The following is an 832,500-nucleotide window of genomic DNA, read 5'->3' as shown; positions in this document are numbered from 1 at the left end:
CTCCCAGAGTTTCTCACTTTTGGGACAGTGGGATGAAGCTCGATGTTGATGAGATGCACGAGGAAGGTGGGACTTCTGTGGCTGGTGGAAATCACAAAAGAGGTTTGGCGATTGGCCAGATAAATCTGCCTCAACGTCTGCCCCCTCCTTCCCTCCCTTTTTTGCTCTCCTGAATTCATCCCCTTCAGTGTCAAGAAAAGGCCCTTGAGACCACATTACTATCCCCTCCGAGCTAACACACATTTCCACGTGCACGCACACACCTCTCTAACGGGCCCTCAGAGCACCAGACCATTAGAGCAGTTTGAAGCGGGGCATATTGTGAGGTTTCAGGGGAGGAGTTTTCAAACAGAAAAATCTCAATGGAGCATCTCTCATCCCCTGAATGGGCGGATGGGTGTGAGTGAAACAGTTGATGAATATTAAGTATGACGTAATGGTCGATGCCCCTCACCCCCCCCCGTCCTCCCGCTCCCCCAGGGGACGGCAGGGATCGCTCTGACGTGCGTGTGTGTCCGTTGAAGTCAGCCGACTGCTTGTAATGTGTGGATAATAGGGGAAACGCCACAGACCTCGGCTCAAACGTGGATTGCAAGCAATCAGAACTTTTTGGACAGTTATCCACCTGACACAAATGTTTTTTGGTGGGCTTTCATATATCACATTTTTCTGCCTGTTTGCTTTTTCTCTCCACTTACAACCACGTACTCCACATAGCTTCTCACATGCACCGTCCTTGGTTGCTTTAACCACCAGATTCTATAATTCATCCTTTTGCTATCCATCGACCACCTGCCTTTTCTTCCACCGCGCACGTGGACTCTGTGGGCTGCAGTTGCGTTTGCATTCATGCTTGAATGTGTCCACCATGCGTCCCTGACCACCTTCTCAAGTGGTCGAATCACAACGCACCCTGATGCTTTGCGTGCATTTACACCTGCACTTTCATGCTATCAAGCGCTATCTGATCACACTCAGACGGAGGAAAACACCCACATATTCTAATGTGTGAAGAGGGACTAAAGACCTATGTGTAGACGGTCGTCCAGACCCTTTTGTCACATGCAGTTCCTGGGCAACCAAATAATACGTTTAAGATAAATCACAGGGGGCAGAACATCATCATCATGCAGAAAAGGCGTTCACACGTGGAACATGTGGCCAGTAATGTACCCACGACATACACGATGCCAGCATCAACGGCGTATGACCTTTGACCCCGTGCCCATTTTTTGGATGCAAACTCCGTCTGAACTTGAGTTGCACACTGAGATTGAGGAATCTTAGAAAGAAAGCATGAGAACGCTGGCATTGACGGGCCCACATGTATGAGATTACACTTCTGGCTGGCTTTGTGGCTCAGCGCAGCACTTCCTTCATTATCCTGAACTTCGGTGCATTACAAATCCCCTCAGATAGCAACGTGTTGCAGGCCTCAATCATCATTACGCAGTACAGTAGCAGCATTTCATTACGCTGTCAGCCGTGGTAATCCTCCGACCAGGGTGGCCCTCACGGAGCATCAAACGCCGGCGCCACTCTGAAACGGAGGCGAGCCAGGAGGCGGCGTAATGATGCGAGCTTGTAAATAATCGCTCTGTCAGTGCGGTAAATAGGAGTTTATTTAACAAGCATCACATCAGAGACGTGCCTCAACCCTCTTCTTCTTCTTCCTCCTTCTATTTGTCCCTCTCTCCTCCGCACTCGTCTCAGGCGCTGCGTTTACAGCCGAGCATTAATAATAATAACAATGATAAACAGAGGAGAGGGAACCACGCTAGTGTGTGTAAAAGGCCCTCACGCTCAGCCAGCTTACAGCGTTTAGCCCCCATTAAAGACGGGATGTGGAGGAGCGGGTGGGGGGGGGGCGGCGGGAAAATAAGAAGCTGTTATTTTGCATGATATTAACCACATGAAAGCGTGCGGCTGCCGGGGACAGTAAAAGTCACTGAAGAAGACAGTGGGAGGGTGGCAGAGAGGGAGGAATAATGTAAATAGCGGCTGGCTGAGTTATCAGGCACAGCACTGTCAGACTCGCATGCGTGTGTGTGCGTGTGTGTGTGTGTTATCATACGTAACGCTGTCAGACGGCCCATTGTTTGGGAAGCGATAAAAGGCAATTTCCCTGAGTCCCTTGTAGAACCACACGCTCGGCTTAATTTGAGGGCCATTTTCTGTGACAGTGTTGACAGTTTATACATCTTTCTCCCCCTTTTCCTGTGTATGTGTGTGTCTCTCTCTCCTGTTTCCTTGCTTCCGCTGCTCATCCTTTCTGAAAGTGCGTGTGTGTGTGTGTGTGTGTGTGTGTGTTTCTGTGTGTGTGTTTCTGTGTGTGCGCTCGCTTTGTTACAAAGAGGCTTGCATTCAATCCATGTTTATTAGTATCTCAGCCCTGTTTGGCATGTTTCCTTTGAGGAAGCGACAATACCTGATAGTGTAATACCTGTCACACACACACACACACACATGCACGCACACACACGTCTGATGGGGAATGTTTTTCCCTCTGCCCTGTCTTAATCTTGCCCTGACACAGAGCATTGTGAGCTGTGCTGGGCTGCCATCAGAGGCGAGCATGTCCTCTCATCATCCTGAGAGAGGGCCTATTAGAGGAGCAGAGGATGATGGGAGGCAGGGAGGAGAGACGAGAGGAGATCGCAGGTTCAGGGCAGGATAATTGACACGGAGGCTCCCGTCGCCTGCGGAGGAGGGTTTTTTTCCCCCTCCACGGCGCCTTTAGGGAGATAGCAAACAAAATATTGTGCACAAACACACACAGATGCAGATGTACATGTGTTTGTGTGTCTGTGCTGTAATTTAATAGATTCACTCTGGATTTTTGGTTTATGGTGATGCCAGCTTTTATTCGAATAGTTTCTTTTTTAGTTTTAAACATCAACCCTTTCCTGTGTGTGTTGGGGATAAAAGAAAATCTATTAAATGCATTCAATCTGGTGGACATTGTGCAGTAAATATCAGACGGATGCTGCAGGTGGACTGATTGTGGTGATGATGCATAGATGGAACCACTTCTTCATTTAAGCTGAAGTTGCCTCACACAAAGATAAAGACTATCTGCTTACCGTAATCTTTAACCTATAAAAAGAGAAGAAAGGAGTCCTGTCCATTCTATTCCTTAACTCCTTTATCAGTTTTCAAAGATGGGCTCTCCTGCTTCCTTTATTCCTCCAAGGCTGTTTTATTGTATCGGGCAGCAGAAGTATTCTTATTGCACATTTTTTTTATTATATCTTATTGTCTGTGGAGGATTTGCACAGTGGTGATCTGGTGAACAATGAGCATGGCTTGAGAAAGAAAACTGCTGTTTGAATTTGATGCCTTCTTGCATTCTCCTGTGCGATAAGACTTCCAATAAAAAGGTGGATTAAGAAACTTGGCGATCTTTTCAGTTGTCATGAAGGCGCAGACGGGTAAGTAAAGCCCAAATGCCGACGTATTTAACAAAGAAGTGCGGTTCAGGCGGCCCGGCGCTCCTCTCCTCGCTGTCTTCCCTCTCCTCTCTAACAATTGGTCCCATGTAGGAAATGAGTGGATTGTTATTTCAAACTCAATAATGTTACATGACTCCATCAAGACAAGGCTGCTCTATCAAACTCCCGGAATCTCCAGAGATAATTTAATCACCAAATGCCAAACTGCCATGGCACATTTAGGTGTAATTTTCATCCGTGCAAAGGTAATTTGTTTCAGTATTATGAATTAATTAAAGCCTAACAAAGATGAAGAAGGCTGTGGAATATCTAATCAACAGACCCTTGAAGACTGATTGATTCTCTCTCCGCAGCGCTCCGGCCCATCATGCTTTGTCCTCCTCCTTGTTATTTACTGTTGCGTTTTTTTCTGTCCATTCCACAAAGAGTTTGAGGATATTAAACAAAAACACGCTCAGGCCGAGCCGATCTGTGGCTGTTCTATTCAACGGTTGTGTTTCCAGCATCGCAGCCTGTTTTTGGTGCCTTTTAGAAGTGGCCTGGTGCTCTGCAGAGAACATCCATTAAGTCTATTTTTTTAATCCAAAAGCCGCATCAGTCTGCACCAAACAGATCGAACCAGGCAGGAACCCACGAGGACGTACCTTTGTGTTCCATTACAGTGGCTACAATTAAAGGATTAAACTCTTTTTACAGATAAAAACCCTAGTAAAGCATGTTTGATACAGACTATTAACCCATTAAGTAGGAATGAAAATCGAGGAAGAATAAACCAGTTCAGCCAGTTATCAAGTAGAAGCTCCCTTGAAAGTTTTTCAAGCACTGCAAATGGGCCCTTTTAGATCAATGCCTAGTCCTCAATGGTGGCCATCACCAGGGCGTGCTCCCATCAGTCTTACGCTCGTGTTCAACTGGGACGACGTCACTCGTTTGTGGGGTGACACGTCCAGCGGTCCTTCCTGCCGGCCTATGGAGCTCGGCTTCTGGCCATGCTCACATTCAGTGCGTCGCATTCTTCCCTAAATCTTGTCTTGCCAGTAAAGTGTCCCACCTCCTCCTGTGTCGTTCCCTCTCACTTACTGCAGCTTTGTAGAAAAGTCAGTTCTCGCTGTGAAAAACACACAACAACCTAAAATACACCTGCTGATGTCAACGGTAGAAAACTCCATCTCCCCAGCTGCTCGGTCTGAGCTGTCCGTGCATGTGCAGTCTCGGCCTAGAGAGTGACGCCCCTGCACGTTGTTACAGTTTATTATTTTCATCTTCCCGGCAGCTTTTCTGGTCAAATGGTTTACGGTTTCTGTTGACATTTAAATAGACGTTGATGCATTCCTTTTTCCAATGCAAGCATCGGGGTGGAGTCATGTGTCCTTCAATCATTCACGCAGCTGCTCATCTCAGGGGCCCAGGACTTTGTTTTCACACATTAAATAAGCCTCAGGGTACCTGAACGCGTCCTTTTCACCCCTAAACATTCACTCGCAGGCTTGCAGCACAGCAAAAACCACTCTGCACCATAAATCAAGGTTAGAACATGCCAAAGTCATATACTGTACAGACGAGTCCTTCTCACGCACACAGTGCACATGTCAGCTGGTATCTGCCTTTCAGATCTGCAGGCTTGTCCACTGCGTGTCGTTCCTCTGCACTACAAACACAGACTTTGACGCAGAAGGCTCACACCCAGGCCCATAACAGTAAATACAACAAATGCCTTTTCATCTAGCAATAACAACATACCTCACATCCAGCTCTGCAGCATGGGTAAATATTTGCCCCGCAAGACTGAGATATGAGGGGCATGTTACGTGGCTGAGACAAAAGCTGGTAAATCTAGGTGAACGGTGAAGGAACCGACCACGCAAGCCTGCCTTTGTTGCTCTTGCAAACATTATAAAAGATTGTTTTGTACAAAGATGCTGAAAAGACAGCGAGGGGCTCTTATCCAGCCCGTAGAGGTTAACGATAGCTGCAGGTGCATTCTTTTACTTAGTCTTAACGAGAGTCAGAGCAGGAGGTGCAGAGTTCCGCTGAAGCAAGTCAACCAATTAATGACTGTTTAGTGAATCATCAGGGTGTGTTTGGGTATGTTTGTGTGTTTACTGAGGCATCATGGGAAATGCAACAGAGACTTTCAGCAAACAAACACATGCTGATTATGTTCCCTGACAGGTACAGGTGTCGCCCACTTCACTTCTCTTTCCGGTCTAACTGCAGATCTGTTCAAAAACGTGGTCTGATTTCATCCAGCAGAAGTCTTACATCACACTAGGCAAAAAAAAAAGATTTCTCATAATTGCAGAGAGGAAAGGTGTCATCCGAACCTGTGGACATACGCATGTTTGCAACTCCTGAGTGCATTTAATGACCCCCGGACTTCCTGCTGTTAATCGCAGTGTGGCGACACCAAGCAGATGACCAATTAAAAACCCTCGTTCGTACATCCAAGAAGAGCGACGCTACCAGGCTCCACGCCACGGTGGGCCGCGGCTCTCCCACAGCCCGCTCCTGCCTCCAGCCCCTCCATCCCGCTGAGCGACAGGCGTCTCTTTTACATGCATACACACGAACACGTGAGAAAAACACACACACATGCACACAGAAATGCAGAGCGCCTTATTACTCTCTTAACAATCTGCAGGGCGTTAATTGAAACCCCCCCGAGTCCCAGCTCTACCTGCATTCCTTCCCTCATTATCAATGAAGGTGCCTTTGGGGAAGGAAGAGACGGGGGAGGTGGTGGAAGGGGAGCACTCCCGAGCCTCCTGCGCTGACCCAGTTGTGCGTCCACAGATCTGATTGAAATCAACTTTGCAGCAATTTGTTGTCTGACGACCTGACACACGTTCTGGTTTTTCCAGAAGTCTGCTGCCGACTTTCCAAAGGGACAATATTTAACTACTAAAATGAGATAAAGATACTCCTTAACAGCTGGAGCTCACCTAGTAAAAATCACCTGCACTGTCTGGTTATTCCAGCCAGCCCAAATCCAGACGTATTTCTCTTCAGTTTCCATCTAAAATATAACATTTTCTTCTTATTTCTGCTGGAATAACCCCTGGACTCATTTTATAGAGTCTTGGTTGGTCCTGTCAGACTCTAAAATGATTTCATTGTTCAATTTAGACATTGTGCAGTGTGGAAGTGTGAGCCAGTGAATGGTGTTCTGTGTGTAGGTACTTGTGTGTGCACCAGGAGAGCCGAGGATCCGATTAGTACTACTCTGAAAGTAATTACCTTAATTAAAGCAGTAATGTGTGAAGACAGACGGGGTGAGGGGGGGAGGAGGGGGGAGAGAGCGTGCCATCTTTTATGGGGCAGCGTAGGGAGTGTGTGATTTAAGGGACAGGCTCAGCAGCGTTCGTGGGGAGGAAGAGACGGGAGAGACAGGTGGGGTTAAGAGAAACCCGGGGTGAGTCAGGATGGAAGTGAGGTTCTCTTATGGGAGGAGAGAGGAAGGTGAGACAGTCTGTGAGAGAGATAAATGGTGGAACAATAAAACAAAACTCTGTCTCACAGACAATAAGCCTGATTAATTTTACTCCATATATCATTTCTGTTTGGCTGCATGCAGGGCTCTGAACCATTGCACCTCCGGAGAGGAGAGGAGAGGAGAGGAGAGGAGAGGAGAGGAGAGGAGAGGAGAGGAGAGGAGAGGAGAGGAGAGGAGAGGAGAGGAGAGGAGAGGAGAGGGGAGGAGGAGAGGAGAGGAGAGGAGAGGAGAGGAGAGAAGAGGAGGGGAGGGAGGAGGAGAGGAGAGGAGAGGAGAGGAGAGGAGAGGAGAGGAGAGGGAGGGGAGGGGAGGGGAGGGGAGGGGAGGGGAGGGGAGGGGAGAGGAGAGGAGAGGAGAGGAGAGGAGAGGAGAGGAGAGGAGAGGAGAGGAGAGGAGAGGAGAGGAGGGTAAGGAGAGGAGAGGAGAGGAGAGGAGAGGAGAGGAGAGGAGAGGAGAGGAGAGGAGGGGAGAGGAGAGGAGAGGAGAGGAGAGGAGAGGAGAGGAGGGGAGGGCTCTATGTTGATGCACATCTCCACAGAAATGTTGGACTGAGGCGTCTTTTGAGAATTTGAGAATTGACTTATTTAAATGTTCCAGGTAGCAGATCTGAAAATGTCAGATAAAAAGGTTAATATTCAACTCATTTGGTTGGTTGCACTAGTGAACCATTAACCATCGGCCCAACATTCACACCACTCATTCCATTGGTAGAAAGAACACTTCTACAGGCAGCAGACACAGTTGAGCTAATTGTTGAGAACCTGATCTGGGCTGAGTCTGGCCCAGTCCAACAATCACCAGAAACAGACACATTTGGAGGATCGGAGACTCTCAAACTGGCTGATTGAATGTGTCCTGTGATGGACATAAATGGATAGAAAAGTATCTACACCCCCCCCCCCCCCCCCCCCCCTCCATTTTTCTGTTCTCAAGTGAGTTTTTATAAGCTGCTGATGTTATAATCAACATATTAAAATGTACCTTATATTTAATATGCTCTAATGTAGCAGACATTTCAAACACACACACACACACACACACACACACACACACGTTACACACACACACACACACACGTCACACAGACAGTTTGGGGGTTAACGTGAGCTCTGGAGACCCCCTGCAGCTCTTTTATTCACCGTCTCAGGAGACTAAATGTGCACAAGCTTCATGTCACCACTTGTCACAAATATCTAAGGCCCAGCCGGATGTGTGCGCACACGTTGCTTCATAATTTGAGTGGGTTTTTTTTCTTTGGTTTTCTTGTGTTTGTTTTCTCAAATATTTGATGTTCTTTCCTTCAGTCAGTTGCTCCTGGGCATCCCAGCTCCTCTCGCATTACCTCTGATTGAAATATTTTCTCATATTTTGTAGGACGGAAGTCTTAATTGTTGTGCATGTTTTCCTCCGGTCTCCCCAAGGCCTCCGCTCTGGCCTTGCATGCACGTGCGCCGCGTATTAGCGATGTTTGCTTGTGTTTGTGCTGCAAAGTGCGTCGTGTCGAGACATTAAAAGAGAAAAGCAACGGTTTATTTGCATTAGCTGGAGGTCTCATCAAAGTGGTCAGATAATGGAAATGTGTAACCTCTGGAATTCACTCAGCGCAGCACGTGCGTGTGCGTGCACGTGTGCGAGTAACTCAGCATTGAAGTCTCTGGTAATATACCATTTTTCTGATAGAGTGGTTATTATGAAAATAATAACACGCCTGACAACAATATTCATAAAGGTAATGATGAATGCCACAATTCTCAGGGAGATACATCTTGGTTAAAAGAAAACAGCGGCCCAGCGTCTCCCACACCCTCAAATTATCTGCTGCTTTCACATTTCACTGATAGCAAAGATGAGAGCTGAGGAAAATGGACACACAATTATGCTCACTTGTCGTATATTAATACTGCTTCTTGACATGTTCCATGGACCCTGAGCTGTCATCTCTTTGTCTACTTTAATTGAAAATTAATGGTTAGTTGGTTGCCAAGGCAACACAGTGCTGCAGCGGTGGGTAGCCACGTTCAGACTGACACCAGTGGCATTGTTTGTCCTGTCTGACCTTGGAAGTCAGGAGAGAACGAAAGAAGAAAGGTGCAGAAGGACAAAAAGACATTAAAAAGAGAATGGAGAGGTAAAGGTTGAATGTTGTGCATTGAAGCGGAGGAGCAAAATAAAATAAAGTTATTATGGCCGTGTTTTGGCCGGGTAAAGAGAAAGAAAACGGTGGCAGGGGTGACTGAGGGAGACCGAAAAAATGATGTCAAGATGCCAAATGGGGAGAATTATATTTGAGTAAGAAAGCAGAAGAAGTGCCGGGATTACCTTTGTGCTGATGGAGTCAGAGGTCGCCCTGTGGCCCCATAATCAACTGGACACTGGGCGCGCGTGTGTGTTTGTGTGACACAGTGCTCCTTGTATTTACAAATCCATCAGTGTAGACATAAAGGACCAAATAGACGGTGACTTCGGGGCCATCTGTCTGGAGATTGAGGGAGAAGCTGATGGACGTGGTCCTCCGCTGAGGAGACTCCAGGGCCGGAATGAGGCCCCAGAGGTTAGAGTGGGCCGGGTGCGAGAGCATTCCTAAATCTGATCATCAGTCCACATCGTTTCAGGGGATGTCGCAGGATGCTGATTTACCTCATCACGCGCCCCCCGTTTCTCTAGCAGAATAATGGTGATTGGTGGAACCTTCCAGAATTTAGAAGGAGCTGCAGCATATTTACCACCTGAGCTGCTTTTCATTTGCAAACCGCTCCTCGTTCTAGTGGAACTCTCGCCAGGTCTGTTTCAGGTTGATTTAAATGAAGGTGTGTGTATATTAAAATGCAGAATATCTGAAACGCGTTGCAGCGCGAGGCCCCGGCAGCAGGCGTCCCCTGGGGTAGCGCTCAAACCTGAACTGAGAGAACTCTTTTAAAAGTGTTGCCACCAGCCTGGCTGCACAAGATAATGATGATACAACTCCTTTAAAGCTTTTAGCTGCTAATAAATCTGTACATGGGACGCACAAAAGCCGTTTTCTGAATGGACACAAAGGCGCCGTGTCCACACCTGCGTGTCGGCCGTTGCTTTGGCCGAGATTGAAAAACTTTCTAAAGGCTGGAAGGTCGTGGCTCGTGCAAATTTCTTATACAGACATTCTGCGAAGGCTGAATGCCTTCATTTTGTGTATTTTTGTTAGCAAAGTGACAATAGAAAGCCAACTTCTGCCGAATGACTTCCTTCCACGTTGAAAGATGTTTCTTCTTTCATAAAAGTGAACATATTCCTGCATCTCCACAAGCTTCACGTTGTTCTGATGCTTTCATTCTTCACCTCTGTTGCTGAAAAAGGCGCTAAAAATACCGTGCACATATACAAATGGTGAGGAACGCGCACAAGATGGTCCACCAGGAAGAAACGCTTTTGTATGGGACGTCTGTGTAAATTCTCAGTCATCCAGGTCATTGTATCCAAGGTAGTTTTCTCTGTCAACTGGACTGGGTTTCTTCTCTTGAAGACGTTTCGCCTTCTATCCAGAAGGCTTCTTCAGTTCTGTATGGGACCACACAGAACTAACTTTTCCCTGAGTTCCAGGGTCTCCAGGTCTCCTAATCCTTTTTATACAGCGGTAATGAAGCTTCTCTATGGATATTAGCGGTAATCACATGACAGTTTTGCAGTCGAAGTGCTTTTTCACATGCAAACATTTGGGAAAAGTCAGACGCGTGTGAGCGGCAAGTGTGCTGGTTGGATTTGTTCCTCTGGGACAAAGTTGCTGCGGCAACAATCAAAGTAGCTGGAGGAATCTGGAAAGCAGGAAGGATGAATTTATGAGAGCAAGAGGTGAGGGTTGGGGAGGCGGGCGGGGGTGTGCTGATGAGACGGAGGGCTGAGGTAAGGGACGTGGAAGGAGGGAGAAGATAAAAGAAGGATGGATCGCTTCCCCATATAGCATGAGTGGCAGAATCCATCATCTTGGGGAGCCAGATGTGCGTCACTCACATCAAACTTTCCAAATTAAAGGGCTACCTCAGCCCTCCACTCCCCCCTAATCCTCTCTCCATTTACCCTCTCAACATTGAGTCCCTGTGCGCCCTCTCACACACACACACACACACGTACACACACACACACATGCATGTGTACACAGGACATACATACGCATGAACTTGCTCCTTTTTTCCATGCGAACATGCTGAGATGGCTCATTTACGATGTTTTGCCAAAGCCACGTAGCCTCGGGACGCCAAACACTCCCCTGCGCTGCCAGGCGAGGCATTGTGGGTTATCTTATCTGATGCGAAAAGGGGTGGTGAATGTTATTTGCATGCTGCGTTGATGTTCAAACGGCAGTCTGAACGCTTCCTCGGCAGCGGAGGACTGCGATTGCACGGCCGAGGAGCAAACAAGTGGATCAGATGGTATCTGCCTTGGCCCAGTTTGCTGTCCTGGGTGAGCCGCTCCATTCTGTACCATAAAAACTTTACTCTGTTCACACGTGTGCAGGCGTGTTTCCCTGCAACTCCTCCGAGTGCGTCGGGCTTTATGGCAGCGATATGTTAAGTCCCTTATATTCCAGTCGTAAACTAAAGGTCTATAAGATGCTTAATGCAGTATGAAGCTGCAGAGGTGAAGCCGCAAATCTCCTGCTGCTCTTTAACCTGACACGCGGGAGGACGGACGCCACTCCAACCCGTCTGAGGACCCGCCCGCCTTTCACCTGTACAGAAGGAGACGGGGGACAGGTACACGGAGACGGATGGTGAGGAGGTGAGGAAAGGGCGGTAATAAGCAGGAGAAGGTGCCGACTTGCAGATGAGTAAATGTCACTGCGACGGTGGAGGTGCTGGGCTTGACGGAGCTTCCCTCCCTGTCTGTGTCATGCCCCCCCCCAAATTACCAAGGCGTCTGAGATTGAAGTCCAATTTCTCGGGCGCAAGATAAGTAAAATAAGGGAAACACCCCAACCTCAGAATCGCCCTTTCACACCCACACAGACACAACTTTCCTCCTCAGCCCTGCTGCCAGATGAAGTTTGATACCTGCGATTCCGCAGTTAATCCCAGTTGGGATTTAAATGATTGTCTTTCTCTTTCCTTTTTCCTTGCTACCATTTCCAGTCTCCCTCTCCCAATCTCGCTCCCTCTCCTTCCTCCGGCGCCGGGCGCAGGGAAAGCCTGACCTCCGCGTTTTCCTCCGTCCTCAAGATTGGTTTTAAATACTGAGCAGATTAAAGCACAGGCATGAAAGCTCACATTAGCCATATATTTAAAAATCCCCCCCCCCCAGCCGATAATCCATGTATTTGTCAGAATCAAACACAGGGGAATAGAAAAGGGACCAATGACATGATGAGGAGCCTGAGTCAGACGCTTTGTGAAGGGGAATTAGAAGGAGAGAGATACATTTAGCAGAATGTGGCCAAAGAAGAAAAGTCCTTCAGGATGATTATTGAAATTCGCTCAAGTCTCGCTCACGTGAGTGTTTGGCGGGACAAAAAAGCCGCATGGCGGTTCGCCGACCTCCGATGCCCTTCTTTCTTCTCTCCCCTTTTGTCTGCATACAAAGTGACCTGCGGCGATGGAAGTCTGGCGGAATCCATGGCGGAGGATGTGCGACATTAATGGAATTCACAAACACAAACGACATCCTGTTTAGGCCTCGCCAGCGAATCCTCCAAACTTTTCATGAATATAGCAAACAAAAACCTATTACATTCAGGGCGAAGCCTCCAAGGTTGTGAGGCTTTGCACATGTATGTGCATGTAAATCTGCACGTACGCACCTGTCCACAATAATGAGCTGGAATGAGGGAAGTTGCGTTTGTTAAAGAGATCTTTTGATAACAGGAGAACAAAAGCCCTGAAAAAGTCTTGAGCAAGTTTAGGGTGAAAGGTGACCTCCTCCACGCGCAGAAATAATATAAATAAATGCTCAGAAATCTATAGATGTTCAATGTCACCGTCTTTGCAAAGCGTTGATTAAACACTCCTGTGTTGCAGCACATTGTGTCAAAGGACAAGGAGAGGAGACGCGTGCGTCCTCTTTATCTGATCTGATATCTGTCTTTATGGGTTTACCTATTTAACGGTCTTTTGGATCCAACATTACGCACGTTCCACACAATCCCGACCTCACTTCCTGTTTCAGAGGCGAGCAGGTTCCAGCGGGGGTGCTGCTGGTCACGGGGACGTCCAGCTGACATCTTTCCATCTGTGTCGTATCTCTCTGTCTTACCTTCAGCCTGCAGCAGACAATGCAGAGGTAGAAATGTGGCTTTTCAAAGCAATGGTGTGTGTGTGTGTGTGTGTGTGTGTGTGTGTGTGTGCGTGTGTGTGTGTGTGCGTGTGTGATGCTTTTGGAGACAAAGACCCCCGCTGTAGGGAGTCCTGTGGGAAAGACGTGCGGCCGGAAGATGTGAGCGCACCGGCGAGTGATAATGTCAGCCTGAGAGATACGGCGTGTCATTTTACACAACCACGCATCAAAAAAGACAGTGGGGGGGGGGGGGGGGGGGTGGGGGGGACTACGGTGGGGGAGACAGCATGTCATTTGTTTGCTTTGATACGAGATCGCACTGAAGGGGAAGACTGGAAGCCGTGTGTGTGTGTGTGTGTGTGTGTGTGTGTGTGTGTGTGTGTGTGTGTGTGTGTGTGTGTTTGTGTTTGTGTGTGTTTGTGTGTCCTGCATGGACTCAGTTGAAGCATATTTCCTAAATATCACGTCTTCATTTACCCATAAGCAGCCTCACTCGGCCCCACACGCTCTTATTTTAACTGCTGACTTCACCGTTTGTGTTCACACTCCAAAACTGGCAATAACGAGTATCCGATTTTAATTCGTCAACAGCAGGAAAGACATTTTTTAATGTTGGATCCGTGTTTGAGCTCAGGTTTATTTGCCCCCACCCTCGCCTCCGGCGGCGTTCCAGCAAATCTCCTTCCAACAAAAATGACACTTCCAGAACCTGCGTGTGCTTCTACATTCATAAAACTGCTGAAGGCACCCGCAGCTGTTAGCATGTTGGCTAACAGGAAGAGTTTAATGGCTTTGATCTAGATTTTAATATGCGGATTAGTGTCATTTATTTTCAACGCCGGCTGATATTTCTGGACATTTCCAAGTGTTGTTTCCAGTGTTCCCTACCAAATATGTCTCCGTAGACCTGATAAAGTTTATCTAAAGCTAAATCCAAACACTTCTTATCTTAACCCTGCATTTCAGCAAGTTTTACCTTTAAACTTTCTCTAATGATCCATTTGTAGATGATACCATCAGATAAAAACGTTGGAAGAAAGTTTAATATTAAGAAGACGTCTGCGCTGAGATGGATCACCCTCCTTATGAGGAACGATTATCATCGATGTGCTGGCGCTGGCGTGTTAATAAAAAAATACAGCACTTCCAGGAGATTTTCAGGGTGATTTTACGTCCCACTGTTGCGTCTTCAGGGCCAGAGTTTATCACGAGAATCAGGGAACTCTGGCTGGAAAAGAACAACGTGGGATCCATCAACTGTTTATAACGTCGTTGCTCAAAGAAGAACATGACGTTCAAGGAGAACATTTTGAAAATTGGACGCACAACAGCGCAGCACGCAGAGCTAAGTGACCTGCGGATGTTCTGACATGGACGCTGACAGAGTCCACACTTTCACTTTGACATTGAAGGACTCTTGAGATTGTATTTTTCATCATAACAACAGTCATGTGGACGTTTCACAGTTTAAAATGCACCTGTGGAAGAAGCAGGAAGTTAAATTGCACATTTTATGTCCCTGTATCCTGACACAGAGGCAGGTTTTATGTGACACTGTGAGTTACGGCGCAGTTGCGAAACCTAAATGCTGGCATGAAATCTCCATTTCCTTGTGACTAGAAGCCTAACGAAGACATCTGGAGTCCCGGTGTCTTAAAATGATCTTTATTTTTAGTGAAAGTCTAATCTTCGACTCTTTGATGAACAGCCCTACACGTTGAGTTATTCCTCTGCCTAAAATGCTAATAATTAGCATTAGCGCCATCGCTCTGGAGTTTATCTACTATAGTTAATGACTTATTTCATAAATTGGCATTCATACTATAGATATAGTCCATAGAAAAAGTATTTCTTTTTTAAACTTAATACACAAGATTCAGGCTATTTAGCTTGATTTTGAAGTCAAACTGGCAACTTGCAGGATTAATGTTGCAGAAGTGAAAATGAAAGCTCCCATTTTGATGAATCACCTTGTACAATTATCACTCTTTTTTTGGCGGGGGGGGGGGGGATTCGTGCCTGCCTCAGACCTCAGTGGCTGAATTACTCCACCCTGCAGTGTAATATCCCAGTTCAACTCCCAAAGACTGTGACTTAATTACAGTAGCGTTTTCCTACATCTCGATGAGAAGGTGCAGAATTACATCTAAACCATTTTCAGGCCACATGGGGTTTTTTCCTCATATAATCAAAAAAAATTGAAATATGTGATGTTAATTTTTTTAAGGGGGGATTTTCAAATGAAGTGCGTACTTGAGACATAGTGGGCCTGCGGTCGTCTCGGGCGCTCCCTACATGTGGGGAGCAGCGCGAGTGTGTGTTAACACAGCTTGTTAACACTTGCGCCACCGCTTTGGTCGGGGCTCCTTAATTATCCCCTTCCCAACTGAAGGCCGCGGCGAGGAGAAAGTAGCCCTAAACCCGTTTCACAAGCGCGTCTTTGTCGCTTTGCTCTAACGTGCGTGAGCTTCTCTGCCTGGCTGTGGGACGAGGAGCCATAAACATGTTTATGAAACATGCGCTAATGGGAAGCAGGTGTTGATTGTTGCTTGAAGATGTTTGCTAATGCACGTGCAGGTTAGCCTTTACAGTTAGCACGAGGGCAAAGGTCGGTGTTTATCGGTGTGTCTGCAGCTTCTGCATCAGACCTGGGAGGGTGTGGCGAGCCACACGGGCGGGGGTGCACGTGGCGTATCTGTTTGTTTGAGCGCCTATTAGCGGCCCTCCCACTTTGTCTTTGTTTGTAAACACGCTCGCTGGTATGAGCGAGAACCACGTACGCACGTTTGTGACTGTTTGGATGATTTCGTTTGTGGGTTAGTTTCCCGCTCTGGGTCTATTTATTTACCCGTGTGTGTGTGAGTGTGTGAGGCCTCCTCGGGTTTGATTCTCAGCGGCGTGGGGATTTGGCGGGGGGCTGTTTGTGTGTAAACATCGACGGCAGTAAGTTTTATTTCATTGTAGATTTATTTTACAACGCGCCTCTCAGACGGCTGCTAAAACGCTCCCTCGCCTCGCTCCCGCCGCCGCGTCAGCCCCCCTACAAACAAACAAGGCGCTTGTTTGTGCTGCGACTGATGTAGCAGCGGGGACGAATCCCCTCCATCACATAGAAACACAGGCAGGAACCGCTTCTTTCCGCCTGCGTTTAAAGGATCACATTGACTTATTGAAGTTAGTGGCGGGAGCTTTTTTTTCCTCATTTTTACCAGCACGGTGACACTGCGGGTGAGCACTCCCATATTTCTCTTTAATTAAGCCAGAGAAAAGCTTGTAGAACAGCCAACCCGGCTCATGTAGCCACTTATGTTTTAATTTAATTACCTGTCCACTTTCATAATTATTCCCCCTGATTAACAGGGGGAGAAGGGTTCCTAAACGCAACGGGGAGACGGGGGAGATTTTCTCCTTCCTCCCATAACAGGATGGAAGGTGCTGACTTCAGACGTCCAGGCCGGCTTCAGCCTGACCCGCTTCCATTCTTTCACCTATAGAATCCGTCCTGCTGCCAGCATCTGTCCGCCGGGGCGGCCGCGACGGTAAAGACGTCAACGGATGCGATATTTAAACGTTTGCTCCCTCATGAAAGAGGAAAAACCTCAGAACCAACCGTAAATCGATGACCGTTGATATCAGAAAACATGGAAAGACATTAATACTGATTAATAGATTAGAACATTAATAAGCCTCTGGTGGCCGGAGGAGATTTCTATATGTTTATGTCAGATAGATAGATAGATAGATAGATAGATAGATAGATAGATAGATAGATAGATAGATAGATAGATAGATAGATAGATAGATAGATAGATAGATAGATAGATAGATAGATAGATAGATAGATAGATAGATAGATAGATAGATAGATAGATAGATCATGACTGTGCTGTGATTTACTGCAGTCGTGATCTATGGACGGGGCTCTGATGGACCACCATCAATTCCCGGAGGTAACAGCTCAGATAGAGAAGAGAGGGGAGGCTGAATCCAAATTTAGTACCCAAGTCAATGACTTCTGGTCCCCCCCTTTATTTATTTATTTCATTATTTTATCATATATATATATTTTACGCTGACAGGTTTGACGTAAGCTCTGGATTTCATCACCGACAGCCGTCTCCATGGTGACGACGCTGTCAATTACTAAATGAATGTGGCGAATATCTGCTAATAAATCTCCAAAAGTGTCTGTCGGGATTCCAAAACACATAAAGGACGAGGGTGGCGTAAATTTTCCAATCAGGAGATCGATTCCACATTTCTGTTTTATTTACCAGATATCAGATAAATCTTTATTATGTGGACAGATCCAGAGTTTTCCTTCTCTTCCCATTATCAATATGAATTACATGAGGTGTTTTTTTTTTCAAGTTTGGGATCAATTTTAAATGTGTAACAGGCCACAAGTTAAGTCTGAGTGATCAGGGGTTTGTTTCTGACACCCAAACTCTGAGCAGGCCGACATCTGTTCCTCTCTGCCCCAACAATGGCACAACAGAGCCTGGATGCAAAAGAGGTCAAAAGATCAGTGCCTTCCCCATACAAAAGAGGGGGGGGGGGTGAGAGAGGGGGAGAGAGGGAGAGAGAGAGGGAGAGAGAGAACGAACGAGAGAGAGAGAAAGAGAGAGAGAGAGAGACGCTGCTCCCTCAAAACGCGCACCTGTTTTAGAGGCATTACGGTAGCGCAACAAACTGTCCCCCCGCAGCGCACACACACATACACACTCCACGCTCGTGTACACGCACACGCTCACACACAGTTACACGCCGCGCTGGTGATCCAAGCCTGCTCCACAGCGAACCAGCGAGCAACAGACGGGATGCCAAAAAGTAAGGATCGGAGGAGAGCTCGGTCGCGCTGAAGAAGCCTGTTTGAAGAGGCGGCGGAGGACGCGGACGCGGACGCGGACGCGAGCAAACAAGACGAGAAGCTGCGCCGGCTCTTCGCGGCAACTTGCGCACAGTGCCAGAGTTTTTAGCGGCAGTATTGTTCTGACTTCACTCCAGAGGGGCCACTCCGAGAGGAGAGGACGCACACAAAAGGGAAAAGGAAAGGACTAACGACCACGCTTTTGTCGTTTCCAGTAATGTTCCTGCGGTCTTAGCTCCAAGGTTTCTCTGTCTCTCTCTCCCCTCTGTGTTTCTTCACTTTTTTTTTTTTTTGAAATTTTTCCTGCTGCCGGGTTGTGCCCCCCTTTGTCGCCGTGAGACGCGCCGGGGGCTTGAGGAGCAGAAGCGGGCTGTCCACATGGTCCAACCACTGGCGTGAAAGTTGACTTCTTCAGAAAGCAAGAGAACAGGTTGATGCACACTTTCATTCCCCTCCTTTTTCAACTCTTCCCGTCTCTTTCTCGCCTCTCTGCTTCCACTCAAACTCTCCGAAATCGCACTTTCGCCGAAAAGCTCGAAGTTGCAGCAACGTGCGGGGAAACAAATCCGAGTGTGGCTGATAAGAGAGCGGAGAATTCCACCCTCGGAGTTTCCCTGTCAGCCTTCCCTCCGTCCGGGCTCCGCGCTCCCTTATCAACTTTGTAATTCCTCTTCTAAACACTTTCCAAAGCAAAAACGCGACTCTCTTTGGAGCGACCCGCAACTTTACGCGTGTAAATTAGACTCAGCCCTTCCCGGCCCAGTTGATTTGTTTACTTATTTATTTGTTTATTTTAAAAATATGAGATTTGTGCATTTATTCCGAGCTTGGCAACCCTCTGATGACAGTGGGTTGCCGTCTAAAGACGCGCTTGTCTTCGCTGCCGTGTCAACTCAGTTTTTCTCCCCTCGCAGGTTCGGATTATTCTCGGGGGCGCCCAAGTTGACTCCTGCGCGCCCGTTAATAACCCTTATTGAGGGATTTGATAGTAAACACCAGCGTGGCTTATGTGGTGATAATTTTACACGCGTCTGCTTTGTCGTCGCCGTGCAGCGAAATTAAAAATCACCAGCGCGGAAACGTTTTCGTGTGAGGTTGTTTTAAACCGACACGAGGCCTCAAACTCAACTCAGGAGCCTTTTTTTTTAGGTCAGAGGATCGTTTCTGCCTTTTTCTTTACTCCTTTGTGGAATCAGCGCTGATTTGATGTGATTCGACGCGTAAACTTTGTAGATTAATCAGCGGGGAAAATGTTCGTTTTTCGTTTTTAAAAAAAAAAAAAATTTACGCAGAGACGATCTGTGGCTGAAATTCTGAAGCCTCGCTGCGTTTTTGAACTGTGGAGTGTGTTGTCGGGAAACAGGCGCACCCTGACATGTCAGACTTTTAGGAAAAAATTAGAATTAATAAGAAATAAAAACGAGCTCGGGTTTAGACCCGTAATCCGCGAAAGGGCAAAAATTGTGGCTGCGTCAAGATGCAGGTTTTTATATCTTTCTATGAACATAAAAACTGCACAATTTAATAGTGTCGGGCCACACTTTCCCCTCACGTTTGCTCCCTCCCGGAGAGCCCGTTTCAGGGACAGATCCTTTAAAAGTTGCTGCTTTTATTTGCGACCGTCGACCATTTTCACACAGCCGCTGAAAGCGAAGTTGCTCTTTTTCTTTCCTTCCTCCGCCCTGGAAGTCAAACTGCTTCCATCAAAGCTCCCAGGCGTCGTTCACAACATCCTCGCCTGTCAGATGGACTCCGGATCACATCTGACCAAAAAAAAAAAGAGAGAGAGAAATAGGGAGAGATGAACTGACAATTAATTGCTGTTCGTTGTCTGTCAGCCAGAGAAAAGCGCACAGGCCGTGTGGCGCGCACCCTGACACGGGCATTATTGCCCCGTGATTGATGGGCGCCGGGGCATTTGGAATAATTAATTTTATTTACTGTCCCCCCCCCCCTCCTGTTGTGTCCCCCCCACCCACACACACACCCCCTCCCGCCCTCTGTGCTGGCATTTTGGCGACGCGATGACACACTTTTAATTGCTCTTTAATAGAAGATCCAGCTGGGATGAAGCAGATCTTCATCACGTTTTATGACCTTGTCACGTTTCTGCTCTCAGCCACGAAATCAGCTGTTTCCAGTCAAATCTTCCCAAAATAATTCTTTATAAAAGACGCTTATGTGATGAACCTGAATTATAAATGAAGGGTGATAAAAGGCCGCGCTTTAACACTCACTATTTCCACCTCCTCTTGTAAATGCAGGCAAATATTTATTTTGAATTAAAATAGAAGGTGGATGTATTTAATTTATTAATGAATTTCATGTTGACATAATTCGGAGGCGCTGACAGCAGCTGTCAGCCCTGATCCCAACATTTTGTCGACAGAATACTCGTCGCCGCTGGATTATTGGGGCCGGAATCTCGACAAACTAACGATCCGCGCAGGCTTCGCCCGCGCCTTTATTCATTTTTCTCTGTTGTTGAATCTCTCTTCGGTAACGGCGGCGTCTCGGGAGCTCCGAATGGGTCGTTTCCAATAAAACGCAGCGCTGTAATTTTCTTTTCAAGGTTTTGTAAATGGAACCAGGACGGCGCACGAAAGAGACGGCCGCGTTTATGGACTCGCAGCAGCCGGCGCGGCGCTGTCCTTTGCGTCTCATTCACGAGCCATCACATCAGTGACAAGCTTTTCACGCACGTAGAATAGAAGCGGCGGCGGCGGAGCGCGTGAGAGGCAGGAGCAGAGATTTGGGATAAGGGAGCGAGCGCGGGACGCCGAGGGTGCAGAGGCAGGTTGTCTGTCGGCTCCTGCGTCTGTTGACACTTAAAAAAAAAAGGCTTTCTTCTTCTTCTCCTCCTTCCCTCCCCCACACTTTTAATTGTTTGATTCTCATGTGCTGCTGGTGTGTTCTTAGATGTTCTGGAATACTGCTCCTCCGGTCCATCCCTGCGTTCTGTCTGACTCGTGTCAGGTGTGAGATGAGACGGGCAATAATGGCTGGGAATCTAAAACCCCTTCAGCAGGATTAAAAGCCAGCGATATGATTGTGTTGCTCCATAAACTCACTCAGAGAGTCCTTATACCTCCAGCATGAGCGCACGTGAGCATACGTGTCTATGCTGTGTGTGTGTGTGTGTGTGTGAGTGCTTTTCCCTCCATTCACCTGTCCTGCCAGAGTGAAATGGACAGTGTTTGAAGTTTAAAACGTCCCGAGTGTCGGCGGCGTTGATGGCTCGTCCGTGCGTCTCTCTTCATTAAAGCCCTCCTGCTATCCCAAACCCACAAGTCTGAGTGGGCTTCTGCCTCCAAAGTGATGTTGAAGAGCAGCGGCGTGCGACTGTGCCGCGCGTGTGTTGGTTTGACCTGCGGTCCGCACTCGCCGCTTTACTTGGAGATCGGCACTCAGCGCGTTAGCTGTTTAAAAGCTGAAACGGTTAAATCGTCGATATCCTTTCGATTGGTTCGGAGAAAATGCAAAAATGTTCCCCTTAAAGGAGCCAAAGTGCATTTTTAGATGGAGTTATTTTTAAACCTGGCCGTCCTGGAGCGCTCGCTCTCGTGCACTTTATTGTGTGCTGGGCTTGTTGAAATGGGAAAACATGCTGGATGAGAAAATAATGTTGTCGTAATGATACGATTCCAGTGAAACGGGCCACGTTTACATTTATATGCTGTTAGAATTAAAGAAGCGCGGCCATCGGGCGGTCGGGGGAGCGACTGGAGGGGTCGCCGGTGGTGCGAGGGAACGCCGTGACGGGAACTTTCTGCTGTGATTGAGTGAGCGGTGAAACTGTGGCGGCGTTTCGGACCGAGGCCTGATTGTGTTAGTTTTTCTAAATTAGCTTGTTACGCGGGCCGGCCTGCAGCTAACCGGGCCGTGTTTGGTTGAGGGTCGTGGGCGGTACGTTGCAGAGAACATCTGGAGGAGCTCCGGTCTGTGTTCCACCTGTGTGAGGGGAGCCGCTCTTGTCTTGTGTCACCCTCTGAGCACTGTTGCCCGAGCGGCTGCTGCTGCCGCTCGCTGCTCAGCCCTCCGTCTCTAGAAACCTACGTGCCCGTCCTGCGCGGTGATTAAATCCAGCTCGCCGGCGCTCGCGTCTCCGTGTGTCAGCTGAGCGTTTCCTGTCGGTTCCTGCGTGTTCCGCTGGGCTTTTTGAGATGTTCCTCTGGCCCCATTAACAGCTGATGGATGTGAGAAGGAGTGACCTAACTGCTCGAGGCGGAAGAGGCTGTTTCCTATAGGCGGGGAGGGGAAAAGGGAAGCCGGAGAGATATAACAGAGGCTGGTGGAAATGAGCGAGCGAGGCTTTGTGGGCGTCGGTCTTTATAGCTGAGGAAGCATTAGATCAGTGTCTCCAGAGCGCGCCCGGCACCTGAGGCCGTGGCGGGCGCCGGAGGAGGGCCGCGGCCACGGAGGCTCTGCTGCAGGGGGAGCAGATCTGAAGCTGAGTCTGAGCCGGCCCGAACACACAGGACGGCCCACAGACGCCGCCGAGAACCCTCCGGAACGCCCGTGGCGTGCACTGACAGTGCATCCTCGCCGCTCCTCCTGTCCCCCGCTAACTCCGCGTCGCCTCTGACAGCTGTATTTGTGTTATGGATTTTCCTTCACTCCGCTCCGTCTCCCGTTCCTTCACCCCCCCCCCCCCCCCCGCCTCCCTCCTTCTCGGTAGTCGGCTCCCTTCCCCTCCGTCGCCTCCACCCTGTGACCTTTTGTAAGCACTTCATCAGAGAGCGGTTGGTGTTTTCTAAAACGCCGCGACAAACTGACAGGGCAGCCGTCAATCGAAGCCGGGAGGGAAGCGAGGGAGCACATCAGTGGAAGGGCCGGCCCGCAACAACAATGTGGCCAAAGTTTCTGCGGCGTGGCTTTAATGTGTATTGAATGGGACGTGAAGGGTGGGTGACAGCTGGGAGGCGCGAGAGCGCTAGCAACGTGCGCAGGCACACCGATGCGCGCGCGCTTTTTTGTGGTGCACATTTCGCAAACGGACCGTAGAGGAGCCGCTCCAAGGCCGGCTCGTCCTGTCGCCGCAGGAAAATGTGGAGTGGAGGAACGAGAGGGGCGGGGGTGCACGAGGTCCACGCCGGTCCGACATCTTTTCACAACTCATGTATCGTCATTTTTTTGCTGGATTTTCCTCAGAATATATGAATTCTTTCAAGCAGCTGGCGTTAAAACGTCATGCCAGGAAATTAGCAATGCAGGCCTGCTGCCCCAGACTGGGAAGCTAATCACCATTTAAATGCATCTCATTATGCTTTTTAATCCGTAAAGTATCTGGGATGTTGGCTAACACGGACGCCAGAGCGTCGGTGTGTGCTGCTCTTTTATGGTATTAGTATTTATGGTATTAGTTCCGGGGGACATGGGATGCCTGCTTAACTATTAGCATGTGAAGCGCCGCGAGATGATCCACCCAGCGCCAGGACGAGCTGTTAACCACTGTTAAACCAAATCACAATAGGCAGCCTGCGCCAGAGCGGATTGAAGGAGTTTATAAATCACTCGCTCGTGCCTTCGATGCAAAATTTTTTTGAGTAAAAACATGGAAACTTTGTAGAAGAAAAAGCTCATTTTTATATGGTTGTAATGAATAAGATGTTAGCATAAAGCTGCCGGTTTTCTCCACAGCGTGGCTTCCATAGAGGCCCTTAGTGGGAGGGGGGACAGGCAGGTTGCTGTTCTACTTGTACTCTAATTCAGTGTGTATGTGTGTGTGTGTGTGTGTGTGTGTGCGTGACGAGCCACAATTAACTGTCAATCAGCCGGTGACCCTCCACCTCTCTCCTCCGACAGAATTCCTCAGGTTTTAGGTTTTGTTTTTCAGACAGCTGTCGGAGCAGAAGAAAAGCAAACAGGTCGTCGCGCTCTCGCTGGCGAGTTTGTGTGTGTGTGTGTGTGTGTGTGAGAGAGAGAGAGAGTGTTTTTTTAAATTTTTGTTACATATTTCACCCTTCTGGAGGAAAACAAGCTCTGCCTCCTTATTTTCACACATAGACTCCAAACAACAAAAACCTTTCCCAGAGTAATGTTGCTTCGTTTTTTTGTGCTTTGTTCCGTCTCAGCTCTGTGGCTGCTCGCCGGGCGTTGAAACTCTCTCTCACACACACACACACACACACACACACACACACATACACATACACGGCTGTGTGTGGTGGGCATTGTTGACCAAAAGACATCTGCCACTAGATTATACCCAGCTGTTATCTGAATAATTGTGTAATCCCCCACCCCTGCCTCCCCCCCCCCCCCATCCTTCCCTGGCTCACCCATCTTGTCACCCCGACACCCCGTCTTCCTCCGGCCCAGGAGAGGTGAGCGATGGGTCTCTTTTCTGGGCTGTTTATGAGGGTGTACGTGGTCACTGGTCATTGTCTGACATTTGTAGAAGGATTTGAGCGGCCTTCCAACCCCCCCCCACCGCCCCCGCCCCCCCCCCCCCCCACCGCCCCCCCTCCCTCTGCCTCTCCTCCCCGTGGCTCTCGGGGAAATAAAAGTAGCCTAATCCTGCCAGATCAAGATTGCTGTCCACCACAGCTTTACCAGCCTGTGAATTAAAGCCAGCTCTCATGTTCCTGAGGAGAGATGTATGTGTGTGTTTGTGTGTGTGTGTGTGTGTGTGTGTTTGCCTTTGAAGAAGTGTGTAAGCCTGTTTTTCAAGCAAAATGTTGATCGCGAAGGGAGCGAAAGCTGAAAAAGGCCAGTAAAAGAGAGCAGCAACAGGCTGCGTGTGATCCTGTTCTAATACGTTTATTACCAGATTTCATGTTAATTGAAAAAAGAAAACACACTTTTGCTGCTTTTTCATTTTACACAAACGGCTTCGCTGACTGACGTCGGTGCATCGATTCAAGTTTTGAAAATTAACAAAAGTCGTTGTTTTTCCTTTAACAATTAATTGAAATGTTTTTCCAGATTAACAGACTGGAGGAAACTGTCACACACTCGCCGTCACACACTCGCCGTCACACACTCGCCATCACACACTCGCCATCACACACTCGCCAACACACACTCGCCACGTGATGTTTAAACATTTTATAATAAGACATGTATGCAAACCTTTTTGTAGTTTTTGTCTTTTTAAATTTGGATTTCCTTTTTTGCGGCTCAGCACACACACACACACACACACACACACACACACACACGCACACAGAGGCAAGTACGTCAGTGGTTGGTTGGAAAATGTTCTTCTCCCTGTTGGATCTTCCAGAGTCGCTCTGTGAAGGCATCCCCCCCCCCCCATCACACACACACACACACACACTCCTCTTCCTCTCTCCTTGTCATGCTGTTGTCTCTAATTATTACAGCTCTGTGTTCCATCAGGCTCTTCATTACATCCAAACTGCCATCACAGTTTACCTCCAATATTTGCAGCCTCTCCTCGGGCCTCGTTTCAGTGGGAATTATTTATTCAGCGCGCCTGAAATGACACGAGCCATCCTGAGGTTTATTAACACTTCCCTCGTCGCTACAGAGACTAAACTACATTTTCGGTGAATCATCGGGAGTGAAAATAAGACAAATATATAAGGCGGAAGTTAAAACGCTGTCGTTGTGCAGACAATTGAATTATTCCCCTGAATGTTGTTTATTCTTTTCTCTTTTTTTGCCGCTCAAAAAGGTTGGACAGCTAAAACTGTCCCTGGGTCAGTCACACACAGCAGCTGGGCCATGAGACACTGCAGCTCAACCTGTTACTGCCTCTTTTCCCTTTAAGTATTGAGGATCCTTGCGTGATATAGAAAGCAGATTTTTCTTTTTATATTAGTTTGAACTGTTGCCCTTTGGGGTTCTTCTATTTGCCGGCAGGAAAACGCCCGTTTGGCCACAGAAGGTCATTATTGTCGCGCGCAACCTGTGGCTCTAATCAGCAACTTCTCCTGCTGCAGGTTTTCCAATTGTCTAAAGGTCAGCTGGGACCGGTGCGTTAGCCTTGGCTAGCGGTTGACATAGATGAGGGAGGGGACTCAGAAGTAGAGAAGTAGAGAAGAAAGGGGGGCCGGAGGGAGGGTGGGTGGGTGGCGGCGAAGCCTTGGCATGCTCCGTGGTGTCAGGCAGCCATTCAGCTTCTGGGGCCTTTGTGCGAAACTTTGCTGAGGGCCGGGTTTGGGTTGGAGCAGCTTCCCTCGGGGGAGGTTCGCTCTCACAGAGTGGGTGGAGGGCTTTTTGGGGGGGGGGGGGGGGGGGGAGAAGGCAGAGAAAATGAGGATGAGGGAGCGAGCTGGCCTGCCGGGCCTTCAGGCGCTGATCTAAGAAACACGAGTCGCGGCTCACGCCCCCTCCTTTAGCCCTCCATTTTTCCCCTCTCACTCCCTCCATTCTCTTCCTGTCTGTGGTTATTAACATAAGTCTGCATTAGCGGAACAGCGGCCGGGTCCATTTTCCGCTAATGAGGGAAGGTGCTGGATGGTGACCTCCAGTCATGAGGTCAAGTTCACCCTGAGCAGGTGTAATTCTCTTCGCCCTCAGCCCAAACTCATGACTGCACCCTTGGGACGCGGGGTGGGGGGTGGGGGTGTGGGGCGGGCATTCATCCTTAATTTCAGTCTCTCATCCCCGCTCTCTCGTCCCTCTCCCTCGTCCCCCTTCCTCCCACAGGGTTAATGGAAAGGGAAATTGATAGTTCTGTGCGGTAAATTGTGGCTTTGAGAATTCTCTGTCTCTGGCGGAGAGAGAGATGAGACGGAGAGATGGAGAAAAGACCCCCGACACGTCTGATTGGCTGATGAGGCCGGTGTTGATTGGCTTATGACGGGTCTGACGTTGCCAGAGGGGCCCTTCTAATCATCCAAATCATTATCCAATCAGAGACACTCAACATAGCAATCCCTAACCTCGCCTGTCCTTCCTTCCTTCCTTCCTTCCCTTCCTTTCCTTCCTCCTTTCCCTTCCCTTGCTCACCAATCCTCCCGCGCCTCCCCGAGGACTCGGAGATGGACAGATGAGCCGAGTCCGCCGTATCTGTTCGGTTCTGCTCGGCTGCTCGCTGGAGTAGAGAGAGACAAAGTTACATTCCACCGATGGCGGCGCTGAATGGACTCTCCGCCTCCTTCTCTCCTTCAAGAGGGGCTTTTCTCTCCCAGGGGCAGCGCTTTATAATTAGTCTCCTTCCAGAAATAGAAAACTAGTTTTCTGAGGTGAAGTCGCTCCGATGTGTCGAGTTTAGAGCCACAAATCGAACAGACGGAAGCCAAACGTCACATAGGTGTTTAGTAAAAGGACTATTTTTAAAGATCGGATTTGAAACGTTGGTTTTTCCCTCATCTTTTGTTTTCGCCACTCTGCGTTTCCACCCCTCCCCCCCCCCCCCCCCCCCCCCCGTCCGTTAATGAGAACGTGTTAACGAGAAAGGAAGATCTATTGGGTACGGCACGATTTATCAGAAAGGCAGAGGTTTGCAGAAAAGGGGGAAAAAGAAGACGGGGGCCCTTCAAAGAAGTCCTATTCTTGTGGTTGTGAATGTTTGATGAGACAGTGAAAAGTTCCTCCTCTAACGTCATGGTGTCTGAACAGAACCGTTCTAATCACGCCGCGCCCAGAAAAAAAATGACTTCCAACCCGATTTAATTAACTGATAAGAAACGGCTTCAAATTAATTTTTCAAGGATGTAAGATTTTGATTAAGAAACTCCTAAAAGAAATAGACGAATAATCAATTTTTTAATCAACTTACTCAAATGGCGACTGGTTAATATGATAATTCTGGCAATTAGGGCAAATATTGTCAAGCAGCAGTTTCTATGCATCATGTTGAAGGAATTAAAATATCTCCACATCTAATTATCACGCTGATTTCATTTTTTTGTGTGGCCACCTCTCAATTTTATCATTTGTTCCTTCTTGAAATGAGAACTGGAAAAGTATAATAGGATGAAACTTTTGTAACCTGAATGGAGCTTTTCACACCCGCCCTGATTGGATGGATTTTTAGGAAAGGCTAAAAGGAGTCGCGGCGAATAATTCCGCCGGTTTTACACGCGGAGGAGATGGAACTTTAATTTAGAACATCTCTTTGATTTGGTCAGCCGATTAAAGCGGCTTATCGCTGGCGGCTTCCCTCTTATTCATTAGCAGGTAGCCCTGAAATGGGCGCCAATGTGCCAAGTTTCAAATCATCATTTCAGCTGGGGGGGGATTGTGCTTTGATTGAAGGGGGGGAGGATTTAAGGCTGCTCCGATGTGTGTGCGTGCATTTATACGAGGGTCTGTGTGTTTCGCTAATTGGACAGGTATTGTAGTGGAGGTGAAGAGGGGCCAGTTAAAGAGGGAGAAGGGAGTGCAGAGAGAGTGGAGGTGGTTGGGGTTGGGGTGGGGTGGGGGGGGCTGGGGATTTATGAGAGCAGCAGTTCCTTACTTCAAAAGAAGGCTTACGGATTGGACAAATACTAAATCCGCTCACATACCACTGCAAAACCACACACTCCACATTCACATACAGTGGCTCTTTAGCCTCTCATGAGATGAATATCCATCCCCTGTCCCACTGCTCCCTCTCTCCCTCTCTCCCTCTCTCCCTCTCTGTGTCTCCTCTTCATCCTTCATTTCCCGCCTGCCCAATATCAGTCAGGTTGTGCATTCAGAGGGAAATATTGACAAAGCGTTTTGGAGAGATTTAATTATATGCTGCTCTTATGATACATGATGTTTCTGTCTGGCTGCTGCCACTCTCTCTCTCTCTCTCTCTCTCACACACACACACACACACTCTCACATACGCATGCACGCACACACTGATCAGCTGAATAGGTATTCTTGGCACAAACCCCTGTATTGAGCATACATTTTCAATTAGCAAAACGCATTAGCAAAACTTGGCATTTGTTGTTGTTTTGCCCCCCTCCCTCCTTGCTCAGAATTAATGGTTTTGAAATGCTAATTAGCGGGTAATTTAATTTCAAAAGGCCTCAATTAACAGCAGCGTTGTGGACACGAGGAAGTTAAGCAGCGTAATCTAATTTGCATTAGTAACAAGCAGGGAGTAATTAGTCTCTAATTAGCCACTTCAGACCGCACTTGTGTTTACTTTCCTAATGAAGTGGAGGGGCTTTTTTTACAGGGAAGCCTTTATGAACGTATGTGCTCGTGCGTGTGTGTGTTTGGCACCAGAGGGAGAATGGCATAAGGCTTACAGTTCAGCTTCTCGTGCACACACGCGCACCCCCGCTGCACACACACACACACATACACACGCACACACACACACACACACACACAGGCAGACCTCTTCGGTTGATGCGAACAAGCCCGCACTTCCAGTCCTCAGTCCCCTGAAACATGTTTTACGAGCTCACTTACGTGCACCACAAGGGACAGATCGAGTGTTTGAAGGGGCTAATCTCGATGTTTCTCATGGTATTTGATTTTTTTTTTTCCCTTTTTGAGTGTTGCAATAGCGTGCAATATTTCCATATTTCCCATTTTTGTACATGCGAGCTCCTGCCGCCGTCCTTCCAGATTAGATTTCTTTGCACTGGGAGCTGAGGCTGTTTTGTTTGAATGATGACGTTACGGCCGTGGTTGCTGGCCGACCCGACGCCGGGTTTATTTCTGGGATACGGTTGCTTGTGTTGACAACGTAGCAAAACAGACGGGAGGAGGAGAAATCTGAATAGATGAATGGAGAGATGGATCAACAGCCTCATAGCCCACTGCCACCCCCCCAACACACACACACACACACATTTTATTGCTTTTAAACAGTCGGATTTGACTCGTTTTGGATGAATATGTCCTAAAATACTGAACTGTAACTTTGGAATGTTTTTCATTCACTAGTGGAAAACAAAAGGCTTCCTCTTGGAGTTTTGGAGAAGGGCGAGCGGCGGAGTGAGGTTTTTGGGGAGGGGGGGGGGGGGCAAGCAGCTGCCCTATTAGCCCAAATCTGTTGTTAGGGAGAGGTGGAGGGGCAGTTGGAGCAACACAGCCACTGAATTTCCACAAAGGAAACACACTGTTTTCACGACTTTGTGTTTTGGGAACGTTGTATCCTCAGATCACGTCAAAATGAATGTTCAGTTTAACCCCTAACATATTTTTGTTGGAGCATTTTACCCACAATCTAGTGCAAAGGACTACAGGGACCGTGGGGACCCTATTAGCTGACAGCCGCTCTGATGTGAAGGCGTTTCTTTTAAGGCTTTTCCTCAGCTGTCCCAGGGAATAATAAGAGAGGTCAGAAAGTTGGGCGACTTCCTGCTGCAGAGGCAGGGTCAGAGTGTTGGTTGGCAGAAGTCGACAGCGCTCTGAAGCCTTAGCTACACACACACACACACACACACACACAATGGTAGAACACGTGAGATTTATAGACGTTAAGAGCAGAAGCTGGACAGAATTCAATAAATACAATGAATGCAGTAATTATGAGCCTGTTTAGACGATGACCTCTACCTCATATGCAGCTTTAGCGGCGCGAGCGTCTACCTGTACGCGCGCACAAACAGTTAAACGCATCTAAAAATAGCCAGCCGGTTTACAAATGAGCTGACCTGCATGTTGGCCTTGCTCTCAGATAGGTTCACACCCCCACCGGGATGCATAAATCACAATGGACGTGCATATTCATGAGCATCTGAGGAGCTGGGATAAGTGTGCGTCCGTGTGTGTGTGTGTGTGTGTGTGTTTGTATCGGTCACTGATGCTCAGTTAAGTGCTTTTTATTTAGCTGAGTTAAAGTTAGGGATGGTGGACGGGACTCTGGCTTTTTTCAATGCAGAGAGAGCAAGAAGGCAGAAAAAGGAAGATCCCTTAACTGTTCTCAGCCCCTTTTATAGTGGCATCCAGGGATTTCACATCACATTAATGGGACCTAGACGACCCCACATGTCTGGTGTCCCTCTGGATAGGAGTTGTTTTCGGTCTTGGATCTCTGCCTGATGTGTGTGTATGTGCGCATTAACCTCCTCTTGTTTTATGGACTCATGCATTGCTGTGGATCTCGCTGCTGTTAAATTAATTTACACACTGCTCACACATGCTTGCCAAAGCGCCCCCCCCCCCCCCCCACTTCTCCTCTCTCTCTGTCCTTCTTCCTCGGGTCTGAAGACAGAGCAGAAATTGCCCATTGAGGTAAATAAATTACTTCCATCGATCGCTGTAGTTGAAGAGTGACTTTATCACAGTTTGACTCATCCAGATACACCTCAGCCTGTGACACAAGGTTTTTATAACCCCGTGTGCATGTTGGCGTTCAGTATCAAATCTATCTGATAAGTATCTGGACATTAAACACTTGGTGCTCGTATACGCTTGCCGAAGAGTGTGTGTACGCGCGTGTGTGTGTGCTTCTATTCGACTTTATCTCTGTCATGTTAGCCACCAGCCCAGGTCACTGATCGCTGCACCCACCTCAGTGATGTGTCGGCTTGAATGTGTGTTATCTAATGCGCCCCCCTCTCCCGAAAAAACCCAGGCACCTCTTGACCCTCGTGCCCTACATGTCACTTTGGGGAACGAGGGTAAAAGTTCAGCAAAAGCCGGGAGGGCATTCGCAGCATTCATGCTGTTTTAATAGCTGCCGCGCCGCCGCCGCTGCGGAGGCCAAGGAGCCGCCGTTAAAAAGGAAGGATTTGGAAAAAGAAAAGGCCTCATCTGTTTGTGTTAAACAGTGGAAGAAGTGACCACTGAGGCAAATGAGCAAATGGGTGGCAGACGAACAGAGTCTGCCTCTCGGGCCATGTGGCTCGCTTCAGCCTCTCTCTCCTGCTTCCTTTCATTTGGTCCAGCCTAGATCGCCTTCGCCTCTTCTTTGAGCTCTTCTCTACTTCTGTTACAGCACATCTGCTGCGTTGTTTTTCCCTCTGAAGAGACCCGAGTCCACCTTTCTTTGTCCAAGACCTCAGCTCCATTTTCATTGTTAAACAGGATTTGTCAAATTTCTGAAATTGCCGAATTCCAGTTTTCTCTGTTTCTAGTTGTGAGGAGGGAAGGATGAAGGGGGGCAGCTGTAGACACATTTACCAGCGCTCACACCTGAACACAAGCTTAGCTTAGAGATGCTGCACCACCGTTAGAGGAAGAACTTCATTTTGTGAGTGCGGCGTGTGCTCAGAGGTCGTGACCTGCGGGGATGGACTTCATCAGTTACTTTCTCCACCTGTGACCTTCAACGGAGGTGAAGGTCACAGAGAGGTAGCTCTTAGTGACAGAACAGAGAAATAAATAAGGACTGATGAGAAATTGTTCTCAGAATGGCCTTGGTGACGTGTATTCACCACATTAAAAGGAAGAGCCCCCCCCCACCTAAACTTTCTTAAAGGCTTCCTCCAGTTGTGCTGATAATGAACAAAAGTGGCCCAACCTGCATTCTGACTTACACTCTCTCCCTCCTGGGGCGGTGAAATGCTAATTCAGCTGCGCATAAATAAGGGATAAAAACACAAAAAAGTGATTTCAATTTGAAAGAATGTTTGAAATAAAACAATGAATGCGTTTGGATGTTGTCCTAATTGGGGAAGAGTGGCTGACTAGATAAACAGACTCGGCTCGCCGGCGTAGGAGTGCACACTTGGGGGTCTTTTCACAGCGGCGCTCTGTTTAAAAATTAAACTCCTCGCCAGCGTGCAGCAGGCGGGAAGCGGCATTAAAATGCAGTGAGGAGGACTAATCACAGATCTGTTGTTTGGTTGTGATTTCTGCGTTGACTTGAAGGCAGAGTCCCCAAAACTGAAGATTCACCGTCAGCGAGAACCTCAGACCAGGAAGGAGCAGGGGTGGCGGAACAAAAGCTAAACGCCTTAGCTTCCTCCTCCCTGATGGCGTGGCGGCGGCGTGAATTTTAAATATGATATAAACTATCCCTCCTGCTCAGAGAGGCTCGACTCGCAGAGACCTTACGCTGTTTTAATCTCGCCGCTTACATATTCTAATCCTGACACCACTTGAAATATAATTTCCCCCGTTTTAAATCATGGATGTGAAATTACATTAAGGCAAGTGTGTGTGGGCATGAAAGCCGAGGTGTTAAACGGACACATGAATGCAGGGTTGGATCCGAACCTATTAAGTACTTTCCTTATTATTTCTGAAAGTGGAGCGTGATAATTAGTTTGGTAGAAATCCTATAGCGGGGTGGAGGTATGGCTCTCGATAGTTGAGCCAAATTAATTTCTTCTGTCACCTTGAGCATATGTTCTCCGTAATAGGTTTAATTTATTTCACGGTGATTATCTTCTTTCCCTTCTTTAACCACTTCACTGCGATGCACGTAATTGCATCAAAACCCACTCCAACACTCCGCATACATGAGCGCAATATTTGTAACTGATGGAGCTGCCCGCCGTCGTTATTACCGGGCTCCCGAGTCCGTGGGATCTGAGATATGGCGCGGTGCCGCTTTCCCAGGGGTCCATGCTGCCGCCGCCCAGTTGTCATGTGATCCGTGCGTCTGGCTTAGAGCTCAGTTTTTCTCAGGAGTCATTCCAAGTCTTTTTAGTCCTAAAAGTTAACAATCATTCCTGATGTTAAATCCATTAGGAACCTCCATGTGCCATGAGGTTGCTTTAATAATCTCCTGTGTGTGTGTGTGCGTGTGTGTGAGTGTGTGTGTGTGTGTGTGTGTGTGTGTGTGTGTGAGTGTGTGTGTGTGTGTGCTGAGGTTAGATTGGACCATGGGAAAGTGGAATACCTGAAAGGATTAGAGCGATCCCATGGACGCTCTGTCTGGGACAATAGTTTCAAACCCGCTCCTTCTAACGTCAGCCGTGTTGCCACCTCGGGCCGACCGGAGCTCGCCGTTGCCGCGGCGGCGCTGAGGTGTGTGTTTTTCAACATCTCCCGCACTAATGGCCTCGCGTGGTTTCATCTTACGCTCGTAAATTAGCCCCAATCACTTAAATTACATCCTATAGGCCGTGTGTGTCTCTGCGTGCGTTTCCCCGGCGTTGACGTCATCTCACAGATGGATCCATTGTCAGTTTTGATTAGACTTAAGCGAAGCCAACATTTTTTGTGTGTTTTTGTCATTTAGGGGAAGGAAAATGAAAATGCAGCTGTTTCAGTGTGTGTGTGTGTGTGTACTGTATGTCAGAGAAAATTACTGAGCTTCTCGTGTGGCAGTAAGTGCGTAAGAGTGGTTGTCAGCTGGTGAGCAGCAAAGATGTGGTAGAAACGCCGTTTAAACATCTCCGTTTCCGTGGAGGCCGTTTTCAGGCGGGGACAGAAACTCAGACGGCTGAACGTCAGTCTGCCAATTAGCAGCGACTGTCAGTGATGGTCGGGGCTGGATTATGGCGGCGACGCTAATTGGTCGATGTTTAGCAACGCGTTTAAATGAAGATCTTAAACTTTTTCGGGGGGACGGGGGGCCTGAACTTCTTTTTTTTTATTACCCATCTGGCACCTGCAGTGTTTTTCAGAATTTTGTCTCTCTCTTATTTTCTTTCTGTGCAGTTTTTCGACATTTTGGAAACGTAAACACTTCTAAAATACATCCAGATGTTACCAGCCGTGCTCCACCACCACAGTCTCTGGGCAGGGATCGAGAGTGTGTGCCTCAAAGATTCCCTTCCTAACATTTTAGTCCTAGAAAAATAGGATTGCCTGATATTTTTCTATATATGTATATCTCTTCTGTGTTTGTGTATGTGTTTGTGCATGTGTGTGTGTGCGCGCGCGCGTGTGTGTGTGTGTGTGTGTGTGAGGGGGACCCTGCCCTCTCAATAAGACTATTGTAAATTGGTCAAAGCTGTGGAAGGAACCTGGCTGAATCAAAGAGGCTGTTAAAAAGTCAGAAGTCGTGTGTGTGTGAGAGAGAGAGAGAGAGAGAGAGAGAGAGAGAGAGACTGGGACAAAGGCTGAGATTTCATAAAAACACTGACTTCATGTTTGCCTCATTATGTGTCTGTCACTGACTCACACACACACACACACACACACACACACTAGTTCTCCCCTCATGAAGACACACGAGCCACATTTACTCCAAACATTCCATTTAGATTTGTCCCTGGGTGGATCGATGACAGAGTTTGAGCGCCGAGGAGAGTTGGGAGCTTTAATGGTGATAATGGTTTAATCCATCCCAACACAATCACATCGACGCGTCTCTCTTGTTCTTTCACCATTTCAAATAAGAAATTCCTACCTTTGAAGAGGTGAAGGAAGCAAGTCTTTGACTTTTTCGAGGAATTAAGATGGGAATGGTTCCTAATTCATTCTAATAGAAGATAACGGATTTCCTCTCCATCACCTAATTGCTAAATTGCTTTATTTGCTAACCTGGAGCAGCTGCCGCTGCCTCAGTGCTCTAGTCTACTTTTGTTGCGCTCACACACACATACAGATGTCTCAAATCAGCAGATCTCCTCGCTCTCCATGATGAGATGATGTTATTGCCAGGGCCCTCCTCCTCCTCACTTTATCACTCCCTCCAGTGCCCAACAGGTGAACACATTAAAACCTGAGCCTCTTGCACATGTGTGTGTGTTTGGCGTGCGAGTGTGTGTGTTTGCTTTAGTGCCGCGGTGGTGCTGAACGTAGCTGCTCCTCGGGGAGTAATTACAGAAGAGGTTGTCTGGCCATCATTAGCGTTCATTTGGAGAGAATTGGTGCATCTTCACTCATATAAAACTTCCTCTGAGTCTGTAGGCGAGGCGGCGGCCCAGCCCCAGACGCCGCAGATCTATTTCAGCCGGCGCTTCTCTGCGTGCGTTGTGCGTGTGCCTTTCCTGCCCTCCGACGGCATCTGGCTGCAGCCTCGCTCGGTCCTACCGTCCAAACTGCAGGTTGTTTGTTTGGGTTCGCCCTTACAAACACACCATTAGACCTGCCCTTTTGCACTGAGGACTATTCCTGGCGCCGGCCGCAGTTTAGCTCAGGCCTGCTGCCTGACTCACTGGAGGTCCCTGCAGGCAAACCTCAGGCCTACCAGAACCCAGTCAGATCCGGACCACAGCACACTGCCCAGTCACCACAGCGAAATTCAAGCCTGCTTCAATCAGCTTCGCCCCACAGTGAGCCCTAAATGTCAGCTGTGTGTGTGTGCGCGTGTGTGTGTCATAGCTCTAGATCATCTCTGTTTCATTTCCAACCCATCATGATGTAACAAATCCGAAAACAGGCATGGACAAGTAAAAGGCTGCCGTCTTTGCTGCTCACACTCTCAGCCAGTTTAAGGATTTGAGAATAAGGCCTGAAAGGAGAAAACAAAGAAAAGAAAACAGAAAAGAATGAGGTCGAGGGGCAGGCAAGGAGAGAACGAAAGCAACAAAGGTGCTTAAGACAAAGGCGCTATTGTATCATCGGAATGACTTGCGAGTTGAAAGGCTTAAAAGTCCTCCCCAGAGTCGGGCCGTAAAGCGCGGCGACGGGCTTGGCAGCGGAGGCCAGAGCCAGACGGGCCTGGCCGTCCAGCCCGGAGAGCTTCCAGTAACAGGAGATGTAAAAATCAATTTGCTGTGACAAAGGTAAACAATCGGAAATGACAAATATGCAGGTTCTTTCCACTTGCTCTTTTTTTTCTTCTCTGGCTATTTTTCACTGTTATTAAAGCGGACAAAGGCGGCGGCGTGGAGAATGACTGGCCGGGAGTGGTGTGGCGAGGGGTCCCGGCCGGGTGGAAGAGCGAGAGAGAGAGAGGGGGAGTTCGCTTTCCTCCCTTTTCCACGTTGGGTCCTTGTGAAGCTGCACGTTTACCGTCGGAACTCCGCGTATGTCGGGGTCACATGTAAACACGCGGGGACGAGCTAGCGCGCCTGATTGAAGACGCAGAGGTCGATACGACCGTGTGGAGGGACAAACGATTGAAGGATGGAGGGTCTGACAGCTTCGGGGATTGAGGAGGGTTGGGGATTGAATCCTCGGTGGCCTGTTTGGTAGTAAGAGGCCCTCAGGGGCCTCTGTGGACTCCTCCATTAGGCGAACGATCCAGAGCCGGGGGAGCCGGTGCTGCGGAGGGCCTTTTAGAGGCAGGGGCTCGTCTGTTTAGCAGCGGTTTGCCTGCATTGCTCACAGCATTGATCCAGTGTTGAGCAGCAGCCATGGGAAAGCTCTTTGCTGCTGAATAGGCCCAGCAGCAGCGTATCGACGGGGCATGGGTGGAGCGGCGGTGGGCCGTGCACCCTGATGGTCATTTGGTTAAGACAGACAGACCTTGTTCAATACACACACCCCACAGCTGCCTTAAATGCAGCCCCGCTCGGGTCCGCGTGAGTTCCCCATCCCTACAGTACGCTCACGTGATGTGTGTGTGTGTGTGTGTGCACGGCGATTTGTGCTCTGCCGAGAATCTAATCCTCTTTGCTTTCTCCGCTTGTCCTTCTCGGGTGAACAGATCCGCGGTGACTGGCTGGGAAAAAAAAAGGGATCGAGACGGGGAGAGGAGAGAACAGGCGAGAAAACAAACATGTTTCCCAGGCCCCAATTAGCCCACCGTTAGTGCCTGTCGTTATGCCCCCTCACTCTCTGATCTCAGCTTTCACGTCATCGAGGGTGCTTCAGCCCGGCTAAAGAATGAAGAGAGGTGGCAGTGGTGGGGGGGGGCAGAAAGGTGCGAGAGAAGACACTTTTATTCCATGTCCTTTGGATGGTTCTTGGATTCCTGCCCGCTGACAAGAGTCGTGCTAAACATGTAGCGAAGAAGCATCTTTAGCTTGTGTGTGTGTGTGTGTGTGCTTCTCTGTAGGATGTGTGTTTTGTGGTTGTTGTGTTTGCTCAGCAGCTGCCTGCAAACACTCACAAACAAAACAGTTTCAAACCTCTGCCATCAATTCTTAATGAGATAATGACACGCTAACGTTCTCTCGGCAGCGGCGGCTCTGTTTACAGACGGAGACAAAACCACAAACAAGACACAGACGCTCTTTAGCTTCTCTGCCCGTTGCTCCCCCCCCCCTCCCTCCTCCGTAGCTTTGGCGGGAATAACAGGTGGGGACCGGCGGCGTGGTGCGTGTGTCGCGGCGTGACGGACACACGCAGTCAGGAGTCAGGCGCTGCATTGTGGCTGCGGAGCAGATTGGTTCACGAGAGAAGAATGTCGTCTGCGGCATCCAGAGTTTTCCACTGAAATCACACATTCATCCAGGCCGTTTCCTGCCCCCGGGTCTTCCTCTCTGCCCCAACGGAGAGAAGGGAACCCTCTGTTTCCCTCCGTCACCGCGCGCCCCCTTCGCTCGGGGTCACTAAAAGCAGGCCGTCGCCCCCCTTTCTTTGCCGGGTCGCTCTGTTCTGATTGTGGAGCGGCGGAGACACGAATCACTGCGTGAGTCAGAGCCGAAGGATGAGGACGAGGATGAGAAGTGTCTTTCCTGGGCCGGCGCGGAACACACACGCGTACAGCTGAGTGAGACAAAACAACACACACACGTGCGCGGGTCGCCTAAATTCCAAACGAAAGTCTCTCGTCGCCCGGCTGCGGAGCAACTTTAAACAAACCGAGACAGAAGTTAAAAAATTCACATTCGAATTCTTTAACCTTGAAATCTCCCCTCGCCGAGGCACCAGCTCCCTCTTTTTTTTTTTTTTCATCTGTTAAATGTTTGAGTGTTTGATAGTTTGAGGTCTATAGCAGAACCCGCCCGGGAATTAATGTCATTCATATGCCCTGCGGAAATTACTTTTGAAATGCATATAATCTAAAACATGCAAATGAGGCTGACTTTGTGCACCCTGTTTAATATGAATTATCATTTTCTGAATACCTATTATTACTGCGTACATTTCTCCAATTATATTGTTCTTTTTTTGTCACTTTTGCATGAGGACGCACAAGCGCACGTCGGGAACAGTGGTGGCGTGCACGTGCAGCGCGGCGGTGCACGCACGCACACACACAAACGCCTCTGTGATGGCGCGTTTTAATGAGGAGTAATAAGGATGGTAATGACCCAGTCCTCTTTTCCTCTCTTTTTCTGTCTTTGTTACTCTCTCTCTTTTTTCCATGCCTTCCCTTCCTCTCTCGCCCGTGTCTGGCACACAGCTGTGGGTTTATGTGGAGCCAGTATGAAGAGTAAGATCCCCTTACTGTTTTGGCCTTTCATGGATTTTTTTCATCCAGTCAGAAAGTCCTGTAGCATCAAATGGAAACAACAAGGCAGGAAATATGTTGCTCATCTAATTTTCATTAGCTGACTGAAATATTGATGCACTTAAAAAGTGAACAGTGCATGTTTAGTTTATCTCCTCCTCCTCTCTTCTGCTGATAGAACACTGTTATTAATGTCCTTGTCCAAGAGGCAGACATCCCCCCCCCCATTCTTTTCTCCTAAATTGAATTGAAGGCATCCCTTTTTCAAACGAAATACTCTATTAATTTATTTATGCCGGGCCATAAATTATTCTATTAATATTAGCACGTTCCAAATTAGTATGACTTCTCTCAATGTTTCTTCTACTTCTATTAATTAGCATACTTGTCACTATAACAAAGATTTTTCTTTCTGTGATAAATTATAAAGGAGACATTTTTTAATACAATGAGAACTGCCTTAGAAATGATTAATATTTTATTTGTGGCCTGTGAGACAAAAGTGAGGAGAAAGGAGCAGGAAGAAGAGAAAACTAACAATTAGTGTATATGGAATGCATTAGAGAGTGGGATTGGCGTGCAAGTGTTGACTTTTATCGGGTTCTTTTGGAAGAAAAAATGTGTGAGTGTGTGTGTGTGTGTGTTGTGTTGCTCAGGGATATCATCTTTGCACCACTTTTGGGTAGAATGTGAATTAATTACCTCGGTAACGGCTTGGACCAAGTTCAAAAGTAGTAAAATTCATTTAATTTGAAAGTGGACATGCTATCATTTTCTCTGCATGTCCCTTTAAAGTCGCTCCTGTTTTTACTGTGGACTTATTCAATTATATTTGATTAAACTCACTCTGATCCAATCTATTAATTAACTAGAAAATGCAAAGTGCCCGACTTGAAAGCTGATGTATAAAATTATATCATGTCCACTTTGATATATATTTATTTATATTTCTTCACGCCACCATTTTTGAAATCCATTGTAGGCCCTTATTATTGAAGGCCTGTTTCTCATTTCTCAACAACACATCCAGATATTATTAAATCAGCTCTTTTTTTTATCTTCCTCATAATGCAAATTTTGATTGTAAATGAAATTATGCCTCACCTGAAGGCAACACCACAAATTTGCTGCTTCAGAAATTACACTCTGCCCCCCCCCCCCCCCCCCCCCCAACACCTTTCATGCACTCTGATTCTGTGGTAAAACTTAAATTGCACCTTATAATTAAAGGTTAAAAAAAAAAATATTGAATGCAATTTATTTGAAAGTCCCACGTTTTAGTGACCAGAAATACAGCCATTTCTTTTCGAATACTTTTAATACAAAATGGAGTAGTTGTCGATTCCACTCTCTCTCCCTCTCTCTCTTTCTCAGACTCAAACATATACTCTCTCTCTCTCTCCCTCTCTCTTTCTCAGACTCAAACATATACTCTCCCTCTCTCTCTCTTTCTCAGACTCAAACATATACTCTCTCTCTCCCTCTCTCTCTTTCTCAAACATATACTCTCTCTCTCTTCCTCTCTCTCTTTTTCCCGTCATTTGTCCATTTCTTCACCGATGCTTCTTCGAGTGTCTCTGGCAAAATTTTTCTCCATCTATCATTAGTGCTGTCCTCTGCCCCCCCACCCCCACCCCGCCTCCCCCTCACACTGAAGGTCACTCTAATCAAGAGCTCTCTCAGGACAGAGCTGCTAATTGCTCCGTGGCGCTCTTGCTGCTTTTAGATCCAAATAAAGGCACGTTGCCCCCCCCCCCCCCGCCCTCACCTCTGTTCCACCATGTTAAATACAATCTGAGTCTGAGCTGCGTGGGCTGTCATAATCTGACCTTAGCCCCGATCGCCTCTCGGGAGGGGACAGCGAAGGGGAAAGTGGGGATGGTTCCATCCCAATGGCAGAGATGGGCACACACACTGGAGCTTTGCCTCTGGAGGAATGCACAACCCACCATTTTAGGCCCAGATAAATGAGGTGTGCATGAAGTCCGCTCCTTCTCCAAATATTTGTGTGTCTTTGTGTCTGTCTCTGGTGTTTCCAGCAGACAGAAGTCTGCAAGCTGGTAAATCACTTACTGCACTCTAAAGGAAGGGTCGAGGTGAAGGCAGGAGTGTATGTTTGCCCCGGTCATATACACATAGAGAACGATCTCATCGGTGCGGAATGTGCTGTGTGTTTACCTATGGCTCCAGAACCCACCTGACCGAGGGAGGCTAATCTTTATGGGCTCTGTAAACAGGGACTTTGTCTTCACACAGCTACAGGACGGCGAGCAGACACACAATTCACACATGGACACGCACGCCGACGTACACGCGGCGGGGAGGGGGGGCAGGTTACGTACTGTAATGGATAGAGTAGATAGAAAGCATGCACGCACGTGCAGATGTTTCATGTAAGCACTCACTTAGACTCTCAGAAAAACTGGATGCCATATGGCCAGTTAAAAGGAAGGAGAAGAAGAAGAAGAAGAATTCCCCCTGTTTATATAACTGAAGGTTTTCTTCTGCACCAAGACACTTATTTCAACCCCACAACAACGGTGCTGTCGTCTTTATTAAGCAGCTGCACGCCACACTGGGGTTCAAACAGTAGGCCAGCGTCGCTAGCGTCGCGCCTTTGGACTAATGATGCTCTTTGAAAGCGGTCAACTAAGCCAGCCAGTAGTAGACACCCGCCAACATGTGACTGACTATCTGTCTGTAGGATAATGGAGTTCACCTGTTAGCACTGGAGCAGGGCCAGGGCAGCTGCAGACATCTAGCATTAGCCCTTTTGCTGTTAGCCAAGCTGTTAGCGCTGGCTGGCAGCCAGCTCCGCCTGGAGCGGCGCTGCTAGCTGCTAGCTTTGGCTCGGTGTGATAGACTACCTGGTCGCTCTCGTCTGGTATCCTGCCACAAATCTGGCTGGGATGTAGCGACAGCCAGCTGCTGGGGAAACAACCAAACTTGGAAGGGAACGCAAAGGAAGAATTTGTGTAGCGCTTTGCTCTTTTATGAGCACTCGCTGGAGTGAGATGATGTGTGTGTGTCTCTTTTTTTCTGAGGCAAATACACGTCAGCTCAGAAATGCCACGCAGATATCCCTCTGATCCTCCCCCAACTCATTCGCTCTTCTGTCATTCTGGAGTCAGAAGACTAAATCCTATGTATCTAAAACAAATAGATATACAGTGTTTAGTGTCACTTTATAACTTTATGTCAGAAAAAAGCACCGGAATTGTATTAAATTAAATGAAACAGGACATTTTCAGACACAGAAAAAAAACTACAAAACTCTGAAGACGTTGCCTAAACTGAGTAAGGCCACCGTACATACTTACTAGCCAGGTATTCATTTAACTGACAGGACACCGACGTGTCCTGTCACACACGAGGAAACGTTAAATATTTGAGTTACTTAACATAGTTAAATATTAAAGTGTATGAGGAAATATAGAAAGTGGCAGAAACTCTGACTTTAGAAGAGCAGCTCAGCGCAGCGGCAGCATTACTTCAGGGACATTACCAGTCCAACCCATGTTTACTTTACTCTTTTTTCCTTCCTGCCTGCAAGGCCGCTAATGCAGCCGTTTTATTTGGCTCGGTGTCTCCGACTGCATCTGTCGCATTAACCTACAGTGTCTGGTGACGGCTGAATGATAACACAGTTGGCTCTCAGGTTGAGGGTTGAAGCGTTCCCCTGAGCCAGCCTGGAGACGTGTTTGGCCTTGATTTTTTGCCCAACAAACGCGAAGACGTGTAAGTCGTAGTTTGCCAGTATGGGTGTGTGTGTGTGTGTGTGTGTGAGAGAGAGAGAGAGAAAGGATTGAAAATAAACATCTCAGTTCCTTTCTGATGCTTTCATGCAACTGGGGCTGCTCCAGTTAGGGTTCTGTGGACACACTGACAGTTACTAAAGGTTCTATTATTTTCTGTTTTTTGGGTTGTTTTTTTTGTAGTGCGTGACTTTCAATTATAATGAAATAAAGCCCCTTTGGGTGTAGCAGCTAAAGCAAATAATTTACGAATCTACTCATTGCTAACAGGGACTCTTGTTTCCTGATTACAAAACAGGTTTCAGCTCCAATTCTTCAGGTTTCTGTCTCCAGGAAGAGCGCCTCACGCTCACAAATATTGATTGAACTATCAAAGATCGCAGTAAAATAAAATAAAAAAACCCCCCAAAAACTATGTGGGTTCTATTTCAGGGTGAAAACTTTTATGTTTTCCAGGACTGAAGCTGCCACTAGTTACCAGACATAACCAGAGGGAGAAATACAGCATGTAGGGAGTCGGGGAAAGAGGGATAATTCAAGAGTCAGATGAAAGTAGATGGATGATTGAGCGTAGATACACAGACATTTTTCCCTCACCCCCTCCCTCTTCCACCCTCCTCTTCCTCCCACCCTTATTCCCTCAGTGCCTTGCCTAATAAGCAGCGTTCCTACGAGCTGATGCAAGGCGGAGGAAACAGAACAGGCGTTCTGGGACCGCTGGAAATATTCCCACATGAGGCATAACATGATAAAGTCTTATTATCTCGCTAAGCTGCTGTAAACACGGACGCACACGTTAATACACAAGTACACAACGCTGTCTGGTACGTGCACGCACGTGCTCTCAGAGAGGGGAAACCTGCCGGGCTCTGTGGGTTCTGATGAGCTGTGACCAAGAGGAATCTGACAGAGCCAATCCCCTCCGACAAAGCCCGCCAGTCAGCAGTTGCGCGCCAGCTCGCCGGGCACCGGGCCCGTCCCGTTTGAACTCCGCACGCCTCGGAGCTGTGGGAAGGGAACGCAGGGAGAGTTCTGATGGTTATTAAGTGTAAAATTTTGCGGGGACATTTGAAGAAGCGACGTGTCGAAACAGGACCCGTCCCAGGTCTTCTCCACCTCATCAATCATGGCAGACGTGCACATAAACACATGCTCTCAGTGTTTGCTGTGAGCTAATCCATTACAGTAAAGCGGTACGTGTCAGCTCCTTATGCAAACACACAGGTATACAGCGGAGTCATCAGGAAACATGTCCAGTCCCATTTCGCTTCTTTTCTTTTCCATCCCAATTAAAAGGCAGAAGAGGCCTTTTATTTAGCCCTCCCCTAAACACATTCTTTATCTCTGTGATCTGCGCTCCTCCTTCCCCTGCTCGGTCCCCTCGGGGTAGCGAGAATCACTCCCACCATGTGCTCCCAGGTCAGGGGTTCAGGTGTGTGTGGGGGGGGGGAGGCTCACGTGGAAAGAGAGCGCAGCAGGTCGAGGCAGGCCTCTGCACAGGCAGGCTCCTTTACTGCGAGAAACACTTAAAATTAAAACATTGTGTGCGTGTGTGTGTGTGTGTGTGTGTGTGTGTGTGTGTGTGTGTGTGTGTGTGTGTATCATCGCCCTAATCAGAGACTTCAGGGTAGATTTATGCCCCTGCCTTTTTCCCGACCTCCATTACACCAGCTTATATACACCCATTACAGGATATGACAGAGCACACACCCTTCAGACGAGCACAGCACACTGCCTATGAGTGTGTGTGTGTGTGTGTTTGTGTATGTGTGGGATAGGGCAAGCTTCCATCTTAACACACTTCCCACCTTCCCATTAGGTCCTTGTCCACCTGCGAGTTCTATCTCTCTGTCTTTATCCGTCTTCTGCTCGCTGCTAATAAGGTCAATGAGGAAGAGTAAGAAGCAGATGAGTGGAGAGTACATTACGGCGCCGTGCCGGCCGGTGTGGGCCGGGCCGGGCCGGTGATTCATGCTCAGCCAGATGATGGAAGGAGTTTCTACTGCGCCGCAAAGTCGTTGGACTGTGTGGCAGGATCTGTTGGTCGCTCCGCGGCGCGATGCTCTGCTTCGTAATATCCCCTCGGGGAGCAGTTGGGCCTCGCAGGGGTCTGGAAGAGGCCAGGAGGAGATGGAGGGATAGAGAGTGGAGAGGGGGAGGAAAGTGTGTGGAAGAGGAATGAGGTTGGAGATTTAGTGACTATCTTTAAATGTCACAATAATGCTCAGCTTCACAGGATTTCTGCAGGGGAGGGGGAGGAGGGAGGAGGGGCAGAGGAAAGCACCTCCGTGGGCTTTAGAGCGGAGAAGAGGCTCACTCCTCTGGAGGCCATAGAGCAGCTCCTATGTGCACCTGTGAGCTCCAAATGTCTGGTAATTTACAGCGAAAAGAGGAGGAAAACCAACTTGCTGATCCTACATCAGCCGGAGAAGACCGCAGTCCTTTAACATTTTATTTATTTATTGACTTAAATCCATTTTTTAAATGAATAGAGGGAGGCGGAGCTTCTTCTGTTGCTGCAGCCAACCACTAGAGAGCCTGAGATGCTTTTGAACTCACTTTTTGGTGGCTTCATGCCTGCAGCAGTCTATATTTGATTTTATTTCTCTCTCTTTCACACACACACACACACACACACACTAACAAACACACATGCACACACGCAGATATGCTCAGGTCCTTGTCCTCCAGCGGCCATCTGGTAACATTCCATTAACAGGGCCACCAGCGCTTTCACACTCTCATCTGCTGTCAGTCCAGACACACACACACACACGTGCACACCCACCCACACACACACACGTGCACACCCACCCACACACACACACACACACACACACACAGAGGCTGCTTCACCTGCTCTTGCCTCAGAGGAAAAGAAAAGTTAGATTCTCACATAAACCTTTTATTGTATTCCCAGCAGGCATGGCTTATATGTCTCTGAAAAACAAGCACGCACACACACTGGCAGACAATTCCTCAGCGTCGATTTGTGTACCGAGTCTGTGTAGCTGGAATAAAAAGCATTAGAACTTTTCCCTTAAAAACTACATGCGCCCCTGTGTGTTAATTTCTAAAACTGGATGAGGCAGAAAGACAGGATTGAGCTTGTCATTAGACTTCACAGCCCGCCTGATTGTATGAAGATTTCTGTCTCATGCTCACTGCCTTTTGTGTGTTTTGCGCACGTGTGTGTATCTCTCTGTCTACTCTCTCCCACGCTCGCGCTCCTAACGATGGCAAATGTGCCCGTGTGTTTGCAAGGCATTGTTTCTCAAAAACAACAACACATCCAGGAACGTCTCGTTTTGTCGGGTTTTGTGGAGGGAACACGCTCTAATTAGAGAAGCCCTATGAAGGTGCATCAAACGGAACGTTGTCAAAGCTGAACCTGCTCGTGGCTCTCACACCGTGCACACACGCCAGCTCTGATTATCGGAGAAACGTCTGTGTTTTTAACTACGTTGCCGAGTATTAACAGCCTTGTCAGTTTAGATTTGCTGCAGATCTGATCTTAATCCACGTGTGTGCTCCCAGGCGCACTTTCATATCCAGACAAAAATGTGTCTGTTTCAGGTGTTGCATTTGTGGCCACATGGGCATGTTTGGTTGTGTGTGTGGGCGGTTCATGACCAAAAGACCTTTTCCTACAAGTAAAGATAAACCATTTACTTTACTGTCCTCACACGTGTTTATTTTATTTTAGTCGCCCTGATGGGAGCAGCTTGTTCTGCCCGGGTCACTCGTGCTCAATCTGTGCATTGTGTGCCCCCTCCCTCTCCTCTAGGTGCCAGTGATGATGGTGGAATCAGCTTCTGAGACCATTCGAACGACGCCGTCCAACCAGAACGGAATCAGCAGCCTCAGCAGCCAATCAGACGGCGGGGGAGGAAGAGAGGGTGGCTCCAAGGGAGACACCAATGGAGAAATCAGTCCGGTTGACTTACTGCACCTGCAACAGCAACAGGTGTGTGTGTGTGTGTGTGTGTGTGTGTGTGTGTGTGTGTGCGTGTGTGTGTGTGTGTGTGTGTGTATGTGTGTGTGTGTGCGCATTGAGGCTTATGATTGACACAATGTTTGCAGATCGACCCATTTATGTACTTATGAAACTGGCTGGGCAACACCTCCCTTTTTGTGACCCGTGTGGCTAGGGGCCGTGCACACACGCTGTGCACACACACACACACACACACCATGCACCGTGTGCAGCATGTCCGCGGCCATCGCTTACATAATGCGCAGATGTAATGACAAACACCCAGCCATTCTCTGGTAATAGTCAACATTGCATTTCAGAAAAGTCTGACAAGGCAGACTCGTCGGCGCTTTAATTACCCAGCAGTCACAGCGTGTCAGCTTATTCCACCAGGACACGTCTGCTGATGCACAACGAGGACGCGGCTGTAAACTAACTGATACCAAACTTAACAAGCGTCGAAGATGCAGCTGACAGCACAAACATCACGGGTTTCATCTGTCGTTTGCCCAAAACTTGCTCTTTTCAGAGTAAAAGACTTCCCCTCAGCATCACTGCAGGTCCTCGGCTGCCCAAAAGTTTTGCCTCTGGAGGAAATCTAGCAGGAAAATGAAATTCCGGGTCTCCTCCCCGATGCTGAAGCGACTGCCCTCCCTTTCCCTCGCCCCTCCCGTAGGTAGTGAAGGAGGTTTTGGTGAATGAAGAACAGTCCGGGCTCTTGGGGCCGGTCTGCTCCCCCTCCTCCCTCCTCCCTCCCCTTGACTGCATCCTCACCCTGCTTCCTCAGCAACCCTCAGCTGAAGACACACACGTGCACGCAGAGACACACAGTCATGCACAAGCGCACATACATAAACACCCGACCTGAAGTTATACAAAGCAGGCCTTTATTCCGTCAGACGCGTCTCTGCTCTTAATGTTTTTGCACCTGTGTGTGCGAGTGTGCGTGCTGGTATTTCCTCTCTTGAGCGGGTTAAAAACCACAGAGCTACACCTCCCTTTCCCTCCATCTTTTTCTCTTCCTCCCTCACTGAGCTTCAATTTCCCTCTGTCCGCTGTGGTCCGTGAAAGACAAGCACAACCTTTCCTCCAGATCCCCGGCCCACACCTCACCCAAACCGCCTGCAGACGCAGCACACCCGAGCTCGTGCCGTGTTCGGAACTTTTAAATGAGATATTAGACGTTGTGTAAACCTGAACCTGCCTCCGATACACCTCCCCCTCCCCTCGTTCCTTTTTCTCCTCCGCGCTTCCGTCTCACCTGAAGGTGCAGTGCAGGCCGGCGTCGGGGCTTAAACGCCGCTGCCTGTGTGCACTGGAGCAGAAAAGACACACACTCAGAAGTCCTGACAGCACGCTGTTGTCAGAACACAAAGCCATATTTTCCTCCAGCCCCTTGGGAACCCGAGAGGCATCGCAGCCATCTCCTGCTGTCGGACCCCCTCCACCGGCCTCTCTCTGGCTTCTGTGCACTGCTCCATCTTTCGATTCTGTCCTCTTTCTCCCTCTGTCTTCTGAATGAGGGATGGGAGGTACATTATTAGAGAAAGCTAAGGTAGAGGAGAGCTTTACATTGTGGAGGGGGTGTGTGTCTTGGGGTGGGGGGCATTGGAGGTGGAAAGGAGCTCTAGAGCTGTGAGGGAGGGGTGTAACGCTGAGACGTGTCAGAAAAGGGCGCCTGGGCCTCCCTTTGGAATGTGGCCTGTCTGCCTCCCCAGAAAGTACAGAGCAGTAGAGAGGGAGGAAAAAGGGAAGAAAAGAAAGGGAAGAGGGGGCAAAGGCAGATTCAGCCTCATCACTGAGGGGAGGGGGCGGACAAAGAGGGCAGTTGTTGAAGTAAAAGGAAGGTAGAGGCGGAGTGTGGTGGAAGGTGTTGGTGAAGGTGGTGGCCATGGTTGCAGAAGGGAAATGATGCATGGCGGAGCAGAAATCTAAGCAGGATGGATCTGAACAGACCTGAGAGTGTGTGTGTGTGTGTGTGTGTGTGTGTGTGTGTGTGTGTGTGTGTGTGTGTGGCTGGGTGGAGGCTGCTCTGACGAGAACCAGGTGTCTTCACGTTCCTCCTTTATGTATCTCGCCCGCCCATTTTTTGTTTGTTTTGTCTCTTTTTTTGCAGATGTGAGTCATTTGCTCAGCACCCCCCCGTCCCCCGTCCCCCGTCCCCCCGTCCCCATTAGCCCCCGTCTCCCTTTTCCCCCTTCGCCCTCAGTTAACGGCCTTCCAGCCATCACGATAGTTGGTGAAAGTTAGGAAGGAAGAGATAGAGAAGGATGGTGGCAGGAAGGTTCTTTTCCCCGGCTCCCTCGTGACTCCAACCCTGTCCTGTGTGAAAAAAGAAGGTGGGGGGGTGGCGAAGGGGGGGCTGAAGCCGTCTTCCTTCCCCACAGATCTAAAGGGGACGTTGTTTGAGAAAATGGCAGTCTCAGAAATTGGTTTGGAGCTTCATTCCCCCGCTCCCATTTGTCATAATCTATATTTACCCGGATGCGTCCCTTTTCTGGAGCGCACACTGAGGCTTTGTTTCTCTCCCCCGCTCACGCGCGCACGCACGTGCACAGGCGGTTAAACACATGCAAAGAGCTGATGTGAGTTAATGAAGGGTGTAATTAAGGAGCCACAGTGATGACTGCAGATCAGGGGAAACTGATACAGATCTCAGATATACAAACACGGATGAAAGATAGCCATTTTGCGTGCATGTGCAAGTTGCTGGGGGGGGTGTTTGCGGACAGATGTCCAAGATTGGTGGGTGCGCTAACGAACGATGAGAGATCCTGGATAATTCAGATAACGTATTGCTTCCTGTTAGCTATCTAGCCCCCGTCTGGAGTAATCAAGGCCTGCGTGGAGGGAGGTGGGGTGTGTTCAGCACACGTGACTCTTCCAGTCCACGATCCCAGGCTAAATTATGGGAGGTGAATGTTGGTCACTGGGGCAGTTATGTCTCTTTTGACCTCCAGCTCTCCAATGGGGTTCACTCTCAGGTCAGGGGTGCAGAGGCAACGTTGCCGCAGCCTGAGAAAAGAGATATTTTGTCATTAGCTAGCACAGTCGGATTTAATTTAATTACATTAAGCTCTCGCTTGCATCCACACAGAAGGTGTGTGGGTGTCATTTGCCGCCTGTCTTGTCAGCATCCGTAACCTGTGTGTGTGTCAGGCCGTCGTGTGCGAGGGCCAGTAAATCAGTCCCAGGCCTCTCTCTGAGGACTGTCACCTCCTAAAAGCTTTCCCTCGCTCTGGGCCAGGGCTTCGTCTTTATGGTCGAGGTCAGGAGGGTTCGAGGGTCATCAAAGGTCAGGTTGAGACAGAGGAGGAGCAAGTCCTGTTGCCTAGCATCAGAGAACACCCACCGCTGTTAGCACAATATTACAAAGAGTCCTATAGAAGCTAACTTCCTACAGGAGTCTTAAAAGCGCTAATAGCTCTCCTTTATCTGGCTTCTTTCACTTTTGCCATTTGGCTGTTGCACTCTTGAATCCACTGCATATGTATTTGCTTTTTTATTGATGTGTAAAGGTTTTAATGTATATATTACTTTTGTTATCACACACTAAAAAGAGAACTCGCAGTAATTCAGTTCAGTGAGACACATACATGCACACCTTCCTCCATTTTCTTTTTTTTGGCAGATTCTAAGAAGCTGGGGTGTATTCATGAACAGCCTCGTAATAAAGCTTCTGCTTGACCTTCCTCATTTTTCCTCCGTCCTTTGTCTTGCTTGAATTTTGGGATTTTTCTTTTTTTTGTGTTTAGAAAATCATGCAGTGAACACCTTTTTTTAAAAAAAAAAATCTCTGCAATCCTTTGGGCATTGAGCAAAGATGGATTTTGCTACAACACATCGATGGAAACGCGCTACGAGTACCTGGACGGTGGACATGGTCCAGCAGGCCAGCAGGAGACAGTCACACTTGGTTGACCCAAACAGTAACGAGGCTCAGAGACAAGAATAGACAAAATACCAAGGAAGGTGTGTGTGTGTGTGTGTGTGTGTGTGTGTGTGTGTGTGTGTGTCCTGTCTCTGTTGTGGAGACTGAGATATACACACATCCCCAGCCTCCTGAAGGGGCTAGATTGGGTTTGGTTGCCATGGGAGTGTTTGGAAGCACTTACACCCATCAAATAACACACACACATGTAGATACACACACTGACTTCATACATCTTCTTCACAGAAAGACTCCTTTTTTGCTGGATTTTGTAAGCGGGCTATTGTCGCCCCTCACCCTTCAGATTTGACTGAAGGCTTTTTAAGAGGTCAAGGGTCAGTGGGTAGAGCCGCACGACCTCATTACAGTACTGGGCAGCGATGCTGGGTCGTGACTGTGTGCTGTTCCTCTGCTTTTAATCGATGCGTGCCCTCCAACGCTGCGTTTCAGAGTTCTTCAGGGACAAAGATCAAAAGGGAAATCAAAGGGAGAAAGTTTCGAGTGCAACCGAGCCAGCGCACGGGTCAGAACATCTGTTTACCGTGGCCGCGGTTGTCCTTCCTTCCTCTGGTCATTCAGACGATGGACGGAGAGAGAAAGAGAGAGGGAGAGAAAGAGTACAGACAGAATGCTGACAAGGCTGCCGGGTGAATAGTTTCCCTGGAAACAGTCAAGAGTCTGAGGTGCGCGCAGCGAACACGCACACAGCGCACACACAATGGCTGCAGAGGCCTAAGTGTTGCTAATTAGCTAGTCTGAGCTGGTTCTTTGTGCGAGCCATTTTAAAGAAGAGATAAGAGTCAACAGGGAGGTGAGGAGGAATGCAGCGCTCCTTTCTTCCTGGGCTCTCTGCATCGGCGCTGGGACAGGATGTCGTGTACAGTTTTCCAAAACAATGTGACACATAAAATGTTGATTTGTAGTCTTTTACTAAACGATTCCAACATCAGAACCATGTATGTATGAAAAAAGAGTATCATGAATTCAAAATGATTCACACTGCAACATTAAGACATCACTTTTGTCTCTATTTATTTATTTGCTTTTATTAATGAGGCTGTAAATGTCTTTTGGATTACAGGCTATATGTGAGATAATGTTTTTAATGAGCGATTCAAAATGGGTCTGATAAAAAGAATCTTTCATTTAGTGCCGTGAGACTAGAAAGTTAAATGAGAAAAGGCGTATTATTACATTTACAGCAGTAGGTGAAGCCCAGAATCTCATTGTTTCCCCTTTTTGAACCACTCCTGTTTCTCATTTGGGGAAGTTAAAAATTTTCGTACTTGTTTAGAAGTTGAACTCTACATACAGCCAACCCCTGTGTGTCTATCCACTTCCGGTGTGTGTGTGTGTGTGTGTGTGTGTGTGTGTGTGGTAAGGCTTGGTGGGCGGGTGTGTCACTCTGCACAGCCGCAACCAGGTGTAAAAACCTTCTGAACCAAAGACATAAAAGAGTTTTATTTCCACCCAGGCAGGCTGTCTGGCCAGTACTTTTACAGGCCAGTGACTTGAAACTTGTTTTCCTGTTTAACCAACAGGCGTGTGTGTGTGTGTGTGTGCATTTATTTTCACGTGCGTATACAGTATGTGTGTAGATGCACATGGTTGACAGCCTCTGTTTGCGTCTGTGTTTCTCCTCTGTTTCCAGGGTCCTGGCAGCATCTCGCGTGTGTTATTGGTTACATTTGGTTATTAATAAAACCAGTTAAACAGTTTCCATATGCGGGGCCTGGTTGCCATGCTAGTGCTATCCTCATTACGGACAGGCCTTGCACAGCATCTCCTCCTCCGTAATTACTCGTGTTGGGAAGCGGACGCAGCTCAAACTCCACCAAAGTCGTTTGAATAAATAACACCTAAGTAGCCTTGTCTTCATACTGACCAAATTACTCATCTATCCTACCTTATAGGAGCTGACAGCTCAGTACTGTGTGTGTGCGTGTGTGTGTGTGTGTGTGTGTGTGTGTGTGTGTGTGTGTGTGTGTGTGTGTGTTTTCCGCTGTGGGCTGGGTCTGTCTGGAGCAAGACTGTCCTCTCTTGCCAAAAAAGCTATGATGAAAACCACAAGGAAACTGCATATGTGAATATAATGCATGATGCCTGTGTGTGTGTGTGTGTGTGTGTGTGTGTCTGTGTATGTAGTTGTGTGTGTGTTTGAGTGAATGCGTGAAGGAAATTTGCTGTTGAGCGATTTGCCATCAATTAGCAGTCTGGATGAGATGAGGGCAACAATGCAGCGGGAGCCGCTTTTATATCCTGGAAGTGAGTTTCTCTCTCTTTTCTGTCCCAGGTCACCTCATCATTATCCCAAATTGTCTCTTGATGTCCTTTCCCCTTCTGCTGAAAGAAAAAAGCCGACATTCCCTTGGGAAGATTTAGATTTCTTTATTTTTTATTTTATTTTTGCATGTGTGTGTTCGTAGCGTGTGTGTGTGTGTGTGTGTGTGCGTGTGTGTGTGTGTGTGTGTGTAATGATGTGATTGTGTCATGACATAAAGCAGCTCTGGGTATTTAGTCAGCCCGGTTTTACGGCCCTGCCTGTACCCCTGTGAATCAATAGAAGAAATATTAAATGGGTTTAGGGACATTTTTGAAGGGGAGAGGTTTTCTCATTTCTCCAAACGGTTCTGAACCGAGAGCACCATCTGGAAAACGCCGGACTTCAGAAAAAAGGTCCCTTTTATGAAAAGTAGGATGTGAAAAAAAACCCCGTCTAAAATCAGCGTGGTTTTCAAACACTGTGGCATATTTTGAAGTTCTCCCCGAGTATGTGAGTTTTATTGCGTTGGCTCTTGGACGTGGTCTTTCCTCTCTTTAATGGTCAGTCTGGGCCCACTGAAGCTCGCTTCAGCCATTTTAAAACCTCAGCTCTCCATCGTTGCCCTTTATATTACGGAAACATCGCATTAAAAAGTTGAACGGGATCGCATCTGGCTGGAGTCGCCGAAGGTGTCCCGCACATTTCCAGCGAGGCCTTTAGTGGACAACTGTTTCAGAGCCCACACGGCTATAAGCAAGAAAACATAAAAGCTGGCCAGAAAGGACCGGAAAGACCCGGTTAATACCAGTAAAGGAGCATGTGAGGAGGAGCCAGGGGGAAAGGGGTGAAGATTCGGCACACCGTATTTATTTGTAACCCACCGTGAAACTGAGTAGATTTAACCGGGATTTGGCTCAGGCAGCTTTTTACCCCTATATGTTTACTCTGGATGTATGGCTAACAACTGCAGCGGGCTAGCATGCTATCAATCATCCAAGCCAAAAGGCGCAGACTCATTTAGGGTGTTCGACAGCCAAAAGCCACTTGTAACACTAGCTTGAATATTGATGTGGTAATCCTGCGTCTCTACCTTTAACCACTTACCCCGGGCTGGCAGCTGCCCCGATGGTAATAGGTTTGACAGTCAAGCTAGGGCAGCAGTCCCCTCATAAGGCCGACAGCTGCATTCAGATTTGTTTTCCATTGGCCTGAGTAATCTATCTAAAGTTTCTCATATCTGCTCTCATAATTTATCACACATATAAGAAACAACAATGTGGACAACAGATTTGTGGGGAAAAGAGAGACGGAGCACTTGGAGACGCAGCAGCTAAACGCTTGGGAGGTTTATTACCCGGAGGAGCGAGTGAAGGCGAGATGATCGGGCGACTTAGACAGAAACGAGACTGTTCTTCCTGCAGAGTGACGGTGATGCGTTTGAGTTCCGAGGGTCTGCCGCAGCTGTAACGAGGCCTTCGCAGCAAAGGAGACGTAGGAAGGCTCCGGGTTTGGGGTCGAGTTACTCCCACTTTGTGTTGCCGAGCGGTCTTTTTCTGAGCACGGCTCCATCCTTCGGGACAAACCCCCGAGAATTCAAACGTTTGGTCAGGAAAGCGTGAGAAGCGACGAGCCAATGGCAAATGTTTCCACAGTTGAACTTCAAAATAGACGTCCAAGGAAACAGCGTGGACTGCGCGGTTCTAAAACCAGCCTCATGTGAAAGGCCGGATGGGCAAATGTGGGCAGGGCGGATTATTTGTTCTACGTGGAGCCGTGACTTGTTTAGGTTTCACCCAGAATCTCCTCCATAAACACTGTCTTTGGTTTTTGTCACCCCTTTTTTCTTCCCCTCCCGGATTCTGATCAGTTGCGCTCGCAGGTCTGGAGCCGTCGTCCACGTCCTGCTCAGAATAGTTCCTGCGGTTTGAGCTGCTTGTAGGAACGGACCAGCGCCGATGCCGTGATGGACCCAACACATGTCGCGGAGCTGGAAACCAAATTCAGCGCCACAGATTAGCGGCTGCGCAAGGCCGTAAAGAGGGGATTTCAAGTCGGAGCTGAGTTTATCCGGGGGTTCCTGGTGAGAAGGACGGGAGCATCAGCTCCTCAGCTCCACCGGTGGATCCGAGAGATCCGCTGCCTCCACCTGTGGCTGATCCCTCTCGCTGAGACAAAATCAGGAAGTGTGCAGACAAGAGAGGCAGCCAAGTGTGACTTTGTCCTCAACCTGCGTCTGTCTACGCCTCCTCTTTCCTGTTAGAGAAAAGGTTTTTTTTTACAAACTGGGGGGGGGGGGGGGTCCTGGGTTAGCTTAGTCCCGGACAGAAGAAACAACGAGCTTCTCACCCTCACGCCTGTTTCTCTCTCAGCTTTTTTTTTTGCTTCTTTCGGGTCTAAGAGCAGGGAAATCTGATACCACCTGCCTTCCCCTTGCCCTTTCTAGCCCCCCTCCTCCTCCCCCTCCTACCTCAAGGACAGCCCACTGTCTGCCCCGGGGGCTGTTTATCTATGGGGGGGGGGGGGGGGGGGGGGGGGGGGAGCAGGACCGGTTTGTTTCGTTTTGGCCGTCAACAATGGACCTCAGTCTGTGCTGATGGACTACTCCAACATATGGTACCCACCTGTCTCGCTGTCTCCCTTTACCCCCCCCCCACCCCCCCACCCCCCCTTCCATTTTTCTAATGTGTCTCTGTTTATATTTCTTTGCTTATTCCTGCGTTCCGTCTCCCTGTCTCACCCAAACATGCTGGGAGGATTAGAGGCCAGATTCATCACACACAGACCTGTTTGCTTTAGCAACCTGAGCCCGGCGTGTGCGCGCGCACACACACACACACACACACACACACACACACACGCACACACACACAAAAGCACCCACACACATATCTCTGTGAACAGTTGCAACACGGTGGAGTCTTTTACATAAATGAATAGAACGAATGAATAAGCATCAATAAACGGGAACAACAAACAAACAAACACTGAGATCTTGTCACACATTTTGCTGCTGTGGGATCCCTGATCCTTTTGAAAGGTTTGGAGTTTTTGACCATATTTTCAGAATGTGCTGCGGACAAAAACTAAAAGCTCATTTGTCTGTGTGTGTGTGTGTGTGTGTGAGAGAGAGAGAGAGAGTAACCCTGATGAATTTAAAAATGCTCTGTTATTAAAGACTGTCAGAGGCGATGATTTACAAAGGGGAGCGATGACAAGTTAGAAGAACTCACACGTACACACACACACACACATACACACACACACACACACACACACCGGCCTCCAAGCTGAGCAATGACCTCCTCACCCTTCCTTCCCCTTCCTCCTCCCCCTTCTCCCTCTCTCACTCTAATAAAACCTGTCTGACACCACTGATGTGTACATGTATGCATGTTTGTGTGCGTGTGCATGTGTGTACGTCTGTGTGTGTGTGATGTGCTCGGCAGCAGCACAAAGACTCTGTTGTTGGGCCTCCCTCTTAGGCCTCCCTCATATTTTCTTTAAAGGTGCAGTGCTCCCTAAGAATGCCACAGGGGGAGAGCAGAGTTGAGTTTGGAGGCTTCTAGGAGGAGCTGACGTGCTGGTGGGTGGGAGGGCGGGTGAGCGGTTGGTGGGGGGGGGGCAGGAGAGCGGGGCAATCTGAACAATTCCCTTGCTCGCCCAGGTCACCTAGAGAAGAAGTCGTGGAGGGTACATGCAACGGATTGAAGGAGAAAGGTCAAGAAGAGAAGCACTTTTGGACAATGGAGCGAATAGGTGTGTGTGTGTGTGTGTGTGTGTGTGTGTGTGTGTTGGGGGTGTGTGTGTGTGTGTGTTGGGGGTGTGTGTATGCCCACATGCGCGTGTGTTTTGGTACAATTACAGTGCTTCCATTTCATTCCACTAATGGTTATTACAGAATGGAAGTTAATACATAAATAAATGAACTGTTGAATTATTTATTCATGAAGCCGAGCTTCAGCTTTTGGGACAGTGAACGCTGCTTCATTATCAGTCAGTGTGGAACGATTCTCCAAATACAAAATACTTATGAGACAAATGGAACAGAGCCTCGGTGTTTAGGTATTACACAAATTTGATTAGCCTTATAGGGAGGAGGATTCCGTCCATTCTTCTCCACTTTAAAACACACTTTACTGCGTTTCTTATCGGGGATGAAGGACAGATGGTGTTGTGTGTTCTGCGAATTTAGGAGCCCCCCGAGGCGGACGGTGATTTATGATTTTGCATTCAATAAATGAAATTTGACTTGTGCTGACATGCTCCTCACCAGAGAAAACAAGGAGGATTTGTTTTAACAGCTCTCCACTTTAGAGGTCTGTTTGCAGTCCGTCTAAGTTATTTTCACCTCTGACTTGAACTTTTCCTCTAAAGTAAATCAGACGTGATCCGCGGGAACGGCTGCACGGCCACTTTCACCGGATTCCCGCGATTCCACATATAGGAAGGATTTCTGTTACTGTCTTTTATTGCGTAAAAGAAAAACCAGACATAACTGGAAAGTTCGGTGTGAAGTAACAGTTGCTGTTAACACACAGGACAACTTTTGGGATGTTTATTGCCACGTGCACGTCCGCTGGCTGTCTGGTTGCAACACCTGCGTCCACGAACGAGGCCTAGCAGAGGAGACAGGCATCACCTCTGCTTGGTCGTAGGGTTTATGAAAGCCATAAATGGCTCTTTAATATAGTGGTAATCAGGGTGGTAATTTGGGTGGAATTGTCCCTTATTGTTGCCAGACATGCCTCTCCAACGCCTGCCAACACACATGCATTCAAACACACACACAAGCACACACACACAGGCTCACACACACACAGGCTCTTAGGCAGACAGGGTGTTCAAGGAATAATTCACACCACATGCCAACAAACTGGGCGGTTATGTTTTTTTTGTGTGTGAGCCTTCACGGTGTGTGTGTCTGTACGTGTACATGTGTGTGTCTGTCTGCTTTAAGGCTGTGGTCAAGCAGTAAAATGGAAGGGGGTTGCTAAGTTTTCTGTTGAAGTGTTAAAACGCGCGCGCATGTGTGTGTGTGTGTGTTTGTGTGTGTGCTGTAATTTAAAAGCCATGTCCATGTGAGTGTGTGTTTTAATTGCGGTCTCGACAAAGTAGCAAGTGTGCCTGATACAGATGGTTTTCATCACCGCACAGAAACTTCTCTCCGCTCTCCGTCTCCCTCTAATCGTGCCAGACTGCGTTTGAAATTAAACATTATTCGACGCAGCAGAGATCCTAATATGACAGTGTATTCAACCCGTGACGATACGCAGTGTGTGTTGTATCACGGCCTCACAGTTTCACGCCGTTGTGAAACAATGCGGGAGTTCCGATTTTCTGGAGCTGCAGGGTTGAGAAAGAACATCCTTTATTCTGGCCGTTAATTTGTGGTGGCAAAAACATGTGCAAGCGCGCGCGCGTGCGCACACACACACACACACACACACTTTCATAAATCAATATTTACTAAAGAACCTTTCCCCTTTGAGTCAGAGGAAGCAAATGTGCATCCCGCTCTCTAACCCTGTCGTGTGTGTGTGAGTTTGTGTGTGAGTTTGTGTGTGTGTGAGTTTGTGTGTGTGTGTGTGTGTGTGTGTGTGTGTGTGTGTGTGTGTGTGTGTGTGTGCATGCGCGCAAGGCAACCTTGTGTTTTGACATGGGTGTTTTCTTGTTTTGTTTAAGAACCAGTTCAGACATTCCAGAGCAAATGTCTCATCCTCAGGAACTTCAAATTTGTTTATGCAGTTTTATTACGATCACTGACGATGGGGGGGGGGGGGGGGGGGGTTGTCTGGGGTTGCTGCATCCGAAAGTGGAATTGGCAATCATCAAGGGCATCACAGAGGAGTGGAGACAGAGATCTGGGAGAGTAATGGTATCACTGGTTTGAATGGACAGCACTGGAGGGAAGAAAGGGGAGACATGGAAAGAGTAGGAGGAATGAAGAGGTGGGTGGTGGTTATTCAGAACTCTCCAGGGCACATCAGAGCAAACGGTTTCTTACATCCCTCTGACACACACACACAAACACATGACACACATGAAGATTTGCTGACACACTTCTGCCTCAGAGGATGTGGAAAACCCGCTTTGCTTGGAAAAGAGGGAGGGAGGAAAAGGGGGAGGAAGCAGAGGGAGGCAGGGCAGGGAAACAAAGACTGGAAAGAGGAGATGGTCAGAGATTGGAAAGTGAAAGTTTTTGGGATACCAGAACCGATTACCAGAGATACCAGTGTGTGTGTGTGTGTGTGTGTGTCTCTCTGTGTGTGTGTGTGTGTGTGAGAGAGAGAGAGAGAGAGAGAGAGCATCTATTCAACCTAATCTGTCCTTCTTGCAGGCACTCCAGGCAGCCAGACAGTTCCTCCTCCAGCAGGCCTCCGGACTCAACTCCCCAGGCAATGAGCTCAAACAGAGCCCAGTGCAGGTCAGAGCACACAAAACTGCCCGTGCACTCTCATGCAAGCACCGAGCTTCGCCATCTCTGATATAATCATGATTTCTGAACGTTGCTTTTTTTTCATTACCAGTTTTTTCTGCCTGCGCGTGTTTGTGTTGTAATGTTTTTGGTAATTGGCGTGTCGGGCTGGGTCCGTCGTGCACCGGCAGTGGGCGTAAACAGATGGCAGGATGACCTCTGAAAGACCACAAATACACAGACAGCACTTATTCTAATCAGCGTCTGTGAATTAACAAACACGAAAAGGCGTCTTCGCAATTACGGAACGTGCTGGAAAGAGGCAGACGTGGGGTCTGCCGTTGTTGTTTCGTCAGGAAGTTGGGCCATGAAGGTAGAACCACGTACCGGGGCCGCCACGTTTGGTAGCAACATGTGCTACAGACAGCTGATTTGAAGCAGATGCGAGCGGTTAGCAGCTAACTGAAGAATCCAAACTTTCGCTAACTGGTGAGATAATTGATGTTTCCTGGAGCTCAACTATGGAGCAGCATCTGCAGCAGAAGCCTCAGAGTGTATTCTGTGTGTATCTTTGCTGGAAGGTACACACACATTCAAGTCTCCAAATGTGGGAACGGTCCAAAGTGGGATTATTCCGATGTAACACAACACAAGCCTCCTTTAATTACTACTGATTTGTAGGAACCTGGGATTTTAATATGATCTAAATGTCTGAGAGTAGAAACCTAAGTGCAGAGGAGCGTGAAAACGTGTTGTGCGTTTGTCATTGGACAGAATCTACATCTGTGAATACCAACAACGGGAATTCTGACACTATTCTCTGCTGAATGGGGTCAAACACAGGTCAGCTGACTTTACTGATTTACAGTTTTACATCAGGGAAGTTTCCTTGCTTACCCTCGCTGTCACGGACACAGGCGCACACAAACACACACACACAAACACACACACTCACTCCCTCGCCTCCGTTCCCTCCCTCCTCGTCTTGTTTGTTGGTGTGTGCCCCAGCTAGCCTCTCTGTACTCTCCAGGGCATCAGCGCTACATCTCTGTTGACTGAGCTGTCAACTCACATGGAAACACACACCCGGATAACTCGCATAGTCACTTTGATGCGTTTGTGTGCTTTCGTTCAGAAACACAGATAAAACACAAATGGTTACCTGTGTGGAGCAGCAACATTCGAGTTGTGCATCAGAGCCTGCAGGTCACATGGCACAGAGAACCCACTCAATTATTGCAATTTAGAGCTTTATGGTCATTTTAAAAATTGGAGCGAGGGCACCGAAGCAATCATGAGCAGGATGAGTAAAAGCAGACCTTCAGCTGGAACACTTCCACAGACGGGGACCGCCTGACTGACACCAGGAGCAAAATGGCTGTCCTCAGGTTGGCTCCTGCTGGGCTGCTCTCACACATGCAAATGAAGCTCCGCCAATAATGAGATCTTTAGGAGCTCGATAATTAGATTTTTCCCTTCCTTCTGAGGGAGAATGACAGAGGCATACAGAAAGAGCCAGAGGAAGACCTCGATCTGTGCTTTGACTTCTCCAGACAAGCCTTGCCCCCCCCTGCTCCCCACTGTCTCACCCCTTCCCATCATATTTCTGTTCTTTTCTTTATTTATAATGGAGGCGAGTATCTGAGCAGAGAGCAAAAGAAACTCAGATTATATCTGCTTTTTGATTGGTTGTTCAGAGACGTCTCTGTGTGTGACTGACTGCATGAGATTGTATCAATCTGGGTGTGTGCGTGTGTGTGTGTGTGTGTGTGTGTGCAAGGGCCTCAACAAAAGCTCAAATCTCTGACAGGCTATTGCTGGGAGAAAAAAAAAGATTATACTCAATGAATTTGCAGCTGTTGGTGAAAACGTCCAAATATCAGAACAGAACGATCGTCCATAATCCGCCCAGAGTCGTCGGCGTTCACCGTTATTGGGCCACTTGAGCATCTAAATGAGCTGGTTGGCACAGAGTGGCGGTAATTTGCCGGATTACCCACCACGGTAGGTAGCCTTTGAGGCCTTGGCTACAATAGACACACTTGCCACATTCTCAGACCCTGGGTGGGCACATGCACCCCCACTTGGCAGCCGCGCGGCTGGCACACTTAACACGGTGCCATTTGGCGTGCACACATACAGACGGAGGCACGTGCTTGGCCGCGGCCCACACGTATGTAACTGAATAGCGGCGTGTCCTGTTTTCATGTATTATTGAGGAGCTCGTTTAATTAGAAAAAAAATTGAAAAGACTCATTATAGATATGTTAATTAGCTTGGCTCTGTGCTCCCCAGAGAGGGCTGCCATATTGGGATGGAGAGGGAGAGCTGGGAGACGCGGAACACAAACACAGGGAAGAAACCGAGTCGCATCGGCCTTAAAACGGAGATTGGGTTTCAGTGGACTTTTCATCAGTGTTTCCTGCTCAGCTCAGCAGTTTTTGTTAAAGCTCTGCTGCCGTCGTTGGACCAGCGACGCCTCTGAGCCCAGTTCTGAGGCAGGGGTCAGGACCTTCAGCTCATCAACAAAAATATGTCCGTGGAATTGAAGGCGTTCCCGTTCTCTTCTTTCTCTTTTTAACACTCGTTCCCCCAAAGCTCTCCTTTTGTCCACTCACTGAAAGTGCTTAGTTGGCACTTTATTTGATGTAGAGGGAATTGGGGCACGCGCACACACACACACACACACACACACACACACACATGCGTGGCTACAGTGGTATGGGGTCCTGACAGTTTGTCAGAGCTGCAGGAGGAGGTTGGGAAGCCCAGCGGAATGGCGTTGCTCTGGGCTGAGGTCTGGACAGACGGAGGAGAGGTTTGGGTCTGATCACTGAAGCACGAAACTCTTATTTTGTGATTTGAAACATGAGTGAAATCAGTAATGAAATATGGTCGATAACGGCCGCTCACACTTCCCAATGAAATGCGCCGTGTGTGTGTGTGTGTGTGTATGTGTGTGTTTCTGGGAAAGTGTTGTCATTTTTATTCTGGAGCACTCAGGCGTTAGATGGAGGGAGGAGGGGAGAGGAAAGGAAAGAGTATGCATGTGTGTGTGTGTGTGTGTGTGTGTGTGTGTGTGTGTGTGTGTTGGGGGGATTTTCCACTTGAACTTACTGGTCTTTTACTGTCCTATCTGAAGTTTTTTTCAGTTTTCATTTGTCTGGCCCCTGTCAGGAAGAGCTGACTGTTCTGCGGGGACATGAGGGGACACGTTCTCTCTATTCCCTCTGCTGTCCTCTCACCTCCTCCACTCATCTGTGCGCGCATCCCCGTGTTTGTGGAGAAGCCGGCTAGCAACACCAAATCTGTTTAAAGTTTCAATCTTAAACCATTTAAACCCCCCACTTAAACCCGTCAAACTAGAAGAGACAGAGTCAAACATCCAGTTGCCTAAAACGTTGTCCATTTGTGGCCATATGATACTCTGCAGCTGCGCTCATGGTTTGTGCAAAATCCCGATAGCTCCGTGCATTATGGAGCCACGTTGGTTTAAATAGGCTGCAGATGCCAAAGAGCGGTCTTCTGCTCGCACACGGGCTGTAGACAGAAACAACAATCAGCAGAAACATTGAGGCTAAACTAAATTTTACCCATCAGTTCTCCCCTGAGTAATATGGCCCCCAGCCCTGCTTCAGATTAGCTGGAGGAGGGGTACTCACCACATACAATGGGGCCCTTTTTACTTCCAGTGGAGGCCTGGCCCTGAGCTCCAAACAACGCTCTCAGCACAGTGGGCGCTCCTTATATTTCTCTTTTTTCTTTCAAATGCTTTTCTCCTCCGGTCCTTCTCAGAGTGCCCCCCTCCCCAACACACACACACTGTCCCCACACCCTCATGATACACAGGAGCAGTGGATGATAGCCACCGTAGCTGCCGAATAAACAGAGAAACGGGCGTTTTACCGCAGCCTTTAAAGCGCCGCGCCGTCTGTTGTCGGTCAGAGGCTCATGGGTAACTGCAGGTGGGCAGGTGGGTGTCAGACAGGTGTCCACGTGCACGGAAAGAGCCCAGATTCCACTCTTTTTCCCACTGAAATGAAGAAAAAAGGATTTGTCTTTAAAGGGATTAAAACATTAGATGCATTTTTGTGGTAAATTAAAAGATTAAATGTTAAAGCCCAGGTGTGTGTGCACGTTTGTGTGTGTGTGTATGTGTGTGTGTGTGTGTGTGTCTGAGGGACATCTCATCTACAGTGGGGTTGTAATGCTCACTGACAGGGATAAACAGCGCTGGGGTTTGCTCCTGCCAGGCGAGGGGGAGGAGGTCCCCCTCCCTCCTCTCTCCCGTCTTTCCTGCCTTGTCCACTGTCATTTTTTCAATTATCCCTCTCTCCTGTGTGTCCCCGTAGACCCAGAGGCAGGGTCGGCATCATTTAGAGAGAGCCTGTTTAGATTCTGATTATAGCCTCTCTCTCTCTCTCTCTCTCTCTCTCTCTCTCTCTCTCTCTCTCTCTCTCTCTCTCTCTCTCTCTCTCTCACACACACACACACACACACACAAATAGTTACACTCACTTTAAGCGACAGTCTGTTTGCAGTGTGTTTGCTTTATCAAAGCAGGACAGGAAAAAAAAAACCCACCAAAGTAGTCCTCATATTCTTTGGATGTTTGAGTTTGGAGACGGGTTTATTTGCGGTTTAAATAATAATTTTCATTTTAGAAAAAAGGAGCTGTGCCGGGGGGGTGAATCCAAAGTTCACACCTAAATGAGAGTGGGTGCGGACATTTACGCATCCTCTCAGAGCTGCAGCCGGCCGATTCCCCCGGCTGCAGCCTGGTTTAATATCACGCTCCTTCCTTCCTCTGTTTCCGAGGTCTCATCTGAGATGGAAAACGGGGCTTTCCTTCTCGTTAGAATGAAAAGTCATCAAGGGAGGAGAGGAGAGAGGGATCCAGCCTCATTGAAATGCAAGTTCTCTCCCCCCTTCCTCCTCTGCCGGTGCTCCTCTGGGAGCCCATGCCTTTCTCCTCCTCTCTCCTTCCCATCTTCAGGGCGCTCCCTCTCTTCCTTTGTTAATCAGTTAAACTCCCTCTTCAAACAAGCCCTCTAATTACTCCTCCACTCTCTGTAAACGACAAGGCTGTGTCTCGCTTCTCTTCGCCTCCCTCAGCTCCCTCTCTTCAAGACAGGAGTTGACCTCTGTCAGCCACCGACCCTCAGCAGTGTGTGTGTGTGTGTGTGTGTGTGTGTGTGTGTGTGAGCTCACATGTGACTGTTTCTTGCATGTTAATGACAGAAGTGACCGTTCAGGCCTTTTTATTAGTTGCACAACTTTACATGTATCACACACCTGCTAACGTGTGTTTGTTGCCGCTCACGCTCACGTCGCCACTAACAACACGTGACTAAGTACATTTTATTGAGGTCTTTTTTCTTTTCATACTTCTGCCAATATTCTTCTTAATCCAATTGACAATGATTCTCGAACTTCACTTTTCCATTGCATTTATTGGCAGATTATATAAAAGACCACAGGAAAATGTTTTCCTGCTAATCCAGATTTTAAACGTCTCCACCACAAAGTGTGAACTATGACCCTTTATTCCCAATTATTATGCTTCTGTGGGTCTCTTTATTTGGAAAATGGACAAAGAAAGCGTTCCCTGACAGAAAAGTGGAAGTATTGTACGTAGCAATACAGGTGACTTTCACTTTTACTCCATCGCTTTAAGCTCTCGTTAGACAAAAACCAATGCGGCCCCATTCTCCTCCTGACACTGTCCCCTTATATTTCTATTCAGCAGCCATTGTTTCCTTTTATCTCTCATCCTTCCTTCACTTCTTTTCTGTCTTCCTGTGAGTGGATCCTTCCTTCTCCGCTCTTTCTGCTCTCTCGCCAGCTTTACCTCAACCGCTAATCTACCACGCATCTCTCTCTTTTAAATTAACATGCAATATGGAGGGTAAAAAAGGGTCGACAGCAGGGGGAAAAATTAAATGGATTTAATAAATGGCTGACTTCAAATCGCCCGGCTTTTCAGCCTCTCCCTATTCACAGTCCAATGAAAGGGGAGAAATCATTCACCAGGAGAGACAAAGCCGAATGAAAATATAATTCTGCATTGTGAGGCGCCTTTGTCCTGGCCCGTCAAATCGCTAATGGTGAGGCTTTTGTTTTGCGGCGGCGCTCTCAGACTGGCGGTGTCGTATGGCGGTGGCAACGCATGCCCCATAATCACCACGCTTTGTGATATTAGATTATAGGGGCAATTAATGGCGTCAAATCTTAACTACTCAGCATTCAGCCTGCCACAGACGCACATTCAGCCTTAAACACATGCGTACATGCACGCCTGTGCGCGCACACACCGGCATCAAAGCGTCAGCCAACACGCCGAAAGGTGCTATAACTCCAGTAATTATTACGCCTGCGACTGGAAAATGTCAATGGCGGTGTGTATAAAATAGAATGTATGAGTTGTCAGAGGGGGAGAATGGGATGCACAAGAGCAATTAATTACAGCTTTTCATTTGGCAGCTTAGACTGACAAGGCCCGGCGGTGGGGGCACGCTGGCACGGCGCCAGGCGGCAGCCAACGCCGCCCCCACCTCGCGCGCCATGGCCCACCAACCCCAACCCCTCCGCCACGGTCATCCCCTCAGGTCTCGGTGCAGAAGAGCTGCTGAGACATCACACACACACACACACACACACACACACACACACAGTTTGAGCTTTGAATAGGGGTAAATGACCAGTTTGAGGGGTGATAATGTGCCTTTTATGACGGCCAAGATGGTGTTTGTAGGATTGCCAGTGGAAAGAATCTCCTCCTCAGTCTTATTTATAGATGTCTCCCCGTCACCAGTGCTGCTTCCTCTTTCGCTGCCCCTGTTTTCTTCCACTTTCTTTAATTAATTAATAAACAGCAGAGCGCCTTATCAGCAGGATCTTCTTATATGCCTTTATGCACACGGAGTCCCAGCTTCAGGTTTTTGTGGTTAACTCGTTGCCGTTTTTCTGTGTTTTGCCGTCAGATTAGCATCTCTGCACATCTCCGTGGTCAGTGCGTGTTTAGGAGTGCTTGCACGCCACATTCAGCAAGGAATCACTTCTTTCCTCCGTGTGTGTCTCTCTCTGCGTTCGCCCGCCAGCAGCTCTGTGTGATGAGATCTTTATCTCATCAGATAGCCACATTGTTGTGCCTTTCTTGTTAGCCAGGATTGTCTGCGTGGAAAGAGATTCGGAGAAAGTCCTAATCGTGTGTTTATGAAAGCAGATAAGATATATTATCATATAAGGAGATTACATATCGCTCTTTTTTCTGCGCGGTGTCACTGAAATTGCCATTAATTTTACAATTTCTGCCTTTGTTCTGTAAATAAGTTTTTTTGTTGCTGTTGGGTTTTTTTTTTTTTTTTTTACATTTTTCTTGAAATGAGTCACAGCAGAGAATATGAAATGTTACCTTTGCCAGTCTAAACTGGTTTTAACTGGTCAGTTTGTCAGTGTAACTATAAATGGCGTGTGCCCCCTCCAGGTCCCCGTGTCCATGGCTATGATGAGCCCACAGATGATCACTCCTCAGCAGATGCAACAGATTCTGTCTCCCCCTCAACTCCAAGCCCTGCTACAGCAGCAGCAAGCTCTAATGCTACAGCAGGTAACACACACACACACACACTCTCACACACACACAAGCTGGTCCCAGTCCCACTGCAGCATGTCTGGGTGTGTTTTAGTGCTGTAGGTGCTGACACACATAGGGTGTGATATTCCTATTCAGAGATCTTTCAAGATAAACACACACTCCTCACACATTCACTCATGCACACGTTTGCATTGTTGGTAGGATGAGGCTCGCGTGTACATGCGCACGCCCTCACACACTCACACAGGCGCACTTGCAGCCACTCCACGGTGAATTACAGCCATTCAGAGGTGTGTGTGCTGATGCTGGTCAGGTGATGTAGAGGTTTCCATGTCAACACAAACCAATAAACACTCTTTATCTCCAACGGATCAGTCGAGTGCTCAGTCACACCAACTTATGCGCCCCCCCACACACACCTACACACAGCAAATATACAAGCTGCCTTGTAAAGGCTGTTAAGAGGATTATTAAGAGAGTGGAAGATGGCGAGTCAGTCAGGCAAGGCCTGACAAGGAGGAGTATATGAGGAACAGTAGCTTCAGGAAGGAAGACCTGACAACACCTATCTAATGGAAATATTCCGTATTTCTGGAAACAGATGTGCGGATGGTTAAGAACCTCTTCCGCAGCCCCTTTTTTAACAGTGAACCTGCAGATGGGGGATGAAGGTTGATAATGCACGCTCGCACACACGCGCACCACCGTGCCTCCATTAAAACCACTGAGTTTAACACTGTTCTCCCACTTAATTAAGCACACTATGGCCTGAGTCTCAGTGTATATCTGCAATTCAGGCACTTTTACACATGCACACACTGACACACACACAGAACAATCTAGCAACGCATCAGTCGCTGAAGCATTAAATTTCATATTCCCATGGCGATACAGTACAGCGTATGGGTGTGTGAGAAAGGGGTTCACGGGCCAGTGCTACACAGCAGTTGTGTGTTTGTAGACGCACCCCTGTGAATTTGCATGTAGGCGTTTTAACCTTTAAGGTCCCAGTAACCTTTACTTTTGCTCAAGCTGCTGCGCCTCTCTTTCTTAGCGTGTTCACTAAAGTCAAGGTCACAGTAATAGGCTGGAGAGGTGAGTGCCTCACTTATACATAGTCTTAATGCACGGAGCCACTGAATCAAATCATTAAAAAGACCTTAATTATCACTTAATTATTCCCTCAACTCACCACTCTCCAGCCATGTATGGGTGCGCGCGTGTGCGCTCGCGTACGCATTTGTCTGCGTGATGAGGAGGCGATCAGCGCTAGTGACGCGGAAAAAAGAGATTAACTCCGCCTAAGGAGTGATAAAAGGGAGGAAAGACAGATGGAAAAAAAGAGCTGTGAGGAAAGAATGAGTCCCGTATTTAAAATAAATTAAGGACAAGGAGGGACGTCATAGTACAAAAGAACAGTGAATTATGCAAAATGTAAGTTATGGCTGTGATAAGATTGATATTGGAAATGTAAAACAGCTTTCCGCACAAAGAGTGGGAGCAGTGGGGCGTGTGGCGAGGATGGGCAGTGGCGTGTATTCTGCTCAGTGTGGTGTCAGACGGATGAGAGAGTGAAACAACTGCTGCTTTGTGAAGTCACTCTCTGCTGAAAAGCCTCTTTGAACGTTTGACGCACCATGAAACAAAGACAAACTGCAGACGGACACATGTACAGGCTGTTCTCCAGAGGATAACCCTCCCTCACACACACACACACACACACACACACACGTGCGCGTGCCTGTGCGCTCTGAGACTCTGGTCAGTGTGTTTTCCGCCTTGCTCTCAGCTTGGCAAGATTAAAATCTTAATGGAGCTTCCTGAGTAAATTAGTGATTAGTAACTCAAACAAACAGACAAGCTGTGGCCAGTCAAAGGAGGCTCTGTGTGCAAGTCCATATAAATCAGAAATTAATGTGTGTGTGTTTCCATAAATTAAGGTGCCGTGCTAAATCCAGTAGTTTAAAATGATTGCATATGGCATTAGTCTAATTCACTTCAAATCAAATATGCATAATTACGGCAAGGAGTGGGCTACTCGTAAAGGTGAGCGTGCTCAGACCGAGGCACAAGCTGAAGAATCGGGCCCGAAATAGGGGCAGCTGTCTTGTCTGCACACACTCACAAGGACTGCGACTGTTATGGCTGCGACGTGGCTCTGGTATCTGCCAGTTCTATGCAAATGATACCATTTGGGCACATAACAGCACAGGTGTAAAATCACTTCACGACGCATCCATCAACCCGCCATGTGGGTGGTCGGGGGGGCCCAAGGGGTGTCCCATCCGTCTGCAACAGTCTCTGTGATCTGGTCCAGTAACGTCTGAGAGCCTGATAGCTTCCCCGTGTCTGTGCCCCCCAGTTGCAGGAATACTACAAAAAGCAGCAGGAGCAGCTGCATCTGCAGCTTCTGACTCAGCAGCAGCAGCAGCAGCAGCAGCAGCAGCAGCAGCAGCAGGCTGGGAAGCAGGCGGCAAAAGAGGTGAGCTCCACCACGTACACACTCACTCAGCTCAAGTACCCCCTGAAGCACACTCGTGCATTGAAATGCAGGTAAAGTGGTTGATGGGGGGGGGAGGAAAAAGGTGTGACCCAGACCTATAGGATGTAATATAGATTGGTGCATTCTCCCGCTCTGCCTACATTGTGTGTTTATGAGCGAGCGTGGACCGAAACAAGGACGAGTGGCTGCGGGGCTCATTTTCTCAGAGCGCTGTGCCAGATTATCCATTTGCATGCTTTCAGCTGCAGGCCTGAGGTGAAATCTCTGTGTAGGAGGGGTCTGCCACTCTTTTAATTGTCAATTAACCTCACCAGCCAAGGAGGCTCCCTCGCTCTTTCTCTCTCTCTCTCTCTCTCGCTCTCTCTCTCTCACACACACACAGATATATGCATGAGCTCACACACTGTAACAGGTTTAACCACAGCTGTGGTACAGTCGGATAACAGCGGATCAACTGGGATCACATCGTGGCACAACAAAGAGGATCTCAATCGATCAGACAAGATTACTGTCATAACCTGTGTGCAAGTGAGGCTGGGGGGGTGTGTCAGGGCTGCGCGTGTGTAATAGAGATGTTACTTGGCTACGCGGGCGCTCACTCCCCAAAATTACCAAACACACGGAGGATCAGGAGACGAGAAGGCCCTCATGAGAATTTCCTGATGAATGCATGAGAAGACACGTCCTCCATTCCTCCCCTTCCTCCTCTAACCCATTCCCCCTCCCAGTGGGCAGACCACCACCACCACCCCACCCACCTCTGCTCCTCGCTCCTCGCCGACAGCGGTCAGCCAACTCGACCGTGACCAAAGCAAACCAGTTGTGGTTGACTCGCATGTTGAGGGGGTGTCTGACTCGCTTTCCCCTTCTCTGCCTTTCTCTCTGCTGCCGTCCCAGTTTCCAGGTCTGTTGTCCGGGAACAACGAGACAAGTGCAAACACTGGTCACACGTGCACGCGTAGAGAGCGAGAGGTTTGACGTGTGACGGTTCAGCGCCCAAACACGCCTGGACTTCAGGGAATATGGCGCCCCGCAGGGCTGCACGCTAAAGCTTCATCTGTGGCTGCTGCTGCTACTTAAGGATAGATTCTTTATGCTAACGTTCCTGATCGAGCCATGTTGGGGAAGTACAAGTGTTTGGAAACAAGAGAGGGGGGGGAGTTGAGGGGAATGAAACCGTGACTTTTGCCCTCTCCTCTCTTTTGTGCAATTCCTCTTCGTTTTCCCGTCCGCCCAAATGTGACACGTTGAAGGGAAGTGGATGTGTGCGTGAGCCAAGACTGTGTTTTTGTGTGGCGCGAGTGCATTTGGGACCGGTCAGGAGTCGGCTTAATGAAGTGACTCTGACCATCGCAGGAGATGTGTGCACGCGTATGTGCCTTCGTCTTGGAGTGTCCATCTGCGGCGTGTGTGTGAGTGAGTGCGTGTCCGTGTGACTGGCAGGCTCAGACAGTGTGTGATGTGCTCATAAATCACATTGACAGCCTGTTACTGCGCTAGCTTTGGCCACTCAGCCACAGCTAATGTAAACAGAACACACACACACAAAATATGTGTGTCTTAAAGAACCGTGGAGATGTCTCAGGAGGGAATGATAGATGGAGAAGTGGCTTCGAAGGAAATAGAATAGAACTCCAAAACTAAAGGGCCGGTGACAAATTCTTTAATACAGCCGATGTGTAGAAGGCAGCGTACTTCACCAGAGCTGATGTAAGCGATTTATACCTTTCAAAAGTAAATTTCATTTCATATAAATGTCCCAGCTACAGTAGTGGGCCATAGCTGCAACATGGAAACTGTGATTGATCATATTAATACACTCATTTCCTCTTTAGAAAATGCCCGACAGTTGTAGCACATGTGCATGTGACCAAAAACTCAGGAAACCAACCCATCGGATATTAATGCTAAATCCTTCAGCTATAATAATTTAGATGTTTTATAGCCCAAACACGTCAGTGGAACCTTCCAACACACACACAGACACACACGGGCACACGCACAGTCACTGCTCTCCCTAGGCACCAAGTCTAAGAGGAAGTGACCTTTCTGCCCTTCCTGTGAGATCCTCTCTGTTCAAAGAGTTTCACGCTGTCAGACGTACGCGCGGAGACACACAACGAGCAGCTCCTCCGGTTGTATTTATTTATTTCTTCCCCTCTTATCTGCGCGAGATAAAGTCCATTTTCTCTGTGGGGGTCGCTGTTGTGGGGGGGACTTCAAACAGCGCAGCACAGTCCAGGTTTGCCCCACACTGACAGAGCAGGAAGGGGCCATTTATCAGGACAACACACACCAACATTATCGCCACGTGCCATGTAGTCTCTCCCATATTCCCTTCCCTCCTGGATTTCCCCCAGGGCTCCTCACAGATTGTCTTCAGTGGCTCAGATCTTCTGCGCACATGTTGCACAGTTCCCTCTCTCGGCTGCAGATCATCAACGTGTTATTTATTTAATACCGTCCGTTGTTATGAAATTGCCAAAAGCTAACACCCGCCTCTGCCTCCTGTCTCTCTGTCCTCATGCTAACAGCAGCTAGGCACAAAGCAGTTGGCCTTCCAGCAGCAGCTCATCCAGATGCAACAACTTCAGCAGCAGCATATCCTCAACCTCCAGAGACAAGGCCTGGTCCCACTGCAGCCCACTGCCACCATGCAGTCTCTGCAACAAGGTACACACACACACACACGCACAGCCATGACCCTGCAGACATGTCTTGCACACGTGGTCCTCACTGAGCACACATGCCCAGGTCTGCACCCACTGCTGCGTGTGATGGCTGTTAAGTTAATCAGCCTTTAAAACATAAAAGGAAGCCTGATTGGTGGGTTTGTGGAAGGTACTCATTTGGATAATAGGTAAAATATGCCACTGCTTGATGGTGTGTGCACGTGCTTGAGTGAGTGTGTGCACGCGCGCGCGCGTGTGTGTGATAAAAGCCAGACACCAGAACATCAGCGTTGTGTTTTTGATTTGCCCGCCGGTTTTCTTTTCTTCCGACATGGAACTTCTTACCTGGGTCCTTTGTTTTGTCAGCGCGGTTTTGTGGGGATAAAGGTTGACTCTTTGACTGGCCCGCCCTTCCGCGCATGTGCACATATCCACTTTTGTCTGCGCCAGGTCTATCACGCACATGCTCACACAAGAAATTGCTTTAGGAGCTTTAAAGTGGACGTAGCATTGCTAAAGCACTTTTTGAGTCGCCTAAACTGGCCAGTTTCCTTCCTTCTGTCTGCTCAATCTTTGTTGCAGTCGCGCGCGCGCGTGTGTGTGTGTGTGTGTGTGTGTGTGTGTGTGTGTGTGTGTGTGCAGTACAGCGACTGCGTGTAGGACTGTTATTTTAATAACAATTTTACAGGAAGAGCGAGAATCTAAATGAAAAGCAGGATTTAGGAGTTAGCTAACGCTGGGGTTTGGTTTCTCAGACTCTCTGGACTCCCTCTGTCTCCGCATCAGGGTGGAATTTCCCTGCAGTGTGAAAGAGCCGGCCCATTGTGACGGCTCAGCCAGGCGTGAGCCCGAGCATTCCTCTGACCAGCCATGCCACACAAACACACAAACACACAGGCATAAATACTCGCGCGCGCATACGCAACTGCACACGCCGTTGCCCCGCATCAAAGGGCTCCTGGGTGGTTGGTGGGGGCGTTTTGTGGCACGAAGGGTGCGACTCCCAGTAAGATGCAAAACCTTTGTACGTATCTGGAGCGCTGAACTAATTCAGATGATAATATTTTGCGCTCAGGCGGATCGCCGAGGCTGCGCACGGGACCCAACTTCCCGGGGTTGTTTTTATTTTTCTCTCTGTGAAATGTGACCTCATCCTGGACGACCACACCTTCCAAAGTAACGTCCCATTTGTCCGCAGACGTTAGCGTGAAATAAAGTGTGACCGCAGCAGCCAGATGTGGGCGTCACGTTTAACAGGCGCAGGGCGCAATCACGCTTCATAAGCTTTTGTTCAATAGCTGCGGGATATTGTGAGGCGGGAACTCAAACTGCAGATGGTTTTTTTAGTGTAGAGAGCCGATGTGGCATTATTTACCCTCCGCACATCTGTAAACAGCATTTTGGAGAGTTTGTGACGCGAGCTTGTCTTCCCCCGGAGGCCTGTTAACAGATTGGTTAGGTTTCAGGTTAATACGCACTAATCCGCGCTCGCAGTGCGTCACTCCTCCAGAGTGAGAACTTTTGTTTTGGCGGGGCTACAGAAGAATGCAGACAAAGCAGACATAATAGCTGGATCGCTTTCCAGCTCCGTTCATGTGTGCATGCGTGCGTGGCTGCGCACGCGTGGTCAGGATCCACTGGCCGAGGACGGGCAAAGCCGAGACTGAAAGTACGCTCGCGTTTGACTCGATTATTATGAAAAGAGAGATTAATTATTTAATCTCAGCGTCCAGGCTCTGACCTCATCCGTCCCTGGAGACGTAGCAGCTTAGACGTCTTGGACAGGGATGAAGAATTCCGTCTGTGGATGTTCTGGTGTTGGTGCGTCCTAAAGTTCATGAAGCAATGCTCACATTTTGGCACTGGTTTACTCTCTCTGGTTCTCAGGGGAGCTGCGCTTTACATCCACACGCGTTTGTGAGTGAAAGCTGCCTTAAATGGCTGGAATTTAGCCATTCTGCCTAAATGACTTCACCTCTGAAACGGTTTCTCACCGAGCTGTTGCTCCGTTGCAGCGATGTGTCCATCAGACCTCCAGCAGCTGTGGAAGGAGGTGTCGGGGGTGCAGAGCAGCGAGGAGGCCCTGAAACAGGCCGAGGGCCTGGACTTGAGCACCAACAGCTCCAATTCTACCTCAGTCTTCCCCAAAGCAGCCAGCACTCACATCGCACTGCACAGCCTGGCCAACGGACAGAGCCACACCCCAAAGAGAGACAGGTACGTCAGGAGTCTTTAAAATATCCCCACGGTGATGATGTGTTTGTCCTCTGCGTGACTCGGACTCACACGCTCCCGCCAGGTCGTTTTCGAGCTTTCAACTGCGCGCGTGCACGCAGAAACACGGTGACGCTGCATGTCACACGTCACCAGGGTGCAAGCGGCTCCCGGTCCATTTGAGCGAGGCGTGTCGGGTGCGGTACGCTCTGTCAGGATGCTCGGCTGCTTTCGGTAGAGAGAACGGCGGAAGCAGGCCTCCTCGTACAAAAAGTGGCCGTTAGCACAGAGAAACTGGTGCATGTGTGGCGAGCAGCGCGCGTGTTGTACGACCCATGGCTGTGTTGGCTGCTCATGGGCTTATCTCCGTCTTTAAGTGCCAGGCTGTTTGAGTGGATATCCTCCTTCACCAAGGCAGACAGCGGAGATGACCATGTTCCCCTTTACCCTAAAGGCAGCCAGGCCCCCAGCAGCCAGTGAGTAGCACATACACACTCATACACACACTGTTGGACCAAGGTCGACGGCTCAGTTCAAGGATTCAAGGACCTTTAGTGTCATACCAGCACACATTTACGCGAGATGCTACGAAACGTCGTCTCAAGTTATAATCCAATATAAGGGCTTATAAGAACCCTAAATGTCTTTTGGTGCTGCTGACCCTTGACCCCACTTGAAAATGTCAACATGAGTGTGCATGAATAATAACAGTGCCATAGTTTATCCTATCAGTTGCACCCTGTCATGCTACCAGCATAGAACAAAGTGGGGAGCAGTATCAGTAGCTTAGCCCGCTAAGCTATTGCAGGCTGATGTGGAGGAGAATGCGGTTGCCAGCAGTTTGTCTTGTCTGCTGTCTGAGCTGCTTCTGAGTTGACTCAACCACAGCCAGCACACACACACACACACACACACATATACACAAGCAGCCGCGCGCACAAACTTCCACCCTCAGCCAACACATGTGATCAGGAAGAGGAGAAAAAGTGAAGGGGGAGAAAGAGAGAGACATGTTTCCATCTGTTGGACAAATGTTTTTTGTTACACACCCCTCTGATGTTGATTTTTGAATCCGTCCACGCACACATACACAGTCATGTAAATATAAGTGGAGACAGCGATCGACGGTGATGCGCCGGCTTTCGACCGCATCTGCTACTGGACCTGCCACACACACTCATACCGCTGTCACAAACACACACGCACGAGCACACGTGCAATAGCAGAGTTGGCCCAAACCAAACCAGGCATGGAACCGCACACACACATACACACACGCCGAATTTTTCAGAGAAACACACGCAAAAAAACACAAGTGCACAAACTCACCGCAAAAGGGCAACAAGCACAACTGCAGCCGCCACCAATCAGTCACTGCTGCTTGGTGCCGTGCCGACCCGTCAGCTTCTGAAACTCAAGACACACGCAGCAACACATGCGCAGCACACATGCGCTGCACACAAAGACAGGTCACGGAATTAAAGAATGTGCCTCTGAGGTTGCTGGACCAATTCCCTCATTTGCCTGGCTTCTGTAACTGACCCGGTTCTGCTCCATCGTCCCCTCTCCGCTCTTGGCTTTGTGAACTCTGGAAGCTAATGAGCGCTAACCAGACTCAGATGGTCGCGACGGTTCTGCCGCTGTCGCGGTTTTGCACGTGTGCATCATTAAGCGAGAGAGAGGCCCGATAAAACTGTGTTCTCTACATTTCTGACCGCTCCGTTTCTCTTCTTCTGTGTCTTTCGCTGCAGTCACGAAGAGCACGCTAGCTCACACCCTCTCTATGGACATGGAGAGTGCAAGTGGCCCGGCTGTGAAGCCCTGTGTGAGGACATGGGACAATTCATCAAGTAAGTTATCGGACCCAAACTTGGAGCCTGAACTCTAACATCCTAGCATCTCTGGGAGGAGGCACACGTGGGGGACCACACCGGCGTGTTAGGGCCGCTTCACGTTTCCTCACTAATTCACCAGTTGCCGTCTGTTACATCACATTTGCTCTGAGGTGAACACGTGTATCATAAACACAAGGAGAGGGGAACTGTGTGTTTGTTTCTCGCTTTCTTTTGAGGAATTCTCGGCACTATTTATTTTTTTTACATGAGTAGCAAATGATTCCTGCTCAGGAAGCAGAGCTGTGACGCAGAACATTTTAAACTGCCCTAAATCCAGTAACAAGGGAGGAGCGGCTTAAAACCCACTTCTCACTCCATCACGGTAATTTACCAGTATGTAGGAGTCACTGGACTATGCTAATGCAGCTACAGGCCTTGACATTCAGCTTCCCCCTTCATTGTCACACACACACACACACACACACACACACACACACACACACACACAACGCAGCCGACTTCCCCTTCTGGCTGCTAACGAAGCCTCCAAAAGCCCTTTAATGAATCCCTAAACAAACTCATCCTCTCATTAGCTATGTGGCTCTCTTAGCTATTTGAGCTACGGCGGTATTAATAAGCCGGGTGACGAAGTACACACACAATCGCAGACGTGTCCGCGGTGAGCGTGATGGCATCGGACGGCGGGATCAAAGCGCGCAGGCAGGCTGGGAAAGTTTGGACAGGAAAGCTGTTGTTTGGTGTCTCATTTCACATGGCCTCGGGGCAGATGGAAGGAGAATGAGAGATAGAGGAAAAGTGTGTGTGTGTGTGTGTGTGTGTAAGAAAGGGGGGGTTAGGCAAGAAAATGAAGGCAGTGACAGATAATGCCGTCAGGCCAACGGTGCGTTCCCTTCCAGCCAGCTTTAGTCATCGCCCCAGGAGAGAAAAGGGTAGAAGCGTAGGAGACACTCCTCTATCCCAGCCCTCTCTTCTCCTCTCTCTGCCCCCCCTCCCCCCTCCCGGTCCTCTGGTATAATACTTTGGCTGTGGTCGGTGGAGCTGGGTGTAATGTGGGTTAAAGTCTTGTCTGCCAGCACTCAGAGGAGTAAACAGAGCCTCATTGTCGGGACACGCTGAAAAAAAGGAAACCGGCTACTGTTTATGGCCCGACTAAAGAGGGACTCAGAGGTTGGGGGGGGGGGGGGGGGGTAATCAGGCAGATTCAGTTGGAATGAGGGTGAATCACTGGCATTTTGTGGGGGAAGACAAGTGTGGAGAGTGGACAGGAGTGCATGTGAAAGATAGAGCTTAATAGAGAGTCCAAAAGAGGGGTGAGCTCATGTTTTTGTTGTTATTATCGTGCACTTGTGTTGAGCTGTCTATCTGCCTGGATTAGCTTCACCATGACATCATTGTTTTCCTTTCATTTCCAGTCTGGACAGATATTGCCCAACTTTCTGCCTTCTTAAAGACACAAACACACACACATGCACGCACACTGAAGATATACTGTACAGTTTCTGCCTAATCGAGTAGGACACTGACTTTTTGAAGTGCACTCAATTTACAGGCTGTCTTGTAGGACATGGGAAATCTCACACTGATTTAGCAGCACACACACACACACACACACACTGAACAAAATTTAAAGATGCATATATGGTCCTCACTACATAGGATGTGCAAGGACACACACACACACACACACACAAGTGAACAAGTGTTAAAAGTTGGAGTTTAACAAACAGACGATAAGGCTTTTTGCGATAACACATGAGCTCATGTCCAGGTGGTTGTCTTGGGTCACGTCTCTCTGAGGACCATTGAAGAACACAAACACACACAACACAGCTGTTGCGTCCTGCACTAGACAAAATAAACTCCCTAGATTGGGATTTATTTTTGCTAACTCAAAGTCCAACTCCTGCCAGTAATTAAACCCTTAAAAACAAATTTGGCCTCTCGCACGTGGAAAGGATGTAGTTCCACGTTGATGTGGCCTGCGCAGGCTGTATTTTAGCTCCGCCCCCCCCGTTCGGCCATGTTTTTGCAACTGGAGTGTTATATTTCTTTGCCAGTTTCATCGACCTTTGGCGTTTTCTCTACATTTGAAACAGATTTGGAAGCAGAAGAGGAGGAGCTAATGTTTTAGCCTCAGAACTTTCACTTCCACATCCAAGCACTTTCACGTTTCCTCAAGCGTGACACCAGATTGTTGTCATCGCTTTCTCTCATGTTGGCCTCACATTCACAACCTATCAGTGAGCACCATTCACGCCACGTGAAAACACGTTCTAGATGCATTAATCAGGAGAAATCGGGTACTTCCTGTTCCATAAGTTGTTTTGATTTGATTGAATTTTTCAGCCAATCAAGCCCGAACTGATTGGCGACTTCCTCTCGTTTCCCCTCTCACCTTCAGGCACTTGAACAACGAGCACGCCCTCGACGACCGCAGCACCGCTCAGTGCCGAGTCCAGATGCAAGTGGTTCAGCAGCTGGAGATACAGGTGAGTCACGCCGCCGTGCGCACAAACACGCGCGCGCCTTTAAACAAAGCCACAGAAGAGCGTGTTTGCCGGTCGGTGGCGGCGACGCGTCTGAAGCAGGGCAGAGTTTATGGAGAGCAGCGGAGCTTGTAATTTAAAAGAAGTCGGCAGTGAAGCTGCCATCGCCGCTCCAATTATAAAGCTGCTCTGGTCACCAGTGAGAGAAGAGGGGGGAGGACGGGGGAGGGGGGGGGGGAGTGGATGACCGGGCTGCCGCTCTTGTTCTTAAAGTGGCTGGTGCACGCTGAGCTCTCCAGGCATCTCAACAGATGAGCCAAAGCACAAACACCAACAGAACAGAGGAATGCGCAGAAAAGTTCCACAAGGAGCCGAAACACAAAGGGAGCCTCTTCACGCTCATCTCGACATAGTTTTTGAAACCGCGCACGTGCGCGGGCGCGCGCGTTAGTGTTGTGTTCAGTGATGGTAAACAGCGTTTATCAGGGGGCCCTGAAGCCACCACCAGCGAACGCAAAGTGACAGAGAGGCAGAGGTGTCACATCAGATCAGGGAGGCCGTCAGACTGGTGGAGCCCTCCAACGGCGCGCGCACAAACTCACTCACGTGCACACACACACACACACCCTGTTTAAGAATCTCATATCTGTGCATGGTTGTGCTGTATGAGTATGTAAATGGTGCTATCGCTCTCCAGTGGACCTGTTCTTTCTGGGGAGGACACACACACACACACACACACACACTGGATGCAAGATGGGCTGCAGCAGCACCGGTTAGAACCCGCTCACCGATGTCAAACAGTAGAGAGCGCGTCTCCAGGCTGGTGTAAGTGTGCGAGGCAGCTCCGGGGGAAAGACGTGGCTGCTTTTCATATTTTTCTTCCCGCCTGAGGCAGAATTCTGAGTCTGTGTCAATATCGCCTCATCTCGGGCCGAGCGTGGGCTCCGGTCCCGAAACGTTGTTGTTTCTGGTGGTCATGTCTGCCCTTGTTGTCCTTCACAGTTGGCGAAGGAGAGCGAGCGACTCCAAGCCATGATGGCCCACCTGCACATGCGCCCGTCGGAGCCAAAGCCTTTTAACCAACCAGTGAGTTCACGCTGCAGATACACGACACCGTCTGACCCCAAACTCTCTGACCTACTGCTGCTTCTCATCATTGAGCATTTTCTTCGTCTCCATTCCCACTCATCCCTCGCGCCTTGTCGTCCTTATTGTTGGTATCTACTCCCCCTATTGACCAGTCAGTGTAACTGCGCTGGTTTTAAATCAGATGGACTTTTTGACTGCATCTTTTTTCCCCTTCTTTTTTCCCCTTTAACAAAAATCTCCTTGTTAAATTTCTCCTGTCGCAGAACCCAAAAAAGTCTGCTTTTATAATGTTCCCCCAGAAAGCAGTAAATTCCAAATATTCAAACTATGTCACTGTTAAACTTCCAATTTGTTTGAAACTGATGATTCCTCAGACGGAGGGAGCAGCTGGAGCCAGATTTCCAGCGTGCGCTGACAAAAGCAGGAAAGATTTGACGTGTGCAAATGTGCCCGCGTGTGTTGCCGAGTTGTTATTAGGAATCTAATGAATATTTCATTATTTCAGATTGACGAGGAGTCTTATTAAAATATGAAGATGTTGAAATTAATTGTCAATTAGAAGCAGAGTGTCTTAATACGGGGGAATATAAATGGGTGCAGCATGTGAGTGTGTGCCTGGATGCGTCGATTGCGGTGGGGGGGGGGGGATCAGCTGTTATTAACATCTAATGGGAAATCAGGAAGAGGCGTGTTCTGTCGCCGCTGGAGACGAGCCTCGGGGTCAGGGATTGGAGGAGGAGGGGGAGGGGCGGAGCGTCAGGGATGGAAACAAAGCTTGGCCTCAATTAACAGGGTTGGACTGTTACCGTGGTGATGCAGCGTGGTCACAGCGTTAATGAAGTACCTGTTAAACAGCCCCGCCTCTCTCGGTCAGCTTAAACGGTACCGAGAGGGGCACGTTTTATACACGCATAAACACACACACGTGCACAGTGGTTTTAATTAGTCTTAAGCTAGCAGCCCAAAACGTCCATCCCAGTGAGCCCGGGAAAACTGGCTGTGCGTGTGCGTGTGTGCGCGGCTCTGCCTAATTGGGCCAGATTGGTCCGTGAAGCCTGTGCCACCGCAGGGTGCACGTGTGCGTTCCCTCCCTACAAGCACGCTGCGGTTTCGGATTTGGAAGGCCGGGGTTAATTGCAGCCCGTTTCTAAAACCTCTATTTTGTTCTTGTGAGCGCGGCTCGGCCCGAATATATATATACAAAGATATCGATCTTCTTATGCAACGGACGGACTGGGGATGGTTATCGGCCGCCCTCGACCCGGTCTCCGTGTGCAGAGAAGGCTTCTAGAGCAGATGGTGGAGGGTAAACACGGAGAAAGCGCCAGTCGTGTAGAAAATCCATTTTATGTCTCTGCACACAGACGGGTCTCCGGCGCCCCTGCAGACTCCGTTCTTTCTGTCACCTGTTCACGCCGCTCGCCACAACGCTAAACGCCGGCCCAGCTGACAGTCAGGGTCAGAGTTCATAGTTCAATGAACTGATGGTGTGATCGTGCGTCTCTCTTCAGTTGAACCTGGCGTCCAGCGGCTCTTTAATAAAGAGGGACAGCGAGGCCTACCCGGAGGGCCTCCCTCATCCACCCACCTCGGCTGCCACCCCCATCACCCCGCTGCGCCAGGGACCCTCGGTCATCAGCTCCTCCAGCCTGCACACACACTCCCACTCCCACACGCACGGCGTCGGGCCCATACGTAGGCGCAACTCCGACAAGTATTGCACCCCGATCGCCTCAGGTAAGCTCCAGACCTGCCTTCTCGTGACGCCACCGGCGTGTGTTCTCTCTCAGGGGTTCGCCAGCGAGCCCATATGGTGCGAGCGCTGTAGGCTTCCAACGTCTGTCGGGTTTTATGGTTGCCAGGTTTGTTCCTGCATTACCTGTAGCCTCTCGTGAAGCGAAATAAGGATCACAAAAGTTTCTTTTTCAGCTGTCAGTCAAGCTTCCACAGATGTTTCGATGTCCAACGACCTCATCGAGACTGACGCATGTTTATTGTTTTGCAGAGCTCGCTCAGAACTGTGAGTTCTACAAGAACGCCGATGTCAGGCCTCCCTTTACTTATGCCTCTCTCATACGTCACGTAAGTCCCTCCGGACGCCCGGTTCTTCCGCCTCATCCCTCCGTCTGCGCTTTCTCTAAGTTTTGTTGTCTCTCTCGACACCTTCAGGCCATTCTGGAGTCCCCAGACAGACAGTTGACTCTCAATGAGATCTACAACTGGTTTACACGGAAGTTTGCCTATTTCAGGAGAAATACAGCCACATGGAAGGTGAAAGTCTCCCTCTTTTACACAAATTTTGCAGTTGTTTTAATCTGACCTTTATGTCCAAATAAAACCCAGAAGATCATGTGTTGGCAGCAAACTGCAGTCATCATTTTAGGCTTTTTGTTTCATGGTTCCCAACATATGAGGCGGTAGAAAAAAACTCTTGGGAAGAAGTGGAAAACAGATTATTGCTAATTTTATGACATATTATGAGCAGCCATCGTTTCCAGTGCAGTGAAAACATTTGAAATGAGTGGTTTCCACTGCTCAAGAAGATCCGGGCTTATTCAATCATCTCTGGCGAGCTTGGGATTGTTTAAAGGGTAAAAAGGCTGAGGATTTCCAGAGGAAAACTTCGTTTTGGCGCTTCACAGGTCAAAGCTTGTTTCTGTGCACTGTACTTTTAATTGAACCTAAAATGTCATCTGCTGCTGCGCCAGGAGCAAAGCTGCAGCCTAACTGTGGTTTGCGCCCGCTGCTAAAGCCCAAACACGCGCCCGCGGAGACGGTCGGACCACAGGCACAGCAACAATGCGTGCAGCAGATTTTGCAGTCTTGTTTGCAACATTTGGATTCGATTTGATGGCTTCGTTTCAACGTCTGTGCAGGGATTGGTCATTCATTCCTAACCTAAACAGCTCTCTCACGCCCAGCATAGCACACACACAGACGCACACACACACACTGCTCATCATCACACACATTAAATTCATTCTGTCACACACAGCCACCTGGCCTGATCCCGCTATTGTAGGTGCTGACCCATTTCTGCAGAAACCTCACACTAATTTAAGTTCCTCCGGAGAGAGAGAGCAAGTGCAAGGACAGAACAAAGGAGTAGAAGTGATGGGGGGGGGGGTGGAGGGACGGCGTCCTTTCTCTAATAGCCCAAAACCAAGGAAAGTGGTGGCGAGGTTGCAGGGAAGGATGATGAAGATGATGATGGAGCGGTAGAGGGAAGGTTAAGCGATGGGCCAGTTAAGAATATCTTTACCTCCTCATCTGACTTTTATGAATTTTAACTATTCATGTCCGGTGTCTGCTTCCTGTGCCTCGCAGACCTTCAGATATAGCCCTAACGTATTTATATAGCGCCGCACAAAGTCAAATAGGCCCGTGGAGATGTATGTCCTTTAATAGGCTGTTATATTTCATGAGGACAGCAGCGGTGTCGGAGTGGAAGCCATTGATCATTAAAATAAAGGGAGGGAGGATGAGGTAGGGACCGGATTAACTTCTGAATGTTGTATCCATGCCAGCGATAACTTCTGAAACAGATGAGCTCAGCGTGCAGATGCATCATTCAGGAATAGTCACATGATTTAACCAAAAGAACCAGCTGGCGTCTCAAACCCAGTCAAATATCTGAAAATGTTTCCTTGGTGGTCCACACTCTCCACACAGAGAGGGAAATGGGCTACTTCAGATCCAAATGATCACTTTAGAATCTCAAGTGAGCCCCTTGTGTTCATAGTGTGAATAAATCAAAGGGAAATATCAGTGTAGAATTTAAGCATGTTGATCAGCTGCAATCCTATAGAGGCTAATTTGGGGACGTGGCAGCAGCTGTGGATTAATAACAACGGCCAGATGTTTGCACCTGCGGTGTGAACCTGCAACACACCTTTGCTCTTTGTTTTGTCAGAAACAATTCAGTCCTTCCTCCCAAAAATCCTGCCCCCTCTTGTGACCCCCCCTCCCCCGAGATGAGTGGCACATGCGCTGTGACCCACTGTAAATGACTGCTAATGTTTTAACAGGGAGAATTAGGCTTTCATCACGGAGATGAATGCAAATAATGCCGCCACAGCACCGGCGTGCGCGAGTGTGTGTTTGTGTGTACGTGTGTTTGCACTGCCAGGGTGGCGGGCACAGATTGGGGTCAGACTCATTTACAAAACTTAGCATCACAGCTCGGGGGGTTGAGGGGATGTGGGGGAGAAAAGGTTCCTCCGCTGATTATGGCTTGTGTAATTATGTGTGTGTGCACTTGTGTGCTTGTATGCGTGTGTGTGTGTGTGTCTGAGTGTGTAATTATTGCGAGGAGTGATGCATGCCTGGCCTGTCCCTCCCTCTCAGCTTAGAACAGCGTGTCAGAGAGAATATGCAGGATTTAATTATAGACGAATTAAAATTGGTAATGAAATTGGGCATGAACAAACTACAAATAGCAGATGAAAAGGGAGGCCTGTCCCTGGGGGGGTGAGACAAAGATAGCAGCGTGCTCGCCTGTGGATGTGAGCGTCTGTCGTGTGCGTGTGTGTGTGTGTGTGTGTGTGTGTGCTGATAACTGATGAGAAAAATTTGAAGATAAAATAATGTTTCCGGAGAAGTTACCTAGCGTTGGCGCCGCACGCGCAGCAGCACTGTGGATGTGCGATGGGTGTGAATCGGATTATCCTCAGGTCGCTCTTTTTAAAAGGGAATTTAACACCAGTCTGGAAAGCTTTGTTTGTCCCAAACACATCCTGAGTGAGCTTTCCAGGAATCTAAGCTTCCCTAAAGATCGCTGCTCACCGTTTTAACCGGATGGAATTTGAGTTATTTTGCATCATACACTTAAAATTCTAATAAAACAAATCCATGTAAAATGTAAACTAATCTTGTTGACTGACCGTCATATTTGTCCTTTTTTTCCCAGAATGCTGTGCGCCACAACCTGAGTCTGCACAAGTGCTTCGTTCGCGTGGAGAACGTGAAGGGGGCCGTGTGGACTGTGGATGAAGTTGAATACCAAAAGAGGAGACCACCAAAGATGACCGGGTGAGTGCGCGTGCACGCACACCGTGCACGTGTGAGGATGATCCGAGTGTGAGCAGATGCGTTCTGTCACGCTGATTTGCGAAAAGGACGTCTTTTTTTTTTTTTAGCCAAGAGGCTAGCTCGATTTAAAAAAGCCTGTGGCTTAACATGTTGCAGTGTGTGTGTGTGTGTGTGTGTGTGTGTGTGTGTGTGTGTGCTGCCCTGTTTGTCGACACCATTAGTAAACAGCTGTGTAAGATGCAGAAGAGGAAAATCCTTGTTAGCGTAAACAGATGTTCTCTCCAACCACCAGAGAAACCCAGAATAATTACACATGCACACAAACACGCACACTCCTGTAAACTCCTGATATTAGACACTCTAGTGTGTGTGTTTTAGCATCTGTTTACAGTCTGTGTGTGTTTCCACTTGTTTGATAAGTATGCAAAAATGATTTGTGATGTGTCTTTCACATGTGGCCTTCATTTGTGATTGTCTCTGCAAACAGAAGTCCCACTCTGGTGAAAAACATGATTTCAGGACTGGGCTTTGGTTCCCTAAATGCCAGCTATCAGGTAAGGAATGCACACACACACACACACACACAGACACACGCACACACACACAGACAGACACACGCGCACACACACAGCCAATCACAATCAAGGTCATTAATATCAATTCCCTTTTATAATTAGCAGATTCCCTAACGACGTTCACACCAGCTCCCTTTCCACCAGAACACATATCCTCACCTCCCACCTCACATTAACACGCATGCCCCACCCCACCTCTGCACACACACACACACACACACACACACATACACGCTAGCTCCTGACTCTTGTACACATCAGGCCCACAGACCTGCAATTTTCTGAATAAAATGATTTATTGCTTCAAGTATTTGTCAACTAAGGTCACTAAGATCAGGATTTTATTATATTGGCATTCTTTATTTACTTTATTTATTTATTTTCTATGGGATGACATACAGAGACACACACAGTAGAGTGTATCTATAAACAGCAGGATGGGTCACTGTTTTTTTAGTGTATGTTGTGTGTGATTCATCTTCATCTCAAGATTTTGCTCTGTCACTCACACCCACACCCACACCCACACACACACACACACACACAGTAACCGTAACTGCAGGGAGAAGTACAAGTATTGTATATAAGTGCCCCCTAGTGGTTGCAAGTGCACCAGCAACTAACTTGTTCATATGGAGGAACTAAAATGCTGTTCTTAAAAAGTCTTTATAAAATCTTTTGCCTTATTTCTGTTTTTAACACAACCCCCCCCCAACTTTTGCAGGCGGCTTTGGCAGAGAGCAGCCTGTCGCTGCTGAACAGCCCCTCCCTGCTGACCTCTCCGGCCAGCCTCAACATGCTGCACGTGGGCCACGATGACGTCAGCTCCACTGTGGAGCAGGTCAACAGCAACGGCAGCTGCAGCCCCACCCTCAGCCCCCAGCAGTACAGGTACATCTGCAAATGCCCCCCCACCCCCCACCCCCACTGCTCACCGCTCTAACGCATGTTTTATTAAAATCACAACCGACTTTAACACCCTCCTCCCCTCGCTCTCCTGCAGCCACCAGGTTCACGTGAAGGAGGAGCCCACTGAGTTGGAGGAGGACAGCCGGCCGGTGTCTCTCCTGGCCGGGGTCACACACAGCCTCCCACTGCCGAGCGACGAGCGCGACCTGGAGGAGGATCTTCCCACCGAGGAGCTGGAGTAGGACCGAACGCAAGAGGGAGAAAATTGGGGGACCCCCCCCCCCCCCCCCCCCCCCAGTGCGGAGAGGAGAAGATACACACTACATTTAAAGAGAAAAGAGAGGAAAAAAAGATTATTTTTTGTTGTTTTTACGAAAATGCAAAGACCTCCCCCCCAGGACCGCGCTGGGGGGGGGGGGGGAGAACAGGGTTTAGTCGACCTTCGTTACTTTCAGACGCAAAAACGAGACTGTGGAGCTCCGCTTCACCCCCGTGTGTGACACCACTCAACGCATACACACTCATGCAGCCACCCACACACACACATTCCCTCGTCCCATCATCCTCTCTGGTCAGTCGGCGCTCGCTGTTGTCCCCGTCTACCATCCCTGTTTCTACACAGACACACAGGTGTGTGTGAGTGAGAAGGACACACACAGGATCACTTGTATATAGATGTGGAGCAGCGGGGGCTGGGAGGTCCCCCCCCCACCCCCCCCAACAATGCCGATCACTTTTCATTTTCTTTGATTTGAATAAAACTGCCGGCCTGAGATCAGAGAGGAGCGCTTTCAAAGATTACCTCCGGCTCGTCTGCCGAGCTGTCTCCACCCTGCGCCCGCGGCGAGGCTGCCCCCCCCGCCCGACCCCACCCCCGCCCCCACTCCGGGTAGGTGGCACGTGGTGCCGGTCCATGCCCGCACCTCTCCCCCTCCCGCCTTTCACAAAGACACTTAGTGACAGACAGCTTTTAAAAATCTTTGATTCAAAGTGAGAGAAAAGAGAAACAACAAAAACTTTTTTTTTCCACCCCTAAAGACTGCAGGACCTGGACCCTTTGGTGCTGTCCTCCACCTCCTCCACCTCCTCCTCTTCCTCCTCCTCCTCCTCTCCTCCGTCCGCCGGATGGAGGGATGAGCTTGGAATACTCTGAAAGAAAAGAGAAGCGAAAAGACACGTCTCCAGAAATATCGTGATTAAAAAGAGAACTGTCGACGATTATGGAATATAACGAGAAAAAAAATGTGTGGTAGCTTTTTTCATTTCCTCTTTTTTTTTTTAAAAAAAAATTGATGTTATTACTGTTTATGTTTGAGGATCAATATTTCCACAGCTGTGTTCCGTTTCATCGTACCTTTTTTTTCCCGCTTTTGTTATCTGTCGGATTTCCTCTGGCTGTTCACACCATTCCAGATAGTTTCTGCAAAACGAGTGTTTTAACCCCCAGAACGCCCCCAAACATCTGTGACCCACCCCCAAACTGCCCCAGAGTAGCAGGCGACAACATTCGGAAACAGCACTTAAAGTTGCCATTAACCAAACAGATGATTTAAATATCCATTCTTTTCCTTCCTTTTTGGTTTTGTATTTAGTTGTAGAAATCTCAGCAATGCTTTAATGATAATAAAAAAAAGTATATATATACATATATATTATTACTGCAGTCAGAGAATACCTCATCCCACAAAGGTTCTGCCCAGAACTGTGTCCAAATTGATAAACAAATAAGGGGGAGTTCTTTTTGTGGGACACCAAATGTGGCAACTCTGCTCAGCTTGGGTTCCTGCTCTCTGCTTGTGCTGGTTTACTGTGCAGCAGCTGTCTGCCATTCACTGTGTGAGTTTGTGTTCAAGGAAGCGCACGTGAGGTCCGCCATGTTTGTTTTCCGCGAGCGTACGCGCGTCACCTTCCCCGCGGCGCCGTGCCGAATTTATTCCAGTCTTATCCCCGTTTTTATTTTCGTTACAGGTAACCAAAGAAATGTGTAGAAAACCAAAAACCCTGTAGTCTGTTTTGCCATTTTTTTGAGTTGTTTATTTGATGTTTTGTTTTCCAAAATTGGCCAAAAAGACAACGAATCAGGAGTTTGAATCCTTTCGCTTTGTGTTCCTTTACCTTTTCTTTTAAAATGACGCAACAGTGCTGACCATTCCCGAAAAAACCAAAGTGTGCTAGAATTCGGACACGTTTGAGCTGGAATGTGGCTGCGAGTGACTCGCGTCAGGTTTGAGGCCAAAAATTAGATTAAACAGAGCGAATATTAAGAAAAAAGAAGCACTTAGAGGTGATGCGCTCAGGCTAAACTGTGTTCCAAACACGGTTCCAGGACTGGCCCAACTACTGCATGAGCATTCCTTAAAACCAGGCGTTTACGGACACGTGTGTCACAGAGAGGCGAAATCAGCGATTTCTGGTGCTGTGGTTATAAATGTTAGGTTCTTTTTCTCTTTATTTCTTCAGTCATTTGTAGGAAGAGGAAGTAATGTGGTCACCGAAGTCACATCTTTGGACAAAACGTTCATGTCACAACCAAGAGGGAACCGTTTAAAAAGGAAATATACCAATGTTTGCAGCAAACAACCAAGGGACAGTGTGTGATTCAAAGTTGGGTTCCTGTTTCATACTTTTCTCTTGCACTTCATGAGGTTTTCCTTCAGAGAAAATCCTCCTTTGTGTTCCGGCGGGACTGTTTTCCTGCAACCTTAGAGACTGATTTCTAATGAAGTACAAAGCGGCAGACAGGCATCTCCAAACCAGACGAAAACCAAAAATACCACTACCTCCTTTACAAAAGCCGTTCAACACGCAGCCAACGGGAGCCTGAGCTTGTTTCTCCATTTTTAATGGTGACGATACAGAATGCCAAAATTGCTGTTGCATTTACTGTATGACTGACGGGAAAAAAAAAACAACTTTTTTTTTATTATTCATGGTGATCCGGACTCCCCGACGCATCTGCTTGAGCCCAAAAACATAGAAATGTTTCACTATTTGTGGAATTTAAAATGACTACCTCTCCTTAAACCACATGAAAAGCACTCTCCACATCTCGTGCCGACTGTATCTGAAGGTTTCGCTGTGAACCGTCTGACCTTGTTCTGCGCCCGGTTAGCAGCTGCGTGGACGTGTTTTTAGCTGTAGGACCGGGGAAATACATCAGCGCCGCCACACACACACACACACACACACATGCAGGTAGGCGTAGACCAGAAGCAGGGCTACGGGTTAGTGCAACAGAGGTTCTGACCATCCAGCTGTCCAAATATCCAAAGACCCAGAAACACAGCAGCAGCCACTTGACCAGAACACTGGCAGGAAAAGGCTGAGACGCATACAGAAACCCATCGGTAGGACTCGAACCGCTCCTCTGACTCGTGCTTTAAGGTACACCTGTAAACAACGCTGTTTTACAAAGATGTAGATTGTTGACAGGTCGCCATGTAACACGTCTGTGTTGTTTTTATTTTTCCTTCAGCTTGGCTTAACATGATGTATTCTTGTATATTAACGCTTGACTTCTCTCCAGGGCATTGTTTCCCCTCATTTTGATTTCCTCCTAATTTCTGCACCTGTTTAGCGATTGTAAAACTTTCAGCTCTTGATTCTTATACTGTACTGCTAATGCTAAAGTATATGTATTTATCATATTAAGTGCTGCAGGTATCTTGGTTTTATTAGGTTTTGTTTTTGTTTGTTTCCGCTTTTTATTTTATTTTCCGTTCTTCATAAGACGTCTGGGACGCTGATTTTTTTTTTTAAAGTGTATTATCTCTAAAAAAAAAATTAAAAGAATAAAAGTTAGATCAGTGGTTTAGGTAACACCTGTTTGTATATTTATCTTAGCTAGGTCTATTTTGATACCTTTTTTTTGTCTCTGTACTGCATTTATGCATTTTTAAGGAAAGAAAAAAAAATGGAAAACTAAAGTTTCTTCAATGTATTGATACCTCAGAAGGACTTTTTTTTTTCAAAGACAGGACCAAAACCTCCAAACAAAGTGAGAGGAAAAGAAAAAAGAGAAAAGAAAGGAAGTGTAAGATATGTAGCCCCTCGCTCGCTTTTGAAAGACGCGGAGCTCCGTTCAAGTATTTCTGTTGGTCCTCTCAGGTGCCAATATGTGTCCAGCTCCCTGTGACCCCTGACCCCCGGCCACACCTGTGTTACACTCTGTCCCACAGAGCTGTCAATCATCTGCAGGCGCGGTGGAGGCGTCACTGGTGACCAGTACGACCCCCTCCTCCACTCCCAGGTCGGAAGGCCGCCCCCGTCACAGTTTTTTAACCCCCTCCTGCTTCGTCTCAGTTCTAAAACCAGGTCTGGGGCTCTGAAGGATGCAGTCCCTCCTCTGACTACCAAAGGCATTGCAAACTTAGCCCAAACCCCCCCGAAGCGTAACCAAACCGTACCAAACCAATGCCGCAACTTTGACCAAACGAAAACCGAGCTACTTCCAAAACGCTGCATCCGCTTCGCCGATCACCTTTGCCGAGGTCCGATATCTCGTCCGCTGACGTCACCGGGACCAGCCTGGTAGGGGACGCGGGACGCCCATCCTGACGTGTGATTGGACAGTTCTGAGGTGTCTCACGAGTGGGGGGAAGGGGAGGAGGGGGGGATTTTACCAAGTCGACAGCCAGAATCCAAAAATGGAACTACCACTTCAGCCCTCCTCTGGTCAAACCTTAGGAACGTGTGTACATTTTCAGCAGTGACTCTGACTTGTTTCTTAGTTTCAGTTGTTTATTCCTCTTTATCCTTTGTTGTTGGGTTTTTTGTTTTTTTTTTGGTTCTGTTTCTTCTTATTTGAAAAGTGTGACCCAAGGAAGAGGTGGGGACAGGGACTGGGTGGTGGCCCAGGCCTCTGCCCCTCCACCCCGGGTAGCCATGTAACGCCAGTCACTGCCCTTTCCTTCATGCTGTATAAAACACACACACACGTATATCTGTGTATTTGTAACCTGAATCTTCTTGTGTCTGTCCATGCAGACAATAAAAAACTGTACAGTAGGTCTAGTTGCATGTAATCTGTACTAATTATTGACAATGGCATTATAAAATGCAATAAAATACTTATTACACTGTCTGGTCGGTGTCCTCTGCTTTTGTTTTCCTATTTAGCTGCATATTAGTGGAAACCAAGATCATTTTTTGGTTTTAGACCCAGTTTTGACCTTTGGTTTGGCCCGTCAGAGGTGTCTGTTTCTTTTAGATGCCCATTAATTAGGCACGAAAGCTCCTCAAAGTCAGACGCAAGCTATAAATATAATGGAAAAACCTTCCAGGAGTGTTTGTGAACACAAATATACTGGAGATAGAATTTTAACCGCAGTCATTTGTGCACTGGGCTTTATTAACGACTATTTGAGTAGAAATCATGTTTCTCTGACTTACTTTAAAAATAACTTGCGTGAAGTTATTATTTATCCTGTTCTGACATTATAAGAATGGAGAAGTAAAGTATAAAATAAAAACTTTCCATCCAAATTCCAAAGACAATATCACAATTTTTTGTTCAGTCCGTTCAAAAGTGCGTGAAAACCATGAAGTGTCACGTGATCTGACTGGACCTGGACTCGGGGTCCTGCAGGCAGCCGGAGGTCACCTCTGCTGTGATACAGAAAACGGCCACCAGGAGGAGTAAACAAACAAGGCAACAGGAGCAGCATAAACACAAACATGGCTCCACTGACGGGGTCCCACCAACAGGGTGGGTCAGAGAGTGCAGAACGGAGCTGGAGGCGGCAGGTGGGGCATTTCTGGAGATGCTGCCCACGTTACAAACTACTTATTCACCCCCAGGGTGTGTTTTAACCTTTATTTCTACCGTTCCCACCTGCAGGAGCCACACATGCCCTACAGCCCCAAAGATCTTGGGATCTTTCTGTCTTTAAAGCTCCGCGCTGCGTCGTGCACGTGTTGCCACGGGGAGGGGGAAAAAAGAAACTGGCTGGAGGTTTCGGGAAAGTTGAAACTTTGTTTAATCTGTTTTAATCTTGCTTTTAGTGAACTTCTCTGTGAGTCTGGAGGGAAACTCACTCTTGAAGTTTAAATCCCCGTGACATTTGGTTTTGGGAGAGACCCCATCTTAAGCCGACACACACACACACACACGCACACACGCACACACACACACACACGGCAACGCATGTGCACATCATGAATACAAAGCAGAAAGTGAGGATCATACACTCACAAGGTGAGTCAGGGTGCACGGCAACACACACACGGGTTGTTCCTGGCGTCACATGCTGGCGTAAAAACTGGGTCTGTGTGTGTGTGTGTGTGTGTGTGTGTGTGTGTGTGTGTGTGTGTGTGTGTGTGTGTGTGTGCGTGTGTGTGTGTGTGTGTGTGCGTGTGTGTGTGCGCAGGGCTGTTAGTCCCAGCAGCTTCCAGCACACTGAGGTCCAGGCAGACCCTGTGAGTCACTACATAAATGCAGGACGCCATGCTCACCCCCCCTCTCACCCCCCCTCACCCGGGTCAGTGGTCGGACTGGACCAGAATATTGACTCAAATCTACCCGACAGCGTGTATGTTCTCCTGTGTTTGGCCCGGTTGGTTTTCTAATGGGTTTAAAGTATTCTTTTTTTCTAATAAATTCAGTTTTTTAAACATTGCAACATTAAATGACTATTAGTGCCGACGGCTGGTGGCTGTTAAAGAGTCGCACACTTGATGAAGGTGATAAAATACAGAAATTAAAATGAATAATCAGTCTTTGACTAATGTTTTTGTCGGATGTCTGTTGAGGTTTCCAGTCTTTATCAACCAGGTTTGCACATTTAACTCGATGAATCTTTTAAATAACAAACTTTTGACGGTTGACATTGCTTAAAAGGTGGTTAAAACGGCCCAGGGAGGGGAGAGAGACAGAGAAAGAGAGAGGGGGGGGAGATGGGGGAGAGAGAGGGGGAGAGACAGACAGAGAGAGAGAGAAGGAGAGAGGGGAGAGAGAGGGAGATGGGGGAGAGAGAGGGGGAGAGACAGACAGAGAGAGAGAGAAGGAGAGAGGGGAGAGAGAGGGAGATGGGGGAGAGAGAGGGGGAGAGACAGACAGAGAGAGAGAGAAGGAGAGAGGGGAGAGAGAGGGAGATGGGGGAGAGAGGGGAGAGAGACAGAGAAAGAGAGAGGGGGAGGGAGATGGGGGAGAGAGAGGGGGAGAGACAGACAGAGAGAGAAGGAGAGAGGGGAGAGAGACAGAGAAAGAGAGAGAGGGGGAGGGAGATGGGGGAGAGAGAGGGGGAGAGACAGACAGAGAGAGAGAGACAGAGAAGGAGAGAGGGGAGAGAGAGGGAGATGGGGGAGAGAGGGGAGAGAGACAGACAGAGAGAGAGAGAAGGAGAGAGGGGAGAGAGAGGGAGATGGGGGAGAGAGGGGAGAGAGACAGAGAAAGAGAGAGAGCGGGAGGGAGATGGGGGAGAGAGGGGACAGAGATAGAGAGGGAGAGAGGGGACAGAGAGAGGGGGGAGAGAGAGAGGGAGGCAGAGTGGGGGAGAGAGGGGAGAGAGACAGACAGAGAGAGAGGGGTGAGAGAGGGGACAGAGACAGAGAAAGAGAGAGGGAGAGAGAGGGGGAGAGAGAGGAGGGAGAGAGGGGGCGAGAGGGAGGGAGAGAGAGAGAGAGGGGGAGAGAGAGGAGGCAGCAGCAGCAGCAGCAGAACAAAAGCATGATTGTGAGTGATTAGAACCACATTTTCTCTCTCTCCCTCTCTCACTCACCCTTCCCACTCTGCCCGTTCCCTGCTGATCAGATGCTGGTCGGGATCTCGGGATCTCGAACAGATCAGCTCGGAGGCTCGATGGTGGAGGTCAGTGGACCGTCAGGCCTCTAAAGTCTGAAACAACTAACCACGTAGCGACGGAGAGAGCAAAAGTGTAAAATATTAGCATTTTAGAAGGCGAGTGCTCCAAAACCACCCAATCAGAGCCTCTGAATCGTTTCAGGAATTATAAATATGAATAGAAATGAGAGGCGTCGTGCTGCTGGGGAGCTCTCAGGGCGTGGAGAACGGGGTGTGAGTCACGGGCAGAACTTTTTTAGAGAGTTTTTCAGGAAACTGACACCGAGACAGTTTCTTGACGCTCATTGTTCGCCGCAGGAATAGGTGGAGTGAATCGCATTATCCGCGTATGCAGAAGGTACGGTGCAGCCAGAGTGTCATGCAAACACGCGCCAGAGCCGTTGGAAGCTCGCACTTGCTTTATTTCTGCTCAGTGTGTGAGGATTTCTGATGTCTGATGTGTTGATGAGGCTTGACAGGGTTCTAATCCCGCCCTGTGAAAAACCCCCTTAGCTGTGCCTGTATGAGTGGCTGTTGTGGGGCTAAAGGACAGGCTACGCTAGGCTCCTGCAACCAGAGCAACGGGTCCACGTCTGTGCACGTGGACCACCTGAGAGAATGGGCTTTTGCTGGTGTTTTTGATGCTTGAATTCCGTTATCTTTCCGTTTGTGCTCGCTGGGCGTGCACACCCGCCTTATTTAAGGAATTATTGGATTCCAGCGTTTGCTTTCTGCAAGTCCACGGCAACCTCATAATGTTCATGCGATCGACTTTCTGGTCGTCACCTCTGAATGTTTATTTCACTGGAGCGTAGTTTACAGGTTCTGCAGGCCAAAACGGGCCCACGCAGAGCAGATTTGGGCTGCGAACAGCAATTAAAACGGGGACTGTTTTGGATCTCGCGTCCAGGTCGTCTATGAATGATGCATTTGTAGATCGGACCAAAGCTTTTCTTTGTCATGACCCAGGAGACATTGACATCATTTCAATTAATCATTCTGGTTTTACGTTTAATAATATCTCCCTAAGAGCACCAGCAACACAGATGATGTTAAAACACTGACTCAAAGCCTGTAGCTCACCGCTAACCGCTAACTGCCATTCCAGAGAGAGAACGCCACTTGATACATAAACTCCCGCATTAATATAATGTAAACACATTAGATTTGCATGAGAAATGGCATAAATGACTATGAGAAGAGCACAAAACCAGTGTTTGTACTGAGGCAGCAGACGTGTATAAACTTGTTTTGGCCCTTCCACACTGGCTTCGTTTGTCAGCCTCAGAGTTCGCTGCAACACTGTTATTAGCCCTCACGGCTCCAGCCGCTGGTACATTTTGGGAAATCTTGGGGACAATCTCTCTAAATAAATGGTCTAAAGTGCACAAATGTTGTGTTGCACACTTTAATGGATGATAAAAGTGGGTCATGTCTGCTGAACTGTAGGTTAGCAGCTGTCTAAAGTAAAATGCAATATGCCTGGAACCCTTCCACAAGCCAAAACAAACCAAAGAAATGCACCAGAAATCCTCCTGGAATTAGATTTATTTAATTCTACCGTTACCCACACTGGCTCTAACCATCATGCCCAGATAGACGGCGAGCCGCTCCTAAATCCTTCAAATGCTGAAGTGTCACAATCTGTTAGTGAGATTGTTCCAAAATGGAACAGGAGGTCATCAAGTTATTAGCAAAAATCAGGCCTGTCAAGAGATTTGCTGCCATGTGCTAACTTGTGCCCGCAGCACGACCGCGAACCGTCAGTCATCAACAGTCTCCTCGGCCTCAGTCAGCGGGTGTCAACACGCCACCAGCCGGCGCTGCATGTGTGCCAGTCACACAACCAAAAACCTCACGTCTTGGCTAGTTTTGCCCAATTCCAGCGGCTCTGATTGCATGAAATGACCCCCTTATCTGCCCTCCTAATCACCGCTGATACCTCAACACCTCGGTGCAGCCGTCCCATTTATCCTTCTCTTCATCCAGAATTTCAAAAAACGTGTCATGACATATTTGAGCGCCCCCTGGTGGCCTGCTGCAGTAAATCATGTTGATCAGACTCCAACTAAGCAGTAAAATCATAAATTATATGATGACACTTTAAACTTTAGCGCTTGAAGACCTGGGAGAAAAAAAGCTCATTTACACTGATATCGTGCTTTTACACAATTGTGACTGAATTTAAAGAAATTGAATTAAAGTTTGCGCGTGAACCGGTTTCTAGTTATGACTGTTGCTGTATCGTCCTTTTGTTGCCAAGTGGAATCTCCGAGGCAACTGTGAGCCGATGTGCTACAAAGACTCATGTTGGTGTCCAAATCAACCAGAATTAAGCAGCCAGCGTTGCGTCTGCGCGCGCGTGTGCGCGGGATTATTTTGAGCAGGACAGAATCGTGAGTCATCGCTGACAAAATGACCTAGTTTAGTTCTGCGCTGGGGCATCTCAAGCGGCCCCGCGCGGTCCAGAGGGAATAAAGGAAATTCCCACAGTGAGTCACGACACCAGGAAGATCAGATCCGAGAGCAACACGTCGGGGATGTCATTGTAACATTCTTAAAACAGCTTTTTCTGAATGTAAAATTTTAAAAAATCCCAAATGAGCCCGGACCTTTGGCCCGGTCCGGCTGCTTCTGGCTGAATATTCTTACGTGCATTAGAGTTCTCGTGCGTAAAAAGTTACGCGTATGAGTTCGTGGGCTCATAAATCCCGATGAAAGCTACCCTGTGTTAGAGCCGTGTCTGGTTCGGGTTAAGGGGTAATTATATGACAGTATAGTTCAGCCCAACTACTTTCTTGCCTCAAGGAAGCACAATCACTGCTGACTGCAGTTTCCTGTCCAATAGGCTGGTTGCAGCACACAAGCATTGCGGAGGCGCAGGAGCGGGACTGATACTCCTGATTTTCACCTGGAATAAGCCTGGAACCACCCTGAAGTTTGTGCGCAGAACCCCCCCACCCAAAAAAAAAAAAAAAAAGAACACACAAAGAGAATTCAGCAAGCTGCCTGCAAAGTTAAACTTCCCAACATCTGGTGTGCTGGAGGACGGGGCGAGCCGGAGACACAAACTTTGGAGTCGGAAAGAAAACTATCTCCGCCGGAGGGAAAAAAAATGCGTTAAAGTGGGAGTCTGGGACGCCTCCAAGAGCTGAAAAGTGATTTGGTGACAGGAGAGGAGGAAAAGAGGACGGGAAAGGGCAAGACGTCCACCTGGTGCGGCCAGAGAATGAATTAGCCCGGGTTCGGCTGCGCTGCGTCCCGACCAGAGACGAGGTAAGGGCTGGTTTGACCGGTGGAAGTTACTGTGCAGCAGCTTTACAGAGAGAAACGGATCCGGAGTCTGCAGCTAAACTCAGCCAAAGCGTGCAGAGACTCGTTTTAGGGGAGCAGGCGGTCGAGCAGAATAGGTGAACCGAACACGAACACCCGCTTCTGGCGTGCGTGCACCTTCTGATTTTAGACGCAAAGTTTCGTTTGTCTGAGCTGCGCCGCAAACTTCTCTCAGAAAGTTGGAAAACGGAAGCAGCCGTGACTCGTTGAAGGTGATAATCGTGCGTGAGGCGAACACGCGGCCCCTAAACGCACCAAACGCATCTCCATCGGGTGATTACGCCGAAAACGAAAGGTTGCTTGTCAAAAGTTTTGGGGGGCCACCGAGAAAAAAGACGGGAGCGCGCAAACAGCTGCCCAGCTGTTGCAGCGTGGGCGCGCGACAAACACATTTTGGCACGTGAGGCGGACGACTAACTCGGGTTTAGAACGTGATCGGGAACGCCGGAACCGCCTGGAGCTGTCAGGGGGGTTCTGCGGCCAAAAGCGCGTCAGGCTGCTGTTTTTCTTTACGTCAAAGGTTCTGAAGTGGAGCCACCTCTGGAGGTTCTGCATTACTGGCTGCAGAACCACGGTAATCGCTGCTGAACGCAAGACAAAACAATCTGGGCTCCTCTGTTTCTGTCTGTCCTCATCAGAGTCAAACACTCGCAGATAAAATCATCCGGAATGACGCGTTTTTAACGCTGTTGCTGCGCTTTAAAGAGATAAAAGCCGAACTTTTGCAAGCCTGACTCATCTGGGTTGACTGTAATTAAGCACCTTTTCCTCATGCAAGAGAAAGAGCACACTTATAGCTGGTATTTGTTTAGAAAGGCGACTCCGGGAGCCAGTCGGGCCTTCCCAGAAACACCCTGATCACTGCCGGGCCTGAAAGCAGGCCCAGTATAACCAGTGTGTGATCTGCCGGCCGCTGGGGTCAGTGGGGGCTGCTCCGGACCTCAGTGGTGGTCATGAGGGATGGTGGGTAAACACCGTTGATGCACGTTCCTGAGAATGATTAATTCGATGTTTTCCCAGGAGTCCACAGCTTTGGTCCTGCGCCACGCGCCCAAACGTCTGCACGTTAAAGTGTTGTGAGGTAGGTCATGTGACCTGTCTGTCTGTCTCCTCCAGGCTCACTCTCAGACCCCTCCACCTCCTTTCCTGAGCAGCATGGATGAGGAGAGGGGTCCGCCTACCATCTCCCCAGAGCCGCCCGATGTCAGGAACCCCGGTCCGCTAACGCCGAGCACAGCGGCAGCAAACGGTCGCCCCCAAACAGACCCTCGTCCCGGATCAGGTAAGAGCAAGAGAAGAACAACACACAGCTGGTGGAGACTCAGAGTCACCCTCACCTCTCTCCAGCTTAATGAAACCTTCTTCATTCCTATCATATCTGATCTTCTGCAGAGGTTCTGACAGTTCAAGCAGAGGTGGATCAGGCTAAGATGAAGGTTGTTTATCCCGAATGATCCTAATTTGTGATCTATCAGATGTCAAAAAGCCCAACTATCACATTCTATCGTGGATAACTTTCTTGTGTTTTTGTTTGACTCATTTCTAATTCTTTTATCCTGGAAGATCACGTAGGGGACAGATTTGATGCTTACCTTGCCTTTCCTGTGACCTTTATCGCGTGTGACACGTCAGCTCGATAGATTTTTGTTCATTTGCTTTCTCAGCTGCTGGTGCCACCCTTAAAGCCTGGCGTGGTGAAACTGAGCCAGCACTGAAAGGTCAGATCTTTGATGGTTTATGGGCGCATTCTTTACCAAGTCAAACGCTTTTGCAGTAGGCAGGGATGTTCTCCGCTGCTGATGGAAACCTGATGCCCAGCTGGATGGCTGATATTGATCTGGTTTGGTGACGGAATGCAGTGAAATTATAGGTATTACAAAGTAAACGATATGATTTCTTCTGGTTTTTCTATTTCGTGAGGACGGAAATGAAGGCAAACTACTGGAAGGGCGACTGAGTCAGAAGTTTACTTGTGTGGCGCAGAGAGAATTAGGTCAGGGGCCTTCAGCCTGATAGAGAAAACAGTTGCGTGGAGCGTTGATCAGAGTTTGATCTGGGGGGGCTGCGGGTGATCTGAGGCGTAGGCACCGATTCAGCACCGCTGGAATGCCGAAAGGCCGCAGTGGGACCGGGAAGCTGGGAATGATCCGTGACCGCCCTCCCTTTGTGCGATTGGTCATGGTAAAGGTTGACTGACGCGGGGGGGGGCGGGAACAAGAGGTCGCGGACGAAAGAGGGCAGCGCCGTGGTCCGGTGACTCCGCCCACAACCCTTGGAGCTGCTGCGTGACGGCGGCACGACTGACCAAAGGCCAGACAGGTGTGCTAAAGGGCTAAGGGATGGGCAAAGATTTAAGGAGGGTGTTGCCACGGCAACCCGCCACCTACTGGATTCTTGCGAGTTTAGGTTTGAAAAGGCAGATTCGTATTCCTTTTGTTTTTAACCTTGAATTATGAGCACTTAAAGCTGCCAACAAAATGAGCTCTTTTGATCTAAGATATGCACACTCGGCGACGCCCGTGTGTGTCACGCTGCATTAAATCAGCGTCCGTGGCAGAAATGGCCTCGTACGCATCTGAAATCCAAACTTGTTGTTGTGGTTGTGCTGACGGTGCTTGTGCTTGCACGTCTGGAAGCAAACACAAAACTCTGGCGTCTAGCACAGACGTTAGCTTGTCTGGTCTAGTGTGTGTGTGTGTGTGTGTGTGTGTGTGTGTGTGTGTGGACTGTAGGTGAAGGAGCCTATCACCTGACCAGGGCAACAAGGCTGCCAGCCATTTTTAAAACTTCAGGTCTGGGTGAGCGGCACAAAAGACGATAAAACGGACGTAAGCCAGCGTGAAGACCCTGCTGCACAGTGGTATGTGTGTGTGTGTGTGTGTGTGTGTGTGTGTGTGTGTGTGTGTGCTGACTGATGCCTTGACTGTAGCGAGTGTTGCACTCCCTCAGCCATGACGACGCGATGTGGCTGTTTATATAGGCGCCTTTTACAACCGCATGCCAGATTTTCACATTCTTTATCCCTTCTCGTTCTCTCTCTGTCCCTGAACATAAGGGCTGAACAAAAACGCAGCATAATGACCAAGATGCCACTGTAGCATTTATAGAAATAAATATATAGGTGTGCGTTTGTATCTCCAGTCTTGCTTGAACTTTAACCGGAACCTCATGCAACCGTTATCATTTCAGGGTTTTTAAGATCAGAGGTGTGTGACTGCCAAGCGCTCGGTTCCTGACAATTATGGCTCTTATTTTTCCTCGTGCGAGCCTGCTGTGTTTTGATAATAGGACAGGACAAAACGTGCAGCTTGCAGGAACACCTGCCTCAACACTGCCGATGATGAGCTGAGCTCTTTTCAGCGTCTGTTAAAAGCTTAATCACGTTGTCGTGAGTCGATCCCGAAGGCCCCGGAGGAAAATTAAGACTTGGCTTCAGCAACGTGCGCATCTCTTAGCTCGTATCCGCTTCATTTGTGCTGATTTTGGTGTTTGGATAGATTGATTTATTCGGATGCTAAAGTAAGTGGCTTTTTTTTCCTTTTCCTTATGCCATCGATCATTCTGAGAAATCAAGCTCATTTAAAATTTAAACTCGTTGAATAACTACACACATATAAAGCTTATTAAACATTTAACTGCACCTTTTGCCCCCGAGCAGTTTGAAAAGGCAGGAAGGCCGAACAGACTGACGCAGCAGTCAGAATCAGCAGATAATGTAGCGTAGCTAGCCTCGGCATGTCGGCAGCTGCTCCTGCCAGTTCGCTCTTTCAGACACATGATTTGACACTTAAGTCGAATTTAAGAGTGCACGTCTCATTTCGTGCACCTTCAGATCACTATTTCTTACTGATGTGCTGAGCTGCAGAGAGACTGTGCACTGAACTCTGTGCAATGACGTCCTTTTCACCCCTGAGCAGAGCATCAAGTGCGTCAAACACTGCAACTGTGTTGGACCAAATCCTCCCGTCTGGAGTTTAGGACAGAAAGGCTCCACAGTCCAACAGTCAAAACATGTCAAAACAAACCGGCGTCATTAAACCCTTCTTTCCTCCTGCCGTTAGCATCAATCCCACTATCAGGGTTAGGGTATAGATATTAACAGGGAGTTATTCTGCTGCTGTGTCTCGCTTTGCTCTGTGGAGAATAGGTGTGTGTGTGTGTGTGTGTGTGTGTGTGTCTCATTTGGATGTAAAAGTGTCTGAAATAAACTAGGAGGAATTTGGAGCTTCCTTCGCTACATATTTGAACTGAGCCCGTGTTTTTCCCCCTCATTCACCTCTCGACAAATATTTGAGAAATGACTACAGGTATGCTCTCTCTATCACTCTCTCTCTGACTCTCATCCTGTCATCAGATTGTCCAAATCCTCGTTAATCCAAGTCGTAAACTGCTGACAGATAGTTTCAGCCTGAGCATCACAAATGGCCCCTCCTGTGAAGACACATGAGGCCTGTTGAAGAACAGTCGCCTCTGACAGATCTGACAAATTAACCCCACCACTTCCAGTGCTCGTCCGGAGATCCAGTAGGTTTGCGGCGCTTCTCGCCGTCTGCCTCCACGCCTGAGGAATTCTCTGTTTGTTCTCTTGTTCGGCGCTTTAGCGAGGACCTCTGTGGGGAAGGCAGCTGCCCAGCGTGTTCCCAGAACCCAGCAGAATCTGTGACAGAGTCAAATCCCCCTGCGACTGTCTGACAGCCGACACTTTTGTCTTTAATGAGCTTGCACTCTTTCATTCTCTCAGCATCTGTAATCTCTGATTTTGGACCCGCTCCAGCCGTGCACTCCCATCGTCCCCGTGCGCCTGCGAGCATCAGCTTTTGGCTGGTTCGCAGCGGACCAGCTGCCTCCTCTTTCCCCGCCTCTGCGCTCCTTTTTGTGTTTGTTGGGGGATATAAATACAAAACATGCTTTTTTGGTGTGTAGTTGTTTCCATCATCGCGTCATCCTCAACCAGAACCCCCAGCGTGGACTCCCTTCCACTCATTCCCGCCGGACTTCCCGCTGCTACTGCAACATCTCCATGAACTCCGTCCAACGGCAGCGCCCAGGTTCTCATCTCGTCAAAAGGAACTTTCCAGGATTGTTTCCAGCGTTTGGCCTCTTATCTCTGCCGTTATGCTGTCAACCTCCGGGCGGGTCGGTGGGAATGAGCGCTAGGAATCCCCGGAAGATCGGATAGCACAACGCTCCTCGCAATTAAGGCACCTCAGTGGAAAATCAGGCTCACGCAACATTAAAAACGTGTCAACTTGAAACCAGCATTTGTGATTTCAGCGTTTTGGATTTGAAAGACCTCCAAGAAAAAGTCCTTTAAGGTGTTTTTTTTTTTTTAAAGTAAAAAGATGGATTCTCTTTTATTGTGTGAACCCGGCTCAGATGTGTAGCGACATCATATAGAATAGAAGTTGTTGGTATAGAATAAAGCCCGTGTTGAAGGTCAGCCAGGACGCGTCACCTCATCTCACATGACCTTTGCTGCCCTTTTGAGTCCAGATCCATATGTTTCTGTTTGTTTACAAGAAACTGCATCCTCCCCTCGGGGCCGCTGACATGTAAATAGCAAACACAAATGAAACACACATGCACACCTATGTGAGCAGCAGGCACACACACGGCACGAATGGACACATGTAAACACAGAGCCACGCACGTCTCCTCGGTGGCTCAGATGGCTCCGGTCTGATTTGAATTAAAGGCTCATCGTGCTCAGATCTCTGAAGCGGCTCTGAGGTCACGCGGTTTGGTGGTTTGATGCCGATGCCAGCTCACAATTGGTTGGAGGCCTGCTTGGATGGTACTCTGGGGTTCTGTCGGGGAGCCATTTAGCTCCAACAATTGTGGTTTTGAAAGCCCTGATGTAGTCACAATACACACAGATTTAACCCATGATGCACCTCTGCAAGTTAAGGCGCTGGTCCTTAGGCTGATGTATGATGGGTAATGAGTAAATACGGATTGAAATATTATACGTTTGAGGTCCAGAACAGAGGAATGACTCTTGCTTCAGGATTTTCTCTCTGCGTAGATGTTCAGTGTATCTGTGGGTCCCAGTGGTAAGAGTCGGTACTGCAGCGCATTAAGATTTACAACTGTATGTTTTTGTACAGGTATGTAGTTTGGGCAGCGCAGATTCATAGAGCGGAAGAGCAGGAAGCGCTTCTCATTCCTCCAGGTCCTGTTTACGCCTTTAGCATCGCATGCATGGAAAAACCACTGCATGCGAAAGACAGACATAAGCGAAGCTGAAGGTCAGCGCTGCAGACACGGTTCCTGTTCATCAAGGTCGCAAACCTTTACTCAACTGTGCGATCCGGACGTCAGCTTTGATAGGTTTGGTTTTCTGAGAAAATGTAAATAGTGCGCCTTACCCTAACCCTAACTGGTCCCTTCATTGTGAAAGTGGATCTTTGAAAGTGGATCTTTGATGCATCTAATGGTGCAGCATTTTAAAAACCTGCATTAATTTGGTTTTTTTTTTACAGTGTTTGATCCATTGTACTGGAAAAATGATAAATGAATGAGATCTTCTGCAAAAGATTTCCAAACCGCAGCTGCAAAATTCCTAATTTTCACATTTTTATTTATGTTTGCATCATATATCTATTGTTTAATTAGTTCAATTTTCTCTTAAAATCTTTTTGTTTTTTCCTATGTCCACCTTTTGGATGAATGAGCCCCGTTTTCAGGCCTCTGCCAGGTGACCCACTCACTCCCATTAGTCACCAGTTCAGACACCTTTGATATAAACATCACCTTAATACCGTTAAGAGTTGGGGGGGGGTGCTCTTTGAGTTATGTCAAATATGTGCAGGAATTTATTTGTAAGACCGGGGAGGGAATGTGATCTGGAGGCGAGGAGACAGAGGACAGGATAGAGAGGACAGATAGACAAGTCAGTGAGTGCGGACTGAGTAAATAAACATAGCCGGGAAGTGTTGAGTCCAAGCACAGGACGTGGTTTGGTTTGTCTGCATGTGTGTGTGTGTGTGTGTGTTTATCAAGCCCAGCTGGCTCCCATTTGCCCAGGAATGAGTCTGCACCTCTCTGAGGCCCAAACTTGCCCCGCTTTGAAGGCCTCTGTGTAACATGTATGTATGCATGAACGTGTGTATAAAACCGGCTTCATTAGAGCTCCGCGTGATACCAGTGAGCACATAAAACACCCAGACGTGTATTTACCGTGTTCCACGTATGAGGTGGGCACACGCTCGCATGTTCATTTTAACGCGCACATGCAGACCTACTTTCAAACAACAACAGCCATCCCAGCATGACCATAGAACCGCACAGATTTTTTGGTTTCACAAGCGTGCATATAGAGCCCTAAACAGTCCCAAGGGGGTTGATTTAACTGCTTCCAGATGCAGGTCCAGGACAAACGCACACCGACTCATGCAGGCAAAATCTTCTGCTGTGTCCAAGTCAGCAGAACTGCTCACTTACATTAAGTGCTGGAGGATGGGAAATGACCCGGGAGTTGACAAGTTGGCCACACGTGGGAAAGCAGCTCGACGGTGACGCCGATATCTGATAACGTCCACACCGGACGACATCTGTCCAATCAGGAAAGAGGAGCCGATATTTTCCGCTCCGGACCCGGGAATTCGGGCTGTGACAACAAATATATCTCTGTTGATTCAGTGTGCTTTTGTGCTCTTCAGATGTGGCCCACACCTACACCGAGCCCCTCATATTGAGGATAAACGGCACCCCAGAAAGGTTACGGAACGGCCACGGAGAGAAGTGGAACAACATCCTCTCGCACACGGAGCTCACGACTCCCGGCAAGAGTATCACATGTGAGTAAATAGCGCATTCACACGCAGAGCAACGCTCAGAGGGCCTGGCGGGAAGTTTTATTTCCATGACCGATCATTTGTCTGATGAGTCAGTTTGTCCTGACCTTCAACACACCCTGGAGAAATGGGTCAGGTAATCCTATACACAAATATCTACATTGTCAGCTAAATAAGTTACATTTATTATTTCTGATCACGGGCAGGTCTGCACCCAGACCTCCACACGTGAAATGATTTTCGTCTGTCCAGCTGCTGCTCATTCCAGCCGCTCAGACCGGGGCCGGCGAGCTGTCACCGCTGCAGAAAACAAGACAGAATTTGTTTGGCTTTCTTGGAATTTTCTCCAGTTTTAAAGGAACTTTTAAATGGTGTGCATTCATTAAGGCCAGAATTATCTCAGCCAGGCCTGGGGGGGGGGTCACACATTGTTCACAGACGTATTAGCCACATCTTGTCATAATTTAATCTGAGTTAGTTTACGTTCCACTGCTACTGCAGCAGTTCCAGTTTTAAAATCTGTATTTTCTGGTTTAGGCCTCCCATGAGTGCATGAAGGGCAGAGATTTGGCTGTCTTTCATAGTTTCTACCTGTCAATTTTCCTAACAATGAGCTTTGTTATTGTACCCTTGTTGGTGATTGGATGGTTAAAGAGCTATTTAAGTGGATGGGGTGAAAAAAAAAACTTCCTGAACCCTGAGAGGAATAAAACTAGTCACCTTGTTGCCGGGAACCTCAATGTGATCTTTGATTATCTCCTGGAAAATAGCTGAAGCAAGGTGAGCTCTTTTCGGTGGAGACATTTGAATAGGTCGAAGGCTGACCTCCCTTTTTTTGACAGATCAAATTAGGCCTTCATTACGGCTCGTTAAGACCATTGTTACCCCTGTCAAGCTTTCACTCCATCACCTGCAGATTGTACAAAGAGCAGCGGCTAATTTTCTGACAGGGTGGTAGTCTGGTGGCCTCTTTACTCCGACTTCCTGTCCACTTCTGGATCTCATTTCTGATTTCAGTTTTCAAGTCTATCAATGGCGAACTGGACTGATCTCAGCCCCAGCAGCCTCCCACACAGTTGGCTGCTGCTGGACATTCCCAGATTAAGGTTCAGAAGCAGGAGCGGTGGGGCTGTTTCAGAGGTGGCCTCCAAACAGCTGGACAAGCAGCAGTAACAATGAAACAGGATATCTCCACATTGTGCACAACTATAGTTGTTTTATTGTTTATTTACTGCTGATATTCTATGTTTATAGGAGCACCTTTAACTGTTATTTCCAACTTTATTGCTTTAAGTATGTGTAGCAGAGCTGATTGTGTCTCTGAAGGTGCTGCAGCAGTAAAATGTTCCCAGTTTAGCTTGATAAAAACCTTGTAGACTCACTAGTTGCAGGTAATTTGCGGGTGAAGCAATAAAGGTATAGCCTGATTTACACGTCATTTGATGGTAGTCAGGAGTGTCGCAACACCATCAGCCTCTCCTTCCATGGGACAAAACACCATCAACCACCACCCGGTCCCTCCTCATATCTGTCTGAGCCGCAGACACGTTGTTTCTGTGTTCAGTGGCGAAACTCTTATGATGCTACTAGTTTCAAGGTGTTGCAGCTAAAGTATGTGGCCTTTTTTCCTTTAACCTTTCAGCAATAATAACACCCGCAATAAATGCTGTTTTAATGGCGGGCCAGTTAGTTACATGCACCGTCACACTCTGTAAATACCCCCGAAGGTCTAAATCCGTGCTTCCTGCCATCCAGAGCAAATTAGAGACGTCATAGGTGCACAATGGCTGGATGAAAGGAAAGAAGTGACGGGTCAGTAGATGACTGAGAAAGCCGACATCTGAGTATGTGTTTGAAAGCTACATGCGCGTTTCCTGGAATCCAGGGCCAGGCAGCACAGCAGCCTGGCCCCTCATAATAGCTAGTTTGTGGCGACTGAATATCCAGCAGTCAGTCCTGGGCAGGAAACGAAGCAGTGCGTAACTTCATTGTATTTTGAGTTTGGCAGGTGTGTGAAAGTCTCTGGTTTCAGCCGCTACCTGTCTGGTCTGCTGCTATTTAAAGCACCGCCTGGAAAGGTTCGATTTGCTTTCCACCGACCCCTCTTCCCTTGTTTTACTTTCAATCCTAATAAACGCTATAAAACCCACCAGCTCCATATGCTGGGCAGAGTGAGTTATGCAACTACTGTAAGCTGGACAAAACGTACCGCCATGTGTGCCACTCTCTGCTGAGCTTGCATTTGCTGTAATGGGTTGTTTCCCATCATGCACTGCTCCCTGAATCTACAAAAATATCAGACATTTTGTTTAGTTGAAGCTCAAAATAGTCCAGCTTGACTGTCGTCTTGTCCCAGGAAGAGACAGATGCCTGCTCAGGCACATCAGTTCTGTTTCTGCTGATTAAAAAGGGCCTAAATCAATCGCTCATCACATGTTCGGTCGATTTCGTGACAAGAATTAAGACGCTCCTAAGCCGACCCGGTGAGGTCATGGCTCTGCGGGTGCATGTGAGCGAGAAGGTGAGAAAACAGAAGCCAATTCAGACAATTCCGTCATTTCTCTGCGATGACATCAGAGCTGGAGAACGCGTCTGGGCAAATGACAAGCTGTCTGAGAACAATGTGCAGAGCGCGCTGTCAGCAGGGGGGAGCGGGTGTTTCAGCCAGACGCCCCGCCTGTCACCGGCTAACGAACACACGGCTGCCTCTAACGTCACGGCCGCAGCGGGATACACATGTTTACAGATGTTTCACTGCTGGGACGGACGAAGACGCTGAGACGCACGTAATTTATCAATGACAGCATTGGAGTAGCATTTATGACACTTCCAGTTTGCTTTTATTGGTCTGAACAAACATGTTTCCTTTAACAGGCTGGAAATTTTATTCACCACAACCACAAAACGCTGCATATGCTGCAGGAGGGCAGAGCTTTGTTTGACATAATGCCCTCAGTTTAAGGATAAAGTGGCATTGTGGGTATATTCACTGGTGTTTTGATTCTGGAACATATTATCCAGATTCGGAGGACAAGTTTGTCGGTCTGACCTCGAGTCCTATACACAGCAAAACGCTGTCTTTGAATTTGAAATGGAAGAGCTGTGTGGCTGCTTTGTTCCTCCATTATGTTAACACAAAGTGTTTTATTGAACTGGGATCATGAATTTCAGAGCGTAAATCTGTGAATATTTTTTTCTCCCCCAATGTTAATTATTGTATCTTCATTAATACCCACGGCGGTGCTTGCGATACCAGATTAATAGATGTTTAAATACATATTTCCCATCTCCGCTGCCCTTAAACAATGTCCTCTCTTCTCCACTTCCCTCACTCTGACAATAAACCCGCTTGTCAGGCTGATTTCCCAGCCTGTCCATACCACTGAAAATATACAAGCGCTTCCTCCGTTTACCTTCTACACACTCCTTTTAAAGGGATTTCAGAAGTAATACAATTAAAGCCATAGCCACAAGTAAATAAAACCATCTGTGGAAGGTGAATAACTGTCTTTGTGCTAAACATACGCAGCGGTTTAAATGGCGTCTCGGCCGCTCGGATATAAACCCTGCGGATCGAAATGATCCGAGCATGACCGCTTCATTTATGCAGTCTCTCCCACTCTGACCAGGTCATCAGCTTCAACTCTAGTTTCAAAGTTTTGTTTCAACATTTTGAACAGATTCTCAGCTGAATGTCCTCAGGGCCCCCCCCCCCCCCCCCCCCCCCCCCCCCCTTTTTTTGTGATTAAATTGTGTGATTTAAAGCAAAGAAAACACATCTGAGTGAAATATTTTCTCTTGTGGTGTCTCATAATAATGAACATGGAAAACATAGCAGCAGTAAATCCTTTTTGGATTTATAGTTGCAACAATTATGTGACAGAAAATAAAAAGAAAAAGAAGAAAACTGCACTTTAATGATATTACAGACTTAACGATCTAAAATGACTGTCAAATGAATTAGATTAAATAAATCAAGTAATTAAGTTATTAGATGAAAATAGAGGCGGTGATGTGGGACAACGGTATTTCTGAACTGCTAACTAAGAGATTTTACTGCTGTCGGTCCCGACTTTCCTTGACGTTCTTCCAAAGCAGCTGTATGAAATTACAAAGAGCTTCTGAAACATCATTTAACACATATGTAATGACACATGAAGACAGATTTAACTCACAGCACAGCTAACTGTGCACTTCTGCGACTCGCTAAAGGGATGTGCAGCGGCAGCGTAATACAGATTAATACTGCATCATCACTGGAGCCGTGCACAGCAGCAGCCAGAAATGTGGTAACACTGAAACCTGCTTCGAATAATATCATAGAGACCCTATAATTTTTCCACCCCTGCACTCTGGAGCCGATTCTCAGGCTTTGGCTTTAAAAACAATGCGACGTTCAGAGTCAAGGGGCAACGTTTATCCTCGAGAATGTGTCAATAGTTTCTCAGAGAGGCTCCGTACTGGTGCTGCAGAATAAAGTTCTGCATTGATCTTGCACTCTGTATTAATTGAGAGGTGAGTCCAGTCCGGCTGCCACTGGTGATGGGCTACGCCAAAGCACTGAGCCACACTCCCCTCCATTATGTGAGTCGGGACAACGGCCAAAGTGCCAAACTTGAATGACTCCTCAAAGTGTGCCGCCGGATTTCAACACATATGAAGTCACCCGCCGCTCCATCTGTTCTCCCAGCCAGTCCGCTCTCATGTCTGAATGTTGTAAATTAGCACCATAAAGCTGCGCAGACGAACTGCGGCAGCGCAGACACGCAGACAGACGGACACTCCTCATCACTCTGGTGACTCATCGCCACAGAGGGAGAGATGAAGGGCAGTGTTCTAGTCTGGGAGTGAGGTGTGGAAGTGGAGGGTGGCTGAGAGGCGCCAGAGGGCAGGAGGAAGAGGAGGGTTTAAGAATAGGGGGGTGCGGTCGTGGTGTTAGCGCGTTTCATCTGATGGTGGCTCACTCCCGCTCCCTCAGTGGCCCAGCATATCTGCACAAACCTCCAAGAAACACCGCGTCCTGGGGTTTTCAGAAACACTCTTTTGTGTGCGACGCACATAAACGCTCCCACCGCTCGCCGCCTTTATTTGCTGCTATTCTGAAACAACTCCCCCCGCTGAATTTTCGGGTTTATGAGTCACATGTCCTCCTGGTCTGAATGCTCTGCACAAGCAGAAACCCTTTTCTCTTGCCATCCTTTTCCCTTCTCCCCGTCAGACAAAGGCACCTTCTGTTTGTGTGTGCCCGCACGTGTACTCGCATGCATATATTTGTGTGACTGAGTGGGCCGAACCTCAGCCACGACTTGGAGACGGTCCTCGATCCCACTGTCTGAGTCTGCCAGATCTTCCTATGTGCTCCGCTCACACATATACACTAAACTCCCGAGACGCAGGAATTTTTGAGTAACTTGCAAATCCGTGAGCGGATAATGCGGAGTTATAAATACTACAGAATAGTGCACGCTTCCGTGCAACGCGTGGGGTTAAATTAATGACAGGAGGAGGAAGACTTTACACGCTGGAGAAAGGAGAAAACGCGTCTGCGTCTTCGGTGCCCTGCACATGCATGCGTGCACGCCCCGGCCCCCGCGGCCTGCCAAACATCTGGAGCAAAGTTAGAAAAACGCTGAATGAAAGAATCTTTAATAACAGCGAGCTGGTTATGTGACCGGAGCCGCCGGCCAATCAAAACAGTTGTGGATGGATTATCTGTCTCCGAGTGGTTATCAAACGGCAGCTTTTATTAGTACCTGCGTGTCGCGGGCGCGCATGTGTGTGTGGTGTGTGTGTGTGTATGTGGTTTTTTGAGGTTTATTCTGCCACTTTTGTTGTTTCACATCCTGCCACATTAATACTCACCACACCTCTTGCTGCCATATGCTTTCAGGTCAAGAAAATATTTAGGGCCTCAATAGGATGGTATTAAATACAAGCAAAATAATATAAAGAGCAGACCCGCGCTTCATTCTTCTGCTGAGGGTGTGTTTGTTTTGGCAGCGAAGGTGTGCTCGCCTCTGACGCTCTCTCCCTGAGCCGGAGGTAAAACATACCAAGTGTTATATTCAGCCAAGGGTAAAAATACACACGCGATGTGTGCGCAGACCCACTTCCAAGAACCCCTGGTACAGAAAAGATGGGTTTTCCAGACACAAACAGCCCCCTTCCTCTCCTCTCACTCGTCTTTCATTTATCTCGTTTTCCTTCTTTGTCGTTGTATAAGAGTCTAGACGTGTGGGGTCAAGGGTCAGTGGCAGCTCCAATGAGCCGTTGCCTTTGGGCTGGGCTTTGCCATTACACTCCAGGATAAAGTTTTGGCACAAGCCTGCGTACGTATATGAAGAAAGTGGTGCTGCAGACTCCAGTGTAATTGGATGTATATGTGGGGGTTGTTTTCAGATGTGCTAACCAGAAACTACCATGTCACAACAACCACCGATTCCTGTTACACATGAGCTCAATCTTTACTGGAACCATAACAGGAAAGGTCTCCAGCTGAGCTGTGAAAAACAGCTGGCGTTGAGCTTTCATTTCGCTCTTAGTCACCAACAGCTTTATTTTTCACCCGCTGAATAAATGTGTGCATCCTTTCCTCTCTGGAAAAGAATTTGTGGAATTGTTGTGCGCTGTTGCCCAGCCCGGACGGGACCGGATGCTTTCCCGTGATTACCCACGCTTTTGATTCAAAAGTCGAGTCCATTTCTTTGATCGTGTCTTTTCATCCTTCTTCAGCCCAACCCACAGCCAGATCAACACCCATCCATTACACCCAGCCGTGTCGGACACAACCCAGCAGCCAACTGCGCAACGGAGCCAAGCACCACGGACACACTCGGACCCCACACGCACACTGTCCTCATCACACGCACACGCCTCACACGCACGCCCTCCAGTCCAACGGGGTCAGGAATGGGGGCCTTCATGAGCACCCTAAGCTGGGCTCCCTGCCGAGAGGTAGCTCGTCCACCTCGTCTTCGTCCTCTACAGGACCCAGGCACACAAAGAAACTGCAGTCCAACCCGTCCATCACCTCCCAGAGCAGCAAGAGGAGCAAGAGCAGCTCCAAGAGCAACAGCTCCCAGATCCCCACAGAGGCACAGGATGGTGAGATTTAATAGAATTCTTCAATATAAATATTTCATTGTAAAACCAAGTCACCAAGACCGCGTCCGCTTCCCTCCAGACTGCTGCGTTCACTGTATCCTGGCCTGCCTGTTCTGCGAGTTTCTGACTCTGTGCAACATCGTGCTGGACTGTGCCACCTGCGGCTCCTGCGCCGGGGACGACTCGTGCTTCTGCTGCTGCTGCGCCTCAGAGGAGTGCGGCGACTGCGACCTGCCGTGTGACATGGACTGTGGCATCCTCGATGCCTGCTGCGAGTCTGCAGACTGCCTGGAGATCTGCATGGAGTGCTGCAGTCTGTGCTTCTCCTCCTGAGGGCCCCAGCCACCGCGTGGAGGCGGGGTTTAGGGGTAGGTCAAGTCCATGTCTGCCCTTCACACGCTGCCATAAGCCCAGGAACAACTCTGACCAGTATCCGTACAGAGCTGAGAGGCCCCACAGCCGGTCCTTGTTGCCTGGGATTGTGGTCTAGACTATACTGGCTGACTGAATGGATCCACAATACGGCCAATGTTTCTTACAGAGTTTGGCAAGCAAAAGATGTGACCTAAAGCTGAGCGCAGTCACTGGTGAACTCTTCCTTCCTTTTTTTGATGAAACCATGGAACACTGGCCTCACCTCGTCTTTGCTGTTGGTCAGTCGCTGCACAGCTGGATACAGGCTGCAGAGTGAATTCCAGCTGTGAATTCCAGCCGCAGCCCCTGAGAGTCCCCCAGGCTGCGCGCACGGGGGCCCCTGGAGCGTCACAGAACAGACCATTAGTCCAGCGGGAACCTCTGGTGACATCTGAACGACTGGAGTTGTTCAAGTATGAAAAATGACCTCAAAGGCAAATGAGAAAATGGGTCCGTTTAACTGGATTTGAGCGTTTCTGTAGATAAGAGCCGCAGCATAATGGAAAACGCATGCTTAGATCTCAGAAGAAATGTAGTCTGCCCTCCCGTCCTTGCCAAGGTTAAAGTCATCCAATTTGATGGCAAACAGTGGCCTTCGAGTCGCACGTATCCAAAGTGAGGAAACATTCATTAATGAACATTAATAGTGGCTTGTGGCAATATTAAAGAGCGTTTCTTTAGTTAATATGCATCTCACTTTACAGACGTGCTCAGAGAGGGTGCCGGCCAAACGCTTGAGCGCAGGTCCCATTAACAGAGTACTGTAAAGGCTCAACGGCACAGGGTGAACGGACACAGCGTCTGCTAACATGTGAAGGGAGAGGGGTCCAAATGAAATGTTTCTCCTCGTTCAAAGTTTCATATCGTGTTTACTTTTCTTTTTTTCTGTTAGTATTTTGAGGGGCTTCAGCTGCATTCACTGAATTCTTCTTTCCCTGAGTGGTCAGAAGTGCAAACAACTCTCATCTCTTGTCTTTTAATTGAATTTCCTGTCCCTGTTGTCCTAGCTATGTGAACCAATGGCCTTGGCTTAGCTCAAGGCCTGGATTTTCAAGTAGCTTCCTTGCCTTTTAACAAATCTCTATTAATCCTTGTTTTTGTAGATATTTGTTAAGATATTTGCATTTTTCCTCCAATGTGAAAATCACATTTTCTGCGTTATCAGGTTTTACCCAGCGCCCTGTAAAGCAGACGTTGCTTAACATCTCATTTAATTCCTTGATTGAAAATCTCTCGACATGACGCTAAGTTAGATCCATATGCTCATAGTGTGAACGGTACGCTTGGACAGCAGGCCGACGCTCGTGCGCTCGAACAGATTACCTCTTGATGTGTCACCCAGATCTCTTGTGCATTCGAAAGAAAAATAAGACTTGATGCAATCTCCTCTTCTCTCTGACCAAATACTGTTTTTCCCCAGAAATACCGTTTTTATCGCCTCTTTACACTACAATTAGTGTTATATCGCTTGGCTGTTGTCGTGGTTGAACCGCACTGTTGAACAGGTGACAGAACCAAAGCAGAGGATCAAACTGTTTTTAGTCTTTGAATGCAAATTAAGGAGATCCTGCAGGTTCTTCCTGTGTGTTTGCAACAGTCACGACAAGTTCCTGGAGTCCCTGGAAGACGTAGCACTTATTTACAGTATAGAGAGGTTTATGAAGGGAGAACTGCATCATATAAAGTTGTTTATAGTAGTGCGGTTATCGTATTTCATTGTGGGATTCTCTGTTACGAGAATAATGTAATCACAGAAAGTACCGATTCAAATTAGCCGAACCACCGAGAGGATATTAAAGTTTCCCTGCATCTGCAAAAGTCCGCCTCAATGATAACAGACTCAACAAAGTCCAATCATTTTTAATTAGTCATCACTGTTACTGAGAGAATTGTTGCTCAGTCATCTCATTTTAGGTTAGAACCAACCCCGTTTGTGACCAATTATATCAAACTTATAACACAACACTTATCTGACATCTCAAAGCTTCTGTTATACTGGACGGTTTTGAATTTTGTGGAGAAAACTGGAGAAAAGTCAACAAAAGCAAAGCCGACAACTCGGTTTCTTTTGTGGGTTTATTACGGCTTTAAAATGGCAGAACTGTTCTCCTGCTGGACTGTAACCTTTGTTAGTCATTAAAGCTGGAGTTTAACGTCTGATGGACATTCTCCTGCCAGCTCATGCACTTCTCCAGGTGCAATCTGTCTTCCAGTCTTTATTTTTCTGTAAATCCCTTTAGGAGGCATCAGACTGATTCTGTTAGATGAGTGATTGGTTGAGAATTTTAAATTTAGAACTATCCTGATTGGCAGAATCAAACGCGATAGCGAGATTAAAAGTGAAAATTCGTGAGGAACCAAGGCAGTTTAGAGCCATAAAAAGAACAAATGTATTGGTCTGGATCAAGACAGTTCCCGCGTTCTCTGGATTTTGGTTTGAAGATTTTAAATGTGCTGTTGCGTCTGAGCTTTCACTTCATCATCTCATGTGCAAACCATCTCTTTGGTCTGTTCAGTTATCTCCACAATACTGGGAAAAAAGACCAAATAATGTTTACTTTCAATGTTCTCACATTGTTTTCAAAAGTTCTTCGACCACAGAAATGTCTGGTGACGTTCGTGGTTATTTTATTTTAGGTTTTTTTTGTACTGATAGACTTTGAATTTTGCCACCGTTGCTAGTCTGAAAGTTATCTTACTGAAATGTTACTAGATTATTAGTCCACTATAGTGTCATTTGTTTACATTAGCCCCAGTTAATGTCAATTTGAATTGCTGTTCTGGAACTCACATTTAAAATCTCTTTGTTTAATACTGAATAAACAATGTGAACTCCAGGCTACATGTATCCTTCCTCCTTTATTTTCATATGGGCTCCCAGCTTATTGCGTTATGGGCTTATTAAATTATGGTTATGTAAATATTCCATTTGGGTCGCAGTTCAGCTCGTTAAAAACATGGCAATGATCTGAAATGTATCTTAAACTAACAAAGAAAACATTAATCCATCGCAGAGCTGAATTTCAAAAACGAAACCAAACATTTAACCTGGCCCGCTTTAAAATTCCTTTAAAGAAACAAAGACGGTTTCTTCATACGCTCATCTACATTAGATCTTCCTCCACTCAACATCAACATGGGGTTTTATTGGTTCTTCCGTTAATACAACGGAATTCGGAGTTTGTCCCAGACGGGAACTATTTCAGGGGTTTTCTTGTCAAATATATCAAAAATCTGATCTAATATTCTTCATTAATAATGTGCAGATGATGATGATGCTCCTGTTTGATTCCCGTACAGCTCTGGTGTGTTTGGACAAATCACTGGCGATCTTTAAACGTCCTCTTTGTCCGCCATAATTATTTGCACGTTGGTATGTTCCATCCTTCAGTTTTTCTCGTGTGTGTCTGAGGTTCAACAAACCAGAGAGAGAACTGGAGAAAAGGCTAGAAACACAGCAACAACTGGGATCGTGTAGAACAGAGGCCTTTAATGTGCTTTTTGACAGGCTTGCCAAAGTCATTCGGTAGGAATGTGGTTTCCAGCCAATACATCAATCTGCGGAGAAGCGCAGCGTCCTTCTGCTGCTCCAGCTTTCTTCTTCGGCTGGAGTCTTTCTTCCTTTTTTTCAGTTCTGCGTTTATTTCATGGTGGACAGCAATTATGAACACGTCCAGTCTTCACGGCACTGAATGTGTGTGGAGAAGACTGCAGGGTCCAAATTTGGACATCAAGTGCCTGTCAAAAGGTCAGTATGTGTGTATGTCTGTTCTCACAGCCTTAGGGTGTGTGTGTGTGTGTGTGTGTGAGAGAGAGAGAGAGAGAGAGTATGAAGGAGGCATTTCAAATGACTCAGGTCAGACAGAGAAGCAATTCAAGTTCCATGATGGGAGGAGAAATCAGGACGTCTTTGCCACTGTTGCCATGCTGCTCGGTCCTCCATCACCTCTCTTTTCATGCACGTGCACATGCGTGCAAAATCCAAAACGATGCACCTCCATTGCACAAATTTTGCATACACAAATGGGTGCACCGGGGACAAGTGGCCATTGAATATTAACTAAGAAATTACAAAGGCTGCATTTTAATGGAGGTGATGGGGTCAGAAGCTGGGATGGAAATCATAAATTAATACCGCTGACATGACAAGCCGCTCACCCTGGGCTCCCAAACACAGCTCTCTCTCCACTGAAGTCAGAAAACACACCTAGAGAAGAAAACACTCAATTTATTATTAATTTTGGGTCAATGGAAGGCCACAACAGACACAGGACTCATTCAATCCGCCTGATACTGTTCTGATGTCACTATTGTGCGAGACAGCCACCGTGTAACCTTCACGTGGGCGATTGTCAACGTGTTCCCGAGGGACCTTCGTCACAATGACGTCTGTTTAGAACCCTTTGTAATCCAGTTCCAGTGCTGGTGCTATGGCGACATATTTCTGCGCTGATGCTGAAAGAAGCGGAGAGATCGTCCAGAAGCTGGTGGCGATGACAAGTCTGACACCGGAACATCCATTGCAGTCTTAAATCAACCATAATCTCGAATAAATAATCCTAAAATATCCTTCAATGATCCTCTATGGAATGTTATTGAAAGGAGAACACGGTTTATCTTCAGCTTCCGTCAGGAGGAGCTGGGACTTTTTGTTTTTAACTCCTCTCAGAGGCTTATCGAGGTCACCGTTGGAGCAGGTCAGGCTGGCGTTCTACACACCTCAGGCAGACTGGATTCACCTCTGGAGTCATTTCAGCTGTTTAAGAGATGCACCACATCCTCGCTTCCACACTGGAATAACACCTATTCACGTCGGTGCACCGGAGCTTATGTGCCGAGACGTAACCGCAGTTATTTTAATAGGACTGATTTAGAAATTGGGCTGTAACTTAAATAGCTATTTAAAAATACATATATAAAAGCTGCGAGCTGCCAGCCAGGGCCCCTGCTAGGTGTCGAAGACCCACGGTGAGTCGACTCTTTCAGGGGAGGATTCAGATTTCACAAAGTTGCATCCTGGCCTGAATGCCGACCCTGTTCCTCAACATGTAAGAATCTTTGTGCAAGCTGCAAATATATGCGCCGATGAGTTGAAATGTACACGTGGAGAAAAAGATCATGAAATAAGCTCCTTTTAAAAAATCTGATCATTTCATTTCAGCTGAAAGCAAAACAATAGCTGCTTTAAAAGTGATTTAGAGACATTTTAACCCGAGGAAGACGAAGGCAAAATGCTGACACTGAACCATATATAACAGTTATATATATATATACTGTATATATCGTGAGCACACTGTGTTCATTAGCTGCCGATTACACGCTCTCCTCTCTAATGGTGCAGCGTTTTACAACAAGTTAAACGGCACCAAAATCATGGCATGCAGACAAGTTTGGATCAGTAACAAAAATGTGTGTGTACTGTATCATGTTACTGCTGCTGCAGGACTACTGAGGGAACCGCAGCCCAGGCCTTCATGAAACACACACTCTCTCTCACACACACACCCACAGTTGGCAGAAATGAGAGGTTTGGTTCGGCTCTGGTCTCACGGAAGCGGCAGGCGTTGGGCCAGAGCAGCGAGAGTGGGCGGAGACTCCGATGACCATCTGTGTGAGGCCTGACAAGCGTGCCAGACGCTGACCAGACGTGATGAGGAGAAGCTTCCTGCAGCAGCCGGAGATTTGCCAGAATAGTCCTGCTCCTAAAGCGCAATTTGGCACCAAACGTCTGCACGGAGCACATCAGCGCCTAAACTCCTCCCAGTATGAGCTTGGAGTCATGTTCTTATTACAGTGTATGTCCGGCGGTGATACAAACCCGCTCCCTTAATTCATCTCTGCCGAGCAATGACCATAAATCTTCCTTATACGACAATGACAGTTAGATTAATCTAGTGCGCTATGGATCCCTCCGCCATGGACGCATCCGTCAGATAATGAATCACTGATGAATCACCCGAAAGATCTCACTCTGAGACAGTGTAAAGTCATTTGGTTTAATGGCCATGCATACCTGTGTGTGCAGCAGGCTGGTGTTATTGTCAAAGGGCTGATCCAGAGTCAGATCCCGCTTACTTTGGGTTTATGTCCTTCGGTAAAAGTTTGGCTCGCAGCGTTCGAGTGATCCAGTTTATACACAAGCTGGAAAAGAAGAAGCCTCATTGTTCAGGAGACAGTTATTGACTTTTGGATGGGAATATTTGGGATAATGATGATTAGTTCCACAACCACACGCGCAGCTCCAAGCACACTTCCTCAACTCCAGCAAGAGTTCAAGAGGAAGAGCAGAAATCTGTTACAGATCATTAAAACATTCTCATCCCTTCTGTTGCTGAAATCTGCACAGCGAGGGAGCAAACAGTAAAAGATGTGTGTAGAAAATGAAAAATGGGGAGACAGCATTTATTCCATAACAAATGCCATGTTAACAAACACAGGTAATCGGCTGCGCTGCGGCGTCGCTGCCCTCTTTCCTGTTTGAGTGCGGCTCTTTTGTCAGACAGGGGAGGTGCACGCAGGGCAGACACCACCACTTAGCAGTCAGCTTTCATCTGTGTGGGTGGGAGATGCCAGATACAAGTGCTGGCAACATGACAAACAGCACTGAGGGAGCGCTGGCTCTGCTCGCCGGCCTATGCGGCGGCCTCACCAAGGTCGTGGGATGACTGTAAAACGCAGGTGAAAACATTTAAATTCTTGTAATAAGAGATTATGAATGAGTGCTAAAACTCTCAGCTTGTTTTCCCATTTATCTAAGTAGCCTTCTGATGCAATTCAGAATAAAACCACTCTGAGAGACTATATTGAAAAGGTTTTTTTTTCCTTTTTGACCCCCGACTTCGTGCCCATCGCACCCAAAAAGCCTGCAGCGCATCCCTCGTGCCGCGCTCGGCCAATGCGGCGATAAATGAAGATGTTTATGTAGACATGGTGTAGGAAACGTGCTCGTAGCCACGTGGGAGCTATTTTTGGATTTAGTGCAAGGTTTGATTGGCAGACTAACGCAGCGGCTGCAGCACAAATAGATTGTGGTGCGTGTGAAGCTGAATGCCTGTGTTTGACAGAGCTCCAGGTCCACTGACCACCATCCTTCACAGACTGTACATACAGAAGAACCCAGAACTTATAGCCAACCGGAGGCATCTTGATCACCTCTGACCGGATTCAGCCAAGTAAAAAACCCCAATGCCAGATGTAAAGTATTAATTTCACTGATGATCGCAATGAAAATTCATTTCTTGTGGTGGCGGGTGGACTTTCAGTCTCCACAAAACACTCCTGGGCCTTTTCAAAGGTAAACGGGCAAATGTTTTTGGCCAAGTCACCTAATTTGCTTGAAAGTAGCCCGTCTTGGTGTGCATGTGCCATAGGAAAAAGGAACAATTGTAATTACACCTTTGGCAGGCTGATTCAAGGTCACACGAACCCGTACAGGAACAGCTGCAAGTGTAAAAGTAAGCAGCGTCCTCTACGCAGTTTTTCACTGCTGATCTTAATCAACACGGATGGTATGTTGTTTTTTCGGCAAAAATCCTTGAAAAATAGGCGGTTCATTGAAAATTCACCATAAAATATGCTCCTTTTTTATCTAATTTTTATCTCACTGAATGGAGGAGTGAATGTGCCCACTTAAAGGGAGAAGCCATTCCAAGTGCAACAGATCAAAAGCTGAAGTGATAAAACCCAACAGGACAGAATTGGGAGGAGAGGAATGGCATCCCACTGGTTTAGGGGGAGTTTATGCAACTTCTGGATTTCAGCCAAACCCCTGAGGCTGCTCATAACCACAGCAACGTGGCTGGAAGGGACAGGGTGAAGGAGGAGACCGAGAGTCTGCCAAGCCCAACACATCCTCCCTTCCATAATCTCTGACCCCCACAAGAGCCACCAAGTGTGCAGCCTCACACCTTTTACTTTGGTCCAGCTTTAGCATACGTCAGTTACAGAGAAAATGCATTTACTGTCTGTACATAAGGTCAGAAAATGACCAAACTGAAACTTTAAATGCTGAACTGATGTTGAGAGAGAGAGAGAGAGAGAGAGAGGCAGCGTTTGCAGGCCACACAAAAACAGGCTCCTGTTTTTGAGTCAAGCTGACTCATGCCGCCTTAAGCAAACAGGGAGTACAGACCAGTGCCTTGTCCATCTGTGCGCACGCAGGCACGCACACTTGCACACACAGAATGAAATGGAGTCAACATCTCCCAACAAGCTCTCCAGTTTCTGCTACATCTCTTTTTGGTGTTGCTCCACGGGCTTGTGTCTACTTCACCAGTGACCTACTGCAGAACTGCAGCTTTGTGCCACCAGTTGAAAAACCTGATGCGGACACATTTATTGGGTTCAGAGAGAGAGAGAGAGAAACAAATGTGAAACTGCTCATAATGGCAAAATCCACCAACAAAACTCCATTGTTTCAAACAGCCAGTAAAAACAGAGCTGGGGGGCGGGGGGGGGGGCAAAGAAAAAGGGAAATCAAGAGTGAGAAAGAGAGCACTTTAACCCAGAAACATCCAGAGTTTCTGCACTTGGAGGAAGGTGAAATCCAGGAACATAAAAGGCTGGATTAGGGGGCTGGTTCCTCGGGGAGCGCACAGGAAGGGGCGCCTCATCTACGTAAACACTTATATCCTGTCCTGCGTCACAGATCGCCTCGGACAATGGTCTGCGTGTGTCTGCGCAAATAAATGTGAAACGGACACGATAGGTGTGATGGCGGAGATTCAAAACAGATCTGGCTCATCTGACCCCAAAACAAAGTCATACATTGGCACACACGCGTCTGTGTGTGTGTGTGTGTGTGTGTGTTGTGAGTATGTGGGGGAGTGCAGAAGGGGGTCAGGAGACAGCGTGGGTTGGGGTAATAACCCAGAGACTGTTTGGGTCATAATGTTTAGATCACCATGACAACCTCAAAGTCCATTTCCTTTTAGCCCCTGTTGCTCTTGTGTAGCTGCCCACCTGCTGTCTCGTGTCCACCCCACAAAAAAACACTTTTCGGGGAGACAACAGCAAAATCCCCACTTTAATAATAAACACAATAATAATCTGCTATACAATATATTATCTAGGTCCATTGTCAGGTCGTAGTTGTGCCATGTTTACCCTTACCGACCCACAGTAGGATAAGATGCTGGTATCTACGGACCTGGTCATGGTTTTCTCCCAGGACAGGCAGCTGGTTGGACTGGCCTGGCCGATAAACCCAGGTTAACATCTGCTGAGTGGCTTCTGATGTATTCTGATCATTTTTGGAGCTTCTGTGTGAAATGTAGAATAAACTTCTCAAATGAAAAAGGCTGTGGAGCATCTGAAATTGTGACCCGATGAGTCCATTATCGAGGTTCCTGAGCCGCCAGCAAGCGCCGTGTATCTTGGTGTCCTATCTTGCTCCTGTGGCAGGTGGGAATGAGGCTGCTCCCAGTCGCCGGCCTCTCTGTGGTTCTACTCAGACAGATGGAACGGCTGCAGGAGCAGGAGGCAGCTCCGCAGACAGCCGGTAATGATGTCCTCTCACATCTTTCGCCCCGTGGATAATAGCTGCGGCGAGGCCTGTGGAAGATGAAGCAGAAGAAGGGGTGTAACGGAGTCCAGGGTGCAATCATCTGAGCCGCCTTGTCTACTCATCTCTGACTCCACCACAGTACGTCAGCGTAGCCAGTAGCTCATTTCACACCGTGATTCTCTCTGCTATCTCGACCTGCTAGCTGCCAGATTGAGCGTCGGCGGACACAATTATGTCTCCACGAGAACTGACGAGATTGGGTAACTTTTTTCATTCGTTTGGAGGCCTGACATCCCAGCATCCATGACACCTGTGTACAGGCCAAAGATGTATCTTCACAGTGGCTGCAAGTATCTTCAGTTGTCTTTTTAAATAAATGTGCAGTTTCCTACAGTTTAGGTTAAACTAAACAAGCCCGTGACATTGTCAATAATACTAAATACGTACAAAACGTGTCCAAAGCATCACTAATAAATTTAAAATATAGTAACATAAGGTTAAGGATAATAAGTAAGAAATTAAACATTTAAAGGCTTCTGTTTATAAAAGATGAGTATTTCTTTAAACATAATATCCTAAAAATGCAATATGTGTCACATAAGTGTGTGTGAATGATCTATTATCTGTTATCCAGAAATGTGAAAGAGAAACACTCCAGGGGATTAAAATGTCTAAATAATGGTGACTGGCTGTCTGTCTGTGCAGATATGTGACTATTGCATCATAAATCTTAGAATGATCACAACACTGGTCCAGATTCAGGTTGGAATAAAATATGCAATAACTCAAATGTTAGCGAGTTTCAGAGATGATTGGAATGGACCAAACTGCAGCTCCCCAATACATGCAATACTGAAGTCAAGTCATTGCTTGCGCGTGTACGTTTTCTTCAAGACCACTATGGCGAAGCTCCGCCCATGGCTAACGCTGACGCTATGGTTGCTCCGCCCAGCGTTTCTACCTGTGCCCCGGCCCTGCTTTAACTGCTAATTGCTCCACAGCTGCCGTGTCCACTCTTTGTAACGGCGAGGAGCACAGCGGCGGTGTCAGCCGCTTCATGGATGAGGACATCAGACAGACCTGAGAGCCAGATAGCTCAATTACACAGCTCCTACTGCTGATAGAGTGACTGGTGGGATGGAGATATTCAACACCCTCACACACACACACACCTACACACACGCGCGCGCCTCGTCCGCTGGTTTTAGTTTTTAGTTCAGCCTGAGCACACCTATGTCTTTTCTTTCTTTGTGTGTTTTTCTGCTGTTGGGTCCTGCGGTGACCTGATAGGGAAAGGAGCGAAGAAGAAGGGGAGTGGAAAAGCCAATTAACTGAAAGATCACTTGTGTGTCTGCTAGAGTGTCTCTGAGAGCCTCTCACGGTTAACCTTTCCAGCTCAAGAGTGAGGAAACGAGAGAGGAACAAGGGAAAGGATGGAGAGTAAAAACTGGCCAGGGAGATCAGGCGTTTCGACTCTAATGGTCCCTCAGTGTTGGAGTGAAGCTGGTTAATTTGCCTCTTCTTCTGCGGGTGATGCAGGGTTTAGCTTCTGTCAGAGTGCCGCTCCGCGAGGAACTTGTGCAGGAATAATAGGGCCACATGAACGTGAGGATTCTTGTGTGTTGCTGAGGAAAATGTGTGCCAGCAAGATTAACACCGTTTGAGATGTTTTTGGCTTTATTTTCAGGGGGTAATTAGTTGTGCATTTTGCACACAGTATTGACATTAAAGACCATGACAACCCCTGTGTGTGCCGTACTGTTTTCTAATATGCTGCATGCTGAGGCTCCCATTTGTTTGCAAGCCTGTACGTTGCTGACCTTCACTGATCAGTCCTCCTGAACATTGTGTGAAGGAATGTGCACGAAAGAGAAAGCGTGTAAGTTGTAATTGTGAATCCATAAGTGTGTGTCATGCCTCACGGCAGGCGAAGACAACATAAATTGGCCCTAAATTAATGGTTATGCGCAAATGTGTGCGCCTCTGTGTGTGATTGTGGAACGAGGCTGCAACTGACAATGTGTGGTGGCATAAATTGGGGTGAGATTAATGCGATGCAGATCTGCTTCTGTGCTCTGACCCCCATCAGGGCAGTGATGAGCTATGTATCTCAATTAACCTCAGCGGTGCACAGAAAGAGTATACAGTACACAAAGAATCAAGACGCCCCTGACAGTGCGCAGCCCTGATAGACAATATACAAAGATGCAATCAGTGAGGTCTAAAAGCACCATTTGATAGGAAACACAATCAGTATTTGAAGATACTGTCTGGTTTTAACTCTGTGTGTGTGTGTGTGTGTGTGTGTGTGTGTGTGTGTGTGTGTGTGTGTGTGTGTGTGTGTGTGTGTGTGGCATCACTATAATGGAAGAGAGGCAGACCAGTAGCATCCTCTCCTCCTCTACTCTCTAATTGTATGCATGGCATGTAGATCCCTGCAGTGCTGCCAGAATGATTGCAATTAGAGGGAATCCCTTTTCCTACCCTCCTCCACTCCTCTCTGCACATACATTTACATATACTATCACACACATGCACACACATACACACACGTGCTGTGATGTCCAGTGCCCTGGAAGGCTACGTCTAGTATGAAGTACGACCATCCAGATTGAAGTGGTCTTAATCAGAGCCACAACTATTCCTCTCCTCCTCTGTCCCTCCTCCATTGTCAGCAGCAGACAACCCCCCCCCCCCCCCCCCCCCCCACTCCCCCCCACCCCTCAAACACATACAAAATTTAATTACAGAAAGAAAAGGCAGCAGAGAACCCCTGCAAGACCTTCACTTTTGCTTTTCATATGAGGTCCTATGATGGAAACATAAGGAATATGCAGCTTAATATGTTCGGCAGATTCAGTTAAAATTACACAGAAGCTCTGGGACAATAGAAGATGAGACGCATGCGCGCGTTTGGAGTTATGATGGGGTGTTGATGCTGTAATCTCAAATAAGCAAGAGTCACACTGTACACACCGTTGTGCCACCTCTCATTAAGTCTGGGGGGAAGCATTGCTCCCCCTAACGGCAGGAAGTTGAAATGCATGTTGAATAGAATAGAAATTCACCATTGTTGATATATGAATTTTATTTTTAGATTTTATTCATGGATATCTTTGATCACAGGGACTCAGCAGCACGTTTCAATAGACGCATCAGTGAGGGGGGAATAATGTTATAACTTTATTTCATGTCTGACTGTGCGTTGATATTCGGCTCAGTATCTCCGTGCGTGGCCCTCAGACTGGCCCAGATGTTAGCTAATTAACACCGGTGTTAAAGACACTCTTCATCAGGGTGATTAAATAATCAAATAATTAATTCATTAGGCAGGGGCTTGCACAGCCTCTTATGATCTCTGGGAAACAGCCTGCCATGGTGGGGCGGCAAAGGAGCTCGAGAGGGTGGGATACGCTGACTGCTGGGACACGAGGAAGGACGAGGGAGGGAAAGTTGGCACAGGTGCCAAAAAGGTATATTTTAAGGACAGCTTTCTCTCCCTGACACACACACACACACACACACACCCATACACACTCATTTATCTGAATTAGACCAAAGAGTAGGTGTGGTAGCAGAGGAAGGGCTGTTATTCCCACAATGCTAAAGCCTGAAAGCCTTAATCAAACAGATTAGACTCCACTGAAAGTGCCAAGCAGCTCCTGTATAAAATGGTCGTAACTCCAGAAAAGAAACCCAAATGCACACATGGTCTGATCTGTATTTATACGTTTCATTATCTCACGAGGCAAATGTAATTAAAGAAAAGCCAAATGCAGTGAAGGTCCTCCCTCAGCGAGCGGAGCGTGTGTCTCCACGTGAGGGTGCGTCGGAAACGGATCGTCTCTCATTACTTGGAGGGAACGTTGGCCGGGGGTTAACACAGCCGGACCAGACAGATGGATGGAGCCCAGATACGAGCCGATGTGGGCCAGCACGGAGGAGAGATGCACGATGGATGAGGAGAGTGACAAAGATGGTTCATCACGCTCACTTCCACTGGTGTACAGCGACGGCGTCGGCTAACCACCTTCAAACAGAGCTGCACCTCTTTCACACTCACACACACACCCTCACACACACACATACACGCACCACAGCTCTCATTTTAAACACTCCTTTAGCTATAATCATTTTCATATAATTCACTTTCATACAATTCCTTCTCCTAATCATTATCAGGCCCACTAACGTCTTAATGACTTCATAAATTTAAGCTATAAAAAGTAATGGAGAAAGACAAATGAGATAATTAGGAATAAATCTTAGTGGAAAGCCATTTATCAAAACACGGAGAGGCCCTGAATATTCCCCACCATTAGGCTCTGCTGTAATTAACACGCGCTCTCAGTTATGAAGGAAACCTGGTAGTAGAGATATTAAGATCCAAAAGCCTCACTGTTATTAAATTGACCGATGAATCTGCGACGTATAATATGATGTGGATTATTAGGATCCTTTTTAATTAAAAAAATAGCGTTGAGGTTTTTTTTATATATATATATTTAAATTTTTAACGCTTAAATGGTGGCTTGAACTCATCTCTCTGTGGTTATGGGGCAATGAGATGGAGAGAGTGGAGGAGAGAAAGAGAATAAAATAGATGGAGAAAGAAAGAATGAGTAATTGTGTGGGGGGGCGGCGGCGGCGGAGGGAAAAAACAATCTCTCACACTTTCATTCTGTCCTTTGGTGGAGACAATGTGACTAGATCAGAGAAAACGGTATTGTAATTTAACAAACCGACATATATAAGGATTCATGTATATACAGCAGCCAGGATGCTGTTAATTCTTGTTATCTTTAAAAGTGGATGTAATGGTTTGCTGTGATTAGTGACAGAAGGAACCATATTCACTTAATCTCTATCCTACACACATACGCAATCTTCTCTATTATCTTCTTAAAGCAGCTCACACACACACTCACACGAATCACCACCGAAAAAGTGGGTGATTTCTTCTTTTGTGTCCTGTGACCTTCTCGGGGTTTCTGTTCTGAAGCAATTGGCCTCCTCAAGATTTAGATCATCGTCTCCAAACTTTAATTTCCGACAAAACAAATGACCTTTTTTTTTCCTGTCTTTGACTCTGTTCGAAACAAGAAGACGTCACATCTGTAAGAACATTGACACCTATTCAGAATCATTTTGTCCAGAGCAACATTGAACAAATCATAAAGCTTCTTCTAAAATAAAAATGTTCCAACTAGGATCAAAGCAAATCATTTTAAGATTTTGTCAAAACGTGTCTTAATCTTGTGTTTTGCAGGGTTCACGCTCGAGCGACTCCCTCACCGATTTCCGGCAGAAGAAGCCTTAACAAGGTTGGCTTCAACGTATAGAATCTTTAAAATGCTTTTGAGGGGGAAGGAGCTCTGCTGCTTTATGCAAATGATCTCCATATAAATGACATGACAACCTCCAATCACTGACCAATTAATGACCTTCAGGGGCATCTTGTGACACATCAACGGCACTAATTTATACTTGACAGGTCCCCTGGTGTTTGCTGCCAGAGTTCACGCACGTGGGTGTGTGTGAGAGTGTGTGTGCGCACGTGCGTGCGCGCGTGCGTGCGGCACCAGTTGAACTCATTACCATTGAAAGCCAGTATGCACTTGTGTGGTTTTCTGTCACCAAAGTGACAACAAGCTGTGTGTATGTTTACTTTCATGTTTTAATTTATTAATCATCCATTCATCATTAATGTGCTGTTCCACCTGTTTGCATGTTTAAAGCCAGGATGTTGAGATGAGTGAGGGGCCATCTCGGTCTGATGGGTCCTGTCAGCTTCTGTTACGTCCTGTCGATCATTTCCGTGTGCGCCCGTGCTCGTGTGTGTATGTGTGTGTATGTGTGTGCTCGCCTATAGCCTCATTGGCGCCCTAACTACCTTATCAGACTTCTGCACCAGCAGCTCTCATTAGAACATTAATTGAAAATGTGTAATTAATCCTGAGAGGTGGTTAGACTGGACTCTGGCTAGAGACAAGAAAAGAAAGAGAGAGGGGGAGAAAGAGGAAGAGAGACAGAAGGAGAAAAGGGCCAGACAGTGGTGTTCATTATGACTCAACACTGCCCCCTTATGTTGCATAACGGTACCTGCTCAAGTGCTGCTGTTTCCCAAGCTCACCTACAATTGTCCTTTTTAAAATGTAATATATAAATCACACATTCAAAATCATTTTATTCATCTAACTCTCTGGGTTTTTTAAATTTTGCTCTGAATACTGTGCGATAACAGCCTTTTACTGTGTATTTTGACTTAATCTATAATGTGTTGGTTTGTGTTTTATAGTAACAGCAGGCAGAGAACAAAAAGTCTGCAGATGCAAATCAAATCCTCATCAAGTGAGCAGGCAATTGTGACAATTATAAAAAGTCAGGACGCGATTATTTTAAGATTCATATACTGGCCCCGTGGTGAGGCGAACACCGTTGGGTTTGAGCTTCGGTGCAGAGGTGTATTTTCTGTGAGGAGGAGAAACGTCTCAAGCTGAAGGAGAAGTGCGCTCTATTATTTTAATCCTTAGTTGGGTCTGCGTGACCTTTGAAGGGATGATTGTTTCTCATTTAGGAGCATGAGGTGTGATCTTCCCACCCATTTGATCCTGCTGGCCTGACCTTTGTAAATTGGCTGTTAAGCATATCACAACTAGACCCCCAAACCTCACACATCACCTGTAAATACACGGCTATTTTCAACTGACAAACGCACAGATATCCGACCTGCAATCAGATGATTATTCTCAGTCGTGTCGGTGCATCTATTGTTGTTGCAGAAAAATGTGCACGACAAAAAAAAAATTGCATTCCCGTAAAAGCCGAGAGAGAGGGCAGGCGTAGTATTAAAACTCTATTGTGCCGACCACCTTTTCTTGGCTTGTTTAATGAGAGGCAGAGCTGAATGGCAGTGAGGTGATTTTTCCATCACACTGATGAGAGGAAAATTAAAGCCCACAGCTTGGGGTCTGCAGCACCATTACAGAGGGAAGAAGGTCTGAATTCATTTGGCCGGGCCACAATTCTAATTAACAACTCAATCCTGCACAGCCAGCCAGGCAGGCAGGCAGGCAGGCAGGCAGGCAGGCAGACAGACAGGCAGGCAGGCAGGCAGGCAGGCAGACAGGCAGGCAGACAGACAGACGGACGAGGGAGGGAAGCAGGGGAGGGGAACTGTGCTCAGGAGAATTTTTCCAAGATTGTTTTCTGTAGCCCCTCATGTGCTGCCTGATGATTTTACACCCTCAAGTCTCCATCTTTTCCTTTCCTTATCGGAGCATCAGCAGCATTAAAGGAGCTCCTGGTCGCCGCCTTCAGTCCTCCACCTCTGCCCAAACACGGCCTGCGCTGTGGAGCCGGCGGTTCCCTAAAGCTGCCGGCTTACGGACGACATTTCCCTGGATTAAAAAGGATGATTTCATTAGCATCCACGGGTGTCAGGTTTCGATCGAGGGATTAAATCCTACATCTTAGAGGCCAAGGCTATTCTCCAGCATCTCATTAATATCTAATGGCACAGAAAATATGATTTCAAAAGCTTGTCTTTCTGATTACTAAGAACGCTGACGCTCTGTTCTTTAAGACCGCAAATTGAGCTGTGCGCTGCTTCTTCTTCTGTGGTTTAGCCTCCATCCCCAAGGCTGCATCACTGGCAAAATCACGCTCAGAGACGGAGCGCAGCAATTCCTACGTTGCTGCGAGCAATGCAAGCAACTAAAAGCTCAGATCCCGCCATGACAAAGTCACGGCACATCTCGGTCCCCAGCGGGAGAGCCGGTGCTGCGGTGGCGAGGACAGCGAACATTAGAGCGCCGTCCCGTCTGCGCACGCCGGCCCAGGCCAGTCCCCACAGAGGCCGAGTGCCTTCTGTCAGTCAGAATGCCCCTCAGCATCCTCCCTCTCTGATGAGGTACGGACAATGGAGAACTAGGTGGGCGCGGGGGGAGACAGCCGACTTAATGAGCCAATTTCTCAGATAATAAGATTGGTGGATATGCTAATATTTCTACCTTAAGGAGATAATTATGATGTAGAAGATAGAATATTTTATCTTAAAGCGACAGTGCACTGGTCCCAAACAGATCTGGTGAAGGGTGTGCGGTGGTGATGGGGGGAGCGTGATGCTCAGTTTCCAGTGTTTGAGCTGTGGGACAGCAGAAAAACAATGCCAACAGAGCCTTGATGCGTTCAGCGTGCGCTGTGTTTTTTGGGCTGAGCCTTTGATCATCGTTGAGCATTTGACACAAGGAGGCGAGACAGGGGACTTCCAGCCTTCATAAATATTTATCTCATCACTGCAGGCAAAAGAAAAAATCACAGAAGAAAGGATAAGGAGATATCAATTGATCTTTATTGTTAATTGACCCAAAAGTATACTCTTAAACTGAACAACAAAAACATTGTTCGCCGCCTCTCTCTGCTCCCTCTCGCGTCTCAACTTCTGATCCAAACTTCCTCAACTTATATTTTCCTGTCCTCGGGCCCTTGCAATAGCTGGCTGGTAATTTTATTTTGGTGTTTAACTTTGTTATCGAACCCCCCACACACACACACACACACACACACACCACTCCTTTTCAATTCCCCAAATGGAACACGCTCTGCCACCTTGATGTGTATAACTAGAGGTTAAATGATAAAATGTGTTATTGAAATGTAGGCCTGCTGATTATGGCTGTAGTTCACGGCCCATTCCAAATAGCCGAGGGCATACAGAGAGAGAGAGACGGGGGCTTTGTGGGTTAACAGTTTAATAAAGCGGATGGAGGGGGGGGGATTGAATGCTGCTAGCCTAACTCTCTCCATGTCCTCGCTCTCCATGTCTCTGTCTCCCCTCTCTCTGTTTTACTGCTTTAATTAGGCCATAGCGAGCTCAATCATGTAATTAAGAACAAGTTAGCCATTAGCCCTGACCAGCCCAGATTACTCCCAGCAGCTGTTAAACTGCCGATGATTTAAAAAGGAAATATCACGAATCTGAGCAAAGATTTGAACAGTTTGTGATGATTCTGCAGATTTTTTCTTAATATCACCGATGTTTTGGGGTTTTACGACCAAGGTTGCTTAGCGTAGGAATAGAAATTTGAGTCTCCTGCATGTGCGTGTGAGACGCTACTATTCCTACTGTTGCAGCCTGCACATCTCATCAGGCACACGTGCACGCACCGCGGAGAGAGGCTCCTCGCTGACAGGTATCCCCTGGGTGTTTTGTTTGACAGAAACACTTTAATTTCTTTGTTGCTAAAAAAGTGCAAAGTCAGAGTGACAGCACACAAGCTTTGAATGGAACACACACACACACACACACACACACACAAATCTATCAGGCTGATGGATGCGAGCAGCTGCCTCATCTCCTCACTCAGAGCTGCTGTCTTGTGCCTCCCTTCTGCCGCCTAATAGAATTCATGGATATGTAAAGATTCTTGCATCCTATTATGTACAATAAACTGCTTGCTTTATCCATGGCAGCACCTGGTGAGTAGCTCTATCTGCCACACACGCTCCCTGCACATCAAATTTATTTAGTTATACCCCCATTGAAACCCACTCATGTAAGCTATCATGTCATACTCTGATATGAATAACTGCAGGCGGAAATGTAATTCATTCCGTATTCACGGCGCCGGCGTTCTTACCGGCCGGTATCAGTAAATTGTCAATTGTCGATGCTCTGCCGCGCAACATTACAATGCAAACAAGGCTAGTTTTCAAACACCTGATTTGAATAAGCTCAACAAGGAAACAGATCAGGCGGCGCCGCTTCAGTGCTCTTTGTATTGCTTGCAGGAGAGGTGGGGAAGGTGTGTGTGGGGGGGTACAGAGGGAGCAGACGGAGGAGGAGCAGGGTGATGCGGGGACGATAGCACCGGAGGAATGGCAGTTAATTTGAATATGGCACCTCAAGTCACAATGATCATTATCGTCACCAATTCAAGGAAATAAATGAGAAGAGGGGCTCCAAAAATAGTGTTCGGAGCCTTTTGTGTGAGGCAGGTAGAGCCCAGTGGGTGGGGGGGGGGCTTCGCTACCTCATTATCCAGGGCCAGGATGAGGGAATGGAAGGATCGGAAGAGAGGAATTGCATTAATGTGACCACAGAACACTCTTTTCATAAATCCCCCCCCCACATACACACACACACACGTACAAAACACACACTCTCTCCCCATCAGTCACTCTCTTCCTGTTTCTCGCTCACTTTGCGCCCTCTTTGATTCAAGTGCCAGCGGGAGATAATTTAGCCGTGCTGCTGTCCCCTGCCATGGAACCCCGATAGAGGGGGGGGGGGGGTGGCGTCCCCTCATTCTTCTCATCAACACCTCTTTCTCCACCTCAGCCGTCCCCCTGCTCTCCCTCCCCGCCGCCCCCACGCCCTGACCCATCTCTCCCCGTGTCCACTCTCTCCTGCAGCCTCCTGGTGCTCATCTCAGCGTGTCGGTGGGTTTTAGGAGACGTGCTGGTGAGTCATCCTGGCGCTGCTTTGATTCATGCCGCTCCAGGCTCTCATCGCCCCCCCCCCAGAGAAATTACCAGTCATTTTAATCGGACGCACGCTTCTAATTCATTACACAACCCCATCCTTACGTGCGCACACATCCACGCACTCAAAAAAACTCTCACTCAGACAGCTACCTCCAGTCACCTCAGCCTGCGGTGTCAAACGGCACTTAACATCCCTGTCAGTCACCCACCGTCAGAGGAGAACTGAAGGAGACAGCGAGGTGTGTGAGCGCATGCACGTGCACCCTGTCTAGATACTTCTAGATACTTTCCAACTTCTCTACCTTCCAGGGTTTCGTCCCCTCTCGGCACGATAAAGTGACACGACCATTTCCAGAGTTGATACTGCAACAACTTTGCTCGAGAATTTATGGACCGGCAGGGAGCTGGTGTGTGTCCATTTCTGGCTTTTACCATTCGGACATGATGATAACATTTCATATCCGTTTTGGGTTCAAGATTTGTGGCGATGGGAGCAACAGCTGCTGCAAAGATTCACCCTCGATACTGACTTTGATTTCTGATCATGTCAGTATCCCACTGTAGCAACAGGCTACAAGAGATAAAAACACTCTTTGATGCTGCTTTCCTGATTGCAGGTGCTAAACACACACACACACACACACACACATACATTGGTGTGTTGCTGTTACTGGGGGCCTGTAGGACCTCAGGACAGCATGAAGGCCAGACGGAGTGTTTGCCACAGGAAGGGGACTGACCGGGAGGGCTACAGGAGGGGGCCATGGTGCCAGACCTGAGCTGCTGGACAGGCTTCCCCAGGCTTTAATAGGCTCTTTACATGGAGGAGTTCACAGCGAGTCAGTCGTCTCTCCTCACTCTCTTTAGTTCTGTCCTCTCAGGAAGGTCCCATGATGGTCTGATGCTCAGGAATAATGGATATTTCATTTGGGCATTTTAACAACTTCTTTCCAGCCGTGAAGACGATTTGGGTTCCCGTACGTCGGAGGTGATCGCTGATATCGTTTCGTTTTGACGGGAGATGCAGCACTTAAGATAAAAAGGGAAACAAACATCTCTTCAAAGTTCCCTCCTGTCCACAAACCCTCCCTCCCTTCCTCAGCCGCCCCCTCCTCAACTTCATCCTCCTTTCCGAAAGACTCCTGAAAGCGAGTTAAGGTGTCGGGCTGACGGCGGGCTCTAGCGATTAAGCCTTTTCATTGGCTAATTAGCCCCTACAGCAGTCGCACGCAGGCGAGGCAAACAAGGACCATCTCAGCCAGCGATCAAAGACGCAGCCTGTCAGGAGGCTCAAACAGTCTGCGTACCTGTGGGACAGTCACACAGAGGTGCACGCACACTCACGCGCACGGCGGGACCTGTGGGACGTTCCCAGTCTCTCACACTTGTGCATCATACCTGTGGGAGAATCTCGTATTCCTGAGCTCAATTACACACACACACACACACACACACACAAACATTTCACACTTCATAGAGAATCTGACACAGACACACTGTCTAAACACTTAATCAGAAGGCTGTTTGTCATCCCACAGTGTCTCCTCGTGAGATTGTTTTCAAATGTGTATTCACACTTTGGGGCAGATTCAGCTTTAAAGGTAGATTTTTAGATCTGGTCTGATCACACACACACACACACACACACACACCAAAGGACTTCAAATTAAAAGAATATCAACTGCTCCACGTTGATGATGTGAGCAGAGAGAAAGTGCCGACAAAATAAGGGATGAAAGTGGCCTTCAAAGAGGACAAAATGTTGGACACAGAAGGAAATTAACCTTCAGACCAAAGGAAAAACTGTGTGTGTGTGTGTGTGTGTGTGTGCGCGTATGTGTGTGTGTGTGTGTGTGTGTGTGTGTGTGTGTGTGTGTGTGTGGGAGAGGGGGGGGGTCACCAGGAAATGGCTCAGTTAAACAAACAAAAGCCGGAATGGACAAACACACACAAAAAGCACAAATGTGGCACCATCAAACAGTCATGAAAAAGAGTCACTGAGGAATGAAGCCGTGAGCTGGCGACGCATGAAAGAGCAACGGATGACGATCAGGAAGCGTAAAGAGAAACAAGCAGCATTTCTCCGTTAAAAAGGGATCAACAACAGCAGATGGTCAACGCTGGCACCTTCTTTTCATTAAAATCGGAACGCTGCCTCTTGTTTAACCTTTGAGATTTGGCCTCTTATAGAACGGTTTAAAAATCCGTGCGTCCTTGAAAATAATACAAAATCATTTCAAAATCTGTTGACCTCGTTGTCAGTTGTCACTCAACGCTGAGGAGGGGCTTTCCTTCTGCCCGCAACCCACCACTAGAGGGCAGGTAAAAATGATCTCAAGACCATGTTTCAAATGTCTATTTAACATCACAAAATTAGGTGTTTTTTCATCAACGAATAATTATAAAAAATAAATAAATATCACATCCATTTCAGCAATATTTCCATTTTCTACTGTGCTACTAAAATAAAACGCTTCATCCAGAAAGTGCTAATAGCACAGTGCTGTTCCCAACAGCTGGGAAGTTCCTTAATTGCACCCTGCTTTTAAAATCATTTCAAATCATTTAACCCATTTTATTCTAACGAGGCTGTGTCAGGTGCTTGTCAGCTGATGGACACCATAAAGGAGCGCGCACGCCGGGCGCAGAAACCCCTGCACCGGTTCAGTACCTGGCCCACAGCGCTGCAGAGCAGTAATGGTCCTCGTTCCAAGAAAGAGAAAACCCAAGGTCACACTGTGCACTTCTTCCCCATCCGAAGACCACAGAGACTGACTGGGCGAGTGCATAATATCCTCACAGCTATTTTTACCCTCAAATTAAAATCTATGACATGTTGAAATGACTGCAGCGTGCAAGAGGGGTATTCAAAGCAGACACTAATGACGCTTATTAATGGCGTGAATGAAGCCTTGACAGGTCGTGTGTCATTCTGCAGGCAATGCTCCACTGGCATAATGGCTAATGTAAGTGGGGATAATTATATATATTATACCCTGTCTTATGGTATTTTGGCAGGAGTATGAGGAGCCGGGCCGTTAGGAGGGAGACTGAAAGCGCTTGCTCTTTTTGAGATGGAGACAGGAGGGCTGGGGTTTATGTGTGTGCACGCATGCATGAGAGAGCGCCGCGATGAACGGCGAGACAATAGCACCCAGCAGCGGCCGAACGAGAGGCCTGCACAAAGGAAAAGCATCGCTCACGGAATCTGGGTTCCACCGCCACGGTCGGAGCTTGGAGCGTCTCCGGGTGAGTCGATGTGCAGAATCTCAGAGAATAAACACCCACAACACGATGACGGATGTTGGGATTAGCTTGTCTGACGGTCAGTGGATATTTTGAAACCCCAGCAGTTAATACATGAAACCAAAAAGGGCCAAAACATAAGAAACTAACACGAACGCGTCCGTTTTTAGAGGTGATTTCATTTGGATCCAAGATGGCAGCTGTGGATGGATCACAAAGACGAGAGAAGATCTGATCCTGCTTCAGTTTAGTTTAGCTCAAATGAACGCAATCCCTGATAGCGTCTTTATTCCAGCTGTGGTCTGACCCACGAGGTGTGGGCGAGGCCGCGAACAGCTGCAAGGGACCCAGCGGGAGGTGAGGACGCAGTTGTCGTGGCGATGGGCGGGGGAGTCGCATGAGCAGCCCTCAGTAGATCCCTCCTCGCTGTGATGTTGGCGGGAGAGCGGCGGCTAATTGGAGGCCCGGCGGTAAAAAAAAAAGTGTTCATTAATGCTTGTGTCTCCGGGCCCCTCTGCTCAAACACCTTACCTCATTTATGTCGGTGTTTACCCACTTCCCCCAACATCTCCAAACCCGGAGCAGGACCTCGGAACCCAGCAAAGGTTCCACGGCGGAACGAACGACGGGGGGAACAGAGAAAAGCAGAGGAGGGGGAGAGAAAGAGAAAGGGTAACTTATGCTCAGTGGGAATTAACAAAGCACTTAGTAATTAAATCTAAATTGACATTCTGGTAATTAGCCTCTTGATTAGGAGCAATAACACAATTAGCCATCCAGTCTATGCTAATTGTTAATTAGTATAAGCAAAGTTATTGTGTGTGTGTGGCAGAGGGAGGCATGTAAAAGAACAAATGTTAATCTGTCTCTCTTTCAACAGCCGTGTCCCCCTTTCTTTCCTCTCGCCGCCTCTCTATTGAGCTAGCAGGCAGGTTCATTGCCTTTCGCTGCACTGAAACTGCATTCGCGGGCAGCCGGCGCTAATTAGCTAAAAGTCTTATCGAAGATATCATCAGAGAAGGGGTTGAGCCGCGCTGGCACGTCTCCGCGTCTTTCTACACCTTCGCCAAAATATTCCCGCTGCCGCCACAGTGTCACGCGGAGGTATTTGTTCTGAATAAAGATGTGATGTGGATTAAATACAATCATAAAAGGGGTAGAAGAAGCCACAGCGCTGGAGATGAATCTTAAGGAGATGTAATTCATCTAAAAGGTTTTAGTTTATGAGGTGGCGGAATAGAAGAGCTCATTAAAGGCATGAGAGGAGAGAGGACGCAGGAAAAACAGATGAATGGACAGTAAAGATGTTCCGTGAGGGGGAATTTACACTAGTTTCAGTTGTGGTAGATGGAGCAGAGCGCTAACGCTGAGGAAAGTCCTCCGCTTCGTCTGTTCACCTGTGATAAACCTGCGCGCCGCTAAGCTTCCATGACCTGGACCAATGACACAGGAGACCATGAGCACGTGTGTGTGGAGCACAGCTTCCAGGTCAGATGGCCGCTCCCATCCCAAATATTTGGCTGTTTTGGGAGCGGGAGCGGGAGAGGTGTCGGCGCGAGCGTGGCCGAGGCCGTCCTGTTGAGAGGAGACACTGCTCAAGGAGACGGAGGTGAAACACCACAGCTCGCATATCTGCTGCACGTTCACACCACAGATTCAGGTTCTCCCTGATTAAATGTGTCTGATTTTAATGCTTTTTTACTATTTTTTTAAGATGAAAAAAAAAAACTAGGCATCAAATGTAAAAAATAATTAGAATCCTAATTTCAGAAATATAATATGCCATAAGTCAGGGGCTGAGAATCCCCTCGGTGCTCTGTAAATTTATGATTTAAAAAGGAAATAAAACAACCTGAAGTGAAGGTCTGAATAGCAAAAAGCAGGAGGCGTTTTAAAAGAAAATTAATTTGCTCAGCATATTGAGTATTTTATTTTCTTCTCTCTTTTTTTTTGCTTTCTACAAGCAAGAATTTAAGGCATTTTGACACGATCTTCCACATTGTTTAAATATTTTGGTAACCTCTGACAAGGAAAATAAATTCATTAGAAATGTGCTTCCCCCGCTGGGCCGAAGCAACAGCTGCGAGTGAGCTGGAGGCAAAGCTTCAAAATAAGTGTCGTTGGGTAAAAATGCCGCTCAAAGTCTTCAAACTCCCCCGGGGGTATTGGTAACCTTGCCCCGCGACCTCTGGTGTCGCACCCCCCCCCCCATCCCACCCCTCTCCTCCTGATTGCTACTTAAAAGAAAACGGACCTGAATCTCAAAATTAGGCTTAAATGTAACACATGAGTAAATGTACTCAGTTACTCAGTTGGATATTTTAAACGCCCCCCCCCCCTCCCAAAAAAAGGTGTGTGTCATGAGCGCGCGTGTGCATGCACGTGTCATAAGGTCTGTTGCTGTGACTCCCACCGCGTCCCACCCACTGTGCCTCTAATTGGATTCTTATTACCAGTCCAGCCTTCCGTCTAAGGAATGATGGATTCATACCAAGCACAATTCCATTAATCATTCCTTATTCACAGTCCAGTCTGAGGAGAGGGCAGATTCATTTCTCGGCGCTCCACGCGGCCCCCGTCATGAATATTCATAAGAGGAAATTTGGGGTCAGGCCTAATAAGGGAGGTAATTTGTAATTTGCACCGTTCCTGTTTGGGTCTTGTTCAGCAGGTTAACCTATAGAACAGGCAGACACAGGTGAAACACACGTAAATGTATGAGGCAGAACCCGCCCGTGCGCATATTGTCTGTATATTTCAGAAGTTCTATAGGAGCCCGTTCAAATCAAAGGCAGAGTCAACGCTTAGATTTTCAACGCAAGTCTAAAAAAAAAAAAAAAGAGTGTATTCCACCGAGGACGGCTTCCAGGACCGCGAGCGGAGGAGCCCCCGCAGCAGTGGCAAAACAAAGAAAGGAAAATGGCCTTAATTTTTGCAAAATGGAGACTTCTTTATTTTCTGACCAAACAAGCCCTGAGACTGTTGGAACTCTTTGTGAGGAGCCTTTAAAAAAAATAAAATAAACCAGCTGCTTCAGGAGGAGAATAACACGCCGCTTTCACATCCCAGCATTTTAGCCCCCAAAAGCGTTTCGCTCCTGCTGAAATTATGCCCACCTGGCATCACTTAAAGTCACTTAATTAATAATTTATCAATACATTTTGAAGTGATTAAAATTCATGACCTGAAAGTGTTTTTAAAATAGCGGCCCGGCGCCCCGAGGGTGTCCAATCAGTGCTCTGTGTTCGTTAGATCAGGAAGGAATAATTAATTGTACCTGAATGTTTAGTGGGGTCATACAGTGGGGCAAGATGCCTACAGTTGTGTGTGTGTGTGTGTGTGTGTGTGTGTGTGAGAGAGAGAGAGAGAGAGAGAGAGAGGGAGAGCGAGCACCAGGCGTTTAGCCACCAGGTGTAACTCAGGTGTTTATCGGTTCTGTTTATACCCCACACGTGCACACGTGCACACGCCCACGCCTGCTCTCGCCGACCCCTTTCACAGCGTCACATGTTCCTCTGTCATCACCTTCTTGTCATGGGTGCCCTTCCTCTTTCGTCTCCATCATCACCCGCTACTGGAAAGGCTAACAGTCGATCAGTAGCAATGATTCAAATGAGCTGTAACACACACACACACACACACACACACACACACACACACACACACACACACACACAGGTTCACGGGGGAGGGAGGGTGATTGACAGCCAGGAGTCACTTGGGTCAGCTCAGAGCCATTCGCACATGTAAATGTTGGTATTGAGGTGAATTTTTATTTGCTACAGGCAGTTTTTCTACCTGCTGTATGTCAACATTTAGACAGTTGTTTTCCATTTTTCTTAAACCTGTTTACACTCACCTGCTGTAAACCCCCTGCTGGTAGGCTGCAGTAAAGAACAAAGGCCCAGCACCAGGCTTTGGTTTTAAATGTCAGTTATTTTAAGAGCAGCCTGTGATACAGTTGAGATAGTTTATGTCAGTTTACGTCAGTCTTGTCCAGATGTGACTGAAACATCCGGAGCTCCTATTGAGCAGGGGCTTATCGAGCAGACAGACGGGGGCATTTGTTTCCCTCAGTTGCTCGGTTCCAGGCTTGGATCAGTCTGACTGGCACAAACAACCCCGTGTGTCGTGATCTTTGCATGAATCTAAAGGTTATTATGATTCCAGCATCATTACCTTTTTCCACCCACCCAGCAGCATGTTCCTCTTTCTTACCTTTTCACATTTACGCAGCCAAACTGCTCCTAAAGCCTTTAAACCCCCAGTCCGGAGCTCTGAAGGGAGCAGTTTGGGGCAGAGGGGCAGCAGAGAAGCGCCTGAGCACAGGGAGACAAGTGCTACTGAAGGTCTAAATACAGAAAATGGTGTGTCTAACCGTGGAGGTGAGCAGACGGGTCTGTGTTCCTCCGTCCTCTCATGTTTAATACATCTCTCTCCGTTTCACCCCAAGGTTCAGAAGCCCAGGGCCCCAGAGACCAACATAGTCTTTTAAAGATATGTGCTCACTTAATCACTGAAGAAAAGGGCCCCCAGAGCTAGCCTAATATTATAATTAATTAATTCAACCAAAAAGGGGTATTAAATTTCCTCTCTCTCAGGGCATCAGCTGAATACATTGACCTTTGTGGAAATCGCCCTCTAATGCGAGTCAGGTTTTCATGCCGCTTGCGGACTAAACTTGTTTCTCTTTCTCTCCTCCCTTCTTTTGTTGCTCTTTGTTCCTGCAAGTTTGTGCAAAAAAAAAAAAAAGAAAGAAAGAAATAAAGAAAGAAAGCCTGAGAACGAATCACGGTTGGAGAGCACCGGGCTTTTTTTGTGTGTGCCTCCATTTTATGTCTGAATCTTTGCCGCGTGCCATTCCACAATCATGTGTGTGCGTGTGTGTGTGTGTGTGTGTGTGTGTGTGTGTGTGTGTGTGTGTGTGTGTGTGTGTGTGTGCGTGATCCCCAGTTTTATCTCCCTGCTGTAACACAGAAAAGAACAGAAACTTTTCTTATTACCGTAGAGAGCGGTGGAATAGCATGCAGCTAAGTCTCCGTCTATCTCTGGCTGTCTCTCAGCGGTGCAGCCGACTCCCCGGTGTACTCCGGGTCTTCAGTAACTCTGACTGAAGTTCAGAGGGGTTAGGCAGTATACTCAGGAGGAAGGGGGGGGAGACAAGAGGGAGAGAGGGAGGGGGGGTTAAGTAGGATTGGAACAGTGGCAGTTTTAAAACAGAACTTTAAATCTCCACCTACGAGCTGCAGGAGAGAGACGGAGGAGGACAATGGCGTCATGTGGTGTGCCGTTATCTTCAGGTCTCTGAAAGAAACGAGAGAACGGGAATAAAAAGGAGCTTGAAGAAGGGCATAAATGTGATAACAGCTGTAGGCTGTATAATCTACGCTGCTTTTCAGGGAGGTACGGAGGGGGGGTAAAAGTCAAATCTGTGTAACCTTCAGAGTTGGAGTTCAGGGAAACAGCTTCTCACTCCGCATCAGCAGCGAGTGGAAGAGGATTTGCAAGTTGGATGGATGAGCGGATGAGTGGATGAGTGGCTGGATTGACAGATAGAGGAACACAGAGTGCGAACAAACAGATCTCAGGAGCTTATAGGTGCGGATGAATCGTGCACCCGCAGACCATTAGTTTGCCAGTTATCTTCCTGGGTTTTTGGTTGCCAAGGGCGACGATACGTTCATCATCCGTGCTGCTGTTGGAGACAAATTTCAAATTCAGGAGGACGAAGAGTGAAACGAGGAGGTGATGCTGGATTCATTACTGTCACGGCTGCTCCGTCATCCTGCGGGAGGAAATGAGGGAGTGTTTAACCTTCAGAATGTGACAAATGTTGTGTCGGATATATTATTCATCCTGATAATGAAAGATGGGGCCCAGCCCACTAAACTGAGAGCGTACACACTCCATCTTTTATACAGCAGCCCAACAACAGTTTGCCCATCACCTCCCGGACGGTGATGGTGGCGTTTAGAGACAACACCGTGCTGGTTGTTCCGGCTGTTAAGTCTGTCGGCGACTGACACTCGTGTGAGTCCAAACAACAGATTCATTTTCCCAGTGAGCAAATGTCAGCGGGGCCCTGTCTTCTTCCTCAGCTCTGATGGCTGCCTGTGGACCACTATCTCCCCCTATCGGCCACCCACGGGAATACACTCCATGGCAGCCTCTGAATGGCTGTGAAAGGGCTTCAATTAAGAGCAAAATTGAATTTTATCAGCTAAAAAGGCAAGCTTAAATTAATTTGAATTCATCTCTCATGATAGTGAAAGAAAGTCTAAATTATAGTTTCCGCTAAATGTACTTTCATACACCTCTTTCAGAGGAAGTAAAAAGTCAAAGGCTCAAATATTTTATGACTTAAGCTAATCGCCGCAGGCCGTGGAGGGAAATCTCCATGCGGAAATCATTTCTCCTTTTCTGCAATCTGTGCAAAAGTTGGAAGGGAGCATAAAGAGCAGGACCGGAGTCCACTCCACCGCCGCCGCCGCCGCCGCCGCCGCTTCGCCTCCTTCGAGTCGTCCCTTCACCCCCACACACATGAAAAGACTGATACATCCATGCCTCCATTAATGGCAGTGACATTATTCATCTCTCCAGCCAATTTGAGCTCCTTTTCTTTCAGGAATAGAGGCATGAGGGGTTGAAGGGAGTCAGCGAAGAGTATTAAATATGTAGCGGAAGATGGACAATGGTGCAGGAGAATAAAGAGAGGCAGGGGAGAAGAAGGACAGGAGGCGGAATGCAAGTGAAGGCCGCGCCTGCATGAAGGCAGGTATATGAACCATGTGTACGTAAAATAAAGTTCTGGCTCTTAACAACAAGATGGTATCGTCATTAGAGGCGTTTGGCCTTTAAATCAGACCCGACATGAGTATGAATCCCTGCAAACGCTGTCAAAGGTGTCTCCGAGCGCCGCTCCCAGTATTTCTCTACATGGCGGTACGTGAGGTGAGTGACCGGGGCGGACCGGATCATAGAGCGGAGGGTGATTGATGGGATCTTAATGGAGAAGGATGGATCAATAAGTAATATCAGCAGGTTTTAATCTGAGGCAACACATTTAAACCTGGAGCAACTTCACAATGTCACCCATCGTCCATAAAAGTTTTCCGCACACCCCCTTGGACAAAAAAGACGTAAATCTATCAAAAAGTCGTCACTGTTTTATAGCTCCCACCTCCTCGAGCTCTTCTTTCCCTTCTTTCATCCCTCCTCCCTCACTCATCTCCATTTTGATGTCTGTCTATTAGCAGAAGGTGAGGCCTTTCTTGCTCTCACATCCAGGGGCTAAATTAGCTCAATCAGCCCCCTTTCACCTCTCTTCCATGGGCTTCAAGCTGAGTGACACACTGCCCCCCTGGGAGGGAGCCAGGGAAGCGGGGAGGGGTGGAGAGACTGATGAGGGGGGAGAAGAGGGAGGATAAAAAGAACGGTGAGTGGTTGGAGGACAGGTTGTGGTGTTTCTTCAGCCCATCTGTGGCAGAATTGGATTTTGTTGATTACACACTCCTCCATGGTTTGTCTACACTCAACAGGCCCATCAATCAGATCAGGTCAGGATAAACCCACCGCCTTAGAAAACACCCGCCACCATCACAACTAGTGCAAAAAGAAGGTCAATTAGATGAATGTATAGGTTGAGGGGCTGTCCTGAAACCTTCAGAGGCACAAATGTGAGGGGAAAAAAGGGGCCGTGATGATTGTTTCTCTGTTCCGGGGCTGAAATCTACATTCCTGCGCCAGCGTCTCTTAAACTGCCCCTTCCTGTTTGATTTGTCACAACCTTTTCCCCCCCTCACTCCCACTAAACAGCCACCCAAGTATCTGGGGAAGTGCAAGGCAGGCACTTCTGCGGCTCTAATAGCACCGGGTGCACGTCTGCTGTGGGGGAGATGGACGAAAAGGTGGCGATCGGAGTGAGCCATAAGATCTCCTCCTTGCAGCTCTACAGGGATTTATTAGACTGGGGAGTACATTAGCATCATAAAGACCCAGGAGAATGGGCCTGCGGATGGGCTGCAGACACCACCGCTACACTTTAACATGCTCTGTGGCATCAGTTAGTGTGTGCGTGCGCATGTGTGCGTCTTCTGGGCGCGGATGAGGAATAAGATTACTGCAATTTAACTTTAGAAAGGCTGTTAAATGGTTTATGGATCATCCTGCTGCAGCCATGGACTAATACATCAGGAGATGATGATGAAATGAGTTGCAGAGGAGATGATGGGAAAAAAGAGGAAAGTAGGTGAAAATTGAAGCCCATCAGCTCCGAATATATTCACTCTGCACCCGGAACACTGCATTTGTCAAACACTTGGTTCTTTTTTTGGTTCGATTTTTAAACACGTGCACAGGGTAGCTGTTTGCTGGGGCTGCGAGGATGTTTCACAAACACAAGAGACCAACGTGACCAAAACAACATATTAAGCATCACTCCCTAGTATCTATAAACGGGAAACTGATTTATTAAATTATTTTAAAGACGCTTCGTCCTTTCTGTCAGCTTTCACCTACAATATGGATCTCTGGTTCCCCCTATTGGTCACAGGCCACAACAGCACCTTAAATAATTATCTGCACATAAAGAACCAAAACACACTAAAATTCATTATGATTATGGGTTTTATATTCCCATCTGTTCGCTGTAGAGCATTTTCATAAAATTGCCATTTAGATCGGGCTGATTTCTCATGTTCAGTTTATTTCTCACATTGTGAAGGAACATCCCTTATTTTATCGTTTATCTCACATTAATATTAAAGCAACAAAATGTCAAATTTCCCCAGAATTCAGGGCCGTATCTTGTTTGACCTCAGAAATGTCTGGTGGCCTCTAACAATACATGCTGACAAAACAGTCACACATGTACACAAAAGAACACACACGAGGCTGGTTGGATTCTGGTAAAACATTTTATATTCTTAATAAAATCAAAACCACTTTTCCCTGTGTTTTGCTCATCGGAGCGCCCTCTAGTGGAAAGTCAGAGAGGCCCGTGTAGCTCTTTGGAGTGTCGGTTTGGGTGACAGTAAAATTCAAACTGTTCTCGATCGGAGAAAAAGGCACAACCGGCATGTGAAACCATGGAAACCAAATCTGTAAAGGAAGGATGCTAACTGTATCAGTCTGACCGGAACCACGGGTCAGTCAAAAGAAAGAAAATTTGGGATCACCTTTCGTCTACGTCCGGCTCGAAGGCTACAGAGAATTAAAAGAAAAATATAGTTTCAATCATATCAAAATGGCAGTAATAATATACATAATCCTCAAGTCTCTGGAACTTTATGGACAGCTCCCCACTCCAATCAGGCAGCCTTCATAGTGTGCTCAGTGAAAATAGCAAAGGGTCATTTCGGAATAAAACAGAATTTACAACAAAATGATACAAATAAAATACAGTTAAGTGGCTTAGTGGCATCTAACATTTTTTTCAAATATATCTAATTCCATCATTCTTTAATGTACAAAGTCAACACAATGATACAGTGTCCAGTGCTTTGGGAGAAATAAACAACTTTAATGCAAAAAAAAATAATAAAGAAATCATTGTTCTTTTACCTAACCTTTACTGATCATACGCTTTATCAAATCAAAGCCAAGCCACGTTCACTACAGCAGAAACACAACTGAGATCCACCTCAAAATGCCCAACCGTCACCATGACAACTCCCTTTATTTCGGGTGGCAGTTCGGCCGGTTTCTGCCGAGAAGTGGGAGAACAGCGTGGTTAGCGTGCTGATGCGAGGCTGTGCGTGCATTACGGAACTCTTCAGCATTCTGGGTGGCTGCCTGGTTCAAGTGTGAGTTTATTTCTGATTACAGCACTTCTGTTGTCCAACGGGAATAAATATCATCAGGAGGAAACCCTGTCAATACAGCTTCTCCCTCACTTCTCAAAGGCAACTGGTCAGAGCCAAATGACCAAGGAGAGAGAATCTATGTGCATAGAAGCAAAAACTATGTCTAAAACACACGTTTGATGGCCAGGAGTGAGCAAATGCATATAAACATTAGCAGCGCTAGTTAGCATTGACTGTTGCTTGGCTGGAGGATACTGCTAGTGTGTTGTGGGACAGTACCTGAGTATTTGGGACTAGACCCTACTTTCGGAGACTGTAAACCTGTTTCCTGGACTCTCTTCACCAGAATCTGTAATGGTGGAAATAAATAAGGTGACAGCAGAGCGTGTTTATGAGAAGACGGCAGTGACATTATTCAGTCTTCAGTGGTTAAATACCCACCCGGTGAGGTGTTTTTTTCTTACATTTGCACCTCCATCCAGCAAGCTAACATCGTCAGCAATCAAACTAGCTAAAGCTAAAGGCCAAAGCAAAGTGTGGAAAAGCAGGTATAGACACATCCCTGTTTGCAAAAATATACAAATGCATGCAGAACCATTTTGGTTTATCATTTACTGATTTTTTTTTTTTTTAAAAGAAAAAAAAACATCTCTCTAAAATGCAATCAGTTGTACTCAGACAAGTGATTTCAGTTAGCTGCTGCAGTAGTTTTGTCCCTTGTTCTGTCAGGGCTCAGAGCCATCTTTATGGAAACTAGGCTGAACGTTCCATAGGACTCATGACCCGGTAATCTCGGTTCACCCCCCATAAATGTCTGTTGAGCCAAGTTTTACAACGCTCACTTTATCTGGCTGATTTGTGTGCACAAACACCTTTTTGTTATTCTTCAGGGGGAGTTATTGTCTATATGTATATGACTGTTTAAAATGTGAGATCTGGTGTTTGCGGGGCCGATTCCTTTCTGAGGTATGTGCTGATGCGCACCCCCGCTGTCCCGAAGGCTGCCTGTACGTTTGTTTAACTGCTGGATCCCGTCTGCATGTGCCTGTGAGCCGTCTTCCTACAGTATGTCTCCGTCCTCTATGCTGAAGCTGGATCTGCGGCTGGAGTCGACGGAGGCTTCGGGGGACATCGCAGAGAGCAGCGGATCTCCCCCTATGGGGGACAGGGCCTCCATCATCAGGAAGCCCAGCTCGCCTCTCCTCGCTTGGACATCTAGTCCACCCAGGTCTCCTAGCCCGGTCATGCCATCGGAGAAGGCGGGTATTCCGTCAGAAAAGTCCAGCGCTGGGGCAAAGTCAAAGGGCTGGGAGCTGCCCACTGATGGGTACTGGATGGGTGCATGAGGCTGCATGTGTGAGGGGAGCAGAGACAGCTGCCTGGCCTGAGGCTGGGGGTGGCCCTCGTGGTGGAGGTGGTGCTGGAGGAAATGGTGCTGCTGGACCTGGGGGTGAGGCTGGTTCTGGGGTAAGTGCTGGGCCTGGTGGACCTGGGCCTGATGGTGAGCGAGATTCTCCTCCTCTTGCTTTATATAAGCAGGCATCAAGTCAGCCGCGCTGAGGACAGTGGGGGAGTTGCCAGGCAGGCCGTGCAGCCGAGCCTGCATCTCCAACTCCTGGGAAGAGGAGGAAACACCGGTCAGCACGTTGGCACAGGTTTCATTCTCCTCCAGGTGCGTCAGTGGTTACCTGAATACGTAGCATGAGCTGCTTGTTGGCCATCTCCATCTTTTTGAAGTTGTTCTCCACTTCTCTGGACCTCTGAATATCCTTCTGCATTTGTTTGATGTACTCCACAGACGCGCGCAGGATGGTGCCTTTGTTCCAGCGCACATCACTGAGGACACGGGGCAGGTTCCAGATCTGAACAGCTCTTTTTGATTCCAATCAGAATTAGAGCAATATATACTCACAGGTCATTGGTTTTGGGAATTATGGTGCCCAGTTCCTTTATACGATCGTTGATGTTAAACCTCCTCCTCCTTTCAACTATAAGACAAAGAAAACAATGAGGTTAAAGAAAGACTAAAGCTCAACCCCAGTGGGTTTAGGATTACACAAAAAAAGCATCAGACATGAGGCGCAGAGCCCCTTCAGAGCAGCAGGAGACAGCGTCCAAACAGAATACAATACCGGGTTGTAAAAGCGTCTAATTTTATAGGTTTTTCAGTTTTTTATGCACACACACAATGTCACAGCCAATTAAACGTATGTGCCAGAGCAGCAGAAATGACCAAGTTAACCATCCACCAACCAGCTGCACTGTGTCAGCTAAATCAGCACAAGGCTGCAAAGATTACGGTCCACTGTCCACTGTCTGAAAGTGCCTGTGCAGCATTGAGACGAAGCAGCAGCAGAGACGCACAAACGTAAAAACCTACTCAGGTTGTGGTTGTCTTTCTTCTGTCTCTCCTTGGCCAGAGCTCGGGCTTCTGCATCTTTGTAAAAACAAACGGCGATTAACTAAAGGCTGAACTGTCGCGATTTACAGGACAAGACGCCGTCGGGACGCTTCCACGGTTGCACCCAAACTGGTGGCGACGGGCACAAGTTCCGCACCTGAGATTTCCCGTTTGATGGTCAGGTTGGCAGGACAGGAGTTACTGGTCATGGCGATGGCTGGACCCTTCATCCCAGGGCCCGTGTACACATCCAAGTGACTGCTGGACAGGGGAAGCTGAGGGAAAAACACATTCTTCGATTAAATGTATCAGATATAATGACCTTAATGTGTCAGTTCAGGCTAAACCCAGGTCGACTTCAACCCAGATTAATTCAATCGACGCTCTCCTTAACATCCTCACGGACTTTCGTGAATCCAGTGTTCACATTTACAGCCCCGTAAAGAGCCGATAGCAGCAGACAATGCAATAACATCACACCTGAGAGCGGCCTGCCAAACACACAGCAATGATTAACTGCCATCGCATCTATCTTATCTCTCTTTATGGCTCCTCTCCTCCATTCTCCAGCTCCTGAACTCACACTTTGTGAAATACTCTCCTAAATCTTGCACTTTAGACGTTGCACAACAGCCGTGATTTAGGTCCGCACGGGCCCCTAAAGACATGATTTGCTTTTAATTGTACTGTAGTTTAAGTGCAATGGACTCATTACCGAGCGTGTCACACTTCCTGCAGTGAGGTCGAATGTGGCACTGTTAATGAGCCCTGAAAGATAAAGGAAGAGATACCTTATCTGCAGGCTACTGCATAAGCTGTGCAATCACACATTCACGCATATATAAACAGCAAAAAAACTGACCTCTGTGACCTCGTTCATTTTTTTAAAAAAAAATGTTTAAGGTGCAAATCTAAAATCTTCCAATTTTTCAGCAACAAATCTGTGGCTGCACTTGTTGAATGCTGTTGGAACCATTTGATGAAAGGCATAAAAAAAGGCCCAAAATCTCAGATTTGCACTCAATCTCCGTCACTACGAGGGACCGAATTCCAATTAAAGGCAGATTATAACGGCCCGCCAAGCTTTGGGGGTGCTGTGTTTCCACCAGTGACACAGAATTTCAACGTTCCAATCACATCCGAGTCCAGCAAGAATATACCGAACACAACTGAAGGGAGATTTAGAGTGGCTCAGCGTGTGCGTGCACGCGCACACACACACTCTCTCTGCAGAGCCGACCTGTTCATTTGTGCCTGGTATTCAATGGTTCTCCACCTAACTTTGAGATTCCATGAATTCCGTGGAATTTGCTACTTTAATCCACATCAGCATTATCAGGTGAGTTTAACTCCCTAATCCGCCGACTGGGAGAACCAGCCTTTACAATCCCTTTCAGTATTTTTTTTTGCCATAAACGCTCCTCAACGCGCAGCACAATCACGATATTGATCAGCACTTTGAATTTCTCCCAGTGTTCCAAACAGCGGCTAGTCTCAGGTTTGATCATCTAGCTGATCTAATCAATTACTGGGATGAAGTACACACAGTGATACACACAAAGACACACATTCGTGCAGACACACACACACACACACACACAATGATTAAACTAATCAACCACAGACGACATACAATCGCATGTGAACTGGTCGGTCAGGCACAGGAGGAGTGGAGCGAAACCTGCTCATACTCTTGATCATTATCTGTAGCATCCAGTTTAAGATCACTCACCACGCTTGGACGTCCAAAAACCTTTTAAACGTGCTCAGATAATAAACTGCAAGAACAACAACACCTTCAGCATCTTACCAACTGAATCTGGTCTCCTTCAACAACTTCCACAATTGCAAAAGTTTTGCTCATCTCCTTCATATCTAAAGTCTGGCTGGGCAGTGCTGCTGCTTCTTCTTCTTCTTGTTCTTCTTCTTCTCCTCTGTCAGCAGCACATGCGGTCTGCACACCCCGTCCACAGACTGACCTCAGGAGCACCAGCTCTGTCTTTCTTCTACCTCCGCTCCTCACCAAACAAGAGTGAACTTTCCCCTAACTGGACTTTCAGCCTGTTTTCCCCTTACACAAATTACACTCATCCCCCTCTCCCTCCTCCCCTCTTTTCCACCCCTCTCTCTTTCTCTCTCTCTCTCTCTCCAAAAGCCTTGTAAACAAGTTGAACTCTAACTACCAGTGGTTTAATAGTTAATTTCTGAGTTCTTCTGAATGATGAGTCTGTTTTAACTGACAGTTTCAAAATGCCCAGCCTTTTCTTGTGTGTGTGTGTGTGTGTGTGTGTGTGTGTTTTGTGTCTACATGGATAAAAAGCCAAACCGATGCACCAATCCCATTTTTCTAATGTGTTTGTATTTTAATGGGATGAGCAAATGCACATACATTTTACGTCCATAAAGAAAAAGCTGCTGACTCAGCAGCTCAGACACTGACAAGATATCAGCTGTTATAACTAATGGTGGATAATGTGTTTGTAAGATTGTTACTTACTATGTAAAAATACTAGTTGCTGCAGGTTAATCATCTATGCTTGCAACTATACCAACTGTAGGAGCTACTGAGTCTCCTGATGGAAGTGTGCTTAGATCCCTGCCAGGCAGAGTAGATGTGAGTAGACGCTGCTGCCAGAGCATCACTGGGGAAGGACGGCAACAAGCAACTTCAGCAGCAACCGAACCGAAGAGAGGTGAAAATATCACATTCTGCCCAGCGAACGTTTCGCTTTGATGAGATGGGAAGATTTAGTTCAACAGTTTAAAAATGGAATTTGCTCATCTTGATTGAGTAAAAGAGTGAAACCTGGAGGCGCACGGTTGCGTCAGTCAGGTTTTAGTTGAAACTTCTGCTAAATGGGGGAAATTCAGACGAAGAATCTGTCCGGGAAAACAAGCTCACGGGTGCATTAGATTCACTTACTGTGTTTGGCATCTGAACGGCATCAATGAATTCCTGAATGTCATAATTGGACTGCATGCTGATGATGTCATCAATGACCTCATCCATCTAAAACAAGAGAAGACAGGCATGTTTGAACGCACTGGACGTTTGACTTTAACATGCAACCCTCAATTAACCTATTTTGGCTGCAGTCGCACGTTTTTCCATGTAATTAAAGCACCTGAAAGGTGACGGTAGCGAGCCTCCCGACGAGCCTGCAAGTGCAGCTCTGAGAAAAATGAAAGGGCTTCTGTATCAGAGAGGGGGCGAGTTGTCGAATGGAGAGCCTGGTCAAAGTCTGCATGGTTCAAAGGGCACTACGCACTTTTCTTGCCACCGTTATTACTTTTGCAAGGTCGTAATGGATCATTTAAAATCCAATGAAAAACACTCAGTAACTGAATTTAACCACCCACTTACTGTGCACACAACACATGTACTTTTACAGCACTGATGAGTTTACAAATGCTTCCGAAGGGCAATTAAAACATTATGAGTCTTTCATAAAATGCAGTTATATTGTCATTTTGGGGGCAATATTAAGCCATAATTGTATGTAGGAATGTAATTAAGTCAGTGTTTTGTGGTTATTTGGTAAATTTTGTTTCTTTACATTGTAATTTGTTGGTCTATGTCCTTGCCTAAAAGTACCCTCACACACAGACCTCATTTTCATGGCTGGAGTTGATGTTGAGCATGGCCATTGGGCTGTTGGGGGCGCTGTTACCAGACATGAGCTGCTCAGTGCGCACGTGTGGGGAGTGTAGAGGCTGGGGGGCAGACGCCGAGCCCCCTGTAGTACCCATGTTGGCGGGAGGAGAGGGTGGCGCCAGCCCTGCAACTGCGTGGACGGCCTACGGAGACAAAGACAAGAGCCACAGAGAGAGGAGAGATAAACAGAAAGATGAGAAATGTATTGATTTAGGATCTGATAGATGGCTGCAGAGCACTAGAATGGTACCTGTTTGGTAGCGTGGGTGGTCGACAGGTATTCTTTCACCTGCTGCTTCATAGACTGGCGGATGTGGTAGTCTGTAGGATTCTCCAGGTGCGTCTGTACCTGTGTTAGGGACAGATTTACAATCCCAGTGCAAGAGACCCTTGAATGTCAAACTTTTCCCAAGAACACCTTATATATGTGCTTTAATTTACAATTTCTAGGATAAACAGGGTTAAAATTCTCCCAACTTTATTGTAATTCCTGCAAGAGAGAAAAGCCCACTAAATGCTGAGCGTTGCTTCCAGTGAAACACCCCAGTCCTGTTTGTCTTAGACTGCAGGATAACATCAGAACAAAGATAAACCTTTTCATGGGGATGCGTCATCAATGGTTGTCCTAATGGAGCAAATATTCAGCCAGAACCATGGGCTCCCCTCCTGTGAGGACTAATGAGGCTGAAATATCACAGTGCAGGCAGACACCGGTGAACCCTGAACACCTCAGCTGGAAAAGCCACTGACAGCTCTGAAACGCCAGCGGTCATGAGCACCGAGCAAGAGGTTCGGACACGTGGTAAACAGTCTACGCGGGTTGTTGAGATTTACCATTCGCCAGGAGGATATGAGCAAGCTAGAGGAGTGTTGCACAAACCCTGTCACACAAACACACCGGTTTAAAGATAAGGACAGGAATCTTAGGAATCAGGCAAAATGTCACTTATCAGCTCCTGTCTGACACACTACATTTGCATCATCCTGGGCTGTGCTATCACAGCAGGTCCGTCTCTCAACCTTCAGGCTGCTCAACCACATTTTTCTCCCCCGGGCTTTGCAAAGAACCGGAACCTTGAATTTCCTCCATTTGACAGCGCTGACATGACGCATTTTATTTGTTAAAAAGAGGTTTTTTATTTATTTCTCAGCGTTAAGTTGTCACTGACCTTTAGAACCTCGATGGGAACCTGCATATTTTGGTAATGCTGTGGTGCGGTGATGGCAGGGGTGGGGGCGGGGGGCCCAGCCATGCGCTGGTGCATGTACTGCAGCGCCGCATTTTGCTGCTGCTGCCGCTCACGCTGCTCCTCTTGCTGCAGCTTGTCACGCATCAGCTGGGGAAAACACAGTGGCGAGAGGTTTAACGCTTCATCCGCTCTCTTCCAGTGGGAAGGTGGCCAGTGCTGCGCTATACCTGCATACGCAGACCAATGCGTGAGGCCATGGCTGGGGGGCGAGGGGGCAGAGGAGGGCGAGCCGATGTCAATGCACCACAGTCCAGCCCGAGAGGTAGATGAAGCTGTGGGGGAAAAGAAGAAGAAATGAGAAAGAAATGAATCAATCAATGGGATTTACTGTCTTTGTATAGTTAAGAGAAATGAAATGTGGGATCTCCAGAACAATTCTCTTCCATTTCCATTCCATGTGAGTCACATGAGGGAAAAGGAAAGAGCAACACACGTTACCAGGAAGCCTGGGTAGAATCCAAAGGGAACCGCTGCACACATGCAAGAGTTGGTAGTTTCACTGACCTTTCTGAGGTCAGGTCATGTGTGGTCAACGTTTGCTCTGACCGGGAAGAGCACATGCACACGGTTACTAAAACCACATGACCAGGCCGTCGCGCTCCGTGTAAGTCCTCTACAATATATGTTATCTTTCACTTTCTTCATGTTTTCATAGCTCATGAAGTTAACAAGTATCGCAGGTCTCCTACCAAAGAAAGACGCAGGACCCGAATAAAACCCTTCTTTTTTAATGCTGACCTTTGCGAGGGTGGTTAAAGCAACCAGTAACTTCACAGCTTCCTCTCAAATTCTATGACATCCAGTAATGTGATGGACAATACTGTAAAAAAGCCGAGTTAGGCTGAGACTTCTCCAAGACAGCTTGTATGTATTGTTGTGAGCTGTTGCCACAGAAACGGTGACTTGTACTTCCCCCTATTTGTGTATAGCAAGGAGGTCTTGTGGGAGTCATATGGTTCTGTTGTTTTTGGGTGATCATGTGAGCACGAGAAGTATGGGGAACACCCAAAAACCCAGCAGTTTGTGGGGAGTCCCAGGCTGATAGTTCCCCTTCTGCAATGACTTGCGTTCATCCCCTGATGTTAAGCCTGAGCACGGCCGGGTCCGCTAAGGTGTAGCGAAATCCTACAAAGACCCGACTTTAACGTGCTGGAGGAGCGAAGCTGTGGCGGGTCGTCAACAGGCAGTTTCCCTGGTTCCTGATCAGAGACACTGTGTGTGATTATAAAGTGGGAACGAAACGGAGAGAAAAGAGAGAAAGAAAGAGAGAAAAGCTCATTGTACGTGAGGTACAATAAGAAAGGCAGCTCCAATTGAGGATTGAAACCGCCTGTTGTACGAAGTGTACATTTCAGCAACCGAGGGAGCACACACTGCTTGCTTTGTGCCCAAAGGATGGCCCACACGAAAAATACACACCAATGCGGCGACAAGCCGAAGCGCACACATTTCAACACAAAAATGCAGCATTGCTTCATTGTGGACAAACTGTGGACGCCAAAACAGCGGCTCCAACTGCCACAACTACCTACAGCTCTCTCACCTTCACAAAAACCACAAAAAACACCTCACATAGCTCCAAAATGGATGATGCTGGGGGCAAACTGTAAACGCAGACTGGTCTGGTGGAAAACGACAGCTGTGCAGTTCCAGCTGCTCCATCACTCACTGACAAACTCTGAATGCTGAAAAAGATGAAGGTGAAAAGCTGCACAGTGTATTTAGTCACCTGGGGGGGGGATGCTCTATGCACAGAGGGGGTCTGAAGAAAACCTTACGCCGACAGAGTATAATGCTGGCTGAATAAAATCCCTCAATAAAGATATTTCTCCGAAACATGAAGAAAAAAAATGGTGATTCTCTTTGCAGATTCATCATTTTGGAGGATTATTGTTGCGTAAGAGGGAAAATAACAACCAGTGTTTTGATGCCATTTCCTACAAACGCTTGGCAGATGTGTTAAAACTTGGTAGTCATCACTTTACTTTCATCAGAATCTTCTCTGTCCTCCTCGATAGACAGAACAGATGTCAACACAAACTGGTGAAAACACCAGTGACACCAGTACGGTTACAGTTAACCCAACAGATAAACAACCAAGATTCCAATTGCTTTTAAAAATCCATTTCGCTTTTGAAATCTGTAAGATAAAATCGCTTCAGAGTTTCCATAACATAATCCTACATCCCAGCACATGTAAAGACCTCCTTTAGTGCGCACGCGATCTGTCCCACACCACGTGCACGCATACTGTATCACTTCCTGCTCATATAGTGACACACCGCTGCCAGGCAGCATGATCCCCCATACGGACCTTCCCAATGCCTGGCATCCACTGAGCCACGCAGCCATCTGTGACGTGGCGCACGCACACAGCCACCATTGTGTGCGTCTGACGCTGTGATGTCACCGCTCCTTCGCTTCAAACACTGACAGCCAGTGGGAGGACGCAGGGGTTGGGGGTCAGCTCTCGATTTTACCACCGATTAGTCCCACACACACACGCCAACTTCACTCATATAACATGCACAGCTAAAATAGGTAAAATAATTCCTATTTACACTGTGCATGTGATGTTTGCAGGTATACGGTACATTAACTCATATATGAGGGGAGTGTGGGGACATGCTGTGTGTCCTCAGAGACATTTGTGGAGCGACCAGAAAGACAATTTACCGACAATTTTAACAACAGGTCCAGGTGGTAAAATAAAGAAATGAAAGGGATCCATCAATGTCATTAAATCGTGTTTTACGTCTGATAAAAAGGCACGAGAAGAGCACATAAACATACACAGCCTTTCTGCAGTGTGTAATCTGTCCGCCTGCTCTGATGTCTAAAATAAAACCCCTTTGCTTTCTGTTCTCCTTTTCAGAAACACCCGCTTCCTCCGAGTGATTAAGTGTTTCTTAGTTTTATGTGCGTGCCACTGGAGGCACGTGGAAATATGAGGGACCCACATACACGAAAGTCTGCGTGTCTTGCAGCTCTACGGCGTCAGCTGGCTGCCCAGGATATTTGACAACAGGCAAACAGATTATACGTGTTTGGTGTTGATTTACACTGTCATCTTCAAAATGTCATGCATTAATTTAATAGACATGCTCGCAGGCAGATACGATCTTTAACCTTTTGTACGTTGCTGTGGCAAATTCTCCAGATTACGCAGCCCAAAATAGAGATGGAGAGTTTCTCTACCAGGTTTGTAATATAATGAATTCTGTGAGCCTTTGATATTGTGTTAACTTTAAAGCAGTATTCCTAAAACTCATCGAGTGCAGACACTCGCCCAATACTGGTGGCAGCGTTATGTGACAGGGCTGGTATGGCAAGTATGGGGTCCTTACCCTTTTCCTCTTTGGTCCCTCTCACACACACACAAACAGCCGTATCCCTTGGTGACAAAACAGACCAGGAAAGGCGGACAGACAGCCTGACGGCTCACGTTCCAACACTCTGGCCTGCTTTTGCAATTTTAGATATTAAAAACTATAATAACACTCGCACTTGCATTAATTACTGAAGGTGTCAGGGCTTATGACACTGAATACAGGGTCGAGTAGCACCTCAGTCACTATTTATATCAACGCCGGCTGCTGTGTTTGGTAGATTCCACAGAAGACACACACACACACACACACACACACACAGACACACACACAAACACAAACATTGGCTGTTACCTGTTTGAGAGGGAAAAGGAGTTTGCGGTGGGTTTTGCTCTGTTTTTGACGGTGACTACATGTCTGGGTGATGGAGGATGCGCTGCAGATGGTAGACCAATGGGCACAGACGGAGGGGTGGAAAGGAACCAAGGAGAGAAAGACAGCAAAGAAAAGATGAGGTTACAACATGCACATAAATGACAGGTGGAGCGATTCGACGCCAGATTAAAACATGGGAATATGACATGGCAGGTAAAGCGGAGGCGGCGGGGCAGCTGAGAGGGGAAGCAGCAGGTGTGCAAAACACACTTTCCAGAGTGGAAAGAGGAGAGGACCGGGAAGTTACGAGGGACAGTTGCTTTTCCTGGAGAAAAGCCTTGCAGTTCCTGCTGTTTAAAGCAGTTTTTTGTTGTTTAAGCAGTATTTTGAAGAGAAAACTCCCGAATGATGACAATTATGCAACGTGCACTCGAGTGAAACATTCAAAAACATTTTGGCATGGCTGACAGCGCTTAAACATAATTACCATGGACAGACTCAAATTAAACCAGAATCATTTGCATTGATTCCAGTAATGCTTCTCAAAGTAAATAATACAACAAGAATTACTTTCAATGGGCAAAATGACAACCAAAGTGAGTGAATCACGACAGCTCATCAACATTGTGTGTAAATCACAACCGCTGTCACCAAACAGTCCATAAATAGCCTGATCAAGACCTTTCTCTCGAGGGAATCAGTCCTGCAGCTGCCTGTCTGTCCCACAGACAGATGAAACAGGAATAAGCTGCTATCAGAACAAACAGACTCCGTAATATCTAATCAACCACAGTGAGGCAAAGCAAGGACCAAAGAGCAACGTCATCGGTGTATTACTTCTTCTTTACTTCAATCAGTTTTTGCAACATAAACTCACAACTTCCTCTGTAGAAAAAACAAAACAAGGAGTTGTTTCTCATGTCGAAGCCTTTAAACAGTCTCATAACCTCGATTAATTAACTGACAATGCAAACAAAGTAGACCCTCATGCTCAAACATCATACTGTCCCTTATAATAGTTTAATTTACTCACACTTTAACAAAATACTGTATTGTTTTTATTTCTTGAACCTGCACAGAAGTCAGGAAAAGACTTTAAACCGCACTGTACAATCACTAACATGAAGCCGCTCTGGTATTTTGGTCACGCATCCTAAAACAACATCACACCATTGCTACACAAGCCTGTAATTAATGCAGTCATTTCTGTTTCTGAAAGGTCGCAACACAAACGGCACACATTTTGATTCCCATCCACGCTTCTTCTGCCACTGTAAATCTTCAGGAAACTCCTCCAGAAAGTGCTCCGCCACCTTTAACTACGTAGAGCTGGGCGCTGTGTTTGGACATGACCTGAATATGCAGTCTTACCAGCAGTTATTCCACAGACATTTTGCTCCCACAGCCAACAACGCTGCTCCTCCACGCTCCAGTAAGCTCCTGGCAGAGACTGGCTGGCTGGGCCTGATCAACTAGTGTGTTGATTTATCACTTCACTGGCCGGGATGCCACTCCTCCTTCAACCATAAGAGTGGGCTGAGTGACAGTCAGTGTTAGTCACCTTCCTCCCACTCTCCGAGTGGCGACTCAGCTTCCTATGTCTTGTACTCCTCCTCCGCCCACTCTCCCTCTCTTCCCTATTTATTTTCTTGAAAGCGGTAGTCGGGAGTAATAACACCAGCTTTATGTCCAGTGATCTCGTCTGTGTCACCGTCGTTTCCCCTCTATTACTCGGTCTGGGACTCCTCCTCTGGTCCGACACCCTCCTTAAATCACGGTGCAGCACATACGTGCAGCGTTTCACACAGATGACTAAGACACGGAAAATCGGGTTCCTTATTTGGGACTTTCTAAGATGTAGCTCAGTGATTCAGCATATTCATTTGTCTCATTTTCACCCTGCCATGCAACAAAGATGATTAAATGCCCACAATAATAGTAAAAATAATAGTAAAAATAACAACAACAATAACATCCTGGAGAATTCTATCACAATTTCTGATGATTTACGTGTCATTTTTTAAGTATTCTTAATACTTTTTGTGCATTTCAGATTTCCTTGTTTAATCTGAACAGCAGCAAATGGTTAAAATCAACTTAGAAATCACAAAGTTTGCACATACAACAAGGAGCAAGGAGCAACTCACAGAGCCTCCTAGCGGTGGGATGGTGCACAACACAACTATTTACATTTGGGAACATGCAGGTAAAAAAAAAAAAATACAGGTCCTAAATTATGTTAGATTTGATAACAACTAAAAAAATTTAATCCAACAGATTTTTTTGTGTGATTTTACTGTTCTTGAAGCAGAGACTCCTGCTAAGCTTATTTGTCCAACACAGCGTGAACAGATTTCTACGCCAGTGTCACATCCACATCTCCAACCTGTGCCCTTGATGAGACAGGTGGTCTCAAAGTGAGTCACAATTTCAATATTTGCATCTCTCATAACGGAGAATGCACTAAAGACCGACATGGTTCAGCAGAGCAGGACCAACCGCCATCCCTTGTTTGTATAGAAAGCTGTGACCAGAGTACAATCTCAAGTTCTCATAGTGCCTGCAGTGTATTTACTGGGGCTATTTTTGTCCAGGGTCAGGATCACTAGAGGCCCTCAGCGTATTGGCTGAGAAAGCCGCGTTCCTGTAAACTCTGGCCAATCGCGAAGCATATTTGTAGGAGGAGACACCACCTACCAGGAAAGCCTTGTATTTGTGACAATGGGCTACAGAGGAGGCGGTGGACACCAATGCATATGCATGCATGCGCATAAACACACCACCCAGAGGCCCCCAAGGCGAGACTCCTGAGTTTACGGCCTTGGTCACCATGGATACAAAGATGGTGCCAATAACCTGCAGCACAAGGTCACTACAGTAGTTCTTCCAAGGGCTTAAATGGACCCAACTATGCAAACCTGAGCCTATCTCTCTAATAAGTAGGACAAACAGATCTATCAGTGCACGAGCACACACACGCAGGTGGTGGTCGCAGCCTCCTGTTCTGGTTCACTGGTTTAATTTCTGGAACTGAGAAGGTCGGCGACTTTACATCAAGCGTGAACTAGAAGCAATCTCAATGAAACATAAATGCAGAATGTGGAAGGGATCTGTTGTTCAAAGTGCAAAACAGAGATTATTCCGCCGGTCGTGCTGAATTCGAACGTGGGTGAGAGTTTTACTGCACAGCTTTTCGCACAACGACCCAATAAATGATTGACATTTTCAGCCCGACAGGCAGGCTTGTTTTGCTTGAATAGGCAGGGTTGTTTCTAAAATAAAATCTGCCCTTTTTCAGTAGAAAAAGGAACAACAAAAAAAAAAAAGGTGTTAACTTAAATACACAACTGATTAACCTTTAGGCTGCAGCGTATCAAACATGCCTTGAACATAAATGTCTTAAAATACATTTGCAAGATGGGGGGAATCCTGCCCATCGCTCTCATTACAATGCAGTTGGGTGACTCTGAAGTAACAAATACAATCCAAGGGACAGGATTTGACCCTCCAAACCTCCACGATCCCTATCTAGACAGGCATCCGCGACACGCCAAGGGAGCGTACACAGAACAGATGCAGCTGTCTGTGAGCAGGTACCATGGGACACTCTACGAGTTCTGCGGTCCATGTTCTGACAGGTCTGGGATGTTTTACGAGAGAGAAACACACTTTCTTCTCGTCATTAGATGTATTTTCGTTTACCCGTGCAGGCAACTTAAAGGTTTCGACCACAGAGGATTCTCCACAGGTAAGAAACGGTTCATATCTGTCTTTCCAGCAACATTTTTAAAAAAGTTCCCTGAACTTTCTTGGTGCCAAACAAAAAAATAGAGCCGTGTGACATTTAAAGGTACGCTCAGCTGTGGCTTTTAATGGCGCAAAGGAGTGCAACAACTGATGCGCCGGCCAAACGTTGCTTTCAAAGACACTAAAAACATTAAAGAAAAAACATTAACTTTAGCTAATAAAGAGCTTTGGCTGTAGATGGCTAACAACGGAGCCGCCGCAGCATCACACTCCGTCTGCACGCCATGCTTACGGCCGAAGATCATTACTACTGTCTGTTAGACAAAAGAGGACATGAAACAGAGGAATGGAGAAATGATGAGGAAGTGGAGTCACACATTCAGCACATGCTCTAAAGCGTCCCGCCCGCACTCACCTCTGACAGATCATGGGTCGTGTTGTCACCGTGTACATCCCTAGATGTCATTCCTGTGGTCTTAAAAACCCCAGCAAACACATATAAGATCGACTCCTTTTGTGTCTCGTTCTATTGTTCGGGGAAATTCGGTCAGCTGAGAAAGACACGGCCTCTTGAGAGGAAATCCGTCCTTCTCGTGGAGGCACTGTCCATATGGCAAAGGGATGAAGATGTGTTTACACACAGCCGATGCTCTTTCACACTAGAGTACATCCATCCAGCCGCGTCAGTCTGATTGTGTGTCCACCGCTGCCTCTGTTTACCAGAAGAAAATTAACCTCATAGCCAACACTTACAAGCGGACACGAGTCCAATGAGGCTGAAATATGACACACACTTTTCCACACACACGGCAGCAGGCTGAATGTGGTAGGTGGATTAATATGTGTACTTTTGTGACAGGGTAGCATTTATGTGGAAAGAAGGGGGGGAAAAAAACAGCATTTTGAGAATGAAGATCTTCCTTCTCTTGTTGAGAGTCCGACCAGGCGCCGCCGCTGCCCCACATATGGGCTGCTTCTGACCTCTGACCTCTAGCAGCGACCTCACAGCTCAGTGTGTCAGCTAACCTCCAACCCTTCATATAGCATGTACTCCATAACCTCGCTGTCCACCCTGTGCGCGCACACACACATATGCACATTAGTACTTCTATCTTTGTGAGGACCTTGACATGCATTTCCCAAGCCCGTTACGTGACCTTAGCCGCCGCAGCTAAATGTCTGAGCCCGACCCGAACATTAACCTAAAACCAATTCTAGCTTTAACCTTCAAACTTACTCTTGACCTTTAAACAAGCCTTGTGCAAACCAGCTAAACTATCCCCACATCCCAAAACTGTCCTCACTGTGATAGTAAAACACAGATTCTGGTTTCAGACACAAACAAATGGGGTGAAGTGAAATGTTGCGTTGAAACGCTCGTCAGCACCACAACAACAGTGTTCGCTGTGCGTTTTGTGTCTTCACACACGTGAACGCAGGTTGATCTTCTTTAGAGCCTGTGTTTCTCCATCCCAGCTGACAAAGTGCTTTTACAGGGAGCCAATGAGGACATCAAATCAAACATACGGTAAAAAAAAGCTGATTAGTTGTTATTGTTTTCCTTCTATTGGGGGCTGCGTGCAGCTCCGTCCACTCTCTATGTCATAATCACACTGGAAAAACTGAGTGCCCCAATTTCTATTCCTGGCAACACATTTTATGAGCTGTCATCGGTTTTTCTTATGACACAACAAATTCAGCAGATGATGATTAATGCTGGGGTCTAAAAGGAGGGTTCCGAGTTCTGCATCAGGAATGGAAGCAGACCCGCCGAGACTTGGAGTTTCTCGGTGCTTCTGCTCCAAAGTTTGTCACCTTCTCTGGTGAATTAACCGCCAGAGCTCTGAGGCCTGTTGGGGAGGTAAGTGAACAGGATGTAATGGCAAACACTCCCTGATGTGATCTGTCCCGACACACACACTGCTAGGACCAACGTCAGCAAAGAGATTCCTGACTAGTTATGACGGGGATAAAGTAGATCCGATCTGGAACAACAGCACGGCGCCACTTACACCCAAATTAAGTTAGGAATCTTCGACTCTGGAGAAACACCCAGGCGTGGCTAAATAGTAAAATACGGCTAGTGGCAAGAAAACAACGTCGCCCATCAAATATGTAATTATTCTAATAATAAACGCACATCAGGTAAGCAAAGCTGGAACTTCAGCGGGGACAAAAGCAGTTCCTGTTGCAATACTTGTGTGTTTGCACCATGCAGGTCTTCAAGCAAAGCACTCGAATAAGCAACAGCTTATACATAGAATCATACCCCGAGGCTGAGGTGGTGTTACTGATATGGGCCGGGCTGCTGCTTATAAAGGGCATGAGGGGTAACTCTTACACACACTGATTAGTGTCCTCGTTTAACAGCTTTATGACTTCATGCAACTATATATTAGCTCCTCACAACTCTGAAATGAAACCAGCCTAATTATCATACTACGGTAAAATCTGTACTCATATGACACAAGTTGGGTTTTTTTGTCCGCCCCGATTTTCATTCTCAACTAATTTAAAAGGTAATGTCATTCTCAACTAATTTAAAAGGTTGTTCCTAAACGTTTTAGTTTGTGCGTAAAACGTTTAGAGATAAACGCGTGTGCCGTATTCTCCACGCAGATGACACATACTCGACTAAATGCGCCAACACAGGGCAGTGATTTAACAGTTGCGTTCCCAAATTATCCAATCAAAGAGGATAACTTGAACAAAGACAAAGTAAGACTTTTTCTGCGCAGAGTACGCAGATAAAATAAACTGCCGGTAGTTCTGGGTGGGGGGGCAGTGGCTGCTGCAGAAGCTCAGTGGCGGTGGTGAAATATCACTTACCCTGTCTGAAGGTCAGTCCGAACGGGGTGGTCAAGTTCGGGCGAAAGTGCGCGCCCGCTTGGCGTGAGCGCTCAGCCCACCCGCAGCCACACGCAAGGGGGAAAAAAAGGGCGTTTAAAAGTTTGTCTTTAAAAACTAGAAAGGCTGTTCGGCTAATGGATCTTTCCACATGCAGCTGTCTCACTCTGGGGGTGAGTTTGTTTTCGTTTTGACCGTCGAGATGTTGACAACACTCGAAAGCGTCTGCAGTCACCTGTGCCACCACCAATCGCACGGCGGCGAAGGGGGTTGTGGGAAATGGAGTTTTTGATCAAACAACTGTTGACGTTTTTTTTAAGGCGATGACGCGAGGGTTTTTGACTGCGAATGAAGTATTTCTGAGGCTCTAACTTTAGCCAGGACGCGTTCCGGCCAACGCTGCGGTCATGGACCGCGGTCTGTGCGCGTTCGGTGCACGGTTACAGCGATCATTTGCGACAATTTTGCTCGTTTTTCACAGCAATCGTGTTTTACGCTCTGCTGACCAAAGTAAAACGTGTGTCTCTTGAAACTGTGCTTCAATTACTGCGCATTTAACCACCAGAGTTGCGTATTAGTTCGGTCTAATCGATCGGACTTTATATGGAGATGTTAATTCTACTTTTTAAAACTTCCTGTTGCTACATATCCGGTCGTGGCCTAATTTTAAAACACCTTTCTAATAACAAAGGACTACTTGTTCATTATTACAGCTTATCCGGAGTATGGAAAGCACTCGGACATTTACAGAGCTATGAAGGAGAGCCTAGAATAATCTAGTGAGTGAGCCAAGACATTTTAGATTTCAGTCTCGTCAGGCATGTTGTTTGCGACCACAAGGGGGCGACACAGCGCACATAGAATATACTGCAGATAAAGACTCGGATAAATATAAACTATATTAAATTTGCCTCAATATAAAACCGAGACGACCAACTAAGACACCACAACTTCATGTTTTCTGCAAATTTGCGCCATCTATGCGGTTGTCATTTTGCATGTATACATAATTTAAAAGAAAAGCATAAAACAATGCACCGATTTTGACTGTCTGATTAATGAGTCAATGGTGAACTTCCACCCCTCAATTATAATGAAACATGATAGGTTGATTCTATTCTCATTACACACTGGTGCAGCAGAATGGCAGAAAGAATAACACTCCCAATACTGGAATTCTCCACATGGAGGCAGGACATTTGAGGCGAAAACAGCAACAAAATGAGAAAGGGAAACATGTCCAATTCAGCAGATGACATTTGAGGTAAATTCTTATCTCTTTGGCTCCTTCCTACGTTTGTATTAATACTAACAGTGAAAAAAAGAAAACAATCGGTTGATTACAACAATGATTAACTAGTGAAATCAACAGCTACATGAGACGGTTGAGTCAGATTCCAAACGAACATGTATGCTGTCAAACAAAGACCTCTTTGAGAAACACTTCCACCATTGACAACTCTGATGAAGTAATATTTGTTTCAGTGTTCAGCCCTTCCAAATATTCCCACAAAGGCTGATGAAACAGAAGCGTGTGGATCCACTTGGCTGATGCGACTCTCCTGGTGATAACATGTCTGCTGAGTGATCCAGTCACACGTGCTAACGTTAACACTCTGCCATTGCTGTGCTTTTGAGGGCATGCTCACATTATTACATGCCAAGTCAAACCAGATGGAACCCCTTTTGATTCAAAATTTTATAAATTTCCCAGGAACCGACGGTCATGTGACTGGATCAGTTGAGAGAGATGAGCAAAAGTCCAAAGTGGAAGCGTTTTACACACGTGTAGCAGATTGATTTATATGGATCAACGATCAAACCAAAGTGAGGTCGTCCATCGTGGAAGATTCTGATCTACATGGAGCATCAGTCTTGTAAACGTATAGCTCAGTGCGATGGAATGGTTAGTTAAAGTTGGAGCTTACATCAAATGTCTACATCCCACATTGAATCCTATCCTGTCACCAAACAAAATCCAGAGTTTAGCAGAACACATTCACATTTCGGGCTGCTGACTGGGCTCTGAGGTTCTGTTTAATGGGAGCTGTGACCAGAGCTCCTATGCATAGGGCGAGTAGGGATACTGTGGATGCCACCATTCCATGATCCTCACACTCTGCACCGGATCCAGCAACACTTGGGTTCCGCCATGATCGGTTCTCTTCTTCCCTCGCTGGAGCGGCGAGTCCTGGAAGAGCAGACGAACCCGGTGGTGGCGCATGTCTGTGCTGACATTAATTGTGAACTAGAGGAAAACACAATAAAAGAGGCTGGATCAGACACACCTGCCACGGACAGGCCTCCCCTTTGGCTCTGGAGCAACAGCCCAGTGGCACCTTTCCAGACATATGATCAGACCAGCAAATGCTGCTCCTGTTTCAGGGTGGGCCTTCAACAGCCACGGTAGGAAGCACCAATGATATAACTGCAAAGTGGGCATGAAATGCATGAATAAAGCGACAGCAGCTGCTGCTCTTAAAGCTGGAAACATGGACAGCAATAGCGACAGGGTCAGGTGGACGTATGGGAAAGTGTAAACGCGTGAGAATGAGGTAGCTTTCTCTTGGGTGGTGTATTCTAAATAATCAGCTGCTGAAGAACTGAAACAAAACACTGATGTATGTTACGGTTGCACGTGTAGAAAATCAACTCCCCCCCCCAAACGGCCTTCTAATCCTGCGTTGAGCAGAAAGACTCACCAGGGTCAGTGTCATTCCCATGACGACCGGGGTGAAGATGAAATTGAGGGTGGTGACCTGAAGCACGTAGCAGTCAGTGTCTGGGTTTGCGTGGACGTCCTTATACTGTCGCGGCATGTGCAAAGATTTGGGACAACCATTCTTGTGTCCATCCTGGAGGACAAAAGGGGCAAAAATAAGCACAGCAGCAGTGAGACATCCGTCCTCCTCGGTGTCCTTTGCTTCGGGACAGCAGACATTTACCTGCTTTAGAAGCTTGAAGTTAAACTCCCAGAGTGCTTCTGGCCGAGTCCCCGACATCTTCCTGACCCAGAAGAGTAAACACTGCAACAGGAAGCAATGATGGGTTTTGTTTTTACAGCATTTAAGGCCTCACGTTCATCCCCAAAAGACTGTCCATGTTCATGGGCTCAGGAATAACCAGACCTCCTCCGAGCTACCTTTGAGTTGAGCAACGTCGTAGGGGTGGACTCTGGCAGCGCCGGGATTTTTGATACCCGCAGATTGAAGGGTTTATACAAATGGAACAGCGAGCGGATCACGCAGGCCCTCAGACAGCGCATCCGGGCGATGGGCCGGAGGTGACTCGGCAGCTCAACATCAACACTGTAGTGTCTGAGCGGAGGGGAGGGAAGCATTAATGTCTCATAGCAACAAAGCAAACACGCTCAGCCAGCACATGTCCTGTAGAATTCCCGGGGTTCCATGTCACAAACCCGATCAGCAAACAGCCTCGGGCCTGTGCCTCCACCAACAGTTCTCGTCCAGCAAGACGGTTTATGTTTGGATGAAGTTACAGAGTGAGGTAAAAGCAGCACGCGTCCATTCAGGATACAATAATGATCATTCCCTAACGGCTAATTAGAGGTCCTGTAATGATTAGCCGACCTTCTGTAAAGCCTGGTCCAAAAAACCGCTGTGCAGGTCGCTATCCAGGCATTCCTGCAGATTAGGGCAAACCGGCACACATCTTCAGGACGAATGTAGGAGGACAGCACCAACCAAATGTCCACGGGGTACTCCCTCCCATCACTGCTCTCGCTCTCTGTGGATACAGCGTTCGTAATTACAAGTAGTATAAGGAGGTGGTTCAGTTCTTGAACAGGGGGGGCAGAATACCTTTTCTTCTCTTGTTTTTCTTCTTGCGGCCGAGTCTGCTGTCGGTTTCGCAGTCTTCTTCATGATCCAGGTCATCGCTGCTGTCCAAAGCGTCTGCATTCACACTGGCTGCAGAGGACACCACCTCCTCCACCGCCCCCTGAGACGCTTCCAGGCCGCAGAGCAACTTTACTGTGGGAGGGGGACAAGTCGTTAATAAATGAGTCTGCAGAGGAAACGTTCCTTACCACGATGCACATTCACCTTCTTTTTCAACTGCGTTTGCAACGGCTTTTTTCATCCTCCCCGACTTGACAACGGCAGGGTCAGCATCAGCATAATCAGCAACTGTTACTGGGGAAGGGGAGGTAACATTAAAACTACTTCTACCGCGTCTGTAATGTTGCATTTATCCAAAAGTGGCTGTTATTGCTTCTTAAGGGGCCCAGCTGGGAGGACTGTTATCTGTCGTTACCTGATTCAGAACAAACGTCTCCGGGCCTAAATTTCAGCCGTTTTCGGTGTCCTTTCTTGGGCATGTTGTTATCAGCGATCTGGGAACGTCTAACACACTTGGGAATCCTGCCATGTCGCTATGGCAAGCGGTGGTAGTGCAAAAAAAAGAAAAAACAGAGAGAAATTGGAAATTGTTCCGCCAGGATCTTCAGCCATCATGGAATGACGTAATGGTGTCAACTCACGCGAGAGTATCGCGGGCTCGCCTTTTTTCTTGGTGTTTTGTCGCCACCTGCCGGTGAACTTTAAAATGTTTAATAAATAATAATTTTCATTAAATACATTATTAATCTATTTTAGCGATAACAGGTGGTACGCAGGGGTGTCCTGTGTTATACTTAATATATAGAAATATATAGTATGTTTCCATAGATGTTTAATCATCCTGAGTAAATTCAATCGAGTATTTGGTTGATTTGATCTGCTTGTTTTATGGTTGGGGCATATAATTAACCCCGAGGTTAAACGGTTCTGGAAAGAAACAAAGAAAGGGTTGGATTAAACTAAACAAACAATGCCACTGATGTCACGTTTCACCACTTTTCTCTCATTAAGAGATAACAGTGCACAAACCTCATATTCTCATAAAGTGACACTGTGGGAAGATAAGGGACCAGATTATACTATAATACAGCGTTACTAGTGGTAAATCTACAAGTAAATACCTGCTGTTGGAAGGAAAAATGAACAATATCAGTAACTACAGGCTATTCTGTTTCACTGTAATTTTAATCCACCTTAAGTGGGTGGAGGAAGGAGGGGAACTGTTTCCCTGGGGTCCCCTTCTTTATCTGTGCTTAGATGATGACGACACCTCTCGAGGGCACATCAATTACATCTGACCTACCAGACGCTTCGTCCCCCCCAGAGAGGTGTTTGTTTTGCAGCCCAGGTGGAGGTCCTCTCACTTGATCCACAGCCAGTTGTTGCTTCGCTCAGCAGTCTCTGACAGTGACTTGATTGCTTGCCGCAGTGTTTGTCCTCAGACTCCCACGTGTTTCAGTCGCCTGGTGGTTGAAGTGCCTGCAAAGCCTCTGCAGCCAAGTCCCACTGCGAAAACTTATGTTCTCCCGCCCTGTTGTGCTGCTTCTGCTGCACTGTCTGCTTATTCCATTTACATTTCATCCTTGGTCCAGGTCATTTTGGATTTTCCAGCCCTCAGACATGGACAGCTGGTCTCTTTTTACACTTGGGTTTACTGGGTTCCAGCCTGGGTGGATTGGGGCGACCAGACGCTGCATTTTCTCCTGAATTTTACAACTTTTAGTGGCAGGAGCTACAGGAGTTGTTGTCCAGGTGTTGAGACCAGGTGACAGGCTGGGTTTGCGAGCAGTGCAGATGTATAAGACCAAGACCTTTCGGACTGATACATCCTTTGCCTTTGGAAAGGGATTTCATTGTGTGCTCATAAAGTGACTTTTAGGCGAAATTTTTGCAGCATTACAAAACATTTACTTCAAAATTGATCAAATTAGCACACAAACTGCCCAGAGCAGAGACAGTGACTTGTAATAATGCAGAATATGTTGCTAAACTCTTAATTTAACCAGTAATAATAGAGAGGTACCTGACCCGTCCTGCAGGGCGCGCTGTGCGCTTTTTGGCTGGTGGCTCCAGGGCGCGCATCGCGTCTCCGGAGCGTTCCGATCATGAACGTGTTCGGTGGTGCTGATGTGAAAAGTTAATTACGTCTAACCAATCGCGGGTCAAATGCCTGTTAACTGTGAGAACAAGGTGTCGGTGCTGAAAGAGCTGCACAGACGAGCCTCCACCGAATTCCCATCCTTGTTTCTGAACCACGGAGCGGAAATTGATCCTTTTCCAGTCACAACTGCAGCTGAGGAGAGAGAGAGAGAGTGTGTGTGAGAGAGAGAGCGAGAGAGAGAGAGAGGGAGGCAGGGAGGGAGAGAGATGTGAGCCTTGTGGAGAGATGGAAGCGGAGAAGGCGGATGCAGATATGACTTATTCTCGCTGTTTCCCTCGCGAAAGCCGCAGATAAATCATCCCCCCCCCCCGCCCCCCGGACTTCCCCCTGTGTTGCCTTCCTCTCGTCAATGATTTCCGTCGTGCTCGCCGGCACCACCCCTGTGAACGTCGCTCGTCTCTGACCTGTCAATCATATCTCGCCGGGATTTTCTACATGTGCGTGCATGGCGCACCGGGCAGGGCTGATCGGCTCACGGAGTGACAAAAAAGCGCCGGTTAGTATGGACGGAAGGTCATCGATCAGCTCGGCATTGATTAAACTGTGATTAGGTAAGGATTTAAGCTGAAGGATGCACGAGAAATTGAATGCAAAGGGAATGATGCGCATATGACTGCATAGGCTGGCCGTTGCTACGGGGCGTTAATAGGCCATCTTCATGCATGTCTGATCAGCAGGCTTCTAAACCCCGCGTTCCCTCTCTGAATTAGCAGCGAAACTGTCCTATAGCGTTGCCCAGGCTGAGCTGGGAAGATGATGTGCGAGGTGATGCCGACCATCAGCGAGGGAGACTCGGCCGGTCCTCCCAGAGGCGCCGGCGGAGTCCCGAACGGCTCGGACCAGGAGGCCAACTTCGAGCAGCTGATGGTCAACATGTTGGACGAGAGGGACAAGCTGCTGGAGTCCCTCAGGGAGACACAGGAGACCCTGATTCAGTCTCAGACCAAGCTGCAGGGGGCGCTCCACGAGAGGGACGTGCTCCAGCGGCAGATCAACGCTGCGCTGCCTCAGGTGAGGGGCGTCCATCCTCTGGAGGGGCTGTTACTGGGGTTAATGGCTCCTGGAGCTGGAGACCATGATTAGAGGGCCTAACTGGTAGGAAACTGTTGCTTATCATCTGGTGTGTGATAAATTCTTATGGAGAATCTTTAAATGGTAGGGGGGCACGTGTGAATATAGCTCTTCTATTCGTAATTGTTCTTTTCTTGCTATTATAGAGCCAACAGACAAGTTTAATGTTGACTGATAGAGTCACCCGTGTCCTCACGCAAGAATGTTGACTCCCATTGAGGAGAACAGGGCCCGTCTGTCATTATCTGGCCTCAGCACACCTCTGTGTGCAGGAGGCGCTAAGGCTACACTTAAGATGTGTCCGTGAGCGTTGGCTTGTTTGTTTGGAGACTGGAGAGCCGAACAAGGGCAGCTGCAGCCAGGCCATGACGACGATGAAGCCTCAGCAGGGGCTGTGTTACCCTCTGAACCTCTGGTGCAAATGTGTGACATGATGTCACAGCATGGCGTGCGCGTGTGGGTGTGTGACATAGGGAGGGGGGGGGGGGAGAGAGAGAGGGAAGCAAGCTGATGACATTCCCAGAGCAGACAGAGAGAAACATGGCTGCCGAGTGTACTTGGCCCTGGGCTGCTTGCTCCCACACATGCATGCGTGTCTCTCTGTTTGTAGGGTTTTATTTCTAGCCATTAAACAGGTATTAATTCCAGACCCTGCGTGGGCATCGTGGCACTGTGCACCTCATCTAATGGATACCTTGTGTTCTCTCCTAAAATGCACACAGTAGCCGTTTCCACTCCGGCCACAGAGCGGAGCGATGACGCAATCAACAGCACAGAAGTGGAGCAATAATGAGAATTTAGGGGGTAAAAAATCCATCAGAAGTGATTCGCTAATTTGTTCTGGGCCCGGTGGAAACACTGGGAGGTTTGGGGGAAACGGCATTATGTGGATTCTCTCAGGTTCCGGTGTGATGAATACACTGGAGCAGTGTCGACAGTGCCCCCGACCCGAACATCCTATATCTGTCAGCGCTAATTAGCCAGATTAGCAGCTGCACTCAACACGACTGTGGTGCGGCGCGTAAATGCCCTCAACAACATCTTCATATCACAGTTTCCCATTTGCAGCCTTTTTCTGTGCAGGGCGTCTGCTCTGCATATGTGCCGTGTGCTCCCGAGGCCAGAGTGTTCCGAAGGTGTAGGCTGATGAGGGAGCGTCAGTACATTAGAGGAGGCCTTTCCATGCCAAAAAAAAGCCCATCACTCTTCCCTTTCCATCTGTCTCTTAAGCATTCGTCCTCGCCTGCTTGTGTGTGTGTGTGTGTGCGTGCGTGTGTGTGTGTGTGTGTGTGTCTGTATTTTGTTGTCTTCTATAGGTTTCATTACACCATGGGACTGGTCTGACCCAGAACTGTCACATCCGTCTCTGCTCTACATCTTCACACACACACACACAGGCACACACACACACACACACACACACTCTAACAGAGAGATGGAGACTTGGATGGATATGTTCATTAACTACAGAGAATAGAGTTTCAGATTAACATGTCAGCCCATTACAGTGCAAAACGCTGCTATTCAACCCTCACAACTGTGGACAAATTAGCTTCTAAACACAGAGACCCATAAACACATGCTTGCTTACTCTCTCTCATGCACACACAAGCACATGATGTCAGTTCATCTTCTGCTGTGCAAAACTGTTCCGACACCGTCAAAGATAATGTGCATGAGGCAAGCATGTGTATATATAAGACCAGCCGTCATACGCTGGACCTGTGTAATCTATTACATTGTTCTGTTGTGACTCACTGGGCCACACTTAAAAGGTGTGTGTGTGTGTGTGTGTGTGTGTGTGTGTGTGTGTGTGTGCGTGCGTGCGTGTGTGTGTGTGTGTGTGTGTGAGTTGTTTGTGTTGTAATGTTTGGACACCTGTTTCAGTTGGACACAACACTGGCTATTTTTGCCAGCATGCACATGCATGCATCCACACGCACACACACACACACACACACCAATTCTCTCTTGTACCCACAATCACGTTCACCTGATTCATTCTTTCTGGATATTTACTTCTGTATCTTCATGTTTCTTGTTCCCTCTTTTCCTCATTCCTCCCCTGATTCCTCCTCCATTTTCATCACTATCACCGTTCTCCCTTTTTGTCTTTTGCTGTGTGTATAAAACTCATCAATAAACCAGTGGCCTGCTATTGTCCCTGGTCTGGCCCTGCAGCTGCCCAGACAACAGTCAAGCGGGAGGGAGGACACGTCTCTGCTTGACAGCGGTTATTTGGCAGCAGCATTTGGGGCTGGTTGTTATCCAAAGGTGACAGACTGAGTCGGAAGTTTATAGAAAAGGGATGCAAATATTAAAATATGTTGCCAGTATGGCAGAGCATTTAATAAACTGTACATTAGCGATACAGGTACAGGTCAAGTTAGCTCCGGTAACTGTTATGTGTGAGGTTTTTTAGCTGAATTTACATCAGTTAAACCACAACATGGTGTTGAGACCTTTGTTAAAAGCATCATATGGGCTTGATATCTGCATATATAATAATGCTTTTCATGATAATCAGATTGCAAGGATTTCATTTAGCCTCAACTTGTTGCTTCCAGAACCAGCAGCTGTTGTAAAAGCTAATATTTTTCAAAGATTATCGAAGAGGCAAGAAAGGAGAGCCGAGTAAAAATGAGGGCTGAAAAAGTGGTTTAATGGTGCATCTTGCTGCACATGGCTGATATTAATTATGTAAATGCATAACTACTAAGAGAATTACTGCTTATAAAGAGGCCTCCAATGATCACCTATCATAATTTAGGATGAATGCACAAAACAGACGTGTTTGATAGAGAGGGTGGGTCAGCTTGTCGACCTCACACTACTTGAAGTGAGGCCAGCATTAAGCCTCACATCCTCAGCCAGCTACTGCAGGTGTGTATTTGTGGCTACAGTACGAGCGAGAAGGAGTAAAATCCAGAGGGCCTCTGGCTGCAGCTACAGAAAGAACAACTTCAAGGACATCACTGCGCTGAGTTCAAAGGTGACCCGAGCGCATCATGATGCACACACATTCACAAAACAACACACACACACCAGAACACCCACGCACATGGCCCATGTTTTCTAAAATACAGGTGTTGTGTCCATGACACGGCCTTGTACGTTCACATGCCTGCATGCTGGCATGAGAGCAAACAGGACTGTAGATAGCTCGTGCACGGATGGCTGGAGCAGCTCTGTGCACAGTGATGGCAGAATGTTGAGCAGGGTGGGTAAAGCCAGGCGGATGATTAGCATATCTCATTGGTCTGCTGCTAATGTCCACATTCCTCTGCTGCCTGTTACGTAAGACCCCAAACAGTGGAATTTGGGTTGATGTGGTGCACGTGGAGCCTGAATGAGTGGCTGAATGTCACCGAGACCCCCTGCAAGAGGAGGGAGGGGCTGACAGAGACAGGCCGCCTTTATGGGGGGTTCATGCCTGAACAACGCTGGTGTTAAAGGGCGGTTTTGCTGCCTTGGTCTTGGATCTCAGACATCAGGACCATCAACGAGAACCCGAGACTGCGTTCTTTTTATATCCACTGCTCTGGTTCTCATGTGCAGCTGGAACTTACCTGCTTTGTCTGATGATGTCTGCTGATATCCAGTCATCCAGTCACATTCTTCGCTGCACTCGGGCCCTCGGTTCTATACCTGCTGGGTTCTTTCTTCGCTATTTTCCTCCCTCCTCTTGGTTCTGTTCTAACTCTGTTCACACCAATTATTACCTGGTACCTATTCTTAGACCCGCCACCTAGCAGCAAGCATAAAAGGACTTCCTGTTAGGGGATTCATTAAGACGTATGTGAGCTTCCCACTCGGCTCAAGATGTCACCCAGGCAGAGAGAATAACTCAGAGAACCCCAGCAGATGTGGGTCTGTTCCAGGCAGCTGACTGACATCACACCTTTGCTGCTGCTGCTGCTGCTGCTGCTGCTTCGTGACAGCTTTACGTCATCCGCCATCCTCCCGTCGTCCTCTCTGCAAACGGCACCTCCTCTTCCTCGATGTGTCTTACAGGCTCGACTCTAGCAGGGCCCGACGGCCCTGTGGTCGGAGTTTGTGGCAGTGTCAAAGCCCACGAGCTCCAACAGATTATTAGCGTGCGACGCTAGCTCCCCCGTGTTGCCGTGTCACACTGCAGCTTCATCGCTCCTTGTCTCAGTGGCGTCTATACCTCGCTCCCTCCTTCCCTCTGCCAGGGCCATCTGGCTCTCAGCAATAGGCGCATTTAGCTCAGCCAGGCGCCGATTTGTCCCCCTGGCTGCCGCAGAGACGAACAGAGAGCAAGCGGAGGAAGAGGAAGAGCGGAAAAAGGGGACAGATAAAGACAGTGAGACTTAGCAAACGGAGACGATGGAAAGAGTGAGTCAGAAAAAAAAGGCTGAATCAAGCATACCTGACAGGCCCCAGCAGCAAAGAGCATACTCTGCTAATGCCTTGCCTTTGGTTGGTAATAAGAACAGATAGATTGGAATTGCAAGAGCACCACAGGGAAGGAAGGAGTGATGGGAGGGAGGAAGGGGAGGACAGAAGGAGTAAGGAGGAGCATGAAGCTTGTTAGATGAAGATTCCCCAGCCAGCGGTGGAGCCCACACGCAGCCCTTCCATGTGTAGCTAGAATCTCATGCTTTCTCACGACGTTCCTTCAGCCAAGATAAGTCAACGATCCCAACCAGGAACACACAACCCTCTATTAAAGTCGCGCTCCTCTGTCTCCCGAGTGCCTGCACACACCTCCCACTCACAACAGCAGGGGTGAGATCTTCCTGACCCCAGTTTTTCCCAGCGAGAGACTTAATCAGCAGAAGCAGCGGCATGAGGCGCTAAGTCTCTGCCTGGGCCCATAAAGGGATTTAAGGAACTTCAAAATGCTTCATCTCTTCCATGAAATGCAGCCTGTCAGTGTCCCCGCTGCTGACTGTCAATAGCGTGCACAGAGAGAGAGGGAGAGAGGGATCTTTGTAGAAATGCACATCCTGGGAGGGCAGACACAAGTATTAATGTAATATCTAACAGGCTGCTGAACACCATTGTGTGTCTATCTGTTTGTTTGTTAGTTTTTTCAAATTTTGGACACTTATGTGTGCATCTGCGCAAATATTATGGTTTTTTTTTTTATACCTCTGCCCTTCCCTCTGACTAAGAAGGAAACATTTTTTTTAAAAGTCAAATGAATCAAAAACGACTAATCCTGCCATAAAGAAATATCAATTCCTTTTACTCACCAGTCATTGACAGAGGGAGCCATCCGATACTTACACGACTTCATTCATGGAACACTCAGTTCCATGAGGAAGGCTTGTTTTGTAGTGCCAATAATTGCATCACCTGTAGGAATATTGTGGCGTTGCACCAGGGTTGCATAATCAGGGCTGGTGTATTAGATTAAAGGACTGATGGAACCATTGAAAGTTGTGCTGTGACTGTAAGGGACACTTGGAATGACTGTAAGGCTGCATATTCCTGCTCGGTCTCTGGCTGCGGCGTTCCGCACCACCTACAACACAGCTCGCTTCTCATCTGCAGCCTGTTACTCGTTTTAAAGCCACTTCCATTCACAGATACGTGGGCTGGTGCAGACGCTCCGGCGTGTGTGTGTGTGTGTGTGTGTGTGCAGTTTCCAGCAGGGATTCGCAAAAGCTTTGGCGAAATTGTTCCTCTTGCTAACAGCGCCGGTTGAATTCTGTGTCAACATTTTCCTCTCCCTCCTCTTCTGCGCTGACATGTCAGACGGATGGATGCCGGCTTTAAGCCGCGCACTCTTTTATTTAGCTCTTGTTCTCTCTGATACATCTCTAATCTCTGCAACTTGACTCCCAGCATCTCTCTGGGAGCCCAATATGGAAGCACACATCGGCTTTTTTTTTTTTTGGGTGGGGGGGGGGGATTTCTGGTCCCTGGGCTTGTTCGACGGCGGCAAAAAATGTTCTTTGAGTGTGGGGGTTGTTATCAGATGACACCAAGTGGAAGAATATGTGTGTTTCTGTCCTTGAGCGACTGCATGTGTGCATTCAATTGACCTAAATCCGCTCATTAAACATGGAGGTCTGGTGAGTCTTCACATTCTAGCTGCCGAACGCTCGCCACACGTCTCATTATGGCACTGATTCAATAAAAACCTTTGTGATTGCGTAATTAATAGCCTGAGCTGCTCTGTATATTGTAATTATATGAATAACTGGCATGCGCTCTCGCTCATTGTCATCTCAGCACGCTGTGGCGTCCGTTGATGATAAAGGTCAGTAAGCATTGTTGCGTCCAAGTAGAATAATGGGCGGGGCTGTGACATCCAGGCGAGGGCCAGTATGAGAGGAGCATCTTTCATACTTAGCTGTCTCCCTCCTTCTTGCCGCCAGTTGTCATTTATTAACGCTGCTGCCAGCTCTCAGGAGCCCAAAAATGATCCGATGGAACCGCAGACGCACGGAAACACGGGCTTGATGTCACAAATCCGTCCTTAAATGCTGTTCAGGCGTGTGTAAATACATTTTAGATACATGGGCAAATATTTGTTTGGCATTTGTATGCAAACCAGGCCACAGAGGGCGCACGGGTCAATGCAGCTGTCCTGCAGTCGTGAGAAGAGACAAATGAAATCGCCACGAGGTTGCCATGTCGACCTTGTTTCTATTGTCATTCCCCTCGAGAGAAGTTTCCTCTCATTTGACACTTTTCAACATTTTCTCTGGGGAAAGTTACCTGAGCTCAGGGTGTTTTTTCCTTCAGCGATGGGCCTGACCACCCCCCCACACACACACAGGCCAGACCCTGTGAGGGGTGGGGGGGGGGGGGGGGGTCTCCTGTTGGCCAATCAGAACGGTAGTTCACCTCCTCCAGGACATTCTAGTCGAAAATACGGATGACTGGAGCTGAAACGGGCAACAGGTTCCGTCTCTTATCAAAAAAGGCGGCGACAGAAGGTCTGGAGCTCCGATAATCTGCAGCAGCCAATTATGTTCAGCATTATTAGGTGTGCGACTGGGAATTCAGAGACACGCTCCCAGTTTACCACTGGGAGTGATTGTTGTGCTTCTCCTGAAAGGACGGAGGACCTCCCAGGCAGGGAAGGCTCTGATTTTCCTGAATTTTCCTCGGCTTTATTGTCAGGTCACTGAATGAAAACATTAGAAGGACAGATTTCTGCGTTCCAGTGAGCGTCGCTGGCGAGTGAACTGAATATTTATCGATGTTTGGAGCCGCGGAGGAACTGATAACACGTTTTTTTATTGTCCACAAGGGAGCTAAATCCCAGCATTGAACTGCTGGTGTTTACTTGCTCTGGTAGCTGCTGCAGCGCTGGAGCCCTCAGTATGAGCACGATGGATTCACTTAATAATCCCAGAATGGGATGAATTGACCAACAACTCCTCAGTGATGCACTTTGTGTCTTTCTTTCAGTTTTCCTGGTGAGGAAGGAAAGTGCAAATACTAGTTTAAATGAGATTGCGAGTGGGGGACAAGCCAAGAGGAGGGTCTGGGCCTGGCTTACATAAAGGTCATGAAGCTCCTCACCTTGCATCACAGAGGGCTATCGCTCTTCCTCCCATCCCCCCTCACTTCCACTGTCATCCTCAAATATTCCTCTCATCCTGTGCCTCTCCAGTTACAGTCACAACCCTTCGACATTGCCTTTCCTCTCCCAGCGTCTCACCGTCCCAGTGCTCCCATCACTACTGGCATGTCAGCATCTTATGTCAGCAACATCCTCTCCTCTCCTCTCCTCTCCTCTCCTCTCCTCTCCTCTCCTCTCCTCTCCTCTCCTCCTCTCCTCTCTTCCCCTCTCCTCCTCTCCTCTCCTCTCCTCTCCTCTCCTCTCCTCTCCTCTCCTCCTCTCCTCTCTTCCCTCTCCTCCTCTCCTCTCTTCCCCTCTCCTCTCCTCTCCTCTCCTCTCCTCCTCCTCTCCTCTCCTCTCCTCTCCTCTCCTCTCCTCTCCTCTCCTCTCCTCTCCTCTCCTCTCCTCTCCCCTCCTCTCCTCTCCTCTCCTCTCCTCTCCTCTCCTCTCCTCTCCTCTCCTCTCCGATGTGGCCTCAAAGCTCTGTGAAATCTTTTGGTTTGTTTTATTTTTTCCTATGGTTACAAATGACGTTCAGTTCCAGCAGTGTGTAGCTTTAGTCACCCACAAACACACACACGCATGTTGAAACACACACTGAAACATACCCCAGTGGAAAGAAATCCAGTTGGAGCATGACTAATGCTGACCCCATGGAATATTGGTCCATTCTTCCGGTGTTCCCTTCTCACCCCGAGGACTCGATGCATCCCGACCCACAGTCACCTGCACCCACAACGTCACTACACACTCAATGTAGAACACATCCTGCACACTCATATCTGGAGCCTCAGTGGCTGCACCCTGTTGTCGCTCATCCTGCGTGCACGTGTGCGTGTGTGCAGACTCAGGGTTTTCTGTCCCCCTTAGAGCCCTCAACTTCAGTCTCCATGGAAACAGGGGGAGGAAGAGGGAGGGAAAGATGTTGACTTTGTGACACCTTCTGTCCCACAGGACACCAAATGTCAGCAACTCCGCACATTTGTGCGCCTGTGCGACGTGTGCGTGCCTGTCACATGGACGGGGCTTTTGCGCGTGCGTGCGTGTGGGTGTGTGTGTGTGTGCGCGCCTGTGTGTTGGCTTGTGTCTTCATGGCTGCTTCTTATCGCCTGCCAATGCTGAGCGGCTCAGTGTGTTAGTGGGTCTGGCTCAAGGGTGATGCAGAGGAATCCCCCGTTCATCTGGACACAAGCATGAAAGCTGATGGAACGATTGTTCTTTTCTTTGTTGCCTCGTTTCTTTTTGTGCCAAACTGACTGATTGGACAACACGTAGAATCTAAATCTGCTGACCTCACTTGTACTCAGAAAGCCTTGATACTGAGCCTCAGTTTGTCTAAATTACCTTTATTTTCTGTAGTACTGTATTTAGTACAATTCCTAAACGAGTGTGTGTGTGTGTGTGTGTGTGTGTGTGTGCGTGTGTGTGTGTGTGTGAGTGACAGCTGAGCCTCCAGCTTAGGTTTGCAGTTGTGATCATCATCTGCAGGCTGGTGATGAAAAATGTGACACCAGAGCTCCCATTTAGCCCAACTTGCTGCATTTGTTGTGGAAAACCAAAATAAAAATATGCAATTACAGAGAACGAGGAATAAAAAAATGATCTGAAGTTAGCTAATGAGCAAGGAGTCTATCACAAATAACAGTAATTTGACTGACCAGGTGACACACGGCTGATGCGAAAAGTCAAAAAACAAAACAACAGAGACGTAGTTGAATTATTTTATTTTATATGGCGACCAAAGTGTATTTACCTGACAGAAGCAGCATTAAGAAGCAACATAGGAGCAAATAGTCAGCTATATAATATATTTTTATGGTTGCAAAAATAAGAAACACCTTCAGACTTGAACACAGGCAGAAATAGTGAAGTTTGAAGGTGCTGAATTCATTCAAACAGCAGTGAGCTCTGCTTCTCTACCACACCCCAGCGTTGCCATGGTTATCTGGCCTTAGCATTACAGCTCTCTATCCTCGTGTGTGTGTGTGTGTGTGTGTGTGTGTGTTGGTTTTAGGTGTGCTAGAATGACATCATACAGTAGCTGCTGTGAAGATCTACTGCAGGCACATGGCATCTACAATATTTATATACCCTCAGAACAGATGAGCTCACTCCCTCAATGTGACTGGCTTCACTTAACTCACTCACACACACGCACACACACACACACACACTTCGAAAGCAAAGAAGTGGCAGAAAAGTTACTCACGCAATCTGCACCACGCCCACTTGCATAAATATTTCCTCATCTCTCTTGTTTGGCTCAGTGGCCTCATTGGGTAGAAAGGCAGGAATGATTCTAACTGTGGCCCCGAAAAGCTTCGGGCTTTCTGTTATTTGTTAGATTATAGGGGAAAACTCATAAAGCCTGACACGTAAACCTATATTCTCCATGAGAATGAGGCTGAGGCAATAGCTTTCTGTCAGGGATTAGAGCGATGCGGAGCTAACGGGCCGCTGCTGGAATCACACACACATACGCACAACGTATGCACAAACAGTCACACACTAAACAACGCCGGACTTCAACCCCCCACCCCCCACCCTCCCATGGGATTTAAATCCTCATGTCCCAAAATATCAACAAATCATTTCTTGCTCAAGCAAAAACTGTGCATCATGTAACAGGAAAGTATGATTGATAGCTGCACGTGCCTGTGTGTGTGCGTGTGTGTGTGTGTGCGTGTGCGTGTGTGTGTGTGTGAGGGAAAGAGAGAGAGGAAGACTTCCTGCTGCAGGCTGATGACAGATGTGTATTATATTATACTGACCATTTTCATTGTGATCAACTTCTGTTCACTGTTAAATATCAGCACTGCATCATATCTGTCCGACTCACACACACACTCCTTTTGCACCGTCACACATCCAAAGGCTGTTCTAATGAATCTACACCAGCTGTAAAGGACTTGAGGCGTGGAGGAATGCATTGTGCACAACTGCTCTTAGCTCATTCGCAGGTTAAATAAATCACCTTAAAAGTAATTTACCAGGGTTCTTTATATGGGCCGGGCTTGCACCAGCAGCCTGGCAAGGACCGCTCCGCAATAATAAAGCACCATGACATCACAGATTTAAAGGTGGTGCATTGGAGTTGAGGAAACAAAAGAGTTTGGGATGTTTGAGGGGGCGTCCGGGACAACGTACAGTCAGATTGGGATATATTCTGTGGCTGCTGTGACCTTTATAGTCATGAATATATATATGTCAAATCTGGGCTTTAATCGATCACAACTGTATTAGAATTGAGCGCTGCGGCTGGCGGCGTGAACGCAGGCTGGCCCTCTCTTTCAGCTCGCACCTACAATTTATGTATATTTACAGATATCCTGCTCGTACCCAACATCCGCCCATGCCTCCGGATCAAATTCCAGGGTATCAAAAGGCCAGAAGACTGTGCTAGTAGATATCATCAAATATGTGGAGAGAGGAATATATATAAGATGGATTTATAAAAGATGATAAAAGGTATTCCCACTGATGTGAAGTCAGTTTTCTCTCAAGTTCTGCAAGTTTCTGAAGGAGGACAAAGGCCGCTAGAGGACAGAGCAGCGTGACGCCTCCCTCTCAGGCCCCATTAGAGGTGCCTGTTGTGCCTCTCAGTACAGTTCTAACAGTGGACCTACTATAGACACACACATGCACGCACACATGCACACAGACGCACCAGTGGGTGTACAGTTACATCCTGTCACTGTAGTTTGCACTCTGTGAAGGGCAAAATCAGCATTCCCGACCTCCATGAACACACACACACACACACACACACACACACACACCTTTGTGACTCATTACTCGGATGTTTTGGGCTGCAGGAGGGTTTGGGAAGAGCTGGAGGATTATGCTAGATACACCCTTGGAGCAGTTTATTTACCCAGAATATGAAGATTAATATTAATACGGCCCCGTTTGATGCATCTCTATGCTATACTTTCATCTGCAAAACAGAGCAGCTGGGATGGACTGAGAGTGTGTGTTTGTGGGGTCTCTGGAGAGGGTGTGTGTTCACATGTGTACTTTTCAGTGTGTGTGTGTCTGCGTGTATAATAGGGGTGCATATATTAATAGAGTCTGCCAGACATATTTTCCAAAGATGTCCTGGTTGCTTCATTTTAAAAATTCGATCATGCTAACGATACACCCTGTCCTTCGCTACGCAGATGAAATAATTTGGTCATGCTTCCTGGTTGCCCGGTCTCATTAGTAGATTTGAATGTTAAATCAGAACCTGTTGTTAAAGAGCAGTGACGCAAGCAGAAAACACACTGACGCCGCGGCTCTGAGGAGAGTTTGAGAGAAGAAACCAATGCAGCATGTCTCAAAATGAAAAATCAGCCAATATCGAGCTGGAGTTGAGGTAAAAATAAAAAAACAAACCCGTGCTTTTAGGACCTCCCTGATTGTATTTTAAAATCTGACAAGGAAGGATTGTTTTGGATTAGATTAGCCACATTTCATTGTAATGAAATTCTAAAATGATATGTTGACTCTTCTGTAAATGGGGACAGCAGAGAAAGCATCAGACACCAGTGACCTCAGCCTCAGCTCAGCTCCATGACGACATCATCAAACATGCTCCCCCCCCCCCGTCCTGGAGTTGAGCCAGAAAACTACCGGTACAGACAGCAGAGCCGAGCATGCAGCTCTGGAGTGTGAACAGAATTTGTGCTCCCTGCGTTTGTGGATTTGCATTTGGTGGAGGTGCCCCTTGTGTTATGCGATGTAAAATGGCTGCTCTCTGTCAAGAGAAGGTTAGGCAGAGATTAGTAACGCTTGGGAAAATTAGGCAAAAGAAGAGTGAAAATATGCTGCCTGCATCTGCTTGGTTTTGTCTCCATGAACAACAAAGCTCAGGTTTTCCACATCTGCTCCTCAGTCATATCAGATATCAAGATTTACTACCAGTAACTGAATTCTCAGCCAATTCTGTTCCTCCCTGTCTTTTGTGGGGACCTAAACATAAACAGTTAATTTTTATTGGAGAAGATCCTTTCTGTTTAGGCCAAATAATCAAAAACTTTGTGGGCAGTGTATTTACAAAGACACTGTATATATATTTGAGTTAGTACCTCAATCCACCAACAGGGGTCTCTGTCGCACCATTAACCAGCAATAATTTAATGGAAAAACTGTGGGCTTGTTTATGGGTCTAAGCAAGTAAATGTTTTTAGTGTAATGACTGCTGTGTCAAACTTCATAAAGTTGTAATTAACTGTTACTTTTTGGCCCCATTTGCCTCCTAACACATATATGTGCTTGATTGTGTATTTCTCGAGTCAATACTGCTTTAATATCAGCAGATAACAGTGTCAGGAAATGGGCAGCTAAAATTAAAACACACTCCAGCCATCGCAGGCTGTGTTTAGGAGTCCAAGTAAGTGCTGCTGTAGTATATTTAAGCTTTCGAACCATAAAACCAAATTATAATGAAAGCAGCATTGCCAATGTGATGATGAAATGAGACATATTGATCTTTTTACTGTTAAGTGTGTGCTGCAAGACCCATCTGAGATGGGAGGGAAGAGACAGGCCGCCGTTTAAAAATAGCAAGAATCAGCAGGCAAAGTGACAGGCTGGAGGAAAGTGGGTGAGCAGCAAGTTTTTATCGGGAGGAAATAGAGCGTTTAATTTCATGCTAATTCTTGGCATTAGTTCTAAATGTGGGTTAAAAAAAAATCTCAGCGAGCCTTAACTTTTACACGCCTCAGCATGCGTGTGCGTGTGTTCCTGTGTGTGCGAGCGATAAAGAGCAGGTGGCCTGAGCAGTCGGGTGTCTGAACATTGCCTTTGCCCTCCTGCATCAGCTGATTCTCCTCCTCCCTCCATCCTTTCATCTGCGTATCTTAGTCTGATCATAATCGCCAGTGTTTACCTCCCAAAAGCCGGCTCGCTCCCTCTTTTTTCCCTCTCCTCCCCTGTCCCTGCCCTCTCCCGTCCCAGCCGCAGAGGACAGAACGAGTGGCACAGAAATCTCATCCAGTCCTGCCGCCGCCGCCGCTCATAGGAATAGCCCTCTTCATCCCCCTCCTGTCTCTTGCTCTTTCTATGGGGGGATTGTTTGAGAGATTTGCTATGTTCAGCCTTCATCATGAACCAAACAGTGAAGATCCACCTTCAGAATGGGACCCACTTTAACACCTACATGTATCAGGTAGGGGCACTTTGTGACATGCAGCTCACTCACATAGTCTCTCTCTCTCTCGCTCTCTCTCTCTCTCGGTGGCCTATATTGATTTCAGAGCTGTCGACTTCCCACAAATGAGATGTGGCCTCATTTCCGTCTCACCTACCATCGCTCTCACCTGCATGACTAAATCACAATCTAAAGATTTGTTTATGCTTTGCAGAGATGCAGAACGCATTATTTGTTTGAAGGAGACACTTAGGAAGGCAGCGTATTTTGGAGCAGGAAGTAACATATAAGTCCATCATACAAGGGAGGTCCCCCCCCCCCGTCTATTTCTGTGGCTGTTCTTCATGCTTGGTTGGCCTTATGTTTATTTCTCCATCAGAGGCCGACGCTACTGATGCACGACAAAAAACTCTTTGTGTTTGTCCTTTCATCTGCAGAGGAAGTGCCTCCCCGCTTCCGTCTTATCCGCTGCGTGTTTCTCTCTGTGTTCTTTAAATGAAGAAAATGGCGGAGAAATGAACGGCCCCTGTTCCGTCAGCGGACCCTCGCATGAGGGCACAATGACAGCATTACGGGTGGAGCTGTTGCTCTGACAGTTGGAAGATAAATTGGTATGTCAGTGTTTGAGTTACTTTGGGAAGCGCAGTTGGTAAAGTGAGTTTTAAAGATTAAAGTCACAAACTTTTGAAGGAAATAAAAAGTCACTGCAGCCTGAGAGGTTGATGTATTGATATTGAACAGTTAAAGCCTTCAGCAGGTTCCAATTTCCATAACAGAACCCCCCTTTAAGTGTCTTTATGTGGAGAAGATATTTAGTATTCCTTTTAGACGTGTTTCCCCAGATTCCGCTGAAATCCCTTCAGGAGTTGTCAGAACAATCAGAGCTCCCCTGGCTGCTGGGTTCAGAATGAGTTTGAAGCTGGCAGAGCTTCACTCAGTCCTGGCGTCGCTCCTAATGTGCTTCATTTAGTCTGATCAGCTCATGACTCACGACGATTACGCCGGAGTCTATATTTGTACGTCTGTGATGAGACGTTCGCGCCTGTTTACTTTTTCTGGAGGAAAAGTTTTTTTCTGGGGTGTGTGCATGTGTGTGTGTGTGTGTGTGTGTGTGTGGGTGTGGAGAGCTGCAATCAACTGATGTGCCGTTGCGTAAAAGGGGGATAGATGCGCATCCGCCATGGAACGCGTATGCAAAGTTTGTGCGCTGCTCCTACATTTCAGTTTTTCTAATGAGTTGTTGCCATGGCAAAGGCTGCAGTGTGGAGGTGGGGGTGTCATGGCGACAGATTACTTAGTGAGGCAGACACCCAGGGAAGTGTTGTGCCGGTGTGTGTCACAGCTCCTCTCTCAGATGTTTGCCGCCTCCTCCTGGGTTACGCAGCATCTGAGTCCTCCTCTGGTTCCCTCAGCCTCCGTGTGACCACTCAAACATCTAGCCGCTTTTTTAAGGCCTCCAGACTTTTTTTAAACACTTAAACGTTTGCTGGCACCAGCTCAGTGTTCCCGTTCTCCAGGATGCAACACTCGGTCTGACTGTCTGCTGATGTGCAGCTGGGCTGCGTGCATCCACAGATTAGCATAAACGGTTTTGCATATCACACCCTGCGCTGCCAACAATGTGATGTAAAATAATTAAGCCGCTTGACCTTGTTGTTGAATCAAATTTGTTCTTCCCTTCATTCTGTATTTTACAGAGAGATTTAGGGTTGTGCGTTTGTCTTTACGGGATAATGAATTAATTGATGGTGAGTAAATTTTTATTGGGCTAATCTGAGTTTTTTTCCTTAGATCATCTGAGGGTCTGAGGGTGTAACTTGTTTTAGACCTACAAATGAAGTCATGTGATCACATATTTCACACAAAGAAAGCATAGTTTGTGATTGAGACATGGGAAACATCAGGTTATCGGGTGAGTAGAGTCTATTCAGAAGGTGGAGACAACATTCTCTTCTTGTGGAAAGGAATGCCTCTCCAGTCCTGGTGAATTCCGCCACACTGGGAATTTGAAAAGCAGCTTTTTGAGATGAAATTAGCTTTAGGTGAGTGTTGGAGCTTTGTTTCAGGACATAAACCTCAACCTTTTAATCTCCAAAAACTCTTTGTTTTATTCCGTGTGAGCTTCTGCAGTCCTGTTCTGGACCCGTACCTGAGAGAGTCTCCTTGACGACATTATGATCACACAATTTATTTTAGCAGCAAACCTGGAGAGCGGTTGTGATATATTCACATATTAAAATATGTAGCCAGGATGTCGGCACAGAGCGAATAAGGACAGAAATAAAACAGTCGGCAGCAACACACGAACACCAAACATAACCTGCTGAGTGACTCGGAAAGGGGGGCTACATATATAAGGAAGCCGTGTCTAGTTTCAGGGTGTTTTGTTGGTTTTTAAGTTCATCTTCGGCAGTTGAGACCCCTGAACGCACCACAGAAGCACGGCAGGATAAACACACTCTATTAATCTGACATATACTCTAATCTCATGTGCACGACAGTGTTCTTTTTGCTCTCCAATCTCTCACTCTTGCACATTCAACATCTCCCATTTTCCCTCCCCATCCTTTAATCCCAAACTGCTTAAGGAAACGAAGGGGAGAAATCCTTTTTTTGTCTGGGCTCAGCACACTTTGGTAACTCAGTCTGCGGTTGCAGGCGGACCCTCAGAACCTTCTCTCCCCTCCGTCTGATACCCTCCCTGGCACATGTCAAGGCTGTGCCCGCTCTGTATGGCTGAACAGACCTTTTTTTTTTGCTTTTGCATTGTTCCAGGAGGCCGGGCACAGACAGAGCATACGCGCGAGCAGCAGGAGCTGCCTCAGAGCATTATGGGAAATAAAACTGAAAAGTTTTCTTGTCTAGACAGTGATGTGTTATATTTTTATTCATGGATCTCCTCCGTTATATAATGCTCCCAGCATCATACCTTTATCTATTCTTAGCTACTCGGGAGTGCATGTTCTTGCATGTGTTGCATCCTCATCTGGAGTGTTAAAGCATTTTTTCCGGGGAGCAGCAAGGAACTGCTATAAGACGGCGGGATGAAGGGATGAGGGTCTGAAGTAGAGAGCCTGAGCGGTGGCCTGTTGAGCCTTATTTTTTGCCACGATTGAAAGAGGCAGTGAGCTCTAACATCTGTTGGCGGATTTTGGGCTGAGCTTCTGTCTGTCGGTGCGCCTCTGTGGAATAAAGGAGAGCAAAAATGAACAGGCTGACCCATTTTCCACCTTTTCCTCCCTGCCTCCTTCCCTCTCTCCATTCCTCTCCCTCCTCGCTCTGCTCTTTTGCTTGCAGCGCGACATGCATTGTTAATAGAAATCAAGATCAGTCGGAGGCGGTTTGTGTTGGTCTCTCAGGTGTGAGGCTGAATGTCTGAGGCCTGAATTCATGATGAAGTTGACCCATATTTCACTCGGTTTTTATCTGAGGGAACCTTATCAATCATCTATGCCCCCCCCCCCCATCCATCATCAGTAATACAGCTATTTACTTTACAATTTCCTAATGTACATCATAATAAACTCTGCCTCCACTGTTTCAGCTCTCCAGGGAACACTGACATCAGCATTTGCAACATGTTGTTTCACGTTCAGCTGTTTGCTTTACCTTAAAACCCTTCAGCCGAACCCCCACGGAGGGATGAAGCCCTGAATGATGGCCGGATGTTCTGGCTTCATCAGAAAACCACTGTGGTCTTCAGGCCACCGGCGACCGCACCGCTGCAAACGACTGCAAACGACCGTAAAGCGCCGCGAGTGCTTTTAAAAGCTCGGGGCCAAGTGCTTAGGAGCTGTCGACACCGAGGAGCGTAAAGAAGGAGCTGCAGTAAATCAAGCGGCTCGCTTGTCCCACAGATACGTTTTCAATTGAAGCGATCAATAATCAGTTCTCAGTGAAATAAAGACTCCCTCTTCTGTCGGTTGATTTGTGCGTACGCAGGAACAAATACGTCACCTGTACGTGCTGTTTATGTCCGTCTCTCTTCATTGATCAGGGATGTTTGCTCCGCTGTCCCGGCGAGACACTGACTGGTGTTTTTGGGTGTGCGCGGCACAACATGTTGTGTTGCCCCAGTGGTTCAGCATTAACTTGTGTGCTGTGTGTGTGTGTGTTTGCGTTCAGGAGTTTGCCACTCTGACCAAGGAGCTGAACATATGTCGGGAGCAGCTGCTGGAGAAGGAGGAGGAAATATCTGAGCTGAAAGCTGAGAGGAACAACACCAGGGTGTGTGTGTGTGTGTGTGTGTGTGTGTGTGTGTGTGTGTGTGCGTGCCCGGGAGTGTGGTGGGGGTGCCTCTAATGAAACAACTATTTCTTTAATGCTTGAAATCTTATTTAGTGAAGGATGTATTCATAGATGATTATTGCTATATGTGTGTGCGTGTGCCTGTGTGTGTGTGTCTGTGTGTGTGTTTGTGTGTGTCCCAGCTGCTGTTGGAGCATCTGGAGTGCCTGGTGTCCCGTCACGAGCGCAGTTTGAGGATGACGGTGGTGAAACGACAGGCGCCCCCACCATCTGGGGTCTCCAGCGAGGTGGAGGTCCTCAAAGCGCTGAAGTCATTGTTCGAACATCACAAAGCTCTGGATGAAAAGGTGAATACGCACGTGCACGCATGCACAGACGCACACGAGTGCACACGCTTGCATCAGTGCAGCCTGTCGCACACGACACTCGTTGGTCCGAGTCGCCCGTTGTGGCAGATAAATTCAGGTTTGTGAATTGTTTCATCACTCGGTTCGCTTTCATTTAACATGACGAAGCAGCAGCGGAAAACTAGACACAGTTTTAACATGTGTGTGTGTGTGTGTGTGTGTGTGTGCGTGCATGTGCGTGTGTGCGTGCGTGTGTGTGCGTGTGTGTGTGTGTTCCTCTATGACAGGTCCGTGAAAGACTTCGTGTGGCTCTGGAGAGGGTGGCCACCCTGGAGGAGCAACTCGCCTCTACTACACAGGAGGTGTGTGTGTGTGTGTGTGACAGAGAGAGAGAGAAAAGGAGAGAGAGCGCACGTAGGAGAGAAAGAGAGATTAGAGAGGACAATATTGTTCACCCAGCGGAACACTCGAAGCATGTTATCTGATCAGACTGGAGGCTTAAACAGCTGTGGACCAACCAACCAGATGTTTCTGCCTCTCTGTTACTGCACACACACACACACACACACACGGTCATTGTAATTCAATCAAAAGAATTCCCCCAAAATAGAACTAAATTTAAAGCTTAATGACAGCTAATGTGTATTGTAGGGTTATGATCAGTTTAATGGGAGCAGCAGAGTCCCTCTCCTCTCCTCTGATCATGTTACTTAATTATTTTCAGTTATATAAATGTGTCTGAGCCACGATGGCTGTCTGAGAGCCAGACTTGTCATTCGGGAGTCTGTTTTTTGTTCGTGCTTCATTGAAGCAATGAAAAGAAAATGACAACTGTGCGAACGTGGCCATTGTTCCTTTCTGGTATCTTCCCTTATCTACATTTCAGCTGAACATGGTGAGACAAAGGAAAGACGGAGACTCGCTGGAGCGACTGGATGGATCCAAACCTACATGGAAGGTCTGTCTGGATGTGTGGCTGATTCTGTCTGCATGGCCCGTGTGTGTCGGTGTTTTTGACGGCACAAACGCCATCATTCTCATCGCCTAACAGTCATTCATTTGGCCAGATAACAGACCCAAAGATGCGACTATAAATGTGTATCTGTTGCACAGGTTTGGCTGGAACGTTTTTGACGCATCAAATGGGTCCGTGAATGCTCAGAAACTGTTTAATGCTGCATCATACATACAATCTCTCTCTTCGAGCCCTCCGTGATGGAGGCTGACCTGAAACAAACGCACGTTACGTAACCGCATCAGCGCCTCTCCACGAGGAGTAACAAACCCCCTCGTGATTAAACGGAAGCGTCAGCCTCCGACTGAAGGACTGACAGCAGCGCCGCTTTAGTTTAACGCGTTAAATCGATCACGTTTACAGCAGGAAACCAAACCAGGTGTACCTTAATAACCCCGCTGCACCGTCTCTGCACACAGAACCTCCTGGTGAGTTCAAGGAGTCGGTACGCTGGAACCCGTGAAGCATTTAGGCCCGGTTTCCCTCCCGAAGTTCATGGCATGTTTATGTTTTTGTGAGATATTCATGAGCTGGCATATTCAGAGGATGAGGAAGTGAGGGTGTGTGTGTGTGTGGGGGGGGGGGGGGGGGGTCCTGCTAACTTTGGTTGCCCACTGTGTTGCCTGTCTTTGTGTTTCCCAGAAGGTTCGTTTAATTAAGGTGCTGGAATTAAATGCACTTTGAGCTGAACACAAAAACATCAACATGGCGGCGCTCTTGTGCATAACGCTCAAAGTTTTTATCTGGGTCATCCAGCTTTATTAGCTCCGCAACACAGCATGCTGATTTCTGGGTGTCTCAATAAGTACGTATGGAAAAAAAACCCACGTGCATACGTTAGTAATTATGTGTTTAATTGGCAGAGATTGCCCAACGGCTCCATAGATGCCCACGACGACAGTGGCAGGGTGTCTGAGCTTCAGGAGATCCTGGATCGCACCAATAAGGAACTAAGCCAGAGCCGCGAGGCCTCGGCCACGCTGGGCGTCCGTATCGCCGAGCTAGAAGCCGAACTCACCAACGCACGCCGGGAGCTGAGCCGCAGTGAGGAGCTGTCAATCAAACAGCAGAGGGAACAGAGAGAGGTGAGGGGGACAGAGTCCCGTGACCTCCGCACCCATGATGTTACCCACATCCTGCCTCAGCATTAACACAACAGCTGAGCATGAAAATCCAGATGAACACAAGTTCATTAATGCTGATTTCTGAACATATGACAGCAGCAAACCTCTGAAGTTGGGAAACAGGGAGCCATTTTCCCTCATCATTCACCATAGGCCCCCCCTTTACATGCGAAAAGCTGTTCTCCTTCAAAACTGGACCTTTAAAGAGCTCTTGGAAACTGTCGGACCTACATAGAGGATAGAATTTGTGCCTCTGACTGATGTTATTTCTGTCTCTCTCTCAGAGGGAGGATCTGGAGGAGAGGATAACAACACTAGAGAAACGCTACCTGGCTGCTCAGCGGGAGACCACGCACATTCATGACCTCAACGACAAACTGGAGAACGAACTGGCCACCAAGGACTCGCTGCACCGGCAGGTAACATCCCACACTGATCACACAGGGCGGAGAAGGTCCCAGCATTCATAAATGATAAGATTTCAGCTTAAATTGTCATTTGGACATCAGGGACAACACAAAATGAACAATAGCTTGAATGTTTATCTCCATTAAACTGAGCTAATTCCAGTCATTAGGATTGTTGTGCAAAAAAGAAACCTAATCCAATGGCACAATGACCTACTCCACCACAAATTGGTTAATGAAGTCTAGTTAATAGTCAGTAAATAAAGACTTAATGAGCTAATCACTGTTTATAACCGTTCCCGGTGATTATTCTGCTGAGCTTGGGGTACGTTTTCATTCAAATGTGTTGTTAAGGGAGAAAAAAACTGCCACATCTGTCTTCATGCAAGGTGACTCTAGTCATTTTATGTTTCTTGCCCCAACATCCCTGGTCAAGCACATTAGTAAAAATTTGAATAATTAATGGGGATATTCAGAAGTACTTTGTGTCTATGCCTGTGCTCGCGCCCATGTGTGTGTGCGTGTGTGTGTGTGTGTGTGTGTTTGTGTGCGTGTGTGTGAGTCAGAGCGAGGAGAAGGTGCGTCAGCTGCAGGAGATGCTGGAGATGGCAGAGCAGAGGTTGGCACAGACCATGAGGAAGGCTGAGACGCTGCCAGAGGTGGAAGCTGAGTTGGCACAGAGGGTGGCTGCACTATCCAAGGCAACACACACACATCAACACACAAATTTAATCACAAATTAAATGTAACAAAGTTGTGAGCACTTATAAGTACGTGTCGCCTCCTGCAGGCTGAGGAGCGCCATGGCAACGTGGAAGAGCGGCTCAGACAGCTGGAGTCTCAACTGGAGGAGAAGAACCAGGAGCTGGGAAGGGTGGGTGCCTGTGTGTTTGTGCATGTGCACAGTCCCTGCTCTCTAGAGCCTCTTGACGTGTGTGTACGCGTGCAGCGATGTTTACCTCAGCTGAACACCTTCACTCTTGGCTCGGTGCTCCCTCGTACACACACTTACCGGTACATACACAAACATACAGGACAGATACAATAAACACACACACTGACGAGAAGAGCTCTTGATTTTCCTGGTGCATTGTTGCATGAATTTGAACCAGATTCACAGATCACGCTGCACCACAATCCCCTGCTCCCCCCGAACAACTGATTGGCTGCTATCTTTAGACTCTGAATAATTCACACAAGGGTAAATTCTCTCTATCTGTCTGCAATCTAGGGACTATATTTAGTCAGAGGAACACTTAGTGCAGATTTGTATTTCATATGTTAATTTCCCTTGCTGTTAAATGCATGTCAATGCATCTTACTGTGTAAAAAGAGAGTTAATCCTTTTTCATCAGCATGATAATGATGGTGGAATGATTAAGATTAAGTGCATGGGTTGATATTAAATGGGCTTGGGATATGTTATCTGTCCATGTTCTATATTAGATCTGAAGAAATGACACATGACCCCAAAGAAAACTTTAAATGCCAAAAACCTCTTCATCACCGGATCTTATAGAACCCCAATTAAATGACGCCGCATTATCTAAAAGCCAACTATTAGCTAAACGGCAACTATAGGACAGAGCACATAGGACAATCATTCGTACAGAAGACACTAGAAATGGTCTAAACCCGCAGCTGACGTCCTGTTAGCATCATAAGTATGTGACCAAAGCTTCCCCCTCTTTGCTCGTCAGGCTCGTCAGAGAGAGAAGATGAACGAAGAGCACAACAAGCGCTTGTCGGACACCGTCGATCGTCTGCTCACCGAATCCAACGAGAGGCTGCAGCTCCATCTGAAGGAGCGCATGGCTGCTCTGGAGGACAAGGTGAAACCGGCGCACGCATTTATCCAGCAGCAGCTCATGTTGCTGCTGCCTGTTTTGCATCACTGCATCACCTTTTGACACGTCTTCCTGGTTTTCATCTCTAGAACTGCCTTATCCAAGACCTGGAGAACTGTCAGAAACAGCTGGAAGAATTCCACCACACCCGGGTCAGTGAGACGTCAGTCAAATACACCCGCATCAGCTGTTTCTCAGGACACCTTATTGTGGATCTAAGGCTCAGTGAGAAGTGGGAAGCTGAGTATTATTGAAACACATCAACCTTTGTTCCCATTTGTCCTCCAGGAACGTCTGATCGGAGAAATTGATAAGTTGAGAAATGAGATTGACCATTTGAAGCGCCGCAGTGGAGTGTTTGGAGACGGAACCCACCCCCGGTACACCCTTCCTCATATCTCTGACTGGTGTCCACAGGCACGTATGAAGCAGCATGATGATTATTGATGAGGCACTGTTCTGCGTGTGTGACCTCAGGTCTCACCTGGGTAGCTCCAGCGACCTTCGCTTCTCTATGGTGGAGGGTCAAGACGGTCACTATAGCACCACGGTGATCAGGCGGGCGCAGAAAGGCAGACTGTCGGCGCTACGAGACGACCCGAACAAGGTGCCTCAGACTCTTCCGACAGGAAACAGCCTCTCAGACTCCCACAGGCGCACTCATACAGATAAAAAAAGCGGAGGTCAAATGTTGTCGCGATCACATACAGCTCACTACATGTGCTTGGTTAAGGTCACATCTGTTTTGCTGTTGGCTGATGGTCTCATACCTAACTTTCCATTCTTTACTAACCTCTCTGTCTCTTTCTCACCTGCCGCCATGGACATGCTGTTTAATGTAAGTTTCTTGTTCAGCCATGTCGTCTCATGACTGCCCACACGGCTGCCATGTTTGCCTTCTAAATGTCCGAGAGTAACCACGATAAATGAGCCTCACGGGCCTCAAGAACATTAATCTGTCATCAGAAATGAACTAACCCATGTTGTGGTGAACTCGTAGGTCGAGTAGATGAAGCCGTTAAAGCCTGTGTGATGTTAAAGCGCGCCTGTGTCTGTCACGCCCAGGTGTGCGCCGTGTTTGAGCAGGACTACCCGTCCCTGCGCGGGAGCGTGAGCCACCTCCTCGGCAGTGACATCGAGGCCGAGTCAGACATGGAGGACGACGTGAGCTCCACCCTCCTCTCACCCAGCGGTCAATCGGACGCTCAAACCCTGGCTCTGATGCTGCAGGAGCAGCTTGACGCCATCAACGAGGAGATAAGGTGCAGCTCCATGTTCCCTGCAGGCAAAATGGAGTTTGCACAAAAACAAGAAAGAAGAAGAATGATGAAATATTAGACAACAGTGCTGTTGTTTGTTGAGCAGAGGAGCCAGAAGCCCAGAAGTAAAACAAATAACATCTGCGCAATAAAGACAAAAAACAATTTAAGTACAGTATAAATAATTTCCACTGTTTATATTTTCCAAAATGATTCCTGAATGCCTTAGGGAAGTATTTTTACTGCTTTCTATAGTGTAAGATTGTAAATTTTGATTGTATTATAAATATGGGCGAGGCACAGACTGGGAGTTTCAGAATATTCACGTGTCAGGACTGTCCACCAGGTGGCGCTATATCAATGTTATCAATTGTGTTTTGAAGTGACTGAAGAAGCATCAGACGTAACCTGAGCTGTCTTGTGTGCAGGATGATCCAGGTGGAGAGAGAGTCAGCGGACCTCCGCTCAGATGAGATTGAGTCTCGCGTGAACAGCGGCAGCATGGACGGACTCAACGTGACCCTTCGACCCCGGGCCCTGCCCACCTCCGCAACTGCCCAGTCCCTGGCGTCATCCTGCTCACCACCCAACAGCGGCCACTCCACTCCGAAGCACCACTCTCGTAACGCCGGCCACCATCTGGGAATCATGACCCTGGTAGTACCCAAACACCGGCAGATACCGTTTCCTCAAAACTTTGGCGTGTAACTGCGATTTGCTTTGTTCGACAGCCGAGCGACTTGAGGAAGCATCGCAGGAAAGTGGCAGTGAGTTAGCAAGCAAAGTTGTTGTCTAATGTCGGCTTTTGCGAGCGATCTCACCAGTTTTTAATGTCTTATTGTCAGTCTCCTGTGGAAATGGACAAAGCTACCATCAAGTGTGAGACGTCGCCTCCATCGTCTCCCCGCAGTTTACACCTAGAAACCAACTTTGCCCAGTTCACAGGCAGCCTGGAGGATGGACGAGGGTACACACAATCAAACACACATGCACCTTCCATACTTGTTGTAGAGTTTGCATCGTTCCATGTTCTCACTCTTTCCAGGAAGCAGAAGAAAGGCATCAAGTCATCTATTGGCCGGTTGTTTGGGAAGAAAGAAAAGGGAGGTCGAATGGAGCCGACTATAGGAAGAGAACCTCTGCCTGCATTAACAGGTCCGCTGAAGACGAAAATCTATCACACCAGGTGTTACACACGCGTATATGTACACGGAGATGTGAAGGAATGCTCCGTTTCTGTGCCTCAGACTTTGAGATGGGCATTGGTGACACGATGACTCTGGGAAAACTGGGCACGCAGGCCGAGAGGGACCGCCGGATGAAGAAGAAGTAACGTTTGGATCTCTAAACTTGCTGTCTCTGGTCTGCGCTCGCAAAAACGTTTGTTGTTTCTATTCGACTCTAGACACGAACTCCTCGAAGAGGCCAGAAAACGAGGCCTGGCGTTCGCCCAGTGGGACGGACCCACCGTTGTCTCCTGGCTAGAGGTACTTCTCTAAATATTTTAATAATTCTGTACTATGTTTTTACACGTCTGAAGGCTGTTTGGCTGTCTTCATGTTGCCACACCTGCTGCAGTTTGGCAATATATTGATTTGAACTGTGAGCCAGACTCTTGCTGCTTCACAACAACCTTTTGTCTGAACCGGAGCAAATGCTAGCGATGCTTCATTAAATGTCTTGACGACCGTCGGCAGCTGTGGGTGGGTATGCCAGCGTGGTATGTGGCGGCCTGCCGTGCCAACGTGAAGAGCGGAGCCATCATGTCGGCGCTATCGGACACGGAGATCCAGCGAGAGATCGGCATCAGCAACCCTCTGCACCGGCTCAAACTCCGCCTGGCCATCCAGGAAATGGTGTCGCTCACCAGCCCGTCCGCGCCGCTAACCTCCAGAACGGTAAAGGAATAGAATTTCACACATGGTCGCACAGGCAAAAGCATTGTGCACACATGTAAATGCAAACACAAATGAAAAGCTTAAAATAATTCCAGGAGAAGCAATATAAAGATGCTGTGCCTCACAAACCCTCTGCACTTAGATGATGTCTCACTTTTAACCTTCCTTCTTCTGTTTTTTGACAAAAACAGAAGCTTTAATTTGTCATAAATCACATTCTGTTTGAACACAACACACAAATAGTGCCAGCCATGGCAACACGCTAGCCGCCTGAAATACACTCCCTCCCTCAGCGCCACTCAACACAATATATTTGTGTGTGTTCGTGCGCGTATGTTGAAATAAACGCGTGTATTGTTGGCTGCTGTGTACGTGTGTGTTTTGTGCGTGCGGGTGTGTTTTCATCCCCTGAGCAGTCGTCCGGAAATGTGTGGGTGACTCATGAAGAGATGGAGAACCTGGCTTCCTCCACCAAAGCGGTCAGTACCATCTGGGTGCTCCCCCACCATCACTACCACCAGACACTGCCCCACACCCCGTCACCCCCACTGTGATGCATGCGTATCCCCTCCTGGAAGGTCCCTTTCATGAAACACTGCTGCACACGTTAATATAAATTATATATAATATTTTTTTAATATTGTGTTTGTCAGTACTAATGATTTACCTGGAATATGATGACTGAAGTGGAAGGATGTGTGTGTGTTCTTGTATGTGCTACATAGTGAGGACCAGATTATGTTTATCATGTGAGAACATGGTGGCTGGTCCTCGTAACTTCAAAGTTCTTTCTTTTAAAGTTCAGAAAAGTTTAGGTGGAAATCAGGATAAACAAAGACAGAAGTAGAAGGTGTGCCTGAGTGTGTTTGAAAGTGTTGCGCTTGACTTTGGTTTCCTGTCTCTCTAACCTTATATGTTCTCTCCACCGTGCTGCCACTCAGGATAATGAGGAGGGCAGCTGGGCACAGGTGAGGTCACTAATCTGCTAACATCTGTTAGCACGTCCCCTGAAGCCCTCTTTGTGCAAACACCTACTGCTATGACAGCAAAACCGCTTTTCGGTTTGGTCAAAATCCCTTCCCCAACATGTCCCCTCGATCAGCGCCCGCCTTTCTTCTCCCTGCAGACTTTGGCGTATGGCGACATGAATCACGAGTGGATCGGGAACGAGTGGCTCCCCAGCCTGGGTCTCCCCCAGTACCGCTCCTACTTTATGGAGTGTCTGGTGGACGCGCGAATGCTGGATCACCTAACCAAGAAGGACCTGAGGAGCCACCTGAAGATGGTGGACAGCTTCCATCGGTGTGTATCTTAGTGGCTGGGTGATGCTAACTGGACACGTTGGCGCCAGAGATGAGAAGGTGTTGAGTATCTGAGCGTTTGCTTCCACACGTGCATCAGGGCCAGTCTGCAGTACGGGATCATGTGCTTGAAGAGACTCAATTACGACCGGAAAGAACTGGAGCGCCGGAGAGAGGACAGCCAACACGACATGAAAGGCAAGGCTGGAGTGGATACAGCTCCACCTAGTGGCTGCTGCTGGTCCTGGGCGTTCGGGCCTAATCTAGGAGAACAGCTGCACCACAGTCTGTCAAAAAGCCAACCGAAGCAGGCCTTCAATCCAACCATCCAAATCTCCACATACCAAGAACACACACATATGCAGGGGCACCCCCCGCCTCCACACACACACACACACGCACACACTTACTTAGATCCATCCAACCCGATCGCCCTTTTGACCTTGAGCTCCGAACATGAACTTGACTCAGCTGTCATGTCAAATCACAAAGCCCTGTTTACACACTCACTCGCACACACAGACACACACACACACACACACACACACACACACACACATTGCCTGTTCCAACTTTTAAAGCTGGCTGACAGCTGTGCTTTAAATGAACAAAGGGAGCGTGCCAGTGAGTTGACACTTTGTGGACGTGCACATTATCTCCTTTGCTCCGCTCCCTTTTTTCCTCCTCGCTCTCGCTGTCTTACATGAAATTGAGTTGCCTGTGTTTGCTGGCAGCGGTATTGGCTACGTTTTGTTTGATAATGACTCTGACGCCGAGCCCGTCTCTTTCGCTTCAGACGTGCTGGTGTGGACCAATGAGCAGGTGATCCACTGGGTCATATCCATTGGTTTGAGGGAGTACAGCAGCAACCTGTTGGAAAGCGGAGTCCACGGGGCGCTGGTTGCTCTGGATGAGACCTTCGACTACAGCAGTCTGGCTCTCATCCTGCAGATCCCTATGCAGAACACACAGGTACTCACGCAGCAGAGGAAGACTTGAGCGTTCAACACTTTCCTAAAGCGACGTGATTTTTAGAGGCAGTTCGGTGCCAGTCTGACTCGAGCATCGTCCATCTTCTGAAGTCACGGTGTGGCTTTTATGAGATTGGGTGCTTTTTGCCGGTTTGTGTGGAGTCAGCGTTTCTTTTTGATGATGGCAACATGATGCCAACATTTTTTTTCCCTGCGTCAGATTGAGCTGTTCTCTTATTAAAAGGACTCTCTCGGAAACCTTTTGAGAATATTTCCTAGCCACAGACTTTAGCGCAGCTTAATTGCCCGCAGCTTTATTTCCCCTGCTGAACAAAAGGCTCCTGTTCATCAGAGGAATTATATTTAGAGCGTTAATTGACATGTTGCTGTCAGTGCTTGTTCGTTTTTGACGCCAGATTTTTAACGCAAAGGCTTCGCCACGTACCCCGCTGAGTGCTTGTGTGTCCTGTTTTTTGCAGGCGCGGCAGGTTCTGGAGAGGGAATTCAACAACCTGTTAGCCTTGGGGACCGACCGTCGACTGGAGGAGGTGACAGCCCGAACTGCAGCTTTGATCTGACACAGCATTGCAGAAAAGAGACCAATTGTCTGGCCTCGCTTTTCGCCTTGTCCCTGTAGAGTGGCGATGACAAGTCCTTTCGACGCTCGCCGTCGTGGCGCAAGAGGTTCAGGGCTCGTGAGGGAGGGGTCGGGCTGGGGATGATGGCAGGGTCGATGGAAACACTGCCTGCTGGATTCCGCATGCCGTCCATGTCCATGCCACCCTCGGTAAATCTGATCAACAAGAAGCAGCTCCAGCCTGAAGGTGTGTTTCAATACTAAGTGACGCCGCAGCATGAAATATTGGTGTGTGTGTGTGTGTTTCTGTGAGCTTCTTGACTAACAGCATGCGCTGTTCTCTCTGACCTATGCGTCACATTAAGCTCCTCCCACAGCTCCTCCAAGACTTGACCCCTCGGCTGTGCGGACCTATTCTTGCTAACTGCTATCTGCTTATTAACAAGAGTGCTAATGCTAACAGGTGAGCAAAAAAAAACCAAAACACATCATTGTAACTGGTTTTCCACCTTCACAGCATTTGGGAGAAAACTATTTTACGATCCAACACACTCACTCTTCGCGCTGAACGGTCCCCACAAGTGTCACACTTTCATCCTGGTTTCTCTCTCTTCCAGTGCATTCTCATTATCTATACGGACACGTGCTTGCGGCCTTTTGAGAGTGATATGCCAAATCTGGAGAGGAGAAGTCCTGGGCCCTCGTTGCCCACCCTCACCTTCCACCTTTCACCTCTCACCTTTCTTTCGGACATGTGCAATACAGAGGCCGTCTCTGACCTTTGAACTCTGAGAGCGCCGATCGGGTTGCTCTCGCTGCTGTAAAGGAGACTCATCCGTGTCTCACCCAGTTTACCCCAGTGACCCCAGTAGCCTTGTTGTTGTGGTGTTGTGCTCCTGCTCTCCTGGTCTCAGATGTGGGGTTCTCGTCCTGGTTCTGATCCGTCAACACAACCAGGTCCGGGCCACTGTTCCTGTGTCACTATGTGAAGGTGTGCTGATTCGGATTTAGGAATGATGAAAACTTGTATAAATGGAAAAATCCCCAATGCACATTGTCCCTCTACCGGTTATGCAAGGTATTACTCATTTATTGTCTTTGTAAATAAAATGGATAACATATGTTTTTTATAGAAATATTATATATATATATATATAGAAACAGTATATAGATATATATGGGTAATACTATCATTGCTGTATGAAACCCAATGCCCTGTATTCAATAGTGACTGTTCTCTCTCTCTCTCTCTCTCTTCCTTTCTCTCTGTGTCAGACCTCCATATGTCTTACTGTATGCTGTAAGTGTGTGATTCATTAGTGGGAGGGGCTCAATGACTGGGTTCCGTTCCCTGAAGGACTCGTCAAAGGTTCTTGGGTCCAATTTCTAACTCCTCTCTCTCCATCTTCTTCCTCTTTTGACACTGTAGCTGTTGCCTCTCCTCTTTTTGCCTTTCTCGCCTTCAGTATGACACTATGTAGCCTAGAATAGAGGGAATCCTTTAATATGAAGTGTGTGTGCGCGCGCGCTCATGCGTGTGTGTTTGTGAGGCCAGCTCTGGTCGTGCGACCACGGCGTTTCCCTGTGGATGATGGGTAGTGTGAACACCGTAGCTCTTCTCTGTTGATTTCTCGCTTTCTCTCAAATCAAATTGCTGCTCGACATCGGCCAACGATAATCCTCCAAAGTGACAGAACTGCCTGATCACCTTGTGTTTAATCGCCATGGAGACGTGCCGGTGAGCCGTCTCGGCCGACCAACTCTTTATCCGATGAACACAGCTTATGAACAGTGACGTGGTGGATGGGTGTATAGTATTTTCCTTTTATTTTACAGGTTTTCAAGGTGTCTAAAAGGTGTAATGTGCTATGTGGCAGCTATGAGTACTGTGTCTTTATTCCAGGTTTGAAACAATGCTGACAAATCAAGATTTTATTATTTGGCGGTTTAAAAAAGTGAACTGTATTTATGACAGTATATAAACATAAGTAAAGCTGTTTTTTAAAGATTTGATGCTGCGTTTCCTTTGAGTTTATTTCACCCAAAGCGTTGCCAAAGGACGCGACGGCATATTGAAAATGGTCTTTATTGCAAGAAACAGAGCAAAACATCATCATCTACAAAATACACAACAATCTTAGTTATAAAAGTCCAAAATAAGTTAGCAAAAAAATAGAAAATAAAATGGCAAATCCACTCTGTAGAAAAAGGGAACGTATTTACATCACTAGCATTCATTATCAGTTTAAATTAAGCAGATCTTGGTCAAAACTGCCATGGTACATATTGGCCCCACAAATAAACTCATGTTTTTTTTAAGCATGAAAACACACACACACAAAAAGAATGAAAGAAAGTCAGGGAAAGCTTTGGAAGAGAAGAAACCTTAAATTAAGTCAAGAGAAAATTCATCTGCGGCTCTACCAGACTAACAGATCCATGCTAGGTAACTAGGTGTTGGGTTCATGCAGCAAAGTCCTTCAACGTCATGTTAGAATTAACTCGTGGCTTCGACAGGGCTGGACCGCAGGATCAGTAGGGAATAACGGGAATAACCCCCAAGCCAAGCAGACCCACTGATTAGCGTAAGACACTACCATTAACAAAACTGAAAAATACTTTTAATTGGAATTTAGGACATTTCAGACGACGTCTTCTTGTTATTCCTGCGTGTTGTGGCACTTTTGTGGGTCTGCGGCTTGGAGGTTCTACTTGGGAATGTCCATAGAAAAGGCCACGGCGGCGTCCGCTGCAGAGATGCTGTCCACGATGGCGGTCAGGGTGCGCATGCTCCCTTGGTCCGGAGAGTCGGCAGCGCTCAGAAGATCTGCAAAAGACACACATCTTTAATACGAACTGCAGGTGTCTGCTTGGCGTGGGTGCGTGAGGCGCGCGCTCACCCTCGCTGCTGTAGCTCTGCGTGCACTGGTCGGGGGTGCTGCTCCACTCTGGGCTGCTGCAGCACGTGCTGCCTGAGCTGGGCTCGCTGGATGACGACACCTGTGACCATGGCGATGCGCACACAGGCGTTACTGTCATTCATTCACTCTTATGACATGGCACACCCCACCCGGAGCCAGACAGCACACACTGTGGGGCCGTTTAAAAACCACACATGCGCTCTCAGCCCTTCCCGTGACCCCCCCCACCCCGTCACTAATGTCTATCTTGAATGCTTATTCAATGGATGCTTATTGGGACTCTAAAAGAAGGGTTTTTGCTCTGTGTTGGCTCTAGATTCACAAGTCTGCTAATCATTCACTTCCCTCTGGTGTGACTACAGGGACAGGTACACAAACTTCCCTCAATCCCCATCAGAATCATCTGCGACGTTTAAACTATTGTTTAAGGTGAAAGTTTGTGACATTCAAGTGTTTCTCTTATTCATGCTTATCCTGTTCTATCTGACCTTCTACTTCCGGCCTACTCACCCTGGGTTGGACCGCGCTGGTCCGGAAGTGCAGTCCCTGCTGTCCCGTCTCAGTGTCCTGCTGGTTGAGGGAGGACACCAAGGCCTGTAGCTTTTCGATGTACTGGATGGCGCTCCTGAGGATCTCCACCTTGGGCAGCCTCTGGTTTGGGTTCATCAACGTGCTCCTCTTCAAAGCGTCGAAGGCCTCGTTCACCTTCTTCAGGCGCCTCTTCTCTCTCAGCGTGGCCGCTCTCCGGCGGTCCATGGTGACCGTCTTCCTCTTGCATAACTTGCAGGCCCAGGGAAGGCACTGGCCCGGGCAGTGTGGCTCAGAGTGAGGTGACAGGCTGGATGGAGAGGCTTTGTCCTCTGTCCCTGTCACTCCAACATCCACACCTCCGGACAGACTCCCACACAAGCCCATCATGGTGTTCCTATCCTGGTAGGTGCCTTGGTCGTAGGACCCAGGTAAACGAGAGGGGAAGTAGGTATCTCCTCCCTCGTAGAAGCGCTGGTCGGGAAAGAAGTAAGGGTTGGTCTCAAAAAGCTCCATATTGTACGACCTTCTTCAAGACAGCGACGGATCCCCTTCTCGATCACTGTCTCCTGAGCGTGTGTTGAAGCGTACGGTAGGTGCGTGTGACTGCCTCGCCTTTGGTTTGTGTTGAGTGGAAGATGTGTGGCGAACAACTGGTGTGGAGCAACTGTAGGCTGGCATTTAAACCCCTCTGCCTGCTGCAGGATCATAGGGTTAAATTTAGCACGAGCCCCTAGAAACCCGACACGACGTTTAGCTGTTGCTGCACATCTACACTTCACATCTCTGTTGGGCCCGGCTCTCTGGGGCTTTAAGGCCCCTTAATGTGCGTGTGCGTGTGTCCTTGTGTGGGGCTGCGCTCGCCAGCGCGTCTTAAGAGCCCCGGGTCCGATCGAGTTGCCGTGGAAATGAAAGAGATAACCTGGGATCAAAGATGTCCGTCTTAATGAGCTAATCCCAGTCTCACGTCTCTCTCCGTGAGGCGGTACTCCAAGCCCTCGCCATCGGGCCGCGGGTTGGCGACGGGCGTCAGAAAGAGTCCGGTAACAGCTGTCACCTTGGAGCCGATGATCTGCAATGACAAGGAGCTGGTTGACTGTAGATGAGCAGGAAATGAGGCCAGAGATTGTTGTCCACTTGAAACTGGGTCAGACATAAACACTTACAGTGATTGAGGATCCAGAGTAATAATCTGGCTCCAAACCACACAGGTGACACGAAAGCGCAAGTCGATGTATTTTTGGATTCGTGCGACCGCGATAATATCTGCTGAATTTCCTTTTAAGATGATTGCACCGAGTGATGCAAGTGACCTTGAGTGGTCGCTTCAGGCATGTGTGGGCATGAACGGGCGTATCGAGAAGCGAGTCCTCGTCGGCTCCTCTTACCGGGAATGCCGGGGGACAATAATCAGGCCTTTCTGTGTCCCGACCTCTCCCAGTCAATCTCAGTGGCCGATGAGCCGTCAGGTGCTAATCTGTACAGGACGTGTTTTAGCTCAGAGCTCAGAGGCTAATTCAGACAATCTCGCTACGCGGAAAACAGACGCCACTAGTTGGACGGTATTATAAGTCACATGTCCAGTTTATAGAGACTGCTTCATATTCATCTTTGGTAGGATCCAGAATTCCTTAAATGAGATGAAAAACAGTTGAGACATAAAATTACGCGACTGCATGACCGATCGGCGTGGAAGCCAATGGAAATGGGAAAGCTGGGAACATCACAGGCCGTTTGGCCTGGCCAGACTTAAACAATCTGATGAGAAGGTTTTTTTTTAAAGCGGTTTAACCCTTAAAATGTGCTGATTCATGAAGCTGTAAAACAAGTGATGCGATGCCTTTTATTCTTATTCAGTGATCACCTTTAACCAGATAACAGCAAAAACGAGAGAGAACTGAAACATGTTTTTTTTATGTATTTTCTTTAATATTTATCAATGAAGTCTTCCGTGAGGACCTTCCACACACCTTAAAGAATGGAAAACACTTAATCCAGAGATAACAGTTACTGACACTGTACTACAGGAACATTAAAATGGTGTTAGCCTTGTTTTTGAATTATAATAGTTTACCTAAAATCTTTTACAGTGCAGCTGTTGGAGAAACCATCCCTGCACGCTGACATGTTCAAACTGTGGAGTATATGTGGGACCAGGTGTCTGGCAGGGCTCTGGGAGGACTGGGAGGTGGACCAGTCTTCAGCTTTTGGCCAGGGTTCGGGGTCGAGGCAGAGCGGAGGCTTGGCGCGGGGCTGCGGCGGCCTGTCAGGTTAGTCTGTGATGGATGGTCACTGATGGTGGAGCCAGTACAAAGACGCCTGTGTTGCTCTCGGGGGTAAAGGCCTGAAGGGGGGGGTCTGCAGCGTGTCAGAGTCACTCATAACGCTCTGTCATCTTAACCCATTGTCAGCAGAACTGCTGCCTGGGTCGGGTTCGCTTGGAGGCTCATGTGGCCTCACGAGATGAACATGTAAAACTTTAATGTCATAACCGCAGCTACTGTAAATGATTTTATCATCAAGTTATTTTATCACTAGCTTATGTGCCGGAAAGAAGGAGAAATGGGTATTTTGACCCGGGGGGGTACGATCACATGATGCATTTAAGTTGTTGGGAATTTTTGCTTTGATTTAGGAGGTTCATACATAACAAGTGCAAAAGAAAAAGAGCCAAATAAAAGGCAAAAATCACATCACAATCCGAAAAAAAGAAACGTACAGAGATTATTACGACAGTTACAAACATACTTCAGGATTTTTTTGGTGTAAAAACAAATCTTCTGGATTAGGGCGACCTCCAAGGTGTGAGGTTTCTATCTGCTATAAACAACAGCTTCACCGTCTCCCTTGTTGGGGAGCACATGCAGGGTCCTACAGCCATTCTTTGATTTAAGAGTCCTCTCAAAGGAATTGAGGAAGCAGCAGGTCATCTGCCCTGGTTGATGCTTTGTCATGTTCCAACCCCTGATTTCACAAAGAAAAAGTGTTAAAGTCTTCAGGAAACCAGCGTCACATGACAACAGCAGCAACCTTCAGTATAAAACCCCACCTATGACTAAAGATATGGTGTCGTTTAAAAGGGGTTTATTCTTTTTAGAAGGGATTTTACAGAATAAAAGCACATATAATGCACATGGTGTTGATGTGTGTGTGTGTGTGTGTGTGTGTGTGTGTGCGTGCGTGCGTGTGTGTGTGTGTGTGTGTGTGTGTGTGTGTGCGTGCGTGCGTGCATGTGTGTGTGTGTGTGTGTGTGTGTGTCAGAGGGATTGCCCCATCACTGGATACACTGTTCAACTTTTCCTCAGTGACAAGCAGCAGCACATTGCGAGACAGCTGAGCCGGGGGCAGGGGGGTGTTGGTTGCTGGGGGCGATTGGGTGGTGCTGGTGGGTTGGGGGATTGTTAACCCCCCACCTCACCCTAGGTTAGCCTCCAGATCATCACTGACCCGCAGGTCTGTCATCCGAGCACAACGGGGAAACCTCAGACCCGTAAGAAGAGAATAACATAACAACATCGATTATACGGATAAACAAGGACGGCACCATACCGTCATACTGACCTCTTAATGCGACCTTCATCCATAACCATAGCCATAGCCATAGCCATAACCATAACCATTGCCATAGCCATAACCATAGCCATAGCCATAACCATAACCATAGCCATAGCAATAACCATAGCCATAGCCATAGCCGTAACCATAACCATAGCCATAGCCATAGCCATAGCTATAGCCATAACCATAACCATAGCCATAGCCATAGCCATAGCCATAGCTATAGCCATAACCATAACCATAGCCATAGCCATAGCCATAGCCATAGCCATAGCCATAGCCGTAACCATAACCATAACCATAGCCATAGCCATAGCCATAGCTATAGCCATAACCATAGCCATAGCAATAACCATAGCCATAACCATAGCCATAGACATAGCCATAGCTATAGCCATAACCATAGCCATAGCCATAGCCATAGCCATAGCCATAGCCATAGCCATAGCATAACCATAACAACATACCAGAACATGTCTGAAATCAGCATAAGAGGGGAGGAAAATCAATAAACGACAGACAGACAGACAGACAGACAGACAGACAGACAGACAGACAGACAGACAGACAGATAGATAGATAGATAGATAGATAGATAGATAGATAGATAGATAGATAGATAGATAGATAGATAGATAGATAGATAGATAGATAGACAGACAGACAGACAGACATGAATGAGTGCAATTGGAGCCTGGCACTATTTCTGTTGAGTAATGAAGCTTACATAAGCTCCGTTTGACTGATGTCTGAAGGTGATGTGACGCTACTACAGCCCCCCCACCCCCCCAATCACACAGAGAATACCCCCATTCATTTCTTTTCAGAATGAAGTGCCCCCACCTGTGTTTTCACAGGGCCCCGGAGGCCTGGAGAAAGCTTTCCAAGCCAGGGAGGGGAACAGTAGTTCTGTAGCCCAGCCGCGCTCCTGCACTCTGGGGTTTTTATCGGGGAGTAATCCCCTACAACAAACAGAATGGCCGGCATGTGCATGTGCAGCTGTCGCAGTCTTAGTGCAAGTGGTGTCATGTTAAATCACAGGAATGGGCTGAAACCCCGAACCATCCGCTGCCCTTCCCCTCGCTGGCACGCCGCTCGCTGCCAGGCTACAGCGGACAAACAACCCCGCTCATGCCGACGCACATAACCCACTTCCCACTAACACACTTTGGCGCGCATGGCAGCCGCAGGAGTTGTTTACTGTAAATATCTTTTGCTCCTCTGCAACACAGCCTGGATTGCTGTCATGCAAGCGATCCACCATCAGCAGGGATCCACCACCAGCAGAACTGATCCAAGAGGTTCTCCTGTCTGGATCCTGTGACCAATGTTGTGAGACCCGAGTGGACGTCCACGTGGAAACTATGTTCCAGCTCCGGACATCAATAACTTTTCAAAGTCACCTTCCGTATCTGGAAGGATGAATTTAAAGCTCCGACTTTGTCGCGGCCTGTTTCACCCTCTTTGTTCCACTTGGAAAGCCGTTCATTCCTTTTTCTTTTCTTTTTTTTTTAACCACATTCAGATCTTTGTTTTTGTCCGGCTCCTCTGACCTTCTCGCATTTCATCGGGGCGGACAAATTTAGCAGCCTTGTTTCTGGAGTGACCAAATATTCAGACACAACAGAGAGAAAGGGGTGTGTGTGTGTGTGTGTGTGTGTGTGTGTGTGAATGTGGAAAAAATGAGATTCCTGACAGAGATACAGGTGACGTTCATTCATCAGTTCCAGCCGGCCAGAGGAATAACGCTGATAAACGGGCTGAGGCCTGACGTCCCGGGTGTGTCACAGAAATATCACACAAGTATTTGTTGACTCGCTGAAACACAGGATGAGGCGAACGGCTGAATCAGCAATAAAATTAGAAATTCCGACCAAAATAAAGGAGCAAAAGTTCACCGCCGAGCTTCCGCCCTAACTATTTTCCCTCCAGGAAGTGTTACATACGCCACAGGGGATAGAGAGAGAATGTGTTAAGTTATTCCGGGGCTTTGGGATGGAGGCATTGTCGCCATGGAAACATGTAGATCCCCTACCACTCCCTGACTGTGCCATTCTAGAGCTGCCAGGCTTCCAGGGCCGTGTCGCCGGGGGTGTCGAGCATTGCTTTGACTTTACGCCGCGATGATGCAGACAGAGAAGTATGCCGTTTGTGATTTAGGGGCGAACTCTTTTAGCGTTTGTTACAAACGGGGAGAAAACCGAGCAGTCCAACAGGCCGAGGCGAGGAACTGGGTCCAGGCTCGAGGATCTGCTCTGATCCATAGTTGGAACATCCATAAATGCCAGAAAACAGAGAAAATATGAACAGAAACCATCCCGGGGAGCAGCTATGTGCCGGGTTTGCCCTCTTGACCTTGAGGTCGTCACAGCCAACGTTAGCATTTTGTAGCAGTCGGGCCCAAATGGTTTGATTTACCGCCACTGAAACTAAAACCCATTAAAAGTATTATATAGGTAATATGTACCAGCACGTTGTGGCCTCGTGTTTCTAATGCGGTGCGTTTTCATTAGTCGGCTCTAAACGCCCGCGCGGCTGCTAAAGTGCTCCTATTAAATGGAGGCATCTGCGGGCTGTGATGGGGGTAAGCTTTAAGAGGAAACTCATTAGGGAATATTCCCCACTGAGTCGTTTTGACTGAAACGACACCCGGGGGTACCGCGGCTGCACTGGCCCCGCATCTGCAGCGTACTGGGAAGTCTGGGCGGCCGCTACAAACAAGCAGAGTAATGAGTAAGCAGAAGAGCTGCCGCCCAGCCAAGAAGAGGGCGCACGACAGCTGGCCTGTCACACAATGACTTATTCTTCAGTGCACACACACACACACACACACACACGGAGTCAAATCATACAACCGACTCGTGTCGTTTAACTTTTATTCAAACAAATAAAAACACAGATCTGTAATAGCTGTACTGTGGTTGAGTACACCTCACCTCCTGTCACCAATAGCAACAGATAAATTCAACCTTTAATGATATTAACAGCATAATAGAGTCATTTTGATGAGGTCTGGCTTTAGAGGGGGGGGGGGTTGGGGGTCACAATGATTACTGATGAATACCACAGGCTACATTGATCTTGTATATTATTGATATATCACAGCGGCCCTATGACAGGAAGCATGCCCCTACATATGCTATATGTTACTGCTGCAGCTTCTGTGGACTCCAGACAGTATAGATTTCCCCCCACCTGCTGGCAGAAAGGCTGAGTACAGTAAAGAGTCAGGAGGGTCAGGATTTAAATGCTCATTTCAATGTGTGCACAATTTACAACCGGTGGACCGTCTAAATAATATCTATAATAAATTTAAATATTAACATATATGGCAGCGTATTCAACAAGGTCAGCTCTATTTAAGTACTCTAGCATTGCCCACCGCTCAAGTAACATCCTGTTTATGGAGAACTTGGAGTAAAAATCATTTTACCCATGGACACAAAAAGAGGTTTCTTAAATAAATTAATTTCAAGATATACACATTTGTAATGTTGGTGAATTCTGAACACAAATTAAACTAGAAAGCAAAAGCTACTGTGCAGTGAATCACCACGTATGCAACAGTAATCATATTTACCACAAGAAAACGTTTAGTCTATAAAAACTATGATTATTAAGAGAAACAACTTAAGTAGCCGCATCTGTACTTCCCATTGCATTCACATTTTTGGAGGTTTAGCTTTTGTTTTTCCTTCTAGCTCATCTTCATAAATCAATCATCATTCTCTGAAAAACACCAATGAAGGAGGAAAAAAGGGGTGAAGACAGAACAAAGCAGGCTGGACATTTATTGGATGTTTGTTTCTGTAGGTACATACCTGAACTGGGGCTTCCAAACCTTAGTAGCGAGGCCTAAAGTGAATCTACCAGTCAAAACCAACTCCAAACTGGGCTAAGGCGAGGTCTCTTAAATGGCACGTTGAGGAAAAGCAAAGCCTTGGGTGTGTGTGTGGGGGGGTCTTCATCAAATCTCGTAATTTACGTAACCTGCAACCACCAGTTCTTCAAATAAATAAATAAATATCAATGCGACTGTATCCCTTTTTGGAAACCTAACTTCCGAGGCAGTGTGATGCAAAATAAGTCATGCAGCAAAGAGCGAGCTCCACCGAGTGTCTGCGCACGTTTAAGGTGCACGTTGTCTGTGTACACAAGGGCATGTGTACCAAAGTGCATGCAACTGTAAGGTCGAAACATGTGATCGCTGAAGTTCTAAAGACTGACTGACTGAGTGAGTGTGTGCGTGTGCACTTTTTAAAGAATGAATATCTTAATAACATTCTGAATGATCTTCCCGCATCCTGGACAAGGAGCGTGGAACTTGTGCAGCCTCCTCGCGCAAGGAAAGCAGGTGAGCAGGTGAGCCGTACGTCCGTGGATGATGTTCCCATTCCTTGGTCGCACACGGCAGAGCTTGCAGGGCTCCAGCAGGGCCTCGGGCCTGACCTCTTCCACTTCCATGCCCAGACTTTCCTGACTATCCCCTTCGGAGAGCGGCTCATCCTTGTGGAAGCTGGAAGACCAGGGAGCTTTGCCCTTTCCTGACAGCGCGGGGGGCAACGGTCGATCGGCTGTGGAGTGAGAGGGCAAGATGACGGGGTCAGACACGGTCCTGGTGCAGTCTGGGACGTCGATGCCGGCATCGCTGTCGTCCTCGTCATCCTGGGCGGTGAGAGAACTGCACGCCGGGATGTCGGGAACAGAGAGGGAATGGGCGAGCCGAGGGACGTCTTTGTACCAGTTTTTCCGAAGAGCCCAGCAGCGAACGCAGTACCTCTGGAGAGGTGTGTTGTACTTCCTGCACTCCGTACACTGCCATGCATCCTTGGAGGTGGGAAGCGGCGCAAAGTCAAGTGCAGAAGCGGAATCGGACAAATAGAGAGAGAAATAAAGGGACACAAACCTGTGTGGAGATCTCTATGTCGGTGTCATCGCTCAGACACTGCGAGTCCTCATCAGGCTCCTCCTGCATCTTAAATAATATGTAAAACAATCAAGACGGGCAGCTCGAGGCTCCGTAACCACATTACTCCAGGCCTGAAGGTCTCTGGTTTATCTGCACACACCTCTCGATCCCCTTTCTCTTCCTTCCCTGCTCTGTCGTCCTCCTCAGAACAAGCCTCTCCTTCGCCTCCACGCCCTTCTTCCAGGGCAGCTTCTTTCATCTCCACGCTTACCTGTTCACTCTCGCCCTCGGTCAGGAACCACAGGTCATCGGTGGTGTCCGACACGATGGCCGTGTCCTCCTCCTGGGCAGGAGACAGCTGACACATCAGTCAGACCACCATTGTTGTGCTTCTGTTTTATGCCACATATAAATGACCCGATGTGCTAACATGAAAAGAACCCTGAACCGTCTGACTGCTCATGAACAGCTTCTAGCATGTGATAGTTCTTACTTGGTTTGTGTGAATGTCAGTGGAACCGTTGCTCTTGCAGCTGTAATTACTCCGGAGATTACCCAGAAACCACCAGGGCAGGCCTGACAGGTCCCACTCATCCAGAGAAACGTCCAGTTTAGGTCGTTTGCAGGCTGATCGTGGCAGGCCTTCAAGAGAGTCTGGAGAGACGTTGAAGAGTTAAAACCAGCCATCAGGCATTTTACTTGAAATGTGGAGTTTAAAACCGAACGTTTACCTTCATCTGGCTCCCGCGGTCGTCTCTGAGAGGGGGTCTGCAGGAGAGACCCGTCAATGATAGTCTGTCCTGCTTTGACCACACCTCTACACATCTAGAGAAGGGGAAAGGGCAGAAATTAGACTACACATCGATGACCGAGCACTTGGAGGACCCACAGCTCCTCTTCAAATTGACCTCTAGGCACTGGGAGGTGGTACAGGGAACAGGGGGCTGGGCAAATTGGGTAAGGACCAGTGGGAAGGAGACAATCTGACAACATAAGCATGTGAAGATGATGACAATAAAACAGACAGAAAAACTACTGAACCAGAGAGCCAGTGTCCAAATTAAACAGACAGGAAGAATGGGAGCACGTAGCACGAGTCACGCAGTGAGTGATGACTTATTCTGAGGTGACTTGTGGATTTAAATAGACAGTTATACATGTTAAATAGGTAGACGAAGAAGGACTACATAGAGCTAATGAAATCAGTCCTTAATTATATTCTCCGCACACAAAAAGAAAAACAGAGCAGAGAGAAAGATTAAACCTCCCACTGTTTAGGAATTCTGGTAGAATTCTTCAAGAACGGTGACCTCCAAATTTAGGCTTGTGCCTCAACAAATTTGTCCACATGAGCAGCCTGCAGTGGTGGGAAGGAGCGGAAAGGAGGGGTGATGGAAGACAGGGATGGGTGGAACAGGTCGGGGTAACTGAGGGCTGTGTTTGAACAGGAGCTGGGTTCCTTCAGGGCGAAGCAGAGAAGAGACCTCTGACAGACAGAGAAAAAGACTCTGCCTCCCCATCCACTGGATGGCGCTGGTGGATCGAAACGCCACCAGACCAAACCACGGATGGAGCTGTACAGAGACGGTGCCACTCTGTACAAATGCACACCAACGGAGACAGCGGACCTTTCCTCCCCTCCTCACTACACACAAGCAGAGAGGCGCTGAATCTGAATCACGTCCCCTCCAAACTCAACTGTTTTGGATCGTTTGGTAACAATTTTGACTAAGATCAAGTCCAGACCGAACCAAAGAGCTCTTTAATCAGCCTTCGCCAGCTCCTCCTAATTCTTTTGGGTTGTGTGTAGTGAAGCAAGCAAGGCTGGGGTCTCTGTTTCTCCTGAGCACCATGCCAAGTTTTACCTGACCACGATCCTCCACTCCGCTCTCTACACATTCACGGCCCACAGAAAGATTCTCTGCAGCGTCTGCATTTCAGATAAGACACAGTAACAGAAAAAACAAACCCTGACCTTTTGCATTTTAGCATTATTTAGTCTCTCAGGGGCTTCTATATGTCATAAAAAATGGTTCCTGCTTCCCAAAAAGATGCATAAACTACAAAAACAAAGAATAAAGCGAAGAGGCCACGTATTCCCGAGGAGCTCCTCCTGAAACTTAATTTAAAGGGGCAAATAAAATATCAGTGTCAATGGAAAAAGGTAAGAGAAAACAAATTGACAATTGAATTTTCAGTCGTATTTTGAAAAAAAAACAAAAAAAAAAAACAGTTTCAAATAAGCAACAAAGACATCATTGCAACAGTGACACTTACCAGCACAGCCGAGCACAACTAAGTACTTCTTCAGCATTTCATACACCGGGCTGGAAAGCAGAATAGACCACTTAAAACGGGATCATTTATAAAGCCAGAAAATCTTAGTCCAGCATGAGTTGCAGAGACCATTTGGGTTGAAGGTTACCTTGGGTTTTTGACAGAAAAGCTCTCCACCTCCAGCAGCTCTCCTAAGGGATCATCCTGGCAGTGAACTATGTGTTGCCTCTGTTTATCATACAGTTGCTTTCCCATGATGTACTGACCCAAGTAGTGCATAACCTAAACAGGAGACATCACAAGACCCATGAGGTGGGTTTCTGAACAGGTTTAACAGCCTGTATCCTCACATTCTTGACATTTTGCCTGTCAACTTACCTCTTTCAATGTGAAGACTTCTTCCTGGGCTCCTGCAACACGCAGAATCTGCAGGAGAGGGGCTTTTGGCTGAACCTGTCACAGGAGACACAGCCAGAACCTTACAATAATGTATATATTAATCGTTGGATATTGCCTGAATTGTTTTTAAAAATCTAATAGAGGTGTATAGAAAAAATTGTACCTGGCTTCCTTCTCCTGGAAGTGTCCTGCATGAAGAGCTTGATGATGGAGGCTCGGCTGATAGAGAGCTCATAGTAAAAGTCCTCAAACTGGAAGCCAGAATTGTAACACGACAAGGAAATAATGAAATCATCGCATTACATAAAGCTCGCTCGTATTAAACAGTCGAGTGTATTTGGCCTAAACAGGAGAGTGCGCCTGAATAAGATCACATCCGACAGCTAACAACAGTTGCTATTGTTGCTAACCCGCGCAGGGAAGCATATATGCATGTTTCACTTTGAAGATGCTGAACCAAAATGGAAACCTTACCAAAACACTGGCGTGTGAAATGTAACACCTGGGAAACGTTGACTCAGGATGATATTGCCATCGTAGCGACCCCGTGTTAGCTAACACGAAAGCCACGCTAACATTGGCTAACTTAGCTATTTCCAGAGGAATACCTTCGTTAATACCTCATGGGGCCGAATTAACATCACGCAAACGCCGCGGCATCGCTTGTCGTGGACTGTCGCATTATAACTCGACCACTGCAATGTAAATATATTTCAGTAGCTGCTCAACTTTTAAACTATGTGGCTCTGACAGGTAGACAGCGAAGCTAACTGAACTACAGATTCAAACCAACGATCGCGATCGACGTATTCCGGAAACGCAGATACGAAGCGCGCCCCTACTGGTAGAGGGGTGGTACTGCGCTTGCGTGACGCGTATTCATCTTTTGAATTCATAAAAAATGTGTTATTAATCTCTTTAACTTCATGGCTTTTAAAAACCTTTATTATCAATACATCATCAGAAATATCCAATGAACAAATCCAAATAAAGATTATATAAATGGAGTGTTATTCTAGTCAAAATATGCAAAATGGTGATGGTATAGTTATTTAATCCAGATGTACTGTAATCATCTCTGATATTCTAGCAAACAGTAATGAAAACACAATTGAATGAGGCACACAAGCAATTTCTTCTTTCACAGATCTGTAGATACAGTGCAAGGTATATTTTCATTGAGTAGTAAATATGTGGGTTTGTTTGTACAGTTGTGTAAATACAGATGCATCAAGCAAGTTGCTTTCAGATGTCACAAAGTCCACCCATCAGTCCTTGAGAATATGCCTCTATATTAGGCCATCTTATGACAATAGCTTATTTGCTGGGATGTTCCTATTAATTCTGCAGTAATAATGTTCAATACGAAGCCTGCAAACACCAGATTCTTTAGCATCGCATCGCAAATAATATAAATGTATCCAGCCATCATTTATTTTCTACACATCAAATGATGTTAATTAATTGCTTTATGGTACTTAGAATAAAGATCATTTTATATTAGCGTTAACAGGATTTTATTTAATCTACAAATTCAGCTTTATCTCTTAGACATTAGATTAACTGGATGATTATGTCTGCATCTAAATTAAGATAATTAAAAAAGGCATATTATTATGCACCCTTCTCTCCCCTGTGTAACACACACACACACACACACACGCAAAAACACACACAGACACACACACACAAAACCATCTGTCTGCATGTCTATTCGGATGTAAAGACAGCGGGAATTTCAAGTAAAGATTTTGGGCTAGGATTGTTTTCATACACGCACGACTGGACTAAGCTTGATTACATCACCTCTAAAGTTATGAAAAGTGCTTTGGCAATAATTCAAGTCTTTCACTTCCACCACACACACACACACAGGGAGGACAAACAGGATGTGGGATGCTGCAACACGTAAAAAGGTACCTTGTATTTTAAATCATGACACTGCTTAATGACCTGTTTAACATTTATTCCAAGAATTCCCAAAGCACTAAAAAGGCTAATATGGACTTTACAAGGTCCCATTTCTTTGCTTGATATGTGGCAAGTTGTTAACATGTAATTCTGACTCATTTTGAAGTGAATTTACAAATAAAACCTCAGCATTAATTATTCTTAAAAAAATGTTACCATATGACCTTTTATTCTAACACTTGTAAAATATATACTTCTTATTTTTGGAAGAGGAAGATGGTTGAAGTTATATTTTTACCTAGCCTAAAATTTAACCTTAAAACCATTTTCTATAGTTTTGAATTACAAAGTGGTGCAAAGTGCCTGATTTTAGTAACTGAAATAAAGAGAATAAATGTTAAAATGGCTGCTGTGCAGAACAGGACTGTATCAAATTACTAGCAAAGAAAGTTGCTGGCGGCAGATATTTCTGAACTCAAAAAACAGATTATCCTTTCCTGTTGGCTGCACATCATATTACAAGGTCACAGCTTGTTTGGGGCTTCCATATCGCTTCAGAATGTCATCAGCCACCAATTGTTCAGGGCAGCATGGAAGAAAACAAGACAAGACAGCACATACTCAGACTTCACAAAACTGTGTTTGACAGAATCAAAAAAAGCTCTCCAGACCCCCCCCCCCCCCCACCACCACCAGCTTTCTTCTGCTCCAGGCTGAGTTTATGCCCCCCTCCCCAAATCAGAGCTTTGACTTCCTACAGGCAACTCAACTGAAAGAAGGAAGTGGCGTGAGCTGCTGATGAGTCCTCCGGCCACTAGAGGGAGCGAGAGAAGTACGAAGGCAACGCTAATCACTCTGTGTGCAACATGTGGCAGACAGAGGCTGAATGTTACTAGAATATTATTCTAAAAGGTCCTGTTGGGAGACAAACACCACAAATTAGTTCTGTGATGATCAAACTGTTTCAATAAAAAGAAAGGAGGAGATACCTGATCTGAGTCTTCATTGTAGTGCGCTTTTTCTGTCTCTGTGCTGTGACTGTCAACGTCATCGACCCCTTCTATTTTGTTCGCCTCCACGTGTTCCCTCATAACAGAGTATCTGTGCACGAGGAACCTGGTGAAAACATCAAAAAATATAAGTCAGGAACAAAAAGCAGCATACATGTGTACTTAAATGTGGAATAAACTTTGACTCACCGTCCTCCACACACATATTTCTTCACCAGCCAAACGCCCATGACAGCGCTCATTAGCAGGATTGCTATAACAACCGTCACTATGACAGCGGTATTTGGTGAGGACTGGTGGTGAGGTGTCTGGGGGGGGAGAGGAAATTGAGTCCACTGCTGTTTAGAAGGTACTGAATTTTCAGGACATGCGGTTTAACAGGGTTGAAGGTCAAATTTTCTGTGTGTGAAGAACTGACCAGAGAATCTGTACGAAGGAAGTCACTGATGCAGATCCTGCTCAGGGCCGTCTCCTTCCTCTCTGGCTGGAAACCTCCCTCACACTGGTCGCCAGGAATCTTTCGGTAGCTTTGTCACAAACAGAGGAGGACAGACAGGGTCTGTGCAGTTCAGCAGTGCCTGGTTGTGTTTGGTAAAAATCCTTTTCAGGGCCGAATGAGGGAGCCTCACCCACTGGTCCGTAGCTGCTCCACGGTGCCGTTTAAACAGAACTCCAGAGGACGGCGCTTCATCTCCTCCTGCTCCACACATTCGGAGCTGTTCTCTGGCCGGTAATATCCAAAATCACTGTAGGACAGAGCGCAGCCCGAATCAACATGCTGTGAGGTTCACATTTCCCAGTGCTCACAGAGGTGGACCAAGTCTGCCCCACACTCACACCGCGGGCCAGCAGAATGTGGATACAGACACGAGAGAACCATACAAACTCCACAAAGAAAGGCCGGAGTGGAACCTAGAACCTTCTTACTAAGATGCCAAATCCATGATCGCCGCACCACCGCGCCAAAATTCATACCAGTGATAATCATCCAACGTGCAGGGACAGGGAGACAGTATCTTGGTGACAGAATAATCCCTCCCATTCCAGCAGACGGATCCTTTCCTCAGCCTTAAGAAGGTCTCTTTGTAGCCTAGCACACATCCATCACCGGGTCCAGTAGATTCCGTTGAATGAGCCAGCCACTGCACGTAGTCCGCATCAGTACCTGCGCGTAAACACGTGCGCGCTCATCATCTCAGACGACGCTGAGCGGTCAGCAGCTCTACGCACCCGAATACTCACAGTCCTGGGTGAAAAGCTTCCTGAAGTCCACGGTGATCACCACCCATTTGGTGAAGCCGGTCCTGTAGCCCCACAGGCTGACGTTCATGGAGCGGGAGCCGGGCTCGCTGTCCATGCTGACAAAGTGGAACGGGTCGCTGGTGAAGTTATACGCGTGCCAACACTGACCCTCGTCTGTGGAAAATCTTCAAGGAGAGAGCGATAAGACAATTTGAGCCCGATGGCGCTCTGAAAACAAACCAACAACTGTCCCCCATTCCCAGTTTAGCTGACTTGATCTGATTGACAGGGACGTTGGTGTGCTCCACAGCCACCAGCAGCCCTCCAGAATCCAGTATAGCGTAATGATGGGGGCCTTTGAGGGCCAACAGCCACGAGTAGCCGCCATCATCAGACACATACACGTCAGGGGAGAGAACCGATTCTGAGTCTCCAACACTTCCTGTAGACACGGACAAGAGTGGTGATAAATGACACCATGTCACCTGAGTGGTTGTTTGGTGTTTCTTTTACCATGAGCCAGAACCAGACCCACGGCGTTGGGCTGCGACAGAGGCAACATGGGAACATTCATCTTCATGGTGGTGCTGTAGGAGGCGTGGATGTGAAGTCTGCACTGTAGAGACGCAACAATTAAGCTGAAACAGCGTCACCGATTCTACAAAACCCAGCCAACCCTAACTACCTAACTAACCCTAACCCTGGTACATCTGCACCGGCAACATGACTGTAATGTCTCAAGGTGTGTGTTTCTCACTCTCTTGGGCCTGTTGGTGGAGGTCTCAGAGTCACACTGGCTGCTCTGTGGAGAGCGCAGCACCTGCCATTTAGCGCCCTGGTCGAACGTGACCACGGTCTCTACGACACCATCTGCAAAGCCGATAAAAATACAAACTGTAAACTTTCCCCTTTAGAAGACAATGAGACAGTGTCGCTGGGGACATTTTGCCTCGTTTTTACATATGCTCTAGCGTAACTTCCTGTTTTCTGCTGCCCCACTGTGTGAGTGTGGAATCAGTGTGTTAACTCACCCTCCGTGAGCACGCTGGTCATGTAGACGCCCCGGAGCGACGTGATGGCGGTGAAGTCCGTTTCGCTCCCTGTTGTGGTGTAAAGGTGCCGTTCCAAAGACTTGGAGAAGACGGCTCCCCTGTCGTCTGACACGTAAATAGTTCCGACCCCTGAGTCTGCTCACATAAGCACCAGACAAAAAGATCGTCAAGCGTCAGTATCACTAGCTACCAACACCCTCAGTCATTCCCACCTCCGGGGTCGTCCACGTGCATGAAAATCATGTCCCGGGTGGCTGCCAGGATGGAGTAGAACTGTTCGTGGTTGACTGAAGGAAGCTGAGCGATGTTCCACACCTGCCCTCCATCCACAGATACATGGATCATACGCTCAGTACCCTAACACACACACACACACACACATGAAAAAAAGCAACGCAAAGCTGCAACACCAACACATTTTACACACGTACCGTCCCAGTCATGATGGAAGCAAACACAAAGCGTCCCCCCAGAACAAAAGAGTAAACTCTTGTTGCGATGGTCTGGAAACTTCGCCCGTAGTCTGCCGTCTTCCTCAATTCCAACGAGCCTCTGTCGTCTGACAGAAACATGTGTGACTGGATTCGGCCCGTTTTCACATGTGCGACTGACAATCGCGCGGCTGCACTTACTGCATGATCTGTTGTGGTTTGTAGTAAAGTAGATGCTGTTTTTTTGGCCCCTGCATGGGAGAAAATAGGGGAGAGAATAGAAATCACCAATTAGGGTTGTGGTTTCCAGATGTGTGTGAGTGAGTTGCACATCAATGCCCCCCCCCCCCCCCCCCCCCCCTTGTGGTTTTCTTTATTGTGAAAGAAGATGCCTTTTTTCCACGGTGCAGATATTAGGCTTTTCCTGGACCGTGGCCTGAATAAGAATGACTTTGCTGACTCATGATTCGCTCTGCAGTCCATCTCGGCCGGAGCCTGAGCGACAGCTGCGGCCACGCAGCGCCGCAACGGCGTTCCCACAATGCAGCGCTGATGACCACACGCTGACACCACAACCCCATGTGAACTTTGGTGACCACACTAAAGTAGGCCCACGACAACGATCCAGCTGAGAGGGAGACAGCTGGGATAACAAAAAAATGGGCAAAACCGCACACAGGAACTCCAAACACACACGGCTTCAGGCTACTTTGTGAGCAAACACAAATGACCCGTGTCCATCGACAACACCGCTTAATAATCTGCTATCTGAAAATGAAACGAGATCATCTACTCACATATAAATACAAGCCAGCACCGTGACCTGGACTGTATAAGCCACATTCCACCCTATCATTCACTACAAAAAGCTTTGGTAGGTTTCACTCGTTTAAGTGTATCTGGCTCCAGATTTATAAAGTGTAACTCTTCCATGAGAAATTAGGATTTATTTGTCTGTAGGCTTGAGACCGAACTGTGGTTAGATGAAATTGGCCTCTGGTAAAGGGGAAAACAGTCTGGAATGCACCCTTATTGTCCAGAAAGTGTGAAACAGAACACTTTGAATAATAACAGATTTTTGGAAATGGGATTGGATCAGCAAAATATCATTTGCAGAAAGAATATGAACCAGAAATGCCCAAATACCGTGGTTAAAAAGAAATAATCAATCACCACTCATATTCAGAAGAAGTAAGATATTAATACTCATCCAAAAAAATAATCGTTTTACTGTAAATAATTCGTTTTTCGGCTCGAATTTAATTATAGAAAAAAAGTTTCTCACCATCTGACCAGACAGACACTGTCATGAATTTTCCGCCAGGTGGCGCCAAAGTCTTCAGATAACCAGAGGTCCAACTGGAGGGAAAAGAAACAGTCGAAATGATTCAGTTAATTGATGGAGCTGCAGTAAATCAGGTCTGGACTAAAGCAGAAGAGCAGGTACCATGACGCTGAGCGTCAAAATGATGTTGCAGTCTCCCGGGTTGTACAGCATCTGAATGAGCGGCTCAAACGGAAGGTCAACCGGGTCAAAGGTCAAGCCGAAGTCGCGCGACCGAAACAGCCGAAACCCACTGGTTTCTGAAACATCACCTGTGAGCATCACCTGAATTCAGCACAGAGTAGAGCTTTGAATGGAATCCTCTCCGAGGCCGCCACAACAAAGATGCTTTCCGTCTCCCCCCCCGCCCTCGCCTCACCTTTCCCGAGTGGTCAGGACTGATGGCGATGCCGAAATCCGTGTGGATGAAGGTGTGGTTGATCAGGTGAGTCACATCCTGGAAGGTCTTCCCGTGGTCTTTGCTGGAACGGTGAGAGAGCAGCAGTTACAGCCCCAAACTCCAGCAGTTCTACACCCTTAAAATGGAACGCGCGGCGTCACGGTTCAGGTATTTCTCACCTCCTATAGAGGTTGGACTGGGCAAAATGCACCATGAACAGCGGCACCTGAAACGTTGTCAACACCAGCAGCACCTGGGAGATGAGACATTAAAAACAGTCCCGTTCCCTCTTTTTCTTTCATTTACATGAAATGTACATTTCTTCCATTTACAGGTCACAAACTCACCCCCGAGGCGTCGCCCACCCAGGCCAGAGACAGCGAACTCATGGTCTTCACTTTGAACATAAACTGAAAGAAAAGGCAGAAACAGAACTGCTCAGAAATACATTGCTATGTTTCACGTGCTTCCCATACACAGGGATGGGGGCAACATTCCTCCGGACTCATCCAGACACCTGGTTACAACCCTTTGCAGTAAAACACAATATTTTAGTCTTGCTGCCTATTTTAGTCTTGCTTGATACTTGCTGATGTTAGCGTCTGTGCAGACACGCTCCTATCATAACCAGGCTGGTGTTACTATTCAGCCTTTACAAACCTGTTATTTATACCACCTGCTTTATAACTTCTTTTTTCCATAATTCAATGAATAATGCTTTGGGTGTCGTTCGGCAGCCTGAGATCAGATTCCAAAGGGGATGTGAGCTTGTTGCTCGCCGGACGGCCGAGAGGACAGCAGCAATTGTCCCAACTGTCCAGTGTGTGTGACCTACATTCCTGTCTACATGACAAAGCCGCGGTCGGCGAAGAGGACAATTAGAGGCGGCCAGACAACACAGAGAAATCCACATTCATTAAACATGCGCGCAATTCTGCTCATAAACTACAGATAAGCAGAAAAACCACTGGAGGTGAGAGGGAAAGTTGAGCTTCACACTTCGGCTTCAGTTGTGCTCTGCATCCAAACAGCGTTCCAGCCTTTTGATCCAGAGTGAGGCTCAAGTGCTCATTTCAGCAATGCTCACAGTCTGGCACAGGAACAAGGTCCCTCTCCTCCTCCCCCTCCTTTTACATGCAGAACAGGGATGTTTACAAGGTGGGTCCTGCCTGGTGCAGTCTACATACGGCTCTATAAAGCCACAGGAGAGGGCCTGCTGGACGCTCGTAAACAGCTCCAGTGGAAACTGGCCATCCAAGAGCATGAACGAACATTTCCATCCCCCTGTCTACGTAGTCACATCTAAAAAAGAACATTTTCAAAGACTTTTTATACCCTAACCTTTACACATAACTATAAAAAATGACACAGGTGAAAGGCATGTTGGGTACTGCTACTGTACCAATCTTCACGACCAGACTCGTGACAGCTGCATATTAGTTTCCCAGCACTACAAGGCTGTATTTACATCAGGCTTTTCTAAAGGTGCTGATGTTAAATAATCTCCATCCCTCGTATGGAGCACAGGTCACTGAAGGATGTGGAGAGGTGAGGAACCTGAGCCTAATCACAGAGGGGCGCGTTGAGCCTGTTTGGCGTGTCCTCATAAACCTGACGTGACCTTCACACGTGGGAGAAAAAGGCCCCGTTTCATGTCCACACGGACAACGTCAATCTTGAGAGTACAGTGGGAAGTCCTCTCTAAGCCTCCAGAAACCACCACAATCGCCTCTTTCTGGCCGTTTTGTTTATAAAAATTCAAAAGCGAGGACAGACGGAATGAAAACTCTACCATAAACTGGTTCATATATTATTTAATGCCCCGGCCTTCAGGACAACCACAAGAGGGCGGCTGCAGGTAAAAAAAAGAACCTTTGGTAATATTAAAAAACAGATTTTTTAGAATTCAAGCATCTGTGTGTGTTTGTGTTTGTGTGTGTGTGTGTGTGTGGGGGGGGGGGGGGTTCTGGCGGCAGAAGGTGATAAAGATGGTGAGGAACAGCTGTTTCAGTGGTCAGCCTTTTTGTGTATCCAGATGTGTTTAAGGATCTTTGTCTCCTCCTTGACTTTTCTTTGGCCTGGGCAACAACGGCTCTTGTCACCTCTTTGCAGTTTTGGGCCGTGTGCTCGGTCCAAAGTTAACAAAGCTGCCTTTTCTGCTGGAACACTAATTGTGTAACTGCTTTAACCTCATCCAAGGGTCCAAATACAGGCCCAAAACGTGGTTTACGGCCGTCTGGCATGTGAAGAGCTTCTACCAAAGTGATGAATATTTATGAGTATTTGACTTGTTGTTCTCTTAGTGCGTCCGCCGTGCAACGTACAACCCTTCACCCTCTCCCTCCCCTCTCGACATCAACTTAAATGCTTTCCTTGGTGCTGCTACAGCTGGCTGGGACCCAGTTACACTCTGAAAAAGAACAAGCCTCCATGTTTATTTGGTCAGTGGGGACGGACCGAAAGGATGTCGAGGAGGAAAAGAAGAATCAGCAGGCCTGTCTGAGTCGGCTAAATGAACCGCCTGTGAAACAAGCAGGAAAAACTGACAAAAACATACAACCGCCTTATTGGGCCTTAAATTGGAAAAATAAACCCTTCCACTGAAGAATCGAATCTGCTGATGTGCTCTGAACTCAGGCCAAGTTCTAATGACAGACAGGTGAGACTCACATCCAGATCGGTGCTCAGATCAAGTCAAAAATGTGGGGAATGTCTGCGAGGGAGAGGAGGAGTCTGTCCTCCTTCAGAGTCACGTCTAGGCTCCGGAGTTTGTGGAGGTGTGATGTAATTTCTCCACACAAAGGCTGTCCTGTGGCGTGCTGTACTTTTAAAACAAGTTGTTTTTCCTCAACATTCCTCTGGACAGCTGGGTCCTTCTTGCTCATGTAAACTCTTATTACCACATGCTCAGTGCCATAACACTGAGAGGTGTCGTCTGAGGTGTCCTTGGTGTATAAGATGAGTTGGACTGTTCCAAGAGTGTGACTAAATGTTTACAGGCGTGTGTCTGCCATAATTATTGGTGTATGAGTATTTTAACCCACAAACCGCTGCCTGCTGTCAGTAAAAGGAGCTTCCTGCATCATAAAAACTCCCTCAGAACAACAGATTATTGATCGTCCATCTTTCTACATAAACTGTCTCAGAGGAATTATTAATTAAAGAATACATTCCCATTCGGGAAACCTCTGGATCTATTTGTTTCACATGAGGCCACCGTAGGTGAGGCCAGGTTTGGTGACAGGTATTTAATTCCTGCACCCATGAATGCTGCTAAAATCTTGCATACGTAAATGGTCAATATGGAATAATTCATTTCTGTTTTCAAATGCTGCAGTTGCAACAATCTTATTCTTCTGTCCTTGTAATTGAAAAACCCCAGTAAATGACATGATGCTGCGTGACACAAGAGAGGGAAGTTTAAAGGTTTGACATGTTGTGTGTCATGCAAAGAGAACAATTGTTTCTTGGATTGTGTAGTTGATGGTGGCGCGTTTGTTGTTTACAGCAGCTCCATGTGCTGCCAGTGGAAGCACTTCAGGAAAGCAAACGCTTCCCGGATCCTTACACTTTATTGCTTTAATGGCGGGGAAAGAAACCCGAATGGTCCACTTACTGAATGGGTGTCTTCTCGCAGGGTCGCTTCGAGCCCGGGCGGAGCTGTGCACGTCTTTTCATTCAGTCCTGGGCTGCCTTTCGAGAGCAGCGACCCCTCCGAAGTACGTGGCCCCTCATCATTCCCAAACTCCGTCTGCAGCCTCCTCGCATCCTTTTCCTCCCGCTGGAGTGCGGAGCCAAGCGCGGACGACAACAAACCAAGCGAGAGAATCATACGAGACGCAAGGGTCATGTTTAACAGACGACCGTGCAACTTTAAAGACGGCCACAAACTCTTCTTGTCCCAGCATACCCCCCCTCATCACCAAAAGCATCCTCACTGACGGCCCATTCACCGCGGCAGCTGATTGGTCAGCGCCAGAATGATCAGCACGCTGATTGGACGAGAGGAATCTTCCTTTTCCGGGATGTCAGTTATTTTCTGGGGTCACACTGACCCCTGGTGGAAAGATTGCGCAAAAGCCTGGAGAAACGATTTCCTGTTGGATCTCGGAGATTTGGTTTTCCTCGAACTTTTTAATGATTCCGAGAGAAAGAGGGGAGGGGGAACACAAACAGAACACCGAGGATGAGGGTTAAGCCTTTCCCACAGCAATAAACGTTTTGCTTCACCAAATACTGTGGTGTCAACAGATCAGCGGCGGCGTCCCCAAATGTCCAGTGATTTATATGCAAGCTGACGCTAAAAGGCTGCTTTCACATTTATGGCACTGGTATTTGCACATTCATATGTTTTACAGCATGAAAAGGAGGGAGGTATTTTATACCCCCCCCCCCCTTCAAAACTACCCCTCACGTCTAATATATAATTCTGTTTACATTTTACATGACATGAACACGAAACCAGCCCGTTTGATAAAAGTTTTGATAGTGTACATTTCAGTGGACATTGAATTGAATTAGATGTGACCAAGGTTCAGACTTTAAGATTTAATTGAAACTTTTGAAGCCCACAATGACGAGAGCCATAGGAGATGAAGCCCCATCCCCCCCACCGCCCTCCCGCCTGTTTAGTGAAGCTCTGTAAAAGGCAGCAGGGCCCAAAATGTAGAGAATGTAAATACAGATGTTTGCATCAGGGTGCAGGTCTGAATCCTGCTGTTACATGATCCGAGTGTGAAGGGAAAAATATCATTTCTAATCATCCAAATCATACACAATGTGTCAAACATGGTGGATGGGGTATATAACAAACCCCCCTTCCCCCCCAAAAAACTACAAAAGGTAAATTAAGTAAAAGAATTTAATAGTCATCTAAATATTAGCTACATTTAAGCTATTCTGTTGTTCTACTGTCGTAAAATGAAGATTCCAAAAACCATTTGAATACAAGTTTAATTGTTGAACTGATTGGTAACAAAAATACCCCCCCCCCCACTGTTTTCCTGCCACTCAGACGTAAGCGCTGCTCAGAGTTGTGCAGATGCTGAGAGACAAGAAGTACTAATTAGCACATGACAAAAGAGGCTCCTCTTCTGCTTGTGGATCATTGATGTGCTGCGGTGACGTTCAGCCCAGGCGTACGATCACATCCCCCCCTGCCCAGAACCCCGAGTCTTTTTCATCTTCAGATATCCTTGATAACATCCTCCAGCTCCTCTTTGGAGAACATGTGGAAGGTCTTCCCGGGCTCTACCGTTGCGAGCTAGAGGGGAGAGATGAACAGCGCCGGCGTGAGTCTCAGCAACAGACGGGCCACCGGAGAGTGTCGTCGTAACGACGAGCAAGTGTTTGAACTGGGAGCTAACCTCGATGTTGGTGGCGTTCAGCTTCTCCTCCATCACCTGCTTCAGAATAGTCAGGGATGATTTGATGGCATCCTTCAGTGTCATGGACTTGTTAAAAAACAAGAAGCCGGAATTAACGGGATCGTTTGATCCTGATGGTCTCCATGACGTTCAACCTGCTGAACCATTGTCCTCATTATCATGTGACTACTCAGCTGATACCTTGTGGTAGACCTCCTGTAGAGAGCTCTGAGCTCCCTCGGATGCAGAGCCGATGGCACGAGCGTCACACTGCACGAACGTTCCTGATGGGTCCATGTGGTACCTGCGCTCACAAACCCAACAAAAAGAACTCTCAGGTCTCACCGGTGCGTGTTTGTGTTTGTAATTCCAAATTTTTACTCACAGCTGAGGCCCTTTCTCATCCACGCCACCGAACAGAAGCGCTACGCCGAATGGTCGACTCTGTACGGGTCACAAATCAGAAAAGAATAAGAGATTATGACATTTTCTTGGCTAAATATAGGATATGAGGAAAATGACTGGCCATGGCTCCGGGGTCAGCATCCTCCTCTCCAAACTGCAGGGCCAAATTGGACACAGCCTGCGTTACGCTCTCCACCGTCATCGTCTCATTGTACGTGAACCAGTGGTTCTGAAGAAGAACGCAGAGATTCATAGATAAGAGTAATTAAACAGTCAAAATTACAACATGCCGAGTATTTGTACCTGTGTTTCCACTCTGGCTTTGTCAATTAGAGTCTTGGCATCGGCTATCAAACCACTCATAGCACAACCTTGGAAACAGAGAGAACATGAAGTAAGACGCTGTGGACCTGCACGTTCTGCAGCATAAAGACTTGACTTGTGTGGTCAAACTGGGAGAAATTAACTTTAATTCAAGACTCATACTGTTATAATCAGAGGTTTGCATGCAAATTTGAGTTGCATACCAAGGAGCTGATGTTGAGTTTGTTTTTTTTCACCTACCAATGTGACTGTCAATCTCCACAATCTTTTCAATGCTGTTGGGCTCCATCAGAGGAGAAGTAATCCTTTTCTCCACTGCCAGACAGACCCCCTCCGATGTCTGGATGCCAATAGCTGTGGACCCCAACTAAGAAAAAGGTCCAAACAACAAGTGTCTTCAGTCGCTGCATAAAACATAACGAAGGACACGTATTGATTGAACATTTATTACATATAATACTCACCTTTATAGCCTCTATGGCATATTCAACCTGAAACAATCTTCCTTCAGGAGAGAATGTGTTTACACCCCTGTACAAGATTTGTATGTTAGATTGTCGTTAAGTTAACAATGACAAAATGCACAGCTGAGATGTGAGAAATATCGAAACGTTTTAAAGTTTAACTAAAGATTTCGCAAAGGAAGAAAAAGAACGACATCGAAAGTGAAAGCATAATGACTAGGTAAGGAAACGCACTGATGAAAACTGCAAAAGTAGCAGAATTTTTTTTTAATTAAAAACAATGTTGAAAATGTAAGTAAAAATCTTAAAATGCACGTGTTAAAGATGGATTAGCAGTAGCGACAGTGTGGCTGCAGAAAAGCCCACAATAAATGACAAAGCAGTTTGCGAGGAACCAACCTGTCATATTCCGATCTTGTCAAAAACATCTTTAAAAGTTCGACTCGGGACCTGTGGAAACAAAAGAGTCGACAGTGTAACAGTGCTATGGAATACCAGCAACTCTGAAAAGTAACCGGTGTTTTCTGGGACACCGCTTATTAGCTAGCCAGTTAGCTGCAGTGAACACCAAGCATGCTAGCCAAATGACACGACCATTCACCGAAAGCAACCGAAAGTAAAATAGTGAAGTACATCTCAAATCAGTACGCGGACAATACAATAATATACAGAAGACAGTATAGCGTCAACTATGCCTAATTTTTTTAAATAAAATGCCTTAATAGACTGTTCTACCTTTAGCCACAAAACCTTGAATGAGTTCGCTTGTTTCAGGGGAAGCGTTTCAGGTGTTACAGCTAAAAGCGCCGGTCGTGAACAAATTGAGAAGAAGGATTCCGGGTGCAGATAGATATTAGTAGTATATATTGTATGGATAAATATATTACATAAGTCTATTCTTTATTTGTGTACTGTACATTGTTACCCAACCAAGCCACTTAAAATGCATATACCTACCAACGTAGGTATATGCATTTTAATCAGCTAAAATTATTTTAAAACAAAGAAACAAGGTGGTATTTTAATAAGGTTGACATGTGGGAAATAATATGAATATACATAATGGTGTGTCTGTATGTGTATATTTATTCATAATACTGTATATTGAACATAGCATAATTTATTGAATTTATTGAGGAACTAAAGTGAGTAGTTGGGTTGCTCGCAGTCCCATATGGTCTAGCGGTTAGGATTCCTGGTTTTCACCCAGGCGGCCCGGGTTCGACTCCCGGTATGGGAACTCACTTTTGAGCAATAAAATGACATTATAAATTATTTCTTATACATAAAAATTAAAAACACTAATTTTGCTAACTCATCAAATATTCTCCTCTTGCTCGTCTATAATACATTACAAAGGTAAATCCCACTTCTGTTCACTTTTGAAAGCATATTATTATATTATCTTTGGAAATTTTGTAAAATATTGACAATTCAAGATGTCATAAAAAGGCCACTGAGCGTCGTCTTTGAGCAGAGTCGCACTGGACTAATTACGCCAGATGGGAGACGCGTTCGTCCAGTTCTTGTGAAGTCGCGTTCGCCCAGTTCGCAAGTATTTAATCTAAATTTCTATCTAACATCCGACTTAATCTTAGTTATTCCAAACTTTAGAATTTTGTGCGATGCTTGTTAACCAAATGCAATGGAGCATTTAAAGCAGTGACAAAATGAGTGCAAAAGAAGAATGTTTATTCCGATAGTACATGCAAAGTAACTGAAGCGTAACAAGTAAATGCGAAAGAGATGTCTGTTTTGAAAGTCCTCTAAAACGTTTAATAAAAAATAAAGCAGACGATTTTCCCATAAGATGGGACGTGCACAGGCCAGTGGTGTCGAGTTTCATTTCCCGGGTGGGATCAGTTCTGTTTGGATCCTGTGCAGAAGTGTCGATGCTCTTCTTCAAACTGACCAAATCCAGTCCCACAGCGGCTGCTAGCCCAGGAAATCTAAGGTGGGAACCCTCGAAAAGTCAAATTTTGTCACCATGAAGACAACGAGCATCGTTCTCCAGGCTCTCCGCTTCACCTACAGTAAGTTTGCAAGATTGTTTCCAACAGCTCAGGTGTTTTCCAGGCAACACATCCTTGGAAAACCATCAGGGTGACGCTTCGTAATATTTAAGACATTTTCAAGACCAGCTAATGTGTGAGGGAAATAGACGATTGGTGTCATTTGTGTCATATCATCACCAAAAACCTTGCTTTGTAAGAATGAGAGTATTTATGATGTTAAATCTTTTTTTACAGTCTTTGCAACCTGTCTCCTCACTACAGGTATGTTTGTGCGTGTGTGCGTGTGTTCAAAGTAAAGTAACCAATATCATCCTTATGTTTGTGGATTTTATATTGCTGGTATAAAATACAATTAAAGATTATTATTAATCATCCACCCTCAAGATGCTCTGAGACCTCCAACATGCAGAAACTGGAGACTAAATAATCAGTTATCTTTAATATTTGTGTCAAGGGAGTTCATTTAAAAAAAAAAAAAGTCCCCAAACTGTGAATGTCTGTTTCTTTCCACCCTTCCTGCCCTCCAGCATCAGGCCAGTCAGACAGCAGCAGTATGGTGGTGGCTGGGTACAACGTGAGTGCCCCTGCTGGATCAAAGGTGGTGCTGCAGTGTGTAAGCGGCCGTATGGTGTGGACCAGGGACATGGCGAGGGACAGGCAAAGGGTGGTCCACTGGGACCTGTTCCGGGACCACCCAGACTATGCCATGGAGAGGGTGTTGGATATGTTCTCTGCAGGAGACCAGAGAATCTACAACTCCTACAACAGGGGCCGGGTCGGCCTGAGTCCAACCGCCTTCACGGATGGGAACTTCTCACTGGTCATCAAAGGTCCGTAGATGATGCTTAGATGATGGTTGATGTTTCCACAAAAGGAAAGCTCTCGTCCACATAAATTAAGTGAACATAGAACCAGCAAACCTTTAAATAACGCCCGTCCTGGCCTGTTTGGTTTCTGCCCGCGACCGCAGGCGTGACGATGAACGACAGAGGCCTGTACTCCTGCAACCTTCACCACCTCTACTGCCAGCTGCACGAGATGATCAAGATTCAACTCAACGTCACAAAATCGCGTGAGTCCGACACGTCCGTCGTCAGCACGTGCCCCCCGCGGCGCCGCGCCGTTAGCTCACCTGTCTGTCTTTGGGCGTCGCCAAGGCCGCAAAGAACAGAGCTTCTGGGACGGACAGAAGCCGGTGTACGTGGTGCTGCTCGGCAGCACCGTCGTCCTGCCGTGCATCAACCGGCGGAAGGTGTGGACGGACTGGAGCGAGGAGGAGGACGACCAGCAGGTGTGAGCGCTTCACCCTTGCGGCCATTTTAGAGGGACAGTCTGGAAATGACACCTGTGTTCTCTTCTGTGACGGCCCCCAGGTGGTTCACTGGGACCGCCAGGCCCCCGGAGTCGGCCACGACCGGGCCGACCGGTTGGTCGACCTCTACTCCTCTGGGGAGCAGCGCAACTACGGGTCACAGTTCCTCCAGAGGAAGATGAACATCAGCAGCCGAGCCTTCACGGACGGAGATTTTTCGCTGACCGTCTCTGACCTGCAGGTTTGTGACTCAGCAGAATCCAGGAATTCCTGATCTCATATGTTATATTATTATTATTATTATATATAGTAATATATTATTATATTACTATAAAAGCAACACACTAATGGACATTTGACAAAAAAGATTGAGGAGCAAAGACAATAGCTCATTTTAAAAAAAAATAAGCTGCTAAGTGTTTCGGCCCATTTTTCATATAACGGGCGTTTGACAGGTTTATTTACTTGGTTTATGAGGAAAATAACATGCAAATAATTGGAAAGAAAAGCTCCGTCACGTCAGCGATTATTGCTCTGTTGGGAAAATGAGGTTGACAGTAATATGAGAGATGATATTAGCATCACCAAACGCGACCAGGATCAAACCATCTGTGCCATTTGTGGTGCGAGAGGGAGAAAATATCTAAGGGCGTTTGGACCCTCGGGAGTCCCGACTCTCAATAGGACTCGTAAATCAAGGCATTTAGGTCAAACTGTGGTTCAGAAGGCCTCTGGGATTCAGGTGGAATGAGGTCCAGATTTCCACTTCGATACAGCCAACGCTCAGCTGACTTTTCGTCATGTTTTCTTCTTAGATTCCAGCCATTGAATCAGTTCTTGAATCAGTCAAAACATCTTGAAGGTGTTTACGCCTTTTTTTGTTCTTCTCTAAAATCACGTGCGGAGTCCCGGATTCTTAACCTTTTGCTGGGAGACGTTCCTCCGAGTCCTTGCCTGACCCGTCGTGACTCACGGGGGTCACATGGTGCGAGGTGTGAGCCATCACGCGGGAAGGCCGAGCACTATTATCCACGTTGCATCCACCCGGGAGAAGTTATAACTTGTTGTGTTGTTCGAGCTTGCAGCCTGAAAAAAAGACAAAGTAATGAATATTTTTGTAATAAGTGCTGACTCTTGGTGAAATTCCCCTTTTGAGAGTGAGAGTCACACACATTGAACCCTTTAGAGAAGTAGATAAATGCCAATAATTACAATGGTTTTGGGTGGTTCAGACTCCACAATGTAACAAAAATACAGGGAAAATTCTTGTTTTAAAGTAAGGATACAGAGGAAATAGGGTAGAATTCAATAATCTCCCTCCATCATCTTGTAATCTCTGTTTTGCATCTTCTGCCAGGCTACTAAAATAAAAAATATAGATTTATTACAGAGGTATTAAATAGAAACAGCATTTAAAGTGCCCTTAAAATGTCTAGACTACGCCGATTTGGATCAGAAAAAAATAAAACCAGAATATTCTTTTGATGTTGAACTGTTTAAGGTTTGTATACATTGAAATGAAAAGGTGTTATTTTTGTCTATAACGTGCTGCCTGTGTTGAACACACAGTTGATGGACCAGGGCAAGTATTCCTGCCACCTCCACCATTATTACTGCGGCCTCCACGAGAGGAGGGAGTTTCAGGTGACGGTGGAACCACCAGTGGTTCAGACCACTGTTCCCAGTGAGGAAAAAGGTAACACACACATGCACAGAGAGAGAGAGAGAGTGTGTTCACATCTGTTCTTTCCTTCACTTTCTCTCATTTCCTCTGAGTCTTTGACTCTCCAAAGAGCAAAGAAACAGCTGAGATAGAAGAAATGTAGGTGGAGGGGGCGGCTGGACGCTCTGAAGGCTTCTCTTAGAGTCACCAGAGGGGTTTTTTTTCTTGCAAGGTCAGCTTTTGAGGTGCCAGAGGCTCAAAAAACACACACACACTTTTCTCACAGCCTCCCCTTGTCACCTTTTGACGCTCTGTTTTCACCGTTAGAGGCGATTCTAGCACACGCGTAAGAGCGTCGTGTGTTCTTGGTTTCGTCAGGCGTCTCGTTCAAGCAGCATATGAGAAACAGAGAGAGGGGAGAGATGGAGAATGGAAATGTCGGGGAAGAGAAGTGGCACCGGGCTGCCAACCTCAAATTCTTGAAGAATGAGCTTCTCCAATAGGTCCTCCAATAATGTGGCAAAATCATTGAGAGGGATTTAGAAATGAGACATGCCTGTGGCTGTGTGTGTGTGTGTGTGTGGGTGTGTGTGTGTGTGCGCGTGTGTGTGTTCGTGGAATCTCTCAGCTGTGGTGTTTTAAATGAGGTCCACCTCTGGTCCCACAATTCGTCGTGCGTTTGCAGTGCACCATGGGAATTCTAAACAAATTTGGCCACAGATTTATTGTCAACAGGACGTTTACGGCCTCGAGCCTGTTTCAGTTTTTATCTACTGGCTGTCTGCTGCCCTGTTGGAACCCCCCCCCCCCCCCCCCCCCCCCCGCATTCTTTGCCCTTCTTCTCTTTGTTCTGCTTCTCCTTTTTTTCCTCTTGTTGGATCCCAGGTGTTTTATTCAGACTTTTTGTTTCTCATTGCTTCATTTTTCTTCAATAGAGGTCATAAAAATGTTGCACATAAAGATTTTGGCTCGTCATGACTTTTCCAATTATACAAACTGAAGCCTGGAAAAAGTGGGACTTGACTTTGGAATTCTGGCTAACCAGCATTGTTTTCATCATTTACCTTATCCAGTATACAAATATGATTTAAACTATGACTTGTATTTTGGGATCTACTTTGTTTAAATTGTGGGGGGGGTGGGTTTGCATCTAACTTGGGACTTTATTTACCTCTGACTCACATTTTAACTGGTATCTATCTGTGAAACCATTAGTTTTAAACAGAAAGCTTTTATGTAAACACAAATACTCCCCCTGGTTTCCAGAGAAGGGCTTAAACATAAATTAGTTTAAAAAAAAATGAAGGTTTGCTTGCAAAGTCTTTCAGATGTGTCATTTTGTGAGCACTGTCCCCTTCCTCACCCTTGGCTGCTTTCGTCCGTTCCACCCAATTCTGTCCTTTTTTTCACTCCGCTTCCTCTCCTCATTTCTCTGTGTTTTACTGCCAGGAAAAGTAAATCACCATATGACTTTGCGTCTGACTCTCATTTTGGCTCCAATGTCTCAAGTGTGAGGTCCACAGCTGCTGATTTCCCGTCGTTAATGAATCTCCGACCACTTATACGGTATCGCGTAACGCTGACTGGACAACAGCTTCTGCTGAAATGTTTGAAAAGGGACCATGTAGCAAAAAGGGCATTTCCGCGTGGAGTTTGCACGTTCTTCCTGCGCCTGCCTGGGTGTCCTCCCACCGTTCAAACACTTGGACACGGTTGACTGGGGACACAAGATGGGAGTCCAAGGATAGGATGAGTAAATTGAGCAGGAAGGAGCAGAAAGTTAACAGAAAGCAGATAAAAGGATGAAATACAAACACCCCAAAAAAGGTAGTGGAGCTTACGTGGCAACAGACACACACACACACGCACACACACACACACACTTGCAAAAGCAAGCACACATGCAGCCACAACCTAGACTGAAAATGAGCTTCATGTGGTTTTAGGAGTCTGCCAACGGAGGCTCATGTGAGCGTTAGATAAAGTCTGACGCTGCAAACACATTTTAAACTCAACCCACTCAATTATCCGATAACCTTTATGTTGCGTCTGACTGCCCACCGCTCCAAGGAATGGATGGATCACTCTTTTTTAAATACTCGAGTCCTTCACGGAACCGGAACACTTCACCGATGCACGCTGCCTTTCTGTGTGCGGCTGTGTTTAAGTGAATCAAGCTAACTTCGGTGGCGGTGTGCAGCGGTGCATGTTGCCCCCAGCATGTTGATATATGGAAAAATAGGAAGCAGCCTTGAATAATCCCAAAGCTGCTCGAAGAATCCGCTGCAGCGTTATGGATTCCATAGCATCCCTCAGTTGATCCATTTAACAGACCCCTATTTTATTTATTCGCTTTACCACCATAAATTACAGGAAGGTTTCACCTTTCGTAAAGTTTAATCTGTCATAACCCAGCGGCGTTAAGGGGAGTGAATAATGGACCTGTTTAGCCCAGCTCAAAATGCTTTGGTTCGCATTATTCAAGATTAAAGTGGATCCAGACAATTGAAAGTGTTTTCTTTTTGTGTTACTCACGAGATGTTTTCGCTCTGCTGTGACAGATGTTTGCTGATGACTCGCTGGCTCGTGTGCATGTGTGAGGATGAGGAGCGGGGCCCTTTATCGCTGACTGCTGCACTTTGTGTGTTACTCAGCCTCCTCCAAAGACGACTCACCCCAAGTCATCAATGTTATTCTGCCAAACCAAAGACACCACTTTCTCCTGCCATTGGGCTACATCCTCACTTCCTTCCTGCTGCTGGTCTTCATCATCCTCATCGTCGTCCTCATCACCCGTAGACACAAGTCCAACGGTCTGGAAAAAGTTTTGTATGAAAGTGTTTAACTGGTGTGTAAATATATGTTAATACCTCATGTTATTTTGTCCTTTTAGCGTTTTATCCACAGCCATCCATGAGGTGAGTGCCACACACACACACACACACACACACACAGTCTTCCCCTTAAACACACTCTCAGGTGTGTTTTTATCGCTGAGTCAGGTCTGAGAGAAGCCGCTGCAGCTCGGAGGAGTTTGAGATGGACTCTGCCGAAGTGACCGTGCGCAGCGTGGAGGACAGAAACCTCGGTGAGGTGCAAGTCCACCATGGGTGGAAGGTCAGGCTCGTCCCCACTGGGGTTGGAAGTGACCGTCTGGTCTTTGTTTTCAGACTACAAGAACAACCTGCTGAAAGCGAAGGCTCGCTGCAGCTCTCCACCAAAGGTCATAGATCTGGACAAAGGTAATTCACATTGAACTTGCTAGCATCTTCAGCCTCATGGAGCACCCGCTAATGCCGTTAAAGCAGTTTAAGTGCAGTTTGTTATTTCCCCCCTCTGCCTCCATTTTACAGAGATGCAGAAATTTTCAAAGTGAACAATCCAAGTTCCAGAGCGCAGATGGAGTCACTGGCTGGTCCAGAGGCTGTGCTCCAAACACAACACAGTCGAACCTCCCCCTTCCAACAGGAGAGATGAGGCATGAGGAAAACAGCTGATGTTTTCTTTTGCTCAGTCATGATCGAACTGGATTAGCTGACACGGTGCATGATGCTCCAGCGCCACCTACAGGAGAGCCCCAGCTGTGACTGGATTCCATAGGTCAATTTCTAATGTTTTGAGATTTCTCAGAGATAAAAAAAAAATATATATTTGCTGGTCAATGGTGCCACTTGTGCAAAAACGCTTTTGCTCGATTGTTTTTCGTAGAATGTATCTTTTTTTAATAACCTGCTTTAAACTTTGATAGCTGCATGGAATGAACCTGCCATGAATATCTGCCAACAATTTGAGTCATCAAATGCAAACCCTGATACAATCAGCCAGTTTTGAAGATTTTCATGAGCCTGAACCTACCACTATGACAACTTTTGGGTGTTTTGCTCAATAAATAATAAAAAAAAAAGACATAATGGAGGCTCACCCATACACATTAGGTATAGACCATTTATTCATTCCTTTGTGTCACAAACAAACAATCCCTGAATTCAAGACAAATGACTTTCAGAAACATTGACGTTGTGTACCGTTTCTGCAAAATATGGAGAACAGTAACATACTCTGAATCTAAAAACTGTAGAAAACCTGTCCTGTGTTGGGCAACTGCATTTCACACACACATTTACACTCTCTCCATCTGTCTCAGAACATGGACACACACCCACACACATTCCATTCTTTAATCAAATTACATTTGGGGCCGTGTCTGTTTACAGTTAGAGGTAAGTTATGTGTCGTGTACACTCATGACAGGGCAGGATACTCGGTGGCGCTACAGCTGGAGGGCTGCCACCTTTCTGATAAGGGACAGGGGGCACTGGGTCAGCCTTATGATAGCTCTAAATAAAACAATTGAGGTTCTTTTTAAAAAAAAAAACAATAACAACATTGCTGTTAGAGTAAGAACTTGGACTTGTATAGTAGCCTACAATCAGTTTGTGAGTGGGGAGCAGCGAACTACATGAGTTAACGTAGCTATGCTTTCAGAATTTTCCTGGCCTGCGCATCCATCAACCAGATTTGAGTTCAATAAAAATCAATATGATTATTAATATATGCTGTTTCAGCCTCTGGAGATAACTGGCAGACAAAGAGTGCAAGAACCTCAGTAACTAATGGAGACCCCAACTAATGGAGACCTTTCGTTGGGAGATGTATGAATCCTCTCGTTTTCCTGCCATTCCTGTTTATTTCCCTGTTCTTTTCTCCACTTCTTTTTTGCCTTCGCACTTGTCTGTGTGGCGTCGTTCGTCAGACATGTCTCTGAAAGTAGATTCGCTGGCGTATCTTAGCAACAATTCTATTGATGTGTGCATGTGACACACGACTACTGGACAATTATGGAAATACGGAATGGTTAAAGGACAATTCCATAGTTTATGGAAAGGGTGGCAACCCCAGATATGGGACAATTTCTGGTGGACTAGTGCTGTAGGGCTGAACTCTGTAATACATTTGCTGTCGTGAGCCAAAGGAACATACAAATGGACCTTCTGATGATAGGAAACCAGCCTGTGGCGTACGACAAAACAACAATCAACTTACAAATGTGGAATCTCATTATAAACAGAGAGCAGCAAATGTGTTTTTGTCTCAGGAGTCCACGGACACGGTCTACCAGGTGTCAACTGTAGTCACGTTCGTAGATGGTGGTGTACGGGCTGTACGACCACATGTCTCTGGGGAAGGGCCTGGTGTCATATTCTCACAAACCTATCCCACTGACTGGTGTGCGTTAATAGTGTTCAGGTTCAGGGCAGCAACCAGCACCCTCCTCTTGATCCAAGCGTCAAGTGGTTTAGGGGGTTAAAACACTAACACAGAGACATTTATGGTCCAATAAAGGCAAAGGCTCCCTTACAGGACCTGTGCAACTGTAAAATGCCCATAGCTCTTGCTTCCGGGATGTGGCCTCGTCATACAATACTGAAAAATACGATCGACTTCCACCTAAACCGGGGGGAGGTTTGTAAGACGGGTGGTCACTTCTGGTGGAATCAGCGTCAATCAAATTTCAACGTCGGGTCCAACAGCTTCCTGCTCGGGGATCTCCTGAGAAGATGAGCTGTCTGGAGCAGGAGGAGGAGGGTGGGAGGCTCCTGCAGCTGTCCTACAGCTGTCACAACCCTAAGAGGCAGAAAATTAAGCTTATTATATCACAACCAGTGCTCACGCGAGTCAAATGATAAATGTGTACGCATATGCCATCGTGCACCTGTGTGTTGATCTCCTCGGGGATAGTGTTCTGTTGGATCCAGGAATGAACCTCAGCCAGCTCCTCTCTCTGTTCCTGGCTGAACCAAGGCTGGAGGGGCTGGAGCACCCGGAGTTTCTCTCTATCTTCTGCCAACACCTCATTCTGGTCCCTGGATGCACAGCAAGGCAATAATATTAAATAGCAGCAAATAAAAACAAAACCACCAGGATATAAATGTAGATGTCAAACAATGATGAGGTCCATTAAAATGCCAATTATCAAACAAATCTGGTGCAAATTTGGAATGACAAGTGGTCTCTGCGGAATACTGAGAAATCATAAAGGAAAGCTTTGGGAAGTAACTCTGTAGCCATGTCAGTGTTATCTGTTTAAAAAGAATGTTGCTCGTGTCCAACGAAAAGGAAAAAGTTTAACTATTAATCCTTCTGTGACCCTAAAATGATGATGGAGTACATGAAAGTTATGACCTCATCTGAGCAAAAACCGACTTACAAAGTCAAAAATGATCTATAATATATTCTGTGTTGAAGATTTAATTACATTTTGGTCGAAACGTTAATTGCTGGAAGGATTGACATTCAAAATGTTTCCACTGTGGAACAAAAGCAGGAAGAGTGTTGTTGCGTCTACCTGGCGTGCATCTGGTACGTCATCATGACATGTTTGGGTGTGTGCTGGATTATGCTCCACAGCGAGTTCTCCACCTGACTCTCAAAGTCATGTTGGCGCTCTGTTGCTGCCTCTTGGCTCTTACGGGCTTTGCGTGATGTATCTGACGAGTCATTGCTGGCAAAGTATTTGCTGCTGTTGCTGCTGCCTGTAAGCCAAAGATCAGCACATCAGTCACTTCAGTGTACTTTTTGAAGCCTAAAAGAAGAAAATATTTACTTGATTTCAACATGCTGCAAAAGAGATGCCGGGGTGTGCTTTTTCTTTTACCAGTGTGTGATGTGGAGGTTCCATTGGAGCCAGATCCAGATCCCAGGGAGCCCGACCCAGATGCATTGGAGCCTGTCCCTGACCTGGCGTCCTCTTGCAGCAGCAAGTCAAGCAGCTCGCTGGACGTAGACTGTGCATCGTGATTACCAGAATCACTGGGGTTGTCACCCTGGAGAAGGCAATAGATGAGTAGTCAGACCTGCGTGGCTCTACCTGTGTCTACTAAATGCATCACTCATGTGAGAAGTTTGACTGTGTTTAAGGTGAAGCGTTACATCAACCCTTCTCACCTCATTGGCATGGTGTTCGTGGAGGCTCTCAGTGTGGTTGTGCCCCGTGCTGCCGGGTCCTTCATTCGCCTTTGGCAGCTCTTCCTGCAGCAGGTTCAGTTGTAGCGGAGAACTTGAGCGAGAGCTGGAGAATAAAGCTCGAGGCCCAGCAGCTTCCTCCTCCTCACCAACAGAGGAGCTGGCCCGTGGGGAACACAGGAGAGGCCCAAGCGTGCTCTGGGGTGGAGGGGTGGCTTGGGCTTGGAACAGTGGCTGTGGAAAGTGTGTTGTGCCTGGAACAAACGCTGCCATATTGATCGGTGCCTGTGGCAGCAAGGAAGAAGCAGAGGGAGGATAAACGGATGGAAATCCAGGAGTTAAAGTTGGGTACTGGGGCAGAATGACAGCCATGACCGGAGTCATATAAGGGTGGATGATTTGAGCTGAAGACATGGGCTGCAGATTCTGAAAATTCTGAATGGACTCCATCTGGACAGGTTGCATGCCTGCTGACTCTGTGACACCAAAGTTGTAGGTGTACTGGGTTTGGACAGGAGGCATAAAGGGGGTTGGTCCAGGGAGCTGCTGTGGCCGGTGGTGTTGCTCTGTACCAGGCTGGGTTGCCATCATGGTGTAGTATGGAGCTGGGAGTGGGGATGTTTGGGGATGGGCACTGTAAGGCACCCCAATCTGGGGATGTGAAGACTCTGAGGAAGGCCAAGATGATTTGGGACCAGGAGGAGAAGCATAACTGTCTGAAGAGCCTTGGGGTTTGGGTCGCTTATACCGGAGCTTTCCTCTCCTCGAACGGTTCCATTCACCGGCGCTCACTGGACGCGTGTAGTCACCTGTTTCAAGATGAATGCAGATTGAGCTTGATGAAAGGAAATGCATTTTCAGCAGCCACTAAATCTAATAACAACATACCAGGGTGGTGGGAGTGAGCCATTGAGCTGTTGTCTAGCTGCAGATAGGAGCTGTAGGGGCTCTGAAGGATACGATGTCGGAACCGATCCACGTACTCTTGCTCCTCCTTCTGTGTGTGAGCAGATAGCACCTCCTTTGTGAGGCCAACAAACCTTCGTTCCTCTGTGGGGAGGCTCGGTGCAGGACGGACGGGGGGCTGCGGGGTCTCAGCGGGCTCACTGCCCATTGGAGCATCCTCCAGTGCTGTAGCTTCTGTAAAAGACAGACCAACAGTTATCGGCGGTTATCTAGTGATGGTCATCCACTTTTAATTAATCTGCAACTGATGACGGGTTAATTAAGAGTTTTTACCTGATTCAGGCTGTGGCACATGGACAATGGTGCTGCTGTAAGAACACTGGCTGGTGAGAGAGACCACACTCATGGCCTTGGTGGACATGGTGATGTCCGTCAGAGGTGTTCCAACAACTGCAGCAGCTGTAGGGGCCACTGACACCCCACTGTCCAGCACCACTGGAAAACAAGGTAAGTATAATCTTATCCTGCAACAAGTGCACATGATATCCTTCAGACTAATCCTATTGGACATGCTTCTACCATCTGAGCTGGCCTGAGCTGTGTCAGTTGCTCCAGCAGGCTTGTCATCTTCTGAGGTAGAGGATGAGGAAGAGGAAGTGACCAGGGAATGAGAATCACTCTTTCTCTTCAGGGCTGAACCTGTGCAACTCTCCAAATATCTACAAAATGCAAAGAATTAGGTAACTAAGTGTAAGAATCCAGGATTTAGCTCTGGTGTGGTGGCACTTCCACTACAGACCGGATGATGTTGTCCACACAGTTGATCTGCTGATAGGAAGGAATGTGGGTTTGCTTCCTGTTTTCGTCATGATCTCTGACCTCAGGGCTAGAGTTGGCAGGTGGCAGACATTCTTGGGAAATACAAAATGAAAGCACAGTCAATATTAAAACGTCTTAACAATGTAATAATACACCTTCAGATTTCTAATCCAATGTCTGAATGTGAAGGGTTGCATCACCTTTCGCAGGTTTTCCCAGAAAAGGGATTTTGTGACTTGACCCCAGATGAACCTGCTGGCCCCAGGTCTTTACTCTGTTCACGTCAGCACAAATCTGCTGTAGGGTCATCTGCAATAACACACGAACAATGCACCAGTGTAATTAATCTCGCCATCCAAGATGAAAACGGCTCGATTGATGGTGATGGAACTGCGCTGTCTCACCGGTTCCCGGTGCGAGTCCTCCCACAGATTACCATTGCTGTCGCTCGAAGAGGCGACGCTGATGTAATGCTCGTGAGAACCGTTACTTCCCAGACTACCATAACCGCTGGAACCATTGTTATGGACCGGCTGTAAAAGCGAGACCCACGGTGAATTTACAAAGAAGTGTAGCTTCCTCTGATGGGTTTCATAAACCTTCTTTATTATAAGGGAAGATGTGCAAGCTGCTGCTGTTTACAAATAGTTTGCTACAACCAAGAAGACTCCACCAAAGACATATTTAAATATGAAGTTTTACCTGTAGGAAAAGCTTGTAAATCTTTGCTTGTAGATCTTTTACTTCTTCATAAAAGACAGTGATATCATCTTTACTTGAAGCAGCAAACACATCCTCATTTAATGGACTCCTGCTCAATAATAAGACATTTAACCCTATTATTAACTTTTATTAAAAGACTGACACAGGTGATGTGAATAATACACCTAAACCGATACTTAGCACTGATGCAGCTACTTACATCCTGACTTTATGCCGGCCGATGATGAAAGCCACTTTGCGGCTCCAAGGGTTGATGAAGCTGGACCAGCTGGTGTCCAAGGTGATATGGTCTCCGTTCTGACAGCGCAGGCGCACTGGAGAGTGCTCAAATGGAGACTGGCCTGCGTACTTCAGAACTGCACAGGGGAAGAGAAGCAAGTGAGTGAGATGCACAACATTAGAGGACATTAAAACACTGATTTGTCAATAAACAATTTAACACATTTTTTAGGTGTTAATCATGTATTTGGTCTCTTGAAAACATACTTTTCCGATGCATAGAGAGCATGAGGGGACGGTCATCTGGATGGATGAACGTTAACAACGATGAGCCAATCAGATCTTGAGGAAGGTATCCGAGCAATGGCACAGCTCTGTAACATGTCACATAAAAATAAAAATAATAACTTTTTTGAGCACAACTCTGCTTCAAAAGGACCATTATAAAATCTAATTGTGAACACGTTTATTGACCTGTCATCCACTTCCAGAAACACACAGCCTGGGGAGTGTGTGGTGGTGAAGATGCGCTTGTCCAAGGGGATCCGAGGCGCTGCACAAGGATATTATATTAAAATAAAAAGCTAAATTCCAAGCTATGTCTTTTAAGGTCCAGCATTTATGATCAAATTTGTACCTTCATATCCAGAGATGATGCGTTCAGCCAGTGCCAGACAGCACGGCACCTCTTCCTCCCCACTTCTCCCTTTTCCCTCCACCTTCAGCAGATATGGAGTTATCCGAAAAGGGTTGTAGCGCATCTCACCTTCGCGGTCCTTCCCTCCCCTAAAAAAAAAAAAAATCAACAAAATGGTAGTATTTGGTAAAATTCCACAAAGGTCCAGAAAAGCGCACAAACAGTCTGAATACTGACCTGATTCTGCAGAAAAAAGACTTAACCTGGGCACAGTCAAAGAGGACTCCAGCTGCAGAGACAAACAACAGGGAAGTGCCATTTATTCACCAGCACAACTTGTTGCAGTACTTTACCCAGGTCCCACATAAATATGCTATAATCTTGATGCAAATTGTAATATAATAAACAATAATGCAGCAATCATAACATTTTACATATATTGATGAGTATTAAAACTGACTAAAATACCCAAAAGATGCTTTTTAATAACATTTATTTGTGGTTATTGCTTATTTCTGTTGAGAATATAACAGTAGAGATACAACAAACCTGGGGTACTTAAGTTAAAGCTACAGTCAGTCAGCTGATATAAGTTCCGAATTAAACCCCATAATAAATAACTGTGGTTCCAGCACACCTGTGTGAGAGTTGCTCCAGGGTGGCAGATGCAGCTGCGCCGTGTGTGAGTAGAACACATTCACATCCTGGTGGAAGAGCAGCTCCACAAACTTGGCCGACTCCAGAAATTTCCTCTTGCAGCACAGGATACTGGGAGCCTGCTCCGAGGCGCACATCACGCGGCCGCTCGATAGCGAGAAAACCACCACAAAGGAGTCCTACATCCACAGATGTGCACAAAAACACGGGCACACAAGCGAGCCGAGTCACAGACACACGCAAAAGCAGTAAACACACATACACTCACGCACACACCAAGGCACGAGGCATAAATAAACACCCGTTTTTTTTTTTTAGAATGCACTTAAAATATATTTATGGACCCCTACAAATATGAGGCAGACATGTATTCCACATATGAATGTGCAGTTGATGTGAACTTCTTTTCTCTGCACGTGTGCTTACCGTGTTTTTGAGCGTGTGCTCAGAAGTGACTCGCTCCAACTCTTCCAGGGTGAAAACGGTGGCGTCCCTCCTCTCGTCCTGGCCATTTTGCATCAGCAGATTGTAATACTCACTGTTAGCTGCAGAGGATTGCATAAACACAAATGCTGCGCTGAGGCCAGATAATGTCACGATAAGCAGCCATCAAAGAAAGAACACGCTGCATACGTGAGTAGCGTGTAGTTTGGGTACCTTGGACTTGTTTAACGCAGTTGAGGGCATAATGCAAGGCCTCAACAGTGCTGGCTTTGCTGCGGCTGCGTTTCTCTGACGGAATCCTCTTCTTCATCTCAGCCACCGTGATCATCACCTCTTTGTGAGCCTGCCTCCTGCTGCCATCTGCGTTCTCGCTGCTACACACACACAAATAATTACTGAATGCAACAGAAAACACTGAGCAAAGAGTGTGACCATAAATGTATATTAAAGCGTTGCAACGTGTGTAGCTGTTAGCAGTGGAACTAACGGTCTGTATCTTGGGTGATGGTCAGTCAAAGGCAACTGGGCTTGTTTTGTTGCCTTGAAGACCTGCCCAAATCTACACAGTCAGTCTTGCGATCCCCTCCAAGGTGATAATCTCTCTATAAATTTAAAACATGTAAACCCTCCAACAGTTTCAGGGACCTAAAGGCCTCGGCAATTCAGACCGTCTGTGTGAAGACGTTTTTGTTTGATTTAACCTTTTTTTTTTTTAAGAGATCAACGGCCGAATCACGGTTTGAATTACTAAAATAAAACTAAACTACCGCTTACCTCTTAGCAGACGATGATGTGGATCCCAGGGCACTGCTGGGGCTGTGATCGGCTGAGGAAGACAGGTCATGTGATCCACTGGTCATCTCCTCGTCTTCCTGCCCTGCTTCTCCACCTGAAGATCTGCTCTCCTCCACCCTGAGGTGCTCCGAATCCACGCCTCCATCTGGCTGGCATGACGACATGCTTCCCTCTCTTGTATCACCTGTGGTTGATGATAAGACAGGATCTTCCTCCCCCTCTGGCCCACTGTCACCTCCAGGCATCTCAGTGCTGTGGTCACACATCAATAGTAATTTCTCCAGTTACAATAGTCAGCTGTGGTCCTCATAACAATAGCTTCCATCTGGAGAGGATGGTCACTCAGATAATGTTGGATGCATCAATCCACATCTGAAGACTGGAAGAGCAAATTGAAAAAATGTATATAATTCTTAATGCACGGGCACGTGATATTAGTGTAACTGTGGAAGTTGCTGAGTACTCTGGCCCACCTGTAGCTTAATAGCACACAGGTCAACACAAGATCAAACTGACTCCACTGTAAGATCATTAAAATAAACTTTTATTATACAATCGCCACAGTTATATAAACCTTAATAAAACCTCCACACGATTACCATAATAGCCCTTTTTTTCCAAGATACCTTACACAGTTTATAAATTGGGTGTTACTACAATAATAGGCTAGAATTTGGGATTTTTTCATGATTTTTACTTCCACCAAAGGGAGTATGGCAGCTGGAGTTTGGAGTAATATGACTAAAAGTTTATGGCTGGATTTTAATGAAATCTTGAGGAAATATTGATAGTGGGCCAAGGAACAGATGATTATATCTTAGGTGATGTTCTAGATTGCAGAAGGACTTTAAGATTTGGTCTACCAACGATCCAAACCAAGGGGCTTTGAGCATAAAGCAACCTACTGTTACATAACCTTGTAATACCACTTAAACAGTATATATAAAAAATGACCTGCTTTGTGCTGTCTGTGCTCTCCAAGTGATTTTTCTTCTAGTTTCCCTCTTTAATAAATAAGGAGTTACCTTTGCCACTGAACAAACGCGTGTTTACATGCAAGGAGGAACTAAAACCAATGCTTATCAGAATGTGAATGGACAAAAGTTCTATTTTTGTAGCAAGTTTAACCAACTCAACCATCAGTTCTTTGGGCTAAATAAACACAAGGACACCTGATAGGAGAGATTATCTTTGGCTTTTTTCCAGACTCTTGGAGGAAAAAGGAAGATACAGACTTCAACATCCCAGAGACCACAGCCCAACCCTGCCAAGACAAAGCTAACATGGGTCACTACCCCTCCCCACACGAACACAATAACCTGCCAAAGCATCAAACGGTCCAGAAAGACGTCAAAAGCTGGAGCCATCATTCCAAGAGGGACATGTATTTGAAACAAAGCCTGACCAGCACAAAACGAGCTTACTGTGATGCACCATGTGGGCGGTAATAGAGAAGCAATCAATCATATACTGTATAAGACAGAATCAAACAAAACTTGCGTTTTTTAATATACATGATTACAGCTAGCCTTTTCTTTTTGTTCCCCACTGACGCGTAAAATGAACTGGGAGTTGTCACTTCAGAAAACAACTGTCTAAATAACCATTGGAACAGTAAATACAGAAAGGATCCTTAATGTTGACAGGTTGAAAAACGCATTGCACTCCCGGCTAACCGCAGACATGTAACACAGCTAGCCTACCAGCGGGGGAACGATTGTATGCATTTCTCAACAATTCACTCGTGAAACATTAAGGAGCGTGCGTGGCATTTAAACCAACGTCCACGACAAAAAAGTAAATAAATGTGCACAGTCTGCTGGTTGTCATGGGTGACTTGGTTAGCTAGCTTAGCCCACACACTAACTATACAATACATCTTTATTAACGTGTAATTGTTACCTTTTCGATTCGTCCGCGTGATTCAGCGTCGGAACAGGACACGTTTGTAATTGTCAAACAGCTATCCAGGTCATACTAAAGAGATATATATAGTTGGTTTTTTAAATAAGTCCCAGTCGAATAGAGAAATAGTCACCCACTCCGGAGGGTTTGACACATTTGTGCAACGTGAGGCCTGCGCGGTTAAACCTCGCCCACTCGTTGGTGATTGGACGAGGCGTTTATATACCGACCATTTGATTGGTCATCGTCTCTGGCCGTGGGCGTGTCTAAACGCAGCCAACGATCAGTGGCTTGCTGTCCCTTCACGTGGACCTCCATGTTACACAACAAACACGAAGTAGGAACTCAGGAGGCCAGAGAATCGTCTGCGTAGGTTCGCTCCATTCTTCACACGCGGATGCGCGGTGTAGATATGACGAGGGCGGTGGACGTGGCTGTAGTATTCATAGTTATACTTTGAAATAAGAGATGGCAAAATTACGAAACAAGTAAAACTATTGTGGTTATTTTATTAGAACGCAAGATAAACTCAAACACTATTATCTTAATAACTTTATCCAAGCGATAATTCGTATTACCTCAATGCTCTCCCGCTGTTTTATGGTTACATAATCCTGGAAAACACCGTGCAGACTCCAGGGAACCGCTACGGTGTACGCGGGTATGAAAAGATGCGAGCCTCCCCACGAATACACCGTATCCACCCTTCAACCTCAATAAAAATGAGTGGACAGGTGTGTAAATGTCTTCAGTTTTACAGCTTTATATTTCTAATCAGTCGTTTTAGCTAGTGTTTTTTATGGCGAGACTAAACTAACGCCCTTTAAGTCAAATGGGTGTTTTAGCTTAACAGAATAGTCAAGAGTTACTATTTTCAGTTTAGTTTTATTGAGACACTTAGGAAGAGAGATCAGAATTGTACTTGCCATATTGTAAGAATGGTTTCACACTTTCATACCTACAGATAACTGAGTGCAATCATTACATATGCTGATTAAACCCCTGCCCAAATTTTTAAGACTGCAGAGTAATGGCAAATCATTTGTTTCAATAAAACACATTTATTTTAATATAACAGAAGAAACAGCCAGGAAGATGCTCATTTTCTTTTGGTATATTATAGCAACTTGTGTTTTCTAAATGTTAATTCTATATCAACCAAAGCCAACAGAAGAAAAAACTGAACTAAAATAGGGAACTCAAAAAGCACTTTGCATCAATCAGGCGGGCTATATGGCCAAAGGAATCAAACAAATACGTCATTAAAGGTTAATAATGCTTAGGTGATTAAACAGGCAACAACATTCATCTGACATTTAGAAGGCATTTGAAAGGCGTGGCAATATTTCAGCTGCTCTTCATTGGAGAAACATTAAAAGTTTGTCTGCTACTAAATTACGTTGTCATTTCAAATAGGCAGGTTTACTGACACGTCCTTGAGATCAGATTCACTACTGTTAACTCTTCCATAAACCAGCTCAGCTATAGGGCCTGAATCTGGAGATACTAAAATCTAAACCAAATCTAAATGTGATTTATTTGAACATACAACCAAATTCAATCTTGTAGATGAAATGATACAGGAATCAGTATAACCAGCAGAAAGCTGTGCTCACGTTAGTTTTGTCGGTTCTCGGTTAAACAACCAAAGTAACAGACTCGGACTGTCAAAATTCAACCTGTTGCAGATGGAGAGAGCAGCCTATTACAACTAATGGAGGAAAACACAGGCAGCAATAGGTAAAGATGGGTTTCTTTAGTCATTTCTGTGGAGTTGGGAGACAAAGTACGAGTGACAGTTGAAAAAGAAACCACCCTGAGTGTCGATCACTCGTCCAGTTTTCCTGCCATCCTGCTTTTCACCCCCCTCTTGTGATTTTTCAAATAAATTGAATTAAGCCGCCGAGCTGCTCGTCTGAAACGTCACCTGTAGCCAAAAGTAGCTGCACTTTTACTCAAAATGCCTGTGATTTCCTGAGTGTTGAGGGCAGAATCTGGAAGGATGGTCAGTAGGAGGAGGAGGAAATTCAATTCAAATATAGGGAAAGGCTGCCATTTGTGCACAGGCCCCAATTTCAGAATTTCTAATCCAAACTAACACCAACAAAGGCACTTTTTCAAGCTGGCACAATTGGATAATAATGAACACAACAACAATAATAATAATAATAATAATAAAAAAGCTGAGTAGAGTGAACGTTCTTCATGTCTCATCCTGAGTCTGTAGACCGTGTGTGTATGTTAGAGCTTCGTTAAACATTTGAGGAGGTTCCATTTAGTTTCTTAGAGGCTTAAATTACATCATCTTTTATTCTTTGGCATGTGTTATAGCACGCTAATTGATACACCTTTAATATGGTTGGATACGTTGTTGCATCATTCAGTGTAAAATTCAGTGTAAAGAATTATTACCAAGCATTGACTCTCTCTCTCTCTCTCTCACGCACACACACACACGCACACACACACACACGCACTGTGAGCAACAGGATAGGAATGAAGCCCCCTGTGAGAAGGGAAAACGTTGTGAAGCTCAGTAGCCATTGACCAAGCAGCATCTCCGAGACATCAACTGTGCACGTCTCTCCATCGTTTCCCTCACTCCTCATCTCTGCTGGTTTATTGTGAAGTACTCCAAACTGTGAATGAAGTGGACACAATTGTTTTTGAGGGCAACCAGGAGAGGTGAATGGAAGTAGGCAGTAGGAGCTCGATACCTACCGATGATGATGATGATGATGATCAGTACTACAGCTATCAGGATGCCCCACATCTGCCGGAGGTGAACAAACCACAAATACACCCATGAGAAGATGGACATACGACATTTCAGGTACCATTTCAGGACTGTTCAGGTACCTTCATGTTTTTCCACCAGTACTTCCTCTTTAGTTTAGCAGCGCTGGTTTCAAACTGGGAGGCTCCGGCCTGCAGCGCATCTGCCCGGTCGTCGAGTTCAGACAACTTCTGGTCACGCTCCAACACTTTGTCTACATTGACGCGCATAATATCCACCACCTGCACACAGATGCACTTTTAGTTTATCATCACATTTTATTTGACAGTGAGAAAAGAGATCACGCTAACTTGGGAAGACCTATCTGAGCCTTCCTGAGTTGCTTGTGCACACCAACTCTTTGTTCCACTGATCTACAAACCTGGTGTTGCCCATCTTCTACAGACAGAGTGGCAGGGTGGGGAGGGTTGTGGGGAGGGTTGTGGGGAGGGTTGTGCAGGGCCATGCAGGCATTACATAACAGTCATAATTACATAATCCACCAACAACCAATCAGAGCCTCTGTGTGCTGCAACGGAGGTAAAGTTGTGTGTGGGAGGGACTGACATCACTCACACAGTCTGGAAACGAGGACGACAGGAGCCACGTTCAGAACGAAAGAACCGCACGTTGGTTCTGCGGTGCTTCAATCGCAACGTTTGAAGCGTGATTTAAATAAACAAAATTATTTTTTTTAAAAATGACATCATTGGACGCCTCGACAGGCCACATGGCGTGGAAGAGCTCGTGAATCGGCGGTGTGGTGATTCAGGACGCGGCTGCCAACGGTTACGCAAGACCGCTGAAGTCATACGTCAGGGAAGAAGGTTGTCATGTAGGGTGAGAGAGTGAGGAAGAGAGGGGAGAGGGAAGGAGTTGAGTCAGTTGCTATCAGGGTTATAAAAACCACAACCCTTCTCTCCAACATTTCACTGCACTCACACGGTGGAAACCTTCCCATTTACGTCTCAAAACAAAGCCTTCGTGCTTAAAAGATATCCACTCACCTGCTTTCAATAAGTCATTTGTGTTATTGTTATTTTCTGTGACAGCTCATCTGGTATGCTTCTCAAATGTGACTGATCAGAAAATAAATATAGTAAGGCAGTGGTTTTCAAACCTGGCGCGATGAGAGGGGGCGGGGCTACTGAGAACGTCAGCAGATGGTGCTAATTTTACTACTCACTCCCTTAAAGACCCCAGCGAGGAGGCTGTTTAGAAATGTAAACAGCACGCAAGCAATGTTTTCACCGCTAGCAAAAAACACGTGTTGAGAATAATTCTTTGATCAGCCTTTGTTTTGGCTAAACGACAGGCTGCTCACTTTAAGGCTCTTCACGGTGAGCAAACAGGTTAGCTGGCAGAGCTGCACCATTCCAGAGCCTCTCCGGGGACTGTTGCAAGTCCATCCAGGAAAGCTGCGCTTTCTCCATTCTTCTACACTTCCACATTTATTCCTCAGTGCGACTTATTATGCCTCCATAAGAATGAAGAAGTGTACACCCGAAGTCTGCAGCAACAATGTGTATTATGTACTGCACCCCAGGGATTTTGGTTTGTGTCTTTGTGTTACATTATAAGCAATGTTTGGAGGTTAATAGTGGACAGTTCTGCAGAGCACCAGCACAGCTGCATATAAAATAAGACATTGGGACAGAGATGCACCGTACCTCATCCACCTGAGCCTGGGTCTGCTGGAGGCGCTTGTTGCTCGACATTGCACCAGAACTATCAGGACCGGCAGCTGACCTGGTGAAATTCATTTAAAAAATAAAACGTCACGCAAAATTCACTCAGATGTAGGTTTCCATCATGTAAACCGGTCTACATCCAACATTTATTCTTTTATTCCTATCTAAGGAGACTTTAGACACGTGTTTAAAGCAAGGGTTACTGACGCCACCCGCTGTCTGAGGGCAGAAATGCTTTAATATTTCACTTGGGTCTCAAACAACAGACCTAAATGCAAACATGCACTGTTTTAATTGCACAAAAAGGTATTACTGTATATCTGACTGAAACATTTTCACTGATATATTAACAATAATAAGAAAATCCCACAGAAAAGTGATCACTCATGGCACAGCACAATTAATAAGCATACATTATAACACATCTGCCCTTCCTCCCTGCATTATTTTAGATGTGACACAGTACAGAATGCCATGATTTGTTGGTTTTCAACATCATCCCTTGTATTTTATATTTTTCTATAGTTTCCTGATTGTGGTTGAAGTGATTCTTATGGATTCAGTAAAATAGACTTCAGTCAACTGGGTGAGGGCAAAAACCAAACAGGTGGAAATATAATTTCAGGAAATGACCCAATATGCTTGAATTTTAGAATTCAAACCACGTAAGGCACTTAAAAAAGTGTGTATGCACGAATAATGGTTTGGCTTCCTGAAGGACAAACTTTCAGTTGCGTTATTGATGGATATATCTGTGATAAAGTTCAATTTGTGCTTTCAAGGCAAAAAATAAGGCCAACCAGAAGTGAATGGAAGTGATTCATAGATGGATGGTTCCTGTTTTTTAGACAAGTCAGATTCAATCCGTTTACGGAAGAAATGAACGATTTGTGCAAGTGTGCAATCGGTTAATAGCATCATGCAGCAATAACAATACAGCAACGATACTTTAGCTTCCAAACATTTCCGATTAGGCCCTCAGGTTCACCCAGACGTGCTTCTTGATAAACTTACACTTTATTCAAATAAGAGTTGCAAAACACATTTATGATGGATTTTGTTGCCAGTTTTATTTATGTTGGATAAGTAGCGAAAGGTTGTACCCAGTTTACAATCAAAGGGAAAGGGGCTAGCATCAGACACGCAGTACTAAACAAAACTACATACAACCAATTATACAATATTAATCTACACGCAGATGAATGTTATTTCCCCAAAAGCGCCGAAATACTTGTTACGCTTGACTCTCAACTTATTCCTCTTTGATATAAACTACGTGTAAACGCTAGCTACGTGTTAGCACTTGTTGCATGCTAATGGCAAAGTTTTGGGCGTTGCTTTTGCTGCCAATCTGGTTTGCAAAATCACCCGGAAGAAGGTTCTTAAGGTTGGCAAAGAGACCTTTAACCTGCAAGAAAGACCTTTGGCGATAAAAAAGAGTAGACTTACATTGTGAATGTAGATTTTCTTGAAACGATACGGTCGCTGTTTCTTGTGCCAAGCCGTAACAGTTACCACTGTCAGTTGTTATGCGGCATTCACGGACTGTCGGAAACAGGACACGGCTAATCGTTCGGCATTAAAGGCCAGTAAAATCAGTATTTTGATTTTTCTTTTCTATTTATTCCATCATTGTAAAAAAAAATAAAAAATCAACAAAATATTTTATGGAAAATAGGTAATAAGTTTTATTAAATACTTTGAGATAGCTTGCGAATATCGTGATTTATTGCTTCTGTGGTCGTTTTAGACCCCATTCCATCATTTGAACCAGATGATAACTGAGGCAAAGCAGATCAGAGAGCGCATGACCAGCATGTGACACATGATGGAATCCCACCACGTACTGGAGACTTCACACGAAGAGGTTTTGGTTAGTTAATATTATTACTTAACAAAAGTTTAAGGTGTCTGTAGATTCTCAATCATCCCGGTCATAGTTATTCACTTTAAGGTGTCAAACACATGTACCTGCCCGTGTAGCTAAACTTCTTTTGAAATATACATACAATTTTTATGGACATAAATAGATTAAAAACCCAAAGGTTAAATAGAGAAAAAAAGCGAGCCAGCCAGGAGTCGAACCTAGAATCTTCTGATCCGTAGTCAGACGCGTTATCCATTGCGCCACTGGCCCACGAGATGGTGCTCTTGTAAATACCTATTATGTTTACTACAAAGGCAAACACATTACATGGTGAAAGACTGCTTGTTGGAGGCTAAGGAACATATAATATGGCTGCCTGGGTGTGGTAGTTGGATGATCAGACTGCAACCGTTCTTGACAAGTTTGCATGTTCCAAACTGCTGCCTCAGTTGGTCCCTTTTATTGTCCAGGGATCTTACATTGGCAAGAAAAATTGTTTGTTTAGATTCTCGTGCAGCCTCATCAGCATGCAGGCACTACCTCCTTCTGACTCCTCTAAAGTCTCTGCCTCCTCCGTGCAGGTGCATTAGCAGAGAACCTGGTCCTGGCTCAATCCTCCACACCACAATCCTGTATCAACGCAAACAAACAAACAAAAAAATCAAACACAAAACACCAGAGTAAAGGAACGAAAGGGAAAGCATCAAACCACAGCATACATATATGCAGCCAACATCCTGAGAATGACGCTAATGTAGCCATTTTCTTTCACTGTATGAGTCATTTTCTTTTCCACTAGAACTCTACAAGTCAGAAAAGTCTTTTTTGTCATTGTAATATAAAGTATATATGCGTTGAACTCTTCGCTATGTTTGGCCCATCAGTCTAATAAAAAGCAGCAGTTGATCTTGGGCTCTTTTACATGAAAACCCAGGATTCACAGAATCATTGTGCAGGAAGGAATAATTTTCAGGTTACAAAATACTACAGGTTTAACCTCTTTGAAGCGATAAACATAATTTGCATTGTTTTGTTATCACGGACACGGTAGGAGATGGAAATCAGAAAAAGCGAGCCAGCCAGGAGTCGAACCTAGAATCTTCTGATCCGTAGTCAGACGCGTTATCCATTGCGCCACTGGCCCACGTGTCTGTGACGACGATAAATCAATAAAGACTTTTGCGTGAATAGTTAAAACTAAAACTAAAAATTAATAGGTTGAACTACTGCTGTATGTGTCTGCCCCACCATTGAAAGCCAACTGCTGCTCTTACTTGGATCTTTCACAGAGGAAAGCTCAGGGTTCAAAAAGTGAACATCTTGGTGACATTGTCAGATGCTTATTTTGAGACGTCAAAAACATAAAACGTTTGAGAAAAAAAAAAAAAAAATCGAGCCAGCCAGGAGTCGAACCTAGAATGTACCTGCCCGTGTAGTTAAACTTCTTTTGAAATATACATACAATTTCTATGGACATAAATAGATTAAAAACCCAAAGGTTAAATAGAGAAAAGAGCGAGCCAGCCAGGAGTCGAACCTAGAATCTTCTGATCCGTAGTCAGACGCGTTATCCATTGCGCCACTGGCCCACGTGACAGGGCACAGGTCTATATGTCTGACATACCTGGATACATTTAATCTATGTTCTCCCTGTGAGTTGCTGTCTTAGACATTTTTGGCTCCTTTGCCCAGAAATGAAATGGGGACGTTTTACGTTTACTACAATGGTGAGCAGCGTCTGTTAAAGCATAAGAAATAGCATTTAAACACACACACACGTCCTTAATTTAAGTACATGTGCAAAATGTTCAAATTGGACAAAAAAGTTCGAGCCAGCCAGAAGCCGAAGCCAAATCGTTTAAGTCACTGTTGGACGCGTTACTCAGGCGAGTGCTGATTGGCTGTAGATAATTCTTGGTGACATTTGGGAAGGCGATTGGCTAACGTTACCAAGATTGACCAAGATCTAACTCAAAAAATTAATTTACGAAATCTGTGTAAAATAATTCCAAAGTAAGTATTAAATTATGCTAAATATATGTATTGCTAACCATACACCGCCTGTCAGTTACCGCCTGTTTCAATAAATCACTAAAACAAAAGGAAAAGTTTCACCAGTTTTTATTTATTCTTACATCTCGTCACTAGAGGGCGCCAACGTTTCCCCCCAAATTTAATTTTATCATCAGTCTTTTTATTGTTTACTGGTGAGACGTGGTGCCTTTGTTGGTGAGCTTTCCACCTAATGTTTTGGAAGACTCACACGCAGGCCCGAATGCGCGCGGGAATTGCACCTCTTCTAATTTCAAGTAAAGGAAGAAGTTGGTTTTTTTTGCAGGAGACGGCTGTGCGTAAGGACTGATCCTGCATTCGCAGCTATTGTGTCTTGAGGACGGGACAAAGTCATCAGAGAAATCTGCTCCCCGGTTCTACTCTGGTGATCACAGACGTGTCTGAATTCGTGTCGAGGGAACGACAATTGAATCGGTGTCGTTGGAAGTATGCGCTGAGATTCCAGCTGAACTTTCTCGGTGACCTGATCCATCAGCATCATCTTGTGCGTCGGTGCGCACCTCTGACCTCCGTCTCTCCGCTAGTAGCCCGGGATCATGTGGGTTATTTTGGCGTTTACTTTGGCAGTGGCCGGTCCTGGACGGAGCTGGGGGTGTCAGTTGCCCCACGACTGGAGACCGCAGACAGAAGCGTGCCGCGCCGAGCTGGCGCAGATTATAGTCTACGCCAAGGTGTTGGCAACACACCAGGAGTCTTACAGTCCCTTCAACTACCTGCCCTGGCATCACGACACAGACCTGTTCTTCTCTGCAGAGATAGAGCTGCTGTGCGACCAGGCGTGGGGCAGCATGCTGGAGATGCCCGCCGGCTCCAGGTTTAATGTCACCGGACTGGGCTATTTCCCCTGCTACTCCTACAGTGTTACCAAAAACAATAACTACTACTTCTTCCTAAGGTAAGATACCCGTGATTTTACATGATCTAACATGAGAAGAACTTTCAGAAATACATAAATAAGCATTCTATAAATGAATGAAGCTCTCCTGTGGAGATGCAAGAGGGTCCATGACAATTGAAAAAGGTCACTGAGTTCCTGACCAGCATGACTGAGGGAGACAGGGAGTTGATTAATACATTTAATAAAGAGGGCACCCTTACTGGATTGCATTCCCTATTTTAAAAGTCATTAAGTGATTGATAGTCAAAAATTGCAATTGGAAACGACAGCCATATGTGGTAAGCTATAAATTCTTCTATCCGTATGTCTTGTTAAAATGTCTTTGGCAGGCGTCAGATTTTATTTTGCATCCACACCAAAAGTGTAAATTCAGCCTGTCACATTAATTTCTCGGCTGTTGGCTCCTCTTCCCACATCTGTCTCAGGGACTGTGAGACTGACAGACTGAAGCGAGGGTCAACTCTATATGGAGATAAAACACGACAAAGATGTGAAAAAAGGGAAAGGACATGAACGCTGATGTTGCAGTTACCTTACACAGTTTGAGCCATTTGCTTTTCCACTAGGCCTCTACAAGCCAGTAAAGTCTTTTGTGTGACTGTAATATAAAGTTAATGGGTTGAACTGCTGTCTGTGTCTGGCCCACCTGTTCATTGACAGCCAACAGCTGATCTTACTTGGGCTCTTTCGCAGGAGAAAGTGAAGATCAGGGTTCAAACGGCCGACATCCAGTAAGGAAACATTTTCAGCAGACTGGCACTCTTATATTCTCCTTTTATCAACATCCTTCCATCTGAATTCCCTTTAATAACGCATCCACGGACCTGCCAAGCGTTCCGCTCTGATTTCAAAAGCATATGAGACAGGTTAATTCTCAAACGTCTGTGTTGGACAGAAACAACGCCGTTACTAAGGAAACATAGATTACATTCCAGCCAGTGTAATTACTGAGCCAGACGTTTCCCAGCAGCTTGAAGGTGAACCTACCGGGGAGTTATCAGAACACCCGGTACCACCTTTTGTCCTGTTTCCTCTAGGTGAAGGGAACCTGACCTGACAAGCCCTTTAGTGACGTCTGCCTGATCTGCGTTTTCACTCAGACGCTTCAGACTCAGACACAGGATTCCTCCAGAGTAACGTTTGGCTGCCCCACATAAGTGGCTGCATGTACAGTGGTGGTCTCTGCAGAGACCTTTGCAGTTGGGTTTTTACTGGCAGCTGAAAGACGTTAAATATGAGGTCATTGTTATTCGGAGTTTCCACGTCCTTGGGTGATTTTTGCCGTCCCGTCCTGATGCTGAAAACATCCAGGTGATGCCCCTGTAATCAGCCACAGTGGAAAACGTCCCGAAGCAAAAACAGCTCTGTGCTCGGGCAGATCTGATTACAATCCACGAGCAACAGCGCTCCGAGATGAACCGAGGCAATAATCGCTTCCCCGTTTTCTTCCAGAAATATCATGGAAAAAACTCACCCCCCCCCCACCCCAAAAGGCTCTCACTTGTTTCCCCATGCAGAAGATTTAGCTGTGCGGGAACCCAAGCCTGGTTCGGTTCGCCATTAAATTATGTTTTGAAGATTAATGAGATTAATTATCTTCTGCGTGCCTCCATGGTTCCTGACTCTGCTCCAGAATGTGCATACCAATGGCAGAGAGCAAAACCGGGGCTCTGCTTTTGCCAGAAGGGAGATTAAACTGGAATTACCGCCTGATTTTCGCATGGATTGGAGATGTCAAGTCATGAACGTGCAGAAAAGGACGGGGAACATTTTCCTGGTAGGGCAGTCGGTGAAAATGGCAACCTGGTGACAAAACCCATTCACATCCTTCACGAACAGCAAGGTGACAGTGCCCTTTAGTTTTGCCCTGTAATCAGTTCTTCCCCGTCGATGCCTGTGGGCCTGGGTGCAAAATACGATTCACTTCCATTTTTGAAACGCTGCAGTCATGAAGCAGGATGTGACAGCGACACTCAACTTCATCCTCGATCGTAAGAAAATGAAGAAAAAAATCACATAAGTCGTTCCTTAGATCCTATATTTAGATGCAAGTGATAAACGTGCAGCAACGAATCCCCTCAGGGCCTTCAGAGGAATTTCCCTGGAGGTGGTTTTGATATTTGAAACATGAGACTTCAGTGACATTTGACCTCCATAACAGCACCAGTTCACCCTGTAGTCCAAGTTTATGTTTGTTGAAAGAAGAAAAAGACATTCCTTGGATTCCATATTTTTTTTACTGATGGGATAAACATGAGGGAACAATGACCTTGACCTTTGACATAGAACCAAGGTAATTTAGGTCATCTGAGAGCCAGAATGGTCATGTTTGCAGAAATGGAAAATAATCTATTAAAGAACAAGTGAGCTTTGACCTGAGCTGATGAAGCCATAGCTGGGGGGCATAAAAATCCAGACTTGGAAGCTCAGCATGGTTAAAACACTCAAACCCATGTCTGGATTGTCTCCAAATACAAGATCGCTGAACTGAAATTTGCTACATCCGTGAACTTTGCAGGTCATCCCCCTCCACATAACGGTAGAATCCTCCATAAGTGGTTTGTCATGTCTGCACAACCATAAAGAATCGATGTTCGTCTCTATTAAACTGCCTGTAGTTTGACTCGAAGCAACGATATCTGGTAAATCTACATAGTACTAGCATATCAAAGCCAACACAGAGCAGTGTTGAGTCTCAACGGACCGTTGCCATGGCCACTCTACAACACGCTGGCCCAGGCAAGTTATGCTGAAACCCGAACGGTTTGCGTTATCCAGTGGACACGGACTTCCTGCTGTAGAAGTTCCATCATCTCTGTCAAAAATACTCTCCCAAATCAGCCCTGAGAAAACTGAAACCCAGCCTCTCCCATCGGACCTTCAAATGAAGACAGCCTGAAACAACTTCAGCGGTTCTGCTGCATGTCGGCTGTGGACTCTCTACCTGAGAGCTTTTAAACTGCTCCGTCGAAAGAAAATAAGCAGAAAAGCACAAAAACTATGGATTTTTTCTGAACTATGGATTTTTATAGCACTTTTCAGTGACCTTTAACCTCTATTGTTGATGCAAGTCTTTCTTTTAACACGAGACCAACCTCCAACCCCAACACACACCCCCCCCCCCCACACACACACACCCCCACCCACGCAGAGGGTCTCATTTAGGGACAACATTTGATGTCCCTCAAGGGATTCTAGATGAACTCCAGATGTATGGAAATATGCTGTTTCAGGATTTCCTCCCTCACACGCTTCACATTGTTAGAGAAGATAAGAAACATGCACCGTTAAGCCCTCTGGCTTAAAATTAATAGGGTTTGATCATTCACATGATGCACCGTTGAATGTGCACAGAGATGCACCATTTATCTTGTTTTCCCAGTTTCCCGGGGTCTACGCAGGTAGAGATGCCTGTCGATTTGCAGCTTTGCTCGCACGAGCTTGACACCAGTATTCCACAGTTTGCACGATCACATCTGCTTCCATTTTCAGGATGGACGAGAACTACAACATCATCCCCCACGGAGTCAACTTCCAGGACCCCATTTTTCCTGACACTGCAGAGGTCCACCGCATGTTTTCCAGTCTCTTCCAGTTTTCCAACTGTACTCCAGGCACTCACGTTCACCAGTACACCCCAGAGTGGGAGGCTCAGGAGGACAGTCGGGTACGTGTCCCATTAACAGTCTGCATAAGGGAGAAAGTAGTGGAGGATTAACACCAACAAAGATGTTGTTTAGCTCTCTGTAATTGCAGCCACTTTTTCTAATTTTGTTTTTATTTCCAGAAATGCTTGTGCACATTTACTTGATAACTCAGCAGTAAAGAATTTTCCTTCTATTCAGTCCACACACACACACAAATTAGAAAAGATTTTAGCTTGTAAACTGACATAATTGAAGTTTGGCTACTTTTATGGTACTGGCAAAGGTAGAAAAAATTGTTGTCATGGTGACAAAGATCCACTGAATAATGATCAATGCTGCTGTGCTGCATCAGATTCATGGCTCTGGGGGTTTTGTTGTGTAATACAAATCTTCTTGACATGGAAGCATCAAACGTCTCGTGTCACCAGAGTCGCCGTGTGAGCGGCAGTGGTTTCCAGTTAGTCACCAGCGATTTATCCCCTTTAATAAATGTAAACCTTTGGCTTATTTTTTTAGGTCATTCCTCTCCTGTCTGTTCCCAATCAGTGACGGTCTGCTCATTAGTGGAACCGTGTCATGGGAAAAATGACGAGAATCAAAACATGGTTTATGTTTTCTCAATGTTTGGACCTCTGGCCCAGAAAGAACGCAGACATCAGCACAGCTTCCTCACATCGGTTTGATTGCATCGCCCCAAATGTAAGGGAACGGACAGATGATTATCCATTTTAACACCCGCCAGACCACAACCAGACCTTCATTTGTATTGGATTTAAACTAGATCTTCATATTTACCCACATTTTTCAGTGATGCGTGTCATGTGCTGCCCTGGAGATCCAAGAACATGCCTAACTTGTCCAAATGATTTGTTAGTACTGAGCAAATGTATCAAAGCTGCTTTGAAAGTCTGCTTTCTTGTCAGTGTATGCTGTTATTCATTAATGTGATTGTAACAATGTTAAAGATCCTTTCTGGTGCACAGAACAGCAGAACCTCCTGCTAACTGCACCGCTTTCTAACCTCCCTGGAATCCTTCATGGATCGAACGGCAGGAATGAAAATGCTCCATCTTATATTACAGTGGCTAATGCATTAACCAGCGGTGCAAGCCGGCAACACATTTTTACCATGTCTTCAAAGCCCGCAGTGGTTGTTATCTGATGGCAGAGAATGTACAGCTGCGCCTCCTTCCAGCCCACATGGAAGCATGAGGATCTGGGGAGGAAATCCACACCTGGGCAGGGAAACCTGCAGTCACAAACAGCTGCAGCTAATAAGGGAGCTCTTTCCTTACCATTGGATTTCCTCCGCATAGCTGTGAATGCCATTAAACTCTTGACTTTGGGCCAAATGACAGACATCAAGGTATTTTTTGCAGTGACTCAGCTTTTGAGCTGCTTTTAAGTTGATGAACGCATGAATACCTGGGATCCAAATGTGGACCACACACTCAAATCTGGTGCATAAAGATCTGCGCAGGTATATAAAGACATAAGTATAAAGTACAAAGCCACAGTTGTTTTGCATCAGGAATGCTAAAAGAAGGAGAGGGGGATAGCTGCACCCATGTTCTGCAATCCTGAAATGATGAATATCTCTCGATATACGCGTCGGTGCCGCTTTTCATCCGAGCAGAGAACATACCAACGGAGTTCCCCCACTCCGCTTCTCTGAACAAAGACTCATCGCAAATCACAAAAGCCTTTTAAACCTGTTGAATCACACGTTTGAGGGAGGTGTTCTCACTAGCAATTTTTTGATTCTTCTTCTCCTGGCAGCTGCTCTGCTCCACAGTGCAGAAGGCTCTGTTCGAGGAGGAAGAGAGGGTCCAGACTCTGTCCCAGCAGGTGCGCTCCTTGGAGAAAGCCAACAGCCACCTGAGGGAAAAGGTGAAGACCATCAAACGGCAGCTGCGTCAGGCCCAACGGGACACAACCAAAGAACAGCAGACTCTTAACCTGAAGCAGCTCTACGAGCCCAAGACAGCTGAGACTCACCCTGATCAGGACACCGCTCACCCGCCCTTAAAGAAGGTCCTGTCCAAAAGGCCCAAGAAATAATTTTTTTTTTGCAGTCTACGTAAACCCATTTTATTAAGCATTAACCAGTTTTTTAAGCGTCACAGCAGGGAAGCAGCACTTATTTACAAGTCACAATACGATTAAAAGCACATGCGAAACTTAGCTTCAGTGCTGTTTAAATGGTTTTCTACGGAGCGGAACTATATTATTGATTCTCAACATGCAGGCTAATTTTAATATGTGTATCAAAACCTACTCCGAATCCTTGACCTGTTTCATGTAATAATCAATAATCCCTCCCAGCAAACACCTGCTTGTGTTTCTGCAGCCTTATTTCTTTGAGCTCTATTGGTCAATTTAAGGGAAAAACAAGTGTAGCACTTTCTGTTTCTGTGCTGGGCACAGCTTGCTTCATAGATGTCATACACTTATTCAGACATTCGAAAACTCCACAACACATGAATGATCGTTGTGCATCATATTCTCCTGTCTTGGCTTTATTTTATCGTCACGTTCGGTGTAACTAAAGATGTAAACACGTAATCTCGTCACTTTTTCCCCCTCCATGAATTGTTCTGCTTAACGGTGCATCTTTGATATTTAAAAGTCGGGTGTTGAGCGCTCATTACTGATGTAACCTGACAGGACTTCCTGTGTATTCGGTTGTAAACTGCTCTACAGTTTTGAGGCACACGCGCTTCACTTGAGTATTTTTCATATCTGCCCAGGAAAATCCCCTGATTTTCTAGCCCGTGTTGGTAATAAAAGTATTGTTACTCAGCTACATTCATTTAAGCTTTAGTCGCTGTGCACTGATTGACTAATCAATTTCTCTTGTATTGATCTTTGTCTTGTTTTAAACTCGCTCCAACACACAGGATGTGTAAAGGAATATTGGATCGTATTCTTCTGTCATTAAAGGAGGCTTTTGATTTCACATGTTCTGTCATTTCTGTCCGTCCGTCCACCCATCCGTAACGAGCTAAAAAATAGACAGACCCAACTTAAAGATACCAAGATAAAACTCTTTTAAGCCTGATGTAAAAGGCTGAGGAGTTAATATCTCACTTCAATATACTTTATTTATATAAATTTTTATAGCAGCTACAGCAAAATATGAGCACTGACACTCTAATGCCAAATTGGAGTCAGCTATCAGGTAAGTCATTCATCTATTTTAGGTTTATGGAACAACATATCCTTTTCAAAAGATCAAAGGTTCAATGGAGCAGCAGCATTAACATGTGCAGCCTTGACAAGTGGACCGGGAAGACCAGCTAACGATCTGATCCATCCCCCGAACTACTGCACAGAATGTCCTAAAGTTATGATTAATGTCACCACACAAACCGAGAACCTGCAAAAGCACAAGGCCGGGTTATGTGGAACCAAATGGCAGAGGGAGATGCAGCAGAAGATGGGTCGGTGTCCGCAGGTAGCCGGAGAACCACAGCTGTTGAATAACAGCGAGGTAACCAGATGTTACGCTTTTCCATAGATTCATTCTTCAGTTTAACGTCCAACCCTCTTTGCAGTGTCATTTTTTAATGTGGTATCGCTTTGAAAAAAGGACTTTGATCAATTTTGCCTGTCAAATCCGCTGGAAAATGAGTCTTTTTCTGTCTTCCACCAGGTTCTGATCTACAGGGAGCACCAGAACAAGAAGAGCCCGGTGGAGAAGCTGATGGGAAAGCTTGATGAAAAGGAAAAAATCATTAAGAATTGTCAGGAGCAGGTGAGATATTTGATCATTGTTAGCTTAAGTTACCACACAAAATCACTTTTTATTTTTCTGTCATCTTGCAGCTGCTGCAGCAACAAGAGGAGAGAGAGTTCCTGAGGGGTCAAATGGAACTCCTGCAGCAGCAGAAGGACACACACTTACAGTCTTTTTGGAATCGGGTAAACCCTGAATTACACTCCAACAACATGCTACTGTAACATTTATATTTGTATAACTTTGGGCCTGAACACCGAAATTGTTCATCCTCAGAAAAAAAGGAGTATTTGGTAGGAAGTCCTGGAGCTGGGTGATGAAGCTGTTTCTGTATCAAATGTGTCAGTGCCTCTGCTATCACCTCGCTGACAGGAACTTCTTTTTAATTCCATAAATTCAATCTCCTACTTACAGATTTCCAAGCGGGAAAGCTTTGGTCAAAGCCTTGACACTCTAAAGGATGAAGTATGTCACATTTGTGTATCAGTAAGTATCCCCATAACAACCTACTGCAAATGATGAGCTTGTTTGATAATAATGAGCTTCTTGCTGTTCCCTACCCACCACACAGTGACCTGGAGAGCGACCTGGAGAGCGACTTACTTATGAGAAACAAGTTATTGCTCATTTTCTCTTTATTGGTGACTCTGCTTCAGCTGTTTCCAGACATTAGGCAACATTCAACTGACGAGATTGAATACCGGATTAAATTGAGAATAACTGACTGGCTGGTTCGTGTCTGCTCAGAGAAGCTTAAGCAGCTGCGTTTAACTCCAGTTTCTGAAGTCAACGAGGACGATGAAGAAGACAAAGGAGAAGAAGAAAACATTGGGGAACGTTTGGAAGATAAAATGAAAGACAAAGCACCAGAATTCTGCCAGAACTCTGTATCACTGCAATCAACGTCGTCCGAAGGATCGAGCTCATCCACTGAAATGGACACCAGCGATTCAGATTCTAGCGTATCTCCCACCACAGCCAAACCTGGGGACAGAGGCCGAGACCAGGACAGCCATGTGCTCAGGAGAAAGGCTAACAAAGGTAAGTCCTACAGTAATACACAAGCTGGTCATTTCAGTATAGTATACAGCGCGTTAGCAGTATTACAAGGTAGGGTGCTTTGTCCTTTGATCTTCCAAAGATCAAAGTTCCATCTTTGGAAGTTCTAAGTCCCTCTGGAATCCACAACATCACCAAAACTTCAACATCTGTTCCTTGGCCCATGATCAACACTTCCTGCCAGTCCGTTCATAACTTGAGTTGTTTTGCAGTGAGACAGACAGACAGACAGACAGACAGACAGACAGACAGACAGACAGACAGACAGACAGACAGACGGACGGACGGACAGATAGACGGACGGACATACAGACAGACATGTTGCCAAATAGGTGACTTACTTGACAAAAGCCACTACAGACAAATCTACCCACTTTCTGGTTGACTTTTTTTTTTTTTTTTGGAGATGGTAGGACAGGACCTTTGATCTCACAATGAAAGGTCAAAGGGGCTTAGATTCAAGGCAACATAGTGGTATTACAGCTATGAGGCATTGCAATGGCCGTCTATATCGCTGGTATTGATTCGATTCAGCCAGTCAGCAACTATTAAAAATACAAAATACAAGGTAAGATAGTGAAAGCAAAGGACACTTGGGTCTCGGAGCCTCTGCATCATGCTGCGTCCTGCGTCTAGTTGGATGTTAGAATGTTAATGTCATCTGAAATGGGGACAGGGGAGAGGCAGGATGAAGCCTTTTTCCTTCACTTTTTGCCCCGACATTAGTCCTCTTGCCATTACAATAACATGCAAATTTAAAACAATTTAATAATTTTGAGCTGCGGTTTCCACATTCCAGGTCAACGGAGAAGCATCACTTTGTTTGTTTCATCACAGAGAACAAACTCAAATCCTGGTTCAAAAGAACGTTTCTGCCAAAAAGAAGGAGGGGGCCAGCAGCCAGTGAGAACTCCCATCAACAGGAGGCAGGAGGACTCAGCACTTTTGGTGAGGCTGTGATTGTTTCACACTCACTAGTGTTACTGTTCGCTGCTGTTGTTTAAACTTATGTTTCCAGCAATAAAACAATGTCCCCCAAAAACAGTAGGTACCATGGTGGGACATAAGGGCACGTTTCTGCAGTATCACGTTCAGCATATTCGAAACTATTGATCGTAACTAGCATCGGTGATGTGGTTGAATAACAAACTCAAATTGTGTTTTAACAGATGAATAGGATGGAGCCAGTATTAAAAAGCGACTGCTCAGGTATCGACTCTGGTCTTTAACGTGACATTTTATTTATGTACTACTGTTGAAATCAAGATTTAATGTCAGACAAGCTTGTCAATAACTAACTGACTGGTTTGTAAGTAGAAGAGGGGAAGAAAGAAGAGGAGATGGAGGAACTGGATGCCTCAAATGGATATCGACACCAGTATAACCTGTATGTCCCCACTGGTTCAGGGTTTCAGCACAGATAAAAAGAAACGCATGAGTGATTTGCAAAAACTGATCTTTATATTTCTTCCACAGACGTAATCAGAGATTCAGCGAAAAGATCCCAGAATGCACAGCTGAGCTACAATCCCACCAGGCCGCGACATCCCAGCGATCAGTCTCGTCCAGAGACTCCAACTCGTCCCCTAAAATCAGTCACTCGGACTCCAGCGCGTCCACGACCACGGACGAAAGTTGGGACAGGAGCCAAGTCCAGGACGACAACCTGTGCTGGATCCAGGGTAAGAATGGAAAGTTCTCCAATAGCATGTAACCAGCTGGCAAGGTTGGAGCGGGTGGTCTGTTTCAAGGTCAAAAGGTCGACCGGAAGGCATCATTCTGTCTGTTTCATTCCAGAGTACAAATTCGGATACCTGCCAGAGAAAAGGACTGTGACGACCGCAACAAGGACCCTAACGACCAGCCAGACCCGTCCTCCACACCTGAAGAGGGAAGGCAAACCTTCGGTGAGGCAGCGGTGGCTCGCGTTGCATTCGTGCACCAACAGCAATGCTCATCTTTGTGCTGTCCTGGGATCAATGCTGCAGAACATTTCTGACGCTAATTCTCTTCTGTTCAAACAGATCTGTGAAAAAATTGTATCCGCGTTCTCGTCACTCTGTCCGTGTTTGAGGCGCAAGGAGAAGAACTTGCTGAAACGTCGGCCGACGCCCCCTAAAACCACCACGACCCCTCAACAGCAGAAATAAATCAACGCAAGGTGTCATGCAGTGACAAAACCTCCCCGTGTCCAGAAAACATGCAGCATCTTCTGGATCTGCTGTCTTCAGATGGTTTGACCATTGTCAATGATCCATACACAATACACAAGTGTGGCAATACACACTTTTCTTTGCAAGCAGTGTAACTTTGGTTCTGTAGTCATTAAAATAAACAATCCTGTGAAAAGATACTTTTACTCTCTCCCTCTTGGGAGGCTTTTTCTTCCTAACATTTTAAATATTTTTATTGCTTTTTGTTAAACCTCATCAGCGTAAGGGGGAAATCCAACCTGATTCACCGCCATTCAAAAACTATCAACAGTCAATCTGTCCCTACACACACACACACACACACACACTTGTAGTTCTATCTTTGTGAGGACTGTCATTGACATAATTATCGCTCCTTACTCTAATTATCCCTGTTTAAAACCATTTCCTAACCCTCAGTCTGAAGTTCTGAGGACCAGCCAAAATGTCCTCACTTCCCTAAAATGTCCTCACTTTGCTAGAAGCATGCTGATTTTGCTATGCAGTATATAGCAAGTGAAAGCATACATACACAAATTCTCATATTTCTATCTTTCATAGATACATTAACCAGCTTCCTACCCCAACCCTAACCATCCAACTAACCCCACTATCCCTAACCTAAACCCAACTTTTAACCTGAACCTTAAAACCACAGTCGGTTCCCTCAAGCAGTCCTTCGATCTTGTGGGGACCACAAAATGGCCCCGCTTTGCAAAAATGTCCTCATTTTCTTTGTGGAATGTTAACGTTGATATTTGGTACTTAAAATGTAGCAATACACACACACACACACACACACATGAGACAGAGCGATCTCAACAAAAACTACCGCTACTTCTCTCAGCTGAGCTGCAAAACAGATGTCAGGAGGACGACAGCCCATTGTTGGTTCTGCGCTGCACTATTTATTTTCCCATTTGATATTCATTTGTATTGAAAGAAAAAATAAATAACTGAACAACTGAAAAAGACATAAAAACGACACTTCCAATTTTCTGCACTGAAGCTCAAATCTGTATTAAACACTAATGCAGTTGGAGCTTCCTGGCCCTTCCCAGCTGGTCCAAATCTGCATAACATGGAGAATTCCTGGCACTCCTCATCCTTCCAGATACTTCCTATCCCATTTGTTGGTACCCGCGCTGCACCTACAGAGGAGCCATCTCGTGTTCCAAAGAAAACATCAAGAGAAAACCTGGATTTCCTGTTTTCTGGGATGGAGAGGACGGTTCCTGAGTGTGTGTGTGAGAGAGTCTCATCGCTCCTCTGCGTCCACATGTATCAGAGCAACATGTAATAAACCCTTAATAATATACATCAACAGTACTAGCACGCCTGCTGTGCATGAGACATTGTGCAAACTGATGCTTCCATACAGGTCTGAGGTACACGTGCACTGATCAGGTGTTTTATTTCCCCCACCCTTTTAACGTCGCCTCCATTTTGGAGGGAAAAGTGTTGTTGCTAATCCACATTTATTCCAGGTTTGTCAGTTATCTTGCAGATGGTGCGCTGAGGATTTGCCAGCAGGAAAGGAGCTTTAATCCCTTCTTGGCGAGTCTCTGGGACTTTCTGGTCAGTCCACACAGCATACACAGCATAGAGATAAGCAGGAGATAATATGATCCTTTATAACACACTTTATCTTTAAAAATCTGTCAATTTTGAATCATTGTATGATTTGACCTCAGTGCCTGGTTATTAAAGGTCTGAGGTCGTAACACAGGGATAATACAAATAAAACATTTTTAGATGATTTTTAGGTTTGTTTGCTGCCAGGAGGCTCAAGCTTCCTCTTCTCCCTGCTTTAGTTCATCAAAGAGGAATCTCCAGATAGGAAAAATGCCTTCCAGTGATATTTTGGAGAACTTCATGATGGTTTGCTCTGGAACTATAAGCGTAAGTGCTTGTATTGGCTCTGTAATGTTGCTTTCAAGGCTTTGGGGTTGAGTCCCATCTCAGGGCCTTTTTTGTTTGGAGATTCCTCCTTAAAACTGGGTTTGAGGGTTTTTTTGTTGTAATTTATCCCAATGTTTCACTCTTGCTAAAATACTGTAAGGTGAGTAAGTTTAGATTAGGTTAAATAGACATTTTATCCACCCTTTAATGTGGTTTTTACCCCCAACGACTGCTCTAAATAAGTCCTCGCAGAGGTCTGGAGCAGAATGTGGTTTTTGTTGCTATTTAAAGGTTCGGGCTACAGATGCTCCCCACTGCTGCCATGAAACACTGATTCTGATGTGGCTCATCTCCGTTTCACATGTGGGGAGGAGACGCAGCCGTCCAGAGGGACGGATATCCTAACAAAGCATCGTCTCCTCCATTTCAGTCTTAAAATAAAACTTAACGTCTCCCTCTGTGTCCTGGGCCTTTTAATCCACTCCTGGTCGTAATTTTCCGCTCTTCTATTCCAGCAGTCCTCAGACTAACCTAAGCATCTTGCTCCTGGTTTGACCATATAATTTGGACTTCTCAGTCAGATTGACCACCAGAGTCCCGTTCCTGCTCCCTTCTGAACCATCCGGACGCCAAACCGCATACCTCAATTACCCAGCATTCCTCTCCGAGCATGTTCGAGATTTTTTAAAGCGGAACATGATATTAACATTCAAGAGAAAAACCGCTAAAGCCACATTTTCATCGATGGCACCGGTAGCATAAACACGTAGATCATCCCCGGATTTAGAGGAAGGAGTTTTGCTTCACGCAGTTGTGACTTTTCCTCTTTCTCATCAAAAGAATGACTCAGATGCAAGATGCATAGACAAAGAATTTAATGTAGATTGAACAAATCAGTTCCAAGCACAAGTCACACTGAACTCCCGTCGTTTTTTTGAACTGAGCGGTCAGAGAAAAAGGCACCGCATATTTATACAGTCATTTTAACCAAACAAACCCCAAGTCTTCCTTTAAAGTGGTCAGAGGATTGAATCATTGTCAGGAAAAACACCTCCTGGAGGAGTCAAGCTTGCTGAGTGTGCAGCTATTTAAAGACGGTGAAGGTGAGCCATTCAGAGACAAGGGAACCTTCTTTTCCCACCACCTTGTTAGTAAGTTCCCGTTGTTCTTCTGTTGGTTTCATCCAATAAGATAAGATTCAAAAAGATTTTCACTGCAGTGGAATGTGAAATAGTTAGTTTTCCATTTGCCCCCCCCTCCCCCCCCGCTCTGCTACAGGAAATCACGGGACCAGAGTCGGCTTCACTTCAGTGCCACAGTTTGGTGCCACCCGTCATGTCACGATTCAGCATCACCATGGCGACGACAGAAGCTTCTGAAAGCAGCTCATCAAACCTGCTCAGACCGCCGCAGTCTCGGTAAGGAGCAAAACGCCCCCACGGTCACGTCTGTCAAAGCAGTCCGAGGCATCGTGCAAAAAGACGCAAAATCCTGTCAGAGTGTGAAAAATCGCGAGTGAAACCCTGGATAGAATCTCACGTCGGAGGACGATCTCGTCTCCACAGCTGATCCATTTTAATACAGTTAGCGATACGTTTTCCCGTCCGTCTCGACTTGGAGCGTACAAACCAACACCGCCAGTGAGAGTAGATGGCGCGTACTGAGTCGGCCATTTTTGGGACGACAGCTTCATGCTCAGGTTTTCCGACTGATTGTGTGCTTCCGAATGCTACAAAACACTATCTAGATAAAAAAAAAAGATCACTGACTTCAGCGGGCATGAAGGCATCACGCCTGAGATGAGAAAACTTTCAGACCGAAGCGTAAAACTGCACATTAGAGGTGAACGTGAGGAGCACGCGGAATGGGGAAGTTACAGCAAGTTCGCGGCAGGAAGAGACAGAACCTTTTTCGCAGCCACCCCATAGTAAAACCGTTATAGTGTACGGCCTAAAGGCACCTTAAACAGAGGGAAATCCCTACAGGGGTGGTCGGGTTGGGATTAGTTTCCCTTCACGGAAAAATGAAACCACCGAACGGAAACACGATATCGCCACGAGGAAGGCTGCTCCGATGGCCCTCTCATTGCATAAACGATCACATCACGCCACGCCAGAAACATCGCAACGTGTACGCTGTTACATCATTTCAGATTAGCTAGAATATGGCAACACATCGGAATGATCCGCGTCCCGCCACCTTAACAAACCTCTTCCGCACATTAAACGTGAAGTGCGATTATATTTTAAGACAACAAAATGCATGCACGGGCGGGGGAATGGGGGTTCCTGAGCATGCAAATAGTCTTCCTGGGATTTGAGAAGGACGTCTAGAAAAAAAATACGTTCAGGTAAATGCAAAGAAACCAAAACATAGAGACCAAATAAAAGCAAACCGCTGACCAGGAAGCTCTTCCCTACTTCGGAAAAACATTCCCCCCCTGACACGACAGAGGAGAGAGTTATCTTTGTCTGTATCCTCCCACCACATGAACTCATCCCAAACTACCTGCCCCATCTCCTCCGCTGCCTCCTCGTCATCATTCCTCAGTTAAGTCTTCCATCTGAGGCTGAGCAGGCTGGCTCCCCTTCCAGGCTGGAGCTTGGAATGTGGTGGTACTCCAAACCAGATCAGAGGGGGGTTATCCTGCCTCTGGCTCCACCCAGGGGATTAAAATCGGAAAGTTGGGATATATTAGACAGGTAAGTGGAGCAGGAGCGGCAGTCACACCCTGCTGGTTGCGTGGCGGCGTTAGGCGCAGTTGGACATTGGGTCGGCGTCGCCGCCGGCGCTCTGCGAGCACCCTCCCTCACAGTGTTCTTTAGGGAGACAAAGAAGGAAAAGGAGCATTATTTTATGCATCGGCGGCAGGAAATGCGTTGGAGACACCCAACAGACACGCACCTGCATTTTCATGTGGCAGCAAGAGGTGAGCTTGGCTGGGGTTTGGGCCGGGTCCCTCGGTACTGGTGCCCAGCTGCAGCTGCTTCATGTGGCGGATCACTGCTGTGGCGTTGAAAGCTTGCTGCAGAGCACAAAATAAACCCCCGATGAAACAAGCCCAAGACATGGGCAGGACAGGGAGCTTCTCTTTAACGGCCAGAACAGTTAAATTATCCAACATTTGGTCAGAAAAAGAGGTCCTGGCGCAACGTGACGCTCTATTCGTCATGTTTACATTTCGATCCAGGAGGATAATAAATCAAAACCGCTGGCTAAGAGCGGAGAGCTGGATGTTCTTTCGTTCCTCCGGCAGCAATAAAAAAAATGTCCACTGCAGCAACAACTGAGGCAGGTGAATCCATGAATGTTCCTTTAAAAGAGGAACAATACTGGGTCTGAAAGACTTCAAGATAAACAATCTGGGGGTGGGAAATTATCTGCAGTCCTCATGAGTCACCCACAAGCATGAGCTTGGTGCCAGTCCCAAGGGTTTGATATATGGTTTTAAGGAATTAAATCAAGATCCATTCCTAAAACCTTAAACCAACAAAGCATGTCTTGGACTGACTCCTGATATTCAGACTTTCATCATTTCCCCGCGCTTGTCCAGGAGGAAACATATGGCAGAAATTAAGCATTTGAGACCATCCAAGGTCCAACTAGACTTGCCTTCCATTTGAGCTTCGCAAAATTCTTCTTGATCTGAGCGCTGATGGACTCGTGTATGTTCCTATCCAGAGCCGTGTCTCCCGCGATCCTGACAAACAGACGAGTGAGCAAACGCACTGTGAAGCTTAAACCCCACACAACAAAAACAGAGTATTTGAGATGCTGAAACATGGTCAGAGAGGAGTAAAGCGTTGGTACCAGGGGTGCTGCAGGGCCTGCTCACAGGTGTAGCGTTTGTTGGGGTCCTTCTCCATCAGGTGGACGATAAAATCTTTAGCTACAATTGAAAGAAAGAGTTGTTAATAAGATGAAGCTGAAGGAAAAGTGAAAGCAGAACTTTTTCCCCCTCTCGCCTAATAAGCTGCTTTCTTTGGGGCTTTTGGAGCATCGTGGGCAGATTGTAAGTTGCCGCCGTTGCAAAAGAAACAAGTAAATATTAATTTATGATGAGATGTTTGAAGGGTTCGGGTCGTTTTTCTCTGGCCACAGTAACGGAACCCGCCGCCGCTCTCTCCAATGTGTACTTAACATTTTCTCCTGACCTCAAGTCTGAATTTGAATAGTTTTTAGGTTCCACGCCCGTTCTGGAAAAGTGTTCAACACGTACACACGTTGACCCGTATACATGGTAAAATACTGGGGGGTCAGGACCAGAAGAGGGTGAGACAGGTGAGGCAGACACGCTACCTGAGTCGGAGATGTCGTCCCAGTACGGAGAGTCAAACTCATATTGGGCCTTGATAATCTGTGCAAACAGGTTGGCGTCGCTCTCGTCGTAGAATGGAGGGTAACCACACAGGCTGGGGGACACCGGACAGCACACACACACACACACACACACACACACACACACACACACACACACACACACAATGACACATGCTGTACGCTTCATGGCTGATAAATTATCTTCTTATTTGTGTTCTGGACTTACAGAATGTAGGATATGACACCAATAGACCAGCAGTCCACAGTTTTGCTGTAGGGTATCTGAGCCAAAACCTCGGGGGCTGAAGGAGGCGAAGACAGACAAGAGGGTTAATTCTTGGGTGTTCAGTTTGAAGCTGATCACGCCTCACTGATTACGCATCACAACACTTCAGCTGGAATTTCATTTTGGCCAAAATAACCACAAATATGCTGAAATGGTTCCCAACTTAAAATATTTATGTGATGGATTTACACAACACTACCTCCACCCTCGTATCCTTAGCCTGACTGGAAACAGATTTTTCACATTTGGCCTGTTTACCAACATATCCTGGCGTCCCGCAGGCCGTAGACATCATGTTGTCCACCTCTTCGATTTTTGACAGCCCGAAGTCACTGATCATGATCTTAGAATCTTCATCCATGCTGTAATACAGCAGATTTTCTGGCTGCAGCAAGGAGGCGCAGAAGAAAGTGGCGTAAATATAATCTGTAAATCAGGCATCTCCACCACATACAATATTAAATTTAATATCTTAAAGACACAAAACACATTTCAAAGTAAAGGTTATTGTGTTGGGGGGTCAAATGTGTTCTCCCAGACTGACCTTGAGGTCTCTGTGGATGATGCCTATGTCATGGAGGTATTTGACAGCGTCTAAAACCTGCTGGATGAGCTTACTGGCATCCTTCTCCGTGTAGAAGCCCTTTGCTATGATCCGATCAAAGAGCTCCCCGCCAGACACCCTGGACAAGAGAGGACAGCAGCTGCAAGATCAGCTGGAATTACACAAATAAAAACAACTTGCTGCTGTGACAAACACTGAAGCAAAGTTTGTATAGTGCGCGAGGGTGTCTCCCTGCGTGTTCGTGCTGTTTATTGTGTGTTTTAAGTGTCCATTTTAATTGCGACGCTTTAATTTCCTCGTCCACCACCAGGGGGAGACATTTATCTACATAAAACTTCTCTTTTGTTTGAGTCGAACCCAAACCCAAGTTGGGGTTGGAGGAATCGCACACACACACACACAAAACATAAACAGGCAACAAAAAAGACCCCCCAACATAATTTATTTCATTGATTGTCAGTGGACCTGTGACAAATGCATAAACGTAGCAGTCAGTAGCGTTCCTGATCCCGCTGACATTTGGGTTCGGGCTGAGGTGGGTGGGGAGATGACAGGCTGCAGGTGTGAAGTAGAACTCCCCCACCAGCACGGAGGCGTTTGCTCATGTGCATCCATATGTCATATGTACCTGCTGCGCGTCGTTCGCGGCACGTGACACGCAATGTGTGGGAAACAGAAAGCATCGGCACGAAGGGGAAAAAAGATCAGGCTAAACCCACACACCCATACTCACAGTTGCATGACAAGGTAGCGGTGTGATTTGCTCTCAAAGAGATCTTCCAGGGAAACGATGTTGGGATGTTTGATCCTGCATCAGAACAGAAAGAAAGAATGCAGCAGATCAAATGTGCACCTTTGAAATTTAGAATCAGCCCCACTGCAAAAATCCACTTCCCACTTTGACAGCGACTCCCTAAATGGCCAAACGCGGGTTTCTGAGACTCGTGTGTGCAGATGTGAGAAGATGATCCGCGACCTCTGTGTTCTGCTTTTGGCCTGAGCAGCGTGTGGATGGCGTAACAGCGACACCGCCTCTCCCGTCAAAGACGCAAAGCCAAAGCCAGGAGAAAATATCATCAGTCCAATAAACTCAGCAGGATGCACAACCTTTGCCATGGCGACCCACTCTGCCTGTGCGCCTGGGCAGGTTTGTCAGGGTTGTCAGAGACGCTTCTCGGCGTGATTGTCAGCTTCGGTAAATAGCACAGGGCGGCGAGCCACGGGCTGACCTCTGTCAACACCTGAGGGTGTCAAAGGGCAACGTAGACGTCAGGAGGAAAAAGGAGGAATCGATCACAAATCCAGGCTGTCGCCCTTTCTTCTTCTTTCACAGCTTCAGCTTTCAACAGTTTAATGTATTATTTCCATGTTAGCTTTCCTCCTCGCTCGAGGTGAACTCGGAGTGGGAAAAACCTCCTAGTGATGGTTTCCCATGAAACTCTGGCTCAGTAGTGTGATTAGTCACCATAGTCGCATATTTTAGTGTTTTTGGGGGGGATTAAATGAACAGTTACATGATGCTGTCATGTGGATAATTGTTCTGCAGCTAATTACCTGCGGCATTTCTGCCTTAAACACACCGAGATCTCAAGAGGCAAAGGAGCTAATTAGAATCCTCGGAGATTCAGTTCCTTACATTAAGACACAGGAAAAATGACTTTATGTGGCTTTAAAACTGGAAAAAAGTCAAGGCGGTTGCCTCTGATGTCATTAACCAGGAACACAAGAGCTTTGTGGAATTAATGTCCTAAGCATTTTTACCCCCCCTGCAAAAAACAAACAAACAAACAAACAAACAAACAAACAAAACGTAATATGAGAAGAACATGAGCCATTTGTGATTTTTGTGATTTTTGTTTTCTCTCAGGTAACCATTAGCTGCTAACCAACATGCACCGCGCTCATTCCACCACCTTCACCTCAGGATGGATCATGGCAGCATATATCGGCTTCAATTGTGTCCTGGGTAACCCAGGCAACAGGAGCTCTAAAAATAACTTGGGAACGAGTGTAGACAGCCATTTTAACCAGGGTCTGTAGTTCCTCACATCCTCAGAGAAACGTGTCTGAATGGCCTCAACAGTGAGCACCCTGAGTGCGGAGGTCAGAGGTCCAGCGGAGGTCCTGCTATAAATCAGTTACATCTCAAACGGCTGTTAGACACCAGCCAGTAGAGTTTAAGTAAAAACTTTTTGTTGAAACTAGAGGTTTAAAAGCAAACTCTATTAAGAGAGCGATGCTTTTCCCCCCCAGAATGAACGGAAATAAGCTGCAAGGTCCATCTAATGTGGTGCTGCCCATCGATCCGGCTTTATCGACAGTGCGCGCCAACACATTCGTTCCAGAAATGGAGCCTAATTAAAACTTGGGTGTATATAAAATCCAATTATGTGCTAAATGGACTGGTTATACTGGGGCGTTTAACAGCATTCAGTACCGTCCTCGACCACACACACACACACACACACACACACGTGTGTGTCGGGTTACTGCAGCATCTACGGTATTGTGCATGCCTGGATACCGTCTATAGTACGCGTGATTTCCGTGTCACGTGACACAACGGACACGCTGCGGAGCCGACGATGCAGCAATGAAAAATTTACATTTCTTGACGCTGGGGTGTAGAATTTCAAACGCATTTGCATCGAAGCTTCCGTGTGAAGCACTTTTAACGGCAAAGTAAATAAGGGCTCAATGTTATTTCACGCTGTTGAACTTTTCAACAATCACAAACGCTTCCGCCTTTAGCATATTGAGTTATTTCAACTCAGATAAGCTTCTTATTCTACACTCGGCCATGCTTGTGACTGTAAGTGACACCTGTAATCAAAGAGGAGTTAAGCAGGATTGATTTATATCACAATGTCAACGAACTCAAGAGTGACCATGAAGGGATCTCTAATCTGGCTTACTTTTGCAGGACGGCGACCTCGTTCTCGATGCTGTTTTCCTTGCCTTTTAAAGCCTTCTTTTGGATGCACTTGATGGCCACTAACCTCTTGGTTTTCTTCTCCTCGGCCAGGAACACCTCGGAGAACGCGCCCCTGAATCACAAACACAGGGGTCAGTCTGGTCGGACATCTGTCTTCGAGTGTTTGGGAGAAGCTTCCACATGCCTGCCCAACGCCGTGGGGCAAAAGAGGAACAAACCCCAGCTTTACAGTTGGCATAGTTTAACATCCTGCGTCTGAGGGGCCATGGAAACTGTAGCTGTGTTTATTTTTAACTTCAGCTTCTGTCTGCCAGCCACGCCGAGGACTCGACAGATGCACAGAAATTAATCAACGATGTTTCGCTTAGATAGCTTAGAGCCAGAAAAAAGGGAGAGAACGCTCCAGCTGGCCTTGGTTCTTCTTGTGAGGCTTCTTCTGAACCCAGGCAGAAGCCATGGGACACACCAGAATGGGCTGCTCACCTTAAATACCCTGGGAAAATCAGATTAGTCTGACCCCAGCATGCGCTCCAAGAGTGTGCGCTCAGCTTCTTTGACTGTTCAACCACATGACGGACTGCAAATATTCAAAAATGTGATTGATTTGTGTTATTTATAGAACTGTGATGTATCTGTCCAGGCTGTATTCCTGCCTCTCGCTGGAAGGGAGGCTGGATGGATAATTACAGGATTTAATGTTTTATTATTTCAATCTTCAGATATGACCACCGTATTTATGTTTCAAGAATGATGAACATTAAAAAAACATAATTTTCTTTTTTGGTTTGTTTTTGATTATTTAGGCTGCTAAAACAACATTGACTGAACACTTTATTATTACAGAGCAGCTTATCTTAATAAATGACATAGTTTTTTGGATTTTTTTTTAGCCTGCACTAAAAATGTCACATAATACCTCCTACAGCACAGCTTTCTGTCACTGTTTATGGTATCTGTTTAACGGTATCGGTTTCCATAACAACTAAAGTAAATATTGGAAAACAAGTGAAGCAAAAGAAGGGACATGTTTGGGATTTTCCCATGACCACTTGAGGCAGACGTTTCTTAAGGCTGCTGGTCTCTTGGAAGAGATCCAGAGATTTTGACTGTGATCCAAAGCTACAGAAGTTCACGTTGACAGCATCCGGGGATCTGAGCCAAAGGTCACGCCCGACAGCAAAAAAAAAAGAGGAAACGTGGTGCAAACATGGGCCACAAAACCATAATATGGAGAACCATGTAGTCCAAGCTGATTTAAATAGGCCTGTTGATGCGATGGTGTCCATCTTACTTCCTGTATTACTTTAACATCCATATTTTTGCTTCTACTCCATTTTATCACGCCCACTGTTGGATGAAGTCCTTCTCGAGGGTGAATGGATCCTCCAGTGTATAGAAAACTATTCTAGTAATTAACCCCATTGTGGAACCCTACAAACATGACCTCTTGGTATGCTTTGGAGGAGGCCAGAGCCGCATATTTACATCCCAAAAGAAAACTAAAGTAAGCGTTCACATTTGGTGTATTTTAAGTCGGAGTTCTGGGGAAAGAGGCAGGAAAGCAAGCTCTGAAATATAACTTGTCACGATGATGCCTCAGAATGAAGGACCCATTCCCAGTTACCCTTCCATGGACTGATATAATGGCAGAATTAATTGTTCTTTTTTTATTGACGGCAGGATGGAAGTGCTTTTATGTCTTTGACAATTAAAACACTGATTTCTTTTTATAGTTTGTCTTAACAGCATCACTCGCGCAGTTGTAGTTTTTACAGGGAGTTTGTGTGTGAGGTCTCTACAAAGACAGACGCCATAAAGCCAGATGTGATAAGGGCCAGACTAAGGTTTGGTTTACTGTTACCTGATGACTCAATGCAAAGATTCATCATCCCTAAAAGACAAGTTTTCCTCACGTAACCAAATACCTCCCTCAAATGTTCAGACAGAGCCGCCCAATAAACTACGGTTTGATTACTCCTGCCTGACAGGGGGAATCTCAGCGGCCAAATGTGCACGTGTTTGCGTGTGCACAGAATGCAGCTTGACCCGAGAGTTTGGAGATACTTTATCAGCTGCGTAAACGAGGCCTGAGTGCCTCCGTGTTGACGTGGACAGAGAAGAACTCTTTTGAAGGACACGACCAGACTCCTTACAGCTCGTCACTTATCTGAATGTGGCTTTTTTTTAAATTCATTTTTACTGGGTACTTTTGTACCCATCCTGTGTGTGAACCAGTTATCTGAGCAACAACAGGAATAATTCTCAGGAACTGGCAGCTAAATTCAACCTACATCCAAACTAAAAAAGGCCTCTATAGGAGAAAACTATCTGTGCAGGAAGGAGTGACTTGCATGTGTTTACCTTACTCTATACAGTCTTTACATCCACTTATGGACTGGAAACTGCTGCTCTAGTGTCTCTGAGACTTTTTTAAGCTTTTAAATTTGACTTCTATTGATTTCAGTGCTGAAGATGGAAGCAATAAATAAAGACTTTTCAGGTGGGATCAATTATAGGTGCACTGTAGAGTCTGTTGTCTTCCGAACTGCAGCATTAGCTAAAATAGAACACCCGGATGACCTCAGGTCAGATTCACTCCACATCTATAAGCATTTGTCTATATTGTGCCTCTGAAATGAGCTGCCTCAGCTGTTTCCGCTGTTTTTCTTTGTGGCAACTCCCAGCTCAGTTAGTCAAACTAACAATGATCCCCGGAGAGCGTTTGCAGTCGAATCTCAGCACGTTAAAGTGCCACACAAAGGCCGTGACTTTTGGCAGGACCGGAGCCATGTGGAGGAGGACGTCGGCGCGGCAGATTCCAGTCCAGCAGCTGGAGGATGGAGCTGACATTCTCCATGCACCCACTGACAGGCAGAGCGGCTCTGAGGAGGTTTCACACACCACTTTTCTCAAACAACGGCCAACTGTTGCAAAGTGTCCGTCCCATTGTCTTCTTTCTAGCCTCTTACACTGCCCCAATGTTTACAGTGTAAATATTTATGATCCTAAGGCATTAAAGCATCTGAAGCCCTCTCAGAATCTTGCTCCCACTTCAAACATGAGCTGCAAAACCGTTATCACAAACACAACATTCAACACTTCCTCATGTGGCCACACAAAACACACTTTTGACTGAAGACCAGAAGTGTGTTTAACATGCAATCGATTGTGGAAAAGCCTCCACCAAGCAAACTATGAAAGGCCCATTACAGCAGGACAAAAGTAAAGAACACTTTAAAGCTGCTCGCGACAAACAGTGGGTCTAGGCTGCAAGGTAAACAAACATGTTTGCTGAGCTTTTCCTGTTCCATACAGGATCTTCTTATCACCACCAGGGGAGCCGCATTCATGGAGGAGGACACGTGCGAGCACAAGACAACCAAACCAAGCTCCCAACATTGCTGGGCGTATTCGCCTCCACTCGCTATGCAAATACTCCGAGCGTAGACAAGCATCAGCGCGTGCACGGCAAACAGTGAAAGAAGACAAGACTCTCGTGACAAGTTGCTCTCATTAAAGGCAACAACAGCGCGTCGTTCAGGGTTCCGGCAACACAAAATCCAGGGCATTAGGCTGTCAAACACTAATGAATATGTGTGTCAGTTTCCTCCCTCACAGCAAACACACATCATGCAAGCGGATCCTGCTCAGCCGCATTCCCCCACCCTACCACCACTCACAATTTTCAAGGAACCGTGCAATCTGTCCTGGTGAGAACTTTGGCAGGAAGCTACAGAAGCAGATGATAAAGTGGTAGCTGTGGAAAGGTCGGAGGGACAGAGGAGGGACACCGAGGACGACCATCTGGTCCGATCAGAGCCGAGAGACGCCCAACTGCGATTCTGGCTCCCAAACACAGAAAGACCATCTTTGCTCTGTGGGCCTTCCAAACACGCAGTTCTGCAGCATGGAACCACATTTCCTCTCCTCACCTGACAACATTTACAACACGGACGTTACACTGTGCACACTTGGTCCTTTAATGCGGTACTATAAAGTGTGTGACAGGTACAGAAATACCTCTGAAGAGATTAGGCTGCATAATTCAGACAGCTTGTGGATTACCGTTTCAGTGGGAAACATAAACCAGCATCAGTCCTTGTGTGCTAACAAAGGTCAAACCAGCCCGGCTGCAGCCGCAAAATGTCGACCGAGGATGTGCCTCATCGGAGGAGGTTGGAAATTGCCTGCGTGCACCTCTTGACCCACTGAGCGAGTTCGTCTGAAGTCAACGGAAGCGAAAACTCAAAATTCAAATTTTACACCGCTGGGGGGGGGGGACTTTAAAACACACGATTAAACCCTCAGAAAATGGCACCGCAGATTGTGCGGGAGCTGTAAGAGCACGCTTCCCCGAGGATTTCAAAGAGCCAAAACTGAAGAACAGCCGCAGAGAAGGAGTCATATGTGGACAGCTTGACAGAAATATGGGCAGTTTGACAAAATAATAGGAGAGAGAGGAGGTATGAAGGCGTTTATTACAAGTCTGCATGTGTACTTCGAAATGAAAAGGTTTGAATTGTGAAAACGTGTGTGTGTGTGTGTGTGTGTGTGTGTGAGGGTGTGTGTGTTTTCCAGGAACAGCAGGCCATGCCATGCTAAGCTGTGCTGTGCTGAGACGCAGCCTTTTGTTGGATTTAGGTCAGGGTTGGACCGAGGGGCCGGGATGCCGTAATCTGGGATGAATATTCCGGATTGGGTCATTTTTCTCACACGGGGGCTGAAGGCTCGGCTCTGGTCCACCAGACTGGACAACAAAACGGATCACTTGGGGAAACACATGCATTTATTAGGCATTTTGTAGCGTCTAATACACAGAGGGAGGGAGCGGCGGGCCACAAGTCTTACCCCTGCGTCCTGGTCGGACTTATCGCTACCTAAGAGAATTATGAGTGCGTGACACAATAACGTGTTGTCCTGTACTTCCAGTTCCACTGAGACTTCTTAGTGACATCTTGCCCTGCAGCTTAGAGACCGGGAGGCTAAAAGATGATTAGATGGCGCCGTAATATGAAATAAAAAAAAGGTATCAAAAGCTTTAAATGGCGAGGAGCTGAGGCGGAGAGTGAGGGAGGAGCGCAGATACAGCGAGATGAAAAATAGATGAGGCGGGACAGCTCTCACGCTGGGAGACTCATCTGCTCCATAAAAGGTGGCTGTTTTGTTTTTGAACCAGGTTGTTGCTCGTCACTCTGGATTGATCCGTCTTGGAATCGGTGCACAAGCGCGTGAATAATGACGGAGCGACCGGAATAGCGCCTGAACGATTGTTAGTGGAAGGATTAAAGTTCCAAAACTGAAAATCCCCTAATTGGGATGGAGAGCAACACCACATGAAAACCATCACAGACAACCTTGTCAGTACAAAAGCATCAATCAGGTTAAGATTTGCAACCTCGGCAGCGGTTGGCGTTAAGACTTGTGTAATAGAGGAAGGATGGTTGTCCAACAACACACAAAGGAAAAGGTTCCTCTTTCAACTGGAGGACTGTGTCCCAGCCCATTAACAGCCCGGTCAATGGTTGAAGCCCAGCAGGCAGCGGTGGGTGCGTCTCATCGACCGTCTGGGCTCTGGTATAAAAGTCAAAATACCAGTGATTCTGGCTGAACAAGGAATTCTTGGGAGGGAATATGGAGCAAAGAGAAGAGTTATTTATTAAACATATCATAGGCAAGAATCAATGGAAGCTAACAGCTAATCTAACCAGGGCAGGGCCTACTGGGTCACTGCCCCAAATACGCCCCAGAGCGAGGTGAGGCCGATCCATCAGGCATATTGATTATAAATGATTACACCCACGCTGTCCCACTCTGGGCCTCTACCTCCTCCTGGTTTTGCGAGGCACTCCGGAATGAAACGCAAGGAATTTCCTCCCTAGCTAGCTCCCGGTGTGAGAGCGGGCATAGCCGTGGAAAAAAAATAGAGCATTTCTGACTGTCTTTTGATTCCTGTTGTCAATAACATTGTGATGCGAGCGTGCGGCGAGGAGACAGCTGGAAACAGTCAGAAAGCAGGCGAGAGACAGAGAGAGAGAGAGAAATGAAAAGGGAATGAAAGCCGAAGAGGATTTGAGCTGATCCCGTTTGTGTGCCATTAATTCCCATCTGCTTTGATTACAAAACATGTGGCCACAGCTGGATTCTCAGGCCAGTAGAACACCACAAGACCCGAACTCGTGTTTGTGCCACAGAAGACTTCCATGTGAAAGAACTCAATTCCTGTGAGAACCAATTAATGACGTCCGCTCAGCCACAGATCGCGACGTCTATCCCAAACGGAGCGTCTTTACCCCGGAACCTTACAAACTTTCCCCCCCCCCCGTTTTGCTAAAGCGGACGAGGAACCCACCAAGCACAGGCACCGTTTTGTGGATTATAAATAGCAGATCAAAAAACTTTGTTTCCATAGAGACTGTTTGAGTCCATTATGGAAAGTGTTTCCTGTTGTTACCACGACGACAATCCGGCAATGTCAAATGAATGTGGCGCACAGCTGAGTGATGCGGTAGGCTGGCGATCTCTCAATAAACAAGCTCGGTGTCAAGGAGGGGGAAGGAGGAGGAACAGAAGGATGAGGGAGAGACGACAGGGAACAGATGGGACTCTTTCCTCCAGGTTTCTCCTGCGTTTATCCTTTTTTCCATCATGGAACCAACGATCAAAGACTTTAGATTAACGAAACGTTACTGACCAATCAACCATTTTCCAGCCTTTTCCGTTAGGGGGTCTAGCATCTGACCTCCTATCCAAACCATCAGAACATCAAAGCAATGGGCTCCTTTGCTTCAATCACTTTGGCTCTGTCGTCACTACATGAAGCCACTGCAGAGTTCACGCGACATGTGTCATTTCTGTTCAGGTTTCTGTATTTTTAAGAGCTGCCGGCTCCACCAGCTCTTCTGACAAACCTTCTCAGCCTGCCCGGCAGCCCCGGCGATGCGTTCTGAAGGGGTAATTGTGGTTTGGTGAAATCTGAAGACAGGTTTCGGTTTCAGCAGGTGTTTATACAGCTAAATCCTAAGCTAACAAGGATGTGGGTGTGTGTACAAGGTGCATCACGACAGACACCTTCAATAAACAGGCGGTCTAATGACAGCGATTATGACGAAGCATCATAAAGATTAAAAGGCTCATTGACATAAGCGTTGCACGCTAAAACTTCAGAATGATGACAAATATATGGGAAAAATGGGGAACAGGTACATCTACCCAGGAGGCCAGTGGGAAGGTTATTTCTTGGTGATGGAATGTTCCACATGGCTGGTCCCATAATTGCTTTTACAGCTTATATTGTTCAAATTATTTAGAAATGGACCTATTATGTGCACCTCTTGTCTGATTCTTCGCTGTTTGGGATTACTTTGATCTTTCTGTGGTCGGCCTTTGCTATATATCTGGTTTTAACGAACTGTTCACCAAAGCCCTGACTTTGCCTTGTGAGGAGTGGTGTCCCTTTTCTGAATTGAGATCTACATCTCTGACCTTTGTACCTTTGTTCTGAAGGTCTGATAAATGACCCAGGGTCCTTGGAAAGCGGGGGTAAGGAGTGTCTGGAATCCAGAGAGCCGTTACTTCAGGATTATTGGGTGGAAAATGTTTAGATAGATAAATAGTCCATGATATAGATAAAACCCATGTTTTGTGGCACGATAAAGAAAAATAAAAGTTACACTCAGTTTGTAACAGACTGTACATATGGATTGTTATTACTGTTGTAATGACACCTTTTCTCGTGCTTTATAATCTCTCAGGCCACTCTGTTAATGTTGAGTATAAAACCAAATTCTCTATTGAACTGGAATGTCTGACACAGGTGTAAAATTGCTTCTTTTTGACTTTTCACACCTGCTGTGAAACCTGCGACTTGCTGGAGGCTTGAGGGCGTGTTTGTGAGCGCACATACGTGCACGCTGACAACTCTCACTTGTGGGAAGTGTGTCAAATTCGTGTCGGCGAGCTCGGCTGTTGAGGCGGAGCTTGTAACGCTGTTGTTCTGCCTGTGACATCTCTTGAGGTCACGTCTACAATCATATCGAATAAAAGCACAAATGTGAACGTCGGCGTCTTCGTGTTTGTTGCAGTAAAAAAAATAATGGCAACAGTTGATGGTACGAGCCTCAATAAGCATTTGCTACAATACGATCAACTGAAAAGGTTATTAGGTCTCCAAACAATGTTATTGGATCATTTTGTCTCGACAGAAAAGACAGACTTTATTATTTTGAGGCAGATCTCATTTGAAAATAAACACAAGGATACAAGGTCCATGAAATAGTGGCCTGATACATCCCTGGAGGGTTCCCTAAATATATATTACTATATTAAAAAATAGCGATTATGACTCAAAATGATCATTACATTTATAAAAGTGTCAGTTTTGCTGAGTATAGCCGCGGACGGCATAAAACTCTTCTGTAATTAGACATAAATTAAGTTACTGACCGTCCTGGTCTGACTTACAGTGAGGAAAAGTTACAGTGAGGAAAGGTTTTCTGTACTGAATGCTTGTACATCAGGCTCCCATTAGAATTTATTACACTCGCATATTTGGAGAGGAGCTCTAAATTAGAGCTCGTTAGAAGCAGAGGGGAGTGGAGACTGCCCCCGCCTCCACGTTAAAAAGCTCGTCCAGAAGGTCGTGAAGATAAACACAATCCTCCGTGGTCATCAGGAATGAACAAATCACCGTATGATTCAGCCATTTGACAGGAGGGAAAGAACAAACGTTGGTGTCGGCGTTGACATACTTACATTCCCAGGACTTTTTTGAAGTCGTAGTGATCTTTCACGTCTGCGGTCTTTGCTTTCCAGGCATGGCCATCGTCACCCAGCGGCATCTTTTTGTTGTTATGGTCAGAAACAATACTAGTGGGGATAAATAGAACAAAGAGGGAATTATCACCGGAATTATCAAAACATCCCCCGCCTGCAGCAAACCCCCAACTGCTTGACGATCCTGGATTGGGGACTCGTCTTCAATCGTTTTTCTGCGTTATTTATCACCATCTAATGCTCGGAGACTTTTGTATTCTCCGGAGTGGGAGCGCCGAGCGAGAGCCGCTGTCACCGCTATCATCATCTGAACTCACTAAGTGGCTGTAAGACAAAACCTGGAAGACTAAAATAGCCTGGTTCATATCGGCGCGCCTCACCCCTCCTCTGCTCCTGCTGCCTGCCTGGCAACTTCATCAGATGATGTAACCTATTGTTCGGGAGTGTACAGGAGCCATTTTTAAAGACAACAGGGTAACGTCGTTAATGACACCAGTTCAGAGGCGTTTTCCTTCACAGGGTGGCTGCTGTCACTGCACCAGGCAGGACGCCATAATGTATATTTGAATTTATGACTCTGAATAATGTATTGTGGTAGCGAGCTTGATGGTTTGGCTGCTATGTGACTTTAGCGTGCAGCTTTGGCGGTTGCCACTGTCTTGGTTGCAAGGTGAGTTGGCGGAAAGGTTAGTTGAAATATTCAGTATGAATTGCATAATATCTGCATTTGGGACATGTGACATCTCATATGTGGTGAACAAATACAACTAATGTTTAAAGTTTCACAAGAGGGACGGAAATCCCCATACATCATGTAAAGATAACATTTAACAGGGTTTAAGGCAGCCATTGCACACACGCATATGCTGGCTTTATACTTGTTGTCATGGAAACCCCAATGGGCTGCTATGGTATCTTGGAGGCTAAATTGCTTTAGTGTCCAACAGAGGGTGGGAAAGAAATTGTTGTGGTCACTTTGATGGCTGACTTCTGTGTGGCCACTTAAACCCACACACACACATGCGTGCTGTCGGCTTGTTTGTCCTTTGGAAACAGATTTAGTACACAGTGGTGTAAGTATAAGCTGATAACATGCACGCCACGGTTTTATTCTGTGTAACTACAGGTCATTATGAATGTCATTAGACACCAAAGTACTGACAACTAATTGTCCGCCGTAGAATTGAGTTGTGAACTGGATTTATTATATAGGAAATAAAGCTCGAATTAACTTTACACCCACCCCCACTCGTTTTTTACTTCCTGTTCTGCAGTTTACGCACCAGTTAAAGCTACTATAGTAAAAGGAAGTGTGGTTAAATAAAGCATCGGCTTACAATTAAACGATGTTAGAGGAAACAATGAAAGGAAGTTCTAGCAGATGCGGACTGAAGCTGCCACGGTGACTTCTGGCTTCTGCTCAAATGTAAGCGAGGGAAAATACACTGAGGGCATCTTGAACTTGACACCAGACTCATTCTTTGTAAAATGAGCTCATGATTTTCCCCTCCACGTTTTTCAATGAAAGCCAGCCGGAGTAGGTCAAAGCGCACGGATGAAGAACGAGTACAGGGCACCACAACAAGAACGGCACCTTCTGCAGGGTTAAAACATCTCGTCTGCAGAGCACATGAATCGCTGGGAATGTAAGATCATAACTTAGAGTCAGCAAACAAATAGTCCAGCTTGAATGTCAGTTTGCAAACATGGTATTTACCTCATCCTCGTTTTATAGGTATTTCAAAATAAAGCACTTGGTTACAACATAATATTGGTCATATTTTGTCCTTTCACAGACCCTAAATATAAATATTAAGATATTAAACCATCGTGCTTAAATGGAATAACAACAAAAGGTCATTTCGAGGGTGAAGGAAGGAAACAGTGAAAGCCCTTCTCACATACTGTACGACCCATTTGTAGCACCACCCCTTGCTCAAATGGAAATTTGTGGTGATTCATGCGCCATCAATGGAAGAAGCTGAGCCCTGAAAGGTCTTTGCTGTAAACACCCGTTTGAATGCATCAACTTTACTTGTGCCTGCTTGCGATCCTTTGTGAAGTTCACAAGAAGCAGCAGACCCAAAGATAATACCCACGTGCACCGTCAGTTGTCTTGGCACTCACATTCACCTCGGCGACGCAAACATCTGGGCATTTCCACCACATTTTCACTTTGGACTTCAGGCAACGTGTCAAAACAACTATAGTCATCAGGGCAATTGAGCAGGTGGCAAGGAAGAGGGACACCTTTCATTGATGTGGTAGGAGAGGAGAAGGGAGAGACTCATGCAAAAATGAATGCAGGGTAAAACCCAGTAGGTCCCGCTGATGATATGAGCCCTGCAAACAGCTGAAGATGAGCTGCTGAGGACCCAAGAAACAACAGGGATGAGGAGGCTCAACGGGGGGAGATGCACGACACCATCCATAACCATGTTCCCAGAGAAGGTTATGACATGCAGCATTCACCCCGTTTGTGGTTTACAGATACTCACTGGTTTCCCATTCCTGTGATAAGCAGTGGACAGAAGAAACACACACATACACACACGACCACAGTTAGACACTGACGACATGATGTGACGTTAACACGCGTACATGGACTGTGAAATTGAATTTACACGGTGTTAGAATGTTTCAGTAGCACGGATAAACACTACAGTGAACACACACGCAGTCAGACGTGCAAGTGACTTAATGCTTGAGCCGGCCTGCGGCTCACACAGGTGCTGGGCAGAAACCCTCAAACGAGGTTCACCCTCTTTTGTCCGTGAACATGCCCAAATCTCGTCGCTGCTGAAACTCTGTCCTTGTCTTGGCAGACTGTCCGTGTGCACGGCTCCAGGTCTACCGCATTGTACTGTCATGGTGGCGACACGAGCCACACCAGCAGACATACATCCCACCCAAAATCTTCCCTCATGGCAGCCCAAATACTTTTGGCGAAATTAAGTGACATTCTGAATGGTCAAAAATGTGCAGACGCAAAGCCGAAACAGCGTCCATTTCAGTGATGTGAGCTGCAAAATGACGCCACTGTTGTTGTTTTAAGCTGTTTAGAATTGTGAAATTTCCACAGGAAGCAAAAGAAAACCAAGATCCTTTCTATAGAGGTCAACTGACTCCACAACCTCAGTGAGAGAATCGCTAACGGCAACCTGAGAATGGAGCTTCTGTCACATCATTCAACGCTTATTAGCTGATAAACTGACAGAACAGCTAAATGAAATGAAGAGTTCAGGAGGAAAAGGGTGAGGAAAAACAGAACAGAGCTTGAATTATATAATGTTAATGGTAAAGGCTGATGCTTTTTCACACACACATACACACAATAATAATACTAATACTACTACTACTACTACTACAACTACTACTACTACTACTACTACTAATAATAATAATAATAATAATACAGAACATGGGGATATCTTACCACAAACTCAGCTGACTTGAAACGAACTATTAGAACAGAGGGGCCCTTTATACTGAATATTAAAACAACACAACAACAAGGTCATAAGTAAACATTTCTTCGCATGCAGCACCCTACCTGAACAAACAGTGAACGTCAAATGCGTCCTGCGCCTGTCTCCGGTGTCCGTCCCTGTCTGTCCCCGCACGGAGTCTGAACTCTGTCGGCTACCTCACGAGTAGCGCTCCCGCCTGCGTCATCGCACAGGCGGGCGGGGCAACAAGGGGAAGCGGACCAATCAGCTTTGGAATTATGGAGCGCAGGTAAAAGGTTCTACGACCTAATTGGTTCGGTCCTTTCACACGCGAGCCCGTAAACGTTGAACTTTGGTTAGAAAGGCGCATGGTGCAAAACTTTTTTATGACTAAAGGTGTGGTAAAATATCACTGTTTCCACTATTAATGTCTCGTATAGGTAACTTGATGTGAGCGCAGGTGAAAAAAATAGGCAGTACTGGATAAACTATATCAAAACATAGAGTAAGAGTAAGTAAAGTGCTGCGTAGTTCACTGGATGAAAAGATGGAGCTTCCTAAACCAAGTATTTGTCCCATTTTAATGTATTGAATGTGAAGTAAAATTTAGAATTGGGAAAGAGTGCAAACTTTAAAATAATAATAAAAAAAAAAAAAAAAAAAGACTGAATACTAGTGTATTTAATTCTGATACATATAAGAACGATCCTGGCAGAAAGTGTTCGTCTCTGCGTCTCTCTGCAGTTTAGTGCCCCATCTAGTGGTCAATGTGGTAGAACACGATCTATCTATCTATCTATCTATCTATCTATCTATCTATCTATCTATCTATCTATCTATCTATCTGTCTGTCTGTCTGTCTGTCTGTCTGTCTGTCTGTCTGTCTGTCTGTCTGTCTGTCTGTCTGTCTGTCTGTCTGTCTGTCTGTCTGTCTGTCTGTCTGTCTAAGCCGGTAGCAGTGACCTCTATCCGCCGCAGGGGGCGCTGTGATCAAACAGAGGCGTGTTTGGAGCTCGGCGGACCCTCTCTTCATCGTTGGTATGGTGAGGGCGGACTGTTGCCTAGTGACGAAATGTATTGATTGTTCCTGATTTCATATGTTTTCAAATCTGATAGCTGGCGCTAACCAGGGCCAACTTTTCCCGAACGGATTTGCTTTCCTGGACTGTGATGCCGGAATAATGTGACGACTTAAAAAGCAGTGTTTTTTCTTGAAGGTGTCGCGTAATGATCCGACGGAGTCACCTTTTAAAAAGATGATGAATAATTACATTTCCATCAGGGTTGTTGGGAAAGGCAGCTACGGAGAGGTGAACTTGGTGAAACACAAAACAGACAGACAGCAGGTAAGACAGGAATGCGGGAAATAAATAACTTCTACCTTGAAGTTGTTGGAAACCGTGATTTGCTTCCTGTCGTAGACATTGGTGAGATTTGGGAATTTCACATGGGATTTGGGAATTTTAGTAAGACCTGGTTCATATAATACATGAAAGGACTTGTACTTTACAATTGCTGATCTCCTATGTCAGGATTTCAAGACTTAAAAGTGCTCATTCATTAATTGATCACTTCTTAATAGATTAGCATTGACTGGGAATTTGATGCTTTTCACAAGAATACGCAGCGTGACTGCACATCTTTGCTATTCCACAGTATGTTATCAAGAAGCTGAATTTGATCACCTCCTCCAAGCGAGAACGGCGTGCTGCAGAGCAGGAGGCGCAGCTTCTGTCTCAGCTGCGACATCCCAACATTGTGACATACAGGGAGTCTTGGGAGGGAGAGGACTGCCAGCTCTACATTGTGATGGGTTTCTGTGAAGGTGGTGACGTGTATCATCGTCTCAAGCAGCAAAAAGGGGAACTCTTACCTGAGAGACAGGTGGTGGAGTGGTTTGTCCAGATAGCCATGGCACTGGAGGTATGTGGGGACACAAATAATGTCAAATGAGGATCATGGAGGATGTCTGAAGTCAAGTTCTCTGAGTGCTTTGTTTTATAGTACCTGCATGGAAGGAACATTCTTCACCGGGACCTTAAAACACAGAACATCTTCTTGACAAAGCTTAACATCATAAAAGTCGGAGACCTTGGCATTGCCCGAGTATTGGAGAACCAGAATGATATGGCCAGCACACTTATAGGGACCCCTTACTACATGAGTCCAGAGCTTTTCTCAAACAAGCCCTACAATCACAAGGTATCCTAGCTTTATTGATTTTATTTTTTTACAGGGATGATCTAAAGATTAAATTTGATTTCTTTTTCTAGTCTGACGTTTGGGCCCTGGGTTGCTGTGTGTATGAAATGTCCACACTGAAACATGCCTTCAATGCCAGAGACATGAACTCACTGGTCTATCGCATTGTACAAGGAAAGGTGCGTTTCATCTTTATATTCAGACTGCTCAGGTGCTGTTTTTTTTTTCCTCTCTCAATATTACATCAACTCTAACAATGAGGTATTTTTCTGTTTTTCTCATTAGTTGCCGCAGATGCCCAGTAAGTACGATCCACACCTAGGAGAGCTGATAAAATGCATGCTGTGTAAGAGACCCGAAGACAGGCCTGATGTCAAAGTCATCCTTCGGCAGCCCTACATCAAGGGACAGATCGCGCTGTTCCTCAAAGCTACTAAAGAGTAGGTGATAGTGTCATTCATTCTATTCTTACCCAGGTGCTCTTATTTACATTAAAACTGGACTAATCTTACTTTAAATGCTATCACTGTGGAAGGTTTATTTTGTTTACTCTTCTTTGTTGCCTTTTTTTTTTACTAATATGCAATAGGCAGAATCATAAATAGATCCATATAATTATATATCTGCTGTGGTTCATTCCAGAAAAACTGCAAAATCTAAAAAGAAAACAGTGAGCAGTGTAGACTGCAATACCAACGCTGCACCATCAGTCACATCTCCGCCAAAACGTGAGAAAAGTGCCAGATGTGAAAGTCAGGCTGGAGTGAAACAGGTGTGTTTGACCTCTGTTGCTCTGATGTTAGAAAGGTCATCTGTCACTAACCTAAGGTTCTTTCCTCTTTAGCTCCGAAAAGAAGAGAAATCACACCAGCGCAAAGCATGGAACAGCGTCAGTGATGAAACTCCGGTCCAAGCAGCTTCATCGCCCAAACCTTCCTCGCCTGATGCTCTCAAAGCCAGCTCTGTCTCCCTGGCAACCATCAGCAACATTAATATTGATATGGATGAGGACCTGAGGAATAAAGAGCTGCAGGGCTCACAGTCGGGTGTGTCACCCTCTCAGGCTCTGAGTCACAACAAGGGAAGAGGGAAACCAGATTCCTCCGCTCCTTCTGTTGACCCTCCACTGGATCTCAAGTCTCTGTCAGGTGATGACATTAAGGAAGGAGAGGAGTGTGTTTCCAAAGGATTACACATCCATCAAGAAAAACAGACCACAAATGAGGATAATACCACGGACTTGCTTAAAGATAACAATGTAAAAGTTTCTGGACTGGCTTTGAAAACATGTAGAACCATAACAAACGACACTGTGACTCTGCTTAAAGGTGCTCCATCACACCATCCATCAGAAATGCACGTGAGTGTCCCAGAAGATGATGTGTTATGAAGCTATGATTTGTTATTTATTATTTATTTACCCTAATTTTCTCTTTAAAGGAAAGCCTAGAATCTACTGAAAAGCTATTAGAGCCATTCCCTGCAGTGGTGAGCACTAACAAATTAGAGAAATGAAAATCTTAGATAATACAAAGTAAACACTGAGGATTTTTTTTTTGTGGCCTCGTAAAGATAAATCGTGTGTATTTGCATCTGTTCAGGAGGAATCTACCTCAGCGTCAGAAACGGCTGCACCGCAGCAGCACGGAGGGAGGGGCGCAGGACCAGCAGCTGAGAACATAGAGGACAAGGTGAAGATGCACTTACCTGAATTGAAATGTTTAATTTCTTTCAATTTGTAATCATTTTTCTTCCCTCTATTTTGTTCAGGCGCCGAGAGCTCTACCTCCACTTCCCACCGTGAGTGTTGACCTGGAGGGCAGCGGGAAGAGCAAACGGAGCCCAGAGGGCAAGAATGCAAGTGCAGCTACGATCTCATCACCCGGTTCCTGTAATAATGTATTCCTGGCACCAAAACTGGTGAGCAAGCTCCCTGCAACAGGACAGGATTTGGCTTATGTCGTTTCTATGATCCCTGTCCACAAGTGTTAACTTTTGGATTCTCTATATTTATTTGCTAATACCAATTTTTTACAGGATCGTCTGACTGCTAGGGAGAGGAGAAGGCTGAAAAAGTCACAGGAGATTTCCACTGAAACGGGTGGGCGCTGTCACATTAAACTACTATATCGATCACATTGGTTAGCTATAGGCGGGATTATGTGTGTGGTTTTTAACGAGAGTTAGAGAGTTTCAATTTCAACAGTCAACATTATTTTTCCTGCTATTTTCACAGGTGGCGGTGTTAAAAGTTCACCTGATGTTATTACTCTCAAAGATGAGCACCTCCATCATCCAGTTACCAGATCAGTGTCAGACGTCCCCAACATCAAGGTACCGCTTCCCCGTCGCCATGGCATCCAGTAATCATCCTGGTGATTTCAATTACCTGTGTTGCGTGAGAGCAAATGTCAGACCAAAATGAATTAAGGATTCAATTTTCAGGATCGTCCCCTGACTGCCAGAGAGCGGAGAAGGCTGAGGCAATCGCAGGAGAGTACCAGCAACACCACAGGTAGTGGCTACTCAATAGATCATTGTTATTGGAACATGAAAAGAATGTAAAAGCTGCAGAGATACTGTTCAGAAAGCATTTAGAGTTCCTTATAGTGTGTATAGAATCACACACTGCTGTTGTTTTACAGGTTTTGTTACAAGGTCGCACTCTGATGTCATCCAGGATGATCACGACTATGCCCCGATTTTGAGATCTTTTTCAGATCTTACCACCAGCAGTAAGGTACCGACACAGAGGGCAACGCATCAGTCTCTGCGATAAACCGTCTGAACAGTGTTTATGTACAGCTAAGCAGGTTGCCGAAGCCAAGGTCGGGTGAAGATGAGGGCACCTCGTCTACAAGTTCGACTGAACAATCAGATGTGGATTACAGGGAAAGGTGAAGTGTGGCTCAAAACAAGGAAAACTTCAACCATGCTCGATCTGATACAACTGCCAAGATGTTTAGCTTTTCTTTCTTCATTTTCTGCAGGAAGGCTGAATCCTGCGACATGCAGGATTTAGTCCAGATGATGACCCAGACTTTGAGAATGGATATTGAAGACAGTGTGAATGAGGCAGACAAAGGCATCTTTGGTCTGACAGCACTGCCTGAATTTAAGCTTAACGGGAAGTACCGAGATACTCTGGCACTTCACGGGAAGTCTGGAGAGGAAGCACAAGGTTTGTCCCTTAGGCAAATACAGTTAGGTTTGATACTTTTAACCACCTCTATAGAATTTATTGACCGATTGGTGTCTAATCAGCATCTCTGTCATAAAGGCTCCACATCTGGCCCAGCCAAGATACGCAGAGCCATAGAACACCTGAGGACAGATGTCGTTAAGGGCCTGGGAATCAAGCTGCTGGACAACATCATGGAAATCATGGAAGAGGAAGATGACAACAAGAGAGAGGTTGGAGTTTAGTAAATAATAATGAAGAAACGGAAGAAAATTTCTGCTGAAATTCACCGAGAAACCTTTGGAAGCAATTCACATTCTCATCACTTTGTCATTACAGCAATGCCTTCGTCACCGTATGGGTGATGAGAAGTATCAAGCTTATGCTGTCATGGTGAGGCAGCTGAAGTTTCTGGAGGATGTTGCCTTTAAGGTTTAGGGAGGTTTTAGCGACTTGTAGAATAACCCCTGACATTTCCGTGGTACAGTTGTAATGCCAATGGTAAGAATGGACTGACAATACGCCAATTAAAAATGTCAGTCTTGATCAAAGAGCTGTGATTCATGCCCAAAAAGCACTTGTGGCATCTCCATTATTGTTTCTGAATAAACTTCAATTACAGTTGCATTTTTTACAGATTTTGTTGTAGAAACCTTGTAAATAGGTAGTTTAAAGCTCCTTTTCAAATCAGTAATATGTAGATATTCCTGTTCTTTGAATAACTATGCAACATGTGATCGTCAAAGTCTTTTATGCTGTGTTTAATTCTGATACCTTTCAGTTTCAAACAGTGAATCTTTGAGTATTTTAGAATTCATCTCTGTGCCTGTATTTGTGGCATTTTAAATATTCCCAATAAATCCTTTTTTAAACATCTAGACATGTGTATCGGTGCAAGTTAAAATAATTTCCATTTCTTATGTTGTAGACCTCAGGAAAAAAAAAATACAAATCAAACAGCACATTTGTAAAATAAACATGAGGGGTTTATTTGGATTTTCAACTACAATTAATGACTGACAAAAGTATTAAATTGGATAAAGTCATTTCAAATTGTTGGATTATGCAACCGGTGGAAAGATTTCTGAATTATTTGTGCTTCTTCTTCTTGATACCTTCTGGAGGTTTCTGGCTGGTCTCCCCACTAATCTCTGGAATGGGTGGCTGCCAAGACAAAGGATTCTTTCTGTACATTGGCCATGGAGGCAGGGTCAGCTAAAAGAGGGGGGAAAAGGTAGAATTCTGTATAGTCAGAGCCTTCCACAAAAGGTTTGTGCATGTTATACACTCCCAAAGACAGACATTCAACAAGTTTTCCCTCATTTATGGCACTGAGTAAATGCAACTTACCACACAGGACACAGCAAATCCAGCCAACACAATGTAGACTGTCCACCCAAACTGTTCAATTATCAGCCCATAGACAAACCCAATGACCTGCAGGTGCAACATCGTTGGTTAATATATGGAGGGGACAAGGAAGGTAATCTACCGTGTTTCCATGTGTCGTGCTTACCGCTGAGACTAGTATTATTCCTTGGAAAATTTGTTCAGCCAACTTCTGACCTTTATAATCCTGCAAAACAGAGTATGAGAAGGGAAAAGGAAATCATGAGCAGTAGACAGTAGAGGATGTGCATTAGCTAGCACAAACCGCAAACGTATATTCATGCACCAGAACAAATGGTTTGGATTATACGGTATTTAACCGGTCTCCAATTGCTTAATTGTTTGAACATTTCGCCTTGTGATAGTTTCACATCATGTTATAGTTTAACCAGCCGTTAACAATAAAATGCAGAATAAACGCCTTATATAAACGCAAACTTTTCGAACCGAATAAATCGATAATATTACAAGAAACAAAAATGACTGGATTATTACCATGTGCGTTGGAATTGTTTTAAAAATCGACAGCATCTTGGGACGTAATAACTGGCGAGCACAAACAAGCAGCGGGTAACTGACTTCCGGTTACAAAAGCTACGTCATGCTGTTAAGGACCCATCCGGTTCCATCTAAAGTGTTGTAAAATTATCGGCATGAGGGTTATGACTTGAAATTATTGTGATCGCACATGTTTTTAATTGCATAATGATTTTATTGTAAAATAATTAAAATTGTTGATAATTGTAGACTATTTGAGTTTGAGCCGAGTGGAAACTTTTGATTGGCCAAATCTTCGCCTGTTTCGATTCAATTTATGACTTTAACATCATAAATATGGTTAACTCGTATTTCCAGTTGTTTCTTTATATTTCTATGTACCGTTGTACATATATGTTTGGCGTGATATGGCATCGTCGATGCACTGAAAATGGAAAAGATGGGGAATTTAGAACAGGCAGCTCAATTAGTCTCTATTTGTGGCAGCAAACAAACTTGTTCATGTTGAGGTGGCAGTTTGGCTTTAGTGCACACAGTACAGGTTACTGGTTTTGCAGCCCAGTTGTTTGCTTTAAGAGCTATATTCAGTGCTGCAACTATTCTACAGAATACTGCATGAGAACTATTAGGTGACTGTTCTTTTCCTCACTTGCTTAGTGATGCGCTCGCCACGCTGGCGAACTGAACCCAGTCTTCATGATCTAGACATTCGATAGACATTGGTCTCCTTTCAATAACTGTATTTTTTACAAATTATTATTAGTTGTTATTCTATGGTATTTATCATACGGACTGGACCGACGGATAAAGCTGTTACTATGACATTCAGGAGAGGTTAGTAAGATATAAGGTGACTGTTTCTTATTTTTATCTATGCATTTTGTATAGCACGGCAGAAATAAGATACTGATGAAATTAACCATTTTATATTCTCTCCTGCACTTTCCTCATTGTTGTGAAAATAATGCTGCCATCGTCCATCTGCTCTGTGTTTGTCTTTCAGTAAACCTGATCATCCTAGTGTTGCTGGCTGTTGCCTTCCTTATCATTGTTGAACGAAATCTACTTAATTTGAGTGAATTTTTGTACAAGGAAAGCCCAGGTATGTTCATAACATTTTGGGTGTATGACTGGGCAAATCTTCAGTGCAGTGGGACCTGGTAAACAGATTTGCAAACCTCATGTCTACCATCCAGATGCAGACATTGTCCTCCCCTTTGAGTCAGAGCTGTCCCCAGATTTGAGGGTCCAGATGGTGAGGAAAGGAGAGGAGATCCCTGTCCTCATTACTGCATCTGAAGATAGACTTGGAGCTGTGATTGCTGCTATGAACAGTGTTTACCATAACAGTAAAGCCAATGTTGCCTTCACCATTGTTACCCTGAATGACACTGTGGACCACTTAAAGTAAGCCCAGCTCAGTGCTTTGTGTGTTTGTGTTCCTTGAATTGAAAGGATTGTTATTCAGTACAGAAAAATATGTAATTATTGCTCTTGGGACTGTTAGTGAGGAGCTGATAATTATCGGTTTTAGCTGAAAACAATCGCTGTTATTCAAATGATCTTTTTTGTTTGTCTTTCCATCAGGGCGTGGCTCAGTAAGACAAAGCTAAAACATGTCAATTATAAGATAATTATTTTTGAGCCTGGACTTTTAAGCGGGAGGATATCCAAAGATGCAAAGACAATGGAAACAGTAAAACCGGTACGAGAACAAATCCAATTTATCGGGGGATGAAAATGAATGATCACACTTGTTTTTAGTTGGTGTGTTATTGTGTTGTCATCTGTGTATTCTCAGTTAACCTTTGCAAGATTTTATATCCCTGCCTATCTACCTGAGGCAGAGAAAGCCATCTATTTGGATGATGATATTGTTGTACAAGGTGAGGCAGCAACATTTCATTCAAAAATGTCCACTCATGTGGCAACTTATTGATTCTGGACTTGTCGCAGTAAGATAAGATAATGTTGTGCTTCTTCTAATACAGGAGACATTCAGGAGTTGTATGAAACTAAAATCAGACCAGGACACGCGGCTGCCTTCTCAGATGACTGTGATTCTGCCTCTGCTAAGGGAATTGTTCGAGGAGCGGGAAATCAGGTCGGCACAATTTGTCGGATTTTTGTCTAAACATTTAATTTAATGCTGAAATAATAAATCCCCTTCTTTTTTTAAATAATAGAATAATTATATAGGTTTTTTGGATTTCAAAAAAGAGGCGATTAAAAAGCTGGGGATGAGAGCCAACACGTGTAGCTTTAACCCTGGTGTCATCATTGCCAATCTGACTGAGTGGAAGAACCAGAACATCACTCAGCAGCTGCAGCACTGGATGGAGCTGAACACACAGTATGTTTCTTGTCCGGCTGAAACGATGGGGCTCCATGTCTTTTTGAAAGATAAAGTTTCTCTTCATTAATTGAAATAACATTTTAAATGTACCATTCCCTCAGGGAAGATCTGTACACTAAGACACTGGCAGAAAGTGTCACGACTCCTCCACTGCTCATCGTTTTCTACAAGCGTCACTCCACCATCGACCCCATGTGGCACGTCCGACACCTCGGTAAGTTTTGCTGAGTTCCGAGTACGTCACAAAATCTGAGCTCCAATCTTAATTATCATCACTTAACTTTGTTTCCCAGGCACCAGTGGAGCTGGAAACCGTTACTCCCCTCAGTTTGTGAAAGCTGCCAAACTCCTCCACTGGAATGGACACTATAAACCGTGGGGGAGAACGTCTTCATTTACTGACGTCTGGGACAAATGGTTCATCTCGGACCCCACAGGGAAATTCCATCCCGTTCGAAGACATTCGGGGGAAAAATAACAGCTAAAATGGTTGGACCGGACCTCAGGATACCTCAGGAAAATATCAAAATATATATTTGCCACTCGGAACTGTGTTTTCATCACCACACAGAATTTACTATTCCTGTACTCTCAGTATTTTATTATATGGGGAACACACATTTTATTCACACTGCTTTAAGAGACCACTCAAGCTTGTTTTGATGCACTACAGAGAAAATTCCAAGTATCATTTCAAATGTGATGCATATTTTATGTACAAATATTTGCATCAGATCAGTATTAGAGACAAACATGCACATCTTAAGTGCAGTTTTAGCATTTCATGCCACATGCAGCTAAATAGCCTTTTATACTGTGTGTATATATATATATAACAAGTACTGAGGTGATACTTGTGCCTCAAATCAATGTAGCGGTCCGTCATTATGGGTCTTGACTTACCGTATTTCAACTCGTCATATCAGATGCTTTTTACCTCATTTGTTTTATTTGTATTTCTGCATTTTCAGTGTGGCATTTGATATCATCATTGGTGTGTGTGCTCATCTTTAAGGTCGAACCAGTACGAGTGGGTTAACCCACCTAATCATTACTTCACAGCTGTTTTATCTTCAGACCAGTAACAAGTTTTGCAGAATTAGATCCATTTTTTTAAAATTACAAATGTGTTTTTTTTTTAAAGTGCAATAAAGTTTGGTTTAATAATCTCGTCAAACAGGTTTTTAGGCTTAACTGCTTTTTATTGTGCAGTCAGATTTTCTGAAAGGTCGGAGCAGCAAATATACTTGTAAAGGTTTTATTATTTGTCTATGTACATTATTTTGCATGAACTGTTAAAATGGAGCTCATGCTTAGACAACTGGAACCAGAAACAAGTGGAGGTACGGCTCATTGTCCACACAATTCACCTATTTACAAGATAAAGGATGGCAGACATTTCTGGGGAAGGAAACAAACAGCACAGGTCTGCACTTGTCACAACACATCACTGTTGCTAAACAGAGATGCATCTTCAGGTTAAATACGGTGTACCGCCACATACAGACACCAAAATGGATGATGCCTACACAAAGTGGCAGCGACTCTTTTCAATCAGCTGCAAAATTAAAACAACTGGTCAGCAGAAGCTCCAAAGGTGGTTGGAGATGAGTTAATCCACCCTCATCAGGAGAAGAGAAAGTGGATTTTCCTTCAGCCTCAACACATCTTAAGATTGACCAGCTGCCGCTTTAGCGCTTGCAAAAGAAAAGTCCTCATTTAAAATCTGTGTTGAAGTCATAGGTGTCGTCTGAAGCCAGGCTTAGGTCAGTGGGGACAGGCTTGAAATGAACACGGGCTGTTTTCTCTGGGAAAAGAAACAAGGTGTGAAAATCTATCGAGAATTTCAACTGTGTGTGTGTTTTTTTTTTTTTTTTAATCATTTACTTTTGACAGACGCCTTTGGGGGTTCCTTGAGTTTTTCCTCTTCATTTTGCTCCTCAGAAGTTTCTTTGGACTAGAAAAACAATAGGGAAAGTTCAAATACAACTGCTGGTTGTCAATATCAGGGTCTTGCAAAACAATGAAAGGTTCAGGGTGGATCAGAGTTGGATTAGAAGTCTTCACAAATAAATCAAGACTTGCAGTTTTGTCCTCATTTCCAGGAGACCAAAGCAGCGGTAATACTTCAGAAAAGTTACCTCATTGTTTCCATTTTGGCCTAATTCTCTTTCTGTGGACGCAGGACTTTCCTTGGGGATGTCGCTGACATTCACCAGACCTGCAGTCGGTCCTTTGGAGGTGAAGGTTACACTACTGGACAGGTTTGGAAACCTGACACCTAACAGGAAATGAACGAAAAATAATAGTCATGGTTGGTTTTCAGTATCCTCAATGTGACCTACACATGACAGATTAACAACTATTCGGTGGTGCTGGTCTGCTAAATAAAGCAATAGTACTTTTTAAAGTTTCCTCATTGCCCTTCTGAAGCGCCTTCAGGTCCCAGCCATCCTGCATCTTCGAGACCACATCATCAGTCACGTAGGCAGGGGGGCAGTGGCTGTCCTGGCCTCTGCAGTGGTAGCTGAGCTTGGGTCTGAGAAAAGACCAATATCCGAGATCAGGCTGCAGCCTCTACTTTCTAATGTATCGCTGCAGTTCTCCTCATGGATCAGAGTTGGATTAGAAGTCTTCATATAGAAATACAGAAAGACATTTTTGTCCTCATATCCAAAATAAAACGGCCTCCCGACTCCTGAGAAAAATAAATACATAAAAGTAATCACCCGGTCCAATCAGCCAGGAAAACTGTGGCCGCCTGCTCCGTGTTTGGGAGTCCGCCCTTCTGCAGGTATCCACGCTTCTTGGCGAGCATGGTCAGAAATTCCAAAGCGTTCCGGAAGTTAGGGATATTATACTGAAGCGTAATCTGGGGAAAGAAAGATCAATTAAATGAAATATAAAAGCTCAATCCTCGTTTCTTCTGATGGAGATTCTTACCAGTGTCTGGTCGCACTGCTTGAGCAGACAGCCAACCGCTTCCAGAGCAGCGTTGGTGTCCTCCTCCGCCGTCAGACCCCTCAGAGCCATAGAGGCTTGTGGGTTGGTTGGTGAGGCGATCAGTCCTGGACTGTCCAACAGCTTCACAGTGTTTGAAACGTTCACCTCTTGCATGGATCTGAGTGGGAGGCGTCAGACAATGTTTGACTAAAAAGGCTAAGATGTTCCTAAGAAAAAAGGTCCCATAAAAATGAATGCAACTGAAGTGATCCGAGTGTTTAAGTGACTCACCTTGTGGTGCCTTTCTTGACACCTGAAAGGCAGACGAGGCTCCCCTTTAAAATGTTGATGAGGCTGCTTTTTCCAACATTAGGAAAGCCTGGAAAGCCAAAAACACATTTTTTATCAATTTGTCTACATTAGAAATATGTTACAAAAAAGGGCTGTCAAACAGTTAATATGATGGGTACGGTGAGTTGACAGGAACGGGTCTTTGTTGTACTTACCAACTACACCCACTTTCAGCGGAGCACCATTCTTTGTTTTGGCAGCCAATCTGGTCAAGATCTGCGTTAGACAGTTGTTTCCAGCACATGTGGCTGCTCTGGATTGGTCTAGGATTTCATTAGAGACGGATATTCTTTTCCTCTTGGAGCGCTGCTGAGCATGAGCAAAGACACAAAGTAAAAACAGTTTAAATGACATCAGCAAAACACATGATTTCGCTCATATTATGTCTACAAACACACATTTTAGCTCTGCTTTTTGCAGAGCTACATATCTGGCATGTTTGTTTGTTATTCTTGGAGGTTATTACCAGTTAAAACAGCACAATACAAACTGTTCAACCTTCTCAGTCCTCCATATAGCAGCAGCATTATTAAATCTTCACCAGTGAAAACAGTGGCAAAAAAATGTTCGTACACTGACAGAAGACAATTGATATATTACCATCCTCCATTTTAAAAGTATTTATTACACTTCCATGCAACTTACACATGAATTAAAAGAGTCCTAGAATCAATTACACTAGAAATTAACTTCATTTCTATATGCACAGAAAATATGCTATATGTATAGCTGAAATTGTGCCGTGTCAAAGATTTAAGTTAGACATTATAGGATGCCAGACCTTGATCATTATTCTCAACAGCCCCCAGACAATTTTGACTTGACTTTATTGTGATGTGCAGTAAAATGCATCTCCTACCACTTTGATGGTCCTCAGCTGTGCTGAAGATTTAAAAGCCACAACCGGAAACTCTGCTTGTAAGCACTTAATCCACTTCTGTAGGTTTTCCTTTGGTACCAGATCTACAACAGAGAACCCAAAAAGATGTTCAAGTCCAACCCTCTTGTACTTGATGAACTATGACGTAAATATATTCACCTATTTTGCTTAGAACCAGAAGCAGCTTTTTGTTTCCTTCTCTTTGTAGCACTGCCTCCTCCAGCTGTGGACATCGATAGCCCAGGGGGTCACGAGCATCAAGCACTTCTATCACCACATCAGATGCATCGATTACCTGGAACAGTAGAGAGGACATTCCGCTTAAATGACTCGAGTCCTACATTTCTGTTCTGAGAATCAAAGCGGTTGGAAAGTGTTACCTTGTTTAACTCGGAGCAAAGATGCTTATTGGAGTTCCTGTTGGCAGCTTTCTGATTTTCTGAATTCTTCTGCCTTTCCACCTGTGGAAACACACCCAACAAACATGAAGGTGAGACAATAAAAGCACAACAAATCAAAACAACGGAGGACTGGTGGAGTTTTGAACCTGCCGAGCCTTTTTGGCACTGGGCTCAGTTTCTTTGCTTCCAGGCTCTTTAGTTTGTTTTCTCTTCTGGGCTCTCTGTTCTTTTTTAGCTTCTTTGTTCCGTTGTTTTTCTTCCTCGATCTACAAAAAAAACAGATGAACGCACACATTATTAAGGTATTAAACGGATGTCATGGAGGCAAAGTTGTTCAGCGGGGGACATGAGAGCAGACCTGTTGCCTCCTTTGCTCGGCCTCTCGCAGGACCTCTTCTTTGAAGGGAGCAATGCTCGGCACGCCAGGGTCCTTCTTCACCCGCTTGCTCACTCCTTTCTTTTTCGCCTCTTTTCTCAGTTTTTTGTGGTGTTCCCGAACCTAATCCGGAGTATCATAATGTAAATCAGCAACCAGAGCATGCAGCTATATAGTAACTCATGTGAAAATACGGGATTTGATCCGGTCCACGCGGGCCTCCTCCGTCATAATGCTCTAAACCACTGTGAAGTAAGATCTTTACCTTTTTCTGGATCTTATAACGTTTCGAACATGACATCCGCTTACTGGCCTTCTTCAACTCTAAAGACAAGGATGAAAAATAATTTATTCAGCGCGGATTCAACGGATAGTTTAACCTAAACATACACGAAGGCAAGGCGTCGGTCAATAAAAGCGTCAGCGCCGCTTGATCAGCCGGTCGATACATTTTTTAATAACCTATTAAATGTGTTAATAACCCAATATTCCACAGAAAGATTATCGCATGCGTAAACTTACTTGGTCGCTTCATGTTGAAGATGTGCTTAGAATAATGTGTGTCCGACTGTCACACGTGGAGAGCGATAGAAAGTGACGTATTTTTACTTCCGCTTGTGGCGTCTGTTACTGCGCCCCCTTTCGACGAGGAGTGGTCAGTGAGCGAAAAACACGCTAATACTACTATCATGATGACTACTAATGAAAATAATAATGACGACAATACGGTCGTTCTACTCGTGTAAAACACATTTATCAGGTATATTTTATTCATCTTAACCATTTTAATCCGGGGGAATTGTCGGGGGGATTCACACGCATGCTCTATGCGTCTGATGACGTCTAAAGATTTCAAAGACCCTATTTACAGTGTCAAGAATATTGTGTCTGGTACTATGCTTGGAGAGATCAAACAAGGGAGTGATCTGAATTTTTTTTTAATCTCGCCGTTCCTTCCCCAGTATTCACATTCTGTCCTCCTCCTTGCTGACTTTGTCACAAAGATTCACCTCTTATTCAGCAGCTTCACAAGTGTCCTTGGTCAACTGTCAGTCACATGCATTCTCATGCTACTTTCAGCTAATACAAGACATAAAATAAAATGTTTTCAGTGATAGAGTCATGTTAAAGAAAAGGAAAGCTTTTTGCACAGTTATTTGTAAAACTTATTTGTAAAAAATGTTTATGCAATGAAGTATGTTGCTGTCTAAGTTGCGGCATATCGGGCAACTGGCCTCTAACTTGAAAGTGATGTGCCTAAAACAGCTACTTGAGGCCGACTGAGGAGTTTATTCCTGAATGTCTGCAGCATGTGTCGGGGTGACGGGAGGCCCACGGGCCTCGAGGCAAACACGGGGGGAGAAGAAGAAACAACTCCCGGTCACGTGACTGGGCTGAGCATCTTTGGTCCATTTTGGATTGTAGCAGGGTCTCCGCGCAACCCAAGAAAAATGACCAAACTGCAGTTTCTAAACGTCTTTCTGACGGAGCGCCTCATGCTTGCTGCGCAGGAGATCTATAAATCCGTGGAGGATACGATCTTAGAGTACCAGGAGGAGATCGCGATCCGGGAGCGGGAGAACGACCATCTAAGGCGCAAGCTGCGAGACGCTGGGATTGAAATATGGCCAGGTTAGCTCCTCTCGAAGCTAACTGCACATTTGGCTCCTTCGCGCCCCACCAGCCGCGTTGATGTGGTGGCGAATTTTTATTTTTTTTAAAAAAAGGAAAACGACAGAAAATCTCGTTAAAACGGCGTTATCGCACGGCACCGCAGGTCAATTTGAGCTGTTAACGAGCTACTTGACGGTAGCTGTGCTTGTTGTGTAGCGGCTACCGCGTTAGCATCCTTTGTTCGTTAGCCAGTTAGTCTAGCCGACCTGCTAAGCGGTTATTATCATTTTTGAAGACGTTTAGCATTTCTGAGGCAACACCATTACATTGTATCCCCTACTGGCTCTGAAAAGTGAACTCGGACAAAAGGAAGGCGTACGATTCACCTGACTTTAGAGCTTTAGCATCTTGTTTGTGCGTTGAACCGCTGGAATAGTTTCTTTCAATGTTTACGCGTGCAAATATTTCTGTATGTTAAATATTGCAAATGCAGCCGCTATGAATGGTTCTTATGTCCCTTCAAAGGTAATCAATATCGATTTTAATGCATTCCCTAGTGTTTTGACGAGTTCCCAGCCAGTTCTGAAGGATACTAGATGTGTTTTCCCCAAAAAACCAAAAGGAATTCTGTTAGTTCGACAACTCAAGTGGCCACGACGCAAAATCTAAAATCAGATGATTTAACGACCTTATTTTGGGGAGTTTAAGTGAAAAGCAATAATGTCTTTTACTTTTGCCGACTTTGTGAAATGTGTACAGGATATATTCATAAAAATGTGCCTTCCTTTGTCTGTGGATCTTCTTAGATCGTCCATCCATGCCACTGCTGGATGATGAGGATGGCGAGCATCCGCGGCGCGAGTGGAGCCCCAGCATGGGCCACGAAGAGCGCATCCCTATTCAGATTAAGGATAAGAGAGATCCCCGCACCAACCAAGTAGATGATCAACTCCGTGGCCATGGTGCATGCAACACACCGGAGAACATGTTCAATCCCCAGCGGGTAGGGAATGACTACCCCCAGGAAGGCCCCCACACGTCCTCCCTTTCTCAGAACCAAGGCGTGGAGAACAGGGAGAGAGACCACGGATCTCGAGGCCCTTCCAGGCACGTGAAGGTGGAAAGTGCCGGAGGCCACCGGGGGTCGACGTCCTCCAACAGCGGCTCCCAGCCACTTGCGACTGTCAACCCAAACTGCTCAAATGAAAACAACATAGATATTATCGGGGCGGAGAACGGACAGATGCTTGGTGCCAAAGGAGCCGGAGCTAACAGGGGACAGGCCGCTCACATGCGCAACCAACCGGCCAACGCTGTGGACTGCCCCCATCAGAAGTCCCCTCTACAAGCCCACATGTCGTCCTTTTGTTGCAAAGTGTGCGGCGAGGCTTTTAGTCACATCGGGCACCTACACGTTCACGTCCAAGTGCACACACGGGAAAAACCGTACCGCTGCGGAGTGTGTGGGAAGTGCTGCAGCTCGTCCGGCAGACTTCAGGAGCACCAGCGTAGCCACACTGGCGAAAAGCCCTTCCGCTGCCAGATTTGTGGAAAGGGCTTCACGCAGATGGCTCACTTGAAGGTCCACATGAGGATTCATACGGGGGAGAAGCCGTACAGCTGCCCCGTGTGTGGTAAATGCTTCAGCCGCTCTGACAAAATCAAAAGGCATCTTCAGACCCATAGTCGGGAAGGATCGTACTTCTCGGGGCAATAATGCTAACATTTGCCGCTAACCCAGTCTGTGAATTAATGTGGGGAACTTTCCTCCGGAAGCTAATACTGCTGCCATTAGCACAAGTTTTCCACTTTCCAAGAATTAGGAAATTTTTTTAGGTTTCTTATCTAACCCAATCGTTGACCTCACTCCCTCAGTAGACTTTTTATTAGTCCATTTAGAATCTCATTGAATTAATTTTCTATTTCTCGCTAAGTATTAAATCTCTAAGACGCATGTTGTGTCATTAGTTAGCCTTTTGAATACCAAACAAGTCCTTAGTCATACGAACAGTCTTCCACACATGCCTCGAGATGGCGGCGCGTTTAAACGTGCGACAGCGTTCGGAGTTGGTCGGCCAGTCCTGAGTTTAACACCTCTGGATATCAATCGGTTGATATGTGAAATCACCAGATTCTTTTCCATCCACTCTTAAAACGAACTACCTGACAAATGTTCAGATAGTTGTTGGATATTTTATTTATAGAAATGGAAACGTCAGCAGTACCTGTGGTATTGACTTCTTAAAAAGTGGGGTTTCTTTGGCACTTAGTCCCGTTCAGGCTGTATTCTGTCTAAGTGCTGGTAAATAACCAGAAATACAGCAAGTCTTTTGAGACATTTCAGTGTTTCGATGGTCTCTAAACTAGAATGTTTCAAGTTTGTGCAGACACCTGATAACTGGGGCCAGATATCATCGGCTCAGCTTTCCTGTCTTCACTCATGATTCACATGTCATGTATGTGGGCTTTTATTTTCAAGCCGACTGTCCCCAGAAGAGTAGATTTACCATTAGAAGTTTCCCCCCCCCCCATCTCAGGATTAATGCTGCATTCAAAACATGTGGGCACACTAGAATCATAGATTGGGGAGGGGGACCATGGGGTTTGTGAGTTCTCCCCTGGGTTTTTACCCCTCCTTGCAGGAATACAAAAAGCACAAAATTGACAATTTGCGTGTTATTGCCCTGCCAGTAAAACCCTCCCAGCGTGATGAATGCAGCATGGGACGACCTCCTCGCAGCTGACCAGCCACCTTTCACTGTCTTCTGTGGGATGCTTTTGATCCCAGCACGAACACACACATGTACAGTGTTATAACGTTGCATATTAAATGTTATTTTTAATAAACTAGTCATTGCGTATACGTCATTTGTCCAATTAATGTGTACGGGCCAAACTTAAATAAATATTCTTTATAGTCCGGAACTTGCAGACTAGTCCAGAGCATTGCTGACTGAAACATTTTCCCAACGCCGTCCTGTTTGCTAAATCTAAACATTATTCTTTAACATTTAGTTTATTGTGACGCCAGTTTTCTCCTGCAGTACCAACATGTAACGACAGGGGCCAGAGTTTTGCCTCCAGTTCAAACTGCCTTTCATATCTACGGTAAGGTTTTATGATTCAATTTACTGTCTTTATTCAACATCTAATTGAAATTTTTTTTTAACAGTGACAGCTGCAAAGTGAGCTACTTTAATCCTTTCACCGCTGTGCCATTACATATTTATAACTAAGTATTGCTCTGCCCACCATAAAGGCGCATCTCCTCACCAGTAGCCAAAGCCAGTGTCTGCAGTCCAGCATTGCGAAATCAGGAATCTAACAAGCTTCCGCCGATTGAATCCCCAAATCAGTTTTGATTAACCACCAAACTAGGACCATTGAGTTTGAGTTCTCCGTTAAAACAACCAGGGAGGTTAATAAATGGCGCCCCAGCGCGACAACTAATGGAGGCAATTAGAATCATCCGGGAGACGTAGACGACCAGTTATGTAATCCAAAGTGTGCGTGACTGGTTTGGTGTCCCTCTCTTACGTGTGTTCTAATAAAGAATAACCTGCCATTTTGTATAATTTGTCACGTTAAACAGCAACTGCAGCCCACATTTGTTGCCCAAGTAACAGCCCATTAGAGGGATGGTTGGATCGATCACTCTGAAAGCAGAAGGGTGTCATGATTTTATGAGACGCCGCCGCTTTGGTGCCAAGCATCTGCTGATTGATTAATGGTGTTGTGATGGGAGTGTTCTGCAGGGATTGTATTTAAATGTTGATTGAGCTCCGCTTCCTGCGTCGGGCGACGGCGGCGCTTAATAACGTGTGACGCTGCTGTGTGGTTAAAATCAGCAGGGGGGAGGAAGAGGAGGGAGGAAGAGGAGGCCAGCTGAGGCGACTGTCTGACCTGACGGCGAAGATTTCAAACCGTTTTAAAGAAATCAGAATAAATACTTGAGAAAATGTCTCCAAATGCCTGATTCTGTCTTCTGGCTGCTACTGATACTGATGTATAAACAGTGGGGGTATATTCAGGGGATCAGTCGATCTATTATCACCGGTCACCAGCCCATCACACACACACACACACTGTTCACTCACACACTCACACACCTCGACTCAGTCCCATATAACTGGACTGCGGAGGTGATCCGCACATGCAGAGACGCTGACCTGAGCTGGGATCAAACCCACGACAGTAGCTTTGGCACGAGGGTTCAACGTTAAAGAAAGGGCCTCGAATCCAGGCTGTAAGGTAAATATTGGACTTTTTTGCAAAATAAAAGAGAAAAGTCTTCTACCTTTTATGACTCCCAGTTGAATTGTTTTTAATCAGTTTGTCTCTGATCCAACTACTTTTTCAGCACAAAACGGGACCATTTTGCCCCGATGATGCGGTAAATCTCTCTCACTTTTTCCCTGTTTCTGAGGGAGGGATGTTTCTCCCACTGTTGCTTCCTGCTGTACCTCCATGTGCACTGTGACGGTGTAGCCTCTCACGGTTAAAGCTGACAAAGCTCTGCAAAGTCCATTCATCACTGGTGCTAAATTGTGGCTCCTCTAGCTCGTTTTGTGTCCCCCGGGGGTCGTGTTGGAATCGTGGCTGTCAAAACGCTCAAGATTTACTGTGTTTTCTTGTATATGTGCACATCTGCAGAGAACAGTCAGACACTACCGGGCCTGATAAAAAACTGCCCTGTGGAATAATTATCAGCCTGAAAAATCCATTATGGGCTTTAAAGGGGATTAATCTGTTTACAACTGGATTATAGCACTCAGCTGTTCACTTTAGTTCCTTCTTATTTCCATTTTTAGGAGCGAGCTGCAGGGACTTCCAGAGTATTAAATGTTATAAAAGTCGCACACATGCAAGGATGAAGGAGAAACTCTTCCTGGCTGAGTCACCATCCCTTTATTTGCATGGTGTCTTTTTAATTTAGCTCTTTTCCCCCCTCTGTCTTCTCCTGCCATCCATCACTGCCGCCTCCACCCTCCACTCCCCCCCTCAGTCATCTCTGGGCTCCGCTGTCATATTTCACAGCCGTGTTTTAACATCGACGTGCACATTTTAAGTCAGCAGGGTCGTGCGGATCATCATAGTTCCCATCAATCATGGAAATCGAAGGGTTTTCCCCTCCTACAGGGGAAGTGATCGCTCAGTTTTAGAGGCTTCCCTTCCTTCTATGAGAGACATGGTGATAAATATCAACATATCAATGTATTGAAAAGCAGCCAGGTCATCTTGCAATATGATTTTCACATGTGTGACGTGTGTCCGGAGGATTCTCAGGTGTGGCGACCTCATGGAAACTCGATAACCCTGTTAGAAGTGATGAGGACATATCTGGACATTTGGATTAGATAACGTAGCCGTGGTTCTTTATTTAGGTGCTCACCTTTTACGTAATCCCCCCTTTTAAACCACTTCAGGGGCCCAGTTTGAGGGCAAAGGGTCATCCATCAATAACTGTCCTCGTAAGCGGCCTCGTTCTTTGTCCTGTGACGTGCTCTGCTGCTCATGTTACATGTTTCAATTATCAGGTCCTCCCATAGAAAAGGTCAGGCCCCCGTAAAGATCCCACTCTGATCCGCTGCCTGCATATACAAAAACACGATGAGGGTTATGAGCATGAATATATCTGGACCTGCAGACCCCTGTGCTGAAGCAGGTCGTCCATTTTGCTAATAAAGTTATAAATAAGGCAAAACTCTCATATTTCCTGTTTTCTATATTTCCTTGTACAAATGACTGTATATACAGAGGAGGAGAGGAGAGAGGGGGAGTAAACAGAGGAAGGAAATGAGAAGGCAGTGTGTGTGTGTGTATATGGGGGGGGGGGGGGGGGGGGTGGCTTTGGTTCATCGAGCACCAGTTTATTGGGCCTCATTAGAGATGAAGTTTCATAATAGAGGATTCGCGCTAACAACCTGGTGCATTGGCCCCTGCTGGGGCAACTGGGTTCAGAACCGACACGCTCGGACGAGTTCATGAGGATTAGGGGGCGCCCTGCTCGGGCCTGCGGGCTCCTCCATCAATAGTAATAATAGACCAATTTTTTGGGCGCTACATGGTTCCTTCCATCTGAACATACACACTGGCTTGATGGGAGTTGTGTTACTGTGCTTCATAGCTGCGTCACACACTTTCATTACCCCAACCTGTTCTTATGCTACAGCCTGTTCTGTCCTGGATGGACTGATCAAAATGTCAGGAGGAGACGCTGGAATGAACATATCCAGAAAAGTCAGTGAACGCCCCGGCTGGGTCCTTCAGAGCGGAGCGCTCAGTCATGGTCTGACTGTTTTTCATGACACGTCCACAGCGGCAGGACCGCTGGAGCCCAAAGCAGACAAGGCAGCGGACGTCCCACTTCTTTCTTTGGCTATTATTTATTTAAATTCAACTCAGTACTTCTGGGGTGAAATGTGAACCCGTGCCACTTTTGGTACTGATGGAAGAATAACAGTCAGACGGCCTTTCAATATAAATCACTGCTGCGGTTTTGCACAGCAATGACATTAGCATGCTAACCAACTAGCCATAGCCCATTTTTATTAGTGAAGTGCACCTCTAGAGGGATCTGTGATCTACAACTGCAAACTACTAATAAATGACTCCATACATCACCCATAAACAAATACCGCTAACTCAGTGTTAACTTTAAATAACATTTAAATTAACTTCATATAACATTATATAAAGCATCCTGTGTGGAGAATCAGATCGATATTTTAGAAAGAAAAAAAACAAGTATTCATTGTCCCTAATTTAACCTTCTGTTGACACAGCCAGCTGGGCTATTTTACATAAGCGTCTCCGAGCGCCTGGATTTTCAACATGTCTGTCAATAAAAGTTCCACCTTTTTCCAGGAGTGAACCAACAGATGTCCGTTTCTTTAGCAGTAAAGCTGACCTGAGGTTTCTCAGGCAATCTCCGGCGGCAGAAGGTCAAAGTAGCAAAAATCCACTTAACTTTGAGGAGGTCTCCTCCAGCAGAGTGACTTTCACCACACTGAGGACTAAAAATAGCAGAAGTCTCTTCCAACACCAGCCAGAGTTTGAGCATCGCTGGGCTCTGAGTGACTGTGTTCTACCCGTGTCACCAGGGCACCGTTACACACAGATTACGCGGCTTTTAAAGATGTAAATACTTCCCACAATTCACTGAGAAAACAACCTGCGAGGAGCAAAACCACAGAGCTCTGAGTCTGATTGGAAAACAGAGCCGTACCTGTGGAATGCATATAAAATATATGGAGGTCATTTTAGTTCTCATGGAAGAGAGGAACAGTTCGCCAGCAGCGCTTCTGTCTGCAGAATTACAATGAGCTCCGGCTCTCAGCCTCCTCTAATCGATACTGGAGCCTCCACAGAAGGAGGAGGAGGGTTTTGGTAAAAAAAAAAAAAAAAAAAAAAAAAAAAAAAAGGTGAGGTGACCTGCACATTATATGGAAATGAACACACTACACACACTTGAGGAGACACAATAAGCAACGAAGTGATGAGAGAATGATGTCTGCGAATGTGGGATCATTTTGTTTGACCCGCCAGACAAAGACTGCAGGTGTTACAGAAGGTTGGAGAGCAGCAGTTTATAACTGGAGTCCTATTCCCTCATCCCACATCCAGACGATGCAGTCTTCATTTTCATTTTCTCCAGATGGAACCAGATGAAAAGTGTGTTTATTATGTTAAAAAAACCAAAACGGTGCATGTTTGGCAATATTTCAGTATTTCAATATTTCCTTTTTTGGTTCCCTGCTTCCCAGCAAAAAAGCTTAAAATGTTTGGGATATCTGTTATATAATCTGTTGATCCATCCCTCCATCCCTTCTGGTGAAGAATGCTCCACCAGTTCCAGTAAGAATGTTCCTTCACTTACTGTGAACTGCCTCTTCCAATGTAATTGGATCACAGTTTTTTATACAAGTGCTGCGTTGAGAGCCTACTTGGCCTTTTTATCACATTCTGATGAATTTCCTCGTAGTTGTGACACTGTTAGCGTATGTGTTCGCTCCAAGGACCCAAACAATCACGTAGCAACATGAAAGACATGAAAGAGAACCGTCAGTTCAAGTGTGTCGTGACGGACGGAGGAAGGCCACAGATTTGGAAGATCTTTCAGCCTGTTCTTCCTGGCGCAGCCGTTTGATACCAAGAAATCACACAAATCAACATTTCCCACATAGAGAAGATGATGGATCGCCCGAGGCCGTCTGATCTTCAGCATCTGTGCCCGACGATCCATGTTGTTGTTGGCTCGGCATCAAAGATTCTGTCGGGATGCGCCTTCATGCAGGTTTATGTCAGGGAGGGATGGACCAGATGCTAACAGCTGGTGCAGGCTGGTACAGAACTCTCTCAGGAATCTTGCATGTGCGTAAGAATGCAAAAGCATAACATCTGTAGGAAAAATATTATGGCCTCCGGGAGCTTTATTTATTGTTTTTTTTAGTGAAATCTGATGTGATATAATACAAAAATGGACAGATTAATCAAAATTTCACACGTCACACTGCAGGAAAATGAAGAGCTGTGAGCCAGTCGTGTGTATCGAGATGATGTGAGCTGGTTTTTGTGCCAGAAAAGTGAAAAAAAGCTTTATTATTTGACATCTTGAGAGAGAGTTCGTGCTGAATTAAGATGCAGAAACCAGGAGTCACACCCCAAAGTGCTGCACCCCCACCTGTGGTTGCAGGATGGCTTCAGGATTATGTTAATCCAACGTTTCCACATTAGGAAATTTAAAAAATTCAATAGTTAAATGCCTAAAAAAGGAAGCCATGCGCACCTTAAATTAAGCATACAAAGCTCAAAAGGAAAAAAATGTGCAAATGTTGCCTCATCCCGTATTATTCTCCATGTCCACATTTTAAATAGATACATCGCAGCCTGTTCAGAACTCAGTGACCTGAAATCGTGGCTCTTATCTGCGGTTCAGGATTGCAAAACGGTTTAAAAACCAGAGTAATTACAGCTATTGACCAGCACCAGATGCTGGAACCTTTTAATTTTCCAGGACACGGTACAGGAACCCACCTCGTGTCTGTTGCAAACACGAAACAGGATGGCAGAGAGGACAGAGACCCAGCTCTGCCGGGATCCCTGATTGGTCAAGGTCTCGTTCCAAACCCACCGAACCAAACACGGGCTGTTAATGAGCGGAGCTAAAGTCAACACTGTGGCTGCAGAGCTTAATCGATTCATCTCACAAAGACAGAACTCCAATATAACACGTCCTTTCATGATTGCTGTAATAAAATTCCCATCTTCCTATAAACTAAAGGACAATTCCTATCCCTGTGGATGGATCAGTTAGGAAAACAACACAACACGGTTCATGTTCAGATGTGGACAGTAAAACGCGTCTCCCGTCGTCACGCTGATGGCGGCGATGTGATTTCCCATCTGCTGCGCGACATCTTTCTGTAAATTATGTCCAATTCAAGAGCACCGTCGGCCGGGCCCCGCTGAGGCTGTTAGTGTCTGATTATGCGTCCCGCTTCCTCCATTAGCGGTTTATCACTTCCACGGGCTGGTAGGGTCGTTGCTAAAGCACCGCGTGGGACACTGACTGTGGGGACGGACCCTGAACGCATCACAGTACACCGGCCACGCGGAAGGGACGAGGGATCAGCTGACACTCTGCGTCCAACAAGTGACTGCAGCATCCATCCATCCATCCATCCATCCATCCATCCATCCATCCATCCACCCATCCATCCATCCATCCATCCATCCATCCATCATCCATCCATCCATCCATCCATCAAATCACCCATCCATCCATCTACCCATCCATCATCCATCCATCCATCCATCCATCCATCCATCCATCCATCCATCCATCCATCCATCCACCCACCATCCATCCATCCATCCACCATCCATCCATCCATCCATCAAATCACACATCCATCCATTCATCCATCCATCCACCATCCATCAATCCATCAAATCACACATCCATCCATCCATCCATCCATCAAATCACACATCCATCCATTCATCCATCCATCCACCATCCATCCATCCATCCATCCATCCATCCATCCATCCATCCATCCATCCATCATCCATCCATCCATCAATCACCCATCCATCCATCACCCACCCATCAACGTTTAACAACCAGGGATGTTGTGTCCACCCTCCAGCCGTCGGAGAAGCCGTCTTTCTGCCGTTCGGGGGTCACATCAGGTCAGAGTTGGCCCTGACGTGAACTCGGGACGTGAACTCAGGACACCAAACAAACCAAAACAGACAACTGGATTCACACCTACAGGCATCTGAGAGATGCGTGTGGGGAGGAACCAGGCGAGGCACGCAAACGTTCACATCGTTCACATCACGCAGACGCAGCCTCCTGCTTTTTGTCATGGAAACCTGGTGATGGATCAATCCGGCTCATAGGTTACGTGCACGTACTACTCAGGATGGATGCTTTACTGCCATCATCCTGTATGGCTCCTCTTCCTCTCCTAGCTGACATTTTGAATCTGTTTTGATTAATCCCTGTATAAAATGTCATAAATATTCATGACCTGGAGATTTCTATTAACTCTGCTGATCTCTGGAGGGTTTGTTCAGAGCCTCCAGCTGACTGTTGGTGATTGTTTGCTGTTTGCGAGGCCTTTGGCTCCTAAATGCATCACCAGCAGGCAAACAAATCCCTTGTGGCTTGGCGTAGTCCACAATTTCCCTGATAGATTTCAGTTTATTGCTGAATGACCTCATTAAATTCGACTGTAATTATTTGCGAGGTAAATTACTGTTTTCCATTTGAATGCAATTCACACTGGTGCTTCCGTTTATAAGAGCAACAATTTCGGGGCTGTTGGGAGTGACAAAACTACAGGCGGCACTGTGTCATTGACACAAGGAACTTTCTCTGTCCACTAATCTTATTTATAGAAATAATCAGGATAATCAACAACATGAAACTGATTCAACACCAGATAAGACAGAGTGAAAGCAGGACCGATTCCAAAAAGGCTGCAGCTTTCAGGAAGAGTCAATAAAATGTGGTGATGCCTTCTCATACACAGTGGTGTCAAGGGTAAAACATTCTGAGGGGACGTGACTTCACTTCACTGACGCTGATTCCAGGAAACAGAAATGTTGGTTGATTCCCTGGAAAACCGCTTGATCTGAAATGTGGAAAACAAGCAGCCGGTTACCAGCTCATAAATACCTTATAAAGTTGTCATTTTACTAAATGACAAATAAATAAATTTGCAGTCAGTGACGCGAGGTTAAATCAGCATTAATGAACATGCAAATTAGAGGCCAAAATGTTTAATGAAGGCTGACGTTAAATGAGTTCTCAGCGCAGACCTGACCAAACAAGAGCTCAGAAACAGCGTTAACGAGGCAGAACTCAAGTAGAGAAGAGGAAGTAAGAGAAGAGGAAGTAAGAAGCTGTGAGTGTTTGATCGTGTAAGAATGCTGACTGGTTATCTTGATGTCTCCATCGGGGTTTAGCAACCTCGAGTGGTGAGAGACAGCAGGAGCCAAGGCCGCGGCGTCAATGCCAGCCCCTGATCTCATCTGTTCGAGCTTCCTTTTGCCTGAACGAATGACAGACGCTTCTGCCCCCACTGGGTCGGAGGGTTATTTGCCCTCCTGCTTTCACCCTTTCACCCACCCTTAATGGAGCTCCACAGCTAGGGGATGTCTTGCTCAATTCTTGTGTCGTTGTAAGCAATAATCACATATACATAGTACCACATCCTGCCTCCTGTTAATAGCTGAGATTATAATAACTGAATAAACACATTGTTGCACGTGGATCCATCCTGCACTTCATATCGGGGGCTTTAGAGAGGCCGTCACGCCATTTTAATTGTGCAGGTTAGAGAACGATGCGTTTGTCCGGCCTGTCACAGCAGCAAACGGCCAGAGCTGTTACCTCCGAAAGGGTTGACGAGAAGCTGCACGTTCGCTGCCTAAATTATCATGCTTCAGCAGAGGCCACACAGATTCGACACAATGGAGCGGGATTCGTGCCGGGACACATTGGCCAGGCCCCGGGAAGCAAAGCAAAACCAAACCTTATAGATAAGATATGCATTGCACATAAAATGCAAACTGTACTGACCGTGCTGTTCATGAAATGAGAGGAGGGTTGGCATTTTGTCCAGAATTTCCCCAAAAGTTGAGAACATATTGTCCGGCCTCTTTTTCAGACACGGTCTGGCAGGTGTGCGAGGCTCTTCTAGCATGCAGAGCCTGAGCATTCCAGCTGAAACAAGAGGCCTGAGACCTCATCAGACGTGCATCAGCTCCACCGGGGAGCAGATTTGCTTCATGTGGATTTAAAAGCAAAGTAAGTCAGCACAAAACAGACAACAGCTGGTTTGTCAGCATATGCTTCTCTTGTTAAAGGTTGTCAAGGCAACAGGCCTCTTTCTGATAGATGACATTTCTGATGGTTCCTGTCTTGGACGGTGACGTTCAGACTGAGCCGATGAAGCTATGACGTAGTTTAATAAAATGTCCTCGCGTCAGACAGATTTGGAGCTTTAGTGAAAGAGGATGGAAAGGAACAGAAATCAAACCAGCCCCTTCTTCCCCTCTGCTGCTCACAGATGAAAACATGGCCTCTTGCGTGGTGGGGTCAGGTGACCGCTCACCATTTGTTTGCCCTCGTCTTGTTGGAGGCTGTCCCTTTTGAAGGGTCGGTCCAAAGGCCGCCGGAGAAGATGGAAGACCCAACGTACGCGTTGCGTGCTGTTCCTTGCACCTCGGCGGTGATGCACACGGCGGCATGTGCGCCAGCATGTCTCAGTGTTTACTGAGAGAGGGGGAGCGGCTGTTGCAAAGGCCCACACCTCTTCGCTTCTGTCTGCAATGTGGAACGGAAGTAGTGAACAAACTGATTACCAGCAGGAGCCATTACCGATCCTGCAGCCGCATCGCTAACCACAGCCAAGAAAATGAGCCTTCGGGCAGGCCGATGCAAAGACAGTCGCTATAATAAAGATGTTTTAAGGCACCCCTGACATCAATGCATTTAGAGCAGCTTCACTTTCCTTCAGATGGTTCCTTCACTTAGGAATTACCTTTGTTGTTTGAAACTTTTGCTAAATTTAAACAGAGCGCAGTAAAAATCATAAATCCTCTTCTGTTCTAAATGAACTGGTTTGGAATCTTAGAGTTATGGCCACAATGCTGGTTTACCAGAAGTTGTCGTTAGCGGCTGTTAAAGGGGTCGTCATGTCCTGGTTGTCATGTTTCACGATTGTGAAACTTTCTGTGGAGGATCCCAGGACAGCGTGGTAGGCAGCAGTAACCAATGTCTTTTTTCTTTGTGAAACTGATAAAAACTGGCCAAAACATGAACAATACTGTCTTCAAACGAGTCCCTTAATCTTTAGGTGTAGATGGACGGCTGAATCCTGTCCTGAGGAGCTGGCTCTCCTGTGTTGGGCCCTGCATCTGTGGCACAGCTGTTCAGCTACATCTGTACATTCTTAGCTGCTCTGGACAGCGTTAACCTCGTGACTCTGTTGGTGGTGGGTGCTCTGTCCTTTGGGAGGACCAGTCTCTGTCTGAATGTGTTTTTCCAGGAGTAAAATGAATGGAGATGTTTTGTTTGCTGAAAATCCTTCTGAGTTCCAGAGGAAGCTAGTTGGGTTTCACTTCTTACGCAACCTTGCTGTCCAACAACATTGTTTCAAAACTGATGGCACCATGTGAGGCTGCAGAGACAACTTTTAAACTAGGATCGCAACAATAAGACCCTTCTTTATGATTTATATTCTATTATTATTCAAATATTTGGAGCTAAATCTCATGTTACACGTAATTAATATGATCAAGGCCATTAAAATGATTGAAGAAGCATATATATATATATATATATATATATATATATATATATATATATATAAATCAAGTACAGAAAATGATTTTTCTGTCTCAATTACAAAGTGGTGAGATAAAGCATGGATTTCTGTATGGAATTGTGCCCAGATATTATGGGAAAACTCAGAGAGGAAACATGAAAAACCCGAGAGATGCATGCATGACTGAGGTCCGATAATCATCTTGACTTTGGAAGAAAGAGTTTAATTCAATAAATAAATATATTTAGAATCAAAAGATGATTCACTGTAGTGTGATTATGTGTGGGAACAGCAGGGAATATAAACAGAGCCATTAAATCACACCAGACATTAACCACCAAGAATGTCCATTAAAAACAGACTGTTTCATGTGGTTTTCTGCTCATGTCTGTTGGGAAATTTGTCCAGTCTCATCGGAGCCACCTGGAAGTCCCAGTCTTGTTGGCAGGGAGGAGTGAAATACTGTACATTTAAATTGGAGTCAGTCGGTGTCTGAGAGATGAGGATGAGCAGCATTTAAGCGATGAAGACTATAATGAGAACACTGGCAAGTGGAGATAGAGTGGGTCACGTGACTTCGACTTCAGGAAGAAACACTTTAAAACAAATTTCCATCCACTGTTCCATTCGCTTTGTGTAAATATTATTTTATCTGTGGGAGGTTTTTCTTTGTTCTATTTTTTCCTTTCATTTTTCCACACATGATAAAAGGGTGTCCATGTGAGAAAGAACTGGACTCCGAAGTGAGTCGGATTCTAAGGAAAGAGGGTTTGACAACCTTTGGCACATGTCGATTTTGGAAGCGGAGGGACCGATTCACCCACGAAAGCCGTCACCGTGCACGGACCAATTTACGCGTCGGGCGCGCTGCTCCGCGTCTTGGACTGAAATCATTTAAAGTAGCGGACACAACCTCAGCGCCGGTGTGGGCAAAGGACCTGTGAAACAGTGTTCCTGGTGCCCCAGACGGTGCCCGAATCCTCCTGCGGGGAACTGCTCCGGCTCTCCTCTCCTCTCCGCTGAGCGCACGCTCGTCCGGCGTCCGCCAACATGCCTCCGGGTCTACCTTCCTCTAAAGCCCTCTACATCGTGATGGAGGTGGTGATCGCGCTGTTGTCCGTGGTGGGCAACGTGATGGTGGTGTGGGCTGTGCGCATTAACCGCTCTCTGCGAGACACCACGTTTTGTTTCATCGTCTCCCTGGCCTTGGCTGACATTGCGGTCGGAGCACTCGTTATCCCGCTCGCCATCACTATCAGCATCGGACTCCAGACGCACTTCTACAGTTGCCTGCTGGTCGCCTGCACGGTGCTGGTCCTCACGCAAAGTTCTATCCTGGCGCTGCTGGCCATCGCCTTTGACCGCTACCTGAGAGTCAAAATACCCATGAGGTAGGCGTAAAAGAGATTTATATATATTTTTATTTTAAAATGTCATGCCTCTGTGTCTTCAAGCTGCTTGGGCCGAGGGAAGCCGCCAGCGCGGACGGTGCTGTGTCATGTTCAGGTTTTATTCCAGCTCCCATCGCAGATTTTTGGGATAAATGTGGGGGCAGACGGTTCCAGCGTGTCTGTAATAGCCTTGGAGTAGCGTCCCTTAGGAGGATTAAACTGGCCTGTTTTTGCTTTGATTAAAAAGTTACATTTTGGATAAGATGGCCACGGAGGACTATGCACGCTGCCATCAGAGCTTTGGACCAATAAAACTAAAAAAAGGCACAAAATATCATCGACTATCCCGCATGGAACTACAGAAAATTGAAAGATTAAACTAAATTAGCTGTAGATGGAGTAATTCTCTGCCAGGTTGGCGATTGATAGATTAATTGCAGGACTGTGTTGATGCTCAGCAGAGTAAAAAACTTCATGTCCTTAAGAGATCTTGATTCACATCTTTGATGTCCACGTCTCTGAGTGGGCGTCAGCGTTGCAGCTTTCAGAGAATTTCACATCTGTGGCGACAGGCTCGGTTTCAGTGCCCTGCAGAAGAAACCTGTGAAGTTGCTCATCAAGCCTTTAATTTCCTTCCTCCTCTGATCTGATTTGCTGATAACTAACTTCGTGACATCCTCAATGACGACCTTCACCCCCGTCCTTTTGCCTTCACCCCTCATTTTAGGAGCAATGCAAGCTTCTACTCTAAATCGCCTCATTTAACAGCGGGTCGCGAGGATGCATGACTGGTCAATGGGCTCATGGCGGCTGGTGGACGGATTGCGTAATTTCTTAAACTGTTGCACGTGGAATCATGTGCACCCACTTTTGTGAGCCGGAGAGGCTATTTAGAGATATCTGAATTTGGGTCCAAGTCTTATTTATCTCTCTGCTGCAGGTTTTCTCGCTCAGTTCCAGGAGAGGGTTGAACTTGGACCAAATTCTGATCTGCTTATTCTGTATCAGGTCAGGCGGTATTGTTGTCGGGGGGGGGGGGGGGGGGGTGTTGCATCATCAGCTGAAATATTTGCCCATCTTACTGGGAATTTAGCGGAATGCGTTGTTTCTTTTGCAAAGCGATGAGTCGGAAAAGGGAATTTAGACACCGGAAAGACGGGACAGCTCCTTCTCTATGACTGGGTCAGCTCTTCCTCACACACTAAAGCTGGTTTAGGGCAGAGCTGCACTGTCAGGGTTTTTGTGGGGGATGTTTGAGCAAAGGCTGGTGTGTCTGAGCACCTGAAGACTGAAGAAGATCCATTTTGCTCTCTTTTGTTGCTGCAGCTACAAGCGAGTGGTGACGCCGCGGCGGGCTGGCCTGGCCGTGCTCTTCTGCTGGCTGGTGTCCATCGTCGTGGGGCTCATGCCCATGCTGGGGTGGAACAACCTGCAGAGCCTCCGCGACAACGGCTCCCTGGTCACCGAAGACCTGTTGGTGACCTGTGCGTTTGAGACGGTCATCAGCATGGACTACATGGTCTACTTCAACTTCTTCGGCTGGGTGCTGCCCCCCCTGCTCCTCATGCTGGCCATCTACATTGAGATCTTCTACATGATCCACAAGCAGCTCAATAGGAAGGTGTGTATGTGTTTTGAGGGGTTATCTATCATGGGATCAGTCAGCCTAGATTTCTGATGCACAATTTCTGGAGGGTTTATTTCTAGGCTCAGGGTTCAAACTGGTCTGATGTTCTTGTCGTCTAGGTAACAGATAGCCACATAGACCCCAGACGTTACTACGGCAAGGAGCTGAAGCTCGCCAAATCCCTGGCCCTGGTCCTCTTCCTCTTCGCGATCAGCTGGCTCCCGCTTCACATCCTCAACTGCATCACCCTTTTCTGCCCCACCTGCGAGAACTCCGAGGTCATCATGTACACCGCGATCATCCTCACGCACGGCAACTCGGCCGTCAACCCCATCGTTTACGCTTTCCGTATCAAGAAATTCCATACGGCCTTCCGGAAAATCTGGAAACTGTACGTGCTCTGTCAGGATCCGGCTGCTCGGCTCCCTCAGCGAGGCAGCCAGAGGGGACGGAGTAATGACACGAGGCTGCGGCAGAACTACGACGATGACGATCTGTGACCCACGGCCATTAATTAGACTGTTGTGGAACTTTGGAGCTTCTCTCCACCGGCGGGCAGAATGCAACGGACGTTGCTTTCAGGCTCAAAGGATTTCCAGGCGAAAACTGTCTGAACGGCATCAAAGGACGTCGGGAAAGATAAGAGAGGAGTAAATTCTACTGTGGACTAGAACAAATGAGCGGGGAGGCGGGAGAACCACCCTGAAACAGACTTTGATTCAATGGGACTGATGAGCTCTCCCCTAATGCACACTAATGGTATGGAATTACAGCAAAAGGGGCTTCTCATCTGTTCCTAAACCAGCCTGCTGAGCTTGAATTTGTGATCATCTCATCATCTTTGGTCTGAGCTGAACTTGCTGACATTTTTTCATGTTAATGGTCTTAATTACAATGTTCTATATCTATATAATTATTCTCCTCAAGCAGAGAAAGTGTGTGAGGGGCGACTGAGCGGGCCGACGACGCTGCGTTCCTGCTTCATGACGTCTTCAGCTGACAGTATTTAATGACTTTATGGACGTCCATTTTAATGGCGTGTGCTTAATAATGGCTTTTAGAACCAGTGACTTGAACAGGGGCTTTATTAAAGGGGAACAGACTCGCCATCCTGTCCCTCAGCAGGAAACAAACAAGGAAACAAGGAAACAAACAGGCAGCAAAAGAAGCTGTTCTCTTGTTCTTAGCGGTGAGGTTTGCTCCCAGTTTTCACACAGGCAGATGTGGAGCATGTTTTCAGTTTTGGGTGATGGACCCGAGACCTTCTGTGACCCACACCAGTCGGCCCGACCACAGCCAGTGCCCCTTGATGTGAATACATTTCCATATCAGGTACATATTTGCGCTTCCTCTGGCTCCATCCGCTTTTTGTTTTTCACGTTTTCTGCCTGGACAGCGGCGACGCGGCGTCATCGCGTCTGTCAGTGGCGTTGCCCTTTGGCGTGACACCTGAGATGATAAGTTTGGGCTGCAAACACACGGATGAAGCAAAGCTAATGTACAAACATTACCTCACTGTGCACACAGCTCTGTTACACACCCACACACACACCCTCTGATAGCTGCATCTCATTAGTGCTTTTAAATGATAGATCAAGTCTGGAAAGGGAGCGATGCTAATGGTGTGAGGTCGGCGCTCCCTAAAATCCCCTCCGCTGTTTGTCTGCGTGGAGGTGCCCCCCCCCCCTCCCCCGCGGTGCGAGGTGGTTTTTACGAGGGAGGCAGGAGGAGAGGGCATCCGAGGAACTCATCAAAGGTTTATATCTGCACGGAGGCCAGCGTGGAGGCCGCCCCGATGCTCTCTCCATCCCATAAAGAGACCTGTCATGTGACCCCTGTTAATGTGTCCGAACCTGCTCCGGGACAACTCGTCCAGTCTGCACATATCCTGTATGTACGTCCTCCTGCGTGTTCGGTGTTTTAATCCCGCATTTACAATAAGGTTGAGTCAATGATGCTATTTTTGAAGCTGTTATATAGGGATGCAACATATGAGCTAATTACATTACTCATATGTTGCATTTCAACTGACTCTGATGAAGTGATGTTTTTAAATTGTTTTTAGAAAAGTTTGATTATAGTTTATTATCCACTGAATTGTTTGTTTGTTTTTTGTTACTGATGAAACACTGTGCGTTTTAAAAAAAATATAGTGGCTTTAAACTTAATCTGTTTACCTGACCGGTGCAATATTCTTGAATGTAAATTAACAATCTAGAATCTAGATGGTGTTGATGTTACTCTGTGCCAGCTGCTGAAGGTTCTGCAGTTGTTGGTGATACCACGCACCCCCCCTTTTTTTTCCAGTTTTAGCAGTGTTGAAACAGCCGCCTAATCCCGGATGAATGTGCAGAGAAAACTCATGTGCCTGGAATCTTTCCCATTATTGTGGAAAAATAAAGACTCTTTCATCATTGCTGCAAAGAAATGGATGCTAAGGTTGACGGATGGTGACGTTAAACCTGGATTTAATGTGGTTATAACATTTCTCATGTGTAATTTTCCTCCTGTAGGAAAAACTTGATTTATAATAATTTGTAATCAACTGAGCCCGAGGTTCATTCAAGCAAACTGTTTGGACTAGATTGTACTTGTAAAGTGTTCCAGTCGTATAAATGGGTTTCGGTTTTCAAAGGCCTGGAGTGCATTTGCTGAAAATACTCCTTTAAAATGGACAACAGCCCTCTGCTCTTTCTCAGGTCTGCAAGCAGAAAAGCCTCGAAGTTTCGCCTGCTAACCGCCCCCATATGTGCACATTTTTCACAGATGCCGCAGATCGGTGCCGTCGCTGTGCAAGCTGCGGTCTGGAAAATTTGCAAGGGCACAATTTTAGAACAATGTGCATTGGTGTCCGTTTATTTTTAACTTGAAGAGGATGGCTCGAACATTTACAATCACCCTTTGAGCTTCCTCAGAGGCGAAAACCTCCAGTCAGACGATTCTTACGTGGTTGTGTGAACTGTAGCTGCAGGTTCTGTAATAACAGCTACAAAGAATCTGAGAAAAATCTATTAAACTATTTAAATCACATATTCTAAGTCTGCTTTTTTTAAATACCGCATATTACTCGTGGTCTGTCGTGCTTTGCGTGTTGTATACTGCCACCTAGCGACCGTGAGCGGTCAATGCCTGATTTCTGAAACATCAGGAAAGAGGCTGAATTATTTAAAGCTAATAAACCCTTTTCTTGGCAGAAAAAGAGAGCCTCTACTCTTATTCCAGTACTACAAAAGCTCAGAAATGACAGTAGACACATGCTTCATTTCAGTGTCATGTTTCATTGGAATGATTTCCTGATAAATTACAAACATTCCACAGGTTGAGAAATGCTATAAAATATTTAAAATTATTTAGTGCTTTGTTGTTGCTGTGTTGTTCCCATACATGCGTCTAAACCCACACGCATTTCATTGCTGTAAACGTCAAAGCTAAATTCACCAAATTACAATCAGCATATTACCCATTTACATAAAAGTTAAAAAGACATAAAATAAGCTGCAGTCACCTCAATGGCTTGATTTAAATGATGCACTGTTCCTGTGAGGACAATGAATTGGGATGTGATTCCTTGCAGTGATATGCTGGATCCTATATACATAACAAGTAAAAAAATAAAATAATTAAGCCCACGATCATGATACAGAACAGAAATTCCTGAAAGCTTCCCTTGAGATTCAAATTTTTGGATTAAGAGTGAAAGCAGTTAGTGGTGTCCAAACCCAGCTCAGTCACAGCAGCAGAACGGTTTTATCCACTTTACGGTTTCATCATGCTGCCATTTCAACTTGTGCAACAGGAAGGTTTTTGGCGAAACTAAAACTCAAATGTTGCTGCTAATATTAAAGAAAGAGATTTAATGCACCACAGATGTGTGATAACACAGGAAAGGCTACAACCCCCTCACGGCTCCACCAGCTCATCGAATGATGTGACAGCTGACGTCGGCTGTTCTTAAATGCTTATTCTCCCCTGAAAGAAAACAGTACAAATATTACAGTTTGGACAAACCTGAACGTTAACATGCAGAGTAACGTGTATGAATGCAGCACGCAGAGGCAGTTTTGTTTAAATGTGGATTTTCTTCAGTGTGTACGTCAACAATAGGCAGTGACATTAATGTAAAGTATCTGTCACTGCTGCAGAATGGAAACTCGGTGATAATTCATTTGATACGTACATTTACAGCCTAAAACTCGACCTGAAAAACTATGTGCTGAAGCTTAATGTCATAAATCACCTCGAAATTTTATCTAGGAGTCTCCAATGACTTCTTTAATGGGTGCGTTTATTTTGTTTTTATGGAAGTTGGAGGGTTTCCTCACCAGTTTTGTAAGATTAACAGCTCAGTCAGGGGACACAAAGAATGTGAAATGGAAGTGAAAGCAAGTTGACTGGGGTGTGGTTTCTTGTAAAAAGAGTAATTAAAGAAAGCCCTACCCATCCTCCCTGTTGAGTGATCCAGCCACCAAGGTTCCTGGTTATGAAGGCATTCATGGTGTCAAAAACTTGAGCCCTGAGATCTGGGCATGACTTCGCCACCAATCTGCCCAATGCCACCGAGGTCTTGAGCAGCTGTAGTTCTGGACTCACATCTGGAGAGTGAGGGACCCCGGACTGACACACGGCCTTCACGGTGTGGCTAAATGCTGCTTCTATGGCCTGAAGAGAGAAGGAACATGAGGATGCAGCTAATCCACCACTGTGGAATTCATATACATTTATCATAGTTGATATAAAAGTGCATCCCGACCACATGGACAATTCTCTACTCTATCTGATATAAACAGGCCAAAGGAATTGTTATCAACAAACCTAATTTATGCCCCTTGCAGACATTTGTCAGGAAGTAATAAATTTAAAGGAAAAGTCATGATGAGTGCAGAGCCCGATGGGGAAAACTTACTCCATGTGCTGCTTCCTTCTTAAACTCATTCACAGCTGCTCTGAAAGCGATATCGTCGTTCAGGGAATCAGCTATACTTCGTAATTTCCCAGCTATCTGAGCAGCATCAAAATTATCTGAAACAAACAAAGCGAGAATGAATAATTCGGCAGAGAATCGTTGGAGATTCAAGATCAGTCACCTAAAATTAACAGTATAAGAATCAATTAATTGGACAAAGACGACACCAACAATGCGACCTTCAGAGCTGAGATCTAAAGTAGATGACCTTCGAGCTTTTAGACTTTGGGTGCGTTACTAAAATACGGTAAGTTATGCTGACGCGGGACGCTGTAGCCTGAGGACGCCGTCACACACCGATCAATATAAAAATCGAACTCACCATCACTTCCGGTTGGACCGTCTGTTTCCAAATATGTCATTGAACATGGGCTGCATGAATCAACGTCCTCGTCCTCCAGTAAATATTTAATTATTTCATTGGTCTGCCATTCCACTGCTTTTTGATTTGGAGCCATCGCTGCTAAACGTCATAGCAGGAAACGGTGACAAACTTCCGGCCTCAACCGGAACCGGCTGCATCTTTCAAAATAAAATGTAAATTACGTCATTTTGGGGTTGAAGTTGAAGTCTAAACACAGAAATGCATCTGGTGTTTTATGGACACAATATCTATTTTTATTGCTTCCCTGCATTTAAACCTGATTGACCCATCTCAAATCTCTGAAGGGGGAAAAATATCCCAAAAGGTTATTATTTAGTCTCCAGAAGATGGCGACCTTGGTCTATCGATGATAAACGCTGCCCCACCCTGGCGCGTTGTTTTCCCCGTCGCGTCTGCATCGTTCACATTTCAAGTTGCATCAGTATTCTTGTCTGTTATGTGTTTCTACCTGCACAGGCTGTTAACGCTGCAACCTGAGGACAATAAAATAATTGCGCTCATTTTGATATCAGCGATCTACATGACTACATATTCCCAACAGTATCTTTTTTCAGTTGTGTAAAAAAAAGTAAAAACTTACAAATTATGCAAGCTAGTTGCGAACTTAACTTGGGTCTTTAAGTTCATTTTTTCTATAGATGTATTTCTGTCAACAAGAGCGACATTTATGTCTATTTCTGTCTTTAATGGTTTATAAGCTATTCTGCCTGTAAGGGACAGAAAGTTGTGGCGTTGTTACCTGACTTTTGTCACCATAAAATGAAACTGGTGGTGTCCGACCAAGCTGTGCTGCCGGCCTCCATCTTCTCTGGGCGACATTACAAAAGGAAATCTGTGGCTTTTCAATTAAATGAGCAGAAACGGAGGAAAGAGGCTTTCAACGCCTGCCTTCTTTTGAGCCTCCTCTTGAAAAACATCACTGGATACCTGTTGTTTCCCCTTTACATAACAGCTTCTCGTCACATCACTGTGGATTATTCTACTTTTTTCACCTTTTTGCTGACGTCACTGTATAAGGTTCTCTTTTAAAATGTACTCCTGCACCAAGTCTACATACCTGCTGCTATTTGTAGCAGGCATGTATGACCCTAACCCTAACTCAACATTCATTTCTCTTCATTTCAACATCAGAAAAGCACCTAACCCTTTACCTGCATTATGTGCGGTCTGCTGACTGTCCTGCTGAGTCCACCTGCAGAAACATCTCAGCCTGTAAAAGGTTCATATGCCATAAAATATCCCTCCTTGTCGCATCCTCCTGATTGTGAAATGTGTCCTTGCTTTTTTTTTCACAGCCTGCTTTCATGCCACTAAACATCTTTTTGTTTCACTGGCGAACGTTGAGAATCATGGATAGATTGTGAAACAGCGAGTTGACCTACAGTTCTGAGTTCTTCTTTAAAGCTCCTCCTGAAACTTCCCTTTGGCTTTACACTCCAGGCAGAGCCAACGTAAACACAATGCTGCTGTGGAATCACCTCTGTGCTGTGGTTATTTAATGGTTTCTGTCTTTTCACAGTTATTAGCTTCTGCTCTTCTCATGATAAATTAGCTGTCAGTAGATTTTGGACCTCAGCACTGACGTCTCCATATGTGGGCATTCTATAGTGGCAGTACATATTTGTCTCAGTGCTGCTGTTGCTGCTGCTGCTGCTGCCTTAATGCATTCATTATGGTGCCTGGTAGTGGACCTTCTCTGCTGTTTATTACTCTAATGAGCCATAAATATGCATGTCGGGCTATTATGAAATATGGGAGGGATGTTATTGACCCACAGGATGCTAACTTTGTGTTCCGATACACTTTATTAAGTTTATTGTTGACTTTTCTGCAGTCAGCTATTTGTTAGGGCTTCCAGGGTGACGTCGTTGCTGCAGCATTGACCCGCCTGGCTTCGGTGTTTAGATAACCGTGAGTGAAGCTCAGCTGGGTTTATGAAGTTTAATTTATTTCAAGAAATGCTAGATCTACACACGAGAGCGCAGAGGAGAAATATCGTCCTCCCCTGTCGGTGCTGAGTCAGCCCGAGGAAGCAGGTGTTCTCAGAAGGTTTCCACAAGCCTCTCTGGGATGAAGATGAGCTTTTGTTCACACGGTAACAGAATGTTCCCATAAGTGGATAAACAGACGTCTTTGCTGCACCAGGACTCTTTGAACCCAAGCCCCACTCCGGAGCATCAAAACCTTCTGGCTCCACTCTTCTGACCCCACTCCTGTATGTCATGACACACTTGTTCTCAGAATTCATTAGTAGATGATTTCCTAATATTTGTCGGGGGGGCATTCGCTGTGGAGCTGAGGCATGAGGGCATGCTGGGAATGATTCGAAACCCCTACTGTACCTACTTGTACGTAGGTTTAAGTCACCAAACAACCCTTTAAAATCAATTTCCCCCATGTTCTGCATCATTACTCAATAAATGAGCTTATTTTGGCTACTCACTACCTCCACTGTGTAGAGTGGAATGAAAGACTCAGCATACAACTCAATAAGTATCAATATTAGCTTCACTAGCTATTGAAAATATGCAGTCTCGTATTCCAGCACTCTCAGCTGGGTTTAAAGAGAACCATGATTTTACATTCCCGATGTGGGAGAAGGCGAAAGAAGAGTTTTGAATAAAATTGCCAATAACTGACCTCTGCAGCGCTATGACAACACGTCCCATTTGGCTTTAGATTCAGGATGTCCGCAGCAGCGGCTGTGCAGTTCCTGAATTATTGAGCACAGTTTTTCTGCACCCGCTCTAAGTCACATCTTTGTTCTGACACAGATCTCCTGTGGCCTCAAAGTTTTGACCTGCAAGATAATCAGAAGGAAATCCAGGAATATCCTTGAATGTCAAATGCTCTGCCTGGTCTTTGGTTCAGATCAGAGCTGAGTAATTGGGAATGATACCAGTATTACCATTACAGTTCTACCAATATATGGATTTGAGGTGTTAATGAATGTACATAGGAACCGTGTGTTCCCTCACAGGTACGCTAGTTATCAGGACTGGTAGACCAAATAAGAGAAGGTTTAAGGTTTACAAGAAGAAAGCTACAGACCCATTTTTGGTGCAAGTGACCTTTCAAAATGGCACATCAAAGCAAGTTTTCTTATTAGCTGGCTGCACCTGCCATCCCGCTGAATCAGAAGAATGTCAAAATCAGGCGAGGTTTGCCCAAACTCTCAGCCCTATTTGGGTCATGAGAGGAATATTCCAGCCAAAGGTCAGCAGCTCATCCTTTATTCTGCAAAGATAAACACAGAAGCTATATTTTTATTTCCATTTTACATCCAAAACTCTGAAATGTGAGTTGTGCCTGATGAATATTTGGTGGTTGCACACGCCCACCAGGATTTAAGGTCACCTCTGGAGAGAAGAGCAGTCTCAGAACTCTTCGTTTGACACCAGTTTGCCAGAGACCTGAACTGCTCTCACAAATGGTTCTATTTTGACCATTTACAGACACAAGGAAGTTAATGATGGTAATGATGTGTGATTATTGAGGCGGGTCTCACAGTACAGGACTTAAATGGACTCACGCACAAAGTGAGAATTTCAAACCTTTTTCCACCTTATTGGTACAAATGCCCAAAAACCACGTTACCATGGTAACGGGCATTTCAACACTGCTGGTACTTGCATAAGAAACCACATGAAATCTAGAAGATTCAACCTATTATAGGTTAGTAACATCTATCAAATCAGGCTATGTCTGGGTTGATTTAAATCCCGTAAGAACGCGGTTATGAAAGTAGTTAATGAGGAAACGCACAAGCGTTATCTCTGGTGCAAGAGTGTTTTTATTAACTGCTGGCTCAGTCGCGTTGCTCTGGGCTCGATTTTGCAGAGCTGCTGGTTTTGTGTCTCCAGCGACCAAGTCACACAACCGCTTGGCAGCAGTCGGTCAGTTGTGAGCGTCCCAGCTGTGCCCAGCTGTGTCTCTCATTATCTCCTCATTCCTGTCGGTGCATCAGCACGGAAACAGAGATGCGGTGGGAGGTTTTAAACTCGCCTCAAGTCCCATAGAAGGAAACCGACGTTTAATTGGAGGGTGTGCGAGTGTTGTGACCTATTCCAGCCCCTTCATCATGGGCAGGAGACACAAGCGTCTGGGTCCCGACTGAAAGGCTGTGAGGTTACACAAGTTCTGAGAAACCCTCCAAATTCTCAGATGGAGCTGCTGTGTAGGACACAATATTTTGTAATTGACTTTTACGGTTTACTGTTTTCTGCTGAAGAACATGCTGCAGGTTCACAATGGAAGGTCGCTGTGAGCTCCGTCTGCCTTTGTAAGGCTTCGCTGTGCAACACTGAAGGCAACGTGAGCTACACGCACAAGTATAGAAGAGCTGCTTGGAGGAAGGAGGAGGTTTTACACTGATAGGTGGAAATGAGAGGCTTCCTCCTTAGTTTTCTTCTGGAATTTAATAAAATGACCTCATTTCTATATATGATTTTGTCATTTTAAACAAACTTTGACAAAGGGTGAGGGTTAGGGTTCATGAAATGAAACATGTTTTCTCAAGAATGGAGATTTGGCTCCAATCATGTCAACTGTGCACTTGAAGAGTTTTTCCTTGACAAGTCCCTCTCTTAGAGAATGTGTCCTAGAACAAAAACCTTGGGCTTGAAAACCTTTGTAAAATAAGTCATTTTAATCACTTTTCAGTTAAGGCAATCCAATACAAAGCATTTCACATGCCATCATATGACAACAATCATGTTCAAGGAAAAGAAAAGTCAAGAAAATCATGCAAATTGGAAAACAAAGAAATAATTATGAAAGTGGGCAGAAATAATTGGATAAATCAACTGTAACATGCTACAGCTTCAAGCACTGTCCAAAGGAGAAATGTTTGTAGAACCAGGCACAAGAAAGAGCGAACGGACCACAGAGCTGACGGCCACGTTTGCCACCGACATGCATGGAATCTGCTTGGGTTCCTATTTTACAGGGTTCAGGTGGAGAATCCACATAATGAGCCAGAGGAACTGAATAAATGTGATGGGCGGAAAAGAGGGACAAACGCTGGAATCCGTAAACTGTTTTTTGCCCTCGTTCTCTGATGCACATCTCACACTGACAAGAAAACTAAATAATTAACTTATTATCCCTCCTCTAAATAAATCCACCCACATGTTTTTCGGGGATGAACAAAAAGCAGTCAACAGGAAGGAGAACGTGTTAATAAGGCATTATTTTTGCTACATTTGAGCAGCACATTTTCTGCTCGGTTGAATTCGTCTGCATCACCTTGTGTTTTAAAGCAAAGGACACCTTTTACATCTTGTTGTTGTCACTGTAGCATCGTTTATATGTCTGCATGATGATGCACCACAAAGGACAAGAAGATTAATACAGGAAGAAAAGAACAATTATCGGAGATGAATGTGTCTGCGATTTAACGCTAACACCGAGAACAGTTTCGCAGCTCAGCTTAGGTTAGGCTGCAGTGGTGCACTGGTTCCTCCTCTCCACTAGGTGGCGGGTTTGTAAGATGCTCTTTTGTAACCTGAGCCGCGTTTCGGTCCGGTGTGACTTTTGTAACCCTGCTTTTTTCCCTTTTCTTTTTTTTTCAAATAAAATTCCAACTCCCTAAAATGATGTTTTTTTAAAAAGGTGAAAATATCAGATTTAAACTCAACATTCACACATGATAAAGTTTTTTTCTGATGCGTTGTGGATCTAGTGACACTGCAATGCAAATCATTCTATTGATGTGTAATTCTTATTGCTGTCTTATACTTCTTGTCGCTTGGCTCTTAAATCGGTGTGGCGTTTCCTCCCATTTTGTGTATTTGTTTTACTCGGGTTGTGACCTGCTCTCTCTGTTGTTCACAAGCACTGAGTGAAATTAAATCTCCTGGAGGTTTTCACATTCCATCAGGTGGTCTCAAGGTGGCAAAGGTGCAGAAGTAATGTGTGAACAGCTGGACCGTGGACACAGGCGTGATGCTGCAGGTTGGCAATGATCTGACAGGCAGCTTATGAAATCAGGTTAAAACAAAAGGCAAACAAATAGATCATCATTCATAATGTGTAACTGTTGCTATCTGCTAACTGTAAATGAGGTATAATTCAACATGTGCCCTTTTGCTGCACATCTACAATAATTGAATTTTCTTAGGACCCAACAATAATAAATCTGACCTTGTCTTCACTGGGACACATGCAGACATGCTTGTTTGGAATATCGATCAGGTTATAGGCCGATCACTTAGGTTTGAGATATGAAAATATTCATAAATCTTGCTTATCTTCATATTTAATACATTTCCATTTTTACTTTATAGCTCAACAAAAAGGTTCCCACCGTGTGACAGAGGCGCTTGTGACAAGTTCAGTGAGATTTCACTCCCTAGTGTTGACAATAGCACATTGAAGTTTAAATATGGATAAATACAGTGGATTGTTAAAGACAAAACTGTGTGTTTCAAGGAACCGTAGGGGGGAAAAAATGCTACAGTCAATTTGCAAAAGCCTGAGTTCCGTTCAGTGTATAATTATACTACTACAGCTTGTTTTTTAGTTTAAATGTGATGACTTCGGTGGCAGTGAGAGAGTCAGAAGCTGTAGGCACATTTCTCCTGGTGCACTAACAGGACTTCTTACAGCTGCTGCACTTCTGGCAGATGTTTGTCCGTTTGTTTGCGTTAGAAGAGGGGATCTGTGGGATCTGTGGGAATCTGATTCGCTGCCGCAGATGGTAAAAGGCCACAAAAACAAACAGGACGAGCAGAAAAGCGTCCTCGTTTTCCTGTGGTTTGGGCAGATTGCTAATGCCTTTGCACCCCGGCGAAATACTTAATTGACGTAATGGACATTAATCCTAAGACTCCCGAGGCCACTTGTGAGCCCGCTGCTGCAGGACGGCTGCAATCGCCTTGAAGAGGGAACAAGCTGTAAAACGGAATCTTCGGGAAGCGCCACGGCTGCGGTTTCACTGACTCACACGGCGTCCAACTCCATGACAGCGGAGGTTATGAAGCCGCCGATGCGTGGCCACCGGGGGCTTTGAGATGTGCAGCACCGGCCTCTGGACACCGCAGCTGGTGCATGAGAACGCCGCCTTTCCTCTGTGACGTTCATTTGAGTCAGCGTGTGTTATCTTTTGTCAATATTGCTCATGCTCCATTATACATATAATATACTTTATATAATCATGCAATGTCCCCTGTCATTGTGCCAGTGAAGCACCAGAAATGAGGTAACATTTCTGCCAAATAATATTATTACAGGATATAGAATATACTCAGTTGGATCTTTGTGTGTGAGTCCCTGTCGCTTCCTGACGCTTCTTGTGTAGATAAAACATTCTTCGTGCATCCAAATCAAGTCCTGCAACTGAGATGGTGGAAAGGTTCTCATCTTTATAAATACATGGCTTTTTAAAGTGTCTATATTTTAATGTTCAGTTTGGTATTTTGCATATCTGCAAGTATAATAATGAACTCATTGATATTCCTGCTGTGCCCTGCTGAGGTCTCCTCTCTGACTGACAACAAGCCTGGGTCAGTAAGTTGCAGACATGTAATAACGACCAAGACGTATGAATTAATCCGCCCTCTCCTCAGCTGACAGCTCTCAAAATCACCCAAAGTGATTCGCCTGTTTTTGTTTTAAAAATGTAATCTCTCCCCTGTAGAAAGGATATTTTGTGCTTTTTTGTCACGTCGTCTTGTGCAGTTGATTCAAACTAAAAGCTAATAATGGTGTCAAAACTGATACATCCATGCCACATTAGATAATAAATATACTGGGATGTCGGGCTTTATATTCTCAAACGACATGCTCGTTTACACATTTAGTAACAAAGAAGTAAATAAACTCAACACCTCCGAATATGAAAAGTCATGTTTTACGGGTTAAACGGTGGTCCTCTATCACACCCTGGCAGTAGTCTCAAATATAAAAACTAATTCTAGGAGGGGAAGGGTGTCAGAAAATATCACTGGGAAGAGGCCACAACGAGGACCGACGAGCGAGCTCGGGTCAATCTTCACGTGTCCTGATATACTTAGAGAAACAATCACAGACAGGCACAAGTTTGAACCACAACACGACCTCATTGAACCGACCTGCTGCCAAATCAGACGTCAAACAGTCAACTGCCGAGTAGCGTCGAGTAAAAGGCTGTCACCCACCAGTCCTGGGACGGTTTGCAGCCTCTCTTCGGGAGAAAACCGACAAATCAACACAATGAAAATAGAAAAAACAATAAAATACTGCTCCGAGTGCTGCTGGAGGACACGGGTGTAAAATCCGACCACTTCCTGGTGCGTCGGCTCCCATTTGTACCAGAGACACAAGAGGCAGAGAGTTCCCGCAGGGCTCTGCGGCAGCTGCACGCTGTTAGTCCTCAGTCAAACACCGACAGGACAGCCTCAGATCTGTGTGTGATGGTGTGTGTGTCCCGGGGGTGTGTAGGGAGGGGGCGCCGGGTTGGGTTTGATCCCCCTGCTTTTCATGTACGAGATGAACTGGTCGGGGATCTCCGCTAGCACGTCTTTAGCCAGCCGGGCCATGCTCAACACGTGGTTGCCTGTTCTGTCCATGTAATCTCTGAACGGAACAAACTGAGGACAAAGAAGGGAAAACATGAGCGTATTTATGCACAGACAGCATCCACACAGTCGGGAACATATGGTCTGTTCTCGGGAAGAGAGGAGGAATCCGCAGAGCCACTCTAGTCAATATTTCCCAGCTACGGCAAGCTTAAAGACACCGATCCGTCACTAATCCTCTCGCTGTTCTCTCAGGAGCGACTGGAATGAAACCAGCCTCAATAAAAAGATCGCGTTTGATCTTTGTCATTAGAGGCGAGGTGGATTCCGAAATGTTTTAGAAAAGTGGTGCAATGACGAGATTCGTCCGGAGCAGTGTGAGAAAGAAGAGTCTCACCTGAACTATGTCTCTCTCTGCGAGCTTCCCCCTGGATGAGATCCTGATGTCGTCCCCGTCCAGCTCCACCATGGCTGGAAGACACAAGATCACAAAAACTCACTGACGCACAATAAAACGTAGGCAAACCTCTCATGACATGTCATCGTTGTTTCATTTTAGGAGCTGCCCCGTGTGTGTGTGTGTGTGTGTGTGTGTGTGTGTGTGTGTGGTTGTACAGCTTTGCAACAGTAATCTTTTTTATTAAAAAAACACATCTAATCCTCTAATTGTTCCTTCATTGCAGCCTTTGTGTAATTTATAATCATGCGCTCTAAATACAGAAGCCCTGTGTTTAACCTCAGCACTTTCCTCTGTATTTGTGTTGGAGTCCACCTACGCCTTTTCTCTCCCCACTGACTCAAACATTTGCAGTCATTATTTTTCCGAGTTGGTGCCAGAGGCGCGCTTATGTGTCTGTCTGAAAGATGAAGAACTTCACTGTACCGTCAAACTCAGCCTGACCTACTCCGACTATGATGATGGACATGGGCAGCTTGGCGGCCTGCAGGGAGACAAACAACACACAAATAAAAGGCTAAAAGAGGAAAACACTCTTTTTTTCAATTAGCTAAATAACTTTGAAGAAGGCACAGAGAGGAAGAAATAAGGTGTGAGGAGCCAGAGGGCTCTGCTTGCTTCCCTTCTGATATCTCATGACCCATGAGTCCATTTCCTCTTGTCTGGATTCTCCATGGCTCTTATCTTGGCATGGCAATATGTGTGACCATTGCATGCTGGCTATCAGGCGGGGGAGCAGAGATTAAGCTCACTGCTTACAGCGGACACATAGATAACGTGCAAAAATGGGCCACATCCTCACAGCCCAAGTTGTTCCGCGGCATATCCTCCCCCCCACAAAGAAAAATAAAGCAATCAAATGGATGCCATTCCTGTCTGGGTCATTCCGTGATTATTCGGCACAATAAAAACTAAACAACGATGTGTTTATGAATCCTTGCAAACTTGATAAGGTGGAAGCTGTCAGCTGGGAGAGGCAGGAGAGGGAGGCGGAGCCGGCTTCCATCACCACGGCGACCATCCTCAGGCAGCCCTCCCAACCACTCCCGAGCTACACCGCGGGTCACACGGGCGTCCCGAACGTTTAGATGAGGAGTGAACACCAAACTGTCAAGTTGATGAGTCCGTAAAATCACTTGCTTTTGCTCCAGAACCAAAGAAAATATTTGGATAACCTGACCTACGCTACAGCCAGGCGGGCTGTGAAAGTTTGATTGGATGGTGATTTAGGGAGTTTCTGCTCTGGGAGCTTAGGCCCACAATACATAGCAGCTGATCTGCCTGTATGGGAGCAGATTTGACAAACTACTACACTGAGAGAAACCTTGATTTCCTCACTCACACAGGAATAACTGGAGCTCCCTGCTGCCCTTTAGAAAGAGTTCAGGTTCACTCCGATGTTTGTTTTAGATCCTTCCGGCACACGCAGCCACCAATATAAGCTTCCAATATAACTGGAATCCAACCAACGGTGGAATATTACTGGATGGAAGACACGTAATGCTTTGCGATCTCCAGCAGTGGCACGAAGTCGGAGTCAAGCAAAAGTTATTATCTCGGTATTCTGGAGTGATGCTTCTATTTCAAATCTGCTTTTTTTAAATTACAAAAAGAGGAACAGAGGAACATCTGTGGGTACGCTCACAGATGAAGCCAAAACAGTACATTTATTATGCAGGTGATAAAATTCCATCAGCCCAAACAGCTGCCTTGTGAGTTCAGTGTCAGAACTTGTTCGACAAATGCGTTTCTCTCTTATTTCGCTCATTAAAGTGTTAATGCATAATTCACGAGCCACCTCAAGCTAAAGTCAGATGTGCTTTTTATAAAATGGAAGATTTTTTTGCATTCTGAACTCTGAAATTCTTTTTCCACATTACCCACATGCACTCTCAGTTAATATTAAACAGGGTGATGGGAACCAGCCCGATAGCAGACAACTTCCAAGAGTTTTAATCTTTTGAACAAGAAAAATCTGTTGTGGCAAATCAGGTAACCTCTTCTTCCACAAAGATGAGAGCACATAGTTGACACCAGCTCAAATACAGCACTTCAATATGTTTATCAACACACACACACACACACGCACACACACATGCACGCACGCAGATATGTGCACTTAGCCAGAGACAGAAGCACCCGTCAGAACATCAGATGCCACCTAAAATAACTTGGCAACCCACCCTGCCCCACTTTTGCCATCCTTCTGTCACACTCACAGACATTTCAGATCCATTTTATAAGACAACAAAACAGTCAGCAAACACTCCGCTTCAGCTGCGGGCTCTATGGACTCCACTCACATCAGCGAAAGGAGGCGCAAAGCGATGGCAATGAAATTTAAATGGACTTAAAACCATCGTGGAACACACTGCTGGACTTTTCCATGAATTTTCCATGTGTTTCCATGAGTTTTCCATGTATTTCCTGTGACACGAAGCAATTCAACAACATAAGCAAATGGTTTGGAAAGCATAAATCCAGAATGATCATTCTAACCTCAACTCTTAAACCATGTTTTTAAACAGTCTTTCGAAGTTGTGAGGATCAGGCAAAATGTCCCCACTTTCCAAAATTGTCCTCAGTTCACAGTTAGAATGAGGATTGTTGGTACTCAATATGTAATGAATGTGAGAAAACACACACACACACACACACACTGGATATAGGATAACAGTCAACTTTAGCTTTGCTCGAACTCTTTTGGATTTAGTGGCCCATCAGGCTGAGGAGAACAACCATGCAGAGTTTTTACCGAGCTGAACCTGTAATGTTTGCTGTCGGTGTCTACGGTTCAGTAAACAACTCACAGGATCTAAATAACCACAAGCTGCCTCATGTCTGAAGCAGACAAAGATTCCCAGTAAGAGGAAGAGAAGATAAACCATCAGAACCTGTCATCAACAACGTTAATCCTGCCTCAGGATCGGTTCCACTTCATTTGGATCCCGTCTTTGCCGGCTGCTGTCGATGAGTCACAGAACCAGACAGATTGTGCAGCCCTGATGTTGACTGGTTCAGCCTTCATTACAAAAGTGTGGACAGATACACAGACAACACCTCATTTGCAGAGGAGTTCCAAACTCCAGACGTGAAGCAGCGGCTCATCCCGGGTTAATTGGTTCTGCTGATCTGGAGTCTGTGGTGACTGTGATGAGTCCCTTCGATACAGAGATGGAGCACGATGTACCGATAGGTAACGAGAAGGAGAGGAGAAGGCCAACGGAGCCGATGCGGCGGACCAATTTCTTATAGGCTAACAATGGAAACAAAGAACGCCGCGTGTGTGGGGGGATCAATCCAAAGAGATGGGGTCTCTACGGCAGAGAGGAACCAAGGATGCAGCGGAGGAACCCTGCAGTCACGAGCAGAGGAGGGGACAGGGAATGATTGACAGGTGGGTTTCAGGAGCGTCGGCGTCCGTTATGTCTACTAAAGCTCTTTGGTTCCATCACGCGCGATTGAAGTGCACGTAGGCACGCCGACTTCTCCCCCCTCTCTTTTTTGAACGATAAAGCATAAAATCAGCAGCGCATCCTCCCTTCCCTGGGGAGGGTGGGGAGGGAGGGAAGGGGGAGGGTGGGTAGTAAAAATGGAAAGCAGTGGAAGCAGCAAGCATCAGCAGGCGTCAGTGTGAAGGCGGTGAGATAGAGCAGCAGGCAAGATCTTAAAAGGAAGGTGTGGCTGTTCTAATGTTTGGAGTAACAGTCGCAAATTCCCTTTAAATCCAGTCTGCTGGGTGTTCTGTGCCTGCAGCCGGCCGGGGGACGGGGGACGGGGGGTCCAGTAAAGGAGGGGCAGAAGCTGAGGCCACCTGCCATTTGATGCAGTGAGAAAGACAGACGGTGCTGGGAACAATGCAGAAACGCAGGTGCACACTCACAAACCCATGTTTACTGGGGGGGGAGGGGGTATGTTGTTTCTTTGTGTGTGGTCATACTCTCGTCCTTACGTTCACGATGGCCTCTTTGGTCTGAGCCATGTCAGAAATGACGCCGTCTGTGATGATGAGGAGCACGAAGTACTGGGAGCCGTCCTGCACCGCCGCCGCATACCTGCAGACTCACAAGAGGAATCAAACTCACAAAGTTGGAAAAGCAAATACTCACTGAGCAAAACTAGAGAAAGCAGCTTCCAGCTCAATTTACATATCATTGCATTCACCAGCTATTTAAATGCTAAACACCAACACTGTAATGTTATTATTTCTGTTTGGATTCAGTGCACCTGTTTTCATTTTCATTTTTAATTAACAGATATGGTGGAACCACACGGATAATTAACTGGGTACGGACCGGAAAGTCGCTCAAATGGTATCGCGGTTTGCAAACTGTTTCACCAGATTCGGTACTGGATAAATCCGCCGCCGTGTGAGGCGGGCGGCTTCTGCAAAACCTTAGAAATTCACAGCGTTGCCTGTAAATCTGCAGTCAGGGCACAGCTCACCCAACCGACAGTCACGGAATTTCTCGAGAAATTTATAGGCCTCCTTCCGAGGGGGGATCACACAAAAGTCTGCCTCTTTGTTCTGGATAATCTATCGCGCCTGAGCCGTTCCGAGCAGCAAATAGCATCACTGACATCTAGGATCAGATGCATCACCACCAAGAAACATTCCCAGCGATACTTTTGGAGATGAGTGAGACTCGCGCCCAATAACTCAGCGGCTAGATGGAAGATGTTCTTATTTTAATCATTCTTGATTGCCAAACCGCCTCTAAATGCTGTGGAAATTATTCTTTGAGGAGGTTTTTGTCTCCCTGAAATAAGAAACTATAGAAGGCGAATATGAATGCCACATTAGCAACAGAAGCATTTCATAGTATTTAATCTAAACAGTTAACACAGGCTACTAATGCCTCGGCTAAAGGCGGTAGTTAGCAATGTTGCTATTATGCTATAGGATAGTGCAGAACAGGAATGGCGGCACAAAAAGTGGTGTGTGTTCCCACCTGGCCACGTGGTTGACCACAGGAGCGAAATTAGTTGGCCCGTACAGCTGAACTGTTCTCAGGCTCTGATGATACGCCTCCAATATTCCCTCAATCCCATTACAGTAGGGATTCTCCATGTTTCCATTCTGGGAAATAAGAAAGAAAAGGCTCCAACCTGCATTTGCTCAACAGAAAACAGCCACTAAATCAACACGGCTTCACCAGCGGGAACTCATGTGACACCCGTCCATCCGGGGGCAGTTTGGCTCCGAAGCCCAGAGCCGGGAACATCTTGTCGCTATCGTAGTCCTGAATGATCTCCCCGACGGCCTTCAGCGCCATGGCGTAAGCGTTGAGCTGGTAGGGGTTCATGTAGTGCAGAGAGGTTGACTGTGAGGGGTTACCTGTGGACCAAGGTGAACCTGGGTGACATTTCTGATCCAAAGGTCATTCCTTGTTCAGACCTTAAGATGAAGCAACATTGGGAGGTGATTGTGATCTATACAGCTCCTCTCATTACCAGATGCTGATCTGGGATTAGAGCAGCAGGATAAACGAGGTGTTAAGGGTTTCCTTTAGGAGCACCGAAGTTACCTGTCGCTACGCCAACGTTGAGCATCGATAACACTTTACCTGATAAATCTTCATAAAACGGCTTCTTCAATCCTCATTTCACAGCTTCTAAAATTCTTTTTTCATGTAAAAAATGTGTCCACAGAGAAGAACGAAGGGTAACATTCTCAAAACCCAGAAGGACTGAGCTGTTTGCAGAGATTCCAAAACCATTCAAACTTATTTTTTTAATCTCCCGTGGTCTTGGTTAAATCGATAAGAACAGCATCCCACCACATTTTTTACACTCTTAATGTCTGTGATTCAGCCCTGGGTGGAAGCGTCTCACAGAACACTTTGCGTGACTGTAATTAATGAGACAAAGACCGTTATTAGATTTCACAGACTTTGTCAAGTGGAGGATTTAACACCTTTCATTTCACTTCAGTGGGAAAGCCTGTTATAATCTTTATTGACGGAGCACTGAGGACATCTGGAAGAGCTGCACCCCGCTGGGTACGGGACGCGTCCCCGCGTTTGTCCGTCCGCATGCTTGTTTGTGTATTTGGGCCGGTCGATTTTGAAATTGGACATGTCACGATCAAAGAGCACGGCGATCGGTTCTCACCCTCCTCACGCACACACAGAAACTTTGCAGTGAGGATCACTCACCATTAGATGCTGTGAAATCGATGGCCACAGTGAAATTGATCTGCGTCCTAGAAGGGGAACGAGAGGAGGACACGGGAGAAGAAAACTCAATGACAGAGACCAGCCTCCAATAACAACACTCATTACATCCCTGCTATCTTACGTAACAGCACAGTAATATCTGATGGGAGAAACAGCTACAATCTGACAATCGTTTGTCATTTGCGGAAGTTGTTGCGAGTTTGTCTGACTTTTCCCACTGCGAGGACGAGAGGAAACAACAATTAGCCTGATGGAGCACTAAAGAAATGATCATAATCCAATTTCCCTGCTGATGAAGTGCTACCCACTTGGTGTTCATTCAAAACAAGGGCAGGAGGCCCTCAGGGCTCCATAAAAGAGAAGAAACTGAAATAATGAAATGAGTCAGGGATCTATCAGCATGGTTTTGGTGTATCTGTACTTTTTATATATATAGTAACAGAAAAACATTCCATTAGGAAGAATGGAATGCTTCACAGGGCCAGATTAACATTTGAGTTTGGGGTCGGAGAACTTCACTGCATCACTCTGCAAAGCTAATTAATAATTGAAGCTAATGTTACTCACTTAGGAGTCTGCCTGTCTTCACATCTGTCACTCTCCCCACAACATGGGTTTTTGGTTCAGGTTTTGTTGTAGATCTGTTCAGTCTGAGGGCTTCTGTTATTGCTTCACTTGGATTATGCACATGGGTGGAGGGGCTGATAGCCCGAGAGCTAAAGATCTTTATAAGCTAGCATTGCGGCCTGAGAGTACGCCTTTGTGCACCTGTCATTAGCAGTTAACATCTGCAGTGTATCTGTCCACATTCATCAGCGTCAAGCAACGTCGGGACGGAGACGCTGCTGTGGAAAAGCTGCTGATTCTAAAAAGAGGATCCTTCATAAACATCTTTCAATCTGACACAAATCTGACGGTAGTCATCAATTCTGTGTTTCACCACCATGTATTCAGTCACAGGGATGTTGGCCCCTGGGCCCCAGTTCAGTCTAGAGTGGGTACAGGTGGCACAAATTGAAAACTTCCTTTGATTTAGCTTCTATACTATTGAAACTGAAATAGCGGTTCATCTTCTCAGGGTCCCAACGGTGACTAACAAGAGGACCCAAAAACTGAGGCATCTTTCAACATCATCTATCAGTCCTGGTTAAACGAGTCCCATCCGCACCATAGCCACAGATTTCTTTCTATCGATTTTTCATCGCGCACTTTCCTAAATTCCAGCCATTTTTCTGTGGACCAACTATAGTCCAACAAGTGGCAGAATAATGTTAGGGGGGCACCGGTGACAGCGATGTTCCTGAAGCGCGGCTGCTAAACATTAAGCTTATTGTTCCATACATCAACTGTCAGCAAGAACTGTCACATTTGTTTACGCTGCAGCAGCCTGTAAACCAAGTGACAACCAGCCTGCTGTGGTGGGACAGCGGAGGACGACGGCCTGGATCTACCTGCCACCAAGACGTGCTTGTCATGAGACAGTCCTGATAGCCACATGTCAGGTCACTCACCTAAGCTGAGGTCGCGGGGTTGTCACCTGCCACCAAGGCACTTTGGTTCCAGATGTTACAGCTAAAAGGTTTAGTGGGACATTTAAGTTGCCATTGGGACAGATTCCTTAAGACATGCTAGTTTTGTGAAGGGTGTTGAGACTGATGCTGAAAGAAACAGGCGATCGCCTGATCGCTTGCGTCGCAACCCGCAATGGCAGGAAGTGATGTCAGACTGGAGCTGTGGTCACAACACCCTAAAATATAGGACTTCTGCTGCACTATTGGAACCACTGTTAAGCTTTTAGCTGCCAGTTGTCAACATTAGCTGTATAACAACATTTTACATGGTCCCCGACCAGTTTGGTTTTTAACTTTTCAAACCAAGCCGGCAAGGATTCCGGCCGGCGTTCCCACTCACCCTCCTTTGATGTAATCTAAGAAGGTGAACTCTGACTCCACTGAGAACGAGAGCAGGGTCACCTGAATTTGAAAAACAAGAAGAAGCGCGTCATTAAATTCCGCCATGGCAAAGGCGATCAGCCGCGGTTCAGGGGTTCCCGACTGATCCTTTCAAGCCCAGAATGAGCTTCGTCTGTGCTGCGTTCTCATGTCTTTGTTGCTAGAGTGAAATTACCATTAAAAGTAGCATCAAATAACAATCTGAAATGTGGAAAATCACTTTACTGATGATTAAAATCAACACTCACAGTTCCAGAATTGACATATTTCTTTTTCTTCATTTTCTTCTTAGTATTAATCACCTGCATGCAGATAAGAGGAAAAGCTAAAGAAGTGGTTCTGAATAACAAACATCCCATCCTCAGACAGACAATGACATCAGACGGGGGTGCAACAGGTGACCCTTCGTTGGGAGGAGTCTGCTGATGGCCTGAGCTTTGCACTAAAGTGCCCTTTTACATCGCAAGCACTTCCTGTTCCGCCAACATAATTCTTATTCCCGACGAGGCCGTTCGGCCGCCCTGACCCCATCCTCATTTAAGCAGAAGTTATTTATGCATGCAGGTGGGGAACGCCATCCAAACTCACTGGATAGGCGAGGTTAAATACTGGAAATCTGACCATCGCGGGCATTTTGCGAGGCATTTTAGCTGATTCGATGGTGCGTTAAAATGCGATGTCCTCTGCCTCGATTGAGGAATCTTACACACATCCATCACGCTGCTTACTGGGTCGGGTTTGTGAATTTGGACGCCACGGATGACAGGTGGCACAGCGTGAAGTTTCAAGGCTTCGTTTATTTTTACCAGTATTTCAAAGGAGTGCGGACAGAGAAACCTCAGTCCTGACGCCAAAGATGTCTCAGCTCATTACCTTGTTCCTCTGCGCCCGCGAGATACCAAAGTGACAGCGTCTAATTTAACATGCAGGGATGGCAATTTGTCTGACACACTCAACAATCTGCTGATGCAAAAGCTAAAGGGCCTTTCAGTCTCACTGAGGAAGGGGGGGGGGGGGGAGTCGAGAGTGCTGGATAATGGAGCTGACGTCCAAGACGCAGGGCTTTGTCCTTCAGCTGAAGGCCGCCGGACCGCGGAGGAATAAAGATGACACTGTCTGCTGTTTAGTTTGGCATTTTTATGAGCTAACATCCACCTGAAACATTTGCTTAAAAATGAACGAGTCTGATTCCAACAGGTTCAACGAAACGTGCGGGCCGTCACAAACAGATGCAACGACAAAAACTATCAATTCATCATAACCTCTGAAAACATGAAGACAGTCATTTCTTTGGTGCCACGCTCACCTCATACACATTAAACTGGCTCTGCCCTCGAGCAAGCTCTCTGTAGCTGGTTGTATAGTCTCCAATGAAGTCGTGGCTAAAACCAGGAAAAGCACAAAGATTACAGGGAAGAAACGTAGACAGCAGATGTTTGGGACTAAAATGCTGGGCCAGGAAGTTGTAAAAGGTTTAGCTACAGGTTAAAGGTAAACAGGCTCACCTCCCATCCCTGTCCCAGTCATAAACCTCCACCTTGATTGTCCTGGAAGAAAAAAGCACGATGTCAGGATACGGCGTTGAAAAAGATGTGAAAGATGCCACATACAGTGCAATAAATGTTATCTCTGGAGGAAAAGGAAAGAAGCATCATGTGAGGAATCGGTCCATCCCCGTATCAGCCTGCATCACAGATTTTAATCAGTCCGTGCGGGCTGCCGCTCCCGTGCTGCACGTTGACTGCAGGTGCAAATGAAACGTGACATTTCAAAGAGAGAGAGAGAGAGTTGTTAATGAGTCGATTTGGCCAACATCTCCAGCAAAACCTCCCAGTTAAGGCCTGAAGGGTTGGACTATATTATAACCCAGAAGTAACAAAACCCTGTTTAAACCCGTGTTAATGTTGTTAGCATCCTTATAATGAAGGACAGCAGAATGCAGCTACAAATTTGGGCTTTTCCTCTGCGCCTGCAAGGTTTTCCCAACCAAATGTGGCTCGTTCTTACTATTTGGAGCTTTTAGGAAAAGAAGTTTGACTCCAGAGTGGAATGGAAAGCAGCATCTGCGCCTTCTTCTGTGCAACAAACAGTCAACTTGTTTAGAGCTTTTGTGCAAAAACAGCAACTTTCCCACTGCGGCGTGTGTTAACTTTCAACACTCCAAAACTACAAAAAAAAAAAAAAAAACATCAGGGGAGGAGAAAAGTACCAGAGCACTTTAAATAACTGCTGCTGTAACAATGTCCCTGCAGAACCACGGGGGGAAGGGAGCACTTTTTTGGACTCTCATTCCTGAGTCACATTGATCTCACCCCCATTCCTCCCCTCTCTCCCCACTTGGAAATGACACCAGCTCAGAGCCAAAGAGAACAGAAGCGAGCGGCACATCAGAGGCTCTTTCTTGTCAGCGAGGAATTAAAAGATCCCTGAAATAAGCCACCTGGCTCCCGTCACTCTGCCTTTTTGACAGTTTGTTCTTTTGAGGGCGTCTTCAAGGCCGCGAGCGAGAGAAATTCGCCTGTCACCTTGGCGGCAGGCACTTTTCCTCCTGCGTGGGTGACAAAGATACAGGGGAGCGGCAGAGATGAGACGCGGGTGGGATCCATCCCATACTCCCAACAACCCATACGCAGCCGCTGCCAATGAGGCGTAAGTGTGCCGTTTAAACGTCGTCTGTGTTGCACCAGCACGCTGCCACTGTTGCAGCAGCTCCCATTATTGGATTGCCCATCCGAACTTGGATGCACATTAAAAGGATCCTCTCGGATGTTGGAGTGGCCACTTGAATTTTCACAACAACAACATACACTCAAGAACTCATCTGCTGCGGATATGCTCCGATGCTATTTGCAGGCATCCTGAGCGATGGTGGATCCTCTTCATTAATGGAGGTTCACGGATGATGGGGAGAAACACCGAGTAATTCCGTGACCTGCGAGCCGCCGGCGCATGAGTTTGATTCAGCTTTATGGTGACCGGCATGAATGTCCGCACCGACTGTAAGGAAATACAGACGAGTCTCTCTTCTCCACATTTCTTTAGAGGTTTCATGTGATTTCTTGGTTTCTACTTGAATAATTTCACTTCCTTTTGGCTCACTAATGGGCGATCGACTGATGGATGCACGCGTTCAGTCAACATATTAGAATCACTTTCTGAAGAGATGATTAGCGTATAATTCCCAGCATGCATTGCTTCAGAGTTCCTACAGTATTAGGCTTTTCAATTGCTTTCCATCCATTATATTTCATGTTTTTCCAGTTGGAAACTACCCACATGCTATATATTGCGGCGGCGGCATTTATTTTGGCCTCGTGGCCAAGACAGTTGATGGCTAATTAAAAATAATGAGGATATACGCTCCACTCAGGGTCCCCTTCTTCCTCCTCTTCATCCTTCAGGTCTAATTTAATGTCCTGCAGAAATCATGTAGGCTTCAGAGAATGTGTTCTAACAACATTACTGGTGTATTATGGACCCAATGAACACAAAAACTACTATTTGATGTTGAATAGAAACACGTTCTCAGTCCTCAAGTGAGACCATAAACAATTAATCTGCATCTGTTCTTCATTCCTCTTCGGTTACTACGATCATGTGACTCCTGTTAAACCTTCTTTCTGTCGTCAAACATCCGACAGACACGATGAGCAAAGTAGTTCCAACATCTGCCGCCGCTGCTTCAGCAAAGTGAAGACCTGCATTTGCAGTCTGAGAAAAAGTGTTGCTAATGTCCATCAGTGCCACAGAACAGCTGCGCAATTAACCAAGCGTGGCGTTTGAGTCCAATGCCTCAAATATTGGCTTTTAAACATCCAGTGTGCTGGATTTGGTGACGGGAATGCAGACAAAATGAACTGAAAACAGTAAAAATATACGTTTTAAAGTATTAAAACTCATGCTGGAGTTTCCCCCATTGCATTTATATGTACAAAGTTTTGTCCTTCAAATATTCTTCAAGGTTGTCAACAGGGAGCGGACCAAACGGCCCCTGGCAGCGTCTCAGATCTGGGCTGTCACACTGGTGTCCTCGCCCTCACCAGCACCATTTTCCCATTGACAGAGAGACAGGCTACTTGTCCACTTTGTTGCACAAGATTGTTACTTTGGTGACATTAAAAAAATGTCCAAAAAGAAACAGCAACAGAGAACATAAGTGTCACTGCTCAGATTTGATGTTTTAGTTTTTAGGTTCGTTTTGAATACAACTTGGGACATTTGGTCTGTTGAGGGTTCTGACGCCGGACCCAGAAGCTGAAGTTGTGTATTGCACGTGCGACAATACTGTTTAAAGTTTCACGGGGCCAAATCACCACGGAAACATGTTTCCACAGGAAATTATGTTCCAAGTGACAGATAAACATGCACAAAGGACCAATCAATTCTCGAATGCCGTTATATTTCTCAGAAGTTGGTGAGATATGAACCCAGTGGGAACGTTCCTCCCCTCTTGGTTCACTCTTTAATTTTTGGGTTTTGGAAAATCAATCTGCTGCTGCAGAGACTCGCTGAAGCACCTTTTCTTTGTCACTTGTTACATTTGTGAGGGTTAGTGCTTCAGACATGGGTTTGAGCCCACATACAGACTGTTTTAATGAATGTAAGAAAATCACACAATCCACAGTCAAAAGCTGAAAGCCAGGAGTCACTGAGGACGTCCAGACAAAGCAGAAAACACACACAAGATGGGTAAATTAGACATTTATCAAAAGCCACATCATGAGAGTTGGTGGACAAATCTCTCCATACTTCCTGGAAATCCAAACCTGCTCTTGAAACATTGTTTTTGGAAACCTTACACAACCCCATCCTTGTGTTTCTGACCTTAAAACCATTATTTCAACTTGTCACATTGTGAAAGAGTTGCAGCCTTTAATCCAAGTTTAATGGCGAACTCATTCCTTCTTTGTACATTCACTTGTGCCCACCGGAGCGTGCAAGAGCAGGAACATATCTGAACTATATCGCTGGTCTAATTAGAATAAATTAACTGCTGTACTTGAGTAGGCTGGCGCTCTCTAAAGACGGAGGTGATTAAATCTATTCTTCAACATGTCGTGGACTTGGAATTAGAGTGCAACCCAGAGAAAATGTGCAGAAACATAGGATGGAATATAAAATAAGAAGTATTAAAAGAGATGTTTAACACACACACACACACACACACACACACACACACACACACACACACACACACACACACGCACACACACACACACATTCAATCATCCTATTGGCCTGCCTCAACGGCTGTGTGGTATCGATATCAACACCAGAACTATTCATCTAGATTTATCCAACTGTTCAATATCACTTAGAGTAGAAGTGTGCATTAATCCATGAGCACTGAGGCCGGCTCAGTTGAATACAAATGGGTAGCTCATTGCTGTCTCCCCAGAAGAGCGTTCAAGCCCTTTGGAGAGATGTTGAACCTTGTAGATTGGCTTGTAATAACATGGAATCCGTTTTCTTGAACTATTCGTGGAGTTAATATCGTCACAGGGCTTTGATTTAATTTAGTCTTCGTGGGTTTAGACCCAGACAGGTCTTTTCGCCACACTGGTTCTACTTTCTTTACAACAGTTGTAATCTTTTATTTTTCTGTATAAATTGCTATTTTAGACATCACCCAAGTTGGGTTTTTTTTAACAATAAATCTTTCTGTGAAAAAGTGGTGAAAAATAAGGGATGACAGTAAAATAATTCACATACCAGTTTCTGCAAATGTTATCTGTTTCCTTCCTGTTTTTCAGCTCATTTTATGATTTGGCTCATTTTCTCTGAGGTCTTTTGAAATTACAGGCAGACAGACAATCCTGGACAAAAACGCCCGCGTCTCCTCTCACAATACATGTTGACATAAACGATGCACCAACGTGGAAGAAGGGCCAATCATTATTTACTCTTCAGACCAACAACAATATCTTTCTTTCTCCTTCCTGATGCAAAAGATTGCACACACACTCTCTGAATGCAGACACCTCTGGAATCTCTGTGCCCATCACAAACAGTCCACAACGATATTCCAGCTCGTCTCTCCTGAGGAGCTAGGGAGGAGAAACATTTTTGAGTTTTGATTTTTGGCCCTCGAGGTTGCCAAATGTCGCACACATGACCTTTGATTGTTCTGCCAAATGTAGGGATGCAAGTTTCAAATGTTATTCTACTTCGATTTTCTCTGTCCCCGCCTCAACTCTGTGCTCGCGTGGCCTAGGCATAGTTGTTAGCAATCTTATTATGTGCACATATCATTAGTTCAGAGACTAATTAAAAGCCTCTGAAGAGCTCCATATCCCATAAAGCTTAAGCAAATAACTGTCTGTGTGATGGATGCTTAGGGGTTGATGGATTAGCTTATGCGCAGGTGAGAATGCTTTGAGTTTGGTAATGTAGTGACATTTTTTAGATATGCATTCACTCAATTTACAGGAAAGATGAAGCAAATTTAACACTCAAAATAGCAAAATATTCTCTCTCTCTCTCTCTCTCACCCACACACACAAACATACACGTTAGTTATTACGCCATAAAGGAATCTTTGTTTTAACATTAATATTTAGCATTGTTTTTGCAGACACGTGTTTGGCAATGATGGATGTTTTAATTACTTAAACAAGTCCTCTGGGATGCCCCAAATCTCATTTGCTGCTTCTGCATGAGCATGCTGATAACAGAAACATCACAACGAGATTACTGGCGATTAGAGGGCCATACGTGCGACCTGCGCTTATTCTAGCCAAGATCGATAGCAGAGGGTGCCCCGAGCCACAAAATTAAAGTGACAGTAGGAAGAATGCCACTGTGTTGCACCGGTATTGATTTCTGAGGGTTAAAATCATCAGTGCTCAGGCTCTTTCACCAGCGTTTGATTCCTATTAAAGGACACGAGAGTGCTCACTAAATCGACTCTGAGGAAATCGATTCTGTCACACCTGCTATTGATGGTGACAACAAACATCCTCTTTCATGCTTTGCCTGTTTTTAAAAGACATTAGAGGGAGCACCTTGTGGTGGTGGTGGGGAGGGTGGCGGTAACCTCTGACCTCCCAGCAGAGACAGTTAAAGAGGAAAGAAGAACAATAATCCAAGCAGAGGTCAAACAGGTGAAAAGAGAAAGGATCGAATTCCATCAAGGAACATTTGACCTTCATTCACTCATCACACTGGTCAAATTCAGACAGAAGAATTTACCAGTGAATATTTCAATGTTAAATGGATGAAACACTGAGAAAAACCTGCCAAAATCACCATAAATTACTCATTAGCTATAGATATTAAAGAGCCCTCCCACTAGATCCTCAGAGAACAATACAAAAAGGAAGAAGCCAAAAATAATCTGGAAAGAAACAAGATACATTTTACTTCACTGTGCACAATGGAAGACTCAGGTTGCAACTCCGCAGTGCTGTAATGTGGAATAAAATGTGAGAGTGTTGATTATTGGACTGAAGCAGAAAAGCAGGAGCCAGCCAGGAGTTGAATGTCTGGTCTGCCATCAGAACAAAAACAAGCATATAGAGTGTAGCTGTGCTGAGCTGGAAGCTGCTGTAGCCTTGACAGAGGTGGACAGGGTCACTAGACTGATGGTCAAGAGCATCCAACAATTTTGAGACGCTCCTGAGGATCAACAGTGCAGGAATAAATCATCTCACACTTTAGATGTACCACATTCAACATCATCATCATCATCATCATCATCATCATCATCATCATCATCATCATTTAAGAATGCACCATTGTTTGAAATACCAATAAAACTGGCATGCATTAATAGTGAAAATGATTATATTTATATAGCGGTTGGGACACCATATGAGCAGAAAATGAATGAAAGCAGGTTATTCACCGCGCACCACGCATGCGAACGTGCAGAAACAGCCTTTCAGCTGGTTGGGCGACTTGTGTTTGGTGAATTCTGTGAAGAGCCACCATGTTACCCACCATGAGACAGATGTGAGTGTCTTTAAGTGCAGGTGAGGAGGGAGGAAAGGCATAATAAAAGCAGCCAGATGCAGCAGTGAAAGGATAAACAGCAGCTGTGGTGATGAGGAGGTGCGAAGAACGTAGGGATTCAGAGTGGTACCTGTCAAAGTCCCCGTTGCAAAGTGCACGCACTGGAATAGTGAAGGGCTGCCACACTGGATTTAATGTGTTCTTCACCACCTCTGTTTTATGGCAGATAGTAAACCTGGAGGAAAAGAAGCAGGCGGGAATTAACAGACTGGTATTTTTTAAGGGAGCTGACAACAACATCTGAATGGAAATGGAAAAATGGGAACATGCAGCCAAGCTGGGAAGACAATGTGAGATCAGTCACTGGGAGAAGCAGAAACCAGGCGGAACCAGCTACACTGGGCTTTAGACATTCGAGGGTAATTGATTCTGCTCTCTATGGTGCTTAATTGTGGCTTTTTAAGCCTCTGTATTGACCACAGATGTGGAATACAGCGATTTAATTAAAAAATAACAACATCCCTTAAAGCAAAAACTCCAATAGTTCCTTGTGATGCTGGAACCGTTGATTACTTGTACTCCTCTAAGCGCCACTAGCCTAAACTCCCCGTCTTCTTTTGGCCACACAGGCATCTAATTTGCAAACCCCTCCTGTCACAACTGCAGGGAATCCATTTCCCTCCCAGTTATGTAGGAAAAGGGGGGGGAAAAAATCAGTGCAAAAGCTGGAAGACGACAAATGGAGGAATTGTTAGGCGCCGCATCGATGCGATGCAGCTGACGCTCCTGCATCGACGCGGTCTCTGGGGACACGCAACAACAGCCGGGTGAGGAGATGGCCGGCTGCTGCGCCTCCCTCTGAGAATTGCCTCTAAAACTGACGGCGTTGTCTATTCTGATGAGAAGTGTGTTTTTCTTTTTATATCCTGTCTCTCTGCCCACCGCAGTAATTGTATGCCTCGTTTGCTCTCCTGGAGTTACTTGCATATGAAAGTGTCATGGGGCACAGGAGGGGATCTTTCCTCCTTTATGCATGCCTCGTTAACCACCATGGCTCTCTTCTCATACTCTATACATTCTGAGGCTTTTAGCCATTTATAATTTCCGTTTGCAGCTTTATAGCCCCCCTTCATTATCCTTATGATCCCCATTTGTTCTTTTTATGTTATTGCAACCTTTATGATGGAGTATAATTCCTTTAAAACTGATTTTCAAGTGTCTCCCAGGACCCAATTTGTCCTTATAGAAACACACCTTATTATATGAATATCTCTATGGTAACAATAAATGCAGCGGTACTTTTGGGTCCCGATCCCTTGTTCAGAGAAACGTCACCTCAAAACACCTGCATCTTAAGAGAAACTAATCAAGGCCGAGGACTCACGTTCCATCCTCGTTACTTCTGTAGAAGACCATGAAAGGATCTGACTTGCCGAAGAAGTCTTTCTTGTCCAGCTTGTTGGCACAGAACTGCAGGGTAGCGCTGTCCTGCAGGGGCATATAAAGAGATGCAGGTCAGTGTGGGAGGTAGATACCATAAGTAGGGGCTGGAGGGGAACCATGTGCTCCGCTTCGGCCCTTTTATGCCCATTTCTTCTCGTTTAATCTTTAAAAGCTGGGGGGAAGGAGCGGGGCCATGCGTTACATTAAAAGATGACGCCGCATGAGCAGCCGACGACCAGCTGAGGATGTGCCTTGAATCCACACAGATGCGGAGGAGGGACACAGGACTGTTGCTTTTTCTGTGCTGTGAACAGGGTATCTGTCACAAAATGACTGGAGAACCATTGTTCCGTAATTCAACGCTTTGTTCTCGCTAAAGACGATCCCTCCCTTGATTCACCACAAAGCAAGCAGCTGTTGTCTCTCCCCTTCTCCCTCCAGGAGCTGCAGACCGTCTCTGAATACACAGTTTTGACAAACAACAACTGGCAAATACAGATATTGTAATAAAACAAACCCCGCGCCAGCGCACTGCTGTGAGAGTGGACGGAGGGGAGTGTAATCTGTGGATTATCTTTCACTTGAGAAGAGGGACGCCCACTCGCACGCTTCTTCATTAGGACACCAGCAGGTGAGCTGTGTGGAGAAGGTGCTGGGTAGGAATGCTGTTACGAAGCATGAAAAACAAAGAGCTAAATTTAGAGGCTCTGCATAAAGAATTTGCCCGTAGCTTAGTAACATCAAGGATTGATGTGGAGGAATATGGGTTTTCCTCTTAAAAATATGACTAAATGCGTAAACAATGATGAACATGTACAAACTAGAACTGAATGATTTATATCTAATCAGACCTGATAAATAGTACTTTACACAGGTACTCTGCTGTTGGGGCTGATTAGCAGGATTATTTTAACTGAAAATGTATTTCTGACAAATTTGCATCATAATCATCAACAGAAATATGAATAAATATGACTGTAGTGATGCTGAAGATAGCTGAAGGAGCCCAAGTTCAGTTTGTTGAATTGTTTTGATGCTACATTTTTACTGATTCTATTTATGTAGTATTCCTTTGTACCTATAAACCCCTGGTATTCAACCAGATAAATAATGGACTGAGCTGTAACATGATCTTACTGACCTGCAGTGGCACCACAACCATCTCTTTACACCCTTTGTATTGTTTATGTTGAAGTTCGAGCTTTTGGGTTGGCCCTCCTGAATAAAACTATGAAAAAAGCCACATTTTATGTATCTTTGATTCATTTTGGACACCTGTAAACCTGATTATAAAATAGATCTGAAGGGCAGCATTCATCACTGTTGCTATGGCAGAAATTCTTTAAATGGGAGCAGAGGAAAGGAAACAGGGATGGAGCACAAAAAAAACCTATTACAGCTGCAAGTCAAGTGGCCATAGAAGCTTTGGTTGTTGCTGTTGCTAATGTTAGAAAACTAAATTAGAATGTTGGTTCTCTTTCATGTTGATTTTTGTATATTTTCATTCAAATGTACAGCCTGACGCCCTCCACAATGGTCTTAAACCTTCCGAATGGAATCAAAACTGTGGCTCTATAGGGGTGGAAATTCAGGCTCCTGAAACTCCTACAAGATAGAGATATCTCTCTCTCTCTCTCTCTCTCACACACACACACACACACACATGCGCGCACACAATTCTATTTTTTTTATAGACATAATACATTACCCAGTTCCTTACCTGAACCCTAACCATTCCACCTAACTCTCACTCTGACACTAACCTAAACTCAATCTTAACAATCTTAAAACCAGGTCTTAACCTTTAACAATCCTTTGAAGTTGTGGCACCCAGCAAAATGGCCCCACTTTGCCTACATGACCCCATTGCTAGTGGAAAGGGATTTTGGTACTCAGTATGTAGTAAATGTGAGGACCGACACACTGAGAACTCATCCCTCCTGTGACAGACACTCTTTTATCCTCCCCTGAGGGCGTCAGTCTCTGTTTCCAGGATCCCCCCTCTCTTTAATAACTGGTTCTCCAATTCTCTCCATTTTAGCAACTGGCGGCTGAGCACAGGCCTTTCCAGAGAATATGTGTCACTGCTACAGAGGCTTAATGAGGTGAGAACAAATCCATATTTGGTGCCCCCCAACAAATTTCATACATAACTATACAGTCCGCGCCTGGTAGTTCTGCATTTATTTGCTGCCCTGCTCCCCCACAGGCGCCTCATTGAAAACCAAAACTCCTGATTGCTTTGGGAGGCAGCAGAAAACAAACGGTCTTCTAAATTCCCCTGAAGAAATCCTTAGATAAATTATCTATATACAGTACAATAAATACAAAGCTCCTGGGTTGAGGGTGGTGCATTAGTTGCTTTAATACATGTTGGTTAATTGGGGAGAGGTCCAGGAACTCAGACAATTACAGCCAAGAAAAATTGCCCACACGTTCCCGGATTCCTGCCTTACTTTTGGGACGCTGCAGCAATAAGCCTAAACCACCGAACCAAACAACTGGACTCAGTTTATTTTATGGAAGAGTCTTCCACCTGTTTGCCATCCTGTCTCCAAACCTCTCGCAACATGTTGGATGAATAAATCAAGTTGGAAGTAGTTTACAGCAGCCTCTGCCGCGGTGCAGCGAGGAGCCTCGGCTTATCTTTGCCACACGAGCTGCAGCTAATCTGTGAAACACGGTGGATCCATTACGCCACGTTCAGATGCTGTTGTCGAGGCCGGGGGCCCGACACTGGCCAGGCCTGCTGCCACTAATGATAACTTAACGGCCTTTTAATGTTGGCACTTGCACCTTGGTTGTGGCTGCGTGCCGAGCTGTAAATCTGCAAAAGGATGTGCGTGAGGTTGTGTGTGAGTCAGTTATGCTAACACGTACTGTAGGTCTATTTTTCAGTACAGTATGGATCCAGACATAAAGCCAGTGTGTTATGATGCACGCCAAGACGCTGTTCAACATGCGTTTCCTTCAGAACAAATCCAGCCAGCCCCAACTGTGAAGGGACATATATATTTAACCCTGAGAACACAAACATATTTGACTAAACCCGCCCGCGGAGAAGACTGTCACTGTTTCACTCTTTAAAACACTCCGTCACCTCAATTCTTCTGGGCGTTTATTTCAATCCTGGGATGACTGACAAACCATCAAAAGTTGTCACAGAAACATGTGGGGGATCATCTGTGTGTGTGTGTGTGTGTGTGTGTGTGTGTGTGTGTGTGTGTGTGTGTGTGTGTGTGTGATAGGAACTGTAGATTGACTGACGGGCTCCTCGTCACTCAAAGTTCTATTTGAGGAGACTTTGTCCCGTGTTGAACGTGTGCAACAGGAGGAAATTACTCACTCGACAGTTACTCAGCTCCTCTGCAGACAGAACGATGGTGCCACATTTCTTCCCTGGAATCCCTCTGTGGAGCAAAAAATAGAAAACAAAAGTTTCAGAAGACGGAAAAAGTCGGTTTCTGGCTCTGAACTTTTCCCTCTTCTTTGCCTTCTTTTCAAGAACTTGTCTCTGTGGCCTGTTTTAACAACTTTGTGTCTGTAGATAAAAAGCTATAAATAATAATTTGTAAAACTACGTTTTATCCCTTCAGCCATCCATGTAAGCAAACCCTTATTTACTCTCTAATCTACAGTGAAACAATAAGTGATGGTTACACAACGATGATTGTTGTTGAATGTTCATTAATAGATAATTACATTCTAATCATAATTATGCTCGTTAGCATTTCAGAACGAGGCCCCTATTTCCTCTGAGGGAACTGCTTGTTTTATTTCAGTCCGTCACATTAGCTGAAAAGGGCTGAACAAAGATGGAGGATTATACAGTTTTTCCAACCGACATTTCTGGTCGAATGTATCTTTGTGAGGTCAGCTGATGAAAATGGTCTCCGCTTAAGTGGGTTTTGTGGGCCGTGAGCCGACGGAGACCTTTGATCGCACAGTGAAAGCTTCCATCGATGTTCAGGTGGAAGAAAAAAACATCCAGTGTGTTTTGTCACTTAGTCGCACGTCATATCTGGCTGAAAAATAGAGCTTTTTACACACCAAGAGGACCATCTCACCTCTCTTTCTTCACCTCCTGTAACCAAATCAATATGTCCCAGGAACAATCATTATCTTAAAGTAACTTGATGACAAGCTGTGGCTGAACTGTAGCTGGCAGAGAAATCCTGTAGCTACCATGAAACAACACGGTAGCCTCAGAAACAGGCTTTTAGCAACAGCCCTGCAGAGCTCGTTCGTTATTTGGCTGATAAATGCTGCACAGGAAGGCTTTACACACATTTTATGCTGATGAGAAACATGTTTCTGAGCCATAAATGTTGGTTTATATTCATCTGCTTTGTTTGTGTCATTTCATCTTTTTCTTTTAAATCTAGCTTACATTTAGTGTACATACAACACAAACGTGGTGACAGGAGGGTTCCGTTTCAATGTTTAAGCATCTATTTTCTCTAAATTATTATCTATAATTCTGCTGATGACCAACACAGAGTACAACATCTGTTTTCTTGTTGAATTTGATCCGCCCGTCAGTGGGGAAAGAGGGTGTGCCGTGAATGAATCTCAATTTTTGCTCATTTACATTAAGAGCAGCACATGATGCCACCCAGGCTGCAGTTGGAATTTCATAACCTTATGTGAGAGCAGTAAGGATGAAAAACCTCCAGATTGCTGTTCCTACAAACCACCTCAGAAGTTGTTTGTGCTGCAAGTTTGACCTCGAGAGCAAAATAGAGATCCACTGCAAAAGTGCAGTACTTTGTAAATCAGCTGAAAAATTTATAAGCTTAAATAACTCTTCATATTTTGCAGTAGAATGGAAATTTATTACACGTGTTTCGCACAGTTGACAATGTTCAGGATTAATATGAACAATGAAGCAGAGTGGAAAATGAAAAACTAGTGACACAAAGATCTTCTCAGGAGCGAGCTCCATAATACAGACAATAAAAAAAGTAATTAACCTTTTACAAAAGGTCCCTCAAGAAAACTTGCAAATAGAAAAAGTCAGTCTGTTATCATCAGTCACGGCACACATGAGTAATTGTCTGTGAAGACACAAGAAGGGCCGAGTAAACTTATTTTTAATGCTTCACTAGTGAGCTCACACTCGGGTGGAAAAGGGTGAATCTGACCACCAGGTGGAGGTGGTGGAGGTGGTGGTGGTGGTGGTGGTGGTGGAGGAGGAGGTGGTGAGGATGGTGGAGGCGGAGGTGGAGATGATGGTGGAGGAGGTGGTGGTGGTGATGGTGGAGGAGGTGGAGGTGGTGGAGGTGGTGAGGATGGTGGAGGCGGAGGTGGAGATGATGGTGGAGGAGGTGGAGATGGTGGTGGAGGAGGTGGAGGTGATGGTGGAGGAGGTGGAGGTGGAGATGATGGTGGAGGAGGTGGAGATGATGGTGGAGGAGGTGGTGGTGGTGATGGTGGAGGAGGTGGAGGTGGTGGAGGTGGTGAGGATGGTGGAGGCGGAGGTGGAGATGATGGTGGAGGAGGTGGAGATGGTGGTGGAGGAGGTGGAGGTGATGGTGGAGGTGGTGGAGGTGGTGAGGATGGTGGAGGCGGAGGTGGAGATGATGGTGGAGGAGGTGGAGATGGAGGTGATGGTGATGGTGATGTTGTGGTGGAGGTGGTGGTTGTAGAGGTGGTGGTTGTGGTGCAGGTGGTCGTGATAGTGGTGTTGGAGGAGGTGGAGGAGGTGCGGGTGGTGCAGGAGGTGGAGGTGGTCAGGGCTCCTTTTCAGTTACCAAGAAATGGTCGAAATGGAAGAATCACATGTCTGGTGAATAAGCTGTTGCAGTCTTTCAAAACAAAGAATCTCCATTTAATTTCAGCAGCGTTCAGACCCACAGCTGCTCTTCTGTGGATTCCGATTGCAGACGACATGTTTGTCTATCAAGGATGCGACTCTGCGCTCTCCCGCAGAAGGACCAAAATGAGAAAATTTCTATTTCTTTGTCTGAGAGGAGTCACAGTGGTGCATGCATAATATAGCTTATCCATTAACAAAATGCTTCAAAGAGCCGCAGAGCACACACAGACGTGCTTTTGAATCTCCAACAGTCAACAAAGGTGGTGCGCACGCACGCACACACGTGCACAAACCATGAAACACTGATGTATTATTGCTAATAAGAGTATTTAATCATCGAAGAGATCCTAGCATAAACAGGTCCGTAGATATATTTCCAGACCACGTGGGTAATGGTGGTGGGATTCAGTAATTACAGTAATCTTCAGAGAGTCAAGATCAAAGCAAAAACATCCACGCATCTGTGAATAGATTAACTAACTTTAAGGAGAAATATGGCAGAAAAGAGCAAAACTCTTTAACTACTGAAGGAGGAAAAAAACCCACTTTCCTTCCAGAATCCAAATAGACCTCATTTATATTTCAAAACACTTTAAATCTAAGACGTGCACACGATGTGTTCTACAGACTCGACCTTCTAGCCATGTGATAAAAGGCTGGCGTGTCCCAAATCAGGCTGTCATCTTTGGAGTGTCTGCTCAGCGTACATCAAACACGACCCTTTTTCATGTAGGTCCAGAGTCTTGGGTCGCTGCTGCCATCTGCCAATCCTCTGTTCTGCCGGCAAATTCATTTACCTGCACGTGCACACAGGCGCAGAGGTTTGAGGGGGGGCGGACAGCAGATTGCCATCTCCTAATTGCCTCATTCAAATGACTGTGTGACGTGATTCATCATTTATGCGGAAATTAAGGATCACATTATCGGTGGCAATCCAGAGGAGACCACATGTGCGTCATCGATAGTGATGTACACAACCACCTGAATTCAGACATGATTCAAATCTCCTGTGATTTCCCACTCTATGAATTAGACCTCCAACTCGTCTGGAATAGATTTTGATCATTATTTCTACCGGAGACTTTCAAATGGAAGTTTCTAATTTCCATTTATCATCTGGCCTCTTTTTCACCCTCTTGACTCCTCTAAGATTCACTATGTGCAATATTTCCGTTACTCTCAGTTTACCACGGTCTAAAATACCAGGGCAAATTCTGCAATGCTAGTACAACACACCTAAGGGGACAGGAAGGCCCTGCTCACAGGGTGGAGGGCGGAACTGGGTGGAATCTACAGTAGAAATGACAATCTGTCACACTTTTTCAGGTCTAAAATAGCCTTCAGCCATGATTTCACATCTCTGTCTGCCTGTAAAGGCGAGTGATGCTAAATGGCGACACCAGGCTGATAACCTACTTACGTCCACCATGCTTGTTTTAACATATCAGCATGATATACTGTAATTGTGCCTTATGCGCCATAAAACTATAAACCAAAATGTTTACACTATATCATAGTGCGGCACAAATTTCATCCCAGCTGCTCACGAGGATGCTGGAAATGAAAACTTTAAATCTCCTCCTGATGCCAGAGGAGAAAGTCTGGGCACTGCTCGTGTCATTAGGAAGAACTTTCTGAGGATGATGAATTCAAACCCAAACTGTCTTATTAATAATTTACAGTGTTTTGAAAGCATCTCAATGGACAAAGTCATTGTTTCCTGACCAACACATGTTATCTTACACCATTTAGATTAAAATATATGCGGAGCATGGCTATCAGGATAGTTTCCCTTAAAAGGCTTAAATACACTTGTAAGAATGTGGCTGCATCTGATCAAAGTGCCACCGTGCGCTATCAGGCTTCTACAATGTGAACGTGTGCTGGATCACCTCCAGAGGAGCACTCTACCAGTGTTTTCTAAAGAAAGAATAGCCCTCCATCGATTCGCCCTGTACAAACCAGACTGCAGAACTCGGCGGTCATTAGGAGGAGGAAGAAGGACAAAAGGTTGTCAAATCAAATAAGTCAAAGGGCAGGGTGGCCGAGCTAGCAAAAGTCAAGGTGTGCGGGGGTTTTCCTATTAAGGGAAAGCCTGTAATGCAAATAGAGAGTATGTTTGCTCATAAATGCCATTTCCTTCTCTTCTCCTGGTGATGCAGAGTGAGACAGCGATGACACCAATTAGCAAAGTCTTGGCCATCCCTGTTTTCATCTCATTTACCCCCATTCGGACTAATGAACTGAAAAGGAATTACCGCAAGGATTTACTTTAAATTCACTTATAATTAGCATATGCAACAAGCAGTAAGTAACTGATGGAATGCAGCATTTGGGAATTAGCAAAGCAACTCTTGACAAAGAGTGCAGCAGACAGCCATTTTGTTGTTTTATGCAGCGTTTTACACAATTGTGCATTTTATGCAGTGAAAAATGAAGGATAAATTGTTCTTTCCCTTTGGTTCGTCGGCAAACACGGGCACCCAAACGCAGGACAGCGTGCACTGAAGCAGCACGTCTCCAGCACAATTACTGACTTCACCAACTGAAAGTTACAATAACACACGATTTCACCGCCTTAAGGACAACGAGCTGACAAAGGCAGTCATCTGAGACATGCCCCTCTCCTATTACCCACAGACGCCTCTGCACAGCCTCAGCCACTCAAGACCTCATTTGACTTTATTACAGCGGCCAACAGAGACGACGGCATTAATCACACGGAAGAGGGACGGAGCGAAGAGCTTCCCTGTAAAGTCAGGAAACGGTCGGAGGCGGCAGCAGTGGCGGCTGCAGATGACGATCACCTCAGCTTCACACTGCCGAGGAGCTGAGGGTTAGAGTGCCTCTCATCAGTTTCCTCTGCTCTTCCTCCCACGTCATCTGAGAAATAGATGCTTGCTCATAGTATGCTTGTGATAAATATGACATTTCATCTATGGTTTAAACTTTAAAAGTAAAAACAAATAAAAGGAAATGTAATTATTATTAAGTAAAGTAAAGTAAGCCTATTTAAAGTGAGGGCAAATTGCAGGGAACACCAAAACTACTTGACAGTTAGCATCACTTGTTTTATCTGACCTCTTACTGACCAGATGAAACAACCCCCCTATTCTTCCTTGGAAACAGCACAATAACACCATTGGTATTTAACACACCAATACTGACAGCAAAGTTTGCACGGCTTGGTTTTTCTCTGACAGCTGTGTTAAATTTCCAGGTCTAAAATAACTTTCATACATTAATTCTTGCTTGAAGTGGTTCAGTTTCTCTGTACGTCTGAGTACAACGTAACTTAATAAAACAGTCAATTGTATTCACAGCCTTGTTAATTTAGTGCAGGAAACCTCCTCTGTCGGGTTGATGGATAGTTCCAATTGGAACCACAATGATAAAAAAAGGTTCTTTTTTTTAACAGACGGCTCGCTCTCGGAGAGGCAACCGTAGTCAACGGTTGCCTGCAGACAGACGAATGAGCCTTGCTCCAATATATTAGACACAAGGTGACAATTATGACTGAGTTTTCCCAGGATAAATCTTATTTTAAATGTGTTTCAAATGATGTTGCGGATGAAAAAAGAGCTGTGGACCGAGCACTTTTTAAACCTGCAGGTACGTACAGTATAGCTCTCTAAATGGGACCATGCTTGTGGGGGCTGAACCTCTTTTGTTAAAATGTGATTTGGCCTTAGCAGCTTGATGTGTGTGTGTTTGTAATGTGGGAGGAAACCTGAGCAATCCTCCACAGAAATGAGGAGAACACTTCCCGACCTAAGACGCCGAGCCTGGGATCAAACTAAGAACCTTGAGGGGACAGAGCTAGCACCCGAGACTGCTGGGATAGGCTCCATGGTGCCCATGTTCCAGTATGAGACCGGGTTTAGGATTGCAGTAGTGGGTTTGAGACGGGGAGGTTTAAACGTGTGTTTGAGTTGTGACCAAAAGACTGAAGTCACAGGAAGAATTCAGATTTTTGGACTCTTTGATTGGTCGAGAATGCAGGGATCTTAGAGACTGTGGGGCAAGAAATACAGCTGAGATGATGGAAGCATCTGGCCAGGATGCTTCTCTGTGCAGGAAGATTAAAAATGGCTCCAATGAATCCACTTTGAATGCTTCACCCTGATTAATTGCTGATCAGGCGCAACTATTTCAAACTGATTAAGTTGCACATGTGGCTGCAGACTCAAACAGCTATTTGTCTTACATTTTTATAGCAAGTTTGTTTTAAAAAAATTATGTTATAAATACATTAAATGGCACAGCTGTGCTACAACCCCTCCCAAATTATACTGTGGTATTAACAGTGTAATAGCTCATACAAATTATGTAATAACTTGTGACTTTTTTTGCTCATTTACATTGAAACTAAAGTCTATCAGCAGCAGTATTTATTATACAGCTGCTGGAAGGCAGACAGGCAGCCACACACAAAGAAAGACACTGTAGAAAGAGGCTGTGCCCCGTCGAAAAGTAATTACAGTCCTGGCCATAACTCTTTTCTGACCACCAACATCCCCCGAAGGAAATAAGTCTTCATCATATTTATTGTATGATCTCTCTCTTGAAGGAAACCAGCTGCTCAAAACTGATATTAGTCTTATGACAGTAACCCAGGCCACTGTGCAGGCTTCCCCGGGGGACAATGCCGTTCCGGTGGCTCCAATGGAATGCTTTCTAATCTGGGAAGGAGTCAAGAGTGTGTGTATGTGTGCGTGTGTGTGTGAGGGAGATATAGAGGTGAGGGAGCGATATACAACAGAATAAAAAAAAGACAGAGAGGTGAATGAATCGTGTTTGGGAGCTATGAATAGGCGCTCTGAAAGGCCGAACACAAATCTGATGTCTCTGATGAGTTTGTGTGTTACGCGTGTGTCCTTCTGCGCACATATTAGCCGGCAGACGTCTCTTTGTGTTGCCATTGGAGAGGCTTGATATATCGGTCTGTGTTAGAGAAAGAGGGAAGCAGTAAGGGAGGCAGGGTGACAGCTTTATCAGTCTGGCGTTCCAGCAGACCTCCATTAGAGGCCAGAGGATTGATATCCAAAGATGTGTGTGTGTGTGTGTGTGTGTGTGTGTGTGTGTGCGTGTGTGTGTGTGCGTGTGTGTGTGTGTGTGTGTGTGTGTTTGTGTGCAGTATGGGGGCATTATTGGAGCAAAATAACTTTTAAATATAGAAATCGATACATTTTTATATGTGTATATCTCCGCAACGGTGTTGTGGGATCTGTAAATTTGTTAGTTTGCGCATTTATTGAGGTTTCAAGTGTGTCCAATGATGTCATCATGCAGCATCTAGTTTTAAGTGAGAAACATTCATTTAGCCACTTTTCACTGTTTGTTAAGATTGTTGTCTGTTGTAAATAAACGCTTTGGTCGGAGCTTCTCTCTTCACTCCAGTTGATAGTTTTCCTCACCGCTCTCTTAGCCTAATGACGGGTTTCTAGACCGGCTCAGTGTGCCGCGACCTGAACCCAAGGAGAGCTGCCATTACCTCTGGTTCCTCTGCTCTTTCAGCTCAATATTCATATATCTAATTTTCTCCCTCCACCGTGTCTCTTTCATTTTCAGATAATTGCACATGTGGGGCTCAGAAACAACCTTATTTCCCACCACCAGATACGTTTCCCTCTACCTCGAACACACCGACACCCGGCACCTGTCGGCCATGTTGCATATAAGCGAATTTCCCTGATGTCACTGGTGGTTGCTCTGCAATGGATCTCTCTGCCTGTGCGTTTGTCACTGCTCATTATTTACAATTTAAAGAACTATCACTGTCCCAGGGTTCCATGATAGCAGCGGCTATTAGATTAGTTCTAAGTTTAGACTGATGGACAAATATGGTACGTCTAACGACATTAGCGCATCAGATGTATTGACCTTTATATTTTTTACGTCTTCTTGAGTGCAAACAGGCTATAATAGCTCACTTTTGAATGCAGCTCCGTCGGCTGCGACATCTTCTGACCTCCAGGCTCCGCGTGCATCTGCATCCGTATACGATAGTGAGGGCTGACGAGACACAGTCAGACACATTCAAAGCCTCCGTCGGCTAAATCTGGAGGCGGAAAGATGTGTCGCCTCATGAGATATGAAGTGAGGGGGAGGAAGGAGAGGAAGGGCGGAAAGAAGCGTGTGAAATAAAGAAACGGACAAAGTCAGGGGGATGTACCCGACCTGAAAAGAAGATCAGGATTTTACAGCTGCGGGAGTTCAGGTGGGTAAGCGGATCAGAGGTCTTCTTCCCCAAAAATACAGCAGCGGGGTGCTCGTGAGCACCATAAGCCCGAGCTACCTAGCAGGGTTCCTCAGAAAAGTACAGTGGGGGGGGGGCACTCACATGCAAGTGTCAATATGAATTAGTGCAGCGTTGCCTGAAAAACAGGCCAAGAAGAACAGCGAGACGCTACACTGTGGGTCTGTCAACCTGTAACCAGCCCTCTAAATCTGGTTCACAGGCAAAACAGAAAAAGGTTTGAGCTCATCCATGTATAGAAGAAGTGACTGAAGCAGAAGCATGACCGGCGTTCATCCGTGCCCTCTCAGGTATCTTACAAGGTGAAACATTGGCAAATGATCTGCAGCAGCCCACATTTCAGCCGTCCAAAGGTGTGACTGTCCTGCTGCATTTAGCGGTGGGATTTCAGGATTTTAGAGGAGACTGTGAGGCAGGAGTGTAAAACTATGTGAGGCCAATTTTTCTGAGCTTGGATTAGAAGTTCTAACAACTGAAACTGCCAGAAATAATCTGCCCAATAGGATTCTTCTGTGGCACTTATTCCATCACTCCTTGACTATTAAAGGGGGAGGAAAGAGGCAGGTGTTATTTAAGCTGGATATGAAAGACTTCTATATTGCTGCTTAATTTATTAGTAGAATGAGACTGGAAAGTCCATTCAACTAAAATATTATAGAATCAAATCAAATAGAGTATCTGCTGGTGAGGCTTTTGTAGTGACCAGTTCACCACTGGGCAGCAGCATGTTCAGAGACAGTTGTTATAGGAGGCCAAAACATCTGTGAACTTTGAAAATAATTCATAAAACAGCTCACAAAGATAGTAAATCGATGCAAATCGCTGCTGTTCCATTTCAGAAATGATCAAAGGCGCAGATATATCCCACAATACCTCCATCCTGAGGCCTGCCTGCTGGGGGCTCCGCCGACAGACCCGGTTTATCTTGATCTCCTGTCTGCGCACATGCCTCCGTTTACGTTCACAACTGATTTCATTTAATCGCGCTACCGCGCTCTGGAAACCTTCGCTGAAGTCGAGAGAATAACAGAAGTCTGAAAGGCCAAGCGTGGTCAAACGCATCCCCTCCCAGCGTCTCCCTGACAGCAGTAAAGAGTTCCTCCAGAACTTCACTCCTCTGTGGGGTTCTGCAGCCGTGCGGCGATCTTTGAAAATCAATTTTATGTGTGTATGTGTGAGTCTGTGTGTGTCTGTGTCTGTGTGTATGTGTGGGTGTGACTAATTGTAACTGACATTGGGTGTTTTATTTTGAAAATTCCAGGAAATGATGTCTAAACGTAAACTATGATGACCTAATTAATGAAAAAGGCAGAATAGCTGAAGACAATAAGTCTTTGCAACCTCGATAGTGAAATTCTTATTTAAGGGACAACGTGTAGTTTGACCCGTATACAACCAGCTGCACACACTCTTGGATAACTGGAGTTATAGCTCATTGTTCTGAACCGCCATGCACCACCTTTAACGTGTCTTTAACTGATTTTATGCACTTGAAGACACATATCAATACTGTATGAGCCAGTAATAAATAATAAATGTCAAAACTAGATAAACAAACAACTGTGCCAGCTTAGCACTGAAGTGTTACGCATGCTTGGATGTGGACGGGTATAAATCTGTGTGTGCCATCTAACAGAGTCAACAAGGCAGCTATTTTGATTGGCAGGCCTTATTTACGCTCTGACTGTCCCTCTGGTGGACGCCTGGTCAGATGATGATTAACAAACACCATCATTTCCTCTGAGAGACTGTTGAATTGGCAAAGATGGTGCCCATGAAGCTAGATACTGCCTGTTTGTTTAGTGACTCCATCCTCTCTGTGTTATTTTCCTTTATTTCTTCTGTAAACACATAAAACAACCAAAATTTCCCAAAAAAAGGAATGCTCATGTGATCTAATAGTTCATAATAAATATCAAGAATCATCAAAAGGAGCTTTATAAAAGACCCGTTGGTGTCTGTAACCAGTAGAACTTGACTGGTTTTCATTTGTTTGATTGCAATGACACCAGGTGAGAAGGCCAGATATTATAAAATAATTATATAAAATAATCCACATAAAGCATATTAGACCTGGGACAACATCAGACAGCAGCCACTGGATGTGCGCTGAGTAAAATGTCACCCTCGTTTTCATAGCAGCACAGGAAAAACATTAATTATGACTCAGCCCACTATGAGCCGCCACCCAGAAGCCTTCTCCTGAGCAGTGATGAAACACAATCTGATCTTTTATTCAATCTGTGCTTTGTGTGGAGGAGAATCTGTTCCGTGGACAAGTGAGCTGACATTTTAGCTGTGCTATAACATGAAACAGTCACGGTTCATAAACGTAAAATGATCTGATTTTACACGTCAAATCAAAGTTGGTTTATTGGCTGTTTTTAATCTGAGGAATAAATTCAATTAGTCAGGGTGAGTAAGATTTCCTCTGGCTGGCAGGCAGACAGGCTTTGCTGGAGGATGGTGACACATAAAGACAATCTGATCTTGCTGGTGTGACATGGTGGTTTCCTTGTCGATTAACTGTGTTTGTATAAAGATTAAAAAAGCAAACTGTACCCATCAGAAACACAAAATCCTAGTCTGGAAAAAGGTTCAGGCTGTGAATATCCTGCACAAATGTAAAAAATGAGGAGAATATTAAATATCAGACTTATTTATTCTTGAACTTTGCTGCTTTTCTTACCTGGTTCAGGCAAGTGTTCAATGTTCTTTCTGCTGTAATCTACAATAAACAGTGGTCAGAGTGTGAGCTCATGAACACAGGCTAACGTGTTCAGGTGCTCCGGTCCTCCTCAGTTTCAATGACACCTGTCTCCTTCCTATTGTTTTATTCCTAGTCCTGCTAGCGCTGTTCTGCTCGTCTGAGAAAAACAGTTTGTCTCGAGTTCCTCCGCCGCCTCCACTTGCTCTGATGTCAGCGATTCTTTCTTGCTTCCTTTAGGCCTTTTTTCCAAATGAAAGCAGCTGCTACCTAATTAAACTCACAATCATTTCAGGAAGATTAAAGCCATTACAATTAACATGAGAAAGGAGAGCACGGAACATGAATAAAGAATCATGTGTGTTCATATGCTCTTTAAATAAGACTGATTACAAAGTGGTTATATTAGAGGCCAGGAGAAAGTATTCTTCAGACAAAACTAGATAAAGTGTGTATATGTGTGTGTGTGTGTGTGTGTGTGTGTGTGTGTGTGTGTGTGTGTGTGTGTGTGTGGTGTATGTGTGTGTGTGTGTAAGGGAGAGAGAGAGTGCAAGACCACCATGATATAAACTTGGACTGATCATAAATTCTGACTACTTGATACTTTCTCTGCCTCTGTCTGCTGTTCTATGTCTGTCAGACCTGTTTCGGGTTGATCCACCTGTGAGGGACAATTGGTGGTTGTCAACTCCCAAATTGACCGTCTCAGCGTGGGGGACAACCTGGCAATTGTTGTCAACAGCGTGACCACGCTGTGGCGTTACCCTTCAGTGCCACCAGATTGAAACAGGATAGAAGCAATCAGAGAAGAAGAAGAAGGCTTGTAGGTAGAATAAGTCAGGTGTGTTCAGCTGAATAAGTAATCAGTCAGTGCAGAACGATTTTCACCACATCAAAGTCTCCAGTGTTGATCGATGCACTGGTGTAAAATCAGATGTAACTATATGCATGACTCTGTTTCATCATTACACCACCTAATTTCAACTGTTGTTGCATTTAAATGCCTTTAATTACAGTTCCCTAGACTGTTCATGATGATGCTGATGATGCTGATGATGATGAGCGTGCGTGTGCAGTGTGCATGGAAAGATATTGGAGAAAAGCAGATTTTTTCCCCGGTTCAAGAGCACAAACTGATGAGACAAGCAGTAATTTGGGTAATTCTGGACCACGCTACACCCTTTTCTAATGACAATAATTACGTGTTGAAAACATCCGTAGGATGTGCTCGCTCCCTCTCGCTTCCTCGAACTCTATTGTCTGATCAGAGTCTTTTTCTGTCTCCCTCCCCCTCACTCGCATTCAGTTTAACTCTTTGCGGGTGGACCCACACCAGCAGAGTGTCGTGGATGCTGGAGGCTTCGCCGTGTGGCGCCAGAGCGCAGCTCCATCTGAGCACAGTCGTCCACTTCATAATCACTTAACAGCCGTGGAGTCAGAAGGTTCAGGTTGTCCTGACGCCGGGGTGGACTGTTCACCCCGACTGGTCTGCAGTGCTGGTGTGGTGCAAGTGTGTATCCGCAATAAGGAGGATGGACGAGCATCTGTTCTGTCTTCACTCCCCTGTACTCGGCGCAGAAGGGCGGAAATTTGTCTTTACTTACCCGAGTGGTTTTTCCAGTCGGCTGGCTGGCGACCCCACAATCTCCCCGAGAGTGCAGAAAGTCTGACCCAAAAAGTCCTGGAACCAACAAAAAAAAGGGGGAAGACAGTTTAGAAATTCTCCTGCAAACTCTGAGCTGAGATAAAGAAATGTCTCACTTCTAATAATGCGCATAATTTGAACGATTAAGGCTCATTCTTTCTGCTTCATAAATGAAGTTCTGGCGTAAAATGCAAAGCAGTTATTGTTGAAGATGTTGCCATACTGGGACCACCGAGGTCACGTATGGATGCTCATCCTAGATTAATGTAGCAGTTCCCAACAGGCTCAGTCCCATTTCCCCTTATTTTTACCTTCACACATACATCAGCGCAGCGCAGGTGTGTTGCAATGCGGAGTCTAGTCCACAAGGTGGCACCAAATCCAACAAGGCTTTTAATTAATATGTCTGATTTACTTTTACTGAGGGAGATGAATTCATTTTGAGTGGTTGAAAAAAAACAGAAGGCTTGTTTACCAGCCCACTCAGAGCAGATCAGATGTCACCAGCTGGTACCTCCCTGTTGGGAACTACTGCGCTCGCTAAGTCGATTGAAAAGAACGGAAAACAATGGGAGAAGATGGATTCAGAGTGACGTGATCAAGTCAAGAAAGATGAGTCTCTACTCTCCAGTGTTGAAACCTTTTCACGCAGCTTCATGTCTCTCAGTATCACCCAGTAAAAAATCGTGACGGAACGGGCCAGAATATTCCCTCTGATGTCTTCCTCGGATTCACATCAATGGGGGAACCAAGAAACCGAATCCGGAATTTCAGACTCGACTTGATCTGGCAAATGTTGCCCAGATATTCTCGATTTTCATCCCACCACCATCGATTACAGAGACAACTGAAAGACATGACAGCCTCTAGAGCTTCATTTCAATGCTGCGACTGTGAAGAACAGGCGGGCCGGCCGACGGGGTCTCTTTTCTGACCGCCGACACCATTCTTCCTCCAGGGAAAAGGATCGTTCGTGTGCATCAGCCATGCAGTGTCAGATGCGAGAGTGATACCGGGACCTACATTGAGTTCTGCGGGCTTCCACAAAAGTCGAGCAGCAGCAGCAACGGCAGTGACAGTGACAACAACAGAGAACGTCATATACTCAAAACACTGAAACACAGCTAACAGTACGACTGGAACACGACTGTGTCGCCATTTTCAGGGTCAGTGGTTAAAGGTGAAACCACACATATGTCACGCTATGATAAAAAAAAGCAAACCTTTCTCATCCAAATAGCTCCATTAACCACCAGATGTGATTACAGGTTTACATTTATTGTCACCAAAAGCAGCCACAGGCCAAAAAGACCTGCTGATAGTTGAATAAAGGAAGATTACAAGGGAAAGCTTTGCTAATCTTTTTTACATTCTTTAATTTCAGATGTAAAGAGGTTGAAACGGCAGATTTACTGTCAGCGCAGCTATGAAAACATACAGAAACTGTAAAACAACCCCACAAAAAGGGGAGGGGGGGGGGAAATAAACCCGTATTAGGATGATTTTTTTGCCCAGAGTAAAAGGTTTGCTTTTAACATCAACACTAAATCACTTAGACCAACCCAAAACACAAACATTCAACATTTAAACGAGCACCGGGGGACCTCTGATAAAACACAAATCATTAAAAAGAGTGCGCTGGTTTATGCTGTCGTCTATGTTCAAAGCCATCCATGCCAGCAGAATTCCCAGGAGAGTGCGTGAACTCACATGTTTGGACAGATCTGGGCTTTTGGAGTCCACATCGTACCTGCGAGAAGACAACAGGACGTCAGAGAAGCCAAAAACTCCCTTCAAAAGCTACGTCGCTCTTCAGGAGCATTCTGACAACATGTATCTTTATACGGTGTTTCTGCATGTTGACAGAGCATTTTTGAGTCGACCCCTTCTCTGCCATAAAAATCAGCGGTGTGAGTCACCTGATTTGCATTTGAATATAAATCTATGAATACGAGGGAGAAAGAAGCGGTGCGCTGAGATTGAACGTCTGATGAGACGACAGATCCCATCCATTCAGAGGTGCAGCAGACAGGAAAGCAGAGGTGAACTGGCCTCACAGACTGGTCTTCTCATTGTTTAAAATCAATGAATAACCCATTTGAAAGTCCATTTAAAATTGCATGTGTTTAGGGGGATTATCGTGAGGCGCTTTGAAATCTAGTCGGATAAATTTTGCGTAATTAACAAAGCTGACTGGACTTAGGATCAAAGCATCAAAGAGGATTGGCTGCTTTTGTAGTTCAAAAATGCCATTTTTATTACAGTTTAAAGAGGCGTCAAACATTAATTAGTCAGCTAAAAGTGACCACTTGTCAGAATCACGAGTTGTAGCAAAGTGCTGAATAAGGTTCAGCTTTGATGTGGCGTCTAAAATGATTTCCACTTCTCATCAAAATGTCCTCTCATGGTTACGTTTTTGTGGAGAAATGAGAATGTGGATTTAACAGAATGCGGAAATCAAGTGAAAATACCGTCACACTGAACGTTTACCCGTGTTATCCTGGTTCCACACAGAGATACGCCAAACAAAGGCAATAAGAAGGTCAAAAAAGGAAATCTATGAAAAAGCACAAGGACAACTGCAGTCTTGAGTCTTGAGTCCATAAATGTATCACTTTTTAAAATCTGCTTGTTTGGGAGTTACACTTACAACAGAAACCCAAAAACAGGTGCTTTCATTGCAAATTGCCTGACGCTAAACCGGATAATTAGGCATGTAATTGCTGTACGTTGCCTTTTCTCTTTGGAAATAACCGCCTTACTAGGATTTGTCATCACTGTGTTCGAGTTTGCCAAATGGTGCAACAGTCCAAACTTCCCCACACCAGATCGTTTCAGCTAACAGATTTCAACATAAAGCTGCCTCAAATGAGTGATCTGACAAAATGCGCAGATTTCCCAAATGCTTGTATTTGCATGAGACTTGTAGCTGCTAGCTTATTTGCATGCAAAAGCAGCGTTTGAAGTAGGTTGTGCTGTAGGAGAAGAGAACATCTCTGTACCTAAAATAACTTGTGACAACGACGGGGGCGGAGGGGGGGGGGGGGGGGGGGGGGGGGGAGGCTGTGGTGGCATCATCCCCGGTGAGTGAAGAAATAAAAATAAATCTTTAATATGTAGCAAACCTCCCCAAAATTCAAAGGTCCACTTCTGCTCTATGAGCTGTCAGCTGTTTTAGTTCATGGTTTGCAGAGGTCAGTTGTTTAAATACAGAAGACAGCACTGAAGACAAAATTCTTTCTTAATTTCCAAGGAGAGGACTCACAGGTCAAAGCGGAGGTTCTGCTTCTCCTCAAAGAAGTAGTCCAAGATGTACTTTCGAACAAAGTCAGGGTTCAGGGTGTTGTCTATCACCTCCGTTCTGCCAAACTGTAGAAGAAAAATGGTAGAAATCAGTGAAATCCACTACCATCCCCTCTATTCCTACCATTCTATGACACTTAAGAGGGTTGTTAATAGGGGTTCTTTCATGTACAAATGCAGCGTACAGGAAGTAAAACCCACCGCTCTTTCCTTCCACATTAATTACAGCATGATAAATCCCTCATTAAAGTGAGAGTGTTAGAGATAAATAGAGAAAGGTGAGGAATATGAGAAAACAACAGAGAGGAGCGAAAATAAGAGGAAAAAAGGGAACTGGGGGGGAATGGGAGCAGCAAAGGAGTGGAGGGTTCAAAAAGAAAAGGCAGGGAGCAGAGTGGGTGTGGGAAAGGAGTGGGAGGGCAGAGGATAGAAAAGGCACTAATTAAGGCTTCCTAATTAGGGGGATTCTTGCGCTCATGTGCTAAAAGCTGCAAAAGTTGCCAAAGAAAAGGCAGCTATAGAAACACCGCAATGCTAGAAACGGCCTAAAACACCTTTTTAAAAAGAATAATCGTCCAACTTTTAATTTAGGAAAATTGTTTACAAAAGGAGGCTCATTAAACAAACGATCATCCATTACGAACGAAGGTTCCCGGCGTTCCAGGTCATGGTGCGCTCAGGGATTCTAGCAAAACAAGCTGGTTTGAAGTTGATGGTTTCCAACACCGGCTCTGGTCTTTGTCTTCTGCTGTGGGGGCTCGAAGCGAAACCTAATGGTTCACACACTGGTGAAAACCAGTCTGGAGTGGATTTTCCCTGAGTACAGCAGCACAGGAGAGAAACCGCACTCGTGAACAGTCCTATTTGTAACCACGTATTCGATTTTGTTTTCCATTGTTCTGTGTGCTCAGTAGAGCCGGTTTGATATTAATTCATAGCAGCTTTATTAAGGTGTGTCACATGGCTGACCTTTTCCTTTTCCCACTATCTCATTATCTGGTCACGTCACACGGCCTCTGCTCTGGGGGCTCGTGTCAGGGTGGAAATGTGTGCCTGTGTTTCTGTAACAGTGCTTGCACACATGTTCAAACACATTTCTGGCTTTTACGCTAATTGCAGCGCTGCTCCTTGTACGCTGGTGTTTTTAATGCGGTTTTGAGTATTCCTTCTGCTTTAGAAAGCAGCTTTAGGTCCCCCTTTATTACTGAGTGATGCAAATGGAGAGTAAAAAAAAAGAACATCCATACTGGCCGAGATATTTAAATATTCCAAGCAGATAATGATCTTTACTTATAACAGGGGCTTAGACTTCTGCCCTGTCGTCACTCCACTGTGGCTGCTACCTTTGGCATTTCACATCAGACACCGCAGGACTGCAGTCGCTCCATGGGGTCAATTTATGGTATGTATGTAAGCTGTGTGTGTGTGTGTGTGTGTCCATGTTGAGGGTGCTGGGATGGCGGCTCGTGTGTGTGAGATTCTCATTAGCAGGCAGCAACAGCCCGGCAGTATCTAATGAACTCTGCAGCACATATTGTCTCTGCTTCACGCGGGAAATCACATTATGGGGCTCGTCTGCGCCATCACCTTCCCCTTTGCGAACATGACTCTCCGCCACCTCAGCCGCGGTCTGAGTGCCCACCACCACCTGAACCTCCGTGTCCCTTTCTTTGCTTTTCTGCTACGCTGGTGTTAAATTTAGATGTTCGGTCAGACAGTTCACACAGAATAGAGACTCCGAAACACAAAGACACAATCACTGAAACGTTTTTTTTGATGGAAAGGCAAGGTCAACATCTCTGCTCTGTACAACGAGCCTCCCCCCTCCAGAGGAATAGAACAGCTCTGGAAGCTGTCTGTATGGGGTTTAAGGTACAGATGACATTTATGATCAAATAGGTTTAAAGCCGCATTAAACTATGTTAAATGAAATTAGCGTGTTTTATGGTCCAGGTTAGAAGGATGGTTGGAAGCCAAAGTTGAACGTATGTTCTGGTTAATGTGGGCATATACGTTTTGTAAGAAATCTCCCACTTGGCTCACACAACCATCTGCTCTGAATAAACACACAAGCGAGCACCATCTGACTGTATAAATGTATATAAATCACCGTACACTTGATGTGATAGATTATGATTCTTATGGGTGCCTGGTGGATCAGCACTATAAATATGGGTGGAAATTTGGATGCACCAACCTTTTGAAACAAGAGGGTGGCTGACAGTGATAGAGAAACAGCAATAAGGTTGAACGGAGGAAACACATTCGTGAGACACACTTTTGGGTGCCTTCTTACATGGGGTGAGAAATGTGGCACATCTGCTTATGTCGGATGAATGTTGTGTTATTACACAATGCAAGAAAATGTCCATGAAAATGTAATGTCACTCCAGATTTGTCTCTCTTGTCTCTTAATATTTGGCTTTTTCAGACTAGTGAGCAGCTTAAATGAAACCACCATAACCACACATGAGCATTTCTGTGTGTGTGTGTGTGTGTGTGAAAGAGAAGACTAGATAGAGAGAGTGACTCACCTCTCTCCACTGTTTTGTTTCAACACCCTGTGTATAGAGGACACACACTGTCCAAAACAGAGCAGAAAGCAGCAAAAAAGTGTAAATAGAACTCAAAGAGATGCAGTTTAAAGACAGAGAGAATTAGAATAAACCAGACTCCAAACCCAACAAGGTTTTATCCTCAGTAAAAAAAAACACAATTATAAATAGCCACCAAAATATTATAAATATATAAATATACGTCCATATCTGCTAAGATGGGCTTTTGGTTTGTACTTACATGGATCTGACTTAGAAAATGTGTCCTTGTCCAGCAGGTTTCTGGAAAAGAAAGGACAGAAAAGGCGTAGGTCAGTCAGAGGGTCCAAATCCTCGCTGAAATGCTGCTGTCACACAGGTGACCCGCAAACCCACATGTGATGACAGTAGCTGTTGTGCCAACGTCACCAGTAAGATTTGGCTTCATTTGAGGTATTCTTGCATTCTAAAATGAGCGTGCTTTCATTCCCCACCACACAGGCTGCCTTTAATAGGTTGTAAATATCAAATATGGATGAGAAGTGCAGTAATGGACGTCCTGTTCTTCTCTGGAATAATCTCAGATCTTCAAATCTCTCCTCCCCTTTAACTCAGTGCTCTGCCACACAGTAACAGTCCTGTCAAGCAGCTCCACTCTGACCTGTCAGACAGAAAATCACAGCTGAACAGGAACAACAACAGTAACAACAGGTCACTGCCAATAAGCGCCACACTGACACAGTGAAGACGCACAATAAAGCTCAGGGGTCATTCATTAAAATGTCGATTTCCCACCGCGACATCTCAGAATATCTCCCGTCACAGCTATAAACCATCTGGCATGAGGACATAAACTAATAAATAATGTTATCAAGTCAGTTTTGGACAACTCACACATGCCGACAGTGTGATTTTGAAGCAAGATCTAACAGAGCTTCAAACATGAAGCTGCAGGGCACAAATTATTTCCACATTCAAGATGTCTTGTATAAGTAAACAGGATCTCTGTAAGTCACGCAAACTCACATGCATATTTATAGTCTTTCACACTCCGTAATTATCCTGCTGGAGGGAATATTGGCACAGAAAATTGGTAGTTTTGGTGTCTGGTACAATAGCAGCCTGATTACCTGAACGCGGGTCTGTGCTTAAGTGCACACCTTTGTGCCTGCCCTCATAACCTGTGGGCTTCCCACTCTGCAACCCTTTCTTATTTAAGCCTATTTGTGAATGACGCGCTCTAGATTTTAACATAAATCTGTAATTGTGCCATTTAATCAGAGGCCAGCTGTGTTTGATAGCAGCCACTATGTGTTATGTTCATCAGGAGTCCTAATTTCAGTATGGAACACATTTTGAAGCAACTCTTTGAAGTTTAATCAACACTTACAGCATGTATTTACAGGAATTATGGGTTAGCAGGAGGTTCTTGAAGGTGGTTCCACTCTTTTATACAGTCTGTCTGCACCAGCGACTCCAGCGTGGGGGACCAGTCCACACACACACGACTGTTTTGCATAATCACGCATCTTTTTCTGAAATATTTTCCTCTCTCAGACGTCCAGAATAATGCCAAGTGATGCACAGACTACTGCTCTACTCACTGACTACACAATAGTGAATTAAAACAGATTGTTTGTAAATGACAATTCACACGATTTTGAGGACGACTGTATATGTCTAAAATAAGATCTAAACCCCTGGCCTTTATGTTTACCAAATCATATAACCTCAACTTTCATCATTCAACTTGGAGTAAAGAGGATGCACTCCATTTTTTTCCAGTAAAATAAACAAAACTGATCTATTTGTTAGAAAAAGATTCGACAGGACTAACAGTCTAATGGATCCTTTTCAAATATTCCAAATGCAGTCCCTGAATGCAGCACCGGCGTCTTTCATAACATTAACTCACCAGCAAACAAACAGCCTCTCTGATTTCTGGCCGACTCCACACGTGCGTTGTCCCCTCACACTTCCAGGCCCCTCCCCCTTCCCCTTCCCTCTCCTGGCGCCTTACGTGATTCATATCCCGAGGCATTTTCATACATTTTCTATAAATCTATTTTTGAATTTAGCTCCCAACCAACCCCAACCCCCCTTCCCATGTTTTTACTTGTCCATCTTACACATCCATCATGCTTGCTTGACCTTTTCCTGACGTCTGCCAGAGGCGACGATGTATCCCGTAACGTTGCACTTCTTATATTTTCCATCACTGCAGCGATGTGGGAGTGTAGGATTTGAGCCCCGGTCTATTTTTTGATGTGTTTTTCCCCACAGCCCACATTTTGCATGTAAAGTGATAAAAAATAATAAAATTCATAAAACAGATGATGATAGTGAATGTTTGTCCATGTCAGCATTAGACACAAAGGGTGTCAAATCAGATATTCATCACATTATAAAAATTTCGCTTTAAAAAACAGCCATTATATGCCAACCAGGCCTCAAAGAGGAAGAGGAGAGGCCTTCCACTGAATCAGGTGTAATAAGTGAAGGAGAAGTTCTGGTCGGATTCCTCCAGACTGGCATCCAGGACCTTTACAGAAACACGTGGACTTTAAACAGAGATGAAAGGAAAGGACAACATACAGCCACTTGAATTTTTATCCTAAACTCCATAAAAAAATCTCCGTGACTCTTTTTTTAGTGCATCTTCTGGCTTTCACAGATTATATACATATAAAAGCTTTCCACTATCTGTGTGTATAGTAATATAGATAGTGTGTATAGATCGTATATATGGAGTGCAGACGTGGCCTTTGATGATTGTGGGAGTGCCTTCGTGTGCACACGGACCTATTCAACCTTATCAACCGTGCATCCACGCAGCCACCGCTCTCTCCATTTTCCCTCTCTGTTTCCTCATTTAGTTTATTTTCCTCCTGCGTGCAGGTCCAAAATGAATCAGCCCGTATGTCATCCACCGCTGCCTCCTCTATCTCTGTCATTTCCGCCTCCTGTTTATCTGTTCGCCGCGTGTTATCTCATTCCATTATCTCTCATGTTAACCACAGCCCCCACTTGCTTTTATCCCTTTGCCAGCGTTCTTTACTTTCCAACATTCATTTGCATTTTTCTTCCCATAGATGGGACTATCAGCAACTGTTGGGGAGCCACTCGGATCTATTGGATTCAAATCTGTGATCAACGAGTGCAAGTGGCAAAATAAATGTAGGGGGACAAAAAAGATTTACAGGCAGACTACATCAATCCATCAAAAAAAAAAACCAGCCATCCATCTTGTGTTTAGGGCTGCTTATTCCTGCAGGAATACACCCTGGACACGACAGGACAAAGGACCCATTTCTGAGACATTAGTCGACACCCGCACCCAGAGTTATGTGATCAGAAATATTAAGCAATATTTTGAGGATACGGCTTGGTTTCACATCCTTGCACCTAAGCGGCGGCCCTGACAGCTCTGATCCCTGCAGAGAGATTCAGCAGCGTGTGGAAAACAGAAAGTAAGGGGAAAGTCAAAAGCGGTTTATTCCAAACGCCTCGGCCTCAACATAATTTGCTCATTCGGTGTATTTCTGTTGCCGGCTGCATGCTAGATATCAGACAATAAAGAGGCGGCAGCAGCGCGTGCTGGCATTCTGACCGCCAAAAGGCAGCAGTTGTAGCAAAACGACCATAGAATCTAAAATTTGGCGCCATGAAGTACCTAAAAGCTGCAGACATACTGCGGTGTGTGGAGTCACATGCAGCAACAGCAAACTAATCCTCTATTAAGCAACCCACTTCGTGCTGTGTATGTTGTGCGTACAATAATTGGTACAGTTATTGTTTTGGTGTCTTACTGGAGGGCTACACTGAGCAGCCCACAGTCAGAACACAAACCCAGATCGAATAGCTGAACAAACTCCAGCAGAGGCCGTGTTCAGTGAGCCACTGGAAGGACATTTAGTGCCATTAAAATATCAACAGGCTCTATTTCATGTCAACTGTGCTGCTGAGATTAGACAAGATAATTTTCAAGGTCGTACAGATTCAACCCAGAGGTCATAAATGTGCAACTGCAGAGAGGATCGTCCTGATAGTGTCCTTTCCTCACACCGTAGGCAGTGTGAACAGAGATCAGCGGGTTTAGTCTCGACTGTCAATCACGTAATCTGTGATCAAAATACAACAAGCTCCTTCTTCAGTAAAGCAAGCTGACTCTGATCTGTCTCCAGACCTAGGTATGGGTACAGGAAAATAGCTGCACCAACACCCAGCAGGGGCTCAACCTGAGCCTATTCAGATCTGGATCTTCTCAAACAAAGCCTCATCAAAGTGATTCTGCTATTACCCTCTGTCAAGAGCAGCCCCCACAGCACAACACGCCCGCCCCTGATCAGCAGCCTCGCTCTGAATTATGCAGGGAGCCTCACCTAAATTTCCTCTGAGCGCTGCATCTACCATCATTAACGCTCACTGAAAAGCCAAAGACCTGGTTTCAAAATGCTCGTGTTACACACGGCATTGATCGGGGGGGGGGACGAGGCAGAATTTATTGAAATTCAAGAAAAGGGAGATGCACGGAAGTACATAAAAGGGTAGATTTTGGGGAAGATGATCTACTGTGCTTGCAGGGTGAGAGAATTAGCTGTGTGATATCATGTCTGTCTTTAAAATCTTTCTCCAGCCATCGATTCAAATTTCTGTGCGTGGAAGCACACTATAATGTACATTTTCTCATTTCTCTTTTGCATTAATCTGCTTGTCTGCACTGCTTTCACACTTCAGCTCCTCTTTATGTTTGCAGCTCTGTCAGAAACACGAGCATTATTTTTTCTCAGAGGGTCTGTCATTAAACAGCAAAAGAATCCATGTTGAGCCCGAAACAGGATTTTTCCACATTCATATACGTTCTATATCTCCAGTTTCTCCGGGGTATTAAAAAAGGCCACTATAGCAACATTAAACATTTAAATCGGACCACTGCATTTGCATTAGGTGTTGTGTAACCCATTTCAAAGAGAATGACAATACTAGGGGGCCTCTAAACTAAGTTTCTGAAGAAGAAAAAAATGTTCTTTTATGCAAACCAGGTTATGAAAAGATCTGAGATGCGCTGCAGCAGCAAGGGCAGGATTTGGGTATGTGTGTCTCTGCGCGCAGGGGAAATTTCCAAATCATGGGAGCAGGAATTAAGAGAAACTCAAATGTAAGAACAAGAAAAGGAGCAGAATGTGCATGTTTCAGATGTGTGTGTCAAAGAGAGAGAGCCGGAACGAGAGAAATTAAGTCCTGGGAGATTAGATCAGAAATAGAATGGAGTTTCACGGAGCTCCTCTCGCACTGAAAGACAGACAGAACAGATGTTGGAAAGACAGAACTTTATTTACAGAGATCTGACATCATCCAAAATAATGAGATGGCTTCTTCCATCTGAGCTGTGAGAGGTTCCTGTCTGTAACACAACGTGTCAGGTTCCCTGAAGTGGGCACCAATAAAATGCCACAGGCTGATTATGAAGCTTCTAACTGGAATGTGGGAATAATTCCACCCGACCCTATAACAGACGGTGTTACAGGGTTACAGGGTAATTATCATCTCTGTGGCAACTGAGCCAAAGCATCACGCATGAATTTAAATAATGTTTGGGAAAAGTATTCCCCGGAAATTTACATCCAGGGAAAAAAAAGGCGAAATGCATGTGTGCAGCGAGGGCGAAAGGTTGCCATCGAGGGCGTATTTTTCTGTTGTCAGAAACAACCGTGGGCGTCGAAATGTTTTTTACTGTATAAAAAAGCTCCCGTTGACCTCCTGTTTGTTGTCATGCAGGAAAAACTGAGCCGCAGCCGTCAGATTTACGTCTGAAGAAGCTAACTGAACCAACCAGGAAATCCAAAAGTGGAAAAACAGTTTAAAAAACAGAGCTGCCTGCGCTGCTCCACGCTCAGCTATTGATTTGTCTGCGTCAGTTTACTTAGATTTACAATTTAAATTAGTTAAAAGTTACAATTTAGTTTTTCGTTTAAATTAGATTTTACCATTTCTGGTATCATTATCATTTCTTTGTCTGTACGTTGGGCACATCTTCTAATGCTTCTAATTTAGACAATATAGAAGCTAAGAAAGTGAGTCCTGCCTCTTCACCCCCCCCCCCCCCCCCCCCCCCCGGGACTCTATCACTGCAGGGAAGAGGGGAAAAACATCCCAGTTTTCCTCAGGAATGCTGAGGCAGGATCAATTGTCAGGAGAGGAACGAAGCAGAAGGTAAAGCATGAAAGGCATGAAACGATGGAGGGATATGTGAGGGTGGAGGGAGGACAGTAATGTGTTTAGAGGAGCCCTGAGTAAAGCATTATGCAGCACAGGTTATTAAACCCCGGCATGATTTATCAAGATGGATTTTAACCGTTTCTGCCTTTCATGGCATCGCTGTCATTTCAGCTTTTGTATTTCTTAGCTGCCGTATGCTTTTCTTCAATTTATGCATTCGTGCCTGAAAGTTAATTGTTGTTTAGATCCCCTTTTAAATCCTCTCCCTTGTTAATTTTTAAACAAAACAAACACTCCCTCCACTGCAGCTGCATCCAAACTGTAAATCCGCCGTTCCACTGGTGGCAGATCAATGACGGACCCAAACACGATCATTTTTCACACCGGCTGCTGAATTATTCAAGTCGGGGCGCCCTCTGGGGAGGTTCCAGCTCCTCCTGCCAGACAGCCTGCAGCTCTCTGAGAAGGCTCGGGGAAATCGGAAAAAAAATACCCCAAAAGTGCAGGTCAGGTATCTGGCAGTGACAGGAAGCGGAGGTCAAAGCCCCTGGAAAAAAGGTCGCGTGAGGACTGTTTGTGGTCTTCAGCTCCAGAATGTGACGCTCTGAAAGGTAATTTAACAGAGTGGAAGAGGTGGCAACAGCGAGACAATACTTCATTCATCAGCTCACATACGTGCTATCGAAATGATTCCACAAATGAAGACAGCAGGTTTAAAGTATTCAAAGTAGGTCAAAGTGTGTGTGTTTGAGTTTGGTGTTAGGAGGGTGTGTGATGTGAGTCTGCACCCACTCCTGGGACTGTAGCTGTCATAAAATCATCAAATATTTGCTCACACACTTGCAGTGACGTGATATATCAGAATTAATTGCACAGAAATGACCCAAGAGCTGTGCTTCTTTGATGCTTGATGCCATTCATCAATCAGTCAATCTTTACTTAGGTTAAATTAAATTTATTAATACAAAACAAGCCGTCATCACAGAACCTAAATCTAGTCATCCACGGACGGTCCTGAAAGTTTTCTGTGACCTTTCACCTGTCACCTGAGCCACTCTCGGCAGCTCTCACATCCACACCTGACACCGCTGTGCACGTGCTTGTGATTTTCTCTCCATTCTAGCATATTTCTCCACCTGTCAGTCTGAGGAGACCTGAGAGGAGATGAAAGAGGAATAAGTCAACGGTGATTGTTGAATTGGTGTTTATTTCTACCATTTCTGTTGTTGTCTGCTGTTGTCACGGTTACTATTACCGTATGTGGTCTTATGGGGTCCAATAAAAGCATGTGTTTGAGCGTAAACGCCACAGAAGGTCAACCTGCTCTGCTTGTTACTATCAAATAATAATAATAATAATAATAATAAAAAACATTTTCATCATTCCGCCTACACACTTTCACACATTCACTTGCTGCACAAACTTGGACGTTTGTCCAACAGAGCTGAAAATGCAGAATGGCAACGTCTAGGAGAGCCAACGGTTGGCAAAACCAGCATCGGCCTACAGTTAATGTTCCTCAACAAAACATGAGCATAAGCTCTGGAAAAGAGCTTTTCAAACATCAAATGTTGATGCTGGATGAACCCAACAGCAGTTGTTTAGTTCCTGATAACTGTCTTCTACTCACATGTTGTGGAAAAGACAGCTTTGGTAGTCGTGACGCAGCAAAGGAAAGACAAAGGCCCGTCCCTCTAATTGCCTGGTGAAGGTGCAGCTGTCCACAGCTGTAATTCTCTCTCCTGGAAGCTCCGAGTGGTGCCAGTCATTAGGCTCCCATTACTGCATCACATATGCTGAGGACAGACGCCTCGGCTGCAGCCCAGCCAATTCAAACGGAGAAATGATTGCTCAGGCACCTGTGTTTAGCCTCCGTTGTGCTTTTTTCCCTTTTTACATATATTTCAGGCCTTCACTAAAAAAACAACAAAAGGAATTCTGCTACAACTCTGGAGCAGGTTAGTTTGTATGCACTGTCATTCACATCACACGCGTCAAGAGTGATTTATAACCAGCACGGCGAGCGCGGCACATTTGTGATTTAATTATGGGAGTGCATTTGTGTTTTCACATTTTGGTTTCTGATTGTGGCGTTTTGGAGCCGAACGCTTGGATTAATCAAACAAAAGGGTGTCAGTGGGGCCAGCGTGACACAATGGCAACGAGCAAATAAATCAAACTGTACTTTATCAGCTGACTGCAGAGCTCACCTGCGGTTTTCTGCATGTTTCCACAGACGTGAAGGAGAGTTACCATTAGAATTTTGTGGAAGCCTGATAAAAATGCAAAGGAGGGAGCTGATAATTCACAGACCCCAGGTCAGATGTTATTAATGGTTCCTCCAATTAGGCAGATGACTCAGGTGACCTGTGATGCCCCACTAGCAGAGAAACTTGATTCTTGAACCGGAGGAAAGGTGAAGAAGTAAAGTTTTGGCTCGCACGGTGAAGAACCGGTACCTAAATGTCTGGATTCAGCATTAATTAAGCACAGACAGGTGTGGCTTCCCCAAAAGATATGAGAGTGGGGCTCTTGAGTCTATAATTAATATGTGTCTGCAAAATGCTGAGGGGGGGGGCTCTCGAATCCCAAAAACCTTCAAAACAACGATCTCATTTTGAAAACTCCGTCATGTTGGGGTTTTTTGTAGATCTTTTACAGAAATCTACATGGTTGAACTGATTCTTTTTTGTTTTGGTGCTTTTTATAAAAATGTTAACATATAAAAAGAATTGTGTGGCAGCATGAAGCGATCTTCCAATACTCTGGCATTTATTATTAATAAAAGCCATCAGAACTTTCAGAACACTTCAGAAACCCTGCAGAAGTGTAGCTACGAGGGGCCCTCACTCCTCCACTAATACGTTTGACTTTGACTCCCAGTGATTCTGCTGGTCGTGCCAGTGAACCAGCAAGCCTGCCAGTACAGAGAGCACAGATCAAAGCATTTCAGCCCCTCACATCAAAGCCAGCGTGACGGCCGACTGTCATTATCCCACGGAGAATGTTCCCTCAGACTTCTCTCATGTTCTGCTGATGTTCTGTTGCCCGCAATCTCATTTGGCCTCATTTGTATTCGAGGGGATTCTCTCACCCACGCGCCGGAGCTGAAAGATGCAACTGCGATACTCGTATGAATGGAAGATTCCGATGGGCCCGGAAATGACACGCATAATTCTCGGCGGCGTCGCTGACAGAACCAATTATGGACGTTGCGAAGAGAGAACAGTGGGTCTGTCAGAGCTGAAGGGGATTAGGTGAGGGGTGATGAATAAAATCAATGCAATCTATTCGCAGAACAAAGGCCAGAACTATCTATTTGCAGCATCGGCAACGGTATTTTGTGTCTCAAGACCAGCTGAAAGAAATAATTGATTCTAAAGTGGGGGTAGGAGCTCTCATCATGCGCACGTGTCATCGTTTCCTGCAGTCCGTTGGTCATTGACTTTGGTGAAAGCTTTAGCGCCCGCATCCGGCGGCGTGCGGGAGGCGTTCGGGGGAAAGCGTTGAGAAGAGGCAGAACTCGACTGTGAGACAGCATGTGGCACCTCTACAAAGCACTTACCTTCAGTGTTAGTCGGAGCGGAGATTGGTTTCCAACCTGCCAAAGAACACTTCACACCACAAAGACAGCCTAATGTCTTTCAGTCTTTCTCATCTAAAAATAATACAGAACCAACCGCTGTGGCGCAGTGGTGGAGGTGGCAAATTATGGGATTGCGAGGGAACCGGTGATCCAAATACCAGCTCAGGAGTACATAGCCAAGTACCTGCAGTTTACTCTTTACAGTAGCCGACACTGGTGCAGTCGTGCTCGACCCTTTTCTGAGACTCTTGATGTTAATGCGCCCAATGAACTGCACACACACACACACACACACACACACACACACACACACACACACACACACACACACACACGTGCACAGCAGTGAATATAATGTCTTTTTTCCACAGCCTTGCGGAGTGTTTGGAGCAGAAAAAGAAGCTTCGCTCGTCACATTTTGTCCGACGGCCCTCGAGAGGACAGTTTGTGTGAGAGAGGCGGAGAAGCAGCCTCATCACCGCAGCAGGTGTTAGAGTGCCTGGATCTGCAGCTCCTCTCCAGCCTTAATAACGCTGATTAAATTTTAATACGTGAACTATTGTGAGAAACGAGGTGACCCCAAGCGGACCCTGAGTGTTTGTGTGTGTGAGGAGGAGATAAGTTCCAGGGACCCACAAAGCTGTATGTATATTTTTGGGCTCACACCATGTTTTTTTTGTCTTTTTATTGCTCAAGAGTTGTGAATAATTTAAAAGGATTTAGTACAACTTTGCGGCATTGATAATAATAATAATAAAAAAAAGTTTTTGCAATTTGATTTCCCACACATTTGCTTTTCATCGCTCCCATTTTCATTCATTTCCTCGCCCACATTTCACAGAACTGCTGCACTACAACAATAACTGCAGCAACTCATCCACCTCCACAGGCAGAAACATCTGTTTTACTTCATCCTGAAGCTTTTTTTCCTCCAAAAAATATCAGCTCTCGTTTCAGGTCATTAATGCATTCACGTCCCAGTTTCTGCCATGAAGAGCACTTCTTCCCTCTCTTCATGTCACCATCTCCAGCTAAAGCTGCTGAGGGAGGAATGATGGGAAATGTCTAACATCATGTGACGCAGAGAGAAAACATCTCCCTAAACTTTAGGTAGTGGACTCATGGTGCAGATGCAGGTCCCTCTCCTCTAATAGATTACACTCCTGATTTCACCAACTTTAATTTTTTTTTTTTGAGGATTTAATTTATGGCTCCACTTTAACTTTTCCACAGAGAATAATTAGCGTCAACGCAATGTCTGGTGCGTTATATAGCCCCGTCAAAACTGCTGAGACTGAGGGAGGTGCGATGTGAGCTGTGAGGGAAATTAGAGCAAACTGCCGTTCGAGAACTCTCGAGGGGGTTCTGCACTGTACAAGAAGCCTTCATATATGTCCCAGATCTATATAGGAACCTATTGGATGCTAAAACTAGTTCTCGGCAGCAAGAAGTTGCAAATTTCCCCATTTATGGGGCGACTAAAGGATTATCTTATTTTATATCATCTAGGACTTTAATTCCCGCCCCATTCTGGACAAATGAGTCCAGGAATCCCACATTCCCTGTGCACTTTGGAGCAGAATCCTTATGTTGTAGCCCTCAGCCCCAGTTTTGCCCCTGCCAATTTCATCTTCCCCTTATTAAAGGTTAGATTTTTATTGTTAACCCTCAGCATGTTTCATTGGTTCCCGCTGCTTCAAATTCACTCGGTGAACTTTCACCCAGGCTTGTTTGCAGTCACAGTTGACCCCACTTGACCCCACCTCAGAATCCATTTCTGTGTAGGTTTTTTCCTCAATCAGAGCCATAATAACTGCATTCTCTACTCTGTAGAGATCTTATTTTATAGATCTGGCCTCCTTCATTTAGTGTCAGTCCTGAAGATTCTCCTGGTTGATGGCTTAAAACACATCTGTCTGAAAGGTGTTCACATTCTCCAGATCATCAATTATTCAGTGGCTCGGATGCCAACTGTCAGTGTGCGTTATGTTGAAGATGCACACGTGTGAACTGCATTAACCAGGTCAGAAATAAACCATAAGGAATGATGTACGGCAAAAGGAATCAGCAGGGGTGCTGGAGCTAGCCAGTGAAAGGCATAGACACCATTCTGGGTTGCGAATTTGGCAAGTTTGGTGAGCTGAGGTCTGAAAATAAGGCGAGAGAAAACAGAAAAATACCCACAGATTTCCACCAATATCTGTCAGCTTTGTACCAGATGCAGCTGGAGGACAGGACACATCCTTCAATTGGACACAACAGTACGATCAGGTCAGAAAACCTGAGATCTAAACAGGGAATAAAGGCCAAGGCCTGAAAAGCAGACAGTGACATGACTCAGATGCTAAAGCAGGATGTGTCCTCTCAGCTGGGCCAGTATGCCAAAAGGTTCCGGACTACATCAGACATGTCAGCTCGGCTTTGTTTTTCACTCTCCCTGCAAAGATTCTCAAGTGGTCTGGCCAAATGAGAACACGCCCACTCATTTACCTGCTGCAAAATGGCAGAGAAGATAGTGAGGAAACAGCGTCATTGAGCCAAACATGACCACGCACCTGGAAACTGATGCATTTATGGTGAGATGGAGGCATTGTTGCAGATATATAAACCTAATATCCAACAGGTTTGTAAGACAATGCTCCTTTTAGATCCAGGAGGCCAGTAAATGCTCCAGGTTCCTCCCCACACTGAACAAAACTCACACCAGTACCCAACTCTGCAGCCATCTTATTTTACAACTCCCGCCTTCTTCATTTAGCGTCTGTGCTGATAATAACTTGCTGTCAAATGCAGGTAGAGTATCCTGTAATGATGGGTATTAACCCAGGGGAGAGTGGCTATCATCAGGCCTCGGAGGCTTCAGCGAGGTGCATGTGCATGGCGACAGTGCGACAGCAGCAAATAAAACCCATCAGGGAGCCTCCTCCCCTGTAGAAATCCAATTCACTCGACATCTGTTGTAGAGGGATTGTAAGAGTTTTGGGAGCTGGCAGAGATGTCAACGGGACAAGAGCGTTTAAATGTAGCATCCGCGTTTGCTCGAGGAGCTACAACCCATCTATTATTTATCGCGCAGCTTCAGAAGTCATTACTCTGCCATCCATGTCAGCCCAACACCAAGCGCGATGCTAACAAGCTCCCCAAATCAGGCAACTATTCAGATTATCCTTCCTTCATAATCCTTACGGATTACAAGACAATGGCAGTCTTACGCACAGTTTACCCCCTTGTTTTTCTTTTCCTGGTCTTTCTTTCCCCCCTTTAATTCACACACACAAACACTCTGACAATACAAAGCAGTGAACCTGGGAGAAAACACATTGATCCACCGTTTTCCCTTAATTATTTCTTCTTCACAAACTCTTCCATCTGCCCTCGGCATCTAAACTCTGCCTGTCAGTCAGCAGAGGCTGGCACAGGCATAGCTATACACACACAAAGACACACACACATGAAGGTGCAGGGTTGTCAAGCAGGGATTCGTCATTTACCTGGAACCTGACCATGTTTAGAATCCCATCTTTTTCGTCTTTGCCCCAGAAACATGCACTGCTGGTCACCAGTAACACATGAATCTCATCCCCAGTGTCTGTTTATTTATTAATTTATCTATTTTCGACTCAGAGCAGAGCGCTGTGGCAGTGAGCTTCTCTGAACATCAGAAAGAGCATCAATAATGCACACACAGCTTGTTATAGCTCAAAACTGGCTACGCTTCGATGGCTCACCAACGAGGCTCAAGATCAGAAATAAGAGGTGTGTGTGTGTGTGTGTGTGTGTGTGAGCGAGAGAGAGAGAGTGAGAGAGAGAGAAAGATAGAGAGAGAGAGCGTGTGTGTGTGTGCGTGCGTGCGTGCATGTGTATGTGTGAAAGAGGGGGGCGTTGGAATCATTAACTTTAAAACCTTTCCTAATGCAGAGTGGAGAGCCTGCTTGTTCTCATTCTCCACCCCTGTGGGCAGATTTATGTTGGTGGAGACAGATTTTTTTTCTTGAATGGCTGAAAAACAGACCCCCCCCCCCCCCCACACACACACACACACACACACACACACACAAAAAGACTAAGAAGACTAAGAAGATGCAAACACAATGAAAAACATCAAGTAAAGCACAATTTGATGTCCAGAGTGTTTTGTCCAGAGTGATGTATGAATCATGTATAGCCTGTATGCATGTAGGGTTATTTGGCTTTGATTTGGATTTAATGGCACATATCTGACAAAGATCAGTGTGATAACAAAGTTCTCAAGCAGTCCATACATTTAGGAAACGCTGTGGGTGCTTTAATATAAGGGCGCATCAACAGAGAATCTTACTGAAAGACTGAACTTAAACAGTCACTCCAAATGCCCACACCCAAAACCTGCAGCTCTGCTTTTATATCTAACAGCTGAATTCCTAAATTCATAGAAAGACACGCGCAGGCACAACTTTCCCATCCGCGATCCTTCACGCCGAACTTTCATGACGCGCTCCCGGGTCTCACCTGCAGGAGACGGTGATTTCTACTTTGGTGGCGGGGATGTTCCCGGTGATCGGGTCGAAGTCGTACACCGATGACATGTCCTCCAGCTTGTCCATAACGTCTCCCTCCATCTCCATGGCCAGATCCTGCGGTGGCGCGGTTCTGATCCGGGATCCGCACAGCCTGGCTCTGACCGAGCGCGCTGAGTCTCCGGCGACTCCGGGGACCAGATCAGAGACCAGCTGGCCTCCGGTGCGTCCGGGTGAGGCAGCCACCTCACCAATGTTGAAGCGGGACAGAATGGAGAGAGGTACGGGAGTGGATGGACGGCGGCAGAGGCGCGGAGATGCACTTGGTCAACTGTCCATGGAGCGTGAGAGACGTCAGAGCCTGGACAGGATGAGCAAATGCTGTTGCGCCCTCGCCGACCCGCTGCGCGCGTGGAGAGTTGGGCTCCTCTCCGGTCTCCGCTCTGCGCTCGCAGCAGAACGTGAGAAGAGAAAAGGCTACATACTCTCAAACACACCCATCCTCCTCCCACTCAGAATCACATTCATGTGCGGGTAACCCTGCCCATGCCCCCCCCCACCACCACCCACCCAGCTCCCCCGGTGCCGTTACCGCCCGTCAGCAGCTTCTGCGCTGGTATCACGATGTGTGAGGCGCTGATCCTATTTAACATCCTGGGTATTTCGGGAAATCTTCACTTACAAGTAAAAGAATGACTAATACATCTGAAGTCCTCTAATTTTATTATCTTAAAGGAGAAGAGTAAAAGACAGACCCACGGCAGATGAAGTGTGAGGGCTTATAAATGGGAGAAATTCAGCACCACCACCGTGGACAGCTCCCAGAGAAACCAATAATCCCCCAAAAGTCAACAAAAGCCCATTTAACCTTTGATGCTTGCAGAGAAATAACTGTATAATCGCGCTAAATCAACTAGGACCTAGAGTTCAGATGCAGAGTGTGTTTATTAGTCTTAAACTGTGTCCATGGTGACTAATGTAAAAACCAGGCAGGAATTACACCGAAACGTAGTGACCATCATTCATCATTAGCCTGTTTCTGCAGCTCAGTCCTTCCCTGTAAACACCAATATAATGATTATGATAAATAAATACAACACCGCATCCCCATTTACAGTAATGAATAAAACACACATAATCCCTTGTGAATGAACCCACATCCAGCTGCTGTGGTGCCGTTGTTGGATCAGCAAACACGCAGAGCATCACAGTTCACTATTTCCATCTGTCTGTCAGTCCTTCCCTAATCTCACTGACAGAAACACGCAGCTATGAATTGTTTTACTTTCTATACAGCACCTGTAGTGTCTGGATTCCGGAAATCAATGTATACCAGCACAGGGCGCTTCTGCCCACACAACCCTCCGGTTAAGGATTAGGAACCAACACACACTTACACGCACTACACACAATCGTTCTTTAAAACATGTGCAGTTTGACAGCAACAAATGACTTCCTCACATGTTAGCGAACGACCCGTAAACAGAGATTAAGAGGCGCATTTGCATCCGCGCTGGTCTGGCTCCAGGATGATTCATGTATTTTAAGGACTCAGTGTTTAGTGTGGGCGGAGCACATTATTGCAGATGTTCCAGGGAGTGGGCCGAACAGGAGCGGAGCCAGAGGATGAAGATACAGAGGGAGGGAAAAAACGTGAGGAAGGGGAGAGAAAATAACTCAACACAACTGCTATTTTATCCTGAGCGGCAACCTGTGGGATCACAAACTGGGAATCCAAACACGAAATGTTCTGATGACTTTATTAATCATGCAGCGGCGTTCACAGCTCCCTGTAACAGGCAGATGTGTTTGAGTACAAACAGCTCTCCAGTCAACAGTTGTTAATTTACAATAATTAAAACGGAAAAAAGAATAAGCCACTCTGGTGGATGCTGCGCTGACCGTTGGTGAGCCACAGAATCAGTACTGTTAAAACCCTAACCAGGATATTTCATATGGCGTCTTTCTTTCCTTTTCTTTTTTATTTTTAGAAGGTGTGTTCCTGCTGAATGATCAAACACGTCTGTTATTACTGTCTAACGGTGATGAAGCCGGAGGTGGTCAAAGCTTTGTGCTGCTGGTCACATTAATAACACCGTGGGGGATTTCAATTGTCCCTTTTTCCTCCTTCTCTGTCCTAATCTCTCCGCTTCCCGCAGATTCTTCAGCGCTAATTACTGTGTTTATGCTCCCTTACGTCACCCCGTCCAAAAATATCGTCTTTCTGGGGGCAATTATGCAAAAACAGTTAAATGTCTTGTCAAATGACTGAAGCTACTTAATGAAAGAGATGTGAATTTGAGTTTTCATACCGGGTGTTGCTTTTGCCATTTCAATTTTTAAAAAAAAAGGAAATCCAACATCCTTCTCACTTTGACATAGGAAGTGAGTGGAAAGACTCAATAATTGATATTTTCATGCTTCCTGTGATGCTTCTTTGCTGTCAGATAATTGTGTTGTTAAACAGATTTTTATGGCCTGTTGTGGACATGATTCCAACCTTCAGAGCAGTTTAACTCTGAGCGACTCAGGGCCTCCTGCGGTGCAGCAAAGCATCTTCTATTTAACTTAATGAAGGTTTCCACTTATCGTAATCGCGGCTCCACATCAGGGCTGTGAGTCTGCAGCATCACAAACGAGGGTCTGAGTTTTTAATCGGCTCAGTCGGGTCTCATTTTGCTCCCTCCAGATATTCATCTGATGTTTTCCACACATTTTTCAATGAATTATACAAATGAAGAAAAAAAATCCCCGTTTATCCCAGCAGGCTGAGACACGGGCAGGTTTAACAAGAAGCAACCAGGTAACTCATTTGGAAGCACCAGCAACATGAAAAGAAGGGACTTTGTTGTCATAGCGCAGCTTCAGTAAAGCCCAGTAAACTCTGACGGAGGCCGAGGCAGCGGCGTAAAAGGGTCACATGCTCCCTCCCACAGTCTAATCCAGCTTTGTAGCCTGTTGGGTAAACCCAGAGTCCAACACCTCCCGTGGCGTTTAACATCGCCGGGAAGCCTTTCTTGAACGATTGCAAAACCAAAAACAAAAGAGTCCGAGTGTGAGCAACAGTCGCGCAGAACTGCAACGCCGCGACAGCCATAGGAGGCCGAGCGAAGAAGGAGCGGCGCCGTTCTGCCTCCGGCTGCAGCAGAGGACGGGATTCAACGAGCAGCGAGATGGATTAGGGGCCCGAAACAACAATAGCAGCTGTAATCACAAACTCTTTGATTCATTGTTGCATTTTGCCACCGGGGAAACGTTGACCACCCACTCATTTGGTGGAGCTGATGGTTTTCAATATCAGAGCAGATGTTTAATACATCTCGGGGTATTTGCTCTCCTCCAGGTGCCCGATTCTGAAGACCGCTCACACCCAACTGAACACAAACGTAGTTGATCCAGGACAAATATGTAGCACAGGACAAACATAGAATCTCCTTATCTCATCCCTCAGGGTCAACAGGAGCCAATATTGGAATCACAGCACCAGAAGACTCATGTAGATATGTCACATCAGCATAGAACACATGGGAGGAACAGTTGGAGCATTTTAGCTAGCTCAGTCAAACCTGGGAGCCATAATAGTAAAGAAAATGTTCAAATAGAAAAGAGCTTTGAGATGAAAATTAGCCCAAACAGGTCTTTCAACTAAAGGCTGTGAAAATGAAGAAGACATTGAATCATAAATATGGGAGGACAGAGGCTGCAGCTTCTTTAGCAGAGCAATGGCTGGAGGAGCTGGGGAGGACGAGAGGAGGAGGAGGAGCAGGAGGAGGAGGAGGAGAGACACTTCATTCAGGAGAGTGAAGGTGGAAGACACAAATGTGACCTGGGCCACCAGCAGCAGGGACAAACTGGGACAAGATGGAAACGGGACTGTTGAGGGGGTTGTTCTGCTGGAGGGGAGGAGAAAAGCTTTCCACAGGCTTCTTTAAAAGCCGCGGTTCAAAGACCTGCATCGAGTATCGGGGTGCATTAGTGCCAGGCATCATGGGTAATCCTAAACATTCTGGAAAAAACACCCCTGACGAATGGCACGAACAAGTGAGACCAGTATGAGCAATGGGACCCGAAATGACGGGATAGTGTCGTGGGGTTATGGGTTATTCTCTCATCTCTAGATTTCTCCCGTATCCTAAAATAACCTTTACTAACATATTTCAAGATTCAAGATTCAAGATTCAAGATAACTTTATTGATCCCTTTAGGGGGTGTCCACCAGGGAAATTAGCATCTCCAAAGATCTACAGCATCTACAAAAGTTCCCACCACCATTCCCCCCATCAAACCTATTAAAGATAATAGAATATAAGAAAATAAGAAATAAAATAAAATAGAATAAATTAAAAATAGAATATGAATATAACAATATAAATATAAACATCTCAAAGATCAGGAAGCTACTGATGCAGCCTGACGCTGAAAAGTTAGTCCATGCATTTGTTACTTCCAGGCTGGACTACTGTAACTCCTTATTATCAGGGTGTCCAAACAACTCTTTAAGAAGCCTCCAGTTGATCCAAAATGCTGCAGCCAGAGTTCTGACAGGTATTGACAAAAGAGATCACATTACTCCTGTACTGGTGTCGCTTCATTGGCTGCCCGTTAAATTTAGAATAACTTTTAAAACCCTTCTTCTGACCTACAAGGTCCTCAGAGGCCTAGCTCCATCCTACCTGGAGGAGCTAGTGATACCCTATCAGCCCAATAGACCGCTCCGCTCTCAGAATGCTGGTCTACTTGTGGTTCCCAGAGTTTCTAGGAGTAGAATGGGGGGCCGAGCATTTAGCTACCAGGCCCCCCTGCTTTGGAACCAGCTCCCTGTCCAGGTACGGGAGGCTGACTCCATCGCTACTTTTAAGATCAGACTCAAAACCTACCTCTTTGAAAAAGCTTACTGTTACTAATTCAGTAGTTCCAGCTACTATCATAGACAGACAAATTATCATACTTAGGGGGTCGTCTAATCGTTAGGTCACATCTTAGTTATGCTGTTATAGGCCAAGGCTGCCGGGGTCCGGAAACATGATCACCTGACAGGCCTCTGTCACTCCACTGGGTCATGGTTTCCTCTCCTTTCCTCTCCTCATCAAGCAGACTAGTTATGCTGATTCTTGTGTAGTTTTTCTGCTCCCCCCCCCCCCTCTATTTATTTGCAGGTATCACTGCCATCGGAGCTGCATAATGACCGCCGGCCCCGTTGAAGTGATTGTGCATATTTTTTGTTTGTGTTTCTGTGCTCTGTGCCTCTCCTCTCCCTCTCCTCTCCTCTCCTCTCCTCTCCTTCTCCTTTTCCTCTCCCTCTCCTCTTCTTTCCTCTCCTCTTTCCCCTCCTCCTCCTTCTCCTCTCCTCTACCTCCCCTTCACTCTACCTCTCCTCTCCTCTACCCCTCTCCTCTCCTACCTATCCTATCCTCTACCTGTCCTCCCACCTCTCCTCTCTCTTTACCCAGCCGGCCATCAGCAGGAGGGTCCCCCTACATGAGCCTGGTCCTGCTCAAGGTTTCTTCCTGTTAAAGGGGAGTTTTTCCTTGCCACTGTTGCTTGTCTGGGGTCAGGCTCTGGGATTCTGGAAAGCGCCTTGAAACAATTTTGATTGTATAAGACGCTATATAAATAAAGATTGATTGACTGATTGATTGAACAGCCTGATGGCTCGGGGGATGAATGAGTTCCCCAGTCTGTTGGTCCTGAACTTGGGGAGGCGCAGCCTCTGGCTGATCAGGCTTCTCTGGCTGTGGAGGACAGTGTGCAGAGGGTGGCGGACATTGTCCATGATGCTCCGCAGTTTGTCGATAGTTCTCCTCTCTGCCACTGTCGCCAGAGGTTCCAGCTTCATCCCCACCACCGAGCCGGCCCGCCTGATCAGCTTCTCCAGCCTGGAGAGGTCTGCTTTTGTTGCGCTCCCCCCCCAGCAGACCACAGCGTAGGACAGGACGCTGGCGACCACAGACTGATAGAACATCCAGAGGAGTTTCTGCAGATGTTGAACGATCTGAGTCTCCTCAGGAAGTACATCCTGCTCTGGGTCTTCTTATACAGCTGCCTCGTGTTGCTTGTCCAGTCCAGCCTGTTGTCCAGCCACAGCCCAAGATATTTATAGGTCTGCACGCCCTCCACCTCCTCCGTTCCTATCTGAACTGGTCTAGGTCTCGGTCGGTCCCTCCCAAAGTCAATGACCAGTTCTTTAGTTTTGGAGGTGTTGAGCTGCAGGCCGTTGTTGTGGCACCAGGCAACAAAGTCCCTCACCAGGCACCGGTACTCCTCCTCTTGGTCGTCTCTGATACACCCAACGATGGCTGTGTCATCAGCGAACTTCTGAATGTGACACATTTCAGAGTTGTAACAGAAGTCCGAGGTGTACAGAGTGAAGAGGATGGGGGACAGCACAGTCCCCTGTGGAGCCCCGATGCTGCTGACCACAGTGTCAGACGTGGTGTCCTTCATCCTGACGAACTGCGGCCTGTCGGTGAGGTAGCTGGAGATCCAAGCAACCAGGAAGGGGTCCACTCGCATCTGTAGAAGCTTGTCCTGTAGGACAAGGGGCTGGATCGTATTGAAGGCACTCGAGAAATCCAAAAAGAGGATTCTCGCTGTGCCACTCCCCTTGTCCAGATGCGAGTGGACTCGGTGCAGCAGGTAGATGATGGCGTCCTCTACACCGACCTTGTCCCGGTAGGCGAACTGTAGGGAGTCCTCAGCGTGCTGCACCTGGGGCCTGAGGAGGTTGAGGAAGAGCCGCTCCAGAGTCTTCATCAGGTGTGAGGTGAGTGCCACCGGCCGGAAGTCGTTCAGCTCACTTTCTTCACGTGGGTTGTTTTTTTGTACGTTTCTTCCCTCCAATTCGCGCTCCAAATGATCGAGTATCTCGGTGGTTTTGTTTCTGCTCTCACTAGAAAGTGAATATTTTCACTTTTTACTGACATTTGCTTTAGACTTTTGTATAAGCAGAGTCGTGAGGACATACGGTTCTACTTTTAATTCATATTTATCAAGGAGACTTCTTCAGGAGCTTCTGGGGAGTAAAAATCCCCTTTTCTCAGCGCTGGTATTTACCTCTTGTTGATGGTGTGAAGGCTTCCACCCATACTGAGGCGTTGGAGGTCGTGGGTAATGTTTAACAGGACAGCCGTGACGACGGATCAAAAGTCCACATATGCTTCCTTGTCAGATCGACCTTCACACTTCAGTCTGGGAGACTCCAGAAGACACGTCCTGGTGAGTGTGACTGAGAAGCAAATAGCCCAACACTTCAGAGAGGCTTTCTGACAACTTTCCACGTTCCCAAGCTTTCCAGTGTGTGCACGTTCCCTGGCCCTCATGGTGGAGCTGGCCTTCTACCCGGCGGTGGCGCTCATCTATTTTTTTGGAGTGATGAGCGCCTCCAAGGAGGATCGCGTGGAGCTGGACGACCGGGCATCCATTAACGTCTTCTTGCTGTTTGTGCTGGCGCAGCCGCTGTGCCTGGTGCTTGGGGGCTACACGGGCATGGCAACGTACCTCCTCACAGCTCTGGTCTCCTACAACTTCCTGCCGTGGAAGCCGACAGAGCAGCCCAAAAAGGGAGAACAATCAAAGAAAAAGAAGTGAGGACAGAACAAAGAGGAGACAGAGGTGAAGAAGGGTTGAGAACAAAATTATTTGTAAAGAGAATGATTCATTGCGTGACCCTTATCAGCGTTCTCGGTGTAAATTTTTGTGTTTTTCTTCTATTACAATCCTTTTATAGACTGTTTGAGATGGAAATTGATAACTTGGTGGTCATATCTGGGATGGAAGAGCTACAAAACAGAAGAAAACAAAGATAAAACCTAAAAGAAAATGGCTGATAAAATAGAACCAGAGTGCAGTTTAGCAACAGCTTCATACACTGTAAAAAATGAATCATTTGGTTTTTCTGGAAAATACGCACACCTGAGCATTCCAAAAGTGTCAGGTTTATTAAACTTACAAACACACAACGAAGTGTATTTCTGATGATTCAAATCAAACTCAGTGCTCCTTTTTAAGAAAAAGCAGCTCAGAAAACAGATGTAAAAAGTTTTTACAGTGCACCTTCAGCGTATCAGGCACCCAAGGCTGGGATTTCTCCATAGTTTTCCAGAAATGGAAGCAGTTCTAATACATTTTGATTTCTTTGCCATGTCTTCTTTGCTTTCCCTGCATCGTGATGGTGTGACGCTCTGGCCCGTTTTTCGTCATCGCAGAACACGACAAAAAGAATGACGTCACAAATGCTCCCCCCGTCTCTCACCGCTTTTTAATACAGCCCTCGAATTTTTTAAATGGTGCAGCATCTATTTTATGTGGAATCACGTTCTCCAGCAACCTTATTATAGCTCTGAGCAGAAAAAAACTGTTATTAGGACTCTTTGTAACCTGGAAGGTCAAAGGTCATGCCCCAAAGGTTAAATTGTTCTCTGATGAACCAGTGAGGGCACACAGATAGATAGATAGATAGATAGATAGATAGATAGATAGATAGATAGATAGATAGATAGATAGATAGATAGATAGATAGATAGATAGATAGATAGATAGATAGATAGATAGATATTGTGCCTGTGTGTCCCTCTGATGTGACGCAGTGCTGAGACGCTGTATAATGGGATTAGACTGTGCACTCTGCTGATAGACGTGCACTTTGTTCAGCTGCCACGTGCATCGTGGAAATGGTAGAAATTCCACCACTTCCTTCACTATTAGCATCTCCTTTCATGTACTCTGAAGTCATTTTTGCACTTCTGCCTTCTCAGATGCCCCCCATATAAAAGCTTGTTTCTCTTTAGCTTAGCGCTAAACTTGTCTTTTTAAATGTCCTCCAGGTTTTTATCCTACAAGTGCACGATCAAATGTGCAGCGTTTTCTCCTTCTCCTTCACCACAGCTGCTCCAACTTCTTTTATTTCAGATTTACCTGCAGTTTAAAATGAAGATGAATGAGGAATTCATGCTTGTTGCTAAGTTTCAAGGCCCAATTAATTCACTTGATATTAGATGTGATAAGAAGTAAATGTTTTGCTCTCAGCTTGTTAGTTAGAAAAGGCTTGGAACTAATTAGAAAGCAGAATTCAGGCATGTGAAACTTAATGCAGCTGTTTAAAACATCTGTCCTGGGTGGAGCAGAGGCCCCAGGACCAGCAGCATGGTGGGAATATTACATTAACTTCAGATCTGATCAGCAGCTGCTCAGACTCCAGCTGAATTGACTTAAACAATCATTAAAATAAACTCTCATTCCTATGAAGGGGGGGGGGGGGGTAGCTCAGTCTCTGGGGGCTAAGCTGAGAAGTGGAGGGTTCTCGGTTCGAGCCCCAGGGTCGACAGAACACCTTGCTGAGGCACCAAACCCACAAATGCTCACAGAGGGCCCTGCTAAGAACTGCCGACTCATCCAGGGGGGGCCCCTGCCGTCACCCATATGTGCGCCCTCCCTGTGACCCCGAAAGGGATAAAGCGGTGCAGAAGAGGAGATGAGATTCCACTGAATAGAGTCATACATTCTGCTCCCCTCACAGGTCTGGATAATGTGCACGTGATACTTCAGGAGGGGGTTAGTGAATTTAAAACAGATCTTTAAACCCTCATGGTGATTGATGGAGCTGCCGATGCGTCCATAAGCGAGAACGAACTCTGCGGCGCAACGAAGGCAACATTCAAATGAAATTTGGGGGAGACTTTATTTTAGGCTGCGGTCTGATGGATAAGGTACAGGTGGGTGGTGACGGGGGCCTGGGAAAGTTTGGGTGTGACCGGCGTCTCCAAACGGCTCTCGCCTCCGCGGAGGCGTTAATGGTCACCATACATCAACGGTGCTTGTGTCTGCTGTCGCCGCCGGGACGAGCGCCGCCCGACGCGACTTAATGATCGGAGTTTCCAAAGGAAATGAAGACGTATGAGGTCCGACTGGGCGTCTCTCGCCCTCCAGTACGTAAACAGATGAATACGGATGGAGCAGAATAAAAGACATCCCCGTTCTCCCGTCACCCGACTAATCGTGACCTCTTCGTTAAACTCTAATGCATTTCAGTTTCAACGGACAGACGAAGAAAAATGCATCTTTTTTTTTAAATTCATTTATTCCCTCGAGGCAAAGCTCATTAAATAATTACTTACAGTATATACAGTAAGAAATCTTACATGGCTTGGTCACATGCACATTTTCAAATAATATAAAAACCCAAAACCATATTTACACATGTACACTTCTGGAAGAGAGGGAGGAGCCTGTGCAGTAAAAGGCACACGTGACCTCTGACCCTGCATCTGAAACCACAAAGGGAGATATTTCTGGCGGTTGCATGGCTTATTTAGCTCTACACCCAAACCTTCTCAAGCAGCTGCAACCATGTTGGTGTAGGTGCGATCCACCACTTTTGCAACAAAGCCGTAAGGCGCCGCTGACCCCACCCGGGCGTCTTTTCAGAGGGAGTGATACAGCGGGCGGAGAAGTCATCCCGCGTTATCCCAGAACACGCAGCAGGGCCTGCCACCCCCGGGGGCCATGGTTACGCAGTGAGGCCTGCAGGCGGAGGCACGTGGCTGAACAGAGGTTTACACTGGGCCTTAAATGCTAAAAAGTCTGGATTGTTCTCCTGGCGTTGAAGCTGATCACTGATTAATGACACCTCAGTCAGATGGAACGTGAAAGGTCACTTGCGTCACTTTACAACAGCGTCTGCAACGGTGCGGCATTCAGGTGCCGGTCCGAAATGTGGCGGATGATTAATTTCTCATGCCCCGACAGCTTCATGCAGACAGGACACGCTGATATTTACCGCAGACATCAGAAGACGCAGGCTGAAAAATGACCTCGGGTGAGAATGTAGTGACCTTTTCCCAATCAAAAACACAAGAACGGAGGGCTAGCTTAGCACAAGGAGGCCAACGAAGACCGGGTTTACTCTCAATCAAGTATTTACAATTTCATTCTTTTTGGAGCTCACAATAAACGTGTTGTTTATTAGCCACTGCATCAATATTCCACAGCTGGAACCTTCACGCTGCCGATTTAACAGCTTTTCTCAGAGACGCCACAAAAGGTGTCGGCTGTTCCGCGGTGGAAAAATGTCAAGTGGCTCCTTTCAACACAGCCGCTGGGGGCACATGTGGTTTAGCCCAGACACAGAATCTTTTTTTTTTTTTTTAACCTTGGGAATCCCGATTGATAACTAGAAAAAAGCACATGGAAAGATCAAATATTCCCGTCTGTGTGCTCATTTAATACCTTTAGTGTGATCATAGGATCTCTGAGAGCGTTTCACTGGGTCCGATTGTTCCAGGAGAAATATGAAGGTTGGATGTTATCGCCTGTCTCTGATCTAATCTTCTGAATAGCAATATGATCTGTCTGGGCACATTAATATTAAAAGGAAGGCTCGGCTGCATGCAGACAGCCCGAGAAATGAAGATGGAGCTCTTATGCTTCTGCGGCACCAAGAAGCTGGAAGCAGAATCCTCAGGTAACAGCAGTAAAAGAGGCACGGACAGTTCTCCACCCCTCCAGTTTTATACTGTATTAACAGCTATTATTGTGGTTTCTAAAGCTACCGTAGGGCAGATGTTTACTTTTCAGTTAAACATCAGACTCGTTACCTAAAACTAGGTTAGAATTGCATCCAGGAAACAGAGTATTCACAGCAGAGTTCATTATCCAAAGTGCATGGAATCAAACTGCAGAGGAGTTCATTATCCCGCAGCCAAAACGTTAAAAAGCCTCCCGCTCTGAAGGCGTGAGGAACGAGCCGCTGGATGAATGCAGAGGCTGTTACGGGGGTGTCCAGTCAGTTAATGAGCATCATCATCATCATCACCATCATCATCGCGGGGCTTCCGTCTGCAGATCTACGAGCATGGTCGCCACAGAGCGCCTGCAGCTCCAGCACCATGTGAACGGGGATGAGCTAAAGGCTTCAAATGAAGGCTGTGGGCCCTTTTTTTCCAGTTCAGTTCATTTTAAATCGCGCCACCACAGGTGAGCGCGGATGAATCCACAGTAAAAGAAGAAGTTTGTGACGCCGCCGCAGGAGTGCGTGCCCCTAATGTCCATATTATGTACCGATGACAACAGCTGTACAATTTCAAACACATTTCAAATAATTACAGAGGAGAAAATAAACATCAGTGCACATGTCGCGTTCAGCTTTGGCCCGATTGGGAAGAATAAAGATTAATGGAGAGGGGAAAAAGAGTGCCTCAACAAGCACAAGAAAAGTTGAATTCATATCAAACAAGGCTTTTGGTTGATACCCAAAGTCACAGGTCAAGTAATAAATGAGGGGTTTTTTCTACCTGAGTTTCTATTAAAAATATTCAAATCAAAAAGCTTTAGAACCAACCCCCCCGACAAAACTACACACCATGTGATTGCTTCTGAACGGCATTCCCAAAGAGTCGGGTTCTCGCTGTTGCTTTTGGGAAGGAGCGTCAGAGCTGAATCTGTTCCGCTGCAAACGCTCCAAACCCAACGCGGAGCAGAACGCCAAGGCCATCAGGTGGGCTGGAGAACCGTGACATCCCTTTAAACCCCCCCGTCTGAGCCTGCCCCCTCATCGGATCTCTACGTGGAAGTTTTCTGCTTCTGAACGCAGCAGCAGCAGCAGCAGCAGTGGGTGGAAAAATGTTGAGATTTTAATTAAAAGAAGAAGAAGAAGAAAAAAAGTGACCTACTTTCGCCAGAGTTATCTTGCCTGCTGCAGCAAGATTTTCAAATTAAAACGGCATCCAGAGACGCTCAGTTGAAGGGAAGGAGGGCGGAAGGAGGACGGTCGGTCGGACAGGCTCGGTTGCCTTAGCGATGTGTGTCTGTAGAGGGAGGGGCTTGGAAGATGAGGCAACACTCAAGTGAAAACAACTCAAAGATGTCATCTTGGCGCGAGTACTTCCTTCTTATTCCTTCTTAACTAGCGGAGCAGATATTACAGTCCAGCCGGACTCCTCTGGGCTCTGCAGCCATTTTAGCTGTGCTGTACTTCTTTTTTTGCAAGGTCAGCAGCTTCACTCTGCTACTCAGGGGGCCCCAGAGCAAACATCTACAGAGATGAGAGGATCCTCCACATCTGAGACTCAAGGAAAAAAAAAAAAAAGGTCAACCAGCAGATATCTGAGCGTGGAGACCCATAAGAACCCCCCCTTCCCCCCGCCTCCCCCAGAACTGAGGTAATGAAGATAATAAATTTAAAAAAAAAAGGGTTGCTCGCCACCAAAATCTGTGGCTGTCAGTAGATGAGATGCCCCAGAGTTCAGAACATTCTGCCAAGGACAGATGATGTAGTACATGACCACTGTTCCACAGGGATGGAAGGAGAAACAGTCCAACGTCGACACGTCGGCAAGATGGTAGCCGACGTTCCCGAGGAGGATTTAAATTGTCAGATTTTTTGCCTCCGACTAGAACTTCCACCCCGGCTTTGCCCTCCGATTGCTTTGGAATCTGTCTCCGAACAGGCAGAGGACGGGTCAGCAGCTGAGGAGGCAGCGGTTCGCCCGCCGAGGCAAACACTTCAGCCGTCACCTCTTCCTCCACACCTTTGACAACCAGATCTTCACCGTCTTGTCGCTAAGGCGGATGAAAGAAAGGGAGAGACAGAGGGTGGGTGGCAGGGTGGGTGATGAGCAAAGGAAATCAAGGAAACACAACAAAGAGAGAAAATAAGAGAGGATCAATCACACAGCCTTCCCTTTCAAAACATCCCATTGTACATCAGACACGGCATAAAGAGGTTGACTTCAAAGTGCGCTTCACACACGCTTCATTACATCCTCCTTTATGCAGTCTCCAAAACACTCTCGCAGCGAGATGACATGTGTTAAAGACAGAACGACTTATGAATCCACAAAGATTGCCTTTGCTTTATGTCCAGAACCACACAGACGGAGCTTCTGTTCCTCTGTTGATACCAAACTGAATAAAAGTTTAATGAAAACGGACGAATCTGATCTGCTAAAAAGACCTTTGCAGATTTAGTCTCTTCAGGTCAGAGAAGCAGTTTAGATTTTTAAATTAAGATTTAGCGGCAGCTTCTTTCATGGACATTTCATAACAACAAAGACTCGTGTGCAGCAGGCTGGAAAATGACGCTCCCTCATCCACCTCTGCCCTCCGCCTGCAGCTGGAGCATTACCTCCTATCTTTCCAACACTGGACTCATTAATCCAAACACGAATGAATCAGAAATTACTTTGACTTCTATTTCCAGCAGTGTTAATAGCATCCCGCAGTAAATATTGATGATAACAGATCATAGTGGGAGCGTAAATTAGCATTCTGGAACTGCAGAAGCTAACGAGTAAAACTGGAAAGACAAAAGAAGCAATTGGAAAAATTCTAAAAGGAGAGAAAAAGAAAAGGAACAAGCACAAATGTACTGAGAGGAAGAACAAGAGGGGAGGAACTCAGGGGGGACACGGAGGTGGAAAATAGTGAAGAGAGTACCAGAGGAGAGGAGGGTTGGTGAGCAGACAGAGGCAATCACGGAAGGCTGGTGGCTCGGCCCTTAATGGCCAGCACCCGTCGAGGAAGACACGGAGTCAGACCTGGCACATAGCTCCAGAGCTTCACCCTACAGTCACTGGGGTTGACAAAGGCGGGGGGGAATGGGGGAATGGGGGGGTGGGGGGGGGGGGTTACGGTCAGGAAAACCATTGAGAGACGATAAAGAATGAGATGATGGGAATGATCACATGACCAGGCAGAAGAAAGAGTGAGTAGAAAGTTAACTTCAGAGTGAGAGGAGCTCAGAGTAAGAGCAACACACACACACACACACACACACACACACACACACACACACACCTGCAATGAAGCAGTGATGAACCATCATCTGAACTTTATTCTTAAGAGGTAACATGTTTGTTACATAGTTCATATTTACCACACTTTTGGACTTATTGTCTTTGAAAAGACAACTTTGTGACAGAATTGTTGCTTAAAAAGTGTCACATTGGCTGTCAGCAGTGGATATCAGGAAAAGAAGTGTACAAAACTTTAATTTCACTCTTATTTAATGGTGATCACCATCAGTGGTACTGTCCACATCATACCTGGATGCGGTGAAGATCTGTCTTGAGTTGGTACATATGGCGTTAATGGGGCTGTCGTGACCTCTGACCTCTCCTATAGGAGTAAAGTTGTCAACATTCCACACCTTCAGCATTCCAGCCCGACAGGCACTGAGCAGCATCGGACGGCCGGGAACATGAGCCAGCGCGCACACCCAGTCTTTATGAGCATTTGGGATTTGCTGTATAGACAAAGTTAGACAGGAAAAAAAGATGTTTTAATTATTCATAAACATGTGCCTGAAAAAACGACTCCATATAGAAAGTCACAACTCAAATGCAGACGCCTGGTTGGTATGAGGCGACTGTCCTCACCACCGCAGCACTGTGAATACATTAAAAAATCATCCATGAATAATTTACCAGAGATACGGGGTCAGCACGCCAAGCGTGCTACACTGGATGGTTTAGTAAACTTCACAAGTTGTTTGCTGTATTAAAAGCTTAATCTTTTTGCCGTTTTCCGGCCACTCGTGCAGTTCACCTTAAAATCAATCAGCTTGCAGCAACAGAGTTCACCCGACAACCTGCCGCCAAGTGGCTCCGAAAGGTTCATTAGTGCTGCTGATTCAACCTTTAATGGCTTCGAACTTCTTCCTCTGCCAATTACACCAACAGTTAACAAGTGTCATCAAAGTTCTGCCCGTTATCCTGCAAACTTGGGAACTCCAGGTGGTCGATTTCAGGTTTCCCCACATCAACTCTCAGAATAATGATGCCCAAAACCGTGTCTGACCATCAGTTGGGCCACAAAGCAGCTTTTTGCTTCCTGTTTTCCTCCCAAACGGTCCGAGCTGAGAGTGAGCTGAATAATGCAAGCGCATCGCTCGCACGCCGCTTATAATTCATGACGTGCCACGGCATCGAGAGCAGATGTCACGCGCGATGCTTTGCGTGAGCCGCGGCCTGTGTTTAAAAGCGCAGGGTGACTCGGAAGCTCTCGGGAATTCCGGATTGACTTTCCTGCAGGGGCTCTTTTCGCTTATGAAAATGGCGAGCTGTTTCAACAAATTAACAAAGCGAACGCCTGTATAAACCATTAGTGCACGTGGACTCAAGTGCCCCCCGATGAGCCGAAGCTTTGGCAGCGTCGTTGTGGACGCACGACCAAAACTGAAGTCGCCGCGTTGTTAAAGTTTGCGCCATTGCGGGAAAAACAAGCCTTAACAAGAGCAGGACCTGGAACGGACCGAAACACAGGCCGACCTGTTATCCCAGCAGGTCCCGACGCCTCCCTCAGTGGAACGGGCGCTCGTTCCTTCCTGCTCACCTGCAGCAGGAGCTCATTTATCCCCCGGATCCTCTTCTGTACTCTATTCCATGTATTCTGCATCATGCTCTGTGTGTGTGTGTGTGCGTTAATTGTGTGCAATTATGTCTTTTATTGTAGTATTTGGCTCTATGTATGCAGGGTTATTATACTGATGAAATGAACAGTTGACTTCTGATGGCCTGAATCTTCCTGTTTTGAAATTAAAATGAGACTTTTACCAGCTGTTAAGAGTTGGAATGCAGATTTCAGATATTTACAGGCATTTTCTATGCAAACCAGCGTCCATTAGCACAAACACGCAACACTCATTAAGCAGATTACTGCCGGAGATGTTCTCCTGTATTTCGAGGGGGGGGTCTGAACTCTTATCTGTCCTTCCCATTTCAATGCCTGTTCATAGCCAGAGGTGTTTTATAAGTGCAGTGTTGTATGAGCACATCTGAGGTGTTGCTGTTATGGCTCTAAAAGACGCCCCCAGATTTGAGAGTGGCTTCAAAGATGTACTGGATATTAGGACTAGTAAGAATTAATTCTGATCATTTCCCCCTGCAATAACTGTCTCATATCAGCTTATTATGCGTATCTTAGTAATAAAGTCCAATGAAATATCAAACATCAATACAGGCGCCACATATTCCAGAGTAGATGCCCACACAATTAAAAACACATTATTGGTGTCTAATTTGTCTCTTGCCGTATTAAAATTCCACTAAATTCCTCCATTTCCACAATTTTAATCTACGTCAATTGAAATGTAAATTCAAGAGATGTTATATTTTCATTTGACACAATGACGTCTCTCCTGCAGCGTTGCCATGGCCACGGTTCATTCATGCCGACATAACAGACACTAGCTTTAATATAATTAGCCACAACTCTTTTTTTTGAAGCATAAACAGGAAAGAAACAAAATTTTTGATCATAAATGGTAAAGAGCCCTGAAAAGGATTAAAAACTACTGAATTAACATGTCATGTCCAACATAATTTAGAGTGTGAAGTTACAGAGAGATAGAGAAAACTCCCATTCATTTAAAAGATAAAAGATCAGCAAATGTGCAGGCGGCTGAAGAACACAACATGCACCAACTGCACATCACTGAGTGTCTTGAGCCCAGCAAAGCACAAAATCCTTTAATGGAGGTATTCTGCAATTCATTCTGAAGTAAATATCAAGTGGGAACCATAACAACAGTTGTGAGAAAGGAGGAGCAAATTGCTTTACATCCGCGCACATATGGCTTGTGCATCTTAACAGCGGGCTCACAGCAGACCAGCCTCCAACGGTCGTCTGTAATACTCTATTAGACCCACAGCAACAATTTGAAGCCTTTACACAATTGCCAGAATACCGAGGTACATGGGCTGTTGCTGGCTGCTTCAGGAAGGAGGTTAAGGTCAAACAAAACCCCGATTAGAACTAATGCAAACAATAAAAGGACATGATCTGCACAGTAATGTAGGCTGTGAGCCGGTGAGCCATCTCCATCTGCCCCCTGAGAGCATTAATGTGCTTTATTAACATGAAGAGGCGGCTGAAGACATGAGAGAGGGGGCAGAACGCACGCCGCCCCGCCGGGGCACCTGTGGCCGTGGTGCAACGCGGGACCCAATGCAAATGTTGACACAGCTTCCAGCTACATTACACACCACGACTCTCTGTTGACTTTGCCCCCACAGCCGACAGGAGCGAGACGCGAGGGGAGCCGTCCACGAACCGGCTCTCAGCAGGGGGGCAAAGGCCCGAGCGGTTGAAGTGCCCCACGTGCACTCAAAAGCCATTAAACTTACTTCATTCATCAATGTGGCGACAGAAAACATGCCGCAAGTGGTACAGATGGCGGATATGGAGGTTCCTACGGTGTTTTAGCCAGCGTTTGGGCCGGGTCGATGTGCGTTTGTGTGCACGTGTCACATCATTCCTGCAGGTGCATATTGTTGCTGTAAAGGGACACCGCGGAGTGACGTTCTGCTCAAGAACCTGTTCCCCACAATAACGTCCCAGAGCCTTTTCATCCTGTTTCCACGGTGCACGACGCCACGGGCAGAACGAAGCTGGAGGTTTTAAACCTTGATGCAGGAGCTCTACAATCACATGAATAAATCTTTCGACTCTGCCTTACTTGGTGCCTTCTCTTCTAACACTTCCTTCTAGTTTATACATATACATTTAAAACAAGCGAGCGTCCTTTAGCGGCGTAACAGAGACGCTCAGCGTTCGCTGCCTTATACACTATTAATATTCCTGCCGCCGTTGTTCGCGAGCTCGGAGTGAAGAGAGTTTAGATGCTGAGGGGCCATGTGGGAGAATATCTGAAAGAATCCAAAGGAACAACTCATCTACGATCTAAAACCAATGCGAGAAGCACAGAAAACACCTCACACACTGTCACATAAGACACAGCTGAGCTTCATGAAATCTCCCGCGGTCTCCAAATGCATCAGATAATCAAGCAAGAGCTCACGTCTCCTCCGTAACGTGAGATTATTAGATGATCTGAAGGGTGTAGTTAGATCCAATCGGAAATAATGGACACGATTAGGACTACTTCAATTTGATGTTTAATTTCATTTACAAAAAAAGTGATTTCCCTCCCCATCTGCATGCACGCGTTGTGATGCTGCCAAGGTTTTCTAAGCCTTCAGGGAGGTCTGAGAGACAGACCTGCAGAGAGCAATTTCCTCTGTCCTGATTCTTTCTTGATGTTTGTTTGTTGGTCTTTGTTTCTAAATTGGCAAAGGAAAAACAAAGGCAACACTCTCACACACACATACACACACACACACAAACCTGAGTGAGCTCCTGCTGTTCCAGATCCCATTTTTTGATGCCGTTGTCTCTGGAGCCGCTGAACAGCACATCTCCCTGCACGGACAGGCACTCAATGCCATCATAGTGTGGTGGCTCAAAGTTATGAGCTGGACCTACATTACCCAGAGTTCCCTCTGCCACATCAAACACCTGGAGATAAAAGAACAGAATGGCAAATATTAAAAAATATTTTACTAAAGAACATAATAGACCTAAACAAACCTTTAAGTAGTTGGTGATTGTTATTATTGTGTGCTGTGTGTGTGTGTGTGTGTGTGTGTGTGTGTGTGTGCGTGCGTGTGTGTGTGTGTGTGTGTGTGCGTGTGTGTGTGTGCGTGTGTGCGTACCTTGACATAATGGTCTTTGGAGCCTGTGATAACCTGATCTTTGCCCAGCAAAGACTGTCCCACTGTCAAACACATAACTGATCCAATGTGACCCATCAGCTTCCCCATCCCTTGCATCCTATAAACACAAACACACACACACACACACACACACAGTATTATTGGATTTCACTGAATAAACTTCAGGTTGCAGAAGAAATCCCATCAGCCTGTTGTGAGCAGCTCTGTTACTGAGACCAAAATATATAGAATTATTTTTATCTAATGTGTCATTAGATTAGAAGCCTCTTATCAGGAGCCGCCGCATCATAAACTGTACTAATCCACTGTTGATTGCTTCCTCAAGTAAGATAAAAACTACGGGAACGACGTGACCACCATCAACCATCTTCCTGCACACCTGCCAGCAGAAGGACTGAAGACAAAACTGAACAAATTCTTTCAGTTTCACTTGGACCTGCTTCTTATTCTGTTACATCCTCCTCCCCGACCAGCGGGTCAAAGGATGGCATCATTAACATCACCATTTCTGACACCCTCTTCACTTCTCCTGGCTCCCAGCGAGGTCGTTTGCTCTCTCCCTTGTCATTTTTTCCATAAATGACTGTGGTTCCCTCCAACCCGGACCCCCACCCTGTGCAGCTGGATGCAGCCAGTCCCGTTTCTGCCCTCGGGTCTTACACAGCATCGCACATCAGCTCTGCAGCAGTTTAGGTGTGAAAACTCCTGTCTGGAACTCAGTGTAATCAAAACCAAGGAGAGGAAGCAGACATCCTGCAGACATGGAGCTGTGACAGGGCCCCCCACCAGAGACGCCAGTGGAGGGTGAGAATAAAGAACTGGCTTGATGATCTTCCTCCAGCCCAGAGACTATCAGGAAATGTCAGCAACAAACGTATTGGCTCAGGGAGATGAGGTCATTCAGGGTCAGTGGGAGCATTTGAACAAGCATCCTACTGCTCCTTCACTGATGGTATGAAGGCTTTTTTCCCTCCACTTGCTAGCGTAGCCTGTGGAACAGGAACTACCTTCTGAATGCTGCCTGAAAAATGACAGGAGACCTTGATAAATCTCTCTGCAGAACATCAGCTTCTCTGGCAGGCGTTAACAGGCCCCCCTCACACTTTTATAACTGAATTTCACTCATCAGGCTGCAGCAATCACAGGAAAAAGCAGAAATCCATCTTCAGGAACATCCTCAAACAACTTCCTGGTCCAGCATCCAATGCTAATGCTATTATCAGCTAAGCTACTGACACTGGCAGATTTGAGTGCACAGCATTAAGAGGATGCGAGGAGTGTACCTGTTGAGGTCCCACATGCGAACCGTGTTTCCAGCAGCAGCGTAGAGCACAGAGCCTGTTGGGTTCAGGGCTATCTGGTTGATCTGACACTCGCCCTGCGCAAAGGTTATTGTGCGGGTCGTGGTGCCGGCACAGGCGTCGCCTGAAACCACCTGCCCAGAAGAGCTGTGAGGAAAGGAAAGAGGCAAAAAAAAAGAAAACATTCAAGAGAAATGGTGACTGAGAGTCGGATTTTAAAAATCTCCTTGGCTCTAGCTTAACGCTTGATCAGCTACAAGCTACGGGAAACTTACGTAAACGTGCGGACGCACTTGGCCGTGTCGCGGATGTCCCAAACCTTGATATAGGAGGTGGAAACGGAGAAAAGCAGGCAGGAGGAAGGACAATACTTGACCGACACCACGTTGTTTGGGTGGCCTTTGAGGGTGATGATCTCCTGACCCGTCACCAGGTTCCACATCTTGCAGGTGCGATCTGGAGGAAAGACGCACGCAGTGAGAATAACGATGGAAGTTCAACTGCCTAAAGAGTGGACGAGACTCGGGGACGTGGGGGAACTGAGTGGCTTTACGTGTCAGCTCACCAGGAGCTAAAGAATGGAATTTAGCGGATTTATGCTTGTATCGGTGTTTCCGGCGCTCTGGGCTGGAGCGACTGACATTTCTTACACCAACGCTCCACTTCTCTTCTTAAGGTGGGTTAAGAGCAGAGAGCATAAAAGGCAGAACTGTCAAGGAAGGCTCAGCTCATCGTGGGTTTGAAATGACAGCACGCTCGATCGGGACAATCAAATAGCTCCACGGGCGGAATAAAGAGCTAAAGCTGAAAAAAAGAGTGCGGCTTCAGCTCAGGTGAAGCACCTCAAAGAAGCTGCTGATAAGTTTATCCAGCAAAGGGAGAATCTGAAGACATCTTCTACAGGCTGCCACGATCATCTGGAGCCTTTAAAACTGTCCTAATCGCTGCGGCTCCCCTAAAGAGACGCGTTTTTTACCTTTGGAGCCAGTGAACAGCAGCTCGTCTGTAGCATCCACACACAGGACCGGCTTGGAGTGGCCCTCTGCCACAGACAGGCACTGCAGCGGGGCCGTCCGACCCCCCTTCACGCCTCCGATGGGATTTATGACGCCCCTGGAAGGTTGAAGCGCAGGCATGAACACGGCGCACATCACAAACCCTCAGTTTAAACAGCTCAGTGCACAAACACAAAAACAACGCATGCACACACACACACACACACACACACACACCTTCCCGAGTTTCCTTTGTGCTGCACAACACACCAATTAAAGTGCTCCAACAATTTCAGCTGCTTCTCTATCCATCTCCTCACTGTCAATCCCTCCTGGCACGTCAACGCACAGACACACACGTGCACAAACACACCCGACCGCTTATGTGGTCTCAGTCTATGTAGCGGAGCCGCTGCCCCCTCAACCCCCCGATCTATGTCCTGACAGGCCAGAGTCCCCGAGAGCCCGAGGAGCCGTCAGCAGAGTGAGACTGAACAGACAAGGGTGAGAAGAAGAGGAAGGAATGTGGGAAAATTGGTCCCTGGTGGGATTCCTAATAACAGCAGCAGTAGTTAAAGTGTGTGTGTGTGGGGGTGCATGTGTGTGTGTGAGAGGAAGATGTGGGTATTAAAAGAGTGAGAGACAGCTGGAGGATGACAGGGGGAAAAAATGAAGCCAGATTCTGGCGACAAAATTTGGGACCAGATTTGTTTTGGGAGGTTTGGCCAAGCGTGTACGAACGCCGGAGCGGTGGAGAGAAAACACACACACAAAAACGCACACCAAATCAAATATTAAACGTGGCGTCGCATCTCTGTCATATTTCACTGTGGATAAAAAGGCAAACCAAAATAAAACCAACCGTCAATCAGCAGCCAGTGAGAGAAGCAAAATGAACTGCATGCACGTATGAACACACAGGAAACGCCTCCGCCTTAAAGCCGGAACGCCGATCACATAAACCTCATCATAATTGCACGCAGAGGTGATCAAAAATAGCTCCCATCCATAGATTTTTAACTCTGTGAACAGCAGGGCTCCAACTGACCGCTCGTGTCTTCAAAAAAACCCAATTATTAAGTCAATTATTTCAGTAAAACAGTAAAAATGTGCAGCGTCTGGAACCACATAGTTTGAATAAGATTGTTTTTCCACTGACACATGTATCAAACTTTGCATAATAGCATCTATTTTTTGGGGGGGGGCTGTTGACAGAAAGGATTACAGTGGGGGGGGGGCAGGATGTTGATGGACAACGTTGTATCACAAACGTAGCTGCAGTGTTGGGCTGTAACGATCGTCATATTTCTCTCCTGGATAAGCAGATGCGATATTACAGCGCGCGTCATCACTGCTTAATGCAGCACTCTGTTGTCTTCCGCAGGCGTGCTGCTCGGCTCCAGGCGCCCGTGGAAGACATCAGCGTGGCGCATTTGGCACCATGTGAGGACTGTTAATGGATGTTTCATGGCCAAACTCCGTGAGGCCAGCAGAAGAGGAGATCAGGCCGTGCTTTCTGCAGGGAGCAGTGCGGTGGTGAGAGCTGCACTAATGTCCTGGTTACGCAAGGAAGAAAACAGGACTGCTTCTTAAGATTTAATCAGATTTAAATAATTGTGCAGATCACCGTTGGCATTTCTCATTACTACTGTATAATAGTGGGGATCTAGCACTCGAGTGGGTGCCAATCCAATAATTTTGGTGATGAATTGGCTGAAATATGGATGGTTATTTTGGTAATTTCGCCATCAGGAAGGCAGCTGTTTGCTGGAAACGCTACTCGGAGTCTTACACAGGCCAGCAGGTCTCCATATTGGTGGTTAAAACATGCACCCCAGCGGCCGACGCGGGAGAAAAACAAGGAGAAGCTGGGATGAAGCACGGAGGGCTGATGGTGACGACGTCAACACCGGGTGAAGTAACAGGCAAATGGAGGAAAAAAAACAACACGGCAACAAACAGTTCCTCTACCTGAGCACCTCGGAGAGCGAGGAGTCGCTGTCATCTGACCTGGAGGCAGAAGAGGAGCAGGACAGGGAAGGGCAGGACGGGGAGAGGAAAGGGTTAACCACACTGAAGGAGAGACAGGGTTACTGGAAGGATGTGACTGGAAACGAGTTTAAGCAGCGAGCAAACAGGTAGAGAAGAGCGGTCAAACAATGAAGTTTGTCCAGTGATTACAGCGTGGGCGGGTTTCTCTGGACACACTGGACACACCGGATTGCTTGACCGCCCCAGGTGATTAAATCATGTTTACTGTAAGGACACCCAGGACGGCTACGATTAAAACTTTTAAACTGATGACATTATTATGTGTTCAATAAAAATAAACTGCTCTAAACGCAGCAGCTAATGAAGCTAGCCTGCAGCTAACGACAGCAGCTGTTTTTTCCTGGCGCCCCAGGACGTCGATCAAACTGTCCTCCCCACTAAATGGCTTATTTTTCTGCTCGGATTTGATTAAAAACTATTTTCCCCTCACATGTTCTAAAGAACAGAAACTTTAGAGCGTCACTCCATCTGTGGCGGTGACAGGCAACTGTCACGGTTCGGGAATGTTTTATGCAGAAAGGCTGGAAATTCTGAAGGATTCCCAAAGTTCCCGGCACCACAGGCGCTCACTGCAGTGTTTATTTTAAATGAGGCTTCCTCAATGGAGGAAAGCTGACAAAAAGTGGAATAATTTAACATAACGCTCATAAAAAAAAATCACATAGTCACTCATCCCCCTGATTTAAGCCTGCTTCCACATTTTCTCTTTCCAGCCACATTCAAGCAATAAAGACGGAACAAACACGAGAAGTAAGTTCACAAACAATCAGGGAAAATCCAGAAAAGTAGATAAAATTCGTCCAAGTGGAAGGTGAGCCCACCTAAAGCTGCTGCGGGACACAAACATTCACACCACGCAGACAGAGCGCCCCCACAATCGCTCAAAGGGGAACTTTGGTGATTGTATAACACACCAATAAAAGAGTTATTATATTATAAATATTTTATGGCCTCAGGTTTCTAACCATGCAAGTCTGCTCTTTGCACTCACGAGCAATAAATAAAACGGTTCTGAAAATGTCTAGAGGCTGCAACACGGTTGAAGGATGAGCGATATTGGTATTTGCAGCGAGCCCGGTTCCTGTTAGCATAGTAATATCCACTTTTCTCTCAGGAGAACTCCTCACATTCATTAAAAATGGCATTAAAATACAGCTTTAATACAACAGAAGGGGGGCCGAAAATCAATTTTCCTGATCTTTGTGCGTTTCTTCTCAGAGGCTGAACACACAGTCACAAGAACAAAAACTAGACCAACAAAGAGCAGACTTTCCTTCATCTTGTAAACACCAACACCACCAACATCATCTATTCCAACAACAGAAATCTTCTCTTTTCAGCCCCAATCATGCAAGACTCACAAAAGCGATCCAAACTGGAATTTATTTTAATAAACAAGCCCTATTTAGCTTTGCATTAACATTTGGGAGGATGGATTATGTGTCAAATCTCTGCATCAATCTGGTGCTTTTAATTCCACCGATACAGCTGCTAATGTTGCTCATAGGAAGAGCAGGAAGAAGCCACTGCCTGCCTGAACCCACCGTCTGGACGCAGGCTTCTCGTGCACGGAGGGAACATGAAAGAAGCCCCACGTTGTCAGTCCAAGTCAAATCAAAAGGGGCCAATCCATGACAACGGCTGCACCCAGAGAAGACGAGGGAGAATTCATTTACCTACCGCTGCTCCACATAATGAGCCCTCGCACGCTCCCAAACACCCACTGACTCACATGTACGAAGCGCAGGGCGCGACATTCCAGCTCGGTTCACGCTGCCCCTTCTGGAGCGACGAAGCAGCCACAAAACTTTTAGGCGGATAACGGCTGAAACGAGGACGGCGCGGGGCAGCGACGCGGGCTGGAACCGAGCGCTAGCACACGTGGAGCAGCCGGGATCGATTGTCGGGTGGAGACGACGTCGTCGCTTCGAAGAAGATTTCAAATCAGCCGGAAGGGGCACAAGCGTTGCGTGGATTACATGTTAAAAATCTGATTTTGCTTCTCATTGCGTGGATTACATCACCAGAGGATCAGACCATGTTTCTGTCATGGTGATTCTATTTATAGATGAGAAATAAAGAATACAATTAGCTCTGAGTAAGCTGTCTAATACGGCGTTGGATATCTACAGGACTGCTCTGATTAGAGGCCCACATCGGATATAGAAGGCTCACTGGTACAGAAATATGCACCTAACCTTCTAAAGAGAGGAACCGCTCGCTTGGCTCAAGTCAAGAGTGTGTGGAGGGAAAAAGGGACCAAAGCTGAAGAGGAAGAACTCACTTGTCCAGAGCAGAACCTTGGGTTTGGTTGCTGGTGAGCCTTGAGAAGACATTGCGGTCATTCCTGGTCCTCAGAGGAGGGGAGGAGGGGGGCGTGTAGCCGTCAGTGGGCCTGATGAGAAGACGGAGGGTCAGGAAGGAAAGAGGAGAGAGAGATGAGCTTAAGGAGAGATGGGAGAGAGATACATAATCACGGCAGTGCACGTACCTGTACGCTCGATCGTATGATTTCCTTCTCATTAAAGGGGAGGTGTCATAACCACGAGACTGCCTGGGACTGACACAAACACATTAAGGGTTTTTACAGGCGGATTAAGAGCTTAATTAAAGTGATTATTATGATTCACTTACAATGTGTGTCCCCTGACAGGTAGGCTGATGGTGCGGGATGCACGTTCCCTGTGGGGGTCTCGCAGGGCCAAGCTCAGTCCCAAACTGACTGTCGCCAGGCTCAGGCCGTCCTCCTGGATGTCTGTCAGCGACGCCAGAGATTTGGTGATGTACTGCTGTTTACTACTGGATGAAGCATCCAGACCAGGACCCAGATACTCCGCCGACACGGCCTTCATCTGCCCAGAGAGCCGAGGCTCCACCTGGGTATAAATAATTATATGCATTGTTTTAAACACTAAAAAAATATATGAAAACACCTCCCTGAGGAGAGAAACACATCAATCATAGAGCAAACGAACCGCATAATGAAAACCAATAACTGAAATTCAATAAAGGAGATTAGATTATAAAAAAACAGCCGTCATTCAGGATTTTACCAAGCAAAAAAATGAATGGAAGGATGTGTAATGGTGCGACTTTGCTGCCACCCTGTGGCAATGTTCGGGAATTACAGCTGCTAAAACAAGACGATAATGAACAGAAATTTGCACGCATTTTTCTGATTCACAACCGTCTGGAGCACTCAGCCCGAAGAGAAATTAAGGGTTTTGTCAATTTTGTGAGATTATAAATTGAAAACGGCACATGCTACGGCAAATGACTGATCAGTCCAGGGGTACCTTTATTTTGAAATCATCTTGGCTGTTGGATTCCTTCATTTGAGATACACTGTTGAAAAAAACCCAGAAAATTTAGAGTAAATTAATCACAATGTGAAAAAAATTAAGAAATTAGTTGGTACTATTTTAGCAGCCGTACCTGCTGTCAGAGGCTTGGCTGAACTCAGACGGCTCCTCATCTGTGCTGGCATAACCATTTTCTGGAAGTGAATGAAAGTTGGTTTTTTTCCTTGAGTGGATTTTCTTTTTTAAAGCGGACTCGGCTTAAATATTTTAATATTTTTAACAGCCAGGGAGACACAATTAAACACTCACCCTGTTGCACATTGTGGATAAGAGCCTGGAGCTCAGGGATATATTCTGCCTTCTCTCGCAGGGCATCGAGGATCATATGATTGTGTGAAGAGCCAATTACATCTGTCTGCCTCAGCTGACCTTCCAGGAGTCTGATCTGAGCCTCCTTCTGAGCTACCTGCAAACTCTAAACACAAAATAATCTGTGAGGGCAGAATTTTCCTGGTAATGTGTTAGAACAACTGTGAGCATATTAGACCTCCCGGGAAATACGTTACAAGCAAAATGATGTAATACGCAGATTTGCCGCAAGAGGTCAGTACCACGCTAATTTCTGACGACGTTAAGGCGCATGACGTCAGCAATTCGCCTTAATTCACTGCTGTCTGATAACAACTCAGGAGAGATGCAACCAAATCAGATGACAACAAAAGATAAATATTAACTAATTCAGGTTTGTATGGAGGTGCTTCATGTTTTATTTATCTTCTTGGGACATTTTCTTGAGAAGAGCGAAGGCTCACTTTGTCTATGGAAGCCTTCAGGAAGTGATCCAGCAGGTGACGAGCTTCAGCCAGAGAGCAGGAACTGATCACCACAGAGGTGTCCACTGAGTCCAGCTCATCCTGCAAAAGAACGTAGACTGACGTATAACCGTGTGTTATGTGTGTATGTGTTTGTGTGTGTGTGAGAGAGAATACCTTGGTCTCCTCTATCTGTACGATGGTTGCCTGGCAGTCAGACAGGCTGTCGTTGATATAGTCGATATTGGCGTTCAGCACCTCGATCTCTTCGCCGATTTCCTGCAGGAGGCGTTCCTCTGCTTCGGGTCCCTCCCCGTCTGCCATCAGAACCTCCCTTTTGTGTGACAGTGATTCCTGCTGGACCGTCAGCTCCTCTCGCTTCTGACTCAGCAAAACAGCAGCCACACCCCAGGAAGTAAAATATCCGCCACATTTCTTTTTATCATCATGTATCTAGGGCTGAACCTATTACATAGCTGCCACACTGGTCCTAACTGCCTCAATTAATTCAAAAATATGAGTAAAAGTTTAGTTTTCCAGCTAATTTTGGATGTAAGACAGAACCAGACGTTCCTACCTTGATGAGGCGGTCCATGTCAGCTTCCACGTTGGCTATGGTCATTCTCTGCATCACGATATCTATGATGCGCCGCTCCAGGGTTTGCCATTTCTGACGGGCCGACTTGGAGAAACTGCTGGTTCTGTTCGCCACTCCGCTGTTTCCCAGGCCTCCCGGTTTACGCGGCAACTTCTTCCGATTGCTGCGGAGGAACGGAGCAACACATCTCAGAACTGAACAGAGGATGTTCCCGGTCAAATAAATCAAGTGCTCCTGCTTACCCGATGACCTTGGTTCCGTCCATGCTGCCCTCGCTCTCTCCCATGTATCCCATCACGTTGTTCCTGTTGTTCCACTGTCTCACCAGCCCGCTCACTGATCTTCCCGTCTCGGCTTCGGAGCTGCTGGCCGCCGTGCTCGCCGATAAATCCGCTCCAGAATCTGTAACCGAAGGGCTGTGGTTCCAGCGAGCCACGCGCCCGGCCACGCGGTCCGACATGGGCTTCGCCAGGCGGCGTAAGGCGGTCACCTCCTGGGTCTTCCTGCGCAGCACCAGCTCCTGCTGCCGCTTCTGGGACTCAAGCGCTCGAATCTGGTACTGATGGTGGGAGGAGGGGAGTTAAGATTTGAAACATCTCCATATTTCCTGACCGGGTGTGAACAGACGCGCGTTCTCACCTCTTGCCGACGTTGCTCCTTCTTGAGCTGAGCGATCTCCCGGGTCCTCTTGGCCTCCACCATCCTCCTCCGCTGCTGCTCCTCCTTCATCTGCTTCATCAGCGCCACCTGGGAGGACAAGGTGGGCCGTTATGGAGCTCTCGTTCTTGGGCGTGCCCCCTCCCTGTCCCTTCCTCCGCTCTCCTCACCTTGGCTTTCTTCATCTCGTTGACCTCTAACTGGAGTTTCTTCAGCTCCCGTTCGTACCTGCCCTGGTTCTTCAGCAGACGCGTGTGCTCCTTCTGTGCCACCTGGAGCTTCAGCAGATCCCGGTTCATCTCCTTCAGCCGTTTCTCGTACTCCTGCTTGATCCGGTTGGCCTTCTCCTCTGTGTAATTCTCCATGGACACTAAATATGGTGCCAGAAGTGTTGTTTTTTTTAACTTTTCCTCTCCTAATTTACTTCACCTCTGGCTGCTTTAGCCGCCCAACCAAATGAAATTGCGATTCCCCTGAAGGGCCGGACTCACTGAGGTTCTGGAGCACTCGGTCGCGCTCCAGCTGAGTGTCTCGGATCTTGTTCTGCAGCAGAATGAGCTTCTCCTCGTACTGCAGCTTCAGCATGAGCAGCCTCCTCTGACTGTTCTCCAGCTCGTCTATCAGCCGCTGTTTTATCTCGATCTCGCAGGTCAGGTCGGCCAGGTCGGCCTGGAAGTTGTCTGCTTTAAAGAGGAACGCAGCAGCCAGTAACGCATCTCGTCCGGAACTCGTCTGTTGTTTGAATTAAAGAGGCTGATTTGCATCTGAAAGTGAGGGATGAGCTGTCAGAGACGCACCTTTGTCATCAGAGTCCGAGTCCGAGTCGACCAGACTCTCGTCGCTGTCGAAACCGTCCTCCTCCTCCTCTCTGCCCTCCTCCTCGTCCTCGTCTTCATCACAGCCGCTCTCCTCCTGCAGCGGCGACATGATGTCCTGCTCGCAGGAAGACGACAAAAAACTGTGTTCGGTTCTGATTCAAGCCACGTGGGTGCCGATGCCGGGCGTCTACCTCTGCGTAATTATCGTCCGAGTCCATGTCTTCGTTCTGTCCGTTTTGCCCGTTTTCGCGACCCTGCCCAGGCTCCCCGTTCTCCTGCAGTTTCACGCGCTTCTTCGAGCCTTTCTCCAACTCTGGACTAAAGAGGGAAACCAGATTACAGATAACAGGAGTGTTTAACCTCGCGGCGTTTGTGTTTGTGCCAGCGAGCCAGTGAGTTAATCGATACGATAGCAGCTCGAGCTGCCTCCACCGGCGCGATTACACGTGCTTTTCCATGTAAGATGAGAGATGTCGCACACAGCTCACAAACACCATTAGCCCTGCGGGAATGCTGCCAAGAGATGTGCTCGCAGCAAATTCAGACCTCTAACATCGTTAATACTCTACTTCACTTCATCTATCTTTCGTCTTCCGTCCCAACTTCCTTCTCTTACGTGTTACAACAGTGGCTCTGCCCACGCTGACTCAGTGAGAAGTATGGAAAGAAAGAAATAAGCTGGAAAATGGAGATTTCCTGCAGGGCTGCAACACGGCGCGACTCTCCTAACCTCATCCTCCGCTGCCTCCTCTCCTTCTTCTTAAGCCTCTCGATGTCCAGCTTTGCTCGGCGCAGCACGTCCGACATCTCGGCCTCCATGGACATGGGAACCGGGGAGGAGCCGAGCGGGTGCCCGGGGACGGGGGTCAGACTGGAGGCAGACAAGGAGGGGCGTGTGGAAAGCCTGGCCACCTGCCGTCGCAATGACTCGTTCATCGCCTCGCTCTCCAGCAGCTTGGATCTGAGGGCGGCAATACCACAAACTTCTTCATTTGCTTTTATCACCACACTATATTTACAGTTGAGGTCAACATTCAGGGTTTGTAGCATTTACCGAAGTTCTTCCACCTCCCGGATGTAGTTCTGGATCAACGATCCGATCTCCTCGTTGCCTTCACCTGGATGTTCAAGACAGGACCACTCTCGCGTCACAGACCATCAAATGTGGGTGCATGAGTGAGAAAAGCAACACGGCCCACGTACTTGACTTGATCAGCAGGTTGCTGACCTCGTGGGCCAGCAGATGCGTGACCCGCGTGTTGAGGTGATCGATGGTCTCCTGCATGGCTTTCACCCTGAGCCGCAGCGTGTCGTTCTCCCTCTGCAGCATGGCGTTCTCCTGATACAGGTCGCTGTAGCCCTCCGAGCCATCTTCACACGCGACCCGCTTCCCCTGCGGAGGAGACCCCACCCTCGTCATGACCTTTGAACCGCCGCACCCGCTCTCTACTCACTCGCAAACACCTTAAGTGGCAGGCCAACCACACAGCTGCGGTTGTTTAAAAGTAACTGGTGGCTTTGCAGGCGGCCATTGTCGTATTCTGAGCGATTAATGCTGAAACAATCCCGTTGTGTAAGCCCAGAACAGGGAGTTACTGTGTAATCCACTCATGGCTGGCAGACTTCATTACTCGCAGACGGCAGTCACATTACACTGTTTAATGCCAGACGGAGGTCAGGGCACAGACCGTTATTACTGCCGCACATTCACCTCCAGTAACGGCTGCAACCTTCTTAATCGCAGACGTCAAACCTGGAAAAAAGGAGCGACCACAATGTCGTATCGCTGCCCTCCTGTTTCATCCTTCCTTCCCTCATCCTGTCTGCACTCAGGCGTCCATCCAGGCATTAATGGATGCATTCCAGTAAAGATGTGTAACCTGACGCTGCTGCAGACCTGACATATTCTCTGCCCGGTTATTTTCAGCAGTTCCATCTCTCTCTTATAAAGATGGCGGCATTGCCTCCGTCTCTCACCGCCTTAAACTCCGTCAGCTCCATCTGAAGTCGGGCTATCTCGGCACGCAGGGCGCTGATCTGCTGGCTGGTCTTGTCTTGGTTCACTACCACTTTGTTCTTGATGTTTCGGGCCCGGTTGGCGTACTTGAGCGTGTTCAGCGTCTCCATGAAGTCCCGGTCGGACGGACTGACGCAGGCGATCATCAACGTGCGACTGCAGATGTGGGAAAGATGCGAAAGGTATCGCTGATTCCTGAACTACGGATCGAGCTGCATATTCATTTCTTAAATCACAACAATTCTACAAGCCAGTTTATAATTTTCAAAATTAGTTTTCATCTTTTACAGCGTTTGACTCGGCGTTTAACACCTGTGTGTACCTGTTGCCTCCCAGGGAGTCCTGCAGAAGTCGAGTCAGTTTGGAGTCTCTGTAGGGGACATGTCCTCCCTTCTTCGTCTGGTCTCCTAAAGCACTGATCACATTTCCCAATGCCAGCTACACACACACACACACATGCACACATGCATTTTAATTCACAAGATCATCTGTAGATCAGAATACACAAAGACACACACACGGAGAAGATTCTCACCAGTCCACAGTTAATAGAGATCCCCTCCCGAGCTCTCTCTCCTGTGGCTCCCGTACGTTTCAGCCTCTCTGATCCGGCCAGGTCTACAAAGTTAAACTTGGCCATCAAAGTCTCAAACTCTGGCTGGGTGATGGGGGTCGAGTCCACGCCGTTCATCTCCTCTCCGCCCCCATTCTGCAAACAGAGCGATTGCAAATGTCTTGTTGGAAAAACAACTGACAGAGGTGTTTAATCTCTCGGCTTTGTCCCGCTCAGAAGGGATTTTACGAGACCCACCTCACGGTTCCTCCACCTTTTTAAATCAGACTCACCATTTGTGGCTGCTGGCACACTCTCATCTGACAGAGATGGATGGTGAAGATGGCGTGCGAGCGGGAGCTTTGAGCGTTCATCTGGGTGCTGGCTGTTGTCCGGGACAGAGCGCCGAGTTTCAGACACTGCAGCAGCTGCGGGACACACGTAATGTGGAGAGCATTTGGATCTATTTTGTTCTGCTGGATCATCATAAACCCCCCTCTGCATGAAGGTAGAAATCATCCCTTTGACCTTGTTCAGGGTGCATCTCTGCAAACATCAAACGCTGCCAAGCACAGGGTATTTCTTATTTTTACCTACTGGATTTTCTTTTCACTCAACCTGTTTATGAGCTCCCCACCCCTACACATCCATCTCCAGCTCCTTGCCCTGCTGTGACTCTTTTCTCCTCTTCCTTGCTGCTGTTTGAATTCAATGCTCAAACAAAATCTCACCAATCTTGTTTGTCTCTTTGCATTTTTCTCCCTGCTCCATCCATTTTTTTATAAACACAGGCTAGAGTCTCAGCCCGTGCTCACTGTAACCCTCCACAAACGCATTGCCTGTCAGCCCTGTTAACCCCTTCTGTCATATTCTCATCATATCTCCACTAGCTTTTTTCCATCTGCAGTTTTGACCCCACTGTATCCGCCTTCTGCTACGAGCACTAACAGATCTAACAAATGCGTCTCGCTCTTGACAACTGATGAATTTACTCAAGGAAAATTTCGCAAATAACCACAAACCAATAAAAGGAAACACCTTGCGTGCACAAATATATGTACCAAATATATGTATTTGTAATATATGTACAAATAATATGTACCAAATAAGAGCTGGAAACTGCACACACACACAAATACACACCTCCTCTTCTGACTGCACCAGTCGAGAAGTGACCCCCGTGGTGTAAATGCTGCCGCCGGCATCCTCGTGGATCTTGATGCTGGACTTCCTGCAGCGGCTCTCTGGATCTCTGGTTCCGTCAAACAAGTCCAGGATCTCTTCGTTGTACAACTGTCATAAACAGAAACACACACACACACACACAGATTATTAAATAACCTGCACATAATCAGCAACAGGGTGTCACATTTGGACCCAATCAATTCTCCTATTTGTAACGTCTGTGTTGCCTATTTGCATACAGGAGGTCAAAAGAGTGACCTCTAGAAATAAAAGAGGCCACAAAGGTCAGTTGAAAGGTTAGCTATTCACCCCCAACACACACACAAACACATCTGGTTACTATCGACAGAAGTCTTTGTTCTGAAAAGGTCCCAAAGACAAGAGAATAAGAGAGATGAGAAAAAGACGACTCAACCTGAAAACACTGTGTTGTTATAGAATTATTCTTCAAGTAATCAGATCAGGCACATGCTCACATATACATTTGTGTGGCCCCCCTCCTCCATGATAGCCTAAACAATTCCCTGCCAGAAACCTCCACAGGAAATGATTACTTGTCATATTATCTCATTGTTGCTACACAAGCATCTCTTCCTCCATCTCATCCCTCGCTCGTATCCATCTCCTCCCCTGCAATGATGAGCAATAATGTCAGAGGTAATGGTCGCCGTTATTCAGGGCACACATTCCTGGCCATCTGTCATCACACTGTCACTTCCTGTTTGTCGGACAGCGCGCTGATCCCCTCTTCTCTTTGTTTTGTCCCATCTGGTTAGAGTTAATATGGACCAGCATCCATAATGCACACGCACACACACACGCACAGCAGCAGGGCAGCACACACCTCCAGAAACTGGGCGCTGACTTTAAACTCGGGTGGTTGGACGCCCGCCTCCTGGGCGCGCACCTTGCTGCTCTGGATTCCCTGGAATAGCTGGTGAACGGCCCGCGGGATGATGCCCTGCTCCTGCTGGCCCAGACTGACGTCAAAGCCCGTCCCCATGGTGTAGGTCTTCCCCGAACCCGTCTGGAACACAGTTCATCGCCTTCATCGTGAGTGCCCGTTGGTTGACACATGTATTTCCTGTTTTGGGTATTGTCATGCTTATTAACACTAATATCTAAACCTTAGCGTCATACCTGGCCATAAGCAAACACAGTAGCGTTGTAGCCTTCGAAGCAGCCCTCGATGAGCTTGTAGACACAAGCCTGGTAGATGCTCTGCTGCTCTGAGTCCACATCGAACACAAAGTCATAGGTGAAGGCTTTGTCCTTCCCCAGCAGGACCTGCGGCTCTCCAGGCGCAACCAGCGTGCACACGTGACAGCCCTCTATCTTCTCCTTGGCCATTTGTGGGCGAATCCTGGGGGTGAGGAAACAAATGTTGTGTTTGCATTGTTTATGAAGAATTCAGACGGCAGCATTTTAATACTCGGTCCCAAAGAATAAACTATTGTGACTGTTTAATTAATTATGCTCGTGCATTGCTGGCAAAGAGGATCCGTGATGCCAGATTTTTCTCTAAAGCTTTCAGATTTTTTGGAACAACTGGCAGAGAAAACTTTGAGAGAAAAAACAAAAATCAATGAAAGAACCATTTTGAGGAGGATGATGATGAAGGTGGCAATGAGAAGTCAAACTTTAAAAGGCTGTTTCGTATCTGCAGTTAATCCTGATGTGTACAGGTCTGCCGGGCTTCACTTTCTGAGGTAGTTCACTAAAGTTAATTACTTTCATCTGGCCTCCCTGGTGCAAAAATAATCCCTGATTAAACGAGTCTAAAGGAAAAAAAAAAGACTAAAGACTGAAGTGACAGAATGAGGTCCAAGCGGCTAAATTTAGCATCGGAACCTGACAACAGCTACCAGAACAGTGGCGTTTTCTGTTTCCTGTGGCCTTTTTTCCAAGGCAGAAAATGCTGTAGACGCCCCCCCCAAGTTAAGCATTCATCTCACTCGATACTTAAAACCTAATGACTGTCACACACCAGGCCAGGAACCTCTCAGGGACGGATGGAAATCATTCAAATCAGACGCAGAAGTGATGAACCAGCAAGATCCCAGCGGCCGTAAATGGAAATGTGCTGCTTCCTTCACTAGCCTGTATTTCTACTGTAACATTCTACACATGGTTCTTCCCTAACAATAAAGAAGAACCACACCCACAACCCCCCCCCCCCCCCCCCCCCCCACCCCTGTAATCAGCTGACAACATTTCTGCTCATTTGGAGGGTTTTTCCAGACAAAATAAAAAAACCCAGCATGAGAACAGCCATGCTGCTGCATCTTTACCCCCGACAGCATGAAAACAGAGAGCAGCTTGCAGACAGATGAGCCCCTTTTATGACGAGGTGACCTTGACACTGAGGTTAATGTATCTGAAACCACGGAGCCCGTATGAGCGCCGTTAAAGCCAATTACACACAGCAGAGCAGGCCTGTGTGTGTGTGTGTGTGTGTGTGTGTATTGTGAATATCTAATGAAGACTTTAATGGCTTTAGTGTGTTTGGGTTGCCCTGGAATCATGGAAGCATTTTAATTTATTAACCTTCAGACCATCTCAGATTTCTCATCAATCGATTCCCAGCAAAATTTTACGACTTTTACCCGCTCTGCTTCACGTGCGCTGCCTTCATTAACATCTCGTCCCCCAGCGCGCCGAGTTCACCGCTAACTCACAATTTCAGCATCGCCGCAGACCCAAGTCTAGCGTTTGCTTGCAGATATTGGCTGCTTTATGCTTCTCAGCACCAGTTTTAAATGCATTCTTTGCATATTTTGCCCCGACGTCCGCCTCTGTCTCCAGGCTGAAACATCTTAAATGAAATTTATGGTTCCCAGACGTGATGGCTCCGCCTTCATGCAGCGCCGACCGAGTTAAACATTCAAGCAAAATATCATTTAACTGTTAATGGGCACGATTAGGACTGGGCAGTGCTCGCTCTGAAAGCTCGGCAGAGCAGCAAAGCCCCCCCCCGCCCGCCGCCTGCTTCTGTCCCACAAACCATCAGGTCAAGTGTTCTCTTATCTTAGGAGCAACATCTGGTCCAGGTTCGGTCATTGACACTGACCACACACACCCACTGGGCTCTGCAGGACAAAGCACGAGAGCCGGGGTCCTCACGCAGTGCGGCCGTGTCATCATCACCCCCCCCCCACACACACACACACACACACACACACCAAAAAGACCCCCGAGATCACAATAAACAATGGCCCAGGTGGCATTTTTACTGCAGTCGAGGAAAATCATTCATGATGAACTGCATTTAATTCACTGTGGTTACAGTGAAGATGGGCCGTTAAAGTGCTGACGGCTCCCACAAAACTTGAAATATCAAGACATCAGTATTGAGACACACACGCGCACACACACACACACACGCACACACACACACACAAAATCGACAATGACAGCTTTTCAAATCCATCGGGAGAATAAATGGAGCAGCTGTAAATAATCAATCCAGACCCTCTCTCTCCTTTCACCCTCACACACACACACACACTCAAAACACACACACACACACGCATACACACTTGGAGGCTGTGTGGGATGAACATTTGAGACAGCTGCACCAACAAAAGATGGGATCTATAACATTGATTGGAAAAGCAGCACACACACACACACACACACACATTTAGTAGCCAAAAATAGCACATAAGACCACAATTAAATGGTTGTAGACAGAGAAACAGACTGCTGTTCCCTGATGCAGCAAATTAAAGCAGCCATCATTGCAGGGTTACAAAATTATTTAAACACCCAAGAGACATGAGTCACCAAGACAACCACACACACACACACACACACACAATCTGAATCAGGTTCTGTTACATTCACAAACTTAAAAATATACACTCAAACAAGGCGAGAAGCTGAGTATAACAGATAATGACGATGATACAAAGTGTCGGCAGTGTTCGCCTATGATCAGATGTGAGCTGATGCGTATGAATTTTGTGTGCATCTGCTTGAAGCTCCCCACAATGTTTTTACCCCTCCCAAAGGTATAAATGGACTAAATGAAAATTTTACATTTAGCCACTGGAAGAAAAGGTCACCAAAGGTCAGCAGAGTTGACAGGCTTTCAAATCTTCTGTTAACGTTGCATTTATTACGGTCTGTGTGGCTAAAATGTCCTTTTATTACTTTCTTCATTCAAAAATATCTAATTATAATCCAAAACGTAGCTTGTATCTGCTGTCAAGTCTATGACAAGCATGCATGCATGCGAGTGTGTGTGTGTGTGTGTGCGTGTGGGTGAGCACTCAACCTTCAGAGGCCAGACGAGCGCTAGTCAAAGAGCTCATTTCCCTAATGTAAACATTTCCGTAAAGACGTGAAGAGTCAGAGTTAATCGTATTCTGCTGAACTGTGAGCGGCTCAGAGCTCCGTTGTCTCCCCGCTGGCACAGAGCCAGGGAAGGAAACCAGCCCCTCCCTCCCCGTTTCCTTAAACACTGTCCATTTATCAAAGAGGAGCCTCCCACCGCGTTTCTAAATCACAATATCCCATCGTTGCTCAGGATTCCCCGTGAAAGACGCTGTCTTTTCAGCTTTATCGTAGAGGCTGTTTAGCTCATCGTCACACCCTGTTTCAACCCCCCCCCCGTTGCCTTTCAGCACCAGTGAAAACAGCCAAACAGGACAAAAGCCTGATGGCAGAGAGCGGAGGGCGCCGTTGCACTTCCCTTTTCTCCTGATGACAGACAAGTCTAATTGCAAAAGTGGGTTTTTCCTCACTGCTACGCTTCCTCTCCATCGATGAATCATGGTGGGAAAACGCATAGCTGTCATGCACTGTTTAAACTGCCCCCCCCCACACACACACACACGCACACACAGCAGATCCAATAACTGCTGATGGCTGACGACCGGGCCGCTGGAACACCGAGCTTCCAGGTGGAGAACAAAAGCTGCACAGGTGACCAACAATCAGCGATGACAGGTAGAAAACAGAGTAAACACCAAGTTTGCTCACTGTTGACAGGAACTAAACCATTACAGAACCTCCTGGTGGGGTCTGACACAAACTGGGGCGCTGCACAGACTGCAGCAACCCCCCCCCCACCACACACACACACACACACACACACACATTTAGATATGCAACCACTTCAGCGAACAGCACATTAATCAGAAGATCTGAAGGAATCTAAATGTAATTAAACTGTGGAGTTCTGGACAATACTCAGCGCAAAAGTTTCATTAAATAAATGGATGCCATCCACATGCACTTAAATTAAGCCGTCTTTAATTAGTCCAGCAAAGAACATTAATTCTGCTAAAAGGTGCTGCCCTTCCATTCCGGCCCTCGGGGTAAGATAAGAGGTTTTTTTTCTGATTAAGGCTCCAACCCTGCTGATTTCACATCCGGACAACCTGCACACAGACTGTAATCTGACTCTGGCAGGATTAACGCCACGGATTAGGTGACAACAGGAGCGCCACGTCTTCATCTGGCTCTTTTGGGTTTGTGTGTACCCAAATAATGCTCAGAGTTAGCGCAAGTGTGTGTGTGTGTGTGTGTGTGTGTGTGTGTGTGTGTGTGTGTGTGTGTGTGTGTGTGTGTGTGTGTGCAGCATCTTTGGATGTTTAGTGGCATCATGTGACCTGACAGCAGACTTTGTGACAATGATACTGTAACCGTGGCGATGAGTTACACTCTTTGAACCTTCCTTCTCTCACCATACCGTCAGGAGCTTTGAATGCCGCGGCGACAAAGTGAACAAGGACAGGGAGAAAAATGAGAAGAGGAAGACAAGAGGAAGACAATACGACAACTGATGACGACCGTTCAGTGTTTGACATGCAAAGCCCCGAGAACTCAGGAAATTGGTTTGGCCTATTTTGGGGCTCTGGGCATATCAGTGACTGTGGGAGGAAACCAGAGAGCCCCCGAGGTCAATACTGAGGAGGAAAAAATTAATCAGGGTGTGAAGAGGCAAATCTGCTTATGGGGCATTTAATGAGGTTCAATTCAAGTTAGATTTTTATAATAAAGCTGCTTACAATAAACATGGTTTGTTATATAATAGTCACAGTACTTTTCCTCCCAACTGATGGAATCTGAGTGATTTGAACAGCAATCACATAAATATAACTGCAGCAGGTATTTCTGGCCATTTAATCTGCCGTCTGCAGCGACTCTGCGCAGAACTGCATCAACTCTCTCCTCTCTCTGTCTCCATCTGAGTAACGAGCCGCCACAGAAGCAGCCAGACAGTTTTGCCAGTCATCTCTGCCGTATTACGACTGGAACAAATGAAGTAGGCGTGCACGGGTAACATAGCTGCACAGGCTCGAGGAGCGGTTGAAGAAATTAAGCCATTTGTTCCAAAATCTGTCTTCGCGTTCAGTTTCAGACCCTCCGCGGGGGCCTCACACGGCGGCGGACGCCCTCTGCAGTAGCAGCCACTCGTCACATGCCTTTCTTTGCGTTAACCTTTTCCGTAAAGCTGACCTCACTCTGGTGCCGCCTGGGGCACCAGAGTGAGCCGGTAACCAGTGATAAGAGGCTTCAGATCCAGTTTGCTCATGGGTTTGACAGTTTTACGCTGACATGGCCTCTCACGCCATTCAGTAAAAATGAGTGAACTCTCCCTTAACCGAGGCGGACTTCGCAGACGGACTTGCCCTACATTGTGCGGGAAAGATTCCATTTCAGGCCCGTAATCTCTCGCCATCTCCATCAGGGTTCTGGGTCAAAAAGTCTGGCACAACTGTGGCCCTTTTTGTGTGTCGTGCCGTCCTCGCGTTTAGCTGAGATGAACTGAAACCCATCATATGAAAAAGGTTAAATAAGGAGCGGATCTGAACCGTCGCGTGTCCATCGGGCGAAATGGGATGGAGGTTTCTGAAAGTCATCGAGCGCACTGATGGATCGCCGCGGCTAAAAAACAAAGACAGAAACTTGTCAGCCCTGCCAAAGACCATCCACCATCAGTCAATTTTAAATGAGCATCTCTCGTTATGAGGGCATATCAGTCTGCATCATCGGAGCTGATTCTGGGTCAGAGACCCCCCCCCCCATTTCCTCATTTCCCCTTCCCTCCCCCAATCTTCTGTTCTGTCAGCTCCCCCGCGGGGGGGAGGTGGCAGCACAAAAAACCAAACCTCTAACTAGCTGCTTAAACAACATTTTGATGAGACGGATTTGGGGACGGGGATAATGAAATCCCCAGCAAGGCTGTGATGTTTAGTGGGTGCCAGGAATATTTGAGATCTGGGAGAGGTTTTATTGATCCACAATGGTCGAAAAATGTGGTTGAATTCACGTTACATGACTTGAAACACTATCAAAACAGCCATTTACTGTTGAAAACACAGATGAGGACTAGACTACCATGACTCTGCTCGTCTGGCTGCCTCCCCAGAGGGCCCGTCCGCTTCATCTCCAGATGAGTCTCACTCTGTCAGATAGCATTTAGCATGAGCGCCAGTCACCAGCAACCATGTCTGCCTGCTTCCCTGTGGTGAGCCCCCCACCACGGGCCGTAGCCGAGGTGAGTACAGGCAGGGAATGATTGGATAATCAGGTTTCAATGCTGTAGCTGCGAAAGTCTAACATGTGCTAATTACATCATTACTTCGAGGTATCTGGTAAAAAGACGAAATGTCCTTTCAGCCATTTTTGTTGCTGAATTCAGCTGTTTTTCAAGCGTCGTGCTGATTGTGTTTGTCTGCTCAACAATCCCCCCCCCAAAAAAAACAGTCAAACTCCAGCCACGATTAAGCTACTTAGCATCGGACGTGATTATGAGCCAGCTGGTCACGTGTGCACACGCACGTACACACGCTGCTTCGTGTTTAATCTTGTCCATAATTATCCGCACTCACTCATCTAACTGAATGAAACGGTGCAGCTTGGCGCTTACACACAGAAGAATACAATCCATGAATCCAATTTGGCTGGAATGCAGTGAAAGTTCCGCAGCTTCACATCAGGAACTGTAGCCTCAGCCTCGTTTCTATGTGGATGTGCTGCAAATCGTCCCAGTTGGGCTTCTGGAAAGAACCTAGAGACATTATCCACTTTTCTAACAGACGCAAGCAAAACTGAATTAAACTGAAGGTATGCATTCACTCAATGCTTTGAGTTTAACATCAGAAAAGGCTCAGGTTTCACTTGTTAAGCTGTTGGAATTGTTATTACCAATTGTGAATTTAGACAGTAAAGCAAACACCGAGCGTCAATAAAGGAGGTGAAATTTTTGGATTCCCCAGACGAGACCCCACCTGAGGCTTAAATCTCTGCGCCACTTCCTCCCTCCCTCCATGGGAAAACGTCAAACGCTTGCATCTGGCTCAAATCATTCATACGACGCTCAGACGTGCACACGATGCCCCACCCCTAAAGATGCACACGCACAGATTGGATGTTTGGCTAACAGCTCATGTTTGCACGCTACAGTAGGCCCTCTGACAACAAAAGCCACACTTGCTTCGTTCTTCCACTCCGCTGCATCCGTCCGGCTCCTTTTTTTTTAATCATTCTGGTTTGGTTTTGTTAAAGTGAAGGAAGCTCTGCTCTTTCCAGGAGCAGAAGCTCATTACAACTAACAAAAACATCTCAGCCTGACCTCTGGGTCTGAAAATACCCTGATACTCTGCCTCCATGTGTCCTTATCTGCACGTGCGCGTGTGCAAACTCAGCACGGAGCACAAAGACCTGCAGTGACATCAGACTCATTCACACTGTGTCCTCTGTCTACCGGGGACCCTCCCCTCCTGCTCACACGCGTCCCCTGTGACTTAGAAGTGACCACAATAATGTCAGCACACTCGAAATGATCAAACGGCCCTTTAAAATCTATTCTACTCTCAATAAAACGGCAAAGAACCGCTAATTACACAGCGGTCTGGTGAACGAATGGATTATTCCAACGTTTAGGAGTGACCTGATGACACAATGGCGGCAGGCAAATGCTAATGTTCCAACAGAAGAGCCTTTCAATCCTTTTTTTAATTAAAATGGATGAATTCATACGAATAGGGTTTTGAATGTTGGCATGCGTGGGTCTGTGTGCGTGTGCACAATTGGGCAATAGGAGGAGGATGGACACGACTGGAGAGAAAAGAAAGCCGGTGGCATTCCTGCAGTTTGGTCACGGTTCCCATTTTTATTGTGGTCACAAGGCAGATGCACACATAAGGCCAACATCTGAGGCGTCTGGGATTGCACCATCGCATCAGAGAATCTTTTTCTTCTGGTTTTTGCAGATGTTGACACATGAAACACGCAGCTCCTGGATTCTAAAACCTGCTGTCGCCCCAATTCTTGGAGGGTTCAGGGGGGAAACTAGCCTGAGGTTTAAGCAAACTTCACTCTCTCCCTGCAGATTCCACCTTTAACCGTGTCATCAGGCTCAAAATAAGCAGGAAGTGAAGAAGTAAGTCCAGCGGCAGCTTCGCAGGAAGTCATTCTGCAACAGCAGCACGCCACATAAAAGTGCTGACGCTCTTAACATGGAGATGCTCCTCAAGGCACCAGTTGCACAAGTCTTCCCCATGACCGTGGCGCAGTCGTGCCAGTCCAGATCAAACATCTCCATTGTGCACCAGCGTGCCACCGGTTGGAGCGCCGAGTTTGTTTGGAATGAATGGATTAAGGTTGAAGCTCGGGAACTTCTGCTCGTAAAGCCTGCGAAGAAGTAAATCTGTCAGAGCTGAAGTCAGAGGCTCCTCTGTTGTCTCGTGTGCATAAACAACACACAGCCGGCATCTGTCTGCCATAGAGCCCGGCCTCGCACAACTGTGAGGTCAGCTCAGTCTCAAGTACAAAAAAAAAAGTGTATTATAATAATCAGCAGGGTAGGAGGAAGCTACCCGGAGCTGTGCACGGACAGATTGGGTGGATTCCCGATACCGTTTCCTGCTCCCGCGATTCCGGCCGGAGAACTTTGGTTTCAGCTTCAACCGAGGTGAAACTGCACGCTGAAATACACATTCCCACCAGAGCGCAGCTATATTAAACGCAACCCCCCCCAGAGAGACGTGTGATTCAGCAGAGCCTGTGTGGCAAACTATTAACACACACAAACACACACACAGGAAACCGGCTAGACAGGGAGCCTACACAGGACATACGTCCAGCAACAAAACATCACTTTTTTTGACTGCCCTTCAAAGCCTTTGTGCGTCGGCCGTGCGGGGGCCCCTTCCACCGTCGCATTCTGCCACTCCTGTCGTTTGTTTTGGAGCCGCTGTTTTGGTCACAAGGCGTAGAACTTTTTTCTTCTTTTTTTTTTTTTAGAAACGTATCAAAGCTACCACAAAAATATTAACGACGCTGTTCATCTCATGAGCTTTTTAGCCTGCAGTGAAACCCTCCTGCGTCACAGCCGTCCCAAATAAGCCCCTCGTCCACACCCGGGCCCTGAGAGAACACCCACTACTGTGCGTCTCTTTTCCCTGTTATCAGGCAAAATCTGAAATTATACGCCGTCTTAATGGTTTTGGAAGTTCTCAGGTAAAACGCATCAAGCAGCATCGAGCCGCAGTCACAAGGACGACGGCTGTGAACAGACACGTCCTTGTGTCTGTGTCTCCAAAGCTCCGGAGGCTGATACTGGGCTTCAGCGGAGGACGCCTGCGCCCAAAACAAGCAGACGCAGCGAGACGGCACGTGGGCGGGAGATGTTTAGCAACCCGCGCTCGCCGCGCCGCTGTCAAGAAATGTAGATTAAACATATATAAACACACGCAGGCTTGGAAACGGCCAGACCCAAAGCTGATGATCGAAGGGGGAGAAGCAAGACGAGAGGGTGAGACGCCCTCAAGGTGAAGTGAAAGTGCACGTGTGTCTGAACGGGAGCACATGTGGGGGCTCTGAAATGCTTGCATGACATTATCCTGTGACAGAATGTGGCTGCTAATGCAGTTTAAACATGAACACATGTAGCTACATGCATCTGAAGGGGGCGCGAGCGTGTGTGTGTGCGTGCGTGTGCATGTGTCTACATCCTCAGACAGTCAGATCTGAATGTAGGGTTTTAGGTCACGCCATTGCTGATGGAGCGCAGACATTCAGGAAATGGATGCAGGCCACACCGACTGCGCGTGTGTGCGTTTCCACCCCCCTCCGTGCCCTCCAACTGTGTCCTCACACGGCCAAGAGGGCACCGAGCTCGCCACATGGGAGCAATTAAACGCCGTCCTCTTATCTGTGGCCGATTTTAGCGGTGACCGCTACAACGTCACCGCCATGGCAGGAAGTTGTCCCCCTTCACTGTTTATTTGTGGGCTTCCCATTTCCTGTCAAATGCAAACACATTTGGTGGCACTCACAGGGCACGTAAATACACACAGATTACATACGGGGAGGCCGCCGCCGCCGCAGGTCACAGACTTGTAATTACACTTTAACTTTAATTATAGGGAGAAACTCGCTAATAAAGTTCGTTTTCCAGAGTTACGGCGAGGTCGGGCCTTCTTTTACCGTTATCGTCCTTCACCACGAAGGTGTGTTGACACAGATATTTGCTTCAAAGCCAGCAGCCCAAAGATAACGGCGCGCAGACGCGGTGCGTGCGGGTCACCTTTCACCGCGCAGGCTTTAATAAATGCGTCGAGTCGAGCTGCAGGATCCAGCTGCGGCTTCTCTTTTCACCTTTTTTTCTTTCCTTTTTTTTACGCCAGCACCACCCACCCCACTTCCTGTTACAGTTACCGCTGTGAACAAGCACAAAGGAGATTCACTCAGCGGCCAAACTGACAAGTGAGTCTGAAACCTTCCCCCGGGGAAATGGAACCGGGGCTTTCTCGACCAACCCTGCCCCCCTCCGCGAAGGTCAGCCAGTGGGTTCCAAAACTCCCGTTGACTTTAAAGGGACCCTCAATGGAGAGCACTTAAAATTCACTCCCACTCTCTCTTTTTTGAATAATTGAGCAGCAAGTGGTGATCTAAGCAGAAAAGGAATTTAATTCTTTCCCATTTCTGCTAAAAGACCTGGCTTTGAGTTGACCATTCACCACTGAGAGTTAGCTCTGGGTTAAAGGCCAGTGGGTCTTACAGACCACCAGCTATGCTCCTCCAGCTGCTAAATGAACACGGTTACACTTCAAATCATGCACAGGCAGCACATATCTGTCGAGTCAGCAGTTATCATTTGCATCCACAATCAACACTCTAGGAAAGCTACTGAGCAAAGCCAAACTGCTCATCTGCCTCAGCTTTTGTGTGCAATTCCATCCAACAAAGACGTTGAATGTCACAGCTCTGAAGGAAGGAGAGCACGTCTTTGTGCTCGATTCATCTGAGGAGCCTGCTCATGAAATGTGGACACACACACACACACACACTCACTCACTCACTGCAATCCTCAGCTTTCAAAAACTGCACATAAAGCAAACCCTGATAAGGTGGGACTGCAGGTACGTGCACGTTTGTATAAAAATACGGTCACTGGTTTGGACAGAAACGCCCATTTTTCTGCCTGTACCTGGTGCTGTCTGTCCTTGTCACGTCACGCTCGGTGCATCTAACAGATCAAACCTCCTGGAAACTTAAGCATCACATATGAGCAATCATATTGCGATCGCGTGGTGTGCTCTTATCTGCACCGCCCGTGCGTTATAAAACAAGGTGCAATACAGCCTGCACACACACACACACACACATACACACCGATCCGGGCTACAGTGAGCACATACATGACCAGGAGTAATGGCTCGTTGGTGCGGAGGACCGGGCAGAAAATTGATCAGTGGGAGCCGCAGACACAATGTGGTCAGCGTGTTTCCAGCAGCGTTCTTACCTCAGCGCCACCTTCACGCAGCAGTCCCCCGGGTTCGCCATCGTCGCCTCCAAGGTGCACCGGCGGGATGCGAAATATTCTGCAGTGCGCGGAATTTGGCTGTTTGTTTGCGTAAACGGTGCGACGCCGCCGCGGCGCGGAGCGACCCGGGTCAGCGGTGAAGCAGCCGTCAAGACCTGCCGACGGCGAGCTGTCTCGTCGGGGCTCCTCCTGTCTTCCTGCCGTCCGCCGTCAGGCTCATTTCTGGCTCGCTTGTGTTCGTCACATCCCAGAAGTTGAGCCCGATTTCTTCTTGCAGTTTCTACCTCTCGGTGCCTACATCCTGTTCGGAGTGCGTGTGAGCGTCGCGCAGTAACAGCACCGCTACTCACACAGACGCGGTCACGTTGAATAGGCGCTGAGACCGGAGGAGGCGCTGCTGCGTTCAAAACTATCGGAAAAAATGCCTTCGCTCTTAGAGTGGCCGCAGAAAAGACGCTGGCCTATAACTCACAACATGTTTTTACACACAAGGCGCTACAAAAATTAAATACAGAATTACCTTGCTTCTTACTTATGATATATGAATGTGAGTCATAGCATATTAAAGACGGAAGTGACGTTTCAGTTGATTATTGTGAAATATAAGAGTAAGAAATGTAATAAAAGATGAGTTCAAGAGTATCACATTATAAATGCTTCACTGAGATTAAAAAAGTAGTAGTATAAATTTAATGTAGCATATCATCATTCAGCAGTCATTCTGTACATTTTTTTCAAAGAAAGGTCTGCGTGAAATAACAACTGCACATGTTGTACCTGAAGGCAGCAGCTTTGCATTTGATTGACAGGTACTTCGGCACAGGACAGCCCTATCCCCGCCTTTATTATTTGCAGAAGACCAATCAAAGTGCTCCATAAACTTCTCTGCTCCGCCCAACAACACACCCACGCCGTTCAGTGAAAATTACAAACATATATAGTGGAGAGCTGAGCACACTGGGTTCCAGCAGCGACATTTGAGCTGTGTTAAAGAGCCATAAACAGAGAGAATCTGTTCTCAAGAGGGAGAGGTGGCCTCAGTGGTTCAAACACGTTGAGGTCAAAGGTCGAAAGCACACGCCAAGGTTTTTTCTGCTTTGTTCTGCTGTAAATCGGAAGCTGACGCTGACTTCCCTCTCATATTGAAAAAGACACTGCTGTTCCCTTTATGCTTTCAGTTATTTCGCTGACCTTATCAAGGTGTTTTATTTGAATAACTACACGGGAAGATCAACCAAATGGTCACAAAAAAACTTCTCTATCTGAAGCATTCACTTTTACATAACGAAAACTGAAATAGCTGCATAACCTCTGTCTTTGCCAAAGAGCTTATGATCCTAACCGTGTGTGTGTGTGTGTGTGTGTGTGTGTGTGTGTGTTGTCCTAAGGTGGCTATGTTCCCGAGAGCCAGTGCTGGATTCCACACAAGATTAACATCTAGTTATGAGGATAATGCCACAATCCTCCTAGATCTGTTGGTACCGCCTGACACTACAAAACAACTGCAATGATGTAAATACACACACGCGCGCACACAAACACACACAAGTGTTATTTTGAGTGTTGTGAACTTTTAAGACCACATATTATTACATTGTTAAATTGAACTGTAAGCAGGTTTTCTGATTTTCTGCTGCGGACCATTTGGGCCTTCACACATGTTCAGTGTAAAAACAACATTTTATAACCTTACTGTGCAATTTATAAGACCTTAAAGATGTTTATCTATACAGATTCCAAACTGCAATGTACTCTACATGAAAAAGCTGCTGCGTCAGAGGCATGCATGTACAGTAATTCCACCAAGTAGCACACAAACCACAAAAATGGGGAAACTTTAAATTTGACACTGCAAGTTTAAACACACACACAAACGTGTTTGTGAATGCGTCTTTGTGAAGACTTGACATAATCTATTCCCTACCTCTATCCCCCATAACCGAATGCCTAACACTAACCTTAAAACTGAGTATTAACCTTAAGGCTTCTGAAGGACCAGCCAGTATGTCCTCACTTCCCAAAAAATGTATTCTGGTCCTCACTACATTACGTGTACCAGAACACACACACACACACACACACACACACACATTAAGGTCTCCTCACTTCTGTATTTCAGTCTTGCCTGACCAGAAAAATTTGATGATTCTTTCTATAGTCTGTTTGTCTCTCTTCAGATTGAATATAACTTTATTGTCAGACTGACAGAAGTAAAATACAGTCATTTTTAGCCATTCTTATGGCCAACGTGTTATATATTTAATGATTCCAGCACATCTTTATCATCAGGCCTATCGTAGCGGGGGGAAAGTAGAGGAATTGAGACGGGGGAGACGGAGGAGAAATCGGCACCCTAATGTATTCTTCCTCTTTCTTTTGATGTATCTCTAATCCCTCACACGCGTTTTCTATCTTTGGCTTTGAAGCTCCATAAAGTAATCCCTCATTCTTTACCGTGACAGAAATGTTGAAGTGGCCGCGATTGCGCAAACACACGGCTGATGACTCAGCGGCAGAAGCATCAACAAGCTGAAAAGTCATTCAGTTCAGTGAGGTGTTATCATAAATTCCTATATGACCCGGTCACCGATGCACAGGAGAACGTTTGTATTTGTTGGGGGTCAACAGTCATGCGCCCGAGCCATCGATCCAGCTCCTCTCCTCGGGGCACAGGCTGACCCACACTTTGTTCCGCACTGGTGCTTCCTGCTGAGTTGTGACCGGGCGTTGGTGGGGCTGGGGGAACACCAGAGGAAGGTCCAGGGTGGCAGCAGACGCCTCGGGGTGTTGAGAGAGGCAGTGAGGCTCACATTGTTTGGGTTACTGCTGCCTCTCAGGGCACCAGGCCAGCACTTGCATCTGACATAAGCCCTTTGACCACCACGGGCATTTAAAGTGTTCATCTGTCCCACAATCCCAAAAAAAGCAAAACTAAAATGGTAGCAAAGCAGTTTGTGGGTGTTGGGGCAGCTTTTTCTCACAGGCTTTTAATCTCTAGGTCATGGGATCAAGGCCCATGTTTGGTATGACTTTGCCTAAACCCTCCCTAGATATTAGTCCAGCGTATTTCTTCCATACACATTACCATACTGTAGTATGCCCCGCCCCCCAGAAGCACCACTCAATCACGGCTCGTGCATTTTCGCTTTCAAATTGTGGGAGATTATAAAGCTCGAAAATCGGATGACTGTTTCCAGACCAGAGAAGCCTGGCTAGCTCAGTTTGGTAGAGCATGAGACTCTTAATCTCAGGGTCGTGGGTTCAAGCCCCACGTCAGGTGTCACACAAAAACACATCTCAGATATTCAACGACTACAGCTGCTTTATTGAAAATTGTCCAAATTTAAATGTCAATATATCTGACATGATATTTTAAGAAGCCACTAGATAGTATAATCTTATTTCTTTTGAGTCCTATGCTTAGTAAAGTCCCTTTTTTGCCAAAATAATGCCCGACTAACTCTCATTCTCGGGGTTGTGGGTTTGAGCCCCACATTGGGCGTTGCTGTTTTCAACAACACTCACTAGCTCTTCGGCTCCCAGAACTCTGGAAAATAAATGAGTTTGGAAATAAAGTGGATCTGTTTTGTACACTGCAGTGATTCTGTCTTTCCTTCAGCAGCAGCTGGAGCTTTACTGGAGGCTTTAAGGGCATTTCCACTGCAGCTGGATCTTCCCTCTATCAGCCGCAGCAGCCTGAAATGCTTCACAGACTCACAGTGACAGTGTCCTGCCAGAAGATTAGTATGAATTGATGTACGTAACCCCATAACCTAGCCTGGTATCGCTCCAAGGGGAAATCCTGTAGGTCACATCTTTATGGAACAGCATCTTTAGGACAGGAAGAGATGCTGAAGAGGCAGAAAAGCCTCTTTGTGCACTCACATGCTTTCAAAGTAAATAGACCTAGAGGCAACTGCCGTATACCCAGACCCATTCATGCATTGTATACAGCATGTATACATAGTTAGGAAGCGTGACCAGGCAGCAGCAAGTCCACATAACTGCTTTTAAATCCATTTTTATTTCATCTCTGCATGGGCTCCTTCAGCAAAATGGATTTTATTAATGCTAGTTACAACCACAGAATGCACAAAATAGTGTTGTAGGGCTCTGTTTTCACGCACACGCCAAAATAGACACACACACACACACGCACACACACACACACACACACACACACAGAGGGAGAGAGATGCAGCAGAAAATTGGATTGCCACTCTAGAATAATGTGATTATAAACAGCCTTTTGCTCACACTGCAGAATCACTTAATATAGCAGAGTGAAGTGGGGCTGAGGCGCGCACACACACGCATACAGACTCATGTGCACACTCATGCCACCACCGTATGAAACTTCAGGGCTACTCCATGTATTTGAGAATCCGTTGATTTTACTCAAAGCCCAAATTGAAGTTTGGTGCAGTAGCTTCTCTGGTGGTGAGGAAGGAACAGTTCAGGAGAACTCCGAGAACCCTTCCAAGTGACCTGACGCAGACTTCCAGTGTATGTGCTAATGTGAGGACGAGATGAGGGTGGAGAGAGGGCCCAGCTCCAGTGGGATCTGCAGCCAGATGGCATTTATGAGAGAACACCTCGTTCTCTGGGAGGGCAGGAGAAGCCAGAACACTGGTGACAGTCTGGAGGAGCTGTTGGTTACTTTGGTACATTGATATGTGGCATCAGTAGTGATTTTTAATGCAATTACCATCTCTCTTCAATTCCCCTCCTTCGTACCTAGTTTGATTCATGGTCTTCTAGAGTTTATGGTGGCACGCGCACACGCAGCAAGGAGATATAGCGAAGAATCTATTACAATGCAGTTTAAACAGTAGCCCTTTGGCTCCATCTAGTGTTGGTTTGACGTTATTAATTCTCATCTACCGGTGAAAGTGGAGAGTGTTGATTCTTTTGATATTATCCTGATATTCAGCAAAGTGCAAAGTTTGAAAATGTGATCATGGATCTTTTTGCGATTAAAACCTGCAACCTGGAGCAGTTCTTTGGAAGGGTTGGGGCAATTCAGCGGTCTTAAAAGTGAAAGGGGACCAGCTTGCTCTCCCCTGCGGATCTTTTCACCATTAATCATTAATTATCTGACAGCTGCAGCCGCCAGGGAGAGAAAGTACTCAGGTCACATTAAACACACTGAAGAAAGTGCTCAGGGCTCCGACGGCAGCTGATTATTAGGGCCTGGAGACAAATGACCGTCTGGACTGCCCAACAAGAACCATCCATCACTTCTATACGCATTGTTGTGGATTATATTTATTAGTGGGGGAGAGCCATGATTCCGGCGAAGGAGGCTGCCAAAATTTACCACACCAACTACGTGCGTAACGCGCGCGCCGTGGGCGTCCTGTGGACGGTCTTCACCATCACCTTCGCGGTCATTACCGTGGTGGTCTTCATCCAGCCGTACTGGATCGGAGACAGCGTCAGCACCCCGCAGGCCGGCTACTTCGGCCTCTTCCACTACTGCATTGGGAACGCGCTCACCTCGGAGCTCACCTGCAAAGGGAGCGCGCTGGACTTCGGCTCCATTCCCTCCGGCGCGTTCAAGACGGCCATGTTCTTCGTGGGGATCTCCATGCTGCTGGTGGTGGGAAGCATCGTCTGCTTTAGCCTCTTCTTCTTCTGCAACGCGGGCAGCGTGTACAAGATCTGCGCCTGGATGCAGCTGGCCTCCAGTGAGCACCAGCGTGAGAGAAGATTGCATGTGGTGCATGAAAAAAAAGTTCACTTCATTAGTGAAGATGCTTTTAGTGTCAAAGGAGAAAAAGTTGGGCAATAAAAAAAAAACATAGTTACCACTGTTTAAAAATGGGCCAATTTACACATGATTTAATAGTAAATAAGGTGTAAACACTGTTCGTGTCAGTTCCCATGATGTGTGAACTAGGTGTGCTACAGGTGAGTGCTAATGTTTGACACAGTGACCTGATACTTCACCTGCTGAGATGTGCAACATGACCATCGGTCTAAAGAGTTAATAATGGATAAGACCTGGCGTGTGTGTGTTTGATGTGACATTCAATGAATCCTGGGCGGTTTTGTCTCAACATGTCCCTCATCCCGCACACACGGCCCTCCTCCAGGCACGTGCATGGTGATCGGCTGTATGATCTACCCCGACGGCTGGGACTCGGATGAGGTGAAGCGCATGTGCGGCCAGCGCACGGACAAATACACCCTGGGTAACTGCACGGTGCGCTGGGCTTACATCTTAGCCATCATCAGCATCATGGACTCCCTCGTCCTCTCCTTGGTGGCCTTCAGTCTGGGCAGCCGGCAGGACAAACTGCTGCCTGAGGATTTCCAAGTGGAGGAGAAAGGTAGCGGCCCGACTAACTTCAAGAGGCTCTTTTCTCACTAGATCTGCAAGTTCTGTATATTTCATTACATGCTGTTTGATGTTCAGACACCCTTGACCTTTGACCTTGACCATGTTAGTGGCTGATTCATTAACAGGCAGGTGTAGCCGTTTTCAGTGGTCAGCGAGTATCGATGTCAGAATCCATCCAGGTCAGCAACACGACATGATCCTTGTCTCAATCCCTTGTTGGTTCCAGATAACGCCTAGGCTCCGAGAGGGTGAGGAGGCGCGTCCTGACCGGGTTTACGTCCATGAGAGTATTTTGGATTTCTGGCAGCACATTCAGGATGTTGTTCCCACAAATAAAGGTTCCCCAGCCATCATGGACCAGTTTATTTAATGACTACTTCCTTAAAATATGGTGTTGTTTTTTGTTGTGTTGTTACCTGGAATCATTACAGTAGCACACTGCATCATTTTTGAAAAATATTTATTCTTATTTACTGCAGGAAAAAAAAAACAAATTTGAGGGCAGATACGGACAGAAGCAAGTTGGACTTGTAGAAAAACACTGTAGAGACTCTAAATATCATTAGAGCACTTTAATATAAAACGTACACGTCGGATTAAAGCATAAAGGTCAACATTCTTTCTGAGCTCTGAAGCTGCACTGCTGCCACTCCTTCAGAAACTGACTGATGGCCTCTCTGGTGTACAAGAATCTGCATCTTGAACAAGATAAACAGCATTTACTGATGTCTGTAAAGTAGGTGAGAATGTTTTCCATATTAGTGAAATCTGACGTGAAAATGTTAAGAGCAACCTTTAAATCTGAGAATAGACTTAATCCTGCAGCACTATGTTGCCTGTTAGTTACAGTCCAAAGCATATAATGGAATAAGAGAAAATGCCCCTAAGTCCTACACATTAGTACAAAAGAGGAAAACATAAGAGAAGACCAAGAGTTCCTTCTATGAGCGGTGCGATCAGGACAGACCTGGCAGCAAGCTCTGTTGCGTCTGTGCGCGGGAAGCTGCTGAACGCCATGAGCTGGATGCAGGTACAAGCCGGGGTCTTAAAAATTTTGTTTATTTATTCATAATACGGTGGGTGTAAACGGGTGGTGTCTAGGACGTGAGCCAGGGGTGAGAGAGGCAGAGGGCTGCTGTGGCCCGTCTCTCAGGGACCAGGTCCAGCATTGGCAGCAGAAAACTGCTGAAGTTGTGAGCTTCTTCTTTTGACCACTCGTACTTTTCAACCAAAACGTCGAACAGACCCCACGGCTTCAGTTTGGTGATGTGACGCAAATCACCTGAAAGAAAGCGGCAATTTTTAGAATTGTATTCTAGTCATGAACAACCTCAACAGACATGAGGCATCGCGATTGCATCGTGGGTGTCTTTACCTTTCTTGGTGAAAAATTCCTTGGAGTATTTACCCGCCAGAATTAGCTTTCGGGGAACTTTCCCCAGCAGTTCGATGATCAGGGCTATGTGATCTGTGACACAGGTGAAGTGGGGGGGGGGGGGTCAGCCAGCACTTCTCAAACAAACCTGACATTTACTGCGACTCCCCTTTTGGAATTCTATCAAACATAAATGCTTCACATACCTTCATCTCTGGAGTAATCATCTCCCGAGTGAGGTTCAAACAGATAATCTCCAGTAGCAAGCTCAAAGGCCTGCAGGAAAACACACACACACACACACACACTCTCAATCACCAGCGTGACAGGGCTCACAGCTCATTTTACGCTCCAACACTGTCATGAGTCACTGGTAGTTTTAAGTTATTTGGCGGCTTGATTCATTTTCTGGGTTCTCTGTTTTACCATGCAGGCGGTGCTCCAGATATCTGCAGGGGTACTGTAACCAGCTCCCATCAGCACCTCCAGTGAACGATACTGCCGAGTCTGGATGTCATCTGTGAAATGTTTGTGCTGCAGGGAGAGAGCAAATAAAGCTCAGCTGGCACATGTACCGCTTTTTGAAATAGGTCAGAGGGTTTTTAAAAAAAGGAAATCCAAGCAATACTCATGGATCAATGGCAAAGAAGTTGCTCTTACCACCCAGCAGGCATTCCCCAAATCAGCTATCTTGACCTGCAGCTTGTCAGCATTAAGAGGATCTAGAGGGTTTACCAACAGGCTGACAGCTCCTGTTAATGGGAGGAGAGTACAGGGAGACGAAGAGGTGGGATTAAAACAACATTAAAATGGCAACAAGCGTAAACATTTCACAATGCACACAACTGTAAAGAAGTAGAACTTTTAGCTAACCATTCTGGCCATCTTTGTTCTCCTTTTTCCCATTCCCTCGATCGTCCATCTCCTCCTTCTCTCCCTCCTTCAGCTCCACTGTGACAGAGTCGGGGCTGGCAGAAGCGGCAGAGAGCTGCGGCGGGTCGGTGTCTCCCGGGGAACCATTACAGCTCTGATGCTCCGAGGCATTGTTATTTAAGAGGTCCTTGCTTTCTGCGTTGCTTTCTGTCGGGTTTGTCTTCTGCTGGCCGTCCTCCTCCGTTGGTGGCTCGCTTGGTTGGCCCTCGGGAGTGGGGCCACTCTCTGGGGTGGAGGCATATCCGTTACAGTTCACCTCCATCCGGTTCTCCTCCGCGGGCGCACTGACACTCTGTTCATTTAACTCTGACATTTGCTGGGGCTGCTCATCAGGAGTCAGGTCTGTAGCAAAGGTACACGCTTGATTCAGTGGCTACATTTTCAGTTTTTAACAAATGTGAGCTTTTCAATGTTTCCTGTAATTCACCTGTTTGGTTGGGAATGTCTTGCAGCGTGGCAGACACAGAGAGGGTGCCCAAGGACACCGTGTCTTCAGTGGTCTCCGTCGTCGTGGCGTCTTCATCCTCCTCCTCTTCTCCTCCCTCAGCTGCTGCTCCTCCCTCGATCTCCTGGATCCTCTTCTCTAGCAGCTCTGCCTGCTTCTTTTGCTTCTTCTTCATCTTTTTCTTTTTGTTTTTGGACATTTTGGCCATCTAGGGGAGAGAGACACGGAGAGAAAGCTTTAAATGACAGTGAAACCCAAACATGCCACATCTGGACAACAATAAAATGACTTACTGGTTTGGGTGCTGGGGCTGTGCTCACTGTGGGAACAGAAAGTGTCAGACGATTGTTTTTGTGAATGAAATATGTGGTACATCTATCACAACTATGATTAATATTCTGTCCAGGCAGCAGGGCTGGCTCACACCGTGCTGCACTGGCACATCGCACAGCAGGACTCACACACTCCTCGGAGCAAGCTGGTAATTTCTATAACAAATCCGATGGTGACTCACGCCGACATGTGGCTCACTGCTCCTCTTTTATTAGAAACCTGCATGCTTCTAAGCTCACGTCATACATCTGAATTCTTTACGCATTACCACCAGAACTATACTGGAAAAAAGAAAGATGTATTTGGCCTTTTGGACAATAAAACATGGACCACCTGCTCAGTGTGTTGACTCACACTGTACCTACAAACGTCTGTGCAGTCGGCGACTAGCTTCACATGAAAATTCTTAGCCACGCGCTGGAGAAAAGAAAGGTCATGACCTGCGGAACCCGAGGGAGGAGCTGCGCCGGCCTTCTGCCACTGCGTCGCTTCAGCAGCCATTTTCTTGATGTACGGCTCATTGACGGTCAGCAGAATGTTCTCTGGTTTAATGTCTGTGTGGATGATCTTGCACTTGGAGTGGAGGTAGTCTAAGCCCTGCAGAACCTGCAGTAACAAGACAAACAACATAATGTAGCACTTGTCATACAAAACAGGCAGCAGAGTGTCTTTTACATGTATATAGAATAAAATAGAATAATTACCTGCCGTATGATGCTTTTCACACAGGGTTGAGGCAGTCCCTGATAGTTAGACTTGATGATCCACTTCAGCAGATGATATCCCAGCACTTCAAATACCATACACACATCTCAGAAATGAGCAGTCAAGGACACACACAATGTTCTGAAATTTACTAAAATTGACATAAACAAAAGACTAGCAGAAAATATTAATTTATTCTGAGCATATTTAAACTGTGGATGTAGCACACGAGACCGTCTGGTTTATGTTATGTGTCTTTAAAAAGTGCCCAATCAGTTACCTTAACTTAAACGTCTAGTCTTGTATATTAATTTTCTTTAGATGAATGTACAAATCAATCACACAAGGGTCAAAAGTGATTGATTATTATTGATTATTGCATATTATAGCAAGTATAACTAAATCCTGTATCTGCCATTTAAACTCGGGTATGAAACAAACTGATTTTTTCTCAGCCAAGGATACGCGTCCCATTAACGCCAGAAATTTTGAAGTCATCTAGAAGCTGCACCACCTTCTCTTTGTTGGGGTCACTGGGATCCGTGTTTCTCACCTAGATGCAAAGACACGCAAATGAGAAGGAACAATATGCAAATTGAAGAAAAGTAGCTATGGTTTAGATTGTTTTATGAGACTTACAGACTTCAGCAGCTTGATCTCATCCAGAGCGGTCTCTGTATAATGTTCAGCACTTTTTACAACCTTCATAGCCACAAATCGCTTTTCTCTGACAAAAACAGGCACAGAAGAGAAACTTAAATGCCACAATAGGATATTTACTGTGCTCCAGATTTACAGATGTAACGTATGTCCAATAAGGGTGAATCTTTTTGCCATTTGAAAGGCTTAAATCATACAAACTCACACATCATCAACATTGCTATTTCAGTTATGTAGGTATGCTTACTGGATGTCCCAGGCCAGCCACACAGTGGAGAAGTGGCCCCAGCCCAGCTTACGGATCACGTGGTACCTCCCATTGAAAAAATCTCCAATCTTCACATGGTGATATCCACCTGTCCCAGGAGAAATGGAATTACATTTGCGTAAAACCCCTAAATAGGGCTGCTTAAACCTAGGTGTGAACCGGGGCAGAGATGTAATACCCTTGCAGTAGTCATTGGGGTCTTCCTGCTCGTCATCGTCGGAGCCCAGGATCTCTTCTTCCTGCTCTGGAAGAGGAGAATCAGCCTGGCCTGACTGAGGGCCACCTCCCCGACCATGTGGGTCTGGCCTGTTGGGAAGGAGGAGGACAAGAAGAAAAAGCCCAGTTATCTTGGGAAGGTTTTAAAACAGAGCAACAATCTAAGAGGCAACAAAGAGGGAAGCAGGGAACACAGGAGAGCACTGGTGACCCGATTCTGTTTACATGTGAGGGACATAAACACCGCAGCACAAAAGTAGATCACAATAAAACAAGAATGTGACATCGATACAGCTTATTTCACCTTTAGGTCCACCAAGTGTTTTAATGGAAGATTAACAATCAAATATTAACTGTTTTGTTGAATGGCAAATAGTGATTGTTTAAAGTTGTGTACATTTTTAAATACTAGCTTCTAATTATTCAAATAGCTCATTAGAGAGAGACCCAGTTCAGTCCACCAAGAAGACTCATAGGATTTGAGCTAAATATGGTCCAGGTTAAACAGCAGGGCTCAGAAGAAGGTGAAGGGATGATGATTATCCTGGATTCGCACCAAAAGCGACCTTGGCGAACGGCTACGGTTCATTTGAAATGAACGCATACGCAGATGCGTGGCCGGCCATTGGTGGCAGTGAGCAGCACGATGCCAGTGTCCTGAGCAGAAAGTTGAAGATGGGAGAATCTGAACTTTATGCGAGTGAGCAGTGGCGTGACCCCAGCAACAGCCAATTCTTGGCCAATGTGGAAAAAATTGAAAGAAAGAGGAAGAAAATGGAACCTGGTAACTGCACTGTCCTTGTACGAGCTTACCAACCGGGGGGTTAAATTCATAATAACCAAATTAACTACTCGGGGAACCTCATGGCTGGGTTTCTAATAAAAGTGCACTTATAATAAAAATATGTTTAATATTTTTGCACTTAGTTAGTGATAATTTATGCATCAGTAAAAACAAGAATGCCCCATTTGTCCAGAGCACAACTGATCTGCCAGGTGGATACTTGGAAGACTTGCCCCTTGGGTCGCCTGGGTTACGCCTGCGGAACAGCCACAGCGCGGCGTGATGTGAGCCACCAGAGCAGCCACAGGCGGCTATGTTACATTTAATGTGAATCCGAAGCTACTCACGAATGCTACACTTCTGATGCTGTCCGTGGTGCTGAAAGAGGCATTTATACTGTCCTAACGTACTACTAGCAAGCCAAGAAATTGAATCTGAACCATGATCCAACGTCCGTTACTCCATTTATCTTATCTTTGCAAGCTGCTTTCACTGTATCGCCGCAGAGAGCTAACGGCAAGAAATCCCACTTGATGCAACGAGGGTTTCCAAGGTTTAAAACTGTCGAAAATGCAAACTCTTCAGAGCCGTTTTAAAACCTGGGAGCAGCAAGCTGTAAGTCAAACACCGCATGATGCCGAGGAGGATTTGGAGCTAATTAAAGCAAGTCAAACATGATCTCTTAAGCTATGAGAGTGTCTGAGAATCTAATTTTCTACAGAGCCGCTGGGGGAACTGGCCTGTGTTTATTATATAGTGTAATCTAAATATTATCCTTTTTAAATTTTTGATCTCCTGGCGATCAGCATTAAAGTCATAGGGATTATAGTGCCAAGCTAATTATGTCATTAACTTAAGTCTGAGCAGAGGCAACACTTTGAAATCATCTCAGAAAAGAACATGCCTATGAGGCTGTTTCGTGTGCGTATAGCTGCAGAGCTCAACTGGTTTGACTGATAAAGGCAAGACTTTAAAAAGAAAAATGTGGCTTCAGAGAAGGATCATCACAACGTTGCATTTACTACAATATTTGCAACCAAAATGCAATTTTAAAATTTGAGGCACATAAAGATTTAAACACTGCACCACATTTATTATTAGATATAAATATTATTAGATGGAGTAGATGTCAAGTAGTGCAACATACGTTGAAAGATGCTTGAAAATATGCACATATCTCAATGAGCAACAGCAGTATTTTCTAAAATGCTAAAAATAAAGTAGGTTATGAACAGCAGAAGATGCATCGATTAAAACATCTCAATCCGACAGTCTGATTAACTATATTGATAGAAACATTTAGAGACACACACAACATATAAGTGACTTAATTCTCAGACATAAATGTTCCCTCGTCATTATCATGAATAATTAGAACTCAAAGACCTCTGCAGGAACATAAACACCTGGAACTGTCTCAAGGCAAACCTCAAACTGTCTGGTGTTATCACATCTGCCCGAGCTGACACACTCCTGCTGCTCTTACCTGCAAGATGCACGGATGCCCATGGGATGTGTTGCAGGGGAGGAGGACAGAACAGAGTGTAGGTGTTTGAAAAAAAAGAACCTTTCACTCCATCCGCAGAGGAACAAACATACAAAATGAAATCAGGAATAGAAAGAAGGAAGAGCATAAAGGCAGCGCGTATCAAGGAGAGAAAATCAAAGGTTACACAGAAGAGCGGTGTGTGGAAAGAGGGAAAGAGGAGAAATGCAGAGGCTGCTGTTTGGCACGAGTCCTGAAGCTCTAACCACAACTGCTTCCCTCTCATTTATTCTCTGTCGCTGTGTCTGACCGAGAACTCTCCTTGGCTGTTGTCAGTCTCTGGCCCCGCCCCCTGCCCCTCAGCTGAGAGCTGATTGGATGACGCTGCACAGCACTGCATTGCAGGTGAGGGATGACCCCCCCACCTCCTTTACATCAATCCAAAATAACACTATTCCTTGTTCACCCCTCTTTATCAAACACCAAAATCCTCATCATCGATCCCTTTAACTCCAGTTCTGGCACGCCAACCGCTTCTCTCTGCGAACGTGTTGAGAGTCATGCCGCACACCCACATCACAGTCTCTCCGGAGTTTGCTCCCACCTAGACCGAACATGAGATGCTTTTATCCAAAACAGTGTCAGACAAAAGTCTAATCCAATACAAAATAGCTCAAAATTGGGGGAAATTCCTATACAAGGAGGCTACAGTGTGAATTTTGTCCAGTCATCCCGAGTGAACCCTTAGGAAATGCTGCAAGCACAGGGTAACAAACCGCAGGCTGCAGAGCAACGATAAACAAGATCATAAATGATCACTTTAACACCAGAGTCTCAAAGGATGCTCTGATCGTTTCTCAGTGTCTGGCCTGTCAGACGGCCGCCACCCCTCCCTCCCCGGCTCATACGGAGCCACGCTTCAGCCATCTCACGCAGAAACAGAAGCTGGTCGCATGTCGTGTCCTCCACTGTGCAGAAGTCTGTGTGATTATATGCACGTATCTATTCAGTGTAAACCAGGTGAGGGGTCATCCTCTCAGTCCTACAAGGCCCGGCAGGCCAGGTTTCCTGTTCTACCAGGTGTACAACTGCTTTAACAGGAAACTGGGGTGAAAGGTGAGAGCAGGCGTTTACCCAGTAGGACAGAGTGGCTGGATTCTCAACATTGGAGACCTGAGTTGATTCCAGTGTGGCTGATAATAATTCTGAAATATAAACCTGGGCAGCTTCTAAACTTTCATAAAATACAGAAACCCTCAAAGAGTGAGAATCAGTGCTTTTGTTTGGTTGCAGATTTCAACATTAAACTGTGTCTATTCTATAAGGTTTAAGCCAAACAAAACGTTCAGCCCCTTAGAAACATGGGAATTCCTCATGGTCGCAACTACACTCGCTAATGTTTTTACGGATACAGCTCAGATTAAGATTGGACCTTTGGGCCAAACGTATTCTCTTTCTCTATAGCTGCAGTTCGTGTTGTCCCAACTTTACCTGACAAATGTGGAGGGGAAAAAATTAAATTCAGTTGTAGCCTGGGCCAAATTTCGCTGTCTGTAAGAAACAGCCACCAGCTCTTGGCATCACAATCACATCTGTGCACACATCTGCCCTGACAGAGTGTGTCAGTCTCTCCTGGCTGCTTTGTTTCCACCCATCCGGCTCCATCACGTCTCTGCACCGAAACAAAGGCCGAGAGAAAAGCCTTTGGTGAACTGTGACAAACATTTAGTCCCCCTGCTTCTCTCTTTTATATGAAATCAATGCTTAAAGCCTGGGCACCACAGCAAAATGGCAGCATAACCCTGCTGCAGCTGAATTACCCTCCAAAAATATTTGCGGCAGCATCTCACACCTACACAACCAGATCTATTAGGCAACAGACAGAAGGTTTCACAGCCAACATAAATGTGCATGTGGGTGCAAACTCATGATAAAAACAATTCAATGCCAGGTGCATAACAGCCTTTAGTGGCTTAACTTATATAACTGCACTTGTACAACTTAGATAATGCATTATTTGTTCTGTATTTACAGAGTGAAAAATCAAGATTTCACTGTAAACATGTTTCCTGACAAAAGACTTTATATCAACTGAAACAAATGTTCTATTCTTAAGGCAACTCGTATCAAATTCCATGCTAATTTCACGAGGATACTTGGGGCGAAACCTGCGAAGGCGATGTGGAGGGCTGCGGACGATAAAAGATTTGACGGGTTATGTAATCTGGACACGGCTGGAAGTGAAAAAGGAGACAACAGAGGAGCTGTACTGGGAGACACTGAGCAATACTGATGATTTCTCTTCGGTCCCAGAAGCGCTCATGCCAGCTCAATTAAACCTGAAGCCAAACAAGGGAAATAAACAGTTTCACCTGAAGTGACACCAAAGATGAGGATATATCAAGAGAATATGAGGTGACAAAATGGCAACTATTGGGATATTCTGGAGGAACAATCCCAGTTTGGCTCACTTTTAAGCAACAGACGTCTGAGGCAGCCAGCTCACTGGGTGTCAGGATGATCTACTTAAAAATAAAGCGCAAAACTCTTACAATCACATCGTGTGTTTCACCCTTGCTTACTGAACATCAATAGAAACACAAATTTCATTTCGCAACTCACTTGCATGCAAGTCCAACGGCAAGTTTCACCACGGCCAAGTTGATGAAGAAGATCCAGTCCAGGAGCCACATGACCCAAACCGAACAGCGCTAAAGCTACGCTAAATATCTGCTTTCCTGCAACTTTTACCATACAACGGCTGCTGCCTTCTCCCGGCACAGCCACCAGGATACAGCTGAGAGTGGGAGGGAAACAGCATCATGGGAGGGAAGGAGGGAGGGGGGGGAGGAGGGAGGGAAGGAGGAAGCATGTCTGCATGCTTGACTGAAATGCCTTCTGAGTAAATCCTGGAATAAACCTCAACCTAATAAATAAGAAAACCAGTAGATTTTAACGTCTCGCTACACATTAGACAGAAGTGTTGTGGTGAGTGCACAACTGTTGAGATATTATGGGATTTAGATGAATTACAAAGGGATCATCGGGCATTAAAGGACTCTTCAAACTCTGCATGGGAATTCTTCAACAGGATTTGTCCTCTGCTGTCAGTGCAGCGTTTCCTCAGTGCACCGTTTGATGCGCCGGAGATTTGGAGAAAGTTGTAAATGGCGTGACGACAAATACTCGTCAAGCAGGTTCTCGGATGGACTTAACACAGCCACTAATCCCATCTTCAATATATTCCAACATATTAGTATTCAACATAAGTATTACCGCTTTGACTTTTGGAAATTGTAGTTTTTCTTCTAGTGGGATAATAAAGCCACTATTATTACATTGTGTAATAATATAAAATTAGCTCAACGAAAATCCAAGTTAGAATGCTTATAAATGCTCAGAACATGATTCCAATTACATAAAATGACATGTAGTAGAGTTCTAACTTTGACTTCAGGTAAAATATAACCTTAGTAGAGCAAAGAAAGACTTATTTCTGCTTACTTTTTGCCAGGTTTCCTTGGCTTTGCCCTCTTCTTCCTTGCTTGTATTGCCAGCACTGACACAGAGAAGATAATTTAGTGGTCAACACAATATCTTACTCTTTAAAGTAGCGACAGTTCCATCGAAAACAGGATACAATATATGCAAACAGGGGTTAATAAATATTAATTGCTGAGTGTTGTAACAGGTTGCATAGATTCTTTTCTTTAAAAAGTCCATCAGAAAGCTACGTAAACTGGCCTGGACGGCTGGTTGCTTCACGCCGGTAACATTTTAAGTTAGCTGCTAACAGTAACGTGGTGCTTTTAAGTGCAAAAGACACCCCTGTTTTACACTTATATTCCATTTCTTATTGTACACATAAGACGTTCAGAAGTGACGAAGATATTTTACACCCACATTTTCACAAAGTTTAAGTGCACGCTTGCTCGGATGCTAATCTGATAGCTACAGTTAGCATACCGTCAATACTCATGAACAGACAGTAGCGCGCATGGTCTGCTTTAACTTATTCTGAACGCTTTCCGGCAACATTTAGCCTTGTTCAAATCAAAGAGAGAATCAATTTGCCACTGTGATAGATTTGAAGAAAAGCAACTGTGTTACAAGAGCAGCGTTTTATGCCTTTTCAGAGGGTTACCGCGTTACCTTTTCTTTCCATGTTGATAACCAGGAGGTGTGATGCGTTTACGAGCAGTTGGAAAGGTCGAAAATTCCCTAATATGCGATTAACGGCCTATGATAGTCTAAATCCATATCTTGGTGGGCAATGATGCAATATATATTAAATAACTGCAGTGTCTGTGTCGTGTTGCAAATTAGGCTGTTTTTTTTTTGTTGTTTTCTTTTTTTAGAAAAAGTTACTTTATTATCTGACTGCGGCGTAGTGTAATTGGATGAGGCGTTTACGTCCCAAAATCGGTCCAGGAATTATAGCTACTAAGTGACCAATAAAGGTCGTATTCGCATGGAACTGTATAGAACACTTGGAATTCTGTATGTCTGACTGTAATGCCGCCTCAGTGACAATTAAAAGCAATAAAAAAGTCTTGTTACAGGTGTGAAAAATAGTAGCCTTTATTTTCCAGTGGTAGTATTTACAGGGTGGTGTAGGTCTTGGTAATGTGTCAAAAAACACTGTAAAGACGAAAAACATATACACATCTTGGCAAAGAAAGTGGAACCAGTTACCAACAGACATGGGGAAATCAAAACGATTAATAATTTAGGTTGTGCAGTTCTAAGGAATGAGATTTAAGCATCCAGTGAGAAAACATATACTTTCACAATCATGTGCCCTGCTTAATCATTTAAATGAGTAACAAATATAGTTCTAGAATTACTCAATAAACATTACAAAATCAGAGGAACAATAGATTTTCATTGAACAACACAAAGAATAAAATAATAGAAAATATTATTACAGCAAAACGAGAAGCTCCAAATTAAATTGAGATGACGTGGTCTGGTTGATATTAGCTATAGCAACTCTTGATATAGCCTGTATATCACATGTAATTGTCATCACATGGGAACAATTGTTTACTAGGTTCTGTGCCAAAAATTGTTGGTATAATTACTACGGTACATTGGAATTGTCCCATTTAAATAATGTAATAACAGGAAACCCTTTGAAGACATTTCACCAGGAAAATACACGCAACTGTAAAAATGAACAGTTTAACACAACTTTATGGTTTACTGTGTTGGTTCTGATGGACAAGCTGTACCTGCCGTCACCACAGCCCAACAGACGCCGAGATTATTGACGATACATTTGGTTTCCGATACTGTAAGCTCTTCATAAATAATAATGATGACGGACTTAAGCTTTGACAAATACTTTCTTTAGCATTGATATACAAACGATGCAACAAAATATAAATACCATGCAGACGGACAACCCCGACATTCATTAAATTAGAAGTAATGTTTTGTGTATGAATTTTACTGTTGTGACGGTGCGGGCTGATAAAGGAATTGGCCAAGTCTTATGTGTCTGACACTCTCTCCTGGAACCAAAGTGCGTAAAAGACAATGCAAAAGGAAGTGAAACTGAGCAAAACATTAAGAGAAGAACATTGAATCCAAATCTCTTTTTTCCAAGCCTATAAAAGGGAAACGCTGTAATCCATATTAAAAACAATAGAAAACACCAAGCCTTAAACCTCCACATCACTCAACAATATACATGTTCTAGCCTGTTTTATAATTGTATTTAATCACATAAGGAATCTTCTTTTGACATTAAATGCTCATTAATTACTGCAAAATAGTTGTATTTGATAAAATGTTTGTGGGTATTTTATTTAATTTCAAAGGGAGGGTGGCTTTTTCATTTGGAATCAAATGGCGTTCAAGTTAAAAACTCACTAAAATAGAAGCCAAATTCACGTCTCCCTCATTTTATGGATGAGAACAAATAGTGAAAGGACGGAAGGAACAGGATGTGGGGTTTATCCCTGATGTCGCCAGGCCCTCCAGAGGTGAATGGCGGCAGGCACTTGAATGTCACGGTTCTGTGATGAGTATTCGTGAAGACAGGTGGTGGAGAAGAGAATAAACTCATCTCTTTCAAAAGTGTCCCGAGAGAAACAAATAATGGAAGAAGCGGAACCTCCTCCTCATGATTCCATCTCCTCTCCATCAAATGACGGCGGAACAAAGCTGAGTACCTCCTCGTAGGTTAACCCTGTGAGACACCAACAATGTGAGGTCACATAATTTCTGGGTGACATTTATGATATAATGCTGTATTAAAGTATTTCTCTCCAGATTCCTTCCATTTTTGAGTCTGTAACCCCTAAACAGAATTCCTCATCAACTTACTTTTCCATTCCTCAATTGCTAGCTCCCGGCTCTCAAAGCTTTGGTCGTACGGATCAGCTTCAGGCTCGTCATCTGGATCGTGGTACTGGGAAAAGTAGGGGTGGGCCAGAGCTTTAGATGCCGTGATCCGCTTGTCAGTGTCCAGCACCAGCATTTTCTCCAGCAGGTCCACAGCTTGGAAGGCAGAGAGAAGAGAGGAGCGATGACAATAGAATCACGCCACCACTAGGGGGAGGCAGTGAGCTTTTAGTAATGAGGAAGATGGATTACCGAGAGGATTGGCGCCAATAAATACATCAGCAAAGTTCCTCTTGGGCATGTGCGGAAGGGATTTAATGTAGTTCCTCGCCTGTGGGACAGAAGGTCAAAAATGAACTTGAAGCAAAAAACATTGAGTATACTGGCAATCATTTGCACACACGTGTAAACTGATGGAAAGACCAGTATAGCATGCTTCAATTTAACAATAGCCCAAATCTGCGATAACAGTGTGCCGTCATATTCAGAATCAGTGTGTTGCCACAGAAAAGCTCGTCAGAATGCACTGGCAAAGCACCCTGGGAAGTCTTACTGAGACAAACACAGTGAGTCAGAGAGTAAAAAGGGGGAGTGAGTAGAGTGAGAGCAAAGGTTGATACGCTGACAGAGCACACAGTAAAAATGATTAAATAAGATTCAAAATGTCTGTCTGTAAATAGGGCCACAAGTGCTGGCTGGTGGTCTGCTTCCGGGGTAGCCTGATTAAAAGCACTCGTGATGGTTTTAACCAGGCTGTGGAGGCAGGAAAACATGTCTCACCTCATGGCTGGGCATCCTGCTTATGAGGGAGGCTGGGGGGGTCCCGGTCAGGCGCATTATCTGCTGCAGTTGGTTTATGTCTAAGGCTTCCGAGTTAAGGGGCATCGTGACACGGAGGTCAAAAGGCATGAGATGGTTAGGGCAGTTCGGGAGGTTTGTGAGGAGGGGTGGGCCCCGTGGTGAGAGGGAAGTGATTTCTGAGCTTTGGATGATGGATTATCTTCATTTGTGAATGCTAAATCTCGGCCCTGGACATTGGGCGATTAGGAGACTTTTGTAGTTTATAGCACATGTTGGAAAGAAAGCACAAAAGCAAAACAAAGCCATTAGGAAAACACACAAAGGTCCAAATAGGTGCAGCTTGTGGAGTAACATCGAGTCTGTCTGAGATGCAACGCAAGCACAGGAAGGAGAGGGCAGAGTGACAGAACGGAGCAGGATGGTTCGTGACACTCACAGAATCTGACGACATTTTCGTCATAAGCTCAGGGCCTGGATTCCCAACCAGCAACATAATACGGTTCAACTGATCAATGTCTAGCACACTCGCATGAAGGAAAACAAAGGAGGGGGGGGGTTGTTGGATATGGAGACAATGGTCAAATTTGCCATCAGATCTCAAGATATTATTTTGCCCACTTTAAAACTGAGGTAGCACATTAGTGCAACACTGCTATTTTTATAAAGAGCAACAGTTATTTTTTCTTTAAAAAAAGGGCTATAGTGTGATATTTATTTAAAAAGGGAATCACAACTGATGTAAAAATAAAAAAAAAAGCTGTCTAAAATTCATCTGCATTCTGGCATCTTTTGCTTTTGCCATCGTACAAAGGAAGCTTTGTGGGAGGGAAACAGGAAGGAGGACTGCATCTCGGAGAAGCAGTGGGCAGCTCTGAATCATACATCACAGGGGAATCCTATCACAAGAACACACACACACACAGACACACCCTCCACTCTTCTGGACTCCAGCTCACTATCAGTGATGTGAGTCATCTTAAAGTGCCTAAATTGGGTTTCTGATCAACAGGAGCAGAGAGATACTGCCCCATAAACTTCAACACAATAAGAAAAAGTTACCTTTTCCATCTCTATCTATACAGTACAGTTCAAACCCAAAGAGCGGTGGAAGGATACGGTCTGTCCCAGGGAAGAGTGTCCGTCCAGTGAGAAGTTCAGCCATGATACAGCCCACTGACCAAATGTCCACTATTTTATTCAATGGAGGAAAAATACAACTTAGTACGCACATTACATGTGATTTGGGTATATAAAATATAGCAGAGAACTGCTGCATGTACCCGTCATGTTGTAGTGCATCCAGTTGAGCATGATCTCTGGAGCTCGGTACCACCGCGTGGCGACATAACCGGTCATTTCATCATCTGTGTGCCGTGCCAGACCGAAATCCAGGATCTGTGCAACGGACAGCATTTTGTTTAAAACAGTAGATGTGGGGAAAGTATAATAAACAGCCTTAAAATGTCACATTAACATAAATCACACTTAGTGCACAATGTTTATTCCTCACCTTGAGTTCACAATCTTCATTGACAGCCAGATTACTGGGTTTTAGGTCCTGAAGTGAAAGGAAAAAGTAAAGATACACACAGATATAAACTGATAGTCATAGGCACTGGTGTGTTAGTTTGACCCTCTGATGGTGAGTAAAGTTTAAGACACTTTAAACAGCATGAGACGTGTCATTACTCACTCTGTGGATGATGTCTGCAGAATGGATGTACTGTAGGGAGACAAAAGAGTAATAATAATTACAGTTTGGTGTAAACAGTAAAGGTGTGCATGGTGGTTAGATAGATGCCAAAATAAACATGTAAAAGGTGACGTTCTCTCAGGGTTGACTGACCTTTAAACCTCTTAGAATCTGGTAGATGAGGAACTGGACGTGATCGTCCGTCAGCTTCTGACACTTGACGATGTTGTTGAGGTCCGCTCCCATTAGGTGTGTCACTAAATATCTACAAATCACAAAGAGCAGCCCATCACAGCCTCGCTCCCAGCATCTCTTGACTCATGAAATGCAAAAAAGCCACTGCAGTTTAGACATTATCTACGGGTGTGGCTCCGTCTATAAAAAACAAAGGGTCTGACTTTAACACTGAAGTGGGTTGAGAAGAGGGAAAATAGATGTACAGCCGCAGAAATTTCTTTTGAAGTTCAATTGTTAAAAATTTAAAAATAACATGACCTAAACGGCTGCCAAAATAACATTATTTTTGATAACGTCTCCAGGCCAAACCTGCAGCTGATACCGATAAAAATCCTCAGACCACCAGAGACAAGTCAGATTGTCTCTGTACATCTTGTTGCTATTATCCTTCTTGCCCAACTTCAGCACTTTGGTGTTTGGGTGTTCCAGCACAACAGTGACGTCATTCCATAAACCAAATTCAAGGACACCGATATTCAGTGCATGCACGCAGACACTGCGTCCCAAACAGCAGATGGCTGTTGCCTTGGAGACCAGCAGTGATGTGTGCAGCTTGTGTATTCCCCTCTGCTCACATTGGTGGAAGACACCACTTACTAGACTTGCATGAGATAAGAGTTCTGATGTGTTTCTAAGAGGGCAGGGTGGGTGTGTGTGTCTGTGTGTGTTTGTGTGTAAATGACGAGGGAAATTAGGAGAGATGTGATGGAGGACAGTAAAAAGAAAAACAGACTTACACGTCAGTAAATTCTTTTAAGCTTGTCGCCGGTGTGAATACATCTAATAGACCAATAACCTGCAATAAAACAGACATTAATTGTTAGAAATGAATGAAAAATTACCAGCAGAGTGTGTTTACCACCTTCAATATACATAATGTGTTATACTTTTATAACAATTTATGGAATCTCATTGCAATCTTATAAAAAAAAAAGCCTAATCTCATCACGTGTGGGTGCACCAACACCATATTTAGTATATATAAAGTAAAGCTGGTCCACAGGCTGGTGCCAGAACCCCTCACCAGTGCCCTGAACCAGCCGGAGGTGGGCAGGTAGTGACAGGGGAGAAAAAGAATTGAGGCCCGCCCACACAGCCACAATCTCACAGCTGATTGGTGGGATGAAGCCACAGCAAACAGCTGATTGGTTCACTCGTGTTTTCCAAAAATCAAACCCGAAAGAGTCTCCTGGCAACAGTGTGAACAGCTTCTCTCTTTGGAAAGCACAGGCAGATGTTAAAACACTGATGAATTAAGAACAAAAATGAACCGCTTTATGCAATAATCCTGGCTGTGATGAAAGAGGCTCATTCCCACCTTCTAATGTGAGCATTTATACATTATTTTATTGCAATAAAACCGATTTTCATATGCAGGAATAAAATATGTATAACTCTATAATATGTTGTCTGTGTAAATTCTCAGTCATCCAGGTCATTGTATCCAAGGTAGTTTTCTCTGTCAACTGGACTGGGTTTCTTCTCTTGAAGACGTTTCGCCTTCTATCCAGAATATAATATGTTTTAATAATAATATGTTTACATCCATTTAAGGAACATGTCCCTTAAATATTTTCTTTCCCTGAAAAAAGGCCTGTGCAGAAAGCAGGCTCTGGAAGAAATTGTGTGAAATATTCATATGAAGTGAAATCCTCAGCGGTTATACAATCGCTGGTATCTGTCCAGTGTTAAAGCACGATCATTTTGTGATCCGAGAGTGAAACCGAAGCTTCCCAGCCCCTGCTGGCTGCCTATACTGGAGAAAGAACCAGACACCCCACTCACTCATCAGCAAAGCTCTCATAACAAGCTGATACTGGCCCTTACAATAGACAACAGCGTACAGAGCCAAACCTCTACAATGTAAACTACCCCCTTTTCCCCAGGAGAGCGCTCAATGCCAGCAGAAATTTCTGGTTTTTACTCACTGTCACGCACGCCATTCACAGGTAAACTGGTTCCTAGGCAGTTCCCAGAAACACAATGTCTGCACTTCACCATGAAAATCAATAACTACCAATACAGCAATATAACATAAGAAAAGAGGATCCACTCTATGTGCTGAAAGCAGGAATCAGGAAGTGTATGAAACAGAAGACTAAACAACATCTGACACAAAACCAAAAGACTGTCACGGCTTGAAATGACAAAAATCCCACCACAGTAACATGATGACATGCAGATGACAGGGTGCAGATGGTGCCGAGACCCTTGATGAAAACTGGTGACTCTCTGCTAAACAAACTGCAAACCTGCAGGGAAAATTCTTCCAGCAGGCCGTCGCACTCACAACACAACCCCCTCCCTGTGCTGCTGAAGACCAGTACACTAATGTGTTCATGCCGCCACACCTGAAACAGTGTTGCCATTGCATAACTGCACCCACAATGTTTTGGTTCTCTTCTTCAGACCCTGGGGGGAAGTGTTCAGTTCCAACTTTTAACCCCTTAAAAATGAATTTATCGTAACACTGCATGCCTCATGAATCTCAGTGGGATTTTAAGATCATGCAAACTCCAAAGCGGTGCAGCGTTGTTGTACAGCGGTGGTGAAACTAGCCGTTTTAGCGAGTCTTGTGCAAAGTGCAATGTACACACACGCAGAACTTGCTTAAGAGCTTAAGAACAAATACGCACACGCAGAGTGAGCTGAGGCCTCGAGGAGAGCCACTTACATTCTCGTGCTTCATGTGTTTGAGCAGCCGCAGCTCCCTGTACGTTCTCTTTGCGTGGATGATGGACTGGAAGGGCCTGGAGAGCTTTTTCACTGCTACCCTTAAGCCCGCCTTCACGTCAAACGCTGAGCTGCAAAACACAATGAAAGTGGTTCAAATAAGAAAAAAAGAGGGCATTAATATGCTTAAAATGAAACTGTTTTCCTTAATTTGACCTTTAGGGTTTCACAAGACGGCACGTAAGCAGACACGACCATGCAAACAAAACAAATAATTGCATTACACAATCTTCTGGTTTCGCTTCGTATTATTGTGTGCAGGTTTGGGCTGTACGGGGAAACTTTACTGAGGGGTTTGGTTCAGATCAGCAGCATTGAGGAAAGAACCCGCTGTGTGCATGTGTGGGGGGGGGGTGGAATTGGCAGAACAACTGTTGTGGGCTATTATGTGCTCAGAAAAACACCCTTGCTGCTGTTGACAAAAGGCTGCAAATAATTTTGATTTGATGACGCAGTGACAGGAATCTTTGTGTTGACGATTTATGTGGCAGGGACATCTTTCATTCTAGTTTAACCATCACACACCTTCCATGGTGGTGCCCTGAATAAAATATAATTTTCATTCCATTTTCTTTTGGGTCACTGAATAGTTTCTTGCCCTCTGGGACCCCCTTCAGCAAACCAATAAGACAAATATTGGTCATTTACATATTCCAAGAAATGCAGAGCCGTAGGATGTTGTGTTGGAAAGGCTCACTAATTCAAACTGTAGAGCCTTAAATATCCGGACGCCCGTGTCATTATTAAAACCTTGATTTAAAGACAGGCAGCACACACCCGTAAAATCTAGATAATGGTAGGTTTTTAATCTTAATAGCACCAGAGATAATCTTCCACACCCAGAGTACTTCTTTATTTTCCCATCTTGCAGAACAACTTCTGTATGTATGTGCAGGCTGGTAAGGGAAGCCTGCAGTGAGTCACCTCCAAGTGAGCAAAGATGCAAGTACAAACGTGTCTCCAACAGGCGCTGATGCAGCATGATGTACAATTACATAGTAATAAATGTGAGCGCAAGAAGAAATCTGATATAATGAATAAACTCTCCTGCATCTGTGCTATTTCACATTTTACATCACAAGGAAGATTCCTTATCAGGGTTTGACATGTGGGTATGTTTACATTGCAGGAACAATAAAAGAATAAGGTTGCAAACAAAATGATGTGTTTATGAGGCCATGGGCAGGCTGCGAGATGAAGAGACCTGTTATAGTTAAAAGCCCGGTGGGGAAAAGGATCCTTTTTGCATTAAATGGATATAAAGAGTGTGAGATTTGAGATATCATGGCTCTTTTTTTACTTGTTGCCATGGTGAATGTAGTACTCAAGATCCATTGATGTTGGCTTTTTTTAGTTGAGAACTAAGAGTGAACCAACTGAGAGATGACTCAACTCAAATCAGCAGTTCTGGAACCATAACCCAGAGGTGTTCATGCTTCTGACTAAAATGGGCCATGAAATGATTCAAGAAAAAGCCCACTTTAAAGGAATAAAACACCCTTAAATGGCATCCAAGGAAACCCAAGTTTACACAGGAGAAGCAATGATAAGCTCTCGTTTGTGCACACCAGATTTTAATTAAATTACCAATCTGCTGTTTATAAGACCATGCAATTTTCCAACGTGCTTTTGTTGACAGAGCAAGTAAGCAAACACTCCCCCCACCTCATCCCACACACGCAACTCTCTGTTTCGTAGCAGTTGGGAATAAAATGTCAACAGACACCAGGTTTGGTCTCCAGCAGAGCTGACATAATTTGCACGGGCTGAATCAAAACTCAAGTGTCATGATATGCATAAACGGTCCGGGTTTAACAGGACACGCAGCAATCGTAAATGCCTTCTTCCTGCACTCAGCCTGAACAGAGCCCATCAACACGGACCATAGAGGCAACGACCATCCTACCTTCTATTTGATGATGTTTAAGGAGAGACACTTCAATTATATTGAGGACAATCATTGAACGAAATGTTGAAAAAAACCTTAATAGGATGAGTGACAGAGACAGAATACCAGCAGACCAACAGTCATGAGACGTCCGAGTACAGAATGTACCAGAGGGATTTAGGGTTTTAAGATGCCCATGTGGCTTTCACGACCTATTTACAATGCCTCATGTTCAGCTTAGAAATAAAATCACGGGGAAAAAATAATCAATAGAGTGGAAATAAGTAAAAGAATTGAAACCGTCACCTATGTGTTGCACAGGATTTGAGCCGTCAAGCAGCCACTTCTACTAAATTCTTTCTATTGAGGACATGGCGCGTAATACTGGCACAGACTTATTTCCTGTTTTACATCGATATGATGATCAGATGTTTGTGGCTAATGGAGCTACAACCAGCTGTTCTCCATACGCAGTAATGCCACTGCCAGTTTCTCACCTGAGCTGCACCACTCAACGTAGATGCACTTAAGAGTGTGAAATTGATTTGCGTGGCACACAACGCAGAAGCTATTCTGAAGATCTCGGTAATCTTATGTGCATACAGTTAAGCTCAGGATTTTAGCTTCATGTTACACATGAGCATAAAATGGGTTCCAACTCTGACACTGCTTTCAGATTGTCCTTCCTTCCGTATATCAGCTTACATTAAACTGTTTCAACTAAGTCTGATCAGAGATTAAAAGGCTGGAGACATGCACATATCATCTTTTATACCAAGATGCACTCTGGTCCTTCACCCTTGCAAAGGAAGGAAATGCAATAGAAAAAAACTCGTATTGACTTTCAAACAGCACTGTCTCTTCTTCTCTATTATGTATTCAGTGCAGATCCCACATTTGTTTGCGTCAAATCCCAGACAACCGTAATAACACCTGTAGGACATAACCTCACAGACATGTGGAATATTTACATCTTATCAAGTAAAGCTGGAAGGTGTGAAAGCGATCTACCCTACCGACAGTAGGCTCGAAGCGCACTTTGACGATGCTGTGGTGACTAAAAGGTGTTGGGAGCTCTACCTAACCCCGGGGCTGTGACTCACAACGGGTGACATCATTCCGGAATCAACATCCTCAGCGGACAGACTTCTATAGAAATCCTTTACCATCCACGATGGGGCCTACTTTCCGAAAACCACGTGATCACGTGCTCTGCGGGCTGCACTCAGCCAGAAATGCATAATGCAGGACAAAGCTGCGGGACAACAATACTCCAGTAACTGGGTGTTAGCTGAGCCCAGTTGTGCGTTGTTGTTTTGGGGTTATTTTTTAAGTACATCCCATCATCAGAGGCACAAGATGACGCAAGCACAGGCATGTCACTGGTCTGCTCCTCTCCAGGGACGCTGACCAACAACTTCCAAATAAAACCCACCTTTCTGTGCATTATGACCTCGATTCCAGTACAATGTGGGACAGAAATGGTCCCCGCGCTTAATAGATATGGGCTGCAGGCAGGATTTTAGACAGATAGCAACAGGAATGCGCACAAAAACAACATTAATCCCCACCCACACACCACCCTGACATACGCGACAAAAAAAGCAGACTAGTGAAAAAAAAAAGATCCAACTCTGCAAACGCCCGAGCTTCGCGTAAAAGATCAACTCTGCAAACGCACGTTTGAGCAAAAGACAACGTCTTTTGACAACTCCGACAGGCCTCTGTGGGCAGCAAAACCCGTTCGGTCGTTGTGCAATGCTCCACATGAATACTCTGCAAAAGCCACATACCATACAGATCCGTAGGCACCGGAGCCGACGGGAGACAGGTTCTGGTAGCGTTCTGGGACCTCCCATATGGTTTTGTTGAGCTCCTGTCGATAAAAAGTGGGTCTCTCGTTCTGCGACATTCTTGCAGGTTTACAAGCCGCGCAACGACGAAACAAGGCAGCGGAAACTTCTGCCTTCTTTCCCCGTGTAGCAGGACGCGCTAAAGGTCCCGACTAAAGAACGTCCGTCACCCTCTCTTGCAACCCAGCTGCGGATATGCAAAAGCGTTTCCACCTCCGTATGCACCGACTGGACTCCCTCTACCCGCCGTTCTACCTCCAGGGAGTTCCGATCTGGACGCGTCGTCGCTGTAAAATTCGCCCAGTTCTGAGCTCACTTTGGCAGGCGCGCGCTGAGGCATGAACGCGTACGCTCTGTCGTCGTCGCGTAATCTCGCGAGAACTGGGCCAGGAGCCCCCCCCCCGTAGGAATCTCCCCGGTGGTCACCAAACGCGTCTCACCAGGCATGATAACGTACCTCAATTAGGCGACATGTTAAGAGCACAAAATTCCACTATTGTTCACTGTAAAAATATCAAGGTGAACCACAAACACACCGGCTATAAACAAGGTAATTACAAGTTAAATGCCAAAGTCTCATCGCCTCTTAAGAGTTTATGTTTAAATATAAATAAGCTCTATAATTTGTATCCATTTTCTGCTACTGAGCGTCTCTTGGGTACATTTCTGCTGAAGTAAATGTTATTTATGTCACTTTAACCAGTGTAGTGTGTGATGCATAACAAACAATGCAAACATTGGGGGGAAAAAACACTTGTTTTGTCTTAAACAACAAACACAGGAACATTGTGCTTTCGCTTTTACTCAAAGTCCAGCTGAAATCAAAGTTCTTGTAAAAAATAAGGTGTCAGAATTTGTCCATAATAACATCATATATTACAGATGGCATGAAATAACATCCTTGCTTGGCTTTGATTCTGTCCAAAATCAGAGTTTTACAGTAGTTTGAAATATTAGCCTTCGGTATTTCAACATTTTATCCTGTTACGATATAGTGACATTGTAAGTATACATAGCAAAATAAACGCAACAATGCTAAGTGTGCATTTCACGCTAAAATTTGATTCCAGAAAAAAAACATTGTTGAAAGAAATGGGGGAAAAAAGGAAAGTGCACAAAGCAACAGTTTATCTCAGCTTTATCTTCCCACCATCCTTAACATAAAAATATAGATATTAACAGCATAATTAGGAGCATGAATCTTTCAATTTACATGTAACCTTTGACAATTTTTGTCATATCTTTTGCCAAATATATACAACTAAGCTAATGGTTATACACAAGCAGAATAAGGTATATTATGTAGGCTATTTCATCTCATGCATTCTTCAAAAGGGATATTTATACGCTTTTGACTGAGAAAACCATTAGAATGATCCTACAGAAAGATACCAGGTCACCCAACAGACACCGTCTTCTATGTAGTAGAGTCACAATGTCCTTAATGCCTGCAGCACATACGTCGTTAGGAGATGATGCTGCAGCCACTCGCCAGAAGGGGACAGCACTGGCCTAGTTTTTTTCCATATGGATTCAATGGGTGTCACCAGTTTTATTAACCCAGGAAGTGTCCCACCACATGGATTAGTATGTAACCACAGAGATGAGCCCATTCCGTGTCCATCCAGTCCTTTGATAATCTGCTATTATCATTTGAGGAAGACAATGTAGAAGGCCATGGCTAAACAGGAAAGTGCCACAGCGATGTGAAGCCGTGATCCAATTACCGCAGCTGAAATAAGAAATAAAAAGCAAAGTGAATTAAAATACTATAAGAGAAAACCCAAATACATTAATTTTCTAATGCTCTACTGTTTTATCATAATGCGTAATCAGCAGGACACAAATTGTTTTTTAAAATCAAAACACTTGACAACTTTCAAAAAATGTAAACGCTACTTTTATTACCCTTTAAGCTTTGCTTATAAGAACCAAGCAGTGGGATCTGTGCGAACCCACCACACACGCAATGTAGAAGTCAAGTGTGTCGTAATTTATTACAATATCGGTTCCGTTACTGGCACTGGTACCTTTGTAGAAGACACCCCACACTCCTTTCTTCTCTGACAGCAGCCAGTTGTTGAGTCGGGGCACCTTTTTGAAGTATGCACAGGTGCAAATGAACAGCAGTCCAAATACCAGGATGCCATCAAAAGAATACACTATAAATAAAAAAAAACAGAGCCATTAGATGAATGTATTGTACACAGTGTAAGAACACAATCAGCTAAATAAAGTAGGACAAAAGTAAAAACAAAGTCGATCCTATATTCGAACAGAGACCTGATGCGAATTATAAACACTCAATCAATATTCGTCCTGTGCTGTTTATGTCTTTATCATAAATGCAGTCTTTACATTAGTGTTCAAATAAGTAGTTGCTATCTAACCTTTGAGATTATATTAAAGTAAAAAAATGAAGGCGTTAAGCCGATATTAAGAGTTATGTACATATTTATTGTCAATAAAAAACCTGTTGTAGGGGAGACATCTGAAAATAAAAACTATTAACCACCAGTACCCTATTAGTCAAAGCTAGTTAGCACTAAACTCTGTAGTCTGTAAACACGATGTCAGTACCAGGCATAATCATTTAATATAATCACTAAAATGAGTCAACTGAGAAAGGTAATATGCAAAGGTGACAGTAACATAACTTATGAGGAATAAGCTGTGCAGTACTTTAGGCCACGTCTACAGCTAGCTTAGCTTCCACATTAGCCTGTCAATAGTAGCTAAACCTAATAACATATCCCGTTCTTCCGAAAATACTCCTCAGGTTGCTGCTTGATTAGCCTACCATTTGTCATATTCGCAGATTGGTCGTTGACAGTATTATAGTGCTGTTTCTTCTTAGCCTTGGCTAGAATCCCATAATGTATGAGAAAGTAGCGAGATTGTCCAGTGCACTTCGCAGTCACTCAGTTGACATTTCCGGCTCCATTGGCGACTTTTTCTTTACGCTTAAATTATGCTACTTTCCAACGAGCGGCGCCAATACTGCCATCTACCGGGCATATGTGGTACAGCAACTGCAGCAGCAACAAAACATTAAAAACGTAAAATCTGTTATTTAAAAATATTTTGGCCTTCAGTGACTATATCAAATGTTTATACTGGCGTTACAGTGTGTTCTGGACTATAATGCAGTTATGTACACTTAACTAAGTATTGAAAAGTGCTGACACAGTTGTTGAATGTGGCCACTCCTTGCACACAACAGAGGGAAGAGCTTCCACCCATGCGGAAATAACCTGACAGCACTTTATAATATTGCCACCTCCACTTCTTCCCTGAAGACCACGACTGATTGAGCATTTTGAGCCATCTCAGGGATCAGCTGTGGTTGAAAGGGGAAACTGATGGCTGTTTGTTTCAGTCAATAATTTATGAAGTCTACAGCATCTTGAAAAAATAGCAACAAGTTTTATATATATTTTACACTTTACTTCCTTCAGTATCTTTGTCCAAAAAAAATTCCATCCAAACAATTGTCTATGTGGCATTTCAAGGTGCATTGTCTTGAATTTAGCCCAATATTCTATATGTATTTAAGGAAACCAGGGTAAACTGTTAACTTCCGTTAATGACATTCTTGTTCAGATCATATGCTCATCCTAGCTGAGAAGGGTCTCAGCCAGGTAAGGCTTCATTAACGCTCACCACTGTCAGGACTCAAACCCATCCTTCAAGTAACTTCAGCTTCACACGGTGCACAATCACAAGAAGGTCAGGCCAGCTATTCAGGATTTCCTCAGGCTGCACTTTTATGGGATCTTACTCATTGATAAAATCTCTCCAGGGCCAAAACAAGATTCTTACTCTAGATTAAAAAAAAGGCAATCTCAGTATTTTAATATCACTCAGCTCCCTTAGATGTCATCAAGCTTTCTAATAAAATCCACCCACCTGTGCATCCAGAGGAAACAATTAAAAAAATCCACACCTTCATTTGATAAATGTGCTCCAGGAGGGAAGTTATGTTGTCTCAGTGATAAAGTTAGGTATAAAGCTTGATTTGATGTGTCCTCAGAGGTTTACTGCCCAGAAGAAAGCTGGAGCTGCAGTCTTGTTCTTCCAGTGTGAATATTTCAGGTCAGAATATTCAGAGGATTTCACAACTTGTGGCCATTTTAAAAGTGAGACTGTAACATTTATTTTAATAAACCATTCAAGGAAACGGATACATGAAAACAAACACTTGGGAGGTGCTGAGTCTGTAAATCAGAACACTGAGAAAACAAGACACGTCATTCACAAAACCATCACATTGGTCACATAACTGTGGCTCTTGTTGCAGCAGAGTTCAGGAGTTTGCACGTCAACACCTACATCAGCCTTTAATAAACTTATACATTTCACAAATGTTAGGAGATATTTCATCCAGAAATCCAAAAATGCAATCAGAATCTACTCACCCCGACATTTACTGTAGACTCTGATTTCACTGGATGAGCGCCACCTTTATTCATCAATTTTCCATCAATTTTCAAGTGAGCAGATGATTGAATGTTCAGGTTTTGGCGTGCTAACCCTCCAAGGACAGAAAAAACAGTCGACACACGATTGACGCTTTAAAAAGTGGCAGCTTGTAATGCTGCAAACAACAAACATGACAAAGCACAAGGAAAATAGCAACTTGAGTACAGTAGGATGACAGCGGAACACCCAAAACTGAGTCACTGTGGTGAACCACACTGCTCATCGACTCCAGATCGGCCTCATCGAGAGCGTGTGACCCCCAATATATCAACCTTTAAATCAGGCTGCTGCCACAATAATAAAAAAGCCTTTTCAAAACAACAGGGAAACATGTAACTGGGTGGACTTTTGAATGTAAACAGTTATAAATAAATTGCATTTTCCTCTCTTTGACTGCATTGTCTCAAATGTAGTCTGACTTCCAATAAATAAACAATAAATAAAACACAAATTAGCAGGTCTTCAGTGGAGACACTAAAATATTCTTGAAACATAACTCGTACTATTCTAGCAAGCCACGTTGTTCAAGATGCACGAGGGGACCAAGTTTGCTACCGACAGGAAAACACTGACAAACGTGGAAACTGCAAAGCTGGGGGACAGTTTAAGACACCAGTATGATATTGGGTTGTTGTTTGTGAGTTGAAGCTACCACTTTATTTCTCCAACAGCTTTCAGTTACTTAACAGAATGCATCATGGGTATTTAGTGTGATTTTACCACTTTTCCCCCACCATTTCTGAGATCATTGAGTGGTGTAAAACATGGAGACCTGGTTTTAAAGAAAATGTATCGGTTATATTTCCTAGATGAACAGGAACAAGACAATAATTAGGGAATACCATCCTTCCTTTGGCAGCACTGTGAGGGGGGCACACTCCAATCATAGACATAGGACAGTCGCAGTTTCACCTCCTCCTTACAGAGCCTCCCATCTCGCTGCAGAGTCTGGTGTTTTTCCAGCATGTCCTCCAAGCTCTGCTTGTGTGTCACCAAATACTTGTTATTGCAACCGCGGGATTTATACTCCGTGTCGAAGCGTGGGTCATGAGTCCGACGCACATTAACCGGGGCCAGCCAGGCTCCCAGAGACACATCCTCACTCTGCCAGGTCTTGAAGTAAGCTGCGTTCAGGTGCACATAATGTACCAAATCAGCAGAGAGTACGTAACCACCGCCCAGAGCGTAGGGCAAGTAATAGTCACAGAGATCCCAAGTACTTTCTCTCCACTTCCCAGCTGTTTTCACTCGACCCCTCCCTGAGAAGAAACCCCAGTACAACTGGTTGGGCTCTTTTAACTTCAGTTCCTCTTTGAGGAGATCCATGCGGGCAAATGTGTCATCATCGGCTTTGAAGACAAATTTAAATTCAACATTCTGGTCCAGCCAGGAGTACATATGAAGCAATTTTAGTGTCAAATTCTCATAAGAATCTCGCAAGTCGGGTAATAAAAGCAGGTCCTTGTGCCTCCCTTGCTCTATGTTTAGATTCTGCAGGTCCTCGTGTGATAACCCTTGAGTTCCCACTACAAACCTGCACAACACATCAGAATCCCTCTTTGCCAACCAAGTACTGCGGATGATACTCCTTCGCTCTGTGTATTTCGGCCCAGTTGTGATGAGGACAACCAGGAACACCGATAAGCCTTTAGCTGTGGAGGGAGCACTACGGTCCTTGACATGGGAGTTCAAGGTCTTTACATGCTGGGCCAGTCCTGGAGGATACTGCTGGCCCTGTTTCAACGTTTCCGAGGTACATTTGGCTAAGAAGACCAAAACTACAGCAAAGCAGCAGAAAATGCTAATCACCACAGCGGTCTTGTGGCGACAGATCAGACGCAACAAATTCATGGTTCCAAGTCTGCAATGAAAACATAAAATATGTTTAGATGAATCAGAATTTTAGTCATTCGAAATGTGACTTATTAAATGACTGAGATAGACACCACCAAACACTTACTATGTACAATAAATGTTCTTTATATTAAAATTTAAAACACATATGACCACAAACTATTTCATGCAGCAAATATTGAATGTGCATCAGCAGCAAAGCAAATTCAGCTAGTATTTGTAATTGTCAATACAAATGGGTTTTACCCCAGACAGCTATATAGTTAGAGTATTAATGTCAAACCCTATCACAATATTCTACAGTTACGTCTAAATAGCATTAATCTAATTTAGAATTACCTGGGCTTATTGCAAAGTGTCTATCCCGTTAGTGTCACAGCCAGAATGGGGCCCAGGTTTGCAGAGCTAAAGCTAGCTACCGAGATTAGACCCTCTGCGCACTTTCCACGCTAACTCCACTCCATGGAGACATACACGAGTTGTTCACATTGCTACCAACGCAAGATGAAAACCGCCAAACCCGCAATCCCACGGGTGCGTTGCACTACGCAGACTGAGCCATGTGCCGACGACTTGATTCAGCCATCGATGTATTTACTTTTGTAAACTACAGAAGTAAACGAATCGTTTGTGTATGTTGTGGCAGTGGCAAAAAGGAAGCGGAAGTGAAGCACCCCAGACCCAGATGCATTTCTGCTGGCGGTGGATAAAATAAACCCTCAAAATGACAATTTTCTGTTTATGTTTTTCACATTATACAAGGAATTTTAAGCACATGAACGAGAGAAACTTAATCTAGTACTTGACGAAACAGAGAAGTATTTTTTGCGTCTTTAACGGAAGAAGAAAATCGTTATTTCACGATAAAGGCGAAAAAGTAGCCATTTGAAATTGAATATGACGTCCACGAAGCAGACACACGGCTTTTACTTTGAAAGGGGTAACCGGAAGCCAAACCCTCCGTTGTCGGCATGACACCGACACTTTGCGCTAGCTAGAAAACATGGCATCATATTAAATTTACCAACTGACGCCGCCTTTTTCTCCGTTATCATGCACAAAACCCGCATCTCTGAAAATGCAATGATCGTCTCAGCCTTTCGTTTGTTTGCGCTTGCGACCGAATTAGCCTTGCAACGTTAGTGTGGTGGACGGTCTGGAAGCTAGCTGTCGGTAGCGTTGGAAGAGGACACTGACAAGCAAGGATGGTGAAGAGAGGAACCAGAAAGCATCGGATACGTCCGGTTCTGTTCGCCATTTTTCTAGTAATTTTAATTGGACACCTGGGAGAAACGACCGCCGAATATGATCCCTACAAAATCCTGGGTGTCAGTAGAAGTGCGAGCCAAGCAGAAATTAAAAAGGCGTACAAAAATCTCGCCAAAGAATGGTGAGTAGTTGACTGACATCAGTTGCCTCGTTTCGACACCCATTCAGCTAAAAATACATAATCAGGACCCTTATGTAGAGCACTTTTAATCACCGTTTACAACCCGCTGTGATTTAAGAGCAATTGTTCTCCTTTAGGCATCCAGACAAGAACAAGGATCCGGCAGCTGAAGACATGTTTATTAAGATTTCCAAGTCCTACGAGGTGGGTGTATATCACATCACATCCACGGTTGAAGTTACCTGTGACTCCCTTCAGGGACGAGACAAACCCTGCTAGTATTGTGATACTACCATGCAGGACATGCAAGTCTATCAGGGGTGCACCAATCCCGTCCTCAGGGCAATGGTCCAGCCGGGCTTTAGGTCCTACCAGGCAGAAAACGCTTCTTCCAGGGAAAGTGGGATTCCAGGTGAAGGCGTATCTACCAAGTAGGACAGAAATCCTGGCTGGATTTCAGCCCTCGAGGACTGGATTTGTCTCTACAAGGTCAATGTCAGAAATGTTGTCTACATCCATACCCATGTTACAGTATTTAACTCAAAATGGAACCCATGTCTTTGAAATAGTATAAAACGCCTCATGTACTGTGACATGTTAAGTCTACTAATTATCATACGAGAAAAGGAAATAATGTTACATCGCCACATTAATCAAGTCCAGAGTGGCTAGAGTCTTTGGGAATTACATTTTTTTAAGAGTTTGCTTCAGTTAGAGTATTAATAGCACAGTTTTCTTCCCTCCCCCCAGATCCTGTCTAATGAGGAGCGAAGGTCCAACTTTGACCGATACGGGCAGATGGATGAAAACCAGCACACTGGGCATTCACAGCATCACAGTTACCATGGTTTCCACAACAGCTTCTTTTTTGATGAGTCCTTTTTCCATTTTCAAAGGTATCCCATTAGCAGATATGTGTTTTTTACTCTCTATACATGGAAATAAATTATGTTATTGGGATAATCATGTTATCCCTCCTGCAGGTCCAGGGACTTTGCAGACAGCAAGTATCTGTTTCACCACGCACAGTTTACAAGTGAAGTCCTTCCGGACAGTTTCAAGAGGCCGTATCTGATCAAAGTCACTTCTGAATGGTGCTTCGCTTGCGTTCACATTGAGCCTGTGTGGAAAGAAGTCGTTCAGGAGCTGGAGCCACTTGGTGAGTCTGCTATCAAAGCCCATTGAGGGATGACTTCATAATGTATGAATAAGTGTGATCTTTAAACTCCACAATTAAAAATGTTCATCACTATTTACACAAAATTGGAAAAGACAAATAAATGATTAAAAGCGGATCTCAAAATGCAGTCAGTGCAGTTACACGTCTTTCACTTGCATAAAAGGTGTTGGCATCGGCATTGTGGACCTGGGTTACGAGCGACGTCTGGCCAGTCATCTGGGGGCTCATCGCGCTCCTTCCATCATCGGACTGGTGAAAGGCAGGGTGACTTTCTTCCATCAGGCTGTGGTACGAGAGCACCTGCGGCAGTTCGTCGAAGACCTTCTGCCCACAAAACTGGTTGAAAAGGTAATCAGATGTTACCCTGGCATGTTTTCTTTAAAGTTAAATCAATCAAAGTCTCATGTCTACTGTTCTGCCCAGATTCATTGATCTCTGATCAAAATGTTTTGAAATAAATACATGATACGCCATGAACGGTCTTGTGTTTTAAATCTAAATTCAGGCTTGAATGATACAGTTTAATTCTTTAGACTAGATTTTAAACTCTGTCCTCATTCGTCCAGATCACTGATGACAACTATGTGAGTTTTCTGGCTGGCTGGCAGTCAGAAAACAAGCCAAGCGTTATCATCTTCGACCAGCCTCCTGTTGCTCCCCTGCTCTACAAAGTAAGCAGTATTCATGTGTACGCACACGCAAACGTCAAATTAATTGCGCTATATTTTTAAAAAAGAATACTTTCTGGTCGCATAACGTGGGTAGTAAATCGTCTGGCCTGACTGTTTGTCCTACGTTCCAGCTTACGGCGTTTTCCTTCAGAGATTTTGTCCGTTTTGGCTACGTAGACCAGGCTGGCAAACACAGCACTCGGCTGCTGAAGCAGTTCAACGTGAACACGTATGCCCCCACCATGATGCTTTTTAAGGAGGACACAGAGAAACCTGTGGACATCATTCAGGTGGGACCCGCGTTGAAGCAATAAAACCATGAACATGTATTTTCTGCATCATAAGAGAAGTTGGATTTGTCTTTTTCTTCTGCATTTTGACATTTTCTTGTTCTTTCACCACTTCAACCATGCAGGCCAGGGGGATGAAGCGCCAGATCCTGGATGAGTTTGTCTCCAACAACAAGTTTCTGCAGGTGCCACGGTTGGTCAACCAGCAGCTTTTCGATGAGCTGTGTCCCGTCAAACAGTTCCACCGTCGGAGAAAGTAAGACCTGATCAAGCAAAGCGTCTTTCTCGAAGACCCATTCAACATCCTATGTTAATATGAAGTGCCCGTAGATTGTCTTAGCAGTGAAACTGACTGTAACCTTTCAACAGGTACTGTGTGCTGCTGATCACAGGTGATAACCAAGACTTCAGCACAGGCAATAAGGCCTTCCTGGACTTTGCTTCAGCTAACAAAAAAGAGGTGCTGCGGTTTGCATATGTCTACCAGCATCACCAGCAGCCTCTGTGCCAGGCTCTGCTCCATAATCAGGCCGTACTTTCCCCTCAGGTCAGTGGACAAAGCACATTCACCTCAAATAAGTGCACGGAGCTGAAGGATTGCCCAAATCTAGCCTGCGAGCGTGATGTGTCATATCTGTCCTCAGAAGTGCTTTTTAAACCCACAAACAGGTGGTGATCCTTGAGCGGCGGAGCCAGGCTGGTAAGGCTTTGTACCGCTCAGTGAGTGGAGGCTGGAATGGCAGTGAAGAAGATAAATATAGGCTTCATGAACAACTGGAGCTCCTTCAAAAAGACCCCACATATTTGAGCTCTGACGCCACATTGCCAGAGCTCAACAATGAGATGGCACCAGTAAGACACCTTCTACATTGACTGGGAGACTTTTTTTACTGGATAATTGTGATAAATGTCATTGTTTTCTTTCAGATATTTATCATTCAGTGGATGAACGCCGCATATGATTACATCCTTCAGGTGTACGATGACCTTCTCTACTCAAACTGGTATGATTGGGTGTGTCTGTGTACTGGTATTCGAATGAGACCAGATTCATTTTAATGAATTATCAGAATCAAGGTTTCGGGACAAGTCTAATATCACGTCACCGAGAGGCCGTGCTTAATGAGGCTGCTGTGTTTTTACGATGCGTTTCTCTGTTCAAGGCGAGAGATGATGCCCATCCTGTCGCTGATCTTCTCAGCGCTCTTCATTCTCTTTGGTACTGTCATTATTCAGGCCTTCAGGTAAAGAGAGATTCAGTCTGGGACATATTAAAAATATCACGATTCAATTAAAATTACTTGGAGGAAAAGCCCTTGTTACACATTTTGCTCTTATATAAGTCAGCTGTGCCCTTTTTTTCCCCCCAGTGAACCGGGTGAGAGCAAACCACAGAAACCAAAACCAAAAGAGCAAATGCCACAATCTGACGACATGGCGTCGAGTAGAGCCAGCACTACAAGGTAAGGTAGCGGCATTGCTTCACAGGAAACTCCTGATTTCACAAATTGGCCTAAACAAGTGATTATAAGTAGATGTTTCAGAATTCATCAAGTCTGGGACCAATTCTGACACAAAAACACTATTAATAGAAATAGTATATATAAAAATATAAGTTTTTATATATAAGTTTTATAAGTACTGTATTAAAATGTTTTATAAGTTCACTACTGTGGCTTGAATAGAAAAGTTCATTTTCTTTCCCATGTTTCTCATTTGCTGTGCAGCCGTCCTCCGAGGAAAGACTTTGTGGAAGTGACCGAGCTGACGGACGTCACCTACACCAGCAACCTGGTCAAGCTCAGACCGGGACACATCAACATCGTCCTGGTGCTGACCAACGCCTCTAAGACGGCCTTGCTCCGGAAATTTGCCAAAGAGGTTTTTTCTTTCTCCGGGTAAGTCGCAGGAACACATTTGCATCTTCTGCAGACTCAATTTATTCTTCATCTTTGTTTAAAGAAATGAACTGACTTAAGAACAACACACATTACAGTTGCACTCTGTGCCTGCTTAATTTTGTGCTCTCTCTCTCTCTGAGATATTCACATTAAAAATAAAAGTATTTGAGATTTAAGGCCCAGTTACAGGTTGTGTCATAAGTCTAAACCTTCCATCCCTGCAGGACTCAAACTCTACACTTCTCCTTCCTTAATGCTGATAAGCACCGTCACTGGATGCCGTCGCTCCTTCGATTAACATCCGACACAATGCAGGGCTCGGGTCACTCGGACGAGGATGAGTCGACTTTAGACTACAGCGGCCACGTGCTGGCCCTCAATGGTTACAAGAAGTACTTCTGCCTCTTCAAACCCGTCTTCACGGGGGATGATCCTGACTCATCGTTTGAGGCCTCTGCTGAGAGCCGGAGAAAGTCCCGGTCCAGATCCAGCTCCAGCTCCAGCTCCCATTCCAGATCCAGGTCGCATTCCCGGGAGGATGGGGCCGTACCTACGAGATCTAAAAGAGCCATGAGCATTGAAGTCCACCACAAGCTTGACAGGCTGGGACTGTGGATGGAGAGGTTAATGGAGGGAACCCTACCCAGATTGTGGGTGCCTGTATGGCCCTCACTCAATGAAAGTACAATCAACTCCTCCACAGAGAGCTGAGGTGATCAGAAACATACAAAATTTGATTCATATACACGGTATTGCCTCCTATTTAGGTATTTAGAAATATGCCGAATATTATTGAATTTTCAAACGTTTATTTAAGTCTTTTCGATAGCTTATAACACTGTAATGCTGCAGCCTGTTTACGTAGTTTTTTTTTTAAAAACTCTCTGACAGCTGGAGGTTGATCTCTTGCAATAGATTGCGCCCACAAACGTTTTAAACACAATCTAATGGAGTTAAAATCTGAAGTGTAAGATGATTAGTAAGATATCCTGTGTCAAGACAGAATGATGGATAAACTGGATCAGTGCAGTTTCTAACCATCTAACCCAAAAAAGCTGATGAAGTGCAGTCTAAATCTGAGTGGCAGCTGCACACACCGGTCACAGGTGTTGTAGGTGTGTATATGCGTGTATGCTTTTAACCCCCATACAAGGAGACTAAATGGTACTGGCCACTGATGCACACAAAGGTGGACACACGTATCCGTGTGCTGTACGAGAAGCTCGGTACCTGAACACGGCCGCCGGGATATTTGCAACTATCGGCCTGGTGACGTAATCCCTCAACACAGACATCCACTGAGTCGTAAGCAGCTCATCTTACATTATTCTTTTCAGCAGAACTTTGATTTTTTTTTGTCTTTCTCCAGTTCAGTCCAAATTTTGGGACTGTTTGGGATGTCCCTTTACTACAATCCACCACCAGGGGGCAACCAAGATAGCATGAACCTTTTTTGGGGTTCTTGTGTCATCTGTTTTTACATAGTCTATCATCCATAATCCTAGCCTGCTGCAATATGTGTGTAATAATGTGTTGTAATAATGATCACAGTCTCATCTTTGTGACTTTTTGTTAAATTCATTATGTCAAAAGAAATTAACACTACTTACTACTGTACAAGGCCAAGAAAACAAAAAACATATTGCATTTCCTGTTGCAGAAAACAGGTGGGATGTGAACACACCTCAAATACAGGGGTGTGCTGTTAGTTGTTTTCTGTCTTATCATCATTATCTGTACATTCATGCACCAAAACCCACAGTAAGTCTTTCTCCCACCCCAAAGGTGCTGCTCTTTAGGCATTATATTAAATAATACATGTAGAATTTGATATAAGTGGTACCTTCAATATTTAAATTTGCTTTTTTGTTTAATTTTGGTTTAGATTTTGCTAAAAAGAAAAAATTGCCTGGATTGATATCAGGGAAATATGTTCCAGTTGTCCAGGTAAAACTTCATTCATGAGCCACTGTAATGTGCATGGAATACGCAGCTCTAAATCATTATAAATGTTCAAGGAGTTTACACTGATGACTTTTTAATCACTATCTTTATGAGATCATTTTCTCTGTAATGGAATAATTTGCTGCTTGTTTTCTTCATTCTTGTTTGTTCTTTGCTCCTTTGGACATTAGGTTCAAACAAAGTGTAACTTATAAAGAAATTTTAAAATGTTTTATTTATTAAAAGGATATGTTTGATCATATGCAGTGGCTGTTGCTGTTTTAATTTGGCTCCATTAAATGGATAATAGCAATAGGACACCCAGCAAAAGAGTGAGAGGGACCAGCTTGTTTGTGAGGTTCTGCTGTGCAGATTTTATTGAGACACTCTGGGCCTGAATGGATCTTCGGGCCCGAAGGAAACGGGAAGCAGGTCCTCTAGTGTTCTCTCCAGGTAAGAACCGTCGGGTTTTGACAGGAACACTCTCCAGTTTGTCCCAAACTGGTTAGGCAAAGACAAAAGAAACATTTACTAGATTTTATTTGGCAATGAAACAGTTTAAATAAACAATGTTTACAGCTGGATGAGCACCACCCATGATAATAAGAGTAAACACCTCATTAAATAGTTACCACCACTTTTTTAGTCGTACAACACGTACTGTGACATGATAAAAATAAGCTTAATCTCTATGGACTGAAGATGGTTTTCAAGAAGGTAAAACGGAGGAGAAGATCTAAGCAAATGGCAGGTGTGGGGCTCAACTTACCTCCCGCATGTACTGCCTGCAGGCACCACACGGGGAGATGAACTGGTCGGTCATGTCACTGGGAGGAAGAAAGGAGGAAAACTGCAGTTGTGAATATATTAATGCTGACCCCATTTTTCATGTCCATCCTGTGAACTGGCAACATTCATGGAACACCTCAAGGGCTGGTGGGGATTGACTAATGCTGCCAAATGCTGGTTGGCTGAGTGAGTCCACTTAAGATGTTCAGACTGTGCTGGGGAATAACGAGTGGTGGGTATACGATGCGAGTGTGTGAAACGTTACAGGAAGTTGTGTCACCATATTCTTCCTGTGTGGACGTGCAGAACTTACCTGGCAATCGCAATGGCCTTGAATTTTTTGCTCCCTTCTGACACTGCCTTGGCTATAGCGTTTCTTTCAGCACAAAATCCCAGGTAGAAACATGCATTCTCCACATTGCAGCCTGTGGAAGAGTCCAGTGAATTTAAGAATGTTTATCAGGGATCTGATTTTAACTGCGTAACCTTTTCTTGGTCTAACCTGTTTTTGTGCAGACGTGAACAAACATGAGATGTTATTAGCCCCACTTTTCATGTTTCATGAATAAATTAAAGTCTATCTTTACTTTTGTCTGCTCATCCTGTAAAATGTTGAAGGAATTTCACCTTTCTGTACTTTGAAGAGAATTATTTTATCTTGTTAGCATGTGTTGTACCATATGTTTCTGATAAGTGTTCACTTATCAGGTCAAGCTCCAGTATTCAGCCATCGTTCCTCTTTGTCTTATTCCTGTTTAACCTGTTGATACACACCCCCTGGTAATCCCTCATTCAGGATCAGTCATGTATGCCAAGTATATAATCATCAACATGCATTGTTGCCCTGCCTTCAAGGAATTTTAAGTTTCAAGTTCACAGTGTGAATATTTTTAGTCAGCAGCAATTCTCATGTATTTTTCTCTGCTAAAGTTTCACCTGCTTCTTCATCAGCTCTTTTGAATGGTTCAAAGTGTGGTAAAGTATAAGGTCATCCATACAACATTTCAAAAGGTGTCAATCCTGTATTATTTAGCATTATGTGTAGGTTGAGTAAAAGTGGTTTACAAGATATCCAATTCTTTCCTGTATCATCCATTACCTTCTTTAGATTAAATTGTGCTGTTTTATCTTTCCACCAGTCCCGCAGATTGTGGTTGATAATGAAGAGAATTATTTTATCTTGTTAGCATGTGTTGTACCATATGTTTCTGTTATAAGCACTTTAGAAGTTAGGAATGGTAGAATCTTTAGTAGGAATAAGCATAAGCAAGTCAGTTGACCCTTCCTTGACATGAATGTTGTTTGGATGGTTGGGGCCAGGAGGAGACAGTCAGGCAGAAAGTGGTAGACCCCATCATAAAACGTGACAGCAGAATTTACTAGTGTTGATAAAGTTCCTAGGCAGGAATATGACCTCTGACCTGGCCATCTGGGAAGATAATGGAGAATAAGGACCGCACCAACACTAAAGGAGGCTGGAAGAAGAAGATGAGGTCATCCGAGAAGAAGGACTGGATTGGACTGAATTAGCATCAATAATTTACATATGTTCTATAAAAGACTGGGCCAAGGGATAGTTAGGTTGTCAGACTTCATGCCCTGACAATTGACTGTGTTGTTTCTAGGGTTATGAACTGGCCCAGAGCTCTGTATATTTGTATCTTGAATTGGTTCTATTGTTAAATACATTTTGAAATTGGCATTTGTTTACTTGAAGTCTTCATTTAAAGAACACGCGGATTGGCAGTGACACACGAGAGGTATTGCAATCCAACAACTTCAAATATTCTCCTTTACCTGTTTTGAGTGCTACAAAATAAATGCAAGACATGATGCTTTCGCTGCACAGCAACTACACTTGCATAAATATTTAATACTAAATGATCCACTTTCTTATTCAATTAGGCGGGTTTAACCGGTTTCCCTTACCTGTAATCACGCGGTTGTCGACGGTCAGAAGAGCAGACCCCACTCTGAATTTACTGTAAGGACAGTGTGAGTGCTTTTTCACTTCGTGAGATTGGTCGATCAGCATCTTGATGGTTTCTGCCGATAATTGCGCCGCCTCGTTTTTGTTCGCCATCGCTGCTCTCCAGGGAGTCTGAGGTCGGTGAATGAGAGATTTCATTGCCCATTTTTATGTGTGGGTATAAAGGGGGAGAGGGAATGATAGCCAATCACAGACTCTTTGTAAAATCCAAAGTGCATTTGTCTGACATCATCCACAAAGTGAGACTAAAACAAAATCACTCAGCAAATTCATGATAAAACCCAAGTAGATTCTCAGAGTTTTATCAGCGGTTCTGGAGGATCCAGTGGATCCATTGGACGTAGTTTTTATCATTTTGAACAATGGCAGGGCCAATGTCCCAGAGATTTGGAAGGAGTTGGAGTTTGTGGTTTCCACAACTGCTTCTTCTTTGATGAGTTCTTTTTCTATTTTCCAAGATAGCCAATTAGCAGATATGGGTTTTTTACTCTTTAGACATGGAAATAACTCATGTTTGGAAGCACAGCCAAAGTGACTGACATCAACCTGGCTGCTGCATCCATAAAGAAACAAATGATTCATCCCTCCTGCAGGTCCAGGGACTTTGCAGACAGCAAGTATCTGTTTCACCACGCACAGTTTACCAGTGAAGTCCTTCCCGACAGTTTCAAGAGGCCGTATCTGATCAAAGTCACCTCTGAATGGTGCTTCACTTGTGTTCACATTGAGCCTGTGTGGAAAGAAGTCGTTCAGGAGCTGGAGCCACTTGGTGAATCGACTAGAAAAAGACTGTCTGTGGGGGCCCACTGAGGGACGACTTCATGGTGACACCATTTTAATTGTGTAAAACCAATTGGACTTTGCATCAGCTAATATTTGATGTTCTAGATCAGGGGTCGGCAACCTTTTTTATCAAAAGAGCCACTTTGCCCACCCCCCTCCCAAAAGAATGTGTCTGGAGCCGCAAAAAATTACAGAGTTTATAAACTTCTAAGTTTTAATCTTTATTTAAATTTTAACAGTTGAAACCAGTGAATACAACAAACAAGCCCACTTTAATATATATATGTATATATACATATGTTTAATAGTAGTAACCCATGCGTTCTCCCGTCCTCTTCGGGTTTGTTGGCAGCCAGCCAGTGATCAATGGACGCACCTTAAAATACAAAAAAAAACTACATCAGTTCTGAGTATGAGGATTTTTTTGAAAAAATAGCTTATTAAATTATGTTCCTCTTACTTGTTTAGTGAGATTTCTGTGTCTGCATTTCCCTGCAGATCTTCCCTATGTCGGCGCTGTAAGATGTGACTTTCATCTTCACGCAGGACTGTAGAGTCTCGCTGGTGAAGCGGGAGCGGTATTTGGACTTTATAATGTTCATGCTTGAGAAAACTTGCTCGCATAAGTAAGTTGAGCCAAAGATGGATAGGACTCCAAATGCACACCTTTTCATGTTGATATAGGTGTCGGGAATGGCATTCCATGTTGCAAAAATAAGTTTGTCGGGTTGGGGTAGTTTTTCCATATCACTCCATTTGTGCTCTTTAGCGAGACTAGCCCTCTGACGGACGACTTCTTCAAGATCCGCTGACAGGGATTTAAACTTGTTAACCCACAAAACTTTATCCGAATTATCGGCCAGTTCAATTTCTAGATCAGGCTTACTTACTCCTGTGAATGCGGATGTGTTCAGCAGGGATGGGTCGCTGTTCAGTGGTGCGACAGGGAAAGAGAGAGTCTGTTTCTCCTTTCTGAACTCACTGAACCTTTTTTCAAATGCAGCTTGCATTGCAGTAATGGCACGGTGGAAATAATCACAATTTATGTGATTGTTTGCTTCTTTGAACTCTCTTAGGGAGGGGAAGTGAGAGAGCGTGCCATTTTGTACATCTCTGGCGAACACTGTCATCTTGCGCTCAAATGCCAAAATCTCCTCCAGCATGTGCAGTGCCGTGCTTCCCTGTCCTTGGAGATTTTTATTCAGCATGTTCAAGTAACTTGTCATGTCCACCATGAAGTAAAACTTTTCCAGCCAAGATGGGTCTTCCAGTTCAGGATACCCAAGGCCTTTATTTCCCAAGAAGGTTTTTACGTGCTCCAGACAGGCAGCGAAGCGTTTCAGCACCTCCCCCCTGGACAGCCACCGGACTCTGTTGTGCAGCAGGAGATCTGAATACGTGTTTTCGACTTCTTCTAACAACGAACAAAACTGTCGGTGGCTTAACCCATTCGCAATTATTTTGTTCACTATCTTAATAACAAGGTTCATTACTTCCACACATTCAGGGGGAAATGTTTGTGCGCAAAGTGCTTCTTGGTGGATAATGCAGTGAAACGTCATCAGATCTCGGCCCAGTGACTTTTGAAGTAAATTCACAAAGCCCTTCTGTGCTCCTCTCATACTTGGCGCCCCGTCAGTAGATACCGACACTAGGTGAGTGGTGTTTATCCCTTTATCTTTTAGACAACTCACAACAGCATCACAAATGTCCTGCCCCCGAGTTTGGCCCTTAAGCGGTATGAGTTCAATCAGTTCTTCCTGCGGCCCATTAGCATTGGCGTACCTGCATAACAGTGCTATCTGCTCAATATCGTTTACATCACTTGACTCATCACAGGCAATTGAAAATGCTTGAGCTGAATTAATATCATCAATTTGCTTACTACTGATATTTGCTGCCATTTTAATGGTCCTGTCCTTAACAGTCTTTGCAGAGAGAGGCATGTCTTTAATTTTCTGAACAATTTCATTTTTGTTTTTAAAATCGGAGAATAGATGCTCTGATATTTGAATAAACGTTTCTTTTATGTATTCTCCGTCTGTGAACGGCTTACCCCTCTTCACGATCTCCTGAGCTGCCAAAAAACTAGCAGCTGTAGTTGACTGTGGAGAGCTGATCCATTTTTTGAAAGATAGTTTTCTCTCTTCAGCTTGTCGTTGCAATTCCGAAATTGCTCTCTGGCGCTCATCTTCGGTTGGGTATTTTTCAGCAAATGCTAAATGCTTGCTTTGAAAATGTCTTTCAACGTTACTTTTTTTGTTGTTTGATAGTTTCTCGCCACATATCAAGCACGCAGGTAAGCCAGCGTCATTGGCGGTGAATGCAAAAGCAGATGTCCACGCTGCATTAAACTCTCTATTTTCTTCCGAATTTTTTCTTTTTTGGGCTCTTTTCATGCTTACAGTGGTAGGGGTTCCCGCCGTGGTACCACCAGCAAGTGAAGGCGACGGCTGCTGACGTTGATGTGACATATATTTAAAGTGACAAATTATAAAAAAAATAATTAAAAAGCTTTATTTAGATGGTATCAACTAAAACCCTAGGGGAATTGTGCAACAAAATGAACACATAATGACCATAATAAAAGAAAAAAAGAAAAAAAAAACATTCCATGATTTTTTGTCATGGCCATCGGGAGCCACTATAAGGAGGCTGAAGAGCCGCATGCGGCTCCAGAGCCGCAGGTTGCCTACCCCTGTTCTAGACACTTCAAACGATGAACAGCACATGGCATGTTATTGGGTAAGTCTGGCTTGTCTTGTTTAAAGGGTAAGGGCATTTCATAATGACCATCCGGTTTATGTTTGATTCCATCTTTCAGCTTGTTCAAGAACTGGAGATCTTCCTGAGAGAAGACTGCTACTTCTCCCACTCGCTCACTGAAGTCTGATTCCAGCACTTTGATTACATCATCTGGAGTAACCACTTCTTTGATGCGAGTGTTACAAACATAGTGAACTTCACTCTTGAGCTTGACTGTTGGTTTGTGTGCTGGTATTACCTGCCTTACAATGATGCGGTGACTCAATCTCATTTTCTTTTTGTTCACCATAACTCACTATGCTCCAACCTAAATCAGTTCTCTGAGCAAATGGTTGGTTCTCTTCCCCAATTACAACTTCTCTGGGCATCAGAGCTTGTGGGCTGTTGTAACCGATCAGTAGGCCAATCTCGCATGCCATTAGTGGAGCAATGTGCTCTGCAAGATGCATCAGGTGAGGCCATGCCTTGGCAGTCTCTGGTGTTGGAATGTGTGAGCGATTAGCAGGAATGAATTCACGAGTGTAAGTTGCTGGCACTGTGATTTTCTTAGAGGAGAATAGCCCTCTTATTTGTAGGTATTTCAGTCTTTTACATGTGACTACTGTTTTCTTTGATGTCATAGTAGAGAGTTTCAGTTTAACGTGCTCTGAATTCACATCTAGAACGACTGCCACATCCTCAAGAATGAATGACGAGTCACTTTGTGAATCAAGCAGTGCATAGACGAGAACTTCCTTGCTTGAATCACTTGAGGTTGATACATAAACAGGTATAATTGTTGAAGTCTGAGTATTATTACTGTCTTGTACAACTCTGTTAGATGTGATTTCTTTGGTTACACTTTGTGCTTCAGAATTTTCTTTCTTTGATTCATGTTTTAAGCGATCTTCATGAAGACATGTAGGGTGACGTTTTGAGCAGATGTCACACACCATTCGCTTACTGCAGCTCTTGGATTGATGGCCATGACTTAAGCATCCAAAACACAATTTCTCGACTTGAATAAACTTTACTCTGTCAGATACAGGCCTTTCAATGAATCTTCTGCACTTATATAAGCTGTGTCCTGTTTTCTGACAAAACACACATGTGACTATGCTCTTCTCACTAGTGTTAGTTGTGAGGATCTTTGCACCAACAGTTCTATTCTTGAAAACAACTGTGGTTTGGTTCTTAACTTTTAGTCTCTCAGATTCACTCTGCTGTAAAGCATGGTAAGAGGTTATAGGGTTACATGCGATGCTAGCTTCCATGCTTAGGAAAGTCACAAAATAATCAAAGCTTGGGAACCTTCTGTGTTCCAGCTGATACTGAGTAGCTTTCCGATTCCATCTGGTACTTAGCCAGTCAGGTAGCTTGGCAGTAAGTTTCTGATTCTCAATTCCATCATTAAGAACATTTAAACTCTCATTATGGGTCATGGCAGATTTACAGCTACGTAAAAAATCCACAAACTTTCTCAGTTCAGCACTCTCCTTTGGGCCTATTTTTGACCAAGCATGTAGTTTGTCTCGGAGGGCTTTAGCAATTACAAAGGGCTCACCATATCGTTCATTAAGCAAGTCCCATGCTGCGTGATACGAGTCTTCTGAATCAGTCAAAAAATATCCTTCTAAAGCCTCTTTAGCAGCTCCTCCTACATATTTCTGAAGGAAGAAGATTTTTTCTGCTGCTGGAATATTTTTCCTCTCAATCAGTGTATGGAAGGATGACTTCCAGTGGTTAAACTTGAGTGGATCACCGCTAAAGATGATAGGCTCTGGGATAGGTAGCCTATTTGCTGATATGGCCTCAGCCAAAACTTTGACAAGCTCTCCTGAATTATCTTGAACAACATGTCTTGGAGCTGAATCACTTTGTGTGTGTTGATACACAGGATTCATCTGATTGGTTGCTTGCATATCTGTAGATAGTTCTGTATTGTGTAGCATCTCACCTTCATCATAAACTTGAAGCTTTGCTCTGGCTGAGTTCAGTCTTTTCAGTTCCTCCAAACGCTCAAGTTCTCTTTTTAAGTCTTTGACTGACCTTTTTCTTGCTGCACTTTCTTCTTCTTGTTGCTTTAAAAGTGCAGCTTCTTTTCTCTCTCTTTCTATTTTGCATTCAGTTTCTTCCTTTTCTGCTTGTAGACGGCGAGATACTGCAGCTGCTTCTTGGTCTGCAGCTATCAGCTCGTCCTCGACCTCAAGTCTTTGCAGTTTCTCTTGGTGACCCTCTTGTTCAGCCATAATCTTCAGTACAGCTTGTGTGGCTGCATATTCTGCTGCAGCTTCTTGTCTTTTGGCTGAGGATACATTAGAGACAACAGAATTAGCTTTAGAATACTTAGAGGCTGAATGTGAGCCGCTTGATACAGACGACGCAAATACAGAACCAGCATCAGGCCAAACAATCTTCTCTGCTGTTCCTTGCATTTGAAATTGGGCATTCTGAACCACAATCCCTGTGACAGATACACACTTATCCATCTTGCGGCACATTTCATGTTCTGGGCTGTCAATCCTCCGATATTCATCATAAACAATATTCAGCTCTGACAACTCCCTTTGAACAGTGCTGATATGTTCTAGAATGTTGCTAGGGTCCTCTTTTATTACAGACCTTTTAGCAACCTTGCTGAGAGCTTTCCAGCGGTCATAAATGCTGTCAAAGCGTAGAAGTAGCCCTTTAGTCTTTTCCTTGTGAAATTCTTTTCCTTTTTCTGTTAATGTGCGGTCTCTTTCACTTCTACGAGGCTCTTCAAACTGGACTACTTGTGCATCATCAGGCTCATCTATCTGCTCTGGTTCTGCCATTTGAAGGCTACTTCAGAGTGACAGTTTTTACTTTTGACAAATGAATTACTTAGAAATTAACTATATGTCATTAGCTTGTCTGACATAAGCAGTTTAGCCCTAAACATGTTCTTGAGGCACTCAGGTCAATAAACTTAAAGATAATTTTGCTTCTAATTAACCCTTAAAGCAAGCATTAAAGGACTAAACTTAAATGCTCATGAATTATTTCAAACCTTTCAAAATGTACAGATTACCCCTTTAACGAATGAGGTGCTCAAATAAGACATCAAACGTAAACGACATTAATTGCTCATTAAACTTATGACTACTGTCACTAAACTTCACAGTCCCTTGTGGTTTTCCAGACTTGTGTCCCTTTTCAGAGCATTTTAACTTGTGTGTCTGACTTGTGGACGTTCGTGGAAAACCGTTGAACATGTGTCTTCTTGTTAAACATCGGCTTATCTGCTTTTCCTTCTTGACGAGCCGTCTACGCCTCCTTGCTGGGCCCGAGCAGGTCCGTCGAAGCAGACTCGAGTTCGACTATCACTCCCGTCAGAGAAGCACGGACCACAGTTCTTTTGACACAGATGATTTATTGGCACGACATCGCCGTAAACGCCATCACCACCGTCGAACTGTTTAGCACAACACACAATTAAACAGGTTTCACATATACAACACGTACAAACGCAACATAAGAAAAACAGATTACCTCGCTGGCTGCACCCCTGAGGGAATGAGTCCACCATGAGCAAAGAAAAACGTCTTAAAAAGAATGTCTTCTGCAACTTCCTCTTCTCGCAGTATTACCTCAAATAAAAGTTCGTGAAGTGGAGTACCACATTAAAGGTCCGTCACTAAACAAAGAACAGAAACCACTTCCGCCTGTATGATGTGTTAAATAAAGGAATTAAATATTCATAAAAATAAACAATGTTAAATAAAATATTCTACAGACATAAAATGACAACATAAATGATATTTATGGCAGTTAAAATGGGGCTTTCCCACAACTCGCCGCCACTCTAGCTGGCTTTCCGTTCCACATACTGGATCCTTCCAAACATCCTGAGTCGAGCTGAGTTGAGATGAAAATGTTGATTTCGGCCATTGATTGGCCAAGAACTGAGGCATTCCCAGGACTCCCAGCTGCCATTTTTGAAACCCGCCACATGTGCATTCATATCCCTTTGGTGAACAACACACGAACAGCGACGCACAAACCAAGACTATGGTCCAACGACAAGGCCTTTGTGCTTGTTGGCTGACAAGAGAGTGCAGAAGGAGCTCGACAGCGGGATCCGAAATGAGAAGGTTTACCACAAGGTGTCTGAGCTGAGGACAGCTCACGCGTACCAGCGGACATTAACACAGTGTTGAGAATAGTGGAAGAGTGTCTGTAACTTAGCGATCACAGTCTCTTCCCTCTGTTAACTTTGATTCTGCACCTTTATTGTGTGAAATGAAATTAGCTACATCTTTCTCCGGACATACGTCATAATATCTGTACTCCTGTCATGAACCTTTGCAACCTGTATGAAATAATTACCTCTAAAATCCATCATTTTAAAATGTAAAAATGTACCACCATCTTTATCTGCTATTCTTCTCTTTATTGGAATAGCTATTTTGCATTCTGGGGCAATGAACAAAGAAAGTACAACTTAATTCTTTTAAAATAAAAAGCTTTAAAATGGTTTATTTATTTAAAACAAGAGAAGGTTTGATCTTATTCAGAGGTTTTGTTTAATCTGTTAATTTTAGCTTTGTTTAATGAATATTTAAAAATACATAGTAGGATAGACGGTAAAAGAGTGGGAGAACCAGATCGTTTGTGTGGTCCGAATGAATTGGTGCTTATTCAGACACTTTGGACAGGTCATCAGGACCAAATGAGATCGGAAGCAGGTCCTCCACTGTCCTCTCCAGGTAAGAACCATCAGCTTTGCTCAGGAACACTATCCAATTTGTCCCAAACTGGATGGGCAAAGACAAAAGGAACAACACGTGGGACAATTTTTAACGAAACCTTTCAAATATTCCCGAGCATGATTACCCTCCATAATAATAAAAGACAGCATTTGCAAGAGATGCTGACAATTATGCAATAAGGTGAGAGGAGGAACGTCTCCTAACGGAGGCGCCCGAGGCGCGATGGCCTGGATGAACTTGGACGCAACGTAGAAACAAGTTTAGTTTAAAATTTAAACAGCCAAAGTCACGAGAGCCACCAGAGGCGTCGTACCTCCCTCAAGACCTGCCTGCAGCCACCACACGGGGAGATGTACTTCTCAGTCATGTCACTGGAAAGGAGAAACAAGAAAATTTACATTTGTGAATGCATTAGTGCTGAAGACACGTGTGTGTGTGTGTGTGTGTGTGTGTGTGTGTGTGTGTGTGTGTGTGTGTTAAGCCTCTATTAATACGCAAATGAGATTAAACCCTGAGGGAAAAACTTATCTACGTATATTTGATTTCTGTTGCTTTTGTCCATTTAGGTGGAGCCTTTATGAGCTCACAGGTGAGTCAGCTCATAATGAGTTCAACACGTACCAGAATTTTTTTTATTTTTTTTTAAAGTTCGATGTTTGGTAATGTGGGAATTTCAACAGTGTGAGCTTGTGAAATATTACAGGAAGTTGTGTTATCACATCCTTCCAACGTGAACAGGCAGAATTTACCTGGCAACGGCAATGGCCTTGAACTGCATGCATCCTTCTGACACCGCCTTCGCCACAGCGTTTCTTTCAGCACAGATTCCCAGGTTGCTACATGCATTCTCCACGTTGCAGCCTGTGGAAGATTCAGGTGATTTTCAGGATATTTGACTTTATCACCAACCTTTAAACTCATCCAGGGAACATTTCTTCTCCAGGAAGAATGTTATACTACTATACTTTATACTCATCATAAAGATGAGCCCATCGGCAATGTTTGACTAGCTAAGCTAGTGTTATTATTGATTAAAAGGTTGTATTGTGTGCTGTGTGTGCACTTCGGTGGCACGCACTTCTGTTAGAGACTCACTACTGCACATTTTCAATATTGTTGTGTTTTTGTTGTCATTTATCAACAATGACATCACTAGAGTTTATGACCGCCTTGCTTTGAAGACCCCCCACCAATGTTGGATTTTCCAATTTTAATAGGAAAACCATCAAAACCTTTAAGCCGAGGAGTCCCAACACTTTGCAATGCGCCCTTATTTCAGTAGAAATAGCATTTGGTTGTTGCTTTTTGCTTTTGCAATATAGCAAATACAAATATTTATCCGGGCAATGGATACTGAGGTCAGCCCATGACCTTTTTCTGGTGGTTAATGTTAAACCCACCACTCTACTATTAAAACAGACAAGTTATGTTCCTTACCTGTAATCACACGGTTGTCAGCAGTCAGGAGGGCAGACCCCACTCTGAACTTGCTGTATGGACAATAGGCTTGCTTTTTGGCTTCATGAGATTGTTCAATCAGCTTCTTGATCATTTCTGCAGACAACTGTGCCGAGCTGTGATCCGCAGCCTTCATCGCCTGGTTTTTGGTGTTGACCTGGGACATATCTGCTCTTTGGAGTGTCTGAGCGGCTTTTGTTGCTCTGCTTTATATGTGGATGTGCTGGAGTCAAAGGGGAGGGGAAATGACACAGCCAATCACCCAATATGATGTCACTGGGCTGTTATGAGATAAGAGGAGTCCTTATTGGCAGCAGCCTTTCAATCAAAACAAGTAGCTGAAAGTCCAGGATGTTGCTTCAAGTAATTATTAATAACGAGCAGACGGTGTGAGAAAATATGGATCTTTATTAAATCCACTCCTAAATAGTGATAAGGAGAAAAACAACACATATTACCTATAAAATCCAAAGTGCCTTTTTTTGAGTGTGTACAGTAATTGTCAGACTTATTTTTGACTGTATGCAATATTATCCTGAGTCCTCTCTCATGCGCTCCAGTTAGTGAGTGTAACAAAAGTCACTCAATGAATTTGTCCATCCACCTTGTCCTCTGGGAGCCACCACTTATATGGACAGTGTAAAACACTGTTAGCGTCATCAATTGTTCTGGGTGACCCACTTGATCCATTCAACGTAGTTTCTAACCTTGGTGTAGACCCCGGGGAAGTAAGCATAGGCACAGCCGATGCCCCAGGACACAATGCCCTCAAATTTACCATCACATATGAGAGGACCTCCCGAGTCCCCCTGCAGAAGCAACAGAGAGGTCAAATGTTAATTCAAGTCCTCAACGGGTACGTTTGGAGTTCTGAAAGGTCACAGGTTCAATATTTTAAAAATATGTAATCATTAATATCTGCCATAAAGGATCCGACCATCCCCTGTAATTCTTGGAAGCAGGATTTTTTTTTTAAAAAGTTTATGTTTATGCTTATTTTAAAAAGGAGAAATATAGACAAATTGTGCAGAAGAGTGACATAAAAATGTTAATATCTCCTTGAAATCATTTTAGCTTTTGTCAGCTTCTGTCTCAGATGTTTAGACAGCAAATTCCCCCACAGTGAAGTGAGATTCTGCACAGGCCCAGTTTTAGGATGATGGTTGCAGTTGGTTCTTCCATGTTGATTGACCATGGTTTGGTGTTTATTTAGATTTTTTTCCTGTTTAAAAAGTGCTTGTCCTCTCTCTGACCCTATGATTCATGCAGTTTTTATGGAAATGACTTTTTCCATGATCAAATTGTGATTTAAGAACATTGGAATAAGCTGTTCTAGTCCCTATTCCAACACAAGCACGATTGCACACACCTGACAGGCGTCTTTTCCACCCAGGACGGAGCCGGCGCAGATCATGTTCTCTGTGATCCTGAAATAGTAGTAGAACCAGCAGTTGATAAAGATGTTCACGTCCACAGACCTCAGTTCAGGTGACTGAGCGTGGCTGGGGAGCCAAGTCACGCCCCAGCCGCTGACCGTGCACACAGCCTTGTCAGTCAGGGGCGGTGTGTTGCTGTCTGGCAGTGCTGTCAAGTTGACCCTGGAGCTGATGTTAGCCGGACGGTCCAACTGAGCCAGAGAGGACATTTCCCTTCAGTCATTCAGTGCACATTACAACACCGCGCACGGCAATAGTGACAGCTGGACAGCTTGTTATTAGCATATCTCTTTGGTTTCAGTCTGTACATTCTGGCTCACTGTCTAAGATTATTGACACATGTTTCTGAGAGGAATACACTGTGGATTATCAATCATTCCAACTGCTGTCAGTGACACCTGGTTGGGTCGTTCCTGGCACCACCTTAGCAGAAAATGTGTCAGAGCTGCGTGGGTCTTGCTTGAATCAAGTTTACATGGACATGTGTATATTTCTTTTCCATACCTTTATCAGCATTATGTCATTATTGAATGACCAAGGTTTGTAATTATAATGCCGGATGATGCCAGAGACCGAGAATATCTGTTCGAAGCCCTCTATGGTGTGGATGTTATGTTCTCCCAGGACCACCTTCATCATGCTGCTCCTGAGGGGGCACAGAACAAGAAGAGGGAACTCAAATCAGATATTCTGATTGTTCTTTTTATGTCACATGACAAACAGCCCTTTTTCTTTTGTGAGTCTTCCGACTGGAATTCATGAAAGCTCTGAAGCTGCAGTTACTCACGGTCTCCAGCAGTGGGCGGCAGACACCACCCACTGGCGGTGGATGAGCGTGCCTCCACAGAAGTGGTGGTCCATGAATAGAAGGGAGGCTTGGTGGTTAATGGAGTAAGGCTTCACCACTATTCCCCCGATGATTCGCTTCCCCATCACAGCTGAGAGATAGTGAGGAGGCTTTGTTAATGACCATGACTTAAGCTATCATTTCAAATAAACAAGACAATTTCTGCTCACCTGTGAGGTTTATAATAAGGAGAAGGTGAAGTAAGGGGTGATAGAACAGAGTCAGCTTCATCATAGCAGCTACAAAAAACACGCAAAGAAATAATTCAGTGACAAATCCATGAATACAAATGGGTCTTATGGGCTGCATAAATTAGCTCTGCAGGCCAGACTGTGGCTCATATGAAAATGATAAGAAAGTTCAGAGTTTATTCCTGACGGGAACTTCCGCAGCCAAATTTTCAAGCTATCGCTTTCTATGGTTTCATTTTTCAATTGATGAATTCCCAATAAAGCAGCATCAAAACTCACCTAATCTGGAGCCAATTAAGTATAGAGTTCAGGTCCAACATCCACACACTGGCACACCCACCCTCACACGCTGCTCTCATACCGGGACATCACAGCCAAGCCTGAGAACGCTCCGAAGGCTTTTATACTCTTACCCCTGTCATACTCATTGTTCCTTGCCTTTGTGCACTTTATCCAAGTGTCTCTCTCTCACACACAGACACACACACAAACACACACACACACACACACAGAAAAACACAGTGTGACCTAGTACATGACAAAAACCCACAGCCTTCTCTTTCATGGCCTCTCTCTTCCTAAGGGCTGGCCCTCATTGGTTCAGGCTATTGTCGTCTAATGGAGACAAAATTACCCTCTATGGCAATGAATAGCATGGGGGCCAATAAATTAATCAAATTACACTGCCTGTGATGTCTGAGCATGATGATTTTGTCAGCCTCTGCTGGTAGAATGCTGCAGGACACACTGGACTGACGTAATCTGCTTTCTAAGCAAGTCCGTTTAAGGGTTATCCGGATCAGTCGGTCCCTGGCCCAATGACCGGTCACTTTTGGAATTCCAGCTCTTGTTGTTTTTGTTCTTGCGCGCACACACACACACACACACACACACACACACACACACACACACACACACACACACACACACACACACACACACACACGGGCTTTAGGTTAGTAACTCAGCTCCTCCACGCACTCTCCACTCCCCGAGGGAGTCCCACTGTTGGGATGAAACCATATAGCCGACTCTGTCTCCCCCCAGGTGCAAAACCAAGAGGACAAGTAGGTTGTCTTTGTGTGAGGGACAGAGAGCGGTGCGGTGAGGCCTTTCACCAAGCTGCACATGCAGAGCAGATCAGCAGTGACTGTGGATTCTGCTCACAGGGACCGCCACTGGTAGGCCGCCGTCATTTGGGCCGTTCTCATGGGCAAATGTGTACATTTGTGCCAAGTTTCAGATCGAAATCCGAACAGTGATGTTATGTGCGCTTCACATTGATTTTCAGATCTTGATGGTTATGTTCAGAGCACATGGAGATTCAGCTCCAGGTTAAGATGACTCGCCCAGATTTTTAGCTGCTGACCCGAGGAGACAGTGTTCTGTTTTAAATTGCCTCACAAAAGCCATTTCACGGGTTTGACTCATTGCAAGCATGTTCTCCAGACCAGGTAAAGGTGAAGTTGTTCTCTGTGGTTTTTATCCTATTAAAATAAAGGTCAAGTAAAGAGAAGAAAAAAATTGATTTTACAAAGTCGTTTCAGCAAAAATAACTCTAATAATGAAAGACCCCGCAAATTTATATCAGTATATTTTTCTGAATGTATGGGACAACCAATAAAAGTATTTGATTGAAAAAGCATAAGCAGAATAAGCATAAAAAGTGGTTTTATTGTTTACCCCAGAGGGATATATCACTGAAGAAAGTGGAATGGTTAGGGGTTAGGGTTGGGGTTAAGGTTGGGGTTAGGGTTAGGGAGTTAGGATTAGTGGTTAGGATTAGATCTACAACCCTAAACACCGGGTTTGCAAAGGTAAAGATGACATCATGAAGTAGAAGTTTTTGATGGCGAGAGGTCAGGCGACCATGGCTGTGATGGTGAAGGGGAGGTAGGTTACCCCACTGGAATCACAGAAGCGGGGGCGCCTCATTTCTTTCCCATGGGAGTGTGTTGTTGTGATTGGATGAGGAAGTATGAGGATCGCTTGTATTCTTAAGCCTTTAGGCTTTACTCACCCTGACCAGGCGAAGGGAGCAGTGAACCCAAAATCTCTCCTGGTGCTTCCTCATTGGTGTGCCAATGTGAGGAAACATATGTCAACATAACCACATAACAGAGCCTGAACAGGAATATCTCTCCATTCCACCATGTAAAGCTATTCATTGTAAGATTGCTTCTAAAACGTTGTTATTGTCATATCTGACACTTATTCCCAGCAGGACATGTCAGAACACCACTGTCTTATCAGTCAGATGCTGCACTGCTCGGTTAAAAGAGCTTGATAGAGGCTCGTTTTTAAAAACAGGGAAGAAACAAATGCAAATTCATTTTTCACTGTGATCTAAAACCTGAACGAGCTCTGTTGAAGAGTGACCTTGCCCCGCTGCGCACTCTGGATGTGAATTTACTGCTGTAATCAAAGACGCTGCCTTCATGCTCCGCTTGTTCAGACAGAATTCATTAAGCGCCCGTTAAATTTGAGGACTTGATTGGATTTAAATCTGAGTTCCTGTTCAAAACTTTTATCTTTATGTTCTTTTGCACTCCTGCATGTGTGAGATCTGCTGATCCAGGTGTTCTCGTGCTGTAAAAACAGCCTTTAACGTTGATGTTCTGCAGTGATACGTGTCTCTGTGGGTCCTGTTTACTCTCAGCCCATCTAACAGGGAGAGAACAACAACACCGCATGTTTGAAGCCTATATTCTGTGAATTCTGGAGATTCTAGGAAACCCCGTCAACAGCAGGCAGCCACACAAAGCTCTCTTCTTCCTCCTCTTCATCATCATCATTATCAGGCTGATGATAATAGATCCTTATAATGGAAGCCACAACTGATGATTCATAGTTAAAAAGAAAAATGATGATCCATATTGACTGCATATAATACCTCTGTTTTGAAAGCACTGCACACACACATGTGCACACACACACACATGCACACACACACACACATGCACACAGATTTCATCATAAGCAATGATAATGCATCAGCGTAGTGATACAGTATAGATGAACCTGCCTGGCATGGTAACCCATGTTGCCATGGTAACGGTGTTAAAGGCTGGGATTGGCAGAGGGTTCCTGGATGGTTTTTTTGAAGGTGAACTTTCACTCAGGGCACCCGAGCTGCACGTGGATTCAACGGCGGACACTTTAACAAAAGACTTTTATTCAGAGCTCAGACAGCCTCTCTGGGGTTAAAAGCAGGTTGTAAGAAACGTGTTTCAGTTTCTGACATATTGAATTGAGGCATTTGCTAAATGACTGCATTAGTTTAGTCTGTTGATACTATAAATCTGTGGCTAACAGACATTTTTACACAAAATTATAATGTAAAAAGTATAGAAAACAGTCTGTAATATTCCTACTCATCCTAACCTGAGGGCGACGTACGTGGGATTAGCTGTTACGTAAGACAGTCAGGGAGAGCCCCTCACTCTAGTGTTTCAGGACCCAGAGTGACGTGGGTTATATTGGATTACTGTTAGGTTTGGCCTCCCGGCGTCAGAAAACCACTATTTGTCAGTCTGGGTCAATAGACTTTAAGGGAGCTTTAGGAGGGGCCCCACGCTTTATGTTGCCCTTTTGTTCAGCGAAGGTTCTCCGTGTTTTAGAAAACAAACTTTAAAAGCGTGATGGAAACCCACACCTGCTGAGTCGCTGGACTTTCAGATAATGCAGTTAGTAGTTTAGACAAATGCAGCACGAAGGTTTTGGTGTTTTAAAATGTTAGTCGAGGGAACAGCACAAGCTTTTATTAACTTTTGGCTCCTCTTGAGTGGAGATCCAGTGACCTGTTTTGTGAACTTTTCTAGTGCTGTTTCTGTTTCTCACAGACAGAAAATGATGGTTCCAGTTAAAACAGAACCATTCTTGACAATCTACAGCTGTAAGACTTAATAATGGATGGGAGCAGTCATGTTAAGATAGATTCCCACACACCCAGTCAGGCAAAGGGGGAAGTTTTCAACCTTCAAAGGGTTAAATCAAGGACAGGAGACTGAATATTAGGGATCTACATTCAAGGTTGTCCTCTTCTTCTCCTCTTTCTCTTATAGTGATGATGGCATCCCCATAATGCAACAGTTTGAAGATCTGTCTCTGAGATAACGCTCATCTGGCGTTCCCTCAGTGGACTCAGCGAGAGTCGCTGTGTAGAGACTAACGTGCCGTGATCTCACAACGTGAGCAGATGGTCCAAACCGCTGCCTCCGAGCAAACAGCCGGTGCGCGAGCAGGTGATGTCGGAACGATTGTCCATGATGGCGACACGCAGCAAAAACCCCAGAGTGAAACCAAACAGCACACAGAAATCTGACCTTGGGGCATCATTTGAGTGTGTATGTGTGTGTGTGTGTATTTCTGGGTGTTACTCTGTGAGTTCTCTCCCCAACAGTTCACATCTAAATTCAGTTTACCAGCAGGAGATGACATTATATTAATAAATGTTTGTCATGTCATCTTAATTACTGGATCCATGATGTAATCAGAGTCACATATGATTATTTAGATCTAAACTGATGCTAAAAAAATACCAAAACCTCTCAGTGGCCACATATTAATTACAGTGAAGTGTGTTTTTTTTTTTTTTTTGAATTTATAAAGCCTGGTTGAATCATTTTGTTATTTTATTATGAGAAAAAGTTTAGTATATTCAGGCTTAACAAGATCAGACTTTACTCCCCAAACAAAATGAAATTTTCTACTCAGTGAGAAGATTGAGGCCCTTGTTGGTTTGTGACCATAAATGCTTTTATCATTGATCTGCTGCTGATGTATATATATATAAAAAACCCGATACAGAGGATATTATATCCTGTGGCGGGGTTGCATAAACATGCATCCATGGCGCCTCTGCTTGTGCAGGGGGAGGGGTGGTGTAGGGCTCTTTTGTCAGGTGTCTGGCTGGGTTTAGGGCAGTCTGGCTGAAGGTCACCCCAAGGACGATGCAGCAATGCTGCATTTAATAGCAATTTAGCTAAAGGTGTTTAGCCCAACGCCAACCCGGTGAGTCAAGGCAGATGACCGTCCACCTCTGGCTATGACCTGTCTGAGGTTTCAGCCTCTGAAAGGAACGTTTTTCTCACCTCTCTTCCTACGGGGAGCTTTGGGCCGCTCTAAGGGGATCAAAACCTGATAAGTATTTGGTGCTGACCAGCTCTCCACGATGTTATGCATTAATGCTGCTAATCAAAAGTGTCGTACTTACATGTCCAGTTCGTCCCTCTGTCCCAGACACGACGGCTTTGTCTTGGCTCGACCCTCTGGGGAGGGGGGCAGACTTTGTGTTTCGCTGCATATCAAGTAACAGATTCTCCTACTCTTTTCATCGGCTTGCAGTAAAGACAAACAATGAAAGTTTTTGGAAGTTTGCTCCCCCAGATGGTATGAAGATACACTTCATAATGTCTGTGTTTATTCAGCCACCAGCTTTTATTAGCCAGGCAGGCCTGGGGGATTAAATTGTGTAGAATGCAGAAGACACAGAAAAACAACCCATGAAAACCGCTGCGATTAGGAAATCAAGTCATCGATAACCACCGTCAGCAGCCAGCTTTAAACACACATTCCTCTGTAACCTTCAATGTGGGACTCTCTGATGTACCAGTCGGCATAATTCTGCCTTAGGTAAAGAGGAGCCGAATGACTAATTAAAAACGTGCTATATTTAACCCTGCAGTAAGCAAGTGTGGTTCCAGGAGCACCGAGAGATTCGAGTGAATCCAACAATCATGTGAGGAGACACTTTGTGGGTCTCCGTCGATCTCCTGAGGATCTCGCTGAGGCTCACGTGGCTCTCAGATCTTGAGTAATTGCTGAAACAGGAACTCCAGGCAGGAAGGTGCGTCTAAAAAAACCCGACTGTCGAACGAAAGACAGCACAGTTGTGGGAATATCTCTGAGTTTTTGCATCCATTAAGCACATCTATGGCTTCTTTCTTACTGAAAAATCCTGCTAACCAAAAGCCCACACATCTCTCCTGTGGCGCCGACCAGTTAAATGTTAAATTTGATGGAATTGATTGTGTTAAAATATCTGGTTTCACAGCAAAATGTCGTACAATAGAACAGTATGATGCCAAAAGACTGGGATTACAGGATTACTAATGGTGCCTTCAGGTGCAGCTCAGACCTGTTGGCTGCTATCCAGTTGCACCAATCAAAATATTAACTGACACAACCCAGAAGAAGTTGCTTGCAGGGCGGCTGTGGCGGGGGGGACACAACGTCCACCCGCCATACCTGCATACTGATGAAGGATACGCAGCATTTACAGAAAATATCAATACATTTCAAATTCTAACCCAACTTGTTGATGATTTATTGATTGATTTTGGGACATTTTTTGATGATTTTTGCTTCTTGGGATGACTCTAAACACTAATGTAATGGCGGCCCAATTTACCTGAGTCAGTTTCAGTCCTTTTACTGTGCAGAAAACGGAACAAAATAATTAAAATGTGTCCGCTCTTGATTAGCTTCATAAAAAGCATCGCTGTTATACATTTGCATGTTTGCTTGGGCTCAGTAAAATAAGCCGTACAAACCGATACTGGTACAACAGCATGCTCCTAAACTGGGAGTTGTTATTGTGCTGGTCTCCTATCCTTATAGAATGGCGGCGTGTTAGTCTACAAGGAGTAGGTGTGTCGCGTCCAGGCCTCCTGTGTGAACAGTAAATGGCACATTAAAGAAAGTTCTGCTGCAGGCTCGCATATCACCTTTCTTTTTATTGTCCCCAGACTGATATTTGATTATGTTTCTCCGTGAGGGGACAGATTTGACGGCCTTTGCTGTGAGACGCCTTTGTGCCGCTGCTCCAGCAGAAAATATATTTATGTAAACAGTACCGACGAAACCTGGCGGGATATGGTTTCAACCCTGAGTCTGACCCAGGGGGATTTCTTTTACCGCTTTCATGCTGTCCTCTGATCTCGCAACTTTACACCCGCTGCGAGAACAACACATGCAAATGTTCTCAAGTTCTTTATTTTGAATTTATATCGATTTTAAGATTTTTTTTTGGGGGGGGGGGGGGGGTGATGATCTAGGCTCCCTTCTTTCATTTGAGACGTCTCAGCATTTGACAGCGGTTCTCTGGATAAACCAATAGATGCGTTATCTGGGGTCATTGTCTTCTGGAGTGGAAAGGCTATTGTGATGTGGTTTACGTTGTGGGAAAGGTCGTGTTTTAACCCCAAATCATTTATGTGTGTAACCCAAACCTTGTAGCCTCTTTCTGTTGCATGAACTCAACAAAGTGGCTCAGAGTAGCGCGGCTGCCGCGGTAAAATGAAGGGCATGTTTAAAAATGAAAGCTGCGGGTGAAAGATCTGGACACGGCCCACTCAGAAACAACACTGCGCTGAGTGTGAGGGCTTCCTGACAGACGCAATGGCTTCAGGGCTAAAGTCCCCCATCTGTTGTGCTCATGGGCATCGCTTTAGTCTAAACTTAACCACAGAAGAGACCGCTTTTATTTGATTTTAAATCCCCCTTTATTGTCGTCCACATCATGGATAGAAGTAAACATATATGTCGAGTTTATGTCCTCTGAACTGAAAACTACTTTCAACTACACTTGAAAACTGATTTCAAGCCACCAGTGTGCGCAAAACTTGGGAGGTGTTCTGTAGCAGAGGGAGGTGCCGAGACACCTTTAGAGCAGCGCTGAGGTACCCTTGAGCAAGATACCGAACCCCCAAATGCTCACAGAGGTGAGCTGGAAACTCATTCCGGGGTGTACCTGCCTTCCCACATATGTAGTGGACAGGCTGCAGCACCTTCTCCATGACCCCGAAAAGGAGATCAAGAAAAAAAAAATCAGAGGGTTTTAATGGGCTGTTTCATTTGAAACCTTAACATGTTATTTGTTAAATTAGAAATTACACAAAACTGCACAGTAAGACAGCAAATGTTGCCAACTCTTATAGTTTACGTGGTTCATCTTAAAAAATGTGGATACATTTGAAGAGATTTTAAAGCGGCGAGTCAATAGCAGTTTACTGTTGTTACACCTGATTGTCTGGAGTAAAATCAGATTTTCATTAAAACTGTAATTTAGCACCCATTGTTCCCCAGGGCACAGTAAAGTGTGGCCCACCGCTCCTGTGGATGGGATGGATACAGAGGTCACATTCACTATCAGTATTTGGTGTGTGTGTGTGTGTGTGTGAATATAGTTCTCTCTTTCTTTCTTTTTTAAAAGCAGTGGCTCATTTTTAAATGTGTGTTTAATGTCCTTGAAAAAAACCAACAGGCCACTTCTTGTGCACATTCTTCTTTTCTCATCATCGACTGGCTGTGGCTTCACACACACACACACGCACACACGCACACACGCACACACACACACACACACACCTATGAAACACTGCCATCCTCTGGCAAAGCTCGGATCAGGTAGACAAGCCGAGAACCCGACCCAAGCAATCAGAATATTTGTGCAAATTGCTCGGCTTGGTGCCCTGCTCTGTCTTGTGGTGGCGCACAAACGGCGTTTTTCAGGGGCCAGTGCGCGTAAACGCGGATCACCGTGTGTTTGATTGCATCTAGATCCCGGAGAGCGGAGCACTGCTGCGACTCCGAACGGATGCTCCTCCGGGTTGCACCAGAAACCCCCGCACGGCTCCTTCGCCAGGTCTCCCCGGGATCGGTGTTTTGCGTCGCTCTCCTCGTTACATCCCCACCTCAGATTTTGCGTGCGACGGATTCATCCGATCGAAACCAGCGGGCGCTTCACAGCTTTGTAGTGCGCGCGCCTCCATTTTCAAAGCAATACGCACACAGAAGAAATTTTAAATGATGTTGCCGAAGCTGCGCAAGGGCGATTAAGGTTATTATTCCGGATTTCTTTTTCTTTTTTCGTTGCGCTCTTGGCGAAAGCGCACACGTGTCTTCGGCTCAGTCAGATTGGCATCAGCAGATTGTTTTTCTCTGTTGCCTCCTCTTTTGTTTGGTGTAGACAGCCAAGTTCACGCTTGGCGACGTCATTTACATTTTCTTTCTCGGTGCGCCCGGGTGATAAAGACGCATTTGGAGATGTCAGAAGTGCTGCCTTTCAACGAAGACAAAATGAGCCACTATGGAAACGAGGGCGAGGAGGGCCACCTTTCCTTCACCTGTCGTCTTCAAGACACCAACAACTTCTTCAACGGCTCACAGAATAAACGCCCGCCCAAACTCGGACAGATAGGCAGAAGCAAACGGGGTAATTATATAATTAAGGTGTTTTGCTTATTTGGGAATTGTGCTTATTGTCGCATCCCAAACAAATTGTGTCTGTTCCTCTCTTGCACATATATGATCTGTCGTTTGCCTGTGTGGATGTGTTCTGTTTGCATTGCAACACAACTTGGATAGCAGTGCTGTTAAATTCCCCGTCAATGCTGCAAAACAGAGTTGTGCTGGATGCCTCCTCCCCACTGAAGGACTGGGATGACTGGGATTTCTGTGCTGTGCCGTCGTGATTCCTGTGTTTGCATGACCAAATCGGGCTGTTTGTGTGATTGTCGGCTTTTTTGCATTTGAGATAACACCATGGCACACAAACACACACACACACACAGTTGCTTGTACTGTAAGCACAGACACAACATACGTTGGCAAACATGGCATGCACGTATGGATTGCACCTGGATGACGAGGAGAAATTCCGCTGTGTTCACACACGCACACATGCATATACATGCGCCGGCACAGTTGTGCATGGGTTGTGAGCTTTGACATTCTCCTTTTCTTGGTGGTGAATTTTCCAGACGTCACCCCGGGATGAGCCCCTCTCATTAACGCTCTCCCCTGTCATCCACAGTTGTAATTGAGGATGAGAATGGCGACGACGAAGCACTGAAAAATGGAACAGAGAAGACCCCGGCGGAGGCTTAGAGCACTTGCCCCCACCCCCTCCCCCCCGTAAAGACACTTGAAATTTTTTATGGCGATATTTACCAGTTTAAGTCCAAAGACACTGTATATACGCACTTTTTCTCATGTGGCAGCAAGCAGCACTTCCACACTCTCCACACCCAGTCAGCCATCCGGGTGACTCCGACTGGCTGGGTGATGGGGGGGGGTTGGGGGTGGCGGTGGCAACCCCGGGTAGACCCCCCCTCTCAAAGACACGCACACACAGAAACACAGAGGCACACACACCCGCCCTTGATTATAGGGATTCGCCATAGCTTCAAAAGAATGAGGAGGTGATGAGGGAGGGGGATAAGGGTGAGGAGGGAGGCGATGCTGTCGAACTGCAGAAATCAGGGACAGGGAGCAGAAATAAAAGCAGCGTAAAACTAAAGCACACACTTGTATATCTTATCAGTCAAAGCATCGTCCTGTCTGCGCTCCATCTTGACCGAATGACTCAGAGTGTAAATAGGAGAGTAGCCTGTATTTTCTTGCACAAACTGAGCACCTGTGAACCGTTTTGTTTTGTGTCCAATACTTAATTTAGGGATCATTTGAGATGCGTCTTCTGCCGTGACTAAAGGCCAGAGAGAGTGTTTTTGTACACGGGGTAACTGAGTGAATGAGGCCGACTCTTTTCCACATAATTCTGGATGTTGCTCGGATGTTTCTGCTATTTGCAGCTCAGTTGTCCTTTCTATACCATGTACCTCCCACCTGCGTGTAAGCCTCTCGGGCGTTCGCCTGGACGTGCTGATACTGTAACTTGACTATACACGCCCTATTGATAAACTATTTATATTGCATTGTGCGTTATTGTGTGTGCCAAAATCCCACGAGGGACAAAGTTGTTCTCTTTTTTTGTGCTTTGTACTTTTACTCATGCGATTCAGTCGATTTCTTAAGTTGCCATTTGTTTTTTTTTGGGGGGGGGGCTCTTTCTTAAAACAGAAACTCATGCATGGCAGATGTCATCGTGCATGCACGGCAGAAGTTCTGAAACTCTTGTGTACTCGTGAAGCACCTCGTTACAGCTTTGAATGACAAACCTCGATAATTCTGCGTCGTATTGTACGATTCGCACCGATTTGTACAGTGGGCTAATATCTTGTAATAAAGATTCTGAGTACTATTTATTGTTTAGTGTTGTGGTTTACATAAAGAATAATGTATTCAATGTTGCTTTATGTTTTTAAAGCATTTTAAAACTATAGCAAAATAAAATTCTAGTTTTGTATCAGAAAGGTCAATATGATAGCAAAAGGTCATATGAGCAAATGATGCCATGAATATGAAATTTGAGATCCACATGTTTTATTGTTAAGAGTTGAGGCTCTCGGCGTGGACAGATGTGCAGCAGACCTGATGTCCAAATGTACACCTGTCTCCCAATGCAATAAATGTCTGTTTGCATCCCGAACCTCCGCTCCTCTCTTTAATCAAGCCCTCCCGTTTAACTGCCAGAGATGTAAATGGTGCAATACCGCCGAGCCCTGATGAGACGTGACATTTCCAACTCTGCACTGGCGACTAAATGATTCATGTCGTGTGATGCGCCTCTGTACAGCATCCTAAAGCCTGGGCTGCTGGGAATGCATACATGCAGCGAGCACGTCTGCTCCGGCTCCAACTGCAGGCGAGCCCAACATATTGCGAGTCTCCCTCCCACCCCGGTCTTGACAGACATGAAAGGGGCTGCCTGGGCTGGGTACCATGGTAACAGATGCACCTTGCACTCAGTGGCTGCTGCGGTGGGTTTTTGGTGCAGAACAGTGTTCCCTGAACCTCGGCTCGATACCATCGCCGTCTTTAATGGAATGTTGTCTATTCTCTTATCTCTTCTCTCAAGACCCCCCCCCCCCCCCCCAATTCACTCTGTGGTATGACCGCATTATCCTGCCAAAGTAGTCCCCTCTTCCAAGATGGCAGTCAACCACGAGGATGGCGTTGAATGCAGCCTGTCGCCCCACACAGAGCGAGAGGATGTTGCATTCGTGGAGTTATGGTCGATGGTTTTGTGCGTGTTTTTGTATTATGGCTCAAAACGTTGCAGAGAAAATTGATGTGTGCGCTGGTTCTGATCCGAATAATCAGTATTTACATGGCACAGGGGCTACAACCCAACATCCTTCCTTACATTGTGTGTGTGTTGCATATGGAGCAGCATTTCTGTAGCTGCCCAATGATGATTGTTTGAAGTGGTGGAAATATTTAGCTGTTCAAATGCAGCTGTGCCTTATATGGCTTGATGTGAAGATGTACTTTACATCAGGTCTATACTTTTCTCCTGGCCAAATTATGTAATATTACACCCGTAGTAAGTCACAGCTGGGCGGCTGCAGATGTGACTCATACTGCAAGAGTTTAATATAAATCTAATATTGTTGAATTTACGATAAGAGTGAGGACTGATTCTATCCGAGGGAAGGGTTAAAGAAACACACATAAAGTGGATCTGGAGGTTTTGTGTTCCAATGTCATCATATCACACAGTGAATCCAAAGAATACTTCGTCGTATCGTTGATTTAAAAGTATTCAAATGATCCTCTTTAACTTCGACACATTAACGACAGAAAGCAGCATCAAAGTAAGAAGCTTTGGTTTATTAAAATATAGGAGGCAGTAAAAACACAGTTAATCCATCAAATGAGCGGGGGTCAGAGAAATGTCCAAACAGGTACAAAACAGGACCAGAAAGCTGCTAAAAACAAATGCATACAGCTGTTTAAGTGTTGCCTGGGCAACCCCATCTGAGGCGTTTCTCCACTCCACAGATGATCTTGGGTGTCCAACACTCCTTCCATTCCAATAAAGAATAGTTTTCCCCATCACTTGTTACAAGACTGAACACATAATCCATCATAATCATCTTTTCGTCCTTTTATAATCTTAAACGAATCCCAAGTCATCTGCAAGATTCTGTCCTCCAAAGTGTTAGATTTCCTTGATATTTTGTCAATCAGGACGTTCTCGAAGGTCGACCTCTGTCCCCGCCACCCTGGCTCTTCAATGGTCATGCTGCTGGCTGCTATAAGCCTGAATAATAACTGTACGGCAGCATTTACTTGGGAATATTTTACATATCACCACTACCTTGACTAAAACTGCCAGTGCAGGGCATGATTTTATGTGCACCTGGGGTGTTTCCACCTCTACGTGATATTGCACAGACCATTTGGGGAAATTTGCTTTCACAAATTTGCGGCCATCTGGCAGTCCCTGACGAGCGGAGCAAAGGCACATATTTACCGACATCTTTGGCTGGCGACGTGTGAAATATGTCAGAGACGCGCGGAGCCATTTGGACCGAGACTGCAGATTGTGTCGCAGTGATGTGCGCATCAGGCTGCAGCACAGGCACGGTGTAGTGTGCACGGCAATAATTCTGAGGAGCAGTAACAACAAAGTAGATCTAATAAGCTTCCCTCTCAAGAAAACACAGGCCTCTGGGTCTATAAAACTTTTTTATGCACCTTTTACAGCCACATCACAGCTGTGACATCAGTCAATGCAGCAGTTTCAGCACCTGATGTTAGTCTATGGACATTACACACATCCTTTTCTAGCTTTAGATTCCTCACTTCTTTAGTTATGGGCTCTGCATTAAGCATATTTTGTACACTGGTTATAATTTGATATCACTTCTGTGCAGGATTCATGAGCTGGTTGTCTATCCTGGAATGCACCCCGAACACCCAGCTCACTAACACAAGAGAGAAGAAACAACACTCTGCAGGCTTCGTGAAAGCCTGCAACACACGTTAACACGTACATTACTCACACTCCCGCCTCACTCGGGACCTCCTCTGGACTTGTGACTTTGACCTGTGTGTCCTCGCGGGGGAACACACTGAGCCTCCCCTCTGGAAGACTAGAGTCCGCAACACGGATCCACCTGCTTGCGGTGAGGTGCTAAATACGACACACAAATGAGTATTTGTTTTCATTCCACTGCATATTTTATCCTCATCTGTCTGTGTGGAAATGTGCAGCTCAATGTATTCAAATGTTGGCATTTGTAGGTATAGATGGTTGTAATGTTTTTTTGTTTTCATTGCCTACTCGGGACTCCCTTGTCAGGGCCATTAATTGTAATGGGGACTAAAGACCTGTCCCAATAAATGCTGAGAATGGAGATTCGATTAGCTGCAATGCCTTATCCTGTGCAAATCTCTCTCTCTCTCTCCCTCTCCCTCTCTCTCTCTCTCTCTCTCTCTCTCTCTCTGTGTTTGTGTGTGTGTAGGATAAATTGGCAGTGGGATCAGGTATCTGCTGGCAATTCACAAGGACATGAAGACAGAAAAGGGAGCTGCAGTCCTGGTCAGGAAAAACAACAACCCTCAAGACGCCACACCGCTGAAAACCCCAAAGCCCCTAAATTAAATTGCTGAAGCACGGACTGCTTGACCACCTTCAGTATGATGGCAAAGCTCGCCGCTACAGCCGAATGTGTTTCCGGAGATGACGTCAATCTCAAATTTCGGGTTTGACTTCAAGTAAACTAAAATAAGCAGAACCTCGTGGGTTCTCTATGATGAAAGAAGGGGTAAGAGTCCAGGTTGAACAGATGGTCCCCTCAGAATGATAAAAAGGGTCTCGCAGCAGACAAAGACGGGGACGACGACACGGTCACTTTAAACAGCATCTCAACAGAAAGAGGCAGTGATGCAGATTCAGGAGAGAAGGGGCGAAAAGAGATGGCTAAACAAAAGTGAGAGTACAGGAAGAGACCAAGGCTCAATATGATGAAATGAATGCCAGAGAGAAACAGTTCAGACCTGCCAGATGGTTTCTATAGCAACCACATCCTTAGTCTCTGAGAGAGAGAGCGAGAGAGAGAAAGCGAAAGAGAGAGAGAGAGAGAGTGAGACGTCTGAAAGAGACAGTTTTTACATTTTTTGGTGCAGTGGCATCACAGCCAAAGTTAAACGTGTACAGTCGCTTATAGAACCTCACGATGTCGTCGATCGCACATATATCGCCCGCATCTTTCGGATCAGACAAGCATTTGCGGCGCTTCCTTCTCAGGGTCACGAGCAGTTCAAGACACCAGCGGGAGTCTTTGGCTGTTGACTGCTGTGTTTCACCTTTGATCATGTCTTGGGAACATACCACACCCTCTATGTGCCAATCTTCAGGGTTTATGTTATGTGTGTGTGTGTGAGTGTGTGTGTGTGTGTGTGTGTGTGTGTGTGTGTGTGTGTGTGTGTGTGTGTGTGTGTTGCTGTAAATGCGAAAATACTGCATGGCTGCATCAGAAACAGCGCACTGCATATTCATACGCACAGACGTTCCTTTTCCCAATCACACCTGAAACAAGTGAAACTCCCATTCGGAAACACACAAGAGAATCTGCGTTCTCACCCATGCACGCACGGTCTGCACACACATTGGCAGGCATTGGTAGACAACAGCCAGGGAAATATCCAAACTGGAATGCACGATAAAGAGAGGCGCTTGTGCCCCCCCCAGCTAATCTCATGCATGGAGATCATTTTCAAAACAAAATGGTGGACCACCTCTCAGTGGAGTGGGTCTTTGTGGGGCCCCAGGGGCAGGATGGCATGTAACTGTGTACGCGTTCTTCCTGAATAAAAGATGCTGACCTAGATGGAAATCCGCCATTGGTCATTTAATTTGTTCTACATGTGTGATTGGCTGGTACCCAAATGCTGTCCGGTCGCCTGTTACTGGTCACTGGTCGTGCGGGTCCAAATGGTCGCACAGAACCATCAGAGTAAAGGTACAAAATGAACGTTCTAAAGAAATAAACCTATTGTTCTTCTGCTTCACGTCAGTGTTGTCGCGGTGGTTCTATTACAACAAGATGCTGGAGTTTTCAGCCCTGTGATTCTGGTACTCCTTGTCCAAAAGGTGGACTGATTAAAGAAAGTGTGAGATCATTTTAAGCCGTGCACATTATGCAGCTCACTGATTCAGACTGGATTCATGCCACGTGCCAGCCCAGACCATGTGGGACCAAGCATGCTACATATATCTGCAGGTCTGTGAGCATGAATGAGCCTGGCTGAAAGGGTGTTTTGTATCAACATTGTGTTGAGGCCTTCTACATTATTGATATGCAATTTGACTGCCTGCCATTAATAAATAATTGAGCGATTGAAAATTGCTCTGGCGGCTTTGAAGGCAACGGCCGCGTTGACTCGTCAACGACTGCTGAACTCCAAATTGTTTATCGTTTTCCAGGTTTTCCAAAGGACTCCAGGCTAGCCAGGCCCCCTTGTTGCGTAATCTTCCAGCTGTTAATGGAGTGCATCAGTAGGGTTAACCTTGGAGGAGGCAGGTGAGCTGATCCAGATGTTTGCTGCTCTGCCAGCCTGGAACTTTTACTCCAAATATAAGCACAGTCACTTCTCCAAATAAAACATTTGTTTCACTGATGCGGTTTCTTCTGAAGTACATTTGAGGTTTTGACACATGATTTTGGTTTTTTCCAGACAGGTTTAGTGACATATATTACTCAAAAAGGCTGTTTTTGTGGGAGATAATGGCCTTTAGTTGTAGCAGGGGTCTTTAACTCTGTAGTCAGCGAGTGGTTTCATGCACATTGAAATTCCTTGGTGATGTCCACTCTGCACCATCAGCCTGGCTGGCTAAGCCTCAGGAATATCAACCAGCTGTCAGCTCTCTAATTCTGTCTCCCTCCTTCCTGCCATCGACCTCACGTCCTCCGTCTTTCTTGTTGACAGTGCACGGTGGTGTAATTATTTAATTCTAATATAGATATACAAGTACTGCTTTAGTGGTTGTTTGTTTTATTATTGGTTCAGTCTGGAGGATCCAGAGAATTCATTTTAATAACTTCTACCAGAAAAAAGTAGAGAAAGGATGTCTGAAAACAATTTATTCCCCCCCCCCCCCCCCCACCTTCCTCTCTGTCTCTCTCGGTCTCTGTCTCTCTCTGTGAGTGGACATGATTAAGAGATGATGGACAACCTGAAAACTGCCATGTCAGAGGCAGCGTGGATGAAGTCCAACTGTTCTGCTGTTGTCACCTCTGTCGTCATCAGAGCCGACGGTGAAACAGGAAAATGAAAAATGTGCCAGAAAAGGAATTTATTCTTAATGTTGGGAGTTAAATGAGGAAGCGAGGAGGTTAATTGGACTCTGCTTTGTTCGATTCAGCATGTTTGTCTATACTATGTATATGCACAAGAAGATGACAGAATGCTAAATGTTATTTTTATGTGGACATTTTGCTGCATGTTGGAACAGAATAGTTTTTAAGATTAAATTAATAACCACAAACTTTGTAAACAGATTAATACTTTTGGAGGAAAAAAGTTATCTAAGAAAATGTTTCATTGTTTTAATTCAACTGTAAGTCATAAATCATAATAAAGACTTTAAATATTGTCCTGAAAAACTAACCAGTTTCGCTGCTTAAGATTGACCTTTACTTCATAGATTTAAATTTAGATTGATGTGACTGTATAAGTTTTTAATTAATGGATTCCAGACATTTGCAGGCTTCTAAATAAAGTTTTCCACTGTGGAAAGTGTTTTTTTTAAACGGTATCCAATGGTGACAGCTAACACAGGAGAATGGCTGTAGGAGTCTCTGTTGAAACTAAATCTTTGGCCCTTTGGTAACCATGGTAAGGATCTTTTGAGCTTTGTATGGGAATAAAATCCATTTTTTTTCTATCATGATTTTTCTGACCATATTTAAGTTTTGTCTAGCAGCGTGGTGTAAAATGAAGCATTTGCTGTCTGCATAAACTGTGTCACTGATGAATGAGTGTGCTGAAATTATGGGCTGAGTGTTTATTTATGACTGATTGTTCATGCAGAGTACTAGTCTGCAGCCACTCAGACATACCTTCAGTCATATTTGGCTGAGGAAATGAGTCCTTATGTGCCAATAGAAAGTCCTTTTCTCTGTCTCTTCTAAATTCGCTGGAGATCTCAGGCCATACTTTTACTTTTTCAGTTTCCATGGATACCTCTGGCGAAGAAGTTGATTGGATGCAACAATAAACTCTGCCTCTTTCAAGTCTTTGACAAATTTGTCTCCAAACTGACAAATTTAGAGAGACTTGTGCAACCTGTGCATGCACATATGTGCCAATAAACCTGGTTTGACACATGCACACGCCATTGGGTGACAATGCAGCAGCGATCAATGTAATCTTCCTTCAGTCAACCATCTATCTGTCTAGGGAGATGAGCAGTGTGTGAATGCATGAAATCAATTTTGCATTCATTTAAGTAGCAGACAGCCGCAACTGTCTGGCTCCAGAAGTGCCCTCGGCTGTCAATATATCTCAGTAACTTACAGAATCTTACAGTACAGAATATCCTTAGAAGTAAAGCACACAGTTATACTGAAGCTGGTTTATCACAGTTGCATTTCATTGTGTATTTCTATTTGAAACTTTAACAGAAAAATCTGATCCGTGTTTACAGTCAAATACTGATTAAACACTCACAAAATCAGATTTATGTTTACTTTTTTGCGCGTGTGTGAGACCCACTAAATCGGTGCACAAATATGCTCAAATTGATTTTTGTCGCCACCCTAAGGGTAGGCGGATTTTGCCCCATCTTTAAAACTGAAATTTATGCCCACAAGTAAAAAAAAAAATCAAGCAACTACATATTTTAAGCTAACGAATATGTGGGAAATATATTTTCAAAATGCGTTTGTTTCGGAAACATAGTCAGTTAAAATGTTGATGCTCAAAAAATCGAGTAGGAACTTGCAATATGATCGGAACCCTTTTGCCTCCACAGATTTGACCGGAGTTTTTAGCAGCTGCACATGTGCTCAGCATCGCTTTCAGCACGCCATTGTGAAACAGTTTCGCTTTGCTAGCTCTCAGCTTTGGGCACACGTTCTTGTTTAACATATCTTTACTGGATTTTACGAAATAAGCAACTGGCACACAATGTCTACGGACTCTTGGGCCCAGGCGGTGGATGAGCAAGAAGCAGCAGCAGAATCGGTAGATATTATGCAACACCGGCTAATCTAGCGACATTAGAGACATCAACATTAGAGAATGTTAGGTCAATTATTTTGTTATTGTAACGAGATCACTCAACGCACACGGTCATTTTATCTTTATTACTGTACCATTGTATCACCGATTTTGTCCAGTTAATGTATCCCTGTAAACCTTAAATCTACCGGCGGCCCCGGGTTATCGTGAGAGCTAACTAGTTTGAGGCGATATGCTGCGTGCTCGGGAGTTGTTAGCTTTAGCGATTAGCGAAACACCAAGTAAACGACTGAAAACCCTCGATAAATTGCAAATAGGGAGGATTACCTATAGAGCAGTTTTACGAATGTAAATTCTATATTACCGTTAAATTACCGGTATAAAACCGTGCAGGCCTGGTAGGATATTGTTTGTTATAAAAACTGCCAGTGACATGAACGTGGGTTTGCACATGAAAGCCTCCTTTTAGTGTACTTTTAAAAAATGAATGTTTGAAAAGTAATTTCTCTGAGTGTATTTCCTTGCAGATTGGTAATCTTCAAATAAAAGAAAGGCCAGAGGAAAATGGTAAGTGCAACAAAATTCCCAAATCCAACACTTACAAATGTCGCGGTTAAAACCTGCATCTGATTGTAGGTACAACCGCCAATGCAACCAATATTGGAGCTGCAACACCGGATGCAACGGGAGACAAATCCACAGAAGATGACAAAGGTGAGTTATTGACGCTTGGAGTTAAAGATCTGCACCATTTTGCGAGAATTGCTCACATTCTTGATGGCCTTTCTTCATTTTTTTGACAAAATGCAACTCATTGCTGCCCAATTTGTTTTGCCAGACGACAGAGCGGCACAGTCATTGTTAAACAAACTGATACGAAGCAATCTTGTCAAAAACACCAATCAAGTGGAAGTTCTTCAGAAGGATCCCAACTCCCCGCTTTACTCCGTCAGGACTTTTGAGGAGTTACGGCTGTAAGTACCTACTGCAAATTGTTTCTTCATCTTCCTACATTTCCTGCGGATATTAAATATTAATTAATGACATTGTGGTCTTGATTGTCTGCATATAAAGCATCACAAATAAAGACACTGTCTCTTTGTCTTGGTTCCAGCAAACCACAGCTGCTTCAGGGTGTGTACAGCATGGGTTTTAACAGACCATCCAAAATCCAGGAGACTGCCTTACCCATGATGCTCGCTGAACCGTAAGTATGGACTGTGGGGTCCTCGGGCAAGCCAGAATGTCTGACAAGTCCTATCCAAAGGCTTTTATCTTTTCCGTGACCTTTTTAAAGTATATCGAATTGGATAGACTTTCAGGTGTTGAAGTTGTTTAAATGCTTTTCAGGGTGTATAATATATGTTTCTTTCTTTCAGTCCACAGAATCTTATCGCCCAGTCACAGTCGGGAACTGGTAAAACAGCCGCGTTTGTTCTGGCGATGCTCAGTCATGTGGATCCCAGTAGAAAATATCCTCAGGTTGGTTTTCATCTATCACCATCGGGAACATTTGCAGTGCCTATTATAGTGAATTTGAGTGTGTTGATGTCAATTACTTCACATTTGTTTTAATGGCCATTTGATGTTTTTTAGTGCCTGTGTGTGTCACCCACGTATGAACTGGCACTTCAAACTGGGAAGGTGATAGAGCAGATGGGACAATACTATTCTGAGGTTAAACTAGTGTACGCCATCAGAGGAAATAAATGTAAGCTTTTTCTTCAAAAACTTTATTTATTGTTGCATTTTCCCAGTTTAACTGTAGCTTCAATAATGATTCCTTGTTCCTTATGAATATCTCAGTGCCGAGAGGGACAAAGCTCCAGGAACAGATAGTTATTGGTACACCTGGCACGATGCTAGATTGGTGTGGGAAATTTAAGTTTTTTGACCCCAAAAAGATCCTGGTGTTTGTGCTGGATGAAGCTGACGTCATGATCGACACACAGGGTCACCAGGATCAGAGCATCCGGATCCAGAGGTGAGCATATTTAATGACTGACAGCTCCAGGATTTGATCTACAGCTTCAGTAACACTTCCTTTCCTCATCGTTGTCGACAGGATGCTGCCCCAGAGTTGCCAGATGTTACTTTTTTCTGCTACCTTTGAAGAGTCGGTGTGGAACTTTGCCAAGCGCATCGTGCCAGACCCCAACATCATCAAGTTGAAGAGAGAAGAGGAAACATTAGACACCATCAAGCAGTACTACGTGTTGTGCAACAGTAGAGAAGAAAAGTTCAAGGCCCTCTGCAACATCTACGGAGCTATCACCATCGCCCAGGCCATGATCTTCTGCCATGTGAGTCACGTTCTGGACACTTGGCAATCATGTCACATAGTCCAAAAAGGTTATTTTATTTATTTATTTATTTTTTTAAATGCTTTTTCCTCTCTTGTCATTCAGACAAGGAAGACCGCAGGCTGGCTCGCCGGCGAGTTGTCCAGAGAAGGCCACCAGGTGGCGCTACTTAGCGGGGAGATGCAGGTGGAGCAGAGAGCTGCTGTGATTGAACGCTTCAGGGAAGGAAAAGAGAAGGTCCTGGTCACCACGAATGTTTGTGCTCGAGGTAAGAACTCGGTGCCAGGTCATCTAAAGCGGACATGTGCAGCCTGTTAAGCGTTCTTCCCTTCATAACCCTAAAGGTATCGATGTGGAGCAGGTGTCAGTGGTCATCAACTTTGACTTGCCGGTGGACAAAGACGGTAACCCAGACAACGAGACATACCTGCACAGGATTGGCCGCACGGGTCGGTTTGGCAAAAGGGGCCTGGCCATCAATATGGTGGACAGCAAGATGAGCATGAACATCCTCAACAAAATCCAGGAACATTTCAGTAAGTCTGATGTTCTTATTTTAGTGCGTAATGACTGTGTTTAAATCGGGGGTGCTGGAATTACGCTGACCCTCTTAACAAAACCTCCGCTTTCTCTTGTTCCTTGTTCCCAGATAAGAAAATTGAGAGATTAGACACAGATGATCTGGATGAAATTGAGAAAATCGCCAGCTAAAGGAGGCGGGCTGTTTACTGCAGGAGGATGGAGTCACCTTCCCCTCCCGCTCTACGAGGACAGTATGCTCCTGTAGTGTTTTAAGCTTTTATGTATTTTTTTTTTTTCTTTTAGCCGTCAGATTGAGGAGCAAAACCACGAAGGCAGCACATGTTGACACCTGGAAACGTCTCCTGTCAGACATGTGTTTTCTGGAACATACCCCATTTCACTCTTTGTACCTCTTTAAATAAAGTCTGAGTTATTTACTGTGTATCCTGATCCAGCGAACGCAGCCGTGCACACGTCTGTGGTACCAAACACACGTGGATGTATTTAGATGTGTTTGATATTTGACACAAAATTGACCTGCTCCTCTGCAAAGATATTTCCTAAAAAAGGGAATACACAATTTTACTTTTGCGCAACAGTGTTTGATTAGGAAAAGGTCTGTGTGATGGAATGTACCTGTACTGCGTAGACTGCGGCATTTAATTTGCTCCGTATTGACCAGAAGTACAAAGGGTGAATTTGGGTAAGCCGCTCGAACTGTTGGTTGGATCAGTGAGATAATGTGGAGATGGTAAAGGTTGGGTTTCAAGGGTCTATGCAAACTTATCCACCTGTGACCATCGAGTACTCTCAAACAACTGAAACGAATCCCTCTCTAACCTCAGCTTTAGCATCAGGGTGTGTTTTTCTTTACCCAAAACGTTTCCTATATAACACAGCCTCATCGTGGTCATTGAACTGTCACACTCACGCACCTCTCGAACGCATTTTTAACCTGTTTAAACCCAATGTCCCTCACCTGAGCAGGCATGTCACTGTTGATTATGTCCCCTTTTTTTTAAAAAACAAACTTTCTTCGAATCTCCATTTTACAATGTTATGACGCTGTGATGTGTTCATGTACCCTTTTGTGTCTCACAAAATCTTTTCAATCAGGGTCTCCAGTTTGACTTAAGCTCAGCTACATTTATAAGGATTGTGAGTTAAAAAAAAAAAAAAGCCTTCCTCAAGTGCATTATATATATACATATGATTTTGTTACTACTCAGATATTGGGCTTAATATTCTGGCTAACACTTGAAATTTCGACTACATTGAATTCTGGGCGTCTTTAGGATGTGTGAATAACCTTGAAACCAAATGCTGAATTGACGTGAGGACCTATGCCAATCAGATTCACTGTGTTCTCCAACACAGTCTAACATATAGACATTGTGTACTTGTGTACATATATGAAATTTCAGGTTAAAGAAATGCGTATCTGAATTATGGACACTTCTAAGAAGTGCAGAATCATTCCTCATGAGGTTAACTTTTTGACAGATGCAGTGCTTCAAACACGGCGAGCCGAGGTCGGTTAACCTTGGACTGGCGAGGGGGTGGGGGCGGTTACCAAAATTGTCTGTATTTGATCAAAGCGCTCGAACAGAAAAGGTAGAATCGGCCGGTCTTAACCTCGCACAAACCTCATCTGGCTTCCACTGGCACTGGGGAGACTGGCGGTGGAAGTCTGGTTTTTAAGTAGACTGTTTACAGAAAACCTGCTGGGGGGGGGGGGGGGGTCACTCCATTCTGTGCAGATGCAGCCAAATTAAAAGGGAGAATGACCTGAAAAGACCTACAGAAGCAGTGTATGCAGTTGTTTTTTTGTTTTCTGGACAGTTGGATGTAAACATCAGCGTGTGTGCTTGTTTTTGGATCCATACCACGACACCAGAGCCACGGACGCACGCGAGCAGCCATGGCTGTAGAGCTCAACACTCCTCCGCATGTTGTATACTGTCTTCGATGACACTTAATAACACAGTACATACGTGTATACATGAGTGCGACAACCGCGTGAGGTGAGGAATTATAGATTATAAATGTGTGATATTCTGTAGCTGCGCTGCATTCATGGACACGCTCATGTATTCTTAATATGTTGAATTAAACAGACTTGTACGTGTCATCTTGATGTGCTTGGATGTTTGCTTTGAGTTGTTTTTCTCAGGAAAATTAAAGTGGCAATGAGAGAAAAATTAAACCCAGAATTTATTAGAATCAGTTTGGTAAAAAATGAGATAAAATTATTCCTCCGAGGAGAGTTGCAGATCTGTCTGAGGTGAAAACTGCAGGTCTGAGGACACACAAGGATTGTCAGCGTCACTGATGATGTACGCGCCTGTTCTGACTTCTGACAGATGAAACCTACCGGAGTCGCTGTAGTCCACCCTGGTGAGGAAGAGGCCGTGGGCCGGAGCACCCAGGCCCTGTGGGTATGCCAGAGAGTCCCGAGCCTCCAGAACCTCTTTCAGCTGGGGCACAGAGAGGCGTCCCTTGCCAACAGCCACCAACGCCCCGGTCATCCTCCTCACCTGTACCGCCACAAAGGTTCACGTCAATAAACCTGGATGTTCTCGGTCGTTGCCAGCAGGTGGCAGTGTTTCGCTTTGATCAACCATCATGCAGCTCTGCAGATTTTGATGAAGCTGAGGACAATAAGAGGAACAAACCTGCTTGTACAGAAAAGAACGGCTGGTAAATGTCAGCTCCAGGAATGGAACCTCTCTGTGATGAATAAAAGATGATTAAAACACACAAATGTGTTAATATGAGAAATATTGGTAACAATATTAAGCTTGATCTGTGCAAAACAACTATAAGATTATATTTATTACTAAATTGCTATATAAAAGACATTTTCCAGTAAATTCCTTGCGAGATAATTCTGGGGCATTTATGCTAATTCAACACATCCGATAGAACAGGAGACTGTTTTCATGCATATATTTGTTCAAATGTCACCGACTGAATAAGCAGCTCAACGATACTATGCAAAAGATTTTTTTCAAATTTGATGTTTGACGTTTTTCCAGTCACTTAAATTGACTGACCTTATACTTAAGGGACAAAAGAGCGAACGGAGTAAAGCAGGCACATGCTGTTGGAGGAACTGGGTCAAATGCAAATTTGATTCACTGTGTGCCGTCTGATTACATTTGACATCTAAGGAGTACGAGACAGATTTATACAGAGAGGCTGTTAGCGCACGGACTCCACCGAGGGACAAGCATCAGAGGCAGACAAAGGCTGCTGCAGTCCTCCTCCGACTTGTAGTCAAAAGATGGCCACAGGGACTTAAAAATAAAAGCAGAAACTATTTACTGATTCTTTTACCGAGACTAAAAAGACAGAAAAATAAGCCCCGCCCCCAAGTTCTTACAGTCAAACGAATGCATTAGATTTTCACACAATGTATATTAAATGATCGTGTTTCTGAAGTGTTGGCTTTAATTTAATCATATTGGAATCATGATTGACTGTATGAAATCTGCAAGTAAGCATCTCCCTCAGAAAACAAATCTCTGCTTCTGCTCCTTCCTCTTCAGATATCTACTGACATTCTACACACAAGATGATTATTTCTGTCTCTAAAACTTAATTATATAGGCTTGAGTACTGATGTGACATCCATTCCTAATTTTTGCACAATGGCTATAGGTGTCCGGGTAGCTACATGCTAATTAGCTATAATTAGGGGACACAGTGACAAATGTTGTTTTAACAAGATTCTACATTCTAATGTTGTCTCGATATGTGTCCTAAGCACGCTGGGTTAAGGATTTGATGAGCTTTTTCGCGCCTACCATAACAGCCATGTTCTAGATGTGTAACCCCGATGTACGTGTTGGGATTAAAGGACTGTGTGACAGGTGCTCTTCAGTCTGCTGATGCCCATACTGGGCACCATATTTCCTCTGTAAATAAATAATGTCAGTGGAAGTGGTCTTTGGCATGCACAGTGCCCCCTGTGGATGTGTCAGCTAGACACAAAGATTCTCTCTGTCTTTCCATCTCCCCCCATTTCATACTGGAAAAGTGAAATTAGTTTAATCCAATTATGATCAGACGCATTTAATTTCTCGCCAAAGTTCACTGCTAGGTCAGTTTTGAGTCTCTTTGGTCTGTCTTTCCCATCACCAGTGAGTCTGACTGAAGCACAACCATCAAACACTGGCGGTACGTGCACAGTTGGCACAATGGTGTGACTAAATGATTCAGAGCTCCGGCTGTTATCAGCTGATGCAAGGCTGAGAGTGGGAAGGCATGTGCACCACAAGCATTTTTCTCCCTCTCGGAATCTTACAAATCCTCCAAATGAACTCATTTCTATGTATTTCTCGATAAAAAACTTAATATGATCCTAAAAAAGGCAACTGTTAAAGGTGAAAGTGCTGCCTGGCAACTGATCCAGGTTCTTTACAGGAGCAGCAGTAGATTATTTGAGATTTAGCAGAAATTAGAGGGGAATTTACAACTGATTAATGGGATTATTTGACTTCTACCTGTGGAAGTGAGCCTGTGCAAAGGAGACTCCGGTCCTTATGGTGGCTGCGTCCAGCGTCTTCACCGGGTTTTTAAAGGGCAGGTCAGAGTTAACGGCTCTGAAGCTGCTGAAGTCATGAACCCCGACCAGCAGGGCGGCGGCCTCACGCATGGCTTCGACATCCAGCTCCCTGATGAGCAGCGAAAACAAGACATATTTTTAAAAATCATTTGCATAGATGTTAACTGACAGTGTGGTCAAGACCAGATTTTGCCCGCTCACGGTGTTAACTAAGCCTGTGAGGAGCTGTGTGCTCCTTCTCTTTAAGCAGGGTCTTTTTTGAACTTTGGACTCCTGCAGCCACGTGAGGGAGCGAAACATGTCGCCGACCATCGGACTCGTGGGCAGGAGCGAGAGTGTGTGCTCGCTGTCTCGCTGCGTAAATGTGACCTGACAGAGACGCAGAGATGGAGCGAGCAGCGTGCCAAATGATTAATTCAAATGAAAATGCCAGAGTCATGAATGACTCCATGAGGAGCTCTGAAATCTTTCCTCCTACACTGATGTTTAGCCCTTTAATCTGCAGGATACAAAAGAAGCGCATGTACACACCCCTTCTGTTCATTATTGATGAATATAAAAACAATTCTCTGTTTAAAAAATCGACACAAGTCAGAACTGATTAAAAGAAAATGTTCCTTTCACGATTCTTTTTCTACTTTGATCTGAAGATAAAAGATAAAAAAACTCAAGTATGCCAGGCTGCTCTCCTTCCGTCGGGCCCGATTACATCATTGAATGAATTGCTCAATAAATCCAAAAATAATTACAGATCATTAAATCATCAGATGGGAAGAGACGGATTCTCTTATTCTGGGCAGAGCAAGTAGAACACATTCAAGATTAAAAATGAGTGAGAGAGGAGATGGAAATTCTTTTCTGTGGAGAGATGAGGGGATCAAAGGAGGGAGAGAGAAAGAGAGGGAGATGCTCATGGGTGGATGTGAATGGATGCTCGAATTAGAGGAGGGATAACAAAGCAAAGGCACCGAAATAGAGAGAAGGAGAAATAAGAATAGGTGGAGGAAAAGGTGTAGTGGGAAAAAGCGGAAGCACCGCCAGGCTGACGTGTGTGTGGGTGCCGCTCCGCGTGTGTGGAAGCCTGCAGCTTATCTTGCCCTACTTTTCCCTAAAAAAAAAAAAAAAAAAAAGTCAAGTGCAGACAAATATCCATACGTGCGCGCTCTGAAATGTGCTGTTGCACCCTCCCGCCTTCCAGTCACAGCCACAAGCTGCTCGCCGTTTCATCTCTCCTCCTGTGTTCTGTCCATCCTCATGTGCCCTTCCTCTCCTTTTCATCTCCTTTGTTTCTTTGTTTGTCTGGTTGTCAGCCCAGATGCTTCGCGAGGCCCTAATTTTCAGCTGCAGCATGCAGACAATGCATGTGTTTTCACATGCCTTTGTTTGCGCAGGGCGTGTGCACGTGTGTCAGTTAAGGTCTGACAGGTGGATGTGGAGGGGAGAAATTATGGTGCAAATGCTGAAAGGAAGCGTAGGGGATGAACCATACGTGTCAGGGAGGTTCCAGCTGAAGTCACGCTCTGTGAGGGGAACAGGGGACTGGAAGCAGGCTCCTAGGGCCACGCGGTAGACGTAAGTGCGAGACCGGGCACAGAAACGGGCGTGGAAATCACCGGCCACGCGGTGCGCACGGGTGACGCTGTGGGAGGAGCAGAAGAGCAAACAGAGAGAAATGTCAGAGTAATATTTGACATTCGAGGGCAGATTTGGACACTGATTTGAATATACATGAGTTACCAAAAGAACTCACTGGAGGCATAAAAATTAACACATTTCCGTTTGTTTTGGATGAACTTTTGATAAGAAAAGCTGCGCTCAAAAGTTAGTGTGACAGCAGACTCAGGAGGCTCCACCGGGACAGCACATCTGACAGGCACACAAACAGCCGGGACTTCAACCGAAGCAACAATTTCCTCTCATGATTAAATCAGTCGCTGTGGATTCATTTATGGCTACACGTGACACATTAAATCGAGATGACAAACTGGCTCCCGATCAAAGGCCCAAACATTCTGTAGTCTGCTTTGTGCACAGCAGTTGTTAAACCAGTATCAAGGAATAAGAAAACATCAAAGATTTGGAAGGAACTTCAAAAAAATATCTGTGTTACTGACTCAGTTGAAAAACTTCAAGTGTTAGTTAACTAAATGTAAGTGACGGGGGCCAGATCTGAAACTAATCTGCTGAACATTTTCAGCTTTTTGAACTTCAACAGCAACCCTGAAAATATATTTTACATCTGAAGTCAGAGATACCCAGAGTGTGTGTGTGTGTGTGTGTGTGTGTGTGTGTGTGTGTGTGTGTGTGTGCAGTCATGTGTTAGAGAAGGTTTTCTGTGCCCACACTTCTTGTTGTTTCCACAGAAGCACATGCACCAGTTCATGTGTATCTGGGCACAGTCCGAGAAACTGGGTTATGTTTCCAAGGGAGGAAATTGGGCGTGACACGTGGTGGAAGAGGAAACTCTTGCATCTACCTCTAGCATGTGTGACCCCTTCAACCACACACTATACACACATTAAATATTCATCCAGAGTGCCCGCACGGCCTCGCACATTTGGGAACTGGGGCACATTGTTTAGCATAGCATCATTCTGCTGCTCAGCAGTTTCTTCTTTTTGGAAGCGGGCTCTTCATTTTAAGCCCCCACCCCCCCCCAACAGTGAGGGAAGTCCCCACTGCAAAGAAACATTTTACACTTGAAAGATTTTTTATGTTCAATCTTCTGGAGTGCAGAAGTCTCAGAAGGAAACAGTCCAATCCTACAAGCTGCGAGCCACACATTCAACACCCATTTCTCTCTGGTTGTTCGCTTAGAGATGGTTCGAGGGTGCCGGAACTGGCGGGGCAATTAAAAGTTTTAACTTTGATCCAATCTGAACACGAGCAGTGTGTATTAGCATTGCTGATAGTTGAATATTTTGGAAGAGTGAGCATATAAGGAAGCTCAGAACCCATAAATCATTCTGTATTATTAAACATCTTCATGAGGCTGAGCGAGAACAAAAACGCGGAAGATTTCAGAGCAGGTTCCACATGTCGGTGTCTACAACGATGGTAATTTCCATTAAACCGGTGTATCTGTGTGTGTGTGTTTGTGTGTGCGCTGATGGATGCCATCGACCAAGCAGAGCAGAGTTAATCCCTTCTAACCTTCTCTCTACAGGTTTAGGGATTATTGGGATGCAGAAAGCTTCCTCTTCCTCCCTCCTGTCTTCTTTCTCCCATATGGCTCGTTCTCTTTCACACACTTTACTGGTCTACTGTAAAGCAGAGAGCTCAATCTTTGTCTCTCCCCTCTCCTTTTACCCTCAGCTGTTTCTAGATTTTCCCCATTTTTCCTCTCTTAGAGAGGGAGAGAGAGAGACTCAGCCTGAGCTAAAGTAGCATCCAAAAGACAATAAAGACTCAAAAGCTGAGAGCTCTTCCAGATTAAATTCTCAACAAAATCAACTATTTGTGACAGAGAAAAGGACATGTATTTTTAAAAAAAACTACTAAAATTTAAGATTGTAAATAGTATCTAAAACCTTCTCTTTTCTTCTCAGTTTTGGTCCTTTGTTAGTATTAGTAAGTATTATTAGCATTAAAATGATCCGTAGATTAGTGGTATAGACACAGAAAAATATAACTAATAACTTCTTGTAAACATAAATTAAATAAAGCTAAAACAAGGTCAGACTGAAGCATTCTGACCACCTCAGGTGAAACTGTCCAAAAATGACACAGTAACATTCAAGTAACACCTTTGTTATATTTCACACTTGTCCGAAGAGTTCTGACTCACCTAATCTGTTCTGTCCTCAGATGATAATTAAGAGCATCAACCAGAATGTGAGCAGCAAATGGAGGTTTATCATCCCTGCGCTGCAGGTCAAAGTGGGCAGAGTTGGACAAAGCATGAACACCGGCGTCCGTCCGACTGGAGATCGACATTGACACGGGATTGAGCGGCTTCAGCTTCCTGACAGCATCCTGCACACAGAGTTTAATTATATAAATATATTTAAGACATTCAATATCAGATGGAGCTCTCAGGAAATGACAAGCAAGAGCCTTTTTGATTAAATAATAACTAAAACTCTCAAGGGGGGTATTACCGCAGATTTATTGGGTTCAATAGAGCTCAATTCAAAGATCTTTAGTTTAACTGACCTCCAGGTGATCTTGAACACCTTTTTTGACCAGCTGTTGTGGAGGCACTTTCACAACACCACTGAAATAAAAATCATGTTACATAATTACACTACTGCTCCAGCGATTTTCCCAGCAAAAGTACTTGGCTATTTGGGTGGAACACTCACCTGTAGTTTGTTCCAATGTATTGAAAAAAGATGAGATATCGTGCACAATTGCGCATGGTCTCTCCAGATATGACATTTAATCATGTTCGCATTTTCTCTTAAAGTAAACAGGGACTTTATGATAATGGCTTTGTAGTTTTAATTTAGCCTTTTCAAACTGAAACGAGAGTGACAGAAAGACAATTTGATAAAAACACAGAACATTCAAAGACTGAAGCCACGCTACACGGACCTGTCTGGAGGAGACAGCAGCCGAGGCAACAACCGGAAACGTGTGGCCTCTTAATTTGTAGTCCGGAATGAATATCACGGTTGGGGCGTACTTGTTCTTTAAAGATAACGTTTGTTTGCTATCATTACTCCAACAGTTAGAGCTTTGCGCCTGAAATCGACTCAACTAAGCTGAATGTTGTTATTGAAAAGATTTCCTTAGCAAATAGCAAGGTTATCTGTGGCGTCCTGTCAGTCTCATGTTGATTACGTCATATCCCCTTGCTGCCCCTTTGAATCCGATAATGTCCAGCTGCAACAAGTAAGCTTCCCTGGACCAAAGACCGATCAATCCGTTTTTTTACTCAAAATGGACCATCTTACAACCTTAAAACATCGATTTAATATCAAAGGGGAAGACAACACGAGAAATACCAGGGGGAAAAGATATGACATGAAATAAAGTGCATCATTTAAAAATGATTTTATTATTTATATATTATACCAGTGTTTTAGTAGTCTATATTACAGTGAAATTTTGTCGAAATGTCGTTGCAACCCTGACTTCCACGTTTCCATCCTGGACTGTTGCAGCGCATTGTAACTAGTCGGCGCTCTTCTCTTCTCTTTCATTCTCCACGGTGCGTGTACGCCTCTGCTCTCTCGGCAGAAGCGTTGTAGTAATCTGCCTGCCGCGCACTGGGCTTGCATTTTGTGTCACGGTGCCATCAGGAGAGGAGAGACTGGCTGCTGCCCGTCAGAGGATACCATTCATCGGCCACACGGTTCAAGCGACATCCCGCCGCGGGCAATGACACTGGCAGATTGAAGTGGGAATACACGAAAAAACGCCAAAATGACGGTGGACTTTGAAGAATGTATAAAAGACTCACCCCGATTTAGGTAAGGCTGCGTGTACGGGCGCATGGCAGCGGCGCACACCTTCTTTTACGCATGATTTTTTTTTAGAGTACTACTGAAAATATCCGCACATGAAGAATTTATGATGGCATCAATAGTGAAAACGATACAACGCTCTGTCTAATGTCTCTCCGGTGTGTTTAGAATCTGGAATTCTACTCATTTTACATGAAATATTTGATCAAATTCCTCACAGATTCCAGTGTCTACACACGGTTACGTTTTCAAACATCAGTGCACAGTGGTAATTTTGTAGGAATGCATGTGAGAACATCTGTGATTTGCTGGATTTTGTATGTGGGTTGTCAGGATAGCTCAGTGCTGAGAGGAGGGACACTCATTCACATCTGCACATGAATCCATTTTGCTTGTGCGAGGAGGGGGGGGGGGGGGGGGTCTCAGATTTTTCACTCATGTTTCTGTGCTTTTTATCAACCCCATTGACGTGTTGAATAAGTAAAAAGTGCTATTATAATGCATGCCAAAAGATTGTGTGACACACTTGCTTGGCTTTTTGTCCTGCGGTGTGGATCTGAGGTAGGAGGCTGGAGAGGAGATGCCCTTGCAGCTGCAGCTGCAGCAGCTTTGGCCTAGCTGGCAAACAGGCAGCAGGGAGAGGAGAGTACTCGCCCTCTGCAGGGTCTGCACTGGGTTTGTGTCCTGGGCTTTGGTCCAGCTGTTCAGACCCTTCCGTGCTCTCACAGGAGGGTGGCAGCACCATTCAGTCCACATGCCAGCCTGGCCAAACGCCTGTACCAGCCATCCGGGAGATTCTGAAAGCTTAACAGAGATCACCTTTTAATTATGCCAGCAAGTGCAGGCTGTCAAATGTGATCAGACATTTAATCCTATCTTGTCCTCAGCAGCCCATTTGCTCTTGATTGTTGGTCCCTAGCTGCCCTTCTCTCTCTTCCTTCATCACATGGGCACAATTAAACTTCTGTGCTGATCAGTGTGGCAGATACTTTGTGATTTGAGGGAGCACTAACATTTTGGAATGAAAGAACAGCAGAGGGGAGACAGACGGTTACTTATGTCCATCCTGAGTGACGGATGGCTCCGAATGGAAGGTCACAGGAAGAGACTGAAGAGAAGCTCAGTCAGATGCTTCCCTTTCTGTGTTCTGGTTCACACTCCCACGGTCTTATGAGGAATGGTATTTTAAAAATCCTGCCAATGTCACAGGAAATGGATACTTTCTTTGACCATAGATACAATTCTGCAATTGTGATGTGTTCCAATAGCATCACTGTTATGAAAGCATAAAACATGAAGATGATAATAAGTTTCATTGTGCATGTAACACATCTATAATGGCTGGTCAGAAAAGAGTATTGTCTAAAGTAACCCATCTGTGCAAATAGCCACGTGGCTTTGATCGGCGCTGTTCGTTTTTGCCGTCTAATTAAAGTCTACCATTGCAGACATTTCAATTATGCTGGCTGGGCTGGTGGTTGTCCTACTTTTCTTTCTCCCACTTGTTGTGTCATTCTGGAAGAGGAGCAGAGTCCCCAACCTGTCTGCCTTCCCACACAGTGCTAAAATCCTCACACACGCCCTTCTTCTTCAAGTTTGGACTTGTGTCGGCACGTGTGGGGCGAGCGGTGACGTGACAGTATTAGAGTTTCTCTAACACTCGTCCTTTTGTCCGGTCTATCCTCCTATCTGTTCCTATCTTCAGCCCCGCCTTTAAATCATTGGACACCTGCTGCATTCATTCATTCATTCTACAACAAAAGGCCTAATCTAGTAATCTGAAATCCTTTGAATCTCCTTGCTGTGGCTCTTGGATGATGGCTTCATCATTTAATGGCCGGTTGTCGGTGAAATGTGTGAAACATCCTCATTATTGTGATATCAAACCAAGTGGTTCTACATCACACTGTGCACGTACAAAAAGGAGTGTATCACGCACCACCTTACACTGATCCCTTTATGGCTGCTTGTCCTGCCGTTGGATGCATTATATTCAATGGACATGTGGGTGTGAGCGGTTGCCTAGCAACAGCTGCTGTAAGTGAGTCAAATGAGAGCACAGAGAGGAGAGAACATGTAAGAAGGGAGGGATGAATCTCCCAAACATCCGAGTCTGGGTCTCCGTTTCATGCGCTGCCCGGCACATTGAAATCGCTCCGTTGCGTCTTCGTACATGTTGCAGGTGTGGTTTTGTCTAAATCCACCTGTGTCTGGCAAAGGAAAATTCCCACATAGGGAATCCAAGCGTGCACCGGAGAGGTGGCAGACAGAGAGGCTGCTCCGCCTGTCTGCCTCTTTGTTGTCTGCGTCCTTTTCTTCCACCTCCAGACACAATCAGGCTGTCCAGCCAGGTTTAATGAATGAGTCAAAGAGTTTCAGATGATTGCAGAGCGGAGACGCTCCGACCACACACGTGAGAGAAATCTTACTTTGAAAACAAACTAAAAAGCTTCTAATTGAAACCAGGTTCAAGTGGGAGTGTACATGTCTTAAATTTGTCTGTATATTTGCCACTTCAGATGGGATGTTTTAGGGCCTTTTCTGCCACAGTTCTTGCACGAGTCCAGTGTCTGACATGTTTTCCTGCGGGAATCACCGATGAGCAGTTACAACTTGTCGGCCCACTTTTCTAAGAGGCAACATTCTGTCAATCCCAAACTATGCAGCCCGTCATTCTGCACTAATAAAGAGAGAAACCTATTTTCTCTGACAAAAATAAGTGATTGTTTAATAAAACACAACATAATAAAACACGTTTCAATGAGTACAAAGTGGCCTTAAAGACTGATGGTTCCCCCGTCACATCTGTGGTCCTCACTTACATCATTTATTAAACCGCCACACAACATTTTTGCCAGTCTTAGATCATTTAGGCCATCAGCCTGAGAAACAAAAAAAAATCTAAACCACAGTGGGATGTCAGGGTGGAGGCACGCTTCTATTAGTGGTTTGTTCCAGTCCAGAAACAGACACTTTGATAATTAGTGTTAATTAGTAAACACTGGCCTGGAAACAGTGAAGAGGATCTTCTTTTTGACATTTTCAACAGGAAACATGTTTCGAGCCGCCCCTGACCCTCTGAACTTCCCCAGAGTTGATCCTCACTGCAACATCAAATCCTCGGGAAGAAAGATTCCAGACCACTCAAATTACATTACTGATGTCAGGCCGCCAATTCCCAACCACTCTCCTTAATGCATCCATGTACCCAGGAGCTGTCCTGTGAAAATAAAACCATCCTCACATTCACTATCCTCTTACTCTCCATGTACGGAGATTCTCCATTTGTTGTCACACTTAAGGCAACTCAAACAAATGTCTAGTTCAAAATTCTGTCCCTCCACCAAAGTCACCTTTTGTTGTGTTTACGGGCAAATATCAGCAAGCAGTCGAGAGATCATCCACCTTGAAACAATAGATTTAAAGCGATGTTGGAGAGTCAAAAACATTATTCTCCACTGACGTGACCCCTCACATTGGTTTACATTGGAACAAAGTTGATTTACTTCCTTAAATCCACAATGTGGAACGTTTAAACCGTTAAAAAGCCGAGTCCTTTGTTTTGTACGGCTTTAAAATGATTTTAAGAGACTCACAACTGGAGAAAAAGCTCCTAATGATGTTGTGATGGGGTCACGCAGCGCGCCGACCTTTTAAACTCTCGTAACTCTTAAGCGCCACAGAAAGAAGCGCAGAAAGACAACGCAGAGCGTCAGCGCTTCTGAAGGATTTTGACATCCCCGATCAGCTCCCATAAATATTTCAGCTCCCTCTGTGCGCGTGTAAATGCAGAGGTCTTGGTGGGAACCTCCTGTTAAGTGCAGAAAAACATGCCGTTCCCGTCAGGCGTTAGAGGGACTGTGGGCACTTCAAAAGGTTTTTGCGGCGGGGGGAGTGTCGTTTTTAGCGCGGATGCAGGACGGGGCACCGACATATGATCCTGCTGGTTCAGCTTTGCCGTCTGCACATCCAAAATAAATATCTGCGCTGCATCTTTTTTTTCCAAAGAGGGGAATCCATTGTTGCAGCTCTACGGCGGGACGGTGTGGGGAGCAGCCACACCCGTATCTGAAAGCAGATGCACATTAAGGCTGCGCCCTCAAATGTCCAAGGCTTCAGTACATTTGTGCGAGGCAGCGCCACAAATACCCTGAAGAGGCAGAAGGGAAGCAGCGTAGATATGCTGAGTTTATTCAGCATCTGGTGCAGCTACTGTTTAACTTTCTGCTTTAAAATCTGGATTTCCTGTCTGTGTCCCTGCGCTGCTCACATGAGAGGGTGTTTAGCAACGAACTGGATCTGATGACTAAATCCACCATTCATGCAAAAGGCCCCGTTCACGTGCCAAAAGTAATGAATGTGAGCGTATGAAGACACCTTTGAGTTTACGCAGAAGCATCAAGAGAGACGGTATGTCCCAACGCTCCTGCTGTAGGTGATGACTGACTGGATTAAGCCTGCAGAGAAACGTGCCACCGAGGCTTCGCTGCTCCACAGCTGACTGCTGCAGTTACCACGGCGGGAGTGTTTGAATGATCATTTTTACTTTAGCAGTTTCAGTTTGACAGTGAATCACTTTGTGTTGTAGGTTTTGCTCATTTCCTGTTAAAGAGACAAAGATTCCAATTTTATCATTATTTTATTAGATTCACACTCTAACAATGGTTATCTTTATCATCTTGGTTGTCTTCATTAGGAACATGATGTTCATTGTGAAGTTGATAGTCATGAAAGGTGGCAATAAAGCTCCTTGAACAGCAACGCTGATGTTTTCTCTCCCTTGTCCTGGTTTGCATTAGTGTGACACCTCCATGAATGCATGTATGTGCCTGCTGGCCACCCTATAGGCTCATCACATTTGACTATTCCAGTGTGCGCCTGCTCGCCGAGCTTACCCCAATTTGCGAGAGCGTCAGTCCGCACGTGGACTCCTGCAGCTGAATCCACTCTGCTACACGTGTTGCCAGAGGACTTAGAGTTGGGCCCATATATGAAATAGGATTAGCATCTCCGATGAAATCAACTGTATAGCCCACATACCCTATTAATGCCCACACACCATCAGCCTCTCAGCCCTGAGAACCTCAGCACAATCACGTCTGCTGCGCCTCATTATTATGCAGGGCTATGCAATTGTAGAGCTAGTTTTTTTATACTTAACTGCATGTTTTAATGACTAGTGACCCATTTGCTGCAGGGAATATTGATATCGTCTGCAGATGAGGTGGTGTATGCTGAGGTTTTACAGGTTTTATCCTGCAGGGCAGGATCAATCTGACCTGTAACCTATCAAACCTGGGTTATATTAAGGCAACCAGTGGATGCCTGATTAGTCCAAGATTATAAATGAGGGCAGAATGGAATTTGACGTGCATTCAAGGCTTTGAGGCAGACAGTAAAGCTGCTGCAGCAGCAGCAACATCCGGCTTTCTTATTATGAAGCAATTATTAGTGTTTAGCTGTTACTCTGAGGTTGTATTTGGCAATAAATTAAAACCTTCTGATGAAAATTTTCCGTCTAGAGAGACGTTTCAATGAACCTCGGTATCATAATCACCTTTAGCAATGTTGACTCAAATCTGAAAGTATAAATAAAGTCTATATAATGTCTGGAACAACATATATGGAAGAGAGCAACAGTTAATCTTTCTTTGTCAGTCGGCTTTGACAGATTACCTAGCGCGACAAAGTAGTTCTGAGACTGTGGGAGCGTGCAGCTGCACCCACATCCATAATGCGGTTAGACCAGCACGGGTGGACAGTATTCTTAAACTAGTAGTAGCATGTGTGCATTTCCACATGTGTTGTTAAACAGCATCATTTATGGCTGTATTGTGTCAGACGCATGAATCAATACAATTTCTCATCCTGATAGAGCTTCAAGCAGGAGAAAGCGGTACAACTAGTGTCTCCAAGCTGCTGGAAGCACGAGAAAACAGTGAGTTCTTGGCCAGGAGGAACAGCGCGAAGATCAATAATTAATTTCTCATTCCCAGAACAGTTCCCGAGTGTTAGTCTTGTGTTTACATCCCGCAAATCAAAACTAAGGAACACCAAGTCAAACTAGTTCCACAAGACTGTCTAACACACACACACACGCACACACTGACATCCACTCATGGTTTTCCATTTAAGGTTGGCCCTCATAACAATATTAAGACAAAGACAGTCTTTCACACACACAGATTTGTTTATTTGTTGTCACCATCGTCCCTGATTCTGACACGTGTCTGCCTCAGTGGTGTTCTTATAAAACAATGCTAACGGGCACAACTGCATGCTTGTAAGGGACACAATGTGGGGATTAAGTGGGGGTTGTGATCCCTGCTGTCTTTTTTCAAAATGGCCCAACTGGTTCAACTGACTCACAAAACGAACCAACCATGTTTCAGACTGATTGAAAATTACTGGATGGTCCTAATGTGCCTCCTCTGTAAGTGCAAATGCGGTCAAAGGTGACCAGAACACAGCCACAGTTAAATAGGGTCCATTTAGGTTTAAAGTTGCCCAAATTGATGCTGAGCTTTCAAATAAATCAGCCACAAATAGAAAGCGTCTGGAGCAGAAGCGGACAGCTGTGCCATCAGATGGCGGCCATTGCTCGCTCCCAGCCTGCCTGAGGTGACAAATGGAATAATCTTGCTTTTCACACTGGCTCATGCAAACCTGCGGGAGAGAGGGTGAGTTTCTGACTCACATCTGGGATCCAGTCAGACAGCTGGTTCAGATTTGGCTGAACTTTCTCAGTCGTTCAAAAAAAGGTTTCAGCATTTTATTTCCCTTATTAATGTCCCGTAGTTACCATTTAGGTTACTTTGGGACCTATTATCAGTCATCACTTCCTGTTTATTCATCCATCACCCACGTTCCCGTGGCCCTGATCAGTGTGACGCTGAGGAGGAAGCACAGCTGGATATTTTTTTAGTGTTGAACCAGAAATATGACAGCTTGGTGTCGTATCAAACTATTCATTCCCATCCTTGAAAATCTTTTCTCTAAGTTCCCCCTTCGATAGTATTTATGTCTGACCACTCCCTTGTTGTTGACACAGGCTGACTGCATGTCTGGCAGCCCACCAGCATTGAATCCAAACACCCCGGGGGTGCTGAAACCACAAATGTGATTGACAGGCCATTCACCGATCAAGAATCGGGAAGAGGCAGGAGCGCCGATGGCCCTCGTAAAAATCGACTCATTCCAGTTTCGCATACCCCAGACTTGCATTATTCTGCCCGCATCCTCTCCTCAGATCTCTGAGGAATGCCTTGTAACCAAATGAAAACATTCCTCTTTGCTGTGTCAGCAGGCCCACTCTTTCAAGGGATCCATCATGCCCACCCCCGCAATGTCACACACACACATGCACACGTGCTGCTTCGTATGGGGAGTGTTGGCCGGAAAGATTGCCAGTTTCACACAAGTGGAAAAATCAGAACAGCTGGAGCGAAAGTCACCATTAAATAATGGAGTCTGTTTCTTGGAACAGGAAGGAAGGATGGATGCTCCATATACCATCGCTTTGGTATGTGGGTGGACAATTATGGTGGGAATTTGTGTGTGTGTGTGTGTGTGTTGAGCATAACTCAAGGTTTCTCAGTGACAGCTTTGCAACTTGGCGTTTTATTTTGGACGAGAGAGCGATACAGCACACCACATCCCCACCGGAGGATTTGCTTCGTTTGACCCAGTTGCCAAAGTCAATATTTGTGTGCCAAACATCCAGAAGGTATATTATAGTTTAGCTTTAACCTAAGAGTTATCAAATTATTCCAACTGTCTAAGTCAAAATCATGACAGTGTTCTCGAAAACCATGAAGTCCATGTTCCAGACGCCGTTTCGGTGTCTGTGTGTGTTTGGGGGATGTTGCGCAAGACCACCATTTACAAGAATGTAAACTTGTCTCTTCATTCTTCCTGCGCCTCTGAACTCCTCCTGCACTTTCCATCCCATCGCACACATCCCTGTCATTTAACACGTAATGGGCTGCGTGTCCCAGCCTGTGTTCCCGTGGCCTTCCAGTTTATCCTGCTGGGATTTCTGGCTGGGAAATTTGAGGGGTTTTCTGCCAGCGGCATCCGGAATGTCACAAGTCCTGAAACTGGTGGACATGGCAGGCTCAGTCGTGTTTGCAGTCGTCTGCTGTCTCCTCAGCAGATTCCAGTTCCTGTCGTTACGTCCCAAAGATGAGGAAGTGCTCACATATGCAGCCTATAACACTGAACACATGAACAGTTATTACCTCTGGTATATCATGACAACCCCAAAAACTGCGGCGTCAGGAACATCATCGCTTCATCTTGGGTTTTTGGCACTAAGGAACTGTTCTTGGATTAATTGTTACCAGTTTCCCATCAGGCTGACTGGTAACAGATCTTTTGTCCTCTGGACCACAGCTGGATATAAAGAGCAACGCCAGTAATCGACGCTCTGGACCGGCACATATATGCTTTCGTTCTGTTCCTGTTGAGATTCTGTGTAATCAAATATTAACTGTTGTAGTGCCTCACCTGGTTCTATATTGAGACTTGACCTTTTGCAGCATCACAAATGCAGGGAAAGAGACCAGCTTTGGTTGGCCTCTGAATGAAGTTTGTTCCTCAACAAGCTGCCCTATAATTAGTATTCACCTGCTTCACTTTTAGAGAGATATGGTTTATCTTGGGCCCCAGCCTCACCTTTAGAGTCTCCTTGGTCGATAAACAACTTCAGAACACAATTAAATGGCCGCCTGAACAAATCAGATGACCTACAGTCAATAACTGAATCAGTCAGGTGGGAAATCAGATAAAAGCTACATTAAGGACCCGAAAATGCAGTAAAATCAACTGAATTAATGTATTTAATAGAATTCTTTTTTTGGGGGGGTTGATTGTCTTTAGACAAACATATTCTGGGCTTGACTGACTCTTCAGGTGCTTTATAGAACAGCGTTTGGCAGGTGGATCCTGGTATAAGGGCCTTCAAACTGGAGATTTATACTCCTTTTTTCCCAGGAGTGACATGGACAAAGATAAATGTGTGGACAGGTTTTCACTAAATCCTTTAATTCTAGACAATTTTTAGATGACCTTAGGCATATTTATAACAGTGCCAATTTTACGTTTGGTCACGTTTACGGTTTTGTCAACATGACGTACTGAAGATGAACCTTCAATGTCAAATCAGTTTCCACGCTCCAACTACAATTGTTATGATTTATTTTTGGCTGATCTACTCACTGAGGTCTTCAACATACTTCAGAAATGCTTGAATAATATTATATAATAACATTATATGTTTGTCTTTGCTACCAGTGTTCAAAAATGGAGGTCCAAGACCAGAGCCTTGAGGAGTACCATTAGCAACAAAACTGTAGCAGCAAAAATAAAAGTAGCAAAATAAAAAAGAAGCTGACATTATCTTTGCTGAAGTCAACTGAAAAACATGTTATTGTTCGAGGAGCGAAATGCAGGACAGATGCTATCAGCGCCAGACATTCTTTGAAAAAGTCGTGTTCCACCCTGATTTATTAGAACGGTGAGCGGTGAAGAACATTGAACAAAAGCCGTGCAGATCTTTAGATCAGTCGGTATTATCTTGCCTCCGGTCGGGGGTTGACGTTTGAGCAAACCAGTTTGGAAGTGTCGCCGGCTCTATTCAGTCAGGGAAGTTCAGGTTCTGCTTCCTGTGGCGACATGTTCAAGCAGGTCGGGCCAGTGAGGCGACTTCTGGGAAAGGCTGCAGCACCCTTCTTGTCTCTCATATGCATTTTCCCATTGTTTTGCGGCTGAGACGCTCGTGTTCCCAAACACTGGAGCGCTTTTAACAGGAGAACTGACTCCAGTGTGATGTCGCAGCTGGATGCAGATTGAAAGAACACGCAAACTGTATCCGTGCTAAACTTTTGTAGATCATCATCCCAGCTGAGCCCTGATTTTTCCACGTGCACAGCAACCAACAGTGACTTGCTCTATCATCACGTATGTGTTTGTGCCAGAGAATTACATTCATTCACACCAACACAACACAGTAAATACTGAGCTGTGGCCTGAACACAGTGTCTGCTGCGCTCGGTCTGGGGAGGATAAAACGCTTGTTGCCTCTCACACTTGTGCTGATTTCTGCATATGGTTGCCTTTGTATGACCCTCCGCCCTGACTGCCATCAGGCTGTTGCTGCATCTGTGTCACTGGGATGGGAGCAAATGGGACAGAGGCAAAAGTATCCTGGGAAGAGGGTCTTTACACACCGCAGGGGTCCTCTTCCTGCCTTGCGTTTCTCATCCCGGCTGCTTCTGCGTGCGTGCCGGCTGATGATTATGTCCCCACGGGAGGTCCGTGGAGGTTAGAGAGGTTGGACTTTGGGATGAGGTTGCATGCTGTCCTTTTTGGGGTCACGCTGCTCTCGCTCTGTGACGTTGCTTCATATTTTCTACTGTCAAGTCCTAATAGATTCAGTACAAAGAATACCGTTTTAATACAAATGAAATATCAGCTGGTCTGTGATGGGGCATGTTGGACACTGAGGTGCGGATCATCTCTCCAGCTTTACCTTTGCAGCCTCTCAAGGCCAACGGTCCCAGAATAACGACCTTGTGAAATGCGTCTTTGACAGTGACGATGAAGTGAAGCAACCAACCACGTCGGGATCCTGTTTAAAACCTTTGCTCACGCAGGTTTAAAGCTGTCTGGAACAGAACAATTATGGTCACACGTGGACGACGTAACACAGGTTGCATTTCTCTGGGTCAGCACGGTGGCTTCCTGTGGAAAACGGGCATCCAGTCAGCCCTGTTTCGCTCTCAGACTCTCTCGTTCTGTCAAGAAAGAACAACCTTCCCAAAAGCATTTTGTGGTATTTTTTAAAATACAATGGAGGGAAAGAGCCTCTGCTGCCTCCTTCCTGCTAATGGACTACTCCTCCAGGCATATTTAAGTGTAATGTTTATGGAGAGTGTTGTAAAGTAATTGTTGCTCGTGAGTTATAATAACAGAAGCAGTGTTTCATTCACGTTCACTGAGCAAGATCTGCAGGCAGCGGCGGGGAAAAAGAGAAAGTGCTGAATAATATGATTCCCATTCCCATGTTTTGACCCATAAAAGCTGCATTTTTCAGAGAGGCTTTCAGAAACCATAGAATCGAGTGCCTGTGACGTGTTATTTTATCTTTTATACAGCTGATGAATATTCACGCCTCCTCTTTAAATATGAAATGTGGAAGTTAGTAGGTGATCATTGGTTTTAGTTCCCTGTGACATTTGAAATCTGCTCACACGTGCAGGAGAAGTTCCCCTGGTCTCCTGGTCAGTGAGCAGAGGTGTCCGATGGTGGATTGTTTAGTGTTTGCTGCCTCTCACAACTCTGGTTTGAAATGAGACCCCTCACACAACGACGGAACACACACTGAAACACTGAGCTCTTGTGCTGACGATAATTTTGTCGTGCGGCCAGAGAGGCTGGTTCACTGCTGATCAATTGCAGACTTTCATCGTGTTTGGTCTCTTTGTTTCATCGGCCATCGCTGCAGTTCAGGGTTTTTTTATTCCAGGGACTGAGTGCGATGCTGTGTCAGGAGGGCAGTTTTTAAGGAAGTGGTGAACGCTTCTTTGTTAGTGGCGCACATAAGATACTAGTGTTTGGAAAAGCCAAGTGTGTGTTTCCTGAGAGGGGAGCGTTGACTGGAGGATGGGTGGGTGGATGGATGGATGGGTGGGTGGGTGGATGGATGGAGGGATGGATTAGTGGGTGGGTGGGTGGATGGATGGGTGGATGGATGGATGGATGGATGGTTGGATGGGTGGTTGGATGATGGGTGGGTGGGTGGATGGGTGGATGGATGGTTGGATGGGTGGTTGGATGATGGGTGGATAGGTGGGTGGGTGGATGGATGGATGATGGATGGCTGATGGATGGATGATGGGTGGATGGATGGGTGGGTGGGTGGGTGGGTGGGTGGATGGATGGATGGGTGGGTGGATGGATGGATGGATGGATGGATGGATGGATGGATGGGTGGATGGGTGGGTGGGTGGATGGATGGATGGGTGGGTGGGTGGATGGATGGATGGATGGGTGGGTGGGTGGGTGGATGGATGGATGGATGGATGGATGGGTGGGTGGGTGGATGGATGGATGGATGGATGGATGGGTGGGTGGGTGGGTGGGTGGATGGATGGATGGGTGGGTGGGTGGATGGATGGATGGGTGGGTGGGTGGATGGATGGATGGATGGATGGGTGGGTGGGTGGGTTACAATCCATGTATTTGTTTCTTAAACATAAACACACAAACCCAGACTTTTTCCTCATGCCGGCATCTAATAAAGGAGCAGCAGACAAGCTCCGACGTCCAGACAGACAGATGGAGCCGTGTGCATATGAAACAAGGAGGGATGGAGGAGAGGTGACGCCTTGGCAGTGGGAGCGGGGGCGGGGTGGGGGCGGGGGCGGGGTGGGGGGCGGGGTGGGGGGTGTCTCTCATGAAATGCTGACAAACGCGGTAGTGACGCTCAGTGATTTTGCAGCGTTTAACACTGACCACAGGGCGTTTGTGCCATTTCTGGAAGGGGGTGGGGGTGTCTACCTGCGGCCGCGGGTGTGCAGCTGAGCGTTGGTGCTGATTACACAACTACCTCAGCTCTGCAGGAAGACTGTGAGATGCTGATCAGTCTGCATGGGTGGGTTGTTCAGGTTTGGCTGGTTTCCATCGCCCTCAAATGAGGAAGCTGCTAAAGGAGACGTGCCAGGTAATGAGGAAATTGGTCAGTTCAACAAAAAAAGGAACGCTGAAGCCTGTTGCCATGGTGATTAGGCTCAATGAATGGTTGCCATGGAATTCTATGAAGAGGGATATTTTGATTTTGTGTGTGGGTGCACGAGCGCGTGGTGATTTTTGGAGGACTCTAGTACCGGTAATTGTTCACATCAATTTGACTGACCAGAAACATTGTAATGAGACCGTCATACCATAAATCGGCCTTTGTCTTCCCCATTACAACAGGCGCTACCTCATTTGACATGTCTGTTATTAGAAATGTCTCGGATGATAGCGTCTCAGATCCCCATGAATTGCGAGCACCATTAAGCTTAACAGAGGCCAACCGTAATCTGTTATTAATGCACTTAAACACCCATGATGACCCAATAATGTAACTTGATGTCACGCTGCCTCCTCTCAAACACGAGGTGACACGTTTAAAATGAAATTTGCCTGGTTCGTCCTCTAAATTTGACCCCCAAAAATCCTAGAACACTTGTCAGTCATAATGTTTCAGCTGTGTTCTATAAAAGTCAGTAAATTTAGAAGGTTTCTGGGTCTGTGTGTGTGTGTGTGTGTGTACACACACACTTCCACCTGTCAGGATTAAATTAGGTCAAAGTCCTTCTTGACCAGACTTGCTGTGTCAGCTTGCTAACCAAGGAGAGCAAAGCACTCAGAAGTTGCATCGAAATCAAATGTTTTTGTCGATGCACTAAACTTGCTTTGTTGGTGTCATTAAATCCCATAAAATGCACATTTGTTACCCGCGGGTCCGCGCATGTACAATGCCATCATTACAGGCCAGTGGCTCTTATTAGCTTGAGCTTAAATTAAGATCGATCCGGGCACACGTGCACATTCCACCGATGCCTTTGATTGAATTTCCAACCCGTTCACTGTCACATCACATTATATCTATTTTTAAAATGCATTTTACTCACAAAATGTCAAACGCTCGTGTATCACGTCCCTTCCAGTGAATGTGTGGCTAACATCTGTTAGCGCTGACTGTTTTAGCCTTTGGTAACAGGTTTGTCTGCTATGAGACAACTTGTTGTGCTGTCTTCCATGTCCCTCTGGTCCTGCAAGTGGTGCCGATGTGGACGTGATGCCGTGTGACACATCAAGTTGGAAAGAGATGGGGGGGCCCGTGAGCCTGTGTACACGCACACAGTCCATCTCGTGTCATGCGACATATCCACGCAAGCATCATGCTAGAGTACACACACACACAGACACACACACACACATGCACACAGGGCGGAGGACAGGAATAGAATCGGTACACCCATGTGGGTGAATGTTGGGGCTGATGGAAGCGCACGTGGAGCTTGTGCATGTGATTCCCCCTCCCCCCCGTAGTGGTGATGTCAGAGCATGTACAGTGTGCACCGGCAGCGTATGAGCCCATCCCCCCTCCCCCCCGCCAGACTGAGCTGCATCAACTTCATCGTGAGCGGAGTGGCTTTGGACTGGTCCTGCAGTGGTCTCTCTCACACGCACACACATGCACAAATCTAAACACGTGCACTAAAGAAAGATATTCATGCATCACTGAGACAAGAGCGCACAGCGGTGCAGGTTCTCTCCTTCCTCGTCGCCTTGTTATTTTGATCCAGCCATTATGTCTAGCAGCATTATCCACAAGCTAGTAAATCCTCTAATAGCTCAGATTCTGCACAATTTGTGGAGTATTAACGAGGACGGGTGAGGACAAGCTTCCGCACTTCTCAGAGGCACACGTTTGCATCTGCATTATTTAGTGTTTTACTCGAGGGGTGACAGCCTGATTAGTATATTGATTATGAAGGCTGTGTGTAATCCATATCAGACCGGAAGAGCTCTTTTTAAATGATGCCGAGCTCACAGTCGAAGGCACGTGTGGCTGGTTAGCAGCCATATGAGGAAATTTGCCCTTTGAAGACACGTGCATCATGTTCCCACTGGTCTGCTCCCTTTTACAGATCTACTCTATCCAATTCATGGGCCACGGTATAAAATAAAGAACACGATTCTGCAGGTAAACAGAAGCATAATTTAAGACAGACAACTGTTCTGAAGGGCTTCAATCGATAAGAGGTCCACTGCTCCTGTATCAAATGTCGCCAGGGCATCCTTGTTTATTGGCCGTGTGGGATTCCCGACACTCGACAGGCCTGTAAAAAGCTTATACGCTTGATTGAACGTGTTTGACACAGAGTGTTTGGGTTTACAGCTAACTAATGGACGGGCTAATTCACGCGCCACGTAAAAACAGCAACACTTCCCCAGCCGTTCTCAGCGTTTCGCCTCTTTAGCATCATGGAGACCACACACGTGTCTGCATGTGTCAGTCACATCAGGTGCAAAGCGGCTCAGAACACAGCTGACATCTCCGGGCATTCAGGAAAACATTCAGGAACTGAAAGGAATTCTGGAAATGTTTTTTTTTTAAACCGTGTAACAGGTGCAAAATGCTTCTTCGTCCAATTCCAGCTCCAGAAAATAGCTGAAGTGGAGGGTGGGGCCATACTGTAGGATGAGATCATCATCGCACCCCGAGGTTTTGGCTCTCTGATGAACAATGTTCCAGCATGTACGGGGTGTGACATTGACACTCGGCTTGAAGGAATAAATTCAACACTTCCTCGGATAGCCAGAATAATCATAGATCTTTTTTAATGGTGTATATCTGCTTTTTGCACTTATCTTTTTATTCCCTGGGATTTTGCTAGCACATTTATATGGTGATTAATCAGATCTGAAATCATCTGACAGCACTAGTTCCTAATAGAAATTAAAAAAAATAGATATAATGCAACATTCCAGACTGACATGCAAGGAGTTACCATAACAACTAATGTTACACACTAATGGAAGAAGGCCCCTCGGGGACGTGTGGTGAAGACTTCTTCCCCATTCAAACCACCTCAGACACACACTCAGGAAACCTGCCGTCAAAGTGCTGAAGTCTGTCAGGTCCCATTGTCTTCATAAAAGGAGGAAGCCTCGATCTGGACCTCGTTATTTGTATTTTGGTGAGCGAGGGCCCTTTTGTGCAGCTGCCGGCTCTTTTGGCAGCTCACCTTGTAGATAATGGAGTGGCGTTCCGTGTCCCTGCATGATGTCATTTATTGATTTTGCAGCGCTAATCTCCCAGATTGATGCCTTTGTCGAACCCGTCTGCAGAAGAAATGGTCAAGTGTTTGCGACCCTGATGCAAGACGACTGATTGTGCCTTAATGTTCAACCAGGGTGAAATAGTGTTTTTAATCAATCACTGTGCTCATATATTGTTGCTCATCAGCAATCGTTTGTTACAGAATAGAAGCCAATGTTTAGACTTTGCATCTGACAAAAAAAGTAGACTTAGTGAATCGTGTTAGGAGAGGATGAAGTTAAATTCAGCTTTTAGTGACGGAAACGTCTAAATCTTTCTCAGCAGGAGCAGTGTGGGATCACTTCTGACTGCTATGGTTTTTAGCTTAGCATCATTTTCTCTGGTTTGTTTGAAGCACGTCATCATCTGGTGTTTGTCTTCTCTCCACAGGGCTGGCATCGACGATGTGGAGACAGATGTGGTGGAGATTGAAGCAAAACTCGACAAGGTACGACTACACGCACGCCTGGAAAGTACAATTAAATCAGGGTTTTTTTATCCTTCCGTCGTGTTTCTGGAGAAAAATCGGTGTTGTATGAGCATATATCATCTTTTAGTTTATCACAGCTCATTCCTGATCACCACCGATGGCTCTTTCCTAATAATATGAGTTAAATGTGATTTTTCTATTATTGAAATATGGAAAAAATGAACCTCAGACATTCTTTAGCATCATAAGATCAGAGATTAAACTCTAACTGGATCCGATCTGAAAAATATGGTGGGGCAATAAAGGGGCCAATGTGACCGACGACAGTTTCACCCTTTTCAGAAGCTGTAACTGATCAGATCAGAGTCGGCGCCGTAAACGTCAGCACCGGTTAACCAGGAAACGCTGCAGATACTCAGATTAGTTTTAGGCAAAGTGCCTTCTGGGACTTTTGACTTGCGTCTCCTTCGTTTTGAGCCAAATGAGGATTGATGGCTGCTCTTCTCCTAACTGAAGGGAAGACACAAACCTGGTGGCCACGCCCCTCACTGGTCCTGTGTGATGGTGTAGATTCATCCCCAGTTTGGAATGTGAGAGTGCTCCCGCTGAGGGGGGGTCATTAATACTTAGATAAATCTCACTCTTCTTGTATTTGCATGGGGAACGCTTAAAGGAAAGAGCAGGGTGGGGTTTGTGTTAAGGGTTAAGCGCTGTTAGGAGTCCAGTTCGCTGCATCATCTCAGCTGTGGTTATCCCCAGTTGTGTGGGGAGCCGTCTGGACTGTCCCTGACGTTCCACCATTGGACAAATCCCACAGCTTGATTAACGTCATGTGACTCTCCGGTGAAACGTGGATGCTCTCGGTTGTGCAGCCGCCCGGAAAATCAAAATACTCTCAGGAACTCCTGCGAGATTAAAGGTTTACTGAACTTCCACCCATCATCCTTCCACCACACACACACACACACACACACACACACACACACACACACACACACACACACACGCTGTAAAGTGGGAATGTGTCCTGGCTGCCAGTCGGTGCGTTGAATAACACTCTGTGGCTGCAGCCTGTCTGCACCTGGTAATAAACGGTGCATGTTTACAAGTGGGTTTTTTTGCTTTTATGAGGCTGAGTCTACAGCAGTGGCTCAAAAGCCTTTTTAAAAACCGAGAATTTTGGGTCGCGCTTGGAGTATCCCTCGCCGATGACGTCAAGGCTGCTCAGGCTGTTTTACCGTGCTGGTTTAGACTGAAAGATCTCGTCCATTAAACAGCTTTACTGAGTTTTACAGATATAATCTTGGTCCAGCTGGGGTGCTGATTAATGTAGCTCTTCAATTATTATTTCAAGTGTTCAGCATAAAGACGAAATTTTGGTCTAATTTAGCGCCAGGGGCGGCAAAGTGGAGCGCTGATTAGCACAGCCCCCTCGGAAGGTTCCAGATCCTGGACCGTGCAGAGTTTGCATGGTTCCCATCTGTGTGTGTGTGTGTGTGTGTGTGTGTGTGTGTGTGTGTGTGTGTGTGTGATGGACTGGTGACCTGTCTAGTGTGGATTCCTGCATCTTGCACAGAGACTGCTGGGATAAGAACCAGGATGGATGGATGGAAGATGCAAACAGAAGAAATGTGCACCTGATCCAACTCATTGTCTCCTGTTTTGCACAGGATGTTTTATAATTGTTCCGCTTTTCATTTGGACAACAGACGGATCTCTTTAAATAGCCGCGATTCGGATCCAGACGTCGGGATTATTCAGAACTCCAAATCCTTTGAAGCTTCGTTTAATTTTTCATGCGACTCTATTAATAACTGAGTATTATGTGAGAGCTCTGTAAATAGAATGCTTTTTTTGTTGCGCTTTTATAATGATTATTTCCGCGTCTTCCACCAGCTGGTGAAGCTCTGCAGTGGGATGATAGAAGCCGGCCGGGCCTACGTCAGCGCCAACAAGCTCTTCGTCAACGGCATCAAGGATCTGTCGCAGCAGTGCAAGAAAGAGGAGACGATATCGGTGAGCACAGCTGGCGTCTGAGCGCTCGCTGCAGAGGCCTCCTCAACAACCGGTGTAGCTCTGCACTGGAGGAACGTAAACACACCAGTGTAAACAGTAGCGTGCAGGCACCGAGTCATCCAGCTGTTTTAAAAGTGACAGGCGTGACCACATGCACACAGGAAGCATGAAACACGGTTGTATTCAAAGAGACATGAAATCTGTTTTATGGGCTCCATTAACAAAAACATTCGGGCTATTTCCTCCCCTCACAGATGTCGCCCTGCTATGCGCTAAAACACACCGCGCAGTGTTGTTTTCAACTCCACAGAGGCACATTTGGGTGTTGCGGGTAAAAGTGTACAATAAGATCGCAGCATTTTTTATAATTTTCCTTCCGATATAAAAAAAACTTTGACTTGTTTAGAACTCACAGTAGCTGTTGGACCCTGGAGTCCTAAGATCCATAAACCACTAAGGCAGTGCTGGACAGCACTAATGTGTGTGTGTGTGTGTGTGTGTGTGTGTGTGTGTGTGTGTGTGTAGGAATGCCTCGAGAAGTGCGGAGAGAGCCTCCAGGAAATCGTCAACTACCACATGGTAAGAAACACATCACCTTTAGTCATAGGTCAGAGGTGGGGTGTTGATAGGACACACCCACACACACCCACACACACACACACACGGAACTGTGACCTCCGTCTACCAGTGAATCCATCCCACACAGGCCAGGCCAGAGGTGTGTCTGATTTAAACCACATGCCTCACCATATGTGTGCAGCCGCTGAACACACGCAAAAACACACACGCACACACATATTTATTCATATTGCCCTCAATGACTAAGTGCGATGAAGACGCTTGTTCTCCACATCGGTTGCTTTGACCTTAAGGCAGCTCCAAACAAATGTTCATGTTTGGGAGTGTGTGTGACTACAGGCAGTATAAATGTGTGTTTTGAGTTGGTTGTAATTGGAATCAGGCAGGTTAAAGTATGTGTTTAAAGCAAACAGGGCTGGAGTGAGCTCCAAAGTCTCACAGATGGTAACCAAGGTTGTGAGGTTGAGGCTCTTGCGAACGACCGACAGGTCTTATGTTCTGGTTTTGTGATCCTTTTTGGCCCAGTTCTGCTGATGGTTCCTGCCTGTCTGATTTCTTTTCTGCTCCTCTCTCCTGCTACACCAGCTGTAATCTGGCTTGATCTCTTTCCCCTATTTTTCATTAATGCCCCTTAGGGCTTTATTGCGCTCCAGCAAGGCCAGGCCTGTTGACTTTAAATCTCTTTTCAGATCAAATTAAAGCACAGTGAGCTAGACGGGACCCATCCGCTGCATCGCACCAGTATAATCTGCCCCTTGTTGAGTTCCTTTCCAGTATCTGCACAGTTGTTCCAGTGGTCAGATTTATGAGACGGCCCACATTTTTTTCCTCACAAGGCGACTTCACTTCACCTGCTTCCTTCGCTCAGCCTTGTCACCCGTCTCCATCCTCTTCTCCGTCACTTACCCTTCGCCACGGGCTGCCCGCTCCCTCACTCTGATCTCCAGAGCTCTGCTACATGCATACATGAATTGATGGAGGACGTCTTCATTTTGCTCCCTTTTTTAATTCCGTTTGTAATTCCGTTCTGCATTAGCAACCATTTACCATGGTGACGTGCTGGGAGTGCTGGAAGCTCGATAATCTCCTCAATAACCTGTCCACTAAAGCAAACTCATCGCTTCAAACACTCGCACAAGAAAATAATAACACACAAATGCTGTAATCCTTGATGTCTGTGTCCAAGGATCTCAAGCCTTAGCAGAGAATACATAATGTATGTAGCTATATGAGACAATGGCACTTTAATCTCGGGCCATTGTGTGTGTGTGTGTGTGTGTGTGTGTGTGTGTGTTTTCTGTGTGTGTGTGCTGAGATGTTCCTGTTCACAGACATGCAGAAAAAAAGGGGACATGTGTTTAGACATCAGTGATAAAAGGTCTGTGGGCAGCCATGTCTCTGGCGAGCAGCGTGGACTAGAATACAGATGGGGACTGTTCAGATTCTGAATCCTTAGAGATGAGCTCATTGTGTAAAATAATTGTGGTACAATGGCTGAAATAAAAGATGTTAGTTAAGATAAGCGAGGGAGAAATCTGTAAGCCTGCAAGGTTGAGCAGAATCTGTTGAGGCAGCAGCTCACACGTGTGTGCATGTCCACATTTCTCCTTTTTCTTCTCTGCCTGTGGCACAATCTGCTCCAGAAACAGTGCGGAAGGGTTCTTGCTGCCACCTGGTGGTGAGAGTTAGTCACTACCGTCTGAAAACTGTCAATAGATCACTCATTTTCGCACCTCTGTTCATTCTTCCGTTCACAGATTTTGTTTGACCAGGCTCAGAGGTCTATCAAGCAGCAGCTTCATACTTTCATTAAAGAGTGAGTATCCAGTCAAAGATGACGTAAATATATAGACATCTCCTGATGTGAAATCTCCTCATATTCCAATTCTACATTTTTTCCAGGGATATTCGCAAATTCAAGGACACTAAGAAGCAGTTTGACCGCGTGCGTGAAGAAATGGAGCTGGCTCAGGTGAAGAATGCCCAGGCACCGAGAAACAAGGTGCACGAGGCAGAAGAGGCCACGCAGGCCCTGGTCCTGAGCCGCAAAGCCTTCAGACACCTGGCGCTGGACTATGTTCTACAGGTGAAACACACATGCTCTTTTCTTTTAAAATATTCAGATGGTGCCGCTGACAGGCAGCAGCTGAGCTGAGCTCAATTTTACAGCACTTTCTTTGGAAACATTACCCAACAATAACAACAATAATAGGCGATTCTCTCATTCAGAGACAAAATAAAAACATGTTTTTTTTGGCAGATCAATGTTCTTCAGGCGAAGAAGAAGTTTGAGATCCTGGATGCGGTGAGTCTTATCCTGCCTTTTCATCATCTCAGTGTGAATTTCATCATCTCAGTGTGTATTGTCTTCCTGTGTGACTGCATCCTCATGTCTGCCTCTGCAGATGCTGTCCTTCATGCGCGCCCAGTACACGCTGTTCCAGCAAGGATACAACATCCTGGATGAGATCGACCCCTACATGAAAAAACTGGCTGCGCAGGTGAGAGCGAACCCATGCAGGCGGATGCTTTTTGAAGTGTCTTTTGAAAGCGCCTGACTTTACCTACCCTGAAGTCAACTGGCGCCCCCTGCTGTTTGCTGTGTGCAGCTGGACCAGCTGGTCATCGACTCGGCCATGGAGAAGAGAGAGATGGAGCACAAGCACGCCCTGATTCAGCAACGGGTGAGAGAGATGCTTTAAGCACATACACTCTCCTTCTTCTCCTCTTTTACCTACATTCACTTTTTCTTAAAATCAGCCTGGACTTTTGTAAAAGACAAGAGGAAAAACAGAAAAGATGAAAAGAAGAGACAACTTTGATGCAGTTTGAAATGTAAAAAACCCACCACACGGGACTGACGTGTTCAGTTTTAGAGCAACGTGTGCTGCCAAGGAGCCTTTTTTGCAGTGTTTCTGTAAGATTACGCCAAATCCTCAGCGTGTATTACAACAGCACGGCCATATCTTCAAAGAATCCTGGAGCTCTGTGGTGCTGCGTGTAGCTCTGACAGTGATACAGAACACAGTTGCATCCTGTCAACGTTTTTTTTTTAAAAACGGAAGGTTTAAAAGGGAAGTTGGTTTTGTTCCCAAATACTCATACACGTTATCTTGTTCATTGTTTCCGAGAAGTCAAACCTTTGGGTGATTTTCTGGCTGACTCCTGCCGTCCGCTCGGCCTGAGTTAGTTGTATCTGTTAAGACTCAGAGCAGCTGTAGGGCTGCACCGATTGTCCAGTTCCTTATCAACATATCTGTCTTTATGTTGCGAAAGAAAATCCATAAGGTGAATCTTTATTAATGCTAATGTCTCTCTTTCTCTCTCCTGATTTGATCCACCATCATGTTCCAACCACAGACTCTGATGCAGGTGAGTTCTGACTCTCTCTGGTTCAAGGTCTGATCTTTCTTTAATCTCCTGAAGCTCAGTTATATCAAGTTATGCTTTTAACTTAATTAACCTGCTAATCACCAGCAAGGAAATGGCACAAAGCACAGATGGGGGTGGTTTCTGAGAAACATGCCTCAGTACTCAGCCACCATGCCAGGATGGAAGTGCCTCCTCTCCTTCTTTGATCCCACGCTCCCTCGTTCTTAAAAGCATTTTATGTGTGCAGGACTTCATTATGGCTCCCCGGTGGTTTGAGGCCTCAGAACTGTCCTCCTTCTTTGTGTTTGTTTCTGTGTTTGCTTTTTCAGACAGAGTTGTACAGACATGTGGCTGTTTTATTGCTTCAGTTTATTTGATTTAATCTATTGATAAATATAATCTGATTGCTGCACCCTGAAAGGAATTTATGCTAAATAGCAAACTAAAAATCTAAATCGAACGGATCAAAAATGTAGCAAAGTGTATTTGAGCAAGTGTATATCTGGGTTTTGATTTTACAAATGTGGTGTGCTAAATGTTAAATCAGAGGGAAAACAAGCGCATGAAGAAGCTAAAGATCATGTCAGAAAAGACAAAGTGTTTTGCAAGCAGTGAAAACAGCTTTAAACACTCCAATAAAGCTTTTAATATCAAGTTATAAGTGAAAATAAGGTATAAAACAGACAAAAACGAGAATAGTTTGACATTTTTGTGTCCGAAAAATGTACAAAAAATTGTTAATGCATGCGCAGATCTTAACAAACACTTGTTTAGGGACCGTTGGTGATCAGGTTTACAACCCCCTGTTGGCGCTGCGGCTCCGGATGATTTAAAGTGTTCGGGGAGCCGTAACATCGGCCTGATTAGGCAGGAATAGTGCGGGGAGCCGCACACAGATGGCTCCGTGACCGCGGCGCCCTTCAGAGGGCCAGGAGGGCGGACTCGGCGCCGCGCGCGCGGCTCGCGGCTGTGAAATCAAACCCCGCCAGCTGTATGATAATGAGACCCACGCGGCAGGAGCGCGAGCCAGGAGCGCGAGCCAGGAGCGTGCGGCAGGTGGCGCCGCGTGAAGGAACGCCACGAGCGCGCACTTCCAGTCGCACTCGCGTCAGGACGCACGCGTGTCGGGCCCCGCTGAACCTGGTGAAATGATCCAAATGAATAATATTCTGCGGGATTCAGGAAAGTTGGTTAAATCAGCTTTTATCGCGGAGTTTGACATGTTTTTGGACGTTTGTGCGGTTAAGATGAAGATGTTTGACAGAGTGGACGACACCTTGGTGAGAACGAGCATTTCTGACCTATAATACTTATATTAAAGTCTTGCTTGTATTAATTAGTTCATCTTAAAATATGGCTGAAACTAGGTTGGGTGTTCTGATGCTGGAGGTATTTTACTGTTCAGTCAGGATAAAATGTTTGATGTTGATGAGAGAAATCTAACAATATTAACTTACTTTATTTAAATCCTGAGTATTATTCTGTCTTGACATCTTATGTTTCAAATACAAAATGATGTAATGGGAGGGGGGGTATCTTTTTTGCCACGTTTCTCTCAAGGAAATACACAAAAGTCATGATTTCTAATCAAGCTGTGATTTGACTATTATGGTATCGATACTATCAGCAAATAAGTGAACAGTAAAGTACGTCTGTGTTGAATTATACGACTATAAAAGTGAATTCTGCTTTCGTGGTCATCTTCCCTTCCTCAGATTACCTTTGCAAACCCACAGCGTCCAGTGAAACCTAACCTCAGCCAGTTTCTCACCTGGCTGAACAGGTGGCCTCTGGGTTTGGAAGGGTTTCCTTTGGAAATTCAGTATTGTGTGGAAGAAAATCCCCACAGAGAAATAGATTTTGCTGACAGAGAGGTGGACTTTCAGGTGTTTTTTGAAAGGTAAACCAATGAACTGATTGAGAGTGTGGCTCATCAGATGTGGGGCACTTTCACTTCATAGGGAAATCACTGCACAGTTTCTAAACCCACAAAACAACAGATTATTGATGAAACGCCATTTCTGTTTCCCTGGATGTGCAGAAGTGGACACTTAGACCACACGGAGTCAGCTGATGCCATCTTCAGTTCAGTTTATCCACAGCATAGATACAATTTTACACATAATAAAGCCATGAAATTTCCCAATTTTTAGGAATTTAAATGGGCGGTTGCAGACGGCAGGATTATTATTCAGCCCCTTTTCTTTTCTCCATCAGGATTTCTCTTATGACGATCCCAAGTTGGAATTCAATGTAGATGCACCCAACGGCGTGGTGATGGAGGGGTACCTCTTCAAGAGGGCGAGCAACGCTTTCAAGACCTGGAACAGGTAAATGAACATGAGAAGAAATTGGTCAGATAAAAAATTGATGTGTAATCTTGTGTCTTATTTCTGTTTGAAGGCGATGGTTTTCAATACAGAACAGCCAGCTGGTCTACCAAAAGAAGCTCAAGGTGCAGTTCTTTACTGACATCACAGTAAATCACATGAGTGGCATATTCCTGGCAAACACAGCTGCGTTGCAGTAAGTGGTGGATATTAACTGTCAGCGGCGCTGTTGCAGGATTCCCTGACCGTGGTGGTGGAGGATCTGAGATTGTGTTCTGTCAAACCCTGTGAGGACAACGAGAGGAGGTTCTGTTTCGAGGTGGTTTCCCCCACAAAGTGAGTGTTGGCCTCCCTAAATTCCTCCAGTGTGCGGCTTTGTGCCACTAAGAGTGTTGTGTCTGCAGGAGCTGCATGCTGCAGGCTGAGTCTGAGAAGCTGCGACAGGCGTGGATACAGGCGGTCCAGGCCAGCATCGCCTCTGCTTACAAAGACATCACTGACAACTATTACATCGAGGTGAGGAGACACGCCAGCACACACGCCTGTCGACAGACACGGCGGCGTTGTTTCTGACGGGGCTGCCTGTCCCCGCAGCGTCTGGACCGGACGGCCTCACCCTCCACCAGCAGCATCGACTCGGCAAGCGAGCTCAGAGATCGGGGGGAGAGGGCCGACAGGGGGGCCCGGGGAGGCGGGGAAAGCCTGCTCCAAAGGGTGCAGAGCCTCCCAGGCAATGAACTGTGCTGCGACTGTGGACAGAGCGCCCCCTGCTGGGCCTCCATCAACCTGGGAATCCTGCTGTGCATAGAGTGCTCCGGGATCCACAGGTATGAACCCTCAGCTTGATTTTTTTATTTTAATATTCACAAATAAGGTGATTAAATATTGATGAAAACATTTTAATGGCTCCCCTCTCTTAGTAATGTGGATTCTTTCTCTCCCTCTTTACAATCAGGAGTTTAGGTGTCCATTGCTCTAAAGTCCGCTCACTAACGTTGGACTCGTGGGAGCCAGAATTACTTAAGGTAATTTTTAAGGACTGTTTTATCTTCTCTATTTTGAAGGATTCATTCTTCTATTTCTGGCTCTGTTTGCTGACATCTTCCTCCTTCCTCTCTTGTTTAGCTGATGTGTGAACTGGGCAACACTGTGATCAATCAGATTTATGAGGGAGCCTGTGAAGAGCTGGGAGCCAAAAAACCCGGACCGTCCAGTTCAAGGTTTGTTTGGATTTAATCTTACATAACAGACTTTCATATGTAACTTTGGGCTCTGTCGTAAAAATGCCCAGATTAACAATAGCTTTTTGTAATGTTTGTCATCTTGATTCAGACAGGAGAAAGAAGCCTGGATCAAATCCAAATACGTGGAGAAACGTTTCCTAAAGAAGATAAGTGGCAGCGAAGCACTGGTGGAGGGTGAGAGGAAATCCCGGCCGTGGACAGTGAAGAAGTGCCACCGACACAGCAGCTCTGTACGGGCTCCACACAAAGCCCGCCGGAAATACCATCGCTACGAACCGGGCACAGCTTCACCTGCCAACCTGTCTGCAGGTCAGCATTGAAATAGATATTACTCGTCAGTAACACATGTCCTCCTGTGGGGGTACTAGACTGCTGCTCCACCATCTTTCTGGAGAATAATAATCAGTGTAGCAATACGTCCTCTTACCGCTAGATGGTGCAAAACCTCATAATAACATTAAGCCTTTACTGAACCTTTAATTTCGTTTTTATTTTACTTTGCAGCAGCTGCAGCCAAGTTTCGCCGGGACTCTCTCTTCTGTCCAGATGAGCTGGATTCACTGTTTTCCTACTTTGATACGGGTTCTGGTCCTCGCAGTAAGTTCTTAGCACCGATAACACTTTTGAATTTATATAAGATGTGTGATAGACATTAACCGCGGCTGCTAACACCAGTGATGGTGAGTTGCACAGTTTGGCCTTTAAAATCATTAACGTGTCCATGGCTTGGCGATGTTTGGCCCCGCAGGTCTCAGCAGCGACAGCGGCCTGGGAGGAAGCACTGACGGCAGCACAGACATCCTGGTGTTTGGCTCAGTGGTGGACAGCGTCACAGAGGAAGGTGAGTGTGGTTCTGAACATTTTATATATCTTTATATGTACTTTTCTTACTTACAATTATAATATTTGTTCACGTCGATGCCACCTTTGCTGGTCGACCCTCAGAGGAGGAGTCAGAGGAGTCGTCCAGCGGTGAGGTAGAAATCGAACAAGAGGTGCCCTCTGACCCTGAAGACCCGAGGGAACTGCACCCCGGGGCACTGCTCCACCGGGCCTCACGTCTCCACAACCTACCGCTCATGGCAGAGGCGCTGGCTCATGGTGCAGATATACATGCTGCGAGTGAGGAGGAAGAGGGAAAGACTCCGCTGATTCAGGCTGTGATGGGGGTGAGACAACCCTGTACCAAAACCTCCCCAGTGATACACAGTTATACTGGTTCTAAATTCTAAAAAGAGCTTTCTGTGTTTCTGTCAGGGCTCTTTAATAGCCTGTGAGTTCCTGCTACAGAACGGAGCCGACGTGAACCAGAGGGACATGAGAGGCAGAGGACCCCTGCATCACGCCACCGATCTGGGACACACTGGGTGAGAAACAGAACGGCTGCCCGTGCTGAAATAGCTCATTTCACGTCGGACCAGAGGTTTCCGGTTCAATCCTGGGTTCTGGTAGACCAGTTTTGTGGGGTGGCAGTGGCTGAGTCTGGGTTGGGAGTTGGGGCGCTGCGTGCTGTGTCCTCCTGGGGGTTGTTGTAGCTACATGTGTGTACTGACAGTGTTTGATTTACCCGATACTGCAGCATGAATCTCATCTCCGTGTCTGCTGACGTTCAGTCAGGTGTGTCTGTTCCTGAAGAGAGGAGCATCGCAGACTGAGGTGGACGAGCAGGGTCACGACCCCCTGAGCATCGCAGTCCAAGCTGCCAACGCAGACATCGTCACCCTGTGAGTCCTCTTCACTCTTCTCGACCCCCAGCTGTTTGAAGTTTCAAAAACTTTCCAACTGTTTAGATCAGCGATTTTTTTATAAGGCAAGGTCTGTCTGTCCTCTCCTCCAGACTGCGCCTGGCACGGATGAACGAGGAGATGCGGGAGGCAGAAGCTCCGCTGGGGCAACCAGGTCAATACCACAGCAGCAGCCCCACAGAGCAGCAGTATAGGAAGTGCATCCAGGAGTTTATCTGCCTCACAATAGAGGAATGCTAGTGGTTACCTCTATGTCTAGTCTAGCAGCATAGATTGTGCTCCCAATCTCTGTCTGTGTACACTGTACATATACATAAATATATATATTCCTCCTGACTGGGAAAACACTGAATAATGCAGACAACGTTGGCCCTAAGCACTGGTCTCAGCTGTATACCAGATTGAAGGCTCATGGGCAACTTTTTAGAGTTGAGGAGACAGCAACATAGCAGTTCTTGTCATAGGAAGACCCCCGATGGACCTTTTGCTTACACAACACACCGTTTCTTCTGCATCATCACCGCCTCTCTGCTTGCTGTTACCAGCCATGCTACACAAACTCCATGAAATGACATCCACGGCGCCTGGCTGACAGGGCCGTCCTCTATCTAATCATCCTATGGTGTAACCTTTGGTGTGAGGGTCGCGGGCCCACCGTTACCTGGCATCTCTTGCCTCACTTTATAAGTTATAGAGGTCGATATTTAATGTACGTGCTGTGACATTGTGTGAAAAAAAAAACATAAAAAAAACCTAGAAACGGACAGACATGTCATTTGTTAATGAAGGGAAATTTCATATCTAACTGTGAAAAAAGTAGTGAAGGGCTCATGGAGATGAGACGACGTCCTGTGGTGAATAAGCGAGCGAACGACTGCGTGAGTTCATTCTGTAAGGAAGAAGAGAAGCTCTGCACTTTTCCACAAATCCAGTTTTATAATTATGTTTTTGTTTTTTAAATTTGCGTTCTTGATTTACTGTCTATTTTATTTATGCTTTTCTCCCAGGAGGATCAGTGCAATGCATTCCAGGATGCAGTTCACTCCTGCATATATGTCAATGATTATGAAAGCTTTGGACAGGCAAAAAATGCTGTTTTGTGTCCTTTTGGATGGCCTTACGTTGCTCTGAGTATAATTATTGGCATTTAGACACCACAGGAAGAGATTCTTGCAAGCCTATTGAGGGAAATTCTTGTTGAAAGGGTTTTTTTTGTTGCAATGGTCAAATAAACAGTCTTGTAGCATCAGGAAGGGGAAATACTGTATACTGGGGTTTCATGACTATTCCCAGTGTGTAAGAAAGACATATCGTGCACGGTTCCTGTAAATTTCTGACTAAGTTCAGGTTCTCACTGAATATTCTGGCACAGTCTGGTGTTTTTTTGGGCATGAAACATTAACCTATAGAGTATGTTAAGAACGGAGGCATTAATATTGGAGGGATGGTGGTTTGACAGACAGCCATGTTATTAGTTGGTGAAACCCTGGTTCCTCACAATCATAATGGTGACAGACGATCCTTTTCGTGCTGTTTCCAAAAGTCATCGTCATGGTACCTGTAATAAGAACACCTCTGTTCAACATGTTTCTGGTGTCTTTGGGCGTGTCTGCCCTCCTGGAGCAGCCATGCTTACGGCATTCTCTGCATGCTTTACCAAATAAGCTGTTGGGCAAATCAACACGTTGCATTCTAAGCATGAAGGAATATTTCTCTATAGTTTGCTCCATTAACCGAACATCGTGCCGTGCAGTCGTGTGTGATAAGCATGTACCACTATGGCCCCTCTGGTTTTTTGCAGCTCCGTGCCACCTGCAGATGAGGCCAGCGCCGACTTCCTCATTCCTGATGTTCTTTTGTTCTTATCTTTACGTACACGTCTTGTCAAACGTGGTTTATTTTCCTCTGCCAAAGAATTTTGAAACGGAGGTTGTCCGCTGACGCCTTTTTCGGAGCTGTCGGGAGGTGCGGCGCGTCGCGCTTTTGTTTTGTGACATGACAGACTCGGTGTGCTGTGACCAGCCTGGAAGCGGGCGGTGTTGTGCAATAGTTCCGTGTACTGCAAGTAAAACCGGTCTAGGACGATGTGACACTACTGTGACTGTTAAAGGCCCCGGCAGAAGTATTAAATGTTGTGTTATGTGTGTGTGTCGATGTAGGAGTGCGTAAAGATGCAGTTCTAAGCAAACCTGATGTAAATAGTACACTTGTGTAATTTTAACTCGACGCCAACTGCCTGTCTCTCAGCATTCGGTCAGATTTGACTGTCTGATCTGGTTTGTGTCTCTCTTTTTCTCTGTGACCCACAAAAGGGGGAAAAAAATCCAGTCTGTGTGGCAGTTCTTCTGTTCACTGGGATTTTTTTTGTTCTTTTTCTTCAGAAGCAATGAGGGAGGGGGGGGACAAAACACCTAAAAATAAAACTGAAAACCTATTGATGAACTAACCCTGCTTCCTGCTTCTTGCTCTCATTTCTCTGTCCTGTCTCTAACATGCTCTCATTGGTGTTTTTTTACTCTGTGGTCAGTTAATAAAAGGTTGAGTGAGCGAGCCAATAGATCCGATCGGGCGGTGGGAGGATGCTCATTCTATTCAGTATGGGTCTAACAGATAATTGTGAGCTTATTCATGCTGTTAAAATGATTTCCTTCATGTTAACAACTATAAAACAGGTGCTCACTAAATAATTAAAGATCGCTTTGCTGATTTTGTTTTCTAATGTATTTTTAACTGCAACAGCAATTGAATTACTTAAATGTCTGTAAAACACGTGAAGTATCCCATAGCATGACCTAAAACATCGCCCTATCTGAGAGAAAAGCTTCTCTTCGTGAACTTTAGATGATGTTTTAGGCCACACACTCGTAAATAAACTGTTCACAGATGTGTCGTCTGACTGACAACGAACCTCTCACACAACACAAACCGAAATAAATAAACGGCTCGTGTCCGTTTGAGTGAAGCGAGTGACTTACACATCATTGCTTGTGTCACCTTTTACCAGGGTTTGCAACAGGCAGCAGGAGAGTTAAAGCCAAGGATGTTCGGGAGAGAGTGAGTGAAGCATCCTGGTCTGTTGTACAACAGATTCTGTCACTGTCGCTGCTCTGGTGCTTGTGAGCTAAATGGGTTTTTGTTTTTTTTAGATTTGAAGCTCCCCTTTTCTTGCATGTAAAACCAATGATGGTATCTTCCTGTTATAGAGTTAAAGGTTTTTTGGGAGTGGGATGTACTCCTGCATGGTTACTGTTTAACCAGCAGTAATCGGGTTAACACGGCTACAGTCCAACAAGCAGAACTGGGACCTGTTGAGAGATTTAATTGGATTTCTTCATTCCCAATCCTGCTTGTTGGTTTGAAATAATGATCTGTGGCTACTGCAGCTAATCCTTCTAATCTAAATCAGATAGAAAGGTAAGTAGTTTAGACTATTCCAGTTTAGAGCACTTGATTCTATCACCCTTCTGTGCGTATAAGGATGGAATAGTGATCTTAGAGGAACATGAACGGGATGCTCACCACTCTTTCCTGCTTTTCTGCACACTAACCAGTACCAAAGCTGCCCAACGGGGGTGATTGGTGTGAATTGTGGTGGGGAAATCTTGTGCCTTGAATCTTGAACGAAGTGTTAGTGGAAACAGTGTTTGAAGGCTAACGACAGCAGACTGCTCACTTCGGTCTCTGAGTCCCTGTCCTGCGGCTTGACCCGAGTGTCCCCTGTTACAGGTGACATCTCCCGTGTTGATGTCTTTCGCGAGTTTTCTCTCCTCGCGTCTCTCCAGCCCGAGAAGCTGAGAAGAAGGAGTGTCCAGTTCAGCCAGTGCAGGAGCCCATCGCTGACCAACGCATCTTCAGAGGGTTCTTCAGCTCCTCTGGAATTTGAATAGACACCGATCACCTACTGAAAGACAGTTCGATTTAAACACAAGACAGAACAATGTCACTCCCTGGTCAGCTTGAAAACATGGATGTTAAAGTTTCACATGGCCTGATGTTTCTTTTGGGATTGACAAGCAGTGACGCCAGAAATGAAATGAAGTGAAATGAAAAAATTAAGAAATATTGGACGTTGTGGTTTTAAAAGGAAATTTCATACTGCACTTTTTTTGTTATGGTAAAGTTATTTCAAGCATAAGAGCTCCCAAGAAAACTTTGAGATTAAAAGCAAACTTTAATAATAATGCAGTAAATCATGCTGCATTTAATTTAGTTGTATTTTACACAAATGTAGCATAAACTAGTAATCAAAAAAACTTTTTTGGTTAAGTTGTGGGACCTATATGATCTAGAGATGCGGTACCATTTGTGCAAATTTTATACAGATTCACATTTACTCTCTATGATGAGTTTGCTATTTAAATCACAGTTCTCCCCCATGCTTTTTTTTTTTTCAAAGAATTTTACTTTGTATATGACAAGTAAAATTACTGTAAGACATGACATACAACAAAAACTGAATAAATAGATTTATGTAAAGGAGCATATATTTTATATTCAGCACATGGCTTCATTATTATTATTTTATTATTTTCACAAATATTTCGTGATCTGCCAGTAGAGATATAGAGGAAGGACATTAAGGGATTACGGTTAAATCACGTGCCCTGAACACATGGCACCAACATGTGATTAGGTCACATGACGGGAAAATTTGCTCCGGCGTCAGACAACATCTGCGCATGCGTAGATGTCCGTCACGTCGTTATTCCACACTTCTTTTAATTAGGAATGCTTCCCATTCTTATAAAAATACAGAACGACTGCCAAAAATCCAACTGGCTGATGACAAAACAGAAAAAAATGATAATCAATCAATCAATCAATATCTTGTTATTTAAACCAACAATTCATAATGTCTTCATAAAGCCATTCGTAGATTGTATGTGTTCAGGTTTTCAGCCGATAAGACAAAAAAATATGCTTTTTAAGAAAAAGAAAGTTAGGAAGGAGGTTAAGCTAAAATGATCTAATCAGGAACTAGAAAAGAGTCAAGCACTTTGTTTAAAAAGTTTGATAAAATACTAATCAATAAAATGAGTGTCTTAGACTGTGTACAGGGACCTTTCAATCTCTTACATCAGCACTACCAGTAGAGATGGGGGAGCAACCGCTGGAGGAAGAGTGAGTGGAGCATGTCTTGGTCCATTGTAGAAAATACAAATTACAAAGAGACAAATGATCCAAGAACTTGATAAACAAAGATTACAGTTGGATGTGAGGGATATTCTGCAGAGCAGGTCAGTGAGCAAGCTGCAAAAATTTATGAGGGACTAAGTTGATGGAGAGAATATAGGGTTTGTGTGTCTTTTCTTTTTCTGTTTTTTTTTAGCCGGTATCTTGCTCAGATTTATTGGTCTTGGGTGGCTGTCCCACCCAGTCGGTGGTGGTAATGCGCTCGAATATCGCCAACCGCCATGAAACGGGAAGGAAGAAAAAACAAGACTATTGACAGAAACTCACACTAAAAGAAATACAAAAAGAAACAAAGCACCATGTAATCCCACAGAATTATTGAAGAGGATTTTAGGGTGATTTTTTAAATGTTACTTTTAGATTTAACAGCAATAGGGCAGTCTGCTACACACTCCAGTCCAGACGGTGGCGGTAATGCGCCTGCAAGTTGGCTGCCAACCGCCATCCGGAAGAAGAAGACGAAGAAGAGCGTCGCTTCACTCCCGTTGGCGATAGCATTAGCTAAAGCTGCGTTTTTGTCATCGTCTCATCGGTTTGGGGTTTGACAGCAGAAACAGCAGCTCTATTTCGTGTCCAACCACGAATTTCACTTTTCACTGGGGTGTCTGGAGAGGTAGGTCTGTCCTGTACATCTTCCGGGCGGTACCGGCGAGCGATTTGGGTTTCCTTAGCCTTTGATGATAGGCAGCTACACATTACGGTGGCCTACCTTAGGTAACGCCACTATGGTGGTGGACGGGACTTACCGTATCTCCAGCTGTACCGGCTGACTCTCATGATGTGTGAGGTTGGCGTGCGTATGTGTATTTATAAACGGCGATTAGTGGAGTTCGTTAGTTTTTCGGGTAATCGGATTGCAAGTGTTTGTTTACATGGTTGGCAGTCTGTTATCGATCTCCATTGAGTGATCATATCTTACGGATAGATTTATCACCCCAGCTTGCAAAATAGCGAATGACTTTAAACTATAACCTCTTGCGATGACGCAGAGAACTCTTTTATTCGGAAACAACACTGCCTTGATTACAGCCACAAGGTCATTCGTGGTTAACATGCATTTTGTGAGTATATGTATATCTGTATATGTATCAAAGGAGCCATAAGCACGTAATAAGAATACAAAAGTGTCATTAAACTGAGACAGTGAAAAGTGAGATTAAACCAAGGACCATTAAGGGAACTCCTATTTTGGCATCCTCCCTATGTACCACAGAATGGCTGGGTTGAATCAGAACAGTAATTTCTCATCCTTTGTCTTTTTACACATTTAACAGACACACAAAAACAGCATGTCTGTGTTGTTTTAGGGTGCAAGTGAAGCAAGCTGTATTATTTTACTCATCCATGACTGGATGATTGCATCTGTTGCTGACTTTGTCAGCCTGGAAGGAAGTGTCACAAAATGGGGATGTTTCAGCATCCGGCCTGATGAAATTGGGCTGCAGAATCTGGCTCTTTCAGCCGCGACGCTGACTGCTGACCCACATATTTTTAGCAAATTTTCACCAGTGCTAATTTCCAGTTAAAAACCACTTTTAACTGATATTACAAACCGTGCTTTGTTTACCAGGTGATGCTTTGACCCAGTACATCAAGAGTACACAGAGAGTACATCAATTTAATCCAATCCCAATAACGGTGTTTATTGTCTTTGTGTTAAAGATGAACAACAACGGGAATAAGAGAGCTACAACCACTGCCACTCAGAGACTAAAGCAAGATTACCTCAGGATAAAGAAAGACCCTGTGCCTTACATCTGTGCTGAACCTCTCCCCTCCAACATCCTAGAATGGTAAGGTCTCCCTGACACAGCAGTGATGCTGCACTTTTATCAGGTCTGAAGAGTTCTGGAAAATAATCCTCTGAAGATTTCACCTAAAACCAATGCTATCATGATTATAATCTAAATTCCTGTTCTACTGCTATATTCAACAAGCATTGGCTTTAAATCAGAACTTAAATTACCATATAATATTGACTTCCTGATTTGTGATTACGTAATCATTACCATTAGAGAAATTACACCAAATACACTTAATCGTTCCAACAAGCATGTGAATTTTTTTAAAAGCACTTAATTAAAAACAGACTTTTGTTGCATTCATCACTCAATTGCTACTAAGTGGAAAGACAAGAAGGTAATGGAGCATAGTTGAGTGTAATAATTAAGCCTTTTCTCTGCTTTTTAGGCACTATGTGGTCAGAGGTCCTGAGAAAACTCCATATGAAGGTGACGGACGTTACGGATGAATCTGCATCTTTGTGTGGACTTATGTTTACTTCTGCCTGTTGCAGACATACCTGACATGTTTTATTCCACACAGGAGGATATTATCATGGGAAACTCATATTTCCCCGGGAATTCCCTTTTAAACCCCCGAGCATCTACATGATAACACCGAATGGAAGATTCAAGTGTAACACCAGGTAAGAATTGAAATTTTCCTTCGAGATTAAAAAAACCCCAAACTGACGCTCTATTGTGTCTGTGCCTCCACAGGTTGTGTTTGTCCATCACAGACTTCCATCCAGACACATGGAACCCCGCCTGGTCCGTGTCCACCATCCTCACAGGTTTGCTCAGCTTCATGGTGGAGAAAGGCCCCACCCTCGGCAGCATCGAGACCTCCGACTACACCGTGAGCACCAAACGTTCCCGTAGAGCTCCTGCTGGTGATGTCTGAAATAGCTGATGTCCACCTTTTTCTGTTTTCCAGAAAAGACAGCTGTCGGCACAAAGCCTTGCCTTTAACCTCAAGGATAAGGTCTTCTGTGAGCTGTTTCCTGACGTGGTAGATGTATGTTCCCCTGCCCCCGGATCAAATATGCCCTGTCTGTATCCTTCTCTCTGCTGGATTAACATTTCTCTCCTGTCCTCCACCAGGAGATGAAGCAGAAACAGAAGGCCCAGGAGGAGTTACGAGCCCGCACCCAGCCCCTCCCTCTGCCCGATGTGGTGCCCGATGGCGACCCCCAGCAAGCCCATTACGGCCTCCCTGCCATCAACGGAGCCCCTGTCCTCCTGCCGGGGGCCAACCACGCCCCGGGCCTGGAGCAGGCCAATCGCAACCATGGACTTCTGGGCGGGGCTTTAGCCAACCTGTTTGTGATTGTAGGCTTTGCTGCGTTTGCCTACACTGTCAAATACGTGCTGAGGAGCATAGCCCAGGAGTGAAGTCCATCAGAGCAGGAGCCCACTCCCCCCCATGCAGATGAGCCTTCTCCTGGACTCAACAATCTAGAAACACTCTATGGGGGAGGATGGTCGGTCCTGCGATCAACCCCACCACCACCAACTTTGGAAGACGTCCCACTGAAGGAGGACTGGAGGGAGAGAAGACGCGGGTGGGAGTGGCAGTGGGGGGGGTTATTGAAAACAGTTGTGACCCACGAGCTTTGCTGCTTCAGTGGTACATGTCAGTTGGAACAAGCTTGACCCGCGGGTTTCCCCAGACACCAGAAGCAAAGACCAGTTTGACCAGTTTCAGGTCGTTAGAGCAGAAATTATTGGTTGAAACAGAATCTGCAGCGGTGAGAGAAAGCGCCGACGCACCGAGTCTGAGTGGCGATCCGGTGACGATCCACATCTGTTTACAACCCGCGGGCCAAGCTTTCGATCACATACGGAACCTTCATCCTATAATTGGCCTCCCAAACATGAAATAATGATTACGGAGACATTTGAAGAGCACCGATGTTTTCTTTCTGTCCTTTCACCCACTTTTCTAATTTATAGGGTTGGATCATAACGGTTCTGGCGACAGGGCTGAGCTGTGGCCACAGATTACTTCACTGCTGGTTACCTGTTGTGTAGTCAAGTTAGGTTTAGTGTGTATGATTATGTTTCAACAAATCTCTGCTCTTTTCTTGGAACCATCTCAATAAACAAGACAGCCTGCTGATGGTTGGATAACAGACAGATGTCCATGCTCCATTTAATGATGTGTGACATTGTATGTTTTCATAGTAAATGCAAATAAATAACCCCGTGTGATGGGGGATTTTAGAAAACTTTTTTTGTCCTGTTACTGTCCAAAAACACGCATGTTAGATTGTGAGACTCCAAATCAGGATTCAACAACCCGGTCCCATAAGGGCTGTGATCCTGCCAGGTTTTCTGTCCAACCGGAACATTTGGGGCCCAGAAAATGTCAAATGTTCACCTGGTCAGACAGAAAACCCGGCCTGGATTCTGGCCCTTAGCAGGAGCGGGTTTCTGAATCCTCTCAACTATATAATATTCATCAAACTCTCATAAGTCAATGGAATTCCTCCCTGGGGGTGCATGTGTGGCAGGGAGGAGACCCGGAACAATCTGGAGGAATTATGTTTGGGTGTGGGAAGTTTTGTGTTCTCCAGGAGGAAGATGTTGAGCACTTTACTACCCCAGTAATTAAGTGGAAGAAAGAGGGGGGGAATAATCCGCTGTGGCTGCAGACAGTGTTGGACGGCATCAGGTGTAAAATTCTTGCAGTCTCCATCTCACTTTAAAACGATTAAATTAAGGAATCTTTTCAAAGCTGCGAATGGTGGAATGATAACAGATTTCCTGATTTGTGATGATTTTATTGAAAATGTTGACAGTGGATTATATGAACTGAAACTTTTTTCCCTGATTTATTTCTAACAAATAGCAGATATAACTATACTATGATGGAATACAGATAAATATTCAGACATTACGACACAAAATCGATGCAAATACAACAGGGAAAAGGAAAACTTTCATCACCCACAGACCATCCCGAGATTGGCTTTAGAAAAGCTTCACGCGTCAGTTCCAACGTTTCCATGCAGTTAATTCACAGAAGAGTTTATTTCAATCATTAAATGAACTTCTCACTCTTTGTGGGTTGTAGGAAGAAGTGCGTTTAGTGAACAGGAATTAAAAGCTATTATTTTTTCAGACGTGGAATAAGAGAACTCGAGGCCTTTCAGCAGTCGTTGTACAGCAGAGTGGGCAGTAAATTTAACTTCCTAGCGAGCGTTTCCAAAGGTGGGACAGCAGCATTATCATTCCTGCTGACCTCCCGGATATAAAAACAGTAAAGACTGGCCACAAATCTGTCTTCATAATGTGCAGTTACTACAGTCAGGATTCACAGACTATTATTCGGTCCACGAAAAACTTGATTTTAAAATATATAAAGAAAAAACAAAACAAAATGTGATTTTCACATCATTACTCAGGATGGTGATCGTAATCCACGCCTACTTCATAAATACATTCAGCACTCAGTTGATGCAGACAAAAAAAGGTTTCTATTGCATAAGGAAGTGATTATTCCAGCCTAAACAGTCACTACATAAACAGACTAGCACATACACATTTAAATTAAACCCAAATCCATCAGTTTATCACACCTTTCTCTTATTACCTTCCTCAAACCAACCAAGAACATAATTTAATCCATAAAACACATAATGGTGAACTCGACAGATGGTTACATAGGTAAGAGTGCCAGGTGATGGATTAGTGTGGGACCTTAAAGAAACGAAAATGACCTAAAACACTGGAGGAGCCCTGCGAGTCAGGCATGAAAAACAAGAGCTAAAGTGTCATAGCGGCATGTGGCAGGAGGGTAATCTCTCTTCACACAAAGCCTCAAGATAAATAGGAGCTGGGGGCAGGAGTTGAAGCTAAAATATGAGGTATAAACTATATCATTAAGAGGAAAATAAACAATATGAAATAATACTTGCCATTAAAAAACACTTAAAACTGTCCAATGAATTAAAAGGCTGCTGTAGTTTGCAGCAAACATCTAAGAGAAGCAGTTATTCTAGAAACGCGTGTGTTTTGCCTTTCCATTGGTTCCAAGTGTGTGATCACTATAGGTAGGGGTACTGTGTGAGGCGGCGGGGGCTCAGCTGGTAGGCACTGTAGGCCTCGGCCCGCGGTGTTACACTAACGTAGGGGGAAGCAGTGGCAAACTGATGCTGGAAGGCCGCCGGGAGGCTGTGCAGCAGGCTGCTGACCGATTCCTTACGACTGGCCGAGTCCCTCCTGGAGGACGATGAGGTGTACGTTGCTGCATAGGCAGAGGGGGAGTGCCCGTGGCCGGCGTGGCCGCGGCCCAGCAGCTGCTCCATGGCCTGAGACGCTGAAGTGAGGGCGGTCGAAGCCGGGTATGTGTAGAGGCTGGGCCCCGGGGCCGAGGCCGGGGCGAGGGACGACACCTCGGGGAAGTTGTAGTGAGAGGCTGATGCGGCTGGAGGAAAGGTCTGCTGGCGACGCAAAGATAAGTCACTCTTGGAGCGCTCCTGAGATGAAGAAACCACAGGCTGAACCTGAGGGAAAACACATCAGAACCCACACTCAGATTCATCTAGACACCAAATAAAATCAATCAAAAGGTGCCCTTCTGGATTACCAGCACGGACAGAGCTCACGAGGTTACACCAAAACGCCTCACCTGGCTGAGGTTTAAGGGGTGTGACTGGCTCGGCACCAGACCGGGACACTCCATGCTCTCCCCTGAACTGCAGGGCTGTCGGTTGGATGATCTCTTAGGCTTCACATAGTTCACTGTTCATGTTCATTAAAAGAAACCAGTTAATTAAAACAGCAAAAATGAAGCATTAGTGATGAAGGAGAGTCTTTGACTCACCGTTCTCCAAGTGGGAAACTGCTCCTCTGTCTGAGCCCTGGGTTTTGACTGAAGGTGCCACCACTGCCAGAGATCGGGCCTGGCGGGACGAGGCGCTGCTGGCTGGGTTCAGCGTGCGGGGAAGAGGGGTCAGAGGACTGGCCGTTGACGAGTCCGAGTCGTGCACCGTCACGCAGCTGATGACGTTGGTGCGCTGACTCAAGCTGACACTGGACAAACAGACGGCTCTCCGTGAGTCACTGCTCAGACAGGAAGCAGTAAATGAGTCCGGAAGAGTGAATCCTCCTCACCTGGCGGGATGGAACTTCCTCTCGTCCTCTGTGTCAGTGTCGCTGTGAATGGTGATGATGCTCACGGCTGGGCTGGGGGTGTCGGAGATTATGATGGGCTGGGACATCACTACACTGGAGGTGGGCGGGGTTATATTGCTGCTGCTGAGAAACGATGCAGTGGATACACCCCTGCACAGATTTGGGAAGAGGGGCGACGTAATGGGATTTAACATGGAGGAACAAAGAGGAAAAGCTAAAAGCGAAACATTTTCTGAACCCCAATTTAAAAACGCTGCACTTCTCTACCAACCTGTTCCTGTTCTCGCCCCGTCTGGCCTTCACCTTCTTCTTCTCCTGCTGGGCCCTGGCCTGGGCTGTGCCTCTATTAACAGAGTTTAAAAAGAAACCCATTAAGCATTGTTTGACAACTGTTGTTGAGTTTTAACTGCTGAGCCTCACCTCCAGTTGTGTTGCTGCTGTGTGGCACCATCGACAGGTCCCAGGGGGGATTCAGCCACATTAGACTGATGTGCGGAGCTGTGGATGGCTACACCTGGAACCTGCTGCCATGACGACGGTATCAGAATCTGCTGGGTGCCAGTGGGCCAGGCCTGCTGAAGAAGAACAAACATCCCATTTCAGGACATCCAGGCTTAAATATTACAGGGTTGTTTCAAACAATCGATGTCGGAATGGGAGGGGGAAAAAATGGAGCCATGCTGAGACGAAAAGGGAAACCGACTGGCTAATCGATTCTACAGGCAACAGCACAAAGCCAGATAAGGGAGCAACCTTCCCCCAAGCCATTCCTTTATTTTAGCATAGCCCTGCAACAAATGCACAAGATAACATCATGCAAAGCACAAACAAATGAGGCTGTCAACAGTCCGATCAGTTATTAGGAGGGCTGTGCCTGTTAAAGGAGAAAAACTGGGGGAAGGAAATTTGTTTAGTCTCCTGATGCCAAACGGTCGGTTGATAAGCTGTCTGGGGGGGAAAAGCATGCCACATGTTCTGGAAACAAAGATGTGTGTCAGAGATTCAGGACGCCAAGGAGGTGGGGGGGGGGGGGGTTAGTGGGCTTTGGGAGCTGCAGTCCTCTGAAACTGAAGGACGGGACAAAAGAAGCTGCAAGCAAAGCGCAGGCCATCGCAGCGACACATGCGCTCCATGCCTTCAGAATACCTAAAGGGAAAGAATGGGGGGGTGGGGGGTGGGGGGAGGGTGTCCTTTGGAGAGGAGAGATGGCATGTCTTGTCAATTCAGCTTTAGTGCAACAGTGAAAAGTTATGTCAAAAAGAGTAAACTGAGAAGGATGACGGCGGCAGCACGCCACTGAACTCCTGACAAAAATGAGCAACGGTGAGTTTGACCACAACGGAAAGTCTGGAAAAATGAAGGTTGATGCACGACGTGAAAACAAGCCCCGAATAACAGAGAGAAGAGAGCAAAAGGGAGGTTGCAAACAAATGAGAGGGGGAGAGAGGTGGTGTTAGAGGCAAATCTTCGTCCAAGGACGCCGTCGCTGCTTTACCAGCACTGTGGCTGTGTGCTCCAGGAGGGTGGGCTGAGCCACGCCGGCGCCCAGCCCCAGGGGCAGAGAATACTGGGGGGCTATGCCTGCTGAGGGTGGGTGCAAGGTGGCCACCATCAGGGGTGTGCAGGAACCCTGGAGGGGGGAGGAAGGAAGAATAGGGGAAGGCAGAGGGTGAGGGTAAGAGCAAAGTTCTTCAGTGCTGTTTCTGACAAAACGGACGTGGGTTCAGGTGGTCACCTGAACACGGAAGCCACCGACGCTGACAAACACAAACGGCTGCTTTCTTTTAAAGTCGCACACGCCTCTTGCATTTAACACTCTGACCCCATTAAAGACAACAAAAAGATCTGCAGATTTACATCAGAAGTGGAAGAAATTTCAATGGGAACCAACATCATTCTCTTCAGAGTCTCGGATCCTCGTCACATTAAGATTTCCAAGTTCATACGTAAGAACTTAGTCCTTATTTTTAGATCAATCAATTTAATGCCTTTAAAACTCAACCCAGATTAATAGAACACTGATTAATTACATTGTGTAACTGTTCAGGCTGCTAATGGACTTCTAGTAAAACCGGATCCTCTGGATGACGCAGCTCCATTCAGCGAAAGTTCAATCCACTCTGGACCAGTTAAAAGAAGACAACTGCTGCCCAGCGACTGTGGCCCTTCAACAGGGTTCAACCATCTGTCCACACACACACGCACGCACACACACACAGACTTTACATCATGGCAATTCAACCCTTACCTGTGTGAGCATATTTGGTTGAATCTGCAGCGACTGGGCCGACTGGTTCTGAGGTACGATGGGTACAGAGTTCTCCATCCTTACAGGAAAGGTGGAACTTTTGTTGGATGGTTGAAGCCCTGAAAAGAGCGAGTTCAAAAATCTGTCAAGAACTCAGAGCTTTTTCACAGTCTGGCAAAGATTATTGACAAGTAACAGGTTTTAAATTGGTCCTGATTGTTGTAACACATTTTAATGTTTTTTTTTTGCCAGCCTGAACGCAACTTTATTGCTCACCTTGGATGGTGGAGGGGGGGCAGACGATCAAAGTCTGCTGGAAAGGTTCCGTCTGGCTGCACAGACCAGTAGGACGTGTTGGAATTGGGACGCTCTGCTGAGTGAGCCCGGGAATGTTAATAGTGGCCTGCTGGTACAAAGCTGGCTGGTAGTTCAGCAAAGGAACCGCTCCCCCCGCAGAAGGCACCTAGGAAAGAAGAGCAAAACAAAAATGATGATGTGGACAGTTCCTCCCCCCCGCCGAGGGGCAGTTCCTTTATGTGCAAGGGGAACTTCCTGGCCTAAAGTGCTGGTGGTTACCTGGTTATGCTGGTTAAGCTGGCTACTGAATGTGACAGTGAGGTTGCCAGCAGCGCTGGGGACTGCACTGGTGGAGTACAGGGACTTGCTGCTGTCGTAGGAGCTGCGTCGCTTGCAGATCTCCATATTTTGGAAGCAAGACTTCACGCTAGAGTGGACACAGTATCGGCCTTTCGTTTAAAGCAGAGACAAACACGCACTCGCGGATCGCTTCAGGAGATTATCGCCACTTACTGGGAGCTATGGGGATAATCCACAAGGTGGCTCATGGTGACAAAGGGGTGGCCTAGAGTTTTTGTGGGAGTGATTCTTTTGTCTGCGTCCAAGCGGAGCATCCGCTTCAGGAGGTCTATAAACTCTCGTCTGTCAGCTTTCTCAGCCAACATGTCCGTTCCCTCCAAATGTGAAGACAGGTTAACCTGCAGAGACACGAGGTTACGCTCAAACAGGCCAAACCACCACGACCCTGTCCAGGTGATGGTGATACACACGGACCTGCATCATGTCATCCAGGCAATTGAAGATGTACTTTCTGGCCTCTTTGGACTTGATTCCCATCTCCATCTCATGCTCTGCTGGAGTCTGGAAAGTAAACCAACCAAGTCTTCACTATTTGAGTTAGAATCACAGTATCTTGGTCTACTTAATAAGCTAAAAGCTGAGTGTATTACTGTAGCCATTACATCATCAGTTTACAATCACCTTGAGCCTCCAGAGTGGATAACTGGAGTCGGGTCCTCGATTAAAGAAGCGAACAGTCTTTGTTCCTGCACTCAGCAGATACTCAGCAGGCAAGCCTTGAGTCTGAGAGATGTAACGGATCTGGAAGAAAAAAGGGATCACAATCGTGACCTTTGAACTTTCTCAAGGGACAGCGTGCTCAACACCCCGCTAAAACCATTAGCATAACATGCTAACGTTATTACCAACCTGGTCGTACTCGGAGGCCCCAGGGTACAGAGGCCAACCCAGAAACAGCTCAGCAATCACACAGCCCAAGGACCACATGTCAATAGCTTCACAAAAGGGCAGGCCCAAAATAATCTCCGGAGCCCTGCACAATACAGATCAAATCAACAGAAATGAGCCGAGACTTGTGTAATGGTGGCACGGTTATTGTGTTTAAATTTAGGGATTTAACCAAACAAAAATTTTATTTTAAAGACCTGTAGTAGCGAGACTGTAAGTAGGTCGAACAGACAGCTTTGGACACATGACTCGCAGAGCCAAAGTCAATGACTTTCACTCTGTAGGGCTGCCTAATGGGGTCGACCAGCATGATGTTCTCGGGCTTCAAGTCGGCATGGATCAGACCCAGGCTCTTCAGTTTCATCAGTGCTGTTGCCACCTGGAGACACACACACAAGCATGCTCACACATGGCAACTTTGACTCGAAGCTTTAGGTGTGGGTGTTTGCCCACCTGCTGCAGGATGGGTCGGATGTGCCGGAGGGGGAGCGGGCTGAACTTGCTGTGCTTGAGGAAGTCATAAAGGTTCTGCTCCAGCATCTCAAACACCAAACAAGTGTGGCCCTTGTGTTGAAAGCACTCGTACGAACGCACAAAGTTGTATTCATCTGCGTTCTCTGCGCTCAGCCGGTTCAGAATCCCCACCTAACAAAGGTCAAAAGGTCAACATGTGACCGCTGAGATCCATTTTTAATAACACTTAAGTGAATTTAAATCCAACAACTGCCAGAAGATGATCTTTACGTACCTCGATTTGGCCCTGACGAGCGTATGAAGGGTGGTTTTTCAGGATCTTGATGGCAACAATCTCGTTGGTTCCCCTCTTCCAGCACTTTGCCACTTGTCCAAATGTGCCTCTACCCAGAAACTCCAGCACTTCATAGCTGCTGGAGACGGAGCACAAGATCTCGTGCTGCACCAGCTGATAATCGCCTTCGCCGTTGGAGCTGCTGCTCTTGGTGGTGGGGGCAGAGTGGGGTATTGACTGGCCCGTGCCCCCTCCTCCACCGCCGGTGCGGGTGGAGTAGTTGGCTGCAGGAGCAGAGAGCTCCTCCAGTATCTGAACACTGCCACAGCCACTCCCGCTGCCTTCACTGGCCTCCTCCATCTTCCTCTTCTGTCCATGCCGGTGTCCTCTTGTCTCAGAGGGCACATCGGCGTGGCTGTAGGACGAAGATGTCGGTTGCTCTGCGACACGCCGACTGGATCCGCGGGGAAGACTACCGGTGCTGTCGGCCGCTCGCACCACCACCTGGCCCCTGGAACCCGGTGCTGCCGGAGGGAAAACCAGAGACGGTGCGAAAGGAGGCACGGCCATGGCCGGGGCAAACGTGTAGGCCGTCTGCCCGGCTATGGAGCTGAAAGCTTCAGAGGTGGTCACATCCCAGACGTTGCTCTCCACCTTCAGCTTTTTGACTCGGCAAAAGGCACTGGAGGAGACCGAAGGAGGGGAGAAAACCTGCAGCTGCGAGCTCATAGCTGTGGAGAGGAAACAACTCTTTACCGTCACCTCAATCACCATAGAGCCAAACGCAATACACAATTCACAACTGTATAAATCATTAAGTAATGCCCTGTTACTGAAGAAAAATGTGTTTTACTATTGTATAGTGTCTTAAAATGCATGTTGCAAGCAATATGTCCATACTGGTATACAAATGTCAAGTTTCTAGTTAAATACATAATGATTGGTTATCGGATAACACTAGTTAAAATGGTTATAACACTATTACACACAATAAATGCTGCACTCATGAAGTCTAAAGGAACAATCATCGCATTGTGCAACTGAAAGGAAACCAAGTATGTGCCAAGTCAAGAACAAGAAACTTAAATAGCAACTTAGCAAAACTAAACCAAAACTTACTGTAAAAACAGCATCAAATAAAGCATTCTATAAAGGAAACCTTTTGAAACCGCAAAAGGAAAATCACAAGCACAACAGATTTAGCTTCACTGAATGGAAATAGTTTTCTTTATGAGGAACAAGAGGGTTACCCCCTTTATACTTCATTCAAAACCACCTTAAAATCGATTCTTGACATCCAAATCCACCACAGCTGGCATGAAAATAAGACCAAATCTCAAACTATTAAGAACTTACGATGCTGGGAATATTGATAGATAGATAAAGATGACCACAGCACACAATAACTGAGCGGCCACCAGGAGAGAGCGACATAAACACGTTATAAACACTGGAATAATGCACAAACCTTTATTATGAAAACAGCTAAAACGGTTTCACCCAGGTCACATCTAATGACACCCACGATCAAGTCTAATCTTAAGGAAAATGTGACTGTTAAGAGTCCATAGAGTGCTTTTATTAAATGTCTATAAACCAAGGAAGATATAACATAGGATTGTTTTACTTCTCTTTTAAATTCTTATGTAATTCGGCGACTGTAGCGCAGCAGCTAAACAGCCAAGCTAAGCTAAGCTAATCTAAACGAGAGGGTGGCCAGTGGATTTACTGGCCCAGGGTATTGAGACAACCTGTGAACACCAATGTAATAAGCCCATATTACTGAGATCTACACGTCTGTTATACATATCTTCGCCAACCTGTCAGGCATCGACCTTTATGGCTTCCTTGACAGAATGTTCAGATCAAATCAACATGGTGATGTCGTTCGCAAAAGCTGAGCAGCTTCGTGAAAATGTGGCGTCTAGATCATTGGCAACAAACCCAATCTAAATGCAAAATCAAGCCAAGAATAGGCTTGTGTGTTCAGTACAAATACGGATACAATAGCATACCTGATCGGGCGTTGTTGCAGGTCCAAACACGGCTTCCTCCGAGGTTTAAATCCCACTGCAGTCAGCCAGACCAGCGCTATCGGACTAGCTTCCGCTAGCTAAGGATAAATGCTAGCTAGGCCTGCATTGTTTCTTCAGTCGATGAAGTACTAGGCACCAAAAAAAAACGTCACACTGCCGCTGTTAGTAAATAAATAAACACCGTTATCATTATGTACTAACAGTTACATAATACGGCCCTATGTATATACATGCGCACGTTAAAAATCCATAGATTTTGTCCCAAGCGCGTCCGCCTGAAGCCAGTTCTGTCTCCGGAACAACCACGTCCTTTTATCAGCTGCTGACATTACGATACTTCCGGTTACTGCTGGAGCCTCGAGACTGATGGGAGCCGAGATAAGTTACTTTTGCCGTCGTTGTCGTTGGTTTTTTCCTATTTAATACCCTCAAAAAATTCGTAAAACTCAACAGACACGTAGTCCAAGGATTCTGCTGAACTTGTGTTAAACTAGAGGGACAAAAATCTAGAAGTTGATAATAAAAAAAACGCTGGGTGGTGACGTCAATGGTGGTAATTTTCCGTTAGGCGCAACATGTTCCCGTACGTGACTAAAGTAAAGTAAATGTTCTGGTTTAACCCTACCAGATAATGCAAGTGGAAAACATAACAAAGGTTAATAAAACTCATATTTTGCACGTCTGAAATTCACACAGACACGTTCACAATTTCTAACTTTGTGGATTAATTAGAGATGAGGGAAATTACGGTATATTATTGTTTGTACTTGATTTTTACAGTATAAATCAGTATAAGTATAGTTGGTGTCAAATTTATGTCCAGAAATAATTTGAGAATCAAACATTTTTGGCCATGTTAGGTTCAAAAAGTTAATGTCACTGTCTGGATTTGCTCAGTGTGATGAACAGCTGGAATCTGGTGGAAACAAAATAAGCATCAGAGGAAAACGGGTCAGTTAAAGTGCAAATTTTTTTTATTCTGATTTCGTTTTACAGCAGAAATTATGTAAAGCATTCAGAAGACATTTTCCACATATAAGGGCAATATTCAAAACACTTTGCATGGCCTCAGCAACAAAATATTCTCTTAAAAACATCAACAATTTAGTGATGCTTGTGCATGCACATTTGTAAAACAAAGTAAAATCTAGGCTACAAAAAGAGGGATGAAAATACTGAGAGAGGCATGGAGAACACAATAGCAGGCAAGGAAATGAGAGAGAGAGAGAGGGAGAGAGAGGAGGTGGAGAAGAGGAAGGCAAGGAGAGGCCTAGCCATAGATTATCTATAGGGGTCTATCATTCTGGCATGCAATGTGGTGTCTGGACACACACCCTCTCAAAAAAAGGCCTGAAGGTAATACCATTCATCTCTAGGCGGACCCATGAGAGCAGAGGCCGTCTCTGCACCTCTACCAGCTGTCTACTAAGGTGTATTTCTTTATTTTTAACGTCTTCTACTCTACGTACATTTACATTTGCCATCCTCTCCATAAACATGAACGCACTGGTGGATTATCTGCAGTCTACGTGTCTAGTTTCATGTCCTCTAGGTGATGATAAGTGCAAGCGTTTTTGTCTGCGTGTGCGGGTGTGCGTTTTTTTTTTTTTTTTTTTAATGCAACCAAAAATTGTGCCGTTTTAAGTGATATTACAGCGTGAGTGATAGCGCTGTCCTGACCGTGGCTGTCTCTCAGTATGATGAAAGTTCAGAGAACGTGTTAAGATAACGAGATCATCCAATTGTAAATCTCCAAATGCATTACCTCATACTTTTTAATCAAGAAAATTAAGTCGACGCGTGGCCATTACTTATTTTTGCACTATCAAAGAACATCCTATTTCAAGATTCTCGTACAGTTAAGTACAGCGCTAGTGTATAAATAGAAATATCACTTGAATTTTGAACTTTTCTAGTCAAAAAAATCTTATAAAATCCAGAATTTGGGGATTCTTTTTTCTCTTTTCTGATAGAAAAAGTGAACCTTTCGCTGCTTCACAGGATGAGATGGGGGGACCAAGCGGAGTGTGTCAGTTGAGTTGGATTGAAGAGTGAATTTAGAGCTAGAGCGTCCCAAACACACACACACACACACACACACACACACACACACACACGCAAACACACACACCAGTCCGTAGATGCACGCAGTCACCAGCAGTGGGACCTTCCACTCTCTCCACAGACCATCTCTCTGTTCTTCAACCCTGAGTAAAATCTAAGGGAGAGATTTAATTGTTCCCAAAGACATAAGCACAGAGAGAAAGAATGCAGCACCTTTTTTTTTTTCTTTTTTTTTTTAAAATTTCTGCATCCGAGCAAGTATGTCTGTGAGCGTCTGCACCAACTGCGCGTGCGTCTTTGCGAGAGTGTGAGCGCAGAAGACAAAGGAGGCGAGTGTGTTTAATGTGGTGTTTTATCCTCTGGGAAAGATGTCGCCGTCGTTCAAATACTGCCAGGAGGAAAAAGAGGGGTGAACACGCAGGTCGGTGGCGGTGCCTGTCGTATGCAGACGATAAATTCAATTTTTCTTCTCGCAATAATGCAAATTTGACACACACACGGGGCATAAAGTGATGGTGACGCACAGCATCTGTCAGACCACGAGCATCCACTCACTCACAAACTGACACATCAGAACTTAGACTCGGATCAAGTTCAAACAGTTTAGGAAAATAAACTGGCAACCTTTAGGAGGACACACAATAGATATTTCCTGATATTAGCTTGCACCTTTCTGTTATTGAGCAGGCACTTTCTTAACAGACCCTTCCAGAAGTCTAAATCACACGTCGTACAGTAATGGCAGTGACGATGAGGAGAAAGAAAGAAAAAAAAGGAATCAAAATGATATGTAGAAACCAGGGAGGAGACATTCTGTTTGAGGATGGGAAGCTTTGACTGGAGGTCAGGCTGGATCTGCTGTATAGGTATAAATAATGGTCTCAGTAAAAGCTAGTATGCTGCTGAAGCACAACCACATTGTAAAGAATGTAGCGCCCCTTCCCCTGTCGGGGGGAATCTTCATTCATTGCATTTCATATTAAAACAACCACCATCTCCTTGACCGTTAGTGCTGCCATAATACCTGCATCGCTGCCGCCGTCTTCCACAAGCAAGTCTGCCTTAGGCTAACCTCACAACCCGCAGGTCTACGATTGAGCTAGAACTAGATCTCTCTACTGTTTCGTTGTCTGTGTGTCGCCTCTGTGGTCTTTTGGGTGAAGGCTTCCCAAACATAACATATTGTTAGGCAAAAAGAGCATTCATAATAATTGGCACTACTGGCAAAAGGGTTTAAATTTTCCTAGCCAAGAAACAAAAACACGAGTGTAAATGTTTTGTCTGAAAGATAGTCATTTCAGCTAGTTTTTCCCACTTATATTTCTAAAGTTAGATTTTTTTTTTTCAAGTTGCATGCTTTAACAAAATGTTCTTTTCGGTAACACTTATACTGGATACTCTTTTTAAGTGAAGCAGTTAAAATCCTCTCAGTCCGTAGCCACTAACATGTTCTTTTTGCGGTTTCTTTGTCTTAAATCTCATGCACGTTACTCCGTTTTTAATATCTACATTATTTACAAGCAATACAGCCATCCTGTGTACTCTCTCCGAAGTTCTCATTATGGGAGTAAAATAATTTATAATCTTAAATACAGTCCTCTTATGAAAAAGTTTAAGGGTCCTCGCACCCCCTTACCTCGTCAGTTTATATACAGCAATAGTCCAAAATATGGATTTGATTGCCCGTGTGGGCTAATATGGGGATCAGTGCTCTGGACAGGGGCAGATATAGGGCCCATGTCCCCTACAGAGCAAGCATAGAGACCTCTCAAATTCAAGAAGAAGTCAAGGCAATGGTATGTGACTCTCTCCTGAAAACCACAGTTAGGATTCAGAGGTTCACGCAAAGAACAAATTAACAGACATTTACCCATTGGAACATATCATATTTTGCCACACAAGGGGGGAAACCAGCCTCAAGCAAAACCACTCTTGAGCCAATTAAATAAATAATTAGACCTTCAAATAAATAGAGTAAAAATAAATAAATAATAAATAAAGCACCCAAAATGAGTCATTTGTCCTTACACAGTTCACATTACACAGGGCAAGGATAATTGATGAGGACGTGAGACACAACTACACATAGAAATACAAAAAAAACAACACTAAAGCAGTTTGGCAAGCATGCAGGAGCTTGTAGCTCAAACACATGCATTGAATTGAACAAACACGGACACACCACGTCAGGCGAGCAAACGCTGCCTCTGAGAACGACTCCATACAAAGTCCATGTAACAAATTAAGACATTGTTCTTATGACCCCTTCCCCTTTACTAATAATGCCCCTCTTACATTCAAGTGCATTTCCTCCCCTTTTGATCGCGGTGACTGATTATTATGTCTGTAAGCCTGTGAGTCAGAGTGGTGGGTGATATATATATATATATATATAGTCAGCTCGATGACTTGCAACTCTAGATCTTTAAGATGATGGAGAGGAGGAATAAGCAAAGAAAGAAAAAAAAAGTCTTGCATGCAAACACCACATAGAAGTGAGTTTTTTGGTTTATGTTTTTCTTTATCTTCCATGGATCGCCGGACACAAAACACGGAATGTTTTGTACTTCCTCCTCGTGTCAACGTAGCTTTTCCCCTCAGCCAGACGGGCGTCGCCGGAGCGTCTCGGCACCTCATCCGTCAGCCATCGCGGGACGTCTCCCGTTTTTCCTTTCGCCTGGCTTGTAGATTCGCTCTTGCAAAGTATCATACCCATGAAGAGTGCAAAGAATGCCATGAGGTTAATGTGATGGCCTCCCAGTGAAACTGTGGAGGAGGATCAGTGCTGTGGGCAGAGCCAGGGCTCCAGACCCTGCCCAGCAGTCTGTCTGTCTGAGCTGCCATGATGAACACCTATCCTGTCCTCAGTCTGTCTGGGAAGAGTTTCTTTTTTCCCCTCTTGAGGAGGGCGGGGGGAGAAGGGGAGAGAATAGAGGGTTGGGGTAATCGTAGGTGGGATGCATTAAAGGAAAAAGATGGAGGGAGAGGAAGGAGTGTTTGTTGTTTGCTCACAGGCTGAGGGGGCTGTGTGCGGGGCCTGCCGTCGGGCTCTCAGGACCCCTGGCCTTTCTCTGCTCTCTGGCCCTGGGAAAAACACACACCCGTCAACGAGATACCGGAGAGGAAAGACTGTTTCATGTGCTTTTGTGAGGCTGCTAATTAGACCCTGATTCTCTCCTTTAATTACCAAGGCACAAAATAAGAGACTTGCCAGGCAAACAAAACACCTACACCCCCCCCCCCCCCACACTGATGTCAGTCAGAACATGCCCTCCTCTCAGAACGTTTCCTCTGTCTATCTGTCAATCATGCAGAAGAATCCAAATCATTCCACAGTCCTCTCAGAGAGGGAGAGAGAGAGGGTGGCAAAGGAGGGTAAACCACAGCGTCCTCTCCCCCTGTCTCCACTGACATGCAAACAGGCATCAGGAGAGAGGGAGGGAGAGAAGAGGGACAAAGGACTCACCCGTTTCATTGGCCTGTGGTCCATCAAGGGGCTTCACAGGAACAGTAAAACAACACCAACTATTAGCACCAGTGTAGCGAGGGCAAGCGACGGTGGGCTGCTTGTGCATGTGTAGGTAATGTGTATGCTTGTGTGTCCTTGGACGTGTCTGCAGGGGCCGTGTGTCGAGGGCTACACCTCACCTGTGGCGGCATCGGAGCAGGAATCTCAGGATTTTGCGAGCGGCCTGGTTCTGTTTTTTCGTTAAGAGGCTGCTGTCGGCGAAAACAGGCAGGGGGTAAGAAAAATGCCTCCAAAATGACACCTTGTGTGTGTTCGGTACCTGAGGGAGTGTCTGTAGGAGCGGTAGTATTGCTGGATGAGGACCGCTGCTCTCCGACTTTGTTGGAACTTCCTCTTCTCGTGGAAACTCCGGAAATGACTCTGGATCAGGATGGCTGCCAGGGTCATCCTCTTATAAAGTGCATACTGAAAGACAAGAAAGCAACACACATGCATGTAAATCCAGATTAATCCTCGATTCATTCAGTTAGTGAAAGTATAGACACACAGTGTTTAATAAACAATATGAATATGTTATTATATATAAGTATATATAAGTTATTACACAATCAGTTGGCAGTTCTTACCTGCTTATATCGCTTATAGCAGCGCTGAATCACTGCAGCAATCTCTTTGCGTTGTTCCTGAATGGGACCCTGAGGGAAGAGATGTGTTATTTCAGAATTGACTAATAATTTGAAGACAACTTCCAGCGTTTGTGTTTGTTTATTGATACCTTGTGTTTTCTGAGGGATTGCAGAGCACGCCTGATGGCCTCAAAGAGCTCTCCCTGTTCTGCCTCGATCATATTCAGACAGGATGAGCCGGTTTTCAACCTTTCCTCTTGAGGAGAAGAAAGGAAGGACTTCCAGTTGAAGAGGGAGGGCAGGGCTTGCTTAGCCTGAGGCCTCTGCTGATCTACTGGCCCTGAGAGAGAGCTTGGTTTGGGACGAAGACTCTGGGGCTTGGAGTTTATCAACCTGGAGATAACCAGATGGCACAATCACTCAAAAAAACAACATATTCACAGATGTAGCAGATCTGCTAATATACTATTAGCAGATCTGCTACATCTGTGAATATGTATATGTTATATGAATATGTTATTAGCAGATTTGCTAATTGTATATCTCACCTTTCCACCTCACCAAGGTAACTGGTCAGTAATCTGACATCACTGCTGATCCCCAATTTCCCAGAGTCTATTTCAGTCTCCATAGCCTCCTGCTTAAGCCTATCAGTTGAACTCTCCATGATGTCATCAGCTAGCATCGTAATATCCATCTGGAAGAGAAGAGAAATCCAGTGAAGTCACAGTATTTATTGCCAAAGACAAACACTTCTGGCATGTATTTTCATGTCTATAGTGGCACCTGTAAATAAGTTTGCAGAAAAGATTGCTACATATGCTCCAGTGTTGTGTTCTAACAAGCACATCCACCGTTCTTACCTGCAGGTCGTCTGTTATATCCTGATAGGTCAGGAGTTCTGTCTCCTCTCCCCTGTCACACAGTAAACTCTGGCGCAGGTGAAAAGAAAGTCGTTCTTTTCCCACAATTCTCCTGGCTAGGCTACGTTCCACAAGAGTCTGTCTCGGACCCCGCCTGGTGCCCCCTCCAGACCTCCCTATCCTGGCCGGCAGGTAGGAGAACGGAGCGTTGTGGAGCTGAGACCAGTTGGGGCTTGAGCTGACAGGTGGTGTATTTTGACAGCTGAGGTTGAAGTGTTGAGTTTGTGGGGTCGTGGACAGGAGGGGCTGTTGAGGGGAAGGACAGGGGGGTGAGTTGAGGAGGGATCTGAAGGTGGTTTTGCCAGGGGCTGAGTTAGCGAGCTGTTGCTGAGTGTCTGGGTTTAGTTTGAGTCTTTTGGCTGGGGCTCCCTGATCTTCTTGGCTTCCCTGCTGCGCTCTTTGTCCCGACTGGCTTCGGCTCTGCTTCTGGTTGTCTGGTGGAATCTGCGCTCTGGCTCTTTTCAGTTCTGAGAAGACAACAACATTTTGACAAAAGTGAAACATGCGCCAGTTGCAGGAGAAACGGGTTCCTTGGCAGATAAATCCTGCCCTGGTGATAAAACCAACCTGAGTTAAGGTTTGTGGTAGAGTTGTTGTTCGTTCCGTTGGTCTGTGACTCGCCTCTCCACTTCTCCATCCACGTTTCAGTGAGCTGGCTCTGAGCCTGAGGAGACTGTTGCAGTTGCTCCAAGAGCTCAGCTAGTCGCGTGTGACCCCGAGATCGGGCGATGTTGAGAGGCAAGCGCCCCAGCGAATCAGGGATGGCCAGAGCTCGTGGATCCCACTGGTATAGCATCAGAGCAGCCTCGGTATGGCCTAAGGCGCAGGCCCACATCTGGCAAAGTCAAGAGAATGCTCACGATAAACTCACACACACAGACTGAAAAGCACGACTGAAGGTTATTGATCGCTCACCAGTGGAGTGCAGGAGAAGTGATCCACATTGAGCGGATCCACCTCCAGTTCGAGGTCAATGCTGTCAGCGTGCTTTGTGCTGCAAACCAGGGTAAAACTGTGAATGACAGACGTCTTTGTTGTGTTCATAACAGTGCATGTACGGTCCTCACCGCCAGCGAATGAGTGTCTGAATGAGTCCTGCGTAGCCCTGAGCAGCAGCCAGATGCAACAAGGTCATTCCCCTGGAGTTCTTGTTGTGGATGAGCTGAGTGGATGAAGCCCAGCATGACTGGGACATCATTTTTTCGCACACTATCACCACACGGCTCTCAAAAGAATCCTGATCAGGAGAAACCTGAGGGCAGACAAAACGCTCTGTCACAAGCATGTTTGCGTTTCCCCCGCACTGCTTTTACCCCTGAAAATTTCATTTCTCATTACTTGAGATTGCTGATCAGCGACGCCTCCGCCTTCCACCCCACTGCCCTTGGTTGCTATGGTTTCTGAGCTTGGGTTCTGATTACTTATCTCAGCCATCCTCTGTTCCATCTGCTCCAGTCGTTCCAAGATGGACATCCTGAACTGGGTGTCTGTAGAAGGTAGACAGAAGAACTTTTTTCACTCATTGAAATACAATTCAAATATTTTTTGAACCAAATACTGCTTTCTTGGTGTGTGTTTTTATTTTTATTTTTTTAATTTCCCTCCAGTTTTTATTTCTGCCTGTGGCACACTGAGCTGAGGCCCTCTGCCAGTCAGGAGAAGAGTGGAGCTCTTTGTAAATTGAGCTTTTTGAACATAAAAAACACAAAACCCTATGTTTTTAGCAGATACGTTATTAACAGACGTCCACAGTCAATATAGCTGTGCAGAAAATATCTGCTTGCAAAACAAATGCTGCAGAATATCAGCAGAAAAACAACTATCCTGACTGACTACAAGAGGTCCTTGTTATTCTTTTCAGTTTCTAAACCATAGAATGAAACACATGGACTGTGGTTTACAGGCTGTGTGGACCCTGCAGGACATCTGCTCACAGTCAGGACTGACATATAGAGACAAACAAGAATCTAGATTACAACCAGTTATAAACTTTTGCAACAGGGGATGTGGCTGATTGCTTCCCCTTCCCACCCTGGTCACGGACTGTTTTCCCCCCTCCCCTCAGGCAGGAGACTACGGTCCATTCGGACCAGAACCTCCCACTACACTAACAGCTTCTTCCCCTCTGCCATCAGGCTGCTGAACACCAAGTGACTTATCACTTAAGCACCATGTACAGCAGCCAGCCGGACTCATAAACAATACATTACTCCTCATGGACCTGCACTATTTCTTACCACTCACCATTTATGTATATACTGTATATAAGTCTTATTTTATTTTATTTATCTTATTCTAGTGTGGTGTTGATGTCTAGTGTTATGTTGAATGTCGCAGCGGCACACCATGACAAATTCCTAGTTTGTGTAATACTGTGTATTACATGAACAATGGCAATAAACCTTCTTCTGATTCTTCTGATTCTGCTTAATTTGCATTACCTGAGAAAACTAAAGAAATCTGGCTCAGAATCAAACAAGACAATTGAAAAAGCCTCTTAAATTCATTGATCTGTCTACATCCTCAAGACATCATGTCATGCAGCACTGACCTGCAATACAGGAGCCTCTGAGTGATTGATGGGCTAATTGACCCTGTCTCAAGGATTTAAAATGTAGGTTACATACAGTGATTTTACCCTCCTGGTGACATCGAAACTGCCTTTCTTGGACCAAGAATATACTTTAAATGAGCTTTCTAATTAAACGCAAACAGAGTCTGGGGCTACAACAGGTATTTCAATTATGGATTCAAGAAGTCTTAAAATAAAGCAAGCAGCCGTCTGCAGCAGCGTCCCCAGCATCGACGACCGAGCGCGATTTGAAGAGCTGAAAATCAAAGACTTTACGAACCCGAACAGCGACTCTCTATCTTCCTTCTCTGCGTCCCCGCGTCTGCTCCGAGCCGGAATAACACAAATAACGGAGGGGGCGGGGGAGGGACACGGACGCTTCAAACCGGCCCGCCAGACCCGGAGCTGCGGGAGGTTCGCTTGCCTCCGTGCGATCGACCGGGCGCGCGCACGCGCGGGATCGGACACGTATCTCGGTCTGTTTTTGCCAGATGAAGGTGAACAATGGGGGGGTAACCGAAGCGCGTGTCCAGCCAGGACCCAGCGTCCAACAATGCGCAGCACCCCGTGACCATTGTCGGCACTCGACGCAAACCTCGTCGGTGTCCTTCACTCCAGCAGACACACAGACAGACACACAGACAGACAGACACACAGACAGACAGCCCGCTGCGACCGCAGTGCCGCATTGCGCAACGCAGAGATGGGGGCGAACGCAGAAGCCCGGGACGCGTCTGCTGTGGAGACCCGCGTCTTTCCCCCGCTGCAGTTACACCACACACATGCAAACACCCGCGGTGCCATGCAGAAGATGGCACCTCCAACGTCTTAAAGAAATTTAAAGGCCTTCTGAAACAATAACTAAATAAATAGCGCACGCTTGCTCATTTACGGTGCCATACGAACAGACACCTGCACCTTTACCCACAATTGAGAAAATGCAAATGTGCTCACCATCGAGAGAGAGCCAATCATGCTGAGATGATGGCAGAGCAGGAAGGTCCCGGGCCTTGTATTCAAACACCACGGAGGAAGAGATGACCTCACCACCCATAGCTACCTGCAGCATCACCAGTCCCGTGTCGTGAGCTGGAAACAGATATCAGGTTAGCAAATATGCAGATGTTTGAGAGACACATTTACCAGAAAAGGTCCCTTTCAGGCTGTGGTTTTATATTAATCTGCTTTTGTGTTCTGTCCTGTGTGACATTATCAGTGATGCTAAATGTTTATAGAGGAGCACGTCACCTGGGCAGTAGCAGCGCAGCACCCCTGGCTGGATGAGGGCAGCGGGGACACTGATGTGGTCAAACAGGCAGCTGTACTCACTGCTGGACTCCAACCACGGACCTGTGATCAGCACCTTCACACCTCCCTGCAGCACACAAACAGGCCTCTAATCCCACATGCTGTGACTTCTGTGTCCATAAAAGTCCCCCTCACTATTGCAAACAAGTCTCTATGAACAGTAAGTAGATGCAAAATGCAATAAAATGATGCTAATAAATCAAATACTAGCCTTTATTTCGAAATGTTCTGCCAACAATTTCTCAAGAAAAGTTGTGGTGTAGTCACCATAACCTCGTTTGAAAATGGCAACAAAATAAAATAAAATGTGCACATGAGCAGCGATACCTTGCACAAAATATTTAATAGAATTCAAATTATACTAGTGCACGGTAGGCAAGTCCAATTTTTGACATAAATACAAAGAACTTATAAATATTTTATAAACATACAGGTGAAAAACAGATTGTAATTGCAATCACACAGATGATGTACCTCATGTTTAAGTTCATCAAAAGTCTTTCCTTCTCATTGCCACACTCGACTGCTCGCATCCACACTAGTGATTTCACTATTTTATGTGAACACAAGATGTAACTGATGGCGGCACTGGATTTCCTGTGGGAACAAGTTAACTAACCTCTGGATACGACCACTCTGGGGAGTAGTCTGTCACAGTGAACAGCCTCCCAGTCTCTTGGAGCAGTCCCAGAGCTCCCTGCTCCACCTCCGAGCCTTGTAGGTGCCCTGGCCCCGTGCCCTGCTCCTCTGCTGCTGTCCCCTCCTGAGGCATGAGAACCCCAGTGACAGCTGGCCCCACCCCTCCTCCAGACCCTTCAACGGAGATGAAATCATTGATGAGATCAGAGAACTGGCTCCCAAAGGAAGCCTCAAAGCCTTCAAGGCTGATAGGTGCTCCGGCCTCAGCTGTGGAAGCTGACACACCGCCACCCTGCTGGGGAAGAGGAGAGCTGTAGAGCGCTCCCTCCATACTTGTGCCAGCAGCTATAGACTGAGGACTGGGCACCACTGAACTGCTGGTCCCTGACAAGTTGACACCATTGCAAAGAATCTCATTATCCCCGCCACTTCCTCCTCCTCCTCCTCCTCTACCACCTCCTCCCCCGCCCTCCTCTCCTCCGCCGTCATCACTGGGTTGAAGGTAGTGCTCCGAGTTAACGCTCGTGTAGGTCTCGTGACAGTTCCCGGCCTTGAGTAGCAACTCGCCTCCATTGTCAGAAGACTTGTCTAATCCCCCAACCTCACGATGTCTCCTGTTGCCTGACTGGTCCACGGTCGCTTCCTGTGGTATGAGAGGAAAAGAGCCCGCTGCTGCTCCTTGTCCATTCCTTCCACAGAGGCCCTGTTGTTCCGAGCTAGCTTGGTGAAGGTGTGTGTGTGCATCTCCATTGGTTATGGGAGAGTCTGTTAGCACCGTGGGCAAGCTTATGTAAGTCTGGGATTCTCCTGATTCTTGGGTTTGTTCAGCACCATTGGTCTGCAGCTGGGAGGGCTGGTTAGTTTGGAGCGGGGCCTGGAGAAAGAGACTTGGAGATGAATGGTGTGCAGACTGCGTCAGACTCTGCACACAGGCTGAGGACATCACAGCACTGAAATCCATCTGCTCCAGGGTGGTGCTTGGGCTGAGGCCTGCCCCTTCTCCAACATAGCTACTCTGTGTACCCAGTGGCTGCTCCAGGGCTGTGGTCTCCGTCTTGATGTTGTTGACGAGAGCTGGGTTGTAGACAAATCCATTTGATGAGCAGTGGAGTCCTCCATCATCACCGTTACACCCATCGGTCTTCCCTCCACCTCCTCCATAGGTCTGGCCCTGCTTTGGATTGTTGAGGAAACTGTCTGGGTCAAAGGTCATGGTAGTTTCAGGAAGACTGACCCCTCCACTAGAGTCAAGAGAACTGGACAGAACTAACTCCCCACCTTCACCTAAGCCCACAGCACCAGTAAACGATGTAAACCTCTGGTTTTCAGGGGCGACAGTCAACAGAATTCCAGCAGGGCTGCTCTCATGGGTGGATCCCAGCAAGTGAGTGTGGCCAGCAGAATAGACAGAATCCCCAGTCAAAGTGGTGACTTCAGACATGAACACGGCCGTGCTCTGTGACAAGCTGGGCCCAATGGTGAGAGCTGGGCTGTCGGCCATGTCACTGGCGATTGACAACGGAGAGCTCTGCGTGGTGTCTGGAACCTCCACCTGGTTGGTGGAAGTTGATGAAGACACCTCCATGCTGCTCTGCGGAAGAAGGGAGGGTTTGGTTATCCTGCCATTTCTCCTTTCTCCTCCTCCGGCTCTGTTCCGGCCCCCTCCTGGACTGGGCTCTGTCTGGCCCTCAGACACGTCACTGTTTTGAACCTCTGTGCCATCTGCCTCCTCAGTTTGCTGGCCAGCTCCAGCCCTTGTTGCCCCTGACTCCTGCTTGGAGGAGATGATGCGTTGCTTGACACTGGAACATTTCTGATGCAGACTACTTCCAGCACCTAGTAGAAAATACATTCAAACAGAGAACATTTGTATAGTGCCTTTGTTTACCTGGCATAAATTATATTGTTGATCCTGTGTAATAGTGCCACCTAGCGTTCAACGTGATCCTTTCTCATATATATGTAATTTAGATTATAAACCACAATATTCTGTCATCCTGATGCTACTGCAGAATATGATGCTGCTCAAGGAACTTAGATTTCTACAAACAAATGACATGCATATGTTTAATTGACCTTTCAGTGACCTCTAAAGCCACACAAGTTACATGTCAGTGATCAGTGATAAATGCATAAAATGAAACTGTTTTGTGTGACTGAATCCAATCATACAGGAAATGCAAATAGGAGGAGCTGCTAAAGTTTAAGACCCCTTCCCTTGAACAGCTTGTCCTTGATTGTCCTTCTAAAACAAATCAAAGATGGGTGAGATGATGTAAGTGTGTGTGCTTGCATGTGTGTGTGTGTGTGTGTGTGTCTATTATTGTGTGTACTGGGTTATCAGACTCCCTGATGTTCATTTATGAATAATACATGCTGGATATTTTTAGGCACCGCTGTCTTTTCCCCCTGAATTCCCCCCTTTCATTGGTTAAGATGATATTGGCCTGTAGGTGGCAGCATACTGCTAACTGTTGGAACCGTCACAAAGCTCTGCACAGCTGGCTGGTGTGTATGCAAGGACTCTGTCTCCTTGCTGTCATAACCACAGGATAAAGTTGATAATCAAATCCTCGTTTGTTAAAGTTTAACTGCAGCAAATGTTTGAATCCACCTTTATGCAGACAGGCTTGGCGTGGCTGACCTTCAGAATGTTAAGTTGTCAACACTAGGTAAAGCTTTAAGTTTAATTCTAAGTGAAGCAGAAGGTGATCTACGAAGAGCCTCTGAAACAATCTGCTTCTTTGTTTCTGTAGTTGTATTTTGAAATGACACTGCACAGCTTTCTATGGCCGCGTTGCGATACGTCATCAAGTTTGTCTTCATCACTGCTCCAGGACAAGTGGTTCTGTTATGGGCCAAAGCTGACTCAGAGCCCCAGGTTTAGCAAAAGTGTGAGGGCTGAAGCACAGGAGCTTGGGTGTAGGATGGATACAAGTGCCGAAATGAGGTTAAAGTTAACTCACACATGGGTTTGAGTTGTCCGATGAGCTCTTCCTTGCTCCACTTGGCCCACTCCTTCCTGTCTGTATTGATGGAGCAGAGGACGGGACCACATGGCTTCCCGCTATCGTCCACTGCAGGTACATTCAGGTAGTGCACCAGCACAATGTCTGGGTTCTACAGAGCACACACACAAACAAATCCGCGCAGCGGTATTAGTTTAGGATGGCCTTTATTTGTTAATGCACTGCTGTGTTGTTATTGCTGTATGGAGCAGGAGAGAATACAATTAGAGATTGTATTTACAAAGCAGCCGGGAGGGAAAAACGCAGAGAAGGAACTCAGGAGAGAAGGTGGAGGTCACGGAGGAGGTTGGATATAGCGTATCAGATACGATCCTCTCACCTGTCTATAAAAAATTTAACAGCTCAGGCCCACTCATCACTGTCTTTGACCCTGCAGAGGCTGTGATAGTGTCTACAGCACTTGTGTTTGCGTATAATAACGTGTATACAGAGAAAAGGAGAGGAGAGCGGTTCAGAGTAGCGTTCTCTATAGCATAGCTACCTGCAGACCTATGGAATTTCGACCCCATTAATGTTTTAACAGGTGAGTCCATGCGCATCTGTGTAGATGTGTGTGAGAGAAGCAAGGAAGACACACAGAGAGAAGCTCCTCTTTATGAAAGATTCAGCAGACAGACTCAGGTGAGGGGAGGACCTGCTGAGGTGGAACACTTTTCTCTCCAAAAGAGGATGGCACAGTGGGCAGCAAGAGCACCACACTGAGCAATGCAACAGCACAGCGTGCACAGACTGATTTATGATCATATCCACTGATGTGTTGTGATATCTGCGCAAAGGGTAGAAGAGAGCATTTTACAGATACAAGAAAAATTTCCCATCATAATTTCAGAGTCCGGGAATTGAACTATAGGCAGGCTGAAAAAAGAAAATAAATTGGGTTAGGGCACATTCAATTTGCAGCCACTGGCTGGAATGTCCTTGTGAATTTCATGTGCCAAATTATGCAGAAATTTCTGGTCAAGACTCCATAAATATGTATGCATCTCCATATTTTAAATGGACATCACACGCTGTTCATTATTTCCTCGGAAATGAGCAGAGAAAAGCGTGCGATGTAAATGTACATGCAGGGTGCAGACCTGTCATGTAACATGATGTCACGGTGACCATCTCTTGACACGTGTGTGTATGACTTTGTGTGTGTGTGAGAGTGAGAGAGAGAGAGAGTGAGTGAGAGAGAGAGAGAGAAAGAGAGGGGAAAAACTGCCGCTTTAACTGTCTTTTACATGAGCGATAGAGTGAGTCCAACATCTCTATAAAAACATGTTTTTAAACACAGGGGACACCTGTAGACGTGTGTTTCTGTGAGAATTATATGTGTTGTTTGTAGCTCTGGGGTGTTTTTCTTGGTGAGTTTTTGATACTGACTGAATCAGGGTTCATGGAGAATTATAGTGAACTTCTGGCAAGAAATTGCGTTTATAACTCAGGGCACATATGAACCCTACAGGTCCAACATATTTTACCAATAACCAATCAGTTATGGGATTATTCCTTTATTGCTGTCTACGATCAGAGCGTGACCAAGATGCTTTGCCCTCACATGTGAAGAGCTCGGACTCTTTTTTACTAGTAAAAGACATGTATGAGAAAAGGTTTGAAAGGGAAAGGGAGCGGGCTTACCTGCAGCAGCCAATAGCATCGACGGTGGAAGGTGGGGATGATTGAGGAGTGGACGTAGCAGCCATACAGACACTAGAGAGAGGAGAGGAGAGGAGAGGAGAGGAGAGGAGAGGAGAGGAGAGGAGAGGAGAGGAGAGGAGAGGAGAGGAGAGGAGAGGAGAGGAGAGGAGAGGAGAGGAGAGGAGAGGAGAGGAGAGGAGAGGAGAGGAGAGGAGAGGAGAGGAGAGGAGAGGAAGACAAAAGGTGAAAAGGGAATAGAGGAGGAATGGATAATAAATGGGTGAACAGGAGAGGAGAAGGCGGTTATACACTTTTTGGTTCTACTGACGGCAGTGTTAAAACTAAATTGCAGGCATGCTGTGAGCATTTTTAGTCTTAATGTCTTTTCTAAAATATCATAAATCTGATGTTGACAATTACGGCACAAGAGATTGTGAAATTTACTGCCTCAGCAAGACCGAATCTAAACCACTTAAAATTCACAAAACGTCACATTGGTGTCATCTTGCAGACACTGCAAGAGAGATCAGCAACAGTGAAGGGGACAAAGGAAGGGGGAAGGTGAGGAAAGCACAGAGTGAGAGCAAAGTATCAAGGAGTACTTGATGATGACAGTACACACAAACTGGACCGCACAACTGTGGAACAGAAACATTCTGCATGATGCAAAAGGTTGATGCCATTATTTACACCGCAGGACTCATTTATACATAGATGTCGTGTACATCAGAGATAACCTTTCCTAATGTGGCGTCACATTTATAGTCTGCAAAAATAGTTATTTTGTATAAGACGTGCACTCTGTTTCCATCTCCGGATGAAGTCTGCAGATGAACCCTTGTGCAACTCTGTGCAATTTCATGAAATCTGATGTGTCTGTAGTGAGAGTGTTTGTGGTACTTGAAAGACGACAAAGACTAATCTTTTTTTATGGAACAGATCCACTTATATCATAATATTACTCAAAACACAATGAAGGACCCACCCTGCTTCCCTCCTACAAACACAAAGAGAAGAAAATTGTTAAGAGTTTAAAATCAGAGTCGCACAGATTCGACAATCAGTCTGTACGCAGTCAACACTTACAACTCGATTTTCTTCCCAAACACACTTGCAAACACTTACATTTCCCCCCCATTTTGCCTCTCCTCAGAAGTAGCCTGCCCTCTATCTAAAGTGTGCTTTGCCAAAGGCAGAGTGCATTTCCATATATTTCCATTGGATATGAGGAGGCTCTCCATCGGGTTATGTTTTCTCTTTCCTGCTTCCTGCCTCTCCCCGTCCTCCTCCCTCTTTGCCTTCTCATCTTGCTGCTCTGCTCCCACATCCCTGTCCCCTGCTTGCTTGAGGGTGGGGTGTGTGTGTGTGGGGGGGGTCCCGGGAAGATGTGACACAAACAATTACCGCGCAACTATCAGGCAGTGAAATACTATAGCCTTTGTGTACGTGCAGGGGAAATGCATGAGAGATGAATGTCGATGTGAGTGTAGGGTTGTAAATAATAGAGGTGCAGATGGGAATACTTGATCTCAATTATTCCCTCTACCTCTGTGTCTCATTCGTCGGCTCACCTTTAATGTAAAACTACTGAGGCAAACATGCATGTGCCTACTCAGTGCTGCCTCCCTTCCAACTCATTCTTTCTGCCTCTGACACATGCATGCTTGCTCCTCTCACCTCCTGGTATATTCCTGCTGAATAATCAATTTTTGAGCCGGCTGATGTGACTCAAACACACACAGAGACACGCGCGCGCATACACAGACGCTGACTTGAGACTGGATCAATACCCCTCTCTGTTCTGCTGAAGGAGGCATTGACATCATTTCTGGCCTTGGGCCAAACACACTCTTATCCTTCAGAAAAAAGAGAGGGAGACAGAAAGAGGGAGGGAGAACGGGGCACAAGCAGGGAGGGAAAAAGAGGGGCGCTGCTCTGGCTCTCAGGTAGCACGTTGACCTGCAGCATGTGCGTTCAGCATCCTGTTACCTCGACTCCCTGAACTTTGAGCTTCATGTGGTCCTCTCGGGTGGTCTTCCCATCTTTCCTTTTCTTCCAGCAGTAGCCATCTTTCCTGTACTTCACCTTCTTACGGTTGTAGAGGATCATGGAGCCATTCTGAGGCCTGATGAGAGCAGGATAAGGAGTTAGTGAGGAGGAGGAAAGGGTTCACATGGGCAGTGGACATCAATATTTTAGGAGGAAGGAATCGGCTTAAAATAATTTTGACTGACTTTGGAGTCAGTATTTCAAGTTTTAGGTAGCAAGATCTGAGTTAAATGGGAGGGAATAGTTTCTGACCTATGTTTCTCTAATAAGTCATAAAAAGTAATGTAAAAAAGCATCTTTTGGGAATCTAAATCCTGGTCTGGTCTGTTACATTTCCTGGTGCTCAACTGCCACAAATCCAAACCAAGCAAAGAGTCTTTATGAATAAAGTAGTGTATTGGCTTGTTTGTAACATATATTTCAAATGGCAGCTGAAGTCAAGCAGAATCCCACTGTTGTTTTACATGATGACATGAATGTTTCTTTCCGGTCCGGTAAGATGATGCCGTGACACCCCCCCCCCCCCCCCCCCCCCCCAACTTACACGTATACTCACAATCCTGTGTATTAATATTTAAGCCGAGTAATTCATGCACTCAGCATGAACATTGACCTCTACGCTCCTATTCTATATACGCCTGGAACAATGAACACACACGTGCGTGCGCTACTTCCCCCACCACACACCGGGAACAAAACATGCCGAAACGCACAGACGCTATAGTGAAATGGCAGGACCTACTGCCGTGTGTTCTTGGGGCTCAATGTCAAACCTGCGGCTCAGCAATCAATCACCACACTTCTAAAACATTAAAGACAGCAGTGTGTACATCTTTGTGCGTGTGTGTTTGGGTGTGTGGGTGGAGGACAAACGCCTTATCTTGTGACAACAGAAAGAAACAGGCCTGTTAACAATCAATAGACACGGAGCCGCGTATATACGTACGTGCGCGGGGCGATGCACAGAACCGCACACACCTTTACACACTTTGTTTCTCCTTTCCTTGATCTCCTCTGTTCGATCTACCTCCGGTCTTTATTCCTTTAATCTCAGCATCTCTTCATTTTCTCCTTCGCCGTCCCTCCTTCCCCTCCCTCCACCCGCGTTTGACGCAGACACATCTGGACTCAGATTATTGCAATTTACTCAGAACACTGTATAATGAAATTGAATTTATTTTGAGCTAATTTTGTCTGACACCTTAAATCTGTTCTGTTTTGGGGCCCCAGCCTGCCAGTTTCTCAGCAGAATGAAGACCCCCACCTCCCATCAAATCTGAGCTTAGTCTCTGTCTCGAGCGGTGTGAGTCATCTTGGAGCTGCTGATTCTAATTATGTTATGGAGAAGATGGATGAGATCAGATGTGTGTGCCTGTATGTGTGTGGGTGGGAAATACGTGCATGCTTACGCCGTGCGCGCGCGCGCGCGTGTGTGTGTGTGTGTGTGTGTGTGTGTGTGCAAGTGGATGATGCGCATGTTCCCTGCAAACCTTCCAATTCAAGCAGACATAAATACTATTGATTGTAACTGGTCTGTGATGTGTGGGATATAAAAAGCTTTTCCACCGCTCCACAGTGTAGCAGAGCGAAAACAGAGAAGGCGAGGGGAGGAGAAGAGAGGAAAAAAACGATACGATAAAGAGACGGAGTGGGCGAGAGTGAGTCCGGTAAAAGGAGGAGAAAAGGAGATGACAAAAGGTAACTGGTATTGCTTTGAGCTCATTAAATATTTCAGCGAGGGAGGGGTGAAGGTCATTGATTGTCATGTGAATGATTCCCCCCAACTGGTATGTGCACATATGATCCAAACACACACACACACACACACACGCACGCACACATACACACACACACACACACACACACACACACACACACACAAGTGTGTCCCACAGAAGCCACACATAAATGTCACTGGCTCTGTTAGCCGAGCTCCATTCCATCTGATGGGATTAGGTGTAATCTGTTCTAATCATGCCTCGTGTCATGTTTAAATGGGATTATATCTAACTGCTGTTCAATAACACCGATATGACTGCCGCCGCTGCTGTCGGAGGGAGGCTGAAGCTGTACGGCAGCACAGCCAATCAATGGGAAATCCATCCACAGTATAAACTGGCGCCGCCGGCCCACAGCCGCTCCACAGAAGAGTCCTCCAGCTTGCACAATGGGAGCAGGGAGGCATCACCCTGGGCTTTCAGCAGCATGGGTAAACAGGCACAGGGCCAAGAGATGACCCGCTCTCCCATTCACTTAGAGTTCCTACATTCACTGTTCTCTTTTGGTCTTTTCCTAATCACACCTACATCCGTGTTAACTACAGCCAGTGTCAATCGGGCGATTTATCAATAATTCAAGTTGCCCTTTTGCTTCATTCCTCATGTTTCTCTTTTCCCTTCTTCCTGGTTCCTTTTCCAGCCATAATCTCTCCCTGCTCTAGGAAAAGAGCAACCTCAGATCAATGAATATTCAGTTCTGGCATGTGAATCCCTGTTCACACCTCATCTTAAACACACACACACACCCTCCCCTTAACCCCCTCACTCTCCTATATCTGAATTATACATTACTTATCCTAATACATTTACATTCATTAATACTCCATTTCCAGCTGACTAGGTACTTTACAGTCTGGGCATGTTCTGGAACGTTCCCTACATGTAGAGTAGGCTGCAAGCAGGACCCCTAGGAAACCGCTGACATACATCACTAATGTTTTAATCCAACATAGGCACTCAGTCACTGGCAGTAAACCAATGTGAGTCACCAATTAGGTCAAAATACTGTTTGTCTCTTCCCAAGAATGCTTCTGCAGTGCCTATTTCTTATTTTAATGTCAAAAAATGTATATATTTATCAATATTGTCTGTATGCTGGTGTGCGGGTATGTATGCATGTGACTGCCCCCACCTGGTTTTTGGCGATGTTGTCAGCCACTCATCGTGTTTCTCAAAAGTGATGAGGTACGCAGCAATCTCCTGCAAAAACAAACACAGAAAGGTTACATTGGTGTGTGTGTGTGTGTGTGTGTGTGTGTGTGTGTGTGTGTGTGTGTGTGTTGGAGGGAGATAAAACATAGCAGGTATTTCCAGATGACCTGCTGATGTCCACAGAGAGTGTGTCGCTATCTGATTGCCACGGTGAGGTCCAGGCAGCTGATTGGTCACAGAGCAGCCAGTTAAGAGACAGATAGGGGGGACAGACCCCTCTGGGGCAGCAACCAATCAGGTTCCCAGACACACTGATGCATTCCTCCACTGGGAGGAAGAATCTCCTTAATGCACAGGTGCATGCTGGCAGAGATGTACCGGAGGCGCGGAGGTGTACCGCTGGCTCAAAAAGCGTCTGATAGGAAAAGTTTTCTTGTACTTTGCAATTTCACAGTTTTCCGTCAGATAAAGCCTGCACCTAATTCGATTTCTAATTCGTCCGCTGGCTCGGTTTTATCTCGCAGGACTTTTTCCTATTGTTCTTCTACATTCACATAAATCCATTAAGGAAAATAAAAGAAAGTTTAAATCGTGCAGGTGCGTCTGATTGAAACAGAACGTCCTCGTGTGCCGAGAGAAGAGAAACTACTGTTGATAAATTTGAGTTTCAGCCAAGTTTTCCCCACGCTCAGTGAACACTCTTCCACTCCTGGCTTCCTCCTTGATATACCATCCTCTCTTTTCTTATCTTTGATAACCATCTCACCCACTTGTTGTAAATGGCTATGAAATGTAAATTGTCCTCTTAAGGCAAGCCATGTTTGATATGTGGCTCCATGCCATAGTGAGGAACATCTCCACACTCTCCTTCATCACCCCCCCTCAGATCAACAGCCTCCACTACAGACCTCCACTTCCACTCTCTTTCCTTCCGTGCATGTTTTTGTGTGGGTATTTGTCCCAGTTTGGCATGAGAGCACTCCAGCTCCATACCGATCAGACGAGACGAGGACAAAGAGGGAAAGAGAGAGAGAGAGAGAGACAGAGCCAGGGAGAGACGAAAAGGGAGAGCAGCTGGAGGAGGGAGCTGGCACTTAAGTGGATTGTTTTTTTTTTTTAGTATCCTTTATTCGATCCACACATCAACCCCCACTGCCTTAACGCATGTTTGTATGTGTTGGCACATTTTGGTGTGTGTGCATGGGTGTGTGAGAGGGACAAACAGACAGAAAGAGACAGAAATGTCTTTAAAATGATCATTCTCAACTTGGTCACTCTTAACCTCTGTGTGAGACCTAACTTTTTATCCACAAACACACACACACACACACACACACACACACACACACACACACACACACCACAGTTCCTCATTCACTTATGCATCTATTCATTAGCTGTGACAAGCAGCCACCTCTCCTCCTCCCAAACCACTCTGCAGCAAGTCAATATCCTATACGGCCTTCATAGCCCTGGCCAGGCACTCGGGCTCCCCCAGTGACTGTCAGCCAGTGGGAGGCGGGAGGAGAGAGGAGACGAAGGGTTGGGGAGACAGAGGGATGGGAGGATTAAGAAGGAGGAAGAGAGACTTGCAATTAAAGGCCTGGCCCCTTAAGAGACATTTAAAAGCCAGAAACAGAAGAGTCAGCTGAAACAGCAGCCTGACACTCTCTAAAAGACACCCCCACACAGACGTGCACTCTCACTTCAGACGCGCGCTCGCTGCCTCGTCCGTGCACGCCTGCGTGAAGAGTGACAGGAGTGAGACGGTGAAGGTCGATCGTCAGGAAGTCACAGTTATTGCCCCAGTGGAAAGGAGTGATGGAACGCTTTGAGCATGCCTGGTGACACACTGACCCTTCAGGAATACTTTCAATGTGTGTTACGTGTGTGTGTGTGTGTGTTGTGTGTGTGTTAGCTGTTCCAGACACAGGGACGGGACAAGTATCGTTCTCCAGGGAGCTACTCTAGAAACCCAGACATTCTGGATGTCTGTGTGCTTCTACGTAATAATACATTAAGAGAGGCCTCACACACACACACACACACACACACACACACACACACACACACACACACACACACACACACACACACACACACACACACGTACCTATTCCTGTCTGATTGTAACAGAGAATGCAAGAAAGGAGAGTTACTTAAGAAATATCTAACAAAGCAGAGCGCCTGAGTGGGAAGTTAGATTAGAGGGAGTGATGCAGTTGGGGAAATCAGCCTCCCACTCACGCATCACTGAGACCATCTCCCTCCAAGAAACTGGTGGCATGTTCAGAAAATCAGACAAGCACGCACACACATATGCACACAAGTGCACATTCACATACACTTTCAGGCCTCGGGGAGAATTCCAGTCGAGGCGGGGAGGGTGTTAGAGGGTTGCCTACGCTGCAACAGACTTATCCAGGAGCTTTCCCCACGGAGACTCCCTTATAGGGTCTGGCCACAGGCTATCACGTGCGTGAGTGCGTGCATGTGTGCGCACATTTGAAGCCTACTGACGAGCATCACCCCGACAGAGATCTGGGGGAAACAGAGCTGTCTGTAAACTAGAACTGTCACATCAATTCAGAGTGCTTCAGATGAAGGCTGCCTCTGGTTTTCACCGCGGAAATTATCTGGCATTGAAAAGTTTATTTTGGCGTTGAGAGGAAGCGACCTGACGACGCTCTCAGCTGCACAATCTGCATCAGCTGCCATTTTTGTTCCTTGTGCACCACGTACAAGTCTCTCTCTTTTTTGTGGTTTTGTTCTGGATCAACACTGGAGCTATTTGTTCAGCCCACAATATATTGATTGTGGTCTATTTTTAAACACGCCTGCTTTAAAGCCAGATCAAGTGTATATGAGAATTTCATGCTAAAGCTATATTGTTAAGCAGTTTGATTGAAACATACTAATCAATAATCCATTCCAACTGAGAGTTGCCTGCAGGCACGTCATTATCCACCGTTGCTGTCAGAAAGGGTAGGGGGTTGACCGCTCAGAAACAAACCTGAATGACCTTTAAATTCACTCCACTGACACTTACAACCATAACAGCGCATCGAGGGTTAACCGGGCTGTGATTTAAACTGACGTGACTCCACTCGTAAACCAGCCAAACAGTCTTGTTTGCACTATTTTCCTCTAACCTGACTAATTAAAAGGCGTAGCATCAGCAGAAAGAGTTATGACGGGATAAATTTGCTTTCTTCTACCCAAACAATAACATTTCATCAAGTCTATTGTAGACCAAAGCAATAACCTGTAGTTTGTGTTATACTCCAAACTGCCTCGTTTCCCACTGTGTGTTGCTTCCAACAGCCGTTATATTACCTACACTGGCTAATAGAACTACTTAATGCTGTTTCCATAACAACTGTTGCAAAGCCCTGATCAGAATTCCTCTCCAGCTCGCCTTGTGTTTATCATATAAACACCTCATCACACAACGGGCAACACACATACAAGCCCATGGACATAAAAGATGCACACACTGGCATACAAATGGAATGTCTATAAGTGTGGGCGTGTGCTTGTGCCCCTGCTCTTGTTAGGATATTATATTGACTTCCAGTCACAGTGTATTCTAAGATGTTATCTTTCTCCTAACCTTAAAACAAGCTTAATTCCTGCCCCTCTCTGTCAGGGATCTCAGAAATGATCATTTACCGTCTTAAAACTGGGTTTGATCCCCATGAGAACTGTACCGAACTCTGTAAAACATGTCTCCAATGGTCAATTAAAATGGAATAGAAACATGCTAGCACATGCATTGCTGCGCTGCCATTGAAGGACAAAGTCTGACCTTCAGAGAGGATCCGTCCTGTCACGTGGCTGCACGAAAGACATGCATCAAACATCCGTCTGCCTTTTCGCAGTGCTAACACGTGGAAATATGGAGGCACAAAAAATCACTCCCTGTGTTAAAACAAACACGCAGCAGGATGCAAAGGCAAGAACGAGGGGATACACACACAAACACACACCCACAGACCCGCAGAGGCTTGATCTCAAAAGAGTCTGTGTGGTGGCAGCTGCCCACATGACTGACGGCTTTATAATGAAATAGTCATTCTCCCTCTCTCCTTCACTCCTTCACTCTCTCCTCTTGCTCTCCTTTCGGTGTGACCTCTTTACTTTCCCTCCTTCTCCTGCCTTCAGCTCTCTCCCACTTCCATAATTTTTCTGTCTCATTTCCCTCTCATCTCCCTTTATAGAATTTCATATAGTGAAACCAGCAACACACACACACACACCCACACACACATACATGTGCACAGCAGCACAGCGTGGAGAGTAGCACAAACTTTTTTGCAAAGACCTGAGAGCAGAAGTCAGCTTCAATCCACAGAGGGAACATCAATCATATTTTTCTCTCTTGCGCACTTTACCTGTCCTCTTCCTCCTGCCTCGTATTTGCATTTAAGGAGACGGCCCCCTCTCTCTCAGCAGGGGGTTGAACACATCAAAGACGGCAACAGGTGCGGGGTGTCAAACACAATGCCAGGACCCCCTGTTGTGCCAGGGCGTCTTGGATAAAGCCTGTCGGAGTCCTCAAAAACTCCGCAAAGTTAAAAGTGGGCGCATACACGCGCACGCACACGCACACTTATTTAATGCCTTTAACGACGAGTGTGTGTCTGCCGGTGGGAGATTGAAGCAGACAGTGAGCGAGCGAGAGCGGGTAGGGGGGCGTCTCAGTGAAATCTCCACTGGCTGCGTTAACCCCCGATGCCTCATCTTACTATGAGTCATTCTGCCCTCTGAGACTCATCACTACTCTGCTATTGTTGATGTTATTGTTCTCCAGGAGGTTTGGCATGATAAATAGGAGAGAGAGAGAGAGAGAGAGAGAGAGAGAGAGAGAGAGAAATTGTGTGTGCCACCTCTCATTGGCATAAATACTTGTTTACAACTAGACAGAAATTGGCACCCTGTCAGTCAGTCTCTGTTTCTTTTTACTTCCCAACTCTCTCTCTCTCTCTCTCTCCGTGCTGCTAAGCGTATTACAACACTCCCTGGTTCAGCCCTCTCTCATTACCATATTCTAATTACATTCGTTAAGGGGAGCATTTGGGGAGTTTAATGAATAAATTTGAACGATGGGTCTCCGTGGCGATCTAAAGGTTTGTCTCCTCTTCAGCCAATGGGAAGATGGAAACATATGTGTATGCGTAAATGCATATGTGTGAGGGATTATGCACCAGTTTGGAATGTGTTCTCTTGGTAAATGTGGCTGTATCGCCTCTTCGGAAGAGAACAACAAGTCGAGTAAACTGCGAGGGCTCCTGCAGAGTTCCCTGAAACGAAAAATCGATTCTGAATTCTGTTTGTCTCTGCCAAATAAAGATTTCATGTCATTTGTTTGTTGTTGTGTTGGTTGATTTTTTTTTTTTTTTTTTTTTTTTAATAAATTGAGCCACCCATGTTGAATTCATGCATATTTAACTCTCCTCAAGCCTCAAAAAGAAACTGCCAAAGACAAGCATCAATTTGCAGGGTAACAATCTGTCTTTAACTGGCTATTCTGACATCAAACCTGGGGGCTTCATACTGGGAAACTAGCAGACGGAGTTAAAACAATCAAAAGCAAACCAAACATTAAAGGATATCACCCAAGCTCCCACTGTTTGATCTGTGTGTGTCTAGAATGAAGCCCTGGGCGACCTTAGCAGTCTGCTACAACGGGGCCGTGTACTCACTATTTCATGCTATTGCAAAATGCATCATAGGTTAGACTGATTCAATAAAGTCCCAGGTGCACTTCCCAGTTACGAACAAGGCGACGACGATGATGATGATGATTGCCATCTCGTGCTTGAAGGAATCTAGAAGTCAGTGCAACATTCTCCTTTGGCTGAGCTCTGCTGAAGGCTAACGGGGTTCCGTGTTTGTGCTCGGTGGCTACAACAGAAGGGGCGACGCTCCGGCACGCAGGATCCAATCGCAGCTATTCCTCTCAGAATTCACTCCTGCCACATTTGATCAGACTGATGCCTTTTTGTTCCACGGCTAAAACAGAAGCAGTTCACTCATTTTGCTGTCGAAATGAACGGACTCATAACCACAAATCAAGAGTCAGCAGAATATGGGCACGTCTGGAGCTATATATATATGTGTGTGTGTGTGTGTGTGTGTGTGTGTGTGTGTGTGTATTCTAAATTCAGCCGGTTGTGGACTGATCCAGCTTGAAATTTCTCCACGACTTTAACTTGGCCGGAACTTGGATGTGTGAAGGCCGGACAGACCTCATCCATAGCTAATAAAATCAATGGCCTATGAGAAAACTGAAAATATCTAATGAGCAGCAATGCCATCAATATTTTATGAGTGTATGGAACAGCATATCAGCAGATATGCAAGACCAACACGGCCCCTCTTCACTACTCCAGTCTATTTAGAGGGATGATTCACTGAGCAAGGTAGAACCCAGTATCTGTTCTTCAAGCGCTATGACTCATGAAGTGGGCACAAAAGTATGTTAGTTATCTCCAAAATTCTATATAAAGTACAACTGCTGAGAGACATTTCTGGCTGTTTAGACAAAGACATCAGCACTTTCCATTTTCATTCTAATTGCAGATGATGACCTCTGGGAGACATTTTGTTTGTTTTAATTTGTTTTCAACCATTAATTCATCAAAGCATGATGGATAATGTCTCTAATTTAACGCACTTAGAGACATAGGAGAGGATAGAAATCACTCATCGAGTTCTGAGCTGTCCTGGTAACTTTCCACCTCATCTGAACTTTAATGGACCGTGACCTTCTGGTTTAACATATAATGGCACCTTGGAGCGAGCTCCGAGCCCCATAAAGAAAGCGGTGCTGATGTTGTGTGTTGTGTGTTGTGTTAACACGGACGAGCTGGCAAGCCATACGTGCACCCTGCCAGATCACACATAGTGCCAACAGCAGGCGATCATGCATTTAGGTTTAACACTGCGTAATACCTATTTTTGGGTGGCGAGGCCCGGCTGTTGCCACATTATTCCTATTTGCAGTGGTAATGAGCAAACTCTGGCTAACAATCGTGATGGAGTGGTTCGATTTCAAATAAAGCACCACAAATGCTGCAATCTTGTGACCACTTCTATTCTATTGGGGCTACAAGATGACACCTCGTATCCCTGCTAGAGGTTTATTTGTCTGACGCCCACCTCTTTATATCTTTACATAACAAACAATTACACTTATAAACTTTTAGTATGCAAATGGGTATCAGTGTCCCTCACAGACACACACACACACACACACACACACACACGCACACACACACACACACACACACGCACACACACCCCTGAGACTACAAAATGATGGATGCAGCCGAGCCGGTCGTAGACTAATGACACGGCTGCGTTACAATACACAGCTTTGCACAGAGCTAATATTGTGTATGCACAGAGACAGAACGCTCCACACACAAATGCCACCTTGTTTAATCCCCCAGGAATCAGTGAAATTTGATTACTCTGACTTTTACAAACACACTCCATATGAGAGCAGACGTTCCATACATCAGGACGAATAAAGAGAGAGAGCGAGAAGAAGACTAGTGCAGAGAGGAGAAGTTGGAAAAGTGTGTGATGCTGCGTAAAACTGACTGCAGTTTAAGATGAGAAAGGCTGGATGAAAAGGTTTGTTTCCATAATACAACACACGCCACACTCAATATGTCTATATGAGAAATACTGTGCTTGACAGAATCTATGCATCTCTGAGGGTAAATCTTGTAAATGTGGAGATTTATAAGATAGAGGTATTCACACAGATTATTCACCATGGTGTTTTTTGTGGATGATGTGGAGCAAAAAGGAGAAAGAATAATCGTAAAAATATTACTGGGATCTGAGGTAGATTTTGGCAACATTAGAATAATTTTGCATCAAGTGAAATGTTTAATGACCGAGGTTTGCAGAGACTGTTCACAGTGTGACATAAACACAGCAGAGGCTGGCAATAATACGGCTTTCTTCTTCTGAGAATTCGCACAGTATGCAGGGTATGCATATTTACCCACACACGGACATTTTACCGTTAAGCTAAACGCACACTTAACAACTTGGTGCAGAGGGAAAATTAATTATATTGTTATGGAAAAGCAACCTTTCTTGACCATAATTTAAAAAAAAAAAAAAGCAGCAACCAAGTATCCTTTAATTAACATAGAGCTGCAGCCTGAAGTGGTCATTAGTGAAGAGAGACCTCAGATAAGGTCAACACAAGCCATTATGTCCTAATGACATCAGCAAATCTGATAAACTGACCCTCACACATTTCAATAAATTGCAATAATGGTACGTTTAAGGTTGTGCGACGCTACACATATATTTTTTTTAGTCTAAATGGTGCAAATATTTACACCTTTCCTTTGTCTGGATTAGATGGCTGTGGAGTTAATAATACTGTAGTAAAATCAGCAAGTGAAGTGGATTCTAAAGCACCAAAATGAAAGTGCACAGTCATAGCAGCGCCTGTCTTTGTTTCAGCCTCACATCAATAGCTCAGGGAGGGAAACCAACGGAAACAGTGTATGAAATGCAAAATAGATCAAGACAAACTAATTTGAATCGGAGACCGAGATTTTGCAGCTTTTACTGGGAGCGTTGACAGAAAGCATCAACCCCAAGACTGAAACTGCACAAAAAAAGTGTTTTACATTCATAACAGAGGAACGTGAAAGCGTAAATCAGCTGAAAACAGAGCTCCCAGAAAAAGCGGTCCATTGGTATGGTTGATACCTCATTTGTTAAAAAGTTAAACATTTGACTCCTCAATCCTGTGCTCGGGGAGTCGTTCCCCTTGTCTGAGGAGGATAAGTTATTAAAGTGAAATAAAGTTACATGGTTACCCGCCAAAGCTGCACACATGCAACCCGAGCACTCAAAGCAGCTCAGAGTTTGTGCGTCTGTCTCCAATGAACAAAATCTAATTTACACGAGACTCAGATATTACAGAGGTTCTGTGTGGGGACACTCAAGGATAAGAGCTCTGCCCGGTCAGGGTGTTTGATGCAGCCGACTTTGGTCATTCAGTGAGGGGGGGTTGGGCTGTGCTTGGAATCTGACTGGAAGCCCAAAAATACACTCAAAAACAAAAACAGGCTCAACACCCACACGCTCACAATCACACATTTCCTGCGTTTAATATATCTCTCTGTCTGCAGTTAACATTATTTTATGTCAAATTATTGCAGGAAGATAAATGGTGGCCTCTGCAACGTGGGGAAAAAAAGAGCGGGAGAAATATATGGAGGTGTAGCGGGAGAGGAGAGGCAACGCTAACCCCTTCCACAGACAGCTGGCTTTCCCTCACTACTCTCGGAAAAGCTGTTTAATCTCAGCCTCTTGTGAACTACTCAGAACCATCTCTGATCCACATGTTCGGTCATACTAAGACTCTTTTGCCAGGGAAAAACTGGCATAATTAGATCTATCAAAAAGCATATTACTTTCATAAATACGTGGGATGCAACTTGACGCAAAGCTGCGCATTAATTTATATTAAAGGTTTGGTCTCCGTAACACGCGTGACTGTCAGATGTTGGAAGGGAAATGGAAGTCACAACAGTCGAAAAGATGAGTTAGATGTTAATTGGGCTAGGCTTAGCTGGTGGAAAAGAGAGCGAGAGAGAGGGAGCGAGAGAGAGCGAGAGAGAGCGAGAGAGAGAGACAGCCTGGAGGACTAATTAGTGATTTTTAACTTGGGTTTCTCCAAACATAAAATATATCTCAACCCAAAGACAGAGGGATGATTAAAGATAAAAGAATAGGAATCAAATATAAGGAACTGTGAAATACCCTTCTGGTGTGGTGTGACTGCATGTATATGTGTGTGTGTGTGTGTATGTGTTTCCTTAGCCCTTTATTAAACCATGCTTTACCATGGTAAATGGCAACACCACAGAGTTCAGTGTCAACTGGAGAGGCTCTCTCTCTCTCTCTCTCACACACACACACACACACACACACACACACACACACATACAAGAACACATACACACACACACACACACACACACACACACACACACACAGATGTAATGACAAGCAAGTTGCTCTTTTATTTTTTCTGGTGGACAACATTAGAATTATCACCCGTTTTCAGTGTTGTGCCAGTGTGACGGGGACATTAATTAATGATCCTTACGTCACATTCATTAGTCAAGGGCAACCTTGACTAACATAAAACAGGTTTGAGAGAACTGCTCTCAGTGACCTTCATGGTAGTCATGATGTGCCTACAGGAAAGAGAATGATAAACATCTTCATAAAAAAGGCAGAAATCCATTGCATCTTTAATTCAATGTACCTACAGTATTTAATGGCTCACAAACAACACTAATGGGATGAATAATAAATGAAACCTGTGCACACACTTACTGTAGAGCTTTGGACTGTAATTTGGAGCCCTGCACTCAAAGGTCAAAGTCATTTGGTTTCTATTTTCATCTTTTTACAAGAAAACTTGAGGCTTTTAAAAAAAAATCTGGGGTACATTGTCATTACAAGCATCTCTCTTATCACTGCTCAGCTACTAGACATCTACCAGCATAGCAACCAAATATGTGTCAAAATGTGCATTGATCATGTCATTAGGATGAATTGAGGCATATGTGCTGGCCCAATCAGTTTCCATGGTAACACCTATCCTTAATATGTATTCACAGAATGCAGGCAGATGGGACAGTGGTCTAAATGTATATACTGCGGTTTAGATCTGCTTCTCTTTCCAGCAGATATGTTAGTGTCTTACGGCCAGGCGTGTGGACCAGATACCGTAACTCCATACAGCTGTGTCACATGATGCAGTGATGCAGTTTTTTGGAATGAAGTGATGGAGTGGCCTGATGCAGATGAACGCCTGTCACCTGGGTGATGCACTGTGCAAGTCTGAACAATCCCGTTTGGCAGTTGCATCATCTAAATCATTCTGTGTGTGTGTGTGTGTGTGTGTGTGTGTGTGTGTGTGTGTGTGGTGGGGGCTGCTTTGAAGTAGAAACCTTTAAAATTCCAAGATGACTTGCACATTCGCTAGTATGTTACTGCATGTTTTTAATTTGAGTTTTCAAAATACAATTTTTACCTGCCAGGTAAAAACTCAGGCTTTTGACAATGTGAACAATATGTCAGGGGGGGGGGCCGTAAGATTAATCATTTCTTTTCATGAGCTGGAGTCCAAGGACCAGGGCCTTACGTTTGTCTTTGTCTACATTTCCAAAGAGCTGGATAGCCTCTTCATTTCAGTGCTCCATTGAATCTGCTGAAGCCAAACAACAAATCATTCCCAATAGGTGGCTAATGCAGGCTCAACCATCAGTCTGTCTACCTGAGTGTGGTTTGTTATCTTAAACTGGTCTATCGTCTATTTCAATAGACGGATACACATACACCCCCAATCTATTATTGAACAAAAGGCTCACGCCTCCACTCAGCCCATCAGGGAGGAATCCATCCCTCCATCCCAGAATAATTTCACACATCAGTAGATACACAAAAGAGAGAAAGACAGGGGGAGGAAGAGACAAAAGGACAGAGGGAAGGACTGAGGAGTGCACGGGGTAAAAATGTATGGGGTCACAGCTCGGTGCTTGTGGGAGTCCGAAGTGTCACAGGGAGCCATGCATGACAAAGCTGAGATCAGAGGACGTGACTGTGCACGCACACACGCACGCACGCGTACGCTGCAGGGCAAGAAAAAGGTGAAGGCAAACATGGAGAGTGGCCACTCAGGTAAACACTTTAAAGACTTTTCTACCACTCTGTGTGTGTCTCTCTCTCACACACACAAACTCACATAATGACACAACGTGGACGTTGGGACCCAGGTGTCAGCATGTGTACGTGCACGCGCATCCACGGGAAATCCCAATCTTAATGTTTTCAGACAGTTCTTTACGTCTTTGATAGCAAGAGCACATCTCTGAACAACCAGTTTCCTTTTTCCTGGAAATCTATATTTTAGCCTTGTGTAGGGACAAATATGCACACATGACAAACTTTCTCATCACTTGTGTAATCGCTAATCCATAATAATAAAATACCAACGGTCTTAATTACTTTCTCTAGGGAAGAACCAAGGCTGAGGTTATATTTTTGTGGCTGGTGGTTTCTAAGGAAGAGATAAGGCTAAAGCTTGGCTGTACCTAAAAGTGATCAAATATTAATGCGTATTTGGAGGCAGCTCAGGAATGTTTTTATTGAGAAACATTACTCACTGAAACAGCAGAGGGTGCTCCAGCTCCTTCGCTTTATGCAGAGCCATCGCGTAGCCTTCACTTGAGCTTTTATTACCTCTGCATTTGCAGTGGCTGATGGTGGAGATTTGGTTTACATCTGCTTGGATTGGCCCTCTCCCGATGCTGCAGCTGCTGTACGTACGGACTGCCTAGCACACAGGGTATTCAACATGCCTGTGGCGTATGGATGTACAGAAAAGGGAAGCGCTTAGCTTTAATTGGATTATGGGAAATTTGTGGAGGTCTGTGCTCTCCGACTGCTGTGAGACAACAGGAGAAATCACCATATACTATTTTTCTGATGTCTTTCCATGTGTTTCTATCACAAGAGGAAGAATTTCATGGGAGCGCCATCATGCATCCCCCGGAAGGAAGCCACAGAAGAGCCAGTCTACACAGTCAATAATTGCTCTGCGTTCTCATTTTTCGATAACAAACACACTTCATAACCATTATTACGAAAGGAACTGAGCTCTTTGGTACTGGGTGAAGTTGCAGACACTGGCACACACCCACACAGAGACACACTGAGAGCAAGAAAGTGAAAAATAAATGGAAGGCTTCGTATGTGACAGCTGGTTCAAATTCCATCTATTATGAGCCCAATCAATACTGGATGCACACGCGACACACCAGTAAAATAAAGCGACGGCTTATGATGACTTTAATTGTCAAAACACTGTGAATAAAACCAAAATAATTACAGCAATGCCTGAACTAAAGACAGCTAATCAGTATACATAAATTCATTATTTTGTTCCAGCATCCATGGAGTAATCACCTATCGTTTATAAATTTAACAGATACATTTACACATGTAGGCAGAGACGCACCCACAGACTGAAATACATACATACAGGAGACACACAGCGAGCATCCACACAGCTCCTCCGGAGAGCACGGTGCAGTAGTAGCAGCAGACACAATGGGGTTTAAGTATGCAGGAAACTTTATGCCTGGGTGGAAAAGGGAGCTTTGAAGGAACCCGCCGAGGGACACCCAACCTCTCCCTGAACAGAGTCAGTACCTTCCCATCATAGAAAAAAGAGCGAGGGAGGTAGAGGGGAAAATGAAAGCTAGGGGGGCAAGTTGGAAGGGAGACTGGAGAAAGATAGATATGCAGACAGGTCAGGACAGAGGGCAGCCGTGCACTTTGGTCTGAGCCTATCGTGTTGGTTCACTGGTGGACGCGCACACAAACGCGCCTGCGCACACATACACACGCGCTATTCATTTCACGTGCGCAAACTGTGTTTAACTCCCACTATGACCTTCATTAAGATGGATTGCATGAAAAATGTAATGACTTTCCTGAGAGAAAAACCACAGGCCAAATCAGCTTTGCATTGCATAATAATGGTAATCAATAACACCGATGCACAAACACACATACATAATGGAGTGCTCAGCCTGCACATGGAGAAAATATCTCCGTGGAAGCCGACCACATCACGGCGGATGGAGTGTACCACCATTGAAGAGCAGCTCAATAAGGAGCTGTTGGTGATAATTGTCCGGGTTCATTTCCAGCCAGCAAACACTTCCAAAAGCTAACAGCTTCAGTCGGGAACAACATGCACATATGTCGAGTTTATCTTTGATCCTGATGTAAAGGGATGCCCCAGCCTAATTTGACCTCATTTTACATTTTAAGGCATAACCAGCAGCCTTTATAAAGTTATCTGCTGCGAATGTGATGTCACCTTCAGTCCAGAACAGGGAAAAAAAGATTCAAAATACATTGGCAAGAATTAGCCAGCACTTTGCGTAAAGCCTAAAATTGTCAAAGCACACCAAAGCTTCTAACATATGGGTAATGCAAAGAAAAGAAAAGGACCAAAAAAAAAAGCCCTTGAGTTAACTTAACTTGCCTTCATGGCCAAATCTTCTGAGTGTGTGTTCACTACATCGCAGCTTTTCCCCTCTCTTTTCTCTGAATGTTGTTGTGAGGACAAAATAACAAGGTGTGCTGTAAATGAAATATCACAAAAGGCGAAACAGAAAAATCTTCAATCAGCGGGAATGTGCCATAATCTCAGCTGCCTTTCCGTGCTTCCATAGCAACAATGGTAGGTTCAGATAACAATATTTATCGAACTGACCGAGGGCCTTTTGAGGCAAGTAACAATCAACAGAGGAAACATTCAATCTGTAGCCTCATTTCTTCTTTCATAGCCTCGAAGCCCTGTATATTTGGAGACCCCGGAGCCTCCAATTTCTGGGCCTAAACTCAGACTTGCTTGGAGTGCAAAGCAAAATGCCCAACACGGAATGTGCAGCAACTGTAAGATTCTTTTGGAGGTTTGGGTTGATACCTTTTATTTCTTGGTGCCACAGTTTTAAGGTCATAAAAAGAATATCTGCCATTGCAATTTTTTTTTTTTTTTTGCCACCTCTTCATCTCTCGGTGTGACATTTGCCAGAGATGAGTCACCGGCGAGCAGTTTGTCTCGCTGTCATAGATATTTCCCTCTCGAGTGTTTCACAACCTCACCTCGTTGGTGTTCCAGCGATGGCGCTCCTTTGGCAGAGAGGAACATTTGGGCAGACACTCCAGCAGCTTCTTCGGAAGGTAGATCTTCAACTGGCCTGGATCATCTGGAGGGGCAGGAGAGGCGTGTGTGCGCGTGGAGGGGGTGAAGATAAAGGAAGATAGATGAGGGATGAGTGGGAGGAGAGAAATTTCTCATCAGACACAGACACACTTGTGAGACGAGAATACAAAAACGCTGCCGCATCTCTGGGTGGGAAAAAAAAAATCATAAACTTTGTTTGGCTGCAATTCAGTGGCTTGTTATAGCCTGAAGCAAGGGAATTTCCAGACAGATTTGTTCAGGGATATGAAGGACACATAATTAGTTTAATTAAAATAAATTTGTCAGTTTGGTAATTAGCCAGATTTCTGACAAAGAAATACAGGTGATAGCTTGTATTGACCAATAAATGCTTCTTCTAGTTAAAGAAACAGATGAAAGATGGCTAAATTTTTGTTCCCCGCACAGAATATTGTTGAATAATATGCTGTATAATGCTCGAAACATAAGGGAACTAAGTGTTCTTGATTGTTTTGAACAATCTTTTGGGAGTGGCATGCTTAGATTTAAACAGCAGGTGGAAAACAGCTTTAATAAAAATCCATTATCGGTACATTTGGGATTGGTGACAATCAAGGCGGATAGCATGGGAATCTGTTATCCCCTCTAAAAGCAATGCCTTCCCCACCGGGCTATACAGACAGTTTAGTAATGAAGGCCAGACTCCAGACTAGCTCCTCCTGAGAGGAAAACCTTGTACGTGAGCTGGTGAGACATCAGAGCAAATACAGAGCGGGCCAAAACGCCGCTACGGACTGGTGGTGTTTAAATTACGTTCCTGGACATATACAATGTCCTTAGAGCTCCCAGCTTCTGAATAACAAAGCACTACAGTTAAGAACAGTAATTCACCTATCAGCCTTTGGATGTTCGTGTTTGAAATTTCTAACGGATTTCTGTCTTTTAATCATCAGCGACAGGATCACGCCAGGCATTAGCTGTGCATTCCTCCTTCGCTGTGTTTGAAAACAGTTTATTTGAGGGGCTCCTTCACAAACAGTGACATAAACAAGGAAATCCGTGGCTAAAAATAGGCTTCTATTGGCCTGTGTGTTGCAATCATGTGTTTGAGACCTGCGCCGGCAGACAGCTATTCCACCCTGTTGATAAAAGGATTTCTTTAAAACAGCAATAACACAATCGCCCTTACCCTTTTTTTCTTTGACTGTAATGTAGCGGAATATAAGCGGTTTGTGTAGTACGGGAGAAATCTTTGCTTTGCCACTCGTGCCACTGAAAATTGACACGGTGCTGCAGGATTACTGGTCAGAATGCCCCCACTCCTCCTCTCCTCCCACTGTCATGCACAAAGAATTGCCAAAACACTCAACGTGAGGAAAAATCCCTCTGCGCCTCGAGAAAATAGCACTCTACTAGTGAATCACTGTGCAAAGATAGAACCCTGAGTGTGTGTGTGTGAGTGTGTGCGTGCGTGCGTGTGTGTGCCTGTTTGTGAAGTTGTGCCCAATGGGTGTGCTGCTCTGAAGTCAAGGAGAGGGAGCACTCAAAGGTTATTGATAAGCATTTGAGTAGAGGACGTCCATTCATGACTCCCCAGGGAAGATAGGAATTATACTCTACCTGAGGGAAGATGACAGAGTGGGGGGGGCAAAAAGATTGGTGGGGCACTGGAGGGTCAGAGTGGGACATAGAGATGCGGGGAGACAATTAGCCGGAGACAGTTAGACGGAGAGTTAATGACAAAAAATTTAGAGGGAGCAGAGGATTGATTTGAAACGCACGAAAATTCCCAAGGACACGAGATGGAGCAAGGTAGCGCGGCGACGCGAGGGAAAGTACGGCCACGGGCGGGCTTAGTGGGAGCACAAAGGTATCCCAGCATGTGTGCCCAGGCACGTATTCTTCCCCAATCAATTATGCATTTATTAATAGAAGGCCTGAGAAGACAAAATTTCAAACAGGCGAACGATGCAGCAGCTTAGTTAAACAGCTGAATGGTGCAGCTTAGTTAAAGCCTAATTTCTTTTAAGCAGCAGTACGGCCTCGCTGCCGTGAATGCCAATCAGCCCCTAAACTCCACCCCTCCTGGCTACAGCCCCCCACACTCCCCCTCCCCCCACTGTTCTGTAGAATTCTCATCAGCCTCGCCTTTGAAATGTACCAGAACCAGCACATCCAACAGGCCCAATGTGCACACGTGGGCGCACACACATGCCTCAGACATGCAAAGACATGTGACCGCCATCATTTTCATTGATTTCTGGTTGAAACATATACGATGAAAAATAATTAAACACAAATAAATGTTGTTCAATAATCGAAAAATGGAAAACCAGAAGCTCATAGATCACCTTTGCCTTTCCTTGAGATTATCATGAATTGAATGGAAAACTCGACAATACATAATAAAACAATTCATTTTCTCTTTTATTCCCCTAATGAATCTGACAAATGAGTCCTCAAGTCAAAACACAACAATCATTTTACTTTTTAAAGTTTTTTTTTAAAACATAAACCAAGAGCAAGACGTTTTCAAATCAGCACGGAGCCCATTCCATAATTTCACACCCAAAACTGAGGCACATCTGTATTCAGCACTTGTTCTCACATTAGAAGTCCTCTTTAACTACTCTTTTCTTCTCTCATATTTAAAAAAAGGATTGAATGCCACTGGGAACTCTGTTGGTCATCACTCAACAGTGCACAACATCTACAAAAAAAAGGCCTTACAGCATTTGAAAAGCTGATTATAATTCATAATATGTAGTTTTATTCAATATTCTAATGGCTCTTTACTGTAGTTTTATCAATGGGTCTCTATTCATTTTGTATGCATTTCTGCACCTTTCAACACTCTGACATATATGGGATTAAAAATGAATCGTAGAATATGTTAAAAATAAGAAGTCATTAAATTCAGCAAACATGTGAATCACAGAGTTTCTCAGAATGATGTTTTTGAGACCAGTGACCTTGATGCCAGCCTCTCTTTTAAAGCACATCTTTATAGACACGTACGGCATCTCGAGCCGCCCTCACATGGACTCGCGCTGCTGACAAGGAATGGAAGACCAACTTTGCAGATTTGTTGAATGCTGATGAGCTTTAACGCCCCAAGGGCCTCTATTGGGTGATTCTAACAATTCTGAACCAGCGCATGTATCACTATTAAAAAAAATATACCGCCTGGTTGCTATCGCAATTGTCTTTTTAATCTGTTTCAAATGGCTCTCGCTGGAGCTGTGCTGTGACACGGGGCAAAAACTTATCTTTTGTTTCCAGCTAGCCAGAAAAAAAGCAAACCACCCTGGGACAGGGTGAAAACGCATCTGAATATGTAAATTCAGAAATGGTCCACATTTGTATTTGTATTTGAGAATATAAAAGTCTTTGAATACCTACAAAGGTTGGTCTGACTCCCTAAACAGTGCGCCACCAATCCATATATCACTCACCGAATTGCTAATGTATAGCAAAAAAGGAGTCCAAACAATTCCCGCATGCTAATGTGGAGCTTCTGGCGAATGAAGTCACAAAGTGAGAACGTGGTTTAAAGAGAAAATGTACAAAGTGAAACACTGGTGTCTTATCAGCTGCAACAATTTAGCCGAATCACACAGAACAGTGGCCTCTGATTGATGAATATTTTACCTCATAAACCTGTCATCTCCATATTTAACATAGAAACAAGCCAATGCCCTTGTGAGATGGCTGTCAGTTAATTATAAAACTCTGCTCAGTAAAGACAGGAGAGAAAAAAATGCTCCAAATGCAACTCTTAACTCTTCCCCAACTGATATTAGGGGGCGTCAGGGGAAATTTTCGTGTTCCCCCCCTCCCGTTTTCAGTATGAAATTAATGTGACAGAAAGAAAGGCTCATTGCACAGCAGCTAGATGGAGGGGTGGGGTGGTGGCGGGGGTGGGGGTGGGGGTGCAGGAGGGAGAGAGTCGGGGCAGAGGGAGGAGAAAAGGGGGAGCGTAGGACGGGATGAGTGAGAGTGCAAGAGGAAGAAGGGGGGGCGAGAGGAAGAGGGAAAGCAGAGGAGGGGGGTAAAGATGGGCATGCATGCTAATTTTATCATTCTGCTGATAAACTTTTCCTCCAGTAATCCTCCAGCTGGGACGTGAGAAAAGATAGGAGACGGGGAGAGGCTCAGGAAGTCTCGGCTCATATTAAACAGCCATCCTAAACAGAACTCTGTGTTCTATTCTATTCTAGCTCTTTCCACATTTTCTCTTCGATCCGTCCTGGCTGTCTTCTGACAGTACGGGTGTCTCTCGTCACTTTTGACAAAAGGAGAAGGTTCTGGTGGGGGTATGAGGCCATCTGCTCAGAAACAAACTGGGGCTACACAAACACGCACATCACACACACACCACGCGTTTCTGTCATATGTTCTGAAATCAATAGGGAATCAAAGCAATCAATGTTTTTATAGTCCCTCTAATGCAAAGGGTCCAGTAACAAACAGTCGCATGCACGGCCAACCATGCAGTGACCCCAGATTACACACTCCATCTCACTTTAGTTTAACCAGGCCTACTGAGGATTATGGATACATAAAGCCATGTGTACAGATTAGGTATGGCAATAAACAACTGATAGCCAAACTAAGCTCCACCATCTCTGTGGCAATGCACAGAGTGTGTGTGTGTGTGTGTGTGTGTGTGTGTGTGTGTGTGTGTGTGTGATGCTGTAGTGGTATGCATGAATAAACATGACGTGTAACAGATCTGAATAGAAAATACATCTCAGCAGTGCGTGCGTGTGGGTCTATGATCAGCGCAGATGAGAAGAGGACCTCAGTTCCCACATCACATTATCCTGCCAGAAGGCTTTTATACTTGCTCCCAGAGTCACCCTGTGTACACACACGCACACCCAAACAAGTGTGAAGAGCGTTTGTGTGTCCCTTACTGTTGGCGTCAGTATCATCACTCTTAGGAGGGGCGTGTCCAGTGTAACCAACTGCGATCCTGACCATTCGCTCTGGGTTTCTTATCTTCTTTACTCCTAAAGGTAGAAGAAGAGGAGACATTAGACGAAGGTTTCCCTGGCAGCAGAAACCCGACGGTAGTTCTACCTCCTGTGAAACTCGGTGAAACAATATTCCCTGTGATGTGCATGTGTGCCGATTAGCGGACTTGCATCCAGCGTGTCTCCTCATCGATTGGCCACAGTAGATGCACTGCCTCCATGTCTGTGACTAACTTGTACCCAGCTTTAGGTTCTCCTCGCTCTCATCACTTCTCTGTTTCCCTGACCACTGTTGCTATGATACAAAGTAGACCAACTAGCTCAAAGGAAGATGGTCTTCCACGCTACATGGTGGACGTCCTTCTCTCGCCCAGTAGCAGTAGGCCGCTGATCGCTGCCATGCACATCTGCCAAGGAATGGGATGAGGTGACAGGCGCCTGCATTTCATCTGCTATTTATTCAGGCTTGTAAATTATCATGTCCTCTCCACTCAGAGGGCAACAGCCTCTCATTCTTTTAGTGCGTAAATGTTTGCGTGAGTGTCGGTGCAGTACAGTGGGGCAGGGGGATGGTTTTACAATTATATGGTACAGTGCCTGCTGAGCAGCCCATGGGCCATCTGTCTCATCATGGGTTCAAGTTTTTTCATGCAACGGGACTCCTCAGCCATGGCCTCCCTCCTGCCTCCAGCGCGCCTTCATATTTTTACAGTACAAACCCATCTACAAGAACACCTACAAATCTGCCAATGTTTGACATGGTGCAGCTGATGTTTTAAAATAATGGAGCATGAGAAAACGTCTCCCAGCATCTCCCCCTATACAGTAGTGCTGAGAGGATTAGAGACTTCTGCCCGTTTCTCAGTCACTTTGCTGAGAAAGCGATCAGAGGAATCAATTCAATTATGATAAAAAACTCATGTCAATGATAACGCCAGAGCTCTGCTTGACATTGGTGCACAGTTGTGGGACGAGACGTGTCTTCCGTGACAACATGTTCAACGTAAAATTCAAACAGGCCGAAGAGAAGCGGCAAATGATTATTGCATGATTTGAGAAATTGATTATATTAAAATAAACTGGTTCTGAACATCCCATAAATAAGTCAGAGACAAATAAATTGGAGGTGAGAAACTGTCAGCAGTGTGTCGTAATAAAACAACAACAACAACAATAATAATAATAATAATAATAATAATAATAATAATAATAATAATGACCTCAGGAGTTTATTTCTGTGAGTGAAAAGGGGAAACAGACCTTCTTGCGAATGACCTATCAACACTTTTAAAAATGGAACCTATTTATAGATATCACCTGACTAAAGTAAAATATAAACATGCAAAACAAACACATAAACACACACACAGAATTGTGATTAAAATAAAATGCCCTGGAGGTTCTGAGCCAATCGACACTTCATCGGCAATAAATCGACAATGTAATACTTCACTTTGAGCTTGAATGCCTAATTCATCTTAATACAGAGATCGCAGACACTGGTACTAGAAGATACATAAACATAGGCGCACGCACGCACGCACGCACACACACGCACACACTGAAAGCATCTGAATTCCTTCAGCGTGAACCGTTCTCATCCTCTCATCCATCCTTGCCATGCTAAACGCCTGAAAAGCACCCATAAAGCAGCTGCTCTGATGGAGGCGCTGGGGAGGCTTTAATGGGGTAGAAACTAGCTTAGCCTTTCGGACTGACTCGGAGCCCACTTCTTCTCTGTTATTTATCTGCTGTCGGTTAACCGTGCTCCATACAGCCGCTGCTTCAGCACCAGTGTCCGTGCTTTCGGGACGGGCTGGAGGAGCGGGGAAGCCCTGCCGCTCTCCAGCTCCCCTTCCCTCCCCGCGTCCCTTCTACGACCCGTCTGAAAGCCAAACATCGGGACCCTGCCTCCCGAGATAAACCCCGTTATTTCTCTCTTACCTTCCGGCTTGTTTTCGGCAGCCATTTCCCCTCCGCCGCGCGCCTCATCCCTCCTCCTCCTCCTCCTCTTCCTCCTCCTCCTCCTCCTCCTCCTCGACCTAGTGGTGATGAGGTGTGTGGGGACGGGGGGGGGAGGGGGGACGCGCGTGCACAGAGAGGACAGCTCAAGGAGGGGGCGTGGCTATGAAAAAAGGGGCGGCGGGACGAGCCTGCCGCTTTCCGCGAGATTATTGGAGCAAACGGCGAGAATGGACAGCTGCGGTCCGGCTCGCGCTCTTCTCCCTCTCTTCCATTATTCCCATTGTCCCCACCCCCTGACGTACTCTCTGTCTCTCTCTCCCTGTCTCTCTCCCTCGCCCTCTCTGTCTCTCTCCCTCGCTCTCACGTCACTGAACGATGTCTGTATTCGAGGACACCTTGACAGCCTCCCACAGCATCATCATCATGCTCATCATCGTCTCTCTCTCTCTCTCGTTCTCTCTGTCTCTCACACACACCAAACACACACGCGCGCGGGTTTGCGTGTGCAGTTTTTAAACATGCCGTAATCAATCCTTCGTAAATTAAGGTCTGTCTTTTAGGGCTGACATTGGACCTCCCCGTCCTGACAAGGTTATAGTGTGTTCCCAAAAATCTGCTCCCCAATTTTTGACTTGGAACCAGAGGACCGTTTTGCGGAAAAAAAAAAACAAAAACTGGATTTAAAAAAATCAAAATCTCATCTGGCCGTTAATTGGCTGGTCTCCCAGCGCGTGTCTGGAAGACAGCGGCCTGCGCGCGCCCTTGATCTCCAGATGGGCCGGATGCTGCCGCTGCTGTCATCCAACGTGGTGCTGAAGCGCGCGGAGCTGTCCTTTCAGCACCGCGCGCGCCTCCGCCGCGTGCACACAGGCGACGCGCTCGCTCTGAAGTGAACTCGAGGATAGCTGAGGCGAAGACTTTAAGCCTGAAAATCAGGTGTTTCTCCGGTGATAATTGCTCAATTTCTAATAATGGATTTGCGCTGAATCCTAATTTCGACCCGTCGCGAGCTGTCGCTCATCCACATCAAAGCCAAAGAGAGGAGAACACGCTCGTGGCTGCTTTCATTTGTTCAAAGTGCATCGTAGTGTATTGTATTTAACCTTTGTCAGAGATCGAATACACTACACGTTTGTGTAATAATACGAAAGTCTGTATCTATTGTTAGATTGGATTTTAGAACAGGCAATAATCGCTTTTACATACAAAAACAGCACATTTCAAACTCTGGTGCTACTTTTTCGATATATCTACAACAACCTCTGGACTGAAAATATGGCTGCATCATGGAAAATCTGTTATGCAGCCCAAAAGCCACTGTTGTAAACTTATGAGAAAGCAGCTTTCGCTTATTAAACTCAGTCTTTTCACCACTAGTTGCCGCCAAATAATTCACACTGGACTATTCTGAAAAAGTATTGAAATGATATAAATGACAATAGGTTAAATAAAATGTGCACAGTTTATATATGACAAGCAAATCAAAATTGCAATATAGCAATCAGGGCTGAATATTACACTCAATAATAATGACTTCCTATAGCCCCTACATCACGTCAAACACCCTATTTAGGATTATGCAAATAGTATTAATAATTTAACTTAATTTAATGTATTTTTTAGATAAAAACTGTTTTGCTCAAAAGTAGTGAAGCAATAGCAGCATGAACTCTGGTTCAGAGATGCCCAATGGTCTGCCTACAAGGCAAAGCTGGAGCTATCTAAATTTACTTTGGCCTTCTAGATTTGTTAATGGTGCGTATTAAATAATAATATTAAAACCTATTTATTCATTTTATTATTTATTTTGTGTGTTCGTGGAATATGCCATACCAATTATTCAGTGGGCTTTACTGCAGAATCAATGAAGAGAACAGTATATACATGATCACTTTGATTTTTACAAGAACAGATTTCATATGTTTTGATCTGGAAAACCTCTGTATATTTTGACTTATGACAAAAGAATTTTTATTTTCTTTAGTAAAAGGACTAATTCAGTAATGGGAATTAGAGAATTTATGATCCTTTTAGCTGCTAGGATCTTAACAATAGCCTAGACGCATTAAGTAATTGCTTTTGGCCTTCTGTAGAGCTCCATGTTTGGCACTTGAAAGTATAAAGTTGAACACCAAAACAAACCGTGATCTAAGTGAGCGGTTGGTCCGCCAATCAGGAGGAACGACGTAGACGTGAACAACCAACATCCTACAGATTTCTCTCACTGATCAAAGAAAGATTTAACAAAAGGTGTTCCAAAGACGCAATAAAAGCAAAAAAAAACATATATATAAAAAAAATCCCTGCTTTTTGTCAGAGCTCAAACGTGAAGCGGGCAGCAACTTCCGCTCTTTGCCGTCAACCAATGAGCTGTGAGGGCTCTGGAAGAGGAGGCGGGGCTAGAGCGAGCGCAAACATGGCGGCGTCCTTAGATGATGATTTAGAGCTTAATAACCAGGACTACTACTCTCTACTCAACGTCAGGAAGGAGGTTTGGTCTATTTTATAAACGCACATCATCAGATCGTGACAAAACCTTCAGTATGGCTGCCTTTTTAAATGCTTCTGATGCAAACGTCCGCGGTCGGTGCATCCTTCGGTCAGTCCGTGGAGCCTGATGCCGGTTTGTGACGCGAAGCACTGGGCTGTTTAAAAATGCCCTTTGTAGAGATGACTAGAACAACCTACGTTGCATTTGAACAGTTTTTGTACTTGTCTACATTAATGGACACCTTTTGTAATTAGTCTTGATATTAGGGAGGCCTGGTTGGTTACTGTACAAGTACACATTAGCTGGGGACTATTTAGCATTAAAGGTCGTCACTTATACTGTAGTCTAAAAACAAGTGCAATACATGTACTTTACTGTGTTTGGTTGCTCTTTTTAAAGTATGTTCATTGGAAATTGCCAGTGCAGCACTGGCATCAATCGCATGGTCCATTAACTGACAATTAACCTGTAAAATACTTTGGAACACCAACCTCTCCTAAATGTGCACATTTACACTACATTGTCTCTCATATATTATATTTACATGTTTTTAGACATGCCCCACTATAATCACTTAATTACACATAGTTAGATTAATTGTAATATCATTCTGTACCAAATACTGTCCTCCTTACAGGCAACATTAGAGGAGCTCAAGGCATCATATCGCAGGCTCTGTATGCTCTATCATCCTGACAAACATCGAGATATAGAATTAAAAAGCCAGGCTGAACAGCTGTTTAACCAGGTGCGCCAGGCGTATGAAGGTAAGGATGCTTTAGCTATGCACCAACATGATACTTGAAAAGTGCATATATATGTGCAGACTGAGTAGTTGTTGCCTTTTTCCCCAGTCCTAAGTGATGAACACTCCAGAGCCATATATGACATATTTGGGAAGAAAGGGTTGGAAGTGGAGGGCTGGGAGGTATTTATTCTGTCTAACATAACCTTTTTCACCTAAGGTTGAGTGTTCTTGTCATTACCTTATAAATATATTTTTAGCATAACACTACAACCTTTACCTATGGCAACAACGGTGTGTAGGTGGTGGAGAGAAAGCGAACTCCAGCAGAAATTCGAGAGGAGTATGAAAGGCTACAGAGAGAGAGAGAAGAGAGGAGGCTGCAGCAGAGAACTAACCCCAAGGTCTTTTGAGTCAACCTATCCCTATCTACTTTCCCCCCTGACATGTGACTTTATAAACATGTTTACATGTATTGTTCTTTAAATTATTATTTAGGGCACAATTAGTGTTGGAGTAGATGCAACAGATTTGTTTGACCGCTATGATGAGGATTTTGAAGAGATGCCTGGAGGAGGGTTTCCTCATATTGAAATCAACAGGATGCATATCTCCCAGTCTATAGAGGTGCAACAACACACACTGTCACTTCAGCTTATTATTTATACGTATTCATCTTATTATACACAGTTTAAATGAATTGCTTCCATCTTACACAGTTATATGTAGTTGCATCAAGCGTCACTGTCTCTCTTCAGGCTCCTTTGACAAACTCTGACACCGCAGTGCTGTCAGGTTCGCTGTCTACACACAATGGAAATGGAGGGGGCAACATTAACATGACAATACGACGAGTTACATCAGCCAAGGGCTGGGGCGAGGTAAATAGGCACAACACCAAGCAGCGGGGATTATACGGTGTTTGTTTTGTTGTGTTTTACACATGCATGCCTCAATATCAGTCAATTTCCTGTGTTTTGTCTCTGCAGGTGGAATTTGGTGCAGGGGACATACTTGGACCTCTCATTGGGTTAAAGATGTTTCGCAACATCACTCCACGGAGGTCAGGCCAGGGAAGAACACACGCTGTATTAGCATATGACAGCCGTTCTCTCTTTGTTGTTCCTTTTTAACTGTTTCTGTCATCTCTTTTCACAGTTTCTTGACAGCTCAGGGTGGTTTGCAGTTCTCTCCTCGAGGTTTGCGGCCAAGCTGCTCTCTGATGACAGCACGCCACCTGGACCAGAACACCATGGGTTATCTGCAATGGCGCTGGGGGCCCAACAGTGCCATGACTACCAGTCTGGTCAGAGACACAAAGAGCAGTCACTTTACGCTCGCTTTGCAGGTACATATAAACAGCGGGTTTATGAATATATTCATATGGACAGAAGCTACATACAACATTTATTTATATGTTCTAAATCACTTTTCCTCCCTCCCCACTGTCCCAGTTTGGGGTGCCTCACTCCTATCTGATGATGAGTTACCATTACAAGTTCCAGGATGACGACCAGACAAAAGTTAAAGGCTCTGTTAAGTAGGTTTTCCAGTTATCCTGTTTTGAATGAATTAGTCACTATGAATGTTCACACCTCAAGTATTGTTTTGTATAATCCTTGCAATTTTAAAGGGATTTTCTAGTCTTTTGTTGTTTGTTATGTTAGTTGTAATCTGAAAATTAAAATCATTTGCATGCAATGAGGAGAATTGAAGAATTGCACAACAGGATTAAAAAAGAGAATAACCACTTTAGACCTCCAAAACAGTTTTCACACTCCCACTGTGTACGGTAATTGTTTTCCCGACTTTCTTGCTGTTCCAGGACAGGCTGGTTTGGTACCGTGCTGGAATATGGAGCAGAGAGGAAGATCAGCCGACACAGTGTCCTGTCAGCCACTGTCAGCGTTGGTGTCCCTCAGGGAGTCACCCTCAAACTCAAGTACTCTACTGGTCAACTCCTAATAATTATTATAAAAATGATTATAATTCTCCCCACATCAATTATTTACGTATGTTCTCTTGTATCTCTGCAGGTTGGCACGTTCCAGTCAAACCTATCTGTTTCCGATCCACCTAACAGATCAGCTTTTACCCAGCGCTGTCTTCTATGCGACTGTTGGGCCCCTGCTGGCCTACATGGCCATCCACAGACTGGTCGTCATCCCATATACAAAAGCACAGAAAGAAGAGTCAGTCTCCCATTTTATTATGATGCTCAAACAGGATTTTATTCCACCACCGTAGTAGAGAATTATAATACCACTTATAGAGGGAGAGTCCTCTGAGAAACCAGGCATCTTCTCTGTGTTTATTTGCTTCTCAGAGAGCTGGAGCTGCAAAGGAAGAGCTCGGCCACAGACATTGCCAAGAAGAAGCAGGAAGCAGAGTCTGCTGTGAGTACTGGCACATGCAAACACGCAGTTATCCGCTGCGTGTGTGGCATTATTGATCACTGCTTGTGGGTTCCGCTCAGCTCACTTTGTCGAAAAACTTTTTATGCTTTCACTCTCCTCCTTCCCCCTCCCCCATCTTGTTCTTATTCTTTCTCCCTCGGTTCCTCTGTAGGTTCTGCTGATGCAGGAATCTGTGAGGAGAATCATAGAAGTGGAGGAATCTAAGATGGGTGAGAACACACACACACACACACACACGCACACACACACACACACACACACACGCACACACACACACACGCACACACAGTGGATGAGCCTGAATTTTTTTCTTAGTTTACTTTGCACCATCAGTCAAAACTTGGTAAAAATATGTAAAATGTAATTCACACGCACACACACACACACACACACACACATACATCATGATGCCATTTATATGATCATGTCTTACTTCCATCATCCATTGCCGTAAATCAAAGAATGATCAAGCTGCTCATCTTAACCTTGTACGTGGGCAGTAAAATCCTGAACGCTAGCAGGCTGATGTTAATGCTTTTTATGCCCTGTTATTTTTGCAGCATAGGCACATGCTGAACACTTTATGGCGTGTTTACCTGTCCCCTCTGAGGCTTAAAACCAGTTTTTGCGCTGTAATTTAAATCACGGGTTATATAAACGACTGGCAGCTACCTAACACTTGTATCTTGTATTACTGTCCAGGACTGATCATCCTCAACGCCTGGTACGGGAAGTTTGTCTCAGAAACCAGCCACAAGCAGGAGAAAGCAAAGGTCATTGATGTCACTGTGCCTCTGCAGTGTCTGGTCAAAGACTCTAAACTCATCCTCACAGAGTCCTCTAAGGTCAGTGGGTAGAGAGCTAATCAAGGCAACAGCCAGTCTTTCATTATGCATGTAAATAAACACCTATGATGTCAGAACCTCTGCCAGTGAACAACATTGATCACCTCATCACAGTGCAGTACATCCTGATAACGCTGGTCCCCCCAAAAGAGTAATAACTTCTACAACATCTCAAAAGCTGCTCAGGAACTCCCCAAGGAATGTGGCAAAGAGCCTAATGTTGGGTTTCTCTTCAAACCTCGCAGCTCCAAATCCAATTGGATGACCGTGTGACACGCGTGAAAAATTGTGAGCGGTTTTGATTTTGTTCAGAACAATGTTTTGGTGGGTGTAATGGGTTAACTTCACGTCCACGTGGATGCCAGGATCCAGGGTGTGCCAGCAGAATATTGCGATATAGCGAGATGATCAATGTTTCACTTCGACTTTGTGTGCCAACCGCTGTTTATTACTGGGTGTGAATTTCTGAACACTTTTCTTGTTCTGGTACATTATCAGCGCCTGCTCGATTTAGAGACGGGAGCAGAACCCACCCAAGTTTCCCAACATTTGGTGCAAACTTTTGCAGACTGTCGTGCTCCAGAGCAGCTGACCGGCCCAGAATTACCATGGAGCTGCTGTCACATTCATGAGGCCTTCAATTCTGTCACCTTATTAACAATTGCAACTTTTGGTTTGCAGGCAGGACTGCCAGGCTTCTATGACCCCTGTGTAGGAGAGGAGAAGAGTCTTAAATTGCTGTATCAGTTCAGAGGTGTGATGCACCAAGTCATCTCTGCAGACACTGACCCCCTGCGGATACCCAAACAATGTGAGTGGCCAGCCACGATAATCTAACGGCAGGTTACTGCGTCTCTAGGTTGAAATGATTGTTATTCTTCATTTCAGCTCACAGGATTGAGCCTGATTCCTAGGAGCCCACCACTTTTGGACCATCAGGCAGCAGCAGACAAGTACAGACGTTTTGTAAATGGAATGAAAGGAGGACGTCCATCAGCGGCGGGGTTGGGAATCTCCTCTGATCCTCACCACCCATCCTGTTTGTGAATCAGTTTGCCAGGCGCCTGCGCTCCACCCTTTGTCAAAGCCCAGCTCTGAAGTTGGGCCTGATAGAGGAGCCAGCTCAGCGCTCCAGCAAGTTCATGTTTGTGTCTTTAATTTCTGACACAGTCCCTCAACTCCGTCTGCTGCCAGAGGCTTTGGCCCTGAGCAGAGTTTGATATCTGCACTACACAGAGGGCCTGGTTATCATCAGTGAGTTAAATGTGATGCCCGTGCGTGTGTGTTGACATTTCAGATGTTGGATGTGTACAAATGAGCTGTAGCTTCACCTCACAGGGCTGCGTTCCTTATTCCGTCGGTGCACTGTTTATTCCACAGTCATTCAGATGTCTATGCAGGAGGCCAGTCACATTCACTCATGATTTGTTTACTTGAGATGCTTTTTCATCCTGATTTATTATGTCTTTGGGTGACGTGCTGCTCGTGCGGGTGCCACTCAGTAATTCAGTCATCCAGATTTTCTGAGGTCGGCTGGATGCTTTTTAAAGAGAACAGAGCGTAAATGAAGGCTGGGATTCGATTTGCATCCGTGCGCTTTGATTACGCCTTCAAGGTCGCTGCCAGAACATATATCCAACATGTTTTTAGAGCACAAATGGTCATAGTTTACGTTTCCTCGGCACACGTGCAGCAAAAAGCCTGTTCAGTGTTGCTATCAGAGCCAATGTGAAGGATAATAGAGCTGAGCCTCCTTTTGAGGGATAATGCTCAGTTCCTCTTTGGTCTTACCTGTATTCCAGTCCTCTGCCATGTATTTCATGTTTTGTTAAATTAGTAAGTTTACATGTTCTGTAAATAGTAGCAGAAAAGAGAACCACTACATGTATGTAAAGGGAAAGTTTTGTGTTTATCAAAAGACTAACTTACCTCCACTGTGACTCGAGGTTGACATTTCCTATGATGCACTTTCTGTTCATCTGTAGATTTTATAAGAGTTAGGTTGTTTTACTGAAACTTTTATTCCCAAGTCTTGTCAGATATCTGAAAACTGTGGAATACGATAACATAGATAAAATAACATTAGCAAGTTTCAATGAACGTTCAACTGTATTCAGTCCTCTTGACTTCCAAAAATCCTCCTTTGATTCTTAATCTGTCAGATAGGATTGAAGCATAATAAGTTCTTTTTTTTTAAATTAATGCAAGTGTTCCCATTAGATTAACCGTATTGAACTGAATGTGTCCTTTAGGTTATAAAAATGAGCTGTAATATATTCCTCTGCTCTACTGCCACCGTGAGGCCAGGAGCAGTCTTGCACTTCTGCATCACGTGACCCTCCCGACGTGAACGTCAGTGTCCCCCCCGTCAGCAATAAATATAACCTGACCTGGCTCTTCCTGCAGCAGCAAAACTGGAAATAAAGAACGAACAATTTAAAATGGCATCTCTTTATTTACAGTAGTTTACAAGAGTTTCACAGAAACGGTTTGCACCACAGAACAGACGACCTTTCTCAGTTATGGGATGGGACGACCCAGGGTCGGAATCAACTGTTGTATCACAATGAGAGTTGTCAACATTACGTACTTAAAAGACACAGGTGGGTTCCCTTCGAGACTCGACTGTCCTGAGAAACGGTTTAATAGCGTTTAGTCTGCTGTTGTGGGGGAAACCGTCACCACCTGGGTGACCGCAGGGTCCAAACGTGGACCAACATCTGGAGAGCTCAGAGCAGTGCAGGCATGGACACAACAGAGGGGTGGCGCTCTAGCAAAATAAATAGAAAAACAAAAAGACTCGGTCCGAGATCTAAATTGAGGGACAGTCCAAACTTTGATATGTCCTCTGGACAATAGCAACATTAAGTAACCCTCGACTTTTGGCACAAGCTCGGTTCAACATGCCTTGAACTTTGACATCACCCGGAGAAACAAACAAAAACAATTCAATGTTTGCAATACGTTTGTGGGAAACCTGCTCCTGTAGTGTAGATCCGCTGCTCGACGCGGGTTTCCAGGAATTAGACGGCTCCTGGACACCGACTGGACTCGCAGCCTTTTAATCTCAACGCCGCGTGCGAGGTTACCGATTCTGCACCGTAAAACCTGCTCGGACGCCCGGAGTCCCGAGGCTGGAGTCCGTTTCTTTTTCAGTATGGCTTTTATATATTATCAGCGACAGCAGATGGCACATGAATACTTAGTGGAATAAATATAGCTTCTTTTCTTTCCATTAGACATGCTGCGTCCTTCTGAAACGAGCCCCAAACGAGCCCGACCCGTAGCAGCGTGAGCCCCGCCAGCACCAGAGCTGGCCCATTGGACAAATAACGTTGCGCAAACATTTCCACTGGACTTCCACTGCAAAGTTCCAACACTGTTCTGGCTAGCTTTTCCCCTCTGTTGCTACTTACTCAGGACGGCCATTAAAGTTTCCTAAATAACGTCAGGTTTGCAGCTGGAGTTCAGAAATAAAAGTATCTGAATCTGCCTTTTTTTCCCTCTTTAATTTATCAGAAAAGAAACGGTGAATGCTCGATGCACAGCGTGTGTGCGGGAGATCCAAGTCACGTCTCGACCCGTAGAAGTAGCCTCGACTGGAAGACATTTTCATGGATTTAAAGGAAGAGCAACAAGCACTTTGGGGGCCTAAAAGCCTCAATAATCACCCGCTGTGGAACAGAACCGCTCGACAGAACACTGCGCACGCACTAAAAGAGGAAGCAGATGTAAGTCGCTCACCCTACATCATTGTTCTACTGGATTAGAGCTCAGCTTAACACCATAGCACCATCTGAAGCAATTAACGCAAAGCTTATCTCGTTTAAAATGGTCAGCTGTGACAACGGAGGCATCCGAGTGAAGCCGAATCCAGGTTATCGGAGCGGCATCGCGCGTCCCGCTGACATGGAAAACAAAGGAAAGTGCAGACCGTCTTCCCCTCGACTCCTGGCGTGCACCGTGGCAGTTGTAAAGGTTTTCTCTTGATATGGCAGTTTCCAGTGTTCACAAGACACCGAGTCCCAACAGTTAGCCGCTACGCTAACACGGGCTACAGACAGACACCTATTCTGTGATTGCCTTACGCGCAGAGTCTGTAAGAAAGCAGAGCCAAACCTCGGGAAATCTAAAATAGCACTCTGGCTGTCTTCAACGGGGTCAAAGGGAGGTCCGCACAAGTGTCACACTAGAAAACGGGAGTTCCTGGCTAAACACAGGGACCAGTGCTAAACCTGAATTGCAGGAGGGGACAGTCTGGAACGGAAGGGCTCAGAGTCCTCGATGCTCCGCCTGCTGGTCAGTCCAGCGTGTGTTTGCTGGGGACCGCGCGCGAGCGGTGGGAGCGGCGGGTGTCCTGGAGGCCGTGGGCCTCCCGGCACCTCTGGCAGACGTACGTCTCCGGCACGTGGCTCTTGCGGATTTTGGCGCAGGACAGGTGGATCCAGGTGTGACACTTGTTGCATTCGATCATGGCCCGGCCGGCGAAGGGCTTCATGCAGAAACACGTCACCAGGTCCCAGGAGTCGTCATCTGGGGGCAGAGGACAGAGAGTCAGGCTGGGACGAGCCGGGAGTCGCCCTTCAACTACCGAGCAAGGTGGCCTTCAGCGTACCTGAGTCTACCATGATGTCCTCGTCCTCTCCTGAACCGTCTTCGTCTCGGAACACCACCTGCTTCCCCTGGCGGAACACCGTTCGGTTTCCCGGGAAGCCTTCCACCTTCTGCACCTTCACCACGCCTTCTTCGAGGTCTTGGCCATCCCAGTGCTGCTGCTCCTCGCTGGGCTCCTCCTTGCAAGGGACACTGCTGGGGAGGCGCTGCGGGGGGAGGGGGAGGGGGATGCTGATCTCGTCCTCGGGCTCCTCCTTGATTGTCTGCCCACTGAAGGAGACGGGGTGCTGGAGCCCCTGAGCTGACGGCTCCTCTCCACCGGACAGCTGCCTCTCCTTCCTCCTCTTCTTCTTCTTCAGCTTGTCAGCTTTCCTGCGCTCGTCCGTGTGCCGGCCGGGGATCGAGTGCTGCTGACCAAACGGGACGCCAGAGTCAAAAGAGCTGGAGGAGAAGGCACGAGGACAACGATCTCTGGGAATTCAACTCACATCTTTTTTGGTGTGGCTGGAGAGCGGGCCTCCTGGCTGGGGACGCTTCCTGTTCCTGTCATGGGAAACCTTGGGGGGGCGCTGTGGGCAGGAGGTGGGGGGTCCAGGGGTCCAGCCATCGCTGTCAGCCGTGCTGCCAGTGCTGTTGGGGGGGCTCGAACTGCTGCGCAATGGAGAGTCCTGGAACAATAAACAGGGGGAAACAATGAATAGATTTTCAGGCAATGCATTTAAGAGGATACATGATTCTAAATATTAATAACTCCAGACTTCCATCAGTTTAGGGTGAACAGTCTTCACACTTAAAGAAAAACCTGAACCTCTAAAGTGAGAGGAACAGAAACCGGATTGTTTTTCCAGAAACATTTACAGGCAAAGCACTTGGGTTTTAGAGGTGCCACTCCTGGAGCACGGTGCAGGAATGCTGGGATCAGTGCAGACTCTCACTATCTCTGTTTGCACTCTGCAGGAACTATTCAGGGTTGATAAAGCACATTTGTGCGATGCCAGATTATATTTCTGCTCATAAATACTTCTACAGAACAAACCAGAGATTGGCAACAATGCAGCAGAGTCCGAGAATCACCTCCTACACTAAATTGGTGAACCTGCAGGCAACATCAGTGCTGTGCTAGAATCAATATCGTACCCAGCCTGCATCCTAGGTCTGAAATGACATCCCATGATTTCTGACGCTTATATGACAACATCAACATCGTAGATGATAAAAGTGGTAATCAATGGAGGTCTGGCGATAAAAATGGAGTTAATGTCACTGAGCAGCATGCCCCACATTAGCATTTACTATTAAAATGCTTGAATTAAACCATGAAAAGCGTGAATCTCCCCCCTTTTCCTCCCCCCCACTCACCTCTTGAGGATAGGGGATGTAACCGGCGTAGGCCAGGACAAAAGTGCAGAACTTGTTAAAATCCTCAACCGTCCTCCTCCTCTGGTAGGGGGAAGAGAATCCCTGGAACAGCCAGTTCACATGAGTCAGAATAGACAGAAGCGACATGGCGTTGACACGAACACCGTTACAATATGGACACGGCGCTAACGGCAAGTCGCGACGACGTGAGAACAAAATCAAGTAAACATCAGCTAACACCTTGAAGCGATACAAGCCGCAATGTGACTGGAATAGAGGATTAAAAAGCGACCTTTTCTGATTGAGTGACTATGGAAATTCCTTCAATCAGCCGCAGATTGACCCCAGTAAAGACGATAACGCGTTTGTTAGCAAAGGGAGCTAGCCTCAGACAACATGATAGATAACGGTTGCTAAAGTGATAGCTTGTGGCTACTGTCGGTGGAGTTCCCTTTGAAAGGGAAAATGAAGCAGTAACTCAAATCGATACAAAGCTTAAACCTGTCTAACAGCCATTAGGATGCAACTCCATAAATGTGGGCTAACTGTTAATTGAAGATTAAACGGGATAAGCGTTGCGTAAAAATAGGATGCTTGGCATCGTTAGCCAAGGTTTGCATTAGCATGCTTCGTAATAATGAAGGAATGTTTTCTTTTCGAGGAACCGTTTTAAAGCCATGGCCTTTTTTAATCAGATGACAACGAGCGCCAATACACAAAGTGCAGTTATAATTCCACATTCATCTGTATGAACGTGCACGTCCGAAGGTCCGACGCGTTTTACTGCAACTTATCCACTTTCTGCAACGCCGAACATTATGTCAACATTAGCACAAAGCTAACGCTGCCTGATCAGCAGCTGCTACATCGTGTGGCGTCAACCACGAACAAGTTCGCTATCACCGTTAGCATGCTAGCATGGCAGCAAACTATCAACTCTGAGAAGCTGACATGGACACTCACCTCCGACTGAAACGCATGGGACGTCGATGGGTTTATGTCACCCATCCTTACCAAGTAGCTGACCAGAGTGCGTCTTGTCACTGGCGGGACGGACCACGGCGAAAGCTCTACTGGATGCGACCGTAAACACTTAGCTTCTGACGGCTATGTGGCGATCTAAATGTCAACGTCCTAAATCCGAAGCAACAGTGTTCTTTTAGCTTTCGGTCTTTGCAAGTGTTGGGAGATTTCCCTCAGCTAACACTGGGAAACTAAAAAAATGTATTTTAAAGAGCGTCGTGGTGGAAACGTCACTGTTATAAGTAGACGTTAGTAATAGTACTACTGGATACCCACAGACCTGTCTTCGATTGATAGTTGGACTGCTAGAGCTGGGGGAGCGGCTGTCACCAGCTGCCTGTCCCCCTTCTGGGTCTTCTTCACTACCGTCGGACAGGTGCAGCAGCGCCCCCTAGTGGCAACAGAGCGCTTTAAACACGCCACAACACGGGCCTTTGAAACGTATGTAATATGCCAAAGAAAGGAAAGTGATGATGGGCGGACTGGTGAAACTGGGAATGGTGGCCGGGGAAGAGAAGAGGATTTTATGAGGGAAAGAAGGTTTGATCTCGACTGAATTATTTAAAAGGATTTAAAGTTAGAGAAGAGAAGGGGTAACCGGCAGGTGGCAGTAATGCAACGTCACGAACGCCAACTGCAGTTGAAATCCATAGAAGAAGAAATTAATTCAGTCTCTGAACTTCCGTTCACTTGTGTCTCCGCGCGGCGTTCGTAGCCAAAAAGAATCAAAACTTGATTTTAAGGCAAATATTTGCATTCAAGATGTCTAATACGAGATACGCAAACTTTCGATCTTTTTTAACCGAACGGGTGACTGTCGCGGCCGTCGAAGTTTTCGAAGAAGTTGGAAATATAGAGCGATATTACGAGGAAAATAAACGCCTGAGGAGCCTCATTCCCGTGACCCCTGACCCCGTGAGAAAGCTAACGAGGTTAGCTTTGTTAGTCTGTGTTAACCAGGCATTTACCCTCTGATTAGTTGGATTTAAAACTACATGAATAGTGTCATTAAAGCGCATGATATAATATTCATTAAAGTTTAAATTGAGTTGATTTCAGAAGTGTCATTTTCTTTCAGCCTCCAGTTCTGCAGCCTCCGGGGGGGGGGTCATGACAGTTTGTCTGTGGCTTAAAATGTGTGTTGGCTGACTTGTTTTTCATGTCTCATCTGATCGTGGAGAGTCTCAGGTGATTTTGGATTTTAGACTCGTTTGCTTTGAGCTGAAGGATGAAATCTATGCGTTTCTTGCCTTGATTCTAAATTTTGGTGCACATTAAAAGATGAAAAAGAGGGCGAAGAAGAAAAGGACCGCTCACTGCCATCTCCAAAAAGCTATGCTGGCATGGCCGGTGTAAGACAGACATTTGCTAAATTAAAGATTTTATGGCAGCCTGAAATATAATTGATTTTGAAGCTGAGCTTGTCATTTCTCCCCCAGGGCGATGCCCCCCTCAAATCCGACTTAACAGCAGCCGACTGGTCGTTTAATTCAAGGCTCGCTGACGCCTGTGAGGAAAGTGAAAACCACTGATTACCCAAATGGCTCTGTCAGCAAATGTGGCATTAGTGGACACCTCCTTTGAAAAGGTCCCTGGAGACAGTGTTCTGTCCTTTCGTTCCATTACACCATCAAGTAGCAGTGATGATGTTTTCCCACGGCCGCCGCTTCGCCTCTCTCATCACACATTGCTTCAAACGGCGGCGTCTACCAGCCTTCTGCCCCGTGAGATGGACACTTTGACCTGGAAAGGCGCAAAATGAGGAAGATGAAACTGTTGAATCATTTCAAGGAGATGTGCACTTTCAAACCATGGCAGAGCTGCGCAAAGCACCTGATATCCAGGATAAATTAGGGGATAAAAAAGGAGAAGATGGATGAGGAAATGAAAAGGGGAATGCTCCAGGAACACTGTCGGCGTTTGTGCTTCGAGTTTCACGACTGGTTTGATTGTGCACCCAGATGCGCCGTTGCTGGGAGCTCTTTCCTGACGGGTTAGTCAGGTCAGCGGGGCAGAAGGTTTTGGCCCGGTGAGTTTCAGTGCTTGTTAAACTGCTGCGCTCGTTGCTGGACTTCCAGGACAAAGGTTGGCGACTGAAGACGGAAAGCTCGTCCTACCGGCAGATCCAGGCAGAGCTGATGATCGCGGGCGTGTCGTGGTGTGACCTGCTGGTGATCTCCAGACACGACCAGGACGTTGCCATCTGTCTGTAGAAACCTGATATCTGCTGACAGCAAGCATTTAGTACCGTTGGATAAATAAAACACGAGAGACGACTGAAGATATTCAACAAACTGAAATCATTGGCAGTTTCCTCTGACTAATTAAAATTGATCTTTTCTAATTCAGATTAAACTTTGTCCCTTTATGTCTCAACCGTTTGAAAATGAGTAACTTTAGATTTATCTAGTTGGGCTTTTATTTTCTCAGAAAACTTCAGACAATAAAATCACAAATCTCTGTGGTAAACATCAGTTTAGCCCTTTAGGTTTATTCTATATACATTTATATTAAATCTACCTAAGCAGGAGGAAATTTACAAAAGTGTGGCAGCTGTTGCAGAAGTAAAGATGGATAAATTATGGAATATTTGAAGAACAGATGAATCTAACAGCATTAATGATCTGCACATTTTAATTTCTCCCTTTGGATGTTCAATAAATACAGATTAAGACAGAACAGCTAATAGCTCGGCTGTAAAAGGCAGTTTCCATGAATGCAAAACACAAGTTACACGCCATAAGGTCTTAAATAATTAAATTTAAAGACAAACCCGTCCTTCCTGGCTTCGTGTGAGCTCCCTCTCTGCTCCTGCAGGGGGCGCTGTGGTCGCCGGGATCCCTTATTTGGTTCATAACAAATGACGTCGAGTCAGGCGAGTTATTTTTCGCTTCTGCTGCTGTTAGAAAACTGTGGTTTTTTTTACGCCTAAAATGCTTTGTCACGTTTAACGCTTAATCTGCGCGTCTGCAGAAACCCCGCAGCAGGACGCACGACTCGATCGAGTTTGTGTCGTTTGGAGAGTAACCGGATGTAGTTTAGAAATGATCAGCACCCTTCACAGGTCTCCGTGTTGTCCCCGCTGGCGTCCGACCTGAGCGACATTTACTCCCTCGTATTTTTTTATTCTTACTTTTATTTTGATTTCTGAAGATGGGCGTTAAGAGGATACACATCAGTATCGCCTATGCATCTTTCGGCATGCTGATGGGCTTTTCTGCTTTCCTGACCTGGAACATCGCGTACATCCAGCCCTGGACCGCAGCCATGGGAGGACTGTCGGGTAAATATAGTGGGGAGACTCCGCCAGCTGCTGCAGGGGCCACACTTCATGTTTAGAATCCAGCATGCATCCCATCAAAAACAGCCCAAACTGCGTCCTTTAGACACACTTAAACAGAAATATGTGGCACAGAAACCAATTTAGGGTAGGTTTGTTTTTTGCCCCATTACGATGTAATTCTAATAACAATGGGGAAAATTCGGGTGATAGATATTGTTAAAAGTTACAGTTTAGAGTTATAAGCGCTAGAAAACAAGCTGTAATTTGATCCCAATTTTCTGTCGTCACTCTGCATGTTTCATCACATATTTGGAGTCAGAACCCCGAATCCACCCTAAAACATCATTTGGATTCAGAGGAATATCTTGGTGTTGAATATTGTGCACAGTTTGCACAAACCTGGTTGCCTTTAGGCAGTTGTGCAATGAGAAAGTGTGAGCTGTTATCTCCAAGGATCTGACCTTTGAAACATTGTTGAGTTAGGAAAGTTCAGATAACTCCAATCTCTAACCTTCATACCTCAGAAAGTGGCACACATGCATTTAGTGACCCACGACAGGGCATATTTAGTTGCTTTCTCCACTATAAAATTCATTTTGTTGAACTTTTCCTCTCAGTTCTATGGTTTGGGACGTGTGTGATCAATAACTTTAACTTAAAGATATTTTTTAAAAAGAAACTCTTTAGCCCTTGTGTAACTGTTTGCATTGCATCATGGGGTAGGAATCCAATCTTGGTGTTTTTGGTGAAAAAGAGGAAGATAAGAATCGTGACCTGTGACTCAGCAGTTAAAATGCTGTGTCATTTACTGCTCGCTACCACCTATAACATACATCTCAGTCACACGTTTTTTTTTGTTTTCTGAGGTTAAAAAAAAGGAAACTTTTTGCAATATCATCCAAACAAATGACGTTAATGAGCTGTGTGTAAAGAAACCCACCAGCATCCGTCAGAGAGTGACCTTCTGGACCTTTTCTCCCTCAGGGGTGTTGGCGCTCTGGACCCTCATCACTCACATCATGTACCTGCAGGATCTCTGGAGGACCTGGCTGAAGGGCCTCAAGCTCTTCTTCTTCATCGGTGTTTTCTTCTCTCTGTTGGCGGCCGTGGCCTTCATCGGCTTCATGTGGGTTGCCGTCGACAACAAAGAGTGTAAGTTCCTCTTACTCACTTTCCCGTCTGACGTCATCCTGCTGGTGTCCTCCCAGCAGAGGACCCCACCTTTGCTTCGTCCTTCCTTTGGCTGATTTATTACATATTTGTGATCATTTGGGCGTAAATAAAAGCCAATCCACAGTGACGGCTGATTGCATTTGTCTGCTGCGGCGTTATTTGTCCACATTGTTTTGGTTTGACTCGCTTGAATTCTGCAGAATTGGGCCAACTGCTCAGAAAAATTCAGTTTGGATTATCCTGATGTGATTTATGGAAACAGAAACAATGTTTCTGTTTCTCTTACCACACTACTTCAGTACACTAATGCACTGAAGTCATTCTGGTCTGACTTCCACATAAAACAAGCACATTTTCTTTCTGAGAATCAGCTCCTCCTTCTTAAACTCTTTATAATAGTAAGTGACAAAATTACAGCACATTTAAAAGAAAAAAAAACTATGGATCTTTAATGCTTACAGACAGTCATGTGATCAAACATGTGATCCTCACTGTTGTGTCTGCTCCTCCTGCAGCTTTATCTGACCCTCGGAGTCTGTACCTGTCCTGCGTCTGGAGCTTCATGAGTCTGAAGTGGTCGTTTCTCCTCATGATGGCCTCTCACCGCTACCGCAAAGAATTTGCCGACATCAGCATCCTCAGTGACTTCTGAGGGCGTTTCCACAGATGGAGCTAAAGATGAAGCGGCCTGAATTTGCAATCAAACGAAGCATAATTTTCTTTTCATATCTCGCACCTTAAATCGAGGATGAAGCAGTTTCTTCGGTCTTCAGCAAAGTTGACTTGCAGTTCCGTAATTAACCACTAGACGACGCCAGCACCCAACATTTCCACCCCTTGGACAGTTTGCTCCTCTGCTGTTCGTCCCATTTGTTCTGGCTGAAGAAGTGATGGCCGACACTCATTTTACTCTGACGCAGTCAAAGCTGCAGATGATCAGGCATCGGTCCTGCTGCTTTAACACTGATGTTCTGGGTGTCTGGGGGGCAGCTTACCCCTAATTCTGTCCCGGTCAAAACAGCAACACATGTTCAGGTTTTTTATGTCTGTAATCCTAAAAAAATGTCCATTAAATGTACAGAATGACTTTTATATTCTTGTCGGTGTGAGATGAGACCCCACTAAGGACCCTTTTCTGATCGGTTATGCTGTTAAAACCATTTAATGCTGTTTGTTTGAGTAAAATTATTTTGCTTTGTTAGACTCGTGTGTGTGAATCAATTTTACAGCCATAAAATGTATCTATTTCTTTCTTTCCGTTTGCTGTAACACAAATAGAAGGGTAACTGGATAATGTATCTTTATTTTTTCTTTCAAAGGGAGTTTTTGCTGTGCGATTTTGTATTTCATACTGACCTTTGTGTCTGTGTGTCTCACAAATTCACCATAAAAGCAACTTTTCTCCTTCAGAATCCACTTTAATTATTTACCGTGCTTCCCTGCATCCGTCCTGTGCCTCTAAACATTTTTGCTGGTGCTTGTATCTTAATTGCACTACACTGGCTGGCTTGTTAACCCTCAGAGTCTCCTTGCATGGAGGTAATTGCGACGCTGTGGTTAAATCACCACAGCAACAACTTAATCCGGCCTTTAAAAACTCCGACACTGGAAAACAACCCGACCCGCCTTTGGAAAGAAACGCATCCTATTAACTTTATACACCAGCTTGTTAAACACGTGTGTGTGTAGCATGTAAGGAAAAGCAGGGCTCTGGTTCTTTATTTAATTATGAGCCCCCCCCCCCCCATTCTTTTTCAACCCAAATCAAAGGAGGAAGTCTCGTGTGCTGACTGGCGAGACTGGAAACTACAGTTTAAACACCCAAACTGCTCAGTGATTCTAAACATCCTGCACAACTGAGCTCCAGCAGCAGATCTGAGACCCCCATTGGAAACATTGAACAAGAAGAATCTCTCTCTCTTTCTCTCTCTCTCTCTCACACACACACCCACACACACACAAACACAGACACACATCAGGTGTTTATGAGCGCCACCTGTCTGTTTTGTGTTTCCATAAACATGTTGTTATGAGCAGGTGTTTCAGATTTTGCCACGCCTTTAATAAGGTGACATTTATTTTGAAACTTCTGTGCTTTGGTGCAGTTTGGGTTTGCTGGTACCTGATGACTAACCCTCCTTCGTCCTCTTCATCAGAAGGAGGCCGAGCGCTGTCCAGGGGAACAAACTGGAAAATACACTGGAAAATTTGTGCGTGGCGATTTGTCACCATGCCAGAACATCTGAAAACTGATCAGAACCTTTTGGGTGAGAACAAAAGGAGCTATTTATTTATGCATATTTGCATCGCCCCCACACAAATCTCTATTATTGTGTTATCATTTCAGGAAATAAACACCATTAAAATAGTTTTGACAGCACTCATCGCATTCTGTTGTCCTATAATCAATATGTCGATAATGTTTCAGAGTTAAACACATTCTTAACTGGTTACCTTGAAAAAAGGACGCGGAACGGCCGCTTTGACGCAGCTCCGCTGTGAAATATCGACATTCACGAAAAACGTGAAGCATTTTATCTGAGATTTTTAAAAGAAAGAAAGAAGCGACAGGAAGGAAAATAAGAGCTAAATGAAAAACAAACATCTTGAATTGGTCCAGAACCAGATGGCCTCTGAGAATTAAGAAGTTGCTTTGGCATTTTAAGAAGTTGGGCCTAGCATGATTTCTGAGGAACTTCCGCAGAGCGTGGCACAGAAATCCACCCATATTTAAGCAATATTAACGGCAATTTGATATTTTATTTACAAGCGTAAAACATGTGTTTTTAGACCTTTTCTGACCTGCTGCGCTCTGGGTTCTCCAGCAGAAATCCTCCCTCGGCCTTATCTTCATGGTCTTCACACTCTCCCCCCAGACCCTCTGATGGACGGCACGCCTGAGTCCTCCGTTCTGCCCCGCCATCCTTCTTCTTCTTCTTCTTCTTCTCTGAGCGCTGTGCAGCTTCTACCATCTGAAACATCTTAGAGAGACACGTATCTGCTGTTTGAGAACACAAAGGGCTTCGCCAAGGCCGGGCTCGTTTGAAGTGGCTTCACAGGGGGAACCAGAACCAGAGCGAGGGATTAGAGCGACCATGAAGGTCTGTTAGCTCAGTGGCAACGCTGCTAAACTCATAGGTTCGAGCAGGACGGGGATTGATTCAACGTGAAGGCTCGCCGCTTTGAAGCCGTTTCTGATGCCGCTCTGCTGCAGCGGCGCCGCATTCTTCCCCACCTTGCAGACTGTCCATCAGTACATTTGATAGCGGCGGATCCCGAAGACCCCGGGATGTTTGCAGTAACCGGCGTTTGAAGTGTGAGGCTGGAGATAAGCCTAACTGAAGAAACGTGTTCGCTCTTTGCCTTCGCAAAAGTCGAAACAGAACTCCGAGAGCACGGCGTGCGGGGCGCTGACCCTACCGTTGCACGCCTGATCGCCGCTCCCCACTCTGAAGACCCACCTCAGCCGCTGTTAATCAGCGTGGCTTTGGTTCGCCTCTGTCATCACTCTAAGCTCTTCTCTGAGGTCAGCGGTGTTTTCCACACGGTCAGCTCTGGTCCTCTGACTCACCCACATCGAACCCGTCACGTTGACTCGAATCTGCTGACTCAGCTTTCACGCGACAACCTTCTGGAGCGCTCCGTCAGGTCAGCATCTGTCAGGCCGAGGGTCGTCTGCAGCCGGGGCTGATTGCTGTGTTGGGCTTTTTTTTCTCTCTTCCACGGACATCCCAGAGGCCCAACCTGTTGCCGGGCGCACGTGGGTCCAACGAGCTGCGGCTCAGCTGTGCGCTCCACCGGGACTGTTTGTAATGTGCCACAGACCAAAGTCCAGCACTTCAGGAGTAATCAGAGCCAGAGCAGGATATTGGCTAAATTACACATGAAAGCAGAGACATTTGAAGGAAACTAGAGGGCTAAATATTATGATAAATTATAGCCTAATATGAGAAGATAAGTCACAGCTAAACAAGAATAATAAAGGCCTGCACGCAGTGGGGGAGGGGCGGGCTTTTAGTGCAAAGCTACAATTTCCTTCGGAATAAAACATGAATATTAAAGTTTCAAGTCCTTTAAATTGCTTTTAATTTTTTGACCCTCGTGGAGACGGTTTGTGGAAAAGGAGGTTTAAAAAGCGAAACCTTGTGAGGACCGGATGCATTTGAGTGTCAGGAGAATAAGACAGCATTTTTCCAAAAATATGCACCTGAAGGAACAAAGATACCAACGAGGGAAAATGTTTATTTCCCAATGGGACAGACGGACAGCTTCCTGTCCGGTCGTCACTTCCTAAATCCACATTTTGTTCAGTCTCCATCTAAATTTCTTATCACCTCCAGAGCCCCCCTACCTTCACTTCACACACTCCCATCAACACCATCCCCCATGTACCCCGCACCTTCACCCCACTGGGCCCCCTCCGCATGCACACAAACACACACCACTCGTGAACCCCCCCCCACTAAGTGGATAGCTACCCCACAGAAAGGGCTTCTCCAGGGGGTGAAATGGGTCCCATATGTGCCACTACGGGCTCCTCAGGAGGACTGGAGCCAAGAAGGAGTGAGTACAGGGTGAGTGGAGGTGTGCGTTGGGGGGATGGGGGGGTTAGTTCTAGTATGCAAACATCAATAACAGCAGCCGGGAGGCTGGAAGAACTCCTGGGGTGAAGGTGAAGAGGAATTTAATCATTACTCCATTTAGTGAAAGCAGTGTAGATTTCCAAACACATCATTTATGATTGGTCACACTGGTGCCCCCCCCCCCACACCTGAGAGCATCACTGAAGGCCTTCAGAAACCTTCCCTCATACGACGGTAATTGAATTGACTGCATTATGAACTTAGAGGAGTTCTTCTTTTCTCCCTGCACAACTTCAAACGCGCCGGGGCCAGTGCTGTATTTCAGGCAGGACCGAACCACATGTTGGAGAAGTCTGAAATAGACAACACATCTGCCTCGTTTGATAACCCCCCCCTTCCCCCCATGTGCGTACGTCCATATACTGTACGTTGGGATACGCCGATACGCGTATGATCTATTTTCAGCTCCACAAAGGGTTAATCACGGCCGCCGTGGAAATAAATAAAGATCAGGGCCTGAGTGTTTAGTGAAACATTATGTCAAGACTCTGACAAGGAAATGAAATGTGCAACATCAATCAGCCCATGAGGACAGAGATCAAACGGGCCTCCACACTCCTGCATCTGGTTCTGCTTGGACAGCTTCACTTTTCTCCCCTCCCCTGCTTCTCCCTCTCCTTTCTTCTCCTTTTCTCCCCCTTTTTTTTGTATTCTTCTACCACCCCCCCCCCCCCCCCCCCCCCCCCCCCCCCCCCCCCCCCCCTCACGCACCGCGACATTCCTGCAGGCCTACTCGCTTCATTAGCTCATTTTTTCCATGATGGTGGGCACCGCGCCACGTTTTCAATAAAGGTAAGCAGCAACTCCTGAGATTAGCCCCAACAGCGGTCATTTTCCTGTCCCTGCTTTTGGCTCCACCAGAGCTCCCAGTAAGCCCCAGTTCTAATAGCGGGAAATGCTGGAGTCGACTGGAGCTGTTATGTAAATACGAGCTAATATAAGTGACGCTCTATGTTCAGGGCATTTTTTAATGGATTTTTTTCCCTCTCTTGCTTCTTTAAAGCTGATTGAACCCAACTGGGATGGAGCTACTTTCCGCTCAGCATCCTTGTCTGAATGAAATGTAAACCAGTGCAATCACGGGGCTCATCAAAAATCTTTAGAACTCGCTCTCCATGCACGCGCTCCCCCCACTCGCAATCAAACTGTTGGCTAAAAGCTGTCGGGCGGCGTGTCCGGAATGATTCGATTTTGGTTACAACACAGGAAATTTGGTAAATAACGTGCGTTTCTGATCGTCTTGTCTGTGCGGCAGTGATCCTTTAATAGTTTTTGGGAACGCGGTGAAGAACGAGCTGGAGGTGTCGAAAGGTGGGAACGCCGTGGTGAAAACCAAGCAAACTGCTGACGCTCAGAGCAGCGGGGGGAGAGTCTTTCTGCTGAAGTGACGTGAGTCACCGCAGTTGTGACGCACCCAGACCTGAACACGCAACGCTTGGAAACTGGATCCAAGGGTTCGATTTGCTCCACCTGATCCCGTCCTCCCCTCAACGACCTGCTGCGTCACGGCCGCGAGCGCGCAGAAAACGGGCCTTAAGTGGGTGCAGACGCGCTGCGGTGGAACATGTGTCCGCTCTGCCTCCGGGCTGTGGATGGCACAATTAGGTGCTCCCTCACCTCAGCAGACTGGGGTCACTGGGCCACTGGGGTCAGAGGTCAATGAGGGGCCTGTCTGTTGCTGGGACAGCTGACGGCAGCAGGCGTGTTCACGCAGTGACGGGGACGGTCCTCCAAATTACAAAATGTAGTTTGCAAACTAGTTTTTTGGGAATTTAGAAGACCTGCAAATGTTGATATTTATTCCTTTTTATTTATCGTATCTCAGAGATGAATCCAATCAGTGTTATGGTGAAGATGTGACGCGTGCACATTCCTCACCTGTGCATGTGTAAATGTGTGAACACACTATTTGTCCACTCAAAGTTATAAATTTTATCTTCTAGTTTCTCTTCTCTGAGGCTACAAAAGCTGCGAGGATGCGCCTGAATCCCATTTTCTCAGGGTGTACGAATTTAAATCCTGCCAGTGAAACGTGTGCTTTTTTTTTTCTTAGCAAGCACAAAAGGGGCAGAAATTCAGCGTCAACGTGCGCAGCGACTACCGTGTGACTTCTGTCCTCACGAATGGATGAAGGAGGATGTGGACAGCACAACGCACGCTGACTGACGTTCCAACAAAAATCTGGAACCCATAAAGCCTCAGAGATCCCTGCAACATTAGACGCAGCCCCTCTTATTGGCTGAATGGGACACTTACCCCCTTTCCTCTACTGCCCGCCCAGCTAACACACTTCCTGCTTCTTCGCCTCGCTCGGGATGGACCACGCCTTCTGGGCCGCTAAGCCAAAGAGAAACTGGGTTTGGGTATAAAAGAGGTGGAGGTGGACCTGCCTGTCAGATGGTTTCTCGTCCGCCAAGTTGAGAAGGAGAATGAGGAAGTGAAATCTTTGTCAAGGCAACCAGGAAGCAGGACAACAAGAGCAGCAGTCTGATGGAGCTCCAGAGCTTCTTTTAAAAACAGCATCTGGAGTTGGGCTCGTCACAAACAGAAACCAGAACCACGGTAATCTTTTGAAGAGAGTGTTTTTGCAGGACGGTACAATGAGAGAGGAGATGGTCTGCACCAACTCCCCCGAAGGAGGTCTGGGGGCCAGTGAAGAGGAGCTGGAGAGAGGGTCGAAGAAGATCCTCCAGCAGGGTCATCGAAAACGCTCCCCGTACGGCAAGAAGGAGAGCCTTGTTCAGGGAGAGGAAAGCGGTTCCAGCAGCCCCAACAGCCTGCTGCCGACTGGGACGAAGAGGCCCAAGAAAAGCCCCTCCACGGTCGTGTCGTTGGCCCCCACTTCGTTGGGCCCCAGGCTGGATCAACCGTTCGAGGACCTTCACTCTCAGCGCATCATTGCCAACGTCCGGGAGCGTCAACGCACTCAGTCCCTGAACGACGCCTTCGCCTCGCTACGCAAGATCATCCCCACGCTACCGTCAGACAAGCTGAGCAAGATCCAGATCCTGAAGCTGGCGTCGCGCTACATCGACTTCCTCTATCAGGTGCTGCAGAGCGATGAGATGGATGCCAAACTGGCCAGCTGCAACTACCTGGCCCACGAAAGACTGAGCTACGCCTTCTCTGTCTGGAGGATGGAGGGGGCATGGGCCATGTCTACCAGCCACTAGGACCCCCACAAGCTCTCTCTACTAAAGCCCCATCCTGCCCACTTCCTCACCCTGCTGCCTTTGTCTGTGTTTGCGCCCAGTTCCTCGCCTCTGAACCCCTCAAAACTAATCTTCTCGCGACTTTCTGCGCACGTTTCAGCTCTGTGAAGGTTCCTACCATCTGCACCTGAACTAAGATCTGCCCCTCTGCAGCTCCGCGCTCCCCTGGTACAACGTGTTCCCCTCTGCTCCCCGTGCTTCCATCACTCTGGCCTCCTGTTTTACCTAGTGTGACAAGATGCAAGACTGCAGTCCCTCAGGTATGGACAACACACACACACACACACACACACACACACACACACACACACACACACACACACACACACAAAACCGGAACATATGGCAATTATTTAATTATTTAATGTGTGAAATTAATAAATAATGCAAATATATTTTAAAAGCAAAAAAGGCAGAAGGGATTTTTTTAAGAGTTTTCCGTCATAATATTACAGAATAAAGTTTGTATCTTCTAAACGTTTGCAAGGCGGATTTTTTTAGGTATTAGATACATTTAGAATAACGACTGAAATTGAAATAATAAAACAAATTGTTACATCATCTTACCTAAATGTACAGGGTTGCTTAAAAAACGTACGCTGAGTGAAGCATTTTTTGACAGTTTACTAATGTATTTAAAAATATATAGAATTTAACCAAACTGTGTGAGTCCATGTTGGATAGATTGTTGCTACATAAGAAGTATTAATGCAAGATTAGCGTAACTTCTTTTTCGTAATTCTTTTAAAATCATTGCCACCAGTGAGATAATGAATAAATATTGAATGGATAATAGGACATAAACAGTGGTCCTGCGTATAGTTCCACTAAATTTTTTCAATTTTAACCATTTAAAATGTAAAAAGCAACTTAGAAAAACAAGTCTACGGTGTACACCAGATAAAAGTTCTCTCCAATTTGAAATTTAAATGAAATTATTACTTTGCAATGCCTGAAACCACAACAGAAAATGAAAACACGAGCAACAAACACGCATAATTCGTTATGCGTGTTTAAATAACCTAATCGTTATACTGCGTCATTACAAAAAGGAAACCCTTCGCTCAACAGAAGCAAAGTGTCGGTAATTAAAACAACAACAATGAAACTAAAGTCGACATAAAGAAACATTTATCAGCGGCTCGGAAATTCCGCCTGGGTGGACAAACCCCTTATTGTGACTCTTGTGTGTCTGACAGACGTCTGTTGTTCAAGACAAATGTTTTCCCCCAGAATCTGCAGGATCGACTTCACACAGGCTCTTAAAAAAGCTGACAGACACCAGAGAGGAGAAAAGCAGAGGTCTCCCTCTCTCTCTTCCTGCAGCCTTGCCCTCTCTCCTCAGGATCTTGTATCGTGCAATCAGGCCCCGCCGGGGCCCAGACAAGCAGGAACCTTTAGATTGGAAACAGTTGTGAGCTTTTGGGAAGGTGTGTAGCGCAGTGAGGGTCAAGCACATGCAGCCCCATATGAGTCAGTGTGTGTGTGTGTGTGTGTGTGTGTGTGTTTCGTTGGTGATTTTCAGGCGTGCATGTGTGTATTTGTATACCCGAGCACATCTGCGGATAAGTAAACAGGAATTCTGTGATGTGATCAACACGCCACAGACAACAGAGCGACGGTGAGGAGACAGATGAAAATAAACCCAACAAATTACAGCAAATGTTCCGATTAAATGTTCAGGAATCACCAAAATCACACGTGACACCATAAGTAATACTACATATGTTACAGGCAGCAAATGTGCAGATTAAACTGTCCAGACGGACACACACACACACCCACACACAGGCCATGTGCACACTGCAGGTGTTCCCTTGAAACCTCCAATGGCTCCTGCAACATCGGGTCCAATAGAACACCAAGGCCAGCGCGCGCGTGTGTGTGTGTGTGTGTGTGTAGCAGCGCGTCCTTGAACGCAGCACAGTAGTTGTTACCTACCGCTCTGCCTGCTCTGGCTGTTATCATCAGCTCCACAGGGCTGCGTGTGAGAGGTGGGAGAAATCGATCCAGTCCTGGAGGACAATCTGTAGGAAGCCTGTATGTGTGTGTGTGAGTGTGTGTGTCTTTGTGTGTGCTTGTGTGTGCAGGAGGTGTAATTTAAAACAGAGCGCATCCATGCATTGAATTACATCTGTGTGTTATTTACGTACACATGTAAGATGCTGCTCCTCCAGGTCCGCTCCTCTTTAGTGTGCAGGAGGGGACAGATTCATTGGAACGTTTTAAAACTCCACCAAGTGTGTTAAAGTGAATATTTGTTCACCCTGAAGCAGAAGCTGCCATAACGTCCATTAGATGAGGATTGGGGTGTTTGGAGGGATTCGCACCATAAGTGTGGATCTTGTATATTTCTGCTGTAATTGCAGAAGATGAGACTGTTGTGCGCAGACATGTGCACGGACGCACAGCTGAGGTTTTTAAGCAATTGTCGAGCGTGACTTTAGGAAGTTTCAGAATGACGAGGATTTTTCTGTTTGCATTTGGGGAAAATAACAAGAGCTGTTTATAGTACGATCAGCCTGTCAGTGCTGGAAGCTCCTCTGAGCGCGTGTGTATGCGTGTGTGTGTGTGTGTATGTGTGTGTGTGTGTGCGCAGCTTGGACTGGCCTGCTGTTGGACGTCCTGTGCACATCAAATGTCTGGCTCCCTCTTCAGCCTCATCTGGGCTCTGATGTAAAGTTCTCAGAAGCTCATCTGCATTTTAAAAGTGTCATCCAGAAGTTCTGGCTTTTATGATTGTTTTACTTTTGAAGATCCAAATCTGAAAATCTGAGGGTCACGAGGGTCTTTTCTCTCTCTCTCTCTGCTGCTGGGCTGCAGGGACAAACATTTGGGAAGGAATTAAGAAAGAAAGCTCCGACTTGATCATAGAGTGAAAGAAATCCCATAAAATGAGTACAAACATAACAACGTAACATTTACGATTTAAAACACAGCTGGATCCCTCAAAATTTTGGGGCCTGCCGGCAGAAACAGGAATCCGGCTCGATTTGACATTTTCGTGTGAAAAGAGATAAATAAATGAAATATTACGTCTCTGTTGGGAAATATTGTGCTAAGCTGTCGCTTGTGCGGCGACCCAGACATCACATGACACTTTCACACTTGAAATCTCGCTCTTCCATGAGTGGAGAGGAGATTTTGACCAGAGCGTTCCTCTGTAAACATGCTGAAGGGGAACGTCTCCTTGTCTAAAGGTGTTCTGCTTTGTTCTCCTCTCTGCAGAAATCAAATGGAAATCTCAAAGAAGAAACGTGTTCCTGCTCCACCTCTGCCTCCTCACTTTCTACGACCAAAAGCTCCTTTAAAAAAAAAAAAAAAGGTGTTAATTTGACACAAACTCTCGCTGGATGTTTCTGAAATGACGGGAGACACGACGGTCAAGTGACCACTTGATGAGAACATCAGCGGAACATGAAGGCTGCTGGTTCCAGCACCTTGAGAACCATCCCTAGTCTTCAGATGGGGCGACTCGCTCGCCGGACTGAGTTTAAACCGAGTGGCGGCTCAGTGATGGTTCGAGGACGGTCACAGGTAATGAATGTTTACAGCTGAAACGCTAATAAGCTAACGCTCTGGCTCTAAAACCTGGGAAATAAGAGCAGGAGGAAACGCAACACAGATCTTCTACTTTGTTGTGCTTTAATAACTGGATGGCTTTTGTGTGTTTTATGTGTGTGTGTGTTTGTTGACTTTATCTATGCTCATGCATTATACTTAATTTTAATGAAAATGTCCACAGGAAAATGTCTTAGACCACTGAGTCCAGCCGCTTCTTTCTGCTATTGTTAGTGAGTGCTGTACAAGTCTGACTTTGTAATGCAAGAATTCTTTTTGTTGGGTTTGTTTCTTTATGTGCAGCTTGGGAACAAAAATATCCTTGCAAACTTGCTGTGAATGTTTTTGCTGTATAAAAAAGCGAGAATCCATTTGGAAATAATCACTCTGGTGTTTGTGCGATCGCCCTTTTGTTCCAGTTTGCATTTGCTTCTGATGATTTTTATCATGTTTGATCCTGTGGACAATAAAATTATTCTTGAAAGCATTATTATTGAAAAAAAGAGAAGCATTGAAAACACCCCTCAAACGTACAATACTTTTATTAAGACTTCTTTTTTAAAGAAAAAACTGTAATAAACTGTACAGAAGCAGTTTTTTAAGGCTGAAGAATCCAGGCACACAAGGTGGACATTTTGATCTTCAAGTTCTGGTATGATGGTATTAAAAAACATCAAAATAAGACATTGCATCGTTTACGACAAAAGATATGTAACTGTAAGGCTTCTCCGTTGCTGTCCCAAACACGTTAGCGTAACATTCTGACGTTGCCTAAAGGCAACACAAATAAAGAAAGAAAGAAAATGCGGCATTAGCATTTATAGCCAGCTCGGCGATGGCACGTCGTTCTCAGAGGCTTTGGTTGTCTTTGTGTCCAACTGTACGAGGACAGCGGCGGCAATCTCCATGTCTGCGTCGCTCAGCTCGGAGCGCCGCGTTGTCAGACATGAAGGGAAGGAGGGGAAGAGGTGTTTTTAAAGACGCAGGTGGACACGATGCCGCTCTGAAGACTGGGGTCGTTTTTGATCCTCGCGTCCTGAAAACGCTCCAAGTGCGGTTTGGGATCGTCGGTAAATCTCCAGACGCTTCCCAGGCAGAATGTGGCTGATGGACCTCCTGACTCAGAGGCGGCGGTCTGCATCGTCCCGCTGACGTGTCTGCTTCGGCGACATTTCACAGGGATTATTCTGAAGGGGGACATTATTGCTCCGCCGACGACGAGGATTAACTGTGAGGCGTCAGAAGCGGCGCGTCTACATTCGAGATGCGCTCTGTCGAAGTCGTCTCTTCTCTTTTATCTGTGGAGGAGTCAAAACATCTAACGGCGTCTCTGTATGCGCTCCTCCGACTGGCCAAGAAGAGATTTGGTAAAATATGCGGACGTACACAACAATATGAAACATATGTATCTCAGAATTCACAATAGCTTCACACAAAACAATCTGCTGCTGACTTTCACAGGAGGGAAAGTGGGCCAGAGGTCAGCAGAAGATTTAAAGTCCAAACAAGTAAGACCCGCGAGTGTCATCGTGGCCATCGTGGCGGTCCAGTCCACGCCACGGAGCCAGTTCAGTGCAAAACAACTCCCACAACTCTCAGCATCTTCGGAGCCCTTTGACCCCCGCCGCCGCCAATGCAATGTCAGTGTGAACGGATTCTCAGAGGCGTCTCCAGGGTGATGTGGGTCGGAGCGGCCTCCGGTCGTCCTTCTCCACCCCAATCCCGCAGAGGCTCCACTGAAGGGTAAACGTTGCTCAGGCGAGCAGGTCCGTGAACTGGCGAACGCAGGGGTCAAACTCAGGACATCGGCATCTGCGGGCGCCGGGCTTCAGGGGGAATCGCCGTTTTTGTCCGGCTTCCTTTAAAGACCAAAGAAACAACCCGATGATGGTCGGCGCCGCGGCGGGGAGAGCCGACGGACCTCGTGGGTCCTCACCTGTCCGAGGCGGCGGCTCTCACGGACAGCGAGGCGATGGCGCTGACGGCCTCTGAGTCCGAGTCTCGCCTCAGGCGCCGCCTCTGCGCCTGCTGGTAGGACAGATCCACGGTGTCGGCCGAGTCCTCTACGCTCTGCCAGTACTCACCTGCCGTGGAGCAGATGAGAAAAAAAGAAGGATTAATGCTCTGGGTTGTCTACATTTCAGTGTTCTTTGTTTTACTTTCCATCCTGGATGTTTCCTCGGGGGCGGGCGCCTGCACTGCATTATTAAAGAAAAGTCGGCGGAGTTTGATCCTCCGGCCGGAGCTCTTTGATGTGCAAAGAAGCATCGACCGCGTTCTAAACAGCCCTCAGTCACAACGTCCGTGTTGACGAGCTCAGAAATGTAAACTCATATTCAATCTGCTCTAAAGCTCTTCGGGCCTGTGACAGAGGGAGGAACTCAGATCGGCGACTCAGACGCACCCGTGTGTGTGTGCACGCGTGTGTGTTTGGCCGCGCATGCAGCTCACAGATATTTCATCCAGGGCCTAAATCATGAGCTTAACATTCCTGTGGCTTTGCAAATATTTTTAATTAATCTAATTTGGTTGGGATAACATTTATATGCAATCAGGAGGGGATGGAGGGAGGTCGTGTGCCAGAAAATCGTTTGAAGATAATTGGAGCCAGTGCGACTGTGTGTGCGCGTGTATGTGTGTGTGGGATAGCTGGAGGGAGGGATGGGAGACAGGGATGTAAAGGAGAAGAGGTGGCCAGGAAGCAGAGAAGAAAGAAGCGTATAGATGCGCTGTTTGTTGCACTGTTTGCACAGAAGCCCTGGAAGCCGCGGAGACGCAGGCTGAGGGACTTTCTCAGCGACCAAGTTTGGGCGAGAACGTGCAGAAGTCGCTGTAGCGCTCGCCCAAATGGAAAGTAAGCCGCTCCAAAATAAACCTGAGATCATAAGTCGCTGTAATCGATTGAAAGACAAGGCGTTTGTGGCCGAAGCAGAGGCGAGAAGAAACAGGAGACGGTCCAGACTTGGACTGCAGGTGCTAAATCTGATGAGTTGGCAACTTTGTGAAGTCAAATAATCCTGGTATAAACAATTCATTACAAAATGCTCAAGTGAGAATAATTTAGCGAGAACACGCGGGCGTTTCCGGCTCTGCAAATCTGCACGTGTGGTTTGATTAGATTTATTCCCCAAACGCGCAACGCTTTGATTCCTCACGCGGAGCATCTTTCCTGTATTTGCCTGAGTTGTGAACTCTTTGAAGACTAATTCCCAACAGAAAAACACGCAAATTTGTTCTTCTTTTGTTCTTTGTTCTTACCGTGAACCTGGATGACGCTCTGCAGAGACTTGACAGCGTTCTCACAGGGTTTCTGCTCCAGAGTGGACGAAGACAGAGGCTCCACCTGAGACACAGCAGGGGTGAGACAAAAGCCCTGAGCTTTAGCAACGGGACGGCGTCGCAGCACACGTTTAGGTTTGTGGAGCCACTTTGAGGAGCTGTGTAACGTCAGGATCATGATGCGACAAAGGAAACGCTGCTCTGCTGCTCGACTGGTGCAAACGGAGCCACAGCGCTGAGATTAATTAGACCGAGACGGGTTTTCATGTTCACACCAGATCATCTGAATGTCAGAACGACAGTGGAGATTCGTTTCAACAGGCACTGAGGACTCGTGAAGCTCCAGACACACTTCTTAACTTTACGAACATTTACGCTCTGGATTGCACTTTAGTCCAGTTTCAGCCACATCTGGATGCCTAAATGCACCGACTTGCTCCCGCGTAATTAACAAATTAGATATTTATATTATTGAGCAGATGGAAAGACTCACATATAGACATGCACATGCACGTGCATACACCTCACCTCCATTCCCAGCAAGGCGCTCACACAGGCTTCAGAGGCATCGCAGATGGCCTTAAGATCGTGCCCGCCCTCCAGGGCCAGAACCACCCGCCCTCCGGCCAGCGACATCAGCTGTCGGGTCAGAAAGCCGAAACCTGGGGTAGACACACACACACACACACACACGAGCACACGCATACACACGTGAGTGTTCCAGCGAGATGAATATTAAAAGAAACTGTTGTGACATGTGAGACGAAACAGAGACGATTCAGCTCGCCCACAGACACGAGACTGAAGCGTAATGGGTTTTGACTGGATCTCACACGCTAAAATGTTTTGCAGACTCAAACTCACACTTGGCTGTGACCTTGTAGCCCCCCAGCGATGACGAATGTCCAGCGACGGCATCGAAGCCCGCAGACACCAGCACCACGTCGGGGGAGAACTGGTGAGCGATGGGCATCACCGCCGTCCTAGAAGGGGGGTCAGAGGACTTTAAAACGAGGACACGCGCACAGGACAGAACACTTAACAAACCACCTGAGTGTGTTGGCTGTTCATCAAAACTGTGATGGTTTTTGTCAGAATTGTGCGTTTGCTGTGAGGCAAAACACAGTAAAACCAAAGAGTGAACAGCTGAGGTGGTCAAACTGCACATCAACACCCCCCCCCCCCACTCCCGAATTCTTAACTGCAAACATTCACTCCGCTTGAAATCGGCGAGGCATCAATTATCAGAGGCCTCGTTCCAAGCGCTTGATCTCGCCTCCCGATCCACTCCTGGTAAGAGGCGAGTACAAGATGGTGGGCGGCTCCCAGGTGTGAACGTGTGCAAGCGTTTAAATGTGAACCAGAACCGGGCCGAGGGGAACGGCCAGCGGCGCTCTGCAAGAACCTTCCCCGCGCGTGCAAACTTGGCCGTCGCGCAGGTAAAAGCCGCCCCGGGAATACGAGGACGGGTATGTGAGCAGGCTCTGCCCTCTGCTCCGGGGAAACCACTTTCCTCGCCTCCCCGCTCTCCTCACTTCCTCTTGTCTCCCGCTGTTAGTTATTTAGCGCCAGCGTACAGCCCATGCCGCGTTTGAATCTCTCTCCTTCTCAGCGGCAGTTCAAAGACGCTTGCGTGCGTCTGGTTCCTATTAGGAGCTCGTCCCTCTTCTCACGTCACTGACAGCCAGCCATCTGGGATCCATTGGGCCTAATTATGCCGCCTTTGGATTCCCTAACAATGCACCCCCAGCTTCTCCTCTCCTCTGCTCTCAGAGTTTGTTACAGTATTTGTCAGTAGCCGCCGAGAAACGGGAAAGAAGGATCGGCCCCTGACTATATGTGCAAATTCTTACCGGCTCCTAATCAGCCACAGTATTGCCCACCCCCCCCATACCACACGCCCCAAAAACAGGCATCTCATCCACAACTGCACTATGGTTAGCGTGTCATCATGCGTGTATGCACTTTAAACCCGGACTGAAGGCACCGGGCTAAAAACGTAATCGCATAAACACAAATTGGAGCGACAACAAACTGCCTTAACAGGCGGATTTGCATTTATTCGCACCAGATGGAAACCGCAGTCAAATGGAAATGTCCGTGCGGGACATGCTCGGACAAATGCTCACCTGGGCAGTTTGCTTCTTATAACTACTGCAGGGTTTTAGCCTTCCACCAAAACAGGCCCCTGAATCCATAAAACATCGACTTTCTAGGTCAACGTATTGACACTGTAGATTTTAGCATCACAAATTAGCTTAGATGGATGGATGGATGGATGGATGGATGGATGGATGGATGGATGGATGGATGGATGGATGGATGGATGGATGGATGATACCTGAAGGCAGCCAGGTACTCGGCGTCACCGATGGGAGGGTTCAGCCCCCCCGTCCATCCTATGTTGACATTGAAGCCCTCGCCGGCGCCTTTGCCCACCTGGAGAAACAGGACATCGAGTAAGTCAAAGCGAACAGTGACGCTCGTCACGCGTTTTGCACAATCAGCACAACTGCGCCGCCGCGATGTATGAACGTGCATGGGGCAACACCAGGGAGTGATTATCAACCCTAAATGAAAGACGGATGACTATTAATTCGGCGCCCCTGCCCCTCCTTTTTGATTCTGACACAATTTGTCAGATGGTGTTATAAATCACTGCGAGCCACAACAGAACGTCGTTTATGATCCCCAAATTTGAGGCTGCAGCTTTAATGGGAAACATGTCACATTTGGTTGACGTATAAAAGGTTTTTTACTGTTTGTGTACAGCTCGGATGTCTGTCGACTGAAATGACTGTAAACTATGAGCGCAAAGGTGGCACAACTACCACCTACCAGAGCAGCAGGTGGCAAATTTCTTTTATTCAGTCCACTGTTATGTTGCCAGGAAGAAAATATGTTCTGGCCAGAAAGGGCAGCCTGACCGTACTGTTCTCAAACTAGCAGCCATTTCCAGGTTCTTCAGCATCTGACAGCTTGACAGTTTTGGAAGCAGGAGGCGGCTGATTTATGTACCGTTCTCCTGGCAACAAGGTGTGGTACTCTCCTTCATATAGGTATGCATGTGTGTGTGTGTGTGTGTGTGTGAATGCCAATGAGCATCGTGCAGCGTTTGTCTTTGCTCCTCTCAACTAGCAGGATGTTCACCGGGCAAATGAAAAACACATGATGCGTCTTATCCTCTGCCAACCAGTAATGCAGCCATGCATGTTTGAGCGTGCACGTGGACACACACATAGATAACCGTAGGGCCACACACACACACACACACATTTCTCGCTCCGAGTGTCCTGCGCCCCCTCGTTCTTGTGTTTGTGAAGAGCTGCAGGGCCTTCGCTGGTGCCCGGCATGCTTTAGTGGTGATGACATCACACCGGTGCCCTGTGGTGGGTGCTCTGTGCACCTTCACAGGGGACGGAGGGGCTCCGGAGGTTAACCACACAGCTCAGCAGAGGTTGGGGGAGCCACTTAAGGCAAAGCCACATCCAAGCCAGCCGAGCGTTTAATGCAGCGTCCCTCCCCTCCTCGTGGAAAAAAAACATCGACTGTCTCGTTCTCATCACTGAGCAGGAGGACGGGAGAGTAAAAAAGAGGGGGGGGGGGGCACCACCTCAGGTCAGGGTCTGACTGGGGATAGTTATTGGTTTCTGGTGAGACCGCAGGCCGAATTCTTGCGCGTCTCAGTTTCCTGTTGTGAAATTCTGACATCTGAAACAGTTGAAATAAACAGCAGAAGACAGAGACGTTACGGCCGAGACGTTTTATTACCAGAGACCCGGACGCTGCGCCACACCGCCCCTGATATACGGCTAAAGCCCCCGCAATCATGACACAATCGTGGCTGTAAATTCAAGCCCTTTTGCTCGTTCCTGGATTTATTGTTGCTTTATCAGCCCTGTTGTGAGCAGTACACATCAGATCTAAGACCCCTGAGCTCCCGAATATCCCGCCGGATTTATATAATTACCGACTTTTTCTCTGCCAACTTATCTTCGCCGATTCGAGATATGAAGAACCTCCACCGTAAATCATCTGCTCCGCGAAGAGAACCTGCGTTTGGATGTTCATCGTGCCTCCGTCTGTTGTGTTTACAGGACTGCCGGTGCACGCACAAACACTCGGGGATCGCCACGGCAACATGGGAAACAGCAGACAAACACAGGGCTGCCTACCTCGCTGGGGTGGCCGCCGCCGGGAAAGAAGTTACCACCGTCGTATCGATGGAGAGAGATGTACAAAACACTGGGGTCGCTGTAGAAGGCCTCCTGAGTGCCGTTGCCATGGTGAATGTCCTGGACAGAGACAGCGGTAGGATGGCAGTCAGAATTTACAGAAAAATCTATAGGACACATGGGTTATCTTAACCGGGGCGTGTAATTCAGATGTGCAGTAGAAAAAGGCAGCCTCCATGATGCCTGCAAGATGTTTCGCTGTCCAACGGCGGCATGTGGCGAGCAGAGATGAGGTGTGAGTGACGGCTCATACGACTGCGTGCGACTGTGTTTACTGTAAGCAAACGTGACGGTTCAGATCCCAGATGGAGCGCAGCGATAAGGGCGCCTAAATCTACAAAATGATGAGAAGCTTCTGCGCCGGTGGGGGGGGGGTTATGCTTGGCTCCCGGGGACGTGCGTGTCGGACGAGCGAATCGGTAATTTGTGACTGTTCCGGGCCAGGCGGGGGCCGGCGATGGTGCTCACCCAGTCCACGATGAGGATCTTGCTGACATTGAGCCTTTGCTGGAGCTGCTTGGCGGCGATGGCCACCGAGTTGAAGAAACAGAAGCCCCTGTTTGGAAAAACAGCGAGAGAGAGAGAGAGACAGTCGCACGTGTTCAACAGGACATCTCCAGTGAATCAATGTCACAGAATCACCATATGGACCTTAGGAGCCTCAAAGGCAGGTCCCCTGACTTAAGCAGTGCGGATCAGTTATTTAATGTTGATACGCTCGTCTTCCAAAACGGCCTCTCACACGAGAACAAAAAACGTGTCGCATTTCCGAGAAAGGCATGAAACCACAAAAAAAGAGCTCATCACAACTCAACTTTCACTTAGCACTAAAAATGATAAGAGTGTGAATCGTTGGCAGGAGGTGCGACAGTTAATTTCAGAGAAATGAACTCACGACTTGGCCCCTCACTCAACGCTCTGTGTCTACAGCAAAGGTCTGGGAGAAAAGTGTTGATGTATGAAAAACAATGGAGGAATGTTGGAAGTGGCAGTGTCAGCAAAGGCCATAAACTGTGTGTGTGTGTGTGTGTGCGTGTAGATAGTATGTCATATACACTCATCTGTGGTGCTCATCAAAAACAGCCATTATTATCCCATAAATTAAAGAAGCAATCACACACACACACACACGCACACACACACACACACACACACACACACACAGGCCCAGATGAATGTATTGACTTGGTTAATGCTTCTTATCAAAGACAGACACAAACTGTGCACAGGGGCTTTTCTGTTTTGAGCCGTATGGAACTGTGTGGCTGCGTGGACGTACCTGCCCGTGATACACACACTCCTACACACAGTTACACACACGTGCATTAAGATTGCAAAACATACATCCTGTCCCTCTCTCTCACGTGTGCTCAGAAGTGTAGGTGATCCCTCAAAAATCGTCTCAAAGACTGTACAGAGGCCTACTGGCTCTTGGTTTACGTGTGTGTACATGCATGTATGATGCTATGTGCGCGTGAGTGTGTGTGTGTGTGTGCGCTGCTGTACTCACAGGGGGGAGGAGTGGGTTGCATGGTGTCCAGGGGGTCTCACCACTGCAAAGCCGTTCTGCAGAAATCAAACATGAACCTCACTCACACACGATTCCTCACAATCACGCCCGTTTACACTGTGTTCTTTTGCGTGTGTGTGTTTTAAGGTGTGTGTCTGCTAGACATGTGCGTTTGTACACAGATAATCGGTCACACAGCTGACAGGAAGTGTGACGCATCTGAAATGGATTCATGTAAAACTGGAAATGACGCAGTTCTTTCAGGGTTTTGCTCTTTAAAGCGCCACCTTAAATGAGTCTCCAATGAACTCGGACGTGACGGTTCAGCTTCGGGCGACTCACCTTCAGCTCTCCCTGAGCCACCTTCAGCGCCAGGTCTGTGACGCAACCCGCAGCGATGCGGGAAGCTGTGGATGTGTGATGCTCGTTCCAGACTGTATCGATATCCACCTGTAAACACAGATTTACCAACCATTTCGATCCGTTTTTGACACAATGTTACCTCCAACTGGCTGCATTTCACTGTTATCCCTGTCATCTTCCCATGTTTACTTCTTCTAAACCTCCCTTTAACTTCTGGATTCTAATAACTGAGAATTCCTTCCGTCGTTCAGCCATTTTTACCTGTTTTATTCCCTCCATCGAAACCCAAACTCTTGTGTTTTAATGTTGAACCACACTTCAAAGCTCGCAGCCCTCTGCTGTAGCCGCACAATGAAATCGGAGGAATTCCATTCATGGCGCGCTTTACCATCTTGTTCCAATCACCCGTCTTTGCCAGAGCAGCCAACGGGCCGGAAATCCAGGGAGATCTGTCGTCTTATCAATGGACACCCAGCCCCCCTCCCCTGTCCCCACGTCCTCTCCTTTTCCGGATTTTTGTTCCACTTTTTTCTTCTTCTCTCAGAACAGCATGCTCTCTTTTACACGTTTACAATGTGTGTGTGTGTGTGTGTGTGTGTGTGTGATACCCACCCCAACTCCTCCGCAGGGCAACATCACAAAAGTCCGCTGGGATAAAATTCCTGCAGCACAACAGAAAGTGCTCATTATATAATTCATCGCTTTGCCTTCTGAATGTATTTTGCTTTTTCTGCCTTTCTCACCTGCCAGCTTGCGGTTGTCCAGCTTGAGGCGGTTCAGCGGGTTGGTTCCGAACACCAGCACGTGCTTCTCTGAATGGACCGACTGCAGCTCCTCCAGGGTCGCCTTCCTGCTGCGGATGCGCTGCACAAGCACACACAAAGTGATGCAACACGCACGAGGGAATATGGACGTGTTTGGACGCACGTGCGAGCGCGAGCGGCACACCTCACACTGGCCTCGGAGGCCCCGCTCGTGCAGCCTGGACCAGATGCTCTGGACCCTCCCAGCATGCTCAGGGTGGCGACTGTTGTCCCCGCAGGTACACTGGTGCTTCTGCATTTGAGAGTCGTACACCAGGCCTGCACACACACATTTATTTGGGATTTTTCATCATTCATTTCACGGGTTCCGGACGGAGAAGCGGACCACACCTGTTGTGAAGCGCAGCTGCGGGTTGGACAGGGTCAAGGACGGCACTGCGGTGGCTGGATGTGAAGGAGGCAGGGAGGTGGAGGCTGGGGAGGACTGGGTCCGGATAAGAGGCTGGTGGGGCCAAATCAGAGCAGGCATGCTTGGATGGAGCCTCTGTGGTTCAGAGATATGAGCAGAATTATTGCCAAATGATCCCATTATCATTTCATATCAGTTGAATTGAACTTGGCTGAGAGCGTCAGAAAATGAACAATTAAGCGTCCAGGTTTTCTAACTTCTAAAAATGAAGTTGCAGCGCCCCCTAGCAACGCAACCGGGTTAAACATAAATTCACCTCAAAGCCGGTGAAGAGCTGGAGTACAAATAATTTTCTAAAAGGTCCCAAAAACTTTCCAAAAGGCACATGATGTTTTTAAATTAAAAATGCTGCCTTCTGCAGGACCTCACCTGACTGACAGACTGTGGAGGTTCTGTTAAGCTCTCCCGTGAGGAGGTCGTGGACTCGGTGTCATACACTGAGTCCACGCTGGTGGTCCTCTGTCTACTCTGGTAGCTTTCCTCACACACTGAACCCAGTTCTGAGCTCGACACGGACGCTGTTCCTGAACTGATCTCATCCAGGCCCATATCTTCCGACGGAATCTGCAGAATTTCAATGGACTTTTATGTGAATTTTTTGTACATTTTTGAAGCTCCTAGAGCAGATAAACAGAGATTAGATTACACTTTACACTTTCATTGTCAACGTCGGCCATTTCTTACCTTGGTGAGCAGTGTATTTTGCTTGAACCTGTCCTGTACACTCTTGTGGAACTGCTGGGGCAGGTGCTGGACATATGAGGGATGACCGGTGTTCAGACTGAGAGGTGGGTGGCTGTAGGGTGGAGGCTCAGAGCGCGTTCGCTCCAGGGGTCTGTGCGAGGTGATTACTCCTTCCCTTTTGGACTGGTAAGGCTGCTTCTGCTGCAGAGGGACTCCACTCAAACCATAAACTGTGGGTTGGGAACAGAGATTGATCAAGAAAACAGTGGAGATGAACCTGCTGTGCATGTTAGAACTTTATCGATGCATTATCAGTCCGCGTCCAACAGAGGGAGCCGTTGGGCTATATATCAATTCCAGTCAAAGAAACGTAAATAAGACTGGTATGGTGTATTTATAATCTTTTTTTTTTTTTTTTTTATCGTGGGTACGTTTTAGGGCACCTTTCCACCTTTACATCTGTTGTTGGCTGCTGTGGCCATGCAGTTTTTTCCGCCTTTCAACATGCTGCAGCTGGAGGTAAATACGCATCTACGTCTGGTGTTATAAACGGCCTATTTCACAAGAATACAGCATCTCCTTGAGGAGCAAGAAATAAAACAGCTTCGATGGCTGCTAAAAACATGGAATTCTTTTCATTTTTGAATGTGACAATTATAAACCATGAAAGTCCAAGAATGCAGCTGTGCTTGGGTTTCCAGTGAAGGAATTAAATATTTTTTTTAACATGACTTCCAGTTGTTATTATCATTTCATTAGTTGCCAAAAAAAAAAAAATCCCAAAAAACAAAACTTCTATTAAACGCTTGTATCGGACATGATCACACTCCTGGACTCATCCAGATTTCCCACATTGCATGTTGATGCCACATGGTGCAGCCACGTGTTATCTGTGCACGTCCAAAAGCCAGGCTTCTGCATATGTGCCTAGTGAGAGTCTCGTGATTCTTCTATGAAACATATTTTCACAACTCACAGGAGACAAACTGGGGATGGAGCAGTCCGGAATGTGGTTCCAGTATAAGCACAGGCTGTAGGTGCTGGGCCAGAGGGTTGCTTCCTTCCAGAGGCATGTAAACATGACGGAGAGAAGAACCAGCCAAAGGTCTGGATACTTGCACATCGGCCTGGTACAAAAAAAAAAGCAGGCGTGTTTATCATTTGCGTATCAAAGAAAATGAGGTAAAATGGAGAGTTTGAAGAGTTCAGGAACGCAGATAATTTTTTGCTATGTCACCAAGTGAGCAAACAGAACAAGACCAGCCGACTGGACATTAAAAACCCCCCAAAAAATCAAGAGGGAAGTGAAAAGCTGAACACACAGCACCGCATTACTGTGCAAGGCACCAATATTGTATCCTTTCTTACATCACTAGATCTACCGCCTCATCGTCTTCTTAACGTCCTCACTTGTGGAGTCTGGACAGAATATGTATATGTATTTAATCACCTGTGCAGGGAGTCCGGCAGTGATGTTGGGCATGGTGGTGGAACTGGGAGACAGGGTGAAGTGAGCCAAATTACCGTCCTTCAACAGCAGTCGCTGCGCCTGCGACATTGATAAAGTCTCAGCTCTCTGCATCACACAACATGCACTTCCAGAAATAAACACATCTAATAAATTCTATTGATTAAACAAGCGGAACATAGCAGAGGCGCCGACCTCATGAGCCAGCGAGCTGCTGTCTGGGTGGGTGTCGTTGGGGGAGCTGCACCCTGACGCTGAGGTGCTGCTGCTGTTGGAGGACGAGTCTGGGCGACACCAATGAGACACGTCAGGACAACAGTCAGCGTGTGGAAAACGGATAAAAAAGTCCAGGAACGTCTCTGGGACGATATGAAACAGAAGGTTTAAAGGTAGAAGGTTTACCCAGAGTCTCGGTCCTGTGTCTGACTGTAGGAGGGGCGCTGATCTTCCGCTGCAGAGGGTTCGGTCGGGCACTGATCATCTTCTTTATCTTCCACTTCAGAGTGGGCTCAGAGACTACACACACACACACACACGCACACACACACAAAGGCAAACGAATCAACATGTGAAGAGGAACACACGCACACTGACACGTGCAAATGAAATTATCCCAGATTAAACAATCAATCAGGGGCTGGTTCAGAGCAGATAATAAAACAGATGTGTGTTGTTACTAAGCCTTCAGTGTGTGTGTGTGTGTGTGTGTGTGTGTGTGTGTGTGTGTGTGTGTGTGTGCATGCGTGCGTGCGTGCAACAAAAAGAAACAATGGAATTTTGAATGGTTATTGTGTGAAACCGCTCCCACTTTTCATAACAAAGTGAGTGTTAGACCTGCCGGGACTCTCACACAGTTCATCTTACTTGTGCCTCGGTCCCGGTTATGTAACTGTTTAACTCTGCGCGTCTCGCTGTTGTTTTTACGACTGTTCGTTTACTCTCAGACCCCGCAGGCCCGCTGCTGGAGGAGCGCTCGCTCTCGCCCCCCCGTTTGTGCAGCAAAATGAGTTTGCTGACTTATTTACTTTGGGCTGAACTCAGATTACACCACAACAGAGCTGTAATGGAAAACCAGCGGTGACCTTCAGAGCTTTAACTGCCGTCGCAGACGCGCAGAGAGAGAAGGGACCGACCTGTGCGCCGAAGGGCCAGCTCTTTGCGCTGGTCGCAGGGGGGAGCCTGAGGTTTGGGGGACACGTCCGGAGTCGGAAGCCTAGGTGACCAAATCAATAAACATTTTCTCCGTCATTTGTTGTTTTAAATGATCTGACGATTGAAAGCGAGAACAATGCAGGATTACGTCGACAAAATGATGTCAGAAGGTTTGATGTTCATGAGAAGAGTTGAAAACATCGAGATTAGGAGCCATTTTTGTGGCTTCACGATGTGGAAATCCCCAGATTATCGATGGAATTAAAGATTAAATTAATGAAATCTCAGAGATCAAAAGCAAAAATTCTCAAAATGAATTCAAAAGCCACAATTATAAGATTAAAGAGATCACTCTCGGATTTTAGAATCAGTCAAAGCGTTACTTTAAAAGTAATAGTAATAATTCAAATATCATAGTCAAACTCTGGATTAAATTAAAATGAAAGTAGTCTGTCAGCACTACTTTCATATCACTTGATTTAAAAAGTGAAACATTTGGACATTAAAAGCAAAAAAAGAGATAATAGCCAAAATTCTGACATTAAAACCAGATGAAAATAAATTCACTGAGTAAAATCGGTGATTAATCAGGAAAACCTGATTATATGGCGGCGGCGCTCACCTGTAGGCCAGCGTGGAGCTGCAGTGGTTGGGGGTGACCCTGTCCTGAGTTGGCTGGCTCTTCATTATTATGTGTTCCCGAAGTTTCTGCCTGACCAGAGGGCTGGCCACAGCGCCTAACAGCCCATAAAATCACTTCATCAGGGAAACACCAGACATCTGGATCACACGCAGTCACGAAATACAACCAAGAAGTCACCCGGCCAAAACTAAGAAAATATTCTGTTTTAAGTTACAGCAGATAAAGGCTCAACTTTCTCGTCGCACCTCTGTTTGTGAACGCGCCACAAAAACGCTACAAATCCCCAACATTTCAAGGAAATGCAGCATGTGACTCAGAGTGAGTCAGCGGCCTTTCTGGAAATGCAAGAAAACAAATTTGACCCTGGAGAACGGTGCCCCTACTCACTCTGCTCATCTTTATTCTTTCGTATCAGCTGCTGCAGCTTTTCTCTTTTCTGCTCCTCCATCTCTCTTTGCCTGTGCTCCACGTTATACTGCAGGAAACGAAAAAAAAGACGATTACTTTGCTCTGTTTTGCATTTGGTTTTGCATCCCCCCGTCCCACCCCGTTACTGACTATTCCCTCTAAACCGGCACATCAGGTGAGCCCCACTGTTGAACTTACACCTCCGATACAGAGCTGATGTGCTCCGTCTGCCTTTTCTCCTCCACACAAAGGAAACTCCCCACTCCCTCCCCGGTGCACGTTATATTGCTCTTAAGATTCACAGGTCCCACCTCGCGCTTTTCTTTACCCACCTGCAGTTGCTGCTGGGTCAACTGGGAGCAATTCTGAGAAGTGAGGGGACCCAGGAAGAAGGGAGGGTGGGGGGCCAGCATGGCAGAGTCTGGGCCTGGCTGTAGGAACCTCTGGGTCACTCTTAAGTCCATCGGGGGGTCCCCATGTACAGACAACGAATCCTTACTGCTGACGACCGCAGAGGAGAGAAGAAAACGGCTGAAATGGGGGGAAGAGTCTGACTTTTATAACACAGATGACGGCGTCCTGGGTGAAGCAAACATGCTGTCCTCTGATGAAGAGGGGCTGCACCATTTCCACTCACTTGTGCCTAAATTCTGCGATTTCTCCAGTCCCGTTTGATTTCACAACTGGGGAACTGGCCCGGGTTTAGCATTGAATTCACAGATGAAACACGAGGTTGTTCCTGCATGTAAATGGGGTGGGGAGACGAGCCTGGGGGTCGCACATGCCAACTCGCCCTCTCCCTCCAGAATTTAGAGGTAATTACACTGCAGACTGTATGACAGCAGAACGTGACCTATTGAGGGGGAACTTGTGACCAACTATAAAAACAGCCACACAAAAAAGGCCGTTCGCAATCTCACGAATAACCTGATACCACGCTTACATGTCAATGCAGCCGTCACCAGAAACCAATAAACGTGATGAAGATGGTTTCGGTGCTGATTCAAAAATGTGCGCGGCGAGGAAAGGGACACCTGAGTCCCTCTGGGGTAGAGCAACAGTAGGAGGCAAAGTAGGCCATGGAAAAGTGTGTGTGTGTGTGTGTGTGTGTGTATGTGTGGGGGGACAGCTCAAAGCCAAAGCAACAATCAAAGTTTTGATCCAAACTGAAACCGGTGCAGTGACGACAGTATGAAGGCGCCTTTCGTCACATGCAGACCTGCTTGGGGCTGCACAATGATGCCCAAACAGTGTCAAAAGTCACATTTTTATCGACGGATATGAAACCACAAAGGTTTCTCAAACATGGCCCAGTCCAGACGGCTCAAATCTGATTTCATGCTGACTTTTTTCACTTCACTTGTGGCATCTCAGGCTAAAAGAGCGCTAGTAACCATCAAATATCTGGAGTTTGTTCCCGACACTGTAACCTCCCCACACCCAGTGTCCTCATATGAGTCCATACATGCACATGATCAGGAAGGCAAGATTCCACACATACGTGGGTACGTCTGTTACCAAGGCAACCACACAGATATGGCGATTATGACTGGACACAGAAATTGGACACCATTACTTGCAACTATTAGCAAAGCTGAGGGATAATGTTCTGCCTGCATTGGCCCTTGTTGCCCCATCGTAATCTGACCTTGTCAGGTAACTCCGCTGTGCCAAGCTGTCAGAAACAACATGGAAATATTTGAGCCTGCCCCACTTGGAGGACTCCTGCATGGCTGTCATTGCTGAGCAGAGCTCGGTTTAGGTGCGTTTCAGACAACAGGTGTAGCTGCAGCAACACTGTGCGGGCTTCTATTCGTCATAGGTCACATGGTCCATAAATAAACTTGATGAACACAAAGTCAGGGTCCCTGAGAGACAGGAAATGATCAGGAAGTCAGTTGTACTTAAATGTGAACAGAACAGAAACAACTGTGGTGTATTTTTACTGTGAACAGTGAGGCTGAAACACACACAAACACGCACGTACACCCATGCGCACACAAACACACAAACTTCCAGTAACTCACGTCGTGCGTTCGTTTGAATTAAAGAAAACCCACTTTGACAACGTGACTTTAGGAGATTTTGTGACATCAGAGGACACAAAACCTGCCTGGTCACCATTATAACAACAGATAAAGTTTCCTCCACTGGGCTCCTGAAACACCTCCGAAGCCTCATTACCTCCTCGTGTTACTAAGAGTGTGTTACTGGCACAAAAGACTCTTGTTACAATCTCAACACTCAAAAAAGTTTTACAAAATGTGATTGTTTAAGCGCTTTGAGCAAGAATACGGATGCTGTTATGATATTAAAGAGAAAGATGTGCATGAAGATAAGGTGTGTGTGTGTGTGTGTGTGTGTGTGTATGTGCAGCTCTTGTTTGAGCTCTCTGCTGCTAAAAATAGCCAGGAGACAAACTTCTGGTTTCTGTAATAACACGTTCATTTCGCAACCATCATCCTCTTTCTGTGCGCCTTCTGCTGCCACACACACACACACACAGACGAGCGTGCACAGACACATGCACACACTTACATAGAAACAGCTACTTCCTGTTTCTAAAGTTAGCCTTCAACCTAGTGCAATATCCTTTTAGTTCTTTTACACAAAAAGAAGGTGCTATTTTGGTAGGAGTCGTTACTGGTGCACTGCAGATGCAGACAGCAGCGTTGACGTCCAGGCTGAGTTTGGAGGGATTTCGGGGAGCACCTCCTAGATGTCAAGGGGGGGGGGGGGGGGGGGGGGGTTCTGAACATCCACAAAAGCTGCGACGTTGTCGCGGTCACATCTGAGAGGAGCTCCAAAGAAGAGCGGCGCTCAGGATGCCCCCGAGACTGCGATAGCAAAAATAATTCAAATAACTTCCTCTTGCAGAAATTCATTCGATTTCCGTCTGCTGAGCGGCTGATTCCGCCCCGTCCTTCTCCCGCTTGGCCCCCTCCCGCAGCGCCTCGGTCCAGCAGCCATCCCTCCATCCTTTCTCCAGAGGAATTCACAGCTGTCGAGGATATTCTGTCCCTCTGGCTGGGAGCAGCTGGAGTGTCGCTCCCCGTCCGTGCAACATCAACATACGTGTGCGTTTGTGCCCATCTATACGTGTCTGGGTATTAATAACCCACAGCTGCTTCTGCTGAGCGAAAACAACAGGTCTTTGTGTTTGCGAAAGCCGGACCTGCTCGCGCGACAGTTGAGGCTACAGGGGCACATGTGTGTATCAGTGCCGCTGCGTATTAATAGAGCCCGGCGGAGGAACACTGCAACGCTTTGTGCCAGCGCTGGTAGATGTTACCACGGAGGTCTATTTTTAGCCTCACCTGTTGGTAAAATCTCTTGAGTTGTCGAGCGGGAGCGTGCAAGTGCGAATGCTGATGACACTGGCTTCGCATGCCGCGCTTCCTTCACGTATTAATAGCTTCACGCCATTTGTATTTGTGAGTTTTGTGGCCCATTTGCCCACAGATGTGTCTGGTGTGTTTGTTTTTTGTGTTGGGTACATCCCTCAATGTGAGGACCTGGTGACAGGGCGGATCCTCAGAAGATAAGTTGTCTGAGTTATTTTAAATTTGAGGAAACTTCGTCCTACCCACGAAATGCATTTCAAAATCAGTTCTTCAGTCTTTGTTGATGCAGTAACGTCTCCGTCGAGCACAAGATCCGGCCCATTTCCTTTCTTAGCAAGCAAAAGTGAACTATTTCATTTGACTTTTTTTCCCTCCTTCCATCTCCGTCTGTTCTCCTCTGTACTGTCCTTATTACGTTCTTCAACCAAAAAGATCAGAGGTCGGGAAGCTGCGAGACCTCTCCTGACGACGCGTCCCCCAGGCGGGGCAGAAAATGACGAGGGGTCACCGGCTCACTGTGCAGTTGTGTGTATCCCAGAATGTCACAAGCTAACACGCTCTGTAGCGTAACTCTCCGGCTTGATTTCTCACAACCAAAACAGAGTGACAATTGTTGAAAGGCTTCTCGTTTCCCCTCCCGTGGGTCAGAACGGGGAAACAGAGCCAGATCTGGCCAGCGTGCTGTCATAAGGTTGGCATGAGATTCAAACTGCCGTCGCCTGAGGTTGCACACAAGATCTTTAGGGTCATGATGAACAATTAAACTCCACTGTAGGACTACAACATGGGTACAACATAGATACTGCACCATTCATGTGCTGCTATCAGATTCAGTACAAACAATAATGGTTTTATACTTGTAAACTGCTTTTTTAATTTTAGCATTTAAATGGCCCATTACAGCAAATGCATGCCCTTAATTGGATGTACCTCAATCTAATTATTGCACACTAGAGTTTAAGGCATGGGATGTTTGTTCGCTCAGTCCGCTCAGAACACCAAAGTTCTGGGTCTGAGTCCAGAATTGGGATTTTCTAGGGAAGGTGGATTAGAAGGTCTGGACTCAAAAGAAAAGGACGATCCCGCACATGATACAGAGCTACTGTTTTTTTTTTAACGAAGAGTGTATCAGCAGTCAGCTGAGCTGATCTTAAATCAGGAACAGGAAATGTGATCTGGAAGAGTGGCCGTTCCAGAACACTGTCCCTATTGTCAGCGTGCAGCTACTGGGAAAACACAGCGGGCTTTTAAGGCCATCTGTCCTGGGAAAATGGCTGAGAATCACAAGCAGGTCAGGGCAGGAAGGCACCCCAAACAACCGATGGCAGCCCTCACCTCCCCTGCCGCTGAGGTAGAACACTACACAGCAGCCAAGAGGCCGCTCGGCCAGACAGCCGATCAGTCTGTGATATCCCAGTGAATGAGAAGCTGGTCGACTCACTCAGAGTTCTGCAAGCGTGTATGGGGAGAATGCCATCAATTCAAATAATGTTTAGATCTATCGAAGTTGGATGTGTTCACATCTGACTGGGCTTCAGTTTGATGCATGAGTGGAGATGCTATGAGAGCCCAGGCGGACCTGCTGTTACTGTATCCCTGCAACAGCAGCGAGTCTCTGACCTCATCCACACAGACACAACTTAGAAACGTGAAACCTTCATTACACGCACGGCTGCTGTGCGCGCGCGCGTGTGTGTGTGCTTTCATTTTCAAAGTGAATGAGAGAATTTTGAAAGCCGCCCAATCACATAAACACCTTGAGTTACTAAAGACAATCACTCAGCTAACGGAGCGTGAAACGTCTCCCGTTGACCGTTTTCCCCTTTAACTTCGAAAGAATTGTGATAACTTGGCGGCTGTTTGACACCTATTCATCTGTGAAGCTTTAAATGTCTCAGTCAGGCGCGCCTTTACGCATGTGTGACGCAGGACAGGTGGAGTTCGCCCAAGACTCAAACAGATGTATAATATTATCTGCGCCTGTAGAGGGTTTGACATATCCTACCTTTTAAAGGTGCGGTTCAAGCGCGACGCATGTTCCAAGGTCGGGGGGCTTTATTGGAAGAATCGACCCCAAACGTTAGTCCGTCTATGCCTCACTGACATCCTGATCCAACCAGCCGTTAACGAGTCAAAGTTTTCAGCCCTCGGTGACGGAAACGCCGCAGTCGGAGCGGGGCCAAAACCCAGCGAAGCTGAAACATGTGCGGGAGGAATTCTGCGGAGGCTGGGTCAGACGGGTCGGTCCGCGCTGCTCTGTGTCTTCACCGGGTCTGAGAGGCTGCCAGCAGAACTTTCTGTCAACATCTGCGCGGAGTCACACTTTCGACTGTGTCTCACCGGTGTGAGGGCTCCATCTGCCGAACCCAACCGGATACGCATCCCCGCCTACATACGTGCGTGTGTGCGGGTGCGTGTGCATGCGCCTCCACCTCAGACAGGCTATATTGCTGTAGCTCATGTTGCGGCGCGCAAGTGTGTTAGCACGCCTGCACAAACGTGCACATGTTTTGGCTGCACAGAGAGGTGAAAAAAACTCGGTCGGAATCCACTTTAACCCGGTTCTGTAAAGTGACCCAGTCTCGTCACATTAAAAATTACACGCACATCCAGGTGGAGCGCAATTTCTCAATGACGTGACTTTAAAATTAAAAAAAGAAACGAAACGAAAAGAAAATCCAAGGTGGAGCCGCGCCACCTGTAGGGCGCAACGCTGTTCCAGTCACAGGAAACAGGAGGAATGAGAGGAATGCAGCCAGGCAGTACGGCGACAGAGGGCAGTTTTAGCCGGATACCGAGCTAACTGGACCAAAAGAGTCTGGATGACTGAGAAGGTCCAACGTGACCATTTAAAGAGCGGATGTGATGCCCTTAGAACCAAAATGGAAGGCTGGCTTCACCGTGGGTGCTGCTGTTCTGACAGGCCAGTGTGGCTAATGTGCGTGATGTTGGAGGAGTCACTGGACATAAATAAAGACAGGCAGAGATGTAGTCATGGCTCATCTATGTGCTCACCTTTCCCCACAGTGACTGTGCGTTTAATCATTATTAGGGAGGAATGTCATCCAAGAGCATCCAGAAGGTCCGTGTGACATCACGAGAGCGATTCAGGTTCTGGTTGGGCCCTCTGAGCTCCATCTTTGACGCGTGCAGGCTGACTGTGGCGGAGGCGGGTGGCCTCCTCGGCGCCTTACTCTCCCAAAGCAAACCAAAGTCAGCCCACACAGGAGACTCAGCTCGCCTGCTTTCTGCGTATTCTCGCCGCGATGCAGGAAAAGGAGCCGCGCCGCGACGCCTTCGATAAAGGTCAGAGCGCGGCGCTCAGAACATCATGAAGTGCTGTGAGACCGTCTGTGGCGAGCCCTTTAAAACACAACACATGTCAAACCGAGCACACCTGTGGAGCTAAAACAAACCCTTCTGACAGCGATCGATTTAAGAGCCGCCAGACAGACAAAAACCTCAAGAAGGTCAGAAACGGGGAACATGGGGATGCATTTGTGACATTTAAAGGGGTTTCTGCTTCTCTAGAGCGCTTCCTCATTGAAAGTCTTAAACAGCTCTAATTTGTGCAGAGAAAAAAAAACACTCCCCCCCAAGAGGGGGGTGCTAAAGTAACCATTCAACCTCTACGTGTGATGCCCTGGTATAAAATAAACTTCAGACCTCAGCAAGATTCAAGGTGTTCCTCCCTCTCAGTGGGGTCTGCTTTGGGGGGGGGGCTCTTATCATGCCCCACAACAACACCACTCATCATGCAACAGGTACTCTGCTGTTAAGTCCTCACTGAGGATTTATGAGTTGCCACAAACTGGGCGTCAGGGTCAGCAGAGGTCAGACGTGTTGGTCACAATCAGAAGATCATGTAATTGCCCTGTCTCACACACATGCCTCTGGGGGGTTTCCAGGCCTGCGCCGCTCATCCCGTGTCCACAGGGTTGACCAGTTAATCACTTGACTGGAGTCAGGGTCAGAAGTTGTGAGGAAAAGAAATGGCAGATCTGTTTGAATGATCATCAAGCACGATTTGGTTTCTGGTCAACAGACGGGCGGCGGAATTGAAAACGTTGTCTGCTTCCAATTTTTCCTCCTCTTCTCAGGAAACATCGCTTGCGAACCATTTTTTCGGGATTTGCAGCCATTCTTAATGTACAGTAAACCCAGAGCGAAGCAGAACCTCCCCAGACTGAATCCAAGCACTTGCAACCATCCACTGGTACCTTTAAAACCTCCTTCCACACGTGGAAAAGCCCCAGAACATCTACGGCCCCTCCTGACAGGCCGAGACGCTTTTGACACAGCTGTTACGCATTCTTTCACAGACAGATGTGCACAAACGTGCTGTACCTCCTACCGGGTGTAGTAGCTGACATCCAGTCAGATGAGGAGTCGTGCTCGTACGGCACTTCAGTCAATCAGGGAGGTGTCGGGGGGGCGCGGAGCGACGATAGATCCTGCTGGGATCGGCGGGACGTTGCAGCAGCAAAAGCCCGGCTGTGGACTGACACTCAACTGTTTCACACAATGAGCTCACTCTGACTTCTCTCTCTCTCTCTCTCTTACACACACACACACACACACACACAGTTGCTCAGCTATATCAGCCCCCATGAAACTTTCTGTGTGTATTACTGCCTCTGTAACAAGAGGAAGTTTTCTTTGTGTGTGTGTGTGTGTGTGTGTGTGTGTTTGGGGGACAAATAAAGGAAGGACAGCGACCGATCGCGCTTGTGGCTGAGGGACAATTGCAGGAAGTGTTGACTTGGGATGTGCAGGACCAGAATAAGAAAGCCAGAGACACAACATGGTAGCTGGGTTCCAGCGCTCCTGCAGTGGTTCCTTTGGCCGTAACCAGGACAAACCTCGTGTGCTGAAACACGCTTTTTTCACTCGCGTGACCTGAAATGCAATTTTCTGTGCCGACAACACAGCCGAGACACTGTAACAGCGACCGACAACCGGCTACAGAGTAAATGGGAGAAACTTGCTGGGATTTAAGTGATGTTTTCATTAAGTAAATGTTGAAATGTCTGGGTCTGCTGCTCCACCGCTGCTGTCTGAGTTTGGGTCTTTGTGGGGGCTCCGTATCAGAGCTGAGACACCAACTGACGCTAAAGAGTTCAACATCTCCACCTTCATTTCCCTCCGTCCAAACAGTTCGGGATTATCGTTGTGGTTCGCATGTAACTTCATCCTTTGGGAAAAAAGGCTCTGGCCAAGTCCTGTGTGGAGGTCAGGACCCTCTGTCCTGGGGTCAAGTGTGAGGGATCCCGAGGTCACATGCTCCCCGGTCTCAGTTTCTACTCAAACAAACCTTCTGGAGAGAGGACGATCAAAACTTCAAATATACAAAAGCAGCAGCTCCAAAGAGCGACATTTCCTGTATTTTGGGGATTTTGGAGGTCATTCATTATTTTTTTCTGCCGTCCGATGGAGGTTTATTTGCTGCAGAGCTGCGAAGAAACTGACGCACCCAAACTTTCTGATCTTTTTTCTAAGAGGATTTCATGATAAACCCTAAACATGACTGACGACCACCACTTCTGTCGGTGGTGTGGTTGTCATGGTAAAAGTTGCCATGGCGTCATGTTCTGGCGCGGTGGAGTCGCTCGGTTCACAGCTCACGCGTGCTGCGATCATTATTCAGCCCCTCTGTCGGCTTTATTCCGTATATTCTGGTGATTGCAGTCAGAGCCGGTTGGAAAGTCCATCCGAGCTGATGGAAACAGCTAATCTGTCCTCTTTGAATCCCAGGGAGGAAAAGGAGAGGCTGATAAGGAGCAGGTTAAGAGTCTGCGAGGAAGACAATGGGCCTGCATCATCTGGGAACAGGAGTCCCGATAGATCAAGCGTCAGGACCCACGGGGACGACTTTATCTCCCCGAGCAGTGGAGACAAATCAGGGAAACACTGGAAACCACTTATCAGCACGTGACCCACTGCCTATTTTATCCTGTTATAGGGTAAAGCGTGTTTACTTTATGACCTTTACTTGACGGCACTGCTAAGAAAACGTGCGAGCTGCTTCTGAGCTTTAACACGCGCTTGTGAGAGGTCTGCAGCTCTGTTTATTTGTGTTCCGCTTGTTTATTTGTAAGGACTTAGTTTTATTGAGAGAGGAGTGGATACAACATTTAATGGAAGCCGTTTTCATCTGCGGAACAACACACGTGTTGGTCATATGAGGCTTCGCAGCAGCAGAAATGTGGCTGTGAGGTTTAGTCCATCCATGACGGCGAAGGTTGATGCCTCTCCAAAGGGGTTGTGATGAGCCCCTGAAACGAGTTATAAGCACTCGAACACTTCCAAGAATCCCGAGTGCTGCGCCTCGCCGCCTTTAATCAGGCCGAGCGGCGAGCCGATCCTTCTCTCGCAGGAAGCGGGAGTTTCCTGAAAGGTCAGGGCTGCTCCGGCAGACCAAACAGCCGCTAATTGCTCTGTTGTTTGTCGGGTCGCTGCCTGTTTTTGTGTCGCGCTTTTCCTCTGTTTATCATTCCCAAGTATATTACCTGAGCTCCAGGCCAAGAGACGGGGAGGATGGAGAGGGAAGACAAAGGAGTCGGTGGATGAAGTGGAGTGATTAAAATACGGGGCCAGCGGTTTGTCGCTGGGTGCCGTGATTAGGGCCGTGGAGGGGCCCCGTCTCCCTCTGTCTCACAGCTAAAAATAGCCGGAGGAGCAGGAAGGTAGTTATGGGACCTGGGGGAGGGCTGCAAGGAACGGGCCAGGCAGGGGCCACAGTAATTGGTGAGAGACAAACAGCTGGGGAGTGTGTGTGCGTGCGTGCGTGTGTGTGTGTGTGTGTGTGTGTGTGTGTGTGGCCATGCAGCTGTACTCTGTCTTTCAGAATTAAGATCCCACTCAGTGTTACATCGCGTCTTTCTTTCTCTCACACACATCCAGCAGGAAGGAAAGTGAGCACTCTCTGACAGCCAGAACCCCGAAGAGCCAAAGAATGCGCAACGTGATGCAAAGGAACAGCTGTATCGGGGCGGCGGGGGGAGTTGAGTCACTGCGCAGGGCCAGATGATGACAACCGAGAGGGAAAAACTTACTAACAGCAAAAGCGGAGAGGAGACGAACTTTTCTGGAAGTGGAGTTGAGAAAATGATTGCTTTATGTCAAACAGCGATCTAAATCAAGGCGAGCCCAGCAGATGTTTTACTCTGTGTGTGTGTGTGTGTGTGTGTGTGTGTGTGTGTGTGTGTGTGTGTGTGTGTGTGTGTGTGTGTGTGCAGTTAGACTGCACGTAAAGGAACACACTTCATTTTATTACTTGTTGCTTGTATCTCTGATTATCCATCACATAACTGGCGAGCCTGGCCTCACAATTCAGACCTGCATGTGTAAGTGCAGCAAAGCTCTATTTACACAGGGTCGGTATAAGACGCTCAGGTGATGCGTTGTGTTTTCTGCCTTCTCCGGAGTGCATCTTGTGCACTATCAGCATGATGCGGCACAGCTTTTAGCAGCTGTTTTCTAACATGCTGACTGCAGCGCTGCTTAAAATGTTAGGCCTCATTTCACAATAATGACTAAAACGGCGTTTGTAATTACACTTCTCCACCCGACAGGTTTACTGCTAAAGGCAGAGATTTTCTAATAAAGGTCACAGGTGGGTGATGGAGGTCACCCACAGTGAGGGTCACTTTAAAGCCTCCAACCAACCCAGTGCTGGTTTTGGGACTGTAAGAGGAAACCTAAAACCTCCACAGCCAGTTTTCATCGACTCGAGTGTTGGTGCGTCACGGTGCACGGGGGAGACACATCATACATGTTTGTGCAGACATGAAAACACAGACATTTATGCACAGATCACATTATAAGATCATTGGACAAGAATTATCACTCCAGGAATTTTTTGAAAAAAAGAAAAAGGGCTAAAAGAGCAGCTGGTGACACACTTTTACCTCCCAGGTTTCATTCTTGTGAAATCCCCCACGACTACTGAAAATACCACCGTCGCCGTGGTTTGATGTGATGCTTATCACCGCATTTGATCTGCTTGCTGGTGTGTGTGTGTGTGTGTGTGTGTGTGTGTGAGGTGGTAGAGTGTTTAAGTGACAAGGTGCACCTGCGCGAGGGCGGAAATGCTGCCCCCCTTTTCAGCCTCGTCTCATGTAAACCCACACACACCTTCGTCAGCCGTCTGTCAGGTTTCGCTGTCAGATTAAACGCAAGGCTCTTTGAGTTTCAGTGCCCAAAAAAATGGATTTTTCATTGCTTAACAGAGGCGCTGTGAGTGAATCATTTTACACTTTGATGAATCATCTGAATGATGCGTCTTCATATAGGTCGGGGTGACCACAGCTCCGGGGGATGGAGTAGGCAGGTGTCCCCCCTCCTCCCTCCAGCTGTGAGCAGAACCACAGAATGTGGTTCATGCTGTGAGAAACGCCGCCAACACACGGCTCCAAACCTGCAGAGGGAGGTTCAAACCAGATCCGGCATCGAGCATGGAGGGCAAACGGGGCGGCTTCCACACGAATCTGATTGGTGTGCTGAGACGTTGTGTGGCAGGAGTACTCACAACGCATCGCCATGACAACGTGTGATACACTTAAAAGGAGGTCTGCTCCCCTGATCTGCAGCTCGTACTGTGGCCATGTTCTAAACTGTGCTCAACTTCTTTTCAGGAAGCCACAAACACAGCACAGTACACACACACACACACACACACACACACACACACACACACACACACAGGTGACGAATTTCTACTGAATCTGCAGAAACACGGTTATATTTGGGGTGAAGCCATCTGATGTGAGGTGACATTAGTGGATGCACGCCGACGGTGGTGTGACGACGAGCGCCGCGTCCCGACAGTTTAAACGTCCTAATTAAGTAACGTTATTAAATCGTTATTAACATGCTGTTAACCCCTGACCTCTTGGTGTGAACCTCTTGGTCAGTAAATTAAATAGTAAATTCTTAAACAGATAACAGGGGCCCAGCCCGATTTGGGGATTGTTTGGTCAACAACAAATACAATTTATCAATTTGACTGCGATTGCAATAGGTCTTGTTTCTGCTTTGATATTGAAACAGAGTTAACATCAAAGCAGGAACAAATCTTGCTCCAGGAAGAGTCACAATTCTCAGACAGGTGCAGAGAAAACATCAGCTGAAAACACTTTATTTTCCTCTCAGCACAGACAGATCGTGTCGAGGAGCCTGGCAGGGCAACAGTGCCGAGAAACAACTTTGTCCAAAAAGTGCAAAATTCTGCTGAATTTCTTCATCAAAATGGCCGACTGAAGCAAGAAACGCGTGGGCTTCTCCGTCAGAGCTGCAGTAGGGGTGAAATGTTTTCTAGCTTATCTGTATTAAACATGTCATCATAGCATATACATGCAAATGCAGCAATGCACACTGGGTAAAAACAAGCCAGTTTTTACCCAGTGTGAACACGGCTCTCAGCTTCGGCCCATCTCTGGGAGTTTATGGCAATGTTCCAGTTGTCACAAATCTGTAACCTCCCTTCAAGCGCAGTAGCATGTGATATGTGCGTGCGCACGTGCGTGAGTGTGTGTAAAATCCTCATTAGATTTACGCTTTTAGTGAAACGGTTCCACCCAAAATTTTGGTCACATTTAACAAAGAACACCGAGTTTCCAACTAATTCTAGAAACCACATGACTGAGGTAGTTGCAAAGTGAATAAACACTGGTATGCACTGTGTAAGAGTATAAATATAGGGCAGAGGAAAACAAGGAGGAAATGTTTGCAACCATTATTTTCCAAGGGGAACACTTTCACACACACACACACACACACACACACACACACACACACACACACACACTCTCTCTCTCTCTCTCTCTCTCTCTCTCTCCCTTTTGGTCTTTTCGCCTGGAACGTAAAGAAAGGCACAACAGAAACTTAAGAAAGCCAAGCTGTTTTCCCTTCCTCTCTGAAACAATATCCAGCTACGGGGAAGCATGTTTTTTTTCATGAAAATGAGAAAAATATGACGGCGTGCCTCCTCCACAGAATCACTCCTAAGATGGGTTTATTGACATTCAGCATGTATGTATTTTCTATCTGGGCCGCGGCAGAATGTTATTTTGCCCTCGGAGAACCTGAGAGCAGCAGAACATCCACAGACCGGTCAGGCTGAACTAGAACCACATGCTAGATTTGATCCCTAATGATATTTGGATGACTTGAATAATGTGCATCCAACATCCAATCTAGATAATTGGGCACAGAATCAATTGGGGGGTTTCATCCCCGACCGGAGCAGTAACAGGACGCCAGTGTGAAGCATGAGCTTCACATTACTGATCTGACTGTGTCCCTTTTTTCACGGCGTCTTCTCATTCTGACTGGCTGTTTGGTTTGGAATATAACTCCCTCTCTGTCTCACACACACTGGCACAAGAGACGTGCATGCAGACAACAGAACGCCCTTGTTATTACTGGAAAGGCACATCTGACAGCCCCCCCCCCCCCCCCCCCCCCACAGGCGGCCCTCTGCCAACGACTTTACCCCTCGCTGGATCCTGAAAATAAAACGCTCCTCTTTTTTTTTCACGCCAGGACCCAGAGCAGATTATCAGGCCACACATGTGCACCGCAGCAACTGATGCGACGGTTCCACGGCACCAATCAGTTGTACAGTATTTATACCCACAGGGACAGATAGACTTTTGTGCACGGCCGATGTCAGGTGACCAGGAGCGTCTGTCCAAGGTGCATCTCAGGTCACATGGTCAGAGGTTGTCGTTGATATTCCAAAATCTGAAGCGGAACTATTAATTTTACTTTGAGAACCAGTGAACCCATAAGAAACTTAAGCAAAATATCCTAAAAACAACCTGGTGTGGCGATCAGGTGACAGTCACATGACCACACAGGAAGTGATTTCTCTAAATTGGTGGCGTCACCTGTATACAAAAGCTAAGGAGTTTGCTTTAAAAGGCTTGTTTTCATAGTGTTTGTTTTCTTCTAATCCCAGAGGTAACTTTAAACACATTTAATGTTTCCAGAGCTTTGATATTAGATCCTTTATTACATTTATCCTGTTCTGGGATAAAAACTGATGTAAAACAATTAAAATAAAGGGCAAATATGTGTTCATGCATGCACACATCAAATGCACATTAATAGTCACTTACTATCTTTTTTGCACCATATCCTTGCACCTTTTTTGCACACCTGAATGTTACCTTTATCATCAGCGTCCACATGTCCGCTTTGGAGAGGACACGCAGTGTCTCACTGTTCTGCGAGATAATGCGGCCTCTCACCTAAGAGATGTTGATGCAACCAGAGCCCCCTCTTCTTTTTTTTCCCAACGGCTACGTGCACAGATGCAACGGCTCAGCAGACCGCAGGGGCGCAACCTTATCAGCAGGCAAAAGAAGTGCCTCTGCTTCACACCAAGGCCTGACAATTAACTGTCGCACACTGACTGGATTTCTCTGATAACCTTTTATTTGCTCCCCCCGCCTCCCCGAGCAATCTGGCCCCAGAGCCGACCAGGCGGAGATGTGGGCTGAGGTGAGCCCAAATCTCTCCCAACACGCTGAAAACATGTCAGACGGATGTTCGTCTTCAGGCTGTCCTGCACGTCCAACTGTTGCTGCGCGTGTTTATCAGCGAGGTCATTAGGTCAAAAATGGCATTTGAGAGCTGCGGGACAGCGCCCTCTAACGGTAGAAAATGGTATAAATATAGTAGTTGAATACTGTCCGTTTTTCAACAATAGCAGAAGATATTAATTAAGGATCTTCTAAGGAACTGTTTCTTTTTAAAATTATGTTGCTGTGTCAAGAACCTTTCTAGGATTTGTTAATGTGTAAGAGAGCTGAAATCCTGCCATTAAAAATGAAAAAATAACTACGTCACACAGGTGTTCTATGTACAACCGTTTATTTTTGATTTGCAAAACATCTGACAAAAATAACATTACATAAACACCAATTTATAATAGAAAAAAAGATTTTGAAAAAAAGACAAAAGATAAATCGCCATTACATTAGATTTTAAGTGACTTTTCCTTGATTATTGAAGTCATGCTCACCTACACAGGCAGCTTATGGCAAAAAGATTCATGTGTAACTAATACAATAAGTGCTTTTGTTGGTTTAGGCATTTTTTAAAAATTGAATCAGGCATGATTTGGGTTCACATCGCAGGGTGAGGTTTCAAAACCTAATTCATGTTTAATAAAAGATCAATACACAAGGCCAGCAGAGTATGGAGTAAGCGGCCGATCTCATACTCGGACAACCTTTCCCATCCGGATGAAGCTGCTGGATGTCTGGCGCCAGCTTCATATTTACACCCTCCCATGCAATTAAAGGGTCTCTTTTTATGGCACAAAGCTCAGGGTAGATGTGGCCACAGCAACACTGCTAACCGATAAAAATAAAATAAAATAAAATCTCACAATCCATTCAGTGTTTACCTGAAGCAGTTTGACTTCCATAGAAAACAAAATCTTAAAATTTATTAAATCGACCTGATGCACCTTTAATGCATCGACAAAAATGAAAAGGATCTGAAAGGATTTTCTCTCCCAAACAGGCGCCGCTAAGTTTCAAAAGACACGCTGCGCCGTTTTTGGCGCCAATCGTACGCGACTTGGTGATGCTCGAGATAATAAAGCAGCATTCCATGGATACTGGGGATTTTCAGGACTAATTCTAAGAGGCGCTGGGGCAGCCTTCAGAACAAGGACACGGAGGTGGTACGGAAGGTAGTCAGGGTGCCGCATTTTAAACCGAAACGAGCCGACGTTAAGAAGCCGAGTGCGGAGGCAGCTCTCGGTTCATTCAGGTTGTTCCTCTCCCTATGACGCATTTGCTGTGCCCTCCATCAGAGAGCAGCAGACGCACATCAAAGATGATCTCAGCAGCAGGGCAACAAGGTCACCTGGCGCTGCGGCAGAGAAACAAGGTGCCATCTTCATCCCTCAAATCAAAATATCACATTTACCGTCTCCAGCTTCTAAAAATGAGTGTTTTTATCAGTGTCGACAGAGACGATCTGAACCCTTCCAGGGGAACCGTGAGCGTTGTTGTCTTTTTGTGATATTTCTTTTTCTTAAGAAACTGATCCGTGGTGAAAAGAACTAATGTTAACTGTATCAGGTGATGATCATTACTAAGACAAGCAGAAAGCTGCAGATGCATCCTCGTCTCACCAGTTTGAGCACTGTTGGTCAGAGTGCAGGCACTGTTTGAAAACACTCGTGGTATTTTGTGCGCGGGAAGAAAAAAATGGCAATGAAATGTCAGAGGAAATAAAACTACATGACGAAGAAGATAAAAACAAACTTCATTAGCTGGACTCTCCCAAATCTGTGAGATATCTCTGAGGTAATCATTGAAGTATGACTCATTAGACAGCAATAAATACCAACATGGATACAAATATTACAAAAGTAAAAACAGAGGCAAATGCTTAATGCTAAAGCAAATTCTGAGCTAAAAGAGGTAGTTTTTTTAGGTAGATTATGGTGTACATCCATTGTGGACACTCCTTTTTGTAAGAACTACATTAAATTGATTCCATTACAATCCCTGTCCTAAAGAAAATAACAAAGAAGAAGAAGAAAAAAACTAAACTTGACATCTTTGCATGGGAGATGGTCCTCTGATTGGTATGAAGAATAGCTTAAAGTTGAGTTTTCACAGGCAGGATTTGTAATGGCAACCCTTAAAATGACAAACTAAAACCATATCCTGTAAAGCTTGCTGGTGATAGTGTACCTTAGGTTGTATACTGCGGGCGATGGTGCAGATCTTCGGGAAATCTCCCCGAAGATGGATTCCTCCCACCCCATTTCCACTGACACGTCAAGTTCGGGTAGATTAATAACCACAACACTTAGTTCGAAACTTACAGATTCTGAGCAGCCTACCACGGTTAACGCCAAACAGGAAGTTCTGCGGATGTACCATATTTACATTGACTGTACCGACATGCAGGTTGATGGAAGAGTTCCAGAAAACCAATGATGGACTCAAGCCTGTAAGAATTCCTGATGCTTTCTGGCTGATACGATACATCCCGGAGACCCTTCCTGTTCCGTTTTTCAGATCCCCAACACCAAACTCGTCTTTTACCCTGTTCTTATGCGGAGATGACTCTCCCAGGTGGCACTTACAAGGTCACCAAACCTCCCACTGTATTAAACATACACAGACACACAATGCATCCCCACCGCTACACATACACAAGTACGTGTTCGGAAAAGAATCGACACCGAGACTTTTCTTTTTCTAAACTTCAAAAGTCAGTAATCAGTAACAAAGCACATTAGACCTCTCGTCAAACCGACACGCTAGAACATAAGAGTGGTACTGCCTCAACTCCGCAGAAGGGAGATTCCTCTAACCGATCCCATATCAGTGAACCGATTACCATGGATGACCATGGAAACATAAAGATCCGACGCGACTGTCTGAGCTGTGGTGAACGTGTACGTTTCCATTCCTACTGCCAGCCTGCAGCGCGTCAGTGACCACGGAGCAGGCAGAATAAAGCCACAGTGATGGAGAACAGACTTAAAAACTGCTATAGACACTAATAGTAACAAAAAAAACAATGGGCTGAACAAACGAAAGGAACGACTGTCACCGACTTCCGCTTTCACACGTGCACTGAGGGGGAAACAGCCCGAGGATGATGGTTTTACGCCGTCGTGACAGCTCGTCGACATATTTACTAACGTGTACAGAAGAGAGACACCAGTTGAGCCCAGCTATCATCATCAGAGGTGGGGTGGCTGCTTTCAGCTTCTCCCCACTTTTCCAAGTCCAACGCTCCAAGTATCTGCGTAGAAAGTTCCGCTAAGGCTTCCAGGAGCTCCTCTGCAGTGCACGTGTGAAACGCTTCTGTACAACGTAGGAACGTGCTCAGCTCTGGAATGAACATGTACGCCGCTCCATCGCCGCGCTCACCGATGCTGCTGTGCTGAGGTCGAGGAGACGCGCGGTCCGACGCGAGAGGCGAACACTAATAAACACAACATCGGTTCTTACAAACTGTCTCTCAAATTTCCAAGCCAAGTTGCCCCGGGTGACGTCAACCGAACGCGACGAGGACTTAACCCCTTTGGGGGATTCTCTTGATATAGAAGATAATCCATCTCAAACATCTCAACCATAAACCACGGTGGAGTTTGGTTCATTAGCTGTCAGATGCTGCATGGAGAAACACGTCAAAGATGATTGTGGAGAAAAGGCATAGGAGTTCCTTTCTTATAGAAGCTTATCTTCCAGCAGCCATGGTCACATAGCATAATATACCATGGCTGTGGAATGATGTAATATATCAGCGGTTTAATTAGCTTGGTAGTCTATATGGCTTGTATATCAGAGAGCAGCATGGTATTTTTAGCTTGTCGGTCTATCTGAAAATGAACCTTGGAATCTACATCCGCCCACTATTAGACACAAAAAAAATATATATATATATATCCACAAGGAATCCCTATGTAATCAAATCCCTACTGCGTTTCCTAAGCAAACAAACATGATCAAAGTTGAAAATAAGGAGCATAGTGTTTTTATAATGTAGTGATATAGATTTAGAAATGAAAAAGCAGGTCATATTTGCATATATAGTTCTGGAAAAACAAACAAGAACCTCTGCAGCCCTATGTACAGCGGTGGATGTACAGCCTATACTGTACTGTATATAGACCTGGTATTTACACAATATAGCCACTAGAGGGCTGTGCAGCATACATCATCAAACAGGGGCCTGGTCATGGGGGCGCAACGCCGCCACCACCAGAACCAGGCCGCCAGACTAGAAAATCAACTTCCCTGTCAAAAATGAAAAGGTCTGACTTGTGTGAGGTCTGAAGCAGCTTCCCAAGCTCATGGTTTACTGAGGCGGAACAATTCATGGAATTGTTTTTCTTAAAGGTAAGTTGATGAATGTCCACTGAAATTATATAACATCTCTGCCAAGTGTGGTAGCAACAGGACGGGCCGCTCGCTTTGGCCTCCATTTACTATTCCAGTTAGATTTGGGATCTCAGCCCTTTAGAAATCTGCGATAATATAGATAATGTATATTAATATATAGGCTTGAGTAAAAGGTGTTTTAACAGTGCTTACGATACATGTGCTAAGAATTAATTATTTACAGGGAAATAATTCAACAAAAGAATAAAGGAAAACAATTTCAAAAGAGAATAAAAAGCCATAATGCAGGCTTGGTTTGATTGACAGTTACCAGTGCTAACATTTTTAGTGGCTAATTTTAACCTCAAAACCAGGCACCTCAAAATCTACTCAAAACTGTACTAAAATTACAGACTATTCTCCAAATTCACACCTACAACTTCCTTCATAGGCTATGAGGCGAGTCGGACGACTCGGTAGCATACGCAGAAAAGAGCTATGGAGCAGCAGGTTGTTTTTAGGTACTGGAAGCTTTGTGAGAGTAGTTGAGCATACTTTTGGCAAGAAGTGAAATGCACCTGTCCGATCTGCATACAGACATCAGCGTACGCTCAGAAGCAAATGAGCATCCTGATGGAAACATCAAAATAACGTGCAGGCATTGCTTTTGTACAACAAACATGCTGTCGACCGTATCTAAAGTGTGTAAACGTGACCGTTTTATGTAGGAAATGTAAATATAAAACAACCCCAGTAAAACCAAGAGGTAGTTCAACTGAATGGCTAAATGAATAGCTGAGTATGGTTGTTGGTATGGGGCGCGTGTGTCATGGACACACACAAAAAGTCCTGGTTTTTAAAGCAGCCATGTGTTGAATTAAATACAGACAAAACACTGAAAAAGGCAGAAGCCCTATGAAGTTTCGTGATGTTTGTTTTCTCTCTTAGCATTTGCTATCAATAATAACCTTCGCCTTTATAGCGAAACAGACGTCAGGTAGACGGGACGCACACCGAACCACGCACGCACGTAGACAGACACATGCGCGCGCATCCACACACGCGTTCTTGATTTCACTCGCTCCCTCCTCCACCTCAACCGTCTTCCTCCTCTCGTGTCTCCAGCGTGACAGTTGTGAGGTGGCGTCTAGGAGACCTCGCTGCCGAACACCTCCAGCACCAGCGGGGTGAGCTGCATGCTGTGCTCCGGCTGGAAGGACAGGGAGCGGTACTGCTTGGAGTGCTCCTCGTTGAGGCTGCGCAGGTCGGCCAGCTTCTGAATCATCTTGGCGTAAAGCAGCCGTCCCCCGGGATGGTGCAGCCGGATGTAGGCCTGCAGCGTCTCCGAAAGTCGGTCCTGAAGGGCTTCAACTCGTGCGTGATCTTGGACACCCGGACGGTCTAGAGGTAAGGAGAGGGCCTCGTTATATTTACAGCACAAGATCGGGGATTTTAGCTCATGTCGGAGATAGAGTTGTTTTTATTGATTTTTTTTTTTTTTTTTTCTGAGGGCCAGTTGTAATTTAGCGCTAACAGTTCCGGTCGTCCTGTATTTACTGTTCTGCAAACGCAGTTTGTTCATTTCACACCAAGGAGAGCAAATCTATGCATTGTTAATGAGCCCAACGTAGCGAGTGCAGACCTTTAATTAGCTACAGACGTTTGCTTGCATAACTAGACATACATAATACATACATATGCTTAGGAAAAAAAAAAAAATCTTCAGCCTGAATCTTCAGGTACTTGTTTTGGTAAGTCCATAACACATAAGTGGTGAAGCCAAAATGAGTCATTTTCAGCATACGGAGGCTCATTCTCGGCTCCTCTCACATGAAACCGGACCTACAGTACCTGGAGACAGCAGGCAGATGGCCATCAGCAACACATGTTCCTCCTCCTGCAGGTTCAGCTTCTTTAATCCCACCTGGAACTTCACCAAAGGCTCCAGCAGCTCCAGCGTGTGTCCCGCTGCAGAGGATGCAGCACATCATTAACGTCTGTGCACGTGCAGCCAGCTTCATCACAGAACAAAGGCTCCCTGGGGGGCATTACTTTGTCTTTAACATGAATATTTCATTTTGCATGTTCAGGCTGTCCAGCGAGAAGATCTTTTCTTTCTCGTGTGCTGCGTGTCTTGTGCACTCTGAAACGCTGACCAAGAATTTCCTTTCGTCAGAAAAATTTAAATGAGTTCAGGAGTATAATCCACTTTCTCATTGGATTTTTTTTAATAAAGCTGCTAACAGAAGGCACATTAATTTACAGCCAGTCCTGACCAGTTTTATTTTCTTATTTTGGTACCGTTTGTCCCTCCCAGTTTTAACTTTGCTGGTGTGAGCAACAAGAATAACAACAATAGTATTTTGCACACTAAATAAAAAGAATGAGGGGAAAAAAAGAACTTCTTAGTAAAGTGGGAGCTTTCTAATCTACGTGGAACCACCTGTATTCCAGTTATGTTTAGTTACACAGAGAAGTATTTAACGAGCAGAGGCAGGACGGAGCTGCTTCAGATCCAGACAGGGCTGGTTTTGTGAGGTGAACAGGTCAGGAGCGACATTCTTTGGTTGATCCCAGAGGGTCTTGATTGCGATGTAACTGAAGGCCATGGGAGTTTCGGCCAATGTGCAGGGGAAAAACAAGATCTGCCATTTATCCCTTAAAGGTGTCCAATAAGCGGACTTCACCTCACCCCAGATAGAACTCGCTGTTCATTACTCTGCAACATACTTCCCTGTTTGCTTATCGGCGTGTGTACGCAAATGATGGGATCGTCTCGTTACCTCTGACCCGCTTTCTTAAGGGTTTTTTCTGCCTTTTGTTTTGACAGCAGACAAACATTACATGTGGCGGCATTTGGACTGACCTTTGGTGACATCACTGATCCGGTATTTAAAGTCAGGCCCACCGCAGCTCCATGACATGTCCTCCAAGTTGAAACTCTGATTTGAGCGCAGCATGATCACCTCGATGGCGCTCGACTTGAGCAGAGCGATCTGGTCCTCTGCCGTCAGCTCCCTGAAAGACAGCCATCATTTGCCGGGCGCAAATATTGACCTTTTAAACTATAAATCATTTAAAAAAAAGCGCCTCGTCTTGGCTGATGCTTATGTTTTAGGAAACACCCCGGGGGACCCGCTCTGTGTGTTTACATGTGTTATATAATGGAATATCAATGGTTTGGTGACTGTGGGTTCAAGGTCATTCAAAGCCGTCCAAGTTTATCAGATGTCCTGCAATAACGTTGTTTTGAAAACTGTTCCATGTGCCAGCAGTTGTTGATTTTAGTAACATGACGCTAAACTGAGACAGGATTTTAACCCTGTAGCTCTTTAGGGGAGGTCTGAGCTGTTTAGGGCTTAAGAAGTAGAACATAAGTGGAAAAACATTCCAAAGGTAATCCTTCATGGTGCCAGTAAAAAAGGGAAACGCTCAGGAAATGCAGGCCCAGACTGGTTTTAGCCTTGACTTTGGGGGTAACCCTTTTAAAACTAAGGTTTTCCTTTCTGTTAAAATACAGAAGCAGACTCACTGAACGGCAACTGTTGCTATGTGTGGCAGCTGGACTGTCCACGGTTTACCCTCACCGTCATAAAGAATTAGCCACTTTGTGTTATTTGTTATTTCCATGGTTACTGCTGAGCGGTTTCCCTTCAAACCTCATAAAAGAACAGAGTCCTTCTCAACTTGTAAAGGAAAGACAATCAGCTTATCGCCTCCTGCGCAGGAATGTGTGAATATTGAGATAAAGTCTCCTAAATCAGGTGACTGCAGAGAACCAAAGCAGATTGGTGAGACAATCAATGACCAAAACGTGCTAAATCGCACCTACCATGATTGTGAAATGAACAGCATTTTCCATAAGCTCCATTAAGAGTCAGCTGTCTGCAATATACAGTGTCTGTGTAATCTATGGCCTTTAGACCCAGGCATCGCTGCGGCACATCCAGTAATCAGGTAGCAAAACAACTAGGTGTACAAAGTCTTCGACACATTTGGGTCAAAAGTCACCGTGAACACGAAGAAAACAACAAATCAGGAGAGAATCTGAAACTACTGAGCTGTTTGTTTTTTTCCCTTACGAATGAAATTGGACAAACTGACTTTCAGAACAATACGGACCAAATAATTCTCAAGTAGAGTGAATAGTACTGCACAAGATTCAGTGATCATCCAGCTACTAAAACACAAAGAACAGATTCCTGACCTGGGGTCAGGAACAGGTCCGGTTTGGTACATTAATTCCAGGCAATAAGGAGGACATTCTGAAATTTCTTTCCCAGCTTTCATATAATGGATGGGCCAGTTAAGGTCAGGTCATGTCTGGCATTTCTCATTGCTGTAAGGGTGTGTGGTCCCAGCTTCCAAATAACTGATGGGTCAGTGTCTGACGCGTATATTTATAGGCTTGGCTAAAAAGTTTTAGACCCGTGACAACCTCCATTAGCCCTAACACATGTGTCTTCCACAGCAACAAAATGCTTGGTGGAATAAATTATTTCCAGCCTTCCGGAATTTGTCATTGTGAACTAATGAAGTCCATATTAAATCCTGAGCCAGGTATTGGCAGCTCATGTCATGCAGCACACACCTGAATCCCGGGATCATCTTGGCAAATCCAATGACCTTCTGGATACTATAGGACACCAGGTCAGCCAGGTGGGGCAGCATGGAGAAGCTGGAGGCCTCCTCTTCGCTGGACTCAGGGCTGCTGCCCTGCTCATGGTACATCATCAGCAGGTTGTTGAAGTTCAGTTTGTTGTCTACCGACTCTGCAGCGAGTGACATGAGGACAGCAGTGCAGAAGAAGTAAGTCACACATTCAGTTTTCAAAAATAGCTTCAAAATAATCGTTCGGCTTTCATGTGGCCTTAAAATGGCTTGAATGCATTCATTTCTTTTCATATGCAGGGTCCTATTTTAGTCCCTACTCTCCTCAAACAGACTTCAGTTGTAGACGTGATCTACACAGCGTAGTGCGTCTGTAGATATAGACACCAAAGAAGAAGGAGGAGAGGAAGGCCACTCTTTTATTAAGAGCAGACGTGATGGACGACGTCACCGTGAAGCAAAACCAATCCAGGATTTTCACAGAAACACAGAAATCCTCACAAACAAGACACTGGCTGCTACCTTTGGTCACAAAACCTGAACGAGGTAAACGAAGAGCAAATATCATCTCTAAGTAGACAAGTGTAAAGTCTGCAGGGCTGTTCTAGTTTGGGTGTCTGCGTCTATTACTGAGGAATGCTATTATGGACTGCTGTTCACTAGTCAGGCTGGTGCCTAACGGGTGGGGCTGTGTTTGATGGAATGGAATATTTTCCGTCACAGATGATTAGATTCATAGCTTTGAATAAAAAGGAGACTGATGGCAAACCACTGGGCATTATGCAGACGTAGCAGCGCTCTACGTTGTTAAAAAAAAAAGTTTATTCTTTAATCTCATCCGTTTCCGTTGTTTAAGCTGAAAATGGCACCGTCAGAGCATTGAACTCATACCTGGTGAGTGACTGAAGGAGTCAGACGAGGCATCAGAGAGCGAGTGGAGGGACGCAGCTCTACTGGCGCTACGCGTCACTGGGCCTTCACGCACTGGAGGCTGGGGATGGAAAAGGGGAAAACACACTTTTTAAAGATTTTTTCAAGCCTATGCTTCGGAGCATTGAAGTATCTGTATTATTTTATTACATTTTTGATTTGAAATTGAAAAAAAATAAACTCATACGATACATTTCTTCACAATCACAGCTATTAGTCACGCAGTTTATCAATTATTAGCGACAATTCGGATTCATAGGGCCCAAGGACATGAGAGTCACTCTGAGAGAAGTTACTGATCAAATAAACTACGCAGAGACACGAACCCTGAAGCGGCGAAAGTCAGAGTAGGACTCGTCGTATGTTTTGTGATGCGCCTCCACCAAAGTGGCGATGACTTGGCTCTGTTCGTCAGTAAGCCGGGGCCGCCGCGCCTCCCTCTCGGCTTCCCGCTGAGCCTCCTCATCTTTCCTCCTCTGAATCAGGTCTTTCTTCCTCTGAACCTCCTCATCTGTCAGAATGACTGAAGGCGCGCAGATAGAAAAAGATAAACTGTTACACAAGTGCACGCAAAGACAAACAAAAATTTTAGGTCTTACACATGCAGGTGAGCATGTGACCGCAACCTGGGCAACAAGCGCAGGGTAAACAGAGAACTGGAGGGTTTTAAAGCTTTTCGGCGTGTCGGTTGTGTTGATGTAGTTGGATGCGTGCGTGCAGGGGGGTGCTGGGTGTTGTTATTCTCTAGAGGAAGAGAATGGGAGGGTATGATTCCATATGGAGACCTCCGCTGCCCTAAACAACTGAACACATTGCCTTTGTTCTGTTCCCTCCTTGTTGTTTCAGCCACTGAATTCGCTCAAACAGAAACAGAAAGAGGGAGAGAAGCGGAGAAAGACAGAGATGGAGCGCTACAGCAGGCAGCTGTTTGCCGCAGTGTTTACCCCACTTTAAGTGTGTTTTAACAATTCGCCACTGCTTTTGTAGCATTCTTTGAAAACTGGAAGTGAGGGGGCCGAGGTACTTAAAAGAGACTGCAGGACAATATCCGGATATCAGAAGAAAGCAAAAAAAAAAAAAATCCTACTTCCTATTTACAGACTATTAAAATAAACATGGGTGCGTGGAAAGAAGAAGGCTCAGTAGGTTGCATGTGATGGCAGGTGTTTGAACGTGTACACTTGCTTTATTTAGTGAGGGGTGACTTTACAAGTTCAAACAGAACATGTAAATACTGTAATGATGGCAAAGACCCTGAGATACTTGACCCTAAGCCAAATATTGCGTAATATGGATACAAGAGGGACAGAAAACCTAACAAACAGCAGTGGTGCAATGTTAAGATACTTCTGATCCAAAAAGGGAAAAATGCATTTTAGCTATTTATTTTTTTATATCAATAATGATATCAATATTTTTGTTATACATTTTAAAATAAAACAGGTCTGGATTATAGTTTAACCCACATTCACCAGTATTGGGCAACTGAAAAGAGTTTTGCCAAATTCTCCTCAGTTCTCAGTTATTTATAATGAATTGGGATCAACCTGTAAAACAAAAAAACCACCAAATAATGTACATTACACACGGCAAATCACAGCGTATGAGGCCTAAGTACTACCCTGCACCCATCAAACTTACACTCTTTCATCATGCCAATGTCCACACAGCGTTTGAGTCGGCATGCCTGGCAGTGGCGCCTGTTGTCCTTGGTGATGGTGCAACTGCCGTTAAAGGGACATGTGAAGGAGGCCTTGCGCTTCATACTGCGTCTAAATAAAAGGAAAATAGCGTTAAATCTGTTGAAATCCATACAAAACTCATTTAATTTTCCTAAAACAATATGTTATATCAAGCAGTTTGCAACAAAACTGCCTGTGTAATAAAAATGTAGAAAGTACATCATTGAAAGTACAAATAATGGAAAAGGTCTTTTGCCCTTGAAGGCTGAGAGAAACAGGCTGCATAAACAGGCTAAATATGGTGCAGTGCCAAGGAATCTGGGGTTAAAATATGCCAAACAATGACACCAAGCACACAATTCAGTCAGTAATGGACATGTCTGCATGAACAATTATACACAGATGTGAGACAAGCATGCTTGCGAGGGTTCAAACAAAGGCTAGCTGTGAGACGAGGAAGGACATTTTCAAAACATCCGCTTTTTTTCCCTCATCGTTTTTCACAAACACGACTCGGGGAACAAACTCAAATGGAAGAAAACATTGAACCATTCGCACAGAGAGATTGCATGTGGCGCGTAACGCAAGGCGTGTTTGTGTGTGTTTTTATGTAACTGTGGGTGGTAATTATATTTAATGCATGATGGCCTGTGTGGGTGGCCGTAACATCCGAGACCTGTGCTTCTAACGTATCCGCAGTTCGATAACTTGCTGATCGTGCACCATTTCGTTTGTACGGACCCACCTGAACATGGGAAACGTACTCTGAGGCACAATGTGTTAACTGTTTACCTGAAAAATCCCTTGCAGCCCTCACATGTCATAGCGTTGAAGTGAAAGCCCGTGGCTTTGTCCCCGCACACGCCACAGATCCTCGGTACATTCCTATCAAACTCATCAGGGGGCAGACTGGAGGTACTAACAACAGTGGAATCCATCACTAAACAGAGAAACAAATAAAGAGGAGAAAAATACATGTTATATTGGCTCTGGCACCACTGCTTAACCACACTGCAACCATCATCATCACTTAGGAACAATTTTTGGGATGTCAAGTCACAGCAATTCAATTTAAGAAGATGTTTGTAAAGTTATTTATTCCTAACAAGGTGTTTGGGAAAACTGACAGTGTTTCTGATCTCAACAGTTTTAAATCACAACCACCTTTATGGGCCGAGTTCTCAAACTGCCTTTGGGTCACAGAAATTTATCTAAAACCCACATTTCCAACTCATCCGTGAAACTGTTTTTTTTTTTTCCCCACAAAATTAACCTTTCCAAATTGTAGCCGTACATCGAGACCCTTTCACAGACAAAGAGAGTGAATAACTGTGGCAAAGGTTTCTGAAAATATGGCCCCTAACCCTGTACTGAGAACTCAAAACATTCCAAGGATGCATAACTTTCCATCATCATCCAAACAGGACAAATGCTAGGACCCATGTCCCCCTCCACCTCAGTCCAGAAAAGAAGCAGAAATCCACAATTATACTCTGAAATTCAGGACGCGGCTCACGTTTGATTATACGGTGCAAAGGGCATCTGTTTCACCTAACAGCCCCATGTTAAGGGGGCAGGTGGGGGGAGCAGGACACAATAATGCTAGCGTCCTCAAAAATAATCATCCTGTTCCCAAAGAGCTTTTTTATCCTTTGCATCCAAAAATGAAAATGAAACAAAAGGAGAGACGTGGGGCCAAAGGAGCTGGGGTTAACTAAACCAACGCACTCCTCAGCAAACTCCCAAGTCAACCGCCGATGGGACAAGGCAGCAAAATGTTTTCACTGGTCACCTCATCACTCACATCTAACTAAACAGGTCCAAATTTCCTGTTTTCCTCAGCTGAGTGACAGAGCAAACTGCTGTTTGTTAGGTGTTTTTTTTACCAAGCTGCTCACCAAATAGTGCGGCAGAAAAAACACGACCACGCTCTAAACTTTGCCCATTTCTAATTGTGAACGCTTAGTTTGTTCAGAAAGCTGCCTCCCATCTTTTTAAAACAAACTTTAGTGTTTTAAACAAACTAATGGTGTTTAATCTAGGACACATCCAGATAAGGACTTAAGGCTATTTACAACATATGACAACACTTTCAGGTGATGTAATATAAATGGCCACGGGTCACAGTGGCGGACTGTGTGACCTCAATAATATGAGGAGAATCTATCTAGCACATACTTATGTTTTGTTTTTGTTTTTTTATCAGGTTTAAGACTAAGGATCCAGTCTTTATGCAATTTGGTGTTCTGAAAGCAACAGGCAAGATTACATCACTAAGTACTGATATAAAAAATAAGTGATCAGAATGCAGAGCAAGGACAGAGAATACAGGGCTACAAAATCAGCCAGCAGCTATTCATCACTCACAGAGAACTAAGAAGAAAAAAACCCAAAACACAATCCACTCACTAAATCATCGACTGATCAGCGAGGTCGATCTACTGCGACAGCCCATTATACCAACGGCACAGTAGAACTGAGGGAATGCTAAATAATTCAGCGGGTTATTAGACTTGATCTGCACTCGTTCCAGTCTCAGACATGCAACAGCAACATTTGTTCCCTTCTTCCTGCTCGTGCTCAGTGTCTAACTCAGAGGATATAGCCGGAGTGGGCGGTTTTACGCAGCAACGCTAATGCTAAACTATAACTGCTGCCTTATGTCATGCTGGCACAAAGCGTATAGGTAGGACAGCGGGTGGAACCACCAACTGCACAGTTTTCAAGGAATGTAACGATACTGATGTATAGAACACATACCACAGCGTTATGGAGGGTTAAAGAATTCATGCCATGTGTTTGAGGTGGACCATCGTAGCCTACAGAGGCTAATTACAGATTTAATAGTCCGGGAAATTTAGGAAACAAACAGTAATTGATTGCCAATGTGGCGGCTGTAAAACTTTCAGGTGAAAAACACATGAGTTTGTCCTGCAAACAGGTTTACTGGAGCAGATGTTTAACACTTAACTGACAGTGACAAGCCACAAGTCAACACCAGTAATGGGTGACAGACCCGGAGCGGCCATGTCGAATGGGGAGCCTTCAAATTTTACAGGAAGGTACAGGACGTTTTATGTTTCTGTTTGTGTCCATCCATCTGTGTGAGAGAAAACTGATCAGTGTTGAGGAATGGTTTAGTTTCCCATCACCATCTTTTATTGTATGTGCTGTCTCAAAGACTCAACTTTACCCTTCTGCACTGCCAAGTTCTAATACTGGAATAACTTAGCCAAACTAATCTTAAACAGACAAAGATCTGCAGGATGAAAATAAGGTCATTTTTTGTTGTTGTTGTTGTCATGAAATGCAAACACAACGATAACCTGACCTGCTAAAACTAAGAAAATTTGGTCAATCTTAACCGGCAGTGCATGAACTGTTAAAGGTATTTGTTAAATATCATTCACTCGGTGTTAAACTTGTAAAACTGCACGTGTTGAACACATTAATTAACAGTACACTAACATACACAATATTAAAAACCTAGGTTTATTTTTCAGCTCCACTTCTGATCCAAATTGTTTTGCCTTAAAGACTCAACACAAGACTCAACAAGAGCTAAAACTCTACTGGTGAAAATGGAAAATGAATTAAGACCAACTGCATTTGAAACATTAGAGATATTCCATGTGCAATGTAGCACAGCAGAGGTTAATTAATGTGGCTCATCTCAGGCACATGACTAGCACAAGCAGGAATGAGCTTACGCCAGAAGGCGGTAGATCCTCTGAACATGTCCAATGATCTCTGTCGCATTGTTTTCATTTGATATTTCCTATAATAGTGATAATTGTGCATTAGCAAGATTTCTTATTCCTCCAACTGTCTTGTACAATATAAGATATAAGGTAGATTTAATGGAAATTAACCAATTATAAAGAGACAAGAGGGAAAAATGAAAATCAGAGGGAGCATCATGAGGTTGTAACGCAATTCCCCCTGAATGAAAACAGACAAAATGAAATAAAAGTGAATAACATGGAAGTGGGGGTGGAGGCAGGGGACGGTCCGAGATGATGTTTCAGTCAGTTAGACAGGCCCCTGCGAAACTGCCCAGGAGAGAGGCAAGGAAACAGATGCTTCTGAGGGTAGAAAAGAACACCAACGGGCCACAACTGATGCCTGCGTGGCTATTTGCAGCCAGAGAGGAAGAGTGAGCCCATGAGACAGCGTGACAGTAATGCAGGAGTTACGGAGCTGCACGAGAGAAGCAGGTCAGGGAGGAGGCGAGTGGAGCGGAGCGATGGAAGAAAACCGTGTCGCACAGCAAACAGACTGGACACACAGCAGTGGTGTGCGAATCAAAAGGGTTTGCGGTTTTAAAATGTAGGCTAAAAATACATAGTTGGTTCAATTAATGGCTAAATATAAATAAATGTCTGATCTGTGATAGAAGTGTCAGAGGGAGGGAAAAAGTTTCCTTTCACTTTGAGATGTAAAAAAAATAAATCAATCCCTCTATACACACTTTTCCAGAACTCTTATTTAATGCTAAAGAGGACAGGCAAGGTGCACCGGAACCCTGGAGCATCTGCGGGGTCCCAAGAGCGAGAAATGACAGCACTGTTCTAAAATTATGTTTCGTGCCACAAACTGACTCTAACTTGTCATTTCAAGTGGTCGGTGAAAGAAGCAAATAAAGGCATTACCCCGTCGTTGGTGGCGTGGCCAAAGGAGGGGTTAAGACGACTCCTCTTCTTTATAATCACAAAACTAGCCGAGGAAGAGTAAGTGCTACTTAGCAGTGGAGCAGTGACTCATCTTTTCCCCCTTTGATTTATTCACATCATGGCCGAAATAACACACGTGTCTCACAATCTCAGCCGAGCGTTTAAAGACAAGACAATTCGGAAGCCTCAACACTCGGCGGCCGACCGTCAGTTCTGGGAGCTAAAGGGTCCTGACAGAGGTTTTCAGTGTACAGAGTATCTTAAACATTCAGGGATTAATTATTTATCCTCCAACACCTGGTGATGTTTTCAAACTCTGATGCCGTTGGGGGCATATTCAAGCCGTTTCTGCATAACGTGCTGAGAAAATAACACAGAATGAGTCACGTGTGTCAGTCCAAAGCACATGCATCATTTCCCAAACAGTTACCTCAAACATTCAGCTTCTAATGAGTTCACACTATGTGCATCGATGCGAGATTAAGCTACGAGCGGTGGGAACCCGTAAAACAGTGAAAACCTAAGAAGCGCTAATATTAACAAGTGTAACACCTCGTGCAACCGGGGCTGTGCAGTGATTGTAATGCTTAGGACAAGTTCTGCATCACTGCTGCAGTTACTGTATCTGCTGTGAGTTTAGGCTACTGGGAGACGTCCGTTCAGGGAGAAGTGCCAAGGTGGACCGTGGCAGAGGGCCAATACTACGCATAAGGTAGCTTATTTCCTTCTGTTCAGCTCGCCATTTCATCTGCAGCTCCCCCATTGTCCAAGTATGCGATTACTAAACAGGAATGTGGTCACTGGCTTTCCCCCGTCAGGTGCCCTGCCGCTAACAGAGAGGACAATAACCGAAACCTCGGCTGTGAAAAAAGAGAGTTGGACCAGAGCCCAGAAGTTAGATTAACTTTCATCAAAGTCGATATCAAGTGATTATAAAAAGCAACCCTCCACCGCTCACACACCCGCCAACAAACCTTAATTAAGTGGTGCTTTTACTGCCTGGGCGCTGAAACAAAATACAAAGCAAGATGTAACAAAGTGGGCAAGAAGGGAAACACAGGTAGCATTTAAGACAACGCCTTTAACTGCTTATACACACGCAGGAAAGAGTGGAGAAAGTGGGAAATATAAAAGCTCTGGCATCACGACCCAAGAATGTCAGCAATGAGTTTACCGACCACATCCCCACACATAAGAGTGAAAGTCGGAATTACATCCAGACCTGTACAACAACACTGAAAGACAGACGGGAATCACTGTGGAACGCCTGTGTGGGAGAAGGAGTCCGTCCAACGGCCCAATGAGCATCCTCTGTACACAACATGTGACGCAAGCCCACAAATGGTTCTGAAATTATTCCATGGTGCCAAAAAAGAGAGGGAACGGGAGAGTGTGTTTTGGAGGGACAGAGAGAAAACGTCAGGCAATGTGTTTTACTGCATACCTCAGGCTGGGTCACTTTGAGTACAGAAGAGACATAAAACAAATCGGATCTTGACTGACCCGGACTGCAGAGAACTTGGTCTAAAGTGGAAAAACATCGGCTAGTGATTCACAGACGGAGGTACGTCCAAGACCCACAATGCTGGCACAAATGAAGGGTGAAAAGAGGACATTTCTAAAAGGAGGTAGTTAAGGTAACAGCCCTCGTTAAAAAAAAAAAAACATCCCTGCGGATGAATGACGGACAAATCAACAGTCTCTTCAATGGTGTCTGGTAATTTAAAAAAACATGGTGCACCTGGCAAAATCAAAAAGAGGAATATGCAAAATTGACACAAATCCACAATCTGGGCCTGTCAACAATATTTAAACCACTAGCCTTGTAGACTAGTCCAGTCCTGTCCCTTCGTTGTCTCTCTCATTCTCTTTCCAGCGAGAATGTAACCTCAGCAGTAATAGCACATGACAAGGTGACCTGTGCCCCACACAGGATGGGCTATACTGGTGTGGAAGGGGTGGGTGGGGGGGCCTCGTGTCCAGCACCACAGTCTGTGTAACCCGCCCCCCTGCCTGCCCAGGCACCAGCGCGGGCCTGCACTGGAGAGAGGCAATGACTGCAGCCTGCCCCCTTATGCTGGGCCCCTTGTTGGACTCTGGAGAGGGGAAAGAGACGAGGCAGGGAGAGGCCCTCTCAAACACACACCGAAAGGCCTGTTTATGTCTAAGCCAAATTTGACAGAGAATGTATATAGTCAAGCACGCAAAAAACAACTGGGCGAAATTAAAGCAGCAGCAGACGCGGGTGACGTAGGCGCGCTGGCGTGGAGCGCTCAATCCAGAGTTACACACGTTATGTTATATATTTTAATTTAAAAGAGAGGAAACTATTGAAATTTATATGTAGTCCAGTTGATTAAAAAAAAAATTGTCTTGCACGTACAGTGTCCTGCGTTAAAAATGCTGTTTTTTTTGGGCCTCCTGTTTGTTCCGGTCATACAACCAATCTCACCTGCGTAGCATGTACAACCTAGAAAGGACTGACCGAGAGAGGCGACGTGAGGCCCACAGACATCAGGGAGGAAAGTTTACACTTCATTAGTCTCATGAGCAACACGACATATGTGACAAACAGCACAGATCCGCAGCGCATGTACAAGTGGGTCTATACCGTTAGGTACAGCAGCCTCATTCTTTCTATAGGGTTACATGTGAGAGGAAGCAACCAATTACTGTAGTCACGGAAAGGGGGAGGGGAATGGGTATTCCACTGTACGCAAGGCCTAATGGACTGTACCATTACAGCGGCACACAGCTCTACGAGTGACCTGCCTGGAGTGCTGTCAATAAAGACACAACCTGAGTCCACTTTCTGCTTGAAAATCTGACAATCAGCACAGGAAATTGCCTTTGGGGTAAATCTACCCCGAAAGTGTAAATTTGTAAAATTCCGTGTGAAATCTATACAGAACTTCTGTGGCTTAAATATTGGAAATTGAATCATTCTGAACTTACAGTAAATACAAAACTGGATTATAAAATATTGACGTTATGATCTGCCAGCAGCATGATTCTCCGTGACTGTGAGGGGGGCACAAATAACATGTGGTTTTTTTTACCATTACAACTGGGACAAAAGATCACCACAGTAGCATATGGTCAAGGCATGACTTGCAATACAAGAATTGATACGCTCGTGGTGAAACTCAGTCACTTGCTTATTAAAATTATGTACCACAAGACCTCCTTATGCAGAGGCGGAACTAATTATTCAGATGAAAGGAAAGTTAAGTAAACTCCAGTTCAGAGGCAGGACAAGAATTCCGTATTAATATTACATTAAGTAATTTGACATCAATTATATATAATGTACTATGTTAAACAGATCTCAGTTGTTTTGTTTTGTTCAGTTAGATGAGTTTCTATGAAACAGGTATTAAAGAAAACCAAGGAGAATTGTTTTGGTCTGTGGTCTTTTTTACTTAATGGATAGGAACAATCTCCAGTACCTTTAAGGTAAAATGAGGATTGTTTTCTGGGTTCAACTCTGCTCGTGGCTGCAAATGGAAGAGAAGCAAACCAAGCATGGTGAGCACACCCACACCGTCTAACAAACCCACCAAGTTTAAATTACAAATTCACTATTGACACCTCTGTAGAATTCTACAGGTCAGAAGGCCACAACTGACCAATCAGGGTGACGTGAATGTGATATGTTACCGACTGGTTGATGAAATGAAAAAATGTGCTAAAAGTTGTATAAGAAAAGTAGACTTAGTAGTTTAAAAGTGTTTAATACATAATATATCCAATGAGAATTTGTGTAGGTAATTATGTTGCAATTGCAACTGAGTTATTGATAAAACGCTAATTATAGTGATTGATGGCGTAATAATATTCCCAAATGGCTATAAAATACTAAATCCATAAATAATGTCCCTGACAGGCTGCTTTTTTTCGGTCCTTTAAAATTCACTTTCGCACAAACTTTTAGTTTCCTTTAGTGTCCTTGGTTTAGGTCACATGTAAACGGCAACAATAAAAACGGCGGATAAAAGAGCAACTTTTCTTTTTCTGCAAATGCATGAATGGAAAATAAGGCGCGACTAAAGTGTGAACACAGCATCCCTGCAGAGAGAAAGTTTGAATAGATGAGGAGTCACTTACCTCTGTTTTTACCATGCCCTTGAATAAAAGGAAAGACTGTGGGGGGGCTTTCTTCGGTGTATCCCAATTTTAGGCAACCCTGGTCGAGACAGAGCAACATGTCATGACGTAAATCTCACAGGGGGCTCGTACCTGACCAGCACCTCGCTGCTTATGTAAAAGTGCACGACTTTATCATAAACACCCTAAAGTGTCACTGCTTCCAAAAACGGCGTAACACACGCAACCATGCCAATTAAAGAAGCTCGGGCTCGGCGTTCAACCTGTTTATCAGGTGGGCTTACACAAAAGAAAGTATTGACTTTAGCATTCCTCCCGTGCAGGCGAGTTTCATACCTCAGCTCAACTTTTCCCCATTAAAACCGAGTTGATTTTAATCCGCTTTGGCCGTGTTTCCTCGTCGTCTTCACACAAAGTATACCCCCTCCATGTTGACTGGGTGGGTCAGCTTTGAGGGAGAGAGGACCGCGTTGTACAGAGAAATGTGAGGAGACTTGCAGAGAAAACGTCAAACTCGTACGCCCTTCCAGACGCTGGCTCACACGGCGGCGCTGGTGGGAGCTAATGTTAGCGTGGCTAGCGGGCTCGTTTAACCCTAAAACGCGGCGGCAAGTTCGGCAAGCTTTTTAACCGTTTCGCCGCGCGAGGCGTCTGAAGCGCGGCCGGGTATCGCCAAACGCCAAACGTGCACGCAAACGCCAACAAAAGTCAATCACACCTCTTGCAGACCGACGAGAAATACCCCCCTTCTTCAAGACCCAAATGGATGGCCATTACTTTTTGTTATGCACCGCCCCCTCTCCAGGAACTCTACGGGGAAGAGGGATTTCCCCCCAGTCCCTTCGGCCACCAATCGCGGGCGGACATGGCGCGCCTTCCGCCTTGCGATTGGTCATATTTCCGCCTTGCCTGGCAGCCTTTGGTCGAGTCCCGCGTCAATCAAACAGAGGCCCTCCCACTCAAACAGGGGTGTGTCGTGACGTCACGGGTAACGAGGAGGTAAACAACTTTGACCGCGTGAGGTTTAAAGGAACATTGTTTTGCCTCTGATCCCCGTATTAACGGACACCCAGCGCGGGGATTACCGCGCCAACACTAGATACGGTGCGCTGGCTCGCTCAATGAAATTTCGCCCCGTTGAGGTCGCGGTTCTTTCTTAAAACGGACCCCCTTTGTTTCTGCGGCGACGGATCTCCGTGCCCGCCTGTTTCTAACGTTTCGGTCCCTGTCGGCATCTAACATAAAGCCGTGCGTGCTGCTGGTCCCCAGTCTTTAATTGCGTGAATTATCCTTCATTATGTCTTTGACACGTTGCAAATGTGTGCAGTGAGGCGTGCGCGTCGGAGGGGTGTGTCTACTCTGCAGTACAGTGGTAGGCTGGGGAGCGATCCTCCTGCATGTAAATTCGGCCATAGCCTAGATTTGCGGTGCATGAGAGATGTTTGAGTATGCCAACACGAAGTGTTTATACAACTCTGGTATATAATAGACACTGTACTTTAATAAAATGTGTATTTAGGTTGTGCTATAGTGACAAATTCCTATTGCACGTGTGGTGTAGGGTTGAAGTTATGGCGTGCATTAAATGGGGTTAGGGTTATTGCTGCGGCAACTTTTGAGCCTCTGCAGATGTGGTGGGGCCAAGACAGGGGGTCTCGGTGAAGGTCAGGGGTGTGTCTGTAATGTAAACAGGCTTAAAGCGACAGATACGATGGCGAGAGGAGAGGGCCTCATCCGGTCCCATATCCCTTCCCCGCTTTGCCTAATGGTTTTGTTTTCCAAGGTAGATATGAGAAGAATACGTTATAAATAAAACAGCCCTGGTCCTTTTGTGTACATCGCACATTCCCTTTTCAAGTTGATGTTCATTTTGTGCATTGTACCCAGCTCGGGCTGTTGAAACCACCAAACAAAGCCTTTACAAGCAGGTATCATTTTGTTAAAATGTGTGGTTTAAGGCTTGTTGTGCGCGCATCTGTTTACGCTATCCTATTGTCTTATTCTTGTCTGTAAGTTTTAAACATAAAAATTAAACTGTGGTATGCCCGGGTACTTAACTTGATTGTAGGCCAATTTGTAAATGGATTGGAAAACGGGAATCAAAAAGATGAAACCTAAGCAAACAATGGTACTGAACATGCTCTTGTAATATTTTAAAATGTGAGTTCCTCATGTTCCCTTTTGTAACTATCACAGCACAGAACGTTGTTTTCTGCCTGTCCGTTTTTTTTTATTACTCTCCTGATGCTGCCTTCACTTCCACTCCAGACATTTCCAAATTTGCTGGTTAAAGTGTACTCAACATTTAGGACTGTGTCATAAAGTTACCCATGGTCAAAGTTCAACAGTTCTGTGTTCTCTCTTATAAGAATCAACCTCTCCCGACTCTCCGACACCCTTAGACGCATGTCGTAAGCCTGTTAACGTTTGATTCATGTGTAACTTTTAGTAAAGTTGTGGGTGTTAGGTTCATGCCCATGGAGAGTTGATCCTTGTCCTGTGGCTTGGAAGGTCTCCAAGTCTGGCACCGGCAGTGGATCGAGCCGTTCAGCTAACTGGGATTTGTTTGGCTGTGCAAGACTCGTGTCAGAAATGCTCCTTGCTCCAGCCATTTTGTGTCCTTGCATGCTCTGGCCTCTCACGGGCAGGCTGGCCTCGGTGTGTGGAAATCTGTAAGTGGAAATTATAAATCAGAACACTTGACCTACTACTAAAAACTATTGCAATTAGTATTCATGGCACTGGGGCAGAGACTTAAATACCTCACATAGTAACAGAGCACTTACTGTCACATGCCTTATAGACAGACTGGTCTCACTTTTAGCTTTTATTTGATTCAAAAGACCACACAAATTCACGCAGAAACAACCCTCTAAAACTATTCTGAATATTTATGTACGTATTTCTAAAAGATTTGTAGTACGCATTTAAGATATTTTAATAGAAAATTATAAACATCCCAAAGGCCCCTGTACTTCCAAGCACTCCCTCCCCCTCTTCTTTACTTAAAATGGTTCATTCCTAACCTCAAAACCGGCACAGATACTTACAGTCATAAGGAGTGCTGGAAAAAACTGTATAATGAGATGTCTGTCAGGGCCTGAATGAAAGTGCTTTGAGGAACATGTGTTAGTTTTTTTGAGATAAGTATATAATATAGGCCAGCAACAAAAGCACAAAGAAGATGAACAGGATAGAGAATGAGACCCTGAGATTACACTGGGAGATAATCGGCTGGCCACGTGGAAAGTAGGAGAATACCACTGACAAAATAACTAATGATTCATTACTGGGAATGTCTCAGAGAGACCGTCGGAGCTTCAAATGGCAGCAGTTTTTAAACCCATAAGAAACAGCAGCAGAGGAGAGAACAACCAGTAATATGTCATTATAGAGCTGCAGCTCAGAGTGAACAGCTTCATGAATGCTTCATGAACTAAACTAAATTAAAATAAAAGAAAGGAGATGACTGGGCAATTGGTGCGGCAACTTCATGAAGAAAGAGAGAACAGCGTAAATCATTTTCACACGGAACTGTGGGCGCAGACTGCCAGTGGCGGTTAGCCTGTCAGCAAAAAGTTTACAGAAGTGCCCACATCCAAGTATGCTAAACACAGGGTGAGGGACAGAAACACAGATCAGAATATACAAAATCTTTTATCATCTCCACATAGAGGGTGTCAAGCACGAACTCAAAATCAGTGGGAAAAGTACAGAGAAGGGAGATGAACAGACAGGGCTTAAAAATGACAGTTAAAAGTCCATTTGTGAACTGTGCTTCTCATGAACATGTGTGCAACAAACACTGGAGACAGATGTTGTTGCCCCAAGTGCAGACATGTCGAAAGAATCAGCTGAGTTCAAAAATGTATTCTCAAACCCAGCATACAGGTAGAGGCAGATTCCAGAAGATCGGTCCAAAAGCCGCACAGGAAGTCGTTCAGAGGGGAATTGTAAGCAAGATAGAACAAGGAACTTCTAAAATAAAACAGGGTAATAATGAAGAGTGACTGCATGCACACTTACATAAACTCTCTATATATTTATTTAGTATATCTTATCTGCGCTTATGCTCCAAGATCTTTCCTAGAGGAATATGAGCACCAGGTGCAAGGGCATCCAGGACTTAATGGCAGTCTGATGGTGAATTAAGGCTTTTACAACTCTTGTCCCGAGCACCCAGGCAGTGATGGACACAAAACACAGCCTCAGTTTGAGCAGGTTGCCAAGGGCACCATAGACTGTTTCAATAAAACCCTCCTAGATGCTTGTGCAAACAGTTTATAGACTTAATAATACATGAGTCCTTATCAAAACACAGTCACTTAAGATTTAGTCAGCTTTTTAATGGTCACACACGTGAGCACACAAGGGCACATGTGGCTTCACCACCTAAGCTAGTTGTGAATGTGAAGGAAGCGGCAGAATCATTGTTGACATCAAGTGAAGGCAGTCTACACTTTCTTTTTCTTTTGTTTACATTCAGCTTGACTCCAGAAGCTCCCACTGCTCCGTCTATTTCATGTCTTAGCTGTGCTGCAGCTGGACTTTCGCTCCATCGCAGCTGCAGTATGGACTGTATACTGAGCAGAAGGTGATGTAAACGACACAGTTTCTCACCGGCATCAGATGACCGACGCTCCAAGAAATGCACCACAGGAGACATTTGGAGGAGGACCACACAATCCAAACTCGGGCTCATCTCAAACCGCAAACAACAGTCTTAACCTTTTGAAAAAACAAAAACTTAAAGAGACTCAAAATTTTGCGAGGTGGCCGGTTCAGATCATTTTCTTCCAACTTTCATTGTTTTTTGGGGGGCTTTTTGGATTTCACAATGTCGGACCAATATTTATTCCATCCACAGTTGTCTTTTACCAGACCAAAATGAGCTGAGAAGCAACTTTAACTGAAATTTTAGAGCTAAATTAAACTTGCGCAGTTGTTTTATACGTTATCTCCAAATATTTACAGTGAAGCAATTATTTTTCTTTACATAGTTTCTCAGAAGATCAAAGCAAGAGGGACTGGAAGCTGTCTTGGACAGTTCTTGGACTTGGTATAGCATAATAAGAACATGACTTATTGAAAACATGCCGTATTGTTATTGTATTTGTTACAGGAACTACGTGTAAAAGTTTATAGATGCACTGGGAATCAACGTTTTTTCATTCAGCAAAAGAAAATCTTGAAAAACGCTACTGTGGTCCTGCTGCTCTCTACATTGTTGTTGGTAGTTGTAATAGGAATAAGTGACTCCACCACAGAGCAGCTACAGTTTAAGTCCCTCTAATTCCCCCTTCTGGAAAGATGAGGAATACCAGCTGGTCCTTCGCTCCCCTACGTCACGGTAGAAACCTACAACATTTTTCAAAATAAAATAGATCAGTGCAAGAACGAATCACCGTGCGCTGAAATAAATAGATAAAAATGTAATGTGATAATTGTATTGAATTAGCTTACTGTTTTTGATAATTATTAACGTGAATCAGTGAAATTCACTGAAGCAAAACATAATTTTTCTAACGAAAGATTTTATTTTGAAAGCAAACCGTCGTTATAGAATCCTACTCGGATCACAGCTAGCTAATGGCTAACTTACAGTAAAGCGATTAATAGCTGACAGACTCCACGGGTCGCATTTTAGAACAACTGCATCAGGTTAAATTTAAATTCATATTTTGTTAACGAGCAAGAAATAAGCTGCCTGTTCCCATACTGACGGCGCTGCCGTCCATCGCTATACAACAGCTGCGTTGCAGAAATTGCATTTAGCATGAAGTAGCTAAACATTGGTGACTGTTAATTTAACGTCCTGCTTGTAAAAATCTTCACAGATTAATAAACAATAAAAATGATTGCATTTCAGTGGAAATGCTCATATATTATAATCAAAATGGCAGTTAAGACCCATTATGCGTAACAGGTCCCATGGTGTAATGGTTAGCACTCTGGACTTTGAATCCAGCGATCCGAGTTCAAATCTCGGTGGGACCTCGTCCTTTTTATTCGACCGTGTCCATTTAATAATGTATAGTCACATGCTTGAATATCAAGGCGGAGTTTATTATAATATAGTAAAATCCAATTATGGCTCGAACGACTGCATACGTCGAGTAATTAATCAGTAGCCATCTGCATTATTGAAGACTAGAGTTGCAACTAGAGTTGCGGTAAAATATTGGCTAGTCTTTTGTTGTTCATATATTATGAGACGTCCACTAAAATAAAATACTGCATGTTGGTGCTTCTTCTGATTTATGGCATCTGCATCATTTTGCCAATTATGTGACGATGGTGATGTCACCACAAATGGATATATTATTTATAACCCTCTGCAGCATAGATGATCCAGAGCCATCCAGAATATGCAGAGCATGACAACATAGTTACCTTTAAAGAGAACAACCCTTTCTGCACTATAGTATATGAAATTTTACTGTAAATGCTGAGAATAGGTAGGGTTTTGTGGTATTTTGATAGTAGAAAGACTTTCACCATTTGTCTTGTTTTTAGCAAAATAATTTGGAAAGCTATGAATGGATGTTAATTAAACGTTTCAAGAAATATTAGCACCACCTATATACAGTATATACGCTACACTACTGGTGCTGGTTAACTGTAGTTATTTTTAAGTTCAAAAACCTCCATTAAAGGTAGCGGGCATGCTGGAACACCTAGTAATAATGATGGAACACGGCACAGTCATATGATTTCATTCATTTTATTACTTAAAATTTGTGTAACACGATATTCTTTTCGCCACCTCAGAGCACTAAAATATATTACTTCTTACATAAAAATCCATACTGAAAAAATAACACTTGTGCTTATAAGTCATTGCAATACTGTTTTTGGTTATATAAAACACATTTACATGAACACCCCGACATACAGAAGCATGAGTACAAAGCAAATATTGATTATATTTTACACAATGATGAAGTCTTTGGCTTGAAATGAGACTCATTTCTGAAGCTGTTGCTCATGAACCCAAATTAGAAAATTAAGGAGGAAACGAGAGGACAAAGACTTCTCTGATATGCAAAGATTTTCTTCAGGAGCTGTTTTCTCTTCACTCCACTGTGTTTTCAGCTATTGTTGGAAAATGGTCATGTCTTTTTAAGTGTTACTTCTTCTTTTTCTGTCTATAAGTTTTATATTTCAAATGGTATAAGATGATTCTTGCATCACTACGCCCTAAAAACAGTTCCAAATGTGCATCTATTAACCCCCCTTTTACTCCCCCAACCTTAACTTCTTTCTTTCATTACTACTTCCATGACTTTACTTCCTCCCATAGCTTAAAGTCCTGAATAGTCTTAAACACAGCTTAAAACGTGACTCTCTCCTTTTGCCGCCATGGCAACTTTGATGTATTCTTCTACTTTATTATCAGCGTTATTACTAGTTCGCCAGCCAAAGAGGCCTTGTGAAGAGCGTCAGAGAAGCTTTGTGCCTTGTGAGGAATAAACCGGATTTTCCCACAACTGCAGCCTCAAATATTTCCAGGCCAGAGGTTTGTTGTTCATACATATATTTAGAAACTGGCACTGGAATTTAACATTTTAGTTTAAATGATTAACTATAGCAATGAGTAATATAAAAGTAAAAATTCAGTGCTGTTTGTCCATTCCAGGCAAATGAAACAGGCTTTTTGCAGAAATATGCTGGAGCAACAATATATTTATATAAATATTCATATAAAAACATGGTGAAGAGTATGCAAAATGTGTCATACAAAATAATAGCAAATTATAGGGAAACAACTTCTTAATCATTATTAATCTTCAACATTGTACCTTTAAATTGAAAAACACCAAAGTCTAAAAGAAAGGTCCTTTTTTCTGAACTCTTTAGGAGGGGAGTGAATCTAGGTCCTAATTATGATGGTGAGTTCATGTTTAAAGTGTCTTGTACATATTGTGCCGTAATACTAAATGTATTTGTGGATTATGGGCTTTCTTTTTGTTCTTTACCTGGATGATATGATCATTCTCACCCATGCTGTGATATGCTGCAGAGGAACTCCTTCACATCTAAAATGGTAGTTTAACAACAAAATGTTATGTTTCATACCTTTTTGGGGGACTATTTGTTTGACATATTTTCTTATTTAACTGTAAAAAATAAATAATAACACACAGATTAAGATCCTCTTTTATATCAATGTCATTTGGCAACGTTCTCAGTCAGTCTTTGGTTTATTGAAGCGCCTCCCCTCCGTTCACACTGTAAATAATCACCAAGGCTGAATTCATGGAAACAGCCAAGCACGGTGGTCAAAAACATCTAAAACAGCTTTAAAAAGATGATACTGAACGCATAGCAACTCCATTGAGGGCAGATGAGGCCTCATCTGTGCAGCTGAGGCCCCAGCATGACTTTGTTGATGAAGTTGACGATGGCCACAGCGGGCTGCTCGGGGTCCATCTCTGCAAACAGGTGGCACACGTTCTCCGTGGTGCTGCCCGCCCGCCGCGCCACGAAGCCAAACATCCTGCGGGAGAAAATGAGCCCAGAAAATGAGGAAAAACTGCAAGTTTTGTCTCAATAAGTTCAAACTTGGATGATTTAGTGCCATGCAAAGTCCTGCCCATTTTAGTGGTTGACTATATGACTTTGAAAAGAAAAAAAACCAAATGTGCATGTTGCAAGCACTTACTTGCTTGGCGTGCTATCAGAACTAATCCACCTGAAGCATGGGTGCACGGATAGAGGCACAAAGACAAAAGAAAGTCATGGAGAGTTTCTTACAGACAAGCCACATCAGCCTTATCAGACAACAAAAGCATGCAAGCAAGCCCAATTTAAATATTTGAAATCCAGGCAAATGCACAGATGCACCACTTCTCCCAACAAAGACACTTTCATTAGCAATAAAGTTTGATTAAACAGACTGACCTCTGGTCTTGAGGGTCAAGACTGCTGAACGTCACGCTGCTGATTGGGTAGTGTCTCCTGAAAAACAACCTGATGGCGTTCGCGTATTTAAAATGTGACGTCTACAGACACGTTGGTTATTTCGCTTTCACCGAAACGCGTTGATTTGCAGTCGCAGCTACGGTACGACAGTACGGCTGTACCTTCTCTTGTTGTCCGTTAGCGTGATTCCCTGTGCAGACACTTTGAAATGCACCACCGTCGCTGCTGGGCGTGGATTCAGAGCCAGGGTATATTTGGTTGCCTTGGAAACCGCCTCGGGTCCCGTCAGACATTCGGTTTCCACGGAGTTCAGGTAGAGCACATTGCAGGCTTGTTGAGGAGGGAAAACACCAATGAGTGTAAACATGAGCTGAAGAACAGCAGCATTTGCATATCAAAGTCTCAACACATCAAGGTCCAACCTGCTCCTTGTTTGAGGAGGTCGGCCGCTGTGCTGGTGCTGGTTGTGCTCTTTATCTCCTGGAGTTCCCCAACCAGGTCTGAAACAGCAGTCATCCATCATCAGAAAAAAAAAGGTTCGTTTTGAGGAATGAAGACAAAGACAACAACAGTCGACACAGAGGACGAAAACTCAACCTTTTTCTGGGATCCGCAGTGCACATGGTAGAGAGATGGGAGTGATTGAATGTTGGTACACCAGGGCAGATAAACTACCTACGAAAGGCAAGAAAGCAGATGTAAATGCAGCACAGACAGGATCACGGAGAGTGTTTGAGCAGATTCAAAAGATGTGGTCGAGCATTCGGTTGCGTTTCCTGTATAAACTGACCGAAATAGGACTCGTTCTGACAGCCCTTGATCTTCACTCCCCGTGGTCCTGTCTCAATGAGGAAGTGTCTCACCAGCTGTTCCAGTGGATCTCCTGGGAGTCAACACAGGAACAGGGAGAGGGGAGCGTGAACAGATCAAAAGAAAACAGAAGGTCCTGCTACAGAGGAGGATACTGAAAGGAACATCAAAACATCGCCTGGAATTTGGACGTTGCTTCAAGCAGTCGTGTGACAAAGATAATGCCTCAAACATATGTAGTGACAAAGATTTCTGCATGTCAAAGCGGTTTAAAAAGATGGAGACCTTTGCCACCAATGATGTTGGCATTAGGAGGGGGCGTGGCCACCTTGAGGGCCAGGCCGTAGGCCCCCTGGAAGGAGTTGCTGTCCCTGATGAGGAAAGTTCCTGGTTCCTTGTCCTTCAAAACAGCGATGGCTAGAGTTGAATCATTAAGAGAAAAAAAAGGGGGTAAAATATTAAAAACTAGAATGTCAATGATTCTTACCCATCTCACCAAGCGTTTTCTAACAATTCTAGAGCAGTTGTCTTTATGAGAACCCTCACCTTGGTCTCTGGAGATGCCTGGTTTGTACCAGAACTTGGAGCTATCCTGGACAAACTTAGCATTCACCCTGATGTCTGCCTCCTCCCTACTGCTATGCTGTGTAGACCCCCAGTTCTGGTCTCCAACCGGGGAGGAGAATGTAACGTGGTGTGTTTGTGAGGGAGCAGAGGACGCTCGGAGCAGAGAGTTGTGTCCCTGAGCGGATCCTGGAATGACCGACAGTCGTTTCTTCTCGGGAAGAGGTGGCTGGTTGACGGGGATGGTGACTGCGGTGTACCCAGTGTACGGAACCCGGGGGACGTTCAGCAACGGGTAGTAATAAGATGCTAAAGGGAAGGTTGGCGTGTGGTACCCGTCAGGCACGGGCGACGGTGGTTTGGTGTCGGCGGTGCTGTCTCCATCTGGCGTCAGTCTCTGTGCTGCTACCTCGGCTCCTGATGTGGTTCTGTCAGGAGAGGACTGGAGGTCTAATGAGCCAAGAGGAGAATTTGGTGAAGTGGTGGCAGGACTGGAACTGAGGCTCACTGAAGAGTTCTTGGTTGCACCTCTGTTGCTGTCAGACTGGCCATCGCGTGGAAGAGCAGATCCATTCAGCTGCACTTGGACTGGAGTGATGAAGACGGTTGCGTAGTTTGAAGTCTGTAATGGCTTCGATCGGTCTGAGCCTCCCGTGAGCCTGTCTGCAGGTGCTTTACTGACATGGTTCAGTCTGTCCCTTGACGGTTGTGTGGAGTCCACAGAAGTGTTTGAATTTGGGGTTTGCTTTGGTACTGGTGTGGTGATGGTATCTGTGCCGCAGTCTCGATGGGTGGAGCTTTCTTTACTTTGAGAAGAGCTATCTGGAGTCACACTGTGGAAAAGAAATAAAAAAGACCTAACGTTTTCTATTTTCCTTTAATGAGAATTATTATTGTCACCCACCTGTCTTCTGTCTTTGTGAGACTGCTGCCACCAATCACTGTGTAGTCGTGCTCAGAATCCAGTCCACGGGCGCTTGACTGGCCATTAGATATCGGTTTAGTCTCTGGAGCCTGGGAGTGGTTGGCCTCCACATCAGCTGTCCTGTTTTCTACTTTAGAAAAGGAGGAGATTTAAAAGGACCATGAGACACATTAAAAATGTGTAATCTTAATCTAAAAACCAGATGTCATTTATCCGTCATTCACCTTTGTTTTGCTCTGTGTGAGGGTGGTCTTTAGACACTGAACAAGATTCAGGCAGTCTGCTTCTCACAGGAGAAGGGGTGTTTGTGGGCAGAGGTGATGCAGATCCAGAGTGGTACCCTGAGACGTAACCCCGGCTCTCATGGCTCTCGACTGGGGACGACTGGTAGGAGGAGCAGGGACAGGGGTGGCGGGCCTGTGGGGGAGTTTGGTATCCACTACTGGTGCCATCCGGCACATCGATCAGCGAGTGGGTGGTGGGATAGCCTGGATGGGCCGTGATGCCGTATCTAAGATGCTCTGGCATTTGGCTGTGATTTGAGGGGTGGCCCATGTGAAATATTGGCATGGCTGGTTTGCACCGGCAGATTTCCGCCTCTCTGGACAACTCCCACTGATTTTCACTTTCCCACAAAGCCGGCGCTTGTCTTGGTTGAGGCCCAGTTCCTTGAGACCAGTTTGCGCCCTCCAGTTGGTCGGGATGCAGCGGGTGGAATGTTCTGACTAGCGCTGGCTGGTGTTCCCGCCCGTTGAAACACTCTCGACACGGGCAGCCAGAAGATGGAGTCGGAGGGTTAAAGAACATTTCTCTGTAAGGGCTGGATGGTAGAGACTGGTGGGACAGATGAGAAGCTGGGCTGTGGCCGGAATAATGGAAGACGTGACCTTCCTCCCCAGCACAGAGTCTGTTTGAACCCGGGAGGGTGTGGCTGTGAGGGTGGTTTTGCTCAGAGGTAGAAAAGGGGTAAAAGGGCCGAAGCAGACAGGGCAGGGGTGGGGGTGGAGGTGGATACTCCCACGGTAGCTCTGGTAGAGGATGGACACTGTGTCGATGGCAGAGGTCCATGTGAGTGGGCGGGGACACCGGTTTGGTGGGTAAAGCTGGCAGAGTTTGGCTTTTTGGATGGTTTTTAATGCTACTGCATCGACTGAGACAATGAGCGCCGGAAAGGCAGGGCTCTCGCTCTCTCACCCATCTGATGTCTCCGCACTTCGTACCCGCTCGCCCGCAGCACGAGGACTCCCGTCTCAGGGGACCGGGACTCGAGGGGTCATCTAAAATATCCGTCTCTCGATCTTTTTCTGCTCCTCTGTGTTTCTCTTTTGCTCCAATGTCTCCACTCTTTGACGGGGAGTTGTAGATTTCCCTCTGGGGGCAGATTATAGAAAGGGAAGGGTCTTCCAGTTTGCTGGAGGGGAATGAGGAGCGGTTTGTTTCAGAAGGATGGGTGAGAGCCTGGGGGAGGTTAAGAGTTTGAGGCTTGACAGTGGGGCTGCTGGTGAGGCACCCGTTGGGTGGTGCTGAGGTGGTCGAGCCCGGCCCACGGCGCTTCCTCACTTGGGCATACAGACTCCCATCTAGAGGCCCCTTGGTATGAGAAATATCTGGTAGCATCGAGGAGAGAGTTCACTCAGATGCTGGATTTACATTTACAACCAACCTTTTTATTTTTTTAAAAATTGTGTTTATGAAGTTCTTACTTTCAATGCTGTCTTGGTGGTGCAGGTTGAAATTCTCGTAAGAATCCCACCGCACCACAGGGTCTAAAGTGTTATAGTCCACTTTGATGGAAGTGTCGCTCCTGCGCTCTTCTCGACCTCAGAGAGAAATTTTTAATACATAAATTATAAATCAATAGAACAGCTGATCCCCAGACGTATACAGAGGGACAGAGAATAGATAATGTCCACCTTTGGTTTTTTCAGGCCCGCTGGAGAAGCTAAACTCGACTGTAGCATCTGGAGGGAACCTGTCATCTACAGAGAGAACAGCATGAAGGCAATGACTAAAATAACCCGTCACCATAACAACAGAGACTAATAAAAACAGTCACAAGAAAACGTTATGTGTCACACCAAAATAGCAAAGTCAACAAACGATATTGCTCTCAGTACGCACAAAGGAATTAGAGCAGAACTTTTCCAAAACTGGATCTAAAATCAATTTTCCTTTTACTTTAGTGCATAAGTGTGTGTTATATTCATTATTTATGGAATGCATGCATGGGGATATAGCACTTAAGAGTACATTTTTCTGAATCGTGACCTGTGTGCAAGCATTTCTGCTTCATCGGAACCGATCCAGATCTGAGAAGAAAGTGCCTCTTAAATTATACACTTCTATAAACCATTTCAAGGAAGTAGTATAAATACTGTATACAACAGGAACTTTCCTTGTTGACATTATGTTTACTTGAAATCACTTGCTACTTTTACACTGCTTCTCTGCGTCGATATATGAGCCCCGTTCTCGTACCTGTGCATGCCACGTCCAGTTCTGTCTTCCCAAACCACAGCTGGGCTCCGTGAACAGTGCACGTGTGGAACTGAACTCTGAACACCACCTCTCTCTCTGCAGACTGACTCCTACGATGGTAGCACTTCACCTGCAGACGTGGGCACAGCAATCATGGATGCTGCAGCCATTTCACACTGGCAGTCTCATAAGGGATGAATTACAGTGATGTAGCGTGTATGGAACTTTTCCTACCAAAATGTCCCCTTTTAATAAAAGTGCTGGTTCCATTGTCACACACAGCTTTCTTGCCCTGGAACTCTGTGGATCACTAGACACACAACCACACAATGGAAAACACAGCTCCAACAGCTCAAAACATACATAAACCAGTCAAAACACGTTTCAGTTTGGTTAAAACAGAGATAAACAACATCAAATTTAATCTAAGCAGAGGCCAGCAGACACCTAAACACTGGCAGGGGACTGTATAGACAATATCTGTCAGCTGGACAGGAGAAGGAAGAGTGGCTGGACTGTAGATGGTATAGGAAAATGGACGGCATGAAACTGGATCGAATGGCACCTTGTTTATTTTGTTTTATTTGTAAAATAAGAGGCTTTCATGTATCGCTCATCTCAGAGATGGAAATGGAAGTAAGAATGCTGAGGGACTTACTAGATGCCTGAGGTGTACACCAGCTGCAGAGACTGGTAAATCTTCAGGAAAGGGAAGAAACCTACACATCCAGATGAAGAGAAATGACATCTTTTACTAAACGCTGTTAGGTCAAACTTGACAATTAAAGAAAACATGAGCTAGTTTGCATGAAACTGACCACCTCCTGCCTGGAAGTTTGGTAGTGATGGAATGAGAATCTGATGGAGGAACAGTGGACTGCTGTTCATTTTGATGTTACCAGAGAGCAAACCACCGAAGTAGTAGATGTACCTGAAGATGAGACATGATGAGATGAGGCCAGCTGGACATGAAGCATTTCAGGAGGTGGGAAATAAGATGGCCAAACCTGTTCTGAGAGGGCTGTAAGGAAGACGAGACTTTGTCTTCGCAGAACTTCCTCATTGCTAGAGTAGTGAGCGCCTGGTCCGCTCTGTGGACACAAAAGTGATGATTTTGCACTTTTATACCCAAATAACTAAACCTTATTAGTCTAACTGGTGTTAAGTGTAGATGTGATGAAGATTACCCAGCTGATATCTTGCTGTAGTGCATGTAGGCTGCCACGATGACCCCCGTCTTCCCTTTGTTTCCCTGTCAGGACACAGCTCATCATTACTACACAAAGCCTTCTCCAGCTGTTTTATTTCTGTGGATGCAGGAGCTGGACCGACCCTGCAGTGAAGAACCACCACATTATGGGGGTCGGACATCAGCCAGGTCTCCATTGCTTTACACACAGCGCAAATCCTGTCCAGAGGTGGGGCGTGAAGATCAGGCCAGCCGTAGTCCTGCACCTGAGGCGCAGGAAAAGAACGGCGGTAAGTATCTGGCGATCATTGTTCACGTGCCTGAGCTACAGATTCTGGTACCTTTGGGTTGACTCTAGTTATGTCGTGTCTCTTTTCTGACAAATTTAGCAGCTGAAAAACACAATGGCATTTTACAAGATCACAAATATGTATTATTCTGTACCTGGAATAGAAAATAATAGCAGATTACAAAATTATGTTATTGATGTTAATTTATTTTCATGTAAAATAGCTCATTTGAAACGTTCTGACTTTAAATGGATGGTGTTTTTCAGTTTTGTGACTGACCAAGAACTTGTCCTGGTGTTTGGATTTGAGCATGGACGCCACCTCCTGCAGATTTCTGCAGTAACGCTGCTCCTCCAGGTCCGGAAGGAAGAAGACGGAGATGATCCTCTCTGTGATGTAGGTGAGGTCGAAGTCATAGTGCCGCTCCATCACATGCTCCATCATTTGATCTGCGCTTTTACTCCTGCAGGTATTATTGAGTCAGGGCACCTCAAATCTTTCATTCATAACTGTTTATTTGACTGTAAATGTGGGACTTTTCATTACCTTGTTATGGAGCTTCTCTTCTTCTGTGTTGTGGATTTAATGGAACCGTGCTGGGGAACAACCAGAATTACTAAAGGACGAACTGCAGAATATAAAATGTTGAAGACGTCTACTAATGAATTCACACACTCACCAGGTCCAGTACAGAAGTACAAGTAGATCTCACCTGGAAAATAAAAGCACATGGTTGGAACAAGTCAAATTAATCCTTATAGTAAAGTGTTCAACCTAAAATTACAGTTGCACTGCCCAAAAGCTAGGCCCAATAAAGATGGTTGGACCCCACAAAATGACTAAAGTCCACAATAAACACACAAAACATGGATTTGCTTTAAAGTTTTTGGTCGCTGTGCAGCAGCGCAGATGATGGAATGGTGATAAAGAGCAGGAGACGATGAGGACAGTCGGTATTTCTTCTCTCTTTCCCTCCGTCATCTGCAACAGCTGGTTTAAATAATAACTAATGGGTTCATGACCGCGAACACACACTTTAACACACCAGCTGAACGTGATATGAAGTAAAACTTTGTTGACCATCAGTAGAAATACAGAGAACCTGATGTCATTTTCTTGCACACGGTTTGTTTTTATTCTGCTGAGTCAACATTTAGCAAGCAGACATGCTCAATAAAACTATTGTTTCCCTGCACCCCCCTGAACACCAGAGAGGAGGATCGAGATGTGGGAAGTTTACTGGCAAGAGGAAGACTCTACATGTGGCCTGCAGTCCCTGTACGCTGAATTTCCAAAACCACATAAACAGGGGAAAAGGGAGGGAAGTTGACATCATTCAAACAGGCTACAGAAGTTGACGCCATGAATAGATCCCAACGGATCTCTTCAGGAGGTTGGTTGACCCTAAAGTGACCAACTGGTAGAAACTGCTGGTAAATAGTCACCACCTGGCAAATGTAAAGTGAACAAATGAGCAAAGACATTCAAAGATTCCAGTCTTGGCTTGTATTCGTAAACCCTGACACGTGACGCCCTGCCAGCGTTTGACCTGTGAACTCTGACGGCCGAGTTGCCCTCGATGCCGGGTTCAGCATGTGCTGACAGGCGCTAGGCAACAGGTTACCAAGTCAAATACCTGTTAATTACAATGAGCTAAGAGTGACAACCCGAGCACCAGCAACAGCCACAACAACCTTTACAGGTTCAATCCTAATGCCTGACCTTTTCTGGAAATTTATTGCTGACGTTTGGTAAAGACCAGCCCCCCTCCCACCCCAATTATTTCCCTGGAAAATCCGTCATTTTATGCAAATAAAAACGCCGCCACAAGGTGGCAGCACCCTTATCTAAAGTTCTTGTCATGACGTCAGAAAGGCATGGTTTTTATGGCGCAGACCGGATCTTTGAGATGCTCTAAGTCACCCAGCAAATCCCTTTAGAGCCCCAGGATCCTGCTCCTGCCTCCAACATCAAGTTCAAGGACACAATATTTACTTGACTTGCTGTCCAGCACATTCCGCCCTCTTACAAGCTTTCCCATTCATCATCCATTCATTCCACCTGTCACAGATTATATCATTAGTTAGATTAGATTAGTAGTTATGTAACGTTCACATTTCCTGACTCAGCAACAACATGGGAGAGAATATCGGGAGTTGAGGAGGAGTGAGATGGGAAAAACAACAAGCATGTTATTGTAGGGAGGAATGAGGAAAATCAGGAAGAAAGAGATGATACAAAGAACATTCAACAAACTAACGACCAGCTAAAGTCTTGTGTAATAACTGTCCCATGTGTTTGCAGTTGTTATAATCTGACTGTGATATGAAGAGTTATGAATCGTGAGTTATGGTGGCTGTCACATTCTTTTGGAGTTCAGGCAGAATCGGTACTTTCAGTGCTCACAAACATGTTACAAAGCCAGCTGGGGGGCGGATATTCCCCTCTTTAATAGGTTTAATAATAGTCTTAAAGTGGATAGGAACCGGGAAAGAACAGTAGGAGATGGACACAACGCAAACACACACGTCCACAATATAAAACCAGGGCTGAAGCTGGAGGCAGAGAGCGCCGACATGGAGCAGCAACAAGGAGGAGGAGGAAGACACCAGAGTCAACAGGAAGCAATTTGCAACAGGATGTCAGCACTGGTCAACCTAGAGGCGCACATGCACACGCACGCATAGACCAACACACCACTGGCGGAGTGTGTGCACGTGCGGCAGCAGTGCCAGCCTCGGGCTCTTCATTAATGCATGCGGACTGTACGCTGGAGCCACTGGGAGCAGAGCCATCTGGTTCAGTTTGTCCTGTTCATCAGCCAGCATTTACTGAGGTGCCAGGGACAACTCCTGTCCCCGCCTGCAGGGACTGGCTGTTAAAGTGGACGCACCAGTTCATCGGCCTGCTACTGAACCACCAAACTGTAGACAGACTCATCCAGAGCTGGAGTTTTTGGACTCTTTGCATATTTAGAGCTCACTCATTATGCCGTCGTTTATGGTTTCGGGAGGTGAAGTGAACAGACAGCATCTCGTGAGGAGGAGTATAAGCTACCAGCCAGTTGACTTGTGAGAATCACATTCGCCTTAACTCATCTAAAATTCTAGGAAGAGTCTCAGAGGAGCTTTAAAACTTGGGGATGTGTTCAAGTGCAGCTCACAGAAGGAGCCATTCACACCTCACAGGGTCCAAAAAAAGCCCCCATCAAGTATTCACGTGGATGTCTTTCTCCCTGCATAATATTTTCCCTTTCACAGGAAATCCAAGAGTGCGACCAGCCAGAGCCGCTGACTCACTCGTGTTTGAGACGTGGATGAATTCTGAAGCTTTCTCCCGCTCCAGCGCACCAGAGCTGCTCGGCTTCAGGAGAATTCCCACAGCCGTCCCACAACACCTCTCCCTATTAAAGTTCTCAGATCAAGAGATCAGCACGGTTAATCTCGACCTCCCGTCCGCTGCCACTCCCCTTTGTTTGTCTTTGTGCTCGCCATGGGGACGGGATAATCACGCAATCATCCCTGCCATGAGATGCAAGTATGCCCCCCCCCCCCTGAATAAACAACATCAGATGACAAAAGGGCGCAGGGCTACACGGAGTGAGAGGAAGCATGATTGAGGAATGAAAGCAGGAGTGATGACCGAGGGGGACCGTGGAGGATGGAAAATGAAGACGGGAACGTTAAAACAAGGGAGGCGAAGAGAGGAAGAGTGAGAGAGAAATGCCAACAGCTGGACGTGCTGATCGGTGACAGAGACCCTACAGAGCTATTTTGATAGAGCTCCTTATTTTAGAACTCCCTCGCACACTTAACGGCTTATTTTATCTTATTTGTCCGTCGGTCATGTGACAGATTTACTTGCCTTTCTGGCGGCAACAGAGATATTTTCGAGAGATCTGAATATAGATCTGCGCCGGCACGTGGCCGCCTGCTAAAGGTGCACTTGTGTCTGGGCCTCCGCTTCTATCAAACCCTTTGATTTTAAAGTCGTCGCTTACGTCATCTATTAATGGGAACGGTCTAATTACTGGAACATTAAACAAGGAAATCTTAGGAGAACAAGTAATTGTAAATGTCAATGACAGGAGATGATTCAATCTGTCCAAATATTTGTAAATCCTGCATAAATATTGAAAAGTTCATCATATTTGTTGGTCGACTGTCCCAGTTTTGACCCCCTGACTGATGTGCGGAGCCACAGTGAGCGTTAAATAACCACGAAACCAGCTTCCATCTGGATGGAGCCGGATTTATCAGCTGAATACAAATATGTCAGTATGTCAGCTGATAAGTAAAAGGAAATTAAATTTTCAACCGCAGTCGCCCACCATTTTCAGGCGTTGGTGTAAAACAGTGTCATTGATTGGTGGTAAGGACAAAAACCACAATTTCAGACCAGAGCTGATCTCTAAGAAACCTAAGAGGAGCAGTCTGACCATAAAGCAAATGAAAATGACTTTTATTTTTAGTTTAAATGGTTTTACAAGGAATTTCTTTGTTTCTCTTTGTAGTTGCCTCCGGTTGCTCTTCTGGTTCTTATGTTTTGTCTGTTTCAGTCTTCAGTTTTCATAAAGTTTCTCTGTGAGGTTCAGATGAGGCGACTGATGCTGCTGAACTGGTGGAGGAGCCTTGGTCAGAGACTCTTCAGAATCCTCCAGGTTGCTTCAGCCAGCAGTCACATCAGCCATAAACCCCAGTGAGATCACACACACACACACACACACACACACACACACACACACACACACACGTATGTGACCATTTCTCCTGCATGTTTGATACATGGGGATTCTGTTCCTTCAATTCCTTCATTCTGAAACCTTTTTTTATCCCGTTTCATCAGTCTACCGACTGTGATTCCAGTTTTTGAGGCATTTTAGAAGATTTTAGGTCATTTTCTGTTTTTGAATGTGACCCGTACTTAAACAACGATACTTCTCCTTCCTACAGAGTCTTTCATTGCTCAGCCTGGTGTTTTGAAGGCCTTTTTATTTCATCAAGGAAAATATTTGTCTTCCGTGTGTTTTTCCTGAAGCCCTAAAATGCCAAAACTGTCTCCACCTCAATTGTCGAAACAGCCTAGAGTCTCGAGTCTTGAAAAGGCTAAATTCTTCTTAAATTGAAGATAAATCCACGCATTCCAGTGTGTTGGAGATGGAAATGACATTTAAAAAATGCCCATCATTACTCCATCTTCCCTATCACTTCATAAAATAGCCTGAAACATTAGCTGAATATCCAGAGGGTATGATCCTAAATAAGGATGCATCCATGCATCCATCTGGAATCCAACCCACAACACTCTTGCTCCAGTGCAAACCTCTGTCGACAGTTCAGCATCCTTTTGTCTTGAAGCAGAAGGATGCTGCAGATCGCCGCTGTGGGAAACAGCATCACTGAGCAGCACGTGCAAACGATGTAAATCCATAACTGCAGCCGCGGCCACACACGCAGGGAAGCACATGGTCACGGACGCACAGCCCTCAAAGTGTCAGAACTGTCCAAATCTCCCACCTCCTATTCAGCTCAGAGCAGTTTTCCAGTTTAAACTGGGACGAATGACAGGAAATTAGAAATAAACTCGAGTTCTCTGCGTACGACTGCTAAAATTCAACCTGCGATGATTTAGTAGGTCAGAGTAGAAGGCTCTGATTTCTGATCTCGCCTTAATCACCCTAAATTAAATCCTCTTTCTGGGCAGAGCCGATGACTCCCTGAGTCCAGCTTTAATGGAACAATGTTGGGCAAACACAAGCATGCAGCAGAGAGCCAGCGGCAAAGAGGCTTTCAGAAGTGAAGGCAGAGTGCACGAAAAGTTAAAAATCATCAACTAAGGAAAGCTTTACAGAGAAATATTGCAGCGTTTTTCTTTTTTTCCACAGTACCTCTCAGCAGCGTCACCCTTTTCCTACTGCCTCCAAGCTGCGCTGTGTGTAGAGTGGGATACTCTGTGTCTGTCATGCAGCTTCCTGCTCGCTTTCTCCCTCTCTCTCCCTCTCTCTTCCCCACCCCCTCACTCACATACACACACACACACACACACACACACACACACAGAGTGAACATTGTGCCAGCGTCATATGCGCAGAGGCTGGAAAGCAAGTTGTTTCTCCAGCATGCACTCACAGACACGATATGTCACATGCAGACACTGGGAAGGCCTGCAGAGTCTCGGGGCACCGATTAGATGGAGAGAGGGAGAGAGAGAGAGAGAGAGAGAGAGAGAGAGAGAGAGAGAGAGAGAGAGAGAGAGAGGGGGAGAGCACAGCAGAGAGAGGCGAAATAAGGGCCAGCTGGAATTAGAGGGAATTACAGATGCAAACAAAAGTTGAAGAGTGACTAAAAGGATGAAAGAATGCCGCAGCGGCGGTGGAGAAATAGTGGAGCTCAGGGAAGGAATCTGAAGAATAAAGATGGTGACAGAGAGCTGCAAAAAAAGGCGGAAGACGAGGGAATACACCATGGACCGCTGACATGAAGCAGACAGCAGTTTGCAGCCCTGACCTTATGTTCCTTTATGAATACTCCCCCAAATGGGACCACATGGGCTCTCTGTCTCTCTCTCTCTCTCTCTCTCTCTCATACACACACACACACACACACACGCACACACACACACCCCCACACACACACACACACGCACACACAGCCTCCCCAGCTGCTTCTCACTTATTTGTGGCCCACCACAGATCATTGACTGGCAAGCATCTACGGCACTCTTGTTATTTTCTATATTTACCCGCCCAGACTTCTCCTGTCCAGATTGATCATCATCCTGTGTGATGATGTCTACTCTCTTCCGTGGCGCCGGCTTCTCTTGAAGCTGCCGAAAGTTGTTTTTGGCGATCGCCGTGGTGACCAGGGGGACGAGTACGACAAAAATAATAATCCTCTTTTAACGCTTGCTGCTAAGGCACAACAGCTGGCAGTGCCCATTTCTGCATCATCGCTCTTTGTGTGTGTACGTGTATGTGTGTGTGTGTGTATGTGTGTGTGCGTGTGTGTGCGAGAGAGAGAGGATGAGGTGAGGGAATGCAACCCTGTTATCAATTGTATATCCAACAGGATGTGAGCTGACCTGATGGATGCCTCTGTGTGTGTGTGTGTGTGTGTGTGTGTGTGTGTGTGTGTGTGTGTGTGTGTGTGTGTGTGTGTGTGTGTGTGTGTGTGTGTGCGTGCATCACAGGTACAGCAGGGTCATGCAGTGTTCTATATGTGTGAGATTCTGAGTTGGGGGCTCACATGAGCACAGGCAGACAGGGAGATTCTGTCTCTTCTTTCCCTCCATCATTACTTTGCTAACTTATAAATAAACAAGAGGCAAATATAATATAGAGCGAAATATCTCAGAGCTTCAGATTAAAGGACAATATGAGCCCCAAACCTTCTGATCACCACAGTCATCAAACACCCACTGTTTATCGTGATGGCGCCTCCTATAGGTCAATTAGGCAAAATTAGAGGGATAAAATCAAGGTTGGAATAAGTTTGAGGTTTTAGTCCCAAATTACTAATTTCCCCTGAAAACAAATCTCTTTAGTGTAGATTCAGATCAGCTCGTTTTGATTCTGTGTTAAATACTCGTCTGTCAGGATTCCTTTCATGTGAGGTTGCTCTTATGATGCTGGACCGAGTGACTTAGTTAACTGGGTTAAAGGACTGACGGGGGTTTCCCTGTGTGGAGTCACCCCCCCAATCCCGCGCCGAGACAGCTCCAGTACGACACTGTGATTATTTAACAGGCGCCGATTCGTGATTCTTCGATTCTTTGCCGGCGTTTGTGCGAGGTCTCCTTGGAGACCCCCACCATGCTGCATCGCTACATGACTGAATTACTCATGGCAACCTGGTTATGTGCAGGTTGGGGGAGACCAGACATCTAGGTCATTGCACGCAAGACTCACACCATATTAACATCAGACCCCTTGACCCAGGAGCACAGTGCCCCGATGATTGGGGGGGGGGGGGGGGGGGGGGGGGTCTGTGATGGGTTCAGGGAGGACACGTGTCTTACCTTGGCTTCACACGTCTTGTGTACTGCCACCTTGCACTCTGCACACAGTGAGAAGAGACCAGAGGTAAGGGGACAGTGGATGTGTGTGTGTGTGTGTGTGTGTGTGTGTGTGTGTGTGTGTGTGTGTGTGTGTGTGTGTGTGTTCAGCTGCCTATCTTGACCTGACTTAGCTGCAGACTCACCCTTGCAGAAAGCCCCCAGGTTGTCGATGCTCTGCTTGCACACACCACACACTTGTCTCCTCTTGAAGCTCCTCTCGGTGAAGGCGTGAGTCCCAGCTTTGGCGAGCTGCAGACACACAGGAGGGTCACTGTTTCGGCTCAAACCCCCCCCCCCCAATTTCAGAAAGACTTGTGTAGATGTCGAATCTGTAATTCACGCAGAGCTGGAAGACCTAGCCTTTGTGCCTCAGAGGACTCTTCTGCCTCCCTTTGAGCGTTTGTGGGGCTGCTGTGGGTGTGAACCTGCTCACCTGACTCCACACACTTCACCACCCCCGTTGTCTCGTCTCTACTCTGTCCTCATTCTGTCTCCTTCTGTTGACTGTTGAGATGCAGGTGTTGCCTGGTCACGATTTAGCTAAATGTAATTTAACTGCCGTACTTCTACAGTCTCCATTTGACCCAACGTGCATGTGTTTGGGCCGTGAGAACGCCCCCACTCAGATGCACAGCCAACAACAGCGTGTTTTTATGACAGCATTTAACAATACGCAGTTGGAAATATTGGAAGTTTATCTGCTGCTGCTGCTGCCTAGGATGTGTGCGGTTAAAGAGACAGCGCACGAACAAAAGACTTTCTGTGAGGTTGTAGGTCCCCCCCCCCCCCCATCACTGAAAGGTGGCACCATCATCGTGGCAGCTGCACAAACAGTAACCGGGAGCTTCTGTGGGCAAAGCAAAGAAGGAGATGAAGGGAAACCTGATACAAGCAGACCAACAGTAGCTGCCGACTTCATTTTTCAGATCCAACTTAACGGCAAAAGGGTTTGGAATGTAATCTCGGTGGAAAACCGTGAACAGAAGCGATTTGTCCTCCCAATAAACGTCTGCTTAAGTGTCCAGAAATAAGACATTATGCTAGCTCCTCCTAAAGGAGCAACAGAGCGCCTGTATGTACGGCTGTTACCTTACAGCTTTTTTCTGGTTATAAAAAACACTTCTCGGCTCTGGCGTGTATATTTTTCTTTCCGCTGCCTGGGCTTCCCCCAAACAGGAGGGGCATTGAATTCACCTTTAATAAGGTCCTTGTGCATAAATGCCAGCTCGGATTTGCGCTCACAAACACTTATTTATTGACTTTCCAGGACCGGAGTCGCACTTCCCCCAACAAATTCTGAGATGAGGCCAAGTCGTTCCCACAAACGCGGCCCACTACAAAACATCCACGACTCCGGAGTCTCTGCAGCCTAAATCATTCATGAGGAGGAGCGTGTGATTAATGTTTGATGTGCTCCCACCTTTAGCTTTGTGCACTTACATAATGCGGACATGAATGACGACACGTCCGATCTTTACAGTGTAAAAAATGCACTATCATGAGCCTCAAAAAGCATTTCAACCACTAGATAACAACACAAATAGCTAAAATAAGCTCTAAGGGAGAGTATCCCTAACTTTCCATACTTTACTGTGGAGCTAAATTGTGGCTAAAGCACAAAAAAAGAGATTAACAGCCATTTTCTCCAGAACTTGTGCTCCCATCACTCAAGATAATCCACAGACCAGAGAGTTTGTGCCATGCAAGGAGGCATTTATTCATGGCTGATGCTCAGAACACGGTCTGTGGATTACCATTTAAATCTGGGTCACAGACAGAGACGTTATTGTGTTTTAAAAATGTGTCCATGAAATACAAGTTCCATTATACTCAATTAAGGGGAAGCGGACGAATCAAATGTTAATTTATTCAAAGGTTTGCAGCGATGTAGCTGACACATAAAGGGGAAAAATGTGTAACTTTAGTCTTTATTATTTCATGAATCTGCTTTCAAAAGGAACAATTTGAGTCAATTCTGTTCTGTCTTTGATATAGATAAAAAGACAGACTTGTTTTATAGAAAGTATGCATTATGGGGTTCATAGGGTTTATGGTGTGTCGAGTCAATAATGGCATTATAATGTTTTATCCCAATCATCAGTTATTTTCTCAGCATTGGCTCATGATGGGACATCGTTCCGCCTTCAGCTGTCCATCATCAGAATTAATCTCTTCACTTTACTTCAAAGAAAAAGCTTCAGTCAAGCAGAGCCACAAATGTGCACATATGTAAACGCATGATGCATGTGTGTGGTGCTACTGAAGCGTGGAATTGTGTTGTCCACGTGATCAGTGGGCCGAGGACTAATCAGATCTTTCCAGCACTGATTTCATGTTGGACAATTTTTTATAAAAATAAAATATATATATATATATATATATATATATACACACAACAAATACGGCAGTTGCATTTGTACATTTACCCATAGCAAAGTACATTTCTGGAATTAACGACTTTATCTTTGGGAAGCAAAACAAATCTGAAATCAAATTTACAGTAAATGTGCTTCAGTACTTTTGGGTTGTCTGATATTGGAGGTTGTGCTCTTGTAAACAGGCTTGTTTTGGGCTAGGCTGATGCTCACAGGCGCTGATTGGACACAGGGCCGTTATATGGGTGTATTGATCCCCCAATCAAAACAGCAGAGGCAGCTGGACTATTGACAGCGAGCAGCTCCTCTGTGGTTCTGATGAATGAACGCTGCTTAAATACACACTCTGAATGTGTGTATCAAAGTAGAGGGATGAGGAGCAGAGAAAATGAAAGAGTGAACCTGCCATTTAGGTTTAAAATGTTTTCATATTAATATTTTTCTAGCTAAATGACCCTGCCTTGGGATCACCTGGAGGTTCAATTAGTTAATATTATTAGCGTTAAGAATTCAGGTTTGGCCTTTTAACAGAAAGGGTTGGGAGGTTTTTTTGAGAAAGGGGAAAGGAATGATGAAGAGAAGTGAAACGAAGGTCAATCGATCATCTTGCCTGATCGTCAAACTAATATGCAGCACTGCGCAATGTCGCCACCTGGCGGCAGCGTTACAGTAGTACAGCTTCTCCTGGCAAATCACGAACAACTGCCGACGTTTTACGTTCTCAGTTTTTGAATCATTCCATTGTGAAAATTCTCATTCTTGTCATGGTTTCCCTAATTTCCCATGCACACTTTTAACACATACAAATACCAGAAATGCCAGTTTGAGTTTTACCAGAACAAGAGTAAGCTCACATGTTTCAAATCAACCACTGTTTCCTTTCGTTCTCATATTAGGAGGAGACACACAGAGTGAAGCAAAGCACCAAAAACACAATGGAAACACAACAGATATGCAACACCTCCTCATCATTTGGAATCCTTAATCACTGTGGCACTAATAGTATTAGTTTGAGCACTCTGTGAGGTTTGAGACTGTCCAAAATGTCCTTCCATGGATAAAACTTGTGTGGTTGCAAAACTCCCCATCTCCCAGGCCCCCACCATGACTGTCAGCACTGTTGCAGCGTTTAAGAACTCCGCCCCGTTTGACTTCCTCAGCCAACATCGATGTCATTCTCCAAGTATCTCAGACCACCACCGAGAGGCTGAAGCACTTCCTCTCAAAACATGGATTCGGGTCAGGCACCAAACAACGGCATAAAAGATCTCTTCATGGCTGTAGCTGCGCGGATTACTGCGAGCGGTCATGTTTCGTCAAGTACAAACACCTTATTTGTTATGATGAGGAATCTATCTGGACTTTTGATGTGCCAAAGTCACACAACCGGACTCAGAATGTCCCTCTGAAGCTTAACATCCATAAAAACCTTCAACACTGACTCTGACTGTAGAACACAGCAAATAGTGACGCCACAGAACCACGGGAATGTTTTTTCAGTGACACCTCAAAGGTGATGACATGGTACCGAGCAGGACAGACATCCCCCACCCTACACACACACAGACACACACACACACACACACACACACACACACACACACACACACACATAAGGAAGGGACGGGAGCAGGTGGCAAGCCAGGGGAATGCTCTCGTATGGGTAACTTATTTATAACCTCCATACGTGGGGGGATGTCACCTCCGAACAGACATGAAAATAGGTGAACGAACGACTGTGTGTGTGCGTGTGTGAGAGAGAGGGAGAGTGTGTGTTTGAGGGGGGCTACAAACACTGTTAAAAAAAAAATCCTGGATAGGTTCATGTATGACATATTTTATTACTTTTCAGAGTCCACCCATTCAGTTGGGATGAAGCTATCACAATCTGGCATGATGTCACTCTGCCTCTCTCTCACTAACACGTACACACACTCACACACACACACACACACACACAGTGAGGGCTTTAGGGGATTTGTAACCACATGTGATCTGAGTAATGTTTTGTTGTATGTTTGCAAAGCAACACCTCGCCGCTCTGCCCTGAAACCTTTCTCTATAATGCTGTATTGTCAGCTCATTGTTGTTCATGTGACACACAGCTCACCGGTGTGATTGCTCAGACATGTGAGTGCACACACACACACACACACACACACGCATGCAAACACACACATTCTTCTGCGTGGCCTTGGGGCTGGACCAGCAGCTAAAATAAAAGTCCTCCTGAGACTTGGTGTTTCGCTCTGTGGCTCCTAAATGTGTTTCCAAATAGACCCTGCAGACAAGCGGGCGGCGGGTCAGAAACAGATAGCAACATGAAACAGTTCCTCGTGGCCTTTGACCCCCCCGGGATGTAATAGGGATGTTATGAATAAGTGGATCTAACCACCCTACACCCGCCCCCCCCTCCCCCCAGGGTTCAGGATTCAGGATTCCATGGTGCTCAGCAGGAACTGCGGATTTACACCGTTGCTTTGATGGCGATGTCTGCACGCCGCCGTGCATGCAAACACCAGCGCGTTGTCGTGTGCACGCCTGAAATGCATTTCGATACAAATGTCGACAGTAAATATTTTATGAGGAGTCTGTGTTTTTGCCTTCAAGTAAAAGCACGCTGCAGAGTGAGTCTACAGCGCTGACCACAGATTCCCCCTCGTTGGAACGGGAAAAGTCCTTTGGGCCAGCAGAACACCCCCCCCCCCCCCCCCCAGAAAATAACTCACCTCAGCAAGCTGAAGAATCTCTGGATGCACTTTGGGGTCTGCCTGGAAGTGGACTCCTGTGTCAGTATCGCTTCCACGTGCCTTCATCCCCCCAGCTCCGCTGCTGTGAATGCACCCCATGCTTCCAACGGGGACGCCTTGGTTTTCAGAACTCTTCCTGGACAAGCCCCCCCACCCCCGTTCCTCCTCTCAGGGCTTCATGGTTGAGAAAAGGCTCCTCTCGTCGAAGCTTCCCTCATGCTCCTCGCCCCTCTGCCCTTCTCCCAGAGTCTACCCTGCCTTGAAATCCACCCCAGATGACTTTTTTTTGCACCACTCTCCACTTACAACCCCTCTTTCTCCCCTCCTAGAAGTCTCACCAGGCACAGACCCTCTGCTGCCCCCGCCTCTCTCTACGTCCTCTCATTTTCAAACATGCAGGCTTGCGTTCAGACTCTGCTCCTCTCTGAAGAGCTGCTCCCTCACGCTGAGAGACCCTCAAGTCTTCCCTTCGCTTCGGAGCTCCATCAGGTTCCTCTTGCTGTCTTCCCGTGGGGGGGGGGGGGGGTGAGAGAGAAGGGGGCAGCTGCTTGGGCTTGCTGTCAGGCCCTTCCCCTTTTCGTTTGGCATGACTTTGCTCCCTCCGTCCTGAGAGGGGAGTGATTCTCTCACACACGTCATCCCCTCCACTGACTCCTGAGGGAAATATCCATCACATATTGTTTTCATTCACATCTGCAGTTATCTGTCCTCTGCATATTTCTGCAAACACGTCGCCCCACGAGAGAAAGTCCAGGATGGAATGAAGCCTGACAGCAGAGCTCCGGCACACAGATGGGCTGTGTTAAAACTTTTCCCTGAGACTTGGTTTCTCCAGACAAAACAGAACATTAAGCTGGAGGTTTTAGGGCAGCAAGGGGGGGGGGGGGGGGGGGGGGGGGGGGGGGGGGGGGGGGGGGGGGATCAACAAGCTCTTTCTGACGCTGGGTTTGTTACTCCAGGTAGACAAAACAAGCGGGACAATACTTCGACAGCAAATGTCAAAGTAATGTAGACAAAAAGTCAAATGTGTCACCACGGCAACTGACACAGGTCATGTTGTGGTTTGAGGTGGACCCTCCGGCGTGCACCAACTGCTGAATCACTGAGCACCGGGGGGGGGGGGGCAGTGTGGTAGGTGGGTAAGAGTACAAAATCCAAACCCCAAAGGCAGAGAATGTGCGTAAAGCGTATTCCATATGTGTTTGTGCGTTTAGTGACCTTGTGTGACGCTTCTCCCATGACTCGTCACATGGTCTTGGAATGACGCGTCCCCTGATGGAAATTAGACTTAAAATCCATGAAATCAGACGCGTCGGTGGAGGGGCCGACTCAGGAGCTCCATGGGTGGGAAAGTCAGCTCAGCAGGATCCAAAGCAGCTGCCATCAGGAGCCCCCCCCCACCAGCAGGGGGTCTCTGCCGAGGGACCACACCGCAGGAGTGAGCAGGCGCTCCCACATTCACCTATTTCCACACAGGGACCTCGATTCATTCAGATACGACAGCATACTTTATAATGCACACGAGGACTCCGATTTATTGCAGTCTGGAAGACAGGTGAGTTCAAAATCTCAGGAAATAGTCATCCTGGTACAGGAAACCACCCCCCCCCCCCCCTGCAGAAACCTGCACTTGTCCCTTCAGGGAGAAATGGACTGTTTAGACAGCTGGAGAGAATCTTTAGGACGAATGACGTAACCAACACGAGCCTTTAATGGATTTAATTTTGTTCTCAGACGGAGGAGTAGAAGGAAAAACATCTGCACAATGACGGGGGCAGAGGAGCGCGGCGCCGGGATCCTTGAGCGACGGTCGCTGCGTCACATTCCTGCGACTCTTGTCATCAACATAATCCTATTATTCTTCTGTAAAACTGGGACTTGGTAAGAAGAAAAGTCATGATGTATAGGTTGATGTATAGCTGATGAGACACTAGGAGGATTTTGCCTCATTTCTGTTACGAGCCTGATCAAAGCAGGTCTACAAGCACAAACTTTTAATAGAGATAAAAGGTGATTTTCATTGCTTTGTCATTCTGCAGACACATTTAGCTTCCAAATCCACATCAAATTCCAACCTTGTCAGACCTGCCATCCACAAATATACAAGTTCATTTTTCCCCACGATTTGTTTATTTATTACAATTATTTCAATGTTATCCATCACTTTGCCATATGCCAGCTACTCCACTTTTTTTCTCTCTCCTTTCTTTCATTTAAAACAAGTCCAGTATGCAACTACTCCTTCAAACCTGGAAGGTGGAGCAGGGGAGGGAAGATGGGTGGGTGTTTTGAAAGACAGGGTTTGGAGGAGGAGAAGAAGAAAAGCATGTAATGTCCTCCAAGAAGCCTCTTCCATGTACAAGTTTTTCAATTAGCTATGCGTGGTACTTTGTTTCCCCCCCCGATGGTCATCATTTTCTCCTCAGCTCGTGCGTCCGGATGTGGTGTTTCGCTCTACTCCAGGTCCTCAGCGTCGTCTCCGTCCATTAGCAAAGCGGCGTATTTACTGGCTGAGCTGAACTTCTGAAAACAAATCAAACACAGTCGCTGGAATTGGTGCACTCGCTTGCAGGGTTGGCTTTCTCGGGGTGAATGGAGACATTCGGGGCTGATTTCTTTCTTCTTTTTTTTAAGCCTGTTGTGCAGTTTTAAAGCTCAGGAGGGAGGGGCTCTTTAATAATGAGTAGAGGGGTTTTGGGGACATCAAAGACTGAGCAAAGCTTGCACATAAGAGACTTACAGGGGTTGGGGTTTCTTCAAATTTCTTTGGCTCTGGGGGTGGTTTGGAGTCTCGATCTCTCCTGTTATCCTTTCTACAATTACAAATAATCCAAAGTAAAATGGATCAAGAGAGCTGGAGATGAAATCCTCAGTCAAACACACATTTCCCACTTCACCATAACTACTCACGCACTTCTGTTTTCTTTTGGCAACAGAGGCAAAGGGAGCTGACACAAATGCAGGTTTCTCATTGGTCAGATGTGCTTACTGGCCACTGCACTGCTACTATTATAGTGTCAGTGGTTCAGAACACACAACCTGCATATTTCTTCCCTGCCTCGTTGAAAGGAGTTGCTAACATTAAGTGGCTGACCTGTCTGCCTCCTTTCTTCGGTCTCTGTTGGGCCCCTCTCCTCTGCCCCGCCCCGCTCCAGGCCCTGTTGGCCCCCCTCGTGCCTTCGGGGGCCCTCGGTCCCGTCGCACACAGTCAGCCTTGTTCTCATCTTAAAGGAGAAGCCAGACAATTTGACTGAGGGGAGGTGGACTTTTACAGTAAGAACACACTCACATTAGCACTAAAGGCTAAATGAGCGAAGCTCAGCTGTTTGAAGTAGAGCTTGTCTTTATGAAAAACTTAGATTTGAAAATAAGTTCTTCCTTCTGACTTTGGGTATCGAAGATGAAGATGTGTATCGACATCTTTGGGACTCCCTTTCCCAAATCAGCCCCACTTGAGCTAAAAACCGACTTGGCGCACAGCTTGGGGACTTGGTGGACATTGTGGACCGGGCTGCAGTTTTGCACGTGAGCTTTTAAATGGTTAAGAGCTTCTGAGCAGAGAACTCTGCTGCACCTGAAAACAGTGTTGGAGCTGGAAACATTGTAATTCATGTCTGAATCATTTAACCAAACTGCTAATGAGATGATTAATGAGACATTAGCTGAACCTGCCATCCAAATGGTGCTATTTATTTAATATAATCAGCACAGACAATTCATTAAGATTTGTAATTATGTACTTGTTTCATGTGCTTTGTTTATCATCATTGTGTTTACATGTTGTGTGATGATATAATATTTGACAAGGCCACTAATGTAGTTATCTAAATGTCTATTAGATGTAGATGATTAGCAGGTGCATGAAAAAGCCAAAGATTTTTCACGCGGATGATCTTAAAATATCTAAAAATAACTAAAATATCTGCTCCATTTTCTTATCCACCTAGGATGCGTGCAAGTAGTAAAACCTACCTTTGCCAGGTCCTCTTTCATCACCACTCACAGAACTGCAAAGAAAGGAGGAACTCTCAGAGGGAAAGTACAAATGGGAAAATATTTCTATACTGATCACAAGAGATTTCAATCTGGTCATTCCAATCTAATGGGCTCCATATAGAGCTCCTAATACTCTTTGCACACCACACCAGTATAACTAATGGGATTTCAAGCATATTAAATTGGCATCAGTGCCCAAATTAGTGCGTGCAAATTGATAAAGATGGAATGATACCAAGCACATGACAGAGTTGCTCCATTTTTGTATCAACGGTACATAATTCTAGAACTGCATTTTTAAGATGTATCACAAGCTAATCCTATACCCAATTCTCTCTTTTCGCCTCATACATTCACCGTTTTCCATCTTGCTCTGGGAGTTTACTCATAAACAAATATGAGTAAATGGCTGTCTGCTTCGGTCTTTCGAGTGTGACGCAATGCAAACTAAGGCGTTTCCAGACCATGAATACCATGTTCTCACCTTGACTTGGGGGGAGTTGAACTGCTTGGGGAGACAGGTGACAGTGGAGGGCGCCCTTCGCCATCATAGGACCCCGTAGAGGCTGCACTTCTTTTGGCCCAGGCGTTCTCCTTGGGAGGAGGTGCAGGCATCACTTTTAATGGCTCCTTGGAGGAGCCAGAAGAAGGTGGGATAGGAGAGGCCCCAGGTGAGGAGGGGTCACTTTCTCTCCCACTGAACACCTCATTCTCCCCAGAGCGTTCACCATCTCGACATCGGGAGCCTACCGAGAAAGAGAATAAAGGAGCAAATGTAGTCCCACTTCCGTTTCATTTATATAAAGTTTCCCTGTTATTGCTTTCTATCGCTCCACCTGCTTTTGGATCAAAGGACGTATTCTGTTGAGTCAGGGCTACTTGTGTATTTTGTGTGTTGCTCACCTCTTGAAGTACTTCCTTGCTGTGAGGACTCACTTCCGGTGCGAGATCGTTGAGGATGAGTCTCCTCACGCCAGCCCGGGTCTCTAAGGTCATCAGAAAGAGGGTTTAAGCAGGCATGTTAAAAAATATATATACACACCAACAACATCAACAGACTCAAGTGAACACAGACTGGACTCAGTTGGTTATGAAACAACCTTTGGACTTCTGTTGTGCAAATCAAAGTCAAATCAACTGAGTAGCGTCACCCGCTGCTACCAGCATCATGGTGGAGCTGGACTAGGTGAGTCAGATCAGGGTTTATTTCAAAACCACTCGCTCTGGCTTTTTTTTTTGTTGCATTGAGTTTACCTGTCCCGCATCTTTCTGTCTGACCCCCAGCCTTTGTCTTCTTCCATCTGCTTCTGCAGCCTCTCTTCCTGCTTCTTCAGCCGCTCTTCAACCTCCCTCTCCTTCGCTGCAGTGTCAACGGGCTTGGCTGCACCAAAGATAGATGATGCTCTGCCGCCAGAACCCGGAGCCGGAGCAGGAGGGTTGCCGCCGCCGCCGCTGCCACCGCCGCCGCCGCCACCGCCGCCGCCGCCACCACCACCACCGCCGCCGCCGCCGCCGCCACCTCCACTTCCCCCGCTGCTTTCCTCCTCCTTGGGGAGGCTACGTGGCTTAAGATTCAACTTTGGCCTTTGCTGAGTAGCTGGTATAAGAACAGAACTAAAATTAACTCCTGCACAGTAACACAGACAACATTGATCATTTCTGAGTTTCTTTCAATAATAGTGTGTTTCCAAATGGTCACCTCTCTCTTCCCGCCTGTCATCACGCCTTTCATATCGATCGTCGCGGTCATTGTAGCGATCGCGGTCACCATAGCGATCACGATCGCCGTAACGATCCCCGCTGCCCCGAGTCTCGTCATAATCGCGGCGGAAGCCACTACCAAAAGCCCGCCGACCACCTCCACCACCACCACGAGAATCAAAACCTAGAAGTTTGGGAGGGACACGGTAAAACACAGAAGTGGACGCCTGTAACATGGTTGAAACACAGACAGAATGACAAACCTCCTCTGTCATAATCCCTGCGATCCCGGTCGTCATAGCGATCCCGGTAGCGGTCTCTTCCGCCCTCATAGCGGTCATTGTCCCGCCGCGGCCCATCTCTATAACGATCAGACTCGTAACGGTCCCGTGATCCTGCAGAGATGGAAGAGAAGCACCTGCATCACGTTCTGTTGTTCATTTGAATTCAGTTTATCAATGAAGAATGTTTCTTGATGCCGTCACACAAATGGGAACCTCATTAAATTTTTATGCATGTATGTAAATATAAATGTATTTAGAGTTATCCTAAGTTCAAGCCTGATGTTGAAAGCCTCACTTTCTCCAAAGGCATCATCTTTTCTCTGATGACTATCATCAGAATCTCCAGTGGGTCGAGCCCTCCAGTCAGTATCGGTCTTGTCGGGACCCATGTCCGACATCCGTCCACCTCTGTCTCTGCCACCCATCGAACCGCCGTCTCTCTCTGAAAGAAGGTAAAAAGAACCACTGTAGTTGTAGAACGTAGTACTAAAGGACCACAACAGCAAACCAGGCAGAACAGACCTTTATCATTAGACTGATCTGCAATATCCACACGGATCCGACGACTTCCCAGGTTCTGTTAACATGAACAAGGCTCGTTAACACTGTTATATGGATCCAGTCATATTAGGAGGTGCCAAAATTTGGTCAGGTGACCAAAAACAAAGAACTTAAAGTTTGGGACATCCTCTCACCTCCTCACTGAGACTAAGGGCCCTCAGGAGGGACTCCACATCATCAAATTCAGCATAGCCAAAACCCTTCAGCCTCTCCGGGTTACTGGGCTCACGAGGCAGACGGACTGCGCTGATCTGTAGATCACAGCGAAGCAGAAAAGCACGTGAGACGACACAGGAACTTCAGACTTCATCCCAAAGTTAGAGGACAAACAGAGTCAGTTAATAATTAGCTTAATATTTCCTAAAAAAAAACAAGAACTAGAACAAAATTAAGCTGCAATCACATTCAAAAAATATTTATTCTACATGCTGCAGTGGTTAGAGGTTTGCTTGATGAACCTACTGCCAAGCCGCGGAAGAAATCTTTAATAGAGTCCTCGGTGACATCATATGGCAAGTTGCCCAGGAAGGCCGTGTAAGGGGGGTTGCGGGGCAACCGGGACATGTCAACATTGGGCTCACGAGCTGACCGGGGTGCCGTCGGCAAGATGGAGCGGTCAATGGGCGGGGCCCGGAAGTTATCCTCCTCAGAGTGCCAAGAGGTGGAGACTGAGGAGAGGATACATAAAAAAATGAATAAATAATGAATATTGTGATGTTTTAGGCAACGGTTACTATCAAACTGATGAAAATAGCGGCATATTCTGTGCTCACCGTCGCCATCGAGGTCGTCGGTCTCATCAGCCCAACTGGTGGATTTGTTCGAGTAGCTGGGGGGGGGCATGTTGCCGCCGCCACCGCCGCCGCCGCCACCGCCGCCGCTGCTGTCCTCTGCCAGGAAGTCGGTCAGAGTGAGGGTCTTCCCCTTTTTTTTAGCTTTCTTACCTGAGTCAGAATCAAAGAGAAATAAGCAGTCAGAACGTGTTTCCTGTTCAGATTCAAGTCCAAAATGGCCATAAAGCCCGGAAGTCCCACCGCATCCACCAATGTTTCTGCAAATGAACACAGAGCCTCGCCAGCAACCTTGCAGGTTGAACCTGTTTGCAAAGTGTCAGATGGATGCATTCGATGTTTCAGAATGGCCACAGATGTCGGAGACGGTGCGCTGAAGCGACGCTATTATACCGCTGAAAACTGTAAAAATCCCCCCCACTTTCTTTTAGGGGTAGCTTAACGACCTTGCTCATCTCTAGTGACACCAGCCAAACCAGCTAAGCTGCATGTATGTGTGTGTAATAAACATTGACTAATTTTCCTACTGAAAGCAGGCAGGGGTGAGTTACTGCCACCATGGACCAGGTCGTAAAACTCCCCTGTTCTGCATAGACAAACTGCTGCGGGTTTAACCTAAATTGACTGCATCGCCAAATAATTGCCAGGAAAGTGATTGGCTCTGGGTTGCAAAGTCTACTATCTGCTGCTATATCTGGGAAACGGTTGGCCGTGTGCCTGTTTGCACGACTCATCCCATAGAGCAGGTCTGGTTTGTTTTGGTCTGTGGTAGAAAAACTGGTGTGACAAAGCTGGCTGCGAGCATGACTGCGAGAATTCCCGCCGTCAGGACATTCTTTACAACACGTCGTTACAAAACCCACCAGGCACATGGAGAGTTCACAGCTCTCCAATGAGTGATTGTTTACCGACCACTTGGCTTATTACTGTGCGCTATTAGCTGCATAGCGTCACATGGTTTGGGATTGTCCCCGATTAAATCTGTGACAAATATCAAATGACTGCAAAATTTAAGAAATAAATAAATAAGTGGGTAGATGTAGGCACATCTCTTGTGTCTATATGCCGACGGTGGCTAAATGAGCGCCGGGGCTGCTGACGGAAGTACCCGCGCTAGCTGGCTAGGTTAGGGCCTACGGCACTTCTCGGAGATCCAAGTGCGCCATCATCGGAAAGAACACTCGGTCGGCCCGACGGCAACGTCGCCGCGTTAAGGTTGAATAGCAGCTCAAGGAGCAGCCAGGGCCACACTGGGCCCTTTGGCCCCGGTCCCCCACCGCGCTAAAACAGGGCACCACGCTGCACACGTGGAGACTCCTCGGGCTGGCCGGACTTCTCGACCCAACCCCTCCTCTGCGAGGCGCGCTTGCGCCCGATGTTATCTGCTGTGAGCGCGACGGCGAGCCCCGCCACGGCCGCGCAATGTGCCATCCCTGCACGCAGTCGGGAACATTACGCACAATTCCCGGTATCTGGACTAGTGTAAAGCAGACTACAGGTGACTCGGGCCACACAACAAAGCCTGTCGGACATTGGAAGCGCTTGGTTACGATTAATAGCGCAAACGGTACAATTCCATACCCCGTTCATTTGCCTTCCACGAGCAGCTGCGTCTCCACTAAGTAAAAACACCGAACAACTCGTTTTTACCCGCCGGACAACGATGCATACGAACGACATAACGTTTTAACAGTTCAAAAACGTCACAAGGGAGACAATATCGACGTATAACCCGTGGAAAGCTCCTAAATCGAAGCAGATCCGTCACCCCCATAAACCTCACCTGACGCCGCCATGTTGAAGAGCGAGTTCGTTTCAGTTCCCGGATGAACGCGTCAGAGGTTTATTTTCGGGAGCGCGCATCGCCGTGCACTGCGTTGTTTACGCCGTGAAACAGAGTGTCCGAATAGGTTTGCATTTCCCCTCTAAGGCAGGGATCGTGCGCAGCATAGCAGTGCGTGTAACTGCATACTTGTCATTCTAACCTGTATAAACGACATCCATAAAACCTTTGAATGCTATGGAAAGAATAGCAGTTCTACCCCGCAACAACAGAGGGCGCTGCCGCTGTCCTCTGTGGCTCTTGCCCGTTGAGAAGCTCATTTCTAATAGCTTTTAATAAGCCTCAGCCATTTTAAATTGATTTAAATGTTCCAAAACTCCACAAGTATCTCACAAACTCTGCCTGTTCGCCATTTACTTGGACCTATTGTGAATAAGTGCGTACGTGTAAAGAAAAACTCACCAGGCTGCCATAAGGTCTTAAAACTAATCTGCAATTTAACTTTTGATTTCATGATGTTATATTTTTGACGTGAAATAACCAACAAATTTAGTCTACACATTTGTCACAATACAGCTCATTAATGATGTAGGAATCAAGTTTTTACAAGGTCAAATTCATTGTGAAGCATCATCTTTTGCATTTGCTTTTAATGTTAAAACACTTCTTCATTATCATCATCTTCTTCTTCTTCATCATTGTCTTCTTCATCATCGTCTTCTTCTTCTGGTGTTATTTTCTTGCAATGAATATGAAAACCCTTTTTTTTTTTTTTTTAAAGAAAAGTTCTTTCTTATGTATCAACAACACATGAAGGAGACATTCCGTGGGTGAGTGGTTTTATTCAATTTCAGACAACAATTACAAGTTGTTGATTTCACTGGTCTTTGTTTAGGATAGTTCAACCCTTTCTGGTCTTGGTTTGGTGATGCCTTTCTTTGATTGGATGTGTCTTTTTTTCCCCCACAATGGTGCGTTGGTGTTTGTTCTATTCTGTTTGTGAGCTGGTCTCTGATTCATCCGTCTGTTAGGCGGTGGCTGCCAGCTCATCCAGAGCATCCTGAAGCCTGGAAAATAAAACACAGATCACAGAAGTTGAAAATTCTAAAAAGATTATCCCCAGAGAAAAAACATTATCCGTAAATTCACTTGTTTAAAAATTCTACAAATCTCTCACACTATTTATAAAGTTTACAGTCTTTTCAGTAATTAGACTCAGAAAAGACACTTCATGAATAGCACCACAGCTACTTTATAAGCCTTGTAATATCAAAGTAATAGCAAAAATAAGTTGAAATATCCAAAGTGTTCTCATGGTGACAACCATGAGTTCACCAGGGTTTCGTAAGATGAAACCCTGACCAAACCTGCTGCCCCTAACAGTCAGGACAATCTCCAAACTACTCTTTATCTAAGATTGAATTAAGAAACTGAGCTTGCATTTCTTCTGTATCGTATCGCTGTTTGTGGGTTACAGTATCTCTGCTTTTGCCACCTTTAACCTTGCTTCTCTCAGCTGTCTGTAATCGGTCGTGTTAGCTTAAGGGGAGATTTGTGTGTTTGTCATCACGGGTTGCTGATTGAGTCTTTGATTGAATCTTCTGTCCTGCGTGAACTGAGATCACCCCCACCCTGAGACGCACCTCGACAACTACAACAACCAAATATTTTGGCCTTCGCGACCCCATTTTACCGCTGAGTGGTGCTTACTTGAAGTCTCCACCGTCCAGCAGAACCTTGTAAGTGGAAATCTCCGCCTCCAGCTTCATCTTCATGTTGAGGAGCGCCTCATAGTCTTGGGTCTGATTTTGGATATTTGCACGTAGTTTGGTCAGCTCGTCCTCCAGGCGCATGATTACGGCGTTGTACTTTTCCATTTCCATGTTGTTTCGAAGCTCCGTGTTGCGTAATGTGTCCTCTAAAGACGCTTTCTGTTAAAGGATTAATGGGGAAAAAATGTCACAATCCCACATTTGATTCAGTCACTCATATGTTAATAAGCCAGAAATATTTCCTTACTAGGCTCTGTTGGGATGCCAGTTCGATTTCCAGGGTCTGTAACTGTCTGGATAGGTCACCAATCTCCATCTGGGCCCCCTGGAGAGCTTCTGTGTTCTGTGATACCTGCACCTGCACATCTGCAATCTGACAAGACGCAGGGAAAGACATGAGACATGAGCAGACAGAAAATAGACTTCCTGTGTGTGTGTGTGTGTGTGTGTGTGTGTGTGTGTGTGTGTGTGTTTGCCAAAAGATGGATGCCTACTTGATTCTCATGCCATCTTTTGAGATCCTCTGCATTCTTCACTCCAATCTTCTCATAGTTGGTCCTCATGTCCTCCATGATCTGGGCCAGATCTTGTCCTTTGGGAGCGTCGACGTCCACTTGGACGCCTGACCTGGAGATCTGATGCCTCAGCTCCATGACGTCCTGTCAGAGCAGAGAAACATGAGGGGAAATCATCCAGGGATTGTGAAGTGTGCGTTGACTCGCTGGTGACTCACGTTCTCGTGGTTCTTCTTGAGGTAAGCGAGCTCCTCCCTCACGGCTTCAATCTCGCCCTCGATGTTCATCCTGTTCATGTTGGTGTCGTCAATGACTTTCTTCAGCCCAGCGATGTCGGCCTCCACAGACTGACGGATGGCCGTCTCGTTGTCAAACCTGTTGGAGGGAACGGAGCGCCGAACATGTCACTGCACCACAGAGTTGGTACATCCCACCCTGTAAACCGCTGGAGCTGGAGCTCCCACCTGCTTCCTTCAGACAAACAACACGCATCAAAAACTAAGAACCAACAAAAGCGACGTACTTTACTTTAAAGTCGTCAGCAGCGAGACGGGCATTGTCAATCTGGAGGACCAAACGAGCGTTGTCTTCAATGCTGTCAAAGATCTGGATGGAGAGAATAAAAGAAAGAACCCTTTGTTCAGTCTGTCAAGGCCGTTTTAAGACAGAATCCTTTTTAATTTAATCATAAACTCCAGACGATATTTTGTGCCCGCACCAGTGTTTTTCTTTGCCATTAAACATTTGACTCTTATACAACCAGAGGAACCTGCACTCAATTTTCCAAAGCCTGAAACATTGTTACATTTATAGAAAAAGTCAGCAAAATAGAGGAACCACAGACTGACGGACAGGAAGCAGGGAGGTTCCCGAGCCAAATCAGAATCAGGTTTCCTCCACGGCCGGAAAATTGCATTTTGACTAAATCCAACACAGATTTTTGGGTTTTTTTTGCCTCCATTTGCTGCCTGAACTTGCGGTGATTTATTGGAGTTTACCCTGGTCTGTCAATGATGTCCCCATTCATTAGAAAGAATACTGGTCCAGTTTTCTTCTGAACACCCATCTTTGTGCCACTGATGATCTGGAGTCAGCCCGAGAATGTGACATTTGACTCTGATGACTGGAACCGATTGTTATACAACCAGCGCGCTCACACGCAAATGTGTGTGCCAGTACTACACATCTGCTTCCCATTGAGGCCCTCCCACACCAGAGAGCGCTGTGGTTTACAGGCAGGAGCAGAATGCTTTTGTCTGGGGAAGGTTGGTTTAGGACATTCCAGTTCATCTCTGGTGGTGCTTTTACTCATGCTGGTGATTCACAGAGGAAGTTTCTGGTCACTTTATGGTGCCAGTGAGCTTTATGGGGGAGGGTAGGAGGAACCAGCAACCACACCCTTGAGTCTTTTGAAAGAAATATGATAACTTGGACGGGTGAAGCTGCTCGAGTCAGTCAAACAAATCTGGGAATTCGTTTTCTTTTTTGGAAAGGAAAAAAAAAAAGCTGCTGCTGAAATGTGATCTTCTCATGTGGGACTACTCCCGTTCTTTGTTGAATCAAGCACGAACCTACAATTTTACACTATTCATTCATTCATATTGGAGTTTACCTTTCTGCGTAGGTCCTCGATGATGGACTCGTACTTGCTGTAGTCTCTCGTTTGGGGCCCCCCTTTCTCCATAGCCACCATGATCTTCTGCTCCAGCTCCTTGTTGGCATGTTCCAGGTTCCTCACCGTCTCGATGTAGTTGGCCAGGCGGTCGTTCAGGTTCTGCATGGCCCCCCTCTCGTCGCCCATGATCCCTGCCCCAGCCACCCTGGATCCACCGGCGCCACCACCCATCGCGCTGCTCAGCTTGAAGGACGATGATGAAGCGACCATCGGGGCACTGGACCGCAGCGAGGATGCAGACATGGATGAAATTCTGGCCCCGTGTCCACCAGCACCACCGTAAATGCTGGCAGAACTCCCATATTGGGGTGTGGAGCGGGTCAAGGAGATGCGGGTGGAAGGTATGGACATCATGGTGCTCTTTCTGAAGCTCATTCTGCAGTTGTTAAAATACAAAAGAGAGCGAGAAGAAAAATGTGAAGTGACTCGTTGCTGGCTGGCTGAGAAAGTGACGCTGGCAGATGGAAGTGGAAAACTTATACTCCTACTTTTCTCCTTCAATCACAGCTGGCCTCTGAGACCCTGCCCCCTTCATTTTGTCCCGGTCCTCCTTTCCTGGCCCCCCTCCTTCATTCAACCCCCCCCCCCCTTTTTTTTTTTCTCTGTTTATTCAGTCACCAAGGAAATGTCTGAGGCATTTTTGCCTTGAAAAAGAAAAATCCCACACAGCATTGGTTTATTTAGATGCAAAATCCTTTAACTTTGGTTCACAGCAACTCAAAACACTTTGTTTCGTGTTTGGGGCAGAATATTCCTTTTATAGAGATGTTTACTTGATAAGAAGTCCCCCCAAATTTTTGGGTTTGACTATATACGGCCTTCAGTCTGCTTTCTGTTGCATAGTTTCAAGGTTTCTGGTCAGCAAGGGTCCAAAATAAACATATATTATCAATAGTTGCAGGCAAACTGCAATGCGAAGGAAATAGCAGCAGCAGCAGAGATCCACTAGAGCGTAAATACAGAGGCAGGATATGGTTTATTGTTGGCTTTCCAACTGGTTTGTGTCAGACTGAAATGAACATTTTCAGTGGCTTCTTGATAAACATACTGAAGACGATTGTCTCAACACAGACAATTATGTGAGCAGGTTTTAAACGATGAAAGGAAGGACAGTCCACAAAAGGCGGTTCCTCCCATAGTCCTGGCATTGTTTTTTTATGTTCTGTGTGACCCGCAGAGGAAAATAAAAGTGTAATACAGTATATATTTTTTGTATTGTCCTGAAGTTGTTAGATGGCAAAAGATATGATAGAGGAGGGGACATGAGAGAAAAGAAGAGGTTTTTTTCTAAAACGAGCTTCAGCAGAATGGCTGAGGTAGGTTTACTGAAACAAAATGTATGGCCAAAGAGGTTGTCACACTGGGCCCTAGAGATGTGGATAAAAGAACCCCCACAGAACAGTGAGTTAGTCCCCACCCTCCACTTCACACAGCATTCCTTTTCTTTCCCAAACCTTCCTCGCCTTCATGGGTGATCAGGTTTCAGTGTTTTTCTCACACCTCGCAGCGGTCCGTCACCTTAAATTTCTTTCTTTCGTTTTTGGATAAAATGAATGAGCAAAGAACAAACGAAACAGCCACGACAGATCTAGGAGGAAGATGGACACAAGGATAAATTTAATCATCGTGACTCATATCTTATGACAACGTGTCCAATGACTGGTTTGGATGCCGGTTTGCAACCTTGATTTGAAGATTTGAAAACAAAAAAAACCCCATTTGGGCTCTTTTTTAAGTGGCTCCTGAAAAAAACACTATAATTGTTTTGGTTTTCTCAGTGAGGATCCCGAACCAGCAGGAATCTAATATCACCGGAACACCTCTTTTGCAAATAAATGAAGGCAGAAAAAAAGACAAGCTGGAGCCTTTGAGTCACATGACAGGAATCGGTGACTTTACGAGTTTCACAATTCTTGGAGGAATGTGAGATTATCTGCCGCTCTGGCCTTGAGTGAACATTTCCGTAGACTTGTCGTCCTCTGGGTCTTGTTTCCAACCGCTTCCTATCACAGTGAGAACTCGCAGCCTCATTTATACAAACCAGGGTGTGCATGAGCTCATTTGCATGTGCATGTGTGCATTCTGGAGGGCGCGCGAACATGCCTGCACCCTACATGCTTTCTCCTTCACCGTCCCCCCTCTCTGAAACATTGACCCATGTTGCTCCCTTCGCTCCGACTTATTGATCTTTTTATTGTGCGTTCTGTTTTTACGACCAGAACCGTCCACCGAGTCGCACGTCAGACTTTAGTGAAATGTGGCGACCCAGAGACATTTTCTCTGCGGGACGCCATGTCCATATCCAGCACTGCGATATTTCACAGGAAGCCAAAAGAAGCAAGAGTTACAACTTTCTCGTGTGGGCACAAACAATGAGATTACGCTGATGAAGTCCGACGGTTTCTATGGCGACCAAAAACACTTCCTTGACAACCAATGGAAACACAATAATGGGTTAATGTCACATTGTCTTGTCTTGCTATACTGGATGATTTAATCATCGGCTTTATTTGATAAATAATGATTCTATTTTTTATTCCCATATGATTTTCCAAATATCTAAAGACATCAAGTGAATTTTGGCATAATTTTATTTTATTTTATTTTTTACAATTCTAACAGGATTAAGCAGCTACTGTATATTCAGGATGCTCACCTCTTATTTTGGCACTTGATGAGGTAAAATTTGATGATTTTCACTAATACAAGTCACTGCTGAGCCTGAAATCTGTGTTTTATAATAAATAATCATTTAAACCTGATTCAAAATCAAGATAAATGAGTGCCATATTATTTTGTTCTCCTATAGTCGCAATGGCCTACGAAAAGTTGTGTTTTTAACAGATAAATGGGCAGATAATTGAATATTATTGTGCATCTGTTTAGACGAAATCCGATCAGCGTTTTCTGGTGTGATATGGGAACAGCTGCGTGACCTCAGTTTCCCTTCTGCAGCTTCCAGCCTGATGTCGATATTTTTCTCGGTCACCAGAGGGCGCTATTTCTGACCTGCAGAAAGGCCTGAAAGAGAAACATAAATCTTACATTATGCATGTTTTGCACATACCTTCCTGACTTGGACATGAGTTCATGTGCACTTTAGTACTCAGACATCTCATCCAGACTAATTAGCCAAGTAAAGTATACTTTTATCAGTGATAGATCTGAGGGATTGTTTAAGTTTTTCTAGAGCACCACAAAGTCCAAGTTCACTACTGATAAACATTCCTGTACACATTCCTTCTCCTTCATTCGGTGCCCGTGCTCTTTCTTTGAGTGCATGCTGCAGAAATCACCAAACACCGAAGCCCAGTTGTGCTGAACATCCAAGGCTGATTCTTACCAGTTGTCTTCTCAACCGTTTGTATCCCTGCCGCCCCTCCCTCCTCTCCGTCTCATAGCAAGTACGTGTCCTTCACGGTACATTCCTGACTTAATGTGCCATCTAGCAACTTCATACAAGCCAAAACATCCGTGGCTTCTTCACAAGGCTCAGGTCTGGGTGCGCTCTCTAAAAATATCACCACAGTTTGTTCATGAAGAAACCCTGTAATTGTAAAGAAAACAGAAAAATGCACATTTTAAAAGGATAATCGTAATAATTTGCGTTGGGGTGCAAAAACAACCAAAACTTGTCGACTTGATTGACTTGCAAATGTGTTGCCTCCAGGTTGAATACAGCAGCTCCATTGTGAAGACTAACGTCATTAATTCAGGCGAGCCAAGAAAAGGTTGCTTTTTTTTGTCCTCTTTAGGGTTTTAAACATGTTCTTTCCATGGCTGTGGCCCATCAACCTTTCGTTTCCTCGCAGCGCAGTACCTCGGGAATTACTTTTCATTAGCTTGTGAATAGACAAAGTTATTTTTTGCATGAAACCTTGACAAATACCCCAGGGCGTGGGGAAATCTTTGTGGAGGGAGTATGAAATTTATTTCGGCTTAGATGATTCAGCGTTTATTACATCACCCTACAGTGAGCCAGATCTATCTATCTATCTATCTATCTATCTATCTATCTATCTATCTATCTATCTATCTATCTATCTATCTATCTATCTATCTATCTATCTATCTATCTATCTATCTATCTATCTATCTATCTATCTATCTATCTATCTATCTATCTATCTATCTATCTATCTATCTATCTATCGATTAAATTCAAGAACAAACAAAACCTTGCTGATATGGAAGGAATGTTGATCAATTTTGTGTGTGTGTGTGTGTGTGTGTGTTTGTTCCATCAATTACAGCCAGTAGTGGGCACCTCTAGAAACTGCGCCTGTACAATTGTGCAACATTCAGACTTTAAACAGCTTTTTTCCTTTAAAATCTTTCACTGTAGTCCCCCCCATCATAAAGATAATGGAACATGCTCCGTGGGCAAACGAGTCTTGCAATAGTGCGAAACAGTGAGTCGCAGCCCAGACCAGGAACACGTAAACCGTATCGCACTGGTCAACCAGTGTTTGCTCTGTAAATATAACGCACCAATGACAAGTGCTGTAAATTCAAATTGAGCTCATATAATTTTGTGTCTGTTCATTATACTCAAGGTTTCACTTCGTTTTGTGGTGTTGCCTTAGTGTGTGCGCGTGTGTGTGCGCCTATGTGTGGGTGTGTGTTTAAAATGGTTAAAGGTTGGAATGAGTGTTGGTCTTTTTAATCATCGATGTAAACATCCCACGCAGACATCTGCACAGATCTGTGTCTTTAATTTGATGGATGTAACACAGGCTGGAGGCATCGAGCAGTTTAATTACTCACCATTAATGTGGGTTCTGTGCACAAAAAAACACTGTTGAACGACTCCCAATGTGCTTCTGTTTCTGCACCGGCCTTCCAGAAACTGGCACACTGGTTATTACGCAATTCTTGAGCATACTCCAGCTCAAATGTGCACTTTAATTGTGCAACATGATGCAGTTTTTCTCCGTGATATCCCTCACACTCCCATCCTTCACCCTCATCAGCCAATACCATGTCAGCAGGGTTCCTCCCCTGCTCTAATAAATAGCACTGGGGATCAGGGAGGGTCTGTCTGCCTGACTCTCCTTCCCTCTACAGTCTCTCCTCTTGCTTTAGACTCCTCCAGTGTTGTGCGACCATGTCTGTTCGAGCTGTGAAGACCACCACTCTGTCCTCCGTGTCGACCTCCAGGGGCCCGTCCCAGGGCTTCAGCAGCCGCTCCTTCTCAGGCTATGGCGGCTATGGTGTGGGCGGTGGCAGGCAGAGCTTTGCTGTCCGTAGCTCCTACGGGGGACTGGGCAGCAGTGGAGCTGCAGTGGGCGCTGGGGGGTTTAAAGTGGTCGGTGGGTATGTGGCTGGTGGGGCTGGGAATAGAGTAGGGGGACTTGAGTGTGGCTACATAGGTTTTGGAGGAGGTGTAGCAGGTGGCATGGGGAACGATGTGGTGGCCCCCATCACGGCAGTGACAGTGAACAAGAGCCTGCTGGCCCCTCTGAACCTGGAGATCGACCCCACCATCCAGGCGATCCGCACCCAGGAGAAAGAGCAGATCAAGACCCTGAACAACCGATTCGCATCGTTCATTGACAAGGTGAGTCCCCGAAAGATTGATCTGGAGAAACCGCAGATCTGCAGACCTGCTGATCTTTCCAAAGGTTGCTCCTACTCCAGGGACCAGGAATTCCACACGGAGCAGATAAATAACCAGGAGAACCTCAGAAAAAAAATGATGCTCCCAAAATAGCTCAAAATGTCTGCTTTCAATATGATCATTGCTTAAGTATGTGGACCTGTATGAATATGTCCTCTGTGAAACTGTGGCCCAGCTGCTCTGAGTCAAGCCTTATCCCCTCCACATTCTGCTCTCAGGTGAGATAACCACAGATAAGAAGATCGGCCCCAAGTCTGAGTGCTGAGTGATTTTGTGCATGCACAGATCATCCTGAAAGTTGACAAAGGGCCAACCTTCTGGTTTCATTCTTGATTTTATGGCTTCTGTAATTGGCGCCCGTGTAAATACTTAAAGGAGGTATCAGGGTAGGTTTGCCTGAGACGGGCTGGTTAAACCCTGAGTGGATCGGCGCAGTAAAATGTTTTAATCTGAGGTAGAACAATGCCCCATTTGTGAGACATCAGGGCCAATGCAGTCATTTTCATTTACAGTGGTATAAATCAGACATTTCTGAAGGGGTTATCTTATCGAGCGGAGGGTTGAACCCTTCTCCGCCTACAGGTCAGGCAGTTGAGACAGAAACAGAAAATCAATGAGACCCACGGCTCAGGCAGATCCTTCAGAACGCCAGACAAAGCTCGACCCCTGTCCTCCGCATACCATCACGATGCGCCGCAAAGCTTTTATCATGTTTGCTGAATAGTATAGCGGGGCCTCACCCAGGGTTAGAATGCAGAAGAGTAAAGTTGTAGGGGCCAGAGTTGTAAAACAGAGCCGCCTTGTCTCATTCGCGAGGCACTGAGGTGACACTCGGAGTCAGCTGGACGTTCGATCAGACATTTGTGGACCTTTGTGCTTTGTCACTCCCACCTGCATCCTTATGTCCCCCCTCATTAGGTTTGTGCAATAAATATACAATGATCCCAAACATAAAATATAAATCAGGTGTGATGTTCTCATTTCCACATTTCTTCTCTTTTCGCTCAGCAGGTGCGGTTCCTGGAGCAGCAGAACAAAATGCTTGAGACCAAGTGGAAACTTCTGCAGGAACAAACCACCTCCCGCTCCAACATCGACATGATGTTTGAAGCCTACATCGCCAACCTCCGAAAGCATCTGGACAACCTGGGTCATGAAAAAGTCAAACTGGAGTCCGACCTGCATCACATGACAGACCTGGTGGAGGATTACAAGACAAGGTGAGTCAACCCCTTTTTGGGATGGTGAAAACACACAGTCACTCTTTGTACTTTTAGTCTTTAGCTGCAAAAACTGAAAAAAGGTTAACAAATGAATCATTTAGCAGCTGAAACACAGCTGGCTGTCAGTGTGGCTGACGAGAGAGAGTTCGAGGCATCTTTGACAAAGGAGAAGGTGCGTTTAGCGCCACCTGTTGGATATAACATGCGGTTTCACCAAGTCTCTAATCCTAAGCCGCTGTGCAACATAGAAGAGGGTTTATGCTGCCCTCTAGCGGGCAACATACCTCACTGCAGGGTGTGGTAAATTTGTTAGTTAATGGTGGACACCTTAAACATTGACACAATAGCTATGTCCTAGTGTGTCCTAGATTTAATTAAAACACAATAACATTATAATCTGCACCTCTGCTGCTTTTGTTTTTTCAGGTATGAGGATGAAATCAACAAACGTACTGACTGTGAGAACAACTTTGTCCTCATCAAGAAGGTCTGCTTGAGTCTTCCCACTCTTGATAATGTTATTACGAACCTACATTCAGTCTGTTCTGCATAAATATTTAGTATTAATAAATTAAATATTAATCCACTAATCCATCCATTTATCAGTACTATTTTATTTGCCATGCAGGATGCTGATGCAGCTTACATGACCAAAGTGGACTTGGAAACCCAAGTGACCGCCCTCTCTGATGAGCTCGACTTCCTGAGGCAGATCTACGATGTGGTATTCAACTTTTTCGATGTTTCTCTCCACATTTAGCTGAGTAGCGCCTTAAAACATAACTGGAACCACTTCCTCTGTAGGAAATCCAAGAGCTGCAAGGCCAGATCAAGGACACGTGTGTGGTGGTGGAGATGGACAACAGCCGTGACCTTGACATGGATTCCATTGTTGCAGAAGTGAGGGCTCAATATGAAGACGTCGCCAACCGCAGCAGAGCCGAGGCTGAGACGTGGTACCAGACCAAGGTGATCCATTAAAGCCTTTTTCTTTCATGCAATTTAAAATGATGAACTAAATATGGATGCTACCATTATTAATAGTGTTCCTGGTTTGCAGCTTAGCAGACAATCAGATATCAGTGCAATTATAGAACATGACATTGTTAATGATCAGGTTTTCTGAAGAAACCCTGTCTAATCTCATTTAAGACATAATCTCCTACATTAGTGCCATAAATGTCACATCATTAAGATGTTTGCAGCAGTGTGGAGAGACAGACAAACTGACCTTCGGAACCTTTCCCTGTTCTTGCTGAATCGATGTAGTCTCACCTGTGTCTGTGTATCAGTACGCAGAGATGCAGCAGTCTGCAGGTCGATATGGTGACGACCTGAAGCTATCCAAGGCGGAAATCTCCGACATGAATCGCCGGATCATGAGGCTGCAGTCTGAAATCGACATGGTGAAATCCCAGGTGAGAGCGGCAGGCTTCTCCTTTTGCTTTTCACTCATTTCCTTTAGTGTCTGAATCACTCCTGATTTAAATGCATATTTCAGAAAAACCACCTGGAGGCTCAGATCGCAGAGTCTGAGGAGCGCGGGGAGCTGGCAGTGACGGATGCCAAGCACCGCATCAGAGAGCTGGAGGAGGCCCTCCAGAGAGCCAAGCAGGACATGACCATGCAGGTCCGCCAGTACCAGGAACTGATGAACGTGAAGCTAGCTCTGGATATCGAGATCGCCACCTACAGGAAACTGCTGGAAGGAGAGGAGGACAGGTACAGGCTGAGGCAGAAGGGCTTCACTGGGGAAGCAATTTAACCCTTTCCTTGCCTCCAAACATCCAATAATATCCTTCCCTTCTCTGCTTTCTTAAAACAGGCTGGCAACTGGAATCAAAACCACCGTATCCAAGCAGACGTGTACGTTCCAATTTAATTCACACTTTTTAAGGAGATAAAAAAAACAGATACAAGTGCAACTATTTTCTGAGGTCTGAGGAGAGGTTAGGCCTCATTTTCATGAGTCAATGATCTGGATGGCAGGGCTGGGTTAGATCCTGCAGCAGGATGAAGTAGAAGAGCGAGGAATGTTTTAATTAGCAGAGTGAGAGTGATCTGCAGGAAGTCTGAGGATCAGAGCGCCACACCCAAGTTACACAAACAAAACAATACAAAGTAAACATGGAAAAAAGACACAACAGCTGTGAACCAAACTGTCAAAGAGCGACAATGCGTGCAGACGACAGAGGTTTTATTATATTCTCTATGTATTTTTATTACAATCCTTTACAAATGCTGATGCAACAGTTTTGCACTGCTTTATGAACGTATGATGGAGGAGAAATGTGAATTTGAGTTATGATAAAGTAACTCAGATCACACAGTGGGGCCCATTTCACCCGTGTTTTCATTTCTAACTGTGCAGCTATGAACTTCAGTGCTTATGGACTGGAGAGCTCCCGCACCCCCTCCTACGTTAGCTCCTCCTTTGGGGCAGTGAAGATCAGCGGAGGCCCCGTCTCGGCCCAGGAGGCCACAGCGATGGAGCACATCAACAAGACGGAAACCAAAGTGATCAAGGCAGAAGGAGCTCAGAAAGAGGAGCAAGTAGCTCAGGAGGTCAGTGCGGCAGTGGAGGAGCAGACCTCTGAGGAGAAGCAGGAGCAGAAGCAGGAGCAGCAGGTGGTGGAAGCTGAAGCTGTGGTTGAAGAGTGAAGGATTTAGGAAGATGCACATCTGTACTGATTCTCTCATCATTGGAATCTGTATTCTGAGTTCCTCGTTTACGCTTCTTATGGACCACACGTTTAAACCAATAGGCGGCGCTGTTGTGCGTTTTTCTGTTTTTTTCCCCTCTTCGTCCTAGTGCACATCAGCCCGTGTGGCCCAAGGGTCAACACACTTCCTCAGTAGGTTCTGCTTGGCCAGCCATTAAAAAAATCAAAAACTGAAAATGTTGTTTTGTGTTCTGATTTCCATTAACTACCCACAAACTTGAGATTGTTTCTTATATGAGGATTTCTTCTACAAATTCTCACCACTTGTTGGACAATCATGACCAAGAGATTAGAAATAAGAGGAGGATATAAGGAGAGGCAGAGTAATCAGACCCCAGGCCACACACACACACACACACACACACAAACACACACACACACACACACACACACACACACACACACACACACAGGAAATGTTCTAGGCTGTTTCAGTCTGTGGAAGTTGTCATTAATGACTTTTAAGTATAATAAATTGAAGGTCATGCATTCCTTCAAATGTCATCAAATGTCACGTCCTTCAAAAACAGCTAACTTAATCACGATATAAGGAGCTGAGGAGGGTTCCCACCCTCATTCAGAAGGGCACGAGAACTTTATCACAAGCCTTGACTTGAAATATGGGTGGTGGTGCCACGCCCAAGACCATGCAGCTGCACAGAATTCCACAGTCGCAGCAATTCTTCTGACTCTGCTGCACACACCCTCACACACAAATGCCATTTATTTGCAGAATGTTGCTCGAAACTGCAGTAAACAGATTGACATTTATTGACAGGTGATTGATAGCTGATCAAAATTGCTGCTGCACGCAAACAGAATTAGATCAAGGAGGTATGGAAAAAGACACCGAAACACCAAATTTGAGGAAGAGTTAACAGGCAGGCCAAACACCAAAACTTGACCATGTATCATCCTCTTTTACTTTGTCATGCAAAGGAATTAATTAGCGAATCAATTTCCCCTGCAGCCACCCACAAAGTTGTTCTTTAACCACTTCAATGTCAGTCCTAATGCTCTCCAGTTCCCAGCACTGACACAAGGTGGCAGCACTTAAAAAACAACAACATATTTGCATAAATCTAAAGAGAGAAGATGATGGAACAGAGGAAAGCTAAGCATGTGTGTTTGCTTTTCATTGCGCCACATCTTTACTTGTTCAGTTACGCAACATGTTTCTGCATCTATTTGTTTTCTACTTTGCGGTTGGTTCTGTTGTCATGTGTCTCACCACTGAGCTGTTCCAATAATTTGCGGGTTTATTCCAGTTACACTTGCTGTGCTCAGCATGGCATCAACATTATGCTCTTAAATACAGAGAACTACAGACAATTTTCAACAGGCAGGTTATTCAGAGTAAGATGTTTTATTGTCATGTGCACAATGGAGACACTTAGTTACACTACATATTTTTGACAACAGTCCTGTCAACAAACTCAGGTTTCAAGTTGCACGCAGACTAAATAAAGATCGAAATAATGTGAAAAAAGTTGCCAATAACCCAAAACTTTCCAATATAGTTTTGCAGAGAAACGTACCGGTGAGTTATTTACCTGATGCAACGTTTCACCCGTTGAGCCACTGAAAGTGACGCCGAGAGTCTTGCCCTGTGGAGGAATCTGACCCGACAACCTCTGCCTCACACAGCAAAAACACACACATTTCTCTGCTGCAGCCACAGACTCGGCTGTTCAAAAGGATTAACTCATTCATTTCTGAAAGGTGCATTCAAGGCCAAGTGTCCCGTTGTCCAGATATTTGATGGTTCGGTCGATGCAGCTCGGTTGCCGTGTTCGCTGTTTCGAGTTTCAAAACTTCTCTTGATCTATGGCTCCTTTATTAATAAGTTTGACAAGTGTGGGGCCCATATTTAATCCCTGATAAATGGACTGTGAAACAAAATGATAAAGATCCTCTAGTGTAAACGTGAAAAACTGGGCGAGGTTGTGATCACAAGAGTCAAACTAAGAAAATAAAAAAACCCCAAAAAAACAACAAACCCTTGGCAACCTGGCTGCAGTGATTGATTGATGTGCAGCTCTTCCTACTCCTCAACCTGGTGGTTGACATCTCTGGCATGCAGCCACAGGCATAGAGTTTAAAGTTTTATTCGGTTCAATGGGGCTGTGTTCGCTGCCGCAGGCCAGAAGCTGGCTCCAGGAGCCGTACAGATGAACTGAGTGAGCACCTGAGGGTAACATGGCTGCACCAGTGCAGCTGTTGTAAAGGTTTTCCTTTCATATGCTACAGAAATCCAGTTTTAACATGTAATGCATGAGTGAAGACTTGCACGGCAACTTATATAACATCCAATAACTCATGCATTACATAAGTCGATAGTCTGTAGGTGACGGGGAGATGGGATATTTTCGCACCTACAGATTTAATTTGAAGTCACATTGATTAGTCAACCAGCCCAGTAGGAGTGCAAACCCTCCACTCTTACTGGTTCAGTGGTGACTCAGTACTGGGAGTCCCACAGAACCATTCACACTTCAAACAGGAGATAAGTCCGGGCTGCAGCGAATGACTCCCTTGTTGAAGGTGATTTAATGGAGATATCTACTCGATTAAATCATTAGTCAAAGGTGGCAGTTGGGGCAGAACAAGGCCCAAGTTGAAGAAATTATCTGGTACTGGCAACATCGGCTGATTAGAAAAGAAAAGAATAAACAAAACGGAAAAAGAGCTGTTCTCTCGGGCTGAGGAACAGGTCTGAATTCCGGAGATTATGGGCGGACACTACTGACAGATGGAGGATCAGGATTTACATAGAAAGGAAGACAACGTATCTCTCTGGATGTCATGTTGAGGAGTGCCAAAATTCTTGTTAAAACCAAAGTTTGCGACCCGCTGCAGCCTCAGCACTGTCACTGTCACTGTCACTGTCACCCACGCCTACCGAGCCCTCGTAAAAGAGAAGCTATGCAGATGCAATAAAAACAGTGCAGCTGTTATTGTCACCGTTCCACGCTCCTGCCAGGACACCACCTCTCCCTTCTTCTCCCTGTCAGGTGACCTTTCTACAACCAGGGTCTCTGAGGTTGCTCCTTCTTTAAGCCATGGTTAGGCCGGACATGAACTTTTCCTGAGTCCAACGTCTCGAATTTCAAGATTTCTGGTGTCTCTTTGCATAGTTCGGACTCAGGTGGGCACAGAGCTGCAGTCGATTTACGCCGAGTGTGGAAAATAACACAAACCAGTGAAACAGCAGTGTTCTTGGCAGAGGGAGAGCTGCAGATTTTCAGACCACAGTGCACTCCAACCCTGTGACTGAACCTCAGTAGTTTAGCTAAATAAAGGCCTCCGTCTCTATGCTCTGGAGACTTATGGATGCATTCGTCGGTGCACGTTCGTAGGGTTGCAACTGGCTGTTCTTCACTCAAGCCCTCCCGGGTTGTGTCAAATGCTGCGTCTCATCTAAAGGTCTAGACATGATGGGGTTATATCACACCTGCAGAACCTTTCCACCATTGGCTAGACTGTAATTTATGGACGCAATCTTAAAATAATTAGGCAATGTTGCCAGAAATCTTGGCAGCATTTCGCCTTGACTGCTTTTGTAACCCCCCCACTGCTGTCAGAGCCCCTGTCGATGGGCTCCAAACTGACCTCTTTCTTGCTTTTGCTATTCCCTCTCATAGTAAGGACGTCTTATCATAGTTTTATTTTTATTGCTTCACTGTTTATCCTCAACAGTTCAACAGTTGCTTGTGCAGCATTTTAAGTGAAGAGCGGCGGACTTTAAAAAGTCAAAAGCAAAAGTTGATGCGATACAGATGTTACAAGAACTGCAGAACTTTGAGCATTTTACCCCCTCGGTCTGGTTTTTATCAGCTGTCAGATCATATCCATCATCACCCACCAATACTCACTGACAGGTTAGTCGACTTCTGCTGAACATGTTTTTTTGTTGTTGTTCATGAGAGCTGGTTGAGTCTGGCTCCAAAACAAATCTACACTTCAATCAGACCCGATTCCAGAGAAGCAGCATCTGGGTGTGGTGACCTGAATAGTAACCATTCATACACATGCAGATACCACAAGGGGCTGGATCAAGTATTTGACTATGAATGTTGCGTAACAATGAGGACTGTGGTTATAATCATTCCCGTTATTGGTTCTGTTTCAACTTTATCTTCAAGGATTTCTTGCAAATATGTAGACTTGTGAGTAAGTAAAGTTGGAGGTGTGGATGTGCTTTTATTTCATTCCTGGGGTATCTCTGGTGAGACTCAGCGAGGAATGTGCAGGAGTCTGCTCGAGTTCCCCTGTGCAACAGAATCCTTCTCATTAAATACGTCCAAGCCAGAATCACTTTGTGTTTGTTTATCCACTCAATTTCATTTCGAGGAACAACTTTGCAATCACCATCTGCCGATGTTGGCAAATGTGGTGTGCATGTGAGATGTTGCGTAATTAATTTGAGAGAGATGATCATGCTAATAAGATCAGATTTGGGGGGGGGGGGGGTTCAGCTGTCCTCTGAGCTCTAAAAAGCTCTTGAAACATGACATTTGTGTGAGTGAGGAAGAGTAATTACCTGAGATGGGTGAGGACACCTGATGAGAGAGGGATAACCACGGGACAAAACACATTCATTCCAGTTTTAGACTTGATCTCATTTCGTAGGTGTGCACGCTGTCAGGCTGCTCGTTCACGGCAACATTTAAAACCCCCCCATTACATTTTATTGGTTTACTGTTAATCTCTAGAGTCTTCTCTGGGCTCGGAGTGATAGTTTGACATCAAACATCCGACATCCCGCTAGCTGTTGCTCATCGTGGGTTAATGATTTTGAGGCTGTTGCAGAGCAAAAAGGGTGTGGTGGTTCGGTGACACACTCACTTTCCCCTCCCTGGCTGGAGTGTGAAAAGACGAAAGTTACAAGTGTGTCTCATTCTCAAATCCTCTTTTTTCTTTATTTAAATCGAGGCAGGAGTTTCACACATTGCCACATCATAAAAATCATAAATCAAAAGCGGCGCATAAGTGACTCTAATGTGGACACGTCGGCCCTGAAGCCGAGTTAATCAGTACGTAATTTTCAGATAGTGGTTGCTAAGTGACACGGCAACAAAAACATACACAGGGTGCTACGGTGCATATCTGTGGTAGAACGTCATGGTGTGGGAATAAAATGTGTCACAAAACATGGAACAAAACGCTGTTGAAGGATTTTTATTCACTGTTTCACAGTTGAAACACCTTCCTGCCTGAGCTTTGTGATCGGTGTAGAATTGCAGCCCGTTTCACCGAGAGCCATGAGGATTCTCAGGGGAAAATGAAACTTTTTATCTTGAGGTGACTCACAGATATCAGAACCGTGAGATACTATGAATGAGCGGTTTGGGATTGTTCGCTAAAGAGACATTTATGCTGCAGTTATTTTGGTAAGGCCCTCCTTTTACAACTTTTATTGGCGTCAATATTTGAGGGAATTTTTTCGTAGAGACGACAGTGATGAACATCTGGGTGGGGGCCAGTGCACACTGGGGAATGTATTGTAACTGTGGGGCCTGTGATAGGCCAAGAGGTGGGTGGGCGGTGGCCTGCTCAGGAATTTGATAGCCGGAGGCAGAGCTCCTGCTCAGACAAGTTTCTATCTGTGCTGAAGTGACTTTTCAGCACTAAGTCTATAAGCTGCAAAGGCAGAAAATAATGGAAACTTAATAAAGTTATCAACAGGTAACAGGTGAAATTATCTTCAAGCTGCAAAAAAAATATTGGACAGTATGAAAGTTATAGTCAGAATCTTTGACAAACTGCAGCAAAAGTGGTAGTTGAGGTCCAAACGGACAGTTCTCAAAGTAATAGCAGTGTTTAGCTTTGATGGATAGCTTTCTGGTATTCAAAAACGGGTTATTGGGCGTATATTGTAGTGGTCTGAAAAGTTTAAGGTGTGCAGTTTTGCCTCGTGACCTCGTGCGGGAACTGATATTGTCGAGTGAAACAGTCACACCAGGAAGCCGGCGATTCGTTACTCTTCATAGATGAGATGCTAATAATGATCTTTCTAGTCTGATGAACCTGTGACTCATCCTGTCTGACTGTGCCAGAGTTCCCATGCAATAGTAAATCTTTGTGTGTTTGGGTGTATCTATGTGTGTGAGTGTGTGTGGGAGAGAGTAATGTGTTAAAGTCCAAAACTGTAAAGTGATATCTCATAGTGACCTTTTAAGCCATCAAGAGTGGATGGATTGGAAAAAGGTGTCGAGAATGTTGACTTTGCTGCTAATTGCAATGCAGCTAAGCGTGTCAGTCCCAGACACTCACACACTTTTCATTTTACACCCTTAATATCACATTCTCTCTCCATTTCTCTCTCTTCTCCAGCGTTCACATGACAGTTTCATGCATGGCGTGGGGCTGCTGTTGTAAAGGTGTGTGCGTCTCCCAGGTGGTGGGACAGTAAAGATCACAATCCAGTCCTCGTGATTGCGGTGTACACACCCACAGAGTCTACGGGGACTCCAAAACCAGCAGCGTGAGGTGTGTCCCTTGAACACACAAACACGGAACTGAGTTTCTGCCCAGAGAACCACTTTGTACATTCACATCTGAAAAGATCATTTCTGTCCTGTCTGTGCATGTTCGAAATTAGCTGAGTATTTGTCTGAGGCGTTTTGGTCGCTACAGAGTCTCACAGCCAGTATGACAGTGGGACTTTGTCCTGGCGGAGCTGGTGCACCACACTGTGCAGCGCACACAACCCCACTCGCAGACCAGTTGAACCAGTCACAACCATGCCTGTATTTGACTTATGTTGGAGCATTTTTTTCAACAATTAAGGGTAATCCTTATCAACGTTCTGCAGTATGTGAGTATCACAAAACTAGTGCTCAGGAGGCCTTTTGGTTGAACTCTGACCCCTGAAGTATGCTTCCAAGCACAAGTGGTGAATGCAATGACCAAAGGGCACTTGGGAATATAATCCATTAACAACTTTAGCAGCATTTCCAAAAGCTTTGCGACACTTTGCTGAAGACATTAAGCAAAAAAACAGCAACTGGGAGGTGAGTCAATGTCTCTCACAAGAAAAATGTCATGACTTTCAGCTTTTCACAGCTATTGTGGGAAACGTGCGCTCCACCCAGATATGATGCACATCAGAAATGTAGGTGACTGGACCGACGCCGTGGAAAATGAATAAATAATTTGCTAAATGCACTTTTATCATGCTGGGAGAGGGCAAAAAGCAACTGGCCGCTCCCACGATATCTGTTTCGGAACACTTAAAGGGAATGTTGAGTTAAGAATGTTAAACAGGCAACTACATTAAAGCAAACAATGAAAAAGTAAATTACCTCAAGACATAGGAAGCCAGAGAAAAGCCGCAGTTGTTAAACTGGTTTCAGCTTCTGAGGCTAATAAAACAAAATGGAGGAGAAAAAAGAAAAAAGCCACAGACAAGGAGCCCTTGTGAAATGAGGAAATTATGAGCGAACGATCAACCACTTACACGTGTAAATAGCTATCTAGACTACACCTTCATTCTGATCATTCTGCACCGCTACTACAAAAACTATTTTGAAGTTTGATGAGGCTGCAATTCAGTTTCAACAATGATAAGAATGAGCAAGAAGGGAGTCAAAATCCTCTGCAAGAATGTGCAAGAAAGCCCAGAGCAATATGCGAGCGTGTCTTCTTGCACATGCACCGAGGACAGCAACGTGCACAGTGAGGATATTCTGGTTGATCTTCACAATTTAAAACAACTGTTTGAGGATTAAGCCTGAGTTTTAAGGTTAAGTTTAGAGCTCTGGATAAGGTCAGGCACGAAATTGTAACGGTTAGGGTAAGAGTCTGTGGAATGTATTATGTCAATGAGAGTCCTCACAAAGATGCAAGTACAAGCATAGGTGTGTGTGTTTCTCCCAAGAGACACACCCATGTTAGGGATCACAGATGAAGCTCCGCTGTCCTCGTGTGTCTCATTTGACTGCATAAATGACATTTAACATAAAAAAAGGATTACCAGTAAGTAAACATATATAGACGCCTGCAAGCTGCACACCATTAAAGACATGGGAACATTTTCTGTTTATTTTGCACCTGGTTGTGGAAGCAGGTGGGCCTGCTCACGCATGTCTTTATATCAGCTAGAGTACTTTTGAATAAGAAGAAAAACAGGGAAGATCAACGGAAGTTTCCAAATTCAAGAAAGACCTTCACGCCAGCTTGCAAAATGGTCGACTTCAGGTCCGTTTTTCACCTGGCAGAGACGCAATCATGAATTCACAGGGGAAGATAAAAGAACAATGGATGAACCTCAGTTCCTGGGGTCTTCACGTTCGCCTTGTTCGCGCTGAGGTTTTGATGGAATAACACGTACACCCAGTTAGAAGCAGAGGTAAAGTCAACAAAGGCAGCCAGATGAGAGTTACAGTTGAGAGAGGAGAGAATTACAGATGATGACCGTGTGATTTGACCATCTCCAATCTTCAGAAGGTGTTTAATCACATCTTGGCTTTTAACCAGAAAATGCAGGAGTCACTTCATTACTCAAAAAATCAACCTCCATACTGCACAAGGACACCAACACTGTACAATCCCATCCCAGAAATTATCAGATTTTACTAGTATGCGGGACGTGCACCCCCAACGCCTCAGAGTTGGGCTTGACTAGGCTTGAGAAAAGACATTCACGAATGACCTGACATTTCAAACGAGCTTGACAAGACAAAGCTTGTTAAACTGTGAGTTGAAACTTTGCTTGGGGGTGCAGAAGCAAATGGTTTCACATTTAAATTCTGATCTTTGGTGCCGAACTGAAGCTGCAAAGCTTGTCTGATTTTTATTGACGTCTTTAGTGAAAGGTGTGTTTGGCCTGTAGCATCTTGTTATGGCTGTGATTTATGGCGGTCATGTCGATCTCTGGGCGTACGGTTTTAAATCTGGCACAACCTGAGAAGAGGGCAGACAGAAGCAGGTGTGAGCACACTGGGAAACAAGTCACAGAAATCTCAATTTCTCACGTCCTGCCCTGCCGTGTAAAGTTTAAGCTAGCGCATAAATTCTCCCCAAATAGCTGCTGGACAGCAGGGACATGCATCTAAAGTTCCACACCATGGTAAAAATTAAAGGCATGCCTGTGTGAAAAGAACAGAACAGAGAAGAATGCAGGCCTCACCTACACCAGAGATGCAGATGGACAGAACAAGAGTGGTAGTGTTGCAGCACGGCACAAAAGGGTGTGGTGAGATGAGAGCTGCGGGAAAAAAACAAACACTGAACCTGAAGCATAAATCACATTTCTGATGCAGTACTCTTAATAGAGCAAACAGGGACACTCAAAAAAGTTACACTTCTTCTAATTGAATGCATTAAAGAAGATGCATTCGGCAGAACAGTCTGTAATAATACGTCCTTAAGTTCTCTCAGATATTTGAGCCTCCTGCATCCACTTGTTTCAAAAATATGCTGAGTGCAGGTTTTATTCCTGTTGGACCTGTGCTGTGGTCTCACATTAGCTGAGCTCTGTTCGAAGCCCCTTTTGAAGATTGCAGATGCATTTGGATATAATTGTTGCTTGCTGTAATGTGGTTACGGGTGCAGCGTGTCTGGACAGAGACGCCGGTTATACATGTCTAGAGAGGACCGAGTCATTGTGCTGAACCCAGAGTGGGAACAAATGGGATGTTAAAAATGGGTGGAGCAGGTGCTTTAGCAATAATTATTATCCTGATGATAAAGAAAGATTGTAGCATTAAGTAATTAGTTTATAGCGGTTATTATTTGAAAAATAATTAACAAAAGTTAAGGTCTGAGCCGAGGTTACTTTAATGTGCAGGAGGGTGTTTGACTTGTTGCTGCTATCACTGATTCCTTCCACACTAGCAGCTAACTAACAGTTCAGTAAAATTCTCCCTTTCTGTTGGCATTAACCATATTTTCACTATCCAACTTCATCTATATGTCTCTTTTTCACCACCTCTCTCTTTAGGGTGTGTCACAGCTTATCTCCTGACAATCCCTTCCTACCTGTTTTACAGGATCGGCCACTCCTGTCATTCAGAGCCAAAGGCTGGGGTGGAGAGGAGGCAGGGCAGTAAAAGTGAGAGTACAGGTTCAGGAGGATCCTCCCACTTGGCCAGAACTGCATAAAAGCAAACAGGAGCAGCTGTCAGACACTCAGAGGGATTTGGCTCTCCTCTTGACGCCTGCACATCTTCAGTTCTCCTTGGCTCAGCTGACAACCCTAACCACTGCAAACATGAGGAAGTCACACTCTGTCAGAGAATACAGCACCAGCACCAGGAGGTCTGGACCAGTAACTTCTTTCAGTAGGACCAGCTTTGGCAACCTCGGCTCCAGTGCTGGCGGCAGCTACGGCAGCAGCAGTGGCTTCGGCAGCAGCGGCTTCGGCAGCAGCGGCTTCGCCAGCGGCGGCGGCGGCGGCGGCAGCTACAGCTCATCTTCAATGATCGGGGGTGGAGGTGGTGGATTTGGCTACTCCAATGCAGCCATGATCGCTCCAACCATCACAGCTGTCCAAGTCAACAGGAGCCTGCTGGCCCCTCTGAACCTGGAAATCGACCCCAATATCCAGGCTGTTCGCACACAGGAAAAGGAACAGATCAAGACCCTCAACAACCGCTTTGCCTCCTTCATCGACAAGGTCAGTAGTCCTTTACGTGGCTTATTTACCATCTACTGCAGGGCCCGTGATCTCATTACTGCATGCAAACTTTTTTCTCTGCCTACAATGCTGATGAATCAATGTTGTGAATCTTATCTTAGCAACCTGTATATATCAATGAGTTACAGCCTTTAAAACATGATTACTTATAAAACCCCAGAGGTCACAGTTTCAGTGGCTGGAGCCACTAGATCAAGCCCTGACATTGCTGCTTTGCAGGCCCCATTTTGTCGTAGCAGGCTCAACCCACTATCCAAACATGGGTGGGAATTATAATAACTTCTTCTCGTGACTATCTGTTCCCTGCCCACAGTCAAAATGCCCGTCCTTTGAACATTGCACCTTATCTCCTCATTCATATTGCCTTTTTAAATACCTCGCTCAGTATCTGCCGCCTTGTAATCCATATGAAAATGCTTTTAATCTGCAGTGAAAGCCTGTGAAAAGTTAACTCAGAAGAAAACTGAGAGAACAAAGCACTCATCCTGTTTGAATTCACTGCTTTGTCTCCTGTAGTTCACCTACCACACCTAGTTTTTTTTTTTTTGCTGGACTGACTGGAGTTCAACAAGTTTATTCACAGCTAATAAAGAGACACAGATACCTAAATAGATTATATTGCATTTCTTTAGTTATTGGATATACAAAAACATCCAAATGGCGTTTTTTTCACGAGCTGTATTAATGAATTAGTAGTGTTAGTATTGTGACAAGGGTGTGGCAAGTCAAATATGGAGCGGTGTGTTAAGCCACGCAGGTAAAGGTGACGCCCATTATGAGGCTCTGAATATCTACACATGACTGTGTCTATAGAGTTTTTTCTTTATTTAGTTTAGTTTTTTTTTAAACCTAATATGCTTCTCTGGTTTTGTGTTTCCACAGGTGCGTTTCCTGGAACAGCAGAACAAGATGCTGGAGACCAAATGGAGTCTCCTGCAGGAACAGACCACCACCCGCTCCAACATTGACAGCATGTTCGAGGCCTACATCAGCAACCTGCGCAGACAGCTCGATGGGCTGGGCAACGAGAAGGTCAAGCTTGAGGGAGAACTGAGGAACATGCAGGGCCTTGTTGAGGACTTTAAGAAGAAGTGAGTCATTGTTAGCTGCTCCCTACTTCTGGTGTAAACCCGCTGAAGTGGCCCAAATGAAAGCAAAACTAAGGAGCAGATGTGATGGAGAATTATATTTTGTTCCAACAGGTATGAAGATGAAATCAACAAACGTGCAGCTGCAGAGAATGAGTTTGTGCTCCTGAAGAAGGTGCGATTTCTTTATCTTTCCTTGAAATAACTAAAAATAAAAGTGTATACTTGTGGTATCTGGTTCAATTGTGGCACATGCTTTTCTTTCCAGGATGTTGATGCTGCCTACATGAACAAGGTGGAACTTGAAGCCAAGGCTGATGCGCTCCAGGATGAGATCAACTTCCTCAGGGCCGTCTATGAGGCTGTACGTCATTTTTAAATTTCACCGTCTCTGAGTTTGGGTTTACGATTTGTCTCAGGGAAATGCTAATGATTTTAAATCACAATTATCTTCCGTTCATTTCATCTGCAGGAACTTCGTGAGCTGCAGAGCCAGATCAAGGACACCTCTGTTATTGTGGAGATGGACAACAGCCGCAGCCTGGACATGGACTCCATCGTGGCTGAAGTCCGTGCTCAGTACGAAGATATCGCCAACCGCAACAGGGCCGAGGCTGAGACGTGGTACAAACAGAAGGTGCGTGACAAACAGACCACAACACCATCCAATTCATACTGACTTGCACAACTTGGCCAAACACATTTTCTTTTTCACACTAGTTTGAGGAGATGCAAATGTCCGCTGGACAGTACGGTGATGACCTGCGCTCAACCAAGGCTGAGATTGCTGAATTAAACCGCATGATTGCGCGTCTTCAGAATGAGATCGAGTCTGTCAAAGGACAGGTATATTTGGAAAACGTTCCATTCTTCTGGTGACGTAAGATTAAATTTGAGAGTAAGAGGAACTCATCACCCTGTAACATTGCTCCCTCTAGAGGTCCAACCTTGAGGCTCAGATTGCAGAGGCTGAGGAGCGCGGTGAGTTGGCTGTGAAGGATGCCAAAGCCCGCATCAGGGACCTGGAAGATGCTCTGCAGAGAGCCAAACAGGACATGGCCCGCCAGGTGCGCGAATACCAGGAGCTGATGAACGTCAAGCTGGCCCTGGACATTGAGATCGCCACCTACAGGAAACTGCTGGAAGGAGAGGAGTCCAGGTAGGATGAATGAAAACGTTTTGATTTTCAAGGCTACTTTCAATTCAAACACTGACTATTGATCACTTTGCCACCAGACTGGCCTCCGGCGGCGCCAGCGCAACCATCCACGTACAGCAGTCCAGTGGAGGTAAGTTCTTAATGGACAACTAGATCTCTGTTACCTAAAGCAGAAAGAAACATAACACGCATCCTTTGTCCCTCTGTTGTAGGAATGCTCCAGTCCAGCGGTGGATATGGCTACGGTTCAGGCATCGGCATGGGCAGCAGCAGCAGCAGCAGCAGCTATGGTTTCGGTCCAGCCATCACCAAATCTACAATCTCAACAGTCAGCAGCAAGAGGACCTATTAAGAAGAAACACCACCCTTCCTGCACATCAGAAACACCCCAGTTTTGGCTAAATTTCATGGTGCTATGCAATATTGTGAGAATAAACACAACAGCTGAATATCTGATAAATCTGATTCCTAAAGTTGAGTTTCTGAAGATGGCTTTAAACACACCAGGACCAAGGCAATGATCAAGGCAAACATGGCTGTCTTTCATTCTGCACTGAAGCCAAAAGGGATGGTTAAGATCTTTACCTAGACAAAGAAAGCAGTTGATGTTTTTTTTTTGCTCTCAACCTCCCTAAAGTAAAACCATGCATCTCAGAAGGATAAAGATAGTCTCACATTTGAACAGCTTTGCTGTGGGCTTGCTCAATTTAATGTTTTATCAAACGTTGCCATGCTTGTATTTGCCTTTTCAAGAAAAAAACACCCAAAAACAGTTGTAACCAGATTTATTTTGTTGAAGCTTTCTCACAGCAGAAGCTGATATGTTGCAGTGTTACATCAATCATTGCTTAATAAAATAAGTCTGAGACCCTCAGTTCTTTTGCCTTTGACTCTTAGTGTTCCTCAGTTGCTTCCTCACCTCAACATCCGTACATCTCCGCTCTAACGAGGAGATTTTTGCCTTTACCTCAAGCTTTCACACGATGGCAGCCTTGCACCATGGCTCTCCTACGCCTCCACAACTCATCTGCAAAGACACTCACTCAGTCAAATTCATCTTATGATTGATTCAATTCATTCATCTCATCCCCTGAAAATAAGCAGTTAAAATAAAAGGAACCTTGCAAACATTTGCATTGTATAATAACACCAATGCAAACATGCAGAGCTAACGTTCAAAGTTAAGGTATAATCCAGGCCGTGTTGGCTCTTTTATCGATCAGCTCTTAGATCCATCTGACTATACCCATCGCTGAAAGAAAGGTTAATTAGCTGATGCGTCCATAGCAAGCGCTCCTGAGTGAATGAGTGCAGTAATGGGCTATAGATTGAGCAGGACTCCTCCAGAGAAGTGGAAGAAATCCTTGAGATGGACTGAAAAAGATTGACCTCACCCTTAACACGAACCCGGCACGGCGATCGATAAACATTACACCTTCCACAAACCTCGGTGCCTCGATCAATACTGGTGAATAACAGCAGCCACAATGAGCGGTGTGCTGCATGAAGAGATAGCAGGGGTCAAATCACTTAGTGCCATTGAGTGTGTGTGTTGTGTGTGTGTAGCACATGCGTTATAATAGTTCATCCCTCTCATATGCACTAATGTTTATCTTTGAAAACAAACACAAAAAGCCACAAAAATGTTGTTTCCCATGATAAAGAGTGTTGGTTTGTTGACCTGCTTGAAAGTAAGTAAACAGTGAGTTTTAAAATTCTTTTTTTCTTCTGTTAATTCCGTGAGTAAACTTTGGCTGGAAAATATGTAAATTGCTATCGGATCCTTTCCAGAAGACACTTACACTAAAAAGGTAACACATCTCCTGGCATTATCTAAGGTAAAATTCAAGACACACAAGCTTAAACAGGCAGTTTTGGATCCACCTTCTGTGTTCCAGGTGGGGGAAATTTGCTGCACCTTTGACCTCAGAGGCTGTCGGTCCCACCCTGCCTTCCGGGTGGGTGGTGTGCTTGTGATTTCAGGCTGAACTGCACTTAACCACGTAGCGCTGCAGAGAAAGTACATTCTAAGCGCAATCCAAACATAGGAAGGTACACAGAGAGCAATGTAACGCCTCTTGTGTTGCTCTATATTTTTCAGGAGCATTGGTGGCCACCTGGGAGCCACAGTGGGGTTTTTCTCCCAACATGGTCTCTTTTGTATATTAGCAGCTGTTTAAACCAATGATGTTTCTTCTGATTATACAAGTATTACAAATGCTGTTAGCTGTCAGTTACAGTGCTTAGGGTGGTGTGTGTGTGTGTGTGTGTGTGTGTGTGTGTGTGTGTGTGTGTGTGTGTGTGTATTATGCTATGTGTGTTGGAACATGTGTCGGGTCCCACCCAGGCTGATACTCAGTGCACTCCAGGTTCTCAAACAGGAATTCCTATTTGTAATTCTGCTGTAAGTCACTTTAACCAGGTGACTTCAGCAGAATTACCTTCAACTTATACAGATTTTTTATCTCTATTTTGAATCAATATGAATGCATTCGGAGTTTTTATTTCATTCTTTTGGGTTGAAGTTAAGCAAGTGCTTACGTGTCCTATAACGAGATTTCTTACACTTCCCGAGCGAATACCGCCCTCTTGCACAACCTGGGTGTTTTGAATGATGGCACCTTGAGGTGGGACCGATAGACGTAAGGAGACAGATCACCTGTGCCGGGTGCTCTGACACCAACCTTTGTAGCCAGTGGGAAATGATAGATACCTGAGCTAATTTTGAACTCTGTCAGCTAAATCCCTCTTTCCGGAGGCAGTGATGCAGAGATGGGGCCCCATCTGGAGGGTGTTGATAAGACCTGCTCTCGCTTGTTTTACTGCGCGCTTCCGCAGCCTCCGCCTCCGCGCTCGCACCTCGTCAACAAAGAGTTGGGATCCAATGTTTGTTCAAATGTCAACAAGCCGGGCCAGAAATCAAATGGTCTACGTGATACTGTGAGGCCAATCAACCCAACTGGAACGTCGGGGATCATCCCTTCACTTTGGACAGATGGGTGGAAATTATAGAACTCACTACCGTCGTGCTTGTGAGCAAGAGTGCTACCAAGCATTCTGTGTTACAGTAGCTTCCGTGGGGGTCTGCAGGTTTCAATACAGCCTGAGAGAAGAAGCTGTAAAAGCAGCCCGTGTTGATGTGTATGGATGTGTTCCCCCAGGAAGCAGCTCTGCCAGACTCATTATCAGGACCGATCGATGGCGGTGGCTGATGTTGATCGCTGTCTTTGACTATTATTGCATTAAGGTCTCTACTGACACCTGCAGCAGCCGGCATGGTAACGGAGCTGCATAACAAGCTGAGTGGGTGGGGACAGCAACAGAAAAGTTTGAAAGAGATTTCGCTTTTGGAAGAGTGACGATTGATATGTCATCAATTTCCTTTTGTTGGAAAAGGAGCTCTATTGTTTGTCGGGAAAAGAACATGCTTTCTCCTAAGACACATTTTTAAAAATGGTTTTAATGCACTTCATCTCGCAAAATAATCCAGGTGTAATCTGTAGCGGTGCTGCCTCGACAGTTTTCCTTATGTGGCACCAAATATGTCATTGCAGATTAATTTCGCAGCCCTGTCCTGAATACAGATGATGAATTGGTCCACTGGGTGTAATGACCAGGAACACGACAGGAGAACAAAATATGAAGAATCGTCTCGATGCTGCGGTGGGCTGAATTTCGAAGGACCAAACCCCGTGTGTGCCTGCTGCATTGTGGTGATGGAGGATTTCTCCTGGCACACGTCAATGGAACCAGCCCCACCGTTCATTAAGGCGCAGCCTGTGACTACTTCCTCCATGCGTCTCACAAGTGCTGTACAACCTCCCAGCTCGCCATCAGCTGACGGGGCATTTAGAGAGACGGATGAGCACTGACGCTATCAGGTAAAAGATGTCCTGCAGCGGAACAATGTGTAAATGCTCTGGGTTTTTGTTTTGGTTCCAAACCGAGCAGTGACGACCACGGAGGGAATTTAATGGAGGTGCCATTTACTATGTTGGCTGGACTAAACAGCAGAAAAAAAAACTCAACATTTAATTACAACTTGGAATATAACAACCCCATTTTCAGTCTTAGACCACAAATCTGCACAACTCAAAAACATCAGCAGACTTTCCAGAAATGTGTATGTAGTAACCCTCCAGAACAGAGGGGGGAGTCATTCACATAGACAATAAAAAACCTTGACAAAGAATCACCCTGCTTGACGTGGCAAAGATAAAGAAGAAAGGATATTAGGTGAAAGCACAAACCAAACCAACAATTTAGAAGGAAAGCCAAGAAAAACAAAAGCAAGCAAACAAACAAAAACCCATTGTGTATATGTGCAGTAAAGGAAAATGGGAGGTAAGCTCAGCAATGAAGTGGAAATTGGGAGGCTTTAAGGGCAAACATGGTTTCTTTGCTTCCAGAGCAACTTCTTAGATTTCCTTTTCTGGTGTCTGTGAAGAACATTCAGTTTTTAGAAATCTAAATTGAAAACTGCTGGAGGGGAAAATGAAGAGCACCACAGGCAGGGAAGGGCTGTAAAGACGCAGCGACGGATCAGCGTGTTGGCATCCGTTGGATGGAAATGATCTCACACGTGCACACACACGCACATGATTCACATAGACTGAAATGGCCACAGATTCATATCAGGTTAGTCAGCTAAAGTAAAGGAATTTATATGAAAGGAGATGTTCCAGGTCTCCAGCCTGGTTTTAAACGTTGACAGGAACACAAATAGTGATCAGATGGTCACTAATGTGTGAGAAGAAAAGCACTAATGACACCTAGTGGACAGGTGTGGTAAAACAAGGCTGGTTGTCATATACCCAAACTCTTATTTGTCTTGTTTTCCACTTCTTTTTAGGAAGCATAAAGTATCTGAAAGTATTCCAGTGCAAACAAATTACATATTTAAAAGCTGCAAGGAATTATGCTATTGGGACACAGCAGGTGACATCCCAATTCTCCCAAATTCCCCAAAAACTGTGCTGCTGTGCCACATAAATACACATAATTATGTTCTATTATATATGTATTGATTTACAAACCATTTGAAAATGGAACATCAAATGTGCGCTGCAGCTTCACTGATGACGGTCAACTGATTATCACAGTAAGGGTGAAGCTAATTCATTCCTGATTGAACCCGGCTGTTTTTGCCAAGCCTCTGGAAGCAGCAGGCCGCCGTTAATGGGTTTCCCTCCCCGTCCATCTACATGTCGATGAGAGAGAGAGAGATCGCTCAATACTCATCAAATGGTGCTCAAAAACAGGGCAGTGTGTCTTAAAAGAAAACACCAGGACCATTGTCTGTCTTTCTGCAAAGGAAGAGAAAAAAAAAAACATCACATCAAAGCTGAGCCAAAATTCTTTGATGTTCAAAGATTTTGAATTCAAGACAAAAAATGTGGGGAAAATTATGTTGGTGAATGATTCCTTTTTTTCTTTCTTTAAGGAACCTGGATTTAAACAAAGCCAGACTCCAGGATACCATCTTCCAGTGCTAATGGTCGTGTCTTCAGGTGGCCCAGCTTCCATTAGTGACACTGATTAACCCCGTGTTTTCCGGCTGTCCACAGCGAGATGGGGCCAGACAGACGACGTGCCGAGGCCAGATCCAGGCGGACAGCTCTTGTTAAAATGCACGACTGTGAAGAGATCTTATTGAGCTGCCTCAGACGGAAAGGAACAAGAGTCTAACTGGATGAGAGCTGGTAGTTTTTCAACCGAGGAGATAACAGTTAAGAGTCATTTAAATTATGCACCTGGAATTTGTTGACATCTTTAGTGGCTTTGTGAAAAAGCTGCTGACTTTTTTTTTAAAGGTGTTAGCTGTGTAGGCTGCAGGAGCACTTTTAAAAAACCTAAAAACCAGGAATTGTGGTGTAAATGCAGCCTGCAGCAGCAGGGTTTGAGTCTGTGGGTCTCAGGTCGATGGACTGTTATCATCTCTGGATTTACTGGCTCTCATCAGTCTCATCTTCCATTCTCTTTGTGTTAAATGTCTGCATTACTAAAGGGGTCACAGTGGGTCCCTTTAATACACTTGATATTTTCCAGTGAAGCCAGAACAGGAACGACATGGTGGGGAAATTAAGGAGTGGAAGGTTTCCGTGCTCCCTAATGCCCGGGAGAGGTGACCCGACTTCTTCTATTTGAAATGAGGGAATCAGAGAACGGGTTGGATTTGCTGAGTGTGTTGTTGGAGATATTCCGCTGTGCGTTTCAGGTGACTGAGGCTGATTTTTGCTCGCCTGCAAATCAGCCTGGATTTCCTCTACAAGTAAGACTAAACCCTCTGCGTAAGCCCAGAGACTACATTAGGAGCAGCAGATGGATGGAATATTTTAACATTCCATTTCTGATTGTTGGGTGAATCACAAATGGCACTAGGTGCACAGCTGAATACACACATTTACGCGCCTCTTCTTGCACAGTCTTTTTATCTGTCAGTATATTAGCAACTTATGTTGCTACATGCAGCATCTGAAAAAGGAGAAATTGTTCAATAAATGCAGCAGATGGAGGCTGGAGCTAATCCAGACATATTGAAACACATACTGCAGTATGTTATCGTGGCATGAATGTGTTTTTGTCTGACAAATGCGAAGATTAAACACAGTCACATATGCAGATTTCAGTCTAAAGTCATCACGATGCCACCTGCTGCTCTGAATACTGACCAAGCTGTGATTGAGGTCTTTGTGTGAGAGAATTTACCGGAGCTCAGAATCACCTATTTGGTATGCAGGCAGACATGTTGTAACCCAATTGAAGCATCTCACTATGATCTGTAGCCTCTAATCCACGTGGTTCATGGTCACAACTGTGCAGGATGTGCTCCTCATAGCAACCAGGAGATTTTATTTCCCACAGATTTCAGAATTAAATTCTCAGTCACGAACTGAAAACACTCCACTTCTGGCTCTCATCCTTGTTCTGAGTCGCCAGTATATACTGACTGTTCATCATTTGTCGCAGTTTCTTTATTGCATCACACATCTTCCAGTAGTTATAATATCATACATGCACACCAAAAACTGATCGCCTCTTTTCCCTCCTGAGTTTTTTATTTTAACTGGTGAGATACAAATAACATTGGAATGAAAGTTTGTCTACAAAAAATTGAAATTAATCTCAAAAGTCTAAAGGAGAGCTCTTGTAATGGAGGAGAAGCACAACGGGGAGACACAGAGCTTCTTTGTACTCTTCTGAGCAGAGCTGTGAAATGTCACAGTGGTTGAAGGGAAGCTCAGTTCTGTCTGACCTCAGTGTCTGACCTTAGCATGCTGTACAGCCTCCGGGGATTTAGTGAAATAAAACAGAAACCCGGATACTTCGTGTTTGTCATATTCTCCTGCTGCCAGAGTGGGATATTCTGGTACTGTAGTTTCCTCTATCAGTCCAGAACCACGGGTGTAAGGTTGACCGGAAACTCAGTGGCTCTTAATAGGTTCCAGATGGACATTTGACCAGTCCAGGGTGGGATTTAGATTGGGGCTTGGCAGCCATTAGCAGGATTCTGATCAAAACCAGGATAAACTCTTGCTGCAGATTTTCTCTGGAAACTTTTACAAATGAACTTTCCTCTTTTTCCTTTACCGGCGATCAGAACTATAGTGCTTGGAAACCTTCTCCTCAGCTGGGGACCATTCTTCAGGTAAACCCACATTTTGATCCATTAGCTTTCCCTCTGCTGCATTTGTCAGTGTTTGCACCCGTGCAACATTTGTTACAGTCTGCGCTGCCGCTGCTTTTCCTTCCCCACCTTCCTCTCACCTCTCCAGCCCCCTCATCAATCTCCATTCTGCAGTGCTACGAATCACCCCCCCCCCTCACACCCCTCCTCCTCCCCCTCCCCCTCCTGCTTCTCCTCGCTTCCACCTCAGCGTGTCGGTGTTCCCATGAGGAGGCCACTTCAGGTGGATTTTCATTAGAATGTGAAACCCGGCAGCTTTAATCCTCCCTTAGCATCAGCTAACCTTTGACTGTTGAGGCTCTTCTGTGGGATTTTGTTTGATAAAATCAGCTCTTTATCCTGTTGTCTGTGAATACACTCACATTGACGACATAGTGTCACATTCCTTGAACGCTCAGAGATACAGTAATTAACGCGATTTGTTGTTTGTTTGTTTTTTAAAAGGACATGCAAAATAACTTTGGCAGCCTCCTGTTGAAGGTCTCAACTCTTTTAGGCTGAGGTCTTCCATGTCTGTGGAATCAGGGAGGTAAAGCTCCAGCTGCAGACGCACAGAACATCCACGTGCGTGAGAAAGGAGCTCATTTGTGACGGCTGGTCAGACATTAAGTTACTACTTTGATCTTTAACATGCAAACAAAGATCTTCTGAATGTCCTGGATGAGATGCAGCTCTTTTCCTGCTGTAGTAACGATAAATGCTGCAGGAGTCAGATGCACCTGGAGGCTGAAGCTAATCAGAGTGTCACGAGAACAGCAGGCCCTCTGGAATGATTGCCTCCGTGTCACCCTATTACATTCATCTCTACTAATGCTGCTGTCGGGCCGCTGGCGTTTTTATAGCCATCCATAACACATTTCTAATGCAAACACAGCGCAAAGGTGTCCGTATTTCTGCAGCTGCTCGTCAAGTTTCCCGCAGCAGCTGGGAGCCCCGTTGGAGAGAAGAGACAGCAAAAGTTTGCAGTTCAGCTTGTCTTGACATGCTCAAATCATGTTTGGGATAATTCACATGTAGATGAGTAATTGTCTGCTCCCGCTGCTGTATCCTTTAGACAAATATCCTTTTGGATAACATTTTCCACCTGAACCACAGTGTTTCTAAATGCTGAAGGTGCTTTTTGTCACATGTTGGCCTTGTCAGGGCTGTCAGATGAGCCTGGTTCCCTCCCTTTACCTGTTTTTATTGGATTGTGTGCTCTCATTATTGTTTCCACCTGTGTGATTTCCCGTCTTTCACCTGTACCTCTTTGTCTTTCCGGGAATGATGATTAAGCAGGAGCTTACCTCCAGTATTTGCTTTAAGTTCCACTGGGAACTTTCTGCAGTCAGGCAGCCCTATTTAATTTCACATTTATTGCTACAAATAAAATCCATGTACATGTGCATAAAACATGGGGTTTTTCTTTTGTCATGAGAATTCAACTGAAATCCCATCATAACAAATCTCATCCTCCACTTGTCTTCGTGAAGAATTTGTATTGTTTCCTTCCTAGTGAGTCCCAGTGGTTCCACTTAGTACATATTGCCCCATTTATTTTCATCTTACTCTGACACTATGTCAACAGCCTAAAACCAACATCCCATAATCTCTGGCTTCATTGTTTGTGCCCACTGCAGCCCAGAACTGTTCAGTGTGGTGATTCTCTGCTTTATGGAAGGGAAAGACACAGTTTTTGGTGGAATACTGGAACCTTGGTAGAGACTTTAACTGTGCCACACTTCCAGCACCTCCCTGAAGGTTTGCTACTCTAAAATAATCAGTTTTGAGGAACAAAGGTGACTGTTCATGTTTGTCCTGCTCTAACCTGGACATATTTATTTTGATAGACTTGTCCTCTTGTACAGCCTCTATGATTATCTCCTCCCTTTGTTCCTCTCCTGCTTTTGGTAATTTCCCTAAAGTGTCTCACCTGTGTCTCGTTGTGTCCCTGCCCTCTTGTGTATATAAGCCAGGCCTTCCTTCTGCTTGTTGCTGGTCTGGTTGCCCCAGTGAGCAGTGTTCCTCTGAGTTATTCCTTGTGTTTTGACTGTTGTTCCTGTTGATTTGAGTTTCTTTTGGCCTGAATAAATGTACTGAGTGCTGCCTCACCCCTGTGCGTTGCTGCAACCTGGTGTCCACCCCAGAACTGGAATGACTGCAGTAGTTACCGGTACTTGATGTTATCCTGCATGTGCCTGGCCCTTAAAATCCCTTCACACCAGCACTGACACCAGAATTAAGCTCAACACTGTCTGTGGCGTGTGGAGGTCAATCGCTGCTGGGCTGAGAGTCTTGATTAGAGGAAAGAAAGGCAACCCAATCAGGCTTCAAATATAACCTTTACAGTCTTGTTTAACCAGGTATTCTTGATTATGTGTGCAATTCAGCAACAAGTGGATAAATAACACTGCCTTCCTAAGGTTTTTCGGCATCTTAAGCCTTGGTTACATGATTAATGCCGTAACCTTGGAAACAGACGTCAAATCGCAATTGGTGCAATCTTGTCCTTCAGTTTTAGGAGTGTCCATTGAAGCACTTAGCCTGTTCATCGCATCTCAGACAATTTCCATTTTTTTTAGATTTAGTCATTTTAAAGACACACTTATAGCGAGAGACACAATCAAGCCACCCTATAATTGTGAATAAAACAGTACCTTTACAGTCCTAAACTACTCGGTAGAAGTGCAACTACCAACTCAAGGTGCAGAGCTGTGGAGAGGGAATGAGGAGGGATATAAACAGGAGAGAAGGATAAGTGCTTTTGGGAGAGCTCTCTTTAAGAGCCTTTTGAAGGAAGAGAGGGTCGCTGCTGCTCGGGAGGTCATTCTACCAGTGGGAAACCAGATATGAAAATAGTCTGGATTGGCCTGCAGCAGCATTTGGCGTGGGCTCGAACAAGACTGTTAGAGTAAGAGGGGGCAGATCCAGCTCTGTACAAAGCTGCACTTTTCTACAGTTGAAACCCCCAAAATGCTTATCATGATACATATATTTATGTTTTTGACTTATTCAGAATAAGTTCTCCTATGATTTGTCTTTGGCATACTTATCCGCTGTCTTAATATCTCACAGGTGTGTGTGTGTGTGTGTGTGTGTGTGTGTGTGATATCAGGCCTGGAACTGATAACACCAGGCTTTGCTGCAGGTCAGCTGCTTGAAGCACGTGCCAGTTAATTTACTGAGCCTGGCGCTTTCGCAGTATGAAACAGTAATAAAGAAGGCTGACAGCGAGCCAGTCCACCACAAATGAAGCCCGGCTGGCGCCCGTGAGTACGTGTGTGTGTGTGTGTGTGGAGGACGTGGACATACACTTGAGAAGGTGGCATGCACATTCAAGAAGGCCCCCTCTCCTTTCTCAGAAATCCAAACCTTGAGCCAAAATGTGTTTTTCATAAATTTGCTGTGTTGGAGAGGACATAATCCACATCGTCGGCACACTTCTGCTTCAACGTGCCTGCGTAATGCACTCCGGCAACTGAATACTCGGCGCCACTCATCCCCTTTGAAGAAAATGCGTAATCGTGTTGTCATGACAACATGCTATAGCGATGGAATTAAGTGGCTCCACACACAAGGAAAATGCAAAAGTGATTGACTTTGCATAATGGACCCTGAATGGCGTGCTCGCTCTCGTTGGGAATGCTGATGAGTGCAGGATGAATTTCCATTAAAGCGAACACACTGCAGCATCTCACACATCATCTTCCCACTTTTTGCCAGCCATGGGCAGATGGGCCTCATCTTTCCAAACCCTTCTGTTCGTGCGCTTTCTGCAGGTGTCGTGCACGTGAGGACTGGATCCATCTTGATCATGCAAAAACTTAGCTGCAGCGGTGATGCGTCCCAGTGGCATCGCAGCTAGAGATGAGTGTGTGTGGAGGGGGATTAATGGGGGAAATATGCAGGTGCATCCTTCACTTTCCTACGATTTAAAGCTTGTGGGTGGTAATGGTCCATGGCAGACCCAACCACCAGTGTGCGGCAGTTGTTCATGTCAGACCAGGACTGTCTAGACACAGCATGGGGGTCCATCCTGGACGATGAGGGTCTCAGAAAGGTGAGGTCAAACAGCCAGGATGGACAATGACCAATGAAGTAATCCTGAGAACATGTGAGGAGAGAGGTGCACCTGAACCAGCAGGATGTTTGTGTCGGCCCTGGATGGCTGATCTAACCCTCCTCTTCAACTTTCAGGAACTAATGAACAAATCTTCAGTCAACCTTACCATTTTTAAAAAAAAAAAATGTCATCTACATGTGGGGCACACCAGTCATTACTACTACACATTGCTCTATTTACATTCATTGCATGTTCCTGTCAGGCCACATTAGCCTCAGGAAGGGAGCAGGAAAAAAGGGAAATGGATAATGTGCCGTCTGCACCTGCTGCTGTCAGAATGCTAGTTGACATATTTGCCTCTCAGCGGCAGCCGGTTAAAATTGAACCAGAAATGAACGGGAAAGATTTGCTGGAGCGCGAAGCGGTACCCAGCGGACCAGGAAATGGTAGCGAGCTTTCTGCCATCACATCATTTCTCCTGAAGAGTCAACAGGACGACAGAAAGGGGAGGCTGGCCGCCGACGTGCCTGACTGGAAAGTGATGAACTCTGTGGAGTGTGAAAATACTTTCCCCTTTGTTGAGAACAAGAGTCGTGCTGTAATGTTCATGAAGGACCGTACACGGTTGCTACACGTCCAGCAGCTGCATTTCATTCTTTCAGGCGTCATAAATGGGGTTTTCATTACAGAGCATCTTTCCTTTTTATGTGGCCCTGCATCAGGAGAGGAATTACGAGAACACATAAGCGCTCCGTGCTGCCTTCGTGGTGGCAACATTTTCCTACATTTCACTCACAAAATTGCTTTCGGAGGGTGTAATTGCGGCAGCTACACTCCTGGCCATTGCAAAGAAGGGGAAAATGGTCAGGAATGAGCAGAAGCTGCAGAAGCTTTTGGAGATAAATCCCTCTGGGTGGTGTAAAGGATGGATAACCAATGCCAAAAGGAAGAATCCTGCAGAGCTATCACTGTGAGCATTAGAGCTGTACTTATACTCCAAAGCTTCATCCTCATTTAAATATACATGAAGTGATAAACATCATAAACCCTCTGCACACTGCCCCCCCCCCCCCACACACACACACACACGCACAAACACACACACACGAATACACACATAAATTGATGACTGCAAAACAAGCAGCCTATAAACTCATAAACCCCCCGCTCCAAAAAAATAAAAAAATCAAAGCAGCAGGTACAAGACTGGGATGAGTGTGTCAAAGAGGACTCCATAAATAATGGATGCCATGAAGCTGTTGTAGAAGCCGCCGCAGCTTTGAAATCCACTCCCTGCTTCAGGAGTCACATTCACAGTTTGGCTCCCTTCATTTTATATTATAATAGAATTGTACACACACACACACACACACACACACACACACACACACACACACACACACACACACACACACAGAGGCCGGTGTGTCCATCTTACTTCTGCTGCCTGCTCCAGTTTCAATTTTATGCTCAGGTTTGTGTCCATGTGAAACTGTTTTACATGGGTGAGGGGGCGTTCACTGGGGAAATCCGTAGTTTTTCTGCAGGAAACTGGAGAAGCAGCAGCCTGACTGGGAGTGAGCTTCCTAACACGCCTTTCAATTTTCCTTAACATAAAACAACCTCCCTTTAAACAGCACGTAATTAAGGTCAGGCTCCTTGTTTAGTTTACTTAAACGATGCCATGATTAAAAAACGTCTGTGAGCTTAGCCTGTGAAAACTGTATTGTGCACGTCAAGGACATTTCACATGGATGGATGTTAATGGCACAAAGGCTCTTTTCCTTTTTCATGATAATGACAAACTCGAAGTGAATGGTATTTTTGAGGGCATTTGTGGGGGTATTTAGTTTGAATCCCATTTCCTTAAAATAAAAGAAAATGACAGCAGTGTTTCAGATTTGGTGTTTTTTTGATTATCCTGTTGCAAAAAAATACCATGACATTATGGAGTTTTAAGCTAAAACTAAACCTATTTTGCATTTATTTATTTACAGAAAAGCTGAGTGATTATTTCCTTCATCAATAATGTGAATTTCCTCCTGTCAAATTAAAGAACAGTCGTTTGGCGCTGGTTACTTAGCAAATTGCGTTATTATCAATAACGCTTCTTACACATAAGTACACATTTTCATACATTAACAACAAATCAGGTACAAAATTTATGGTTTGAAAAAACTCTGATACGATATTGATTGTCAAGGAGATATTTAGATACCCAGTTCACTGAAGATTATATTATATTATATTATATTATATTATATTATATTATATTATATTATATTATATTATATTATATTATATTATATTATATTATATTATAGCGGCACTAGGGTGTCTAAAATCCCTCCGCTTGACGGACTGGGTGGGAGCCGCTGCACCCTCCTCCACGCTTTGTGTCCTGCCGCTGACCGTACCAGTTCCGAGCATCTGCTGCCTCCTGCGCTCCAGCTCCTGTTTTAATGTGTGAGAGCTGCACGCTGGGATCTCTTCCCGATGCTTTCAACCTAATGTGACACTGGTTCGACTGAAACAGCGGCTGAAGCAATGGGGACGTTTTCGCTGGTGTTGGGGATTTTACAATATGCGGGACTTTATGTTCAACTTAACGCGGCTGTGAACGTCGGAGAGGCGGATAATCACATCTCTGGACACGGTGAGGGGGTCTGATTCTGTGTTCTCTCTGTTGGTTGCCTGCAAATGCAAGCTCCAGAAATTGTAATTTATACTCTTAAATAATGGGTGGGGTTCTTTGATCGTTTGTGAGGATTAGTTTTTGGTTAAATCTTCATTAGAATAATGATGGTTTCAAGCGTTTTTTATTATAAAGTTACAAAAAGTTACATGCAACATTGTGTTTAGCTTAAATATGTCACTTATGAACCGTAAATCAGAGGACAGATCATTTTATTTGACTATTTTATGAAACTTTTTCAATTATTATTAAAATGAACAGCGAGATGGAAAAGACAGGCAGACAGACAAGTTCTGGACTGACAGAAAAACAGCAATAGAGCCACCATGCAGTCAGGTAAGATGAGTATTGAACCCTGAGCGTGTGGTTCACATATCCTCACAATAGCTGCAGCTGTTCCAATTAAGAGGATGCAAGAATTTAATCCAAAGTTCCATCACAATTATTCACATAAGGAGACATTTTGTACAAAATATGGAAAAACTGGAGTTGGTAAGACCCCAAAAAACCTAGAGTCACCTGGAAAAAGCCGGTCTTGATTAACACCTCTAGATACCTGGACCTATAGGTATCAGGAAGGTTGCAGGCAGGTTGTGGGTTCAATCCCAGCTAGGGCCTTCATATCATTTTGGAGTCAGAAACATGGGCATTAGGTGGATTTTAGACTCTATTTTGCCCCCAGCGTGTGTGTGTGTGTGTGTGTGTGTGTGTGTGTGTGTGTGTGTGTGTGTGACCTGTCCAGCCTGTTTATTCCTGAGCCTGTCTGGTGGTTAACAGGCAGTGAAGCAGAAAATGGACGGATGCAGAATTCATGGATGCTGCCCATTTTTCACCTTTTGATGTAAAATCCTTCCCATTTTTCTCCCCCATAAATTGAAGCCGGGCGAGTAAAACGCACGAAATGTTTTACCTTGAGTTTATATTCAGTTTGAGCATCGTTGGCGCCCTGTCTGCTAACAGCCTCTCCCGCCGCTGCTTTCCCAAATTGAATTGATCGATAACTTGTGGCCTCAAGAGCCTTTCTGGTGGCAACTTTGCTGTAGCTGGAAAACACTGAGCGAGGCAGCAGTTTCCAATCAATGGGCCGCCGTCGGATAGTTAGAGAAGCAATTAGTAGCATTTATCCCAAAGAGGCGTAATTGAAACTGGCTAATTGTTGCGTTGCAGCTCTGTTGTTTACTCTCTGCTGCAGGTGATGATGATGAGGGCCCCATGGGGCTTCATCAACAGCTGCGCGAGCGGTGGTGGCGTCGGCGTTCTTTAGCAACACACAGCGTGCCCTCTTCAGATCTGTGGGGATGTCTTCTGTCAGTCCTCTTCCTGGTGTCCCCATAATGAGGACAGCCAGACCAGACAGTTTGCGTTGGCTCTCAGTTTAATGGAGCTCTGACGGGGGGGGGGGGGGGGGGGGGGACCAGATGGATGGATGGATGGTGCTGTCGCCATGGAAGCAGCTGGAGGAGGCCCAGCAGGGTATGTTTCAGAGGTTGTGGAACCAGTGGGGAACATTTAAATATGAGGTGCAGCTGCTCCCCCTGGTGGTGCAGTTCCAGTTGTATTTCCCCCTCAGATCCAGGGTCCCAACCGTTGTTCTGCTAATTTATCTCCGAATCAACAAGAAATGCTTGTAATTATCAGTCCGGCTGCATCTTTGTTGGCAGCTCCGTCGTGATAAAGTGTCGTCACCGACCGGAACAAGCTGGAGAAATAACCTCTGGGTCGTGGTTCCCCGGGGCCATGAAAATTCAGCCTGCATCCGGCCGGGCGCCGTTCTTATTTCATTATTTTAGCATCCCCTTATTTCCCAGAAGAGGCTCCTCTCTGTTGATTCTGAAACAAATTTGTTCTTTCAAAATTGCCCATTTTGCTTCGGCGTTATTGCGTTCCCGCTCCATCTCCGGGGCCTGCGCTGACGTCTCCTAGCAACGCAAATAAGTCTGATCAATTATTAATGTCGGCAAATCTGACTCGTTTTTTGCACATTTTCCCGCCGAGAATGCGGTTATGAGATTAATAATAAAACTGATGTAATCTTGCGCACTAAATCAGGTTTTTTCCCTTCATGTGTCCTTGTTTGCGTGCAGGATTAAATCTTTTCCAGGTAAAGATTAATGTCTGCCGCAGGTGTCTTTATTACCGCAGCAGCTTTTATTTTTCCTGCTCTTCCCTTTGGGTTTTCCCTGATTATTACAGTTGTTCATCACTTTAGTGAACCCCCCCCCCCCCAGGGATTCTGCTCTGCTCAGGTATTTACCGTTGCCTTGGCGTTCAGCTGCGTTCTGATGTCTCAGCGTTTGCTGTTTCTATTTTTTTCCTTCTCATTTGTGCCACTCTCAGCGGATGACCTGGATTTATCCGTGAAGGAGAGATGTTCTAAACCCGCCAGCCTCTCCAGGACCCACAGCAGAAAGATCGCTGCTCAGTCCAGCTTTATTCACAGCCCAGGACCTGTCTGGGTGCTTCGCAGGAGCCCGGAGAGCCTGCGCGGATCAACAATGGCAGGAAAACCTGGCTTTTAACAGGGAGAAACCACAAGCAGGACCTGACTCTCTTGTAGGGAAGGAAAAGGACCCATCATACCTGCGATTACAGGCTGCTACAGCGCTGTTAACTTGTGCTAAAGATGTCAGTCTGTATTGTGACCTTTCACCTCTGCACTGCTCGATGCTAGAGTCCTTTAGGAGGTTCTAGGTCGTGTTTCTCGCAGCAACCTTGATGCCGTCTTTCCGTCCAGTGAATGTGAGCACAGTCTTCAGGGCTGACATGCTAGCCTCTTGGCTAGTTTTGTTATTTTGCATTTAAGGTGTTGCAGGAACTCTGGTGATGACTGTTGTCCCATTTACCTCAGTAATCATCACATTCGTGGATTTCATCATGTCAAATATGTCCTGGTGTCTGATTGGTGTGTAGAAGTCGGCTTTTGTCTGTGCCGACCGAGGGCAGATGCAGTGCCTGGAGTCTGCCTTCCTGGTATCGTTAGCGCTGCACACTTTTGGAAACTGTTCTGCATGAGTGGGGCGGTAAATGTAGCAGCCAGAACGCAAACGCGAGGACAAATCTCCAGAATTTCAGCCGGCAGCACAGAAGCGCTGCAGCGTTTGAGCTCTCGGGCTTCACATTCCAGCTCTTTGTATTCCTCCTTTTCAAAATAAAACACGTTTTCCAAAACGATTTCCCCAAACGTCCCTCGGGTCAGCTGAGAAACCCTCCGATCTCGCCGCATTTTCTACAGGCATTTCCACATCTACAGTGATTCAATTCTCGCCCGGCTCAGAGCCGAACGGATGGAAGGCAGCTCCACGCTGGCTTCTCACTCATGCTAATGAGCGATTCCGTGCTTCTCAAACAGCTCGTGGCCCCAACAGAGGGCCGACCGATGGATATTCCTCTGAGCCGGAATTCACTGAAGAAGCTATTTAACAGCGCGCCCTAATGTGTTTCTTATAGTTAAGCCTTCCATCTTCTTGCTTTTTCTCTTATGTTTTCTCCCCTTTTTCATTTTTAATGAGTCGTTGGTGGACGGAGAGCCGCTTCTCCGTCTTCCCGTGGCCCCCTTTCTGTTACACTTCTAAAAATATGGTTAAAATGCCGCAGAGGACCTTTTTAAAAATGCATGTTCCGTACTTACATTTTTAAACCGGCCCCCTTCACACCTCTTATTTAGTCAGAATCTATAGTTGGCAACGGCAGGGTCGGGCCAACGCTGCCGGCCTGACTGTTACAGATGAGACAGGCCGTCCCAGTGGAAGTCAATATTCACAACAGCAACGTTTCCTATTATCTCTGCTGCAGCCGGGTCGGCTTTTGTGTTGATTTAGCATTTTAGTCGGGTTATGGGATTGATTTCTGGTGACTGAGCTGTGATTAAAGATGGCAAAGGGTCCGCCGAGCAGGCCCGACAGGAGCCTGAGGGGGGAGACAGCATTCAGGTCTCACAGGACGACTGCAGGAAAACGGAGGAAGACTTTTTCCAGACAAAAGAGGCGCAGCAGAGGTTAAAAGCTGCTTGTGCACACGGCAAATTGTCTTGTCGGCTGCATGTGTCTCGACGGCCTAAATTAGATTTAACACTGTTTAGAGCATCAAGAAGGAATAATCTTGGCAAAATTGAATATTTTAAGGGCTGAACCATCATTATTGAGGACTGAAGGGTTTAATTAGACAGAGAATGCTGAGTTTGACCTGATTAGCCCTGTTTACTGGGCTGTGCTGTTCTCCTTTCATTTAAATTAGAAGCTAGCACGGCTGATCGGCCGGGTCGCATTATTAAAGTCGTGCTTGGAAATCATAATTTCTGCTAAATTATTAAAGTGATCGCAAACTAAAAGTTGAACTAAATATTGTAGCATGCTGGGTTTTAGTTGCCTTTAAAGCTAAAGTTTGTGACACAAACAGATAAAGAGTGAAGTCTTCTTGGTCTGAAGTGTCGTCTGCTTCCTGATTTATTCCAGTTTGTAGCACAAAGATCCATGATGGCTCGCTGCGGTTCTAGCCTCATATTCCCTCTTTGGTTCTGATCTCTCGGACGGACCCCCCCCCCTTCTGCCCTCTCTCCATCCCAGCATCACATCCTCTTCCTGACAAATGAGGCCAGCGCCCGGCGTCCAGTCGCGCTGCATCAAGGGCACCGTCCTGGGGGCCCGGTCAGGAAATGACTCCCGAGCTCAGTGTTCTTCCTTACATCCTCCCGTCTATTACTGCCTCGGTTTCGGACCGGAGGTAACTCACAGATTACTGTCTGCGCTCACCAGGTCCCAACACCCTCCTGGCAGGATTATTAAGCATCCTGGAGAGTCTTTGTTCTTTTCCCCCCTTTGATTTCATTAACCGCAGCCACAGAAACAGATCAAATGAGTAATTTCCACCTGAACTGCAGCCATAATCACATCTAAAGCAGCACTTCCGAACTCACCTGGTGAAGCTCTTCTTTGCCTCTTTAGACGTTTTGGTTGAATCTTAATTAGAGACGCTGTCGTCCCTGAAACGCCCTCTAACGCCTCTTTTTTCTGTCTCCTCTTCCAGCTCTCTTTACAGAGGTGCCACACGACATCACAACGCAAAGCGGCGAGGACGTGGAGATGGCGTGTTCGTTCCGCGGGGCGGGCTCCCCCTCCTCCCTGGAGATCCAGTGGTGGTACATCAAGGCCCATCAGGACTGGCAGCAGGAGCCTCCACAGATGACTAATAATGTAAGCCATCAGGGAAAACAGCTGGGAGTTCAACCGGCAGCACACACGCGCGGAAAGTTCACTGGAATAAACAGGAAAAAGTTCAAACTGAGCCTTAGTTTGACATTCTAATATTATAATGAACATTTAACAGCATCTCGGCATCCGTTTTTTGGGGGCTTATTGGTGATTTTGACCATGAATTCTTGTTGAAGTCCCCTTTTTATACTCAATCCCTTTTCGGTGGTTCGTTTTCAACCTTCGATAATTTGATCGGAGCTACTTGGACCGAATCGGAAGCGTTCTGCACTTATCAGAACTGCAGTATTATCCAAGGCAGAGCGGCCGCGGCTGCAGAAATGAAAAGGATAATTGCTGATTAGCATTTGCCTGCACTGGAGGAACAGGTTGCCTCGCTTCCATCATGTGGGAACCCGAGCTCCCCTGTTGTGCCTGTAGGAGCTATAATTGGCACAGAGAGAGGAACTAACTTTGAAAAACTCTGTCTGCTCCATGCATAATTCACCAGTACGCCTGAAAGAATACCCCCGCGCCTCAGCGCACACCTTCGGCGTTCTCCTGCTCAGAGGAGTGCGTGCTCGGTGCTGTGCACGGACACACACACGCACCTGTAAGCATGCACAAACAACACAAGACTCAGAGAGACGCCGGCGAAAACCTTTTATCCACCCGCACGCTGTGCTGTGGCGTCATGATCAGCAAATGCTGCCTCTTCAGTGGCGTTTCCTCTAATGTCGCTAACGCATGTTTGCTGTCTGCAGATGGTCGTGCCGCAGGGGGAAACGTCCAGAGATGCCACCAAAATTAGCGTGAGTGTTATCGTTGATGTGTGACGGGCAGAGAGGTGGGCTAAAAAGCTTAGAGCCAAGCTAATGGCATCATTTATTCATCCATCAACCTTTGTATTACTATGGCAACTGCAGGGAGAAAACCATATTGATATAATACATTTGATTTTTTTTTATCAGTCATTTAGTAGAACCAGCCACAGACTGATAAAAATGTTGCAGCTCTGATCAACTGTAGAAAAAAAAAAAGTCCTTCGCTGCAGCCATGACTTTTGATTTTGGTTTGATTCAAGAATGTAGGGTAGGATAAGTTACATTTTATAACTTCACCCTGTATTTGTTCATTGTTCTAATCCCTGTTTGGTGCTGGAAACAGGAAGCAGTTCGTAGGTGTAATATAAAGAAACAGAAAATGTGTTTGTTTCGTATTTCCATGAAGTCCATGTGATAGTTACTGAACAATAGTGTGTAATACCGAGGTCAGTTGGCGCCGCCTCGTGGTGAGAAAACAAATTGCAACTATAAAATAACATTTCGACTTTGACGCATTCTTCTTATTTAGAGCTTTGAACGGTAATTTAATAGTTTTAATTGAAACCTATAGGTGAAACTTTGTCACTTCCTGGGCACTGTAATGTAGGTTGACCTGTGTCAGGTGTACTATCTTATTTGTAGCTTAAAATAGGTCCCACTCACTAGACCTTATATTTATAATTATTACTTATACTACTTATTACTGTTATATTGTTAACAATAATTCATTAAACTTTTTCAGGTGGTAAAAGTGGCCGGGGGCAATATCTCACACAAGCTCCGCCTCTCCAATGTCAAGCCATCGGACGAGGGCACGTATGAGTGTCGGGTCATCGACTTCACCGGCTCTGTGGCGCAGCACCACCGGGTCCGCGCTCACCTCCAGGTGGAGCCTGACAGCATTCAGGGTTCAGACGGGGTCAAACAGCGGGATGCAGAGCTCCGGTCATGGGGGAACCTTCAGGCGGGCCGTCACCAGGCAGAAGGCAGGGGACTGATGAGATCCGCCGGCAGCACCTCTGACTGTACTGACAGCTGTGCGCTGTAGAGTTCACCACGTTTCTCTGAGGAACGGTCGCCATCAGCACGCACGTCACGGAGGCCTCAGATCCACCTGGACCCTACGTTTGTCCTCGCTATTACTGTCTGGGTTCCAGTGCTGTGGCGGGCCTGTATATGGCATGATTGTATCACCACTACATGCTGATGTGTTTTTGTTGGCTTCATGTGCTCCCCCCCCACCCGGTCGCATTAATTTATGTTATGTTGATGCTTTTCCGTGACATCAGTCTTAGTTTCATTCGATAATCCTGCTGAAACAGAGCTGTGAAAAGAAATAAATCATTCAAAATATATCATGAATGCCTTTTTTTTCTCTTTGGTTTATTTGCTGTTCTGGTCATGATTCAAATAACAAAGTAGATGTAAACCTTTACTGTGTCTAGTTCATTTAATGATGTCCATTGTAACTGTTGTTGCATCTTGTTCTCATGTTTGCTCTGTGCTATTTAACCAAACGACATTAGCAGCACTGTGGTCTATTTATACTCTGGTATTCATCATTTCTGAGTCTTTTATTGAGCTGAATCTGAATCATGTTCTTTGTCTGTTCAAAGTGCTGCCTTTGGTATCTGTTTTATTAAACATGTTTATTTGAAATGATGTTGCTGTATTTATTTGTCATCCTCCAATAGTTGATCTGATTTTACTGCTGCCTGTGGCCAGAAGGGGGCAGCACTTCTACTGGAACCGAGCAACGTGCGCGCATTAACACATGGTTAAAGTATGTGCTGCGGCGTTTCATCAGCAATTAAGCTTTGCAAGTATCAATTAAAACAACTTGATGATGCACGTTCACAGTATGTGTTTCAGTGGTAATCTGTTAGAAGATGATCCAATGTGTAAAACATTTTGTGCCAGCAGGTGTTGAACCATAAAACGCAGCAGGAGATCGTCTTCTACTCCAAAAGCATTTTAATGGTAGTGGAAGCCCAAGATCTCGTACATTATCGTGAAAAAATAGACAGTCCTACTGTATGCAACACTTAAAACTAATGTGTAGTATTTAGTTTAATAGCATTAAAATAAAATTCTCCAGTCACTCAAAGTTCTGGACAGGAAATACCGCGTCTATTCTCGATCCTCGCCACTGGGGGGCGGTAGATATGAATGTCACACACTCAGGAGTTCACTTTTAAAATTTCATTTCCCAATAATGACATTTCGGAAGCCTTTAATGTGACACAACTTGTTGCTGTCAAAGTCGACCACCAACTTCCTCATCCCGGAGTGGGTCGGAGTGAAGTAGATTTTCACTTTGGCGTCTTCCCCAGGAGCCACACAGGAGTCCAGCCTGTGGGGTAAACAAGCAAATATGACATCTCTGTGCATGCACAGACAATAAATCACAGCCAACAACGCAGCTCTGACTGTGGCAAACAAGAACCCTTTCATTATCCCTAACCTTAACCAAACAGGGCTCATGCATCACTTGTGCAAACAACAATCCGACTTGGCAAACCTCTGTGAGATGACGTGTCCCCCGGTGAGGTTGGCCCCCTCGATGCTGAAGCAACAGTCCTGCAGGGGCTCTGGCAGGGGGTTCTGCAGGGTGATCTCTGCGGCCAGCCTCCGGTTCTGCTTGGGTTCACCCAGGATCTGCAGAACACAGACGACACTTGAGGAACCGTTCATGGAGCCGTTTTAGGGATGTCTGCTGTCTCTTCGCCTTTGTACATACTCTGACTTTGATTTCAGGGTCCGTCAGGACGATATTTCTGACTGCCAGCACCGGTTCTCTAGTGCTGTAGTCGAACAACAGAGCCGCCAGGCGGATTAAGCTGTCGTCGGTGAGCTGGCCACCGTACTTGGAGTAGTTCAGCCTTAAAGGAACTTTCCTCTCTAGATGAACACACACGAGATGCTGGTTGTTTGATAACAGATGAACTAAAAAGTTCGGATCATCGGACGCTCCGCCCACCTCCACCAGGCGCCAGCTCCACATTGAGCAGGTCTTTGAATCCGCAGTTGCCTCCCACGTAGCCGCTGTACGACACCGCGCAAGACCCAAACACCAGGCGGCACTTCTTCTCGCTGTGCGTGTTGTTGGTGACCACGGCGAACACGTCGAAATCGCAGCCCTTCCTCGCGTCTGTTCCCACCTTGATGGTGATGTGGAGGCCCTGGTTTTGCTGCTGCTGGAGCAGCTTGTTCCGGTGGTTGGCCTTCTCGAAAACCTCGCGCTCTTCGTCGGAGCCTGAAAGCAGAGATTATTAAAACGTAGCTTCCAGACATCGAGCGGGCGGCATCGCGGTCTACCTTCGGGGTACTTGTAGAGGTTAGTGATGTCCTCCCTGACGTCGCTGCCCACGCTCTTTGTGCTGATCTTCTGGCCCACGAACGTGGTGGTGTTGACCCTGGATGTGCTGCCGTCCTTCTTCTGCATCACGGTGTTCACGTCGGCGTTGACCTCGGCGAAGACAAACGGGGCATCGTATTTAAGGAGGAGCTCCCCCTCCTTGATGGCCTTCACAGGGACGGGACCGCAGCAGTACACACCTGACGTGGGTCAGCGATCAGGTCAGGACGCCTCCTTCAGTCTGAATGAGCTCAAGAGGGTGTTGGTGTGGTGTGTTTGTTACCGTCGCTCTTTTCCTGAGGCGTTGGGTCACTGGCCTGCCAGCCATTAAACCCCGATTTCAGATCAGGTCTGGTCATCCAGCTCTCCACCCAGCAGTGATAATTCCTACACAAACACAATCAACTGTCTCTTTCGACGCACCTCTTAACCCACGGGCGCTCTACTGAAATCGGACCTCATACCAGATCATTTCTCTGGACTGAACCAGGTCCCCGTTTTCGTTGATGTAGCGTTCGATCACCAGGTTGTTGTTTGTGTCGTGGGCCGATGCAAAGTTGGTGATGACTCTGCAGGGAATGCCGAGAGCTCTGGAAACTAACAGGAGGTGCAAACAGCCTTCAGCGGGAGCAGACGGCATGCCTCTCCACCAATGAGGTCACATGACCGTCCTACCTGTGCAGGCCACCGCAGCAAACACCCAGCACTGCCCGTAACGAACGGGCTGACATGCTTGTGTGTCCCAGTTGCGCAGGATTTCCACGCTGCCCCTCCAGAACATGGGACTGATGCCTCCCTCGTAGCCGTCCGTCCACTTCCCCAACAACACTCCTTTATCGTCATTACAGTTAATCTGAGATGGGCAAAGAAAGTGGTCCAGAACGTCTCAAATCAACAAATCCAGAGAGTTTTCTTGAGAAACCCGGGTATAACGTACCATGGCGCTAAGCACTCTGGTCACATAGATGGGATTTCTCCTTCCTGAGCAGTCTTTGCCAGGGTTTCTCAGGTACTTAGGATTCATGTCCAGTGTCCTCAAACAGATGTCCAGGATTCCACTTTCAAACTGTGACAAAAGAGACACCGTTGATTAGCAGTTTACCCGCTCTGGTGTCATTTCAGAGGTTTGAGTGTCCTAGTCTGACCCATTTCAACAGACATCTAATGGGCTCAACCAAACGATGATCCACTGATACTAGGAAAAGAACCGTATCAAAGGTTGAAAAAAACTGCTTTGCTGACAGAGAATTCAATCAATATATTTCCCTTGACACCCTTTTAGCGTGTTTGCAGTCACATAAAACACCATAAATGTTGTGAAAATTTGACATTTTCCTGTTCCCAGAACCAGTGCAATGACCCGGGTCTGGCACAGAACTGGCCTACTTCTATGATACCTGGCCAAAGTTCCAGGGCAGAGGTATGGGGTATTTGTAGGTTCCTCGGAATATGATCCCATCCTGAGATAACACGTATTCCTCCAAACTCCGCTCATTGTCCATGTAAACCGCATCTCCTGTTGCCAAGATAAACCACAGGTCATTCCTAACAGGTAGCCTAATCAAACAGTTGCTGGACCGGCCTGGGGGGAGGGATTATATCTGTCTTTTTTATGTATGACAGATTATTATGTAATTACGAACAGGTATTAGCTTAGCATAAACGAGCCAAAAACTGCAGAAAAGATTCACCTCATTAATCATATGATATATCCATCACTCGCAACGTCATGGTGACTTCAGCTGCCCAATAATAATTTGTCAACAGGGGTAAAAATAGCTCTTATTGTAAACCCACCCTGGAATTTAGTCGTCAGAGAGCTTTGTGATGGGAAACATGTGCCAGTGTGACATGAGTGACATGGAATGTGTTTACGCACCTGGACACCAGGGGTTAAAGAGCAGGATGAACTCAATCCTCGCCGACTGCCCCAGGCTCAGGCTGTATCGGCCTATAGGCGCATCGGGGGCAGAGCAGATGGACAGGGCCAACGTGTCCCCGGGGGGGCTGGTGATGGCGGCGCTCCAGCAGGAAGTGTTCACATCAGCAGTCAGGCCAAAGGCAGCCTTGGTGCCGTACTGCTCCGAGGGTTGGGGGCCTGCGTGGGACAGGGAAGAACTGATATTGACTACATACTGGTGAAGCCTTCTGGGGGAATGGAAAGACTGGTTTCCCCAAATTTAGCCCAATTATCTCTGGAATGTCATGCCAAACATGGACAGCCCCTCACTGTGACCTCCACATAGGATCTTTCTAGTGACATTAAAATCATTGTGGACCTGCTCAGCCCAGAAAATGAACCCTCGGGCAGGTCTTATCTCTCACGCTACATGTTTTCCTGTTGGAAAGCAGCACTTCCTGTTGAAGCAACCAGCTGTAACAGCGGCCTTATCTTGCATTGCAAGTTAATTCAGATCTCATTGGAGAAATGTTAGCCTCTGTTGAAGCTGCCAACAACAATATATATTTAAGGCAGATATCAGAAAAATAAGGGAGGTGGGGGGGACATGCCTCATTTAAGCCAGACAGAACAGAGAGGAAATCGCTTCTGTTTCCTTTCAGCAACATTCCCGCAACCTTCCCCCAAAGGAGGTTTCCCCGCAGGTTTTCCCTCTCATCTTTAAAATCACAAAAGGCAGCAGAGAAAAAACTGTCATCTTGTCGTCAGGACCTGTTTTCAAGCAAATTCAAACCGCCGCACCAGAATTCCCGAAGCTCCCAAATTCTAAGATGCGAAGGAGGAGCACCTGTTTCTGCAACGCAGTCCAGAGCGCTGACCCCCGGCTGGTAGGAGCCGGAACGAAGGTACAGTCTGATGGAGAACTGTTGACCTCTCCTCACAATCAGGCGGTCTATGCCGTTGAGATCCGTGCGGTGTTCCACGTTGTTGTACTCGCACTCCAGGTCCAATCGATCAATATCCAGAGCTGCACAGAGAGAGAGAGAGAGACAGAGAGAGTGAGTTCACATACTATGGGGATGTTATTTAATGATTAGAGCAGATTCGGAGCATCAAAGGGGACAGGGGGTGGTTGGGGCTGCAAAGGAGCTGACAGGACTGGTGACCCGACTGTATTTAACGTTCATTTATGCTTTTCAGATCAACTGATTTTCAAAAATAACATGTTTAATTATTGAGTTGGCGAGCAGCCACACGTGTTTCTGCTGTTTTAATGTGCCTGTTTATTCCAGAAGACTTCAAAGCTGATGCCAATCATGCTGCATATTAATGATGCGTTGCTGCATTCGTGAGAAAACATTGGAACTAGATCACTTGGTCGGCTCACAAAACAGGATATAATAAGCCCAAATATTTGCAATGCATTCACAGCTCTGGAACTTTGAAATAAACCAACTGGAGGAAATCATTTATGGTCAGACTCTTTTACCAAGAGTTGAGCACAGGACCGAGGCAGAAGGAATTCCACCCTGCAACTTCCTGTTTGGTCCTGGTAAATGCCATTTTCACAGACCTGCAGGAGGCTGACCTCCCTCCATACACCAGGCCGCGGCGTCGGACTAGAACAAACACAGGCCGGGCTGCGGCGGCGGCGAGTGATGAAAACAAGTTTTTCTAAATGAGTGCAGGAAACCTCCTGATACGCCTCCTGTTTGAGCACAGCTGGGAAACACATTCAGAGGAGTTTGCCAGTCTTACAGAGCTTTGATCCCGGTTAATTGCTTAGCCGCTGTTTTAACAGGTTACCACACGAAGAAGTCACGTCTAACCTTTGTCTAAGAAATGTAGATGATGCACAATCCAGTAAAAAACTGAGCCTCAGCTTGTAAAACCATCAGTGAGTATAATAACACGCGAGGGCCAAGCGCTCCAGAAGAATGCATTAATGGTCAGTGATGTCATCCTTTATGTCGCAATTTGAGAGGGTTTCTGCGGCTGCACAACTGGCATCCAAGATCTTAGAGATTTTCCCGTAACAATGATTGATGAGGAAATGTACGTGCATGTCAGTGGCCTGGCCCTTTCCACCTTCACAGACAGCACAAGTCCTTCCTGACAGAGACCTGGGTGTTGCACAAGAATAACATATGGATGTGTCATCAGGATGTGAGCAAGTTCAGTAAACACCAGTGGAAACCTGGGAAAATAGGTTCAAATAGTTAAATAGTTCACAGCCGCGCCTTACAGACACTTCTAGTTTTCTAGCACCCGCTTTGCAAGGGTGTAAGGAACAAGCAAACAGCAGGCCGCTGATTCATCGTGTTTGAGCTTCACACATCAGTGCTGGTGTCTGTTTAAGCGCAGATGAGCTGGTTCCTCAAACACGAGGAACCAGAGGAAATGGCACAAGTGGGTTGTCTGTGGTCCTGGACTCAGCGCTCCTGTCTCTTCTATATGTGCTGCAGTAGATGCAGAATGGTGCATGTGCGTGTGTGTGTGTGTGTGTGTGTGTGTGTGTGTGTGTGTGTGGAGGCAAAGATAGCAGCAGTTAATTCCAACGAGTCCCCAGCTGCTCTCGGCGGCCGTTTAACACGATTAACTCCGAGCAACACAAACATGAGTGAAGCAGTTTTGAGGAGCGGCGTTTCCAGATCTCTGACCTGTTGACACGGGTTCGAGCTGCGTGAGGATCTGATCATCCTGGCAGGTTCAGGAAAGGCTCAGGAGTAAAAATGTCCCTTTGCTTTAACTGTTTTGAAAAAAATCTCAACTAAAGGAGTTGAGCGCATGATAACGGAGATTTCTGAAATCATTCACAGCGACATTTAAACTGCAGCCCGGCCGGATCCATTCTGGCTTCCTCAGAAAGTTCAGTTGTTTGAAATCACGAAGGCGTCAGAACTCACCTTCGCTCATGACTGCTGCAGTGTTCTCTCACACGTTTCTGCGACTCTCCAGCTCAGGCGGACGAGGTTATTGTGTCACTCCTCGCCGTTATCTCAGCTATTTGTAGCCCTCCCCTCGTCCAGTCGGGCTGATTGGGGGGAGGGGGCGTGACTGGACCCTCCCCCAGAGCAAGACGCACGCCTTTTTCCTGCCAACGCTGGAGGGAATCACAGAAGGCTGGAAGCTGTCAAGAAAGATGGACGATTGGACGCTTTTGACCCAGCTTAACCTGTCATCGAAGTCAAACCCACCAAGATTTTACCCATCATGCACCAGCATTCACCTGACGAGAGCACAGTTAAATATATAGATGGCTGGGAATGAAGCATAAAGACAATAAATTAGAGCAAAAATAAAACCCGTTGTGGGAAAATATGGCAAAACTAAAGGCTATTATTTATTCAAGCAGAGTGGAGCTATAATGTGATGGTTTGTCCCCCCTCAGCCAAATTACTGTTAACAAAGTCCAGACTCTGGCAGTCATCAACAAAGTGGTTCCAGAAGTTTGTTCAAAACCGCTCAGTGGGACGTTGATCCAGCTCCTCCGGCCTGTGGCATCAATCTCAGCAACATCATTTAGGGTAGAGTTGAAAAAGTGACAAAAGGGAATTTAAAAAAGACTGTAAAATGACGTCGCCTTATGAAAAGATAAGGCTTCGGATTATAAACGAGACCATAGGCAGATTAGAGAATAGAAATGTGGTTATGTTTATTATAAAAACTGGTGCAAAAATACACAAAGCAGCTGCAAAAGATCTGTGTTTTTGAATGTTAAGCAACACAACGGTCATATTGATCATACGCTTCATATTAAATTACTTATTTAACCTTAAGAAAAGGCCAAAAAAAGGGTGAAGGTGTTTTAATTTCAGGGTGAACAAGCAAAAAAAAAAAACCACATCATTAGGCTTGATGAATCTACACTATATTCATTTTATACAAAGCAGACATTTACAGAGCAGGACACACACACACACACACACATTTAAAAAAGACAGAATTCCTCTGGGATCAGGAACTGAGTCGCATCATTTCACGAGGATTAGTAAATCTGTCACGCGTACACACCCAGTGGCTCCGTCAACCTTTTGTATGAGCGGCGCAGATTTCTGATGCAACGCTGAATCAGGTGTGCACGCCAGAGCGAGGAGATTATTTTATTTACAGTGCGATGAAGGATTACAGTTTCAAATGGATGTCTGGGTACGGCTGAACTTCGGCGTGGGCGCCTACAAACGGCTGCAGAGGGACGATGGAATCTTCACCTGAAGTCATCTTTTCCAGCGGCTCAGTGGTTCTATCAACGTGACGACTGGCTTAAACGATGTTTACCGGGTCTCATGGGTCAAACCACAGTGGATTTTCCAATGTTTGTGCCCTCAGCCTGAAATATTCATGAAAGCACTTGATGTTCAGGGGGGGAACATGCCTGGCATGAACAGACAGAGTGTTTTCAGGTTATTTTAGCTCGCTACCGCACCTTGTCACAGGGAAGGTCTTGTGGTTTAGGCTTGGGTGACGGGAGGGGTTCTTCTGGCGTTCTGAGAGGACCTACAGAGCCTTCAGCGCCACGGACAACCAGCGCCTCCTTGACGGTGACTGTGGAGCCGCAGACCGAGCCCGCGTCCTCCGCCTCTCCGCCGATGGCTGAGTGGTAGCTGAGGCTGGAGCTGCTGAAGCCGCTCACGCTCTCCCCAGAAGACTCCGAACTGTCCACTGCAACCAACCCGAGATGCAAAATCAACACCTGGATGCTTAGAAATGGGACATTGTCTTCAGGGTCTTCGCGCACACTCACATAATAAGTTGTGAACCACACTACCCTGGTCCAGGTCATCTTCCTCCAGAGCTCCGGGAGGTGACACGTATCCTCCGATGCCTCCTGAAGCCACCCTCCTCTTGGGCCGGCACAGGTATCCCACAGGGGACAGAGAACCGATGCCCGAGGACGAGGAGGAAGAAGAAGTGCTTCCTGAACCGAGAGACTTGGGCCGACCTCCAGGAAGCCCGTCCTCCACACCACGTGACGATCCTGCAGAGGAGAGCAGCTTGTTGTCTGCAGGAACCGGGTGAATAATAAAAACGAGCTCGAACCACCAAATGATGAAGAACACATCGGTAAAACCACGAGTACCTCGTCCTATCAGCACACAGTTGACGGCTCTGTCACTGATAGCTGCATCGCTGGGCTGGATGTCCATGAAGGGCTTGTTTCCGATTCCCATGAACACTCTCTCCTGCATCCTGATCTCTAATAAACACACATGAATTCATCGGCATCAGAGTATTCCCAGTTGATCCGCACTTCGGGCCTGGTTCTACCTCGGTTGTGAACTGCCTGCTCCCACAGGATCCGCTCCAGGTCCCTGGTCCAGGCCTCCTTCACCGCCCGGCTAACCGCTTGAAGCGTGTACGTGTCCTGAGTTTTCCTCTTCCTGAACCAGATCTCGAAGCACAGGCCGGTGTCGCCGCTGTTCTGGGTCAGGCCTATATCTGTTGTCTGTTGCAAAGAGGAGAGAAGAGCCGGCGAGGTCGGGTTTAAGGGTGAAAAGGTCTCATACTCGGAGCGTACACCAGTGTGGGACGACAATATGATGAAAATCAAAGAGAATTCTGAGTAAATGTGTTGCAAGACAAACGTGGGCGGTAGTTGCGTCATACATGATTGCTATGCTCTTGGACCTGAGGGTGATCGGTGTATGCGGGTACCTTAAATGATTGCTTGTAGATATACGTGTCATTTCCGACCTCGGTCTTCCGGGTCTTGCTAAAGAGGATGAGTTCTTGGAAGAGAAAGATGTGACGGAAGCATTTTTTCTTCCTGAATGTGACCAGAAACTCATCCTGCCGTATCAGCTGACCCTGCTCCTTCAGATTAACCTGTATGGCATGAAAGGATCAAAGCATGGCATCAAAGACAAACCGCTGAGACTCGTCTATAAGCGCAAACAGCGCCCTCTGTGGGATTCTGTGGTCACGACTGTCCTCTGAACAGGCTCTTTGCGTTGTTTTAATGGTAGAGTATCTTGGGCTGTTTATAAATGATGACATCAAAGCACATTTCATCCGCTTGACCTTTTGTAAAAGGGAAATGAATAAATATTTAAGACACTTTATCTGGACATTGTGGGGAGAATTCTAGTGAGCCATTTTTATCGTCCCACCCCGGTTCTAGATCCAACGTGTTTAAAAATTTGGCACAATCCAGAGAGGGACATGAACTCTTCATTTTCATGGAATCAGTTAATCAGGCCTGTAGGTCCGTACTTGTTCTCTCCTGCTTTCGCAATCTTTTTTTTTGTGGGTTTCTCAATTCTGATAAAGGCTGACAGGTCAAACCAAAACACAAGCAGAACTGTATGGACAGGTATGTATGGTATGTCCAGTACACTCCTTTATAGAAGACATGAAGTCCTCCTTTAATATCAATCATGGTTAGATTTCCTGAGCTGTCTTACATCACAGTGCTGGATGGCGTCCATGGCCAAGAGGTTGTTGCCATGGCGAAGCTGGAAATGGATGACCTCCAGTGCGGCTTTGACCTCGGCCATCTCTCTGGATTGTCCTGGCCCACAATCTGCCATCATGTCTTGCAGGAGCAGACTGTATTTACTGATCCGCTGAACGGGCTTCAGCAGGTACGACCACAGGTCCATTTTATCGCCCAGTTTCAGCTGCTTTTGCTGGAGCGTGAGGAGAAGAATGCGGTTATCATTGCAGTTTAAAGAGTAGCACGCTAGCTTTGTTCCTTTGAACCTCCTCTTTTACCGGTAAAATGGGCTAAAGAGGAGGAAAATGACTCGAATCCCATCAGATATGTGTTTGAGTGATCATTCAACTTCCAAAACTTTAAACCTCTTCCTCCTGGTCGCCACAGATGTGGCGCCTTGAAATCTCACCTTGAAGAAAGATTGTCCATGACTGATGAAAAGAGCATCCGACTGTGGTTTGTTCTTGCTGTACAGAGCATACAAAGCAAAGCTCTCTTTCTGGAATAAAGGGGATAAAAACAGACCATCACTCATCTGCGTCGCCTTGATAAAATTCACTGATGGCAAGTTGCAAATAAGAAATCTGGGAAGTTTTTCCAGCAATAAAGTGATGTAAATACACACCAAACAAACAATAAGTGAATAACACTGATCCCTCTGGGGAAATTGATCTTTAACAGTGGTTTCAAGAGGTTATTTTTTATCCCAGATTACCCAAATACACATGACCCTAGCAGACATGTGGGTTCATTGGAAGCCCCTTCAGGCATGTTACACCAACACAATGATTCTAAACAGCAGGGTGCCCCCCCTCCCCTTAAGGGTAGCTTGTTGAGACTCATCTGTCTCAACAAGCTACAGCCAGTTGAATCTAAGATGCTCTCTCACTTCCCATGAACTCGAATTAATTTACTGGGGAAGTGGACCGTGCACGCCCCAGTGCAGCTGTTCACGGCTGCTTGGAGTAGAGAGATTTTGACGAGAAAAATGATAAGACAAAGGTGATTCATCGGTTTCATCGGAGGTTTAGGTGCGACCCAGCAGAACGTTCTCCTGAGCGGCCAAAGCTCAGCTCAAATGTTTTTAGCTTGGTTGTGTTTCACCTACGTGTCGTAAGACGCAGCGTCCCACTCTGAAGGGCTCGTTCACGCAGCCCTCCAGCTCGCTGAGGAAATGATGCTGGTGGAAGTCGTGGAGCTTTTCTAAATTTCCGAAGATGATCCCCCTCTGGCCCCTGAGGTCTTGAGGAACGTCGGCCCTCTCGAGTTCGGGGAAGTAGTGATCTCGAACGTAACCCAGGGCGCTCACGTACTCCCTCTCTGTGGTCAGCAGCTCCTCCATGATCTTCTGCAGTTTCCTGGTCAATGTACGTGAAATCGTTTTTATGTTTAGCACATTTTATAACATTTTACAACATTTGAGATGACTTACAAATTATTGCTGATGTTCCCCGTTGATGAGGGCGACGTCTCTGGAGTCAAAGCTCGAGGGACCCTGCTGGAAGCTGCGCATCCCTCACAATACTCATCTTTACCATCGCTCTTGGATCTGAGGTGCCCCGACCCACTGTCGTTATGGCAACCAGGCAGTTTGTGGACGGGATGCAGGTTGCGCTGCAGCGGCTGCGTCCTGCTTTGGCAATGTTTGTTCCTCACGTTTAAAGGTTTAAAGCTGCTCGGCAACTGGCAGCCAGCCTGTGACCCCTCACTCAGGGAGCGACCCAGATGTTGGCGTGCAGGACAACCACTGTCCCCTTCCGCCGGATCTACGGTCCTCAGATCTGCTTCACTGTGGTGCTCCCTTGGCCTCCGGCTATTATGTGGAAAAGCTGCACACTGGACCGTGGCGTGAGGTAAATTTCCAGTCAGCTCTGGTTTCAAACACTGGTGGAGGCTTGTGGCGATGGTGCTTTCTCCTCCTTCATGTTCGCAGAGTTGGACATTGTCTTTCTGACAGTTCAGCTGCCGACCATCACTCCCTTCCTCCGTCTTCTCCACTCCCCCGTCCTCGGGTTGAGGGTGTGCAGCTGTGATCTGCTGGATCTCTTTCATTTTGTGGAGATGCTGCCTGAGTTGCTGGCACTGCACCCAGGCTGCATTCCACGCTTTCATTGCCCCCCCAGCCCCTGAGCCCACGGTGCAGGCCTTAGCTTTCACAGCCTGGAAGTTCAGGGTGGAGAATTCACCACCTAATTTCTCTTCAAACATCTGCAGGGTGCTCTGAGTCGAAGCTGAGTAACACCTCTGCTCTACCTTCTCTAAAAAATGACTGCATTCCTTGGCCAGTGCAGATGCCTAGAGGTGGGGGGGGGGGACACGAAAACCTTCCAGTTAATGAAGAGAAATGACGACTGAAGGAAAGGTGAGCTACGATGAAACACGCACCTGGGCGCAGAAGCTGTGCACATGTAGCACCGTTTCCAGCTCTTTGTGCCTCTGTTCTGCCCGCAACATGAAATCATCCATGTCAGATTTAAAAGTTCTGACCAGAGTCCCAAAAATGTCTGTCGCAGGACAAGAACAACCCAAGCCAACAATTTCCTCAGCCTCTGTGACCAGGCTCACAGCGTACTGCTGTTTCTCCTGAAATAAAGCACAAGCTGTCAGGTGGGACTCCTCTTTCCAGGAACAGTAAAAACAGCAATTTACTGTAAAGGTTTTAGACTTTGGCAAAATGTGGGAAAAGTGCTGGTAAAAGACTCGGAATGCTTTCAAATCCCTGTTGCCGCAGCGCCGCCTCACCTTTGCCTGAGTGAGCAACAGATCGTAGTGCTGCAGGGCCTTTTCAGCACCCCCCAGGGAGTCTGACGTGTCTGAGTCCTCCAGCATTTGTTCTCCCTCTGAATTCAACCACATCCCAACCTGCAGGAGATTGTGGAATCTCATTTAAAACCTAACAAAAGAACGATCTTTCTTGCCAATGTGTCCGATTTAATAAAGAATGTGAACCGTGCTGATTTTGGCCTCCATCTCTCTGAGCCTGAAGAGGAAATGGAGTTGCTGCAGAGACTCGTTTGATCTCATCACCAGCGTGTGAAGCTTCTCCTCCACCTGGTTATACAGAGCGGTGGCCGACTCCAGGGCGTCTCTGCAGTGAAGATGAATGTTTACTCAACATCCCATTCTGTCACAGTTACAGCTGCTGTCTGTACGCTGACTCAAGGGCTCAGTGTGTTTCTGCGTGGTCTATCAGCAGGGTCAGTGCATTCTACGTAGGCGGGGGTCACCATTTATGCTTCAGTGGACGCGTCACCTGTTCGCTATGCAATTTCCCCATGTTAGATCCAAAGAAGGGAAGAGTTGCGACGGCTTAAACGTTGATACCTGTAGTCCTCAGACTGTGGAAATCGGAAGTCCTCTCTCCTCATCCTGGCCAGCACGGCCCCTCCTTCTCTCTGCAGCGTAACCAGTCGAGCATCTTCCAGCACCTCTTTCATCGAACACCTCTGCTCCTCGATGCACTGCTGCACCTCCTACGCCCAAAAGAAACCAGCCTCTGACACAGGCCAGGAGATGCAAAGACCCTGAACGCATCGTCACAGATGATGTGCCTGTGTGTTGTACCTGGGCAGTGTCCAGTTTACTGCGCTCGTCGACCTTCTCGATGGCCCTCTGCAACAAGCTGTCCGCCTCTCGCAGGTCAGCCATGAAAGAAACCAGCCTCTGGAATAGATCAGGTTTACGACTGAGAGGGGGGAAAACAAATGTGGGGCCATTCCTCTGGATTGTGAGGCACGGCTCCAACAGCCAGCTGGAAGAATGGGACTTTTCCTCGAGCCTTTAGGTCAGTGACCTTAAAACGACCCAAAGAAAGGAACCTTATCCAACATAAACATCAGCAGTTTTCCTGCCCTTTAAGTGACAACCTGGAGATTACAGACACGCAACAATTATAATAAAAAAATAAACAAGCTATTTACTATCATAAGCATATAATTAAAAAGTGACATTTATAAGATGCATTTTCATCATTTTCATCCGTCAATGCTGACGTGCTGTTTTAAAAAACACATCAAGGCCTGACCGTTTCACATAGGACGTTTTTCTTGTGAACACTTCTCCTTTCTCTACACAAATGATTCAGACACTGACTGGCAGTGGTTAATGTCTGGTTTGGGTGCGAGGAGAAGTTAACCAGAGGGTGAACTGGACTCTGAATCAGGGGGGAACCCCGCACAGACTGGGATTATCCAGCTGCAGCAGGAAACACGGGTACCTGATGGAACTGCAGCCAGTCGGCATGGCTGTAGGTGAAGCTTCCTCCCAGGTCGGACGTCAACTGCGAAGCTTCGACTGTCTTGTTTAGAGCTTTCATGGAGGTCACCAGATCCATCTTGTCAAAGTATAAAAGATCTTTTGATCAAATCAAACTAAAATGGAAGAAAAATGAAGGATGAAAGCACATGTTCTCATCTGACCTGTAACCCTGGATGTTTTTCAGGCCGGGGACACGTGTCTTTATCCACCAGCGTCACGATACTGTGGACAGCATGCAGAGCTTGCTCCTGCAGCAGAGGAGTTAACACTGTGTATTTAAATGCTGACATTAGATGTGAGATTAGCAGATGAAACGTCACCTTCAATCCAAGCCTTTATTCCAGTGTATGAAATGTGATTTCATGTGTAAAGTAATGATCAGAAATCTGCTCAAAACCCCTGACTGCTTATGACTGCAGGCTCATCTGTCAGGGATCACGATGGTCTTGCAGAAATTTCTATCTGCTGCTGCTGCAGGTGTGTTGGTCTAACCTGGGCCATCAGCAGAGCTTTGTAGAGGTGAAGCGGAGGAGACTTCTTCCTGGCATTGATCACCAAAGTCATTCCCAGCTCTCTAATTTCTTTCCTGTCAAAACAGGGAATTATTTTTAGGGTGCATCCACAGTGGTCAGGTGTGCTATTCACACACTCTTATCCCATACTCTGAGACTTTCACAAACCCCTTCTAATGGTCTATTCTGGGGTTACATGAGACTGCATCAGACTTGGCTGCTATTTCTAGCCTGGCGCTGCATGCCAGACTGCTGGCAGCGAGCCTGGATACAGTGGGATCTATAGTGGGGGAGGTGAAAAGCCAAACACTATGGTAGAATGTTCCGATCCCTTTCAAATATTTCACAGTGTAAACACAGAGCTGCTAAATCCTCTGAGGGATTTGTGTTTACGCACAGAGGATTGGGATTTACAGTACATTGTGATTCTGAAATAAATGCTATTATTTCTCAGAAATTAACTACTTTGATGGAAGCAAACTGGAAACATTTGAAGGCAGAAGCAGAAGTTTTGTGCAGTGAGGAAGTCACGAGATGTGACAATGATGCCCCCTTGTGGGCAGATTTATTATTGCGGACGCTGTGACGTTATGTACCGTGGGATGGAGCTCAGGTACAGCAGTAATTCACAGACATTCTGGGCTGACACCAGAGGGGATGCCCACTCTTTCCTGTCACCGTGGACCTCCACAACGGACCTTCCTGTCCTGTCCCTGCTCCCTGAGAGAAAAGGTTATTGCTGATCATGAATATTAACAATTTCTGAGGTTCAAACCCTTGTTATAGGTTCAATAAGTACCTGGTAAACAAATGATTCCAAGTTCAAGGAGACCACTGATGCTTCTGAAACTTGGCTGTCTGGACTGGGAAGAATTTTGAGCTTCAAATCTGTGAAGTGAAGACGATGGTCTTTCTGTCTTTGAGTTGTGGAGTTTGAAGACTGGTCCATTCACAACAGAGGGAGAGTCACTCCTGCTTGGCAGAAGTTCTGCACAGATATAAAAAAAACAAGGGAATTAAAAGCATCCAGAATGTTGTAAGAAGTTGTTTGGATCTGTGTATATGAGAGCGAAAGATTCCACTGTTCTGGGCCAACACTAATGATCCACTTCTCCGTCTTTACTGTCACTTGTCCACCACGAGCGCAGCTGCGTCGGAGCACTGGAGCTGGTTTCTGTAACAAAACACGGCGGTGGCCTGGCGACTAAGCCCGACTACTACGCCTGGCTTTGATTTCAGACATCCTAATTGGGCTCTTCATTGAGCCAACAAAGACTCGTCTGTACTCTCCCTGGGCTACTTTAATAGCCCGTGACAAGCGCGTCTCCAGTCAGAGCCTCTACATGCCCTTCAAACAGCGTGAGGGTGCAGGGGGACAAAAACCTTCTTCTTGCACGTAGTGCGCTCTCCCCCATGAAAGAAACGCTTCGGTTTTAAACTTTAAACTGCCGATTGAGACCCTGCCTTTCACTTAGGGTGCAGCATTCTGTGCTATTTCCGTTCACTCCCCCAATAGCGGTGTTAGCATGCATGTAGCGTGCCGCTGAGGAACCCAGCCAGCGGTGGGAAGATTACACTCAGGCAGGAGTTTTGACTTTTGAACCCTCTTTCTCAGGGGCCCTTATGATCTGTGACCCACAGCGCGGCCCCATAGGGTTGCGGTCGGGTTTCACTCATTCCGTTTTCTGTGAACGCCTGCTGGGTTTCCAAGTATGAAGAGACATATGATGATATACGACCGCACGTGTGCAGTAATAACAGTGTACATAGGACGTGTGGGTGGTTGAAACCGAAAAGACTGAGAGGGAAGAGAATGAGAGATGGCGTCATAAAAGGAGTCGGAACGATCAGGCTTATTTTCTTTGCGTACCTTTTCGAGGGGACTTCCGTCTTTCCTGTTTCTGGCTCATCTGGTCCAGCAGCTCACCTTTCTTTAATTGCATCACGCTACTGATGGTGTCAGGACAGACGTCACTGTGGCTCCGGCTGCTGAGTTTATAGAGGAGTGGACTTCCTTTAGAAGTCTCGGAGACAGTGGACAAAGACCTGACCTTCACGTGCTGTTTTCCAGGTGGTCTCGTGGCTTCTGCAGTCTGATGGGGTTGATTGTTCTCAAGGAACTCCTCCAAGGTCACGCCGCCATTCGGATCTGGTTGTTTGGAGATGAGCTTCATAGTCACCTTCTCACTATGCCTCAGCCCAGGGCTGGAGGTCAAAACCACGGGTGGCTCCTTCATAACGTTCTCAGAATCGACATGTTCTTCTATGTTTGCCTGTGCTGCTTCGATGCTTTCCCGCCTTGTTTGAGACCGTCTGTGCTGATGGGGCTCATTATTTAAGGGCTTATTAAAGTGGTTGCAAACATTTTCAAGCTGGTCATCTTTTGCCCTGGAGATATTTTGGGATGGCAGCGCTTCATCAGGCAGGCCCCCCTCCTGGAGGGCAGAGAGGTGGTCGACGCTCCCCTTTTTAAATGCGACCGGGTTTCTCAGCGCCGCCGCATAAGAGTCTCTGTGCCTGCAGTTTAGGACTTGGTCAGTCAGCTCATGTCCAGCCTCATCATACTGAAGGGTGCACGTACAGGGGGTCCCGTTCCCACACGGCACTGGAGGAGGTGGTCTGACGGGCTTGAACACAGGCATTTGCAGCTGGTCATCGTTTGGTTTACCTGGGACCTCCTGCCCTTTGGCGAGGTCCACCAGATCCACATAATCCCCCTCTATCTCTCGACAGCTCTCCGGACTGTCCCAGTTATTAGGAGAGACCCACCCCACAGGCTTGATTAACGGCTTGGAGCGGGATTTTGGAATTCTTCTGAAGCCACAGTCCACAGGTCTCAGAGATGCTGACATCAGCTCCTTTGCGGGATGGAAAATGGCTTCCACAGGAAGGGTGGAGGAGTTGAAATGTGAGGGGGCCGTCTTGTGCTTTCTTTCGGGAGTCTGTTCTTGATACATCGGCACGATCTTCGGCTTGTCCAGAAACTCTGGGATGGCGATTTTAGCCCAGGGCAATTTAACCACTCCTTGGTCCGTGCAAAGCAAGCAGCGCGAGAGCGGAGTACCGTGGCGTCCTTCATTGAGGTCCTGCAGCCATTCTTCTGTGAACATGCAGGGGTAGGAGGTCTCGAGGATGGGAGTCTCCTCCACCTCTCGGCAGCCCTCCTCCAGGAGGCTTTTGAGGACGATGCGCACCGCCTGGTCCCCGAAAGGTTCCACCTGAAGGTAGAAGTCCCCCGGGCGGAGCAGCAGCGGGTTCACTGGTGCCAACTGGATGACAATTTTGTCATGGAGACACAGAGGCCAGCCTTCGCAGCGGAAAACCACGTCAGAGTATCCAGCCTAGAAAACAGGGAGAGTGCCTTCGTCACCATATAAAACCACACCGTGAGCGGCGTGTGGACGCCGGGACACTCACGCATGCTGCCTGTTGGACGCTCTCCAGCAGGTGTTTGGAGGGGATGAGGAAGTCCAGCAGACACTGCAGTGCATCGCCGCAATAACGTTCCTCAATGAGCCGAAACAGCTGACTGAGGACGGTGGGAGCCGTCACCTCGAACGGTGGGAAGAGGGCGGAGAGAGCGCTCTGGATGGACGAGTCCAGAGACTCTGGATTCTGGAGGAAAAGGAGAAGAGAGAGGGATCAGCAGCATGACATCACATCAACATCCTGATGTGTAGAGGTTTATTCCATTAAACATTGTTTAAAGGGGTTTTTTTGCATTCATAATGCATTTTTGGCATATTGCTGCTGCTCTTAGATGGAACTTTAGCAAGAACCCTCTAACTGCATGTTTGCATTCAACCCATGGCTGCACCATGATGAGAAAAGATCTCTGAACCTTCTGAAAGCTGCGTTTAAAAGCCAGTAACAGTGAAAGCGCGTCTGTGTAGACATTCAGTCCAACTTTATCTGAATGCATGTCTGCAACTCAAGTCTACAAAAGAAACAAAGAGAAAGAATCTTTGAGATTTTGGGTAATCCTCCATCATCTTCAACGATCTGAAACGTTCCAGAAGAGGGAATTCATCAAAGTATGAAGGATAAACAGTCCTATCCACGAGGCTTTGAGGTAAATTAGAAAGGTTCATATTTTTGGAATCGGGAGGGGAGCTGTGGGTGAGCCCGCTGAAAAGCTTTTTATCTGGAGGTGATTACATCTGTCCTGTGTTAGTCTGCCAAAACGTGCTTCAAGTCCGGCCAGAGAACGGCTCATTTAAATATGTGGATGTGCAGCAGCTCCAGGCCGAGAGTCTGGTCCTGAGCAGAAGAATCACAGGCACATAAGAAAATTGTTGAAGAGCATCGACAGTTCGAGTGAAGGCTCACTCGAGTGTGGGTGAGCTCTGCTGAGCGGCAGATTTGTGAGACGGTTCGTTCAGGTCAGGTGATGTGTGTTGCATGCCTGAGCACAGCTGCTGGTCCCGCGGCACCCTGCTGGGCTGCATGTGTGGTTCTTTGTGTGGTTGTGTAGATTTCTGTGTTCACTGTTGTGTTCTGCTGGGATCATCTGTGTCGCTCTGCAGTTTTGATTCCCTGAGCTGACGGAACAGAGGACCCGTACACACTATCCACCAGTCAGCTGTTGGTTTATGCTGTGGACCTGGGACGCAAAACGGGGTTTTCCCAGTTATGGTGTAAAAGTGAAAAACAAAAGCTATGACAACGATGATGATGATGATGATGATGATGATATATTTGAATGGCACCAGAGAAAAAAAGACCTCTTTGTCCTCCAGCCCAACACGCATACTGTGAAAAGATATCAGGTTTACCAATATGGGACTGAAGGGAGGCCATATTGACCTTGACCTTTGGCCCCGACCCCAAGAAGCTGATCTAAAGCCAGAGGCAGGCTGGTGTTTCAGGAACAGCTGCGTCATCGGTATCAGACATTTAACCTGACCACAGCGGGAGCGCTGCGGCTCACAGCACCCAGCTGCCTTAACATCGCAGCTCCCCACATGAGCCCGTTTTGTAGCCCCCTTGTCATCCAGCCTGACTGAGAGCAGAGCAAGTCCTTCTCAGGTCAAACACCAGCGCCGCACCTCCAAAGCGCTCACCTGGGTTAGCGCCCGGACCGTTTAGCTAACAGATCGAGCAACTCTGACAGCCATGAAGCTCTGAGAGTAAAAACACACAACATAAATCAGTGAAAGCTTTGGTCAGTCACTCTCGTCTGAGCTGAGCTGAAGCTGTTTGTTGGTTGCTTCTGAATAAAAAGTGCTTTGTTAAAACAGTGCACATCTGTAAAATAAGCTAAAGCAAAGCTAATCAGCGCCAGTGAATCCGGTGAGCTGGATGCAAATCAATATCAATATTTGGCCACTTAAAGCGGACTGTGTGTAGCTGCTCGCCACTCTACGTGTCCTCAGAGCCAAAGAATTCTTCCTTTTTGTGATTGTGCACATCTGTCACAATAGATTAGGAAATGGAGAGCAGAAAGCTCGGAGGCCGGCTCTTGCACTTTAATGCATCACAGCTGTTCGGAATGACTGCAGCCATTCAACTTTGGGGTTTACTGTACCGGGTTACTCAAAACTGAGGTCACACAAAATACAACAAAGCCCCGACAGCTAACCGGGCCAGACTGAGCTCATTTCCCCGTGGGTGGGACGTTTGGTGCTGGTACTGACGATCGCTGCCGGGCGGCTGCTAGTCCTACTGCTTCATCAGCGCTTTTTACGACTCGTGCGACACGGTCTGGGACCCCTCAGCCTGCGTCTTCTCTTCCTCCCATGACAACAGTTAAGGCGAGGCCATGGTGGGAGCTCCTTCCAGTGGGTGGTTGGACGACTGACGCCCCGCCTGAGCTTCGACTGAGTTCGGTTCGGCTGGACCCGGTTCAGACTCAGACGAGCCAAAGTAGCTTCTTCTTCTGCATTTCATTACATCTGCCAGATAAACATGCCAAAAAGACCCAAACTGTGAAAAGCAGGTCTCGTGAGAAAAAGCAAACATGTCCGGGTGGAGATGAGAAAGCGACTCTTTAAATCAGAACTTCCTGTCATATTTAGAGACACAATAAACAAAGTTGTTTTTCCCGCTCTCTGGCTGACGATGTCCACACCCAGAGGAAATTAACGCTCTAGATGAAGATAAGAGAAGCAGTTGCCTTTATTTCTCACACAGTTCAGTTTTATTTGTTGCTAAATGTTCCAGAAAAGCATATGACAGGCATATTTCCTGACACCACTGGGCCTGCCAGCTGTTCCAGCCGTCCAAGGGTGCTGTAAATTTCCCCAACGAACTCTCGCTGTGAACTTCAGACCGTCTGCCGCTTTGTGTGAATCTGAGTCATTCCACTTGTATTTGTTCCTCCTTCCACAAATATTCCTGCATAACTGTTCAGTAACATGAGCTTTGATAACACCACCTTTTACAGTGTGAATGTGTTCTCCTTTCCAGATGTTGACTGACACTGAGCTTCGACTAGGTCTTTTTTTTTTCCCCCACAAAGTATTTTTCTTGCTCAGTCAGCCAGCAAGGAGCATTCAATCAAGCCTAAATCCTGAACCTTTATCACAGCCTGCAGACAAAGTCTGGTTTGATCGATGTCCAGCTGACATCTACATTCAGCCACTGGCTCCTCTACAGAGTCAACACAAGGAGATTGCCTCTCTGCCCACTTTTCTTTGATTTAAGTCTCCAATGTGCTCCAGTCTCCAACAAAGATCATTGTTTGACCAGAAACGGCATGCTGCTGAGGACAACAGGCATTTGTTCCAGAGGTCCACTTTCTCTTTGTCTTGTCTGCCGCTCGGTCCCCCCGGGGCGTTTTGGCAGCATTAAGCAGATAATTACACGTTTCTCCACCGAGCCCCAGGCTCTCGTCACATAAAAAAGTGGAGGATTGGAGGTTGGAGCCGCAGTATAAACAAGCCGTCAAGGTGTCACCGGCCACAAAGACTGAGGAGATTAGAGCAGGTAAGCTGGGATGTGAAAGACAGGAGATGAAGTCCAACCTGAACCGACAAGGAGGATGTGCTCACACTGTCCTGACATCCAGTAATGGCCTCTCCCTGGGGCTGGAACCCAGCCGGTCAGTCTGCGCTCTACATGCATGTGTGGACAAATATGCAAATATGTGACAGAAGACAAACGCAGCTTCCATCCAGAGGCCTGATGGGAAAGGACACCATGGGTGTAAACGTGGCTGTATTTACTCTTCCTTTCTGTTGGTTTGTGGCTCTTAACTACTGTACGCCGTCAGAGTGGGAGGATGTAGAACTGTAACGGTCGCACTTGAGACCACAGCCGCAGTTTGACATAATTGAAAACACGCTAATCGGTGCTTCCGAGGCGCTCCACCTCGCACATCTCCTGTTGTTGGCGGCGAGACAGTGTCGTCTTTGTGCGAGATCCCCGCGGCAGAGGGCTTCTCCGTTCGGCTAAGCTGTTTAAAACCCTCCTACAATAAAAGAAAAGTCCTGTGAGACCAAACTCCCACATCTTTCACTGGAATTACTGCTGCTGGGAGAAACACGCTGGGAGCGCGGCACCGGTGCTCTTGTTCTTCATTGATGCAGGAGGCCGTGTGGGGAGCGAGTCGTGTTTCTAGCTTGTTCTCAAATTAAACAGGAACAAAGAACTTGAGAGCCGAGATCGCCAATCCACTCTGGGGATGATTAAAAAAAAATCAATACGCTGCTTTGCAAAAACCCTGCGAGGATGTTTAAACTCTTAAAAAGACAAAATGGCGAGACAATGCCTCCCTTCACGGCCTGAAGAGGATCTCGACAGGATCAGACATGTGCGGTCGGGAGTGCAGCGCTCGGGCTGAGATCATTAATGAAAACAACATTTAACACTCTGGCTCCAACAAGACATTCCTTTGTCTTCATTAACTGCGATTATTTGCCTCTAAGATGCCTTAAAACTCAGTATTCTTCCTCTGAATAGAAGTGGAATCAACAAAGAATCAAAGTAACCCCCTAACTCGTCTGCGAAAATGCAGAAAAACGATAAATAAGGTAATCTATATTTAGCTGCATATACATTTCATCCAAAATTCCTGGCTGATGGCTCGTCCAGAACACACTGCGCAGCTCCGGGTGAGTCTGACCCAATTTCCCGACAGAGGAAAGAAAGCGAAACAGTCTAAAAATATGCGCCATGACGACCTTTCTTTTGTAATCACCTCAGTCCTACTGCGGCTTCCTGTCCAATGGAACTGAGGTTGAGCAAAATCAAGTGAAACACAGACACGAGCACTGAGCAGGAGGCGGGGGGGGGGGTCTGTCTGGTGGTGGATATACTGTATATACAGTAGAACGGAAATGTCACTGTCTTCACACAACATGCCATCGTGTTTACATCTGCAAATGAGTTATTTCCATACATTTGCATGGCCTCAAACACACCCACTGGCGTCTGGGTGATCGGTTTGTTACACTTAAAAATAAAACGCGGCGAAACCCAACAAGAACCTCAGAAGCAATTGGGCGTCTTTCGGCTCAGATTGCGACATGTCTACTCAAGCTGCTTCCAAATTCCACATACACTACAGCAAAGCTAAGCTAAGCTAAGTTGAGCTAAGCTAAGCTAAGTTGAGCTAAGCTAAGCTAAGGGAATGTTGAGCAGAGTCAACTGCGGTGACGCTGCTGAAGGAAACCTGCAGCACCAAACAGCAGATGGAGAAGATTAGCAATAGCTTGACAACATATTGAAGCATTTATCTGCTGAAGAGCCATGAGTTTTTTCAAGAGTGGGTGAAGCAAAGACCAGAACAAAACAAAAAGCCACATGACAGTCATCAGGCACCTGAAAACCATTAATGCTGCTAAAAATATCCCGGAAATATTTGTAGTTTGCTTTAAGAATTAAGATCATTTTTCTAAAGTTACAAAAAGCTGGAATTTTTCATGCTCCAAACACCATTTTTTGTCTTTCTTCCATTAGAAATCTCTGGAAACCTGCTAAGAAAGGAGAAAAGGTGGATCCACACATTTTGGTGATTTACATCAAATCTGTCAGGCTACAATCCCAAACACCATGTTTACTATACATTGGCTGCTGGGAGGTGCTCAGAAGGAAACACTTGACCTTGTAGGTGAATAAATGACCTGGTTGTCCTTAGTGTAGCCAACTAAATGCAAATACAGTCACCCACACGATCCAGCTGGGCTTTCTATTGTTTCAGCGGATCAAAAAGGCAGGAGCTTGTAAGGCAATATAAGTATGAGGTGTAATAATGTAAAAACAGAGAGTCAGTTATGGCTGTAATTGAGGGGGTGGGCAGAATAGCAGCAACTGTGGTGCTATAAGTTAAACAAACAGTGGAGGTTGTAAAAGCTGGTCAAACAAGTGTTCTGGTTTAGGCCAAAGGAGGAAGAAGAGTGGCTGCATGGCAAGTATTGTATTTCGAGGTGTCATTTTTCAGTATCAACACCCAAAATCCACCACAAGTCAGTCTTATTTCCAGCTCACTGGAGCAAAGGATCGGAGCTGTAGGTGTAAAGAAAATAAATTTAAAAAAAAAAAAAAATCCCAAAAATAGATGTCGACATGCACAAAGTAGTCTGATGATTTCTGAAGCACCAGAAAGAAAAGACATCTCCACATGCTGAAGTACGCGCCCCATCTGCATCAATGAAGCCTCAATCAAAGAGTATAAAGTGCACAACAAAGGCCAGTGTGCGCCTCTGACGCGCTCTCTTTGTCAGCGTGCACACACTTCAAAAAGTTCGAGATGCTGCCGCGGATGTGGAACTTTCCCACCGACTCCTGGTTGAGAAACTAACGGCACCAAACCGCAACCCCGCAAAGTTTTACCGGGGCAGAAAAGGAAAGCAGCACTGAGGGATCTGAAAAGAGGCGAAAACGCGAAATGAGAGAGACGCGCTCCCAGTTACTGGGTCAGTGGAGCACCCTGGAATTTCCAGCAGCTCCCAGTAACAACAAACACACACGCGCACAAGTACAACTTAAATGGACTTTACCATCTTTGCAAGAGTTTTGTCCTCGGTCAGGCAGAAGATTTGGGCATTTGTTGACGCTCCTCGTCAAACAGGCTCCCTGCGCCCTGCGCCGCAGATTCTGCCATGTTCGGCGCCGCGCACACAGAAGAAAAGCCCGAGATCGTCCTCACGACGGCCGCCGAAAGTTACCGAAGTCACTGCAGCTCTTTTTAACATGTCCCGCGAGTGTGGAGCGGCGGGGGAAACCACAGATCCTTAGGCTGCCTGTTGATCCAGAACTTCTCCTTTAAGTGTGTGTGTGCCCGCGCGCGCGCGCTCGCGTGTGTGCGTGTGTGTGTGTGTGAGAGGGAGAGAGAGCAAGAGCGCTTTGCCTTCCACAGGAAATCCCCCTCCAGGCTTTTCTTCACTCTCAAACACACAAGCTCTATCACATACCCAACACAACCCACAGACACAATAATGCCACCATTGGACACACACACACACACACACACACACACACACACACACACACACACGCACACACACACACTAGTCCCACCCTGAGACCACTGTAATAGAGGTATTTATACACATTAACCTTTCCCATAGCCATGCATGCAACAATCATGCAACACACACACACACACACAGACACACAGCAGCAGCAGCAGTAGCAGAAATCCAGCTGCTCCCCTTTCTTTCTATTTTAATCAGCAAGATTTCAGGAATCACTCTCCCGCTTTTAACCCTCCCTCATTTCTACTGTCTGCACTGGGCTTCCTCATTTCCTGTCTTCGCCAACTGTCTTCCTGCAGACTGTCCTGGTCTTTGACTCATATCAAAGGGAGACAGCAGAGGAGGGGGTTCCCTGCTGAGCCGTGAGCCAAACAGCAGGACTGTTGGACCCGCACATTAAGCCCGAGGAATGCAGGGTTACACCCTCTGGACTGTATTTTACATCTGGAGCTGGGAGACATCTACAGCACGAAATCCAAAACCTGCTGGAGAAGGCGACATTCATCACCAGGTCGTTTTCTGAGGAGAGATATTGCTGGGTGGACATTTATTTGTGTGTGCTGTAGGCTGGAAGGGAAGGGGGGGGGGGGGGGTGGTCAGCACCTTCTTCCTCAGGTGTAGTTCGGTCTGGAAACCACAACCATCAGTCTCCTGCCTCCTGGACTCCGGTCTGTGGTTTCCAGGCAGCCTGCTGAGCATTCCTCACATGTTTCACCTGACAGAAAGAAATGTACCCTAGTTTGTCTTTCACCCAGAAACACTGAAATACGTGGGTGAACTGCAGGACGCGACGCTCCCCCTGGTTTTAAAGCACGAATCAGATTGAAATAACTCTCTCTTTCTCTTGATTGATCAGTCATTAGCGTTAGCTGCCAACTGTTGATTCTGCTGCCCATTTAATGTCCGTTTGTTTTATTAGATTAGCCGCGAGGAGCTGCAGGATGGGCTATTAATTGCATCCGCCAATAAAGCTGGAGGAGATGACGTTCGCGAGTTGGGCTGCTACCAAAACAGCTCACTGCGATGTGCTGCCGTGAGGTTTTGATCCAAATCTGGGTCCAGATTAGAAGTCTGGAGTCGACCTGGAGTCGAAAACTTGGGAAACATGGTTAAACTATGCGTACAGGTATGTCTCCAGGTGCCTCCTATCATATCTTGGCCGACTGTAGTATGAGAGAAATCTTCGCTTCGATCTGTTGTTCTGTCTCTTTTGAACCGCAGAGGTGACCACGCCGGCCTCTCCTCCCTTGACGTGACAGCCAAGCTGCATAAAAGTGATCCTCGAGGGCCCGACACTCAGATTTGCTCCCTGCTTTCATCAAACCCAGATGAGATGACCACTTACACAAACAGAGGAGGAGGTGGAGGAGGTAGAAGGGGGTGGGGGGGGGTGGGGGGGACTGTGTGAACGTGGAGATTTGATAGGCCGCGTGGAAAAATGCAGACATAAACACACATAAGTACACACAGACAGAACCAGAAGAAAGGGGGAGAACAAAAACAGAGGAATGTACACAAAAGGGTTCCTGGAGATACCGCTGCCGTCAGGAAGTTTGGAGCGCTCGCCCACACGGGTTCATTAGGCAGCCGCATAAGCATGAAAAAGTCATTTATGATATAAACACACAGCAAAATGAGACCATTTCCCCGAGGTCATTCTTTTATGGTGAGTTGGAGACCCCCAAGGTGGTTGATGAGGCCCCCCTCAGGTTCCTCTCACAGCCAGGATCAGGGCAGAGACCCACACTCGTGACTCACAGTGACTATCACCACCGGCTGATGATGGGAAACTGACGCTCCCCCGCCATTCCACCCCCTGCTCTTCTTGGATCAATTACCAGACTGCTTATGTTCTCCGAGCCCATATTCATTAACTTTTATGTGCGGGGGGAGTGTTTTCTTTACAGACAATCGCAGCATTGACCACGCACTTGCTGAGCTCCACACACTTTTAAGGGATTGAACGACTGCTTCAGGATGTGATCCCTCTTGTCTTGATGAGACTAAATGAAAATAGAAGACAAAGCTGTTATCTGTTCACGTTCCCAGAGAGGGCGAGCTTATCAGCGTGTGCAGATCTGCTGCTGTGACATCACTTCCTGTCAAGTTACTTGAGATTCAGGCCGTCTGGTTACTCCTTCAACGTCCAGAAGGGCCAGACTGCTCCTCAGATGATATCTGTCCACACCGCCGATGTGTCAGAGACGATTTCAGGCTCGCCTTTTGAGCAGCGGGTCATGAGATAAGAACCTTGTGAGAAAAACCTGTTCCTTCAAGGACGTTTGAGCGGGGGGGCGGCTGTGCATGTGCGTGCACGTCCGCGTGTCTTTCACCGTTCATTCAGATGCTGCCAGGTATTAAAGGCTTATGTTGTTAGGTTCTGTTGGAGTTGCACTTCCTGCCCTGCTAAACGCCACGTTATTGCCAATAAACAACTTTAAATTGCTCTCCATATGTGTCGGTTTAGCAGAGTTGCGTCAACATAGTTTTAACGGTGCCAACGTGCAATTTTCAGGCTTTAGCCTGAATCTGCCGCGCGGCAGGAGTTGCATTCAAGGTCCACTGTGTATGATGTGGCAGCATCTTGAGGTCAGGATACACACAAGTTATCTTACTTTCATGTGAGTGAAACTACGGTGGCTGCAGGGGAACAAAACACACAATTACTCATTCTTCATTAGAAGCTAAATGCTCATTTAATATGCTGCTTTTTCAGAATAGTAGGTTACACTTTGACTTCACCTTCATCAGCCAGGATTGGTTCTGTACCCTGAGAACTGAGCCTGTTTGTATGCAGGTTGGCCAAGATCTACGATTAACGGAATAAATTATGATCTAGATGACCAAATATCAGCACACGTGTGCTATAACATGCGTATGGCAGCCAATAGAAGGTGCTCAGTGGCACTGGTGATGCCACTTAAATTCCAAACGGCTCCTCTCCTGAACTCAAATGCATATATAATGTGCTTTCTGTGCATAGACAAAATCTTTGAGAGTCATAATTTCCCCTTCTTGACCTGCACACATTCTTCCTGCTTCTAGTCATCAGCTCAGTCTACTGTAATAATCCCACAGGCTTTCAAGTATTCCTCGCTGATACTCGGTTAATCTTTTAGGGAAGACGCAGGAATGTCGTAGCCTCAAGAAAAACAGCGAAGGACAGAACTGAGCGGTTTACTCTCAACTGTGCGTGCTTGCGCAAGCCAAGTTATCGACACAATAGTGTTTTGGGAAAGTGGTCGGTGAAAACAACGCCTGCTGCCGGGTCGTGGGAAACGCAGAGACCCGAACACGCCTCTGAGCCAGCGACTGAGCGCTGCACACACGGAGTGTTGTTTCAGGTGAGAGGGCAACAGGTGTGCCGTCGCCGCTCTGTGTCTCAGGCTCCGAGAATCCCCTCGTCAGGGCTGATTGCAGGCATTAAAAACGAAGCAGCACCCAGAGCCTGAACCAGATGTCCTGGCAAACAGAGTAGGAGGTGACAGAAGGCAGGAGGCCCGCTGACAGTCACAGGGGCAGACATGAGGAAATTAGGGATTATTTGTGTAATCTAGAGGTGGTAAGAAGTGAATTTTGATTCATAAAACACAGATCTGCATCCCTGTGGGCCTTTTCCCCTGTGCTTTGACTCATTATTAGTACATTTCTCCTGGAATGTCTCTAAACTATTCCATTGTCTACTTGTCTTCCTCCCCGGACTGGCTTTTTTTGACTGGCCAGAAAAGGTGAAGGATGAACCATAGATGTAGTTCAACCAATCGGGGTGAGTGAAGCGACCAGAGATTAATGCTGCACTTAACTGTGGGAGCTTAAACCCTCTGCTTTTAGCATGCCTGAGATTTGCCATTGGTACTTCCAACCCTAACACAGTAGGTCTCGGAGAGAAATCTCCCATTACAGACAATAATGATATTTTTTATGAGGATACAGACAAAATACGGACCACCCGTTGTTGGGTGACCTGACCCTGCAGTACCGGCACATCACCAATAGGTGTCAGGTTTTGTCAAGCATCAGCTTTGTGTTTTGACTGTAACTAGAGCCGCACAGAGGTCTCTGGCTGACTGTCAGACCACATAGAGAGAGGGCTGGATGTGCTCTGTGTAGCCTCAATGCATCATCTGGAGACTTCAAAGCATGTGAAATGAAAACGATGTGAAGTTGGAGTGCTGGAGGAGGATCTCCTAAAAAGGACAAGATGATCCGGTGAGACAAGCCTGAACCAAACAAGGGCTAATGACAAGGGTTCCCTCCCTGCAGCTGGGTGAAGACAGACCTCACATTTTTTTAAACGGTTGAATAAATCAAATCTCAATAGCACGTAAACTGTTGCTACAGATTATTATGACCTTCTGTTTACCTGTATCCTTCTTAGGTATGGTATGGTTATGTATGGACACATCTGGTTGCCACAGCTGGATGTTAAAAACACAAATGAAAAAGAGGGAAAGAGAGGACTGGAATCTTCAAGTTACTTATTATGAGTAGCTGTATCTTACGTATGTGTGCTTCTCCTTGTATTTGTGACAGTTGCGTACCAATGGACTCATTCTACCAGCAAAGTGAGGACCTTTTTGCAAAGTGAGGACATTTTGGTCCCACAACTTCAAAGGACACTTTGAGGGTGAAGACATGGTTTTCAGTTTAAGATTGGAATTGGATTTAGGCTAGGGTTGGGGATAATAGGGTTAGGTTAAGGAGCTGGGAAATGTTTACATCTATAAAGGATAGAAATACGAGAATGTGTGTGTGTGGGGGGGGATTGTCAAAAGGGAGTTCACACTGCTGCCAGCAAAGCTACATCAAAATCCTTGTATTTTCTTCTAAAACCAAAGATTTTGTTCCTTAAACTGATGATTTTAGTAATCCTCATTTATGCACAAGCGATTAAAACTTTCTGTTTTTCTGTGAGTGATATTTTACTATTAGAGACTCAAAGATGGTTCTCTCAAAACCCAAGAATCCTCAAGCTGGGTTGACACAGCTGACACCACGAAGGGGTCAGGACCTTTGGTCTCCACAGGCCCGAAGCCGTCCCAGCATCTATGGCTAACAGGTGTGATTCTCCTCTGTGACCAGAACTCAGAACTGCTTCTATCTGTGGCACCTGGATGTGTGTCCTCCAGGATTAAATGGGTTTCTTGGCTACGAAACACACTAACCTGCTTTGTTTACCTCTCATCTGAGCAACCAGTAGAAAACAGCTCGGCGGTTTCTCCCTTTAGCACAAACCTACCTTGTAACATGTCCCAGAGTTTCAACATTTGTACTGTTAATTTTTACAGAAAAGTTTTAAAAAACCCCAATACCATTCCAAAGACTGCTATTTTTTTTTAGGCAGAAGCCATGTCAGCATATTTGAAGGAAAGCCATTAAAATGTAAACATTGCTTCTATATAGCCACAATGAATAAAAAATAAGGTAATGGATTTTACATACCTTCAAATTTACAATTTCCACCACTTCGTCTAAAAGAGGAAAATCCCTCTTGATGTGTGTGAAACGAGGTCATTTTAAAACGTAATCCTGGAAACCCAACTTTGATAACACCCTTCTGAAAGGTGAAGCTTTGGGGAAAGAGTGGGGGGGTTGGTGGGCTGGAGTTTATCTGAGGCAGAGGGGGGAAGCTGAGGTCAGGCTCTGCACCGCTTCAACTTGTCAGGAAAATAAAAACATTACACAAACTGTCCACTAGGGGGAGCCCAGATCCACAACATATAACTGGATATTTTATGAACCTGAACCATGAGGTTGGGATAAAACCTTTCCCTCTTCACGGTGAACTAACTTAGTGGAACAAAGAAACTGGAGAAGCCCGATTTCAGCCAGTGTGTCACAGAGAGATCAGTTCCTCTGGCCTCATTGAAGAAGCCTCTGGAGGACAAACTGGCCTTCATAGGAGATCCGCTACTCAAAGAGGCTGCTGGAGGTAACCTCCTTTGAATAAATATAGCTGTGCACCATGTCGTGCACAGTGTGACCCCGTTCTTTGCTGTGCCCAGCGTGCCTGCCATCCACTCGTCACGTAAAATTGAGTTCTGAATGTGGGTCAAGCAGCCCCAGGAGTTACGTGGTGGCCCCGAATATGCTGGAGAATCCCTTTCTTTGAAAAATGATTATTGAAAGTAAAAAAAAGGTTAAGTTCTGTACATCCTCCATGCTGATTAAAAGTATAGTCTATCCCTAAGATGAATTTCCCTGGTCTCCACCAAACTATTTTGGTGGTTAATGATCGGGAGAGTCGAGAAAGGAAAAGATTTTGTTTATTTAACAGTCAGGATGATGCATAAATTTGTCCTGATGTTCTGACTGTAAAGATGTGTATTTTTGAATATTATAAAAGAGCACATGACTCCCGTCATCAATGGGGAGGCAAGTCCTTCAAATGAGTTTTTCATCAAAAGGAGAAATAATTTCAGATCTTGTTGCTTGAGAAATGACTCTGGGGGCTTTTGTTGTACACGCTGAAACTATACTGTGCTCTTTTATTTATGGTGTATTTATCATTTCAAAAACACAGTGAAACTTTGTTATCGAAGAGTCTCCACATGACCTTTGTATGGATTCTCATGACCTGATTCTTTTGATTAAATCTAGAAGTAGAGAATGATTACCTATCAGACAAAAATAAAACACAAGGGACTTCAATTTGTTGTTCTCCTCAAACTCATATATTTGCATTACATTTATTCAATAAACAATATATAAGAAAATTGAATATTTCACATTTCAATTTTAAAACAAATTGAGGTAAAAAAAAATAGCACAACTATTTTTTTATATTGGTCTATGAAGTAGGTACAATGTTATATGGGAGTCCACCTCCACCATCAGGGCTCCTCCACTGTCAGGCTCTTTCATTAGAGGCCACCTCCACCGTCAGGCCCTGTCCCATTATCAGGCCACCTCCACCGCCAGGCCCTGTCCCATTATCAGGTCACCTCCACCATCAGGCCTCCTCCACCATCAGGCTCTTCTGCCTGGCCTGAAGAGAATTTAGCCTCTTTGCTGACTGGATGTAGGCGAGATTCTTGCGGTCGGTCCAGACCACAAAAGATTGTTTGGCCCCCTTCAGCAGGTGTCGCCACTCTTCCAATGCCAATTTTATTGGCAGAAACTCATGGTTCCCCACATCGTAGTTGGCCTCAGCGGTGGTAAAACGGCGGGAATAAAAGGCACAGGGATGTAACCGATTGTCAGGGCCAGAGCACAGGTACGGCACGGCCCCAACCCCCACGTCCGTGGCGTCCACCTCAACCACTGCAGACACAAATCAAGACCCCAAAAGCAGACACACACAACCAGGTGAGATTGAGAATCGTTTTACTAAGAATCTGGTTAGAGAACAGAACCAAGTGGTGCTGGAAGCACACAAACACGGTCTCGCTGGAGCAGGCTGAGCAGTGCGAACAGGCATCCGAAAAGCGATCTGCGGGAGAAATAAATAATCAGTTTCCAGACTGGAAACAGGAACGAGGAAGCAAACTTGTACACAGAGTTTTAGGAGCCAGGCTGTACCACAACGATTTGTCGATGGTTGGAGAGTTGACCAGGCTTTTCAAGTGAACGGCTGGTGTGGATGATTGACTGGAGCTCAGTCTCGGGTGTGTTTCGATCGCCTGACGGGTGAGAGTCTGGAAGCCGTTCCGCCCACCCTGAGAATTGACAGACAAGGGAAACAGACAAGACACAGATGGGGAGAGGGAGAGGGACAACACTCGGAACTCCTAACATCCTTCTCCTTCTTTTCACGGTTTCTCTCAAAGACTCCACATTTCCTTCCTTCCTTCCTTGATTTCAACCCAAATATTTTCATGAACCAGGATTTGAGTTTGTTCTCTGAAATGAAAATGTTCCCCTTGTGAATGTTCCCTCCAGTTTCTGGAACACTCGCAGCAACGGCTGTGACTCAGCGGCCCCTTTCGGTATTAATGTCGGCCTTACTTTTCGCAGCCTTGACATTTCCCGCACTTTCGGAGGACGTGGACGTAGTAGAGTCACTGGTGTCAGTGGACGAAGTCGATCTGCTTGAAAGCGTTGATTGGGATGAGTCAGTGTGATGTGACGGCGATTCAGACGTATCTTCAATCACGTTTTTACGCCTGTGGAAGAAATATAAAGATTCAGCTTAAAGAAATCGAATAGTCGTTTCCTTTTATCGGCACTAAAACCAGTAAAATGTTGCAACCTTGGGTGAGTGGGGCTAAAAATGGTATGCTGGTGTCGAAATCTAAAGAAGTCTTCTTCTTCTTCTTCTTCTTCTTCTTCTTCTGTTGCCTCTTCTTCATCATCCTTCTCTTCTTGGATCTGTTTTTCACCCTCCTCAACCTCTTGGCTTTCTACCATCTCCTTTTCCTGTTCCTCCACCCCTTCTTCTTTTTGCTGTCCTACCGCTGCAACTTCGCTGTCTGTCGTTTCCCAGTCTTCTCTTTCCTCATCCTCTTCCTCCTCCTCCTCTTCCTCCTCCTCCTCTTCTTCATCTTCATCTTCCTCCTCCTCATCCTCATCATCATCCTCATCATCATCCTCCTCCTCCTCCTCTTCTTCATATTCATCATCTAAAACTTTAATGGGTTCAACACAAATCAGCCAGTTGGTAATTCACACGTTGTCTGCCTGTTCTTAGATGTTAACAATAATGTTGAATGATTACAAGTTACATTCAAGACCAGGCAGCAAACAGCTGGAGCACACTCTTCAATAAAAGTGCGTCTTTCGGCCAGTTTTAGCCAGTTCAACCTTTTTAGATGTGCAAGCTAAGACAGAATTGATACCTGCACGGTTTCTTGCTAATATTGGCTTCAACAAATTGACCTGTAAAGAGAGAATAATCATTATTAGACAACATGGACCACACTCCTGATACTAGCTAGGATCAGTAGTGATTGGGTGCTGACCTGCTCCCGCACGCTCTTAAATTTGTGCATGCTGCCCTCGGATATGTGATCATACTCCAACAACTGGTTCAGCCACTGCTCCACATCGTTGTACAGGCAGGCCTGCATTGTCACCACGTAATGGAGCATCTGAGAGGCGTGAGAATAGCCTAGTATCATTTCTTCTATACGTTTCTCAAACTGCTTAAAGATATTTCAATGCCAAAACACTATAACACACCAAATTCCTTTCTTGCACCATCTGATCCATCTGTAAACGAAAGGGATTTGTTATCCAGCAGCAGATAACAGATAACGTTTCAATCTATAACATAAGGGCTGATTCTCCCTTAAAACTCATTTAAACAGTACCAACCTCATGGTCAAGCAAGTCCATCTTTTCCTGGATTGTCAAATAGTTGTCCTCAAGGTTTTGCCTGTAATCCAGCATGTAGGCGATGGTTTCCTCTTTCTGGTCCAGCTGCTGCTGCAGATCGGCCAACTGGTTCGCCTGGATGGCGTTCTCATACACTTGGTTTTGTAAAGACGCATTCATGGCTGTGATCTCTTGTGTAAGCTGGGAGATCAGGAAGGGAAACAGACTATTTATGTTGCTGAATACTCATTTCTGCCAGTAGCTTAAATATTGAACTTGATTTTGCCTCAGTTTGACCACATCTGTATGTAAAGAGCTCTGTAATCAGTAACTAAAGTTCTGCTGGTGTTTCTACTCTGATGGAGATCTCATCTACTGATGGAATGAAGGCGCTAACCTGCTCCTTCTGAGACTGAATGGCTTTTTCCTTAAGTGCAAACTGTTCCACTTCTTTCTTCATACACTGCACCTGGAAGAAGCGTTAATAAAGCGCTTAATAAAGATTTCAGTCCTCATGTTCTGTGCAGCTGTCAATTGTCTGGTCTGGAAGCAAACATCCGCCCGAGAAAAGCAAAAGAATAATTCAAGCTCTGGGTAATGGAATCCCTCTCATGGGGGTTAATCCTGAAGCGTCTGACAAATCCGAAATGTTGGGGAAATGACGCTTTTGTAACTACCTGGATGTGCAGATCGACAATGGTCTCATTCTTGTTTTCGATCCGTTCCTCCATCTCCTCCGTCAGCTTTTCATTCTGCAGTTTGTACTTTCTTATCTGGCAGGGTGAGAAAAAGAAAAGTAAATGAAAAAAAAAAGAGGTAAACGATGTAGGTGGCGGACTGTAACTGACAACTACCCGGGTCGTTTTTAAGTGGAGCTGCTTGCGCATGCTGATCAGTCCTTTTTGCAGGATCTTGTTGATTTGTTCCTTCCTCCTCAGCTGCAGCTGCAGGCTGTTCCTCACTCTCCTAGAAAACGTTCTGGACACGACTGCGGTTTGCTGCGCCGTGAACACTGTTCAGTCAGAGCTCAGAGCACAGCCAGGATATCTGCCACACTCACCTGTCTCCTCTGGGTTTCCTGCTCTCTTTCCAGTCTCTCCATTCTCTGTCGGGTTGCTTCCATTTTGTGGATTTCTCTGGGAACCTTTAGAGTGGCTTTAATACATTACTGTCAACACAATTCTTGTTTTTGTAAATTTACACCAAAATTTTGCTGTACAACACAACTCTCTTTGATCACAGGATGATCAAAGCTTTCATTCTCTCCTATTATCTAACAGGCTGCTTTCTACATATTAAAAAATGTAAGAAGAACAATATTAAAGACATGCAAAGCAAATGGCACTTTTGAATTCCATCTGTTTCTATAGGGTTTTTTTTAGAAACACGTACATGAGCCTCAAAATTGGAGTTTTTGTGTAACAGTGATGTCCAAATATTGGATGGTGATACAGGTCTGTCTTTAACTTTGGTGTAATGAAGGTGATTGTGGTCAAGGCTTTCATCCTACTAGTTTTATCAGCATGAAACCAAAACCAAAATATATAAATTAAAGGTAAATAAAAGGACATTTGTTGTAAACATGAACCTTTGCCTAAATGTGATTAATGCTTATTGCAGTGGCGCAAACGTGCATATTATCTTAAGTATTTGTGTTTCTCTATTTTCAGCCAGCACTGCTTTATTACATTTGTATTTTATTATTAGCAACTGTTAGGGCATTGTTTTTCAAACTACATAAACTTGTAACATTCCCCTTGACTAATCTTTGTTGTGTATTATTTCATGGGAGTTTGAGTTTGTCCATTTGACATATTGGACAGAATTGTCCTTATTGGTTTATAAATCCATTCAGCACCACAGCTCATCCTACAGTTTTAGCGTTGAACTTTGACCACCGATGCTAATCCCCTGGTCTATACCTGCTGCAAAGCTGCTACTGCTCCCATTTGGCTGATTTAATTCCCCTCCATCTCTAAATGTTCATCCTGGCATTAGGGAATGTGGTTGTGTCTCATCGGCCAGCGGCCGGAGGGGCACTTCCACTGAAAAAATCCATTTAGCCTATTGAGTGGTTGAGATTGGTTGGAGTGTTTAGCAATTTATCATCTGTTCAAAAATTACAACCACGTTTGTCATTTACAAAGTCAACAATTTCAAAAATACAGATGGATCCTCAATCCATTTTTAGGTCTGTTCTTTTCTTGATTACCTCATTAATTTTCCACCCCATTGTAAATGAATCATAAGTTTATTCTGCACCCAGAAGGAACAAAAACATATTAAAAGGTAAGTGGTGACTTCAGGCACATCCGAGGCAGAAGAACATAACAAATGCCATGCTAACACGATGCAGCATGTTTCTTTTCATCTTGGAAACGGGGCATTTGTTGGCAGAAGTGATCTGGTTTGGATTAAAAGCATCAATAAATACTCATCCAGTTTTTATCCAGGTTGGATACATTGATGCTTACTGACAGTTTCTCATGATGATGATTGATATCATGTCTTTTGAGATTTATGTGTGACTCGACTGACATGCATTAAAGGCAGTAGCAATACAAGGTTACATATCATAATAGGGCGTTAAAAATCTTTTGCTTTGATTTTTAGAAGATTAAATGTGAAAGTCTCCCTGTAATCTGGAACATCACCAAAATCAAATATCTATTCCTTGATCAACCACGATCAACATTTCTGACAAAAACACCCCATTAATTCAATACTTTTTTCAATTTCCACTCATAAATATGCCTTTGCTGTTTTTCCTTGTCTTTGATCTGTTCCCTGCTTTTTTCTCTCCCCACTTTATGTCATTTCTGACTCACAGATTATGTTATCATCACAGAGAGCTGTGAACAGCAACACGCTGGCTTGAGGGGCCAGAAGAAAGACATGGGCTTGAAAACCCCGACGCGCCTGAGTCTGAGCGAGAGACGATTTTTCTGACCTTTCATCAGGTGACATTTTCAGCCCGAAGGAAAACAAAGAGAAAATTGAGTGAAAGAAATGTTAAGAATAAATCGATGGTGCGTTTCAGGTCCTCACGGCGCACTGATTTGATGTTCCTTTGTTTGGCTCTAACAGGGAATAAAAGGTGTGAGCTCCAGGGAGTCAAGCGGACTCATTGTGGGGATCGTTGGCACTCGCCAAACACGTATGTTCCTTAAAATCTAGCGCTGATGCTAAGAGCGCTCATGTCGTCAGCAGGCTGCATCTCTCAGTGCTCCAGTCATTTGAATTCAAAAGGTCACAGGTTCGGGCCGGCGCCCCCAGAATTCCCCTAAGGAGACAGAACTTCCCCAGTCAGCTTTTTGATGGGTCAACCCAAAATTGAGTGCAGGACTTGATATCTTGGTTTGGTCGCATTTTCAGGATGGACCATGTGGACAACGCTTGCGCCCTTTTAATGACCTCTAATGACCTTTCGGTGACTGCACTGACATCTCCCTCCGCAGCAAAACGTGCACCGGAGAGGATTTACTTACAACTTTGAACTAGCTTTTATTTTGATGAATTAGCCTTTTTCCCAAAGATCCGCCCAGGTTATGAAGTGTCTGGTTCTGTTCACCTCACTGACGAAGCAGAAAATTGAACATTTTTCGTAGGTCTGACATGACAGGAAGAAGAGGGATAAAACAAGACCCGTGGGCCTGTTTTCTCATCATCCAGTGACACACAAGCATTCCGTTTGACGTAGCTTCGGCTTTTGTTTGGACGGTTAATGAGCTGTCGAGGGGACTTAATTGGTGTTGTCAAGGACGCTGATGAGCAGGAGCAGAAATTGTCTTTTAGTGAGGACTATTTCCTACCAGCAGCACTCATAAGTCCAACTCCTTCCGTCTATATTAATGTCTGGATTTGTAATTATGAGGAACAGATCGCTGAAAGAGCTCTGAATGTGTGTCTTTGACTGTGAGTGTGTTCACGCTCTTGAAAGTATGTGGTCACGTGATGACAGAGATGCTTTAACCCATCACTTGGCTGCAGACCACAAGCTCACTCATGTGCCTATTAAGGTGTTCGATCACTTGTGATTAGCTTTTGTGTCTTCTGAGTGCTTCACACCTATTGCAAAAGCACCCACACACACACACACACACACACTCACACACTTGCCTCACCTCCAATCAGAATGAAGCAAAGTCCTTTCTTACCCCGAAGATGCTGAAAAAAGTAGAGCTGCCGCGGGGGCCACTTTGATTCAAGCACTAGCAAGTTGAGCTTACCTGCAAAGTGCACGGTACAAGTGAGCGTGATCAGAATTCTCACAAGGAGGATCCGCATACACGTGCACATCTGCCTCCTAGAAGCCTCAGCAATCAGGCTGTCTCCGTTGGGGCCTTTGAGCTATTCTTTTACTTGGCACCACAGCAGACAGGCGAGAGGGAAGTCAAGCTAAAAGTCGAGCCGCTAAAGTTGCCTTTTGTTGCAACGTCTCCCACATGTGAGGATCCCTCTCCTGGAGAGAGATAAATCAGCCATATCGGGACCCGCTCAGAATTTGTTTTTTTCGCCTCAAAGTGCCCAAAGACAGGACTAATGGAGCAGTGCTCAATAAGTAGAATGGGGAAAGTGGCTACCCTTCAAGTGCATTACTCGACTATTGTTTTGGTATCGATCGTCAATATGTTAGCAGCAACACAACACTGGTATAGAGGACTCTAGATCTACCTTTAGGCCTTGAAAAATCACATAAAATATTGGGAATGAAAGCTAACAAAAGCATTTTCCTCCAGTAAAACTGATATTCTTGTAACTTTCTGTACATGTAGAAGCGTCCACCTTTACAACAGGGTATGCCGCGACCTTTGCTGTGTTTCCTCTGTAGCCTTCGCCTCCTGAGGACAATAGAGATCAGAAGTGACAGGTGGAAACAGGCCTGTAATGAAGCAGCAACCCCGTGGCCGGCCCCCTGCATTAGCTTGACGAAATCTTGTTTGATGTCTCCACCACACTTCATCCGCCTTCCTGTCTTTTTAAGTCTGCAGACAGTGGTGTGTAGCTTCTACGTGGCTCCTCTTTACTGTTTTATGGGCGTGCACGTGTTGACCGCCGGATCTGGTATCGCTTAGGTTTTTTCTGCTTTGACCGACACTGGAAATGAGGTGGCAGCGAAGAACATGTGGAACGTGTTTTGGCCTCGTTAGGAGATTCCCTGAGCTGTCCGTGGTCCTGAATTCTGTCCCTTGCTGTGTCTCGTGTGTGTGTGTGTGTGAGTGTGTGTGTGTGTGTGTGTGTGTGTGGTTTCACCCCCTTCCACTTAACCTCAGGATGTGTTTTATTGCCATGAAATACACACTCATAAAGCTAAAGCAAGTGTGACAAAATGAATTACAGTCCCTGCACAGAAAGGAGGGTCTGATAAGAACAGATAAGAAAAATGTGCTGTTTTTCTTTGATGCAGATTGTTGTTTCTCCTAACGTCACACAAGAATACACGCACACCGCAACACAAACTCGCTGCTAAATGTGGAAACGCTTTGTTTGTGCTAAACAACACTGATTGTGTGCGTCATGGCTCATCAGTGAGGGAAGTTAGAGCCAGTGACCAGGTTTTGATAAGATTGTTACACTCTCGTGCTGACAAATCGCTGGAGGTGCTCTTTGTGATATTTTTATTTCATGGATTAGCCTCTCACTGATTTATTAGGTGGGTCAGAAAAGAGTAAAAGTCATCAAATAAAGATGCAGTGTTGCCAAACATTGGAAACTAACATTCCGCGACCCATCGCGGCATCCAACAGGTAGCAGGTTAAAACGGTTTTGGAATTAATCACGTTCCTCCATCCACAAATCACCTCGCAAGAAATAAATCCCTTTAATTTAAGCGTTCGAGTCAGCGTCAGGGAAAGGGGCCGCTTCTCTTACTGCACCCTTCCACCAGAGGGCGACAGAGATGCTCTGGCATCACTTTGGGGTATTCTCGATCCCTCTGGTGCAAAATAAATTGTAATATACAGTATATGTAATATAGGATGACAAACAATTCCCCCACCACTTCCTGTCTCTGTCTGTCTCACTCTCGCCCCCCCTCTCTCTCTGCCCCCCCCCCCCCCCCCCCCCCCTGCCCCCCTCTCCATCTCTCTCTCTCTCTTCTCTCTGCAGCACTCTCTATCAGCCTCTGACCGGCAGAAGCGGCTCACTTCCTCCCGGCGCACCCGCCTGTCTGTGGCCGCGGAGGTGGATCCGACGCTCGGTGATGGAGACCGCGGAGGAGTGGGGCTCTCGCTTTGTCCCCCGCCGGAGACACCCGAGCTCATCGGACAAATGAGGCAGCTGCAGCCCGCTCTCCGCCGCCTGACACGCTGACACTTGGCGTGCGTTCGCCGATGCTCCCGCTGCACCATCACCGCGTCTCGGAAAGCAGATGCTCCGCTCGGGAAGTTACGGACAAAACACGGATACTTCCTCCAAGTCCTCGCTTCCAGTTTTCCGGAGGCGCCCTGGAGGGAAGGTAAAAAGCGCAGGAATGGGGAAAAAAATGCTGCTTAAGTCAAATCCGCTGTGTTGTTTTTGTTTTTTCTTTAATGTGACAGACATGATGAACCAAAATTTGCTGCTCAGTGGGTGGGAGGGTGACTCATGTTTGACTCATGTTTGGTGTGTGTGTGTGTGTGTGTGTGTGTGTGTGTGTGTATGTATATATATATATATATATATATATATATATACTGTATATATATATACATACACACACACATATACGCACATATACATACATATACACACACACATATACATACACATACACACACACACACACACATATCATATATATATGTGTATATATGAGGCAGCAGTGTGTTATTTTTCCTGCCCTGTTCCGCTGCAGCTCTCTTGACATGTCAGATCGGGTAAATAACATGTTAATCACAGAGTGCAGGATTAGTCCCTTCTTTGTGTGCTTCATTACAGGAAAAACAGGCTGTAAGGGAGGTGAAAGCAGTCAAGTCTACGCGCGAAGGCTGCTGAAGCTGACTGTCGATGCGCTTTGTTGTCCCGAGCTTGTTGTGGTTGGAATGACAGTGACTGAAGCCGTCTGTCTGTCTGCCCGCTTTACTGCTGCACTCATCCTTGCCCAGTTAGTGCATCCCCCCTCCCCCATCCCAGTTTGAACCACCACGCTTCCAAAGGAGCGTCGTAACTTTTCCGATCCCCCCAGCGAGGGTGATTTATGCCCCGCCGTCGGTGCGTGCAAGGTCGGTCAGTCTGCAAGCGTGAATGAATCACCAGGACGCCCGTGTCCGGTCAGCAGTCACTTTCCCACACTGGGATCAAGCTGCAGCCATCAGTGGAAGGTGTGTGTGTGTGTGTGGGGGGGGGGGGGTCCATTGGCAGCAAGATTGTTGCCAGTAAAAACACAGAGCGATGAGTGGGAACAGCAACAATGACTTGTTAGCTGCTGTCGGGCACCAGAAGATCCATAACTGATGCCGATCCAGCCGTGCTGGTTCAGGCCTGCTAATCATGGTTAATCAATAGCGTTTTTCCAGACAGTTAAATCAAATCAATCCTGAGCCAGTTGCAGAGCGGCGGCAGCGGGATCTTCATCATCTGATCTCCTACAACACACGTGAGTCCGTTAGTAGGTTGCTGCGTCTCTCATTCCATTAAACTGACAATGGATTTAGGTCCAGCTACCCTTTTAGCGCAGCTTTTTTTTTTTTATATGAGTGACCTGAAAAGCAGCCTAACTGCTGCGTTAGTGGCCTCAATTTCCCTCAACGGACGGGGGGGGGCTTTGCAAACCCGTAGCCATTTACGTCCATCTTCCTTCTCTTGTTCTCTCGCTGGCTCTTCTACTTTCACACACGCTGCCTCTGTTCCTCCTGCACTCACTCAAACCGTGTCTCATCGCATCTTATCACTCTCAGCAGCACTCTGCCCTCTCTCCACTTGTCTCCGTCACACACACACACACACACACACACACATGGACGCACACACACACGAGCCTACAACCATCATGGATATTATCTAATAACTTCCATGATCTTTATGCTTAACCTCTCAGTGCAGGGTGGTGTCTTTGCCCTTAATTTTGCTTATCTGACCACACCGATGGCTCTTTTTTCATGTAATATTGACAGAAAAAGTTGTCCTTTTGCCCAGAAGGATGCAGAGGATTATTTATTACGTATAGAGCGCTCCTGTATCCAATAACTCCAGTCACAGGTGCTTATCCCAGAGCTCAGAGAAGACGACCGAGATTTCACCGTATTGCATCAAGAGGCCGACGAAGGCGAAGTGGGAAAAGGTGAAAACTTTTCCCTCCTTGCGCTTCTACAAAGTTGACTCAGGCTTCGCGGCTCTTTGGGGTCTGTGGGTTCAGTCAGAATTAGAGCTTCAATGTTAAATACGGTCGTAGAGAAAAAGTTTCACAAGTGAAGCTGGAGGTGGAGGAACAGAGGAGGAGGTGCGCGATGATGCATCAACACTCCGGTGCTGCAGGAAGAGATGAAGTCGCAGGGGTCTATATTTAAACAGCCTCGCTGAGGAGACGAGATGTCGTCATTCCCCCAGTTGGAAACTCTCGAAGGAAGAAAACAATTTCAAGTCCTTTTTCTGACTCCTTTATGGAATTTCATCAAAATAGATGACAGCGCGAGTGTTTGTTGTGTTTTATAAGGAGTGCACTCTTTTCGATGCGAGATTAAGATTTAAAAGAATAGAACCTCAGGCATGGCCAGCTTTATAAATAGCTTTAAAACGCTTGTTTAGGACAGTAATAATACCAGCAGCCCGCCCCTCAACAGCAGCTGAATCCATGAATGCTAGCTAACCTTAACGTCTTTCAGCTAGCTCGTGTATCAAACATAAAACTATCTTCATCAAAGCTATAAAGTCATCATATGCTTACATATAAACCGCTAACAACTGTGAAAATACCACCTAGCATTAGTGTTTGGCTAAAGCCTACTCTTGCTGCCAGTGACATCATTTATTCAAATGAATGACATCAGCCTGAAACGAACAAAATGGTCCAGAAATTCGGCGTGAAGATTAAATTCCCAGCGCGACAACAGTCCGGCATTAGCCTGAATAATTTACGCGGTGAAAATGTCAACCCGTCAGCTCTTTCTGTTTTCTTTGAATCGCATTCTCAGTTCTGTCACACGCAGAGAAGTGAGAAATCCTCCTTTTTGAAGCCACCACAGATGCGAACTCTTAGCAAACTGGATTAAGTTTCAAATCCCTGTCTGTAATCTGTTCTGGAAACCGAGGAAGAAACAACGAGGGCGACGTGACACACCTCTTATCCGCGTTTTGCTTACATGCCGCTCGGGTTTGTGCGTTTTAGCTTAAACGAGGGAGAACTTGTGGATTCTGTTTGAAAGGCAAATATTTGGAAAAAATACCCCCCGTCCTCTCCAAGCCTCCCACTTCATCCCCTCAGAATCAAAGGAGTCGAGCAGATGCCTCTCATCTGAAGTAAGACATCAATTCCATCTTCAAACGCGTGTCCAAAATTCAGGGCCGTGCGCGCTAATTAAGCCTTACGTTTCCCTCCCCACATGTGGCGGCAGACTCGGCACCGATGGCCAAACCTTTTTTCACCTGCCCTGCAGCTCGTAGCCGGCCACGCCGTGCACAGACATGCACGTTGGCACGGGCTCGGGCTGGCAAAAAGGGGAGCCGTCCCACCGAGGCTGTTGTAATTCCGTGCACAACATGACATGCTGCTCGCCTCGGAGAGGCGACAGGAAACGCTCATTAACGGCGCCAGAACAATCCCCTTTTGTGCACCTGCGAGTCAAGGATTTGGGGTGGAATTACAGAATGTTTGTCGATTAGTTTGTGCAAAACTGGATTAAAAGCAGTGTTTTGAACACAGGAGCATGTCCGTGCACAGCCAGCACCGCATCCTGACTGTGTTTCAGTTCAAACCTAAAGTGTTTCTCTCATATATGGATGAAGGTCAGTTTAAAGCCGTGGGCTATAAAAGATTCACAATTTGTTGCCGTTAGCGCAATTAGCAGCAGCGCTAGCTGCCTCCTCCTCCACTTTTCCTGCTTTGTCGCCTTGTTGTGCCACATTTGTCACATTTGCCCAGGCCATGGTCACGTTAGTGTCGGTTGTTGTTGTAGCAAGAGCGCCTCGTTTGTGTTTTTAACCCGCTGGATGATGAATGTAATAGAGGCCACGAGTGACATTTTACTGAGACTGATTTAATTAGTCTTTTGAAACATTTTGCCATCTGACAGCGTGAGTTAAAAAGTGACAGAAATGGCTCCGGCTGGCTGCAGCGGTTGCATTTTTGCCTCCACACAAGAGCATTCCACTCACACGGGTGCATTAAGATGCAAAGCCAGCTCTCTGCGGCTCTCTTCTCAATGGCCTTAATCCTTTCTTCCTCTCTGCTGTGAGTGAGGGGCCTCAGCAGTCAGACCCTTTGTGATGAAGCGATCATTAAAAAGAAAAAAAGCCTAAATGTCAGACGATGCTGCGGCCGGCAGAGGTCAAACCATCCGCTGCCCATTCAGAGTCCTGCCTGATTTTGATGCTCCGTGTTTCCCTCTTTTGGCTCTTTATTCCACTTATTTATTCATCCTTTTATTTGTGGTGGCTGTTTTAAGAAGGGTTCTTTGTGCGCAGTGGCTTTTTGGAGGTTTCACCTGTTGCCTGGCAACCTCAGGCCAAAGCCAAGGCTGCAGGAAGTCAGTATTCCTGACAGCCAAGGAAGAGCACCGCCAGGATGACAGGGGTGGTCACCGGCTGAATGAGGCAACGTCCCAACTTCTGACCTGTAGCAGAGATATAAAAGAAGCCTCAAAAGAAGTAACTGTGGAAAATGGGAGTTTAAAAAAAAGAAGCAGAATAGCGGGATACAGCTCCTGACTCCAAGGAAGATTTAAAAACGTGGGCGCTAATTCCATAGGATTATTAAGCCGCGGCGGTGCGCTGCAGAGGAACGGTGGCAGGCTGGGAGATCGATGCTGCCTGAAGGCCGACTGGAGTTAGTGGGCAAAAAAAAATATGATGATGAGTCACGAAGAGTCTCTGTGCTCTGGACCGGGTCCTGACCTGCAGTCGGCGAAACTTTGAACTAAACCTGAAGCCGTTAATAGAATCCAGAAGAATCGCCAGGCATGTTCTACATCCGTCCGTGTGCCGCCTACAGATGGGACCCACTGAAGTATTGATCCTCCGATCTGGCTGGGATTAAGCTCAAAACCCCCCTCGTTCTATTCAGAACGCCGCCGCACACGCGCTCCTTTGATAAGGTCTGCCGTCGCTGACCCGCTCTCGCCCATCAGGTCGGTGAGAGAACTGTTCATTATCGGCGAGAACGCGCTCGGCTCCAGCCTCGTTGAGATGCAAGCCCACCGAAGAGAGAGCCGTGGAAGGACTGAGGAACGGACGGGGGCGGAGCCTCCTCAACAGTCACACCTTTCCTCCAGCCAGGATGTTTCACCAAAGATGATTAGAAGGTTCAAAAGAGTTCGTTAAGTTCATCGGAACATGTGACGAACACGCAGGTGAGAGATTCTTGGGTTCTATGGGACTGAGACGGACGCCGCTGGCGGTTGTGTACAATAGCTTAGCACTGCGGCGGGGAGAGGAACTTTGGGAGCGCTCTCACTGATCTGAGACGTTTCTTTAATCCCTTTTTGAACATCAAGGCAGTTTCCTGTTGCGATTCCAAAGAAGTGCTGCTGTTTTATTCACGCAATCCAGGCGTGTTCTGCGGAAACTGGATAAAGAGCACGAGCATCCACAGCGTAACGAAGCGCCATTCCAACAAAAAAGGCTGATGAAAATTAGCCAGCCGCTTTGTTCCTGGAGTCGGGGTGTGACGGATCAGAAAAAGCACGACTCACGACTGCGTGGCGCCGTGGCTTCTATTAATGATGAAAATCCCCCAAAACTTCCGAAAACTCTGCATGATTTGTGTCTGCGACCAACTGTTTCCTGCCAGTTGAAACAAACCTAAAATATTTCTGCATTTATTCCGCCTTTTGTGGTTCCCGGAGCACTCCGATGAGCCCCCATCTTTGAACTATAAATAAAGTCAGCGTCTTTTGTTCGGAATTGTTTTGCAGTGCAGAGCGGCAGGTGACTCACGGAGCACCTGGCAGACGTGGAGAAGCTTCAGATCACAAAAAGAATTCCTGATAGCTCAGCACAGACAGAATACACACAATGACATGTATTAATCAGGACGCCTCATCGATCAAAGCGCCCTTGTCTTTGATCTTTGGTACCAGCTCTTCCCCTCTGCTTTTCTTGGTTTCCCGTCCAAACAACACGCTGCTTACGTGCATCTTAAATGCTCTTACGGCTGACGTGTCCATGGGCGGACCAGCGGTTTGATCTCTGAATTCTGGAGTCGAGGAGGTGACAAAATATCGGTTCAGGAAACTCGTCCAGAGCAGAGTGGGATTTAGTCTGCGAGCCTCCAGGTGGGCAGGAAGACGTCCATTTTGATTTAAGGTCATTAATAATATCTGAAACCAGGTTATTCCGGATTTCTGACCACTTCATTTCTGATTAACTTCAGTCCACCAGAAGTTAGTTACCTTGACCATCAGTGTCAATTTTTGATCGGGAAGTGCGCCCCCTACAGGAGGGCGGTTGAAATACACCAGCTCAGTTCTGAGTTCAGTGCAGGAAGGGAAACCAAAGGAGTCGACTTGTGTTCCCTAAACCCAAACAGCCGTTCAGCTGCGCTATCAACGGCGCCAGAACATTTCGGACCTCATCACAGTGCAGACGGCGAGGACGCGCACTTTTCCAATTTCTCCTCATTTGCAACATGAGGCGGGCTACTGTCGCCGTTCATCGCTTGAATATTTGCCCAGTGTTAATTTAACCATGGAAACAGAGAATCGAGTCAAAAACTATTTTCCAGGGAGGCGACTCCAGATCCAGATTATCATATTTCCCAGTTAAAAACAAAAAAAAAGTGTGTTTTCAGAATGTGTTTGGAGCTCACACTAAAAACCTCCTGGGATTAAACGAGCAGGAGATAATATCAATATCCGTGTGGAACACTGCACCCTTTTTGTTTTTGCCGTGACAACAGCCCTCTGCCCCGGTGGTCACTGAAGCTCCATTAACCAGTCTGGGAAGGAGACCCACTTAGACCCACCAGTGAAAAGGAATTCCCTCTGCGTCCGACTGAGTTATCGTCTCATGTGAGGGAATCTTTGTTATTAAGTGTCCGTGACCTGGTTTCATTCCGTCCCTTTTAGCGTGCGTTGGCTCTACAGATGTTCCATCTGCACGCAGGCTGCGCCGACGCGGGTCCGTGTGAGTTAACGTCATTACGGGACGGATCCAAATGAAATCGTAATTGAACAGGAACATTTGTCTATGCAGCAGAGTAAAAACAGACTAATGGCGCTCAGAAGCGAGGGCGGTAATCTTCCTGAGTGCCTAGTTTGTAGTCCTTGAGGCCGCCGCCCTTCTCGCCGCGGGCGGGTCTCGTCCCCCGTCATGGACGGTTGCTGCGCCGTCACAAGCAAAATAAATCAATTGAGTGTAGAGGAGGAGCAACAGTGAATCCGCTCCAGCGGTTAGCGGTAATCTAACAGCTTGAATTGACTGGGCTTTTCCTGGGGGGGTGTACAGGGATTTGTTTTTCTGTCAGTTGTACATACTCGTGCATGTTTCTTCGCACGAATTCCTTCAGCCGTGATCCAGCATGCTAGCGTGCCCCCAAAGATGGCGCTAACATGCTAATGGGTTAGGGTTAGGGTTTGAATAATGAGAGCATGCGAGTGAGCAGGAAAGCTTGTTCAATGGATCAGGATAGAGCCCCACTGATAACCTGCGGACCTGTTTTTCCTACAACTACAGCTCCCTTTTACAAGCCTAACGTTGTTTTAGGGACAATTTGCGTTCTCTTTAACAAGCCTGAAGGTCAGACTTGAAGCGCTTGTGGAAAACAATGTGACCTTGAGGGTTTTGTGTGGGAAAAAAACGTAATACTTAAGTCGCTATTTTGTAGGCAAATAAAGTAGAAGATGATCAAAACGTCTCTTCTGGGCACGGAGCGTTTCTTTGGAGTGAAAGCGGTCAGATTTGACTCCCGACTCCGGTACAGCCGGGCTCAGCGCTTCACTACGACCGAGGTCACGCCATGTGACCCTGCGAGTGACTTAGCGGTCGGAGCCATCTGGATACGGATTGTGTGTGGAAGGTGCTGTACGTGAAAGCTGACCTTCACAGCCCCGGAACACTCTAGACCGGCTTGGAGGCCACACGGGCCCATGAATGTTTAATGCAAAAACCTCCCTCGACCTCGCACCTGCTGACATGCCTCCTCCTGTTAGTGGCCCGTTACAACGACATTGTCTCCAAAGTTTTGCCATTTGTGATGCGCCGAGGCCTTCCGAAGCACGTCGGTGACAGGACAAATCTAGGCCCTGAGTTCTGAACGCTTTAAATAGGCCAGCCGCTGACCTAATTGTCAGCGCCGCTGTCACTGGAAATGAGACTGGTGCCCCGGTGGAGGAGGGGACAGAGGTGCTAGAGGAGGACAGGTTATGGATGAAGAGAAGTAATGAAGTCCTCCGCAGAAGTGCGGCACACAGCAGGCATCTGTCTCCTTCGAAAGAGCCGCGCATGTTCACACTTCCTGATGTGCACACAGCTGTGCTCGCCGGACAAAAATAGGCCGGTCTATTTCAAGGCCGCCTCGCTAAAACCGACTTCAGGAGGAAACTGTTTGCCCAGTTAATCGCGCCGCTCTGACAGAGAGGTTTTGCTAGAAAGCAGAGCGACAAATGGATTCTGTCCAGGCGGAGCCCTTCCGGGAAGCATGGACGGGAAAAGAAACCTCCACGTCCTGATGTTGATATCTGTTGAACGTTTGGCTGCTCCCTCTTCAAGCACACGCTCTCCTCTGAGCATGCTCGGGCCAGGCTGCTCCGGGGTCAGCTTCTGTCTCCTATTATTGCTTAGTTACATCTTCTTTCCCTCGGCGCTCCCGCCGCTCCTTTCTCTGCCCTCTTTACCCCTTTTCCTCCATCCACTCTCCTCCTGCAGCTGCCACTGCTCCAGTTGTTGACCTATATAATGACCTCAACACAAGGAAGCATCAGAACGTGGGCCCGAGAGGAGCCGGACGCAGTGGGTCGACGTCAGGATTAAAGTAAAGATCAAGGATTGGAGCGTGTAATCTTATTCTAGTTATGTTGGGACTCAACGCCACCGAATCTATGAGTGAACAGCAAGCTAGCAGAGCTGAATGTTGGGCGCACGGCGAAACAGGCGGAACGCTGAAGAATCTTAATCAAGTTTAGCAGAAGAAAGACCACAACGGTCATGGTGGATCCAACCACCACTCCTCCAAACAACAGCCTGATTTGGACACATTCGTACAGAACTGTGAGGTGTGGTGGAAACGCAAACACGACACATTCCGTTTTTTTAAAGCCAGGATTCTGGGCTGGAAATCATGGGGGGTGTTCCCCCCACAGCCACCGTAGGTTGTTTGACATGCTCAAAAAATAGAGGGGGAGGCTTTTAATCCTTACAATCCACATTTTTTGCTCCTAAATGTCACCAAATTGTACACACTTGGCCTTTAAATAAGCCAAATTTGCATAAGATTAGCATTTGGTATAGATCAAGCAGCACTTAGGAAATATAGTGTTTACCGAGGGTAACGTTCCCTTTTCTCCATCTAAAAACTACGATTTCTGATTTTTCGGCATTTATCGGCGTTCAAGTCCTCCTCGGAATTTTTCCGTCTGTGTTCTAACCCAAGAGTAACTTCTCCGTCTGACATCTGCAACAGGATTAGCAAATTGCTGTGACAGCCTGACATTTGAACCCCGGGGTACGGCGAGCTGGTGAACTCCAGCCATCGTCGGTGACGGGAAAGCTGCCCGCTGGTGCTACTGTGGATCTGTGCACTCCGCCACGAACGCCACCCTCCTTTGATGAGGACAGATTTTTAAAAAAGGGTTGGCGGGTAATCTGCCAGTGCGGGGTGATCTAATAGCTCGCTTCAGCCGCGGTGCGGATCCTGGAGTTATGAGGTCTGTGGCGCAGACACGTCGCATTAATGACCAGGTAGCACGAGCCCTGGCAGACCCGAGTTTAAAATGTCAAATGTGGCGCGACTCACTGATGCTGCTTAAAATAGCGGCTGTAATTTCAATCTGATGCCTTTTGTGCTCCCCACAATTCTTCCCGCTCTGCCTCAGATTGTGCCCGTGGTAAATTATCTGTATTTATAGCGCTTTGCTAATCGCCTCTGACCACTCAGAGTGACTGTGACTGACTCAGCGCTCAGGAGCCTCATTCCCACAGTAGAGACGCAGGGCCTGGGATTGAACCAACACCCTCCGTATCACTACAGGTAGATCGGAAGCCAGAGGGAGGTCACATGATCCCCGTACAGCTGATTGGCTGCAGCCAGCGCCGTCGGTCAGGCACATTAGTTCATCCGGTAACGACCTCGTCTGGTGATGGACGATCCTCGTTTATGGAATATTTGACCAGAGAGTCTCCTCGCCACAAGGTGATGGCGTCAGCGAGCTTCCCATCTAAATAATGTGCGATTAAATGGGAGGTCAGACGAGGACGCGGTGCACCGGCGCCCAAGCGGAGAGGGTTAGCGTATGAAGATCTCCCTTTCAACTGTCGCCATGTGCGGCTTTCAAGCCGTTCTCGCAGCACCGCCAGCGTCCGGTGACCAACCAAACCTCTTTACCGGCAATAAATTTGAATTGCTCCGGTCGGGAATAAAACGGTGACAGCTGCCGATCGCCGCTGCATCTCTGCGAGGCTCCGGTGTCCCTCGGACACGGAAGCGCTAAGTGCTCGATTCATCAGTTTGA

General features: G+C 45.8%; 58 protein-coding genes, 7 long non-coding RNA genes and 8 other non-coding genes across 151 annotated transcripts in view; 30 read left to right on the top strand and 43 right to left on the bottom strand.

Annotated features, from left to right (window-relative positions):
• Positions 1-17,890: 17,890 nt before the first annotated feature.
• Positions 17,891-91,396, top strand: foxp4 (forkhead box P4). 3 transcript variants are annotated; one of them, XM_029826057.1, is made up of 18 exons: positions 17,891-18,485; positions 46,581-46,760; positions 59,301-59,387; positions 66,865-66,987; positions 69,338-69,457; positions 72,013-72,151; positions 74,166-74,367; positions 74,742-74,840; positions 76,116-76,214; positions 78,622-78,709; positions 79,712-79,795; positions 81,310-81,535; positions 81,804-81,880; positions 81,968-82,069; positions 84,708-84,829; positions 85,317-85,383; positions 86,129-86,295; positions 86,408-91,396. In XM_029826057.1, exons 2-18 carry the CDS (start codon positions 46,590-46,592, stop codon positions 86,553-86,555), a joined length of 2,121 nt encoding a protein of 706 aa, XP_029681917.1. In that variant the 5' UTR covers positions 17,891-18,485; positions 46,581-46,589; the 3' UTR covers positions 86,556-91,396. The 3 variants fall into 3 exon arrangements, with proteins under 3 accessions (XP_029681917.1, XP_029681918.1, XP_029681919.1); XM_029826058.1 differs by having other exon boundaries at positions 72,016-72,151; positions 86,408-86,555; XM_029826059.1 differs by lacking the exons at positions 17,891-18,485; positions 46,581-46,760 and adding an exon at positions 56,659-56,719 and having other exon boundaries at positions 86,408-86,555.
• Positions 91,397-96,484: 5,088 nt separating this feature from the next.
• Positions 96,485-115,580, top strand: mdfi (MyoD family inhibitor). Of its 3 annotated transcripts, none has more exons than XM_011614283.2 (5): positions 96,485-97,369; positions 98,543-98,708; positions 105,088-105,225; positions 111,955-112,326; positions 112,406-115,580. In XM_011614283.2, exons 2-5 carry the CDS (start codon positions 98,582-98,584, stop codon positions 112,657-112,659), a joined length of 891 nt encoding a protein of 296 aa, XP_011612585.1. In that variant the 5' UTR covers positions 96,485-97,369; positions 98,543-98,581; the 3' UTR covers positions 112,660-115,580. The 3 variants fall into 3 exon arrangements, with proteins under 3 accessions (XP_011612585.1, XP_029682904.1, XP_029682903.1); XM_029827044.1 differs by lacking the exon at positions 96,485-97,369 and adding an exon at positions 97,382-98,000; XM_029827043.1 differs by lacking the exon at positions 96,485-97,369 and adding an exon at positions 98,027-98,389.
• Positions 115,581-144,875: 29,295 nt separating this feature from the next.
• Positions 144,876-163,693, bottom strand: tfeb (transcription factor EB). 8 transcript variants are annotated; one of them, XM_029827108.1, is made up of 13 exons: positions 163,369-163,693; positions 160,955-161,251; positions 156,772-156,853; positions 153,256-153,360; positions 153,008-153,175; positions 152,089-152,187; positions 151,793-151,981; positions 151,107-151,193; positions 148,341-148,458; positions 148,163-148,219; positions 147,695-147,770; positions 147,471-147,618; positions 144,876-147,397 (listed from the first exon to the last, which is right to left on the bottom strand). In XM_029827108.1, the coding sequence occupies exons 2-13, from the start codon at positions 160,990-160,992 to the stop codon at positions 146,843-146,845; spliced, it is 1,722 nt and encodes a 573-aa protein (XP_029682968.1). In that variant the 5' UTR covers positions 160,993-161,251; positions 163,369-163,693; the 3' UTR covers positions 144,876-146,842. The 8 variants fall into 8 exon arrangements, with proteins under 8 accessions (XP_029682968.1, XP_029682969.1, XP_011612577.1 ...); XM_029827109.1 differs by having other exon boundaries at positions 148,163-148,213; positions 163,369-163,675; XM_011614275.2 differs by lacking the exon at positions 160,955-161,251 and having other exon boundaries at positions 163,369-163,670.
• Positions 163,694-164,189: 496 nt separating this feature from the next.
• tmem183a (transmembrane protein 183A) lies at positions 164,190-167,886 on the bottom strand. Of its 2 annotated transcripts, XM_011614280.2 has the most exons (9): positions 167,662-167,886; positions 167,451-167,540; positions 167,208-167,378; positions 166,977-167,133; positions 166,529-166,703; positions 166,332-166,412; positions 166,089-166,241; positions 165,675-165,814; positions 164,190-165,577 (listed from the first exon to the last, which is right to left on the bottom strand). In XM_011614280.2, exons 1-9 carry the CDS (start codon positions 167,723-167,725, stop codon positions 165,499-165,501), a joined length of 1,110 nt encoding a protein of 369 aa, XP_011612582.2. In that variant the 5' UTR covers positions 167,726-167,886; the 3' UTR covers positions 164,190-165,498. The 2 variants fall into 2 exon arrangements, with proteins under 2 accessions (XP_011612582.2, XP_011612584.2); XM_011614282.2 differs by lacking the exon at positions 165,675-165,814 and having other exon boundaries at positions 164,190-165,634; positions 167,662-167,885.
• A 1,806-nt stretch (positions 167,887-169,692) lies between these two features.
• ppfia4 (PTPRF interacting protein alpha 4) lies at positions 169,693-201,151 on the top strand. 9 transcript variants are annotated; one of them, XM_029827100.1, is made up of 31 exons: positions 169,693-169,958; positions 170,121-170,418; positions 188,286-188,387; positions 188,591-188,755; positions 189,043-189,117; positions 189,642-189,713; positions 190,634-190,855; positions 191,179-191,313; positions 191,868-192,002; positions 192,092-192,175; positions 193,002-193,133; positions 193,238-193,300; positions 193,437-193,528; positions 193,626-193,755; positions 194,214-194,410; positions 194,836-195,064; positions 195,139-195,174; positions 195,253-195,374; positions 195,453-195,562; positions 195,655-195,736; positions 195,813-195,894; positions 196,105-196,305; positions 196,722-196,784; positions 197,247-197,273; positions 197,432-197,607; positions 197,707-197,804; positions 198,403-198,578; positions 199,057-199,125; positions 199,215-199,401; positions 199,520-199,617; positions 199,772-201,151. In XM_029827100.1, exons 2-30 carry the CDS (start codon positions 170,161-170,163, stop codon positions 199,576-199,578), a joined length of 3,579 nt encoding a protein of 1,192 aa, XP_029682960.1. In that variant the 5' UTR covers positions 169,693-169,958; positions 170,121-170,160; the 3' UTR covers positions 199,579-199,617; positions 199,772-201,151. The 9 variants fall into 9 exon arrangements, with proteins under 9 accessions (XP_029682960.1, XP_029682963.1, XP_029682961.1 ...); XM_029827103.1 differs by having other exon boundaries at positions 170,118-170,418; positions 194,235-194,410; XM_029827101.1 differs by having other exon boundaries at positions 170,118-170,418; positions 199,532-199,617.
• Positions 201,152-201,224: 73 nt separating this feature from the next.
• Positions 201,225-203,285, bottom strand: myog (myogenin). Its single transcript, XM_003973605.3, has 3 exons — positions 202,586-203,285; positions 202,055-202,154; positions 201,225-201,981 (listed from the first exon to the last, which is right to left on the bottom strand). The coding sequence occupies exons 1-3, from the start codon at positions 203,117-203,119 to the stop codon at positions 201,863-201,865; spliced, it is 753 nt and encodes a 250-aa protein (XP_003973654.1). The 5' UTR covers positions 203,120-203,285; the 3' UTR covers positions 201,225-201,862.
• A 2,894-nt stretch (positions 203,286-206,179) lies between these two features.
• On the bottom strand, positions 206,180-206,626 carry LOC105417872 (keratin-associated protein 21-1-like). The gene has a single exon (XM_011614271.2). It carries the CDS (start codon positions 206,624-206,626, stop codon positions 206,180-206,182), a length of 447 nt encoding a protein of 148 aa, XP_011612573.2.
• A 2,394-nt stretch (positions 206,627-209,020) lies between these two features.
• mdm4 (MDM4 regulator of p53) lies at positions 209,021-214,555 on the bottom strand. Of its 3 annotated transcripts, none has more exons than XM_011614227.2 (11): positions 214,221-214,555; positions 213,910-213,997; positions 213,726-213,800; positions 213,496-213,629; positions 213,348-213,397; positions 212,936-213,000; positions 211,802-211,895; positions 211,564-211,724; positions 211,231-211,428; positions 211,068-211,136; positions 209,021-210,988 (listed from the first exon to the last, which is right to left on the bottom strand). In XM_011614227.2, the coding sequence occupies exons 2-11, from the start codon at positions 213,979-213,981 to the stop codon at positions 210,419-210,421; spliced, it is 1,488 nt and encodes a 495-aa protein (XP_011612529.2). In that variant the 5' UTR covers positions 213,982-213,997; positions 214,221-214,555; the 3' UTR covers positions 209,021-210,418. The 3 variants fall into 3 exon arrangements, with proteins under 3 accessions (XP_011612529.2, XP_011612530.2, XP_003973674.2); XM_011614228.2 differs by having other exon boundaries at positions 211,068-211,130; XM_003973625.3 differs by having other exon boundaries at positions 211,231-211,413.
• Positions 214,556-216,356: 1,801 nt separating this feature from the next.
• LOC101078112 (sortilin) lies at positions 216,357-225,041 on the bottom strand. Its single transcript, XM_003973626.3, has 20 exons — positions 224,733-225,041; positions 221,464-221,526; positions 221,296-221,369; positions 221,096-221,198; positions 220,840-221,001; positions 220,678-220,751; positions 219,594-219,643; positions 219,393-219,520; positions 219,174-219,318; positions 218,941-219,096; positions 218,667-218,779; positions 218,423-218,525; positions 218,183-218,351; positions 217,910-218,094; positions 217,643-217,832; positions 217,297-217,413; positions 217,086-217,194; positions 216,857-216,975; positions 216,647-216,773; positions 216,357-216,572 (listed from the first exon to the last, which is right to left on the bottom strand). The coding sequence occupies exons 1-20, from the start codon at positions 224,964-224,966 to the stop codon at positions 216,558-216,560; spliced, it is 2,436 nt and encodes an 811-aa protein (XP_003973675.2). The 5' UTR covers positions 224,967-225,041; the 3' UTR covers positions 216,357-216,557.
• Positions 225,042-225,963: 922 nt separating this feature from the next.
• Positions 225,964-228,516, bottom strand: psma5 (proteasome 20S subunit alpha 5). The gene is made up of 10 exons (XM_003973606.3): positions 228,411-228,516; positions 228,075-228,125; positions 227,676-227,742; positions 227,452-227,578; positions 227,191-227,258; positions 227,009-227,116; positions 226,868-226,926; positions 226,684-226,786; positions 226,483-226,569; positions 225,964-226,379 (listed from the first exon to the last, which is right to left on the bottom strand). Exons 2-10 carry the CDS (start codon positions 228,101-228,103, stop codon positions 226,302-226,304), a joined length of 726 nt encoding a protein of 241 aa, XP_003973655.1. The 5' UTR covers positions 228,104-228,125; positions 228,411-228,516; the 3' UTR covers positions 225,964-226,301.
• Positions 228,517-228,843: 327 nt separating this feature from the next.
• On the top strand, positions 228,844-228,915 carry trnae-uuc (transfer RNA glutamic acid (anticodon UUC)). Its single transcript has one exon. It is a non-coding gene; the product is annotated as a tRNA-Glu (tRNA).
• A 564-nt stretch (positions 228,916-229,479) lies between these two features.
• Positions 229,480-237,029, top strand: LOC101078337 (matrix remodeling-associated protein 8-like). Its single transcript, XM_011614232.2, has 12 exons — positions 229,480-229,708; positions 229,925-229,951; positions 230,218-230,520; positions 230,661-230,762; positions 230,848-230,981; positions 231,064-231,243; positions 232,572-232,698; positions 235,320-235,478; positions 235,559-235,583; positions 235,668-235,753; positions 235,836-235,907; positions 236,019-237,029. The coding sequence occupies exons 1-12, from the start codon at positions 229,663-229,665 to the stop codon at positions 236,039-236,041; spliced, it is 1,284 nt and encodes a 427-aa protein (XP_011612534.2). The 5' UTR covers positions 229,480-229,662; the 3' UTR covers positions 236,042-237,029.
• On the bottom strand, positions 236,601-246,911 carry per3 (period circadian clock 3). Of its 4 annotated transcripts, XM_011614231.2 has the most exons (23): positions 246,731-246,911; positions 244,808-245,207; positions 244,521-244,635; positions 244,247-244,407; positions 244,016-244,134; positions 243,570-243,768; positions 243,170-243,221; positions 242,933-243,081; positions 242,770-242,848; positions 242,563-242,669; positions 242,276-242,432; positions 242,056-242,164; positions 241,758-241,886; positions 241,554-241,662; positions 241,334-241,445; positions 241,114-241,253; positions 240,868-241,029; positions 240,517-240,768; positions 239,611-240,437; positions 239,321-239,489; positions 239,012-239,198; positions 238,379-238,529; positions 236,601-238,290 (listed from the first exon to the last, which is right to left on the bottom strand). In XM_011614231.2, exons 4-23 carry the CDS (start codon positions 244,359-244,361, stop codon positions 238,171-238,173), a joined length of 3,444 nt encoding a protein of 1,147 aa, XP_011612533.2. In that variant the 5' UTR covers positions 244,362-244,407; positions 244,521-244,635; positions 244,808-245,207; positions 246,731-246,911; the 3' UTR covers positions 236,601-238,170. The 4 variants fall into 4 exon arrangements, with proteins under 4 accessions (XP_011612533.2, XP_029681949.1, XP_011612531.2 ...); XM_029826089.1 differs by lacking the exon at positions 244,521-244,635; XM_011614229.2 differs by lacking the exon at positions 244,521-244,635 and having other exon boundaries at positions 244,247-244,404.
• Positions 246,912-247,774: 863 nt separating this feature from the next.
• vamp3 (vesicle-associated membrane protein 3 (cellubrevin)) lies at positions 247,775-252,802 on the bottom strand. Its single transcript, XM_003973607.3, has 5 exons — positions 252,650-252,802; positions 251,180-251,258; positions 249,593-249,751; positions 249,455-249,506; positions 247,775-249,372 (listed from the first exon to the last, which is right to left on the bottom strand). Coding segments are annotated over exons 1-5 (312 nt in total). The 5' UTR covers positions 252,652-252,802; the 3' UTR covers positions 247,775-249,352.
• A 462-nt stretch (positions 252,803-253,264) lies between these two features.
• trnar-acg (transfer RNA arginine (anticodon ACG)) lies at positions 253,265-253,337 on the bottom strand. Its single transcript has one exon. It is a non-coding gene; the product is annotated as a tRNA-Arg (tRNA).
• An 801-nt stretch (positions 253,338-254,138) lies between these two features.
• trnar-acg (transfer RNA arginine (anticodon ACG)) lies at positions 254,139-254,211 on the bottom strand. Its single transcript has one exon. It is a non-coding gene; the product is annotated as a tRNA-Arg (tRNA).
• Positions 254,212-254,583: 372 nt separating this feature from the next.
• On the bottom strand, positions 254,584-254,656 carry trnar-acg (transfer RNA arginine (anticodon ACG)). Its single transcript has one exon. It is a non-coding gene; the product is annotated as a tRNA-Arg (tRNA).
• A 616-nt stretch (positions 254,657-255,272) lies between these two features.
• ccdc3b (coiled-coil domain containing 3b) lies at positions 255,273-262,644 on the top strand. 2 transcript variants are annotated; one of them, XM_029827164.1, is made up of 4 exons: positions 255,437-255,811; positions 255,894-256,035; positions 259,531-259,705; positions 261,465-262,644. In XM_029827164.1, the coding sequence occupies exons 2-4, from the start codon at positions 255,929-255,931 to the stop codon at positions 261,744-261,746; spliced, it is 564 nt and encodes a 187-aa protein (XP_029683024.1). In that variant the 5' UTR covers positions 255,437-255,811; positions 255,894-255,928; the 3' UTR covers positions 261,747-262,644. The 2 variants fall into 2 exon arrangements, with proteins under 2 accessions (XP_003973678.2, XP_029683024.1); XM_003973629.3 differs by having other exon boundaries at positions 255,273-256,035.
• On the bottom strand, positions 256,049-260,793 carry LOC115246977 (uncharacterized). Its single transcript, XR_003886080.1, has 3 exons — positions 260,485-260,793; positions 256,685-259,725; positions 256,049-256,500 (listed from the first exon to the last, which is right to left on the bottom strand). It is a non-coding gene; the product is annotated as an uncharacterized lncRNA (long non-coding RNA).
• Positions 262,645-264,344: 1,700 nt separating the features above from the next.
• Positions 264,345-266,834, top strand: LOC115246871 (uncharacterized). Of its 2 annotated transcripts, none has more exons than XM_029826750.1 (7): positions 264,345-264,465; positions 265,283-265,431; positions 265,653-265,692; positions 265,801-265,870; positions 265,960-266,165; positions 266,281-266,390; positions 266,508-266,834. In XM_029826750.1, the coding sequence occupies exons 1-7, from the start codon at positions 264,360-264,362 to the stop codon at positions 266,631-266,633; spliced, it is 807 nt and encodes a 268-aa protein (XP_029682610.1). In that variant the 5' UTR covers positions 264,345-264,359; the 3' UTR covers positions 266,634-266,834. The 2 variants fall into 2 exon arrangements, with proteins under 2 accessions (XP_029682610.1, XP_029682611.1); XM_029826751.1 differs by having other exon boundaries at positions 264,424-264,465; positions 265,321-265,431.
• A 2,601-nt stretch (positions 266,835-269,435) lies between these two features.
• Positions 269,436-289,144, bottom strand: camk1b (calcium/calmodulin-dependent protein kinase Ib). Of its 3 annotated transcripts, XM_011614233.2 has the most exons (13): positions 289,009-289,122; positions 287,954-287,966; positions 285,435-285,548; positions 276,664-276,795; positions 274,482-274,556; positions 273,728-273,866; positions 273,442-273,568; positions 273,124-273,199; positions 272,877-272,989; positions 272,388-272,466; positions 272,190-272,277; positions 271,482-271,602; positions 269,436-271,396 (listed from the first exon to the last, which is right to left on the bottom strand). In XM_011614233.2, the coding sequence occupies exons 2-13, from the start codon at positions 287,962-287,964 to the stop codon at positions 271,329-271,331; spliced, it is 1,143 nt and encodes a 380-aa protein (XP_011612535.2). In that variant the 5' UTR covers positions 287,965-287,966; positions 289,009-289,122; the 3' UTR covers positions 269,436-271,328. The 3 variants fall into 3 exon arrangements, with proteins under 3 accessions (XP_011612535.2, XP_003973679.2, XP_029682526.1); XM_003973630.3 differs by lacking the exon at positions 287,954-287,966 and having other exon boundaries at positions 289,009-289,144; XM_029826666.1 differs by lacking the exons at positions 287,954-287,966; positions 289,009-289,122 and adding an exon at positions 288,892-288,910.
• On the bottom strand, positions 281,143-285,426 carry LOC115246857 (uncharacterized). Its single transcript, XR_003885950.1, has 2 exons — positions 281,532-285,426; positions 281,143-281,450 (listed from the first exon to the last, which is right to left on the bottom strand). It is a non-coding gene; the product is annotated as an uncharacterized lncRNA (long non-coding RNA).
• A 760-nt stretch (positions 289,145-289,904) lies between the features above and the next one.
• nek4 (NIMA-related kinase 4) lies at positions 289,905-295,162 on the top strand. Its single transcript, XM_011614234.2, has 18 exons — positions 289,905-290,250; positions 290,561-290,827; positions 290,909-291,106; positions 291,178-291,285; positions 291,392-291,546; positions 291,749-291,878; positions 291,951-292,466; positions 292,547-292,594; positions 292,708-292,797; positions 292,877-293,026; positions 293,144-293,207; positions 293,343-293,440; positions 293,552-293,621; positions 293,752-293,846; positions 293,912-294,003; positions 294,097-294,287; positions 294,387-294,520; positions 294,627-295,162. Exons 1-18 carry the CDS (start codon positions 290,161-290,163, stop codon positions 294,723-294,725), a joined length of 2,595 nt encoding a protein of 864 aa, XP_011612536.1. The 5' UTR covers positions 289,905-290,160; the 3' UTR covers positions 294,726-295,162.
• Positions 295,163-295,253: 91 nt separating this feature from the next.
• spcs1 (signal peptidase complex subunit 1) lies at positions 295,254-296,299 on the bottom strand. The gene is made up of 4 exons (XM_011614237.2): positions 296,172-296,299; positions 295,804-295,863; positions 295,638-295,724; positions 295,254-295,502 (listed from the first exon to the last, which is right to left on the bottom strand). The coding sequence occupies exons 1-4, from the start codon at positions 296,205-296,207 to the stop codon at positions 295,377-295,379; spliced, it is 309 nt and encodes a 102-aa protein (XP_011612539.1). The 5' UTR covers positions 296,208-296,299; the 3' UTR covers positions 295,254-295,376.
• A 333-nt stretch (positions 296,300-296,632) lies between these two features.
• glt8d1 (glycosyltransferase 8 domain containing 1) lies at positions 296,633-299,351 on the top strand. 2 transcript variants are annotated; one of them, XM_003973633.3, is made up of 9 exons: positions 296,633-297,008; positions 297,178-297,276; positions 297,371-297,581; positions 297,762-297,879; positions 297,976-298,060; positions 298,166-298,278; positions 298,361-298,527; positions 298,632-298,744; positions 298,824-299,351. In XM_003973633.3, the coding sequence occupies exons 1-9, from the start codon at positions 296,948-296,950 to the stop codon at positions 299,006-299,008; spliced, it is 1,152 nt and encodes a 383-aa protein (XP_003973682.2). In that variant the 5' UTR covers positions 296,633-296,947; the 3' UTR covers positions 299,009-299,351. The 2 variants fall into 2 exon arrangements, with proteins under 2 accessions (XP_003973682.2, XP_011612538.1); XM_011614236.2 differs by having other exon boundaries at positions 296,634-296,803.
• A 360-nt stretch (positions 299,352-299,711) lies between these two features.
• gnl3 (G protein nucleolar 3) lies at positions 299,712-304,138 on the bottom strand. Of its 2 annotated transcripts, none has more exons than XM_003973634.3 (15): positions 304,004-304,138; positions 303,747-303,805; positions 303,464-303,604; positions 303,252-303,371; positions 303,085-303,165; positions 302,864-302,999; positions 302,684-302,787; positions 301,980-302,133; positions 301,765-301,852; positions 301,474-301,651; positions 301,260-301,402; positions 300,933-301,069; positions 300,672-300,811; positions 300,418-300,487; positions 299,712-300,337 (listed from the first exon to the last, which is right to left on the bottom strand). In XM_003973634.3, exons 1-15 carry the CDS (start codon positions 304,014-304,016, stop codon positions 300,246-300,248), a joined length of 1,656 nt encoding a protein of 551 aa, XP_003973683.1. In that variant the 5' UTR covers positions 304,017-304,138; the 3' UTR covers positions 299,712-300,245. The 2 variants fall into 2 exon arrangements, with proteins under 2 accessions (XP_003973683.1, XP_011612540.1); XM_011614238.2 differs by having other exon boundaries at positions 301,980-302,130.
• LOC115247084 (small nucleolar RNA SNORD19) lies at positions 300,560-300,634 on the bottom strand. The gene has a single exon (XR_003886176.1). It is a non-coding gene; the product is annotated as a small nucleolar RNA SNORD19 (small nucleolar RNA).
• On the bottom strand, positions 302,204-302,337 carry LOC115247035 (small nucleolar RNA SNORA47). The gene has a single exon (XR_003886130.1). It is a non-coding gene; the product is annotated as a small nucleolar RNA SNORA47 (small nucleolar RNA).
• Positions 304,139-304,771: 633 nt separating the features above from the next.
• LOC105417870 (zinc finger and SCAN domain-containing protein 22-like) lies at positions 304,772-309,064 on the top strand. 4 transcript variants are annotated; one of them, XM_029826279.1, is made up of 5 exons: positions 304,773-305,113; positions 305,902-306,729; positions 308,140-308,203; positions 308,268-308,280; positions 308,944-309,037. In XM_029826279.1, exons 1-5 carry the CDS (start codon positions 304,792-304,794, stop codon positions 308,995-308,997), a joined length of 1,281 nt encoding a protein of 426 aa, XP_029682139.1. In that variant the 5' UTR covers positions 304,773-304,791; the 3' UTR covers positions 308,998-309,037. The 4 variants fall into 4 exon arrangements, with proteins under 4 accessions (XP_011612541.1, XP_029682137.1, XP_029682138.1 ...); XM_011614239.2 differs by lacking the exon at positions 308,268-308,280 and having other exon boundaries at positions 304,772-305,113; positions 308,947-309,064; XM_029826277.1 differs by lacking the exon at positions 308,268-308,280 and having other exon boundaries at positions 304,772-305,113; positions 308,944-309,064.
• Positions 309,065-319,150: 10,086 nt separating this feature from the next.
• Positions 319,151-323,559, top strand: LOC101080153 (adenosine receptor A1-like). Its single transcript, XM_003973635.3, has 3 exons — positions 319,151-320,333; positions 321,660-321,954; positions 322,080-323,559. Exons 1-3 carry the CDS (start codon positions 319,993-319,995, stop codon positions 322,458-322,460), a joined length of 1,017 nt encoding a protein of 338 aa, XP_003973684.1. The 5' UTR covers positions 319,151-319,992; the 3' UTR covers positions 322,461-323,559.
• A 1,659-nt stretch (positions 323,560-325,218) lies between these two features.
• On the bottom strand, positions 325,219-327,422 carry LOC115246963 (uncharacterized). Its single transcript, XM_029827057.1, has 4 exons — positions 327,246-327,422; positions 326,864-326,979; positions 326,398-326,619; positions 325,219-325,929 (listed from the first exon to the last, which is right to left on the bottom strand). The coding sequence occupies exons 1-4, from the start codon at positions 327,379-327,381 to the stop codon at positions 325,912-325,914; spliced, it is 492 nt and encodes a 163-aa protein (XP_029682917.1). The 5' UTR covers positions 327,382-327,422; the 3' UTR covers positions 325,219-325,911.
• A 4,511-nt stretch (positions 327,423-331,933) lies between these two features.
• On the bottom strand, positions 331,934-390,894 carry cpne5b (copine Vb). 2 transcript variants are annotated; one of them, XM_029827056.1, is made up of 21 exons: positions 390,350-390,894; positions 376,319-376,359; positions 376,057-376,103; positions 373,485-373,588; positions 371,930-371,969; positions 371,243-371,257; positions 370,179-370,255; positions 357,137-357,200; positions 353,732-353,835; positions 352,478-352,582; positions 345,900-345,941; positions 345,701-345,776; positions 344,643-344,696; positions 344,354-344,415; positions 342,422-342,468; positions 341,420-341,601; positions 341,216-341,343; positions 340,216-340,318; positions 336,690-336,747; positions 336,204-336,277; positions 331,934-335,878 (listed from the first exon to the last, which is right to left on the bottom strand). In XM_029827056.1, the coding sequence occupies exons 1-21, from the start codon at positions 390,463-390,465 to the stop codon at positions 335,687-335,689; spliced, it is 1,731 nt and encodes a 576-aa protein (XP_029682916.1). In that variant the 5' UTR covers positions 390,466-390,894; the 3' UTR covers positions 331,934-335,686. The 2 variants fall into 2 exon arrangements, with proteins under 2 accessions (XP_029682916.1, XP_003973657.2); XM_003973608.2 differs by lacking the exon at positions 371,243-371,257.
• LOC115246962 (uncharacterized) lies at positions 374,825-376,843 on the top strand. Its single transcript, XR_003886071.1, has 3 exons — positions 374,825-374,924; positions 376,353-376,509; positions 376,672-376,843. It is a non-coding gene; the product is annotated as an uncharacterized lncRNA (long non-coding RNA).
• A 6,521-nt stretch (positions 390,895-397,415) lies between the features above and the next one.
• LOC115246809 (uncharacterized) lies at positions 397,416-398,317 on the top strand. The gene is made up of 3 exons (XR_003885877.1): positions 397,416-397,572; positions 397,644-397,968; positions 398,084-398,317. It is a non-coding gene; the product is annotated as an uncharacterized lncRNA (long non-coding RNA).
• A 2,096-nt stretch (positions 398,318-400,413) lies between these two features.
• On the bottom strand, positions 400,414-437,311 carry kif21b (kinesin family member 21B). Of its 7 annotated transcripts, none has more exons than XM_029826257.1 (35): positions 436,919-437,311; positions 425,296-425,518; positions 425,000-425,182; positions 424,114-424,263; positions 423,264-423,398; positions 422,953-423,126; positions 422,740-422,855; positions 422,378-422,573; positions 421,604-421,793; positions 421,455-421,518; positions 421,131-421,361; positions 420,592-420,718; positions 420,380-420,515; positions 420,074-420,265; positions 419,753-419,952; positions 419,565-419,672; positions 419,168-419,484; positions 418,905-419,088; positions 418,505-418,708; positions 418,328-418,429; positions 417,825-417,990; positions 417,649-417,709; positions 417,510-417,558; positions 416,848-417,089; positions 416,705-416,773; positions 416,498-416,608; positions 414,133-414,171; positions 412,143-412,279; positions 411,442-411,622; positions 411,149-411,313; positions 409,845-409,962; positions 409,477-409,647; positions 405,396-405,595; positions 404,788-404,923; positions 400,414-403,911 (listed from the first exon to the last, which is right to left on the bottom strand). In XM_029826257.1, exons 1-34 carry the CDS (start codon positions 436,957-436,959, stop codon positions 404,824-404,826), a joined length of 5,082 nt encoding a protein of 1,693 aa, XP_029682117.1. In that variant the 5' UTR covers positions 436,960-437,311; the 3' UTR covers positions 400,414-403,911; positions 404,788-404,823. The 7 variants fall into 7 exon arrangements, with proteins under 7 accessions (XP_029682117.1, XP_029682118.1, XP_029682120.1 ...); XM_029826258.1 differs by having other exon boundaries at positions 420,074-420,262; XM_029826260.1 differs by lacking the exon at positions 404,788-404,923.
• A 2,834-nt stretch (positions 437,312-440,145) lies between these two features.
• Positions 440,146-440,219, top strand: trnak-cuu (transfer RNA lysine (anticodon CUU)). The gene has a single exon. It is a non-coding gene; the product is annotated as a tRNA-Lys (tRNA).
• Positions 440,220-442,069: 1,850 nt separating this feature from the next.
• On the top strand, positions 442,070-443,640 carry lhfpl5a (LHFPL tetraspan subfamily member 5a). 3 transcript variants are annotated; one of them, XM_029826265.1, is made up of 3 exons: positions 442,070-442,629; positions 443,038-443,274; positions 443,512-443,640. In XM_029826265.1, exons 1-3 carry the CDS (start codon positions 442,227-442,229, stop codon positions 443,520-443,522), a joined length of 651 nt encoding a protein of 216 aa, XP_029682125.1. In that variant the 5' UTR covers positions 442,070-442,226; the 3' UTR covers positions 443,523-443,640. The 3 variants fall into 3 exon arrangements, with proteins under 3 accessions (XP_029682125.1, XP_029682123.1, XP_029682124.1); XM_029826263.1 differs by having other exon boundaries at positions 443,005-443,274; XM_029826264.1 differs by having other exon boundaries at positions 442,070-442,641.
• Positions 443,641-443,728: 88 nt separating this feature from the next.
• Positions 443,729-454,709, bottom strand: srpk1b (SRSF protein kinase 1b). 3 transcript variants are annotated; one of them, XM_011614245.2, is made up of 16 exons: positions 454,643-454,709; positions 453,995-454,049; positions 448,183-448,310; positions 447,984-448,092; positions 447,716-447,803; positions 447,542-447,629; positions 447,076-447,182; positions 446,812-446,977; positions 446,332-446,357; positions 446,021-446,246; positions 445,534-445,935; positions 445,321-445,412; positions 445,087-445,194; positions 444,867-444,936; positions 444,661-444,753; positions 443,729-444,567 (listed from the first exon to the last, which is right to left on the bottom strand). In XM_011614245.2, the coding sequence occupies exons 1-16, from the start codon at positions 454,653-454,655 to the stop codon at positions 444,383-444,385; spliced, it is 1,956 nt and encodes a 651-aa protein (XP_011612547.1). In that variant the 5' UTR covers positions 454,656-454,709; the 3' UTR covers positions 443,729-444,382. The 3 variants fall into 3 exon arrangements, with proteins under 3 accessions (XP_011612547.1, XP_011612548.1, XP_029682377.1); XM_011614246.2 differs by lacking the exon at positions 454,643-454,709 and adding an exon at positions 454,457-454,484; XM_029826517.1 differs by lacking the exons at positions 453,995-454,049; positions 454,643-454,709 and adding an exon at positions 450,491-450,778.
• A 337-nt stretch (positions 454,710-455,046) lies between these two features.
• On the bottom strand, positions 455,047-466,386 carry mapk14b (mitogen-activated protein kinase 14b). Of its 2 annotated transcripts, none has more exons than XM_003973610.3 (12): positions 465,987-466,386; positions 462,247-462,376; positions 460,310-460,368; positions 459,489-459,600; positions 459,336-459,365; positions 459,153-459,200; positions 458,923-459,037; positions 458,759-458,830; positions 458,079-458,158; positions 457,094-457,172; positions 456,824-456,997; positions 455,047-456,686 (listed from the first exon to the last, which is right to left on the bottom strand). In XM_003973610.3, the coding sequence occupies exons 1-12, from the start codon at positions 466,103-466,105 to the stop codon at positions 456,619-456,621; spliced, it is 1,086 nt and encodes a 361-aa protein (XP_003973659.1). In that variant the 5' UTR covers positions 466,106-466,386; the 3' UTR covers positions 455,047-456,618. The 2 variants fall into 2 exon arrangements, with proteins under 2 accessions (XP_003973659.1, XP_003973660.1); XM_003973611.3 differs by lacking the exon at positions 458,079-458,158 and adding an exon at positions 457,622-457,701.
• A 397-nt stretch (positions 466,387-466,783) lies between these two features.
• On the bottom strand, positions 466,784-469,015 carry tmem167b (transmembrane protein 167B). The gene is made up of 3 exons (XM_003973612.3): positions 468,847-469,015; positions 468,077-468,208; positions 466,784-467,778 (listed from the first exon to the last, which is right to left on the bottom strand). The coding sequence occupies exons 1-3, from the start codon at positions 468,854-468,856 to the stop codon at positions 467,696-467,698; spliced, it is 225 nt and encodes a 74-aa protein (XP_003973661.1). The 5' UTR covers positions 468,857-469,015; the 3' UTR covers positions 466,784-467,695.
• A 1,158-nt stretch (positions 469,016-470,173) lies between these two features.
• On the bottom strand, positions 470,174-473,128 carry b3galt6 (UDP-Gal:betaGal beta 1,3-galactosyltransferase polypeptide 6). 2 transcript variants are annotated; one of them, XM_011614226.2, is made up of 2 exons: positions 472,722-473,128; positions 470,174-472,389 (listed from the first exon to the last, which is right to left on the bottom strand). In XM_011614226.2, the coding sequence occupies exon 2, from the start codon at positions 472,377-472,379 to the stop codon at positions 471,360-471,362; it is 1,020 nt and encodes a 339-aa protein (XP_011612528.1). In that variant the 5' UTR covers positions 472,380-472,389; positions 472,722-473,128; the 3' UTR covers positions 470,174-471,359. The 2 variants fall into 2 exon arrangements, with proteins under 2 accessions (XP_011612528.1, NP_001072087.1); NM_001078619.2 differs by lacking the exon at positions 472,722-473,128 and having other exon boundaries at positions 471,295-472,433.
• Positions 473,129-473,338: 210 nt separating this feature from the next.
• Positions 473,339-480,020, top strand: dnajc16l (DnaJ (Hsp40) homolog, subfamily C, member 16 like). The gene is made up of 15 exons (XM_003973638.3): positions 473,339-473,772; positions 473,910-473,976; positions 474,523-474,668; positions 474,756-474,931; positions 475,116-475,300; positions 475,519-475,623; positions 475,755-475,913; positions 476,039-476,169; positions 476,283-476,460; positions 476,583-476,765; positions 476,841-476,917; positions 477,077-477,157; positions 477,284-477,376; positions 477,641-477,811; positions 478,039-480,020. Exons 1-15 carry the CDS (start codon positions 473,588-473,590, stop codon positions 478,523-478,525), a joined length of 2,424 nt encoding a protein of 807 aa, XP_003973687.1. The 5' UTR covers positions 473,339-473,587; the 3' UTR covers positions 478,526-480,020.
• LOC101061814 (cytidine deaminase-like) lies at positions 479,976-482,672 on the bottom strand. The gene is made up of 4 exons (XM_029826519.1): positions 482,477-482,672; positions 480,861-480,972; positions 480,528-480,585; positions 479,976-480,259 (listed from the first exon to the last, which is right to left on the bottom strand). The coding sequence occupies exons 1-4, from the start codon at positions 482,628-482,630 to the stop codon at positions 480,134-480,136; spliced, it is 450 nt and encodes a 149-aa protein (XP_029682379.1). The 5' UTR covers positions 482,631-482,672; the 3' UTR covers positions 479,976-480,133.
• Positions 482,673-482,804: 132 nt separating this feature from the next.
• LOC115246843 (uncharacterized) lies at positions 482,805-486,282 on the top strand. Its single transcript, XR_003885933.1, has 4 exons — positions 482,805-483,361; positions 484,828-484,975; positions 485,594-486,065; positions 486,145-486,282. It is a non-coding gene; the product is annotated as an uncharacterized lncRNA (long non-coding RNA).
• Positions 483,529-489,623, bottom strand: LOC115246842 (uncharacterized). The gene is made up of 3 exons (XM_029826516.1): positions 489,579-489,623; positions 483,781-489,501; positions 483,529-483,696 (listed from the first exon to the last, which is right to left on the bottom strand). The coding sequence occupies exon 2, from the start codon at positions 488,879-488,881 to the stop codon at positions 486,284-486,286; it is 2,598 nt and encodes an 865-aa protein (XP_029682376.1). The 5' UTR covers positions 488,882-489,501; positions 489,579-489,623; the 3' UTR covers positions 483,529-483,696; positions 483,781-486,283.
• Positions 489,624-490,458: 835 nt separating this feature from the next.
• On the bottom strand, positions 490,459-492,460 carry LOC101075038 (cytidine deaminase-like). Its single transcript, XM_003973613.3, has 4 exons — positions 492,236-492,460; positions 491,548-491,659; positions 491,112-491,169; positions 490,459-490,843 (listed from the first exon to the last, which is right to left on the bottom strand). The coding sequence occupies exons 1-4, from the start codon at positions 492,420-492,422 to the stop codon at positions 490,724-490,726; spliced, it is 477 nt and encodes a 158-aa protein (XP_003973662.2). The 5' UTR covers positions 492,423-492,460; the 3' UTR covers positions 490,459-490,723.
• Positions 492,461-492,646: 186 nt separating this feature from the next.
• LOC101062045 (trypsin-2-like) lies at positions 492,647-495,129 on the bottom strand. The gene is made up of 6 exons (XM_029826518.1): positions 495,010-495,129; positions 494,710-494,778; positions 494,480-494,630; positions 494,197-494,338; positions 493,626-493,883; positions 492,647-493,065 (listed from the first exon to the last, which is right to left on the bottom strand). Exons 2-6 carry the CDS (start codon positions 494,771-494,773, stop codon positions 492,916-492,918), a joined length of 765 nt encoding a protein of 254 aa, XP_029682378.1. The 5' UTR covers positions 494,774-494,778; positions 495,010-495,129; the 3' UTR covers positions 492,647-492,915.
• A 7,986-nt stretch (positions 495,130-503,115) lies between these two features.
• On the top strand, positions 503,116-506,062 carry camk2n1a (calcium/calmodulin dependent protein kinase II inhibitor 1a). The gene is made up of 2 exons (XM_003973641.3): positions 503,116-503,947; positions 504,548-506,062. The coding sequence occupies exons 1-2, from the start codon at positions 503,779-503,781 to the stop codon at positions 504,619-504,621; spliced, it is 243 nt and encodes an 80-aa protein (XP_003973690.2). The 5' UTR covers positions 503,116-503,778; the 3' UTR covers positions 504,622-506,062.
• Positions 506,063-513,400: 7,338 nt separating this feature from the next.
• ddx19b (DEAD-box helicase 19b) lies at positions 513,401-518,565 on the top strand. Its single transcript, XM_003973614.3, has 12 exons — positions 513,401-513,612; positions 514,137-514,176; positions 514,246-514,323; positions 514,448-514,583; positions 514,724-514,816; positions 514,989-515,091; positions 515,206-515,320; positions 515,416-515,593; positions 515,675-515,912; positions 516,018-516,180; positions 516,257-516,448; positions 516,562-518,565. The coding sequence occupies exons 1-12, from the start codon at positions 513,556-513,558 to the stop codon at positions 516,621-516,623; spliced, it is 1,455 nt and encodes a 484-aa protein (XP_003973663.1). The 5' UTR covers positions 513,401-513,555; the 3' UTR covers positions 516,624-518,565.
• Positions 518,566-518,629: 64 nt separating this feature from the next.
• pusl1 (pseudouridine synthase like 1) lies at positions 518,630-525,800 on the bottom strand. Of its 2 annotated transcripts, XM_011614249.2 has the most exons (9): positions 525,541-525,800; positions 525,309-525,465; positions 525,160-525,220; positions 524,792-524,979; positions 522,494-522,643; positions 520,943-521,113; positions 519,110-519,164; positions 518,809-518,971; positions 518,630-518,733 (listed from the first exon to the last, which is right to left on the bottom strand). In XM_011614249.2, exons 2-9 carry the CDS (start codon positions 525,362-525,364, stop codon positions 518,684-518,686), a joined length of 894 nt encoding a protein of 297 aa, XP_011612551.1. In that variant the 5' UTR covers positions 525,365-525,465; positions 525,541-525,800; the 3' UTR covers positions 518,630-518,683. The 2 variants fall into 2 exon arrangements, with proteins under 2 accessions (XP_011612551.1, XP_029681942.1); XM_029826082.1 differs by having other exon boundaries at positions 525,309-525,800.
• A 245-nt stretch (positions 525,801-526,045) lies between these two features.
• LOC101062713 (arf-GAP with coiled-coil, ANK repeat and PH domain-containing protein 3-like) lies at positions 526,046-558,499 on the top strand. 3 transcript variants are annotated; one of them, XM_029826081.1, is made up of 26 exons: positions 526,054-526,421; positions 542,683-542,740; positions 544,619-544,738; positions 545,264-545,317; positions 547,075-547,133; positions 547,220-547,403; positions 547,578-547,622; positions 547,723-547,818; positions 547,927-548,001; positions 548,678-548,689; positions 550,907-551,019; positions 551,093-551,144; positions 551,255-551,355; positions 551,424-551,535; positions 551,614-551,846; positions 551,975-552,044; positions 552,145-552,239; positions 552,352-552,572; positions 552,768-552,860; positions 553,003-553,104; positions 553,209-553,432; positions 553,521-553,630; positions 553,877-553,987; positions 554,101-554,162; positions 557,013-557,062; positions 557,735-558,499. In XM_029826081.1, exons 1-26 carry the CDS (start codon positions 526,375-526,377, stop codon positions 557,801-557,803), a joined length of 2,568 nt encoding a protein of 855 aa, XP_029681941.1. In that variant the 5' UTR covers positions 526,054-526,374; the 3' UTR covers positions 557,804-558,499. The 3 variants fall into 3 exon arrangements, with proteins under 3 accessions (XP_029681940.1, XP_029681939.1, XP_029681941.1); XM_029826080.1 differs by lacking the exon at positions 557,013-557,062 and having other exon boundaries at positions 526,046-526,421; positions 553,012-553,104; XM_029826079.1 differs by lacking the exon at positions 557,013-557,062 and having other exon boundaries at positions 526,051-526,421.
• Positions 558,500-559,088: 589 nt separating this feature from the next.
• ube2j2 (ubiquitin-conjugating enzyme E2, J2 (UBC6 homolog, yeast)) lies at positions 559,089-563,213 on the top strand. Of its 3 annotated transcripts, none has more exons than XM_011614251.2 (7): positions 559,089-559,245; positions 560,864-560,994; positions 561,392-561,432; positions 561,527-561,629; positions 561,703-561,841; positions 561,920-562,000; positions 562,087-563,213. In XM_011614251.2, exons 2-7 carry the CDS (start codon positions 560,864-560,866, stop codon positions 562,375-562,377), a joined length of 786 nt encoding a protein of 261 aa, XP_011612553.1. In that variant the 5' UTR covers positions 559,089-559,245; the 3' UTR covers positions 562,378-563,213. The 3 variants fall into 3 exon arrangements, with proteins under 3 accessions (XP_011612553.1, XP_011612552.1, XP_003973665.2); XM_011614250.2 differs by lacking the exon at positions 559,089-559,245 and adding an exon at positions 559,639-559,814; XM_003973616.3 differs by lacking the exon at positions 559,089-559,245 and adding an exon at positions 559,915-560,262.
• Positions 563,214-563,747: 534 nt separating this feature from the next.
• Positions 563,748-573,246, bottom strand: hipk1b (homeodomain interacting protein kinase 1b). 4 transcript variants are annotated; one of them, XM_011614253.2, is made up of 18 exons: positions 572,681-573,246; positions 570,666-571,396; positions 570,371-570,562; positions 570,115-570,296; positions 569,879-570,002; positions 569,651-569,770; positions 569,444-569,530; positions 569,183-569,367; positions 568,949-569,096; positions 568,649-568,835; positions 568,373-568,491; positions 567,620-567,754; positions 566,545-566,696; positions 566,396-566,467; positions 566,104-566,274; positions 565,814-566,022; positions 565,619-565,731; positions 563,748-565,493 (listed from the first exon to the last, which is right to left on the bottom strand). In XM_011614253.2, the coding sequence occupies exons 2-18, from the start codon at positions 571,392-571,394 to the stop codon at positions 565,035-565,037; spliced, it is 3,384 nt and encodes a 1,127-aa protein (XP_011612555.1). In that variant the 5' UTR covers positions 571,395-571,396; positions 572,681-573,246; the 3' UTR covers positions 563,748-565,034. The 4 variants fall into 4 exon arrangements, with proteins under 4 accessions (XP_011612555.1, XP_011612554.1, XP_011612556.1 ...); XM_011614252.2 differs by having other exon boundaries at positions 566,545-566,699; positions 572,681-573,245; XM_011614254.2 differs by lacking the exon at positions 567,620-567,754 and having other exon boundaries at positions 572,681-573,242.
• A 3,532-nt stretch (positions 573,247-576,778) lies between these two features.
• Positions 576,779-615,783, bottom strand: LOC101062933 (calmodulin-binding transcription activator 1-like). Of its 5 annotated transcripts, XM_029826224.1 has the most exons (23): positions 615,657-615,783; positions 613,653-613,748; positions 608,673-608,776; positions 593,914-593,981; positions 590,944-591,079; positions 588,955-589,026; positions 587,269-587,422; positions 584,283-586,138; positions 583,604-583,730; positions 583,310-583,444; positions 581,122-581,270; positions 580,851-581,035; positions 580,699-580,777; positions 580,351-580,618; positions 579,724-580,250; positions 579,409-579,557; positions 579,010-579,253; positions 578,861-578,929; positions 578,554-578,699; positions 578,414-578,485; positions 578,232-578,262; positions 577,778-577,849; positions 576,779-577,663 (listed from the first exon to the last, which is right to left on the bottom strand). In XM_029826224.1, the coding sequence occupies exons 1-22, from the start codon at positions 615,679-615,681 to the stop codon at positions 577,817-577,819; spliced, it is 4,725 nt and encodes a 1,574-aa protein (XP_029682084.1). In that variant the 5' UTR covers positions 615,682-615,783; the 3' UTR covers positions 576,779-577,663; positions 577,778-577,816. The 5 variants fall into 5 exon arrangements, with proteins under 5 accessions (XP_029682084.1, XP_029682083.1, XP_029682081.1 ...); XM_029826223.1 differs by having other exon boundaries at positions 576,779-577,849; XM_029826221.1 differs by lacking the exon at positions 578,232-578,262.
• A 2,273-nt stretch (positions 615,784-618,056) lies between these two features.
• On the top strand, positions 618,057-624,604 carry dnajc11b (DnaJ (Hsp40) homolog, subfamily C, member 11b). The gene is made up of 16 exons (XM_003973618.3): positions 618,057-618,168; positions 618,806-618,935; positions 619,023-619,096; positions 619,216-619,317; positions 619,412-619,540; positions 619,672-619,794; positions 619,903-619,976; positions 620,072-620,261; positions 620,368-620,453; positions 620,739-620,855; positions 620,950-621,105; positions 621,240-621,309; positions 621,482-621,539; positions 622,033-622,175; positions 622,857-622,986; positions 623,064-624,604. Exons 1-16 carry the CDS (start codon positions 618,094-618,096, stop codon positions 623,087-623,089), a joined length of 1,683 nt encoding a protein of 560 aa, XP_003973667.1. The 5' UTR covers positions 618,057-618,093; the 3' UTR covers positions 623,090-624,604.
• Positions 624,605-624,610: 6 nt separating this feature from the next.
• phf13 (PHD finger protein 13) lies at positions 624,611-629,546 on the bottom strand. Of its 2 annotated transcripts, none has more exons than XM_011614256.2 (5): positions 629,112-629,546; positions 628,149-628,250; positions 627,278-627,457; positions 626,791-627,199; positions 624,611-626,708 (listed from the first exon to the last, which is right to left on the bottom strand). In XM_011614256.2, the coding sequence occupies exons 1-5, from the start codon at positions 629,154-629,156 to the stop codon at positions 626,476-626,478; spliced, it is 969 nt and encodes a 322-aa protein (XP_011612558.2). In that variant the 5' UTR covers positions 629,157-629,546; the 3' UTR covers positions 624,611-626,475. The 2 variants fall into 2 exon arrangements, with proteins under 2 accessions (XP_011612558.2, XP_003973668.2); XM_003973619.3 differs by having other exon boundaries at positions 626,791-627,196.
• Positions 629,547-632,013: 2,467 nt separating this feature from the next.
• LOC101076530 (heme transporter hrg1-A-like) lies at positions 632,014-635,039 on the top strand. The gene is made up of 3 exons (XM_003973620.3): positions 632,014-632,454; positions 633,439-633,606; positions 634,143-635,039. The coding sequence occupies exons 1-3, from the start codon at positions 632,325-632,327 to the stop codon at positions 634,277-634,279; spliced, it is 435 nt and encodes a 144-aa protein (XP_003973669.2). The 5' UTR covers positions 632,014-632,324; the 3' UTR covers positions 634,280-635,039.
• Positions 635,040-640,618: 5,579 nt separating this feature from the next.
• Positions 640,619-645,530, top strand: twist3. The gene is made up of 2 exons (XM_029826716.1): positions 640,619-641,742; positions 644,711-645,530. The coding sequence occupies exon 1, from the start codon at positions 640,871-640,873 to the stop codon at positions 641,441-641,443; it is 573 nt and encodes a 190-aa protein (XP_029682576.1). The 5' UTR covers positions 640,619-640,870; the 3' UTR covers positions 641,444-641,742; positions 644,711-645,530.
• Positions 645,531-645,554: 24 nt separating this feature from the next.
• On the bottom strand, positions 645,555-667,880 carry LOC101063159 (histone deacetylase 7-like). 7 transcript variants are annotated; one of them, XM_011614257.2, is made up of 25 exons: positions 667,710-667,879; positions 660,351-660,519; positions 659,998-660,085; positions 659,590-659,704; positions 658,949-659,028; positions 658,218-658,331; positions 658,011-658,099; positions 657,798-657,896; positions 657,324-657,474; positions 656,348-656,577; positions 656,033-656,227; positions 655,585-655,738; positions 655,379-655,512; positions 655,174-655,294; positions 655,043-655,092; positions 654,410-654,517; positions 654,068-654,123; positions 653,026-653,113; positions 652,498-652,617; positions 650,664-650,761; positions 649,187-649,305; positions 648,851-648,984; positions 648,302-648,386; positions 646,980-647,127; positions 645,555-646,902 (listed from the first exon to the last, which is right to left on the bottom strand). In XM_011614257.2, the coding sequence occupies exons 1-25, from the start codon at positions 667,733-667,735 to the stop codon at positions 646,872-646,874; spliced, it is 2,802 nt and encodes a 933-aa protein (XP_011612559.1). In that variant the 5' UTR covers positions 667,736-667,879; the 3' UTR covers positions 645,555-646,871. The 7 variants fall into 7 exon arrangements, with proteins under 7 accessions (XP_011612559.1, XP_011612560.1, XP_011612564.1 ...); XM_011614258.2 differs by having other exon boundaries at positions 660,351-660,516; XM_011614262.2 differs by having other exon boundaries at positions 660,351-660,516; positions 667,717-667,870.
• A 7,345-nt stretch (positions 667,881-675,225) lies between these two features.
• On the bottom strand, positions 675,226-696,037 carry LOC101063381 (vitamin D3 receptor B). The gene is made up of 10 exons (XM_011614264.2): positions 695,574-696,037; positions 695,238-695,316; positions 687,250-687,397; positions 686,417-686,547; positions 685,102-685,298; positions 684,737-684,836; positions 683,826-684,006; positions 682,101-682,252; positions 681,086-681,202; positions 675,226-680,635 (listed from the first exon to the last, which is right to left on the bottom strand). The coding sequence occupies exons 3-10, from the start codon at positions 687,393-687,395 to the stop codon at positions 680,382-680,384; spliced, it is 1,278 nt and encodes a 425-aa protein (XP_011612566.1). The 5' UTR covers positions 687,396-687,397; positions 695,238-695,316; positions 695,574-696,037; the 3' UTR covers positions 675,226-680,381.
• Positions 696,038-701,162: 5,125 nt separating this feature from the next.
• On the top strand, positions 701,163-701,234 carry trnaq-uug (transfer RNA glutamine (anticodon UUG)). The gene has a single exon. It is a non-coding gene; the product is annotated as a tRNA-Gln (tRNA).
• A 711-nt stretch (positions 701,235-701,945) lies between these two features.
• On the bottom strand, positions 701,946-724,114 carry LOC101063603 (tensin-2). Of its 6 annotated transcripts, XM_029826275.1 has the most exons (28): positions 723,578-724,113; positions 718,617-718,722; positions 718,435-718,472; positions 711,098-711,130; positions 710,965-711,014; positions 710,698-710,881; positions 710,470-710,520; positions 710,272-710,394; positions 710,127-710,191; positions 709,947-710,030; positions 709,758-709,870; positions 709,598-709,658; positions 709,174-709,249; positions 708,940-709,069; positions 708,375-708,440; positions 708,165-708,281; positions 706,686-708,068; positions 706,441-706,591; positions 706,065-706,369; positions 705,519-705,986; positions 705,258-705,389; positions 704,953-705,045; positions 704,760-704,837; positions 704,585-704,662; positions 704,324-704,492; positions 704,142-704,210; positions 703,903-703,932; positions 701,946-703,737 (listed from the first exon to the last, which is right to left on the bottom strand). In XM_029826275.1, the coding sequence occupies exons 1-28, from the start codon at positions 723,695-723,697 to the stop codon at positions 703,593-703,595; spliced, it is 4,518 nt and encodes a 1,505-aa protein (XP_029682135.1). In that variant the 5' UTR covers positions 723,698-724,113; the 3' UTR covers positions 701,946-703,592. The 6 variants fall into 6 exon arrangements, with proteins under 6 accessions (XP_029682135.1, XP_029682131.1, XP_029682133.1 ...); XM_029826271.1 differs by having other exon boundaries at positions 705,519-706,369; positions 723,578-724,114; XM_029826273.1 differs by having other exon boundaries at positions 705,519-706,369; positions 706,441-706,588; positions 723,578-724,114.
• A 1,188-nt stretch (positions 724,115-725,302) lies between these two features.
• Positions 725,303-732,846, bottom strand: eif4ba (eukaryotic translation initiation factor 4Ba). 4 transcript variants are annotated; one of them, XM_029826266.1, is made up of 15 exons: positions 732,715-732,846; positions 730,914-731,084; positions 730,603-730,808; positions 730,275-730,391; positions 730,102-730,156; positions 729,875-730,021; positions 729,559-729,690; positions 729,294-729,479; positions 728,849-729,191; positions 728,498-728,580; positions 728,079-728,340; positions 727,571-727,605; positions 726,693-726,822; positions 726,339-726,411; positions 725,303-726,121 (listed from the first exon to the last, which is right to left on the bottom strand). In XM_029826266.1, the coding sequence occupies exons 1-15, from the start codon at positions 732,725-732,727 to the stop codon at positions 726,053-726,055; spliced, it is 2,022 nt and encodes a 673-aa protein (XP_029682126.1). In that variant the 5' UTR covers positions 732,728-732,846; the 3' UTR covers positions 725,303-726,052. The 4 variants fall into 4 exon arrangements, with proteins under 4 accessions (XP_029682126.1, XP_029682127.1, XP_029682128.1 ...); XM_029826267.1 differs by lacking the exon at positions 732,715-732,846 and adding an exon at positions 732,040-732,205; XM_029826268.1 differs by lacking the exon at positions 726,693-726,822 and having other exon boundaries at positions 732,715-732,845.
• Positions 732,847-733,537: 691 nt separating this feature from the next.
• LOC115246811 (keratin, type I cytoskeletal 18-like) lies at positions 733,538-737,144 on the bottom strand. The gene is made up of 7 exons (XM_029826270.1): positions 736,614-737,144; positions 735,525-735,607; positions 735,220-735,376; positions 734,981-735,145; positions 734,734-734,859; positions 734,425-734,645; positions 733,538-733,781 (listed from the first exon to the last, which is right to left on the bottom strand). The coding sequence occupies exons 1-7, from the start codon at positions 737,049-737,051 to the stop codon at positions 733,742-733,744; spliced, it is 1,230 nt and encodes a 409-aa protein (XP_029682130.1). The 5' UTR covers positions 737,052-737,144; the 3' UTR covers positions 733,538-733,741.
• A 4,532-nt stretch (positions 737,145-741,676) lies between these two features.
• LOC497187 (keratin) lies at positions 741,677-746,419 on the top strand. Of its 2 annotated transcripts, none has more exons than XM_011614225.2 (9): positions 741,677-742,236; positions 743,305-743,516; positions 743,946-744,006; positions 744,148-744,243; positions 744,324-744,488; positions 744,812-744,937; positions 745,021-745,241; positions 745,345-745,385; positions 745,891-746,419. In XM_011614225.2, exons 1-9 carry the CDS (start codon positions 741,784-741,786, stop codon positions 746,178-746,180), a joined length of 1,665 nt encoding a protein of 554 aa, XP_011612527.1. In that variant the 5' UTR covers positions 741,677-741,783; the 3' UTR covers positions 746,181-746,419.
• Positions 746,420-754,672: 8,253 nt separating this feature from the next.
• On the bottom strand, positions 754,673-756,463 carry LOC115246810 (uncharacterized). Its single transcript, XR_003885878.1, has 3 exons — positions 756,227-756,463; positions 755,376-755,453; positions 754,673-755,149 (listed from the first exon to the last, which is right to left on the bottom strand). It is a non-coding gene; the product is annotated as an uncharacterized lncRNA (long non-coding RNA).
• LOC101077438 (intermediate filament protein ON3-like) lies at positions 756,459-760,005 on the top strand. Its single transcript, XM_003973624.3, has 9 exons — positions 756,459-756,863; positions 757,767-757,975; positions 758,087-758,147; positions 758,241-758,336; positions 758,445-758,609; positions 758,693-758,818; positions 758,911-759,131; positions 759,209-759,261; positions 759,344-760,005. Exons 1-9 carry the CDS (start codon positions 756,459-756,461, stop codon positions 759,481-759,483), a joined length of 1,476 nt encoding a protein of 491 aa, XP_003973673.2. The 3' UTR covers positions 759,484-760,005.
• Positions 760,006-773,255: 13,250 nt separating this feature from the next.
• LOC101063824 (V-set and transmembrane domain-containing protein 2-like protein) lies at positions 773,256-781,083 on the top strand. The gene is made up of 4 exons (XM_003973648.3): positions 773,256-773,516; positions 778,578-778,744; positions 779,506-779,553; positions 780,308-781,083. The coding sequence occupies exons 1-4, from the start codon at positions 773,408-773,410 to the stop codon at positions 780,611-780,613; spliced, it is 630 nt and encodes a 209-aa protein (XP_003973697.1). The 5' UTR covers positions 773,256-773,407; the 3' UTR covers positions 780,614-781,083.
• A 435-nt stretch (positions 781,084-781,518) lies between these two features.
• tgm2b (transglutaminase 2b) lies at positions 781,519-787,852 on the bottom strand. Its single transcript, XM_003973649.3, has 13 exons — positions 787,730-787,852; positions 785,671-785,850; positions 784,803-785,021; positions 784,321-784,439; positions 783,861-783,989; positions 783,599-783,776; positions 783,388-783,520; positions 783,207-783,310; positions 782,884-783,123; positions 782,546-782,821; positions 782,306-782,466; positions 782,087-782,223; positions 781,519-781,918 (listed from the first exon to the last, which is right to left on the bottom strand). The coding sequence occupies exons 1-13, from the start codon at positions 787,737-787,739 to the stop codon at positions 781,768-781,770; spliced, it is 2,037 nt and encodes a 678-aa protein (XP_003973698.2). The 5' UTR covers positions 787,740-787,852; the 3' UTR covers positions 781,519-781,767.
• A 601-nt stretch (positions 787,853-788,453) lies between these two features.
• Positions 788,454-806,324, bottom strand: quob (quattro b). 2 transcript variants are annotated; one of them, XM_011614268.2, is made up of 23 exons: positions 805,970-806,324; positions 799,446-799,643; positions 797,899-799,369; positions 796,828-797,016; positions 796,625-796,748; positions 796,009-796,102; positions 795,678-795,764; positions 795,476-795,592; positions 794,824-794,922; positions 794,584-794,732; positions 794,209-794,347; positions 794,002-794,121; positions 793,645-793,842; positions 792,692-793,554; positions 792,368-792,617; positions 791,669-791,758; positions 791,228-791,452; positions 790,479-790,649; positions 790,092-790,269; positions 789,904-790,020; positions 789,568-789,825; positions 789,250-789,485; positions 788,454-789,153 (listed from the first exon to the last, which is right to left on the bottom strand). In XM_011614268.2, exons 1-23 carry the CDS (start codon positions 805,970-805,972, stop codon positions 789,115-789,117), a joined length of 5,415 nt encoding a protein of 1,804 aa, XP_011612570.2. In that variant the 5' UTR covers positions 805,973-806,324; the 3' UTR covers positions 788,454-789,114. The 2 variants fall into 2 exon arrangements, with proteins under 2 accessions (XP_011612570.2, XP_011612571.2); XM_011614269.2 differs by having other exon boundaries at positions 789,568-789,801; positions 805,970-806,321.
• Positions 790,795-791,789, top strand: LOC115246867 (uncharacterized). Its single transcript, XR_003885960.1, has 3 exons — positions 790,795-791,136; positions 791,235-791,407; positions 791,647-791,789. It is a non-coding gene; the product is annotated as an uncharacterized lncRNA (long non-coding RNA).
• Positions 806,325-813,761: 7,437 nt separating the features above from the next.
• On the bottom strand, positions 813,762-816,903 carry LOC115246874 (glutamic acid-rich protein-like). Of its 3 annotated transcripts, XR_003885965.1 has the most exons (12): positions 816,762-816,903; positions 816,556-816,699; positions 816,379-816,474; positions 816,099-816,170; positions 815,702-815,902; positions 815,567-815,596; positions 815,347-815,475; positions 815,224-815,263; positions 814,638-815,013; positions 814,394-814,551; positions 813,968-814,288; positions 813,762-813,878 (listed from the first exon to the last, which is right to left on the bottom strand). XR_003885965.1 is itself a non-coding variant. In XM_029826756.1 (10 exons), exons 1-10 carry the CDS (start codon positions 816,822-816,824, stop codon positions 814,359-814,361), a joined length of 1,344 nt encoding a protein of 447 aa, XP_029682616.1. In that variant the 5' UTR covers positions 816,825-816,903; the 3' UTR covers positions 814,173-814,358. The 3 variants fall into 3 exon arrangements, 2 of the variants coding, with proteins under 2 accessions (XP_029682616.1, XP_029682617.1); XM_029826756.1 differs by lacking the exon at positions 813,762-813,878 and having other exon boundaries at positions 814,173-814,551; XM_029826757.1 differs by lacking the exons at positions 813,762-813,878; positions 813,968-814,288; positions 814,638-815,013 and having other exon boundaries at positions 814,405-814,551.
• Positions 816,904-818,531: 1,628 nt separating this feature from the next.
• dlgap4b (discs, large (Drosophila) homolog-associated protein 4b) overlaps positions 818,532-832,500 on the top strand; it is a 51,000-nt gene continuing 37,031 nt past the window's right edge. Inside the window, exons 1-3 of the mRNA XM_029826872.1 lie at positions 818,532-818,661; positions 818,789-818,858; positions 821,810-822,158. The gene's annotated coding sequence lies outside the window, so the exon portion shown is untranslated. The remainder of the gene's footprint in view (positions 818,662-818,788; positions 818,859-821,809; positions 822,159-832,500) is intronic.

The sequence above is a fragment of the Takifugu rubripes genome, chromosome 19 (assembly GCF_901000725.2).
Source record: "Takifugu rubripes chromosome 19, fTakRub1.2, whole genome shotgun sequence".
Taxonomy (NCBI): Eukaryota; Metazoa; Chordata; class Actinopteri; order Tetraodontiformes; family Tetraodontidae; genus Takifugu; species Takifugu rubripes.
Note: the sequence above shows the minus strand (reverse complement) of the source record. Positions and strands in the feature narration are given on the sequence as shown.

Bases quoted from the DNA above. Each gene is read 5' to 3' on its own strand.
- foxp4 (XM_029826057.1), top strand. From the start codon at position 46,590: ATGATGGTGGAATCAGCTTCTGAGACCATTCGAACGACGCCGTCCAAC. The intron at 69,458-72,012 runs GTGAGCTCCACC...TCATGCTAACAG, and splicing joins GGAAGCAGGCGGCAAAAGAG to CAGCTAGGCACAAAGCAGTT. The intron at 79,796-81,309 runs GTGAGTTCACGC...GTCTCTCTTCAG, and splicing joins CAAAGCCTTTTAACCAACCA to TTGAACCTGGCGTCCAGCGG.
- mdfi (XM_029827043.1), top strand. The intron at 105,226-111,954 runs GTGAGTAAATAG...ATCCTTCTTCAG, and splicing joins TCCCGGCAAGAGTATCACAT to CCCAACCCACAGCCAGATCA. The intron at 112,327-112,405 runs GTGAGATTTAAT...GCTTCCCTCCAG, and splicing joins CCCCACAGAGGCACAGGATG to ACTGCTGCGTTCACTGTATC.
- tfeb (XM_029827108.1), bottom strand. From the start codon at position 160,992: ATGTACACGGTGACAACACGACCCATGATCTGTCAGAG. The intron at 148,220-148,340 runs GTGCGGAACTTG...GTTTTTACAAAG, and splicing joins CATCAAACGGGAAATCTCAG to ATGCAGAAGCCCGAGCTCTG. The intron at 147,619-147,694 runs GTGAGTATATAT...CCGTGTCCTCAG, and splicing joins ATTCCCAAAACCAATGACCT to TGATGTGCGCTGGAACAAAG.
- tmem183a (XM_011614280.2), bottom strand. From the start codon at position 167,725: ATGCCCAAGAAAGGACACCGAAAACGGCTGAAATTTAGGCCCGGAGAC. The intron at 167,541-167,661 runs GTAACGACAGAT...CCCCTTCCCCAG, and splicing joins AGACGTTTGTTCTGAATCAG to TAACAGTTGCTGATTATGCT. The intron at 165,815-166,088 runs GTGAGTCTTTCT...CCCACTTTGCAG, and splicing joins TGGGAATGACACTGACCCTG to TTATATCATTGGTGCTTCCT.
- ppfia4 (XM_029827100.1), top strand. From the start codon at position 170,161: ATGATGTGCGAGGTGATGCCGACCATCAGCGAGGGAGACTCGGCCGGT. The intron at 195,375-195,452 runs GTACACACAATC...CACTCTTTCCAG, and splicing joins AGCCTGGAGGATGGACGAGG to GAAGCAGAAGAAAGGCATCA. The intron at 195,737-195,812 runs GTAACGTTTGGA...ATTCGACTCTAG, and splicing joins GACCGCCGGATGAAGAAGAA to ACACGAACTCCTCGAAGAGG.
- myog (XM_003973605.3), bottom strand. From the start codon at position 203,119: ATGGAGCTTTTTGAGACCAACCCTTACTTCTTTCCCGACCAGCGCTTC. The intron at 202,155-202,585 runs GTGAGTAGGCCG...CCATGGTCACAG, and splicing joins CCAGCGCGGTCCAACCCAGG to GTGTCGTCATCCAGCGAGCC. The intron at 201,982-202,054 runs GTGAGCGCGCGC...TGTCTTTTGCAG, and splicing joins GCAGAGCTACAGCAGCGAGG to ATCTTCTGAGCGCTGCCGAC.
- LOC105417872 (XM_011614271.2), bottom strand. From the start codon at position 206,626: ATGTTGTTATGGTTATGCTATGGCTATGGCTATGGCTATGGCTATGGC.
- mdm4 (XM_011614227.2), bottom strand. From the start codon at position 213,981: ATGAGCTCTCTATCAGCCGAGCCTCCATCATCAAGCTCTTCATGCAGG. The intron at 213,001-213,347 runs GTAAGTGTCACT...TCTGAAATGCAG, and splicing joins AGTTGTGCTCGGCTGTGCTG to ACGCTGCAGAGAATCTTTCT. The intron at 211,896-212,935 runs GTAAAACTTGGC...CCCCTTCTCTAG, and splicing joins GAGTGGAGGATCGTGGTCAG to ATGTGTAGAGGTGTGGTCAA.
- LOC101078112 (XM_003973626.3), bottom strand. From the start codon at position 224,966: ATGACCCTTGCGTCTCGTATGATTCTCTCGCTTGGTTTGTTGTCGTCC. The intron at 221,002-221,095 runs GTGAGGCGAGGG...TGCTGAATTCAG, and splicing joins GTCCTGACCACTCGGGAAAG to GTGATGCTCACAGGTGATGT. The intron at 218,526-218,666 runs GTGAGAAACACA...GCGTCTCTACAG, and splicing joins CCACCAACAGGCCCAAGAGA to TGCAGACTTCACATCCACGC.
- psma5 (XM_003973606.3), bottom strand. From the start codon at position 228,103: ATGTTTTTGACAAGATCGGAATATGACAG. The intron at 227,117-227,190 runs GTACAAATACTC...GTTCTTCTTCAG, and splicing joins AAGCCAGAGTGGAAACACAG to AACCACTGGTTCACGTACAA. The intron at 226,570-226,683 runs GTATCAGCTGAG...TTTTTTAACAAG, and splicing joins TACAGGAGGTCTACCACAAG to TCCATGACACTGAAGGATGC.
- LOC101078337 (XM_011614232.2), top strand. From the start codon at position 229,663: ATGAAGACAACGAGCATCGTTCTCCAGGCTCTCCGCTTCACCTACA. The intron at 230,982-231,063 runs GTGTGAGCGCTT...GACGGCCCCCAG, and splicing joins AGGAGGAGGACGACCAGCAG to GTGGTTCACTGGGACCGCCA. The intron at 235,584-235,667 runs GTGAGTGCCACA...TCGCTGAGTCAG, and splicing joins TATCCACAGCCATCCATGAG to GTCTGAGAGAAGCCGCTGCA.
- per3 (XM_029826089.1), bottom strand. From the start codon at position 245,094: ATGTGTGACCACAGCACTGAGATGCCTGGAGGTGACAGTGGGCCAGAG. The intron at 244,408-244,807 runs GTAAGCGGTAGT...GTGTGTGTGTAG, and splicing joins ACATCATCGTCTGCTAAGAG to CAGCGAGAACGCAGATGGCA. The intron at 238,530-239,011 runs GTAGACGCAACA...CTGTGCATCCAG, and splicing joins ACGTACCAGATGCACGCCAG to GGACCAGAATGAGGTGTTGG.
- vamp3 (XM_003973607.3), bottom strand. The intron at 249,507-249,592 runs GTACCTGAACAG...CACCTCCGGCAG, and splicing joins ACTGGTGGAAAAACATGAAG to ATGTGGGGCATCCTGATAGC. The intron at 249,373-249,454 runs GTAGGTATCGAG...CTTCATTCACAG, and splicing joins CATCATCATCATCATCATCG to TTTGGAGTACTTCACAATAA.
- ccdc3b (XM_003973629.3), top strand. From the start codon at position 255,677: ATGTGGGTTATTTTGGCGTTTACTTTGGCAGTGGCCGGTCCTGGACGG. The intron at 256,036-259,530 runs GTAAGATACCCG...TTCCATTTTCAG, and splicing joins AACTACTACTTCTTCCTAAG to GATGGACGAGAACTACAACA. The intron at 259,706-261,464 runs GTACGTGTCCCA...TTCTCCTGGCAG, and splicing joins AGGCTCAGGAGGACAGTCGG to CTGCTCTGCTCCACAGTGCA.
- LOC115246871 (XM_029826750.1), top strand. From the start codon at position 264,360: ATGGACACCAGCGATTCAGATTCTAGCGTATCTCCCACCACAGCCAAA. The intron at 265,693-265,800 runs GTATCGACTCTG...GTTTGTAAGTAG, and splicing joins ATTAAAAAGCGACTGCTCAG to AAGAGGGGAAGAAAGAAGAG. The intron at 266,391-266,507 runs GTGAGGCAGCGG...CTGTTCAAACAG, and splicing joins AGAGGGAAGGCAAACCTTCG to ATCTGTGAAAAAATTGTATC.
- camk1b (XM_011614233.2), bottom strand. The intron at 276,796-285,434 runs GTAAGTATGTCA...TTTGTGATTCAG, and splicing joins TTCAAAAAAGTCCTGGGAAT to GGGCGCGTTCTCCGAGGTGT. The intron at 273,867-274,481 runs GTGAGTATGGGT...TCTCTTGTCCAG, and splicing joins CGCTACCTTGTCATGCAACT to GGTGTCTGGCGGGGAGCTCT.
- nek4 (XM_011614234.2), top strand. From the start codon at position 290,161: ATGATGAATAATTACATTTCCATCAGGGTTGTTGGGAAAGGCAGCTAC. The intron at 291,286-291,391 runs GTGCGTTTCATC...TTTTCTCATTAG, and splicing joins ATCGCATTGTACAAGGAAAG to TTGCCGCAGATGCCCAGTAA. The intron at 294,288-294,386 runs GTTTGTCCCTTA...TCTGTCATAAAG, and splicing joins GTCTGGAGAGGAAGCACAAG to GCTCCACATCTGGCCCAGCC.
- spcs1 (XM_011614237.2), bottom strand. From the start codon at position 296,207: ATGCTGTCGATTTTTAAAACAATTCCAACGCACATG. The intron at 295,864-296,171 runs GTAATAATCCAG...TCTGTTTTGCAG, and splicing joins AAACAATTCCAACGCACATG to GATTATAAAGGTCAGAAGTT. The intron at 295,503-295,637 runs GTAAGTTGCATT...CCCCTCTTTTAG, and splicing joins GATTTGCTGTGTCCTGTGTG to CTGACCCTGCCTCCATGGCC.
- glt8d1 (XM_003973633.3), top strand. From the start codon at position 296,948: ATGGTATTTATCATACGGACTGGACCGACGGATAAAGCTGTTACTATG. The intron at 297,277-297,370 runs GTATGTTCATAA...TCTACCATCCAG, and splicing joins TTTGTACAAGGAAAGCCCAG to ATGCAGACATTGTCCTCCCC. The intron at 298,061-298,165 runs GTGAGGCAGCAA...CTTCTAATACAG, and splicing joins TGATGATATTGTTGTACAAG to GAGACATTCAGGAGTTGTAT.
- gnl3 (XM_003973634.3), bottom strand. The intron at 302,134-302,683 runs GTAGGAGATGCA...GCTCATGCTCAG, and splicing joins AGCTGAGGACCATCAAAGTG to CAGCGCTCCAAGAGGAAAAG. The intron at 301,853-301,979 runs GTAAGTACAACA...TTGGCTTTCCAG, and splicing joins GCTGAAAGTGGGTGTAGTTG to GCTTTCCTAATGTTGGAAAA.
- LOC105417870 (XM_029826277.1), top strand. From the start codon at position 304,792: ATGTGTCGGGGTGACGGGAGGCCCACGGGCCTCGAGGCAAACACGGGG. The intron at 306,730-308,139 runs GTAAATGCTTCA...TTTCTCCTGCAG, and splicing joins GTACAGCTGCCCCGTGTGTG to TACCAACATGTAACGACAGG. The intron at 308,204-308,943 runs GTAAGGTTTTAT...GGTTAAAATCAG, and splicing joins AACTGCCTTTCATATCTACG to CAGGGGGGAGGAAGAGGAGG.
- LOC101080153 (XM_003973635.3), top strand. From the start codon at position 319,993: ATGCCTCCGGGTCTACCTTCCTCTAAAGCCCTCTACATCGTGATGGAG. The intron at 320,334-321,659 runs GTAGGCGTAAAA...TTGTTGCTGCAG, and splicing joins AGAGTCAAAATACCCATGAG to CTACAAGCGAGTGGTGACGC. The intron at 321,955-322,079 runs GTGTGTATGTGT...CTTGTCGTCTAG, and splicing joins ACAAGCAGCTCAATAGGAAG to GTAACAGATAGCCACATAGA.
- LOC115246963 (XM_029827057.1), bottom strand. From the start codon at position 327,381: ATGGCTCCAAATCAAAAAGCAGTGGAATGGCAGACCAATGAAATAATT. The intron at 326,980-327,245 runs GTGAGTTCGATT...TGTTTGTTTCAG, and splicing joins CGGTCCAACCGGAAGTGATG to ATAATTTTGATGCTGCTCAG. The intron at 326,620-326,863 runs GTAAGTTTTCCC...TTCTCTCTTCAG, and splicing joins AGAAGGAAGCAGCACATGGA to GCCATAGAAGCAGCATTTAG.
- cpne5b (XM_029827056.1), bottom strand. From the start codon at position 390,465: ATGGAGATGGAGGGAGACGTTATGGACAAGCTGGAGGACATGTCATCG. The intron at 353,836-357,136 runs GTGAGTAATTTC...ATGCCCCTGCAG, and splicing joins AGGAGCTGAGTAACTGTCGA to GACAGCGCTACCCTGCAGTT. The intron at 340,319-341,215 runs GTGGGAACACAC...GTGAGTCTGCAG, and splicing joins GTGGTCAACCACGTGGCCAG to GTATGCGGCGGCGGTGCAGG.
- kif21b (XM_029826257.1), bottom strand. From the start codon at position 436,959: ATGGCGAACCCGGGGGACTGCTGCGTGAAGGTGGCGCTGAG. The intron at 425,519-436,918 runs GTAAGAACGCTG...CCTCACCCCCAG, and splicing joins TGCGTGAAGGTGGCGCTGAG to GATTCGCCCACAAATGGCCA. The intron at 423,399-424,113 runs GTGTGTATTTGT...TGTGTCCCGCAG, and splicing joins TGGTGCAGTCAGAAGAGGAG to CTGCTGCAGTGTCTGAAACT.
- lhfpl5a (XM_029826263.1), top strand. From the start codon at position 442,227: ATGATTCCGGCGAAGGAGGCTGCCAAAATTTACCACACCAACTACGTG. The intron at 442,630-443,004 runs GTGAGCACCAGC...TTGTCTCAACAT, and splicing joins CTGGATGCAGCTGGCCTCCA to GTCCCTCATCCCGCACACAC.
- srpk1b (XM_011614245.2), bottom strand. The intron at 448,311-453,994 runs GTAAGCAGAAAT...CCTTCCCAACAG, and splicing joins CCAAGGAAACCTGGCAAAAA to GCCAGACCCACATGGTCGGG. The intron at 445,195-445,320 runs GTAAGAGCAACT...CTCTCCCTGCAG, and splicing joins TGGGGAATGCCTGCTGGGTG to CACAAACATTTCACAGATGA.
- mapk14b (XM_003973610.3), bottom strand. From the start codon at position 466,105: ATGTCGCAGAACGAGAGACCCACTTTTTATCGACAGGAGCTCAACAAA. The intron at 460,369-462,246 runs GTAAGTGGCTCT...GTTTTATTGCAG, and splicing joins AACACATGAAGCACGAGAAT to GTTATTGGTCTATTAGATGT. The intron at 459,201-459,335 runs GTGAGTAATGAC...CTTTCACTTCAG, and splicing joins CTGCAGACATCATCCACAGA to GACCTAAAACCCAGTAATCT.
- tmem167b (XM_003973612.3), bottom strand. The intron at 467,779-468,076 runs GTACCAGTGCCA...TTCTTATTTCAG, and splicing joins GTGGGGTGTCTTCTACAAAG to CTGCGGTAATTGGATCACGG.
- b3galt6 (XM_011614226.2), bottom strand. From the start codon at position 472,379: ATGAATTTGTTGCGTCTGATCTGTCGCCACAAGACCGCTGTGGTGATT.
- dnajc16l (XM_003973638.3), top strand. From the start codon at position 473,588: ATGGTGAAGAGAGGAACCAGAAAGCATCGGATACGTCCGGTTCTGTTC. The intron at 476,918-477,076 runs GTATGATTGGGT...TCTCTGTTCAAG, and splicing joins GACCTTCTCTACTCAAACTG to GCGAGAGATGATGCCCATCC. The intron at 477,812-478,038 runs GTAAGTCGCAGG...CCATCCCTGCAG, and splicing joins GAGGTTTTTTCTTTCTCCGG to GACTCAAACTCTACACTTCT.
- LOC101061814 (XM_029826519.1), bottom strand. From the start codon at position 482,630: ATGGCGAACAAAAACGAGGCGGCGCAATTATCGGCAGAAACCATCAAG. The intron at 480,586-480,860 runs GTAAGTTCTGCA...TCTTCCTCCCAG, and splicing joins AAGGCCATTGCGATTGCCAG to TGACATGACCGACCAGTTCA. The intron at 480,260-480,527 runs GTAAGTTGAGCC...TTGCCTAACCAG, and splicing joins GCAGGCAGTACATGCGGGAG to TTTGGGACAAACTGGAGAGT.
- LOC115246842 (XM_029826516.1), bottom strand. From the start codon at position 488,881: ATGGCAGAACCAGAGCAGATAGATGAGCCTGATGATGCACAAGTAGTC.
- LOC101075038 (XM_003973613.3), bottom strand. From the start codon at position 492,422: ATGTCCCAGGTCAACACCAAAAACCAGGCGATGAAGGCTGCGGATCAC. The intron at 491,170-491,547 runs GTAAATTCTGCC...TCTCCTTTCCAG, and splicing joins AAGGCCATTGCCGTTGCCAG to TGACATGACTGAGAAGTACA. The intron at 490,844-491,111 runs GTACGACGCCTC...TTGCCCATCCAG, and splicing joins GCAGGCAGGTCTTGAGGGAG to TTTGGGACAAATTGGATAGT.
- LOC101062045 (XM_029826518.1), bottom strand. From the start codon at position 494,773: ATGATGAAGCTGACTCTGTTCTATCACCCCTTACTTCACCTTCTCCTT. The intron at 494,339-494,479 runs GTGAGTAACTGC...GTGCCCCCTCAG, and splicing joins GCCGCCCACTGCTGGAGACC to GAGCAGCATGATGAAGGTGG. The intron at 493,884-494,196 runs GTATGGAAAAGA...TCTCTGGCTCAG, and splicing joins ATGACATAATGCTGATAAAG to TTGGACCGTCCGGCTAACAT.
- camk2n1a (XM_003973641.3), top strand. From the start codon at position 503,779: ATGTCAGAAGTGCTGCCTTTCAACGAAGACAAAATGAGCCACTATGGA. The intron at 503,948-504,547 runs GTAATTATATAA...TGTCATCCACAG, and splicing joins GATAGGCAGAAGCAAACGGG to TTGTAATTGAGGATGAGAAT.
- ddx19b (XM_003973614.3), top strand. From the start codon at position 513,556: ATGTCTACGGACTCTTGGGCCCAGGCGGTGGATGAGCAAGAAGCAGCA. The intron at 514,817-514,988 runs GTAAGTATGGAC...TCTTTCTTTCAG, and splicing joins CCCATGATGCTCGCTGAACC to TCCACAGAATCTTATCGCCC. The intron at 516,181-516,256 runs GTAAGAACTCGG...ATAACCCTAAAG, and splicing joins CACGAATGTTTGTGCTCGAG to GTATCGATGTGGAGCAGGTG.
- pusl1 (XM_029826082.1), bottom strand. From the start codon at position 525,364: ATGCGCAATTGTGCACGATATCTCATCTTTTTTCAATACATTGGAACA. The intron at 525,221-525,308 runs GTGAGTGTTCCA...TTTTTATTTCAG, and splicing joins TACATTGGAACAAACTACAG to TGGTGTTGTGAAAGTGCCTC. The intron at 518,972-519,109 runs GTTTGTTCCTCT...GTGGCGGTACAG, and splicing joins GTTCTTTTCTGTACAAGCAG to GTGAGGAGGATGACCGGGGC.
- LOC101062713 (XM_029826079.1), top strand. From the start codon at position 526,375: ATGACGGTGGACTTTGAAGAATGTATAAAAGACTCACCCCGATTTAG. The intron at 526,422-542,682 runs GTAAGGCTGCGT...TTCTCTCCACAG, and splicing joins AAAGACTCACCCCGATTTAG to GGCTGGCATCGACGATGTGG. The intron at 552,573-552,767 runs GTCAGCATTGAA...TTTACTTTGCAG, and splicing joins ACCTGCCAACCTGTCTGCAG to CAGCTGCAGCCAAGTTTCGC.
- ube2j2 (XM_003973616.3), top strand. From the start codon at position 560,182: ATGACGCAGAGAACTCTTTTATTCGGAAACAACACTGCCTTGATTACA. The intron at 560,995-561,391 runs GTAAGGTCTCCC...TCTGCTTTTTAG, and splicing joins CCCTCCAACATCCTAGAATG to GCACTATGTGGTCAGAGGTC. The intron at 561,842-561,919 runs GTGAGCACCAAA...TCTGTTTTCCAG, and splicing joins TCGAGACCTCCGACTACACC to AAAAGACAGCTGTCGGCACA.
- hipk1b (XM_011614252.2), bottom strand. From the start codon at position 571,394: ATGAGCTCGCAGCTGCAGGTTTTCTCCCCTCCTTCGGTCTCCTCCAGT. The intron at 570,297-570,370 runs GTGGGCAAACAC...GTGTGTCTCCAG, and splicing joins TCCGACCCATCCTGCAGCAG to GTGGCAACAGCACTGATGAA. The intron at 566,275-566,395 runs GTTGGTAGAGAA...AAATCTGTGCAG, and splicing joins CGGGGCGAGAACAGGAACAG to GGGTGTATCCACTGCATCGT.
- LOC101062933 (XM_029826221.1), bottom strand. From the start codon at position 615,681: ATGGCTGCCGAAAACAAGCCGGAAG. The intron at 580,251-580,350 runs GTTGGTTTTATC...TTGTCTTCTCAG, and splicing joins TACCACAAACCTTAACTCAG to AACTGAAAAGAGCCAGAGCG. The intron at 577,664-577,777 runs GTGAGCAAACAA...GCCCTCCTCAAG, and splicing joins GCACACAGCCCCCTCAGCCT to AGGGGAAAAAAGAAACTCTT.
- dnajc11b (XM_003973618.3), top strand. From the start codon at position 618,094: ATGGCGGCGTCCTTAGATGATGATTTAGAGCTTAATAACCAGGACTAC. The intron at 618,936-619,022 runs GTAAGGATGCTT...CTTTTTCCCCAG, and splicing joins GGTGCGCCAGGCGTATGAAG to TCCTAAGTGATGAACACTCC. The intron at 619,318-619,411 runs GTCTTTTGAGTC...ATTATTATTTAG, and splicing joins AGCAGAGAACTAACCCCAAG to GGCACAATTAGTGTTGGAGT.
- phf13 (XM_011614256.2), bottom strand. From the start codon at position 629,156: ATGGGTGACATAAACCCATCGACGTCCCATGCGTTTCAGTCGGAG. The intron at 628,251-629,111 runs GTGAGTGTCCAT...TGGCTGTTCCAG, and splicing joins CCCATGCGTTTCAGTCGGAG to GGATTCTCTTCCCCCTACCA. The intron at 626,709-626,790 runs GTACGCTGAAGG...CTCTGCCCCCAG, and splicing joins GGACATCATGGTAGACTCAG to ATGACGACTCCTGGGACCTG.
- LOC101076530 (XM_003973620.3), top strand. From the start codon at position 632,325: ATGGGCGTTAAGAGGATACACATCAGTATCGCCTATGCATCTTTCGGC. The intron at 632,455-633,438 runs GTAAATATAGTG...TTTCTCCCTCAG, and splicing joins AGCCATGGGAGGACTGTCGG to GGGTGTTGGCGCTCTGGACC. The intron at 633,607-634,142 runs GTAAGTTCCTCT...CTCCTCCTGCAG, and splicing joins TGCCGTCGACAACAAAGAGT to CTTTATCTGACCCTCGGAGT.
- twist3 (XM_029826716.1), top strand. From the start codon at position 640,871: ATGAGAGAGGAGATGGTCTGCACCAACTCCCCCGAAGGAGGTCTGGGG.
- LOC101063159 (XM_011614257.2), bottom strand. From the start codon at position 667,735: ATGTCAGCTACTACACCCGGTAGGAG. The intron at 660,086-660,350 runs GTGGGTAAAGAA...CGTTTCCTGCAG, and splicing joins TGACCCAGCAGCAACTGCAG to TATAACGTGGAGCACAGGCA. The intron at 656,228-656,347 runs GTAAGAAATGGC...GAAATTCTGCAG, and splicing joins AAAATACACTGCTCACCAAG to ATTCCGTCGGAAGATATGGG.
- LOC101063381 (XM_011614264.2), bottom strand. From the start codon at position 687,395: ATGGATTCCACTGTTGTTAGTACCTCCAGTCTGCCCCCTGATGAGTTT. The intron at 686,548-687,249 runs GTAAACAGTTAA...CCTTTTATTTAG, and splicing joins GGCTGCAAGGGATTTTTCAG to ACGCAGTATGAAGCGCAAGG. The intron at 682,253-683,825 runs GTGTGTGCTGCA...GCTGTCTTTCAG, and splicing joins AAGATGATCCCGGGATTCAG to GGAGCTGACGGCAGAGGACC.
- LOC101063603 (XM_029826271.1), bottom strand. From the start codon at position 723,697: ATGGGGTGCATTCACAGCAGCGGAGCTGGGGGGATGAAGGCACGTGGA. The intron at 710,521-710,697 runs GTCAGTCACAAA...TGTGTTTTTCAG, and splicing joins AACACCAGGACAAGTTCTTG to CTGCTAAATTTGTCAGAAAA. The intron at 706,370-706,440 runs GTGGGTGACAAT...TCTTTTCCACAG, and splicing joins CTCACAAAGACAGAAGACAG to TGTGACTCCAGATAGCTCTT.
- eif4ba (XM_029826266.1), bottom strand. The intron at 730,392-730,602 runs GTAGGTTCATCA...TGTGATCTACAG, and splicing joins ATTTCTTCCGCGGCTTGGCA to ATCAGCGCAGTCCGTCTGCC. The intron at 728,581-728,848 runs GTAAACTCAATG...TGATGACCTTAG, and splicing joins GACAGAAAGATGCGGGACAG to AGACCCGGGCTGGCGTGAGG.
- LOC115246811 (XM_029826270.1), bottom strand. From the start codon at position 737,051: ATGAGCTTCAGAAAGAGCACCATGATGTCCATACCTTCCACCCGCATC. The intron at 734,860-734,980 runs GTAGGCATCCAT...GCGTCTTGTCAG, and splicing joins AAAGATGGCATGAGAATCAA to ATTGCAGATGTGCAGGTGCA. The intron at 734,646-734,733 runs GTAAGGAAATAT...ATCCTTTAACAG, and splicing joins TGGCATCCCAACAGAGCCTA to AAAGCGTCTTTAGAGGACAC.
- LOC497187 (XM_011614225.2), top strand. From the start codon at position 741,784: ATGTCTGTTCGAGCTGTGAAGACCACCACTCTGTCCTCCGTGTCGACC. The intron at 743,517-743,945 runs GTGAGTCAACCC...TTGTTTTTTCAG, and splicing joins GTGGAGGATTACAAGACAAG to GTATGAGGATGAAATCAACA. The intron at 744,938-745,020 runs GTGAGAGCGGCA...TGCATATTTCAG, and splicing joins TCGACATGGTGAAATCCCAG to AAAAACCACCTGGAGGCTCA.
- LOC101077438 (XM_003973624.3), top strand. From the start codon at position 756,459: ATGAGGAAGTCACACTCTGTCAGAGAATACAGCACCAGCACCAGGAGG. The intron at 758,337-758,444 runs GTACGTCATTTT...TTTCATCTGCAG, and splicing joins TCAGGGCCGTCTATGAGGCT to GAACTTCGTGAGCTGCAGAG. The intron at 759,262-759,343 runs GTAAGTTCTTAA...CCTCTGTTGTAG, and splicing joins CGTACAGCAGTCCAGTGGAG to GAATGCTCCAGTCCAGCGGT.
- LOC101063824 (XM_003973648.3), top strand. From the start codon at position 773,408: ATGGGGACGTTTTCGCTGGTGTTGGGGATTTTACAATATGCGGGACTT. The intron at 778,745-779,505 runs GTAAGCCATCAG...TGCTGTCTGCAG, and splicing joins CTCCACAGATGACTAATAAT to ATGGTCGTGCCGCAGGGGGA. The intron at 779,554-780,307 runs GTGAGTGTTATC...AAACTTTTTCAG, and splicing joins GAGATGCCACCAAAATTAGC to GTGGTAAAAGTGGCCGGGGG.
- tgm2b (XM_003973649.3), bottom strand. The intron at 782,822-782,883 runs GTAGACCGCGAT...CTCTGCTTTCAG, and splicing joins CCTCTACAAGTACCCCGAAG to GCTCCGACGAAGAGCGCGAG. The intron at 782,467-782,545 runs GTGGGCGGAGCG...GTGTTCATCTAG, and splicing joins GGAGCTGGCGCCTGGTGGAG to AGAGGAAAGTTCCTTTAAGG.
- quob (XM_011614268.2), bottom strand. The intron at 795,765-796,008 runs GTTAGACCAACA...CCTCTGCTGCAG, and splicing joins AAGCTCTGCTGATGGCCCAG to GAGCAAGCTCTGCATGCTGT. The intron at 795,593-795,677 runs GTCAGATGAGAA...TACTTTGACAAG, and splicing joins AAAAACATCCAGGGTTACAG to ATGGATCTGGTGACCTCCAT.
- LOC115246874 (XM_029826756.1), bottom strand. From the start codon at position 816,824: ATGGAAGCAACCCGACAGAGAATGGAGAGACTGGAAAGAGAGCAGGAA. The intron at 816,700-816,761 runs GTGAGTGTGGCA...TTCACGGCGCAG, and splicing joins AGGAAACCCAGAGGAGACAG to CAAACCGCAGTCGTGTCCAG. The intron at 815,264-815,346 runs GTCAGCACCCAA...CTCTCTTTACAG, and splicing joins TTAAGAGCGTGCGGGAGCAG to GTCAATTTGTTGAAGCCAAT.